This window comes from Lepidochelys olivacea (assembly GCF_965140295.1).
Source record: "Lepidochelys olivacea isolate rLepOli2 genome assembly, chromosome: 7".
In the NCBI taxonomy this organism is placed as follows: domain Eukaryota; kingdom Metazoa; phylum Chordata; order Testudines; family Cheloniidae; genus Lepidochelys; species Lepidochelys olivacea.
Window position 1 is genome coordinate 47,596,430 of NC_140417.1, and position 1,142,024 is coordinate 48,738,453.

Sequence of the window (1,142,024 nt, forward strand, 5' to 3'; positions counted from 1 at the left end):
CATTTTAGTAATCAAACATCATTGCACATTCAGTTTCCACATTGCTTTTTTCAGTGCACAATGGGTAAACTGACCAGAAAGGAGTAAAGCATTTCTGGAGATCAGGGATGCTCTGGTAATGGGAGATGAGCTACATACAGCAGCACAGAGGTAGCACTGGTCTCCAGGGAGCCAGCATGGAAAGCAGCTGTCAGAGGAGACATTCTTCATTTGTTGGCAGTGGGGTGAAAGGGAGTGACACTATGATAGGCACTGTGTCAAACACGTAGAGACAAGTCCCGCAGGCCCAGCGACATTCACTGATCTGTCAAAAGTTAAAAGGAAACCCATTACGCCCCACCAATGGGAAGAAGGGCAAGCGGTCATCCCCAAGCTATATTTATTGCTCTCACCATCACCATATCTGAACACTTCACAAAGACTAATGGGATCATTCGCACAACACCTCTGTGATGTGGGCCAGTATGGTCAGTCCCAAATGCAAGCAAACAGTTTCACATGGCTAAATGTATCCATCTAGGAACAATGAACAATGGGGTCCTCCAGCCTCGGAGGTGGAGACACTGGAAAAGATTGAGGTTGTGGTGGATAATCAGCTGAACATGAGCTCCCGGTGGCGTGCTGTGGCCTAAAGGGCTAATGCAGTCCTGAGATGCATAAACAGGGGAATCGTGAGTAGGAGCAGAAAGATTATTTGGCACTGGTGTGACCACTGCTGGAGGTCTGTGTTCAGTTCTGGTGTATACAATTCAAGAAGGACATTGATAAATTGGAGAGGGCTCAGAGAAGAGCCATAAGAATGATCAATGGATGAGAAAACCTGCCTAATATTGATAGACTCCAGGAGCTCAATCTATTTAGGTTAATAAAGAGAAGGTTAAGGGGTGACTTGATCACAGCATCTATGTACTTACGTGGAGAACCAATATTTACTAATGGGCTCTTCGGTCTAGCAAAGAAAGGTAAAGCATGATCCAGTGGCTGGAAGCTGAAGCTAGACACATTCAGACTGGAAATAAGGCATACATGTTTAACCGTGTAATTAACCATCAGAACAACCTATCACAGGTTGTGGAACAGTCTCCATCACTGACAATTTTTAAATCAAGAAAATAAAAGGATCTCTCCTAGAAGTTATTTGGGGCAGGTCTCTGGTCTGGGTTACACAGGAGGGCAGATTAGGGGATCATAGTGGTCCCTTCTGGCCTTGGAATCGATTAATCTATTTTTGAGATGGAGAAATGAGGCCCAGAGAAACTTCATGATTCACCCAGGGTAAGTTTGGGGTAGAGCTGAGACCAGAAGCTAGAAGTCTTGCATGTCAAACTAGTGTCTTAACCCTTCATCTCCAACAACAGCAGTATCGCTCCTCCACAAAGCAGCACTTGAATGCAGCCCTTTTGATGTGACAATACCCCTTGCATCCATACATTCCCGTGGAGAGACTTCTAGCGTGTTTGCTCCAGCTACTCCCAGTGCACAGGCAAATGCAGCCAGGGCACACACCACATAGGTCTTTGTAAGGTAATGTCAACACCTAGAATTGTATCCAGAAACTAGTGAATAGTCCTGGCCCTGGTGAAGTTGTGCTGTAGGCTCCATCCCATTAAGACCAGCTGGCAGGCAGGCAACCACACCCTGCTCCTGATGCACCAGCAACACGGAAGGGATCTTCTAGGACAGTCCATCACAGAAGGCATTGCAGTAATACAATCGTGTGGGGTCACAATGGCATAGGTAACACCATCAGTGGAATTCTTTCAGGAAATGTAGCACCTGTCTGCACCCAGAGCAATGAACCCCACCCCCGGCCCTTGGACCTGTACGAGGAACATCTCCTCAGGGACACAAAGTCCAGCTGATGTTTTGTTTAGATTTATCAGGACTTAGGGTAGTTTTCCCCACATGGAGAACAAGGGAGTGGGTGAAACAAGGCTTTGTGATAGGGACTAGGTTCACTGGCAGCAGCACCTAGATGTTAAGTTAAGTTAAGGGGTCTCCACTTGCCCTGCCTCCAGTGTCTCACTGCTAGTTACTACCCTTGTGATGGTCCACATTTTGGTTGGTGACCCTCAAGGCTCTGCAGGCAGTCTCTTCCTCCCATTGAGAGGCTTCTGCAGCGCTTTTCTTCAGGAGCTGAGAGCATAGGTCTCTCTTCCTCCCTAGTCTGTCCCCTTCTGAGTAGTCTGACTCCCCCCTTTCAAGTTCCCCTTCCAGCCAAAGCAGGCTCTGCAGGTGTGGAGGTAGGGAGTCAGCTGGGCCTACAGCTGCTCCTTAACCCCTTCGGTTCTAGGGTGGGGTTTATGTAGCCCATGAGAGGCTCTAACCACTAGTGCCATCAAAGCTGGGGAATGGCTTGTGTAAAATGGAGCCAACACAAAAAACAGCTGGTGAACTGAGCTATAGCCGGTGATTGCACCATTGCACTGTGATTGATCAGGTATGTAGAAAAGGCATGTGATGGGGGACCAATGTCGGGTACCCCTTTAAAAAGTTGTGCTTCAAATTCCATGTTGCTACAAAAAACGATTGAAATCCTCTCTGGGTCTTACTCATCACTGAGTGCCTAGAAGAAGCTCTTCTTGGTTGGGGATCTCTCTCTCATTCCCTAAAATGCCCATCACTGCAGTAAGCAGGGGCCAGCACAGAGGTGCACACTACCTAGTGCTGTAAATGCTCCGCAGAGTAAACAAAATAGGAAGTTAAAGCTTCTCTGCACTGCTGTATTGTAATCAGGCGTTGGAAGCAATCAAGTAAATAGATCATACAAGGTGGAGCGGTTAAAAAAAAAATCTCCTAAAAATGCAGAACAAGGCAAAATGGTTTAATCCGGAGAATTAATGGGAAACAGACTGTTCCGTCAATGGCACGTGAAGTGTAATGTACAAGATAGCAACGTTGATAGGATGACTTCCCGGAGACTGGCACTAAGAACCTGTCCCCATTAAGTTTAAACATTTGTTTAAAACTCATTGACTTCAACTGGACTTGAGCACATGCTTTAGTGCTTTCCTGAATAAAGATGCTTTCCTGAATTGGGATCCAAGGGCCTGGCGCATGGGCAGAGCCTTCGAAGTACCAAGGAGGAGGGGGAGCAGGGAGAATCCAATCCTGCGTTAATGAGAGCATTGCTGCATGGCTGCTGAATTACTGCTGTCTAGTTGCAAGAGCGAGGCCAGAGCGGGGAGTCACAGCTCAGTACCGCATTTCCATGATGAACACCACATCTCCTCCAATACGCCCACTCTTCGGCCATACACCTCCTCTTCTTTGTCATGACTCTTCAGCATAAGGACGTGTGAAAGCAAAGGGGCTCCAGACTTTCAATCGCCAGACTCCTAGCATTCCTCCTTTCTTCCATCTCCGAGTAGATTCAGCTCATGCTTGTGCTGGTGCTGAGCAACATTGCACTCCCTGCTGTGCATCACATGCAGAACGGCAGAATTATTATTTATATTGCAATAGCACTTAGAGACTCCAGTCAGGCATCACAGCCCTGCTGTGCTAGGTGCTGTACACATACACAGCAAAAAGATGATCCTCTCTCCAAAAGCTGGCACTCTAAGTGTATGATGAGGGAGAGAGCAGATGAATACAACAGGTAAGGATCAAGGCCTTTAAGGAGACAAATGGTCGAGAGGCAGACAGAGGAGAGAGACAGGTGGAGTCAGAGAGACAGTGAAAGACAGCATTCCTTCAGTCTGAAACATACCCTTAAAACACAGTGGAAACAATAAATCCAGAGATGTGAGTTTGTGTGCACACACACACCAGACTCAGCAGGGCCCAAATCCATATTCATTTAATATGGCTGCAAATCCCATTAGCTGGACACTGTGGTGGAAATAATAAAATCATTGCACACAGGACACAACTGACCAGCTCCTCCTGTGTGCGATGCAAATTTGAAATGCTCTCCTGCGCTTTCCAGCATCTGGGGTTTTTACCATCTTGTGGTCCCCTCCTCGTTCTATGTCTGATTAGGTCAAAGCAGCTATAATACCTCTCCCCTCCACACACACTGTACACCTGCCCCCCCTTGTCTCTGTCCCTTCTCCCACAAGCACCAATTTGTGTTGTGTTCTTCCCAGCAAACCTTGGCATGGACCGTGGCACAGTAAAGTGACAGATATCAGCAAGATTGGTATTAGTGAATGGCCAGCTCATTCCATACATGCTTCGCTGCCTAAAGCTTAAGAAGCCACACAGGGCAACTAAAGAGAGCAGTGGATTTCTGCTAATTGGCTGAGTCTCTGGAGCCTGGACCTTGTATCCAGCTGTTGCACGGAGATGGAGGGAAGGCTTAGAGTATGTGTGGGAGGGGAGCGGGACAGGTACTCCATCTTGCCTTCTTAAAGTAAACTAATTCCTTTAAAGTATAGAAGAGGACGGGAGCATCCACCACTGCCATCCCATAGGTCATGGTCATTTCTCCTGGTTACCCCTCCTGGGATGACCTTGGACAATTTCTCTGCCTTCTTGGTGTTTACTCCGTTCAGATTCTTGTGTCTAGTCGATGATGCTAGATCAAAACCAGCTCAGAGGGGGAAAAAAATTCTTCAGCACAGTAGTTACTCTGAGCCATTGCCCCTCACAACACACTCCTCCTTTGTATCCCTTTCTTTCTTGGGGGTGGGGGAGGGGAAATGCAGATGTGGGCTCTATTCCTGATGCTTCTATATGCTACTGCTGTGACCATAGGCGAGTCACTTCCCCTCTGTATCTTGGCTTCTCCTCCAGCTGCCGGATGAGAAGAATGATACTCCCCCATCTCATAGCAGAAGTCATGAGGCTTAAAATCATTCATTCTGGCCAAGTGCTTTGAAACCCTTGGATGAAAGGTTCTTGAGCAGGGTGAAGTCTGATTGCCTGGCCTCTTCCACATCTAAATGCCTAAATGCCCACCCATAGGGCTGGTGTCAGGACACCATCTATTCAGGCAGATTCAGTGGAGATGAGATGAACGCTCATAATGTGCCCACATCCCTGTTTAAGGGGTGCATGCCTCTTGGCTTGTGTTTACCCACCTGAGTACACGGTGGTAGACAACAGTGCTAGTTAGAGGCATTCAAATATCGCAGGGTTGGTGCCATGGAATAGACACTTCCATTCTCCAGGCACTGGGGCCTGACCAAGGAAGGCGGCAAACATTTACAAGCACAGGTGTTACATGCAGGTGTCTTTTTGTTTTAGAGGAAGCTGCATTTCTGGCTGCTGCTGCCAGCCCATCTATATGCCATGTCTCCCCTCACCCCCTTCCACATCCTCCCCCTCCAGAGAGGCTCACAGGCAGGCCTGTTTACAAACAGCAAACACAGGCAATGAACACATCAGGTTCCGCAAGCCCTTGGGAGATGGAAGAATGAGGCACTGAGAGACAAACCCCCGGCTCTTGGAGTTATGGGATTACCTGAGAATATGTCTGCAACTGCATCGTAAACCTGAATCTGTTGAACTTGTGAACTTGGTGTTTCCAAGCCTGTGTTGAATGTCCACACTGCACTGTAAATCTGGGTTTACAATTGCTGGACTGGGGTCTCACAGCCATGCTAACATATCCATACCGCACTACCCTGACCTTTTGACTTGGGTCTGTGGCTTCAGCTGAATCCATACTGCAAATGACAGGGTATAGACCCAAGTCACACCTAAAACCTGGGTCCTGAATGTTTGCTGACTCAAGTCAGGCTGATTTGTGTGTGTGGAGGAAAGGGGGGTTTGGGTTCAAACCTGAGCCAGAGCCCTGGCTTTGTGTGCAGTGTAGACATACCCTGAGTCAATGCTCCAGCCTCCATTTATGCAGATGAGTCTGAGGTGGCCAGCCCAGAGCCAGGGGTGCCACCCCCAACCCAACCTGCCCATAGGTGGCCAGTCTGGAACTTTTTTTTATGATGATGCCACTTTTATTGAAGTTTTATTATTTTGGAGGAAACTTCCTGGATTTACTCAGCCAGTGGTATCCTTTTACAATGTTCCAGCCCCCCAAAAAATCTGCCACAGACTGATAATTTGAGAGTTGCTTGGAATAGAGGTTTGGATGCACAACTCTCTTTGACCCACTGGACCACAATTGGATCTAATGTTAAAAAAAGCAACTGTAGACCCATCTTATTCACCAAAGACACTTTTTCAAATATACTTGTCCCTACATAAGCTAATGGGAATGGTCCTCAAATGCTGGCCACTGCTAGAAATATAACTCCCTTGGTACTACATTAGCTCATATATTTTGGGAGTGCCCCTGTACCAAGAATTTCTGGTATAAGATGGATCAAAGGACCAATCTGATATTGGATGTTAAGTGGAAGCCCTTCCCCTTAAGTTTCATTCTTGGATATATTCCTGATACCCGGAGACTACCTGGTAATAAGGTGGCCTGGTTCCAACATGAAGCTACGGTCGCTTAATCCAAACATTGATGCTGGGCTCAGTGATATGGCGGACCACGCAGCTATTAAATGACTGGCATTCTGCAGAAGGAGAATGCCCGAAGAATTCAAAGCAACTTGGGCTGGCTTTTTAGAGGTCTATGATTGAAGCAGTCCCTGAAGATAGATATATCCCTTCCCTTCCCCTTCCTTTATCCTAACCCTTTTTACTGCTTTCGTGTGTTATGTTGAATCTGGAATTTTGGTATATTTGTTGTATTAGAAAAAAATTAATAAAAATTATAAACATAATCCCCATCACAGGGTGCTCTACTCACTGCTAGGATGGCACCTCCTCCTGGTCACTCTAGGAATAGTTCACCAGGTCAACACATTACCACAGTTGCCCTCTGTGTGTGTGTGTGTCTCTCTCTCTATTTACAGCCTCTGTTCATTCCAAGAGCTGCTGCTGCCTCTTTGTGACTTGGCCCTCTGGCCAGGTCACTCAGCATTTTCCTCTTCTGGGGTATAACCCATCCAAGTCTCTGTCACTCCCACAGTGACCCAGGCAGTCTTCCAGTTCCCAGTCGTGTGGAGGGGAATCCGGGCCTGTCCTCTACTCCTGGTTCCAGCCCAGGGACCCAGCAACACACAGCCATGGTTTGTTCAGTCCCCAATCTTGCTGCTTCACTCCCTGGGCTGCTTCCTGCCCTACATCCCACAGACTCTTCTCCACCATGCTCTCTTCAGGGTACACCCTTCCTGCCCGGACCCCTGGATCCTACTCTTTCCCTGGAGTTCCCTCCTTCCCTCTCTGCTAAACAGAGGGTCACCACATAACTTCCTCCTGCCAGCCTTTTCTGCTGCCAGCTTCCTGGGTTTTTAAACAGCCCAGCCCACCTCTGCTCAGGTGAGCTTCCCTCTAATCAAGACTCTCCACCCAGCCTATATCTCCCTCCTTTGTTGCTTAGTAGGTTAACTGACCCATCTGGCTTCAATTAACCCTTTCAGGCCAAGTGTGGGGTGAACACCCCATCGCATGCACACCCAAAAAATATTAAAACATTAAATCTTATAACAGACAAGGCTGTACAAAACCCAGCTAATCCAGTTAAACATGGGCCAGGTGGCAAGCGCAGCCCACAGTCATTCATTGGAATTGGGAGGAGCAGCCGTGCCACTATCACTTGCCAGGGGACTAAACCAAGAGAACGTTAAAGTGAGCTGAGCTAGCAAAGCAATAGTGGAGTGACAGGAGACAAAATGTCTGACCCAGGCCAGCTGGGACTTCTGCTGGGGCTGTGTGTGCGCACATACACAGCCCTCACTAGTCCCTCTCAAACTTTGCCTGTATTCACTGAGTCCCTTCCACTAAAGTCACTATCCACTTCGTTATGACCCTGCCAGGCATCTAGCAGTTTGCCTGGTTAACTTTCCATCCTCCCTTGGTCTAGGGTGGCCCTTTTGCTACTAAGCCTTGTAAACAGACAAAGTCTCTACCCCTCAGCAGATCACATAGACCCTGAGCGTGTTCAAACTCCCCTTCTTCCTGGAGTTTGGCTCTATGGGCAACTCAGAGACAATCACATGACGTAAACCTCAGCCTGATTTCCTACCCTGAGCGTGGCTGGCCGTAGGGTTTCCATCCCTCTCCCAGCTCCCTCGTTTCCTCTTCCACTGCACTTAAGTCCCAGTTGGAGTCAGCCTGCTGCACCCATCCAAGGAGTCAGCAGAACTTCAACAACTTTAGGGAGAGCTCTAGCACTTGCTGGCAGGATGGGTTAACAAGAGAGCCCTGCACCCCTCGTTCGAAGGAGCTGTTCCTACCAAACATAGGTTTTCACCTCATGTACTCACAGAGCTTGATCCAGCTGCCTGCTGACGTGCTCCTATTTACCCTGTAGGCTCAGGGCCTGATTCGCCTCAGTGACACCAGTGAAAATCAGGAGCAGCTCCTTTAAAGTGGATCAAAGCCTAACACCAATGTAACAAAGCAGAGAATCAAGCCCAAAGTCTGACTTCTGTCTCTGGTCTAAACTCCCCAACTCCATATTCTTTCTCAGCAGCAGACTGTCCCTTTAACAGCACAGTGACTCTCTGGCCAATCCCAGGCGATATTTGGCAGACGCTTCCCCTCCCTTTAAATAGATAGGGGCAGAGTCTCAGATGGTGTACACCAGCATAACACCACTGACTTTAAAGGAGTCAGCTGACACCATCTGAGATCTCACCCTTCCTGCAGATTAGAGATTGGCCAACAGATCCACTGTTTTCCAGAACTGTGTATACCTGGATAGAGAGTTTTGAATTGGGACCATCTCTAATGTAGACTGTTAGGACAAGGAGTGGCCCTCTACTCCTGTCTTCATTCACCAAGGGCTCTAATGCCTCCAATTTGTAAACACCAGCATGTGGTTTATTTGTGTTATCTCAACCACCACTGCTCCTTTTACAGTCCTGTGCAGCATCTCTACTTACGCTGACATACAAACATTATTCCCCTTAGCCAGAGAGAAGAGATCGCTTGATACCGAGATCTCCCTTTACCCCGGCTTTGCTAGCCTCTCCATCCCACTCACTCCTCTCTCTCACTCACTCCTTGCACATCTTTCCTCTGTGCCTCTCTACTCTTCCTGTTTGTGAGCTAACTAGCTCCTTAGCTCTCCCCACCACAGATTGATCTCGTAATTAGCCCAAGCTTCCCTCAATACAGCCCTTCTCTGGAGAAACCAATTGGACTTACAGTGGCTGGTTCAGCTCCTGGTTCTCAGCACTGCCACCCATGAACTGAGGGACCTCTATGTTTGCCTGGCTCTGTGTCAAGAGGGGCATTTTTTCCCAGCAGTGGCAACCACAAGTGATCCCATGCAATGAGTCAGAACCCACCTCCCAAAATGAGACTGGTTTCAGATTTAACATAGTAAATGTGAGTTTTTATTTTTATTTCGTGCTTTAGAGCCTTTAGAATTCGTGTTTTCAAGCTTTTCTCCATTACCACAAGGGCTAGAAACATAATTTTTTTTAATGAAAGCTGAGAATCCCACAATTACAGGACTCCAAGAGCTGGGGCTTTTACACCCCATTTTTGAGGTACAATTGTGAAGGTTGGGGACGCTGGGGGCTCTTGGTTCCTTCCTGCACAGTGAGCCAGGACAGAACATCACTAGAGCTATGTCAATAATTGATTTTTTTTCAGCAAATCAAAAAGTCAAAAAAAAGTTCAGATCAAATGAAATGTTTTGTTTAGATTTGGGGCTTTTAAAATTATTCACTTTTTTTAAAAGGTGTTTTGAGTTGAAAAATGAAACATTTTGTTTTGAAAATGTCAAAATGAAACTGCAAATTCTTCAGAAGTCTTCCCTCCACCGACGTGAACAATGCAGCAAAACCAACACCAACTCTGAATCTGCATTTTTCACCAAAAAAAAGTTCTGGCCAAAAGGTTTTGCTCAGTTCTAATTATATGCACACTCCAAACATGTGCCATCTCCAATGAACTTCTTGACCCTCTTCATTTTGGTTAATCTGTCAGCCCCCAAAGAGGCCGATCCAACCCAGACCTCTCGATATCTGAGTCAACTATTGTGTGACAAAGTGTGTGAAAAAGGTTTGCAATGTGTGTCACCACTCCTACAATGATGCTGTGTTTCATGAACTACACCTAAGGTGATTAAGAAGGGGCAGTAAATATACGATTTAAAGGAGACTGATCTCACCTCCTGGGTTTATGTTCTGGCCTTTAATTTCTCTGCTTTTTTCATTCTTTGTTTCTTTCTAAATTCTTTAACTTTCTAAAAGTTCCAGTTTATTTGTACTCTAACTCCTTCCCTCTCATGCCTTTTCTCTTGTACATTTCTCTCTCCTGTGATTCTGTTTTCTCCTGGGCTTCTTATTTATTTTTGTTTCTCTTCCTCTCCTGTTGGCTCTTTCCCTTTGGTTGTTTCCACTTTAGCACTTTGAAATATATATTTTCCTGCATTTTTTTTCATGCCTTCACCTTACATTCCTTCTCCCTGCTCCAGGTGCACACAACCCTGACCCCGTGCTCATGCACGGTCTACTTATTTGGGGATTTTAGCTTGCTGTCCACCTCTGTAATATCTGAGCATCTTCCACAGGAAAGCAATAGCAAAGTCCCTAAGGGATTGTATGGATTCTCTGGCACGGGATGGCTGAGGACTCTGCTTGGGGTAGGGTTTGGGTTTTGGTTTTAAATTCTGTTGATTTGTTTCAGGGGTAATGGGTCTTTCTGTGGGTAGATAGAGTGTTGATGTTGTGAGCTCATGCTCTCCCCTCCCTCAGCACATGTGCTTCCCTCCTCTCCCCCACACATACTCCCCCCCCTCTCTCTGCACCTTTACAGTCTCTTTTTCTTTTCCCGGTCACTTTTCCTCTTCTCTCCCCTTTCTGCCCAAGTCCCTCTTCTCCTTCCTCATGATCTTTCACCAGGCCTGTCTCTGCCCCACTTCTCCCTAAAACACTAGTGCCCCCTCTGCTCCCTGCATCCCCAGCTGCAAGACCCATCTCCTCTTTCCATGCAGGCAGGGACTCTCCTCTCCCCAGGGGGCTGGATGTTCTCATGGAGACAAAAGAGAGCTGTGCAGCTGGAGGGTGGGGGAACAGGAGGAGCAGTAGGGCAATGATGCTGGCTAGCTCAATGTCTCTGAGGCAGACACAGGCAGCCCCCCTTGAACTCAACCCAGGAGCTATTCAGAAAAGAGGGCAAGTGGAGGGGTCTGATGTCACCTGCCTAAAAGCTAGAGTGTGGGATAGGCCAGGGACATCACACAGGGTATAACCTAGCTCCTGTCTTGGCAAATATACCTCACATGCAACTAGAGATTCCACCTGAGTTAGCACTAGCTGCTTCCCTGTGTTACACCTCACAGCCAAGGTCTGAGGAAGGAGAGGGTCAAGGACCTGACTAATGGAGTACATATAGTTTACCAAGCTTGTATTGGCTGGCTTGAGAAATCCCCCCTCTGCGAATGATTGCCCTTCATCCCCAAATGCCCCCTTGCAGCTAGGCACCCTAAAGTCTTGGTTACCATCCTATTTTCCCTCTTAAGCCCTGTAACAAATGAAAAGGGGGGAGAGGGGTAAGTCTCTTTTATGAACACCCAGACAGCTATAAAATCCCTCTTGGCAGCTGTTCTCTGCTTGCTTTACCTGTAAAGCATTAACAAAGTTCCTCAGGTAAAGGAAAAGGAGCGGGCACCTGACCAAAGGAGCCAATGGGAGGGCTGGAACTTTTTAAAATTGGGAAAAAACTTCCCTTTGTGTGTGAGCTGTGTTCTCTGGGCTGCAGGGATACAGAGCAGCAATGCTATAAGCAGAAATGCTGTGTAAGGTTTGAACCAGGTATGAAAAAGTATCTTCCATACCTAGAAGAAATGATTTGGATAGGGAACATTTAGTTAGATGCTATCAGCTTTATTTCTTAAATTGGCATGTGGATCTCCTCTGTGCTAATCCCTGATGCTTTTGTTTGCTTGTAACATTTAAGCTGAACCCCCAAGAAAGCTGTTTTGGATGCTTAATTTTTGTAATTGTTTCTTTTAAGATCTAGCAAAAAGCCTAAGTTCCAGGTGGATTTTTTTCCCCTTTTTGTTTTTAAATAAAGTGTACCCTTTTTAAGAACAGGACTGGATTTTTGTTTTGTTGTCCTAAGAGGTTTGTGCATATTGTTTGATTAGCTGGTAGCCACAGCTAATTTCCTTTGTTTTCTTTCTCAGCTCTTCTGAGGAGGGTGGGGGGTGAAAAGGCTTGAGGGTACCCAACAGGGAGGAATTCCCAAGTGCTCCTTTCTGGGTTCAAAGGGGTTTTTTTGCATTTAGGTGGTGGCAGCCGTAACCAAGTCAAGGTCAGAGAAGAGCTGTAGCCTTGGGAGTTTAATACAAGCCTGAAGTGGCCAGTGTTAAATTTTAGACTCCTTGCAGGCCCCCCACCTTCTGTACTCAAAGTGAGAGAGTGGGGATTCAGCCTTGACAGGCCCTTACAGACGCCACGACAGGCTCTCTTGCGTCAAGAATACCCCTCCTTGGTGCCCGTTAGTTACAAAACTTAGCACGGATAATATATAACTGAAGTCCAAAACACTGTCCATTTATCTCACCCACTGTACATAGTCCTGAAAATCCCACAACCACTAGTGCACTGACATAGCACATACCACACATGGGCGTGCTCCACCACATGTGAGCTCTTCATCAGACCTCTCCCGTCTTTCTGCCAGGACGGCCGCCCAGCTGGAGGGCAACCCCCCATTCCCAGCAGGAACAAGCCCCAGCTCCTCTACAGGGAGCTCACCCTCTGCATCAGACCATACATCACTCCCCATTCTGTTAGACTGTTCCTGCTCTCCAACATGGAGATGCCAGCAGGTAAAACCCTACGCTGCTCCCCTGACGTCAGCCCTCTCCAGCTCAGGCTCTCTGTCTTGGGAAGGCAGGCAGATAGGCTGGCCGGCCAACCAGCTAGCCAGCTTCTCTTGCTGTTTTTCAGCCTTTGCCAGGAACTTCCTACACCAATCCCCTTGTTCTCCTTGCTCCTTTATAGCCACAGGTCCTTCCCTGTTCTCTTAATTCGACAAACTAGGAGCACCTGTACTGGCACAGGGGTACTGGACTTGCTTCATTTAAAGGGGCCAGCCAACCTGACACATACCATCTCTCTTTTTAACTTAACAGCTGCTGGTGCCCTGCACTGTTGCAGCTAGGACTGGTCAAAATTTTTCCATATTTTTTTCCATAATATTGGGTTTTTAACTAAAAAAAATATATTTTTTGCAAAAAGTGGCTATTTTCCACAAAAAATTCCATTTTTTTCCCCAAAACCCCAAACACCCTAAAACTGAAATATTTTGAGTCACATATCCACTGCCATGTCTCATGGGTGATATAGGTTTGTTGCCACATGTCCCATTCACGTTTATGGGCTGGGCTCCTGAACTGAACTACATCTCCCATGATGCATCACCACCCCTCACCAAGAGGGGAGGCCATGGTGCATCATAGAATCATAGAATATCAGGGTTGGAAGGGACCCCAGAAGGTCATCTAGTCCAACCCCCTGCTCAAAGCAGGACCAATTCCCAGTTAATGGAGATGTAGTCTGTTCAGGCAGCCTGGCCTAGAGGAGAATGAGTGCATGAGGCAACTGAACTACAACTCCCACAAGGCACAGTGGCAACATTTCCAAATCCAAATACTTTGGCTGTTAGGTGATATATTTCAGTTTTTTATTATTTTGCTGAAAAGTCAAATTTTCCACAGAACCACCTTACCCCCACCACCATTTTGTGGCCAGCACCACATGCAACTCTCCCTCCCACAAAAGGGTCCTTCTGAAACCTCCCTTGGGCTGTGACTTTGTTCAGTTTCCTTAGTTAAGCCTGGTCAGCATATGGATGGGAGACCAACTAGAAGGAACACCCCCAAGTCCAGGCTGAGGGGACTGTAGCTGTGACTCATCCTTCCGAGCACTGACCCAATAGGTCAGTGAGGTGTTTGGGGCACTAGTCTGCTGTTCTGATGAGCTATGAAGCCAAGGTTCTGGCCACTTGGAGTCTTTAAAGATCTTTTCATAAGAAGGGGATATTTACCCTGGTCGCTTGGCTAAATTCCCTAATGGGTGATTGCCTTCTGCCTCCTCCTGCTGTTTAAGTGGATACAACATGCCTCTTCCCTTTGTGACTCTGCACTGCCACGTGGTATTGTGAGGACTAATTGACTCCTGCAAGGTATTGAGTACTCTCAACTCCTGGTCACATTGACTGGAATTGCAACTGTGCAGCACATCTCAAGACCAGACTGGTAAGGCCTGCTGCATTCGACTCCAGTGGCACCTGTGGTTCAGCAGGGTTGTGCTCCAAAAATGTGCTTTATAGCTGATGTATTGGCATAAGCCATTGTCATTCTCCACACAACCCCTTGCAGCTGGCATCCTGAACTCATGAAATATCTTCTTTAAGGAGATGCATGCACAGTGCAGCTAAAGATAAAAATAACAATAATTTTGCTAGATGAAACTTCATGTTAAACACTTAAAAAGCAATAAAAAGTCAATTTTCTTTCTTTCAATTATTTTGCTTATTCCATTTAAAAAAAGTTTCCCTGTTATGAAGACATATATTTTTCCCATCAGTAGCAACTGGCTTCATCATTATTTACCTGCCCCAACCCCCCCGATTGCCTTGATCCCACTTCTTGCTAGCACACGAATGACCATTACTGCGTGGGGGCTGCGGTTCACGGCACGTACAAAAGAGGGAAACAGTGACAACTTGTGAACATTCGCTGTCTCGCTCAGCACAGAAGCACCTTTTCAGAGAGAGAGAAAGATAAAGGCAGAAATTACTGCTGTAGCACAAAATATGCCAAGTTCATAAGAGCTGCATTTAACACTTAATCAAAATGGTTTGACAATGTAAAAATTAGGTTTTCGAATGTCATTAGTGTTTTATAATAGGTTCAATTTATATCGCTCCCATCCCTGCTTCTTCATCTCGGCTAATTGTTTTTATTCATTCCTTTCATTTTTTACACTGTTGTCTTGTTGGTTTTTAATTTTTAATTATCATGGGATTTTTTTTAACCTTGCTAATTGGTCTTGGTTTCAAAAGGCTGGTTTTGTCATTCTTTTTTCTACTAATGCTTATGCAGGCATTTGCAGGCAGGCTCTCTAGAGTGCTAGCATGGGAACGGAGGTGCTCTCCAACACTAGCAATGGCATGGAAGCTCTCTCCAGTGCTAACATGGGCGTGGAGGTTCCCTTCAGTGACAGCGTGGAAACCATCTTTATATTACTATTCACATGAAAGTCTTTTTATACGGGCATGCAGATTTCCTTCTGTATGGGCACTGCAGGTTCTCTTTAGTGTTGGCATGGAAATTGGAGCTCTTTTCTACTATTGGCACAGACTGTCTTCTCTGTTTGGAAGAACATGAAAGCTGTGTTCTACACGGGCATGAAGACTCTCTTCTATCTGAGTGCTCTTTTCTGTTACCCAATATGTATGCACACATACCATTTTTTTTCCCTTTCCCTATAAAAGAAATTCCCTTTGCACTTATCACAGAACTACAAGTTGTCATTTGCATGAAGACAGGCATTGGCTTGTTGACTATATGCCCTCTGCATTTACCGACAGAACTGGTTGAATTTTTTCCATTGAAATGTTGTTGGGTTTGGGGTTTTTTGGCAGAAAACTGTTGGTGGAGGTGGTTTTACAACACGGGAATTTGAATAAAATTGCAACTTTTGTCAATTTCAGGGAAGTATAATTGAAAAACCTGAAATTCATTTAATTGTTTTTAGCCAAAAAACATATTTTTAGTTTTCAAAATTTCTTGATGAAAACCTGGAAAATGTAGAAGAAAAATTTAGTCAAAAATATTTTCATCAAAACTTTTCTTGAATAAAAAGATAGTTTCCTAACTAGTTCTTGTTCTTAGCCCCTTTGATTGAGGAAACACCCTGGGCATTCACTCATATTGCATTTTGTTTGTAGCAAGAAGCCCAGACTTATGAACATGCACTTGCCTGCACCCTATCTGGAATTCATTGCCAGGAGATGTTGTGAAGGCCAAATGTATATGTGGGCTCAAAAAAGAATTAGAGGTGTTCCTGGAGGATAGGGTCTGAGGGGTGGCTATTCGCCAAGATGGTCATGGACGCAACCGCATGCTCTGGGCTCCCTAACTTCTGACTGCCAGATGCTGGGAATGGAGGACAGAGGATGGATCACTTGATGATTGCCCTGTTCTGTTCATTCCCCTTGAAGCATCTGGCACTGGCCCCTGTTGGAAGACAGGATACTGGGCTAGATGGCCCTTTGGTCTGACCCAGTCTGGCTGTTCTTATGTTTATGTTCTTATTCTATTGCCAGCCGGAGTTAGTATCATAGAGGCTGAGGGGAATAAAAGTATTTATTGCTGTGAGTGTGGGTTCATGGATTTGTACTACACAGTGTTGGGTTTTTGTGCTCTGAATATCTTGTGGACACTCTCTGGCCAGTTTCTGTAGGCTTGTTTTTTGATGGTGATGCTGCACGTGAAACTCCTCTCTCAGATGTTTTCAAGCTAATGTCTTGATGTCTACACCCATCAACCATGCCACCACCAACCTTTAAGCCATACAGCAGGCTTGGCAAACACAGAACAATCAGGACTGGTCTCCAAGCTTCTGCTACCCCATGAGAGACTAGATGATCTCATCTTGTGTAGGTTTCCGAGAGGAGAGAGTTTGCACCCATGGGTGCCTCAGCCTCACTAGTGCCTTATTAGGCCACTTACTGTAAGTGTGAGTTTGTGGTGGCTCCTTGAAGATGACCACCACTTTCTTCCACTCCTGTCAGCCTCTGGTGATGGAGCTTCCACTCCCATCTTCACAGGGACCAATCCTCCACCCCCACTGTACTGTTGTACATTTTTGGATGCATATGCTGAAGAATATGCTGCAGAAGCAGGGCGGTTAAAGTGCTTCTGTATTTTGTACTGGTAAAACCACTACTGGAATACTGTGTCCAGTTCAGGTGCTCAGACTTCAAGAAGGGCTCGTTGATTTGGCAGATAAAGATATAAGAAGATCCAACAGCTGGGAGCTGAAGTTAGACAGATTCAAGGCTCAAATATTTAAATCAGTGTAATTGACCATTGGAAGAAATTACCAAGGGATGGCAAGGGGTGGATTCTTCATCATTTGAAATCTTTAACTCAAGAATGGATGCCTTTCTAGGAGATACACTACAAGGTACTGGGATTGATTGGGGAATCGCGAAGTGAAGTGCTCTGATCCGTGTTATCCAGGAGGTAAGACTGAAGTCCCTTCTGGCCTTAAAAATCTATGAATCTTCAGCTCCTCAGTTGCCGCAGTGGAACCAGACAGGGCTGCTAGAGAGGCGTGTGAACAGAATCCCTCCTTTCTTTCCTCCACTGGAGACAGAGAGCATCATTTTCATCATTATTCACAACTTCTGGCTGCCCAAGGAGTCCTTGAATCAACATGTCTCACATGACAACACACAGGACTTCCAAGCAAGCTGTTGGGCCTGCTATGCATGCCAGCTTAAATGGCATGGCCTCTAGTGGCATTTTTAATTCTTCCTCCCACTTTTGTTTCCCACCCTGGAGCCTCCACAGTCTCTCCTCCTTCTTCCCCCTCCAACCCACCCATACTCGCCTGTGTTTTTTCATTCTCTCTCGCTCTCTGCTTGTGGGCACTGCGTCCAAGTGATTTTCTCATCCTGCTTAGCCCTGAGATCACCCTGTAAATAACACACATCAGCTCCCAAATTAAACCTTCAGTGGCTTGCAGCATGTTCATCCACAGAGTTCTACCTTGACAAACTGCCAGCTTGCTGACTGGCCCTGGGAGACCTCTCATTCAGTTTAATCTATTGCTGGCTCCAGGCAGCTTTCTGCTCTATGAAGGACAGACATGGCTTCATCAAAGGTTCTCCAGAGCCTTAAATCAGGAACAATACAACCTGTATCTATGGGATGCCAAGAATCTATACCGATGCCTGATAACAGGAATGCCTTTTACTCACCCCTCTCTATATTTAGCAGTATTCCCAGGCAGTGTTTCTAAAATTACCAAACACGGTAATACAGGAAGTGTAGTAACATGCAGTACAGAATCATGCACACTACTGCCCAAGTCCAGGCAGTAAGGGTGCTTTTTAAGTGCTTTTGAGTGGAGCTAATGCCATGTATTCTGGGAGAAGCAGATGTCACATCCCAGCCTCGGCCTCTTTCTCCCTGACCCAGCAATGGGTCGGAATGACCCAGGATCAGTAAGCTGATCACCTGCATGGGAGCAGATGGAGAAGTCCTGCCTTGAGTGCAGGGGACTGGACTAGATGACTTCTCGAGGTCCCTTCCAGTTCTATGATTCTAAGTATGTCTCTCTCACCTTGCTCTAGAAGCACACTTGTAGGCCAGTCCGGGGGATAGTCAATGGTGACGCAAGATGCTGGTACAGATTGCTCTAATAAGGATGCCTTGCTGCCTGGGTGCTGAATGTCATGATTAGATGAGGAGCCCTGCCGCTGAGGTGGCAACACAGTGAGATATGAGTTTGTTTTGGGTGGGGAAGGGCATTCATGAGAGTTGTCTGTAAGAGAAGAAGAAGAAGGAGGGTCAAGGTATAGAAAACGGAGAGACGCTCGTCTGTACTGACGGCTTTGCCCTGTGGATTGATTCAATGGCTTGTGCCAGTTTGGAAGGAGCCATGACTGAGGAATGGGTCAAGAGATTGGAGCTGTTACAGGCAATCGGCATCAGTGTCCATGTCTTTTAAGAGAGCCAATATGCAAACCTAGAGCCATTATGGGACATCAGGCTAAATATCCATTTGAAAAAATACCCCATGAACAACTACAATATACCAGAGGAACTGCTGGGCTCAGATAAATACTAACTGAAAGCTAAAGTGGAAACCAGAAGCCATATCGCTCTGTGTTGTGAACTTGTCAGATCTCATAAACTAATTAGAATCAGGCCAGGCCAGTTCATGGAGGAGAGATCTGAGGAAAAGGCAACATGCTGCAGGAAGTGGTGTCTGGTATTCTGCCCTCAGAGTCAGCACTGCATCAGTGCCTCGACATAGGAACAGGGCAGTTGTAGTCCTGGCAGTGCTGTCTTTCAAAAGAGATAACATGCTGACGTCCTTGATTACTGTCACCACTAAGACCCCCTCCCCCATATTTTCCTCATGACTTGGGGGGTTTATGTTCCTTACCCTGGCTAAATTCCAATTTGATAATCAGATTCCCCTTCCCTGAAATACAAACACCCTTCCCCTGCAGTTTCAATGGAACACAATATTGTCCTTTACCTGCCTCAAACAGTTATGCAGTATTGGTGGGTGTTTTTAAACAGCATCCATCTCTACCCCAGAAATTGATGCATTTTTTGTGGTCATAAATGGTTTGCAAAGCACCCGTGGATGCTTTGGGATGAAAGGCTCTATGCCTAATAAGAGAAATCATCACTATTGGTACTTATCCTTATTGGGCCGGGGGATTACATGCTGCATGGGAGGCAAGGTACTCAGCTGCTACTCTTACAAGAGCAGTAAAAAAGACCCAGCTAGATACAGCAGATAGACTGGACAGAGACGTAAAACAATGTAATGCACTTGAGACAACATGTCAGCTGAATCCCTGCTTTGGTAAATGGTTTTGGCTACCAAGGGATTTCCATATATGTCCACTCCCCACAAGGGCAACATACAGTCTGGAAAATGAAGAAAAGATTCAACTTAAAGTCTATACATCCCGAGTTCAGTGATCCCTAGTTCAGACCAAAATCTGCATGGGGCAAAAACTACACAAGTCCCAGTGTTTGGCTGTGGAGATGGGCAACAGTTTTCAAGTCTTCACAAATTTTTACATTTAGAAATTGGAAAAAGAATATTGGGGAAAAATGTCACCCGGTTTTGGAAAACGTCCCAATTTTTTTAAGCAACCATAGAACCGGTTGAAATTTTTTAGATAATCAACATTTCTAATTTACAAAAATGGGGGGATTTGTTAAAGAAAAATGAATGAAATTTCCTCCCTTTTTGACTAACTCTGTGTGGTAAGGTCAAGCTCATGCGCCAGCCCCCTGAACCAGTATTGGCCCTGTACAACCAGTCGTGGTGGTGCTCTTTTCTTCTGTCTTGGCTTCTGCGTCTGGTGAAGTCTCTCTGCTGTAGAGGAGCAATATTTTCTCATTTGGGGAGAAGCAAGTGGGTCTTTCTAGCCAACAGCACAGCACCGTGTTTCCTGTGTGGGCCCCACAGGACGATGTTAACACAAACTAGGCACCTTTTAGTTCATGCCAGTAGCATCCGAACGGAACAGATTGCAAAACATTAGTGCACTGTGCAATTCACAGCCTGTAGTCTACACTGGGGCGCAGGGTAGAAATAGCCAAAGAGACTTCATGGACACAAGTATTCATTATATAGATAGACATGCTTGTGGGCAGGTTGTATGTTCCTCTAGGGAGGATCCCAGGTTTCCTCTCCAGTTCAACCCTCTCTCCTTCAGAACCATGAGCACAATATCTAGCAGGGGGGTTGAAGCATCATGATAGAATCCTTCTTCATTCTTTCCCAGGGCTAAACATTGGCTGCATTTCCAGCCCCTGCAAACCCCAGAACCAAGAAATCACCCATAAGGCTCAAAGCTCTAATCTCTGAGCCAGCCCATGTTTAGTCATTGGGCTTGAGTCTTGCTATCTGGACATCTGTATTGTCTTTCCCCAGTGTAGTACCAGGGGCACTCTGTGGGGAGCAGATGTGGGGCAAGTGGAGAATTTCCACTGCAGGAAACTTGGGGGATCCAGAAAGAGTTATACTTCAATTATGTGGAAGCATATAGTAGACCTCCAGCTTTGTGCTTTACCCCTCAGACTATCTGCGGCCACCCATACGGGAGCTGCCTCTCTGTTATAATCAGGTTACACATACATGGAGAACAGGATCTCAGTTCTTGTCAGTATGGGGGAGAGGAAATAGACTTACAAGGGGATCTGTTGCTTTTAAATGTGAGTTGACCCATGCCGTGGAATGGAAACCAATAATACGCACACAAACTCCAAGATTTAGGATGTGTGCACAGCTTCATATGTGACACTTTCTGTTCAGTCCATATTCAGTGCCTCTGAATCAAGGCCACCCAGTGTCCTGAAAGATCCTTCCCAAAATTAATTACCCCGCCCCTTCTTTCTCCCCTATCAACCAGGCAGGCAAGGGTCTATTCACACCAATGCTGGGGTAGTTTAGCATCAAAAGAGTTAACAAGTCATTCCCTGGGGTAGGGGGGCATAATTTTAAAACCAAAGTGAAATCCAGCTACGAGGTAATTTTATTCTCTATTAACCCAATCAATGAAAGGTTCCCATAAGCCATTAGCCAGGAGTTCAGATGCAGGAGATGTCGTGAGGGGTTAGATGAAGATGGTTCTGTGTTCATTAGTACTGACAGCTCAGGGAAGAAGAGGGAGGGAGGAAAGGGAGTTGGGGAGTGGGACATGAGGAGAAAGGAAAATTACCTAGCAGTGTGAAAATTACCTGTGCTGAAGTGGAGAGATGTAACGAAGCAGTGGATTGTGTCCCACTGCCTGGCTAGAGTTCTGTGTGTGCTTAAGGATAGATACTGCTGCCTGCACCAGCTCCGGGAAGTCCAGAACACCATGATCCAGCGGTTGGTGTGGACAAGAGCCATTCCAAACTGCCCTAATGATTATTATTATTTAAGTACTAATTCTGTTATAGTCGCTCCGGGAGGTCCAACTGAGATGGTGGCTCCATTGTACACAGTGCTGTACAAACACACAGAGAGAAGCAGTGCTTCTTCTGAAGAGTTTATAGCCTAAATGAAGGGTGGGAGGCGGTAGTAGGAAGAGGGCCTGAAACATAAGCCCATGTATCAAAGGCCTGGTCTGAGGCCTGGGCTAAAGTAGTCAAAACTTTGCTGATATAAAGCAAAATTAAGTTGGGAGCAAGAGGCAGAACTTGCTCACCAAATTGGCAAGCATAGAGCTGTGTGGTGAGACTGCTACCCCACACAGATAGATGGAGGGTTAAAGCAGCCCTCAGAGAGGGTGGGCTGTGCAAAACCCAACCAATGGGAGAAGGGCTTGTAGAGAGTCAATCAGGAGAAGGTTTGTCAGAGCAGCCAATCAGGGGCAGGGACGGCCATATAAAGAGGGCTGCTCAACAGAGCAGAGGCTGTCTCTCCCTGGATTGTAAGGGAGAAAGACTGGCTGCCTTAGAGGAGTGCCTTAGATAGAGCAGGGTCGGGGAGCAATAGGAAGCTCCAGACTGAGGCCTCTGACACAAAGGGCCAGGAAGGTGCCAGGGCTATGGGGAAGTGGCCCAGGGAGATAGGCGGTGTGAGTTGGAAGAGCAGCAGCACGTTGCTGCTGGCTATAGGGTCCTTGGGTCAGGGAATGGAGTAGCAGCTGGGCCCACCTCCCCTCCCCTCCCCTCCCCTCCACTTACCACAGGGGGGGTGACCAGTATTCTGACTCCTTGAGGTGAGGGGCTAGATCAAAGGCTGCAGTAGGCCACAGTGGCAAGGGGATGGACTAGAGATGGAGGGGAGAAAGTGGAGTGGGGCACAGCCAGAGGGCCATGCCCAGAAAAGGACACTGGGGACCAACGCGGGTCTTAGAGGTGGAGCAGAAGTGATGGTGGTGAGACACCACTAGAGGAAGGTGCACTGGCAACCAAGAGCTAATTCCCAGCACGGCCAGCAGGAGGCACCAAGGTGGTGAGTCCTGCCCCGTCGCAGGCTGATATTGCAAAAACATACATTCCTAAGAGATGCTAGGTACAAGGCAATGGATGGTGCCCTAATACATCAGGGGTGATATGTAACTTGTTTGTATTGGTGTATAAAGATGTATCTCAGAGGGAGTGTCTTTGTGCAGCAGAGGGGTCCGTGGAAAGTCCCACCATTGATTGAGCTGTGCCCACTGTCTTGGGCATACAAGTGCAAGTGTAACTGTAGACATTGATCCAGGGAGCTAGGAACTTACTTTGCTGACAATAAACCTGACCAAGTGCCTTTGCACCTTAACGGATTTTGTTGTCAGTGGGCGGTTTGTTTGGGATCTGCTGTGCCAGCTATCTGTGCAGAATTGGGACAGCACACAGGGAGAAAACACATGCAGCCAAACATCTGATGACACAGGGGGGGAAAGTGACTATCCAAAGGTCAGACTGCAAGTCAGTGGCAGAGTGGGCAATGAAATCCAGGTCTCCTGAGCAACAGGCCAGTGTCCTGCCCAGTAACCCAGGCTGCCTCAGTGAAGATAGACACTTGAACTGTAAGAGACACTCTCAGGTGCAGCTGTTAATACAGTTATTTGAGGGCAGAGTTTGGTCCCAGATACGTGTATTGTAGACTGCAGGAGCTCGGGGGCCTCTGCAGCACAGTGAGCCGTAAAGCAGACGCTGTTAGATTGTATAGTATGAATAGCGTCCTCTGCGACCTCAGGATTTAGCCGCTGAGCCACAGAACTTGCAGGTGAAGAAGTGGGGTGGTTGCTAGCTGGGGGGAGGGAGGAGGAGGCAAATTAAGGTTTAAAATGAGGGGCATCCTTCAGACTGAGATGCACTTACTACACAATGCACATCATTGGGGGTGCATCTCTGCTGCTGATTAACGTGGGACTTAACTCTTGGGGGCTGTCAAGCTGCCAGCAGTCAGGGTACCAGTCAAGGCCATCCCTAGCTATTCTGGGGCTTTACGCAGCCCCACTTCGGGGAGGGCAGGCCTCTGTGGGGGGGCTGGCTTGGGGGACCAGCGCGCTGGGGGGATCCACCCCCCAGCACTCACCGGTGGCACAGCTGGGGCCATGTTGCTGCACTTCCCACTGCCGGTGAGTGCAGGCCCAGCCCTGCTGCACTCCTCAGGGGAGTGGAGGTGGGGCTGGGGCGGAGCAGGGGCGGGAAGGGGTGGGGTGGGGCAGGGGCCATGGGGAAGAGGTGGAGCAGGGACCAGGAAATGTGGTGCCCCAAATTTCCTGGTGCCCTACACAGCTGCGTACTTTGCGTATGGGTAAGGACGGCCCTGGTACCAGTGCGAGCTGACAGTGCTTTGTACTTTGCAGGACCAGCCCCTGAGTCCATTTTAAATAATAAAAATAACTATCACTGACACCCGATCTCAGGTTCCAATGGACAAGTGTCTAGGAATCTCTAGCGAGCAAATGTCTATCAACATGGCAAGTTGGCCAACAGCATAACTTTTCTTGACAGACCATGTCCGTCTCAGAAAGAAGCCTTGCCAGACAGTCAGTGTGAGGAAATCCTGCACAGCCCACACCTTCCTGTACGTTGGCCTACCCAGACCTCCCATTTGTGAGTCTGAAAATTCACACCCAAGTGCCGAAACGGCGAACAAAACACAACTCACTTATAAAAAGAAATTCAGTTGCATCATCCGTCGTCAGTAAAAATGCAGTCTTTGCCAGTGCAGGCTGTTTTGGTGTGATGAACGGGAAACCATCCTTTCCACACTGCCTAGCGTCTCTTATTTGTTGGAGTGGATTCCGAGCCACTGGAAGGCAGGCAAGAAATATTAACATAACTGGTGGAAACCCCCAGCTAACATGCCCTGAAGACCAGTAGCACTTGGGCGGGGAGGGAGCAAGGGTTACTAGCTAGTGTATTCCTCTCTATTCGTCCTGCTACTGAGTGGGGGGCTGGAACTATCCTACGTAGTTCCCCACTCATATTATGAGGCAAGAACCTGTCTTTTCAGCTAGTGGAGTCTTTGCTCTTCCTGCTGCTGTAGGGGGACCCCAATTCTCAAACAGAAAATGGGGGTACCTTCCACATTGTCACCAAAAAGGGAGGGAGTTGAGCAGCTGGTGAGGGGACTAGAATTGGGAGTCTTGTCACGGGGAGGGGTGTGAGTGTTTGCTAGCTGAGGGGATAGGCAGGAGGGGATGCTTGTTATGGGGAGGAATGGGAGGATTTTGGCAGCAGGGCACGAGTCTGGTTAGGAAGCCTTGTTTGGCAGCTCTGGGGTGGGGTAGGAGAGGTTGTCCTGGGAAAGGATGGGGTGATGTTGGTAGCTGGGTGCTCTGGAGGGTGAGGAGGCTTCAAAAGAGTTTGCGGGCTCCAATCACCTTACATTGGAGAAATCTAATTCCATGTACACTAGGTGGGGAACAGGGAATGTGGTTGGGTGTATGTACAGCGGTTCACTGCCAGCTCTGCAGTGTTATCTGGGAGGACTGTGTATGGAGACCTCTGTCCTGTTGGCCCCTTGGGACACTGCAAAGAGGTACCTACACAGAGCCCTGAATTGGAAAGAGCCTTGCTAGGTGCTGTGGGGATGTTCGTCTCTCCCAGAAATGTTCCTGCTCCCTCTTGATTCCCTTATCCTCGCTCTAATGCAGCCTCAAGCAGTGCAGAGGTGCCAGCAGATTTTAAGCCAGGGTGGGTAAACTTTTTGGCCCGAGGGCAACATTGGCATTGCAAAACTTTATGGAGGGCTGGTAGGGAAGGCTGTGCCTCCCCAAACAGCCTGGACCCTACCCCCTATCCACCCCCTCCCACTTCCCGCCCCCTGACTGCCCCCCTCAGAACCTCCAACCCATCCAACCCCCCCTCCGCTCCTTGCCCCCTGAACGCCCCATCCCAGGACCCCTGCCCCTAGCCACCCCCCGGGATCCCACCCCCTACCAACCCCCCTGCTCCCAGTCCCATGACTGCCGTGACCCTGTCCACACCCCTGCCCCTGGGACCCCACCCCCTATCCAACCTCCCTCCCTGTCCCCTGACTGCCCCGACCCCTATCCACACCCCCACCCCTTACTGCCCCCTATCCAACCCCCTGGTCCCCGTCCCCTGACGGCCCCCCCCAACCTCCACCCCATCCAATCGCCCCCTGTCCCCTGACTACCCCCCAGAACCTCCTGCCCCTTGTCCAAACCCTCCCCGCCCCCTTACCATGCCGCTCAGAGCAGCAGGAGCTCGCAGCCACGCCACCACCCTGCCTGGCAGAAGCGGCGGGCCAGAGCACCAGTGGCACAGCGCGCTGAGGTTGCGGGGAATGGGGGACAGCAGGGGAGAAGCCAGGGGCTAACCTCCCTGGCCGGGAGCTCAGGGGCTGGGCAAGATGGTCCCACGGGCCATAGTTTGCCCACCTCTGTTTTAAACCTATGCTGCTCCTTCTTGCTTACTCAGGACATTAATAAAATGCCTGCCCACCTGCGCAACCAGGAGCAGAGGGGCTGCTAATGGCATCCTCCCTTTGAAGTGAAATCCCAAAGTTTTCATTTGGTTCATGTTTGTCCCCGATAAAACCTCTCCTGTCTCTGACTCAATATGGGGCGCTCGTATCTAGTTTCATTTGTGGGCAGCAGACGCGCTTAGGTTGATTTGGCAAGCACTCTTCCCACCCCTCAGTGAGGAAGAAAAGTCACAGCAGAGAGGAAGCATATTCCTCAAAGGGGGACACACAGCAGTCATTTTTCAGGAAGCAACAGAGAATGCATAGAAAATACCAGTAAGGTAGGGAAACCACCCACTTTGAAATGCAGGGGATGGTCCCAACATCCCCTGGGATCACCCAGCAAGCCCTGCATTTAGGACAGTGAACTCATCGGAGGCATCACAATGTCGTTCTGGGATGTGATGATACTATGCACAATGTTTTGTGGATCTAAATTACCTTGTTCGTTGCTTAGAGGCTGTCATAAATATAAAGGGAAGGGTAACTACCTTTCTGTATACAGTGCTATAAAATCCCTCTTGGCCAGAGGCAAAGTCCTTTTACCTGTCCCAGTAAGGGGACAAGATACTTTCAAATCTTGCAGGGTGGGGGGGGGGGGGGGAAGGCTTTTGTTTGTGCTCTTTGTTTAGGTGGTTGATCTCTCTTGGGACTGAGAGAGGCCAGACAGAAATCCATCTTCTCCAACCCATCCTAATCCAGGTCTCCAATACTGCAACCAGTATAGGTAAGCCAGGCAAGGCGGATTACTTTATCTTTTGTTTTATGTGAATTTTCTCTGTGTTAAGAGGGAGGTTTATTCCTGTTTTCTGTAACTTTAAGGTTTTGCCCAGAGGGGGATTCTCTGTGTTTTGAATCTGAATACCCTGTAAAGTATTTTCCATCCTGATTTTACAGAGATGATTTTTTACCTATTTTTTTTTAAATAAAATCCTTCTTTTAAGAACCTGACTGATTTTTCCATTGTTCCAAGATCCAGGGGTTTGGGTCGTTGATGATTTTGTAACAAATTGGTTAGGATATTATTCTCAAGTCTCCCCAGGAAACCAGGTGTGTAGGGCTTGGGGGGATATTTTGCGGGAAGATGTCCCCAAGTGGTCTCTTTCCCTGTTCTTTGTTTAAAAAGCTTGGTGGTGGCAGCATACTGTTCAAGAATAAGGCAAAGTTTGAACCTTGGGGAAGTTTTTAACCTAAGCTGGTAAGAATAAGCTTAGGGGGTCTTCACGCGGGTCCCCACATCTGTACCCTAGAGTTCAGAGTGGGGGAAGGAACCCTGACAGAGGCTATGGCGAATGGTGGATGGATACTGTACTTTAAAGCACTGTCTGGAGATGGGCCCAACTCAAAAGTCAGACCTAGATGCTGGTATGGCACTATCCGCTCTGTGACTGTTATGCCTTTGTTTTCCCTGTACTGCATCTTTAAATCCCTAAGCTCTCTACCGTCTGCAGGGACTGTTTTGTGAGGCAGGGCAGGGACAGCCGGTTACAGAGGTGACACACATGCTGTGCTTCCTCTCCTGGAGCCTTTGATTCTTGCTCTCTCTTGTTTTGTGGTTTCCTTTAATCTGAGAATAAATGGTTCAGTCTAAAAGCCTTTGGATGTCCTTTGTGCAGAGGGAAACATCAGAATGGCACTTGGGATTGGAGCTGGCATTGCTCACCAATAGATGGTGTCATTTTGTCACCTGATGGTAGCACATCACTCTGTGTTAACGCAGTGGCACAATATATGGATACAAACTTGGAGCAGTTGCACTGTGCTGGCCTCACTAAGTGATCCATTGGCTTTGCAGGATCAATTCCAGCAGGTGGGAACCCAGAGCACACACCATATTCCTGTGGCGTTCCAGTCCTGGGACCTGACTAAGCACAAAGGGAACTGAAGTCTTGCTGGGAAGGGTCTCTCCACTGCTGGGTAAGGCCAAGAAAGGGGCATTCCTGAAAATGTCCATGATGGAGGAAAATGGCTGAGAAACCTGCAGCCAACAGTAACAGAGTCTGACTGTTTGAGAAGAGTCTTACCCTTATCAGTTATTTACACAGCTGTAGAGATGTGCCTGGCCCTTTACAGACAGGGGGCGGCTGGCCAAAGTCCGCAGGCTCCTGACCCTCCCCACTCTGTAGTGTGGAAGATGAAGCCCGTCTGGAGCATAGGGGCCTGTTGGGGTGCAGACCCTGCAAAGATTACCGTATCCCACCCATGCCCCTGAGCAGAGGCACCACTCCAGAGCCAGGGCATTTGACCTATAATGAATGGAATGGGATGCTGAGGATGAAGTCCCACTTTCCTATGGTCACCCTACTGGGATCTGATCCCGCTCTCATTGACATCAAAGAACGTGCTTCCGTCAGTGGGAGCACAGGATCAGGCTCCTGTCTTAAAGAACCAAACTGCAAACCGAACACTGTAGCCATGGCAACAGGCAGTTCAACTTTAAACTCTCCAACACATAAAAAGGCAATTTCCTTTATTTTTTCCTTTATATTTCCAGAGTTTATAATGGCACAAATGGCCCCAGGCCCTTGCCTCCATCAGCCAGTCATTAACAGAGTGGAACTGCCTTCCCCATCAGCTTCTGTTGTCAACAGCAAGTGGCCTGGCAAGGAAACTACAGGGGTGGTGCTGCATTAACACCCCCAGAAACCTCAGCAATCCACAGCCCTTCACATTACTATGACAGAGCTAGCTCCTGCTCCCTGCAAACAGCTCGGTCCCGCTGCAAGCATTGGTGTTACCCTCCTCTGTGTGCAGAACCTCTTGACCCTAGAGATAACATTGGTCTCACCAACTGACTTTTCTTATCATCCACCCCCACTCACCCCCTGGCTAAACAGTTATTTTTATCCCCCATGTTCTGAAGGGAGCAAATGCAACTATGTCTCCATTTTGTTTGGTTCCTTTCTCATGTGCCGCCATCATTGCCAATGCCATGGGGAAGGGATACAGGTCTGGAAAGAGGCCAGACCAGTGTACAGCTGGCAGGTGACACCTTCACCTCACTCAAGTGAGCCCCAAAGGGCGGCGCTTCTCTTGGGGAACAAACTGCTGAATTAAAATAACAAATGCTCTGTTTAGAATTCTGCAGCCATTCAAGGGAAGAAGGCTGTTGCCGTGATTAAGGTACAGCACTGAGAGCCAGAAGACAGTCGTCCTACTCCCAAAGCTGCAAGTGACTCTGTGTGACCTTGGGCAAGTGGCTTAATCATGCTGTCCCTCAGCTTCCCTCTTCTATAAACAGGGAAAATAATACTTCTCTCTGTGTCAGGTGGCTGTAAGATTTAACTCATTATTAATGTTTGTAAAATATGTTGGGAAGTTGGGATGCAAGGTGATAGGTGAAAGTATTATTATATAACCCCTTCGACCTATAACAGTTTCTATGATAGGTCACATTCTCGGCCACAAATACTTGACCCTATCCCTTTAAGATCACAAACTATTATGACACTGAATACTCGAATCCTTTCTAGAAGATCATGAATAAATGAACTGGTTATCGCTGCCAAGCCAGGTGGGAGATAGGAATGATACTGTATGTCTGCTACCGAGAACCATCAGCTCTCCCCTTGCTCATCTCTCAGTTGTCGCAATATGAAAGGTGCTTCTCCCCAACTTTCAACCGAGTGGGGCTAAACAGCAAAAACACTTGGTGACTAAATTTGCCAGAGAAGGTCTGTCACGAATGACTAAAAACAAAATTATAGAGCAATCTCAGCTGACGGAGAATAGAATGAAATGTGATTCATTTTCATCCACCCAGCGGGGACTGCTGCAAAAAGTGACTGGATTAACCCCTTTCCTGCCAGCAATGGTTCTGCTCCCTGGGCCAGCGAAACTGTGTGCTTACCCTCCGATTGCTTGAGGTAACTCACGGCTCTTGGTACTGAGGACAGACAGACAGAGATCCAAACATACCTGTTTCAAAGACCTGTGCAATTTAACAGGACACACAGCGTATGTGCCATGAAGATTCTCAAGGAACTAATGAGGACTCCTATAAAGAGGGTAGAGAGCTGGGCTTTGACCCCATGGACCCTGGTTTCTCCAGCTCAGGCATAGCTATTATGAAACAACAGCTGAATGAGACTGTTTTCCACGGTTTATAATGCACTGGATGAAATTTATTGCCCGTGCTATGCAGCTGATCAGACTGGATGATCTTAATTGTCCCTTCTGGCCTTAAAAATCTATGAACCTATGACTAATACTAAGTACAGTGCAGGGATGGACAAAGCATCTTGGATAAAACTGTACCAGATTTTATGGAGGTTGGAAATTGTTCATTTGTTTGTATCAACATACTCCAGCAGATCTAGCACAAGACTGCATGCCAGGAACCCATGAATTCTAATCCTGGCACAGCCGCTGATGCATTGTGTGGGCCATGGCCAAACCACGTAACCTCTATGAGGTTGTCCAATCCACAAAGTGGAGATACTAACGCTTCCCTCCCTCACAGACAGACAATCAGGGGTGACGAAAGAACAATCTCAGTCATCAAACGACACATGCAGTCTCATCTGGCCCAGCCAATAAAACACAATGTTAGAAAAGAGAGTAAAATATTGAAAATCAATAATCTCACCATTAAAATGATGCATACTGTAGGGATGAAAATGGTATGATGACACTGAGTTAACAAAAAGAAGCAGAAGGATCCATTATTAAATGATGTTATGCGGTATGGTGAACAATTGTTCTATATGTTGTTATGCTTGCTATATAAAACAGTTTGCATAGGCTGGGCTTCTTGTTCTTGTAATACAATATCAAATTTCAGAGAGAGTTAAGCTTGTTGGAGTATCACATCATTTTTAACCTCTCTAGTACATCGCAACGTGACTTCAAAGTTTCTCCCGAGCCCTGAAACACAATCACCGCCCCCGTCCCACACAGGAGAAACATACCTAGAACTGAACAGCCCTATCCCTCCAGAAGCCCTCCTAGCCCTCAAATACAACAGATTATCTACCCTCCTCCACCGCCCGCTTCCCCTGAGTGATTCCCCACTGAACCTCCCCAGAAGAGAGACTGGAGAATAAGATTATTCTTGGAGCCTGCCTGGAAGGTCACCAACTCTGTACTCTGGAGAGCCAGAGGGGAGTGGGTTCAAGGAACCCCGCAGTGAGAACCTGCTGCTGACAGCACCATCCCAATCTAGGGTGGAGGGAGCTCCAGTGCCCGAATGACTGCAGCCCCCATGGGGAAAGGGAGGATCTCAAGCTCTAGATCAAGAGATGGAGGGAGGGAGGAATGCTCCTTTCTGCTGCTGCAGCCCATGTTGGTCCCTCTGACATTGTCCAGGGGCCGTCAAAGTCTCTTTACCAGCTGGGAGAAATTCTCCTGGGACAGACACTGCCTATGGATGCCCCAAGCTGCCTTTTGCTGCCCCATGCCTAAAAGCTTGGGCGCAGGGGACGTGTCATGGGTGGGGCTGGGGGAAGCAGGGGAGTCCATGGGGCTCAGTTCTGGGTAGTGGTGAATGGCATCACCCCTGCAGAGCAGAGGTTGAATTCCCTGTGGGCAGCAGGATTCTGCACTAGGTGCAGTGTCCAGTGGGTACGGGATGTCACCCCATGCAGAGCATAGTATCTGGTGCTGGCTCCTGGGGGGAAGAGTCCAGGGGGCCTGTGCTCCCCCCTGCAGGCCCCTCCCCAGCCAGTCTCATGGGCCTACTCAGGCCTTCCCCATCTCTCTCCCCTCACCCCAAAGTTCTCTCTCTGGCCCTCTCAGCCTCCTCCTCTCTCCCCTGCCCCCTTCTCCTGCCCCCTTTAATCTCTCCCTCTCCAGTTTCAGTCTCTGTCTCTGCTTTTGTCCCCCTTTAGTGGGGCAACACAGCAACAATGAGCACAGCCCCTGTTACTCAACCAGACTGCCGATGGGTCAGTTCAGGAAATCAGTCTTCCCGTCATGCTAGCTTCAAAGGGGCACAGACCCGGTCACCAGCAACCCCCACATCTCTGGTCACTCAGCAGATGTATTTCTCATGCAGTCCTTTATATTCCTTGCCGTGGTTATAGCCTGGCCAATGTTTCAGCACCAGCTGCCTTCCTCAACGCTTGGGCCAAACCTCATCTGAAGCAGGATTCAGCTTCAAGTCGGTGCACTTGGTACACCGCACATCCCATGGCAGTAATACAGCAATGCTTTCCAGTGATGTAGCCTGGCTCCACCAGCACACAGAAACAGTCCCACTGTTCAGGAGAGTCACAGAAAATGACCCATGTTGACTTCTCTGCCTGGAAAAGCAGCATATCCTCCGCCTAAAGTAGTTTGCTATTGTGATTGGCTCCAAGTTGCTTAGGGCAGAGATGATTGTCTTCCTGCCTGGCTTGCTGAGCATCCAGGGTGCTGGTGAGGGGTGAAATAATGGAGTCCTTTGAGAGCCAAAACTCCTAGTGAGCTCAAAAGTTCTGTTACACCTGTACACACCCTCTATTTCAATGGAGACACACTGGTGTAACAGAGAAAAGGGAACGTGGCCTACAGGGCGTTTTGCATGAGAAGTGACTGAGTGCGGGGCTGTGTGGTTTTGCTGATTAGTAGTTATTTTAAGAACTGGGCGCATAGGATCCTGGTGACTCATCATGCTGTCAATGAGCGGCAGCTGCGATCTAGTGGATTGAGGACAAGTCTAGGGTTCTAGCTCTGACTCAGCTCTCCCACTGACTCACTGGGTAACCTCAAGAAAGTCGCTTCATTTTGTGGTTCAGCCACTTTCTCCGTGTAAGGGGGTCACTCAGCGATCTTCATCTGAGGAACTTAAAGCACTTTCTCATGGTGGGAGTGTGCAAAACCCTGCATCTGGGATGCTCTACCTGGCCTGAGAAGGTGAGGACCAAACAAGCATCTAAAACAAAGGACTATTGGAGGTGGTTGGTTGAGAGTGGCAGCGGCTTCACATCAGACACAGAATCCTGAACGTGGCATAAGTCAGGCAAATGAAGGGAGAACTGATTTCCCAGGGTTTGGTTTAACATGGAAAGGCATGTGTCATCTCTAAGTGTATTGCACACATTCACTTGGGTTGCAATTGGCTTCATCTGCTTAAAGTAAAGCCAAGGCATGTACATGGGTTTTATGCTGGTGAAGGGCCTATGGGTGTTGAGAGGCAAAATCCACTCCCCCATCCTGGCGCTATGGTGCAGGCACTTCCTCTTCTGGATCCCCATAATTATATATCCAATAGTCCTACCACCACAGGTATTTTCCGGGACAGCCTGTAGGGAGAGGGTATGGAGCCCAAGCTCAGCTGCTCTGCACCCAGCCCTAGCATCATGCAGGGCAAATGTGGAACACAAGCCATTGCTTGAACCTTAATTTTAATTTGCAGCTCACCTTTAAAGTGAACATTTCTGGTGGCACTCCTGCTTGGAGACCCAAAGAAACTCCATGCCTCTAGAAGTCCCTTCAAGTAGTTCACCATAGTCTCCTGGTGATCATGCCATCCTCAGTAGAGACTGACACAGAGAACACAAGCACTCAGTGACGGTTAGTGACATGGATTGAAACTTGCAATCCAAATCCAAGGAAGATGACCAACACATAATCCATCTTTGCGTTTAATTTGCAAACCCGGAGGGAGCCCTGCCAATTAGTCACAAGAAAATATTGCAGCAAGGGCCTAGGAGGAGTAGCCACAGAGGGGCTCTCTCAGGGCAACAGGCCAGCGCTCCGATTCCTGCAACAAATGTGAGCACATCTCTTAGGGTGGGGAGGACAGGGCATCAAAGGAAAGAGTCAGGACAAAACTGCATCCATTCCATTTGATGTTCTCTTAATGCTAGGCCAAGCTTGGTTTCTCTGCAATGCAGACTGATGCTCTCGTTAGAAGCAAGCAATGCACGCGGGGGGAGATCAGGCTCCCAGTGTAGGCAGCGCTGCTTGAATGTCCCACACACGTGTATCTGGGATAATGCGCTTCCAACCCAGATCATCTCTTGGTGTTCCAGACCTGGGACCTCCTCCCACCTCTGCCAATGTCCCTCAATTCTGAGGTGTGTTGGATCAAGGGCTGATCAAACAGGAGTGCTGATGGTCAGGAATGAGGTGAAATGGCAGAGGCGGGGAGGAAGGAGGACTGGAATAGCAAGGGATGTTCTAGAGCAGGATTGAGGGGCACTGGCAGAGCTATGGGGGTGGATGACTGAAATAACCTGGGTCAGAAATAAGGAGCACTAGCAGAGCTGCACTGATTGCATAATGCTCCTCCCACTGGATCTGGCTCTCCCCGGCGCTAACAGCCTTCCTCCTTCCTGTGCACGGCCTTCACTCACTGTTGTATATGTGATTAAGAGCCACATGCAGAACTCAGCCCCCTGAGAAGGCTGGGGCTGACGCACCCATCCTGAGGCGGGACGTCAGGTGTACCCTGGGAAGGAGCGTGTCTGTCAACTTTTCTGCTACCTGCAGTACTTCAGTTTCAGACCGTCCAATTTAAAGTGCTTCCAAACCCATGCTCACTGAAGCCCAGGCCCCACTCAGTTCATGGACAATGGAAAACAATTTCGCTCTTTCAACTATGGGACAATGATGCAGTCGATAAGAGAATGTCAAGGTTAAATCAACCATTCTGTGAGCCGAGGACAGGGAAGGATCTCAAGTGAGCCTAGATGCGAGGTGGGGAAGAGGAGGCTGTATGGATGAGAGCCAAGATACACACATGGATGTATACCTCAGGGACCCCACAGAGATTCGCCTGGGCCAACGCAAGCATCAGAGAGCTTATGCACAAAAACCTTATTATTGTAGCTGTTGCTTTTTGTGTATGAAAAAAAAAACCCATGAAATCATTGGCTGGGAAGTGCTATATGAGTGCAAAGTAAATAAAATAATAATAATACTTTGCACTTCTAAAGCACCTTTTAGCCATAGAATTTTTGTTGTCTTTTTCTAGTCTTTCAGCCTCAATGACTTATTTGTAAATTAAGAGAAATGACAAAACAAGAAAGAATAAAAGATCAAGTTTCCATGAGTGAGAGCACATAACTTGTTGGTAACATACTGTATCAGCTCTGCCACACAAAATGACAGTTACCCCTGCAGACAGGGGTAGACTCCTTAGAAATGAAAAGATGCAATAAGAGTGACATTACATACTATAGTTACGTGCACTACAGATCCTTTAAGGCTTTATAATCATTGATTAGCATTACACCCCACTAATGCTCTGTGAAAAAGGCAGCAATTTTTCCCCATTCCACCAATGGGGAAACTGAGGCACCGAGGGAGTAAGTGACTCGATTAAGGTCATGCTGCAAAGCAATGGGAATTGCACCTAAGTGTCTGTCTACACTACAATAAAAATCCCTTGGGATTTAAGATACTCTTAAATAGCTATAAGAGTGTCCACATACAAAGTTGCACTGATTTATCTGAACTGGTTTAAAAAAGAACTCACACCTTTAGTTAAATTGCTTTAACTTAGCATGTAGACCTGCTCCTGCGCTGTGCCTGTTCGGGGGATCATTTCAGAACTTCAGTTTCCAGGGCCGTCTGGTACATTTCACTAGCATTAAATCAGCTAATAGAATTATTACTCCATTGCATTATTAATTAATAAATAATAATAGCAGCAGCAATAAATGTGTCCAGAAGGTATTTGTGGCAAGAACAGCAGTTATATTATCCTCAAAAGATTGTGGGAGAATCTAGAGATTGTGGCCTGTCCATAGAAGGGTCTTTCAGCTAATAAGTCTTTGTACTCAATAAATATACGTGTCTATCATTCAAGGACCATCTGACACTTAGAGCCTCCTTCTATATTTAACAAGAAGTGCAGAGGGATGAGGAAACGAGTAAGAGAGAGAGACATGGACAGACTGAGTTTAGGGACTCTCAGCGAGAAAATATATTCAGTTTCCTCTCATATTCTGGATGTAACAGCACAACAACGATGGAGCTTCCTTGAACTACAGCATGCGGATCTCAAAGCATTCAATAAGATGCATCAGCATCATCTGGTGGGGAGAACGATGCACCGAGAGGTGAAGCAACTTGCCCAAGGTCACCCAGAAAGTCAGTGGCAGAGCCTGGAATAAAACTCAGGTTTCCTAATGGTCAGCTCCAAACTCTGTCTGCAAGATCAGACCACGGGCAGGCAACACCTCACCTGTGCAGCGTTAGTGAGCTTTATCATCCAGACTTTCTTGCCACTGTGAAGAAGACAATAAACTAGTCTAGTTGCCTGCCTGCCTTTCTTTTCTTTTCTTTCTTAGGCCAGCTTTGCCGTGTAGCAATCCAGGAGAGCCATAATGCTGTCACTCCTCGGTGGCCTCAACATGAGTGATTGTGTTCCCTGGTTGTCTAGTATTCTTCCACTGAGGCAGGAACATGTAAACTCCAACAAGACAGAGAGAACTAAATCCATCTCTGTTCTCCCACTCCCAGAGGAGAGAATGGCCACATAGTTTTTCAGCATTGCAGCTCATCCTCAGCTGCGAGAGGGGAGGGAGGGGATGCTGGATGGCAGGCTTCCTTTCAGTTTCTCCGTTTACTCTGAAAAATCATGACCAGTCTCCGCTTTCAACTTCAAATTGCTTCCTCTCCGGGGATAATTACGATTAATGTGCGTACTTCAGAAAACAAGGGTCTGATAACTCTGCGTAGAGCAGTGCAGTCAGGCAGCATGCCAGTCCTCCTCACTCCTGACCTGCAGCCCCCCGCTATTTCAGGCTTGACTCCCCCACAGCTCCCCCGATGTCCCTCACTCCTCACTTGCAGCCTCTCCTGCTATTCCAGCCCTGGGGTTCCCTCACAGTTCTGGCAGGGCTCTTCCCTCCTGACCTGCAGCAGCATCTCCTGCTATGCTAGTCTACACAGCTCTGCCAATGTCCCTGACTTGCAGCATGGAATATTTTGTAATGTTTCTTTGGAAAAAGAGTGCTACAATCAACCTTTCCTAGCTCAAACCAGAACGAGGCAACATTCATAGAAAATCCTACTTTCCCATTTAGAATATGGAATATACATAGGTCTATGTTCATCCCTAGTATAAGGCCACTGAAGTCTAGGGTGTTATAGTCAGACAAATTCAGCTCTGGTGTGTTTGATTAGTTCAGCTGAAACTCAAGGACAGAATAAGGCCAAACTTGTACTGAACAGGCTGAAAACTCAGGGCCACCATCCTGGGAAGATTGAGGCCAGAACTAGGTGCCTATAGCATGTTCTTTGGATCAGCCCATCTGTCCAGTCTGCTCTTAATCCATCATTGCATCCATCACAGAGTAGAGAGCAGCGGATGGTGGGAGCATCCACAATCTCCAGCAGTGAAGGCAGACACACACTTTGGTCACTGGTACCTTGAGAGAAGCGGAGATGCAGAATAGGCTAGACGTGGTTTGCACCTCTAGATCACCTGTCTGAATCCAGGCAAGGTCAGATCATGGTGGTGGTTACTTGGCCTGTACGAGGTGACCAAGACCAGGGGGCAGACTCAGCATTATTCTATGCTCCCTTTGTAGCACGGATGCGGGAGGCCTCCACACCACCCCTGCAGTGGGGGTTGAGGACAGGCTGGAGGATTGAAGGTGGGAGGAGGAGATGTGGCTGGGTGGTGATTTTCTGCCTTCTGCCACAAGCCCCATGCTGGCTATGGTAGTTGGGATGATACAAGGCAGCCCTGAGGACTTCTCTAGCTGTGCTGGTGGGCCAAACTGGCCCCCAGTAGCCCCTGAATGGGGAAGGTATAAGGCACTTCCCCTTACTCTTTACTCCTTACTCCAGCCCCAGCGCTGGCACAAGGAGGAACTCAGCTGCAGTTCTGCCTAAGCAGAGAAACTGCATGAATCCACCTCCCTAGAATTCCCTAGAAGAGGGAAAAAATAGTATAATTTGGACACCTGCAGTGTCTCAAGGTGCAAGTGGGATTAGATACTTAACTGCAATGATTCTTGCTGACATGCATGGGCTTAGCCTGAACTCCCCGGTGAAATTCTGGCTCCATGGAAGTCAATGGGAATTTTGTCAGTGGGGCCAGGATTTCACCCCAAATCTGATTTCAGGAGGAATTTTCTACTGGTTGTTGCTTTTTCTCACTGTCAAGGAGTGGAGGTGAAGATGGGTATGTATGCCCGTACACATACGGTGTGGGGCCCCTCACTGAATAAGGTCGGGAGATTGGTCAATCCTGTGAGAGCAATTCCCTATGACTGCAAGAGGTCCTGGCATACCAGCGGAATCCCAGCAATCTCATTCCTTCCAGTCTCCTGATTCTTCTTGTACAAGATGCCCCATGCCAGCCTTGCAACCTAGTGGTCAGGCAACGGTGTGGTAGGTTGTCCCCTTCCTTGACATCTTCCCTTTCCTCTACAACTCCAGCACATGGGATCTGTGCCTTCTTTGTGGGTCAGCCCTCCGGCTGGGTTATGCATTCCAGGCCACCCCTTCCAGGGTATATACAAAAAAGAAAAGGGTTCAGGGCTTTCTCTTTATCTCCAGGACTTGGGGTCTGGACCCTTGCATATTCAAGGCCTTTCCCAACTGGATTCCCCACTGAGGGGTAGACTCCTTTTGTTGTCCCATCTTTAGGGGTTGGCAGAGGAGCCTGGGCCCACCCCCTCTATCAGGCTCCAAACCAGGGTCCAAGGCGGGGCTGTTATGTTCTGCACCTTAGGGTGCTAAATAGCTGCCTCCCTGGATCACTTCCTACCCATGATCCCTTTTTTCCCACATGGTAAATTAAAGAACTGGCCCAACAATAAAGTTTCTGACCCCCTCAAACAGTCCCCAGTCTCTCCTTTGTAGGCTTGGTCAGGTCTTGGGCAACAAGAGCTGCTGAGCTGTTCCTTCCCCAGAGCTCAAAGCAAAGGTCTGCTCCCTTCCACAGCTTACCCCCTTCTGAGCCACCCTGCTTCCCCTTTTAAGCTCCACCTCCTGCTTGTACAGCTTTGCAGGTGCAGCCAGGTGAGGCCACCTGGGCCCAGGTTGCCCCTTAACCCCTTGTTCTTCAGCATGGGGTTTGCATACCCCGTTACACTTCTATAGTGCCTTGAATTCATCAGACCCGAAACCCAGATCACAGTTTGCCAGCAGCAGAGGATCAAATGGACTAAAACTTCCTGGAATTTGTTCTTCTATTTGCTTTCTTTCTAAAGCTGTTTCCGGATGTAAACCCTCCTACCAGGCAACAGCACCTGCAGTGAGTCAGTGAGACCCCTATGCCCACATCAGAAGGAAGGGAACAACCCAAAATGATCACTTGGAAGAGTGTCTCTGATGCTTGTGGTGGTTTTGTTAATTTCTTTTATTCCACTAAGTGTTAATTCATTGACCCTGGAAAAACAGATTGTTCAATTGAATGTCATGAAATTTTATGTGTTGTCACTTCACAAAGCCACTGTCTAGGAGGATGAGATTGCTCAAGGGACTGGACATAGACTAGGAGGCCATTCCCTTTTCGGTCCCTGGCTCGAATCTGTCCCCAGCTCAGCAGTGACCACACCTATTTACTCTCTGATGGCTATTCAGTAGAGCTGGGGAAAAATTTTCCAGCACATAGTTTATTCACAGAAAAAATGCAGTTCTGAGTCAATTGAAACTTCATGAAATTGACACAGAATTTGCCAAATAGTTGTGGCCTAGCTAGAGTCACAAGGACACACCATTCACAAAGCCACCGGCAGAAGAGGTGCCATCCTCCTTATACTCAGTAGCCTGGTGGTTCAGGCACTCACCTGGTCTGTGGGAGACCCATGTTTAAACCTCTGTCCCTCTGCTCCCATGTGAACATCCTAACTACCAGGCCATTATGGGGTGGGTTGCTCCTGTTGAAACTATTCCACTTTATATCAATAATTAGTCAGCAGAGCAGGGATTGGAACTTCATATGAGCGTGTTATACATCAGGCTACAGAGTCACTCTCATTCTTGCCCAATGAATGCTCGAGTATTTTATTCATAGATTCTGAGGCCAGAAGACACCATTGTGGACTAGACACAGTATTCCAGCAGCAGGCACACCAGTGTCAAATATAAAAGCACAATAACCTCTCTATTCCTATTAGAGATTCCCCTGTTTACACATCCCAGGATTGCATTAGCTCTTATGGCCACAGCATCCCACTGGGAGCTCATGTTCAGTCCATCATCCACCATGACCCCCAAATCTTTTTCAGAGACTGCTTCCCAGGACAGAGTCCCCTCTCCTGTAAGTAGGGCCTACATTCTTTGTTCCTAGATGTATTCATTTACATTGAGCCATATTAAAATGCATGTTGTTTGCTTGCGCCCAGTTTACCAACCAATCCAGATTGTTCTGAATCAGTGACCTCTCCTCTTCATTATTTACTGCTCCCCCAATTTTTGGGTCATCTGAAAACTTTATCAATGATGATTTTATGTTTTTTTCCACATCATTGATAAAAATGTTAAATAGCATAGTGCCAAGAACCGATCCCTGCAGGACCCCACTGGAAATATGCTCAAGGACTATTCCTGGTTTAAAATTAAATTTTGAGGCCTATCTGTTAGTCACTTTTTAACCCACTTAATGTGTGCTATGTTAATTTAAGAGCATTCTAGCTTTTTAATGAAATGTTGTGTGATATCAAGTCAAACGCCTTAAAGAAGCCTAAGTATATTACATCAGCACTATCACCTTTATCAACCAAACTTGCAATCTCACCAAAAAAAGATATCAAGTTAGTTTGACGGGATCTATTTTCCATAAACCCATGTTAATTTGTATTAATTACATTACCCTCCTTTAATTCTTTATTAATCAGGTCCTGTACCAGCCGTTCCATTATCTTGCCTGGGATTGATGTCAAAGTGGAGTAGTTTCAACAAGAGAGCCTAAGAATAGCTCCCTCCCCACCACAAATCCTCCCCTCCCACCACACACACACACACACTATAGCTTGGTGGTTAGGGCACACACCTCTGGGGAAAGATCTAGGTTCAAGTCATTGTTCCAAAATGGTTCTCTAAAACCCCATGTGAAAGCCCTAGGCTATTATGTATAAGGGGTGGCACCACCTCCTCTTCCTGTGGTTTTATGAATCTAGTCCTTAAGTTCCTTTTTTTTAAAAAAAAGAAAAGGAGTACTTGTGGCACCTTAGAGACTAACCAATTTATCTGAGCATGAGCTTTCGTGAGCTACAGCTCACTTCATCGGATGCATACTGTGGAAACTGCAGCAGACATTATATACACACAGAGATCATGAAACAATACCTCCTCCCACCCCACTGTCCTGCTGGTAATAGCTTATCTAAAGTGATCATCAAGTTGGGCCATTTCCAGCACAAATCCAGGTTTTCTCACCCTCCACCCCCCCCACACAAACTCACTCTCCTGCTGGTGATAGCCCATCCAAAGTGACAACTCTCTTCACAATGTGCATGATAATCAAGGTGGGCCATTTCCTGCACAAATCCAGGTTCTCTCACCCCCTCACCTCCCTCCAAAAACCACACACACAAACTCACTATCCTGCTGGTAATAGCTCATCCAAAGTGACCACTCTCCCTACAATGTGCATGATAATCAAGGTGGGCCATTTCCAGCACAAATCCAGGTTTTCTCAACCCCCCACCCCCATACACACACAAACTCACTCTCCTGCTGGTAATAGCTCATCCAAAGTGACCACTCTCCCTACAATGTGCATGGTAATCAAGGTGGGCCATGTCCAGCACAAATCCAGGCTGGAGAATACCTGGGGTGAGAATACCTGGATTTGTGCTGGAAATGGCCCACCTTGATTATCATGCACATTGTAGGGAGAGTGGTCACTTTGGATGAGCTATTCCAGCAGGATAGTGAGTTTGTGTGTGCGGTTTTTGGAGGGGGGTGAGGGGGTGAGAGAACCTGGATTTGTGCAGGAAATGGCCCACCTTGATTATCATGCACATTGTGAAGAGAGTTGTCACTTTGGATGGGCTATTACCAGCAGGAGAGTGAGTTTGTGGGTGGGGGGGTGGAGGGTGAGAAAACCTGGATTTGTGCTGGAAATGGCCCAACTTGATGATCACTTTAGATAAGCTATTACCAGCAGGACAGTGGGGTGGGAGGAGGTATTGTTTCATGATCTCTGTGTGTATATAATGTCTGCTGCAGTTTCCACGGTATGCATCCGATGAAGTGAGCTGTAGCTCACGAAATCTCATGCTCAAATAAATTGGTTAGTCTCTACGGTGCCACAAGTATTCCTTTTCTTTTTGCGAATACAGACTAACACGGCTGTTACTCTGAAACCTTTTTTTTTTAAATAAAAATAAAAGCAAAGGTTAAATATATCCCAAAATCAAAATGAAATATTTCATTTGGGGTCAAATGAAACATTTCATTTGGCCCGGAACAACGTTTTTCTAACTTTTTCAATTAATCATAAATTCTGTAAAATTTCAGTTGTACCCAAACCAAAATTTATTGTTTAATTTTTCAGACCTGCCAGTGAAACAAAAAAAGTCAGTTATTCTTTTGCTGCTGAGGGGCCTGTATGAAATGAGCAGGTGGTCCCAATCCAGCTCCAAATGGAGGAAAGCCAAGAGCGTGATAAGCCACCACCACAGCTGTCACTAGTTGGCAGTCTCAGTGGAGAGGACAAGGACTGACTGGACCTGGAGATTGAACTCTCCACTCACACCTGCAGGAGGTAACTCCAGACCAGGAGTGATTCACATTGGCAGGGCAGTGTGTGGTGGGGAAGCTTGTCCAAACTGCACCAGTTCTGTCATTAAATAAAGAGAATCATTCCCTGGGGCCCTCTGGGCAGCACTTTTCACCAGCACTAAATTCACTTTTAAAGAAGAGAACCCAACTGGAGATGGAATGTAGCTTTTAAAACACTGCCTTGTCCTTTCAAGTCCTGCTGAAGTGGCCAACACCTCAGGGGAAACATAAAGTCCCAGGCCCAGCAAAGATAAATCACATATGGAAACACCTAGGGCCAACGACTAATAACCTATTGCAAATAAATCTAGGAGCAACCTTCATGCACTTTGGAGGTTTTATTTTTAACAGAAGAGGAAGGGCGAGGGGGAAAAAAGCCTCTTTGCCTCATCATGATCAGATTCAACAGCAAATATCATGGTCTTCACCACTGTTCCCTCTAAGCTGTGCGCATGTATGCGTGCGCATAGATCTTAAACCCCGTCCACACGGCAAAACACCGTGCACACTCCGGCTTCGGCTTTTTTTTTTTCTTTTTGCTTCGGCAGTGGCACAGAAGAAATTTTTTGCGCACACAGCCTGTTAAAAATTAGAGGGAACATTGGTCTTTACTGTATCATTTATACAGCAGAGCCTCCCCCATGCCAATGCTCCAGAAGATGCACAATTATTATTACCTTATAAACCACATATAAGAATCTCAGACTTCCTATGTCAAGTTGTACAGTTATTATGGCTATTTCAGCTGCAGCCTACGCTCACTCACTCACTCTTTTACCCACATTGCCTCAGGCTGTGATGGTAGCAGATCTCACAAGTTGGAAAGGAACAAGTTGGTCAGTATTTGGAAGGTTGACCTCCCAGGAAAGATGGTGTGTCCTAGGAAGTGGTGTTGGAGATTTAGTAGGGGGCAATGAACCAGTTTGGCCAACATGATGTGGGGACAAAAGGGGATTGTTGTGGCAGAGGGGATGTTGTCTCATGAACACAATGGAAAACTGAGGCTCTGTCCACTTGTAGTCATTAAAGATCCTGGGGCGCTTTTCATTTTCGGCATTAGTGAGGTTCAGATAAGAGTGGTCATGCTATAGCTGGGACATGGTAGAGCCTATGGGTTTCAAACCAAAACTGCTTAGGTTACACTGCAGCAGTAAGTGGCTGATCCTTCGTAACACCGCCTCATATTGGTATTGGCTGATACTTCCCATTATAAGACTCTGTTTTTAGTTGCTTATAACTTTTCCAAACTTTAATGATTTGAGCTGTAATTTTCCATGCTATGCCTCAGGCTGATTATTAAGCCAGTCAAAAGGATTCAGCCATTTTTAGGAATGAAGCTAGGGGAAGTTTTTGCCCATGTTAAAAAATTCTGGCAACAGTTCTAGTGCCCTCTGCCTTTTGCTGTCCTGGTGAAAACTGGCCCAAATTTGGCCAAGTGATAAGCCTTTGAAAAATGGCAGTTCATACATGCTCAGTAGAGACTTCTTTGATTTTAGCAGCAAAAGTCTCCGAAGATTCCATCCTCATGGAGCATGCTTGGTCCCCTCACAGCTCCTAGCGCTGACAGATTATGCAAGTGCCATCCCCACAGAGTGACAGCACATGTTCCAGCCGACTGTTATGGGGGAGAAGCCAGACTTTCCCTGTAATGGCTGCTTCCAGCTGGTGCTTCAGGGCAACTGGGGGTGAATTCTGGAACTGCGAGCAGGGAGCTGTTCCTTCTGTGCTATCCCTGACCCCTCTGCCTTGTTGCACCTAGGTAGTGTGGAGGAGGAAGCTACCTGATTTGAATGCAGAGGAGACAAAAGCCAGACCAGAGGGAGGGAAAGGAGTAGATATAGTGTTTACTTACATGGGTACATAAATAGTATGTGATCACATAAATAAAAGTGGCATCACAATGCATAGAACACAAGAGAGCCAAATTAAAGTTGCATTTGCTAACTTTGCATCTGGCGTTTCCTGATTTTTGAGTGTTTGACTTTGCAACCTCAATGATGTTCTTTTAACATCTTTTAGTGTTCTTTTAGTGTAATATAATACACAGCATCTGTACATTGCTTTCGAAGGAGAAATGCTGTATAATTCCTGTCTAGGATTTGCAGAGGAGGTAAGCTCCAAATCCTGTTGAAACTGAAAGGGAGTTGGGTGCCTACTTCCCTTAGAGAGACAAAGTGGGTGAAGTAATATCTGTCATTGGACCAAATTCTGTTGGGAAGAGAGACAGAAGTTGGTCTATACAAGATCTTACCTTCCCCACCTTGTCTCGCTAATATCTTAGGACTGACACAGCTACACCACCCAGCATATTTCCCTCCGATTCCTTTGACTGTCCCAGCCCATAAGCTATTATTACAATGGGAACGTGCATACAATGGGTGGCTCCACATTTAAACCACAAGAAGCTGCTACAGTCAGGGAAAAACCACTTGCTTCCCTCTTTGCACCCAGCAACACATGCTGCTAAGGCAGATACAAAGTACTGATGGGTCATTTGCTTCAGATGACCCTGACTGGGTTAAAACAGCCCTGAAGAGGGCTGTAGCTGGGGGAAGCAGCCACAGCTAGGCCGTGTCCCAGTCAGGCCTCAGCTGGCCCTATAAAACGGCTGCTAGGCAGGAACTGATTCACTCTCTCTCTAGCTTTTGAGAGGGAAGGACTTGGCTGCCTGGGAGCTGAGCAGGGACCTGCGGTATGGCAGCACTGGGGGAGAGGCAAGAGGGGCTGGGGAGTTTGAGCCTACACTTCCCCCCCCCCAGCTGCAGGGCCTTGTGTGGGGCCTAAACCAGGTACTGGGGCTGCAAAGGGGCTAGGCAGAGGCAGCAGGTCCTACCCCCGTCTTGCTAATGATGAGTGGCCATTACAGGCTGCAGTTGGCTGCAGTGATCAGGGGCTAAATGATGACTGGCAGTAGGCACTGAGGCAAGGTGGGATTAGGGGTTTGGGGGTTCCCTAGGGAGGGGAGACCCAGAGACTGAGGGGATACTGCTGGGGCAGAACCCCCAGACAAAGCGGCACTGGGGTCCGGAAGGGACACAGGGGCCAGCGGTGGCGATGACAGTGGCCTGCAGAGGGTGCTCCAGAGCTGGAAAATGAGCTAATTCCCAGACAGCCAGCAGGAGGTGCCGCAGGGGTGAGTCACGCCTTGTTACAGTGCCATAAAGGCACACGCAACAGCAACCATAAGGAAAAGAGGTGGGGTCTCAGGTGAATGCTAAACAAACCTGAGCATCCCTGGGGTAAGGAACAGTAGAAACTGCCTTCCATTTCAGGATGCCTGCTTTTAGCAGGTTTCAGAGTAACAGCCGTGTTAGTCTGTATTCGCAAAAAGAAAAGGAGTACTTGTGGCACCTTAGAGACTGACCAATTTATTTGAGCATAAGCTTTTGTGAGCTACAGCTCACTTCATCCGATGATGAAATTATGCTCAAATAAATTGGTTAGTCTCTAAGGTGCCACAAGTACTCCTTTTCTTTTTGCTTTTAACAGGTTTTGCCAGCTTCTGTGCTTCCACTCTTCTCCCTCTTGGACATAGATGAAGGAGGGAGTTTAAAGAAATATACCTGCTGACTTCATCAGAGAAGCAAGCAAACAAAAACGTACAACCTAGCAGCTGGGAGGGGGACAGGTAATTAGATATCCGCTTCTGATTAATACATTCTCCTCTATTTATTTCTAGCTCACCTGATCCTGATCAATAACCCATTGGGGAACCTTCCAGTGGGACCAACTTTTAATTTATCTCCCAATTTCCTCGCTGGAGACCAGGTATCAGATCTAATTACCGTGCCTGTTTGCTGCATTTTCACTTCCTGCATTTTCTCCCTCTCCTGAGCATTGGGAGGATATTATACTTCCTGACGGGGAAGCAAAGTTTTAACAATGCAAAGGAAAGGCTTAATACAGGCCCTGTGGATGCAAGGTGCAAAATAACACTCTGTCCTTCCAGAGCAAGGGGAGAGAGTGTGCGTGCATGAGAGAACTACTCATTGGAGAGGCAACAGCATGCTCAGACCAACAAATGTGACAGGGACACAAGGACGGACTAGACAGGTGGCTGGAAGGATGAGCTGACAAATTGGATGCAGAGTCTAATGCATGGGACAAGTGGACAAAGAGGAAAGAAAGCAAGAATGAATCACATTAAGTGTGATTCCATAAACTCTGAGAGATCATGAGTCCTCCCTCTGTTTAATAGCCATGGGCTTGGATTTCCAAAAGAGCCTCAGCCACTGAAATTCAAGGGGAATTGGGAACCTAGGCTTCTTTGAATATCCTTTGCTCCCCAGTTTCTGAAATCCAGTGTTTGTGACATTCTCCCCTGTAAATACCAGCCCAAGGACTAACCCACTGAAATGAGATCAACAAACTGAACAGCTGACCAGGTTCTGCTGACTTTTAATGATATAATAGTACCCAGATATGACAGTGACTGGTACTTTAACAGGTCCTGTAACCAATATCTGCATTTCTAAATGGCTAAATCAGGGTGTGCCAATTGACAGCAGAGCTAAACAATTACACCTTTTTCTGTGTGGTTAAAGTGAATTCCTTATCAGACGGCTGAAGCTGCCCAGACATCATATTTACTGGAATGCTGCACCTTACCCTCACCTTTGTTGTCTGGGGAGGTCTCAGCCAGTGGAGTTATAAAGGATGTTTTGTAAAGTATTGCTAATAGGAAAAGCAGCAAAGCAGAAGTGTCCACAGTTCTGACTGAGTCAGCTGCCATGCCAGCGGAGCCACCAACATACCAGGGAGCAGCTACCACTATCTGCAAAGTCAATACCCTGTTGGATGGATTAAAGGAAGGAAAATCAGACACATCCACAGAATCTTCTTCAACTCAGTGCAAGGTGCTACTCGGCTGAAAACACAATAGCCAGATGAATAGTCCTTCAAACCACTGGAGGCTGAGGGCTGAGACCAGTCTAGACTAGAAACTTTTGCTGGTCTAGCAATATCAGTTAGGGGGTGGGGTGATTTATAACTATATCAGTAAACTCTTTCTTGCGTAGACTAAGCCTGAGCTGGTGCAGTCTCAGTGAAGAAAGGTGAAGGTTCAAAGAAGGACATGCTGCTCGTGTCTTGCAGCTGACGGAAGTGTCGTCGTACAGCTTTGGAAGGGGGCCTTTGCCCTCTTGGTTGGAGGTAGAGTGCAGGGGAAGGCAGCTGAAGAGGATCAGACAGGGCAATATGCAGAGCAGCTGACACAGCCAGTGACCCACCCACCTCCAATCCCACTCCATACATCACACCCTTCATACAAATGCATCTCCAAAGGCTTATTAAGGGCCTTAATTGGCACACAGCAGCTGCAGAGGAGACAAAGAGTGGTGGGGATGGAGGAGGGGAAGGAAGAGAGACTGATCTTCAGCTTAGATTTGAAATGAGCCAGAGAGTTGATGAGAGAGAGATACCATCTGGGAAGGCTGGATGGCAGCAGGGGAAAAGGAGGAGGCTCTCGCACCAAGAGTGACAAGACTGGTGTGATGAGACGGAGGGGGTCAGTGTTAGACAAACAGAGGGAGCAGAAAGAGGAGAGGGAGAATAGAAAAGGCCGTGAAAACAAAGGACCTTCTCTGAAGCCCATTGAGTCTTTCTACTGACTTCAGTGGGCTTTGCAGGGTAATTCTGAACTCTATCCTGAAATCAAGAGGGAGTCAAGTTGCTGGCTGCAGAGTGGGGTGACGTTCATGTTTTTATCTGAGGGAGAATGTGGGTCACAGGCATTCTGGACATGTTGGAGTCAGGAGGGCTGGCTTGGTCTCAATGCTAGTTATTGGCATAAGGAATCTTGAATAGGTTATAGAAAGCTACAGGACAAAGCAATAAAGAATCCTGGCCCATCTCCTCTTCCTTCCACTTTGGCTGTTTCTGCCATTGTCCCTCACTGCTCATCTGTCCTATATGCTAAGTCCCCATTAATATATTCCCTCTCCATCTCCACTGTGGATGATGGATGAACCAAGACAGCTCCTGGTTAAATTCCCAAGATCTCTCTACCTACTTCAACCTCTTACCCTCCTCATTGTGAAACTCTTTTTTGATCCACTACTCTTTGAATGAATGGGAAGAGATGCCAGCGGTGCCACACAGAGAAAATACAGAGTGGGGCCAGAAGCATGGGGCAGTGGCTGTGAAAGAGGAGCTATATCAGTGTGGGAGCCCTGAGTGGATACCACATCACCAAGAGCAGAAGCAGCCACCCTCCCATTAAATGTTGTTCCCATGAATGCTACCCAAAGGGCATGTGGCTGATTGCAAAGTGCTGCCTGATATTTATGTGATAATGCAGAAAGGAAAAAATCTGGTGCCCTTCCCCTGGAAGGGGAGGGTCTAGAGGTCCTGGTCAGCCCAAACAATTAATGGTTTCTATGAAAATGTATTAACAGCAGAAGTAGGGTTTGCTCAACATTTGCACTTAGGTTGTTTTGCATCACTCATTTCTATAAGTAACACTCTTGATTTCTAGAGCACTTTACAACTAAGAATTTTACAAGCATCGATTAATTAAGCCTCACAACCATCCCATGTGAGAGACTCAAGTACTATCATTCCTGTTTCATAGAGGTGGAGTTAGGATTTTCAAAGCACTGCAGGGAATTAGGGCACACATCTTCCAGTGATTATAATTAAAATTTCACCTAGAGATTCACCAATTTCACCAAGGCATGGAGAAGTGAAGGAACTTGCCCAAGCATACCTAGAGTAGAGGGAGGTATAGAACCCAGATCATCTGACTCTCAGGCCTTGTACTTTATCCACAGGATCATCTAGCTTCACAATAAGATACTTAAAGCTGGTTAGGAAATGGGATTTTTCTCCCACAGAAGTCTTAAAATTGCTTTTCATTCCAAATTGGAATGGAGAGTCAAAATTCTGAAATGATTTCAAATTGAAAATGTCAAAATTAAAAATGTTGACATTTTTGACCAAAATAATTTGGCTCAATATGTCAATGAGACATTTTTTGTTTGAAACAAAATCTTTGTTTTGACGTCTTCACTCAAACCAAAAAAATTTGTTTAGTTTCTCTGGATCAGAAAATTGAAATTGGCTAAGTTGTCATTTTCCCCATAGAAAATTTTGATTTTAATGAAACCACATTTTCTAATGGGGAAAAAAATTGATGCAAAAAATTTTGACCTGGTCTTCAGCTCTGAAGACATTGATACAGGCTTACTCTTCAAAACTGCTCTATTTTCTGCCAATACAAGGAAGACCAGAAGATGCAAAACTTAAAACACACACAGAAATTTGTGTGTTCTGAATGAGATGGAATTAGAAGCTCCCTGAGCTCAGCTGGAATTTTGACTGGTGCAGAATCCAGAAGTTATGTGAACCATGACTTTCTGAATGGAGCAGAATACTGAAGCTCTGAAGTGGGCAGATCCAAAAATCTGAATGGAGCTGAATTTAGAAGAGCCCTGAACTTAGGACAACTTTACTGATGCCCTGGACGCCCAGGAGGACTGTGTGTCTGCAGAACATAAAAGCAGGGACATAGGAATTGCCTAATGGATCAGACCAGTTGCCCATCTTGCCCAGTATCCTGTCTCTGATAGTACCGGCTGCTTCAGAGGACGTTGCAAGAACCCCACAGTGGACAATTATGGGATACCCTGCACAAAAGAGGAATATCTTCCTGGTCTCATACAGTTAATGTCTGCCTCATGCCCTGAAGCATGGGGGTTTATATCCCTAGTTGGTTGGTTAGTTGTTTTTTAATCCTAGCTAATATAATAATAGATGTTCTCATTATCCATGATAATAGTTCATTTGGGACCCAACAATATGTAAGAACAGTTCAAATCAATCTCTCCAACACGCTCTAACTTGGATTGGATCTGCCTTGGTGAATTGAATCTCCAGTTGGATTGCCCATTCACCTAGCTTGGCTAGGTCCCTCTAACATCCCTCTCATCTTCTCTGCTCTTGACTCCCCTAAATCAGTGGTGTCATTTGGCGATTTTGCCACCTCACTGCTCAGCCCCTTTCCCAAATCATTAATGAATGCACAAAATCCTGGTCCTCTTGAAGAGCCTCATCCGCCCCCATGCTGCTTGACACTGCTGACCTCTTAAAAATAGATCCTTTATTCCAACTCTTTGTTTCCTGGCCCTAGTTGGTTTCTGATCCATAACAGACACTTTACCTCTCACTCCACAATGAGCTAGTTTCCTTAATAAGCTACTTGTGAGGAAGTTCATCAAATGCAATTTGAAGTAAATAATGTCAGCTTTTTTGCCTCTCTCTCCTATTCTGCTGATAGGGCAACAGAAGTCCAGTTGACTAGAGAGGCATGATTTTCCTTTGTGGATCCATGCTGGTTTGCCCCTGTCCAAACAAGCTCATCTAGGAATCTTATAACGGTTTTTCATTCTCATGTCAGCCAATTTACTCAGTGCTGCAGTAAGGCATGCCACATTAGTATAAAAGGAATGAAAAAGGCAAAACAATCAACCTGCTCTTGTAGTACACTGCAGTGATTCTAACTGCATCCAGTCTGACCCTTCCCTTTTAGTTCTACATTGCTACTTTTAGCAGTATAGCACCTAGACCTCCTGTGACAGGTCTGCCACTTACTGAGTGGCCCTTTGTGGGCAGGGGTCCCTTTGCAGCAGCCTCCCCTCTTCAGGGCCCCTTGTTAGACTTCCCTCTAGTAAATCCTATCACCCTCCAGCTGGGGCTGTTAAATGCACACAAACAATCCCAGAAAGTCCCACCATTATAGTCCATCCCTGCAATCCAATGGTTCACATGTATCTCTGGCTCTTTGGCTGTCCACACAGCACTCTTCCCTTGCCACAGCCTGCTCTTCACTGGGTTGTTTCTCATAGCTGTCTCTTCCTGGCATTTAGCCTCCTGTCTTCCTTCTCTTGACCATGTGCATCTCCCGTGTTCTGAGGGAGAAGATAGCCTATATACTGAAATCCTCCAGACAGCTCCTCCTGATTGGCTGGAAGAGAGGGGAGCCCACCCCCTACATTATATGGCTCCTGATCCTGTGCTGTTAAAGGAACAGTGTCCTGGGGTTTTCCCCCATCCAGCTCCTAATTCCCTGGGATTTCTTCTGCTACAAGGCCATTTCCTGGGCCTTTGTTCATTCCAGCTCCCTAGAACAGGGTCTTCTGGCCCCCCTCTACTCTTAAAGGGCTAGTATAACCCGTTACAGCCCCCCGAGCTAGATCAGGACCCCATTGTGTTGGGTGCAGTGCCTGTCCTGAAGAGACAGACAAAAGGTGGGAGGGGAAACAGAGGCACAGAGAGATGAAGTGTCTTGTCCAAGATCACCCAGCAGATCAGTGGCAAGAGCCAGGAATAGTAGCCTGGTCTCCTAAGGCCAGTGCCCTATCTAGTGGAGCACACTGCTCCCAGTTGCAGCGAGATCACAGTTCTAGTCCATATTCTGCCCACCTATCCTGCACAAACACATACACTCACACATGCTGCCCTGCAGGTTTGAAGGACCACTTATGTTTTTTACAGAATCCAGACAGGTTCCACACTGAATTGCCAAATAGATGGGTACTCAGTGTCACAAGTGAGACCGATGAGCTGATAAAGGCTGGGTGGCTACCCACGCAGCTCAGCCACCGAAAGGACATGTCACCCATTTAGGGAGGAGCCTTCCCCAAGTCTCTAAGAGCATCAACAACTTTCTGTGCCACGCTGCTGAAATTAATCACAGGCTTTAGCACCCTGGTTAGGAAAAGAAAACATTCAGGCCCAATAAAACGAGGGGGTAAAGTAAGCCAACTACTGGGGATAGATCATCTGTGGTATCTAAATGAAGACCAGGTGACTCTAGGTGGGCCAGTAATCTGGGCATTTCAGGGCCTGTACTTTTCTCCAGCAGAGACATAGAAGTGTAAAAACCTTCAAGTGGAAATGCATTCAGTCAGCTAGACATGAGCAATTTCCGTTTGTTACACAACATTCAGACATGGATTGAGACTCTGAAATCCTAACATACAGAGTTCAGGCTGCCACTGGTTGTGTCTCTCCTACATTCAGAGGGATTGGGCCAGGAGTGAATTCTTCATGGCCTTCATCTGCCCCTCTCTCCCTTCCATGTCCCTGAAGTTCCCATACATCCTCTTTAGAAAGCATTTCAGTATGTCCAAGCCATTCCATCAGGAGAGGCAGAGCCCAGGTGACTGGGCCTCTGTTCATTTAAACAGCAAGTGCACACACACACGTACAATGTAACTGTCTTACACCCAACCTCTTCCTGGGCCCTTTGCCTTTACTGTTAGCTTAAATAACAAGAAATCAAACCCCAGCCTCCTGAACATGGTTTGTTCCTAGGGTTTCCCCCCACAGGACTCCTCAGTTCCAACCCCTACTTCTCTCACCTGTTCCCACAAGTTGGCAAAAAAAAAAAATCCTCTAGATTTTTAAGCAGGGTTCTAGCTACTGGCAAAAGAGTTACTCACCTAAAGAGCCCTGAACCTCACTGCAGGCACACAGATCCTACCTTGCTCATACAATAGTTAAGGCCACACAAGAGTTTCCCTTCTAAGCCCCTGTTTTCAGGTGCAAACCAATCCCCTCCACCCCCCAAGAAAACTTCCAACCTCTTATTTAACAGCTGCTGTGCTGAAATGAAAAGACAAACTTTTTGTCTGACAGAAATAGCCACCACCAAGCAGTCCTGAGTTCCCCTTTGAGTGTTCTGGTGACAATTGGTTTTGATTTGACCAAGTTAAAGTTCTTTAAAAATAAAATCACCTTTTGTTCTAATTTTTATCAATGGTCAGAGACAGGGTAGATGCCACTGATTCAGCCTCAAGCTCTCTGATTCACAAAAGCATGTTAGCACATGCTTAAATACTTTGCAGAATCAGGGCCTTCCCAGCGGTGAATGTAGCTGCTGAGTGAAAAATGTAGTAAGCCTGGGCACAGGCTGAGAAAGGTGCCTTTGCTACATTCACTGTGCATCTGTAAGATAAAATCTGCAAAGCTCCAAAGAAGTGCCAGAGGGCTCCCTCCCTCCTGAATGGCTGATGAAGTGTACAGGAGAAGGTATTCCAGTCGCATCTCACCAAATAGTTCCCTATTGCTACATTTTTAAAAAATTTTCCTTGCAAAAACAAAAGACAAACAAACAAACCCAACAACAACTAGGAAATTCCATTAAAAAAATTCTGTTAAAATATAGTTAAGGATGCCTGGCAGAGCACTTAAAAGTCCTCATTTAAGATTTCATGCTCTGTGTTAACTCCAACCCTTGTGTGTATTGTGACAGGGTCAGGCCAGATGGCTACAGGAGAGTGAGAGAAGACAGATATATTACCCCCAGGTTAAGCAGGTCCCTTTTCCCTGGGTAAGGTAACAGGGGCAGATCCAGAACAATCAGGAACTTGCTGGAACCAATTAAGGCAGACAGGCTAATTAGGATACCTGGAGCCAATTAAGGCAGGCTAATCAGGGCACCTGGTTTAAAAAGGACCTCACTTCAGTCAGTGAGGGAGGCGTAAGGAGCTGAGAGTGAGACGGTGTGCTGCTGGAGGACTGAGAAGTAGAAATGCTATCTGGCATCAGGACAAGGTCCTGTGGTGAGGAGACAGAAGGTGTTGGGAGGAGGCCATGGGGAAGTAGCCCAGGGAGCTGTGGCTGTCACACAGGTGTTACACGAAACACTGTAGACAGCTGTGATCCACAGGGCCCTGGGCTGGAACCTTGAGTAGAGGGCAGGCCTGGGTTCCCCCCATCCCCCCAACTCCCTATTGGATACAGGAGGTGTTGAGCTGAACTGTGGGTCCCACCAGAGGGGAAGGTCCCTGGCCTGTCCCCCGACCCACTAGGCGGACCAGCAGAGACTGCGGGGATTGTTCTCCTTCCTTTTCCCCATGCTGGCCAGTGATGAGGTTAGCTGAGTGAACGGCAAGTTTGAGCCACTAGCAAAAGTGGCCAAACTGAGGGCCACTGTGAATCTCTGAGGTGAGCAAATCCGCCACAGCGCCAGACCCACCAAGGCAGAGGTGGAACTTTGTCACAGTATATCACAGTACAGTCTTTAATTATATGATCACATATTATTTCAAATAGAATAGAATGCCATGTAATTTTCCCTTACAAACATTATTTTGTACAGACCAGTCAATTAAAGTCATTTATTTGACAAGTACACAGTAAGGCCAGATTTTGCCACCATTACTCACACTGAGTAGAACCTTATTCTGCATGCAACCTCACTGAAATCAATGGGATTATTGCATGGGTAAGGTATTACTCAGAGCTACATATTAGGGGCCTGATTTTCCTCTCACTTCTCCTGGTGTAAATCAGGAGTAACTCTGCTAAAGCAGTGGTGTAAAATTGGTGTGACAGGAGAATCAGAACCTAAGTATGTAGGAAGAGCAATAATGAAAATTGACTAGCATATATAAAATCCCCTTGATGCTTTGCTGCTAGGTTAGTTTTGCCGTTAACCGCCTCATGCCCAGAAAAGAAAATATCCAGTGAGTAAACGGCTGCTAAGAAAGGGCTCGATTCTGCAAGATACCAGTTGTTCCTATGAGGTGCTGAGTACCCTCCACTCCCATGGAAATCATGGGGAGTTCAGGCCACTCAGCACCTCACAGAAAGTGAGTAGCAAATCTGGGAATAGAAGTCAGGCCTTCTGCCTAGCTGGGAGGTGCTTTAAGCACTAAGCAACACTGTGTCCCGGCTGGACAGCATACATCCCCAGTAGTATACTGTAGCATTTATAAGAGAGTGGCAGTTTGAGCCTCATCCCCGTTCCCCCATCTACCCACCCACAACCTTTTCATAGCCATTGCTGGTTGCATCTGGAGTGTTCCTAAATAGCAGAGACACCCAGCACACAGAACATGCTCCCAGAGCCCCTCCTGTCCCACTAGGACAGTGCTGCTACTTCATCTCCTTGCTTTGCCTCATCAAGGCTTTGGGGCAGCAGCTGTCATTTACTCTGGATTTGTACAGCACCTACCACAGTGGGGCCTGGACCTGCCTAAGGCCTCTAGGTGCTACTGCAGTATTATGATTAAATTCCCAGAGTCCACTTGTCCCTCTCAGGATGATGGATTTCTATAGTGCCCATCATTGTAGTGCCTGGGCACTGTTTAATTCCTACCCATGTTCCTCCAGTCACACATGTGGAGGATGCTCCAAACTGCCCTTCTGCTTGCCCTCACCAACCAGAATCATCTCCTTTTCTCTCTTACATACCTATCTTTCCTTCCCCTGTCCAACTTTCTTCCACTCCTCAGAAGGTGGGTGGAGGGGAGTGTGTCTTCACCTCTGGAATGTGTGGATTAAAAGGCAAAAAATTGACAGTAAATGGCCAATGGCTCATTTACTGTTGACGGTGAGTCAATCAAAACCCTGCTTTCCCACTGCTTCCTGCCTTTCCCATCTGTGTGAATTCATGACCCGATTTCTGATGTGTTCCACACTGTTACTTTTTTCCCTCAGAGTTTAATTGCTTCTGTTTCACATTTGGGTGCTGAAAAATTGACAGAAGCTGCACAATTCCCTCTAGCTACGGCTCCTATTTATATTGCTGGAAACGACATTTGCAGTGATACGATTAATAATAAAGGGGAGAAAATTAAATGGGAATTAGCAGCTTTTTCTGTAAAACCTGGTCGACTCCCAAGTTTCTCTTCCAGGGTCACAGGAGCCATTAATGTTGGGAAAGCCCCATTGTATTGTCAGCTCTGTCCCCTAGCAGGGGCAGGATCCAGCCATCTGATAGCAGGCTGCTTAGATATCAGACTGATAGCCTACTTGATCTTAGCCCCAAAAAGTGATTAACCATTATCCGTGCCAAATCCATGTCCCACGGAGTATTCTCTGCTGTAGCAAATAGGAGACTGGAGGAGAGGAAGTCCACCCCAGATGTTCTCAAGGGACACATTTTGGCTCCTCTTTCACAGACACGAAGGGCCCCAGAAACATAAGTGGTTAATTCTGCCATACACAATGGGTGAGGGCACGCACAGGGGTTGTACACTCGTGGTACCATGTGGAGTTCTGCTCTGTGACAGTTCCCTCAGTACAACTGCAAAGGCAGGACAGAGCTGGGTTTCCAGCTCTAGCAGGTACCCAGGAGTCATGCTACTGAATCAATAACTGTCAATCAGGGAGGGCGCTCCAAGCTACAGGTGGGAGAAAAAGCAGAAAAAGTGATTTCGTGTGAAAGTTCAATTATGTTTCCGTTTCCCAGGGATTTAAATGTAAGTTTTTTGCCTTTCATGCAAGTTTCCATGAGGTTGTAATCAATATTTTTTCATCGGTCTTTTACTGAAATTGTATTTGAACATTTTCATTTACCAAAAATCAATAAACGCAAATTGCATCTGAAACCATCGAACATTTTTTGCTGGCCAAAGGTAAAAGTGTACATTAAAATCGCACTTGGAATTGTTGATGGGAACTTGTTGTCAGCCAATAAAGATGTTTGATAACGAATTTAAATTTAAATTTCGATAAATATTTTAATTACAAAATTGACTAAAATGTCTCCAAAGCTTCTGCAAACATTTGTAACTTAAAGATGTCAACCATTTTTGGTAAAAAGCTTTTTTTTTTTTTTTTTTTTTAAACAAAAGCCATTTTTCATAGGGAAAACTTTGCATATGGAAAATGTCAACCCACCTACTCACTCCAAATGGCTTCCTCACTGGCTGCCAGACCTTGGAACCACATCTTGCTGTTGGCCACTGGAGCTGTGGGCCCTTCCCAAAGCCATGCTCCGGACTGGATGTTTTTAATTTTTTATCAGGCTGCTGTAAAATGCTCCTGAGTGGCTATAAAAGCCACCCAAAATTTAGCTACTTATAGCTCTACAAAGGAAAACCTGTGCTTGGCTGCCCTGCAGGGTTGGAGAGCAGAGCAGAGCCTACAGTGGACATCTTATCTCACCACAACCTGTCTGACCCTCAACCTTCAAGATGCCGCTAGAATTTGCTGATTCCTCCAGGGGCTAATGTCTGCCTGCTGAGTAATGTAAATGGCTGAGTTTTTAACAGCCAGGGAATATATTTTTTGAGTTGTGGAGCAATTATTTTTATTTGCATTGCAGCAGTGCCTGAGGGCCCCACTCTGTGAGGAGTTGTGCATACCTACAGACTAATAGAAGGTCCCTGCCCTGAAGGGAGAGTTAGAGAACTCAGAAACCATACAATGTGTCATGAAGGCTGAAAGAGTTGGGGAACCACTAAGAGACGTAAATACCAAAGCAGGGGTAACCCAGAAAGCCCTTTTGCTAGCCCCTGGAATTGAGATCCTTTCCCCGCCTGGCAGATTCTAATTGACATGATAGGATGTAGGAAGGGAGGTGCTTCCTCAGATAACCAGGTGTCACTTTGTCAGGGCTCGGAAGATCATTACCAACACCGGGCCCTGCCACTGGACTGGAACAAGAAGCCAACACCATCCTGAACATCCCAGGGCTATCAAGAAGGCCAGGGCTTTATAAAGCAGTGTGCAAGCGATTAGGGAGCTTTGTGAACAGGGGCCGCTAACAAAGAGTTTCAAGATGGAGTTTGGAAGGTGAGTGGGAAGGAGGCAAGGTACACTTGCCATTCTTTAAAACCTTTACACTAAACTATAATCAAAACTTCTTGATTTAAACAAAACCCTATCATTAACCTAGGTAACTGTAGGAGAAAATGCAGGCAGAAGCCCAGCAGCAGAGAGGGGGCTATCCTGTTTCTTGCACTCAGTGTAGCATGTATGATTACCTGCCCTGTGCGCGGGTGGTGTATGTGTGCATTTGGTGCAAGGAGCTCCTGGCCCTCAGAGACCGTGTACCGGCTTTGGAGGCCAGGGTGGCAGAACTGGAGGAGCTAAGGGAGGCAGAGAGGCATGTTGATGAGGCTTTCTGGGACACTGTAGATTTGTCCCACCTCCAGTCAGACAGCCCCTGCACTGTTAAGGAGGATGAAAGGCTCAGGGAAGGAGAGCAGTCAATGGGAACAGACGGAAACCTTCCCATAGTTGGGACCCTCCTTCCAGATGATGTTGGGGTGTCCTCTCGCAGTGAGGTTACCTCTCCGGGGGAGGGAACTCCAGTCATTAGGAAAAGGCAGGTGTTAGTAATGGGAGACTCGATCATTAGAAATATAGATAGCTGGGTTTGTGATGACCAGGAGAACCGTATGGTGACTTCTCTGCCTGGTGCAAAGTTTGCAGATCTCTCGAGCCATCTAGATAGACTTATGTGTAGTGCTGGGGAGGAGCCTGTGGTCGTGGTACATGTAGGTACCAATTACGTAGGGAAGAGTAGGAGAAACGTCCTGGAGGCCAAATTTAGGCTGCTAGGAAAGAGACTGAAAACCAGGACCTCTATGGTGGCATTCTCAGAAATGCTTCCAGTTCCAAGTGCAGGGCCAGGTAGGCAGGCAGAGCTTCAGAGTCTCAATGCACGGATGAGACGATGGTGAAGAGAGGAGGGGTTTAGATTTATTAGGAACTGGAGAAACTTTTGGGATAGGGGGAGCCTATACAGGAAGGATGGGCTCCGCCTAAACCAAGGTGGATCCAGACGGCTGGCACTTAACATTAAAAAGGTTGCAGAGCAGTTTTTAAACTAAGAGATGGAGGAAAGCCGATTGCTGCAGAGGAGCACGTGGATCGGACAGAGACTTCTCTTAGAGGAGAGTCTATAGATAGAGATTTTCTAGGTTTTAGTCAGGAGGATAGGATGGAAGAGAACAACGTATGGGCCAGATCAGACGAGAAACATTCACATAAAGAATCTGACACATCAGAAAAGGGCAGACAAATAAACAGTGAGAAGTTTTTAAAGTGCTTGTACACAAATGCTAGAAGTCTAAATAATAAGATGGGTGAACTAGAGTGCCCCATGTTAAAGGAAGATATTGATATAATAGGCATCACAGAAACCTGGTGGAGTGAGGACAATCAATGGGACACAGTCATTCCGGGGTACAAAATATATCGGAAGGACAGAACAGGTCGTGCGGCGGGGGGAGTGGCACTATATGTGAAAGAAAATGTAGAATCAAATGAAATAAAAATCTTAAATGAATCCACATGTCCCATAGAATCTCTATGGATAGTAATTCCATGCTCTGATAAGAATATAACAGTAGGGATCTATTATCGACCACCTGACCAGGACAGTGATAGTGACGATGAAATGCTAAGGGAGATTAGAGAGGCTATCAAAATAAAGAACTCAATACTAGTGGGGGATTTCAATTATCCCCATATTGACTGGGTACATGTCACGTCAGCACGAAATGCAGAGACAAAATTTCTCGATACTTTAAATGACTGCTTCTTGGAGCAGCTGGTACAGGAACCCACAAGGGGAGAGGCAACTCTCGATCTAGTCCTGAGTGGAGTGCAGGATCTGGTCCAAGAGGTGACTATAACAGGACTGCTTGGAAATAGTGACCATAATATAATAACACTTAACATTCCTGTGGTGGAAAGAACACCTCAACAGCCCAACACTGTGGCATTTAATTTCAGAAAGGGGAACTATGCAAAAATGAGGAGGCTCATTAAACAGAAATTAAAAGGTACGGTGACTAGAGTGAAATCCCTGCCAGCTGCATGGACACTTTTCAAAGACACCATAATAGAGGCTCAACTTAAATGTATACCCCAAATTAAAAAACATAGTAAAAGAACTAAAAAAGAGCCACCGTGGCTTAACAACCATGTAAAAGAAGCAGTGAGAGATAAAAAGGCATCTTTTAAAACGTGGAAGTCAAATCCTAGTGAGGTAAATAGAAAGGAGCATAAACACTGCCAAATTAAGTGTAAAAATGTAATAAGAAAAGCGAAAAAGGAGTTTGAAGAACAGCTAGTGAAAAACTCAAAAGGTAATAACAAAATGTTTTTTAAGTACATCAGAAGCAGGAAGCCTGCTAAACAACCAGTTGGTCCCCTGGAAAATCGAGATACAAAAGGAGCACTTAAAGACGATAAAGTCATCGCAGAGAAACTAAATGAATTCTTTGCTTCAGTCTTCAAGGCTGAGGATGTTAGGGAGATTTCCAAACCTGAGCTGTCTTTTGTAGGTGACAAATCTGAGGAATTGTCACAGATTGAAGTGACACTAGAGAAGGTTTTAGAATTAACTGAGAAACTTAACAGTAACAAGTCACCGGAACCAGATGGCATTCACCCAAGAGTTCTGAAAGAACTCAAATGTGAAATTGTGGAACTATTAACTATGGTTTGTAACCTGTCCTTCAAATCAGCTACTGTACCCAATGACTGGAAGAAAGCTAATGTAACGCCAATATTTAAGAAGGGCTCTAGAGGTGATCCTGGCAATTACAGACCAGTAAGTCTAACATCAGTACCAGGAAAATTAGTTGAAACAATAGTAAAGAATAAAATTGTCAGACACATAGAAGAACATAAATTGTTGCACAAAAGTCAGCATGGTTTCTGTAAAGGGAGATCGTGTCTTACTAATCTATTAGAGTTCTTTGAGGGGGTCAACAAACATGTGGACAAGGGGGATCCAGTGGATATCGTGTACTTAGATTTCCAGAAAGCCTTTGACAAGGTCCCTCACCAAAGGCGCTTATGTAAATTAAGTTGTCACGGGATAAGAGGGAAGATCCTTTCATGGACTGAGAACTGGTTAAAAGACAGAGAACGAAGGATAAGAATAAATGGTACATTTTCAGAATGGAGAGGGGTAACTAGTGGTGTTCCCCAAGTGTCAGTCCTAGGACCAATCCTATTCAACCTATTCATAAATGATCTGGAGAAAGGGATAAACAGCGAGGTGGCAAAGTTTGCAGATGATACTAAACTGCTCAAGATAGTTAAGACCAAAGCAGACTGTGAAGAACTTTAAAAAGATCTCACAAAACTAAGTGATTGGGCAACAAAATGGCAAATGAAATTTAATGTGGATAAATGTAAAGTAATGCACATTGGAAAAAATAACCCCAATTATACATACAATATGATGGGGGCTAATTTAGCTACAACTAATCAGGAGAAAGATCTTGGAGTCATCATGGATAGTTCTCTGAAGATGTTCACACAGTGTGCAGCAGCAGTCAAAAAAGCAAACGGGATGTTAGGAATCATTAAAAAAGGGATTGAGAATAAGACAGAGAATATCTTACTGCCGTTATATAAATCCATGGTACGCCCACATCTTGAATAGTGCATACAGATGTGGTCCCCTCATCTCAAAAAAGATACACTGGCATTAGAAAAGGTTCAGAGAAGGGCAACTAAAATGATTAGGGGTTTGGAATGGGTCCCATATGAGGAGAGATTAAAGAGGCTAAGACTTTTCAGCTTGGAAAAGAGGAGACTAAGGGGGGATAGGATAGAGGTATATAAAATCATGAGTGGTGTGGAGAAAGTGAATAAGGAAAAGTTATTTACTTGTTCCCATAATATAAGAACTAGGGGCCACCAAATGAAATGAATGGGTAGCAGGTTTAAAACAAATAAAAGGAAGTTCTTCACTCAGTGCACAGTCAACCTGTGGAACTCCTTGCCTGAGGAGGTTGTGAAGGCTAGGACAATAACAGGGTTTAAAAGAGAACTGGATAAATTCATGGAGGTTAAGTCCATTAATGGCTATTAGCCAGGATGGGTAAGGAATGGTGTCCCTAACCTCTGTTTGGCAGAGGGTGGAGATGGATGGCAGGAGAGAGATCACTAAATCATTACTTGTTAGGTTCATTCCCTCTGGGGCACCTGGCATTGGCCACTGTCGGTAGACAGGATACTGGGCTGGATGGACCTTTGGTCTGACCCAGTATGGCCATTCTTTTCAGGCCTGTCTGTAAAGGCCTGTACTCTAAGAATTTAGGTGTATTCTTATCACTTGGCTAGTGATAGAGGTATAAAAAAAAGAATCAAAATCACTGTCTGCTGGTGTAAGGGCCTTCTCTTACTGTGACAGTCTGAGGCCCTGTTCTTAGGCTAAGGCCTTTGGCTAAGCAGCAGAGGCAGCCATAAGCTGGGAAGCGAACGGTCACATCCTCACATTCCAAACTAGTCACACTGAAATAAGGTGCTATTCGGCTGTTAGGAATACAATCCTGTCCTGATAGTTCCTATCACCTCCAGAGAAAGGGAAGTGCCTAGAAAATGTAAAAGGAAACTTAGTTTGATAGCATCCTGTCTGGCAAGAACTCACTTATCAATAGCTGGGATGTGAAATCCTCACTTCTGTATTGTCTTGTCATTATAGTTCCCACTTTGCTGTTGTTTGTCTGTATAATCTCTGTCTGGTTCTGTGATTGTTCCTGTCTGCTGTATAATTAATTTTGCTGGGTGTAAACTAATTAAGGTGGTGGGATATAATTGGTACATAATCATGTTACAATATGTTAGGATTGGTTAGTTAAATTTCAGGAAAATGATTGGTTAAGGTATAGCTAAGCAGAACTCAAGTTTTACTATATAATCTGTAGTCAATGAGGAAGTGACTGGGTGTGGGTGTGGGTGGGCATGTGAGATGGGAACAGGGAATGGGGGTAAGAAAATTGGAATCATGTTTTGCTAAAGGGGGAGATGGGAACAGGGAATGGGGGTAAGAAAATTGGAATCATGTTTTGCTAAAGGGGGAAATGGGAACAGGGAATGGGAGTAAGGAAGTTGGAATCATGTTTTGGCTAAGGGCAGGAATGGGAACAGGGACACAGGTGTAAGGCTCTGTAGTGTCAGAGCTGGGAAGTAGGATACTAAGGAAGGAAACTGGAATCATGCTTGCTGGAAGTTCACCCCAATAAACATCGAATTGTTTGCACCTTTGGACTTCGGGTATTGTTGCTCTCTGTTCATGTGAGAAGGACTAGGGAAGTAAGTGGGTGAAGGAATAAGCCGCCTAACACCATGTACTGGGGGCAGCCTATACCTCTCAGAAGGTGGACAGCTGCTTTTTGAACTAGCTGGAGCTTCCAGGTGACTCCAAAGGGAACCCATATATATAGGGCTCAACCAATTTCACAGCAGTGAAAAACATGTCATGGACTGTAAAATAAGCCCTTCCCCATGAAATCTGATCTCCCCAAAATCAGCCAGGCTGAGGAAGGACAGGACTTGTCTTCCCCTACAGGACTGTTATTGGAGGGAGATCAGACCCACCTCCACAGACAGTGCAGAAGTAAGGGTGTACCAGCTCAAGGCTCCCCCACATCCCCTGTGGCTCCTGCCTGGGCTCTGGGTGCCCGAGCTCGGGGCTGCTGCCCCCCCCCCTCAGTGGCTCTTGCCAGGGCTGGGGGCACCTGGCCTCCAGCCTGGACTCAGGGCTGCCACCTCCCGCATCTCCAGCCCCCTCAGCTCCTGCCAGGCTCAGGGCTGCCCGTCCCCCTTGGCTCCTGCCCAGGCTCGGGGCTTCCCCCCATAGCTCCTGCCTGAGCTCCAGGCTTCCAACCCCTCCCCCCACACCCACCATGGCTCCTGCCCAGGCTTGGGCTGCCCACGGCTGTCGGGGCTCAGGGCACCCAAGCTTGGGGCTTCAGCCCCTGTAGCACCTGCTGGGGCTTGGGGCTTCCACATTGTGGCGCCTGCAAGAGCTGGGGCACCCATTTTTCAAATTGTCCAGGGCCCCTGGGCATAGGCCCCATGCGCCTATGCATTCATCTAACACTGGCCCTGACTAGTAGCTAGGAACCCCTAGTTGAGGAGCTCCCAGCAGCACTGGGGAGATTGGACCTACCTCCACCTCCCCCTCTGGGAGCCTCCTCCAGTTGCAGGAACTCCACAGCCCAGAAGTGAGTATGGCAATCCTGATGACAACAGCTTTGGGACCCCCTCTCTCCCCTGGCAACAATCCCACTTTGGATCAGGACCCCCACGGTTACAACATCCTGACATTTCAGATGTAAACATCTGAAATCGTGAAACTGACCAATTTTAAGACCCTGTGCCCGTGAAATTGATCAAAGTGAACTATGAATTTGGTAGGGCCCTACTTATATTGTCCCTTGCAGTCAAGCCTGGAGGTAACAAAGGCATGGAGGTGAGGTCCATATTAGAGGAACGGCTGTGGTTCCTGAGTATCAATGCAAAGGATTAAAATCAGTATGACTCTGCTGTCTGACAGGCCAGGAGCACTGATGGTTCCAACAGGGCCCTGAAGCCGCAAACAAAAGGCTAGTTGGTTGGTGGTGCTGACATAACTTCTGTCCTTTCCTCTAAATCAGTGGTTCACAACCAGGGGTACGCATACCCCTGAGGGTATGCAGAGATCTTTCAGGGGGTACATCAACTTATCTAGAGATTTGCCTAGTTTTACCTAGGCTACATAAAAAGCACTAGCAAAGTCAGTACAAACTAAAATTTCATACAGACAATGATTTGTGTATACTGCTCTATGTACTATACACTGACATGTAAGTACAATATTTATATTCCAATTGATTTATTTTATAATTATATGGTAAAAATGAGAAAGTCAGCAATTTTTCAGTAATATTGTGCTGTGACACTTTTGTATTTTTATGTCTGATTTTGTAAGCAAGTAGTTTTTAAGTGAGGTGAAACTTGGGGGCACACGACACAAGTCAGACTCCTGAAAGGGGTACAGTAGTCTGGAAAGGTTGAGAGCCACTGCAAACTACTTCCCCTTGTCAGCCAGTATCTCTTACAGGGAGGTCACCTTTATCCAAATCTCTCTCACTCAAGACACTGGGAAAGTGTCAAAGGTCACCCTGTTGACTCCCACAAGATTCTGCAGCTGACAAGATGGTCAATGGTATCAAAAGCTTCTGACAGATCAGTGTGGTGAGACTGGGGGAAGGGGAAGGATCTCAGTGTGGCAGAGGCAATGCAGTAATACAAACGTTGAACTGTCATTTGCCGTGCACCAACCACTAGGCTTGGTACCCACCTGAGATACGGGGCTCTTCTGGGAAGTCAGGCTGGGCATGCAGTCTATGTGACTGGCAGTCTTTGTCCGAGTTTGCCATTGGGTTGCTACAAACTTGCAAGTCAGAAGCAGCACAGATTCTGAGCCATCTCAGCAAATGAACAGTGGGGAGGTCAAGCACTCTCCCTCACTCCCCCACTGCAAAGTCATGATGTATCCAAGTAAAACCATAATGATCCTCCCTTCAACCAAATATCCCTTCTCCTCCAGCCAGCAATTAATGTTTATCCTCAGTCAATTTGCATGCGACTCCCTCTCGTTCCTCATCCCCCAGCTGAAGAGTTTCTCTGAGTCGCTTCCTCCTCTGGAAAGGCCTCATGAATTGGAAGCTGTTCAGCAGCCCCTCTGCTTGCAGCATTGGGACAGCAGATTATCACTCGAATCAGTTTATTAAGAAACATCATTGGCCAGAATCCCTCTGCTAATAAAGTGCACTGAAATGCTAATATGCTGCTTGATTCTCTCCAGCAGGCAATTGTTCCCAAAGGGGAAGAATAAAGAAATTTACTCCTCCCACCCACGGCAAATCCCAGCAGGAAGTCAGGATATTGTTATGTCTCTATCATCAGCCTTTGTTAGCTGGTCTCCTTTGTGGGCAAAATTTTGCCATGTCCTGGTGTGTGCACTCATGTCTGTGCATGTCTGCTGTGTGCATGTGTATGCATGAACACTTGCACATGTGTCAGCCATTTTAAATTGGCTCCAGATTTGCATGGCTTGTTCCCAAGACTTCTCTAGTGATATCTATGAGCTTGAATAATCCTCCTCCAAGAGCAAGTGGTGACAGTTTTAAGGCACAGTCCTATCCTTGCTTACCTGCTCTAGTGAGCAGTGAAATCATTAAGGCAATGATGACATTTTAAGTATAATTGGTGGCATCTGAGACAGTTTGCATGGAAATGAATGGGTCAGGTCACATCTCAAAGCTGCTGTTTCAGATTCTGCACAGACTCAGGCACTGGTTACATGTGCTTCATGCTTTTAAGGTTTTCTTTGCAACCAAAGTGCTGGAACCTTATCCTTTTAAAATGAAAGCTGAGACTCTGGAGAACAATTAAGTGTTGTGTTCTCAACCTCAGGCTCATTCTTTGCACACCTCCCTCTCCCAGCAGGTACGTCCAACATTTTGGGAAACAGAGATTTAATGCACAGAATCCTAGTCTGGGACACAGGGGAGCTAGGTGTGTCATAAATATAAAGGGAAGGGTAAACCCCTTTGAAATCCCTCCTGGCCAGGGGAAAGCTCCTCTCACCTGTAAAGGGTTAAGAAGCTAAAGGTAACCTCGGTGGCACCTGACCAAAATGACCAATGAGGAGACAAGATACTTTCAAAAGCTGGGAGGAGGGAGAGAAACAAAGGGTCTGTGGGTCCGTCTATATGCTGGTCTTTGTCGGGGGTAGACCAGGAATGGAGTCTTAGAACTTTTAGTAAGTAATCTAGCTAGGTATGTGTTAGATTATGATTTCTTTAAATGGCTCAGAAAAGAATTGTGCTGAATAGAGTAACTATTTCTGTCTGTGTATCTTTTTTGTAACTTAAGGTTTTGCCTAGAGGGGTTCTCTATGTTTTTGAATCTAATTACCCTGTAAGATATCTACCATCCTGATTTTACAGGAGGGATTTCTTTATTTCTATTTACTTCTATTTTTATTAAAAGTCTTCTTGTAAAAAACTGAATGCTTTTTCACTGTTCTCAGATCCAAGGGTTTGGGTCTGTGGTCACCTATGCAAATTGGTGAGGCTTTTTATCCAACATTTCCCAGGAAAGGGGGGGTGCAAGTGTTGGGAGGATTGTTCATTGTTCTTAAGATCCAAGGGTCTGGGTCTGTAGTCACCTAGGCAAATTGGTGAGGCTTTTTACCAAACCTTGTCCAGGAAGTGGGGTGCAAGGTTTTGGGAAGTATTTTGGGGGGAAAGACGCGTCCAAACCGCTCTTCCCCAGTAACCAGTATTAGTTTGGTGGTGGTAGCGGCCAGTCCAAGGACAACGGGTGGAATATTTTGTACCTTGGGGAAGTTTTGACCTAAGCTGGTAAAGATAAGCTTAGGAGGTTTTTCATGCAGGTCCCCACATCTGTACCCTACAGTTCAGAGTGGGGGAGGAACCTTGACATGGTGGCATAGTGGTGGGATTAACCTGAAATCATTTTGAGATCCAGTTGAGATTTTTTGAACTAGAAATACAGATTTTAAAAAGGAAATTTTTTTTTTCCTTTGGAAAGGAAGTCCAGAAAGCAGCTGAAACTGAAAGCAGCTTGTTTTTTCTCTGCTTTGTGGCCAAGCAGAGACAAAAGGGGATTATCTTTGTGAATTGCAGGTTTTCTTTGCCTAGAGGCAGGGTACTTAACTCCTGCAGGGAAATTCACAGTCTTCCAACCCAGAGGTTTTTTTTTTTCTTCTTCCTAAAAGTAAATAGGGGGGGTGTGTTCTACCCATTTGCTTTTTCTTTGGGCTGGGTAAGCAGGTTTCCAAGTAGTTGGAAGTTTTTTGCTTTAATTTGGGCCCAGAGCAGAGACAAGGGAATTGTCTTCTTCTGTAGGCTGACAATCACTATCAGAGAATAGGTATTCTATTCCAGCACAGCAAAATTTTACAGCCAAGTTTTGTTTGTTTATTTCTAAACCTCGGGTGTAAAGTTAGTTAAAAACAGAGAGGTTACAATGACAAAATCCGCGGCTCGACTACAGCTCGAATTAGCCAAATTTCAGGCTGAGGAAAGACAAAGGGAACATGAAAGACAGATAGAACTCATGCGGCTGAAGAAGGAACAAGAAAGGGAGGCAGCGAGAGAAGCAGAACAACACCAAGCGGCTGCTCACAGGAGAGCTATGGAAGCAAGGGACAAAGAACTGGAGGAGAAGGAAAAAGAGAGGAAGTATGTGGAGGAGATGGAGAAGATAAAGGCTCAGCAGAATATCCCAACAAACCCTAGTAATCCTTCTCCAAGTACCACTTCCCATCCCAGAAAGTTCCCCACCTACAAGGCAGGCGATGATACTGAGGCCTTCCTAGAAAACTTCGAAAGGGCCTGCCTTGGGTACAACATCTCTACTGACCAATACATGGTAGAGCTGAGGCCGCAGCTCAGTGGACCCTTAGCTGAGGTGGCAGCTGAAATGCCTAAAGAACACATGAACAAGTATGAACTGTTTAAATCCAAAGCGAGAGTCAGAATGGGGATAACACCCGAGCAGTCTCGTCGGAGGTTCAGAGCCCTAAGGTGGAAACCAGACATGTCATTTACCCGACATGCCTACCACATTGTGAAACATTGGGATGCCTGGATATCCCAATGTTATCAGGATATCAGGAGCAAGTGTTATGATATCAGGAGCAAGTGTTGAATCTCCAGTAAATTTGCCCTTCCTAATGCAAATGGAACAATTCTTAGAGGGTGTTCCTGAGGAAATAGAAAGATACATCCTAGATGGGAAACCCAAAACTATAATCGAGGCAGGAGAGATTGGAGCCAGATGGGTGGAGGTGGCAGAGAAGAAGAAAACTGGTCGCAGTTGGAGCGGAGAACAGAAGGGACCACCCCAGACCACACCCTATTACCGGGGGCTGCCCAAAGCCCCACCTACCTCCCAAAGAACCCTCCAGACCCCTTATCGTCCCACCACCCCGTTCTCCAGCAACCCTCCTCGCCCCAGTGACCCGTCAGCTGGACGATGTTTTAAATATAACGAGCTGGGGCATGTAAAGGCCAACTGCCCCAAGAACCCCAACAGATTACAGTTCATTGCACCGGAATCACACCAGAGGTCCACAGGCCCAGATACCTCCCAGATACCCTTGGAGCGGAGGGAAACTGAGTGTGGGCGGGAAGAAGGTCACCGTGTGGAGGGACACCGGAGCACAAGTGTCAGCTATCCATGCTTCCATAGTGGACCCCAATTTAATCAACCCAGAGATCCAAGTGACGATTCAACCCTTCAAGTCCAACTCTTTCAATTTGCCTACAGCCAAGTTGCCTGTCCAGTACAAGGGCTGGTCAGGAATATGGACTTTTGCAGTCTATGATGATTATCCCATCCCCATGCTGTTGGGGGAAGACTTGGCCAATCATGTGAAGCAGGACAAGAGGGTGGGAACGGTCACCCGCAGCCAGGCTAAACAAGCCGTGAGGCCTAGCTCTGTTCCGGAAACTTCTATCAGGACCCAGTCAGAGGTGATGGACCCGGACCCCAGGCCAATGTCTGCAACAGCAGTAGTGGATCCAGTTCCAGAGACCCAGACGGAACCAGTCCCAGAACCAGAACCAGCCGAACAACCAACACCAGACCCAGTGTCAGCACTGAATCCAATACTTGCAACCTCAACACCAGAGGGCCCCACCGACCCTGAACTGGCAGCAGCCGATAACCCGACCCAAGCCTGGATTTGTGCAGGAAATGGCCCAACTTGATTATCATGCACATTGTGTAAAGAGTTGTCACTTTGGATGGGCTATCACCAGCAGGAGAGTGAATTTGTGGGGGGGGGGGGGGATGGAGGGTGAGAAAACCTGGATTTGTGCTGGAAATGGCCCAACCTGATGATCACTTTAGATAAGCTATTACCAGCAGGACGGTGGGGTGGGAGGAGGTATTGTTTCATATTCTCTGTGTGTATATAAAGTCTGCTGCAGTTTCCACGGTATGCATCCGATGAAGTGAGCTGTAGCTCACGAAAGCTCATGCTCAAATAAATTGGTTAGTCTCTAAGGTGCCACAAGTACTTCTTTTCTTTTTGCAAAGATATCAATGATCATAGAATCATGGAATATCAGGGTTGGAAGGGACCTCAGGAGGTCATCTAGTCCAACCCCCTGCTCAAAGCAGGACTAATCCCCAACTAAATCATCCCAGCCAGGGCTTTGTCAAGCCTGACCTTAAAAATCTCTAAGGAACGAGATTCCACCACCTCTCTATGTAATCCATTCTAGTGCTTCACCACCTTCCTAGTGAAAATGTTTTTCCTAATATCCAATCTAAACCTCCCCCACTGCAACTTGAGACTATTACTCCTTGTTCTATCATCTGGTACCACTGAGAACAGTCAAGATCCATCCTCTTTGGAACCCCCTTTCAGGTAGTTGAAAGCAGCTATCAAATCCCCCCTCATTCTTCTCTTCCGTAGACTAAACAATCCCAGTTCCCTCAGCCTCTCCTCATAAGTCATGTGCTCCAGCCCCCTAATCATTTTTGTTCCCTCCGCTGGACTCTTTCCAATTTTTCCACATCCTTCTTGTAGTGTGGGGCCCAAAACTGGACACTGTACTCCAGATGAGGCCTCACCAATGACAAATAGAGGGGAATGATCATGTCCCTCGATCTGCTGGCAATGCCCCTACTGATACAGCCCAAAATGCCATTAGCCTTCTTGGCAACAAGGGCACACTGTTGACTCATATCCAGCTTCTCGTCCACTGTAACCCCTAGGTCCTTTTCTGCAGAACTGCTGCCTCGCCGCTTGGTCCCTAGTCTGTAGCAGTGCATGGGATTCTTCTGTCCTAAGTGCAGGACTCTGCATTTGTCCTTGTTGAACCTCATCAGATTTCTTTTGGCCCAATCCTCTAATTTGTCTAGGTCCCTTTGTATCCTATCCCTACCCTCCAGCATTGAACCCTCTCCTTTTAGAACCTCATCAGATTTCTTTTGGTCCAATCCTCTAATTTGTCTAGGGCCTTCTGTATCCTACCCCTACCCTCCAGTGCATCTACCACTCCTCTCAGTTTCGTGTCATTTCCAAACTTGCTGGGGGTGCAATCCAAGCCATCCTCCAGATCATTAATGAAGATACTGAACTAAACTGGCCCCAGGACCAACCCTTGGGGCACACTGCTTGATACCAGCTGTCAACTAGACATGCAGCCATTAATCACTACCCATCGAGCCCGATGATCTAGCCAGATTTCTATCCACCTTATAGTCCATTCATCCAGCCCATACTTCTTTAACTTGCTGGCAAGAATACTCTGGGAGACCATTTCGAAAGCTTTGCTCAAATCAAGGAATAATACGTCCACTCCTTTTCCCTCATCCACAGAGCCAGTTATCTCGTCATAGAAGGCAATTAGGTTAGTCAGGCATGACTTGCCCTTGGTGAGTCCATGCTGACTGTTCCTGATCACTTTCCTCTCCTCAAAGTGCTTCAAAATTGATTCCTTGAGGACCTGCTCCGTGATTTTTCCAGGGACTGAGGTGAGGCTGACTAGCCTGTAGTTTCGCGGATCCTCCTTCTTCCCTTTTTTAAAGATGGGCACTACATTAGCCTTTTTCCAGTCGTCCGGGACCTCCCCCGATCACCATGAGTTTTCAAAGATAATGGCCAATGGCTCTGCAATCACATCCGCCAACTCCTTTAGCACCCTCAGATGCAGCACATCCGGCCCCATGGACTTGTGCTCATCCAGTTTTTCTAAATAGTCCTGAACCACTTCTTTCTCCACAGAGGGCTGGTCACCTCCTCCCCATGCTGTGCTGCCCAGTGCAGTAGTCTGGGAGCTGACCTTGTTCGTGAAGACAGAGGCAATAAGAGCATTGATTACATTAGCTTTTTCCACATCCTCTGTCACTAGGTTGCCTCCCCCATTCAGTAAGGGGCCCACACTTTCCTTGGCTTTCTCCTTGTTGCTAACATACCTGTAGAAACCCTTCTTGTTACTCTTAACATCCCTTGCTAGCTGTAACTCCAAGTGTGATTTGGCCTTCCTGATTTCACTCCTGCATGCCTGAGCAATATTTTTATACTCCTCCCTGGTCATTTGTCCAATCTTCCACTTCTTGTAAGCTTCTTTTTTGTGTTGAAGATCCACAAGGATTTCACTGTTAAGCCAAGCTTATTGAATCTATTTCCTTAAGTTAAGTATCCTCACACCTTCTTGTCAACTGTCTAAATGGGCCATCTTGATTATCACTACAAAAGTTTTTTTTCTCCTGCTGATAATAGCTCATCTTAACTAATTAGCCTCTCACAGTTTGTATGGTAACTTCCAACTTATCTGTATGTATATATGTATATATATATGTGTGTGTGTGTGTGTGTATGTATGTATATATATTACTATATGTTCCACTCTATGCATCCAATGAAGTGGGCTGTAGCCCATGAAAGTTTATGCTCTAATAAATGTGTTAGTCTCTAAGGCGCCACAAGTACTCCTCTTCTTTTTGCGGATACAGACTAACACGGCTGCTACTCTGAAACCTGTCACCCCATAAACATCTCTTTGTTAAGCTAAATAGATCGAGCTTCTTAAGTCTACCATACAGCATATTTTCTAATCCTTTAATCATTCTCATGGCTCTTCTCTGAACCCTTTCCGAGTTATCAACAGTCCAGTTTACCATATAGGGATGTCGCAAGACAATTTTTTTATTACCTCATGTTCCTTGCATGGAAAGCCCTTCAGAACAGTAACAAATTACGATGTAAAAAATAGTAGTTCCTCAGTCTGCTGCCAAGAAAACAAAACTCTGAAGCCTAGACCAGGCACAGGCTGTGGCACTGAGCCGTATTTCTGCTTTTATGTGACAAAACACCTGAGCACATCAGCTGTGGAAGTAAACATAATCAAAGGTTATTAGCTAATAAGCACTAATCTCCCACAAACACTCTCAGACTAAAGCAGACTCTCTCCAAACCCCTGCTGCATCCTAAAAAGAGTTTATTATAGCGAAGTTTGTGTTGCTATTTTCTCCTTATTCCCCAATAACTTTAGGTTGGTCTTTGCTAGGAAACCAATCCCAGGGTTTTCTGTTAAATAAATATTGCCTGTGTTTGCCAGTGCTTCATATATATTCAACAGCAATATTGGGTTTTGAACTGCCCAGGTTATGTCATTGGTCCATCTAGTCTGGTATCCAGTGAGGTATGCTGCTTCAGAAGGCATCAAAGCCCTCTTAAAACAGACAGGGTAGGCAGTGCCGTGCATGGTGGGGAAGATGGGTTCTATTCCCTGGGCCAAGTCATTTAACTGTTCAGACCTCATTCCACCACCTGTATAATGGGGATAAAAAAATGCTGGCCCTCCTGTGTAACACACCTCGAGTCTATAGATGGCAGTATAGAGTGTTATTTATTATCAAGTTCAAACAGCTGCTCCTCATCTTCAGGCCCCTCAAACTCAGCCTCACTGGGAAGAGCAATTTCCTCTTTATTGTGGCCTTCAAAATGTCCACATAAAAAACAGGCTTTGAAGAAGATATTTCCTAGGAAAGTGACGCCAGCCATTTGTGTGCACATCAGATTGTTGAGTGAGCCCCTCCCTGGGGAAGGCTGGGGTTACTCAAGCAGACTAATTACTTTCTGCTCTGGGAAGTTGTCAAGGTTCCTTCCCCACTCTGAACTCTAGGGTACAGATGTGGTTACCTGTATGAAAGACCCCCTAAGCTTATTCTTACCAGCTTAGGTTAAAAACTTCCCCAAGGTACAAACTTTGCCTTGTCCTTGAACAGTATGCTGCCATCACCAAGCGTTTTAAAAAAAGAACAGGGAAAGAACCCACTTGGAGACGTCTTCCCCCAAAATATCCCCCCAAGCCCTACACCCCCTTTCCTGGGGAAGGCTTGATAATAATCCTCACCAATTTGTACAGGTGAACACAGACCCAAACCTTTGGATCGTAAGAACAATGAAAAGGCAATCAGGTTCTTAAAAGAAGAATTTTAATTAAAGAAAAGGTAAAAGAATCACCTCTGTAAAATCAGGATGGTAAATACCTTACAGGCTAATCAGATTCAAAACATAGAGAATCCCTCTAGGCAAAACTTAAAGTTACAGAAAGACACAAAAACAGGAATATACATTCCCTCCAGAACAGCTTATTTTACTAGCCATTAAACAAAAAAAAATTAATGCATTTTCTAGCTAGATTACTTACTAATTCAACAGGAGTTGGAAGGCTTGCATTTCTGATCTGTTCCCGGCAAAAGCATCACACAGACAGACAAACCCTTTGTACCCCCCCCCCTCCAGATTTGAAAGTATCTTGTCTCCTCATTGGTCATTTTGGTTAGATGCCAGCGAGGTTCTCTTAGCTTCTTAACCCTTTACAGGTGAAAGGGTTTTGCCTCTGGCCAGGAGGGATTTTATAGCACTGAATACAGAAAGGTGGTTACCCTTCCCTTTATATTTATGACAGAATTTAACTGGGGATGTGGATCTGGGACTGCTCCCCTTATTCTGTGTGGCTTTGACCTGAGTTATTGAAATATTTGCTCAGTAAATGCATGTTCATTTAAACACTATTTGACTGCCTGGTACATAAAGGCCTATGCCACGGGTAGCCAATAGGTGGACCGTGGGCCAAATCTGGACTGCCAGTTGCTTTTGAACAGACCCCAAAATATTTTTATTTAGTTATAATAATTATTGTAATCTTTTTATTATTTTCTCTGGAGTCTGGACCTTGACTATACCTTGACCAAGAAATTTGGACCTTGACCTATGCTCTTCAGATTTTCCGCTGGAGGCATGTTACCAAGTGGTGCTGTATATTAAGTGGAGGTCAGAATTTCTCCCAAGTGCAACAGATGGGGGAAGCATTTGCCCTACCTTATGGTCAGGGAATTCTATTCCTGAATTTGAGGCAAGCCTGGACACTGCACATGAGGATCTAAGCTGATCCTCATGTATATATGATCCACAAGTGTATGTGATCCTCATGGTATAAGGCACCAGGCTGCAAATATGGTGGCTCAAGGAGCAAATCTGAGAAAAGCTGGACTGGAGGCACTAGCTGTGTCTGACATTGAAAAGCAGCGGGAAAGTGGAGTTGGAAACCCTCCACACAAGAGGCTTTCCACTCAGAAGATCATGTCCCTGGCACCTCCATCTGCTCTTTCTATGGTGCCTCAGCAATTGTGACTCAGCAAGCCACCCCTTCATAGTGTTACCACTCCATGCAATGTCTTGTTGATACACCAGATCTGCTTGGTTTGCCTTGGTACTGGAGAGCCTCCAAGAGTAAGTGCATATTATATAAGACCAGTTGGCATTATTGCCATGCTGAGGTCGAAACTTTGTAGTTACTAAAGATCTCAGGTCATTTTCTGCAACAGGCGTACATTAGACCAAATGTCCAACCAAATTCCAGTTCCACTCTGCCTTCCTAAAATCCTCACACACACTACTGGACCCAGCTTTTTCCATCGTTGTGGAGTCGTGTGGCTCTGTGCTGTTATACAGCTACTGGATTCAGCTTGAAAAGCTGTGTGTGATCCTTTAGGATGTAAGGCATCATACAAAAAAAAACCCCAAACCACAATGTATCATCATTACCCAGCCCACCACTAGATCAGCCCCTTCATTCCTTTCCACAAGATCAAAAACACCAAGACAGCTACAGTCATACCCACATGCAGGAGAGGCAGCTAACGGACTGAGCTTGGCTCTGGATGACCTTCAAGAAATCTGAGCTGAGATGTTCAAAGCCATCTAAAAGATTTTGACACACAATGGAATCTCACTCCACAGTTTCTAATACCAGCTCTTCCACTGAGTCCATGTGATCTTGGGGTTTGGTCCTGTTTTGAGCAGGGGCTTAGACTAGACGACCTCCTGAGGTCTCTTCCAATCCTAATCTTCTATGATTCTATGATCTTTGGCAACTCTTTTAAAGTCTGGGGGTAATATTTACACATCTTGGTTATGCACTCTTAAGATCTACATTAAAAATAAGAATCTATGCTTTATATGGTGGCAGTTCAGGAAGGTATTTAAGCGCATGCCTAAATTTAAGCATGTCTGTAATCCCACTGTAGTCAACTGGTCTCCTGCTTAAAATTAAGTACCTTGGTGAACTGGGGCCTATCATAGGAAATCCTACCATAGCTGAGGAATGTGATAGATAGTGAATCAGCCTTTTATCCCTGGACATCAGATCCAAATGGCGACTTAGGTCACTAGTAAAAGTGTTTTGCAAACTGACTCATCATCTTTCTCCTTCCAGTATAGCAGGGTTTCAGTCTCTTTCCAAAAAACATGCTGATGTCACTGAGGAGTGACTCCAGTGCCATTTGCCAGCATTACCTTGTACCCAAGTGAAAAAACCCCTTCCCACAGATTACAGTAAAGCAAAGATTTGTAATGACTGCAGAGAAGCTGGGCACCCCTGCTTTTGATTTCCAATCAAAGGTCTCCATTTCTCCACCAAAAACAAAGAAAATGACTAGCCATGTAGCACATATTGATTTGGTAGGCTTCATTTTAAAAATTATGTTTCCCAGTATTGTTCTTTTTTATTAATTATTATTATTACTGAAGCAAATTGTAACATACTGAACTGCAAATGGGTTAACTCCTTCCTAGCTCTACTTTTATTGCTCATTTTCTCACTGACGGAGCAGAAGTCATAAACTGAGAACGGTTTTCTCTAAACACAAGAAAATAAAAGAAAGACTTCATAAAAAGGTGCCTAGTTATAATACTCTGGCCATTGGGCACTTTCCTCCTCCCCTCACCCTACCCCCCACTATAATTCCTTCCATCCCCAAATGTACACCTATCAGAAGCTTTTTATTTGGAGTATTTATTGACAGGGAATGTACTGTCACTGGGGGGGAAGGGGAGAGGTGAGGTGAGCTAGGCCAGTTGGCATGTGAGACATGCTCTCCAGTCACATGACAGAGATAACATGGCCCAGGTACCCCATCAACTGGTAGTGGTACAACCACACCATTTGTGGGCACGGTAGGACACCTCCTGTTGCTCTGAAGGGAGCCTCTGGCGGATCTAAAGGTAGTGGGGTAGGCTGCAAAAGGAGGTCCCAGGTGACTCAAAACTGTGGGAGAGGCAAATAATGAAGAGTCTGAGTCTGAGCACTCCGGATCACTTGGTAAACTGGAAGCAAGCAAACAATATATATTTAATATGGCTAAATGTAAATGTATACATCAAGGGACAAAGAACGTAGGCCACACTTACAGGATAGGGGACTGTATCCGGGAAGCAGTGACTCTGAAAAAGATTTGGGGGTCATGGTGAATAATCAGCTGAACACGAGCTCCCAGTATGACCCTGTGGCCTAAAGAGCTAATGCAATCCTGGGATGCATCAACAGGAGAATCTTGAGTACGAGCAGAGAGATTATGTTACCTCTGTGTTTGGCACTGGTGTGACCGTTGTTGGAATACTGTGTCCAGTTCTGGTGCCCACAATTCAAGAAGGATGTTGATAATTTGGAGAGGGTTCAGAGAAGAGCCTCGAGAATAATTAAGGGATTAGACATCATACCTTATAGTGATAGACTTAAAGAGCTCAATCTATTTAGCTTAACAAAGAGACAGTTATGGGGTGACTTGATCACAGGCTGTAAGTATCTACCTGGGAAACAAATATTTAATAATGGGCTCTTCAGACTAGCAGAGAAAGGTATAACACAATCCAATGGCTGGAGGCTGAAGCTGGTCAAATTCAGACTGGAAATAAGGTGTTCATTTTTAACAGTGTGGGTCTGGAAGAAGGATGGGGTGCTAACCAGGGGATGATGCAGAGACTCCCCTCAGAGGCCCCCAATCCCCTCAAAAATTAAGAGGCGAGAGGAGTGTTTTATGGCGAAGATCGCTGTGGTGCCACTTTGCTCAAAAACCTTAAACAAGCACCTGGGCAAGAGAACGTGGAGCAGCTGCAGTTTGAATAATGGGCTAAGGAATCTGGACAGTGTAATGGGGTGCTGGGGCTGGGAAGGGCTACATGGTGGTGGGACATATGGAGACATATTCAGGGTTCCTCAAGTCGAGATCTTCCAAACCCTCCATACCAAAATGGAGGCGAAGTCTGAAACAGACCTGGATTTCTGGGTGGCAGACTCAGAGACCCTAGGTAGGAATGAGGACTCTTCTGTTGAGTCACTCTAGTCTCAGGTGCTAAAACCCTGCATTAAGATGCTGAGTCGTGCTGGCAAGTTGGCCTAGCTGGCAGTTTATCTCCAACCAGGCTCTAAAGGTTGGAGACAGTGACTCTCTAGGCCAGAGAGAACTAGGATTGGAGACGTCCTGGAGGGAAGCCTGTAGGAACAGCCAAGCCTGGGAGACAACCTGTAAGAGGAACTTTTTGTTCCATTATTGTACTGAGTGACCAGTACAGCCAAACGCCATGAATGGAGCGAGCAGCACACTAACTCAGGCTCTGTGCACTCTGAGGCAGAGGGGGCAGAGACTCGGCCCAGTCATAGGAGTAAACGGCTACAGCCATTTGTCCTAGAGCTTTGTTCAAAGCTTTCCTAAGCCCTTTCTCTTCTGTTCTTCCTTCAGCCTGTGCCCAGTGGCCTTTACTTAGCCCCTTCATGGGAAAGGGTGGGATTTCTAGGCACATTTCTCACTGCTGATCAAGGTAAATACAATGATAGAACTGCTAGGCCTGAATGACAGCCACAGTGGGTGTGCTCTAAAGCTATACGCACTAGCTCAGCCAGAAGTTATGGGCTAGAGGCAGCAGCGACGGCCTATGTTATGCAGGAGATCTGACTTAACGATCTAATGGTCCCTTCGGTCCTTAAAAAAAAATCTATGAAAAAGGTTATGTGCACTATCCTCTGCTTCTTCTGCATTTCCACTCTCTCTAGGCCATCTATGGTAGTCGTTCACCAAGCTGGGGCTCAAGCTCTACTGATTCTGATGCCTCTGCCATTTTCGGAAGTTTCCTTCCAAAGATTTTTGTGGAAGACCTAGATGGCTCCAAGGTTTGGAGTGAGACAGAGAGTCTAGTTTCAGTTCTAGATATGCAGGTCACCTCAAGAGGTCTCTTATCCCCCGACTCCAAGTCTTTCATTGTGCAAAGTGCACAAAAACAGCTCCTGAGGTCAACCTGAGACCAGGAAACTTCATTAGTAAGAGAAGCTGGATTCTGGTCAATCAGAGCTCACAGCATTACTCTCAGGCGGCAGCTTCTTTCTTTCTTCTTTTAAATATATATTGTGCTTTAGTTTGCTAATTAACTATGCTTCCGATTCATCAGCACCTTGGCCACACTCCTGCTATCCACACCCTCCGTCTCCTCCTCTTAGCTCATTTCTATTCCTTGGGCCTGATTCTCCTCTCACTTACACCAGTGTCATTCCAGGGACTTCAGTGAGGTTTTACACCATCATAAAAGAGAGGAGAATCAGACCCCTTTTCTTTTAATCCCTGTTTCACCCTGATAAAGGTTTGTTTGGTTTGGTTTTAAGATTCTAATTTAACCAAGCTATAGTTTCCGCTTCCTCAAGAATCAATATTTTTCTCTGTCTTTTGACATTTATTTTATTTTTACATGCGGCCTCCAAAAGGGTATAATTTACAGTTAATACCATGCAATCAAAGACGATGGCAGGATTGCTATCAGCAGAGCAATCCTGGCTCCTAATCGTGGCTCGCAGGCACTGAAGAAAAATTACAATCCCGTATGTGGAATGGTGAAGACCTGCTCCCACAAATGCACGTGGTTTTTTATTTTAAAGGCATATTGAACGAGCGAAAACTCTCAGCCTCTCGGCGCTCAGAAGGACGTTAATGAAGTGAGCCTAGTACGTGAGAAAAATATGGTGATATTGACTCTGGAGAATGAAATCCTCAATTAGCTACAGAACAGGACACAGATGTTGTGACATCGATGAGCCTCACTTCTGTTCTGAGAGGATCCCCATAGTGGAGTGAGAGAAGAGGTAATTTTCAGAGCCATTGTGTGTTTAGTGATGTGGGAACCTGTCGCACTAGGAATTGATCTGAGACCACCAAACTCATCTCACATCCACCACTGAGCAGCCCAGACCCTCAAAATTATTTAAGTGCCTAACTCCCACTGAAACCAATGGGAAATCAGTGGGGGTTAGACATCTAAATGCCTCTGAGGACCTGGGCCTCAGGAGTTTCAGTTTCTATCTGCCAGTTTAGCGGTGGCACAAAACATTCCTTCCACACTTCCCTCCACTGCTCCCAGGCTCAGGGAATGAGAGCCAAGTGAGGCTTTGGATTTAAAGGATCCAAATGTGGGGTTGTGAGGAGCAGGGCTACTTTGCACTGTGATAACTCTGGAAGAATCACAGAAATGGCTAATTTCAGAGTAGCAGCCGTGTTAGTCTGTATTCACAAAAAAAAAAGGAGTACTTGTGGCACCTTCGAGACTAACAAATTTATTTGAGCATAAGCTTTCATGAGCTACAGCAACCTTCATGAAAAGGAATGAGAATCTAGAGAGCAGATCTGCTTTAAGTCCTAGATCAGAAAAGCACATAAGCTCATGCCTAACTTCAAGCTCATGTTTTAATCATCTCTATTCAGCAAAGTTAAAGAGTGTGCTTAAGTGTCTAGCTCAGTGGTTTTCAATCTGTGGTCCATGGACCCCTGGGGGTCTGCAGACTATATCTAAGGGGTCCACAAAAGAATGTTGTTATGCTGAAGACTATATCTAAGATTTCCAAAGGGGTCTGGACCTCCACTGGGGTCCACAGATGAGAAAAAGGTTGAAAGCCATTGGTCTAGCTGAACTGGTGCCTTAGTGCTGTTGCAGTGAGCCTACAGTCCTCTGCTCAGCAGTGTTTAGATGCATCATGGCCTCAATGCATTTTGTTGTGCAGAGCTCTCTCCCATCCCCGCCAACTGGTGATGGTTTTGGCTAAGGAAACTCACCTGTGTCAAATAAAAAGTATCAGCAAAGGCTGGCAGAAATGGAGGGGACTAAGGAAGGGCTGAGAGCAAACAACTTCCCCACATTCCACATGGACAAAGCATGTGCTTGACTCCCAGTAATCTGTTAGAGCCCCATTATTTATTCAATTAGCTTTGGAGTCAGAAGAACCAACTACCTCATTCTCTCAAAGGATCAAATCAAATAGAACCATGTCGGGGCCCACTCATGTTGACCCTTGCTCCATGTACGAGTAACACACATAGATCAGGGACAGCTCCCACTGTGGTAGTTTTTTTCTGGATTAAATCAATACTTTTGAATCTGCTTTTCAAACTTTCCAGAGTCAGGAGGGAGACTCTGGATTTTCTTGCCAGACTCCCATCTTTTGCCCATTCAGGAGATTGCCATACTTATCTGGTTTTCTACTCTCAGCCAAATGTAATAAATCTGAAAAGCAAGCTGTTCCCAGAGAGGTTTCTATTTTCTTCTCTCTCACAGGTAGTTCCAAAGGGAGATGGTGCAGCCATGCAGAACGTCACATGGTCACATCAGAATACTGAGCTCTCTGGCAACATCACACCAGATGATCTGAGGAAACATGGCTCTGTCATGCCTTGAAAACAGTAGGTAAGTAATGCAGAGGTGCTAACTCTTCTCCATGTGCTTTTGTACCATATGATGCCCTTACTACAAAATCAGATACATGGGGAAGTAAGGCAGCTAAATGGATTGGGAATGGGATATGCAGCCCTTCCAATCCAGCTCAGCCTGTGTGCCATGAACTGCTGGGTCTCAGTCCAGTTCCTAATGGACAGGTATCTGCATCTACAAAACCACTATCGCTGGCCTCACGGCTGCCTCAGCAAGAACTCTGAGAGAGGCCACTCCATGGGCCACGAAGAATGTCACAGAGAGGGGGTCCTTCCAGGTCAGGCTGGAAACACACTGACAAAGCAGCCTGAGGGGAGCTTCACCCGATGTTGCCTGTACTGGGCTCATGCCAGGTTTGCTCTCCAGGGACATACAGTACAGCACCGGCACTGAATTCAACTATGAGGACAAGACACAATTAAATAAAATAAAGGAGAAACAAAGAGGCTGGGAAGATTCAGGGCCATTGACTCTGGGGTGAGTGTAATGGATTACAGTAGTGTACCTTTGAGAAACCCAGCAGGAGAGGGTACTGGTTCGTACACAGCATGTTTGAGAGGAACGGGAGGGGTACCAATGGCTTATGCCTGCACTGCAGACAGATGATTAGTGTATACACCACCGGCACAGTGCCTTGCGGGGCCAGCTGAAGAAGATCTCCACTGGCTGGCGCTAGTCACAGGTCCTTTCTGTGAGCTGGTGACATGATCATACAAAAAGCCAGTGCATCAGGAGGGCACTAAAGGGTGCACAGTTCTGACACACATGAAGAGGGCACGCCACACTTAGCCCCCATGGGAGTGGCAGTAACTATACTGACTGGACCCAGCTTGAGGGGGACCATTCTAAAAAGGATGTAGATTGGACAATGGGGAGCCTCTGCCAAAGAAGAGCCTGGGATGGGCTGTTCACAAGAGGTGCCAGCTACATCGCTTAGCAGTACCATGGTTTCAATGCTGGGGATAGTCCTGCACTATTAGTGCAGAGAGACTTTCCAGCCCTAAATCTAGCATGGTCATCGTATACAATAAGTATCTGTTTAACCCTGATGGTCTATAGCCTATCCCTGGGATTCTGTTTAAGGGTTTGATTGCTCATCTTTATTTTGGATTTGCTGACAGACCCTTAGCTATTATGGCCCTTACCAGTGGTTGCCCATTTAGATAGAAAGAAAGAAGGGAACCTAAAGGGCTTGTGCTGTTTGTATTTAATTTACCCGGACAGTATGTACTGCCCTGCCATGCTGCCCAGACCCCTGACTCTGTCTTTCCATTTCTTTGCATAATGACAGGTTTCAGAGTAACAGCCGTGTTAGTCTGTATTCGCAAAAAGAAAAGGAGTACTTGTGGCACCTTAGAGACTAACCAATTTATTTGAGCATAAGCTTTTGTGAGCTACAGCTCACTTCATCGGATGCATACTGTGGAAACTGCAGAAGACATTATATACACAGAGACCATGAAACAATACCTCCTCCCACCACACTCTCCTGCTGGTAATAGCCCATCCAAAGTGACCACTCTCTTTACAATGTGCATGATAATCAAGGTGGGCCATTTCCAGCACAAATCCAGGATTTCTCACCCCCCCACACACACCCCCCACACACAAACTCACTCTACTGCTGGCAATAGCTCATCCAAACTGACCACTCTCCTTACAATGTGTATGATAATCAAGGTGGGCCATTTCCAGCATAAATCCAAGTTTAACCAGAACGTCTGGGGGGGTGGGGTAGGAAAAAACAAGGGGAAATAGGCTACCTTGCATAATGACTTAGCCACTCCCAGTCTCTATTTAAGCCTAAATTAATAGTATCCAATTTGCAAATGAATTCCAATTCAGCAGTTTCTCGCTGGAGTTTCGATTTGAAGTTTTTTTGTTGTAAGATAGCGACCTTCATGTCTGTAATTGCGTGACCAGAGAGATTGAAGTGTTCTCCGACTGGTTTATGAATGTTATAATTCTTGACATCTGATTTGTGTCCATTTATTCTTTTACGTAGAGACTGTCCAGTTTGACCAATGTACATGGCAGAGGGGCATTGCTGGCACATGATGGCATATATCACATTGGAGGATGTGCAGGTGAACGAACCTCTGATAGTGTGGCTGATGTTATTAGGCCCTGTGATGGTGTCCCCTGAATAGATATGTGGGCACAGTTGGCAACGGGCTTTGTTGCAAGGATAGGTTCCTGGGTTAGTGGTTCTGTTGTGTGGTATGTGGTTGTTGGTGAGTATTTGCTTCAGGTTGGGGGGTTGTCTGTAGGCAAGGACTGGCCTGTCTCCCAAGATTTGTGAGAGTGTTGGGTCATCCTTCAGGATAGGTTGTAGATCCTTAATAATGCGTTGGAGGGGTTTTAGTTGGGGGCTGAAGGTGACGGCTAGTGGCGTTCTGTTATTTTCTTTGTTAGGCCTGTCCTGTAGTAGGTGACTTCTGGGAACTCTTCTGGCTCTATCAATCTGTTTCTTCACTTCCGCAGGTGGGTATTGTAGTTGTAAGAATACTTGATAGAGATCTTGTACGTGTTTGTCTCTGTCTGAGGGGCTGGAGCAAATGCGGTTGTATCGCAGAGCTTGGCTGTAGACGATGGATCGTGTGGTGTGGTCAGGGTGAAAGCTGGAGGCATGCAGGTAGGAATAGCGGTCAGTAGGTTTCCGGTATAGGGTGGTGTTTATGTGACCATTGTTTATTAGCACTGTAGTGTCCAGGAATTGGATCTCTTGTGTGGACTGGACCAGGCTGAGGTTGATGGTGGGATGGAAATTGTTGAAATCATGGTGGAATTCCTTAAGGGCTTCTTTTCCATGGGTCCAGATGATGAAGATGTCATCAATATAGCACAAGTAGAGTAGGGGCGTTAGGGGCCGAGAGTTGAGGAAGCGTTGTTCTAAATCAGCCATAAAAATGTTGGCATACTGTGGGGCCATGCGGGTACCCATAGCAGTGCCGCTGATCTGAAGGTATACATTGTCCCCAAATGTAAAATGGTTATGGGTAAGGACAAAGTCACAAAGTTCAGCCACCAGGTTAGCCGTGACATTATCGGGGATAGTGTTCTTGACGGCTTGTAGTCCATCTTTGTGTGGAATGTTGGTGTAGAGGGCTTCTACATCCATCGTGGCCAGGATGGTGTTATCAGGAAGATCACCGTTGTAGTTTCCTCAGGAAGTCAGTGGTGTCTCGAAGGTAGCTGGGAGTGCTGGTAGCGTAGGGCCTGAGGAAGGAGTCTACATAACCAGACAATCCTGCTCTCAGGGTGCCAATGCCTGAGATGATGGGGTGCCCAGGATTTCCAGGTTTATGGATCTTGGGTAGTAGATAGAATATCCCAGGCTGGGGTTCCAGGGGTGTGTCTGTGCGGATTTGATCTTGTGCTTTTTCAGGAAGTTTTTTGAGCAAATGCTGTAGTTGCTTTTGGTAACTCTCAGTGGGATCATAGGGTAATGGCTTGTAGAAAGTGGTGTTGGAGAGCTGCCAAGCAGCCTCTTGTTCATATTCCGACCTATTCATGATGACAACAGCACCTCCTTTGTTAGCCTTTTTGATTATGATGTCAGAGTTGTTTCTGAGGCTGTGGATGGCATTGTGTTCTGTACGGCTGAGGTTATGGGGCAAGTGATGCTGCTTTTCCACAATTTCAGCCCGTGCACGTCGGCGGAAGCACTCTATGTAGAAGTCCAGTCTGCTGTTTCGACCTTCAGGAGGAGTTTTAGGGAGAGTGGTCACTTTGGATGAGCTATTACCAGCAGGAGAGTGAGTTTGTGTGTGTATGGGGGTCGGGGGGTGAGAAAACCTGGATTTGTGCTGGAAATGGCCCACCTTGATTATCATGCACATTGTAGGAAGAGTGGTCACTTTGGATAAGCTATTACCAGCAGGAGAGTGAGTTTGTGTGTGTGTGTTTTGGGGGGGGGGGGAGTGAGAAAACCTGGATTTGTGTTGGAAATGGCCCACCTTGATTATCATACACATTGTAAGGAGAGTGATCACTTTAGATAAGCTATTACCAGCAGGAGAGTGTGGTGGGAGGAGGTATTGTTTCATGGTCTCTGTGTATATAATGTCTTCTGCAGTTTCCACAGTATGCATCCGATGAAGTGAGCTGTAGCTCACGAAAGCTTATGCTCAAATAAATTGGTTAGTCTCTAAGGTGCCACAAGTACTCCTTTTCTTTGTCTATTGCTTGTACATCAATAAACAACAAGGCTGGAAATGTATTATTCTGTCCTGTCTGTGGTGTGTGGGGGCGGGGGGCGTTGCTGGTTATTTTTGAACTGCAATATTTGGCATTGTTATTGTGTCAGTGATTTCAATGTGCTGACCGAGTCAGTGACAGCTTAAATGGCTCCAGCCCCCAGCCTTCCCCTCCCCCTTCTCCCAGCCTGCAGTTAATCTCTGTTACGGATAGAAGGCTGACAACTTCTCCTCAGGAACAATAGGAAGTGGGAGAATAGGTGGAGAGCCCTGTAATTGTTTAGGTTGGGGTTTCTTTTGGGGGTCACTGGTGGTGGTTGTTTTAAAAGAGGAGGAAAATGGAGACACTCCTTCTTTGCTGGTGCCTAGAAGAAGGCCGGTGCCACCTCTGAATCCATGACTATGCATCCAACTGCACCTGACCTCAAGGTGAGAGATACAGAGGGGAAAAGAGAGATAGGCCTTAAAGACTGTTTTGCATCTCCCCCTACCTGCTCTGCAGTGACAACCTTCTGATAGCAGACAGCCAACGCTCTAAATCACTCCCCATCTGCTCTCTCGCTCCCTGCACACTCCTGCCTCCTGCTGCCTGACAAAACAGATCTCCCCACACCAGCTTTACTTAAGGTTAGCTAGGTGTGCAGCTTAGCCTGGCTGTCCAGATGCCATTAAGGGGAAAAAGGTGAGGGGGTCGTTCTCTGGAACAGATATAAGAGGCTGAAAGGCTACATGGGGCAACTCCAGACGCAGTTGATGCAAAAGTGATCATCTCCTCTGCTAAGACATGCACAGTGAAGGCTGTCAAACACACACCAGAGGGGCAAGAATAAGACAAGACAAGGCTGGACAAATACAGACACACGCGACACATACATTTGCACAGTATGTAGCATAGTACCCCACTGGGAAATGAGCGTCAAAGCATCTTATTATTGCTGCTACCCTACTAATAACTAGGTTTGGCAGAATTCAATTTTTTATTTTTTTATAATTTCAACAGACAATACTAATGTTTATTTGTAAGCATATTTTTTTTATTTTTGTAACAATTTAAATTTTTATGGTTGTGGGAAATTATGGGAGGGTCTGAAAATGGCAGCGGGTCAGGCACTAAATATTTAATGACACTAGATGTTGAGATTCAAAAAGTTAAATTTTATAACTGTTAAAACACAAACTGTCAACATCACATGTCAAAATATACAAAGTAAATGTCCTTAACTCAAACATTCTTAAGTTTTCAAGCAGCATTTTTCTTACTTTGCCTTTCTGTATATTTCTATGATCACTCATCAATGGAAATATTTTTTTGCCAGTTTGGGTGTGTATGGTGAAATTGACATTTACTGATAAAAATCTTACCCGTCCAAGCCTATTAATAACACAAGCAAATCTAGGTACAACCACAGCTGCTCTGGAATGGTCCAAATAAAATGAGTGATGGGTAGCACTGTAATACACTCTTAATTTACATTTGGTAGAACTGAATGTACAAAACTCCCAGAGTAAATATGTGATACTGTCGTTCCTTATTGGTGGGAATAAAACTGTGCTTGATCAGCTGCCTTGGCTTTTTCACTCTCTCTCAAGCACTCTGATAGCTACTATGTAACTGAAAAGGGTATGGATTCTGAAAGTGATAGTCGGAGAAAAAGGGAATGTAGTGACACAAGTTAACCATATGTCTCTAGGAGGAGTCAGCTATGGGAGGTGTTTTCTTTGGAAATTAAGGCCTTCCCTCTGTGGTTACTTATGACGGTGCACCTCTAACAGCACATGGATTCAACTAACTCATTTCAGACCCAGATACTGCAGGAAGCTGGAAAGCAAAGGGCCCCCTGCTGGGCAGGTGCTAGGAATTCATGAGTTTGCCCCTGAAGTCACCAGCAAATGAGTTTCCTGGACATCATCCTGGTGAAATCACCCATGTATCGGCACATGGAGAAAGTGAGCTCTCTGTGAACTCAGATCCATGGTGTAGTGGGAGAGCCGGCCATTGAAATACACTATCTGAAGTGAAAGCCCAGAGTAAGGATGGGAATGGGCGGGTCTGCTGCATGGGTCACAACGGAGTGCAGCGAGAAAGCCTGGGCAAGGGAGCTTTGATCTGAATGCAGACTACACTACAGAATGCAGACTGGAGGGAATGGGAGGAGAATAGAAGCCAAGGGAGGAGGCTAGTGATGAGGAGCCCTGTAGTGCCAAGAGAGCAGGGTGCCCACTGGAAGAAGAGGTGACATGAGAGTAGATTACGGTTATTGATACTGATTTCTATTACAGCAGCACCTGGAAGCCTCAGCAAATATCAGGGCCCCCCTTGTACTAGTGGCTGTACAAAAGTGCTCCACAGTGGCCTAACTCCATCAGTGGCAATCTTAGCATTAACTTCAGTGGAGCCCAGTTATGCCAGTGCTGAGCGCCTTTGAAAAGGCCACCCACCCTCCCAGCCCCAAAGGACTTGCAGTCTGAGCAGACAAGAGCGACGGAGCACAGTAGGGGATGCGGAGAGGTGAAGTGACCTGCCTAGGTCACACCCCAGTCTAGCAAAACAGTTGGGATTAGAACCCAGGGCCTGCAGGGCCACAGCCACAGAGGAGAGAGGAATAAATGGGCTCTACCCCTCTTGCAGACCAGGGGGACCCAGGAGGGAGGCTACCCTACAGAGATCAGGAGTGGGAAAGCAACCTAAATGGTAAACACCATGGGTGCTGGATGAAGGTTGGGAGAGCTGTGGACAGCCCCATGTAGTCCGTGGCTCATCGCCGCACTAGCTACAGCTGGAATGCCTGAGAGGATGGTGGTGCCGAGCACAGATCCATGGGGGCAGGAAGGTGCCCAGTCCAGGGGGGGCACCTCTCCAAACCCAGCCACTTCAGCTACGCAGTCTGCTCACTTACAGCCCAAAATTTCAAGGTTGCAGGGGAAAGAGGGTAGCAGTTGCATTGGAGATGGTTATCACTGGAAATGTGTTGAGGCTCCATGTCTCAGTAGTTTTGAGGGTTATGGGAGGGGTTGCGTTGGGATTCTGTATCCCTAGAGGGGGAAGAGAGTTATAAGAGAGGATGGATTGAGGTTGCATGTCGCTGGAAGAGAAAGGGATGAGGGTTATGGGAAGGGACATGTCTGGGTTGCATATCCCTGGAAGGGAAGGGAAGGGAAGGGAAAGGAAGGGAGGAGAGAGGGTTAAAGGCAGGGATGGGTCACAGTTGCATTTCCTGAGAGGAGAGGTCAAGGTACAGGAGGGGATGAGTGAGGGATGCAGGTCTCTAGAGGAGGGGGAGAGGATTATGGGAGGGCGTGGGCAGGTCAGGGATGCCCATCCTTGGAGGAGTGAGGAGGGTTATGGGAAGGGATGTGTGGGGGTTGCATGTCAGCAGAGGAAGGATTTGGAAGCTGGGAAGAATTGCCAATAAAGTGGGGGAACATTTGCCACAAGAGGGGCATGTGGATGATGGGCAGCTGACATTGTATGGGTCAGGGTGGCAAGTTACCGAAAGGAGTGAGGATATGGCAGCTGGGAGATAGGGCAGAGATGGACCCTGGCTTTTCCTTGCCCTGGCCCAGTATTGGGATGCGAAGAACTCCACATAGGAGCTCTGCCAAACCACCTTAATCAAAAGGCTGAAATTAGCGACGCTCCCAGCTGCTTATGTGTGAAATGACAATGTGTTTATTAGTGCTGAAATAGAAAGGGAAGAAGAAGGAGTGTTGTGTAAACTGTGCCTGGCCTTTGTGCCTGCTGCTGGGGGTGTGATCAACACCACCAGCTGGCAGCTCTCCGGTTAAGAAAAAAATAATACAGTCCTGGAGACTGAAAGTGAACAAGAGCAAGCGGAGCACTCAATGCAGGAAAAACAGCTGGCGAGGGACCCGCGCTCTCAAGGCACAAATTACAGTCAAAGCCAATAAGAAATTCTTCCTAATTCACAGGAAGTTTTCTCTATGACTCTGTATCCAAAATCCAACTCTTCCCCCCACCACCCCATTCTTCATTCCTTGGTATAAAAGCTCCCATCCTTGGCACCCTGGGTCCAAGGTATTTTGTTGCCAGACACTCCTCACCTAGGGTGGGCAGTACAGATGTGCAATGTGGACACAGCTGCGGGGAACAGAAGGGGAGTCCCGGCAGGCACTGCAAGGTTGCAGGGGTTGGGAGCACATGCAAAATTTTGGGGCATCCTGACAAAGCATTCTTATTGACAGCAGAGTGGGTTAGGCACAGAGTGGCTCAGCAGTGGTCACTCCTTCTTGTGCATCTTCTCTGAATAAAATGCGGGGAAGTTATTATTCCTGAATAGGAGAGAGCTATCCTCATGACTCTTGTGAATGCCCCATGTGGCATGGGCAGGGGCAAAGCAAGTTTCCACAACACAGCTCTGCCGATGCACCCAAATCCTGATCTGCAGCCCCCATATCCCAGCCCTGGGTACGCCCAGCACTTTGCCATTGCACCTCAATCTTGGGCAGCCCCCTGTTATTCCAGTCCCACCCTTCTCCACTTTCTGAATTCTCACCTGCAGGACCTCAGCTATTCCAGACCAGGGTCTCTCTTAATTTGAGCAATGTCTGTCAATCGTACCAGAACTGATGGTTTGGGAACATATATCAAAGCATTCATACAACATTTATCACTGTAGCATAGATCCTGAAAGGTCTTGAAATCAATGGGAGTCAGGTGCCTAAATACCTCTCAAGAGCTGGGTTGAGTGCTTTTCCCTGCCCCACCCCTCTTCAGACTGAGGTAGGATTCAAACTCATTTTTCTAGGGATGAAAGACATTAGGGGCCTGATGCAAAGACCATCTTCCAAGCCAGCTCAGTGAGCTAGCAGTGCAAACCAGCAAACATGGCGCTGGCGTGGAGCAGCAAATGTAATCCCTACCCTGCCACTGACTGTGCATCCTTGGGCACCACACCTCACCACACCACATATGACCCATGCTAGTCAAGTTGCTTAATGCACTACTGGAAGGCCCTCATCTCTACTACAATGACAAGCCTCTATATGGAGTAGACAGGGAGGTTTGGATTTGGATTCAGAGTGCAACTAAACAGCCAGCAGGATCTCTTTACCTAGGGCAATAACTTAGCCTTTAAAAGAAAACAGTGGCTTCTTTGAAGAAAAAGAAAACCAAGTAATAATTGCACAGCCTTTAACTCCAGATAATGTCAGCGTGAGCACAGGGCTAATTAAATGATTGATATGATTTCAGAGAGAAAACACATGTGCACGCTCTGGCCATGCACAAGGTTATCTGTGTCATTTAATTAACCTGAGCACCAGAGAGAGATTCTCTGCCGTTATCTGTAATCCCAGTTTTGTGATAGCTGTTGAGCTTTCAGTTTTGTGTGGAGAGTGGTTTTCCCCCAAGAGATCAGCCAGAGCTGAAGGGACTTTAACAAGTTTGATAACATTTTAAAAAAGTGATGCATCGTTTAAAAAAAAGTCTCCTCGCAGAGGGCACTAACTTGGGGGTTGTTCTGGACCCAGGTGTAGGGATATGTAGTGTCTTGGTGTGGCGACTGCCTCAGTTTCCCTCCCAGGCCTGCTGTAACTGGGCAAAAAATGACTGCAAGTTCCAAGAGTTCTGGGGTCCATAAGACAGAGTGGCAAGGCCTGCACCATCCCCCTCTGCTCCCTAGCTTGGGTAAGTAGCATTCTCCCACATCTCTCCCCTCCTTGGCCGGTGCAGTGAGAACTCCCCCTCCTGTTTCACTCTGCTTTGACCATTACTGTCTGCTACACCCCTAGTGCATCTCTCACCCTTCCCAATGCTTCCCTTCACGCTTCTGCCCTCCATGACTTCAGCCTTCTTCCTCTCCTGATGGTTCCTCTTGCCCATTGGCCTCTTCTCCCACAAGGTTTTGGTCCAGATCCTCAAAGATATTAAGGCTTCTAACTTCCAGTGATGTCCACAGAAAAGTTAGGCACCTAAAAACTCTGGAGGATCTGAGCCTTTATCCCCCTCTCTCTGTCCACTCTCTGCCCTCCATGTGTAGCTGTTCCTTTCCCTTCCACCTGCTGCTCTTTGAGCTCCCAGCTCCAGTCGCCCCTCCCCTCCTACCCACCCATACAGCTGTGCCAGCTCAGCAGGGAGGCTGCCTGCAGGGAGCAGGGGATTCACAGGTCTGGGACACTAACCAAAGCAACCGCAAAACGTGTAAAAATTCAGCATCGCCCTTGCCAAACTGGGACGGGGACTCAACTCCCCTTGGTCCCTCCAAGGCAGGACAGGGGCACACTGAAGTGTGGCTTGCCCTAGTGCTGCCCACACTGCCCTGACCTGTGGCTAGGCAGAGACTTCAGCACTGTCACACCAGCCCCTTTCACCAGCGCTGCAGTCGCATTAGACAAAAGACACATCAGGGAGAGCAGCAGGTGCTGAGGACCACATCCTGGCATCCCTTTCTTTATCAGCAGCCGAGCAGTCTAAAAACTACTCCGAGCCATGCAGGTTATGCATCTGCATTTCTATGGAAGGTGTCAAGCAACAATATAAATCATGAGAGTGATGAGTCTGTATAAAGCAGACAGGTATGTATGAGGATGGAGGAAAAGAAGGGGAGGAGATAGGCAGATAGATGCAGAGCTGGGGAAATGTTTTTCAGAAGCTTTTGACAGTGCTCCTCTGTCTTTGTCAGGGGAAACAGGAACATGTCTGAACACTCTGCCATAAAAGTCTCCCTCTCCAGCTAAATTTTATCTACATATCCTCCCTCGAGCACTCTGAACATAAACTACATGATCCAGGCTATTTCTGTACCACATACACCCACCTGGCACATACACAGAAGTGATCCCCCTCTTCATAACACCTTGGGAATCAAAGCAAAGTGTAACTCAGAGAATAGGGATTGGGGGAGAGCCTGGTACAGTGAGGGGTTTGTTTAAAGGTGATCCTGATAATCCAATTTGAATAATGAGGGAATTGTGGGGTTATAGGCTAAAAAGCAGTGAGGCAGAGCACCATTCAACTCAAAGAACAGACCAGGAATGTTATTTTGAGATCCACCCAAAGTCTAGACTTGCTGATGCCCGATTCCATCCCAGCAGGCATCATACAGGGATGTCACAAGCCTGAAATCTGACCGAAGCCCATCACGAGGGACTCAGAGAAATGGCACTAACAAAAAAGCTTTTTGTTTTTTAAACACAGTGCAATACACAATCCTTTAGGGCAGGGGTGGGCAATCATTTTGGCCCGAGGGCCACATCTGGATATGGAAATTGTATGGCGGGCCATGAATGCTCATGAAATTGGGGGTTGGAGTGCAGGAGGGGGTGAGGGCTCTGTGGTGGGTCCAGAAATGAGAAGTTCAGCATGCGGGAAGGGAAGAAGTTCAGCCCTCCAGGCTGGGGCACAGGGTTGGGGTGTGGGAGGGGGGGTGAGGGCTCTGGCTGGGGGTCCAGGCTCTGGGGACGAGGGTTTGGGTGCAGGAGGTGCTCCAGGCTGGGACCAAGGGGATCGGAGGGCAGATGGGGGAGCAGGGCTGGAGCAGGGGGTTGGGGCATGGGAGGGGATCAAGGGTGCAGGCTCCGGGCAGCGCTTACCTCAAGCAGCTCCCAGAAGCAGTGGCATGTCCCCCCTCCGGCTCCTACGCGGAGGTGCAGCCGTGGTTCCCAGCCAATGGGAGCTGCGGGGGCTGCGCTTGGGGTGGGGGCAGCGTGCGGAGCCCCTTGGCTGTCCCTAAGTGCAGGAGCTGGAGGGGGAACATGTCGCTGCTTCCAGGAGCCGCGCAGAGCCATGGTACGCACGGAGCAGGGCAAGCCCCCGACCCCACTCCCCAACTGGAGCGCCAGAGTGGGGCAAGCCCTGGACCCTGCTCCCCGGCTGGTGCTCAAGGGCCAGATTAAAATGTCTGAAGGGCCAGATGCGGCCCCCCAGGCCGTAGTTTACCCACCCCTGCTTTAGGGAGTGGTCCTTTCCTGCCTCCAGCCAGCTTCTTCCTTCCTGAGCACCTACCGGCTGGCTCCAGACTCCCACAGGCCAAGAGCAAGTTGCAATAGCACAATGGAGAAGGAGTTGAAGCGTCGACAGTGGGGTGAGTTAAAATGAAAGGAGAAAGTTTACAAGTGAGTGAGTAACCCTGGGCCCAGACCACAGGAGCAATCCCTACCCCTGCCTTTTGGGACAGTTCAGATCAAGGTCCAGCAGCAGAGGCACACCTCTCTTTACAATCAGGCACACGGGTGATGAATGAATGCCCCAGTGCCATGGAGAGACTCAGCCCACGATCCTACAGCTGCTCCGTTACTCAGACAATAGTCACACTTGTTTGCAGTGTTGTTGGTCCTAGGATATGACAGAGATGAGGTGAGTTAATATCTTATACTGGGCCAGCTTCTGTTAGTGGAAGGGACAAGTTTTCGAGCTACACAGAGGTCTTCTTCAGGTATGGGGAAGAAATCAGAGCAACTGAGCTAAATACAAGCTGGGACAGATCGTTAAGCAGAGGGCTAAGATGTTGTAGGAGGCCACTTGAAATAAGGGTTAGATTGTTATTCAAAAGGAGTTGGAAGTGGGCCCTTAAGGGTTAGCAGTGTTATGTGTTATAAATTATAATGAGCCATGACACCAGTAGCCCTTTTGAATCCAGGTGTCATGGGATCCACTCACTGCTAGTGGCACCTCCTCCTGGTCACTCTGGGGATTATCTCTGGCCAGGCATTGCACCCTCCTCTGGTGGTATCTCTCCCATCATTCTCTTGCACCCTCTGCAGCTCCAGCTGCTGCTTTTTTGTGACTTGGCCCTCTGGCCAGGTCACTAGGAGTGTATTGCCTTCCAGGGGGAGGATAATTTCCAGGACAAATTGCCCCAGGCAGTCCACTGTCCTCTGCCTGGTCTGTGCTACATCCTCATTGGCTGGTAGGGGAGCCCAGGCCTGCACTCTTCTCAGGGGCCCTCCAGTCAGTAGCCAAGGCCTGCATTGTTCTACCTTGCTGCTTTCCCTCTGAGCCTTTCCTACCTTCCTGGCTTCCCCCATCTCTGGGTTCACCAGCCTCCCAATTCCCTCCTCCCAGGGAGTAACTGTGAATGACCCTCTATAGTAACACACATCTCTTCTACCAGGGAGTGACTGCAGGCTGCCTCCCCTGCAGCCCCTTGCTGCTCTCAGCTCTTGGGCTTTCTACAGGCCCCACCTGTTGCTGTCCAGATGAGCCTTGTCTAATTAATCCGTGCTCTCTGGCCTCTCTTCCAGGTGAAGTCTGGGAAGCTAATTGGCCCACCTGGTCACCTTAATCCCTTCAGGCCTTGTGTGGGGTTTTAGTGTCTAGCAGCATTATGAATTAAAATTCCCAGGCTCACCTTTTGAACGAGTTGTACAGGTTTCCTTTGAGGATGAGTATTGAAAGATCAGATACAGAGTGATCACTTTGTGAAATGTGTGGCTGTCAGGTGATTACGGTGTTTTTGGAAAGGGTCAACCTTGGGACCCTTGGGAGAACCTGCTTTGATACAAGGGAAAAAAATCTCCCTAAGGGAATTATCAACATCTACAATCCATACTTGATGGGGACAATATCCTGAAAGTAATCTTTCCAGAACATCCTCTTCTGGCCTTCAAACAACCAAGACGTTCATCATCAGAGGCAAGTTCCCAAGTATCCACGGGCCAGAACATACCAATGCAAAGGCACCAGACTCTGTCATAACAACAGATGCAAAACCTGCAGACATATCTCCCCCAATGATCAATGGCCCCCACAACACACCTTTCAAGATCCATGGGTCCTACACATGCCTATCACAACATGTGGTGTTCCTCATCTAGTGCTTCAAATGCCCCAATAACAACTGTGTGGGTGAAACCAGACAATCACTATGCTCTCATGTATGCCACAGAAAAATGATAAAAGACAAAAACACCCTATCACCTGTGAGTGAACACTGTTCACCAAGTGATCACTCCATATCTGATCTTTCAATACTCATCCTCAAAGGAAACCTGTACAACACCTTCAAAAGGTGAACTTTGTTGTCAGAAGCTACCTGAGTACATAATACACAGCTCAGTCAGTGGCGGGAATTTCCACTGCCCCCTAGGGATGCATTCTTATACACAGGTACAAACAAGTTACATAACGCTCCTGACGTATTGAGGTGCAACCCCTTTATGTAACTATGCACCACCCTTCTACGTAGTAAGGTGCCGCCTCTCACCTTGTACATGTTGGTTTGAACAAAACAACTCTATCCATCATACTAGCCTTTTGCCCCTGTCCTTGTTATCTATGTGGACGGTATAAGAATGTTCTTGTACCATTTGTATACAGTTCTGGTATCCAATACACTTTAGATATATGTTTATGCAACATCAGCCTTTTCCTTGCCAGCTTCTGTGAGCAGGGCCGGCCTCTGGCTCACAGCTTAACTTTGCTTTATGTTATCAAAGTCTTGACCATTACTTTAGCTCAGGCCTTAGGTCTCATACCGGGCCTCTGATACCAAGGGTTTATGTTTCAGGGCTTCATCTTACTACAAACATGGAACTTAGAATCATAGAATACCATAGAATCATAGACTTAAATTCATAACGTTGCTAGACACTAAAACCATGGACTCAACGGGGCCACTGGTTTCATGGTGCATCACAATAATCTGTAACACACACCTGCCTGCTAACCCTTAAGTAGTTTCGTAGCTCACGAAAGTTTATGCTCAAATAAATTGGTTAGTCTCTAAGGTGCCACAAGTACTCCTTTTCTTCCTACAACTTGTGTTATCCCTTATGCTCTAACAATCTGTCCCAACTTGCATTTAGCTCAGAGACTCTGATTACCTTCCCCAGACCAGGAGAAGAGCTCCGTGTAAGCTTGAAATCTTGTCCCTTCCACCAGCAGAAGTTGGTTCAATAAAATAGATTACTTCACCTGCTTTGTCTCTCTAATATGCACGGGTGAGATTTTTGAAGATTTTCATTTGTAATGCAGTACTACCCAAGTGTCTCAAGTGAGATCAGTGCTCCACTGTGCTGGGTGCTGCATGAACACCCTTCCCTGAAAAAGCTTATGATCTAAATACACAAGTAGTACTTACTTTCCCAAGGTCACACAGTGGGTCGGGGCAGAGCTGCCATTAGAACCCAGGTCTTCTGTCTACCAGCCCAGGGGGCCTGTCGCTTAGAACACACTGCCTCTCATTCACACAGCATGAAAGTGCCACTAACAGCCTTTTACCACAGGGACATGGAGAAGGAAAGCACAATCTCAGTGTTGCCAACTCTCATGATTTTGTTCTGCATCTCATGATAATTATTGTTTTTGGTAAAGCCCCAGCTTCTGGAGTCAAATGGACATGATTTCAGCCTTCATTCTTAAAGAAAAAGTAAGTTTCTAGCCCTTATGCTGTGGAGAAAATTTCAAAATGTGATCTTCAGTCCTAAAGGCTCAAAAAGCAGAAGGCAAATAAAAAGAACACCAAATCTATTTTTTTAATACTCTCTTGATTTTAAAGCCAATCTTACGATTTTTGGTGAGCTTGACTCATGATGTTTGAATATGTGGGGTTAGCAATACTGCAATCTACTGACATGCTGCTTTGCAGCCAGGAGAAGATTCTGTTGCAGTTTGAAACAAACAAATCAGAAACAGCAGGCTGCCTCCCATGGAAAGAGAAAATGGAAAATGAGAGCCAATTGCCATTGTGCCAGCACCATCCATCCAGGAAACAGTTTGCCCTGACTGTCCTTCTGCTGGGTCTCAGAGCCACAGCGCTTGCATGGGAGGCCCAGCACAGTGTCATTTTAGGCACAGAACCGCTGCCAGCACTGTGTATGTATAGGCAAGGAAGAGGGCTCAGGGAGCCTTCCTCCCACCTAATGACCCTGCAGATGGCCAACTACAGTCCCTGGCTTTCTGGTCCCCAGTTACAGCGAGGAGTTACCAAAGAGGGGTGGGGACCAGGATGTTAGATGGGGTGGGATCTGAGTTACTACACAGAATTCTTTCCTGGGTGTCTGGCTGGTGAGTCTTGCCCACATGCTCAGGGTTTAGCTGATCACCATATTTGGGGTTGGGAAGGAATTTTCTTCCAGGGCAGATTGGCAGAGGACCTGGGGGGGTTTTGCCTTCCTCTGCAGTGTGGGGCACGGGTCACTTGCTCGAGGAGTCTCTTCACCTTGAAGTCGTTAAACCGCAATTTGAGGACTTCAATAGCTCAGACATAGGTTAGAGGTTTATTACAGGCGTGGGTAGATAAGATTCTGTGGCCTGCGTTGTGCAGGAGGTCAAACTAGACCATCATAATGGTCTCTTCTGACCTTCAAGTCTATGAGTCAAGGCCTTTGCATGAAAAGGTTTACACTTTGTCCCTGAAAAATATCTTCAGCAAATGGTACCTACAGTGCTGTGTTTAGCTGCTGCCATTGGAGTTTGGGGAGAGTGAAGACTGTGACATTGCACTTCATATGCTTTATGAAAATATGCTTATGAATGTGAATAAGATGTAACTGGAATATGCTCTCTGTAAAAGGTCTCTTGTAAGGTATCATTACAAAGCTTATAATCTCCTGAGTGTGTTCATCCCATTTGTATGCATGTATCATTCTTGTATCTGAAGCTAGAAATATGAAGTATAACTCTGAGGTCCTATTGTAATTATCCAAAGTGTGGGCCATTAATGGTGGCTCCCATTGACTAGGACAATTGGTTGTAAATGGCTCTGTTTATTTTCAAACCTTCCTGTGTATCTGTGGGCCAGCCCAGGAAGAATGGCGGCTGTGGTCTCACAGGACATGTGATCATGTCACCTGATACTGGAATCCATCTTAAATCTGGTAGTTTTCCATTAAGGAGGAGAGGTGGGGACCCAGAGAGACAAAAGATTCCAGCCTTGTGCCAAAGCTATAAAAAGGGGTGGAGCAGGACAGAGGGGGTGGCCAGTCATGAGAAAGCCCCGGTTTTCCACCTAAGATGTCTGCTGGAACTAACAAGAACTATACCAGGGGAAAGGATTGGGCCCAGACTAGGAAGGAGTCTAGGCTGTGAAAGAAGCTTATTGGAACATCTCTGAGGGTGAGATATTACCTGTATTCAGTTTCTTAATGTATTAGGCTTGGACTTGCATGTTTTTGCTTTATTTTGCTTGGTGACTTACTTTGTTCTGTCTGTTATTACTTGAAACCACTTATATCCTACTTTTTATACTTAATAAAATCACTTTTGTTTATTAATGAACCCTGAGTAAGTGATTAATACCTGGGGGAGCAAACAGCTGTGCGTCTCTCTCTATCAGTGTTATAGAGGGCAGGCAATTTATGAGTTTACCCTGTAGAAGCTTTATACAGAGTAAAAACAGATTTATTTGGGATTTGGATCCCATTGAGAGCTGGGTGTCTGGGTGCTGGAGTCAGGTAACCTGCAGAGCTGTTTTCACTTAAAGCCTGCAGCTTTGGGTTGCAGCAGGCTAGCAAGTCTGGCTCAACAATGGTCTATGTTGCAGCAGGCTAGCATGTCTGGCTCAACAAGGCAGGATTCTGGAAGTCCCAAGCTGCCAGGAAAAACAGGCTCAGAGGTAACTTCAGCACATCAGGTGAATCTCTGTGACTAAACCCGTCACAAATACCATGTGTGAAAGCTGGGGGTCCCCTCTCCTGCAGTCTCTTTGTAAATATTTGCCAGGCACTGGACTCCAGAGACAAAACACATTTACTCTTCAGGGATAAGATACCTAGGTACAAATTATCTCTGACAAGGAGAACAGAGAAAAGGGCTGGGATTTTCACTGGCACCTAAGGGAGCTGGGCACCACATCCTTACTTCAATAAGCTTTTGGTGCCTAGCTCCCTTAGGAGTCCCAGCCTAGGGACCCAATTTCCTCTAATTTTGGATCAGAACAACTCTATTTACATGATTGGAGTTGCTCCTGATTTCCACCAGTGAAATACACTCCAGAGAGAAGTTATGCCCCACACAGTTCTGAAGCCAGTGCCTGCATAGTGCAGTGATGGGTGCCTTAGAAATGATGTGGTAGATAAAATTAGCACATCGGGAGCCAATCGGATGCATGTCAGCAGAAGTGGGGAAGTCATCTTAACCTTTGGCAACAGAACTTTGACACAAGTCTCCCATGAGCCTTCTCCAGCTCAGCACTGAATGAGGCTTCCATATGAAAAAGGGGCTGGGGTCCAGAAATTTCACAACATAATTCTGCAGAGCCAAGATCCCGCAGACAGAAATGGCAAAGCACTTTGCGCAAAATTGGGAGAAAATAACTGTTCCCCAGTGCCATGTGGCTGTAGCCAATTCTTTCTGTCCTGTGACATACGGATCAGTGCCACTGGCAGGCTGGTATCAAAGAGGCTGAAAAAAAATCACATAGAGGCAACAGAGATGGAAAGCGGCAGCATGAAGCACGTGCAATGGAACTCAATCTGCTGCAATATGATATTTTACAGGAGACAATGATGGAGCATGGCCCCAGCTCTCAGAATATTTCCCATAATCCCTTGCCCGTGACAGCGGTGACAAAGTGTCAGCTTCCATATGTTACATTTAAGCGTCACTTACTGTGCTAAACGCAGACTAGAATTAAAATGGAAATGACATAGATGTGCATTACACTGCCATTAATCTTGATGTCCTGAGTCTCATGCTGACAGAGGGCTTTGGGGGAGGAGAGTGGGGAAGAGGCAAGAGGCTTGTTTTTTTATTCTTGTTATAATAAAAATGAGCATGGCTGTGAGTGCTGACACAACACAAACACACTGCACTTCAGTACAGGCCATTACGGGTCTGATGAAGGAGGCCACCCCACCAAGGGCCTGTTGTTCAAAAATGCTCCCTTGATTGCGTATGCAAACATTCTTTCCCATTTGAAGGCCTAATCTGGATAGCCGTTACCTTGGCTGCATCCACATTGAGGATATGGATGCTCTCAGAGGACCCGCTGGACGCAGAACTGGCTGTTGCTCATGCAATTATATGGACATCTTAGTAAAAATAGACCCATCAGACCAAATTCTACCTCAGTTACACTCAGCTGACTTTAGTGGGGTTGTACAGGATAGCTGAGGGTGGAGGATGGAAGGTCCAGCTAGAAATGGGGAAACCTCATGAGACTGGTAGGTCCTGCTCTGTACAGATGGAAGCTTGGATGCTTTCCTGAGCCGCTTGGGTCTGCAAAGTTAGAGCTAGAACTTGAGTTAGAACTGGCCCTTGTGAGATTATCAGAGAACCCCTAGGACCAGCCATTGCCAAGATACTTCAGCCAGGCCCAGCAACTGCAGAGACGCATGGAAAACGAACAACAATAGAAAAGGACTCACAGTATAAAATTCAGCTCTGGATCTAGAGTCTGAATGCCCAAGAGTTCCGGGCCAAGATTGTCCAAAATGACTAGCAATTTTGGGTGCTGACCACCCACCCACAGAAAGTCAGCTTCACTCATGGTGTCTTCCTGGGGCAAAATTGCTCCTTACTTTGGAAAATCTTGGTGTATTTGGATCTGGGATTTCAGTTCAGCCCATTTTAAAGATTGGGATCTGTGGCTAGTGCTTAGCCTACTGCAAGTTCACACAGCAGGCCCAACACAGTTGCAGGTTTTAAACTGTTCTTTGTTCCAGATCCCTTCGAAAGATTAACTCACAGCAAACACCCCCTGATTCTCTAGGCAATGCTACAATAGCTTTGTGAATACTCAGAAGATGAAATGCATGGATTCCAAGGCCGAAAGGGTCCACTGCGATCATCTAGTCTGCCGTCCTGTATTGCATAGGTGAGAGAACTTCTCAAAAATAATTCCTAGAGCAGAAACATCCAATCTGGTTTTAAAAATTGTCAGTGATGGAGAATCCACCATGTCCCTTGGCAAATTGTTCCAATGGCTAACTACCCTCACTGTCAAAAAATTACACCATATTTCCAGTCTCAATTTTTTTAGCTTCATCTTCCAACCATTGGATCATGCTATACATTTCTCTGCTAGACCGGAGTGTCCATTATTAAATATTTGTTCCCCAGGTAGATACTTATAGACTGTAATCAAATCACCACTTAATCTTCTCTTTCTTAAAATAAATAGATTGAGCTCCTTGAGTCTATCATTATAACCATGTTTTCTACCCCTGTAATTATTCTTGTGGCTCTTCTCTGAACCCTCTCCAGTTTATCAACATCTTTCTTGAATTATGGGCACCAGAAAAGAACACATTCCAGTATGAGTCACACCAGTTCAAAACACAGAGGTACAATAACCTGTCTGCTCCTACTCGAGATTCCCCTGTTTATGCATCCCAGGATCACATTAGCTCTTTTGGCTACACACAGTCATTGTGGGAGATCAGCCAATTATCCACCACGGCCCCCAAATATTTCTCAGGGCATTTGGAATCAGTTCCTGTATATTTAGACCTTGGACCCATGGGCAGGCGCCAGAGACATCATGCTGCTCCCTGGAACCAAGGACCCTTGTAGCCCAGCTGTTCTCTTTTAAAGGCCTGCATCTCTAATAAGACTTAGGCATTAGTCCAGGAAGAGCTGACAACCCAAATGCTCCTTTGGGGCAGAGCAGGTATTAAAGAGCTAATCCCCTCTGTGACAAGGCCATTAAAAGGGAGATGAGTCCAGACCAGTCTCTTGTGACACACTCTGCTCCCCTCCCCAGGTGGAGAATATGATCCAAGTCACATGAAAGGCTGGTTTTTGGTTAACTCAGGCCTTTGGTCTGGTCATAAAACAGAAGCCAGTTGAGAACCAAGAGAGACTCCAGCTAGGAAGCCCTGGGATTGGTGCTCAGTAGACAGCAGGGGGTGACCCAAAGGAGCCCAGGAGGGGCTGACAGGAGAGCCTGGGAAGGGGTTGAGAAATGAACCCAGGGGATGGGCTGAAGAGCATTTGAAACTTGCAGAGAAGACAGCCCGTTAGAAAGCAGGAGCTGTGCCCAGCTTGAGCTTGGGTGGAAGGTTTTGGGTTCGTTTTGGACTTGGGTGCTCCAGAAAGGATTGACTTTTTTTTGTAATAACTTTCCTGGAGGGCCACGTCACTGCAGTAACCAAAGCAGGCCGGAAGGCTCAGGGGGTGATCCAACCTGAATAAGGGGAAACTGAGGTAGGTGCTAGCCTGAAGCCAGGCTGAGTAGGCAGCTCTGCAGCAGTCCCTCAGAAAGAAACTTTGTAATCCCCTTGCTGGAAATGAAGCAGATACATCGATTCCAGGGACAAGACCTTCCCAAAATTGGAATGAGGATTTAACCCCTCTGACTCGGGATGGCTCAGTTATTCAGGGGTAATGCTCCAGGCCTGCCAAGAGCTGACCGAGCATTCTCGGACCTCCCACACAATCATGGCTCATTCAGTCTGGGGATGGGAGAAAGTTCAAGTAGCTTCTGCTTTTCATCAAAACACCGATTCTCCCAATCAATGAATTTTTCACTCCCTGCAAAGCTGAGCCCCATAGAGACTGCAAGGCACCTTGAGCTGAAATACAAGCAAAACTTAACCCTTCCAGCCCAAACACTGCTCCCCAGCCGCAACAGGGAAGAATTTATTCCCCTGACAACACACCAAGCGCACTGCAACATGGGAAGGGAGAACTGAAGCACTCAGGGCTGCATTCTGCCCTCCTCTCCTCTTGCTCAGGTGCACTGTAGAGCAGGCCAGTCCAGGATACAGGTGGCAGGTAGGGTCGTGACCTAAGGAACAGCTGAGCATGAGAGGCAGGGAACTGGCTAATGCCCTGACAGCTCATCTTTGCCTCAATGGGAAATTGCCCGGCGATTTAGAGAAGTGAGTCACACCACCACCCACCTTTCCTGCCAACAGAGGCTTAGATTCAGCAAGGTGTTTAGGCGCATGCCGCCTAACTTTGCACCTTCCAGCAGTCCCATGGACTTCAATAGAACAATTCATGTGCTTAAGTGAGTTACTGAACCAGGGCTCAACTCCAGAACCTAGTGCATACAGGAGTCAGGAAATTATCAATTAGCTATTAAGACCAGCCTTAACTCTGCCCCTCATGCTGCTACCCCGCCCTCCTTCACAAAGAAGTATTCTCACCCAGGTGCCACACCTGCCAGCTAATTTCCTTTTCTCTTATCCTGTCCCCACCACACCACAGAGCTTGGAAGGAGGGAGAGAAATATCCGTAGTGTCTGGAAAGTTGAAGATAACGTTTAAGCTTTGTTACACCAAGGAGGCTTCACTAAGCTCCCACGACCTTGAGCGAGAGCTGCAGCTCAGTTTCCTCTCCAAAAGCCGTGAATAAAGTGAAAAATTGTTTCCATACAAAATGTGATATTGGGACATTGTTCGTGAATATATTGAGCTTAAGTCAAATGCTCTGCATCCTCAAATCCGACTGATTAATAATTAGAACCAGAAATTCTGTCTTTACGCTAATGTGTTTAGGAAAACTGATGGATTTAATTTTTTTTATCAGCCAAAAGTAAGAAAATGTAATCTTTCTTAAAGTATCTAATGCAACAATGTGGAATAATTAGTTTCTCTGAAAACAGGCATAATGGGGCAGAATAATAAATCACTTTCTGTTTTGTGTCTGTTCATCTGATGGAGGAGATTTACTATAGTGAACAGTGCATGGTGCTGTAGGAAGTATCAGAGAATAAAAGACATCTATAAGGTGATAACATCTTCCCAGCAGTATGTTCTAAAGGGGCATTTCATCTCGACTGACAGGGATGTGTCCCAGGTATTCTTTACGCCAATGAGGATTACAACCTGCCAGACACATCATCCCCTAAAGCTCTGGCCCTGCGTCTTCAATAGCAACATTCCCATTGACTTCAGTGGGTGCAGCACAGAGCCCGACTTATATTAATAGTCATACTTTTGTCTTCTCCCAAGTCTTGCATCTGATACACTCAATGTGCCTTACAAATATTAATGAACGGAGCCTGCTCGTACCCCTCTGAGGTGGGCAGCAGTATCCTCTTTTTATAGGTAGGTAAACTAAGGCACAGCGAGACAAAGTGACTTGACTAAGGCCTTGTGCCTGGCAGATCTGGGACTAGAATCCAGAGCACTTGACTCCCAGCCTGGTGATTAGACCTTGCACCATGCTTCTTTGATAGCATTACAGGGACAGACTCACAAATCCCAGCAGGAAGCGGGGATTTTTGAACTGCTGCAGTTTGGCTTTAAAAGCAAGTGTGTTTTTCTATGTTATGCTTTTACTGACTTTGGGAGGGGGGGAGGGGTGTTACCTCTTTGACAGGATCTTCACTGCAAACAATGAGGTCAATTTCATTCAACTCCTCCAGGTGTCCAGGGCAGGATCCTGCCACCCTCTATTGATGGTGACCATTCTGCTTGTATATCAACCTCAGGGCTGAGCGTATCATTCAGTTTTACACTTTTTACCACAGTAGAGTTATTGCTGCTTTGCTCCAGTGAAATTGAGGACAGGATCAGTCCCTTTGTGTTTAGATGGGGCCAATACTTGTACCAAGTTTCAGCATGTTCTTCAATGGGAGGACAGCTTCTGCTCACATTTTTTGGTCTTCATGCCATGGAGATGATGGGGGAGCAGGCTGGGAGTGAGAACAGGAAAACTACAGTTGATTTGGGTACTCTTGGAGGCATTTCACACCACGCTAGTAACTTGATGTAAGGTTGCATGGAGGCAATTGAGCTGTTAGATTCAAACAGGTTTTTTCCCTTAGTCGATTTGACTCTCTTCATATGGAAAGTCCAGGGTCCATGTAATTCTTGATGATTTCTCAGGAGCACAAGTCGAGGTACATTTATTTTGTGCATGGCAATGGCAAATGCTCTGCAGTTCTCTGTGTGGTAGGGCAGCTTAAATCCATCCCTTCTCACCAGTTGTCAGGCTGCTGATCCGAGCCAGTAACAGTCTCCAGGAAACACGTTGTGATGGCTCTGAAAAGGGCCCATTATAATAATACCACCTTGCTTTCAGTTAGTGCTTTCACCCTGTAATGGGATGTCTACCCCACACAGAACTGGAAGGTTTAAGGTAGCCAGGTAGGCCTATTAACTCCACAAGCTGCACCTAGAGGAAGACCTAAGGAGCAGGGAATTAATTGCAAGCAGGTTCAGTTGTGCAAGAGAAGACAGGGCCTCTAAAGCCAAGAAGCTGGCAACAGGTAGGGACTGCTGCTGGGAAAGGGCAGTCACTCCCTGGGAAAAGGGAGGAGGGTTTGGAGCTGTTATGTCCAGAGAGAGAAGGGGAACCAGTGTGGTAGGAAGCAGTCTAGGGAACAAGCATGAGGGCTGGTTCAGGAAAGCCCAGAACTGCGGAGTTGAGGGTCCCTGGATTGTAACCTGGCGTAGATGGCGGGTCTGGATTCCCCTACCAGTCTGAAGAAGTGGCACCTAAGGCAGCAAATGGGAAGACTGCCTAGGGCTGCTGCAGGAAAGACCTAGATATACTCCAGAAGGGGGAAAATGCTGAGTGGCCTGGCCGGAGGGCGGAGTCACAAAGAGGACACTGCGGTTCCTGGAATGAGAGAGGAGCTGTAGACCTGAGAGGGAGCTGGTGTGATGGTGTGTCACTCTGGGAACGGGGGAGACCTTGAGAGCTGATCCCCAGAGTGACCAGGAGGCACCAGACAAGTGGTGAGTCGTGCACCCCATGACACACCGCAAAGACTTTTACAGCTTTTTAAAGTCAATATATACACAAGAATTTACTTTGCTCAACTCTGATACGCAGCCTACTCTGGGGTGGAACATGACAGCTGTTTAGCAGCACACAGAAATGCTACACCACAAGTTAGGCACACAATAAAAAAGAACAATGCATCTGACTGAAACTGAAGCAGGAAGTAAAGCAGACAGGGTATCAATATCCACACTGGGATGTGGCTAGGACCCCCTTGCCAAATGAGCATAGGGGGATTAGAGCTGCTGTTTTACTTCTTATCTGAAAGTCAGCCATTACTCCAATGCAGCATACACAGCCAGCAGCTTTGGCATCCGTCCCATACAGACTCACTCATTAGAGCACCTAACACTGTGTCATCAGCATCAATTGTCTGGTGCCCGGGGTTTTTCTTAGAGATCTCCAGCCCTGGGTTTGACCCAGTCCAACCCTGTTTCAGCTTGCAAGATCTGAGGGGATTACATTGATAGGAGGCGCAACCACTGCAAGAACAAAATGTTTCCTTTGCAAGTAAACAGCATAATCTAATAATTAAACCACACCACACACAAATAGTCAAGGCTTTATCCCAGCGTACAAAAGAAAGCCAAAAAGGGGAAATGGATGAGCAGTCACTAATGTTACAGAGAAAGAGATATCAGAATCTACTGGTTGGTGCACAACACTGTCCTCTACTGGACAAAATTAAAATTGCTCAACTGTGTGTCATAGGCTCTATACTGCGAACACCTAATTGGAATTCTACTTCAGTTCGCAGGGACCTGTGTTTCTGGAACAGCAGACCAGAGCTTGATCCTCACTGTCACTCCAAGGCCAATGGTGTGCAACATGTTAATAGCTGTGGCTGCAGATTTGGTTCTAGTACGTTAGGTGGTATTAGACATAACTCCTTACACAATGTATTGGTGGGAATAGTTTTCTGCAATGTCTGTTTTTTCAGTTTGCAAGCTACTTGGCTTGGCTGTCCCAATAGGGTGTGTGTCTGGCCCAGCACTGGACTTGTTTATTGTTTAAGTTGGTACCAGCTCTTTGGAACACTTCTCAAGCTGTCATAAATCAGTGTCATGAGGAAATTACCACTTAATGTATGCAACAAGTCACACCTACACTGCACAAAGGCAGAATTATGCCATAATGTGTCAGATGGGTCATATTCGTCTATCACCTGACATGTATGGTTCATAAACACTGACGTCTCCACAGCAGCCAAGTAATGGCAAATGCAACTTGCGGACAGTCAGGGCTGTCATGCCAGCTACCCGACCCCTAAGACACAAAAGGTGCCACTTGTCACACTCCCTGAACAAAAAATGTTTGTGTCACAGTCTGGATATGGTGGTAATGGAGAAGGCAAAGCTGGGGAAATATGGGCAGCACTTCAATCCTTGGCCTCTGCTTACGAACATCTCTGAGAACATGTCCAAGGCAGCCAGACCTGTAGCTCCTCATTCCTTTCCTCCCATAATGCAAGGGGAATTGTGATCACTTGCTGTGTTCCTCTGAGCAACTCCCCAGCATGGGGTGGAACTGTTAGAAGGGACAGAGATGCAGCTCTCAGGTAGGATGGTCTGATGGTTAGGGGTCTACATAAGGGCTTAGGAGACCTCGGTTCAATTCCCTACTGTACCACAGATTACTGGTGTGATCTTGCCTAAGTCTCTTAGCCTTCCTGCTCCTCAGGTCCCCATCTGTACAAGGGGGACAACAACCCTGCCTTGTGGGGGTGTTTTGAGGATAAACACACTTAAGATTGTGAGCTACTCAGAAACTAGGGTGATGGGAGCCGTATACATACCCAAGATAGACAGACAGCTCATTCAGAGCCTTACCCAATGCCCACTGAAGTCAATGGAAATACTCCCAATGACTTCAGTGGGCAATGGTTCAGCCTTAGCTGGAGAACTGGTGTTGCATAAGAAACAGTCACTGTTGGACTTTCCCCTTATGGGTCACCCTTCCCTCTGGCAACACCCCAACTTTCACTCACAACCAACCAGGCGCTGGATTCAAACCAGCAACCTACGAGTGAAGAGTTCTCCCCTATAGCCTGTTGCCAAGCCCCTAACCGTCCAACTTCATAAAATTGTATTTTTAAAGTATTACGTTGGTCAAAGGCCGTGGGAAAATTAACCTTAGGGCTTTATGTTTATAACAAGAAAGCAAAATTAGCAGCTATAAGCAGCAAGCAGAGGAAGGGTAGCACTGGATTGGGACTTAGGAGGTCTGGGTTCAACTCCCAGCTCTCCTACACACTGTGTGTGTGACCTTGGGCAAATTTCTCTGTGCCTCAGTTTCCCATCTGTAATGTCAGGATAATAATCCTGCATTTGTCTGAACTCTCAGTATGTGCTACTGTAATAAGAATGACATTAGCAGAAAGACTCCCCCACTTGGGGCTCAAGCTAGTCTGATGGCTGAGTGTGGAACCAGACTTCCAGGGGGTGACTGGCACCAGTGGCTGATTTCCTGCTGCCCAACTGGGTAAGAGGAGATACTTTGCCTTTATAAGGAGGGCTGGAGGAAGCAGTTGGGGAGCTGTTTGGCCAGGGATCCCTGAAGGAAGCAGCTTGTGCAGCTGTTAGTGCAGTGACCTAAGGAGTCTAGCAAACCCAGGGTCAAGAAGGGGAGAAGCTGAGCTAATGTTAACCCTTGTTCACCAGAAGGCCGGGGTGGTTCTAAACAACCTGGGATTTGGGAACATCCAGACGGTGAATTTTCATGTTCAGGAGAGTTAGGAGCTGGCCGGCCTGCAATGCAGCCAGCATGAGCACAAAGCTGACGGTGAGAAACTCAGCCATCAAGGAATTTCTGCTCCGCTGTCACGGCAGATCCGAGAACAAGCAAACGATGCACTTGTGTGAGTTTAGTTTGTGATATAAAAAGATACATCCACATTGATAAACCAGGGAGACAAGAGCCTGGGGCACCCAACTAGATGCCCATGTGGCTCTCATGGTCCTTGATTAACACCACTGGAGTCTCCTCCAATGGCCTATTCTTGCAGTTCCGGAGAGGAGAGGAGGGGAGGAGAGGGGCAAATTCAGCTCTGAAGGATTTCTCGCAACCCTCTCTGCCCCTTGGAAACATCCTACTACAGCCAAAAAAATCTACATTAAAAGAGCATTATGGTTGCAACGTCAAGCACTCAAAAGTTAAGAAATGCCAGAATTAAGATTGCCCGCGCGACCTCAGTTTTAGCCCCCCGGTGCATGTGCATTATGATACAGTCTTTAATTACATGATCATATGCTGTTTGTTCCACAAAAACCCTTGCTTCCTTCAGCACACAGGATGCATGTACAATGGAAAGTGTGAGGCAACCTTCATTATGTGTCACTATCTGTGCCACCTACAATACCATTACAGCAGGTAGGCACTGTGATCTTGTCACTAGGGTAGTGGACCAGGAGTCAGAAGACTTGGATTCTATTCAAGGTGCTTCCTGGTGACGTTGAGCAAGTTATTTCCTCTCTCTGTGCCTCTGTTTTCCCTCCCAACCTTTGTCATTCTTGAGTATTTAGATTGCAAGCTGTTCAGGGAAGGGGACTGTCTCACCATTTGTACAGTGCCTTGCACATCGGGGGCTCTGATCGCAGTTGGGAACTGTAGATGCTACTGGAATGTTAACTAATAAAAACATTGCAGAAACACCTCAACCCCAGAACCCCATTTCACTGCATTCTACAGCCACCTGACAAGGCTTCTACTTTCTTCCTTTTTCCCCCGAATGGTGTTATTATTTATATCTTTCTTGCTGGTGCTTGAAGCCATTGTGACAGTGTATTGGAAAATGACAGGATAATTGTTTGTTTTATTGATCATTATAAACCCTTACGCATCTCTGTGTGATTTATGACATTTAAAACCCTCTCTCGTCTTCTCTCCCTTCCCCTGCCGTGGGGGCAGCAGAGCAGATCAAAAGCCTGCTGGCTACCAACAATCCAATTAACAACAGTGACTAGAGAAAAAAAAAGTTTTAGAAATGAATGAGTCCTTGCACTATTTCCTAACAATGCCTCATTGATTCTTTTGGGCCACAGATCCAGGTGCCCTTCATCAGAAGGAAATGTGAAGCAGTGGAGAGCCCGGTGCTGTCTGTGGGTGGGGTGGGGTGAGGGAGAGCCCCCTTGCAGAAATAAAAACGGGCGGAAAGGAAGGTTGTGGGAGGAGACTTGCACTGGAAGGACAAATTTGCCATCATGGTAGTGCACTGGCACATTGGGATACAAATGTTCCATTGTCACGATAAAACGTGGTTGGAGCATGCTGATGTTTAGGCTGCAGTGCGACAGCCTACGGATGTGACTTCATGAGGGCCTGAGAATTTATCTCATGGTCCATCCATGTCCTGCTAGATGGACTTGTTTAGATTTACACACCTGTCCAAAGCTCTAGATGCATGGATCAGTTCAAACAGTCCATGCAAGAATTCTAGTGCACCCAATGGGCACTTACCCAGCTACCCTATCAATACTGTCTTTGTCTTCTTGCTTTCCCCCTGTTCACCCATCCCATCAGTATAAAAGGCAATGGTTCCTATTAAAAAGGCTACATTGGCACCAACCATTTCCACACAGTGGTACCTGGAATTAGTCAGTTTTCTCTGTACTTAGAATAGGACAGAGATCCTCAACCTGGCAGACATGACAAGGTATCAGCGAGTCACAATCACCCTGCCATTTCCGTCCCAAATAGATCCTGGCTAGATGGGAAGGGGGCATTCCTGTATGGAAAAGGTTGAGAACCTCTAGAATAGGAGATATCTGACTGGCACCTGAAGCAAAATACCTGATAAGAAAATTTATTGTTTCATTTAAATTCTTGAAAAATCTCATAGATTCTAGAGCTATTGTGGGAGCCAATTGGAAACACATTGGGAGCAACTACGGTACCCTATCTCATCTGATGACTCCAGAAAAATGACCATCAGGAGAAAAAAGGAGTACTTGTGGCACCTTAGAGACTAACCATGCTCAAATAAATTGGTTAGTCTCTAAGGTGCCACAAGTACTCCTTTTTGCGAATACAGACTAACACGGCTGGTACTCTGAAACCATCAGGAGAAAGAACCCATTCTCTATTCAACGATGCTATGTGAACACTGGGTTTGGGACTTCCCTGAGTTGGTCTCCCTCTCTCAGATATGTCCACTTGGCATCTCTTAGTGAAATCTTTATGCCTCTCCAATGTGCATGATCAGAATCAGTTCAGAACTTATTAACTTCCTCCTTTTTTATTATTACTCAGAAATCAATCCTATGCTTTCAGTGGGTGCCAGTCCTGCCAGAAGATATGGACATTACATAACCAAGAGATACAAACTAACAAGGCCCTACAGAATGCTTGCACTGAAATACAGAACAATTCTACATTAATCAGTAGACACCAGAAGTAGGGTGAAGTCAAAATATGAGAGTGTCCACATGCCAAACTTGAGCTCACTAATACCTCCTCCTGTAGGACACTCTGCAGGACTGCAACATACACATTAGTGAATTGGCTAACCAAGAGTACCAACACCCATTCTTAATGTCTGTAAAAATTCCAGCCTGCTAAATGTTTCCTGCCTACAATCTGTTTCCCTCTCACTGTTCAGGAATTAAAGGAACAGGAAAGATGATAAATGTTTTGGAAATTTTACAGAATTGACATATTTTGCAAAATCTGCCTGTTGAACCGACAACATTTCCCAGCAAATGAGCTGATGTCATAAAACTGGAAGAGGCAGCTGAGAAAGAGGGCCCGAGGGCAAGAAGGCTCCTCCAATTTATTCAGCTGGGTCACTTAGCACAGCACTAGGTGTGTCAGAAAGGAGTCTCCTGAAACAGTGTGAATCAAGCCCTGATGGTCTGCACTCAGCAGAAGGGAAATTTCAGTCCCTTGAACAGTTTCATAATGCATCAGGGCACATCAGAAGCAAAGGAAACTGTCTGGCAGAATTGCATTAATTTTCATGAACCCAGCAGCCCTGGAAAATCATGAAAACTGCAACATAATGAAAGCCTGGAAGGGAAAAACCTGCCCTCTTCCTCATTGCTGAAGAATCTGCATGCAGATTCCATCAAAGGAAAGTAGCTGTGGGGCCTCAGTGAGGATAGAATTAACCCCTGGGCTCCTGAGTCTGAGTTCAGTAACTGTCGGGCTGAAGAGTTACCATCCTCCTACTCACCAGTCTGCTGGGAGAGACAGACTCCTGGATGAGGGCAGGGCATCTCCGTTCCCTTTGACCTTCGTGCTATGCATGACGTGGCCAGCTGCTGCCAGCAAAAATGAAGGAAGAGGCTTACTTCTACTTTTCTGCTCCCTGGAGTATTCATTTAATTCGAGGCCATCTTGTGCCCTCAGTTTCCATGGCCTCTTCCCATTGACATCAGTGAGAATGGGGAGGTGGACGACACACTTTAACGACCCTGCAATAGCAAACTAGCTCCGGAGTGACCCCACAAAAACAAATCCATGTGCAAACGCCAGCTGTCTTTAACAACCTAGAATAACAAGCCAATCTACCTGAGTAATGGAGGAATGTGAAGGAGCAGAGAGACTGCAGTCGGGCACAGCAGGGGTTAAAGAACAACTGTGGGTTCAGCTGGGGGCAGGGGGGGGGGGGGAGAAGGGAGCCTGGCTCAGCCAGAGGCTGACTGGGGAAGAGGCAGGAGCTCTCTGTGTGCCTGCCTGAAGGCAGGGACCGGGCAACCTGCCTGCCAACGCAGCCACTGGAGGCAAGTAAGCCTTCCCCTGCGAAGGGGAGCCTGCAGACAAGCCCCAACTGTGGGGAAACTGGACTAGGAGGGCCACGCACCAAACTAAAGGACTTGCATAGGGAGCAGCTCAGACCAACAAGACCTGAAACACACAACCTCCCCTCCCCCAATGGCTGGGAGACAGATCCATCTCCCCTGATTAGAGGTTTGAGCGACCCCGGACTCTGGGCCAGGACCTGAGGGAGTAAGAGGGGTCAGGTCCCCCTACAGCCCCTAACCAATGATCTAGGCTGCCCGGCCACTGAAGGCCCTATCACAAGGAACAATCTCTCTGATCAAAAACATTTTAATCAGAAGTTGCTACTATAAACTTGAAGGGGGAAGTTTTCCAGATATTACTATTATCAATAATTGTTATTAAGAAGAAGAAAAAATGAAAATAGTGACAGTGTTCTTTTAACAGCCAAGGATTTAAAGCTCATATTTTAGCTATGTAATGTTGTTGACTTATGATGAGGAAAGTTCTATCTAGAAATGCAATAGAAGATATTTCTGTAGGACCTACAAAAGCACCTGGCCCCATTACCCACCTCTTTGCTGGCTGCAAAGTAGCCAGCAATTAACTAACAGCAGCCACTCTTCCGGGAGCTTTGCTGACATCACCACTGATGCTGGAGAACAAACAAAGCTGTTTTTGCAGGATAAAAGCACCATATACATTGAGATTGTTGTTAAACAAAAATAACTAAGCTAATTTCAGCATCATTTAAAAGCATGGGAAATAATGATTGCTCAGTGAAAGCAAAAAGAACAAAATCAGTAGGGAGAGACAGCATTTTCAAGCTTGTGAAAGACTTACAACAATGAGGAGTTAAACTATTTTTAAAAGTACTTGACGGTGCCCTTTAAAGATCCAGGGTACCTAGTGGAAGACTTTGGAAAGATTCCTGTTGGGAGACAGTTCTGCCTCTCCCTGTGTCACAGATTTTCTTGTTTTCTCCGTCTCATCTCTGATTCCTAGGGGCATTTGCACTGAAACAGGATCATCATGTTTAAAACCCCACTGGTCATGTTGCTTATTCTCCTCATAAGGGTCACCCTTGGAGACCACTAGGAAACATTAGTGCAGCATCCTCCTTCAAGCATGGCAGGTTGACAGGAGAGCACCGTAGTCTGGCCGTCAAGGCACTTTGAGTGCAATTCAGGGTGTTGGGGACAGACTATTATTATTTGTATTATTAGAAACACATAGACCCCCGCCCCGGCAAGATCAGTATTCCACTGTGCTAGGTGCTGTAGATATATATATAGCAAAAAGCTGACGATGTAAATAGACAAGACCCAGAAGAATTATTATCTTATTTTACACCTGGGGGAGTGAGGGACAGGGAGATGAAGCAACTAGCCCAAATTTAAGGGATGTTAATGGCAGAGCTGGGAATTGAACCTAGATGTCCTGGGTCCCACTCCTACATTGTAACTACAAAACCAGCCTCTTTCTGAGATCAAGATCCAGCTTACACTGGTGGAAACCCAGCATTATTCCACTGCTTTCAGTACACCAACGCCAGATATACACAGGTGTAAATGAGATCAGAATCTGACTTTTGATCTTTAAAGTCCTGAACAGACCTGGGGCCAGGTGACAACAACCACCCCAATCACACAGTCTGTCATGGCACCTTCCATCAGCTGGAATGCTCTGGCTCTTGGTTCTTCAAGACTGAACTCCTGGAGCCAGGGCTTCCTCAACGAAGGTACTCTCACTTTGCCCCAGTGTTAAATACCACACCACCACCCACACAGACGTTACTGTAGTCAGTGAGAGGTCTCCCAGCCAGATCGCCAGCTCCCCACCCCTTTCCCTCTCCCCACAGCCAGCCTGGGGATGTGAAGATGCTGTCACTGCCCCTCCTTCCTCCACAGAGCTCTGCTCCCAGGTGGTGAGGCCCAGGTCAGGAAACATGAGGCGCCCGTTGGAGGCTGCTGCTCAGCCTCTATCCTGTGCACCTGCCCTTCCCCCACCCCCAGTGCTGCCTCACCCCAGGGGCCCGCTGTCATACTGACCTCCACACGCTAGATCCCCTCTCTCGACAGAGTGCCACATGCTCCCTCCACAGGCTTCATGGCCAGCTGCCCCCACCCTACCCACAGAGCGAGTATGCTGGGACCTTCAGGGGAAGCAAGGTGTACTTTTCCCCTGCCAGGCAGGGCCAAGCCTCACAACACACAGAGCTCTGCTGGCTCCCACCCTGCCAGCTGGACAAGGTTTCCATACCCTAGTGTCAAACGCACCACGCTGGTAGAGCTCCCAATGGCCTGACATTCACCCGCTTGTCGTGTTTGGGCCCCCCTGCGCTCTAAACCTCCTGAGTCTGCTCTGACCCTGGGCCCTGCCCCTGGCTGGGGTGTCTAGGCACACTCTGGGGATCAGATCCACTGTCTAGCACTTCCTTTTGAAGGCTGGGACCCCCCAGGTCCAACCTCCCTGCCCCTGGGACTAGTACTGGCTCTCACACGCATTCTCCAAGAACACCCACTACATGAGCACCCTGAGTTAATGGGTCACCTCTTCGGGGGCACATGGCAGGGAAAGCACACAGAGACAGGCTATGCGCAGGACTTGGCGAACAGTTACACTTCACCTAGCACAGCGTTTCTCAGATGTGGCCACCATGGCAAGGCCACCAGGAGCTTTTCTTGCGCCCTTAGCCACCTGGGCTGTTATTGGGGCGGAGGGCAAAGTAACGGCCCCTCCCTGTTGCTCCTGGATGCACTGCCTTGGTGTTGGTTGCTGGGCCACCAACAGTGGTTGGGCCCTGCTACCCCTATGGAGACACCTGGGGCACAATGCTGGAGGTCCAGGCAGCTAGTGAGTTCCCCACCTTCCCAGTGGCTTTTGGTTTCAGCCCTGGGGTGGCGGGGCAGCAGGCTCTGGCCACAGGGCTTCGGGCTCCAGCCCCGCACTGCCTCCCCACCACTCCTCCCCATTGCCCCTGGCCCCTACTGCCTCCCATAACCCCCCACCACCCATCCAGGGCTTAATTTGTCCTCAGGCTTGATAGGGCTGAGTAAGTCTGCTGTAAAAAGCGATACTTGTATGCTTGTTAATATCACTTTTCACAACAGACTTATTGGCTAGCAATAAATAAATTACAGTGATTTGGACATGTATATGTGCATATTTATTTGTTTTTCCTAAAGCTAATAGAGTATTTTAGGAAAAAGTGTGAGAGCGGCCACCAGCAAGAGTTGGTGGCTATACTCTGAGGCCACCAAATAATTTGCCCTGAGAACCCCTGCACAATAGACACACAGATCTAGAGAAAATCACAAATCACCTGCCACGGTTACCTCACCACCCTAGACATTCTTTGGCCTTAGGCACAGTCTTCTGTGCTGCTCAGGATCCTTTCCCTGCAGCTCATGGCTTTTCTTCAGAAACAGAGCGAGTGGGACAGACACACACAGCTTGTTTCCTTCTTCCTGATGGTCTGTAGTTAACCAGGCCCACCTGTTGCAAAAGCATGCGCCTCTCTCCTGCCCCAGGGTCCTATGAGTCTCTGCTGAGAGACCTTCCACTTGATACATCCCACCAACAATGCCTGGTTCCTTTGTTCTGCTGCTGGGGATTTTCCACTCTCCATCCTCCACCTTACTGTAGAGGCTCCTAGGCTGCAGCCAACCCGTTGGGCCAAGGGTGTTTCCAACTGACCATTAGGATTTAAGGACTGACCACTGTCCCTGGTCTGGATGCTATGGCCCTGGCAGCTAGAGTTGTCAGCCCTCTAGGATTGTCCTGGAGTCTCCAGGAGTTAAAGATTAAACTTTAATTACAGATTGTATCATGGGATGAAACCTCCAGGAATTTGTCCAACAAAAGTTGGCAACCCCACTGGCAGCAGATGACTGACTCCACCTCCTGTCTTCCATTGAGCTTTTCCAGGTGTAGCCTTCCTACCCTCGGGGTCAGGAGGATGCCCCCTCTGGTTGGTTGGGGGAGTCGGTATGCCCAGTAGATGTGTTGTCAGGCTGCGCAATTGCCCAAATAGCAGTTCGAATCTCCGAAGGAAGATAAAGCAAACAACCAGTCAGCCTGGCTGGGGTGAACAGCAATAGTCTATGGCTCGGGCCTTCTGCATGTGGGCTGAGCAATTAAACAGTCTATATTTCTGGCCTGAAGGTTAGCTTGCAACCAGCCCCACATAAGGGGCAGAGGGACCAGCCCAGGGCCCTAGAAGTGGCTGGCAATCTCACCACAGGGTCAGCGGGGAAACGTGCAATTGCTGCCTTGAGTCCCAGCAGTACACCCAGGCCAAAGTCTTGTTTCCCTGGGCTACTTCTCACCAGCTCCTGCTGGCGCTGCTCCATCACCGCTGGGCCCTAGAACTCAGTCTTACAGTCTTCCATGTCATGGGCAAACCCCTATCAGCAGCAAAGCCCTCCCTCATGGGGTGGAGCAACTCCACGAGCCAGCTGAGTTCCGCTTCCTGTGGAGTTGGGCTCTGCCCCAATGAGCCCTGTGTGCTCTCCCTGGGGGGGCCTGAAGCCAGCGTGGGAGCAGGAAGCCACCTGTGGTAATGGGAAGGGGGGTCTGTGGTTGAACGTGACCGGGACAGTGGCACCCTGGGGGAATCAGGGGAGGGGGGCAGCAAATGGGGGAGCACATGGTGCAGAGGTACATTGGGCAGCAGCCATCAACCTCAGGGAGGCTGGGGATTATAGGAACCTCAGCCCCTGGCTGGGACCTTAAGTGGTCCTAATAGGGAAGCATGCGTCAGCCCCAGACCCTTTCAGGCTCCTCTTACATGAGTCAGGGGAAAACAGAAGATGCTGGTGATTTGAGCTGGCGTAATTGTTATCACTTGCTTCCCTGTAGTTTCACAAAGTGTTCAGTGTTTGTTTTGATCATGGAAATGTGTGTGAAATTGTTTTTGTCACTGAATATATGAAAAAGTACATGTACATATGGCTGTATTGACAGGGGAAAGCTGGGCACCATCACCTCATAAACACCATAAAAGGGAAGGCAATGTTGCCTAGTGGACAGTATACTGGAGTAGGACTCAGAAAGCCTGAGTTCTATTCCTAGCTCTGCTCCTGGCCTTTTGGGTGACTTTGGGCAAGTCATTTCGTCTCCCCGTGCCTCAGTTTCTCCATCTGTAAAATAGGGGTAATGATATTGATGTACTTTTGTAAAGTGCTTTGAGATCTACAGCTGAAAAGCACTATAGAATTCATTATCATTATTATTATTAATGGTGATCAGGGTTTTAGATTAAAATAAAATGTTAAAAATATTTGAAAATCTGGGAAATCATAGGTAAAGCCCCATAGATAACTTGGACCCACTATCTCTTAATATCTCTTACATTTCCAAAATGACTTCTAAAATAAAACATTCTTCTGACACTATTTCTGCAATATGTGAATCAGCACAACATTTTCCAGTACAAAGGGTGAGATAGTTACTTTTAATGAATGTGCAGTTCGTTGCTGTTTTTTTGAGGATGGTGTTTGGGTTATTGTCCTGGGGATTCAATCTTAAATTCATTTTCTTCTTCATTGTTATGAATTTCTTCTGCATTTCTCTCTGCTGGGTGGATAGTCTACTTTACAATCAACATCTTGTTTAATACTCCAGACAACAACAACAAAGTCTTCGGTTTTTACAGCTGGTGAATGTTCACTCATTGAAAATACAGTCACAAGACGCCAGATATCTAGATCAGAGGTTCTCAAGCCTTTTCCATACCAACACCCTTTTTCCATCAAGCTGAGATCCCTCTCTCCCTTTCAGTAGTGTGCGAAGGTGAGGGTCATACCCTCTAATACCTGTTCCCCATGCACCTGACAGCTTTGACCCCCCCCGATTGAGAGTCCCTCATAATCATATTTAATCAGGGGAGAGGGACGGTGTCTCTGCCTGGTGTAACTGCAGAGACTGGAAATTTCTGACTTACATCTGTGGTATTTCATTGGCAACTGTGGCAGGTGTTAGAATAATTTATTTAATGAACCACAAGCAGGGTTACCAACACTCATGATTTTTGGTGATTTTGGTGTTTTTTTTAAAACTGCACACCCTGGAGTCAGGTGAATACATGAGAATCTCAGTTTTCATATTTTTAAAAGTAAATTTCTAGCCCTCACAGTTGCAGAGAAAAGCTTGAAAACATGTTCCAAGTGCAGCCTAAAGGCTCAAAACACAGAAGGCACATAAAAAGATCCCCAGATCATGTCTCTAGACCTTTTTTAAATCTCATGATTTGAAAGCCAATCTCACAATTTTTGGGAGCCTGACTCACGGGTTTTGACCTGCTGGGGTTGTCAATACAGAGCAAGAAATAACTTGCATAATAAACACAGTACTGATGCTACTGTAATATGGCCTAGCTGAATTCTCTGTCTCAGTCTCTGCTACTAGTGTTTGGCTCTGTGCATGAAAGTCATCAGGAAGCATGGCGTTACACAGCATCCTGCTGGATGTGTGGCCATTTAAATACCTGCTGGAGCTCACCTGTTTTGAAGGCTGTATGAAACTTGTGCTGGCCTTCTGCACTGGTATAATTTTCACTCTAACAGAAATCCCTTTGCAAACACTGTGTTAGTGTCTGAAACGTGCCTTGGATGGGTGAAGAGACACTGTGTGTATTTAATAGATCTCTGACTTTAACAAGTTTGCGTCATATGACATTTTACTTCCTTTTCCCCCTACTGGTTTGCTCTTTAAACTTTCCCAGGTGTTTTCTGGTTGGAAGGGGCTTTGCTGTGATGTTGCATGTGAATGCTTTGGTTCATTTTGGCACAGAGAAATGCTTCATTTCACAGGTCTGTCCTGTTAGCTGCTTTCTGGTTTTTAAGTATATATATCAGATCCAAAGCTACCCATCTAGATTACAGCTCAGATTATTGTTATTATAATACACAGAGGCAGCTGTGCTCTGATAGATTGTGCTTGGGCTGAGAGCCAGAAACTCCTGAGTTCTAATCCTGGCTTTGCCCCTACTTGCTGTGTGACCTTGGTCAAATCACGCAGGGCTAAATCCTTACCCCAATGCACTGGGAAGTTCCACAGGGGACAAGAGAGGAGGGACTCAGATCTTGGAGCTGCTTCTGCAGCCTCAGGGCAGATCCCTTAATGGGGTGAATTTAGAAATGGTCACCATGTTTGCATAGATCTACTGGTGCCGTCCTTTCTCCTGACCTGCACGCAAAAGCCCCTGCACACTAGGATAATAACAGAACACAGATGCAAAGAATCTACGTCCCATAGCACATGAGGGACGTAGATTCTCTGCATCTATCCCCCCAGCTGCAGCAAAACCATGCTGGCTTCTCTGGATCATGTTCCTCATTTTCCCTGTTCGTAAATGTGCTTGTAGCTACTCCAGTGTCATGCATACTGGCAGGGCCTAGGTGAGGAGGATAATAATGCTTATTCCCTTAGGGTTCATCTACACAGCAAGTGGGTTAACAGAGTCAGGCTCGTGGGACTCACACTACGGGGCTAAAAATAGCTGTGCAGAAGTTTGGGCTCAGGCTGAGACTCTGAAGCCCAGGGAGACAGGGGTGGGCTCCAGTCCATTGACCTGGGATCTGAGTCTGCTGCATGGGCTGTGTAGACGTATCTTTACTCACCTCCCAAGGGTGTAAGGAGAATTAATGTTTGCACAGTGCTTTGATGAGTGTAAAAGTGCTTAGCTTTATCATATATTGATTTATGTGCAAAAAACCTGAAATACAACTATAAAACACAGTACAATTGAAAGTGATGGGAGGCAGGAGGAAAGAAGTGTCATGAATTCTAAGCTTAACAATATGGAGCCATCATCTGAGCGAACTAGAAGCAGCCGGGCTTCCCATTGGACAGTGGGAGAAGGCCCTATATTTGGAAATAGCACAAGGCCCAAAGGGGGCCATGTCTAGATCACAATTCCCAGGCAGAGACAGCGACAGAAATTAAATTAGAATAGATATTAGAAAGCTGGGCCTGATTCTGATCTCGCTCCCAGCAGGGTAAATTGGAGTAACTCCGTCAAATTTACTCACCTAAAATCAGTGTGAGTGAGAAGAGAATCAGTCCCACTGCCAATATAGGACAGCACAAATGGGCACCAAAGGTTTGGTCTTATCCTAATTATGAATCATTTAATGACATGTTAAAACTCAAAACAGAATCGCGTGCATCCCCCATGCAACATACTACAGCCGACTCAATAGCACTCTCACTCCTTGGCCAGAAGGATCAACATGAGCGTAAGTACCATGCTAGGGGCCGGCTCCTGCTCAGCGCAGATGCTGCCATTCCGTGCTGACTGCGGCTGTTAAACTCAGGTCCTATCTGTGGCTCACCACAACCTGTCCAGATGGACGTTTAGGATCCCAGGGCACTTCTTGAATAAAGCAGGCAATAACCCCAGTGTCCTGGCCAACACTCCTTCTCTCAGTGAAAAAGGCTGTGATGCTCTAGGCTGTGTTGGAAGGCAGCAGAGTTGCTGCTGTTTTTACCGACAAGAGCAACATCGAGAGTAACTCAGGATTTTGGGATGCTGACTCTGGAGTGGGGAAGGTGCTGTGGCTGGAAATAGAGATATAGGCTGTGCTGTACCTGGGAATTTTGGAAATGAGAAAACTAAGGGAAAATGCCATTGTGAAGCTGTCGTTTGTTAATAATTGAATAATGCGTACTGTATGTAGTATAACTATAGCAGTGTGCTGCTTAAATATGCTGAGGGAGGGAGAGTGGACTAGTGAGTAGAGCCAAGGGCATCAGGTCTCCTATGTTCTAGTCTCAGCGCTGCCACTGACTCAGCTCTGTGACTCAGGTAGCCGCTTGACCGCGCCATGCCTCAGTTTCCTCATGCTCTAAGGTTGGGGTAGCAATACTTGCCTGTGTCTCACCATGGATGTGAAATTTAATTCATCCATGTAAGTAAAATGCTTCGGGATTCTCACAGGAAGGGCATGAGGGGACGGCAAAGTATTTGCGCATACACAACTTGTGTGTATCTCCTCTATGGAACAACTCGGCAGGGCAGGAGGAGTGAGCAGCTTGTGATCGCCCTTTTGCAAAACTCATAGCCACTTACTCATCCCAACCACGCCCTATTGCCCGACTTTCTTCCTCACCCCCTGCGACCGTGATCGTTATCTAGTGCTTCAGAGGAAATTGAGGCGGCTTTGTATGGCCCCATTACTGAAGCAGAAATACTAGGTGAGGAAGAGCCAAGAAAGGATTTGGGAACTGAGCCCTCTGAGTGGAGATGGCACAGCTCTCTCAGAGAGACGATGGCATGCAGCGTGTGTCATGCTGTGAGTCCTGGATGCTATCTTCTTCAAACAAAGAGCCATCAGAGGAAGCTGGATGGGAAAGAGCTATCAAAAGAGCTTTTTAGCACAATATCCCAGAGGGATGTTTGCAGAATGAGGGTGGAGCTGCTGCCTGGGAAGGCCTTCATGTCTTTTCTGCAGTGGGGAGCTGGGCTCCACAGGTCAGAAAATGCTGGCACATAAGGGAATTGTAACTGAGCTGGGTGCCTCTCCTGCATCCCCTCATGGCTGAGGGTCATGCTGCAGGCAGCCTGTCTCGGTTTCTCCTCCTGGACTGTTCAAATAAACTTCAGGTTTTTTCTTGGTCAAAAAATACCCTAGCTTGGGGACTGGGTTGATTAATATAAATAAACTGTAAATAAAACTCAGAAACCCCAGACAAAATCCATTCATAAGTCCACACAACTCAAGGTTTCTTTTCTTCCTCACAGGTCTTTGAGCCTTCCTGCCTAGAGAGCTTTCCTCAATATCTGCAGACTCTGACCCAGCCCCCTGAGCATTTTTTCTCCCTTTCACTGTAACATTCTGCTCCTTTTATACTCCTGATTCCCCAGGTGGGCCTTATCCTGTGATCAGGGCTAGCTTAGCCCCTGGCTCTCCAGCTCATGGGGCAAGCCACCCTATTCCAAGAATGTTGGGGGCGGCATGAGGATACAGGGACCAAGAGAGTGCACATAGGGACATGGAAGGGCATTGGCCAGTACTCTAGCTTGGAGGTAGGTACTGGTGGGGCCAACAGCGTTCTCCTCATTGGCAAAGTGGGAATTCTGTAAACAGAGCCAATCCCAGCTTGCGTGTCCCCCATATACTGGAGTACAATAGTCTAACTGATAAATAACAGGCAGCATGATTGGATGTGGGGAGTCACTGGAGTAATTAATAAGATAAGGCCGAGTTGCTTTGTGCTGCATATTCGTTGATGACAAAAGCTTTCCTCCTGAAGGGCCTCGCTGAGAAATCTGGGGGGAAATAATAATAATAATAATTAATAAAACCTTGTTAAAATGCTATTTGTTCCATATTCCTTTTGGGGAGGAGGGAGATGCAGAGGTGTGATAGCAAAGTATTGTGCTGGTGGCATCTAATGGAAGAGAAAGAAAATATGCCAAAGCTAAGTAGCCGGGAGGAGAGAGGTGGAGGCTGCTTCCTGCATTTCTACTGCCGTCCTGATATGCAGGGTTTTGGGTTTAATCTCTTAACAGCCAGAAAGCTCATGATCCTAGATAGGCATTGCAACAGAGGTTACCATTTGGGTCTTCGTGCTGCAGCATGGGTTGTCAGGCATCAGTGGTGCACGGACGCCAATTTCCCAAGGCAAGGCAGTGAGGTGTATTGCATATCCAAAGTAGGCCTGTGGTCTGCCTTTTATGAAGTTGCTCTAGATTTATAGTGAGGGCAGAAATGGGACCAAGAATCCATGGGTCAAATTCAGCCCTGGTGTAACCGGGTGTCATGCCATCGGTTGCAATGGGATTATAAAGACAGGGCAGTCTTTATTCATCTTTTAAACAGGCAAAGTTTCCATTAGCTTCAGTAGGGAATTGTGACTGAATCATGACTGCAGGTTTTGGCTCATACAGAATAAGTGACCCAGTATAAAAAGTGATGTTTAAAAAAGAATAAAAGCATACAAAAGATGCCAATGTGACAGCTGTTCTCTTACTGAAAATATTTTATAATATTGCTGGTGCTTTTAAAATAATCTCATTTATATGGAATATTCATCACTAATTGCAGCTGTCTCCTGTTTTATTAAACAGGTTAAAAAAAGTAAATTGACATTTTAGGAGTGATTCCTCGTAGGAGCACTCTGACTGTTATGAATAGGACTTTATATAAGGCAAGTCCCTAATGCCCTATAGGGATGTGGGGAAAACTGCAAATGCTTGTAATTGTAAATATATTAGGCATTACTCTGGGCTGTTGTTTCTCCTTTTTGTAGATCTCTGTATAAAGCTTGAAGGGTTGGTTAGCCCTAAGTGTTCTCATTTATTTCCCCAGCTTTCTGTAAAAGCAAAAGTTTGAAAAATGAAAGTCTTTCAAGAACAATCGCTCTCTAAACACTTAATGCTTCTGTGACAGCACTGTCTATCATTCAAGATTTAACTTTGGAAATCCACGCAACATAGAGGAAAAAAACATTTCCAATTAGCCGAGACTGGAGGCAGATTAGTTCTAGACTGCAAAAGTGAGCGAGGACATGGTGGGTATTAATGGGCCACTGGAACATGCCTCTGGCAGCATTGGGAGATGCATAAAATGGAAACATCATCATCTCTATCCCCAAGAGATGCAGAACCAGCTAGTTAATGCTAGGCTGGGATACACCCCCCATAGATCACAGAGAGCTACAAAGCTGGGAAAATGTCATTCTCACCATTTTTTTATACATGGGAAATTGAGTTTTAGAGAGGTGTTAATTGATTTGCCAAAAGGTCATGCACCAAGTCAGTGGCCAACCTGGGAATACAACCCAGGCCTTCTCACTCCAGTTCTCTGCTCTCTCCATTGGGTCACGATGCCTAAGTTCAGGCAATAGATACAAAATTTTTTGAGTGTGAACTTCCTATGCTTTGAGATTTGGGTCCTGGATGGCAAGTCTCTTCTGGGCCAGCATACTAATGGGATGTTATAAAACCTGCATTGGTGTCCATTAGGTTCCTGCTTGAAATCCTGCCTTTGTTCGCCGTTGGCAAAAGTCTTTGCCACCTGAATGCTATTTGGTGGCTTCTATGTGCAAAGAGGGAGGGCATTGGAATCTGGCTCTTAATTAGTTAATGTCTGAGCAGTGCTCTGTAAATGATAAGTTATTGCGGAGGCTACAGATGGCTGCTCTCCCTAGGAATAAGGCCCAAGACTGGAAACCAAACCTGGGGTCTCCAGGGTGACAGCATAAGTCAGCAGGCTGATTTTTTAAACATTTTCCATGTGAACATCATGCTGGTGCAAGGTGCCAGGTGATTGTACTGGAGACTGAAATGTTCAATTAACCCCCAAAAAAGATATAACCAGGTCTGGCTCCAGGCACCAGCTTTCCAAGCAGGTGCTTGGGGTGGCAATCAGAATGGGGCGGCAATGCGTGTCCCACGGCGGCAATTCGGCCGCAGCTCCGCCGCTGTTGCAGCAGTGGCAATTCGGCGGCGACTGCTTGGGGCGGCAAAATTGGTAGAGCCGCCCCTGGGTATAACACAGTGCAAGCTTCACCCCACCCACAGGCCTTAACGCTGACCTGGAGAGACTGCCTCAAAGAGAGAAGGGATTTGTTCAGTCTCCACACCCTAGTCAATATCTGCTGAGATGCCCATCCAGGTTACCAGTTAAAATGGGATTTGGGGGATGAGGACTCCTGGCTGCTGCAGGCTAGCCTCATAACACACAGACAACTGCATGGCCATCCCTTGGTAATAACTTCCAGGTGCCACTGAAATCTAGTCCTAGCTAGACTTGGTGACCGTGTGAATTCCTGAGCTACCCATCTCTCCTCCTGTTGCGAAGTAGCTATTTTAAGTACTCAGCAATGTTTATACTGACTTCTAGCTAATATGACCTCCAGCACTACCCCCTCCTTATTTTTTCTTTGAGGACCTATTTGAGGATTAATTGGAACAATTAGTTTGCAGCCAAGAGCGCGGAGGCATTTTCAGTTCTAATTAGAGCAAGGAGCAGCTTTAGCCCAATTTTCAGGAAAGCACACACAGGTAATAGAGGAGCCCTCCTCGATTAGCAAAGAGAATAAAAGGACAGTGTGTTAGCTGAAAAGAGGAGCCCTTATGAATAGGGAAGAAGTACAACCTGGTGCTTAGAACAGGAGACTGGGGAGGGGAGCCTGGATCTGGGTTCTACTCCCACCTATGTCATAGGCTTCCTCATGTGGCCATAGCAAATCACTTCCCTTCCTGTGTCTGAGTTTCTGCATATGTAAAATAGGGATACTAATATTTACTTACCCCTGTAAAGTGCACTGAGATCCTTGCAGGAGAGGTCCCAGTTGTTGTAACTGACCCCACAGCTGGGTATTTCTGTAAGGATTGTGGTGCACCCACCCAACTGAGACGTCTAGCAGTGTGCTCTGTGTACCATGGGCTGAGAGACAAATGCTGTTGGCACTCCAAGCATGAGGCTCTGGCTGGGAGTGAGTTCCTATAAACCCACACAGAGTTTGAGCAAACCCCCTTTACTAGTGCTGCCAAAAACTAAAATGGGCAAATACCCTTGGCACAAGGACATTAAGTTATTAACCCAAGAGTTCCTAGCCCAGTCCCTAGGGGCAGCCCAGCACAGGGGTATGAATGGAAACAGTCTCCCATCCTGCTGCTGTGCAGGTGCAGTTGCCCCACCTATTATGAAGATTTGTGTTTGTTACAGGAGTGACTAAGAGCCAGCCAAAGGTGGGGCTCTACTGTGCTAGGTGTTGTACAAACACAGAATAGGAAACAGTCCCTGCCCTGAAGCACTTACAGTCTTCCTGAGTGCAGACCACGGTACTATCTACTCCTGCAGGCACTGCCGGCTCCCTGCCCAGCTTTCGATCCAGCTTTTAAGCTGCTGACTGGCCAGCTCCCATGGTGCTGCTCCTGCCACGTGCAGCCTCTGATGCTCTCCTGAGCCTGGCCCCCTCTGATGTCAAGATATTACTGCCTTTTCCTGCACCCTAAGGATTATGGAGCACTTTGCTGGCTAGACATTGAACTGGGTAAAACAATGTCCTCCAGTGGGTAGATCCTTTCCCTCCAGCTCAGGAGAGAAGGTGCCCAATAATGAGAAGGCCGGTTCATTACAGTATGGGTGAAATCTGGCAGAGCAGTGGAACAGAAGAAATGAGGCTCAGTTCAGTGAATTAACTTGCCCAGCAGTCAGTTGTGGTTCACAACATTTTACAATATGGCCTGTGACTGCCCTCATGAATATGGGGATGCACATCTTAATCTGAGCCGGGCAACTCACCTCAGGATAGAAAATTGCATGCTGGGGCTCGTAGTCTCGGCAGGTCACATTTGTTTCCCATGTGGGCCAAGCCACTCCATTTAGTACAAATCAGCCACAGCCTTGATCTTTGGGCAAGATGGCAATATGGCTGTTGGGCAGGGCAAAATATAGATTCTCCTGCTCCCAGGCATGGAAGATAAGAGTCACCTGAGCACATATGTGAGAGGAGAACACGGTAGCTAAAATTAGTAGGAAGAACAACACATCAATGTGTAAGTGTATCTAAGGGAATCCTTGGGGGAAGGTTACTGTAGGATATCTGCAAAATGAGGCAGGGAAGACCAATATGGAAGATGTGAGAGGGACAAGAATAAAGGCTTTTCAAAAAGGATGATGATGGTGCCAAAATAAAAAAATTGCAAGCATGCATGGATGATGAAGGCATCAGTGGGCTTTATTATTACTATTTATTTATATTCCAGTAGCACCACTCATGACCAGGGTCCCACTGCGCTCAGCACTGTCCAGGTACAAGCAAAGATGGTCCCTGCCCTGAAGAGCTTAAAGGCTGGGAAATCAGCTTGGTGCTAACAGCATTTTAAAAATGTAGATCCAGTAAATCACCAGGCCTGGATGGTTTGCATTCCAGTGAGTTATGGGAGCACTGAGAGGTTCCGGCTGCTGGCGGCCATATTCACCCTTTTCCTGATGACAGTGCTGGGGTCAGAACATGACTGCAGGCAGACATGTACCCTTGACATCATCCACAGAAAAGCATTGGAATTTCTTGGGGAGCAACAGATATTGTGTTCCTTGTCATCAGATCTTTTAATAACACTTCTTCTAGATCTCCCTAACGGCCACTACTTTGCTAGTGAACATATTGTGTGCAATGGGGCATATCTACCCTGGGATATTGTAGAGATGCTGCAGGCAGGAAGCAACAGACCAGCCAGTATGAGCATAACAGCATGTTGCTAGCTATCCCTGCTGCATTAGGGAGTGGTTCATGTTAGTCTGTCTTTAAAAAGTGTAGGAAAGGAGTACTTGTGGCACCTTAGAGACTAACAAATTTATTTGAGATAAGCTTTTGTGAGCTACAGTTCACTTCATCGGATGTAGCTCATGAAAGCTTGTGCTCAAATAAATTTGTTAGTCTCTAAGGTGCCACAAGTACTCCTTTTCTTTTTGCGGATACAGACTAACACAGCTGCTACTCTGAAACCTTTAAAAAGTGTGATGAAGTCTAGCTTCAGTTCCCAGTAAGATTATGGGGCCTGATTCTGATAACGCTGCCACTGGATGGAGTCACTCCTGGTTTACCCCAAAGTGAGAGTGGAATTGAGCCCCATGGAATCTCTTATAAAAAGCAGTTTGATGGAATAGGCTGAAGGGACATGATTTATACATGAAAAAAACCCAAGAGGATGGTATTTAAAATAGATCACTCCAGACCAACGTCACCTCTCTCTCCGAGTGTGTCAGGGAGGTTTTTGACAAGGGGAATATAAGTGAGGGTTCTGTCTACCTCGACTTCAGTAAAGCCATTGATAAAATAATTCACCAAAGGGCTGGAGTCTTAGACTGATCACCCTGAACACAGAGCTCCAGTATATGAAAGCTAATGGGAGCAAGCAGAAGTAATTAAATTACATTAGGTTGCAGTGGACAAAGGTCAATAGTAAAGTCCCCAATGGGTTAGTACTAGGGTCACTGCTTTTCAGCTCACTTATAAGTGACTGCAAGGCAGCATCTGCAGAGCAGCAACTGTTGAATGATACTTGATACTGTTAATTCAAAAGTAACGGATAGATGTCCTTCAGAGAGCTTTAAGTATGCTAGGAGGACTGGGCTGGAAAATGGCTATGGAAGGAAAGGTGGGTAGATGTGAAGGGAAGCACTTGAAATCCAAAGATCAAGCAGCAAATTACACAGTGAGTGCAGGATGAGGAAATCGAGTGTCCTAGCAATGCAAGGGGCTTTCGATGTCATGTAGGTGGTAACTACAGCAGAGCAAAGAGTGTGTGTGTGGGGAGAGATTCTGCAAATGTCCATCCAAAAGGGAAAAAAGAGAGCCCGGGGAACTACAAACTGGTCAGCCTCACCTCAGTTCCTGGAAAAATCATGGAAACCATTTTGAAGCACTTGGAGGAGAGGAAGGTGATCAGGAACATTCAACATGGATTCACCAAGTGCAAGTCATGCCTGACCAACCTGATTGCCTTCTATGATGAGATAACTGGCTCTGTGGATATGGGGAAAGCGGTGGGATGTGATATATCTTGACTTTAGCAAAGCTTTTGTTACGGTCTAAAGTATGGATTGGATGAATGGACTATAAGGCGGATAGAAAACTGGCTAGATTGTTGGGCTCAACGAGTAGTGATCAATGGCTCGATGTTTAATTGGCAGCCAGTATCAAGCAGAGTACCCCAAGGGTTGGTCCTGGGATGATTTAGTGGCTGTTGGTCCTGCTTTGAGTAGGGGCTTGGACTAGATGGCCTGCTGAGGTCTTTTCCAACCCTAATCAACTATGATTCTATGAAATGTAAATGCTAATCTTGACCGTATTCACTTCCTGGGAAGATTTGGGGCACTTTACCCCTGTGCAGAGGGGCTGCATTATAAGCCCTTACACCCCACTTAAGTCCAGAGGCTGGATTTTCTAATGCTGAGCACCAAGTTGAGGTCCAGTTTTCCAAAGAGCTCGGCACCCAACATGCACACAACTTGCTGAGCTCTTCTGAAAATCTGGCTCATGCTGCACTCCTGCCTGGGCATGAATATCACCCACAAAGTGAGTTTTATGCTTAAGTCTTCCAATGTGAAAGAAAGGCTCAAACTGTATATTCAGGTGTAATCTGTGAATGGGACAGGATGGAGGAGGCAGCAGGGGCTGTAACGAATGAACAAAGGGTTAACCTCAGTTCAGCTTTCTGCTCCCTTTGCACAGGTGCACAGAGAAAGGGCTGTGAATTGGGGACAGAGGGAGAAAGATACTTTTGGGAAGGGAGCTCTCCATACTCAGCATTGTAGGACTGCCCCAAGCCCCACGCTGGGGGATTTCTCTGCTTGTTTGTGGTCATTTCTTTTCTTATTCCAGACACCAGCTCCTGAGGGAAAGATCTTGCTGACTGCACTTGTTTTCTGCAGAGCCATTTCCCCAGTTGACACTGAAATTTGCAATTCACTCTGTATTGGTTGGATGATTTATATAACCAATGAGGAAACAGAAATGACAACACAAGACTTGTTTAACTAACCAGAAGTCAGTTACCTCTGACTGGGGTTAGACTGGAGGACCCTTGCACTCCCTTCTACCCTTATGAGTCTAGGATCCAAGTGATTCTGAACTCAGATTTCAAAGACCACAGATAAACTGGGCATAAGCTTTGGTTTGTTTTTTTTTTAGAAAAAAAAATACCGGGGAATATAATGAAAAATTCTGAGAATTTAGCTAGCCCCTTGCAAACATTTCAGGAACAGAAAGGGAGTCAACTTTTGACAAATGAATTATTTGTTATGCATTATTTGCTCAGCTCTAACAGGAGTGTGAAGTAGGGTGGCCAGGTTCCCAGTTTTCAACTGGAAAGTCTGGTCGAAAGCGGGACTTGACAGCATCCGGTCCGATCTACTGATTGGAAACCCAAAGTCTGGTTACTGTGGGCAGGGGAGGCGCAGAGTCATCACCCGCACCAGCCTCTGCTCAGCCAGGGCCACCTCTTAAATGCATCGAGCGGCTGGAACTCCCAGCCCTGGCTCTGCAGGCGAGTCTCTCCTGGTCCTGACCCATTCAGGGAGCACAGGAGAGGTGAAAAGCAGTGAACAATGGAGGGAGAGGGAAAGAGGCGTGAATGGGTTGTGGGCCTCAGGAGGATGGGGAAGAGGCGGGGTAGGGGTGAGGCCTGGGGGGAAGGGGTGGGGAAGGCCTGGTCTTCAGGGGGAAGGGGCAAGGAAGGGGAGGTTCTGGCACTTCTGCTGGAGTGTCCAGTTTTTAAATATTACAAAGATGGCACACCTAGTGTGAAGATATGAGTGCATTGCAAGGAAGCAGTGGGTTCAGTGGGTAGAGCACTAGCTTGGGCTACAGGAGACCTGGGTTCTGTTCCTGGCTCTGCCACTCACCTGCTATATGACGTTGGGTAAGTCTTGTCCCTGCTCTGTACCTCAGTTTCCCCACCACCACCTCTTCAGGACAGCAGTTATCTCTCACCATGTCTCTGTATGATTCCTAGCACAGATCTTGATTTGGCCCTCCAGTTGCTTCTGTAATCAGGGGTCGGCACCACCATGTTGCACGACGGACACTTGACAAAATTACCATACTTAGTGACGGACATTGGGGTTGGGGGTTATGTCATTCAGTCATTCCACTTTTTGAAAAATTACCACAGACCTCAAAATTTTTACCACAGACACCTGTGTCTGTGTACGGTCACGTTGCTGACCCTTGACTGTAATATAAATAATAATTCTTCACTTATAGCTAAGAAAGCCAGTAGCATTCTAAGGGCTGGTCTATACTTGTTCCTGAATAACTCCATGTGTAGACAAGCCAAAAGTCCCTCTAGGGCTTGGGAGCAGTTCAGTCTTCATGATCTATCTTAGCCCCTCTGCAAAGGCTGCCAATCGCAATTTGGATACAATACACCACCCACTCATTTCAAATTGACAATGAAATGGAAATGACTTTCCACTCACAATTAACCTGAGCTGGTTTCAAACCAGAGACCTAAAGATGAAAAGGTCCACTGTTTTTTTTCCCCCCTCCCAATCCATCCTCTGAGTCATCTAGTCCCCCAGTAGTGAGCTTTAGTTCTGTCGCAGCATCTCCCACACAATGATTACAGTCAGGGCTCTCTGGATGGATTTGGTTACTGAGCGTGCTAGAAAATGGACAGTTACTGCCGTGCTTTTATTTCCAGCTATTTTGAATTTCTATGCAAGAAGCTTATTTGCCTTGTTGTAAGTGGCTGGTTTTCTTGTATGATGTCTCTTTTTTTCCTCGTTCTTCTAATGGGCTGTTTACTAAACTGACGTTTCAGCAACATTCCCATTATTAGTTATGATGCCAACAGAGGTCTCAGTAGTGGGTGAAATTTAAATTGGGTTTGAAGAGTGTTCAAATAATTCAGCATTTTACTTTCACTCCGTGGTTTCATTTCCATAGTGTATGATTTAGTTATTCACATCTTAGTTACTGCATTGCCATTGTTTAGCAAAGATCTTGTTTTCACTGAGACCTGACTCAGACACTCAGCCAGCTTTATGTTGTCTGCAGTAGCTAGCACCAAACTAGCATTTTGTGTTCTGGGTTCCTGTTTGATGTTATAAATCGAGTCACACTAGCTAGTGCTAGAATCATTTTTGCTTTATCCCACTCACAAGGAAATGCTTGCACTACAAAAGGACCTATTTTTATGTATAAAGCCACCAAATGTGTTCTGCTCTGCTGGAGTTTATAAAGGCACAGTGTCTTGAATAGGGCTCTACTTTTTCTTCCAAGGACCTACAATGACTAATTAAAACAGGGTGCAAAGGATGAGTCAGTCCAGGCCTATGTTCTAAAGGGGTTCTGCACACTTTACAGCTCTCCTTGGGCCGTATACTGTATACTGGGCTGAGCGCTGATCCCTTGACAACACCCTGGCAGCACAAAGGAGCCTTAAAACTGTCTTAAGCAGACAGCCGAGGGTGCCCCTGGTGCAGGAGGCGTTGGGTGGGAATTTTATGAGAATATGGAAGGATGAAATATTCTGTGCTCCATTGATCCCCAGCCAGCATAAAAGCACCTGGGGATCTGTTTAAATCTGACATTTTATAAACTGAAATAAATTATGTTGGGGTCAAATCCGCCTCTGGTTGCTCCATGCTCACCGTTTAAAACCACCACACTAGGTGCACAAAGCAGAGCTTTGCCAAAGCTGAGGATGTGGGTTAATAGATGCAAGTGGATTTGTGGCTCTACATTCTTGCTCTAACATTTAACCTGTACATCCTATTGACTGGTGGCATCTCAGCACAGCAAGTGCCAGTCCAGCTAGTCACCCCATTTCACATCTGATCCTGTAGGGTGACACATCTGAGGTTTAAAAGAGTCACTGTCAAATATTTCCCCCAAAAGAATCAGATTAGCAGTAAATATCAGTGATGGGTTGAGGTTAGAGCAGCGACACCAGGAGTCAGGACAGCTGGAATCTGTCCGCAGCTCTGCCAGAGACTTGTCTTGTGATGTTAGGCAGATCACTTCCCTGTTTTGCAAGTGGGAGCAGAGACACAGGGTGAGGGCCTACAGTGGGAAGCTGAATTCATTAACTCATGCTGATGAGAGGGAAGGAAATTCCAAGCAGCAGCTGGTTTCGTCAAATCAACTCTTTTCCAAGTCAGTTTCAAAAAGAACAAAGTGAGGCTACTGACCAGTGGTAGTAGAGCTGTCGCCATTGCACCTTTGTTCGCGCTGGGACAAGACACCACTCTCAGCGTGGTGAAGGTTTGCACCACTGTAAGTGTAACCAACTCTGCTTGGGCTAAGAGTGGGGTCTGAACCTGGGGCATGCATCGTTAAAACAAAGAGCTGCTGCCACTGGAGTTAAAGGAGTAACTCTATTCGCTGGTAGCTGTAGTGGGCTCTTATCGTCCAGTCATTTGAGGGGGAACAACGACTGTGTTGGGGTGTGTTACACAAGAAAATGTCACTGCATCAGGATGTAATGTGGTTATAGCGTATCACACTGTCACCACATGGCTAATTCATCACATCCTGGAGCAGAGGCAACTTAGCCAGTGCAGCATCATCACAGGAGGATGTTATGTTGGCCCCACAGGTCTCTTGGGTGCGTCAATCGTCCTCCACCTCCACCGAAGGTGGAGACTGAGACTGTCCTGAGGATGGGGGGCAACTCAAAGTCAGTGATGCTGATAAAGGGACCTATGAAAGAAAGAAAACTGACCCGATCATTTGGATTCTCAGCTTGGCATTCTTCCCCCCAACCACCCCGCATCTGTTCTATTATAAATGAATGCTGGAACTGGAAAACGTAAATGTTATGGGCTTCATTCCCCTTTCATTTTACACTGGTGTAAATTAGGAGGAATTCTATTGAAGTCAATGGAGGGGGTAACATCTTTAACAGTAAGACCAAAACCAGGCCCCCATATGCTGATAAAGACCTATGTTTTAACCTTTACATTAACACAAAGGCTATCGCGAGCTATTAATAACATGCATTTCATTTTAACTGGAAATTTCACCCAATAGCCTAATTAAGAGCTAATTCACACTTGTGGAGAAAAGGAAGTGATTTGATTTACAATATCATATGCGATTAAATCACCAGGAGAGAAAGAGGAGGAGTGGGGGAGGAGGGACTTTAAAACCTCACCATTTTGGGAAAAATGAAAGCTTTCTAATTACAAACCCCGCACCCCTGTGTTTTGCAGATTTAAAGGGGACCCTCTGACTTTTATTTATTTGCCTAAAATACTGTTGTTGTTTTTTTCCATCTTGCAATCTCGCTTTGAAATCCAATGTGAACTTTCTAAGGTACCTAATGATCCATTCTATTATCCCCCAGGACAAAGCTAGTTTCAGCGATTTCATGGAGAACTGGTTTAGAAAATACCCTTTTTCTCTCTTGCGGTCGCCTAGGCCGTTGAATCATTTTGATATCTGGAGACCTCTTTTCTTTGCAACACTATGGTGAAGTTAATAGTCAAAGCAAGCAAGAAAGACCTGGGGTGTGTGTGTGTGTGGGGAGGGGGGGAGATAGAGTCACACTGTATGTGGCCTATGCAGCTTGTGTATTTAAAGCATCTCTATAGAATAGTTCCATTTAGAGCCAGAGATGAGATTTGATTGTCAGATGCTTTTAAAAGCAGTTACAAATGCATAGGGTTCCTTCTACCCCATCTATATATAGAGAGATAGATTAGATGCAGAGATATAGAGCGATATGGATGTGGTAGAAGGAACCCTATGCATTCATGTATATATATATATGTAGTACTCTTTTCTTTAAAAAACCTCTTTTTCTTATTGATTTTCATTTTTCAATAAATGTAGTTACAAACTTAGACTTGAGAAAGTATTAACCAATACAAACCACAAATATCAAGGGGTTTATAAAACAGATCGTTCACAGATCCTGTGCGTGAACTCAAAAGGATACAGTTCAGAATCTAATAAACCTTTGCAATTTATATTCCTTCGCACTGATAGTCACGAATGCCTTTCACCTGTGGGTAAGCATTTTAGAAGACTGGAAAACTGAGGCTCAGATCCTCAAAGGTATTCAGATTTTGATTTCAGTGGGAGTTAGGTGAGTAACTCTTCAGGGATCTGAGACTAAGGGACTTGTCCCAGGTCACACAGCATCATAGTCAGTACTAGAACGCAGCATGACAGCAAACAGAGAGCTGCACGTGTTGTGATTTACTATCGTTTGGCGGGGGTGCTGGGTGCTCCACGCACACACGCACACTTGCCATGCAGCTTTGTAAACACCTTCTTTATCTGCATGCAGTGCTTAATTTGTAAAGAAAGAGGTGCTGGGGCTGAAGCAGATTTTTTGTTACTTTCATAACTAATGCGGCAAGCCCAGAAGTGCCAGGCCTATGAATTGCCAAGCCCAGAGGTGCCGGGACTCAGCCCTGGCAAGCCTTGGCACTGGCTGCATGCTTTTTAATGCCAACTGGGATGACCAGATCACAGGTATTTTTCTGTCATTTGGGAAAAACCTGAGCTCTTGTACTGAGGAGATCAAAATGAGATAGGGACAGAGAAGGGTTTGCAGGAAAGGAGCACTGAGAGATTTGGGGGAGAGAAATGGAGACCTCAGATTTGGGAGAAGAAGGATTTTTGAAGTGGCAGAAAGGATTTGGGGACAGGACAGGGAGGATTTGAGAGAGGCAGTAGGGCCAGGAGGTTTGTGGGCAGAGAGAGGATTTGTGGGAGGAAAGCACAGATTAGATTTTCCCATCGTCTTTGGAGTAGAAGGCTCTCTGGGACAGGTGAGATGGGATGAAATGAGGGGTGAGGGAATGACGGAGAGAGAATGAGGAGGAACAGAACATATTTTCAGCAAAAATAACCTGGTCTTATTTGAAGTACCTCAAAATAGCAAAGGATTCACCACGTTCAACCTAGATTTTAAATTCCAGGGGATGATGTCCCCCTTTCCCTCTTGACCAGGTACCCTCAGCACTCCCCCAAACTGGACAAAAGATAAAGGTGCAGCAGCTGCCTGAATGTAATGAGGAAAAAGCCTGCTGGCAGGCTAGACTGGGTGCCAGATGTACTGAATTACTTAATGGTGGGGAGGGAAGGAAGTTGGCTTTTATATGGGAAGCAACAGTGTGCAAATTGGCTTTTTTAATATGATACAGAAACTGCACAAACCTCTGCTTGGGGAACATGAAGAGTCTGACTTTAAACCCACGACCAGAGGAGCACTCTGATTTAGGGCTGCTGCAGCTTGGCTTGACACCTACCACTTGCCCCTTGAGGGGAAAAAACAAGTGCTGGAATGAGTTAATGACAGACTGTCAGTCCATGTTGCTGCAGGCCGCCTTTCTGATTTGTCATGCTCTCATAGGTTTAGCTCTTGTTGCAAGACTGTATGCGTGTGTTTGTTTGTGTGTGTGTGTGTCCGTCCTTCCAAGATTAAAGACACGTGAATTCTGTGATTCAAACTGTTGAGAAATTGTAATTTTATTTTTCACACACCAAGTTATTTTGATTTCATTCTATTCAGATTGGGAAGGGTATGGTGGAAGGATGGTCTAGTGGTTAGGGCACAGGCCTGTCACTCACAAGACCTATGTTCAGTTTTCTGCTCTGCTACAAATTTCCTGGGTGACTAGGGTTGCCAACTTTCTAATGGCACAAAACCGAACTCACCTTCCCCTCCCTTGCCTCACCCCTTCTCTGAGGCTCTCCCCCCTGCTCACTCCATCTCCCCTCGCTTCAGCACTTGCTCTCCCCCACAATCACTCACTTTCATTGGGCTGGGGCAGGGGGTTGGGGTGCAGGAGGAGGGTGAGGGTTCCGGTTGGGGGTGTGGGCTCTAGGGTGGGGCCAGGAATGAGGGGTTTGGGGTGCCTGAGAGGGCTCCAGCCTGGGGCTGGGGAGTGGGTGCAGGGGGGTGAGGACTCCACTCCGGCTGGGGGTGCAGGCTCTGGAGTGGGGCCAGGGATGATGGGTTTGGGGTACAGGAGGGGGCTCAGAGCTGGGGTAGGGAGTTGGAGTGTGAGGTGGAGTGCGGGCGTGCAGGCTCCAGGAGGATGTTTGGGTGCAGGAGGGGACTCCAGCCTGGGGCAGGGGGTTGGGGTGCGGGAGGGGATTTGCATTATAGGCAGGGGAATACAAAACACAATACCGCCATTTTGATTGGGAAAACATCTTAAAACATTTCTAAGACAGAATGGCTGTAAAATCTGTGGCATTTACAAACTACATGATGTTGTGATGTGGCAGAAAAGATTTTATAACTTCTCATAAGTAATGCAGCCACCCCAGACTAATGTCTATGAAGTGCTTTACACAACTTCATTAGGTGTTTCCGATGTATAATTAGGCTCGTCAGGATTATTCTGGGTAAAAGTTGGCAAACGCTGTTTGTTCCCCACACACACAGCAACCAACGAAAAACTATTTCCATCTGTAATATTTGAAATTTACAGATAGGCACAGTAAGAAAAATGCTTCTTAAGAACTTATGACTGTTTGATTTAAGGAGAGTTACTCGGTATATTTTGACGTGATATTGACAGCTTGTGTCTGAATGGTGCTACACTTTAACTTTTTGAAGCTCAAGGTCTATTGTCATTAAATTATTATTGTCTGAACCCTTCCCCCCAGAATTTCCCACAGCTAGGAAAATTTAAATTGATCAAAATAAAAATAAATGCTTAAAACCCATAATTTTGCACAACTGTGAAAATTTAAATCGATATCATTGAAAAATACATAAAAATAAACATTGATATTAGTCAAAATTATGTTTTAAACATTGATTTCTGCCAAGTCTATATATAATTCTTCCAACCAGGTAGCTGTTTGTATTCCATTTGGCATTTGAACATAGTACTGAAATGCTGACAGTGTTGCTGTGGGTATGTAATATCTAGCTGACTCATGGGTGTTTTTGTGCTAGAATTTGGATCCTTGTGAAAAGAACACTTTTTGGGGAGGGGTTTACAACACATGGGGAGTGTTTAAACAGTTGCTCTTTGGGTCCAGACTTGAGCCCTCAGTTTTTACAGCGTGCTTTGTTCCATCTTTCCTGCTGAATAATACTGCCCTTAGCCATTTCACAAACTGAAACATACAATAATCACTTATTTTTCATACATTTTAAGGCCAGAAGAGACCATTAGATGACCTAGCCTGACCTCTATTTAATAGAGGCCAGAGATTTATCTTTGTATTGAGCTCAATAAAAACTGAACGGCAACACTGCCAGCCGCCACTGAGAGCAGGGGCTCAAGGGGCTCACGGTGCTGCATGAAGCTAAAAATCATCTGGGGGCTGGACAGAATCATCTTGTGGGCCAGATCCAGCCCATGGGCCATCAGTTGGACCAGCCTGAGTTCTAAGCGATCATCTACCTAACTGGAAAGAACGTTATTAGGAATGGCAGAAGTTTTGCTGAAAGACCAGGAAACCAGTGGATAACCTGGCTCTTCCCAAGCGTCATACCAGAAATGATATGGCGCATAAGAAGAAATAGGGCAAGCACATATATTCTGAATAAAAGCAAAGAGAGTGGCAGCATTCTGCGTCAAGTGCAGGAGCACGTGTCTGTGAAAACAATTTAAAATGAGCAAGTTCTCTTCATGCCTGGGGCCAAATTCTTCTCTGGTGCCATTCCTTTTGAAGTCAGTAAAGCTACACCATGAATGAAGCTGGCCCCTTGGTTTCTAAAGACGTTATATGTACTGTTTCCTGTTAGTTAAGGAATTTAATGTCATCCAGTGAGTCTCCCAAATCCATGTCCCACCTCAGAATGCTAGATTTTGCATCTAAATAATTATGTAAGGGGACGGTTGTTGACAAATGTCAGCTTTCCCTTGCCTACTACCTTGCATCTCCCTAGGGCTAGAATAACTTTCCCTCGGTATTCAGAATAGCAGCTGTGTTAGTCTGTATTCGCAAAAAGAAAAGGAGTACTTGTGGCACCTTAGAGACTAACAAATTTATTTGAGCATAAGCTTTCATGAGCTACAGCTCACTTCATCAGATTCCGATGAAGTGAGCTGTAGCTCACGAAAGCTTATGCTCAAATAAATTTGTTAGTCTCTAAGGTGCCACAAGTACTCCTTTTCTTTTTCCCTCAGTAATTCCCCCCATGCAGAGGGCCAGCAGAGGCCTAGGTGCCACTCAGATCCCAATTAAACGCCCTAAATACCATGCAAGGGATGCCTCGTCATGCGCTGGGCCTCTGCACCAGGGCGAATTTCACCCTGAGTTATCCTGCAGTCTGCCGCTTTGAAATGTAGCATGAATATTTTTTATATTGTATAGCAGATATGGATAGCATACCTCCCATATCCTGCATGTCTGGGGAGGGGGAGGGATGGGGCCACTTTGGGGTCAAAGCAAGCCTTTGATTTGGATTACCATAAGTTTGGACAAAGAGGCCAGATGGCTCTCATGATATGAGCTCTCCAGCATTCCAGCAGAGGCCCTGAAGCATGTTGCTTCACTTCACAGGACTACATCTTGGGGCATCCTTTGTGTGAGCACCTGGGCTCTGTTTCTCTTGTGCTGTTCATGCTGGTGCCCCACAGGTACCTCTTTGCCTTCTTCACCACTGTTCTTACACTGTCCACTCCAGAAACTCTGCACATCGCTCTGCGGTGGATGTTATTTCCCTCTTGAACTCTGTTCAGACACACACTGGTTCTCCCTGACTTCTGGTAAACACAGCAGTTACTTCTAAGGTGCCACAAGTACTCCTGTTCTTTTTGCAGATACAGACTAACACGACTGCTGCTCTGAAACCTGACATTATTATGTTTCTATTAGCACTGAGTGCACTCTTTTTTCCCCTGTTCTGAAACACTAATATCTGGCATGAAACAGTCTCATACATCATCGGCCAAGAAGCTCAGGTTGAAGAACACTGGATAAGAAGAGTAAGCCTCTAAAGTCAGAATGTGTATTAGCTATTATCATCTGTTTACTCTTAATTACCTCCTACCCTTATTTATCTCACTTTAATGGTATGTCAGCCAGCATTTTCCATCCTCTCACTCAGGGGCTGAATCTAAAAGGAAGGTAGGCACCTATGTCAGTTACAGGCATGTTTTAGCCATGCAAAGCCAGATTCTACTTGGATTTACACAGGTATAAATCCAGGCAAACTCCATGGGATGACTTCAGATTTACACTGGTTTAGCTGAGTGCAGAATTATTAGCCCTTCTGTTTGTGAACCAGGTACCTCTTCCAACCTGCTCCAGAACAAAATCCTTACACTGGGCCATCCAAGGAGAGTCTGGTCTCACTTCTGCTTGTAAAGCAAGAGTAACTCCATAACAGTGTCAAACCAGTATAACTGAGAAGGGAAAAGGCCCATTGTGGCTAATCCTGCCCAGAGTTGTCCACTGTGCCCAGAAGATGCATAATCCACTGGGATGGTGTAGATCACTCTCCCCTACCCCTTTGGAGCTGTGGTCCAACTATGCATGCTGGTACAGAGAGGGGACAGGGCCATGGGCCCTTTTGCATGATTTGCTAACCAGAGGCAGGGCCTATCTTGTAAATTTTAGCCTAGCCATTAGAGCACTCACCTGGGATGTGGGAGGCCAGGGTTCAATTCCCCCTCTCTTCCAGAGGGTGGGAGGGGATTTGACCAGGGGTTCTCCTAGCTCTCCTGAAAGTGCTCTAACCACAGAGCTATGGGATTTAATATGATGTGGGTCTGCATCAGTCTCTCCTGTTGAAGCTCTTCCATGGTGGATAACTAATGAAAGTGTGATTGGAGCTTGGAGACTGGACCCAGGATCTCCCACCCTCCAGGCAGGGGCCCTAACCAGTCTCACTTTCTCTCTGGCCCAACGACTCGTCCACCGTGAATAAATACTTAACTAGTCATTGGGGACAGAGAGAAGGAGACAGAATGAGAGTGACGGAGGCTACACCAGGCAGCGCTTGTTTGCTCAAGCAGACTATAAAAAGGCTTGAACATCTCTCACAGAGGCAGATGGAATTAGGGGCTGAGCAGGAGAAAACCCTAGGAACAGGGAAGGGAGGCGATGGCTTTAGGCTGAGATTTACTCCAATGAATTCAATGGTACAAGAGACCTTGAGCATGTCTGCTTTGTTATGAGCAGGCTGGGAACACCCCGTTTTCACTTCCTCATCCTCTCACTCCCCTCTCCTGCTAGTCACCTTTCCCTTTCTTCCCCCATCCCTTCTCCTTAGCCTTCCTATACTCACTCCCTTTGGCGTCTTCCATTCCAGAAGCGGAAAGGTTGTAGAAGAGCCTTTTGTGCAGTAAAAAGCCCCTTTTCCTTCCACTACACCACTGTATTTTATAGCTCTGCTGCTGTCAAATACACCTCTTGATGCATTTGATCGCACACATACACACACACACACACCCCGCCAGGGATGGGACACTTCCTGTGACAGTGGCCTTCTTCTTTGGTCCATATTCTGGTGAAGTGGGGGTGGTTTCTCACTAGTTGCTGCCTGCATGGCATGGCTGCTTCTCACGCTGGGTCAATACAGGTGTATTGGGAAGGCATGTGCATGCATCCTAACAGATCCTAGGTGAGCAAGATATTGCAGAAACCCCGAAGGAAATGGAATTCCATCCCATCCCAATCGGACGGTAGGGAGCTGTGGCGAAAAACTGGCTCCGAGGAAGATCTCTGCTTCACTGACATTGTGTCACAGGGCTGTGGCTATCATGTGGTGAACTGTGCGGGGTCCAGTAAATGTTACAGCGCTGTGCTGCTACCTCCAATTCACGTGGGGAGAAAGTGCTGAGGTGTGCTTTGGGAACCAAAACTGACGTTTTGAAAACAGCGGCAGAGACTTTTTTGCTCACTGCAAATGAATTCAACATGGCAGCTGCATCCTAGTTTCGTGGAACTTCGTGGTGCCTGGTGCCACTGTTCTTTTCAAGTGGCCGCATTGTACTCAGGTCCCAGCTGCAGGAAGTGTAAGGAACGTTGTAGCTACAGTGTCTGTTTGGCGGTGCTTAGCGCTTTCCAGGAGGGAGGGGGGAGGAGCGGGGAGCCACGTGCTCAGGGGAGGAGGCGGAGAAGAGGCGGGGCAGCTGCGGGGATTTGGAGAAGGGGCTGGAATAGGGGTGGGGGGGTGGGAAGAGGTGGGGCAGGGGCAGGGCCTTATGGAAGGGGTGGAGTGGGAGCGGTGCCAGGGGCAGCAGGGGTGTCAGTGATGCGGCCCTCAGGTCAATGTACTCATCCTCATGTGGCCCTCCTGGTGATTCAAGTTTGAGATCCCTGATCTAAGAGATGGACCCACGTCTCTTAGAATCATAGAAGATTAGGGTTGGAAGAGACCTTAGGAGGTCATCTCATCCAACCCCCTGCTCAAAGCAGGACCAACACCAACTAATCATCCCAGGCAGGGTTTGTCAAGCCGGGCCTTAAAAACCTCTAAGGATGGAGATTCCACCACCTCCCTAGGTAACCTGTTCCAGTGCTTCACCACCCTCCTAGTGACATAGTTTTTCCTAATATCCAACCTAGACCTCTTAAGGGAGCATTTGCTAGAGTCTAGCTTAAAAGCATTTCTGGATATCGATAATCTTGCAAATTTTCACTCTGTTTCTAAGGTTAAGTAAGAGAGAAAGCTGCTCTGGTATTCAGATTTCCCTGACCAAGGACAACCTAGATTTAGGCTATTGGGAGAAGATAGTGAGGAGTATTGGGATGACACTCATCTCTATATTTCCTTCTTGCCCATCCTGGATGGGGCAGTTGACTTGCTGTCCCAGTCTCTTGCTGGGGATGGGGTTTGGTTGAAGGCAAGCTGACTGTCACTCTCTCTAACTAAGACTGAGTTTCTGATGCAATCAGCCAGAAGCAATATTGCCAACCCCAAGTCTTAAAAAAAAATCTTAACCAAGACCCCCCCAAACCATGAGATTTAAAAAAATAATAATTTGAGGGTTCATTTTATTTATCTTCTGATGTTTGAGCCTTTAGCTTGCACTCAGATCATGCTTCCAAACTTTTATTCACAACCAGGAGAGCTAGACAGTTACTTTCTTAAAAATGAAAACAGAGATTCACTTGACTCCAGGAGCTGGGACTTTAAGAAAATCAAGACTCAAGACAGAACCTGCAGTGACAGAGGCTGGACTGCCTTTTGTTACAGAAATTCATAACCTTGGGTGCTGGTGAATCTAGTTAGGTGACATCAGAATTCCTTTGGTCATTCACACCCAGCCAAAATGATGAAACCATTTCTTTTAGACACGGAGACTGACTGTGATGGGGTGAAACCCCATCATGGGCTAGAGAGGGTTAAAGGCCAGTTTGTCACATGTGCTTCACTTGTGCCATAATTAATTAGTTACTTCTCAGCCAAAGGGGGTGGGACTAAGAAGGGTCAGGTGATAACTTAATGGCCACCTGGGCCTCTTAAAAGGCAGAGAGAGGACAGTCTTTGGGAGGAAGCTGTAGAGAGATGCTTATAAAGAGCTTGGAGCCAGGATCAGCAGGGGAGTATCCCCCAGGAGAATGCAGTCTGAGGGAGCCTGGGATCAGTACCAGAGATGAGGAGAAGACTCCAGAGTCCCCCTAGAAAGGGGATAGAGAACAGAGCCCTGAAGATGGACTGATTTGTTGGGCTTTTGGGCATTAGCTAAATCTTCTGTTGTGCTGAAAGGCAGTTGAACTAGATGCTTCTCAGCCAGGGGGCTGGATCCTGTGCACTCGGATGTGAGAACCCCTGCACAGGAAGCTCTGATAAGGGGTGCTATGGTGGTGAACCTTAACTGGTCATGCAGGAGCTCTGCCCTAGTGCACCAGACGTGTCCTGTTTCTGTAACATACTCTACATATTGCTCTACTGTAATGCCCATCAAACTGCAGCAAGTGCAGAATGCAGCAGCCTGCTGGTTTGGGGGACTCTCTTTTGGGATGCATGTTACATCGCAGCTGCACTAACTTTGTATTTATTTCTGGATGACATTGAAGGTGCAGGGTTTTAAACCCCAAATAAGTCGGGTGCCAGCTACCTCCAAGACCTGTGTGGTGTGATGTGATGTGACAGTTGAGACTGTCTTAGCATGTAAGATAGCGGCCCCACCTCCATTTTAACTGGGAGGGGGAATGGAGTGAGAGTGTTCTGTGGGGGACAGGTGTCCTCAGCCCTGCAATGTGCTTCCTGCTTTGGTTCTCCAAAGGTAGAATTTGTTGCCTTGTTGCTTTGCCTTGGCTTTTATTGGGGGGAGGGGAGAAGGTGAGTTGGGGTTTTAGAGAGCCCTGTTAGGGCCTCCCCAATCCTCCCAATTTGTTGGACACTACATTTTTGTTTTTACATTGTAAGTGCAGATGTGCCCCAAGCATGGGACAGATCTATTTAAAAAAAAAAAAATCGTGTACAAACTAAATTACATTTTCCTGCCTACCAGAGGGGGTGTGCTAATCTTAAATTTTGCAGCCCAAATGGAAGGGACTAGAATGAGAGATTATTAGTAAGGGCCCTGTGAAATTGTGCACACATGTCCTGAGACGGTAGGAATGTAGGCCCTTGAGAAGTCAGGAGACCTCACTAGCCTCTGAGGAAATATCTTTGAGCAGATGGGTTTCTGTAGTGGGGTAAAATTAAATCATCTCCATTTCCTCTCTCGGGCAAATAGGGACAGTTCTCCCCACCCCAGCAGGTGTAACTGGCCGCAGAGAGGTGGGTCTGATTTGCATTGGCATGGGGATTGGCACGGAAGTGGATGCACCAGCTGGAGTAGGGGGCTGGTTTCCAGGGGCCATAGCAATGGCACAGGCAAGGTGGATGCACCAGCTGGGGAGGAAGTGTGGTTTGCAGAAGGCCCTGGGGCTGGCACAGGCAGGGTGGATACACTGGTGGGGTTGGTTTCTAGGGGGTCCAGGGCTGGCACAGTCAGGGTGAATGCACCGGGGGTGGGGGATGGTTTGCAGGAGGCACAGCCTAGCCACAGGCAGGATGGATGGAGCATGGAGATGGTTTACAGGGGCACAGCTGCAGGCTCAGGCAGGGTGGTGGCAGAAGGGGGATGGCAGAGCTGGCTTGTAGGGGTACAAGGGCTGGCACAGGCAGGGTGAATGCACTGGAGGGGTGGGGGCTGGTTTCCAGAGGGCACAGGGGCTGGCACAGACAGGCTGCATTTGGGGGTGGGGGCTGGTTTGCAGGAGGGGTACAGGGCCTGGCACAGGGAGGGTGGATGCACCAGGGATGGTGAACAAGGGGGAGGCACAGAAGCTGGCACAGGCAGGGTGGATGCACTCGATTACGGGGGGCTGGTTTGCAGGGGGGATGGAGGGGGGATGCACCAAGGGATGGGGGCTACTTTGCAGAGGGGTACAGGAGGGGTGCATGGACCCAGGGACTGGGGGCTTGTTTGCAGGGGGCACTGGCAGGGTGGATGCACTGGAGGATGTGGGGGGCTGGTATACAGGGACGATGGAGGGGCTGATACAGGGGTGCAGGGGGATGGGGGGGATGGTTTGCAGAGGGCACAGGAGGGGTGGATGCACCGAGGGATTGGGGAGAGGTTGCAGCGGGGGCACGGCTTGGTGCGGTGGGGGGACACAGGTGGAGAGCAGGGACTGGCTGCGCCCTTTCGGGGCCGGGGCGCTCGGGCCGGGCCGGGGCCGGGGCGCGCGGCGGCGGCGGGGCTGGGGGGAGCATGCGCGGCGGCGGGGCTGGGCTGGGCGCGTGCCGCCCGGCGATGGGGGGGCCGGGGGGAGAAGCGGCGAGGGGGGGGGAGGCTGGGCGCCTCGGCAGCCTATTTGAGGGAAAGGCTCCGTTTGGCTGGGCTCAGTGCTGCCGGCCGCCCCGCTGAGAACGGCCCGGCTCAGCGCACCCGCGGCGGGGTGGGCAGGCGGCGGGGGAGGAGGGGGCGCTCGGCCGCCCCGGGAGCGGGGGGGGAGGAGGAGGAGGAGGAGGAAGGGGGCAGAGGTTGCTCGCCGCCGCCGCTCGCCCTTCGCCGCTGCATCTTTCATGGCAACATGGCGATGCCGGCGCAGCCCCGCCGCGCGGCTCCCCTCGGCCCGCTCCTGCTGCTCCTGCTGCTGGCCGCCCCCGCCGCCCACGGCTACAGCTTCCCGCAGCACTACACGTGAGTACCGGCCGGCACCCTGCCCCCCGGGCCTGCCCCTCGCTCGCTCCGGGCAAGGCGCGGGAGCGGGGGCTGGCGAGCGCCCGGGTCCGGCACCTTCCCCGCGCTGCCCCGTGGAGGAGCGGCGCGGGTCGGTGCCCGGGTCGGTGCCCGGGTGGCGTGGGCACAGGAGCGCCCCGGGTTTCAAGGAAGACGCCTCCGAAAGTGAGGTGTGGGGAGAGAGGGACTCGTGCTCGGACGGACAGGTGAAACTGAATTAACATAATGACCTGCAGCTCCTCCCTGGCAAACTCTCTCATACAGGCAGCGTGCGAAGGGATCGGGGGCAGCAGCAGCAGCAGCGATGGGCTTTGAGTATCGCACTGCACGCCCCTCGGTATTGCAAATGCGTGCCTACCTGGAGCGTGTATGCAGGAGCAAAGATTGCTCTGGATAGGTGATCAGGAGGTGACACTCCAGCAAGTTACTTCTTTTTAGGCAGTTCCTGTAGGCAGCCTTATTTTTATTTTCTTCTAATAATAAGTTTTTGAAATCTTTGGTGTGAAATCCTTCCGTCCCCCTCCCCCCAGTAAGGAAAATCGAAATAGATGGCAAGTTGCTGAAAAACTCAAACTTCACCAATGCCTGAAGGTTTGGGTTTTTTCTTTAATACAGTTATCTAAATGTTAATTTAGAGAGAGAGAGAGAGGAAGAAACAGAGATTGCTTTTCTGGTTTACAGGTGCACAGTACGGGCATCTGCAATCCAGGAGTGCCTGGTGGAGTTTAGTACAAACTAATAATAGATAGTTCCACAGCCACAGGCTATCAATCTGAGGATGTTCTCCCCCCAGCCTCCCCTGAACTCAGACAAATTGATTTTAGTCTAGTGAGACAAAATCAGAAAGCATATGATTTTCTGGGTGGAGGGTAAGGTAATAAAGGAAGGATGTAGAATTATATTTACAGTTGGAGTTGGAAATTTTTGCTCTCACTTGTTCATTCCACAATGTGATAGCTGCAAATCCTTCCGCAAATCCACCCCAAACCTTTCTGGAATGTGTTTTGAGACGCCACCATCTAAGTTATGAGATGTTAAGGGTTTGTACCACAAAACGACAAGAGCCAGGCTGTTCAGAGTAAAGGCTGATACCGTGTCCTTACGTTGTGCTTTTCTGAAGGTGGAGAAAGGTCTCAATGACATGGGTTAATAATGGCAGTCACCCTTAACTTTGTGCTTGCCTCCCCGGATATTTGTTGCTTTGAGTCACAATTTTTGTGGTTTTTAAGCATCAGATTTTTTTATATATATATTTTGATTTTTAGCGCATGCTTTTAAGGGAATATTTGATGAAAGACTTCTTGAAATTAATGTAACTTACTGAAGGATCAAAATATTTTTGAATGCGTGTTTAGACTCGTGTTTAGGTCTTCTAAAAAGGAAGCTTATTAACAGAATTATTTGAATTATTTATTTGGAATCAATCTGGTCTGTTGTGTTACTATACTAGCATTCCGTTCTAAAAGGCGTAGTTTGCTGTGTTATTTATTTAACATCCTACCCCATCATAGAGATGACTCCAGGGCTGTTATGGAGCTCATTGTAATCATCCTTCTGAGCCCACATGTTATTGACCTCTGATACTGAGCTGTTGGGATCCTTTTTGTCAATCTGGCTGTCAAACATGCACACGTTCCTCAGAATAAAACCTTGAGAGGTGTCTGTTGCCGGGGTGTGTGGAATATGCCTGCACTGCATAAATAGCACATTTTTAGGGCCCGAACTTGCAACTACAACTCAAGTGAGTAATTCTTACTCATGCGAGAAGTCCCATTGAAGTCAATGGGCCTAATTGTGTTGTTAATCCTTCATCACACTAGTAAGGTTTGTAGGATTGGATCCTTACACTTCAAGATCTCAACAGTGTTTTTTGCATTCCCTCTCCCCAGATTCTGAATGTATCAGACCATATTACTTTCCAGATACCAGTTTTTAATTCAGTTAGGTTTTTTTTTATTATACATGTTTAAACAAGGATCTTAAATCAGGAGACATGTTTCTAGAGTAATATAATTTATTAAAAAAACAACAAAAAAACTTGCTTCCCTCTTCCACCCAAATTGATTAAGTAAGTATTATAAATTTGCTCCTGTCTGCTATGCTAGGTTTTAGCTCACAGCAATTTTTTTCCAGCTGTGTTAAACTGCTGGCAAAACAGTGCTTAGTATAAGGCATGTTTCATTAGCACCTTCGATAGAATGACAGTGTTACCAGAATGGGCCCAATCCTGCATTGAAATCAGTTGGAGTTTGATGTATGCCAGGAATGCAAAACTGGGCCCAGCAATGACAACATATGGTTCATAAGCTTTTATAAAGTGGAAGGTTTGGCCCTAAAAGGGGGTTGTGTGAGTGTGTGTGCCTTTGCTCACAGAGGGCAGAAAGCAATTCTGGTTTACGCTGCATCTGAAGAAGAAAAGTATTGGAACTGAGACCTCAGCCTGGCCTCTTACTGCTGTTATTTTATTCTCATTATGACCTGTTTTCTGAACCTGGGGGGAAAAAAAGAGGTCATGTGTGGGTATTGGATGATGATGAGGCACGATTGCTGGGCAGTAGGTTAATGCCCTGTAACATGTGGACTGTAATGCCTTATGTACGGTACTCTGGAGCTCTCAGGATTGTAATATCTGTCACTCAAGGAAAGAAATATTTAACAGAAGAAAACTGTTCCCGATCGTTACTGTTACACTCAGACTAAGCACCTTCTCCTGGCAGTTCCCCTTATTATAAGCCCCCCAGCACCTTTACCAGTCCAGCAATTGAAAAGAATTTAAACCTGTAACGCAGGTATAATTTTGGAGGATGCCTTTGGTTGAAACGAAACTGGATGCCATATTCTTCCAATTAAAAAACCATTTTTCTCTTCCATATAGCAACAAAGAACAATATTGAGTTTTTATGAGAAACACTGCTTATCTTTAGAGGTTTTCCATGTGAGTTGCTTAAGTTGTCTCCCTTTATCGGGTCCTCAAGAATGAGGCTGTTTTTGCAGACTCCCTAGAACTATTTCATTATGACCTAGGGCAGCATGTGCAATGATTAGAATATTTTCCTTTGGGGGGGGGGGGGGACCGTTAATTTTTTGAAAGTAGGAATCGCATTAATTGTCTCTAGTGGTTCTGGATATTGGTTTCTGGTTTTGTCTGTGGTAAATAGTCAGTGTTCCATATATTCTCTCTCCTCCTGGGTAACATGGTTTTAATCATCTTATGCTGAGCTAAGGAAGGCTCAGCTCAGCAGTTGTCCAAAGGGAAATTTCTCATTGAGATTTAGAAAGCAAAATCCCCAATTGAAACAGATCCATGCAAGCAGGCGTGTTGGGTGGTGTCCACTTGACCAACTGATTTCTTGTTATGGGTGGGCACGTATGTGTACGTCATGAACGAGATTAATAGCTCTGGTGGAAAAAAGGGCTGCTGGTTGATGCTGTTTTTTTTTTTCTTTTCTTTTCTTTTAAATACTTGGAGGCATCAGCTAGTTGGTGCTGGATTGCAGTGAGATCCCTGCAAAGGCGCAACAACTGCTGTATGCTTCCCTGATGGATTTGTCCTGATCATTGTTGGAATATAAAATGCATAGTCTCTATAAATGTTGACCACTTAGGGGACTGTTCTCCTGTTGGTGCCCATGCCGAACTCCTGTTGTTGGGAATTGCATGTGCATAACTGCTAGAGAATAGCCCATGTATAAATTATCAGTCCCTCACCCTGAAAGCAGAGCAAGCCCCCGCCTCGCTCCGTGAACCTGCCATTTATCACTTGGACTTGAAGGAAAGTTGCCATTGGCTAGAGAGCAGTGACCCATTTTTTTTCTTGTAGGACAGCATGTGTGTTTGGAACCATTTTACACCCCCCCACCCCATGGTGAGACGTGGCTGCTAAAGTCTCTTGCTGGGATATCCAAACAAATAACAAGATGTACTATCAGAGGAGAGGAGGGATGGCTTTTTAGTTGAGGGGCTGGGATTCAGAGAGGTGGGCTCATTTGTTGGCCCTGCCACCGTCGTTTCTCTATGAACTTGGGCAGCAGTCAAAAGTGGGCAGTGATATATATCTATTTTGAGATGTTTAATTTGAGACACCACAGGCCTCGTTATCTGGAGCACTGAGAGCTCCATCTGAGGTCAATGGAAGCTGCAGGTGTTCCAGAGGTTTTTAGGTTGCCTCAAAACTGGCCATTTTGGTAAGTTTGGGCATTAACCTCCTGATGTGCTTCAGTTCCCCATTCAGAAAACAGAGGTAATGATCCTCTTGGGGTGTTGTGAGGCACATAACCTCCATTAAGACCTGATTTTGTTGGCCCTTGCATTGTGATACAGCACAGGATGGAGAGGAAAGCCTCTTCTCACCCTTGAGCAGAGCTGTAAGAGCCTCTGGTGCCATTCACTAGAAAGGGAGCGGGGAGGAAATGGGACCATTGCTCTGCTCTTCCTCTGCAACAGCCTGCAGAGCAGGGTCGTCTGCCACCGGTGAATGACTAATGTCCAGCATGTCCACCTGCCCCTGTGAGAAACTGTGCCTGCCTGAGGTACGACCTACTGGGGTCTCCACAGAACTGGCCTGTTTGTGAGGCTTTCACGCACTGTGCAGAGTGCTGTTGGAGAAGGACCCAGACAGACTGAGTCCAAAACAAGCATTCATTTGCTATATTTCTCTCCGATGTTTGAAATCTCCTTTTCTTTCTCTCCCCCTCCTGGCCTTTCCCCAAACATCCCTTGCTCAGGGCTCATGTTTGAAACAGCTGCATGTGAGCCCTTGTTCCTGACAGTGAAGCCACTATGGGAACTATGTCAGTTGGCATGCGTGTCGTTTCTGACCTGACTCAGTGTTTAAGCTCATTCTGCAGGATCCCTCACTAATAAGGCCCAGTTTTTTCTCTTAATGATCCTCTATGTTCTTCATTTTCTCAGTTCTGTTTCCCCTCTCTACCACTTTAAAATGTTCTTTGCCACAGCCACATTCCTTCTGGCAGAGAGGAAGCCAGGAAGACCGTTCCCTCTGTGCTGCTAAGCGTCCCCCAGTATGGGTCACTCATGGGCAATATGATAATGAGGGGCATTTCTTGTTTATCGCCAATGGGTTAAATGCACCATGTGCCCTGCTTATGTGAACCCCCTTCATCATGGTGCCCCTGGCTTGCTTCTTTCAGCCCTGGAAAAGTTTTTGTTTTGTAGTTGTTTGTTTTAATTGTTAAGGACTTAGTTCTGGTCTTGAGTGTGTGAGGTTCCCACTTAAATCAGCAGGGACCCTCCTGAGCTCTGGAGGGTAGAATTCATCCCTCTGAGTACAAAACTGGGCCTAATCCAGAGGCTACATTCTGAGGAAACTGTTGTTTCTGTGCAAAACTCCCTTAAAATTCCAATGAAGAAGGTCAGCTGCAGGCTAAATGGGAACCTGGGAGTTTATCCTCAAGCAAGTCTATTGGCTTTGGGGCTTCAAATGTCAGCAGAGCGCCCTTGAGGGTCTAGTGCTGGAGTTTATATTTACAGTATAACACTGTACATGTACGATGGACAACCGCATTGTGTTTAAGTTGAAGAAATAGCCAAGTAGGATAGAATTTTTTTAAAACTCATTCTCAAACAAGAAGTACTTGAATTAAATACTCTGCTAGGAAGCACACTTGTCAGAACATTTAAATATGTGCTTTCCTGAGAACCCTGGGAAAGCAAAATGCATTCCCTTAGCAAATTTGTTTCCTCTATTGATGTCTGCAGTGGTTTGTTGTTGTAGATTTGCTCCTGAGTTCTGAGATATGCACTTTGGTTTGTTGTTGTAGGGGCTATACAGCACTGATAACCTGAATGGCATAGATTTCTTTGGGATGGGGTCATGGAGTTGGAAATGCACTAAACTGTTTTGAGGAAAGCACTTGGGCAGAATTACTCAACAACTTTGATAACCTCCCTATTGTTCTTTTGGTGAGTCCTTATTTCAACAATCTTTTAATGCTGGTCGATATCATTCGAGACTGGAAGATATTAGTCAGATGGTAAATATACTGAGCGTTTTCCCAGAGTGAAGAATTGGTTCTTTTGTCTGTAATTCAGATGCCTGTTTATGTTCACTTCCAGATACGTGTATCAGTATGTTGTAGCCAGAGTGGTTGGAGTGAAGTGCTGGGAGGGGGGCGGTGTTGGGATGCAGGGCAGGAGACCCAGGCATATGAATCTAAATCAGGCCAGAGAAACATTGTGTGGTATGTTGTTTCCATATCCTGTCATGCACTCCATTGCAAACCCTGGATCCTTTCCTGCAATTAGGAGTGTAAGCAGCTTCCTCTAAAGCTGCTTCTCAATGAGCTAATGGGGGCACAAAAGACCAATGCATGCTGGACTGTCTCCTGTGGGAGACTCTGAAGTTCCCAGCATCAACTGAGCTGGGGATTGAAGGGAGTGAGGGATGAGGCCTGATCCTGGCTCTTCTGCATGGTAATGCCCTATGTCAGCAATCAAATTGTTGGCCTGGGCACTTAATGGGGATATAAAACCTTCAATGACATGTAGCTGACTATGATAAAGCCTTGGGCACTGCAGCCAAAACAGAGTGGAATTTGTGTATATGTAATGAGCCAAATGCATTTGTAACTCCAGCAAAGTGAATGGAATTAAACCGAGGATGGATGGGGCCCAATGCATTTCTAGTGCGGATGTTTCTCAAGGTCTGTCAGATTTCTCATGTAGGAGTTCAGGGGGAGAATTTTGGGGAGCCCTCAGCTTCCGTTGACTTTTATTAACTGGCTGTAATGGAGTTCTACCGTATCTATATCTTTTCAGATAAGGAGTCAAACTCTACTTTCTGTGGGCTAGATTCCCCTCTCACTAGCAGCAGTGCAATCTGCAGTGACACCGCTGAAATTGGTGACTTCAGATTTACATTGGTGCTGTTGAAATCAGGGTCTGTCTTATTGTCCCCTGCCACATGGATGATTTTTTGGGGCGGGGTGCGGGGTTGTCCATTGTGAACTACCAGGTTTTGCCAATTAGCAAGTAAATGAACAAGCATGATAGAGAACCAAGGATAATGCATTTCAAAATGCATGTTAATTTACCTGCCGAGGACTGTCTATCTCTAATTTATTTATGAGCCTTCACAGCATGCTAGTGAATGTTCCGCAGTAAATTTTGTAAAAGTAATGAAGTCTTAGCTGTTAAGAGAAGGCTTATATTTCTAAGAAGTGGTGGGAGTGTGTGGGGGGATGAGAATGGGAGACCACTGTTTCCATGTGCAAATGATGAGGTGTGCAGCGAAATGAAGTGCAAATTAGTGAGATTACACTGTGCATCAGAGCAAAAATCACTGTGGTTAGAAATATAATTGCAATTTATGCTGGGGGGGGGGGAGAACACAAATCAAATGCCCTAAAGACTTGGAGTTTCTTATCCATGTGACTAATAGTTACTCATGTGAGTAGTCTTAAAGTCTATGGGATTACTCACTCTAGTAAGGGTTATTTCCATGACTAAGGGCTGGAGAATCAAGCCTCGGGGTTGCCTATAAATTGGCTAGATAAAGTTCTCTGTCTGCTTTTCGTGTTTTGTATTGACAGTTGGAGGGCAGGTAGGTGGGACCATGTCAACATATTGCCGAAGAAATGGGTAAGGTTAGTGGGAAGGGGGTTCTGTTGCATCAGGCAACGTATAATGTTTCAGCTGTGTTAGAAGCTCCTGTTCCAATGAGCTGCACGTGGTTTCAGGCACTAGCATGCTTGGGTGCGCCAGGCTGGTACGTAGAAGGAAGGGCTGTGTGTAGTGCTAAGCGAGGAGACCATTTGGCTGTACAACGGTGCCTGCTCAAGATTACCCAGGGAATCCAAGCCATAAGGGGAGAGTGCTGAGTCAGTATCGGCCAGCAATCATCTTGAAGGTCCCCCCAGATGTGAGCTCTGGCAGGAACTAACTGGCCCTCTCAGTCCCCAACATCCCCCAGTTCAGAGCTGACACTCCACAATGTGGCAGGCCTGGCGCGGGTTCGCACTGTGGCTGCCTCCGCATACCTCACTTGTTGATAAATAGAAGTGTCGTCAGTACTAGCTTCCTTAGTTCCTTGGCCTTCCCTCACACAAACAGATTTACCCCTTAAACTGTTAAATTGGTGGAAGGAATTGGGAGAGAGTGTGAATCCATCTCCACTCAAGTGACAAATGAGGAAATTTATTCTCTTTATAAATATGGACTCATTTCAACACACTGCAGAACTGGCCCCCAGAACACTCCTTCCATAGCAAGACACCGATCCGCTTTGAAATCAGACTTCGTTTCTTACCCGGGGGCATTTTTTATACACCGAAGCCTGGTACAAGGAGTCTAGAGTCTCCATTCCTACTCCTCCGAGCAGCTGGTGTCAGCTGCTATGCTCCAGGTGATTTATAAAGCTGTCTCACTTATAACGCTCCCTCTGAATTGATGAGAGTCTAGTAGCTAGGTCCTCAGATTCATAAGCTTTACGTAGATCTCTTCAGAATGGTCAAATGGTCACCTTGTTAGGGGCTTGGTGCAGTGACAGGAAGAGATAAAGTCCCCTGTTCCTAGTTAGGTGGTGGTTTTTTTGCAGCTGTAAAACAGAGACTAAGGAGGAATAAAAAAGTGAGGAAGAAGCTAAGCAGAGCACCTAATATACAATTTTATCGCGTGTTGAATGTTCAGCCAAATTCTGGGCTATGTGTGGCTGAGCCTCTTTTACTGCTCTATAATGAACTCAGTAGAGCCAGGAGGAGCCAAAGTACCATTTCCTCATATCTGATGTAGCCTTATAAATTAGAGTCATATACTTGAGCATTCACTGCTGATAACATATTTCTTGTGCTTGGTAGGGGAAAAAAACAATTAAATAATGCACCTGCACTTCCACTGGGGAGCATAAGGCCTGTGTTCTGGCAGGGGCTCTACAGGGGAACAAGAAGCCCTTTCCCAAGGTAATGGTAAACCATTTTGCAGCCCGTCATGCACAGCAGGGAAAAGAAGGTTGGAGGAAACTGCATTTAATTATTCAAGGCCTGCAAGCCAAAGAGAGGTCTCTGAGCCTCCAGCCCATTAGAGATGTATCACAGCTTCAGAGAGGGTTCTGTGCTTTCCCTTCCCACCCAGCCCTTGTTGCAAAACTGGGTATAAAAATCAGTGCCTTCCCTCCACATATATACCTCTCAGTTTTCATTTATTCTCTCTTGGTTTTGCCTGAGAATCTTAATAATTGTAGATCAGTGACCGAGCCAATGACATTGCACTGCCTGCCATAGAATGACAGCCATTTTGCGAGCACGGGGGGGGGGGGGGAGTGAATCAACACTTAGCCCCAAACAAGCTGCCCCCACCCCAAACACACCATGCATTAGTGGACGATTTTATTGTTGCAGTTGAACCATCCTGTCTGTGTTGCTGTGTAGCAGAATTCACCATCTTCGGTCTCCCAGGCTGTTTTTTGCTGTAGAAGCATGTTGTGTGCAGGCAGAGGGCCACCCAAGAGCTTTCAAGGTTTGGGGCCAAATTTATTCTTAGTGCAACTCTGCTAAAGGCAGTGGAGTTAGATCTGGGATGAACTTCGGCTTTTGCCTTCATTTTTAAAGAGGATGGAGGATGTAGTTTTTTCTGTCTTGATTTTTATCTTGGTGTGAAGGAAAGAAGCACATCTAATTTTACATACTTTTCATGGAGCTTCCATGCATCACTACTTATTCCTAGGCAGCCTTATCTATCCCCTCCCCACAAATGTGACCTGATGTCAGAGATGCCTTGTAAATGTTTTTGACACAGACACCAACTTTCCTCCCCTTGCCCTAAGACTGAGTGGAGCCCCTCTATGTTGTTCTTTTTTGCTGTCTCTGTGGCCTTGGAAATGAGCTGTCTTGACCCAGTTTCTCTTTGGAGAGAAATATAATCCCCTCCGCTTCTTATTTACCGTCTTGATGAGGATTTGGGGCAGCATTCTCACCCCAGTGAAGTAGTGTTTAGGGTTAAGGTGGTCCAAGCTGAGGCAGCGTTTCTTTTACCTGCCTTTCCTTGCTCTCTTAACCAGGCATCCTGCAGGGTGAAATGGAGCTGTAATGCCACTCTGTGGCCAGTTGTGAAAGGATGCCTGAGAGCCAAGGTCTGACACAGGGTCTGATTTCACCTCATGCCTGCTTAGATAAATGGTTTCTTTTCCCTCTCCCCTTGCACTGCGCTGTCTTGTACACCGTACCGTTCTGACATCCCTGTTTATGCCTCATTTGCCTCAGAAGGTACAATTTTATTTTGTCTGGGATCAGAATGAATACTCGGGTCAATATGCTGCATGGAGATTTGCCCATAGTGATGCGGGTGTGTGTGAGAATATCTTTTTTCTCTCTTCCTCCTTCCCAGTCTCCCTCCTCCCTCCCCCCCCCCTTCCTGACATCTTTCCAAGTAGAGTCTTGCACTGGCGGGTCGAGCTGTTTGTGAATGTAATTAAATGCACTGAAAGCAGCTTGTTTTCTGCAAAGAGCCACTTAATAAATGCCACTTGTTTGGTGGCTTTCAGGCAACTGAGTGTGTGGCCTTCTCATCGGGGGTGAGCCTTTTATATTGCGTGGGATCATAGTTAAATGATGGATGGATGTGCCCATGGCCAGAGTCAATATTTTTCGTATGATAGGTTGTAAAACCCATTGACTTTCTTCCCTAACTGCATTTACCCATTCATGTAGCTATACCACATAGCATTTGTGACCTCTCCTAAGATAAGCAGAGTTAGACATAGGCAATACATGGATGGGAGACCCCCCCGCCAAAGACAGCCAAGCAGGAAGTGGTGGTGATGGTTCAGCAAATTGCTTTATTGCTGACTCAGGAGGACAAGTGTGATACCCTAGTGTGGTGGTGGGGAAGGGGAGTTGGTGTGTGCCTGAAGGGGTGCCATCTCAGATGTTATGGAAAATAAGGTCCTGACTCAAGTTCTAATTTGAATAATTTTCATCTACCTCCTTAAATTCCTGCTCCTGTTTAAGTGGGTGCAGACTATGTCTTTACTGCCTGGTCCTAAAATTCTTGTATACAGAATGGCAGCTGCATTTTGGGGGTGATATCTATAGGTGTAAAGTTTAAAATTGTCTAAAGCATTTGAAGGTTGCAAGAGGTGCAATATGAATCAATAAATAAATACATAATTCAGAATATTCCATGTTTTGACTGCTGAATTTGGATTAAATATTTTTGGCCAATCTTGTGAATGAAGCCAGCGCTGTCCTCATTTGGGTCACAGCAATGAAACATGTCATTGTCACAGCCTCATTCCTTTTATTCCCACTTTCTCTGCTGTTACTGTACTTGGACTTAGTATTTCAGGATTGATTACTTGTATATAGTGTGGTGATTGGATTAGTGGCCTGGGCTTACCGTTAATTTTGAACTCTGAGCGTGACCCTGAAGAGTGTGTGCAGATCTTAGCTGTTGGTGGGGAAAATGGCTCAACATGTTGTATAGCCCTATTTGTTGAAAATGCTCAAGTTGCTTGTCCTGGTTATGCTTCTGGAAAATGAGCAGTGTGATACCACGGGTTCTGTCAATCCGTGGTTTAGCAGGATGGATGTGCCTGGGAAATGCTTTGCAACTTGACCTTGACTTTGAAAAATCCATGCAAAGACCATTGTGCCAAATTCATCCCTGGCCTTTCTCTACTTGCTTCAGTGGAATCCCCCTGGGGGGATAAACTTGGCCCATTTTGTTCTGTGCTGTCTTGTGGCCATTCCTATTTTCCCACCTACTGTTTTTTCAGTATAGATCTTCGGGGGCTCTTGTGATTTGTATGACTTTGGTGAAAGGTGGCTGGTTGTCAGCCCTGCCTGCAATAGGCTCTGTTAGTGGCATGGCCTGATCCCCAGTGGAGCTGCAGCTATTTACACCAGCTAAAGAGTTAATTTCTATGACTGTCCTGCCCTTTTGGGTGTGTGTGTATAGTTATATTTTTCAGGTCCCATTTCATTTTTTCCCTCTCTGCTGAAGTATGAGCACCTAGGTGTCTTTCTCCGCTCGTGTGCATCCTTGGTTCCCTCCCCATGCCTTTTCCTCCCCTACATAACTCTTCCTTTTAGTATGTGTGTGTTAATAACTTTTGCACTTCAAAATGAACAACAACTAGCTCAGGTGAAACAGAGGCATGAGTTGACATGACAAGGTCAGGCAGTAAGTCAATAGCAGATCTAGGAATAGAACTCAAGTCATATAATTCCCAGATATCTGCTCCTCTCAATGGACGAAGCACCTTCTCTTGGTGTCAGTGCATCTCGTTCTATATACTGATGCTCTGAGAGTAGAGACATGGCCAGGAGAGTGACCTCTAAGGAAGAATCCCTGTTTCCCTGTCTTGGGGTGGATGGGAATTGTCCTTGTGGAATCCAGACTCTGGGGGCCAGACTCTGGCAAGCGCCTTGGCACCAAAGCGAGGAGCTTAATGTATATTTGAACAGGGCTGTTTCTCTGAGGAGTTGAGAGAAGAGTTGGAGGAATTGCTGCCAATTGATCAACGTGCCATAACATTGGGTGTTTGAAGATTTAAAGGGGTGCATTCTCCAGCATAATCCATAGTAAGTTTGGCTGCTTGTGCTTTGGAAATTATGGCCAGGCAATGGCCCCAAGAAAGCGCTCTTTTAAAATTACATTTTTGTGCTGACAGTGCACCAACTTCTTACTAGGTGCTCGCTTGTGCTATCTCTGTATAAGGCTTGTGTATCTTGGCTCCTAAAGGCAGAGCTAGCTCTTGGGGGAGCCTCAGCACAACAACTCTCTCATCCCACAAATATTTACCCCTTAGCATGTCTCCCATGATCTCATCTGAACATTTCCAACTGGGAGTGGAAGTGTGTATGTTGGAGAGAGAGAATTCTAGAGTCCATTAGCCTGGGTAATTTACATGCTTCTTGAGCCTGCGCCTAGGGAAATATATTTCACAGGTAATTTCAAATCTCTTGGCGTGTGGAAGAAGTCATTATTCTAAATAGAAAGGGGTTGATGATGTCATAAGACCCATCAAGAGTGCCACATTAAAAACTGGTTTTGTCTTCTAGGGGAAAAAAAAATAAAAACCCAACAACTCTGGATATTCTCTGCACAAGCTTTTTGGTTGCCTGCAAATAAGAGTTTTTGATTTCATAAATGAATATTGGCATTGAAAACAAAAATGTGAATTACCTTTGGTTCTCCGGTTTCTAGTGTGTGTGTGTGTGTGTGTGTGTGTGTGTGTGAGAGAGAGAGAGAGAGTGTGTTGGTAAGCATGGCAGGTTCCTTGGGGTGTCACTCTCTGTGGGAGCATCCTTCCTTCTGAATTGATTACTGCCTCCTTATGCTGCAAGTAAAGGTATGCCTACTCGTGCTAGATTTAAGCTAGCTAGCATGGATAACAGTAGTGTAGATGTAGCAGCATGGGCTTCAGAGCTGCCCAAGTACAAGCACACTGGATACATTCTCCGGTTGCTAGCTCATGCTGCAACATCTACACTATTGTTATTACCTGTGCTTGCTAGATTAAAGTTAGCAGGGGTATGCCTATACAGGCTACAGTCACACCTTCACTGGCAGTGTAAACGTACCCTTTTGAGGCTTGAGCACAGAACTGGGAGTCTGGAATTCCTGGGTTCTAGTCCTGGTTCTGCCTTTGACTGGCTCTGTGGAAATAGAATCATAGAAGATTTGTGTTGGAAGAGACCCCAGGAGGTCATCTAGTCCAATCCCCTACCCAAAGCAGGACCAACACCACCTAAATCATCCCAGCCAGGGCTTTGTCAAGCTGGGCCTTAAAAACCTCTAAGGATGGAGATTCCACCACTTCCCTAGGTAACCCATTCCAGTGCCTCATCACCCTCCTAGTGAAATAGTGTTTCCTAATATCCAACCTAGACCTTCCCCACTGCAACTTCAGATCATTAGTCCTTGTTCTGTCATCTGCCACCACTGAGAACAACCTAGCTCCATCCTCTCTGGAACCCCCCTTCAGGTAGTTGAAGGCTGCTATCAAATCCCCCCCTCACTCTTCTGCAGACTAAACAAGCCCAGTTCCCTTAGTCTCTCCTCATAAGTCATGTGCCCCAGCCCCCAATCCTTTTCTTTGCCCTCTGCTGGACTCTCCAATTTGTCAACATCTCTTCTGTAGTGGGGGGACCAAAACTGGAGACAGTACTCCAGGTGTTGCATCACCAGTGCCGAATAGAGGAGAATAATCACTTCCCTCGATCTGCTGGCAATGCTCCTACTAATACGGCCCAATATGCCGTTGGCCTTCTTGGCAACAAGGGCGCACTGCTGATTCATATGCAGCTTCTCATCCACTGTGATCCCCATGTCCTTTTCTGTAGATCTGCTGCTTAGCCAGTCGGTCCCCAGCCTGTAGCGGTGCATGGGATTCTTCCTTCCTCAGTGCAGGACTCTGCACTTGTCCTTGTTGAACCTCATCAGATTTTTTTTGGCCCAATCCTCCAATTTGTCTAGGTCACTTTCGACCCTATCCCTACCCTCCAGCATATGTACCTCTCCCCTCCCCCACCCAGTTTAGTGTCCTCTGCAAACTTGCTGAGGATGCAATTCATCCCATCATCCAGATCACTAATAAAGATGTTGAACAAAACCAGCCCCAATACTGAAGCCTATGGCCCCAGGGGTCAGTCCTGGGGCTGGTTTTGTTCACTGACTCCTTGGGTGCTCTGGGGCAGGAGCACCAATGGGGAAAAATTAGTGAGTGCTCTGCACCCACCGGCAGCCAAACTCCCCTCAGCACCTGCCCCGCTCCTTCTCCTCCTCCTCTTCTTGATCTGAGTGCGCCGCGTCCCTGCTCCTCCGCCTACCTCCCAGTGCTTCCCGCCCAGCTGCCGCCGAACAGCTGTTTGGTGGCACTTAGCAAGCTCCGGGAGTGGGGGAGGAGCAGGAAAGGAGCCAAATTTTAAGCATTAGCTGGTCACAGACCCCCAACCTCAAGCACATGGCTCACTCCACAGGGCGACAACACAAATGGATACAATCTAGTTTCCCTTCAGTGGCAACACAAAACCCAGCTTAACTTGTGAGGCCTGGGGAAGACCTATATCAGTGCTACAGCTGGCCTTTTATTTAAAGGAGCCACTCTCCTGTATGTTTTTAGAGCTTAGGCACAGTGAAGCCAACGCAGAGGAAGAAGGGGACAAGGCAGGGAGAAAAGGTAAAGTTGTGTCCGCTTCTCCCAAACACCTTAGCAGCATTAAACAGGTGATGCAACCACAGCCCTGCCTCGATTCTGATCTGCCAGACTCCCTCTGGGGCTGCTTAAGGATTCTGGCTGAGTGACATTTACAAAGGAAGAGCCGTTGGACAACCTTGTCACAGAGCTGTTCAGCATTAACTAGGCCATCCCCATAACACACAGGTGATTATTTTCCTTTTTCCAATCATCCAGGACCTCCCTCGACTTGGGCAAGTTACTTAACCCCTGTGCCTCAGAGTTCCCTCTCTGTAAAAACGGGGAGAATATAATGCCCATATTTTAAAAAAAGGGAAGAAAGAGAACCCGGAGAACTAGGCTGGTCAGCCTCACTTTGGTCCCCGACAAAATCATGGAGCAGTTCCTCAAGGAAACCATTTTGAAGCACTTTGGGGTGAGGAAGGTGGTCAGGAACAGTCAACATGGATTTATCAAGGGCAAGTCATGCCTGACCAACCTGATTGCCTTCTATGATGAGATTACTGGCTCTGTGGATATGTGGAAAGTTGTGGATGAGCTATATCTTGACTTTAGCAAAGCTTCTGTTACCGTCTCTGACAGTATTCTTGCCAGCAGTTAAAGAAGTATGGGCTGGATGAATAGACTATAAGGTGGATAGAAAGCTGGCTAGATTGTTGGGCTCAACGGGTAGCGATCAACGGCTTGATGTCTAGTTGGCAGTTGAATGCCCCAGGCATAGGTGCCAACTTCCCCTCTTTCCCCTGGGTGCTCGACTGCCGACTGCCCCCTGCCCCACCCTTCCCACTGCTGCCCTGCCCCCATTCCAACCCCTTTCCCAAAGTTCCTATCCCAACTCCGCCCCCTCCCTGCACCTATTCTAACTCCTTCCCCAAATGCCAGGCCCCACCTCCTCCCTGCCTCCTCCCCTGAGCGCGTCACGTTCCTGCTTCTCCCCCACTCCTGGAGCTTGCTAAGTGCCTCCAAACAGCTGTTTGGCAGTGGCCGGGCAGGAAGCACTGGGAGGTGGGCGGAGGAGCAGGGACGCGGTGCGCTTGGAGGGGGGGGAGGCGTGGGGCAGGTGCTGAGGGGAGTTTGGCTGCCGGTGTGTACAGAGCACCCACTAATTTTTTCCTGTTGGTGCTCCTGCCCCAGAGCACCCACGGCGTCAGCAAACAAAAGTGGCCCCAGGACTGACCACTGATCAGAACATCGTTAGGAAATAGTCTGGCATCCTTTGTCACCAGTGCCCAGACACAGAGTATCTGAGTTCTTGCCAACTGGCTATGTCGGTCTGATTGCTTTGCTAGTTCTCCAAGCTGTGGAGCATGTGCTTTGGTCCCCAGCTGGGTGCTGGAATCCCATGGGCTGCTTTGTGGAAGCTGGGACTGCTTTCCTTTGGGCAGCTTTGCTTTCCATCTGATATTCCTTTCCTGGAACAAACGAGAACTGCAATGATCTCCTCCACCCCTCCCTGTCTGCCTCCCAAGAGAGCCATGAATTATACACAATAAACAAATAACCCAGTGTGTCTGTCGTTACATCATAAAGTCAGTTAATAATTCATGCTGCTCGCAGAAGCTTTGCTAGACCAGCTCTCGCCTTACACCGGGGGATGGGTTCTCTTCAACCCCTCCATCCTCATCATGGCTGAAAGACATTGTAGCAGCTGAGAGAGTGGTGAAACAGCCGAGATAGTGGCGGCACAGAGGGAGGTATTAATGTAAACCATTGTGCACCTAGCTGATTGCATGGTGATGTGTGGACGTTGTCAGTCACGAGGGCTTGATGGGAATTTGTTGGGTGAACTTCCTTCAGGCAATAAATAGGCTTTATAAAACTGACACCTATTCACTTATTTATTAAAGCAGTATCTTGCAGCTCTTCAGTTCTGTTAGAGGCTTTAAGAGTTTAAGGGCGTGGTTCCAGTTTCACTCTAAAACATTAGAAACCTGGTGTAACTCCAACTTCTGTACAGTTACTCCTGATTTACACTAGTGTAGGTATGATCAAGGATTTTGGAAAGGGGGGGAGAGGAAGAAGCTTTATCTAGCAGTTAGGCAGCTGGACTTGCTGTTTTGGCATTGGCTTAATTTCTCCGTACCTTGGCTGAGGATGACTGCCTTGCACCTCACCTGCATAGATTCATAGGTACTAAGGTCAGAAGGGACCATTATGATCATCTAGTCTGACCTCCTGCACAACGCAGGCCACAGAATGATTCTGCTCTCACTTAAACAGCTGTAACCCAGTGTTGCTACAGCATCAGACTCAGGCTTTGAGAGTCTGTGAGGCTTAGTTCTTTCATGGTTGAAAAGGACTTTGGGATCCTCAGGTGGAAGAGTTCCAAAATAATGTTGCTAAAATTCCAGTGCCCTTCATGTGATGGCTGCATTTTTCCGAATGGTCACGTAATGAAGAAACCCACTCTGAGATGGACAGTGACTGGTTTGGGGAGTCCCATGCTGCAATTTCCCTCCCCTCTGCCTCACTGTCTGCAAAAGAGATTTCTTGTGGTGTGCTTTGCTGTTTGGTTTTTATTACCAGGGCAGTGGGAGTGTGTGTGAGTTGATAAAGGGATACATCAATCTTGCGGGGACCCTTCGCAGTACCATTAAGTATGGTATTTACTACATTTGACCAATTAACTTATCCTCTTTCTATTGGCCAGACATCTACAAACAGCATGTGTCATAATCATACAGCTAAGGGTAGCCTAGAATTCCTCCTTACCTGTAAGGGGTTAAGAAGTTCAAATAACCTGGTTGGCACCTGACCAAAAGGACCAATGGGGAAAGAAGATACTTTCAAACCTGGGGAGGGGGAGGCTTTGTTTGTGCTTTTTGTTGGGTGTTCTCTCTCCTGGGACTGAGAGGGGCCAGGCTGAAATCCATCTCCTCCAACCAATCCTGAACCAGTTGCTAATATTACAAAAATAGTAAGTAAAGCCAGGCAAGGCTTGTTAGATTCTTTTGTTTTAGCTTGTGAATTTTCTGTTTGCTAGAGGGAGGTTTATTCCTGTTTTTTGTAACTTTGAACTAAGCCCAGAGGGAGTTCATCTGTGTTTGTGAATCTTTTGTTACCCTGTAAAGTTATCTTCCATCCTGGTTTTACAGAGGTGATTCTTTTACCTTTTTCTTTAAATAAAATTCTTCTCTTAAGAACCTGATTGATTTTCAGTATCCTAAGACCCGGGGGCGGCGGCGGCGGTTGATCTGTGCTCACTTTGTAACCAATTGGTTAGGATATTATTCTCAGGCCTCCCCAGGAAAGGGGGTGTAAGGGCTTGGGGGGGATATTTTGGGGGAGATAGGGCTCCTAGTGGCCCTCCCTGAATGTTTGTTTAATTACTTGGTGGTGGCAGCATACCGTCCAAGGACAAAAGGGGTTTTAGCCTTGGGGAATTTTTAACCGAAGCTGGTAGAAATAAGCTTAGGGGGTTGTTCATGTGGGTCCCCACGTCTGTACCCAGAGTTCAGAGTGGGGAGGGAACCCTGACAGCATGGTTTTTGCAAACCTTTTTAAATTTATTTACTGAATTATCCTTATGCTCAAATAAATTGGTTAGTCTCTAAGGTGCCACAAGTACTCCTTTTCTTATTACAAAATGTAATCTAGTATTTGCGGCATTTTGTTCACATCATTTGTCCTGGTCTAGGTTGCAGGCCAATAAAGTCACCTCCGCAGATTATCCCTCTGATTTTTATTTACTTATTTATTAATTATTACACCGAGGTCTGGAGGACCCAACTGAGGTCAAGGCCCCTCTGTGCTAGATACTGTACAAACATGCATTAAGAGACTGTCTGCTGCAGTGAGCTGACAAGACTGAGTGGGAGGGGAAAACAAAGGCACAGAGAGGGGAAGTGACATGGCCGAGGTGACACAGCATGTCAGTGGAAGACCTGGGAATCCCAGTCCAGGGTTCTATCTATCCAACCATTCTGTCTTCTTAATAGATCTTTCTTCCATTGGATTTCTGGAATTTCTCTCTCCTTCATCCCCTCCAAGTTGCTTTATTGTGGGGTGATAATGGGTGAGTAACATCTTGGGGGGGGGGGGTGTGGGTGGGGGTGTGTGTGTGAGTGAATTGTCTAGGTATTTTCTCGCCCTTATTCCTGATAAACACCTGTGCACGTACATGAAATTAACAGGGAGTCATGAAAATGACCCTGTAGCAGGTTTGAAAATGACTGGCAGAGTGGCCAGCAATTTCTGTGGCTGTTCTGTTACAAGCCAGTACTCTCCAGAAGTCCTGTTCAACAACAACAAAGGTTGGGTCGTGTGTTTTTTTTTTTTTGGCCGGTAAATATTGGCTTATATAGGGCTTCCCTTTTCAGATATATAAGAAATGAAGAATGCACACGTATGTGATGGTAGTTAGAGAATTAAGCATTTTGAAGAATAAGACAATTAAAAGGGAAAGTTCCTGCACAGCAAAAATTAGACGACACTATAATTAATAACCTTATTAAATAGTGATATTTGGGCATTGAACCAAAACACAGGAATCAGAGTGAAGCATTCTTGGCTGAACACACAGCATTAAGTGTGCACGCTTGTACAGAACGCTTTCTGTATAATCCATTGAGTCCTAGGGGAGCAGCAAGTTTATCCTCTCAGCAAGTTGTTTTCCCCCTTGTCCTTTGACATTCTTGAGACCACTAACAAATGGAATTGACCTGGCTCGGTGGCTTGCTTGTGACTGAGGGCTGCTGTGCAGAAAAGACCAGTGCTAAGGAATGCAGTCTGTTGCATGCAGAAATTGAGGGGGGGCCATTGGGCCAAGGAAGGGGTGTTCCCTGACTCCATGGGAATTCTCATTCCCTTTCCAACGAACACCCCCAGGAATGGTGGTGGTGACAGCAGCTCAGACGTATTAACCAAAGTCTTCCGTGGAGGTATGGGACCTTGAGACGGGGGACTGGTTTGTGTAAAACGGGGAACTTGCCCTGGGCCCAAACCAGGTATGTCCAGAATAGGAGAGCAGTCAGAAAAGAGATCCCCCCCCTTTCTGCAGGAATGTATGTGCAGCTGCAAACTTCTCTGGCTCCCATCTGGCGCAGGTTGGACTGCAGCACGGGATGCGTGTGCTAGTAAATATTTTTGAAGTGCAGGGTTTTTTCTTTTTTTTTTTTTTTTTTTAATTATGCAGATTATGAAATCAATTAACATTTTTAAAGCTTCCTTTGAGGAGAACATGACAAAGGACTTAGTTGCTCTTTTTTAAAAGATTTCTTGATATTCTTTGTTACAAATTGTACAGCAGGTTATAAATTGTGCAGATGGAAGGGGAGGGGAACCACCAAATACACAAAATGACCTTTTGCTTTTTTTGAGTGTCAAGGGAACTTGAATTTACACATTGCGGCCACACATGGTCAAGGGTTTGCTTTTAGCGGGGACTGAGGTAAGCTGCGCAAGATAGTCTTTAAAGGGGGCAGAGGGTGGGACGATGAGCAGCCTCACTATAGCTTCACTAGAGCTGCCTATCTAGCTGCTTGCTCAGTAGTGACCCAAAACTCCTGTCTTTGGGACATCCTCCTCTCCCATATTAATTCTCAAGAGAAGGCTACTTCAGGCTTCTGCAGCTGGAATTAAATTTAGGAAAAGGCTTTAGCGCGTAGGTCGCAAATGGGGCCTTGTGACTGGTAATGCATCTGTGTCAATAGTATCCCAGTAAGTGCAACGGCCTTGCTGTTTGCTTTATATTTTATTTATAAATGCCATTTCACAAGAGTGGTAAGACACTCCGGGCTGAGCATTTCGAGGAATTATTGCTCCTCGAGCCCCGTAACACCACGTGAGGCATGCAATAATGGCCTAGAGATGCAATGACAGTCATGTCTTATTGCTTACAGCTTCCATACCAGAGTTGCTTCAAAGTAAAATCTCTGTGCATAATGACATATCGGTTTCTTTGCCCTTTTCATCCTTACTCTAATCCCTTTTTGTAAAATTTCAAGTGGGACAATCACAGAAACAGGAGATCAGCTGAGATAGAAGAATAGTAATATATTTTTAAATGGTACCTTCTTACCCAGAACATGGCAAGTGGTGAGTGAAGGATGTGAAATTCTAGGATGTGCCTGGCCTTGGACATTCCTGGTCACCAGAATCGCTGGTCCCAAATGTTATAGTGATGACTGCATTTAGAAATCCATAGATATAAACCAGGTCTACACTACAAACTTTTGCTGGTGTAGCAATGTCAGGTAGGACTGTGATTATTTTTCTCTGACCATTCAATACTGACAGAAGCCCTAGTATATTCAGTTATACTGGCAAAAAAGTCATTTTGCTGGTGTAGCCTGTTTTGTTCAGAGAACTGACGTAAACACTCTTCCCCCTCGCCCTCCCCAGTAAGCTGCATCCACGCTAGGAGAGTTTGTTGCTATAACTATACTGGCAAATCTTCTGTAGTGTAAGCCCAGTGGTTCTCAACCTTCCCAGACTAATGTACCCCTTTCAGGAGTCTGATTTGTCTTGCATACCCCCATGTTTCACTTCACTTAAAAACTACTTGCTTACAAAATCAGGCACAAATATATAACTGTCGCAGTATAGTATTACTGAAAAATTGCTGACTTTTTTTCATTTTTACCATATAATTATAAAAATAAATCGTGACCTCCCAGGTTAAGAAACAGTATAAACAAGTCTTTGTCTGTATGAAATTTTAGTTTTTACAGACTTTGCTAGTGCTTTTTATGTAGCCTGTTGAAAAACTAGGCAAACATCTAGATAAGTTGCTGTACCCCCCTCCCCCCCCAACCCCCCTGGGGGGATACACGTCCCACTTGACAACCCACTGGTGCAGGCTAGGCCAGAGATACTTGGGTATGGAGATGCCGGTTGTGGCTCCAGAGGTAAGGCTCAGTTGAGTTTTCCACTTAAAACAAAATTCCAACCTTGTTTTTCTTATGTATGTCCTCCCCAAAATGACAGCACTTATTGTTTGGGCACAGAATGAATTTTCTGTGGATATAAGTAACTTGGTTAGTTAATTTGAGTTAAAATTAATTTAAAAATTAAGAAAATGAGCACCCCGTGTCAGTTTTGTGTGTGTGTATGTCTTGAATGATTTTAACAGAATAATGTAGACGTGTCAAACTTTCCATATAGTTAGAACTGTCTGAAATCTTGTGCCTTGATGGCACTTGGAGACTTTTTTTATTAAGGATTAATGGATACTGGACTAGATGGGCTATAGGTTTCATCTGATATGGCAAATCCAGTGTTCCTAGAGAGAGACGGGATGGACAGATACTGTAGGCAGCTGGAATTCAGTGAAAGATACCAGCTGTGTAAACTCCTTGGAGGGCTTCTAGAACTTGTGACCCTCCACCTTTAAAACAGCTGTCCAGGTGGCTTTGCTGTCTGCTCTCTGCTTCTCAGAGAAAATGTATCTGCTGCTTTCTTGCCCATCTGCTCCCCTGCCTGCCTTCTCCTCCTCCTACCAAGCTCCTGAGGGCAAAAATCACAGCGGCACCTGCTTTAGAACATTAGACCAGTTTAATCATAGATGGGGTTTTCAGCATGATTAATTCTGTAAGCTTGGATTGCGCAGTTATACCAGCCTTCTGTTGGCAGCCTCCTGTGTAACGTTAACAATTGGCAAGAGCGCCACCTGCGTGAATAATATGGGTATCTGCTGGACCAGATTCCTGTCCTCCTTAGGTGCCTCCACTCCAGGTGTTTACAAGTGGTGCTTCTGCTCTAAAAGAGAAGCTGTGTGTGTCGGGGCAGGGGGGTTCCCTCAGTGGAATTTGTGCCTAATGGAAATACATACTGGCCCAAGGCTGACCATCATTAGATTGTAAAATACAGTACTACAATCCTCTCATAAGTTGGGTTTCCCCATCTCTTGTCCTTGCGGAGAAGCTAGTTTGGTTCAGTGGCAGCAGGGCTGTAGCGTGTGTGCATAAAGCCCTGATCTGGGGGAATTTTCCTGGATTTAAAATGAGCCAAGGCTGATAGCTCTATTGCTTTCTGCCCTCTCCACTGCATGATCCTACTTGCTGTGAGGCTGGCTTCCTGCTTTCCACAACTGGCCTCAGTTTCATCTACTCGTCTTTGGCTCCTTTTTCCGATGCAGCACTTAGAGATAAAAGGTGCCATGGGAATAGCACTGAAAATAATAATAATTGGGATGTAGACAAGCCAGCAGCACTTTTCCAGGCCAGGTGGGAGATTTAACATTTACATGGCCAGGAATTAAAGAAGTCAGGGAAGTTTGTTAAAAGCGGAAGAGGATTAAAAGATGTGGATTTGAGGAGGGTTTTTTGTTGTTACAACTAAAAATAAATTTTTTTTTTGAAGTGGAGGAGGGAGTATGGAGTGTGCTGTGGGCAGATGCAGGCTTGACAGCAGTGGGAACTCTTGCCGTAAAGTGATCTGTACATAGGAGTGACACTGTGTAGTCCATGCTGCAGCTTCCCATCCCATTCTGGTCAAGTAACCCAAGAGGCAGCTTTGCCAATAACATCTCCTCAGACCTGGCAGCACCACTTCTTATGGGAGTGAGAAATATTGGGGCTGCTTATTAGTTGAGCCCTGGGATTCTCCTGATCCAATATTAGGCTCCCAAGTGTGTCAAATGTTGTCTTGTGGCCTTGCAGTCATATAAATTTAACGTTGGGAAAGCCCTGTTATAGCCTCTTGTCCATTCCCTAGCTGGGACAGGACATAGTCCCTGGCTGGAGGACATTGCTGATCCTGAACTGGTTCTATGGGTGCTCTTGCCAAACAGCCCTGCAGGAGTGATAAGCTGTTCTCCATAGCAAAAGCCAAGCACTGAACCACCCAGGCCTTGAATAGTCCCTTTGGGATTGCACGATTATCTGTCTCTCGTGCTTAGTAAAAGGGCAAAAAGAGGCACTTCGCAATTTCTGTTTTGCCTACCTACCCCTTCCCCTTTCCTCTGTGTGTAAACTTAAAAGTCCTGAAGCTCCAGCCTTAACTCTAAGGGCAGATGTTCTTGGTATTCTGCCCACATCTGACACTGCAGAAACAGAGTGCAGTAAACTTAGCTGTGGGCACCGATTTCCTCCCTCCCCCTTCAGTTATCCTGCTGATCTACTAAGCGTCAGGGCTCTGACTCTCTCTCTCCCTCCCCCTCTTGCAGGATGCAGTACTGGGCCAGGAGGCTGGAGCAGGAGATTGATGGAGTGATGAGACTATTTGGTGGTGTCCAGCAGCTCAGAGGGGTAAGCCTTTCTCTCTTGCCCTCTGTTTCCTTCCTTGTGGCGCTGAGCAGCTCTCCTATTCTAGAGAAGCTGCCTGTGTGAACACTTGTAATAAGTCACCATCTTTCTGCGCGCAGGGTTACAGCTGCCTGTGCCTCTGGTTGATAGTCAATTTGATGCATTTATCAAGTGTGCATGTGTGTTTTGTATCCATCTACGTGGGTTTCTATATGGTTGCACATGACTGTTATCTCAGCACCTCGTTGTGTTCTTTCCCTGTACTGCACAGCATACACACACTAAATCCAGCTGTTTGTGCTGCCAAGGAGAGACAGTGCTCTTATTTGCCTTGTAAGTTGAAATTGTCACTCTTAAAACAGGCTGCATTCAGAGAATAATCTGAGTGGTTGGTTTGCACCTAAATACCATAATGAAACATGGTGATTTTTAGTTGGCAAATAACAATCTGCTTCTCCGCACACAGGTGTTTACAAATAAAATACCATTGTAGAGGCCCCTGTTTCCTCACCCCTCTGTTTCTCGTTGTCGAGCTAAGCTGAGAAGCCAGGGACTGAATGGTCTGTAGCAGCAGAACTCCCTCCTCGTTCCTGGAAGTGATCCCTCCAAGTCCGAGCTGGGGTAGTGAAAGGGAAGCCTGCCCTATTTCCACAGTGCCGGTACAGCATGGGGGGGGGGTGGACTTCAGCCTCCAGTGCCTTCTCTCCCTCCTTTTTCTAACACTTCCAACATCACTTTATTAGTTATTTTAAATGGAATAATCTGAATTAAATATTGAAACACTGGAAGTCTAAGGATCCTAAAGACATCAGGTTTTAAAATCATGCTGTTAGTTAAATTGGGACAGCTTTGCATATAGACAAGCTCTTGGATCAGAACTGGGCTCTTGGTGTTGAGCTCCCAGCACATCCTATATAGGGTTAGACATCTATATGGTTGATTGCATGTGTGTGGAGACACAATGGACAACATGCTCTTCAGAAGAACACCTGGGAAGGACCACTGCTTAGTTCCACATCTGTGACCGCACATTCATATAATTTTAGTCTCCTTTTGCTTTTCGCTCCCATGCATGTTAAATAGGTGCATCGGAATCCAAAATGAAATAGTCTTCTGTCTAATACAAACATTAAGTTGCGTTCTGCTTTATCAGCCCTTGTTTCCCATTGACCAGTCAGTAAATTGCAGGTAAGAGTAATCACTTCCTTCGGTTTAATTATTCTTGTGGCATAGGGTTCCCCAAGCTGTAATTGAATAGCACAGGATCAGTTGAAATCAGACAGGTTTAAAGTCCACAGGACTAATAACTTTGGTATCTAGTGAAGTAGAAAGAGCAATTTGTACATTGTTCCTATATCTGGTGACTGTACAAGCAAGCGGTGGGCTACTGACAACTTTTAACATCACCCGACTGAATGTCTTGTTGTAATCGTAAAAGAATAGCCAAGGTTATCTATGGATCAACAAATGGGGGACCTGGTATGGTGCTTGAGGGTTGATTTCATAAGCAGAATTTAAAATGAATGACACTTACTTTAGAGGGCAGATCCCTAGCTGGTGCAAATCAGCAGAGCTTCATTGAATTCAAACCTAGCTGCCTTTCATCCCAAAGAGCTTTACAAACTGTACACACATACAGCACTGTTGTCCAGTCAGTCTGGGATGCAGTGTGGCGGCTGTTTAACAGCACAGAGCAGTTTAGGACAAGAAGTGAAAAGGGAGTACTGTATCCATTTGGGGATATTTAGGGAGCAGGAGCACATCATTGTTTAAAGTTAGGGACTGACTAATGCTCCCTCTGTTGCAAAAAGTGCCATCTGGACAGGCCCTTGGGTTTGTATCTCATCTGAAAGACACCACCTCCAGCAAAACACCACTCTAAACATGACAAAGGCACTTTGGTTTGGGACTGACTCAGGCCTGGTCTATACTACGGGGTTAGGTCGAATTTAGCCATGTTAGGTCAGTTTTTAAAATGAATGCGTCCGCACAACCAACCCCATTCCGTTGACTTAAAGGGCTCTTACAATCGACTTCTGTACCCCTCCCTGGCGAGGGGAGTAGCGCTAAAATCGACCTTGCTGGGTCAAATTTGGGGTAATGTGGACGTAAATCAACGGTATTGACCTCCGTGAGCTATCCCAGAGTGCTCCGTTGTGACTGCTCTGGACAGCACTTTGAACTCCGATGCACTAGCCGGGTACACAGAAAAAGCCGCGGGAACTTTTGAATTTCATTTCCTGTTTGGTCAGCGTGGCGAACTCAGCAGCACAGGTGACCATGCAGTTCCCCCAGAATAGCAAACGAGCTCCAGCATGGACCAAAAGGGAGACACTGGATCTGATTGCTTTATGGGGAGATGCATCTGTGCAGGCAGAACTCTGATCAAAAAGAAGAAATGCAAATATATTTGCCAAAATCTCCCAGGGCATGTTGGAGAGAGGCTACAACAGGGACACACAGCAGTGCTGCATGAAAGTTAAAGAGCTGAGGCAAGCCTACCAAAAGACAAAGGAGGCAAACGGTCACTCAGGGTCAGAGCCCCATACATGCCGCTTCTATGATCAGCTGCATGCCATTCTAGGAGGGGACCCTACCACTACCCCACCGCTGTCTGTGGACACCTGCAAGGGTGGGGAGTCTCACATAACGGAGGAAGATTTTGTGGATGAGGAGGAGGAGAATGCGCAGCAGGCAGACGGTGAATCCGTTCTCCCCGGCAGCCAGGACCTTTTCATCACCCTGGAGCCAATACCCTCCGAAGGCGGGATCCCCGACCTTGAAGCTGGACAAGGCACCTCTGGTGAGTGCACATATGTAACTACAGTACAGGGTTTAAAAGCAACAGTGTTTTTAATGTTTGATTTGCCCTGAAGAATTGAGTTGCATTCGCAGCCAGTACAGCTACTGGAAAAATCTGTTCACATGTCTGGGGATGGAGCAGGAATCCTCCAGGGATATGAAGCTCTCCTGGAGGTACTCTGAAAGTATTATGGAATCATTGCAGCACAAAGCATGGCAGTGAATGGTCCTGGGTTTTGGTCACATTCAAGCAACATTCGGTGTATATCTTTCTGTGTTATCCTCAGGAGAGAGAGATCATTCATGGTCACCTGGTTGAAATAGGGAACAGTAAAAGGACCCCATTCATGCTGGGCTGTTCGTGCTTGGCTAAAAGGGATCATCCTGGAGAATAGCCACGGGGTGGGATAGGGGGAGGTGTGTGCTGCATATCCACCCGAAAACCGCAGCTCCTCCTTTTTAAATGTGAAACCCAACCCATTGCTTGTTATGGGAAAGGATGGTGCTGCAGTTTGAAACCATTCCCACATGTTACGTGTAAGAAGCCAACCCTGCTTACCCTTTGCCTTACCAAGGCTGCATGGAAACTGAATTCTGTTGCCTAGCCCTGTGTGATGTGTCACCATACCGGCAGGTGCTCAATATAAAAGACAAAATGCGACCTTGTACCTAAAGCACATGTGCTGTCTACTGTGAATTGCTTGATTCACTGTGAAAGAGTCTCCCTTTTGTTCTCAGAAATGTATCATCTTAAATTTTACTCTCCCTTTTTATCTCCCCCCAGGTGCAAATGTTTCTAGGCTCCCCCTATCATCTCCGTCCCTGAGGCTATCGCAGATTAGAAGGTGAAAAAAATGCACTCGCGATGACATGTTTTCTGAGCTCATGCAGTCCTCCTGCACTGATAGGGCACAGCTGAATGCATGGAGGCATTCAGTGCTAAAGGCTAGGAAAGCATTAAGTGAGCGTGAAGAGCAGAGGCAGGAGGCGATGCTAAGGCTAATGGGGGAGCAAATAGACATGATGAAGCATCTGGTGCAGCTGCAGGAAAGCCAACAAGAGCACAGACCCCCACTGCATCCATTGTAAACCACCTGACCTCCTCCCCAAGTTCCATATTCTCCTCACCCAGATGCCCAAGAACGCGGTGGGGGGAAGGCTCCGGGCACCGAGCCACTCCACTCCAGAGGATGGCCCAAGCAACATAAGGCTGTCATTCAAACAGTTTGCTTATTATAGCCACACTACAAATCAATTTGGCCTTGTCCTTCCCTCCTCCCCCTTCGCCCTACCCCACCGGGGCTACCTTGTCAGTTATCTCCCTTTTTAAAAAAAAAATAATAAAGAAAGAATGCATGGTTTCAAAACAATAGTTACTTTATTTAGAAGGGGGCAGGGTGGTTGGTTTACAGGGAATTAAAATCAACAAAGGGGAAGGGTTTGCATCAAGGACAAATACACACAACTGTCACACCGAAGCCTGGCCAGTCATGAAACTGTTTTTCAAAGCCTCTCTGATGCGCAGCGTGCCTTGCTGTGTGCTTCTAATCACCCTGGTGTCTGGCTGCTCAAAATCAGACACCAGGCAATTTGCCTCAACCTCCCACCCAGCCATAAACATCTCCCCCTTACTCTCACAGATATTATGGAGGACACAGCAAGAAGCAACAACAATGGGGAATGTTGGTTGTGCTGAGGTCTGACCTAGTCAGCAAACAGCGCCAGCCAGCTTTTAAATGTCCAAAGTCACATTTTACCACCGTTCTGCACTTGCTCAGCCTATAGTTAAACTGCTCCTTACTACTGTCCAGGCTGCCTGTGTACGGCTTCATGAGCCATGGCATTAAGGGGTAGGCTGGGTCTCCAAGGATAACTATTGGCATTTCAACATCCCCAATGGTAATTTTGTGGTCTGGGAAGTAAGTCTCTTCTTGCAGCTGCTGGAACAGCCCGGAGTTCCTAAAGATGCGAGCATCATGCACCTTTCCTGGCCATCCCATGTTGATGTCAGTGAAACAACCCTTATGATCCACCAGTGCTTGCAGCACCATTGAGAGGTACCCCTTACGGTTTATGTACTAGTGGGCAAGGTGTTCCGGTGCCAAGATAGGGATATGCGTTCCATCTATTGCCCCACCACAGTTAGGGAGACCCATTGCAGCAGAGCCATCCACTATGACCTGCACATTTCCCAGAGTCACTACCCTTGATAACAGAACATCAGTGATTGCATTGGCTACTTGGATCACAGCAGCCCCCACAGTAGATTTGCCCACTCCAAATTGATTCCCGACAAGCAAGCTTCTGCAGAGCTATCGCCACTCGCTTCTCAACTGTCAGGGCAGCTCTCATCTTAGTATTCCTGCGCTTCAGGATGGGGGAAAGCAACTCACTGAGTTCCAGGAAAGTGGCCTTACGCGTGGAAAAGTTTTGCAGCCACTGTGAATCATCCCATACCCGCAACACTATGCGGTCCCACCAGTCTGTGCTTGTTTGCCGGAATCGGTGTTCCACTGTATCAACCAGCCCCACTGCCACCGTGATGTCCCAATTGCCACAGCCCGTGCTTTCAGGAACATCTGTGTCCATGTCCTCTTCAAAATCCTTCTCGTGCTGGTGTCTCTTAGCCCGGTCCTGCCTATATTCCAGGATAATGCGCGAGGTGTTTACAATGTTCACAACAGCAGCGGTGAGCTGAGCGGGCTCCATGCTTGCTGTGGTATGGCATCTGCAGGAGAGCAGAGTTGCAGCGGAAGCAGTGAATGATGATGGATGCCACGGGAATAGATATTGATACAGAACGACGAGAGGACCTGCGAGGTGGATTCATGGCACCAGGAGAGCCGGATTGCAGCAGAAGTGGTGGATGACAACACCATGGAGAAATTTTGCTATTGAGACTGAGCTCATTTACAAGACCAGGAGAGCATAGTTGCAGCGGAAGCGGTGGATGATGATGGTTAGCAGTCGTACTGCACCATCTGCTGACGGCAGCACCCAGGACACAACAGCAGTGGTGATGGTGAGCTGAGCGGGCTCCATGCTTGCCGTGGTATGGCGTCTGCACGGAAAAAAGGCATGGAATGGTTGTCTGCCGTTGCTTTCACAGAAGGAGGGGCAACTGACAACATGTACACAAAACCGCCCGTGACAACGTTTTTGCCCCATCAGGCACTGGGAGCTTAACCCAGGGTGGTGGAGACTGCAGGAACTGTGGGATAGCTACCCACAGTGCACCGCTCTGTAAGTTGATGCTAGCCACGGTAGTGAGGATGCACTCCACCGGCTTAATGCGCTTAGTGTGGACATACTCAATCGACTGTATAAAATCGATCTGTAAAAATTGACATCTGTAAAATTGACCTAATTTCATAGTGTAGACATACCCTCAGACAACAAGAGCACCAGCTGAATTACCATGAGTGGAGGGGAGAATGGAATAAAATTTTGTGAGAAGCTATGGGAACTGAAGCTTGCATCTAAATGGAAATGGGGCTTCTAAAAAAGGATTATGAAGCAGATGTCATTCCTTGTGAGACAGGTAGGGGGAAGAACGATAGAATGAGTACTGCTTTCAGTATTAGAGATGAGTTATGCTGTCTTCTGAGTGTGGGAAATCTGTAAATCAAAAGCAGAAAGAGATAAAACGTGGGGTTGGAGGTATTGGGGCTATTTCTGAGTCAGGACCCAGATTTGGATCTGATTGTTGTAGCTGTACAATGGGCTGTACCAAACAGGTGTTTGTCTAACCTGCTCTTAAAAACCTCCAATGGCAGCGGTTCCACAACTTCCCTGGGCAATTTATTTCAGTGCTTAACCACCCTGACAGGAAGTTTTTCCTAATGTCCAACCTAAACCTCCCTTGCTGCAATTTAAAGCCCATTGCTTCTTGTCCTGTCCTGAACAATTTTTCTCCCTCTTTCTTGTAACAAGCTTTTATGTATTGAAAACTATTATGTCCCCTCTGTCTTCTCTTCTCCAGACTACACAAGCCCAATTTTTTCAGTCTGTCCTCAGAAGTCATGTTTTCTAGACCTTTCATTATTTTTGTTCTCCTCTGGGCTTTCCCCAATTTGTCAACATATTTCCTAAAATATTGTGCCCAGAACTGGACACAATACTCCAGTTGAGGCTGTATCTGCGCGGAATAGAGCAGAAGAATTACTACTTGACTTGTTTACAACACTCCTGCTAATACATCCCAGAATGATGTTCATTTTTTTGTTTGTTGTTTTGTTTTGGTTTTTTTGCAACAGCGTTACACATCATATTTAGCATGCTATGACCCCCAGATCCCTTTACACAAAACTCCTTTCTAGGCAGTCATTTCCCATTTTGTATGTGTGCAGCTGATTGTTCCTTTCTAAGTGGAGTACTTTGCATTTTGTCCTAATTGAATTTCATCCTATTTTGTTCAGATTAATTCCCCAGTTTGTCCAGTTCGTTCTGAATTTTAGTTCTATCTTCCAAAGCACTTGCATCCCCTCCCAGCTTGGTATTGTCCGCAGGCTTTATAAATGTATTCTATCTCATTATCTAAATCACTGATGAAGATATTGAACAGAATTGGGCCCAGAACTGATCCCTGCGGGACCCCACTTGATATGCCCTTCCAGTTTGACTGTGAACCACAGGTAACTACTCTCTGGGAATGGTTTTTCAACCAGTTATGCACCCACTTTATAATAGCTCCATCTCAGTTGTATTTCCCTAGTTTGTTTATGAGATGGTCATGTGAGACAGTATCAAAAGCCTTACTAAAGTCAAGATATACCACATCTGCCGCTTCTCCTCCATCCACAAGGCTTGTTACCCTGTCACAGAAAGCTATTCGGTTTATTTGACACAATTTGTTCTTGACAAATCCATGCTCACTGTTGTTTATCACCTTATCTGCTAGGTGTTTGCAGATTATTTGCTCCATTATCCTTCTCCATCTCTTTCCTCAATACACACCTCTTACCATGGCACTTGCAGAACCTGGAATGGGTAGGTTAAGGGACTGTGGCGTATGCATTTTATGCACATTTATATCTGAATACAACTAGCGCACCTGCTGATTGTTCCCCTCTCCCCCAGACTTTGTGTCTTGTTTTTCATTGCAGGGGATCAGGATCTAACCGTGAACGTGCTTGCGGGTTTTAGCTCTGTGTGTATATGTTCTAGCTCTGTCTGCATTTCTCAAATTAGATTACAGACTCATGGAGCCAGGGACTCTTTCTTTGTAAATGTCTGTACAGTACCTAGCACAACAGGAGCCCTGAATGGGACCTCAAATATTATGTGGATCTAAATTTAGTGATTAATGCCCCTGGCTCCTCATGGGGCATAGGCGAAAACTGCAGTTCAGGCAGAAGCTTCAGTCCAGATCAGTGAACCCCCTGCCAGTATACATTCTGGGTCCTGCTGACATCTCTCACAGGTTTATGGAGAGAGCAAGTGCTGGGGAAGGTGCTGCTCCAGAAATGGATCTTCAATCCAGGCCTGACTATACCCGGTAAATAACAATAATAGAAATTCCCTCCTCAGCTTTGTCAGGTTATTTATTTATATTTTCTTGGTTGCTGTGAAAGGATGTGGGACTGAAACCTCATAACTGTTGTGGCATATGAGGCATGAACTTTATTGTCAGAAAGCTGGTCTCTGGGAACATAATGGTGCTGAATATTTTATTCTGCCCACCCAGGAATGACTTTTTTTTATTTTAACTCTTAAGTCATTTCCTGGAGTTGGCATACTAAATGTCAGATGCCCTGCTTCCTCCTCTTCTGAAGCCTGAAGGTATAGTCATCTTGCACACCCCTCTGATGGACGTTTTTTGAGCTTGCACCACTTCAGATGCATCTTTGTTTTTGTAAATTGTTTTTTCTTTGCAGTCATAAAAGAGCGAGAGAGTCCTGGGGTGCAGTGGGGTGGCATGTCAAAGTGCTTGCTTTTCAGCTCAGAGATATAGGTTCCGCATTCCCCTAAGGCCCTGATCTTGCATGGGACTATATGTGCTTAAGTGTTTTCAGGGTTGGAGCTTTAGATGTGGACTCACCTGCTTAATCCAGTGGCCGGAGATACTAATGATTAAACCCTCATTGACGTCAGTGGTGCAGGATCAGGCTCTGTATTGGTTTGTCCCAGATGAGACTTCAGCGACACAACCTGTGATTCTAGGGGGTTTGGTGTGGTTTGTTCCCTCCCATCCATAGCCATGGTCTTGGTCAACCAAGCCAGCTCCTCCATGAATCCTTACAAATTTGACTCTGTCCAGTGTAGTGGAGTGTGGGGTTTTTCAAGTATTCATTCGATATAATTAACCAGTTTAAAATACACTTTTTCCTGTTTAAAATAAGGTATATTTTGTTTAGAAACACAACTTTAGAATATTTCCCCATGGTCACAGCAGCCCTCTCAGCATTTTTTGCAGGACAGGTAATGTAAGCCTGACATTGTGTGCTGCCGCTTTCCTAAAATTCTAACTCTCTTCTTGTGTTTTTAGTGTGGTCATAAACTACCAGCTTTAGTCAGAAAGTGACAGTGAATTTGCGATTTCCTTTTGTAGTCTGTCTTCACATCACAAAAAGCACCACAGAGTTTGGTGCTATGCTCAAGGGACCCAGGACTGGAATAGCAGCGGGTGCTGCAGACAGGATTGCGGTGCATTGGCGGAAGTGTGCATGTGTGTTTGGGTCTGAGGGAGCGCAGGACTTCAGTAGCAGCGAGGCTGTGGGTTGAGATTGAGGGACATTGGTGGAACCGCGTAGGGGGTGGGGCTGAAGATTAGTTGCATTGGCAGAGCTGTGGGGGAGGACTAGAATCACAGAGGGGCTGTGGCTCGGGATCGAGGGGCATTGGCCTGTGTGTGAGTAGGACTTGAACCATGCTGTCTGCTGGTAGTCAGGGTTGATTGAGGTACCTCGGCAAATCTCTGTCTGTCACTATGGTACATTACATAGAGCTTACTTGCACCATGCTTCACTTGTAGTGCTATTAGTACCCTGGGTTCACAATAAGTCATTCATAAATTTAAATGTAAAAGGCAGAGGAACTCGTATCACAGACTTGAGGTAGGCACAGTGCCTGCAGGTGCTGTGTAAGCTCCCTCTTGCCAATGCAACTCTGTCCTCACCTGCGGTGCTCTCCTGCAATTCCTGTCATGGGACGTTCTCACAACTCTGGTAATACACCTCAATATTGGCCTGCATTACAGTCTTGCATTTGCGCTGCCTGGTCTCGTGAGCAGCTGCAAATTGTGCAGTGTTTTTATTTCTTGTGATACAGATGAGACTGCTAAGCTCTTCTCAATTGTTAACTAAACTGCATGTGAACCCAGGTCTCTGAATATGAAAGGCTGGTGCCTCAAACCGTAGTGTCACCTGCCACTTTTACCTCCTCCCAGCACCTTCACCCTCAGACTGACAGCATTGATCCTCCGCTTCAGTCCTCACAGCTGGGTGAGGAAACACCCAGCTGTAGAGTTGCAACTGATGGGATCCCTTGGCTTGTCTGCTGCCATGGGGCATGCCACAGGGACAGGCACAAAGGCTGACTCCAGCTATGTTGTGCTCTGAAGATCTTCGTGTCGGTGTTACTCTGGCAGGTAGAGGTTAGCAGTGAGGCACGGTGGAACAGGCAGAGTAGAGCAGGTGCAGGGTCCCTCCCTGCCTCCCGCCTCTGCAATCGGCTGAACCAAGCTGACAATCCCCTCTCGAATCCAGCAGACTGCCTCCGCCACCCTCTCTGGGGAAGTAGGTCGTGGTGACTGGCTCGGCCTTGTGTCCTTTTCATCCAGCACCAGCTTGCTGCCTGCAGATTGTGCTGCCCTTTTCATCTTCTAATGGTGATGAGGAAACATCCAGTCCATAAAGGTCCAGATGGCCTGAAAAGCTGAGCCATCAGCTAGGCGTGAGGAGCAGCTTGTTGGCAGAGCTCGGCAGCCGGCTACCCTCCAGCCCATTGATGCTTGATCCTCCTCTACAGGTGTCACTGCAATGTTGGGGAAAGCATGGAGATTGAATGGGGTCCATGGGGGAGGGGGTGAGTTTTTTAAAGCCAGGGCCGCTCACGGTGGGCTTCCTCTATTTGCTGGCAATCCCATGGTAGCGATGTGCCCTTCTGGATGTAGCATTCCTCTCTCGAAGGCTCTATTGAACACCGTGGAGGAGAGATGGCTCCAGTGTCTCCTTCTAAACTGACATCAAATTTTTCTTCAGTGGCTTTTTTTTGTTTGACTGTATCGGGACTTTCACTTGTTGTTGTGGCTCTGCTTTCCCAGCTCTTTACCTTTACTTGCCAGTCTCATACCCCCGCGTGCCTGGAAGTTCTTATTTGTTAATGAGCACTGGCTGGGAAGGGGGATAGTGTGGCCAGGTATTGTGCAAGCTTCTCCAGCACCACCTGCTGTTTGAATTCCAGGTGTCCTACACCTCTGCTGGTGCACATCGGCCCTGGCCATTTCATGAGCTGAGACCTACCTTCCCACCAAATTGTGTGGGTTGGATGTGTGCCAGTGAGGATTCAGTTTGTTTTAAAGTCTTTGTTCTGAGCAAAGATTTGGATTTGGGTCTGCAAAGCTGAAGGGCGAGTGCATGAACCTACTGTAGCTCTTTCCCCTGTCCTTCTCATGTCTCTCTGCAACTTGTTGCTTCTCACCCTGCTCTGTCGTTGTAGCCCCTATACAAACGTTGATAAAGAGCACAAGATTTTTGGTTGGTTGGTTTTTTTAATGATATCAGCAGGTGAGAAGCACCTTTGTGAGGGTAACTGCCAGTGTGTTTTTGTTCAGTCTTCTAATGATAACGATACAGGTAACTGCGAGCCTTGCATGTACTGGATGACGCTTTCTATAGCCAGGTATTGTTACCCGTTTGTGAGCCTGAATTCTGATCTGTCTGGAGAAGGTGGCTGTGGAACAGATCCCTCTTCTGCCTTGGGGATGATGGAGCGTTGCTTTGCTTGCCTTAATTTCCTTTGGGTGAGGAGGACTCTCACTGGGAATTCAGAGGGTAGTGGTGGGGATTTGGGACAGTGTCCAGAGTGTTTGTAAAAATGAACTGGTATTACAGTAACAGAGATCAGGGCTCCATTGTGCTACGATCAGTACAGACACTTACTGAGACACAGTTCCAGCTCCAGCAAGCTTGCAGTCTAAATAGACAAGACTACAATAGGTGGAAGGGGAAACAGAAATGCACGTGGGGGACGTGACTTGGCCAGGGTCTTGTATCGGATGAGTGGCAGCGCTGGGAAAAGAACCCAAGTTTTCTGACTCCCAATCGAGTGCTCTATCCACTAGACCATGCTTTAAAACCATCCCCTGGTGATGGGGAGAGGTTGGTCTTGCCTGTCTTAAAAGCCAGAATCTATCCTGAGTGCGCTGCAGTGTGTTTAAGTGTGGAGGATTCCCAGGGACTGGATTGTGGCTGGCGCCCATAGGAGGAATTTCTGTTGGAGTCAAAATCCTGAGCAGTAGCTCTGCTGCTATGTAGTGGGTGCATTGTGCTCTGTGCTGAGAAAGGAGGCGGGGTTCTGACTAATCCCCACCCCCTTCCTTCCCACTTTCAGATAGCTAGCTTCCCAGGAGGGGCTAGCCGGGAAAAGGGACTATTCATCCTGGTGCGATACAGGCCAGCCAATCATAGAATCTCAGGGTTGGAAGGGACCTCAGGAGGTCATCTACCCCAACCCCCTGCTCAAAGCAGGACCAATCCCCAACTGAATCATCCCAGTCAGAGCTTTGTCAAGCCTGATCTTAAAAACCTCTAAGGAAGGAGAATCCACCACCTCCCTAGATAACCCATTCCAGTGCTTCGCCACCCTCCTAGTGAAAAAGTTTTATTTCCTAATATCCAACCTAAACCTCCCCCACTGCAACTTGAGAGCATTACTCCTTGTTCTGTCATCTGCTACCACTGAGAACAGTCTAGAGCCATTCTCTTTGGAACCCCCTTTCAGATAGTTGAAAGCAGCTATCAGATCCCTCCTCATTCTTCTCTTTTGCAGATTAAACAATCCCAGTTCCCTCAGCCTCTCCTCATAACTCATGTGCTCTAGTCCCTAATAATTTTTGTTGCCCTCCACTGGACACTTTCCAATTTTTCCACATCCTTCTTGTAGTGTGGGGCCCAAAACTGGACACAGTACTCCCAGATGAGGCCTCACCAATGTCGAATAGAGGGGAACGATCACATCCCTCGATCTGATGGCAATGCCACTACTTATACAGCCCAAAATGCCGTTAGCCTTCTTGGCAACAAGGGCACACTGTTGACTCATATCCAGCTTCTCATCGACTGTAACCGCTAGGTCCTTTTCTGCAGAACTGCTGCCTAGCCATTCGGTCCCTAGTCTGTAGCGGTGCATGGGATTCTTTCTTCCTAAGTGCAGGACTCTGCACTTGTCCTTGTCCTTGTTGAACCTTTATCAGATTTCTTTTGACCCAGTCCTCCAATTTGTCTAGGTCCCTCTGTATCCTATCCCTACCCTCTAGCTTATCTACATTTCCTCCAAGTTTAGTGTCCTCTGCAAACTTGCTGAGGGTGCAGTCCACGCCATCCTCCAGATCATTAATGAAGATATTGAACAAAACCACCCCAGGACCGACCCTTGGGGCACTCCGCTTGATAGCGGCTGCCAACTAGACATGGAGCCATTGATCACTACCTGTTGAGCCAAACAATCTAGCCTGTTTTCTATCCACCTTATAGTCCATTCATTCAGCCCATACTTCTTTAACTTGCTGGCAAGAATACTGTGGGAGACCGTATCATAAAGCTTTGCTAAAGTCAAGGAATAACATGTCCACTGCTTTCCCCTCATCCACAGATCCAGTTATCTCATCATAGAAGGCAATTAGATTAGTCAGGCATGACTTGTCCTTGGTGAATCCATGCTGCCTGTTCCTGATCACTTTCCTCTAAGTGCTTCAGGATTGATTCCTTGAAGACCTGCTCCATGATTTTTCCAGGGACTGAGGTGAGGCTGACTGGCCTGTAGTTCCCCAGATCCTCCTCTTTCCCTTTTTTTCAGCCCCCTACTTCTGTTCCCCACCTGTAGGAAACAAGGTTCATGTGCTGTCTATCTGTTGAGCTTGTACTCACCGTCCTTTCCCCCCATGCACGCACACGCTGCCTCCAAATGCCATTGCTCTGCCCTCTCCTGCTCCTCTTGTTTGGGGAGGTGAAGTGTGCAATGCCAGATAAACACATTCCAGTTCCAAACTGCTCAGGTTTATTTTAATCTGCCCAGGCCGTTCAGCAGCCTCAGTACTCTGCTCAACACTGAGTGCAAATTGACTATGTATTACTGAGTGGCAGTATTTTAATGTTCTCCTCACAGTAGCTTGGCTGGGGCGGGCGGGCCTTCTTGTGCCACCCTCTAGAATGGTCTTTGCAAGTGGCTCCTTCTGGCATCTCCCTCCTCTTCACCCTTCCTCTCCACTTAGAGCTGTATTGCATCCATCCTAAGAGCTGTCAGGGAAACATATGCTCCAGCTTTTAAATCATTTGCATAATGAGGCTAATGTGTGTGAATAATTCATAGGGGTAGCTGCATGTGGATGTTCACTGCATGGCATTCGCACCCCTCGTTAAATCCCTTCCAGTGGGTGGTACAAATCCAGTGAGGAGGTGGGAACAGGAGAGTCTATACTGCAGATAGCAGCCCAGTTGTGTTGGTGGGTACAGGAGCTCTTCTCTGAGAGAGGGAGAAACACCCCTTTTAGCATGGGGGAGCCCAGCCCATTACAACAAAGGAGAGAAGCAGCCTAGAAGTCTCAGATGTTAGGCTAGAAGCTTGTTTCTTTTAGTGGGAAGCTGTGAATTTAAAATGCTCTGCAATATTTTGAAGTGAAGGGGCGGGGGGGGGGAAGTGAAGGCATGCCCTCTAGCTCTTCATATTATTATTATTTATTATTTATTATTTTTTGGTAGTGGCCTTGGTAAAACTTGATTTTTGTGCCTGGGTTGATACATTTTCTCCAGTCACCTGCCATTTGCCAAGGGGATTGATCATAGAAACGTGAAAATTTGTCCTCCCTGCATTTAAAACAGTAATAGTTTGGGAAAAGATCCCCAGTTTGCAGGTTCTGAACAGGGCAAAGAACATTCTGGTCTGTTTATTCCATGAGCTGAATGAGTGGAAAGCCTAGAGTCCGTGGAAATGCTTCGTAATAGGAGAATCTGATTGGTTGAACTGTGGTGATTTATCTGACACTTTACCTCACTTGCAATCAATGAGATCACAAGCTGATTTCCTCAATTAAAAAAACCCCAAAACACTCTTGGCTTTCTTCTGTGGTTTTTCCAGCCCAGGATCTCAATACACTTTGCAAATATGAATGAATTTTAGCCACACATCTTCCCTGTGGGTCTATTACACATGGGGAAACTGAGGCAGATTGAATTGGCAAAGGCCATGTGGTGGGGCTGTGACAAAACCTGACATCTTCTCTGCTGGTGATGTGCTCTAGCCACTTGGCTGTGGTCCTCATAGTGTTAAAGTGTCTACAGACTGACCTGCCTCCCAGGGCTTGGGCCAGGTTGTGCCTGTTAGACAGCAGCCTCAGTGTGGTTAGGTGTGGAGCCAATTTGCTCCCGGAGGCATCCACACCTGTGAGAAGGCAGTAGGGTTATGATGGAGGAAGAGGTGTGCCACCCCAGGTAGAGGCCTTGAGGCTCAACCCAGAACCCTTCCTGTGGGAGGCTGCATCCAGCTGCGTGCAAGCCCAGTGCCACTGTCCATTCTCTAGCTCCCTGGCAATGCAGCACCATTAGAGCCTAGTCCCCAAGGCCTACCCCTGGTTGTGGCCTTCCCCAGGCTGTATCATCATCTTTGAGTAACTTCTGGAGGGCCAGAAAGAGAGCAGCTTACACCCACTTCTTTCCAAGTGCTGGCTGGACAACTCCTCCCTCCAGCAGTCCCCCTCCCCTCACTTGCCCAGAACAGATCCCAGAGGCACTGGTAGGATTCAGGAAAGGGGAAAATGTGCCACAGAGACTGCTGAACCCTCCTTCATGAAAGGTTAGGAGGTGCTGACTGTGCATGGCTCTTTAGGCCATGATCTGGTGTGGAAACCTCCCCTAGGGGCTGTGTTTGCATCTCTCAGACCTGGAGTGCAGTGGCAGGGTCTCTTCCTGTCCCTGACCTGGCATAATTATAGTCCCCAAAGACCTTGTTTGTAACCCCTCTGGTTGACAGAACTAGGCTTGAATACTGATGCATTTTCAGCTAATTGTCAAGCTGGCAATATCGTGGTCTGATGACACAGATTCCATTGACTTAACCGATTTACCCCCAGTATTGTCGATGAGGGCACAGGCCCAGTGTTCAGCTGATGTTCGCATGCACACATCTCTTGGATGCACAGCCCTGTTGTCTGGAGTTTCCAACAAATGTTGAATTTGCAGCCAGAAAGTGGCATCGCATGTGAGATCCTCATGACTGTTAAGCAAAACCGTTAGGATCTAGGGTGCTGGCATTGGACAGCCGTGGGAACAACAAGAGCATGGACAGCGTTCTGGTGCCTTTAATTACCCGGGTTCCGTGCTTGTACTGTGGAGACACCAAGAAACACATAACCCTCCATTTTAATACTAGGTTAAACCATTACGTTCAGGCAGTGGTTAAACCAAACCAAAACAAATCCCGAATGCAAAATGAATCAATAGGCTGAGATCGTTAAAGTTCGCCTCCTTAAAAACACACATATATTATTCTTTAATGGAAAGTTAATTGTCGTCTTATTCTCTCCAGATGGTTCTTTTCCTTTACACTCAGCAGGGGAATTGATGTAGCTTGGGACACAATCTCCTGTGAGCGGAGCTGATAACTGAAGATGCAGCTTTATTGCTGATCAGGAATCAAAACAAGGAGAATTTTTTTTTTTAAATGTCCAGCGTGGCTTCAGACTTCCAGGATAAATTGAGGCTGGAGGAACTGCATTGCCTTTTCCACCCAGAAATGCTCAGGGGGTGGGGTGGTGGAGTGGTTGCTTTTCCTGTCTCCACCTGGGTTGTCAAACCAAAACTTGGTCTCAGATGCCACCATGGGGAGAAATCTGCATCGCTGTCCTGGGATCGGAGACTGTTTGCACGTTTCAAAACATGAGTATATGCTCCCAAGTATTCTAAAGAGGATGCCCCTCTTTAAATAGCCCATTTTTGGCACATGGATTAAATAACAAGATGGCAGCGTTAAAATGCAAGGCGGGGTCCAGGATAGGTGGCCCCTCAAGGGCATATTTGCTTTTTTAATTTGAGTGAGGCTTCAGCCCTGTAAATTGCAGCTGCAAACTTGCCTGTTAAGTGAGTATATTTATGGGTTCTCATTGAGGTGGAGCACCTCTGACTTCTGACCTGCATAATTCTCTTGTTTCATAGCACCTTTTGGCTTGCAATAATTCTACCAGTTTTATAGGGTCCTTATTTCTTTTTAATCATTCAATGTTTGAAAATTACTGAGCCAGCAGCATCTGACATTGATTCAGGTTTTTTCCCTTTTTGAACTTGACGATGATCTGGTTATACAAGAGCACCTTGTTCAAAGACTAAGGGTATGGCTGAAAAGGTTGTGAGTAGAGCTGGTGGGAAACTTTTCATCAAAACAGTTGATCAACAAAAATACTGTTCTGTAAAAAATCTAAATGTCTAGAAAAACAAGTCAATTTTGACTTAATTTTGTTTACATGGGGGTGGGAAGTAACAAAATGCTTTGTTTGTATTGACACATCACCTTTGGTATTCTTAGGAACATTTTGGTTTCTTGTTTCAAACTGATCTTTCAAAAAAAAATTAATTTCTTGTTTTAAAAGGTCTAAATAGGAACAAAATATTGCAATTGACCCCATATGATATCTTTTTGTTGTGTGGGAAATTTTGAGGGGTGTGTGTGTGTGTGTGTGTGTTCATTCCATTTGGAATGGAAAAAACTTCAAAATAGTGGAATATCCATTTCCCACCCAACTTCAGATGGGAATGTGACTTGGAACAGTGCACTTGCTGAAAATCATAGAATCATAGAATATCAGGGTTGGAAGGGACCTCAGAAGGTCATCTAGTCCAACCCCCTGCTCAAAGCAGGACCAATCCCCAACTAACTCATCCCAGCCAGGGCTTTGTCAAGCCTGACCTTAAAAACTTCTAAGGAAGGAGATTCCACCACCTCCCAAGGTAACGCATTCCAGTGTTTCACCACCCTCCTAGTGAAAAAGTTTTTCCTAATATCCAACCTAAACCTCCCCCACTGCAACTTGAGACCATTACTCCTTGTCCTGTCCTCTTCTACCACTGAGAACAGTCTAGAGCCATCCTCTTTGGAACCCCCTTTCAGGTAGTTGAAAGCAGCTATCAAATCCCCTCCTCATTCTTCGCTTCTGCAAACTAAACATCCCCAATTCCCTCAGCCTCTCCTCATAACTCATGTGTTCCAGTCCCCTAATCATTTTTGTTGCCCTCCGCTGGACTCTTTCCAATTTTTCCACATCCTTCTTGTAGTGTGGGGCCCAAAAATGGACACTGTACTCCAGATGATCGTTCCCCTCTATTCAACATTGATGAGGCCTCATGTCCCTCGATCTGCTGGCAATGCCCCTACTTATACAGCCCAAAATGCCATTGGCCTTCTTGGCAACAAGGGCACACTGTTGTCTCATATCCAGCTTCTCGTCCACTGTAACCCCTAGGTCCTTTTCCGCAGAACTGCTGCCGAGCCATTCGGTCCCTAGTCTGTAGCGGTGCATGGGATTCTTCAGTCCTAAGTGCAGGACTCTGCACTTGTCCTTGTTGAACCTTGATCAGATTTCTTTTGACCCAGTCCTCCAATTTGTCTAGGTCCCTCTGTATCCTATCCCTACCCTCCAGCATATCTACCTCTCCGCCCAGTTTAGGGTCCTCTACAAACTTGCTGAGGGTGCAATCCATACCATCCTCCAGATCATTTATGAAAATATTGAACAAAACCGGCCCCAGGACCAACCCTTGTGGCATTCCACTTGATACCGGCTGCCAACTAGACAGGAGCCATAGATCACTACCCGTTGAGCCTGACAATCTAGCCGACTTTCTATCACCTTTATAGTCCATTCATCCAGCTCATACTTCTTTAACTTGCTGGTAAGAATACTGTGGGAGACCGTGTCAAAAGCTTTGCTAAAGTCAAGGAACAGCATGTCCACTGCTTTCCCTTCATCCACAGAACCAGTTATCTCGTCATAGAAGGCAATTAGATTAGTCAGGCATGACTTGCCCTTGGTGAATCTATGCTGCCTGTTCCTGATCACTTTCCTCTCCTCTAAGTGCTTCAGGATTGATTCCTTGAAGACCTGCTCCATGATTTTTCCAGGGACTGAGGTGAGGCTGGCTGGCCTGTAGTTCCCAGGATCCTCCTTCTTCCCTTTTTTAAAGATGGGCACTACATTAGCCTTTTTCCAGTCATCCGGGACTTCCCCCAATAGCCATGAGTTTTCAAAGATAATAGCCAATGGCTCTGCAATCGCATCCGCCAACTGCTTTAGCACTCTTGGATGCAGCACGTCCAGCCCCATGGACTTGTGCTCGTCCAGCTTTTCTAAATAGTCCCGAACCACTTCTTTCTCCACAGAGGGCTGGTTACCTACTCCCCATACTGTGCTGCCCAGTGCAGTAGTCTGGGAGCTGACCTTGTTCGTGAAGACAGAGGCAAAAAAAAGCATTGAGTACATTAGCTTTTTCCAAATCCTCTGTCACTAGGTTGCCTCCCCCATTCAGTAAGGGGCCCACACTTTCCTTGACTTTCTTCTTGTTGCTAACATACCTGAAGAAACCCTTCTTGTTACTCTTAACATCTGTTGCTAGCTGCAACTCCAGGTGTGATTTGGCCTTCCTGATTTCACTCCTGCATCCCCGAGCAATATTTTTATACTTTTCCCTAGTCATTTGTCCAATCTTCCACTTCTTGTAAGCTTCTTTTTTGTATTTAAGATCAGCAAGGATTTCACTGTTAAGCCAAGCTGGTCGCCTGCCATATTTACTATTCTTTCTACACATCGGGATGGTTTGTCCGTGTCACCTCAGTAAGGATTCTTTAAAATACAGCCAGCTCTCCTGGACTCCTTTCCCCCTCATGTTATTCTCCCAGGGGATCTTGCCCATCAGTTCCCTGAGGGATTCAAAGTCTGCTTTTCTGAAGTCCAGGGTCCATATTCTGCTGCTTTCTTTTCTTCCTTGTGTCAGGATCCTGAACTCGACCATCTCATGGTCACTGCCTCCCAGCTTCCCCTACTAATTCTTCCCGGTTTGTCAGCAGCAGATCAAGAAGAGCTCTAACCCTAGTTGGTTCCTCCAGTACTTGCACGAGGAAATTGTCCCCTACACTTTCCAAAAACTTCCTGGATTGTCTGTGCACCGCTGTCTTGCTCTCCCAGCAGATATCAGGGTGATTGAAGTCTCCCTTGAGAACCAGGGCCTGCAATCTAGTAACTTCTGTGAGTTGCCAGAAGAAAGCCTCGTCCACCTCATCCCCCTGGTCCGGTGGTCTATAGCAGATTCCCACCACGGCATCACCCTTATTGCTCACACTTCTAAACTTAATCCAGAGACTCTCGGGTTTTTCTGTAGTTTCATACTTGAGCTCTGAGCAGTCATACTGCTCCCTTACATACAGTGCAACTCCCCCACCTTTTCTGCCCTGCCTGTCCTTCCTGAACAGCTTATATCCATCCATGACAGTCCTCCAGTCATGTGAGTTATCCCACCAAGTCTCTGTTATTCCAATCACATCATAATTCCTTGACTTTGCCAGGACTTCCAGTTCTCCCTGCTTGTTTCCCAGGCTTTGTGCATTTGTGTATAGGCACTTGAGATAACCCGCTGATGGCTCCTCTTTCTCAGTATGAGGCAGGAGCCCTCCCCTCTCATGCGCTCCTGCTCGTGCTTCCTCCCGGTATCCCACTTCCCCACTTACCTCAGGGCTTTGGTCTCCTTCCCCCGGTGAACCTAGTTTAAAGCCCTCCTTCGCAAGCAGGCTGGCTAACCTAGTGAGATGCTCTTCCCTCTCTTGGTTAGGTGGAGCCCGTCTCGCCTAGCACTCTTCCTTCTTGGAACACCATCCCATGGTCAAAGAATACAAAGCCTTCTCTCCCACACCTCCTGCGTAGCCATTCGTTGACTTCCATGATTCGACAGTCTCTACCCAGGCCTTTTCCTTCCACGGGGAGGATGGACAAGAAGACCACTTGCTCCTCATACTCCTTTATCCTTCTTCCCAGAGCCACGTAGTCTGCAGTGATCCGCTCAAGGTCATTCTTGGCAGTATCATTGGTGCCCACGTGGAGAAGCAGGAAGGGGTAGCAATCTGAGGGCTTCATGAGTCTCTGCAGTCTCTCCGTCACATCGCGAATCTTAGCTCCTGGCAAGCAGCAGACTTCTCGGTTTTCCCGGTCGGGGCGGCAGATAGATGACTCCGTCCCCCTGAGGACAGAGTCCCCGACCACCACCACCACCTGCCTCCTTCTCTTGGGAGAGGTGGTCGTGGAACCCCCAACCCTAGGACAGTGTATCTCATGCCTTCCAATTGGCGGAGTCTCCTTCTCCCTTCCCTCAGACGTATCATCTGGTCCACTCTCCACATTCGTACCTGTGGAGAGAACATGAAAACGGTTATTTACCTGTATCTGCATTGCTGGTACATGGACGCTCCCCTTTTTTCTTCTGGAGGTCACATGCTGCCAAATTTCTTCACTGTCCTTCTGTCCGTGCTGCGCAGCCTGCTCTGAATCTTCAGAACGTTGTGCCTGTAGAAGCATATCCTGACGTCTGTCCAGGAAATCTTCAGTTTCTCTTATGCAATACAGGGTCGATACCTGTTGCTCCAGACCTTGAACCTTCTCTTCCAATATGGAGACCAGCTTGCACTTTGTTCAGATAAAATGCAGTGATTGGCCCTGCTTCTCCTGTGATTTGAAGGCAGGCAAACCAGCGAGCCATCGTTCCTTTTCCCTCAATTCCTGATAATGGAAAAATCCTCCTCTTGCATGGAGACAAAGCTTCTTACAGAACAATAGCTATCAGCGTTTCACTGGGATGGACAGGGCCCCCTGAAGGAAGCAGTCTGGTTGAGTGGACAAAGTACTGGACTTGTACTTGGGAGACCTGGGTCTGCTGGTGACCATGGGTAAGTCATGTTCCTTCTCCGTGCCTCAGTTTTCCCATCTGTATATAGGGATACTAAACTCCTGTGTAAAGCACTTTGAGATCTATGGAATACAAGAGCAGGGAATTAGTGGTGGTGGTGTTAGAAGATTCCACTCCGAGGAGAAACTGCCTTCACTTGTGTCGTTTACAGCTAGCCTGAGCAAAGCCCTGTAGAATATATGTTAAGGATCACTGCTAGCTGTCCTGTGTGAGGGACTTGACAAAGAACAGGCCTTTTTCTACCTCCGATTTCAGGGATCCTCTTCAGGGAGGAGAGAGGAAATATAGGAGGGGACTAAAGGAGAGCAAAGGAGCAGGAAGGCAATGCAACAGTTATCTGTTCTTCTGTCTCCTCTCTTCTGCGGCATTTCTTTCTGAGCTCTGGGTCTGACCCAAAGCCCATTGAAGTCAAAAGAGTCCTTAGTCCTCCAAGGGATTTAGGATCTGGGCTGGAGGGCTCCTCTTTGTCCTGTCTCTCATCACCTTTATTCATTTTAACCCCTGACCTCTGTCTCATGATTTTTGTTGTTGGTTTAGGGTGGGGATATTTTTGCCTTTTAAGATTCAGATTTTAAGCATTTTGGGGCAGGGACGGTCACTTATTATATGTTTGTACAACAGCCAGCACAAAGGGAACCATCCTTCTCATGGCCTGCGGGCACTTACAGTAATGTAAATATTACATGGTAAGAGTACCAAAAAAAGTCCCCTTATCCAAACACGATATAAATGTTCACTGAGGGGAGGTGACTGCAGTTTCTATGGAGAAAGGCTTCTTGTTAGCTGGGAGGCTATTGTTCAAACAGGTGGTGGTAGTTGTGTGAAAGAGAGAGAGATTTAGAAGCTTGATCTCAGAGTTGCACTAGTTCTCATCTCCAGGGCCTCGGTGGAAAGACTTGCCTTCCAGCAAAAGAGGAGGAGGAGGGAGATTTGCAGTTCCCCATTGTAGCTATAAAACCAGGTACCTAGAGAGGGAGGAGACAGCATATCCAATGGGTTTATGTGGCTGGGGGAGCTATGTTTCTGTCATAAAGAGGCTTGTATTGGTAAATGCCGGATTACTCTCAAAGGTAAGTGAGCCCATAGAAGAAACTACAGTTGGTGAGCAGAGAGAAAGAAAAGGGGGATTTATTCCTGGGCTGTTTTTGAAAGATTTGTTACACAATACAACTCACTTTGCTGCTCAGTCTGCTGCTGCTCCTTAATTGGCAGAGCTTTGGGGTTGTGTTTCAGGCAGAGTATGGGACTGGGAGTTGGGAGACCTGGACGGGGATTTTCAGAGAAGATTGGTCCCCAGATCCCATTGACCTTTAGGGAGTTGGCTGCTCAGCCCCCTTTGCAATCTCAGCCCTGGCTTCTTTTCCCAGCTCTGCCACTGGCTGACTTTGTGACCTTGGGCAAATTGCTTTAGATGAAATATGCAAACTTGAGTTCCCACAGTTAGGAACCTGAATAAAAGTGGCCTGACCGTCCAATGGGCTGAGCCCCATAATTCCCACAGAAGCCAACGAGAGCAGCTTGTCCTAGGTATCTCTGGAAAAATCAGTCACTCTTATTTGGGCACCCAAGTTTGAACATTTTGGCTAACTTCTTTGCCTCAGTTTCTTCATTTGTACAATGGGGATAATGAAGTTGATAGAAACTACTGTAAAAGTACTAGGTATCAGAATTCAGTTGCAGGCTGCTTCAACCCCAGGGAGGAGTCCTGTGGCAGGTGGCATTTCTCATTGCCCTGCTTTGCAGAAGATATGAGTTGCATGTGGGGATGGATACTTTCCTTCCCCCTCCAATTTACAAAGAGAGAGGGATGACCTACGACTTCACCCAGATAATAATTACTCTTAGTATTCACTCCAGTATAAATGCTGGTTGTTTAATATTTGAGGTAAATATAAAGAGAATGTTCATCCCATCTAGTCTGTGCCGTAATATCCAGTATATGATGAATCTTTGCTGCTGTGTTATCTATTGGGCGGGGGGGGGGGGAAATCCTGACCTAATAATACCGTCCACCCCTCTAGTGCATTTAGTCTTTTATCCCAAAGTGATTTACAAATGCTAACTTGCTCTTGCTTCCTGCCACTCTGAAGTAGGTAATGGTTTCTCCCCACATTTTAGAGATAGGTAAACTGAGGCGCAGAGAGAAGTGACTTGCTGTAGGTCATACCGTGGATCGGTGGCAGAGTTGGGAACAGAACCCAGGGATCCTGACCGCAAGTCCTATGTTCTAAATACCAAACAAAACTCCCATGTACCTTTAATATTAACAAGGGCTGCAGTTGTAACTCTTGGCTGACCGTTGCAAGGGCCAGCAACAAGGTCGGGTGCTTGGAAATGCACATGAGAGAAACAACTCCTCAGCTTTGAATTCTCTCCTTGGAAGCGAGCTCATAGGATGCAATGTATGCAGAGACTCCTTAATTCTGTTCACATTGCTTTATTCTGTGATGGTGCCTTTGCTTTGAGCCTATTCTTGTCTCCATCCCCTGCCTGGCTGCTGGGCTCCCATTGTAGTGTCACTCTGTCTGTCAGTGAGTTGGGGTGAGCTCTGCAACCAGAGCTGCGGTTTTTCACTGGCTTCCCTCCTCGGATGTGTGCTAGCTTTCAAACGACATTTTGAGGAGCCTGCAGCGTTCTGAGGAAGAAAATTAATTGGTTTTGACAAACTACAGCAGTCCCTTGGGTGCCTGTGAGCGCAACATTTATTGAAACCAGGCAGGAAATCAAAAAGCTCTGGTGTTCATTCACCTTTAGTGCCACTGTAAAAATATTCTTAACCTCGCTCAAGACTCTCTCACCCAGGCATTTGGATTGTCTGCTCACTTTTTTAATATAGTCTCCTTTTTCTTTTATAAAGGGAATTCAGTGGTTGTGAAAGGTGCCAGAATGACAGAGCTGGGAACTGATGGCCTCTATTTATCCACACTGTAGGTACACCAGCAGGTCAAGCTTGTTTTGTGCCTTAACCCCGACCTGCAGCCGTATGCGATTCCCCTTTTGCCCCTGGAGCAGTCTCTAGGAACATTTAGTCCTTAGCCTGTCTGCTGAGACTGCCAAATAAGGGCGCAGACTGGGCCCTGGCTGTGTATCAGCACAGACGTGCTAGCCAGTAAACAGCTCTAGCCCAAGCATGCTAGAGAACGGTTTCTGATCACAGCTAGCGTGGTCTTAGCATCAGCCATTTAGAGAAATGAGACTGCTAGCAGAAACCATCACCTAACCCCGTCTGTGCAGGATTCTAGCACAAGTGTATCATGATTTGTAACCATATTAAGCAGGGGTGCAAAGCATGTTACAGCCATAGGTGTGTTTTAGGAAAATGGTTTCAAACGTGGCCACCAGTCAACGTATGGCATTGGTTGGGATGGGGCACCTGTTGCCAGGGACTGACCTGAGGCCAGCTGTCATTCTACACTAATTGGCTGGTGGTGGTGAGATTTGAATTGGTGTTTGCCTGTTTTATAATATCGAGTGATGCTCTTCATGTCGGTTTAAATCAGTGGGGTCACTCCTGCTTATATGCCATCACAGAATGTGATTGTTAATAATGCCATATGGGATTGCCACCAATGGGCCGTTGTAAGAACATTACTTAATGGCATTATCACGTATGTGCAGTCATGGCATCACTATTTTAATGGGGTGCTGTCTGTGGGTGGTCCCAGGAATGTTTCACAGTGGGGTCGCCATCCCTAGGCAGCTCCTGGTTCTTGGAGTGCCCAGGACTTGTTTCCCCCCTGCCTCCAGTGAGAGGGAAACTTGATTGCGCTTAGTTGCATGTCAGCTCACTGATGCTGCCAGCCTGCTAGACACCCAGACACTTTCCTCTGGGCCATGCCAGCCCTTGCTGTGCCTTGCAAGTTAACAGTAGGTGCATCCCAGTCCAGCGCTCCTTGAAGTGTTCCCTTGGCGTGTCCTGCCCCTTCTCCACCGAACACTCACAGTAATACCAGGCCTACGGTCCCCAAGGGAACAGTGCACGTACCAGCTTGACTGATTCAACTCGGGACCTGCTCCTTGTATAATACTGGAGTACTGAGACACATCTATGGTGAAAACAACAATAAGTTTATTATCAAAGATGAAGAGATAGTGAGAAAAAATAATGGAAACAAAAGAGTTACTATAAAACAAAATCATAACACCATCTTTAGAGAGGTTTCAGAGTAACAGCCGTGTTAGTCTGTATTCGCAAAAAGAAAAGGAGTACTTGTGGCACCTTAGAGACTAACCAATTTATTTGAGCATAAGCTTTCGTGAGCTACAGCTCACTTCATCGGATGCATACTGTGGAAACTGCAGAAGACATTATACACACAGAGGCCATGAAACAATACCTCTTCCCACCCCACTCTCCTGCTGGTCTCTGTGTATATAATGTCTTCTGCAGTTTCCACAGTATGCATCCGATGAAGTGAGCTGTAGCTCACGAAAGCTTATGCTCAAATAAATTGGTTAGTCTCTAAGGTGCCACAAGTACTCCTCATCTTTAGAGACTATACTTAACAGGTTAACCAGTCTAAAGAAGTTTCTCACCTCAAATGTCTCTTGCAGTGTTTCAGCCAAGGCTATTTGTGATCCCGTTTTCATGAACGTAATCACACAGCCCAGTTACTCCTAGGTGCAGGGTAAAGGGGTGTCTGCCTTGCCTTCTCCTTGTATCCCCAAAGTTCATTGTCTGTCCCTAGAATTAGGATAACCCCTTATAGCTTATTCTCCCGTGTGCTGCCTCCTTGTTGATTTCACAACCATCCCTCCTCATTGACTTTGTATATAAATGGGGCTTCCATTGTGTTGGCTTACAACGTTTATTCGCCTGTCGCATGCAAATTAAACACCTGTTATCTGACAGTAAACCTGTTTGTCAACTCTGCGTTGACGCAGACTTTAGGAACTTATTTTCCGTGTATATGTATAGGTGTGTGTGTGTGTGTGTGTGTGTGTGTGTGTGTGTGTATATATATATATATATATATATATATATATATATACACACACACACACACACACACAATTCCTTAAATAGTATCTGTATATACATTTCACAACTATGTTAATGACCAGCATGCCTTCGGCTTTGATTTAAGACCTCACGTGATATTCTTTGGTGAACCAGGATCATGGTATTCTTGTAATGCCCCTTGCCAGTTGGCATTGAGGGGTTCTAGGGGTCACACCCTGGGATTGGGATTTGTAATTGGGATCTAGTTCTGGTGCCACCTGAAGCATCGGGATCATGATGGGGTAGCTGCTTAGGGCTTTGGATTGGAAAGGGGTCATTGCCCATTTGCTACTCTTGGACTCTCATTGTACTAGAATGACTGCATGATGATCGATGCAAGACCCTGAGATTTCAGTTCCATCTCTTGTTCTCTTCTTGCGTTTCATTGTATACTTCACACTCCAAGGGGGTGGCAGCAGGACACCCTTTGAGTTTGATGAAAGGTGTATTATGAGGAGCTGGGTTCCAGTAAACAAGGTTCCTAGGTATGTTCCCACATCTGTAAAGGAAGTGAAGTGGTGGAATGGGAATCCGGAGAACCAAATCCAGGCCCAAACTGGTGTTTGTATGGTTTGAAATCCTATGGATACATTGATGTTGCTGTTCGTTGGTGAGGAGTGGTGGGGGATGGGAAGAGGTCAGAGGGAAGGGATGTGCACTATTGTCTCAAGTCTGAGTGCATTAGTGGTGCAAATTGTTAAGAACCAATGTCTGTCTGTAAATGTGGAGAGTGTGTGTGTGTGCGGGAAAGACATTCGGCTGAGAGAGAGGGATGCCAGCTTCCTTGTAGGATCTTCAGGTAGAGCAAGTGATGCTACTGAGGCACTAAGTCGAGGGGAGAGAGATGCTGATAGCTCTGTGTCATAGAGAGCCAGGCGAGAAATACTTAAGCAATTAATTAGTGTAGCTGAGATGTCTCTGGCTCGGTGGTGGAGATCATTTACAAATGCGCACACACACAGGATAAATATTACTCTGTAGACTGGCTGCAGTTTGTGCTGTTGGAGGAGCTTTCAAATTAGAAACAAAGAGAGTTGCTGGGTTTATTTTCCTCCCTCCCCACTGAATCTTTCATCCTTTACTTTGGCACCCAGCCTGTGGGGCTGAGAGCCGACACGCGTGGCTTCCTCTGGCGTGGAGGCGAATGCTGACTAATGGAGCTCATGGTGGGTCATGCCAACTGGCCATCCTGTTGGTTTCCCCATTAGGGCCTTGATCCTATACACCTTCCGCTGCCCCTGAAGTTTAGGGCTCTTGTGCACCTTGAAACTCACTCTTGCCATGATGCCTACGAAGCCCTGCTTGTGGAGAATGGCTAGCTGGGTGCCGTGTGTGTGTGCAACTACTGAGAACTGGTTTGAGCTATTGTTACCTCCTGTAGTCCTGCCCATTGGTTTGTCTCATTCTCCTGTTGCATTTTATTGCTAGCCTGCCCTGGGAGCACTTTGGGGCAGGGACTGTATTTTTTTTTTTGCTACGTCTGTTTAGCAAGTTCCGCCCTCTCCTCCTGCTGCCCCCATCCCTGCTAGAGGCCTCGGGACGCTACTGTAATATGAATGAATAATCCGCACCTTCTGCATGTTCTTTCAGGTCATGCCTAGGCATAAGCTCAAGTTCTTTGTCTCCTTGAGACTTTCTCTCTTTTCCCCCCCCCCCTTTTTCACCCCTTTGGATCTGGAGCTCTCTCCCTTGTTTTTAACAGGAAGGACGGTTACTATCTTTGTTTATCAGACTAAAGCTTTTTCTGGCTGGAAACTGGCTTTGCTTGTTTATGAATGGATTGGAAGAGCACTTTGGGACATGTTGCTTTAAAAGCCCAGTGACACAGAAGGCCAAAGTGTGGGCGGTAAGCGCTTTCAATGCGGCTCTGGAATTGCACTAGATGCTGCTGCAGAAATTTCTCACGTATGTGGCCCATGGCAAGGAGGAACTGTTCTGCAGCCCAGTAGCTGGTAGACTGGTTAGTGTGGTTCCATCTGCGTCTGTTGACTTCAGTTAATAGGGACAGAGACCGAAGAGGACACCAGCGCTGAAGCAGGGATATTGGAGTGTGTAGTCCCCAAAAGAGAGTTTGGGAATTGGCAAAAAGCCTGCAATAAGAGCAACTAAGCAAAGAGACAGCAGCCCAGAGCACTGCGAGAGCGAAGACAAGAAATTGGCCAGTGATGGGCAGTCCCTGGGGTTGCTCTGTGGCTGCCTGATTGTTTCCTTGATTAATTTTTTTGCTAATGGTACTGTCTTCCTGTGCAGTCATACCTTACCTTGGATGTTAATATCTGTAGATAACTAGTGCCAGCAATTCTCCCATAGCTACAGTTGTAGAGCAGTTACTTTAGGCGCTTTAGTTCAGGTCTCAGCAGGAGAAGATACTATTCTGTGTCCCTGGCCTGTAGAATGTTAGTGGGTATGTCCGTTTGCAAGGAGAGACTCTCCTATGATCTTCTCCAACAAGACCCCATGTACTGTTCAGGGCCTAGTGCTGGATTGAGGGACAGGGTGAATTGAAAGTGAGTGTCTCGCATTCATGCCCAAACACAGGTTTTTTGTAGGGCATCCATCATCCGAGAGGTGAAGGTGCTTAGTAGTTTTCTCAAGGGTCAAATCCAGGTCCTGTTGAAACCAGGAACCAAACTTCCCATCACCTGTGTGGGAGCAGGATTGAACCCTCACACTGGATCAGCCTTCCCAGCTGCTGGTGACATACTGCTACTGATGCATTATGGAGCAGGGGATGTGGAAGAAGCCTTGACAGAAGAACTTGTCAGAGACTGTCCTTTCCTAGGGACTGGGGGAGCCCCCTGATAGATAGACTGAAGTGCCTGATCCTGCAAGGTGCTAAGACCTCTCAGTGCCTCCTCTGGGCTGGGCTTGGAGTTCACAAGTAGTGCTTTGTGAAGGACTGAGGTGTTCAAGTGTGCAGGTCTTAACATGAGGGAACGAGACTTCCCCCTCCCCCCCGCCCTTCCCCTCCCAAATGCTCTAGTATATCCTCCTTCAGGGAGCACCTGGCTGGGTCGACACCCAGAACTTGCTGGGACACAAAACCTAGGATACCAGGAGAGAGAAGAGGAATCTGTTTGTGGCTTAGTCCAGTGATGACCATTAAAAACGCAATACATGTTGCGGCAGTCGCTGTGGTCTCTTCCTGCACTTGGCAAAGGTGACAGTGGTATAGCAGTCATTGCAAAGAAGCTAGTCTTGGGTTTTTCATGTAGCCCATTGTAGCACATCCTGCCTGTTGAGAGCACAGCACATCCTCTTGCTAGTGCTCCCTGTTCTGGCTGTCTTGGGGGTCGAAGGTGAAGTCTTATGTTTGGACCCCATCCAGTCAGTTGGCAGCCTGTGCTGTAGCCTGTGCCGCTGAGGAGCCAGGACCTTTGTTCGAGGTTTTATTCACTTGACTCCTCTGTGTGAACAGTTCTGAGGTTCCTGCTGTTTTGCATTAGAACAGCATATCAAGAAATCCCAGCTCCTGGGGTCAAGTGCTAATCACTTGCTCCTTTATCAGATATTTACTTAGGAGGATTTCATTATACTGAATCTACAGGCTCTGAATAAATTGGAATACAGTAAATTTATTCTTTTTAAAAAGGACTTCCACGCTGGGGAAAACTTTTTTAAAAAAGAACATTTATACAAAAAGCAATTACTTAGCCAGTAATTTTTTTATGTATTCTCCTAGCTGCTATTTGAATATGAGCTCTCTTTCAGCTGCCACTGTTGTGCTGGAAGTTAGAAGGCTGAATCTGTGATGTCAACAGCCTCAGCTGGGTGACTGCTGGCGGGGAAAAAAAATTGTGTGTATGCGCGCACGCACACACACGCACCCTATGTATATTTGCATAGATTAATGTGAATAAAATAAAAATATTTAATTGTACCTCTTTTATTCACATGCTAAAAGAAAAGCAGTACTTGTGGCACCTTAGAGACTAACCAATTTATTTGAGCATAAGCTTTCGTGAGCTACAGCTCACTTCATCAGATGATCCAATGAAGTGAGCTGTAGCTCACGAAAGCTTATGCTCAAATAAATTGGTTAGTCTCTAAGGTGCCACAAGTACTCCTTTTCTTTTTGCGAATACAAACTAACACGGCTGTTACTCTGAAACCTATTCACATGTTGTGAACATTCACAGACATCAACTTTTGGTTGCAACAATGTTCAGCTGAGGAAGTGGTGTTGCAAATTTGATCTGGAAAGCTCTTTGCAGGTTTGGGAGTTATCCAGTCAAGCGGCAGAAACAATCTCTTGTGATTTAGGAGACCAGTTGCACAGAGTTCCTGAGTTGTCCATAAGTCAAAGTATGTTGGCATAAACCATTTGTCAATGATCTGGCGTAACAAACAACTTCATAAAAATTAGTCTGGGTATAATCAGCCCTTCTTCCATATTTGCAGGATTCATTAAATTGCTTGCTGCAGATAGCTGGCCCAGCTGTATCTATGGAATTAAGCAGTGATTCCTGAAATGTAGATGTAAGCCTGCATTTTATGGTATCTTTGTTTGGCACCTCAATCTCAACCCCCTGCAGTTGGAGTTGTTGGCACTTTACATTGATCTGGCCATAAATGAGGAGAAGTGTGAGAGTAAAAACATGGGATTTAGACAGTTTGGCTTAACGGTCCATCAGATTCCATATCCTGCCTCCAAAAGTTGCTTATGCCCATGATGCTTCAGAGGAAAAAAAATATACCCATAGTACATCTGGTCAGGCATATAATGCCGTACACTGGAAGATCAATTGATTCCTGACTCCTATCCCAATCAGCTTATGTCCTGAGGCAGAAGGTTTTGATTACCTTAACTGTAGCATGTATAGCTACGCATATTGGTGGTAAAACAATCCATCCTGTTTTGAAATTTGACCCTAGAATTTCTAGGGCTGGAGCAGGAGAAATGTCTGCTTAAAAATCATTTTCAATGTGGGCCAAGTGGGCAAAGGAAATTTTTTTTTTATTTTATTTTATTTATTTATTGTGTGGGGGAGAAGGGATGGAGAGAACGCACGGAAGGTAAACAGTATACAGATGCCCCCGTGACTTACACAATGGTTCCGTTCCGGAAAGCCTTGCATAACTCGAATTTTGCGTAAGTCGGAAATGTATACCAGTACGTTATGCAACAATTTCCGCAACTCGAAAATCCTATTTCTGGCTTATGGAACTTTTTCCGTAAGTGCGAATTTGCGTAAATTGGGTCTTGCGTAACCCGGGAAGCATCTGTAGATTAAAATTGGGTGTGTTGTAAAATCTCTTGTTAATGAGGTTGTTCCATTTCAGAGAGTGCTGCTGGGAGGCTTTTAAAATCTCCTTTACAGGAATGAGGGCCCCCTCAGAGGGGTGCCTTGTATATTCTGTGCAGGGGTTCTTGAATTGGTACTGAAGATCCCTATAAGTAGGGTGACCATATGTCCCATCGTGGCTGGGACAGTTCCTTTTTTAAGCCTTGTCCCAGCTGTCCTGACTTTTTTTGACGAACGTGGGTATTTGTCTTGTTTGCTCTTACCAGCTTGATCTGTTGGCAAGAGCAAATGGGACAAATGCCCACTTTTGTCAAAAAAGTGGGGTGCGGTGTGGAGGAACGTGCAAGGGGGATAAGGGGCAATGCCAGTCCTGTGCAGGGGGGGAGGCAGGATTGAGCGAGCAACAAGGAGTGACCCCAGCCTTGCGTGGGGGGCAGGCAGGGCTGGGGTAAGCGGCTCGGGCCAGCCCTGCATGGGGAGGGGAGGGAGCACCTCGGGCCAGCCTTGGGGGATGGGGAGAAGAAGGGCTTGGGCCAGTCCCACTTAGTATCCCATTTTTCTTCTGGGAAATATGATCACCCTAGCTATAAGGCATAAGACCAGATTTCGTGGGAGACAGGGATCTCACTCTTCACTTTCAGGAAGAAAATATGTTCAATCCTTGAATTTAGGAGTCCACGTATTTTTTTCAGGAGCAAATATGTTGTTAATTAGAAACTATTGCATTTGTGTTGAGCATGCAGAGTATTTGTTCAGGTCCAACTCTGACCTGCACACAAAAGCTCCTGATGTGAACACGCCTGGAAGTTTGCACCTCTAACTGGATTTTGTGGCTAGCCTTTACTTTTATAATGGGCTGGATGGAAAATCCCTTTGTGACCGTCCCATATTGTTACAATGGGCTGGGCTAGAGCCATGAATCTGAACACTCTGTGCTGTAGGAATGAACAGACCTGACTTTGGAGCCAGGTCTTCATGGCTCAGGTCCATGCCTAGTGAAATGTGTCAAAGAATGATATGTCTCAGCTTCTAATTTGTAATGCTGTAAACTTTGGCAGGCAGAAATAGTCTTCTAATCTTGGAGAGGCCAGGAATCCGTAGTAGGGTGAAAGTCGGAAGAGTTGGCTCCGTACAGAGATGCATCCCCATTGCCAATCTATCTCCTATTGAAGTCAATGGGAGTCATTCCATAGACTGTCATGGCAGTTGGATTGGACTCTTAGGGCTTATCTGCATTTTGCTCAATCTCTTTAGGCTGGAAGTTGAACTCATTATGCCACTTCCATTATGAAACTGAAAACCAGATGTGCTTGGAAGTTACTTAAAATGGTGGTGATGTTGTAGGGCTATCATTATCACTTTCTAGTTATCTTTTCATAAAGCACTTGCCCATGATGCATACATGTCTCTGCCCTCTCAATTGCACAACATAGACTTTAAGGCCAGAAGGGACCATCGTGATCATCTAGTCTGACCTCCTGCATGTTGCAGGCCACAGAACCTCACCCGCCAGCTCCTGTAATAGATCCCAAACCTCTGTCTGAGTTCCTGATGTCCTCAAATCTTGATTTAAAGACTTCAAGTTGCAGTGAATCTACCATTTACTCTAGTTTAAATCTGCAAGTGCCCCATTCCCCGTGCTGCAGAGGAAGGCAAACCCACACCCCAGGGTCTCCGCCAATCTGACCCAGGGAAAAATTCCTTCCTGACCCCAAATATGGCAGTCAGTCAGACGCTGAATATATGGGCAAGACCCAGCAGCCAGACACCTGGGAAAGAGTTCTCTGTAGTAACTCAGAGCCCTCCTCTCTAATATCCCATTAGCGGCCATTGGAAATATAAGCTGCTAGCAGTCGCAGATTGCCTACAATGTCATGTGACCTGTCCTCATTCCATCCTCTCAAACTTATCGAGCTCAGTCTTGAAGCCAATCAGGTTTTTTGTCCCTTCCCTCCACTCCCCTTGGAAGGCTGTTCCAGAACTTTACTCCTCTGGTGGTTAGAAACCTTTATCTAATTTCAAGCCTAAACTTGTTGATGGCCAGTTTATATCCGTTTGTTCTTGCCATCATTGGCACTTAATTTAAATAACTCCTCTGCCTCCTTGATGTTTATCCCTCTAATCTATTTATAGAGAGCAGTCATATCTCCTCTCATCCTTCATTTGGTTAGGCTAAACGAGCCAAGTTCTTTGGGTCTCCTCTCATAAGGTAGGTTTTCCATTCCTCAGATCATCCTAGTAGCACTTCTCTGCGCCTGTTCGGTTTCAATTCATCTTTCTTAAACATGGGAGACCAGAATTGTACATAGTATTCCCGATGAGATCTTATCAGTGCCTTGTATAATGGCAATAACATTTCCCTATCTCTACTGGAAATATCTTTCCTGATGCATCCTAGGATTGCATTAAGCTTTTTTCATGGCTGCATCACACTGGCAGCTCATAGTCATCCTGTGACCAACCAATACACCAGGTCTTTCTTCTCCTCTGACACTTCTAACTGGTAAGTCCCTGACCTTTTAACAAAAATTCTTGCTAGTCCCTAAGTAGATGACTTTGCACTATTAAATTTCATCCCATTTAAATTACTCCAGTTTTCAAGGTTGTCCAGATCTTGTATGATATTCCAGTCCTCCTCCATATTGGCAATACCTCTCAACTTCGTATCATCTGCAGATTTTATTAGCATATTCCCACTTTTTTTGTGCCAAGATTATTAATGAAAACATTAAATAAGATTGGCCCCAAGACGAATCCCTGGGGAACTCCACTAGTAACTTCCCGCCAGCCTGACAGTTCACTTTTTTTAGTATGACCAATGTAACAAGGCCTCCTCGATCTACAAACCACACAGGGACCCTTGTGCTGGTCCAACATCTTGTGCAGTTTATTTATAAAGGAGTCCCACCACCTTCACAGCATACATTGCTCATTAAAGATGCTATCTCTCTCTCCCTCTTACTACCTGCTTCCCCACTTTCTACTTCCTTCCTGTGCCTATTTGAGGGCTCTGGCTAATGGCTTAATTAGCCTTTCTGCACTGCTCCACACACAAATTAGGCACAGCTCTGTTTAGTCACCTCCAATGTGCTTTGCCTGATTGGAGCTTCTGTGAACAGAGTGCTGACTCAGGCTTTCATACCTAGCACTCTGTCGCACCCGTTACAGTCTCCCCTTTAACCAGTTCCTTATCCAACTTTCAGTTCTCATATTAATCCCCATCTTCTCCAGTTTAACTAACCATTTCCCGTATGGAACTGTATCAAATACCTTGCTTAAATCCAGGTAGATTAGATCTACTGCATTTCCTTTGTCTAGAAAATCGGTTATCGTTTCAAAGAAAGAGATCAGGTTGGACTGACATCTACCTTTTGTAAAACCATGTTGTATTTTGTTCCAGTTACTGTTTACCTTTATATCCGTAACTGCTTTCTCTTTCAGAATTTATTTCAAGACCTTGCATGTAACTTAGGTCAAACTAACAGGCCTATAGTTTCATGGATCACTTTTTTTCTCCCTTTCTTAAAGATAGGTGCTGTATTAGCAATTCTCCAGTCATAGGGCATGACCGGCAAGTTTACGGATAGATTAAAAATCCTCGCTATTGGGCTTGCAATTTCATGTGCCAGTCCCTTTAATATGCTTGGGTGGAGATTATTCCCCCTCTCCCACCCCTGCCCGATTCGGTTCCATTAAGATGTTTGAGTTCGACTTCCACCTCAGATGTGATAATTTCTTCTTCCATATTCTTGTTTCTATTAGCCACCCTGCCACTACCCCTAAGCTGTTCAGTAGCCGTATTGAAAACTGAGGCAAAGTATTTGTTTAGGTGTTAGGGCCATCCCTAGATCATCTTTAAACTGCATCCCATCCTTAGTGCTTAGCAGTCCCACTTCTTCTTTCCTCGTTTTCTTTTTATTTATGTGTCTAAAGAACCTTTTACTGTTGGTTTTTAATTCCTTTGCAAGGACCAACTCTGCTTGGCTTAGGCAGTTTTTTGCTTTTTCCCTACACTGTCTGACTTCTAGGAGGTAGCTTTCCTTGCTCATCCATCCCATTTTTCATTCCTTGTAGGCTTTCTGCTTTCTCTTAATAACCTGTTGGAGATGCTTGTAGACCAAACTGGATGAGCAACCCTTCCCTGTGAAGTTTTTCCCCTGGCTTGGGATGCAGGCTTCAGATAACTTATGCAATTTTCAGTTAAAGTAATTCCAACCCTCCTCCACATTCAGCTCCTTGGATTCTTCAGTCCCCACACTTCACTAATTCCTTTAAATTTGCCCTTCTGTAATCAAGGACTCGAGTGTCAGACCTATTTTTATTTATCCTTCCATTTAGTTTAAAGTGAATTAGCTTCTGATCACTCAAACCAAGGTTGTCCTCTACAATCAGCTCTTCTATGAGGTCCTCACTGATACTAAATCTAAAATGGTATCCCCTCTTATTGGTTTGGTGACTATTTGATGAAGAAATCTGTCAGCTATCACATCTGTATTTGACTGACTACAGACTGAGCACAGGTTCTGTTGAATGGTCTGCCAAATTTTGAATAAACCTGGGCCAGATTGGGAATAAATGTTTAGCCATAGTGCACCTTCTGTGTTTGTCCCTCCTCCTGCTTCTGTCATAGATTCCATGATATGCCTCTATTATAGATCTCTCTCTTCCTCTCTGTCCGTGTACTGTCCCTTCCTGTTTCTCTGTTCTCTTATAACTTATGTGCCCATTTGTCTGTCTGGTTCTGAGAATTCCTCTCCGTATGTCCATACCACATGCCTTACTCACCTGTGTGTGGAGCTGATTTCAAACCATGATCCTTCTCTGTGCACAGCATCTCTTATTTTCACATCTTCCATGTCTGGTGGTAAGCTATATGCATTATCTCTCTATTGTGGGGCTTCTCAGGGTAACTGCAGCATGTGGAGGGTTAGTACAGCAGAAGGGAGAGCAGCCGCATGACCTTGTTTTCTGCGTAGCTTCTGACTCTCACTGATGATCCTGGGTTAGCTATATTGTCACCCAACAGATGTCTGGATAATTAAACTCCTCCTCCAATTGCAGTGTCATATAGTTAAAAGCCCCTCACATTTCTTGTTTCCTAGTTTTGTCTTCTATCCTTGGCTGCAGGGTTGGCTTGCTACTCTGTGTTATCAAATGGTGTCTTGCTGGTATTGGAAGGTCTTTTGGCACTGACTTCCACTTCTTCTATGATTTGGATCTTTTGTAGAGAGGGTACTCTTCAAGGATTGACAGCCTAGTTGAGGAGACCATTTCATAAGGTTTTGCTATGTCTATTTGGTTAGTCATACTGTTCATTGTTTTATCCTGCTTTATTTCTCCTGAGGATTTCTGAACAGATCCCGTGGCGCAAAATTCTGTTCTGATTTATGCCACGTTGAGCCAGAATTTCTGTCTTTGAGTACATTAATACTGCTCTCTTTAGAACGCTTCTGATCCATTGCGGTCACAGGCCCTCTACAATTTTACATGCTAAAGTTACATGTTGGATTATTTCAAAGAATTAAGTGAAAGCTGCCTTGTTCTGTTCACGTTCTTATATTCTGCCTGTCACCATGGTATCTGATACTACTTTCCTTTCTCGCTGGCTGTTTTCTCAAAATTGGCAGAGCTTGTTAAGTCTAGGAGGTTGGTGCTGCACTTGCTATTTCACCCAAACAGCTGGCTTGCATCACAGTGCTCTGCTCATCCTATCTCCGCATCTCTACGCCACTGGTGCCGCTGTAGTCTGGTTCTCTATCTAAGGTACCTAGATGGACCCCATTGCTGCAGTGTCTGAGCACCTCACAATCTTGAATGTATTTTTCCACACAACACCCCTGTGAGGTGGGTCAGTGCTATTCATCCCCATTGTACAAATGGGGAACTGAGGCACAGAAAGTCCGAGTGGCCTCCTGAACCCCATCCCAACACCTTGATTACCAGACTGTCCTTTCTCGTCTGACCTCCAGCATCAGTCTTATTACTATTTATTTTGGGGCTCCCACCGGCTGCTCCGCACCTTACGAGGATAAAGACAGACATGGTACCTGTCCAGAAGAGCTTGCAGGCTCCACTAAACACCTCTGCTTTCTCCCCTAAGATGTGGCACTGGAAGTCTCCAAGACCAGCTGTCTCCATCAGATCTCTCCCTGGAGCCCAAAAGTCTTCCCTAGTTCTACTACTACTTCCTTTCCCTGTGTCAGAAGCAGGGTGAGAGCTGTTTCTGTGGCTGCAGGGCGGGCACCCTTTGCTGTACAGCTGTGGTCTACTGCACAGAATAGGGCGCCGTGGTTTTTTCCCCCATTTGCTTTTCATTTTCTGCTCCTCTCCAGCTCCACTGTCAGTGATGCAATAGCACGAAGTGGATCTGTTTTAAGAAGTGCACAGTTGGAGCATTCTGGATAGGCCTGTGCCCATGCCTGTTAGATGGAGGGGTCAGTATCTGAAAATTAGATCCTGTCTTTGTTGTGTGTTTTTTTTTTTTTTTTCTGTATTTGCATCTCACAAAGTCAAGGGCCTCCAGCGTTTGCTGTCTGCATCCTGCCAGGCTAGATTGGGTGGCAGGTTTCAGGCTGGAAATGCTGACAGATTGAGATGATAGAGCAGTAGTGAGGTGTAGGCAGGGAATAGCATGAAGGGGACAGAGTGTTTGCTTAGCAGAGTCATGCATGCACAAAGGAGACATCTATTACAGGAGTCAGGGGCTCAGAGGAGTCTGAAAGGAAAATGTAGGAGATGTGAAGGACACTTGGGGTCCAGTTCTGATTGCTGTGGGGCTGGTGTAAATCTGGAGGAACTCACCAGAATTACACGGTATTTATCCCAGTGTAAGTGAGAACAAGATCCGGCTCCTGATATCTGAAATGGTTGCTCATTCAGCCACGGGTGCAATTTGAGGTCACTCTGTATGGAGCCATGTGCATAATCAGTCTCTTCTTGGTATCTTTGTGAGTTCATATATCTATCGCCACATACGAAAAACTCTTATAACTTGGAGTTAAGATTGCTCAAGTGAATTTCTTCACAATATATAATTCATGCTGACACAGCATGGCCATTCCCTCTCTTGTGGGTAAATCCTATATCATGGGTTAGGCATCTGCTCCTGGACCGATAGCTCAAGCAATAGATGCGCATCCTAGAAGTCCTAGGTTCAGTCGGCACAGACACTGACCCATCCAGAAGCATTGTTGTAAATCAGATGCTGGAAAACAAAGAAATAATGAGTTAGGGTACAATCTGCTCCCAGCACAATACCAGAGCAGCTCAAAAGGGTGAGTGTGTCATGCACTTAGAACATGGGAGTTGGAGTAAGGACTCCTGGGTTCTTACCTGTTTCTGGGAGAAATTGTGTATGATGCTTGGGGGATATGTCTGTGTCCATCTGGTGGATAGTCAATATCTAAGAAGTTGTGACAGAGCAGTTAAGGGCCATCAACCTTGAATGACTCTTCCCTACAGGAACAATGGTTTTTCTCCTGGTAGGGCTGCTGACTTTGAACAACTCTCTACACAGAAGCTGATTTTGTGGGGGGGGAAGGAAACTAGACCCTGGACCTCTCCCCAGCTTTTAGAGCATGGAGAAATGGGACATAACTGATTTAAAAAGGGGTGCTTCTCTAAGCAAGAGAGGCCAACCAATGCCAAAAACATAAAGACCAGGTTGAGCAGGCAGAAAGAGCTATTTGGCCTAAGGACTTGGACCAAACCCAGGATTCGCAGGAGTGGGAAGATCAGACCACGGGAATGGCATTCAGGAGTTTATTTTCCAGAGATCTGTAACTCTTGTGCTCTTTAAGAAGAAAGTGCCTGAGGATAGGAAGTTCCTTTGCTAGACCTGTGCTTCCTTGCATTCCTGCCATGTTGCTCCTGAAGGGTAACAAAAGCCCAGAGCTCCTGCAGCTAGGTAGACTCTGAATGGGGTTGTGTCTAAGCTGCTGGATACTGGGGAGGGCCAAGGCACTGGTTCTGAGGTCTAGGCAGCCAGACTGTGGGGTCCCACTGGCTCATAAAGGTCTCAGAAACAGGGCTCTGCACCTGGGATTTTGGGTGACAGACCTGGTGTGAGGAATAGTGACCAATTACTCCCCAGACCCAGAAGGCTTAGAAGCACATGGGATTCAGCAGTTGGATCTGTCCAGAAAGTGGGACTGGGCCAGATTGTAACAGTGTTACCTGTAGTGTGTTGAGCAGGGGGGCTGGTTTGGAGGCTCCTGGCTTCTATTCAGAGCTATGGGAGAGAGTGTATCTGGTTGTTAGAGCAGGGGACTGGGAGCCAGGACTCTTGAGCATCGTTCTGAGCTCTGTGATTGAGTCAGAGTGAGACCTTTCGAAAATAATTTTCCAAGCAGTAATCTTTCAAATGATGAAGATGCTGGTTGCAACTTTATAGTTCAGGCTGAGGTCAGTTTTGCACTTAAAACACAGTTTCAGCCTCTTTGTATGCAAAATGCATTGTATCCTCTTCAAACTTTCCACATAGATGTTTTGAGTAAATATGAATTGTCTGGGAGTGTACAAATAAATCTGTTAATTTGAGTTAAAGTTAATTAATAACTGAATCCTTTCAGAAAAGTAGCATCTTTTACTCTTTTCTAGGTCTTGAATGATCTTAACAATGGAGTAACACAGACACTTCAAACTTTTCAGCTAGTTAAAATGAAGTGAAATCTTGTGCAGAGGCTATATTTGAAGAAATTAGGTAATAATTTAGTTTAATTATTTAAAGATTTTTATATCTAATTAATTGCGAAGCTTCAGCCTGGGTCAAATGACTCTTAAGCAGGGCCATCGTATATCATAGATAACTAAACCAATCACCGTTCTTCTACAGCTATTTTCATGAAACAGTTTATGCTGACTGTAATGAATCAATGGTATGGACCCATGCCAAGCATTCTCATTGGTAGATGGTATGGTCAACTGCTCCATTAAAGGTTTTGTGGCAGCTTCTGGCTTGGAGATCAGTGCTTGAAAGATTCCCCATGGCACTGCTGCCTTTGCTCCAGCATGTCCAGAGGCAGTGCTGCCAGGGGAGCTGAGGTCGGGGTGCAGAGGGGGGCTGTTAAAGCACAGACATGTGGGGACGCAGGAACTCCCCGTGCCAGTTCCACTAACACAGCCTGCTAAGCCAATAAATGAATTGCAACTCACCAGTTCACTCCAGCTGCTTTGCTCCATTTTTTAACATGCTTTTTTTATTCAGGAATATAAGACTGGCCAGATTCAGCCCAAGCCGGCCAGCTTCTGTATCATGTCCTTATTCAACTAATTTGTTCTACCCAGAGCTTGCTTGTTTGCATAGCTATAGCATATAGCTAGTTTCTGCATTCTATAAATAGCATGATGACATCAACAGGATGCAAATACACATATTTATACGGCACCTTTCTGTGTTATACAGCCTTCTCCATAAGTGTGTCATGGTTCCAGGATTCTGTGAAAGCCTCTGCAGATATGCTGGAAGTACAGTGCATCACATGTTGTTCTGTTTTGACTTAATAGCGTGATTTATACCTTGGCTGGTGTGCAATACCATCCCCACCACTGGTAAATTAAAATCTTGATATTCTCCAAAGAGGTGAGGTGTTTTCTCAGCACAATAATAGTGTGTGTGTTCATCATACCGTATACACATACATTTGTATAATTAATCAGGATTTAGGGAATCACATTTGCATGTACAGAAATTGGCTTCCAAAACTGTAGAAGGATGGTTGGTTCTAAGAAGTCATCCCAGTGCCCTCTGCTCAGCCCAGCAGTTGTGCAGAACAGAATTAGGGAAAGTGTCTGAAAATTAACTAGAGGATAAGTTGTGTGTCTGAGCGTGGTGGCTGCTGGAGTGTGCATGTGTGCGTGCACAGGGGGAGTGTGTGTCTGCTTTTGATGATTGCTCCTTTGCTCTCAAGGAGATTAAGCTATTTTTATACCAGACTGTTGGTGTGAAGCCAGAAATCTTTTAGATTTATGAAAGTTGCCAGGCAGATATTAAGTACTTTCTCTGAACTGTATTTATTTGTATTTCCCTAGCCTTTTATTTATTCGAGCACCCCCGATTGCATAAGACCCGTCAGCATTGACAAACCTGGCATGACCCTGGAGTTTGTCAAATAATCTAATTCATTCAATGTTTGGAAATTCTGGGATTAAAAAAGAAAGTAATTTATTTTCTAATTATTCCTTGTCTAGCACAACCGTGCATCGCCAAAGTGTCGCTATTTAAAATATTTCTCTCTCTCCGCTGCGTGATCTGCTTGAAGGCCATGGAGGGGCGATGAAATAAAAGCACTCATTCCCATTGCAGGCACATTACTTTGACTTGTCTTGGGCTGTTTTGACGTTTCCCTGTAAATACATTTATTTTTCATTAGGGTATTTCTGGGCTCATGGCATCCAAGAAAGCCAGAGCCATTATGCTGTTCATCTGTTACCGACGAAATGAAGATAAACAAGCGTAATGAACTCCTGCTGAAGACATTGCTGCATCTCCTTGCTGCAGGAGCGTATGTGTCTCCTTCTCCTGTGCAAGCTCTATTAGTCTGAACTGCCATCAGTACCTGGGGGTTGATTTGGGAAGGGGGTTTCAAAGTCAAAACCTGCTGTTGTCCTCCTCCGTTGCCCTGGCATCTGAGGATGTCTAACCACTTTATGTGCATGAAAGCCCCTCTTGGGACCAAGGAGGTGCCATTATCCTCACTCACACAGTGAAGAGAAGTGGCATGCTCAAGCCCATGCAGTGAGCCGGGACTGGATGCTATATTATCTGACCCACAGGCCTTGTGCTTTAACCTTGGGACCCTCCTGGTTTCCCTATAGTCCAGGCTCTAGGTGGGAGGAGAATGGTTAGTGTTGGGGCTGGCCTGGGACTCACAGGACATGGGTTCAAATCCCAGCTCTACACAGCCTTCCTGTTAGACCTTGGGCAAGTCACCTAGCCTTCCTGTCCCTCAGTTCCCCATCTGTGCAATGGAGCTAATAGTGTGTGGGGGTACATATATTATGTGAGGCGCCCAGCCATGGTGGCTGTTGGGGCCATATAAGTACCTATATAGACAGTGTGGAGAATTGAGAGCCTGAAGTGTTCTGGGGTAGGGGCTATTGGTGCAGGTCCAACGACTAGCTCAAGCAAACTGTATTGAGTTTTCCAGTCCTCAGTTATATTAGGTTAGGGAATTATCCTTATGTTTGGAAGTGAGATAGCAAATTCTGATGTGGTATGGAGAAGTAAAACAAGGGATTGGCAGAGGGGAGGGTTGAAGGCAGCTGGAGTTGGGAATTTATTATATTTATTTATTTATTTGGAGACCAGGATGGGCTTTGGGAAGACAGTAAGTGAGCTCTAAAGGGGTATGAAGAGGCGATTTATGACGTGAAAAAGCACAGTGTAGTAAGGGCTTCTGGTGTGCAGAGCAATGAGTGGAGCAAGCTATTCATCACTTACACAGTACATTTAAATAAAAATCATTTAAGTTTAAAAAAAAATCTTCAAGCAGTACATGTTTTTTTTCCAAAGACTTTAAGAAAGTCAAACCACTGAACTGGTGGAAGCACCTAGAATCAACATTTGTTGAAGTTCTCAACTAACTTTTGGGAGGAATAGTCTCCTTTACGGGTGCAGAAGAGTGTTTCCTCATTTTCGTTTATTCGACGAGTTCAGTTCAATGACTAGTTAATTCAAAGCTGAGAAACCAAATGAGAGTTGCAAAAGTAGGAAAGCTTGTTTTCTTTTTCCTATCTATGAATTAAAATAAGATGTAAGACAATGAGATCTAGTAGTTCTAAAATCTTGAAGGGACATGGTGACCAGAAACAATCAGTTCAGTTCATTACTACAGATAATACTTTCTTTGTTTAATAAAAGAGTTACTTTTTTTTCCCCTTAACAAAACATGTTTTACATTTAAAACTAAGTTTATATATCCAGCACATTTGAGGTAGTTTTATTTAACTAGTTAAAACTTATTTAAAATGCTTGTTTTTTTTTATTTTTTTAATTGAATTCCAATTTCCATACAAATGCAGCTATTCGACATTGGTGAGGCCTCATCTGGAGTACTGTGTCCAGTTTTGGGCCCCACACTACAAGAAGGATGTGGATAAATTGGAGAGAGTCCAGCGAAGGGCAACAAAAATGATTAGGGGTCTGGAACACATGACTTATGAGGAGAGGCTGAGGGAACTGGGATTGTTTAGTCTGAAGAAGAGAAGAATGAGGGGGGATTTGATGGCTGCTTTCAACTACCTGAGAGGTGGTTCCAGAGAGGATGGTTCTAGACTATTCTCAGTGGTAGAAGAGGACAGGACAAGGAGTAATGGTCTCAAGTTGCAGTGGGGGAGGTTTAGGTTGGATATTAGGAAAAACTTTTTCACTAGGAGGGTGGTGAAACACTGGAATGCGTTACCTAGGGAGGTGGTGGAATCTCCTTCCTTAGAAGTTTTTAAGGTCAGGCTTGACAAAGCCCTGGCTGGGATGATTTAGTTGGTGTTGGCCCTGCTGTGAGCAGGGGGCTGGACTAGATGACCTCCTGAGGTCCCTTCCAACCCTGATATTCTATGATTGGAAATGAAAGCACGTATTGGTGTTTCTAGAGTGGCAGAACTACACTTTCTTCTCAGTCTTTCAATTATTTTTCTGTTTATTTGAGCCCTTCCCCCTCCCTCACAAACTGATACTTTCCAATCATTTTTTTTAGCTCATTGAATCTGAGAGTTTTATGCTGAATTTTAAAATAACTTCTCTTTCTCTATCTCTATACTGTTAATCTCCCAAGCTGAGGAATTCTGGGACAAAGAGGAATCCGTAGAGTGGAACTCTGTAAAATTAGCTTTTGCAGCATTAGTGTTTGCACAGTTATAGATTGAAGACTTGCATTCCCCCTGCCTGATGGGCAGCACGCTTCCCTTCCCAGGGAGAGAGGCTGTAATTCATCCCAAAGCGTACTGCCCCTCCTCCTCCGCTGCAGCCATCCGATTGTGTGAGTGAGAAGCAGGGGAAAGTGTTCATGTACATTTAGAAAGGGATTTAATTTGGGTTTGCTGTCAGAATCTGCCATTTCACTGGCTCAGCTGCTGCTGCTGGATCAAGGTCTCTCTTTTTTAAAAAAATGGCATCAAAGCGAGAGACTGGGCCAAGTAGCTGGGATGGGGAAGGAGGGGAGGTACTATAGAGGAGGGGGAAGGATGGTCTTGTGGTTGACCCTGGTTCAGTTCCTTGCTCTGCCACATACTCCCTATCTGACCTTGTCAAATTACTTGATCTTTCTTGACTCCAGTGTCCCATCTGCAAAATGAGGATAATCCTTCACCACCTCACAGGGTGTTGTGAGAATAAATTGTGAGAATAACTTAAGGACTGTGAGGTGCTGGAATACTACTGTGAAGATAAATAGATAGCTAGGCAGGCTGCAGAGCTGCTTGGTGGAAGTGAGTTGACCAAGTGGCTGAAGTAGCCTACGCAGGATCTTTATGTAAACCCACACAGGGAGGAGAAGAGAATACAGCAGAGTATGTGTGCCCCCACACTCTCTGCCATAAATGGGGCTCTCGCACCCAGGCAGCCCTCCAGATACTGCTGTTCTGCTGCCCTCCCCAGAAGAGAGGCCTAGATTACTCATAAGCGAGCTGCAGGATCTTTGGAAATCCAGTCGCAGCATGCCCTCCACTCACTGAGCAGCAGCTTCCTCTTTGTATGACCTTGTCACTGTGGGTCCAAGAGTGCATCTCTTCAGCAGGTTCTACCAAGTCCCCTTTATCAGCTCTCCCTCCCTTGGCAAAGCTCTTGTTAAATCCCCTCTCTCCCTCAGCTGCTGTTTATTAACTTGTTCTGTATGGTACTTGGGAGCTCGAGTTTGTGTGAAAGACCAAATAAAGTTGCATTATGGTATAATACACACACAATACTCTAGCCTGCTGGGCTTAATTTCAGAATCCACTGCTCACATCAGAAGATGAACTTCCCCCTCCTTTCCCAAGCCCACCCCATCTGATTGCCTCTTCGACTCTGCATTATTATAGATATCAGTCTTCTCTGAAAATTGTGAGTATTTTCTGGGAGAGGGCCCCAGTTGCCACACCCCAAACTTCTAGACCACATGCCTGCCTAACCAATGCTTTTCATAACTATTTAGTCCTTGCACTAGCTGTGGTGTCACCAGGGGCTGAGGACTGGGAATAGGATCTGGGGTGACAATGAGTGTCTGATAGCTGACGTGGATAGACAGAGCTGGCAACATGGTGTCTCCCTCATGGTGTTACTTTCTTTGTGGTCCTTTGTGATGAGCTGGCTAGACTGTCCCTGACCAATTCCGCCTCTGGCCAGAGCTTGTCCTAAGAGAGACCCATAGGAGGTGTTGTGCATAGGAGAGTGGTTTATGTTAATCATTGGACCCCATGTTGCTTGCTGGTATCACCAATAGAGGCTCACTTGGCGGTGGCAGCCCTGTTGCCACCAGTAGGAGGCTTAAAAGTGCCCATTTCAATTAAATGCCTTAATTTGCAGTACAATCGGTGGTTCTTGTGCACAGTGCTTTCCACCAGCTGAGCTGTCGGATTGCTGGGTGAGTATCGTGGCTGCAGCTTTCCTTTATAGGGGCAGCAAAATGGCAGCTGAGGGTTAAAGGAGGTCGTGACTGTGGGGCTGAGTGTGAGAAATAAGATATGGTTCTCTTCTCTGGCTCATCCGTTTGAAACCAACTCAGGTCAGTCATGACTAATGGCTGTTTAGTAATCTCTGAACTGAGCAGGTGCCCTCAGTCCCATTCCGAGTGGACACGTCTATGTCTCTAGCAAGATCACAACTGGCAGCAGTAGCCAGGGGCTAAGAATAGACTAGCCCCTGTAAACTGGACTCCCTGCTCACTAGAGGTGGTCTGTGCTCCCAGAGACATTCATCCTTCTCCTTGAGCCAGGACCCGATGGGCCGCATCCTTGATAGCAGAAGCGGTCAGCAGTCTTCTGTCAAAATAGGTTTCCAGTGAAGAAATGCTGGTGGAATCTTTATCTAAACAGGTTTCAGAGTAGCAGCCGTGTTAGTCTGTATTCGCAAAAAGAAAAGGAGGACTTGTGGCACCTTAGAGACTAACCAATTTATTAGAGCATAAGCTTTCGTGAGCTACAGCTCACTTCCTCAGATGCATATCGTGGAAACTTTCCACGATATGCATCTGAGGAAGTGAGCTGTAGCTCACGAAAGCTTATGCTCTAATAAATTGGTTAGTCTCTAAGGTGCCACAAGTCCTCCTTTTCTTTTTATCTAAACAGTTTCCCATATTTCAGCTAGCTTTCCCTGTTAGCAGCTTTGTTCCAGGGCTTCCAGGCTGTGCTTCCTGCCACGTTTTGCTTCATATCCAGTAGAACAATTTTCCCTGTTGCAATTCTTGACAGTGCCACTTCCTCTTAGAGAATCATCATGCTGAGGAATTTCTAGACTGGGAGCTGGGCTTAGATGGATGTGTTGGGCTGGTCTAGTGCATTTGGATGGAAACGATGCCTTTCTCCTCTTAAAGTAGCCCACCTCTCTGGGGAGGTGGGGTCTGGGCAGGAGGAGAGTATGAAGGGGTTAGTCCGTTATTTGTAATGACATTTGAAACTTGTTTCCTGCTTGAGTGGAGGGCTTCTTCTTTTTTTTTTTTAAATAACTATTTGAATTTTAAGAGGCACATACAGGTACAATAGGCAGATGCACAAGTAAGTTCAGATGTAAGTTCAGTACCTAAGTCAATAGACACCTACACACAGAGGGACTTCCACAGTTATTTGGCTACAGTTGAATTTTCCCATAATAAGCCTGGAATTTAACCCCCGCACCCTCATATGACTTCTGAAAAAAAGTCTCCCTGAAATTTCTGATGCCATATCTCAGTGCCAGGTTTTTTTTTTCCAGGTGGTTGGGAAAAAATCAAAGTCTAAAAATAAATAAATAAGTCCTGACTTTCTGGGAAATGTCCTGGATGTGTTTTGGCCTATCAGATCTGCATAATGGCTTGGCCTGCACACTCCAAAGCTGTTTACTTTTGCTCACCTTGGTGAGGAGAAGTATTTGTCTTTTGGAGAGGGTGATTAGTGGGGCTGTGTGAGGCAATATGAAAAGCTTGGGCTGGAGTGTACACACCACACACTAACCTCTGCAGGGAAGAGGTTCATTAAAGCAGGGTTATAAAGCAGAAGCAAAGATCTGTTCTCTCTGCTTAGCCAGCAAACAGGGTTGGAAATTTCCAGGTTCAGGCCCAATTAGCCAGAAGAAACTGGGAAATTGATCATCTTGCTGCACTGCTCACGAGAGGCTCTAAAGACTGTTTGGTGTGCCCTTGGCTGAAGCGAGCCTTCTTTTGTTGTTTTGCTGGGACATTATTGGATCAAGATGCAGTAAGCTCAGCTCCCAGCTCTGCGTATGTTGGTCTCATGGAAGAAAAAATACCCCCCGGTGCGATCTAGAGGGGTAGACAGTGGACAGTAGCCTTGCAAAAGGAACAGGGCTTTGGCTGTGAGTCAGGAATAAGGGCCTAGAGAAGGCACTGCTCCATCTCCCGATGGCCTAATGAGTAAACCCGGTCTGCATCAGCTAGGCTGCCTGATGGGATACCCCGCCTGATGGGCGGAGGAAGCTAGGAGGCTGACTCTTGAGTCCAGCGCAACAGCAGTTCTCTGGCTCCTCAAAGTACTTGCTCACGACTGTGATAGCCCTTGCTTGTTTCCAGCCTTGCACCCACCTGTGTCCAGGCCTGCTCATGCCTTGTTCCTGTCTCAGACCCAGCCCTGCTCCTGCCTCCCCATGGTCTCGGTAACCTGTCTCTGACCTTCAGCTCTGACCCTAGGCTCTGGCCTCTGACTCCGGTTGTGTCCCTCGGCTCTGATTCCTGACTTACGACTCTGCCTCTGACCCTGGGCTTGTATTCTGGGCTATTGACTCCTGCTCCACCTACTAGGCATGATTGCCCACATCCTGGTCTTGGGCACTGACCCTTGGCCACATGGCTTCCTTAGGCTCCACCCACTCTTGCCCATTGTTCAAGCAGATTCTCAGAGGTTGATAAATGTTTGCCTTCTCTTTGTGGAACTTTCGAATAAATACGTGGAGATGACCCTGTTTTATGTTACAAGCCTCTCAAAAAAGGATTGGACAGAAATACAACACTTGACTGCCCTGGCTGTTAATTCTAATACACTGTGAATCTCAAGTTGTTTCTCTTCCCTCCATACTGCTTGTACCCCATGCGGGGGATGGACCCAGTGTGAGACAAAAAGGTTTAATGAGGAATACAGGGAAGAACTGTGTAGGCATCTTATAAAATGTGACTTATTTCCTTAAACACAAATCACGTAACCTGGATGCAGAGAGGTTCATGGATTCAGCAGGTCGGGTGGACCGTTAACACCAGTAAAAATTAGAACAGTGGGTTAATGTGGCACACGGGTCCTAAAAAAAATTATTTGTATCACTGTCCCAACCCACTGATCTAGGTGCTGTACAAACTCTTAGTAAGAAATGCCAGGCCCTGCCCTGAGAAGGTACAGTCTAAACCAGTGAGTCAACCTTTTCGGGCTCAGGACCCATTTGCAAATGTTTATGGCTTCCTGTGAGCCAGAAAATAGTTTGGGGTCAGCTTCTACTCCCTAGTGGAGTTGGGTCCTGCCCATCACTCACCCCATAGCGGTGGCACCTGTGTTGTGGGGCTGGCTGGGCTTGGGCTCTCTGCTCTGGGCATTGCAACCTCCGGGGCTGCAATACTGCTCAGGTTTGGTTTCGCCCCCCTGACAAGACCCAGTTTGTGTGAATGGAGTTGTGACCTGGCTCATGGGGTTGCAGTGCCATTCACTCAAATTTGGCCTACCTGGACTCCTGCTGTCATGACGGCTGGGCCAAACCCGAGTGCCACTGGGACTCCAGAATTTGCAGTGAGGCGAGCCCAGCCTGCTCCATAGGACAGGAGTCACAGGAGCTGCCACGCCACCCTTTGAAACATTCTAGCAACCCAGTTTTGGTCCCGACCCACAGATTGAGAAACCCTAGTCTAAATGGACAAGACAAAAGGAACATGAGGGCACAGAGAGGACATGACTTGCCCAGAGCGTCACATGCCAGGGAAGTGCCCTAACTACAGTTAGTCCCTCTCTCTGACCAGTGAATATTTCATTACTTATACGAAGTGGAACTGCTTCCACAGGTGTGATTGTGTGTGTGATAGAGAGAGAGATGGACTCTCAGGAGGAGCAAAGACTTGAATCTGGGTCTTCCAAATCCCAAGGGAGTGCCCTGGCGGCTAAGCTACTGGACGTTCTGGGCCAGGTCTCTCTCTGTTTGTTTTCACAGATCTTTTTGGAAAAGTCTATTTTGTCTATAGTCTATTTTGTCAGATCTTTTGGAAAAGTCTATTTTGCAGAACAAAAAGAAAAGACCTTCCAATATTGTTTTTACAAGCCACAATTCTTGTTTTCCGGTGAGCCCCATTTATGGTAAGGGAGGGGATATTCTAGCAGGTGAAGGGTGCGGTCAGACCCTCGTTTGCTTCACTTAATTGCCTTTGTGCTGGCTTTCTGGTCAGGAGCATTTGGGAACTGTGCCCTGTGTTGCGGTGAAGCAGACCCCTTTGTGTTAAACTCAGATTGAGCATTTGTGGTACGATGCATTCTGTAAGGGTCTGCATGCGGAAAGCTTCAGCACTGGAGTGATTGCAGAAAAGCAAACACTGGCTGATTGGCTGAAGAAATCAGCCAGTTTAGGTTGATCGATACAGCCCTGCAAATCCACAGATATCTGCTTTATATCCACGGGTATCTGCATCCGTGGATCAATTTCGCAGATTGCAGATCGGATGTGGATACCGATTTTGTATCCGTGCAGGGCTCCACTATCAACCAAAGGCTGTGGCTAAAGTAAGCTCACCTCCTGCTCTGAAGAAACGCTCAGGAAAGGCCTTGCCGTGTTCACCCAGCGCTGCCTGTGGAGCCTTTCTGCTTCCTGTCTCCTCTATCTTTCTGGATTGAATCTTGCCTGGGGCTGGGAGTCCCAAACAGGTTTCTGACTGCAGGTCTGAGAGCAGCCATTTATTTGTAGGATGAACATTGCCCTTTGTGTTGTGTTTGCGAGTTGCTAGTGAACAACGGTCTGTTCCTGCAACTGGATTGCTGGTGTTTAATTTCAGTCATTGGATTCCCCCTCCACCATGCATGTTTGCCTAAAGATCACTGTTTCCATGGACATGTGTGCTAGTGAGCCGGCTCGCTAGAATAGCTTGGGCAGACTAACTTCGGGGGTGGGGGAATGGGATGCCACAGCCACAGCAAATTTTCAATTAAATATTTGTCAGTGATGCTCTTGAGGTATTTGCTCAGGTCTAATGGACTATTCAAAGAGAAGAACGTGCCAATGGAAGCTCAGCTCTTCATTCACACCCTATAAGCAGTGACTTGATGGTAATGACCAAGCAGAGAACTGCCCCAACCCGTGGCTAGACTCAGTGCAGATCCAGCCATGTTCAGAGGACCGCTCCAATGGAGTGCCAGGTTCCAGCAGCTCCCTGAATTGAGGATTACTGCGTGCTGGGCAAGTCCTCAGCGTAGTGACTAGCTCCAACGCTGGGGAGACATGTGCGGCCAGGGAGTCTGGTCTCTGCTGCAGTAACCTCTAAGGCTGAATGCATCCTTATCGGGGCGGGGGGGAAGTGGGGGAGAGAGGAGAATCCACCAGCTGCCCAAGCCCTCCCCTCCCAGCCATGCGCTGCCTCTTTCAGTCAGTTCCACTGGGAGCTGCAACGCCTTCTCTCACCCTTGCCTAGCAGAGCTCTGCTGGCCAGAGACTCTGCGCAGAGGTACGGGGGAAGATTTGCCCTGCACTGCGTGTGGGAGCCTGTATGCTCCCATTCCAGACCATCCCAAGCCAAGTATTTCCTTTCCCATGTACTTTTCCCTTATCCTATCTCCGCCCCTCTGCTCGTCCTGTCTTCCAGGGAAGCTATAGGAAAGGCAGGTGCACTTTTACCTACCTCCTCTGTTCAGGTGTTATCCGTTTACCGTGCTCAGCTCTCATTCACTGGTTTCTGAGTGGCTAAATTTCCACGAGAGCCCCTGATTGTGACCACTTGCGTAGGCCCTCACACCCAGGCCCCAGAAAATCACGCTCTACAATCAGCAGCAAGGCAATTGCTCCCAGGCTCCTTTTCTTCTTTTTGCCTTTTGCATTTGTCTAAAGACAGAGACTGCGAGACACGTGCTCGGCACACAGTGTATCAGACCTCTTGCAGCCCACTTAATTTCAAAAAGCACACCTAAAATAAAATGGAATGAGAATTTTCCATGCATGCTCTTTGTTGTGGAAGGGAGGAGCTAGGGTAATGTTAGGTTGCTAAAATTAAATTCCTTAAAGAAGAGCTACCAGATTTTTACAGTGTCACAAGTCCTGAGCCAGGAACTAGAGGCCTGGGCTGGGGTGTAGTGCTGATTTTTAAGCGTAGGTACTTTATCTCCCTTCCCCCTCCCCCCCCCCCCCGGTGCCTTTCTGTATAAAATGGCACCCTCCATGGGGCGTGATCTCACATGTACTGTGTGTGTGTGAGAGAGGTAAAAAGTGCAGGAACGTTGTTCCTGCCGCACTACCTCACTGGCCTGGATATATTCTAGCTACCGATACAGGAGGCTTGAACTATTTTCAGGGCAGAGAAGTCTTGTAATCAACAGTCAGCAAACCAATATAAGACTAAATCCGAGCATGGCTCTGGTGAGCACCCCATGAGCACATGGGGGTGTGACTGGTGCTACCAGTGATGCCGTACAACCCCAGGAGGGCCAAGGGCCTGCCAGGTTTGGGTTGTGGCCATGGTCTGGAGTCCTCTCTGCACATGCTGGTACCCTGAGGCACGCTTGAGAGGGGAGCTGGTGCTGCACCTTTCGCAGCAGTTGTGAGGGATGTGGCTGAGCATGCTCCCCCAGTGCTGCTCCTTCCCCCCAGGCTTTCTGCTTGCAGCTGCTCTGGGCTAGCAGGATGCCTCTGACCATCACTGCTCCCCTAGCACTCCAGATGGGGCAAGGGCACGCTTTGGATCCGCGCATTAAAAATGTAAAGGGCACCCATCTCCTCCTCGTGCCCTCCATTGTGATCGCAAGCTTGGCTGGCATTTGCTGGGCTGCTTTCGCTCTTGAGCTTTGTTTGGACTGCGCTGTGCGTGGGGCGGAGAGGGGAGGCAAAAGGTGACTGTTCTGTTGGGCTTCCCACTGCAGTGCTGCCAACTCCTATTTTGTCATCTTCTCTCCGCTCTGCCTCTAAGCTCAAGTTCAGCAAGGGGCACATTTGCTGTGGTTCCCAGCATGGGCTGGAGGGGCAGGGGCTTGCGAGGGGAAGATGGCAAGGAGAGGCATGGGAAGGATAAACAGCTATTGGCTGAGGATCATTTAGTATTTAGATCAAGGTCGGGGGTTTGTGATTGCCTGTGTTCTGGTGCTTTTTATTGCTGCATCTGAAAGAGGGGAGAATTATACTGCATAGTCTGTGGTATGAGCCCTGCTTGTTGGTATTGTCAACAGCTCCCTTCAGAACAGGCTTATGATTTCTAAACAAAAGCCCCAAAAAAGCAGCCGTTGCAAATTAGTCCTATTTAGGACTTTGCATTTGCATGGTTCTTTTCACAGCACTCCCAGTGGTGAGTACCGTTATCCCCCATCTCTGAAATGGGGGATAACGGTACTCACCACTGGAACAGGGAAGCCAAGGACAAGGCTGTGTCTTTCTGGGTGCCCAATTTGACACATCTTGGATGGTGGCGCTACTCTTATGTATTCATAACTCCTGCACTTAAAATGCAGCCAAGTGCCAGTGGGGCTGCATTTTCTGTTGTTGCTACTATGCGCTTCATTCTCCTCTCACGCTGGCGCAAACCAGGAGTAGTTCCGGTTGTAATCAATGGAGTTACATGGCTGTAACCCTAGTGATAGTGAGAAGAGACTTGGATGCAATGTTCTTTCCCTATCTAGTTGTCACTATTTCAGTTACTGCTTCATTATCCATGTGTAAGGCCATAGTCTATGACTTGCACCTTGTGACTCTGCTGAAACCAGTGGGGTTTTGCAGGATATAAGCCTGCACAGAAGTTGGCCCCTATTAAACCAGGTGGCAACTGGAGGTTTTGGAGCCAGTTTACAGGGACTTGAGATCAGGGCTGTATCTGCTTCTTGGACTGTATATCATCCTTCTCTGAATGGGCTTGCCACCTGGATTAAAGACCATTTGAAAGCACATTAACTTTTTTACTCTGATGAATCCAATTTTTGTATTCGCTGTAATGTTAAAACAAAATACATGCCTGGTTATGCTGGAGTGAGCTGCCGCGCTCTCGCACAGCCCCACTGGAGACCCACCTTCAAATGCTCCATTTGGGCGGTGCCTCAGTGGGTCTCATAGACTGTGCATGTTACATAACAGAGCTGTCAGTCAACGTTCAAGAGAGACCCAGGATTGAAAAAGCAGGGGGGTGCAGGTGAGGACTGAGGGGCACTGGTAAAACTGGGTAAAGGGTCCAGGCTTGGAATTAGCAGGGGCTGTTGCCCAGAAGGATAGAGGTGATTTACACAGTCCTGGCTTTGTGAGAGAGTGGAGGACTGGAATAGCAGGGGGTGTTTCAGGTCATGCCTGGCTCATTGGCAGAGTTAGGTGAGAGCCCAGGACAGGTGGGAAGGGCATACGACGAGTCAGCACTGAGATATGTTGGCTGAGCTGGGGGGAGGGGTGCAGGACTGGAGAAGCAGATGATGATGCCACAGAAGATTGAAATGCAACGGTAAATAAAGCCAGCTATCTGTGTGCAGAGCTTGCAAAGCACATGCATGTAATGGGACCCATTCATCATGGCTGTGCACCTTGCATAGGCATTTGCACCTGTGGTCTCAATGGGCTACCTGACCAGAATGGTAACATTGCAATCACATTCTGCTGGGGTTAGTGACTACGCAAGGCGCAGGTCAACAATGAATTGGACCCAGGATGCTTGGTTCTAACCTGTACTCTTAGTCCTTCGGTCACATGAGCACCGAGTTCACCAGCAGTTTTAAAAATGAGTTCTCAGCCACTTGCAGCCATGACTTGCATCTGATTACATGTGATGGAATCTCCCTCACATTTTGAAGGTACTTGAAATTTCTTTCTTTAGTGTTTTCCAGATTCTCTCTCCTCCCCCCCCCCCCACCCAACTGAGAGAGTGAACAGCCACTGCCGGTTCTACTTGAGAGACTCTAATGCCAAGTGGTTATTTGCAGCAGGCAGAGGAATGAAAATGTTAATTGAAATCAATTGCCAGCAATGGGGGATGGAAAAAACACAAAATCAGGATTACACTGGCTCCAAGATGCAGCCACCTTAAAAGGATTGCAAACAACAAACAGAGAAATGACGACAGCAGAAAGCCATGACTGTATTAACCTAGCCTCACACTGATTTATAATTTTGTCTCTACTTAATCTGCACATTTTTTGTGCAGTTCTCTCTCCCTCTTGGGGGCAGGCGGGGAGAAGGAAGGGAGTATGTAACGAAAGCTTAGGCATGTTAGTGCAGTTGTTTCAATTCATTTTAACTTCAAGGTCTTTGCCTGGATTTAACTAGTAGCCAAATTAAAAAATTTAACACCAAATGAGCCCTGTCTTCCTGACAAATGTAGTGTTTTACCTCGATAAAGATTTTCTCATATTTATTTCCATTAACCTTTGAGGGGTGGAACCGGCTGGGAAGTTATCTGAAAAGGCCACTGGCTGGTTTAATTTTGGCTGGCACACAGATCCATGACAACAGCATCAAGCACAGGGCGAGTGCAAGAGGCCCTTTGTGCCAGTCACCTTGTTTACGCATGGAAGCCTCGCCACCCTGTGTTAAATCTCTGCAGAGACAAGTGAATCGCAACCCCGCATTGGACAGCTTGGTAATTAATCCGCTCTTCAAAAAGGAGACCTGCTCACTTATAAACCAATTAGAAAGGAACTGGTTGCTTGTGTCACTAATTTACTGGGGTTATTAGAAAGTGAACATCCATTGCAGGAGGAGTAGAGGGCAGCTGCAGGAGTAAGTTTATATTACAGGGATTTAGAGAATTCATTGATAGAGCCCTGCAAATCTGCGGATATCTGCTTCGTATCCATGGCCCATGTTTGTGGATTGGATACAGATACAAATTTTGTATCTGCACAGGGCTCTATTCATTCAATCCGCTGGACTATCCTGTCTCCCTTTAAAAAGTGAATCTTAATTTACACACAGAAAAGTTTCAATCAAGTGCAGTCTCCAATGTTTGTGTACGTGGAAAATTTTTCTTCTGCAGGATGCATTTTTAGCTCAATTTAAAAATGATCCATTATAAATCTGAATGAACTTTCTGCTTTTAATGCTTTTAATGAGTTTTTGGGAAGAAGGAGTGTGTTTCAGTTTAGTGCTGGGGACAGCCCTGGAGGGTTAAGTTCTGTGGCTGTCTATAGGAGAGGTCTAGCACAAGCAGCAGCAGAGCACTGACAGCGTTCCTCAGCTCTTTCTTGGAGAAACATCTAAGAGAAAGTGGAAAGTTTATTCTCTATGGCTTGTTGCAGGCCCAGTCCACACCCATTGAAAGGAATGGAAAGACTCCCTTTGGCTTTGAAGGGCAGGCCCTTAGTCCTTGGCCGCTCTCGCAAGACTTGCTAATGTAGACCCCGCCCACTCATTGTAGTACTCTGTCCCCCTCTAGTGGTGACTGGGCTACGTAGTGGTTGACAAGGCTGCTACAGGCAGGGGAAGCCCATGCTTTTAGAACCAGAGGTCACAGATTGACTTCCTGCTGCTGCTGACCCACTGAGGGGGTGTGTGTCTTACATGGACTAGGGGGCCAATCAGTGCCAGTTGTGGGGTGGTGGTTTTTGTGATAGGATCACAGCTCCTCTGGGAGCTGGACTGAAACCCCATTAGTTGTCCGTTCAGTTTGCCTTCTGCTCTTAGGAAGGATGAGGGCACCTTTTGTCCAAGGAATAAACGAGCTGGGTTTGTTTTTAGTTTTACTCGTGTGGGTTATAGCTGTTTAGGAAGATTCTAGAATAAGTAAATGACAGCTTTGCCACAGTCTTACCTGTGACATTGCCACTGTTGGACTGTAATTTTGTTTTGTAGATTTTTATCAAATGCTGAGAGGAACTCAATGTCCACTTATCTTATGTATCTAGATTATAGTTCAGATTCTGTATTTATGGAGGAGCAAGGTTTTTAAAAAATAAAAATGCAGTAATATCAACTGGCTTAGTGGCTGTTTATCTTTCTTTGCAATTTTAATAAACTGGAATTCATTATTTTAGAAAAATATCTCATCTCTGGGGGGGGAGAGCCCTGGTCTTTTTATTTTGTATTTTAAAGCAGTAGACATATGAAAGGCAGTATGGGCCAGTGGATATGGCCAGTGAACTAAGATTTAGAAGACCTGGGTTCTTGTCCCAGCTCTTCCAGTGACCTTCTAGGTGACCTTGGCTTGGTTACTTTTCCTCAGTTTACTCATTTGTAAAATGGGTGGGAGGGTAGTTATCCAGCTCTGCTTCTGATTTCTAGATCTCACAGGAGGTATTACCATATTTGTCAGTATGTACATAATAAATAGTAACACTAACTAATCATTTGAATTTGGGGTCAGTGACACCTCCTGCTTGAGTTTCCCTGAATTTATTATGGCAACATAAACTGTCCCCTGAGAGCCCAGTGGGTTAAAACACCACAATGTTACAACAAACTCTTGTCCTTAATTAGTGCTAATGAAAATGAGAGGCTAATGGCAAGTTCTGTGGAAGCTTCCTCTGTGAGCTGTGCTGGTACAGCTGCAACACTCTCTTCTGTTACAGTTCTGGATCCCCGCATTGCCCTGTCAAAGCACCTGAGTTCTGAACCCGCCGCCTCCTTGCTATCCCAGCCCAGGGACCTCCATACTTCAGTCCTGACTTTTAACTCCCCAGGCCAATTTCTTTTGTTGCAATAACCCGTTGAATTCAGTGGAATTAAATGAGGGATGAATTTAGCTCTCCCGTGTTGGCGTCTCCCCCCTGGTTCCGTTCATGAACCGAAATGGCCTTCCATTTCAGCCCTCGGCCTCCTTAGGCCAGGCCCTGATTCAGCAAACCACATGCCTTATCCCATCACTGTTCAACAGTGCGCTTAGGCATGAGTTTGTCGTAAATCAGTGGGATTTAAGCGCTTTGCTGAGGTGGGGCCCTGGTTGTGCCAAACAAAATTGGAACTTTGCATTGTGGCCAAAGGCTGAAACCGCATATCTAACGCTTGTAACCTAACCTACGTGTAGGCCTGGTCCTTTAGAGCCGGAAGGCCAGTGCATTAGCCTGCTGAGCCAATCCTCAAAATGAGTCTGAAGTTATGTGGAAAAGAAAATCTTCATGACAAGTGATTTCCCTGAGCCGGTGACAAGCTATAATGAAGCAGGGTGGTTTGGCTAAAAAGGTTTATGATGGCAGCTGTACAGGAGTGTCTCTCTCTTTCTCCCCCAATCCTTTCTGCGAGTGATCAGAGGAGTAGAAGATAAATGGTAAACTTTGTCCACTTAGCAGCCAGACAGCTATGCTGACTCTGGGTGAACTTTCCAAGCTTTTCCCAAAATGCTACTGGTGCCTATTGAAAAATACAGTTAGCGCTAACGATAACGTCTGGAATTTATATTGCATCTTGCATCCAAAGGAAGCTCTAAGCATGTCTGCTGTCCAGATACCATGTGGTCCCCTTGGACTCTGCTGAGCTGGTCCAAGGGGCTGTAGGGCTGGCTCCGCTCCCCCCATCAGAAAGTAATGCCAGTGCAGGGGGTTCTATGCCAGCTGCAGTGCCCACTCCACCAACTCTACACTGCCTCCACCTTCAACCCAGGACATGGGGTATTCCAGGCCATGGTTGGGAGGAGACACCTCTGAATCATTCTTATGCCCTGTTGATTGATTGTGTGTCCATGCAATGGCCTGTAGGGAGCTTGAAAGCAGGAAAGTGGCTGAGGAAGGTGCAGTTCATCATCCCATGGCAGCCCCTGAAGGGAGGAGGTGCAGGATGCTTCAGTCTTTGTTCCTGTGATGGCCACAGTATGGGTGCAGGGATGAATCTTGCCCTGGGATTTTATTCATATTATTTGTATTACTGTAGTGCTCAGGAGTCCCATTCATGGATCAGGACCTCATTGTGCTAGGCACTGTACAAACAGAAGAGAAAGACCATATTTGCTCCAAGGAATTTATAATCTCACTCACTCGCTACTGAGAAGCAGCCACCTCTGAGAGAAATGTAGCAGCTGTTTAACAGTGCACAGAACTGCTAAAAGAAATGAGGAAATGATTAGTGAGCAGATTGAGGGAGGCAGAATTGAATGATCTGCATTGGGTCTCATGCAGGCTGCACCACCTCCCACGTGCTGGGCTATTGGTTCCCAGCAGCACTGAAGTTGCCGTGCTGGACTGGGAGCTCCCATACAAGTTTTGACCACACCTGACCTAACTTGCTTGTGAAATCTGACCATGTCAGAGGCCAAGATGAGGTAGCTTTGTAACAATCATATAGATGCAAATTATACTGGGGGGAGAGGAGAGGAGGAATGATGCAAAATATCTTTAAGGAGTTTTGGTTTGGAACAGCTGGTTCAGAGCTGCATGTCCAGAATGGAGAAGAGAATACCACTGGTGTACCTGATAATTTTGGGGCCATTGGGCTACTGTTGTGGGTGCATGGTTACTTCCACACCATTGTCATTCTGGTTCTCCCTGGATGGATGTCTTAGCCAACATATCTGAGAGACGGAGGAAAGCAGAGGCTTGAGGCACATGAAGGTTGACATGACTTTAACAGGTGGCCTTGTGCCTGACCTCCAGCTGTCTCCCAGACTGGGCTCTCCTGTATGTCACGGTGACGTACAGTGAGTTCTGCCAGATGACGGGCTCCCAGCCAGCTTTGAGCCTGAAACATACTGTAGATCTGCTGGGTGGTGTGACGTGGAATGGAGTGCAGAGAGGGAGAGGAGTGCTCGTTTACAGTGGGAGTGAGTCCTGTTGGGTGGAGACATCCCTCAGAGGGAAGCAGAGGTGGAGCAGGGCAGGAGTAGTCAGGAGAGTGTGGGCTTCACACCAGAACAGGTGGCGCTACTTGGAGGCTGTATCTGCGCTTGGAACTAAGGGGACAATTCCTAGCTCGCCATAGATGTACTCACACTAGCCACGTCATCGAGCCAGCATGCTCAAAATAATAGCGTAGCCAGGGGAGCACGGGTAGGGGCGAGCAACAGTATGGGCTAGCCACCCTGACTACAGATCCGCTGGGACCCTGTGGACACCTACTCAAGGGAGCCTGTGCTACTGCAGCTACGCTACTGATTTAAGCATGCAAGCATGTCTCCTTGAGGTGGCAGTCACACCCCTCACACCAAGGGTAGCTATACCCTGAGTCACTATGGAGGTAGGGGCCTGGATTTTGGGGAGTGGAGGAAACAGATGCCACTCAGACACCAGGGACTTTTAAAGAGAGTGCCTTGGCTTTTAAAGAGGTCTTAAAAAAAAAAAATCACACTTGCATATTCTAAGCAGTGCACGTAAGCAAGACTCACTTTTACATTTTTCAGAGCAGATTAGCGATTTTCTAATTAGGGAAAGAGGCGAATATTGAGCACTGAAATGGATAAGCGACTTAAAAAGAGCACAGCAAATTGCAAAATGAAATCATTTAAATCAGCCCAGCCTCCTCCTCCCCTTCCATACTCAGCATGCTGTTTATCTTGGCAAATGGGGTGAATAAATTTCCTGGATACGTGTGCTTGTGTGTGTTTTGTTACCTGCATGTGGTTGGCATGTCTGTTCAGGCAAGAGGGGGGCCCAGGCTGCAGAGTCGGGATCCAGATGCAGGAACTTTAGGCTGGTTTGGATCCAGGGTTTGGGTTTGGCCCATTAGAAGCCGGCGGGGGGGCAGGGGAGAGGATGTTTGCCAAATCCTGATCGAGATCTGGCTCTGGATTTGAGACTTCCCCACTGTGTGGGACAGTTTGGGCAGTTCTAAGTGGGCTAAGACTGGGCAGCTTTATGAATGATAGAAGTGTTGACATGGCTTTGAGTCTGAATGGATCCCAGGGGTGACTGATCCATTAGTAACATTTAATTCTCTGGGTGGTGCGAGTGCAGTGTATTTTAAGGACCCTTTGAAGGTTCTGAGCCATGGTACAAACCTATCTTGACTCTGCTCCCCTGCAATGGACTACTCTTGAAGACCCCCAAAGGGACAAAGGTTTTGTTTCAAGCTTATCCTTGCTGCATATCAAAGGTACTCTGCTTTCCATCAGCCTGGCAGCAAAGGAGCAGGGCATCTGTGATGTGCAACAACCCTGTGAGTGTGTGCGAATGCTGCAAGGGCTTATTTATTTAGTTATTACTTGTGTTGCTGGAGTACCGGCTGGGCACCTGGGAAGACTCGGGTATCTCCAGTTTGTTGTTGACCATAGTCAGGATGCTGTCTTTGAGGCTCAGGACATTTTGTGTCACTGTCCATGTGCTAATAGGAGGAAGGATGGCTTTACAGGGTCAGGAGATGTGCATTTGATTTCTAGTAGCTATGCATGGCTTATCAGCTCTTCGGGGCTCAGTTTCTCCATCCGTATAATGGGGCTAATGTTAGGCACATAGGAATTACTATACTGGGTTAGACCCATATAGTCCAGTATCTGATCTTCGAGAGGGGCCAGCAATGGCTGCTATAGAGAAAGGCAAAAGAGATTCTGCATTGGGCAGAATCTTAAGTCCTGAAGCAAAATGTAAAGGTCTGGAAGGAGTGAATATTCTCCTCAAGATTTCCTGAAGACTCTCTCTCGCAAAGCAAGAAGCCTACCACTGCTGTACCAAGCCATTGAACCATGCAGATATTGAAGTATCGGAGTACCGAGACTGCAAGTAAACATTGTATTCCTGGAATGTTTTAAATAGGCAGGGAGTGAAGTAGCATCACCCTATTAATTTTGCCAACTAAACCTTAAAAACCATAAGATCTAATTCGATGCAGACAGAGGGCAACAGACTCTGGTGCACATTGCATTTTCCAGACTAGAGGAACATTAACTCTTAGTTTCATGCACTAGTGCATTACATCTCAGCTGCCAGTTGTTCTAATGAGTGATGGCTTGAGTTGGGCATAGGATTCTTCTTCATTATTTGACTCCTAGTAGTGCCCTCAGTGTGCACAGGAACATATGGTCCCTGCCCTGGAGTGCTTACAATCCAAGATCTTTGGGGGAAAATTTGCATTGGCATTTACTTGCAAAGGAGTTGACGGGTGTCCTGTGAAACTGCAGCATTTTTGCAGGAGGTATTTCTTCATGTCTCGCAAAATATTGAGGATTTGAAAAAACACAATGAATTAGAGCAGTGGTTCTTAACCTGGGGTGTACGCACCCCCTGGGGGTGCGAGATGCCCTTTCTGAGGGTACGAGACATGCCAGATTTTTTTAGAAGGTAAATCATCGAAAACACAAATTAAGCACAGATACGTAAGTACAACTAATTTGTTTAATCAAACCTATATATTTATTAACATTATACATTTTTAACGATTACTGTAATGTACAAACAAAAATATATATCTAGGTTTAAAGAACTGACCTACTTCAATGATTTTTGATAAGGGGTGTGAGAACATATTTTGAGAACCTAAGGGGTGCAGGCTGTAGTAAAGGTTAAGAACCACTGAATTAGAGACAGAGAGGGACCAGGGCGAGAAGAGTTTCACCTGTTGCTGTCACTTCTCCCTGTCCCCTCGTGATGCCCACATGTGCATGGCGAGGGAGGCTCTGGTTCACCGTGCAGCTGCTGAACATTGCAGCAGTACTGCTTATCCTTGTTGTTTCTTGATCAGCTTATTTTGGATGAACCCAAGAGACTGAATTTACCTTTAAACAGACCCCACTGGACAGGGTATTCCAGTCTAGTTAGGGATACAACATTGCCCCTTTAAAAGCGTGGGGCCCATCCACCCTACGACCTGGGTAAACATTTGTTGCTATTTTGGAGAGCTGCCACCCAGCATCCTTTCAAAGTGCCAGTAGTGACAGATTCCGGGGGAGCAAAGATGCTTGATCCAAAGCACTGCCATGTGGGGCCACTGAGGCAGGGCACATGCCTGGCTCATGTGCAGCTTCGGCCATGTGTCTAAAAGCAGTCTTTCAGTCGCTTCAGTAACACAGCACTGACTTTCCTCTCTTATTCCAGGAGTGTCTGTTTCTGCTGGGCCACAGTCAGATCTGTGGAGTCTCCCTTTGGCGCCAAAAGGGCAACCAAAGCTATTTAGCCACAGAGCAAGTAGCAAATCAAGGGGAAAGTATGTTTGTAATTGTCAGTTGGGGGTTTAGCTTGTACTAGCTTAAAGAGATGCAGCTGCCAGTGGTATCAGTGGGAGCTCAGGGAGATGGATGTAGCACACCTTAGTTGTATGTTACTGACTTAAGTCCACCGAAGGTCAGTCACGGTACTCTGTTCCGCTTGCATCCCAGAAACCCTTAGTTAGCATCGTTCGGCTTGATGGCAGAATTATTGGAGACTCCAAGGACCCAATGGGCTGTAGAGGCTGAACTATCTTCTCCGCACAAGAGGTAGGGTCCCTTCGGGTAAGGGGGACCCATACAGTTATATGATGTGGGGACATAAATCCTGGTCACGGACCATGTGAGGCACATTGTGCATATGCTAAGAAGAGACAGATGATGGGACCTAAGAGAGATGGAGCAGTGTGGGGAAGCTTGCACTGCTGCTGCCTGTACCTGATCTGCAGAGAAAGACAGGGCTTGGGGTGCAGAAGCCTTTCCCTGGACTGGCAGAGAAAGAGTTAATGCTCTTGCCCTATGAGCATTTGCACTGTTTGCACTGACTGTAAAGACGTGCAGGAGGGGGAAGAGAAAGGGGGGGCTCCTGTTCACTCTTGTTCAAGGTCAGTGGCTACAAGGCAGCAGGAGGAAGTAGTAGGAGAGTTCAGGGTTAGGGCACGAGCCTGTCATTTGGGAGACTTGGGTTCAATTCTCAGCAGTGCTACAGACCTCCTGTGTGACCTTGGACAAGTCCTTTAGTGTCTCTGTGCAGCAGCCGCCCACCAGCACGATGAGCTGCCCTGCATTCCAGAGGTGGTGTGAGGATAAACATGTTAAAGATTGTCGGGCATTCACATGCTATGATGATGGGGAGTATGTGTGTGTCTGAAACAGATAGACCTCTCCAATAGACTGAGCTTACTGAAAGGGCTGAGGAACTGCTTGTTCGGAGGTGTTTTTGGACATTTGATTGCCCAAGACTCAAGTCATCCCAGGGAAAACTGAGGTACAGCTATCCAGACAATTCAGGATCAGCTGATCCTCCGACAAGCAACCTATGGCAGCACTAAGTTCACTAAAGAATCAGCAACTGTCTGTTCTTGCAGAAAAGTTTGAAGAAGTGTGCCCCGCTCCCACTCCCGCTCCCCTTGCACACTTAGGGAATTAACACAAGGACTTGTTTCAGATGCAGCTTTCCATAGACAGAGCCTTGCATGTCTGAGAAGCTTCATCTCGCTATAAACTCAGCCGCGGATTTTATTGTAGCTACCTTCCAAAAACCTACCTTGAAAATTACAGAGATTTCAGCTGCGCCATTTGCCTTCTAATATTGGGCTGTCATTTACACTGTCTTTACTGGGTAACATCTTCCATGGCAAATTTAGTCAACTAGATAGCATGTTTTAGTCTTAGTCAATTTTTACTTGGTCTCTAGAAAAGTAGATTTACAATTTCCTGCAAGCGACCAATCTGAGACGAGGCAAGTGGGGTGTTACTGAGTGACTTAACGAGCTGCTGTAATTCTGCCTCATTTCCATACCTCAGACAGGCGGCATCAAGTGCGGCTCTCGCCCAATTCATCATCACCATGATTGCCTCTCACCGTCCATCACAGATGCTACTTCAAGGGAAGCTGCAGCTACCTTTAATGCTTAGGCTTATGTTTTCCCTGGGGGGGTGGCAGCAGGAGCCCATCTGTGTGTCTGGTTAGGTGACCAGCAGCTCTTAAGACACTGTAGCTGAGACACCCTAGCCTGCCACTGCCTGGATAGGAAATGAAGGGAGGGTCTCGCAGCCTTCCTCTGTCGATTGACAGATAACGTGCCCCTTGCTCAAATTCATGAGTGGCTGGGAAATAAACCTGTTAAATGAATATATTTATTGCAAATGACCCTGTACTAAATCTTGTAAGTGAAGCAAAATCCTCTTAGATAAACATCGGATAAAGGATTAAAACTGTTAAATGATTAAAAATGGCGAAATATGCAAATATATATTTGTTCTTGTGCTAACTTGCATAAAGACTGTTTTCAAAAAGGTATTTAGGTTCTAGGCTTTCCACTGTGCCTGGGTTCTAGCAACATGGCAGAAGTGACAGGTTTCAGAGTAGCAGCAGTGTTAGTCTGTATTCGCAAAAAGAAAAGGAGTACTTGTGGCACCTTAGAGACTAACAAATTTATTTGAGCATAAGCTTTCGTGAGCTACAGCTCACTTCCCTGGCATTCAAAGTCTGCTCCTTGTATGAAGCTTCAGTACCACTTAATGTGGGGCAGATCAAAACATCCAGTCTGAATATAAGTGATGGAGAATTCACCACGACCCTTGGTAAGTTGTTCCAATGGCTAATTACCGTCACTGTCAAAAATGTAAACCTTCTTTCCGGTCTGAATTTGTCTAGTTTCATTTTCCAGCCACTGGATAAAGTTAGATTAAAGAGCCCATGATTAAATATTTGTCCCCCAAGTTTGTACTTATAGACTGTAACCAAGTCACCTCTTAACCTTTTCTGTAAACTAAAAAGATGGAACTCCTTGAGTCTATCACTGTAAGGCAGGTTTTCCTATCCTTTAATCATTCTCATGGCTCTTCTCTGAACCCTCTCCAATTTATCAACATCCTTCTTGAATTGTGGGCACCAGAACTGGACACAGTATTCCAGCAGAATTGTGGGCACCAGATTCAGAGGTTCAATAGCCTGTCTGCTCCTGCTGGAGATTCCCCTGTTTATGCATCCCAGGATTGCATTAGCCCTTTGGTCACAGCATCTCACTGGGAGTTCACGCTCAGCTGATTCTCCACCATGACCCCCAAATCTTTTTCAGAGGCACTGCTTCCCAGGATTCAGTATCCCATCCTGTTAGTACGGCCTATATGTTTTGTGCCTAGATGTATGCATTTACATTTAGCCGTATTAAAATACATATTGTTTGCTTGTTGCCCATTTTATCAAGAGATCCACGTTGCTCTGAATCAGTGACCTGTCCTCTTTGTTATTTACCACTCCCCCAATTTTTGTGTCATCTGCGAACTTTATCAGTCATGATTTTGTTTTCTCACAGGTCACTGATAAAAATGTTAAATAGCATAGGACCAACAATTGATTGCTGCAGAGCCCCACTGGAGACACGACTGCTTGATGATGATGCCCCGTTTACAATTACATTTAGACACATATCAGTTAGCCAGTTTTTAATGTATGCCATGTTAATTTGATGATATTCTAGTTTTTTAATCAAAATGTCATGTGGTACCAAGTCAAATGCCTTACAGAAATCTAAGTATATTATGTCAATTCTACTAGCTTTATCAACCAAACTTGCAATCTTATAAAAAAAAAAGCTATCAATTTAGCTTGATAGTATCTATTTTCCATAAAACATGTTGATTTACATTAATTATATTACCCTCTTTTCATTCTTTATTAACCGAGTCCCATGTTTGCTGCTCCATTATCTTGTATGGGATCAAAGTCAGGTTGATAGGCCTATTACTTACTTGAGTCATCTCATTTAACCTTGTTAAAAATTGGCACAACATTAGCTTTCTTCCAGTCTTCTGGAACTTCTCCAGTGCTCCAAGACTTGCTTAAAATCAACATTAACGGTCCAGTGAGCTCCTTAGCCAGCTCTTTTAAAACACTTGGGTGCAAATTATCAGGACCTGCTGATTTAAAAATATCTGGCTTTAGTAGCATCTGTTTAACATCCTCAAAAGATACTAGTGGAATGGAAAGAGTGTTTTCATTAGCATATAATGAGACTATATAATCTGTTTTTCCCTAAATACAGAACAGAAATATTTATTGAACACTTCTTCTTTTTCTTCATTGCTATTAATAATTCTACTAGTCTGTCTAATAACAGACCAATGCCATTGCCAGGATTCTTTTTGTTCCTGATGTATTTGAAAAACTCCTTATTGTCCTTAACTTTGCTGGCCATAGGTTTCTTCTTGTGTCTGTTGGCTTCCCTGATCAGTTTTCAACAAGTACTAACTTCTGATTTGTATTTATTACTATCCGTTTCCCTTTTCTTCCGTGAGTGTATTTGCACATGAGAGAGAACGTATATAGTAATATAACATTTATTTTTTTTTATCCAGGCTTCATTTCCCCTCTAAACCAGGTCATTTTTTAAAATTAGCATGGCTTTCTTCCTCAGTTGTGGGATTGTGGCTTTTTGCATATCTAGTAAGGTGTTCTTAAATGATTCCTAATTATCATTCACATTTTTCTGATTAAATTCTTCCTCCCGGCTGATTTGGCTCAGCTTTGTGAAATGGGCCCTGTTAAAAACCGTGTGTGTGTGTGTGTGTGTATAAATAAATATTTTACTGGTCTGAACTTCATTCTGCTTGCACATTGTAAATGTGATCAAGTTATGATTGCTTATACCTAAGCTACCATTAATTTTTAGTTCTGTGATCAGAATGGACTTCATCATAATGGGCTTGTAATTCATAAGACTGATGCTTTTGCCTCTCCCCTGCCTTCCGTCTCTGATCTTGAAGAGCTTTATGGAATTTAGTTTCATCACACCTGTAACAGTGTGGCTTGCCCCTTTAAGAGCCTGGGCCCCTCCTCCCACACTGGTCATTTTTATCAGATCCAGCTGGAAAGGGGTCAGGTGTTCCTTAAGAGGGCTTAGTTGAAGGGAGGGCAGGGTCCTGTGACTAGCTGAGGAGTGAGTTTTGTTTGAATTCTTCTAGGGCACTGTTTTACTAACTGCCTGAAAGACTCTCTAGATATGGCAATGAGCCCTTTGTGGGGTGGGGAGACAGGCCAGCACCTCACAACACCCTATGAGGTATATCACTGTTCTCCCTTTTGCTGGGGAAACTGAAACACAGAGTGGGGAGGTGACTTGCTAGAGGCCATACAAGAAATCAGTGGCAGAGCCAGGAATGCTACCCGGTTCTCCTGACACTCTTCTCAGAACATGTGAAATGATTCTTCCACCTCTAAAACATAATCCTACAGTCTTCGTGAGGCAGGAAAGCTTACAGTAACCAGCTGTGTGCAGAGAATTCCACTCCTTCCTGATTGCCGTCTGTCAGCATCCTCAGCGGAAAAGAATTCCTTCCAAACTTTGGGTCTGTTGCTTTCAGACAAAACCAGATAAAAGAGAGAGTGGTGCCAATAATAATTAATAATAAAAATTATCTAATTAATCAAACCTTTTGGCTTTGAACCTTTTCTGATTTCCCAGTGTCTGGAGTGAAAACCCTGACCCTGCAATTAAAGTTAAAGTTAACCTGGCATTTTCCTTATAAACCTGCGCTTTCAGAGGTTTATCATTACTCTTCACCTGAACCTTGACATGGCCATTTGTTAGCCCAGGGCTTGGGCAAAGCAAGTTAACTCCCTTCCATTTACCCAGCCATGAGAGTTACAAGGGGCAAAATGCATGTGCAGTGCTGTCTGCATGCCAGCTGTGCAGCTGATGTGCCAGCATGCTCCTGGGACACGGACACCTTTTGAGAGTGCCCCCAGGCCCACTGCACCACATGAGCTGCCTTGGACGCAGCAGAGAATCAGTTACCCTTAGTTTTCTCTTCCCACGTGAACATGTATTGCGAAGCATCAGCTGCTCATAGAGCTAAGGGGCTATTTGTAGAAGGCGGGTTACGTGGCTCTTGACAGGGTCGGTAGGAAGTGTGTGCGAGTGAGTTCTCCGCCGATCATGCGTTTATTGTGCTTGCTTCTTCTGGAGGGCCCTACAAGCTATAAGGATGGTACCTATCGCTTTGCCGACAAGTGGCACTAGTTAAAAGTATCTTAACAAGACAAAGCCCTATATACTTGAGGACTGTCTCTGAGGCTGTCTCTTGCCCTACTCTCTATGGCAACAGCTGAGGTTTGTTCAGAATCTAGCTGCCGCGCGCCCTCCCCCCCTTAATGTCTGACTGTTCAGGGCAGCTCCCTGGGCTCTGCAGTTGATTGCCTTAGTCTGTTTACTCTTGGGGTATGTTGCAAGATCTAATTTTTCAGCTTTAGCCTGAGTTGTAATATTAACTTTTTTACAGCCCACATCACCCAAAGATCTCAAAGCATTTATAAGGGTGGGTCAGTATTATCCCTATCTTACAATCAGGGGAAGCTGACATCTAGAGAGGTAAAATAACTCACCTGAGATCAAGTAGCAAATCATTGGTACAATTGGGGAATGGAACCAGGAGTCCTGATTCGTAGTTTTTCCTGGATGTTATGGGAGAGAAAGAGGACATACTTTTTAAAGCTTAAAAAACCAAATATGATCACAATGGGGCAATGCTGAAATCTCCAAACAAATAAATTGCCTGGTTCCAGATGAAGGGCAAAAATAAAAAAAAATCAAACGATCAGAAGGAAAAAGGGTATGGAATAACTATGGGCAAAGGGATGGGATGATCCAGGATCAATACTAGAGCTCCCTGTGGTGGTGGGGGGAGGGGGTGATTTAGAGGAGCCTTGGACAGATGTTGGCCAAATTCTTCTGTCCGTTAGACCAGCATAAATTGACTTCAATGGCTCTACACCAGAACGGAAGGAGAAATTGACACAACTCTAGGGACAGCTGCTGTCTCTTGAGCGACATTTTAAGTTGGAGGGGGGAGCGAAAGTTTGAGTCAAAATCTTTGAAAAGTGGCCACTGAATTTGTGTGCCTGTAGGATGTGGGGTATGCCCAGCTGGAGGCATGCTGTGGGCATGGATTTCGGAGGGGCTGGGCAATGGGAACTGTGGATGCTCAGCCCCTTTGAAAATCAGCCCCCTTTTCCCCAGAATGCAGGGGTGGGGTGTGGACAGAGGGGGTGTGCTGATGGGACATGGTCTCAATCGCCATCTTCAATATGCAAATGAGAAGTCCAGTCATAGCCTCTTTGGTGTCAATGGAAGTTTTGCCATTGATGACAGCAAGACCAGGATTTCACCCCAAGTGCCTACATGGACTGCCACTCAGTGGAGAGTCAAGCTCGGTGTGGGTGTGCGTACGCACTACAGGCACGGGTGCACACATGTGGGTCTCTAGGTGCTACAGGCCCCTGTCTGGGGGTGTGTGGATATGACTTCTACAAGCACCTGTTCGGGTAGGTGGGTGTGGCTGCTTGAGGCACCTGTTCTCCTGTAGAGTCTTTGCTCCCCCCTCTGAGCATGCATCCAGGGTTAGACCGGACAGGAGAACGTCTCCATTAGCGCATCCCTGATTAGACAGACGAATCTGACTCCAACTCATTAGGGTCTATCAGCAGCAGAGCGTTCAAGTGGAAGGATAGGAAGGGAGGAGAGGAAGGAAGAGCCAAAGGGGCTGTTGCTGTGGCAGCAGCTGCTTAGTATTTATGAGGGGGAATAAGCCTCTGACTGTTTTATGGCCCATAAGATGCTGTTTTCCCTAGGCCTGTTTGATTAGATAGTATTATCTCAGGGGCTCCAATGGCACATCATCGATTATCGCTCGTTTTCTCAGAGACATTTAGCAGCCCTGGTCAATACCCTCCTTTCTGAAATGCTAGGAGGTAGGCTGGCAGCTGGTGCTGGGCAGCAGAGCTCCCTAGCCCTTTGGTGGGGGCACATGCCCTTGGCTTGCCCTCTGGGGATTTCTAATGGCTCCTGGGGAGAAGATCTGCTGTCTCTCCAAATCAAAAGTAGCTGAGTGGATTCTGGCTCTGTAGAATGGTTGGGGGATGGATGGAGGGGACTGGCTCTGAGAGAGGAGGGCAAGGATTGGAGCCGTCCGAGTTGGAGAGTGGGGAAGCAAGGGGGAAATGTAGGGGGGAGCTTTTTAATAGGAGTCACAAGAGAAAGCTCCAAGTGCACCCTTTCTGCTCTTGATACAGCAGCCTGGTAGCAAGGGTGATGATGTGTGAGAAACAGCCTGTGTCTGGTCTGAGACATGATGTTCAGGAGAGCTCAGCAGGTTGGGTGTATGCTGGGTTTTCAGCTCTGCTGTGAACCGGGCCATGAGTTAGCAGCTGAAAATCCTGCCCCTCGAAAATCTGTCCCTGTGGGAGGGTAGGGGCAGGCTGGCTATTGGGGGTATGGAAGGCACAACAATGTCAACAAGGTGGGGGAGTAATGGGAAGGCCAGGGGCACCTGCTATCCTCATCTTCCCATTTCACCCACAGCACCCCTCTGGGTTCAGGTGGCGCTTGTGAGCAGATGGAGAAGCAGGCTGACCCACTGGCTGCTGATGCGTTGGCAGGTTGTCTGTGGCAGAGGCTGCAGTGATTTGGGCTGTGCCAGCAGCACCTCTAGGCTCCACTGGTAAAGTTCAGTGACTCCGTATTCCACTTTGCATAACGTAGCTAATGAACTTCACAAGCTCCCAGGGCACTGACACAGCTGCCCTTTTTAGTGGGTCTTGGCTGGGAGCAGAGCACAGGGGAGCAGGCTGGAGCCAGGGAGCTGAGTGCTAAGAGTGCTGTGTGGGAGAAGGGGAGCTCCTGTGATGGGGCAGGTGTATAGCAGCATATGAGCTGATGCTGCACTTCAGTTCTGAGTCCCAGAGGGGGGGAGATGGAAAAGCAGGACTGAGCCCTGCAGAACAGCTCCATTCAGACCCTGGAATTAACTCTTCTTCCCTTGGAAATTGCATTCCCGTTAACCTTCTGTTTAATATCTTTTAAACCTTGGCTCCTGTAAAACAGTGAGACACGCCCCCTTTTTTAGTGCAGGGGAAGTGCTGGCACTCGGCTCCCGCTGGGAAGAAAGTGCTGGAGCCCAGCACCTGCCAGCTTCTACTCACTCTGTGCCCTGATTAGCGACTGGAGCACATCAGCACATGAGAGAAGGCCCCTCAGGGAGTGGGGGGGAGCACTGAGCTCTCACCTTCAAGAGACTTGCCAGCGTGGTGCTCAGGCTGCCGTGCCTCGGTGTGTTATCTCTCCTTTGCTCTCAGCGCTACTGGGCCCAGGTCCTGCTGGGCATTCAGTCACCAGAGCTCTGCCTGCTGGGGTGAGGCACCAGTATTGCTGCCTGGCTACCGTCATTAACCCTGTGCATCCTCTTCAGAGGGAGCCAACTGCACCTTGGAGAGCGCGCACAGGGGCAGCCTCTGCCAGTCCGAGTCTGCTCTCGCTTGCATGAGGCCATCTCCACGGTGAAGTCTCCCTGAAGAACTGGGATCAGGATGGGGAATCCAGTCAAAATCCCTCCCTGCCCAGCAAGCCATTCTAGAACGAGCAGGACTGAGCCAGACCATGCTCTATAGGCCCATTATTATTGCTGTATTTGCATCAAGGACTGGCCTGGGAAGGGGTAACAGGACCATTGCCTTTCCTTCAGTCTTCTGCACGTACATATTGGACTAATTATTTTATCTAAAGCATGCTCAGTGCTCCCAGGGCCATAGGCTCTCCTCTGCCTGACCTCCCTTGCAAAATCAGAACCAGCCTTGTATTGTAGTGCTGGCCTGACAGCCCTGGAGCTTGGTGTCCTTTAGCCCTGGAACAGGTGTAGCAGTGGCAGGTTATGCTTTGCTCCATGCTGTCCCACCCACAGACCTCACTCCTACTCTGAAGGGCAAGAAGGTGATTTGCTGCCCTGGCCCATTCAGCCATTGGCCGTTCTGATGACACTGCCCCCAAGGAGGCCAATCCGCACCAAGCGTGGTGGTGATTGTAATGTGGGGCTCAAATCCTACAGGGCCAGTCCCCAGAGCTACAGTACTGTGCTCACAGGTTTTGACCCATCCCACACTGAGGTGTGGGGTTTATTCTGAGGTCACCGCAAGGCCTCGCGGCAACATAGTAGCCCGACCAGGCTTCTGAAGGGCTTGCAACCCTGTCACGCAAATAGACAGTTAAGAACTGGAATCAAATGCTTGTGAATAGCGTAATCCCTGCATAAGGAATGAAATACCTATAAATTCCCACCAGTCCAGTGTGCTAGGACCCTTTTTTCCAGCACCAGCTGCTTGGAGTGGGCTCAGATCAGGCTGTTTCCTCTTCCCTCCCCACTTGAAAAATTAAAACAACTCCCCCCTCCTGCCAAAAAAACCTCATTCCTCCATCCTGACAAGTTTTAGTCAAATGGAGCTGGCAGAGTTGCTGTGGAGAGACAGGCGAGAGAATGATCTGCATCAGCCAATATTATTTTTGTTGTTCCATTTTCTTTCCAATTTAATTTTCCAGAGATTAAGATCCAGTTCATCTCCACTCCTGGAACCTGGCTGCTCTGATTCTGTTTGTTCTTTTACTCTGTTGGATTTTCCTTTCTCTCTCTTTATTTATTTATTTTTATTTTTAAAGTTCTGAGCTCCTGCTGACTTCAGTGGAGTCCCCGGCCATAAAATCAACAGGGAGTTGTGCATCAGAATTGGCAGCACAATGTCGCCCAATGTTTGGCCCCAATCCTGAAAAGAGCCTTGTTTTCCTTCTCCGTCTGGTTCAGAGTTGCCACCTGAAGTGCCTCTTGTGTAACTGTGGCCTGGGAACTGCTAGCTGTTTCCCCCCATGAGTCAGTCTGGTTTGGAGACTGCCAGCCCTGTGTTGCTAATAATCTCTTCTCTCTCAGCTGCCCTCGGTGTAGCTTTCTGCTTTGGGTCAGTGGACACATATCCCACTGACTCCAGTGGGAATTTCACCCACTCATGCCAAGGGTGAATTTGATCCTATGGGCTTGGCAAGGTATTTGGAGGGAGAGTCATATCTTTAAGGCTGCAACTGGGAGATGCAGTTGCACCACACGTAGACGTACCTGAGCAAACTTTGGAGCTGTGGTAGTATAGGCAGCCCCTGCGCGAGGAGGAACCTGCAGTCTGAGGCAGGTGGGGAAGCCTGGAACAGCTGTCTGTGCTGCTGCAGCTTCACTGTTTACTTGAGCTAGTTGTGATCCAGTTAGCTTGGGACTGTGTCTACACATGCTGCAGTCTCACCTCCCAAGTGCAGTGTAGACATACCCCAAGAGTCAGTACTTAACAGATGATCTAAGTTCATTCATTCCCTGTCCTCAGGGAAGTGTAACTGCTTTCTTTGATGCTTCTTTCCTTCTCGTTGGTTTGCAGACAGGAGCTTCAGGCTGTGGGCTCAGCCTGTTACAAAGCAGTTCCACTGACTAGGCGCTCCCAGAATCCCAGCTGTGCATATTGTAGAGGGGCATGTGGGGTACCATGCGTTTCTTTTGGGCTCTGGGGCAAGGAGGCTCCCGTACTGGAACGTGGATTGAGGGAACAGCCCCAGTCCTGACCTCCTCCATGGCCATTGAGGACTGTTGTTCACTGGGTATCTGAAGTATCCAAACATTTCCATTACTCTGTGCAGGCTGCCTAGGTGTCTGGGGTCGGCAGTGACAAATTATGCAGGTTTCTCTCCCCACCCCCCTTTCCACTTCCCATTATCTGCCTTGGTAGAGGCTGTAATTTTATTGCAATTCGCAGCCTTGTAATTTTGGGCTTTTTTATTATTATTATTTCCAAGCTTTTCAGAGATAGCATCTCTGTGTATCCCAGTGCATTTCATTGTCGGGTTTCAGGTTTTCCACCCTCCCTCCCTGATTCTGCTCTCTTTTTGTAACTTGCTCATATGGTAGCTAAATTATTATTGTGCATTCAATAAAAATTGCATTTAAAAAGTGATAACCGAAATGACATTTAACATGGAAAGCACTTAAGCATAATTACACTATATGCATTACATCATTTGATGTCAGTTATTAAAAATATCTTCACAGTTTTGTTGTTGGAGTCTCGGGGGTGGGGGCTGGGAATAGCAAGCATGTATTGGCATTTTGTGGTTTCTAGAAACGTATTTTTATTTTCTCTGGAGGGTTTTTTGTATCGCTCTTCCACAGGCACAGATCCTGTTGGAGTAGCTAGGTGCTCTCCACCACTACTGCTCTTCACCCTTCCTGGCCTTCAATAATTCCTGCTGAGGGAAGCTGCGGCTTGAAGTACCTCATCTCTCAACACAGTGGATTTGCCTCAGCGATTCCTGGAAGGATTGGTGTAGTTTGGAGCTCCCATGCCAAGTGGTGCCTCTGCACCATTCCCTAAAGTGCCCCCTGCTGGGAGAAGCTGGGGCTGGAATAGCTTGGAGAGTCCCCACAGCCAATGCCCTGTACCATTCCCTATAGTGACTGGAATAGCTAGGAGCCACCACCCCTCCTCCCATGCAGCCAGCACTACTCCAAGCGTCTGTCTATACATCTCCGCTGGCATAATGTCCCCTTCTTAACAGGAGCTCCAGAGAGGACTGGGACTGGGCAGAGCTCTGAATTCCTGTAAGGTCATTGTGAAAATGGAGAACCCCACCCTTGCATTGTGAGGTGTAATAGCAGGATGAGACTGCTGGGATTGCAGAGGCATGGAGGGAACTGAAAATGAAGTCAAGGCAACTGATGTAGACTAAACTGTGGATGGGAGCCACAGATCTTGGCATTACCAGGCTAGGTGGATTTCAGAGTGAAGTCAAAACCCATGGATTCACAGGCTAGAAGGGACCATTGTGATTACCTAGTCTGGCCTCCTGTATAACCCAGGCTTTAGCACCTCCCAATAATAATTCATAGAGCAGAGCATTTAGGAAAACATCCAATCTTGATTTAAAAGTGGTCAGTGACAGAGAATCCACCACAACCTTTGATAAAATGTTCCAATGGTTAATTACCCTCACTAATAAAAAAAATTTGCACCTTATTTCCAGCCTGAATTTGTCTAGCTTCAACTTCAAACCATTGGATCATGTTGTACCTTTCTCTGCTAGACAGAAGAGCCCATTATCAAATAATTGCTCCTCACATAGATAACTAGATTGTGTTCAAGTCACCCCTTAATCTTCTTTTTGTTAAGAGAAGGTACCTGGAGTGCATACTTACTGGAGTCATACCTGGGAATATTTCATGGGTGTTTACGTAAGAAATGTCCACAGCATGGAAGGATGCTACTGTATGAGTTAGAAGAGTGGATCATAGGGGGCGGGGCGAGGAGTGTAGGGGAGGAAAATGGCACAAAATGGAAGTATTCATTTTAAAGAAAGAGGTGAGTCAGATCATTAGATTCCCCCAGAACTTCCCAGTGTTTCTAGAGAGACTTGATGCTTTGCTTTTCTATTTTTGTTTTTGTTGTGGTGTTATGTGATTTGCCCTTCAAGTTAATAAAATGTTAATCACTTTAAAAGTTTATGGGTCATTTCTTTCCAAACGTTCAAGATGAAGCAGAAATGAAGGCATTTCGAGAACTTGAGCATTTTTTCCCTTCTTCAAATGCACGCATAACTAGAAACCATGCAGAGGCAGTAATAACTAATGTGACTAGGAAAGGCATTTGCTGGAGAGACTGTTCTGTGTGTCTTGCAAGGGAAAAAGGCATGCTGCGCTCTCTTGTTTTTTGTGTATTTGTCTGCTCAGATTTTCTTAACTCAGATTGGGGGGTGGGGAGCAAAAAAGAGCAGGAAAGAATCCAACTATAACATTCTCATCAGCTTGACGATCAGTCCCAGCTGGGAATTACCAGGCATTATGTTGGCTTAGTTTATTAGTAGCAGTATAAAGAGCATAAAAAAAGGATATCACTACTGAGAACATTTAATTCCTGGAAACAAGTTGATTTTTGTAATGTCATGTGAGCCCCTTTGAGTGTAAATTATTCTGGAACAACCCAGCAATGGCCCTGGAAAGAAAAAGCAAGAGAGAGGGGTAGTGGTATCCTTTGTCAACCGGAGCTACGTTGGAGGAGGCAGCACTGGGAGTGTTCTCATCACCTGAGTTGTGGGAGGGTTTGGAGCTATGATGTTGCCAGTGTCTGGTAGCCTGGCATCACGAAGGCTGGTGAGCTGCATTGAGGCAGGTCCCAAATGATGTCAAAGCGAAGTAGGAGTGAACCACTTTGCACCAGGGACTGGGCCAGGGGTGGAAGCAGATTTTCTGCTCTTCTAATGGTTCCACACTTAACAAGTTTTATATTTGTGATTCTCGTCCGTGCACTTATTCCCATTCACAAACTCTTCAGCTTCGAAGATAACCGAGCTGAAAGCTCCCAGAACGTGCTTCTTGCTGAAAACACAGCTAAGCCATGCACAATGTACTTTCTAAAAGGAGGCACTGGGACAGGGCTGCATTATCTCTGTTGTGTTACAGCATGGTATTGGGGGAACTTAGCACTGAAACACATTTACAGTCTATCTTTCCGTATCCTCAGAGTAAGCCCATCATCATACTATCTGAGCATTTAACGCTGCTATACAGTACTTTGATTTCCACTGTGTAGAGAGTGTAACCTTCTTTCTCTGTCTCCTTCTGAATCATCTGTGAACCAGTGCAGATTTCTGCACATGGATTTGTTATTTATAACTATTCCCCTGATAGTTTAGACCAACTGTGTTCAGCCTATGGGATGGTTATGAATTGTACGCTTCAGCTGAGTGCTATCTGAGGTGTGTAATTGGTCGCCTAAGACGTATGACATTGTTTCTGCTCCCTGTTTGGATGAGAAACTTTTTAAATAGGACAGTGGTAAATAGCATATAATGAACAGTGACTGATGAAGAATACACTTTCCGGCACAATTTTTTTGACAAATAATTGGTGCTAGCATCTTGGGATACTCGTTGATCAGCTGAATACTCAGATACATCTATATGTAGAGCATATTCGTTATCCTTGCATGCTAATATAGAGTTGCGGAGCAAAGTCAGCATTGTTATTTATGCATATAACTGCACATTTGTTTTCCTGTTTTTTGACCAACTAAACTCTGCTTTGATACCGCCCCAGTATCACACAGTCTGCAGGGTTCTGGCATGGCAGCAGTAGCTTTGCTGTGGTATGTTACAGAAGCTACAGTGCTGAGACCGTGACTGTGGTACTGATGCCACATTAGGCTGTGTCTACACTAACACTTTCAGCACTAAAACTTTAGTCATTCAGGGGTGTGAAACACATCACCCTTTTATGGACATCTCGGTTTTAGCTTAATCATCTCATGCAGGAAAGAACTCATAACCAGGTTTCCTTTAAAGCAGTTGGAGCTTGCTCAGGCTTAGGCTGTTGCTACTGCTGTTTAGAGTAACGCTAATTAATATTCTGGGCAAAGGAAAAAGAGTGGGAAAGGGAAATGCTTGAGTTTTAAAAGCCACTTTGCTCTTCGGGCACTGTTCGTCCAGGGAGGAGTTTTTACTTCTGTGTGTGTGTGTGTATCTTGATTTAAGACTGGCATTTGGGCATGTGTTTTGACATGAGTTTGCATGTTTGTTCACATGCCCATCTGCTTGTGCATGCCTTTGTGGTTGTGCATGGATCTGAGGGGGTGTGTGTGTAGGCAGGTTTTTTTGTTTTTACATAAGAATGAAGCACTTGGCAAGGCTGGTCAACGCTACAGGTTTCCCATCCCCTTGATGACAAGTGAGTGGGAATGAAATTAGAAACTGGTAACATGCTCTCAGGAAGGAATAATTTCTGTCCTTGATTCATGTTGTGCTAGAACAGCAGGAGACCATCCCATACTGTATATGGGGTCTAATGTGTTCCAAGGCATTTTCCGCAAACAGAGCTCATCTCACGTCCACTCTCCTGATCCTAAAGAGCCAAGAGATGAGGGCCTGGTCTTATAGGCTTACCAAGAGTCCGAGAACACATCCTGTGCTGATGGAAAGCATGTGCAGAGATCTGGTGGTATTTTGTGTGTCTGACTTGAAACATACAAGAGTTTTTGGTTCCTCTGTATTACTTTTAATGCACCCAGTCTCTTACATCTGGAGACTTGGAACAGAATATGAATACTTCACACTCGCATAGCCCCTTCCATCCAAGGATTCTAAACACTCTGCAAACATTAAAGAGACGGTCTCCCAGGGAGGTAGGTCAGTTTCACTATAAATAGGAAAACTCTGCTACAAAGAAGTTGACTTGCCCAAGGGTCTCACAGCAAGTCAGTGGCAGAAGAGTCCACCTCTCCTGGCTCCCCTATATATAATATATAAAAATAAAATATGCCTTAACTACCAGACCATTGCTCCCTGCTTGTGTTTGGAGTTGGATTAAGCTATAAATGATGGTGGCTCAGGGGTCTCAGTATACTGTCATAGTAGTTCTTGGGAACATGCAGGGGTAGAACTAAAATAGCAATTGGTGTCACATGCAGGTGTCAAAATGCATCGGCAGAGCTGTGTGGGGAGCCCATTACTGGAATAGTATCTGGGATAATCTGTGCAAATGGTGTCAGGTGACTGTAGCAGTTATGCTAGTAACATGTCCTCATACTGTCATCTGGTTAGGCCATTCAGAGAAGAGTTGATTACAGATCACACATGAGATATGCCTCTGCAAAGCCTGTGGGCTTACCCCAGCCCAGTATTGGTAAAGGGAGAAACTCCACCAATAGCTAACTCACTGCTCAGCATGTGGCGTATGGGTGCTAAGCCACTAAACCTGCTTCATCACTCATATGGACTTTAGAGATTCCCGGCAAACCCAGAGACTCTCTCCCAGGCTTCAGGTCATCTCCCCATATTGGGGAGCTGCCCTCTCCAGGAGACAGATTGGCTCCAGACAGCACAGACCAGCGTGAGGGTAGGGAGGCTCACAAGTCACCCCTGTGTGTTAGGCTCTCGGAACAGACCCATGATGGGGTTAACCCTATTGCGTATAAGGCCAGGAAAAGAACCTAATTCGTTATGCCCATCACCTGGCAGGTGATTAACTAATTGCCTCATTGCTAGGCTGTATAAGGAGCTGAGGGAGCTCAGCATTGGGGAGAGACCCACGAGAGGCACTAGGGCATTTCGTCTCCTTAGGAAGGGGCAGGGAATGAGACAGAAGCCCAGGAGAGGTGGAAGGCTAGATCAAGTGGCACTTGGACTCCCAGCAAGGCAGAGCCTGGTGGGGGTCAGTACCCTGACAAGGTCAAGGAATTGAAGTTGAGCCTAAAAGGGGTGAAGGATGTTTTGCTTAGGGTTGAGTCCAGGTGGGGCAAGGGAACGTTGGTTTACAGCTGAACTTCGGAAGGGGACTGAGCTGTTGTGTGCCTTGGCTGGAGATCTGAGCCATAGGAGACCCAGCGAGAGAGTTTGGAGAAGAGACCAGCTGGGACTGGTCATCGCGACTGAGAAAAATGGCCTTAAGAGGGGTGTGAGAGGCAAAATCCCTATGCTGTGTCCTGACAGGAGGGGGCACCTAGAGGCAAAGACGTGCGTTGATGTGACCATTAGGAGTTTGCTGTGTGGTGGCTCACAACACACAAGAAAACTCTGAGTCGGTGTCTTTGTCTGCACTTTATCTCACTGCTAAAAAAAATAAATAAATTGATAGTTATCTCACTGTGAAATCCTAAAGGGAGACAAGAAGCTGGCTGTGTTCGCCGTGAGGTAGCTAGGCCCGGTCAGCACTCCCCTTTGCCTACACCCCAGTTTACCTCACAGTAAAACTGAAGTGCTTGTCCCCACTCAGCTCTCCCAGCATGACAGCTAAGGCGTATTAGTTACCCCGCAGTAAAAACACACTCTTCTTGTCAGTGAAGATGGGCCCAGTGTTCTCTGGGCTTGGGGTTGTTCTGTATGGTTTGGGGGGCCTGAGGCAGCAGAGAGCAGACTCCCTCCTAAGCCATCCCTACACAATGGAGTCCCAACCTGTGTGGAGACCCCAAGTGGAAGGTAGGGAAAGCATTGTGGAGCTCAGCCTCTTCCTTTCTACGTGCCCAAAGGAGTAGTGCTGGATGCATGACCCACTTCTGTGCCCACACCCACACTTACTGCCCAGGAAGATCTCCTCTGCCCCATGCCAAGCTCCACAGGTGTCTGATGCAGGGGCTATTCTTGTTCAGCATAGACACAGCTAAGTGAGGGGCTGATTGAGGTCTGAAGCCTCTGCAGGGGGGGGAAGGTGATTTGCTGCTCAACTAAGCAACTGTATTTTTCTCTTAAATTTGAAGTGTTTCCTCAACATGCTGTCAGGGTTGCGATGCGACAGCTGCACCTGCATTTCCCTGAGAGGCTCCGTGCTAACAGTTTGTACACGTAAATAGCACTGAGTGGTATCGCAGCAGTGGAGAGATGTCTTCAGCAGGGTGTTCTGACTGAGGGCTGTGGTTTTTCTCTGATGCAACTATAGTTGTGTATAGTTGTGACAGCGTGGGGGTTGAGGAGCCAGATGAGGTCAGACATAGCACAGAGGGGTGCTGTTAAACCCATCACTCACAGCTCTGCCAGTGCACATTAGTGGTGGTCTGCATCCACCAGCCCTGTTGCTCTGTCATGAGATCCAGTGCATCTTGGTTCTGACCTGCAGCATGCCAAGCTAATCCAGTCCTGGGATTCCACACAGCTTTACCAACTTGCCTCAATCCTGCTCCTCAGCCCCCCTTGCTGTTCCAGTCCTACTGCTGTCCCAGTGCCCTTCAGACTTAGTCTGCTGCATCCCCTGCTATCCCAGTCATGGAATCTCACCCAGCTTTCTCAGTGCACCTTACTGCTCACTTGGGGGCCTTCCCACCCCATACTGTTTCTGGATATCTTGTGATCAAAGCCTTCAAGTCATGTCAAATGCCATGGTAACTGGGGTGATGCTTCCAAACAGAGTCTAGGATGGAACCCACCAAGTGTATTTTCCGTTTGTGACCTTCATCATAGCTTGAACTCAACCTTCCTGAAAGATGCAAAGCTACTAGTCCGCACTGCCTCCGCGTGTGTTTGAGCTCCCCACGGCAAGTAGTCGCTAAGAGAAAACCCTATGAAACGATGGACCATTAAAACTTATAGTTAAGATACTGTGTTCCAAGTGTTTGTTTGCTTTTTCAACAACTATATATTTTCCCAAAATTTTACACGAAAAACTAGGAAAGAAAACCTAGACCTCTCAGGTCTTCTGTAGAAATTAATCCTTTATTTACCGTTTTTGTAAACTAGAAAAACATGAGAAAACCCTACTCTGATTAGTAAAAATTCATTAGAGAGCTTTAATGAGGAGGAACTCATTTAATGGGAGGGATAACTCAGTGGTTTGAGCATTGGCCTGCTAAACCCAGGGTTGTGAGTTCAATCCTTGAGGGGGCCATTTAGGGATCTGGGGCAAAAATTGGGGATTGGTCCTGCTTTGAGCAGGGGGTTGGACTAGATGACTCCTGAGGTCCCTTCCAACCCTGGTATTCTATGACCTTGGTCTTAGTTGCTAATGGGAGCATTGTCTCTTGGTGGGTTCCCAAGGTATTTTGGTGACATTTTGTCTTTTTATGGCTTGCTTTCAGACAGCATGTTTGATGGGTCTGTCTCATTAGTACTGTTGCCTACCAAATTTCCCTCCAGCAGTGCTGCACTTGTCCTGGATCAAATGGCTACAGATGGTGTTCTGAAAACAATGGACAGGAAACGTCATGTTCTGGAGTTGAACTGGGTCTGTTAGCCTATAAGCTAGGAGGTACTGGCTAGTCCTTGGTGGCAGTCGAAGATGGGACATAGATGGCAGAAATAGTCACAGGTTCAGTGGGGTTTCTTTGGAAGTGAAGATCCGGATAATGAATGTCTTTGGCTGATACAAATCGGCCAACTTTCCTGATTTTATTGAGAGTCTCATGATATTTGCTGCTTTTCTGAAAGCCCACGCTCCTGGTGTCAGGAGATTATGGGACAATCTCAGCTTGCATTTAAAAAAAAATTCTAGCTCTTGTGGTTGTGAGAGAGTTTGAAAATGTGACCTTTAGTGTCTCTAAAACCAGAAAGCAAATAACAAGAACCACACACTTAACTTCTTTAAAAGCTCAAGATTTTTAAACCAATCTCATTGTGTTTTTGGGCCTAACTCTGTTAATATCACTGGTAGCATGGCCCCACTGGCCCAGATTGTGCTCTTCCTTGCTCCAGTGTAGATTTAGAGTAACTATGTTGGAGGTGATACCCTGGATTTACATCATTGTAATGGAGAGTAGAATTGGGCCCTTCGTGGCTGCAAAAAGAATGGAAAATAGCGGGGTGGGCATGGAATTCTGTGTGTGTGTGCGCACGTACACGCACGCTGGTAAAAGGACAGCCTGAAAAATAAGCTTACATGCAAACGTTAATGAGGCCCATGTAGCAGAGCCCTTCCTACAAACCGGAGATGCTTTTCCGGCATCTTTCTTGGGAAAGAGCCCCAGTTTGTTTATTTTAGAACCAGCGTAGCGTATAGTTTTGTGATAAGGGCCCACAGGTCCCTGGGCTGTTTATTTAAAGATAGGATCATCCAATACAAAACAAGCAAAGGATCCTCCTTCCGGGAAGGGGAAGCAGTTTTTTCCTAGCAGCAGCAGCTGCCCCCTTGCATGGAGACTGCCCCCTTTATAGGTGTTTTGGAAAGTTAGGTTTAGCTATCCTGCCTCCTTTCCTTAAGTTTCTGAGGGAACTCCTCTGGGTCTTGGCTTCCCAACCCTCTTAGCCATGTTGCCTTTCCCTGTTTATTAGGGAAACTGAGGCAATGAGGAGCCATGCTTGTGAGGGAGCCCTGGGGGCCTGAAGGGTCTGTACCAGCTGTAGCACAAGCTCTGTCTCCCGAGTGTCTCACCTTGGGACGGAGTTCCCCTGGTGGGCTGTGCAGTGTCAGTTAAAGATAGGGCCAGAGCAGAAAGAAGGCAGCTTGGAGCAGGCTAGAGAAAGGAAAATAGAGTGTTAAGACTCAAGGCAGTGAGGTGAATGGCAGAGGGGGCAGCCACATAAACACACAATGGGGAGAGGCGGGGAAGCAGAGAAATTGCCCACCTCAGTCTGTTGGGGCCCGGAAGGATCTGTGGCAGCTGTAGCACTCCAGTCACTTGACCTAGGTCAGGGATACACACTTAATATCCTCTCATCCTGTCACGTGGCTAACTTTTCTATTGGGGTTAATTAGTTAAAACTGCTTTTCCAAGGAATGTTCTGATTTAAAAATACCTAAACATGGAAATAAACTGCTACGGGCAGGCAGATCAGTATTCAAACAGTCCCATGCAGTCTTGTAAATAAATATGTAAGTATAAAGTATCTTAAGGCCTATTTGAAAAACCAACCTGATTACAAATACCAAAAACTAGACTAGTTTGGTACTCTTCTAAGTCCTGGTCTACACTATGAGTTTAGGTCGAATGTAGCAGCATTAGATCGATTTAACCCTGTACCTGTCCACACGACGAAGCCATTTTTATCGACTTAAAGGACTCTTAAAATTGATTTCTGTACTCCTCCCCGATGAGGGGATTAGCGCTGAAATAGACATCACCAGGTCAAATATGGGGTAGTGTGGAAGCAATTCAACGGTATTGGCCTCCGGGAGCTATCCCAGAGTGCTCCATTGTGACCGCTGTAGACAGCACTTTTTAACTCAGATGCACAAGCCAGGTACACAGGAAAAGCACCGGGAACTTTTGAATTTCGTTTCCTGTTTGGCCAGCGTGGGGAGCTCATCAGCAGAGGTGATCGTGCAGTCCCAGAATCGCAAAAAAGCTCCTGCATGGACCGAACGGGAGGTACTGGATCTGATCGCTGTATGGGGAGACGAATCCGTTCTATCAGAACTCCGTTCCAAGAGATGAAATGCCAAAATATTTGAAAAAGTCTCCAAGGGCATGATGGACAGAGGCTATAACAGGGACCCGCAGCAGTGCCGCATGAAAATTAAGGAGCTCAGGCAAGCCTACCAAAGAGGAGGCAGACGGCTGCTCCGGGTCAGAGCCCCATACATGCTGCTTCTATGATGAGCTGCATGCAGTTCTAGGGGGTGCCCCTACCACTACCCCACCCCTGTCCGTGGACCCCTGTAAGGGGGGGAGTCTCACGCAACAGAGATGAGGATTTTGGGGACGAGGAAGATGAGGAGGAGGATAGCGCACAACAGGCAAGCGGAGAAGCCATTCTCCCCAACAGCCAGGAACTATTTATCACCCTGAAGCCAATGCCCTCCCAAGGCGGCCTCCCAGACCATGAAGCCGGAGAAGGCACCTCTGGTGAGTGTACCTTTGTAAATATAATACATGGTTTAAAAGCAAGCGTGTTTAATGATTAATTTGCCCTGAAGACTCGGGATGCATTCGCGGCCAATACAGCTGCTGGAAAAGTCTGTTAACGTGTCTGGGGATGGAGCGGAAATCCTCCAGGGACATTATTAAGGGGACATTCAGAGGTGGCCGTTCCTGCTGGGCTATTTGCCTGTGGCTGAAAAGAAATCATGCCCACTTTTAGCCACGTGGTGGTGGGGGCCGTTCATGCTGAGCTGTTTGCGTTTGGCTGGCAGGGATCTTCCCTGATGATAGTCATGCGGTGGGAGGAGGTGGCGTGAAGCGATCATCCCAGAGAATTGTGCAAGGGGGGGGGTTAGTTGGGTTTGTTCTGCATGTTAACCCGAAAACCGCAGCCCCTCCTTTTAAATGGTCAACCCAACGGGTGCTTTTTATGGGAAAGGAGGGTGCTGCTGTTTGAAACCATTCCCACGTGTTATGAAGGTTGAAGAAGCCAAAAGACTGTGGCTTACCATGGCTGCCTGTAAGTCGAATTCTGTTGCCCGACCCTGCAAGTGTGATCTCTCGCACCAGACCAGCAGGCCCTCAATATAAGAGGCAAAATGTGACCTTGTACCGAAAGCACATGTGCTATGTAATGTTAACAGCTTGGTTCACCGTGAAAGAGTCTACCCATTGTTCTCTAAAATGTGTCTCTTTAAATACTACTCTCCCTTTTTTCCCTCCCACAGCTGCAAATGTTTCAATGCTCCCCCTATCATCTCCATCCCAGAGACTAGCGCAGATAAGAAGGCGAAAAAAACTCACTCGCGATGAAATATTCTCTGAGCTCATGCAGTCCTCCCACACTGAAAGAGCTCAGCAGAATGTGTGGAGGCAAACAATGGCAGAGTCCAGGAAAGCAGAAAATGAATGCGAGGACAGGAGGGACGAGCAAGATAAGAGGTTGCGGGAGCAAGAGGAGAGGTGGTGGCAGCGTGATGAGAGGAGGCAGGATGCAATGCTGAGGCTACTGCAGGATCAAACCGATATGCTCCGGCGTCTGGTGGAGCTGCAGGAAAGGCAGCAGGAGCACAGACTGCTGCTGCAGCCCCTGTGTAACAGCCCGCCCTCTTCCCCAAGTTCCATAGCCTCCTCACCCAGACGCCCAAGAACGCGGAGGAGGGGAGTTCCAGGCACCCAACCACTCCACCCCAGAGGACTGCCCAAGCAACAGAAGGCTGGCGTTCAAGAAGTTTTGAAGTGCAGTGTGGCCTTGTCCTTCCCTCCTCCCCTCATCCACCACCTCATCCGGCGCTTCCCCCCTCCCCCTCCGGGCTACCTTGGCAGTTATTCCCCTATTGTGTGATGAATTAATAAAAATGCATGATTTTGAAACAACAATGACTTTATTGCCTCTGCAAGTGGTGATTGAAGGGGGGGGGCGGTTGGCTTACAGGGAAGTAGAGTGAACCAAGGGGATGGGTTTTCCTTAAGGAGAAACAAACAAACGGTCACACCGTAGCCTGGCCAGTCATAAAACTGGTTTTCAAAGCTTCTCTGATGTGCAGCGCACCCTGCTGTGCTCTTCTAATCGCCCTGGTGTCTGGCTGCGCGTAATTAGCGGCCAGGCGATTTGCCTCAACCTCCCACCCCACCATAAACGTCTCCCCCTTATTCTCACAGATATTGTGGAGCACACAAACAGGCAGCAATAACAATGGAAATATTGGTTTTGCTGAGGTCTAACCGAGTCAGTAAACTGCGCTAGCGCGCTTTTAAATGTCCAAATGCACATTCTACCACCATTCTGTACTTGCTCAGCCTGTAATTGAACAGCTCCTTACTACTGTCCAGGGTGCCTGTGTATGGCTTCATGAGCCATGGTATTAAGGGGTAGGCTGGGTCCCCAAGGATAACTATAGGCATTTCAACATCCCCAACGGTTATTTTCTGGTCTGGGAATAAAGTCCCTTTCTGCAGCTTTTGAAACAGACCAGAGTTCCTGAAGATGCGAGCGTCATGTACCTTTCCCGGCCATCCCACGTTGATGTTGGTGAAACGTCCCTTGTGATCCAGCAGTGCTTGCAGCACCATTGAAAAGTACCCCTTGCGGTTTATGTACTGGCTGCCAAGGTGCTCCGGAGCCAAGATAGGAATATGCGTTCCGTCTATCGCCCCACCACAATTAGGGAATCCTATTGCAGCAAAGCCATCCACTATGACCTGCACATTTCCCAGAGTCACTACCCTGAGCAACAGCTCAGTGATTGCATTGGCTACTTGGATCACAGTAGCTCCCACAGTAGATTTGCCCAATCCAAATTGATTCCTGACTGACCAGTAGCTGTCTGGCGTTGCAAGCTTCCAGAGGGCTATCGCCACTCGCTTGTGAACTGTGAGGGCTGCTCTCATCTTGGTATTCTTGCGCTTCAGGGCAGGGGAAAGCAAGTCACAAAGTTTCATGAAAGTGCCCTTACGCATACGAAAGTTTCGCAGCCAGTGGGAATCATCCCAGACCCACAATACTATGCAGTCCCACCAGTCTGTGCTTGTTTCCTGGGCCAGAATCGGGGCGTTCCACCGCATGAGCCTGCCCCATTGCCACCAGGATGTCCAAATATCTGGGGCCCATGCTTTGAGAGGAGTCTGTGTCCATGTTCTTATCTCTCTCGTCACCGCGCTGCCGTCGCTTCCTCACCTGCTTTTGCAGGTTCTGGTTCTGCACATACTGCAGGATAATGCACGAGGTGTTTACAATGCTCATTACTGCCGCGGTGATCTGAGCGGGCTCCATGCTTGCCGTGGTATGGCGTCTGCAGGAGAGCAGAGTTGCAGCGGAAGCGGTGGCTGATGACGGATGCCACGAGAATAGATATTTATAGACAACGAGAGGACCTGCGAGGTGGATTCATGAGAGCAGAGTTGCAGCGGAAGTGGTAGAGGACGATGGTTAGCACTACGCACATTTCCCGAGGAAGAACACACGTACCTGGGAGCCCATGACAGACAACATGGAGAAATTCGCTAATGAGACAATAGCAGCAGAGCAGAGTTGCAGCGGAAGCGGTGGATAACGACAGTTAGCAGTCCTACTGCACCGTCTGCTGAAAGCAGTATGGTGTCTGCATAGAAAAAAGGCACGGAGGGAGGGGCGACTGACGACATGTTCCCAAAACCACCCGCGACAATGTTTCTGCCCCATCAGGCATTGGTTGCTTAGCCCAGAATTCCAATGGGCGGCAGAGACTGCAGGAACTGTGGGATAGAGACCCACAGTGCATCGCTCCGTAAGTCGATGCTAGCCACGGTAGTGAGGATGCACTCTGCCGACTTAATGTGCTTAGTGTGGACTGTATAAAATCAATTTCTAAAAATTGACTTCTATAATATCGACCTAATTTCATAGTGTAGACATACCCTTAGAGTTTATCTGCGCCCACAAGGTGTGGTGGTTTAACTAATGGTGGGCGTTTAATCCAAGTTAGTTAATCTGGTGCCAGGTCCTGTGTGGTCACTGAAATAGATTTAATCCTTGCTTATGCTGATATAAGCAAAAGTCAGCAAGGAATCAACTTCAGCTAAATTAGTATAAACCATGTTAATATCAGTTTGACTTGCCCACCTAAGGATTTGCATTGCTTTAAAAAACAACAACAACAAAAACACCCCACACCTTTTAGATCAGGTTTACAAACAGGTTTTGTACTGGGATAACTATATTGGTGTGGACCCAGTGATACTGGTATAAATGTGCTTTATACTGGTACAGCTTATTCCCCTTCTCATACAGAAATAGCTGTTCCTGTATAAAGCACCTTTATGCTGATATAGTTGAACCTGCACTAGGGGTGGCTGTATAGTTCTGACTATACCTGTAGAGTTAAAGCAATACAATTCATGTGTGTAGACAAGGCCTTAGTTAAATTGATTCCACTTATGTGGGTAGACTGCTCTTTATTTAGCCTGGAGGAATGAAGAGAGCCGAGAATTCTATGGGATTGATTTCTAAGGCTCTAGGAGCTATGCCCCTGTTAAGGTGGCTAGTGGACAGAGTTAAGGTTGTCTTTGGAATGTGCAGTGTGTCATACATGGGTAAACTGAGGCTATGTCTACACTACAGCTTATGTCAGCATAACTTATTCTACTCGGGGGGTGAATAAATCACCCCCCCTGAGCAACATAAGTTACACTGACCTAAGCGCTGGTGTGGACAGCGCTATGTCGGCGGGAGAGCTTCTGCCGACATAGCTACTGTTCGTTGTGGGAGAGCTCTCTCCCGTTGGCTTAGAACGGCTACATTTGAGAGCTTACAATGATGCAGCTGCGCTACTGTAAACTCTCTCTAGTGTAGCTGTACCCTTAGAGATCATGTGATCTGTCAGCGTGTTTGAATATCATCTCTGTTCCTTTAGCTCTTCTCCTGTATGTGCTTCACTAGAGCATGCTTCAATGAACTTGGGCCCCGATCCTACCATGAGCTCTGTGTGGGTGGGCCCCTGTTGACATTGATGGTGTACCATGGGGGAATCAAGCTCTGTCTGGACAGAGCTCATCTCAGAATCGGAGCCTTACCATCGTCACTTCTGTTGTTGTCTGTCTGTGGAGCATCCTAGCCCAAAGGGAGTAGCATAATGGCAAGTTAGACAGTGTCTGTGTTACTGAATTACTGTGGGAATGTGACCCTCACGGGGTCAGTTCCCACTGACCACTTGACCAGGAGCGACATGACAAGTACTGGCCTGTACGAGGATGCAGGCTTTTGCCGACCTTTGGAGCTTGGGATGAGGTTTGCTGCCAAGGGAGAGTGTGTAACTGGAGCTAATACCATATAGCCCTTTGTCCCCCTCCAGCGGCTAGGTCACGTGTAGAGGTTTGAGTCCACTGCTGCCTCTGAGCTAGCAGATCCAGAGGGCACCAGAATGGCCTGGTTTCCTCTCCTTACTGATTGTGGAGCAGTGTTGCAGACAGTAACTCATGTGGTGGAACAGCATGCCGCTTGATATCTGGCCGTTGCTTTACAATGCCTGGCCCGTTGTGATGCAGAGCCCGTCCCCTGGTTACAGAACCTGGACACTGAGTTCTGTATACTAGGAGAAGGTCACAGGTTCAATCTCTGCAGATGACCTACTGCACAAGAAATTAGCTGGAAGAGAAGGGAGAATGTGCGTTCATAGGACAATGTGTGACAATGCAGAACAGCTGTTATACGACGCAGAGCCATCCAGCCTTCCCCCATGGAGGAGGAGGAGCTGCCTTGCCCTTTCCCGTCCCACTTGTCCCATGTAGTATGGCTGCCTTTTGGTGAGCCGTTTCATTAAGGAATCAGGCTTTTGTGTTCTACAGTTTGTTTGCTTCGTTGTAGCTAGCTGTCCCTGAGGAGCAGCTTAACTACATGCTTCCCTTTACTGCTCCTGTAGCAATATTGCAAAGAACTGCTAGGACAGCTGCTTTTTTATTATTAAATATGTAGCGGGAGCAAAGGTGGCAGGAAAGCTGCTTGCCTGGAGGGAGAGGGAGATGGGGTGTAAAAATGTCAGGTTCTCTCTTCCCTTCCTGTGTTATGCCTCATGCACATCCCACTGCTATAGGAACAAGGGTTCTTATTGGGGGCATGCTGGAGGTTTGGAGGCATGGGGAGGGAAAGGGTGACTGCAGGTCCATCCTCCAGACTGGCTTCCTCCCAGCATTCAACTCCTGAGTCAGCAACATGTGTCTCCATCTAAAATCAGCTTATTGCTCCCCCCGAGATCAGGGAAGAGTCAAGATCCCAGAGCAGCAGCGTCCAGGGCTGGCAGGCTCACTGTGCTACTGCAGCTCCTGTGATGATGGTTCTGATGGAGCTGGCTCTGAGGAGCAGCGTGCCTGGGGGGCCGATGTGCCCCGTCCCAACCAGGCTGCAGCACCATAACTCCCTTGCTTCTTCTTCCCCTCTCCTGCCTTTCCTCCTCCTTGGCTCACTTCTCTCCTTGCTGCCTCTTTTGCCTTCCCTTTACAGCCTCTTCTCCAGTAACCGCTCTCCCTTTCCCTCCAGCTGCCTCTCCATTGGGTTGCATCACCTCCCACTCTGCAGTGATGTATGATGTCCTCCATGTAACATGCTGAAGACAGTGCAAATTGTCCCGATGCGCTGGCAGCAAGGCTGCTGTCATTCTTATCACTGCCTGCTTGATTATCCTTGATGCTGCACAGAAGCTGACATCCTGTTAATGTAATATAGACACCACAGTGATTATAATCATAGCATGAAATATAAGCACCAGGCAATGAAATTTAAGAACAGTAGGTGTAGCAGGGGAGTGAGAGTGAGATGGGAATCTGGTTTTTTATGTCTCTGCTTGCAGCATTGAGCAGTCACTAAGCTTGGGGAGGATCTGAAGGTTACAGGCCTTGTCCAGGTGCTGTGCTCTTCGCTCAGTGTGGAATAGTCCATTCGGGCTTTTTTTCACTATTGATGTTGCTGGATAACTTTTTTACTAAGCTTCCTGTGAGTATTGGAGTTTGGGCAGACCTGCTCCCTTACTCTGGAGTTCTCAGCTCTCTGCCCCTGTTGGAATGCTCACCCTTCTTCTGGGAGCCCTGGCCAGACCAGGAGGCAGGCCACAAAAATCAGGAGATAGGCTTGAAAACATTGTGACGTTTTGTAAGAATGAGAAATGTTGTGTTCTTTGTATTTGCCTTCTGGATTTAGAACATGTTCAAGTTTTTTCTCTGCAAGCAATTGGGCTAGAATCTTACCATTTTAAAAACAAACAAATCCAAAGCTGAGATTTTCACACATTCATATTACTCCAGGAGCTGGGGCTTTCAGAAAACAACCACATATCACAAGGCTTGTGATAAAATGGCTGCAGTTGGCAACTCTGCAGTTATATATGCCCTATGAATGGCTTGAGCGCTGAGCACTGGCAAATCTTAGACACCAGTGGGAGCTGGGCTGCTCTCTGGATTAGGCACTAACTGGGCACCATGGGGTGACGTGGAGAAGAAGGGAGATGAAGGGGTGCTGGTGCAGTAGTTGTCATCCTGCCTCCTGCAGAGGCCAGGGCTAGTGATGGTTCTGCCCAGGACAAGCCCAGCAAAGAGCGTTTCAGGATCTCTCTGAACACCGCTCTCCCATGGAGCAGCACCAGCAGTGGGAGAAGCCATTGCTTTCGCACCATGTGGCCTTGCATAGCATGACAGGTTGCAAGCTAGCCCCTGGTGCTTGAGGGGCCAGGGCTTCGCTTTCCTCTCCCCCGAATCCCTGTGCTAGGGACAGGGCCCTCAGCTCCACCCTGTGTTGCAGTGTAGCGGGCTTGAGCTCCCTGGACCAGTCATTTTCACGGAGGAGGCGGATGGCTGGCTGGTGTGGGGATGAGATGATCCTGCTGCTTAGACCTCCTAGGAGCAGAGAGAGTCCAGGGGAGAAGGCACAGAGTTCCCCAGGAGCCGGCAGCATGAGGTTTCCGATAGGGGAGGAATGAGAAGCTAAGCTCTTTCTGCTCCCTCTCACAGCTGGAATAATTTGTTGGCCCAGGAGAATTCCCTCCCTTCCCCTATCTAAAATCTATTGACTCATCCTGGGATGGAGCAGAGCTGTCCCAAAGGCCTTGAGAAGATCAGGGGAGGGGGTCCAGAGGAGTTGCAGTCATGGGGGGCGGGGCCTGAAGGAGCAGCTCTAAAGTAGGGGCCAGCCAGTATTGGCTGATTGCAGGAAGGACAGCATGAACCGTGTATGTTCATATCGAGGAGACTGCATTAATTAGGGCTGGGGGCTGCATGAGTTGAATTTGGGGACAGCCTGAGCAGGGTCTGCCCTTCCCACCTGCCTTACACTCTCCTTCTTCCTGGTGCCCCATGAGAACCTGGGGCAAGGACCTCCCCCAGCTGCATTCCAGACTTCCAATGACCAGACTGTGGCCCATGTGTATTTTGGTGCACATTGGGCTATAAGCCATAAATTATAGCCTTTTTTTTTTCATGGCATAGCCTGGCTTTCAGGCTCTTCTCTCACTGTGAGACTCAAATAAACCAGGTTTGCAACCTGGAACAGGTTAAACTTGTGTTTGGGGTGAGGTGTGGTATTGTATTTAAAACTGCGTTAAAATTAGAAGATATCACTTTAATTTGTAAGGGGTTTTCTGGTGCTGCTTGCAGGCTAGGGCCCTCTGTAGAGAAATGTGATTTGGGTCTTTCAGCACAGTCTACAAGGAACCAGCTTAGGGGAATGAGGGGTGAGTTGTGCATTTCTGTTTTAGGGAGCAGCCTGTTTTGTCTCTTTTTGTTTTGGGCTCGTGGATGTTAGGGTTCTGAATGCTAAGAAATAAAGTAGTATTGCAACTTTCCAGTGAGAGTCTTTATGTTTTTATCTAACGTCTTTGTGTGTGTGCCATAAACATAACAGGTGGGGGGCTGTGGGAGTGCAAACCTGGCTTGATTCATGCAGTGAGAGGACAGCCTGAAAAACTCATTTGATATATATGGGTATAGAATGCTATCTGTAATTTTACAGTGCAACATGCAACAAAGTCCAAGTTATGCTCTTTGGCTGTCACACACTGGTAGGTGTGAGAGCTGAGATGGAGCAGCCTCACGGGGAGGTGGACAGGGGATCCCTGAGCTTTAGCAGGTGGATGTCTGTGACTGCTTTTACTGGAACTTCTGAGTTCCAGCTCTGAGCTTTACACCAAAAGAAACCCAGTGACCATTGTGCTGCGCTGCTGGCACGACGTGTGTTTGGGCTCAGCAAGGGGTGAAGAAACAGTTGGGTTTGCTGACTGGTGTTCCTCATTACACTGGTGAACCCAGTCAGCTCTCACCTCCTGCTCTCCTGGTGCACAAGAGGTTTTCAGAACCAAGTCAGAGTCTGCAGGAAGGACTTCCCCAGAGAGGCAGGGAAGGGCTGCCTTGGGCTGGATTGGGGTGGGCAAACTTTTTGGCCTGAGGGCCACATCTGGGTGGGGAAATTGCTTGCAGGGCAGGTGGTTGGGGTGCGGGGGCAGAGTGCGGGGTGTGGGAGGGGGTGCGGTGTGCAGGAAGGGGCTCAGGGCAAGGGGTTGGGACAGAGGAGGGGAGTGGGGTGTATGAGGGGGCTCACGGAACAGGTTTAGGGTGCAGGAGAGATCTGGAGTGCAGGAGGGGCTCAGGTTGGGGTTGAGGTGCAGGCAGGGAGTTGGGGTGCAGGAGGGGTGTGGGGTGCGGCAGGGGACTCAGGGTGGGGGGTGCAGGAGGGGGCTCAGGGCAGGAGGGGTTCAGGCTCTGGCCTGGTGCCGCTTACTTCGAGCGGCTCCGCGGTGGCAGCGGCGCACACCAGGGCCAGGGCAGGCTCCCTGCATGCCTGACCTGGCCCCACGCCGCACTGCTCCGGGAAGCGGCCGGCACCACGTCCCTGCATGGCCCGTGGGGGTGGGGGTGGAGCTCAGAGAGCTCCGTGTGTTTCCCTTGCCTGTGGGTACCACCCCCGAAGCTCCCATTGGCTGTGGTACCCCATTCTTGGGCAATGTGAGCTTTGAGGGAGGTACCCGCAGGCAAGAGCAGTAAGCGGAGCTCTCTGCCGCCCCACCCCCACCCCCAGGGGCCATACGGGGACATGGTATGACCGCTTCCCAGAGCGGCGCAGCGCCATGAGGGTGGCAATCCTGTGGGCCGGATCCAAAGTCCCAAGGGACCAGATTCTGCCTGCGGGCCGTAGTTCTCCCACCCCTGGGTTGGATTCTCACCATTATTCATGGGGAGAGTGAGTATTCTGACTTGTACGCACTGTTGAACAGTGAACAAATGTAGCCCTGATGGGGTGTGTGTGTCTTCCTTTCCCCGTGTAATGGTTATCTCCTATGGTGGGGGACTCTGGTCCTTTTTCAAGGCTTTTTGCTGTATTGGTAATTTGCTGGGTGTTCCGGGGAAGAGAATTGTATTGTTAAGGCTGAGTGAGAGGAGCTTGCCCTGTAGATGTTTCAGAGCCCGTTAGGACTTGGTAGAGGGGGGAAATCTATTTCAAATCTCAGGTTGTCTCTGTTTCTAGCCTGTCTTTAGCTTTAGTGCAGACAGGAAAAGGCTGGGAGCTCCCCCACCACCTCGACCAAAACTGCACTAATTCCACACGTGCCTGTGTGGGATAAAGGTGAAATGCCCTGTGCCAGCAGATCACTATAGTTCTTCAATAGATATTCAGGGCTGTCAGTTCAATGGATTTCTAACGGCGCAGGAAACAAAGCATGGCCTCCAGCCTTACCTCCATAGGCCATGAGTCTGTCCATTTTCACCAGCTAAGCCAGGTTGAGTGGGCCATTTGGTGGCGGTGAAACCTCCAGGAAGTACCTAGTTCCAGAGGAAACAGTTCAGTGTTCTTCCTCCTGAGTTGTTGACTGAATCCCCCCGGCTGGCTTTATGGAACACCATGCTGAGATGTCAGAAGCTCAGTTCTGCCACATAGAATGAACACGCCAAAGTGAAGCATGCTGTCCAGGTTTAAAGTGCATGTTGGGTAACTTCATCTTGCAGACTCAGCTGGATACTTCATTCTTCACTCCCCATGCTAACGTGTTGTATGGTGGTGCTGTGGGCTTCTGTGCACTAGAGTTAAGTGATCTCCACAACCCATGTCCCTCACTGGCTGTTGTGAGGGTTTATCCCTGTTTGCGAAGAGCTTTGGGTGAAAGGTTATAGAGAAGGCAAAGCGCTACTCAAAAGTTTCCATTGCAGTGAAGTTTGTTTTTCCCCTTCTTGATTCCTCCTCCCAGGTGTCTATGCCTCCGGAGCGTGCTGTAGAGAACCTCCTTGCATTGGCTGGGAGATGATCAAGTTGATCCAGTGGGTCTATTCCACCTGCAACGTCTGTGTTTCTCTAATGGACTCTTTCTTGAAGTCCACACCTTATTAAATATATAATTATATTATTCTGCACTATGGGTTCTCTGGGGAGGTTGCAAGCAGGTATTGAGGAGCATAGCCAACCTGTCTCTCAGACTGATAACTGGAGCAGGGTTATTGGTTATATCTGAATGGGAGAAGATTCCAGGGGGGTCCTGTTATGGGAAAGGTGGAGAACCACTGTTCTGCACTAATGGTGAAGGGGCCGTGTGACAAGTTAGATCAGAGTCCATTTTTCCTGTTAGCTTGGCACTTCAGAACCCTGCCTAGTTTAGCCAGACACGCTAGCCTGCTACAAACAGAGACCCAGGTCTGAAACACATCCCACATAAGCTTCAGGCTTAACTGAAAACCACTTAAGAAGTGTTCCTGTCTCCAACACTCAGATGCCCAGCTCCCAATAAGGACCAAACCCCAAATAAATCCATTTTACCCTGTATAAAGCTTATACAGGGTAAATTCATAAATTGTTCGCTCTCTATAACACTGATAGAGAGATATGCACAGCTGTTTGCCCCCCCCATATTAATACATACTCTGGGTTAATTAATAAGCAAAAAGTGATTTTATTAAATACAAAAAGTAGGGTTTAAGTGGTTCCAAGTAATAACAGACAGAACAAAGTGAATTACCAAGCAAAATAAAATAAAACATGCAAGTCTATGCCTAATACAGTAGGAAAGCAATTTCAGATGAAATCTCACCCTCAGAGATGTTCCAATAAGCTTCTTTTACAGACTAGCCTCCTTCTAGCCTGGGTCCAGCAATTATTCACACCCCTGTAGTTACTGTCCTTTGTTCCAGTTTCTTTCAGGTATCCTTTGGGGGTGGAGAGGCTACCTCTTGAGCCATCTGAAGACAAAATGGAGGGGTCTGCCAGGGGCTTAAATAGACTTTCTCTTGTGGGTGGAGATCTCCTCCTCTCCTATCCAGAATTCAGCTCCAAGATGGAGTTTTGGAGTCACATGGGCAAGTCACATGTCCATGCATGACCTGAGTTCTTTATCAGCCAGGCCACATTCCTGGGAAAGCTCAGGTGTCGATGGGCGTCTCCAAGTTCATTGTTAGCTTAAGTGTTTCTTGATTGGGCACTTACTGAGAATAGTCTTTTCTCAGGAAGCTGACCAACTGCTTCACTGAGGCTACTTAAAATTAAACAAGTACATAGCCAATATTCATAACTTCGAATACAAAAATGATACATGCATACAAATAGGATGAATATATTCAGTAGATCATAACCTTTACAGAGATATGTTACATGACATGTAGCATAAAACGTATTCCAGTTATGTCATATATACATTGATATGTTAGGATCGGTCGGATCCAGGCAGAATACATAAGCATATTCACATAGAGCATTATTGGGAGTAACGTCACAGGCCTCAGTACCACACCTTGCAGTAGTTAGTACAGTAGTCCAGTCCATTGCTGTAGGATTCTTCAGTATTTCAAAGTAGCTTCCCTTCAGCATCTGACAGCAAAGCTGCCACTCAGAGAAGAGGAGGCCAAGAATTGATGGCAGCAGCATGACTAGGGTTGCCAGGGGAATTTTGATCTGTCATGGATGCCCAAATTGCCATGGGAAGCTTTGTAACAGAGCTGAGGAGGGAGCAGCTGTCAGCTTCAGCTCTGCAGCCCTAACTTCCCTGATACTTTGTATCTTCAGAGAGTTCTGTAAATGCTAAATAATGCTCCCAGATCTCCTTTGAGCTAGGCCATTACAATGTATTTTTCACTAGCTTCAGTCTCCGAAATGGCTGGGCTGTTTTGGCTGAAATTTTCCCCAACTGTTCAGCCCAAGGCAGACATTCCGCATGTGCATGTAAAATTTCAGCTCAAATGATTAAAGTTTGGCAAAGTTATACACATCTGAAAACAAGGTCTTATCATGGGAAGTGTTGGCAACCTTAATAGGCAATGCTACCACCCCACCTGAATTTTTTTTTTTTTTGGTCACCCTCTCTTTGAACTGCAACATTCTCATTAACCTGGATAAACTGACAGACGAAGCCTACATAGGCCTACATCTGCAGAGGGTGTGTGATGGGGGCTGGGGAGCATTGCTTGATTTTATTATTCCCCCCACTTCCCTGTCCACAATGGGTAGGCACCATTTCTGGCTCTAACCAATGGGAGCTGATTTTACGTTTCATAATAGGAAAACACGAATGTCAGGGTGCCCTCTTTATCCGAAGCTTTCTCCTTGAAGACCGTTCCCCTTCTTTTGCTTTCCTAATTGCTGCTGCTCAGCTGGAGGTAGCGTGCCTTCAAAACACATTACTTTGTTATGCTGTTACTTACCAAAGGAAAAAAGAGAGTGAGGGAGAATATAATTTATGTTCAATTTTCTGTCTTTAACCTGTTCTGTGCTCCGGCGAGATTCTTTCCCAGAATAGCATTCATTGCTATCAGCAGCACACACCTTCCTGCCTGCTGGGACCTAGCTGTGTGACAAGGACCTGAAATGAGGGGCGCTCACAGATTATTCACATAGAATACTTAAAATGTCTGCGGGATGCCTCCCTTTATTGTAAATAATTCTCTGTTACCCCAGATCCATTAATCTTTATTTCCAGTGTCAGTAATTTCCAACAATAAAAGCTGTGGGGACACCAGATTGGTATGGAACATAGGATGACTTTGGGGCCAAAGTGAGTGGGTTCCTGAGAGGCACAGACTTATTGAAGTAGCTGGCTTTGAGGGGTTAGTTTCTAGGGCGATCCCTCCTGTCTTTCCTGTGAACTACATGGCTCTTCAGCCTGAGAGAGGAGGAGACCCAGTGAGGTGTCTCCTGATCTCCCCAGCTATTCCTTATGGGCATATGATTGCAATTGATGAGGCAAACAAACCACCTCCCTGGGCCTCTGCTCTGTGGGGTGCCAGAGCACACTTCCACTCCCTGTGCCTACCAGCCCCATTCTTGTGAGCCAGTAATATAGAGAAATTGACAAGAATTTTCTCAAGTTGCAGTGGGGGAGGTTTAGGTTGGATATTAGGAAAAACTTTTTCACTAGGAGGGTGGTGAAACACTGGAATGCGTTACCTAGGGAGGTGGTGGAATCTCCCTCCTTAGAAGTTTTTAAGGTCAGGCTTGACAAAGCCCTGGCTGGGATGATTTAGTTGGGGATTGGTCCTGCTTTCAGCAGCGGGTTGGACTAGATGACCTCCTGAGGTCTCTTCCAACCCTCATCTTCTATGATTCTATGATAGGCTCAGAATAGGGGAGTCTTGCAAATTTCAACCTGCTGCTCCTGCTAGTTAGAATGCAGCTGACAGGCACATTGGTGGAGGAAGTTTGTTACTCCATTTGCAGGGAAAGCTGGCACCCGGGGTAACTTGCTTGAAACCCTGACTTTTTGGGAATGACAGTATCCCTCCCATAAGTTCTGGGAGCAGAGCCTTGTGCTGGCGTGGTATTTCTGGATGAAAGGTCAGCATGAGGTGGTGGTTGTCAGGAATGCATCAGCAGCACAGAAAGGAGAAATTGGGCACATCAGAAATGGGGCATTGGGCAGAACGACCATTACAGCAAGGGTCTGAGAAAACAAGGCTGGAACCTGTGGGCTAACCCTGACGGAGCTCTGGAGAGACTGTCCGAGGGGAGAAGCAGCATCTTTTCCTTAGCCTCAGAAAGCACCACATGCAGCCTCTGTGTCTGTAACCATTTGTCTCAGCCACTGGGGGGAGGTGGGAGGTGGGATTCAGTATTCAGACACTTCAAATTCACCTCCAGCTGCCTTCAAGTTATCAGGAGCTGCTTGTCCACTGAGAAACTGCTTGATGCGCCAGCTCAGATTTTCAGGGGAGGGGTGGAGGGGATGGAAATATCAAAGTAATTTTTCCACGGGGTTGGTGTCTGCATCCTTCTGCTGGGCTGTTTTGTAGGGGTACTTTGAAGATCGCATTAGGAGGGTAATACTTTGGTGGCCTTCCCTGTCCCTAAATCATAGCATCAGGCATATTCCGTTATAGGAGTTGTCTCTCATTAGGCCTGGTGCAGGAGCCGGTGTTTGTCTGATTAATTAATCGTGTTCTTTGTTTTCTGCTGGTGGAGCTGGAATACAGCACAGGGGTGGGTTCTCATTCCAGCCTCTTTAGAGAACAGAGTGCCCAGTGAAAGGTGTCAGCCTGGTAGCTCTGGTGACCGAAGCCCCCTGTTTATACGCACAATGCTGCCTGAACAGTGGCAGCGCGAACTCCCTCCAGTTCACCCCCTGCCAATTTGCAGAAGTACGTAGTGTTTGTCATGCTGGATCAGGGCACTGGCCCATCTGCTGGGATCCTGACCCCATCACTAGCTTCTGGGAAGTGGAGCCCCACTTCACCCAACCCTGATGTAGTGCAGTGTGTAGAGAGCACTACCATCCTGTCTCCCGCATGCCCTGAAGCACCAGCTTTCATTGCTCTGATCTAGGCCTACATTACCACAAATGCTCCTGCTGGTTATAGTGTTATCCCCTCAACGGAGAAGAGGCCCAGCCCATTTCTGGCCCAGCCCATCCTTAATCTTTCCACTGAGGCTGCCAACACTGGGCCAGGTCTGGTAACTTTTGTGATGTGTTTTGTCTGCTGGGGAGGGACCTGGGCTGAGACTCCCAGCATGTTGCACAGAAGCCACCGCAGACGTCTCAGATGGATTACAATAGTGCCCAGAGGACCATCTCAGGTCAGACCCCGTTTGGGCTAGGCGCCATATAGACACATAGTGAGAAACAGTCCATGCCTCAAATAGTCACTGTTGCTACTGATCAGATCTAGATTTGAACTGATGCCCTACAGGCGAAGACTCCATATGATCGTTTCTATAGCACCCGAAATGTGCTAGATGGTTTGTGGCAGGGTGATGTGGAAAAAGCTAATGTACTCAATGCTTTTTTTGCCTCTGTCTTCACGAACAAGTTCAGCTCTCAGACTACTGCGCTGGGCAGCACAGCACAGGGAGGAGGTAACCAGCCCTCCGTGGAGAAAGAAGTGGTTCGGGACTATTTAGAAAAGCTGGACAAGCACAAGTCCATAGGGCCAGATGCGCTGCATCCGAGAGTGCTAAAGAAGTTGGCGGAAGTGATTGCAGAGCCATTGGCCATTATCTTTGAAAACTCATGGCGATCAGGGGAAGTCCCGGACGACTGGAAAAAGGCTAATGTAGTGCCCATCTTTAAAAAAGGGAAGAAGGAGGATCCTGGGAACTACAGGCCAGTCAGCCTCACCTCAGTCCCTGGAAAAATCATGGAGCAGGTCCTCAAGGAATCAATTCTGAAGCACTTAGAGGAGAGGAAAGTGATCAGGAACAGGCAGCATGGATTCACCAAGGGCAAGTCATGCCTGACTAATCTAATTGCCTTCTATGATGAGATAACTGGCTCTGTGGATGAGGGGAAAGCAATGGACGTGTTGTTCCTTGACTTTAGCAAAGCCTTTGACATGGTCTCCCACAGTATTCTTGCCAGCAAGTTAAAAAAGTATGGGCTGGATGAATGGACTATAAGATGGATAGAAAGTTGGCTAGATTGTCGGGTAGTGATCAATGGCTCCATGTCTAGTTGGCAGCCAGTATCACGTGGAGTGCCCCAAGGGTCGGTCCTGGGGCTGATTTTGTTCAATATCTTCATAAGTGATCTGGAGGATAGCGTGGATTGCACCCTCAGCAAGTTGGCAGATGACACTAAAGTGAGAGGAGAAGTAGATACGCTGGAGGGTAGGGATAGGATACAGAGGGCCCTAGACAAATTAGAGGATTGGGCCAAAAGAAATCTGATGAGGTTCACCAAGGACAAGTGCAGAGTCCTGCACTTAGGACGGAAGAATCCCATGCACCGCTACATACTAGGAACCAAATGGCTCTGCAGCAGTACTGCAGAAAAGGACCTAGGGGTTACAGTGGACGAGAAGCTGGATATGAGTCAACAGTGTGCCCTTGTTGCCAAAAAGGCCAATGGCATTTTGGGCTGTATATGTAGGGGCATTGCCAGCAGATCAAGGGACATGATCGTTGCCCTCTATTCAACATTGGTGAGGCCTCATCTGGAGTACAGTGTCCAGTTTTGGGCCCCACACCACAAGAAGGATGTGGAAAAGTTGGAAAGAGTCCAGCAGAAGGCAACAAAAATGATTAGGGGACTGGAACACATGACTTATGAGGAGAGGCTGAGGGAACTGGGATTGTTTAGTCTGTGGAAGAGAAGAATGAGGGGGGATTTGATAGCTGCTTTCAACTACCTGAAAGGGGGTTCCAAAGAGGATGGTTCTAGAGTGTTCTCAGTGGTAGCTGATGACAGAAGAAGGAGTAATTGTCTCAAGTTGCAGTGGAGGAGGTTTAGGTTGGATATTAGGAAAAACTTTTTCACTAGTAGGGTGGTGAAACACTGGAATGCGTTACCTAGGGAGGTGGTGGAATCTCCTTCCTAAGAAGTTTTTACTGTCAGGCTTGACAAAGCCCTGACTGGGATGATTTAGTTGGGGATTGGTCCTGCTTCAAGCAGGGGGTTGGACTAGATGACCTTCTGAAGTCCCTTCCAACCCTGATATTCTATGAAGACAGAATTGCCTACCCCAAAGAGCCTACAGCCTTGTACATGGGGCAAGGGGAATGAGAGGCTCAGCAGTGCACCTGAGCAATGATGCTGACTTTGTGGCCTGTGAACTCCAAGGATTCAGATTTACTTGGGTGATTTTCTGCTGTCTGGTTTAACATGCCTCTGATGGGAGACCTAGGGCTTACAGGCTTGTGGGAGGATGCCTCTTAATTAGGAGAGGGAAGAGGTATGGCGTGCCATGTGGGGACAAAGGGCATGAGGCCATGTGGGGAGGTCACAAAGTGGGGGCATTTTTTTGTCTGGCTTTGGCAGAGGCCAGGGGGTAGGTACTTTGGTAGAAATGAAAGTCAGTACCCTGTTATCAGTGGTACTGGAAATTGTCATTCATGGAACTTCCTCCTGCAGTAGTGAAGTTAGTCACCCTACGGATTGCTGGGATCTCCCATGTTTCCTGCATAATTTAAGCCTCCTCCGCTCATTGTGGAGATGAATGGGAGTTGTTAACTCTGAAGCCTAATGCTGACCATGTCAGTGTGGTTTTTAACAATTTCACTGATTGTTCTAGCATCAGCTTCTGGCTGGTGGGACAGATCAATCCCCAGAGTGGCTCCACTGGAAATGCAGTGGGGTTTCCTCAGGGCTGAATGTGCTTAGCTAGGGTGGTTTCCATCCATGTGAAAGAGCATGCCGCAGGAGTAAGGCTACAAACTTTAGAAACCCAAATGAGTAGCTAATTGTATCAGGACTTTTTTTGCCTTCACCACTGGGCAACTTCTCTCTCTCCCTTCTCCAGCGCAGGTAGGCCAAATGCTGGGTTTACTGGGGAAGTCCTACGTTTTATCCCAATTTCAGTCCGATCCGGCTGGCTAACCTCCCTTCTGCCCCCTGCTGATTTGGCATTGGATAGCGGTGCTATGTACCATCTGCTGTCAGCCCATGTGTCTATTGAACTATTGGCCCTGGGGGATGGCAGTGAGCTCTTCTTGCAGTTGCCTGGTCTGGCAAGTAAGATCTGGAGTGTGGATTGTGACTGGGGTCTGGGGACATCATTTAGACACTAAAAAATGGGTGAAAAAATTGGGGAGGCCTTGACTGCATTGCACATTTGAGTCACCAGAGGGATGGGTGGCCATTGCACTGGGATGTCTCAGGCCTTGGGGAGGGAGAGGCCCTTGATGTCTCTGCTGGAGAAGAGAGGAAGCTAGAAAACCCAGAGGGATGAGCTTCAGACCATACCCTTGTGCACACCTTCCTTGCGTGCTAAGCCTCCCAACTTCCAAATCCTACAGCCCCTATCTTACCCATGCAGTACAATCCCTTGGCACTGTAGGGCTGGGGTATCTGTGTTTCTCATGTCTTTATGTAATGGTGACCGTCTCTCTTCTTTTTATTCCGCTTACTAGATCTACAATGACAATAGGAACCTGTTTGAGGTCAAGGAGAACGTCCCCAAGAAATTAGTGGAGAAAGTGTCGGGAGACATTGAGAGCCTGTTGGCCAAGAAAGTCCGGGCTTTAAAGGTAAGGGGCCTGCCTGGTTCATTGGTCTCTTGTGGTGTGTTGGGGGTCTGCGGGAAGGGATGATCCTGGCAGAATGGTGTGACCTTGCCAGCAGAACACGGTGACGTGCTCTCTCCTAGGCACTGCATCTCTTAGGGTTTGCATATCTTAACGTGAATATTTCTGAAAGGGTGTGGAAGGCACATGGGTTGGTAAATTTCAGCAACTCTCCAGCATAGGTGACTTTTCAAGTAAAGTGTCGTCCTTAGTCTTGGGATAACTGCTACATGTGCTGCTATAGTTAGAGACGTTGGCTTCTGAACCTTGCCAGTGTATTCTCCCCAGCTACTGAACAGGGGAAAGTACCTCAGTTCCTTAGCACAACTAACAAAAAGTGTTACCGAGAGATAGCTTTGGTTCCTTAAGAGGCTGCAACCTGAAATGCTTGCATGCCTGTGTCCGATGGCCCGGATGGACAGTGCGCATAGCCTATGATATAAGCATGTGAGTTGTCCCCTTGGGCATCTGTTTAAGTTTCCAATCTCACTTCCCATTTTGTGTCATTTTCTCTTTGAGTGAGCTCATTTCATTAGTGCTGGAGTAAGATAACCTGATCGCGCTGCCATAAAGCTGTTTCATTTACTGGAACTGTCGCTTCCTCTGGAGTGCTTGATTTTATGAAACTTTGTGTGTGGTGAAGTTCTGCACCTGGGAACACAGTTCAAGTGGCAACACTGGCCTAACAAGGCATGCAACTGAGTTAACAAGGGGCGATGGGTGAGATGTCGTGCAAGGATGTGCGGGTGCAGATGGAGAGATCAAAGGTCACCCTTCGTCTTGGTAGGAGGGGGGCTGGACTGCAGGGAAAGACCATGCCGTAGCTGTTTGGAGCAGGCTTTCATTGCTGTGTTATGTAATGTTAAATACAAAGTCTCTGTGCCTTAATAAGAGAACAAGAGACAGAGCTTTCTTGGGGGCCAGTCCCAGACTGTGGAATGAACTCCTACAGCAACTAAGGACCACCCCAAATTGTTTTTTTTTTAATTTATTTGCTTTTGTGCCGTGATGCATGAAGTATCCCAGTCTTTCCACCTCCATCTGTCTAATGACACATTTCTTGCTCCACCCCAATCCTCACTTCTGCTCAAAGTGCAAGGCCTATTTCTAAGCCTGTGACAGTGTTAGTCCTGATGCTTAATGCACTGGTGGAAGATGCTCAGATCCTACTGTGATGAGCGTGGAATAAGAGTAGAATAGGATAGAACTCCCCGGGGAATTGCTTATAACAGGGAATGGTGCTGGGAGCTTTACAGCACAGTGTAAATATATCTATGGGGTCAGTCACTGCCTCCTTCCTGTCCCCTGTTCTGGTTCACAGGCAGTTCTGAAAGGCGGCTGTGCATCTCCTGTTCCTAAGGTCAGGCAAGATGCGGCCCATGTGGTGCCAGATGGACTTAATCTCAGTTGTCTTCCAGCTTGATTCTATCTCTGGCGTTGGCCAGTCTGTGATAAGAGCCCCCAATTCAGTAGCCTAGCATGGTGAGGTGACTCGTATTTATCCAGGGCTGAGAGAATCTTATGAAGCATGCATTTTCAGAATGAGACCCTGGGTGGTTCATCTCTCATCAAGCCGGTTTGAATGTCCATACACCTCAATTATAACATTTTAGTAGGTGCTCCTGGTCTCTCCTCCCAGATTGGTGATAGGCAATAGAATCTAGGGATGGGGGAAACCTTTTTGGCTCCTTCAGTCCTGCACTGGCAGGGAGAGGGACTGTACAGTGCCAAAGGGGCCAGGATCTAAGCCAAAGCTCTCCCTCCACTTCCTTTGGGAGCCTCTGCCACAGCCTAAGGCTGTGTCTACCCTACAGACCTTACATTGACGCAGCTGTACCACTACAGCTGTGCCACTGTAAGGTCTCCCATGGACATAGCACTGTCCACACCCCGATGGACAAAAATTTTGCTGACAAAAGTGCTAGTGTAGACAAAACCTAACGCAGCTTCTCCCTACCAGGAAGTTTTTCTTCCTCTCCAACCTATGTTTTCTTCTGCCTGCGCTCTCCTTCCAGTTGAATCATCTCTCTGAGACATTTCTCTTCCCCCCGTGACTCATAGGAGCAATGATGATTTTCCTTAAATGTTTTTTTCAGCAGCTGAGTCAAGTGTGACTGACGTGTATCAGTGAGAGTGGGAGGGGGCATCAGGCCTTATGTAGCACAATTTTTGTGGCACCTGTATGCTTCCACCGCTGGAAAAGAAGTCCCCTCCCCACTTTGTATTGTTGCTGTAGGAGGTGTAGGACGTCTCTCAGTGAGCAGGGTTTCTGGAGGAAGATACTAGCTAGCCTTTCAGCACGCTGCACAGGCACTGCATAGGAGTCACATTCAAATTAGACGATGATTCAGCCTATTCATCAAAGAGCCTGCTGTTCCCAGTTTCAAAGCAAAACATTAATGCATCCTGATTAAAGGAAGTTAAGTTGTGTCCAGAGTGTTTATTAATAATATTTACAGTCCCCCCTGCTTCCCCTATAGAAACAAAAATTAAACACAAGAAACCACACTTGGTGCTGACTTTTGGTGGCAGTGGCTTAACACAGCCTTATGGCTGCAGCAGGGGTGTGGCGATCACAGGCATTCTTATTTCCCGTGTGCATTTCAGAGTAATGTGGGGGAAGGAGAGTGATTGCTTCTCTCAGTAAAGCAGAGCTGCAAGGCTGGGCACTTAGCTACTGCTCTTCCTCTCTACACTGGACCATTCTGTCTGTTTCCTCATGAGACAGGAAAAATTCCTAGCAGGATCTCTCTGCAACACTCCTTTCTTGTTCCCACGAGGCCTGTGGGGTTAGTGCACTCCGCCAGATACCAGGAGACTTCTTGCTGGCCTACCCTGCTCTCCAGCCATAAGCATGAAATCAGTATGGAGCTGCCTCTGTCCCCAGTGCCTGTTGTCCAGGGGAAGCCCCTTTCACACCAACCAGCCCTGTGTTAACTCTCTTATTGTATCCTTTCTTAGGCCCTACAATCACCATTCCACTTGCTTCCTGGTGTCATCAGCAGGGATGGAATCCTTGGCCTTGAATCCCAAAAGCACAGCCCTCTACCTGGAGCTAATAGAGTAACTCTGCTAGTAGCTGTAGTAGGCTTGTATCCTAGTTGACTGACACTAGAGGACACAACATACTTAGCCAGTGTGTCACATCAGATCAGTTATAGGGAAAAAATATGGATGGCTCTGATTGCCTTCCTGCATCAAATTCAAACTTCTGTGGTGCTTTTTGGCCTGGACCAACAGTTGCCCTGGTTCTACCCAGGAAATATCACCCCCCCCAAACCTTTGCAAAAGGGTCAAGGTGTCAGCAACTGCCAAATGATGGTGAGTTAATATCCCAGTTATGCCCCAACTGCACCTTTGACCCTTCTGTTGGGAATTACAGTTGCTTTGCTCATGGCTTGACAAGTTCTTGAGTCCAGAATTTCTCTGCGTCTCTTGTCAGTCATTTACCAAACTTATTTTTTTCTTGGGATTCTCTTCTTCTGTGGCTGTTTTTTTTTCCAGGTCTCCCCTCTTTTCCCCCCTTCTGTCACTCAAGTCCCTTCCCACGTCTGTGCGCTTGCAGGAAGAGTTGTGCCATGGGCTGCCTTCGGGGAATTTGTCAAGGGAACTGACCTGTTTATTATGTATTGTGCTTTGGGCGCTTGTTCTGAGGCTTTACGTACAGCTCTAGTGAAGTTACCAGAGCTCAGTGTTAGGCCTCAGCCCGCCTCCAGTACAGCTTCTGCAGGATTTACTTACCAGTCCCCCCAGCGTTAGCCGCTACTGCTACGTCCTCCCCTTCGTGTCTGCTCTGGCCCAGGTAGGGAAAGGCAGACAGGGCCTCCAGTGATGAGAAGCCCCTCCCATGGCTGCTGTCTCCCCACCCCATTGTTCAAAAGTCACAGCCCGCACCCCCTGTATATTCTCCTCTCTCCCAACCCAAACCTCAGCACTACTCCCTCCCCACACCGCCCTTTGCTGGAACCATAGAGGGAGAGAAATGCCCCCTTCATATGTTCTGAGTCACTGTAGAAGCCAGCACTGTGCTCCCGAACTCCGTGGCCATCGCTCTGCTGCTCCCTGCTTCCCCAGGCTCCAGGAAGGGAGGGTGAGCTGGAAATAAGAAAAAAGCAACGTAGCCTCCATCTTCATGAGCCTGGCATTTTGAATGCCTGCGGAAGGCAGTGAGTGCCTGGCTGGAAGGAGAGGGCTGGCTGGCATTGCCTCCCTCCCTGCTCCATTCACTGGTGGTGTTTTTTTAACCTGAGTTAACATGTTTCTATTGCGCCCCGCCCATCTCTGGAGAGCACCAACCCGCTGTGTTCAGGCGCTTGCTGGGCGGGGCAGAAAGTGCTAGTTGCACACAGATGAGGTGGCAGTGAAGAATCCAGTGTCAGCAAACAGGCTCGGGTGTTCCAGGCTGCAGCTGCAGTGGCCTCTGATGCACAGGGCCAAAGGCTGGATCTTGCTGTTGCCACTCAAACAGGAAGCCCTGCTCAAGTCAGTGGGGTGACTTGTGTGAGTCAGGGAGCCCCAAGGGAATCCATGATTGATGAGGACCCCGGAGACAGTAGATTTTATAGAAGGAGAGATGGGGGGAGGGGGAAGCTGGGTCCCCCTTCCCCACGTCTGCATTGTTGCTCTTTCTGAAATCCTCGTGCTGCTTTGTGTATTGCACAAGTACAGGAGATGCTGCCTAGGTGTACTGTATTATAATGGTGCTGCTGCTGTGTAATCGCTGCCTGCAGAAGAGTTTGGGAGAAAAATAAACTTGACTAAATGGATCTGATTTTTTTTTTATTATTGGCTGTGGATAAATTTGGGTGGTTCTACTTCTTGGAAGTGTAATCTCCTTCAGTGGTATTGCTGCTGGATTCTTCTCCCTCCCTTCTGGGCCTGTTGTGTATTACTTCCCATGCCCATGATTAGCCACTCTCCAGGGTGGCAAGTGCCCTGGGGTCAGGAGGAGCTGATGACCATGGCAGACTGGGAAGGAAGGGACCCAGCACAACAGTTAAGGCAGAGGTTTGCTATTTCCTGCATGTGCTTTCGCTTGCTACCTGGATGTGCAGATCGGAGTAGTAATTGCTTCGTGTTAAGCTGTGCATGCCACTTTCATGGCTTCTTCCACCTGCTCACTGCGGCTGTGTGCCACTGATGTGCTCCACTCAGCCCAGACTCTCTTCCTAACCAGCTCTGTAAATGCCAAGCTGCAGCACAGCAAAGGGAGGAGGGCAGCAGGGGTTGTGGTTTGAGCTGATGTCGGATTTCAGAAAGCATCAGTGCAAACAGCTGATACGCCACTGACATTTTCCAGAGGTGTTAAGTGGCACTGGGGAAATATTTCTTAATTGCAGCAATAGACATGATCCTTTTGCCAGAGTCACTCCCTGAAACATGGGAGGCTGCGCTTTCCATGGGCGGGAGCTTCTGGAACTCAATGTGCCCAATTCCCACCATGTCACGCTCCCCCTGAATACCATGGTGTTATCCCAGCTGATCCCAGTGTAGGGGAGATGAGAATCTGGTCCCAGGGCTGTGGCAGCAGTGTCCTTTTCTCTGTTTGCTGAGCAGTTTCTCGGAGCATGTCTCTGTAACTAAAGTCAAACACAAGTGGAAAAATCACTGTTGCGGATTAGCTCCGCTGGACTCAGTGTGGTAAAAGAGGGCATTGTCTCCCCGCAGGGCCGTGAATGTCCCATGACTGCTTTTTTTTCTTGTAATCAGCAAGGGATGGGAGCTGTGTGTGGAGTTAGTATCTGGATCTGAACTTTCCCCACATTCTTAGGTGTTAGGGGCGGGATGGAAAGCTTCGCTCCTGGGTTTCATTTTGGGCTTTTCCCATGCAGACCTCTGAAGGCTAATTCGACTGCTGATTGGTTCCCATTTCAGAGGTTTAGCCACAGATGATTTGCTTTGCCTCATGATAGCTATACATCCCATTGCTTACTGTGGGCTATGCTGAGTTATTTATACACTGTGACTTGCCTCAACAGTCCTGGCTGTGTTGGTGTTCTTTCTTCTTCTCTGAAAGGGGTCTATCTGATACAATAAAATAAGATACAGATAAACAACATCAGGGAGTATGGATAACCTGGAATGCTGGGAATGGGAGTTGGAGACCAGAACCAACAGACCCTAGGACGTCCAGGTCCCAGCTCCTTTAGCAATTGCCTGTTTCTTCACAATCCAGCCTGGCAGCTGGGTTCAGCTGGGTCACTCTGCCTGATAGTTCTTAGATCTGAACCCCTGGGGGCAAGACGCTGGGGGCGGAGTTCGGTGCTGAAGCTAGCCTCTCTCTCTCTCCACCCGTTGGACTGCCTGCCCAGGGTCTTTGCACAGGCCTGAAGGGTGGGCAGTTGAGGCTGTATTTCTCTGTCTGCACAAATTCTGGTGGCAAAGTAGAAAAGTTTAAGCTGCCTTATGGTGGAGATCTGTTTGTTGTTTCCTGTAGCCCCGTGAGTGAGGTGTTGTAGTCGGCGCTGCCCAGGAGCAGCCTGTTAAATGGGTCCTGTGCTCTTTCCAATTCCTGTGAGCTTATTCTCTCTCCTTTCTCCCCCATCACAATTCCATGCTTGTTTTCACTTTCCGTCTCACCAGCTGCTGACCTGTGTGGATGAACCCTGGGTTTAGTTAACACCTACTTATCTCTAATGCTTGATGAATGCTCTGGTGAAAGGACATCTTTGGGAAAGATTCAACATTCCTGTCCCTTCAGTTAAGATGCAAGAGCTCACTGTGTACATCCTAGAAGATCCCCAAATTGTCCTTCAGCAAAGGCAGGGAAGATCAGGCGTGGCCTTCCACATCACCCTAAGGCAAAACACAAGCAGCAGGAGCAAAGCTCTAGAGGTGTATTTTTATTTTAAACACTGTTGCAGGTCTCATTGAAGAGATTTCCTGGGAGTGTTGCTGTAGGAGCTTCTATTACTGAGGAATATGTTTCCCTTCTCCCCTGGCTCCAGTTCCAAAGATGGTGCTTGAGAGCAGCGGCTGTGCAGTGCATGAGAAAGGGGCCAGCATCTTAATGGTGTCAGCATGTGACCAGGCATCTGGGGACCTGGCTTCACACAAGAGACTTGGAGAAATTGGGCAACGTACTTAACTTTTTGTGCCTCAGTCTCCCCATCAGCATATCATTACTCATATGCTTTGCATGGTAGTGCAATTAATGCTTATAAAGTGTTTTGAATCTTGGGAGGGAAGGCATAGTAGGAGTGTGGTGCGTTGTTATAGAACCTTGCATTAGGGGGCTTTCCAGGGATGGTAGCTGGTTGGTCAGGGTGCTTGTAAGGTTGGCAGCTCATCCTCTGATGCTCTTAGCCCTGGTGTGTACTGTCTGGTTCTGTTCCACTGGGAGTTGTCTCGGGCTCAATCTGCGTCTAGCATATATCATGCATGCAGAGGGGATTTAATTGGACAGGTTTATCCCTTTAACAGCTCTGATGCCATGTTTCAGAGTAGCAGCCGTGTTAGTCTGTATTCGCAAAAAGAAAAGGAGTACTTGTGGCATCTTAGAGACTAACAAATAAATTTGTTAGTCTCTAAGGTGCCACAAGTACTCCTTTTCTTTCTGATAGCCATGAGATTTCCTTTACAGGTATTGGGTAATGAGTCTTTATCAGTCCTTCAGCTCCCTGATGGAGAGTGAAAGGTTTCCCTTGTGTGAAGACTTGCAAAGATTGGCATGCAACAAAGTGTTCCTTGGCTCCATTCAGAGTGGTCACCCCCCCCCCCCCAAGTAAGTCTTATGGCACTGTCATTGCAAGCAGTTAAATCTCTCCAGAGGTGAACTATCTGACTTTTGACAGCAATGTTTGTGCTGAGGGTGGTATTAGGGCACAATGGGCTAGGCTAATCCAGTTTGGAACAGGACTGCCCTTCCTCCTCCAGCGAAAGCCACTGAGCTGTGTCAGGAGCTGCTTCTCTCTTTGTCCTGTTGCTCTCCATGCTAATTGCCTGTAGCGTTGTTCCTCTCTGGCTTCTGGAGGCATGTGATATGGAGAACCGGGTATGATAGTGAATTAGTACTCATAAAAAGCATTCTCCCCCCTCTTCCCAGTGGCATGTGTGAGTTCTTCTTTGAGTGATTGTTCATGTCCATTACAAGTAGGTGTGCGCACGCCACGTGCAAGACAGCTGGAAGATTTTTCCCCTAGCAGCGTCCGTAGGGTCTGCCTGGGCACCCCCTGGAATGGTACCTTCATGGTGCCCAATATCGGGCCCCACTGACCCCCCCCCCTCAGTTCCTTCTTACCGCCTGTGATGGCTAGCTGGAACTTTGCTCGCTCTTACAGCAAGCGCCTTAGCAGTGTCTTTGTTCTTAGTGTAAACAGTTATTCTCTATAGTTGTACTTTTCATATAGTTAGTAGTGGTTTGTTAGATAGTTCGTTTCCCCTTCGGGAGTATGCCCAGGTCTCTGGGGTTTAAACTCTGTGAGTACTGTGGAAAGTTTATGCCCAAGAGTGATCCTCACTTGTCTTGCCTGCGGTGCTTTGGTGAGACTCACCAAAAGGACAAGTGTTTGCAAGGGTTTCCGCCCAAGAACCCTTAAGGACAGAGAGCAGAGACTAAAACTCCTGCTCATGGAGGCGGCTCTGAGACCGCAATCTGACCAGGGACCCAACGACCCTGCACTGAGCATGTCCTCTTCGGTGCGCAGCGCTTTGGTGCAAACAGCGCCAAAACGGGCCTGGCTAAGGACTCTAAAGCCCACCGGCACCACCACTACTCGGGCCCTAGGGCGTCGGCCTCAGTTCAGCACCATTCTCCTTCTCCAGTGCCGGTAAAGAAGAAGAGGCCGGAGAGGGACCGATCACCTCCCTTGAAGCCTAAGGGGCCAGCGCTGTCCGCGAGTGGCTCGGGACAAACGGCCTCTGCCTCGCTTCCACCCAGGGTTTTGTCGACTCCTGCCCCGGCCGGGGTCCAGTCGAGTCCAAACCCTCCTCGGTCCCCGGACCATCTGGTGGACATACAACCACCATCAACGCTGGAGGCGTTCAAGGCGGCAACAGACCTGATGTGCCTCCCGGTGCCGTCCTCCCCCCAAAGGAGGGACAAATCTTTGGTGACCACATGCGCCCTGTTCCACTCCAGGGGTAAGCCAACCATGATGGCCCGTCATTCTCCATCTCCGGCACCGCCTGCACAGATGCAGGAAGTGCACCACTCCTGGGAATTGAGTTGTTGTTCGTTGGCGACCCAGGGGACTGCTCCTCTGTGGTCATCTTATTCGGAGACCTTGGAGTCGGAGGTAGACTCAGCTCGATCTAGCAGATCGCGGAGCAGAAGGTCCAGGTCCCGGGGCAGTCACCAACCATACCCAGCACCGTGGTAGCAACAGTGGCAACCACCTGCTCGGTGGCCCTTCTGGACCCCCTGGGTGTACCATCAGAGCCAAGGTCAAGTCCATGGTCCGCGCTCCAGAACGGTGTCGGTGTTCTTGGTGTCGTTCATGCCACAGTCAGTGCTGGCACCGCTGATGACCGCGCCGCCCTCGGGCGGAGTGGCCTCACCGACTCACATGGTTTCGGCACCGATACCTCAGCCAGCTCCGGCACCAGCTCTCCATGTGATGGCACCAGTGCAAGCCTCAGCTCCCTCCCTACCGACCCTGACGGTCTTGGTCCCGCCGGATTTATCTGCCCCGGCACCAGCTGCAGTGCAGAGTTCTTCATCAGTATCAGCTCCACAGCCCGAGTACTGCGTGCCGAGGGACCCTGCGGGGGCCGAAGGCAGTGAACTGGGCCCACCTCTTGTTCTCTCTTCCTCGTCCTCACCTGATGAAGTGGTCATGGGGACTTTGACGGCCCCAGCTTTGGAGGACAACCGGGTTCTTCAACAGCTTTTAAGGTGGGCCGCCCAAAGCCTGGAGATTCAGGCAGAGGAGATGGAAGAGGATTAAGACCCTGTCATAGACATCCTGGCTCCCTCCAGCCCTTCCAGAGTTGCAATGCCATTTATCAAGTCGATAACCGAAGCATCTAAGAACTTGTGACAAACTTCTGCTTCTCTGGCACCTACGGCCAAGAAATCCGAGCGCTGCTACTTCGTTCCCTCTAGAGGGTATGAACATCTTTACACCCACCCTCCTCCGGACTCTTTGGTGGTCGACGCGGCCAATCAGAGAGAATGTCAAGGGTTTCAAGGATCCACCCCTAAAAACAGGGATGCCAAGAAACTGGACCTGTTTGGCCGGAAGGTCTACTTGACAGCAGGCCTGCAACTTTGTATAGCCAATCAGCAGGCCATAGTAAGCCGCTATGGGCATAACACCTGCTCATCTATGGCTAAGTTTACAGAACTTCTGCCCCAAGAAGCTTGGGGGGGAGTTGTCTGCGCTTGTGGAGGAGGAGAAACTGGTCTCCCGAGCATCTTTCCAAGCAGCCTTGGATCTGGCGGATGCGGCCTCCCCCACTTTGGCCACATGGGTGGTTATGAAGAGAGGCTCCTGACTACAGGTCTCTGGTCTTCCCCACGAGATCCAGCAGACCATTCAAGACCTTCCCTTCGAGGGTGTAGCTCTCTTCTCCGAGAAGATGGATAAGAGACTTCACAGTTTGAAGGACTTGAGGGCTACCCTTCATTCGCTGGGGCTTCACACGCCTGCTACCCAGTGCAGACATTTTAGGCCTCAACCTGCCCCTCGTTCTTACCAACCCCAAAACCGCCAGGACGCTCCACGAAGGCAGAACAGGAGCACTCAGAGGAGGTAATGCCCTCCCTCTGGACAAAGCTCGGGCCAGCCCAGGGTCCCAACAGGCTCTAGGCCACCCTTTTGAGGGTACGGTTGAGGACGGCTTGCCAGTACGACTTTTGGATCCTTCCCATCTTACTTTCTCGTCCCATCTATCCCCTTTTTACCGTGCCTGATCTTGAATTACTTCAGACCGATGGGCGCTCTGCGTGGTAGAGAGGGGATATTCCATCCAATTCTGTATCCCCCTCAACCCCCTTCCCCGACCCTCTTCAGGGACCCCTCTCATGAGCAGCTTCTAATTCAAGAGGCGCAGTCCCTCCTCTCGGTAGGGGCAGAGGAGGAGGCTCCTCAGGAGCTAAGGGGCAAGGGTTTCTACTCCCGGTATTTCCTCATACCGAAGGCCAAGAGGGGCCTCAGCCCATACTGGACCTGCGACAGCTCAACAAGTACGTAAAGAAACTCAAGTTTCGCATGGTCTCACTAACCTCCATTATCTCCTCACTGGATCCAGGAGACTGGTACGCTACCCTCGACTTGAAGGACGCGTATTTTCATATCGCAATAGTCCCACATCACAGACACTACCTCAGATTTGTGGTGAACAGAGGCCACTACCAGTTTGCCGTCCTCCCGTTTGGACAGTCAACTGCCCCCCGAATATTCACAAAATGCATGGCCGTCGTCGTGGCTTTCCTGCACAAGTGCCAGTTGCAGGTTTTTACATACCTCAACGAGTGGCTGATCAAAGGTCGCTCGAGAGACCAGGTGGAGGCTCAGGTCGAGTTTATAAGGAGGACCTTCCTCGACTTAGGTCTCCTCCTGAATGAGGAGAAATCTACTCTGTCCCCAGTGCATAGGCGCGGTCCTGGACTCTACCCAAGCCAGGGCATACCTCCTGGAGGCCAGGTTTCACTCACTTAAGGACATCATACAGAGCCTCAGACGGTTCCCCACAACGTCGGCAAGAAACTGTCTAAAGCTGCTGGGACACATGGCCTCCTGCACATACGTGGTGCAGCATGCTAGGCTAAGGCTGCGCCCACTCCAGTCTTGGTTGGCGTTGGTGTACTGACCAGCCAGAGATGCGTTGGACAGGGTCGTAACCCTGCCCCACCTGGTACTGGCTTGACCCTTGAATGGTTTGCGCAGGGGTGCCTTTTGCCAGCCCTCGCTCACCTTGGTGTCAGACACCTCGGATCTGGATTGGGAGAGCCTCAAGGGGTCCTCAAGGGGACCTCAAGACCCAAGGCCTCTGGTCTCCGGTGGACGTCACTCTTCATATCAATGTCAAAGAGCTGAGGGCAGTGTGTCTGGCCTGCTACGCTTTCAAAACACACATAACGGGCACATGTGTTTCAATCCTCACGGACAACACCTTGACGATGTTTTATATCAAGAAACGGGGGTGCACGCTCCTCTCCCCTGTGCCGAGAAGCCCTTGCGCTGTGGGATTTCTGCATAAAGCACTCGATCCACCTGCAGGCTTCATACCTCCCAGGGGTGCGAAACACACTGGCCGACAGCCTCAGCCGGACCTTCAATGGCCACAAGTGGTCCCTTCGGCCAGACTTGGTGAGCTCAATCTTCCGGTTCTGGGGCTCTTCCCAGATAGACCTGTTCGCCACACTGGGCAACAGGAAATGTCAGACACTTTGTTCCCTCAGAAACCATGGCTCGGGGTCCATCGGGGACACCTTCCTTCTTTCATGGGAGGTCTGCTTGCTATATGCTTTCCCACCCATCCCCCTAGTCCACAGGGTGCTCCTCAAGATCCGCAGGGACTGGGCCCGAGTCATGCTAATAGCGCCGGCGTGGCCGCATCAGCACTGGTTCACCTCGCTCCTGGAAATGTCCATAGCGGCCCCACTCACCTTACCGCTGGTCCCTTACCTGATCACTCAGGACCAGGGCCGACTCCGGCACCTGAATCTGGAGTCGCTCCACCTTACGGCCTGGATGCTCCATGGCTAAGTGCCACAGAGCTGTCTTGTTTGGACCAGGTCAGACAAGTCCTCCTGGGTAGTAGAAAGCCCTCCACCAGGGCTACTTACCTGGCCAAGTGGAAAAGGTTTTCCATCTGGGCAGAGCAACATAGTCAGTCACCGCTCCTCGCCTCCATACCGTTTATACTGGACTACCTCCTTCACCTAAAGCATCAAGACTTGTCCTGATCATCAATAAGGGTCCACTTGGCCGCTATCTCCGCCTTCCATCCAGGCTCAGATGGTCTCTCGGTCTTTGCAAAACCTATGGTCAGTCGTTTTCTCAAGGGTTTGGACAGGCTCTTTCCACACACAAGTCAGCCTGTCCCTGCCTGGGACCTCAATTTAGTCCTCTCCAGGCTTACAGGCACGCCATTTGAACCTCTGGCCACCTGCTCCATGTTAGATCTCTCATTCAAGGTTGCGTTCCTCGTGGCAATTACCTTGGCTCGATGGGTTTCGGAGCTCAGGGCCCTCACGCCTGAGCCCCCTTACACAGCTTTTCATAAGGATAAGGTCCAGCTCAGGCCTCATCTGGCTTTTCTCCCGAAGGTCATCTCCCATTTTCACATGACCCAGGACATCTTCCTCCCAGTGTTTTATCCCAAGCCACACTCCTCTGATAGGGAGCGCAGGCTGCACGCACTGGACGTGCGTAGGGCCTTAGCCTTCTACATAGAGAGAACAAAGTCGTTCCAGAAGTCCGTCCAACTCTTTGAAGCCGTGGTGGACAGAATGAAGGGCCTCCTGGTATTCTCTCAACGCATATCGTCATGGATAACGTCCTGCATTAGGGAGTGCTATACCCTGGCAAAGGAGCCCACTCCGCAGGTAACCGCTGACTCTGCCAGGGCCCAGGCCTCCTCTGCGGCATTCCTGGCACAAGTCCCTATTCAGGAAATTTGCAGGGCAGCTACGTGGTCCTCGATACATACATTTACATCACACTGTGCAATTACACAACAGTCAAGGGACGATGCAGCTTTTGGGCGAGCCGTGTTCTTTTCTGTGGATAACGCCAACCCCACCTCCTGAGCTCTAGCTTGTGAATCACCTGCTTGGAATGGACATGAACAATCACTCGAAGAAGAAAAAATGGTTACTCACTTTCTCGTACCTGTTGTTCTTCGAGATGTGGTGTTCATGTCCATTCCAAGACCTACCCTCCTACCCCTCTGTCGGAATAGTCGGCAAGAAGGAACTGAGGGGGTGGGGGATCTGCAGGGCCCGATATTGGGAGCCATGAAGGTGCCACTCCAGGGGGTGCCCAGGCTGGCCTTACAGACGCTACTAGGGGAAGAATCTTCTGGCTGGCATGCACGCAGCGCGCACACACCTGCCTGGAATGGACATGAACAACACATCTCGAAGAACAACAGTTATGAGAAAGTGAGTAACCTTTTTTTCCCCCATCTGGGCGGTGGCCCCACTGTTAGGCTACCCACACAGGTCAGTGGAGCAAACTTGCATTGGTAGCTACAGCTGGCCTCCTTGTGACGAGCCTAGGAGCCGGCACTAGCAGAGAGAAGGTACTGGAGCCATTGCTGCTTCAACTGCAGAGGAAGAGTCAGCAGGAAGGGGTCATTGAGCTGAAATAAAGACTATACTGAACCACAGTCCACCAGACTGTTGAGCTCCCAGGACTCCAGCAGTGTGTGCTACGCATGCACACCTGTAGGGTTCCTCCTCCTTACCCGGACATGGCCCATGGGTTCTACACAGCGTGAGACCTTCAGGCAGGGCAGGAAGAGGACAGACTCCTGCACCCAGATCTCCTGTGTCCCAGCCCAGTGCCCTGTCCACTAGGTCACACTATCTGCCTGTCTTTCCCTATTTCAGATGGCAGGTGACCTTTGTGAGGAAGTATTTCCTTCAGACGCTGCCTGTGTTTAGCTGGGAGCTAGGGAGGGGCTCAACTGATACAGCACGCACACATCATTACTGTGCCCAGTCACAACAGAGCAGAAACCCACCCAGCAATAAAGATGGAAATTAGCTTTCTCTGCTCAGCACTTGCATTTAAAGAGAAGAAGGTGGGGGGTGGGGGGAATACCACACTGCCTAAACTGGAAACATTTAAAGGTATAATCTCCTTGCTTTGTTAATTAATAGTGATAATCTGTCCCTTCTCCCACTTGTTTCCTAATTGCTGGTTAGTAGTTTTTGTTTTAATTATATTTTTAATTCACTCCTAATCAAATCTTGGCTGACTTGCTTCATTTATTTAATTATTTTTTTGGGCTGTATGTGTGCCTGTCTCTTTCTCTTCCCCACCTCCCCTCCCCTTCTCTCTCGTCTTCCTTCCTCCCTCCACCCTTCCCTCACTGTTCCTGAGCTGGACCTGATCCAGTAATCCAATTTGAATCCAATCTCTCAAGTCTGGAATTCTAATTTACAGATTGCAGAGAGGGAGTTGAACAATGCACACACACCAGGATGGGAGTTTATTGTCTAATCTAATCAGGGACAATCAGATGTTTGTAACAAGTCTATGAGAACTGTATTGGGCCCATTTGCAGAGCAGTGTAACCAGCCTTCTAATAACGCTAACACGATTTAGGGCTTTGTACACTTTCATACAGATTATGTCGTACGTTTTCCTTTCTTCTTGTATGTATGCTTGGCAGAAGCCCAGCCCTGTTTGCTTTAAAACTTTGTAAGCTGCTTGGTGTGCTCTGAAGCTGCAGAGAGATGTGAGGCCGCACATCCTTCCATTGTGGTTTCTGCAGGGCCTGAGTGATGGCGCTAGTGGCACCAAGCGCCCTGTGTGTGGAAGAGACCAGAGTACTTCCTGAGCAGAGGCCTCTGCAACTCGCTCCATGTGGGTCTTACAAGCAGCCACAGCTGTGTGCCATGTCTGTCACTCAGGATACATTTGAGCTGCACTGCTGGGAAATAGGAGGCGGTAGGTCATGTATGGAGATACCTTATAAGTCTCTGCATTGAAGATACTTCCTAACCTTGTACATATGTGTATGAGCCCTCAGGCACTTTTGGCTGGGAGAGGATGTTGTCAGAGAATGAATAAATATACAATGGCCTTTTTTCTGTCTTGCTACAGGGCATGTAAAACCTGGTGTTTGGGTTTCGTAGATTTATTTGTTTTAGTTTATATGTAGAGTGTGCGTGGGCTGTGGGCTCCATCAGTGGTTTTCTAGTGGTTAGAGCAAAGGTTCAGAGGCCAGGGAAATGCTGTTTTCCCCTTCCTCAAGCATAACTGGCTAGCCTTGGGCAAGTATCAGAGTAACAGCCGTGTTAGTCTGTATTCGCAAAAAGAAAAGGAGTACTTGTGGCACCTTAGAGACTAACCAATTTATTAGAGCATAAGCTTTCGTGAGCTACAGCTCACGAAAGCTTATGCTCTAATAAATTGGTTAGTCTCTAAGGTGCCACAAGTACTCCTTTTCTTCTTGGGCAAGTAGTTACTTTGTCTCCTTGTGCTTTCCTGGTCAAATAAATTCTCTCTCCTCCTTTCTCTATTATCGCCACTAGTGTCCAGCTTTCATCAAAGAACTGAGCTGCCTTGGAGTTGGTCACTTACTGTGGGTCACTGCTGCTCATCTGTCTGTACTTATGGGCTTGGCTCAGGGATTTATTCTGGGCTTCTGTATTTCCTCATGCTCCTAAAGTATTTTCTCTCTGGTGCTTGCTCCACATTGAAGTCTCTCCTGAGACAGGTATGATGCAGGCAGTTTCAGCATGCTTCTGTTCATTGAACTGTCCTCAGTTGTAGGCTCTGAACTCCTAAAGTTGCTCGGGTGGGGGGGGCGGCCCAACTGCATTTGACTTAGAGGGTTGCATTTTCTAAATTGGCTGAGTAAAATTTGCCCTGGCACCTTTATGCCTGGCGTACGCATACCTGAAAGCACAAGCCTCGTGGGTGCTGGATTGCACACATAAGCCTGGAGGTACAAGATAGACTCTAAGCTCTTTGGGGCTCTTTGCCTTTTCATTCTGGGCCTGATTCTTGTTTGCACTAAGGCTCGTTTACACTACTCTGGCAGCATGCAGGAGCCTTAAAGAGGGGAGGGGGAATTCTAAGTACACCCTCTTTAAGGCTCTTCACACTGTCACAGTAGTGTACAGAGGCTTCCTTAGGGTAAGTGAGAATCAGGCCCTATATATCTGTACTCTGCCTAGCACAACAGGCCCTGATTCCTCACTGGGATCTCTTGCTGCTACAATGCAGATGTAATAATGGGGTGTCACAAATGATGTGGGTGCATCTTACAGGAGATTGCACCCTGTGAACATTTGGCCCAAATTTACAAATTTTTTTTTTTTTAAATCTTGAGTTAAAAAATGTGGGGGGCTGCAGTCCCCGGTTAAGCTTTTTCATTCCTATTGTTGCAAGAGCCCCAGAGACCCCTGTAACTCATAGAATAGAAAGAGGGGTAGTTTTTTAAAATTTTGCCAGTAATGTTTGGCTTTGTATTTGACAGCACTTTGCTGTCATACAGCCATCGCTGTCACTCTTTTTCAGGTTCCCCTACATAATTAGTGTTTCATGTTGTTTCTGTGGCTCTTTCTCCAGGGTAGTACCAGACTTTCTTAAAAATAGGTTTTAATGGACTGAATTTCAAGTTGGTAATATCCCTTTAAGCAACATAACAGCTATAGAATACTGAAGTGAACAACCCACGTACATTTAAAACCTGGCAAACCCTAGCTTCAGTTTCACTGTTGCTGTTTTTTTAAAAAAAGCCAAGAACATGAAGGCGCTTTTGTACAGAAAATACCCTAGAGTCCTGCGTAGTTATGAATATTCCCCTAGATGCAGATTGGCACTGAGCAGTGTTTATTAGAGAGGAAATTGGACATAGCCAGTTGATGCACTCTTTAGTCCCTGGAGACCTGGGTTTGCCTGGCTTAGGTTGTCGTGTAGTTTGTGGATGTTTGTCTTACCCACATTTACGCATTAGTGTTAATAAATGTGTTCATACTAGTTAATGTTTGTAAAGCACTTTGAAGACATAAAGTGCTCTGCAGAGTCAGTCATTTTCTGACCCAAAGCTTGGCATCGCTGGCAATCGCAGCTGCATCCCAGCTGGGAGTATATGCATGTTTAAATTCAGGACTGCTGTGCATGGGCAGAACTGCAGCCAGGATCTAGGTGCTTTGGTAGAGACATGTGGCATCCCAGGGCTGGAAGAGCCAGGGGTGCTGTCGGTCAAGATTGAGGTGCATAGAATCATAGACCATCAGGGTTGGAAGGGACCTCAGGAGGTCATCTAGTCCAAGCCCCTGCTCAAAGCAGGACCAATCCCCAATTTTTGCCCTAGATCCCTAAATGGCCCCCTCAAGGATTGAACTCACAACCCTGGGTTTAGCAGGCCAATGCTCAAACCACTGAGCTATCCCTCCCCCCCAGGCACAACTGTGTTGGAGCCTAGGACCTCCATTCCTGCCCCCTTCCTTTTTCCAAATGCAGCTTTAAAAGCCTCTGGCTCAGACACAGCTCTCCGTGCAGATCGAAGAACATACAAGGATAGAGGGGGTAAATAAAATTTATGGCTGTAGGTACTCAAATGCTCAGTGTCACCGTAAGAAATGGAGAGACCGGATCTAGTCAGGAAGTGAGGTCAGAGAATGGAGTTTCAGCTTAATTCTACACTAGATAGGCAACTTTATGAGCTGCCAGCTCAGTTAGAGATTGTAATTACTGGGGACATTTGTGCAGTTTTGGGGCATTAGCCTTTAGAGTCTTGAGAGCTCAGTTCAAATCCTGCCTTGTGGTCCAAGTGAAAGTGAATTTGGTGATCTCTGCTTAGGAGAGGTGCAGGACTGGAAGAGTAGGGGCAGGTGAGGAGCATTGATAGAGCTGTATGAGTGACCCCTGAATTGGCATAGCAGAGGCTGGTGCAGGTCAGGAATGAGAGAGAGCCTCAAACCTGCATGAAGGCAGCTTTCACAGTCCCTGTTATGTGGCTTGACTCTATGCCGCTGCCACTAAACTCTATATAACAGGCAGCCTGCCTCATCTACCCTCTCTCTCTCAGTGCAAGTGATGGGTGCCTAGGCTGCCCACACCTCTGTCTGCATCCTTGAAGCAGTGAGCGTGAAACACGGCAGCATCAGGCACAGCCCATAGCATAGAGCTATTACATATTCTCAGGGCAGCTGATGTCCATTAAACATTTGAGTGATATTGGAACAATGTACAAAATATCTACATTAGGTATCTAGCAAATCTTAATAAAAAAAAAAAGCCGACAAGAATGTAAATTGCACATACAATTGCGATAACGAGCTGCAGATAACATTAAAGAGATCGTATCAATTTAATGCAAGTTTAGTGCCAAGCTCTGTGATCCGCTCTTTAAAGAGCAATCCTTGTTAGGCAGTGGAATTTCAGCAGGAAGTATGTAAATTTCCTGAGCCTTCTGTACAAGCCATCTCTAAACCTACAACCTCGAGCTTCAAGAAAATGTCTGCTTCCTGGGGATGAATGAAAAGCTGCCCAGTTGCCATAATAATGATATCCTCTTTGTTTTAAAATAGGCTTCCCAAGCCTGCTGGCCTTTGGGTGCCTAACAAACTAGAATTAAAAATATACCTTACCACAGAGGCAACCCAGCTCAGTAGATTACAGAACCATAGGAGAAATCTCGAGCAATGCACCTACCAGCATGTAATCATGTGACTACCCACATGGCAAGTGAAACTGATGGAAGCAGAAGTCCTTTCCCCAGGACCATGCCTCACCTGGACACTGGTCTCTACTGCAGAGTGACTGGATACAGTGGTCCTAGGCTTCATGCTGTAATATTAAAGAGCTTGAATCACATTAGCCAAATAATGAGGTAATGGGGTTACAGACACTACGTGGGCAAAGACATTGTCTGCAGCAGCGTGAGAGTAGCATTTGAGGGTAGATTTGAACAGTCCTATAACCCAGTCTAGAACTTGCAGATTGGTACTTCTATCTGGGCTAATGCTTACAACAGTCTCCCATGTCTTCTGGGCCAGCTGACCTTTTCCCCCCTTAAATCTCTTCTTTAGAGCCCATGATTTCCATCTTATAGTGTTTTGATTTCTCCATACCCATTGCACCTACTGAGATGAATTCAGCCAAATAAACCATCTTAAAATATTATTGTCTGAGCTGTGCAATCAGTCTTGAGCACAGTGTGACTCTGGTCCCCTTTTAGTGCAGGGCATGAGTTGCAAGTGAGATCGAGGGAAGTGATTATTCCCCTTTATTCGGCACTGATGAGGCCACAACTGGAGTATTGCGTCCAGTTTTGGGTCCCCCACTACAGAAAGGATGTGGACAAATTGGAGAGATTCCAGCGGAGGGCAACTAAAACGATTAGGGGGCTGGGGCACATGACTTATGAAGAGAGGCTGAGGGAACTGGGGTTATTTAGTCTGCAGAAGAGAAGAGTGAGAGGGGGGGATTTGATAGCAGCCTTCAACTACCTGACTGGGGTTCCAAGGAGGATGGAGCTAGGCTGTTCTCAGTGGTGGCAGATGACAGAACTAGGACTAATGGTCTCAAGTTGCAGTGGGGGAGGTCTAGGTTGGATATTAGGAAAATCTTTTTCTCTAGGAGGGTGGTGAAGCACTGAAATGGGTTACCTAGGGAGGTGGTGGAGAAATCTCCATCCGTAGAGGTTTTTAAGGCCTGGCTTGACAAAGCCCTGGTTGTGATGATTCGGTTGGGGTTGGTCCTGCTTTGAGCAGGGAGTTGGACTAGATGACCTCCTGAGGTCCCTTCCAACCCTAATATTCTATGATCTCTGCCTGCAATGTCTTCCTTTCCTGTCTCCTGTTGATAGTAATGCCAGTGCCAATCACTGGACAATCATGCGGCTTTAAAAATAATGTATATGGGTTTTTTTCTTTGCCTTCTAGATTTTGGTTCTTTAGGGATCATATTTTCAAGCTTTTTCCCCCTGCAATGAAGAGGGCAAGAAACATTTTTTTTTTGCATGATACCTCCGCTTAATTTTTAATCACCTGACTCCAGGAGCTGCAGCTTTAAGGAAAATATCAAACATTGTGAGACTTGCAATAAAATCATAAGAGTTGGCAACACTGTATGACTTCACTTGGCCCTGTTGTTGCTGAAGCAGTGAGGTTGGTTCACACCCATTGCAGCATGAATGAATATGCATGCACACAATTAGCCTTGTTAAGCTGGACTCTGGAAACCATTTGTATTGCATAGCAACAACAACTTTATTGAACCTAACTTATGAGCAGTTTCACATTCTGACTTGCCAGTAGATGGCACACTTTGTATGAATGAATTATCTACATATAAACAGATATATCTCTTGTGTATACTATTGCCAGAGCAATCTTCACTACTCACTTTCCACACACATAAATGGAGACTCCCACAACTTTTATAGTTGCCATTAAGGTAGCTGGGTGAGAATTTAGATCTAAAGATTCAGCTTTGCAGAGGTTGTGGGTGGGAACTGATGGTGGTGGGGGGGAACCAAGTGACAATGTTGGGAGCAATATAAGCAGTATAAGTGCTAAATGTTACACAAGCAAAACAGGGCCAGCTGTGGAGACTTTGGAGAGTAGGTGTCCTGAAAAAAACCAACCTCAAGATAATATTTTTGCCTTTTCAAGCAACTTTCATCAAAGAAACTCAAAGCACTTCACAACACTCTGATGTGGTGGTTGTGGCTGACGATCCCTACTTTACACATGGAGAAACTGAGGCACAGAGCAGTTTCACATAGCAAGTGTGACAGAGCTGAGAGTAGAACCCACATCTCCTGAATCTCAGTGCAATGTCTGTAACCATGAGACCATTCCTCAAAGGTTATGACTAGAGATAAAATAGCAAAATTGCTGGAGGAGAATGATGGTCCAAAGCCGCCTCTACGTACTTTTTTTGTATCAGAGTCTGCTACAGGGCCATGGGTTTTAAATGTTGGTGGTCAACCATAAATTGTCTATTTGTATAATAGTGTCCAGCTGTTCTTTGCCTCCTCTGTACAAAACCACTGCTCTGCTCTTTTCTCTGCATGCTTTTGCAACCTGCTGGAGGATATGTGCTCAAGTGCAACTAAACGACAATTGAACAATGAAGATGGGGCTGGGGACATAGAATCATAGAATCATAGAATATCAGGGTTGGAAGGGACCCCAGAAGGTCATCTAGTCCAACCCCCTGCTCAAAGCAGGACCAATTCCCAGTTAAATCATCCCAGCCAGGGCTTTGTCAAGCCTGACCTTAAAAACCTCTAAGGAAGGAGATTCTACCACCTCCCTAGGTAACGCATTCCAGTGTTTCACCACCCTCTTAGTGAAAAAGTTTTTCCTAATGTCCAATCTAAACCTCCCCCACTGCAACTTGAGACCATTACTCCTCGTTCTGTCATCTGCTACCATTGAGAACAGTCTAGAGCCATCCTCTTTGGAACCCCCTTTCAGGTAGTTGAAAGCAGCTATCAAATCCCCCCTCATTCTTCTCTTCTGCAGGCTAAACAATCCCAGCTCCCTCAGCCTCTCCTCATAAGTCATGTGTTCCAGTCCCCTAATCATTTTTGTTGCCCTTCGCTGGACTCTCTCCAATTTATCCACATCCTTCTTGAAGTGTGGGGCCCAAAACTGGACACAGTACTCCAGATGAGGCCTCACCAATGTCGAATAGAGGGGAACGATCACGTCCCTCGATCTGCTCGCTATGCCCCTACTTATACATCCCAAAATGCCATTGGCCTTCTTGGCAACAAGGGCACACTGCTGGCTCATATCCAGCTTCTCGTCCACTGTCACCCCTAGGTCCTTTTCTGCAGAACTGCTGCCTAGCCATTCGGTCCCTAGTCTGTAGCTGTGCATTGGGTTCTTCCGTCCTAAGTGCAGGACCCTGCACTTATCCTTATTGAACCTCATCAGATTCCTTTTGGCCCAATCTTCCAATTGGTCTAGGTCCTTCTGTATCCTATCCCTCCCCTCCAGCGTATCTACCACTCCTCCCAGTTTAGTATCATCCGCAAATTTGCTGAGAGTGCAATCCACACCATCCTCCAGATCATTTATGAAGATATTGAATAAAACCGGCCCCAGGACCGACCCTTGGGGCACTCCACTTGATACCGGCTGCCAACTAGACATGGAGCCATTGATCACTACCCATTGAGCCCGACAATTTAGCCAGCTTTCTACCCACCTTATAGTGCATTCATCCAGCCCATACTTCCTTAACTTGCTGACAAGAATACTATGGGAGACCGTGTCAAAAGCTTTGCTAAAGTCAAGAAACAATACATCCACTGCTTTCCCTTCATCCACAGAACCAGTAATCTCATCATAAAAGGCGATTAGATTAGTCAGGCATGACCTTCCCTTGGTGAATCCATGCTGGCTGTTCCTGATCACTTTCCTCTCATGCAAGTGCTTCAGGATTGATTCTTTGAGGACCTGCTCCATGATTTTTCCAGGGACTGAGGTGAGGCTGACTGGCCTGTAGTTCCCAGGATCTTCCTTCTTCCCTTTTTTAAAGATTGGCACTACATTAGCCTTTTTCCAGTCATCCGGGACTTCCCCGGTTCGCCACGAGTTTTCAAAGACATGGCATGGGCAGCCTCAGTCTAGGATGCCCGTAACATGATATTATGGTTGCAGGGATATATTGTATCTTGACTCCACTCGCAACTCTCCCATGGTCTCCCTTTTTTTAGCTACAGACTCACACATGTACGTTTCTTAGGGAAAACCCCACAGTTCATCTCACTTTTAAACCGGTCACCATGTTACAGTACTCCCTGTTTCACTGATTGTATTACTCCAGCAGGGCCTGAACCCATTGGGCCTGCCATATACTGCTGTTCAGGTGTTGTCAGCAGCTGATAGATGAAGGGACTTAGGACAGCTTTTTCAAAACAAGTATGACTGATTGATCCATGGGTACATCACAAGTAGAGAGGCCAAGGTTAAAATAACAACTGCCTAACCACATGTAGTTTGCAGTGTTGTTGTCGTGTTGGTCCCAGAGTGTGAGAGAGACAGGGTGGGTGAGGTAATATTGTTTATTGGCCCATCTTCAATTGGTGAAAGAGAGTCAAGCTTCAGGACCTGAAGAAGAGCTCTGTGGAGCTCGAAAGCTTGTCTCTTTCACCAACAAAAGTTGGGCCAGTAAAAGATATTACCTCACCCACCTTGTCTCTGAGAGTGTGTGTGGCTTTAAATGGACACTTTTCTCATCCCTTGAAGACCTGGACTTCACAGATGTCGCTCTCCTCTCACATACCCAACACCATATACAAGAAAAAACTCGACTCTACGCATTCAGTCAGCAAATTGGACTGAAAATCAACCGCAGTAAGACAGATATCATGACCTTTAATATTGCCTCACCATCACCAGTACGGCTAGAGGATAATGTTCTCACCAATGGAGAAACATTCACATACTTGGGCAGCACCATCAGCCAGGATGGTGGAACAAGCCAGGACATCTGCAACAAAATCAGTAAAGCCAGGAACACCTTCAGGAACTTAAATACAGTCTGGAAATCATCAAAATACAGCACCAAAACTAAACTTAAGATTTATCAGAGCTGCCTACTTTCAACACTACTTTATATTGCAGAATGCTGGGGAATGAGAAAGCATGACATGTCCAAACAGTCTTCATTCCATGCAACCTGCCTCAGAAAAATCCTCCATATCTTTTGGCCCAGAACAATCTCAAACCAAGATCTATTGACACAGTGCAGCCAAGAGAATCTGAGCACCATCATTGCCAGGAGGCGTTGGAGATTGATCGGTCATGTGCTTCGGATGGACACTGATTCCATCACCAGAGTAGCAATAAGAGGGACACCTGAACGCAAGTGAAAACAAGGCCGCCCGAAAACAACATGGCAAAGAGCTGTGGAAGCCGAGCTGAAAAACCTGGGTCACAGCTGGGGAACCATTGAAAGATTTGCCAGAAACAGACAGGAGTGGAGGAGCTTCATCACTGCCCTAAACGCCAGAAGTGTAATAGGAACATGATGATGATGACCTTGTCTCTGAACACATAATGTTTACTTTGGCCTTGGCCTTTCTTTGCTAGCTCTGGGTAGGCTGCCAGACTTGGGGTGCGTCAGGCAGCCTGACCACGCAGCCTCTACCTCTGATCCCCCCCACCACCACACTTGCTATCTCCCCTGAATTCACAGGCTCTCTTATTCATTCCAAGATGTGTTCTTCACGATTTTAAAGTTCCTTGGTCAGATTTGGGACCTTGTACCTCGTCCGTGTATTTCTTCAGGAGGGACTGGCGGTAGCTTCCTTCGTATACCAGGCAATTGAATTAAAGCCACTGCTGAGTTCCTGGAAAGCTGGGAAAGCTCAAGCTGCACTTAACCCTTCAAGGTTCCATAGACCCAGCCCCACAATAACCTCTAACCATACAGAAATGTGTATAAAATTAGTCCAGATAATCCCCACATTGCTCATGCTTGAGTTTTCCCTGTGACATCACAGTGTCTCTGTCTGCCCCCTCCCACCCAAACTAGATCCTCAATACCACCCCATCCAAGCAGTTTTTATTCCTCGTACGTTGAGCAGCAGTAAAACCAAAGCTGTAATAGCAGCCCTGCTAATTATATCACTGCAGATTTATTTCATGGTAATATTATTGCTGGCCTCAGGCGTCACCGCTATCATCAGAAAACATCAAATGATCACAGCTCCTTAGCTGCCTCCATTAAACCTGAGCAGAGCGTCTGGTCCTGTTTTTAAGTTTGTCTTTTGATGAGAGCCAAGGATTGATGGGTTGGTGAACGTGAGGTTCACAGAATGTGCCCTAAAGGGATTCTTGCCTAGCTATAGCAGCCATAAGGCACAGATGGCTGAATCGCTAGTGGAATGCATATTTGTTTTGGGTGGCGGGGAGTTATTTTAGAGTGTGTGCGCCTTTTATCTCCTCCGGACAGGCCTTGCCCTCTCTCCTTACCTGAATACAGCATGGGCTATGCAGCGTACCACACATGCAGGGCTCGAATTGAGGGAGGATGGCTGTCCTACTGATTAGTGGAATGAACTGTGGAACTAGAGTGGGGCTGAAACTTTTTTTTTTAATGAAAAATGTCCTTTTAACTACACAGAAATCTTGGCAATTTCCCGCCCCCCCCCATGCTTAATTAAATGCAGCAAATAGAATAGACTCGGAGGGACGTTTGTGTCATTAATTTCTGCCCCAGTGAGGAATCTATAACCCTCCCCCCTGCAGGTTGCAAGCTCTACCTACTCCTCAGCAGATGAGACAGTGACCTTAAACGACAACCTGGTTTGCTGTGATAAATGCACAAGGTAGGTCTAGAAAATTCTCGCCCATTTTGCTGCCAAGTATCCTTGATACATCCTGACATGCTGTTGTCCTGTGGAACTCACTCCCACGATAGGTCAGTGTGTCAAATATCATGGACGGTGTGTACAGTGGACTGGGTGATTTCATGACAGCAGAAGATCTGGGTAACCAACGTTCACACTTCCAGGGGTCAGCTAATCACCCCATAATAAGAAAAGGAGTACTAGTGGCACCTTAGAGACTGACCAATTTATTTGAGCATAAGCTTAATAATAATACCCCATAATACTGCATATTGGGCTAAGTTCATTATGAGGGGGATTGTCATGTGACACTGATGCAATGTTTTGGTCATGCCAAAGGTGAGGTTCTTGTCTAGCCAGACCGCCGGTTTGATTCCCTGTGGGAAATCGGTAGAATGCCTGTTTTTGAATCAGCCTCTAAGGAAATGCTGAGCACAGTGCAGAAGCAGGACGATTATTTCTGATCTAAGGTTTAGCAAATGTCGAGAGCACTAGGTGGTAACTGATCAATCAAGGGTCCCTGTCAAAATCTATAAAAATAGCTCCGTTGGTGTTGACTTTACAATCTCTGGCTGTACAGGCTTCTTTCGTTACTGGGAGACAAGCTGAGGTAGCAGAATGAATGGGCCAAAAATCTTGACTGAGATGGGGGTCAATAAATTACATGCAGACAAAAGACGCTTTACGCTCAGACTGTATCAATCTCCTAGTAATTTCAGCAAAACAGTAAGAGCAGAAATAGGCTGATAATTATTTAAATTGAACTCTGAGCCTTGAATATTTTTCCCCAAGTAACAGCTCTTCAGCACTTGTCCAGATGAGTGCTAATTGATCCAAATGGAAAGGATTATTAAACATGTCAGCCAGTGCTTTAGTAATATTTAGGACAGCAATTTTACTTTATTATCTCTTTTAACAAAAGAAGGTCCGGGTTGCTAGAACCAGGCTGTTCACTGAAATAATCCTACAGGGAATGTTGGAGCCAGTTCCAAGCAGGGAGACCTGTCATCCATGCCCAGTCATGACTTACATTATCACTGTTCTCATTCAGTTTTGCCTCTGAATTGTGTGCAAATCCGGGACCTGACTCGAGTGGTGTTAGGCACAGAAAACTCACATGGACTTCAGTGGTGTTGCAGATGCTCAGAGTCTCTCCAGATCAGCTATTTGGGGGTGTTATTACAGGCTGCCACTATTGGAAACACTGAAACGGGCACAAGCTCACACAGATTAAATGGCACCTTAGAGACTAACAAGTTTATTTGAGCATAAGCTTTCGTGAGCTACAGCTTACTTCATCGGATGCATTCAGTGGATGAAGTGAGCTGTAGCTCACGAAAGCTTATGCTCAAATAAATTCGTTAGTCTCTAAGGTGCCACAAGTACTCCTTTTCTTTATGCAAATACAGACTAACACGGCTGCTACTCTGAAACAAATTAAATGGACTCTGAATCAGGCTCTCAAGTCAGTGGGAGTCTTTCTGCTGACTTCAGTGGGCTTTGGATGAGCCCATAAAGAAATTAGTTTCACCTCCCTTCTCGTCCTTGCCATCTGTTGTTCTTTGTAGTGCCCCATTATTTACCATCTTTATTGTCACTTGTTTGAGAAACACAAACACCCAAAAAAGATCGAAGCCTACCAATGTCCGTCTTCTGTTACCAAAGGAAGTCAATCCTGTGGCTTGTACAGACCTGACCCTAATTGATACGCCTTTCTATGTTCACATTTTGTGATGATGTAAGCGAGTACACAGATGAATGCACAGGTAGGTAGATACAGTGTGGAGGTTTTGTGTGCTATGGCTTAACACAGGTAAGAATATAGATGCTTAGTGCAATAGATTCTGGGCTGATGGATCTACAAGCTGCTGATGCAGAGGTTTTTATTCATAGCTTAGTACCAGTCCATGGGTATTTCGTGTAATGTTGCTAAATGTGGGTAACTGTGCAGATATTAATTATTCAGTATAGAAAGGAGGCGACCCCTTTCTACATATGGTACAATGTAGTGATAGCTCATGGTCATTATTCTTTGTTGTTTGTTTCTTGCATGTTACAAGATCAGCATTCCTCAAGCTGGTCTGGGGACGGTCTCATCTTAGCTGAGATCTGTTCAGTAGATCTCTGATTTTCTTTGGCCACATAATTATACCAGGGTTCTCTCTGGTGAGCCACCCTATTGTGGTGCATTTCCTTTGATGCTCCTGTTAATATTCCAAATATATTTCTTTCTTTTGTAATTTGAGGGAGGGTTCCCTGAGCACAGTCGTCCAAGATTTTATTAAAGTGTATAATAAGTTTTCTCTATGTATATACAGTAACTACTCACTGAAAGTTGTAGTTATGTTCCTGAAAAATGTGACTTTATGCAAAATGATGGTAAGTGAATCCAATTTCCCCATAAGAATTAATGTAAATGGGGGGCGGGGGTTAGGTTCCAGGGAAATTTTTTTCGCCAGACAAAAGACATTATATACATAGACAGTATAAGTTTTAAACAAACAGTTTAATATTGTACACAGCAATGGATGATTGTAAAACTTGGTTGAGGTGGTGGAGTAAGAGGGTGGAATATTTCCCAGGGAATGCCTTACTGCTAAATGATGAACTAGTACTCAGCTGAGCCCCCAAGGGTTAATACGCTGTTGTTAATGTAGTCTCACACTCTACAAGGCAGCATGGACTGAGGCAGGAAGGAGGAAACACAATAGATGGAGGGCAGTAGCTGCAAATGCTTCCCTGCAGAAACTGAACATGATGATCAGCCCACGCTATCCAGCTGGAGTGCACCACTCTCTCCTCCTGACAGCACGTGCACGGCTGCACCAGTGCTAACTTTCCAAAGTGCTGGGGGGGGGGGGTGCATGAGAGAGAGAGACGTGCATTGCCCCTTTAAGTACACTGACTCCACTTCAAGTATGTTGCCCTTTTAAGTGGATCAGACAGGAAGCAACAGCTTCCAGCAAGCTCCCTCCTTTCTGTCCCTGAGCCCTGTCCCCCTCCTCTGCTTTGTGGAGTGCGGTACCAAGCAGGGGCGGGGGAGCAGGAGCAGGGGGACATCCTGATATCAGCACCCCTCCCCCAGCAAGCAGGAAGCTCCCGGGAGCAGCTCCAAGGCAGAGGGCAGGGCAGGAGCAGCAGGCAGCGGGAGAGGGACAGCTGAACTGCTGCTGGGCAGCTGCCGAGCCACATACCTTACAGGGAATTTAGGGGAGCTGATGGGGGGCTGTCCCCCCACTTGGTTCCAATCCCCACAAGGAGGAGGGGCTGCTCTTCCAGAGAATCCTGCAAGCGGTGGACAAAGCAGCCAGCTGCCAAACGTTGTTATAGGGGAGCATTGCACAACTTTAAATGAGCTTGTTCCCTAATAGATCAGCAATGTGTTAACCAGGACAACATTCAGTGAGGAGTTACTGTATCTCTGTGACCAAAATACTTGGATCTGTGGCTTCTTCCAAATATGTGGGTGGAGCTGGAGCTGTGGGTGTATATTGAGAGCTACTGGAATGAAGTGGAAACATGTAGTTACTTTATATTGAAAATCTCTCCATGGTGGGGAGATAGTTGTAGTGTCTGAATCCTTTTCAGAGAATATCTTCCCCAGAGCCATCTTCTGTGGTGCTCTGAAATTCTGCTGTCTTCTAACCTTTTCCCCCCTCCAAAGAGACGGGCGGCCTTCCAGGGTCAGACTGTCGGACTTTTGGTGCTCTCCAAGGCTGATGTAAAACCCAAGCCTGCAAAATAATGAGGTGGAATTTTCTAAAGGGCTGGTGCTGGCTGGACTCTGCCCCCATTGAAGTCAATAGTAAAACTCCCTTTGGCTTCAGTGGGAGCGGAAGGTGTTCAGCACCCTGCGTGGTCTGGCTGTAGGGCAACCTGCCACCTGCTGAATGGACTCCGCTGTTGATATTCAGTACATTCACTAATAACCATGGTTCCCGATCAGTGCTCTGAGGAGTGGTGGAAAACCCCCAAGGGTCTTGCCAGTGTGCTGTAAGTGTTCCTGACTCCACATTTTTAAAAATAATTTCCATCCTGTTTTAAAATTCAGTGTTGCAGTGTCTGGAGCTCTGCCTTCTAGGAAGGGACTTGGCAGGAGAGCCTGGTAGAGGTCTATGTTGTAAATTCTTCTTGTGGCTGCATGGCTGCAGTCTATTTCTAACACAAAGCTTTTTGCATGGGGCTCTGATTTGCAGGGGATTTCTCAGGCTTTTAGTACTGCATCAGAAATGGCAGGGTACTTGGCCATGCCGGAGGTATGGGGGCAAAGGCTATGGGTGCTGTGACATGACAGTGATGTTGAATGGCCCAGAGGAGGAACTGATGGATGGGCCCTATTTAGACAGCCTGCAAAAAAAAACCCCAGCTCCTGAGTTCCCGATCCCTCACAGTCCTCAGAGACCCTTCAAGTAGGTGGAATATTCTTTATATGATTTAAAATTTAGCTTCATGTCATGTTTGGGAGGTTAGACTAGGTGATCGGGTGGTCCCTTGTGGCTGTGAACTCTGTGATGATTCTGGTTTCCCGCAGGTAGCCAGGAAATCCAGCTGAGGAGTGGCTGAGAGGAAACTTGTCTTTTCCATTTCCTCATGTAGACAGATATGAGGTCAAGGCATCCTGTGTCCTCCTACTGACCCCACCCACCTTTTGGGTCAGGATCCTACATATGCCAGGTACAAAGTGACCCACAGGACAAGGAGCACTGAGACTGTGTTTGCTTGGTTGGCTGTGCCTAGCAGCAAGCTGGCGATCTAAGAGGGGACCATGAGCTCTGTGTCACCTCAGACATGCCCATTCTCCTCTCAGCCCCTGCTTTTGAGAGTTAGGCAGCGGATGCCCAATGGGCTGGAGGAATGATTCCTGCTAAGAGTGGAGGATGATGTCTGGTGCCTACATATGCTTGTGTGTTGCCTCTACTCACACTTGGCCTTGCGCTCCTTGCTGCATGCCACACAAGAGCTTATGCCTGGGGTTTATGAGCTACGTGCAGCCAAGTGCATTTTTCTGCCAGGCCTCTCGAGTCCCTGCAGTAGCAGAGCTGACTTCCCAAGTGCAGTGCCACTTTCACAAACTATTTTGTGGCTCAGGTGACCCCTTGCTAATGAGCCCTGCTCTGTGCCATTGCAGTGATACCTGCCTGCTGGAACTTTCAGCCAGTCGGAACCCTCTCTTCATAAGGTCCGTTTTTATAAAGGTTTGTAATACATGGCTGCTGAAAACCGTTCCAGGGGAGTAGACAAACATAAAACCCACCTATTGCTATTGATTTTCCATCATGCAGTCCTGTCGCTATTTACTGTCTCTGGCAGCCCTTTGATAGGAATATGAAATTCTCCGAATAGGGAATAGAAATGAAAATCATTTAAAAGGGAAACACGCACCCTCTGCATTATGGGAAGAGCACGTTCTGAAGCACCTGCCATCCCAGGGGAATATACATCCTGACACCTCATTTAAAATAGAGAGAGATGGAAATGGAAAGATACAGGAAGGGGCCAAAAGGTTTGATATTCTTCTTGTTGTCTTTTTAAAAGTTTTAGCAAATAGAAATGAAACAAACTCTAGGGTTCCATATTGCTGTTCCATACCCCTTTATTGCCACCTTACTCATAGCATAGGATTCCCTGCCCACCCTCCTGATGGTCATTTAGATTTTTCTAAAATAAATCCCAGACAAAGGCTATCCAGATGAAATGATGGTTCTGCTGTTTCACTGTGCCTTGGAAAAGGATGGATGTTTGGTGTCTGTATGAAGCTCTGTAGCTGTATTCTGGTGGCACTATGCTATAACTCCTCTGGAGAGGGGGACTTAGCTACAGTCTGTGTGTACAGATTTGCTGCAGTCATGGTAGAGCTTTTCCAAGACAGGGCACTGTGTGGCTGCAGTGTGGTGATGGTGCGTTCCAGGAGTCCACAGGGACCTGTGTGACTGGATACAGAATGGCACAGAAGTCACTGTTGTCCAGGGCCCTGTGAACTCCGATTCAGTGTCTGCAGCCCCAGGGTTTGCCATTTCAGGTATCTGCTGCAGAAACCCTGCTCTTCTTTGCTTTGGGGACAGGTTTGCTGGCTCTGTCACCTCCCTTCAAGGTAAGGTGTAATCAAGCCAAAAGCTTTTGTATTCACAGATTTAAGATTCCCCACTTGATTGCCTGGTCAGCCCCCCACTCCCTGTCCCCAGAGCCAGAAGGTAGTCTGTTCCAAGCCCGTCCCAGCAGCTAGAAAGAGTCAGGTGGGAAAGGAGCTGGAAGGAAGGAGTGTGGTACCTTCACCCCAAGTTTTTTATCAAGGCTCCCTCCATCCCTTTAGTGGCAAAGTAATAAGAGGATCCTGTGTTGAACTGACAGCACCAGCATGGTCCATGGTGCTGCAGGATGTGGAAGTGCCTTCTGTGGTCGCAGCACTTGGTACTGTGGCCACAGAGCTGCATTTCTAGGGAAACAATCCTACTCTTCTCCTGCCTGATTTGAGGGGCCCACGAGGGGCGGTTTGCAGGCTCTGTACCTCTATCTAGCCTCTGAGATTCATTAGATTTCTTAACCACCCTCCTTCAACAATAAAGAAATCGATATAGTGATAAAAACGTTCGCCTGACTACTCAGGCTTTCATTGGCGACAAAGGCCCCAATCCGTCAAAGCACCGAATCACGTGCCAAACTGTAATCGCACAAGTAGTCATGCTGATATTGATAGGATTGTTCATGTCCTTCAAAGTGGGATTTTTAAAGGTACCTAAGGGATTGGGCTCCTCACAAGCCCTGGGGCAGTGGTTCTCAAACTTTTGTACTGGTGACCCCTTTCACATAGCAAGCCTCTGAGTGCAACCCCCCCCTTATAAATTAAAAACACTTTTAGATATATTTATCATTATAAATGCTGGAGGCAAAGCAGGGTTCAGGGTGGAGGTTGACAGCTCGTGACCCCCCACGTAATAACCTCACGACCCCCTGAGGGGTCCCAATCCCCAGTTTGAGAACCCCTGCCCTAGGTTGTTGAGCTCTAGAGGTTTAAGAAGATCAGAGTGTACTGTAGAGGCAGAAGGGGCCTCAAGAGGTCACCAGGTCCAGCCCCCTGTGCTGAGGCAGGACTGCACAAACCTTGGAAGCACCAAAGGATTTGAATTCTGTTCTGAGTTGTTCATTTACTGGTTTATTTTCATAGGTAGGAAGAAGTATAAAATGAGAAAGATAGGGAGATGTGGAGCTGAGCTGAACTCGTACAGCTTTTGGTCCTCCATTTTCCAGAGTGGACCAGTATATGCTGCAGGAGGAACATAAGTGAGGGTTTTCCTGGCAGGAGGTCATTCTCTAGCACTCTGCTTAGGTGCATGGGGCCAGATCTGAATCTGGAATATGGGAAACAGCTGCATTGACTTCAGTGGAGTTTCCTGCATTTGTACCAGCTGAGGACCTGGGCTCTGGAGTCTAGTGTACCTCCGTCCACAGTACAGCCTCACAGCTCTCACTACAGGTCTCTGCAGAAAATTCCACCCTTAAAATAAATTAATTACTGAAGCACTCTGCTGGATCACAAAGCCTAGCTGTACTAGGGTTTGGAGTGAGTGGCAGGTCTGGGTCACGTGCTAATTGGGTAGAGAAGCTCTGTGATGTTCAGGGTTGGCTTTTAAAGTGAGGGAATAATCCTTTGTGGCAGGGCTAGTAATGTGCCCTTCCTTGGAGAGATGTAACTGCAACAAAGCACTTGCTTTCTAACCTTTCCCCGGGATATCTGCAAGCTTTCTACCAGACTAGACTCTTCCCAGTGGCTGTAGCTGATGAGGCAAAAAGGAAGGGGACTGATTGGATGTATTATTGCAGAAAGCTGCTGGCTAATTTACCTAATCCTTAACACTGAGGAAAAATTCTAAAGTGCCTCTCTCATCACACAGCAGCTGCAATTTACATTGGAAGGGAGGTGTGTGTGTGTGTGTGTGTGTGTGTGAGGTTTTTTTTATGCACAGCTTGATTCCCTCCCTCCCCCCTGCCATCTCTTGTTTTGGGGGTTTAGAAAATATCCCACTTCCACTATTATTTGCTCCCGTCTCACTCTCTTCCCTGAGTGAGGGAGAATGATATGTTTTGCAGTAAGAGACCAGACCTCCAGGGACACTAGTTATTTCCCAGATAGAGGAGGAGCCATTTTGCAGACTCCTGGGAAGGTTAAATTTCCTTCCAAGGACTCGAGTGGTTGGAGGAGGATTCTCCATTAGAGCCTATACATTTTTAAAAAATAAATGTAATGATCCCTCCCTCCTCCATTGTTCATTTGCTGCTTTTGGGGCTCTGGACTGATTCTTGTAACAAGGTTAGGGCTCCCTCTTTAAAAGGCCTTGTATTTTCTGTAGGGATTTGGTGCTTGGGAAACGTATGCTCTTTAATGGGATTGTCCTTCTGAACAGAGATTGATTAAAACGGCCTCAGCTGCAGCCTCTGAACAAGAGGGACATGGCTGAGAAACAGCTGATTACAAAACAGGTTTGCCCTGGTGCTGAAACTTTAATGATTGGCGTTGGGGGGACTTGTTCACCCAGAACAGAATCACACATGATTCCTTCCAGCAGTTTGGGCTGGGGCTGCCTTTGTACTGTTGCTCCTTTTTGACCTGAACAGCTTGCCGGTGTTCAGGGGCTTGTAGATGGTTTCTGTTAAGGGGAGAAATTGTTGATAGGTATTTCTTTGGTGCAGTCCTGTCTTTTTAGCAAAGGCCTGGCATGCGGCCTGTGTTCTGGATTGGGGCTCCTGTTTCAGTATCTTACTCCAAAAAGGAGATTAATTGCTCTTACATTTATTCTGAACGAAGAGCAGCTATCATGGCCACCAGCTTCGAGACTTCACCCAAACTCTGTCATACCAGCGCAGTGCAGTGCTTGACTGGATACTGCAACCATTATGTAGCAGTGGCCATCTTATTCTGGCCCGGCTCCTTCATGCTACCCCTGAGACCTCACCCAGGCTTCCCCATTGTTCAGTTCTTCTCTTCTATTGTGTTCCCAGAGCCTGGTGCCCATGTGTGCACCATCTGCTCCCTCCCACTGTGGGTTGTGGGACTGTGCCCCTTCCATTATCCAGCACTGAGCTGTGTATCTGATGGGTACAGCGCCACAATGGCTGGGGACTGATGGTTCTCTGTAGCTGGGAATTAACCCATCTGGATGTGATAGAAACCACCCCTTCTATGTGACAGCAAGGAGCAAAGTGAGCTGCTGTGCTCTGAGCAGACAGAGAAGGTTTGCTGAGAGAGCAGTAGCAGAGCCAGGGACGCAGAAGGCTGTGTATAAGATGCCAGGTCCCAAATCCCCATTGAGCTGACCTGAAGAAAAGAACGCAGCCAATGACTTGTTTGCACTCCCCGAGGAACACCACCTCTCTGACTTTATTTTTAGAGCACGACTCTACGTCCCATAGAGCAATTCATGTGAGAGCTAAAAAAAAATCTGTTAAACTTCTTCCCATTAGGGTATAGCAGACAACCCAACCGGTCCCATTCAAACTGCTTTGGCAGAGAAGATGAAGCACAGATCAATGTTTTCTGCCCGCAAGATACTAGGCGACCTCTGTCAAGACACTATTACTGAGAAGCCCAATGGAAAGGAGAGAGTCAGAATGGTGAAATTATGCTGTACCAGACTGCACTTTCAGAAGAAGAATGAACAAAATAAAGAATTCAGTGAAACTAAATGGGGGCACGAGTAATGCCAGACAGTCATCAGCAATGCATTCAGAGCACAATTACAAACACAGGGAGACTGAAAGGGGCTACAGCTCCATCAGAGAGAGAATCAGTGCTGCTGGAATTGGTCATAGCCTGGGAAGAATACTGAGTGGAGGAAAGTGGACTTCATTGTATAGATTGGACAAAAAGACCCTGGTGACATGCTCTGCCAAAACCTAGGTGATTAATGGCTGGCTGGCTGCACGACAGAGCACACAAATGCACGCAGTGGTCATGCTGGCCCGGGTCAAGCTGAGAAAATGGGTAAATGAGTGCAGTGCTTAAGAGAGGAATGCTCTGGGGTCAGGTCCATTAGATAGCCAGGCTGCTAAAGGAATAGGTCTCTTCCAGGCATGCACTGTCCCTGTTTTCAGCAGTAATGTATGTAGTGGAGTGATGGGGATTGTCTTGTCCCAGGGAAGGTTTTATATGCTCTCTCTTCAGAACTGGAGAGCCATTCCCCAAGCCTCCACTTCCTCAGTTTAACTCAGAATTTGGAGAACCCTTTTATTCTGCTGTAGAGAATCCAAGACAGACCCAGCACATACCACTGTTATTAACTCTCTGAGGCTAGGCAGGTCCAGAAGGGAGATGGGGGCAGTTCTAGCTATCTGCAAAGAACAGCAAGGTGCTGCTTTATACAGACACAGGGCACAAACTTCATGGTAGTTTCATCCCAATCCGTGGCCAGATTCTTCAAGGAAATGCCTTAAGGTTTGGTCTCCGATGTCTCCTTCAAAGACCTTAAAGTGGTGCTCGATTCATTTCAACCTACTTATCGAGGCAGTGGATGAGTGTGATTTATGTCTAGGGCCCTACAAAATACCAGGCCACCCTTACTCCTGCGCTGCTGCTGGCAGTGGCTCTGCCTTCAAGCTGGGCTCCCGGCCAGCAGCCACTGCTGTCTAGCTGCCCAGCTCTGAAGGCAGTGCCACCTCCAGCAGCGGAGCAGAAGTAAGGATAGCAGTACCACAGTGCCCCCCTACAATAACCTTGTGACCCCCCCACCACTCCTTTTGCAGTCAGGACCCCTACAATTACAACACTGTGAAATTTCAGATTTAAATAGCTGAAATAATCAAATTTACGATTTTTAAAATCCAATGACTGAAATTTATCAGAATGAACTGTGAATTTGGTAGGGCCCTAGCTATGTCCATTAAAATTCTCCACCTAGGAGCTATATGTTGGACTGAGTTCCTGATGGTGTGACTGATGTGGTTAGGTCCCTTGACAAACCTGGTGGCTGAACTTTTTGTGGTTTTGTCCTCACCCACAACTGTTTCAGATTTGGGGACAATTTATGCCTTCAAGTCAGCAGGACTTCTGTAGGTACCCGCATAGCCCCATTGAGCGTCTGATGGTGGACTTTCACCTGCACATCTACCAATATGATATATGCCATCATGTGTCAGCCATGTCCCTCTGCCATGTACGTTCACCAAACCTGACAGTCTCTACACAAAAGAATAAATGGATACAAATCTGAAATCAGGAATTATAACATTCAAAAACCAGTAGGAGAACACGTCAATCTCCCTGGTCACTCAATAACCGCCTTTAAAAGCGGCAATTCTTCAACAAAAAAACTTCAAAAACAGACTCCAACAAGAAACTGCAGAACTAGAATTAATTTGCAAACTGGACACCATCAAATTAGGTCTGAAGAAAGACTGGGAGTGGATGGGTCTTTACAAAAACTAGTTTCCTCATACTAATTTCCCCCTACTGTTACTCTCACCTTCTTCTGTTATTCCAATCACCTCATAATTCCTTGACTGTGCCAGGACTTCCAGTTCTCCCTGCTTGTTTCCCAGGCTTCGTGCATTTGTGTATAGGCACTTAGATAACTCGCTGATCGCCCCTCTTTCTCAGTATGAGGCAGGAGCCCTGCCCTCTCGCTCGCTCCTGCTTGTGCTTCCTCCTGGTATCCCACTTCCCCACTTACCTCAGGGCTTTGGTCTCCTTCCCCCAGTGAACCTAGTTTAAAGCCCTCCTCACTAGGTTAGCCAGCCTGCTTGTGAAGATGCTCTTCCCTCTCTTGGTTAGGTGGAGCCTGTCTCTGCCTAGCACTCCTCCTTCTTGGAACACCATCCCATGGTCAAAGAATCCAAAGCCTTGTCTCCGACACCACCTGTGTAGCCATTTGTTGACTTCCACGATTCGATGGTCTCTACCCAGGCCTTTTCCTTCCACAGGGAGGATGGACGAGAAGACCACCTGCGCCTCAAACTCCTTTATCCTTCTTCCTAGAGCCACTTAGTCTGCAGTGATCCGCTCAAGGTCATTCTTGGCAGTATCATTGGTGCCCACATGGAGAAGCAGGAAGGGGTAGCGATCAGAGTGCTTGATGAGTCTTGGCAGTCTTTCCGTCACATCATGAATCCTAGCTCCTGGCAAGCAGCAGACTTCTCGGTTTCCTGGTCGGGGCGGTAGATAGATGACTCAGTCCCCCTGAGGAGAGAGTCCCCGACCACCACCACTCGCCTCCTTCTCTTGGGAGCAGTGGTCGTGGAACCCCCAACCCTAGGACAGTGCATCTCGTGCCTTCCAATTGACGGAGTCTCCTTCTGCTCCCTTCTCTCAGATGTATCATCTAGTCTTCTCTCCACATTCGTACCTATGGAGAGAACATGAAAACGGTTACTTACCTGTATCTGCATTGCTGGTACATGGACGCTCCCCTCTTTTCTTCTGGAGGTCACATGCTGCCAAATTTCTTCACCGTCCTTCTGTCCCTGCTGCGCAGCCTGCTCTGAATCTTCAGAACGTTGTGCCTGTAGAAGCATATCCTGACATCTGTCCAGGAAATCTTCAGTTTCTCTTATGCAACACAGGGTCGATACCTGTTGCTCCAGACCTTGAACCTTCTCTTCCAATATGGTCTCTTCCAGACCAGCTTGCACTTTGTACAGACAAAGTCGCTTCTGTCCTGTGGAAGAAAGACAAACATGGCACATCCAGTACAGGTCACAACAGCTGAATACCCCCCCAATCCATATTACCTTCCTTCTACGAGCTTCCTCAGGAGTTGTAGTAACTACTCAGAGAAGCCAGCAAGATGTAAGCCTCAGTGGGCTCTCCCCGGGCGAACTCCCAGGCAAACTCCCTCTGTTAGCCGCTCTGTTGTTCGCTGCTCAGCTGGTTCGCAGCTGACTGGCTTTTTATACAGTCAGGCCCACTGAAGGCTCACCTGGAACAAAGCACGCCCAATTCACAGTTTTCAAACCACCATTTCAAATCCCCCCTCATTCTTCTCTTCCGCAGACTAAACAATCCCAGTTCCCTCAGCCTCTCCTCATAACTCATGTGTTCCAGTCCCCTAATCATTTTTGTTGCCCTCCGCTGGACTCTTTCCAATTTTTCCACATCCTTCTTGTAGTGTGGGGCCCAAAACTGGACACAGTACTCCAGATGAGGCCTCACCAATGTCGAATAGAGGGGAACGATCTCGTCCCTCGATCTGCTGGCAATGCCCCTACTTATACAGCCCAAAATGCCAGTGACCTTCTTGGCAACAAGGGCACACTGCTGACTCATATCCAGCTTCTCGTCCACTGTAACCCCTAGGTCCTTTTCTGCAGAACTGCTGCCGAGCCATTCGGTCCCTAGTCTGTAGCTGTGCATGGGATTCTTCCGTCCTAAGTGCAGGACTCTGCACTTGTCCTTGTTGAATCTCATCAGATTTCTTTTGGCCCAATCCTCTAATTTATCTATGTCCCTCTGTATCCTATCCCTACCCTCCAGCGTATCTACCTCTCCTCCCAGTTTAGTGTCATCTGCAATCTTATTGAGGGTGCAATCCACACCATCCTCCAGATCTTTCCTGAAATGTGGTGCCCAGAACTGGACACAATACTCCAGCTGATGCCTAATCAGCCTGGAGTGAAGTGGAAGAATTACTTCTTGTGTCTTGCTTACAGCACTCCTGCTAGAATGATGTTCGCTTTTTTTGCAACAGTGTTGCACTGTTCGCAAAAAGAAAAGGAGTACTTGTGGCACCTTAGCAACTAACAAATTTATTTGAGCATAAGCTTTCATGAGCTACAGCTAACTTCATCGGATGCATTCAGTGGAAAATACCACTGAATGCATCTGATGAAGTGAGCTGTAGCTCACTAAAGCTTATGCTCAAATAAATTTTTTAGTCTCTAAGGTGCCACAAGTACTCCTTTTCTTTTTGCGAATACAGACTAACACGGCTGCGACTCTGAAACCTGTTAAGCTGTTGACTCATATTTAGTTGTGGTCCACTATTACAAGCAGATCCCTTTCCACGGTACTCCTTCCTAGGCAGTCATTTCCCTTTCCTAAGTGGAGTACTTTGCATTTGTCCATATTGAATTTCATCCTATTCATCATGTACAGTAGAACTTCCGAGTTAGGAACACCTCGGGAATGGAGGTTGTTTATAACTCTGAAATGTTCATAACTCTGAACAAAACATTGTTCTTTCAAAAGTTTACAACTGAACATTGACTAAATACAGCTTTGAAACTTTACTATACAGAAGAAAAATGCTGCTTTTAACCATCTTAGTTGAAATGAAACAAGCACAGAATCAGTTTCCTTACCTTATCAAATCTTTTTTTTAAAACTTTCCTTTTATTTTTTAGTAGTTTACATTTAGCACAGCACTCTACTGTATTTGCTTTCTTTTGTCTTTGCTGCTGCTGCTTAATTGTATACTTCTGGTTCCAAATGAGGCGTGTGGTTGACCAGTCACTTTGTAACTCTAAGGTTCTCCTGTATAAAGTTAATTAGTGGAACATTGTCATAGCGTGTGACCCATTGCTCTTTGTTTCCAGCCCATCAGTCCGTGTTACTTTGTTCTTATCCAAGTCAACAGTAGTTTATTCGTGAGGTAAGATTTTTGAGGGGCTGAATTAAAGGCTTTATTATAATCTGAATGTCACATCTACCACTTTTCTCTCCTTGCTGATTTTGTAATTTTATATGTTTAAAAAAGCAATCAACTTTGCTGCACTATTATTGCTGCTGATTGTTCAATTCCATTATTCTCTAGCCTCTTAGATCTTTTTCTTAATGTTTGTTCCACTATTTTACTAGAGGTTGAAATGAGTCTAATTCCCAAGATACTCTTCTTTTTTCCTTTTTAAAATTTAGATTAAACAGATCAAGGTTATTAAGCATTGAAAATCAGAGAGTCAATAAAACAGAACTACGGCAACTAACATACATTTCTCCAGAAGACCACTGTTGTGTTTCCTTTCCCCCTTGCTCCTAATGAAGGAGCGTAAGGGCATCTGGGGTAATGAACAATTCAATGCAGGTCAAACAAACGTTTCTTAATAGGAAGTATCATTAACTTGTGGCACTTGCTGCTTCAGGATGCTGTTTGAGGCAAAAAAGTTAGTAAGTGTGATAAAGTTCCTCCTCTACTTTGGTGGGTCCTGTGCGGATTTTGCTTGCCTCAGAGATTCACAGTAGCCCTCAGTTTGGCCACTTTCATGGCTCAGATCTGCCGTTCACTCAGATAACCTCATCACTGGCCAACATGGGGAAAAAAAGAGTAAGAATAATCCCCGCAGTCTCTGCTGATCTACCATGTGGGTCAGGGAACAGCCTAGAGACCTTCCCCTCTGGTGGAACCTCCTGTGTTGGATCAGGAGTTGGGAGGTTTGGGGGGAACCCGGGCCCGCCCTCTACCCCAGGTTCCAGCCCTGGGCACTGTGGACTGCAGCTGTAGAGAGTGCCTTCTGGAACAGCTGTGTCACAGCTACAATTCCCTGAGCTACTTCCCCATGGCCTCCTCCCAACACATTCTTTGTCCTCACCACACAGGATCTTCCTCCTGATGTCTGTTAACGCTTGTACTCTTCAGTCCTCCAGCAGCACATCCTCTCACTCCCAGCTCCTTACACACCCCTCGCTAACTGGAGTGAGAGACTTTTTAAACCCAGGTGCCCTGATTAGCCTGCCTTAATTGAGTCTAGCAGCTTCTTGATTGGCTGCAGGTGTTCTAATCAGCCTGTCTGCCTTAATTGTTTCCAGAAAGTTCCTGATTGTTCTGGAACCTTCCCTGTTACCTTACCCAGGGAAAAGGGACCTGCTTAACCTGGGGCTAATATATCTGCCTTCTATCACTCTCCTGTAGCCATCTGGCCCAACCCTGTCACATAAGGCACAAAAAAAGATTATTCTTGTTCATAAGAATATTTAATGGACCTGATTCTGTCACCTTTTATGTGCAATAATAGTCCTTATTCCCTGAAGTGGTGACTCTGAAAATCATTGGGTTTGTTCCATGTGACGAAGGCTTTCAGGATCAATCCTGGCATCTGTAAAACGTAGCATGTAAATGGATGTAAATGAGAGAGGCTATTCCAGTCACTGGCTAGGATCAGGAAAATGAATTCCCTTCTCTCCATTGGGTGGTACAGCATATGTAAGTGCAGCACTGAGGGCAGAGTGTGTTGTGTCTTGCTCCCAAAGCATTAGTAAGATGTAACAATTGGTGGGACACTGGGCCAGTTGTACTGTAGCAACTCCTCTGTTCTGAAAGATGTGTCGAAAGAAGGGCACGTCTTTGACCGTTCCGCTCTGTGCTCCCAGAACGCATGGAGGGGAGACCTTTGCAGTTAAAAACACAGGTAGTGTCAGGAATCAAGGCCTGTAGGCTCAGCCAGTCTCTGAGCTAATGAGTGCAGCTGGTCTGTGGTCAGCTGCCTGACTGGTTGGAAGAGCCAGCAGACTGGCTCTTAAGCCTAGCAGCAGCAGTTCAGGGTTGCTCGTAAGAACAGCCATACTGGGTCAGACCAAAGGTCCATCTAGCCCAGTATCCTGTCTTCTGACAGTGGCCAATGCCTGGTGCCCCAGAGGGAATGAACCGAAGAGGTAGTCATCAATTGATCCATCCCCTGTTGCACATTCCCTGCATCTGGCAAATAGAGGCTCTAGACACCATCCCTGCCCATCCTGGCTAATAGCCATTGATGGACCTATCCTCCGTGAACGTATCTAGTTCTTTTTTGAACCTTGTTATAGTCTTGGCCTTCACAACATCCCCTGGCAAGGAGTTCCACAGGTTGACTGTGCGTTGTGTGAAGAAATACTTCCTTTTGTTTGTTTTTGCTGCCTATTAATTTCATTTGGTGACGCCTAGTTCTTGCTCAAAGTATTTGCCCATGGCTGTGATCTCTCCTGCTCCTGTTTGTTCCCTGCCTTGCGTCACTCCAGATAACCTGGTTCTGACCCTCAGCTCCGATTCCTCACCTCTGGCTCTGACCCTTGGCTTTAGGATTTGGCCTCTTGCTCGTGTTCTGACCCTTGGCTCCAATTCCTGGTTACGGATTCCTGATCTAACCATTGGGCATGACTTCTGCTCTGACCATTAGGCCTGAGTTCAGCTCCCGCCACTAGGTACCACTGCCCATGGCCCAGTCAAGTGGCACAGTGATAACTTTGGGAATGATACTTCCATTGGGAGAAAAACCCCTGAAGCCGAGCTGTCATTTCAGTGGTTCTGGGATGTTTATGTGGACAACCCTGTAGATGTGGCATTTCAAAGAGTGAGTCCGGAAAAGGTGCCAGGTGTCCCAGGAACAACATGATGGAGTGGGCTGTGGTGACAGTGCTGAGCCCATCATATATTGGTTTCCCAGGCAGCTGCATCTCTGCATCTCTAACAGCCAGCACGGCTGCTTCTCCTAGTTATTTCAGGTGCATTTTAACTAGTGAACCTGGGAAATGTGGCAGAGGGTTGTAAGCAGTCATGCCAGGGTAACCAGGCACACACCTTGGAGGAGATCCTGCCCCTTGGGTTCTGCATGGGGAAGGCGAAGGGGGTGTAAGGAGCCCAGGTATCAGAGGGTGAGAGGTAGCTGGTCTCACTCCTGCTGCCCTGCACATCCTTGCAGGGGGCCCATCTGGCCTCCCAGATGGCTACTGCATGCACTGCGTGCCCTGTCTAGTCGGGGACATGCAGTGCTTCCTTTCCAGAGCCTCAGCAAACTGTATGTCATGTGCCCACACCCCATCTGATGGGATGCTGCATTGGTTATCAGGATTTCTGGAGGGAGGGAGGGAGGCATCTGCCCCTCACTGGGTTGGCCAGGGTAGGTCTTCTCTATCCATTGCTGCTTAGCTTTGCTGATGCTGACCCATGTGACTGCTTTGTATCTGAGATTCCTCCTAGCCCTGAAGTGGACTCTAGATCAAGGCAGATGGCTATCTAGTGAGAACCTTCTTATTTCTTATTCCTTGGGCACATGTATCCATCTCTCCCAGCTTTCATGGCTTTCCTGTCAAACTGGGGTATTGTTTTTCCTTCTCAGAGAATTGTTTTTGATTAATGGCTGAGAAAATGGAAAGGAGAGAGATGAATTAACTCACAAAATGTGCATCACTCTAATGGGGTTTTAAGATGTTTGGGGTCCCCCACCCCCACTTGCTTTGCTATTGCTTTTAATTTTTTTTCCCTTAGAAATTAAAAGGCAGTGTCTTAAACAGTAAATGTATTTTTATGCATTATATCCATTATATGCATTAAAAGATCTTGACCATCCATTTCCAGCTCTTGGAAGAAAAGTAATATATTGTGTCGATTAGGATCCAGTGTGTGGAAATTAGGGTGTCTATGAAAGCATTTTCTCTGATTGCTTGCATTTAAGTCTGATTATGCTCAAATCACCCAAACATCAGAGAGTACTATGCAAAGTGTAATAATCTATCATCAGAAGCAGGCACGCAGAGAGGCAGCTTTTAACTTTGGCAACACCAAAGAGCCAGTGTTTGTGCATCCTCTTTTCAAAACACTGGTCTGCAAGGAAGCCACACAAACCAGATGTCTTGGCACTGTTACAGCAGCACAGCTAAGACGTCTTTAGATCAGAGAGTTTTAAATGTAAGACGTTTTCTGGGCACCCAAATAGAACAACCTGGGCTGAATTCATCCATTCATCAAATGTGTGGTGTTACATCAGGGACGAATGTGGCCCATTCAGCTTAAGATACTCTGATGAAAGATTACATGTCTTAAAAGCATGAAGCAGAAGTCTGTGCATTTAATATAATTACAGCTTTCCTGCTGTCCTCACCTCAGAGCTAAGGCTCTGTATGTGTTTTTCACTATAGAGACGAGTTTGGAGGTACTTTCTCCATCTGATTATGTATGTCCCAATGCCAACTGGGGGATCTACTGCAAACTTCATCCCCTGCAAATGTTACATTAAATTAACTGTGCCATGCCCTGGCCTCTTAACTCCAAAATATAAATTCTCCAGGGTCCCATGCAGGTATCCAGGAAAATGAGGTCTGGGTTTTGAAAAAATCACTTTAACAGTAAACACATCTTGAGGCGTTCTCCTTGTCCTTCCCCACAAACATCCCTGATCAATTGCAGCTTGAAAAGCAGCTACTAGCTACTCCTTAGGATATTGCTTTACTTTGCATCCACTATTGCACTGAGGACCACATCCAGCAGTCTTTATTCAGCCCACTGAATCCCATGGGGGTAAGACAAGCTAGAGGATTTGACGCATAACCAGTAAGCTCAAGGGTGAGGTACAGCTCTATCTGAATCATAATGGGAGCTCTGTGTAGCACACTAGGGCGGAATATTCTAAGTGGTCTGTAAAGAAGGCTGTATGCCCGCACTTTTGTAAATATAAGTATTATTTAAATTTATATTTAAATATAAGTAAATATTCACCTTGGGAATTATATGCATGAAATACACAATAGGATAGGAAATACCATTTATATCAGTGAGGCTGTTGGTGCTGAATGTTAATTTACTGTGTAACTATTCCCCGGATGTAGTGTTGGGCCCGTCAGGGCAGATGCAGAGGTATGTTAGTAGGGTGCATCATCCTCTCAGCTTGCAGAAGTTTTGGAGCACTTGAAATTATAATATTTTGTTTTCTCATATCCTCAACAAAGGTTTTCCTATATCCTCAGTGGAAGATTTCCCTTCATCTCTGCCCTGTGCATTGGCATGACCTAGTTTGATGAAAAACCGTTTGATTTCTTCCCATCAACCTGACTCCTGTGATTGACCAGAGGGTGGAGATAACAAGAGACTGAGCTCAGAAATTGAAAGCCAGGTCTTCTGAGTGTAGCATATTAACCCCGGGACTCCTGGAGCAGCACATGATAACCTTTTGCTAAGGTTCTGTCAGCTAGCTAGACCAATGCATACAGTGACACACACTTATCTTGGGGAGTATTATCAATTGTGGTCTTAATCTACTGAATAATAACACTGGCTCATTTGCTGGCAGAGTCTCCAATGTTACCTGCCTCCAATGATTGTGGAATTTTAAGTACTCTCCTGTTGACTGCAGTGTACATGGAGGCAGGTATTTTCCTTCCTTCCTTCCTTCCCACTGTAACCCTTCCGCAAAGGAAATGAAGTAACAGAACTGTGCTCGCTATTTGGTGACGTGAGCTGGAGATCTTGTTCACTCTGAGAAGCCCTTATGGGCAGCGATTGTGCTTCTTAACCAGTTATCTTAGCCCACTTCCTCTCAGGCAAACATTCAAGTTTCAGAAACCACTACTACCAATGGTTACCTTGTTGGCAGGCCCAGGCAGACAGGCCAAGGACTGAAAAGGAATTGCTCCATGTATCTCTAGAGGAACCATCATTATGATGTATCACTATGCACTAGGCACTTTCCAAGCACTTATGTGATTGCTGCTCACATCAGAGCTAACAGCCTAAGGACCCATCTGGATACCAAATACAAGAGTGTAAACCATATCAATGTGGCCTGTTTTTTCTGCCCCTCCCTTAGTTTCAGGTCATCGTGCCAGGAGGAAAGTATCTATGCTAATTAACCATTGGAACAATTCATCCAGGGTCATAGTGGATTCTCCATCACTAGCAATTTCTTAGTCAAGATTAGATTTTTTTTTTTTGGTGTTTCTTAGAGTTCTGCGCTAATTCCAGGGGAATTATTTTGAGGAGGTTCTATGGCCTGTGCTGTACAGGAGGCCAGACTCAATCACAATGGTCCCTTCTGGCCTTGGAATCTATAAATCTGTGGTCTCCATCAGCCTGGGGATGCAGCTTCCCACCCAGCTGTGTTACCTCTCATTGTAGAGGAGCTGCAGTGTGAGAGCTGGGCTGCCCCAGTTCTGTGGCTAGCCAGAAGGTTTGCCTTCCAGGACCACGGCCTATCCAGCACCTTTCCACCAGAGCTCAATTCAAATAAATTCTTAAAAAAGCAACCCCAAACTTAAGCCACTAATTTAGATTCATAAGAACGAGGAATTGTTCAAGGCTGTTTGTCATCTCCCTCCTATGGTGCCGGGATTATTGCAGCCTGAACGTGTGAAATCACACACTGCTCTGAGATCTCTGCAGTACTCAGGTACCGGGGGATAAGCGGAGGATGGAGTGGCAGCCACTCAGAATCCACTCCCCCCTCCCCTTTCCTTCCACTTTTGAGCAGCTGCTAGTGATTTAAATTGTCACCTTAATGCATTCATTTATTTAACTCAAAAACATGGTCTTAAGAAGAAGGGGGGCACCGTCTCCCTGAAACATGATGTTGAGCTAGCAGAATATCCCTCTTGAGAGGGGCGTTAATAGTCCGTCGATGCCCCTAGTGAGTGTGAGTTATAGGTCTTTCAGCTCCATGAAAGAAATGGAACCATCATCCTTCAACTAAGCAAGATTACTTTATATGTGTTCACATAGCAAAATGTCTCCTGAAGTCACAGCGGATCGTCACTGGATAAACACCTTCACATAATTCCCGGAGCAGTCCTTTCCTGTTCCTTTAATGATGGCAAACGTACTTTGTGCTGGGAGGACAGGGCGCTGCACTTGCTGCCACTTAACATGCCATGCTTCAAAGGAGCCAGCTACAGCATCCGCAAAAGCCGAGATGGGGAGGGTGCTGGAGAAGTTTGGCCATTTAACTGGAGAATCAAATGATGGGCGTACCCAGGAGTGGGTCTTTAATGCTTCAGTGTTGTCTTGCGAGGAGGCAAATCCAAGTTTGCACAGATACAGACTCAAGGCTATTACTAGCAGGCTTCCTTAGCCAACAGCTTGTGCACTTTGGCAGCTTTAGCATGAGACTCGCGATGGGGTAAAACCCCCATCACAGGTGCGAAAGGCTTAAAGGCACAGTTAGTCGTATTTACCCCACCTCTGTGGTAATTGGGCAGTTCCTCGTCAGTCGGAGAGGACATGACTAAAAGGATCAGCAGACACCTGGGCTAAGAGAATTCAGTCAAGGGAGAGATGCCACAGGGAGGAGACGAGAAGGCTGGCTCTTGGAAAGGGCCGAAACATCAGAGGTGGAAGGAGACTAGAGGCCTCAGGAAGACTTTGGTCGGGCAGGACAGAGCCAGGGAAAGGCAGTGGCATCCCGAGAAAGGGTTGAGCACAGGGCCCAGAGGTTAGGATGATTCTTTGGACCAGCCCCTTCTCAGCCAGAGGGCAGAGCATCCTGTGAAGGCAGGGGGCCTGCAGGGGGCACTGGAGATGAGAACCACTGCACCACCGCACCCTGACACAAGGGGGTTCACTGGTGATGAATGTGCATCGTTACACTCCTCACCTGCATAGCCGGGGGCTCTCTGGTTAAAACCTTACGGTGTGACTTTAATGGGACCCACCACTGCAGCATCTACTGAGAGTCTTTTGCAAAGAGTGAGTCAAGGGACATCTGTCACGGAAGACAGTGGAAGGGGAGGTATCTGGCCGTGGATCAGGGAAGCTGGCATTTGAGATGCCCTTTGTAACAGCCTTCTAGGGGGAAGCACTATATACCTGCATCAGTGAGAGACGGGAGAGTACGATCTTAGCCTTCTGCACGCACTGTAGGGTATAACTGCTTGGGGTATTATCATGGGCTTCTAAAACCTGACAAACCTGTTAGTGTTCTCTTTGATGTGGGATGTAATTCTGAGAGAGGTGGGTTTAGCCTCATGGACTAACCTTGGGAGCCTGGAACTTCTACAGGCCAGGAACTGGCCTATCAGTGACTCACCCTATGACCTTGGGCCTGTCTGTGCTTGTTTCCCTGTCCGTTATCCACGTTTTTCAACAATTGATGATGGTGTTTACTTACCCCAATGATGGTTGTGATCGTAAATTCATTGTCCATAAACTTGTTGAGATCCCTGGATGAAGTCTTCAGTGTCCTCACCCGGTCCTGTGCCACATCTTTCCTGCCTCGTTCTCTTTAAAAGTGACTCTCCAAGCATCTTCCTCACAAAGAGAGTGCCCGTCTGTGATGTTATTGACATAATCTGGGACCGTATAGATCATTGTTGCAACCAAGGTCCTGTACTGGCACCAAATCTTGTATAAAGGGGGTCAAATAAGGTGTCTAAGACAAGGTTATGGTTGGCTGATTATGATTATGCTATCTGTGTGCATGTATCATTTTTGTATTTAAAGTTATAAGTATTGGCTCTATACTGTCTGTATTTCACACTTATGCTGTGCTTCTGGGTGACACCCCAGACAAGTTGGTTTCAGCTCTGCCTAGCCTGCTTGATGGCCTATTAAGGACCATCAGCTATACAACTGACCCATTGAGAGAAAGCAGCTACACCTTGTGATTCAGCAAGGTATGCAGGGACATGCCTGTGGACAGAGCTCTGAGGTTTTTCCATGCCATGTGATGGACAGCTTGTCTTTGGGACAAAGAAAGCAGAGACCACATGGCAAGAGAATATAAAGAGCTGCTGCAGCTCCTCCATCTTGTCTTTGACCCTGCTTCTTACCTCTGGACCGACTTTGCTACAAACAGAAGCTCTACATAAAGGACTGAATGACCCATCCCAGCTGTGGATGTGCTCCAGAGACTTGATTTGAACCTGCAGCTTATTCCATCATTGCTACAAGCCTGAACTAAGAACTTTGCCATTACTGTATGTAATTGATTCCATTTAACCAGTTCTAGCTCTCATCTATATCTTTTTCCTTTTATGAATAAACCTTTAGATTCAAAAGGATTGGCAACAGCGTGATTTGTGGGTAAGATCTGATTTGTATATTGACCTGGGTCTGGGGCTTGGTCCTTTGGGATCGAGAGAACCTTTTTTCTTTTAATGGGGTATTGGTTTTCATAACCATTTGTCCTCATAATGCATGGCTCTGGTGGTGATACTGGGAAACTGGAGTGTCTAAGGGAATTGCTTGTGTGACTTCTGGTTAGCCAGTGGGGTAAAACCAAACTTTTCTCTGTTTGGCTGGTTTGGTTTGCCTTGGTGTGCATAGAAACCCCAGCCTTGGGCGGTAACTGCCCTGCTTTAAGCAATTTGTCCTGAATTGGCACTCTCAGTTGGGTCCCACCAGAACCAGCATTGTTACACTGTCACAAACTGGTGGCAGCAGTGAAGGCTTGTCGTGGTGACTTTTTTTTTTCTTCTCTTTTATTAAAATGGATCCCAAGCCTCTATCCCAGTATTTTTCCCCATCCCTTGCCTGTGCTCTCACCAACAGGGGTATGTCTGCGCTGCATTGTAATTGGGTCTGTGTGACCTGGGCTTGTAGACTCTGTGTTTCTAAGCCCGCGCTCAAGAATCCACACTGCATTATAAATCTGGGTTTACAGTTGCTGTACCCAGGTCTCTTAGCCATAGTAATGCATCCATACTGCACTACACAGACCTTCTGAGTGGTCCACGCTGCAAAATGACAGGGCTTTGACCTGAGTCATGGCGGAACTTGGGCTCTGGCACATCCCCTTAGCAGGGTCCTACACTTGGATCCTGAATGCTTGCTGACCCGAGACGAAGAGAGCTTGGGCTCAAACATGAGTCAGAGCCTGGCTCGGTGTGCAGTGTAGACGTACCCTGTGTGAACTTCTACTGCTGCCCTTTGGTGTCTTTGGCTGCTCTATGAGCACCTCCCAGTCCAAGAGCCACTGCCACAGCCTTCACTGGGGCACTGCCTGACTCTCTTTCAGTGCTTGTTGTGCAACCTTAAGTGTGGTGTATTGAGGACTGTGTTTGAATTGCAAGTTCTTCTTCGAGTGCTTGTTCATGTCCATTCCAGTCAGGTGTGTGCACACATGCACATTGGCCGGAAGATTTTTCCCCTAGTAGCGAGAGGCAAGTAACCATTTTTTACCACTTTAAGGGTTCATCTACACTGCAGCTGGGAGTGGGCTTCCCAGATTGTGCAGACAGGTACACGCTATCTCTGCTCAAGCAAATGCACTAGCAGAGTAACCAGGAATAGCATGGGTGGTGGCTTGAGCTAACTGTGTACCCAGTCTGGGTAGGTTTGTACGCAGGCAGCTAGCCCAAGCCGCCACCACCCCTGGCTGCATTGCTATTTTTAGTGTGCTAGCTTGAGCAGAGCTGGTATGTGTCTCTCTACCCAAGGTGAGAAACCTGCTCCCAGATGCAGTGTAGACCTACCCTAAAAGTGTGTGTGCTGACATTGTTCCCAGTTCTGCTTGCACTCTAGATGGCTCTGCAGGAAAGTGTGCAATCACAATCAGTCTGGAAAGAGCCACTTTAAAACAAGGTAGGGTGAGTTGTGCCTCGTTGCTTTAGAGAGCAGCCTGTTTCCCCTCTCTGCTTTTGGGTTTTTGTGTGTTATCATTCTGAATTCTAAGAGATAAAATAGCGTTATGCTGCATCTTTCCAGAAGGAGTATTTTACATGATCTAACTTCTGTGTGTGAATGCCATAACATTAAGTTTCTCCTAAAGTCATTTGCTGGTAGACATGTAGTTTAGAAATTAATGGGTAAACCATAATGCTATCTTCCCCACTCCACAGTCTGAATGCATTGACGTTTTCATAACTTTCTTACGTTTATTTTTACTTTAAGGCTATTACCCATGTGCTGGCCGCATGCACTAATAATTGGAAGTCTTGGGTTCAGTTCCCAGCTCTGACTTGTTGTGTGCTCTTGGGCAAGTCACTTCTCTGTGCCTCTGTTTACCCTCTCACCTGTACCTGTTTAGAGTGTAATCTCTTTGAAACAAGGACTGTCTCTCCCTAGGGGTATGTCCCAGCTCCTGCCTGAGACAGAACGTTTACCCAACTGCTTTTACCACCAGAACCTGAGCCCAATACTGTAGACTCAGACTGTGAAACTTACTGCTGCTGTTTTTTTCCCCCTGTAGACATACCCTAAAATGCCACAACTCCACCAGTCAGAGTCAGAACTGAGAATTAAGTAACTTATTTCAAATTCAAGTCTAACCCCTCCGTTCCCACCCCCCACAAATAATGTTTCAGCTAGCGTGTGTGGAATTGTTTTAGTTAAATTTCCTATGGAAAACCCACGTTCTGCCACTTCAGTGCTCCCGGACAATGGGAGCAGTGTTTCCACTATGAGAAATCGATCCTGAAAGGCGGGTGGCCTAGGGTTAAAAGCTTTGTTAAACATGCACGTACCTCCTCACTTGTTGAGGATTTGATGGAGTTTAAGTGCAGTTCTAAGAGGCCAGTGCTGACACAGGGCATTATCCTCTGCCTCACTTGATACCTTTGTAAAGTGGTCCAGCAGATTATCATTATGTACATTGCCGTAATAGACCAATTCTTTATTGCTGGGCTACTGCGTGGAGTCAGAGCGTTGAAACCATATGAATGGTGGTTGCTATAGCCTGGAGATTCTGGCAACCATCTGTTCAGAGGCACCTTCAAGTATGTATCCAGGATTTTATGCAGCGTTTTCTCTGAAGAAGGGTTTTGTCTCTTCAGATTTTTCCTAAGGGATAACTGTTTGGACATAGGAGCCAAGATCGCCATTTGTTCCTAGTTCTTCCGAAGCCTCCAACAACAAGAGGTTGTCTCCCTGAAACCCCATTGCAGTAGCAGCGAAGAACAGCATGACACTTTGGTCCTCTGTCCCTCATGTCAATGACTTATGCCCACCTGGTTGGGTTGGGAGATGTAGGCACCCATCGTTGTGGGAGGCTTTGAGTCTGCCTTTCTCTTTCACATGCTTCAAGTGGCTTTCCTTGTGCGGAGTCTGTGCCCACCCCCTAACGCAGCAGTGGCAGCGGAATCCACAGTCCAGGCGAGTGTGTGTGGCCAGCATGCGGAAAGCTGCATGGGGAGGTTTATTTGTTGGTTTAGCAGTTACTCCAGGGGTCACCTTTTATGCCTCCCTCACAGATCTTTCCTTTATCCTTTAATTTACCAAGATCAAATTAAGCAACTGGTTAAAGTAAAAATTTGGTGTTAGACAAGGGGGCAGGGAATCACCGTCACTGCTCATCATGGTTTTAAACTGGACACTGAGAATGTTAGACGAGTTGGAGGGCATGGCGTTAAATGATCTGGAGTTAATCTCCTTAGTTTATGTAGATGGCATTGTACAGCTGGCAGACCTATTTGAATTAATGATGATACTCTTTGCTACCTTGGAAGATTGGTGTAGTCAGCTTGACCTTAAAATAAATGCCAAGAAGATGAAATGGAAGTACCTTGGAAAAGGGACTATAGATAAAATGTTGAAATGTAGCAACGGTGAAGTGGTAAAACAAGTAAAATGTTATGTATACTTAGGAAGCTTGATCAGTGCCATGGTTCCATCAGGGATGAGGTTAAAAGAAGATGTGCTTTAGTTACAAGTGCTGCACAGAAACTGATGAAATTATGGACTGATAAAAACATTATTTGGTACTGAAGTGATAATGTATCAAGCTAGGGTACTAACAATATTACTCTGTGGGCTGGAAGCAGCTGCATTAAATGAGACAGACCGACATCAGAAGGCTGCAGGCAGTAGAGCTAAGAGTTCTTCAAAAGATGGCTGGTGTAAAATGGAATGATTTTTTGACAAATGGAGAATTTAGAAGGAGAGGAGAATGTGATATCAGGGACAAGATTGGCTACAATCAAAAGGATTATGATGGTGGGGACACTGCAGAAGACAAACAGATGATAGGATGCAAAGAAAATAATGTCAACACAACCCAGGTCAGTCTGGCCTAGAGGCTGGCCACCAACTAGATAGCAGGACATTGTACGCAGGGACACGACCAGGTTGGACTTAATGGAGGAAGAAGCCATGGACAGGAATGAATGGTGACGATGTACTGCTCCTCATGTCTGTAAAGATGCTCTAGGATGAAAAGAAGAAAATGTTTACTCGGCTGGAGAGGAGAGAGAGAATCCAGGATTTCTTTCTTTCTGTCTTTCTGTCTTTCTTTCAAATGGAAGTGCCTGAGTGCTTGCAAGGGGCATTGCCTGCTAACTGGGGCTTTCAGAAGAGCACTTCCCTATGTCTGGAGGCAGGCGATTACTCTCAAGTATTATTCCTTTTTACAGCAAGCTTTGCATTAGGAGCAGAGAGGAGGAGGAGGGGAGAGAGCTGCTGGGAGAGGTGCAGAGATAGCACATTGCACTGCTGTGCGGGGATGGGAGGATTAGGCAGGAGAGGGAGCTGAGCCCCAGGCTGCTGCGAGGGAAAGGAGGGAGCTGCGTGCTGCTGCCCTCCACCCTTTCTAGATATTCCTTAACAAGAGAGACTGAAAGTGGAAGAAACCCCTGGATGTCAAATGTAGCAATTTCCACAGAGAGCAGCTGAAATCTGCCTGAGCTACAGTGGTTTGTGGAAGTGGATTCATCCTTCAGATGGGTCTTGTGTTATGATTAGATACAGATGTGACCTGTCGGCGCCTGGCATCAATGGGATAGAAGGGGAAGAGGGTTGTTAGCAGACAGCAGCGTGTAGAAGTCAAACACTAGATGGCCACAGCCAATGGGTTCCTTTCTCTCCGTTGCAGCTCAAAGTTGGGGGTGTAGTGCTGAAGTTGTCCTTCCTTTCCCTCTCAGCTCCTCCCTGCATACGCTCTGGTGACCTCCAGCAATTGCAGCCTCTGCTGCCTGTGTGCCCGATTGTTCCACAATCGTGCTGCTGTCCGTTCTGCTTGCGCCTGCGCATGGCACGCTCTCCTGTACCGCATCCGTAAAGCCGCTAGCCTCTCCCCCCTTCTCTTCCCTCCTCGAGACCCACCTGTGATGAGACGTTGTGGCAGAGCTCTGGGCTTTGACAGAAATGAGGAAAGGAGAAGGGGGAATATATATTTGTATCCAGTGAGTATATGTGTCCCTCTCCTTCACACGTCGCTTGTCTTTCGATTGTCAGCTCTGCTGAGCAGGAGCTGCACCTGCTTCTGTATCTATGCAGCACCTGGCACAACAGGGCCTTTGGATGCTTCTGTTAATAGAAGAAACATAGTAATCAAGATGATGGGAGCCACTGATGGTTTTGGGAAGGTGTGAACATCACTGTCACTCACTGGCATTGCTGTGAGGAAGCCCTGGAAAACAATGCTACCTACCATAGGGATTTACACTGCTGCCCATCACTGTCATGTCAGACTGTCATGTCATTCACTTTCCCTGGAAAGGGGATTAGCAATAGCAAAGTCCCTGTTGGATGACAGGGAGTCTCTGGATATTTCAGTCAGGCCAGATCTGTGGCGCTCCCTTTTGTAGTGTGAACAGGACGTTAACAGTGTCTCTGGACTTGCCTTGTAACAAAGTTAGGGCACAACTGATCCATTCCTACCTTGCAACCTAGTGCTTCATGTTGTATGGACAGGACAGACCCTTATAAATCTTGATTCTGGTACTATCTGCACCACTTCCACTCTCTGGCTCTGAGCCTCGAAGCTAAGCTCGTAGTGAGTCAGAAGCACTTGAGCAGGGGTATGCAGGAGGGTTTCCAGTAGCTGGTGCTGCTCAGAGTAGCTGCTGACATTGGAAGTGCAGAGTGATTGCTCTCAGCAAGCTGGTCTAACCCAAATAAAACATAGTGTGTTTTAATGAGACATGAACAAATGGCTCTTGCAATTGAGGGTGCAGTTGTAAGATATTAGCTGTATGGTAATAAAGTGGGTTGCCAAGTGTCTTTGCATTGTGTTCATTGCAGAAGGGCTGTTTACCCAACCCTCACTCTGGCGACAGTGCCCAGCAAATGTGGAACTGAGCATTGCATAAATTGTTTGTGCTCAAATACTCCAGGGCCACCTCCCTCCCTTGTTCCTGTGGCATCTGGACTAGGCTTCTTCTCTGCCTGCATGCCGTGCTTGCAAGGGGTACAGCGATGGGCCTTCACCCCCCATGCCTGCCACAACATCTGGCAATCCGGAGCAGTGACTTGCCTTGAACAGGATCCCAGGGAGCCTTTCATCCACCTCTTTGCTCTGGGCTTTTTCCTTCTTATTGTCTTCCCAGGAGCCACTGCACCATCTTCTCCCCTTACCTGGCAGCTGCCTCAACTCCTAAGCCAGCGGGGAGGCGTTGTGCTTCCCTCACCTACCTGGCACTCCAGCCCAAACTCTGAACAACAGCGTTTCTGATGGCTGTGGTGCTTGTTCCAGTGCGGGGAGGTATTGAGCTCTGTAGACTTCAGGGCTGCAACCAGAAGTCAAGTTGCTGCAGGTTGTGAACTTCGCCCTGTCCTCTGGCAATACCAGTATCTTGCCCCTTCCCGGCACCCAAATGTCTTTATTCAGCTTCCCTGCTGCTGCATGATGCTTGCCATGGGAGACTGTCACATGTGTTAACAAGCATTTGGATGGAAGAATCCAGGGAGTGTATTGGGGAGGGTGAATTGAGGCAAAGACTCGTTTTATACCATGGACTAGATTTTTGTAACTAGCTGCTTTGAGTGGGCCTGCAAAATCTGTGCACCTCCTCAGGTTGACACAGGTGTAGCTGAGTGCAGACAGTAGGCCTGGAGGTGAGGATATTAACTGAATGCAGCCGACACTAAGGCAGTGTTCAGGGGAGATCAAATTCAACCATGGTTAAAGTGGGTGAAGCCACTATTGAAGACACCAGGAGCTGTGATGCCATATGCCGGTGCTGACTTCGTCTCGGGAATGCTGGGAGTGGTGCAGCGATTGGCCTAAAGCAGGCCCCCTGCTGCTATCTTACCCCTTCCTGCTGTTGCTTTTCCTGATTTACGCCCCCCCCCCATGCTTCCACCCCCTCAGTGACTGAGTTACATTCAGCAGCCAGCAGTTGTGCCAAACAAAACAGCGCCAGTTATACCCCTGTACCTTGCCATGGCCACCTGTTTGAGGAGCACGCGCTCATCACCGTTTACATCCGTGCTGAATTAGACTCAGGCACTTGCGGGGGAGTTGCTCTTCCTTTCTCTGGGCTGCGTCTGGCTGAACATCACTAAGTAACCATTCTATCAACACTAAATCAGTCCCACCCCCTCGGATAGACTAAATGTGTAACTCATTCTAATAAGTGATCTGCTAAACGTGCCCTGCTGGTTTATCAACTGTTCAGAAGTCAACTAAGCTACTCTTAAAAGGAAAACAATCCCGAACATAAGAGCACCCACACTTCAACTATGCTGCAGCAATCAAGGTATTGGTCAGGCTCTGAGGATTTTTCAGCAAGCCTGTTCAATGTTAGTGATATGGGTGGTGGGTTTTTTGCAGTCATTCCTCTGATTTGCCATGTTCTTGTTGCATTGTTTCATAGGTGATGCTCTGGCTGTGACTGAGTTGGTTATTTATAGGCAGAAAAGGAGTACTTGTGGCACCTTAGAGACAAACAAATTTATTTGAGCATAAGCTTTCGTGAGCTACAGCTCACTTCATCGGATGCATTCAGTGGAAAATACAGTGGGGAGATTTTTATACACAGAGAACATGAAACAATGGGTGTTACCATACACACTGTAATGAGAGTGATCAGGTAAGGTGAGCTATTACCAGTAGGAGAGAAAAAAAACCTTTTGTAGTGATAATCAAGGTGGGCCATTTCCAGCAGTTGACAAGAACGTGTGAGGAACACGGGGGTGGGGGTGGGGGGCTGGGGAAGAAATAGTTTTACTTTGTGTAATGACACATCAACTCCCAGTCTTTATTCAAGCCTAAGTTAATTGTATCCAGTTTGCAAATTGCATCCGATGAAGTGACCAGTAGCTCATGAAAGCTTATGCTCAAATAAATTTGTTAGTCGCTAAGGTGCCACAAGTACGCCTTTTCTTTTTGCGGATACAGACTAACACGGCTGCTACTCTGAAACCGATTATTCATAGGGTTGATCATTTGCTTGCTGCTGTTTTGGAGCTCTTCTGAGAATGCTCCAAACAATCATCTGTTTGACCAATGTGAGAGGAAAATGAGATGATGTACTTAGAGCTGCCATTTCAAGCAGATGGGTATTGTTTGAGCATTGGCAGCCCCATTAGAAGATGTCATTTGGAGTTGGTGTGACGTGACATATTTCATTTCCTTGCCATGACCACACATCTGTTTCTTGTGCTTTGGGGACTACAGGAAGTATCCCCAGGATAGGTACTTGTACTCTGGAATAGTGCCTGGCTTTTCCAGGTTTTTTCTATGGTCCCTTCCCAACAGGACAGAGAATTTTTCGGTGTTCTTCACCTACAGGTGGAATGATCTCCGATGCATGTAGATGACCCTGGTAGTCCTTTGCTTTGCCTAAAGCATGAGATATGGGGTTGTACCCTTCTAGCCATTGCTGTCCTGGAGTTTTGATCTTCAGTGGCATTTGCCACAATTTTAATCGGGGGAGGCGGGCTTTGTGGTTTAAGTTACTGCATTGGCTCTGGAGACCTGAGTTCAGTTCCTGGTTTTGCCACAGATTTAATCTACCCTGTGCCTCATCTCACAGATGGTGAACTGTGGATACTAGCACTTCTCTCCCTTACAGGGTATTGGAAGATAAATACACTAATGACTGTGAGATGTTCCAATACTATAGGGATGAGGGCCATGTCAGTACTTGGGTAGCTCAATGGGTGCCTGAGTTGCAGCACTGGTTTACTCAGCAGGTTTCCACATGCTCACTTTGTGACACAATGCTGTGTGTGCCTTTGGAGTTGATCCACCACTTGTCCTTTTAGTTTTGAAGGAGCCCAGCAGAAGTAGCGGTCCATTCCATGATTCTAAAATCTATTTTGTTGGCACTAGTTTGTCCTTTTTCTGAGGCAATGTTTTCTGTTTCACCTGTCAAACTTCCAGCTGCCCTAGAATCAGTGAGGGACTCCGAGCTTGCGTCTGCTAATTGCATGGTCATTTGGGGACTGGGGACGCTTCCAGCCAAAAGTTTTACTCACTCTGATGAATGTCCCATAAGCAATACAGCATTGTGGGCATAGGAGTGCATGGGGAAAGTGGTAGCTGCTCACATAAACAAGTGCACAGAAGGGGCATAAATTTCTTTGCAATTTCTTGCATAAATGTGAGTGTTTGTGCAAGTGGGTTTTGTGGGTACAGCAGACAGCTGGTTTTGGAAACCTAGCCCTATTTTATTCACCTCATGATCCCCTTACCAACATAGCAAGTATGTAGCTTAGTTTGTGTGAGAGCAGCCATGCTGCGAAATGGCACGGGAGCTGCCATGTCCACATGGTACTGTGCTTATTTGTGTGACACTAAAGGCTTCAGGGGGCATATCCCATAGTTCTTTGCGCTGCAGTAAGCTGAGCCACTCTATGAATTCTTTTCCAAAGAATTGTGGGGGAATTTGCCTATCCTTTCTGAGCACTGGGGGGAAAGAAGGGAGTTGTGGTTAGGGACTGGAGCAACGTTCGAGAGAAGCTAGTCTGCATCCACGCTATCCAGTGGTCATGTTAGCATCTGTCGAGGTGTGCTAACTTGAGCTATAGCCAATACTCCTCTTGGGCTAGCCAGTTAGAGTTAAAAGCACCCCTGTTCTTACATTAAGGGTTTTATGTGTGGACTCAAATTAGGGGCAACAATTGAATTGTAGTTTGAGTTAACTCTGGAGTGAAGACAAGCTAGGGACGACTGCTGCCCTGAAGAGTTTCTATTCTACGCTAGACAAGGCAGACAAAGGGTGGGAGAGAGGGAGTGTAATTATCCCCAGTTTTACAGATGGGGAATCAGGGCCCAGAGAGATTGTGGCTTGGCCAAAGGTTGTGGCAGAGCCAGGAATTGAACCCACGGTGTCCTAAATCCCAGCCCAGCTTCTTAACCACAAGACTATCACATCAAATAACAGAGTGTATATGGCACAAAGATATGTAACCTCATAACTTTCTCTTCCTTGTTCCTATCACACCTAGTTCTCTGTCCATTTAGTGGGCTCACATAGCCTCTTGCACCAAGGCAGAATGCTGCTGACTTGGATGGGGCTCCCTACTGACATGAGAGCCTCTTGCACAAATTTGTGTGTGGGACTTGGGCCTTTGATTGTAACTTTCTTGGGGCAAGGGCTCCATCTTTTACTGGTCTGTAAAGGGCCATGCACTCTCGTAGTCCTGCATGACAATCAGGTTCAGTGGCAGCAATTAAGGTGTGTAAAAGTTTCCTGTTGCCAAGCTCTAGTGACTGCCATACCCTGCCGAGAATGGAGGCTTGTAATAGACTTGTATGGCTGCTGGTGGTGGCTCTGCATCTGTATATACTGGAGAGAGCCCTGTTGCAACTATAAACAAATTCAGGTATAAAACCAGCACTTGCTAAAGTGACAGGTTTACCCTTTGGAGGCACTTTCATTTTGCATGTTGGAGTCAATGTGCCAGGCAGCTCCTTGGATCGCAACATGGACGAGGAATTAGAGTAGATGCTGTGCTCATGGTGACATTTTTAATCTTTCATCTCTTCAAGCTAATGCATTTTGCTGATCAGTTTGCCAGGCGGAGAGACCTGGGTCTGAGCTCCTCTCTTTTCTATAAAAAGAAAAGGAGTACTTGTGGCACCTTAGGGACTAACCAATTTATTTGAGCATGAGCTTTCGTGAGCTACAGCTCACTTCATCGGATGCATCGGATGCTGTAGCTCACGAAAGCTCATGCTCAAATAAATTGGTTAGTCTCTAAGGTGCCACAAGTACTCCTTTTCTTTTTGCGAATACAGACTAACACGGCTACTACTCTGAAACCTCTCTTTTCTATGTGCACTGCTATGTGGCTTAACAATTGTGGGGTTTTTTTACTTGTCATAAATTTGTTGTCTCCATGTCAGGCAGGCTCTGTGTCACTCTGCAGCAGGCATCTCTGAAGAGGGAAACAATCAAGTGTATGGAATGGTTAGTGACACGGATTATATACTCTGTGTGTGTGTCTCTCTCTCTCTCTCTCTTACACATATATCCCCTTAAAGAAAAGGGTCATTGTTTTCTTCCTTAGAGCAGTGCCCTTTCGATGCCAGTGGTGTTGGCAGGAATGTGTGCACACTGCATGCCATTCCCTCTGTGTTGTCCTCCCTGCAGCAGTGCCCTTTAAGTGTTAGCTGAGATGTCTTACGTTGTGAGCTTCCTTGCAACAGTGCCCTGGCAATTCTGTGATTCTTTGTGGGGTGTGTTATGTGTACTGTGGTGGTGCCTGCAGACTCTAGTCAAGGATCAATGCCCTGCTGTACTAGACACCATACAAAACAGACAGCTCCTGCCCCTGAATGCTCAGAATCTAGGTTCGTGGCCTCTAGTTATGATCCCTCCATCCTCCCCACAGACAGCATGAGCTCCCTTTCAACAGTATCTTGTCAGTGCCTGCTGCCTCTCTGGCATTGTGAACTCCTTGATGGCAGTGCAGGAGGGCTGCCAGCTGGAACCCTCTGAGCGTGAGCGTCTGACCAGGGCTGTTCTTGGAGTTTCAACTGGGGTTTTCTCAGGTGCAGGCTTCCTTTCTTACCGCTACAGGTACTGCAAATTATTGTGGTCACATCAGTTTACCCCCCTGCTGTGTGTCTGGCTTCGGGGAAGGGTCAGATGCTTCATCAAATCACCAGAGAACTGATAAGTTCAGCCCTGTCCTTGTGGACTTTACCATGGAGGATTAAATGGCACAGATACCTTGCCTTTCACTTCTGGAAGCCCCCCTTCATATTCGGCTTCTCTCCGTGGCACATGGAGTTTGAAAGTCTGAACTTGTTCCTAGTGGGTGTCAGACAAAGCACCGCCCACTTTATAGCATAATTTGGCTTGAATTTGAATTACTGTCTCTGTTCAGGAAAGCCCCAGGCCTGGAATAGAACATCACGTCGCGGGTCAGGTTTGAGAGACATTGGCAGAGCTGTGTGAGGGAAGCCTGAATCGTTCTTGCACTATGTCTGGCTCTTGCCAGTGCTGTCTGCCTCTCAGAAGTTGGAGATGGCAGAGCCCCACTGGAGTGGATCATACAGCTGGTATTTGCCAAGCTTTACATCTCAGGGTACCAATGCAGTATGTTCTATCTCCTAGCACACACTCCCATCTGGTTCCAGGTTTCCTTTTTCATGAGTATTAAAATTAACCTTTTTAAAAAGGATCTAATGAATATTAAACATTAGTCACATCCTTTAAGTACCAAAGCCCTGGAGTTAGTGTCCAGCCATGTAACTGCTAATACTGCTTTGCACTTCAGCACCATCTGCCACCCTGAAGATCTGCAGGCACTTCTTGAACACTATAAGGGCCTGATCTAACTCCCATGAAAGGAAATGGAAAGATTCCCTTTGACTTCTCTACAGGTTGAATTGGGCCCTAATTAATTTAGACTCTGTATGTGAGGTGAGTGATGGTGTCCCTCTTTTACAAGGTTGAAGGGGGAGAGATTTGGCCAAGCCACATCTGCCATCAGTGGCAGAGTCAGAGATAGAGCCCAGCTCCCCGTGGTCCAGTTTTGTGGGGTAGGCAGAATGGCAGCTGGCCAAACAGTACCAAGAAGGTGCCACAAGTACTCCTTTTCTTTTTGCAAATACAGACTAACACGGCTGCTACTCTGAAAGAAGAGGAATGTTTTTCATACATGAAGGTTGAGGTTCTCTTCTACTGTAGTGCAGCCCTTTGGTATTTCTGAACTGATGAAGCTTTGAAATGGGTCTGAATGATTTGCTCCCATGGATTTGGTGTGTCTTATGTGCTTTGTCCCCTGCTAATGACTCGGATGGCCCGTTCTGAACCTCAAATCCTGGCTAGCCACACGGGATACTTTTCAGAGAGTAACGTGCAGGCTGTGGTTTGTTGACTTGAGAGATTCATTGCATGTTTTCAAATACCGAATGGAGTTGTTTGCAGATGATTAATAAAGCCCAAAATAGCCACAATTGGCTGGATTTTGTCTCTGTTGAATAGAATTCAACCAGCTCCAGTCACCATAGCAAACTGCTTCCCTGCATTGTATTAATTTCACACCTATACAATGGGTAAAATGTACCAAGTGAGTATGGGCTCTCAAATGTTGTTATTCCACCTTGCTACACAGACAATGTCAGATATTTGTTTCGCTGAGTTCTATAGTCTCTTATTTGTATTGGCTCCGATGCTTTCATCTCACTCCTTGGTGCTCCTTTGTGGTCTTCCATTATTTGGTACACATTGTCCTGAGGAATCGAATCCCTTTTGATTAGTGCACCATCCGTCCTAGCCTGCCTGTAGAAACATCAAGGAGACGTATAATTGTCTTCGATTTGCCTTCCTCTGGGTGGGAAGTGGGTGTCATTTCTCTGAATGTGTCCCTTCCCCCTTCCCAGTTTGCGTTGGCATGCACTGAATTCAGCAACGCTCATCGCAAACCCAACCATAGCATGAGGCTGCCTTCTCTACCCCTCCCATCTCCATTTCGTGCACTGTTGTGTACACAGTGGAAAGTTTATCTGCTGTGGTTTCTTCCCCGAGTCCATGAATGCGACGATAATTAGCAGTGACAGGAAGGTCAGTATGCATGGGGAAGAGAGGGTATGAAACATGCCCTGAACTCCGCTGTTCTACCCCCACCCGCTTGGTATCTCTGTCTGATGCAATCTTGTCAGGGCACTGGGAACGGCACTGAGCCACCCTTCTGGCTGCTGCCGCTTACCTTCCCTAAGGGGTCTGTTTCACACGAGGCAGTCTTTTTAAAGATTCTTTATTTATTCATTATTTCTTGATTTATTTATTTCTCTCACTGCTCCTCTCTGAGTAGATCACTTCTGGCAGATGTGACAGACTTGTGTGAAATTCTTGGGACAGGTTGATGCCAATAACTTGGAAGCTCTCGCCTGGTTCTCCTCTTCCCCTCTCCCTGGATCGCCACTCCAGCCCCACTATTCCACTGCTTCACAGGCGTAGCTTTTAATTCTGTTGATTTCTTTTCACATCTAGGTTGGCAGCTCCTGCTGCTGGGGGAGGGAGGCAGGTCTAGAGACTGGAAACATCCCCTTCATACCCGCTGTTCAGGTGCGCTGTGTTTCTTCTATGGCTTGTCTGCCCCAGAGGAAATGTCAGTCTCTCGGTGGACATGGGTGGGGGGGGGAGGGAGGGGAGGAGGAGCTGGGTGCAGCAGAGGTAAAAGAGCCATTCAGTTTACATGTTAGTTCAGCAGTGGGACTCTAGAGCAGAGACTGCCAAGCTGCAGTCCTGCATGTGTGTCTCACCCTCACACAAACACAGTTTAATATTTCATCTTTTGGCAATCATTGGCACAGTGAGTTATATTTTTGTTTTTCCACACACAGCTGGGTAGTAGCAGACTAAAATGCACGCGCGCGCACTTGCTCTCCCCCACTGGAAAATGCTGTACTTGGAAGAGCCACCCTGCCGTCTCTCGCACCGGGCCGACAGACCCCTTTTCCCTTCCAACGTGCTCTAGCTCTGCCATGTGGCTCTGTCAGGGAGGGAGGGCGGGCCTGCAGGCCACTGTGCTGCACCTCTTCAATATTGTGTGGAGCCTTGATGCATAGTGAATGAGATTAGAGTTGGTAAATTCCGCAGCAGCATTTCTTAGCAGTGAACAAACTGGTGCCTCTTCAGATTCGCCCTGTTATCTGATGGGTTGCGGCTCATGCCCAGCATAAGGCCTTTTCTGCAGTATTTCCTGGGCATGGATCTCAGAAGCCATATCCAAACTTGGCATCGAGATCGGATCTGAAAATAAGTTGCTATATATTTTGTTAAACCAGTTGCTGCTTTCTTTAAAACAAAACAAAACAAAAAAACGTGCTGCTCAGGAGCAAACCAGTTATTTTAGGGAAAGGATTTCTTTCTGTTAACCTTCTATGTCCGAAGCGGCCCCACCTCACCTGCTAACATTGGCTGCCAGAATTGTCTGTAAAAAAAACTCCCAAGCACAAAAGGTACCATCTCCAGATATGTGGAACTGTGGTGGAGTACAGCTGTTCATGAACTCTACAGGGGAAGGTGAGAGAAAGGATGGCCTAATGGTTAGGGTACTGGACTGGGATCCAGGAGACATCACTTCATATGCCCTGTGCCTTAGCTGACCATCTGTAAAATGGGGCTGATGGCACTTCCCTTCCTCACAGGGCACTGGTCAGATGAAACCCATTAAAAAGTGTGAGCTGCTCATATAACCCCATAGTATTTATATACCTAGTTAGGGTAGACTAGAAAGAACAGGGCAGAATGGCTGGGATCTGGCCCCCTTCACCTTGTACTGCTGAAGGGGAAGTGGGATCTGAAGATGTGCCCCCACCCTCATCTTCAGCAGCTGTGACGAATAGGGGATGGATTGGCTGCAGAATGTGAGGAAAGGCCTGAAGCTGTGGCGGTGTCCCACACGTTGCTCTGGATGGCAGTTGTCTGCGGCGCTGATGTGGGATTATTTTTTTGATGTTCAGCGCAGTCTTGCCAACCCCAAGCGTTCGAACTCCATGAGTCAGGCCCCCAAAATCATGAGGTTGGCATAAAAATCATGAGATTTTAAAATGTGTTTTGTTTTTCCTTTCTGGTTTGGGAGATCACAGCTTAGAGTTTCACACCGGAACTGTGAGGGTTCACAACGTACTGTTTTTTAAAAGTGAAAGCTGAGCTTCTCATATGAGGGCTCTGAGAGTGGCATCTTCAAGAACAACAAATGTTACGATAAAATTGCTGAAGTAGACAGTACTGCACCCTCTGTGTGCCTGTCCCTTTGCAGAACAGTTGTGCCACAATCCCTACCCCAGGGGATCACAGTGTAAACATAAACCCGATGTGGCTGACAGGTGGCAGGGATGGGTTTGAGGGAGAGAAGGATGACAGACCTCACCCACCTTGTCTCTTTGATACAAAAATACCTCAGATAATTGCTTTGGTTAGGGATGTGTACTTCTTCCTTGTAAACTTTCCAAGTGTTGATCTTCATGAACCACTGTGATGCCTATGAGTTTTAACGTTTCTATGGGGGAGGGATAGCTTAGTGGTTTGAGCATTGGCCTGCTAAACCCAGGGTTGTGAGTTCAATCCTTGAGGGGGCCATTCAGGGATCTGGGGAAAAAATTGGGGATTGGCCCTGCTTTGGGCAGGGGGTGGGACTAGATGACCTGATCTTCTATGTTGGGGGGAGGGATAGCTCAGTGGTTTGAGCACTGGCCTGCTAAACCCAGGGTTGTGAGTTCAATCCTTGAGGGGGCCATTTAGGGATCTGGGGCAAAAATTGGGGATTGGTCCTGCTTTGAGCAGGGGGTTGGACTAGATGACCTCCTGAGGTCCCTTCCAACCCTGGTATCCTATGATTCTGTGATTCTATTGCAAGGGAAAGAAGGTGCTGGCAAGAAGGCAGTAGGAATAAGAGAACAATAATAATATTGGTGAGCTTGTATATAGCACTTCTCATCTTCAATCACAATCCGCTTTACAAAGGAAGTCAATAGTGTTATCCCCATTTTTACAGATGTAGAAACTGAGGCACGGGGTAGTGACGTGTCTTGCCAAGGATCACCCAGCATGACAGTGGCAGAGCTGGGAATAAAACCCAGGTCTCCTGAGTCCAAATTGATGCTCTGCTAGGTTATATTGCGTCCCCAGGTGCATGATTGGGCAGGGTGAGTTCATAGGGCCTTGTCCAAAACACTTGGAAAAGGTGCCATCATTGCAGCAATGATGCATAGTGTGGAGGGCATTTCTATTGTAATCGTAGTCAGGTGTAGTCAGCTTGCTCTGTATTGCCCTGGGCATGCCTGCTGGATTTCCATCCTGCCCTTTGGAAGGATTACTGGTGAGGACTGGCCACTCCCCAGTGTGAGTCTGTTCCAGGTTTACACTGAATCAGCCCATGCTGGGAGCAGACTTTGGGAGCACAGTCAGTGTCACGCAGATACCCCCGTAGTGGGGACATGATCAGTATGGTTGTGAGTCTCGGGGCTTTAATGTAAGGAACTCCCTCCCAGAGACTGACTGACGCTCTGGTAGCGTCCGTGTGTATAAACATACGGCTGTTAGTAAACTTGTTTTCTGCAGCTGTTGGCCATGACAGATTGCTGAACGTTGGCCAGTGCTTGCAGGAGCTATTGTGAAAATGGGGAGCAATATGATTCTGTTGCTTTTCAAGTACTCCCATTTCCCAGCTCCTGGCTAGTGCCACCGTGCCCTCCTCTGGCATTAATGGCATATGGTCCCCTCTTGCCCTGTGTTTCCAGCTGATAGGAGGAAAGCAAATTTCAGAGTTAACTCTGTAGCCTGGGGCTCCTGCAAGGCGCAAGCAGCAACAGCACAATGAACTGGCAGTCTGTGCTTTCAAACTATTGAAATACTCACTGTGCATCAGGGTCACCGCCTACCCCAAATCTCAGAGGACAGTCAGGCCTTTGGTGGCGCTGTCCTGTTCCTGGCAAGGGCAGCTCATGGGGTGACGAAAAAGTCAGAGATTTACAACAGCGAGTAGTGATTTTTTTGGATTGCACAATTATTCCCAATTTGAGCCCTGTGGAATGGGCTTCGTTTTCAGACAGTGGCTAAGAACCTGGAAATAAGGTCTCTCAGGTTAGGCACTCAAATAACTGAAGCTTCCTCTTGGCCTTAGTTGTCAGTTGAGGCGATAGTAATGAGGTTCACACTATTACTCATTCTCTAAGGATACTGGAGGCCTTCCAAATATGTGTGTGTCACACAACTGGGAGGTAGGTCAGGGCGCCTCTCCTCCCACCCCAAACACAGAATCCATTTCCTCTCTTCCCCTGAGCTCACACACACACTCTCTCTCTCTCTCTCTCTCTTTCTCCTTTGCTATAGTCTCAGAGAGTCCCTCTTTGGAAGCCCATCTGTTGTTTTCCTGGCCGAGGGACAATCAGTGGAATGGGAAGGTGGAAAACTGGAAACTGATAAAAAATGTCTAATTAGACTGTGGAACTTACGGCCACAGGATATTGCTGAATGCAAGAACTTAGAAAAATTTAAAGAGGGTTTGGGTGATAGCATGAAGAACAAGAATATCCAGAGTTGTTCCAGTAAACACTAGAAGAAAGTCTTGGAAGGGATCAGACATTTGGAGAGAGACTTCTCTGGGGGCAGATTAATCCATATCTGCTCACTGCAGGATTCGGGAATGCAATCAGAAGTTACTGGGAGTTCCCTGCTCTGGGATCCAGAAAGTCCTTGAGCTGGATCTTTGTGCTCTAATTCTGGGTGTGACCTAAGCTTTCTAGGCTGTTACTTAGCCCTTTTACTGATCGCATTTTCTCCTACCCTAACACCTTTCACTCTATCGCCATGGTGTTCAGCTCAGCCTGACTCCTGCCCAGTCATGGTGACAAAACATCCTACCTTTCGCTAGAGTGGCAGAGCACGTCCAAGTTTTTGTTTTTTTAAAATGCGTTCAGACACTGTGCACTGTGAGGCACTGAACTCAATTGATCTAGCCTTCTTAGCAACGTGGTTAGGGCAACCGTCCCTTTGTTAAACACTGTGCTGTCCAAAGTACATATGCTAATAATTATTTCATAGCAATGGCTTACTCCTTCTCAGTCTGTCTGTCTGTCTGTCTCCATCTCTCTTCCCCTCAAAATGAAACCTCTAGAGTTATACACCTGTGGTCTGTCCTCAGTTAAATGGAATATGCCTGTGGGTATTTCAGTGTGTTATGCAGGCCGACAAAATACTTCCAGCCCCGCGAGCAGCGTTAGCTTTGTCGGCAGGAGAGACAAAAGTGAAAGAAAAAAGTTTTGTTGACAACTTCACAATGTAGACATACCCACAGTCTCCTCCACAGCAAAAGAGAGCCGAGCCGAGCCAAGCCACAACACACAGAGTAAATCCTGCTGCCCTGGCAATGCACAGAGGCTCTGGAATTTCTGGTGCATGTTTTTTCAGACAGACAAGAGGTCATGATGGGTCTCTTAGAATGAAAACAGCCACCCCACAATGCAGAAGTGGGGTGGTGTTTGTAGGGAGTCCGTGGGTCTCTCCCCATCTGTCAGGTCAGGAAATCACGCCCCTTATTACGATCCCTCCTGGAGCAACTCAGTCAGGGAAGAATTAGCTAGGAGTCACTTGGCTCTAGCCTGCGGTTGGCCTACCAGCAGGGAGGGGGTCACACAGAGCACTGGGCTGGGATCCTGTAACTTTCTCATGCTTTAACCTTCTCAGTGTCCCCTGCTTTGGTGTCCGTTTCTATCAGGTACTTATTAATTGGCTGCAGGAAGCCCATCTGCACAGGGAGTCTATAAGCCCAGGGCCCTCAAGCAGGGCCAATTACGCAACAGTCAGTGGTCTGGGCTGATAGACTAATTGCTGCCCTGACTGACTGTCTGCCCAGAGCCTTCAATCAGGGCAGGCAATCCACAGTTAACAGCTCTGGTTGGGTCCACACAGAGCAACACAGCAATTCGGGGTGAATCAGCTCTCTGTGGGAGCTACACCCAAACCTGTCTGGCACCCTAACTCCAGCCGGTGCCAGACCATTACAGGCCTCCTGGCCTAACGGGGGCAGACGGCCACCCTCTAGGGATGCGGTGGCCGGGGAAGGGAGACGCAGGCCCTCCCACTCCACTGCGTCCCAGCCCAGGGTCCTATCAGCGGCGGAGTGATCTGCCCCTGGGTCAGTGGGGATCCACCTGCAACACACTGGCCAGCTTACAATCAGTCCCACAGCTGAGCCCTGTTCAGCTTCCCTGGGCTCCTTCCTACCCTCCATGTCCTGGGGTACCTGAGTTCCAGGGTTATCCTCAGTCTCGCTTGCGTAAACAGCAAGCGGCAGCCACACCAGCTCATCAGTGTCTGGTGGCTCTGGCAGCCCTTCCGGGTCTGAGGCACGGTGGCAGCCTCTGTCAGCTCCAAGCTCTCCCTCAGCTGAACTAGAGGGCTGCTCTTCTATAGTTCCGGTTCCTGTCCTGCCCCTCTGCTTCCAGTGGGGCAACGCTGGGTGTCCCAGCTCTGCCCACCAGGGGTGACTTATGGGTCTCTCCCCGTCTGTCAGGGCAGGAGACCATGCCCCCTCGCTACACTGTTCCATTGAGCCATAGTCTCTTATCCCTGTTGAGTGTCTTCCCATCCATTCCCCTGCATAGGCACAGGACACACAGTATTGTTGGGATTCTGAAGAGCCTTTTAAAGAAATGCAAAACTTTAACACTTGGTAGTTGTTTCTCTATATGTCTTACAGCCCCACTAGGACAAATATGCTATAAACAAATCAACATATTTCCCCCTGACGTTGTAATAATTTTGCTCCTAAACCTTTTTGTTTTGTTTTCCCACAAAGTCTTATATTTTCCCCTCCATCATTACATTTTTTTTAAAGGAAAAAGTATTAAATGTGGGCAGAAACAAAGAGTGTAAAACCTTTTTGAAAGTATTTCGTCTTGTATGTTGTTACTGCCCTGGGAATTCTGCAGAAGTTTGTTACCAATAATTAAAGAACATGATCAAGTAATTTTGGGTTTATACTTTAACTCCACTGCTCATAATACCCCCTTTGAACCTTGAAAATGAAATTTTTTCCATTCCCTGATTTTATATTTGAAGAAAAGCACTGAACCACAACCTGCTCTATTATAATTGTGCCACCATCCTGATCTAACTCAGTTATGGGTTTAGGAGCCAGCCACTTTATGGGGAGCTGTGGGTGTGTGATCAGGGCCAACTTTCCCCTTCGTACCCCCAACCAGGCCGGCCTCCTCTAGGGTAATGCTAGATGGCCTTCCCATTTGTGCTCTTGGAATATAGTAGGGGTCTCAAACACGTGGCCCATGGAGCTATTTCCTGTGGACTGCCATAGGCACTGACTCTGCCCTTTACCCCGCACCCAACCACGCCACATCTCCGCTCCTCCACCTACCTCCCAGTGCTTCCCGCCACCAACGGCGCTTAGGACTTTCCAGGAGGGAGGGGGGAGAAGCGGGGAGCCACGCGCTCAGGGGAGGAGGTGGAGAAGAGGCAGGGCCGGGGTGGGGATTTGGGGAAGGGATTGGAATAGGGGCAAGGAGGGGGCGGAGTTGGGGTGGGGATTTTGGGGAAGGGGTGGAGTGGGAGCGGGGGTAGAGGTAGGGCTTTTGTATCTTTGTATGAAAAGGTGTCAGTGATGCAGCCCTTGGGCGAATGTACTAGTTCTCATGTGGCTCTCATGCTGATTTGAGTTTGAGATCCCTGGAATATAGCCATCCAAATTAAGGCTGCCTCTTGCATGAGTGTGCCCAGTCTCTCTCTCTCTTGGGTTTTTTATAGGTTCTCAATGGAGCAGCAGCTGAGCTTATCTTCATCTGCTTAATAACTGCTGCCTGTGAGATGGGAACCCCTCTTCAAGGGAGATCAAATCCAATCCCTTTTTAAATATGGTGTTCAGTGACTTCTACTTGTTGTCCAGTGGCTATACTGCAATTGATTTATTTGTATTGCGGCATTCCCTAGAGGCACCACCCTAGATGAGGGCTCCATTGTGCTCGGCACTGTACAAAGGTATATTAGCTGGCCATCGCTTCCCTGAAGAGTTTACATATGTTCCTGGCTTCATTTAAAAGCACAGGGAGGGAGAAGGTACAGAAAAGCATAGGCAAGGGATGCCTCCTAAGGCAGTGCTGAAACCTGAGTGGCTGCAGCTGACAGTAGGTCCAGTTACCGCAATATACAGAAAAGGGGGGGAAAGTAGAGGTACTGTGCTTCCCTCTCAGTTCTTCCCTCTCTCTGGCTGTCCACGTTTGCTAGCACGCAGCACTGCATGCTGATAAGCCACAGGGTTTCCTCTCAGGCTTTGCTATTGGCATCTGATGCCTGGGCCATTTTTTCTGATAATAGCTCTCCTTGGCAGAGTCCCACTTGTTCCTTGCATGTTCTCTAGGGACTACATAGCCCCATTTGATCAGTCCAATTGCAGGTTAAAAGAGAAGATTGGGACTCTCCTAGTGACAGAGGATGTGGAAAAAGCTAATGTACTCAATGCTTTTTTTGCCTCTGTCTTCACTAACAAGGCCAGCTCCCAGACTGCTGCGCTGGGCATCACAAAATGGGGAAGAGATGGCCAGCCCTCTGTGGAGATAGAGGTGGTTAGGGACTATTTAGAAAAGCTGGACGTGCACAAGTCCATGGGGCCGGACGAGTTGCATCCGAGAGTGCTGAAGGAATTGGCGGCTGTGACTGCAGAGCCATTGGCCATTATCTTTGAAAACTCGTGGCGAACCGGGGAAGTCCCGGATGACTGGAAAAAGGCTAATGTAGTGCCAATCTTTAAAAAAGGGAAGGAGGAGGATCCTGGGAACTACAGGCCAGTCAGCCTCACCTCAGTCCCTGGAAAAATCATGGAGCAGGTCCTCAAAGAATCAATCCTGAAGCACTTGCATGAGAGGAAAGTGATCAGGAACAGCCAGCATGGATTCACCAAGGGAAGGTCATGCCTGACTAATCTACTCGCCTTCTATGATGAGATTACTGGTTCTGTGGATGAAGGGAAAGCAGTGGATGTATTGTTTCTTGACTTTAGCAAAGCTTTTGACACGGTCTCCCACAGTATTCTTGTCAGCAAGTTAAGGAAGTATGGGCTGGATGAATGCACTATAAGGTGGGTAGAAAGCTGGCTAGATTGTCGGGCTCAACGGGTAGTGATCAATGGCTCCATGTCTAGTTGGCAGCCGGTATCAAGTGGAGTGCCCCAAGGGTCGGTCCTGGGGCCGGTTTTGTTCAATATCTTCATAAATGATCTGGAGGATGGTGTGGATTGCACTCTCAGCAAATTTGCGGATGATACTAAACTGGGAGGAGTGGTAGATACGCTGGAGGGGAGGGATAGGATACAGAAGGACCTAGACAAATTAGAGGATTGGGCCAAAAGAAATCTGATGAGGTTCAATAAGGATAAGTGCAGGGTCCTGCACTTAGGATGGAAGAATCCAATGCACCGCTACAGACTAGGGACCGAATGGCTAGGCAGCAGTTCTGCGGAAAAGGACCTAGGGGTGACAGTGGACGAGAAGCTGGATATGAGTCAGCAGTGTGCCCTTGTTGCCAAGAAGGCCAATGGCATTTTGGGATGTATAAGTAGGGGCATAGCGAGCAGATCGAGGGACGTGATCGTTCCCCTCTATTCAACATTGGTGAGGCGTCATCTGGAGTACTGTGTCCAGTTTTGGGCCCCACACTACAAGAAGGATGTGGATAAATTGGAGAGAGTCCAGCAAAGGGCAACAAAAATGATTAGGGGTCTAGAACACATGAGTTATGAGGAGAGGCTGAGGGAGCTGGGATTGTTTAGCCTGCAGAAGAGAAGAATGAGGGGGGATTTGATAGCTGCTTTCAACTACCTGAAAGGGGGTTCCAAAGAGGATGGCTCTAGACTGTTCTCAATGGTAGCAGATGACAGAACGAGGAGTAATGGTCTCAAGTTGCAGTGGGGGAGGTTTAGATTGGATATTAGGAAAAACTTTTTCACTAAGAGGGTGGTGAAACACTGGAATGCATTACCTAGGGAGGTGGTAGAATCTCCTTCCTTAGAGGTTTTTAAGGTCAGGCTTGACAAAGCCCTTGCTGGGATGATTTAACTGGGAATTGGTCCTTCTTCGAGCAGGGGGTTGGACTAGATGACCTTTAGGGGTCCCTTCCAACCCTGAGATTCTATGATTCTATGATCCAGGAACCTGTCCACAATCTATGTTCAGCGTCCCTGCATAATCACCATGGGCCAGATTCATCCGATGTCATTACTCCTTCCATCTCTTCCCTGAAGTTACACCAGGGATTGGGCCCCACCCATTTGCTGAATGGTTACATTGTCCTTTCTTTGTTTAGAGTTGTGCTCAGGCCACAAATCAGCATGCACAGATGAAATACGACACAAGGCTGAGAGCTGCTATTCCACCTCAAGTTGTTTTAATCAGACAGAGAAGTAGGAATGTGCATTGTGACGGGATCCTTTCAGTATTCAGCAAACATGTCTAATTTGTAACATGTTGTTGTCTCTGTTTTGGATGGCTTTGTGCTGCTGTTTGGGATTGCATGTTGTCCCACTTTCCGATAACTTCATCAGAAGAAACCCTTCCTGGTACCCTTCCTTGTGAAGCCTCTAATCGTTATCGGTGCTGAAGAAAGATCCTAAATTGAACAGCCTTAGAGATGGGAGACCTCTGCTTAGCTTCAGTACTAAGCTAAGTACTTAGTACTTCTGGTCAGCAGAAGTGCAAACTTCCACCATAGTGTGCTCTGCCTCCCCACTGCTGGACCTTCTCTAGGGTCATGCCTGTGCTGGGAAAATAGACCTAGTTAGGTATGATGTTAGGCATGAGGTTAATTGCCCCTCAGCACCTAGCATAGACAGGAAGTTGTCATGTTCCAAATATCATAGTGGGTCATGGTCCTTTCTGGGGCAAACCACAGTCAAATAATGTGTTTTTGAACACAACTGACCTCCTCCATACTGAAGGTAACAGGATAAAGCTAACGACCTGCTCTCAAGGGTAAATAACACATAGGAGCATAAAAGGGCATTCAGTCTTCAGTCTCCATAGCCTGTTTCCGTCTCCATACTGAGACTGCCAACAAGGGCAGGGTAGGTAAGTAATGCCAGATGTGGTGGTGGTTTTTGTGATGTACGATTGAAATTAAACTGAGACCCATCAACCCATTTTACCCAGGCCACCAAACAGCTGTCAGATTTCATTGACTTTCAGTCTCTGTTGACCTCATCTGTGTTGATCCTATTGATCTAGAGGTGAGAGATTCCACATCCCATTGCCATTCTGCCAGGTCCTTTGGAGGAATGTATTGTGAATCTGGACTACAGTTTGTATCATACCATCTGATTTCTTGTTAAAAATAGCTATTGCAGCCCAGACCCTTTCTCACTTTGTGAGCAGCATTTAAAGTTGATGTTAATTGGAGTTTTTAGCCTCTTTTGTTGCAAGAGGTGCTTTGGTGTGTTTACCCACAGTGTTTGGCATGTGAGTTTCACAATTTGTTTAGCAATGTCAATACCATCTGGAACATCATCTATTTAAAGCACATTTGAGAGATGAGGAGTATCCCGCCATATTTTTCCATAGTGTGCAGCAAGATTGGAAATGAGTCATTTGGAAAGGCTGGATGCTAAAGCGATCTGTGCTGCACTGCACAGTTGTCTCTTATAATTGGTTATTATAATCCTGGTGCCATTTCTCCAGTTCTTTCCCTTGCTGCATTGTGCCACTCTGTAGTATCTTTCCTCAAAAGCAAATCAAAGCTTCTTTGAATGTACCAAGTAGGATTAACTGTAAGGGCTGGATTCTGACATCCTTGCATGTGTTGAATAGTGTCTTACTCCATGAGTCATCCTGTTGATTTCAATAGGACCACTCATTGAGTAAGGTATTAATCAACATGAGTTAAGGATATTGGAATCGGGACTGTTCTACCCAGGGATGTTAATGGGCAGTGTGTGTGTGTGTGTGTGTGTGCGTGCGCGTGCGTGTAAAATTCAGACACAGTTCAGGCCTCTCTGGGTGCTCTTTAACTTGCATGGGATCCAGCAGAGCATATTTATGGCTTTGACTATTGATGCTGGAAATACGAAGGTCAGCCACTGACATCTGGTCTTGCTTGGGGCCCCAGGGCTGGCTTGGGAAGGGAATGTGCTCTAATGTCTTTCTAGGACTGCAGACTTTGAGGCCAGCTCATTGCGGGCACTGAGACCTAGTTTTCTGAAGAGCACAAGGAGCGTTAAGGGCTGAAGCCTGACATTGCACATGTCTGTGATGAAATGCCTCTTGACTTGAGTGGGGCCAGGTTTTGGTCCTAGTTCAGGCTGCTGAATGCTGTGATCTTGTGTTACTGTAAAGAGAAAAGGAGGACTTGTGGCACCTTAAGAGACTAACAAATTTATTAGAGCATAAGCTTTCGTGAACTACAGCTCACTTCATCAGATGCATACAGTGGAAAATATAGTGGGAAGATTTTATATACACAGAGAACATGAAACAATGGGTGTTACCGTACAGACTGTAACAAAAGTGATCAGGAAATGTGAGCTATTACCAGCAGGAGAGCGGGGGGGAACCTCACTTGCCCCATAACCTCAGCCGTGCAGAACACAATGCCATCCACAGCCTCAGAAACAACTCTGATATCATAATCAAAAAGGCTGACAAAGGGGTTGCTGTCGACATCATGAATAGGTCGAAATATGAGCAAGAGGCTGCTAGGCAGCTCTCCAACGCCACTTTCTACAAGCTATTACCCTCTGATCTCACTGAGGGTTACCAAAAGAAACTATACCATCTGCTCAAGAAACTCCCTGAAAAAGCACAAGAACAAATCCGCACAGACAACCCCTAGAACCCCAACCAGGGGTATTCTACAAGCCGTCAGGAACAGTATCACCAATAATGTCACGGCAAACCTGGTGGCTGAACTTTGTGACTTTGTCCTCACCCATAACTATTTCACATTTGGGGACAATGTATACCTTCAAATCAGCGGCACTGCTATGGGTACCTGCAAGGTCCCACAGTATGCCAACATTTTTATGGCTGACTTAGAACAACGCTTCCTCAGCTCTCATCCCCCTAATGCCCCTACTCTACTTGCCCTATATTGATGACATCTTCATCATATGGACCCATGGAAAAGAAGCCCTTGAGGAATTCCACCATGATTTCAACAATTTCCATCCCACCATCAACCTCAGCCTGGACCAGTCCACACAAGAGATCCACTTCCTGGACGCTACGGTGCTAATAAGCGATGGTCACATAAACACCACCCTATACTGGAAACCTACTGACCGCTGTGCTTACCTACATGCCTCCAGCTTTCATCCAGACCACACCACACGATCCATTGTCTACAGCCAAGCTCTACGATACAACCGCATTTGCTCCAACCCCTCAGACAGAGACAAACACCTACAAGATCTCTGCCAAGCGTCCTTACAACTACAATACCCACCTGTTGAAGTGAAGAAACAGATTAACAGAGCCAGAAGAGTACCCAGAAGTTACTTACTACAGGACAGGCCCAACAAAGAAAATAACAGAACGCCACTAGCCATCACCTTCAGTCCCCAACTAAAACCTCTCCAATGCATCATCAAGGATCTACAACCTATCCTGTAGGATGACCCATCACTCTCACAGACCTTGGGAGACAGGCCAGTCCTTGCTTACAGACAGCCCCTCAACCTGAAGCAAATACTCACCAGCAACCACACACCACACAACAAAATGACTAACCCATGAACCTATCCTTGCAACAAAGCCCATTGCCAACTGTCCACATATCTATTCAGGGGACACCATCATAGGGCCTAATCACATCAGCCACACTATCAGAGGCTCGTTCACCTGCTGTGACAAAGTTCCTCCTCTACCTTGGTGGGTCTTGCGCTTATTGGCAGATTTGCTCGCCTTGGAGCTTCACGGCAGCCCTCAGTTTGGCCATTTTCGTGAACCCACAGTCCAGGTCAACTCCTCCTATGTCTGACTAGGAGTTGGGAGGTTTGGGGGGGAACCCGGGCCTGCCCTGCACTCCAGGTTCCAGCCTAGGGCTCTGTGGAATGCAGCTGTCTAGAGTGCCTCCTGGAACAGCTGTGCGACAGCTACAACTCCCTGGGCTACTTCCCCATGACCTCCTCCCAACACTTTCTTTATCCTCACCATAGGACCTTCCTCCTGGTGTCTGATAATGCTTGTACTCCTCAGTCCTCCAACAGTATGCGTTCTCACTCTCAGCTCCTAGCACCTCTTGCTCCCAGCTCCTTACACATGCACCACAAACTGAAGTGAGCTCCTTTTTAAACCCAGGTGCCCTGATTAGCTTGTCTTAATTGATTCTAGCAGCTTCTTGATTGGCTGCAGGTGTTCTAATCAGCCTGTCTGTCTTAATTGTCTCCAGAAGGTTCCTGATTGTTCTGGAACCTTCCCTGTTACCTTACCCAGGGAAAAGGGACCTATTTAACCTGGGGCTAATATATCTACCTTCTATTACTCTCCTGTAGCCATCCAGCCCGACCCTGTCACACTGCGCATCTACCAATGTCATATATGCCATCATGTGCCAGCAATGCCCCTCTGCCATGTACATTGGCCAAACTGGACAGTCCCAACGTAAAAGAATAAATGGACACAAATCAGACGTCAAGAAATATAACATTCAAAAACCATAACATTCAAAAACCAGTCGGAGAACACTTCAGTCTCTTTGGTCTCTCGATTACAGACCTAAAAGTGGCAATTCTTCAACAAAAAAACTTCAGAAACAGACTCCAATGAGAGATTGCTGAATTGGAATAAATTTGCAAACTGGATACAATAAACTTAGGCTTGAATAAAGACTGGGAGTGGATGTGTCATTACACAAAGTAAAACTATTTCCCCTTGTTTATTTCCCTTCCTACTGTTCTTGTAAAGTGCTGGAAATGGCCCACCTTGATTATCACGACAAAAGGTTTCTTCTCCCCCCCACCCCCCTCCGCCCCACTCTCCTGCTGGTAATAGCTCACCTTTCCTGATCGCTCTTAGAATCATAGAATCATAGAATATCAGGGTTGGAAGGGACCCCTAAAGGTCATCTAGTCCAACCCCCTGCTCGAAGAAGGACCAATTCCCAGTTAAATCATCCCAGCCAGGGCTTTGTCAAGCCTGACCTTAAAAACCTCTAAGGAAGGAGATTCTACCACCTCCCTAGGTAACGCATTCCAGTGTTTCACCACCCTCTTAGTGAAAAAGTTTTTCCTAATATCAATCTAAACCTCCCCCACTGCAACTTGAGACCATTACTCCTCATTCTGTCATCTGCTACCATTGAGAACAGTCTAGAGCCATCCTCTTTGGAACCCCCTTTCAGGTAGTTGAAAGCAGCTATCAAATCCCCCCTCATTCTTCTCTTCTGCAGGCTAAACAATCCCAGCTCCCTCAGCCTCTCCTCATAACTCATGTGTTCTAGACCCCTAATCATTTTTGTTGCCCTTTGCTGGACTCTCTCCAATTTATCCACATCCTTCTTGTAGTGTGGGGCCCAAAACTGGACACAGTACTCCAGATGACGCCTCACCAATGTTGAATAGAGGGGAACGATCACGTCCCTCGATCTGCTCGCTATGCCCCTACTTATACATCCCAAAATGCCATTGGCCTTCTTGGCAACAAGGGCACACTGCTGACTCATATCCAGCTTCTCGTCCACTGTCACCCCTAGGTCCTTTTCCGCAGAACTGCTGCCTAGCCATTCGGTCCCTAGTCTGTAGCGGTGCATTGGATTCTTCCATCCTAAGTGCAGGACCCTGCACTTATCCTTATTGAACCTCATCAGATTTCTTTTGGCCCAATCCTCCAATTTGTCTAGGTTCTTCTGTATCCTATCCCTCCCCTCCAGCGTATCTACCACTCCTCCCAGTTTAGTATCATCCGCAAATTTGCTGAGAGTGCAATCCACACCATCCTCCAGATCATTTATGAAGATATTGTAACTCTTGTTACAGTGTGTATGGTAACGCCCATTGTTTCATGTTCTCTGTGTATACAAAATCTCCCCACTATGTTTTCCACTGTATGCATCGATGAAGTGAGCTGTAGCTCACGAAAGCTTATGCTCTAATAAATTTGTTAGTCTCTAAGGTTCCACAAGTACTCCTTTTCTTTTCACGGATACAGACTAACACGGCTGCTACTCTGCAACTTGTGTTACTGGGCGCTTTGGAAGCACCATGGGGGCTGGAGGATAGGTGACATAGTCTCTCCTGGGATTCTGGAAGCTTAGATACCAGCTCTAGAAAAGTCATGGTAGTTACATGAACTCTGGCCTTTTATAGACCTCAGATAGGTCTGTAAAGAGTTGTCATCATTTGCATAAGGTGCTTCTTCCACAGATTAAAAAACTCTTCAGCTCTGGAAGCGGGGGCTCTGGATTCTCCCCTTGTCCCAGAGGCCAGTGCTTGTGTGTTTCTCAGCCAGAAGGCGCAGGTTAACAAACCCAAGTGTTTAGTTAGGGTTAGGTTTTTGGATCTGTTCCATAGGCAGCGTGCAAGACACACCATCATGGCTGAAGTCTCACTCAGTGCAACTCCACAAACGGGAGACTACAGAGTGCACGGCCCTCTCTCTGCTCTGGTAGGTGTTTGGCATCACTGACAGCGATGGCTGTAATGTCACATCATGAACCTTTAAAGGGGGGTGAAGGAGGAGAGTTAACACCCCCCACTATTACTGTGACGGTGAATCACTGCAGAGCGTGAACTTCCCTCATGGCACACACAGAACTCCTGTTAACCTCAGAGGGATTTGCACGCTAATGACAGAGTTCTTAAGGTTACAGGCAGCTAAAATCCTAGCAGAAAACGGGGAAGAATTGAGTGCTGTAGAGAAACTAACATGGATGGCTCCTGAGGCTGACTCATTTAGTAAGACTGTTATTTAGCGTTTATACTGTGCTAACACCTAGAGGTCAATCAGGCCACGGTCGTAAGTGCTAGGTGCTGTGTACACACACAGTAAATTACTATCCCAGCCCCAAATTGCTTACAGTGCATTTGTAAGTATGAAATATAGTTAATAAAGTTCAGCTTTAAAGCTTTAGACTCTCAGAACAATGACTCTTTGCACTGGACTGGGAACTAGGACTTCTGAGTTCTGTTCCCAGCTCTGTCATTGATGCACTGTGTGGCTTTGTTCAAGGCATTTTGCCTCTCCATGCCTCAGTTTCCCCATGTGTAAAATGGAGTGAGATGATATTGCCCATTCCCCTTTGTAGAAACACTTTGAAATTGACAGAAGAAAAACTGCTGTGTAAGAGCTAGATGATATATCCTAATCTCCAATACCTGGTTACCTCTTCCCCTTCACTTCAGAGGTTTGTGGACAAAGATAGGGCTTGGTCTCCTGCCTGGAGCTAATTGCATCTGCTCCTTTCACATCTGATGGAGCTCACGATGTGCTAAGCGCTTTCCAGACAGCACTGAATGGATGATCCCTACCTGGTAGGGCTTATAGAGATAGACTGTATGGGAAAAGGGTATGACATACAGGGTGAATGGTCAGTGTGGTGACTACTACGTCATGGTAATATAAAATTGCGGTAACATACATAGCCCAGAAGAAGGGATGACTCAGTTGTCAAAGTGTTAGCCTCTGACTCAATTCCCCTGCTCTGCCACAGACTCCCTGTGTGACCTTGGACAAGTCACTCAGGCTCTCTGTGGCCCACTTCCCTATCTGTGCAATGGGGATAAAAGCACAGGGTTGTTGTGAGGGTAAATACACTTGTGCACTGCTCAGGTACTGCAGTGGTAGGGGCTGCATTAAGGTATTTACAGTATGATCACCTGCTCGTAAGCCTGGCCAAACACACAGTGATTCGTGGTCATGCAAGTTCAGGTCAGGGGCATAAGCGTGCCCTGTACTCAGGGAATGATACATACGCACCCCCAACTCTCGCTGGTGCTGATTGGTCTGCTGCAGACTAGGGGAAGGGCTCATCTCCCAGCCTCCCACTTGTTCTGACATATGCAGGAGCTGTTAGGTACCAGGGTTTCCAAGCCAAATCTAACAGTAGACTCAGTACTGGATTGTTAAGCCTAGGCAGAACCTGCCTCCTTGGTGTTACTGCTTTGCACTCCTACAGAGCACTTCACGCAACGTGCACCAAGTGTTTCATAGAGATCTCTAAGGATCCCCAGGGTGAATATGGGTGGGGCGGAGCATAGGCACCAGGAATGGTCCCTAGATGTTGACTTGCTGTCCCGTGCTCTAACTGCTCTAAGGCAGTAGGGCTCTTGGCTGTGCAGAGTCACACGTGGCAGGAGACGGTCAGTTCTTGGTACAACTAAAACCTAGGGGAACTTTATGAAGGAATGTCATGTCTTGCACTAGCATATAGATCTTACTAAAGGTTCTGGATGCTCTCGCTCCTCCCCACGGCTGGACTCCGTTCCTACTCATTCTCAGTGCTGTCTCAGATTTTTCTGCATATTAAAGCTAGCCTGAGGCTCCTTCCAGCATACCTGTTCACTGTAGCCCAATGCTAATTCAGTGTGACATGGACCTCTGCGAGCCTGCTTACCTCTCCACTGCTTGCGGTTCACACACTCCTAAACTTATAAAGGGCAGTCGTCTTCTCTGCATCAGCTATGAGTAATTGAATTTCCTTTTCCCCTGGGCATTTGACGTTATTTTCAGGTCCTCTTGGCATTAACAAGGAGCCTCCTAATCCCTGACCACAGTTTGCATGAGGCTATTTATAGGTCTCTGTGCAGATGTGACACATCCACTCCCCACCTCTGCCCAGCTAAGACAAATACATTTCACATTGTTACTGTGAACTGGGTCACCAGAAACTTCAGAAATCTTCCACAGATCTTTCTGATACAGGTTACTTAACAGGGGAGATAAACTAGCACTTCAACACAATTGGAGGAAGAAATGGATTTGCAGAGCCCGGGGCTGTTTCAGCACAGTAAAATCCATTCTGATACATGCTCTTCAAAGCTTTGTACGTTTTGCCAGCCTTAGCACTTTTAATCGTTCGCTGGCTGGCATGCGTCTGGTAATAGTATCAAAGTGCTGCTGAAAAGGGGCAGATATTTTGCTGTGACCATTAGTAGTGTACTGTGGTTGTCAACTCTTAAAAAAAGACCTGATCTTTCAGGCTATAATTGTTTTGTTTGTTTTGTTATAAACCTACTAAGAATTGATCAGAACGAATACTGTTCCCTGTCTTTGTTTGCTGTTTGGATTGGGGTATTTTTTTTTTTAGATTGATTTTAACCTGGGGACTAAGAACTGGGATTTCCTGACCCAGATACACTGTGTTTTTGCAAAGATATGTAAAACAGGAAAGGATAATGGTGTCCAAAGGGAACTGAGACTAGCTGGAGACCTTTATAGATCCAAAGAAAAGTCAGCTTTCCTTCTAATGTGAGGAGCATGTGCTGCTATTGCGTCTGTACCCAGGCTGAGAGGAATTTTTCCCGGTAGCACTGTGTGCCGATAAATACCTGCTCTGTCTGAATTTAGATCCCGTTGATTTAAAAAAAAAAAAAAAAAAGTTGTGTTGAGACTCAGTAGGATGCAGACCAAAGAGCTTATAATTCTGCCTGTGCATTCCTCAATGCTGGATTCTTCTCATGACCTTCAGGGCTGGTGAAATGTGACAGATCCACACAGCTGGAGTTGACATCCTCTAACCACAGGAACAGGAGCCACAAGTGGAAGCTTTTCCTGCCCCTTCCCACCAGTGTGCCTCCACCCAGCTCTGGGGATGAGAGGGGAAGTCCTGTTTCCATGGATCATCCAGCCCTGGCTCCTTTGCTGGCACTTTCACAAGGGGGCAATTTGAGATAGCAGCTTTTTTGTGCTGTAGGAGGCTTGTCTGCTCAGAATGGGAGTGAGGGCACCAGATTGTTTTCCATAGGTAGCTACATAGCAGCAGATAGTAACTTCTAAGCCTGGGAATATGTAGCCTCGGGTGGCTTGGAAACAGCAGCCCTGAGGAGAAAGGCGAGGTATCCCCTGAGTTATTGAATCCCCCAGCTGTTGTCAGAACGGCATCACATGCTCCTTAGTCTGACACATTGTTCTTGGACTGAAAAAATTATCCAGGTCAAATCTGTGTAACCTCACCTTTAAATATGCTATGAAGATGTTGCCAAACTTCGGTGGGGAAAAATATCCATTTGACCCCAGTTCTTCCATGGCACAGTATGCGAGGTATTCAGATGTCATAGTCGGCATTCCAAATCCAGTCATTTTTTTACTGAGCCTTTATTTTAAAAAAAAAAACATAAAATTTCAGTAAATGGAGTCATAAAGCTGTCACCAGGCGCACAGTACAAAGTGTGGTTAGAACTGAACTATACAGAGCCAAATCAGCAATATACAAGACAGAAAAAAGGAGGAAGACGGGAGAGAGGGTGGTTGTTCCCATGCTGTAGCCAGGGAATGAGGTGTAGAAAGACCATCATCTCATTGTTTCCTTGTGCTCCCTTGCCTGTTTGTCTGTAGCAATCTGTTGCTCGTGTTATACTTAGAATGCAAGCTCTTTGGGGCAGCGGCTGTCTTTTTGTTCTGTTTGTAAGGCACCTGGCATGGCAGGGTCCTGGCCTGGGGCTCATAGGCGCTACAGTAATAATTATTCAATAATAATAAAGTGACTTGTCTAAAGTCACCTAGGGAGTCTCTGGCAGAGCCCAGAACTGAACTCAGAGCTGCTGAGTCCCAGCCCAGTACCGTACCCATAAGATCATCCATCCTCTCTGATTCACTCCTAAATGTTAAACCACAGGGAAAGGATAGGTGATCTTCATGTGTGGCTGGTTAAGATACGATTTTCAGCTACTGTCATATCCCTGGTATTGTTTGGATGGGCTGTGGGTCACAGCTTTGCAGACTGGGATTGGGCAACAAACTGTAGGTCATTGCCAGGGCGAGAAGTAGGGCTGGGGAAAATGGATGGCTCCCTAGGGTCCCTAATTTTCACGGACAGCTCCCGACCTGGCCACCCTCTCCCCAACAGCAGGGCATCATGGGGTGTGTCTGTGTCTTTCAGCAGGGAGTCGTCATCTGAGGCTGGCCATGCTGGGGCTGGGAGCGGCTGCACTAACCCAGCACTAGACATGGCTGTGGGAGTGTCTGTCCCTTTACAGACAGCTTCCATCTCCCGCATCCCACACTGGGTAGGAGCAGCCTAGATCCATAGTGTGTCCAGTGCCGGCCCTGTTGGGGCACTGAGAGAAGAGTGGTTCAGGACTCCCCTCGTTCTAATAGAGTATGTAAAGGTTAGTCTCCTGAACATCTAGAAACGAGGGGTAGTTGAGGGGGAGCCATGGTCACCCTCATAACAGGATGGGGGAAGGGAAGCCTAGCTCTGTCTTTTCTGTGCAAAGCATGCTGGGAGTGGAGTCTGGGGCCCATGCACTGTAGCATCCCTCGGCAGTCAGCACTTCCTTGCTCATCGCTGGCTGCTTTTCAGGTGGGGGCCTGCAGGGGCTCTGCTACTCAAACAAGGCTCCATTAGCTGCCAGCTGACAAAGCTTTAGGTCTGTCTACGCTGCAGTGGGGAGCGAACCTCTCAGCCTGGGAGACAGACTCACATTGGCGGGGCTCAAGCTAGTGTGCTAAAAATAGCCACTGCAGCTTTGGCTCCCAAGCCTGGAGGTCAGGTAGGTTTGCACATCCTGCACCTGTGCCTCATGCAGGAATTGTACCAGTGTCTCTTGTCATTTGCTTTCTGGGGTTGCCAGGAAGCATGGGCCAGTGGTTGAAGCAGAGGGCTGGGCTGCAAGCTATGTGGCCTTCATTTCTGATCTTGTCACAGGCTTTTTTATGGCCCTGGGGTGAATCATGTATGCTCTCTCCCAATAAAACAGGCACAGTATTCCCTCTCCTTCCTACTGTGCAGAGGCTTCATTTATTAATGTTTGCAAAGCACCTGGAGATGCTCAGAGAGGAGTTGCTGGACGGTGGGGGAGGGCGGTGTCACAGACCCGCTGTGTGTATATGGAATCTGCATTGTGGACCAGAGAGGAGCATTTTGTTCCAAATCTGTCTGAACCAATTCCTTCCTCCATGAGTGAACTCGTTAGTAGATTGGGAAACATGTGCTGCCCCCTGGGGGCCACTTATAGCAGGTGCTCAGTAGCACCAGCATAGTTAAGGACCTGTCAGTTCCATCAGACCCCTCATTTCCGTGTGCGAGGTTGTGGGGGTCATTGCACAGCGGCGCTGCGGTGAAGCATGATCTGCTGTGGATTCTGGTGAGCTGGCTGTTAATTGTGGAGGTTTTCCCTCATGAAGCTGTTCCCACTTAAGTGAGCGCAAATATTTTTTTTGAAACTATGACCTGTGTGCATTTGGGTGCGTTCCTGGGCTCGCATGATTCAAATGTATATGTGTCAAATGTGTCATTTATTGTACAGTGAAACTTGACAAGTGGTCAAACCTGTCAGGTGCAACTTCAGACGAGAGAACCTTTTTAGCAGTTTCTAAGAACTGGTCTTGTGCATGCCCAGGATAGTGCTGCATGTGCCCCAAGGGCCAGATCCTTTCTCCAGCCACTCCCACAGTCACCCAGGCAACCTCCACACCCAAGTAAGTAGGTTTTGTGTGTGCAGACTCAGCAACAATGAGAAAGGGATAAGGCTGAGGTGGTGTAACCCATGTTGCCAACCCCAAATATTCAAAAGTCAACCCCCACCTCCCCCATCAATCACAGGATCAGTTTCAAAGTCATAAGATTTTAGAAGGAATACATTCTGGGATCCTTTCATTTGATTTCTGGTTTTTAAATCTCTAGAGTTCGCTGTTTCCCAGCTTGTCTCAGCACCTGTGAGGGCTAGAAACTTACTTTTTGTTTCAAATAATAAAACCTGAGAGTTTCGCCCAGTAACATCACTTGGAGCTTTCCAAAAACAGTATCGCGAGACTTGCCATAAAATCACAGGAATAGGCAACACTGTGTAACTCCTTGCTGCTGCTGCACCTTCATCTGTGATTCAACACCTCAGCCTAAGCTCGCCTCCTGTGGCCAAAGCACCACTGCTCTGGGCTCCCGCAGGAGTTTCTACAGGGCTGGGCTCCGACTCCTAAGGAAGGGAGCACCTCTGGGCTCCCCAGATCACATCCATCTCTCTCCTTCTAGGGTTCCTGTTGCAAGCAGGGTGCTCTGTGGCTCTAGGGGAGGGGCTAGAGGTTTGCCCACAGAGGTGTATTTGCTTGGAGAGTTTAGAACGTCTGAGACCCAAAGAGAGCACTCCCTTTTAAAAACCAAATGTGTTAAACACACAGCTGGCCTATTGGGTAAATAAAATGCATTTTTAAACAAAGCAGATTTGCTGTTGTCCCGGTGGAACGTAATGGCAGCTCCTATGGAGTGTGGCTTCCACACTGGGAAATTATCGTTTCATCTGAGTGCGGTATCTCTGTGTATGTACCAGATCACTGTGAGAGGATAGTGTATCCTGTCAGGGGTGACTCTTCTGCTCCCCTCCCCACTCATGCTTAAGATAACATTAGGGGAAATTTTAAACCCTGCAGAAAATGCTAATCTGTCACTAGAACTCATGTTAAGCTAACAGAGGCCAGGGGATTGACAACCTGGGGCTTGTCTACACTGGGGAGTCTTGCGCTGACATGGCTGCGCTAGTGCAAACTCCTAGTGTAAACACACTGCACCAGTGTATAAAGTGGCTTGCACTGTTGTAGGTTAGCCCAGGATTGGCTGCCCTGGTATAAGCCACTTATACTGCTGCAGCATGTCTACACTAGGGGTTTGCACTGGTGTAACTACTTTGGTAGCTACAAACAGACAAGCCCTTAGACATGGGCTCTCTATCCATAACCCAACCTGATGGCCAGGTGCAGGACACAAAGGCTGCAGACTGGGATGAGTCTAGCATGGAGTTTCCACCTTGCCTCTGAGTTTCCACCTTGCCTCTGAGTTACCTTGCCTTTGTCACTTCAGCATAGTTTTTTTGTCTCCATTTGGCTATACATCTCCTGTTCAGAATAATCCTATTATTTGCATTTGCAATGACAACAGAATTACTGCAGGGAGCCCATGTAGGTCATAAGCATTTTGTTTCATAATCTCAATATCATCATCGCAATGATGATGACCTTTTGCGCCTGCGTTTTCATGTACCTGTGTCTCATTCTTGTTAAATATCCTTGCATTGAAATCTTCTACTAATCTAATCTCCACATGTGGCTGCTGTATAATTATCTCATTGTGCAAAATATTGCATCTGTCATTCTCCCTCCCCCCTCTAAAAGGGAGGGGAGGTGTGGGGGAGAGAAGGCAGCAGAGAGGCTGTTGGAGGAGTTAGTGATAATCACACATAAGTAACAGTTTATACACTACTTACAGTTTGTAACTGCTTCAGGGCCGCCAAATGGGCCAGGTAGGATGCCTTCAGAATGCCAGCTTCTGTTGCCATGCAAAGGTTGCAGCGGGGAATGGCACAAAGGGGGTATTAGGAAGGAAGGTGCATTAGGATTCCTCTTTATTATTTCTGAGCAAGATTCGTGATGGAAGCAGGGGGAAGGGGAAATTTCTCATTTGGAAAAACCAAAGCGGTGGCCCCTGAGGGAAGGCAGTGCATTCCTTGTTTAGAATCGAATATGTTATTTATATGGCATTACAGTTGTGCCTGGTGCTGGACAGATAAGACAAATGCCCCTGCCCTGAAAGGATCTTTATCCATGTTTGTAAGTTGGGTGAGTGTCCCCTTTTATCAACACATCCATTTCTCCTGGGGACTTTCAGATGTCTTCAGCCTCCACATGCTAAGGTCAGGCAATAAATATTGCACTTTTGGTCTGTTACCTGCTGATCATTAGTTATCTAATGGGAGATGATTTACAATCCGTGACAATTCTTACCCATCTTGGCTTGCAGAAGCCACCAGATGTCAGGCAGGTCGCATATAGCTTGGGAGTCCTAATTCTGAAGTTACTCCTGGCACAAAGAGCAGCCATATATTGGTTGGGGTAACTCTTACTTAAGAGTAAAGGCAACAGTGAAAACTTCAGTAGTAAAAAACAAAGAGGATTTGGTCTGTGCTGACCTATGTTCCATGCAACACCTTTAGCTTCACTGGCGTAGCTCAGGGATTAGGGTTTAGAGGGGTTGGCACCAGACAGTGCAGAATTTGTCAGGTAGAATCTAGGAGCAGAACTGTTTCTTTACTGAATGTCTTTCAAACTTCTCCCTTTTGCAGCAGGGGGTCCTGAATGCAGGGACTTAAGACAGGACACTCTTTATGGTTTGCAGTTAAATGAAGGATGATGGCCTAATATTGGAGGTGGACAGAATGAGTCTGGGAACACCATCCCAGAGGGGGACACACTTTTCCATTCTGTTATACAATTTGATGATTCTCCACACAGTAAAAAGAAAAGGAGTACTTGTGGCACCTTAGAGACTAACCAATTTATTTGAGCATGAGCTTTCGTGAGCTACAGCTCACTTCATCGGATGCATACCGTGGAAACTGCAGCAGACTTTATATACACACAGAGAATATGAAACAATACCTCCTCCCACCCCACTGTCCTGCTGGTAATAGCTTATCTAAAGTGATCATCAAGTTGGGCCATTTCCAGCACAAATCCAGGTTTTCTCACCCTCCACCCCCCCACACAAATTCACTCTCCTGCTGGTGATAGCCCATCCAAAGTGACAACTCTCTACACAGTGTGATGTAGAACCCTCAGGTATACAGTCAAGACACAGACTAATCAATAACTTCACATAAAAAAATTAACATCTGTCAGTGTATAAATCTATAACCACATGGGCTGTTGGGAATAAAGTTGTCCAGGGATCCTCTTCTGCAGATTTCCACGGAGGCATTTGTCAGTTCTTAGTGGATCCTTTAGGAAATTACAATTTTAATTAATTTTTCCTTTAAAAAAACCAAACAATTTAAATTGCTTTTTAAAAAAGAATAATGTGCTGCTGCCTTTTAAATAAGCTACTGCACTTTAAATTCTTGCTACACTTCTGTCTTGGAGCCACATCTGTCTCCTGTCTCGGAGCACATCTGTCTCCTGTCTGTGAACGCATCTTGCTTCTATGTTCTGGTACAATATGAAAATCTTTACTGCTGACACACACACAAAAAAAATCAAACAAAACACTTTTAGGCTATGGAGGGTGTCAATTACCCATGTGGGATTTTCCCCCTTATCTTTTAATTCTGAAGCATCTTTGTGTGACAGTTTATAAATTAAAAATGTTTCTTACATGACACTTAGCTCCTGTTTCATATGTATTTCATATAAAGTGTTTCCATGTGTTTGAATTTGAGAGGGAATTATGCAAAACTAGATGCTCCGGTTTTATGTTCTGATGTGATACACTTAGCATACTGCAAATCATGACGCTACAATTAATGACTGTGCACTTTAAACACACTGAAGTACTTCACAGAACGCTGTGGAATTCTACTGCAGCACAGGTGGAGTGATGAAAACACATTGGATGTGGCCATTTAGCACACTGAGCTATGAACTTTACTAAAGTTAGTACATTGACCCCAATCTACTGCTGTGTATTGGTGGCTAGGAGCCAGTTTTGATGTAATGACTCTCCAAGTAATGATGTTGCAGTGCTGAGAGTGTACGTTGAAAGCACTTTAACATAGTTCTACAGGCTGTACAATGTATGTCCAATGTATTTCAGGGTCATCCTTCAGAATCTCCTTCCTTAGAAGTTTTTAAGGTCAGGCTTGACAAAGCCCTGTCTGGGATGATTTAATTGGGGATTGGTCCTGCTTTGAGCAGGGGGTTGGACTAGATGACCTCCTGAGGTCCCTTCCAACCCTGATATTCTATGATTCATAAGGTGCCACTTGATGAGTATGCATTGAAAAGTCTGTTGAGCTCTAAGGGTTAATCATCTTCATAAGGGATTCTCATGTACCAGACTTCTGATCAGCCCTGCTTTACACCTAATGGCTTAGTTTGTGCATATGCTTTGTTGTGCTCCAGGGAGAAGGAGCAAACATTGGGACTAGGAGCCACAGGGCCTGCTGAGTTTTTGGTTCTAGCTCTGCCACAGACTCGCTGATGGCCTTTGGCAAGTCACTGCAGTTGTTTGTGTCTCAGTATCCACTTCTGTATGATGGGACAATAGCTATCCCCAAAGGGAATGGCAGCACGGGGGAGTCAGTGAATGTGCACAATGTAAATGCTAAGTGGCATTATGACACCATGATGTTTTCATCGTAACTTCCTTGCCACCGTCCCGCTCCGACTTTCGAGTGTGGAGCCGAGCCCTCACATTCCTTGCTTCGCACCCCTTTCATCTGTTTCACTTCCTTACTCTTAGTAGGTCATCAGTGATACCCTGCCAGCCCAGACTAATGGTCTCTTCTCCTCTAGAGGGTTCTGTATATCCACTGCCCTTGGCCTTGTCAGTCATGCCCTCCCCGGACATCTGTGGATTGCTTTTCCTGGTTCGCTTACTTCCCTGGACATGTTTTCTTCCTCAGTTCTGGAGGCTCTGGCTCCTCCTTCCCCCTTTCCTCTCAGCCTTTATTCCTACATTCCAAGGCCAGAAGGGAGCATTATGATCATCTAGTCCAGGGGTTCTCACAACAAACATTTGCTGGTGGCCGCTCTAACAAACCTGTCTCTCTGTCCCTGTCTCCTGTGACCCTTCATCGAGAGCCCACCCTGGGGAATGTGGTTCAGGAACTCACTGGCCGCCTGCGGAGTCCCAGGCTCTGCATGCCCTGGCTGGGCTGGAGCAGGGATGCTGCCCAGGAGAGCGTCCCGGCAACCGAACATTGCAGCCACCTCCACTGACAAAATCCGGCACCATGCACATCAGCCCCACGTGTCTCCAGAGGCTCTGCCCTGAACTCCCAAGGATGCTTCATGGTGCAGGGTGCTGATGCCTGCTGGCAGTGCCAGTGAAAACACCAAGGCTGCGCATTTTGTTGCCCTTGGTAACAGCTATTCAGGAGCAACAGCTGGGTGCTGCAGGGAGAGGCTGCTGCTTTGCCCCCGCCATCTCTGCCCCTGCTTTTGAGGCTGTCATGGATGCAAAAGAAATCCACTGGAGGCTGCATTTGGGAAACACTGATCTAGTCTGACCTCCTGTATAACACAGGCCAGTGAACTGTCCCCAGATAATTCCTGGAGCAGAGCTTTTACTAAAACATTTGATCTTGATTTAAACACTGCCAGTGATGGAGACTCCACCACAACCCTTGGTAAATGGTTCCAATGGTTAATTGCTCCCAGTGTCACAAAATTACGTCTTATTTCCAGACTGAATTTGTCTAGCCTCAACTTCCAGCCATTGGATCGTGTTATGCCTTCCTCTGCTAGATTTAAGAACCCATTATCAGATATTTGTTCCCTCTACCCATCTCACTCTATACTCTTTCCCTAGGAGATCTCATTTACTTCTGTGGTATCAGCTACCAATAACATAGAATCATAGAATCTCAGGGTTGGAAGGGACCTCAGGAGGTCATCTAGTCCAACCCCCTGCTCAAAGCAGGACCAATCCCCAATTTTTGCCCCAGATCCCTAAATTGCCCCCTCAAGGATTGAACTCACAACCCTGGGTTTAGCAGGCCATGCTCAAACCATTGAGCTATCCCTTCCCCCCCAACATCATCCTTTACACCACCTAGGCTCCTGCCCTTGGGGTCTTGCTTGTCTGTGTCCCTTCCTCCATGCTCAGCTGTCAGTGCCCTGTTCACCTCACTCCTGAAGCACTGCAGCCTTGTGCTGGCTTTCTCTCCCATTTCCAAAACAGTTTTCCTTTCCCACCTCTGCTCTCATCTCCTGCGACATCACCTCTTGGTCCATCTAATCCACCTCAGTCTCATGCTGACCTCCCCCATAGCTCACCCTTGGCACTGTGCATTTTGCTGCTTCGTGTTGCATGCCTTGAACAGCCTCCCGAGTCATGCGTGCAAAGCTCCCTCAATCCTCTTCTCCAGACCTGCACGTTCTGGGGTGCATTGACCCTCCCGTGGCCACTCATCACCTCCCTTCTCTACTGTATTGTTTTTTCTGGCTTGTACCAGCTTATCATAGTTTTTCTTTACCATAAGGGACCAGCAAATCATCTGGTTTGACTTCCTGTGTAAGGCAGGCCACTAAACCTCATCCAGCACCCACACGCTAAACCCAACAACTGGAATTAGACCAAAGTATAACACAATAAAACTATGGTGTGCTGCACTCAGAGAACAGGAGGGAGAGAGGGCACCAGTGTCAGAGGTCCCTGCAGTGGTAAAGAATTGATTATGTGAGAGGTACCCAGATGATCACAGCAGGCAATCTACACCCCCATACTGCAGAGAAAGTCATAAAAACCCCACGGTTCCTGCCAGTCTGACCGGGGGGGGGAGAATTACTTCCTGACCCAAATCTGGGGATCAGTTAGACTCTGTGTATATGAGCAAGAACCAGCCAGCAAAGCACCTAGAAAAAGAGAATTCTCAGGACACGGGCTTATCCCATCCTGTCGGCCTTTGAGGCCGGGAACCGGTTGGTTTGGCACAGTTCTCTTGTTGTACAGCTTCTTGTACACTTTTGACACTATATGTGAGCTATACGTGTTGATAAAGCTGGAGGGGTGCAGAGATTAATTGAGGCTCCCCTCTCAGATTGTGGGGCTGGAATACGCATTGATTACATTGATGCCACCACGACAGCCAGCTGGTATAAAGCGCTTGAGCAGCATGATCAGCATCCATATTTTGTCCTCTCAGGTGGCGGGCGTGACTTCCACTGGATGCTTGGTATCTGTCAACCTGCGATGTGGCTGTGGCTATAACCTGCCTTTATCCAGAGCTATCCGCTCCTTTTGTCCATCAGCAGCAAATGTTGGCGCAAGAAAAAAAACTGGAAAACCTGAGCCATGATAAATGACCTTACCAGCTCGGTTCTGTAGCCAGTGGCTCAGGCTGAATCTTTATGGTTAATTTTAACCAGGTCTGTGGGCAGTCAGGATTTCAGACCTCCTATAGAATTATCCCCATTTCAGAAGGGACGTAAATATGAAATCAGTGCAGCCAGAAAAGGGAATAAACAAAAGAACCGACCAAAAATCTCTCAGAGTGTGCAGCGTTTTGTGACTAATATGAACATAATTACTGTCATTCTTTTAACTAAATGCTTTCATCACCCAGATAGGCTTCTTTCTCTGGTCATTAATCTCCAGGTTTGAAGCTAGTAGGCATTCAAAAGATGCAGCCTTCATGCTGAAACACCAGCATGCAGCATATCTTGGCCAGCCTGGGGAGGTACCAAGCACAGCCATGACTTTTGACGTAGATCACTGACCTCCGTGGACTTTCGCGCACTTAGACTTTTACTGCAGGCTTGATCTTAAACCCATTGAAGACACTGTGCTGGATCAGGCGATGTGTTCTTATTTGTTCTACTTGGTCCAGTTGTGTCTTCTTTCAACATCCTGCCTAAATGTCCCTTAGAAAAATGCAAACCAATAGGGAAGTCCTTGCCCAATCCTGCCTTTATTCCAAGCCACTTCCATCCTCTGGGTCAGCATTCTCTTGGCTAAGCCTGTTTCCTGGTTGTAAACTTGCAGTGCATGCTGCTTCTCCATTCCCCCCTATGCTTCATAGCTCCGTCAATTTTTAACGCCAGAAGGGATTATTCTGATTGTGTAGGTTGATCAGCACAGGCCACAGAATTTCACTCGGTGATTCCTGCATCCAGGCCAGAACATGTTTGAGCTCTCTACAGCATCTCTTTTATGAGATATTGATGGTGTTGGGGGTCCGGTCTTAGGCCCATTCTGGCCTACAAGGTGGGGGTTTTGGGGGGTTTTTTTTAGAGGCTCTGAAACCTGGTGCGGAAGGAGAGTCTCAGAGCCCAGGCTCCAGCCTGAGCCTGAACATCTGCACTGCTATTTTTAGCCCCGTAGCGCAAGCCCAGTGAGCCTCAGTCAGTCGAACCGGGCTTTGAGACTCTGCCAGGGGTTTCTTTTTACAGTGTAAATACATCCGTAGAGGCCTCTTTTTGGAGGGAGTGTCTAGCTACATCTTTGTCTGGGGCTTATTGCTGCTGCTTTGTAAACTTGGTACTTACAAAAAAGGAGAAACTTACGGGACCAGTGCCACAAGGTGGCTTGCCCTAGGTGGGAGTTGGGTACAGACCCACCTGCGACTCAGTAGATACCTATTGGCTGGTGCCGTGAGACTAGGGCTCAGACCAGGGGCGCTGGAACAATTTGTACAGTGGGGGTGCTGAGAGCTATTGAACCAAACTGTAAACCTTGTGTATGATGGAAGCCACTTCAAGCCAGGGGGTGCGGCAGCACCCCTAGTTCTAGCACCTGAGCACATAGCTCAGACAGTGGCTTGAAGATTACTTGGTCCTCAGAAAAATTATGGAATCGTAGAAGATGAGGGTTGGAAGAGACCTCAGGAGGTCATCTAGTCCAACCCCCCGCTCAAAGCAGGATCAACCGCAACTAAATCATCCCAGCCAGGGCTTTGTCAAGCCGCGCCTTAAAAACCTCTAAGGAAGGAGATCTCTAAGAAGAGCAAGCAAAAGCTCAGTTGCTAGTGAGAGCTGGAGGAAGTAGATTGGCTCCTGCAGAAGACCTTGGGTCAAGGGAAAAGGGCATGGCTGAGATGCTGAAGTTGTGGTAAATAAGCATATTTTGAGGCGGGGAGAGCTGAAGCCCTAAAGAAAAAAAGCACTAGAGCCCTGTGGCTGGAGAACGTGCTGTGTTGCAGTGGCCAGCGAGAGAGCCCCCTGCTTCCCACCAGCCTGGTATTTGCTATGCAGGCATCCCCCCAGCTCTGCGAGGGCACCTTAGTCCTGCAGCGCAGCCCCCGCTGCCTTCAGAATTGTGACACTAAGCACCTCACTGCGCCTCAAGGCCTGGGCCTCTCCTGAGCAGACGCTGCCACATGCAACTGCAGTTGGACTAAATCTCCGGGAGGGTATGGCTCAGACTGCTGTGGACTTCCATTTCACGTGTGATCTAAGGTAGGATTTGAACCTGAGGTCTCTAGAGGCTAAGTGCTAATGCACTTATATATTGTGCCTCTGTTCTAGCTGCCTGCCCTTGCTTTGGCTTTGCACTCAGCTTCCCAACTGCACTCTGCTTTTGCAGTATTTTCTCAGATATTTGCTGTAGGCAGAGTTTTCTCTGCTTTTCTGTTGCTGGAATCTTACAGCTACAGGGAGCAGCAGCTCTGTCTGTCTGTATGGAACCAAAGCTGACAGTGTTGGGTGGAGGCAAGGCGAGAAAGCAGCTCTGCTTTCCAGGAAATCAGCTAGTTGTCTCCTGGATTTATTGCTAGGAATTCAGAATGTCGCCCCGCTTTCCTGAAAAATCCTTAAACATGCAGGATACAGCTTCCCATTCTGTGCTCTGAACCCAGTTGGGAGGCGAAACCCTTGTAAATTTTAGGTTTTCAGAGTAACAGCCGTGTTAGTCTGTATTCGCAAAAAGAAAAGGAGTACTTGTGGCACCTTAGAGACTAACCAATTTATTTGAGCATAAGCTTTCGTGGTCACGAAAGCTTATGCTCAAATAAATTGATTAGTCTCTAAGGTGCCACAAGTACTCCTTTTCTTTTTGTAAATTTTAGGTTTTGCAACAGTGCTTATTGAACATGACACGAAAGTAGCACCATTTGCCAGCTGTACGGGGCTCTGCAGGAGGCAGTGGCTGTGCAGAGCTCTGCAAGTTTTAGCTAGCCTTCAGCCACCCGATATGCTGCAGCCTGCTGATCCAAAAATCATCTGCAAAGGCCCTCCATTTGCATGGCTTGCCAGCACAATATCCATCTGCCAGCTGGGCTGTAGCAATGGGTGCAGAGGGCGGGGAAAGGATCTGGAAGCAGGAGCAAGAATTTGTGGGGGAAGGCAACGCTGGCTGTGGCTTGGAAGTCAGCAGGGTGTGGGGGAGGCACTGAGGGTGGAGGACGGGGGCTGCAGGAGGAGGAGGAGAGTTTGGGGAGCAGGGTGGCTCAGCAGCTGGAAAGCATTAACAGTCCATCCCCATATGATGCATGTGCTCTCTTGAACTAATTTTGATTTCAACCGGGAAACTGAGCCAGACCCAAGCACCCCTCCCTCCATCACCTGTGTGAATGAGATAAAGTCTTGATGGTTTTTCACTGTCAAGCAAAGTCTTGCTTGCATCCCTCCAGTTCCTCCAGGAGCACCAGTGACTGCTTGCGGCGTGGCAGGGGCTGATTGGGAAGCTTGAAGGGTGTGCCAGCCCAGGCTGGGATTTGTATTGGGGAGGGTGGGGGCTGTCAAGCTGCAGGTATCTCATGCCTTCCTGGCCTTGCATGATGGCACAAGTTGACCCCACCTGCCTCTCCCCATGCTCCCTCCCACCAGCTTTTGGTAGTTTAAAGGGTTTCCCCTTCCTGTGTTCTTTCTCTGTTGGTTAAACTGACTTTCCCCTTGGATCAAAGGGAGGGAGCGGAGGGGGGAGGGTCAAGGGGAGTAATCCAACTAACCCCTCCTTCCTGTTCTGCTCATCTCCTTGCATGGTGATAGATGTACTGTCAGGCCAAGCTGTGCTATCCGCAGGAGTCCTGGGGCTTGCTAGACTGACAGGCACTGGAGGCAGGTTTCCTCTGTTGATGGAATGCTTCCAACCACGCAGTCATAACAATTATGACATTTTGGGGAAGGAGAGAAATGTTGCCCAGCACTGTGCATGGTTGGCAAAACTGTAGCTGACAAAATAAATAAAGGTGAAAGGCTTGCAAACCGCTCCTCTTTATTATTTATTTCTAATTCTGACACATGTTTGCAAACCACAGCTTATTTGAGTTCTGATTTTTTTGGGGGGGATGGATGGACGATGACATTCAGGTCCCATTTCCATGGCATACAGCATGTTGCAGATGGTAAAGGGGCGGGGGGGCTGCCAAAGTCGATATGGGCTGAGAAGCCATGGGCTGTTGTATTTCCAGTGACGCCACTTGTAAATTCTCTTTGGTTTTGTGCCATTCTGAGTTTCTAGCTGCCACAGAAACCGTGTGTCCCTTGAGGGCTTGGCCTTGTACGGTGATGCAGTTGCACATGCGAATCAAAGGCACTGTGTGGCCTAGCGAGGCTGAGGATTCATGCACACAGCAGAGAAGAGGGGCCCTGGATTTACATTGTGAAGGGGAAAGTGAATCTCCATATTTCAGCCTAGAACATTAAACCTCTGCAGCATTATCCACAGTAGCCTAGGTCTGCACAGGAAAAGCCAGGACTGGGGCATGCTGCTGGGCAAGATCAAGCTGCATTAGAAGAACTGGGATTTTTGGGGGGGCCCAGGCTGGAATAGCAAGGGAGCTTCAGGTCAGAATTGAGGAGCATAAGCAGACCTATGTGTGTGGGAGTTTAGGGCTAGAATACTGGGGGTGCTGCAGCTCAGGACTGAGGTGGATTGGAAGACCTGTGGGGGAGGCCCAGGGCTGGCGTAGCAGGGGGCTGCAGATCAGAATTGAGGTTCACTGGCAAATCTGTGTTTCAAAGTGTTTTTCTGCACTGTGTCTTGCTGTAGTCAGCAGAGGGCTAGATTCTGCTGCCTTGCCTCAAGATGAGTAGCCCCTTCCTCTGTGAGTAGTTGCACTGAAGTCAGTGGTGCTGCTTGCAGAATGAAATCCTCCTAGTAATGGTTGCAGGACTGGATCCTTCATCACCAGTTTCTTTACAGTGTCAAGTTTTCAAATGTAAAAGAGAAATTAACAAGCCCAGGTTCCTTGACTGTAGCTGAATCTGGGTGCATTATCTTTAACTTTACCAGGCTCCCATCTCAAAAGGCCAAACTGAGACTTACAACTGGGCCTAAGTCTATTGAATTCTGTGACTGTGCACCATTTTACACCAGGGCTAAATTTGCACAAATGCTCTGAGAACTTCCTGCCTAGGAAAGCATTTTGTTGTCAAAACTCTATCTTCTTCCTCTTACACATGCCAATGCCATTAGAAGTTAACCTCCCCAAACAACTGATACTTCACTGACCAGTGAGTGGGGTTGTGCGAGTCTTTGGGGGTGGGGAATTAAGGAGGAAAAGCCTTGTATTGGGCATATTCTGACTCTTCTTTTTGACCAGGGGTATGTGGAATCTAGTTTATTGTAGGAATTACTAAAAAATTCAGCATTTAGTTTATATCTTGAATTTAACCACAGTGTTCACACATGCAGATGGTCAACATTTAGATCACTCCCAACAGAGACTTCTGGTTTTAGAGTAACAGGTTGCTTCCCCACTGTGCTATTCCCTGGGGGCGCACAGGTTTGTGAGGCCCCTTACCACCACCTGCCCTTAGCATGAGGAGGCCATGTCTGTGCCTGCCAGGGGTCAGTGCTTCAATGCCACGGGCAATATAAGCCCTCCCCTGTAGGCCTCTCAGGCCCTGCAGTCACTCTGTGGGTTAGCTATAGGTGCACTCCAACCCTTGAGCCCTCCATGTGTCTCCCTCGAGCATCCAGCCTGCCTGGTCCACTGGACACTCGCAGTAATCATCCATTCGCTGCTTCCAAAGAAACAATATACTCCAGCTTAGCAGTTCCACCTCAGATCACCCCTCTGTTTAACACACAGCACTTGGATGTGTTCGTAGTGAAATCAAGTGTAAATTTATTTATCAAAGCGGAGGGATTCAAGTAGGAGCAAGTAGAATTACTGAAAACAAATGGTTACATATAAAATAAAGTCATAACTCCCAGTATAGAACCTAGACTGAATTGATAAGATACTCTTCTGTCTACTAGTATTGTTCACCCAAAATACTTGCCACGTTTTACAGCAGGGGTGGGCAAACTTTTTGGCCCAAGGGCCACATTGGTATTGCGAAACTGTATGGAGGGCTGGGTAGGGAAGGCTGTACCTCCCCAAACAGCCTGGCCCCTGTCTCTATCTGGCCCCTCCCACTTCCCGCCCCCTGACTGCCCCCCTCAGAACCCTCTACCCATCCAACCCCCCCGCTCCTTGTCCCCTGACCGCCCCCTCCCGGGACCCCTGCCCCTATCCAGCCCCCCTGCTCCCTGTCCCCTGACTGCCCTGACCCCTATCCACACCCCCGCTTCTAACTGCCTCCTGGGAACCACACCCCCTATCCAACCCTGCTCCCTGTCCCCTGACTGGCCCGACGCCTATCCACACCCTCGCCCCCTTACAGTCCCCTCCAGGACTCCCACACCTATCTATCACCCCTTGCTCCCTGACTACTCCCCCCCCGCAGAACCTCCGCCCCATCCAACTGCCCCCTGCTCCCTGTCCCCCTCCCCCCCCTTATCCAGCCCCTCCCCCCCTTACCGTGCTGCTCGGAGCAGCAGGAGCTTGCAGCCCCGCAGCCCGGCTGGAGCCAGCCACACTGCCTGGGCTGCCCTGCTGGAGCAGGGCACTGGTGACACCGTGCGCTGAGACCGCGGGGGAGAGGCTGGGGGCTAGCCTCCCTGGCCGGGAGCTCAGGAGCCAGGCGGGCCGGCTGTGGCCCGCGTGCTGTAGTTTGCCCACCTCTGCTTTACAGCAGGGGTGGCTGTGACCCCCTTTTCATGAGACAAGCGTGCTATCAGCTGGCCTCCTTGGTGAAGGATTCAGTGCAGGCCAGGATGGACTCGAACAGTCCTTCATCTTTGTTCATAAACAGGACACGCACCTCAGCTGTTTGTTTTATCCCGTCGATTTCCTCCCTTGTCAGTTTCACAATCTCTCACTCCACACTGCTAGGCCTGCAGTGCACAAACGGCCAGACGGGGAGATAGGTGTCATTTACCTCCTGGCTGAAAGGTATGTCACCTCCTAACTCCAAAGCCTTAAGAACATAATTATCAGTATGGATACAGAGCTCCTTCAGTATGACCCGCATGTCCATTTCCCAGTGACTGTGTGACCAGTGGGCTACTGGCTCTCGGTAGAGACCTTACCTGTCACCCTTCAGTGAGTTATTATGCAGATATCTGACCCGGGGATCCCTATAAAATCCTGTGTACCTCTCTGGGCCCTCTGCCAGTTGGTACCAAGGGACTGCTGGGTCATACCCACACTTGGTGTTTCTGCACCATTCCTCACAGCGACTTGGGACTGGACCAGCTGTGAGCTTCCTCACAGCCAGCAATTTTACAGTGTTGGCTACACTGTCCCTGCTTGGAGCTTCTGTGACCCCCATTATTCCTCGCTATCCCTGGTGTGCCTTCTGCTGGGAGGGGATGGGTCTGGAGTAACTGGAAGCTCTCTAAGATAATCAGCAGAGAGGAAAAATTGCCTTATGGTTACTGCACGGGGCTGCACTTGGGAGGGAGTCCTGGGTTCACTTCCTGGCTCTGCCACAGACCACCTATGTGACTCTGGGCCAAACCACTTAGAACCAAGGTCACAAAGGTATTTAGGTGCCTAATGCTGTAGGTAGGCATCTAGTGGGGTTTTCAAAAGCATCTAAGCAGGTTAGGTGCCTAATTCCCACTGAAACCAATTGGAGTTTGCCACCTAGTGGCATTTTCAAAAGTACACAAGGTTAGGTGCCTGTCTACATCTTCAGGCACCTAAATACCTTTGGAAACTTGTCCCTTAGTTCCCCATCTGTCAAATGAGGGATAATAGAACTTCCCTCCCGCATAGAGGTGTTGTGGCAAAAGGTTGTGAGCATCACTTTGATACTAGGGGGCCATCTATGGGGCCCTTAGCTAGATAGATAGTCCTGGGCCATTCTCTATAACACCTTCTGTTGGGAGAGAATGGTCTAGAGCAGGGGTGGACAAACCTTTTGGCCCGAGGGCCACATCAGGGAATAGAAATTGTATGGCGGGCCATGAATGCTCACAGAATTGGGGTTGGGGTGTGGGCTCTGGGGTGGGGCTGGGGATGAGGAGTTTGGGGTGTAGGAGGGTGCTCTGGGCTGGGACTGAGAGGTTCAGAGGGTGGGAGCAGGATCAGGGCTGGGGCAGGGGTGTGGGGAGGGATGCAGGATACAGCTGGGGGTGTGGGCTCTGGGGTGGGGCTGGGGATGAGAGGTTTGGGGTATAGGACGCTGCTCTGGGCTGGGATCGAGCAGTTTGGGGAGCAGGAGGGGAATCAGGGCTGGGGTGTGGGGAGAGGTTCAGGGGGTGCAGGCTCTGAGCGGCACTTACCTCAAATGGCTCCTGGAAGCAGTGGCATATCCCTTCTCCAGCTCCTACGCAAAGGCACAACCAGCAGGCTCTGCACAGTGCCCAATCTGCAGGCACTGCTCCTGCAGCTCTCATTGGACTGCATAGGAGCCAGAGTGGGGCCATGCCGCATGGTGTGGCCCCCGGCCCAGCGCCCCGGCCGGAGCAGGGCCGAGCCGTGTGGTGTGGCCCCGTCCCAGCACCCCGGCTATGTGATGTGGCTCGCGGGGCGGCTTAAAATGGCTCTGGCCCACGGGCCGCAGTTTGCCCACCCCTGGTCTAGAGCAGCAAGAAGCTGTCTATGACCAGCATTCCTGGGCCATTCTGTACTGTGCCTCCTGCTGGGAGCTTCCCCCACAGCCAGCGCTCCTATGCCAAACTCTGCAATGACTTCTGCACAGAAGAATTGACTGGGTCAGCTATGGTTTTCTCCATCCACAGCTTTCTGTTGTTCCTTACAGTGACACCTGCTGTCACATTTCCCCGCTTCTGCTGTAGTGAGTGTGGATGCTAAGTGTGGGGGGGGGGGGGAGAGGCGTGGCTGATTGGATTGATTTTTTTTTCTCTTTCCTCCAGTTTACAGTGCCATATGGGGGCATGCCATCAGTCAGTTACCAATCCTTTTCATATCTAAATAAAATGATTTGTTAATTTGGGTGAGTGATCGCTGTATGGCTGGCCTGCTTTGCTGGCAATGGCGAACAGCTTGCACGCTCTCAGAGATGTATAGTGATTTGGTGCCACTGGATACTTTCTGGGGTTGTTTTCAATTTAGATGTGAATTGAATGAGGAGAAAAAATGTTTCTCTTGGCAATTTGATAGGCACTAGCTCTTCTGACAGATGTTGGACTTTATTATCCCACGGGGACAATGTTTTGTAGTTCAGAATGGCTAATTATTTCAAAGGCTCCATGCTGAATGCGGAGTATCATGCATCTGTTGTCAGGTACGGCAGCTCATACGCTCTGTTGATTGAGGGCTCCAGCACCCGTAGACCTGGGGTGTTTATTTACATCAGTGGTGTTTTGGCTGGTGGGTTCTGAAGGTCTGTGCTCTCTCCTCTCAGTTGGCTGGCGAGTCCTGCGAATTGTGCTTTGGGAGGCTCCCACAGTGTTTCTGTGTGAGTTAGAGGGGTTTTAACTGATTCCAGACATCTGTTGCTGTTTGTGAGTCAGGTGGCTGATGGAGCAGAGCAGAGTGAGGTGAGAGGGTTCTTCTCGGCATGCCAGGTGTCAAGGCTGATTCCCCACTCTGGCACTTCGAGTGCAGAAGGTGGGGGCCCGCAAGGATTCTAAAAATTAATACTTGCCACTCCAGGCTTGTATTAAACTCCCAAGGTTACAGCTTTTCTCTGACCTTGGCTTGGTAAACGCTGCCATCACCCAAGTGAAAAACTGCCTCTTGCAAATCCTGGAAAAACTCACTTGGGAAGTTTTCCCTGAGGCCCCTCAGCTTGTCCACCCCTCCCTTGGGGAAGCCGAGAAAGAAAACAAACAAAAGGGAAACCCGGCTGTTGCCACCAGCTAATTGAAAAACATATGCACAGACCTTTTAAGACACAAACCAATCAAGTTTTTAAAAAAGGTAAATTTTATTTAAAAAAGAAGAAAGAAAACAAATCTGGAAAATCAGGCTACTGCTAGATGTTATAGAGCAACTGAAAAGGGGTTAAACACCAGGAATGGCTCCCTGGGGTCCAGCTTAATGTTACAAAAGAAAACAAAAATACCTGATCTTAGCACAGAGGAAATCCACAAACCGAAATAAACCTGATCATATCTGTCTAAATATTCCCTGTCCCAATGAAACCTTCTAGGTATGGAAGATAATTTTTCATACCTGGTTCAAACTTTACACAGTATTCCTGCTGCCCCTGTCTCTTCAGCCAAAAGAGAACAACTGAGAGACAAAGGGAAAGCTTTTTTCCCATTTTTAAAAAGTTCTAGCCTTCCCATTGACTCTTTTGGTCAGGTGCCCACTCCCTTTCTTTTACCTGCGGGACTCTGTTAACCCTTTACAGGTAAAGCAAGCAGAGAAGAGCCACCAAGAGGGACTTTATAGCTAACTGGCTGGCTTGGTGTCCATAAAAGAGAGCTACTCCCCCCCCCCTTCATTTATCACACCAGGATATGGAATTAAATGATGAATGACCTGCAGGTGTCACCTACGCATCCCCCTCCCCAAATCCAGCCTGCAGGCTGCCTTTAGTGCCTCGGTGTCAAGGCACTAGTGTGTTACTGCCCAGGCAGGCAGAGGAAAGGAGCATACAGAGGCACATGTGTCTACAGCGCAGCGCTGCCAAGGGTCACACCTTTGGCCATCCCATCCGCATACCTGCGGCCCCACGTCTGGCTGAACTGCGGGAAAGCTGGAGGCGTTTGTGCCTTCTGGCCACTAGAGAGAGCTGTGGAGACTGTGAGCAGGCAGACAGGCACGACTGCTCCAGCACAAGGTGAGGGGCCAGTACAGGCCTCAGGCTACTTCCTTTTGGCAACCTTCTGCACCAGTCTCCTCCATCCCACCCAAACGGCCCCCTGACTCCCAGGAATATAGCACCTCCTACCCTCCCTGGGCTTCTCATGGCCCCCCAGGAGCCCCAGCACCTGCTATCTCCTGGAAGTCCCAACAGTCCCAGTAGCACTCACTTGGTCTTCCCTCCCCCTTCCCCCATCCTAATATACCTCCCCCGCCCAGAGCTCCTGGGTTTTGTTCAGCTCAGCACAGGGCATTGACCATTAGCTTAAATCCATGGTTACATGGAGATTATCTGCAAATGAGCCCATTGAGCAACTTGCATAAAGTGTCACCCATTGAGTAGACTACAAAGTGGCTGCTGTGACAGCCGATTTGAGATCGGCCAAGAGTGTCACACTCTGGTCCGCTCTGGGAACTGGAGGACTCAGGAGCTCTGCCATCTAACACAGCTCCCCGCAGGCCAGTGGACAGGATTGTCCTGGTGCTTGGTGGGAAGGTGCCAGTCCAGCCAGTACGCTCCCCTCAGTGGTCCAGCTCCCGCCCAGTCGTCAGGCTCCCTCCGGAGGAGACAGGATTGGCATTCTCTCCTGTACGTATCATAGCACCATTAATGCTTTCAATTAAGCAGCAGTAATTATGATTCTTAAACCACTTCTGCACGGTGTGATGAAGCAGCAGAGATACTCAGTGAGCCGGGCGCTCATGGGTGAGGTGCCAGCATCATTGATGAACTGGACCTTTGAGCTGTCATGTTAGGTTACATAAGTAGGTTAGAGTGCCAGTCTATATTTAGTAAATGTCAGTTCTTTTCCTTTCTAAATATGGAAATCCCTGTGCCAAGCTAGGAACGCTTCCTGCTTGTCACCATTTCAAGATCTGTGCCAGCTCTCAGCACCTTCAAGGCCATGCACAGTTCTCACCTCCTCCCTCTGACTGCCTTCTCCTGCTTCTAGCCTTCTCTAGCTCATGTAACCCCTGATGTTTGGACTTGTCTCCTGATTGACCACCTCTCTTCCCTTCCAAACACACAGATCTCCCACTAAGCTTTTTAGCATGGCCCCACCAGCTCCTGCTCCCCATGCGTTTTATTCCTGGGTGCCAGGCTTTGAACTTGTTGTATATATCCATGACCTAAACCTTGAACTGATTATTGTCCTTTGGGGAAAAAACACAAGTGCCTGAAAGCCAGGAACTGGGTAGCAATGTTTACGGTTATAGACCACCACTGCTCCCCAAACCCAGTGGGAAATGAGGCAATACTAAGACCAGGGGCTGAAGGCAGCTTGCATCTTCCCACATACCTTCTGTGCAAGGTCAATCTGTGTCCGTGGCAAAAACAGGATTGCTGTCTTGCAGTTAGTTGACACGTTAAAGCTTGGATGCCTTGCTGGTTCGGCTGGTATCCTGGACAGCCGTGGATGTCTTAATCCTGGTCTGCTTTGGCGTTCCGCTTGCAGCTGAAGACACGGTCATGCCATGTCCTCTGTGGTTTGGCCATCATTATGTCTCTGGCCCAGCTGCAAGGATGCGGCATGCTGTGGGTAGAGTGCCCACAGCCACAGGGAGCCCACCCTAGCTGGCTAGAAAAGGGGGCTGTAAAGATGACGGGTGGAGGGAGGGATGTTAGCAGGATGAGATGGGAACTGGGTTTATGGGTGATCCTAGCTCTGCCACGCTATGCTGAGGGGCCAAATGATTGGCCTGGGGAGGGCCCCCACTGCTCCCTCCTCATTTGAGGAGCCCATCCCTGGCACATGCAAGATTCCTAAGCTGTTGCAGAACTCTACGTGGTACATGTCCTTGGACATGGTGCTGTGAAGCCCCACGTCAGAGAAGTGGCAAGATGTGGGGTTTCCGAAGCACGGGTGCTGCGTATGCACTGTTCAGGAACCTCATGCCTGGCGGGATCAGAGTTCCTGCACTGGTGTATGAGCTCTGTGGTGGTTGCAATGGATTTGCTGAAATCACCTTTGATGAGTAAATAAAAATCCCCCCCGCCCCCCAAAAGACACTCCCAAGTGGCCAAAGGCCTCAGGCCTTGGAAAATCAACAGGGCAAAGCAGACTTGGAGTTCTGAGGCCACACTTCATGTCCATCCAAGGTGAACCCCTCCTCTCCAATGGGCGTGTCTGCAGTATTGTCAACCCCTGATCTTCACCAACCTTGAATCAAGCCCCCCCCCCCCCCCAAATTATGAGGTCTTTTTTTTTAAATAATCAGTGTTGGGTTTTCTTTGCCTCCCGGGTTTCCAGCCTTTAGGTTTCATGTTTTCAAGTTTTTTCCTCTGCAACTATGAGGGTTAGAAACTTATTTTTTAAATGTAAGCTGCAATTCTCAGAAAATCACAGGACTCGAAGAGCTGGTGCTTTAGGAAAAGCCCCAAATATTGCAAGACTTGTGATAAAACTGCACAAACTGGCAGCACTAGGGTTCGTGAACTGTGGACCCTCGCCCTATAGCGTGTGGAGAGCTGGACTCTCAGCTCCCCTTGACTCAGCCACAGAGAGGCTGCCTTCGAGGAAAGAGACACTGCATTAAAGCAGCCATCACGTCATTCCTCCTCTGGGACTAGAACCAGGGCACCTGATAGGCAAAGCCATTACTGCCCCCTGCTATGTACCAGAAGGAAAGGAGCTGGGCCTTCTCATCTCCCTCTCTGCTCCCCATAGGTGATGTCCGTGGCCTGGGGAGAACAGGGGTCTGGGGAGCAGTTGGATTAGACAGGGGAGAACATGAGACTGCGGGGGAGCAGTTGCCCCATGTGGCAGGGGTCAGGAGCACATAGCCAGGGAAGAAGGCTCATGGAGCTAGGAAAAGAGCCTTGGGGCTGGGTGGAGGAAGAGGAAAGCAGAACCTGGGGAGAGTGGAATGGGGCAGGAGGGATTTGAGAGTGGGGGAGGTTGGTTTTGTGTGTGTCTCCCTCTTTCTCCAGTACAAGCAAATGCCGCAGCAGCCAGTGGGACAGTGCGAGACTGGGAGGGGAGATGCCTGGGGGATGGTCACTCTGCTGAGGCTGGCCTTGCCCTGGGCAAGCATAGGGCTGCCTGCTCCAGGGCGCAGCAAGGCTCTCCAGCATCTTCCTTCCCCGGCCCACAGCTGCTGTAATGATGTCTTAGAATCATAGAATCTCAAGGTTGGAAGGGACGTCAGGAGGTCATCTAGTCCAACCCCCTGCTCAAACAAGGACCAATCCCCAATTAAATCATCCCAGCCAGGGCTTTGTCAAGCCTGACCTTAAAAACCTCTAAGGAAGGAGATTCCACCACCTCCCTAGGTAACCCATTCTAGTGCTTCACCAACCTCCTAGTGAAATAGTGTTTCCTAATATCCAACCTAGACCTCCCCCATTGCAACTTGAGACTATTACTCCTCGTTCTGTCGTCTGCCACCACTGAGAACAGTCTAGATCCATCCTCTTTGGAACCTCCTTTCAGGTAGTTGAAAGCAGCTATCAAATCCCCCCTCATTCTTCTCTTCTACAGACTAAATAATCCCCGTTCCCTCAGCCTCTCCTCATCAGTCATGTCTTGATGCATTCCACCCTGCTGCAGCTGAATTACCCCCCTCCACACTTCCCGCTCCCCCGTGCTGTTCCTGCAGCCACCCTGCTGCTTCCTCCTGGCCCCCCAGGTGCTGTTCCTGTAGTTGGCCTGGATTCTGTGCACCTCCCGCTGCCCCACATGACTGACTCAGTGCTTCAAACCATAGCAGTAAGTATGTGAAAGGGTTCATTCAGCAAGCTGCCCCCTCCCATCCTACCTCACTGCGCCCCTCTCTCCCATCCACTCCAGCATCAGGCTGGATCCCAGAAGTAGGTTTTAGATGCTTGGAAGAAGCTGCAGGGGTGAGCCGCGCGCTCTAATACCTTTAACGGAAATTATTTGTAAGCAATCGCTTCCAAGGTAAATGCCAAGGCAGCCCGGGTCTGTGGGGATGGGCGAGGGCTTTCCTTTTTAAACAGGTGATTGGCAAACATCAAAGGAATGGGCTCTGAGAGCCTCTGTTCTAGGAGCCGAGGCCTTTAGTTGGGAAGTGTAGCATGCAGGACGTTTGCGTCGTTAGCTGGGCTGTGCCGCGACTCAGTGGAGCTGCTTCAGCTACTTTAGAATGGATTTTTTTGACTAGAGAACAGTAAGAGCAGCTGTGGTGGAGACACCTAGGTAGATTTATTGGCTCTCCTTCCCCCGGCCATGATGTCATAGCTCCTCCCCTTGCCCCATCGTCACTACCTCTGCCAGTGGCGAATGGGAGGGAATTGGAGCAGGAATGCTTTGCCTGCCCTTTGAGGATCTCAAAGCACTGTCAAGATCCGCAACTGCACAGTACTCACTGGGAGGTGGTGTGCCCCATTTTGCAGACGGGAAACTGAGGCCCCAGGCCATACAGTCAGTGGCAGAGCAGCAATAGAACCCAGGAGTCCTGACTGCCACAGTCGTTGCTTGCTGTGTAATAAATCCATGTGCGGGTGCCAGACACAGCTACCAGGTAAATTGTGACCACGCTGGGGAGCAGAACTCTGCTTGCTCCACTCCAGACCCACCGGTCTCTGACAGGAGCTTAGTAGCTCCTTATTCTTCTTTTGTGGACTTCTCTGTGCCCCCACATCCACCTCACAGTCATTAATTGGTGTGCTTGCCCTTCTGCCAGCTTAGGAGGTAAAGAAGCATGGTGCAGATGGGAGCTGAGGGTCAGTGGCTTGCCCAGGGTCATGTAGGACTGGTGGTGTCAGAGCTCTGGGTTGACCCCAGATCTCCTGGATTCCAGCCCAGTGCCTTTTCCTTGAGCAAAATTTCCTCTCTTTGAGGCAGCCCCAGGAGGGGGTGTGAAGATGTACAGATGGTATGTTAGATATAGACTGCACCAGGGTTTAAAGGAGACTGCAGTGGAGTTGGGGAGGGAACTCTCACTACACCAGGCAAGGAGGAGCTTCCCACCCCCTTAGTGTAGCCCCTGGACCATGTTCCTTCTGGAGGAGCAGTTCTGTGAGCTGTTTTTCCTCTTCAGTCTCAGCTGCAAGGCATCTTGCTCCCTGTGTTAAACACATGGGGGCTGGGGAGGGGTGTGTCCCAGCCAGGCCTCACTAACGGAGGAGACTCCCATGCTTCACAGGGGGCTCCAGCATTCCTTTGCCTGGTGTCCCTGTACAGGAATGGTATGACCATACCCCACCCTACCCCACCCCATCCCGTCCCCCGTGGGTCGTTAGACCTGCCAGCTGCGCTAGAACCCTTGCTCCGGCCTGGGCCACCTAGGATAATGAGCTCATGTTTACAGGCAGGCTCTCCTCCAGCCAGGCCCCAGAGCGCCCTCTTACCGTAGCTTGGGGATCACTTCACCCGTCAGTGAGATGCCATCCTCTCAGGCATGGCACACAGCATCCGTCTGACACCACCCTCTGGTTGGGACAGGAAGTGAACTAGCATCCCTTTGGCAGGGCTGTATTGGAACACTGCCTCGGGATCCTGCTTTGGCCTCCCCAAAATGACTGTCCTTAGCCCAGTGTCAGTGCCTGATTCAGCAGACAGGACATGGGATGGAGAGTGAAGAGGGAGCGGGGGTCTATTTCTGGGTCTGCCTTTGACTTACAGTGGGAGCCTGGGCAAGTCACTTAACAGCTCTGTGCCTCAGTTTCCCCATCTGTGAGCCAGTGTTGCCCACTTGCCTTGGGATCGGCTGGCTGAAAGACACCACGTGCGTTGAGTGTTGCCATTTCGGGCTCAATGTTGTTTTAAAGCTGGTGCCCCCTGGCTGCACAAGAAAAAAAAGATGTGGCAACATCAGCAAAGAGACTTTGCATCTCCCTTCCCTCCCCCTCTAGCTCCAGCCTCTAAAGCTCCCCCCTCACCTCCAAATTAAAGGACTTAACCTGAGACGTTTAGTCAAAAACCTCGTTTTGTGATCAAAACCATGGGTTGAACTCCCCCCCCCCACCCCCTCATAGCTAATGGAGTTACGTCAAGGATCCGAATGGGCCATGAGGAAGGAATTCCTTAGCTATGCTGCTACCAACACCTCCAATGTGGAACACAGCTAGAGCTGGGTCAGAAACCAGACCCTAACGCTCCCAAATCTCAGGGAAGTTTGAATCTGAATCCTGGCTCCAGGCCTCCAGCATACCTCTAATCAGCACTGCACCAGTCAGAACAAAATCGTTCCCTTTCCCTTACTCATGCTGTTTGTCCCTGCTTGGGACAGTGGCTGGGTCCATTTCACTTCCTGTCTTAGCCCAGCACTGTTCTGTTTGGGTCTCTGCCTCTGAGGGGAGTGTTTTTAGTTTTAAATACTTTTAGGTTTTTAATTGAAAGTTTAAAAAATCCCCACCAATCCTGCTATTTCAGTCTATCTTAAGCTTTGTGAAAGCCCCTCTGCAAAAAATAACCTAAAGCTGGGACCTAAACAAGCTGACAGAGGCTTTAAATAAATTTGTCTCCTTGCCAATTCCCTCTCCTTCATGTCCCAGGAGTCTGGAAATAAACTCTCCTTCTTGTCTATTTTTTATTCTGTATAATATTAACTTTGTTTCCCATTGACAGGAAAGAGACTGACTCCCTCTCACTGGCTACTCGCATAGCTCCTTTTTCTGAGACAGGCTCTCCTGTCCTCATCCCCTCCTTGCTCTCCATGCTTCTTTTGTCAGCCCCTTTCTCCTCTCTCCCTCCTTCCTATCCTCTTCTCCTGCACATACACAGCCTGGTTCACCAACAGCCTGATAGGGAAACCTTCAACAGCTAGTTCCAGCAGCTACTGAAAGCCAGTTGGTGTGCAAGATATTGTAGAAACCTACTCACCATCTAGCTTCCCGCCCACACCTCCCTGCCTGTAGGCAAGTGCTTCAAGATTAATTGTTAGAAGGATGGAGGAGTTTGACAAACCAGGTTCTCTCTTGCATGGGGCTTTCCCCCTTAGACTCTTCCTATATTTTAATTAGAGCAGGTTTTTTGTATCCCCCTCATAACACAGTGCAGCCTTCATTTTGGAGAGCATGGGGGAAGTGCTGGCAGGAGCTGCTGCACAGGGCTGTCACGTAGGACTGACAGCATCTTCCGGGCAGGGAGGAAGAGGGAGGTCCCATGCCTTCCAGAGACAGTGAGAGATTCACTGCCTGTCCCAGAGCTCCCTCTGCTGGCAGCGGGCTGAGCCCCAGAGCTGCTGGCTTGGCCTACTTAGGCCTTTTCGGACACAACTTTCCCACTCTGCAGTCATCAATTCAACTCCAACCGGCTCTGGTCAGGGAGAGCTCTAGCATAGACAGGCTCTTGCAGCTGCTGGTGTGTTTAACTCCCATGCCAGCCAGCGGTGGCAGCCTGGTGCCTGGAATCTGCTGGCCATCTGTTCCTGCTGGCCATCTGTCACTCTGCAGGGAGCAGCCAGAGCTCTGACAGGCCAGTTCCCCTGCCTGGCTGAGATGTGCCCTGTGGGCTGGCCAGGGTGACCCACTGCATTTGGAGGCTGCAAAGGATAACTGGGGTGGGGGGAGTGAGAATACAGGGCAAGGTTTAATGCACTGTTTCCCAAATAGTAGGTCCACACAAGGGTCTAGGCAGATTGGATGTTGCTGCTTCCCCACATTAACTCCTCGCCCCACGCATTCCCCACTGCCAGTGGGCCAGGGCAGCAGGGGGTCAGGCTGGAGAGGGCAGAGCAAGGGGCTATAGAACTGGAGAGAGGGGACGGGGGGGGGGGGCTGTAGGGCTAAGAATGGAGGGGAGTGGAAGATTGGGAAGGGGTAGAGGGGTAATGGTAGGTCCCCCTCAAAGACCAAATGCAGTGGGTGGGGTGCCTTAGTAAAAAGTTTTGGACCCCTGGTTCAAGGGACAGCTCCCTGCACTCTGCTTTGTTTTGTGGCACCATATCCTGCGCATGTGGCAAGCTGCATCCGGCACTGACCTGATACTGTGCACTGGAAAGCAGGGACAAAACAAGGGGTGTCCCTTAGGCCTGCAGTGGGGAATAGGTGCATTACTTCACTGTGTCTGTCAGGGAAGGGGGCATCTCTCACTGACCACCTCCCTCTTCACACACTGCCATCGGGGCAGAGGGAGAGCCTGGGAACTGCTGCTCTCCTATGGGGGGAAGCTTGTGGAGGGGTTCCCTCCACCTCTATCCTGCTGCAGGGCCATGGATGGGAAACCAGCAGATAAACTAGAGAGCTGCTGGGGGGAGAGACAGTGGGGGTGCAGGGCAGGGCAAAGAATAAAAGAGCAGCCAGAAGGGTGATTGATTGGGGGGGCTGAGAGTGGGGCAGGGGAGAAGATGGGCTGGGGACCTAGGGGAAAACTAACTGATGGAGTGGGAGAGAGATGGCTAGGAAGCTGAAGGAGAGCTGCAGGGGCCCCGGGGTGGGCTGAGGACCAGAAGATGAAGAGCTGAGGCTGAGTGAGAACAGGGAAGAAATGGAGGCAGAGAGCAAGTGGGTCAGAGGAACATGGGTAGGAGGAAAGCTTTGGGGGAGAGTGAGTGAGCACAGGCCATGAGGACTAGAAAGGTGAGCAAGGCTGGGGCAGCCAGGGGGACTAGACAGTGTAATGTGGATGGGTGAGTGAGTGAGTAGGGGGATGGGGAACAGCAATGAGATGGAAGGAAACAGGAACCAAGAGGGAGACCTGGTGAGTTAGGATGCAAGAGGAGTCTCATGTCCCTATTATGTGTATGAAGAAAGGAAAACAATTGCACGTTAAAAAATCCAGCATTGCTGTTTTATGTCTGTGCACTGGGGCCTAGGGTTTCAGATGCACATTTGTTGGTGTTTTTAATTAAACATAATTTCTCAGTGGCATGTTATCCTAGAAATCTAAGTAAATACCAGGGAAGCTTCCTCTTCCCCCACTGTGGGTGAGGAATTTTGAGCCACAATCAGGGAAATGGTGCCTGGTGTTTCAGCATTTGCCATGGGAGTGCTGTTGGATCTCCCCATCTACTTTTTTTATTTTACTTTCCCTCGGGTCTGGGAGGGGAGAGGAAGAGGACACGCAGGGAGGATGAGGAGAGGGCAATGCAAATCTTGAGTGGCTGAGACAGAGAGAGAGTAACAAGATTGTAGTGTAGAAGTCTTTGATTGACCACAGTATCATTTTGTGGCTTTTTCTCCATCTCCCTTGGATAAAACTCCACTGTGACATCCATTCCATTAAATAGGGCATGTTCAAAAGAGAAAATTGCTACTATTTTCCCCTTTTACTTTACTGCCATAAAAAAATTGATTCCACATAGCATCCTTATTTCAAAGATTGTGCTAAAAAAAAATTCTCATTTTGCACATTGACAGCTGCATAAAGCATTTAAAAAAAAATAAAAGAAACATGAAACATGTTAAAGGATTTTTTAAAACTCCACTGTTTTGTTCTAGTAAGATGCTCTTTCTTTGAAAAGGTGAGGAGAAAGAGCAGCTACACTATGATAAAAGTTTGATTTCTTTATGGGTTTGGGTTGGGTTTTTTTTTTTGGTTTGGTGGTCAGCATTCAGGAATGAAATAAAAACTTTGCTGGTAGTTGAAGCTGGCCGCTGCTACATAGAAAACTGCCTATTAACTTGGGCTGGGAGTTGATGGACTTTCTCCAATGGCAAAGTGTATCTAGAGAGTCATGCAAAAGAATTTTTTGCTCTGTTGTGAAGGAACCGACAGAAAGTAAGGACAGGTCTGTGCAGGGAAGGGGAATTAGGGTCTGTAATGGGGCATGGGGAGATGATGGGGGGTTATAGCAAGGCTTGTGGAGGAAAGGAGCTGGGGTCTGTAATGGGGGTGATGGGCAGGGGTCTGTGCGGGGGGAATGGGATTAGGGCCTTTATTGGGTACGGGTGATGGGCCAAGAATGACGGTGCATTTATGCAGGGGGAGTTGGGGTCTGTAATGGGGGCAGGTGGGGTGATGGGCAGGGTGGCTAATGGCAGGTCTCTGGTGGGGGTGGGTGAGATGGATGACTGTGTAGTATTGCGACAGTTCTGTGTGGCACTCAGGGGAACATAGAATATGTAATGAGGGATGGATGAAAGGGACGATGGATCATGCGATAACAACCAGTACAGGCCGTGTGGGATAAAGAGGAATTTGGATCTGGCTGAAAGGTGTTGTAGAAGGTTGGGTAAAGGGAGGTTAATTTAGATCTAAATGGAAGAGTTAATTATCTTAATAAGAATCATCCTATTTAAATAAGATGCACTTTTAAAAGAAAGATTAAATAAAAAGTGCGCTGACTAATAGTGGAGAGGTTCTGCAAGAATGCTAGTGAGCAGCAAATTGCTTCTTTACCTCTCTTTACCTCTCCTGCATGCCCTCCAGCTCCTCCTTTTTTCTGGATAATGACCATCAGCACTGACTGGCCCTGAAGCAAGATCCAGCCTCCTATACCAGCAGAGAGCTGGTGCAATTGGGTGCTTGTAGACTGGGTCTCAGTAATGGGAAACCAGTCCGCTTGCCAAGAATTAACACTGTCAGGGGAAGAGCATAGGGCGCTCTAGTCGGTGAAGGTTGCAGGGTTTTATGAATGTAGCCACTTGCTGCTCAAAGGTATTATTTTAGTATAGCAGTAAGGCCTACTCTCCCCAGCGGGGTCATGTTATGCTAGGGCCCTGCCCTGAAGACTTTGTAATCTTAAAACAAGACATAAAGTGTGGGAGAGGGGCAGCGAAGGGACAAGAGGGTAACTGTAGAACAGACTGTCTTTTCACAAACTAGATGTGTGCACAGTTTGTCGGTGGGTAATCTCAGCTCCTTGTCTGCCTGCCTGGCCAGATCATTCCGTCTGCTCGTCTGCATGTGCTATAAGTTACCAAGGTGCAAACCACTTAGAAGAGGCTGTTACAATTGAGTGGAGTATCCAGAGATGATATATAAATAATGCTTAGCGCCTAACTCCTGAACCGGGGAAAAGGGAATAATAATGACATGAGGGCTATGGTGTTCAAAGTGTCTTCCCGCTCCTTAGGGTGAGATCTATTTGCCTTTCATTCCTAGAAGATGAAAAGTTCTCCCTGAATAGGGATCCCCCTTAAAATGCTCAGCTCTGTTTGATGTTAGCAGGATTAGGTTTGTGCAGATATAAGGCTTAAAGTTGCAGTGGTTAGGTTTGTCATTGTGACTCTTCCCCACTCCCACTGTCCAGATTTTCCAGGAAGCCTGGTCCTACATTACAGTTGAACGTTGCTCTTTCCTGCCACCCTCAATCTGTGACTCATTCCTTAGAGCTCTAGAAGTCCTTGGTTATCCATAATCCTTTGAAAGTCACATTTCATGTATGTCTAATACAGCGTGTGGCACACATGAGCAGAGTTTTGATGCTCTTAAGAACATAAGAACGGCCACACTGGGTCAGACCAATGGTCCTTCTAGCCCAGTGTCCTGGCTTCTGACAGTGGGCGATGCGACGTGCTTAAGAGGGAATGAACAGAACAGGATAATTATCAAATGATCCATCCCCTGTCATCCAGTCAGGGTTTTAGGGACACCCAGACCATGGGGTTGCATCCCTCACCATCTTAGCTAATAGCCATTGATAGACCTGTCCTCCATGAATTTATCTAATTCTTTTTTTAATCCAGTTATACTTTTTGGCCTTCACAACATCCGCTGGCAGCAAGTTCCACAGGTTGACTGTGCGTTGTGTGAAGAAGTACTTCCTTTTGTTTGTTTTAAACCTGCTGTCTGTTAATTTCATCAGGTGACCCCTCGTTCTTGTGTAATATGAAGAGGTAAATAACTCTTCCTTTTTCAGTTTCTCCACACCATTCATGATTTTATAGACTTAGTCGTCTCTTTTCAAAGCTGAAATGTCCCAGTCTTTTTAATCTTTGGGGGTGTGTAACAGCTTTCATATAACAAATAATTTTTGTTGCCCTTCTCTGTACCTTTTCCAATTCTAATATATCTTTTTTGAGATGGGGCAACCAGAACTGCACCCAGTATTCAAAGTGTGGGTGCACCATGGATTTTATATAGTGTCATTATGACATTTGCTGTTGTCTTATCTGTACCTTTCCTAACAGGAAAACTTTTTAACTTTTTTGGCTGCCACTGCACATTGAGCAGATGTTTTTAGAGAACTATCTGCAGTGACTCCAAGATCATTCTTGAATGGTTGTAGCTAATTTAGACCCCATCATTTTGTATGTATAGTTGGGATTATGTTTTCCAATGTGCATTACTTTGCATTTATCAACATTGATTTTCTTCTGCCATTTTCTTGCCCAGTCACCCAGTTTTGTGAGATCCCTTTGTAACTCTTTGCAGTCAGCTTTAGACTTAACCATCTTGAGTAATTCTGCATCATCTGCAAACTTTGCCATCTCACTATTTGCCTCTTTTTCCAGATCAGTTACGAGTATGTAGAACAGCACAGGTCCCAGTGCAGATCCTGTGGGACCCCTCTGTTACCTCTCTCCACTGAGAAAACTGACCATTCCTACCCTTTGTTTCCTATCTTTTAACCAGTTACTGATCCATGAGAGGATCTTCCTTCTTATCCCATGGCTGCTTACTTTGTTTAAAAGCCTTTGGTGAGGGACCTATTCAAATGCTTTCCTGAAAGTCCAAGTACACTATATACACTGCATCACCCTTGTCCACATTTTTTGACCCTCTTCAAAGAATTCTAATAGATTGGTGTGGCGTGATTTCCCTTTACAAAAGCCGTGTTGACTCTTCCCCAACAAATCATGTTCATCTATGTGTCTGATAATTCTGTTCATTACTATAGTTTCAACCAGTTTGTCTGACACTGAAGTTAGACGTACCATCCTGTAATTGCCAGGATCACTTCTGGAGCCTTTTTAAAAAACTGGTGTTACATTAGCTGTCCTCCAGTCATCTGGTACAGGGCTTATTTAAGTCATAGGTTACATACCAGAGTTAGTAGTTCTGCAATTTCTTATTTGAGTTTCTTCAAAACTCTTGAGTGAATCCCATATGGTCCTGGTGATTTATAACTGTTTAATTTATCAGCTTGTTCTAAACCCTGTTCTATCAACACCTTGTCCCAAATTTGTTACCTAAAAAGAATGGCTCGGGTGTGGGAATCTCCCTCACATCCTCTGCAATGAAGACCAATGCAAAGAATTCCTTTACCTTCTCTGCAATGGCCATGTCTTCCTGGAGTGCTCCTTTAGCACCTCAATTGTCTAGTGGCCCCACTGATTGTTTGGCAGGCTTCCTGCTTCAGATGTACTTTTTTTTTTTCTGTTAGTTGCTCTTCAAATTCTTTTTTGGCCTGCCTAATTATACTTTGACACTTGACTTGCCAGAGTTTATGCTCCTTTCTGTTTTTCTCTTTACTAACTGGATCAGAAAGTAAAGTCCAAATGTCACATTATTAGCCTGGAAAGCGTCTCAATTAAAAGTTGATTTCCTTTAGGTAACGGCAGGACAGTTTTCCTGTTTCCGTATGAAAAACTCTTCTGTGCACTATTATGAGATGGGGGCTTCTACACAGACTGGGAGAAAAGCCAGGCTCAAAGACTTGAAACACACTAGGGCACGAGTGCTAGGAAACCCTCACTCGGGTCTCTGAGTCCAATCAAATCCATTCATCAGTGTGTTCAGATTCATCAAGTGTAGGAGGAGCCGCAAAAAAGCAGAACTGTGAGATCGTGCTGCACTGGAAGCATGTATCAGTGCAGCTTGCCAGATGCCACCTGTGATTCTCCAGAGCAGTGTGTGTTTGTTTTGGTTTGTTTTCCTGTAACTGAGATAGAGCCAATGTATCTTTAAGGCCATACGTGTGTAGGGGGATTTGCTGATGGCTCATCTTTCTCACAGGCTTTTTCAGCTGAATGTCAGTTTATTGCTTTTGCAAATTGTCTTGTGCCTACACAGAACCGGCTGCCTCAGCAAAGAGCGTTGCCAACAATATGCTCTATAAAAGGGTTATTAGGATAACAAGAAAGAAAACACAAATCTTTGCAGAATCAGAACAGTTACTTGTACAGCTTCCCCTTCCCCCTCCTTGTTTATTACCCTCAGGTACCTCTGTGCTGGACTCTAAACCGTTTCAGTGCTGAATTTAAGCAGAAAGGTTATAGTACCCTAGCCAGGCGCTACCTCTTCTGCAATTATCTGGTTAAAAGAGGGCACCATTCTGTAGCTGGTCGTAAATACACCAGACCCTCGCTAGAACACGGGATTTGGGATCCATGTGTGGTACCGTGTTAACACAGGGACTGCGTTATTGCAGGGACCGTGTTAAAACGAATTGCAATTAAAGTAATTAAATTTGGGATCCATGGCCGCGACCACGTTATATGCAAATTTGCGCTATATAGACGCGCGTTCTGCAAGGGTCCGGTGTACTGTAAAAGATGAGGAGTCCACAGATTAAACAGCAAGTGTATTTTCCAGGTAGGGGCCCACAAAGCAGTTTGCAGGCTGCCCACTATTTGCTTCTTTGTGATAGACCCCCATTACCCTTGACCTGTTTTTTATCATAGGTCTTTGTATGGCTCCCAGTATCTTAGCACCTCAGCATCTTTATTGTATTTATACTCCCATTGCATCTATGCGCCAAGGCATGGCTATTATCCCCATTAGACAGCTGGGGAACGGGCGCGCACAGAGTCTAACCGACTTGTTCAGGGTCACACAGGAAGTCTGTACAGGGCAAATAAGTGATCTCAGGTCTCCAAAATCCCTGGCGGACACTTTAACCATTGGACCATCCTTCCTCTCTCTGTTGCCTAACTTTCTCCAGGGGATAAGAGAATCTGTTGCCAGTCCTGGACTACACACACAAACTGAACTAAAGCGTGCACCCAGGAGTCTTGCAGTGTATTATCAGGTACTAGGGATTTTGCAGATAAATCAAAGCTTATTGCATTGGTGAGTTCAGCCTTGAAAGTAGGGGTTGAGGGAATAGCACAGGTTTGGTGAAGCTCATACCCTGTACTTCAGTCTCACCAGGTTTGTAAAACAAGACTGTGACCCTCTCTGCATGTAATTTAATCCCATGAATTTTTTTCCAAGGGTGGTTCAATTCAAACATTCAATTCACATTTTTTTCCCTAGCTGAAAGGCAGCCTGTGCTCTCTGGTGGAGACAGGAGACCTCCACTCCCTGCATGGGTAGGGTGCTATGTTATACAGTCTATGCCTATCTTTTCTCTCGCACTCCCTGCTCCATCTTCCCCAGCTCCTCTGTCTGGTTTTCACTCTGCTCCATTTCTCACCCCATACTTTCACTAGCCTCTCTTCCTCTTTTCTTTTCCCACGTTCCACTTAACACAACACAATCCAAGATAAGTCCAGTTTAAGTCTCATTTTCAAAATCAGGATGTACCAATGGGGTTGAAATTAGGATGGACAAACCTGTTTTCCATATTTGAAACCCACTGCAGAGAGAGACAGCTGAAGTTCTGCGACGTATCTAGCTGGCTTTGAATTTTAGTACATAAGAATGGTCGTACTAGGTCAGATCAAAGGTCCATCTAGCCCAGTATCCTGTCTTCTGACAGTGGCCAGTGCTAGGTGCCCCAGAGGGAATGAACAGAACAGGCAATCATCAAGTGATCCATCCCCTGTCGCTCATTCCAAGCTTCTGGCAAACAGAGGCTAGGGACACCATTCCTGCTAATAGCCATTGATGGACGTATCCTCCATGAATTTTTCTAGTTCTTTTTTGAACCCTGTTATGGTCTTGGCCTTCACAACATCCTCTGGCAAGGAGTTCCACAGGTTGACTGTGTGTTGTGTGAAGAAATACTTCCTTTTATTTGTTTTAAACCTGCTGCCTATTAATTTCATTTGGCGACCCCTAGTTCTTGTGTTATGAGAAGTAGTAAACAACATTTCCTTATCTACTTTCTCTACACCAGTCATGATTTTATAGACCTCAATCATATCTCTTTTCCTTAGCCATCTCTTTTCCAACCTGAAAAGTCTAAGACTTATTAATCTCTCCTCATACGGAAGCCATTCCATATCCCTAATAATTTTTGTTGCCCTTTTCTGAACCTTTTCCAATTCCAGTATATTTTTTTTGCGATGGGTCAAACCACATCTGCACCCACTATTCAAGATGTGGGCATGCCATGGATTTATATAGAGGCAACATGATATTTTCTGTCCTATTATCTATCCCTTTCTTAATTATTCTCAGCATTCTGTTCACTTTTTTGACTGCCACTGCACACTGAGTGGATGTTTGCAGAGAACTATCCACAATGACTCCAAGATCTCTTTCTTGAGTGGTAACAGCTAATTTAGAGCCCATCATTTTATATGCATAGTTAGGATTATGCTTTCCAATGTGCATTACTTTACATTTATCAACATTAAATTTCATCTGCCATTTTGTTGCCCGGTCATCCAGTTTCGAGAGATCCTTTTCTATCTTTTCGCAGGCTGCCTGGGTCTTAACTATCTTTAGTAATTTTGTATCATCTGCAAATTTTGCCACCTCACTGTTTACCCCTTTTTCCAGATCATTTATGAATATGTTGAATAGGACTGGTCCCAGAACAGACCTCTGTTTTCTACCTCTCTCCATTCTGAAAACTGACCATTTATACCTACCCTTTGTTTCCTATCTTTTAACCAGTTACTGATCCATGAGAGCACCTTCCCTCTTATCCCACGGCAGCTTACTTTGCGTAAGAGCCTTTGGTGACGGACGTTGTCAAAGGCTTTCTGAAAATCTAAATACGCTCTATCCACTGGATCCCCTTGGTCCACATGCTTGTTGACCCCCTCAAAGAATTCTAGTAGATTGGTGAGGCATGATTTCCCTTTTCTAAAACCAGACTCTTCCTCAACAAATTATGTTCATCTATATGTCTGACAACATTGTTCTTAATTATAGTTTCAGCCAGTTTGCCCGGTACTGAAGTCAGGCTTACAGGCCTGTAATTGCCGGGATCACCTCTGGAGCCCTTTTTAAAAATTGGCGTCACAGTAGCTATCCTCCAGTCATCTGGTACAGAAGCTGATTTAAATGATAGGTTTCAGACTACAGTTAGTAGTTCTGCAGTTTCACATTTGAGTTCCTTCAGAACTCTTCGGTGAATATCATCTGGTCCTGGTGACTTATTACTGTTTAATTTGTCAATTTGTTCCAAAACCTCCTCTAATGATACCTTAATCTGGGACAGTTCCTCAGATCTGTCACCTAAAAAGAATGGGTCAGGTTTGGGAATCTTCCTCACATCCTCGGCCTTGAAGACCGATGCAAAGAATTCATTTAATTTCTCCGCAATGACCTTATCGTCCTTGAGTGCTCCTTTAGCACCTCGATCGTCCAGGGCCCCACTGGTTGCTTAGCAGGCTTCCTCCTTCTGATGTACTTTAAAAAAAAATTGCTGTTACTTTTTGAGTCTTTGGCTAACTGTTCCTCAAATTCTTTTTTGGCCTTCCTAATTGTATTTTTATACTTCATTTGCCCATATTTATGCTCCTTTCTATTTTCCTCAGTAGGATTTGACTTCCACTTTTAAGGGATACCTTTTTGCCTCTCACTGCTTCTTTTACTTTGTTGTTTAGCCACGGCGACTCTTTTTTGGTTCTCTTACTATGTATATTTTAATTTGGGATATACATTTAAGTTGAGCCTCTATTATGGTGTCTTTAAAAAGTTTCCACGCAGCTTGCAGAGATTTCACTTTGGGCCTTGGGCCCTGTACCCTTTAATTTCTGTTTAACTAACCTCCTCATTTTTGTGTAGTTCCCCTTTCTGAAATTAAATGCTACAGTGTTGGGCCACTGTGGTGTTTTTCCTGCAACAGGGATATTAAATTTAATTATATTATGGTCACTGTTACCAAGCAGTCCAGCTAGAGTCACCTCTTGGACCAGATCCTGTGCTCCACTTAGGACTAAATCAAGAATTGCCTCTCTTCTGGTGCGTTCCAGGCAAGAAACTTTTTCTCTGCCTCCTGTCCTGAGTCAATACGGGGATAATTGAAATCCCCCATTTATTATTATAAAGTTTTTTATTTTAATAGCTTCCCTAACCTCCCTGAGCATTTCACAGTCACAATCACCATCCTGGTCAGGTGGTCGGTAATATATCCCTACTGCTATATTCTTATTATTAGAGCATGGAATTTCTATCCATAGAGATTCTATGGTACAGTTTGATTCATTTATGATTTTTACTTCATTTGATTCTACACTTTCTTTCACATATAATACCACTCGCCCACCAGCACGACCTGTTCTGTCCTTCTGATACATTTTGTACCCTGGTATTACTGTATCCCATTGATTATCCTCATTGCACCAAGTTTCTGTGATGCCTATTATATCAACATCCTCATTTAATATGAGGTACTCCAGTTCACTTATTTTATTATTTAGACTTCTAGCATTGGTATATAAGCACTTTAAAAACTTGTCTCCTTTTAGCTGTCTGCCATTACATGATGTAACTGAATGGGACTCTTTTTTATTTGACTGTTTCTGATCAGACCCTGCCTGTATTTTATCATTTTCCATCCTCTCGTCCTCACTAGGACATAGAGATTATCTATTAATAGATCCTCCCCTAAGAGATGTCCGAAACATGTGCTCCTCCACACGTGTCAGCTTTCCCCCAGCCCTTAGTTTAAAAACTGCTCTACAACCTTTTTAATGTTAAGGGCTGAAAACACTGTTTAGTGGTAGAAGAAGATGGAAGTGGATTTGCCTAACTTTCATCACAAAGCTTCTGCCAGTGCCCTTCAGTCCTGACCTGCAATAAAAACTTGCGCTGTTCCATTCCTGGCCCCTCTTCCAGTGTCCCCCTGCTATCCAAGTCCCCATCCCCATAGCTCTGCTCGATGCCCCTCAATTCTGACTAGCAGCCTCCTTCCCTCCCCCGACCAGTATTCCATCACTGGACCAGCTGTGGCTGCTAGTTTGGTGACCTTTGAAATACATTTTCCTCCATTCTGCGCAAAGGTCTGATTTGAACACAGGTCTCCTAAAATGAAAGGCTGTCTTAATTCACTGTCCTTTTAAGACCCTGGGCAAAGTCCTGTCAGCTCAGTTAGTTACACAGTTCCCATAGCAATGCTTTCTCTTCGCTCCTTCTGGACAGCTGATGCAGGGGAAACACATGACAAGACTCAAATATGGGCCTTGACGCTGCCTGGATGTGACAGGCGGAGAGAGAGAGAGAGAGTGCATGTCAGGTGACTTTCCTACACTCTGTGAGGGATAATCCTCCATGGCAGTTTTGGTGACGGAAGTTTTCCAAACTGCTGTGGATACGCCCCCCTTATGCTGCTTTTGTTTTTTAAAATGAAATATTAACAGTGAGGGGAATGTGCAGCGGTAGGCTCCCAGCTGTGCCCTGGATTGGGGAGAGTGAGTGGGCTGCAAAGGACATGCTCGTGGCTTCTTGATCCAGGAGGTAGTTCTGTGGCAGTCCTGGGGCTGCTCTAAACTACGCCTGATGGTTACATATACTGGGGGCGGAGGTGTGGGGGGGTATGCTAGCTTGAGAGTAACTGGAGTACAGTAGTGGTCTGGCCATGCCCTTATAGAGTCTCACCACACCCGCTCTTTTGGGTACAGCACAAGGGTGCGGTTTAGGAGCTGGATATTCCTGCTGGGAAATTGTCTGTGTTGGGAACGTTTTCAGTGGGGGAGATTCACCGGCTCTTTGGCCCTCACTGCAGAAGAGAATCTGGCCCATTGTGTTCAGGTTGGGTGTATGGGGAGGATGCATCTCTACCCTGCAGTGCATGCTGGCTGGCTGGGGGTGGGGGTGTTCCAAACATCCATGACACTTGTTGTCCGTCCCGCGGGAGAGCCACCTTCCCCACGATCTGGTTTGTGGTTATTTATTAGGAACTGCTCCTCCTCCCTGGCCATGGCTTTGCCATCTGCATCTGTTTTCCCTTCATGGCCTCAGGAGGCAAGCAAACTGTGATGGGTACACAACCCAATGCCACTCAGTTCTGTTTAAGGCAGGGATCTTCACTGGTGTTAAGGGGGATTGAATGCTGCAAGGGGGTGAGGGAGGTTCTGTCCTTCTCCAGAGGAGGTGGGGTAGGCTGATGGTGAAGGGATGGGGCCGGGCTAGGAGAGGCAGGGTTTGTGGGGTGAGGGAGAGTTACAGGTCAGGGTAGTTTGTGTTCATCTTGTACTGGCCATCAACCAGAAGTGGCCATTGCAGCCCAGTACTCTCCAAGCCATCATGTTTGCTAGAGCTAGCTTGTCATCTCGGCATCCCTTCGGGACCAGCGCAGAGTCCAAAGTGTGTCTGCCGGGTTCCTCCATTGGCAGTACAGGCTGTCTCTGCTGGCCTGGGCTGGAGCACAGCCACACTCTGCCTAGCACGCTCCGGTTCCTGTTGCACCAGACTGAACCAGGGAGCTGGCCTGTCATCTGTGGAAAAGGGCTTCTGGGATGTGTCTGCCTCTGGGCTGTGGTGCTTTTATGGGCTATGATTGGGGAGAAGGCAGCTGTCCCCTGGGTTTCTTTTTTTTACAACTGTGGGGACCAAATTCATCCCTGGCATAAGCCCATTGAAGTCAATGCAGGAAACCCCAGATATTATTTTGGCCCCATGTGTTCAAGTTCTTGGTAAAGGAAGGTAGCCCAGCCCCAAGAGACGGTAGTGCGATAAACGCTCTTGGAGCCAAACACACTCAGAGGGAAGGTGGGTGTGCGAAGGAGAATTGTACTTGGGTTTCTGCCCTTTCCAGTCTCAGTGCCATTGGCGCTTCCCAGTTCCCCGGGATGGAGTTTGCTTTTGTTAAAATTGAATTGAAGTGCCTATAGAATGGAGAGAGGCAGTCATCGTTCAACCCTATCCTGAGCTACAGTGCCCTCTGTTATTCCAGTCCTGCATGCCTTCGTCTTGGTCTGTAGCAGCCTGTGCTATTCCAGACCTGGGCTCTCCACACAGCTCTGTCAGACTCACAAAACTTTCCAGTGTACTTAAAACCTTCTCTCTTAGCTTCACTGTGTCTTTCTTCCGGAGCAACGTCCACAAATAATTTTCAACTCTTCCATTAACTTTGCATGTTTTTTTGTGCTGAGAAAATACTCTGCATGGGGTTAAAGCTCCCAAGTTGAGGTCAGTAGTGATTTCAGTTAGGGTTTGAATCCAGCTCTCCAGAGGTCAAAGGCTGGTTCAGTAACCTACCATCTTAACTGCTTCCCTCCTGCATTCCAGGGAGCATAGCTCCCACTGTGCAAACTTCCCGGGCATTCTAACCTCGCAGTGCTGAGGCTAGCTTGGATTCAGCACTGCTGTTCCTGTTGACCAGTCAGCTGCCCTGTGGATGCTGTCAGACAGCAATGTGGGGCCATACGTTTTAATACATGATTTAATTTAAACTTCAAAAACACTCCCAATGAGACACCAGTGGAGCCTGTCTGGAAGTCAGTGCTCAGTGCAAAGGTACCCAGCAGCAGTGGTGTCTGTAGAAAGAGACAGCTGCTCCCCTGTCCCTGGGGCCAGAGAGAAGGTGTTCGAAATTGGTCCCTTGATTGTGTTGGAAGGAGAAAGCGCTAATCTGGCTGTGTGTCCAGTACACACACATCAGACCTCAGCTAATCAGATACCTCTCTGCAACCTCTATCCCTCCAACACAACAAAGAGAATAAGGCTTGATCCTGTCCATCTTTCCCGTGCAGAAGTCTGGGGTATTCAGTCCATAAAGATCCCAATAAGAACAATTAGAATCATCCCATCAGTGTCCTTCTTGTCGCTACAGAGAGTTCCTGTTTAGAATACAGAGGGTTAAAATAATAGGCAAAATGAGTCCCAAGTATTGAACTGGATCGGATCAGAGCTGAGCAGCACAATTCAGTGTTGTGTTTTAAGGACCCAGAATCAACTATGTAAAAGCTGCTGAAGATGTTGGGTTCTGGGATGTTACATTACCCTTACAGCTGCGATTTTCCCTTGGTGATGGCTGGGAGCAGGGTCTGGCTGGATACATCCTGTGATGGGACACGTTGCTGGGTGACATGATACCTCAGTGTTGTGTAGTTTGCTACATGTCAGACTTTGGGTTAGAAGCTCTGGCCCGTGGGTCTTCATCTCCTTGTGTGGCATAGAGGGGAGCATAATGGCCCCACTTGCCATGGACTCGCTTCCTAGAGGAGTGGGCCTGGTTGGCATCTTCTACATCTCTCCCAGCCATTCCTCCCACTCTTATGGGAATGGAAGGAGGCTGCCCTTTAGGTGCAGGCCTCCTATAGACCTGCTGCAAATCTGTATCAGCTTCTGGGGACACCTGGTTGCATCCAAATGACAATGTTGTGACATGGCGTTTCCAACCGTCTTTGCCCAACAACCCCCCCCAGAAAGAACCAGCCAAGCAATTAGCATTACCTTAGGCTTTGCAGCATAGCGCAGTACCACTGTGTTTCTCCCAGTGGTATCTCTCAGCATCTGTAATGTAATGAACCTGCAGTAACACAGATCCTGGTGGATGGGGAATGGATGTCACAGGGAAAATGGCATATGGGGCTACCTGGATTGGCAATTGCTGCTCTGGAGAATGGTCTGTGATGAAATGACAAAACAAACTGTGATGCAGCACCAGATAATCCCAATCACCTCTCTGAAGTGGAAACCTGAATGGCTGTGTGATCCCCATGCAGAAAGTTTAACTTTTCTTGTGAAAGTACATTAGCCCTGCCTACTGTGGCTCCTCCAAACTTGTTGTAGGAGAGTTGGTTATTTACAGAGAGATTTAATTGCAAGGGCGTAGAGTCACTTAGCTAGAGAGAGCCTTTTAGGAAGGCTTTGAAATCATCTTCCCCTACGGTGTTGGGGAGGGAAGAAATTATGGTAATGGAAAACATGCATGTGAGACTCAAAAGGAACCGGGAAGTAGAGCAGGACCTGCCTTTCTGCACCACGGTTTCCTCTTTGAAAGTTAGCTGTGAAAGGCAGAGCGCCGCACACACACACAATCAGGAGTTTAGCCCCAGCAAGGGCTGAGTTAGGGACCCCTGCTGGTCCATTAAATGCTTGTTTACACAGCGTGACTATAGACATCCAGGTGGATGCGGGTCTTGTGTGATTTGAGATTGTCCCAGTTAAGAAGCAAACTCGAAGAGGCATGCAGGTAGCATCAGAGCCAGGGACAAGGATGGCAGAGAGATACTTCTTAACCATGCTGTGTAGCTGATAAGAAAGCTCCGATAAGAACTGATTTAAAAAAAGGGTAATAGGTTTTAAACTTAAGGCTCTTGTGGATTTGGGAAGAAACAACATTGTGATTAGTTTTTTGGTTCCCTTCCTTGTGGTACCACAACAAGATAATGTGCAGATTGGGACTTGGGAGATCTGGATTCTGTACCCAGTTCAGCCACTGATTTGTTCGGTGACCCTGGGCAGGCCACCTCATCTCCCCATACCTCAGTTTCCCCCTCTGTAAAGCCGGGTTATTGACTAGTGCTGGTTGAAATTATTCTGCTGCAGCATTTTTTTTTTTTGGATGAAAACTAGTCTTGGGACCAAAATGAAAAAAAAACAACAGAACTTTTGGATCAAAATTTTCTGGTGTGTGTGATGGGTTTTTTTTTATTTTTGTTTTTAAAGCTAAGACAACCACCTCCCCAAATGAAAATTCATGGGGGGAGGGGGAAAGGGGCTTCATCAAGAAACTGAAAAGAAATTATGGGACTTTGGGGGCGGGTGGGGAGTTCTGAAATGTCCACAGAAAGATAATTAGTGTCTTTCAACATCTCTAATATTGGTCCTTGCCTTTTTTGTTAAAGCTCTCTGGATGGAAGATGCTATATAAATGCTCTGGTAGTATTCCTTTCTCCCGCCATTTATCCTCTTTTCTCTTTTTTCCATCTTCCCCTTCCAACTCCTTGCCCTCGTTCCATTTCAAGCAGTTCTGGCAGAGGCAATCCATGCACTGGCACACCCCTGGCAGAACACTCATCCTAGCAGAAGATAATGTTGCATGTTAGAGAAGCAAGCGGGGGAAGTTGGGAGCCGTGTTCCTGGATCCTCGTGTTCAATCTTAAATGGCAAACAAGTCAACATCGATTAAACGTTCGGCGAAGCAGGAAGTTGTTGGAAACATCTGCCTACTAGAATTTATGCAAAAAATAAAAAAGAAACATTCTGCCTAGACTGCACTCCACCCCTGCCTTGGCCTCCCTCGATAATGCATTTCCACTAGAGTTGCGCAGACTGCAATGCATTAAGCGTGGGGAACATTTAGGAAGAGTACTGGCCAAAAATAAATAAATAAATAAATAAATGGCAGGCTTATCCAAGGCATGTGTTAATTCTGCTTGCCTGGTCTGATACTACATCAAGAGACAGCTCTGATGTGTGCTATAAAACCGCAGCTCCACCAAGGGAAATGCACATTTGTTGCGATGTTCCCTTCGTAGCTTCTTGTATGCTCAGCTGCATATCTCTTCATGGCGGGGAAATGCCTGATTGTTAAAAACCACTGAAAATATAATGAATAAAATAAAAGTCCAATGGCACATATTCCCTGCAAGCATCCTCCTTTCCAAAGGTCTGTCTTTGCTTATATTGTGACCTCCTTTGGTGAAGGGTTGTCTTTCTGTTTGTGTGTGTGCAGCACCTGGCACAGTGGGTCGTGGTCCATGATGGAGCTCCTAGGTACTGCTATAATACATACAATGAAAAATAATGTTCAGTAATCCATTTTACGACATAGCAGTCAGACGGGATCAGATTTACAGTCCATCCAGCCCATGGTTGTGTCTCCAATAGTAGTTAATACCAGATACTGCAGAGGAAGATTTAAAACCCTCATAGGCAACACTTATGCACTAGCAGACTGACTGCAGAGGTCTTTTTCTGAGCAGTTGCCTGGTAGCTTATAAAGTGTTCGGGCTTTATCAGATTTAAATGTATTGTTTTTTAATTTCATTGGATGTTCCCTTTTCTGGACTCGTGTGAGAAGCTAAATGGAAACCTCTGACCGACCCTTTCTATACTATCTATTAGTTTATATACTTCTAGCCTCTTATTAATCTCTTCCTCTCTAAATTAAATACTCTGAATCCTTTCAGTCTGTTCTTCTGTGGGTATCTTTCCATGCCTATTATAGCTTTTGTTGCCCTTCGCTGAACCCCCACATGTTTGTACTCTATCGTTTTTGAGTTATGGTGACCAGAACTAAATGCAGTATTCCAAGTGAGGACATACCATTGATTTATGTACCAACTTGATACTATGTCAGGATTATTCATGATCTGTTTCTTAATACAACCTAATACCTTGTGGGCTTCTTTGACCACCGCTGGGTACTGAGCAGATACTTACATTCACTGATGCCTAGATCTTTATCCTGAGGGGTTCCCATTAATTGAAAACTCATCAGCTTGTAGAGCTCCAAGCATTCCTTCCAGTGAGCATTACCTTGTACTTGCTTGCACTGAATTTCATCTGACTGTGTGTTTCCTAGTCCTGTAGTTGAGGTAGATCCTTTTAAAACTCCTTGCAGATTTATCCAGACTTGACTAACCTAATTTTTCCCCATCCACAAAATGTTGCCACCTCACTGTTCCTCTTCTCATCCAAGTAACATGTAGAACACTGGTCCTGGCATGGGACCTTCAGACACGCCACTGTTGCCCTCCTTCTGCGTGGAACCCAGGAGCTCCTCCAGAGCAGAAGATCTCGGCAGCCAGTGTGGGGAAGGCACGCTTGTAGTTCTGGGAAGCTAAGCGACTTATAGTCGGTAGACTCTTCCTCCAGGTGGATGTCCATGTACGAATCAGCATTGCTCACCTCTTTATGCAGGACTTTCCCCAGCTGGCCTTGTTCGCTTCCCATGGGAGCTATCACCTCTCCTGTCTGCTAATCCACACACTGGGACACAATGCGTGGAAAGTAGATTCCTTCTTCTTTCCTTGTTGGCTTTCCGTGTTATTCCATTGGCTTGGAATATCAGCAGGGACCATGCAAAGGTCCTTCTCCTAGCCTGCTTCAATTTGTGATCCCTCCCATACTCCAGGGTCTCCTGCATTAGGTCCCAGTGCCCTGCCTGTCTGAAGTTTGCAGCATGGAGGCTGGGGGAGGGTGTATTTGCAAGATTCCTGTTCCTCGTCTCAAAATGCTAAGGAAAATGTTCACTGTCAGTGGTCGCTGGTGTGTTTGGAGTGGACTATTTCCACACCTGCATGTTCCAGCGAGTGCCCTCCTGCATTATCTGTTGCAGGATTTAAACAAAGGTCTCAGCTTCAGCATGCAAATTTCTAGCCTGTGAGCTCTGAGTCTGGCAGTTTGTAATGACTCCTTGTCACTGGTCCAGTCGAGAGCTCCCTTTTGGCCAGTCACCAGACTGGGGATCCAGCCACTGAACCCCCAGCTGTTCTAAGCACCCAGAGTCTTAAGGCCTCTAAGCACGCTCTTGGGGTGCAGACCTTCTACCTGGCACCCTCTCCTGAGAGCTGCAACCACAGGGCCCAATGCCAAGCCCCTGGAATCAGTACTGAACCCTCAGACAGCCCCCATAGCTTAGTCTTTCCCAGAGCTCCAGCCATGGGGCATTCTGGGACTGCAGCTTACTTCTTCACGGGACATATGATCAGTGTAACACGTGAATTGCACAGACACTGCACTGGAGTTTAACACACTATTGCTCTTTCTTTGATAGCACAAGAAATATGCAAATCTATACAAAAATGATACACGTTTTTCTGCCTCAGTTTCCTCACCACTCCAGAGTAGTATGTGGGCTGGAGTCAGTGTCATCTTGGGCCCTCCAGGGTCCTTTAGCTGCAGTGCCTGGCTTGGGTTCTGAAACGTGGAGCCTTCTCTGTCCAGTTTACCTTCTTTGACCTTAGCCAATCGGTCCCCTTCTCTCTCCTGCCCCATGCATCCTCTGTGTGTGTCCCTCAGTCACCCCCTGTGAGGCTTTTTAGAGACTGGCATTGCCTCCTTGGCATCTTTGCTCTGCTGCTGGTAATTATCCACTCTCCAAACCCCTAGTCCCCTGCTGAGGGGAGTTGGAGAGAAGGGGTTTCCCTATTCAGCAACCTCTTTAACATACCTATTGTCCAGTAATTAAATTCTAACCACCCACTATTGTCCCTGGTCTGGCAGAGTCATTCCACATTTACATAGAGGCATTCAGTGGTACAGCAATTTTCATAGTAACCACTTCATGAAGTCAACCAGAATTCATAAGCTGTGCAGACAAATTCCCCAAATGGTCACATTCCTTGTGGTCTATAGCACCTTCACTTCCTGTTCCCAAGCACCATAAAAAGGCTCAGACCCCCTCTTCAGGTATCACATAGCTAAAGCAGGACATTAGTCTCACTCTACCTTCTTGTGATGAAGGCAACATTACTCATATCCATCATCCTCACTACACAAGTCAGCAAGTTTGGAGCCTTCCTTTTCTTCTCCCCAGGTAAGGAGATGCACAGGGCTCTTCTGGACTTTGCTCCCAAATATCTGCTCTTTTTTCCATCCAATTGCCCACCACTCTTTTTACCCTAAACCTTCCCTCTTGGAAGAGATTCTGCTATGTTCCTGAGATGTCACAAGAACTGTCAGGAGATGTTCTGGACAGGTAACGTCTTTCTGAGAGTCAGCCCCTCTCCAATCTTTTTGGTAGGGGCAGACAAATCTGTTTCAGTTTTCAGATGCCTTTCCTTCCAGCAATCCATCCTCATTCCACTGGGTCCCTTGCTGCTTCCTGGGCAGAGAGGAACAGAGCATCAGACACTGAGATCTGCAAGGCTGCAACCTCAGTGTCCATATAAGCCTTCACTAAACGCTATATAAGGTGGATGTGTTGGTGTCCCCTCCTTGTTTGGGTTGCAGCCCAGGCTTCCTATCTGAGCTCTCATTCACAAGACCCCTTGGGTGGAATCCTGCCCCCATTGAAGTCAATGGCAAAACTCCCTCAGTGGGCCAGGTTTTCACCCCTAGTTTATGGCACTGGTTCTCCTTCTAACTTCCTGGACCCTTTCCTTTTACTCCTTCCTTTCCTCTCTGGGCCAGCCCCAGTACTGGTGGCTTGGTAGATGGACCTTGTATGACAAAACCAGTTTAATGTCCCTTTCTCCTACCGGTTTGCAGCCTGCTCTTATGGTTAGCTCTGTTGTACTCAGTTTCTCTAGCTGAATCGGTACAAAACATGTGCTTGCAGCATCAGTCGCTGCTCCGGGACTGGAGGGGTGCCCAGCCGCTGAACTGCAGCACTTCAGCAGGGGTTTTTAGGGCTGAACTGCAGCACAGAGTATGGCCCCCAAGAACTGAGCTATCGCACTTTAAGCAGGGTTTTAGGAACTGAGAGCCAACGGACTTTCTTGTGTTAATCCTCCTTCTCCGCCCCACGCTTTATTTCACTTGAACAAGAAAAAATTAGGAAGTGCTTGAAAAGCTTGAAAAAAGGAAAGAAAGAGAATAGACTGAAGGTTGCAATTGGTCCTGCCTTGTTGGGCTTGCTGTATTGTATCTCCCATGTCATGTTTCCTGGTTTGTGTCCCTATGGCCCCTTTGCATGAACTCCTGGCGCTTTCCATCCTACTGTAACCCCCTTAGCACAGTATCTGCTTCTCCGAATCCAGTGTTGCCAACTCTTACAGTTTTAATTGCAGCTCTTGCAATATTTGGTGTCTTTCATAAAACCCCAGCTCCTGGCATCATGTGATTCTTTGAGAATCTCAGGTTTTGCTTGGGGAAAAAAAGTAAGTTTCTGGCAAGTTTTTCATGATTGTAGAGAAAAGCAGAAAGCAAATTAAACACCAAATTTTATTTTTTTAATTTAATGATTTTTAAATAAATCTACTGATTTTTTGGGGCAGGACGCCACTCAATATATGGAGCTGGCGATTTGCTTGATGGATTTGGGTGTACCTCCTGCTCTCCTGTATCTGAGGTGCCTGTTGCAGTCTTATACCACCATGATGAGATGACACTTGCTATACTCTTGGTTTCAACTGTCAGTGCCCCCTCAATCGCTGATCACATGTCAACTTGCTGTACTCTTAAAATTAGAAGGTCTTACCCTGTCTAAAGCTTTTCACTAGCTCCCTGCAGAATAGTATCTTAGGCCCCAGTTTAGCAAGGCACTTAAGTCCCTCTGCAGTCAATGGAAGCTTGCTTACAGTTAAGGACATGCCGAAAGTACTTTGCTGAATCAGGGCCTTTGTGCTGTGCATCTTGTACTGAAACCTTAAGGCAGGAAGGGTCCTGACCTGGAAATCTCCCTCAGAACCAGCTCTTTAAATGTTTTGTCCATAAATGGTATGGAATGGATCACCTGCCACTGATTCAGCAGAAACAGCTAGTTCTGGTAAAACACAATGTGTGACATTGTCAGTCAAGATGCTTAGGTTCTCCTTTTGCTTCACACCTCTCACAGCACGGGCTTCAACAGAACTCTGGCAGTGGTGTATCGGCAGTGCTTTCATTTATTCCTCTTCCCCACATGCAGACATTCCTCGGAGAAATCAATTCTGTCCCTCCAAACAATAGCGAAAGGCCTTGAGGAGATATTGATCTGCAGCAGAGCTGGAGAGGGGAATATTTGTGACACAGAGATGCTCTTTTGTAAGCGAAAGATAATGACCAGATCATGGGGACACTTGCTGAATAGGACAATGCTAAATGGGCATCAAGGTGAAGGGTGTCGATGTCTGTGAATGAAGCATTAAAATAGCACTTTTCTCCTGGGTCATTACAGTTAGCAGCAGCTCCTCCTTCCTTCTCTGGCCTTTTCATTGTTTCTGATCTGCACCTGATTCCTCTGTGTATGTGTGTGTGTGATTCTTCGGACTTTCATTTTCTCAATCCTTCAGTTTCTTCTCTTTCTTCATGCCGTGCCCCCCCCCCCCCCGAATTCTGTCTTTCAACAGTGTAAAAGGTTAGCCTGAAACACACCCACCCTGTTATAGCTGTTGCTCCTGCTGGGAAAGGGTAAAGAGGGTATTGCTCAGTCACTGTCACAGGTGGCTTGTTGCCAAGCCACAATAAAAGGGAGGTGGAAGTGGCTTTCTGGAGAGAGAGGAACCAGAATGCGGGCTGAGCAGTCCAGAGGGAGGAGCCCTATAAGCAGCCAAGTCTGGAGTGTGAAGGCTTGTGTGGAACTTCATTTTGTTGTTGTTAATTTCTTTGTTAATAAAGCCAAACCCCAAAGTCGAGTTCTTGATTCTGTACATTGGACTTTGTTATAGAGCTGGTCCGAAAAGGCACCTGCTACATCCTTCTCCTCTTTTCTCATGCCTCTTTGCACCAGTGACATGGATGACATCACCAGCATAGCCAAGCTAATCTACCGCCCAGTGCCTGCTTTTCCTTACATTGTTTCTTGCAACTTATCTATGGGGATTGAAGAAGCCTTTTCTGTTGCATTTTACTTAGTCTCTAATTTTTTTATTTAATTAATTGATGATAATAAAAGGAGGCCAAATACAAGAGCATGAGACACCCTGCCAATTAATCTTACATCCCAGTAGAATGCTTGAACTGCTTTGACAGGCCAAGTGTCTTTAAGTGGTGATGTGTGTTGGTGGCGAGAAATGTCAGCTCAAGGCAAGCTTGTAGTCAAGTTTGCACCATGGTTGAATGCATCAGCTTTCATCCCTGCCAGCTGTGGTTCAAACAGGCCACTGATTGCAGTGGCTCCTGTAACACCTGTTAAGAACCTCTCAGAGGAGGGGTATGTGTGTGTGCACGCGCGTGTACGTGCGTGCAATTGTAGGGATATAGCTGTCATCAGAGCAAGACAGTCAGTGGTGGATTGTTACCTGTGGGCTCTAATTTGGGCACTGCTTTGCTCCAGGAAGCCCCCGTCCCCTCTCTGGCTCAGACAGTGACATCTGCAGTGACTGATTTCGGGAGCTCATGGGACAATTTCACCCTGCTTGCTGCAATCCCGTTCACCTTCCAGAGGGAGCAGAGGCAGAGATTCACTGGGTGGTATTTTAGAAAGTGGGGACAGAGCAGAGCTCCACAGGCCACCTCAGTGAAAAGGTTCCTTGCCTGCATCAGCCCCTAAAATGGATACTTTCCCAGCATTCCAAGGCGTTTCCCATGTGTGAGGACACTTGGTGTCGTCACCTTTTGTGTGACTGTCACCCATGGCCAGAGACTTGAGGCCGCTACTTTGCTTTTAATCAACTCTCTGGCCAAAATTGCATTGATTTTAACGAGAGTTTTGACTGGGAAGGAAGTGATGATAATCCCTAGCTTTTATATAGTGCTTTTCATCCATCAGTCTCAAAGTGCTTGACATGGGAGGTCACTATCAGTGTTCCCATTTTTACAGGTGGGGAAACTGAGGCACAAGGGGACATGACTTGCCCAAGGTCACCCAGTGGGCCAGTTGCAGAGCAAAGAATAGAACCCACCTTTCCTGAGTCCCAGTCTAGTGCTTTGTCCACTGGGCTACACTGCCATAAATGTTTAAAGGTTTAAAAAGTCGGTACAATTTAAATGAATAAGAAATGGGTGAAATCCTGGCCCCTTTTTGGTCAACGGAGCACCCTTCCCAGTGCACTTCCCCCACCCTCAGCCACTGGAATCCACCCTTTCTGGGCTGGAACAAGCCGAGTATGTAGCTGTGCGCAGCAGCATCCAGGAAATGAAGTAAAGGAAGAATAGCGTATCCCCCTGAAGCTGCGTGGCGGTGTTTTAGCCAGCAGAATTGAATTACGGTACTGTCTCGTTAATGACTGGAAAACCTGATGCCAACAGAATTTTGCAAATTAGGAAACTAATGCAATTTAAAAAAATTAAAAATACTACATCATAAAATGCCCTGTTGTTCATTTATATCAACATTTGTAGCCTCCTTTTAATTACTTGGCAATGCACTGTAAATGGACTGTGGTTCGTTTTGTAGGACTAATGAATTCTTTGTACCACTCTCATTGTGGCCTTGTCTACAGGATGCTGCTGTCCAGGCTCTGGGGTTGTGAATTGTTGAGCGCTCTAAGGCCAAGTCTACACAAGCACTTATGTCAGCAAAACACATGTCACTAAGGGGAGTGAATAAACCACTGCCCTGAGCGACATAAATTATGCCAGCATAAGTGATAGTGTGCACAGCGCTATGTCAGTGAGAGAGCTTTTTCCGCCAACAAAGCTACTGCCGCTCATTGGGGGTGGTTTAATTATGTCAACAGGAGAGCTCTCTGCCATCGGCATAGGGCAGCTACATGAGCGGTCTTACAGCAACGCCATTTTAGTGTGCCTGGCTTGTCAAACCACGGGGATTAGTGAAGTTCTGCTTTATCCAGGTTTGTCTTAACGTTTTGTATTTTTTTCCATTTTATTTCTAATATGGGAGCTAAAAATACCAGTAACAAGAGCAGCAAGGCAAGGCTAGCACTACAATACTACAAATATTAGTAATACGCCTTTTAAAAGTCCAGTAGTCCAGCTATGTTAATATTGGTGCACTTTTTGGCTTTAAGACCAGCTTTCATTCCCCTTGGAACCTGGTAAATCTCCAAGTTAGTATCTTTAGCCCTGTGGCTGCCATTAAAACGCAAATACTTCCCACCAGTTATCACATGGTGTCTGAGAGAATAAAGTGTTTCTCTTTACTTAGAAGAGGAGATAACTTAGAAGAGTATCTCAGGGCCTGATCCAAAGTTTATGAGAGTCTATTGGCCTGGCTCCATAGCTGAGAGATTAGCACGTAGGTCTTACAGATGTAGGGGTCATGAGTTCAGCACTCATTTGGGCTTTGGAAATGCAGCTGCTTCCCAGAACTACATTGTCCTCCTGTATGGGGATGGCTCTTTACGTCTGTTGTATGACTTCAGGAGAAGGTGTAGTGGACCGTGGGGTGCAGGAGGAGGCTGAGGGGAACAGCTCTGAAGGTCTAGAAATCTGGATATTACAGGAGGTCAGACTAAATGATCACAGATCTCTTCTGGCCTATTAATTTATGAATGGGAGTCTTTCCATTTACTTCAGTGGGCTGTGAATCTGGGTCGCTGGCAGTGACTGCTAGAGTTATTGCAAGTTCCTGGCCATGGTATCTAGCACTTCTTTGCAGCGATTTGTAATTTTTGCAGCTTCTGAACCCACACCCAGTTTGAGAAGAGAGAATCTGAAACTGAGCAGGAAGCCTGAACAGCCAGTTGTAATTTCCACATGCTGCTGCCAATTTCTTACGCACATGCTGTCTCCAGCAGGCCTGCCATCCCCACGCAGCCATGTGTTTCTCAGCCCAACCAGCATGGTGCGGAAACAACAGAAAAAGGAAACCTTGTGTCTTAAACAGGGGGGAAAAAAAGCCCATTACTATTATTGAATAAAATCCTGACAATTTAAAAAGCTCTTTTAAATATTGTTGCTGCGTTTCCAGCTGTTAAAATCTGCCATATTTAGTTATCATAATAACAAAATGCTGCAGCTGATTTCAGCAGCAGGGAGGCAGACCTATTATTCAGAAGAGTTTTTAAACGATTGGGTTTTCTTCATCACAGTGGTGCTCTCTTGACTATTAAAATATCTCTTTGTTGTCTTGGCACCTCTGGCCTGGATACTGAGGTGGTGGCTTCTCATTGGTTGAGGACCGTGGAAGTGCTTAGCAACGCGAAGGTCCCACGCTGTTTGAGCAGGAGGTTGGAGAAAGATGCTTTACAGGCATCTCTAAAAAGCAAAACGCAAAATGCCTCCCAGCCCCAGTGGGAAGTTTTCGATATGGAAAAGTTTGTTTTAAAAGAAAGAAAGCATGAGAATTATGTGACTGCCACTGCACTCTGGGGTGTGGTGAGGCAGAGAGGACCTTTCAGCACTGATCCCTATGGGAGGGTTGCTGCTAAATTGTCTTCTAACGGCCTCAAAGTACAAAGGGGCAGCATAGGCCAGCGATATGGTAGAGGAGAATAGACTGGCTGGCAGAGGATGAGTGAGTGAAGGTTGGAGGGGAACGCTATGTCAGGGACTTTATAGGGTTCGCCAATAACCAATTCTAGGCACAGCAGTGCAGATATGCTGGAGCTGGCAGAAGAGCAGAGAGCCAGTGCTGGTGCTTCAGTATCCATAGAAAAGGGGCCTAGGGTGAGCATAGCTAGAGACCTTTCACATCCCAGTGGTGGAGTGGCCCCAGTTCCCATCACTCACCTGGTGAGGGCTGTAAGCCAGCTGTGCTTGCTCCTTTCAGCATGTATATATGCTACAGTTATGATTGCCTCAACGCCTTGCAGCTGGATGCTACTGGTGGGCTTTGCTCCAGCTGCAAAGACCCCAGTGGACTCTCAGATCTCCATCGGCTAATAGGCACAATCAGAATGAACCCCTGGGCTGAGAGAAGTGGCTGGTCAGTGCAGCGGGGACAGGAAGATGGCTTGGAGCTGCCAGAAGCGGAGGAGAGATGGAAGCGGCCTGCTGTGGCTAGAAGAGCAGAGACTGGAGAGGCTCAAGGTTGCTGGAAGAGAGGGAAGGCTGGAGAAGGCCAGAGGATTTCAAAGAGGGAGGCCATAGAGGTCTGGGGTGGGAGGAAGGTCTGAGAATTGTTGAGTGAAGTGACCCAAGATCCGGTGCTTACCCAAGTTGGGAGATAGCCCAAAGGGCCCTTGGCTGTACAAAACTGGTTCGCTCCTGAATTGCCCTGACTAGTCTAGCCAGGGGTTACTCATATGGGAGCATGATCCAGGCCTCCTCATTGCACACTGAAGCCATCAGCTCTGTTGAGGCTGATAGTTGGCTGCTCTGATAGCAGCTGCTGGGAACCACAGGTCTCATGCAGCAGCCTGTAACTGATATTCCTGGTGCTGAAGCTTAAAACAGATCGCTTGGATCCAGTGCTTGCAGGTGGTGGCGGTGCAGGTGTGATCCAGCACTGCAGTTCCTAGCTCTGATGCGGTGCTGCCGGTGATGGCTCCGATATGCTGACTGATTGTTGTGTGACGGGAGCTGCTATGGCTTGATTGTTAATGTTGGAGCAAGGTTCCACTTACAAGCCTGACTTTTCATTTCCTTCCTTTCCCTCCCCTAAAAGCAACCTGTCTCTCTGAAACGTTTCATCCCTCGCTGCATCCCAGATCCCAGTATTTCTGCAACGTGTAGTCAAAATCAGAAAAGGAGTTACTATGTTTTGAAAATGTACCTGAGGATCCCTTCTGAAAATGTTTCTAACAGTTTTGGCTTATTACTTATTAAATAAGAATAAAGTTTATATTACAGTAGGACCACAGTCGGGTTGGGCTGCATTGTGCTAGACGCTGTACAAACGTGTAACAAATTATAGTCCCTGCCCCAAAGCACTTGCAGTCTGAAAGCTTATCCTATTGCTAGTGTGGCTTGCTCTAGAGACTCCAGATTAATTTCCTCACTGGCTTTGTTGCAGAGAAGTGTATTTCTAGTACCGACTTCTAGAGAGGCTGGGTGGTTAGCAGGGAAATTACAAAGCCATGTAATAGAACATAGAAATAGCTCGGGACACACTGTGCTCAGGTAAGCAGGCAAGGGGTTAACTAGTGGCTTTTTAAAGCAGGGATAGAAAAAGGAGCTGGAGAAGGGCTGAGGGAGGCACCCTGAGAGCTGAGGGAAGAGGAAGAGATGTATATGCCCAGCCCAGCCATGTCATAGGGTTCGGAATTAAAGGGAAGAGCTGGGAGACTGGAGGCAGAGATACTGCTTATCTGGGCTGGAGATACAGTAGAACCTCAGGGTTACGAACACCTGAGGAATGGAGGCTATTCGGAGCTCTGAAATGTTGGTAACTCTGAACAAACCATTATGGTCGTTCTTTCAAAAGTTTACAACTGAATATTGACTTCATACAGCTTTGAAACTTTACTACGCAGAAGAAAAATGCTGCTTTTAACCATAAAAAGAACAGGAGGACTTGTGGCACCTTAGACACTAACCAATTTATTTGAGCATAAGCTTTCATGAGCTACAGCTCACTTCATCAGACTATGTATATAAATCTCCCCACTGTATTTTCCACTGAATGCATCCGATGAAGTGAGCTGTAGCTCACTTAGCTTATGCTCAAATAAATTAGTTAGTCTCTAAGGTGCCACACGTACTCCTTTTCTTTTTGTGAATACAGACTAACACGGCTGTTAGTCTGAAACCTGCTTTTAACCATATTAATTTAAATGAAACGAGCACAGAAACAGTTTCCTTACCTTGTCAAATATTGTTTTAAACTTTCCCTTTATGTTTTTAGTAGTTTACGTTTAACACGGTACTGTACTGTATTTGCTTTTCTTTTCTTTTTTTTTTTTTTTTTGGTCTGCTGCTGCTGCGGGATTGTGTACTTCAGTTCCAAATGAGGTGCATGATTGACTGGTCAGTTCGTAACTCTGTTCGTAACTCTGAGGTTCTGCTTACTGTATGTTCTTTGAGTGTGTGTGCGCGTGATTTAAAGCGGCAGGGTGCAGGATTTTGTTTCCTTGCATGGATGGAGTATTTTGTGTTTTCCTTGGTTCCCTCGTGTCACATTGTCTCCTCCCCACCCCACCCCACCCCATTACATGTTGTTATGCTACCAGGTGCTAGGAAGAGACTGGATCTGTGGAGGGGGGTGGTTAAAGGAGGAGTAGAGGGCTGGGCGAGTGTGGAAGAAGAATGAAATGCTTGGGGAGGGCATGTAGAAATGGACAGAGACCTTGATGCAAGTGAAACTTTTAATGTTTTTTATCTAGGAGATTTTAAGCTTTAAGTTTCCCATGTGGAGAAATGCCTCCCCACCCCCTTTGCTACTCCTCCCACTGAAACACACTTTCAACCTTTGCTCTTTTTACTTAAGTTTGTCATTAGTAAATAGCTGTGATGCACAGCTGAGGGGCTGGGATCTCTGTGAGGGTGACAACTGTGCTGCAGGGCTTGGGAGCTGCAATGCAGGGCTGCTGGGAGCTTGATGCAGGGATTGTGATGCAAGGCTGTGGTGCAGGGGCTCGGTGCTCTGATGGAAGGCTTGGAGCTGCTGTGCAGGGCTGGGACTGCTGATACAAGGGTTGCGCTGCAGGGCCTGGAAGCTCTGATGTAGGGGCTGGGTGGGAGCTCTGATGCAAGGATTGCAACGCAGGGCTTCACTGCACGGACTGAGCGCTCTGATGCCAAAGGCAGCCCTGATGTGGCTTTTGAGGGAGCAGAAGTGGCTGCTGAGCTCACAACTGCCCTCCAGGACATCTGCAGGGGCTTAGCAGAGGGCTGAAAACTGCTGCAGGAGTGGGGCCACCTCTAAGGGAAGGAAGGGGCAAGGGGAGAACAGCAGCTGAGTCTCGGAACAATTGCATTTGAGGTGCCCAGCCACATTACATCCTTGTAAACATGAGTAACTGTATTAGCCCTAGCCTCTACTCTTATGCAGCATGGCCCCCCAAAAAGGTTATCTCCAAGGAGCAGAGCATTGTGGGTAATGAGATGCAAATTGATAGAGAGACAATAAGCCTGTCTTCTGAGTGGTTCCGACGGGGGCCAGCTTTTTAAAAGTCAGCTTGATTGCCTCTCTGGCAATTTGCATAGCATTAACCAGAGAGATTTTCTTTTTAAACCTGAACTTTTTTTTTTCTTCAGAGGTCACCTCAAGCTAATTACATCCCCAGCGCTGCTTTACAAAAGAGGGCTCCGCGGATGTGATTACAGGGTCTGAAGTATGAGGAGAAGACTTTCCTGGCATTGGGGAGGAGGGGAAAGGGCCTGGCCATGTGAACTCAAGCAGCTTTTAATGCATAAATTCCGGTAGTTTAATAATAGAACCCTTTTATTGGAGGTTTTATTTGTATTGGCTGCAGAAACCAGCATTTGTGTTGAGTGCGACAACAATGCACAAAGTTCAAGTTCTCGGTAGAATTATACAAAAGAGAGCTGTTCTCCAACATGCCTCTCGCCTCTCACCACAGCTGCCTGTTTGATTACAGCTGTGGTTGATTGTACTCTGGAATCTGCCTGATAGAGGGAGATTCCTCTCTCCCCCTCAGACTGTGAAATGACGAGGGGAAGGAGGATCTTAACAAATCAGGTATTTGTTTGTTTTTCTCGTCCACATGCAGCTTTGCACCAGTTTACTTTCAGTGGGATTCTAAAATGATTTGGTCAAACCAGGGCAAAAGTCTGTGTGTACTCTCTTATTTCAGTTTAAGCCAAACTTACTTTGGGTTAGCTTATATTGAACAGGAATGGTTTAAGCTAACCTGAAATAAGCGACTCTTAACCTACATAAGTGATCACGCAGGGGTTTGCTCCAATTTAACTAAACCAGTGCAGATGTATGTGTGGAGACCTCTCCTTAGAGAGACTGACATTTCCTAGATCTGGTATACTCTGAAAAGTTAGGTCAACATAACTACTTTGGTCAAGGGTGTGAAAAACCAACTCCTCTGAGCACTGTAGCTATGCCGACCTAACCCCCAATGTAGATGCAGTGAGGTAGATGAAGTGAGGATGAAGGCTTCTCTCGATGTAGTTACCGTCTGTCAGGGAGGTGGTGTTCCTATACCAATGGCAAAACCTTCTCTATCTACACTACAGGGTTATGCCTCCAAAGTGTAATTTCCATAGCATATACATATTCCTAGTTTCCCTCTGCCTCAAAGGAATAAGACTCTTCCTTTCTGCTCACTGCTCCCAGACTAATGCTCAGGGCAAAAGCTTAATGGCCCTCCCGGATGGTTTGTAGCCTTGACAGGTTGTGAGATCTGGGAACTGCCAACTGAGTTATTCTACTTGCTACTTTGCTCCCCAGCCCCCCAGTTCTATGCTGCCATGATTCCAGCAGCCAATCCAAGGCAGATTTCTGGAGGTTAATGCCTGATACTGTTTGAAAACTGAGGTTGCATTGTGTTTTCAGATAGAATAGAGAGTTGGTTTCTAGTCCTGGTCGTGTAGGACAGTGGCTGCAAGAACCATTTTGAATGACAGGAGCAAGGTGCATGGGGAAACAGGCGTGTATCAGAGTGATGTAATTGTAAGGTCTGAGGACTCAAGGGCTAATGAGGCATTTGTCTCCAGCCCTACAGCACTGGAAATTGCAGCATCCTGGCTGGTATACAGCAGGTGTTTCTAGCCATGGTGGTCCGTATGGTATCAGACACTATGTCTGGCCACTCAGGCTAGCAGTGAGTTTGTCACTGGTACAGAACTGCATATATTAACTCCGGGAACACTTTCACTCATTCTCTGATTCTTGGGTGAGGGTTACAAATCAGGGCTTCTTGTTGTGACCTGGCCTTGAAAAGAAAGAGAAGTGTGGGGAGAGGAAAGAGAGGAGATGTAGTGTTTGACGTGTTTAAGATTCTGTGGGGCATAGTGGGAACTAGTCACTCCCTCTTTTATTGTCCCATCCCATAACATGAGAACCAGAGAACACATGAAACTAAACTGGGAACCAGTAAGAGGCAGCGCTTCTGTAGGTAACCTGTGGAATTCACCGCTATAGGAGGGCATGGAGTGAAACACTGTGGCAGGTTTGAAAAGCCAGCTGGATAATTGTATGACCATTAATAACATTTATAGTATTGCGGGCTCTGACTATGATATGAATAATCAAATCTCATGCTTCACAGGATCAGTGGATTGTTTTCTGCAGTTGGAAATGAATCCCCTGTGTGTAGCTGTGCATGATTGATTAGGTATATTTGGGGGGGGGGTAATCTCCTTCCTCTGAAGAATCAGCTCTTTTCATGGCCTATGTCAGAAGCAGGATATAGGAGGAGATGGGTCAGTGGGCTTATCGAATACGACAGGAGATGGGATACTTGACTAGGTGGACTATGGCCTAATCTTGTAGGGTTGAAGATGTTCATAGGAGTGCACGGCCAGGCACTCAGTCGTGTCCTGTGTTAATCCTCAGATGGCTCAACCTCTTTGTCACACCTCCAAGATTCAGGACAGAGAGCCTCTGCTCTGGCTGCCATGGATCCAGGATGCCCCTTTTCTCCACCAACCCCAGTGACGCTTTTCAGCAATGTACCGATTTAGAAAGGCCAAATGTCTCTGGGATTTCCTTGGGATAAGTAGCCGTTCCCTCCCGTTCAGACCAGTGCAAGCCAATGGCCATGTCACTAACTCCCTTCCTGAGTAAGAACATAGTGCCACCTCTTTGTGTCTCCTCCAGAGCGTGAGAGGAACAGGGTCCGAGACCATGCTGCTGATACTCCAATATCGGAGCGCTAAGCCATCAGCCAGAGCTCTCTGCAGCCCCCATAGGGTTATGTATCAGGGACCAGGGGTGGGAACTTTGGAAGTTTCTCCTCCTCAGGTACAGTCCCAGAGTTGGAGTGCTTGATTCGCAGGTGAATCATGGAGAAGGAGGTGCAAGTGCCTTCTGGGCTGGTCCAGGATTGAGTCCCATGAGCCCAGTCTGCTCCTGCTATGTGCATTCTCCTCTGTAAATGATGCTCTCTCCTGGTTGTTACCATGGAATTGGTCAGGAGCAGGAGTTCCGGTGGACTTTCAAAGCTTTTAGGCACCCAACTCCCATTCCTGGCTTTGACCGTCTTCCCCTGCCTCCCCTTGGAAATATTGCTCCAGGAGGGCAAGCTAACCATGGGCAGATGGCTCCTAGACACACCAAGGAATCAAGTGGCTCTTCAGGGAAAGTCTGCGTATGTTGCACATGGATTGATTGGGCGCCAGTCTTTTTGGCCACCTTTGCTTTCCATTGAATGTGCTGGTGAAATAGCTTAGCTTCCGTTGTACTGGTCCAGGCATGTTGGGTAAGGCTCTGTGTGGAAATTTCATGGGTAAGTTCCCTTCCACCATTCATATCCATACCTTGAGTTATTTACTGGGACAAGCCTCTGGACAGCAGCTGCTCACCCTATGCACCAGCCACTAAAGAGAAGGAAGCAAGACAGCACTGTGGTTTATTCAGCAGCTTCCATTTACTAGGTCACTGTGGCATCACCCTGCTTAACCAGAGATGGCTGAGATGCCAGTGTGGTTACTCGTGCCCTCGTCGAGGGAATTAGAACAAGGAAATGAGCAAAGAATATTTTTCCTCCTTTTTTTCTTTCTCTCTCTCTTGCTCATTCTCTTTTTTCTTTCCCAAAGATTGAGTATAATCAGAGCTAATCAGAAAATTATGAGCTGTCTGATTGCTGATTAGATTCCTAATGTTAATATAGTCAAGAAGCCTCTCTTAGTGTTGTATTTTAAGAGAAGTGTAAAAATAACGTCTTCGAAAGAAAGAATCAAAGCTACTGTAGCAGCAGGAGATGTGGCTCTGGTGAAGGAAAATAGGCTTTCCAGCCCTGGGAAGGAGACAGGCCAGTGGAGAGGGCGAAAGATCTCACATCTGAGGAGGGGAAGGGGAAGGAGCTGTCCAAACAATTAGATGCATTAGCCTGGAGAGAATTGCTCTGTGGTGGAGCACAGAGAAAGCGTAGGGACAGCCCTTTCTCTTAGAGCTCATTCTTTATGGAGAATCAGACCTGAGAATGTCTCAGCTGGGTCTCTTCTGGCAGCTGGAGGAGGTTTCCTTTCTCCCCTCCCTCTTTGCCCAGGAAGCGTGGTCCTTTCATCTTTCAAAGCCGTGAGCCCTGGCCATGCAGGAAGAGACCTTGGCTAGCTAGTGTGAGATGGGAGCCTGGAATGTGCCCCAAGAAAGTGAGTGAGAATGAGATGCCTCTGATATGGCTGGCAGATTCTAAGCGAGAGAGCACCCCACCAGGTCCATGGATGGACAGGCTGCACTGGCTTCTTTTAAATACTGGAGGGCTTGGATGAATGCTGGATAACCACAGCAATTGATACACTGTATAAGAACCTGCCTAGAATAGACTGCATGGAGGAGAGCCTGGAGCTACGGGCTGTACTTAGATCACTTTGCTCCTCAGGATTTCCCATGAATTTCAGCTGCCAGCTGAGTCCAGTAAGAATTAAAATCTGTGGACAATTCTCCAGGTGGGAAAGCGCCTCTCCGAAACCTGCGTTCTCGTTGGGTCACAGAGGGGGCAGGACACAACAATTTGGCTAACTCTTTCCTATGCACTTCCTCCTGCGACCCACTAAGAATCAAGCATGTCAGTTTCCAGTGAGGTCTGCTGGCTGTTATTCACTGGGTCGCTGCTTTAGGGCTTATTAGTGTCTTTCAGGCGCTGGGCAGGCCTGGGCACCCCTGCTCGAAGGTGCATCATCTGCAACTTTCCCAGCTGTTACCTGTCCCTCAGCACTGATGGAAGGGAGGGGCTCCTCAGTCTTCCTAGGACTTGCATCATTAGTTGCGGCGTCAGTTGCGCTCCATTGCCCATGTTATTTCTACCTCTCCTGCTTTGTGAGGTTTTGTGCCTCCTGTCTTGGGTTGCTCCCCAGGAAAGAAGCAAATACTTAGCACTGCTCCAGAATAAACTTTAAAAAACCCACCCACTTCAGCCCTTTCTTTGCACTTCCCATCAAGAAACCTCCTTGAAACTATTCCGGCTGCCCCTTCCTGAGCCCTCTACTGGCATCAGCTGTCCTCCTGACGAGTGCTGAGCTGTGACCCCGGCAGGGAGGGAGCTGCCCTCTCTGCACCTCAGAGTAGAATCCAGGCTAGTGGAAAGCGGTGAGGGACCTCTGGAAACTCCCCAGCCTGCTTTAATGCTGCTCCAGCTAAAACCAGGAGACTTGCTGGCTTTAAATCTTTAAACCTCATGTTTAAATATTCAGCAGAGAAGGTTTTTGTCACACTGTTCAATGGGCACGAGAGCAGGATGGGAACCAGTCTGCAGCCTGGGATTCCCTGGCTGCTGGTGACTGGAACGAGGTCATTTTTCAGCAAGAGGTGCTGAAGTGCCGACTGGAGTTTAAAAGTGCGTCCTACCATGTAGTGCATATGGCAGCAGGCTCTTCAGAAGCAGAAAAACACTCATTTACACCAGTGGAGGATCGGGCCTTTAATTGTTATTGATGTGCTAGGCACGGTGCAAACATAACTAAGACACTCTGCCTGCAGAGCTTACAGTTGACATAACAGTATTTACCTGCTAATGATTTCCTTCTGCATTTGGTGTTTTGTTTTGCTCCTTGTGTTTTTTGTACAGGCGCAGCCATTAAACGCCTTGTTTACTTCCCGTTTTGCACACTGGCATCACTGAATTGACAACAGGATGGACAATAGCTCTTGAGATATATTTGCTAATGAACTTCTGTGGCTGGGCCAGCAGGCAGAGCTCTGCGTCCCTCACACACTACTTTTAAGAGCATGAGGTGTGTTGCAGGAAGTGAAAGATGTTATCATTTCACATGTTTATAATCCATTTAATTAGCTGCTCGGTACAAAGAGAAAACTCTTGCGATTATTTTGAAAATGACTCAAAATATTCCCCAGCACAGTTTAAACAGGTGTAAGATGTCAATGGTCTACTTGTAGCTACAGACGGTTTGTTGTCTGCTTATATCGCACCCATCAGGAAAAATATTTGCACTCATTCCCCACATAAGTTGGCACGGTCGGTCCACCGATTCCAGAAATTGGACCGAAAACTGGTCTATGGTATGGAGCAGCATCTCGAGATGAGCACGGCTGTGTAGCAAAGCATCACACAGCACCTGACTGGATATCCTTAATGTTCGTTAAACTAAAGAAAGTCCCATGCTGATGACCCCTAGCTCTACCTCTCTTGCTCAGCCAATGTTCACAGTACCTCCATGCAGTTGTCTCAGTGCCCATGTACAGGATGCACTTAGATGATGTGCCTGGGAAGAGGGGAATGCTTTGTAGAGCTGGCCAAAGCCGTTGCCTTTTCCTCTGTCTAAGTCATTCATGCTCCAGTCACAATGGTGAATCCAGGCCAATTGCCCTGCTGTAGTTGCTACTGCCTCTTGGAGAGGTGGCTTTCCTACAGTGATGGAAAAACTCCTTCAGTTGATTGTAGGAAGCACCTATGCTACAGTGGCTGGACTGAGCCCTCTGCTTAGCTTAGCTTAGCTTCGCCTTCCAAAAGGGTGGCAGGGTAGCCCCATGCATGGAAATGTTCAGGAATGATGATGACTGCGACTGTAGTGTAGTCGAGGGTAAATGGAGTTTACCCTCTTTTACCTCTACACCACTGGATTATGAGATTCAGCTCCATCCTAGACACATACATCGTAAATACTAGTGGATCATGCTGTATTGTTTTAGGTCATTTATTACCCAGATTAGTTCATCTTTTGCATGGGGAAAAGGTTTTTTGGATTCCAAATCTGCATTGTCTCAGTGGTTACTCTTGTTGAGAGGATACAGGTGTTAACTCTGGTCCTGGTGTGTTGCGCACCTTCACAGATGTGTCTCTCATACTAGTCAATTTCCCAGTCCATCCTCATTTAGTCTGCTCAGAAATAATAATGCACTCATTTAGAGCACTCCAGATGGATCAACCTGAGCTCCCCTCCTCCTGGGAGCAAAAGGATACTGCTTTCTGCCCTCCACTAAACCGCATCAGATCCTGCTGCTGATTGCTCCTTTATCTCTGGTCGCTAATCCCACCTGTGGGATTGAGAAGGGTGGGAAGTCCTCAACAGTGCGAAAAACTACGTTGCTCAGTGCCTTCCTGGAACACAGTGCCTCAGACCAGTTTCCTTATGGCCCAGCCTGTGGGGGATTCCCATCAGGATAAATCTAAAGCTCTTTCAGCTTGGTCCACGCTGTTGTTTAGTGCAGCCTGTCTGGGAGGCCTGTCCCAAGAGAGACCTCCCAGCTTTACAATGTTTCCAACTCACGGGAGCCAGAGAGGCTTAGGGTGGGATTATGGAAAGGACCAGCGTTAGCCTGATGCAGCTACCATTGAAATCAGTTGGAGTTTTTCTGGTGACTCTGGTGGGAGCAGAGCAAGTCGGAGACCGGGCAATGGTTGAGCACCTCTAGAGATCAGGTGTCTTTTCCAGTGCTGGAGCTGCCCTCCCTTCTCCACATTGGAAATCACACGTTAGGGGTGTCCAGAAAGAGGTGGGAAAGGCAGCACCGTGACTCTACTGGAGTCTTTAAAAACTGCTTCCAGACACACACATTGCCACCCCCCCGCCATGTCACCATAGAAAGGGCAGAACTAACTGGAAATCTGAAGATTGGGTAGGGTGCAAGAGCCCTTGCTGAAGCCAGCAGAAGACACTCAGCAGCTCTTAGGAGGAGCTCCTCACTGTGGTGCAGCGTTGGGCCCCTAGCTGGGCAGGTCAGTAAAAGAGCGATGGATTGTAAGCTGCATGCCAGAGAGGGGCCTGGCCAGAGAGGCTGGGGCCAGAGTCCTTTCCATTATTTGTATTACAGTAGTGTCTAGTGGACCCAGTTAGGAATCAGAGCCCCACTGTGCTAAGCACTAAACAGACACAGGACAGAAAGCTGACAGCTTCACCAACAGTCCAGTACAACAGGGAGACAGGGGAGTGCAAGGTACCAGTGAGACCATTCTAACCCACCTGGTAAGCAGCGGTCGCAGCATGCCTGCTGCCTAACCGCTACCGAGTGTCTAGTGGGCCTAGAGGAGAGAAGTAAAGGAGGGCTGTACAGTGGTCTTACGGATATTTTATGATCAGCTTCTTCCGTGTGTGGGAAAGAATGAGAAGGTGCTCGTGGGTGAGTTCGACAAATGGGCAGTGAAGGCTGGTGTCTCTGGCAGAGCAGGACCTGGGGCTGACAGCTCAACAGTGCAGACGAGATGATAGGTAGCCCAGGACGGGCTTTCCAAGCCACGACCTGTCATTTGTATTTGATGCTTTAGCTTTGATTGAGGCCGATCTCTATGCACGAATATGCCAGCAGAGAGGGACACTGGAAAATTTTCCCCATAATCCCTAAGTCACTTACGCGTGGTCAGAAATGTTACCATCTCACACTAGAACTTGGTATTTTATTGCATCCTGCTGGCTGCTACGACCTGAGAAACCCCCTCATTAAAACCTGGCCTTATAATCCTTCCAGGGAAAATTCACCCCAGAGATGGCAAGCGTGAGGCCCGTGCGCCACTTGAGCCTGGTTTGAGTGGCACACCCCATCCATGCCTGTGCATTGTTATGGACCATACAGAGAGTCCCAATAATAATCATAATTCGCCTTCTGCAGCTTCGAGCTGCTGTGTCATTCCCCTCCCTCCCCGTGAGATGCATCACATACAGCTTTACATTGCGCCTGACAGTGTAGCAAGACCAAGTGCCACATGTGCAACTGATTGGAGCACACGCACTAGATTCCAGCCTTGTAATCGGACACAGCTTATGTGAAGGTAACAAGTAAAACTCTGTCTGATGATTGGAGTTTTTCCTGACTGCTCTCAAAGTGTCTTATCAGTGGGTTCTTACTGTTACATATGCTGGGGACGCTGATGAATCAGGTTCATGCAGGTCTGTGATCACATGCGTGTGTGTGTGTTTACGCATCTAGCTGAAGCCACTTTGTCATCCTACCATTTTTACCTAATTAGAATACAAATGTAATTCTGTCACTGACGACTCAGTCAAAAACTTGGCATGACATTGTTCTCTGGGTTCCCAAATTGTAATCGCGGCTGGGTGGGCTTCAATCAGTGGGATCATCTGAAATATACCACTGTTCTGGAGATCCTGTATAGAGGGAGCAGGTTCCTTCCTTGCACTCTGCACCTGGTCTGTTCTCTCCATCCCGCCCCCTTTCTGACTCTCCTTTCCAATCTCTCCAGCTGACTGTATGAACCACAGAGATAAATATACAATCTGAATGGCAGGCATTATATTCACTTATACTAATGTTCTGATTAATGAGCTCGTATCCATTCATTGTGAGTATTTGCTTTGAATCATCCTGGCTGCAGTACTGTATAAAGGATTAGATACTGTAATTGTCCCCCATTGTCACCTTGTAATAACTTGGTATGATGTTATCAGGGTAATTTTTTTTGCTAACTTTGATTAATTATATTTTGTTCAATAAAAAATATCAGAAAATGGTAAAGGGGGGAAAAGTTAGGAAAAATCTACTCACTGAGCAGCCAATTTACAAACATGAATATCTGTGGCTTATATTGTGAAAAGGTTTTGATTAGGCTTTTTTCCCCCAAAGTTTTTTTGAAATATCAGAAACTAGTAGCCCCATGAAAAAGAGCCAGTGGGAAATATTTTAATTTTTACAAACAGTTTTGGTCGGCAGGTTAGCTCCGAAGTGCTTCCCTGGAACGTCTGTTTAACTCCATTTGCTGTTGGCAATCTCTAAATCAAACATGGCAGAACTGATTTAAGTACTTCTGTAGGATGGGGGGGAAATCTCCTTTGGGCAAACAAATGTGTGTGCCAGGTATCAATCCAGCGTGTTTCAAAGCAGCCAAGGTACTAAACCAACATGGAGTGGATAATGGAGATGCTGATGTTGTGTTAGTCAAATACAAATTACTGGGCTCAATACAGAGATAATTGGGTGAGGTTCTCTGGCCTGGTTATACAAGAGGTCAGATTAGATGGTCTAATAGTCCCTTCTGATCTTAAAATCTGTGAATAGAAAGAGGCACTTTTGCCTGGTTGCAGTAATCAGCAGCTATAAACTTTACAGGGGTGCTTTGCTGTTATCCTTGCTGGTCTTATCCTAAAGGAAATTCCAAGATTCATCTGGTTCTGGTTGGCCTGCTAGATTCTGGAATGGAGCAGCAGCTCTATTGGTTGGTTGCTTGCAGAGCTTACATCGTCTTCCAGTAGATGTCAACTGAAACAAAGTAGAAACCAATAGAGATCAGCTGGAAGGATTTTAATGGTGCCTCCTGGGATTTCCATTAGGGTATGTAATGAGCCATCAGTGTTACTGCATTTCACCCTCGTGTTAACATACTATTCTTCAGTTACTGTTGGGTGCATCTCAGTGTTTGTGCTGCACCTCAGTTATTGTTTGCAAACCCCCTCTTTACTGTGTGCCTCTTGTTACCAGTTTGTCCAGTTGCTGGTGGCAAACCCATGTTCAGTGGCTATACCTCTGGGGTAACAGATTGCTTCCAAGTTTGTTTTTTTCCTGAATCTCATTTGTGATTGGCTGCATTCCTGTGCTATATCTGCTACATCCCACTAGTTACTGGCTTCTCCCAAGCGTTTATCTCCTCCTCTGAGTGATTCCTGGTGACTGACTCAGAGCTTGGCTGGGGAAGGAAGAACAAAATAGACCAAGCTCTGAATGCAGTGGTGCAAACAAATGAAAATCAATGACTTCAATCCACAGCTTGCCAAAAGGTCCTCTGGTTGGGGAGCGGGGGGAGAAGGGGAGCGAGGTTCCAGCTTTCGAGAGATGGAAGATACAAACCTAAATGAGTTTTTCCCGGTAACATATGTCCTGACCTTTTTTAAAAAATGAAATCTATTTTATTAATTCTTTCTTTTTATCAAATTCGTCAGTGGAACACTAAATATATGACTGTGGAAAAGGTCAGGAAATATGTAGTTGGTGAAATCTTGTTTCAGTTGATGGATTTTCCCTTAGGGGATTTTTTTTCCTCTTTATTTTGTTCCCCTTCATTTTTTTCCCCATAACAAAAATATGTTAATTTGTTTTGATTTTTCCAGGTTTAATGATATACACTCTTTAATCAGAGAGACAACCACTAAAAGCTCTTTATTTTCTGTATCAGTGGGTTTGACTCTGCAGTCCGTATATGAATGCAGGATTGGGCCCGACATTTACAAAGCTGGGATTTGTTTTCTTTTGTGAAGTTGGAGTCCAAATCTGCAGTCACATGAGCAAGGGATACAGGATTGGGCCCATTTTTACAGTAATTCAAGGTTCTTCTGAGTCTCTCCTCTGCTGAGACACACACTGAAACCACCTGATGGATTCTGATTCCTCTCCCACGTGTGGCACTCTTGGCAAGTCAGCACGGTGGAACCAAAAGCCCTGTCCATCAGAGCTGGCAGCCAGGCGGGTGGGAGAGCTGGAACAAGTCACGGCATTTTCAACAAATGGGATTTGTTGTTGAAAAATGCCAATTTCTCATAACCAAAACATCTCTTGGGAGTTTATCAGTTACACTGAATTTCTGGTGGCCAGAGCACTGACTGGGATGTGGGAGACCCAGGTTCAATCCCTGCTCCGTATAAGGTTCAGCTTGCGTCTCCCCATCCCAGGCGAGTGCCCTCACCACCTGGCCATTCTGTGGCTATTCTCTCTCTCTCCCCCCTGGATTTTAGCAAAATCCTTTGAAAGGTCTCGGGTTCCTCCTGATATGAAACGGGGAAAATATTTGAAATCTCAAAAATTTTCATGGGATAGGAAAACAGCTTCCCACCCAGCTCTAGTGGATCTTGGAGACCCCCCCATGGTGGTGCTGGCAGTCTGGGTCTGTGGCATGGCATGGATCTAGAGCACCCTGACACTGACAGAGGTGCTAGGGAGTGGCTCCACAGTGGAATCCCCATACAGTAGCGGCATGTTAGAGGGGAAATGAATGAAGACAAGTAATAAGAAATAGCTATTCACTGGCGAGTTGCTGCTCTTCGAATCCGTTTCCCTGGGCTTAAGTTGCTCTTTATTAACAGTAAGAATGGGAGTCAATCAAACTGGCCAAAGGAGAGGGAGGAGGATCTGAATTCTCATTATAGGTGGTTTTATTAACGCTGAAGCTTTTTTAGCATCATGTCTGCAGGGCAGGAATTATGCCTTAAATGGGGCAGAGCTGAACTTTCAACAGAAAGCAGGAGAATTATCTTAAAAAAAAAAAATCAAGTCAGAAATTGATCATATATTAAACCTCATGGAGGGAAATACGTTAAAGGACCATCAAATGGCTGTAAAAGCTGGAAAATGCCGAGTATGGGAGGAAAATCCAAGTGAGCACATTTCCCTCTCTCCTAAGCTTTGCAAGCTCCAGAAGGAAGATTGCGTGTGTAGTCAGAGCTCAGGACTGCCTGTCAGGAAAGGCTGTTGTTGTTTGTATTGTGGTACAGTCTGAGAGCTCCCATCATGGACCAGGACCCCATTGTGCTAGGTGCGGCACACTTTTATTACTAGTAGAGGTATTATGGTAGTGCATAGGAGCCCCAGTCCTGGACCAGGACCCCATGGTGTTTGGCGCTGAATATTTTACTTGCTATTAGATGTATTACTGTAGCACATAAGTGCCCCAGTCATGGACCAGAACTCCATGGTGCTAGGCGCTGTACGTTTGTATTGCTATTAGGTGTATTACAGTAGCGCATGGGAGCCCCAGTCCTAGACCAGGACCTCCTGGTGCTTGGTGCTGTACAAACAGAACAAAAAGACAGTCGCTGCCTCAAACAGCTCATAGTCTGACAAGACAATATTGGTCAGCATGGTGGTTGACGGTCTCTGCACCCCAGCAGCCCTAGCCAGTGTCCAGTATTTTGTAGGCATCACGGCATAGGATAAGAGGCGTTGAAGGAGGATAATAAGGGAGCTCTGTGGACATTTATGGGGAGTTCCTCCCAAGTGTGAGGGGAAGCATGGGAGAAAGCACGAAGGGGCTTGTTGGAAAATATAACAACTAGGCGATGGAGGCTGGTGTCATGGGCGGATTGGAGGCAGGAGTCAATGTCTCCGTAGCCAAGGACAGATGACAGGTAGGGCTTTGACCCAAATGCGCTGTGCAACCATTATTAAGTCACTCAGTTTCCAGAGCTGGACAGGAGGGCAGAGATTAAGGAAACTCACCGCCTGTGCAAATGGCCATGCAAGTAGCTTTCTTACCCTCAACCTGTGAGCAGCGCAAGGAACCACAACTGCTCTGCAATGAGCGTGTTGTAGAGAAACATCCTAGGCTGGAAAAAGACTGGTATGTTAAACCGTTCTTTTTTAAATGTATTATGAACTTACTGCATTATTGTACAACGGTGCTGCCAAATGCTACAGCCCACTGCCGTGCTGCTGCAGGCGTGTGTTGTTCAATAACACACCCTGATGCCACTGCCCACAGTATTGCTTCTTGGGTAACTGGGCAGCCAAAGATCACAGCTCTCAGTCGCATTGTTGCAGTGTTTGGGGTGTTTGACATAGAATACTGCCGTCCATTTTTGTTAAGGCAAGAGTTTTTCTTTGAGTCATGTCCCTATGGCTCCACCGCAGGAACTAGTGACCCACATCTTGAAGAACCTTCATTACTGCACAAGTTAAGTAACTTCCTCTTCTCACACAAACACTTCATAAGCTGTTATCACCCACCAAGGCCAGATGTTCATAATAGAAGCAGTATTTCATTGACCCACGCCAGGTTTTCAAAACATGCCTGCATCAGCCCGGCGTTGCTGTCTTCCGCTCAGTCAAGTAGGGGCACTCAATTAGTGTTTAGACAACTGTAAGGTTTGAACAGATCCGTGTTACAAATTTCACTTCGCTTCATTAGTCTCTTTCCATCTCCTTGTTTTAAAACTTTGGGCCAGGGATTGAATTTTCCAAGCATAACATCCATCGCTGCCAGTGATTTCAGAGCCCGGGGGTTAAGACAAACACCAGAAACCTTCGTTACATTGTAACTGTGTATATTCATAATAATTAGGGTGACCAGACAGCAAGTGTGAAAAATCAGGATGGGGGTGGGGGGTAATAGAAGCCTATATAAGAAAAAGACCCAAAAATCACAATTGTCCCTATAAAATCGGGACATCTGGTCACCCTAATAATAATGGACTTTCAAAAATGAAACCTATAATTTACCTAATAGATTATCAGGGTCTCTAGGTACAATTATCAAAGTATTGTAGTGACGGGAGAGCTGTAGAGATCAGCCAGCCCACCCCCTGGCCAGTGCAAGACTCTACCGTTTGTTATGATGCTCTGTGCTTTGTCCAGTCTAGTTTTCAATATTTCCAGTGTTAGAGCATCTGCCGCTTCCTGGGGATGCTGTTTCACTGTTCTCACTATTACCAGTTTTCTCCCTACTCTTCTAAATTTTCTTTGCCCAGTTTCATCCCTTTATTCTTCATTAATGGCTCCTCACAATCCCGCTGCACAGTGCCTCCTGCTTCCTGGAACCAGAGTGTACTTGGTCCTGACCAGGGGCATCAGCAAACATCTGTCCCTGGTATCCTTACCCAGGGGCTGCCACTTGCACTGTCTGCATGCAAAGGCTGAGGGTTGGACTCATAGACTCTAAGGCCAGCAGGGACCATTATGATCATCTAGTCTGACCTCCTGCACATTGCAGACCACAGAACCTCACCTGCCCACTCCTGTAACAGACCCCTAACCTCTGGCCGAGTTACTGAAGTCCTCAAATCATGGTTTAAAGACTTCAAGTTACAGAGAATCCATCATTTACACTAGTTTAAACCTGTAAGTGACCTGTGCCCCGTGCTGCAGAGGAAGATGAAAACCCCCCAGAGTCTTTGCCAATCTGACCCAGGGAAAAAGTTCCTTCCCGACCCCAGATATGGCAATCAGTTAGACCCTGAGCATGTGAGCAAGACCCAGCAGCCAGACACCTGGGAAAGAATTCTCTGTAGTAACTCAGAACCCTCCCCATCTAGTGTCCCACCACTCGCCATTGGAGATATTTGCTGCTAGCAGTCGCAGATTGGCTACATGCCATTGTAGGCAGTCTCATTGTACCATCCCCTCCATTAACTTATCAAGCTCAGTCTTGAAGCCAGTTAGGGTTTTTGCCCCCACTGCTCCCCTTGGAAGGCTGCTCCAAAACTTCACTCCTCTGATGGTCAGAAACCTATCTAACTGCAAGGTTAAATTTATTGATGGCTGGTTCATATCCATTTGTTCTTGTGTCAACATTGGCACTTAACGTAAATAACTCCTCTCTCTCCCTGGTATTTATCCCTCTGATGTATTTATAGAGAGCAATCCTATCTCTCCTCAGCCTTCATTTGTTTAGGCTAAACAAGCCAAGCTCTTTGAGCTGCCTCTCATAAGGCAGGTTTTCCATTCCTCCGATCATCCTAGTAGCCCTTCTCTGCACCTGTTCCAGTTTCAGTTCATCTTTCTTAGACATGGAAGGCCAGAATTGCACATAGTATCCCAGATGAGATCTCCCCAGTGCCTTGTGTAATGGTACTAACACCTCCCTGTCTCTACCGGAAATACCTCGCCTGATGCATTCTACGACTGAATTAGCCTTTTTCACGGCCGCATCACATCAGCGGCTCATAGGCATCCCGTGACCAACGAATACACATAGGTCTTTCTCCTCTTCTGTCACTTCTAACTGATACGTCCCCTGCTTATAGCAAACATTCTTGTTAGTCCCTAAGCGCCTGACCATGCACTTTGCACTATGAAATGTCATCCCATGCTAATGCTCTTTAGTGCTGGATGCCCCAAAGGGAGCAGGATGGGTCTATGGCCTCACCACCCCGCATCAGCCAGAAGAGCTGGCAGAGTGTGTGTGGAGGAGAACGCAGGCTGCCCCCTGTAAAAGGGTGGTGCTGCACCTAAGCTGCTGGAGAAACTGTACCTGCCTCTGAGAAATGCCCCCTTTGGCTCCTGGTGTGGCTGCCGGGCAGTTGCTTGTCACTGGTTGTCGACTCGTATCCCTCCTTAGTTATCCTCTAGCCACATGACCCTTCCTGCAGGCCCAGCCCTGCCCTCCCAGGATCCTTCGCTCTGCCTCCCTTTGCAGAACAAACATTTAAAACATGCTAACGTTGCCCTGACCAGCTTGGGCGGTTTTGGGCTTCTCTAGCTCAACAGCCACGATCCCTGTAAATTTCTCTCTCACATATGGGTCCGGCCGCACCTAGATCTGGATGCCAGCTTGGACACAGACCATTTTTAAAATATCACACGTAAAACTCTCACTTCTTGTGACCTATCTGATCTCTGCAAGGAGCAGCCAAAGGAACTGGCATGTTCCATCAGCTGTCTGCCTTTAGTGCCCCGGACAGCCTGCCTCCCTGAGCCGTCAGCTCCACTCCTCAGTGGCTATGGTTGATGGTCACAGAGGCTGGCTGGACATCAGGGGCTAGGAGTAGGGAGTGAGGTGACTCTGGAGGAGGGGCGAGGGCATCAGGGCTTTGGGAGCATGAAGGATCAAGTGGAGTTTTGAAGGGGAGAGAAAGACGAGTGGGGATGTGCAGGCCAGCATGGGGGCAGGCCTGGAGTGGTGGGGACTGCAGCTGTGCTATGTGCCAGGCAGACCCCAGTGCCTCTGTCTTGAGGGATCGGTGCCTGAAGTGTGCTCCCCACTCCACCTACCGTTTACTGCAGGGAGCGCTAGAGGTGCGTGTGCGTTGTGAGAAGAGCTGGGGTGTTGGTGAGCCAGATGAGGAGAAATGAGGAAGGGGAGAGTGTGTGTGAGTGTGTGTGCGTGTGTGTCAGGAGGAACTTAGTCAATTACTTGTTAGTTTCTTTGATTTTTAGAAACTTAGGTCAGTGGGATTTGAACTTCAGCAGCCTTAGCTCTGCGATGGAGGGAATGTGTGTACATCCAGGGACCTTTACACCTGGGGCCCTTGGCGGTGCCGGCAGGGGGGCTATGGATATAGGGTAAAATTTGCCCCCATTCTGAAGGCCAGCATTCAACCTATGCACAATTTCCATCCCACTCACGCCCTAGGATGATGGCTTATGTGGTGCCAAGGCCTTGTTCTCAGGAGCGAATTCCACTCTGTGTGAGCCATGATGACTAAATCCCCCTCTGGCTCCTGGAGGCGAGGTGGTGTAGGGAGGGGAAGCTTGGCCATGCGGTACCTGCTGTAGTTATGGTGGAGGAGTTCAGTCTATACGGCTGCCCATCAAGTACTGAGTACCAGCACTCTGATTCGCAGAACAAATGGCTCAGGCCAAGTTCCAGATCCCTGGAAATAAAAGTTCATAAGGGGAGCCACAGCTAGATCTGCAGGGTCAAACTCTGCTGGCCTGCCTCGAGTGGTCCCATTGAAGTCGGTGTAGTTGGTCCCATGAGCAAGGCATGTGGGATCTGGCTCTGAACTGTAATTCTGGCTGGTAATGCAATGAGGAGCCCCAGCTGTTGGGAACGTGAAAGCGTAGACGCTCCAAACAGCTGATGTCTTATTACAATGCCAGTGGTATTAAAATAACACTCAGAAAGGCACAAAGCAGATTTATTTGTTCTCCTCAATTAAAGCAATTACTGTGCTCTTGTGAAAGTCAAAACACAATTCTCAGCCAGCCCCCCCCACACACAGACACCAGGCAGCTCTTGCTTATGACAGGTCAGTCGTTGTCACTCCCCTCCTGTTGGAAGCTTTAAGCTGATACCATTCACTTCTCCAACAGCACTTAACACAAAGGGGGTGGAGCAGCAACTGCAGCACACAGGCCTGTTGGAGAGCTTAGGAGGTAATGCAACACCCTTATGTGTCACCCTTGCTGACATTTATTGGGGGATGACTGGGTGTCCCCCTCCCGCCATGTGCACAATAGCATGATCATTCCTTCTACGCAACTGCCGGTGGGTGCGAGCATGCCAAGGCTTAGCTATCCCAGACAGTAGAATCATAGAATATATCATAGATATCAGTAATTGAAGCTGACTCTGCAATGAGAACAGAAATGATTTCATGGCTAAAGAGAAATGAGCGTGGAGTAGTAATAATCCTGATGATAGCTGGAGAGGCAGCCACTGTTGGCATTACTTATATAACGACTTTTGTTTTAGCCCCCTGTAGCCAGTCACTTACAACTCTATGAAACTTTCCCCTCTTATTTCCTAGGCTTGGTTGCTGCCTAGAGGGGAATGATTTTATTTTTATGTTTCTGAAAGTCTGAGCCAAATTGATTCTGCCATTTTTGAGTGTGGTTATGAAAAATGACTTATTGGTAGCAGCTATTGAGCTGAAATTTAGCAGGAACTAGTTGTCGTGGAGAAGTACCTTGTTTAAAACATCCCCTGAAAACTGGATTTGATTTGACTGCATACCCCTCACTGCTACCCTGACTCTGCAGATGCAGTGAAATTCACCCCCGGGCAGAGGAGGCCAACACAAGTCCAATGCACCACATCAGTGCTATTCTGAAGACATGAATGGTGCCTATGCCTTGGGCTGGCCATCTGCGCATGGGTGAATTCCACCTTCAGTGCAGGAATTCCTTGCTAAGCTCATAACATGCCCAGCTCAGGAATGCCACACTGTGCAGGACTAGTTTAGAGGCACCACTCCACTGGAGTGTCAGCTGCATCTGAAAAGGTAATAGCTTTCTTTTTGCAAGGATGCACAGGAGAGGGGGCTCCAAGAAGGAGCATGAAAATAGGGTGGTTCACGGGGGGGGTCCGTATGATGACAATCTCAGAAATGTAGGGCTGGAAGGGACCTCAAGAGGCCACCTAGCCCATCTCCTCGTACTGAGGCAGGATTACGTATACCTGGAAATTCTGTTCTCTCAATGGAGCCTTGAGAATTCTATTGGAAGCAAAAAACATGTTAAGTGAACAGCTGCCATCCAAACAAAGGGGCTGGGACCTGGTGCAAAGAATCTTATCCCAGTAGGAAAAGCACAGCCTGATGCTAAAGCAGCTGTTGGCAACATGCAAGTGGCCCTGAACTGCCTGTGAGTTCCTGTCTGAGTTACAGACTTGGGCAGCCCAGGAATGGGTCAGTTGGCCAGAATTATCAACTCTTGTGGCGTTGGTGTTTTTCTTAAAGCTCCAGCTGCTAGAACGAGGTCATTGCCTAAGAATCTCAGTTTGCATTAGGAAAAAGAAGTAAGTTTCTAGGCCTCCTTATTGTAGAGAAAAGCTTGAAAACATGACCCATCCTCAAGCGTTTAATGCTGAGGAATTTATAATTGTTTATAGCTCATGATTTGTAGGTCAAGCTCACGGTCTTTGGGGGCCTGTTTGGGGTTGGCCAGTCTGCAGCCCTGCACGGAGTACTTCTGTGTGATTTGTCATTGACCTTCCAGGTGCCAGGCAGGCATTAGACATCTAGCATCCATGCACCATCCTGATGTTTCTTGTAAAGCAGAAACCTTTCTGGGTGGCCTTTTGTTTACTTCATTGTCCACCCGGTGGATGTTGACAGGAATGGATAACTTCTGTCGGAGCACGTTTGCTATTGTTGACCAGCAGGAGGGCGAACTCCTATGCACATTAGTGTTTATTTTCAATAACGCAACAAACAGGAAAAAGAGAAGGATCCACTACTGTAAAGCAGGAAGGGTAGGGAAGTTACTGATACAGGCACAGAGCGTAATAGGTGTTGGCAAATCCATAGAGCTATATAAATGGGGTCTACAGTGTTTTATTAATACAGGGCAAAATTGAAATATCCTGTGCAGGTCAGATTTGCTATGGTGATTGTGGAAGGAATACCCAAGTAACTTACCAGTGTATTTTTTCATATGGTGATTTTATATTAGTTGAATTCCACAATCGGTAAACTGGGTACCATACTTGCATGAACTGGGTTTCATCTCCTTTAGCAGAGCAATAGGATTTTTCCAGAGGATCTGTCCTTTCTCCAGGCTTGGCTGGTGATATGCTGTATTTCCCCTTGGGAGTAATTTTGTGTTTGGCTGGGAAGAGGTGACCACCAGCTTGGTTTTAATGGCATGAGAAGTGTAGCAGAAAAATGAAAGATTTTTGCTATTTCACTTTGTTGAGGATCGGCTTAATTAGCTGCTAAGTACAAACAGAAAACTCTTGCAATTATTTTGAAAACATCTCAAAATATTCTCCAGCACAGTTTAAACAGATGTAAGATATCAACAGTCTTGTGGTAGCTATGAATGGTTTGTTGACTGATTTTTCCATCAGGAAAAATAGTTGAACTCGTTCCCCACATAAGTTGGTGGGGTCTGTCCACCGAAACCATAAATCGGACTGAGAACTGGCCTCTGGTTTGGAGCAGCTTCTTCTGAAGAGGTGCAGATATCCATGAATGAGGTAGAATCACCTGCTCCTCTTTGAGTTTCCTTAAATGAAGCTTAATTTTTTTCAAAGAAAAAGAGGTCACAAGGAGTGAGAGAAATACAGTGAGAGTCTAGCTCTGATGGATTCAGTTAGCCCCAGTGAAGCACCGGACTCCTCAATGCTTGGGCATAAATGTCACAAGAGAGACGATTAACAGCCCAGCCACGTCAACATGAAGCTCTTCACTGCTTACATGGTGCCGAGATAAACCACATGCTTATGCTTTGGCAAGGAACTAACCCTTTGCTGCTAACCTCAGACACATCACTGTCACATCCCTCAGGCTACCCCAATCAGGCCTGGTCACTTGGATGCCGAGGCATTTTGCACAGCTTGCTGCTGACCTTGCCTGGCTGCAGCTGGCCTGCTCTTCCCACTATCCCTTTCTGTCTGGGCACAGCCATGACTGGTTTCTGCATCACCCTCCCTGCCCTGGCACTGCAGGAATCTACAGTGACCTTGGTAAATTTTAAGACCGCTCTCATAGCCCGTCAGATGCATGCTATTTTGCTCTTCTGGATCTCCTTGTCCATAGGACTTTGCCAGCTCAGAGGCATATTTGCAGCTGTCGCAAGGTAATGGCAGTTGCCAGTAAAATCAGAGGTGGCTTATGTGTGTCTCCCATGAGACTTGCATGTTGGTGCATCCCAGTGGATGCGCTTGATTTTCAGAGACCGTTCTCAGCCGTTCTTCATTCGGCGGCACTTGAGATGGAAATATGCTGCATCAAAATGAGGGCGCGTCTTCCTTTGACCCCTGATGTCAGCAAGGATTCCAGAGAGAATGAGAAGAAATAATGCAGCAGCATTGAAATGTGCTCTCAACCCCTGTGTGGGTTCCCGAAGAACACACAGGCTGGAGCCAACACAACAGGATGCCAGCGCCTCCTTGGGGCAGGCTCCTGCTGGTCACAAGTACTAGGGCAGCATTTTTCGGACAGGTCACTGAAGCTGTTACAAACCTGGCAGCTTCCTTGTATGGCAGTCTCCCTGTGGTTTGCTGTTGGGCAGTCCCAGTCTGATGAACCAAGAGGTATGTTAGATGGTGAAGGCCAATGGAGAGCCTAAACCTTGTAGGGGCCCGGGGCCTGGAAATGGGGGTCGATGGAGAGACAGGGATTCATAGAACTCAAATGTGGCAGAAAATGTTCTAGCTCAACTCCACACTTAACTGAGAGCTTGTCTACACACCAAAAGTAACCTGGAATAAGGTAGGGGTGAGAATTTAAACAGAGTAATTTTTCCTGATTAACTCTGTGGTTAGACCACCGGCTGGAGCCTGTGATTTTGACCATCTCCTCTCCAGGTGTTATCCAAGGAAATTCCAGCTTGGGAAAGTGGCAGCTTGTCACCCCAGCTCAGCTTTCCTTGTGTGCGATGAACCCAGAACTCCCTGGGCTCTGTTGGAGCTTATCTGTTCATCAGGTTGTATTAACTTCTAGTGTTATATAAAGAATAAGAGCATCTGCACATATAGTTAATCAGCAATAGCTATTCCAGGATAACTCTCCATGTAGAAAAACAATGAGTCCAATGGCACCTTAAAGACTAACAGATTTATTTGTCTCCATGTAGACAAACTCCTATTAATTTTCAGGTCAGTATGACTTTTTTGTAGATTTTAGAGGTAGGGGTGTGTGTGTGTGGGTGTGTGTGTAAAATCGGCCTTATAATTGAAACTCAGCAGCAACTTTAATCTTGGAGTAACTATTATTGCTCCATAGTCTACTGTATAGAAATCCCCATGCAGCACTAAATAGTGTAAAAGGTCATGTTGTAGCTCACACATCACAACACAGCAAGAGGTGATGCCTTTTGAAAATATATTGATTGTCAGCCGTTTCCAATGCAAAGGTTATAATGGTCTCCTATTGAACAAAATGCTGGGAATCAAAGAGGAAGTTTCAAAAGTACAAATGGCCATAAGGTGTAGAGCTAGATGAACAATGGATTTTTTGGTTCTTTGGCAATTCTCAAAAATTGGGGGCTGAGGGGAAATTGTTACAGCATGAACCGAAAACTAAATTTTTCAAATTGAAAAGTAAAACTAAATGTTTCACATCAAAACATTTCCTTTTCATTTTTGCCATTTAAAAATGTTTTTAATTAAAAAAAAAAACTAAAGGAAATTTTGAAACAGTTGTTTCAAAATAAACATCAAAATGTTTTTAAAATGACAAAACAAAAAACATTTGATTTTTTTTTTACCAGAACAATTCAGTGAAACCAACAGAAATTTGAGAAATGTTTTGGTGTCTTAAATCTGCATTCTCCAACTGCCCCCCACTCACCTAAAAATGTTGGCTGAAAATTTTCACCCAGCTCTAGTTAGTCACCCAATTCCCATTGACTTTCCATGGGGGTTAGACCTCCAAATGGAGTCTGCCTTTGACAATCTCCCCTCCAAGTAAAAACAATGAGGAGTCCTTGTGGCACCTTAGAGACTAACACATTTATTTGGGCCTAAGCTTTTGTGGGCTAGAACCCACTTCATCAGGTGCATGGAGTGGAAAATACAGGAGCAGGTATAAATACATGAAAAGATGGGAATTGCCTTACCAAGTGTGAGGTCGGTCTCACGAGACAGTTCAATTAACAGTAGGATACTTTTGTAGTGGTAATGAGAGTGGCCCATTTCAAACAGTTGACAAGAAGGTGTGAGTAACAGTAGGGGAAAATTCGTATGGGGAAAATTAGGTTTAGGTTTTGTAATGACCCAACTACTCCCAGTCTTTATTCAGGCTTAATGTGATGGTGTCAGTTTGCAAATTAATTCCAGTTCTGCAGTTTCACACTGGAGTCTGTTTCTGAAGTTTTGTTGTTGAAGAATTTTTAGGTCTGTTATTGAGTGACCAGGGAGATTGAAGTGTTCTCCTACTGGTTTTTGAATATTATAATTCCTGATGTCAGATTTGTGTCCATTTATTCTTTTGCATAGAGACTGTCAGGTTTGGCCAATGTACATAACAGAGAGGCATTGCTGGCACATGATGGCATATATCACATTGGTAGATGTGCAGTTGAACAAGCCCCTGATGGTGTGGCTGATGTGGTTAGGTCCTATGATGGTGTCCCTTGAATAGATATATGGACAGAGTTGGCACCGGGGTTTGTTGCAGGGTTTGGTTCCTGGTTTGGTGTTTTTGTTCTGCGGTGTGTAGTTGCTGGTGAGTATTTGCTTTAGGTTGGGGGGCTGTCTGTAAACAAGGACTGGCCTGTCTCTCAAGGTCCGTGAGAGTGAGGGATGTTCCTTCAGAATAGGTTGTAGATCCTTGGTGATGTGCAGAAGGGGTTTTAGTTGGGGGCTGTAGGTGACGGCTAGTGGCGTTCTGTTACTTTCTTTGTTGGGCCTGTCTTGGAGTAGGTGACTTCTGGGTATTCTTCTGGCTCTGTCAATCTGTTTCTTCACTTCATTAGGTGTGTACTGTAGTTTTAAGAATGCTTGATAGAGATCCTGAATGTGTTTGTCTCTGTCTGCGGGATCCTAGGGAAAGTATCAGCTTGTCACCCCAGCTCCACTTTCTTTGTGTGCCATGTACCCAGAACTCCCAGAGATCTTTTGGAGCTTATCTGTTAGTCTGGTTGTATTAACATCTAGTGTTAAAAGAAAAAAAATCACTTTCTGAACTTTGTATCATTAAAAAAAAAAAGGATCTTTTTTTGCAAAACGAGAGGAATAATTTTTTCTATTTGATACCCTATCTGCTAAGACAATGCATTGTGTTCTAATAAGAGCCCCCTGGGCAAATTCCTTGTTCTCCTGCCCGAATGGCAGGCTCTATCACTTTTTTGGTTTTATTTTTTTATTTTTTTAAAGAACTGTTCCCTCGAGCTCTAAGTAAAATTGATTTTTAAGTGAAACTATCTCTTATAATTGCCACTGAAATGCCTTGTGGTTATTGTAATGGATTTTGAACTGTGACGAGGCCTACTTGATGATCATAACTGGAGCACCGCAGATTATTTGAATGTGATTTAGGGAACCTTGTTGGATTGAATGATTTGAGCTTAGCCGAGCGTTCTGTCTGAATAAGGAGGAGATGAAGGCAGGAGCAGTGGCTAAAAATGCTGACTAACATGTTTCCTGCACATTCTCTCAACTGCAAGGCTGCAGAAGCTGAGAATGCTTCGAAGATCTGGTGCCCCAAGCCCTGCCCTTTCCCTAAAAGTGCTCCATTAACCTGTCCAACAGGTGTGCTGTACAGCACAGTCCTCCACCCCGTTTCCCTAGTAAGGCATTTTGTACATAGATATGATGCCTGGCAGCTGAGGAAAGATGAGCAAGGTCTAGGCTTGGCAAAGAAACTCTGGTATGCGTATGAGTAAACGCTGAGCCTAGTTCAGGTCTTTCTTCACCTACGGGCCGGGATTCTCTTCTAAATGTCTCCCCAAGTCCAGCTCCGTCCTTCTCCTTGCAGTAGGTTGAGTTCACTCCAGATGGGAAAACGATTCCAGTCATTGTGCATGGTACAGCAGTGCCACTCTGATCATCTTCCTTCAGCCTGCGGCACCCGACTGGGGTCAGCTTGTTTCTTGCTGTCCAGCTTTAGACAAACTCATAAATCCTGGATCACTGGACTGGGATTCAGGACACCTGGGTTGTATTCCTAACTCCGTCCCTAACTGTCTGTGTGGTCTGGGGCAGGACCCCACCTTGCTTTCTCCATCCATCCAACAGGGACGATGATACCCAGCCACCTTTGTAAAAGTTCTTTGAGATCTATGGAAGAAAAGTGCCACTGTCTTGCTGGCCATCAGACTCCTCTAGTCTCACCTCTGCATTGTCTGCTGAATGTTGCCATCTGACAGTGTTTAGCTAGGTGGCAAGCTGATACAACCCATTTGCATGCAAAACGTGCTCCTTTTACTGTTCCCTCATCCTCCCATTCCCACCTCCACTTTTCTCTGTGTCTTCCATCCATTGCACCTCCGTTGTCCTCCTAGACTGCGAGTACTCTGGCACAGGGAATCTCTGTGATATACATGTAGAGCGCCAAGCGCAATGGAGCCCTGGTTGAGATGCTACTGGAGTGCAAAAAATAGATATGTTCAAAATGGTATCAACTAACGCCATGGATTATGTCTCTACCATTGGGTTCATTAGTGATGTCCTTAATTCGACCTCTGTCTGGTGGTTCTGGTCCAGTTTGCAGCTGTCCCTGCTGAGAGGTGAATCAGGTTTGTAGCTCTCTTCACTACCTGGGTTTCATTATCAATCATTTCCTGTGTACCTGCCTACAGCCTTTGGGACCTGACTCCAGTGAAGGGCAGCCTAGATGCAGTATTGCCACGTCCAAAAGGCCAAACATCGTGAATCAGGTCCCACAAAAATCAGGGGCTAGGCCCAAAAATCAGGAGGCTTTTTAGTTAAAGATTGTCTGGTGCGTTTTTTGGTCTGTCTTTTGACTGCCCACCCCCCCAGTATATTGGCGTGACAATTAGTGTTGTCAGATTTATTGAGTTAAGGAGATTTTGGTCTCTGCTGCTGGGATATATGTTTGGATGCTGCAGGACAAAGTTTTAATGCTGAGGTCGAGTGGGTAGGGCACTGGACTGGGAGTCAGGAGACATGGATTCTCTCCCCAATCCTGCCTCTAACCTGTGTGAATTTAAGCACATCCCTCCTCTCTCGGTACCTAAGGATCCCCTCTCCATCTTTGTCTGTCTTGTCTCTTTAGAATGTGAGCTATTATAGGCAGGGCCTGCTCCTCACAGCAAAAAGAAAACTCTCCATTCATCAGTAAAGAATGAGCCATGATGTTTCCATTCATGTTACAGGAAGGCCTGTCTGTTCCCTTGCCTGTTTCACCCGAGTGTTGAGACTTAGTCAACATAATGTGCTATGAGATCCTTCAATGAAGGGAGCTCCTAAGTAGTATCTGTTTATTTGCCCAGCAGCTGTTCTAGGTGATGGAGCAAATACAGAGTTAAGGAAGTTTGGACATGTGCAGGATCATAAAAATTAGGGATGGGAAGGACAAGGCAGCTTCTGCAATCTATCCCCTGCTGATGCAAACTGTAGCCTGGCTTTCCCCCACCAGCTGCTGTGAGCAGAAAGCTGTTAAGACCTGGATTCCAGGGGTGTTGACAGAGAGCCCTGGATCAGTGGGCACAAAGCACATTTCAGAGCAAGGCCACCTTTGAGAAACCTTGGTTTGTGGTTCATTAACCCCTGACAAATGGTAGCAGCTTTGACATGGGGGTCATTAGGGGCCAGTGTAGGTGTCCTCCATGCTTGGGGAAATTCAATGGCTGAGAAGCTTAGTGGCAGCAGTGAGAGTGCACCCAGCAGAAGTAGCTTTAAGCAAATTCTGTCTCCCCTGTTCCCTTACGCTGTTGTAGTGCATGTCGGTAAAATAGCAAGACGCCGATGCTCTGAACCACCTGTTTAATTTCTAAATAGGTTAATTGTCACCTGTAGGGCCAGGTGACGCCTTGAATTAAAGCAGATACAACTGCATTGCAATCACTGTTTTCAACTACTCAGATACCATGGGGATGGGCACAGCATAAAAAGCTGAATAGGGTTCACACCAGGGCATAATTTGGCCTAGCGAGTGCGAGACACTTTTTGTAAATGGTTTGTTCCGGTTTGGTTTGGGGGTTTTTTTAACTCTGCCTTTGATATTTACATCTTCACACCTGCAGAACTCCAAATGCTTTGTAAGTCATAATTAAGCCTGCCTCCTCCAAGACTGGGAACAGTTCACGCTGGTTTACAGATGGGAAATCTGAGGTGAAGGGATGTGTCCAAAAGAACACAGTGAGTCAAAGGCACAGCTAGGAATAGAACTCAGGAGTTCTGACCCCCCAGGTCACTGTTTTAACCACTCGACATGCTGCCCTCCAAGGTAAGACTAGAAGCCAGGAGTCCTGCTCCATAGCTCAACCAATCTTTTCCCTAGACGTATTGTGCAGGGTGAGAGTGGTGAAATTTGCCCCCGTCTCTAAGCCAGAATTCAGCCAAGGTCCAGTCTTCGTGGCAGGGTCATCATGTCTTTGCAATTAGGGTTGATAACGGAAACTCCAGCTCTCCCTGAGCTTACGCCGAGGGAAGCATTGTGCCACTTCAGAGCTCCCACCTGCTTGCCTTGGAAGGAGCAAACCACACCTGCCCAGCTCCGTCAGTGACCGAAACCCAGACAATCCTGAGTCGCGGGAGAGGTGAGCTTTGCAGAGAGGCCACTGCATGTTCGTGTCGGCATGGAACTGGCTGCAGTCATTAGCCCTGAAAAGAGGGGCTACTGTTTTGTGAAAATTCCCCGGGGCTGGATGGCAGCAGGGGTAACTGAAATGGCTGACTGCACTAACCAGCCTGCAGTCGCGAATTGCAATGCCGCAGGAGTGGGGCTGAGGAGCAATAGCCCAGGGCTGGCCAGGGAGTTTGGCTAGGGTGTGGCTGGCAAGTCAATGGCAGCACATAGGCACTAACTCCCCAGGAGTACGAGTAATAACAGTAATAAACAAAGGAGTCAGTGCAGCCTGCCAGGGAAGAGACAAGGAAATTAAGATTGTCAAGAAATGCAGCTGTCACTCAGCCGGGGGAGCGTGAATAAACAACTCCTGGGAACAGCCCCGTCCTGCTCCCCACCTCCCTCCCTGCCAAGAGAAGTGGCACTCTGTGGGGCAGAGGTGACCCTCGCCCCCTAAAGTATTTTGTAATGAGCACTTCAGCGCAGGAGCACGCCCCAAGCTTTTAGTGCACAGTTGCTGCCTGGGCACGGGCTCCGCAGGTCTCTTTTCAGCAGAGGGGCGGCAGTTACAGGGAAAGCGGAATGGGGAGCCTGAAGTTCATACAATCCCATAGAAACCTTTTATAGCCTGCGTCCTCCTCCTGTGTCAAATGGGTGCTGGCCTTTGACTACCCTAGTCTGTGCCTTGGCCTGAAGAGCCCTGCCTCCCTGAAGCCCGCAGTGCAGGTGTGTGTCGGGGCACTTCCTGGCAAAGAAGGAGTTAATGGTAGCTGAGTTTCTTCCTCCGCTTGCAAAGTGGTGAGGCCTTTTGGGAGACTAGGAACAGTGGGAACCTGGATCCCCTCTTGCTCTCCTGGGAGGGCGGGGAGGAGGGGAGTTAGTGTTTCGAACAAGAGCCCCCTATCTGGCCCCATCCCCAGGAAATCACCACCCCTTTGTCACCCCCACCACCAGGCTCCAGGAGAAGACTTGGCAGAGGCTTCTCCATAGAAGGTCTCCGCTCCAGCCCACCTGCCTCTCCTTAGCTTTTTTAAAACCTACACAGGCATGACTTGAGGCTGCTGGAGAAATGTGGAATTTGAGTTTTTACAGAGAATCTTTAAAGTTTTTACATTTTGTGAAAAAATAAAAACATATACAGTGGAACTCCAATTATCTGATCTTCCTGGGACTGGGGCCAGGAGTATGGGCAGGGCTCCAAGCTGTCAGCCCCTGGTGGCAGGGTTTGGGCTGTTAACCCCTGGCAGTGGGACTCGGGCTTTCAGCTTAAAAATTGTAAATATATCAATAAATACTCTGTTCAGCTGATACCTATATATAGTGTGGCTAGGGAAATTAAAGTTCAGCATTTAATTTTAATCACAAAAAAACTCGGATTTCTATTTTGTTTTTTAATCAGAGAGTTTTGGTTTTTTTATCATGGAAACCTAGGATCCCACTTCCCATAATTTCTTTCCACCTTCTCCAAAGCAGCAGCAGCATCAGCACGACTTGGCTGGCTCTTTCGGTGTTTCCTTATGAGGAACCGGCTGGGAGTCTCAAACTCACTTTGCCCATGGAATAACATGGCAGGCAGAGCCTCGCTTTGCCTATGCTGGGGTGATCAGCTGTTGGAGATGAGCACCTTTTCCAATAGTGGCCCTAATGTGCTGAGCGCTGGAGCAAGGGAGCATTTTTGTTGAGTTATGATGGAGAGTGCGGATACCTCACGATACATCTTTGGTGCAGCTGCTGGGGGCAAGGCAGTGCAATTGGGTTTTCATTTGTATTCCTTTGTCAAAGTGTGTGTAGAATAAGTTCCCGCTCAGGCTGAATATGACTGACTGCCCAGGGCATGCAGCTTGTGTGCTCACTTCTGTTAATTCCTGGCCTGCAGCCCTGCCTGCTACCTCAGTCCTGGGACCCCACACAGCTCTGCAAGTGGCACTCAGTCCTACCTCTCAGCATGCCTTGCTAGCTTGAACGGATGTTGCACCCCCATTCTATGTTCTGTGGGTTCTTGAACCATTCTTATCATATGGTATCATATGGTAATGCAATAGTGCATTAAATGGTGTGAGACTCATCCTTTCCCCAAGGGGAGAATTGGGTGTGGAGTGTGCTGAGTTTCTTTAATATGTCCCTGCTGCTCTTCACTTATGTTAGAGAAGGCAGGTGGAAGATGTGCACTTTGCTCTTGGAGTGAAAGGTGGGGAGATTGGGGGATGGTCCTTAGTTCCTGGGGGAGTTCATTCCAGATTGGGTACCGAGAAAGCACCGTCTCCTGCTTTACATGTATATAGGGAGTTTCAGAGTGCCTGGGAAGCAGATTTGTTGGCCATCATCCTTATCCTGGAGCTTTAAGTTCTATTAGATACCCTGGGCCCAGGCCATGGAGTGCCTTAAAGATAAGGTCTGAGGCCTTGAGCTTCTGGGGAAGCCCGTGTATGGTGTGGGGGAATGGTCCTGACTGGCAGTATCCCTGCATCTCCCAGTCTGGGACCTCCCTCAACTCTGTTGAGTTCTGTACCACAGTAACTCCTATGGTGTTCATTCCTCTCATGCTGGGCACTGTACAGACACGTAGTAAGAGACGGTCCCTGCCACCAAAGAACTTGCAAAATAGACAGAGGGCAAAAGGGGAGGCACTGAGTGGCAAAGCAACTTGCCAATGGCCACCCAGCAGGCCAATGGCAGAGCCAAACGGAGAACCCAGGTCTCCTGACTCCCAGTCCAGTGAGCTATCCACTGAGCAAATCTGCCTGGGATGGAATAGACATGAGAGTACATGCAGACTTTACCCAACAGTTGCTCTGCCGATGCAGCTGCCCCGGCTTTGGCCGTTTTAGCCCTATGAACCAAATTCATAACAAAATCAGTACATCAATTCATTTACTTCCACTGTGTTTCATAACAATTAGTGTTCAGCTCCCCTTCCCACACCCGTGCGCGCACGTGTTCTGGCTCCTTTTGTCGCTCACCTGAAACACTGATCTGTCTTCAGGTGCTCTCTCTTTCTAGGCTGTGTCCAGATCCCTTAATAACACACAACAGCAATTTGGTTAGAGGGAGAAGGGGATCTAGGTGAAATGGATCAGTGTGTAAAGCAAACAGGAGGGTGACAGGGAGTGGAATTAGCAGCTTTCTATGTTTCCAGGGCAGCTCCCAGCGGAAACAGGTTCAGACCTGAAGCTCCCCTGGAAGTGGGTCTGATCAGAGTTTCCTGGGAGCGAGCTCACATTAGTCCTTGCACACCTTAGACATAGCTGCTGGACTTTGGTGGTGGTTTTCCATTTTAGATGCTGCTTTGTTGATTGCTACACAAATCGCGAACGAAAAGGTGGAGCAGGAGAAGCACTGACACGATCCCATCAGTAGAACAGAGTGCTCTTCTCTCGCCCTTTCCATCCACAGGTCTCAGACAGGAGTGAGCCAAGCCTCCCAATCCACATGGGAAGTAGACTGCGTGTGTAGACAGTCGGTCCTTCATCAGTTGAGACTGAGCTGATCACAACACATCTTGCAATCTTCTCTCGCTCTGGCCATCCTTCACCATGCTTGTCCATATCTCCTTGTTAGGAAGTCATCCCACCTCTTTGGAAGCTGACCACGTGGCCATTTCTGTTCTCGCAGATACCACTCAGATATAGCTGCGGTCCATCTGTTGTTGCTGAGTCGGGGCACATGTCCCGCCCATCGCATTTTGCTGAGCCTGCTTTCGATGACAACATCTCGCATTCCAGACTGCTGCCTAATTATTTCACTGGGGATGTGATCGCGGAGCGAAATGCCCAATAATGTTTGTTCCATCACTCTCTGTGTGACAGACAGTTGATGTTCTTTAATCTTTGTCAGCAACCATGTTTTGCTGCCATATAACATCGCTGGAAGCACGGTCAAGTTAAAAAGATTTGCACGAGTTGTTTTGATGATCTTTCCTTGGAGGATGTCCTTGATGTCATTGAATGTGCACCATCCAGCTTTTTTTCTGCACGACAGTTCGCCTTTCTGATCGTGGTGCATGTTGACTTCCTGGCCTAAATAAACATACGTATCAACCTCTTGGATCTGCTCTCCTCCAAGAGTTATTTCGGTTCTTGGCAGAATACCTGATCTCATGTATTTCGTTTTTGACCAATTCGTTTTTAACCCAACTTGACTACTTTTTGCATTCAGTTCTTTAAGCATTCTCTCAAGCTGGGCTGTATTTTCGGCTATCCGCACTGTATCATCTGCGAACCTGAGATGGTTTAGCTGCTCGCCATTGATATTAATCCCGCCTTTCAAGTCTGCTCGTCGAAAAACCAATTCAAGACAGGCTGTGAATAGTTTTGGTGAAACTGTATCTCCTGTTTCCACGATATGCATCTGAGGAAGTGAGCTGTAGCTCACGAAAGCTTATGCTCTAATAAATTGGTTAGTCTCTAAGGTGCCACAAGTCCTCCTTTTCTTTTTGCGAATACAGACTAACACGGCTGCTACTCTGAAACCTGTATCTCCTTGTTTCACATCTTTCTCGATGGAGATTTGGAGAGGAGTATCGAACAGTGATATGTCCATGCTGCAGCCAGAGTTCGCTTCCTTTAGTAATGTGATATATTTCGCGCTGATGCCCTATTCTGAAAGAGCTTCAAGAATGGCTTTAGTCTCTACGCTGTCAAACCCCTTCTCGTAGTCCACGAAGGCAATACACAAAGGGAACTTGTATTCCCTTGAACGCTCTAGTAGTTGGTTTAGAGTGAAGATGTGGTCTATCGTGCTGTAATTCCTTCGAAAGCCGGCCTGCTCTCAAGGTTGCTGTTTATCCAGGTTTTGTGACAGTCGATTTGTTATTATTTTAGTGAACAACTTATAGATATGCGAAAGCAGGCAGATCAGGCAGTAGTTCTTTAGATTTTCTCAATCGCCTTTCTTATGCAGCAAGATGGTATTGGACTCTTTCCAACTGGACGATATCTTCTGGATTTCCAGATAGTGGCTGAACCTTTGAGTGAGAGCTTCCCAAAGTTCTTGACCTCCCGCCTTAAGCACTTCTGCTGTCAGACCATCCTTGCCTGGAGCCTTCCCCTCTTTCATTTGATGGACTTCGCTGATGAGAATGGGGAGTATGTGTTCATCGGTTTGTTGAAGTGATGGCTGTACGGGATGCAAACAGCTGGTTATAGAAATCCCTGCAAGTTCCCTCCATCTCTGTTCGATCAGTTACTGATTTTCCGTCCCTGTTCTTCAAAGCTGATAATGGTGACCTGTACAACGCCAGTTCCCGTTTGCATTTTTTCAGACTTTTATGATCTTAAGCAGCCTTTAGGGGCTTTTCGGTTCGAAATTTCTCAAAGTCTTCCTTCAACTTCATTCGTATGAGCTTGCAGAGAAGGGAGTACTCAAGCCTGTCGCTGCTATTTCTTTTCATTTTCCTCCTCTTCTCCAATAAAGTCTTTGTATCCCCTGAATGCATCCGATGAAGTGAGCTGTAGCTCACGAAAGCTTATGCTCAAATAAATTTGTTAGTCTCTAAGGTGCCACAAGTACTCCTTTTCTTTTGTATTCTCTGAGATTCTTCCACTAGCTCTTCTTGGTCTTTCACGCTCAGCTGATTTCACGCACCGTTTCAGTCTCTTACTGAAGTTCTCATAATCGTCATTGCAGTCTTCCAGGAGGCTCTAATCTTCCCTAGAAATGTTTTCTTTCAGGATTGCCTCGCTGAAAGCTACCGGTTGGTGCCTTCTGTTCGCCCTACAAAGCACCTTTTTCTCCACCTTCACAGTGAATATGAGTCTGGCTCTCAGTCGGCGATGATAGTTACCGATATTGAATGATGGCACTACTGAAATATCCTACATGATGCGTCGTCTATCGATCAGAAAGTTATCGATTTCATTTTTTGTCTTTGCGTTTGATGCGATCCAGGTCTATCTTCTGTTGGCCTTCTTTCACAACCAGGTGTTACCAATCAACATTCTCCTCGTCTCTGCCAATATAGCTAGTTGTTCTTCTCACGCATTTCGTTCTCCGATACCGTACCTTCCTATGAACTTTTCGCCCTCTCTCCCTCTTCCAACTTTGGCGTTAAAATCTCCCTTCACAATCGTATATGTGGAACTCTGTGCGAGGGTTTTCTCCAGTTCCTGATAGAATCCTTCCACATCATCATCTTCTCATGCCCTTGTGGGAGCATAGATCTGGATGATTTTGAGGGTACTATTTTGATTCAGTTGGAGGTAAAGCACCATGATACGCGATGACTTCAAATGGCATGAGACAGTTTTCGAAGACCATTCCTTGTTTATGATGAATCCGACTCCTCCAACTGTCCTCGTGCCTTCTCCTTTTCCTAGAATGACCTTGCTTCCATCCCTCCAGCTCACCTCCGTCTCTCGTCGTGTTTCGCAAACACCCAGCACATCGCAGGCTGTTTTTGCCTTTTCCTCCCTGAGATGGTTTATCGATTCCTCCCTCATCAGTGTTCTGCAGTTATAAGTGCACACTGAGAGAGTTGTCCAGTTTCCTTTTGGCGACCTGGCACCTGAGATTCTTTGCAGCCTCTTGTCATTCGAATGCCTTGCTGCCTCCGGAGTGGGGATCGAGGAACGTGCAGAGAACTGAGACTTGGTTTTCCATGTTGTTTTAGCCATTGTTTTCAGCCACCCGCTGGCTGGGCTGTCAGTGGCACGTTTACCTCCTCAATTTAGCTAGCTTACAGCTTCAGAAAGAGGGATTACATGCTCCTTCACAGAGGAAGCAGCCCCCTCACTGGGCTGACAGTCTGGCACCTTGATAGCCTGGTTAGACCTGCCAGAGAATACACTCCACTGCGCCACGTTGAGGCATCAGGATAGGATTTGCAGCAGTAGACATGGGAAGTAGACATGCTTTATTCTCTCAAAACCCAGGCCCAGAGTGGGGAAGGGATTGGTCCAGGGTCACGCAGATGGGCAGCGGCAGAGCTGGGAAATGAAGTTGAACCTAGTCCTGCCTCCTAGCCCTGTGCTTGGTCACAGACCCTCCTCCAAGAATTCCTAGCACAGGGCAGCAAGGATGTCTGGGGAATCTGTGAGCTTCAGGGAGGGCAGGTATGGTCACAAGTGCACCAGAAAAGCAGGGGTATCAGAGGTGAAAGTAAGCCAGTCCAGTCCGCTATGGCATACCGGCAAGAGCTGGCACACAGCCGACTGTACCGGTAGGGGCAGCTTCCCCAGGCTGGTGATTTAAAGGGCTTGGGGCTCCGGCTGCTGCTGGGAGCCCCGGGCCCTTTAAATGGCTGCCAGAGCCCCTCTGCTGGAGCTTCGAATCTAGGCTGAGGCACATAAACAAAGTCCACAACTGCAGAGTTCCCAAAAAAAGGCCAGAAGGGACCACTGTGATGATCATTCTGTCTGACCTCCTTAGAGCACAGGCAAGAGAACGTCTCCTGAGTAATTTCTAGAGTGGAGCTTTTAGAAAAACATCCCATCTTGATTTAAAAATTATCAGTGATGGAGAATTCAGCCCAGTGATGGAAAATGGCTCATGGGCCTGGGATATGCATCCTCTCTTTCACCAACTTGGTGGTAGGAATTCAGCCCAGATTAGTAGCAGGCATAGGTCATTACCAGCTGCCAACAGCTTCAGCAGCTGTGTGAGCACTGTGAAAAGAGTTCTTCATTTCAGCCCAGTCCCTGTCCAGCTCCCCTGCACCCCGGAACCCACCCTCACAATTGGCACTCACTAGCCACCTCGTTGGGAGTCCCTGCAGACAGCACAGGGGTTGAGTGAGACAGGAGACACTTTATAATATGTCTGTGGTACTTGAGCCTGCAGGGCTGAGCACATTCAACCTGCATGAGAGTGAGAGAAGTGCCATGTATCCTCTGAGGTAGTCTGGCCAGGGTAGGTGTAAGCTATGTTGAGGGAGTATTAGGAAAGCTTGCAAGGCCATGCCTCTTCTGTAGGAGGCAGTGTGGCCTGGTGGGTAGAGTACTAGACTGCAACTCAGGAGACCTGGGTTCTATTCCTGGCTCTGTTACTGTCCTGCTGGATGACCTTGGGCAAGTCACTTCTCTTGTCTGTGCCTCAGTTTCCCTGTCTATAAAATGGGGATAATGATAGTGATGATCTTTGTAAAATGCTTTCAGTACCATGGATGAGAAGTGCTAGGTAAAAACTAGGTGGTGCTGGTGTTATTATTACTACTTGCTCTGTGGATAGGGCGAAGACTGAAGCACAAGCATGGCACAGTGTAAGAAATCAGAATAGAATTCAGCCTCCAGGGCTGCCAAGCTGGGAGCTTTCACCAGCTCTGAGTTCACTAAGAACAGAACCAACATAGTGCTGAGAACGGGAGAGCAGGTACCATTCGAGGGGGTTAGCAAACCTTATTGCTGAGAACAGGACAGCCTGATTGGGTCACTGCAGTCACGGGGACAAACAGGCATGATCAGTGGTACAAGACTTGCATTGTTTCCTATGCAGAGCACATATGCTGCATAGACTCCTCTTAGAGAATAGCATCTGTACCAGTCATTCCATGGATAAATAGTTCTACCTCTTGTGTGGCGGTAATGCCCATGCAGTAAACTGCAGAGGCTAAGTGATAATGTGAATTTATCATGGCTGCACTCTGCTCCTCCGGGACTGCTGTCGATATTCCCAGACCTCTGAGCATCTGCCAGGAGCTGCCAGCTATTTTAAATAAGTAATTACCAGCCACAAAATATTCCCTCCCCTGTCCCCAAGTTACCCTGGCCTAAATCCCAAAATATTCTGGTTTACGGCCCAGTGAGGAATCTTCCCTTTCCAATGGGAGCTGTCTGCCAGAGCATAAATTATCAGACCTGTGCATGGTGACATAATGCACAATGAATCTGTTTGAAATCATCTTTTGGAAACTTCTATATAGAATGAATTACAGTCTCTGTGCAGTTGGGGCTGAATCAGTTTACCGGGTGGAAGGACGCAAGCTTAGTACCCAGAACATTTAGAAATCATTTCTGAGACAGGATTGCCTGGAGGGTGGTGTAGATGTTTTATTGCCCATGAGTTTGGGATAGCATCGAAGCTTGCATAAGTGACTTGTAGCCTCATTGCTGTTAAACCATTCTACCGCACCAAGAGGTGGTCGCCTGCTGTATATCAGACATCTAACTAGACACTTTGCATGGACATTACAGGCCAGGAGCCACAAGGGATTAAATCGTTCTTGGGCTTTTGGCCAGCTGGATTTTGTAGCTACTTTCTGGACTTTATGCTCTTAGGCTGCCTTTGGTTTCTCCAACATCCAGAATTTGAAAAACTGTGAAGAGCTAAGGTTAGGGTTAGCTGCAACTTCTCTCCTCCACCCTGAGCCATTATTTATGTTTTAGCAGTAGGTGTTTTCTGTGAATATGTATATAGGCTTTAGTTCCTAAATATCCACAAGCAAGATATATCCATCTAGATATATAAAATCTGAATGTTTATCTTGTGGCCAGTTCCCACACACAACTACCCACCCCTGAAGACAGGTGGACAGCATTCCATGAGCTATAAATACCATAAAATCTACAGATAAAAATGTTTCTCAGATCTGTGGAGGTAAGACAGCTGTAGAGAATGCATTGCTGCAATCGACGTGCCGAAACATTGCAAGGGGGATGAAATGAGAACAATTTAAAACCACTATGCTGGAATTCATCACACAGGGTAGCCTTTGAAAATCCATTGACATCCTACCACTGACATTAATGGGCCTGCCACACCCAGAAATTACATTTTTCCATGTGTCAGAATTAGGGAGGAAGGGAGGGAGTGTGAAAGCAAGAACAAAGGAAGAGTAGCCACAGCTTTATCTTCTATTGGTATCTACGATGCACAGGGGCAGTTTTCCTACTGGGCAACTTATCTTTTCCCCATCACGTATTCTCTAAATAATAAGTTGAAGTGGTAATAGGTCTCTGCCTCACCTCGGGAAATACAAATAGTCATAGGCGGTGGGAATGGGGTTAAGTAAGGGGGAAAGACCTGGGCCGAGGGCAAGAGGTGATAGCTGGCTCCCTTGGCTCTTCCTTCCCCACAAGCCCTGCTGGGATTCCCGGCATGAGTTAATGCTCACTCCATCATCTGCAGTAAATGCCTCCCCCTCCCCAGCTTCCTGAGGCAGTGCTCCAGGGACACTATGGGGGTCAGAGGAGCAGCTGGTGTGGAGAAGCAAGGCCTACAGGTGAATATCGCTTGTCTTTGGCACGCTGCTCAAGAACTGCTTATTCTGAGAGCTGGGTCCTCTTCTTATGAGACATTTCGGAATGAAGTTTCCAGCCATCTACATGGGAAAAACCTGCTTAGGGGATCCCAGGTTGTCAGGGTGACGTCAGCTCCGTCCTTTATCTGCAATACCTTGACTTTCATGCCTGGAATTCCTGCCGGGATGGCCTTTTTTGTGGCTGATATTGGGACATTGGTGTAAACCTGGCAAAATGTAACCAGTTCTTAGAAAAAGAAAAAACAGCCGTGAGCTGCTTCTTGGCAAAAAGAAAATATATTGGTCCTGGAAGCAAGAGCAAATTGCATTTCTGGAACAGACACAGTTTCTTAAATGAAACGAACAATCTTGTGATGACATGGTAGGTGGAGAGTGAGGGACAACAGCAGAGCTGGGGCAGGACTGGGGTAGCAAGGTGGGCTGCAGGTCAGGAGTGAGAGGGGTTGGGAGCCCAAGGCTGGAATAGCAGGGGCTGCAAGTCAGGATTAGGCAGTAATGTCCACTGTGCTGGCCTGTTTTATGCCTAAGTGAAACCAGCGCTTGTTAGGTCCTTTCTTTATAAGTATTAAACTAATTCCGAATTTTAAAACACTAAGCGGCCAGTTAGGTGTCCATGGGTGTTTTCCTGAGCGTTATTCCTTCTCAGAGGTGCAGTGGCTTTTGGCTGGTTTCGTCCAGCACTAAACCCACAGGCTGTTTGTAAGGAGTTGGTCAGATGCCCGCATCATCCTGTTCCACTCAGATGGAGAATGTCCTCTAGTGTCTCAGCCCTCCGTTTTCCAACGCCGTACGGCAGATATTACTCGTGGGACTCCCATGACAGCAGTGTAACTCCGCTAGGCTAAACCTCTCTGAAAAATCTGCTCCAAGATGTCTGTGGGGAAAATCTACCACACAGCTGACGAATAAACCAAACTGGCTTTCCCTTCTGCCCTGGATTTGCCCTTTATGTACCAGCCCCCCAGCCTACCTCCAGGCACAGGGTGCTAGACAGGGATAGAGGAAGTGTTTGCAAACCTGTAGGGATAGTGGGCAGATCTCAGTGGTGGGGCAGGGTGGGGGAATGATGATTATTCATTATTTGTATTGCTGTAGCATCTGGGAGCCCAGTCATCCACCAGAACCTCGTCCCCCTCTCTTCTCTGTCGCCTGCCATGCGCAAATCTCAAAGCCATCCCTCTTCAACTGGTACGGTGGCTTGTTTTTGTTCTCTTTGAGCCCAGCAAAGTGGGGTGGGAGGACAGCATTTTGTCTTTACTCCAGTAATGGGAAAGGTGCTCAGATACTAATGCAATGGGCATGGCTGGGGGAGCATTTTATTTTGTAATGAAATGAACAAGGTTGTGTATTTCCCTCCGAAGGGCTTGTCTACACACAGAAGTTGTGATCTAATTTGGTGCTATCTCCTGAGTGTGGCTGTAATTACAGTGGGATAAGGATGGTTTAGACCAGTACAGCTTTTCACCATATAGGAAAGGGAATAAGCTGTTCTGGGAAGGCACCTATACACTGATGTAAGGGATTGTTTTGGGGATGTTCTCTGTTTTATGTTATACAGGAGGTCAGACTAGTTAATCCCTTCTGGCCTTGGAATCTCTGAACTGCATCCACACCAGAAGATTTGTATTGATATGACTGTTCTGGAGGGAAATCTATCTGACTACTCATCTCATGAGGCCATCTGCACTACATAAGCCCTGTGTTAAAGACTAAAGGGGTGTGGAGGTGCTTATGTTTCACCCACACATCTGAGCTCGCCCATGGTGTGCCAAAACACCCTTATCCTAGCCTGCAGAACTCCGGGAGATCGGGGATGTAGACAGAGCTACTTCCTCCAACTTCTGCAAAATGAGTCTTACTAGTCGATAGTCAAGTGGTCAAATGAAAGAATGCAGACATCGCTGCTTCTGGAGATACTTCCTGCCAACAGTTCCTATTCTTCTGTCTTGCAAACTAGTGATTTTTAACCTTTTCCATGCTGGGACCCATTAGGGATCTTTCTCCTTCCCCATTTAGCACTGTGGGAAGGGGGCAGGATGGTTGCAAGCCATGGGGTGGGAATCTGTGTTTCAGCCTTCAGTCTCTGTCTTCCGTACTTTCTCCTTCACTAGATGAAAACCAGGATTGTGCCATGTCTTCTGCAGGGTTCCCTAAGAGAATCCATGCAGGAACAATTCAAAGCAGGGAGTCAGTGCTCCCAGTGCCAGGTGGGAGGGTTAGCCACTGTACCCAGCAGTTCTCTACATCTCAAGGAACCATGATGTGCTAGGTTGAGGACAGGCCTTCCTACCCCCATGTGTCTCCAGTTTTGGGGTAGCATTAAAGATTGGTCCTAGCACTGTGCTGCTCAGAGCAGAAAGGAAGCATTTTGACCTTTACTAGGAGAGGGGGAAGCAGGGTAGCCCAGTGGAAACTGTAAATGCTGGGGAGATTTGCCAGGTTCATTCTCCTCTTGTGCTGGTTTTGAGCCAGTTCAATTGAAAGCCCCTTATATTGGTCTTGTCCCTTTTTCCGTATCACATCTGTGTTCTATAGGGCAGCATGTTGCTGGCCCTTTCTGGACAAATGAGTGTCAAATTTTGCTCCCAGGTGCACTGGTGGAAGGGCAGCGGAAGTGATAGGGAAAGCAGCGTGGAACAGCAAAATGCAATGTTGTGAGCTCCCCCTGCTGACTCAGCAGTGAAGTAACAAAAGTGAAGTAGGATGAAATCCACCCCAAGCTTTTGCAGGCCTCAGTTTCTACAAGTCTGTAACGGGGTGCCCCTGTGTATCCAGCCCCTGGGCCCTGCTCCTCACAGACTCAGGGACGCTCCAAGCTGGTGCAACTCCCTTGCTCTCTATTGGTGTCCATTTCCGACCACCAGTTTCCTACTATATACAGGCTATTTACAATGGCTTGGCCTAACACAGGCCTGGTCAACAACAGAGTAGCAGGCTCCTACCTCTCCCTTCCCTTCTGGTCTTCCCCTCCCCACTCACTTTTTCCCAGCCTTATAGCTCCTGTCTAATGAGGCTGGCAGGTGCAGTCAGTGATTAGGCAAACCTAGGCTATTTACCCAGCCCCAATCTATTTCCCCTGATTGGGGCTGGAGTGGCAGGAGCTGTTTGGGGCTTCCCCAGCAGTGCCCTGCCACAAAGTCTGTCCTGCTTTAGGGACAACCAAACTTCTCCCTAGATGCCCAGTTGGGAGGAGGGTGGAATCCTGTGCACATCAATGCTGCACGGGAACATTTGTATCCCCCCAGGCAGCTTTGAAAGGTGGCAATTCACTGAAATCATTGCCCTCGTGGGTGCTGTCAGCAGCCCGGACAGCAGAGTGTCTTAGAGCACAGATTCCAAGGGGATGGGATGATATGGGGCAGGTGGTGATCTCAGAGCGACACTGTCCATGCTCCTCCCTACAAGTGCAGAACTTCCCTTACAAGGGAGGCTGGATGATTGGAACTGAGCCCTGCGGTGTCACTCGGGAGCAGAATTCTGCCTTGGTGAAGGGCAAAATCGAGAGAAGAGAAAATACAGATTTCCAAACGTTTTTGAGGGAGACGGAGTTAAAGAGAAACCCAGACAAGCCTCAGATTCCCTGGAAATGCGGGCAGCCAGCGCTGTCCTTTTGACCTTGGGTATTTTTCCATTTTGCATGATGAAAGGTCCATTCTGGAGGCATGAAAGGGATTTTAGAGCAGAAGAAAAGTCTGTCCCTTTCATCTGTGTTCAAGCATGCCAATATCCAGGCCAGCCACAGAGTCCCACACGTCCCCATATGTGCCGAACATCCCTGGCTCACACAGGCACTCTGATTTCAGTAGAGCACTCAGTATTACTTGCTCTGTGCTGCTACACAGCTCTCATAGTGCCGTGGATCTGGAAGCTGGGACCCTGTTTTTCCTCCTGAGTGCCCCTGTTTATAGCTTTCCAATAGTAGCAAGGATCTGTAGAGGCCAAGAATTCGGGTGGATGGGGCGAAGATCGGACATGGGAACAAAATCCTAAATCCTTGAGGTGACAAAATCCTCCAGGAGGTGTGGTGGGATGGGCCAAGTGAGATCCCTTCAGACCTCTGCCAGTCCCTTTTGTTCGCTCTTAGCTGGAGCAATTTCGTTACACTCTTCCTGGGGCATTCCCTTGCCCGTTGCTGTTCTCTCACCTGCTAAAAGCATCATTCCATTCAAAGGAGCACAGGTGGACAGCCAGGGGCTGGGGTTAGGGGACCTCGGGCGGTGCTCTGCCCACAAAATAAACACCATCTGCATTTGCCACCAGACTGAGATGCTGCACACAGTAGATTCCAAATACGATTGTGCTGCTCCACTGGGCCCCTCACTGGGATGGGAACATGCCCTCCAGGCTCTGCTCCTTGACTGGGGGGAGAAAAATAAGGGGGGGCATCTCCCAAACACCACCCACTCATGGCTCCCAAAGAATACGTGGCTTGTGCAGATCTGTGGTCCTCCCTCTCCATTGACATTCCGGTGGTCATCACTGGGCAGCTGCGTTAATGCCGCGCCAAGATAGATAAGGCAGCGCACATCTCTGTGAACCATTGCTGCAAGCTCTGTGCAGACTCTGATCTCTTTGCATCTGTTACACTTGGGTCCTTTTTGTGGCGGTTTCTTTGCAGCTCTTACAGCTGGAAACTTGGTGTCGTTTTTAAGTGAAAGTCAATGTTCTGGAGAATTAGATAGCAGCTTCAGAGAGGTGCTAATGTGGTGTACTGGCCATGCAACAGCCTGGTACAAGCCCTCTGGGATGTCCCTCTGGGATCAAAGAGGACTGTCCAACTTCAGTGACGTATTGAGCTGTAATAGGTACATAGGACGGAAGGGACCTCCTGGAGTCCAGGCTCTGGCTAACCCAGGCAACTCCATCATCTAATCCCATTCATACTAGCTCTGTTTCAAACTAGCTAGGTTGCAGAATTACCCATTGTCCCCTTTTGCGCTGACCCCTGCTTCCTCTGCACAGTGAGCTGGCAACTTACAGGTCGAATCCTGACTAGGCTACCCCCTGGGAGATCTGTGGTCGATTCTAGGCAATGAATGCCTTGCAAGCCTTAAGTGTACTAAGCTTTCCCTTAATGTTGAGACATGGGGGGCCCTCAGTTCACCCCAGTTCCATACCCTGCTCTGCACTGGCACCAGGTATGTGTGGGGGCATTTACATTCTGACTAATCGCTGCCCCTACCTCTGCCAGCGTATCAGGGGTGTGGTCCACATCTGGTTGGCACAGTACACTGCCACTATGGATGCAGGTGCACATTAACAACTGTTACTGTCCATCCAGGTGGTTTGATGAGTCCATGCAAATCTGCAAATTCCACCCGTTGCTCTTTATCGGTGGGAATATGGTTTCCTTTGTTCTCTGATCGGCAGGAGAACGTAAGCAAACCACTGCTTCCCCCTCCCCATTGGGGAAAACAGAGAAAAAGACAAGACACTGACTACATGTGAAGAGAAGAAAAGATCCCCCTTCCCCACGTCCCTTCCTGCTCAACCCTCGCTGTGCCAAAGAGAGCGTTATTGACAAACAAGTTAGTGCTTTGAAAGAAAAATGCCACAGCATTTTGTGAAGCTGCCTTCTTAATCAATACTCAGTGGTGGCTAAGTCTGCTTCTAGTGGATTTCAGATGCAGGCTGCTGGGGTAATAAGAGCCCTGGGATCAACTGTCTCAGAGATTATTACAGGATGAGATGCTTGGCTGCTTTACAGTGTTTACTAAAGATTTATATTCCCTGTGTGTATATAAGGGGTTGTCTTCTCTTGTCGCTGGTTGATAATTTTTTTATGGTCTTGTACTTACAGTATCATTACTGTTTGTTTGGGGTTGGGCGCTTTTTTCCCCCCTGTTCTCCTGCAGCTAGTGTGACAAACGCCAAGATGAAATGATTGGGATGAAAAAGGAGAACAGGCAAACAAACCCACAGGCTGGAAGCAGCGAGGCCTGGTCTACACTAGAAAATTAGGTCAGTTTAACTACGTAGGTCAGGGGGTGTGAAAAATCCACACTCCTGAGCGGTGTTGTAAAGCTGACTTAAGTGCCAATGCAGACGATACTAGGTTGACAGAAGAATTCTTCCGTCAACTAGCTACCATCTCTAGGGGAGGTGGATTACCTACACTGATGGGAGAACCTCTCTTGTCAGCATAGGTAGCGTCTACACTGAAGCACTGCAGCTGTAGCGTGTTAAGTGTAGACAGGCCCTAAGAGATGGGTGTGTCACTTCAAAGCCCCTTTCTGAAAGTATCTCAGCGTCACCACTTTATAAAAGGGGTTAGCGTATGATCATAGGGTACGTCAACACTGGAGCTGGAGATGTAAATTCCAGCCCGAGGGGACAATGCCCATGCTAGCTCTGATCAAGCTAACGTGGTAAAAATAGCAGTGTAGTCACAGCAGCCAAAGCAGCAGTACCGGCTGATCCCATCTGAAACCCTAGATACGTACTTGGGCAGCTAGCCACTCTTGCCGCTGTGGCGACACTCTATTTTTAGTGCACCAGTTTGATCAGAGCCGTGCGGGGGTATGTCTCTTTGTGCTGGAAATAACAGCCCCACTCCAGTGTAGGCATACCCTTACAAGGGTAACTATTCGACTCCGTACTCAGTACAGGACTGTACCCTGTAGTCTATTCTCCAGTTTCAAATGAACAAGTGATGGGGCATGGGCTGTTACCCCCCAAGAGATGATTCCACTGGTGGCTGCATCTCACTCAGTTAGGAAATGTATCAGTCTAAATTTCGTTTCAGTTAGACACTACCCTTGCACCACCCAGAAGAATTCCTCTCCCTCCAGGGGATACAACTAAAGGTGAACTGTGAGGCAAAGAAAGAAAGAAAAGTGGTTGCACTTTAGAACAGCTTCCTCAAAAGGAATTTTAATAGTTTTTTTCTGCTGACTTTTTCCATTTGAAATCTCAGGCCCTCATAGATCCCAAGGCCAAAGGGACCATTGTGATCAGCTAGTCTGACCGCCTGTATAGCACAGACTGGAGAACTGCCCTCAAATCATTCCTGGAGCAGAGCTTTTAGAAAAACATCCAATCTGAATTTTAAAATTGTCAGGGATAAAGAATGTACCACAGTCTTTGGAAAGTTGTTCCAGTGGTTAATTACTCTCAGTGTCAAAAATGTACACCTTATTTCCAGTTTGAATTTGTCTAGCTTCATCTTCCAGCTAATGGATCATGTTATACCTTTCTCTGCTAGATTGAAGACCCTATTATTAAATATTTGTTCCCCAGGCAGATATGTACAGACTGAAATCAAGTCACCCCTTAACCTACCTTTGGTTAAGCTAATTAGATTGAGCTCCTGGAGTCTGTCATTATAAGGCAGGTTTCCTAATTTTTTAATCATTTTCATGGCTCTTCTCTGAACCCGCTCCAGTTTATCAACATCCTTCTTGAATTGTGCTCACTAGAACTGGACACAATCCTCACTTCTCTCCTTCTGCTGGAGGACCATGGGGAGATCCACAGAGGACCTGGATAGAGACGCAAGGCTGCATCTGAAGTCTCTTAGTGCTGTCTGCTCAGCAGCCTTCCCAGTGAAACTTACGAACATCTGAGAGCACATCTGGTCTGCCTCATTCTCATCAGACACCTGTGGGCAGTAAAGGGAACTTGGGAAAGCTTTGAGCCAGTTTTGAAGGTCACCGCACAATGGTCTTGGAGAAGAGAGAGTGGATGGGATGGGGATGGGGCACTGGGGAGAAAGCAGCATGTGAAGAAGGGAGGAGAAAAGGAAAAGAGGGGAAGTAAATTGAGTTGGGGGAGATGACTGGGAAGGAAATAAGGTAACATTCAAGGGTAGGAGAAAGAACCTAGGAGAGATCTCAGGCAGTAGGTGCATGGGGGAAGAGGGTGTGAAGGAGGCATAGGGGCCTCCGATCTGTAGTGAAATGAACGGAGAAGAATGTTTTTTTCAAAGATAATAAGAGGCTCTAAAGTGAGAGCAGCAGCAATTTGTATGTAAAGGCAGCTCTTGGGTATGCATCAGCAGGTTGGCAAGAAATAATGCCATCCCAGCCCGGATCTCCCTTCACTCCTGCCTCCCTCGCGCCAGCCCAGTGAAGTTAGTTACAGTGCCGCTGCAGCAGAGCTAAACCCAAGCCTCATCAATTCGTGGGCAGATTGCTGCCATTAGCTAAGTCACCCAGCTTAACTTGTCAAGGCACAGCCATCCCTAATGGCTTCCGCTGACGATGATGCAAATGTCTCTGTCTTCTGGGTCAGCCTTAATTCCAACTTCTCAGCAGTTCCTGGTGCCTTAAGTTTCCAGTGCGGTAATGGGAGGGAATTGGGATTGTAACAATCGACTGTCTCGATTTTAATAGGAGAGCCAGTGTTTAAATGAGTTGGCATTGGCTGCTCAGAGGTCCTGGAGGCAGTGATGTGTAGCTCCGGCCAGGGGGATTCCACCGGGGGTGAATTTGCCCCATCCCAGAGCTGGTTGTCTACACGTTGGTCTCTTTTGTGGTAAAGTTACCTGGCAGGGTTGGGCCTGGCGGCGCACAGCCTGACACACGTAGGCACAGTATGCTTCCCCATGCTCCTGTGACAGCAGGAAATTTAGAGCAGCTTAGGATCTATCAACGCTGCAGTTGGGAGATGTAATTGCAATGTATGTATGTAGAACTAGACCAAAGCTCGCTCGGGTAACAAGAGCAGTGACTCCGTAGGCTTGCTGCCCGGGGCCCTTGGTTACATATTCAATTGGCCGTGGTCCGTGTTGCAGTCACTTCTCCCGAATGTGGTGTAGACCTATCCTTGGTCTCTCTCCATCACAGTAACTTTGGTAAGCTCTGCGGGAAGCCACAGCCTTCTGGAGCTGGAAGGAAGGTTCTTGTCCATGCAGAGTCATTGGGAGAGGAGGCAGGGAAAGGGCCACCACCTCTTCTGCTTTGCACAGCATCCTGAAAGCTGCCCAAGGACCCAATCCTGCCAAGTGCTCAGCACTGGGACTAAAGGGCCACAGCTCCTGTTGGCTTCAAGTCTTTGCTCAGGATCAGGCCCTACCGAGCAGTGCTTTGGAAATGACACCCTCAATGGAAGCAGGAGGCTGTTGGGGAGAACTGGAGCTGCCCCTGATGCCCGGTGCATGGGTGAACCATTGGAAGGAGGTCGCTGTTTAAATATTCAGCAGTAACCTTCATTGTCAGAGTCCTGAAGCCAGATTATCCCTGCCCCATGGCTCCTGGACTACAAAGGCTCTCCTGTGGCATCCATTTTCAGCGAGGCTGCATATACTCCTAGCAGGCCGAGAATCATGGGTTATAAACCCCAATTTTCTGTCCTCAGGTTGGGAACTCGGCAAGGCAAAGCATGGCTGGGTCTTGTCACTGCGTGGCTAGGAGACCTCCCGGTCGACTGTGAGGGAGGTGAATTGATAGGGGGGCCGTGCCCCAGTTAGAGTGGGACATGCCTGCGGAAGAAGGTGTGTGTGGAGCCCATTCCTAAAGCACGGAACACTGGGGTGGGGGAGCGGTGAGAGTCAAAGCGCTGTATATGTGCTGTGGTTGCTTGTCTCACAGGACAAGTTGCAGAGGAGCCAACCCTGCTCTCTGAGCATATGAAAGTCACCGGGGTTAATCCAGGCAGAGCAGGAGAGTTTTTGTACATCTCTCTGCACTGCCCTTTCCCCGTTTTAAAGCCCTCTTGCTTGTAACTCTCATCAGGGCTCCAGTTCAGCTAGTACTTACGATCAGCAAAGCACTTAAAGACACACTTAAATTCCATTGAGTCTTAAGCATGTGCTGAAGTCCTTTGCTGGCGAGGGCTGGACTGGGGCCCGAGATAGCACCTGGCTGCCCTGTGAATTGACAACTGTGTTTCTGATTGAGACCATACGACGTCTGGGGCCACAAGGAAATGCTGGCTGTACCAGATGGCCCAGATGCTGTCTTGCCCAGCCTCTTAATTTTCACTGCCAGCGCGTGGCAGGGAGAGAGAAGGCAGCAGAGACATAGAGAAGTGACACTGCTGTCCTGTGGACATGAGGCCAGAAAGAAAGCAACTCATTAAAACATTTCCACCTAGAACTTGCGAGTTCCCCCTACAGAGAGAGCAAGTGGGAATGAACCTCCCCTCTTTCCTTCAGATAGGAACGAACCACTGGCTGATTGAGGGGCTGACAGCTTACACAGAGAAGTTTTAGACTGCAACAGGAGCTGGGTTGGGGCAAGAGACCCATCAGCTCAGTGTGACAATAAGCCTCAGCACAGAAGCGGTGGTGGCTTGCTTGCAGCTCTTGTGCAACAAAATTTGTGCATTACATGTGGACGTTGTGATCCCTTTGGTGCTCTCGCCGCCTGGCCTGGGGTAAGGGCTGCATTCCTTACTCCTGGGGGGATTCTGCGCCAAAAATTCAAAATTTTGCATATTCTATGTGTCAAAATAATGTAATATAATATATACACCTGTTTCAATTGTTTTGGTAATTTATTTAAACTACAATGACTATACAGTTTTGCTAATCATTGTCCTGGGCCTGGCTGGGTACTTTGGGAAGTGCTTGCTTCTGATTGTCCTGACATTTTATTGACTGCTTGGTAAATGTTTTATTTGCTCTCAAAGTCTTTTTTTTAAAATGGGTAAGTAAAATAAATCCTGAGCTGTACTCTAATCCCATTGTGCCACTTTGGCACAGGAAAAAAGTGAGAGAGCACATAGCTCTTCCTAGCTGATTCCCTTACTGTCATTTATAAGGCTTTACATCACTCTGGCAATGTAGGGACCTAAAAACTTTTACAGGTTTTATGTTGCTGGGGGAATTGACTGAGAATGGGAACAGTTAATGAACAATAGGAATATTAACAATATTACCATGCAGGCAGGCTGCTACATTTCTGCCTCAAGGACAGAGCCTGCCTCTTGCATAATAAAAAGACCTACTACTCTACCCCGGCGAGCCACAGTAGCAAGTGAGAGGGACAGAGTCTCTCTCAGTTGTTTTTTTTTGGTTGGTTGGTTTTTTTGGGTTTGTGGGTTTTTTATGGAACGCTTCACAAATTTGCATGTCATCCTTGCGCAGGGGCCATGCTAATCTTCTCTGTATAGTTCCAATTTTAGTAGTTGTTGGCAGGCAGGCACGCACGCCCAACCCTACCCCCTGATGGTGATCAACCTCTCTCCCGCAGGCCCAGACCCCTCCCCCAACAGTGATTTGCCTCTCTGAAACTGTTCCAGGCACGTTGGAACAGATGCACTGTGCCTGGGCTGCCAGGGAAGAGGCGTCCCGTCCCCCCCACAGATTTCTTTTGCATTTTTCTGCGTGGGGGGCATAGAAATATGCGGACCTGATGAATTCTGCGCCCCCACAAGGGTGCAGAATTCTGTCAGGAGTAATTCCTAAGCAAGACAGATGCATCATCACAGGGTGAGAAGAGGAAGAGGGCAACTGGGGCTCTGCAGCTGGCTTGGATTCTCATCTTGGGTCAGTTGCATTAGAATCCGAGCACGCGTCTGCTCCAAGCAAACACTAGTATAGCACTGGCCTCGTGGGGCGAGGGGCTGCCATCTTGGCTCACCTCAGTGATCCAACTGTCAACCCTAAAATGCTATTCCCTGTTTGGTCTCGGACTAGTTTTATTTACCGTCCTTTCCTTTCTGGGCCTTCCAACGAGAGAGTCTGCTCAGCTCCAGTAGAGTTTCTCTGCGATTCTAGAAACTTAGCGGCTTCCATTTGTTACTGTCTGCAAGTTCTGAGTCACTGCTTTTCCTGATATGCCCTAATCCTGGCCTGACTTGGAGCTCTGTCTCTGAATAGAGAGCTCAGGCTGGATTCACCCAGGTGATGAGAGGAGAAGCGTGCAGAATAAAAAAGAAGGCAGGATGCAGTAAATAACTATGCAGCCCCTCCACCCTCCCAAATCTAACCCATCAATTCTTTAGCATCCAGCTATCTGCAGCCATGGGGAATTGGAAAGACCAGTAAATCCCAAGTCTATTATTGACCTTTTATGACCTGCAGGACTCATTTAAATTCAAGATTTTTAGTTTCTAAATCTCCGATACTTAGTCCTTTAGCGACTCTCTTGGAAAAAAATTAATTCTGCTCCTTCCAGCGCAGAGGTCAGGGAAGGCAACGCACATTAGCATGCTGAAAATTGAGCCCTTTCATTTGGGTGAATTGGGAGATATTTCATGCCAGCACGTTCCCATTTTTAAAGCCTCTAATATTCTTTTCATTGATATTTGATCATTGCAATTGACAGTTTTGCTCTCTAGGTGTGCCGGACCTACCAGGGCATCATGGTGGTGCTAATGGAAGCACCTACCACGACTTGGGGCAGTGCTCGGGGCTGGCCACTGGGAGGACAGTGGGCAGCTCAGCCTTGGCTGTCTCTTTGAAGGCTCTTACTGATGTGAGGAAGGAAGTGAGCATCCCATGCAATTCTACACCCTCAGCTCTACTAGGAACCAGGTGTTTCCTGTGCACCAAGTGCTATTTCTAATGGAATTTTGATTCATTTTTGGAGGGCAGTTCCATTTGTCTGTCCCATTAGTTGTGATCTCCTCTGGTCTGTTTGTGGAGGGCATGAACCTCTCTGTAGACAATGGTGAGATTTTCAAAGGGGTCTAAGGGAATTAAGTGGCTGTGTATATGTAAGTAGTTAAGTGCCAGGAGACAGTGCACAGGAATATGTAGCAGAGTCCCTGGGTTTTGCAGGAGCAATGAAGCTTGTGTATGCTGCAGATGGCTTCCCCAGGGCAGCTCTTCCCATGGGTCTCCTGACAGTGCCTAACTCCTATGATGTGTGAATGGGGTTTGGGCACTTCTGAAAATCCAAGTGTATGGGCTTTGGCTGCATGTGTTCATTGTAGTGAGGAAACACTTTGCAAAGGGAATAGCCACATCTGGCTTGGGTTAGTGTTTGCCTCCATACTATACATACAAGCAAATCAAGCCATTTACCTGGGTGAACAACAGTGGCCAAGATATTCATACCCCCAAAGCTGAACATTTCCCAGGGCGTCCTTGCTCCCGGGGCAAGGAAGGAAATTCTCTTCCTTCCAGGGCTTGTACTTTGTCAAGCCTCTGGGGATACAGCTGAATGATAGGTGCTTTATACATGTGTCATTTGACTGTGCTGTTTGTTAGGTATGTCCCAGAGCAATCCAGAGATGTTCGTATTAGCCTCAACCTTTTGTGTGTGTGTTTGCCTCCTTCTGGCACAGGCTGGCTCTGTTTACATCGGAAAGCAAGAGGTGTTAGGGTGTATTTTTATGATGTATCTGGAGTGCAACCTGTGTGCAGCCCCCCAGGAGTAGAGGAATCTGGCCTGAATTACTGCGCCTCCTGGAATGGACTCTGGGTGCTGCCCCAGGCAAAGGAAAAACCTAACCTGGATTTCTATCTTTCTTATATGGGCTCTGGGTAGAGTGCCACTGTGGGGGAGACTGGAACTGGATTCCTAGAGTACCCTTGATGGGCTCCAACTGTAGTCATTGTGTGGAGGAAACCTGAACTGGATTTCTGTGCCACCTGGATTGGGCTCTGGCGGGTGCAGTCTCTGGGGTCCTGTGTCCCTGAGTTCTGCGGTTTCTTTTTTAATTCTCCCTGCTCTTGTTCCTTTCTACCCTGTGCTCAGGGCCGTCCTTAGGATTTATGGGGCCGTATGCAGTATTATTAAACTGGTGCCCCTATGCCTGACTTGCTCTTAGCAACACAAACATAAGCTTACATGATTTGATAACTTGCCACATGCACTTTATTAAAAACTGTTTAATTGTGCTGCCTTCACCCCTAACCCCTGCACTTCCCTCCCACCTGTGCCCCCAAACCCAGCCCTGCACTGCCAGCGTGCCCTGCTATACCGCCCCACTGCCCAGTATCACTCACCCCCTGATGCCCAGCAATCCCCATACCCACTGGCCCCTCACCGAGAGATCTCCACCACAGATCATAGCCAGCGATCTCCCACCCACAGACCACTCCCCAGCACCCATCTCAAGCCTCCCCCAACTGCCTGGCACCCCATATTTCTGAGGGAATTCAGCACCAAAAAATTAAATTCTGTGCACAGTATTTTAAAATTCTGCAAATTTTGTCAATAAATAAATGTGGAGGCTCCAGCGTGGCAGTGGCAAGCATAGGCCACTGGCTGCATGGAGGTGGGAAATCACCCTGCAGCCTCCTCTCTCCCCGCCCCTTCCTAGGATAGGAACTTGGCAGTGAGATACCTCTGTGTGCATGTCAAAAGGCCACAGGGAAGTGTATTACATGATGGCTGGGATGTCAGCCATGACCCAAAATCCGTTTGAATGACAAAAAAAAATAGCTTATACCAGTGGCTGAGTCCAGCCGTCATCCAGGGCCTTGCCTGCCACTGCTGTGGGCCATCAACTCCCAAATGGCGTTTCATTCTCCCTAAAATAGAGCATTTCCCTCTAATCCTGAAAAGTAAAGAGGTGCTTGGTGTGTGCAGTTTAATAAGAAAAGGAATTCAGGCACCAGTCTTTTTTTCTGCCCTGATTTATGCACCTCGTTGCCACACACGGCTCAGTGGGATTGTACTGGGTATAACTCAGAGCGCAGTTTCAACAATGCTTCAACAGTGGGGCTGGAGCCATAACCAGCCAAGTGTCATTTGAACAGTGGCTCTTGTTTTCGATTATTTAAGGCCATTTTTAAAAGGTCTTTCCCACGGGTGAGGAAGAAGATGCTGCATTCTTAAAGGGACCTTTAAAATCCCACCAACTCCGCACAGTTTAGAACTCTCCCTCCTTCAAAATGCTACCAGCTTGAAAGACAGCCCTGGAGATACTTGGATCCACAAGAAAAAAATCATGTCCCTTTTCCCTAAATAAAAGTTTTCAGCTACTCCAGCCTTGTCCAGTGCAAGTCCATCTTCCTCCCCAGCTAAGAGGTCGCCCCCTCCCTTGCATTCTGCAGCCCTGATTGCTGCTTTTCTGCTCTAGGTACATCCCCCTCCTCCCATTGTTTTAGTGTCAGTTTCCTCCTGTTGACACTGGAATATTGTGAATGGGCAGGAAAAGCAAACACCACCTTCTTCTATTTTCCCTTAACTTTCCTTCCTCCCCAGCCTGGGTGTGTGTGTGCGCGTCTCTCCCTCCTCCCAGCCCGGGGATCATCCGCATCTGGGCTTAAACTTCAGAGAAGAGGGAGGCGGAGTGAAAAGGACAGTAGGAGAGAGATTGCAGGGAGTTGCTGGTGGGCAGGGCATGTGGGCAAAGAGGGGGAAAGGTGCAGGTACAGTGGGGGGCTGCTCGGAACAGCTGCTCTCCCCAGGAGACCCTAGTGCATCTGTTGCTTGCTCACTGAGCCAGACAAAGAACCCCCCCCCCAGCTCTTTTCCCTTCCCAGCCTGGTTCCTCTTTCTTCCCCCCCCCCCCCCGAAGTTCCATGAACAGCTCTACACACCCCCAAGTTCAGCTCCCAGCCTCCAGGTATCCCCACACACACACAAACACTCTGTTCTCAGCCTTGCCTGCCCCCCTGTCTGGCCCAGCTCCCCAGAGCCATCCGCAGCCTGGTTCCTCCTCCGCCCCCCTGACCCTGAAGTCCTGTGCCCAGCTCTACCCACCGAGCTCGGTTCCCCCCTCTCTTCCCTACGTCCGGGTATCCACCCCTGCTCTGTTTCCAGCCTTGTCTGGTCCCCCTGCCTGGCCCCGGCTCCTCCTGCTCACTCACATGCAAACTTTCATTCCTGGCTCCTTGAGGTCCCACCCCTAGCTGGAGCCCTCAGCTGCCCAGCTGAGGAGTGAGTGGGTGGAGGGGAGGGGCCAGCGCGTTGGGTCAGGAGAAGCCTGCTGGCCCAGCGCAGGGGAGGGGCCGGAGAGGTATCCATGCCGCAGCCAACGAGGGTGGTGCCTGAAATTTTGGGGTGCTCTACGCAGCCGCATATGTTGCGTATGCCTACTGATAACCCTTCTCCACCTCCAGTTTTGGAGGGTGCTACGTGTCGCTCTCCATAAACTGTGTCTGCTCTCTCTGCAGATCAGCTATGTGGCACTGGCAACCCCTCTCCCCTTCCTGCCCCGGTCCCCCTCACCCGTGTCATCCACCCAGCGCTAGATCTCTCTCTGCATGGCTGTCAGCAGCACCAGCCTCCTTCCCTGTTCTCTCTAGCTCACCGCTTGCCTCCCAGGTGTCTTGCAGTCTGTGCATGGGGCACCCCTTGAGATGGACTGATTGATCGGTAACGCTTTAAAAATAATGGTCTAATCGTTATTAAGGATTACCAATAATCTTGTAGCTGTATTGATCATGATAATATTATTCATGATGAACTCATTTGGTATTGATGTGGATGTCCTGAATAGTTGCATATAGCGCCATGGGAATCCTGTTCTCCTCACCGTTCATCTGCTCTTCAGAGAAGAGAGTTAAGAGGGAGCGAGGTGGCACCGTGGATGAGCTGGCCACTCTCCCAGACTCTGGCAATTTGAATTCAAATCCTGGATTTCAGTTGCAAGTAAAAATGAGTGTGACTGATTTATCCTTGTCCCTATTGGGACAGATGAAAAGAATAACCCACCACCAGTACACCATTTTTGGCAGACTCTGCTCACAACAGTATCAGGGCAGTGTAACGGGTTGTGCTCACCACCGTGGCGCCTCCTGCTGGTTGCTCCAGAAATTAGCTCATTCAGCTGTGGAGCACCCTCTGCAGGTGGTGTCTTGCCCGTTGTCTGCTCGGCTGTATTGTCTCCACCACTGGGACATGCATCGCTCTTTGGACCGCGGTGTCTCTTCAAGACACTGCCCTCTGGCAGTGCCCACAACTTGAATCCTTCCCCCTTCCAGGGGTAGTACGACCTGGCAACCAGAGTCCATGAAACACACCCCTACTACCAGGGCAGTACAGCCCAATGGCCAAAGTCTATGCAAACGCCCTGCTCATTGAGGGCAGCACAGCCTAATAGCCACAGTCCATAAAACACACCCGTACTGTCAGGGTGGTGTGGCCCAATGGCCAGTGTTCATGGGGGCCATCAGCAGGATGGGCCATGCTGACAAGAGCTTTGGGTAAGACCGCAATAGTCTTTGGAGTAGTTCCTTCTGGTTCAGATTAAGGTCTGCTCCTGTGGTTACTGTCCCATGTTCAAAGACTCATCTGCCAGGGGTCTCAGCTCTGGTTCAGGAGGGTAGGGAGTAATCAGTAATGTCTTCCTACTGCACCAGGCCTTCAGTAAATTTACATGGTATGTGCATGTTTCGTGCTGCCGACCAGGCAGCTTAACCTCATAATCAACCAGGCCGATCCGCCAGGTTACTTCAAAAGGGCCTTGCTACTGAGCCAAAAATTTGGACTCAGATGAGGGCAACAGGATCAGGACCCGGTGTCCAGGTTCAAAGCTCCGCAACCTGGCTCCCTTGTTGTAATGTAGGGCCTGACTCTGCTGTGCCTGCTCCAGGTTCTCTTTAGCAAAGGTTCCCAATTTCTGCAATCTCTCCTGAAACTGTAGGACATGATGGACGACCCCCTTTCCCTGGGTCTCTTCTTCTTCCCAGCCATCCTTCAGGAGGTCGAGGATACCTCGGGGTTGTCTTCCATATAAGAGTTCAAATGGAGAAAACCCTGTGGAGGCTTGGCATACCTCCCGTAGCAAACAACAAGGCTGGGAGTAACATATCCCACTGTCACGGATCCTGTTCCAGGATGACCGTCTCTGCCACCTGTGCCCCATACTGCTTGGTGGGCTCTAGCCATCGCCAAGCGTAGTCCCGGAGATGTTGAGCCACCGCCCATGGCCTGGCCCCCGTCAGATACCGTCCCTGACAAAAGTGCTGCCGATACGTCTCTGGACTGATGCCGGTCTGGTCTAGTATGGCTGCCTTGACTGTTTTGTAGTCCAGGGCGTATTGGGGGTCCAGGTTATGGTAGGCTGCCTAGGCTGGCCCTGTTAAATAAGGGGCTCGCAGTGTAGCCCAGTGTCCTGCCAGCCATCGCGCAACGGTGGCCACCCACTCAAATGTGAGGAGGAAGGCCTCAGGACCATCCCCAGGCCCCATCTTCGTGAGCCTTACAGGGAGCCCAGGCAGTAAGGCGTCTGGGTCAGGGTCTGTTGGGGGGTTGGCCGGGGGCTTGCCTGGCTGCAGCAGGGCTGCCATTTGTTGAACAAGCCTTTTCTGTTGGGCCTGCTGCTGCCGAACAAGACTCTCCTGTTGTGCTTGCTGTTTTGCAGCCCACTCCCGCATCATCTCCTGTGGGTGACTCGTCACCTGTTGCAGCAGCTCCGCGTTATGTTGTTGTTTTTGTGCTGCCTTCTGCTGGTGGCTTTCTAGCAGCCATTTCAAAACTTTGTCCGACTCCGTACTAGCATCGACGATCCGCGATTCTCTAGCGTGGGAGGTTAATCGCGCAGGGGTATTTACACCGCCTTTCGCTTCCTTAGTTCAGGCCTCTCCTCAGGTCTGGGGTCATGCCCATATTCTCCACCACGTGTAACGGTTTGTGCTTACCACCGTGGTGCCTCCTGCTGGCTGCTCCGGGAATTAGCTCATTCAGCTGTGGGGCGCCCTCTGCAGGTGGTGTCTTGCCCATTGTCTGCTCGGCTGCATTGTCACCACTACCGGGACCCACATCGCTCTCTGGACTGCGGTGTCCTCTTCAGCCGGAAGGCAGTGTCAACTACTCCAGTCTTCCTCCTTCTGGAGGTAGTATGGCCTCGTGGCCAGAGTCCATGAAACACATCCCTACTACCAGGACAGTGCAGCTCAATGGCCAGAGTCTATGCAAACACCCCGCTCGTTCAGGGCAGTAAGGCCTAGCGGCCACAGTCCAAGAAACACATCCCTACTGTCAGGACAGTGTGGCCCAATGGCAAGAGTTCACAGGGGTCACTGACCCAGGCCCCTACTAGTAGTGGAACAACCAGTTACCAGCTCAGTGGGGAGTCCCACCGAAACATGCTGAGCTTACCTCGGCGGGAGATACCACTCCGACACCGCCCCTGGACATTTCCTACCACAGTCTCAGGCATTGTAGTCCAGGAGCCATTGGGATCTCTTAGTTCCCCAGCACCAGCTGCTCCCTGAGGCTCCATGAGCTACTGGGTCTGACACTGTGATCCACGTCTCTGCTCCCCTCTGGCACAGGCTGGAACCTGTCCTCAGCAGGAGCTCCTGGCACACATCCTTCCCTGCCAGCATCCCTCCCTACCTGAGCTGGGCTGCTCTCTTTTATACTGGTACACCTGGAGCATGCCCAGTAGGGTGAAGGGGGCGTGGCTTCCTCAGCCCCCAGTGAGGCATTAGCCCCTTCCCTTCCAGTGCAAGGCGAGTGTGCCCCATCACAGGCAGGCATAGCTGGGGGAGGGAAAGGGGGGGCTGCAGGTCAAGACTGAGAGACACTAGCAGAGCCGTATAGGGAATCAGGGCCTGGGATAGCAGGGGGAGCTGAAGGTCAGGATTGAGGTGGATGGATTAGCAGTGCTGTGGTAGCAAAGGTGTCGCTGGGTGTTGCAGGTTGGGTTGAGCTGCTGAGAATGCCCAGGGCTGGAGTAGTGGAAGTTTGCAGATTGGGAATGAGGTGCATTGGCCGAGCTGCAGGGGAAGGCTTGCGCCAAGGTTTCCTTCAGTTGATTCTGGCTCAAGCCAGTTCTACCAGCCTTGCACTTCATGAGCACTGTGTCCATTCCTCAACATCAGGGTTTAAACACGCTCTGTGTAGGAACATAGGAGTTGCCATTATGGAGCACATCAGCACTCCCTCGAGTCCGGCAGCTTGTCTCAGCCTGGAGCCAATACCAGATGTCTCTGAGGAAGGTATAGACTGCCCCATACTACACAGTTATGCATTAGCATGCCCAAGGTGGGGAATTTCATACTCACCCTGGTCTTATGTCCTGAAGCTAGTGCCCCTTATGATATTATCCTAGCTAGTGAGACTACAGCTATTCATAGAGATCTCTAATGCTGACCTGAATCGTACAAGGCTCACCACCTGCACCTCCCATCATTAAATTAGAAATGTATATAATATACTGGCCGCCATTAAAAACTAAAAGCCCACTGTTTCTGTTACCTGCAGAGTCCATGGTATCTTCCCCTATTCAGGAGAAAAGATTGCACCGTAGGAGCTGCAGACTAGCAACTATGATTTTCAGTGGCAACTGCTGTACATAGTACCTACACAAAACTCCACTGAAAGAACATTATAAAAGTTGCAAAGTCAAGTGCTCAAAAGTTCAGTAATGCCAGAATTAAGGTGGCCCTGTGCCACCTTAATTCAGTCCCTTTGTGCATATGCCTTATGACACAGTCTTTAATTACATGAAATCACACACACACACACACACGCGAAAGAACCCTATTACACTGATTTAAATGGCTGGGACACAGAAAGTTTTTAATATGGGGAGAAAACACAAATAGTTTAGGCCCCTGTTCAGCAAATCATTTCAGAATGTGCTCAGTCTAAAGCACAGACATCACTGGAACGTAAGAATGTGCTTAAGTGGTTTGCTGAGTCGGAGCCTTCGAGAGGAAATGGTAAAAAGGGAAGGAGGGGGAGGGACAGAGGCATATAAAATAATGAGTGGTCCAGAGACGGTCACTAGGGCTCTCTGATTTAGTCTCTTAGCACGAGAACAAGACAGTGGCTGACGCAGTTAAAAGGAAACATATCCGAAATGGATTGAAGGAAATACTGGGGGTTTTTTACCTGTGCTTGCTGAGCCTGTGGAACTTCCCACCACAGAAAGCTGCAGCAGCCGCCAAGTCAGTGTTGCCCAATTTTGTGATTTTGTACGTCTCACAATATTTGTTGTTGTTCTTAAAGTCCCAGCATCTGGAGTCCTGTGATTAAATCTGATTTTAAGATGGCTGTGGTGTGGTTTTTAATAAACTTCTAGCCCTTAGTTATGGAGATAAGCTTGAAAAGAAAAGATCAAAAACAAGAGGGCAAAGAAAAATAACCTACATTTATCATTCTTTAAAAATCTTGTGATTTTTAAGCCAGTCTGATTTATTTTTGAAGACCGGAATTGTGAGTTTTGATTCCGCTTAAGACTGACAATATTGCAAGCCGATATCGATGCATCCTTTGATGGCTACGTCATCCTCCCATGCCCTCTGCCCATTTGTCTGTCTCTTGCCCTTGCTGCATCCTGCCGTGTAGATTGTGAACTCCCTGGAGGAAGGATAACCTTCTTATTCTATGTGCAGCACCAAGCACCCTGGCTCCCTGATGGAGCCCCTATTGTGATACAGATAATAAGAATTTAGAAGTGCTTAGGTAGCAAGTCCCAGTACAGACTGCATAAACATCCTGCTTTGTAGTGATCACAGAAGAGACTTTTTTCCTCTTCATTTTTTGAGTTCCTTTCAGATCAGATGAACCAACTGGTCCACTTTATCCACCTTCATTACAATTTATATCTGACTACTAAAGAGAGGGCTACTTATCACTGCAGAGCCCAGGCCTGTGTCACTCCTGCTAGCTGTCCTGTCTATTTGTTTCTGGCCGTAACAGACATGTGGATAGAGAGGAGGTAAAGTAATGGGTCACAGTCTGTCTCTCAAAGTGAGAGTGCCAATCAATTCACTGCACACTTCGGGGACTATAAACAAGAGTCTATTGGGCTATTTCTCAAGTGTGCCAATAAGTAACTGTTTTGTTTTCTTTAGAATAGTCTCTAATGCTACAACATTAATCAGGATCTAATTTGCTTTTTAACTTCTAAATAATTTCCCATCACCTTTACCCAACCAGGATTGATTGCCTATATGTTGGAGGCAATATTGTGTGGCCAAGATGGATCTGATGAGCAGACAACATGTCAGAGCCAATGGCTGGGTTTCAGTGGTCCTGCGGGTGCTCCCCAGCCACCAGGAGGAGTTGTGGGTGCAGCATCTCTTAAAATCAGGTCTCACGTTTTCCAAGAATCAGACTTTATTTGTATATGTATGTATTTCACACAAAAGCTATGTTAAAAGAACATTATTAAAGTTGCAAAGTCAAGTACCCAAATGTCAGGAAATTCCAGAATTAAGGTGCCTTTGCAACCTGAATTCCAGCCCTCTTGTGCATATACATTATGATACAGTCTGTAATTACATGATCCCATACTGTTTTTTTCACAGGACCCCTGGTTCATTTGGTGCACAGGATAGATGGTGCTCAGTTAATGACCAGTTATGTAATATTTTGTTTTCTCCTCATTCAGTGTGTGGTCCTAGGCCCTATTTTACTGAATGCTATTCAAACCTTCCCCTGAAGATAGAATTGTTAATTTCCTTGGGGGGGTTTCTGTGGCAATATTGTATCTGAGGCTCTCACAAACATTAATTAATCAATCTTCACAACACTCTTGTGATATTATCCCCATTTTACAGATGGGGAACTGAGACTCAACGAAATTAAGGTCAGATTTGTCAACTATTTTTTATTTATTATTTGAAAATTGTTATTAAACCCTCATGGTAATATAATACAAAATACATTTTGAAACAAAAAGTAATTTTGAAACAAAAGAATTGAATGGGTTCATGTACCGAAATGCCCTGGCTGGGATGATTTAACTGGGAATTGGTCCTGCTTTGAGCAGGGGGTTGGACTAGATGACCTTCTGGGGTCCCTTCCAACCCTGATATTCTATGATTCTATGATTCTATGAAATGCTTTATATAGATTTTTTTTTTTTTTTTTTACAAAATGTTGTCAAATCGATAATTTCTGTTGGAAGCTATTCAACCAGCTGAGGTAGTTCTCTGTTGTATTGTTTGCAAAATCTAGGTACTTTAAAAACACATTAAATAGTTTGGGATATCCATAATCTTACGCTGGTCCCCATTATAAACAAACCCAGTATTCTTATCAAGTCTAAAGAGTGGCATATTTCAGCACTGCAGCTTTAACTGTAATTCAGAATAAATACTTTTCTTTCATCAGCAGTTCTTCTTCCATCAGCAATCTCAGCATATAAACATGGCACAAAACCATCTGGAAAATGAAACACAGAAACTATGGCCACAGTCCTGCGATTGGATACACACACACGTTAATGATGCACATTTATCAGCCCCACATGCAAGTCCTCAAACAGAATTAGATATTACACACTTTTCCTGTTAAAATTTCCTGTATCGAATTCTGTTCCCCCATTATCCCCCAAAATTCAACTGTCAGCTGATAACTCTATTAACTGATCTTTCCCCTTTAATGGTATCCCTTGAAAGAAAATGTTTGGATCCCAAAAACAAGATAAAAATGAAACAATACAAGAGAAACAGGGCACAAGTCTATAGCTGAGAGGGTTGTATTGTGATGAAATATGCATTCCTTTATGTTTGACAATAATAAAGTAAGTTTCTTATGTGAAATAATGTAAGATTTATGATGATAGCTGTTTGTTGCCTTGCTTTTAAATGCCTGGGCATTGTAAATGCTGTTAACAATTTCTTGCTCTTCTCTAGCACTTCTCATCCCTAGATCTCAAGGCACTTTACAAACTAGGGCAGCATCATTATTCCCGTTTTACATCTGGGGAAACTGAGGCACAGAGAAGAGGACGAGGTTTGCCCAAGGTCACCCAGCAGGCCAGTGGCAGAGCCAGAAATAGAATCCAGGTGTCCAGAGCCCCAGATCAGTGCCCTGTGGTCTGTCCGCTCCTGTCACCTTAATTGGTGTTTGAAACAATGGGTGAAATCCTCGCCCCACTGAAGTCAAGGGCAAAACTCCCAGCTTCAGGAATTAATTCCAGGAACTCTGTGCCAGCGGTGCAAGGAGGTGTCTTGAACTAGATACTGCTGTGTTTTACTGCATATTGGCTTGAGAAGGATAACAAGAACAGCCAGAGTTAGGGTAGTTAATGCTAAAAGAGAAGTGTTTTGGAAGGCTATAAAAGGGGCCGTCACTGGTAGAGGGTTAGGACGGGAGCTCCGCAGAGGCAGATTATCCCACAACTGCCTACTGCAGGGGTCTTGTTTCTTCCTCTGAAGCAGAAATCAGCCACTGTGTAAGACTGGATACTGGGCTGAATGGGTCTCAGTCTCATCCAGCGAATTCCTGTGTTTCCTGTGACTGCCTGTGTACATTATTAGTGCTGAGTTTCACTAGCCAGCCGAGCATTCCCCCGAGTGAGGGACATGCCCCCTGGGGACACAAAGGCCCAGCTGGAGTGAGCATGGAATGGACAAGTCCTGACATGGGGCGGGGTGTAGGGGAGTCATGATTGCGTTCATCTTAATGCTGGGAAGGGGGTGGGGAGGACAGCTTTTTAAAGCCTGGAGAAGACTGCCCTAGCCTGTGCGATGCTGCCAGGCCGTGACGTTCTGCTTCACCTGCTGCCCTTGGGTCCCTGTTGTCTGGTACCTCACTGTCACATCAGTCATCCTGTTAGCTAACAGATTAGCTATGTCCCTGTTGTCCTGCAGGCTTACACAGACACATAGTCAAATCATGGCTATAGTTATGCAAAGTGGGGGAGGGCACAAGGAGACCCTTACCTACCTTGCTGGCTCATGTGGAGGCAGCCGGCGCCTGTCTTTGGACAGGGCACCCGTGCGTGTAGTCCATGCACACAGGCGGGCAAGCTGATGCTAACATGCATTGTGGCTCTGTCTCCATACATCCAAGGGCATGGTTAGGCCCGTGCCTGTTCCATATCCACTAGTGCTTGGAGGCCAGTTTTGGGAAAGGGCACCTGCACCCTTTCCAAGCCTGCTGCTCACAAGGCTTCAGTACGCCACCGGCAGAATGCCTCCTGTGACTACCAGCAGGGCCGTTTACCTCCCATGGCCTATCTGAGGCTGGAAAGATGTAGCGTTACGCAGCGGGAGAAATGGACAGAGAAGAGGAAGCATGGGATGAGCAAGAGAATTCTCCTTCCCTTCCTCACCTCTTTGTTTGCTTGTAGAGATAAGATTGGCACATTTTTCCTCATCGTCCAGTGGCTGAATTAACAGTGGCTGAATTGTTCTGCGTTACACATCAGCTTACAGGAGAGTCAGAGGAATTCGTAATGGGAAGGTATCAAAATTATCACATCAGCGTATTATCATGATCAGCGTGGGTTTGCATTGACAATGTGACATTTGCGGCCTGTTACATTTGTGAATCAGGACCTGGTGCGTGGCAGAAACTCACTGGCTGAGTTTCTTTTCTTTTCTTTTCTTTTCTTTTCTTTTTTAAAGCAGGTGGGTTACATCTCCTTAATCTGCTTGGTTTCTCCCATTGCCTCTCAAGTTTGTTCTCTTTCTCCTGAGGGTATCTGAATATATCTGTAGTGCTGCTAAGCCAGGACAGGTAGAGATGGTGCAGAGAAACAGTGCAATGGGTGGGAGAACAGAGGTTGTTAGCAGTGATGAGGCTGGTAGGGCCCAATTAACACCCACCTACTTGCATGCTAAAGCACTCTCCCCTGGCTTGACATTTTGGTGGCACCTGTTCCTTTTCACAGCATTGCAAGGTGCTTATCTCTGATTCTTGCAGCACCACCAGTTCTCCCATCACATGCCCCCTAGCCAGGTGCAATATCGTGTCTTTGCCTGTATTGATCTGAGCATTTCTAAGGTACCCGTCACTCTTCTATCGCCCCAGGTTCCTATATTGGCACCCACCACTGAGCACCTAGGCCCCAAACCCAATGCGAACAGTGGCACTAAGTATGGGTGAAACCATGGTCCTATTCCAGGCAATTGGAAAACTCCCATTGATTTAAATGGGACTGGGATTTGGCCCAATGTTTTTATTTCAAACATGTCTCAGATCTAACTGTGGGAAATTCTCTCCTCTCTTGAAAATAGCGAACTTTCTTGCTGCCTTCTGGAGGAGGCTAAAATAGGAGCTCCTTGGGAGTGATTCCTAGCCAGTTGGCCCACTGTTGGTACTCTACGAGGAAAGCTTAGTGCTCTTCAGCAGTCCCCTGGCCATCTTATTTGGTTTTACACGGAACAATTTGGATCCCAATTAAGCTGTGGAAGGCAACATTAAAAGAAAACAATTGGCCATATAATAGCAAACAGAGTCACGTGCACCTATTGTGTTAATGCCCCCAGGAAATGATTTTAGGTCACAGTTTTCTGGATCTTCTGTACAAGAAGTCAAAAAATTACCAAATGAGTCACTTAGCATCTTGACTCTTGCTCCCTTAGTAACAGCTTGGGAACATCCTACAAAGGCTTTGTAGACAAGTGCCTTTCCCTTGTCTTTGAACTGAATGTGCAGAATAGAATGAGCCTTTAGCAAAGCCCAAATTTCCCATCTGGATTAATGTGCAGAACTCCCGTGTGAGTCAGTGTGGGTGCCAGGGTGCTGTGAGTATAGTGATCAAATGTGAAATATTTGCTGATGGGCCATGTAAAGAGGCACTGACAGATGTACGGGAAACTGGTGCTATTGCACTAGCCATTTTGAGCATGAATGCAGCATTCTTTGCTTCTTCTTCAAGTAGTGTCCCTATGGGTGCTCCACTTTAGGTGTCTGTGTGCCCTCAACCTCTAATCTGAGATTTTTGGTAGCAGTGTCCCCTTGAGCCCGCGCGTGTGCTCTCCCTCCCTCGTGGTCTGCCTCGAGGCTATTTAGCACTGCTCCTGCGAACCCCCGAATCCCCTTCTCTACCGCTGGAACCAGAGCAGTTGTCCCTTCCTTATCTGTGTCATTAGCATAAGTAGTGTTTGTTTTGTTACCTTTGTTCTCCGGACAAGTACTCAGGCTAGTGTTTTGTTTTATTTTACTTCATTCCTTTGGTTTAAAAAGAAGAGAAAAAGGAAAAGAAGGTCACTTTCCTTCCCTGTCTGGGGGCATTCCCCGCACCCAGGCATCTAGTAGACTCATAATTATTTTCTTTTTCAGTTTTAAAAATATATATATCCTCTGCATATTCCTCCCTGCTAGAGGATGACATCCCCTCCCCAGGGGCTTGCCTGGCGCTCTCTGCTCCAAGCGGTGCCTCTCCTGCCAGGAGTCAGTTCCCGTAATGGGCAGACACTCCCTATCGAGAAAACACTTCAGTCTGCAGGAGACTCCGGTGGGTGTTGATCCTGGATCATCCCCGGAGCCTTCACTTCAAAAGGGGTCGAGTGGTGAAGGGTGGGGGGGAAGCCATCAGCAGACTCCCCTGGAAAGGCTCCTCCGAGCAACTGGCCAGGCAGAGCCGTGTTCCCCAGTGCAGCCATCTCTGCAGCCATCCCCAGTAGCTGGCCAGCCAGGGGGGCTCCCCAGAGCGGCCACCGGTAGGCCAATACCAGCAGAGGAACCTCCTGCTGTGAGCTCAGCTGCCGCTCTGGTTCGGCAGGGAAGCTCTGGAAGCTGGAAGCTGAGAAGGGGCTTCCTGCTGTGAGCTCTGCCCTGCTCTGAGGTCTGCTCTCTGCATGGACAAGGGGCTTCTGTGAGCTCTGTGCTGCTCTGAGCTCTACTCTGGGCAACTACTGCACCCGAGAGGGCACAGTTACACACAGAGAAGTCCTGCTGTCAGCTCTGCTTCGGCACCCAGACACCAGAGGCTTCCACCCTCATGCTCTGAGGCAATGGTACCGTCCCTTAAGAAGAGGGGACAGTTACCATACCATCTCTAAAAGAGCAGCATAGAGAAACCCTTTGGTACCAGAGGCAACAAAACTCCCATCTAGGAAGTGTTTTGCACCTTCCCAACCATTGATACAGACTACAGACGCTCCTCTGGGATTCTGGATGAGCCCATGGTAACACGGGTGCTCTGATACTCTGGAGACCTCTGGCCTCAGTACCCAGGAAGAGACAATTACCATACCGTCTCTAAAAAAGTGGCACCACAAACTTTTTGTACTGGACAAAACTCTCATTTAGGGAGTGCTCTGCCCAACTATCGGTAGTGACAATGTACAACGGACTTTCCTCTGTGGTACCAAATGAACCCATGGTACTGCATGAGCTCTGGTATCCTGGAGACCTGATGATTGGGGAAGAACCACAATCCCCATTACTTGGTACCAGGACCCCAGTATTGAGCACATCCCGGCACTCAGAATCACTCTTAGCACTGGGCTGTATACTGCCAATACCCCACTCAGCGGCACCCTTATGCACTGACAAATCTGACACTGGCCAGGAGGAGATCATTACCCGGCCCCTCAAGGTGGCCCACCACCACACTACAAGGGTCATTCCCAATTCCATCATGCCAACCGCCCGTGCCTGGCTTCCTGCCTCTCCCTCCCAAGGCCATATTGTAACTCTTCGGGTATATACACACACATGGTGCGACCATCTCCAGTGTCTCTCAGGGAGAGTCCACCAGATGGTTTGCTACAGCCTGGCACCTGAGCCAGGGCAGGAGAGCACCTGAGCCAGGACAGGAGAAAGCTTTTTCAGGACAGGAAAGGGTGGGGGGCAAACACCTGAAGAGGAAACTACCTCTTCAGCACATTTCTCCTCATCTCTCCCAGATGAGACTGTACCACCCACCCCTCATCACTAGGTGAAGATTTAAGAACTTTCTGGATCTCACCAAGAGGGTGGCAGACGAGCTGCAGATTCCCTTACAGGAGGTGGCAGATACACATCACAAGTTGGTGGAAGTTCTTCACGCTACCTTCTCATCTAGAACTGTCCTCCCAATTAATGAGCTGATTCTAGATCCTACCAAAATCATCTGGCAGAGCCAGCCTCCATCGCACCAACCAGCAACAGAGTGTAAACAAAAACAACCCTACATCTCTACCCAAAGAGGCAGACTTTGTTTTCAAACATCCGCAACCCAACTCCATCATAGTGGATGTGGTTAATGCATAAAGCAAGCAACATAATGCCAAGTCAACTCCATATGATCAGGCTTCGCAAGATGGCGTATTCATTGACAACATTACCGTTGAGAGTCATAAATTACCAAACTGTCATGGCCAAAACAATTTTGTTAATCTTGAGAAACCCAGGACGTTTCTGAAACATTACTGGAAACACAAAAAGAACAGATTCAGACCATCCTTAGAGAAAGTCAGTTAATAGCCAGACCAGTCCTAGAGACACCACTGGATATAGCTGTTACAGCTGCCCGCCCAGTCTCCATGACAGTGGAACTGAGGTGGGTTGTGGGGTTTTTTTGTTTTTTGTTCGCTGCACCTCTCTAGATTGCCCACAGATCTACAGACTTCCAATTTGAAGGGCCAAACTCTTTGTGGAGAAGACAGATTTTCTCTCGACATCCTGAAGGATTCTTGGACCTCACTACACTCCTTAGGAATCTACACTGTGGAACAGAAGAGAAGATATACCTCTCAACCACACCACAGATCACAATCTTCTCAATACTCACCATCTCTGTGCTGTTATGAGCCACAGTGTAAGAGACCCAGGGCTCAAATGTGAGAACAGTCTGCACCCCAGTCCATGACCTCTCAAACTGCCTCTTATAAGCACTTTGATGAGCTGGTCGGGGGCCTGAACAATGATATCTTACAGCACCAGCTGCCCTCTATACACCTGTTGCACCACTCAGAAGTCACCTTACCTTACTTCACAGCAGTTAGGACTAGCTCTAGAGCAAAGAGATTGATTTCTAGCCCTGAACCTACAGGGTGCCTACTGCCATATCTCAATACAACCATTGTACAGGAGATTTCCTACTGCTTACCTTTGGGGCAGGATCATTATAGGTACAGACTGCTCCACACAGGGTATTCTCCAAGGTTCACTTCATTGTAGTGGCATACTAACCCCGGTACAGTGACTGGACTTTATCAGCTCCAACCTGATGCAGTACAAGCAAGAGCATTCCTCTCGCTACCCACATTCACCACCCTGGGACACATCTCCCTAATACCCTGGGGAGCTCACCAACAAGATTCAAGACAAATGGCCTTCCACAGAAATGACCTTCCACATCACTCTTCTGGGGCTAAGGGCTGTCAAGAGTGCCTGTGCACAAACTCTGCCTTTCATCAAAAACAACACACAAAGGTTATGATGGACTTAATGTGACCTGTATGTTTTGTATAAACTGCCAAGGAGCTGCCAGATCTCCCTCCCTCTGCAAGACAGCTTTCAGACTTTGGAATTGATGCACCCATCACAATGTGCTCATCTCAGCTGTCTGTCTACAAGGGATACGGAACAGGACAACCAACAATCTCAGCTGGAATTTTATCATGACAATGAGTGTATCCTGAATTCAGAGGTGCTTCAAGATATAGCCACCCTTTGGGGATACCCGGCCTATGGATCTCTTCGCTACTTATCGGAACAAGAAAGGTCCTTGTTACTGCTCCAGGGCCGGCTTGGGGAAACATTCACTGACAGTTGCCCTCATCTTCCCAGAAGACAGGTCCCACTTGTATGTCTCTTTCCAGTTTCCTACCTAGCCAAGATTCTGTTGAAAATTCAACAAAACAAAGCGAGAGTTATTGTGATTGCCCCTCTTGACTATGACAAGTCTGGCTCCCTTACCTGACACAGATGGCAATATGCCCTCCTGTTCCTCTGACGTCAGCCCATTCCTCACCCGCTCTCTCAAAACAATGGGCTGACCCTTCACCCCAGCCCATGGATCCTCCGCCTCCAGGCTTGGATCTTTCTTTGTTCCAAAACTTAGAAGCAGAATGCTCTGACAAGCTGAAACACGTGTTGCAACACAACCACACGTTGGCCGTCCCACATACCTATCTACAAAATGGAAACGACTCCAAGTCCATACCATTTGAAAGGGACAGACCCGACCTCATCTTTCCTCCCTTTGATTTTGCACTACATTTTAAACTCTCGCTCAGCTCCCTTAAGGTACATCTCATGGCGAAAATGGCTTCCCACTTGGAAGTTGCTCAACCACTAATGCGTAGATTCTTTAAGGGCTTTGGGACTCTCTTCCCTCATGTGATACCACTCGCTCCAGCCTGGGACTTTAATCTAGTTCTCAGGGCTTGGACTAGACCTCCATCCGAGTCCAGGGCAACTTGTTCTCTGTTATACCTGTCCATGACAACAGCATTTCTAATTGCCATCACCTCAGCTAGGCACATAGGAGAAATAGCAGCCCTGATGGCACACCCATCATTCACAGCCTTTGTCTTTTTTTTTTTTTTTAAGTAATTCTAAGGCCATATCCCAAGTTTCTCCCTACTTTTTCTGCACTTTCCATATGAATCAACAGATCCATCTCCCTGTTTTTTCCCAAAACCGCATTGTGACAACTGGGAGACAATTGTGCATATGCTAGATATTAGAAGGACATTAGCATTCTACTTGGACAGGACTAAGGACTTCAGGAAATCCCCTAAATTCTTCCTTTCGTCCACAGAAAGATCCAAAAGCTCTGTGATATCTCCTCAAAGACTATCCAAATGGGTCTCTAGTTGCATTAATCACTTAGCAAGGGCACAACTTGCTTCCATCCATACGCACTCCAAGAGATCAGTTCCTACCTCAATCACATTCCATAGGGATATCCCTATCTCCCCAATCTATAGAGCAATGACTGGGGCCTCTGTCCATACTTTTGCAGAACATTATGCGATCACTGAAGATTTGGCCGCTGACACCATCTTCGACTCCACAGTACTCTCTGTAGTAAAAGACTCCGCTCCGAAGTCCCAGCCTCCAGTGGTGGGTACTGCTCCAGAGTCACCTAAAGTGGAGCACCCGTAGGACACTAATCGAAGAAGAAGAGGAAGTTACTCATCTTGTGCAGTAACAATGGTTCTTCGAGATGTGTGTCCCTATGGGTGCTCCACAACCCGCCCTCCTCCCCTCTCCTTCGGAGTTCTCTACAGGGCTCTGTGGTAGAGAAGGAAGTGAGGGCGTGCAGTGCTAAATAGCCTCGAGGCAGACCACAAAAGAGGGAGAGCACATGCGCGGGCTCAACGGGACACTGCTACCAAAAATCTCCGATTAGAGGTGCAGGGGCACACAGACACCTAAAGTGGAGCACCCATAGGGACACACGTCTCGAAGAACCATCGTTACTGCACAAGGTGAGTAACTTCCTCTTATTACTACAATGAATTATTAATGCAATGATTTTATCACTCTCCTTGGACTAGTTATTTCAATAGCTTCCTGGTTTTCACTGAGAGGTTCTGTTTGCTTCAAGTCACTTTGTTTGCTTTTTCTTCGTCCCTTCCAACCCTGATATTCTATGATTCTATGATTCCTTGCGCATTGTTAGTCTGTTTATAATTTTTCAATAAAACACGTGAATAACAGCAGCAAAACAGCCTGGGGCCTTTACCACTTGTCATCATTAAAGATCACCCAGCACTTTTCACCTTGTGGGTGAGTACAGTATTGTTCTTCACTCCCTGCCCTAAACCCTGCGTAGGGTGGCTGTACACTGTTAAGCATCTGCTGCATGCCATGCCAATGACGGCTGTACTGTTCTTGTACACACGCCATAGTTTGAGATCCTCGGCATTACGGACATTGTCTGTTATCGGGGCATATCAATCAGACAGTTGCCTGAGTAAACACATAAGAAGGACTGTATGTAGGTAAAAAGAAAAGGAGGACTTGTGGCACCTTAGAGACTAACCAATTTATTTGCGCATAAGCTTTCATGAGCTACAGCTCACTTCATCCGATGAAGTGAGGTGTAGCTCACGAAAGCTTATGCCCAAATAAATTGGTTAGTCTCTAAGGTGCCACAAATACTCCTTTTCTTTTTGCGAATACAGACTAACACGGCTGCTACTCTGAAACCTGTATGTAGGTAGTAGGACCTGCAATGAGCAATGTCTTTGCCTTGATGTATCTCACAAACTCTTGTATTGTTTGTTGTGGTAGCCTCATGGCTAATTAACCTCCTTACGGATTAGCCACTTAGTCCGTGGATCTGAGCTCAGACATGTATGGCACGTATTCCCTGAGAATCCCATAAAGCCAATAGCTGCGTGTGAGCAACTGGGGTGTGTCTGATTTTACAAGGCTGCAACGATAGGCATGATGCACCTGCGATCAGACTTAGGGTGCTCATCACCTGGGAAACATCACCACTGCAAGATGGGGAAGTGTCTATCTGGGGAAGCCAGTCTTTTGTGTGACTCTAGCACTGATAGATGAGGGTAGTAAGAAGTCAGATCCATTTCCTTGGTGCTGTTAAGGGCAGGTAGGGGCAGATCCTGAAGTCCACACCCCAATCTGACACACACACACACAGAGCCAGTTGTGTTTGCCCTTTTCATCTGATCTGTGGCCCTGCAAGATCTGGGCTGGACTCACCACGCACATCTGGAAAGGGGCCACTCCTCATACCTGCCCTGCTTACACACAGCTCTTGGATCTGGGCTAGCGGGCTGTGCGGGGAGGTTGTGTAATTTATTTTGCTTTCTGTTTTTAATTTACTTAGTGATGCAGAATTGATCTCCCTTGGAAATCTCCTGGCTCTTGACATTTGCACCTTTCAGCTCAATTAAAAGAGCCGACCACAGCTACTTCTCGGTGCTTTATTATACAGATTGATTCGCCTCACTTTCTTTCCTTTATCTCTTTTTCTCCTCCTGCCCTGCCATGCTGTAGATCACACAATGGGCCTGTGACATCTGAGGCACTGGTAGCTGAAGGGACCTTCTCCCGTCCTCTGCCGGCTGTCTCAGAAACTCTGCTCTCCACACACCCGTATGCAGCTGAGCAAGAGACAGGGAATGGGAAAGCTGCGGAGGAATGAGAGGAGATACACAAATGAATGGAGGGAAAGCCCTAGGAAACAGCGGCCCAGGGTGGGATGGGGGCTCTCTGGGTCAGCATTGCTGAGGAGCAGGCCAGAATGGGCACTCAGCTAAAGGGGAGGGATAGTAAAGGCCGCCCATTGTGTTACCACTCCCTGCCTTGGCAATTCACAGCTCAGTATCAGAGCCCAATGGTGACGGTTGCTCCTCTGATCCAGGGAAGGGTATCGGAGAAAAGTGGCTTCCAGGCTCTCGGGAAAGGAGCCGTAATGGTCACCATGCGCTGTAGAGAGGAGTCAAGGCAGTGGGGAAGACAGACGAACCCAGAGGTTAGGTGAGAGGCTGAGGACATTGCCCAGTGGACACTTGTGTTGGGACGGGGGTGGCAGAGCTCTGTTCTGGCTCTCGAGGGAGACTTTTGATCCTACCACAAGGAAAAACTAATGATTTCCAGCCCAGGATAGTACACGCTGGGAGCACTGGTAGCATGGTCTGTATTACACTGTGCGCTCATCCGGCCCTGATTGTATCTGAAACTCCAGGTGCACATGCAACCAGCTTCCCCAGCCCCACCCTGCCTCAGCTTCACAATAGATAGAAATCAGAGCACTATCAGACCAGAAAAGACTAGCAGTCTGACCCCGTATACCCCCCTCCCCACTATAGACTAACCATCTAGCCCCTGTACCCTACCTCCCCACCATAGTGGAGCAGACCAATGGTCCATCTAACCTGCTTTGCCGTCTCTGATAGTGGCCAATGCTGGCTGCTCAGCAGAAGGGCGAAGAGCCGCCTGATGCCCCTGCTCTCTCTCAGGTGCTGGGGTTTGCTGCCTAGTCCCCATCAGTTTTTATTCACACGCCCCAGATGGCCAGCGAATTCATGTGCCTCGGTTGGGAGCCCCATTTGAGGCACAAGGGCTGGCTGTCAGAGGTGTTGAACACCAAGAGCTCCCAGGGGCGGCCACTGGAGCAATAGCTGCTCAGCGCTTCTGAAAATCAGGCCCATGGTGTCTCAGAATGAAAACCTACTGCTGCCAGACCCCTTTGAAAATTTGGGCCTAACCTTTCTTTAGACAGCCCCAAGCGATATCCCTCAGCCGTGTTCCACCCAAGTGTGAATGGAGTAGCTGCATGCTGTTTTCTTGCGGTAAACAAAGAAATTGCTCACCCCCTTTTTGCACAACTCTTGTTCCTCTCACTTTTCACATGCCGGGCCAGCCGCATTGCATGGGGTGACGTAGCTGAGTGGGAAGACAGCACACCTTGCCCCCCCCCCCCTCACCTCCCATCGTGCCAGGCCATGCCTCTTGCTTCCCTTCCCAGGGATGATGTTGGTGCTGCACTCAATTGTGTTGAAAACTCTCCTCTTGCTCTGGATATGGAGATATTATTTTAAAATCTCGTACATTCTGAAGAAAGGAGCTGGCTCCAGTGTCTGTGCTTAACCTGTCCTTTCAGTAAACCTCATCAGGCTGCTGTTAAATGCCATCTCGGTATGGGAGCCTCCCTACTGCAGTCAGTGATTAAAGCCAGAGCTGCCGAGATATCTTCCCTGATTCCTCTCCCCGTTCCGCAGCCCATGGGAACAACTGGTGCGATCCAGACCAGCTCAGTGCTGCCCAGCTTACTCTCCTGGGCTTTTGCACTCAAGGTGTAAAAATAATCTGGTGTGACATGAGAGGATTAATCAGCTCTGGACAAAGACACTAACTTCCTCGCCATCCCAGGGGCTATGGACTGTCCTACAGAGTGGCAGCAGCTAGTGTTGGCTGTGGCTAACTTCCCCCTCTCAGTCTGCTCTGGAAACCTGAGTTCAATTCCTGTCCTAAGTCATGACTGAAAAGCTAGGCTTATCAACATGCAAAGTGAGCAGTGTCTTAGTCTGTATGGATTTAGTTAAACTGGTTCAGGTCCTTGTATAGACGCTTATCTCACTGTGAGTAGCTTATTTCAGCTCCGCTTAAGTCAGTAAGGAATTGACAAGGGCGAAACAGCAAGAATCATGCTTTAAACTGAAATGACAGCCCTTTGCACCCTTTTAATGGAGTCATTTTCATATCAAAGCTTTAGTTAGACAGCATACGTATGTGTGTGTGTGTGTGTAGACAAGGGCTGTGGTTAGTGGGTGGGTTCCTTCTTCCCTCTTGCCTTCCAAGAATTCTCTGGAAACGAGGGGAGGAATCCCATTGCAAGGTTTTTCACAGCACCTTGGATGCTGCTTCTCCTCCTCTCGTTGTGAGTTAGTGATGGGCACCAGGGGGGCAATGGAAGCTACTTTCAGCCTGGAACTCTGAGGAGGGACCATGTGCTGTAAGATCGAGAGAGAGAGAGAGAGAGAGAGAGTGACGCATCCTTCACTGTGCCTGATCCACAGAGCAGGTGAGCCTGTTTTAGCTCCCATCTAGAGCCTGGATCTTTGACTCAGGCTCAACTCCTGGTGTCAGTGGCCCCATAGGAGCCAGTGCCCTCCTGGGGTGGGATGAGCTTAAATCAGTTGTGTCCTAGCTATTGCAAAATATGTTCTCTTCTCTGGGGTCACTTCTTCTCTTTTGTTTTATTTGCAGAGACTCGCTGGTGCGGCTGAGAAGTTCCAGAAAGCCCACCGCTGGCAGGACAACATCAGGGTAAGGCCTGGATTCTCCTCACAGGCATCGCAACCTTTTTAATGGGCTCATCTCTGGGTGTCTCTCTCTTGCACTTTGTTTCCCAGGGTAGAATTTAACCCACTCATAGCATGTAACCCCACTGAAACCACTGGAGTTCTGTAGGAATCATTTGAGACAGAATTTGCCCTTCCAGTTCTTTCTTTCTTGGCTTTATCTCAGTCTTTGTGGTTTTTCTCCCCCCCCCTTCTCCCCATCTGCTAGCTTTTCATTCTCCACTGTCTCTCTCTCTCTTTCTGCCCACTCCCTCACTTGCACTGTGATTTTTAAAGCAAGCTGTGTCCCCGTCACTCTGTTCATCTCTGCAAGTTCATACACAGTTGCCCTGTTCCTCATCTTCTGTCCCTGCTGCCTGCCAGCCCTAATGAAAGTGAATGAAGTAATTTTGAGCTCGTTTCCAGCGTTGCTTCTGTCTGTGCATGCAGGTAATAAGAGCAGTCAGAAGGCAGAAGGTGAAGGTCAAGCTAATGGTTAAACACTTTGGTATTGAGTTCCTGTGGAGAGCTCCCTAGAGAATTTACATCTTCGCCATCTCAGTAGACAAGTCATCTGCATGGTCATCAGGGACCCTATTTGGAGGGGCGTGCTTGGTGCAGTAGCGGGGTCTTGTGTTAAATGACGACAGATGCGCACACACATGCTTGTGTGCCTATTTTTCTGTTGCCTGATTTGGGTTTGATTCTGGGGGAAGGAGTAATTGAGGCTGGTGCAGGGAAAATGTGGTTTTAATGATTGCATTTGACTTTGTAATTATGTCAGTGATAAAGCGCAGCAGGAATCTGAAGGATTCTGCCTGGAAATGTATCAAATTATAACAATAATACAGAAGGAAGAAATGGTTGTTTTCCTTTCAGCACAAATGGATTCTGGAAAAAAACCCTCTGAGAGACCAACCCCCAGATTGTGCCACCATTCCTCACTTTGAGGAGTACCTTACTCCATGAGTAACCCCAGCTAGCATGAGAAACCAGCCCAGAGAAACCACCTCTTGCACTGTCAAAAAGATATTGGCCCAGGCTGTGTCTCCGGCAGGTTCCTGTCACCTCTGTGTTTTTGGTTGTGCTGGTGGCCTGGCAGCCAGATATGGCCAAACTCCCCCCATCGGTAAAATGGGGATAAGGATCTCCTCCTTTGGGAGCATTTTGAGATCTGTGCATGAAAAGCACTAGAGAAGAGCTAGGAGGTGTTAGTATTATCTCAATGGAACGAACTGGCCATCTCCATTTCTAAGGAGCAGGGGTTGAACTCTCTGAGCATTGTTAAAGTCTCTCATAGCACAGCACATATGTGTTGTGGAGATCTAGTGCGTGCTGTTTGCAAGAGGAAGTGGCCAGAGCATAGTTTGCAAAGAGGGATGTGGAATGGGGGTGTGTGTGCAGAGGAGGAGTCCTGTGGCATGACAAAAGCTCCATTGTGGAGACTGGGCTTGGAGACAGAAATAAGGAAGGAATTGCAAAGATGTGGGGTAGATGAGAGTAAGACCTGAGGCCAAATCTAGCTCTTAGATACCCATACATTGGTCCATACATTGACCTCTGAGGAGCAGAATTTGGCCCATGCAATAGAAGAATGAAGCAGGAGGGAGGAGCCAGCTGCGTTCAGTTTGCCACTTGACCAACTCATGATGGAAATTGGTATCTGTGCGGCTATAGCTACTGCCTCTCTTGGTCTGTCCTCATTTGCTTGCTTCCCATGATCCTCCTACACTGCACAGCTCAGGTTCTCATAGCACCAGGAGTTGTCTCTCATCAGACATTCAGGAAATGCTGAGCTAGAGGATCGGGGACATTGTCAGCTGCCTGGATGAGGAAAATCTGGGGATGCACATGGTGGCTCTTGGAAGAGAGACCCGCTGTCAGGTTGACTGCATTAGAACGCCAGGCAGTGAGTGGGGGGACAGGACAGTGAAATGACCAGTACTCAGTGCTCAGCTATTGAGCAGGGTAGCACAAAATCAGTGCAAGGCACTTGGCCATAGGGCAGGACAGAGGGGGCATATTTTTCAATGGGTTTATAACTTAAAGTTGTATTAGAATGTTTTCATTTAAATTGTGATCTGTTTACATTCCATATTCCCCAGGAGTCCTGCTCTGGTCCTGCCTATGCTATAGCGTTGATCTCTTTCACTTGTCTGGCCCCACCCATCCCAGATGAGTAGAGTCCTACCAAATTCAGTCCATTTTGATCAATGTCATGGTCATAGGGTTTTTAAAAATGTAAATTTCACGATTTCAGATATTTAAACCTGAAATTTCAGGGCGTTGTAATTGTAGGGGTCCTGGCTCAGACAGGAACTGTAGGGGGGAGGCGATGCAAGGTTATTGTAGGGGGGGTACTGCTACCTTCACTTCTGCGCTGCTGCTGGCAATGGCACTGCCTTCAGAGCTGGGCAGCTGGAGAGCGGCAGTTGCTGGCCGGGAGCCCAGCTGTAAAGACCGGGAGCCCAGCTCTGAAGGCAGAGCTACCACCAGCTGCAGCGTAGAAGTGAGGATGGCATAATATGGTATTGCCCACCCTTACTTCTGCACCTCTGCTCACGGGGCACTGCCTTCAGAGCTGGGTGGCCGGCCAACAGCCACTGCTCTCTGGCCACCCAGCTTTGAAGGCAGCAGAGAAGTGAGGGTGGCAATACCGCGACCCCCTAAAATAACCTTGTGACCCCCCCTGCAACTCCCTTTTGGGTCAGGACCCCCAATGTGAGAAATGCTGACTTCCACCATGAAATCTGTCTAGTACAGGGTAAAAGCACACAAAAGACCAGATTTCACAGGGTTAGACGTGATTTCACGGTCCATGACATGTTTTTCATGGCCGTGAATTGGGTAGGGCCCTACAGATGAGCCCTCATGTCATAAGGACTTTAAATAAATATTAAAAATAAAGCCACTCTATAGCTGTGTATAAAATATGCAGGAGTGGCAGCCTTGGAATTTGTTGCTTAGTCATGTGTTGCAGATGTCATCGATCTGGAGGCCCCACTGAATTCTGGGATACCAAACCCAAGAGCCTGGGAAATCTGAACTGTGTTTTTGATCTAATGATCGTTCACCTCAACATCTGTGGGGCCAGAGAAGGTGAGCGGGCTGGTCACAGTTGCATCCTGGTTAAGAAGCATGCACTGGTTTAGTAAAGTCTGCACAGATGCTTGCTTGCTCACAGAATCTCGGCTCCAGTGGGTCCCAGACAGAGTGGTCCAATGGTTATGGAATTGGACTGGGAATCAGGAGATCTGAGTGCTGTTCTGCATTGTTCCACTGACCTGCAGCGTGACTTTGGGCAAGCTGTTTCCTTTATCTGTCCCTCTCTTTCCCCTTCCGCACTTTGCCTGTCTGCAGGGTCAACTCTTCCAGGCAGAAGCGGTCTCTGGTCTGGTGCAGCACATGGCAGAAGGGGGCCCTGATCTCAGTCGGCCTTTGGAGTCACAGCTGTAATGTAGTTAACCATGAAACCCTCCTCTCCCATATCAGTAAGGGATTGAAAATTCCTAACAAAGGTGGTGGAGGAGGAGCTGCTAGTGAAACTCAACATCTGGAAACAAAAAAATTCTGGGGAACTAGCCCTAGAAACAGTGAGGCTGGTCATCTCCTGGTGGAGCCAATGGTGGCTTTGCCACTGACTTTGGTAGGAGCAGGAGTGGCCCTTATATCTGTGGTGGCTGCTGTCATGTCTCTCAGATTGTAAATATTTTAAATCTTGGGAGGGGATCTCTAGCTGTGCATCAACAATTGAGCAAACACAACAGACCACAGTATTGTATTAGACTTCTCAGTCATGAGACAATCGATCCCAGGTCAGATCTGAACATCCAGTGAAAAGGGATTTTTAACCAAGTCGCGCTGGGGGTGGGGTAGTTCTTCCTTTGGCAGGAGATTTGGTTTCCAAAGTCTGTTGTGATTTCAAAGAACAAATGCTGAATTCCTTAAAGTAAACTTAAATGAACAGGTATGTCAAGCACCACCTGTCTGATCAGTCATCTTTTGAAAGAACGAATCTTTGGCTGCCATTCTGTATCTACCCACATCTGCCTCTTGCGCTGTTTTCTTTTTTCGTTTTCCTTAGTGCCCATTCTTCGTCCTTGTCCAAATGAAAAATTACTCTTCATGTACAAGGTGTTTATTCTTCACAATGTCAGATCCTGGTAGGGGAAGGGTCTGGGATCTGGAGAATGGTCTGAACCAAAATCCCAGCTCTGAACGCCCTTTGGGTGGAAGATCTGGATCTGAAATCTGCAGGCTGGACCCATCGCTTCAGGAATCTGATACCTCTTCTATCCCAAGAAGCCAATCTTAACAGTAGTCCTGTCACCTCATCTCCAGATAGTTCCCTGGTCAGTGCCTAATGCGCAACTGTTTCTGGGTTTATTTGGTTGTTTGGAGGCTTCTGTCTCCTAGAGAGCAGGCCATTCTAGATTAAATAAACTGAGGGGGGTGGGGGAGCTAAGTCTTTAATTCCTCGGATGCACTACTTGTGGTTTGAAGGTTCTCCTGTGCTCAGTTTCCACTCTCAAACTTCATGGGCTGTACAGCTCTAATTTTTCCTTCAGCCCTGTCTCCTTAGCCAAGATGGACAATACATTGGAGTGAAGCTCTGGAGCAAGCAGAGACATGCATCTGGCTCCTCTGAAGCCATTTCAGAGAACACACAGCTGCCCCATGGGTTAGATCTTGCTGCCTACAGTAGCCAACACTCGGGGCTGAGGTTATTCAAGGAGAAGGCTGCTTCTAGAGCAGGCACCTGGGAGGATGCTCTCGTGTTTGGCTGCATCTCATCCAACAAAACTCAGGACACCAGCATCACAAAACACAACCTCAGGCCAACGATCAGCAGAACAGCTCAGAGGAGCAGCGCACAAAAGGGAGGTGTGAGCCCTCCCTAGCTTCCATGAGCAGAACTTTTCAGCCACGGGTGCTCCCACAAACACACACTGACCTGCTAATGGGGAACTCCAACTTCTGGGTTTCAGGGCTGTTACGACAGGAAGTTGTAGGCAGCTGTGTGGCAGGTACTTCAGGGACAGGTAGAGTTTATTCCTGCCCCATTTCCATTTAGGAAGCAGCATGTGTATTTCTCTTGTTTCTGAATCGCTGCATTAGATGATGTCTTACAGAGATACCCAAGTTGGCATTCTTCATAAAGCAAGGTTTGCCCCAAATGGGTAATACCCTCCCTTCCTTTTGCTAGTGGCTTTGTTCTTTATAGTTTCATACTTGTCCTGTTCTGTGGGACGCTCAGCAAGCCTGCTTGAAATACTATTCCCTTCTGTTTTCCTTAAAGCCCAGCAGGAAATGCTGTAAGGTATTGTGCACATCTGTCCCCATTTGGACACCCTGGACTTTTCTTCCCAGGATTGTAGCACTTTGTCTGTGGCATGCCTGCAATCTCCCAGGGGTTAACACGCTCCCAGGATCCAGCAGGAAACCAGGTGATATTTGCACTCCTGCTGGAACTCTTATTTGCAGGTTTGCAGCTGGACTAGTAGCCCCTGCTGTGCAGAGGCCACAGCATTCTCCTTCTGTAGTGGCTTTGGCATCTCATCGAGCTGCAACGAACATACTGTGGCAGCTGCCGTTGGCTAATTAGGATGTACTGGGAACAAAGAGGGCCCAGAGCTTCATGTGCTCTGAGCAAGCATAGACAGTGCCCTCCACTTGAGTTGGAGATGCAAGTGAGGCTGCTTTTAGCTGCACTCCAGTCTCTGCCATAAACAACCAAAAGCGTCAGGATGTCACCTTTTCAATCCACAGGGTATATGCCAATGGACACATGTTCTTGCCTTGTCTCTTTGGAAGGCAGGCACCATCACAGAGATCCAAGGTCGCTCCAGCAAGGACTCCGAATTGCCTTGCTCTGAGCTCCAGCTCCTGCAGGAGAAGCTCCGCTGCCTTCATTAACGTCACTGGAGCGTGAGAGCTGGAAGCCCTGAGGCCAGCCGCAGTGCTGTTCTGTACTGCGAAACAGAGCCACTTCTTAGGCAGCGACAGCAGGCAGCGGCTGACTCAAATCAGCAGGCATGGCAGTGAGCAGCAAACTTGTGTCATGGGAGGCAAATGAGCCCTGACACACTGGGGGTTGCCCCTTCCACCTTGATCTGTCCCCAGATTGGGATACCTCTGAGGCTGGCTCTGCTTGGCAACAAGGATGTAACAAAGCTTCAGATGCCGTGGCACTGAGTCAGCACACACTGTCATGGGAAGGGCACACAGCTGTCAGCTTCACAGGGAGGTGCTTGGCATAGTCACTGACCCAGTAAAACCTGCTTGCTGGGACTTTTAAAGAGCCCTAACACCCCTACTTCACACTGGCATATGTAATTCTCCAGTTCCCCATTAAATTGCCCTGTGTCTTTCCATCAGTCCCACTCCTATTCTCACTGCAGATGGCTGAGATACGTGCCTCCAAGCACAGCCCTTCACCTCCTGCTGCCTGCTTCATTCTCTGATGCCATCACGTAATGTGCATTGCATCACAGTCATTTCAGTCGTGCTGGCAGGTGATGCCATAGACACAGGATTGTGAGGTCACCCCCTGAATCCAGCAGAGGAGCCATGCGTTGACCGGTCAGGACTACGTCTCTGTGGAGATTGGAGATGAGAAGACAGAACCGGAAACCTGCACCTGAACACCCCTCAGAGACAGAGGAGTTTTGCTCTGGAGTCAGGCCAGATCTCTGAGACTCAGGCCTATCTCTCAGGCAGAGACAGACATAATCAGCAGCAATTGGTGGGGCGGGGAAGGGGGAATACAAAAACTGTCACTCGGGCTTAGTTGAAGAGGTGTCCTGCTGAGCAATGGATTGAAATCCCCACTACAGTGCATTGTTTCTGCCATGTCTGCGCTGCACCGCAGGAGATGCCTTTCAACAGGCGATCCTATGTGCATTGTGTTTTCTTTGAGTATCTCATATGGAGGGGGTCTTCATTACCCACTCCTCCCCAACCCTATGGGGTCTCCAGTGCCTCTTTCTGCCATGCTCCAGATGGCCCATTGATACCTGTCTGACTGCAGGCTGGAGGGGGTATCTCCCCGCCCCTGCGGCTGAGTGTGCTCCTGGCCCAGCACACCCTGGTCCCCAATAGCCCTCTAGGCCAGCTCAGGTACCTGAAAGACTCATGGCTCTGAGGCCAACCTGTCTTCTCTGGCTCCCAGCGCATGACGGAGGTGCTTTAAGGTGTCCGGGCAACCAGGCTGCTGCTTCTCCTGAGGAGCTGAAAGGGAGGTGAGCCAAGTAACCTCCAGGCTCTCAGCCCCATACTTCTCTGTACGCAGCCCTTCTCAGCTGCTGGGGAGGGAAGCCCCCCCGAAAGGATCTATAAGAAAGGCCCATGGTGCGTGGGGTGGGAGCTCCTGGCTGAGAGACACAGTGGGATGGTGTTGGGGCTCTGGGAGTAGCTATGGAGGGTAGGGCATCGTGTCTAACTTGGCACAGAAAGAGGAGCTTGGGGAAGGCTAAGACATGTGAGTTTGCCCCGGCAGAGTTTGTGAGCCATCTGCTGGAGGGCGAGGGGTGGGGTTCGCCGGCCCTGGGAGTGAGCAGAGGGTGTGACAGACAGCCCAGGATCCATGGGGGAAGTCCAAGGACACCTCCAGTGGGCTGGGAATTCTCATGGAGCACAGGCCCTTATGCACTGCTTCCTGTGCCCTCCATCCCCTACCTGCCAGCCCACACATGGCCTCTGCCTCCCCAGTTTCTCAGGAATGGGGAGATGTGTTTCTAGAGCACAAGGCAGCTGCCCCCAGCCAGGACTCCCATAAATCTATGGAACCCCAAAACCGAGAGGATTCCTTGGGGCTGGAGGGAAGGGGGATTGGGCTGCTGAGGCTCAGCTCCCATCTGTCAGGTTCTGTAGTGGGGTTTGGGCTCCTTCCACCTCTGCGTGCACAAACCAGGGCTGGTTGTGTGTGATCTTGCCCCATGGACTTATGCTACTCCCTACATCATTGTGTCTGCTGGGCCCAGACTGAATTGCATTTGGAAAGAGGGACAGAAGCAAGGAGGGAATCTCTCTAATGCTCTCCCCTCTTCCCTATGCTCCTCTCCCTTCTTCAGTGTCCTGTCTCCCTCTTGCTTCCTCCATTACCCCCCCTTCCCACCACCTTCTGCCTCCATCTTTAACTAGCTTCAGTGATTGTGAAATTCTCTTACTGCTAGTGCTGCCCCTGCTGTCTGCCAGCCATGTCCTGGGGTCCCTGAAGGAGGTGGGGCTGCCTCCACAGGGACTGCTGTCACAGTCTGAGAGAGGGCCCTTCCCTGGGAACTCGAAGGGAAATCTGGGTTCCAGGGCTGAGAGCTGCCCCCCCCGCCCACCTCCCAAGTCATTCTGGAGAACCTCAGACTGGCACTGGAAAGGGATTGAATGGTGGATTCTCCATCATGGGAGATTGGATGTGTTTCTAAACGGTCTGCTCTACTTCAGACAGGAATGAGTCCAGGGCAGGTCTCTGGCCTGTCTCATCCAGGAGGTCAGACTAGGCGATCGCGATGGACCCTTCTGGCCTTGGCATCTGTGAATCTATGGGACTAATAAGCAGATGTGCTGTCAGCACCCAGGAGGGCCAATGCTTTTGCAGGAGATTTAGGATGGCTCCAGTGCCCTTCCCTCCCTCTGCAGGCCCCCTCCAATGCATGGGGAGAAAAAACAGCACCTCTCAGTGCTCCGGACCCTGCCGAATGTGGGTGATTGTATACATGGCTATAGCCAGCTACAGTGCTGTGTGTGTGTGTAGCTATTGATAGATAGGTATAACTAGCTGTAGTGGAGGCGGGGTGTGGCTGGCTATGGGTAGCTCTAATGCAAATCAGGCCCCATTTCACCCACTACCAAGACACTTGCTCAACGGCAGCTGCCATGGAGGTTGTACGCTGAAGTTGGATGAACAGTCGCTCCCTTTGGCCGATAGCAGCCGTGCTCTCCTTGGTGCAGGAAGGGGTTTAATTTTAGGCCACCATTCTTAAAGCTCCTTCCCCAGGAGGAAGAACAGAGATGGCCTCAACTCAAAATCAATATTGTTCGTAGTGTCGGATGGGAAAAGACAAGTTTCCTGTTGTTTCTCCTGTCGGGTCATTATTCTTCTGAGCTGCGAATGCTTTTATCAGTGCTTTGCTCCTGTCCTCAGGAACTCTGGTGGCAGCCTGGTCTCTGACCTCTTGTCTTGCAGTGCAGCCACACGAGCCAGTTTGTACTGAGTGATGGCAGCGTGTAGATTGGAGAGTGGCAGACTCCTAGCTCCCGTGGGACGCAGACTGAGCTTGCTGGTTCCTATAGAGCCCAGTGGTTGGGGCAGGAGCAGTCCATAAATGTGCTGCAGACTGGTACCTGCAGCACTGGTGCTCGCCTGCAGATGGGGGTGACTGCTGCCGTCCGTACCATCTTGAGCCAGATTTAAACCAGTGACCCAGAGGCGAACAACAACCTCAATATACACAAAACAAAACGGGGTGGGGTGTGAGTGGCCATTGGTTTATTTTGCCACAAGCACTTCTGAAATCCACTTCTTTAAGAAAATGTTTTTAACAGGACCATTTGCAACCACTTAATCAAGATGCAGGTAATTAGGAATGAGCCACCTGGAACTGATGTGCACTGGCGAACTGCTCCAGAACACAGCTGTTTTATTAGGCCTGCCCAGTGCTGTTCTCTTGGATAGGTGGGACGGTCGAGCGGCTGTCCCTGCTCTTCACAGCACACCCCATGCACTGCGGGCAGAATCGCTCCTCGTGCAACCCACCAAAGTGAGAGCGTGCAATGTATCTACTGCATCAGTGGCGACTGTGTGCTTATTAAAAGCCTAGGAAAGAAAGGAACGATTACATAAATGGCTTGTCCTAGCATTTCTGGCCAGGTTTTAATCTCATTTTCTGCATCTGTATAATGTGAAGCAGTAAACATCTGTTAGTGGGGATGATCATTTAATCTGTGCCATTTGTGTTCCATAGAGATGGCTCTAGGAGCCAAGATCTGCTCTGTCCTAATTCATTGCTTGTTGTGCTCTAGCTCCAGCATAAAAGCTCCTGCCCTCTGTGTGTGTGTGTGAGAGAGAGAGAGACTGAAGCAGGGCATGTATCTTCTATCTAAATGAGTGTCATGGACTCTGACTGGTGTACACAGTACTGCATGATGCTATATGTGACATGTCTAAGGCTGTAGCAAAATATTAAGATATTTTGTATTATATGACAGAAAGCATGGTCATGCGATCAGACTGTTACAAAAAACATGCACAGGGGGGCAGAGTTAAGGGGTTGTGTGCCCTATTTTAGCTCTGGTACTTCCTGAGTTTGTGTTGCTTAACTGTATAACCTTAATGCTCTCCATATACCAGACCCCTTGATGGAAATGGAGACTTGGCATAGAGGTTCGGTTAGACTGTACCAGTGGAGTCCCATTGTCACCTTGCTGCCTGGGAATTAGTGGGAAGTCTTTTGTGTTGCTGCACAGAGGAGCACAAGTGGGAGATACACAAGTTATTGACTTCTCCAAGGCTGCTGTGGTTCTTTAAGACTGGGGCAAGTTCAGCTGAGTGTAAGGGTACAACTGTGCTGATGTCTGCGGTGTTACAGCAGGACCAACTGCCATATTCAACAGTCTTTGCTCACAATGGAGCAGAAGCTGCCGCTCAGGTTGGAGGGAAATTGGCAGAGGTGTGCATGGGCAGAGTCTCGGTCAGGACTAGCAGTGGGTTGCAGGTCAGGACAATGGTGTGTAGGCAGATCCTGGCTGATGGGGAGGTGATTGGGGTACAGGGAAGGCAGTTGGTCAGGATTGTGGTGCATGGGCAGAGCTGTGTATGTGGGATTCAGAAATGGAATAGTCGGGCTAGTGGATGAGGAGGGCTCCGGAGAGAAAGTTTGCACAGCAACAGCTTGTGCTAGTTTGGGTTCAAAATGAACTTTCCTCTACTTTTCTTCTTTTCCTTTGAAAACCTTAAAAATAATTAAATCAGAGGTTTTCCAGGTAGAAGTATCCTCCTGCCCAGGTTTCGCATATGCACTCTCTGCACCTTTGGGTGGCCTTTTGTTCTCCTGCAGTTACTGAGGAGATGCCTCCGTTCGTTGGACTTCACAATGTTTCATTAGGGTGGTTGACTGGTGCCACCGAGGGGTCAAGGGCTGGCTAACTTTCTCTGAATACCGGCACTGCCCACTCAGAAGATTGTGGAGACACACATTCTAAGCTCCTAACTGCTTCTGCATGTTTGTGTTCTGTGTTGTATACAGGCCATCTGTCAAGGCTGATTCCCCACTCTGGCACTTCGAGTGCAGAAGGTGGGGACCCTCAAGGATTCTAAAAATTAATACTGGCCACTTCAGGTTTGTATTAAACTTCCAAGGTTACAGCTTTTCTCTGACCTTGGATGGGTAAATGCTGCCACCACCCAAGTGCAAGATCCCTTTGAGAACCCAGGAAGACACACTTGGGAATTCCTTCCTGTGGGGTAACCTCAAGCCCTTTCACCCCCCTCCGGGGAAGAGCTGAGAAAGAAAACCAAAGGAAATCAGCTGTTGCCACCAGCTAATTAAACAACATGTGCACAAACCTCTTAGGACACAAAAATCCAATCCTATTCTTAAAAAAGGTAAATTTTATTAAAAACAAAAAGAAAGAAAATACATCTGGAAACTCAAGCTATTGCTAGATATTAAAAAAAAACCACAAGGATTAAGCATCAAGAATAACTTTCTTGAGGGCCAGCTTAAAGGTTACAAGCAAAACAAAAGCATTTGGGGTTAGCACAGAGGAGTCCACAAGCCATAAAGAAATAAAAGGAGATAAACCTGATTGCGTCTTCCTAGACATTCCCTCATCTACTTACATATCAGAGGTTTCAAATGAGTATTTTCTAGGTATGATACCGATGATTTTTCATACCTGGCCCCAACCTTCTTACAGCATAGTTCCAGCCCTGTCTGCCTCTGCCCTAGAACAACAGACAGACAGACAAATGGGGAGTCTTGTTTCAATTTCAAAAAGTTCTAGCCTTCAAAAGTAGCTCTTTTGACCAGGTGCCCACTCACTTCCTTTTACCTGTGCGTAGCAGTGATTTTTAACCCTTTACAGGTAAAGCAAGTCTAGAACAGCTACTAAGAGGGATATTATAGCTAACTGGCTGGCTGGGTCCATAAAAGGGAGCTACCCCCGCCCCTCATTTATTACACCATCATGCCTGCTTTAAAAAAATATATAGTACAGCGACCGAATCCTCCTCCGGGGGGAAAATCCCACTGATTTAACTGCAGCATGGAATCAGTCTGCAGAGTTGGAGGTGGCAATTTAGAGCATCTGGAGAGGCACTGAACGGTAATTCACAATGAATGCCTCCCTGTCTCAGGCTATAAAATTTCTCGTCTTCTTCATTAGTACCTGCATGTGCCACAAGTGCTTATCTTCAAATAACGCCACTGGAGAGAAGGAAGGGTTTTATTGCCCCAATTTGTATCCCAGGTTTGTTTACATTTAGCTGGCATGCACAAGGGACAATTAAATCAGCCCCTTGGAGAGTGACTCCTTGCTGCCGGGTCTCTGGGCAGCTCTGCCTGAGGCTTACCCACCCTTCCCCTTTCCCTTGCTCGATAGTTACACTGCGGCTTTTCCTCCTTTACTTGTTTTACCAAGTGACTTGTTAATTTTGGCCACACCACTCTCCTCTCTCCCAGTGTATCATTTTGTAACCTCAAGCTGGAGTTTATGACAGATTGCGCCAAGTGTGGTTATTTTTGTGTTTCCATCTGAATGCGCGACGGCAGATGCTGAGTGTTTGGAATGCATTAGTGCTAATGGCAGGACCATTAAACATTAGAGTCACTCACTGCAGATGGGTTGCTATGGAGGTTCAGGGGAAAATGAAACAAGAGCAGGAGTGAAAGCGGTTGGTAGGCTGTTTCCAGCAATCATCAGCTGGGCAATCAGTCAGAACCATGATCCCTGCATGGAAAGTTTCTCTTTTCTAGGGTTTTTTATATTAAACCACATGCCAGCACTTTTTTTTCCAAAGGGCTTGATTGCAGCAGTGTCATTTGGAGTGACCTTCAGGCATCGTCACGCCCTCCACCCTGGCTTTGGATCCACCCTACGGGACAACAACCCCAGGGGATCCTCTCCCTGCCCCTCTCCTCACACTGCTGGTTTCTGCTGCTTTCATAATGTGCTCCTGTGCTGTTCCTAAACAACTGTTTCTCTGCAGCCAGAAGGGCCCGGAAGGGGAACTGCTCTGGGGATTTCAGAGGGGATCACATGAGGGGATGGGCTGAGCACTAGGAGCCACTGAAACATTTCTATTCTGACGTAAAGGGATGTCAATAGAGGTACGATGACTTACACAAATGGAGGCTCTGGCCCAACTATGTATGGGGTTCCTTGAGTCTCTTTGCTGATGAAGCTTGATCTTACCCACAACAAAATAGTCATGCTAGCTGCCTATTCCCACCTCCCATTCCCCAAACCCCCTGCCTAGGAGATTAACCCCTCGCTCAAGGAGAAGTGGTCCAAAGTCCATGTGCGTGGCTGGATTGTCATGCCATGGGTAGCCAGGTTGGAAACAGAGGCTGGGTCCTGCAGCTGAGTCACTCTAGCTGCTGCCTTGGTTTGCCCTTGTGCCTAATCATAGAATCACAGATTTTAAGCTCAGAAGGGACCATTATGATCATCTAGTCTGACCTCCTGCACAATGCAGGCCACAGAATCTCACCCACCCACTCCTGTAACAAACCCCTAACTTATGTCTGAGCTATGAAGTCCTTAAATCGTGGTTTAAAGACTTCAAGGTGCAGAGAATCCTCCAGCAAGTGACCCATGCCCCCTGCTGCAGAGGAAGGTGAAAACCCCCCAGGGCCTCTGCCAATCTGCCCTGGAGGAAAATTCCTTCCCGACCCCAAATATGGCGATCAGCTAAACCCTGAGCATGTTGGCAAGACTCACCAGCCAGACACCCAGGAAAGAATTCTCTGTAGTAACTCAGATCCCACCCCATCTAACATCCCATCACAAACCATTGGGCATATCTACAGCTAATAGTCAAAGATCAATTAATTGCCAAAATTAGGCTATCCCATCATATCATCTCCTTCATAAACTTATCAAGCTTAGTCTTGAAGCCAGATATGTCTTTTGCCCCCACTGCTTCCCTTGGAAGGCTGTTCCAGAACTTCATTCTTCTGATGGTTAGAAACCTTCATCTAATTTCAAGTCTAAACTTCCTGATGGCCAGTTTATATCTATTTGTTCTTGTGTCCACATTGGTACTGAGCTTAAATAATTTTTCTCCCGCCATGGTATTTATCCCTCTGATATATTTATAGAGAGCAGTCATATCTCTTCTCGGCTAAACAAGCCAAGGTCTTGGAGTCTCATAAGACAGGTTTTCCATTCCTCGGATCATCCTAGTAGCCCTTCTCGGTACCTGTTCCAGTTTGAATTCATCCTTCTTAAACATGGGAGAACAGAACTGCACACAATATTCCAGATGAGGTCTCACCAATGCCTTGTATAACGGTACTAACACCTGCTTATCTCTACTGGAAATACCTCGCCTGATGCATGCGAAAACCACGTTAGCTTTTTTCACAGCCATATCATATTGGCAGCTCATAGTCATCCTGTGGTCAACCAATACTCCGAGGTCCTTCTCCTCCTCTGCTACTTCCAAGTGATGCATCCCCAGTTTATAACAGAAATTTTTGTTATTAATCCCTAAATGTGTGACCTTTCACTTTTCACTATTAAATTTCATCCTGTTACTATTACTCCAGTTTACAAGATCTTCCTGTATGCTATCCCGGTCCTTCTCTGTATTGGCAATACCTCCCAGCTTTGTGTCATCTGCAGACTTTATTAGCACATTCCCACTTTTCGTGCCAAGGTCAGTAATAAAAAGATTAAATAAGATCGATCCCAAAACCAATCCTTGAGAACCTCACTAGTAACCTCCTTCCAGCCTGACAGTTCACCTTTCAGTGTGACCTGCTGTAGTCTCCCCTTTAACTAGTTCCTTATCCACCTTTCAGTTTTCATACTGATCCCCATCTTTTCCAATTTAGCTAATAATTCTCCATGTGGAACTGAATCAGATTCCTTACTGAAATTGTAGTAAATTAGATCCACTGTGTTCCCTTTGTCTAAAAAATCTGTTATCTTCTCAAAGAAGGAGACTAGGTTGGTTTGACACGATCTACCTTTTGTAAAGCCATGTTGTATTTTGTCCTAATTACAGTTGACCTCAATGTCTTTAACTAGTTTCTCCTTCAAAAATTTTTCCATACTACTTAAGAGGCCTGTAGTTACCCGGATTGCTTTTTTTACCTTTCTTAAAAATAGGAACTATGTTAGCAATTCTCCAGTCATACGGTACAACCCCTGAGTTTACAGATTGATTGATTAAAAATTCTTGCTAATGGGTTTACAATTTCATGTGCCAGTTCCTTTAATATTCTTCGATGAAGATTATCCAGGCCCCCCAGTTTAGTCCCACTAAGATGTTTGAGTTTGGCTTCTACCTCGGATGTGGTAATATCTACCTCCATATCCTCATTCCCATTTGTCGTCCTACCATTATCCCTAAGCTCATTAGCCTCATTAAAGACTGAGGCAAAGTATTTGTTTAGATGTTGGGCCATGCCTCGATTATCCTTAACCTCCACTCCATCCTCAGTGTTTAGTGGTCCCACTTCGTCTTTCTTTGTTTTCTTCTTATTTATATGGCTATAGAACCTTTTACTATTGGTTTTAATTCCCTTTGCAAGGTCCAACTCTACATGGCTTTTGGCCTTTTTCACTTTATCCCTACACGTTCTGACCTCAGTAAGGTAGCTTTCCTTGCTAATCCCTCCCATCTTTCACTCCTTGTAGGCTTTCTGCTTTTTCTTAATCACTTCTCTGAGATGCTTGCTCATCCAGCTTGGTCTACAACTCCTGCCTATGAATTTTTTCCCCTTTCTTGGGATGCAGGTTTCCGTTAGCTTCTGCAGCTTTGACTTGAAGTAATTCCAGGCCTCCTCTGCCTTTAGATCCACAAGTTTTTCAGTCCAATCCACTTCCCTAACTAATTTCCTTAATTTTTTAAAGTTAGCTCTTTTGAAATCAAAAACCCTAGTCAGAGATTTGTTTTTGTTTGTCCTTCCATTTAGTTTGAACTGAATTAGCTCATGATCGCTCGAACCAAGGTTGTCCCCTACAACCATTTCTTCTATGAGGTCTTCACTGCTCACCAAAACCAAATAAAAAATGGCATCCCCTCTTGTCGGTTCAGCAACTGCTTGGTGAAGGAATCCATCAGCTATCGCATCCAGGAAAATCTGAGCCCTATTATTATTCCTAGCACTTGTCCTCCAGTCTATATCTGGGAAGTTAAAGTCTCCCATGATCACACAATTCCCGTTAGTATTTACTTCTTTAAAAGCATTAAAGAGGTCTCTATCCATATCCAGATCGGATCCTGGCCGTCTATAGCGCACCCCGAGCACTATCCCAGGGGAGGCTCTAGTCGCTTTCTTCCCCAATGTGATTTTTGCCCAGACAGACTCTGTCTTATCCATTCCATCACTTCTTATCTCTTTACCGTCTACCTCATCATTGACATGCAGTGCTGCTCCACCAGCTTTGCCTTTATTTCTGTCTTTCCTAAACAGCACATATCCTTCAATACCTGTAGTCCGGTCATGACGACTACTCCACCATGTTTCTGTTATCCCTATGATATCTGGTTTCACTTCCTGCACCAGTAGTTCCTCCATTTTGTTACCACGGCTCCTCACATTAGTGTACAAACATCTTAATTTTTGCTTTTTGTCTTTGCTCACATTCTTTACCCGATTGGGCACAGACATTCTACCACCAGTATCACCTACTAGATTGGTATGTACACTGCCCTTCCGTCTTATGTCCATTCTCCTACCCACGGCTGTATCCTTTCTTACTTCATTTTCTTCCCTCTCAAAAAGAAAATCTGGCATGGAGATTACCTGGACATCTCCCAACCATCTCCCCCGAATTCCTAGTGTAAAGCTGTCCTGATCAGTTGTGCTATCCTCCATCCTAGAAGTCTATTTCCCTCCTTACTCAGGTGAAGTCCATCCCGAGAGAACAGTCCTCTGTCCATGAATGCTTCCCAGTGACCATACATCCCAAAGCCCTCCTTATAGCACCACTGCCTGAGACATGTGTTGAGCATCATAATCTTGTCACACCTTTGTTGCCCTTCTCTAGGAATAGGCAGAATCCCACTGAAGATCACCTGAGCCTCGATTTCATTCAGCATCTTCCCCAGCCTGGCGTAGTCTCCCTTGATATGTTCCAGTGAGAATCTAGCTGTATCATTTGTTCCCACCTGAAGGATAATCAATGGATTCTTTCCCGCTCCCGTTAGGGTCCTCTTCAGCCTCAGGTCCACATCCCCTATCTTAGCACCCGGCAGACAGCACACCCTTCTGTTCTCTGGATCAGCTCTTGTTACAGGCCTGTCTATTCTTCTCAGTAATGAGTCCCCAATCACGTAGACTCCTGGGCTGCACGCTTCCCATATGAGCTCTAAAGCTTTTTTTGGTAGCAAACTTCCCTCTTGCTTTCTGTGCTCCAAAAGTTTGCATGGCATTGAGTGTGAGGTCTGCAGAAGCTCAGCCCTTGCAGATGTTACGAAGCTCGGCAAAGTTTCTAGGCCATGCTAGTTTAGAAAGAAGAGCAAAAAGGAAAAGTTAGAATAATTTTTTAAAAGCGCATTTCAGGGACATTTTCCAAACAACATCACTTTAAACCTTCAGGTCTGACTTTCTTTACCAAACTTCCCAGAAAAAAAAATGTCTCTGGGGATGAGATGTAGCGTGGAAAATCTCTGGAAGATCTCTCAGGCGTGTGTGCATGCGCATCTCCCTACCTGGTAAGTATATAAAGATACACCCAGAATGTTGGAGGTAAAGAGAGAGGAGGAAAACTCCCAGTTTGGAAGTGGGCCAGCAAGCCAATATCAAGTTTATTAGTCCAATTGCTCACTTTTTCCCTGAGTTCTTCTCCATTGATTTGTTCTCATCTCCCATTACAGGTGTGTCTGTCTTTTGGGTGCATCCTGAGAGCTCCCTGGGGGAGCATATTTCCTGGATAGTGCCCTGAGGCTGGGCACATCCCCCTTCCTGCCTATGCTCTTAGCGGGAGTGTTTCTGTTTCAACATGCAAATCCGAAATGCAGTATTATCTATGCATGCAACACATAAACGCCTTCACAGCACCGAGCCCCTGCCTTAACCACAGCAGCAGATCTCTGTGAAGCGTGGGTCAGCCCACTCACTTCCCCTCCTCTGCATAGATATTCCCGGACAGCTGGAGAGTCGGCTGCTGTCATTCCGGAGTGCGTGCTGCATTGCTGTTTACCAGGTTTCAGTCCTCTGTTTGCCACTTTGCTCAGACTAGTGACAGGTGCAAAATGTACCTATAACAATTACAGAAGGTAGCTTTATTTTTTTGCCGTCTTCCTTTATGTCCTTCTTGCAAATGAGTCAGCGCAGCGGAGCGGATGGGCCATCCAACCTCTCTGTGTTTTGCAGCCAGCAATAGCAGGCAGCGCCTTTGTTGCTTCCTCTTTGCTGCTGGTCACAGTTAAACACAGTGGGGCCATTTGCAGGACAGGAGATACTAGCACTGCAATTTTCCTTCCTTTTTTCCCGGGCTTCCCACATGCTCAGTGTCTCAGTGCTGCTTCTTATCTGGAGTTGCTGGCAAACTGTGCGGCGGTGAATAAACCCATGGCAGAGCTGGATGCCTTTTAAACCCCCTTACCCCTCTTTTGCTTGGACCATCAAATTACCACCTGTGCAGAGCATCTTTGATATTTCATAGCTCTTTGCAAAGTTAACTGATTCATCCTCCTGCGTTCATCTGTATTTCCCCATCCCCTACTGCCAGTTTTGCCAGCACTGCTCATAAAGTTGTACATTCTAAGGCCAGAAGGAGCCATTTGTGATCATCTGGTCTGACCTCCTCCATAATAAAGTCATAGACTTTCAACAGCTAGTTCCTTGAACAGCTGTGGAGCTGCAGTAGGATCTCATATGAGAGAGGGGCTCGAGTTGCAGAATTCAGATCCAGATCCAAAGTTCTGCCTTTGTGGTTGAGTAAAGAATGCTGTGGAAGGCTGAGCACCAAGGGCAGAAGACCAACCAGGGCATTCAAATGCAAGCCAGCCCTAGCTGCCCTGCTGTGGACTTGGGACCATCCTGCAGTTCGACGATCCTCATTTGGAACACAGGCTTCTCAGCTGGCTGTGATCCTTGCAGAAGCATAGCGCAAAAGGGGAGGAGCCAGTAGTCAGCTGCATCTAGCTCACCTTGGAAGGGCCCACAGGCACATCCCTGGTGGCTGGTGTAGGAGCTCCTTAGCTGCTCACGGAGAGAGCCCATGCAATCCTCCCAGAGAGAAGAAATCACATTCCAATAAGAAAAGGAGTACTTGTGGCACCTTAGAGACTAACAAATTTATTTGCGCATAAGCTTCATCGGATGCTCACGAAAGCTTATGCTCAAATAAATTTGTTAGTCTCTAAGGTGCCACAAGTACTCCTTTTCTTTTTGCGAATACAGACTAACACGGCTGCTACTCTGAAACCTGTCACATTCCAATGAGTCCTTCCTTCAGGGTGGGCAACATAGTGTCTAAATCACTAAGGCCTCCCTCTAGCTTGGAATGGAGAAAGCACCCACCAAAGCAGAGGTGGCGATCAGAAGCATTGAGGAAGCCCTTGCTTCCTGTTCATCTCACAGCTGCTGGTCCCTTCTTTCAGCAGCTTCCTGGAGCTTTTCCAGAGCAACCCCACGCACTGTCATCAGCAGCAGGGCAAGGAGCCTCAGTCCACCTTAGCAGTGTACAAAACTATGGAGCTCGTGTAGCTTTAGCAACCTTTCCCTTGTGGAGTTTGGATTTCAGGCAAGCCATGGTCCCTACAGAAGAAGCTGCGGGCACGTCAGTGGAGGCAGCTGGAGTCCAGTGTGCACGCATCATCAGGAAGTCGTTTCTAATTAGGGCCGAGAGATCCAGGCAGGAGAGAGAAGTGAGTGCATTACTGGAAGAAAAAACGAAGAAGCTGAGTCCGCGGTGTTCTGGTAGCACAGTGGGGAGGAAGGACACATGTCACCAGTGACGGCAGGAGGTGCTCCCATCAGGCTGAGGTGCAGTGACAGCACCCAGGGAAGGAGTCCCCCGGGCTGAGAGAAGGAGGATGGAAATGAATGCCCCCTGCATTAGGCTGGGGTTACGGTGCCTTCTAGCACCAAGGAAGACGAGTCCCTTGGCCTGAGTGTGTGAGGAGTGGAAATGTCACTGTGAAACCTTCTCTCCAGTGATGGTTGCCCTAAGACAGTAATTGCTTTGCACGGGTGCGCATGAATGGATCAGGCGTTGCACTCAGCATCGGTTGCTAAGGACATGATCCTGACTGGAGCTGAACATGTTCTGGCTTCAGTAGGTCAGGGTCCAGCCCTCCAATCCCCACCTACGTAGGGGATGTGGACAAAGTAGAGAGAGTTCAGAGGAGAGTAAGAAAAATGATAAAAGAAAAGGAGGACTTGTTTAGAAACCTGACCTATGAGGAAAGGTTTAAAAAATGGTCACGTTTGGTTTTGAGAAAAGAAGACTGAGAGTGAGAGGCGGGGCTGATAAGTCTTCAAATATGTGGGGGCTGTTATAAAGAGGACAGTGATCAGTTGTTCTCCATGTCTGCTGAAGGTAGCACAAGAGGTAATGGTCTTAATCTGCAAGCAAGGGAGATTTAGGTTAGATATTAGGAAAAACTTTATAATAGTAGTTTAAGCTCCAGAACACGCTTCCCAAGGAAGTTGTGGAATCCCCATCATAGGAAGTTTTTAAGAACTGATTGGACAAACACCTGTTAAGGATGGTCTAGGTCAGTGGCTCTCAACCCACGGGCCATTTGTGGCCCAATCGGCACACAGCTGTGGCCCAAGAGACATCCTCAGGGCCATACAGACAGTATATATATTGTGTGGATGCAGCCCACATAACACACATCTGCGGCCACAATGGTCAATAGGTTGAGAACCATTGGTTTAGCTTCTGCCTCAGCATAGGGGCTGGACTTGATGACCTCTCAAGGTCCCTACATTTCTGTGCTTGTATGTAATTCACCTAAGAGTCATTGAAGTTTCATGGTGCACACAGCAGTAAAAAGACCTTGACATAGCATGTGTGTTTTGTACTGTAGCTTTTTCCTTTGCACTAATGTTCTGCTCTGATTATGACCAATGGCATTACACATCATGTACAGACAGGGTCTGTGTATTAAAGAAGGGAAGACATGCCTGCTCATAACAGCTGAAGCCTTTGGATCATCCCAGGGAGTAGGCCAAAGCAGGCTTTAAAGCCTCCTTAGGAGAGGGAGGATGGGGGAACATAGATGCCATCGTTGGGAACTCATGGATGAGAGGCCAAGCACACATGTATTATTTTATTTACCATTTATAGTGCAGTCGTACCCAGCAGCTTAGTTCCGGTTGTTCCGCTAAGCCTCAGTCCCTGCCCCAAACAGCTGCTGCTGCTTTATTTATTTATTTGTGTGCATGCATGCATATGTGTGGTAATACCTAAGAGCTCCAGTCATGAACCAGGGCCCCATTGTGCTAGGCGTTGTACATTTTTGTTGATAATAGGTTTGTTACAGTAGCTCATAGGAGCCCCAGTCATGGACCAGGACCCCATTGTGCTAGGTGCTGTACATTTTGTTTCTATTAGGTGTACTGCGGTAGCACATAGGCACACCAGTCATGGACTAAGGCCCTGTTGTGCTAGATGCTGTACAAAGACAGTCCCACCCCAAAGAGCTCCTGGTTTAAGTAGTATGTCAAGTAATACTTACACTTTTGCCCAGCATTCATCTCCTATTGCAGTTCAACTGCAAAAGGACAAGGGGTCCTTCTTTTCCCCAACCCTCCTAGTCTAGCTCTAAGAATCTGTTTGCTGCTAACAGTCAGTCGGTCCAAGGAATATTGAATAAACCCCTGAAATCGCCAGCAGTGCTACCTTGGAAGCTGCTTCTCTCTCTGCTGCCCTGGAGTGCCCAATACCTCTACCCGGAGGCAGCCCTGGAGTCTCCGTTGGTGGGTTCCTGCTGCGATAGCCTAGAACCTGAGCTGCCTTCTGTATTAGCCTGCAGCGCCTCCCGCCAGCTCGGCATTTCTTTTCTCTGGAAGTCCCCTGTTCCATTGCTCAGCCCCTATGCTACATTTTCTCTTGTGGGCAGTGGTGTTTTAGGGGGCTTGGACACATTTTCAGGCCCCAGTACAGTAAGTAATAGAACAGTGGACCTTAAAGTCATTGCCATTGAAGGCTCTTCAAGTCGCCTCAACCTGGGCTGCATTTGACTTGAGTGGGAAGATCCATATCCCGGTCCTAGTCCATGCAGCCCCTCCAGTTTCCTGTGACATAACAGGAGATGTAATAGGAAATGCCATCTCATAATGATCAAACAGCTCACCAGGAACTTTGTGATTAGTTTCCCTTCTTCTCAGACTTTCTCTAATTCTTCTTTTACCTTCTCCTCCAACACTCTAGCTAGATTTAACAGAGGACAGTATAATTTGGTGGCCAGTAGTATTAGCAATTGGGCAAGCGAAGGTCCTGCAGCCAACCAGTTTTCTTGCTACAAGCAGTGGACCAATCATTGCAGGAACAGAAGGGGATTTGCTTTGCGATGTGTGCAACTAGCTCCAATTATCCAGGTTCATTGTGGGTCATTTCCAGAGCTGGATGGGAAACCTTTTTCCCATCTCACAAAAATCTGAGTTTTCAGAACTGTTCCCACTCCTCAATGGGACAAAACCAAGATCTTTCCAAATTTTCCATGAAAAACGAGAGCGAGTGCGTGCATGTCCACCCAGCCCCGGATAGCCAGGTGACTAGGCCACTCCCTTGCAGGTCTCTTATCCCAGGTGAGTGCCCTAGACCGATGCCAGGCTATGGGCTATTCTGGGGTTGGGGCTCTTCAATCTCTCCTGTTGGAACTATTCTGCTTTGTATAAATAATTAAATATTCATTGGGTCAGTGAGAGAGTGCAAGAGACTGTAGAGCCTCAGGGCACTCACCTGAGAAGCAGGAGAAGTCCCTCCTGCAGTGCTCCCATGCTTTCACCAGACACTCCATCCTGGCTCCGAGAAACTCTGTTGTCAAAAACTTCCCAACCAGCTCTAATCATTTTACCCCTCTCCGAAACATCAGAGACTGGAGACTGGGCTTTATTAGTTAGTGGTTTGATCCCATAGGGCAAATCCTAAACTATTGAGTTTGCAGCACCCATGTATTTATCAATAGTATTTGTGAAGAGCTGGTTGGCTGCAGATGCTTATGGGTATGTCACTTACAGTGTAGAAAGTGGGGTTGTAGCATGGGTAGGCATCCTTATGCTAGCTTTAATCTAGCAGCTAGCGCTGGGAACATGGCAGCAGGAGCTAGCAACCCAAGTGTGTGCCCAGGGTCCCCAGCAGGCTTGTACGCAGGTTGCCAGGCCATGCTGCCACATCTTCTGTGCTGTTGTTGCCCATGCTAGTGTTGCTAGCCATGGTTATGCCTGCCTCTGCAATCACACCTTCACTTGCAGCGTAGACCTGCCTGAAGAGGCAAACTGCGCTCTTCTAATTCCCTGCAACTCCCTAGCATTTTGCCAATGCTTTGTGGGCCATGAGTCCCAGCTTCACCTAGTTAGTTATACTAGGTTGCCAGTATCAAACAGGCCAGGTTGCCCTAAGTTATCAAGGAAATGAGTGGGAGCGTAGGGGCCAGATCCAGGGCCTGTTGCAGTCCCAGGCAGCCTTTCCACTGATTTCAATGCAGCAGCACCACCACCACCTTGCTGAAAACCAGCTGTTTTCCTCTGCGCTCAGCAATCACGTTCTCCCTCTCCTCTCGGCTCAGGAACGGCGCTCAGGTCATTAGCATTTTTATGATATTTTGTAGGTTTGCTCGGGCGTCCTGAGCTGGCTGTCCTGGCTATGTGTCCCTGAAAGGGACATTTAGTGGCTGCCGAGAGGGCCATTCCCACATTTATGTGCATTTGGCAGGATTATATAAATTGCCTTTAAAAGTTGACTTCTTTATAAGCCATTTTCTGCTTCATAAAATGTTTATTACTGTTGTTTTTCTCCCAGTGCTTCTTTCCCACTACAGTTTTCATTGGTACAATGAAAAAAGCTCCTTTCTTTCTCTGCATCCTACTCAATCTCTCCTCTCCTAACACATTTCTGCAGAGAAATAAGTCTCTCTCCTAGGTGCCCTATGCCCAAAACAGTTCCAGAGTGGATAGAATCGTCCTTTCTGACATAAGTCACACACCCCTTTGCTCTGACAGCAGAATTCAACCATGTGTTTGTGTTGCTGTTTTGTACCTGCCACTCTAGCAAAGCAATTATATTTGCCTTGTACTTCAAAAATGTACTTCAGTGTAACAGGCCAGTATTTTATGACCAATGTATTTCCCTGGCGTATCTGACATGGTATATTGGCTGAATTGTATCGGGCTGATTTTATATGGTAATGTACACCTGGTGATTTACATATACTGTAGGTGAAATTCACATGCTCTGTATCGCTTAAAGCTCCCCCTTGGGGAGGACCTTCTCCCCACACCTCCTTGTGCACTAACCCATGTTGGTCCTGATGTTGGCCATCCTCCAGGCAAGTTTGAGGGATCAGTCCAGGGAGAGGACAAAACATCTCCAGCTACATAGATGCACATGGGGAGCTGTGGAGCATCAGAAGGAATGTTCCCTCAACTGTGCATTGTTTGAAGAAGTACTCCCTCTTGTTTGTTTTAAACCTGCTTTTTGTTTGGTTTCTCGGTAATGACTTTTTCATGTCAGTTTTCAATGATGTTTTTCTACAGGAAATTTTGAAATGAAACAAAAAATGTTCATTTCTGGTTTTGGAAAAACAAAACCTTTTCAAACTGTTGACTTTGGGGGAAAGGGGGTGTTTCCCTTACACTTTTTTCCATTTTTGCCAATTAACGCATTAGATTGAATAATGACTAGGGTTCTTTTTCCCAGCTTTTTTCTTCTTCTCCTCCTTATCTTTTCCTTCCTTTCCCTTTTCCCTTTCCTTTTCCTACTCTATAACTTTTCAAAACTTCCTCAACCTTGGAAAAATTCCAAAGTGGCAAAAAGACACATGGAAGCTGGAGAAAAGGAGAAAAAGCCCCAGGCATTATTCATTTTATTGCCCTCATTGCTCAAAAGCAGAAAGACCGGGGGACCAAATATTTGAAATTCTTTGAGAAACCAATTTGCTGAAAAAATTCTAAAAAATGAAAATTTTTTTTATTTCAGTACCCTGCAAAATGGAAACAATTTTAAAAAATGTCATGTTCCCACCCCATTTTTCAACCAGGTTTACATTAATGCAGTTAAACCACCACCCATGCCAAAGAAAGCTAGCCAACTTCTCTTCTCAGTTACAGCCATCAAAAATCCAGAATAGCTCTGCCCAAACCAAGGGAGTTATTCCAGATTTCCAGCAAGTATAACTGAGAACAGAATTGGACCATGTGTGGACTCTTAGGCAACTCTGCTTATAATATTTTACATTTCCATATAAACTTCATGCCCTGATGGGTGACTCACATGCTTTTCAACATTTACAAACTATAGACTATATATGTAAGCTGCAATCGTTCCTCCGACAACTGAATTACAGCCACATCTGGGGTGGAATGCGGCAGCTATTTAAGAGCAGAGGTGCCGGAACAAATTGTATAGTGGGGGTGCAGAGAGCCATTGAACCAAATTGTAAACCCTGTATATGATGGAAACCACTTCAAGCAGCACCCCTAGTTCCAGCACCTATGTTTAAGAGCATGCAGCAGCACTGCACAAGAGTCACCACAGAAAGTAAAGCAAATATCCTACCAGGTTGTAACTGCAGGGAGAGTTTAGGCTAGCAGAATATAATGAACCAAACTGGTCAGGACAACAAGGTGCCTGGGATCTCATAATACTTCTGGCCAGGACCTCTGTTTAGTGCCTAATACAATAGCTGGATCAGTGGGGACCATGCTGTCCTGCGAGAGCCTGGTAGAACTGTTAGAGTTGTGACAGGCCAAGAGAAATGCTGCTTTCCTGCTCCCCTGGTATCTCCACTGGTCCACGGACATACTAGTACTAATGTGCTAAAATTGCTGTTTAGACATTGCTTTCACGTTGCAGTTTGGGCTGGGGCTTGAGCCGTCAAGGCCCACCAACCTCCAGCTACACCGCTATTTTTAGGGTGCTAGCGAACCTCACTGGCACAGGTCTATCAACCCAGACTGGGAAGCTCATCCCCGGCTGCAGTGTACATGTACCCTCAGATGCTCAGGGGATCTTGGAGTGGCTAGAAACAGGAACCGACTCCTGTCTCCTTGGTTCAGGGGCTGGCTCGGATGCCTACCTCTCCCAGTGCTGCCATTCACTACATAGAGAGCTGTTTGCTACTCCCGCACCCAGTGGAATTGGATAGCAATAGCGGGAGGGCGTGGAGGGCCACCAGAGCAGATCACATTTCCTTCAGCAAGCATGGCATAGGATGGGCCATAATGCGGACATCCTCGGGGAAGCCATTAGGACAAGGGACTCCTTGGCCTTGCCACGTCAGTGTCTGACAATGTGATCAGTTCTAAAATGCTTCCTCTCTGAAGTCTGATTCTGAGAGACCCCAGCTCCTGTGCTTTTTGGTGCTCAGTCATTCAAGAGCCCAGCCCTCTGCTTCCTCTTTGCCTACCTCAGCTGAGCTACTCCCCTTTTCAGCACCACGCACCCTCTCTTTATCTCTCTCCCTCTGTGTGTGTGTGTGTGTGTGTATCTCTCTCTCTCCCTCTCTTTCCCTTCCCTTTCTTTACAGCACAAAGAATAATGCAGATTCTAATTGGGTTAGTTCCTCATTATTCCCCTTCCCGTTCCTCTCCCCACCAACCCCCACCTCTGCATTCTCCCCACACAAGGCTCTGCCTGAGCACAGTTCTTCTGTCCAGTGATTTCACAGCACTCCCAGCTTACTGGACGCATTGGGGGCTGGCTGGGCTGGGGAGATAGGGGAGAAGAAAGAAAAGAGGTGAGGCGGGGTGGGGTCTGCTCAGAAATATGATAAAGGAGCACAGCTCTGTGTTATCCAGCAGCTGCCTGTAGCTTGCCCCAGCCCCCTGCCTCATCTGGCATGCTGATTAGCAAACAACCCTGATGCCTCCTGACAGCCAAGCTAGAGTCCAAGCTGGCTAAGGAGGGGCTTTATTTTTGCAGAACTAATTACTGCCAGCCTCCCAGCTTTGTCTTCCTTGTGTGCGTTGGGGTGGGCTTTGTCCCAGCTATGCAACCAAGCATCAGAGGGCAGCGCCCCCTGAGCTTCATGTTGCACAGCGCCCACTCAGCTGAGAAGAATCCCTGAGCCAAGGCTTAAATTTGCATAGCGTATTTCCGGGAGCCCCTCCGCGGTCCCCCCCCCCAGCTTACTATGAAAACTCCAGGGGGTTGAAAATATTTACCAGGGCTCTGCTCCAGATGGCTCCATCTGAATTTAAGCCCTGCATGGGGCCACGTCCCTGTCTCATCTGCTCCTGCAGACCCCAGTTAGGATAAGAGGTGGAGGGCACAGAGTGAGCCAGCTAGGTCTGAGTGAACATGGAGGATGGATTTTCAAAGAGGTTGGAACTGGTTCGTCCCCCCATTTCAGTTCCCGTCTCTTCCACAGATTTCCTGTGTGACCTTGGCCAAGTCACTGGGCCTGTGTGTGCCTCAGTTTCCCATCTGTACAATGGAGATAACAGCCCTACCCTGCCGCATAGCCAAGTTGGGAAGTTAAATACCTTACAGATCACAAGGTGCCCAGATAGTATGGTGATGGGGTTGATCTGCGTGCATAGATAATGCTGAGGCCTGGCATGGAGAGGCACCTTGTGACATCAGCCTTGTCTGACTCTCTCTCCGCTCTGTTTTGGGCCCAGTCTGAGGGATCGCTCTGGTCCAGAACAAGGCCTTCCCTTTAAGTTTTTCTTTTCTTCGACATGTATCTTCATTGCCCTTCCCGCCCACCGCCCTCCCCCTCTCCAACTCGGAACATACCGAATGGTGTTGCAGCCTGGGGAGGTAGCACTACTCAGGTTTGGCCCGGCCATCCCTCAGGGCAGCTGGATCAAACCTGAGCAGGGCTACGTCCCCAGGCGCCCACCAGGCCCTTCCCCTTGGGAGAGGAGCCACCGCTGCAGGGTGAGTGCGGGGTGGGCTCACTCTCTAAATCCTCCCTCCCCATCTCCCCTCAGTGGCAACTTGTTTTGGAAGGTTGGGGGGCCTCAGTTTCAGATTATGTCGTGGGTCCCCCAAAAAAGTTTAGCAATTAACTCCAGTCATCATCCAATCAGGGAACAAAAGTTAATTGACACAGTTAAATCCTGTGTCAATTAACTCCAGTCATCATCCAATCAGGGAACAAAAGCAATACCACATGATTTAACCAGAAGCTGCAGGGGGGATTCTCGCAGGACAATTTTTCAGATCAGTTGGCGTTGCATGAATTTAGCAGGCCGGAGAATGCCGCCTGATGTTGGGTGCTGTGCTATTGCAGGGCCAGCAGGGGGATCACCAGCAAACCACGAAACCCCATGGCGCTAACTCCCATCAATAACACTGGCGCGTAAAACAAGGAAGCAAACAAAAAAGCCCAGATAATTTCAAGCTCTATTAGAAAAGACTCTCAGGGGGAATAGGATCACCATTTGCCAAATGGGGAAGGACAGAATAAATAAGATTTTGTTTTTCAGCTTCTAACTGGGTCTTGCAAACAAAAGAGAGGTGAATGGAGGGAAAAGAAAAGAACCCAACATAAGTGGCTTCAAAGTCAGTGAAACCTGTTCTCTGCACCAGGCCTTTGGAGCTGTACTGTGTAGCCATGCTGTGTGATGGCTGGGCTGTACAACAAGGAGGCAACATTGCATTATTTGTATTAATTGCTTGAGGACTTCTGGCTGGACAGTGTCCCAACACTTATTGAGAGACAGTCCGTGGCCCGAAGAGCCGACAGGCTTAACAGACCAGACAGACGGAGGCAGGAAAAATTGAGGGAAGATGATCTCCATTTTGTAGATGAGAATTCAAGACCCCAATCTTGCAAACCTTGGCACACGTGCTTTACTTTATGCACTGTGAGTAATTTTGTTTACTCCCATGGGGCTGCTCATGGTGCATAAAGTTAAGCATGTGCTTTAGTCTTTGCAAGATCAAGGCCTGAGACACAAAGTGATGAAATGACATACCTGAGGTTGTCCAGGGAATCTGTGGCATAGCTGGGAATTGAAACCTGATCTCCTGAGTCGCAGTCCAGTGCTTATCCATTTATACTCTGTTAATGTTCATTGAAAATCAAAAAGAAATGTCTCCCATGTCCGTGACCCTTTCGATGGTCAGTTTCTACAGAGGTTGGCGTCTCAAGATTTACTGGCATGAATGCTCGTGACAATCAGTTTCTAAGCAGCAATGCTGAAATGTTTGCTGAAAGCAAATTTCAGGTTGTACATTGAGTTGATAATTGAATAATTATAAGTGAGCGCTGATCATTCAGAATAATGAATGATCCAGTGAAGGGGGATCAGTTACTCCCAGTGACCCTGTCTCATGGCATGAGAAGGGGATACTCGAAGAAATGGAAAGGCATCCGATTTAAAACTGATATAATAGGAAATGGAGCCCTGCTGCCACTGGACATCTTCCCTCCCCATGCCAGCCCTACCCCCAAGGGAGAGAAGGCATGGAGTGGAGCATTGCTGATGCTTGAAGCAGTAACTATCCAGTAAATTTCCAGTGGGCAATGCAGCTATTATCCAGGGAAGCAGGGCACAGCTAGAGAGAGATCCAGTCTAGTCTACAGCTTGGGCAGAGCTTGCTTGTACCTTGAGCCATCACTTGTGTGTCCCCGTCGGTCAGAGACCACTGGCTGGCACCCTGTGCTTTCCTTGCCCATCTTCCTTTCATTGGTCTGTTTGAACATGCTCAGACCCACCCCCTCTGCGTTTTTAATGCTCGCATGTTCAGGTTTGCCTTTGATGCCACAATCTCTCTTCCACCACAACTGGGAGCTTGAAAACCTTTTATAGGAGTGTAGCAGGGTGGTCACCCGCTCCAGACCTGATGGGGTTAAAACAGCCCCCCGGAGGGGGGGGGCAGGGCAGGGAAGGGCTGCCCTGGGGAAGCCAAAAGCTAGGCTGATGAGGAAGGCAGCCACAGCTGGGACCACGCCCCAATCAGGGCACAGCTGTCCCTATAAAAGGCTATGAGCCAGGAGCTCAGACAGTCTCCCTCTAGCTGTGGAGAGAGATGGGCCTGGGAGCTGAGCAGGGTACCTGGAGCGGAGCTGGGGAGCTCCAGGCTGGAAAATCCCCGGGCTGCAGGCCTTATTAAAGGCTGGGAAAGGTACTGGGTTTGCAGAGGGGCAGCCCAGGGGTAGGCAAAGGCAGCAGGTCTAAACCCCCCTTGCTGATGATGAGTGGCCATTACACTGCAGTCTGCCCCAGAGAGTGGGGACTAGATGATAACTGGCAGTAGCCACTGAGGCAAGGAGTGGATAGAGGGTTGGGGGTTCCCCAGGGAGGGGAGACCCAGAGACTGTGAGGGTAATGCAGAGGGCAGAACCCTGAGGGAAGGGGCACTGGGAGGGATATGGGGGCCTGAGGTAAGCGGGACACTGGCCTGCAGAGGGTGCTCCAGAGGCCGGAGTGCTAATTCCAAGGATGACCAGCGGGAGGTGCCGCACTAGTGAGTCGTGCCTTGCACAGGGGGTTAATTAATGTATGTGGATAAGGAGCTAATGCATTTGAACATGTGAGGAGCATTATTCTGATCTCACAGGCGCCTCTTTCCAGGGCTCTAACACGGTGCAGACAGCTTGGCCGTCCGTAGTGACAGAGGATCTGAGAGCACCCGAGCAGTACAGACCCCTCCTGTTTTCCCATGGGATGGAATGCAGCAAATGTACCTTGTGTTTGAATGTATGATGAATTGTGCATCCAGTGCTACCACTCCTCTCGCCTGTCGATTTGAGGCAGCACAGACCCTGCACGGAGCTTGGGGGTTTGAGGCAAAGCTTGGTAGAAGCCCAGGGAAATGAAGGTAACAATGTACATAGGACAGTGATCAATTGACCCCCATGTCCACTGAGGGTAGGACAAGAAAAAATCAGATTAGTTTGCAACAAGGGAGATTGCAATGAGATATGAGAGAGAACTTTCTAACTATGGCCAGGTCTACATTACCAACCTCGCCCGCATGGAGGGTGTGCCACGTCAGCAGAAGAGCTTCTCCCACCGCCATAGCTACCGCCTCTTGGAGAGATGGATTAACCACGCTGATGGAAGAAGCTCTCCCGTTGGCATGGTAGCATCTTCGCTAAAGCTACAGTGGCGCAGCTGCACCAGTGCCGTAGCTCTGTACACGTAGACAAGCCCTACAATCAAGCACTGGAACAGGTTACCGGGGAGGAATCCCCATCACTGGTGGATTTTAAGAACAGGTTGGACAAACACCTGTCAGGAATGGTCCAGATTGACTTGGTCTCGTGGTCCCTTCTGGCTCTACATTTCTGTGATTTTTACTAATCACAAAAGCTTCCATACTCCCCTGTTATGAGCTCCCGACCGTGAGGGGCGAACTGTGCACCAGCAAGAAAAGAGCCCCATATGCTGCGTGCGGAATGATGCTCGCTCCTAGCAAAAAATGCTGCAGTCTTGACATGTGATTGGCAGAGGTCTGTGCTGCGGGCTCTCGTGGATGGTGCAGCACTCTGCCGTGTATTTGGACATGCTGTGTAGTTCTGCTGGCCCGACAAGTTCCCTGGTCGGTGTGCACTAATACAGCATGGGGTGGCTACTCACCCAACAGTGACCCTCCAGAGGGATACAAGTGTGTGTTTGAGGGTGTGGTGGGTACAGCAATAGCCACAGAGCTTTGCATTTTGCACAGAGCACTGAAGTCTCTGCTCATTTCTGAGTTGTATCTGCAATTCATGCTGCAAAACTGTGTGCAGGTACATGTGTGCATATCTATCAGTTGGTTATTGTGCAGAGCTGCATCAGCAGGACTTTGTGTTCAAAGCCTCTTCAGAAGAGCAAAGCAAGCTCATCACCCCCATTTCATTTTTCTTCTCCTTTAATTATGGAGCCCACTTATCGACTGAGAACAGAAAGATCGTCTCTTTAACCTTGCACTTGCCCTTGTGAAAGGTTTACCTAAAAAGTTAGAAAATAAAATCAAATGTTCTAATTTGCAGTCATCTTGCCATTTCAAACCTAGTTTTCATTACCGTGCCGAAAGTGCATTGAAGCTGTGTTTATAACCCCTTTTTAGATAACAAATCACATTTACTTTTGGCTGGTGACTCTGTAGAATTGATATTTTTTTTCTTTTCGGTTTAATAGGTTTGTGTGTTCAGGAATGATCTTCATCAACGGAGAGTCTTTATTGTGTTTGATATAATGTCAGCTTTCATTACGCTCTGAGGGCACACTGAGAACTTCTGTGTTACAGCACCAACCTTGCTGTCGAACCATTCTGCCTGAAAGTAGAACAAGAAAATCATTCACAAAAAAAAGTCTTCGTTCTTTGCTCTTCAAAGCAAATGGAGGCCCCCTCCTTTCTAAAAAAGAAAAGACTTGGCAATGTCATGGGCATGGCTTAGGGAGATCTGAGTGACCAGGAGCTTTCCCTCTGGGTGGTTGGCATGGCAAGATCCCTTTGGCTTCCCTGTGGGTAGTTGGTGTAGCAAGAGTCTATAGGCTTCCCCTCAGGTGGTTTGCATGGCAGAAGCCCACTGTCTCCCCATGGGCAGCTGGCAAGGCAGGAGGGGTTGCTGAAATCAGAATTAAGGTGGAATCACATAGGTCTCATGTGAGCCAGTCTTGACTTGATAGAAGTAGAGCAAGATGCCATGAGAAGAAAAATAGTAGGCAAGGCAAGATCAGATAAAATCTCTTCTTTCAGAGATGAAAAAACCCTGTTGACGGGTCACTCAAATGTTTTCCCCAGTGCAGTCAGGGAGGCAAAGGGAGGAAATTGCTTTTTTTTTTTTTTTTTAAATGCCAAGGTGGATCATGACAACTGTTCCCGCCTGTCACTGGTAATGTATCTAGCCCCATGCTGCTGGAGGCAGTACAAAGGAACTCGTAGGCAGAAAGCTACAGGAAAGGCAGGCATGTTTGCAGCCACACCAGTTATGCATTAATCCAATATCTTCTACCCACAGCACTGGGGTGGGTCAGGTGGCAGTTCAGACTAACTGTCAATGCGATCAGCTTCATGGAGGACTTGGGATGGATTCATCACCGCACTATGTGGGAAATAGATATCTGTAGATAGCCCAGTGACGGATAAAGAGATCAGCCTTTGCCAGTGCTTCCCACAGGTTTTCATGGTGCCTGAAATCAGAACTCCCTGTCCTTGCGCAGATACTACTGAATGAAAGCAGTTGGCTTTTAATGGGGAAAAATGTAGAGTTCCAAGAAAAATATTCATCTGTTCCATAAATGGAGCCCAGGACGCCACCGTGGATTGCCGAGAGCCTCAGAGAGCAGTATGATGTTAATATCAGGGTCAGACAGCATTTGCTTCTTGGGCCTTTGCTGGCTTGCAATCCAAATCATTTGGGAAGCTGGGGGAAACACCACTTTAGCCAGGACGCAGGATTCACAGGATTAGATGGAGCTGGAACAGCTACAACAAGAGAACATTGAAAATCCAGTGTGCCACAGCTTTGGCAATAAGCAATGGGAAAATGGCCACTGGTGCTCCCAGATCCCCTTAAAACCCAAAACTAGCCAATGGGGGCAGAGCCTGGAGCCCATCCTTGGACAAAGCACTCACTGATGTCAGTGGGAGTTTGGGTGGGTAAGGACCTCAGGAGTTGGGCAATGGAAGAAGATGGGCCGGGCAATGGAAGAAGATGGGCCGGGCGAGTAGGTTACTTTGGGTTGGTTGCTCTGTGGACTTGCAGAAGGAAATTCTGCCCTAAATAGGAAAGGGATTTGGGAGGAGCATTCAACAAGCTGAAGAAATGGCAGAGGTGCTAAAGCTGGCAGCCTTGGAGCAGATTGAAAAAGTCAGCTCAGACATTATCAACATGTGGATCTAGGAGTCAGTCCTGGAAAGCAGTTGTAAGCACCCCAACGTCTTTCAGAATGAATCTCTGCCACTTCCTCTAAACCCAGAGTCATCACTTAAATATTTAGAAGAGCTGCATTGCGGCCAAAGCTCCCGTGGCCATCGCAAAGAGAAGGCCAGATTCATTCTGGTGTTCACTGAATGAAAGGTTTAGAACCAGTGCATGCAGCTATCTCTGGCATACTGACCGCTCAGTGAGCATGAAGAAGGTCCAAAGGCAATAAGTAAAAGAGTGGCTTACAAACCAGAACCCATCCAAGAGTCCTCCGTCCTTCAGACAAGATGTTAAACTGAAGCCCCTTCTGGTGTGTATCCTGGTGGAAAGTAAAGATCACATGAAGGGAATAAACTAGCCTTCCCTCCCTCAATTTAAGAGGCTTTTTTTTAAAAAAAAAAAAAAAAGGAGACGGCGTTTTTGGTGCAATAAATCCTGCAACACCCCTAGGAACATATGTCCCAGTGTTAATTATTCGCTGTACTAGCATAGCATGGCAGACTCTAACCTGGAGGGACCACCTTTAGAGCTGAGAGGGTAGTTCAGTCTCTGCATCCATCCAGCCTTTGGCTTATTAGCTGAGACAGCCAACCATAAAGACCATTTAAGATGGGATTTTTTTTTTTGAATAGGGACACCTGTCCAGAAGGAACCAGACTGAAACCAACAGCTAATTTGCCATAGGCCATGAGATAAGATCTTCCAGCCACTCCTGACACCAGTTAGATTTTAAGTAGTTGGCTGTATAATTGAAATACTTTATGTCCCATCATCAGTGCTCCCCTGTCAGCTACCCCCTAATTCTGATAAAACCTGCCAATGCTTTAAGCGATGTAGGAATTATAGCTGAGTAGGTAACAGCTGCTGTGTTTGCCCACTCCAGTGTCAGTGTCCAACTCAGAGCTGTTAAAGGACACCTTGCGCACCAAAGCAAAATCCTCTCCTATTTATTACAATTACTGTGTACCCAAGGGTTCTGGGGCATGAAGAACCACCTGAATATGTACTATCAATTATAAATGCTTATACCAATGGAAAGATTTGATCATGAACAGACCAGATGATACTTTGCAGGCCTGCCTGCTCCCTTCAGCCTTCTTCCACCTGTTAACTGATACGATGGATTCGTTATTTAGTGGGTTGCTTGTTTGTCTCATATCTTAAAGCTGGCATCTAGAGAAGCAATTCCATTTCATATTCCAGTTCAAAGATCATAGGGGCCAAATTTACTGTTGGCATAAGTGGTTGTAAAGTCACCTCAGTGGAGTTACATGTGTCTGTGCAAGTGGTGAATTGGGCCCTACAGGTGCAGCACAGCTTCAAAGCAATGCACATCTGTGTTTCCTGCTCCTCTGTGCATCAGAATCCAGCATACCTTAGGGGATGGAGAGTGGACAGAGCTACCAGCTTTGGACCAAACTCTGGACTCATTTATACCAGCAGTAGTCCCTTGGAGTCATTAGAGTGGCTCCCAGTTGTCTTCAAGGTAAACGACAACAGAACTTTGGTCCTTTTAAATCTTCAAAGAGATTTTATGTGCCCATGGGCCCTCCATGCTGACTGACTGAATAAAACTGACAGCTGGGGAATATGAGAGATCCCCAGATCAATGCAACTCAGCAGGAATTACCGGGAACATCTAGATGAGTTGCTAAAATGTCTCTAGGGTGTATGATTAGCAGAAGGGCCCTCACAGGCAGAGGGACCAAGATCCCAGGGAGGCCTGTCAACCCATAGGAAAGGATTAGCTAATTGGAGTGAACTTGCAGAGGAACAGAAACAGCAATTGGTACCTCCAAACCCCACTTTGGATGTCAGTAACTAGTGTGAGGGCTCCAAGCTACGTGAGCCATATTTCACCTCTGCACCCCGAAACAAAGCAACATTGCTAAAATTACTGGCTACAGGCTTCCTAGACTAAATATTCAGGGACTGATTCTGATCTCGCATACAGTGATGTAGATCAGCACTAATTCCCCTGGAGTCAATGGAGCAGTGCCAGTGTGAGATCAGAACTAGTCCCACCTACAGCATCCCAATAACTTCTAGTCCCTGTGCTGTGTTTTTGCGACACAACTGCTGTCGTTACCCTGTGCGGTCTGTAGGATGTGATCATGCTCTCCAAGCGCTAAATCCTAAAGTCCTTACTCATTTCTTTACTTAGAGGGAGTCTTCCTGAGGCAGGACAGAATAGAATATAGCCCCAACAGCCTGCTCTTGCTTCTGATGAAGTCAGTGGGAGTTTTGCCATTGACTAACATGGGAGCAGGATTGGGCCCAAAGTTGTGCTAGGTTCTACGAAGTGAGCCCATAGAGATGACTGGCTCAGCCTCACAGTGATACTGGGCATCTCAGTCCTGCCATGAGTGCAGGACACGGGACTGGATGACCTCTCAAGATCCCTTCCAGTCCTACGATTCTATGGTCATTGTGCTGTCCCTTAGTAGGAAGGAGAGGAAGATGTGATTCAAAAGCCACTCGGGGTGTGTAAGTCATATTCCAATATCAGTCATCCACAATGCCCTGCTGTATGCCATGGATTCATATGGTCCTGTCTGTGTGAGCTATTCAAAGGACAGATAAAATATCAGGGTTGGAAGGGACCTCAGGAGGTCATCTAGTCCAACCCCCTGCTCAAAGCAGGACCAATCTCCAATTTTTGCCTCAGGTCCCTAAATAGACCCCTCAAGGATTGAACTCACAACCCTGGGTTTAGCAGGCCAATGCTCAAACCGCTGAGCTATCCCTCCCCCAATAAATGGAGGCTAAGCCTTAACCCTTTGTCTTACATGAGCCATGTGTGCGGTACATGCTGTGTGATCTTTCATGTGTGCCTCTCTAAACCGTGGCCAAAGGGGATTTTAGTAAATGTGTGTTAATGCTTTCCACTGGTGAATCGTGAGGTTAAGGGCTGGTGTGAATGATGGTACCCACCAGAAATCCCTGCAGATTGCCTTGTGAGCTGTGCCCAGAGATGATCAGCTGGGCTTCTGGTGCTCACACACCAGCTGTTCCATCCTTCCAAGGAGGCATTTTCCTGGGATTGGAAAGTTGTGCATATGAACCGCACTGCAGCTGCGCATGTGACTCACTTGCCTGCCATCTCTTTGGGCTGTTTAGCTCAGAGTCGTCATCCAGGCTCCCTCCACCCACTATGCTGCAGGACCACAGCAATGATATCACTGCACTGACCTTTTCAGTGTTATTTTTAGTTGCTGTAACTGATGTAGAGGGGAAATGAACTATTTCTGAGGTACCAAAAGAGTAAGAATAAAAGTGAACTTTAAACTGTATTGTAAGCAAGGGAGTTACCATGAGGGTGGTAACAAGAACAGAACCTGTCCCAGATGTTTTCCCATAACAACTAGGGAGCTGATCTCCTCTTGGTGATGGTGGCTTAATACGATGGTGGCCGACACTAACCATTCCAATTACTTTCTTTGACCTTGGCTTCTTAGGCTTCAAAATTCCCCTCCAGTTCATCAGACAGGGACTCTCCTCCACCTGGTGCATACTGGAGGGTGGTCCTCACCTGAGTAGCAGGAAGTGGGTCAAGATGCAGCTCCTGGGAAGGTCACAGATTTGTTTGTAATTAGTTGGCTATTAACTCAGTGTTTTAATGTCTCTGCTGTGCGGATCAGCATAGTTTGAAATTGAAATGTAGAAACAGGATCACCTTGGCCTTAGTGCCTGGGAGGCTACATGTAAAAAGACACAGAGATAGCAAGGGGTGGAGCTTGTTCTAGATACATGTGTGCTTGACCTACTATTACTTACAGCTGGTAGAATCTAGTTTTCTGATGGTTTGGGTTTCTAGAAGGTGGAATGGGTAGAAAATGCACATTTCTCAGGCAGGAACCCATCTACCAGGAGACAGTCTGGAAACGCCAGAATTCCATCTGCCAGGCAGCTGCCATATGAGTATCCCAGGCTGATGTCCATCTGCGCAGGCTCATATTTACTCTTTCTAAATCCTGAGCATGAGACCATTCACCGGGGAACAAACTGAGATCCACCAGAACTCCTCCTATGTAACAGTAGATGTCTCTGGCAAGACTCCATCTACCTGTAGATGGATGTGACCAACCAGAATTTGTCTATAGGCATGTTCTAGGCAAGAACAAAGCTTATGGGCTTTCAGTGCATTAGTCCACTGATTCTAAGAATTAGACAATGTGTCATGATCAATCTTGGAGATCAAGAAACGCAGTCAGATTAATTCTCCTCCTTTCTCAATTGCATAACGCTGTCTTTTGTTGAAGTAATGTAATTCCAAACTCCTGCTTTGAGATTCTCTTGAGCTGGTGCTTCAAAGGTGTGTCACGCACTTTGAGATCCTCAGATGAAGAACAAAATATTACTAATTTTAATGCACTCAATGACACAAAAGATTCACAGACAGAAGGTTATAGCCAAGTGTCAACTGATGTCTGAACTCAGATAGCAAATTGACCCAAGTACATTAATTTCAGCCCATGTTTCATTTGTGATCATGGACGTTTTTCTGGGCATTTAAAGGCTTTTTCCACTCTAAGTTTCTTAACTTTTGGGGAGGGATTCATGGAGATGAGCTGGTAAGGGTGAGATGGCACCTGTAGAAATGCAGTGGAACAGGTCATAGCAAGGATTTTTCATACAGTTCTCCAGATGTTGTATAAACTGCCATGTTGAATTAAAGAAATACTCGAAGCCTAGATTCTGACATCCTTCCTCATGCTGAGTATTGCCTGACTCTATGAGAAGCCCCAGTGGCTGTGTCTTGGCATCTCGCCCAGATTTCTGTTCACACTCAGGCCTCTCCAGAACCTGTGACACGTTGTCTAGAAAGGGTGTGTGGCAGGTGGGCTTGTTGGGGCAGTAATGTGCTGTAAGCTGGTGCCCCCCTGGCATTTCCAGACAAGCTGAGCTCCACTTACTGAATCAGCCAAAATCCCCTTCTGCAACACCCCGGATCCCTTATCTTTGAAATGCTTAGGGCACAGGGTCTTGTCTACGGAATGCATTGACTCCTGCTGCAGGGGATGCACTGGGAGATTTCCTAACCAAGCAACAGATATTTAACTGATTAAAAACTGGCCCAAAAGAGTTGGCACTTGGCTATGACTTTTTGTCAGTGATCTATGAACCCTTTGCATTCTCGGGTGCACTAAAAAATTATTATTTGCTTTTCATCTCAGGATCTCTAAGCACCTGACACACATTGAAGCAGCCTCTCCAGCAGCATTTAGGCGTTTAGGTACCTGATTCAGTCCCCAGTGTCTTGGCCAACACATAAGTGGGGATTTCTCTGGGATTTGAACTGCCGTGGGCTTCTGATGCTCTGGACAAGATTCCTTTGAGCAGAGGAAGTATGTAACCCACAGAGGAAGGGTGGTGTTGTTATAGAGCTTTAGCTCAAGCTGTAACAACTCCCTGTTTTAGTTCTAGAGGTCCCTGGTTCAATCCCTAGTGTGTTGGCCAAGATGGCAGCCATCACACCAGCCCTGAGGAGAAGCCTAAAGAAGAAATTGAGAAGGAAAAAGAGAAGAATGGCAAGATTGGGCGAGGAGTTTTGCCATATGTATGACCAAAAAACCCCAATTTCACCCATGCTTTGTTGCCGGTGTCACTCTCCATGTACGGCTGTCAGGCTGAAACATCAAAGGTGCCTGAACTAGAAGATGGTTTCTTTATGGTTCACATAGATTAAAATGAGGCCATGGTTGTCAGGAGCACCTGGCTGGATGAGTTCCAAGGACCACAGCAAATCAGAATGCATGTTTTTTGGAGGTACCAGAAAGTTGTGAGTTGGCAATGCTTCAGAATCCCTGGCCTGTGATAGAAGGGCATCTGGCAGTCCGTTCCCCCACCATCGCATGGGACCAGTTCTCCAGTCCTTCCTGGGGTAAAACTCCCACTGAATTTGGTCAGTGTTTTGCCTGAGTAAGTGTAACCCATGCCTGCTTGGTGTCATGCTCTGTGTCCCTCTAGTGGCACCTAGACCATCTAGTGATTGCTGAGTCTGCTACAGCCTTAGGTAAGAGCCATGTGTGGCTTTTAATTCATGCAGTAAAGGCTCATGCCCTAAGCTTCAGAAGTCCCAGGTTCCATCCTGCCTCTCTGTAGGCCTTACATAAGGAATTTGGGACTGAGACCATGGTCACTCCGTTGGGTTTTACAAGCAAATACCAGGGGATGACATGGTATTTACCAGCTTCTGCAGATTACCATGTAATTGCACTTAGATCCCAAAGCAATTTCCATGTAACCTGCACAGAGGGTTTAGATGACTGAGGTCTACAAGCCGTCAGGAACAGTATCCACGATAATGTCACGGCAAACCTGGTGGCTGAACTTTGTGACTTTGTCCTCATCCATAACTATTTCACATTTGGGGACAATGTATACCTTCAAATCAGCGGCACTGCTATGGGTACCCACATGGCCCCACAGTATGCCAACATTTTTATGGCTGACATAGAACAACGCTTCCTCAGCTCTCATCCCATAATGCCCCTACTCTACTTGCACTGTATTGATGACATCTGCATCATCTGGACCCATGAGGAAGAAGCCCTTGAGGAATTCCACCATGATTTCAACAATTTCCATCCCACCGTCAACCTCAGCCTGGACCAGTCCACACAAGAGATCCACTTCCTGGACACTACGGTGCTAGTAAGCGATAATCACATAAACACCACCCTATACTGGAAACCTACTGACCGTGATACTTACCTTCATGCCTCCAGCTTTCATCCAGACCTCACCACACTATCCATTGTCTACAGCCAAGCTCTACGATACAACCGCATTTGCTCCAGCCTCTCAGACAGAGACAAACACCTACAAGATCTCTGTCAAGCATTCTTATAACTACAATACCCACCTGCTGAAGTGAAGAAACAGATTGACAGAGCCAGAAGAGTACCCAGAAGTTACCTACTACAGGACAGGCCCAACAAAGAAAATAACAGAATGCCACTAGCCATCTCCTTCGGCCCTCAACTAAAACCTCTCCAGCGCATCATCAAGGATCTACAACCTACTCTGAAGGATGACCCATCACTCTCACAGATCTTGGGAGACAGGCCAGTCCTTGCTTACAGACAGCCCCCCAACCTGAAGCAAATACTCACCAGCAACCACACAACAAAACCACTACCCCAGGAACCTATCGTTGCAACAAAGCCCGTTGCCAACTGTGTCCACATATCTATTCAGGGGACACCATCACAGGGCCTAATCACATCAGCCACACTATCAGAGGCTCGTTCACCTGCACATCTACCAATGTGATATATGCCATCATGTGCCAGCAATGCCCCTCTGCCATGTACGTTGGCCAAACCGGACAGTCTCTACATAAAAGAATAAATGGACACAAATCAGACATCAAGAATTATAACATTCAAAAACCAGTCGGAGAACACTTCAATCTCTCTGGTTACTCGATTACAGACCTAAAAGTGGCAATTCTTCAACAAAAAAGCTTCAAAAACAGACTCCAACGAGAGACTGCTGAATTGGAATTAATTTGCAAACTGGACACCATTGCATTAGGCTTGAATAAAGACTGGGAGTGGATGTGTCATTACACAAAGTAAAACTATTTCCCCATATTTATTTTCCCCCACTACTGTTCCTCACACGTTCTTGTCAACTGCTGGAAACGGCCCACCTTGATTATCACTACAGAAGGTATTTTTTCTCTTCTGCTGGTAATAGCTCCCCTTACCTGATCACTCTTGTTACAGTTTGTATGGTAACACCCATTGTTTCATGTTCTCTGTGTATATAAAATCTCCCCACTGTATTTTCCACTGAATGCATCCGATGAAGTGAGCTGTAGCTCACAAAAGCTTATGTTCAAATAAATTTGTAAGTCTCTAAGGTACCACAATTACTCCTTTTCTTTTTGAGGTAACCCTGTGTGTATCCTGTAATGATATGGTGCTTACAATGCCATTACCCAGATGCCGTTTGGTAATTAGAGTATAATTAAATGGTTAGCAGTTAATGTAGTATTGAGGAATAGTTACCTGGTGTCAGTCCCCCACAGTTTAAAACAATGATCTACTTAATCAATTCCCTGCCAATCAACAATGTCTCATTTAATCAATTCCATGCCATTGCTGGGGCCTCAGGCATCGGTGCACTTCAAGACCTTGTAATCTCTGCTTGTAGCAGACAGTAGTTGAGTCTGTGGGCTGTATATGTTGGTCTCATTTCAGTTGTTGGATTTAGTGTGCGGGTGCTGGGGGTGTTAGTGGCCGGTGCTGGACAGGAGATCTGACTAGGTGACCTGGTGGTTTCTTCTGGCCTTCATCTCTGTGACTCACTTTTCTTGTCACTACATGTTCATTCTCGGTGAAGGGAATAACGTGTGCTGGAAACTAGGCTTCAAAGTCTTCCATATCTTCCACCCACCCCTTAGCTTTCCTGGAGTCCTATTCAGAATGAGCCTGCAGACTGTGTGTGTCAGATTTGAGGGTGGCCACTCCTAGAAAACATGTTTCTGATCCAGGGTATCCACGTTCAGATGTGGGGGATGTCCAGGGACACTCGCGGATATGCGCTCTGGGACATCAGGATATCCACTCCCAATGAGGCCTCAAGTATCCATTCCCAGTGTGTAAATGTCTGATTCAGGATTGCTGGTGACATGTCCTTATCCAAGGAGGCACCACTTCAGGAGCATGCATATCTGCTGCAGGGTCATGTCTAGAGAATAAGAAAGTGAAGGAAGCCATCACTGGAATCAATAAAAAGAAGGGCCCAAGCCACCTCCGTGTGCATGCACATTGCAAGATGAGAGGCATCAAATTAGCCATACCTGCGTGTTAGGTGAAGAGCCATTGGAGATGAGGATACATAGGGCTGGGGATTGTAATGTGAAGAGGAGCTCGGATGGTTTGTCAGTCAGTCAGTCTGTGTGAACCCTGAAATCCCAAGAATTCCAAAGCGTTGTGCAGGATAATAAAACTAAAACCAGCAGTGAGGGGTCGGAAAGGAAACCAGGCTGGAGAGATTAGGTTTCAGCTTGGATGGAAAGAGTGAGATCTCTCCAGAGACATGCCCCAGTGGGAGGAGAGAGCTATACATCCAAAGTACACTGCATCTTTAAGATGCATCTCCAGTAAAGTGGCTTTGCTATGCTTTACTGTCCAATCCACGCAAGTGAAAAGGGGCTGATATAAAAACAGGAACAATTGTTACCTGAGCTCTTTGTAAGATGTGGGCCGTACTTCTGGAATGAGATCTGGGACTGGGAAGCAGATCAGGGTTGGAAGAACATAGCCTACTGGTCAGAAGACCCAGAGGGTAGCAAAGACCCTGATGCAAGCACATCGGATGAGTGGTAGCCCATAGACAGTCCGAGTGTGAAGACCACAATAAAATCTATCCTGGTAGAGACTAAGGACCAAGTTCTGAGTCTGTTGATGTCAATGGGATCTTTACCGTTGATTGCAGTTGGACCGGGATTTAGCCTGAATGGAATGTTGCTGCTGACATCCCGTTAAGGGGAAATCTAGGGATGTTTCTCATCTTTAGAACTGTTCTACTCCCATGTTGCTAGATGTCTTGTTCCTGCCAGGGTCACAGCATGAGGAATTGATGATGATATAGTGGCTTGATGTCACTTTAGAAGTGATATTATCCCATTGCAAGATCTATGGCATCTTTTAATCGGAGTATTAGCTGCATTGTGCTGGCTAGACATCTTAGGCATTCTGCCAGTGTAAATCCCCCTATCTGTCATTTCCGTCAGATCTGGTATTCTTCACGTCCTGCCCACTGCAAAGATCTGCTTTTGGCCCCTCCAGGCTGAATTAATTAATCCCACTGGGCACCCAGATGCCATGGTGGTGGGCTCCCAGATACATGCATGAAGCATTGCTGTGTGCTGTTGAACAGCTGCTGAGCTTCACCTGCATTTCAGCGGTGGGTCCTGTGGCCTGTGTAGGGCTCTCTTGGACATGCTCTGCAAATCTAAGTTCTAATGAGGATGATTCCATAAATAGTTGAGCCCACAAGCCTATCTCCCCATGTGAATGCTTTGTGTTATGGAAGTCAGTCAATCCTGTCAGGCTGAGCTAGGCAGACCATGCCTCCCGCTCTCCTCCAGACCTGTATTTCTCAGCAAACTGATCACCTCCTGAGTTCCTGAAGAGAGGGACACACGCAGTCTCGTCCCACCCAGCCCCTCGGGGTGGGGTGGAGCACAAGGCCTGAACCCTCCATCGGTCCTGTGGGTGGCAGCTGCTGCCTCTGAGACATGCTGGCACAGCATCTGGTTGGCTGACAGGTGCTGCTGGGCCCCGCAGCCTGGCTTCAGCTTTCACAGCTTAAACATCTCAGGCAGCGCATGAGTGACTCCAGCAATCAGATGGTTTGTGTAATGTGTATTTAACCCAAAGCCTCCCCAGTGGGGAGCAGTACACCCACCTGAGCAGATGGATGCTAATTGGAAAGCAGGCCAGGTTTGCTTAGGAGCAGGTGAGAGAGGTGTGTGAGCAGGATTGAAAACCTGCGTGGGGAAGAGAATCTGAAAGCGGAGCAAATACAGGATTGTGGGGAGGGGCAAAGGAAGGAGCAGCTACAGGCACTGTCGAGACAGCAGAGAGCAAGGCAGTGTTGTCCTCAGCCATCTAATTAGGATTGCTAAACCTGAGCCATTATGGCCTAAGTAGTGACATCAGTTCAGAGGCTACTGACCAAATGCCTTCTGGCAAGGGTGTTTGACTGCAGAGCCTCAGCCAGCCTGGGCGGAGAGAGTGGCTGTGGCAGGAATCTCTCTGCATCCATGCCTTTGCTGCCTGTCTCCCAGGGCAGTGCATGTAAATGAGGCAATGCACTGGGAAAGGGTCGTAATGCAGTTGGGAAAGAGGAGAGAGTGCGTGTGACAGGGAGAAGGGGGCTCAGAATTACACATGGGAACCAGATGGATCTGAGACAGTCAACCAGAGCAGAAGGCCGTAAATGGTGCTTAGATACCACGTGCTTCAGAGCAGGTCTCATGGTAGCTCAAGCTGAGCTGGCCCAGGGCTGGTCAGTGCAGGAATGGGGAACCTCGCAGCTGATGCAGGTTATTGAGCACGCAACATTTTCCCCTCTGAGCCAGTGACAGCACAGTGTCCTGCTGCTGGCCCTCCTGAGGGGCGGGAGACAATCCAGTGCAGTAGGTAGATCACCAGGCTGGGAATCCGGGGAGTTGGCTGCTGTTCCCAGCTCTCCCATTGTCCTGCCGGATGCCCTTAGCAAGTCCCTTCCTCTCTCCAGTGGGGTCTACCCTAATGCTGTTGGGCAAATTCTTCCCCTCTTGCTCTAGTTCTGGGGCATTATTACCAGTAGCATCAACTACCACTGCTTTACCTAGCATGTCATCTAGCCCTGCCGCAATGCAATATGGTGCTAAAAAACCCCATGGCTTGTCTACATTATCGCTCCTACTGTTTCTAGCACCCCTGGAGCAGGGCAGATCCTGGGAGAGAATCTGAGAAAGACCTTGCTGTGACCAGCCCTCGTTCTCTCCCTCTGAGTAACGGATGTCATAATGCTCAGTCACCTTTGAGATCGATGGAAGGGAAGAGCTGCAGAGGAACCATGGTTCGTTACCCTTCCCTAGGTCAATGATTCTTTAAGCAGTCTGGGGGAAACTTCTGTAGAGTTAGTGCTTCATTAGGGATGGGGCAATCAGTGGGTCGCCAGCTAGCTCGCAGCAGTAGTCATCCAATCTGAGATACAGACAACGTGGTTTGGAAGGGGAACATGCAGGCTATGTTACAGCGCTGGCGCTGTGTACCGGCAGCAGGGTCTGGAGTCGGGCCATACTATGGTGGATGAAGGGGCAGAGCGGGTTCTGCAGCCAGGGCTGCCCAGTGGCATGATTCTCGTAGGACAATCATGCTCCCGGCAGGCCGGTTGCACCTGCCCGCAGCTAAGCTTGGGGCAGGAGCATCAGTTGCAACTTTTGGACACTAGTGGACCCTGTGGAGCTTAGCTTCCGGCAGTCTGGCTGTATGGCTGCCTTTCTGCTTGCTGCCCCTGCTGGACCCACCTGTGGATGGCACAGCAGCTGCGATAGGGTAGGAGCATGGGCAGGGGCAGCGGCTGCCTCAGTGGCCCAGCTGGCAGGGGGGGGGGGCGGGTCTCGGTATTATGTTTAGCTTAACAAAGAGAAGGTGAATGGGTGACTTTGTCACAGTCTAAGAGTACCTACGTGGGGAACAGATATTTGCTAATAGGCTCTTCCGTCTGGCTGAGAAAAGTCTAACATGATCCAATGGCTGGAAGTTGAAACGAGACCAATTCTGACTGAAAATAATGTGTGAATTTTTGACAGTGAGGGTAATTAGCTGTTGGAACAATTTACCATTTGACAGGTTTCAGAGTAACAACCGTGTTAGTCTGTATTCGCAAAAGAAAAGGAGTACTTGTGGCACCTTAGAGACTAACCAATTTATTTGAGCATCCGATGAAATGAGCTGTAGCTCACGAAAGCTCATGCTCAAATAAATTGGTTAGTCTCTAAGGTGCCACAAGTACTCCTTTTCTTTTTGCAATTTACCATTGTTTTCCTAAAAACTGTGCTCTAGGAATTATTGTGGGGCAGGTCTCTGGCCTGAGCTAACCAGGAGGGCAGGCTAGGTGATCACAGTGGTCCCTTATGGCCTCAGAATCTGGGAATTTGTAATAACCCTCTGCCCCCTACAGAGATCCCCATGGCCCTGCCTCCCAACCAGTCTGCAGACCCCCTTCCTCCCACTTGTGTGATTTGGTCTGATCCTTCTCCCCTTCATATCCTTCAGGGCTCTGAGCTGGGCTGGTGATCTCTCTGGGTGCTGATGATTTAGCCAGGGACAAGGGTGCTAATTGTTGTATCTTCAATAAACAGAGTGTACTGCCTTTTCCCCTAAAAAAAATCCCGTGTACTTATAAGCATAACAAGGGGACAGTGATTTTTCCTGGTTAGCCTGCGTGCCCTGAATGGGCTGCAGGAGAAGTGAAGGAAGAGACACTCCCTCCGCTGCCACGGCCTGCCCTGACCCCACTTGGGCAGAAGGGGCACTCTCCCTTGTGTTTGAGTGTCAAAGGCAGCCCACCGCTGATGGAGAGATTACATGGAGGGAGTGTCAGGACCTCTGGTAACCATCTGTGAATGGCTGGTGATATTTAACAGAGGGGAGCTCACCTTGCATTTCTCCCACCTCATTACCCTGCTGGAGGCAGCAGAGCATGCTCATCTGCTGTCCCTGGCAGAGGTTACCACACATGGCTGGGCCGCAGACTCACACCCACCCCCAGCAGTGGCAGCCCGAGTGCCAGTGCCATTGCCATGGGACGGCAGAAGCTCACACGCTTTCGCCTTGCTGTTCAGCACCGCTCAACCAGACTTGCATTAGCTTAACAAGCTGGATGGGTGCTGCCAGCATGGAGAGAAAAGAGACAGAGTCCTCAGATCGCTGCCAGAGACAGGGATGAGCCACACAGCGCATGCTGTGTGTGCGGCATGATTCCCAGTGACCGCCTGGCATCATCGTCTGTCCCTTCCCAATCCAGGGCCAGGTTGTGCCATAGCCCCATGCCACGCCTCTTCTTTCTTCCAGGGTTAGGGGCTTTGTTTCCTCATCACGGTTGGATTAAATGTCTTCAGGGATTCCTGATCATTTGAGGAAGTCTCTGACTCGTATTCTGGGTGGTGGAGTAGAAAGCCATGCTGTGTCCTCTCTCCCGTCGATCTCACAATCTCTCTCTGGCTTTGTCTCCCCCCATTTCCCCCCTGAGCATTTGGGAAGAATCTGCCTTACTTTTGTAAGTGGCATGTCTGCAATTATTTTTGTCATTATTTATTTGTATTACTGTAGTGCTTAGGTGCCCTAGGCATGCTCCAGAACCCCAGTGGGCTAGGTGCTGTACAAACACAGAACACAAAGTCCCGGCCGCAAACTGCACCATCTAAGTATAAGGCAAAAGACAACAGATGGATATAGAGAGAGGGATGGGAGAGCACAAGGAAGCAATAAAAAACTATTCATCAGTTTGAGAGGCAATGGTCTCAGCACACCAGCAGCCTCACGGGTGTCAAGTTTTTTTTTTGTAGGCTTCATGCCAGAAGAGAGTTTTAATGTGTTGCTAATATGTCAGTACTGGATGGGGATCTCTAGCAGCTTGGCTTGGTTCTGGGTCTGAGCTGTTCTTGTTTTAGATGCTGATCTGGTGTCCAAGGCATGTTTTGGGTTTGAGTGGGATTATGTTTGCTCCGCTGGTCGTGGGGTTAGAATTGTTGAGCGTGGAGAGTAATGATATACAGAAGTGGATCGTGTTTCCACATTCAATTCTAGCTCCTCCTGGGGCTCACTCCCACGCTGGCTGGCTACCATCCTAGAGATGACTATAGAGTGCCTAAGAAACGTGCCCTCAAGTCTCATGGTGATGAGCATATGATAGATAACTGGAGGATAAAGATTCCCTGTCACTTTTTATCACATACTCTGTGTGTGACCTTAACTCTGGTCTGTCACGTGGGCCTCATTACAGTATCTCCTTTAATTACATGATCACACACTAGTTCTCAAATAACCCAACAGAATACTGTGCCGTTTCTACTGCAGCGTCAGAGAAGCCCCCCTTCCCCTTCCATCTTGTGGTGCATTGTGGGATTGAGGCCTCAGGTTCTTGTCTGGAGGTGACACTGGCTCCAATCAGAGCTACTAATGGTCTCCAAAAACAGAATTCCACCGGAAAGCTATCCCGCAGCACAGAGGGAGGGACAAGTCACCCCTCTACTAGCTTTCCCGGTGCTGCATGTCTGTGTACTGGCCTGAGAGACTGAGAGCACTTTCACAAAAAGAAAAGGAGGACTTGTGGCACCTTAGAGACTAACAAATTTATTTGAGCGTAAGCTTTCATGAGCTACAGCTCACTTCTCATCTCTCTGAGCTCTGCTACCTTGCACTGCCCACTTACGTCATCTCCTCCTCCTCTGGAGCTGGGCCGTCACATGTCAAAGGCGAATTTAGCTTTTCAGAGGAGCCGCTAGAAGATAAAATGAATAACAAAGCACCTTCTGGATGACTGTTGTTAGTCACACTCACTTCTGATTAAAGATCATTAAACATGAAATTAGCTCATTTGTGTTATGGGTCTCCCAGGGGTTCCGTTAATTATGAAGTGCAGATGGCCGCAAACTGGGGCAGCTCTGGAAAGGGGGCAGAGCTGTGTGGGAGTTGGGAGAGATGCAGGGAAGGAGCTGGGAAGGCAACGGAATAGAAATTAATTTTTTTCCCTGTCCTTGTTGTTGTAAACCCCTCAGCATTTCACAACAAATCACAGATAATTAATAAGTACATTCCCTTAATGACTAGGCTTTTTAATAGCAGAAATTGGAAGATGCTGTGTCAATTCTTTCTTTCTTTTCCCCCCATTCAGTTTTTTTCTTTCTCGCTCTAATGAGAGTTGCTGAGACTGCTGTGCAATGGGTGATGCAGAAACCCGCTTCCTAATCCCAGCCTCTGCCAGGCTGACTCCTTGGCTGCCCTTCTATCCTAGCCTGAATTGTTGGCTATGCCAGCCTGCCATAGAGGGACCTCAACCAGTGCCAGCTCACTCCCGTTCAGTTGTGCATTGCCCCATAGCTGAGACCTACTGCTGCAAACCACCCATGCACCAGGGCACGTGCTGTTTAATGGGAGGCTGGAAGCATGGTGCTCTGGATTGAAAGCAGTGGGAGCCTGCGTTCCAGAAGCACAAGGTACCATTGCTGTCTCCTGGGGGTTAAAACTATTGTCAAAACAGTTCACACTGTGAGTTGTTAAGAAAGAGAGATCCCTCAAGTCCCCAGACAGTCAGGGGAGAGAGAGAAGCTGCAAGCTCCATGGGGAGAGATCAGAGCCCCATGGCGCGTGATGCGGGAGGTGAGGGGACAGAAGCACAGCTAGAGAAAAGTTTTGACAGGTGCCCCTTACAGCTGAAGGTAGGTCTTTACTGCAGTCACGGGGTGTGATTACAGCTTGAGTAGCGATACCCAAGCTAGCTTTTATCTAGCTAGCTTGGGTCCCAGGGCAGTGAGCTAGCCCAGCGAATAGTTCTGCAGGGCTCTGGGCAAGCTAACCCATAATGAAACACACGCTGCTGAGCTTGGCTGCTCTGGGACCTGAGCTAGCTACATTAAAGCTAGCTTGGGTACATCCCACCCCGTGGTTACAGTGCAGACATACCCTGAACGGCAGCGTCCGTGCACGCTGGGAGCAAATTGCAGCTGCAGCATCTTCTCCTGCTAGATAGTTATCACCTTCCCCAAGCACGCAGGCTCCACCATAGCATGCTGCACTAGTGCTGGGCAGTACTGCTGGCCGCCTTGCCTGTGGTGGGGACAGCAGCAGTGCCCCTCCAGCCGCGCTCAGTGCCTCTGTTGCACCATAACACATCAGAGCAGTGTCCCAACACCTGCAGGGCACAGGGACCTTCTCTGCAGCCCAGCTCAGCCTGAGAGAGCCTGGAAGATGCCCTTTGCTGCTGCCAGCACACTGTGGACAGAAGAGGGCAGGTCTGGGCTAGGAAATGGGGACCTCATGGAGTGGGAGGGGGCAGGAGATGGAGGGAATGAAACAGAAGTGGGAACAATTAGGAGCACTCCAGGCTGGGGGCCTGGCACTGGGCCAGGCAGGAGCGTGTAGTTCCCAGGAAGGTTTGGGGAGCAGGTACGTGTAGGTGGAATAGAAACGCTAAAGGAGCATCTCTCTCAGGTTGGGTGCACAGCACTCTGTCATCATGAGTGCAGATAGCTACATGCTACACCATGGGGATGGCGGGGGAGTTCATACCGTTGTTCAACTGTCAAGCCACCTTGTTACAAACACGGGCAGTGGCAGATCTGCAGACAGCCAGGGCCTGTGACTGACAGCTTGGTTGTTGTGCAGCATCTTCGAACACAGAGAGCATTTCTCCTGCTACAGCAGGCATGACCCTTTCGTGGCACGACAGCCTTCCCCGCTCAGTTCAGTGCCCATCTACACTACAGATTCCACCATTGCTGTGCAGCCAGGCCATCCTCCATCCCGGTCACAACACAGCTCCGCTATGCAGCACAGACTGGGACCTGCCCACGCTGGAACCTCATCCCGACTCCTGCTGGCTCTGTGCACATGCCCAAGGCTTTGCCTCAATTCAGAAATGCGGTTGCATTAACAAGGATATTTCGCTCTCAGTAGCCTGTTTGGTGCTTGGCCTCTGTGCTCAGACTGACAACACAGGGTGGTTTGGGGAAGGTGGACTCCTGCCCGGCAGGAACATGTGCATGGGTGTGCATGTCTGCGGTGCCAGCTAAGGTCGGGTGCGGGGAGGGTTATTTTGAAGAGGTTCTCTTGCCAGCTTCCCCCTCCGCCCCCCTTGTGCTGGCTCCATGCAGTGCAGCTCTGACGTACACCTGTGTAATTAGCAGCAGATGCCCCAGATGCCAGTGAGGCTGCTGTTTGTCATTCTCTTCCATTGCAGCGACAGGCAAGTCCCATGCGGGGCTAAACTGATCACGTGCTGCAGAGAAGCTAAAAGTAGCACTGAGGCTCCTGAGGAGTCTGCTGCCTTCAGCTTAAACCCGGGGAGAGGGGGCGCGCGCCTTTCATCTCCACTTCCTGACTGGACTGCTGGGAAGCCTGAGGGGGACGATGTGGGGCTAGCAGTCTGGGCAGGAGGAGGCAGCACAGCAAGGGGCAGAGGGAAGAGAGCGCGTTAAATGGAAGAGCTCAGAATCACTGTAGGCAGGGGCTCTGAGAGGGAGACTGTTGCAGGCTGATGGCCCTTGCGACTTTCCTGCGCAGCAGCGTCTTCGCAATGCGGCATCAGCGTGGTGTATTGTCCTCTCCGTCACAAACCCCCAGGAATGACTCCCAGGGCACGGCTCAGCCCTTTACCCCCTGTTGTCACTCGACGGCCTCAATCGTGTCACAGCTCTTGGGGCGCGGGAGGGAGGTAATGGGCTCTTTCTCCCAGCTGGCTAAGCCCTTCAACGCCAGGAAACGGCTAACTCTTCCACCCTAGTTCTGCCTCTTTGTGTGTACGCCTCGTTAGGTTGCAGCCCGTAATGGCACACTCACAGCGTAACATACCGTGTTCTCCCTGGCTTTAAATATACATGCCCCATGCCTTGTCTTCCCTTGGTCCACAAACCTCCGCAATGGGCCTAGAGCCTGGCAATGATTTAGGGGCCCCCTCCGTCCCAAGAGGAAAGCTAGGAGCAGTACAATTAGGAACATTGTGACCAAAACTGTTTACAGCTTTCATCACAGCTTTTGCAACACCGCTGGTGTTCAGATATGGATCCTGGAGAGTTAATTTGGCTGGTGAAATGCCAAGGTACCCAGGGATGTTAGTGAAAGCTTATAGTCCTGTTGCTATAAATAATTCACCTTTTTTTCTAATAGCTATGTATTTTCTGGAAGGGGGTTTGTGCACACGCCCACCAATCAATTTCACTTATGTGTCCTGTTGTATCATGCCAGGAGAGGTGCGGGCACCTGGTCTTTTGCACATTTCCCAGGGTTGTTTGCTACCTGATGCAAGAATTCTTACAGCCTCTTTAGATCAGGTCTTGTGGCAAGGCTGCGTTGCGCGGCTTCCAATTGCTTAGGAATTAACACATCACAAAAGGCACGGAGGCGGTCAATAGGAGATTATAACACCCCGGACAATCAAGGAAATATTAAAGTGTAGCTCAGGATTATGAGAGGGGAAAGGTTTGCATCACACAAAGCAGGGACTTCGGCAGATCGCCTCCATAAGACACATGAGCGGTTCCCAGGAGAGGTTCTAAGACATCTGGAAAGGGAATAAATTAGAAAATAGTGTGTCATAAATAAGAAGAAACGAACCCTCACACTCAGGAGCCCGTCCTCAAAATTCAGACTGAATTAAATGTACTATAATCCTTCATTTTAGAAACACCAGGAAAATAATCCATGAAGCAGGGCACTGCTCTGACTCTGGAGCATTCAGTACCACCTGGTGGTGGTAAGGGATGGAAAGGGAATGCTGTTACCATTGCAGGTTCGAAGCAAGGGAAGGGAGAGAAAGCTGGAGCTGATTTTTGGAGGGGGCATGAATTGGGAGAGGGCATTCCAACCCTTCATAGTCCCCCAGAGGAGTCCTACCCACGGCTGTGTTACTAAGCCAGTGACCCATGAGAAAGCATTCATTCTCAATGAGTCTGTTAAGTTGGGATCCAAGGACAGTCTCTACGCAAAATAATAAATGGACACAAATCTGACATCAGGAGTCATAACATTCAAAAACCGGTAGGAGAACACTTCAGCCTCTTTGGCCACTCAGTAACAGACTTAAAGGTGGCAATTTTGCAACAGAAAAGCTTCAAAAATAGACTCCAACAACACACTGCTGAGCTTGAATTAATATGCAAACTAGACACCATTAACTTGGGTTTGAATAGAGACTGGGAGTGGCTGGGTCATTACACATATTTAATCAATTTCCCTAAGTTAAGTATCCTCACACCTTCTTGTCAACTGTCTGAATGGGCCATCTTGATCATCGCTACAAAAGTTTTTTTCTCCTGCTGATAATAGCTCATCTCAATTAATTAGCCTCTTACTCCACCTTTTCATGTTCTCTGTGTGTGTGTATATCTTCTTACTATATGTTCCATTCTATGCATCTGATGAAGTGGGCTGCAGCCCACAAAAGCTCATGCTCAAATAAATTTGTTAGTCTCTAGGGTGCCACAAGTACTCCTGTTCTTTTTGCGGATACAGACTAACACGGCTGCCTCAGAGATTCATGGCAGCCATCAGTTTGGCCACTTTTGTGGCTCAAATCTGCTGTTTTACTCAGATAACCTCATCACTGGCCAGCACAGGGAAAAGGAAGAAGAACAATCCCCACGGTCTCTGCTGACCCATCATGTGGGTCGGGGAACAACCCACAGACCTTCCCCTCTGGTGGAACCCACAGTCCAGGTCAACTCCTCCTGTGTCTGATCAGGGGTTGGGAGGTTTGGAAGGAACCCGGGTCTGCCCTCTACTCCAGATTCCAGCGCAGTGCCCTGTAGCTGTCTCGAGTGCCTCCTGGAACAGCTGGGCGACAGCTACAACTCCCTGGGCGACTTCCCCATGGCCTCCTCCCAACACCTGCTTTACCCTCACCACAGGACCTTTCTTCTGGTGTCTGATAATGCTTGTACTGCTCAGTCCTCCAGCAGTACACCTTCCTACTCTCAGCTCCTAGTGCCTCTTGCTTCCAGCTCCTCGCACACACACCACAAACTGAAATGAGGTCCTTTTTCAGCTCAGGTGCCCTGATTAGCCAGCCTGTCCTAATTGATTCTAGCACTTTCTTCTTAATTGGCTCCAGGTGTCCTACTTAGTTAGCCTGCCTGCCTTAATTGGTTCCAGCAAGTTCCTGCTTGTTCTGGAACCGCCCCTGTTACCGCATGGGGCTCTCCAGCCTTCGCACCCCCCGGCGCGTGCTTCAGGAGGTGGAGGCCGCTCTGACCCCCGCCGCTCGGGCTTATGTTAGCCGAGCCTTGTGCGAGGGCGCACCCCGCCCATCCCTTACCCCAGGCCCGCCGGACCTTTCCATCGGGCCCCTACCCTGCCGATCCCAACACACCCCTCATCCTTTCACTGCGAGCCGGCTGCATGAACTGCAACCGGTCGGTTTTCAAGTTGCATCACGGAAATATTTATATACACTCACGCTCCATACCCTTCATGCCCGCACCCTGGTGTCCCGCCCCGATACAAAGTGGCGAGATCTCTTACCACCTTTGGAGGGTGAGCAACCTCGGTGGGCCAGCCTGTACTCCACCTTGGTCCCGAGGCCCGTCGGGGACATCAGTTGGCGGCTCCTTCACGGGGCTGTGAGCACGGGCGTGTTTTTGACACGTTTTACCTCCCTTCCGGAGACTTGCCCTTTTTGCAACGTGAGGGAAACCCTGGCGCACATCTATTTAGAGTGTGCCAGATTGCAGCCTCTTTTTCGGCTCCTCACAAATATTCTTTTGCGCTTTTGGCTTCATTTTTCTCCCCACCTCTTTATCTATACACTCCCCATCCGTGGCCCCACCAAGTCGCGGGATCTCCTGGTTAGCCTCCTCCTAGCCTTGGCTAAAACAGCCATTTATAAGACCAGAGAGCGGAGGTTGGCTCATGAGGCGTCCTGCGATTGTGAGGCCGTTTTCCGACTCTCAGTACATTCACGTATCCGGGCGGAGTTCCTCTGGGCAGCGTCCACCGACTCCCTTGACACCTTCGAGGAGCGGTGGGCGCTGTCCGGGGTTCTCTGCTCGGTGACCCCGTCCGGTTCCCTCCGTCTGACCCTCTGATTGAGGGAAAGAGCGAGAGCCGCCAGTCACAGCCGTTAGTTGCTGTGAATACCATCATTACTGTCTTCTAGGAGGGGTCCTATAATACATGGGTGTACCCCCCTCCCTCCCAACCACCCACCCCGCAGCCGTGCCCATCTTGTCGGGCACTCTCAGGAGAGGGAGGGTCGGTGACCCTGGGCGCGGCACTAGGTAACTCGAGAGGGTGGAAGACCACGAGTGTCGAGGAAGCCCCCCCGCTCTAGGCCACCAGGTAACTCAGGAGGCTGGAAGACCACGAGTGTCGAGGAAGCCCCCCCGCTCTGGGCCTGGGCTAACCTGAACACCTCTCCCTCCTGAAAGCTGTTGTGTTATACCTTTTGATTGCGTTGTTTTGTTGCTAAGTTTTTTTTTATCCCTTTGTATTCTTTGTAACTGTTACAAATAAATTTCCTTTCTGTTTCAAAAAAAAAAAAAAAAAAAAAAAAAAAAAAAAAACCGCCCCTGTTACCTTACTCAGGGAAAAGGGATCTACTTTCTCTGGGACTAATATATCTGCCTTAAAAAACAAAACAAAACAAACCAAACTCTCCTGTAGCCATCTGGCCTGACCCTGTCACAGAAGGTACATGTGATGGTGAACGTCAAAGATTAGCTTATGCCTTACATGTTGTGTTCCTTTCTAACCAGCTGCCAGACATCTCCCCATTGATTGTTCTTCCACTCTATGCCTATGTAATTTGCCCGGATCTCTTTAAGCTTGAGCATGCTGTCAGCTTGGGTCTTAACAATCTGGAGAAGAAACAGGAAAGCGCTTTAGCTGAGCAGATTTTGTCTAAGGATAACTCCAAAGAAGGGTTAGTAGCTCTCTGCTCCTTGCGTACATTCCTAGTGAGGTCAGCGTGACAGAGGTGGTAATATTGACAGCGACACGGGGAGTTGAATTAACTCACCAGATGCAAACTCTTGGCCATCTGTGCGAAGAAAACAGCTCCAGGGGATGTAACAGGTGCTAAGCAACTGATCTGGCTGGGACAGTTTGTGTCCTAAGGGACCTGTGTTTCAGGTGTGCAGCCAAGTGGCTATGGCTGTAGCATAGGGACAGCTGTGAAGTCTTAGGAAGACATGAGGTGGTGGTGGTGGTGGTGATGATGATGTAGCCAAGGAGAGTTGTTGTCAGCTGAGAAACATTACCTATCAGACTGGAAGGGAAGGGTGGAGGGAGAGGGATGGGAGAAGAGATTTTGTAGCTATGTAAGTGCAGTTAATTCCTAAGGATATGTCTGTACTGCAGTTACAGGATGTGAATGCAGCTCGAGCTGACATACCCAAATTAGCTTTAATCGAGCTAGGCTGGGTACTGGAGCAGCGAAGCTGCGGCAGCATGGGCTAGCTCTGCAAGTAATTACTTAGGGTTCCAAGTAGGTTTCTACAGCCCCTCTGAAGCCCATGCTGCCACAGCTTCGCTGTTGTGAGACCTGAGCAAGCTAGATTAAAGCTACGAGCTGCAGTGACACCCTGTGATTGCAGTACAAACATAGCCTAAGAGGCAGACAGACCATTTTTCAGTGTTTTTTATGCATGGATGAGTTAAAAACATAACTGCAATGCACCCTGAAAAGAGAGAGGTGTGTGAACTAAGAGCGTGGGCCAAGGGGAACCTGGCTTGTAGACTGCTGTGGATTTGTCTCTCAATGACCACAAGTTTGCACAGCTGACATTTCACTCTTCCCTCTGCATGAGCACTGAATCAGTGCCCTGGCATGATCCCACAGGGCAGGGTATTACACAGATTGCTTCCTCCTTCCTATAGCCTTGGCCCCTTTAACCGCTGAAGATGTCAAACCACATCATTACATTCTGCCTTCCTAAATTTCCCCCTTCACTTTCTGTTGAATGTTTGACTTTCTTTTTCACTTCCTGTCCTAAACTGCTGTGCATTGTTGGCCTTCTCTGAAAGCTGCCAGGTTCCACCCTAGAGGTGGCTGCAGTAGAGGAAGTAGCTCCTGTTTAGTATATGCGAAGCTTGTAAATGCCCGACATTGGCCAACATTTTTCAAAGCGACCCGTGATTTGGGGCAACCCACTGGAGACACCTTACAGAGAGCTAGTTTTCAGAAATCACCAAGCATTCACCCTCTGCAAACCAGGCCTCTTTAAGATGTCTCAAGTTGGGCCCCCCAAAATTACTGGTCACTTTAAACATCTTGGCCACTGTGTGTACCAAAATTGCTATGATGAAAACAACGTCTTTACGGAAAACCATGTTTTTTGTTTACAGTCACCGGGTGACTCTTAGCTTTGTCCATACCCAGACAGCCCCTAGGACTGACCGTGCCATACACTAAACTTCGGGTGCTGGTCTTGTCACCCGATTCATTACACCCCTTCCCGTGCAATGAAGTAAGGTCTATAGCTTTGGTCTTGTTTGTTATGTTCTGTCTACGGTATTATACTGCCAGAGCCGGAGCCCAGCCCTTGCTGCTGGGAGACACAAGGGGAAGTGGAGCACTGATGGCTGTGTGCATGTTTCCGAGGCCATCTTGCTAGCACAGATCCAGCTGGTGTGCCCTGGGCTAATGTAGACTGCGCACCATGGCATAGGTCACTGGGAACTGAGTACACATGCCAGCCGGCCTGCTAGGGGCAACATGCATTCCTCCATGGGATTTAGTGCATGCTCTATAGGAATCCTGTCCTGCTGCTGCATGGCTACCCTGGGTGGTTCAGAGGCTCCGTATACCCTCTGGGCTCCCATCACTCCTGAGGGGGCAGGATTTGGCCCACAGCTTTATGGAACCATTCCAGTCCATGAGCCCCTTAGCAATGGCCACGAGGTGTCTTTCACACGTCCATCACTGCTGCTATTCTTCATCAGAGGCTCCCCTTGCCCAGCCTCCCTCTCCTTGCCCTGTGGTGGAGAGCCCTCCTACGGCCTTTGGGGAGGCAGGAATCACACCAATGCCATTATCAGTAACAAACACTCCCCATCAGCAGCAGCAGTCACCTCTGTCAGCTATGGCCCAGTGTCCCTCCATCACTGATTGGGGGCGGCCCCCTTCCCTTTGAGCTCTGGCTGGTCCTTAATGGCAATGCAGGCTTATGGGACCAGGCTGCTCCCAGGGCTTGTTCCCCCAGCCCAGAGCTCCAATTTTCAGACTCCTGGGTCCCTGCAGCAGCCGCTGGTGCTCACACTGCTCCACGCTGCCAGAGACCCAAGGGGCACCGTGCATCCAGCCCCCTGTGCCAGTTGCCACCTTTTCTTCACAAGAGCCTTGCAACTGGTCATTGGGACAGAGTTTCTTGCTATCCCTCTCTCTAACCAGTTTCTCCTGCTTGCTCAACCCCTACTGCCAATCAGAGACTCAGGGGGTGGCGGGTGAGGGCACAGGCTCACAGCATTATGGCTGGTTTGTGGGGTTTCACACCTCTCTATCCTGAAATACCTAACTGACTGCAGAGAGGTCGTTCCCCACACTGGCTCCTGCCCACAACTTCCCTGTGGAACAGAACAACAGGCCAGTGAACACACATTTGGGAGAAGGCCCCTTCAGCCATGTCCACACACCTGTAGAGCCATGTCCCTAAGCTTGGCCTGAGCCCGTTTGCTGAGCCGGGCCTGTGGCGATGCAGTCAAGGGGCGTGGGAAGTGAACTGAGATCCCTGCAGGTTCCTTGCCTGAGCTGCTGTTCTCAGCATGGGTCGTTTTTCCCTTTAAATAATAATAGGAATAATAATAAAATCCCATCAGCACTGACACGGCTCCAGGAGAGAAAGCTGTCTTGGTGTAGCGGCTGATTGAATGGCAGCCATGTTAGCGCTGAGCGCACTGTCACTGCTGCTGTATTCCTGCATCCAGAATAGTCTCCCTCTGCCCTGTGATTACCCCTTTGGATGGAAAATAGAATTCTATTTTGACAGTATTACTGCTCTCTGAATTGCCTTTCTCTTCGTGAATTTTATCAGCTGCCGCCTGTCCTAGCACACGGGGCGAGGAATCAGAGCAGACCTTTCTGCATAAATGGTTTCTAAATACCCCAAATGAATTACGTGGGTTTCTCCAAGGGAATGGTGAAGCTGATTTTTATTCTTCAGGCTGTTGGTTTGCTGCTGCTGCTGCTGCTGCTGCTGGGGGTGAAGGGGAGGGCGGGGCTTGTGGCATTTCCAGCCTTCCACCAACACCACAACAGCCACCTCTGATTGAGAGAAGCATTGTGATCGTTTAGTCCCGAGGTTCTCAAACTGTGGTCCGTGAGCTCCATTCAGGTGGTCCGCGGATAGTTCCCTCTAAGGTGCACACCTGGGCGGTCGCACACGAGAGAATGAAGGGCCACCCACCTAATTAGTGGAGCCGCGCAGGCGTGGCTCTACTAATTAGGTTCCTGGACCCTGGAGAAGATGCACATGTAAGGTGAGGTGGTGGCCTTGAGGAGAATTGGGGGTAGGTGGGAGGAGGCAGTGGACTGAGAAGGCGGCGTGGGGGGAATTTTTGGGACATGCAGGGCTGCTGCGGCCAGAGAAAGAGGCGACTTTCCCCAGCTCCAGGGCTGCGGCTGCCAGGGAGAGACGGCTCTCCTTCCCAGCCTCTGGTCTGTGGGTGCTGTGGTGGGGGAGAGACTCCCCTCCTTCCCAGCCCCAACTTGGGGGCTGCTGCTGTGGGTGAGAGAGGGAGAGACCCCCACTCCTTCCCAGCCCCAGCTTGGGGACTGCTGCAGCAGGGGAGAGAGGGCACATCCATCGCATTAGAAAGGTAAGACTACTGATATTAAAATATGAGTTGTGTGCTTTTATTTGTAGAACAAGCAATGTTAATTATTATTAAGGTTTTTTTAATATAGTGCTTTTATCCAAAGTGCTTTACAATAGTTAGCTAACGGTAGAAACAACATTTGGAAAGATGATTAAGTGATCCGCCGAGACCGTCAGCAATTTTCAAGTGGTCCACACACAAAAAAGTTTGAGAACCACTGATCTAGTCTGATCTCCTACAAGACACACTCTGTAGATTCCTCCCAATGATTCCTGCAGGTGGCCCACTGACTAGTGTTTGAAGTAAAGCAACGTTCTTTGGGGCTGTGACATCACAGCCCCTTCTTGAACAAGGCATTGTGATGTCACCAAGCCTCCCCTGTGATGATGCATCATGATGTCACCAAGCAGGAGAGGTGATGAGCAGTGACATCACAGTCCCACTGTGATGATGTACTGAGATGCCACTGAGGTTGTGATGGTCAGGGAGGAGGAGAGGTTGTGGGCCATGATGTCATATCCCCCACTCCGACATCATCGAGGCAGAGATGGTGAAGCAAGTGCTACAATTAACACCGACTCTTAGAAACAGAAAGAAATAAAGTGCAAGGGGAGGGAGGAAGGGGAAGGGGAAGGGGAAGCTGGAGCCATCCAGTAGTCACTGCGACGGCTCAGGCATGGGGTTCGTTTTAAAGCTCCTGTCTTTCTCTTGGGAACCTCCTTCTGAGCCTTGTTTCCAATAGCCTGGCAAGTGGGGAGGCAGGGGGAATGCACAGCCTCTGCGAGCATTTGGGGTGGTGTGGGCCTGCCAGCCAGGGCTGGGCATACCACTAACCGGAGCTTTTACCTTTTCTTTGCAGGAGGAGGATATTGAATACTACGACTCCAAGGCAGACACGGAATATGTGAGTACAATCCCTGCATTCTCCAATAGTCACAGGTAGGGGGTGGGCCTGGGCTGATGCTCTCCTCTGCCTGACCCACTCTGATACAATGCATGGAACCTGCGCTTGTGGCAGCTGTTGGCAGGAGCATGGTCTTTTGCATGGCAAACCTATCCCAGACAGGGGAACAGAACCTAGTTCATTCGGGTTCATATCAATACAGGGTGTTTGGCTGCTAGGTCTGGGAACTCGCGGCAAGTTCCTAGTTTTAACAGCTGGACTCATTGCATGGCAGAGGCAGGAGCGCTGGCAGAGGGGGAGCTCCCAGCTACTCCAGTCCCCACCTCTCCCAGCGGGGGGCGCTGTAGGGAATGGGACAGGTGTCAATGTGGATAGGGGTCGATGTTATGACTTTGCTGAGGTGCTTTTTAGATTTTAATGCTGAAATCTTACAAGCTGGATTTGCTGTGTGTGATAGCCAATGTTAGAATGAAATCTAACAGGAGAATCTCTTTTTATCAAGTCCAGGGGGCGTTAGCTTACCAACTTAATACTAAGTTCTTCTTAGGTCAACTTTTAGCTTGAACAGTATTTCTCAAATCAGGACACTGGGTTATTCTTAACCAAACAGCAATTTATTAATTCACCGAGAACCACATCAGTATACAACCAACAGTTCACCAATCAAGTGTAGACACAACCAATGTTCCAGTTATGTTCTGCACACTCCAATACAGCCTTGCAAGCAGTTGTCACAGAATGCAAATTACTAAGATTTTTTTATCACATTTGCTTAGGATCATCAGTTTTTTAGTACCTAGCACAAGTATCACCCTTCTAACATTTCTCCAAGGAGTAGGAATGTACATGTCTGTAAGGCACTTTTAAGAGTGTAGTTCCTGTTATATGAATGGATTGGGGATGATGGACAAGTTTAGAATATCAAAAGCAATTACCTGAAGTTATGGTCCAAATCTCTTTTAGGCCAATTTGCTTGGGTTTATAAAGGAGTGCACACATAGAGCATGAGTTAAAATCTAAACTATGGTTACTTGATGTCTCACTGGAGAGCCTAGACTGAACAAGGTACCCTTCAGTTATTTATGTATAAATAAAAGAGGAATACAATCTTTGACATGAAATCTCACCACTTCTTCTTATCTAGTTAACCCTGGGATGTAGGGAGAGTCCGTTCCACATGGTTGGTCCAGGAGTCTGTTGCAGTGCGGGGATTCAGTCAACTCTGGGGTCCCCCATGGTGACCTCAGATTTATATACCCGAATTCCTGGGCTCATTGGAGGGGACCATCCTTGGATTTCCATTGGCCAGTTGCCATATGATCGCTCATATTTCACCCCTTTCAGTTTCTCTGCCGCTTCTGTTGGTATCAAATAGATGGCGCAGGTGTATGATAAATTTCTTCAATCCTTTTCTTATCGGAGACTTTTTAGTTCGATTCAGTTCAAGGATTTAAGTTCAGTATTAGCCCATGTTATTAATTGAAATTTCCCCCTTTTTAAGAAATTTATTTTAATAATTCCAAGCTATACTGTGGTTAGGTGATTGTATTTTTTCATCTTCCTTTTTGTGCCTATCACTGCTAGAATGCAGCAATCACTTATCAAGGAAACAAACAAAATCCATTCTAAGCCTTTTCGTTTGGTGGATACAGTCTTCGATTTTATATGAGCATTTCACATTATTTAGGGCAGGGATCGGCAACCTTTGGCATGCGGCCCATCAGGGAAATCCGCTGACGGGCCAGGACGGTTTGTTTACCTGCACCGTCTGCAGGTTCGGCCGATCGCAGCTCCCACTGGCTGTTCCAGGCCAATGGGGGCTGCAGGAAACAGTGCGGGCCAAGGGACATGCTGGCCGCCGCTTCCCGCAGCCCCCATTGTCCTGGAACGGTGAACCGCAGACAGTGGGAGCTGCGATTGGCTGAACCTGAGGATGCTGCACGTAAACAAACCATCCCGGCCCGCCAGCAGATTTCCCTGACGGGCCGCGTGCCGAAGGTTGCCTATCCCTGATTTAGGGCTTGCAATAGAACAAGAGATATTACCCATACATAAAGAGCGAGTTTACCTGATTCACAGAGCAGATAAACATGCAGCTTCTAATTCAGAGTGAAAAACATATTGACAGGACAAAACAGATTATCTGTGGTATATTTGATTTATTAGGAAAACAAACGTATAGTTGATAATTTGGGGTGAAAACATGTGGTTTGAGTGTCTTGGTGTAACAGGCAGTTTGCCCTATTTGACCTTCAGTCTCACTGCCAGGTAAGTATAGTTTGTTTAATTTGCAGCTTCCCCACCCATCTTTGGATCAACTCTCAGGGCACGTCTGCGCTGGCAATGTTACAAGCACTGGCAGTTAGAGTGCTGCTCAGAGCACACTGAAGGGAAACCACTGTTGTGCGTTCACACTCAGCTGCCTGTGCAATAGTGTGTTCACACTTGCGGCACTTGAAGCAGTATTCGGAGCAGTGCTCTCTGGGCAGCTATCCCATAGAGCACCTCTTTCTCTTCTGCTGCTAAGAGATGTGGGAAGGCGTAGGGGGTCGCGGGGCATTCTGGGTCCTGTCCCTATGCCCTGTGATGTATTGCTTCGCGTCCCAGAAATCCCTGTGCTTCCATCCGCATTTGGTGACATATTCCAACAGTTTGTGTACTGAACGCCCTGCATCTTTGGGCTGCAGGAATGGATCCCGAACTGTTGACCAATATGCTGCTCGCTCTGACTAACACATCACAAGTGGCAGTGGAGTTATTCCTTAAACTACAGTGGCAAGAGGGGTGCAACATTGATCTCGCCAGGTGTAGTAGCTACAACAGAAGATTGCTTGTGGCATTCACGTAGGTGCTGACCACAGTGGAATGCCATTTTTGGGCTCGGGAAACAAGTACTGAGTAGTGGCATCACATCGTCGTGCACATCTGGGATGACGAGCAGTGGCTGCAGAACTTTTGGATGAGGAAAGCCACATTCATGGGACTGTGTGATGAGCTCGCCCCAGCCCTGCAGTGCAAGGACACAAGAATGAGAGCTGCCCTGTCTTTGGAGAAGCACGTGGCGTTTGCACTGTTGAAGCTGGCTACTCCAGACTGCTACCAATCGGTTGCTAACCAGTTAGGAGTGGGAAAGTCGACAGTTGGATTCGTGTTGATGGAAGTGTGCGGGGCCATTAATATCATCCTGCTCCAAAAGACCGTGACTCTGGGCAATGTGTGTGACATTGTGGATAGCTTTGCAGAAATGGGCTTCCCAACTGCGGACGGGTGATAGATGGCACGCATATTCCCTCTGGCACCAGACCACCTAGCCACTGAGTACATTAATCGTAAAGGGTATTTCTCAATGGTTCTCTAGGCACTTGTGGATCACCATGGGCGTTTCATGGACATTAATGCAGGCTGGTCCGGAAAAGTGCATGACGCATGCATCTTTCGGAACACTGGCCTGTTCAGGAAGCTGCAAGCAGGAACTTTCTTCCCAGATCAGAACATCACCGTAGAGGAAGTGGAAATGCCAATTGTGATTCTGGGAGACCCCACCTACCCCTTAATGCCGTGGCTTTTGAAGCCATACATGGGGCAACTTGACAGCAACAAGGAGCAGTTCAACAACAGGGTGAGCAAGTGCAGAATGACGGTTGAGCGTGTTTTTGGCCTTTTAAAAGCCCGCTGGCGCTGCCTCTATGAGAAGCTGGACCTGTCCGATGACAATATTCCTATGCTTATAGCCGCGTGCTGTACGCTTCATAATATTTAGGAAGGGAAGGGTGAAAGCTTCACTCAGGGCTGGACTGCAGAGTCTCAGTGCCTGGAGGCTGAGTTTGAACAGAGACCAGGGCTATTAGAGGGGCCCAGCACGGGGCCATAAGGATTAGGGATACCTCTAGGCAGCAATTTGAAGCGGAAAGCCACTAATATTTGTTGCTGTGCTTGGGAGTGCAGTGCTTGTAGTGCTAGGAGGTAATTGGTGCAGGCGATGCAATATGTGGGTTTAACATAATTGTATGTTGTTTTGCAGGGCTCTTTTTGCTTTCTATTAATAGAATAAAGATTGCTTTCAAACCAACACAGTTCTTTTACAACAAAATAACAACCGGAGGAGAGAGTCAAACCAAAAAAAACATCAGAAGAGAGGGGGATGGAGGAAGGTAAGGTGCCAGGAGGAGGTGGGGTCCCGGGATCACTAAAGATTTGTGTATGTCCAGGGATCCTATCCAACCTTCTCCTCTGGAGTACAGTGCAGCGGGTACTGTACTTCAGCAGGGCCAAACTGCAGAGGGATGGGTGTTGAGTGCAGTGGGTAGTGGGAGTCCACAGTGCTAGACTGTGATGGGGGAGGAATAGAATGCCACGGGTATAGACTGGAGCCAGGAGGTTGATAAAAGTGTGTTGGCAGTGTCTGAGGGGAGCATGGGAAAGAGTTTTGCAACAGTGGCTGTAGGGGAGAGTGGGTGCGGAGCTGCTTGGTTTGAAGAGCTAGTATCGCCTGGAGCATGTCTGCTTGGCGCTCCATAACTTTAAGAGCCGCTCCATGGCTTCATTCTGGCGTGCCGCGTTCTCCTTTCAGTCCCTCGTCTCGCTGTCCCGCCACTCCTTCAATTCCTGTTTCTCAGCGGCAGAGTGCATCATAACATCATGCACAAAGTCCTCCTTAGTTCTTCTTGGCCACTTTCTAATTCTGTGTAGCCGGTCAGCCGTCGATAACAAAGAGGGAGGCTAGGCTCCCAAGGTCATCTCTGTGAAGTTTAAATGCAACATTTTACAGAAGCAGTATTGTTTGCAACACAGAGAACCCTGATTCAGTGATTTAAAACACAGCCAGTAATCACACACCTGCCACTAACTGGCTGACCCCAGGCAAGCACACTTGAGCCACAAGACCCCCCAAAATAGTGAGTAGCCGCAGGGGCAGGGTTAATCACTCTTCCCGGACCCTGCTGTACACTGGGCACATGGCTCTTGGGGATAGCCAGCACTGTAGGGTGGGCCTGATAATCATTCCTGTTCCCACACTTTCCACAGGATGTGATCATAGAATCATAGAATATCAGGGTTGGAAGGGACCGCAGGAGATCATCTAGTCCAACCCCCTGGTCAAAGCAGGACCAATCCCCAAATAAATCATCCCAGCCAGGGCTTTGTCAAGCCTGACCTTAAAAACTTCTAAGGAAGGAGATTCTACCACCTCCCTAGGTAACGCATTCCAGTATTTCACCACCCTCCTAGTGAAAAAGTTTTTCCTAATATCCAACCTAAACCTCCCCCACTGCAACTTGAGACCATTACTCCTTGTCCTGTCCTCTTCTACCACTGAGAATAGTCTAGAACCATCCTCTTTGGAACCACCTCTCAGGTAGTTGAAAGCAGCTATCAAATCCCCCCTCATTCTTCTCTTCTGCAGACTAAACAATCCCAGTTCCCTCAGCCTCTCCTCATAAGTCATGTGTTCCAGACCCCTAATCATTTTTGTTGCCCTTCGCTGGACTCTCTCCAATTTATCAACATCCTTCTTGTAGTGTGAGGCCCAAAACTGGACACAATACTCCAGATGAGGCCTCACCAATGTCGAATAGAGGGCAACGATCACATCCCTCGATCTGCTGGCTATGCCCCTACTTATACAACCCAAAATGCCATTGGCTTTCTTGGCAACAAGGGCACACTGTTGACTCATATCCAGCTTCTCGTCCACTGTCACCCCTAGGTCCTTTTCCGCAGAATTGCTGCCTAGCCATTCGGTCCCTAGTCTGTAACGGTGCATTACAGGACCCTGCACTTATCCTTGTTGAACCTCATCAGATTTCTTTTGGCCCAATCCTCCAGTTTGTCTAGGTCCCTCTGTATCCTATCCCTGCCCTCCAGCGTATCTACCACTCCTCCTAGTTTAGTATCATGATGGAAGATATCTCACTGCTGAGGGTGAGCTGGGAATCAAGGGAGGGTCTTCTCCAAGCCTGCGGCTTCCACCCTGGCCCCTATGCGGCTCGCCTGTGTGCAGCAATGGTGTCTCCCCCCAACCCTCTCCAAATGCTGATGAGGTCCAGCAGCTCGGCATTACTCCAAGCTGGGGATCACCTGGTGCATGGAGCAGGCATGGCCACCTGGAAAACTGCGCTGAGACCACTGCATGCATTACCAAGCAAACAGGAAGGGGACTTTCAAATTTCCAAAGGAATTTATGGGGTGGGGATGACGGTTGGTCACCTGAGGGTAGGGCCGTAGAGCTCAAACCGATGAGCAGAGAGGTGAGAAGAGGCATTGTGGGACATCTCCCGGAGGCCAACCGCAGCGCTGTAATTGCCACGGTGTCTACACTGGCACCGCAGCACAGTAGCCCCGGTGCACAAAGCTATACGGCTCTCGCTGGGGTGTTTTTCTTAAACGGCTACAACTGTGCAGTTTCTGCGCCTTAAGTGGCTTGGCAGTGTGTAAACCTCGGGAGTTACAGCACAGAAAGCTGCTTTACTGCGCAGAAACTTGCCAGTACAGACAGGGCCTCCGTGTGCAGTGGGCTGCTTTGCTAGGAAAGCAGGGTGTGAGCCTTCTTGGTAATTTGTTTGGAGTTCTTTTTAGTTAGGTTGGGAGCAGGGCTGGCTCCAGACACCAGCGTTCCAAGCAGGTGCTTGGGGCGGCAGTCAGAAAGGGGCGGCAGAGTTTCCACGGCGGCGACAATTCAGCGGCAGCTTCTGTGTTCCGCCAGCCGTGGCAGCAATTCGGTGGCGACAGGTTTTTTCACTGCTTGGGGCGGCAAAAACGGTAGAGCCGGCCCTGGTCAGGAAGGAGAAAGAGGTTTTATCCATATGCAGATTATGAGAGATTCTTGCGTAGGTGAGTAACAGTAGTCTCATTGAGCCGTTTTAGTCTCTGTTCTTGGGGAGTGTAACTCCTAATCTTGGCCGATTTGTGGGCCCTTAGACAAAATGTCTCATATGAAGTGAACCATTTTTTTATTGTCTTTACTTCCTAGGTTTCAGAGTAGCAGCCGTGTTAGTCCGCAAAAAGCAAAGGAGGACTTGTGGCATCTTAGAGACTAGCACATTTATTTGAGCATAAGCTTATGCTCAAATAAATTTGTTAGTCTCTAAGGTGCCACAAGTCCTCCTTTGCTTTTTACTTTCTAGGTGGATCCTATTGTAAGATAAACAGAGGTGGATAGCTTCTCTAATTGCCAGGAGGAATTAATACTTAGTAATTATTCAAGTCATATCTATGCTCTATACCCCTTACACAGGAGAACGGACTGTGGGTGAGCTCCCAGCTACTCCAGCCCCTGCCTCTCCCAGCAGGGGGCACTGTGGGGAGTGGGGCAGGAGCACTGGCTGTGGGGGGGAAGCTCCCAGTTTCTCCAGTCCCAGCTTCTCCCATCAGGGGGTGCTATGGGGAGTGGGGCAGGAGCGCTGGCTGTTGGAGCGTGATTACAAGATGCCTTGGGATCATTAGAATCAGCATAACCCCAGACGTATGACTGTAGCAAGTGCTGTCTCTCTGGCCGAGACAGCTGGGCTCCCTAGCAGTAACCGGTTACGGTCCCTAAGAGCCAGTGCTACGCTGTGCTGTTACACCAGGCAATTTCTGAGAGGGGCCACTTAGTGCCCAGTGCAGCCCCATGTCCGCTGTCACCCAGGAAGCAGAACCAGCGTGCAGCGGATGGCTCTGCATTGCAGAGAGAGTGTACACTGGACACTGCAGAGCCCCGCTTGGGGAGGCAGGCACTTCCTCTACAGCATGATGGGGAGGGCATGGCCTTCCTACGCTTCCACCTGCAGATGAAAACTGCTAGTCTACTCCAGCCATTAGGGCGCCTCCATCCCACAGCCTGGAGCAGATTCCTCCCCCTCGCCCTACAACCCCCAGGTTTTATCCCCCAAGCCTAGCCCAGCTGCTTCGGCTGGACACTAGGGGCTGGCTCCTGGCTGTAGGCCCACGCAGAGAGACTCAGTGGCTGCCCTCTGACTCTGTGTTCTGACAGTGATGGGCCGTCAGCTGGAGCCAGTCTCAGGGGGATCCAGGTGCATGTTCGCTAAGGCAAGCCACTCCGCTGCCTGGGAAAGTTTCTAAAATTAAAGCTGGCATCTGAAATTCAGATGAAGAGCAAACCTTTAATTAGAGACTGAATCTAATTCTCGACCCCCCTCCCGGCAAAGCCGTCCTGTAATGCTGGCAATCAATGCTTTAAATATAAACCAGACAGCTTGAATTTCCCAGGGCTCCCAAGGGGGTCGACATGTGCCGGTTACACTTCATGATGATAGCGCTCAGCTAGTGCTTTGTCTGATCAAAGCACTTCACAGGCATTTGCTGCTGCCCTGGCTCACGCCAGAGGTGGCTGCATTTTAATGGCAGGTGATAGGTTGCCTGGGTATGAAGGTGGTAAAGTACTTGGGGTGAAGTACAGGATGTAAAGGTGCCCTATAAGTACAAACCGCTGCTGTTGATTGTTCTCTGAGCCCTGGGCTGGCAGGGCGTAGCTGTTTCTTCATCTGACTGAGCTCCCCTCCCGTTTCTAAGACGCACCTCAGGCACAGCAAGGGAAGGAGTTTTTCCTGCTGCTGCTCCTTCCCTCCCCAGAGCTATTAAGCAGCTGGAGGGGGAAAACAATGAAATGTAATCAAGTCAGAACCTCATGAACAAAGAGCCCCCTGTTCCCAGGTAACCACACTCTGCATCCCTAGGCCTCTGCCAGCCGCTTACACTCCCTAGCCGGAGTGGAAGGCGATGGCAGCGGGCAGCAATTGTAAATGACACACGAGCAGCCCTGGTTTGGGAGCCCAGGCCTGGCCCCTATGTCCCACGTATTCCTTTACACAGCGACAAGCAGCGAAGGACTGGGAGAGCATCCAGGCCTTTGACCCAGAGACCGATTCACAGGCTCAGTTTCCCCCATCCTGCAGCTAGGTGCTGAACTGGGAAGGACTATGGGGTGGACATGGGCATTTAGCACAGACCAGCCTTACTCCGGCACCAAGAAGGAGAAACAGAGTTGAATCCAGGAGGTCACCAGCCCTAAAATCAGTTCACCTTGGAAGGGCCATGTATCTTTGCAAGAGCAGCGCTGCTGGAGCCAGGCTGCCAGCATGTGGCGTGTGTCATAAATCCAGGGTGGGGGGCTGCAGGATTTCCCCCCTGCGTGTGACCTGCATGGGCCACGCTGTCTGAGCAGAGCAGTGGCTGCTGCTGCTTGCCATGTGCGCCCTGGGGCTGTATTAGCCCTGCTCGTCCCGCCCTCTTCCCTAACACGGGGTGCTGCAGTGCTGGGGCCATGGAATGCAGCAGGACACACCCTTTTGCACAGCTCTTTCCCACTCCCCTTGCCCCCACCCCCGTACACTAGTACCACTGACCCTGTGGCCCTCCGTCGCCATGGCGAATGGGGCAAGACGTGCACCTGGGCACAGATAAACAGCACAAAAGCAGAACTGCAATTGCACAGTCAGGCCAAGCCGTGTCACAATGGGGCGGGGGTCGCTGCTCGGCTGGGGCCCCGCTGTAGTGCCTCTGCAGACAGCGGGGCTGGGTCATTTCACACTAGCTGGGCATCTGGCTCCAGCTCTGCATTACAACATACCAAGCTAAAAGTATAGGACTTTCCTAAGGCCACTTCCTGTCCAAGTAATTGCTGTGGCGCCCGCGGGGTTGGGGTGTGAGGGCAGTGGGAGGGGAAGGTGTTCCCAGGTTGGGGACTGGGAGGGGAAGCGCCCCGTGGCAATCTCTCTGTTAAGATGACACCCATGCTGTGAAGAAATGTGGGAACCTCTGGGATGTACTAGGCTGTATGACAAATAGCAGTCCGGCCATGTTGGCTGCACAGCACCTTAGTGGGTGTTGCCTATTCACTCAGTGTGGTCCTAAGATCTGCACAGCAAGGCCAAATCCTGCAGTTCTTCCTTGGCTATTCCTTCAGGCCGACTTGGCAGATTCCATCCTTGTTGGGCACCAACATTCTCTGGCATCCATGAAAATATTTGCAACTCCTGCAAGCTGAATTAATTCACACTGCAGTGTGTGATTCGTTCTCCTGTATATTGCTTGTTCAAATCATCCACGCAAAGAGCAGAAACAAATCCACGTGGCCAATGGCACATCGGGAATCGTGACCAGCAAATAGTTGGAACAAATAGCTTGCAAAGCACCCATCATCTGAAAAGGATTAGTCCAAACTACTCGCTGAACACTTACAAATACATGCACGGAAAGCAGGGATGGATTATGAGCTGATAAGAAGCCTTAGCTCAGTCTGACGAATAGGATTCAACCACCTCTAGAATTTATACATAGTAGTTGAGTGCCAAACAATGCATCAGATATTCAGATCTAGTTTTCCTGTCACAGAGGCTCTGAAACAACAAGAAAGAACAGTGCTTGAGGGAAAATTCAAAACAGATCAGATCGATTTCTTCAAAGTGCAATCGCTGACAAACGCTCCCCAACACCGTCGTCCCCCGCTGACCCAGCAACAGGTCACACGGTCTGCTCCTGCTGTCCAAGGACCATAAAGTTTAACGAGAGCTACAGAAATGATAAACAGCCATGACAGATGCAAACAGGTGTGACTTCCTTGGAGGGGAAGTCTGAGACTTTATCAGCCCATGGGGCTAATCTGAGCAAGTAAAGCAGGGAGTAGGAAGATGCTTTGACAAAACAGAAGATGGGGCATGGGTTGATTTTATTTACAGATCTCTTAAGTAATATAAGACCACTAATTAAACACAGAGTGCGAGGACGCTGCATAAACATGGTGCATCTATGCATCAGCCCTGTGCTTATCAACCTACATACTTCTTGAGGGGGAGAATTGGAAGCTCTGTGATCCCTTGAAGCATTTAAAATTAAATTGGACAAAGAACTAAAAATGATAGGTGGCACAAGTAGCGATGCCCAAAGTTAAGGTTGCCTGATAGTTCCCAGCGTAAGACCCAAGTGGCAGACTCTGCAGTGGAGTTATTGGTGCCAGCTCCACTGAAGACCCACAAGGGAGTCAAAATGGTTCCATGTGGTGGAATTTCTGGGGGATTGTCAGTTGCTTTTTTAAAAAGCCTATGAAATTTTGTTTAAAAACAAACAAACAAAAAACCCTAAGTTAAAGGAATGTTGTTAAGGTTGCAAAGTCAAGCACTCCGAAGTTAGGAAATGCCAGAATTAAGGATGCCTCTGCAACCTTAACTCAGCTCCCATGTGATACAGTCTTTAACTACATGATCACATCCTATGTTTTGCACTGGGCCCTGCCTCATTCAGTGCACAGGGAAGATGGTGCTCACTGAGTGGACAGCTGTTCAATATTTTGTTGTTTCCTTATTCTCCAATGTGTGGCGCTGGGCCTAATTTCCAACATGCTATTCAAATCCTGCTCTGGAGACAGAATTACTGATTTTTCAGAGTCCTTAGCATTACGTAGCACTGTATTTGTGCAGAGCCCAGCTCCCATTGGCTTCGGTCACAGCTGTGAGTGCTCAGCACTTCTGCAAGTCAGATCTCAGGGGCTCAAGTCGGGCACTCTGAAAATGAGGAACTCACAATTAGTGATCGCTTGCAAAAAATTTGTCTAGCATCACACAGGAACTCTGTGGCAGAAGCAGGGATACAATCCAATTCTCCGGGACAGCATTCAGCTGCTTTAACCAGAAGACCATCCTTTCTCTTCCTGCAGTCTCTCTCTCTTCCTGGAAATGAAGTGCTTAGCTACCCACTTGCCTCTAAGGGTATGTCTACACTGCAGCTAGGCACCTGTGGCTGGCCCATGCCAGCTGTCCTGGGCTTTCAGGGCTTGGGCTTGCAGGGCTGTTTGTGGTATAAATGTTGGGGTATGGGCTGGAGCTCTGGCTCTAAGACCTTGCATAGCCTCTTAGCCCAGTCCCAGCGAGCCCAAGTTAGCTGGCATGGGCCAGCCACAGGCTTTTAATTGCAGTGTAGATGTTCTCTTAGACCTCCCTCCTATTACCAGGCAGGAGTCACTTCGTAGTTATGCAGCAGCAATCTTAGTGCAAGGTAGGCTGCTCCTATGCAAAACGCCAGCAACTTCTGGCTGTTAGCTTTAGGATTAGACCTATATATGTGTAATGAGAACAACCACGGTGACATTAGATGGGATTAGAACATATGAGGGATATAAACCCTTGTGCTTCAGGGCATAAACCAGCCTCTAGCTGATGAGGGCTAGGAAAATCTTCCTATGTTTCTGGAATGGGCTTGACGCAGTATTGGCTTTTGAAAAGGTCACAGTCTTGACTATAAAAATATTTTCAGTGATGGGCAGTGCTCATGAAGACGCGGGTCTCCTGATACTGGCTGGAACCAGGGGTGGCCAAAGCAAGCACTGTCCAAATTTCCCTCCATGAGATTTCCCTGCAATGAGCTGTAGCCCCCTCTGGCAGCCAAGAGTATGTCTACACTACATTCAGGAGGTGTGATTGCAGCCCTTGTCAACATACCTGAGCGAGGTCACAACTAGCTCACGTAACAATAGCAGTGAAGCCACAGCAGAACGGGCAGTGACAACTCCCGAGGATAAACTGGTAACTGCTTTACAAACCATGGTGGTTTAGGAATTTGGTCTTGGGTCTAAAATTGCATGTCATTAATGGCTTGATTCATCTGTCCCTTGGGTTGCGCAGATGGAAGGCTGGCCTCAGTAGTGGAAAGTCCAGCTGGAACATGAATCAAAGCAGTGCAGACTGCCTAGGCTGCACCAGCTAATGCACAGAGCTCAGCAATACTTTTTCAGCGAATAGTAAATTCCCCCCCAAAAATGCCTTTTTTTAAAAGCATCAAAAAGTTGGGTCAAGTTCAGCAAATAGTTTTGTCTGGAAAAGAACTAGGAGAAACAATAGGATATTTTGGACATTTTCTAAACTAACCATTTCAAATCGACATTTTGTTTAGAAAACCTCCATTCAGATCGCTGTTTGAAACTTTTCCTTCAACCCAAATGAATTTGTTTGTTTGTTTTTGTTTGGTTGAGAACAACCAAAAAAATCAGTTTAGCTTTTAAATGAACTTCTGGTTCTGGGGTTGGGGAGGGATTTTGCAGTTCAGCTCCGAAAAATCAATGATTGATGCAGCCTAGAAAGTGGGCAGGGCCACCTGCAAGGTGGGGTGTCCAGAATGCTTGGGAGATGCAGCAGGTTTTTCAAGCAGGCTCCACTGGCTGGGCACTTATGCAGTCTTGCATTCTATGGAATGCCTGGGAGACAGCTGCTTCCCTCTTCCAGGGTGAATTGTCACTACTAGGGTGTCTACTACTGCACACCAGAGGATGCATATTGTGCTATTGAAAATGAATCAGGCCCTCCACCTCCAGATGGTTGCAAAGCCATTGAGGTCTCCTGAGCCATCAGCAATCGCTGCCTTTTAAAACCTGCAGCTCTCAAAACAAAGCAGAAAAGAAAAGGAACTTAGTTTCCAGGGCTGGAACCAAATGAAGTTAGCAGTTTGTATCCATGTCAATGGCAGCGCTCAAATCATTTCCCATTTAGGCTTCTCTCTCTCTCTCTCCTTTTTTATTATAGCAAAATTGTATGGGCCCTATTGAAAACACTTGTAATTTTGCATGGATAGGACTCTACCCTATTAGAACTATTACTTCTTCCCAATGAAATCCCGGCTAATTTAATTCCAGCCAAAATAAAAGACAGAAGAGATGATGAAATAAAAAAAGATAGCAGGACGCTTGCAATTGCAGTAAATAGCAAACCTGCATATTTTTCTCTTTTTAGTTCCATTTTTTAGATTTAAATTGAGCACGAGAACTCCCTGAAATGAAGTTAGTTGTTATAGACAATGCCTATTCAGCGAAACTGTGACTTCATTCATGAGCCTCACGCCAGATTGAAATGTGGAGGGAAAATAAAGCTGTGTTTCCTATTCATTTTGCCAACAGTCCACTATCTTCCTGAACACGTTTTTAATTTATTTTTTTCCCCAAATGAATGGGGACTGTCCAAAGGTTCACTCAGGGACCCCAAGACACTCAGAATGTTTACAGAAGTCAAGAACTTTTTGCCTCTTCCCTGAAGCGAGGGATTCAATGTTTAGTCCTAGCGAAGTGTTCAAATCAACAAACATTCTCAGCTGGATACCACTGGCGGAATGGTAGAAAATTACAATAATTTTACAGGCATTATGATTGTGTTTGTGGCAGGGGGCAGTGTTTAAATCCTCCAGGGTGGATCCCCAGTTTCTGTTTATCAGCAAAGCTCCACTGAAATCAATAGAGCTGTGTCCTGTGTCCCGTGTCAGCCCTGGAGGATCTGGTCCTTTATCCATAACAACAATGGTGTTAATTTTTTGCCACTGATCAGTGGCAAGTCATTAATTTCCCAGAGTTATAAAATGGAAGGCAGGCTTTTTTCACAACTTCCCCTTCTTTTGTGGCTGGGATAGCCTACCCATTGTGCGCTCGGCAGTATGGACTGGGGACATCTTTGTATCATCCTTTCCAGCACTCGAGCCCTGTACCTCGCTCCACTTTCCAATTCTGCTGTTTCGTGAGACATTTGTAAGCGTGTGTATTTGACTTGAAAAGACGCTTCCCTATCTTTTGAGCCTGCCTCCTGCATTTGTACAAAGGACTAACTCACATTAGATATCACACAGACGCTGTCCCGCTCTGACCTTTTCGATACAAGATGTCGATTGAGAAAGCTGTAGCCGCAGACATAGCCGACAGTCTAGAAATGGCGCGTTATGCAACTAGGTTTCCTTTACTACGTGCCTAATTGTTTAAGGGAATGGAGAAAGTTGTGCCCTTAAAAGAGTGAGTACAGTAATGGCAGAGCCTCTGAACATGAACTCGGCCATCTACTTCACAGGCAAATTGTATAATCCTGCTGCATAACCCACCCCGCTCCCTCACATTGGGATGTACACTGCACAATCTCCACTGGCTTCAGTGGGAGCAGGGCTGGGCCCAGGCTGCAGTGGGATTGGGACTCCAATGCACACCTGGTTAAAGGGGACATCTGTCTGGGGCAGGGCAGCATCCTCCTAACAGAGGGATGAAAATATCTTGGGCTCCGAGGACTCCGGGCCTCAGAGCTTCTGCTCAGCAGTCCTAGGAGAGCTCTGCTCCCTCATTTAACTGCCTCATGCCCTTCCCAGTCCCCAAAGGCAGCTGCAAGGGTTAGCCCTGCCCGCCCAGGATCCTGGGGACATACTTCACTGCTCTTGTTACTCGAGCTAGCTTTGACCTACATCTGGGTACATCTACACATGCCGCAATCACATCTCCCAATTACAGTACAGACATTCCTTAGGATGAGTCCAGGCTGCTGTAATTTGCATCTTCGTCTGGCCCCTTCAGCATGTAAATTCCTGCCACGTAGTCTTACTTCCAGTCCCTTAGACCCTCTCAGCGTCTGTCATGCCGAACAGATTTCTTTCGCCTGCGCTCACACAGCGAGGTATAAGATACACCTCCTCGCACCTTAGGCCTGGACTAGAGCCTGCAGTTGCATCTCAGAGTGCAGGGTAGCCATGACTTTAGACTGAGTGAAGCTCATTGGGTCACTCAGTGTGGGTGGCAGGACAGGGGCTCCTGTTGTTCTGCCTAAGACGACGGACTTGAGGGCAATTCCCTTTAGACCAAATTGTGTATTTCCAGAGGTTGGTGTTTGTTTGTATTCACATCTTACTCTGGCTCAGGTTTAGGCCCAGACGTCTGAGTTTGAGTCTGAATGGGGGCCGCGGTTCATGTTCAGATTGTGTGATGTCGTTATTTCACAAGCAGTTCTGGTGAGATTCTGGCCCCACATGGTGGAAATCAGAATCATAGAATATCAGGGTTGGAAGGGACCTCAGGAGGTCATCTAGTCCAACCCCCTGCTCAAAGCAGGACCAATCCCCAATTTTTGCCCCAGATCCCTAAATGGCCCCCTCAAGGATTGAACTCACAACCCTGGGTTTAGCAGGCCAATGCTCAAACCACTGAGCTATCCCTCCCCCATGTGTAGATGTACCCAGATGTAGCATTGCTGTGGAAATAATATGATCTATTGGTGAAGGAGGAAGACTGGCCAAGCCAGTTACAAAAGGTGTCCCATCTACACTGCAGTAAACCAGTGTGCTGAAACAGTTACAGCAGGATGCCATGTGCCAGCTTTGGCTTGTGGCAGGGGCAAAGTGCTGTTAGCTGGCACAATTACTAACTGAGCTTTTGCTATGTGGGGTCTATGTTTAGCGCCAATCAGGCCACTATAGGTATGTGTACATGCATTGCAGACCCAGGTCTGTGGGACCTGGGCTTGTGGACTCAGTGTTTGCAAACCTGCACTTGAGTGTCCGCATTGCATAATACACCTGGATTTACAGTTGCTGGACCTGTGTCTCCCACTCCTGTCAACAGGTCCATACTGCACTATGCAGACCTTCTGACTCGGGTCTGCGGCTTCAGCTGCATTCACAATGCAAAATGACAGGGCTTGGATCCGCGTCACAGCAGGACCCAGGCTCTGACCCATGCCCTAGCAGGGCCAGGATCCTGAGTGCTTTGCTGGCCTGAGTCAGACTGATTTGCATGTGGATGGCTTGGTTTTAAACCGGAGTCAGAGCCTGACTTAACGTGCAGTGTAGACGTACCCTACTTGTTACAGACTCAGTTAGCAGCTGTAGTTTGCACAGAACCCTCCAAGCCAGTTCTTCCATCCAGCAGTTCTTCCACAATGGGTGTCCTGTACTCATCCCTAATCTGTGCAAATAAGGGTGCGCTCCAAGAGATTACTGCTCTATACCCACATTGTGGGCTCCTGCTCAGAAGGAACAACTGTTCTCCACCGCAGCGTGACTGCTTCCTCCTCCCCCCACATTCTGCTTCCTCCACATGCACAGCGTTCTCACCAGCCGGCCTGGCCATGGACAGTGGAGTGAAATGATTGGCAGGCAGCTATATTTGGGGTCTCATTATAGCTTTTCGGGAATCGTTAATAGCTGTCAGTTCAGGGTCAGAAGGCTGCTGCATGCATCGACCTTGCCATCCTGCAAGAGGAGGGAGACAAAGCAAGTGCTGTCGTTGGAGGGTGGTTTGACAATGCAGCCAGGGACCCCGACCAAGCATCCTCCATGTACTCTGGAGTAATTGGCTAATAATGTAGGAGACACCTAGGAAGGGACATGAGGGTTTAGTTCCTTGAAGTAGCTGCAGCCTGGTTCCACCAGGTGAAATGTACAGAGAAGGTTGTTTGTGTGCACGCATAGCGCAGATATGGTAGAGTAATGCTGCTCACACCAGGGGTCAATGCAGAGTAATTACTGCAGTCAGTGAAGTTATTCTGGATTTACCTCAGTGTAACTGAGAGCAGATGCTACCCCCGCTTTAATGCCCGGTACTCTCTTTGGCACTTCAGCTGTAGGTTTCTTACAAAAAGGTTCAGGCCGTTTACAGCATAGAAGAGGCTGCAGAAATGTGGGCCGGACCATGAGATGGTGTAGATCAACATAGCTCCATTGTCCCTATACCAACTGAGAATCTCGCCCACTGGGTGAGAAGTACAAACATGTTCAGAGCAGAGAGGGGCCAAAGCTGCAAGATTCCACTCCTGAGCGGGATTCCTCAAGAGTTTGGCGGACTTGGTGCCTGTGTTTAGGTTTGTGTCACTATGACTGGCTGGCTGCAAAGTTTGGAACTGAATCCGGATCCCAGAGTGCAGAGGCATGCAAATCTCAGGTGATAGTTAGAAAAATGCAAAATTCAGCTCTGCCCAAATTATGGGGGCTCTTTAGCTCCGGGAATTCATTTCAGGCCTGTCTCCACCTCATAGGATAGACAGAAAATGCACCAAATGTCAGAAGTTGCAATGCAGGCCATCATATGAAGAATCCCTTTCTGCACCAGGTTGCTACCTCCAAGGATTTCCCCAGAAGGCTCCTAACATTTGGTGTTTTTCTTAAAGCCCCAGCTGCGGGAGTCAGCTCCTATTTAAAAAACTAAGTTTCTAGTCCTGATGCATGGAGAAGAGCTTGAAAACATGACCCCTGCAGGCTCAAAACCCAGCAGTGGAATGAAGATCCCAGCAGGGATTATTTTGTAAAAAAACTCTCCTCGTTTTTAAACCAGTCTCGGGATTTTGTGTGGTCTGACTCGGGATTTTCGAATGTGTGAGCTTGGCAAGGCTGCCAATACACAAGACAAGGAATAAAATCTGTTCACAGAATAGGTCTGCATGGCACAAGCAAGTAAAACCCAGTAAATAACAATAATGACTTCTCATGGCTTTGTAAAAAGAAAGCATTTCAGTTCAAATGATGTTGTGTAATGCCTACAAGCACTACACTCTCTCACACATTCTGTGTGTACAGCGCAAACTACAGTCCTTGGGTCAAACTAAAGCCTAAAAAAATTAACCTTAAGAAGATATCTGCAGTCCCAGTGCACAGAGCAGGCTCTGCAAGCTTTTTGCTCAAGAAGTTAAACGTGGAAAGGAGGAGAAGGGGAGGAGGGAGAAAAGCCCCCTGAAATGTCAGCTGCAGATGAAGGGTGTTAGAAAATTTAATCTCCCAACTTTCTCAACTAATGTGACATTTGGATTTCATTCTGATAAGCTATCAGCCCGAGAACTAACTTTCTTTCTTCCTTTTTTTCCCTCGTCCCTTCGTCTCTCCTCTGGCTGGTAATTTAAAAATAAATGGTCTAGAAAGATCTCTAAACAGGACCTTTGGCAAAGATTAAAAAAAAAAGAGGAGCGAATGAGCTCAAGAGACTGATTGTTATGTATAACCTGTGCAGCTTAGAAAAGCCGGGTCGTGGTGTGAAGAGCTCAGGATCTCACTCCCTGGGCGTCAGCACCCGCGTGGATTTCTGTGTTATGTGAAGAGCTGAGAAATCTAATAAGATTCCTTTGCATTTTCATAAAGCCTCTTGTTCATGCATTTTAAAGCCCATTGCAAAGCAAGTGCCGTCATGCTGGGCTTAGGGTTGGGGGTAGCAGAGTGAACTGACTTCTCCAAAGTCATACCATGGGTCAGTGGCAGAGTCCAGAATAGACCCCAGGTGTCCTGATCCCCCAGAGCTGTGTTCAGTATACTGGCTCACAGCTGCCCCCCTCTTATTCCTCTCTTTCCTCCCCACCTTTGTATCTTGTAACTCACTTTAAAGCACCTTTACACAGTCAGAGGGCATGTCCACACTTTGCGCTGGAGAGGTAAATTCCAGCTCAGGGAGACATACCTGTTCTAGCTCTGATCGAGCTAGTGCACTAAAAATAGAATGTAGCAGCGATGGCACAAGGGGCAGGTGGGGCTAGCCACACCAAAGATATGCCTAGCATCCCTCCAGTCACATCACCATGGCTACACGCTATTTTTGGCATGTTAGCTCAATCAGAGCTAGCACAGATTGATATGCCTCTTTGAGCTGCAGTGTAGATGTGACCTCAGTGGCATAAAAGGGCCTTTAGTATAAATGAGAATTAGGCCCACTGTATTTTTTAGCTTGGGTCTTAAAGGGGCATCAGACTTATTCAGCTGGGCATAGATCAGCCCTCTGTCCCAGCTCTCTGTCCTCCATAATGCTAACCAGCTATGCAGGAGTGTGGGCACTCTCAGAGGGGGTCCCATGCCTGTCCTACTTACAGCTGGGTGGGAAAGAGTTCTCCCATCCCATGAGACTTTTTGAGCGCTAAAAATATCTTCCAATCTCAAATCGGAATGAAAAGTCAAAATCTCGAAAATGTTCACGACCTGATAATCCCCCCCACAAAACCTGATTGTGTCAATTAGAACATTTCATTTCATTTCTGACTTTTTAAAAAAAAATACCTTTTTTCAGTATAAATTCACTAAAATCTCAAACCACAAAGTTATTTCCAACCCCCAAAAAAGAAACTTTTCCTGTTGAAAATTCCAGAATGTCCCATTTCTGTAATTGGTGGGGGGGGGGGGTTCAACCTTTTTTTGAATTGGGATATTCATCAAAACTGACCTTTTCCCATGAATATTTTTGATTTTGGCAAATCAGCATTTTCCACATACCCCTCACACCAAAAAAAAATGTTTAATTGGAAAATTCCCAGCTCTAGTCCTAGGTCCAGCTCCTCCAGGTGCTTAGGCCCCTAAATCAATGGAAATGATGTAACTGGATACCTTTGGGAGCTAGGCCCTGGTGCTAATGCTTCTTTCAGGCCTACTCCTGAATTCGTGGTGCACTCAGAGCTTTTCATCTCTTGCTGTGTAGACAGCTGCAGTGGTGCCCTACTGGTGGATTGATGTGCCTTCCGGACACCTGGGGCATATTTCTCTAGCAAAGCAGCCATCATTTCGTTCCCATGCTATCAATAGGGACACAGCAGCATCCCGAGGTCAGACACTACCACCTTGTCATCGTTCTGTTCCTGGCTCTTCCACTGACTCACCACGAGATCTTGGGGAACCGACTTCTCGCTCTGTGCCTTGGTTTTCCCATCTGCAACGGAGAAGTAATGATACTTGCCTACCTTGGTAAAGTGCTTTGCAGTCGCCAGAGGGAACAGATATACGTGCTAAGTATTATTATTCATTAGTAGTGGTGATTGGTTTTTATTAGTAGTAGAATTGAACAGGCTTTTCCAGCCGTTCACATGGATTAGTGCCTGTGGGCATATGAAGGTTATGGCCAGGGTTTTCGGTGATGGTTAGTGAGCGTGTATGGTAACTCTAGTTCCTGGGCCAACTTGTTACATGGGGGTTACAGTGGCATTTGTGCATCAGGCTGGAGGAAAGACTGGTGGTACCAGGCTCTACCCACCACCCTTAACCTCCCCTCACGGGCTTAAAGGGGCTGTCCTTCTCAGCTAACATGATCAGCAGTGCGTTTGTTCTCGGTGCTGACATTTAAACAATCCTCATTAACTCTGCTGACTAGCACCCCGTGGAGCTGAACAGAGGGAGTTCGCTGTTCCCAGAGCAGTCATTTCAAACCCAGGAGCTCAGCATCACGTCTGGACACCCTGACACAGTCACCTTTGGAACCTTGGGCCCCATACTGCCCTCAGTGAAGTCAGCGGAAAGACTCCAGCTGATCTCAGTAGAGCTGGATCAAGCCCCCTATGTGCCTAGAAACAGCCCAGCAGAGAGTGACTGCAGATTTTTACTTATGTCTTTTCTTACTAAATACAGATCCTCAGTACTGACTCCAATTAATTCTTGCCATGATATCAGTGCTGGTCCGTGGAGACCATCATGACAATGCAATTAAGATGGGCAGGAGATAGGTGATTTCAGTAAACGGCTCAGGAAAACCCCGCTATGCTGTCAAAATCAAAGCAGCGTCAAGGCAAATTATGCTGCTTTTAGGATCAGTGTTAATTTATTCACTCCTCCGCCAACTGAAATCTACACATGATAAAGACAGGTAGTTTCCAAGAGCATCAGAGCCTCCGCTAAAGCTTTCAGGTGACACTTCTGACACTCGCCTTGTGCCAGCAGCATAACACGGCAGCATTTTTGTAAAGAGACAGCAGATATTGTGGTTAGACTTGATCACCCTGGCAGCCCCTTCTAACACTCTGGTTCTATGACATGTCCGCGCTGCAATAAGAGGTGGGACTGCAACGCAGACAGGCATACCCATGCTAGCTCTGCTCTAGCTAGCACTGCAAAAATACACATGACAGCACAGACCCTGGCATGGGCTAGCAACATGAGATGTACTCATCTGGCTGATTCCAGTGTAGACGTACAAGTGTCAGGACAAAAATCAAGGGTCTGATTCTCCTCTCACCCTGGTTTAAATCTGGAGTAACTCCATGGAAGTCAGTGGAGTTACACCAGGGTAAAATTAATGTAAGAAGAAGATTGGGCCCCAAATATTTTTCACAAATGTTCTTACATATATAAGTCCTGCTCTACACACTGGTTTTGTACCAGTGTAATTACACTGCTGAGGGGTGTGGTTTCTTATCAAAATAGCTGTATCAGCAGAACCTCCAATGTGGATTTTGGTTGAAAGATGCCTTATACTGGTATAGCTGGTGCCCTTTCCCATACCGAAGTCGGCTAAGCGCCTTTGTAACGATACAACCGCCTCCATCCTCGGGGGTCTGTAGTGCTTTAACTCCACAGAGGAAGTTAAAGTGGCACCACCTTTGTGTGTAGACAAGCTCCGACAAACACCTCTGATTATTCAAAGTGAAATCATCTTAAACATCTCATTGACTTTTTGCTGTATCTAGCATTTTCCTTCCCACAAATTTCCCAGCTTTAGGGTGACCAGATGTCCCAATTTTATAGGGATAGTCCTGATATTCGGGGCTTTTTCTTATATAGGCTCCTATTACCCCCCACCCCCGTCCTGATTTTTCACACTTGCTATCTGGTCACCCTAACCAGCTTTCAGATGGCTGTCTCCTCTATCCATCTAAATCCCATGTCCCTAATAACTGTCAGATCTGAATTGGCATGATTGAAAATAAATTAGTTTCACTTTTGTTTCTAGTCAGTTTTACTTTCTGGTTCTCATGCACTGGTCAAATGTTGCAATGTATGAGTTGCAAACATCCCAGGGGGATATTGACCTGGGTTTTGGGAGGGGAAGATTCTGATTGGACTTTAAGCAAAAACCCCACGGGATCATTTCCACTGGCTTTAGGTTTTGGATTAGCTTGTTTTATAACACCTACATTTTGGGACTGATTTGACCTGACAGCATACTTCCAAGCACCAAGTTTCACTAAAATATTGACACTTCCATGGGGAAATAGAAGATGCTTGGGGCAGCACTGCAGGGGCATTGCCCACACATGCCCAGTACACAGACTAGCTCCTTGGAGTAGAGACCATGTGTTCATTACACATGTACTTAGTACCTTGCACAGCGGGACACTTATTGGCACCTTGAGGCACTAGCATGATACAAGTAAATAATAATAACTGAAGCAGTCAATATAACCCAGCCTCCAGCATTCAAAAATGAAGAGTCAGGCCTCAAAGATCATGAGATTTTAAAAATAATAAGTGCTGAGTTCTTTGTATTTGCCTTTGGATTTTGAGCCTTTAGGAGCCAGCAGATCAGAACTACTTCTATTAATTATTATTTATTTATTTATTTTATTATTGCTTCATAAAATGCTCTGAGTGTGGATAGAGACCAGGCCTTATTTGGCTCTCAGTTAGACTGATGTAAGTCTAGAGTAACTCTCTTCGTTTGAATCACATTCTTCTGGGGCTACACTGGCATATCATAAACTGGAATTTGGTCCACTGGCGCTTTTTAAAGAAGATACTTGTACAACTATTCTGACTTAAATGATGGAAATCTATGGAGCTTGGCTAGTCATGCACGTTTTCCGCCATTTCGGGTTACATCTCAACTCAATCTGGAAAACCTAGGCCTCTTTTTGGTTCCAAACCTCCCCAAAATATCAAGGCAGAGGGAGTTTGTACTTGGAATTGCAGTTTGGGTCCGTCTCAAGCCCCGAATGAACAAACTGTGGAAAGTTTCACACACATTTGAAGGGGATGATCATACGTTGATTGTGAGCTTTTTGGTGCAGGGACTGTGCTACTGCAATGCAGCTAATAAATGGTGCAGATCTGCCAAAGCAAAGCAGAGGAAGCTGCTCTTGGGTTGCCATGGCACCCCCTATTTTTGCTCTATTGGGCTAGATTCGTTCCTGGTGTGTGCAGGGGTAGCTCCAGCAGAGTGGCACCTGACTACTCCAGATCTGAAGTGGCCCTGGATCTGGCACAGTGGCTTTCAACCTTTTTTCATTCGTAGACCCCTAACAAATTTCAAATGGAGGCATAGACCCCTTTGGAAATCTTAAAAAGGCTGTGTCCGCATCCCACTGGTTGAAAACCACTGATCTAGCAGAAGAGGTAGATAATAATACCTACCTCTTATATCGCACTTTTCATCAGTAGCTCTCAAATCGCTTCCCAATCCTTAATGTATTTATCTTTATAACACCCCTGGGTGGCAGGGCCAGGCCATTATCCCCATTGCAAGATGCGGAAACTGAGGCCTAGTGACTTAGGCATAGTCACCCAGGAAGGCCGTGGTAGTACAAGGAATTGAAGCCAGGTCTGCTAAGTGCTACGCTAGATGTCCAACCACCGGGCTATGCTTCCTCTCATAGGCATTGTGGTCTGAGAATGCTGAGCTGTTCATCTATACTGTGGGCATACTTGAGCCCTGAGGTAACTCGGCTGCAGCCAATGCAGTTGCATCAGGGTTGAACTGTAAGCTTTCTGGGGCTGGGACTGTGTCTTCACTATGTATTTGCACAGCACCTAGCATCTTGGAACTTTGATCCTTGACAGAGCCCTTACGCGCTGCTGTAATCCAAATAATAATAATTTGGTTTTATCTGAGCTGCAGTGACTCCTTACAATGGGCCAGCTTCATGCCTAGTTAATCAGACACAGCTCAACTGAAGTCAGTAGATTGATCACCCAGATAAATTTGGCCCAATGTATCCACTCTTTGGTGACCATCAGATCTTGATGTGTGTACGTTGCCTTGTAGGTCTCGGTGACACATGAAATATCCTACATGTAGACAGCTGCATGCAGGATTGTTCTGCAGGAGCTGTGTGTATGTGGCTATATGGATACATGAATGAGATTAGCCAGACAGCTCTGAAACTTGGAGAATCCTAATTAGCTGCTGAAAAGTGGATGATATAACAGCATAATGACAGACAGAGCATCTGTAACTATCTGCTGTAGTTTAAAGCTTCTTGGAAGTAGTGGATAAACATGACAATGTTGGCGGATGGGAATGAGCCTTGATATTTTACGACTGAAAGCAGGGGTCCAGCCATGGTGGACGGCAAAAAGGCAGTGTGTTTTGCCACGGGATGGGTGTGAGTGAGAGAGAGAGAAAGCTCATGCTGGGAACAGTACCCCCCTCACACACACACACGTACAAACGGAGGAGTCCTGGGACTGAAGCTGGAAAGCTCAGTTGAGGCATCAGTGTGCTCTAGAGGAGGAATAGCAAGCCGAACTCCTGGGTTCTACAGGCTCTGCCACTGACTCATTGTGTAACCTTGGGCAAACCTCTGTCCTCGTTATAAAGAAATACTGCAATATTTTATAGTGATGTAGTAGAAATACTAAGGGTTAACTTCGCTGTACTTTAACTTACCCATCTGCAAACTAGGTATAATATGGCACCTACTTAACAGGGAAATTGTGGCGCTTCATAAAGGAATGTTTGTAGAGCACATTAAGACCCTCCCGTGAGTATAAGTGGGTGAAAATAATACTTTTCTGTAGCTGAAACTAATACTTTCCTAGAAGGGTCGGGTTTTGAATGATGTTGTCCTTCCACCAAGTGGGGGCCCTGCAGAGCAGCTTCCTATTGGAAGAGAAACCAGTGAGGTGGACTCTGAGTGCATCATTAGTGTAACTTGGTTTTTTACACTGCATACACCAGTCCTTGAACAGAGGTGGCCGCAAATGGCAAAAAGGTGCAAGCCAGTGCCATCTTGTGACTCTCTCCAGAACAGTGATTTCAAAGGATAGAACTGGAGTTTAACATTTCCAGTTTGGGCACCGATCCTTCTTCTCTCTGTGTGTATTCTAGGCAGGGGACAGTCTTTAAAGGGGAAGGCCCAGGCTCAAAGAGGCATATTGGATTAATATCTGGTGTATTGAGATGTTTCCTGCAGTGGGGCCTGGCCCCTGAGTTCTGCTGAAAAACAGGCTGCTTGTCGTTTGCACATGCCTAGGCCATTGCTCAATTTTGCATCTAGTACACGCTATGGGAAGTTGGCCAGATTCTGAACTCCGTTAAATCAGTGCAAAATCCAGCATAAACTCCATTGATTTACATTGGGTCAGGCTGTTGATGTCCGTGGATTTACACGGGTGTAACTGAGGGCCGAATCTGGATTTAGAACATAGAGGTACACTCCATAGGAGCTCCAGTCATTCCTTATGGTCTATACATGCCCCGTGCTTGGAGACTGAACACATAATTGAGTTCAGCATCTTTCCAGGCTACAAGGTCTACTGTATTAGGGTCCCATAGACAGTGTATTTACATACACACAGTACACTGGCTGGAATTAAAAAGCAAGCCTTGCATAGCAATCCTATTACTCTTCCGAACCGTGGAGAATGTTATTGCCACAGCTGCAGGATCAGGCGAGTATTATTCTACCAAAGCAAGATTTCATCTTTGTTCCCCTCCTCCAGTGTCTGTGGAATGGGCAGAGAGGGATGACTGGTATTTGCTTGTGACAGCAAAGTGACTTGCAAAGGAAAAATGGACTTGTTGGAAGATCTGGGGCATTTGGGGATTTTTATTGCCTCTTTATTAGATATTTTTAAAGGCCTAATTGTTTTCCTTTCAGTTTGTTTATCTGAATATTATCATTAGAAATTCAGCTCTTCTCTCTCCCGTTTTTCCTGGAAGATTCTATGGGTGACGGGAGAACTGGGGGGATTGTGATGTCAGAGATACCAAGGAAGTATGTTTGGGCAGTGCCTGGCACAATGGAATCCTGGTCCAGGAAATAATAAACAATAATAATAAGTGAAACCTGATCACTCGGAAGGATGAAGATATTTTTAGCCAGGACTGTTTAAAACTCTTTATTTTCTTCCCGGGTATTTTTGGTTAATGCCTCTCTAATGCTCAGAGAGTGCATTCTAATGCATTCAGCACCCTGACCAGTTAATTCAAGGCTGAGAAAGCTCAGAGCCTGCATCCCCGAGACATGCATTGAGTCCTCCAACAAAACCAAAGGAGACCACGTTTTGACAGACTTGGTATTTCTAAGGTGACAAGCAAGCAGGAATGAAAGGAGAAACAAATAACAAATGCCTCCAGGACTTCTCAAGGGCACCAGCCCTATGTTCCCCTTTCATCAAATCACCTTGCAGGTGCACGGCAAGTCTGACTTACAAGCTGGCTGGGAATTCTGAGCGAAGGCAGCTCAGCAGATGTCAGCTGATCCTGGCCATGGTGAGTGGAGTCAGCTGTGGCAGCCTTCACCTTTCAGCGTTGACTCCCCATCTCTTGCCTTTTCCGCTCCGCTCCTGAGGTCACGTTCATTGGGGCTTTAGTTTTTGTCTTTGATTTCCCATTAAATAGCTTATTTCCAATGCACACACACACACCGGTGCCAGAACAGAGTATGGTGCGATGAGGACACTTCTAAACAGCTCCATGTTTCTTGAGCCAGTGGAGGGGAAAGGGCTCCTTGAAATCCCTTGCAGTCTGTTGTTCCAAGCCCTCCTTAGTCCAATTGGCAGGGACAGCTTCCTCTGAGCTCTCTTGGGTGCCGCAAGTGACTCCGTGCACCAGCACTTGCAGCCGTGGCGTTGCAGAAGGGTCATCGCACTTAAGGAACTGAGTCCTTAGCAGTGTGGGTTTGCTGAGCTTGTGAATCTATGCTCCGGGGGGGTTAGGGGGCTCATCTGCTGCCCCAGCATCTGTTCCGCAGCTCTTTACTCTGTAGAGTGCTGATTCTGAAGGGCCCAGCGTTTTTCAAAGGAGCCAGAATGATTAGTCCCCATTAGAGACTGAACCCGAGCAGGATAGAGTCCCTGCTGGTGAGGGAAGCTGTGCCTGCCGTTCCCAGCAGAAGGGAGGGGAGGGAGCTGTCTTCAGCCGTGTTTGGAAAGCACTTGGCAGACTGTGGGTGCTTCTGCAGTCTCAGAACTACATAACAAGAAGGAAGGAGGCAGCTCAGAGGAAGCCTGGTCCCCTGATTAGTGCACTTGCCCAGGACATAGGTTCATGTCCCTGCTCTACCACAGATTTCTAGTGTCACCTTGTGCCAGTCTCTCTGGGCCTCAGTTCCCCATCTGTACAATGCGGATAACAGCCTTGCCCTGCCTCCCAGGTGGGTGTGAGGATTAATGCATTAAAGCCTATGAGGTGCTCCACAATGAGTGCCATGGAAGTACCTTTGATTTTCCCTGACTGCCTTGTACATATGTAGCTGCAATCATGTGTCTCCAACCTGCTGTTTCATAGCATCCTCCTAGGGGTCCTTGGGCATGAGAGCCTATAGAAGGAAGCTGAGCTATGCTGGATCACGCCTCTCTGGGGACAGCCAGGTTTCTGGTGCTGCTCTCTGCACAGAGCAGCGTGATACAGCAGTCAGGAAGGGGGACGGTTCGCAGGCCAATGTGTGTAAATCCTCCGTGGGCCCCAGGCTTCCCTGACATAATGGCTGGAGCAACTCCAGGCTTAGGGCCCAGCTCGGCAAAGCACGTAAGCACATGCTTAACATTAAGCACCTGCTGAAGTCCCAAAGGGAAGCTGTCGGCAGCACACAGCTGCAGCAGAGCTTAAGCGAGATGGATCAGTGTGGCTCAGCCTGACTCCTGATGGACAGGTGGCCATATTACCGCCCCCCCCTCCCAGCACAACCTTCCCCCTCAGCAGAAGAGTCACAGGCTGTCCGGATGCTGGAGGCATTCACCCCTCACGGGGGTGCCCCCAGGCCCAGTCTGAGGTGAGCCGGCTGCATGGAGGGAGTTTCCAGGGCTTTGACTATGGCTTCTGTAGGGAGAGACAGAGGACACAGTTCTCTGAAGCTGACAAAAAACCAGCTGCTGTATCAGAGACTGGGCCAGGAACCTCCAGAGCTAAGCACCGGAGCAACTGCAGCTGTGGTGGCCCTGGAGGTGGCCCTGGAGGAACACACTCTGGGCAGTGGGTTACACATGTGCTAGGATGTCAGGATGCTTTTTCATTGGCATCATTTGTCCTGGTGCCGTGTAGGACTGCCATCCCCAACCAGCAGCCTTTTTCCCTGGGGCAGCACTGCAGCCTGACGAGGAGGAGGACCTGTGAGTGGATGGCTGAAGGGACACAAGGGGGCCCATTGTTTAGTCTGAGTGCAGAGGAATGAACTATGCTGTGTGTGCATGCATGCTTGCATGCAACCCCGGCTAGCATGGTGCTGCTGTTTGTCTCCCTCTAATGGCTCACAGAGGCTGGTGAGTCTGCTGCTGCCTCTGTGCTAATGCAGCTGCTTCTTCAGCTCAAGCTGCCGGGCGCATGCATTTACATCTGGAGGTCTTACGTTCAGTCCCAGCAGCTGATCCGATTAGGGGGCGCCATTACACGTGCAAACAGCTTTATTCATTCTGGGCCACATCCTGCCCTCCCAATCTCACACTGAGTGATATCGCCCCAGAATCTGGCCCCAAATGAAACCGATGGAACTCTTCCAGGTATGCGAGTGAGGGTGGCACGATCTGGCTTAAGAATGGCTTAAGCTAAGCTATAAAAGTCGCTTATTTCAGAAGGAAACCGAGAGTAAATCTGATTGCTCCTGGGAGAGCCCCTGGATGACACCGCAGATGAGTACTTGTGGGGTAGATTACGCTTATGAGCCAACCTCCAGCACAGGCAATCTGCCTTGGGCAGCGGGCAGATCATGAAAGAAGGCACCATTCTCGTAGGCACAGAGGAACACCCAGGAACAACCTGCAGGTCAGTGCTACCAAAGGACCATAGCTTGGGAACACAGCTGCTCCTCTCTGTCGATAGGCCAGGCCCCCAGGCTTTCCCCAGCGTCTTTCATTCATTTGTGCCTCATCTTTCCAGCAGGCACCTGCTATTTGTAGAGCCAGCATGAGCAGGAGATCTGCTGGTTCATTGCGAGCGCTGGAAATGGCAGGAAGTGGGTTTAACCTCTCGGAGAGGGCAGATTAGCCTCTCCCCCACGCCAGCCCTATGGACTCTTGGATGTATCCACAGACCTTCTTCTGAAAGAGCAAGGAGAGGACCCCAGGAAGTGGAGTCAGAGTCACAGGAAGGCGACCTTCCATGGGCAAGCTCACTTCGGGCCTATTCCCTTTCTGCAACACCAATAACATTTGGGGGAGACGGGCCTGCAGATTCTCAGAACGCTGCCTTTTGCTCCCCTCTCATGTGAAGGGACCAGACCCTCCCTCCAAGCTAACTGACCTCCAGCCAACTGACCTCCAGCCGAGTCTGGGAGGCATGTTCTCTTTGTGGTGGCTGATCACACTGCCCTAGTGCTGACCCCTCAGCCAGCTGAGATCCAGAGGGGTGCAACAGGGCTCCTAAGGAGTCAGCACCTGAGAGGAGGAGACACCCATAGCCAGCAGGCAGCGTCTCCTTGCTGTCCTGGAGGTGTCTTGGCAGCCTCCAGAGCCCTGCTCCTTCTCAGGAGGAGAGTCAGCATCAGGGCTCGTCCAGGGTCACTGCCCTGGGGAGCAGAGGATGGCGAGGGCGGCCATTGGTGCTTACGAGCCGGTGCTGTGCAGAGAGCGACAGGACCATTCTGCCGCTGTCAACCTGCCTGCCTTAGCAAGGAGATGATATTTTCCAGCAGGTGGGGCAGGGTGATTGCCCTCTGCTTGTCCTTGCTGTGTCACAACTTGTCCCCGAAATGCCTGGGGATGGGGAGGGAAGGCGCTGGGCGTTTGTGCCTCAGTGAGTAGTGTAAGAAGGGGAACCAATGCACAGGAGAGCTGTCATCCCCCTCGGCTCCCCCACATCCCTTTCACACCTGCAGGGGTCAGTCGCTGCCTTTCCTCTTTCCACCCCACCCCAGTTACGTCAGCTGAGGCCAGCTGGAGGGTGAGTGGTTTGTTCTCTTGCCTGTGCTAGTGAGACGCCATAATTGGCACAATGCCATGGGGAGAGCAGGGGCTGTCCTTAGAGCTGGACTGTGCTCGCTGCCTCCAGTGCAGGCTGGAGCATCTGCAGCGATAAATAAGCTGCACGCTTAATGAGCCTTCGTCACCAGGGGATGCTCCAGCCTGGGAGCAAGGCAAGTGCCATCTTAGAGCTGCTCGTGGGCGCCAACCTATTCCTAGGGCTGGATTTAAGTTTCTTTCGAGGGGTCGGGGTAATGTTCAGCATTCGTGAAAGTCAGAGACTCACGTTACTAGCTAGAGCCAAGATGGCAGAGGCCAGCACTGGGCGAGCTTCATCTTTGCCAGAGCCCCTGTCCTGACCTGCAGCTCCTGCTAGTCCAGCCTTGGGCTCCCCCTCGCCACCCAGCTCTGCCAGTGCCCCTCAATCCTGACTTCCAGTCCTGCCGGCCCCTGCCCCCCACTGCTTTCCCAGTGTACCTCAGGCTTGGCCTGCAGCCCACCCAGCTAATCCTGTGTGCACTGTGCCCTCAGCGCATGCTAAGCCGTGTCCAGATATTGCCATGGGTTGGGGGTGATTTCTGCATTTCTGCTGCTGTGCTCCTATCCCAACCTCTGCCTCGCGATCGCTGTTTGTTAGTTGCAGCCCTGGCCCCCTCCATCAGCTTCATTAGCTTATTAATTTTCTCTTCACTGGACGTGTGGCATGTTTTAGAGGCAGCCAGGAAACAGCCATGATTGGCTGGTTGTAACAGAGAGCTGGGGAATTAACATGTCCTTCTTGAGTTGGGCTGGGAGTGGCTTCCACTTGTATTTTCCTAGCGGTCTCTGGCTTGTGTTGCCACGTCTATTCCTTTACAAAGGCAGAGTGCCCCCATCATATCCTGGACCTGGTTCTTAGCTCCACCTCTGGGCTGGCTTCCTTTGTTTCAGCTGCTCAGAAAAGGAGCTTTTAAATCCCCTTCCTAGCTGAATTCTTTGTAGACCTACACCAAACCCAGTGCTTCATTGGCCATGGGATTAAGGGATCAAGATGACCATGCAGTGCTGCATCTGTTGGCCCAGGACACTGGCTTTGTAATGCAGCATGCTGCCACCAGTGAGGCAAATGGTGCTGCTTCCTTTCCGGAGACAGTGCTGCACTAGCTTTCTGGTTCCCCTTTCTGCGCTTGGCTGGGATAAGCAGCCAAGGACCTGATATCAGGCCTGCTTCAAGTGTCTCAAGTGCATGAGTGATTGCAGCTGCAATCAAAGGGAGCCTTCAGGTGAAGATCTGTGCATTGAGGGGAACAACAGCCAAGCCTGCGTTATCTGGAGTTCTGTTTATATCTCCCCTCCTGGCAGCCTTCCTCGATGCCAGAGTGACATGGTTAGGAGCAAGGACAAAACCTTGGAAATCAGATGAGCATCTTATCCCCTGGGCTTGTGATAATCATCAGGCCCGAGCCCCAGCCAGAGCGTGTCCTTGTGCTTTGCCGCGCTGTCAGATGGGTCTGCGGCACCAGCCAGGCCTGGCAGAAAGCTAACTCTCAACCAGTTGGCGTTTGCAAATGTAAGCGGGGGAATAGTCCCGCTATTGTGGGGAACTTTCCTGGCTTCTGCACTACCCCGGTGAAGTGGGCTAGTGAAAGGATCTGAGTCCTCGCTCTCACTTCCTTTACCCAGTGGCCTCCCTGTCCTTGAGGACTGCCCTTACACTCTCCTATCTGGCAGAATCCTCATAACCCCAACAAGGCTGGGCCCAGGATTCTTGGTGGGGTCAACCCCCAAAGCTGCTGTGGTCACCTAGGACAGGGGCTAGAGTGTCCCCACTCTGGGGTACTCTCTCTGCACTGGGCACTTCTCTGACCCATTGACCATTACATACAAGTTAAAGCAAATACACGTTATTTAATCAACAATTAATTTTAAAAAGAATAAGGGAAAATGGGAAAGGTAAAAGGAAACACATCACCCTGCTCTGTGACAGGGAACATCACAAACAGTGTCTCTGGAATGTCAGGGCCGTTCACAGTCTGTTCCTTGTAAGTCCCAGGCCTTCGTCTCAGGCCCTGGCTGTGCTGCAGGGACGCTGTGGGTTGGACACTTGCTCTGGTGGTGGCCACACGCTCTCAGGCTCTAATGGTGGGACCCTTCTTCCCAGTGTCGCCCCCGCCCTGTCAGGATTATGATCCAAGCCTGGCCTGCAGAGCCTCTTGGCTGAGGCGTCTCCCGGTGCTGGGCCCGCTGCCCAGGGTCCCCCTCGGTCTCCCCAGCTGCTCACCGCACCCAGCTCCAGACTGCTCCAGCTCCACCCCTCGGTCTCTGCACTGCTGCTGCTGCTCTGCCTCCAGCTCCCTGGGCTGCTTCTCTGGCCCCTCTGCCTCTGGTTGCTGCAGCTCTGCTCCCAGGACAGGTCTGCTCTGCAGGCTGCTTCTGTGACTCTGCTCCCAGCACTGACCTGCTTCCTGGGCTGCTTTTCTGGCCCCTCTGGCTCTGGCTGCTGCAGCTCTCCTCCCAGGGCAAGTCTGCTCTCTCTGGGCTGTGCCTCTGGCTTTGGGGCTGCAACTCTGCTCCCAGGACAGGGTCTGCTCTCTCTGGGCCGCTTTTCTGGTCCCTCTGGATCTGGCATGGCTCTGCTCCCCAGCTTAGCTCGGGCCCCTGCTTTCTCCTTAGCTTGGCCCCACTCTGTCTGACCCAGGCAATTCCAGCTCACACAGAGGACGGGACCTCCTTGGCCTCCTGACTCCCTGATTAGCCTGCCCGCCCTGTCATTCACGCTGACCTGGAGCATTGGCTTCTCCCCATTGTTCCTGGGGACTATCAGTCTCAGGGTCCTGATTTCCCATAGACCCGTTCCCTTTTAGTACTGGGAGCTAGCCAACCAAAATACCCCCACGGAACATTAGTAAGGGGGCAACAGTCCCCTTACACAAAGCAGGCACTCCAGTTTCTCGAGGCATGTTGGAGCAGGGGAGGAATGATGGAGGAGACAGGCTTCAAACGCCAGCCAAATTGCCCTGGAAGCCGTTCTCCGTGTCACACTGCAGATTGCCCAGCAGCAAATGGTGTGCACCACTAGAGTAGTGGGGAAAGCAGTGCTGCCTGCTCCGGTCTGCGAAGGGTCAGCTGGAAAGCTTCACAAGGGTCTGCTACCGAACAGCTCAGTGCTGCGCCACCATGGCTGCAGCCTGCCTCACTCCCCTGCCACGCCCTTCTCTCTGCTTCCCTCTGCCACTGAGCAAGATGCACACGAGGAACGTGGCTCCGGTATGCTATCTGTGAGGTTAGGGGCCCACTGGGAGCTTCTCTTTAATACGTCTGTGGGCCGGATTCATTCCTGGTGTAACTTCATCTCAGTCAGTAATCTATTTGGCTGATGCATCCAGTGGTGTCAATGGGCCACGCCCGGAACTCAGCGTCAAAGGTCAGCGCGGATGGCTCTCTCTCTGGATGGAATGAGAGCTTTGGCCTCGCAAATCCCAGGACGTCATGGCCATGCCGGCAAGGAGGAGGAGGTTGAGTTCTTCTGGCACTTGCAGGGCTCTTCTGGTTTTTTTTTTCAGACAGAGAAGCTCCAAGCTGGATAACTCAGGCCAGGGCTACACTGCAGACGTGTCAGTCAGGAGCATGACGAGGTGTCACCCTGACTGACAGAGCCTTGTCAGCAGGAACCTTAAGTGCAGAAACAGCTATATTGGCAATGCTGCGCTTTTACCAGGATAGCTTATTTCGCTGGGGGCAGCGTTTGCCTGAACTATGCTGGCAAAAGAGCTCCTTGTGTAGACATGACCTCAGCGCACTGGCTGGGGTAATTAGAGCCATGGGTGCCGAAGGGAGGAGCAGTTCACCAGGGAGCAGCAGGTGCTGCTGTGGGTGCAAAGTTCAAGCTTACAGGGGCACACTCAAGTACTCTAGGCCCAAAACTGAGGTCTTGCAAAAACCAAGATTCAGTTAAAATGGCTTTTTATTTTTTTTGAGATGTAGCCTTCCCCCACCATTGCACGCCAGATGGGAGCAAGGCTTGGAAACTGACTAGTGACACTCATGAAATTGACCAGCCTATTCCTTGTCCCAAGCTGCGTGAAATGCCCAGAGCAACCAATCAGCAGGCGTGGTAAAAAGAAAATGGGAAATCAAAGCAGTTTTCAGCTGGAATAGCCTTCTGCGCTGGTTATAATGTGGGAGGGAATCAGGAGCAGGGGTTGTAGTAGGAAGAAAGCCTGAGACATAAGCCCTTGTATCAGAGGCGTGGTATGAGGTAGGGCCTGCTCACAGAATTCAGCAAGAACAGAATTCTGATATTGTAGAAATACACTTTCCTAAGAAATGCTAGTCACAGAGTACCCACGCAAACACTTCCCGATATCAAGTGGTACAAGAACATCCCAATACCAAGGATGGTACAAAAACATTCCCCAAGGATAACAGAAACACACTAGCCACTTCTAAAAGATACGGTCAGGATGACGGTATGTAATAGAGATGTTTTGACTGAACCAACATGTACAAGGTGATGGGTGATAACTAGCGCCTTCAGGGGGTAGTAACTAACTATGTCAAAGGAGCAGTACGAACTTGTTAGTATTGGGGTATAAAGATGTATCTCAGAGGGATTATCTTTGTCTGGCCTTAGGGAGGAAAGTCCCGCCATTCACTGAGCTAGTCCATTGTATACATTGCATACATGTATTAGTGATCCGGTAGAGCCTGTGAGATACTAGTATCATGCTTTGTCGACAATAAACCTGGCTGGGTGCCTTAGTCCCTTAATGGATCTTGTGGTCATTGGGTGGTTCACTCAAGATCTGCCATGCCAGCTGTCTGGGAGGGAGGAAGGCACAGTTTGGACCTGAGCTGATCCCCAGTGGGAGCTGATTGCTTGTTCTGGGGAGAAGGCACCAACAGCCCTAGGAGCAAGAGCAGTGTGCTGACCTTGTACCTGACAGAGCAGATGGCCAGCCCCTGTCTGATGAGGAGGAAGACCCCAGGCGCACTGGCCAGCTTTTGGACCTCGATGAGCACAGGGAGCCTACGGCCTTACTGCCAGAAGACAGCAGTCTCTCTCCAGTCCGTAGAGAAGGAGCCTCATGTCCTGGAGGCACTGGTCAAAGGGGGCTGCCAGGAATCCCAGCCAGAGAGGTTAGGGAGGGCAGGGGACTGCTTCTACCTGGTGCAGCTGCCAGCTGTGTCTGATGACTGTCACAGTGCCAGATGGTGGCACTTGGAGCCGGTGCCTGCTGGCAGGACTGAGCCCAGTGGAATCAGAGTCAGACTGGACTCTGGAAGGGCAGTAGTTCGGGAAGGCAAGGAAGGGGCTCCCTGTGTGCCAGGCTGGATTGGAAACTGGAGGAAGTACTTGTCTCTAGCTGGGTATCGAGGGGGCCAGATTTAAGTGTCGAGGAGACCAGAAGATCCCGTTCCAGGGCATTGGAGTGAACAGAGGTCCAGGAAATGGCATCGTAGCAGAAGAGGGGAAGTGGTCCTGAGGAATTAAGGGCCCAGGATCAGTGTAGAATGTAGAGTGGGCGTGGCTCCCCTCTCTCCCAGCCAATCAGCAGGAGCTCTCTGGAGGAAGTTGCTATATAGCCTGTCTCCACGGGGCTGAGCTCCAGAAAGGGTTTGGACTGGCAGCTATGTGTGGGGCAGACTGGCACAGAGGAGGAGCTCGATGTGGGGCAGAAGAACCAGGGCTGTGGATGAACTTTTTTCTTATGGACTTTATTCCGGGGACTCACTGGGGATTGTTTGAACCTTTTCTGTTGTTAAACCTGCCCCGGGTGGGGTGCCACTAGTCCCAAGAATGTGGGGAGTGCTTATGGGGCCGACAGGAGGGCGCTTACGGGGGTAGGATGGTTGCAGGGTGACCCCTGGCCACAAGCTGATGCTCAGTAAGCAGCCACCCCAGTACGCTGCCCATGGACATTTCCTATGCAGTCTGGACTCTTCCCAGGCATGCATCTTCCTGCTGGAATGCCAATGTCTGGGGCTGCCTGGGCAGAGAGTGAAACCCTGGAATAGAGCTGGAGCAGCCTTCTGTGTGGAGCTGTTACTCCTGGATTCCTCCTCTCCACCCTCTGCCTGCAGGATCCATCCAGGGACCTTTCAGGCATGTATGCCTGAGTTCCAAGAGTGCACCGCTTATGCATATGGGGAAAGGGATCCTGTGTGGGGCCTCAGAAGCCTGTCTCTTGGCATCCAGACCGGATCAGACCTGTGCTCCTTCAGTAACCCGCACCAGATGCTTCAGAGGAAGATGTGAGACAATCTCCCCTCCACCCCCAGTGAGTCTCCATGCCCTCCACTAGGCAGAAACTGGCTTACACCCTACCCCTGGTTCTGCCCTCGTCTCTGATGATGTTGTATGACCTAGCCCTGCAGGCCACGGGTCATCCAGTCTGCAAGTAAAGCCATGGTCAAGGGGAGAATTTCAGAGGCACAAAGGGGAGTTAGGCACCCAATTGTCAATGAGATCCAGATGCTAAACTGCTCTTTGGGCCTTTGAAAACCTGCCCCAAGGTTGCAGCATCTTCCTGGTAGGGGCTGCTGCATTTGGGCAAGGAGGGAATTCCGCTAGCATGTGGAGAATTGACACGTAGAGCCCAAAGCAATGACTGCTGCTGTCTGGCGGTGGGGTGAGGACATACATGCTGCTTTCCTGCTACCTGGTATCGACAGGGCACTGCTGGCTGGGCTGGGATTGTCATTGACATTAGCTGGGAGGAAGCTCACACTTCTGAGAATGGCAGGAGACAATATGGGGAATGTCAGGTTGCCAGTGTCCCAGTTGAGCAGTGGTTTGGGTACTGCCATGAAGGATTCGATCAATGCTCTGAAAAACAGTGTTAAGAGGGAAGCTCTGACAATGGTAAACTAGACTGCGTTCACTTGAGAGGTCGAACTGTAGTGAGGCAGGAAGGCCGGCACATAGGGCTGCCAGGACTGTTCCATTTGTGAAAGCCGTTGTGTTTGAAAGGAGGAGAAAAATTGATACTGATGTGAAATATCTCTTTTTGAAAGCAAAAGCCCCAGCTAGCAAAGGGACCGGAGCCAAGACTATTCATCTCCGCAAGGAAGGGAAGAAATCAAGGCCGACAGGAATTCCTCGAGCATCACTGTTCACGAGGAATGTATCAAAGGATAGGATACCCCAGTGATGGGCACAGTAGAGAACCCCCAGGGGAGCTACAGGACACTTCTGAATATCTAGCCAAAAAGACCTTGTTAGTGGGGAAAAAAACCTTTATTTTTTTGAGCAAAATCTAAATGTTTTTAGCTTTTAATTTCCATTGAAATTTTCAGGTGTTTTCAACAAAATAATGTTCCCTTTTGGGGGGATTTTCCCCTCTTCCTTCCTTTCCCCACCCCCTTTTCCAATTGGAAAACAGAGAGAAGAAGAAGAAAAAACAAAAACTGGGAAATATTCAGTTTTCATTTTGCTGAAAAAGCCACATATATCGAACAAAGTGAAGAATGTTCCTTTAGTTGCAGATTTGTTGTGGGAAATGGACAGTTTTTTTCTACTAGTTCTGTATGTCAGCCAGGAGCTTGCATCTCTTTCCCCCGTGTCCCCTGGGGCAGATCTTCCTTCCACATGCTAACATGCTCTTCCCAAGCCATGCAGCGGATCAAACTGGCAGCTCTGCTGAAGCAGCTAGCAGCGTCCAGGGTGGATCTCTCTTCCAATCACTTCTCTTATCGTTTTCCCCAGGATGATCTCTGCTACCGCAATCAGCCTGTCTCATATGGGCTCAGAGATCTGTACTTCAGTCTGGGAACAGGCAGAATGGGACAGGCATCAAGCTGCTTTTCGAGGAGAATTCGCTCCTCTCCAGACAGCTCAGGAGCACATCTGGGTTCTCTTTCCTTTAGCTGGTATTTAAGCGTGGCTGTGGTAGTTTCGTTGAAGGGGGTGCAGAATCTGATGAAGAGGTGGGCCCAGCCCCTTCTACACACCAGCTCCTCACCTCAGTCCCTGGAAAAATCATGGAGCAGGTCCTCAAGGAAACCATTTTGAAGCACTTGGAGGAGAGGAAGGTGATCAGGAACAGTCAACATGGATTCACCAAGGGCAAGTCATGCCTGACCAACCTGATTGCCTTCTATGATGAGATAACTGGCTCTGTGGATATGGGGAAAGTGGTGGATGTGATATACCTTGACTAGCAAAGCTTTTGATACGGTCTCCCACAGTATTCTTGCCAGCAAGTTAAACAAGTATGGATTGGATGAATGGACTGTAACAGGTATCAGCAACCTTTGGCACGCAGCCCATCAGGGAAATCCACTGGCGGGCCGGGACGGTTTGTTTACCTGCAGCATCTGCAGGTTCAGCCAATCGCAGCTCCCACTGGCCACAGTTCGCCGTTCCAAGCCAATGGGGGCTGCGGGAAGCGGCGGCCAGCATGTCCCTCGTCCCGCTCTGCTTCCTTGCCCCTTGCTGGCCATTGTGCTGAGATCTGCATCCCTACATGCCACAGGGTGTTGCTCAGCTCTCAGGCCTGCATCTCGGCTCTGATCTTCCCCTGTCCCTGCATGCATGGAGTTCTCCAGAGACCCCTGCATTGGGCCAGCAAGACATCGGAGCCCAGCCCCGCGCTGCTGCTCCGAAAGGAGAATTTTTGCCTCTTCACAGGTTAAATCTCCTTCTAAACAACAACAGGTCCCTTCGTTCAGTTTCCTTGCCAAGGATACAGCAGAATGCCTCGGCAAGGGAGAGGGAAGTGGAGTGTGAAAGAGAGCCAGTGTGTTCCAGCTCCAGCAGTGGGGAATTTACTGTCTCTCCACCATAATTAAATATTGTTTGCATTGCTTATTGACAGAGCGCTAAGCCACACTCAGTTTTAATTTGTTCTTTGATAGTCGCCTTTTGCTGCTAATTGATTTTCAGGGTGGTTTTTATTTTTTGTCTGATTTAATACCTGCGGTGCCACTGAAAACAGAGAGGCAAGGTGACACGGAGCTGAGGAGCGAGCCAGGAACTGGCTTGTCCTCGCACACAGCCAGCTTCCCTCTTCATCTCCACCTGCACGAGTTGATACACAAAGCTCCAAGCTCGTCTCTGGGGAACAGGAGAAGCTGGAGGGATCTGATAGCTGCTCCATCGCCACTGCGGGGATGGAGGAGAAATTGGCATTAGGTAGCTCACAGTTACTCCAGTCTCAGCCTCTTCCAGCAAGGGTACACTGTAGGAAATAGCACAGGAGCGTTGGCTGTGCGGGGAGCGCCCAGCTATGCCTGCCCTGACTTCTCCCAGTAGGAGGTGCTGTAGGAATGGGAGAGGAACTTAGACTGTAGGGAGCTGCCAGCCACTCCATTCCCAGTAGGAGGCACTTTGGGGGATAATGTTCTCCCAGCTTCTCCCAGCAGAGGGCACTGTAAGGAATGGGATGTGGGCTGAGTCACTGCAGAAAATTATGCCGGTTGACTGTGTCTGGGGAACTTGTTCCTGGCGTTCCTCAGACACCAGCGGCCATGGTAATATGAAGTGTTGTGATGTTGATAGTGCCTTCCATCTCAGAGGAGCCCAAGGCTCTTTACGAACGCGGTGCATGCAGCCTGACTGAAATGCTGACGCTTCTGGGGTGACAGGGAAACAAAGGTCACAGAGCGCAATGGCTGGGGGGAGGGGAAGGGAAATATCCTCCAAGACAGGAGGGCAAACCCCCTCCTCTTCCAAAAAGTGCCATGGGAGCCGTAACGTCCACGCAGAAAGAAGCAGAAAGAAGCCGTGGGTCTGATTGTGTCAGCAGAGCTTAGTGGCTACACCACTACCCATTGTGTGGACTCCGCACCTGGAAAACCAGCCCCTGTGGTCTCTAAGGACTGACCCAAAAGAGAGACGCGCTCTTGGCACGAACCGCCTGGAGCCAACCCTACAGGATAACACCCTGCTCAGAGCTGAAGCTGGGCCCCCGGGGCTTCGACCTGCCTTTTCTGGGGAGAGCACCGGGTTTCTTTCTAAGCCCCGTGCCTCGAATGCTCTGGCCAGGGCTCTTTGGGTCTGTGCCTCCAGATGTGATTAGGAGGTGGGCAGTGAGGGGTTAAATTTAATCACCGCACTAGAGCTGGAATTGCTTAGCACCCCTGAGTATGTGATCGCTTTGCCTGGCTGGTCTCCACACCATGCGCTGGGGCTGGCGGGTGATAGGGCTGGTGAGCCAGCCAGCCCCTGGGTTACAGCTGCACAGTCCCATGCCAACTCGAGCATTCTGACATGCCCGGGTGCCTGCATCTGCCCCACGCAGTGCTGATGTGTGGCGTGGTTCTGGCTGCCAGACCACCATGGGATCTCGCTGCACTTGGGCAGCCCTGGGCTAAGCGCTACCCCCACTCAGCCCTCCCGCCGCTCGCTCTGCCTGTCCCAGGTTGGGCGGTGTGTTGACAAGCTGTGTTCTGTTCCCTTCCCAGGACGATCCAGAGGGAGAAGAGATTGAAAGGGAGAAGTCCAACTCCTTGAAGCTGGAGTTTACCGAAGATGTGAACTTCAAAACCAAGGTTAACTATTCGTATGCCGCCGTGCAGATCCCTACGGACATCTACAAAGGCTGTGAGTGCCGCTTTCTCCTCAATTTCTAGGGACAATTCCGATCGCCTAGGTTGACCCCTGTATAACGTAGGTCAGAGAGCTCCACCCTGTAATTTCCTATCCAGTCAATAACTCCTGACTGAGCCAGAGCGTGTCTTTTAGAGAGAGCCCCCCGACCTGGGTGTAAAGATCTCGAAGGAAGGACGGAGGGCTGCACTCATGTGTTAGCTCTCCTCTCTCTATTACTGTCTTTGTGCAACTCATGGTTTATGAAAAATAACGCAGAGCCTGTAACTACCGGAGTCTGGGGGCTCGACAGGCTGACGTAAATGTAGAGCTGTTGAGCCCCTGCATGAACATCCCATCAATGCAGTTCCATGGCGTGGCCTGTGGAAGACAGAGTATGTACCTTTCCCTGGCAAAGCGTGCTACAGTGAGTGACCCCACCCCCCTGTTCAAGGGAGCTGGGATTGTAGCAGAGATGGGTCTGACCCCAAAGACTCCCCAACCTAGGGGAGGTCCCATCTGCCTCCGGCCATTGAAGCACCGAGGCATAGCCTTGGACGATTAGCGGCACTGCACCAAAACCACTCTGTCGCTTTGCCCTGGGGTTCTGTCACCCCCACTGCTCTGTGATGGGAGGCTGCTTGGTACCTCTCTGTCTCCCTCTGTAAGCCGCACTTCTGCTGGAGAGTTTCCCCAAACTGACGCTGGGTGGGCAGTTCCCTTCCCAGCAGAACGGTAGGTAAATAGATCCCCAATCGCCACTCACAATGGTGCAGCTGGTTTCTCCCAGATCACGCTGAGAATGTCAGCCGCCCAGCCTGATGGCTCAGATGAAGCCGTGGGATTGTGTGTGCTGGCCCTAGTGTCACTGCCACTGGTCTGAGGCTGCTCTCCCCTGGTCTCCGTCTCGCTGTCAAACAGCAGCCCTGGCCCATGTCCAGTTTGTGAGCTCAGCGTCAAACAACCACCTGATCTAGTAAGAGGGGGGCCAAGCGCCGGGAGCTCCTGTTGCCGGACATACCTGTAGCTTGCGGAACTTGCTGCAGCTGAGACACACTGGCTCGGTTCCTAAGGGGGCAGGGGAATTGGAAGGCCAAGGGTGGGATGGGACCCTCAGCAGACCCCATCTCTCCTGTCTCAGCTTTGCTGGATTGTAAAGAGAGGGAGGCAGCGGTTCATTCTCTGCCATGGGACTGATGGATAGAATCATAGAATATCAGGGTTAGAAGGGGTCATCTAGTCCAACCCCCTGCTCAAAGCAGGGCCAATCCCCAATTTTTGCCCCAGATCCCTAAATGGCCCCCTCAAGGATTGAACTCACAACCCCTGGGTTTAGCAGGCCAATGCTCAAACCACTGAGCTGTCCCTCCCCCCAGCTGGCTTCACATACTGGGAAAGGGAATGTGTCACCCTGCTGCCCTGGAATCTGGCCCACCTTCGCTGCCACTTGGTCCTCTGGAGCTCTCCGTCCTCCTCATCCAGTGCTAATGCGCAGACAGGTGCTTGGTGGGTGAGAGGGGACCACCTCCCTCCGCAGCATTAGGGACTGGCTTCAGTGAAAAGCAAGGCAGTGGAGTGGCTGGACCAGCAGTGTGTCCGGTGTTGCAGACTGGCCTTGGGCCTTGTCATGAGTGGTTAGAGGTGGAGAGTTCTCACACTTGGTCTGCCTGGGCATCACTGTCTTCTGATGAACCCTGGTGTCAGATGGGAAAGAAGCGTGGGGAACGCGTGCATAGAAGCCCCAGGTGTATTGCCGCTCAGTACAGCTGCCTATCTGGAGCCCAGTTAGCGCTCAGTCCCTGCGTGGCTGCCGAGCAACCCTCCTTCTTTCTCATGAGCCCTGCTTTTAAGGCCAGCTCCCTGTCCTGTAACTAGTCCCACTGGGTGGAGGTAGGTGCTACAGATAGCACCTCCCCAGTCCTTAGCCTAAGCCAGAGCCCCTCGTGACATTTACCAGAAGAGTCCCTTGCCCCTCTGTAAGTCCCAGAGGATGGCTCAGTCACACCACCTCCTCCTGACAACAGCTGGGACGAACCCTCCCCACTGGGCAGAGCATTCTGACACTGTTCATTGTGGGGTCTCTTGCGCTTAACAAAGCATCAGGTCTAGGTACCAGCCTTAGATGGCTCGTTGGTCTGAGCCGATACCGTGATCCCCTGTGACAGAGACAGAGACAAGTCCATATGAGCTAATGGAGAGAAATGCATTAATTCCAAGGCTCCCAGGTGATGGGATGTGTTGCAGAGGAGGTTGTGGTGTCCCCATCACCTGAGATGTTTGAGGCTGGATTTGACCCCGCTGCCCGGGATGTGCAGTGAGGTTGGCATCTTCATCCAGGAGCCAGGTAGGCATTCCGCACAATGGCTAAGCTGCGTTGGAGGAACAACGTGGTTTGGTGCTGGCTCCTAATGTTGTTGACATGGTCCAGAGAGGCATTGCTCTGAACCAGCTAGAGTGATGCTCCTTGCAGCACAGCCGACTGCAGTCAGCAGATTCAAGCAGCACCCGAGGCAGTTAGATTCACTAGTGGCCCAGGAGGAGTTGGCACCAAGTTAACTAGCCCTGGGGTAGAGTCAGGGAGCTGTCAAATAGCAAAGGGATGAGTATGAATTCCCATAGACTGACCCACTGCAGGTCTTGGGGCTTGAGGGCCTTGTAGGAGAGTCTTCTGCATTGTGAGTGAGAAGGAGATTGGGGTCGGCTACCTGCTACCTGCACTGGCTTGCAGAAAATGAAAGCCGTGCTGCATTGATGCAAGGAGGACTGTCTCGCCAAGATCCCTTCCCATCCAGAGGATGAGGTCTTCCATCTCTGTGTTGTCTCCCTGCTTTGGCTGATCGTTGGGAGCAGCCCTCGGCTTTCCCCAGAAATGAGCAAAACTTGCCAACCATCATGTTGTCTTTGGGCCTTGAAAATAACGAGGACAAAGCCAGAGCCTGCTGAGTTCTAAAGCTGTCCGATACACCAGAGTCCGCCCATGCTCCTGCCCCATCACCAGGGAACCTGGAAAGCAGAGCAGGGCCCGCAAGCCGTGATTCTTGCTCACTACGTCCTACGCACTGGCAGTGCAAATCACCTGCGCCCAGCTGGAGTCCTGCATCAAAGGCTCAGGGGTTCTCTGGCTCCCCATTGCTAATCACAGCGCATATACTTGTGCTTCATTGTTATGGGGAACTTTGTGCTTGTGAACATGAAGGGACCTGATGGTGCTGGATGGAGCCAAGCACGGATATACATGTGTGCAGTACGTACCCACCAGGGAGCTGCCAAGAGTTCCCTTCCAGTGTGCCCCAGGGAGCTTGCACATCCACTGAGCCTGTTTGAGGGAGCTGGCCAGACTCCCTACTTTGGATACACCGGGAACCTTTGTCTAGTGGCTGGTCCACCATAGACATTGATAAGTCAGCGACAGCCAGCCACAGAGGGCCTTAGTCCTTTAGCACAAGGGGCTGAGGCTGATGCTTTTTAGAGGTGGGAGGGATAGCTCAATGGTTTGAGCAGTGGCCTGCTAAACCCAAGGTGGTGAGTTCAAGCCTTGAGGGGGCCATTTAGAGATCTGGAGCAAAAATTGGAGATTGGTCCTGCTTTGAGCAGGGGGCTGGACTAGATGACCTTCTGAGGTCCCTTCTAACCCTGTGATATTCTATGATGTGAAGGTCCTGGGTTCAAACCTCACTGTTGACCCAAGCAAGGTCACTGTTTACACGTTCGCTAGGAAAACTCACACTCCTTCTCCCAGCCTAGGAGTACAGAAGCAGGGAGCCCAGACGCAGCTTCCTAGATCACACAGACACACACACAAACTCCCCACTTCCAAATCACCATCTTGCCTGTGATTGGAGCCTAGCTCACATCACCTTATTTAGCCTCACTTTCCATCATGTGCTGATATACACTCGTTAGCGGCATGTACATACGCAGGAGCACATCCGTGGAACCATTTCATCGCATCGGCATCAGTGGATTAGAAATTGCAATTAGTTTTATTACCCAGCTAGCACAGGCCAAGCAGCTAATGAAGCAAATCATGAGATCGGGGAAGGGGGGGGGAGCATAGGACGGGTGAACAGGATGAAATATTCATGATTTCCAACCCCCCGCTCTTCAGCTGGCACAATTGCTAATGTCCTGCCAAAGCCACATAAATCACCATGCTCGGCTATGGAAGGAAATCAGGCTGGAGATTAACTCACTCCGGGGAGTTGGAGCCTATTTGGAGAAATAATGGCCAGGCGGGGATGGCGGGGGCAGAGGAGTGGGGGCAGAATTGAGTAGCTCTGTGGGGAAGAATGTTGCTTCTTTGGAAATAGCCATTGCAAAAATGAGCCAAAGCAACGTTCTGGTGCATGGAAATAGCTGCCAAGTGTGGTGGAGTCAGGGTGGAGTCCTGGCATGCACCATGGCGGGAAGGAAGGGGGCTTGTAGCAAAAGCACTGGGCACCATGTGACATGGTGGCCACCCTCTTGGGACACACGCTGGAGATTAAACTGGTGTTCTCCAGAGCTAAAAGCATGAGTGGCTACAGCTTGAGCTAAAGAGCTTCAGTAAACGGGCGCTCTGATAGACTTCTGACCTCCATGAATTGGGCACAGAGCAGGACGCTTGGGGTTACACAGACCCATTCACGATCTCTGTTCACGGAGCCGTGCAGTTTGACTTGAGCCGAGACTCGACACATGGGTGAGAGGAACAATGGGAGAGAAGGGAAGAGGGGCAGGGATCCTCAACCTGGGGGTTGTGGCCCCGACCCTGCCCTGCATCCTCACCTTGTATCGCTTTCTGTTACTTCCCTGTCCTTGCTGGCATAGGCAGCTCCTCTCCAGCTAACATCACTAATGGGGGGCTCCCCCCACCTTCCTGACCCCAAAGGTGTTACCGGGCACAGAACTAACCCTGGCCTGGCAGAGCCCTCTCCTCCCCAGATGGCCCGTGCCTTGCCATGGAGGGATTCCTGTGCTCCGCAGGGCTCTCTGCCTCTGGAGTCCTCGGGAAGGAGGTCAGATCCGAGTCAGGCTGGATTCATGGTGAGAATATGATCTCCTGAGAGCAGGTATCCAGCACTTTATGCCAGTCTGGAAACTCTGTGTTCACCTCATCCACCCGGGGAGCCTGGGCCTACGTGTTTCTGAACGTCGAATGAGCCCAGATTGTGATACAAAGGCTCCCTCATGTATGAGAGACTGGGCTGAGATCTGGGGCAACTTGCTTTTTTAGCCAAGAGATCTCAGCCTGGTGCCCTGGCCAGACTCCCCTTTCTGCTCCCTAATCCTCCCCGCCCCAGTTTCAACCACACAATGGTCCTAATCTGTTCTGAAATGGGGCACTAAACAGCTGTCCTCTCCCATGCCAGAGGTGGGTGCTTTTCAGTGGTGGGTGGGTGGCTCCTGTAGCTATGATAGTTCCAAGGCAGCAGACATCGTAGTATGTAAGCACCAGTGCCAAGGGCCACAGATAGAGCCATGTTCTGGTTTGCCCTGTGCGGATGGGATGCCAGGAGCCTTCCTTCTGCCACATGCTCCCTGGTGGCAAGGCCAGGGATTGTTTGGGGCAGCAGCAGTGCTTGGCTCATCAAAGGAGCAGGACAGGTGGTCGGTGCACCTCTTCCAGCACGAGGAAATGGGGTGGAGGGAACAGATGTCAGGTCCTGCTGCAGACTCTAGCTGCTGTGCACTCCTGGTCTAGGCACGGAGGTTTGGAAAGCACTGGGGATGCTTGGGAATGGGAAGAGCCATGGATAGACGTGGCTGTTTGGAGAGCCTGACAGAATATATTACAGTTTCAGTCCTGGAGCCTGCGTCCCCAGCTTTGGAAGGAGTCCCTTGGTGCTGGATGCTCTGTTTCCTGTGGTGTGGCCGTGGAGGATTAACAGAGTTCTGCTAAGGGAGCAAAACTGAGAATGCGCAGTAAGCACGGCCCTGTGGGGGCAGATTAAGGCCACTTGGGCTGGGCAGAGCAGAAGCAAAGGTAATACCGGTTAACGGCAGGGGACTCAGAGGAGAGGGCAGAACCCAGCTGAAGGATGATGTGTGAGCAGAGCAGTCTGGATGTGTGGAATGGGTGTACGTGCCAGCGAGGGTGAGGCCTGGGTACCAAAGCAGGAAAGGAGAGTTTAGTTGGACTCTCAGGAGATCTTTCTGCTGGCAAGAACTACAAGGCTGTGGCATCAATTCCCCGAGGGACCAGGCTGTGGAAACAGCCTTTTAAATATGAACTGAATAACGCACACTACACTCGGGGGACGACTTCTGTGCTTGCTGCTGCAGGGGAGGAATGAGACGGTACCTGACAGGGCACCTCTGATTTGTATGAGCTTGGCAGCCTGGCTTCTGGAGCAATCCACGCACCTGCCCTGCACCATGAGAGCGGCTTTCAGGTGCATTGGAGAAGCAACCTTTGTGTTCTGGGGAGAGAGGAAAAGTGAGGATCTTAGAGTGCCCTCTGCTGGCTGTCCAGTGCAGCATCCTCACTAGTGACTGCCGAGAGGGCCATGCAGACCCCTTCAGAAGAGGGGTGTTGTTGTGGAAGGAAGAGACTGGGATTGGGGGTTGATCCAGCCAGAAGCTTGTGAGGGGTGAGTCCTGGAGGAGGAGCTAACTGTGCTGTGCTCAGGAGCTGGGTGGGCAGTGGGGCTGGAAAGGACGGATGGGGCTTGAGGAAAAAAGAAGAGCTGTCTGGTTAAGGCAATAGCGAGTTTTAAGTGTGCTGGCATGTTCTTTGTGCAATGGGACACCCTAGTCAGACCTGTCTTGAGAAAGCTGCCCTTGGACTCTTCATGAGCAACTGGTGCTTCCATCTGCTTACAAACAAGGTTGTGTGTAAGTACCATTATGTATTGAATGAGAAATAACTGCCTGGATCCAGAGGTGGTTCCCAGCCTGCTCCGAATGGTCCCAGCCTGGGGAAAATTCAGCTCCGGACTTCACTCTGGGTTTTCAGCCAGGGCCCAGCCCTCATGACAGCAGAGCTCCAAAATTCCCCATGGTGGGAGGTGCGCACTGTCGTTGCTGCTCCTAGGAGGACTGTAGAGGGGAGCAGTGGGCAGACCCTTCTCCTGCAGAGATCCACAGCCCGGGGGGGGATCACTGTGACTTCTCTGATGTGACGCTCTAGCCGTCAGATTAAAGGACAGTTTTGCAATGGTCACCTGTAGCGGTGCAAGACCCATCGCCATGGCACCGCCTGCTGGCCATTCTGGAATTAGCTCAAGTCCTTCCACAGGGCGTCCTCCTCCAGTGGTGTCTCGCTCGCTGTTACTTCCGCTTTGCTGTCTCCACCAGTCTGTGACCCATATCGTTCCCCGGACTGCAGTGTCCTCTTCTGGGCACAGCCCTCCGGCTGTGCCCCATGCTGTTATCTCTCCCACTTTCAGGGGAACTGGCAATCTATAGTCCAGCCACTCGTCTCCGTGGCCCTCTGCAGTCACCAGTCTAGTCCCTCGCTCTGGGGCAAACTGCAGTCTGTGTTAGCCACTTGCCTCAGGGCAAGTGGGGGCAGCCCTAGCACGTTATCTGCCCTTCCTCCAGGGCCTCAGTCTGGCAGCAGTCAGACTGAAGCTCCTTCTGTTCTGCTACCCTGCCCAGCATTGCTCTAGCCATGATGCTTCTAGGCAGCAAAGCCTTCTCCCCTGGCAGGCCAGGGAGAGACCCCCTCTGCTCTCTTGAGCAGCCCTTTATGTATGGCCCCTGTTGGCCCTGATTGGCCGCTGCAACAAGCCACCTCCCGATTGGCTCGCTTAGTGAGCCCTCCTCTAATCGGAAGGTTCTGCATAGGCTCCCTCTGGCCTGTTTCAACCCTTCCCCCCTGTGTGGACCGGCCACCCCACCACAGCACCATAGACCTGGGGGGAATATTGGAAGGCACGAGTGAGATCTGAAATCGTGATGCACAGATACATTACCCTGTGTCAAAATGCACAGATTCCCACCAGAATAGTAAATTGGAGCTGTGGATAGAATAGGCCGAAGAACCACAAGAAACAAGTTTGCTTTCAATTTGGAGAAAGATTTCCTGAGCACTCCTTTCCTGCCCAGTCCTGCTGCTCACAAACTCAGAACAGTTGCTCCAGCAACCAAAGAGTTAAAAGGGTGGAGCAGGGTCAAAATAAGGCTTTGAGGCGGACCCTGCAGACCCCTGATCAGTGCCTCCATAAGTATATTAAAACGGGAGGAGCAGCTGCTCCAGGGAACTGCGGTAATTAGAAACAATCAGCACTGCCTCATTCGTTGTAAATTTCATTTTTCTTCTTTTTCCAAAGCCCATTTACGAGCCCCGGTGCCTGGCGTTTCTCTGTGATGGAAAGTGAGTTCACAGGAAAAGGATCAGAGCCTGGAGAACTTTCTTCCTGCTGTTTATTTAGTGTTAATTTAAAAAAAAGAGAGCCAGGGTTGCATGTCCAGGGCATGCACTTGACAACCGGATCGCCTTTAACTCACCAGGGAAGCATGGCTCTCCCAGTCGAGCTGCCCAGCCAGCAGTGAAGGTGGGCAGCCAGATGCAGTCACAGCCCTGCGCAGTCGTGCTTTGGGTACCCACATGAAACGGTTGGCCAGTGGGGTTTGCCATGTGGGGAACCGAACCCCAGTGCTACACCGGCCCCTCCCCACCGGGGAAGGAGGGTGCCAAGCCCTGGATAGAGACTGGACATGGGGCATCCAGTGGGTGGGACGTCCCCCCTAGTACAGTCTGCTTAGGGAACCCTCTGCCTGGCCCCATCGCTGGCGTCATTTCCCCTGAGTAGCTTCCAGCCCAATACAGTGGAGTCCCCCACGCCCATGCACGCAACACGATTTAGGGGGAGCAGCCAGTGGCAGCGTCTCCCGAGGACCAGCACCCTCCAGGGATGAGGTCCAGCCCTGGCCAGGGAGCTCTGTAGAGAGAAGGCTGGAAACAGAGGGGAAAGGGGCCCTTGGCTGGGGCACGAACAGGTCAATGCTACATGGAGAATTCCAGCCTCTCACTTCCCCTCTGTAAAATGGGAGTATTATTAGGGTCTGATCCTGTGAAAGGGACATCTCGAGCATTGATCATGGGTGTTAGGGGGACCTCGTCTGTCTCTAGCCAGCCCCATGAAGTCCACGTGGCAGCTGCCAGGTTCAAGGAAGGACAAGGAGGCGGCGATGGGCAGGGAAGCATTGATTCCCAGCATTTAGGGGGTCCGGATGCAACAGCTCTCCCTGGGGATGTTGGAGGTTTGGCTGGCTGTCAGGGAGTGAGTGGGATTGAGAGGCACAAGCGGTGCCCCTTGGCTTGCCAGCTCCCCAGCCCTGTCCCATGCCAGTCTGGCACAGAAGCACCAGAGGGGCACTATCGCTGGCGGGCACGTTAATTAATACACGGAATGAAACACCCTCCACAGTCACCCGTCACTACACACACAAATTACATTTTACATGTTTTTTATTTACTGTGTCACTTGTAATTAAATCCCTAATCGCTTGCTAGAGGACGTGGCCTGGTCCTGCCTGTCTGGAGGTGGGGGGAGGTGGGGGGAGGGCGCCTGGAAGGGTCCGATCCAGCCTCAGTATCAGGGGATGGGAGAATCACCAGGGGCAGTGCTGGGGAAGGAGAGAGAGAAATGGGGATTTGGAGCGTGTTTGAGCAGGGAAGGAGTCCTGGATGGACCTGGTCCCCTGATTCAGTCCCATTAATAAGAAACAAGAGGCTCCAGCAGAGAATCCAGCAGGAGTGGGACAGCAGAGAGAAAGAGGCATCTGTGAGCCCCTCACACGGGGAATTTCCCTCGGCTGGCAGGATCAGGCCCTCTGCTCGCCCACTCCCCTAATTCTGGCAGGGGATAATAATGGAGTAGTTTGGCTGTGGTGAAGGAGACCCGCATACTGTCCGTTTACACACAACCCAAAGCGACCTGCCCCAATCTCTCTCTGAAGTGCAAAGGGGCCATTCAGGCAAAACAGGGTGGGGGAATGAGCAGGGTCCAGCTAGGATCCAACCACGTCACCATCAAGAGACTAGCAGCCTTCACATGCAAAGCCCAGCGCCTGGATGACACTCTCCCTGGTGATCAGGTTCAGCATAGCAAGGGAAACTTTCTGCACGCATCAGCCTGGCTTGGGGAGTTGCCTGAGTCTTTGGCAAAAGTATTTGGCACTCGGCACAAGAAAAGATTTTTCCAAGGGACACATCTGTGTCTCTCCCCAACACCCCACCTGTATGGAGCTTTGGCCATGAAGTCGCTCTGGGGAATACTTGTATGTGCTGGAAAGCCTTGGAATGACTCATGGGTGTTAAGGCTACAGGACAGGTTTTATTCTAAGCCTCTGGTTTTGGTGACTTACAATTTTCTGAAATTTTCTTCCTTCAGGCTGGAATTTTCCAACCGTGGTCTCTGCCCCCAAAGTGATCTTTGTTTAAAGTTTGAGCACAACTCATTCATCTATTTTTGAAAGGGTTTAAAGAGGAAAAATACACACATTTGCCATTTCAGAACCAAAAAAACCCCCGTTGCATTCTCTTTTTGAACTGCTCTGCAGCAGAATCATCAGGGGGGTAGAAAGTTGAAATTTGGGAGAGAAGTAGCCCTCTCTTGGAAGTGCTTTAAAATGTTCTGAAGAAACTTAGTTTTGTGTTCACCCATGGAAAATCAAACCTCATGCATACGTGGGACATTTTGTTTGGTGTTTTCTTGCTGAGCACATAACTGTATAGCTAAGGTTCCATTGTACATCCTGAGTGGCCCTCTCAGCTACATATGCTACTGCTTAATCTCCTAAATTACTACAGTCATACCGAACCCACTTTCCAAATGCATCAGTGAAAAACACGGGCAGCTGCTGCTTTCCCCACCAAAAAATGCCTCCAAGCAGCCAAGGGAGCCATGCACTGCGCTGAGACTCAGGAGGGTTGGTGTTTCTGAGGCAAATTCAACCTGATAAAAGGAAATATACTCTTTCACACAACATGCAGTTAGACTACGGAACTCATTGCCACAAGAAGTCACCATGGCCAAGAACTTAGCAAGATTCCAAAGGGGGTTGGACACTTATATGGAGATCAAGGCTATCCAGATCTATCATAGTTAATGAGAACAAAAATGATGGAAGGGAGATTAAACCTCAGGCTTCAAGGTTTACTCCAATCTCTAACTATTAGAGACCAGAATGAGGCCTATGGGTGGGGTGGGGTGGGCAGTTTATCCCACATCTGCTACCGGGGGGCTCTGTCACTTCCCTCTGAAGCATCAGGCCCTGGCCGCTGTCACAGACGGAATGTGGGCTGGATGGACCATGGGTCTGGGCCAGTCTGGCAATGCAAGTGTCCTTTTCCCTCTGCTGAGTGGCCTAAATAACTCTGCACTTCACAGCTCTTATTTAGCAAAGCCTCATGCCACTCCTCCAAGAGGTTAGGCCAGTACCATTGCCACCGTCTGTGAGATGGGGTCAGAAAGGCACGGAGAGGTTGAGAGCACTGCATAGAAAGCAAACTTCCCTCCCTCTCGGGCCATGTCTACACTACAAAATTACATCAGTACGCAGCCATCACAGTAATCACATTGCTTCTGTGCGCACTTGGCTCCTTGTGTTGGCGCTGTGTGTCCTCACCAGGAGCACGTGTATCGACTGCATTGTCAACGTGGGGCATTGTGGGACTGCTCATGGAAGCCAGTATCAGCTGACATAAGCAATGCAGAGTCTACACTCATACTCTGTGCCACGTGGGAAGGTGGTGTTACTAAACTGGTGTCGTGGGAGCCAGATTTAAGTGAAGACACTTTCACAGCTAGGTTGATGCGAGGCAGCTTACATCGACCTAACCCTATAGTGGAGACTGGGCCTGGGTTTGTCTACATAGCAAAGAAAAATCCACGGCACCGAGCCTCAGAGGTCAATTGACTCAGGCTTGTGGGGCTCAGACTGACAGGCTGAAAACAATTGCATAGACCTTCCCTGCTCACCGGGTTACAAAGCCCGGGCTCCAGCCCAAGCAGGAATGTCTATGCTGCTATTTGTCGCCTCACAGCCTGAGCCCTGCAAGACCTGGGCTCTGAGACTCGGTCCCGCGAGTTTTTCTTTGTGGACAGAACCTCTGTCCTGGCTCTGATGCCTTCTCCCATCCATGGGTGGGCAGGACAGACATCGAGGAGAGATCGGTAAGAGGTCAGAGTGGGGGAGAGCTTGAGAACAGCCATTTCTGTCAAGAGACAAGTTGCTTTAAGAAGAAAGCAAGAGAGAAAGCACGCAGAGGAGCTGGCATTGTTGGTTCAGGCTTGAAATATCTCCTCTCCCTGGAGCAGTTGGTTCCCTTCTCAGCAGGACTGTCTCAGACGTTTATCTTCAAGGCCCCGTGCAGTGCATTGTATTATGTTGTTAAGAGCAGGCTTTATACAGCGAATCCCTGATGGTTGTGTGGGTGGGTGATGGTGAGCCCATAGTGGAGTGCACGAGAGCAAAGATTTGCTCAGGAGACATATAAAATTCCCCCCCTGCCCTTTTGTGCAGGAATCCTGTGTGTTGGTTGACTTCTGCTCTCCTCCCCAGAGTCTGCTGCATTTCCACAGTGCCCTGCGTGTATAATGCAGATATCACTTTGCAGGAATAAAAATCATTATACAAATGTAAAATATCATGGTACCTGCTGCTTGTACCAACAAATTCTATTGGGATATCTGCGTTACCGGGACATGCCCAGGGAAACTGGTTTAGCCAAATGCCAGCAAATGGTAATGACTGCCACAGTATTGGCACAAAAGCAGTTAGTGCAGAGTAGTTTAACAGTGAGTAACCAGGTGTTAAATTGGGTATGAAATGCTAAACGCTGACCAAGATCTCAATCCAGGTCACCTGGGTTCTTGCGGCCTGGGAGAAGGCTGGCAGCGCTCCACTGGGGTCTAGCCAAATAGTTTAAATGACAGAATTTACATGTTGTATTTGCTGATTGTTGTGAAAGCCAGGAGAGCTTCCGAGACCTGCAGACGGGAGCTTCTGCTGCTATTTTTTTTTTATTTTATTTTTTACTTTTTCCCTTTCATATTGAACAGAGGAGACAACTAGGAAATTCCAAACAAAAGTCTTCTGTTAAGGACATGTTTGGGTTGCATGTTTAGACCCTCAGAAGTCAAACAATGCTGAAGTTAGTTACTGTGGACCCTTAACTCTGCCCCTTTGCCTGTATCCATTAGGATGCAGCCTTTAATTACACAGTCACAGCCTGTTTCCCAAATAATACCATTGCCCTTTAACCCCAGCAGTTATCCAAAGTTCCGAACCTTGCAGGGGTGGTTCCATTCGGACAAACAATCAGTGATACAAGTCAGGGACATTCCTGGAGCAATCTCGTATGTTTACCAAGAATGGTCACAGTTCTGTTCCCTGACCTCAGCAGCAAGCCGCTTCCTTGCTCAGAACTCCCCGGATCTGCCTCTCCAACGAGCGCTGTGTCTGCTTCCTCTCAGGGTCTCCCTCACAACTTCCCTTGGCTGCCTGCCTCCAACACCCACAGCTTGCAACTAGCATCACCCTGTTAATCTACCTATAATAATCATGGTCTCTAGCTCTTATCTAGCACTTTTCATCAGCAGATCTCAAAGCGCTTTACAAAGGGAGGTCAGGATCATAACAGATGGGAAAAGTGAGGTGAGTTGATTTGCCCAAAGTCACCCAGCAGGTCAGTGGCACAGCCAGGACTAGAACCTGGGTCTTCTGAGTACCTGCCTGGCTTAGCTCTGACCCGCCGTCCATCATAGTGCTTTGTCTCATCACCTCCATTGTCTTCAGCTGTTTTGACTACAGAAAGAGGCTTGCTTTCTCCTTCTGTTGATTATCTTTAGACCCAAGACCCATCGCATGGCAGCCATTTGCAAATACCTTTCAGTACAACAATGCATCATGCAATTTTTTCTACAAGCGTAGATACCCACGTGTTGTATCTTTTGGTCCGGCTCAGTGCACTATTGTTACATGTTTGTGCACTGTTTAGCACAATGCAGCCCCAACCACATTCCAGATGTTTATTAACAATACTGTAACAAGAAGAAGAAGCTAATAGTGAATGGAGATTCCTTGTTTTTCTCGTGAGGTCTTGTGTGTACTGATCTATCTTGGGTACCATATCAAGCTGTGGTGGTTGATGCCCACAACTAAATGAGGTGGGTATGAAATGTAACAGTTTCCCATGAAATCTGTCATTTCCTCACCACCACTTTTTTTTTTCCTCATGGGAAAAATACAGCTGCTGGCCCAGTGAAACAAGAAATCGTGCAAAATACACTGATAACATAACTCAGTAGGTGCAGCTTTCTGAGAAACGGCATCTGAGATACTGACATCATAAATTATTGGCTGGAGATATATCTGTCTGCAGAAGGGAAAAAAAAGTCCTCTTCACCATATCGGGCAGGATACAGAGAAATATATTCAGATCCAGCCTTTAGAGAGAAGACAACAGGTTATATATAGCAGGCTAAGGGCCAAAGTGGGATTCAGCCCTAAATCAATATAAATATTCTTAGGCCATTAGGTCAATAACATTAATAAAAAATACCTTACCCTATGCTGCATGTGTGTATCTAAGATGTAGAAAAAACTGTCTGCTAAAGGATATGGATTGACAAATAGTGTGTGTTCCTGTCATTAAAGACTGTTTGGCATCCACACAAGGGGGCAGAGGAAGGGCTAGGCATGCAATTGTGACCTGCGCACTTTCTGACTATCGAAGGCATAACCGTATAACTCTAACATTCTACTACAGAGATTTCTTTCTATGGAATAAGAGTATATTAGCAAAGGATGCTCCCAGCTGCTTCAGTCCCGGCCTCTCCCAGTAGGTGACACTGTAGGGAGCAGGGCAGGCTGGCTGTGGGGGAGCTCCCAGCTACTCCAATCCCAGCCTTTCCCAGAAGGGGGTGCTGTAAGGAGCGGGCAGGAGCATTGGCTGGGGCAGAGCTCCCAGCTATGCCAGCCTTTCCCAGCAGAGGGTGTTGTAGAGAGCGGGGAAGGCTAGCTGTGGAGGAAGAAAAGGAGTACTTGTGGCACCTTAGAGACTAACCAATTTATTAGAGCATAAGCTTTCGTGAGCTACAGCTCACTTCCTCAGATGCATATCGTGGAAACTGCAGCAGGCTTTATATATACACAGAGAATATGAAACAGGCTAGCTGTGGAGGAGCTCCCAGTTGCCTCCGTCCTGGCCTCTCCCAGCAGGGGGCGCTGTAGGGAGCAGGGCAGGCACACTGGCAGTGGGGGAGCTCCCAGCTACACCAGCCCCAGCCTCTCCAGTGCAGAACTGGATGAGACGTTTATTTTCATTAATGAAAGAAGACGTTGGTTTTGAAGTTGCTGCTGTGCCGTTCAGAAAAGATTTGCAGGGCACGGTGCCCATCCCAGCGGGGCATCAGGACAGAGGCTGCAGGAGACTCCAGAGAGATTAATTTTTGTTTTCTCCTCTCCATTCTCTATTGTGTATGCTGAAGGAGATCAATACGTAAAGCACATTCCTCACGCCTGCTAATGCAGAGTCACGGAGCATTTGCTGTGCCATTGATTGGCTACCAGGAGGAAAGGAACAGAAAAGGAGGCTTTTAGAGACAAAGGGGGACATAGAGGACTGTATGTCACCATGGTGCTGTAGGCACCTGCTTATTCTTCTGTCTAATGGACGAGGTAGGGAGTCTCTGATTTTCCTCTCATGAGTCAGTCCCTGGGCTTGGATGAATCACTCCTTATTTCTGGTTCCATGTTCCCATCGTATCTGGCTGTCAGTTCCTTGGGGAGGGGACCCGGCCCACATAGTGGGTCTGTGCCATCTGCCAGCACCTGTGCTTTTGTAGCCCAACACTGGCCTGGTTTGAGAGGCGCATGGTTTTTGTATGTACGGGTTTGATTTTGAAAAGGCGTGTGTGAGAGGGAGTGAATGAGACCATGTGTCTGTGGGTTTTGCCATGTGCCTGAATTAACTAGAATTAAATACCTCTTATGGAAAGGTTTATTTTCTCAGATGGAGGAAATTAAAAATGAAAGTGGAATTACTTAAAAATGAAAAGCTTTACTATATTTTATTTAATTGATTGGTTGATTGATTAATTGATAGGCTTATTTATAGTGTCTGAGCACCTCACAGGAATTGGTGGTGTTACCTCACTGCATTCTATTATTATTCCCATTTTACAAATGGGGAAAACTGAGGCACAACCACTAATGTTTAGCTGGCAATTTGGCAGAAGCTAAGCTTTGATTTTCAGTTGTGCTGAGCTTCTGTTGACTCCAGCTGGAGTTAAGGGCCCTTAAGATCATGTTTTCATGACAGTTCTGAGCCAGATTTTTAAGAGCTTCGCACCAAGTGTCTCCCGTTATAACGCAGGGTTTCCTCCCTAAAAAGCATTGTAGAGATCAGAGAGAAAGGGGTCTTATATTACAGTCTATTAACCCATTCTGTGCTCAGCTGCACCCTGACTCTAGACCAATAAGATCCCCCCATAGCACCTGGGCAATTTGCATAATAGTAACAAATAATGAAATTGATGGGGAGGTGTTTTTCTTCATGGCTCCAGCAAATGCTCCTTCTCAAGGGCCAATAGATGGCCCCTTTACTGGATAGATGTAGGCCCAAAGTTGGGAGTGGATAATGTGGGCAGTGGATAGTTCTTGTGTTGTGTGTTCCCGCTTATTGCACCCCCAGCTCTTTGCAGCATGATTCATCTGTTGCCTGGCCTAGCGAGCTGGCTCCAGTGTGCCTTGAGGCTTTGAGGGAAGGGTAATAAGGATGACTAAGGAGTTTAGAGGAGGGACTGATGTAGGAGGAACCTCTAAGGAAACTAAATATATTCATCGGGTCACATGCTAGTTCTCATATAATACAACTGATGTGCCATTTTTTCCCTGCAACCTTAAGATACCCACAACGATGCATGGCACAAGAAGCTGCTACGCTGGGCTATATAAAAACTGGCATGGTGTTGTTTTGCAGTAATAGAGAAATTATATGGGATCATGTAGGAAGAGACTGTATCATAATTTATGCATACGAGGGGCAGAGTTAAGGTAACGTGTGATCTAACCTTTGGCCTTCCCTGGTTTGTCAGTGCTTAGCTGTGTCACCTTAATGTTCTGTTCACAGCTTTTTCCACTGGAGTTTCCTAGGGTGGTTGTGGGGTTTTGGGGGTGGAGATTACAAAAAAATACAACGGATAAGGAGAAGCCATTTTACAAAATAAAGGAAGAGAAGCTCCAGTCTTCAGTTCTGTGAAACTCCACAGCTGGCAGGACGAATGTTAGTACATTCCATCACCCAGCACGAGCACCCGGACACCTTCCGACCTGTGCTGCTGCAGCCTGGAGATCCAAAGGTGTTTCAGGATCAGGCTCTCCCCTGCACACCCGGGCTTCCCTGCATCTTCGCCAGGGCTTGAGGCAAGACTGGGATCATAGAATCATAGAATATCAGGGTTGGAAGGGACCCCAGAAGGTCATCTAGTCCAACCCCCTGCTCAAAGCAGGACCAATTCCCAGTTAAATCATCCCAGCCAGGGCTTTGTCAAGCCTGACCTTAAAAACCTCTAAGGAAGGAGATTCTACCACCTCCCTAGGTAACGCATTCCAGTGTTTCACCACCCTCTTAGTGAAAAAGTTTTTCCTAATATCCAATCTAAACCTCCCCCACTGCAACTTGAGACCATTACTCCTCGTTCTGTCATCTGCTACCATTGAGAACAGTCTAGAGCCATCCTCTTTGGAACCCCCTTTCAGGTAGTTGAAAGCAGCTATCAAATCCCCCCTCATTCTTCTCTTCTGCAGGCTAAACAATCCCAGCTCCCTCAGCCTCTCCTCATAACTCATGTGTTCCAGTCCCCTAATCATTTTTGTTGCCCTTCGCTGGACTCTCTCCAATTTATCCACATCCTTCTTGAAGTGTGGGGCCCAAAACTGGACACAGTACTCCAGATGAGGCCTCACCAATGTCGAATAGAGGGGAACGATCACGTCCCTTGATCTGCTCGCTATGCCCCTACTTATACATCCCAAAATGCCATTGGCCTTCTTGGCAACAAGGGCACACTGCTGACTCATATCCAGCTTCTCGTCCACTGTCACCCCTAGGTCCTTTTCCGCAGAACTGCTGCCTAGCCATTCGGTCCCTAGTCTGTAGCTGTGCATTGGGTTCTTCCATCCTAAGTGCAGGACCCTGCACTTATCCTTATTGAACCTCATCAGATTTCTTTTGGCCCAATCCTCCAATTTGTCTAGGTCCTTCTGTATCCTATCCCTCCCCTCCAGCGTATCTACCACTCCTCCCAGTTTAGTGTCATCCGCAAATTTGCTGAGAGTGCAATCCACACCATCCTCCAGATCATTTATGAAGATATTGAACAAAACTGGCCCCAGGACCGACCCTTGGGGTACTCCACTTGATACCGGCTGCCAACTAGATATGGAGCCATTGACCACTACCCATAGAGCCCGACAATCTAGCCAGCTTTCTACCCACCTTGTAGTACATTCATCCAGCCCATACTTCCTTAACTTCCTGACAAGAATACTGTGGGAGACCGTGTCAAAAGCTTTGCTAAAGTCAAGAAACAATACATCCACTGCTTTCCCTTCATCCACAGAACCAGTAATCTCATCATAGAAGGCGATTAGATTAGTCAGGCATGACCTTCCCTTGGTGAATCCATGCTGGCTGTTCCTGATCACTTTCCTCTCATGCAAGTGCTTCAGGATTGATTCTTTGAGGACCTGCTCCATGATTTTTCCAGGGACTGAAGTGAGGCTGACTGGCCTGTAGTTCCCAGGATCCTCCTTCTTCCCTTTTTTAAAGATTGGCACTACATTAGCCTTTTTCCAGTCATCCGGGACTTCCCCGGTTCGCCACGAGTTTTCAAAGATAATGGCCAATGGCTCTGCAGTCACAGCCGCCAATTCCTTCAGCACTCTCGGATGCAACTCGTCCGGCCCCATGGACTTGTGCACGTCCAGCTTTTCTAAATAGTCCCTAACCACCTCTATCTCCACAGAGGGCTGGCCATCTCTTCCCCATTTTGTGATGCCCAGCGCAGCAGTCTGGGAGCTGACCTTGTTAGTGAAAACAGAGGCAAAAAAAGCATTGAGTACATTAGCTTTTTCCACATCCTCTGTCACTAGGTTGCCTCCCTCATTCAGTAAGGGGCCCACACATTCCTTGGCTTTCTTCTTGTTGCCAACATACCTGAAGAAACCCTTCTTGCTACTCTTGACATCTCTGGCTAGCTGCAGCTCCAGGTGCGATTTGGCCCTCCTGATAACATTCCTACATGCCCGAGCAATATTTTACTACTCTTCCCTGGTCATATGTCCAACCTTCCACTTCTTGTAAGCTTCTTTTTTATGTTTAAGATCCGCTAGGATTTCACCATTAAGCCAAGCTGGTCGCCTGCCATATTTACTATTCTTTCGACTCATTGGGATGGTTTGTCCCTGTAACCTCAACAGGGATTCCTTGAAATACACCCAGCTCTCCTGGACTCCTTTCCCCTTCAAGTTAGTCCCCCAGGGGATCCTGGCCATCCGTTCCCTGAGGGAGTCGAAGTCTGCTTTCCTGAAGTCCAGGGTCCGTATCCTGCTGCTTACCTTTCTTCCCTGCGTCAGGATCCTGAACTCAACCAACTCATGGTCACTGCCTCCCAGATTCCCATCCATTTTTGCTTCCCCCACTAATTCTACCCGGTTTGTGAGCAGCAGGTCAAGAAAAGCGCCCCCCCAGTTGGCTCCTCTAGCACTTGCGCCAGGAAATTGTCCCCTACGCTTTCCAAAAACTTCCTGGATTGTCTATGCACCGCTGTATTGCTCTCCCAGCAGATATCAGGAAAATTAAAGTCACCCATGAGAATCAGGGCATGCGATCTAGTAGCTTCCGTGAGCTGCCGGAAGAAAGCCTCATCTACCTCATCCCCCTGGTCCGGTGGTCTATAGCAGACTCCCACCACTACATCACTCTTGTTGCACACACTTCTAAACTTAATCCAGAGACACTCAGGTTTTTCTGCAGTTTCGTACCGGAGCTCTGAGCAGTCATACTGCTCCCTTACATACAGTGCTACTCCCCCACCTTTTCTGCCCTGCCTGTCCTTCCTGAACAGTTTATAACCATCCATGACAGTACTCCAGTCATGTGAGTTATCCCACCAAGTCTCTGTTATTCCGATCACGTCATAGTTCCTTGACATCACCAGGACCTCCAGTTCTCCCTGCTTGTTTCCAAGGCTTTGTGCATTTGTATATAAGCACTTGAGATAACCTGTTGATCGCCCCTCATTCCCAGTATGAGGCAGGAGCCCTCCCCTCACAGACATTCCTGCCTGTGCTTCCTCCCGGTATCCCGCTTTCCCACTTACCTCAGGGCTTCGGTCTCCTTCCCCCGGTGAACCTAGTTTAAAGCCCTCCTCACTAGGTTAGCCAGCAAAGATGCTCTTCCCTCTCTTCGTAAGATGGAGCCCGTCTCTGCCCAGCACTCCTCCTTCATGGAACACCATCCCATGGTCAAAGAAACCAAAGCCTTCTCTCCGACACCACCTGCGTAGCCATTCGTTGACTTCCACGATTCGACGCTCCCTACCTAGGCCTTTTCCTTCCACGGGGAGGATGGACGAGAACACCACTTGCGCCTCCAACTCCTTTATCCTTCTTCCTAGAGCCACATAGTCCGCAGTGATCCGCTCAAGGTCATTCTTGGCAGTATCATTGGTGCCCACGTGGAGAAGCAGGAAGGGGTAGCGATCCGAGGGCTTGATGAGTCTCGGCAGTCTCTCCGTCACATCGCGAATCTTAGCCCCTGGCAAGCAGCAGACTTCTCGGTTTTCCCGGTCAGGGCGGCAGATAGATGACTCAGTCCCGCGGAGGAGAGAGTCCCCGACCACCACCACCCGCCTTCTCCTCTTGGGAGCGGTGGTCGTGGAACTCCCAACCTCAGGACATCGCATCTCATGCCTTCCAACCAGCGGAGTCTCCTTCTGCTTTCTCGCCCCAGACATATCATCTGGTCCACTCTCCGCAACGATACCTGTGGAGAGAACATGAAAGCAGTTAGTTACCTGTGGGATGTGGGAGAGCTTGGTGCAGGCGTCCCTTAATGCGTGCGCACCCCCTCCGTCAGCCATCCCCAGCATAACCCTGGTGGAGCTGTTCCAGGACACACAAGAAAGACCCTCTTGTGAGCGCCTTAGCAGCCCTGCAGCTGACTGCTGGGGCCCTCATACAACTCCTTAGCGCCTCCGGAACCTCTCAGAGCCCTTCCCCCTGCTCCCCATTTTTGTGTACAGTGCACACGGCATCCCCAGCTGAGATCAGTGCCCCCTTTGTGCTGGGCACTGCACATGCACTTATTGAGAGACAGTCCGTGCCCGCCCCCCGCAAGAGCTTGGGCCCAGATCTTCAAAGGTAGCTTCTTACAGCCTAACTAGACAGGACAGGCAAAGGGCAAGCAGGGAAACAGACTTGTTCAAGGACACGCAGCAGGTCAGGGCAGAGCTAAGTGGTCTCCTGCATCCCAGTCCAATGCTCTACCCACTGGATCACACTGCTTCAGTGGTCAGGGGTGCTGCAGTACAGCGTGGTGACGACTGACTGAGTAGAGCTCCGATAGCTGTCTCTCTGTAGGGGGTTCTAAGGGCATCGGTCGCATTAAGGATGGGGAGGAATTGCCCGGGGGGGCTTTGGGGAGGAATAGGTGGAACTCCCAGGATAAAACTGAGCCCGGAACCCAAGTCCAGCCTCCCAGCAACAGCTGCCGGGGGGCATCCTGACCTTGGCCTCTGGCAGAGACAGGTTGCCAGGCTGTTCTGCCTGCAGAGAGTGGAGGCAAATTCTGCATCTTCTGACAGTGTTTCTCAAACTGGGGTCTGCGGACCCTTGTGGGTCTGCGAGGGTACTCCAGGGGGTCCACCGGCTCTGCTGATCAACTCCTCCTCCTCCCTCCCTCCCTCGATTCCTCCCCTCCCTCCCAGTGTCTCCTGCATGCCAGGGAACAGCTGTTCAGGGGTGTGCAGGAGGTGCTGGGGGAGGGGGCAGAAAGAGGCAGGGAAGAGGAGGGGCAGGGAAGAGGAGGAGCGGGGGTGGGAAGAGGTGAGTCGGGGTGGGGCCTTGAGGGAATGGGTGGAATGGGAACAGGGGCTGGGTCTGATCCAGGGGTTGGGGGTCTGTGAAAAATGCTTAATCAAAATGGCGGTCCTCGGGTTGCTAAAGTTTGAGAAACGCTGTGCTATGGAATCTACAGGAGGAGTGTAGCTAGCAGATGGTGACTGCTCAGTAATAGGCAAGGTAGAGTAACTTGGATACAGCTAGCTAGGTAGGAAAGAAGGATAATGAGGCAAACTGTGTCCATCACCAGCGCTAGGGAGTCGGCAATGGGAAAAAGTTCGCTGTTACAGAATATTGGACTCGTGAGAGAACCTGGATCTGGATTTCTAGGCCTGCATGGCACAGACCCTGGGAGAAGAACTGGACCTGGATTCCTGAGCCCCGGGGCCCTGGGTGCAGCACCCAAGTGGAGGGGGGTGTAGCCGGCATGGTTTTCTCTGGGTAGCTGTCTCTTGAGAGCAGCCTGTGGTGTTTATATTCAGGTACAAAAACTGCTGCTTAAGGAAGATGAATCTCCCTCTCACAAGGTCACTGAGAATGCAAGAAACCAAAACCGGTGCAATGGCCAGAAAGCTGGAGACCAAGAGCAGTTCTAAGGCAGCGGCCTTGCTGGCTCTCTAAGTGCACAGGTTTTGTCCTAGCCTCACTAGACAGTGGCCCAGTAGCCCCACTGGGACATGCAAAAAGTGCAGTAGGTGGTGTCAGCAAAGCTGAACAACAGAGAGATCGGATGCAAAACTGGCCCTGTTGCAACTGCCCTGAGCCCTGATAGGGCTGGATTGCCCAGGCCCCTCGCCCCACCCGGCCCGAGATGGGCTCTTGCTGCAGCCCTTTGAGGGCATGAAGCTGCTCTGGAGGTGTGTGCCAGCCTAGTCGAGGTTTGAGACCACGACACTGCAGTCAGCATCGTGCCGTTCCACAGTGCAGGCTGGCAGTGGGAAGCAGCAGGGCTAGAAGGGGCTGCCCAGTTTGTGGTGGTTGGTTTTTTCCTCTGTTTAATTTTAGGCAAGATACGGCTGTGCTTTCAGGAGTGGCGTTCAGAGCCACAAATACTTTCCTTGTATGTTGGCTTTTAAAATGTCCCCGCAAAGCCCTCAGCTCATGGGGCTGAGCTCCCAGCAAGTCTGGGGCATCTTCAGAGCCTTCCAGGCCCCTCAGAAGCCCCTGCTCTGGGGACAAGCTCCCCCAGTGCCAAATTCTGCCTTGCACAGCGGGGGTGTTCCACAGGTGCCATGGGAGCAGTTAGTGCTGTCGCCAGGAACCTGAGATCCCTCTTTCTGTGCAGACATTGTTCTGGCCATCGATCTGTTTTGCCTAAGCGTTTGTTTGTGCTGCACCTGCCATATCGCTGTGGTGCCGGGGAACTGTTAGAGGGGGAATGCTCACGTACTCTTTGGATGGAAGAGAAGGGATTCCTTTCCTATCTATTCCCTGCCTCTTCCCTCCCTTGTCCTGCCCGTGGATCGATACTACCATTCAGTGCTCCCCGCTCCTTCACCAGAATGCACGTCGAGCCCCAGATGGGCTGGGTGGCTTGCAGGGCATTAGGCTTGTCTACCCCATCTCAGATGTCACCAGCCTGCCCTGCTCCAAATACACCCCCCCCCCCCCCGAGAGACGCTTTGCACCATTGCCGGGTCTGGCAGGGTTGTGAACCATGCAAAATCTCTTCTGAGCTGGAGAGGGTCAGACCCCTTTCCATCTCTGTGCTATTGTCTACATTTGCATATGGAGCAGCATCTCCCCAGGGTCTGACGTGTGGTGCAGTTGCTGAGAGCGGAGCCACAAGGAGGCAGAGCCAGGAGAGCAGGCTGGAGCTTGCGCTGGGCTCAGGTGGGCACTCCCCAAGCAGGTGCAGAGTTCCAGGGTTTCAAAAAGGGACTGGGGAGGGGATGGGGCAGGCGAGGTTCTTATTCCCACTGAATGAGGAGGCTGCAGAAGAGGAAGGGAGGAGAGAGAGATGGACTGGGCCGATAAAATGAAAGGAGTCAGAACTCCTGAGTTCTAGTTCAGGCGCAGCTGCTGCGTTGTAAAGTGGGGAGAGTTCAGCCCACTTGTGCACTGCGGGGGGCTCCATGCTTTCCTCCTCGCAGAGAGCCGAGATCCTCAGCTGGAGGAGTTTGAGAGACTCACCGGCCTGAGAGTGCTCTACGGGGTTCAGACCTCCTCATCCATCTTCTCCCGTGCTCAGCTCCGCAGCTCAGCCCTGCACCATTGGAGAAACCCCTTTATGCCCCCAGCTACCCCTTGCCCCCGTGTAGGAGCTGCCCCACTCAAATACCATCCTTAGAGGCTTCTGAAAGAAACGACCCCTTGTAAAGAGCGACTAACCGCGTGCCTGTCCCATTCACTTCAGCAGTCCTGGCCCCATCTGATTAATCACAGAGTCAGGCTGCTCTGAGCTCATCGCTCGCCTCAATAGCGGAATCATTTCAAATCTCTCTTTGCCGGTGTCTTAATTGCTTTTGCATCGGGCACAAGGGCCGGTGTGAATGCAGAGTAGGGCAAGCTCTTCTCACCCACTGTCTCTTGGGGACTAGCTGATGGAGGAGGGACTCAAACGCAGCCCCCATGGGGGACAGACCCAATTTATTTCCCATTTGCCGCAGGTACCTGGTGGCAAGCATGTGCCACAGGCTTGAATGTGCCCCCTGCAGTTCTTCGTTTCGGGGTGGGGGGGTCCTTTGCTCACCAGCTCACCAGCCACTCAGATTGGGAGGCTGACACCTGCCTGGGGTGACTGTCTGGATCTGTGCAGTAGTGTGTGGAGGAGAGGCCAGGAGTCCCTGCCAGCTGCTGATGGAGAAAGAAACCTCAGTCTGGGAAGCATGGATTTGTCCATCTCCCCCTCCCCAGGCTGAAAGACGCTGGTTCCCAGTGCCCCAAGCATTGGAGCCTAGACCTGTGAGGACCCCCATCTTGGCCCACCCTGGCCATTGAACTAGGGACCGCGGCAGCTGCAGTCACAGACTCCCCTCCCCGAGGAACGGGCAGAGAACACACCTACCCTGGGTTACGCAGATGCAGGAGAAGGCCCCTAGCTTACAGCCAGAGGGTAGGTTTATATATGGCAGTGACGGGGGGGATGGCAGCTCAAGCTGACAGACCTAACCTAGCTTGGCTGTAGCTCACTCGGGTCCTAGTGCAGGCGAGCTGTCCAATAATCATGCAGGAGTCAGGAGGGCTCATACAGACCCTGCGGAAGTGTTTGCAGCTGCAGCTTCACTCCTCTGGAACACGGGATAGCTAGGTTGAAGCTAGCCCTGGCATGGCCAGCTGAAGCCATGCCCCAGGACCGCTGCCAGGACGTGCCCTGAGGATCTGTTTTTGCAAACATTGACAGCTGCATGTGGTACCTCCTGCAGAGACCAGCCCCCTGCACAGCAATGGGGTCGCTCCTGGGCTGATGGTTGCACTTGGGAGGCAGCATGGCCAGATTGGACCTTCCATTGCAGGATCGGGCGTCAACGCAAAGAAGGTCTGGGGCTGCACCGTCTCAGTCCCAGCCTTGTGTGGCATGAGTTAGGTTTGAGGGGCCAGATCCTGCCCTGACCCAGGCCTGCTTTCCTCAGAGTAGCTGCCTGCTTACACTGCCCATGCTGGGTGTAGGAGCACCAGGGCAGGAGTGGGCATGTGCTGGTGGATGGTGAGTGGGTAGCGGAGACATGGAGGAGGAAGGAGATGGACCCAGGCCCAGGGGCTGGCAGTGGGTGAGACTGGTGGGTAGGGTAAGTGGTGGGCACACGGGGCCAAGGGACAGCACTATGCTGAATGTGATTCTGATGTGGGGAGAGACGAAGCTGGTGCGGAGGGAAGAGCGTGCTGCGGGCCAGGACTGTAAAGCCCGTGGCACTGAAGAATCACAGAGGGCTTGTGGGTCTCGTTGGGCTCCTCCCATGGCTGATCTGCTGGGACAAGGCCCAGTCAGAGCTGGGTACTTCCATGCTGATCTGTGACAAACGAGGGCTCACCTCTGCCTGGCGCTGGCTTCCACGTTCCCACGTCTGGGCCTGGTGGGTGGCTTCCGGCGCCTCATGGAGCCACATGCTCCCCCCCAGACTGTCTCTTCCATGGTGCTCTGCTCTTGGAGCCCCAGCATCACTGCTGTCATTCCTGAGCCCCCTGCCCTCCCACCCCCAGCACCCCCTTGGCCCTAGCCTTGCCTCCTGTGCCCTGCTGCAGGAGTAGGGGTCTCCCACCCCTTCTTCCCCGTATCAGGGGAGGCAAAGGGGCTGCTGAGTGAGCGCTAGGATGTACTGAGGGGTTAGCACCAGCCACGTGGCAGCACACAGCTGAGATTAGCAACAGAGCAGTAACTGCTGGGTATTGTTGCTCTCCTGGGCCAGCCACACCGCGGTCTAGATCTGTGCCAATCAGCACCAGGGGAGTATGTGGCCCACTGTGTCCATCCCCTTGCAGGCCGAGTATCGGGAATGAATGAGGTCCTCTCCCTAGGTCCTGTACCCCCCACTCAGCCCGTCCGTGCTCTCTCCCTTCCAGCCACCGTGATCCTCAATGAGCTGAACTGGACTGAAGCCCTGGAGGACGTGTTTATCGAGAACCGGAAGGAAGACCCGTCTCTGCTGTGGCAGGTCTTTGGCAGCGCCACTGGCGTGACTCGCTACTACCCAGGTCTGTTGTGCCGGCATCGCGGCTTTCTGCGGGGAAGGGAAACATGGCAGCCTCAGACACCCCTGCTGGGAGGTGGGGCATGCCCATGTTAGGAGGGGCAGCAGCACAGCGCCCCCTAGTGCCATGGTGGGAGCTTAGGTGCTGAACTCAGGCGTTGAGATTCACAGTCCTTTTACAGGTGCCTATAAGGCATTGTGATCTGATACCTAACTCCTTGGGAGCATTCAGCTCCTCCTCTGGCTGTCTGCTGGGCTGATCACATGCCCCCAGTACCGGCCAAGCTCCTGCTGACATCCACAGCAGCTTTGCCTGCAGGGCGCATGTAGCTCAGTTGTTCTCAGCCCACAGACGGCCCAATCAACACACAGCTGCGGCCCATGTGACATCCTCAGGGCCACACAGCTAGAATATATAGGGTGTGAATGTGGCCCACATAACACAGAGAGCTGCATCTGTAGCCCACGATGGTCAATAGATTGAGAACCAGTGAGCTAGCTCATCCCCTCCCCTCCCACAGCCTCTATCCCCGTGTGCTGACATCTGCCTCCTCTGCTTTCATTGCAGCCACCCCCTGGAGAGCGCCCAATAAGATCGACTTGTATGACGTCCGCAGGAGGCCTTGGTGAGAAGGGAGGAGGACAGTCCCCCAGGGGGCGGGCTAGAGGGCTGCATGTGGATGACATACTGGGATGGGAGGTGGGTTCACCCTGAACCACTTCTACAACCTGAGCACCCGCCTTCCATACAGCCCAGCAAGTTCCCGGGCACTGAGGGCCATGGGAGGAGCCCAGCGAGACCCCACGCCCAGCAGGCTGCATCCATACTTGGAAGGTCCCACTGAGATAGCCAGCTGTTTCTTTTCATGGAGCTATGGGCTGCTTCAAGACCCTCAACAGCTCATAGACATGGGGCTGTGTTATCAAAACTGACCTGGTCACAAAGGGTATTGAAAAGAGCCAGGAACACCAATGGTCAACATCTCCAGCCTTTCAGCTACTGTAAATTGCCAGCACTGACATGCATTGGCAGAGCATTCTGGTCAATTACTCGTAAATGAGCACAACAGCCCCTCCCACTCCCAGCCCTGCCCCAACAAGCAGCTATTAAAATGGAGATGGGTTTACCGAAGCCAGGTGTGTGGTTATTCAGGAGTCTCCTTCCTTCCCCTTTCTCTCTCCCCTCTTGCCTGCATCTTCTCTTCCCCCTCTCCTTCCATCCCTCGCTCACTCTTGTAGGGAGGCAGCTAGGCTGTATGAAACTCCAGGTCTGGGAGCAGCCAGCTCTGTCCAATTTTCATTTCACACATCATTGGTGTTGGAAAATGGATACAATAACACAGGCAGGGGCATCGGAGCTGCAGCTTTTGGCTCTTTTCCTCCCCTCCCCTTCCTTCCTGCCTGCCTCTGGGGAAGACAGAGGGTTAGGCAGCTAGATCCTTAGATACAGACCAACCAGGTTGATCATCTTCCTTCCTTTCTCCCCCAGTGGAGATGGTAAGTGTGGGGCTTGTTCATAGGCAGCACTTACATGGGATCCCGTTTAAGAAGAAAAACGAATGACTCTCGAAAGCTGGAGCCAGAAGGACAGCGAGAGAAATACGAGGCACAATGACAGACTGTGTTTAAGTGATAGCTGCAAGCATCAATTTAGCCACACATCAAGTTAAGCGTGATTGAATCATTTACAATTAGCCCTGGTAGAGGAGCTAGCTCTATAGGGCTAATTATTCCACCACAAATGCAGGGTGCTGGGATTTCCTGTTTATTCGGGGCTCCTTTTAACTATCCAAATGGCACCGGCTGCCTGTGATGCAGGGGGTAATAGAAAATATAAAGAAAAGGAGTACTTGTGGCACCTTAGAGACTAACCAATTTATTTGAGCATAAGCTTTCGTGAGCTACAGCTCACTTCATCGGCTGCATACTGTCATTCATAAACCAGTCGGAGAACACTTCAATCTCTCTGGTCGCTCGATTTCTGATCTCAAAGTGACTATCCTTCAACAAAACAACTTCGAAAACAGACTCCAGCGAGAGACTGCTGAATTGGAATTAATTTGCAAATTGGATACAATTAACTTAGGCTTGAATAGAGACTGGGAATGGTTGATTCATTATAAAAAGTAACCTATTTCCCCTTGCTTATTCCTTCCCCCCCCCCCACTGTTCCTCAGACGTTCTTGTTAAACCCTGGATTTGTGCTGGAAATGGCCCACCTTGATTATCATACACATTGTAAGGAGAGTGGTCACTTTAGATAAGCTATTACCAGCAGGAGGGTGGGGTGGGGGGAGAGAAAACCCTTTGTAGTGATAAACACCCATTTTTTCATGGTCTGTGTGTATAAAAACATCTTCTGTACTTTCCACGGTATGCATCCAATGAAGTGAGCTGTAGCTCACGAAAGCTTATACTCAAATAAATTGGTTAGTCTCTAAGGTGCCACAAGTACTCCTTTTCTTTTTGCGAATACAGACTAACACGGCTGCTACTCTGAAACCTGTCAGAAAATATAAAGGTTTTTGTGCATCCCTACATTCTGCTTTGATCCCTAGCTAAACAGCCTAAGCCTGCCTGTGCTCTGGTGACCACTCTTTTCTTTTGTTTGCTTGACAACTGCTGTTATCGGTTTTTACCCATGTCGTCTTTAGCCCCTTGCTTGTCCAAACAGGTATTTACCTCCTGGAAGGACACAGCAGGAGGGCATTCTAAGCAGAAGTCCTGGAAGGGCAACAAAGAAAAAAAATATCAGAGGTGGGGAAGGTTTAATAGCCAGCATTTGCATAAACAGTAGCAGCTTGATTAAAGTCTGTTCTTTAAACTCCAGGTCCCTGCTTATCTGGAGCCAGAGAAAGCCCCATCCCATCAGGGCTGGCTGCAGAATAGATAAGTTTCTCTCAGCTGCCAGCAGGAGAGATACAGGCGTGAGGGTGTTCACCTGCACGGTGATGCAATGTGAAGGTGATGGAGTTAAAAGCACCTAAGTCAGGAAATGAAAGCTCTAAGGTGCAGATCCTCGAGGGAATTTAGGAACCTAAAGTTAGTAGTTAGGTGCCTAAATCCCTTTGTATAAAGCAGTGCCACACCAGAGCTGAGGATCTGCCACACTAGGTGCAATGTGGGCATGTTAATGGTCTGAGAGCTGTAACTCTTTCATTGTCTGACGTGTCTGGGTCTAAGGCCCTGTTCCTGCGGTCAGATCCATGCAGATAGGCCCTTTCGCCCACCTGGCATGTGCTGGAGTCAGTGGCAACACACTGCACAGGCAAAGCGATGGGATTGCAGGGTCAGACCCAGGTTTTTACATGAAACACTGCTTTACTGTTCTTTTTCTGTTGAATTTCTATGGGGATTTTAAAGGAGGAAAAAATTCCCTGTGCTTAATTATATTAGGCCCTGATTCAAGAAAGCCCTTACGCATGTGCTTAAAGTTAAATATGTGTTTTTTCATGCTTTCCTGAATAGCAGCCTTAGTATTTAAATGATTCAGTTGGCTCTGCAAGTTCATACCTCATTGGGGTGAATGAGGGGATCAAAGTGTTCCCATCATCTGTCTGTCGATCCATCGGAAGTGATGGAGAGTCTCTGCACCTCACAGTGAACAAACTATTATGCCACGCTATCATGACCATGGTGACAGGTCCTCAGTGGGTATAAATTGTCGTATCTTAATTGAATCCAATGGAACCCCCTGAGAATCTGCCGACAGAGAGCGAGAGAGATTTCATGATGGTGTGAGATAAATATTTTATGACCATGATACTTGCTTATCGTAGTACTTACCTGCCATATCACAAGGTAGGTGTGGTAAGATTTTTTATTGTACCAACATGACTTTGTGAAAGAAGCAAGTGTTCAAGCTTACACAGAGCTCTTTAGGTCTGGGAAGGGTTCTCAGAGTGTGTCACAGGTAAATAAATAAAGGCGGAATAGATTGTTAAGCATAAGGAGTTGACACATGTTGCAAGTGACCATTCAAGGTGAAGTGGGCAGTTAAGCTTCTGCACTTGTAGGACAAGTGAAGGTTAGTGACTTACAGTTTGTTGTAATAAGCCATAAATCCAGTGTCTTTGGGTCCATGATTTTTAGCATCTACCAAAGTTATGAATTTAAGCTCCCAGCTTGTCTTTTGACGGTGTTGTACAGTCTTTGAAGACGAACACTGAGAGGTCAGATAAGTTAAGGCCCATGTCAAGTTTGGGCACCTGAACTGAGAGCTCAGAATGACACCCCTCTCGGTGACACCCCTGCTGGGCCTGACAGGAGGAAGCTGCCTGACACTAATGCAGAGGAGACAAAAGCCAGACCTGCGGCAAGTGTGCGGGGAGTAGACTGGGACAAGGAGTCTGGGGGTGGGAAATTACATACAACTTTAGGTTTTTGTGTGTGTAATATATATATATATTCATCCTTTTTCCTGGGGATATTTTTAGCAGGTGGGTTCTCTTTGTTTAGTTCATGTCACATTAAAAACAACCCTCTCCTGGAAACCTGTGGGTGGCAACATGAATGCAGCATTTGCTCGAAATCCATGTTTAGACATGAACAAGGAGTGCTGGAAGCTGTCACATTTCAGGATCCATTTCTTCTCTCATGTAAATACACATTGTTCATCCAGCACCTAGCAGACACTGGAAATCCCTTGGAGAAGTTACTGCCCCAAAGCCACGAATAGACAATGTTTAGACTTTTCTTTCTTTCCTTCTGATTGTATTTGTTGCACAGAAGGAAAGAGCCAGTTGGTTTCTCTGGGGAATACCTTCTTCCTGTTGCTTTAGTCATCTTTGCTTCTTTAGTCTGAGCAAATTTCATTCTTCAGAAAGGTGCCACATTACTCTGAGTTCATCTCCTCCCTCTGCCACTGACTGATGTATGTCAGTTACTCTCTCTGGGCCTCCATTCCCCATCTTTAAAACTGGGCTTAATAATCCTTCTTTTCACTGGCTGGTCTATGGATGCTAAACTCTTAGGAGCTGGGACTATCACTATGGATATGTCTACACTGTAGCCTTGGCCCATACGCCTACATGTGTTGTTGCCCAAATCCTCCTGCCATCCACAGCAAACCCCTCAAGCACATGCTTATTTGCACTCTGAACCCATGCTTGCCTGCACTGCTGGAACCTGCCCACTTTGCAGTGAGGACACAGGCAAGATCACATGAGCCCTGGCAATCCTCCAGGGCCTTCCCACAATTCCCCCTGAAAGACAGACAAGTTCTCTCTCAATTGACACAGCTGACTGGGGAAGAATCCTAGGGCATCTGAGCTATGAGCTATGGGATGTGTTCAGAGAAGTGCAGGAACAGCGAGGACACACAGTCACAGGGGCAGGGCTTTGCTGTGGGGATGCTGCCACCTAGGCTAGGCTGATGCAGGTGCCAATCACCAGACAGCTGAAATGACACTCAGATCTTGAATGCCTTGGGTTTTTTTTCTATTGAAATCGCAGAGGAGGGGAGGTTGTTTTCCATGGGCTTTGTATATCATTTCTGTGATTTCCACACATCCCGCTTTGTTTTTACAAAACCAACATGTTTGTATCATAATTTGCCCCTTAAGACTGTGTGCAAAATGCACTGCCTGCAGAGACTGACTGTAAACCCAGCTGAAAACGGGCTTGTAGCAGAAACAGCATCTTACCAGAGCCTCATCTGGCAAATGCTTCGTGAGAGTCAAAGAGAGGTTGGAGTCAGCAGGAGCTCTGCACACTGAGGGCATGCAGGGTTGGGCCCAAAACAGGTGCCTAGCTCCCATTGAAGTCAATGGGAGTTGTGCATGCTGCAAGCATGCGGGATCAGGCCCCCAGCAGCTCCTGACTGCAGGGACAGGGGTTTTGCATGCTTTCCTCTAAGGGAAGGCACTACACTGCACAGGTGTGCGTAGGATTTCAAGAGGCATTCTATCCTGCCCAGCCTTGCCCTGTCACCAGACTGACAAATAGGACAGAGCGGTGGGAGCGCGCACCCCAGCGCCAATCAGGCTCTCTCTTTGACAGGAAATGAATGGCCCCACCATTGTGGTTAATTGTCTTTGATTCCTGCACATTAATTATTAACTTTCCTCAGTTGCAGCGGCTGTGCAGGGTTATTAGGGAAGGAGCCGAGTCTGGCTGGCTTGAGTTCAGTTACTGTGCTAAGGCCCTCACTGTTGCGCTCTCTCCTGGAGCTTGTTGGAGAACAGTCCTCCTTAGCACCAGCATGAATCCTCTCTCTCCTCAGCAGCAGCAAAGCACTTAAGCGTGGGCTTTAGTCAATGGGATTTTAAGTGCACGCTCAGAGCTAAATACGGACTGAAGTGCTTTGCAGAGCTGGGACTGACCTCCCAGGCCTGTGCGCTTGAGAATGGAAAGTGCCTGCTCCTCAGAATGTCTCTGTTTCTAACGCTAACCAAAGTCAAAATCTTGTGGGGAGAGCCGGCTGTGAGCCCTCCAGGGAGAGGCCTGGGAGAACTGTACGCCCTACATGGGCAGTTCCGGAGGAACAAACAGGGAGGCTGTTACACACGGAGAGAGAATCCCCCCTCCACCCACAACCGGGGCAGGTTCTGCAGTCTGGGGGGACATTCTCACTGCAGAGGTAGCCCTGGTGATCGGCCCTTGGCTTAGCCTTGCCCAGGTGTGAGCAGCCGCCCAGAAAACCACACCCCAGTTGTTGTGTCCCACACTGGTGCTGTTCTGCCCCGTGTTTGTCACTGGGACTTCTGGGGGCACATCTCATGAGTCTCTGTGACTTTCTCCCAGTGAACTGTGAGAGCACGGGTCTGTCCTCCTGGGCAGACGGGGGGAACTGTGTGAAGGCATCGGTGGACTCTCAATGCATGGTTTTGCCTGCTTCCTCACTGCAGAGTGGAAGCAGCAGCTGGGCTCTAACCTCAATCCCCACCCCTTTCCTCATCCTCCATCCCCACGCCGAGGCAGGCCAGCTAGCCTGGGTTCAAAACACCACTAGACTCGGCTGAGAGGGTTTGTGTGCAGATGGGGTTGGGGGAGAGAGTATTAGAGCAACACCCAGCTAAGAGCCAGGGCTAGATCTGCACTGAAAACAGACCCCGAGAGTATGTCTGCACTGCAATAGAAGACCTGCAGCACCAAGCATCAGGGCCTGGGTCAATTGACTTGGGCTCGGGCTGATAGCAGTGTAGACCCTGGGGCTCGGGCCGGAGCCTGGGCTCCAAGGCCCACCACCCACCCCCAGCCAGATTTAGGAGCCCCAGAGTCTATGCTGCTGTTTTTAGCCCCCACCCCGAGGGTCACAAGCCCAAGTCAGCTGACCTGGACTCTGCAACTCAGTACCGCAGGTTTTCTTTGCTGTGTAGACTTACCCTTGGTGACCTTCGGCTATGTCTACACTAGCCCTTTTCCCCTTGCCTTGCCCAGAGGTTTGGGTTCCCGTAATCACAGCCCTGCCTGACCCTGCTCAGAGCGGGTGCGCACAGCCTGGTGGACAAAAGACCAGTGGCTGCCAGCACCTTCCATATGGAGAGCATGCCCACCATTGCTAGCCCCCCTTGCTGGGACTGTGCGAGCAGCAGTGGGAAATTGTAGGGGCAAGTGTTGGGTGAAGGAGGCAGAGAAACAGAGGTTGCAGCTGGGCTGAAGACTGATTTCGCCCCTGCAGAGAGATAGCTCTGCACAGGATGGGCAGACATACACAGGGAGAGTCCTCCTGGGATGGGAGGAGGGGGGTGTTTGGACAGGCCCTGGAGTTAATTCCAAGAGCTAATCCCTCAGCAGCATGGCCCAGTGGGTGGGGCACTGGTGAGGAGTCAGGAGAGCTGAGTTCTGCCAATCTATTTACAGTGTAAGCCCTTCGGTCTGTTTAGAGTGTACATCACCTGGCACAAAGGGGCCTGATCCATAGGTCCTACTGTAATACACATAACAACAATGTGCTTCCAGCAGGGTCATGTGATAGTAGCTCAGGGTCTGAAATTCTGGCTTGCCAAGCTCCTTAGCTCCCCCTTTCTTTCTCAGGGTGAGGGGCCCAGCACACAGCTCCTGCCAAGAGCTATTTGGATTGCCCAGCAGCGCGGTCAGTGGGCAGCTCTCCCTTGCTCCCTGCCTTGATAAATGGCATTATTAAATAAACACTTTTCCTGCAGGGCCCTGAGTATTAAGCCGAGCGCAGCGCCCAGAGATAAATGTGCTGCCACCATCCATTAGGAGAAGCATCTTAGTTCAGCCTCTTTATGCCATCCCGCATGGGAGCCTGGAGCATGGCTTAACGGACCAGAGCATAGGGCTATAGATGGAGAAATGGGTCCAGCTTTAAAGGCCGAGGCAGGTAGACCCATTCATATGGGTGCCCAGAATATGCCCTGCGCTCCCCCGAAGAGTCATGAAACTCACCAAAGTCTAATGTGGTTTATTTCACCTGCATCCTTGCATACGTTCCTGTTTGCACCACACCTGTAATGTTTCCAGGGGCCCGGGGCTCTCCAGTCCCCTCACTCCTTGTTTTACAGTCTCTCCACTGGGTGCCCATAAAACTCTGTATTGATCCCACAGTTTTAGAGCTCATTTCAGAGGCATGCCAGGGCCTGGTACAGTGGACAGATCCTTTGTCATCCTCTGCTCCTGGTCGGTGGTGGAGGTCAGTGTCAGCAGGCTGGGTCGTTTGTCCCAGTCATAAACCATGGTCCTTGGAGTTAGGGTTTTGAGCAACCCTGCCCCCCAGTTTAAAATGGGTTTGAGTTGCAGAGCTGGGATCCAGCTCCCAGCTTCCCCAAGGCTCAGAGGGTTGGTTCAGTTCTAGAAGGTGCAGAGTAGCAAAGGTAAATCCAAGCCACCTTACACCATACATATTCAGGGATGCTTCAGGGGTGAAACAGCCCCTTGGTATAAATTAGAGCAACTCTGGGTGGGGCTCTGATTTACGGCAGCCTTCAGGTTGCTATGCAGCATCTCAGAATCACTGGAGCAGGAGAGACCCCCAACAAGCCCCCTTTTGTCCCAGGCCCCGTCCACGGCACACACTCTACACTGAAGTTTGAGTGGAGATGGCATCAGGGTATTTCCCCCTGGCCCTCTGTACGTGGCTCTGGATTTCAGGTGAATCCGAAGAACAGAGTATTTGCTGCAGTGTTGATCTGTTCAGAGCTAGCATGGGGGGCATTTCAACCCAGCCTCAGTCAAGTCCTCTGCCAGCCCAGCTGAAGGCCCTGGTGTGTGTGCATCTTGGAGCGATTGTTCCCCAGCAGCATGAGTAAGTGCGAGGATGGGTCCTTTGTGAGCGTCGGTGGCACAGGGCAAGATGGGACTTGCTGCCGGCTCGGATCTCTGCGATGAATGGGAATGTCACTGCAGCTCTGGGCTTCCTTTTCTTTTCTCCTAAGCCTGATCTGCACTGTTTGCAAGTGACAGGGAATATCGACATTCAGGGATCCTGAGAGCTTCCATCTTCCCTTGGGTTGGATGTCAGTGGCAGGAATCACAAACAATCCACACAGACTCGCTGTCTCACAGGGGGCAACAGCACTTGTTCTTGCCATGCCAGTTAGGGCTTAGTGCCGCCCTGGTGGCACCAAGATACATAGCAGAGGATGGAGGGACAGCCCTAAAAGTCAGTGTCCTGTCCCTTTTCCCCCCTCCGGGACTCAGTACAACATTCTTTGTTGCTCCTCGGGGTTATGGGGACAGGGGGAGGGGTTACCTGCTGTCCCCCAGCTGTGGCTGACCCGTCACAGCTCCCCCCCGGCTTGGTTCAGGAAAAGAAACCCCTAAACTCCCCCTCCCATGCCTTGCCCCCAAATGCAGGACTCAGGACCCAGAACAAAGTGCTGGCCCTTGCGCTCCCCTGGCTAGCACACATGCAGTCTGGGATGTGGAATCAGGGGCTCCGAGGCAAAGCAGGAGAGAGGAGGGGGCTCTTTTACCAGCTGGAAAACATCTCCTGTTCCCTGGACAGTGCCAAAAGCAAAGGGGCTGGCTGGTCCCATAGCTGCTTGTGAGGCAGAAAGCTCAGCCTCATCCCCAAAGAAAATGTAATCATTTCCAATTAGCGAACATCCCTCACTTGCTTTAGTAATCAAGGCCTGTCCGTTTACAAGTAATTCCCAGTAATGGTGAGTAATTGACAGTAATTAAGCACTAATTCACACCAGGCCAAATCCTGTTCGAGTCAATGATGAAGCTGCCTTTGACTTCAACCAGGGCAGGATCAGGTCCTTGCCAAGCAGCGTGTAGACATGGCAGGAAGGAGCAGGCCATCTAGAGATGGGCTGGTGACATAAGAACGGCCACACTGGGTCAGACCAATGGTCCATCCAGCCCAGTATCCTGTCTCCTGACAGTGGCCAATGCCAGGTGCCCCAGAGGGAATGAACAGAACAGGTAATCATCAAGTGATCCATCCCCTGTCACACATACACAGCTTCTGGGGGCATGACTACACTAGCAGAGTTACATCGCGAGAGTTAGAGTGCCACTCAGAGAGCGTTGAAGGGAAACCGCTGTTGTGCGTTCACACTGTCAGCTGCCTGTGTGATAGCGTGTCAACACTTGTGGCACTTGCAGCAGTATACAAAGTGGTGCACTCTGGGCAGTTATCCCACAGAGCACCTCTTTCTCTTCTGCCACTAAGAGTTGTGGGAAGGTGGAGGGGGTCATGGAGCAGCCTGGGTCCTGTCCCAATGCCCCATGATGCATTGCTTCGCATCCCAGCAATCCCTTTGCTTCCGTCCACATTTGGCGCCATCTTTCAACGGTTTGTGTACTATACACCCTGCCTCTTCGGGCTGCAGGAATGGATCCCGAACTGTTGACCAGTATGCTGCTCATTCTGACCAACACATCACGGGTGGCAGTGGAGTTATTCCTTAAACTACAAAGGCAAGAGGGGTGCGACACTGATCTGGCCACGTGTAGTAGCTACGACACAAGATTGCTTGTGGCATTCACGGAGGTGGTGACCACAGTGGAATGCCGCTTTTGGGCTAAGGAAACAAGCACTGAGTGGTGGGATCACATCGCCATGCAAGTCTGGGATGACGAGCAGTGGCTGCAGAACTTTTGGATGAGGAAAGTCACATTCATGGGACTGTGTGAGGAGCTCGCCCCAGCCCTGCAGCGCAAGGACACGAGAATGAGAGCTGCCCCGTCGTTGGAGAAGCGCGTGGCAATTGCACTGTGGAAGCTGGCTACTCCAGACTGCTACCAATCGGTTGCTAACCAGTTCGGAGTGGGAAAGTTGACCATTGGACTCCTGTTGATGGAAGTGTGCAGGGCCATTAATATTGTCCTGCTCCAAAAGACCGTGACTCTAGGCAACGTGTGTGACGTGGATGGCTTCCCTAACTACGGAGGGGCGATAGATGGCACACATATTCCATTCTGGCACCAGACCACCTAGCCACTGAGTACATTGATAGCAAGGAGTATTTCTTAATGGTTATCCAGGCGCTTGTTGAGGAGCGTGGGCGTTTCACAGACCTTAACACAGGCTGATTCAGAAAGGTGCATGATGCATGCATCTTTCGGAACACTGGCCTGTTCATGAAGCTGCAAGCAGGGACTTTCTTCCCAGACCAGAAGATCACTGTAGGGGAAGTAGAAATGCCCACTGTGATCCTGGGAGACCACACCTACCTCTTAATGCCGTGGCTTATGAAGCCATACACGGAGCAACTTGACAGCAGCAAGGAACAGTTCAACAACAGGGTGAGCAAGTGCAGAATGACTGTTGAGTGTGCTTTTGGCCATTTAAAAGCCCACTGGCACTGCCTCTATGGGAAGCTGGACTTGTCCACTGACAATATTCCTATGCTTATAGCCACGTGCTGTATGCTTCATAATATCTGTGAAGGGAAGGGTGAAAGCTTCCCACTGGCCAAAAGCTGTGACCTTCGGACAGCTGATTGGTGGCCTCCATAAAATGAGTTGGGCAGGTGTTCACACCACATGTAGGCCCCCTTGCTGGCATCTCAGCAGAGGGGCTGCTCAGGCCCCCCTCTACCCCAGAGAGATGGGCCCTCTTACCCTGAGTGTGATCTGTGGTGAGATGGCTTCATTCAGCTGGCACTTGGCACCAGCATTGTAAAACCGGGGATGATTTAAGCCCTAGACCCCCCCCCCCCCACAACACACACACACACTCCACCACGGACAGGGAGCGCTCTGTGCCCGTCTTCAGTGGGAGCGCTCTGTGCCCGTCTTCGAGGGCACCATCGCCTGAGCTGCCAGGTCCGTGGGGTGTTCCCAGGGAGATGGGACACCCAGTGAGCAATGCTGATGGGAGCTGGCTTGAGGGCCTGCTGTATGAGACAGGGACGCCACGACGCTGGCTGATTAGTTGGCGGATGGATCCTCTGTCATTGAGGGGCCGTGAGAAAGGAGGCTTAGGCCTGAAGGGAGGCCCCAAGGAGAAGCCAAATTCTAGCCAAGCAACAGCTGAAGTGAACTGTGAGTGAACATTTAGGGATGTGCAAGTGATGGGCTGAGCTCCCAGCTCCGTCTGGTGTACTGGTAATTGGGTATTGCAGGGGGCTCAGCACCCATGGAATCTGGGCCCTGAGGGCTTGTCTACACTACTGTGTGGAGTAAATCTAAGATACGCAACTTCAGCTACATAAATAGCGTAGCTCAAGTCGATGTACTTAGATCTACTTACCGCGGTGTCTTCACTGTGGTAAGTCGACAGCTGATGCTCTCCCATCGACTTCGCTTATGCTTCTCGTTCTGGTGGAGTACTGGAGTCGATGGGAGAGCACTCAGCAGTCGATTTATCCCGTCTATACTAGATAGATGCAATAAATCGACCCCCGCTGGATCAATCGCTGCCTGCCGATCCGGCGGATAGTGTAGACAAGCCCTGAGTGTATCAGTCTGCCTGAAACTGTGTGTGTCTGTGTCCGCAGCTGGGTTGGTGTGCCTGTCTCTGCAATGCACAGACTGTGTGTGTTTGCACATCACTGCCTGGATGTGTGTGATGTGTGGGGTGGAATGTGTGTCTGGGAATGTTGGGCAATAACATAAAACTTCTTCGGTGGAGTTTAGCTCTCCAAGATTTTGATTTTGAAATACAACACATTTCAGGAGCTTCTAACAAAGTGGCTGATGCACTCGCCCTTGAAAGTTTCCCAGAATCAACTGGTTAAAATCGTCCTTGAAACGTGGAAAATATTGTTAGTTTTTATATAATCAGTAGTATATCTAGAGGTGCATGTGTCTTATTAATTCTGTTTTCTCCTAGAGCTCCAGGAAGAAATCACAGCCAGTGTGGAGCAGGCTGTCCAGCACTGTCTATGATTTGGGGGGCCTGTCATAAACATACAGCTAAGGGTAGCATAAAATCCCTCCTTTACCTGTAAAGGGTTAAGAAGTTCAAATAACCTGGTTGGCACCTGACCAAAAGGACCAATAAGGGGAGGAGATACTTTCAAATCTGTGGGGGAAGGTTTTTGTTTTTTGCTTCTTTATGTTCTCTCTGGGACAGCGAGGAACCAGGGCAGGGAAAATACTAAATACTAATGCCCTACCTCAACTAAGCATCTAAGATTACAAATTGTAAGTAATAGGAAGGACAGGCGTTATATTATCTTTCGTTTTAGCTTGTGAATTTTCCCTAGGCTAAGAGGGAGGTTTATTCCTGGGGTTTTTTGGTAACTTTTTGCCTATAAAAAAATATTATTTTTCTTTATAATAAAGTTCTGCTTTTAAGAACCTGATTGGTTTTTAGTGTCCTAAAAACCCAGGGGGCTGCTCTGGGCTCACCTTGTTAACCTATTTGGTTGGTATATTATTCTCAAGCCTCCCCCGGGAAAAGGGGTGAAGGGGTTTGGGGGGATATTTTGGGGAACAGGAACTCCAAGTGGTTCTTTTCCTTGAATCCTTGTCTAACTCACTTGGTGGTGGCAGCGATACCGTTCCAAGGACCAGGAAGAATTTGTACCTTGGGGAAGTTTTTAACCTAAGCTGGTAGAAATAAGCTTAGGGGGTCTTTCATGCAGGTCCCCACATCTGTACCCTAGAGTTCAGAGTGGGGAGGGAACCCTGTCAGGGGTGTATTGTGTTTCTCCATTGTTGGGGGGTGTCGAGTCTCACTGTATGTGTTGTGTGCCTGCAGCAGTGGGGTGTGTGTGTATGGCAGTGTGATGTCTGTCTACGGCCGCAGCAATATGATGTGGCTTTAGCAGTGTAATGTGTGTGTGTCTGCAGCAGCGTCTTGTGTTCGTGCATGGTGTGTGGTTTGTGTATGGCAGTGTGATGTGTGGTGTGTGGCTGCTGTAAAGAGGTGTGTGTGTCTGGCAGTGTTGTGGGTGTGTCTACGGCAGTGTGGTGTTTGTGTCTACAGAAGTGCAGTGCATCTGTGGCGGTGGAGTGTGTGCAGCAGGGGTTTGTGTGTGGCAGTGTGGGGTGGGTGTGGCAGTGTGTATGGGGTGTGTGTGTGTAGCATTGTGGGTTGTGTGTTTGCGGTAGTGACTGAGTAGTGCTCCGTGAATCTCTCTCGCTGCCTTGTGGTGCCGTTTGTACTGAAAGGCCTGAATGGTGGGTCCCTTAGCTGAGCAGCCGGGGTGGTGGTCCAAGAGACAACCCGGCCATTGCCTAGGCGAATGCGGGAGGCCGTAGAGGAGGAAGTCCAGGCAATGTTGGATCTGGGTGTTATTGAGCGCTCCCAGAGCGAGTGGCAGAGCCCCGTTGTCCTCATACCAAAGCCGGATGGGAGCCGGCAGTTTTGCATTGACTTCTGGAGGGTAAACGCCATTTCAAAATTTGACGCCTATCTGATGCCCTGACTCGATGAGCTCCTCAACCGGCTCGGGGAGGAATCTCCATCCTTAGAGGTTTTTAAGGCCTGGCTTGACAAAGCCCTGGCTGGGATGATTACTTGGTGTTGGTCCTGCTTTGAGCAGGGCGTTGGACTAGATGACCTCCTGGGGTCTCTTCCAACCCTAATATTCTATGATTCTATGAGGGTTCTGAGTTACTACAGAAAATTCTTTCTAAGGTATCTGCCTGGTGGGTCTTGCCCACATGGTCAGGGTCTAACTGATCATCATATTTGGGGTCAGGAAGGAATTTTCCCTTGGGTCTGATTGGCAGAGACAGTGGTGGGGTTTCACCTTTGCGTGGGGTCACTTGCAGGTTTAAACTAGTGTAAATGGTGAATTCTCTGTCACTTAAAGGCTTTAAACCATGATTTGAGGACTTCAGTAACTCAGCCAGAGGTTAGGGGTCTATTACAGGAGTGAATGGGTGAGGTTCTGTGGCCTAGGTCAGACTAGTTGATCACGATGGTCCCTTCTGACTTCAGTAAGCATATCTGAGTAAGAATGTACATTACAATTTTAAATTTAACGAGTGTCCCATAAGTGACTGGTCACAAGATGTCAGAACACATTAGTATTAGAGCTGAGTGGGTCTAATATTTATTTAATTTTCTTTCTTGATATAGGAATTAGATACAGTGCTCCTGTCAGATATTTCTAAGTTATTATCTGCAAAAACACTGGAGTTTTCAGTTGCCTAAGCAGCCCCTGGAATCACGGTGAAATTTGTGCTCCCGTGATCTGAAATGGTGCCCCTGTGGGAAGGCACGGAATTTGTGTCCGCCGCCCCCCTCCCCCCTACACGCAGCTCCATTGGCCTGACTGCCGCTGCCCCCCCACCCCCACCCCAAAATGTAGAAGTCAAACTACACCTGTGGACCTTAGATCTCCACAGCCGACCCACCCACGCTTCACTGACAATGACAGCCGCTCTGCACACCCCAGGGAACAGCCCTCACAGCATGTGGTGCTCAAAACACAGGCTCCAGCTGATGAGCTGTGCATTGTGCACAAAGAATTTGAAGTTTGATGCTGCCAGTCCATCATGCTTCATTTTGCACTCTCTGAATCCAGACCCACCAAACTTCCTGCTGAGGATTCTGGGTAGTGTAGTCCAGCAGGCTGCTTCCTCGACTAAGGACAGTTATTAAAACGGTCACTAGAAGGCATTTAAAAAATCATTTGTATATTATAATTGCTACATAGAGCCCTGAGCTTTCTCCAGTTATCAGAGTAATTTAATCATGGGCTCTTGAGTGGTTTTATCCAGCCCAGGACAATACACATACACATACATGCCCTCTTGCCAGCCACTGCTATAGTTCTCCCATCCCAACCTCGCCCTCCCCAGTTGGCCCCGGGCTGCGATGCGATGCCAGTCCCTTCTCCGGGTGGGTTGGGAGGCTGGGGCATGCTTCACACTCTGTCTTTGCTCATTGCAGGTATATCCAAGGGGCCTCCTCTCCAAAGGACATGGTGATCATCGTGGACGTGTGAGTGTTGACCGGGAGGAATCTGTAGGAACCCCCCTCCCCTGGATTCCTTTTGTGGCCAGGGCCTTCTTGTGAAATTCTCACCTAGCCAATCAACAGTCTACAAAAGGGTGGAGCCAGAGTGAGCATGTAACTCTGCCCTCCTAAGGGAAGGCTCTGGGGGGCTGCTGAGGAGCAGTGGGGTCACTGGTCATGCCATGCTCCCCTCCCCTGCCCTTTCCCTCCAAGCAGCAGGGTATTGTATGCCAACCCCAGAGTTATGTATTGCCTTGAGCCACATCACAAGCCATGCCTCCTCTGCCTCCTCAGGAGCGGCAGCGTCAGTGGTCTCACCCTGAAGCTGATGAAGACATCAGTCTGCGAGATGCTGGACACCCTTTCCGATGACGACTATGTCAACGTGGCTTCAGTAAGTACCACTCTGAGGAGGGGTGAGGGGTGGGGAACCCTAGCAATGAGAGATGGAGAACACCCTTCAAGTCCATGGCCTACCAGCCTGTGCACCACCATTTGGTCTCAATTGGGCGTAGTGCACCCAAATACCAGGACTCGTGGCCCTCCCACACTGTGACACAGCTCACTGGGAGGAAAGTTTCTGGACTACATTTCCTTTGGCTAAATAGCAAACCCATGTGACTCCTGATCAATCCAGACTGCATTGGTCTTTCTAAAAGAGAGACGTTCTGAGTTGGAATTGCTCGGTGGAGTTCTCTGGCCTGTGCCGTGCATGAGACAATCCAAATGGTCCCTTCTGCCTTAACATCTAGGGAGCAGGGGGCTGCGTAGCTAGTGATCAGGGAGGCAGTGGATAGTTCTTACAGAGAGAGCGTTTCCTGGACCGTGGTGAGTGCTGGGATTGTTCCCAGATGAGCTGGGCATGGAGAGTTAGTTAGAGTTAGATGGGGCCCCACTGCCTGCACAGGGGATGGATGAACCAGGAGGGGCACAGCGAAAGCCTGAGCTGATCCTGAGCCATGCTGGAGTTCAGCTTACTTTCTCCTGCTCATTTCCTTTCCCAGGAGCAGGGGCTCTGACACACCATCAGAGGGTCTGTCCTGGCATGGCAGGGCCCTGATGCCAGAGCAGAGCAATTTCACATGTCCAAAGCACTAAGCAAGCACCCAGAGTTAGATGCAGCAGCAGGCCAAGATTGCAAGCTGTTCCCCGCTAGGGAAGGAGATTGGCCACGTGGCACAGCCTGGCCCCAGTGGGGTGTTGTCAGGCTCACAGGGGGTGTGGTTAAACTCTCACGGGGTGTGGTCAAGCCCTCACTCATCTAGCGCATGTTATCTTCCACACAGTGCCCTCACCTGGGATGCATATCGCACCCGCTGCATTGTGCGTCCACCCTGTGCCTGTAGGCTGACTCCCATCACCAAGGCCAAGCCGGCACCACTCCCTGCCACCTTCCCAGTTTGGCTTACTCCATTAAGGGCAGAAGGTTGCCCCTAGGGCACCAATCCTACACATTAATAAAACTGTGTCACACATGGCAGCCCGCGCACTCCTCGTACTATACAGTATCCATGATTGTTTGGCAACAGGGTAAATTGAATGGCACTAATTATACTGTAACCTTTGTTATTGCTAACCAACACACTGTAATTGTTATGTAGATACTCTCTATAGACAAGTAACCTCAGTGCTACTCTGTGCTATGACAGTGGAACACTTAGCCACTAAATAGCGATGTTGTTGTGACTGGAGCCATGTACGGCGAGGAGCTAAGGAATTGTTATCCAGTAATTTCTCTGTAGAGTAGTTAAATGCCAGCTAATTGCACCCTGCTTCTTGGCTGCAAAAAGGTGTAGCACCTATGGTGCTCAGCCTTGCAGAGGGAGAGAGAGAGAGAGACTGTGTCACTGAATGTGGTCACTTGTATATGTACCCTGACCCTGATCCCGCACCATCACGGCGTACACTCCAATGATAGTGTCACCATGCACGGTTGCATCAAAGAGTTGGGACATTTGTGACTAGCCTGGGCATCGTCTCATCTCTGTCCTCCTCCTCCCCTCCTGCTTGGAGGGTCTTATGACCGGTCCGTGTGTCTGAGGCCTCCAGCGTCAGCTGCATGAGTGCTCCTCGACCTCCTGGGTGCCGTCAGACCTGCAGTGCCAAGGAAATGACCGTGGTTCTTGGGATAGGGTTGGTTTTAATGAGGGTTGCCACAGGCTCTTTTCCTTCGTCCCTCTCCATCCCATCTCTGAGCCAATTCACCCAGCATCTGACAGGCCTTTTCAGCCACCCCAAAACCACGGCTCCCCCAACACCCATCAAAGAGGGTGTCAAACCCAAGTCCAGCGTCAACTCCCTGGGAGTCTGGATCACTCCTAGGAGCCTGGCAGTTTTGCTGACACCTTGGCAGGGCTGGTGGAAGAACAAGGACCCTGGAAAACCTTCAGAATACTGAGCCCCCACCATTCCTATGGAGATCAGTGGGATTTCTCCCCACCTTGGCAAAGCAGGCCCCGAGGAGTATGGGGCCGGAGACGTGTTGGTACAGCCGGAGGGGCGTGAGGTCCAGCATAGCTCCTTGGTGTTGCCACACAATCAGTAAAGCCAGCTGATGGCTTCCAGTGGGGCTATAACAGTGGCTCATGGTGTCACCAGCCTCCAGCACCGAGGAGTTAAAGCAACAATTGGTTCTGTAGTGACTGAGATCTGGGAAGCAGCTTAGCCACTCACAAAATGCCACAGCATCTGGGAGGAGAAGAGCATTTTCTTTCTTTCTTTCTTTCTTTCTTTCTTTCTTTCTTTCTTTCTTTCTTTCTTTCTTTCTTTCTTTCTATAATGGGAAAAGGGGGGAGGAATCTCTAGTCCCTCAGAGGCTCTGCCCTCTGCCTTGCATGGCTCCCGCAGCCCCATTTACCATTTCTGTCACCTTTCCCTTCCCTCCCCTCTCCCGATGTCTCCCTGCCTTTGATCGATTGCAACCGACAAAACACACTGTGAGAAATAAATTACATCCTTCCCTTGCCATTTCCCCTGCACCGGCTTTGACGGCCGGTTTTCTTTGTGGGAGAAGTTCATTGTGGTGACGGTGGGGTGTTGGCATGAGAGGCAAAGGGGGGGCCGGGACTTGGGGCTGGCCGAGGGAGACGTACAGCTGCATCAGCCTAGCTAGCTCGGGAGGTTTTGTGGCTCTGCAGGGCGTGCTCTGGCATCAGACTAGCTTTCAGCCAGGAACAGCTCTGGCTTCCTCAGGGCAGAGCAGAATCTAGTTAACAGCATACATGTGGCTTCCGATAGTCATGCTGCCGACTGGAGTAAGGTACTAGCCAACGGTCATAAAGTTGGCTTACAGTCTGGCTTATCCCTCCCACCAGATTGGACACAGAACAGTTTGGAGCAACGCGGACATTTTATCTGCCATGAGTCAGAGGAAATTGTCTCCTAGTCTCCACGCCCTCCCAGGAAGTGTTAGGGGTCGGTCCAGAGTCCCCTCGTTTTTCAGGCATGTAGATGCCTCAAAAAAAATCTCGTTCAGGTTCTTTCCATTGCAAGGAAAGAGCAAACCTGCCATTATGGCAGGCACCGCAGGCTAGTGCTTCGGACCTGGGATGGCTGCAAGCCGGGAGAGCGCCCCATGGGAACCCAATCCTCCCCTTGGGAAGGGACGAAGGCCTGTGAAGGACGACTTGCAGGAGAGAGGCGGGTGCCTTCACCTCTCACTTACTGGCCTGTGCCACGCTCCTGATGTAGAGTTGGTATGAGATACAGAGAGTGAGGGATCCCTTCCGGCTGGGCCTGAGAACCCAGGCCACAATGTCTGTGCGCCTGTCATAGTGAAGAGGGCTGGCCTAGCCCCCTTACAGTGGGGCAGAGGTGGGGTCCAGAGCCCGCTGAAGGCAGTGGAAAGGCTCCTACCGGTGTGGGTCAGGCCCCTCGCTTGGTAACACAGCCCCACTCACTGAGACCTCGCATACAGCCAGTTGACACAGGCTCGGGGAATCTGCTACTGCTGCCCACGTCTGCATGCCCCAGCACAGACTCATGCAGACTGCGCCTCGGCTGTTGGATGGAACATGCTCACGCAGCAACGTCCCAGCATGGATCAGCTGCAGCGACTGAGCCAGGATCTCTGAGCATGAGGCCGTACTGCTGGAGTTAAAGGGGCACGTGTGTCAGAGAGAGTAGTAGACTTGTCAGCTTCTTCCATGGCCCAGCCAGTAGAGGGGCAGGAACCTCCATGCTGGGCTGGGCTGGGTTATGCTCAGCAAGCAGAGTGCTGGGCGCTGCAGGGGTGGCAGGTTTGTATAATTTTTGGTGGTGCCCAGAACGGGTCCAAGTCCCGCCCCTGCACACTCACCTGCCTAAGGCTCTGGGAGGAAGTTTGGGTGTGACTCTGGGACGGAGTTTGGGTGCTGGGTATGGGCTCTGGACTGGGACAGGAGGTTGGGGTGCAGGAGGGCCCTGAATTTGCGGAAGCCCATACAACCACGGGCCCATACAACTCGCCACCCCTGGGGCCCTGTCCCATCCCAGGCTGTCGCACTGGGATGTGTTCGGTGGCATCACATCTGTTAGAGGCTATGGGGGATAACACAAGGGGCCTAGATGTTCAGATTCATCTGGGAAGCTCAACTCAGGCTGGAGAGCAGAGCAGAGGCCTTGACAAAGGTCACAGAGGAAACTGCGACTTCGTGCATGTTGGCAATTGCAGCAAACTCTGAGGCTGTGAAGCTACTAGGGGTCAGTTTGCCTCAGCAGCCAAGAGGTATGATGTTCCTGTCAGCCAGAAGGTGACCAGGATGTAATAGTGACCTTCCTGAGGACACCTCTCCAGCTGTCACCACTTAGGGTGACCACACAGCAAGTGTGAAAAATCAGGACAGGGCGGGGGGTAATAGGAGCCTATATAAGAAAAAGCCCCAAATAACGGTACTGTCCCTATAAAATCGGGACATCTGGTCAGCCTATCACCACTGGAGCTGTGAGCTAATCAGGCAGCCAGATGTCTGATGGGCTGCATGGCAGGGTGGTTCTCTAGACCAGCTGTGCTCCTAGGTGATCAAGGCCTCTCTCCCATTCTGGGGAAACCCATTCTCTGGGATGACTGAAGAAGCAATATGTCTGGAGCCGAGACTGGATTGCCCCCAGAGCCGAAGGTCTATCATCAGGTTGTCAGTATTATCAGCCGACATGGCTGCAAGCCTGGGGCTCATTAAAACTAGTCCAGCTTGACAGATCCACGGCTTCCGCCCCCAGGGCCAGGAGAGGCAGTACATGAATAAGGCATGATCCACTGTTGCCCAGGAAAAAGGTTCCCCACAGTGAGCCCTCGGAGGGCATTGGATGCCGTCCACAGAGCGTGATGCTGCAAGGTGCTGAGCACTCTGGCGCTGCTCCAGCAAAGCAGGCATCTTAGGTGCCCACCCGTCACATTCATATCTGAGTGCCTCACACTCTTTAACATATTAATCCCCATAACCGCTCTGTGAGGAAGGCAGGGCTGTTAGCCCCATTGCACTGAAAAGTACCGGGATGCTCTCTAAAGACTCACCCACCAGAAGGCAAAGAACAAATTCAATGTTCAGTGTTGTTATTCCTTACAATCTCATGATTTTTAAGCCAATTTTGTGATTTTTTTTTGGAGGCTTTTTTTGGACTCCTGATTTTAACCTCTTGGGGTTGGCAGTACTGGATTTGGTCCCAGTCCTTTCAGTTCTTTCCTCTCCAGGGTTTTATAATAATAAATAACCCTAATTAGCACTTCTCAAACAGTTTTGCAGACATTGTCCCTGATTCTAGACCCTGCTGTGTGCTGCAAAGCAGTCGTGAAGACTCAACTCCCAGAGCATCCCCAGGGGGCTGTTTGGAATACAAGACGAATGGCGCCAGCATGCCCTGGCAGGTTTTGCAAACTGATCGGTCGTCGGTGCTCCCCACAGGCCCCCAGCACAGCTCAGATCCTCAGGTGTCTGGACTGAGAAATGTGCCTCCTGCCCTGGCCTTTATATCTTTATGGAGGATTGGCGGCAGCTGCTGACCCCAACTACTTCCCTCCTCAGCACGATCTGCTCCCAGGACAAGTGATGATCTCTCCCTGGACAGCTTCCATTATTGTTACTGATTGATTCATATAGCACCAGGAGCCTGCCAGGCACTTAACAGACAAGCATGAAGCCAGCTATGCAGCATGTAGACGAAGGAGAGGGTACAGCAGCGGAAGCAAAATGACTGAGTGGTGAGGCCGGGCAGGCTTCCCATAGGAGCCACCATGTTTTCCCTTCTAAATGAGTCAGTGTGGGGCGGGGGGGAGGACAAGGGTGTATGTACAGGCCTTGGGAAAGAGGCTGGTTAGGAGGGACCTGAACAAGGGGAGGGATGGCCCATCAAACTCTCAGGGAGAGGTCAGAAACAGTCTCTGATATTGGGAAGTCAGCCTGCGTCACCTTAAGGGCCTGCTTTTCATTGACTTCCATTGGAGTTGAGGGGTACTCAGCACCCCTGAGAATTAAGTCCGGAGAGATGCCAGCAGGTTGCCCCAAAATGCGTGGCTCCCAGAATTAAAAGCCACCTTTGCAAATGCATCCCTTACCATCTCATGTGCCATCCCACTCGGCCTCTTCCTGGCATCAGCACTGGGCTGGAGGGCTGGCAGGCAGGGCTGGAGCAGCTTGCGAAGTATGGGACCAAAGGGCTGGGGCAGAGCAGAGACAAGCCAGGCCAGCTTGAAGAGGATGTGCTCTGCACAAGCTTTTCTCTTAGGTAGGGGAAGCAAACTGGCAGTTGTTGGACTTGTTTTTCCAAAGGAGAGCAACAAAATCTGCTCAGTCTACAGCAAGGGAGAGTTAGGTTCAATATTAGGAAAAACATGCATCCGATGAAGTGAGCTGTAGCTCATGAAAGCTTATGCTCAAATAAATTTGTTAGTCTCTAAGGTGCCACAAGTCCTCCTTTTCTTTTTGAGGAAAAACTGTTTAAGGATAGCTAAGCTCTAGAGTAGGCTTCCTAGGGAGGCTGTGGAATCCCTGTCTTAGGAGGCTTTTAAAAACAGATGTGACAGGCACGTGTCAGAGATGGTCTATCCACAGGCCCCAAGCACACCTCAGATCCTCAGGTGTCGACTGAGAAATGTGCCTCCTGTCCTGGCCTTAATATCTTTATGGAGGATTAGCGGCAGCTGCTGACCCCAGCTACTTCCCTCCTCAGCACGATCTGCTCCCAGGACAAGCGATGATCTCTCCCTGGACAGCATCCATTATTACTGATTGACCTATATAGCACCGAGAGCATGCCAAGTTTACTTGGTCCTGTCTCAGCGCAGGGGCCGGACCAGGTGACTTCTCAAGGTCCCTTCTGGCCCGATGTTTCCAGGATTATACAAGCTGACCTGTGCAGCCACTACCCAGCGAGATGGCCTGCTGTTTTCTCAGGCCATTGGCCTGGCCTAGCGGGAGTCAGGAGCTGTAGTTGCTCTTTGTCCCACATGCCCTCTCTCTGGCAGGGAAGTAATGAGTGTAACCTGGCTATTTTTGCCAGATCCCTGCCTCCCTATTGAATGTTCTGTATTTCCAGCAATCTGAGCACCTCTGCTCTGTCCATCCTCTCACTCCTGCTCCCTGATGGGAGGTCAGGCCGCTCCATGCTGGAGCATAGTGCAGGACATTTGCTTAAGTGGGTTTGCCACCTTATGATAAAGCACTTGAATTTCATGCAGAAATCCTACCCAGAGATGCTCAGGGAAATCACATGGACAGATACATTCTGCTCTTGGTTACACTGGTGTAAATGTCATCTAACTCCATTCAGTTCTTCCAGAATTTACACAATGCTAACTGAGAGCCAGATATGGCTGAGTGATTAATTGGGCCCTGACTTTCAGGAAATGGGGAATGAATCCCACCTCTTTCTAGACATCCATTTCTCATTTGGGGGGATGGTTCCTACCGGTTCTCACTCCTTTTCCTCCTCTTCCCCCTGTCCTGTGCAGGAGCTGTGATGATTTTCCGGTCCCAGAAGAAGTTGGGGGTGTGGAGGAAATGGGCAGGAAATGCTTTCTCAAGGCCTTGAGCATGAGCTCACAGCTCTGTTTGGCATGTGTGAACAGCTGATAGGGTAACTAGACAGCGTCAGGTTAGGAATCACCAAGCTGATCCTCGTCCACTTGATGTCCCTTTTGTGCCTCTTCTGGCGGCAGAGAGGGGATGGGGAGCTGCCCTGATAGCGCAGCTGGGGATTCCCCAGGGGTGGGTGCACACCTGCCGCCCTACAGCATAAAGGGCACTCCAGGGGCAGAAGCACACTGCACTCTGAAAACCCCGTGCTGCCAGGGGACAGTACACCGACTCCTCCCTCCCCTTCTCAGGTTTGCAGCATGCTGTTCCAGCACATCTGAGGATCTGGCCCGATAGATTGTTAAGAGACCCATTTTCTGTCGGTCTCAGGTAGTTATACAACCCCTGTCACCAATGTATCTGAGCACCTCACGATCTCCAGTGTATTTATACGCTCACATCCCTGGGAGGCAGGACAGGGCAAGTGTCCCCATGGTACAGATGGGAAACTGACGCACAGAGAGACTTTCCCAACATCATACAGTGTGTCTGTGGTTGAGCAGGGAACTGAAGCAGGCCTAGTCACTGGACCATCCTGCCTATGTAACCCCGGTTGCTAAAAACCCATCAGACTAAATCTGAAAGCGTTTTCAGACTCTCAGAGTCACATCTAGGCTGTGTTCAGCTCCGTCACACAAGTGCTGCTGCGTTTGAATCATGTTTTCTGCGTGCTTTTCACTCAGCTTGGAGCAATGAAGATAGGCTAGTCAGGTTTGCTGTGGCTTCTAAAAAAAGGAGTACTTGTGGCACCTTAGAGACTAACAAATGTATTAGAGCATAAGCTTTCGTAGGCTACAGCCCACTTCATCGGATGCATAGAATGGAACATATAGTAAGAAGATATATATATACATACAGATAAGTTGGAAGTTGCCATATAAACTGCGAGGGGCTAATTAATTAAGATGAGCTATTATCAGCAAGAGAAAAAACTTTTGTAGTGATAATCAAGATGGCCCCTTTAGACAGTTGACAAGAAGGTGTGAGGATACTTAACGTGTGGAAATAGATTCAATATGTGTAATGACCCAGCCACTCCCAGTCTCTATTCAAACCCAAGTTAATGGTGTCTAGTTTGCATATTAAGTCAAGCTCAGCAGTTTCTCTTTGGAGTCTGTTTTTGAAGCTTTTCTGTTGCAAAATTGCCACCCTTAAATCTTCTGGTCAGTTTCACTTCCAGGTTCTCCTGCATTAGCCGGGTATTGCCCTGTCTGGGACACAAGGGCCATGTTCAGTTTTAAGGAAGCTGTTTTTTACTGGACTGTTTGCTTAAAATGGGAACATTTCTAGTTGTCTTAGCTGATACGTCTTGTTTTTACTAAGCCTAAATTTTAGGGACTAAAATGTTCCTGCCAGTGTCCCGTTAAATGAGAGTGTTATGGGCTGAAAGCAGTATGATAAGCAAGATGATATTCCAGGCTCTTTGGAAATTACTGGTTTCTAGGAAGGTGATTATAGTATTTGATTTATTGCCCCTTTATTCTCCTACTCATTTTCTATCACATTTATCAAAACAGAAGCAGAATGAGAAAATGTCTGTCAGAATGACAATGGGAATTTTGTAGTGGAGATACTGCAGGGTGAATTGCTGGATTGGTTTGTTATGGTACTGGCCAGAATTTTCAAACTTGGGTTCCTAAATCCATATCTAGGCTCCTACATAAAAGTGACCTTTTTTTCAGAAGTACCAAGTAACTGCAGAAATCATTCAGAATTGCTGTGTCCAGCACCTCGGAAATCTATTTAGGAGCCTAATTATTGATTTAGAGTCTAACTTTGGGCTCCTGGGTTTGAATCTGTTGCCCAGTGTTTTCATCTCTAGGTCACAGGTTTTACTTTGTCCTAAATCCAGGTGCCTCAAGTCACTGCCAGCTGATGGCCGCTTGGTGGCCTGTGTGAAGTGAGTTTGTGATCTCAGTGCAGCTCTCAGGGCTGGATCCAAGGCCCAGGGAAGTCAGTGGAAGGACTCCCATTGGGCTTTGGATTAAACACTCACCCACCCCACAGTGACTAGGTATCCACAAAACACACAAGCCCCCTATTGTAACTAGCACTAATTGCCCCACACCCCTTGTTGACAATCTCAGCAAAGGCGATAAGGTGCAAATTTGCCCAAAGACTGGGCTGTCTAGAGTGGATTGCTGCCCGGCAGGCATTCTCCAGCAGAAGTTCACAGCCCAGCTTCCTTGGGAAGGTTCCAGCGTTCCTTTATTACATGACTGTATTCTATAGCAGTGGGCCAGATCTGCAGGGCACCACAGCACTGCTTGACCCAGCTTCTCTGCCGCCTGCTGCTTGACTAGGCAAGGCTCCTCTCATCTCCCCATCTCTGCCAGCCACAAGCTGTCACTCTGCTAGCTCCCCGCTCTGCCCATGCCTGCAGGGGAGGATGCCCAGCTCTTTGAGATGTTGTGGAAACATTCTCCTGGGTCCTGCAGTACGAGATGCCCCCTGTTTCTATCCGGGATGGATTTTTGACTCTCTGGTGCGTGTGCCCTTTATTTAGCTAGATTTATGTCATTACAGGCAGCGTTTTGGCGCTTACGCTGATACAGATCCATCCCAGCCACACCAGGGACAATGGCAGGCGAAACTATTTTTAGCACAACAGGGACCGTGAGCTGGTAGATGTCCCATGGAGAAGCCCTATAAGTTACGAGTGCTGAGCGGTGCCAGGAGCTGTGATTTATAACCCACTAAGCATTTGCTATGGGGAAGGCGAGTCTTTGGTTCTCTTCCTGCCTCCTCTACCAAGTCGATTGCCTTTCAGTTGGGGATTACAGCGTCGCTGCTGCAGTTCCCCCTCTGCCCCTCCAACATGCTGTGATGCTCGGTCCCTTTCTCTCTTTCTTCCTAGTTTAACGAGAAGGCAAAACCTGTATCCTGCTTCAAGCACCTGGTCCAGGCCAACATCCGCAACAAGAAGGTCTTCAAGGAAGACGTGCAGGAGATGGTAGCCAAGGGGACAACCGACTACAAAGCTGGCTTTGAGTACGCCTTTGACCAGCTGCAAAATGTAAGTCTGGGACTGGGAGGGGGGCTTTAGGACTCAAACACAGGGGCTTCCAAAGGACAAAATCCCGGGCAGTTCCAGGACTCAGACTCTCAGGTTTTGGGGGTGGGGGCTCCAGGATCCTGACTGGAGGCTTCCAGGTGAAATGCTTGGCCTCCGAGCAGGAGGCTTGGACCATTCACTGCCAGATGACTCTGCAACTCATAAGCCTGGGGACTGTGTTCAATCAGCTGTTTGCAAGAGGGTACCCCCATCTTGTGACTCTGTGAACTTCTCTCCTCTTCACCTCGGGATCTCAGCCTAGTGGGGAAGGTCCTTGCTGTTATTGTTTATTATTTGTATTATCATAACCCATGGGAGCCCCCATCATCACCAGGACTCTGTTGTGCTAGACGCTATACAAACACAGAACAGAAAGACAGTCCCTGCCCCAAAGAGCTTCCATTCTAACACTATGGGTACACTGCACACCAGCACGTAGGATACACATAGCTACTCATCGCAGTGAAAAGCAGGCTGCCTCCACACTGCAGGGTGTAGCTACACGCGTCAGTGAAAGGCTCTGGCAGGGGGAGGCAGTGGGGAAAGGCTGAGCTTTTGGTCGCTGCCTCCACTCTGCCAGAGCCTTTCCCCACTGCTGGAGTCTTTCCCCAGCAGTGGGGTAAGGGTCAAGCACTGGGGAGACAGCAGGACACAATGCTGCTAAAAACAGCAGTGTAGATGGGAGGCACTGCTTGAGCGAGTATCCTCATATCCTTCAGGCATGTCTTTACTCACCTACAATGTGCCTCACCATCTATACTGCTGTTCATACTCATGCTAGGTATATACGCGACACGCCACCGAAAGAAGCGGGTTGTGTTGGCATACTCTAATTATAAGACAAGAGACACCAGCTGGATATGACACATGAGAAAGCACAAAGAAACCAGGAGACAATGCTGTCGAAACAGACCTTTTGGAAACAGGAGATTCTCCCATGGCCTCTGCCTGGCAGCTGGACACACTCTAGCCTCACAGGGAAGCCTCCATGTCTGGAAATTTCCCTCTCGGAGTCTCAGGTCAGCCCTTCCTTTCCAAGCTTCCGTGTCTTTGATAGGATCCTCTTCCAAAATCCATTAGCGATGGGCTGGAGCCCATAGGTCCAAGCAGCCGCCAAGCCATGGGGATGTCCGTGTGGGTCCTTGCGTGGACCTTTGCTCTGTAACATGGCTGATCCTTCCTCAGTCCAGAGCTCTTCAGTCCCTCAGGCCCCTCACACCCCGGCCGCCAGCCATCAGCTTTTCAGTCGCTCACCTGAGAACGAGATCTTGGGCCATAGGATATTAACTGGAACAGAGCCCCACACTTCTGCCCCCGCAGTGCCAGGATGCAGCACTGACTGAGAGCCAACGTTAAGTGGACACTGCAGCTTGACTTGGAGAGTATTTCATACATCTTCAGCTCTGTTCAGAGCACTGGGAGCAAAACTCCGGGGGGAACAGGGTGGTACCTGCTTCGCTGCAGCGCCCCCTATGGGCAGAGGCTGGGGCTGGAGTAGCTGGGAGCTCCCCCCACAGCCAGTGTCCCATGCCCCTCCCCACAGCACCCCCTCTGGGCAGAGGCTGAGGCTGGAGTAGCCGGGAGTTCCCCCCACAGCCAGTGCTCCTGCCCCCTCCTGACAGCACCCCCTGCTGGGAGAGGCTGGGGCTGGCATCGCCAGGAGCTCCTCCCATAGCCAGCGCTTCGACCCCCTCCCCACAGCGCCCCCTTCTGAGAGAAGCTGGGAATGGAGCAGGGAGCACCTAACAGGCAGTGCTTTTCACCATTCCTTACAGTGTCCCCCACAGGGTGCGCCTTGAATTGCACCGTGTTCCCTTCACAGATGCCTGCCTCAGGGCTCTCACCCAGTATCACATGCAGCTGCTAAGCGCTGCATGAGGCCATCAGCAGCGCCCAGGCTGGAAAAGCTCAGCTCGGCCTGTCCCGGGGCAGGGCTCTGCTGGCAGGACCTGCTTATGTTATTGCTGCAGCCCTGGCCAGATCAATGGAGAGCCTCAGGGCCTGGAATTTCAGTTTTCACAGGAACTGCTGCCTCTTACATTTCATTAAAAAGTTCACAGGACCAACGTGAGAGGGCTCGGCTCAGACAGGCCACCAAGGCGGTGGGCCAGATAAAGATGAATGGCCCTATTAATCACTGAGCAGTAATAGTCACAACATAATTTCTGTCCAGACAGCCCCCACCTCCAGTTCACCTCCACCACCTTCACCCCTGGAGAATCAGGCAGGGAAAACAGATTTGTCATGGCCAGCATGGTGAGCCTGGGCTGAGTCCTGCATAGAGGCAGAGAAATCTGTACTCACACACCCTGCTGTACTCACACATGCACGTACACCCTCACCGCTGTACACACACTGCTGTACACACACTGCTGTACCCGCACGAACACCGTGCTGTAGTCACACGCCCACGCACACGTGGCTGTACTCACACATGCACACACTGCGGTACACATGCACACACACACTGCTGTACTCACACATGCACACACTGCGGTACACGTGCACACACACACTGCTGTACTCACACGTGCACACACTGCGGTACACGTGCACACACACACTGCTGTACTCACACGTGCACACACTGCGGTACACATGCACACACACTGCGGTACACATGCACACACACACTGCTGTACTCACACATGCACACACTGCGGTACACATGCACACACACACTGCTGTACTCACACATGCACACACTGCGGTACACGTGCACACACACACACTGCTGTACTCACACATGCACACACTGCGGTACACGTGCACACACACACACTGCTGTACTCACACATGCACACACTGCGGTACACGTGCACACACACACTGCTGTACTCACACGTGCACACACTGCGGTACACGTGCACACACACACTGCTGTACTCACACGTGCACACACTGCGGTACACGTGCACACACACACTGCTGTACTCACACGTGCACACACTGTGGTACACATGCACACACACACTGCGGTACACATGCACACACACACTGCTGTACTCACACATGCACACACTGCGGTACACATGCACACACACACTGCTGTACTCACACATGCACACACTGCGGTACACGTGCACACACACACACTGCTGTACTCACACATGCACACACTGCGGTACACGTGCACACACACACACTGCTGTACTCACACATGCACACACTGCGGTACACATGCACACACACACTGCTGTACTCACACATGCACACACTGCGGTACACATGCACACACACACTGCTGTACTCACACATGCACACACTGCGGTACACGTGCACACACACACTGCTGTACTCACACGTGCACACACTGCGGTACACGTGCACACACACACTGCTGTACTCACACGTGCACACACTGCGGTACACATGCACACACACACTGCGGTACACATGCACACACACACTGCTGTACTCACACATGCACACACTGCGGTACACGTGCACACACACACACTGCTGTACTCACACATGCACACACTGCAGTACACATGCACACACACACTGCTGTACTCACACATGCACACACTGCGGTACACGTGCACACACACACACTGCTGTACTCACACATGCACACACTGCGGTACACATGCACACACACACTGCTGTACTCACACGTGCACACACTGCAGTACACGTGCACACACACACTGCTGTACTCACATATGCACACACTGCGGTACACGTGCACACACACACTGCTGTACTCACATATGCACACACTGCGGTACACGTGCACACACACACTGCTGTACTCACACGTGCACACACTGCGGTACACATGCACACACACACGCTGCTGTGCACGTGCGTGCGCACACCCTGCTGTATTCACACATCCACGTGCACACACGCACACTGTTGTGGACGCATATGCACACATCTCTGTTTGCGAGTGGAAACGCGCAGGGTGGCTTGCAGCCCTGGGCACTCACATGGATTCCAAACCCTCCCTGGAGAGACCATGAGATGCAGCCAAACCTGACAAGGGAATTAGGTAGATTTGGGGTTTGTCACCATTTGAGCAGCAAGAGAGACAGGTGTATAGGAGAGGAATTACCAATGGCTGCCCTGGTGCTCCTGGCTGCCCCAGCCTCTCCCAGCAAGAGGCGCTCTGGGGAGGGGGCAGGGCCAGGTACTCCAGCCCCAGCCTTTCCCACTGTCCATTGTGTGCCCAGTTGAGAGGTCTTCCAGTTCCATATTGCTCTTTTCTCCCTGTCTGGGCAGGTCCTGTGGTGCAGGCATGGCTCTCTGGCCCCTGCTGGCCCCTCTGACAGCTTCCTTTCACTCATCCCAGGCAGAGGCAGAATTACCCTGGGCTGTCCAGCAGCAAGCACTGGGGGGTCCTCAATGGTTCTCGTTGCTGGATCATGGCATCCTCAGAGCACAGCTGGCCTTGGCCCCTTCTGCTTCCCATTCCCTTCCCTTCCAGAGCCCAAAGTGCCTGGGCTAGGTCTGGGAAGGGAAATTGGGTCTGAATCTCAGACGAGACTTCTGGGGACCTCCTCTCCCCAGGAGAGCAGCGGGCACTCCATGGCCTGGCTCATTTCAGACTAGGCTGGAGAACAGGGAGCCCAACTTTGCTGGCCAAGGGGAATCAGCCAGATAACCTCCTAGGTCCTTCCTGGCTTCAGTGAATAGGAAGGAAGTTGCAGCAGGTGTAATGGCCTGAGTGGGATGATACTGCGACCGATGCTTCTCATCACCAGGGCTGCTTCTTGACAGGCGCTTCTGAGCTCTTCATCCCTGCTGCCCTGAGAATGGGGACATGTTATATGGATGTGTTGTTCTCACTCTTAGACATGTATAGGCACCCACACGTACAATACAAAAACAATTCTGTAGGCACCTTGGAGGACACGGTGGTTACTATTCCGGACATAGGGGCCTCCCAGAACGTCAGAGTGACCGTTGTGATAAAACTCACACCCTCTGTGCTCCAAACACATTATCTGAGCCAAAGGAGAGTCCCCCATAGATGCCAGCAGGATAGGGCATATGACACATGATGGAGTAGTTCTGATCCCATCCAGCAGCAGACAGTGGGGCACAATACCCCAGCCAGTTTGTTGCTGTGTATAGTAGACACACACACACACACACTGTATACAGCCTTTCTTAGCAGAAGCCCGTGCATTGGTTTAACCCAGGAGCATGACAGAGGCAGTCGATGTGCTCTGTCCCTTCCAGGGCCTGCCCTCACTCTGTTTTTTCTCTTGGTTGCAGTCCAACATCACGCGAGCCAACTGCAATAAGATGATCATGATGTTCACCGATGGTGGGGAAGACCGGGTCCAGGATGTGTTTGAGAAGTACAACTGGCCCAATAAAACGGTGAGTGCTCTGGTATTAGACACACCAATCCCCTGCTGACGTGGTCCTGGTCCTAGTGCAGCCCATGAGCACTGCCCGCGCTCCAACAGGCAGTATGTGTGTTCGTTTCTTACCCCAGAATACCAGGCTGCTGTGTGCTGTGCGTTTGTTTCTTGGGCTCTACTCCTAGCCTCTCCCAGCCAGAGGCATTGCGAGGAATTGGGTAGGAGCATTGGCTTTTGGAAGACGCCCAGCTATTTCACTTCTCAGCCTTTCCCAGCAGGAGGCGCTGTGGGGAGCAGGGCAGGAGTGCTGGCTGTGGGGGAGCTGTGGGGGGAGCTCGCCGCTACTCCAGCCCCAGCCTCTCTCAGCAGGGGGCGCTGTGGGGAGGGGGCAGGAGTGCTGGCTGTGGGGGAGTTCCCAGCTATGCCAGCCCCAGCCTCTCCCTGCAGGGGGTGCTGTAGGGAATGCTACAAGAGCGGCAGCCACTGTAGCAAGGCAGGGACGCAGGTCCGAGGTTTACATCACAGCCCTTTATGGTGCTGCATTTAAAAGCTGATATGAAATGTCCATTTTCAGTGTATTCTGCAGTTTCCAGGCAAGAGCGAGTCATTTCTGTCTCCCTCTGGGCCCCGAGAGGCTTGGTCGGAGCGGATGACGGAGGGCCTATATCCTGCCCCAGTTAACATTTACATACCTACAGACTTTCACTCTCTCCAGGTTTGCAATGAAGGGTTTGGTGAGATAACAGGCAGGCTGATAAGGCAAAGGCATCCCCTTGGGTGGAGGCAAGCTATGTATGCATTGCATTAGCAGGGCTGGGGGCAGGGAAACCTCCTGGCTTTTAAGAGCAGATCCCGCAATGCAGACTTACACACACTCTCTCTCTCTCTCTCTCTCTCCATTTGCTCACTGAGGAACACAGTGGCTAACAAGTTGCTGTTCCACTGCCTAGAGAAAAGGGTCCCATCCTGGGGTGCTGGACACATGTGGCTTTGGAGCCATTTTTGTAAGGAATAACCTAAGGTTTGCAGCTCAGGCTCCACCGAGCTGTACTGATCCACTCTACTACCACAGGCACACGCTGCTTCCTGTTAAGGATTCTGGGTAATGTAGTCTATCAGACACAACGAGGAATCCGGTGGCACCTTAAAGACGAACAGATTTATTTGGGCATAAGCTTTCATGGGTGAAAAACCAGCTCTGAAAGCTTATGCCCAAATAAATCTGTTCGTCTTTAAGGTGCCACCGGACTCTTCGTTGTTTTTGTGGATACAGACTAACACGGCTACCCCTCTGATACTTGGTAGTCTATCAGGCCTTTCTTGTACTAAGAAGTGTTGTATTTAGACCTACCACTAACGGGCACTCCAAACAGAATAGCCCAGAGCCCTGCCCAGGCAGCATGGCTAATTGCAGTGGGGTTGCACAGGGGATAGGTGAAGGCAGGATTTGATGCTGTGTGCACCTATTGCTACATTACGCATGTGTAAGGAAAGCCCAGGTTAAAGGGTGCTGGTCTGGCAGGTGGGGACTGTCATGACCAGAGCAGGTCCCTGCTGAGCAATGATCCCACTGAGGTGGGAGTGGGAAAAGCAGCCTTTGGATTCAAGCTCGATGGAGACCAAAAGTCAGCCCCATGCAATGGAAGTTTGGTGGCCTGTGTGAAATGAGTGCTCTGTTCTCAGCCCGCTGCGAGTATCCACAAGACAAAAGCCACTGCCACCCTGGCATTAGTTAGGTTACAGTCTCAAGTGAGAGGCTAAGGGCCATGGCGATGGAGGGCTGTCTGGACTCGGAATTTGCCTGGATTCCAGCCACCAGAGCAGACCCCTAGTATGTGCAGGGGAAGCCGTGATTTACACTGGGTTCTGAAAACGGGGTGTGATCCACTGATGCAAATTGCAGTGAACCCCATCTCGGTGCAGCTGCACAGGTTGTGGGACCAGGGCAAACCTTCAGGGTAGCCAAGGCCTGAGCTCTCCTTTGAGTCCAGCCCTCCAGAGGCACAAGGGAGGGGAAATTTGCACGGCCACTGCCTTGTGCTGTCCCTTGTGCATAGACACAAGGGCTGAGTCCCAAAGGGCACTGAGCCAAAGGTGGAGCTGCTGCAGCCCAGCTCTGAGCTCAGGGGAATCTTGCAAGCTACGAAGAGATCTGGCTGTTCCATCCTCTTCAGAGCAAAGGGGATGGACAAAAGGTTGGGGATGCAAGGGGTGGGCCTGGCAGAGAATGGGTCGTGCCTGCATAGCACAAGACAGGGATCTAGTGCACAGAGTCTCATGTCAGGGGCAGAAGAGCAGGCAAAGACATACCCGGGAAATGCAATGGGGTTTCTCCCTGGGAGCAACGTGCTGTGAATGAGCCAACGAGGTGGGCAGAGGTGGTATCATTGACCTGCTTCCTCCGTCCCTTCCTGGGGCTGCCCATCACGAGTAGGGGATTGAGCATGAGTCGGGAAAGGTGGGTGAGAAGCCCTGTGAGGGGGCAGGGAGTGAATCTCTGGAGCTGCTTTGCCATGCGCCAGTTCATCACAAGGAAAGGGGAAACAGGCATTGGCTTTATCACCTGATTCCACCTCATTTGATGGGAACTATTACAACGTCTGTCCTTCCTGCCCGCCTGGTCCTGCACTGAGCCACTGCCCCTGTAATGGGACGGCTCACATGCCAGGGCTGTCTTATTACCTGTGCTGAAGTGCCAGGGAAGGAAATGTGCAGAGCTCCCTCGCCCGGGCTGTTGGTACACAGGGGATGTGTCACAGGAGAGCTGGGCTGGAAGAGAGCGGAATGGGAGCACCTCAGTGCTCTCAAGGGGCTGTGGGACCATGGGAGAGGAGTCCCCAGGAGGCAGGAGGGTTGTGCCCAGATGGTTCCTTTCCCTGCCAGCCTGTGACCCCCATCCATCTCCCCAGTAACTCGGCAAGGGGGAGCAGGGAATCCTCTCCAGCCCAGACCATGCAGCAGAAGTGGAGCTGCTCCACATTCATTAGTCCAGCCTCCATGGGCCAAGCATCCCTTCGATTGCTGGGGAGGACTGGAGGGTCAGCCTAGACTACCTCTGACGGTGTTTGTCCAACCTAGTCTTAAAACCCTCCAGTAACAGGGATTCCACAACCTCCCTTGGAGGCCTGTTCCAGAGCTGAACTATCGGGAGAGTTAGACAGTTTTTCCTAATATCGAACCTAAATGGCCCTGACTGCAGATTAAACCCATTGCTTCTTGTCCTACTGTCAGTGGGTGTGGGCAACAATTAATCACCATCTTCTTTGTAACAGTCCTTAACATATTTGAAGACTGTTATCAGGTGTGTTGTCCCCCCCCTTCCCCCCCCCCCCCGGTCCCCCAGTCTTCTTATCTCAAGACTAAACACTCCATTTTTTAATCTTTCTTCGCAGGTCAGGTTTTCTAAACCTTTGATCATTGTTGTTGCTCTCCTCTATATTCTCTCCAGTTTGTCCACATCTTTCCCAAAGTGTGGCACCCAGAATTGGACCCAGCACTTCAGCTGGGGCCTCAACAGTGCCGAGCAGAGCAGGACAATGACCTCCTGTGTCTTACATGCGACACTCCTGTTAATACACCCCAGAATGATATTAGCTCTTTTTGCAACTGTGTCACATTGTTGACTCATATTCAGTTTGATCCACTCTAACCCCCAGATCCTTTTCAGCAGCACAGTCACCTAGTTAGTCCCCATTTTGTAGCTGTGCATTTGATTTTTTTTCTTCCACGTGCCGTATGTTGCACTTGTCTCTACTGAATTTCATCTTGTTGATTTCAGACCAATTCTTCAATTTGTCAAGGTCATTTTGAATTCTAATCCTGTTCTCCAAAGTGCTGCCAACCCATGGCAGCTTGGTGTCCCTTGTATATTTTGTAAGCACACTCTCCACTCCATCATCCAAGTCATTAATGAAAATATTGAATTGTAATGGACCCAAGACTGACCCCTACAGGACCCTACTATATACATCCTCCCAGTCTGACAGCAAATCATTGATAACTACACTTTGAGTACGGTCTTTCAGCAAGTTTTGCACCCACCTTATAATAATTTAATCTAGACTCAGATAGAGTGTTGCTTGCTGGGAGCTGTAGTCTACAGCTGCTGCTTGGCTCAAAGAAGTGTCTAGATCAGGTGGAAGTCAAACATTTTCCTACCCCCACCCGTGCGTTTACTGTAAAGGCAAGAGTAATAAGTGTCTTGATAGTCACAGTGCTAAGCTGATTCGATCGGGGTGCTTCGAGGGGTTCACAGAAAATACTGGACCTTAAAGACTGAGGATCTATGGGGAGCGAGATTTTCTTCACTTTAGATTGTAATAACATTTTCAAAGCCTCACAACCCACCTGAGCAAAGCAATGCCTAACTGACTGATTGAAAGTCAATGGGACTCAGGCTCCTAAATTAGTTAGGCATAGCAACACAGAGCAAAACAGTGCCTAAATGCCTTTCCCAGGCTGGCCCTAAGTCCAGGGTGCACACAGGGAGTGAACCAGACCACAGACAGGATCAGTGGAAGATCCATCAGTGGAATGGTGGGTGGACGTCAGAGGCAGCATGTTCTAGTGGGGAGGGGCACAAGACTGAGACTCGGGAGAGCTGGGCACTCTGCCCAGCTCAATCACTGCCTGTCTATGCTGTGTGCTATTGGGCAAGTCACTTCACGTCTCTGGCTCCTTGTCCCTGTCTTGCCTTTTCAGTTGTATGAGACTGTCTCTCGCTGTGTTTGTACAGGGAGGCTCTGGTTTCAAGTGGGGGCCTTAGGAGAAGAAGAAGAACTTGGGAGCTTCTGTCTCCCAGTCCCATGCTCCGTCCACTAGACCACACTGCTGTGCTCATCGATTCCTAGAGTTTGAGGGCAGAAGGGGCCATCGGATCGTCCAGGCTGGCCTCCTGCAGGCCAGAGAACCATACCCAGTTGCCCCTGTGCCAAGCCCGCTAACCTGGGTTTGGCTAACGCCAAGGCAGCCAAGCTGGATTTGAAGACACCAATGGATGAAGGCTTCCCTTGGAGCTCGTTCCAGTGCTTGGTCACCTTCACTGTGAAACATTTTTGCCTTGTTTCTAGTTTCAGATTGTCTGGCTTCAGCTTGCAGCCCTGGGCTCCTGCACTGCAGTGCCCCAAGCCCAGCCAGGCCAGCTAGCTCAGTGAGGGCCTTCAGCCTGAGCGGGTACACGGCCCAGCTCTTGTGGCATTGTGCTCTAGTGCTGAGACATCCTGGGGCGTAGTGCAGTTAGTCTGTCCCCCGTTACTAACCTGCCCCCCTTCCCCCAGGTGCGAGTGTTCACCTTCTCGGTGGGGCAGCACAACTACGACGTGACCCCCCTGCAGTGGATGGCTTGTGCCAACAAAGGTAAGTAGGATGGCGCTCGGGGGGAATAGCCAGCACGCCATGAACAGTGGGGTAAGGCGGGGAGGGGGGCAGCTCCCACCGGCCGGGCTCTCAGCGGCGTGGGCCGGACTCTGCTGTGGGGAAGCTCACCCCGCTCGATGGTTGGATGGCATTGCCCACCACAGACAGATCTAACCTCCGAGGTACAGGGCTGCGGCTTTGCTGCTACATTGTTTAACTGGAGGGTCCAGCTGATGTCTTGCTCCTCATGCTCTGGCATTTTGGGGTCGGGGGCCCAGCGCGGAGCCAGGGTTCCAGGCTCGGCACTCTGTGACTCACAGTGCAATTCACAAGACTCTCCAAATAGTCTCTGCCTGTTATCCAGAGCTTCTCAGAGCCCCGCAACACAACAAACCTAACCCAAGAGTGCCATCTGCTGGCTGATTGGGAGCCTGCAGGGAAAGCGCAGGGGAGTCACCCTTCGCAGACAGAAGGCGTCTGTGCTTTCCATCCACACAAGCAAAGCGCCCCCTCCTGGTCTGACTTTCCTCAGTGGCCGAGGTGGAGAGAGGATACAAAGTCACCCTGGGAGCCAGTGCTGTGTGCTGCTTACCGCCCCAGCCTCTCCTTCGAAGCTGGACTGCACAGAAAACAGTGCACCCCAGCACCTAGCCAGGCTCACCCCAGCAGAGGGGCCAAGGACCAGGCTGAGGTGCCCTCGCCCTCGGGCAGTTCTGTTGCACTGAGTGGCAGACGAGGTGTATGGGAAGTTTGCTCTGCCTTTGCTGTCTGGATAGAGGGCTCCAGGGCGGCCAGGCAGGCACCGTTTGCCGGCATGTAGTTGCCTGTAAAGGGAGAGGCAGCCATCCCTGTGTCGGTTCTGTGCCCACTGGGGACCCCGTCTGCCAGGGGAGCCGGATGGCATGTGCAGGACCCCCACACATAGGGGAGGGGGAACTGCTTGTGGGGGTCACTGCCACGAGTGCAGACTAGGGGGCATGGAGCAGATTATGGGGAGGGCCTCACCCTGTAGCAGAGCTGCCCAGGAGTGGGGTTGGGGGGCGGGGTTCCATGAGCAAAGGAGCCAACTGGGCTCCAAGGAGCAGTGAGCCTCCCCCTGGGAGCTGACTCAGGACCAGGGATAAGCTGAGGCAGCTAGTCCCCCCCCTCTCCCCACACTGCTTGGAGAGGCCTGACATGGGGCTCTGCCCACTCGGCCTGGCCCAGCGCTCTCCCCTCCTGCCTTCAGCCTGCCTCCTTTCCTGCCTGAAGAACGTGTCTGCCATGCCAAGCTCTCTCCCTACGGCCTGCTCTGTGGGGGAGCTGTGAGGAGCCTTCACTCTGTACTCACACCACCGCTCACTGAGCCCACTGCATATCGCTTCCCCGGGCTTCTTCAGCAGCCTCCTGGCTCCATTCTCTGCCAGGGACTCTCCCTCCCCACCTCTCCATTCCTGCGAGTCTCTCTCCCTCCTCTCTACCTGCTGCCACCCGTCTCTGCCTCTTCCCTAGCCAGCACTGCTTCTGGCTCTCCTTTGTCCCTGGCCAGGGATCTCCCCCTCACCTGGCTGTATCAGTCGCAGGCACCCACCAAGCCCCGGGCTAGTTAATTCAGCTATCGTCTCGGTGCCCTTCGCAGTCCCAGCACGTCTAGGAATTCATGCACCATGCGCCTACAGTGTCTGTTCCTCACCCCTCTTAGCTCTACTTGAGTCTCAGTTACCACGCTGCAGCCCCACAGCGGGTAATGCTCGTTATGGCTTATCAACTCCCTTCCATGTCTCGCTCATGGGGACCCGGGGCTGTCCAGCGGTTACAGCAATGGACTCTTGGGGTGCGGTCCCGGTTCTGCGTCTCACTCAGCATACGAGTGCCAAGGTTTTGGAAGGTGACCCGTGATTTGGGAGCCTGATTTTCAGTGGATGCAGAGAACCCACTCTCTGCAAATCGACCTCTTTCAGGGGATTCACGCTGGGCCCCGGCGCCAGGGGAGCACATGCTCTCGGCTGCTGGAGTGTTACTAGGGAAAGCTGCCGGCCTGCTTAGCTGGGCTAATGGTTGGCCTCACAGCTGGGCTGTGGAGATAAGAGAGCTGTGGAGTGGATGGGAGGGGTGGCTACCAGGGAGGCTTAGGAGCAGGAGCCTTCAGCCAGAGACTGGTGAGATGCTGCCCAAGAAACCGGATCCTCTCAAAGAGCAGCCCCCAGGGTGACTCTGACGGGTTCAGACAGGGTCTCTGGGTTCCCGTGCCAAACCTAGCAAGAGGTTTTACTAAGGCCTTGAACTGGCAAGCCATGCTTTGAAGAGACCAGCAATGTACACCCCTTACCTAGGGCGACTGGCCTCCTGATCCATGGGACTCGAACACTCTGCAAGGGAATAGGATCACTAGTGACCTGGCAAGAGGGCAGAGGCTGTAGCAAAAAATCAACAGGCAGGCTAGATCAGGGGTCTCAAACACGCGGCCCACGGGCTGCATGCGGCCCGCGGAGCTATTTTCTGCAGCCTGCCGTAGGCGCCAATTCCCCCCACTCTGCCCCTCACCCCACACCCGACCACACTGCCTCCCTGCTCCTCCGCCTACCTCCCAGCGCTCAGGACTTTCCAGGAAGGAGAGGGAGGAGCGGGGAGCTGCACGCTCAGGGGAGGAGGCGGAGAAGAGGCAGGGCTGGGATTTTGGAAAGGGGTTGGAATAGGGGCAAGGAGGGGGCGGAGTTGGGGCAAGGACTTTGGGGAAGGGGTGGAGTGGGAGCAGGGGCAGAGGCGGGGGCTTTTGTATGTTTGTATGAAAAGGTGTCAGTGGTGCGGCCCTCAGGCCAATGTATTAGGCCTCATGTGACCCTCGTAGTGATTTGAGTTTGAGATCCCTGGGCTAGATAGTGATCACTCCAGCAATGGAGGGGAAACTGAGGCAGAATTGCTATGTCACTTGGTTTTGCCACAAGGGGGCGTTGAAGATCAAAAGTGACCACTGACAGGCTTCCCAAATCACTGGTCTGTTTTAAAGCTGATTGATGCCTCATTATCATTTTATGTGGGGGAGGGGCACTTTACAAACTGCCTCCTGAATTCCCAGGGCTTTGTGTGGCATGGTGTGAATGCTCTGTAGACTGACAACTGCAGCAGAGCCTGGGCTCAGGTTCTTCCACATGGGCCTGATCCTACAGCTCATTCGGACCTGCATCCCCCATGCTATTCCAGCCCTGCTGTCCCCCTCTTCCTCCCCTCCAGCTCTGCCCATACCCTTCAATCCCAACCCACAGCCCCCTGCTATCCCTGCCCTGGGCTCCCCTCCATGCCCACAGCCCTGCCAGTACCTCTGAATCCCAACCCACAGCTCCTCCACCCCCACTGTCCCAGCCCTGGGCTCCCACCCATAAGTTCTGCCCATCTCCATCACTCCTGACCCACAGCCCCCTGCTCTGCCAGCCCTGGGCTCCACCCACCCCCAGCTTTGTGCTTACCCTTTGCTCCTGCCCTGTAGGATTCATTTCTTGTTCTGGTCCTTACAGCTCCTGTCCTTCTGGTTTTTTCACAGCCCCATCTGTTTGTTTGCCTGTAGAATCCCATCCTGGTTTCAATCCAAAGAGAGCGACTGGGTATCCTGCTCCCCCGTCCATTGCTGGCTCCTTCTTCCCACCCAGGGCCCGTTGTCTCCAGGGCCTGGGGCTCTAGCTCAGGGATCCCTGCAGGTGGTACCCGTGGGACTTTGGGATCACATCCTCGTGGCTCTGAGGCTGTGAGGAGGAAGGGCATTGGGGAAAGGGCGAATGGGGAGGTACCAGGCTATGTGCAATGGGCATGTTTCTACAGCTCCCTGCTTTGTTTCTCTGCATAGGTTACTACTTCGAAATTCCCTCCATTGGGGCCATCCGAATCAACACACAGGTAAGGAGCCACACCTGGCCCCCAGCACACATACACCTAGAGGTCCACTGGCAGGAAGGTCAGATGATCCCTCTAGTCTGACCTCCTGCATGATGCAAGCTAGAGAACTGGCTCCTGGGGTTCCTGCATCGGACCCAGTGGCTTGGGCTCTGAGAGAGACACCCAGTGCTGGGGTAGGACTCCAGCTGATGGAGGAGAAGCCAATCCAAAGGGGAGTTAACGGCCCTTATGCTTACACACAGGCACCTCTTTCCACGTTGTCCTTAGCTGGCATCATCTCCCAGCCACTGGATTGTCTGCCAGCAAGCCCGGTAATGTTGCCACTGGACGGGGCTGGCTGGGCCTGTGCTAGATTTTCTCCCCTGGAATCCCCCACTGCTGCCCCAGCCCCAGTAAGGGCCCTGGTGCACACTGTCTGCCAGCATTGTTGCCACCCTGCTGGCTAGCATGGCACCGAGCACAGGGGTAGAATGCTGCTGGCGACTCCTCTACCCCAGAGCATGCCACAGGACCTGCAGTGGTGGTAGATCAAGTGGGGAATGCTAGTGCAGACACGGCCTTCGCAGCTGAAGGTTTTACCCCTGTTCCTGCAGCGGGGCTTGAACACCTCTCTGGTACACGGGCAGCACCGCCTCAGAAGTATGGGGACAGAAGTGCAGGTGCTGGCAGGGACTTCCCTCTGCCCAGGACTGGGGCCAAAGGGAGTCAGATCAAAGGGCCAAAGCTGGCTCTGATCCGAGTGGACTTCACTGGGAGAAATGTCTCCTCTCTCACCCCCTGCCTCAAGAACAGCTCATCCATCACTGGCGATTTTTAAATCCAGATTGGCTGTGTTTTATAGAACCTCACCGCTACCCCTTGGACTCTGCACTGGTACAGTAGGAATTATTCTGGGGAAGTTCGCTGGCCGGGGTTATCTAGTCTGATCTTCTGTGTGATCACAGTGCCCCATTCTGGCCTTGGGATCAATTAAATTTGCAAGCTGCAAACCCTGCCTGGCCATTCCACCCTGTTCTGCAGATGCCTCTCAGTCCCCACCAGCAGCCCACTCACCCTGCTGTCCCAGCCTTGAATGTTTCCTGAGGCCAAACCTCCAAGCGCCCTGAATTACTGAGTACACATTGCAGACAGACATCTATGGGGTGCCCAGCTGGGGCCTCCAGACCCATTTCAGTGTGACCTGAGTCCACGTTGGGAAAGGAGAGCAGAAACTAGGTACCCGTCACAGAGCCTGATGAGCTGCATTATTGAAATGAATGGCCCTCTTCTTGGACCCGTTTTTCCCTTCCCTCCTTAAGTGGCTAGTTATTAAACTTCATGCTTTAATCCACACGGAGCAGAGCGAGCGGCGCCATCTGGTCTGTCAGGCTGTTCAAGGTGACAGGCGGCAAGTGAGAGCTGGGGACGAGTTATTAGCACCTGGCAAATGGCACTGCTGGGCTGGGCTAGTGGCCTTCCATTCACAGCCCAGCCAGGCCTTCCAGCCAGACAATTGCAAAACAACACAGCAAAAGAGGGAGGGGGAAAATGAATGGGAGAGTGAGTGAGCTTAAGCTGGTTGCACAAGGTTGTCCATGGGACGCTGGGGGCTGGCCTGTCCCCTAGCCTCGCTGAACGGCTGGGGAAGTTCTGCTCTTCCCCTGGTTCTCCTTCTCCTCATCTCTGGGGGCAGTTCTCTGCTCCCTTTGCCTTTCCTTGGTTTCTCTGCAGCTGTCATGTTGGATACTCAAAGGGAAACCAGCAAGAATGGGGAGAAAATAAAGTCCTGGTGTCCCCACCCCTTGCCCCCATCCTGGGGTAGGGTCTGAGTGTCCTGTCATTCCCCCCCTGCCATCCCATCCTGGGGTAGGGTCCGGGTGTCATGTGCCCCCCAGTCCCATCCTGGGGGAGGGTCCAGGTGCCATGTGCTCCCCACACCCTGGTCCCATGACTCTGGTGTAGGGTGTAGGTATTGCCCATCCTGTAGAGATGGAGCATGGGACAGATGGGGAGCCCTGTATGGGTACGGAGCAGTCCAGTGGGGGATGCGTGCTGTATGCAGAGCACAGGCTCCTCTGGGGAACAGATAAGTGAGATGCAATTTGCCAGCCCCCGGTGGGACATCAGGGAGAGTGAATAGTCCCATAAGGCCAGGCCTGTGAGAGAGAGCAGTTCCATGGCAGGCAGGAGAGGAGGGGCTCCAGGCCCTTCCCCTCTCTGGGCCAGTGGAATTACCCCTCTCTGGAGACTGCTGCTTACAGACTGGTTTAACCCTGCACTGGACAAAGAGCTGTCAGTCACATCCCAGACCCCAACCTTCATCCAGCCCTGTCTAATGCAGGAGACACATGGTAGCAGCAGCAATGAAATCTGCAGCCCCTGGGCTGGAGGTACCCTGGCAGACTGTACGGCTGTGTAGCTCCTGTGGATCCAGACGGCTGGGTGGCAGCATGTGTAGTGCCTCCCCCCATCAGCAGAGCCTTATCCCTGGGGAAGAGAGCCAGGCGTTTTGACAGGAGGCTCCCCGCTGGCGGCTCACTCGATGTTGGGAGGGTGGCATGCATCAGGGCATGCATCGCCCCCGGATGGCTGAGAACAACCTGCAAGATGTTTTCTTCATTAGCTCATCTGCTGCATTCCTGCCCCCTCCCGTCGACAGATGAGCCAGCTTTGATCTGGCTCTTGGATGGGCCAAGACAGTTAAAAAGCCAGCGAGATGGATAACCCCCAGAGGCTTTTCCCCTCCCTGCTAATAAATGTGTTGTGAGCACTCTGAAGGGGCAGTCGGCATCTCCTTTCCAAGGCTCCCACCTGAGAGAGACTGTCCGAAAACTGCTGTGAACTTCCCAGGGGTCCGGTTAGAAAGCTGAATCCCAAACAGTCACCAGCCTTAAGGCTAGAGAAAACAACCAGCTGGCTCCTTCTACGCTCCAATCCTCAGCATGTCAGCAGCGGGATCCAGATGAAAGGAAGAGAAGAACCTGTTGCCTCATCACTAGAAGCCAGATGTTGGCACGTCCCACAAGATACTTCTGGAGAGAGGGGAGCGCTCTGAGCCAGGCTATACTGAACCCTCCGTGGCTATACTGAACCTTTCCAGCCTCACCCAGTGACAAGCAGCTTTTTGTCTTTGCTGCTTTGTCACCTTTCGTGGGGTTCGGCTTTGTGTCCCCATCTCATTGCCAGGAAGTGTCAAGTTTCTTGGTGGAGGCATTGGGATCTTTCTGCAAAGTTTCCTGCATGTGCTCACTAGTTTCAAGTCCATGGCCCTCTCAAACCACCTGTTTGGATATGACCCTCTTCACAGGGTTCAGAGGGTCCCCTTGGGAACCAGAAGCCAGAGGAGCCTTCAGGTTTGAGAAGTTCTAAAGTAGCACTGCTTATTGTTAAGGTTGCCCAGTACTTCCCATTATAAGACCCTGTTTTCAGTTACTTTAGAAATTTGGCAGACTTTAACTGTTCGGGCTGAAATTTTCCATGTCATGTGGCTGCCTCAGCCTGATTTCAGCTGTCAGCCAAAATGGTTTAACCATTTCCAAGAACGAGATTAGGGGGAAAAATACATTGTTTTGCCCATGTGAAAAAAAGAATCTTGCAGCAGTTTCACTGAGAAGTTCGCACACCTTTGGGCTTTGGAGCGAGGGCTTGGAATTTGACTGATGGATCATCCTTGTGTCCGGGATGTTCCCATGAAAAAACATTTGGCCTTTGAAAAATCTCATTTTGCACATGCTCAGTAGAGAGCTGATAGAGTTCGCAGCTAAATTCTCCAAAGTTTTTGTCGGCACTGACCATGCTCCAGGACTTTCCCTGCAATTGCTCCGCCCAGCTGCCATGGGCCTTTGTGGTGCCAGGCACCAGATCTGGGTTGGTGTATTTTCCTGGGAGCGTACGGGAGTACAGGGAGACAGCTGTATGCACAGGGACTGAGCCTGATCTTTCTTAGCCCCGGTGTAAATCAGGAGGAACTGCGCTGAAGGCCATGAGATAAAACCAGTGTGAAGAGAGATGAGATTCACACTGTGTGCAGATGCAAGTGGGGAAAGGGGGGGCTGCTGAGTGTGTGTATGTGAGTTTAAACATTGAGACCCATCTTTACTCTCAAGAGCGTGCGTCTGCTTCCGTGTGTCGTATGAGAGGCTTTGGGTACATCTACACAGCAATCAGAGGTGTGATTGCAGCTTGAGTGGGCAGACGTGCACTAGCTTTGATCTAGCTGGCACAATCTAGCTGGCAGGAACGTGAATACATGCCCAGGGTTCCAGGGGGCTCGTAGAGCCCACGCCACTGCTCGTGTTAGCTGTGCTGTCTTTAATCTAGCTAGCACAGGTTTGCCCACCTGAGCTGCAATCACGCCTGCGACTGCAATGTAGACATGCCCCCTGTCTGTCTGTGTGCTGGGTAAATCTGGACTCGGTGCCTGTGCAAGGGCACATGAGCCACCCAGCACGGGGAGCTGTGGGGCAGTGCAGCTAGTTCCAGCTACAACAGGAGCCAGCACTGGTGAAGTGTCCACCCAGCAAGGAGCAACTGCTGCAGCTCACCGGGAGCTCTGCACAGGGACTGACAGACGCGCTCCCCCTCGCCGTGGCAGGAGGGGGCTGAGTCTAGGGACAAGAAAAAGGGAAATTGCCGGGGGACCAACCTGCTGGGTTCCCGCTGTGCCAGTTGCTGTGCTGCCCTCTCCTAGATGGTGGTGTCCATGCCCCAGTGCACGGAGCCGTGGACAGAAACTGGGCCTTTCTGTGCCCAGTGTATTGCACACACATGCTCTGCAGAAGCCCCTGGCAGGCAGAGGGGAACTCCTGCTCCAACACCCTTTAAAAGCCGGCATAAAGCTCTCCCAGAAGTACTGGCTACTGTGGAAGGGGGGAGGCGTGGCCCCACCTCCTCCGCACCCCTTTTGGGAGCTATACTTGCTCTCAGGCACTGCAGTTGCAGCAGATTCCTGCAGAGGACACTCAGGAGATGGGGGCCCCTTGCTCCTTCCCAACCCCACCTTGCTGCCTAGTGCAGGGGCTGGCTGCAGCCCAAGAAAGGGAGGGAAGCATGGCCACAGGAGCCCCCCTGGCACCAGACCCATCCTGCCAGCGCGGTACTGGAGGCACAGAGCCAGGGAAGGGGGGGAGCATGTCCCCTCCACTTGGCATCATACCTGGTGTGAGGACTGGGAGTCTGACCCCACACCCCCTTTGTGCACCTCTGCTTTGTTAGCACTTCCTCGCGCACCAGGTCACAGCCTTGCCCTCACAGAGCCCAAAGCAGGGGGTTACGCTCAGGGAATGTTGCATGGTGCTGTCGTGGTCCTAAGTGACACGTGGTCAGTTTGAAAATCCTGGGACATATCCTGAGCTGGTGCTGCTGAGGACCTGGCCCGAGACGTAAAGGTGCAAGCGACAAAATCTCTCTCTTGGGTGTTGCCAACTCTCTGTTTCTGTGTTTGACACTGGTGCGGCCACTGCTGGAGTCCGGTGTCCAGTTCTGGGGCCCACCATCCAAGGAGGATGTTGATACAGTGGAGTGGGGTCAGAGAAGAGCCACAGGAATGAGTAAAGGACTAGAGAATCTGCCTTTTAGCGATAGACTCATGGGGCCCTGCCACTGGCATAAGCTTCTCAGCCCAGGTAGACAGACTCCAGCCCCGCTAGCATGCATTACTAAAAATAGCAGTAATGTCACAGCTTGGGGTCTCCAGCCCACCTGACCCTTCCTGGGGAACAAATATTTGCTAATGGGCTCTTCAGGCTAGCAGACAAAGGTCTAATGCAATCCAATGGCTGGAAGATGAAGCTAGCCAAATTCAGATTGGCAATAAGGTGTAAATTTTTAACAGTGAGAGCAATTGACCTTTGGAACGATTTTCCAAGCATCTTGGTGGATTCTCTGTCACCAGCAACTGTTAAATCAAGATTTTGATTTTTTTTTTTTTTAAGGTCTGCACTAGTTTGAAAGGAGTTATTGTGGGGCAGGTCTCTGGCCTTTGCTATACAGGATGCCGGACTAGATTATCACAGTGGTTCCTTCTGGCCTTGGAATCTGTGGATTACAAGCCTTGCAGATTTGATGATTTCCTTCACCTCCTAGCTCCTGGAGTCAGGTGATTTTATTGGAATCTCCACTTGAAAACACGGCCCCTAATAGCTCAGAAACCAGAAAACAACTAAAAAGACTCCAACCAGCAATGCAGAGCTACAGTGCACTAATTTCTCAGAGACATCCATTCTCGCAATTGTATCCCTTTGAAATTAAGTGTAAAACAAGATCAGAACCACCCTAACATAAAGCTCACCGCTGTCTTGAATCTGAGCTCAGACAGCCCCCGAGTCTGTTGCCTTTCTCCTGAAAAGTCAAACTCCATCCGAGTAATGGCTCTGAGAGGGGTGGCTGGGGCGGTTGTGTAGTCTTTTGTGTCCTACGTTCTTAGTGCCTGGGGTGAAGCAGAGTAGGCTGGTTGGAACAGAGGGTAGTAAAGTGAAGCTGCTGTGCTAGTGACAGATGTCATGTTACTGAGCTCATTGGCGCCTGCTGCTCCCCCCATTCAGAAAGCTAAATTGCCAGTGTGTTCATCTGGACGTGCTCCGAACGACTGTTTGTCTGATCCAGCCACGGGCCTGATCCTGCAGTCCTCCCTCAGGCAAACCTTCCCATTGGAATTGAGAGTTTTGCTGAGGATATGATGAGCCAGGCACCATTTTGCTGGGCAACCAGTCCTGTCCTCCAGCGTCGTCTGTGGTTATCACCTCCCTCACTACACCTCCGCGGCCCATCGTGCGGTGGGACTGCACCCTCTCCAGTACTGGTTGGGCCAGAGAGAGACTGTTGAGCCCACCAGGGCTCTGGGTCGGCTCTTTGCGCTCCACCCATTGAGGCTCCTGCTTTTAAGATCCAGAGGTTGTTCGTTCAGTTCCTGCTCCCACCCAGGGGTGCAGAGTAACATGAACATCATACATAACTGGCGTTCATGCAGCCAAGACATTTCTCAGGGCTCTGCCGGCACAGTCTGGAGAATTGCTGAGCTGGTGCCTGAGCCATTCTCAGCCCCATCCCAGCTGACCCATGGTACTCCTGGCCATCCAGAACCATTCAGCCTACCACACGGCAGAGACTCCTCCACAATCACTCGGAAGGGCTTGGCCAGCATCTCGCCATGCTGGGTCCCTCCATATGGTGAATGGCTGGACTTCCCCATCACGTCTGTCTCCCCTGCTGACGTTCCCACTGGGCTCTGTTTGGGTCACTACCAAGTTCTTGACCAGTGGTCACTCGGGATCTTGGATGGGGCTGCATCTTGCAGCCCTGCAGTTTGCCAGAGGGCCCCCCATGTTTGGTGCAGCTATAGGTTTTCTTAGGGGGCCCATAGGGCAGTGTGAGCAGGGTGGGAAGCAGGGGGTGGATGTTCGGGAAGAAGTGGCTCCTTGTCCCTACCTCTTTCCTGTCGTGCCATTCACAGAAGGGTTTGGTGGTTTGTCCCATATCCCCCAGGCTGGCCTAGAGGAAAATGAGGGAGTCCCAGATGTGGCTGGGCTCCTAGTAAGGAGAAGGTGAGATGGGCCCAAGGCCTGCAGTATAGCTGGCTATTGAACGGTATGCTTCCATGGTGCCGCATTGCATCAGGGCCTGTGGTGATGTCATGCCACTTCCTAATGCTGCCTCCCAGGGCGAGGACGCACCCCATGATGCAGTCGCTGTGCGAAGGTGTGCCAACAAACACAAAAGGGAGACAGCCTGAGGGGACAGAGACCCCTGAGCCCTCGGTGCTGCCTGGAACCCTCCCTTTCTCTGGCATAGCTCCCCAGCACTCCTCAGAGCATTTGGCCTGCAGTGAATGTTTCTGACTTAGACTGGAACATGGGACTATCCCTCCCAGCCAGGGCCCAGTACGGCCCGGGCACTGCAGCAGAGGGGGCATCTCTTGCATGGCCGCACTTCGTGCTGGAATTTGCCGTTCGCTTTGAATTCTTTCCATGTGGCTGACAGCGCTTGCTTCCCTCTTCTCCATTCTTTGCCTCCACTTTCTCCTGCCGCCTCCTTCGCCAGCCAGCGATCATCTGCAGGGTACCCATGGGCACCTGTCTGGCCAGATCCCTCCTCCCAGTCCCCCGTGGCTGTGTCACTGTCCCCACTGTGCCAGCGAGGAAAGGCACGGGGCGAAGCGTCTTACAGGGTGTCTGCGGCAGAGCTGAGAACCTTTCTCGCTGTGTGTCTGCACTGCAAGCGCAGGCTGGGATTGCCGCTCATGTCGACAGACCTGAGCTAGCCCGAATCTTGCTTTGCTTGGGTACTGGAGCACTGAAACCACGGCAACACAGGCACCATTGCAGGCTGCACAAGCCCGCCTGGAACCCTGGGGAATCACTCAGGCTTCTGCACCCCAGCTCGCTCGGTACGTCTACGCGATCTGCAGCCGGGCCCCGCGGGTGCCCTTAGCACTCTTGTTTCCAGCTGGTTGGCACGGGTGCAGAGCCGTGTGCTCATGGTGAGTGGGGTGTACCCACAGCAGTAAGGGCCTGGAGGTCGGTTTCTTTCAGAATTCACCTCCCATGCTCTAATTTTAAACAGCTCCGCAGGGTTGCCGCCAGACGGCTGTGCCTTTGCTGTCCTGTGGGAGCTCAGGCCTGCTCGGAGCAGGGCTCAATTACCTGGTGCTTCAGCTGAGTGGAAAGAAAGGATGGCCCAGTGGTCAGAGCGCTGGCAGGAGACCAGGGTTCGAATCCCTGCTCTGTCCCGTGCAATGCTGAGCCTCAGGTTGAGGATACCAGCCCTACCCTGCTGAACAGGGGTGGGATAAATACATTAAAGAGTGTCAGGTGCCCGGATATGATGGGGGCCATGTAAGCAGCTTAGATAGATAGGGCCCATCTACAGTAGTTCTCCCATGGGGCTAAACGGTGAGCGTGGATACAGCTTTAATGGCATTCCTGGTGTTCTCCTAGGATCTATGCTTTCTCTTTCTGGCTGCATGGCTCGCTCCTGCTCCATGCCTTCTCCTTGCTTCTCTCTCTTGTCATCCAGAAAGAATACAGCCCCCTCAGGGCCCAGGCTCCAGCCTGCTGCTCTCTCCATGGCAACCTGCAGGGGCAGGTAATCTATTTGGGGAGAAGGGAGGGCTGATGGGCAGCGCTGCCCCCAGTGCACTTGGGCAGGTGGCCGAGAGCACAGAGCCTCCAGTCTGTCCCCATTCCTTCCCCCTACTCTGGTACTCAGGGAGACACTGGTAGCACATTTGCAGGTTTAGAAAGGATTAGGGGGAGGGGTAGCTCAGTGGTTTGAGCATTGGCCTGCTAAACCCAGGGTTGTGAGTTCAATCCTTGAGGGGGCCATTTAGGGATCTGGGGCAAAAATTGGGGATTGGTCCTGCTTTGAGCAAGGGGTTGGATTAGATGACCTCCTGAGGTCCCTTCCAACCCTGATATTCTATGACTCACAGGTGCGGTTCACATCACTCCTGATGCTTTCCTCATCACCCTCCTTCTGCTGTGGTCTGCAGAGGTGGTGGGGCTCAGCTGCTTAAATCCTTCCTTAGTCAGTAGGACGAAAAGCTACTCCCCTGTGGGAGCCACCTCGGGCCTGGTTGTGCTCTCTGTCCCAGCAGTATAGAGCAGGAGTGTTGCCATGGGGGTAGTACAGGGTGAATGAGTGAGAGGGGAGGTGGGCACTACTACCTCGCTCTTTCCATTAGCACATTTCAAAGTGCTGTACAAAGGGAGGGCAGTGCCATGATCCTCATTGTATAGATGGGGAAACTGTGGCACAGAGTGAGGCTATGAGTTGCCCAATGTCAACCAGCATGGCAGAGCTAGCAATAGCACCCAGGTCTCCTAAATGCCAACCCAGTGCTCTATCCACTAGGCCACGCTGCCTCCCAGAAGCAGGGGCAGGAGACTTCCCCCACAAACATACCCCATGCTGCATGCTGAGTCCTGGGTGTTCAAAAGGGGCTAGTGATTTGGGGGGCTCAATTTGAGACCCTTCAAAGGGGCCTCGGTGTCAGAGAGTGGGGAGCACCCGTTGACTGGAAATCCTGCCCTTTAAGGAGTCTCAAGTTGGGACCCAAAACTGGCCTTAACCTGTGTGCCTGAGTCAATGCTGAATGCCTGTCAATGCTGCCATCAGTGTCAGGTGTTGCAGTGGGGGAAGGGGGGAATGAGTTGGTGAGGGAAGTTCTCTGTTGGCGGGGGCAGAAGGAAGGACCCTGCAGTAACGCAGAGCCTGTACATGCCCAGAGAAAGGTGGGTGTCATGGTGGTAGTAGAAGAGACAGAGAAAGAATTGTCCAGTGCCAGTCCCTCCCCCATCTGCCCACACGTGCGCAGTCTAGCTCCGAGGGGATTTCTTGACCTTCAGCTCAACAGCATCACTTGAAGGCAGTGTCATCTAGTGGTTAGAGCAGGGTTGCAGGACTCGGGGGTCCTGTTCCCGACTCTGCCCTTGACTCTCTGTGTGCCTTGGGGATGTCATCGCTTCTCTCTGAGCCTCAGTTTCCCCATCTGTACAGTTGGGGCAGTCACAAGGCTTCACTGATGGGTGTAACCTCGGGTGGGAAAGCCCTTACGGAGCACCCAGTGAATGACAGTCATGTGGTGCGATAAATGAAGGGGGCGAGGGGGAGCTCCCTTTTATGCACACCCAGCCAGCCAGTTAGCGAAAAGGCCCTCTTGGTGGCTGTTCTCTGCTTGCTTTAACAGAGTCCCCCAGGTTAATAGAGTCCCCCAGGTAAAGGAAAGGGAGTGGGCACCTGACCAAAAGCATCAATGGGATGGCTAGAATTTTTTAAAAATGGGAAAAAAGCTTTCCCTTTGTCTCTCGGTTGTTCTCTTTTGGCTGAAGAGACAGGGGCAGCAGGAATACTGTGTAAAGTTTAAACCAGGTATGAAAAATTATCTTCCGTACCTAGAAGGATTCACTGGGACAGGGAATGTTTAGATAGATGTGATCAGGTTTATTTCTTTATTTTGGCTTGTGGATTTCCTCTGTGCTAAGCTCAGGTATTTTTGTTTTCTTTTGTAATGTTAAGCTGGACCCCGGGAACCATTCCTAGTGTTTAACCCCTTTTCAGTTGCTTTATAAGATCTAGCAATTGCCTGATTTTCCAGATGTGTTTCCTTTCTTCTTTTTTTAATAAAATTTACCTTTTTTAAAAACCTGATTGGTTTGTGTCTTAAAAGGTCTGTGCATATGTTTTTCAATTAGCTGGTGGCAACAGCCGGGTTTCCCTTTTGTTTGTTTTCTTTCTCGGCTTCCCCAAGGGAGGGGTGGACAAGCTGAGGGGCCACAGGGAAAACTTCCCAAGTGAGTTTTTCCAGGATTTGCAAGAGGCAGTTTTTCACTTGGGTGATGACAGCGTTTACCAAGCCAAGGTCAGAGAAAAGCTGTAACTTTGGGAGTTTAATACAAGCCTGGAGTGGCAAGTATTAATTTTTAGAATCCTTGCGGGCCCCCACCTTCTGCACTCGAAGTGCCAGATTGGGGGATCAGCCTTGACATGTGGCCAGTGGGTCTGGTGATGTGATCAGGCCTTGGAGAGGCCTGGAGCGAGAAGGCACTGCAGGAGGTTGGCAGATGCCTGCAGATGCAGCAGGGAGGAAGGAGGCTCCCACCCCCAGGGCAGAAGGGCCCAGCTGGGGACTCTAAAAAGACAAACAGGTCTTGGGAGGAGAGGGGCTGGGCCCTGTGGGAAAGTGGGGCAGAGGAGACTTTATGTTTGAGTTTATTTTATGGCAATAAACCAGCCCTCAAGGAGGGGCATTGTTACTGGGCACAAATCTCTATGGAGCTACTGAGTGAAGGGGAAACTGAGGTAGGGTACTGCAGAAGCCACCCCTGGCAGCAAGGGGGAGCTTGAGAGGCAGCCGACCATGTTGCAGGGTTGCTATATCAGCCTTTAAAGGGGAAGTACTGGTGTGGCAGCTTTCATCCCGCCCAGCCCTAGATGAGACAAAGACCCAGCCGCACCCAGATCAGCCGGGCAGGCACCGTTGCATGCTATGGGGTTGCATGGAGCCCCCAGCTACGAGTCCCTCTGGCTGATGTTGGCCATTTCCAACAGGAGAGCCAGAATGGGAGTAGGCACCGTGGGATTGAGGGGCAGCTGAGGGGCCGGGTTGGTGGGAATGGAGCAGAGCCCACAGCCCACTGAGGATGGGACCAGGGCTAAGAAACTGAAAGCAGGAAGGCCCACATCTCTCCTAGGGCCAGGAGTAGCCAGGGATGTGGGGGAGCAAAGGTGGAGGGATCTCCCTGGCCTGGGCTCTGTCACATACCCCGCATATGAGCCGGTGTTTCTCCTCTCACTGCTCCCAGCGGGGCTGGGGCTGCGTGTGCCCATCTCTGATGGGCCAGGGGGGGTTCCCGTCTCTGTCTCATGGCTGGCCTCTCTCCTTGTGTCTGCAGGAGTACCTGGATGTGCTGGGAAGACCCATGGTCCTGGCAGGGAACAAAGCAAAACAGGTTCAGTGGACCAATGTCTATCAAGATGCTCTGGTAAGCAAGACAGAAGCGAGCCCTTTCCCCACCGCGCCCACCTGTGCTTTTACTCCCCCAGCTGCTGGAGCAGCTGCTTGCTCGGTGCTGCTCCATGGACATTTAGCTTCGGTTTCCAATTAGCAGGGGGTTATGATAATGCTTTAGGCTCTTCAGTCAGAGAGCTGGGAGCTGCTAGCTCCCATCAGGGACTGGGTAGCCTGGCTACATGTGGACAGTCCTGGCAATTACCCCCCGCGGGACGCAGAACCCTCAGGGTAGATTTACAGCCGCTCTGCTGGTGCCAAAAGGAAACCACATGGCGACCCCCCTTCAGAACTTCACGGTGGGAGGGAAGCATGTCAAGCCAGACACAGGTAGCAGATCCTTGTCGACACAGTGGACCCCCAGGGCTCGGTACTGCAGCTCACCAGCTCCGTTCTGTGGCCTCTGTCCCAGCCTGGGATAAATGCCCAGATTTCCCCAGTCATGCAATGGACCCAGGCCAGCAGTGGCGCAGAGCCTGCGAAGGAGCTGTCAGACCGGAGCAGACATGTCCGAGAGCTTGCTTGACTGGTTGCCTTTCCTTTCTCTGTCCAGGGCCTGGGCTTGATGGTGACTGGCACCCTGCCAGTGTTTAACCTCACGGAGGATGGCGGCAGCAACAGAAAGGTATGAAATGTTACCGTCCTCTCTCCAGCTCTAGGGGCCCGTACACCCCTGTAAACTAAGAGAAAGTGCAGGGGTATCCGTGGGGTCACACTGGGGCCAAGCCAGTGGGAGTGGAGAATCAAGTCATGCCTGTGTGTGTGTGTGTGTGGTGGGGAGAAAGACAAAACACAACCTAGCATTACTGTGCATAGTGTGTGTCAATTCAAACTGCATCCCAAACAGGGACGGGGGGGACCAGGAACCAGCGGGAGAGGAGGAAGGGTTTGTCTTCCAATGAGACTAGGAAGTGGAGAGCTACAGGGAGGCTGGCTCAGCCGGCAGCAGCTGCAGAGGCCGTGGCCCTTGTAGCCGCAGGTGAGAGATGGCATGGAGAGAGGCAGAGAGCACAGGGACAAGAGGAGCGGATGGGAGATTGGGGCATTTGGAACTGGCTGGGGCGAGTCCCTGCTGGGTTTTAAAGAGGAAGATGATAGCTCAGAGCTCAATCACAAATGAATCTGGCCAGAAAACTAGCAGGAGAGATGGGTACGTGTTGGACTCGGTACCTTGTTTGCTGTCCATTTTCTGTTCCCTGCCCATCTTCTTGTGCTGGAGACAATCGCTGGAGTCACTGGCTGGGCAGGGAGGGACAATCTATGCAGGGATTCTCTCAGGCGTGCCACCTTTTGCTGCAAGCTCAGGCTTTCTCCCAAGCTAAGCAGACTTGCGTGGATCAGTATTGGGATGGAAGACGTCACAGAACAACACTTGGTGCTGCAGGAGGTGGTGATGAGTAAGGCTACGATTTTGTCATGGATATTTCTAGTGAAAGTCATGGACAGGACATGGGCGATGAACAAAAAATCACGGAAGCCATGACCTGTCACTGACTTTTACTAAAAACATCTCTGACAAAATGGGGAGAGAGAAGGGTCCAGCATCCTGCCCCTGCGGTGGCTGAGAGCTGCGGGAGGACCCCTGCCAGCAGCCACTAAGCAGCTCCAGGGTCCCACTGCCGCCGGTGGCTGGGAGCTGCAGGGGAACCCCTGCCAGTGGCAGCAGCTGGGCAGCTCAGGAGTCGCCACCAACGGCAGCGGCCAGGTAGTTGCGGGGGGTCCCGCCAGAGGGTCACCTGTCGCCTGTGGAGGCTGGTCAGCTGCGGGGCCCCCAATGTCATGAAGGTCACTGGAAGTCTTGGATTCCGTGACTTCTGTGACCTCCATGACATAATCTTAGCCTTAGCGATGCGTGCTCAGCAGGTGGTGTTCTCCCTGTCCCAGCCTTGAACCGGCTGGCAAAGATCCCCCTCCCCCTTGCATAAGATGGAAAATCAAGTTCTTGACGATTTAAAAATGCCTTGCTGCTTTGTGAAATGGAAGGGCTGTTTGCCCTGGTCTTTCGCCAAATTCCTAGCCTGCCTCCCTGTTTTACCAGCTCCCACGGGATGTGATATTCTTCCCTTCCCTCCACAAACTGTTCTATAGCACTGCTGTGCCCTGCTGAACAGCTGCTGCTTTCCACCCCGGCAGGGGCTGTGTGTCTAGAGCTGGATCCCTTTTTATCCCGTCCGTAAGAGGGGCAAGTGCGAAAGGCTCCACCAATTACCGTTGGTAAAACACTTTGTGATACTGGGACCAAAGCATCTGTGTCAGTGGATAGCGTCATCACGGGAGATGGGATGCCGCCAATTCCACGATCTCCCCACTGCTCAGGCTGTGTTGGCACGAGGACGTGCGTATGTGAGAGGCAGGGAGAGGCGAGGAGGAATCGCTCAGATGTTTCTGGTGATGGCGAAGCTCTAGAAGAAGCACAGTTGAGCCGTGGGGTCACCGCCCCCCCCCAAAGCTGGAGGGTATCAGTGCAGCCTGGATGTCAGGAAATCAGTGGAAGTTAGAAGCCTAAATACCTTTGTGGATCTGGGTCTAAATTCTGGTTATTTGGCCTTTCCCTGCCTGCTGGGTTAAATGAAGGATGATTTTTGCTTGTGGCTGTAGAGTGCCACTGAGCGGTACCATAGCCGGCTGGGTTAGCCGGTCCTCTGCAGTCGCTAGCCCCTCCTGGTTGCTAATGCTAGAGTTTGCCAGGGAGCTTTCCATCCGGCTGCCTACATCCATACCCAACATGCCACTACATGTCCAGACTGTACCGTAGGGCTGCACAGGCTGCTACCTAGCAGGGAAGCTACCTCGGGACCCCTGCCCTCCCCTTGCAATCACATCCCTGGGGGAGCAGCATGGAGCAGAAAAGAACTTCATGTGTTTGTAGCTTCTTTGCATGCAAGGTGGCAGCTGGTGCCAAGGAGGCAGAGCCAGCACCATGTGACCAGGGACACACCCTCCCACCCCTGCGTGCCAGTACTCACTGGTGCGCCATAGGTAAGGCTAAGATTTTATCACAGATATTTGTAGTAAAAGGGTCAGGTCATGGGCAATAACCAAAAATTTGCAGAAGCCCATGACCTGTCCCTGACTTTTACTAAAAATATCCCTGAGAAAATGGGGAGAAAGGAGGCTCCAGCACCTACCGCAGTTGGGAGCTCCAGGGTCCTCCCCCACCCGCCACGATTGGGAAGCTGCGAGGGTCCCCTTGCTGCCCATGGTTGTTGGGAGCTTCAGGGCCCCTCTATGGACAGTGACTGGGTAGCTGTGGGGCCCCTCCACCGCCCGCGGTGCCTCAGAGCTCCGGGAGGGGTCCCCGCCGCCCATGGTGGCAGAGTGGTCCGGGGTCTCCCTGCCACCCACAATGGCTGGGAGCTCTTGGGGGGGTGGCATCTAGATAACTGCAGGCTTCCCCCTGCCACCCGCAGCAGCTGAGAGCTGTGGGATCCCCTCTCAGAAGCTGGGAGCTGCAGGGTCCCCCCGTGGCCTGGCAGCTGGGAGCTCCAGGGGGGGTGCATGTGGCAGCTGGGAGTTACAAGGGGGTCCTGCTGCCAGCAGCACTTGAGAGCTGCTCAGGAAAATGTCACAGAGGTCTCTGGAAGTCACGTAGCCTTAGCCATAGGTCATAGCTTGAGAACGGCAACTATGTGACCTGTAAGGGCCTGATCCTGCCAAATTTGCATTGATTTCCATGGAAGCAGGATCTCTGAGGCTGCGTCGGAGGAAGTGCAGGACAGGAGAGACTCATCTCAGTGTCTGATGTGTTGGATTTGGTCTCTCGTTTGCTCTCTGTCAGTTTTCTCTTTCCTGCCCATCTTCCTGCCCTCCAGACAAGAACCAGCATCACTGAGGCTAACGCTCTGCATTCTATCCTTGACCTCCGACCTTTCCTAGCCCTCTCCTCCCAGAACCCCCTGACTCTTCTGCCACCCACCCCATCCACCTCCTCTTCCCTGGGTCTCTCCAATGGTTTTGTTTCATGTTATTATTATTATTATTACAGTTTATTTATTCTCCTGGTCAGTTTTTTTGCTTCCAGGCAAAAACAAAAAACCCTTTAGATACTGAAACAAAAGAGCACCTCTGCTCCGGGGGGCATCAGCCACAAAGACGAGCCAAGGGGGGTAAGGTTGGGAGCTTGGGCCTGGTTTAACTTCCATTGCAATTCCCTGGGAACAGAACCAGAGCCATGAGGATTCGGATAACATGAGCTGGATCAACCCACCCGAAAAGGCAGGGCTGGGACAGCTGAGATGCTGCATTCACCCCAGCAGCTATGGATGTCCTGAGGGGGGTTGCTGGGGTTAGGGGGAAGGAGGGATGTAGAGAGATGGAGCAGTGGCTCCTGTTTCTCTGTGGAGCTTGTTTGCAGATCAGGGAGACAGGGCAGGTGAGGAAAGCAGTGGTGGGGGTTAGTGAACCAATGTATGGCTCTGTATGCCAAATGGAGCTCTTCCCCCAGCCTCCTTCCCACTGGGCTTTCTTGCCAGTTCTTGTAGTTTCCCGGGTTGATACAATATTAAAGGACAAAAGTTGTGCAGCTAGACCCAGCTTGTGCCAACCCATAGGGGGTTGAGGGAGCCACGTGTGCCATGGTGGCTATTTGTGCTGGAAACCAAAGCACAGGCTGGAGTCCCAGCTGTGGCATGTGACGTGGCCCTGGCATGCTGCGTAGGGATCCGTTGCTGGGACAGCAGCCCATGGTCCTTCAGGAGATGCTCACGACCCTTTCCAGGGATGCTGCATCACCGGATGTAGCCAACGGTAGGCGCTGGCGAGGGGGGAGCATCGCCAGGAGGGGCTCAGCCACAGCAGTGGTGAAGGAAGGGTGGGAAGGGAGAGCGGAGCTGGAGCACACCCCTTGCCTCTCCCCTAACAGGAATCCACCACTCCCACTGGGGCTGGCAGGACAACTCCTGCGCTCAGGTGACTGGCATCTCTAGGCTGGCTGCTCTAGCATCATCCTCTCCCACCTGCATCCACCCCGTGCACTAGCAGAGCGCGAGTCTGGGCCTGTCCCTGCTGCTGTGCGCTCTCGAGCGGTCGTGGCCCAGACCACAGGGCCTGGCTTCAGATCCAAACTTCCCCCAGCTCTGGGGGTGTGAGCAGAACCAGGATTTTAAACTGCCCCATTCTTGGGAAAGGAGCCAGCTGCCAAGGTCTGGATCCAGATCTGAAGTTTCTGATAGTTTGGTTCCAGATTTTGGGCCCACCTCTACGCAGGACATGCCCATTCCCTTCTCCACCCTCACACATCCTGCCCTTCCTGCCCTGGAGGAAAGCCCCAGGTGCCCAGAGATTTGCTCCAGCGTAACAAAGAGCAGGCCACCAGCTGCAGGGGAGTCGGATGCTGCCTGACAAGGGAGCTGGTAGGGGTGAATTCTGGGCAGCTCCCAGAGGCAGCCGGGGCAGGTGGATAAAACACAAAGCAACGAGCAAATGCGACACGTAGCCCTTGCTAACCAGATCCCCGGCAATAATGCCCTAATTCAACCACCCGCCTCAACTCACTGCTCCGCACTGGCTCAGCCTCCTCTCCCCCAGTGTCATGCTCCCCTCCTTGTACTGCTCTGGATTGATCACTGCAGCGGTATTATGTGTTCGTAAGCAGCCAGCAATCTGTTTCCCAACTGAGTAAGCAACAAGGCCAGAGACCAAGCCTCTGTCCCCTGAGGAGCTGGGCTAGTGCCTGCTGAAGCAGCCTGTCCTGTCCCACATCAAGTGGGATAGCAGCTGTGGGCATTGGTGTCTCATCAAGGGGAGCAGCAGCAGGGCAGGATGTGTGAGGGTGGAGAAGGGAATGGGCATGTCCTGCGTAGAGGTGGGCCCAAAATCTGGAACCAAACTATCAGAAACTTCAGATCTGGATCCAGACCTTGGCAGCTGGCTCCTTTCCCAAGAATGGGGCAATTTAAAATCCTGGTTCTGCTCACACCCCCAGAGCTGGGGGAAGTTTGGATCTGAAGCCAGACTTTTTGGCTCAGACCCATGTCCATACTGAGCTGAAACAGAGGCCTGGGGCTGGATTGTGGGACCCAGAGTCACCTCTAATCCTGATACACAATGGAGGAAGCATGGTCTGGCCGTCAGGGCACTAGCCTAGGACTTGGAAAACCTGGGTTAAGTCCCTGCTCTGCCACAGACTGCCTGTACGACCTTGGGCATGTCCCTTAGCCTCTCTGTGCCTCAATTTCCCAGCTGTACAGTGGGGATAACAGCCCTGCCGCATAGGATGTTGTGAGGAGAACTGCATTGAAGATGGCGAGATGCTGAGACACTACCTCAGTAAATGCCTTTGATAGATAAAATTGAGTCTTCGCCTTTGTCAAGCAGGTCCTCATGTAGCAAAATGGCTGAGACTCTTACCTACCAACCCCCCACACCCATGGTCATTTGGGGAACAATTAGGACCCAGGGGAGCAAATCCACCCTCAGGTCGAGTTGCTTTTTATGGCTGTGATCGTAGCCTGAGGAGGTTATAATTTGCTGTTCAGGTCTCACAGGTAATAAGAAGAGAACAGTGCAGAGAGCAGCAGTCAGGGCTTGCAAAACTCCATTACTGTTCTGGGGAGACCTCAGGCAGGGGGAATGCGCAGAACCAATGCTAAAGAGCTAGACGTTAAATGCTAAGACAGCCCTTGACAGCCTGAGCACTTTGCTCTTAATTAAGTGACCTGTCTTAACTTTACCCAGGGCAGCTCGGAGTCTAGCAGGCAGCCTTACAAACCAATTCTGGCTTCTTCTAATGGTCTCCTTACTAAGCCCCTCCCTCTCGTCAGCTGTTCCCTGGCACTGAACTCACGTTCATAGGATAGTCCCGTTGCTGTGATTTTTCCCTGTGCATCCTGTCCTGGCTTTGTGGTTAGTTTGGTGGCCCCAAGTCCCAGAGAGCATCACTGTTTGCTGGTCTCTCAGTTAAGACTCTGTGGCATTTTCCATAAGGCTGGGGTTATGGATCCTCCAAGGTACATTTAGGTGCCTAACTCCCGATGGGAGTTTGACGCCTAAGTGTCTTTGAAGAGTTGAGCCATTCTGTCTTCATTTCAGTGAGTACATTCAGCCTGTTTCACACGCCTCCTGCTGTTGAACTATGGTAATCTTCTTTTCCTGCTTGTAGTGTTGCTGTGTTGCCTTTGTACTTATTGGGGTTACTCTGTACCCCAAGCCCCAAGGGTGCCAGTAGTGTATTGTGTCTTGGAGGCAAGTACAGCAGCTAGGTCTTGTAGGTGCTAGCCATGATGAGCCATTTCCTGTTTGGGTCCCTGGGGCAGTTCCGATGCCTGGGGTGCTCTCTCCAATCCAGTCTCTGTTCAAGCAAATAAGCATCTGTGGGTTTCCAAGCCAGGCTCAGTTAGTGTCTCTCACTGGGGCCCCTTTGCACTGGCTCCCAGCCCAACCGCTGCTGCTCCCCCATAAATCCCACCCAGAGCTGCACCCAGCTGTGGTGTCCAGCCGTCACAGTCTGTTCCACCCGCAGCTTTGGCCACAGTTCTGGGGCGTCTCTCCAGCTCCCTGCGGCCCCCGCTCTCCATGCGGCCCCCACTCCCAAACAGAGCCCTGGGCACTTCCTGGTTCAGGATCTTTCCCTTACCTGGCCAGGGAAAGAGGGCTGGTGAGAATTGTAGTCCACTGCTTTGCAGATCCATTACACTATATAATAGTTGCTAAATTCCACCCCCGAGCTGGCTGCATTTCAGTATTGGGGGTGGGGGGAGTTGGTAACATGTCGAGTCTGTAAAGTACTTTGGGATGAAGGTGCCTAGAGATGCACAGCTGTGAGAGAGAAACAAGCCACATCTCCAGGGTGAGTGGATAATAACATTTGTATTAGTCATTCACTGCTCCCCTGACAGAGCCCTGGTATCAGAGAGGCCTCAAATGTACTTGGAGGAGTTAAGCAAAAAGCTGTCGGGGGAACAGGCCCATGAGCATCAGCCTCTCCCATGGCTATCCCCTTGGCACGGAGATTTGAGTGTGAAGTTTCTGCTTTGACCTGCAGAAGGCCCTTCAAATCCAAGTGTCTGTGTGTGAGTGTGTGTGTGTGTGCACTTAGTGTTTGCACCCACTAAGGGAGTCGAATGGCACCTGTGCTCCCACCCACATGGGATGCCCACAGCTCTGTCCTCAATCCTGGTGCTGACGCCACTTTGTCTGCTTCTTGCAGAACCAGCTCATCCTGGGCGTGATGGGAATCGACGTGGCTCTCAATGACATCAAGAAGCTGACGCCGCGCTACAACGTGCGTGGGGAAGCGGGCCCCACTCAGAGGGGTCCCTCGCATGCCACCTCGCAGGCCATCCCCGGGGCCATGGCAGGAGAGAGGGGAAACAGGGGCTTCTTTGCTCTGCCCTTGGCCATGAGGGGAGGGGAACGTGAGGCATAGAATGAGCAAGGCGCTGAGCAGCACCAGTCTCCCTCGGTCCTTTCTGCATCGCTTTCCTGCACCAGTCCCTGTAGCAACCCCTGCAGGAGGGACACTACGTGAAACAGTCTCGGACAGGCACTAAAGGGTACCAGCCACATCTCCAGCTGGAGTACGCTAGAGGAGCTACAGGGACGTGACTTGATCCAGCAGAGGATCTGACCCCACATGTCACACCCTGCTGAGAAAGAGCACAGCTGGGTTATACAGACCCTGCTGCCTGGCAGGGAAGCAGCAGCCTGGCTTCTGAGGGTCAGAACTCGAGGCATGTCCCTGCTCTGTCAGATCTCCTGCCTGGCTGGATTGAGAACACTTTGCCCTGTCGCTCCTGTGCATGTGTGGGTGGGACGGTCCGATCCAACCTCTGAATAGCCATCGTCCCCTGGGATCCAGGGATCCTGTCACCAGTGCCGGGGCAGGGTTTCTCTACCGAGCCAGACAGCGAGGAGTCCCTGGGCAAGGGGCGTATCAAACGTTCAGGCGGGAGGGCTCAGACAAACAGGATCATCAGCTCGGTGAGATGCCGGAGATGGCAGAGGAAGGGAGTATCAGACCGCTCCGTGCCCGGTTGCTGAGGCACCTCGATTCAGCCTGGCGTTTCACTGCGACTCCCCAGGCAGAGACGTCTCAGCAGACGAAGCCAAGTGTCAGGGAAAAAGAAGGTTCCCTCAGCCCGGGGGGGAGGACCTCAGTTGAGGTTCTGGGCCTCCCAGAATAGACTCCAGCCCCCTACAGAATGAGAATCTGGGCTGCATTTCCTTGTCCATCAAGGAGAGGTGATGGGTTCCATCCCTGGAAGGATGCGAAGCAGAGCCAGGTTTCTCTGGACCTTGGAGGAGGCAGGGGAGTCTGGGGTGGGCCCTGCAGGAGGCAGGGGCCTCTGAATTGGGATCAGCTGAGGTGGGCCCAGCACACTGAGGCTGTGATTGTGCTGGGCAGAGACCGAGCTCCAGGCCTCCCTTTGGCAAGCTCCGAGCTGCTTCTCTGTCAGAGCCCTAACCCACAGTCTCTTCTCTTCGCCTCCCGCAGCTAGGGGCTAACGGCTACATCTTCGCCATTGATCTGAATGGATACGTCCTGCTGCATCCAAACCTGCAACCCCAGGTATGGGCAGGGGCCTTGCTCCCTAGCTTTGACCCCTGCCAACAATATCTGGGCCTGGAATACATCTACTCTCCGGGGTCCCAATGCAAGGAGCCTGGAGCCCTCACAGTCCCAGGCCCTTCACCCTGCCACACCCACTGCAGTCTGCCCTGACCCTATGCAGTCTGCAACTCGCAGAGGGTCTGACTCACAGCTCCGGAGCCAAGTGTCAGCAGACAGTGCGGGGTAGGACAGCAGTAGCCATGGCCATTCCATACATATCAAAGGACACCGCTCCCTCAAGGAAGAAGATCATAGAATCATAGAATATCAGGGTTGGAGGGGACCTCAGGAGGTCATCTAGTCCAACCCCCTGCTCAAAGCAGGACCAATCCCCAACTAAATCATCCCAGCCAGGGCTTTGTCAAGCCTGACCTTAAAAACCTCAAAGGAAGGAGATTCCACCACCACCTAGGTTATGCACTCCAGTGCTTCACCACCCTCCTAGTGAAAAAGTTTTTCCTAATATCCAACCTAAACCTCCCCCACTGCAACTTGAGATCATTACTCCTCGTTCTGTCATCTGCTACCACTGAGAACAGTCTAGATCTATCCCCTTTGGATCCCCCTTTCAGGTAGTTGAAAGCAGCTATCAAATCCCCCCTCATTCTTCTCTTCCACAGACTAAACAACCCCAATTCCCTCAGCCTCTCCTCATAAGTCATGTGTTCCAGTCCCCTAATCATTTTTGTTGCCCTCCGCTGGACGCTTTCCAATTTTTTCACACCCTTCTTGTAGTGTGGGGCCCAAAACTGGATACAGTACTCCAGATGAGGCCTCACCAATGACAAATAGAGGGTAACGATCACATCCCTCAATCTGCTGGCAATGCCCCTACATATACATCCCAAAATGCCATTGTCTTTCTTGGCAACAAGGGCACACTGCTGACTCATATCCAGCTTCTCATCCACTGTAACCCCTAGGTCCTTTTCTACAGAACTGCTGCCTAGCCATTCGGGCCCTAGTCTGTAGCGGTGCATGGGATTCTTTCGTCCTAAGTGCAGGACTCTGCATTTGTCCTTGTTGAACCTCATCAGATTTCTTTTGGCCCAATCCTCTAATTTGTCTAGGGCCCTCTGTATCCTATCCCTACCCTCCAGTGTATCTACCTCTCCTCCCAGTTTAGTGTCATCTGCAAAGTTACTGAGGGTGCAATCCACGCCATCCTCCAGATCATTAATGAAAATATTGAACAAAATCGGCCCTAGGACTGACCCTTGGGGCACTCCGCTTGATACCGGCTGCCAACTAGACATGGAGCCATTGATCACTACCTGTTGAGCCCGACAATCTAGCCAGCTTTCTATCCACCTTATAGTCCATAGATCAAAGCTCTGGGCTTTTCCTGGTGCTGCACAGCCTTGGGCAGCTGGCGTCAGGACTCTGTGCCTCAGTTTTCCAATTTGTTAAAATGGAGGGTCATGAGCCTGAAAAAGCTGGACGTCACCTGCTCCATCCCTGGCGATACAGCTGCTGGAGAAGGGTGCCAGATGAGCTGGGACTCCCAGAGAGCTGGGCTCTCCCCCCAGTTAGAGCTTTGAAGGAGCAGGCCAGTGCTGATGTAGTTTGGTCTAATCCAGCCCCAAGAGAGAGAGAAAGCACCTCCGTGCCGTGGCAGGGGGAATGACAGAGACTTGAACATTCTGGATCTGGCATAGCTGTAGTGAAGTCACTGGATCGACATAGATTTATGCCAGCTGAGGTTCTGGTCACTGCTTTCAGTTATAGGGATGGGCACAGCCCCGGGCATGTGGGGAAGGAGGCTGAGAGAGAATGCATGGAACATCTTTCTCCCCCCTCACACACACACACACACACACACACAGCTGGAACATAGCTGGGAGTACCCCCATGGAAAGCCCCTGGAGCCTGTCACAGCTGAGATAAACCTCCCACTCCTGTTAGTGGCACTCCACCAGCCTCGGTGCCCACCCAGCTGACCAGGAAAAGCAGGGATTCTGAATAACGGTGTGATCAGAGGGATTCACACATGAGATTGACTCCCCTAGTAAAGCACGTCTGCGGGACCACGTGAAATTCAGGCGCGGCCAGACAGCAAACACTGGCTTCCCACGGAGGAGCCTCTCCGGGATCTCATGGATTTTACTAGGCCACAGCCCCCTCTGCCAGGAAGAGACAGACTCAGACAGCCCTCCCTGCCCCTCTTCACTGCTGAGATGCCAGCTTTGTCTGCACCATGTGCCACAGAACAACTTTGAGCCCCCCTACCCATTGGCAGGCAGGTCAGGATCCTTATCCCCCAGCACTGAGAGGGGAAGTGACCTGCTCATGGTGATGGCAGGTCAGTGTCAGAGGGAGCCAGGAGTAGGACTGAGTAGTTTGACCCTGCCCACTGTGGCTGTTATATTGCACTGACTGGCAGGAGAGGTGGGATCAGCTTCCTGTGACCTGCAGAGGGCGCCCTTCTGATCCCCCGCCTCAAGGCGAAGGCTGATGCATTGCAATCTTGTGCTGTGCATGGACATGCTTGTATGTGTTTGAGCGTCTGCAATGGGGTGTACCCGTGAGCTTGTGTCACGCCGAGTGGGGCACCCAATCCCAGGCACATGGGCTTCTGCTGGGCCTGGGTGGATTCAATCCCCAGCTAATTACCCCTCACTCATATGCCCCCAAAACCCTCTCTAGTGCTCACAGCTGAGTAGGAAGCCCTGTTGCTCCATGGGCATTAATCGCTCCCTCTCTGGGCCATGATGTATGGGCCCCTGCTCCCCTCCAGACAGGGCGCAGAGGGATTAGCCCAGCCCTTTATGAAATATGCCTTCCTGGGGACATGAAGCAGCGAGTGGGATCATTTATCTCGTGGGGCTGCCACATCTGTCAGTGCAGGGCGGGGGAAATCGGCTCCCCGCTTCAGAGCTAATCGGAGAGATTCATCATTCAGAGGCGAGCTGGGAATTAGGCACTGAGAAATGGCAGCGGTCAGGGTGAAATATGTTTCATTGGCACAGATGTCCCACGGGGCTCATCAGCATTATTAATGGGCAGCAGAGACGGACAGGGACACAGTGGGATTTATTCACTCTCCTCCGTCCCCTTCCATTCGATGGGGCTGAAAGCGTACTTGGCCCATTCCTCTCCCCGTGGCTGTCTAGGCATGTGTTGTGTTTACCTGCCATGGCCCAGCGCAGTGAGAGAGGCCAGGGAGGGCGCATCAGTCTGAGCAGGACCGTTATCTTGGACCTGGAAAGCTGTGACATTCCCCCATTCTCAGGGACAGGCCCGAACACCAGATCGAAATGGCACCAAACTCTGGAGAGGATCAGATCTGGACTCTGCAGCCTCTGTCTCTAGACAGGACGGCCCAATCACCCCAGGTGTGAACACCCCTTGGTTCGGAATGGGATCTAGGTATCAGGGCTGCTGAGAAAGCAGGAGTGAGGGGCTCTGCCCCAGATGTTTCCTTTCTGCTGTGTAGCCCCCTTTGCCTGCACACATGTTCAGAGAACTATGGTGCCTGCGCTCGCTCCTGGCTCTGCCAGCCCAGCACACCTGCTGGGTGGATGGCTGCACCTGGAGCAGAGAATGGCCCGGCATTCCCTGTACTGCGACTGGGGGCTAGGGGTAGGTAGGTGTGTTTGCGTGTTGCCCAGGCTGCCTGTAGGCAGGGATGACTATAGCACTACAGCAGTACCTTGGCCTGCCGTTGTGGAAGGTTGGTGAGTGGGGCCAGAGGCCCCACGGCTCAAAACAGCCTTTTGACAAGAGGCTTCACTGGGAGGCAGTATGGGAAAAGCCTCCACCCAGGCTCCAGCCCAGCCCTCCAGTAACTGGGCAGGGAGCACCCCACATTCACGGATTCCTCACCCTTCCGAGTGCCCGCATGCGGCTCTTCTAGAGCTCCCAGACTGCCCCCTGAGTGCCCAGTTGGACCCGCAGGCTCCAGCCCAGCTTTATCACTCCACCCCACAGAGCTCTGAGCCAGGAGCCAGCCCCCTTGCTGTGGGGAGGGAGTCCTGTGCCCCATCGCACTGCAGCAGCCACATCAATCCCTGGCTAAGCTCCTGATGAGTGGGAAAATCTGTCCCACCCAGCATTCAGTCCCTGGGCTCTCCCCCGCTAATGGTATGTGATTGCGGCCCGCACAGACACCCCAGTCCCCCCTCAACCCCTAACAACGAAGCTATTTTCATGGCCGCAGAAATAGTCCAGCATCCCTGTGGGGGAGGGGCTCCAACAGTAACCTCCTTTCTGTGCCCAGCGCGTGCTGTGAGAACTGACTGGGGGATCACCAGGGTAGGAAGCCTTGCAGACCTGCTGATCTGATTGAAAACAGTCTCCTGTTTGAGGATCAGCCATGTCATGCCTCCTTGGACATCCCCCAGCTCCAGAGCACTCACTGGGCTGGATGCTGGGGCAGGCAAGGTCTCGGTGCCCTGACCCCTCCAGGGCACTGTTCGTCAGTTTCATTCAGTCACCTACAGGTGGCTCTGTGCCTGGGGTGCAGGCTCTGTCCAGAGAGCCCAGAGCTGATCTGCAAAACCAGGGAAGCCTGAGAAGAGCTCAGTGCTGGGTGGAAAGTGGCTGGGCAGCCACCAGAACCAGGGCTAAACACAACGTGCCAGGGTGCAGGGCTGAGCAGTGGGGACCTGCCTTGACTGCCTCAGGATTGGCACACTGAGGGTTAAAGAGCGAGTGGTTCGCTTCGGAAAAGTGACTGGACAAACAGCACTGGCAGCTTCCATGCTTCTGGTCTCCCAGGGATCCCTGTATCTAATGTGCCCAGATGGCAGACAAATGGATGTTTATTTAATCTGCTGGCCCAGCATGCGCCCCCAGGGAGCTGAGAGTCAGTCTGGGCTTATTCATTTCCAGAAATAAGGGTTCTGCAGGCAAGTCTGTCCTCTGCAACCACTGTGCGACCCCCACTACCTCCAGACTCACCCCTCACTGCCTCCAGCCTCTACCTGTGCAGCCGGAGCTCGTCTGCACGCTGTAGCGTAGAGCGCCATCTCCCGGAGCTGCGCAGGCTCTGTGGGGCTGACAGGAGTACAAGGCTGTAGAAAAAAGCTCAACAACTCTGTTCCTCAGTTTCCCCATGTGTTAAAGTTGGCTCATAACCCTCCCTCCAGGACACTGGAGAGTGTTAATTCATTAGTGTCTGTAGAGCACTTTGGAATCCCCAGTGAGCAGATGCGGGGGGTGGTACGAGGGAAGGCAAACAGCTAGACAGCTTTGCTAGTACAGCCTGTTGGGTCTCGCTCTTCCAAGCTGTTGCCATGTCTTCCAGCACCCACAATGCTTCAGGGCATTGGCTGAGCAATCGAGTGCTTTACTAGTGCACTGAGTGGCTGAGCCCAGGCTGTCAGGCGGTTTGCATGAGGGGAAGTTGACTTGGCTCCGAGCTGCTTGGCTCTGCTGACCGGTGCCCATGAGCCCTCAATTCTCACCAGCCTCTTCCTCCTTTCAGATCATCAATTTCCGAGAGCCCGTGACCCTGGACTTTCTGGATGCTGAGCTGGAGGATGAGAACAAGGAGGAGGTGAGCGGGGCTCTCCCTCCACCCCTCAACCAAGACTAGGGACTCAGGCAAAGGCTGAGTTAAAAACAGCAGCTAGGGGGCCCTTCTGGCAAAGGGGCCCTGGAATCTGCTGCGTTCTGTGCACAGGACAAGCACAGCCTGGGCAGCAGGGTTCCTCCACGCTTTCCCTGCCCTGCACTGCAGGGAACAGCCTAAGGATGAGAAGGGAGGGCAGACACCTTGTGCCACTTGGTCCTTAGTGGCAGTAGGGATGGTGGGGTTTGGGCACATGAGCATCGATCCTGACTCCCTGGCATCGATCCTGACTCCCGCAGGGAAAGCGGTCCTGCACAGGATTTCTGGGGGCTGGCACATGTGAACATGATTGTACCCAGCCCTCACTCCATAAACATCCTCCACTCCCATCCCACCCGCTCACAGGGCCATCAGAGAGGTTGTCATCCCTCCGCTTTCATCTCAATGTCCCTGGGGCCGGCACGGTGCCCTGTTCTCCCTTCTGGTGATCTGTTGAGCTCTTGACTGGCCACATTCAACCCCTCCCTGTTCCCCCCTTTCCCCCATGTGTCTGGAGCGCTGAGCATGGACAGGATCACAGAGAGCCCACACGGCCAGCTGACTGCCCAGGGCTCAGCCTCTTGGGGTGCAGAGCCACGGTGTGTGTCAGGGCTCAGTTCCCTTCCTGCCTTTTCCCTAGATCCGGAGAAGTATGATCGATGGCAGCGAAGGGCAGAGAGTCATCAAGACCCTGATCAAATCCCTGGATGAGGTAAGGACTTGGCAGGGCCCACGCAGAGATGGGGAGAGAAATTCTTGTATTCTTGGGGATAAAGATGGAACGCAATGGGAACCTGAGACAGTAATAGTCCTGGCGCACAAGGGGCCTGTTGCACTCAGAGCCTGGAGTGTGACTCCTGGCACTGTCCTGTCTGTGGGCTGTAGCACCCGGACTGCCATTTCAGTGTCTCTTCCTGAGCCCTGACCATGGCTTGTCCTCTTTGCAATTCCAGCGATACATCGATGAAGTCGTCAGGACCTACACCTGGGCCCCTATCAAAAGCACCAATTACAGGTGAGCAGGGTGTGGCCGGTAGGAGTGGGCGGGAGGTGGAAGGGCTCTGTTCCATCTCCTGTGTTGGCCCCTCTGAAGGCACAGAACTGCAGCGGGAAAAACCAGCTGGATGCCAGCCACCGGCTGGAGAGGGAGAAATGGGTGATAGGAGACTCCTGGTGGGGTCCAAGGTAAATGGAACGGTGGCTGGGAATCAGGAGACCTGGGTGTGGTCCCCAGCTCTGTCCTTCCTCAGCCTTCTTTTCTCAAGATTAAACATGCCCAGGTTTTTTAACCTGTCCTCACAGGTCAGGTTTTCTAAATCTTTGATTATTTTTGTTGCTCTCTTCTGGACCCTCTCCAATTTGTCCACATTTTTCCTAAAGTGCGGTGCCGAGAACTGAACCCAGCACTCCAGCTGGGGCCTCACTAGTGCCAAGCAGAGCAGGACAATGACCTTCTGTGTCATACGTACGACAATCCTGTTAAAACACCCCAGAATGATAGTAGCCTTTTTTGCAACTGCATCACATTGTTGACTCATATTCAGTTTGATCCACTGTAATCCCCCAGATCCTATTCAGCGGCACAGCCACCTAGCCAGTCAGTCCTCATTTTGTAGTTGTGCATTTGATTTTTCCTTTCTAAGTGTAGTATGTTGCACTAGTCTTCTATTGAATTTCATCTGGCATCTTACACTGCACTGAAAGACACCAAATTTCATGACAAACATTCCTAATGTCACATTCCCATGTCAGCAACTGCTCAGAGGTGTTACATAATCCTGAATGCAAGATGTGTCCAGTAGATGCTCTTTATTAACATGTAACTCACTCTGCCTAAAGGTTTGAACACATGGAGCCTGGGCAGACTGAGCCAGACAATGGATTTTTCTCTTGTTTAAAAAAAACTGTAAACCCTAGGAAATTCCATCTAAAAAAACCTATTTTAATAAACCATTAGGGTTGCACAGTTCAGAATTTGAAATTCATAAAATGCCCAAGTTAAGATTGCACGTACAACCTTAATTCTACCTTCTTATACATAGACATTACAATACATGGTAATGACATGATCACAGTCTATTTTTCAGATACAAGATGGTATCATGGAATTTTTGCTAAAGCTTTGTAAAATGTGCAAGGAATAACAGAGACTCTGCAGGGCTACAACAAGGGTATTTAAACCGCAGGGAAAAGTGGTTGGATGTATTATTGGAGAACTAGTATGTGATGAAGTAACTAATAGAGTTAGTCAGGAATTCTCCAACAAAACGTTTTTCCATTAGAAAATGGCAATTCATCAAGACCAGAACTGTTGGCAGGAAAGGGTCAGATTCAACAAATCTCCCAACTCCAAAAAACATTGGGGGGAAAAGGTGTTCGGAATTTGTCAAAATGTCTTGTTTCAACATTTTCAAACCAAAAAAGTTTAGTTTTTTTTTTACTCAAAACAACTTTTTGTTTAAAAATTTTAGTTAATGGATGGTTAAAAAGTCAGGGGGGGCATTAAAAGTAAAAAATTAAACATTTTGAAATTTAAAAAATGAAACATTTTGATTAACCCAGTAATGAATTTATTTATCAGATTATCAGATTGTGAAAATTTTTGAGATTTTGACATTTCATCCCAATTCAGGACAAGAAAAAGTTTGAAATCCCCAAAATTCTCTTGGGATGGGAAAACCATTTCCCGCCCACCTCTAGTAAGTAGGGATTTTAGGGGAATTAATACTTACTAACATCGGGGCAAAGTGAAAGTTGCGTGGGCCTCCTTTAACTGGCATTTTCTTGACTTTGGCCAGGGAGTGCACCCGCAGCCTTTTCCATCCACTGCGTTATATTGTAGTGTAGCTTATTATTGCAAAACCGGCATCTTTGATGCATGAGTTTTACTGGAGAAATAAGTGAATTTATCTGACGTCTGTCTCAGAATTTGGTGGCAAGTTGCTATGACGTTCCCATCTGGCATCTGCCATGGCCCGAAATATTCACCAGCCAACCGGAGTCTCCCATTCACCTGATGATAAATGTTAAAGTAGAATGAGAAGCAAACCGCGAGTTGGGACTCGTGTGAAATCATGCCTGTGCATTGCTCATGAAGGCTATGCACGCTCGCTGCCATGAGCAGGGAGAGCGGGCAGCAGCCATGGTGGAAATAAAACCATGGACCAGTTTTCAAAGAGTCTAAGCTTCCCCGTCACTTCTCAAATCAGTGGGAGCTGCAGGTGCTAGCCTTAGAAAAACAGATCTTGCTTGCTTGCTATGGCTTCTAGACTAGAGCATAATCTGCCTTGGGGAAGGCTGTCGTCTAGTGGGTAGACAGGTTCATTGTAAGTATATCTATTCCCTAGGGATTGCTGCGAAGCAGACTAGAGAAACTGCACAGGGTCCCTGCTGTGGAGAGCCAGCCATCTGATCGCATGCATGATACAGCCACAAAACAGAGGGGTGGGCAGGGCCGTCCTTAGGCATACGCATCTGCGTAGGGCACCATGAAATTTGGAATACCAAATTGCCCCAAATTTCATGGTGTCCTAGGCAGCTGCGTGCTGCATACGCGGCAGCACCAGCCCCGGCGACCAGCCCTGTCCCTCGGCCGGCCCCCACGTGGGCTGTGCCCACTGCAAGGGACAGGGCCGTCCCTGGGGGGTGGGGGAGGCAGACAACTCCCTCCGCCCCACCTTTTACCCTTCCTTCTGTTCCGCCCCCATTCCACCTCTTCCCCCAGAAACCCCACACTCACTGGCTGCGGCGGGAAGCGGAGCAACCTGGCCCCAGCCCGCTCCAATCCGCCAGCTCCCAGCCACGGCGCTCCGCTTCCCGCTGCCGGTGAGGGCGGGGAGGTTGGGGAAAGGACGCCCCCCGCCCTCACCGGCAGTGGGAAGTCGAGCGCCACGGCTGGGAGCTGGCAGAGTAGAGCAGGCTGGGGCGGGCTGCTCCGCTTCTCGCTGCTGCTGGCGAATGGGGGGGGATCCCTTCCTCCAAGCCCCCTCCCCCGAGCGACACAGCTGGGGCCGGGGCGAGGGAAGCGGAGCGGGCTGCTCCCGGCCCCCCGCTAATTCCCCGGGCCACTCTGAGCCTGTGGGGCCCCAAAAGTGCCCACCCACAGCTCCTGCCTCCCAGACCCTGCGTAGGTCACCCAAATGGCTAGGGAGGGCCTTGGGGGTGGGGGAGTGGAAGGAAGCACAAAACGTGGGCAGTCATAAGAAGACAATATGGCCCCATCTCAGAGGCTGGACACCCAGGCAGGGGCAGGGGAACAGTCCATGTGCTTATGGCTTGATAAAAAATATATGTCACTCAAATCCCTACAGGGCAATGGAAAGGGATCAGAGGAGTCCAGCTGCTTGCTGGCCTGTTGGGAGCTGTGGGCTTCCCGGACACAACCAAACCAGTTCAGACAGAGAGGGCTGGCTGTATGTGGGGAGGTGACAGATGGGGCATTCTTTGCTTCCCCTGCCCATGCAGAGCCCCTGGGGAAGGGAGAGGAGGCAAATAGCTGATAGGGAAGTGAAGGGAGCAGCACCTTGTGGGAGAGGGACAGGAGCAGAGTGGAGATGGCAGGGTTGGCAATGGACAAAATGGGGGTTAGATTAGGGAGGCGGCCCCAAAACCACAACCCCCCTCCCCAAGGCCAGAGCTGCCCCCTTCTCAGGCTCCCAACCTGTTTCGGGCTCTAACCCTGAATGGCCATCCTGGCTCTCCTCCCCACCCACACCTCTTCACTCCCCTTGTCCTTACTCCCATGCCAGCCCCCCTCTCCCAACAGTCTCCAGGGCCCTGGTCACCACTGACTTCCCCATCAGCCCATCTCGTTTCTGGGATTTGCAGGGAACAGGCTCCAGCAGCTGGGAAGGACCCTGCTTGGGAAATCAATGGTGGGGGTCTCACCTTCAAATAACATCCCGCATCAAGCTGGGCAGAACCTGGTGGCTAGGACAGCCCTAGGTCTCTTGGATCCTAGAGAGCACAGCCCCAGGCAGGTGGGGTTCTGGGTCCCCGATTGCAGAAACACCCTCCTGGATCTCCCTGTGGCTACCAGGATTGGAAGAGTCTGTGCTGTGGGGCTCTAAGACATCCACCTGCCTGAATTCCTGAACCCCTGGAACAGACTTTGAGTGCAACCCCTGGGAGGGAAGAACTGGATTTGGATCTCTGTATCCAGTCAGCTAAAGGGAATGTACTAGTTAAAGACACTTTGAAGCCATCCATCCCTATATCTAATGGGGGAGTGGGGTGGGAGAGAGTGTGTTCCAAACATTCCTTGGTGAGGTTAGCATGTTCTGGCTTTGTTCCTGGGAACTGCCCCTGTTCTCAATGGGGTTCTGTGTGGGTGCCGGGGTAGCTTGTAAAGGCAAGGACAGAGCCTATGTCCGTGTCGCTTCCTGCTCTGAAAACAGACTGCCCAGTGACTCCTAAGGGATCAGGCCCCAGATGTCCCTGATTACATTGTCAAACGCCAGTCTAGAACAACATGTTGGGTGAAATTCTGGCCCCACTGGAGTCCGAGGGCCAGGATCCTACCCCTGGATCCCCAGGATCCTACCCCTGGGAAAAAGTTTGACAGCCAGGCTAGAAACATGCTGATTTCTTCCTTCCCTTCCACAGCCTGGGGCTAGCCTTACCACCTTATAGCAAGTACTACATCCGGGCAAACCTCAGCGACCAGATTCTCCAAGTGAAGTGTAAGTAGACACTTTCCTTTTCCTTTTGCCCTTTGACATGCCCTTTGACCCTGAACCTACCAGCTGGTATAGAGAATGATCAATGTGGGGGAAAATAAGCAAAACGTGTGCTACTAAAATGAATAATAATCATTTCAAAATAGAGACGAACGATAACATTTAAAATGGAAGATTAATTGTCTGCCTTGGAATGCGAGGGTTTCAGACTTAGATTTTGCATTAAAAAAAACCCCTAAAACAAAATGTTTCCTAAAAAAGAAAAAAAAAAGACCCCTCTAGAGGAGATGAGGTTGACATGCTGCTGTATATGCTTTCGATGTACTAGGTGATAATTCTGTAGCAGCCAGTTACTTTGAAAGCCTGTGAAAATTTGCATGTTTTATTTTCGTTAAGATTCTTTTGGGTTTTGTTTTAAACCACTTTTGTTTTTATGATTTAAGTTTTGGTTCGTTGATTTTCTTTTTAATTAATTTATAATTAGTCTATGTACTTATGTGTTAACCTGCGCACCTCTCTCTCTCTCTTGTTCTACACCAGAACCTATTCTCCCACCTCGGGATTATGAGTCGCTCCTGAAGGGGGTGAATCAGGCTTCCTCCTCCATCTTTTTCTCCCTCATTTCTCTCTCCTTCTGTCTTTGTCTGTCTCTCTCTGCTGCCCACTGTCCCTTTCTCTTTCTGAGCACCTTGCTGCATTCATAGTCCCCTAGTGTAGCAGGTCAGAACGCAGGTCTTTCCTGGGGTTTGATTTTATTCACAATAGGAATTTGGAATGAACCAACACAAAATCCATCTGGAGTCACCTCTCCAGGTTTGGTTGCTCCCAGGGTTCCTCTTCAAGGAGTTGCTCAGCCCACACCTTAGGTCCTCGCTCATTAGATATATCTAGGTAGGGCAATGAGCCATCTGCATCAGTCAGCAGAATCCATGTATCCCTTTCCTAGCAGGAACAGCATTTGCTAGCCTGCAAACACTGCCATCCTGTTACCTACTTCCCTGCTACAACCGTGCCAACATGTCCAGTTTGGTAGCCTCTCCACTGCAAGCCCCATTGGGGTCAAACTCCTGCAAAGCCCTGTGGTAGCCTGCATCTTGGCCCTGTGGCTGGGAGTCAATCAAATGACTCCATGGACATCTCATGGAATCAGGAGAGACTGTGTCCAGTCTCGCTCCATGGCAGTGGGTGATGGGAGCCAGGGCAATGCCCCTCAAGGAGATGCCCCTGGGCTCTGTCACTTGAAGGAGTTGGGGCTGTTCCAAGCGCTCTGCACCAATGTCTGGGTGCACCCTGAGTCTGCTAGGTGGTCCTCTGGCTTCTCAGCCTCCATGTAGAAGTTGTCGTGTGTTGCCCAGGCTGTGCCAGCATAGATTCATAGATTCATAGAAGGTTAGGGTTGGAAGGGACCTCAGAAGGTCATCTAGTCCAACCCCCTGCTTGAAGCAGGACCAATCCCCAATTTTTGCTCCAGATCCCTAAACGGCCCCCTCAAGGATTGAACTCACAACCCTGGGTTTAGCAGGCCAATGCTCAAACCACTGAGCTATCCCTCCCCATCAAGCCAAGTATAGATTCATAGAAGGTTAGGGTTGGAAGGGACCTCAGAAGGTCATCTAGTCCAACCCCCTGCTTGAAGCAGGACCAATCCCCAATTTTTGCTCCAGATCCCTAAACGGCCCCCTCAAGGATTGAACTCACAACCCTGGGTTTAGCAGGCCAATGCTCAAACCACTGAGCTATCCCTCCCCATCAAGCCAAGCTTGCGTCCTAAAAACTGCTCTGGAGCAACTATGGCCGTCAGTTCTATGGTTCATGATGCGGGTCGAGCTGCCCAGTGGATCAGTTGTGGTTCACAGGCTCACTGCTGGGCTCAGCCCTGGAGCACAGCTCCTCCAAATGCAGCCAGCCCAGGGTGGCAGCTAGGAGGGCCTTGTAGCTGTCCTCACCCAGGGCCTGATTTGCAGCTTAAACCTGACTCATTAAAAAATTAGATAAATGGAGGGCCCAGAATTCCTCAGCAGCCACCACTCAAAGATGAGCAGGTAGGCTTCAGGGGCCTCGTTCAGCCCCGTGTTGGGCAGGGAAGGGCTGGCACTCACTGGCCCCAGTGCCCCCTGGGGAAGGAGCAGCTGTAGCATCTATTCCAGGAAGAGCAGCTGCTGTTCTAGAGATGGGAGCGAGACATGCTTCTGCTGTCTCTGGGCTGCAGCTTGAGCCTTCTCCCCCATCAGGGTCACCTGCAGAAGGGGGCTCAAAAGATTTTGTGACCTCCCCCCACAGCATATGTGACTTCCCCACCTTGCTCCATAAACACCTCACACAAGGCGCTGTGGGTCAAAACATACCCCCTTCCTAGGGGTTGGGTTTACACACAAAGGGAGCTTGCAGTGACCCACACCACATCTAGGCCAAGACTTCTCCCCAGACATGGCGGCTCCTGGGATTCCTCCTGGAGGACTGCTCAGCCCACACCCTAGGTCCTTGCTCTCTCAGCAGCCACTTACATCAGAGTGGGATAACAGCCTTCAGCATCGTCCCTTTCCCTGTCTTGAGCTCTCTATCCCTGTGCCTATCTCTGTATACCTTTTTCCTTCTCTTGCCTTCCTTCCTTCTCTGTCTCTGTGCCTCTGGGCACTCTCGTGTCTCCCCTCTGATCTCTTTTAACTTTGTCTTTTTGCATGGTCTGCTAACTCAATAAGAACATTTCTATATCAAGACTGTTGCAACTGTTTGCTACTGACTTTCATTTTAATTTTGATTATATAAATATAGATCGATTATAGTTCTCTAGTTATATCTATACTTTTTATTATTATTTTACTGTGGCCTTTTTTCTTTTCTTTATGTCGTTTTTTTGCAAGAGGTTTCCTTTTGGTCTGATTATGATACACAATATTTTTATTCAAACAAAAATTGAATAAAATATTGTTTGTGCCCTCCCTCCTTCCTCCTTTCCACCCAACCCTCCCCCCCCCTTTTTTTTTTGTTTGTTGTTTTTTTCGTTTGTTTTTTTCTTGCTTTCTCTCTCTGGTGGATTCACACAGTACCAAACATCAAAATGAAGGGCAAGTATTTTCAGTCTTAGACCACTAACCCTTCACCACCACCACCCCCCGTGTCCAGTACCCCACACCCCTCACTCCCACCCTTCACCAACTCCCCCCCCACCTCCTCCACCCAGCCTGCTTGCCCATTTCCTGTGCCCGTTTGCCACGCCTAACCTTGCAAACCTCCGCCAAACTGTTCCTTCCTCCACTCCCTCCCTCCAGTTCTTTCCCCTTTATTTGAAAGCAACATGTCTTGTTATGTTCATGAGAGCTTTGTCCCCATTTATCTCTGCACTCCTTCCCTGTGCATTGCTCAGAAATTCGATTTGATACCGTTAAAGAGTCCATCTCCTATGGAATTGTTATGTTTTGATTCAGCAAGGTTTTTGTAGCTAGTTTAATATCCTGCTCTTCTGCCTCCCCCAGCCCCCTTTCTTGTTCTTCTTTCCCTCTCTCACTCCTTCCCTACAAATCTCTCCTCCTCCCATCCTTGCTCCTGTGCGTCCCTCCTCTTCAAGACAACTCAAACTGAATGGGATAGGGCTGTGCAGAGATCTCCAGACTCAGCGGTACTTGGAACTAGATCCAGTGATCACAAAACTAATAATAATAAGCGTTTAGACCTCCTGAGTGGGGAGATGTTGGCAGAGCAGGAGAAAGGGGCTGGAATCTCAGGCAGGTCCATGACACGCGTGAATCAAAGCTTTTCTTCCAGGATCAAGTCTCAGCTGTCATATTAGGAAGGCCCCAGATTGTGCATCGCTGCATCGTTTCAGTCCCAGCCATGGCTGTGTCACTCTGGTCCACATGCTGAGTTGCACTGGTTTAACTCCAGGTGTGATGTTAGGCCGATTCAGTTTAATGGAGGAGTGAGGACTCTCTTATTGTTTAAATCTAAGTTATTATGCTTTAGTTTAAGTCAATTGGGGCAGGGTTTATCCCCAAATGAACAGCTCTTAAACCTAAATATGTGTGTCCATGTGCTGCAAATGTGTGTATGTAGAGAAGAGTTCGGGGTTCTGAGCTAGCTGCAGCTGCCTGAGATATCCTGGGTCTGGTGGCACCAAGGGTGGAGTTGGCTAGCACGATGTATTCCAAGTAAATGGGTCTAGGTGTATATAGTACAATCTGGTGTGATGCTGGACCATCTGCTTAGATATGAATTTCCCACAATGCACTGGAGCCCTGAGTCGATGCCCCTTGAAGTCAATGGAAGTCTTTCCATTGATTTCAGTGGCTACTGGATCGGGATCTAGGAGCGTCCTCAGTGGAAAAATAAAGGGGGATGAGTTTGGATGGAGCTGTCCTTCCATGGTTTCTTTTTTCTCCATCCTTTGTGTAGCTCAGGATAAAGGGCCAGACACAGAGAAATGCAGAGCAACTAGCAACTCCCATCCCGTGGGAATGGGTGGTTTTGGTCACCTCTCAGGATTTGGCCTAGCATAAGCATAGCTTTCCAGAGATTGGACCAACTCCTATGGTCTTTACTCAGGCAGAACTCCCATGGATTTCAGCAGGAGTAGGGGCTGAGTAAGAACTTCTGAATTTGACCCAGCAATCTGCCCTGCTTGTGTCCCAGTGGCATTCGTGGTGCTCCATTCCTGAGCCCTGTGCAGTGGGACAATGTTTACTCTTCAGCATCTGCCTTCACCACTTCTCTATCTGTGATACAAACAGAGGGAGGAAATGACTGTCCTGCGCAGGCACTAGCAAGACATGGTCCTGCCTTTTTTGGAGAACTGAGTCTGAAAACCCTGTCACTGAAATCCAGAGGTGTCAGGCAGCCAAGGACCAGCTCTGCCTCTCCTGCTCTTAAAACCAAAAGGAGACATGTCAGGATCTTGTTCATGGGCACATTTACTCTCAGGAACATCGGTGTAATACAGTGGGAGGGCACGGATGGGACTGAGGGCAGAATTTGGTTCAGTGACTCCATGAATAAGGCCGTCCAATGCCTCCCTGGGAAAGAGTCATTGAAATACTTTGAGAGATCATAAAACCATAGAACCATTGTTCTGGAAGGGACCTCAAGAAGCTGTCAAGTCCAGTCCCCTGTGCTGAGGCAGGACCAAGTAACCCTAGACCATCCCTGATGGGGGTTTGTCCAACTTGTTCCTAAACCCTCCAGCAACAGGGATTCCACAACCTCCCTTGGACGCCTGTTCCAGAGCTGAACTACTGTGAGAGTTAGATAATTTTTCCTAATATTGAACCTAACTCTCCCTTGCTGCAGATTCAGCCCATTACTTCTTGTCCTACCTTCACCAGACATGGAGAACAATTGATCCCCGTCTTTGTTACAACAGCCCGTTTGAAATATTCCGTTTGAAAAATACCAGGTCCCTCCTCAGTCTGCTTTGCCAGATCCTGTGGGATTCGTTAAAGTCCAGCCGGTGAAAACGTTGGCCTGACACTGTGCCTCATAGAGGGCCTGACCCAAAATCTGTCAGAGTCAATGGATAGGCTTTGAATCAGGGCCATGATCTAGTGAAAAGCACAGCCAATGGGTTTAAAGTGATGAGAGAACATGTGGGAAATTGACTTAGCTTCCCAGTCGCATTCTCTGCACCTTCTGAGGTGTGCAGATGGCTGGGGGAATGTGGAGAACGTGCCTCTCGTTGCCCTCCTTCCACCACTCCCACCCCACATCCACCAAGGAGACCCACAACCCCACTCCACAGTGCATTGAGCAGAACCACTGGAAGCTACCCACTCCTCTATCAGTTGCCCCAGCCAGGTGGAGAGGAGAGGCTCAGAGGCTTGGGAGGGATGGACAGACACAGAGAGGGGCACAGATGCCATAGACAGACAGACACAGAGGAAGGGGAAGGAAGGAGAAAGGTAAGGGGAGCGTTGCCCTCAGCCCTGTTCTATCAGCCTTGAGTTGCCTCTTCCCAGTGACCCTGTAATGGCAATGCTGATGGAATAATTACTAGTGTTTTTGTATTCCTTTCCTCTTCTTCCTCTCATTGGCTTGTATCCAGACCCTGCCTTACAGAAAACAACAGTCCAACCTATGGCTGTGCTGCCTGGCAAAGGGCCTCGTGTGTCGTGCAATGCACTGTGGGAAGACATGGCGGGGAGGGCAAGGGGCTTGGCTGCTCATAGGGCTAACCTCTGAATATTTATGTGTATGTAGCTCCATGTGAAAAATGCAGACAGGCTGTACTAGTCGAGCCTGTGTTGTCAGAAAATGGCCTGCAATGGAGAGCTGTCAACAGCCATCCCCTTGGGGGAGCAAGGCAAAGGACCCTGCCCTGCTGGACTAGCCACCTGGGCCATCAAATCCCAACTGGATTGGGCATGTGCCATATGCATGGCATGAGTTTCCCCAACCTGTTTTCCCTCCTTGCCTTCTAAACCACTTGGGTTATCCTGGAGAGGTTCCTCCAACTCCCGTCCCCACATATGCTGCGCTAGCCTTTGTCTAAGCCAGAATCCATCCTCCAAGGCCACAGTAGTCCAGACCAAGGTTTCCCTGCAATTGTTACGGGTGAAAACCCGTAGGGCCCAATCCCTGCACTCACACAAGTAATCCATACTCGAGTTGCCCATCCCATTGGCTCCCATGGGGTGACTCATCTGAGTAAGGTCTCTTATCAGGAGTAAAAGAGGCAGGACCAGGCTGCAAGTAACATCCATGATTGGGCCAGAAAGCCAGGGTGTCTCTAAACGCCTGGTGCCATACCCCCCACCACTAAGGAAAGAGAAACCATGTTTAATATGACTGATAACCCTTCACCTTCACTCCTCACCCACTCCCTGCCCAATGGCCTGGGGACACCTTAGCCTTTGTTGGAACTGAAAATCAGCATTTCTGCTTTGGAGAATCACTTTCAGCAACCCAAGGGTTTTCTAGTCATGGGTGTGGCCTCTGCCTTTCCAAACAGCTGCATTTGGATCCTGGCTGACTCCTCCTTCGTTTTCCACCCCATCAGGTCCTCTCCTGGGCCCACTATGCCAGGCTTCAACAACACATTGCCCCCTGGGGCAAATATCTCCCATTCTTCTAGGCAGACAATCCCAGGTTTCATACCAAGAAGATGCAGTGGCCACATAACCAGGAGATAATGGCAATGGCAGTGAAAACCACTAGCACCAAGCAGAGCTAATAGGATGCAGAACAGGGAACCAGGGAAATGCAGAGAGATAACATTGTGGCCCTCAGCTTGGGTCCTTGAATCTGAAAGAGCCAGAGTGTAAAACCTCCGTTGGAAGAGCAGGAAGATTAGCCTAGGCTTCTCCGACAGCCCCTTCAGATCCTCCCAACCCCCATCTTAATCCAGATTTGGAAGGATCCATTGCAGCCTGACCAAGGGGGATGGTTATTGCTGAGCTGTAGACCATTGGCAGCGAGAAGGCAGCAACACTCCCACAGTGCATTGCATTTGACTTTTATTTGGTGGGTAAGTCTTTGGTTGGACTGTCTTCATAAAGGACCCTGGTTTGGCCATGTTGATGCCTGAACAATGATTTTTATTACAAAAAAAAATTGTTGTAGTAATTCTCTTCATATACAAGCATAGCATGTGGTTTCTTTTCATTGTTAACAATCCTCATAAGAGAGAGATGCCCATATGACCTACTGAACATGCATATATATATATATATATATATATATATAAATGTGTGCACATATATATATATGTATGTGTGTATATGTAACTATACGGCCCGTATTCATACATATACAACAGAGAAAATATATTGCATTTCAGAGCACAAACCAAAAAAAAAAAATCCAATCAAATCACCAAATCTTTCTAATGTTGGCAACATATTGGCTATAACTCTCCTTCTTGTGCAATGCTACAGTTACCAACAGAATTCCCCTTCCTTTCTCTCTTGTTAAAAATCAGTCAATTGTTTGATCTCTTTTGTTTATTCCTCTCTCTCTCATATTCTGAGACCAAAGCCCCTTCCTTCATTTAAAACCCCCACCGGATAACGTTGCCTTTCTGTTGCAGATTTTGAATTCCTGCTGCCAAACAGCTTTGAGTCCGAGGGACATGTATTCATTGCTCCCAGGTAGCTTTGCGTGTGCGCTTGCTGAGGTGTCCATTTAAACACGCTCCCCACGCTGACCCCGGGGCTAGTTCAACTCCCCTCTTCCCATTTCCACTTCCACCCCTACAAATATCCCTTCTCATCACCCTTCTCCAGAACTGATGCCACTTCATTGTGCCTGTCTTACTCTTTGTCTCTTGTGTGTGTTGTGTGCCTCTCTGAGACGGTAGCTGCTACCTGCACTCTGCTGAGACTCCACCACAGTTGGCAGCCCCTGTCTATCGTCTGTTCAGTTATATACACAAGCACAGTATATATGTATAGCTGTATATGAGGCATATATACGTGTACATATATAGGTATAGTTTCTGAAAAGTCTCGCAGAGCAGCAGACAACCCCAGAAGTCATAGTGGGATTGCTGTGGCATCATACAGTCATGTTGGCTGTGCGGGTCAGACTGTTCAATTATGGATAATATATGGTTCAAGTTAAGGGCCTTTTTTGGGAAGAGAGAGTGGCAGATTTGTTCAGGAGCCAGGCCTGAGTTTCTGCAAACAGGTCCGAGTTTCTGCAAACAGGTCCTTTATTCCTAGGTGTCCATCAGATAGTTTCAACCAATCATTTTCAGAGCTGGGGTCGCTCGCGTCAACGATTTATTATTCAGCTCACGTGATTGGCTGCCTCAGTCACATGGTGTTTCTGGTCACTAATTGGTTGACCAAACAAATTTGATTTTAAATGGCAGAATAACAAGTAGCACTTAACACACTTTTGCCGTGAATTTTTGAAGAAATAATAGTTTGACTAAAATTTGTGGATGTCTGAAGAGTTGCGAACGCTTTCACAAATATTGAGTGGTAGTTTGAACACTCTTGAATCAGAGCCAATTGACTGATGCACTTTGTTTAGTGAAAATTTTACCAGTCAATTTGTTCACCCAGCTCCACTCATATTGAAAAGTCTAATAGGAGGTAATAGGGATTGGACTCAAAGAAATAACTCTAAAAACTGATAGGGCTTAATAGATACAGAACTCCTTTATACAAGATATTTTTATTTTGTAGAATTCTCTAACAGGGACAGAAATTTCTGTTAAAATCTATAGGAAAAAAATCTATAGAAATATTGGTCACACTTTTTACTAAGGGTATATTTATAAAGGGTTAATAAATGGTTCATAGATGTTTTAATAAATGGTTGATACAGTTGTTATAGAGTCCAACAGGTCAATAGATTGCTTATAACTACCTCTTAGAATAATCCGTAACACCTACTGATGTGCTTATAACTATCTAACACAGACTCACCCAGCAGCGCCTCCTGCTGGCTGTCTGGGAATTAGCTCTTTTTACCAGCTCCAGAGCGCCCTCTGCCGGTGTCTCGCCGTCGCTGGCCCCCGTGTCCCTCCCGGACCCCGGTGCCCTTTTACCTGGGGTGCTGCCCCTCCAGGCAATACCCCACAGATCTGGTTCTCCCCTCCCCAGGGAACCCCCCACCCTCTATCCCTACCTTGCCTCAGCCTATGGGCTACTGCCAGTCACCATCTAGCTCCCTTTCACTGGGGCCGACTGCAGTTTGTATAAGCCAGTCATCATAGGCAAGGGGGGGTTGGCCCTGCTGCCTCCACCTACCCTTGGGCTGCCCTGTTGCAACCCCACTACCCTGTCTTAGGCCATCTGCCAGGCCTGCAGCCTGGGGCTTTTCCAGTCTGGAGCCTCCCAGCTCCTCTGGCCTTCCCCTGCCCTGCTTCACCTCAGGTACCCTGGTACACTCCCCAGCAGCCAGGCCCATCTTTCACTAGAGGAGACTCTATGTGCTCCTGGCCCACTGCCATTTTATAAGGGCCAGCTGGGCCCTGATTAAGCCAGCCGTGGCCTGATTGGGGTGTGGCCCCCATCTGAGGCTGCTTCTCCCACTCAGCCCCACTTTTCCTTCCCTGCCACAGCCCTCTCCCCAGGCTGTTTTAAGCCTTTTAAGGCAGGAGCAGGTGACCACCCCACTACACATCCATTAATCATTCATTGACCCTTAATATAATATGGGACTCAAATGGGATTATTTTCTTTTAAATGCTATAGGACTTTTCCAGAAGGGTAATGTTCGTTATGAGACATAGAGTTGATATTAATGAGACACTTAAGGAGTGTGGAATTTAAACAGAGACGGTGTCAACTAGAGACATAAAATTTCAAAGCATATGTTATTAAAAAAACCCACCAACCCACATCTTATGAGAATCTACTGTACATTAAAGCGGTCAGGTGACTCCAGCTTCAGCTCCCAGCATAGAACATTACCAGAAGCTCTTGATGAATTTCTAGCTTTTTATTAGAAATCCATTGCGTTACCAATGTATTGTATGTTAGAGATGGGCCCAATCCAACAGTCCTGAACTTCGGACTGTTTGAAATTCAGATCCAAATGATGTAGTTCGTAAAGGAGAAGAGAAATTTGGAATTGCCGTGTAGTGATTTATTGTATATTAACCATTTTTCTAATAATAGGTAAGAATCTTCCAGTTTGAAATCTGTTCCGTGACTGTTCCTTGCTCCAAATTGGTATCAATACTGTGACACATCAGAAAAAAAATAGGATCTTGTGTTATTGCTTCCCTATCCTACAAGGCCTATGATATCCCTGGGGACCAAAAGGACTGTAAGATGTCCCAGGAGGACCATATGAGATTACATGAGTGTCAATAAGACTGTATGATATACCATCAATTCTAATATGTACCCTGGCAATTTTCAGAAACCATATATCACATATTAATATCTCTGTGCGTGTGTGAGCACATATATCTGTACGCATTTGTGTAGATATATAGGTGGCTATAGTTAAAGATGACCTTGGGATGCCTATAGATCTTTGAGCAGTAGAGGTGTGTGGGAATCTACAATGCGTTCTAGCCATCATGTGAAAAGTTTAGAAGATGGGAGGGGAATGACAACTTCCATCATGTTGGTGGAGTGGAAAGAGGTGGACCTTGCACAGTGCAGCAGGAAATTAAAACCATATGGCTTCCCCACTCAGCTGCCCACACAGAGAGGGGACTTTATGCCCCTCCAGATGAAACCCACTATTACATACACACACCCTTGTTGTTAGTGCTGTTATACTGTAAGCATGCCTGCCACATACAGATGCATCTCCACTGCTGCTCTTTTCAGTTCCAATCCAGCCAAGTGGCACTGCATCATCTGGATAGTTTTGCACAAAAGCATCCTCTCCCAAGAGCCCATGTCAGATCGCTGTGCGCGCAGCGACCTAGCTATGCCAAAATGGCGGGTACACGTGGAATTGACTCCCTGCCTCAAATATGTAAAAACCAGCAGGAAAGAGGGAGAGCATCGAGTTTGTGGCTTTTCAAGCCATGGCTTTGCAGGAAATACAGAGACTTTACCTGGACTGTCACAGAATGGCCTCAGCCAGAACATTCGGATCCAGTAACTTTTCTCTCCTTCCTCTTATTTCAGACCCCAGGCATTCGCAAATTGTGCATCAGACCCCTCAGAAATCAGGAGACTTTCCAAAATAATCCACCTGGGGTTCTTTTTATTTGCCACCTGGTTGGTTTTCAAGCTTTTCTCCACAACCACAAAGGCCAGAAACTTACTTTTCTTAGTTTGAGAGCCAAGATTCTCCCAAATCCCAGGCCTCCGGGAGCTGGAGATTTAAGAAAAAATGCCTAATGTTGAGCCTTGCAATGAAACCACGAGAACTGGCAACCCTTTCAGTAATATGTTTTTAAAATGCTACCATATTTTACAGTGAAGGTCTCACAGCACTAGAGTTACTTCAGAACCAGTCACAAGTCCACTGCTCAGCTCTTTAGAGAGACAATGCACGCCAATCACCTCTCCTGGGGTGTTTTGATCTGATGAGACAAGGAGTCACACCTGCTGCGTGTGATCACAAGTTGCAGAGCTGCTTAAGGATGGAATGCCCAGGGGTTCCCTCCCCACCACTTTGTTTCTCCCCAGGAGTCACTTCAGCATACACCAGAGCCAAGCCCATGAAGGGCAGGCCATCTGATCTGAGCCCCAGAGCTGGGCCTGCTGTGTGTCAGGCAATGCTCTAGGCTGATATCAGGGTCAGGCAGAGGTGAGCATCAGTTGCCCTCATTAGCCAGGTGTTGTGAGATGTTCCCACTCCACAGGAGTCTCAGACCCCCAAGCGTTCCTCATGGGCACCCACATACCCTGCCATCTGATATCCTGCAGGCATGGATCTCCCTTCCTTCCTAGTACATTTGATCCTTCAGCATAATTACACAGATGGCTTAAAATAAAGCAGTAATAGTTGAACTGCTGAAACAAGGCTAGAAAGCCCTGCAGGCTGCAGGACCCACTCTGCCTCATGCCAAAAGAACTCAGCTGCAGTCCCAGCCAGGGAGGCCAATGCCACAGAGCCAAGAGTTTGTAAAGACAGTCCTTAAATTGACCCCTTCCCGTGCACTTTGCACCTGGCAGGCAACAGCAGCTGAGACTTGCTCCCCATGGCACCCTATCCCTGGAGGTGATGGCAGCCTGGCAGCAAGGAGCAATATCATGCCAGTGTAACCCTCATGCTGAGTGTGATACAGGCCTCCCCACAGTGCCTGATCTGCAGAGATGAGGCTGTTACAGACGCCAGTGTGGGAGCCTGGACAGCCTGTGCTGTTAGCTCTGGAGGTCCCCGGTTCAGTCCCTGGCGCGGTGGCTGATATGGCAGCCCTCACATCAGAACTCACGGGCACGAGGAACCTGGTGTGATTGAGGCAGCCTGGGGACTTGGCGGCTGGAAGCAATGGGAGCCAAGCAGCTGTCAGGGAAGTAGCATCAGCACGGCTGGAAGCAGGTTTAAAAGCAGTTGGTTTCTCTTTCCTGAGTGACACATTGCAGCCATGGGTATTTGGGAGACAGGGACTCCCAGCTTCGGCTGACGTGGAACCCAAAAGGCGCTCGCTCACTCAGGGCAAACCTAGACTGAGCCAAACTCATGCCCTTGACTTCAGCGAAGTTACTCCAGGCATGAATATTGTAAGCTCCAAGCTACATTCTCAGTGGGTGTCAATCAGCATATGGCACAACACTCATTTACCCACGTTGAGAATCTGGCCCTATATAATTCCATACTCCTCACACCCAGACTCACACATGCAATCACACCTCTCTCTCACACACACACACATACCATCCAGTTTATTCTTTTAAACTATCAATTACCTTCGTTTTCTAATGCACTGCAGGACGGGACTCCAGGCCAAGTGCGTGCCTGCAGTCCGATATCAACACAGTGTGGGGGCTTGGATAACAATTGACCCCCAGCGGCTACTGTGGGGTTCTTTGCAGAACACAAACACATCTGTGCCAGAGGTACATGTTCTTCTACACAGCTAATCCAGCACCTATCTATCTATATAAAAGGTACAGATATGTATAACGAGTGTGTGTGTGTGTGTGTGTGTGTGTACTGGTATTTCCAATACAGTAACCTGGGTAAAGCATGGCTGGCCATCTTATTTTCATGTTGCAAAGACGAGAGCAGCTGTGTGCAGTGGAAACTGTGCCACCGATGAGACAGACCCCAGAGCTGTCTCTCTCCTCCTCCCTCCCTGCCCCGTCCCTCTGCTCCTTCCAAGAGCAGAGTCTACAAAAGCACTAAATAAATGGAGAATACAAACAACTGACTCGCTAGAGATTTTGCTTCCAGAGGTTGCTTTCTTGCTGGTGAGGCTAACTTGATGGGCATGTGGCTTGCTGTAACTGGAGCGTACAAGCAGCAATCCTAGCAATGGGAGCGTATTTGTCAGAGGACATGGTAAGATGAGCACTTGGTGAATGGAGCACGAACCAAAATCGATTTGATACGCGTCCACTGCTCCATGTATCTGGCAGTCCCCAAGCTTTTTATAAACTAATCCTCACAACCCTCTGCATGAGGTAGGTAGGTATAGTTATCCCCATTGTACAGTTGGGGGAAACTGAGGCATGGAGCAGTGAGGTGGCTTGCCCAAGGTCACACAGTGAGTCAGTGGCAGAGCCAGGGAAGGAATGCTGGAGTCTTGTCCACCACACTCTCTCAGTCTCCAGTCATCAAGTGCTTAACCTACTGCATGCTCCACCACTCTACCTGCTCACGTCACCAGCGCTCCTAGCCACATGGTCAAATCACAGGATACCATCTGCAGCATTCGTGATTCTAATGCTGTTCATATTCAGGAGTCTCTCAATCTGAATTGTTCATCCTGGGCCCATAGACAGCCATGGCTTATCCTTCGTGTGCAGTAAGAATTCATATGTTTGGGGGTATGGTAGCTCTTTTGCAAACACCTAAATAGCTGCTGGCAATTTGGTAGGTGGGGATACTTCTGAGGCCATCACAATCGGTCCTCAATGGCCACATTGCCATCGCATAAAAAATACCTACGTCAGGGCACATTAATGCACCCGTTTGTAACAGAGTCTGTAACATAAGACATTGCAGCCTGAATGCCATCAAACATCATTAACCAGTATTGCAAGCTCAGTATAGGCATCCTTCCGTGCTTTAGAATGGGATTCTCAATGGAGTGGGCCTACCAAAGAGAGACCAGTTGCTTCTTAATGTGACAGGAGAATTCATGCAGATGGTCATTGAATCCTAGGCTTCTCCAGGTCCACTGAAGAATTCTTGTCTTGAACTGTGAGGCCCACCCTTACTAAAATGACAACATGAGAAAGAAACTAGAGTCACATTCGGTCCTGGTCTAATCAGGTGCAATCCAGACCTGGAAATAGGTACCTGTGGTATGGAAGTCAAGGGAAATTCCTCCCAGACTTAATGTGGTCAGTAGAGTCTTTGCTTATTAAACCCTGGCCCTCTTTTAGGCTATGCCATGGCATCTGGAAGCATCTTGTCTTCTATTGCATCAGCATCTGAAGTTGTGTAGATCAGGTGTTTTTTGGAGAAGGCGCTCCAGCACGAGAGGCCTTCAAACACCAAACCACGTCCACCTCCTCCAGCCTTGTTCCCATCTCACCTGAGCGCCTGCCACGTTTCACAATTTTCCTCACTGGTGTTAGGGTTCACTTGTGACAGGAAGGCAGCACCCAAGTCTTGGCTAATTCACCTATGGTGACACTTTCAGCAATTACACGTTAGCTGGATTTTGCAGCTGCATGCACAGGGTGAGTGCAATGGGGCCTTCACCTCCATGGAAGGCTGAGAGAAAAACTACCACTGGATGTTGTGTCAGCCAATGATGAGAGTTTGGTGACTTTTCCAAGGCTTCCATGCCATTAAGTCACCTCAAAGCTAGAGCTGGGATCAGCAGCCAGATTATAAATTCTGTAACTGCCTCGCCTTCACCCTCTATAAGATCCGGTTTTAGGCAGCCCAGCAAATAGTGCTTCTGATAGATGCTGTGTAAGGTGCCTTCAGGTGTTCTGATACCAGCGTGACAGGTGCCAGTCATCACCCATAGAAAGAGAAGTAGGTTTGAAGATCTCACCTCTCGTGGTGTTCCCTTCAAAGGTCTTTTATGGCCCTTCCAGCTGTCATCCCTGAAAAACTTCATCCTTCTGTGCCGGGCGCACTGTCTTTTGAGGGGCTCTTGCCACCATTCTGGGCAGTAATGTCAGAAGGCATCATACTGTTTTGCCAGGTGATGCCATCTTCCTGGGGAGCCATAGCAGCTGGCACCAGCTTTGCCACTCCAGGTGATGCTGCCCTTCCACAGGTTCTTGTTGGTGTTCCAATGAGAGGATGCTGCTTCTAGCTACTTCCCACTGCCCATGTGGCAGTGAAAGCAAGTAGTCGCGTATCATCTGATTGCTTCCCCCACGTCTCAGACCCCAGAGGCGGGTGGTTCCTTTTGTGAAGTTTCACCCAGAGGACACTTGTGGGCCCTTTTCAGGCTGCAGAGGGCTGTGGATATTCCTGGTGTGTCTGGTCTGCACGCTAAGAGAAGGTGCAATGGCATAGTACCATCACACTATCTAGTACTCACATGCGTGGCCAGCTGAGCCCCGGTACATTGACAACAAAGCCCCGGGATTTGTCATGACAAGAGTCAGTGTAAGGGAATTGCCCTGGGCAATTGACCAAAGACCCGCTGGGGCTGAAGAATGTGCTACCATCTTATTTCTGCCCATTGAATCCAAGAACCGAAAGGGACGTCTAAAAGCAACCAGCAATCCCTAGCTTATCTGAGCAGACGTGGAGCGATCTGAGGGTGCAGTGACTGCTCATAGGGTACTTCCGCTCAGTGACATTAGCAAGCCCAGTTGCCGGTGGTGCTGTGCTGTCGCAGCTTTAGCAGCCTTCCCCCATGGTGTTTGATGGCATGGCTGACTAGGTATCAAGATAGCCGGCAGCAGTGCCTGACCCTGGGTTGATATGGCTGATAAATTCCAGTGTGGCGGCTGTCTCCACTGAAATTGGCCACTTACTCTTTCATAAACTTCCAGTGGTTCTTGGGTGATGATGTAGTGCCACTCTGGAAAGCCTGAATGTGCAGTTTTCTGGTGAACATACACGCTTCCATGCAGCCCATGCAAATAGTGCAGGCCCACTCAGAGGGACGGTCACGCATCTAAATGTCACCCAGCATCTGTCCCTTGCACATAGTCACCAGCACCTCCTCACACACTTATCATAGAATATCAGGGTTGGAAGGGACCTCAGGAGGTCATCTAGTCCAACCCCCTGCTCAAAGCAGGACCAATCCCCAATTAAATCATCCCAGCCAGGGCTTTGCCAAGCCTGACCTTAAAAACTTCTAAGGAAGGAGATTCTACCACCTCCCTAGGTAACGCCCTCCAGTGCTTCACCACCCTCCTAGTGAAAAAGTTTTTCCTAATATCCAACCTAAACCTCCCGCACTGCAACTTGAGACCATTACTCCTTGTTCTGTCATTTGCTACCACTGAGAACAGTCTAGATCCATCCACTTGTGTAGGATCTTCCTCATAGACACATCCAAGCACAGAAGCCTACACACATGCACAATATAGGGTGCTGCATACTTATACCCCTCCCAGACACCTCCTCAAATACACTCACACTCACTCTGCACATGCAGCCCCAGGAACATAAAGCACAAAGGCATCATCCCACATGTAGTCCGTGCACACCCACCCATATACAAGCAGCCCTATGCACCCACACACACGCATACAGACAGGATTGCACCAGTCCTGAGCGGGAGAAAAGTGACAGTAACTTTTTCCTCCTTCCAAACGCCAAATCTTTTCACCCTAATCCCAGAGAATATTGCAAAGACCTTGACCTGTCGGATAACAACACAGAATTCCTGGAAAACTTTATCGCTCTCATGGAAAAGGTGACCCCAGACTCCAAACAGTGTAAGTACCACAGGGGCCAGCGTGGGCAGAGCGGTCCTGGGCTTCTCTCGGGGAAGAAAGGGTGGAGTTTGGGTTGGGAAGGGTCACAGAAGGCTGAGGGGATGAATAGGGGGATAAACCGTTAACGACACCTGTCCAGATCAGCAGCTGACTCAGCAGGCTGGGGCACACGCGTGGCAAGGCTGAGCTCTAGGTTGGGATCAGCTCATGAGCCAAAGGAGGCTGGTGGGCTCTGATGCCAAGCGGGCATTGGTCCTAGCCACAAAAGCAGCACACTGTGTGATAGTCTGTTCCTAAGAGAGGGCCAGCCAGGCTGGGGAAGCAGGAAGTGGTACGGAAGGGCAGGAATGAGGGTTGTCGGCTGAGCTGGGGTGGGGGTCCAGGGTTGGAATAGCAGAGGTGGCTGCAGGTTGGGATTGAGGTGCATCAGCAGAGCTGAGGGGATGAAGGACTGGAATAGCAAGGGGGCTTCAGGGCAGGATGGAGGAGCATTGACAGAGCAGTGCTGGGATAGCAAGGGGGTTGCAGGTTGGCACTGAGCTGTGTATGGAGCGCCTAGGGCTGGGCTAGCAGGGGATAGTGTAGATTAGGACTAGAGTACCTTGGCAGAGATGCCTGCCTGCTCTCTGCCATGATTCTCTCATGCAAGCCCTGTGTTCTCCCCAATGGTTATGTCAGTATTGCTTAAGGGTAAGTATGTCCCAGAGCAGGTCAAAGGAGGCACTCAGTAGCTCAGGGATCTGCACAGCTGGCTGCCATGCGGGAGCCTTGAATCCACGTCCCACCTGCCCTATCCTGGGATTGTCTCTGCAGTTCTCCAGCCCTAGCTTCCTCATGGCTGGTGCAGAACAGCACAGTAGCCACGGAAGAGCCCACTTCCTTAGCCCAGGACTTGTGCCGTGGCACAGTGGCTCAGACAGCTTGGAGAAGGGCTCTAGTGGATGGAGAGGAAAGGCAGCCAAGGCCAAAGGGCGATGGGAACCCGCCCTCTTTCACACAGCACTCAGAGGGGCAAGAGTCCCTGGGGCAGGAACCCTGGGTGGGGGGAGATTGCTGCTTGGCAGGTCAGGGGGAGGCTCCGGGTGGGGAACAGACCTCATCGTTCTCTTCTCTCCCTCTTACTTTCAAGGTGACAACTTCCTCCTTCACAACCTGATCCTGGACACGGGAATCACCCAACAGCTGGTGGAGAGGGTGTGGAAGGACCAGGACCTCAACACGTAGGCACATCCGCGTTCCAGAACCAGTCTCGCCAGCAGCAGCCCAGCCAGGGGCAATTCCAGCTGGGAGCAGGGAGATTGAGTCCCTTAGTCAATGGCTGGAAGGCAGGGCCCTCCTGGAATGGGCTCCAGAGGGACTCGTGTAGGCTAGACAATACCAGCATTAGCAGCCGTGAAACCCCCTGCCTGAAGCCGGACTTTCTGCCTTGACCTTGATGTTCATTCGCTGAGCAAGGCTCTTGCAGTAGCCAGCTTCTGCGCTGAGTGGAGACTACAGCCACCCCGGCAGGCACTGTGAACCCAGATGGGTTTCAAAGTAAAAGCTGTGGTCTTAATGTGTGACTCCCCGAGTGCAGCTAGGGTGCTGTGCTGGGGAAGCTCACAGCCCCAGAGACTCAGCCCTCAGAAGGAGCCCACGTTGCTGGCACTGGCCGCATTGCGATACGAAAGCTTGCACTCCTACAACGGTAGGCGCCAGGGGCAGGGCATGGCTGTGGGAAGCTCTCCCTGCTGGCACAGATGGTGCTCAAGATGACAGTTTCAGGGCATGCAATAGCTGATCCAGATCAGACAAATCCAGAGGCAGACCATCTTTTGGAACCTTTGCACAATGCCTTCCTCTTAGGGAGAGCCTTTCCGCCATCAGTGACGCACTGCTGTAGGAAGCATTGAACCCCCTGGGGTCCCAGCTGCAACTGATTGCGCTCATTCAAACACCCATTTAATACCCAGCTCTGCCCCCAAAACATCCCCAGCCCAAGCAGGGTTTCAACCCTGACAAGGCAGAAGTGCCAGGGACTCCACAAAGTCCATGGGGGATTTCACTGTTGCTATTGATTTGGCATGGAAGGGGCCCAAATACTACGGTGATGGATGGTAGGAAAAATACCCATAGCTAGATATAAGTGAGGGCAGTGCTGAGGAGGGGTAGGAGCCTGAGCACCCTCTGACCAGCTGTAACGCTCTGTGCTCCTGTCCTGTCTCACTGCAGGTACAGTCTCCTGGCTGTGTTTGCTGCCACGGATGGTGGCATCACCCGAGTTTTCCCTAACAAGTAAGTAGCCTTGATTACCCTTCATGTCTCAACCCTGTCTGTGTGAGGGTGCAGCCTCAACATGCGGGCAGGCTGGCATACATGAGCTGTCACCACTGATGGCCTTACTGATTTGGGGCCTCTTCTCCTCCCTGACTCCAGAGCTGCCGATGACTGGGAAGAGGACCCGGAGCCCTTCAACGCCAGCTTCTATCGTCGCAGCCTGGACAACAAGGGGTATATCTTCAAACCACTCTACCAGGACCGTAAGTACCACCCTGCACCGGCACCCCAACCAGACAGCGGCTGGGTATGCATGGCAGGGACAAGCCCAGTGCTTCACGGCCCTCTGGAATGAGATAGGATTCCTTGGGCTCAGCCGCTTTGCAGCAGTACCAAGAGAGAGGAGACAGCAATGGTTCTCGGGGCCTGGAGCTGTGTCTGGGGGCTGGAAGCATCTCTGCTACCTCTGGAAGTACAGAGCAGGCCCTGCCAGGGGCTCCTGGGGAAACGCCTGAGATCTGTCCCTGGGCAGCTTCATCTCTTGGGCTCTGCTGATTCAGATATCCTTGTCCATTGCACATGTATTTTACATGAGTGTCGCCCACTGGTGGATAGGAGAATCCTTTCCTGGAGGTAGGAATTGCGTCGTAATGGTGAGCAAGGTGCCCAGCACTAGCTGGGCCTGCAGCGTTACTCTGCCAGGCCGTATGTGCTGGTGCTGGTGAACCAGACGGCATTCCTGCTGTCCAGGCTGCCAGGAAGATAGTTGTATAAAGAGCAAGGTGCGCATGGTTTGTCCGTGCTTCGGCAGTGCCCCAGCTGATCGGTGGCCTGGAGCAGTCAGAGGCTCTGTCAGAGAGCCCTGCCGCTGGGCGGGAGCGTCGGTGGGCCAGCAGCCATAGGTGGAATCAGGCTTGAAGGGAGAAGAAGCCCAAGAGCCTTTCCACTGAGTGGGAGTGGGGGTGTTCAGCTGGAGGTGTGAACACAGTTATTGCTGTGTGGTTTGCCCAGCTCTCGACCCAGCAGATGCAATATCCCAAGCCCTGCCTGGCAGGGAGGTTCTTTGAACAAATTCAGGCTGGAAATAAGGCGTGTTGGAACCATTTACCAAGGGGCGTGGTGGATTCTCCATTACTGACAACTTTTAACTCCAGATTGGAGGTTTCCCTAAAGGACCTGCTCTAGGGGTATTGTGGAGCAGGTCTCTGGCCTATGTTATCCAGGAGGTCAGACTAGATGGTCACAATGGTCCCTCCTGTCAGGGCTATCTTTACCCATACGCAAAGTATGCAGCTGTATGCTGCTCCAGCCCCGCTCCGCCTCTTCCCCAGGGCCCCCGCCCCTGCTCAGCCCCAGCCCCGCCCCCACTCCACCCCTTCCCCAAAGCCCCTGCTCCGCCCCAGCCCCGCCCCCACTCCACCCCTTCCCCAAAGCCCCTGCTCTGCCCCAGCCCCGCCCCCACTCCACCCCTTCCCCAAAGCCCCTGCTCTGCCCCAGCCCCGCCCCCACTCCACCCCTTCCCCAAAGCCCCTGCTCTGCCCCAGCCCCGCCCCCACTCCACCCCTTCCCCAAAGCCCCTGCTCTGCCCCAGCCCCGCCCCCACTCCACCCCTTCCCCAAAGCCCCTGCTCTGCCCCAGCCCCGCCCCCACTCCACCCCTTCCCCAAAGCCCCTGCTCTGCCCCAGCCCCGCCCCCACTCCACCCCTTCCCCAAAGCCCCTGCTCTGCCCCAGCCCCGCCCCCACTCCACCCCTTCCCCAAAGCCCCTGCTCAGCCACAGCCCCGCCCCCACTCCACCCCTTCCCCAAAGCCCCTGCTCAGCCACAGCCCCGCCCCCACTCCACCCCTTCCCCAAATTCCCCGCCCCTGCTCCACCCCAGCCCCGCCCCCATTCCACCCCTTCCCTTGAGGACTGCAGCAAGGGTTGGGAGTGCCCTGCACTCACCAAGCAGTGGGAATTGGAGCCACCCAGCCCCAGCCTGCTCCACGCTGCCAGCTCCCTGACGGGCCGCCGGTGAGTGCTGGGGGGCGGTTCCTCCCTGCCCCTCAAGTCCCGAGGCTGGGAGCTAGGGGAGCAGAGCAGAGTGGGCTGGGGCCAGGTCACTCCACTTCCCGCCGAACTGAGAGTGCAGGGTCGGACACTCACTGGGAGGCAGGAAGTGCGGCGACCCGGCCCCAACGCACTCCGCTCCGCCAGCTCGTGCTGGGAGATGGTTTCCCCTCTGCCCCCCAAGCCTGTTCCTGCCCCCTCACAGAGGCCTGAGGCCAGCCCTCCCCCTCCACCGGGGGGCTGCATAAGGCAGCAGAATGGCTAGGGACGGCCGTGCCTCCTGTCCTTGGATTCTATAAATCTAAGAAAGTGCCATAGCAGCAGGGATGGATCCAGGGCCTCCCCTTACAGAGGGACCTGCCTGGTGGCCCTCCCCTCATCTCATGTGGTCTCAGGTCTCTCTCTTCTTCCCACAGCCAGCTACAGAGGGCTGGAGCTCGAAAACAACACCATTGGGATCCTGGTCAGCACGGCCGTGGAGCTCAGCATTGGCGGGAGGACCCTGAAGCCAGCAGGTCAGGGTGCCCAGGGAGATGTCTGCATGGCAGACCTAGGGGAAAGCCCCTCCATGTGATTCTCCTGGATTGTCTGGGCACAGCCTGCAGGGTGATAGGCTCTATCCAGCTGTGGGCTCTGCCACTCAGGACGCTAACCCTGGCTCAGGGGTTCCACTTTTGTTCCACTTGGGCCTGGACTCCCCTGCTCTGCTCCATCAGTGAGGGCCCCCTGGTCATAGGCCCAACTCCGTGGGTGCTCCCGCCCCGGAGCACCCACGGAAAAAAAATAGTGGTGCTCAGCACCCACTGGCCACAGCTCTTCCCTGCTACTGCCAAACAGCTGATAAGGGGTGGTGCTGCCAAACAGCAGTTTGGTGGCTCAGGGAGGGGTTTGGGGGAGGGCGGAGAGCACCAGGTGGGCAGGTGCCTGGGAGAGGGGGCAGAGTGGGGGCAGGAAGAGGCGGAGCGAGGGCAGGGCCTTGCGGGAGGGGGCAGAGCAGGAGCAGGAAGAGGCAGAGCGAAGGTGGGACCGTGGGGGAAGGGGCGGAGTGTGAGCAGGGCTTCAGGGTGAAGCTGGGGTTGAGTACCCCTGGGGAAAAGGAAAAGTTGGAACCTGTGCCCCTGGCTCTAGGCTGAGCTCTCTGTGTCTAGTCAATCTTGGGCTTCCCCTGTGTGGTTCCACTGATGGGGAGCAGCCACCTCCCTCTGGCCCATGTGGAAACTAGGAAGATGAACCTGAGCCCTCAACTCTACTGAGTCTAGCTCCTTCTGATTTAACATATGGGGCAACACTTGCTGGCCACAGTCAACGCACCTCTCCAGGGTGCGGGGCATGGCCATAAGTATGAAGGAGAGCCTCTCTGTGACCTTCCCACGCCCTCCTTTCCTCTCCCCAGTCGTTGGAGTGAAGCTCGACCTGGAGGCTTGGGCTGAAAAGTTTAAAGTCCTGGCAAGTAATCGGACAGACCGGGATCAGCTGGGAACTCGCAGGGTGAGTGGGGAGAGGGAAGGGGAAAGATCTGAGCTGTCGCCCTCCTGGGCAGGGCCGCTGGGCTTTGCTTCTACGGGTAGGATCTTAGTTAGCACAGAGAGGGGCATTCCAGTGGAATTGCTTAGACCTGTCCCACTCTGCTCCAGGAGAGATCCCAGCTCGGCCCTGATCTGGACAGTCCTGCCAGTATCTCCTACCAGCCAGGCCCCTAGCTATCCCAATCCCCACCACCCCACACAGACCTGGTTCCCCCTTTGCCCATCCCTTCCACCCATCATCCCGTTACACCCCCCTCCCCTTTCCTCCCACGTCCATCCTCCTTTTCTCCCAGTTGGTTTCTGATCTCCCCGGGGAGGTACAGCCAGGAGGAGCTGGGACGTGGTCAGTGGAGAAATGGGTGCGGATTCCGAATGAGGCAGATCAGTTGCAGACACCCCGCTTGCTGCCGTGCTTACAACTGTCCCCCCTTCTTTGTGTTTGCTCGAATTCACAGTGCGACCCCTCCACGAGCTGCGAGATGGACTGTGAGGCGAACTATAAGGTGAGCAGCCTATCAGCCCCTTGACTCTGCTCTGGGCCGGGAGTCCAGAGCATGGCAGCCAAATTCAGAGCCCCCCAGCATGCGCTTACCATTATTATTGAGCATGTGTATAGCACCCCAGGCATTCATGATGCCGGCATGATGACATTTACAATCCACATCAGTGGTTCTCAAACGTTTTTTTCACGGACCACTTGAAAATTGCTGAGGGTCTCAGTGGATCACTTAATGATCTTTCCAAATGTTGTTTGTACCGTTAGTTAACTATTATAAAGTGCTTTGGATAAAAGTGCTATATAAAAAAAGGTTTATAATAATGACCATTTTTTTGTTCTACAAATAAAAGCACACAACTCATATTTTAATATCACTAGTCTTACCTTTCTAATGCGATGGATGTGCCCTCTCTCCCCGGCCGTGGCAGGAGCGGGGTCTCTCTCCCGCCACAGCAGCCCCAGAGCTGAGGCTGGAAAGGGGGGCCGTCTCTCCCCTACCATAACAGCCACAGAGCAGAGGCTGGGAAGGAGAGCCGTCTCTCCCCAGCAGCCACAGCCCTGGAGCTGGGGAAAGTCGCCTCTTTCTCTGGCCGCCGCAGCCCTGCACGTCCCAAATTCCCCCCACCCCACCTTCTCACCCCACTGCCGCCTACCCCCTATTCCCCTCAAGGCTGCCACCTCACCTTACATGTGCATCTTCTCCAGGGTCCAGGTACCTAATTAGTGGAGCCACACCTGCGCGGCTCCACTAATTAGGTGGGTGGCCCTTCATTCTCTCGTGTGCGGCCGCCCAGGTGCGCACCTTAGAGGGAACTATCCTCAAACCACCTGAATGGAGCTCGCGGACCACCAGTTTGAGAACCTCTGATCTACCTCATCACCTTGCAGGACTCCTGCAGTCACACAGGTAGCCCCCTCTGCCTGCCCAGCATGGACAGAGTGTGCCAGTCTGGGACTCTCAGGGGACATGAGTTCTATTGGTGGCTCCACGTGCTGGGTGATCTGGGGCAAGTCACTTCCCCTCTTTCAGCTGTAAAACGGAGATCATGATGCTTTGTAAAGCACTTTGAGCTCTACTGCTGCGGAATGCTACGAGCTAGGGATGATTACTACACACCACAGGGATGAGAGAGCCTGCAAAGCCTCCCGACTCAGAGTACTTTGTGACAAATGTTTTCAAAACCCCAGAGGAAATTCCAAGACAAAAAACTTCGGTGAAGGTTGAAAATACCCGTCTGTATCTCCAGAAGAAATCACACTAGAAAAACTCTGATGTGATTTAAAAAATCATCAGAAAGGCAGGAAATTCTAAGTTAAGGTTGCCCCTGAACACATCAAATTGGAAAGGCAGAAAACACATGTAGAGTCATGCAGACGCCTTTAACTCTGTCCCTGTCTCTTGTCAATCAGACGTCGCCCTGGCAGGAGGATTTTGATACAGACTTCCTTTACAAAGGCTTGTTCCATCCTCTGGGTGGCCCATACCTCCCAATGTGGCAGCTGTATCTCAGTGCTGCCCTTTCACACAGTACAGCAGCCCTTTAACACATGAAGACCCATGTGCTTTCAGGACGATTCTTGAAGGAGTGTCCCAGGGAACCAGGTGCTCAGGGCAGGGCTGACCTGTCCAGGGATTTCATGTGCTGCTTGCAGCACATTTCTCTTGAAACTCACTTGAATTTGGCCAGTGGGCAGTGGCCGGGCTCTGCCCCCATGGCACAGCTGCCTGGACACAGCTGAGCCCAGCAGTGCTGCCCAAAGCTCTGAACTGCCTACGTCAGACCAATGCTCTCCTCCTTTTGCAGGACCTCATTTGCGTTCTCATCGATGATGGAGGCTTTCTGGTGCTCTCCAACCAGGAAGACCATTGGTACCAGGTGAGCAGCAGTTCTTCTGCCAAAGGCTGGGGTGGAGGGTCTTGGCTCTGAGATGCTGGGAGTGGAAGGAAGGGAAATCCCAGTCAGAGCACAGAGAAGCTTGGTGATTTGCCCCCTCATGGCCAATTTGGGTAAATTTCAGTTGTGTCTGAAAGTGAGGGACTGGTAGCTCTGCCCCTAAGAACAGTGCATGGCTGATGGCCTGCAGCCCCCCTGCTATTCCTGCCCTAGGCTCCCCACATACACAGCTCTGCCAGTGCACCTCAATCCTGACCGGCAGCCTCCTTGCTCCTCCAGGCCTGAGCCCCTCTACGGATCTGCCAATGCCCCTGTGTCCTGCCCCACAGCACCCCCTGCTGTTCCAGTCCTTGCCCCCTCGCCCCCCAGGTCTGCCAGTGACCTTCAGTCCTGAGCTGCAGCCCCACCACCACTATTCCATTCCTGGGTCATTCCTGCTGGTACTGAACTGTGTATTGGGTTAAGAAGCACCCACAGGGGACTCAGCAGAGACCTTCAAACTCATTTCATTTGTAACCGTAAGCCTGGCTCCTGTACTGCACCCGTGAACTCTGGCTGGATGACTCAACGCAGAGCCCTGCTGTGAAGAGAGCATGTCTCATTTCCCATGCTCAGCACAGACTCACCCCCTCTGCTCTGGTGTCGTCCGTTCCAGGTGGGAAAGTTTTTCAGTGAGGTGGATGCTAATTTGATGTCTGCCCTCTACAACAACTCCTTCTTCGCGCGGAAGGAGTCCTACGACTTCCAGTCGGTGTGCACCCCAGAAGCTCCGAGCAACACGGGAGCTGCCCCCAGAGGGGTGTTTGTGGTGAGTGCAGGGCTATGGGCAGTGCTCGTACAGCTGAGGCGAGGGCTAAGTTCACCTGCTGGTCCAGGGGCTGTATCCCTGACAGCCAGGCAATTAAAGGGCCATTGATTGCCACAAGGAAACCTGAGGGAGAAATTCCTTTGGCTTTCTCATAGGGCATAGCAGCTGGGTAATGCAGCCAATGAGAGCAACAGATGTCCTCCCAGAATGTAACAGGGAAAAGCTGGCCAGTCCTCTTAATCTGCCTGTTGGTGCCAAGACTTGGGTAATACTTCCAGACAGTGTGCTCTCACAGACCCCAAGTGCTGTGTCCCCAGGGGATTCAACATTGCACTGGACTAGGAGAGGGCTGCTTTATCCCTCCTCTTCCTTATGCCTTGTGGAGCCAAGAACTGTGGAAAGTAGCTCCTCAAGGTTCAGCTTCCCTGTCGGGTGCAGAGTCCGAAATAGCCTCTTGTCTCACATGTGCTTAGGCTTTGTGGCCAGGCTGCGGTCTCCTCCGATATGGTACCCAGCAGCATGAGTGAGTTGTGTCCATGCAGCTCCTCGCAGCACAATCGTGTGCCAGCTGTGGCTGTGCGTCCACCTTTACCTAGCTGCCTACTGCATCGGTCTGAGCGCGTTCTGGGAAAACACGGGCAGCTCTCCCAGAGTGCCGCAGCGGGGGCTTGAGTGCCCAGTGGATGCGACACAGAGCAGCCCCAGCATCAAGTACTGCAATGCACTCTGGAGTGTCCTAGCACACAGAGACGAAGGGGGACCAGCCGCACCAGTTATGCAGGCCTGGTTAAAGAGTTAGCACTACTCTGCAAAAGAGCAGTGAGCCAGACAGGTTAGCCAGTAACAGCAGTGTGCCGGCCCAGGCCTCTGGCTGGGAGAAAGACCACTAGTGGCCACAGTCACTAACCAAGCGTTAACCTGGGGAAGTGTGGACACCAGCCATGTTTAGAGTCACTCATATGTTATAAAGCAGGGGAGACAAGAGCAAATGGAGCCCTCTATCTGTGTGGCTCTAGCACAGGCATCTCCGGGGAGCGCTTCACACCTGTTCTTTTGCAGCATCAATCCCTGGATGCTGCCCACTGGTTTGTAATTGTAGAGTTTCTCGGCGGCCCTGTTGACAGGTGGGCCCGGCTCTGTTGACACCTTGTTTCCTTCTCCTCTTTCTTTTCAGCCCACCATGGCAGATTTCCTGAACCTGGCTTGGTGGACATCAGCCGCCGCGTGGTAAGTCTCCATCTCCGCTGCTGCTGAGCCCCGAGCAGCCAGGGGAGCTATCTGCGGCCCAGATTTTAGAGTGAGACTGGAGAGTAAGGATGTGCCACAGCGAGGCAAAGTGAGAAAGTGCAAGTGATAGAAGTCAGGTGGAAATGCTTTAATAGCTCCCATCTGGTCCATCCCATCCCCCGGGCCAGAGAATTCCCTACACTCCATGCTCCTGGGGCTTGTCCACTCTTCTTCTGAATCTGTGGGGCTTCCACCTCACTTCCTTTGGGAGCCTCCATTTCTGCCTCACAAGTCTCAGCATCAGAAAATGTTCCCTGCGATTCAGCCTACATCTGCACTAGTCCATTTCAACCCCGATCTCCTGATTATTTCCCTGCTCTGCTCCCTTGGTGTTTACACCTTTCAGATACAATGTGAGATACTCCCTTTAGTCAGCATCTCTCTCTCTGTCTCACACCCACAAACACCCACACACCCCTAGGCATCAGTTATACATTTCTCTGTACAGTTAAGCGGAAAGTTTCTAACATGGATGTCTAAAATTAGGTACCTAAATAAGTGGCTTCCCTGACTTTATCCGGAGCTGCTGGTGCTCAGCAACGCATGTTTGAAAATCAGGCCATTTTTATTTAGGGGTCTAAATGTGGATATAGATATCTAACTTTCACCACCCAAATGTGAACATTTTTGGCTTTCGTGCTTTTTATGGGAGTGTTACATAGATCATTAGGTTGGTGCCCAGATGCAGTGGTGGTTGGCACGCTATTAGTAGATAGATCTATCTGGATGGATGGATGGACGGATGGATCTATCTATCTCAGAGGTGGGCAAACTATGGCCCATGGGCCACATCCAGCCCACGGGACCCTCCCCCGCTGTTCCCCCTCCCATGCAGCCTCAGATCACTGCGCCACTGGCACAATGCTCTGGGCAGCGCAGCTGCAGAGCCGCAGCCTGACCCGGGGCTCTGTGCTGCGCGGTGGCGTGGCTGGCTCCAGCCGGGCGGCATGGCTGCCTGTCCTGGTGCTCTGGGCGACGCTGCTGTAGCGCCGCCAGCCACCGGTGCTCCAGGCAGTGCGGTAAGTGGGCAGGGAGCAGGGGAGGTTGGATAGAGGGCAGGGGAGTTCGGGGTGGTGGTCAGGGGTGTGGATAGGGGTCGAAACAGTCAGAGGGCAGGGAACAGGGGGGTTGAATGGGGGCAGGGGTCCCACGGGGGCAGTCAGGAAGGGGGGGGGTTGGATGGGGTGGTGGGGGGCAGTCAGAGGCAGGGGTTCTGGGGGTGGTCGGGACAGGGAGAAGGGGTGGTTGGATGGGGCAGGAGTCCCAGGGGGGGCAGTCAGAAATGAGAGAAAGGGTTGGATGGGGTGGCGGGGGCTCCGAGGGCGGTCAGGGGAGAGGGAGCGGAGGGGGGGGGGGATGGGGCAGGAGTCCCGGGAGGGCCGTCAGGGAGTGAGAAGCGGGTGGGTCAGATAGGGGGTGGGGGCTAGGCCACGCCTGGCTGTTTGGGGAGGCACAGCCTCCCCTAACCAGCCCTTCATACAATTTCGGAAACCTGATGTTGTCCTCAGGCCAAAAAGTTTGTCCGCCCTGATCTCTCTGGATGGAGAGAGATGGAAGGGGATAGCCTTGGGGCCAGTAGAATTGCTCCTGGATGCTGTGTGGGTTTGGTTTGAAAATCGTACTTTATTAGCAAATGGAACGTCATCTCTCACCCAGTTTTTGCCGCGTTTATGTTAATTGCTCGTATCTGCTTCAGTGATGTCACCTGCCAAGTGACAGAATTTGAGTTCTGCTTGCAGAGGAGAATAGCCTGAGGAAAGCGAGTGCTCTTCGATGGAAGAGAAGGCTTAGAGCAGCTGGGTCTCTTTGGCTTTGATCAGATTCACGGTGGAATGGGGTGGGTTCCTTTCCATGCGATGGCTGTACCTGCCTTCATGATGTCAGAGTAGCTCAAAGCCAGGCAAAGCAACCTCCCGCACACAGAGCGAAAGGGAGAAGAAACATCTGCTTCCGGCTTCTGACCTTGTGAGCTGCATGTCAGGCTGGAGTGAAGGGGGCTCAGCTGGCACAGTGTAAAACTGTCTATACTAGTGCTCCAGCCCACAGCCTTATAGTCAGTTTGTAGCCTGGCCCTAGCAGTGTGTTCTGATTGGCCTCTCATGTCAACTAACAGCTCTGTGTTTTCCTTCCCAAAGGTCTTTGTTCCAGCAGCTCTTGTACGGCCTCACCTACAGCAGCTGGTTTCAAACAGGTACGATCTGCCCGGGTTAACACCGTGCAGCAGTGGGAGGGATGAGTCAGGAGGAGGGAGCACATGAGAGAGGGGGAGTAAACGTCTGTCCGGGGGATGGAGAGTACTAAGCGACTGAGATAGATGATGTCACCAGCTGATCCTCCATTGGCCAGCACCTGGAGTCACTGCAGTAACCACCCAGCCCCAGTGTGCACATTTCAGGGGTACATTATATTGAGTGTATTTTTGGACAGCAAAGTCCGCCTTAGTTCTGGCCACTGCTTCAGAGAGGCTTAGAGAAGCAGGGCACATTCCAGTGGGGTGGGAATGAGCAGCCAAGGGTTTTCCTCCTGCCATGTCCCACTGTGTCTTGTCCCTGGTGACAGAGGATGTCACAGCAGACAGCATGGAGTCCAGAGAGACCAGCTGCATCATGAAGCAGACGCAGTACTACTTCAGCACCGTCAACGCCACTTATAACGCTATGATCGACTGTGGAAACTGCTCAAGGTCAGTGTGACAGGGTGCCCACAGCGACGGGCTTCAGAGCAGCTGGTAACCAGAACATGGTGTCCAGAGTGCGTGTCACAGCTAGACAACATGGGCTCTGTTGCCAGGAGGGCTGGGGGCGTGAGAGTGTCTTTCTCCTTCCAAGGGGTCCTGAGGCTGAGGACACTGGAGTGCCCTAGTGTCAGTCCTGTGCAGCAGGCTGCATGTCGTCAATCCAACGGCTGGAGAGGAAGGAGCCGGGCTGCTGAAGAAGAGCAGAACAATGAAGATGGCTCCTTGGGCCCCATCCAACTCCTGTTAAAATCAAAGCAAAGAGTTCATTCAGTGGGAGCTGACTCAGGTCCCATGCAAAGGAAGCTCCATCTCTTCTTTCCACTTCAGCTGCTTCTCCTTGAGTGGCACAGGTGCTTTGCAGTCGCGCCAAGGATTGGAACAAACACAGCAGCGCTGGCAGTGTCATAAGCAGTAGCAGCCAACAAGCATGCAGTGGTACTGCATCTCGAGTGCATTTGCAGGTTTGAAGCCAAACTCTTTGTGCCATCAGCTCTGTGCAGAATCACAGGCAGCTGCTAGAATGTCACTGCTTGCGCTTGTGTGATTTGTTTTGTTGCATTTGGCTGCAGAGTCCCTGATCCGCAGGGTTGTATGAGAGATCTGCACACTCTGAGCCATTGTTAGCTGATCAGACTCCTCCGCCCAGAAAGCCTTCCTGATGAGAAGCTAGGGAACATTGACACCTGGGAGAGGAACTTTCTCTTCCCCTTCAGGTTCTTTTTTAACTCAGGAGGTCTTGCGGTTTAAAATGCTGGTGTATTTTATACTGGACCAAATACAAATCTGTGTATGGGACCAGTGTAAATGAGAGCAGAATTTGTTACATGATCATTTTAGCTGATCCTAATTAAGTCACGTTAGCCAAAGGCCTGTCAGCATGCACAGAGGCCAGGCTACTCAATTCTGAGCAGTGCCTTGCGTGCTGGGATCTGTAGTCTCTCAATGGGCAGCTGCATCCTGCTCCATGGTACATAGTTTGGATGGGGCCCTTCATCACCTGCCCAACTGACACGTCACCCTCGGTTGGGCAAAGCTTGGGTACCTTGCTGACTCAATAAGAACTGCAAGACCAGAAAAGTCTTGTGGGTGCATGAATTAATAATGACTTTAATTCAGCCGATGGTCAGTTATTGATTGCTGAGATGCCCAGGTGGCAGCAGCAATCCCCCCCCGAAAAGGTCCCCGGTTCGTTCCCACGCCTGCTGAGAAGGGGAAGGAGGATGCAGCGGTGCTGGGGTTGGGGGTGCCAGAGCTACTGTTCCCTCTGTGATGTGATGGCTGTTGTGGCCCTGATCTAATTTTACACTGGAGGTGTGAATTGTGTCTCTCTCTGTTTGTAAAGCACCACTCTCGGCTGTGGCCCCTTTATATAAATAAACACTTGCAGTAGCAAGTTATTACCAGCAGGACAGTGGGGTGGGAATAGGTATTGTTTCATATTCTCTGTGTATATATAAAGCCTGCTGCAGTTTCCATGATATGCATCTGAGGAAGTGAGCTGTAGCTCACGAAAGCTTATGCTCTAATAAATTGGTTAGTCTCTAAGGTGCCACAAGTCCTCCTTTTCTACTTGCAGTAGCATTGTCCCATGACACCAGCAATTGCTGGTACAGACCGCCCCTTGGGCTGAGTGAGCTGGATGCGAGGTGAGCTCCAAATTGTGCAGGCTACTGGGGTTTCATTAAGTGGAACCTTTCCCCTCTAACGTCAACACAGCGGCTCTGACACCCGAATCCTCACAGCCTGGGCAGGAAGGAATTTCACCCAGCTGAATAGGGCCGCCAGATGGGTTGAAAGCTTTGGATTCCTCTTTGGTACCTTAATCTTCCTTCACGTCGCTCCCTGATAACACTTGGGAGGTCACCAATGGCAGGGGATGTGGCGGCCTGTACTGGCGTGTGGGGCTCAGGGTCATAGGTCAGCCAAGCCAAGGAAGAAGCACACTCATGGTAGCTAGGGGTTCCCAGGTAGCACTAGCAGGGTTTGCTCACCGCTCCTCAGGAGCGGCACAGCAGAGATGGAGGATGCAGGGCAAGAGATGTGGCCCAGGATAACCACATTGCTCCCCTCCCACAGGCTGTTCCATGCACAGAAGCTCGCCAACACCAACCTGCTGTTCGTCGTAGCGGATAAGCCGATGTGCAGCCAGTGTGAGTCCACCAAGCTCCCTCAGGCGGAGATACGAGGTATCCTTTGATTGTTGCTGCATTGGGCTTCACAGCTCCCGCCTCAGCCTCAGGACACGGCCAACAGCCACTGGAGAGAAGAGGAGCTTTTCTACTGGATGATCATAGAGGGTGGAATTCACTCCGTACTGAGGCCAGTACAATGCCCTATAAGCGCCTCTTTAAGCCCACAGGTTTCAGGAGAGCCCTAAGTGCAGCCCATGCTAGTGCAGGACCCACCCCCAGCCCCTGGCAGCCCAACACCTTAGAAATAACAAACATAGTCCACAGATCAACTCCCCTTGGAGCTGGTTGTGTCTCTGCCTTGTCTGGGTTCAGCTCTGAGCTGTTTCTCTTCTGGGCCTGCACCCCCAAGAGTGTTCAGATGCCCAGGTGATCACTTAAGTTCTCCAGGCCAGGTGACTAGTGAGGGAAGGCTAAGGGAGCTGGAATTGTTCTCAATGGGAAGAGAGGAGACCAAGGCAACCTGCCAGAGGGCTTCAAAGACAGCAAGGGGATCGATGATGATGGGTTGAAATACATGGTTCCTGCTAGAGAAGTGTTAAAAGCCAAGGGGCAATGCTGTGCACTAGCCTCCAAGTGAGGAGAGAAGAGAACCGGGGAGAACATCTTGGGAGGTCTCGGTCCTTCCCTAATCGCAGACCTCATGAAGTCTCCTGCATTCTGGGTGGCCTCCTGTCCGATTGCTTAACTTCTCTAAGCTGCCCCAGCCCTGCTTCGTCCCTCTGTCCTCTCCCCCAGAATCATGCCTGCACCGCGTTGTATCCTTGACACATGAAGCTCCACCGAGAGATCCAAATCAGTGTGAGCTGGTAGACAAGCCCCGGTACCGGAAAGGTCCCCACATCTGCTTCGACTACAATGCAACGGTAAGCGGGGGAACCAGCTCCAGGGGCAGGGGAAGCAGGGGTCCCAGGAGAAGGGAGGCAGGGCAAGCTGTGCATGGGATCTGCTAGGGATGGAAAGCAAGGTTGCCAGCAGCTCGTGCTTTTTTAAGGGTGCACCGGGTCATAGGCAATAACCTCCCCCTGGTTTGGAAGCTTTCCTAGAGTGAGTGCATCTGTTCTGGGCATCAGTCAGCGGAAGCTGGTCACTGCATGGGGACTGCCTTTGTCCCAGGTCCCACTGGCACATGTGTGATGATCTCGCCCACCCACCCGATCCCTGCAGAAACCCATCTCGCCTTTTGTCTCCGCAGGAAGATACCTCAGACTGCGGCAGAGGGGCCTCCTTCAAACCCTCCCTCAGCATCTTGTTAGCCCTGCAGCTGCTGCTCCTCTACTTGACTGCCAGCCACCAGCCTCTGTTCTCAGCATCTTGCCTTTAAAACATCCATCTGGGCCAACCCATCCATTTTTCTTTTGTTTAAAACTCCATCTCCATCCTCTCCAGGCGTGTTGGAAAAGGGCAACTTCTCGTCCCATCCGCTCTGGTTACACCTTGGCTGTGGCTCATGAGGACCTCCTCTCACTCCACTCAGGAGCCTGGAATATCTTTTTCTTTTTCCTTTTGCTTTGTTTCCCATTCTCTCCAACCTGGCCTTGCCTTTCTAGTGTCTCTGTGCAGCAGGTTGGCAAGAACTGAGCTTGAGCAAGACTTGGGGAATCACAACCCATTTGAGGCTTCTGTTCTTCAGACAGTGAGCGTCCTTGAGCTCTTGACTCCTTGACCCTGTCCTCTCCCTGCCATTGAGCTTTTGGCCAAATACGAAGAACAGTGACCTGGTTTTTTGATTTGGTTTTCTTTTTTTTTTTTTCTTTTTTTTTCTCTCTTTTCCCTCATGGAACCTGTGGAATTCTGGGAGGTTTTGTAGTTTCCATTGAGAGATGTCTTACCATTTTGCTGTCTTAAAGTATTTAACCAACACTGATGCCAGATTGCTCTTGTGTTTGAGATAATCTGCCCTCCCACCCTGCCCATCCAAATGAAAACGCAAAACAAAATAGAAGAGAAAAAAATGGTGTTTTCTTGCCAAATTGAGACGAGTCTTGTTAACTTCTCAGCCAATCACCGTGGCTTCTTGAACACAAAAAACAACCAATGTCATAGTTTTATAATGTCCTCATTTGCTTCTCCATGCCACCCAATCCCTAGGTGCTTTCCAGTGCCATCCCGTCCAAGTCTCACCTTATTTACATCCATCTTATTCCAATCTTCAATTATTATTTTGTAGCCTGAGGATTTTAAACCAGATCTTTCTACATCTACTTTCCAATGTTTTAGCCTGAAGAAGTACAAGTATTTATTGTCAGCAACAAGGACACACACACAAAAAAAGAAACTTGAATGGAATGTCATGGTCAGTATTATTTATTTAAATCGATAACTCTGTCGTGGGGAATTGGGAGAGAGGGTCCAGGACCTTCAGCAGCCATTCATGTACATCATTCTAGCCCTGGCATACAGTGGGTGGGACTAATCATGGGTAAGAAGAACTTCCTGGTCCAAGTTCTCCTCATTCCCCAGAGATATCCTCCCACTGCAACCCAGGCCGGATAACAGCTGCCCCTGGACAGTTGACCCAAGGGTACATTAGCAGGAAGCTTGGCTAAGGGTTCATGGATCTCTCTCTGTACCGGACTACCACCATTAGGGCAGGCACTAGCCACTCCTTTGAGTAGCGTGCCCTGATCCTTTGTGCTGAGTCATTCTCCACCAGGCACGCAGAGCTGGAGAGGATCCATCAGGGCCTTTTAAAACACCCAGGGCCTGGTATAAGGAGGGTGCTGAGCCCCCACAGCTCCCATAGACCTCAGTGGGGTTCAACACCTCCAAAAAGCCCTGCCCAAGCTCATCCCTGGGTGTAACTGTTAAGTCAGCAGAGATACACCAGGGTGCGTTTGGCCCTAACACCCCAAATATGCCCCCAGAGGGACTGGCATCCAGGACAGCTCTGCTAGAGGAAGAGGGTCCCTGAACTGAACCCCCCAGAATGGCCAAGTGGTGCCCGCATGTTGCTCCCATTAACTCTGCCTCTGAGGGGAGAGTTTGACCTAACGCACCTTTGGCCATCGGTTGCCTGGTGGACGCTTTGGAAAGGGCATGCGCTAGCAAGGGGGTTTGGCCACAGAGCAGGGGGTTGGGCCCCAGAGGCGTAAGTTCAGCCTCCCGAAACGGCATGCCGGGCAAGAAAAGGAGGAAGATGCTACACAGGCAGAGGTAAAGTGCCAGGTGAGCCACCAGCAGGGGAATGCCGTGATGCATTTGACACGTTATTATCTGGGTGCCCACAGCCCTTGTTTTCACACTTGGAATGCCTCGGTGCATGACGCACGTTACCCTGGGCCTGTGAAGCACCCAGACGTCTGGGAGAGGGCAGAACATCTGGATCCTAGGGTCTCACTAACTGGGGACTTGAGACGGACCAGTCTTTCAAGTAGCAGCCAGCACTTTCTGTCCCTGATGTCACATATGTATCCGGATGGCATCAGATGCCCCCCACACGGGCCTTTCAGATCTGGTTTTAGGGGAGAGGGTTCTATGGGCACCTGCCACTCAACTCAAGCCCCCGCCAAGAGCCCCTCCAGTTGTCTTCATAATGGCATGTTTTATGTCTGGGGCCAGCTTTTGAAATCAAAGTCAGAATCCCTTCCACCATAGCGAGTGGTGTCTAGATGGGATATCAAAGTGGCAGGGCTAGCTCTGTGCTTGTCCCCAGCTGTTGGGGCTGTTCCTGGTGCACAGGCAGGGACGCCATTCAACACAGGTTCAGCTGCACTGGAGTACTCTCCCGACCCCAAAGCCCCCTTCTCTCCAGCCAAATATCGCCTCTGCCTCTTTGCGTTGGGTGGCCAGGAAAGGGGAAAGGACCCTCGCTCATTGCTGCTTCATGGGTGGGAGCACAGAGCAACTTCATGAGGGGCAGTTCAGTGCAGTACAGGGAGCAGGGCAATGCAATTGTGACTCCACGCAGTGTGAAAGCAGCTCCGTGCAATGCGACGCTCCAGAGCGGAGTGTTGCAGCTCAGTGCAATGCGATGCACCGGAGCGGAGTGCTGCAGCTCAGTGCCATGTCAGGCCACATTAATGCAGCTCAGCAGAATAGAGTGCAGTCCCATGCGAGCGATGCCATGCTGTGCACCATGATCCAGTAGGCCTCTGGCACATCTGCTGGATCTTCTTAGCTTCCCTTTTAATCACTCTCTGTATGGGGAGCAGGGTGGGGTATTTAGTCTTTCTTGCTATCTCCACAACCAATCCTGCCTCAACCGCTATGTCATTAGCAAGGGGTTCATGTGCTGTCACAGCTGCCATCCCTGTCTTCAGAACCAGCAGCCAAATGTCTGAGAAGACCTCATTGCTTCCCGTTCTGTCCACGGCTCATTCGGTTTAGTGTTCCTGTTAGCAAAGATGAGCCCAGCCATTGCTGACCCACGGCTGCTGACCTGTGCCCCCCACCTCATCCTGTACCCTTGGTCTCTCCTGAGCCAAGACTGCCAAGCCACGCCAGACCGTGCGACTGCTTTGTGACGTGGGCAAACGTCTGTGAGGTACTAACAGATCCCGCCCCACCTCCATTTCCTTTCACTTCTCACCAAAGCCGGCCTGAACCCCTAGGGTAAAAAAACAAGCCTGCCGCCACCTTGCCCCCATCTCCGTGTTTGCCTGAAGCCACGGAGCCGGGGAATGTGTGTCCCCGCTCAGGAGCAAACAGAAACCAAAGGCCAAGGGAGAGAAAACCAGATGTACGCTCCTATAGAATCTCCTTGATTTCTGGTGTGTTGACACCTGGGCAGGAAGAGCGAGGAACAGTGTGGCGGGGAGGCAGGCGGGCGGGGGGCATTGCTCTGCTGTGTGACACCACAGTGTGGAGCCAATATACAGGAGCCAGTTTGTGAGCTGCTTGTATAAGCTACTGGCTTAAGGCCCAGCAGAGTGTCCACTGAGCCGGGATGAGCCCTTTGTTTGATCGTGTCTCCCACCAACAGATGGCCCCCGTGACTGTAGCAGGCGGCTCCTTTCAGCTAGGAGAGCTCTCTGTCAGCTCACAGAGCTGGGGCTCCTGCAGAGGTTGTATTTCTGTCCCCCTGGCTGCTAGCATGTGGCAGAGCCAGTTGCACCTGGAATATGCACAGCGCAGCCCCATCAGCACTAGCCAGCCAGGCTGCATCGTCTCTGCTCCGTGAGAACGGCATCTCCCCAGGGCTCCAGATCAGGGCAGCCTGCAGCCCCAGCCTGGGCTGCCAGAGTGAAGCCAGGCTCCTTCCCACGCACCTGCCATGCCCTGAAACAAGACATTAGCCCCTTGGGGCGTGATTAGGCTAGCGCCCTCGCTGTGCCCTGCCTCCACCCTGGCACTGCGGCTCTGTTCCTGCTGGGCAGAGTGCTTCCTGGGATCCAGCAACAGCACACAGCCCTTGCCAGATACGCCCCCCAGCGCGCGCACGCTCACCCCATGTGTTCACACAGCCACCTGCAGACACATCCCCTCGTACGCACAAGGGAATACGCACTCTTGTGCGTTCACAGACCGTGCCCACACCAGCGCATCCTGGCCCACGTGGCTACCCCTCCCGTGAACACACACGCGCGTACGTACACACGCTCCTGCACACACCCTAACACAATCTTTTGAACCATTTTGTGCTAGGCTACTGTCATCACCCCTCACCCAGGAGCCTGGTAGCGCCATTCCCCCTGTAACCCTACTCTGATCCTGACACAAACTTCACCCCAGCAGCCGCAGGGCCAAACAGGAGACCAGTCAGAACAGCCAACGCTAGAGGTGGCTTTTCCCCTTGAATTCCCCTAGCGCTGTGTTTGTTTTCCCTGAAGGAACTCTGACCAGATCCCACCATTGCCATAAGCACCCAGGCCCCTTTGCCCCCCAGCTGCGTGCCCTGCAGGAGGCTGGCACTCCCAGCCTGCAGGAATTTCAGAGGTCTCCCAGTGAAGCGCCAGCAGTGCAGAGTGCAGGGGACGAGGTGGGGGGGAGGAGATGGCTGGGGCAGAGTGTGCTGATGAAGTGGGGGTGGGGCAGGGGAGAGCCAGGCAGAGTGCAGGGGATGGGGGGGGCAGGGGAAGGGAAGACTGGGGCAGAGTGCAGGGCAGGAGGTGTTGCGGGGAGCAGGAGATGGCCAGGGCAGAGTGCAGGGGATGGGGGATGGTGGGGACAGAGTGCAGAGCCCAAGGTGGGGGTGGGGGGAAGGGACGGCTGGGGCAGAATGCAGGGAATGAGCTGGGGCTGGGGCAGAGTGCAGGGGATGAGGTGGGGTGGGTAATGGCCGGGGCAGAGTGCAGGGGATGAAGTGGGGGTGGAGGTAGAGGGGATGGCCGGGGCAGAGTGCAGGGGGTGAGGTGGGGGTGGAGGTAGAGGAGATGGCCGGGGCAGAGTGCAGGGGGTGAGGTGGGGGTGGAGGTAGAGGGGATGGCCGGGGCAGAGTGCAGGGGGTGAGGTGGAGGTGGAGGTAGAGGGGATGGCCGGGGCAGAGTGCAGGGGGTGAGGTGGGGGTGGAGGTAGAGGAGATGGCCGGGGCAGAGTGCAGGGGGTGAGGTGGGGGTGGAGGTAGAGGGGATGGCCGGGGCAGAGTGCAGGGGGTGAGGTGGAGGTGGAGGTAGAGGGGATGGCCGGGGCAGAGTGCAGGGGGTGAGGTGGGGGTGGAGGTAGAGGGGATGGCCGGGGCAGAGTGCAGGGGGTGAGGTGGGGGTGGAGGTAGAGGGGATGGCCGGGGCAGAGTGCAGGGGGTGAGGTGGAGGTGGAGGTAGAGGGGATGGCCGGGGCAGAGTGCAGGGGGTGAGGTGGGGGTGGAGGTAGAGGGGATGGCCGGGGCAGAGCTGTGCAGAGTACACTGAGGCTAGCAAGGGAGCCAGTGAAGGAATTTGATGCATGTGCAGGGTGCTGGGGATCGGGCGGAGGAGGGGAGCCGGGGTTTGGGGGTGGGTTCAGGGCAGGAGATGGGGAACCGGTGACCTACCCATCCCCACTTAGGAAAGCAACAGGGGCTGGAGCACACCTCATCTCACCCTGAGCTGCTCCGTTTCCAGTGCAGCACTGGGGGCTGCATTGGCCTATTGGCCATCATCATTTTAGCTGTGTCCACGTACCCCTGTACCCGACACACAGCTGCCAGCAGGGGGCGCCCAGGGCTGGCTGGAACTGAAATCACCAGACCTTTGTAATGCTTATATAAAATTAATTCAACTAAACCAACTTGGGGGATGGGAGGGGGGTGGGAAGGGGGAAGCCACAGACCTTGCCGGTTTGACCCTTGAGCCGGGGGAGGGGAGGGAGCGGGTAAGGGAAGTGATTCATTAATTAATGACTGGGTTAATTAATGGTCATTTTGCTTGTAGCTTTTTCAGTGTGTGTTTGGTTAAATGTCTCTGGGAAACGTGTTTGGAACAGATGGCTGGATCTGTGTTACTGGGAGTCTGTGTAATTCTATAGTCTAGTTAGGTGCTCATTTGAGAATAACAAAAAAGCCTATACATAAATATAAATATATATATTCTATTTTACGTTTAAAAAACTAAAAACTAAAAGAACAAAGTGAACCACTAGATAGTTGTTCTGCTGGGATCAAATCCTGATCATTCCTCATCTGAACGCTTTCTTCTGCTCATTCGAAAAGGTTGTTTTTTTTTTATTTGATTTGATTTTATCTTTTTTTGTACAGAACAGTCAGAAAACTTTAAAAAAAGACAAAAAACTTTGTAAAATATTGTGTGTGTGATTCCTTGTAAAATATTTTCAAATTGTTTATTACAGAGGATCAGTTATTAAATAATGTTCATATTTTCACTTCACACGTGGTGGCTTTTTTTAGCTGGTTTTGAATGGGATTGGGGAGGGTGGCTGGGATGCCATATATGCTGGGGAATTAGTAGCTGCTTTAATGGATTGATTGCTCCTGCTTGACTCTGGGAGGTTGACATGTCAGTGCAGAATATTAGGTTCTTATAGATATACAAGGCAGGCTATGCCCCTATACTCAGCTGGCAGGGGTTGCAATGCCCAAAGCCAGCTGCCCCTTGCTAACTACGTGGGCCCAACATGGAGAATGCAAGTGGACAAGCCCTTCATTCAGGTATGGGGGGGATTCCTACAGGAGGACTGGTTATCCCAGTTTATGCTGGTCAGGAGACTTGTCGTGGCAGCTGAGTGGGGCTGGTGCCATATCAGGATTCAGGACCTAGGGCCCCAAGGCTGGAGGAAGCTGCTTGCTCCCCCGGGAAGGCGCTGGCGAAGGGAGCACCCATCAGTGTTCTCCAGCACACCTGGTTGGTTGATGCTCATTGTGTCATCAGCAGGCTCCTTAGGAGAGCCAGAGGGCTCGCTGAGAGGAGACATGTTAGAGGTCTCTGAGTCTCCACCCTCCGATCTCCAAGCATCTCAGTCCCTGGATCTGTCTCTTGTCTGCTGTTTAGTCACAAACGCATATGCCTTCCTATGCCACAAAATGCAGCCCCACAAGGACACAATTGCTAGCTGCCTGCTGGCTGGCCCGTTGGCAATGGTGGAAGACAGGCTGGTGGACAGCTGCACCGAGCGGTGGGGATGAGGGGACGGAACAGGTCAACATCAGGCTGGTAAGGGCATGAGTTCTAATCCTGGCCATGTTGTAAAGTCATCTCCCCTCTATGTGTGTATGAGTTTCCCCAGCTGGACAATGGGGCCGCCCTGTGTTACCCCTCAGGGGTTACAGGAAGATGAGTTCAGTAAATGTCAGCTAGACACTGACCAAATTGGGGCCCTTCCAGGACCAGACTGGGCCTCAAAGATCTACCCTGCCACCACCTGACAGAGGCCAGAATGGGGAGTGTGGCGTAGATCAGCCAACAACTACTGGCCGCATTACCGCGCTTCATAACCCCACATGGGCAAGTTACCTATGAGACTAGGGAGAAGGTGAGCAGAGGACACAGGTGGGCAGAGTTAAGGTTGCTGTTGGACCATTGACTTGCCTGAGTTGCTAGCAATTAGGGTTTGTTGACAATTATAATGTCTTTAGAGGAAACTATGCTGCATTCTCTGCCCTCCCTCTCATTGTTATTTGTTAGGTATGTGCATTGTGATTGTGCCTAGAAGTCTTGCATTGCGCTAGGCACTGTACAAACACAAACCAAAACCACGTATCCCTGCCCCAAAGAGCTGACCAGCCAAGTAACACTTCTCTGGCTGCAACTAGCAAAGAGATGGCGCTGGCAATGAAACCTCAGCCGTAACGCCACAGACACTGATCTACACCCGGGTAAGGTGCCAACTTAAGGCCACAAAACTCAACGGTAGGGTCCTTTATAGCAGTGATACTCAGACTGTGGGTCGCGCGCCACAATGTGACTGTTGCGGCACATGACATGAACACGTGCCCCTGAAGAAGTGAGGTTTTTACCCACAAAATCTTATGCTCAAATATATCTGTTAGTCTTTAAGGTGCCACCGGACTCCTTATTGTTTTTGTTAAAACACTGTGTTACTTCATTATTAACCAATATAAGTTATTAACCAATCAGGATGCTTTCATCGTATTATTAACCAATTGTAATTGATAATGATAATACTTGGTCAGTGAATATAAGAACGGCCATACCGGGTCAGACCAGAGGTCCATCCAGCCCAGTATCCTGTCTTTCGGCAGCGGCCAATGCCAGGTGCCCCAGAGGGAATGAACAGAACAGGTAATCACCAAGTGATCCACCTCCTCTCTCATTCCCAGCCTCTGGCAAACCGCGGCTAGGGACACCGTCCCTGCCCATCCTGGCTCATAGCCATTGATGGACCTATCATTCCACTGTCATACTATTTAAATAAGACTATGTAGTACTATAGTAAACGAAACAATGAAGATCTTTTGGGTAATGCTGAGTGCTAATTTGGCTCCTGAACCACGGAGGTTTGCGTATCACTGCTTTATAGCAGGAGTATTGGGCCCTAAATGAGAAGCAAATCAAGCCCCTATGGTTTCTGCTGTGACCTGTAAAAGGTGGCAGGGAAATGTACAAGAATCTGTCAAAATTTGTGTAAGGCATCAGGCTCTCCCTTCCTTCCAGTGCCCAGCAGATACAACGCTCGAGTCACTAGAGTGCTTTCATCTTCTGCTCAGGGCCTGAAACCCCAACAGGAAAGGAAATCTCATCAGCTCAGGGCTCTGCTAAGCCGCTTGCTTACCCCACCATTCTAGCTGGGCAATGAGGACACCTTTCATAGCGCCCGCCCAGAATGGTACTTGGGCCTGTAGGAGGGTTGGGGACTGCAGCTGAGGAGGGGATGGGGATTTCCAGTAAAAAGCAGGGCTATCATTAACAAGGAGAAGCAGGAGCAGCAGGGATTCCCTTGGGAGAGGAAGAAGTGAGAACCTGCTGGAGGAAAAGGGGCCTCAGGCAAGAAAACCCTGGCTGGTTGCACTCAGCCAAAGAGCAGGGAGGCTCCTGCATAGCCCAAGTGGAGGGGGTGAGAGTTTGCAGAAGAAGAGCTCAAGGGATGGGCCAGATTTACATCTCCTTATGTTTAGTAAGGCCTTGGTGGGACCATGGTTGAAGATCAGCAGGGAAGAGGGACCTCTGTTTATAATTTCTAGTCTCTTTTCAAGTTTGGACCCTGAGGACTTTATCTTTGGCCTTGAACAGCTGCTGTTTGTCTTAACAACTGAGGCCGAACAAGGGCATGATTGAAATAAGTTTGTGAAATCCCTGGTCATCAAGCTCCTGAGGAGGGGGAAACTGAGGCAGAGTGCTGCAACACTGGGTCTTGCCACCATACGAAATGGAGGCCATTGTAGCACCCCAGCCACCAAGATTCTTGTGTGCAGGGCCACTCTCCTCAAAAAGGGAGAAAGAGCAAGCCACCAGGGAAAGCACCAGAAGATAAGGTGCTTGCTTCGGAATGGCTATGCCAGCAGAGAGCTTAAGAACAGCAGAAAACCCTGCGCATGCACGAACATATGCATGCCCACATGTGTCCATACCAAGCATGCACATACATACACACGCACACACCCATCCATGTTTGTGTCACCTGCTGTTAGAAAAAGGGCTGTGCTTTCCTTTCGACGTGCATGGGACCTGTTGGGAAGCAGCCTCCACAGAGAACAGAAAAGGGAAAACAATCAAGCATTAATATCCAGACAGCCTGGCTGAGACACCAGCAGCCGTAACTATCAGTCCTTCCATGCTGGCCAACATGCAGAGGGAGAGGTGAGTGAATCGAATGGTACTACTGTGTATTGTGGGAGGGAGTGTCTTATGGCAAGGAGTCTTCCTGAAGCTAGGAAAAGTCCCACAGTTACTGAAATTTGACAGGAAGAGCCTCTCAAATATGGACATAAACGGCTTCTTTGTCCTTGAGCATGTAAGAAGGCTTGGCAGAATTAGATTTTTATTTTTTATCATTTCAGTGGATAACATCAATGTTTACTTTTAAATTTTTTTTCCATTTTTATCAATTTAATTTTTCACAGCTGTGCAAGCTTATGGATTTTAAGCATTTTTAATTTTTTGTCAGCTATTTCAACTTTCACAGTTGTGAGAAATTATCAGTGGGGTGTCAGGCAATAATTACTAACAATAGATGCTGAGATTCAAAAAGTTAAAGCTTTATAACTATTAAATCACAAATTGTCAACATCACCTGTCAAAATATACAACGTAAATCTTAAACTCTATATTAATCAGTTCTCAAGCAGCATTTTTCTAACTTTGCTGCTCTGTACATTTCAATTATAATAAGTGAAAATATCTTTTCGTCATTTTGTGTGTGTCTGGTGAAAACAATGTTTATCAATCTTTATGGATAAAAATCTAATCCAATTGGCTGTCTGGTTTCACTAGCAATAAGTGATGCATTAAGCAGGCAGAGTCGTAGTGTTTAATATACTCTGAGGCCAGCAGTATCCGCTGAGGGTCTGCTATTAATGCTAGTAGCAGCCAGGTACTTGGCTTTTATAGCTGTACCTCAGGTCCTTCACCAATCCGAGTCCTGCCTGAAACCTTAGTCTCTCTCTTCAGTTCCACTCATCATACTACCTGTATAACTAGTTTTGGTGCAATCTTGCCCCCAGAGAGATCAGACATGGGGAATGATGCTGGGCCCTTGAGAACTTGGCATTCCTTTAGGGACGCTTCAGCCTGTTGGCTTTGAAATTTAGAGCTATAGCTGTGGACTCTGGACAGTCAACAATAGGGCACTTACTGGTGCAGCCTTGCCCTAGGATCCTGTGTGCTTTGTGCTGGGGGTCCTCTACCGAAACATATTGTCCTCTCTTGTTGATACTGTGCTTTTAAAATTCTCATCTCCTGCAGAATCTTCTGGCAGCCCAACATGCACCTTTCCAGCACCTGGACCTTTCCAAGCTGTGTATCTGTTTTGCAATTAAAAATTACCATGCTCACAGTCCCATGAACAAAAGACAAGGGCCCATTTCTGCCCATCCTATAGCTGAGGGAAAAGCTGCCAGGGTCCGGCAGTACTGCTGCTCTGAGCAGCAAGGTGAGTGTGAGGTATGCTGTCCCACAACCCCCTGAAATGCACTCATGAGACTTCCAGGAATCTCCTCCACGTTGGCACTGGCAGCATGGAGGGCTCACAAAGCCTCTATGTTCTCCCTGGCTGACTTTCCCGCAGGCGGAAGTCCAGATTTACCCTGTGGCTTGACAGAGTCACAGATGGGGAGCTATTACTGCTCAGGGTAGAAGATGCAGCTGTTCCTCCAATACATTAACCTTTACGCGCTGACTATTCATGTCCCCTGCAGCTGTGGGGAGCAGAGCACCTACAGAGCAGCTAGAAAAGGAAGAAGGGAAAGTTGGGCTTACTCAGGAGATCTCAATTCTCTTTCTGGGTCTGCCACTGCCACTTTGGACAACTGATTTGTCTTCTCACTTCTTCTGTTTCCCCATCTATTAATGTCTTGTCTGTAAACTCTTCCTAGTCAAGACCACCTATTGCTGTGTGTATGTACAGCACCTAGCACCCTGCCATCCTGATCTCAACCAGGGCTTCTAGGCAATCGTGAAATAGACTAGTAGGAGCAGCTGTGCTTTCAGCTTGATGATGATGATCCAGTGATGAGCTATTTAAAAGCCTCTCTAGAGGGGTCTGAGATGTAGCTGTTACAGTTTCTCTCCCCTCTTAGGGCCTTGTCTTCACTAGGAAGAAACGTGTGTTCTTCCCACCAGGTAAAATCCTGAAAGACAAGGCGATTTGTTGCTTTCCCCTGAGTTAGCAGCCTGAGGCTCCCTTTAATGGTATCTAGGATTTTATCATGTGTTTGCTAACACCTTTTTCCCCAGTTTTGGCACACGTAAGCCATTTACAGTGGGATGCCTGAGGCTGGATTCTCTTCTCACTTTGGTTTTATGCCAGTGTAGCTCCATTGGAGTTAGTCCTGAGCGATGTGCTGAGAGAAGAGAATTGGGCCAATGGCAACCAAGGAAGAGGTTGTCACAGGCAGAGGGCTACAAAAAATGGTCCCAATGAAAAGTTGAAAACATTTGTAAAATCTGGGGCACATCCAGCAGCGGTAACGGGTTGTGGGATGTGAGGATTTTATTGGAGCAGGTCTGGGCAGTAAGGAAGGGGCCATTTTAACAGCCCCATTTCTCGCTGTGACCCCGTGATGTCAGCTGGTAGAATGACTCAGCTGGATGAGCGCAGTCTTCTCCTTAATGTCTGGAACAGGAAATCAAGCTAAGGGCACATGAGCAAAGCGAGAGCATTTCTCTTGGAGCTGTGGGCGCATTGGAGGCTTCACACGCAGCTCAATCGCTTTCCTACCCAGCATTTCCAAGGGCACCCCAGCATGGAAACCCATTAGAAGCCCATAAAGGACAGTCATCATGATGTCCTGATGAATGAGACACTGGGTGAGCAACAGCCCTTGGAAGTAAAATGCCCGTGAGGCTGTCGGGAAATTGCTTCTGTATTCCCTTTGCTTTGGTGCATTGGTTGTAACCCTTTGAGTCCTAGAATCCTAGACCACCAGGGATCATTGTGATCATTTAGTCTGATCTCCTGTGTAACACAGGCCAGAGAACTGCCCCATAATAATTCTTACAGGAACCTCCAATCTTGATATAAAAAGTGTGAGTGACAGAAAATCCACCCCAACCCTTGGCAAGTTGTTCTGATGGTTAATTTTAAAATTACGCCTTATTTGCAGTCTGAATATATCTACCTGCAACTTCCCACCATTGGATTGTGTTAGACCTTTCTCTGCTAGATGGAAGAGCCCATTATTAAATATCTGTTCCCCATATCGGCATTTCGACTGTGATCAAGTCACCCCTTAACCTTTTCTTTGTTAAGCCAAGTAGATTGAGCTCCTTGAATCTATCACGAGAAGGCATGTTTTCTAATCCTTGATTCCAACACCATCATTTTCTAGTGCGCTCTCACTCCTCCCTGTCCTTGCTGACTTGCTGTTGCCAGCTCTTGTGATTTGACATGGGTCTCACAGTAGCGGGGTTTTTTTTTTCTTTTAGCACCAGTGCCAGGAGTCAAGTGGTTACTTGAGACTCTCAGCTTTCATTTTAAAAAATAGTAAATTGCTAGCCCTTGTGATGGCAGAGAAAAGCTGGAAAATATGGCACATAAAAGCCCCAAAATCCAAGAGGCAAATAAAAAGAACCCAGCACTGATTAGTGTGAAAATCTCATGACTGCTAAGCCAATTTCATGACTTTGGGGGGCCTGACTCATGGTTTTGGAATGTTTGGGGCTGACAATACTGCAGACTTGTTTGTGTTGGTTTGAGAAGCTGGATATGAGTCAGCAGTGTGCCCTTGTTGCCAAGAAGGCCAATGGCATTTTGGGATGTATAAGTAGGGGCATAGCGAGCAGATCGAGGGACGTGATCGTTCCCCTCTATTCGACATTGGTGAGGCCTCATCTGGAGTACTGTGTCCAGTTTTGGGCCCCACACTTCAAGAAGGATGTGGATAAATTGGAGAGAGTCCAGCGAAGGGCAACAAAAATGATTACGGGACTGGAACACATGAGTTATGAGGAGAGGCTGAGGGAGCTGGGATTGTTTAGCCTGCAGAAGAGAAGAATGAGGGGGGATTTGATAGCTGCTTTCAACTACCTGAAAGGGGGTTCCAAAGAGGATGGCTCTAGACTGTTCTCAATGGTAGCAGATGACAGAACGAGGAGTAATGGTCTCAAGTTGCAGTGCGGGAGGTTTAGATTGGATATTAGGAAAAACTTTTTCACTAAGAGGGTGGTGAAACACTGGAATGCGTTACCTAGGGAGGTGGTAGAATCTCCTTCCTTAGAGGTTTTTAAGGTCAGGCTTGACAAAGCCCTGGCTGGGATGATTTAACTGGGAATTGGTCCTGCTTTGAGCAGGGGGTTGGACTAGATGACCTTCTGGGGTCCCTTCCAACCCTGATATTCTATGATTCTATGATTCTATGACAGACATTTCTGCCTCTCACATTTAAACAGCAGGGATAGCAAAGGGGTCAGAGGCTCTGTCAGTCTAGTTACTGTCCTAGCCCCTGTCTTCTCCATCACATATCCCTTAACCTATCTTTGTTTGCACTAAGAAAAGGAGTACTTGTGGCACCTTAGAGACTAACCAATTTATTTAAGCATAAGCTTTCGTGAGCTACAGCTCACTTCATCGGATGCATGCTGTAGCTCACGAAAGCTTATGCTCAAATAAATTGGTTAGTCTCTAAGGTGCCACAAGTACTCCTTTTCTTTTTGTGAATACAGACTAACACGGCTGCTACTCTGAAACCTTTGTTTGCACTGTGGTGTCTAATTCAGACTGTAAGCCCACAGAGGCAGGGACCTTTTGTACTTAGCTATATGGGGTCATGCAGCCCATGGTGCTATGGAAATAAAGCATAAGAACAGTATCAATGCTGGGAAATGTTGGTGTCTTCGTTCGAAGTGCTTGAGAACATGCATACAGGAGAAAATCACGTGCATCTGAGGAAACCACAGTCTCAAGGTGGAGGAAGAGCTTAGAGCATTGAGCTGTCCTTGACTGTAATTGGTAGGATGTTTGGGTACCCTATGCTGTGATTGGTGGGACACTAGGGTGACCTCAGCTGTGACCGGTGAGAAGTTTGGGACCCCTTTATTGTGCTTGGTGAAATGCTGGGGTGCCCTTTGTTATGGGTGGTGTCGAGATGGACTCCAAATGCTTTATAACAAGCCTGAGAGCCTCAGTTACATTGCTCCCATGCTGAGAGGGCCCTGTCCATAAACGAATACAGGGCACCCACTGGGTCACCCTGCCATGAGGGGTTCCTAGGAGACTTTCTTGCTGAGATCCTCAGAGCCTGGTGTATGCTGACCAGCAAGTGGTTGCTCCCACCCCTGGAAAGCTGGGAATTCTCCCTTGTGTCCTCTGTTGGTCTTACAAAAAACATCAGGGTTTAGCCCTGGATTGTGTAACCCCTGCAGCCTAGCTGCATGAAGGAACCCCTGGCAAAGGGAGGATGGACAAGCTGAGGATCAGGACCTGTCATGATGAACCCCCAGCACGGCCTTCCCCCTGTTCCCAGTCTGTCCCCTCTCCCAGGAGGCGGGTGTCCCGCTGCCCGGGGAGCATGGGGCGCCCAGGTTTGCAGTTCCATCACACCTCACTGCCTGGGTTTACCTTAGGGTGACCAGACATCCCGATATTAGGGGCTTTCTTTTATATACGCAACTACTACTCCCCATCCCCGAAAAGGTGTCCTGATTTTTCACACTTGCTATCTGGTGTCCCTAGTTTACCTACATCACTAGACCCGTTCCCTGCTGCAGAGGCTGCCCAGCGGTGCGGCTGCAGGAGGGGGCGAGGCAGGTCCCATTTCCCCACCCCTGGGCCCCTACCGGCCCCCAGCTCCCTAGGTCAGGGCTGGGATTCTGCTTTGAGGCCCTGTCCCGAGCCTGGGCGCACAGGGAGCCGCTGGCCGGTGTGGCTCGTGCTGCCCTGGGGCAGCCACATCCCGCGCTGTGCTCCCCTCCCCCCAGCCCCTGCGGGCTGCTCGTGGAGACACGCTCTGAGCGAGCGCACGGGCCAGCTTCCCCCTGCCCTGGAGAACTCCACCTCCACCCAAAACTACACCCCCCAGCACCCTTTTCGCCAACGGCGGCCCTGGTTCCGGCCAGCCCGGTGCATGCTGGGACGTGTCGTTCTTCTCCCCGTTGCGTCCCGTGGCAGTGCCCAGCCTCGAGACTCGAATTCCCGGCGTGCACCGGGCGGGCCCCGAGGGCGGCGTGCAGGCGCAGTGCCGTGTTTGTCCGTGTCGCCTCTCGGCGGGGGAGTGAGTGACTGAGGCGCCGAGCGGCCGCGGCCTGGCCCGGGGGAGCGCTCAGCGGCGTGGGGTGTCGAGCGGGGCCGCAGCCGGGCGGGAGGCGGGGTCGGGGGGCGGCGAGGCTGAGTGAGGCCTGCGGGGTCGGGCCCGGGGCAGGCCGGCCAGCCCCCTGAGGTGAAGCGGGGCGTGAGGGGCAGGCCCAGGGACCCGGCCACCCCCGCCCGTGCGCACACGGCCAAGGGGAGCCGGGCTCTGCCCCGCCCGCTGGCGTAAGGGACGAGCGGGGGGTGGTGTAACCGGGGGCAGGGGGCACAGGGTGGGGCGGACGAGCGGGGGGTGGTGTAACCGGGGGGCAAGGGGCACGGACGAGCGGGGCAGGACGGGCACGGGGTGGGGCGGACGAGCGGTGGGGTAACGGCGTGCAGGGGGGTGGGGTGGAGGGACTCCAGTGGGCTCTGGGGTATCTGAGCATTTTGGGTGGCAGGGCCAAGAGAATCTGGGCTCGTCCCTCTTGGCTTCTCTGGTAGGCAGGGTAACGGTCCCCTGCTGTGCCATTCCGGGGAGGCTGATCAGCAGGGCGGAGAGGCTCTGTCGTCCCCCCTCTCCCGGGGCCTGTGGTGGCCGGTGTCAGGACTGAGGTCCACTCTATCCATATTGAGGAAGAGTTGGAGAGGGGGCTTCTGGATGCATGACTCCCCAAAAAGTATCAGATCAAGGCCCCTGACTGGTTCAGCGAAGGTGTGTGTGGGAAGAGATTCAACATGAACCGGTACCTCCCAGTAGCCCGGCAGCATTTTCTAGCTGTGCTGGCCAGCACCAGTGTGGTAGTGAAGTCCATCTGTGCCACTGTCATCCTGCTCTACCTTCTATCCTTTGCTGTGGACACGGTGTTCGGGCTCGGCGTGACTCCTGGTTACCTCTTTCCACCCAACTTTTGGATCTGGACGTTGGCCACACACAGTGTGGTGGAGAAGCATGTCTGGGACGTTGGTGTGAGCCTGGCCACAGTAGTGCTGGCTGGTAGGCTGCTGGAGCCCCTGTGGGGAGCACTGGAGCTCCTGATCTTCTTTGCAGTTGTGAATATCTCAGTGGGGCTTCTGGGAGCCTTTGCCTACTTTCTCACCTACGTGGGTTCCTTCAATCTCTTGTACCTGTTTACTGTTCGCATCCACGGCATGCTGGGCTTCCTTGGTGGAGTCTTAGTGGCCCTCAAGCAGACCATGGGCGACAGCACTGTCCTGAAGGTGCCCCAGGTGCGGATGAAAGTGGTCCCTATGCTCTTACTCCTTATCCTGGCTGTTCTGAGGCTGACCACCCTAATTGAAAGCAACCTGTTGGCTTCTTATGGCTTTGGGGTCCTCTCCAGCTGGATCTATCTTCGTTTCTACCAGCGGCACAGTAGGGGACGTGGAGATATGTCGGACCACTTTGCCTTTGCCACGTTCTTCCCCGAGATCCTGCAGCCCGTGATTGGTTTGGTGGCCAACTTGGTGCATGGCATCTTGGTGAAGGTAAAAGTTTGTCGGAAAACAGTGAAGCGTTATGATGTGGGTGCTCCTTCATCCATCACTATCAGCCTGCCTGGAACAGACCCGCAGGATGCTGAGAGGAGAAGGTATTGTATGTTCCCTTGAAATATATTGTGTGGTTAGAGACCATGAGTTCATGTAGCATACCCAGTGCTAGATACCTACTAAAGGAGAACTAAGATGGGTTTTAATAAGACAACAAAACTGCTTGGTTTCAAATGACTATGTCTAGGTTTAAATGTTATAAGGCAGGGGTCCCCAACGCGGTGTCCGCGGGAGCAATGGCGCCCGCCGGGGCAGTTGTGTGCGCCCACAAGACACCATGCCGCCACCGGAGAACCGCCTGCTGAAATGCCGCCAAGAAGCGTTGCTGTTTCTCGGCAGCATTTCAGCGACGGGGTGTCTGGCACCCGCCACAGTCTTCTGGGAATAGGAATGTGCTATTCCCACAGAAAGGTTGGGGACCACTATCACAAGGACTATTTTTTAAAAAGGGAATGTTTGAAAATCTGCCCCTCCTTTACTTGACTTTCTCAATCTGAATTCAGGGCTCTGTGTTTACCCCCTGAATCTGACATTGGGGAGCCATCAACTATTGTCTGCGCTAGGATTTTTTCCCTGTTGCAGCCCTACTAGTGACAGCAGCAATGGAGGCCCTGGTGAGGGACAGCTGCATTTTAGGGCCTAATGTCATCTGGTTCTACTGAGAGCAGATCTACTCACACACTGTTAAAAACACTCATGCCTTGTGCACAGTAGCACTCCAACCATTGCTATTGCTAGTGAAACTTCAGCGATGGTAACCACAAGAAGTTCTGAGGGGGATCCTTCTACAGACAAGGTCTCTTAAGGGGAATGAAATCCTGAGGTCAGCAGGTGGCAATCCTTTTAGTTCACCTCTTACTATTCTTCTCTCCCCACCACCTGCAAAAAAAAAAAAAAAAGAAAAGAAAAAAAAGAAAAATACAACCACCCAAGGAAAGGGACCTTCTGAGTATCGAACCAGAACATTCCATCAGCACTGGAGCTCACTTTAGAAGTGGGAGCCTTCTCATCATTCCCATTTAAGAATTCAAGGGAAGCTGTTGAACCTTCCTTTTTAAAAAATATTAACTTTGTTCCTAATACATGGCTTAGATCCTTGCCATTTTAATAATGTAGTCCTTGTGCACATGCTTAACTTTAAGTGCAAGAATATTCCTGTTGAAATCAGTGGGCTGAAGGTTCATGAGTCTCCACATGACTGGGGCCTTATTTTGCTCTTTGCCAGTCATGCTAGTTTACTCTTTCTCCCTTTTCCCAAATGGGGAAGAGAATGAGCTGAGTCAGTTTCACCATTTCTAGTCGCTTTCATTTCCTGGATTTTTGAACCCAGGCAGCTGGTTGGGTTTGAACTCAATGGCAAACTATTTAAAAAGAAAAATTGCAAACACTATTGTAAATTTGTTTTCATGAACTGTTTTATTCATGGTCAGATTTTGCACACATTCCCTTTAACTTCTCAGTTGACTGTACCTCCTGTGCAATCTGATTGTGTGTTTCATGAGTTTCGAAAGCGAGTGAGGCAAGAAACCTTCACATTTTATTGTCTTCAGTGTAAACATTTCCCTGTATTCAGGTTAGTCCTGTTTGGGGGAGATAGGGCTTCGAATAATGGTAACTGATTCAAGCTTCTGCTAGAGCTAGAGAGGTGGCAGTAACCTGAGCAGCTGCCACATCTCCACGGCTGCTCAGTTGGTAATTTCCCACAGGCTGTTCAGGGAAGATTTGCTTAAATAAGTCTCAACCCCAGCTTGGAGTATACAATGTGAAATGGAGCTAAGAACCTGCTGAAAAGAGCTGCCAACTAATCATGTTCTTGTTAATGAAGGCTCAATGTAATGGACAAGGTAACGCTAAAAGGGGTACTAGTGGCACCTTAGAGACTAACCAATTTATTTGAGCATAAGCTTTCGTGAGCTACAGCTCACTTCATCGGGTACATTCAGTGGAAAATACAGTGAAGAGATTTATATACACACAGAACATGAAAAAATGGGTGTTATCATACACACTGTAAGGAGAGTGATCACTTAAGATGAGCTATTACCAGCGAGGGTGGGGGGAGAGAAAACCTTTTTTAGTGATAATCAAGGTGGGCCATTTCCTGTAGTTAACAGGAATGTCCGAGGAGCAGTGGGGGCAGGAAATAAACATGGGGAAATAGTTTTACTTTGTGTAATGACACATCCACTCCCAGTCTCTATTCAAGCCTTTTCTGGGCCTTCTAGGTAGCTGCCCAGCCTCAGGTGCTTTCCACCTGGCATTCAACTGTGTGGCCATTCCCTAAAGCAGAAGTCATAATGTATTGCTTTGTGCTGTGGAACAGACTTTTGTTATATCAGTTGAGGATAAAAGAGAGTTGGCGAAGGGTTAAATCCCCACCCAACTGTATGGTTTCTTGGTTGCAGATGGTCTGTTGGGATTGAGGATAAAAGTGCAGTGGAGAGAGGACCCCTCTGTCCCTCCACTGGCAGGTTAAGTAGGAATGTTCATAGGTAGCCGCTGTCAGAAGGTGGCATCACCGGCCAGGAGGGATTAAAGTGGAGGAGTCCTGCTAGGAGTACTGGAGATGTGGAGGATCCTGCTAGAGGGGAGGGAAGGAGCTGAAATGAGATTGCATGTCCGGGTGGAGAACATTTTTAGTGCAGGAAAACAAATAACTAGAATACAACATGCACTGACAGTTCAGCTCGTTGCTATGTGCCCTCTGCTATGAATCCCCCCATTGCACTCCCCATTTCCGCAACAGCTGCCAATGCCAGGTATCCAGAGCATTATAGGATGCACTGTAGTCAAGGTGTATTCTTGGGGTAGGCTGATGCTTTGTTTTGCTTAGGTTTGGAGAACTGAGGGAGGAAGCCTAGAGGGGAAAGGGAGGGTTTGGCTCCAGTGCAGTTGCAGAACTTATAATAAAAACCATCTGTACATATTTGCTGATGCCCTAGATCTGAGCTTTCTTCAGGGTTGGAAATCCAGCCCTTCTGTGTGGAGGAAAGCTCTTCTCAGCTTCATATTACCTTCCTAGCTGCCTGCAATGTTGGGCTGGATTGGGCTTCTGAAATGTCCTGCTAGCCAGATCATCTTTTCCTCCTCCTCAGAGCTGGCTGTCAAGCTGGCTTCTCGTAGCTCATCCAGAAGTGCTGACGCTATTGCCTCACAATGACTGCTGGCTGAATTTTAAATGAAAGCTTCGTGTTTCAGGATAGAGGGTTGATCCTGCTCATGTGATGGGGTACAGATAAGAGTACACCTGCTCCCTGGCCTTTTAGAATGGCTAACTCTGGAGCAGGTGCAGACCATGTGGGCACTGCAGCCCCTTGCCCCTGTGGCTTGTTCTGAGCTCCACGCTGAGTGTTTTACCCAGAGAGTCAGTTTCCTTGATGTGGGTGTTTTTTCTCTGGAGTCTCCCTCCCTGGTGACACATCATTTGCTTAAACAGGCAGAGGTGCATATGCCTTGTGGGAGCAGAGAGGGCATATGACCAGCCTTTCTGTTAGGGTGAGCCACTGGGAGCCCTAAGTGCCTGCGCAGTAGTTGTATCTGAAATCCTTCAGTCCCTTCCTGGACCCACACAGCTTGACTCTCACAGAGCCCAGTTGCTTTGGCCTTTCTGACTAACGTGGGGTGTATAGACAATGGCAATGAGGACTGCAGATCGCTGTGGACATGGGCACTAGGCAAAGCAGTGAAGAGGCTGATGTGAACAGTCCCTCTGCAGAAGCAGCTCTCTGTCCTAAGTCTGTGATGGGTTTAAGCAGACAGGAGAAAAGGGCATGGGGAGTGGTTTTAAAAACTAGGCAGAATTCTCTTCCAGGGTAGGCCACAGATTTGCAGCTGTGCCACGTACAAAGCTGCCGTTGACATCAGTGGAAGCTGAGTGCCTGCAGTGAGGGTGGAAATAGGTATTCCTGCCCTGCTGATGTCTTGACACCAATATTCTAGTCACATCAGAGAGCATCTGGGTCTCAGCATGATTCACTAAAGCTTCCTAGGGTGAATTGATTTGTTCAGAGAGGTGCTAGCTGCAGCCCCTGTGCTCTGCCTCCACTCAAGAGGTCTCCCCTGAGGCTTCTCTGAGCTGCCAGTCTTTTCCCAGGACCTCCTCAGGACCTGCAAGTCAGTCTTGGGGACCAGGTCTGCAGCTGCCACTGAGGGGGAGGACCTCCTCACAGAACCGCTGCTAAGCAACCCGCCATATCTGTGTGCAGGTGGTGGAGTCCTCTCTGGTATGCCAGAGGATGGTCCTGGCTGGCACCACCAGAATCAGAGACCTCCTGGATTACGATCAGAGGGACTGGGTGGACCCCTTGGCCGGTGCATGGGGCTGCCAACCCTGCATGTCCTGTGTCATGCTCCATGAATCATAGAATATCAGGGTTGGAAGGGACCTCAGGAGGTCATCTAGTCCAACCCCCTGCTCAAAGCAGGACCAATCCCCAACTCAATCATTCCAGCCAGGGCTTTGTCAAGCCTGACCTTAAAAACCTCTAAGGAAGGAGATTCCACCACCTCCCTAGGTAACGCATTCCAGTGCTTCACCAGCCTCCTAATGAAAAAGTTTTTCCTAATATCCAACCTAAGCCTCCCGCACTGCAACTTGAGACCACTACTCCTTGTTCTATCAACTGCTACCACTGAGAACAGTCTAGATCCATCCTCTTTGGAACCCCCTTTCAGGTAGTTAAAAGCAGCTATCAAATCCCTCCTCATTCTTCTCTTTTGCAGACTAAAGAATCCCAGTTCCCTCAGCCTCTCCTCATAAGTCATGTGTTCCAGTCCCCTAATCATTTTTGTTGCCCTCCGCTAGACGCTTTCCCATTTTTCCACGTCCTTCTTGTAGTGTGGGGCCCAAAACTGGACACAGTACTCCAGATGAGGCCTCCCTGATGTCGAATAGAGGGGAATGATCACGTCCCTCGATCTGCTGGCATCTTATACAGCCCAAAATGCCGTTAGCTTTCTTGGCAGAAAGGGCACACTGTTCATAGAATCATAGAATATCAGGGTTGGAAGGGACCCCAGAAGGTCATCTAGTCCAACCCCCTGCTTGAAGCAGGACCAATTCCCAGTTAAATCATCCCAGCCAGGGCTTTGTCAAGCCTGACCTTAAAAACCTCTAAGGAAGGAGATTCTACCACCTCCCTAGGTAACGCATTCCAGTGTTTCACCACCCTCTTAGTGAAAAAGTTTTTCCTAATATCCAATCTAAACCTCCCCCACTGCAACTTGAGACCATTACTCCTCGTTCTGTCATCTGCTACCATTGAGAACAGTCTAGAGCCATCCTCTTTGGAACCCCCTTTCAGGTAGTTGAAAGCAGCTATCAAATCCCCCCTCATTCTTCTCTTCTGCAGGCTAAACAATCCCAGCTCCCTCAGCCTCTCCTCATAAGTCATGTGTTCCAGACCCCGAATCATTTTTGTTGCCCTTCGCTGGACTCTCTCCAATTTATCCACATCCTTCTTGTAGTGTGGGGCCCAAAACTGGACACAGTACTCCAGATGAGGCCTCACCAATGTCGAATAGAGGGGAACGATCACGTCCCTCGATCTGTTTGCTATGCCCCTACTTATACATCCCAAAATGCCATTGGCCTTCTTGGCAACAAGGGCACACTGCTGACTCATATCCAGCTTCTCGTCCACTGTCACTCCTAGGTCCTTTTCTGCAGAACTGCTGCCTAGCCATTCGGTCCCTAGTCTGTAGCTGGGCATTGGGTTCTTCCGTCCTAAGTGCAGGACCCTGCACTTATCCTTATTGAACCTCATCAGATTTCTTTTGGCCCAATCCTCCAATTTGTCTAGGTCCTTCTGTATCCTATCCCTCCCCTCCAGCGTATCTACCACTCCTCCCAGTTTAGTATCATCTGCAAATTTGCTGAGAGTGCAATCCACACCATCCTCCAGATCATTTATGAAAATATTGAACCTTATAGTGCATTCATCCAGCCCATACTTCCTTAACTTGCTGACAAGAATACTGTGGGAGACCGTGTCAAAAGCTTTGCTAAAGTCAAGAAACAATACATCCACTGCTTTCCCTTCATCCACAGAGCCAGTTATCTCGTCACAGAAGGCAATTAGATTAGTCAGGCATGACTTGCCCTTGGTGAATCCATGCTGTCTGTTCCTGATCACTTTCCTCTCCTCTAAGTGCTTCAGAATTGATTCCTTGAGAACTTGCTCCATGATTTTTCCAGGGACTGAGGTGAGGCTGACTGGCCTGTAGTTCCCAGGATCCTCCTTCTTCCCTTTTTTAAAGATGGGCACTACATTAGCCTTTTCCAGTCGTCCGGGACCTCCCCCAATCACCATGAATTTTCAAAGATAATGGCCAATGGCTCTTGAATCACATGCACCAACTCCTTTAGCACTCTCGGACGCAGAGCATCCAGCCCCATGGACTTGTGCCCATCCAGCTTTTCTAACTAGTTCCGAACCACTTCTTTCTTCACAGAGGGATGGTCACCTCTTCCCCTTGCTGTGCTGCCCAGTGCAGTAGTCTGGGAGCTGACCTTGTTCGTGAAGACAGAGGCAATAAAAGCATTGAGTACATTAGCTTTTTCCACCTCCTCTGTCACTAGGTTGCCTCCCTTATTCAGTAAGGGGCCCACACTTTCCTTGACTTTCTTCTTGTTGCTAACATACCTGAAGAAACCCTGCTTGTTACTCTTAACATCTCTTGCTAGCTACAACTCCAGGTGTGATTTGGCCTTCCTGATTTCCCTCCTGCATGCCTGAGCAATATTTTTATACTCCTACCTGGTCATTTGTCCAATCTTCCACTTCCTGTAAGATTCTTTTTTGTGTTTAAGATCAGCAAGGATTTCACTGTTAAGCCAAGCTGGTCGCCTGCCATATTTACTATTCTTTCTACACGTCAGGATGGCTTGTTCCTGTAACCTCAATAAGGATTCTTTAAAATACAACCAGCTCTCCTGGACTCCTTTCCCCCTCATGTTATTCTGCCAGGGGATCCTGCCCCTCAGTTCCCTAAGGGAGTCAAAGTCTGCTTTTCTGAATTACAGGGTCTATATTCTGCTGCTCTCCTTTCTTCCTTGTGTCAGGATCCTGAACTCAACCACCTCATGATCACTGCCTCCCAGGTTCCCATCCACTTTAGCTTCCCCTACTAATTCTTCCCGGTTTGTGAGCAGCAAGTCAAGAAGAGCTCTGCCCCTAGTTGGTTCCTCCAGCACTTGCACCAGGAAATTGTCCCCTACACTTTCCAAAAACTTCTTGGATTGTCTGTGCACCGCTGTATTGCTTTCCCAGCAGATATCAGGGTGATTGAAGTCTCCCATGAGAACCAGGGCCTGTGATCTAGTAATTTCTATGAGTTGCCGGAAGAAAGCCTCGTCCACCTCATCCCCCTGGTCTGGTGGTCTATTGCAGACTCCCACCATGACATCACCCTTGTTGCTCACACTTCTAAACTTAATCCAGAGACTCTCAGGTTTTTCTGCAGTTTCATACCGGAGCTCTGAGCAGCCGTACTGCTCTTTTATGTACAATGCAACTCCCCCACCTTTTCTGCCCTTCCTGCCATGAAGTGAGGGCAGCCTAGCCTCCTGCTTCTCTTACTTTCTTCGAGTGGGTCCTGTAGATGAGTGCTCTCCACTCACCCGAGCCCTCCAGAACTCCTCATCAGGCCCCTGCCCCATGAGCCTCCTCAGCTGCCCCCGACATGCTATCTAAGTTGGCTGAACGACATCCAGCCAGTTGGTCCACCTCTGAACCAGGACCAGGAAACATCTGTACATGCTCATGCTTCATACTATCCACTTATTCACCCTTTGGTTCCACTCTGACACCAAGTGGCAGGGCCTGCTGCCACCTGCTGAGGGTGAAGAACCAGTCTGTGCTCCACTTTGATCTCACAGCCCACTGGGGATGTGACTCCTCCACAGTGTCGTGAGCACTGTTGTGTACCTGGCATGATTCACAAACTTCCCCCTACACCTGTTCCTTTTGTGGGGAGAGGGAGACCCTGGCGCACGTGTATACAGAATGTGTCAGGTTGCAGCCCCTCTTCTGGCTCCTCCAAAACCTCTTACTGAGGTTCTGGTTGCACTTTTCCCTGAATCTGATTCTTGCACAACCCATCCACGGCCCCACGATGTCACGGGACCTGCTTGTCAGCTTCCTCTTGGTGCTAGCCAAGATGACCATCCATCGTACCAGGAGAAGAAAGCTGGCTGTGGGCGGGGGGGCTGGGAGTGGGGGAGAGGAAGGGTGCTCTGTGCCTGTGGGGCCTATTTCTTGTCCGCTTATATCTCTGGGCAGTGTCTACTGATTCCTGGGATGCCTTTGAGGAGTGGTGGTGCTGTCTGGGGTGCTCTGCTCTGCGTCCCCTTCTGGTTCCTTGATTTCCAGCCTTTAATCTCAAGCCCATTCCTGTTTTCTCTTTGGTTGTCCCCAGCAATTAATTGTAGCCTGGATCTAGTGCTTCCTCTCCTGTAATTGAGGGGACAGGCCTTTAGCTATGGGTGGGTCTAGACCTGCCTGGCCCCTGCCCTGCCTCAGAGAAGGTGGGACAGTTTGCTTTCCACTAAACCAGCTCTGGGAGAGCAATAACAATGGCGCATGTTGCTGGTTCAAGTGCTTCCTCTTCCTCCAGCCGACCCAGGTTCCAAGTACTCTCATTTGGTGGTGTCTTTGTGTATGAGCTGAGGAGGAAATCTCAGGTGGGTCCTATTAAGATGGTGAGGTACGGTGGGATCTGGAACAGGCTTAGGCCTGTGGCTCATGTTGGTGTTGCACTGAGTCTCATGCAGTTACCGCAGACCTGCTAAATTCTGTCCAGTCCAGGGATGGGCAAACTATGGCCCGGGGGCCACATCCAGCCCTCCAGACATTTTAATCCGGCCCTCGAGTTCCTGCTGGGCAGCAGGGCCTGGGGCTTGCCCCCCTCCGGCACTCCAGCTGGGGAGTGGTGTCGGGGGCTTGCGCCACTCCGTGCAGCTCCCAGAAGCAGCGGCATGTCCTCCTTCCAGCTCCTACACGTAGGAGTAGCCAGGGGGCTCCGCACGCTGCCCCCACCCCAAGCGCTGCCCCCACAGCTCCCATTGGCCGGGAACTGTGGCCAATTGGGAGCTGCAGGGATGGCGCCTGCGGACAGGGCAGCGTGCAGAGTTGCCTGGCTGCACCTCCATGTAGGAGCTTCAGAGGGGACATGCCGCTGCTTCTGGGAGCTGCTTGAGGTAAGTGCCACCCAGAGCCTACACCCCGATCCCCCTCCTGCGCCCCAACCCCCTTCCCCACCCCTGATCCCCCTCCCTCCCTCCAAACCCCTCCATCCTAGCCTGGAACAACCTCCTGCACCCCCAACCTCTCATCCCCAGCCCCACTCCATAGCCTGCACCTGCAGCCAGATCCCTCTCCACCCGCACCCCAACCCTCTGCACCAGCTCAGAGCCCTCTCCCGCACCCTGAACTCCTCATTTCTGGCCCCACTCCAGAGCCTGCACCCCAGCCAGAGCTCTCACCCCCTCCCAACCCCCAATTTCAAGAGCATTCATGGCCCGCCATACAATTTCCATACCCAGATGTGGCCCTTGGGCCAAAAAGTTTGCCAATCCCTGGTCTAGTCCGTCCTTGTCCCAGGCACTCATGTGGAGTTGTTCCCTTTGGATACATACACCAGGTTACATTTTAAAGCAACTTTAGCACTGGAGAAAGCAGCCAGCTTGAGAGCCCAGGAGACTCGACCCACAGAAATGGGGATCTGATGAGCAGCAGCAGTGCAAACTCCCCAGCCACAGTTACCTTGTCAGTATACCTCAGCCATGTCCTGGAGGGAACTTGCCTCTAGGGATGAGACAATTGTTTCCTCCCCTCCTTCTAGCCAATAAGTAAATTTGGCAGGCTCTTGGACTGTGGCTGGGCAGTGAACAGAAATGACTCAGAGCTGGAATGTGTCTCGTGCTGCATCTTGCACCATGCAGCATAATTTCCCAGTAGACAGTGAGCGCTCCTAGATAATGTGGCACAGCAAGTGTGAGTCAATGGCCAGTGCAGATTCAGAGCAGACTCTCTGCAAGGGGCTTGCAGTGAGGGTTGCATTGTAATCCATTACTGACTTGGAAAACAAATGTCCTTGTTTTGATGTAGAATAGATAAAGCACCCGTTTGGCTTCATATATCTTAACTTCTCTGGTCTGGCTTCCTGCTGCAATGAGGGTTAAATTACCTTGGATACATGGGGTGGGAAAAGACAGCTCTAGAGATGGGTTTCTCTGTTTAACAGGCCTTTGTCTTGGGTCCTTGTTTCTGCCTTTCCCTCTCTTCTTGCTTCTCTGCTACTGTCTCACCACTCCCTTCTTGTTTTTGTGGGTGGTGTTGGAATTATTAATTTTTGCGCAAGGTATTATTACAATGCTAGTTAGACCATAAATTCCTTTATTAAATCCAAAGCCCAAATGGTGTTTATACAATTGCTTTGAACATGCCTAACAAGCCTAAATAATAAGCAATTTACTACACCCAATACAGTAACAACACATAAGCATTTGATCAAGATATTTACACTCAATGGGCTAAACCCAAGAGTGCTTAGACCCATATTGGTCTGCTCCAACATAGTCAGGCAGATGCTAGCAATGAACCTTTTAAGAGTTTACTTTTGCTGCCCTTCAACAAACAAGTGATGTCATTGCCAGTTACTGACCTTAGCTAAAAACCAGTTGGAGATACTTCATCCTTATTTCCAATCTTAATCCAGATAATATTTACAATCCTCAAGGCTTTGCCTCCCCTGCTTCTTGCGGACTAACAGTTTTTCAATGCACCGGGGCTCACATAAGCTTTCACACTGGTGTGGGGAGTGGGAAGGGCCATGTTGGCTCATTTTAAGACCGATTCTGTTCATTTTATTTAAAATCATCCGCTATGACCTGTATGGGTCAGAGGCCGCCTTTTTAGAAACGTCCCCTTATCTCATCAGTTAGTCTTTGAACCAGACGTCCTCCACACTTCATTCCCTCTAGCCTTATGACTCATTGTTTCAAGGTATTCCTTCTACTTGCTAGTCAGGGTCTCTTTACAACATGGATATATTTCATTAATCAGATTTAAACTATCTCTAATCTGTAATTTTATATTTATCCAGCAGTGGTATCTCCTAGGCTACCTTTACTCCTTCCCCTTCAAAGACCCTTTCTCCCAGCTGGGGGCAGCTAGATGGGAGAGCGTTGCCTGAAATGGCACTTCCCACCCCTAGGCAATGATTGCACTGTGTCAAGAGCTCTCCCAGCCTCTTCTGGCCCAAAGAACAAGAAACCACTGGCCAATGTGTGCTGCACCCTCTGACCTGTCAGTCTCCTCCACCTCCTTTCTTTCTCTCTTCCTCTTCAGTCTCTTACCTCCCTATGCCTCAGGATGAAGCCTGTGTCCCTCCTACCCCAGTGGCAGCAGGAGTAAAACTGATAAGGATGATGCCAGTTTCACTCCACAAAAAGAAAAGGAATACTTGTGGCACCTTAGAGACTAACCAATTTATTTGAGCATAAGCTTTCGTGAGCTACAGCTCACTTCATCGGATGCATACTTGCATAATGACAGTTGCATTTCCTGCCAGCATGCTTGGGGGAAGCAGTTTGTGTAGGAGCAACCTAGGGAAGATTCTCCCAGGAGGGGGTGGACATTGGTTAACACAGGGCAGATGGGGGCACAGGATGCCCCCAGGCCTGCACCAAATGTAATCTCCTGGCATGCATATATTCTACACACACTCCCACGCTCTTCAGAATTTCCCTTCAGAAGGGTGGGGGCTTGACCTCAGCTGATGAGCTGACATTAATCCCAGAAAAGGGGGGGGGATAATGTTATCAGCAGAAGAGTAACGGTGGCACTGAACAGTACTCCTGAGTGATCTAACGCTACATTCGATAAGCTGAGGCATTCGATAAGCTGCTTCTCTTACCTTGTCTGCTTCTCTGCCAGCACCATATTTCAAATGACATCATACTAATAATGAAGGGAAGCTGCAGTTTGGTCGTGCTGCCTTCTAGGACTCCAGCAGTGTCCGTTTGGGGGCAGGAGTTAGGTGGAAGGACCAGGGAGGAAGGGGTTGACTCTCCAACCAGTCAGATTGTCCAAATACACATCTTAGGAGCCACTGTGAGCTCCCAGTGAGGACCTAGGGGCCCTAATTCAGAGGCCAGTGTTTGAAATCTTTGTCCTTTGTCTCTGAAGATTTCAGTGTAGTGTGTGGGAGGAGAATGTTCTCTTCTGTGTTCAGACTGGCTGAAATCCTTCTATTGCCTAAACTGGATCACAGAATCGCTGCCCAGTCCCTATTAGTATTTATTACTAATCAATAGTGCCTACAAGTCTCAGTTAGGATCAGGGCCCTGTAGGAGCATTCAGACATATAGTAAAAGGTGGTCTCTGCCAATCTCATGGGTCTCATATCAATGCTGCATTCGCAAGGGATATACCCATAAGTGCAACTGACCATACTTGGGGAGGGCAGCAGGAAGAGGGTCTTGGTTCAGATGCTGTCCTGACTGAAGCCAAGATCCTGAAAGATTCTCTTCCTTGGGAGAACCTCCCAAATCCCATTCAGCGGTGTTTTTACCAAATGTGGTTCTTCTTGTTGATGGCCTAACCTGGTGGGTTGCTACCTTTCAGGAGATCCTGATCTGTTCAGATCTTAGCAAGGCTATCCAAGACATAGCCACAGGAGGGTCTGTGCTTATTGGTGGCTAGATCTGGGGAGTAACTGCAGGAGCTCTGCATTTCCCTGGCACGTAGGCCTCTGCACTGTGAAATTCCCCTGCAAGGCATACCCACTAAGAAGGACTGTGTTGGTGCATTCACTACTGCCCATAGCATCTCCCACGCAAGAGCAGCCAAGTGAAACTGACACAAAAACCCTACTGCCTCTCCTGGAGATAGGTGGTGTGGAGGAGGTGCAGAGACACATCCTTAACTCTTTGCTGCTGCTGAGGGTGCTCTGCCATGGGGTGATGAGCAGATGGGGCTGGACTAAACCGTAAACCTGTCACAGACTGGGAGAAGTAGCAGCCAGAATAAAAGGGAGATACACCTGAAGCGAGAGGGATGGAGAGCTTGCATGCAGGTTTGGTGGAGAGAGTTATGAGCCAGCAGGAGGTGTGTGGGGAACAGTAGCCACTCAGAGACTGAACCAGAGGAAGTGGGGCAGAAATGCAGCAAAAGGAGAGTGGGGGGGGGGAAACTGAGCAGGGCTATTGTATTGGAGTTCTTTTGCACCCACCCTAGTGGTGATTTGGGCTGGACAGATGGTCAATAGAAGCATTGGGAGATCTCCCCCCACCCCCCAAATACCCATGAAGTGCCCAGCATGCTGTAACACTTACTTTGTCCTGTCTCCCTGGGAGTGTCTGAAGCTGATCCTGCACTAACCCTGTCCATCCTTGTCCTGCAGACAACTCGCCCTGAAGGCACTGAATGAGCGGTTGAAACGCGTGGAGGACCAGTCAGCGTGGCCCAGCATGGAGGACAATGAGGATGAGGGAAGTGCCAAGGCGGACAGCCCGCTGCTCCCTGAGAAGAGCCAAAGTAGCCGGGATGCCAGTGCTGCAGGGAAAGGAGCCAGCCAGGAGTCCAGTCTCATCACCTTTGAGGACGCCTCCCCTCAGCTGTGACCTGTGAACACACCACCTCCCCTTCCCCATCTCTGTGTGTCAGAGTGATCCCTCATATCTTCTCTCACTCCTCTCTGCTCCCCAGTGATGCTGTCTGCAGGGAGCAGGGGGACCCCTCCAGCAACCTCGAGGGGAGAGGGCTACCTCATTCCAGCATTTAATAGCCACAGTTGGCTGATGCCGTGTCTCTAGACTGTCTCTGGGTGGTAACTGTTAGCCAATGCTGGCTCCTTGGAAGGGCTCTCTCTCCTGCTGGGGCTCTGGTTCTCATTCGCTTTTTTCTATGGTGATGTGAGGTTCCTCAAAGACACTAATCAGGGCTGGGCATCAACCACCGAGGGGGGTGGACTCACATGTCTCTTCAGCACAGAACGTGGACTGTTCTGTCCAGAGAGGCCTTACGCTGGCCGCCTCTGCCAGTAGCCACCACTGGAGCTAGCTGACTGTGTACACCTCAGTAGTGGCTGTGGCACTGTCTGGGCAGAGGCATTGGTGTCATCCGGCCTCAGGATTTGCCATGTACATGGTTGGTCAGGTCCCGATTTTGAAGCCTGTGTGCTAGACCACTAGATGACCCTCACAGCATCCCAGAGAGCAAACTCAGCAAGTGATACAGTACTTTCTCTCTTTTACTTTTGTGGTGGTGGTTGTTAAAAGTACCCTGCAACTTCCTTTTTCCCTTTCAAAGTTAGTTTTCTTACTGCTCTGAGGAGCAGGAAATTTTTCTTAATCCCTTTGCTATATTAACCCTTTCCCCTCTGGCCCCGATTATCTGGCAAGAACTGACTAAGATGAATTCCTGAGTTGGGAATTTGCTATGATCATTAGATAAGCCTGTTTAGCTACAAAGTAAGTGCTTAATACCACTCTCTTGCTGCAGTTGCCTACCATGAATTATTGACTGAAAAGCCTGGGGCCACAGAGCTTTGAGACTAGTCCATGGACATACATCAACCCTAGTCTTTCTGTGGGAGTCCTAGAGGGGTTTAATTTCATTTGTGTTATTGCTACTTTGTTTTTTCTCCAATTTCTTTTGCGGTGATTTAAATTGTAACGCAGCCTCTGAACTGGGTGGGACCTGCGCGTTCACTGCTGCTTGGATGAATCATCTGTGCATTGATTCTTTGTCAGATTGCAAATCTGTTTTATGGTGGGGCTCTTGACAATTCTTCTTTCTGTTTTTTCCCCTCCCTTTGATTAAAATGTTGGTTTCCCCTCTCCTTTTCCCCTCCTCTGTGCTGATGGGCTTTTTTGGAGGGTAGGGGTGGGGAGCACTTAATCTGGAAAAGCTTTCCTTGAGAACCAGCCCCACAAGACCATGCCACTCCAGCTTGTATACTTCCCTGGGAGGCAGCTACCAAATTGAGGAGTGTGCATATGTGATGACTTTTTTTAAAGAGCCACACAAGAAGGTTTTGTCAACTGAGAAATAAACATACGGGAATTTCAGTATCAATAAACAATTATTTCAAAGAGTGCCTCTCACTTTAGTTTGTAGATCACCCAAAGCCCAGGTCTCGTGTGGAGGGTCACCCTTCCATTTCATTTTGTTTCACTTATCTGCTCTGATCCCTACATCACCAGTAAGTCCAAGTCCCATCCTAATGTGTGGCAGAAGTTTTCAAGCTGTGTGTTTCTCTGAGCTGCTGTTGAGCCTTCTGTTTAAGTGTGGCTGCCTCTTTAGTCTAGATGTCTGCTAGAGCACGGGACAAGAGGCTGGCTCTGCCAAGATGAGAGCTGGGGGCGAGGGCTCCTGGGGTTTGGTTGGCATTGGTAGCAGAGGAATTTGGGGGCTGGGTGCTCATCTCTAGCAAGCCATGCTTAGATCCTCACTCAGGCCCTTGAGAAACTAATTCAGTGGGTCTCATCTTAGTCCCCCATTTAGTCACATGGTGGTTTTCAGTCTCTGAGAGCCCCAGGGTTAGAGTGATGGGGGAGCACCATATGATGGTGCTATGAAAGGTGGGGGTTCAGGTTGGAATAACAGGAAATCCTGTGGGTTAGGTGTAACAAAGTGGGGGATTTTCTTGATTTTTTTTTTCAATGGTTTCAAAGGGGGTGGGACTCAGTTTCCCTGGGTGTTACTGGTTTAACAAAGTGATGGGAGAGGGAATTTGTTGTTAGAGGACCAGTGACAACTTGGCACCCTGGCCAAAGCCCGAGAGAATGGATACCCCAGCGACTGGTGACCGGGAGGCCCAGCTCGGGAGTCACAGCCAGTTCTGGCCAGTGGGAGGAATGGGCTGTAGAAAGAGTGGACCCTGGTGACCTGATCAGCTGGTTCCAGCCAGTGGGGAACAAAGGACGGCTGAGAGGAGTCCCAGGTGACCCTGTTTACCTGGATAGAAGACAAAGGACAGAGGTGGGGCTTGGGGGCAGGTGATATCAGATGCCGCGGTCTCTGGACTGGAGAGAGAGAGCAGGCAGAGCCCACCTGGATGCAGGGGAGACTCAGATGTACTGTGCTGAGGGCAGCCAGGCTTGAGGGCCCAGAGAGTTTCCTATGCTGTGTTCAGATGCTCAATAAACCCTCCTGTTTTACGCTGACTGAGAGTCGTTCTGGTCTAGAGATCAGGATTGCACTATTCCCTCTGGGTGTGGAGGCTCTGGGGGTCCAGAGTGAGTAGACTCCCTGAGGGGGCCCATGGCGAGAGACAGGTGTGCTAAAGGCTCAGAGAGGTGCAGTTCTTCGAGTGCTTGCTCATATCGATTCCAATTAGGTGTACATGTGCCGCGTGCACGGCCGTCAGAAAGTTTTACCCTAGCAAGACCCGGTGGGTTGGCTGTGGAGCCCTCTGGAGTGGTGCCTTCAATATATACCCCAGCTGACCTGGCGCCTCTCAGTTCCTTCTTACCGCCCATGATGGTCGTTGGAACTGTGGATTCTTGCTTCGCTTACTCTCCACTCTCCCTAGCGTAATAGTTAATAGTTGTTAGTTATAGTTTGGTTTTTACTTCGTGTTAGTTGGGTTCGGGGGCTTTCCCCTCCTCCCCGATTCTTTTTCTTAGGCTTATGCCCAAAGCTCTGGAATTCAAGCCCTGCAGTTCCTGCTCTAAGCCCATGCCAACGGGCGACCCCCATGACCCCTGCCTGAAGTGTCTGGGGGAGGCTCATCAAGCTGAGAAGTGCAGGATCTGTAGAGGGTTTCATCCTCGGACTAAAAGGAGTGAGACTTTCCATTTAAAGCAGCTCCTCATGGAGGAGGCTCTTAGCCCTCGGCCTCCTGCAGTTTGCGGCGTTCAAGAGACTGGGGGGGGAGTGAGGACACGGCGCGCAGCCTCCCCCGTCCCTCCCTCCAGCCTCCTGAATGCCGCAAGACAGCTGATTGCCGCGGGCAGGAAGCAGGGAGAGCAGGGGGAAGGCGCTGATCCGCGGAGTCTGCCGGCGGGCGGGAGGCGCTGGGTGTGGGGCAAGTAGGGGGGGCTGCCAGCTGTGGACAAAGCAGGCTCGCTTCGGTCTATCGCCCCGGTCATGACGGTCTGAACTTAGTGGTCACCATCCCGGAGCGGGTCCTGGCCTCCCTCCGGTGATCGCTAGATCCCCGGGTGGTGTGCGAAGGAGTCCCTTTTCACAGTCTGCACAGTCTGCAGCCCTCCTTGTCTCGGGTCATGGATGCATCAGCCCTGGCATGGGGTGCCCACCTCGGAGACCTTCAGATGCGGTGCCTGTGGCCTCCATCCACGCTCTCCTTTCATATCAACGTCTGGGAGCTGATGGCGGTGCGCCTTGCCTTTCAGGCCTTCCAGGAACAGCTACAGGGTCGTTGTGTGGCAATCCTCACAGACAACACCATGGCCATGTTCAACAAGCGGAGGGGGCCTGCCCCCTCCCCTCTGTCAGGAGGCTGTTCGACATGGAATTCTGTATAGCCCACTTCATTCACCCAGTGGGGTCCTTTCTCCCCGGGGACCAGAACGCGCTGGTGGACCACCTCAGCAGGTCCTTCCACTCCCATGAGTGGTCACTCCGACTGGATGTCATCCACCCCATCTTTTGAAGGTGGGGGTTTCCCCAGATGGATCTGTTTTGCCTCCCGCAGCAACCGGATATGCCCATCGTTCTGCTCCTTCCAAGGTCGCTGCCTGGGCTCCCTCACAAACATGTTCCTGCTTCTGTGGATGGGTCACCTGTCTTATGCTTTTCCTCCATTTCCCCTTGTGCACAAGGTCCTGCTCAAGATATGCAGGGTCAGGGCGCGGGTGATTCTGGTGGCTCTGGCATGGCCCAGGCAGCATTGGTATACCACTCTGCTGGAATTGTTCGTGGACGCTCCAGTCGCGTTGCCTCTTCTTCCCGACCTGCTCCCTCAGGATCACGGTCGCCTCTGCTATTCCAACCTGCAGTCTCTCCACCTCATGGCATGGATGCTGTGTGGCTGAACCCTTTGGAGCTTCTGTGTTCGGAATCTGTACAATAAGTACTGATGGGGAGCAGGAAGCCCTCCACTCAAGCCATGAATCTGATGAAGTGGAAGCGGTTTTCGTGTTGGTGCTACCAGTGCCACACACCCCCTCTCCAGACACCAGTGCCTCTCATTTTGGAGTACCTCCTGGACCTGAAGCAACAAGGCCTGGTGGCGTCCTCTGTGAGGGTTCACCTCGTGACCATCTCGGCCTTTCAACCGGGTGTGTCTGGCCGCTCTGTCTTCGCCATCTAATGGTTGGTCATTTTCTCAAGGGCTTAAACCGCCTCTACTTTCAGGTCTGGCAGCCGGTACTCATGGGGGACCTTGTTTGAGCCGCTGGCCTCATGCTCCCTCCTTTATCTCTCTTGGAAGACAGCTTTCCTTGTCGCTATCACGTCAGCGAGGTGTGTCTCTGAGCCCTTACCTCAGAACTGCCTTACACGGTCTTCCATAAGGATAAGGTGCAACTTTGTCCTCACCAGGCCTTTCTTCCCAAGGTGGTGTCGGCCTTCCATACCAGCCAGGACATTTTCCTGCCAATTTTTGACCCGAAATCGCACGCCGGTCCCCAGGAACAGAGGCTGCACTCCCTCAATGTCCCTAGGGCCCTTGCCTTCTATATCAAGTGCACAAAGCTGTTCAGGAAATCAACACAGCTTTTTGTTGCAGTGGCGGACCGGACGAAAGGCCTCCTGGTCTCCTCTCAGCGGATCTCTTTATGGATCACATCCTGCATCCACGCTTGCCATGAGCTGGCCGGTGTACCGACCTTGGCCGTCACCGCTCACTCCACGAGGGCCCAGGCCTCATCTGCGGCATTCCTGACCCGGTGCCGATCCTGGAGATCTGCAGAACAGCGACTTGGTCCTCGGTGCATACTTTCGCTTCGTGCTACGCCATCTTCCGGTATGCCAGAGACGCCGCGGTGTTTGGTAGAGTGGTACTGCAGTCCACGTTACTTAATTCCGACCCCACCCCCTAGGTAAGGCTTGGGAGTCACCTAATTGGAATCGATATGAGCAAGCACTCGAAGAAAAAAGGGTTACTGACCTTTATAACTGTTGTTCTTCGAGATGTGTTGCTCATGTCCATTCCAAACCTGCCCCCCTTCCCCTCTGTCAGAGTAGCTGGCAAGAAGGAACTGGGGAGGCACCAGGTCGGCTGGGGTATATATCGAGCGCCATGAAGGCGCCACTCCAGAGGGCTCCACAGCTGACCCGCCGGGTGTTGCTAGGGTAAAACTTTCTGACGGCCGTGCACGTGGCACGCACGCACCTAATTGGAATGTTGAGAAGGGCTGTCACACTGAAGAGGGTTCCCCCCAGGGACCATATGGGCCAAGAGTGGGCATGTCCTGTAAGTCCGTGACAATGTGGTAGCAGAGGATGGTTTGTGGATGCACCCTGTAGATAGTCGGCTGCAAGCGCAGGCACTTTGCAGTGAGTGCCTGCCAGCGATAAAACGAGGGAATTGAAGGAACCAGCGCGGAAATGGCGTCTAACCAGCTCCAAAAGAGGGACCTGGCACATCTGTGCAGAGAGGGCTGAGTGTGGAGAGGCTCACTAAGGAGCTGCTGATGGCTCAGCTTGTAGAGAATGACCAGTCTGAGGAACAGGCTCCAGATCCCAGAGGGATCCCGGGATGCCCGTAGAGGCGGGGAGTAGCCATGGGGGCAGCATAGCAGCCAGGAGTCTATCAGACCCAACTCCTCAGTCAGGTTTCTCCCTGGAAGAGCTGCAGAGGCTTGAGCTGAAAGCGAAGGAGGTGGAGCTGGAGGAACGGAGGCTGGCGGGCCATGCAGAACAGCAAAAGCACGAGTTGGAGTTGGAGGAGAGGTAGGCCAAGAGGGCCTGCCAGGGGGTAAGTGGGGAAGGGCCCCAAGACACCAGTTCTGTGGGGAATCTATTCACCAAACTGCTGCCCAGTTTAAGGGGGGAGGGGATATTGATGCCTACCTCACAGCCTTTGAGAAGGCCTGTGATCTGCACCAGATCCCCACAGACAGGCTCCGCTGTCAAATCCCCCTGCTGGGTCCCAAGGCCATAGAGGCATTCAGCCAAATGGATGGTATTGAGACAGGGGACTATGACCTGTTTAAACAGGCTTTGCTGCTGAAGTTTGAACTGACCCCCGAGGCATACAGGAAATGATGCTGGGGTGTACGTAAGACCTCAGGCATCACCTACAAGGAGGTCCCCAGCCTGCTGGGGGAATGTCTCCGCAAATGGGGGAAGGGCACAGAAGCCATTACCGCAGAGGCCGTGTGTAACCTGGTGGGGTTGGAGCAGCTGTATGACATCTGCCCTCCACACCTTCAGATGTGGTTAGTGGACCGGAAGCCTAAAGATCTGTGCAGTGCGGGGGCACTGGCGGATGTGTTTGTGGACAGCAGATCGGGGGAGAAGGAAGACCCCCATCGGGGACTCAGAAAGGGAGTCACCCAGAGACCTCTCAAAGGCGGGGCTCCAGTTCCAGAGCACCCTCACTCAATCCACTGGGTGAGTGTGGGACAGGCCCTGGGGGGCAATTAGCACAAGGAGCATCCAGGGATTCCGGGACACAGGTGCAGAGGTGACACTGGCGTGGCCCGAGGTGTGTGCCCAGTGCATACCTGACCCCGAGGGGAGTGTTTGGGCCCCCATCAAGGTGCCTGTAGTGAGGATACACCTGAAATGGGGGGCTAAGGAGGGACCCAAAGAGGTTGGGGTGCACGATCACCTGCCTACCCAGGTGCTAATTGGTAATGATTTGGCCAGATGGCACTCAGAGCGCCCTGGTCCTTACCCGGAGCCAGAGCCAGTGAGGGATGAGGGACCTCGCAAAGGGGAGGACCGAAGCACCAAGGGAAGGGCTTGATAGGGCTGGGCCAGAGTCTCCATCCCAAGGTGGGGAAACTGAGGCATTGCCAACCGGGGCTGTACCCTCAAACCCAACAGCTGAATTCCAGATGGAGCTGCAGGAAGATCCTTCCTTAAAGAAGCTGAGGGCCCGTGCTGGCTACAGTGGTGCAGGATCCCAGTGGGAGCACTGCTGTGAGAGATTCCTGTGGGAGAAGGGATTCCTGTACCGGGAATGGGTTGGTTCGGGGCAAACTGAACCTTGGAAAGCTGGGAGGCAGTTGGTGGTCCCCCAGAGGTACCGCCACAGACTGTTGTACTTGGCCCACAATATTCTCCTTTCAGGACATCTGGGCCTGGGGTCTTTGACACTGTCCAACAATATTGCAGGTCCTGTGACTCCTGCCAGAGGGTGGAGAAGGCCCGGAATAAGTGTAAAGTAGCTCTGAGACCTTTGCCCATTATAGAGGAGCCTTTCCAGAACGTTCAACTCTAAAGATGATGCTGAAAACCTTTATGGACCAGCACCTGCAGGACTGGGACAAGTATTTACCCCACCTGCTGTTTGCCTACAGGGAAGTGCCCCAGGAATCCACAGGGTTTTCCCTGTTTGAGTTGCTGGATAGGAGGAGAGTGAGGGGACCTCTGGGCTTGATGAGGGACGAGTGGGAAGGGAAGGCCTCTCTCGATGGAGAATCAGTGGTGGAGTATGTACTGACCTTCTAGAAAAAGCTCACTGAGCTTGGGCTTGGTCAGGAGAAACCTAGTCAGGGCCCAAGGGAAGCAGAAGGTCTGATATGGCTGCTCAGCATGTGCCTGCTTCTATGCTACCGGGGACCACGTGATGCTTCTCATCCCCGTGAGGAAGAACAAGCTGCCTGGGACAGCCCCTTCAAGGTCATCAAACAGGTAAATGAGGTGAACTATGCAGTGGAACTATCTAACTGGGCTCACAGCCACCAGGTGTACCATGTCAACATGATGAAGACACACTGGGACAGGGAGAAGTTGGTGCTGGCTGTGTGTGGGCTTTAGGAGAAGGGAGAGGATCCCCTAGTGAGTCGCTTCCCTGAGGCTGGGGCTCACCCCTCACTGGAATCAGTTCCCCTCTCAGACCAGCTAACCCCTGCCAAGCAGGCTGAGATCAGAGGGGTGCTGCATTCATACCAGCAGCTGTTTTCCAACCATCCGGGGCTCATGAACCTGGCTCTTCATTGGGTGGAGATGGGAGCCAGCCTTCCCATCAGGTGTTCCCCATTCAGGGTCACTGGGAAAGCAGACCAGGATCGGGAGAGAGAGGTCGGAGACATGCTGGCTTTAGGGGTGATCCAGCCGTCTTCCAGCCCCTTGGCCTCTCCCCGTCGTGTTGGTCCCCAAGAAGGACAGGTCGATCCGGTTCTGTGTGGATTATCAGAAGCTCAGTGCCATCACCGTGTCTGAGGCCTACCCCATGTCTAGGACCAATGAGATCCTAGATATGTTGGGGGCTGCCCAGTATCTCACTACCATGGATCTCACCACAGGCTACTGGCAAATGCCTTTGGAGGCCAGGGTGAAATTCACCACTCCAATAAGGCTTTGAGTTCCTGGTCATGCCTTTTGGCCTCAAGGGGGTACCTGCAACCGTCCAGCACCTGGTGAATCAGTTACTAAGGGGGATTGAGGACTTTGCTCTAGCGTATATGGACAATATCTGTGTATTTAGCCAAACCTGGGAGGACCATGTGTCCCAAGTGAAGAGGGTGCTCGGTCGCCTCCAGGATGCAGGACTGACTATAAATGCTGGAAGCTGCAAGGTGAGGATGGCAGCCAGCTAAAGCCAGTGCTGGCCAAAGGGGAGGCAATCAAGGATTGGCCTGCTCCCCAGACTAAGAAGCAGGTCCAGGCTTTCATTGGGATGGCAGGGTACTACTGGAGGTTTGTGCCACACTTTAGCTCCCTGGCAGCTCCCCTGACGGAGTGTTGTAGGAAGGGCAAGCCAGACAGGGTGGTCTGGACCAGCCGGTTCCAGACAGTGGGGAACAAAGGACGGATGAGAGGAGAGGAGGCCCAGGTGACCTTGTTTACTTGGACAGAAGACAAAGGGGCAGGGCTTGGAGGCAGGTGATATCGGATGCCCAGCAGGAAAGCATGCGGTCTCTGGACTGGAGAGAGAGAGCAGGCAGAGCCCACCTGGATGCAGGGGAGACTGAGATGTGCTGTGCTGAGGGAGGCCAGGCCTGAGGGCCCAGAGAGTTTCCTATGCTGTGTTCAGATGCTCAATAAACCCTCCTGTTTTATGCTGGCTAAGAGTCACTCCGGTCTAGAGATCAGGGTTGCATTATTCCCTCTGGGAGTGGAGGTCCCAGGGGTCCAGAGTGAGTGGACTCCCTGAGGGGGTCCACAGCGAGAGACAGGTGTGCTAAGGCTCAGAGAGGTGCAGTTCCAGGAGGCAGCGGGGCTTAACCCCTGAGAAGGGCTGTCACACTGAAGGGGGTTTCCCCCCAGGGCCAGTATGGGGCCAAGAGTGGACACGTCCTGTGAGACCGTGACAAAGTAGGAATGAGGTTTAGTGGAGTGGAAGGAAGGAGCAGGCCTGGAACAGCAGGGTCAGCATTACGCTCTGCAGAATATTTGTATGCTGCTTCCAGCACTGTTTAATACTTGTTGTCCACTTATGAGCAAAGCCCTGTGTGACCCATGACTGGTGGGGCCTAAACCCAACCGCAGGAGCCTCCTGCATGTGCAGCACTGAGGTGCAGCAAACTGGGGATTGTGTGTCAGCTTTGGGTGAGTTAAAACATGGGGTTTTTACCCAGATGTGAATCCAGAAGCCCTGCCTTACTTTGTTAAATTCCAATTATTTTACTCTGCCCAAAAGCTTCCTCTGCACCAGAGTTGGGATGAATTATTTAATTGTGGACATAGTAAGGGGGAAGGCAGGAGGGTTTGGCAGCTGCTTGGGATGGGCAGGAGGGGGCATGGCAGACAGTTGGGGTCTTTGGCATCTAAGAACCAGTTTGGAACTGGATGTTCCTGCTGAAATGAACAGTGAAATAGTTAACATTGGCCCTTAAAATTGTCCTCTCCAGGTGTGGGTAACCGCTGTGAATGGGGGAGCTGGTCACTCAGAGCTGCGGTTTCAGGCTGTCTCCCTGCAGCTAGAGGCAGCGTGGAAGGTGGTTGTTTTTTTGCAGCTCTGGGGGTTAGATCAGGGGTGGCCAACCTGTGGCTCTTGAGCCACATGCGCCGCTTCAGAAGTGAATGTGCGGCTCCTTGTATAGGCACCGACTCCGGGGCTGGAGCTACAGGCGCCAATGTGCCAGGGGGTGCTCACTGCTCACGCCCTGCCCCCTCCCCTGAGCCTGCCGTGCCCTCACTCCTCCCCCTCACTCCCAGAGCCTCCTGTATGCCACAAAACAGCTGATCAGGAGGTGCGGGAAGGGAGGGGGAGGCGCTGATCGGCAGGGCTGCCGGTGCATGGGAGGCATAGGCACCGACTTCTGCTGGCGCCGATGGGTGCTTAACCTGGCCCTGCCCCTGGCCCCGCCCCCATTCCAACCCCTTCCCCAAATCCCTGCCCTGGCCCCACCTCTTCCCCGCCTCCTCCCCCCCCAGAGCTTGCTATGCTGCAAAACAGCTGTTCTGCGGCGGCAAGCACTGGGAGAAGCGTGGACACAGTGCACTCAGGGGAGGAGGTGAGGTGAAGTGGGGCGGTGGGGGAGCTTTGCTGCCAGTGGGTGCAGAGCACCCACCACTTTTCCCCTATGGGTGCTCCAGCCCCGGAGCACCCATGGAGTTGGTGCTGGATGCAGGGTGGGGGAGCTGATGGGGGGGGGGGGGGCTGCTGACGTTTTACTGTGGCTCTTTGGTAAATTCTGGCTCCTTAGGCTCAGGTTGGTCACTCCTGGGTTAAATGCTCTCCAGAATTAACTTAGTCTGTGGCATGATTCTGCTGCAAGGGACGCATGCTGTGCCAGAGACCCTTATCCACCAAAGTCAAAGGGAGCTGCGGGCTGGGCAGGCATTCTAGAAAATCGGGCCACTTATTTAGGTGCTGATTTAGGAGCCTAACTTCACAGATTTCGAGGCCAGAAGGGAACACAGTGATCATCTTGTCTGACCTTTCTGTATAACACAGGCTAGAGAACAGCCCCACAATAAGTCCTGTTTGAAGTAGAGCAGATCTTTAATGCACCCAATCTTGATGTAAAAATCGTCAGGGTCAGAGAATCCACCACAACCCTTGGTCAGTTGTGAAATGCTGGGCAGATGATGCCCAGAGCCCTGATTCAGTGCACTGAAGCTAAGGGCTTGTGTGAATTAATGCACCAGAAATGAGCAAGGTGTGTTGGAAAATCCTGGTGCCCAGAGGGCTAAAATGCTGCACTTGATCCTACCTACATAGAATTAGCTGCTATAGCTCCTATCCTCCTCCCATAAACCTGCTAGTCTCTTGATCTACATACGGGGGAGGAATAGCTCAGTGGTTTGAGCATCAGCCTGCTAAACCCAGGGTTGTGGGTTGAATCCAGGAGGGGCATTTAGGGATCTGGGGCCAAAATTGGGAATTGGTCCTGCTTTGAGCAGGGGGTTGGACTAGATGACCTCCTGAGGTCCATGATTAAATGAAGCTGATTGAGATGCAAAATCTGCTTCTCCTTTTTTAATCTGAAAGCAGCAGCTGCCCTGTTTCTGAGCTGGATTCATTTAATCCGAGAGAGCAGCGTCTGAGAAGGGGGGCACCTAGCCCAGCAGTTTTATAGTTACTGCGGAAAGGGTGAATTCCACTGCGTTCCTGTGGAAGGTGCCCCAGGACAGCAGATGCAGGCTCAGCCAATGTGGGACCAAGCATGCCGCAATGACTTCTCCCAGCAGCACCCAGCCTTACTGTTGGCAGGTGCACCAGGCAGCCTGAGCTTTTTTTATACTTTTCCACAGCTGCCAAGAAAAGCTAGTGAAATTGACCTGTAGCCTGAGAATGGCAGGAAGAAACTATGCTAAGATGCTGAGTGAGATACAGCCTGCTGCATCATAGTCCCTCCTGCGCTAGCATCTTCACCGGAAGGGTATCAAGGAGGTTAGTCCACGTCTCTCCTCTGCCTGCTTCCTTCCCATCAGCTGCTTAGGGGTAGGATCCCTAGGCACAGGGAGCTGTTCTTACCTTGTAGTGATAAATGCTCCCTGCTGCATGTTAAAAGCATCCATCAAAGAGGATTCCTCTGTTCTCTCAGCAGGAACTTAGTGGATAAGGAGGCAATTAAAACAAAAAGTGGCACAAAGCTGACAAGGCTGCAGCTGCTTGAAATCTTTAATTAAAAAAACCTCTGGCTCCAGCTTAATATTCCTTGAGTAGGCTCTGCTCCCACTTCCCCTGCCCCCCAGAGGGAACATGATGCACCTCAGTAAGAGGATTGAAACAGCTGCTGAGGCTGGCTGCAGCTTCCTTGGGCCCCAGCAGGAGTCAAACCCTTTCTGGTTTCAGAGTAGCAGCTGTATTAGTCTGTATCCGCAAAAAGAAAAGGAGTACTTGTGGCACCTTAGAGACTAACAAATTTATTAGAGCATAAGCTTTCGTGAGCTACAGCTCACTTCACTGGATGCATGCAGTGGAAAAAAAATGCATGCAGCCGATGAAGTGGGCTGTAACTCACAAAAGCTTATGCTCAAATAAATTTGTTAGTCTCTAAGGTGCCACAAGTATTCCAAACCCTTTCTGCACCTTTTACAGTTGGTAGGAGCTCGCTGCTAGCGGGGTGGGGGTGTCGGTATCATTTAACCAGGGAGGAGAGCTGCACACACTGCAAAGTCCACAGGGCTGCATCCTGAACCAAGGCTGCTCATACCTCGCTAACAGAGAGGAGGGGCACTTCCTCCCTCTCCCTTTAGCAGAAGGAATGCGTCAGTGCAACATAAAGGTGAATGGGCTGCCAGGATCATTCCATGCTCACGCAATGGCCAAGAGGACTGCACAGCAGCTAACATGGCAGAGCACCATTGTGCACCTTTAGGAATCCTCACCAGGGCTATTCCAGGCAAGAGGAAGGGCCCCCATCTGCTGTGATGGAACTGAGCCCTAGTCAAGCCCATGTGCCCCAGACTTCTCCCAGAGAAGGGCTGGACCTTGGAGGGCCTAACCCAGCAGGCATAAAACCAGGAGTTGCTTCCAAAGTCTCTAGTACCCTCATTCTTGGAGCCAAGTCCTTTCCTCCCTGCCAGGCACAGAGGGTTCAGTCCAACTCGTTTCTCCCCTTCCTCAGAAGACAGGCATTGCCTGCGGGCCATAGCACCGGGTGTGCAATATGTCCCCCCTCCCAATCTCTCAGTGACCTGGAGGCTGTGGCCCTTTCCCACATGATATGGCTAAATACACTACAGTACATACAACAGGACTGTGTCCCAGTAACACACACAATGGGGGCAGGCCTGCTGCTCTCACACCCACATACCACAAGGAAGGGAACAGTAGGCCTGAGCTTTGCCCAGGAGGCTGTCAGAGGAACAGTGTGGAGAGGATGGTGCATAAACCTCAGGAGCTGGGCTTGATTCCCAGATCTGCCCACTAGCTCCTTGTGAGACCTTGGACAAGTCACTTCCTTCTCAGTTTCCCCAGCTGTACAATGGGGTGGACAATACTGACTGCTCCATGAGGTGTGTGGGAAGGACTGATTGGAGGCTGCAAAGTGCTGTGAGATCCCTGGATGGAAGGTACTCCAGGAAGCAAGAGAGCATGCCCTCAAGTCTCCGACCTTCCATGGAGAAGGTCCCAGCTTCCCATCCCCTCCAAACCATCTGGGCAACAGTTCCAGCCCCGCAGAGCTGAGCTGCCCAAATGGCACAGTGGGGAGATCCCTCTTTGGCAGCTGGTCCCAGCTGCTACAAGGCTGGAACCCTGCTCTACAGAGAGCACAGAGACTAAGGCCCTTGGCCGGCTCCACTCAGAGTGGCTTTAAGGAGCAGCCAAAGTTGAAGTGCACAGGAAGGTGGTGAATGGCTCTGCCACTCCCAGAGCTTGGATTTCCAGCCCATGCTCTACCAGAAGAGCCATGCTAAGGTTGCCCAGTGTGAACCTCACCCACCCAGCGCAGCCCTAGCTCAGGCAAGGTGTTCTCCTTGGCTTCACTCGGCTCTAGTCTTGCTCATAGAGATCCCAGGCCCCTCTGCTCCAAGGCTGCTCCTTAGTTACTACTCAGCCTTCATTCCCTCAGCCTCAAAACTTCACCAAGGTGTGCTGAAACAACCATCAATTAGCTTTACTTTGGAGAATCTCCTGGGGGTGCCTGAAAGGCTCCTCTGCCCATGGGAGAAGGCAGCTGTGGCCCTTCCAGGCCTGTGCCCCTACACTTTCTCCAAGGCAGACTCCCCCGCCCATGGCAGAGGGCTCAGTGTTACTCAAGGGCAGCTGGTGCCTGACCCATCTCTACTCCTATGATCCCCTCTTCTCTGCACTGCAGCGCCTCCTTCTGGATTAGGGGTGTGGACCTGGGGTAGCCCTCCCTGCAGATTTGCTCATTGCTCGGAACTACTGCTCTTTACTCCTAAAAGAGGAGGGGGAAGGGAACATTCCAGACCTGTCTAATCACAAAGGGATATAACAAATTCCCGCCATACAGCCCTGGTGCTGTATCAATGAGAACAGTCTGCACTAGCGCTGAGCCCACCCAGGGGAAGCAGCTCTGAATTCCAGCTTCAATCCTTTCGCCTCTGGTTGTACGGAGCCTGTGCGTGGAGTAGTTCATACGGGGCTCCGCTGATGAGCATCCAGCTGTTCCAGCTACTAGACCTGCATGTGGCTGGGAAACCGTTCAGCCCCAAAGCACGTATGAGCTAAATTGCTGCTGTCCGTCACACACACTGTGGCTGATGGCAACTATACCACCCTGCCCAGGGCTGCTTGGCCTTCAAGGAAGAGCAACTTCATGGAGTGGGCACAATGCTACAGACATTTCCAGTATTAAAAATAGAGAGTTAGTTAGAAAGCTAGCTCCAGAGAGACCCTACGCAGGTGACTTCCCAGGTCCAATGCCCCAGGGACAGTGCTTGGCACCTTCAGCATTCCCAGGGAAGATTGGTTTCAGCGTGGTACCTCAGGGCTGGATCCTTTTGCGGTAGAGATAAGCATTGCTCACCTGGTTCATGATAACTAGGCTGGTGAGAATGGGGCACAGCACTGACAGGTACCAGGAAAGACCAGTCACTGCGGTGGTAAACCACAAGGAGCACATGGCCAGCATCAAACTGGCACAGCCCAAGAGGTAACCCACCAGCCCCGATGTGGCATGGTAGACCTTGAGCTTGGCCAGCGTCCAGTTCTTCATCAGCTTGGGGTAGAGGAGAACAACGCCGCCTGTGCACTGCATGCTGGCGTATAGCACGGTCAGCAACCCCGTCAGGCCGTGCCAGGTGACAAAGTGGGCCTTGCCATTAAGGTATTTGTTGTAGCTGATGATGGCCAGGCCCAGCAGGGCACAGAGGAGGACCAGCAGCTGCAGGGCCCAGTGGAAGCGGACCTTGGCTTTGCGAGAGAAGGAGCGGAGCAGTGAGCTCTCCGGGGAGAAGACCAGCAGGGCTTCCGTCATCAAAAAGGAGAACTGAGGGGGACAAAGGGAAAAAGCTCGTCATGGACACGACACGGCAGCAGTCAGGCTAATGCTGGCAGTGGTGCTTTCTCTCCCCAGCCCCATGGAAGCCAGAGAACTGTCCTCACCCTTAGCATCACATCCTGGAGATGGCCCCTCTCAATAGCCAACCAAGACTTTGGAACAACCAAAGGAACGGCTGCCTCCCTCCTGAGAGGCCGGTTCAGGTTTTACACTGAGCCCTGCAGCACAATAAGACAGGGCTTTGGGAGAGTAGCCAGTACTGTGTGGGCACCCAGGGAAGGATGATCCAGTGAGTAGGGGGCTAGTCCAGGGCTTGGAGATCCCAGTTCAATTTCCTGTTCCACCAGGCACTTCCTGTGTGACCTGGGGCAAGTCATTTAGGGCCATATTTTTAAAGTCATCTAACTCCTATTGATTTAAATGGGAGTTAGGTGTCTAAATACCTTTAAGAACATGGTCCTTAGTCCCTCTGGGACTCAGTTCCCCATCTGTCCCCTATCTCACAGGGGAGCTGGGAGGGGAAATACATTCATGGCCATACGGGGCCCAGACACTAAGGTGATAAGTGCTTAAGATACACAGATTCAGTACAGCTGGTCTCCGCAGGCTCTGTTACATTCCTCAATATCATGGCTCTGAATTAGTCTTCTCCCACTAACACGGGATGTAACCCACTGCTCCCGCCCCCCCTACAACTCTCATATACTACAGCATTACCACCAGCCTTTCCAACTCCCCCCTGCAGCAGGTGGCTATTGAGTGATGCAAAACGTGCCCAGGAAAAGGCCACATAAGAAAGAAGAGCTGGCTAAGACATGCAGGTTAGTTCTGTTGGTTTTACGAAGCCTCGCTGTCAGAGGCTGCACGCAGTGCTGGCTGTAGAAATAGTAACTAGAGGTTGTAATGCTAGAATATTTAGGGCAGAAGTTTCGCAAGTGTGCAGAGTCCTAAGCCTCCAATGTAAGTTCCCTCTAAGCTGTGCGGCCGTGCAGCAGCCTATTAAGCACCGTACAGGCGCTCAGGACTACAGCAGGGAGAGGCGTCTCTTCCCCCTGGCCCCAGCCCAGCCCAGAACCTGCTGCGGCCAGAGGAAAGGTGCCCCTTCCCCTGCCCCAACCCAGTCCTGGACCTGCTGTGGTGGGGAGAAGCGCCTCTCCCCCGCAGCCCAGGTACTGCTGCGGGGAGTCCTCTCTCCCCACTGTAGCCCCAGGACAGCCTGCACCCCACACCCTTCATCCCCGGCTCCAGCCCAGAGCCCTCACCCCCCCGCACCCCAACCCTCTGCCCCAGCCCTGAGCCCCTCATCCCTGGCCACACCCCAGAGCCTGCACCCCCATCCCTCACCAACCCCCACTCCCTGCACCCAAACCCTCTGCCCCAGCCTTGAGCCCCCTCCCACACTCCAAACCCCTTGGCCCCACCCCCACCACATGAACTTTGTTATGTGCACCAATATGGAGGTGATGTGTCACACAACACCTCCATACTGGTGCACATAACAATTCATTTCACATATGGGTGGGAAAAATTAGAGGGAATAGTGTCCTCATTGGTTACAATTTTTCTCTCCATGCTGGCAAAGAACGTGTGGTTTAGAACTTGCTTGCAGCCATCAGCCTACCACACCTGGCCAGGTGCCTGGACCAGACTTAGCCCACTAGCCCTGAACTCCTCAGGAGCCTGGCGGTGGTGCTGAGAGAGGAAGAGATGCTTGAAGAGCTAAACAGATTTGGTTCCAGCCTGGGAGAGCGAGGACAAGGGGTGGGAAATCAGCTAAGTGGGATTCCAAGCACCACCGGTGCCTTGTGTTATCATTCAAGCCAGTGCAAAGTGGGTAGATAATGCTGCCATTCTGACTCACCAACATTTTACACCCGCTACGCACTACAATGATGTGACGAGATGCAGGGCAACACTGCACTGCGTCCATTGTGAGCAACCCCAGGCCCCGAGAGGGTGCAGTTACCACTGGCTACTGGAGCATAGATTACAGGGAAGGAGGCAGGTAACATGGAGCTCTTTTGTCCAACTTACCGCAAGCGACATTAAGAAAGGATGCCAAGAGAACAAGCCTGGAATGAAACAGAGAGAGGAATGAGCCCTTTCAGACTAGCCATCCGGTGTGCCAAAAACTAATGTATTGCTGAAAAACATATCCTGCTAGAGGTATCACCTCAAAAATCACTCTGTGTTTTAACCCACCATTAGCACATGCAGCCACCTAAGATCGGATAGTTCAGGGGTCAGTGCGCTAGCCTGGCATTTGGGAAATCTGATTTTAATCCCCTGCTCTGCCATGGATTTCCTGCATGACCAACAGCAAGTCACTCTTGCTCTGTGCCTCATCTGGCTGGTGGGGTGTTGTGGGAATAACATGAAGGATTGTGAGGCACTCAGGTACTACAGCAGTGGAGGCCATAAGTGCCTTAACTAGACAGATTATAACTGAAATTGATTAGAAAGAAACACACTGTGTTTTCAGGTTTCAGAGTGTTAGTCTGTATCAGCAAAAACAAGAAGTCCTTGTGGCACTTTAGAGACTAAAATTTATTTGGACAGAAGCTCTCATGAGCTAAAACCCACTTCATCAGATGCATGGAGTGGAAAATACAGTAGGGAGGTATAAATACACAGCACATGAAAAGATGGGCGTTGCCTTAAGGTGGAAGTAGGCTATTCTCAACAGTTGACAAAAAAGGGTGAATACCAAGGGAGGAAAAATATTTTTTGTAGTGCTAATGAGGCCAATGTAATCAAGGTGGCCCATTTCAAACAGTTAACAAGAAGGTGTGAGTATCAGCACAGGGAAAATTAGTTTTTGTAGTGACCCATCCACTTCCAGTCTTTATTCAGACCTAATTTGATGGTGTTCAGTTTGAAAATTAATTCCACTTCTGCAGTTTCTCATTGGAGTCTGTTTTTGAAGTTTTTTTTTTGTTGAAGAATGGCCACTTTTAAGTCTGTTATTGAGCGTCCAGGGAGACTGAAGTGCTCTCCTACTGGTTTTTTAATGTTCTAATTCTTGATGTCTGATTTGTGTCCATTTATTCTTTTGCATAGAGACTGTCCGGTTTGGCCAACGTGCATGGCAGAGGGGCATTGCTGGCACATGATGGCATATCACAAGGGCCACCTTGTTTACATTGACCTCATTAGCACTACAAAAATGATTTTTCCTCCCTTGGTATTCACCCTTTTGTCAACTGTTGAGAATAGCCCAATTCCACCTTAATTGAATTGGCTTGTTAGCACTGACCCCACCCCCCCTTGATAAGGCAACTCCCATCTTTTCATGTGCTGTGTATTTATGCCTGCCTACTGTATTTTCCACTCCATGTATCTGATGAAGTGGGTTTTAGCCCACGAAAGCTTATGCCCAAATAAATGTGTTAGTCTCGAAGGTGCCACAAGGACTCCTCGTTGTTTGTCATCACTTTCACGCATTTGGGTGGTTTTTTCCACCCAGGGAACCACACTGTGAAATTTGACCAGATCTGCAAAAACAGGCACTGGGGGACCAAGGGGCAGACAGGGACTATTTTAAACTCTTTATTTTAAATTGACAGTGCAATGGTTGTCAGCAAAACCATTATGGTTGAAGGAAGGCAGCGGGGTGATCCACTTGTTTGTAACATACCTCTTCAGTCATCACTGAAAGTGGGGCTGGGGAATCTCATCCTCCACATTATAAAAACAGCCAAGAGAAGGAGTAGGAATCTGTGATTGCAAAAGGCCTAGCGATAGGTAGCTGGGAATGCAGCAGACCACGAATGAGGTGCATTGGCTGAGCGGGAGCCCCACGACCAGAATAGCAGAAGCTTTAGGTAGGATGCTACAGGTCAGGATTAATGTGTGCTGGCAGAGAGGGGCAGGATTCAAATAGCCACAGGGGTGGCAGAGGTGCCTGGGGAGTTTACGTAAGGTCTGCATGCATCCTCTGGCACTAGCCAGTCCATCACTTTCAGAAGCACTAAGATTGATCCCACACATGTATTTATTCATGGATGCTGTCCAGTAGCTCTGCCCCACACTGGCTTCTACTTACTTGACCCAGGTCTGGCCAGTACGGCCACAAAGATGGTGAATCCAAGTGAGACAAGGTGGGCAGTGATGCCGGAGACAGCTCGCAGGGAGCGGTAGATCCGTGATTCTGTTTCGATGGTCAGAGCCATTGTGAGATGAGCCTGTCTTCCGCCCCACAGCAGCAGTGCTTACACCATTCAACTCCCACTGGCTACACAGGCTGTCTAGTACGTATTAGCTTTCCCAAGACATCCAGACAAGGGAGAGATCCAGCAAGGAAGCACCATAGACCATTCCTGACTTAAAGCAAGAAATTCACTGCTGTCCTTCCTAGACATCCACGGATTAACTAGAAAGCAGAAAAATGAGAAAAATAAAGTTAAGTCCCAAAGAACAATAAGGGGTGGAAATTATCATTATACCACAGAGGGCTCATACAAGATCCCACCAGTGAATCTGGAGGATGAGACTCCTGAAGTTTGCCAAGGCAGTTTATAAACTGCAGATACTGGCTGCTTGTTCACTCACTCATAAGCAATGGGAAGCGTTCAGGCCCCTAGCAGGGTGGGGCAGGTCTTTCTACATGATTGGAAAAATGTCAGATGTGCCGCTGAAAGAAATATGCACCAACAACAAAACAATATGAATGCCATGCAGGAGGGCACATGCTGAACAGCTCAGCCTGGAAGGAGCTAATGGGACTGACTTTAAAAGCATTGAACTTTGTCATTGTGCTGTTGATAGACAAGAGAGAACGGCTTGGTTTAGGGGGATGTTATAACAATTCTGTGGGAATCAGCTGATTGAACATGGAGCATCAACACACGGCCCTTTGTTCCAAAGATTCAGATGAGATCAAGAGGAGCTCGACAAGTAGAAGAAATTGATACACCTAGCTGGAGCAGATCAGCTCTATTTCATCCAACAGAGGAAGGATAATGGAGACAAAGATGCAAGCCGATATATTATACCACTGCAAGGCAATTATGGTGCTATCACATTTCTGTCTATTGAACACAGATCAGTGCCCCATGCACTGCACAACAGTGGCAGTGTGTATTTAGAACAGGGGCGGGCAAACATTTTTGGCCTGAGGGCCACATCGGGTTTCCAAAATTGTATGGAGGGCCGGTTGGGGAGGCTGTGCCTCCCCAAACAGCCAGGCATGGCCTGGCCCCCAACCCCTATCCGACCCCCCCGCTTCTCGCCCCCTGATGGCTCCCCTGGGACTCCTAGCCCATCCAAACCCCCGTTCCCTGACGGCCCCCAGAGGACCCCTGCCCCATCCACCGCCCCCGGACTCCCCAGTCCCCCACCGCCCCATCCAACCCCTCCTCTCCTTCCTGACTGTCCTCCCGGGACCCCTGCCCCCATTCAACCCCCCTGTTTCCCACCCTCTGACTGCCCCAACCCCTATCCCCGGCCCCTGACCACCCCCTTGAACTCTCCTGGCCTCTATCCAACCCCCCCGTCCCCTTACCGCGCTGCCTGGAGCACCGGTGCCTGGCAGCGCTACAGCCGCACCGCCGCGCAGCACAGAGCACCGGGTCAGGCCGGGCTCTGCAGCTGCGCTGCCCCAGGAGCTCGCAGCGTCCCCCCACCCAGAGCATTGCGCCGGTGGCACAGTGAGCTGAGGCTGCCCGGGGGGGGGAACAGCAGGGGAGGGGCCGGAGATGAGCCTCCCCAGCCAGGAGCTCGGGGCCAGGCAGGAGGGTCCTGCGGGCCGTAGTTTGTCCACCTCTGATTTAGAATATGCAAAAGTGTAAATCATTCCAGAGAGGAGTTAATACACAGGTCATCTCATCCACTGCCATGCAGGCTTGGTGCTCCTCCTTGGTGCTCCAGCCAAGCAAGAAAGCTTGTATCACTGCATCTGATGAAGTGGGCTTTAGCCCACGAAAACTTATGCCCAAATAAATGTGTTAGTCTCTAAGGTACCACAAGTACTCCTGTTCTTTTTGCGGATACAGACTAACATGGTTACTTCTCTGAAACATGGCTTCAAAGCGCATTTAGACACTAAAAAAGGAATATCATCATGATGACGGTCCATATTTAGTCCTCACTTAAGGACACCAGATGGAGGGAGCTGTGTTTACAAGCTAAAAGATGACTTTTCTAACTGTCAGTGCTATAATTTCCATCTGGAATCTGAAAACCTGCTGGTTTTCTCCTTCCTGCCTCTTACATCCTCCCAGTGAAACAGATTCTGCAGCCAGTCGCGGCTGATGCTGCGGAAGTCTCCTTTTCCTGTAGTCCTGAAATGGCTTGACAGGGCTGTAAAGTCAGCAGTGTGACTCCAAAATGCACATGGAGCAGATCCTGAAATCAGAGTAGGATCAGACCCAGCTGGGACAAGAAGAGGCCATTATTTTTGTGACGCTAGATCAGAGTTGGGCAAACTACGGCCAGCGAGACCATCCTGCCGGGCCCCTGAGCTCCTGGCCCGGGAGGCTAGCCCCCTGCCCCTCCTCTCCTGTCCCCCCTCCCCCGCAGCCATGCTGCCGCACCGGCAGCGCTCTGGGCGGCAGGGCTCTGTGCTCATGCAGGGCAGCGCAACAGTGTCTCTGGCTCTGGCTGGGCAGTGCAGCTCCCAGACATGCTGCTCTGAGTGGCACGGTAAGGGGGCCGGGGCATTGGATAAGGGGCAGGGGGTCCCAGAGGGCAGTCAGGGGACAGGGAGTGGTTGGATAGAGGGGTGAGGTGGGGGGGGGGTTAGATAGGGTGTGGAGTCCCAGGGGGTGGTTGGGGGCAGGGGGTCTGGGAGGGGGCAGTTAGGGGACAAGGCACGGGGGGGGGGGGGGTTGGATGGATCAGGAATTCTGAGGGGGGCAGTCAGGGGGTGGGAAGTGGGAGGGGGCGGATCGGGGGTGGGGACCAGGCTGTTTGGGGAGGCCAAGCCTTCCCTACCCGGCCCTCCATACAGTTTCACACCCCGATGTGGCCCTCGGGCCAAAGAGTTTGCCCACCCCTGTGCTAGATGAACAGATCTCCAATAACTGCAAAGCCAGAGGCCCGCTCGGGCCCGCGCGACGTGTGCCATGCAGCGCCCGGGTTAAGAGGACACAGGCACACAGCCTCGCCTCCTGTGCAAACCCATCCTATGCAGGGGCGACCCACACGTTGCGTGGGCCAGGGAGAGCGCTGCACCCTGAGTGGAAGGAGAGCAGAGGCCTCCCATTCACCAACCCTTCCCGCAACTGCCCCCGAGCGGACCCGGCAACGGCACCAGAGAGCCGGTTCGGGGACCTGCTCTGTGGCGGGAGAGCGGCCCGGTCAGCGCCACCGCACGGGCCATGACCACGGGACACCCAGCACCTGGCGGGCGGGAAGCAGCCGCGAGTCCGGGCGTTTCAACGCGCCCCAGGCCGCCCGGCGCCTCACCAGCCCCGCACGGGCCTGAGGGCATTGCTGGCTGGCCCTGCCACGGGGAGGGCTGCACGCCCCGGGCCCCCGGGGCCAGCCCCTCAGCGCAGCGGAGGAGAGGCTCCCCCGCCTCTGGGCGCGGGCTGCCGCGGGCTCAGGGAGCCTCACCTGATCCTCGGGCACCAGCATCTGCGAGCACTCGGCGAGACAAGCAGGAAAAACTACCCCCACCTCCTGATTGGGTGGGTTCTGCTGTCCCTCATTATATTGACCCGCCTTCTGGCGCCTCTGAGTGGCTAAACTTTTCTGTCTATCATCCGTAAGACCCACCCGACCTCCTGTCACGGCGACTTCGCCTTCATGCTCCAGGAACATGTGACAAAAGGAGGGGCGTTCTCGTCCTATGCGGGCGAGCCTTCAGTGCGCATGCGTAGATCGGCCGGTGAGGAGTGACCACTAGCTTGCGCATGCGTAGATCGGCCGGTGGGGAGTGACCACTAGCTTGCGCATGCACCTGTCGAAAAGCTCGGGTAAAAGGGCTCCTGCTCTGGCTTAGGCGGCGGCTGTGTGCGCATGTGCGACGTGGGGTAGGTGATTGGTTTCGTGTCTGCGGCTGAGTTGCAAAGGCTGGGGCCCTGCGCCGGGTTGTTGTAGGGTCGCTTGGGCGCGGCTGTTTGCCACCCCCCGTCTAGCGCACGTCACGTGGACAGTTCCCTTCCCCCTACGCCCCCCAGAGCTGAGAGCCCAGGGTGTGCGCTCAGCCTGGGCGGGAGCCAGGACTGCTGGGATCTGTGCTGGCTCTGGGAGGGGAGAGGGTCTGGGGGGGTGGGAACCAGCACTCCTGGGTTCTATCCCCGTCGTGGGGAAGGGAGTCCAGTCGCTAGCTCACAGGGCCAGGACTCCAGAGTCCCTTTCCCCAGCTTGCTGTATGCTCTTAAGCAGGCTTTATGTCTCTGTACAGTGCGGTGCCGATATTCACCCAGCTGCACTAATGCGCTGACACCCTGGGATGATCAATGGTATAGACGTTTTAGGTATTAGCAGCTGTAGCACTGAGCAAAAGAAGTGTGGCTAAGGGGGAGGGAAATGTTCTGGGGATATTAATTTGCATTTGAACATTAACTTCAGTTTTACCTTTATGTTCATGGTCCATAAAACTTGCGAGTTTGTGCTTTGCAACATGAATCTTTGCAAAAAGCTCATGTTAAACTTTAATACTAAAAAACAAAAAAAAAAGTTTGCTTTTGTTGAATATTTATGCCTAAAATTCACCCCCTGCCCCTGCGCCTGAGGAAAAAAAGATTTAAATATTCTAAGACTCCTTTCTCTTGCAGTTGCTAAACTTTCACTCTTGCTTTTTATGATATCATAATTCTATTCCATTTTTGTGTACCTTTGCAGGTCACCTTTCAAGTTAATGTTTTAATCATGTAGAAGTCAGGGAATAATTTATATTTTGCATGTACAGTCAACTTCCAGTGGGCAGTAGGTGTGTTAAAGTGTTGCTTCACATAAGTAACTGCTGGACTGGAAGGAGAGGCAATGGCCTGTTTTGATGTAAAGTGACTTTGTTAATGAGATAGGGCTCAGCCACTAGTATGGTGATTGCACTGGAATTCAGTGCATAAAGCCATGCTAGTGCTGTGTCAAAGGCTGGGATATTTTATACGCTACCTGTCCCTCTAATGCATGTGTATTATCACACATGGCATTAATTTCAGAGTTTGTATATATCACGTAGGCCAGATTTACAGCTGCTGTAACTCAGCTTTGGAACACATGAGTCTTGTGAATTTGAAAATTTGCATTAATGTAAGGTTTGTATTATTTTTATTGCACTAACATTCTCCGTGGGAGAGGAAGGAAAAGACCAAGAGAAGAGAATCCAAAGAGAATCTTCTCGATTGGTCTTTTGGTAAGCATCAGTTCTGTGTTGTATCTCTTGCAGCAATAACCATGGACAGCAGCAGCAGAATTGAGTGCATCTTCTTCAGTGAATTCCACCCAACGCTGGGGCCTAAAATAACCTACCAGGTCAGTGATGCCAGAGTATTTGGAGCGGGGGTCTGTTGGGTATTCAATCAGGCAATGAACTGAGGGAATTCAGTCTATGCTGTCTCCAGCACCCAGCCAATGGTGGCCCCATGAGTCAAGGGCCTGCAGCTGGGCCCTGTGTGTGTCTTCAGCTGAACTGTGACATTTTATACTGTGACATCTTGTGTCTCTCTACAAAAGTGACTTTTCAGAGGTGCTCACTCTCCTTGTCCTGCCTGTATCCTGTTGCTAGGGTTTCTTATGAGACTGTAGGGTTATGTCTCTTTGGCTCTTCAGTGATACTTTATTGTTTCCTTGGCCATGCAGGTCCCAGAGGATTTCATATCCCGAGAACTCTTTGACACAGTCCAGGTGTACATCATCACCAAACCCGAGCTGCAGAACAAGCTCATCACAGTGTGAGTACCACCTAGAACTGCACCCACAGTCTCAAAGCAGAGCTCTGGCTCCCCAAGGCTTTTCACCCTGCTCAACCCAGAGGTGACTGACTGCTGTACCCATCTGATAGCTGACTGGTGGCCTGCATGATATGACTTGTGGATCTTGGTCCATTTCCCAGCAGACAAGTTTCCATGTCACAAAACCCACCACTACACTCCTTGGGACCCCTTTCTTCTGTTTCGGAGAGAGGCCAAGGATGGACTGGAGCATGGAGATTTTAATCTGTGCTTTCACCTCTAGTGATGGCACCTTCAGGTCAAGGGGGAGGCATGTGGGTTGAGAGAAGCTTTCTTTGCCACTGCTTGAGCAGTAGCTCCTCTGTGTATAAATAGACCTGGATAGGAGAGACTCCTATCACCTTTCACCAGTCCTAGCTAAGAGATGAGGCCCACAGCTTGTTGCTTGGCAGGTCCAGCAGGAATCAAGCTGTTCAAGACAAGTGCTGTTGAAACCATGCCGTCAGTGCTTATAGGGGAACAGGGACCTTCTGAAGAGGCAGAAGGCTAGATTGCTAAAGGAGAAAAATAAAGAACAGAGGCCCATTCTTGTGAGTTGCGGTTGTTAACTTTGGCCCCACTTCATTAAGTCACCTGAGCTGGTGGCCTGAACCTGTTTGTAGCCTGTATAATCATAGCAATGAGCAATCACCATTTTTAATAATTTAGTTACAGTCTGTGCACAAGATTTCAATGAATTTTAACTACATGGAAACTTTGAAGAATCTGCATTTTTCTGTTAAGAGAATTCAGGACAAAGCCTGGCACAGATGCTAAATTTCTTAAATGACTCTCACTCGTAAACTGATGAACGCGTTTATTTCTGAATTCTCAGAAAGTTCATTCTGGGCTCGGAGTAAGGGCTGTAAGTTTGGGGAGGATCCGTTGTATTTTTCATACAAAGCAAAAGAGTGTCTATTTTAAAAGCAAAATCCTTCACTATGGAGTTCTGACCAGTGCTTCCAGAACAATCGCAGTTGACGGCTTGTGCCTGTTTTTCTTTGATAGGACTGCTATGGAGAAGAAGCTGATTGGCTGCCCGGTTTGTATCGAGCACAAAAAATACAGCCGGAATGCTCTGCTCTTCAATCTGGGCTTTGTTTGTGATGCTAGAGCCAAGACTTGTGCATTGGAACCCATTGTGAAGAAACTGGCTGGCTATCTCACTACCTTAGAGGTCAGATGTGGCAATGATGCACCCGTTCAATACCTAATGTGGATCCACAGGTTTGGTGCTATGTCCCCCCACCCCTCCAGCTTTAGAACAATCTCTAGGAGAAACCCCTTTGATGTGCCAGACCTCCAAGAGGTCTTGTCCTACCTACACAGGGTAGGCCACGCGGTCTGATCGTCTATTTAGATTGAACCTTCCCAGTCCTTTGTTATCGAGCTGGGAGTCTCTGCTCAGCTTCCCTGCTGTGAGGTGGGGAAATCCATCTCCCTCAGGATCGTTGGTTGCTACGTGTCCGTGTCCTGGTGACTAGGTTTTCTACTCATCTCAGATTTCCCATTGATATGTGGCTGGTGTCAGCCAGTCCTTTTCCAATGACCCATTCATGCTCAGACAGCTAGGCCACATTCATACCTGTGTCTCCCAGCCTGCCCTGAGAGCAAATAGTCCTTTTTCCCCACATTGGGTAACCATGCAAAACGTAGGGGAAACTAGAATCGGGGTAGCCGTGTTAGTCTGTATCCACAAAAACAACAAGGAGTCCGGTGGCACCTTAAAGACTAACAGATTTTTTTGGGCATAAGCTTTTGTGGGTAAAAAACTACTTCTTCAGATGCATGGAGTGAAAATTACAGATGCAGGCATTATATACTGACACATTATATACTGACTTGTGAGGTAACTCCCTGCTCTTCATGTGTCAGTATATAATGCCTGCATCTGTAATTTTCACTCCATGCATCTGAAGAAGTAGTTTTTTACCCACGAAAGCTTATGCCTAAAAAAATCTGTTAGTCTTTAAGGTGCTACCGGACTCCTTGTTGTTTTTATAGGGGAAACTGAGGCACACATGGGATCATAAAAATATTACAGCAAATTCCCACTTTTTTACGTGATTACATATAAAAATACGTTAAGAGAATGCTGTGGTTGTGCTGTTAAGTGTTTTTATAGTCAGGGTTGTGTGTCTGTAACCCCAACTCTTCCCCATTGTGTGTGCATGGGTGCACTTTAGGGTGTGTTTTCACTAGCAGCATTAAAGTGCTGCCATGGCAGCACTTTAACGTGACTGTGTAGTTGTGGCACCAGCACTGGGGGAGAGCTCTCCCAGCACTGTAAAAATACCACCCCCACGAGGGGAGTAGCTGCCAGTGCTGGTGCACTGTCTACACTAGCTTTACAGCGCTGTAACTTGCAGCGCTCAGGGTGTGTGTTTGTTTTTTTTTCACACCCCTGAGCGAGAAAGTTGTAGCGCTGTAAAGTGGCAGTGTAGGCAAGGCCTTATTGTTGTTCATAGATTCCAAGCCAGAATGGATTGCTGTAATCATCTAGTCTGACCTCCTGTATAACACAGGCCAGAGAACTTCCTAGGGTAGAGCTTTTAGAAAAACAGACACCATTGATTTAAAAACAGGGAGAATCCACTGCCAGCCTTGGTAAACTGTTCCAATGGTTAATTAAAAAGCACATAATGGTTAATTAAAGCACATAATGCAACGCCCATTCACTTTTTGTTTGTTTGTTTAAACAAATTGAAATGTCAGGTAGTGTCTTTCTCACTATTTTCTCTAGTCCATTTCCTGGGAAACTGAGTTCTCATAATGGAGAAACTCCAGCCACTTTTTGTTAGAAATAAGACTATTTTAAGTTAGCCAGTTTCAGTGATTGATAATAAATAATATGGGGGTGGTTTGTTTCTATTAAGTGTGAGTTCATTAATTTAAAATTTCCTTTTTAACAGTAAATGGTATAAACTATGCACTTTGAGAATCATGCACGTGACCATAATGACTGTATAGGGAAGCTTGTAGTTCAGGTGAGGATGTGTGTTGTTTAGGATCAAGGGACGCAATTGTGTTGTTTCTTCCTTAGCAACACTTTGAATAGAAGCTTACACTTTCACGTAAGGTATTAACAGCCCATGGTAAACATCCCTGATCATTCCCACAGATCTGCCAACAAAGCCATGGAAAACCACTGGCTGCGGTAGAAGAGCAGTGTCAGGCAGTGCTCAAAGGACTCTCCTTCCTGAAAACTAAATTGGGAGTAGGCTATGTAGGGATTACCAGGCACACAGGGCAGACAACTGGACTCAGCATGACTTCAAGTGGATTAGAGCTGCTGGTGCTGAAATCCAAACCCTCCCCAGAAATCAAATTAGAAGCCAAAGCAGCTTTGAATCAAGCCCTTGAAATGAAACGGCAGGGGAAGCGTGAGAAAGCCCATAAACTCTTCATGTATGCCCTCAAAATGAATTCAGATTACGTGGGTGCTCTGAATGAGTTTGGTATCTTTTCTGAAGAGGAGAAAGACATCATTCAAGCAGACTACTTGTACTCCAAAGCACTGACCATTTCTCCTTGTCATGATACTCTTAATATTTCTCAAGTTAAAAACATCCTTTCAGGCCTCTGTGCTTGCTTACGGCCCTAAAAAATAATTCCTTAGATGAAATCCATTGAAGTCGATGGGAGTTTGAGACTTCACTGGAGCCAGGATTTCACCACTTGATCCTGTATAACACATCATGGTTTAAAGGGGAGATTTGTCATTAATTAGGTGAGTGACAGGTTTCCAGGATCAAACTATAAGTAAGAAAAGAACAAAGGAAAAAATACCAGTGGGGTTTCCTTATCGTATTGCCTGCATAACAGCTCCATGGCAGCTTTATAGAGAGATGCGAGGTGGCTTGCTGCTATTGAGAGGCAATGACACTGACCCTGTTCTCTCCTAGCTGGAAAGTGGCTTCATTTCCAATGAAGAGAGTAAACAAAAGCTGGTGCCAATAATGACCATCCTCCTGGAGGAGCTCAACGCCACTGGGAAATGTACCTTGCCAATAGGTAGGTTCGCTGGACATCCAGCTGCAATGTAGTCTCTTTCTCTGTCCCTTCCCAGCCTCACAATGAGTCCCTTAGCATCACCCCACTAGGGGATCCTGTCTGAGGCAAAGGAGCTGCCTGATAATAGTGTTTGTAGTTTGGGGGTGGAGGGTCCGACTTGCAGCTCCACCTGTACCCCACCCTTGTGCTGTTTTGTTTTGCGGTATTTGAAGTGTAGCTTGTGTGACCTTCATGGGGGAGGAGCACAGGGGAGAGAAGGGAGTTAGATGCACTGTGGGAGTGCACTGCTCCCTTATTGCCTCTGCCATCCCTGGAGTGCTAATGGGCTGTGATTACAGCGGAATTGGCTACTGCTGGGAAGAAAAGGGCAGCTGCTCTATACTGACCAGATCAGGGGTTCTCAAACTGGGGATCTGGACCCCTCAGGGGGTTACAAGGTTATTACATGGGAGGTCGCAAGCTGTCCACCTCCACTCCAAATCCTGCTTTGCATCCAGCATTTATAATGGTGTTAAATATATAAAAAAGTGTTTTTAATTTATAAGGGGGGGTCACACTCAGAGGCTTGCTATGTGAAAGGGGTCACCAGTACAAAAGTTTGAGAACTGCTGGACCAGATTGCTGTAACAGAGTCTTGCACAGAGGATGGAAGGGGAGGTTGGCATCTGAGGGTCAAATCTTGCCGTGATGTCAGCAGCGGGTGCAGTTCACTGTTACAGCAGGGCTGATTTTGGTTGGGAAAGTTGAGAGACACAGCAGGTGTTTCCTAGCAAAACTGAGTGCTTTCATCTCCTCCTCCCTAGATGAATCGAACACCATTCACCTGAAAGTGATCGAGCAGCGGCCAGACCCTCCGATTGTGCAAGAGTACGATGTGCCTGTCTTCACCCTGGACAAGGATGATTTCTTCAATGCCCAGTGGGATCTCACCACTCAGCAGGTCTGTCTGCTTCATCCGGGCAGGGCTAAGCAGGGGGGACATTCTAATGGGGTCATCTCCCATCCCAGCGACTCCATTAGCTGAATGGAGATGTGACAGGGCTGTTGCACTACCTAGTGCCCAGTGAGCAAGGGGTTACCACAGCTCAGCAACCCGTAGCCCTTTCCTGGGGCTATAAATCCCTTGCTTGGGAGACAAGAGGAAGGAGAATGCTATTGGGTAGCAGCCCGGCCTTCCCAGGGTCCTAGGACTGGGGAGCTTGATCCCTTTTGTGGAGAAGACTTTACTGATTGCAGTGGTATGCCTGTGCTGAACCATTCCCAGTGAACATGTGATAAAAGGCAACGACTGTTGCTAACGCTGTCCAAATCAAGCAAAGATGTCCTTTATGGGGAAGTGTCCATCCAGTGACTAGGGCTGGTTAACAAAGTGTTAAATAGCATGGAACTCTGCTCTCCAGTTGCAGACACTTCCAAACAGGGATGGAATACAGAGGTGCATGTGTTTATAGTGAGGTTGTCCTGTATTCTTATTCAGCACGTATCAGGGTTCCCTCCCCACTCTGAACTCTAAGGTACAGATGTGGAGACCTTCATGAAAGTCCCCCTAAGCTTATTTCTACCAGCTTAGGTTAAAAGTTTCCCCAAGGCACAAATTCTTCCTTGTCTTTGGAACGATATCGCTGCCACAACCAAGTGAGTTTGACAAAGATTTAGGAAAAGGACCACTTGGAGTTCCTGTTTCCCCAAAATATCACCCCAAGTCCCTTCCCCTGACTGTTCCTGGGGAGGCTTGAGAGTAAACAAGGGGAGCACAGACCAGCCCCTTGGGTTTTTAGGACACTAAAAACCCATCAGGTTCTTAAAAGCAGAACTTTATTATAAAGAAAAAGTAAAAACGCACCTCTGTAAAATCAGGATGGAAGGTAATTTTACAGGGTAATCGGATTCAAAACACAGAGGATTCCCCTCTAGGCAAAACTTTAAAGTTACAAAAAATACAAAACAAAAAAAAAAAACCAGGAATAAACCTCCCTCTTAGCCTAGGGGAAATTCACAAGCTAAAACAAAAGATAATCTAACACATTTCCTTGCTATTACTTACTATTTCTGTAATTTTAGATGTATCATTCAGTAGGAGTTGGATTACTTGCTTGGTCTCTCTGTCTCGGTAGAGAACAACAAAAGCCCAAACAAAAACCTCCCCCTCCCTGCCCCCCCATTTGAAAGTATCTTCTTTCCCCATTGGTCCTTCTGGTCAGGTGCCAACTAGGTTAATAGAAAGAAGAAAAGGAGTACTTGTGGCACCTTAGAGACTAACAAATTTATTTGAGCATAAGTTTTCGTAGCTTATGCTCAAATAAATTTGTTAGTCTCTAAGGTGCCACAAGTACTCCTTTTTCTTTTTGCGAATACAGACTAACACTGCTGCTACTCTGAAACTAGGTTAATGGGGAGGGATAGCTCAGTGGTTTGAGCATTGTCCTGCTAAACCCAGGGTTGTGAGTTCAATCCTTGAGGGGGCCATTTAGGGATCTGGGACAAAAATTGGGGATTGGTCCTGCTTTGAGTAGGGGGTTGGACTAGATGACCTACTGAGGTCCCTTCCAACCCTGATATTCTATGATTGATTAACCCTTTACAGGTAAAGGAGGGATGTTATGCTACCCTTAGCTGTATGTTTATGACAGCACCGTATCTAGTGTCCATGTTAAATCTCTTCTGATGGTCTCATTGACCCTTTGTGCATGGACCACGTTTACTGGAAAATCTGGCCCAAGGTGGCCTGTGTCTTTTTTGTTCAGTTCTATAATGATATAATTTGCTCTTCCCAGTAAATGTGATTTTGAAGTTGGATACAAGAGTTCTTGGATGTTAGAAGTGCACGTGTCTGGTGCACAGAACCATATCACTGTCTCATGTTAAAAAAGCTACCTTAAGACAGAGATACCATTGAGAGTATGTATCGGTCACTTATGGGTAAAAAACATTGCAGGGATGTTGTGACTTTCCTCAGACCAAACGTTATAAACACAGGAAACATAGAGCTAAGGTTAACTCAAGAGAAATCCAAACATATCAGTGTTACTAATGCACAGGTAAGGTACCTAAACAACCATAACTCTGCCCCATAGTGACCACATGCAATAACCATGCAATGATGATGATTGAGTCATTTAATTGTTTGTGGTCATAGATTACCTTATCAATCTGCAAAAAGAAAAGGAGTACTTGTGGCACTTTAAAGACTAACAAATTTATTTGAGCATAAGCTTATGCTCAGATAAATTTGTTAGTCTCTGAGGTGCCACAAGTACTCCTTTTCTTTTTGCGGATACAGACTAACACGGCTGCAACTCTGAAACCTGTCATTATCAATCTGAAAACACACTAGATTTCCCTCACACGCACGCTCCCCTTGATGTCTCTATAGGGGGTTTCTCGTGCAGATGTTCCACTCTTTGGTCTGATCGCTCTCACGTGCTGCCTCCTTAGATCCTGCCATACATTGATGGATTTCGACACATCCAGAAAATCTCTGCTGAAGCTGACGTGGAGCTCAATTTGGTGCGAATTGCTATCCAGAACCTGCTGTAAGTGCGAAGACCTAGGGCATCGGGAAGGAGAAGGGTCCCTGATCAGAACACTCACACAGATCCATATACCCACCCTTCTCGCCCCCAGTTCTGACTTTAGCCCTGCATCCCGATCCCCTTGACACATGGGATTCTGAATTTAGGAGAAATTCCCTGCAGAGTTCCCTGTAGAGGGAGCACTACAGAAAACCCAGCCTGCAGCTAGTGGAGAGTAATAAAACCTGTGCCTTCACTAGGGAAGAGGCTGGTGTTTGAATCTATAATCGGTGATTTCTAATGTTTCATTGTCTGTCTTGCAGATACTATGGGGTGGTGACTCTGGTCTCCATACTTCAGGTGCGTATGGCTAGGAGCAAAAAATTCCAGCCCATTATTAGCCTGGCACGTGTGACCTTTCACCTCTGGAGCTCTGGTCTCTCTTGGAAGGAGTCTGCTGGCCCCATATTAGGCACAGCACAAAACTACCTCACTAGTGGACAGACAGCCCCTTCTTGGGAGAAGACCTAGGACAAAACCAGTATGGGAGTGCTAGGCTGGTACTAAGAACTGCAATAGGGTTGTAAAGCTTTAGTACTGACCTGCAGCTCTGCTGTTGTCCTTGGCGGTATGACTGGAGCTGGGCCATCTGAATGCATGGGACCTGCTATGTTTTTCCCCATATTCTTTTAATAGCACCTGGTTCCTGGTACTGTTGCAGAGAGGGCTGCATACAGGACGCATCTGCTCTAACACGCACATGGGTATAAGCAGAACTGTAGGCCTGGCGCAGCAGTGGCTGTAGAATTCGGTCGAGCAGAATCACTGGCTCACAATGCCAGATTTAGAAAGGGGAAGAATCTTGGGCTTCTGACATGCAGTTGCACCCTATGCTCTATAGAGGGTAATTCTTCCAGGACAGCACAGTGCTTTGGTTCACGTGCCAGTTACGCTGCTTTGTGGTGGTGTGCTGCAGGTTCTTCTCCTTGGCTGGCTCCACCAAATTGTTTGTCTTGGAGTCTCTAGTGTTGTTTGGCTTAAATCCTAGGCCCAGAGCTAAAACTCTGCAGCCTCTGGTTAATAGGAATTTCATCTCTCTTTTTCCTTACCAGTACTCAAATGTATACTGTACCACACCTAAAGTCCAGGATCTGGTGGATGATAAATGCCTCCAAGAAGAATGTCTCTCTTATGTCACCAAGCAAGGTATAGCAGGCCTGAACTGAGTTAGATATGGTAAGATTGTGCTGGCCCAGGATATGCCGTCACGGCCTTCTGATTCCTCCAGAGATTTGCTAGGGACTGGGAAACCAACAGTTCAGCACTGGCTCTTTCTCCCTTGAGTTTGCTCATGGCAAAAGGCTGGTAGCGGGGCCTTCAAGTTTGTGTACTAGGTCCTGTGTTAATGTGTTAATGATCTGACAAAGGGGTTGAGTATTGAGGCAGCAAAAGTTGTAGATGCCACAAAGTTATTTAGGTTAGTCAAGGTAAGGGATGGCTGGGAAGAACTTCAGAGAGACCTTCAGAGTGGGCATCACAATGGTAAATGAAACTGAGCGTTGATAAATGCAGAGTAATGCACAGTGGAAGGGAAAACGTTAACTACTTCCATGCCTGCCAGGATTCTAAGTCAACTGTATCAGTTCAAGGAAGGGACCTGGGCATCATTGTAGACAGATCAATGGAGACTTCTACTCAGTGGGCAGCTGCAGTTAAAAAAGCAAACCAGATGGTTGGAGGAATAAGGAATAGGGTGGAGAATAATAGACTATTCTAAAGTCTTTATATAAATCAGTGGTAAAGCCTCATTTGAAGTGGTTATATAGTTCTGGCCACCCCTGCTCCAAAAGGATATTGCAGAATCAGAGGGGTTCAGAGAAGAGTGAGAATAGAAAAACTGGGGTCATCACCTTAGAAAGGAGATGACGAAGAGGGACGCGATAGAAGTCTATAGAATAACAAATGGCCTAGAGAAGAGAGGTGAGGAGTTTCTATTCTCCCCTGTGTCCTAACACAAGAACAGGAGGACATCAAATAAAATTAAAAGGTGGCAAATTCAGAAAAGAAATACATTTTCCCACTGTGTGTAATTATATGGTGGAATTCACTGCCATGGGATGTTGTGGAGGCCAAGAATTTAACAGAATTTAAAAAGGGATTGAATAATTATATGGACTGCAAGAATAGTCAGTTACCATAATTAACTATGATAACACGGTTAGAAGGGATATTAAACCCTGTGCTTCAGGTGTTAAGACAACTTTAACTATTAGAGACCAGGATGATATTTAATCTGCCCCTCACATGATCCCAAATCAACTACTGCAGAGTTTTTACATCTCTCTCTGACTCAGCTGGTGCTGGCTGCTGTCAGAGACAGGTGGTTGGGCTGAATGGACCTTGGCTCTGATCCAGTCTGCCCATTCCTATGAGCTTGGTAAGAGCGAAGCCGCGTTGGGAGCACTTCTCCAGGCGAGGATGATGTGTCCCATTGCAGGACTTGGTCCTGATACTCACACTTTAGGTGACATCATCCTTCAGCTGAGATGCTAACCTGGGGTCTTGTAAAGTCCCACATGTCCTGGTAGAATGTCACAGTCTCAGAGTCTAGGATAAGCTGTATGTCCTGACCAACGTTCCCCCCCTTCAGATGGGTGCAATATTCCAGCTGCATGACCTGCGGAGCACACAAAGGCAGCTCCATATTTCTGTGTTGACACTGTTCCACCACCATTTAACTTGGGGATGGTAGTGAGACCCCCCCCCCCCCAGGGATTGGGCAGGCCCTGTTAATCTCCAGGACATTCTACTCCTTAGCTCTATCCCCCGTTTTGTCACTTCAGGGTGTGTCTCTTCCCCACAGGTCATAAGCGAGCCAGTCTGAGAGACGTCTTCCAGCTCTACTGCGGGCTGAGCCCCGGCACGACGGTGCGAGACCTCATCTGCCGCTACACCCTGCAGCTCCAGAGAGTGGATGAAAGGTCTGAGGCTGCATCCCCTTTCCGAAGGAAGCTCTGAGGATGAGGCCATGACATCGCTGTGTGCCAGTGAAAGCGCAGATGAATGCCAATGGCTCAGTGATGTGGGAAGCCCATGGCTAGTTAGCAGAGCTGGCTTAGAGTGTACCCCTCAGTATCATTTACCCAACTTTACAGGTGGGGACACTGAGGCACATCAGCACAGTGACTTACCCAGGCTCTCACAGTGAAGCTGCAGCAGAGGCAGGAGCGGAGCCCAGTTCTCCTGATTGTTTCATGCTCCTAGCGCCTTCCTTTTTCAGAACTGTACTGAGATTATAGTTCACCCCATGACCCAGCAGTTAGAGCTGCTGGGCCAGCAGAAAGTGAAGTCCTCCCCATTGGTGTGGGCTGGTTTTGTTCAGTATCTTCATAAATGATCTGGAGGATGGCGTGGATTGCACCCTCAGCAAGTTTGCAGATGACACTAAACTGGGAGGAGAGGTAGATACGCTGGAGGGTAGGGATAGGATACAGAGGGACCTAGACAAATTAGTGGATTGGGCCAAAAGAAATCTGATGAGGTTCAACAAGGACAAGTGCAGAGTCCTGCACTTAGGACAGAAGACTCCCATGCACCGCTACAGACTAGGGACCGAATGGCTAGGTAGCAGTTCTGCAGAAAAGGACCTAGGGGTTACAGTGGACGAGAAGCTGGATATGAGTCAACAGTGTGCCCTTTCTACCAAGAAGGCTAACGGCATTTTGGGCTGTATGTGTAGGGGCATTGCCAGCAGATTGAGGGACGTAATCATTTCCCTCTATTCGACACTGGTGAGGCCTCATCTGGAGTACTGTGTCCAGTTTTGGGCCTCACACTACAAGAAGGATGTGGAAAAATTGGAAAACCTCCAGCAGAGGGCAACAAAAATGATTAGGGGACTGGAACACATGACTTATGAGGAGAGGCTGAGGGAACTGGGGTTGTTTAGTCTGTGGAAGAGAAGAATGAGGGGGGATTTGATAGCTGCTTTCAACTACCTGAAAGGAGGTTCCAAAGAGGATGGATCTAGACGGTTCTCAGTGGTAGCTGATGACAGAACGAGGAGTAATGGTCTCAAGTTGCAGTGGGGGAGGTTTAGGTTGGATATTAGGAAAAACTTTTTCACTAGGAGGGTGGTGAAACACTGGAATGCGTTACCTAGGGAGGTGGTGGAATCTCCTTCCTTAGATATTTGTAAGCCCAGGCTTGACAAAGCCCCTGGCTGGGATGATTTAGTTGGGGATTGGTCCTGCTTTGAGCAGGGGGTTGGACTATATGACCTCCTGAGGTCCCTTCCAACCCTGATACTCTATGTAACCTCCAAACATGCTGGTAGGTCACCTGCTCAGCATTCTGACTTTGCTCGAGGAGGTGGGAGGAGAGGCTGGGTTGGAGCTGAGCCCCACTGGCATTTGAGACCATGTGGCAGGTGAACACACCCTTCCAACTCTGGGTTTCCTGGGATGGCAGCCCTTCTGAGAGCAATTCCTTCTTCTCTCAGGAAGCTCATCCAGTTTGGTTTGATGAAGGGCCTCATCCGGCGGCTCCAGAAGTATCCTGTGAAGATAGTGCGGGATGAGAAAAGTCACCCAGCCCGGCTGTACACAGGCTGCCACAGCTATGATGAGATCTGCTGTAAAACAGGTACAGGAACCCAGCTTTGTGTTCGAGTGAGAGGGAAGAGACCAAGCATGGCTCGGCAGTGGGCGGGGGTGTTAATTCAAGGTCCGTAACATTTGGTACTCTGTGATTTGCACTGCAGTAGCACCTATGAGCTGTAGTCCTTGTATTCGGCTCTGTACTGCTGTGGGAGGGATTTTGTTCTTGCAATTTGGATGAGTTGCAGCAATATGCAGGAGTTGCAAGGCACCAGACAAACCCACTTGATCAAATGAAATAACTTGCAGACGTTGCCCAACTTCACCTTGTAACAAACCTAGCTGAGAGCCATTTTCCGTCCGTGCAGGGCCCTAACAGTGGGAACTCATGGCCCCAGAAGAGGTTCCGTCTCAGGAGACCCTTTCAGCAGAACCCATTTGATTTTTTTTTTTCCTGGCCCTTTCTTGAATCCTGTTTAGACAGCAAAATATTGGAGTGTTCACAGTATGGTCCCTGCAGGTCATAGAAGCTTAAAGTCTAGAACAGATGCGGAACAAACAGTTCAGCCGTGTGCTAGAGAGAGATGCGGAAGGAATCTCGTGGCGATTGCTGAAAGGCTTAATGGAAAGGTGTGTTTTGGAGAGGGAGTTGGCTGTAGGAGGGGATTTGAGAGCTGAGCGCCTCAGAAGGGTATCGGATTAACCTTTTGTCCTCTGGAAATTTGGATTTAAAATTGGTACGCCCCACACCTGGCACGAACTTAGGGGTCTCAATTAGATCCCCACTGAAGGAATAGCTGTCCATATCTCAACCGCTGGACTGTTTGGGGCACTGGAGTGTCTGCTCAGGAACAGCCTAAGAGAAGGGTTGGCATAGGGAAGTTAAAGGTGAGGGGGAGCGATGCATGAGCCATTGAGATCACTGGCTGTACCAGCGAGGGAGGATGTTCTCTGGAAAGGGTTAAAACTGAAATGGGTGTCAGAGGTGAGGAGTTTTGTGGGCAAGATTGCAATAGGTGGGGGTGTCAGAGATGAGGGTTGAGAGAGGTTGGCAAAGCAGAAAGGGGAAAGCTGGCACAGGGCCAGTCTACATTGAGTCTTCCTTTTGTCAGACATGGCCATCAGCACTGAAATGGTAATTGCCGAGATACCACGGTTTGATCCTGGCTATCTGGCTGGTCTGGGTCTCTGTTTTAGAGCTACTTTTCCAGTGAGCAAGCTGGGAGACACAAAATCCAGAATCTGTGCATTCACTGTTGGCCATTCTTCAGCTCAAACCAAGACCCAATGGCTGGAGCATGAGAGTTGAGGACTCAACGCAACATAATCAGGCATTCTAGTCTTGACTTGTCACCCCTCTGCCTGCCTTTCCCCCCATCAGCAATAACAGGGACTTTGGTTGGCAGGGTGGACTCATGTTAGTGCCAGAGATGTTGTTCTTTACTTCTTCCTCAGGCATGAGCTACCGAGAGCTGGATGAGAGACTGGAGAATGATCCCAACATCATTGTTTGCTGGAAGTGAATCTCTCTTCGGGAAGTACCAGCAGCACCTCAGAGAAAAGAACACTGGAAAAGGATGGCTGAGCTGTCCACATCTCGGAGATGGATCTGAGACCCCCGACTGTGGCTCTTTCAAGTGACTTGGCTCCTCTAGTGGAGAGTGTGTTGCGTATGTCCGACTAACGCTGCTTGGAGAAAGAGATTGAACTCGGGTCGGATGTCTTTGCATTCCTGCACGAGGGCAAAGCATAGGTCCCACGTCTCAGTGCAAAGCAAACAGTGCGTGCTGGCCAGTTGCTTTTTGCCATGTGCTGTTGAAATGATTGGTTCCACGGTGCCTGTGCCGGCCTTCTTGCTGCTAGTCTAGGTCGCATAGAAAAACTGTCATCGCTCTATCGGGGATTGTTGGAGGGTGTCCACTTGCTGCACATAGAACGTGTGGAACACCTGAGTTATTGTATTAAAAGGGAAGGGGGCTGGTTTCCTTTCTGCTCTCAGAAGCCCTGATAATTTTGCCCCATCTATTTCTTCTCCAGCCTCCCAGGATTTGCAGCTGGGAATGAAACACCTATTCTTTCTGTTCTGTGGATCTAGCAGCAGAGGGTGCTGTAGGAGTGGAGTAGCCAGGTTAGGTAAAGGGAGGCTGGGGGCTGAGTGAGTGAATCATAATAAAACTGTTCAAATTGCATTTTGAAATTTTGGTGAATTTCCAGCTTCGTGGAGGATGGAAACTGGGGGTGGGAGCTGGTGTTCTAATGGGACTAAAAGGTCATCGCTTAGAACTAGTCTGGCTTTGGTTATGGGGCAGTGTGTAGGAGGGGAAATGGTTAACCCTCCATTGTTGAATGCAGAGCTTCCCAACCTGTGGGTTGGGCCCCAAAACTGGGTCACGAGAATGCTTCAAAGGGTGGCATGGCAACTCCTGTCCCATGTTGTGGGCTGGGCTCGTCTCCTTGCTCCAGGCATTGCAACCTCTGGAGCCACTCAGGTTTGGCCCAGCCGTCATGATAACAGGACCCCGGGGAGGCCAAATTTGAGTGAATGGCACCACAACCCCACTCCACAACTCCACTCTCACAAATCTGGTCCAGTCAGGGGGCAGGGCCAAACCTGAGCAGTTCTGCAACCCCAGAGGTTGCAGCACCTGGAGCAGAGTCAGGCCCAGGCAGCCCCACAGCGCAGGAGCTGCAGGAGCCGCCACTGTGAGGTGAGTGCTGAGCAGGACCCAACCCCCCAAGGGGGCAGAAGCTGACTGAAACTACCCGAGAACAGGGCTGTAACTGGGGTGGGGTGAGTGGGGGCAGCTGCCCAGGCCAAAAAGCCCCAGGGGTGGCTCAGGCTGGCAACGCCAAGGGACTTGGGGAGGGAACGCCACCTCCACCCCCCCAACTCACCTCAGTGAGCCACCCAGCCTATCTGTGTTGGGGAGAGAGCCAAAAAATCGGGAGGGGCTCACGATTCAGTTGTTAATTATGGTCAAATTCTTTAATCAACCCACAAGTACTTTAATGGTTCCTAACATTCCTGTGCAGTGTTGGGGCCTCAAATGCAGGAGCCCTGGGCTGGGACAGGGGAACCAGAGCGGGAAATGGACCAGGCCAGTCCCTCACTGGGCAGGCACAACAGAGTGTAACAACCCAGCACGAAGTGTGTGTGTATGTACAGTAAATTGCAAATTAACAGGGCCAGAACTTTAAAAATATTGCTTGCGTCTGTACCAAGAGGCAGTGCCTGCTCTTCATCTCTCCCCCAAGAGCACCCTGCACCCCTGGTATTGTCTGGTGCCCATTTGTGTGGGAGCAGTATGGGGGCAGGGCCTTTCCAGGGCAGCAAGGGGACTGGTGCACATTGGCAAGGGAGCAGTGCCAGGATACAGGGACAGGGCCTCTCTGGTGCAGTGGAGGGTCTGGTGCCTGTTGGCATGGGTGCAGTGGTGGGGCATGGGGGCACGGTCTCTCTGGTGCAGCAGGGGGTCTGGTGCCTGGTGGCATGGGTGCAGTGGTGGGGCATGGGGGCACTGTCTCTCTGGTGCAGTGGAGGGTCTGGTGCCTGTTGGCATGGGTGCAGTGGTGGGGCATGGGGGGCACAGTCTCTCTGGTGCAGTGGGGGGTCTGGTGGCATGGGTGCAGTGGTGGGGCATGGGGGCACGGTCTCTCTGGTGCAGCAGGGGGTCTGGTGCCTGGTGGCATGGGTGCAGTGGTGGGGCATGGGGGCACGGTCTCTCTGGTGCAGCAGGGGGTCTGGTGCCTGGTGGCATGGGTGCAGTGGTGGGGCATGGGGGCACAGTCTCTCTGGTGCAGTGGTGGGGCATGGGGGCACGGTCTCTCTGGTGCAGCAGGGGGTCTGGTGCCTGGTGGCATGGGTGCAGTGGTGGGGCATGGGGGGCACAGTCTCTCTGGTGCAGTGGGGGGTCTGGTGGCATGGGTGCAGTGGTGGGGCATGGGGGCACGGTCTCTCTGGTGCAGCAGGGGCTCTGGTGCCTGGTGGCATGGGTGCAGTGGTGGGGCATGGGGGCACGGTCTCTCTGGTGCAGCAGGGGCTCTGGTGCCTGGTGGCATGGGTGCAGTGGTGGGGCATGGGGGCACGGTCTCTCTGGTGCAGCAGGGGCTCTGGTGCCTGGTGGCATGGGTGCAGTGGTGGGGCATGGGGGCACAGTCTCTCTGGTGCAGTGGTGGGGCATGGGGGCACGGTCTCTCTGGTGCAGCAGGGGGTCTGGTGCCTGGTGGCATGGGTGCAGTGGTGGGGCATGGGGGGCACAGTCTCTCTGGTGCAGTGGGGGGTCTGGTGGCATGGGTGCAGTGGTGGGGAATGGGGGCACGGTCTCTCTGGTGCAGCAGGGGGTCTGGTGCCTGGTGGCATGGGTGCAGTGGTGGGGCATGGGGGCACGGTCTCTCTGGTGCAGCAGGGGGTCTGGTGCCTGGTGGCATGGGTGCAGTGGTGGGGCATGGGGGCACGGTCTCTCTGGTGCAGCAGGGGGTCTGGTGCCTGGTGGCATGGGTGCAGTGGTGGGGCATGGGGGCACGGTCTCTCTGGTGCAGTGGTGGGGCATGGGGGCACGGTCTCTCTGGTGCCTGGTGGCATGGGTGCAGTGGTGGGGCATGGGGGGCACAGTCTCTCTGGTGCAGTGGGGGGTCTGGTGGCATGGGTGCAGTGGTGGGGCATGGGGGGCACAGTCTCTCTGGTGCAGTGGGGGGTCTGGTGGCATGGGTGCAGTGGTGGGGCATGGGGGCACGGTCTCTCTGGTGCAGCAGGGGCTCTGGTGCCTGGTGGCATGGGTGCAGTGGTGGGGCATGGGGGCACAGTCTCTCTGGTGCAGTGGGGGGTCTGGTGCCTGGTGGCATGGGTGCAGTGGTGGGGCATGGGGGCACGGTCTCTCTGGTGTAGCAGGGGGTCTGGTGCCTGGTGGCATGGGTGCAGTGGTGGGGCATGGGGGCACAGTCTCCCTGGTGCAGTGGTGGGGCATGGGGGCACGGTCTCTCTGGTGCAGCAGGGGGTCTGGTGCCTGGTGGCATGGGTGCAGTGGTGGGGCATGGGGGGCACAGTCTCTCTGGTGCAGTGGGGGGTCTGGTGGCATGGGTGCAGTGGTGGGGCATGGGGGCACGGTCTCTCTGGTGCAGCAGGGGGTCTGGTGCCTGGTGGCATGGGTGCAGTGGTGGGGCATGGGGGCACGGTCTCTCTGGTGCAGCAGGGGGTCTGGTGCCTGGTGGCATGGGTGCAGTGGTGGGGCATGGGGGCACAGTCTCTCTGGTGCAGTGGTGGGGCATGGGGGCACGGTCTCTCTGGTGCAGCAGGGGGTCTGGTGCCTGGTGGCATGGGTGCAGTGGTGGGGCATGGGGGGCACAGTCTCTCTGGTGCAGTGGGGGGTCTGGTGGCATGGGTGCAGTGGTGGGGCATGGGGGGCACAGTCTCTCTGGTGCAGCAGGGGGTCTGGTGCCTGGTGGCATGTGTGCAGTGGTGGGGCATGGGGGGCACAGTCTCTCTGGTGCAGTGGGGGGTCTGGTGGCATGGGTGCAGTGGTGGGGCATGGGGGCACGGTCTCTCTGGTGCAGCAGGGGGTCTGGTGCCTGGTGGCATGGGTGCAGTGGTGGGGCATGGGGGCACAGTCTCTCTGGTGCAGTGGGGGGTCTGGTGCCTGGTGGCATGGGTGCAGTGGTGGGGCATGGGGGCACGGTCTCTCTGGTGCAGCAGGGGGTCTGGTGCCTGGTGGCATGGGTGCACTGCTGGGGCATGGGGGCACAGTCTCTCTGGTGCAGTGGGGGGTCTGGTGCCTGGTGGCATGGGTGCAGTGGTGGGGCATGGGGGCACAGTCTCTCTGGTGCAGTGGTGGGGCATGGGGGCACAGTCTCTCTGGTGCAGTGGGGGGTCTGGTGCCTGGTGGCATGGGTGCAGTGCTGGGGCATGGGGGCACAGTCTCTCTGGTGCAGTGGGGGGTCTGGTGCCTGGTGGCATGGGTGCAGTGCTGGGGCATGGGGGCACAGTCTCTCTGGTGCAGTGGTGGGGCATGGGGGCACAGTCTCTCTGGTGCAGTGGGGGGTCTGGTGCCTGGTGGCATGGGTGCAGTGCTGGGGCATGGGGGCACAGTCTCTCTGGTGCAGTGGGGGGTCTGGTGCCTGGTGGCATGGGTGCAGTGCTGGGGCATGGGGGCACAGTCTCTCTGGTGCAGTGGGGGGTCTGGTGCCTGGTGGCATGGGTGCAGTGCTGGGGCATGGGGGCACAGTCTCTCTGGTGCAGCAGGGGGTCTGGTGCCTGGTGGCATGGGTGCAGTGGTGGGGCATGGGGGGCACAGTCTCTCTGGTGCAGTGGGGGGTCTGGTGGCATGGGTGCAGTGGTGGGGCATGGGGGCACAGTCTCTCTGGTGCAGTGGTGGGGCATGGGGGCACGATCTCTCTGGTGCAGCAGGGGGTCTGGTGCCTGGTGGCATGGGTGCAGTGGTGGGGCATGGGGGGCACAGTCTCTCTGGTGCAGTGGGGGGTCTGGTGGCATGGGTGCAGTGGTGGGGCATGGGGGCACGGTCTCTCTGGTGCAGCAGGGGGTCTGGTGCCTGGTGGCATGGGTGCAGTGGTGGGGCATGGGGGCACAGTCTCTCTGGTGCAGCAGGGGGTCTGGTGCCTGGTGGCATGGGTGCAGTGGTGGGGCATGGGGGCACGGTCTCTCTGGTGCAGCAGGGGGTCTGGTGCCTGGTGGCATGGGTGCAGTGGTGGGGCATGGGGGCACGGTCTCTCTGGTGCAGCAGGGGGTCTGGTGCCTGGTGGCATGGGTGCAGTGGTGGGGCATGGGGGCACAGTCTCTCTGGTGCAGTGGTGGGGCATGGGGGCACGGTCTCTCTGGTGCAGCAGGGGGTCTGGTGCCTGGTGGCATGGGTGCAGTGGTGGGGCATGGGGGGCACAGTCTCTCTGGTGCAGTGGGGGGTCTGGTGGCATGGGTGCAGTGGTGGGGCATGGGGGCACGGTCTCTCTGGTGCAGCAGGGGGTCTGGTGCCTGTTGGTGGAGGAGCAGTGCCGGGATCCATGACAGGGCCTTGCTGGGGCAATGGGACACTGGTACTCGGTTCGCGGGGAGCAGTGCAGGAATACAGGGCCTCTCCAGTGGAGCGGAGGGCCTGGTGCACATTGGCGGGGGAGCAGAGCCAGGGTATGGTGCAGGGGCTCTCTGGTGCGGCGGGGGGCCAGGCCGCCCAGGGGCTCCTAATGGGACGGAAGAGGATGGCGGGGAGGGGGCGGTGCCGGGCGGGCCCCTGCTCTCGCGGCCGCTTTCCCCCCGCCCGCCCCGTCGGTCTCCATGGTGACGGCGTGGGGCCATGGCGGAGGCGGCCGCGCTGCTGCTGCCGGGGGAGGCCGAGGCCCTGGTGCAGGCGCTGCGGGGCGGCCCGCTGCGGAACACCGGGGACCAGGGGTCCGAGACGGGGCGACACCCGCGAAGCCGGGCTGGGGGGAGAGGGAGAGGGGCTGGGGGGCGCGGTCCCGGCAGAGGTGGGGGCGGGGTGTGGGAGAGTCCCCTGGAAGTTAAGGGGGCGGGATGTGGAGCGGGGCCCCCAGGAGAGATGGGCGGGGTGGCGTGCCCCGGGGGGGGGGAGGGATGTAAGGAGGGGGGTCCCCAGTTGAGTTGGGGGGCGGGGGGATTCAGGGGGACTTGAGGGGAGGGGGCAGTGTGTGTGGAGGCCCTGGGGGCTAAGGAGGGGCATGGGCTGAGTCACCCCAGGGGAGGGGCATGGGGTGTGAGGGGGAGTGAGTCAAGGGGGCTGTGTGGACTGGGGACGGATGCGAGTCCCCAGTGGGTTTGAGGGGTTGATCCTCAGGCAAAGGTGAGCCCCCATCGGATCTAGGGGGTGGGCCTTTGATTACAGGAAGGCCTCCAGTTCCAGGGAACTCTTTTGGGGATGTGATGAGTCCCTCAGAGCCGGGCAAGCATCCCCCTGGGTTGGGGGTTAGTCTCTGAGTGGGGAAGGTGGCATGGAGAGGGGCTGGGGTACCAGGTTTGCCATGGGATGTGGACACTGACTCCCCTGCTCCCTAGATGGCTCCGGCAGCTCGAGGCCATTGAGAAGCTGAACATACAGGGGATTCTGAGCGCCTCTGCCGGTCAGGAACAGCTCCTGATTGAGCTGCTGGTGAACTATGCTAAGGTGAGCAGTCTGCAGGCCGCAGGGAGCTCGGGGGTAAGAGCACCCTCCTCCATGGGGAGAGTATCCAGCGGATGAGACAAAAAGGGAAAGCTCTGCAGGGCCCCATTCACCCTCCTCCCCCAACCAAGCCTAGGCAACCTTGCCCCCTACAGTGCCTAGTCCAAGTGGGCTCCTGCCTCTTTCTTTGGGGAGATGCATCCACAGCCTAATTCACCTTACTGTCAGGGAATGTGTCCTGATATGGAGCCCAAATTTTCCTTTGTTCAGATACACTCTGTTGTACCAACCTAATCAAATTCTCTCCCTACTTGGCATCTGTACCCTTCCAATACTATGTTATCAGCCCTGTCTGTGACGCTGGACCTCAGTCGTTTAGCCACATTATAGATTCATAGATTTTAAGGCCAGAAGGGACCGTTCTCATCATCTCGTCTGACCTTATGAATAACGTAGGCGATAGAGTTGCACCCAGTGATTCCTGCATCAAACCCATATCTCATGGTTGAGCTAGCTCATATTTTTTGAGAATGAGACAGCCAAGCTTGAGTTAAAGACTTCAAAGACAGAGAATCAACCACATCCCTAGATAAATTGTTCTGCCCATTGTTAAAAATGTGTGCCTTATTTTCTAGCCTAAATTTGTTACATCTTTGGCTCTTATTCTCTCCTCCCAGTAACCCTCCTCAGCCCCCAAATCATAGTTGTTGCTGTCCTCTGTACTCCCTCCAGTTTGTCTATATTTTGGGTACAAAGGACCCCAGAACTGAACATTGAATGCAAGTTTGGTTACACCAGAGAGGGACTGTTGCTAAACAAAGTGAGTCTTTCTGTCCATGAGATCATGGGCTACGCTTATCTCTGATGTAACTCTGAAGTCAGTGGAGCTTATCTTGGAGGTGAGTTTGGTCACTTGGAAATGTTGCTGGTGTATTAGGAAATAGACTAGCAGAACTCTGCCTCCCTCCTTTACCTGCACCAGATATATTGTCCCATCTCATCCAATGGAAAGATGGGGACAAATATGATTTCAGAAATGACTGTCAATGGGATGAAGCAAATAATAAGATGATGAGGCACATGAAAGTACCTAGATGAACAGTGCAACAAAACTGCCAACAAGGAGAGCTGCCGTTTGTCCCAGCATCTTCTCCTCTAGGACTAAAATACTCATATGGCACTAGGCTTCTCTGTCCATTTTCTCTTGCCTGAAGGGTTTCACTTTCCACGGTCTATTCTTCTGTCCAGATCCCTACTCTCATCGAGGAATTGATCTCTGTGGAGATCTGGAAGCACAAGGTGTTCCCTGTTCTGTGCCAGCTGGAGGACTTCAAGCCAAAAAGCACCTTTCCCATCTACTTGGTGGTGAGTTCAGAGAGGTCTTGGAGAACAAACTTGCACAGTATTCAAGTACATTGCCATGATCTGGAATGTCCTGCAGGGTAGTAGCACTGCATGGTACGTTTGCTTCAACAGGCATGCTTCACAAGACACCTTGTCCATATTCCATTAAGGTTTTTAATATGGTAGCTGCATGTGAGTCGTCTTCACAGGCAAAACTCTTATGAAACACAAATTCTGTGGGACAGTCACTGCTCACGAGGGCTAGAGAGGCAAGACAGGTGGGCAGGGATAGCTCAGTGGTTTGAGCATTGGCCTGCTAAACCCAGGGTTGTGAGCTCAATCCTTGAGGGGGCCATTTAGGGATCTGGGTCAAAAATTGGGGATTGGTCCTGCTTTGAGCAGGGGGTTGGACTAGATGAACTCCTGAGGTCATAGAATCATAGAATATCAGGGTTGGAAGGGACCCCAGAAGGTCATCTAGTCCAACCCCCTGCTCGAAGCAGAACCAATTCCCAGTTAAATCATCCCAGCCAGGGCTTTGTCAAGCCTGACCTTAAAAACCTCTAAGGAAGGAGATTCTACCACCTCCCTAGGTAACGCATTCCAGTGTTTCACCACCCTCTTAGTGAAAAAGTTTTTCCTAATATCCAATCTAAACCTCTCCCACTGCAACTTGAGACCATTACTCCTCGTTCTGTCATCTGCTACCATTGAGAACAGTCTAGAGCCATCCTCTTTGGAACCCCCTTTCAGGTAGTTGAAAGCAGCTATCAAATCCCCCCTCATTCTTCTCTTCTGCAGGCTAAACAATCCCAGCTCCCTCAGCCTCTCCTCATAACTCATGTGTTCCAGTCCCCTAATCATTTTTGTTGCCCTTCGCTGGACTCTCTCCAATTTATCCACATTTATCCACAGGTCATGATATTCTGTGATTCTAAGAGGTTTTAGGCAATGGTGTAATGATAAAATAACTTATCCTTATTTACATAGGGCCTTCTCAAGGATCCCAAAGAACTTCTTTTCACAAGGATCACTCCCCCCACCTTTGAAATGCTGCCCCCTCCCCCCGTGGTGGAGCATTGCAGCTGTTTAACAGCACACACAGCAACACTACCTAAGTTTAGGACAGGAAATGAGGAACGATCTCCTATCCAGTTGAAACTACAATAGAAATTCTGACAGCCAGCAGAATGTAGTCACCTATCCTAGATTTTGGCCAGGACACTGGGGTAACTGTTGTCCCTTTTAGAAACAGCCATAGAATCTTGGATGACCAAAAGTTCTCAGGGCTGATATTTTACATTTCTTTCAAGCACTGAACGTGTATGGTATTCTGGCCATTTAACATGGCACTACAAATTTCTTGCTTCTAAAAGACAGCCTCTTTTCTACTTTTGAGTTTCATTGCCTTTTAGTTAGCACCGCTCACAGGTGTTCATGCTGTTGATTGACAGGACTCCACACTGTTTGCAACCAGCATGTATGTGAAGGAAGGACAGTCCAGTAAGTTCTTTGGATTCTAAGAACTTCCACAGTCCTATCTGCCCTGGACACTTCAACTAGGGCTACTAGCTAATGCTGGATCAGGGGACACTCTCCTAGGAATTGTCATAGCAATAGACACTAATAGTATATCTAGTCCAGTACTCTGGCTCTGATAGCAGCAAAAGATGGATATTTTAAAGCAGTGGTGGGCAACCTGTGGCCTGCGGGCCACTCACAGCCTGTCAGGGTAATTCGCTGGTGGGCCCCCAGACAGTTTGTTTACATTTGCACAGCTGCCTGCAGCTCCCAGTGGCTGTGGTTTGCCATTCCCAGACAATGGGAGCTGTGGGAAGCTGCACAGGCCTCAGGGACGTGCTGGCCACCACTTCCCACAGCTTCCATTGGCCGGGAATGACTAACCGCAGCTGCTGGGAGCTGCGGGCGATAGTGCAAATGTAAACAAATTGTCTGGGGACCCGCCAGTGGATTACCCTGATGGGCCGCAGGTTGCCCACCACTGTTTTAGAGGAAGGTGTAGAACTTTCTCCCGCACTACCTGTAATGCAGCTAATGTGCTCTTAGGATTCCAGGCATCTTCACAGCAACAGCTCCTGTCATCTGGTGGGATCTCTTGGGTTAGTGTTTCTCAAATGCGGCCATCGTGGTCGCATGCGGCCACCGGGGCTTTTTGTGCAGCCACAGCCTCCTGGGCAGTGATTATTAACACTTCTTTGCGGCCCCCTGCTCCCCCTGCCAACATACAAATATCACTTTTCACAGACACAGACTTGCTAGCTAGCAAGTCTTAAAAAAAAAACAAAAAAACAAAAAAAACCAAAAATGCAAAAGAAACAACAACAAAAACAGGAACGTGCAAAGCACATTATTTGATTCTGTTCTGTTTAGGTCTATTAAAGAATAGAAACAACTACATTATTTTTATTACTGATTCTGCAATAAAAACCTACATAAATAAATTACAATGATTTGGACATGTGTATATATGCATATTTATTTGTTTTTCCTAAAGTTAATTAATATTTTAGGAAAAATTGTCAGAGTGGCCACCGAAAAATTGTCCACGCTCTGAGGCCACCAAAAAATGTCTTGTGAGACCCGCAGGGTGACTGGAAAGCGGTGGCCCTTTGCTGCTTTAAGAATTTCAGTGAAACCTCTGCATTGGCCCTTTTGGTGGTGGGACTGATCTCAGTAGCAAAAGACACACCTGTATCTTAGTGCACTAGTATTCTTCTAGTGAAGCCATGAAAACTACTCCAGTAGAGGGGCCATACTGGCCATCTGCCAGGAACCAGAGGGTATCATTTGCATGATAAACTTGCAGACTGCAGTGATACAAAGGTTCAGACTCTGGCTCCCAGTTTGAAGTGCTCCAGCCTGCTCTCAGATGATGATGGAGCATTGCTTGCTGGGAGTCAGGACCTGTAGTTTCTACAGGACACGTATCTGTATTCAAGATGAGCCTGGCTAAGGACTCCATGGGTTGCATTTGCCTCATTGGCTGGACTTTTGGCTGCACCTGTGTTGGGGGCTACCTCAGTTACAGGCTGGATGCATATTACCATGGGCACTGTAGATGATGTTCCTCTGACCTTTGCTTTGTCTCCCCACATTCCCTCAGCTGCACCATGAAGCTTCTATTATTAACCTCCTGGAGACAGTGTTTTTTCACAAGGTAAGAGATGAGTTCTGCTGTGTTAAATCAAGGGCCCCAGAATGGGGAAATCCCAGATGTGATTTCAGGTCATGCATATGAAACATGGCAAACCTTTCCCAAAAGTTGCAATTAGAGAGGCAGTTGGAGTTGGCCTAAGGGAGAATGACAGCCTTAGCTATTGCAGTATTGAAAACCACTTATCCTGTGAGGATTCTAAGACCAGAATGGACCATTGTGATCATCTAGTCTGATCTCCTGTTTGCAGTGGAGGAACTCAAAGAGAGGAGATATGGTCAAAGTGAGGTCTAGAGAAATGATCTTTTCAGTCAGAATGCTTCTGCATAGCAGGGCTAGGTTGCATTTGTCAAGGCCAGAAGAGGATGTTGTCGTAGTCGAGACGCAAGGTGATGAGAGTCTGGGCAAAAGTTTTGGTTGTGTGGGTGGATAGGGAAAGTTGTATCTTAGAGGTGTTAGGAAGGAAGAATCAACAAGATTTAGACATAGCCTGGATGTGAAGACCTAGAGAGAGAGCTGAGTCAAAGATGACAACCGGCATTTGGGCCTGAGGGAGGATGGTGGCAGTGTCCACAGTAACTGAGAAAGGTGGGAGGGAGGGAGGCTTATGGGGTGAGAAAGATTAGGAGCTCTGTTTTGGTCATGTTGAGCTTAAGCTGGTGGCTGGACACCAACATGGAGATGTCAGAGAGACTAGTGGAGAGTTAAGTTTGCACATAAGGAGACAAGTGGTGTGGTGGACAGATCATGGGAGTAGATTCCAGACCTGTGATGAAGTGGGAGTTTTCTGTAGTATTTTTATGAGTCTTATGTGTGCCTCAGTTTCCCCTATATTTTGTCTGGCTACCTGGGGAGTGGAGAAGGACTAAGTCTGCTGTCAGGGCCGGTTAAGAGAGCTAGGTGGATGTGTGTAACCTAGCTGTCTGAGCCAGGTTTAATAGGTCATTAAAAAATGTGTCATTAAAAAAAGGACTGACTGAGGCTGACCCCATATCAACAGAAAATCTGAGATGACAGTGAAAAGCCCAGGCACCAGACATTGACACCTAGCAAACAGCAACCTAGAGGGAGATGGATTTCCCCACCTCACAGCAGGGAATCTGGGCACAGACCCCAGCTCCGTAACAAAGGACTGGAAGGTGTGAGGTGGGGGGATAAAGTGCTGGCTTCTGGAAGGAGTCAGGACTCTCACCTGGAAACTGACCAAGGAGGTCAGACTGTGGAGGAGAGACTGAACATGAGCATGGGATTCACTACAATTTGACTGGGGCTCTGGACTGACCAGAATGGACTATACTTTAACCTTCATTTCTCTGTGCTAACCTGAGGACTTCCATATTCTATGTTCCTGGTGACCAATAAATGGTTACCGTGTTTTTAAAAGGCTGCCTGTGTCACTGTAAATACTGAGAGCATTGCACCCTGAAGGGCTAAAGTACAGCCTCCCACAGGACTCTGGCTTGGCTGGATTCACTGCAGGGAGCCACAGAGAGAGACAAGGGACGCTGGTGCCAAAGGCCCAGGCTTGGAGGTCACAGACCTTCCCCTGTGGGATTGTGTGGATCCTTGGAGCCTGGCATGCTAAAGCTGACACTCCCAGGAGACTAGTGACAAGCTGGAGCATAGACCAGACCCTGTGACAAGGCCCCCCTGAGTTCTAGTCCCAGTTCTGCCACTTTAAAGATAAAGCATAAAACCTCAGATAACTGAGAGTGTGGAAATACAGAAATTAAGGCAACTCAAACAACCCATGTCTATAATGTTCAGCCTGAAGCCATAAGGTGGATCTCAATCAGTCCCCTGTGACACTGAGGTTTGCAGGTATTGGTGCAGTTGGAGAGGTGTTTTCTAATCAGAAGGCCATCTGAAAAATGATCTTTCTGAAGGGAATACCTTCTCCTCTCAAACAGCTCTCTGCTGCCCTCTTGTTATGTAGGAGATCTGCGAATCCGCTGAGGACACCATTCTGGACTTGATTGATTATAGCTACCGGAAACTGACCCTGCTAGCAGCTCAGAGCACCAACGGGGAGTTTCCAATCCACGAAAAGTTTCTGCCTGAGGATGTGACCAATGCATCATCAATGCAGGTGGGTTAAAAGTGCAAGTTTCCAACTTCCAGCAGGTCTGTCTGACCTTGTACTTGGAGGGAAGTTAAATTTCCATGACTGGGAAAGACCATAGTAATAGTCATGAAGGCCCTTGTATCCAGAACCTGATGAATAAATCCACTCTACTTGGGCATTCCTCTACATGAATTTGGTGTTGGTGGAGGTCTCTTGATTGGTGATTTGTTCTCACAGGTGGCTCATCATGAGCAGAGACGGTGTTAGTTTTCCCACCCTGTCCTACAAGTGTGCTTCAACCATGACTTTATGAGATTCTCTCTAGGAGCAAGAGAGCAGTTCAGTTTCTATGAACCATTGTGTTTTTGACTTCTCTGCTAAGACTAGGAGTGTGGGAACCAGTCAGGGTTAATTGCAATGGTATTTTTTTGAGATCTCTATAGGTTTCCCCTTGGAACTGGCCTAAGACTCATTTCACACAGGCCACCCAGCCCGCACGAGATGGTAACAACTCAGTCTCTGTAGTCTTAGGCCAGTTTTGAACCAATGACCTAAGGAGAAAAAGGTCATACCCAACCTCCTGAAGCATTCCCAGGTCTGGGTGTGTCATTGTTGTTGCTTCATCGCTTGTTGCTATTTCAGTTCATTTTGGTGTGAGACAGTATTGTGCATCTGGGATTTTTTTTTTTCCCCTCAGTTCTTAAAATTCTTTTCTGTAAACAGGACATCAGAATCTTCTAGTAAAATGGATTTAAAGTGAGACACAGCAACCTCAGCAGTAGTCTCCAGAATTGCATTCACCCTTTGGCCTCCTGCTGGAACTTATGCTCATCTTTCAAAGCTGGAGAGGAAGTCATGGGACTCCTGAGAACAGTAGGGAAGTGTTTCCCCCCTGGGTATTTTTCTTAATCCTTGGAGTTGGCCCAAGGGAGAATGACAGTCTTAGCTATTGCAGTATTGAAAACCACTTATCCTGCGAGGATTCTAAGACCAGAATGGACCATTGTGATCATCTAGTCTGATCTCCCGTTTGCAGTGGAGAAAGGGGAGCCAGTGGAGGAACTCAAAGAGAGGAGATGTGGTCAAAGTGAGGTCTAGAGAAATGATCTTTTCAGACAGAATGCTTGTGCATAGCAGGGCAAGGTTGCATTTGTCAAGGCCAGAAGAGGATGTTGCCATAGTCGAGACGCAAGGTGATGAGAGTCTGGGCAAAAGTTTTGGTTGTGTGGGTGGATAGGGAAAGTTGTATCTTAGAGGTGTTAGGAAGGAAGAATCAGCAAGGTTTAGACATAGCCTGGATGTGAGGACCTAGAGAGAGAGCTGGGTCAAAGATGACAACTGGCATTTGGGCCTGAGGGAGGATGGTGGCAGTGTCCACAGTAACTGAGAAAGGAGGGAGGCTTATGGGGTGAGAAAGATTAGGAGCTCTGTTTTGGTCATGTTGGTGTCCAGCCATCAGCTTAAGCTCAACATGGAGATGTCAGAGAGACCAGTGGAGAGTTTAGTTTGGACACAAGGAGACAAGTCCTGAATGGACAGGTAGATCTGTGAGTCATGGGCATAGAGATGGTAGATGAAGTCATATCCATTGCTAGGATTGCAGTTGCTTTAGAGCACAGCATTCTCTGTCATCCTACCTAGCTCTCTGCCCTGATCACTCAGCTCCCTATTCCCCTAATGCAATGGACTCAGACTCTCATAGATTCATAGACTTGAATGCCCGAAGGAACCATCATGATCATCTAGTCTGACCGCCTGCACGTTGCAGGCCACAGAACCTTGCCCCCTCCTCACTCCTCTATAAGACCTCTAACCTCTGCCTGAACTATTGAAGTCCCCAAATCATGGTTTAAAGACTTCAAGTTGCAGAGAATCTACCATTTACACTAGTTTAAACCTGCAAGTGACCCATGCTGCAGAGGAAGGCAAAACCCCCCGCGGGTCGCTGCCAATTTGACCTGGGGGGAAATTCCTTCCTGATCCCAGATATGATGATCAGTTATGTGGGCAAGATCCAGCAGCCAGACATCAGGAAATTATTCTCTGTAGTAACTCATAGCCCTCTCCATCTAGTGTCCCACCACTCGCCATTGGAGATATTTGCTGCTAGCAGTCGCAGATCGGCTACATGCCATTGTAGGCAGCCTCATTGTACCATCCCCTCCATTAACTTTTCAAGCTCAGTCTTGAAGCCAGTTAGGGTTTTTGTCCCCACTGCTCCTCATGGGATGCTGTTCCAGAAGTTTACTCCTCTGGTGGTTAGAAGCCTTTGCCTAATTTCAAGCCTAAACTTCTTGATGGCCAGTTTATATCCATCCACTCAACCTGGGGTGGCTCCAGACGTGGGATCATGACGCTGGAGTTTACAGAAGGGATTCGGGGGTGGGTATCTGGAGGTGGGGCCATGCTAATGTTAGGATCTCTCAAATGGTGGATCAGGGCAGTTATTCCTTCCTTGGGCCGGCCTTGAGCGCTCAGCATCAGGACTGGGTAAATGATCTGCCCTACTGCGACCTGGCTATATGTGACACAGCCAGCAGTAGCCTATGGTGTACTTCATATGGGGAGCCTGGTGCATTCATGTCATGGACTAGCTGCTATCTTCAGGAGTGCTTACACCATTCAGCTCTCCGTCACTGAAAGGCGTTTGTGTGACTGCAGTTTACATTGATCTTGGGGAAGGAATCAGCTTTATGTGGCTTGGGCTTCCTAATGAGTCCTTGGCTACTGAGAGCCAGCTCATATGCTGCCTCCTTTGTTACTCTGCAGAAAAAAATCTAGCCGTATATTTGGTGTGCTTGTACGAGTCTGTGTTTTCACCCCCGTAGGAATTACAGAAGCAGGCAGAGATGATGGAGTTTGAGATCTCCCTGAGGGCTCTTTCTGTGCTCCGTTTCATCACTGATCAGGTAGACAGGTAAGCAGCTGGCTCACAGGAGAATCTAGAGATGAGCCTCGGAACTGGGGTGGGGTTGTTTAAGTCATTGCACTGGTCTGCGGGTGTCAGTCCGCCTGTGCTCAGGGACTGGGAGCATCAGTTCTGGCGCTAGTGCCCTGGTGTCTGGATCCCGCTGTGTGTAGTAGCTGGATGTGCAGATCGTGGCACTACAGCTCTGGTGTGTGCTTCCTCGTGTTCTCGGTAGCTGGCACTGAGAACTCAGTGTGCAGATTGGCCCTCAGAGTGAATCTTGCTGGGCATTTGGTTTGCAGGTCAATCCTAGCAGCTGAAAGTATCAAACCTAGCACAAGGGGCTGGATCTGGCTTCACCTGGTGACTGGCTGTGTGGACCCTGGTACTAGTGCCCTGGTGTATAGATCCTGTTATGCTTGGTGACTGGTTGTGTGGATCCTGGTGTGGGATCAGGCTATTCTCAATGGCTGCTTGTGTGGATTTTGCCTCAGGTCTGACTGTAATTTATTTTATTTTGTCATTTTGCTTCTCCCAGAGCCTTGGGACCATTTGTAATTGATCTTGTACTGCTCACAATAGGTGTTTTCACTAGTTCCTCTCTTGTTTCTCTACAGTTTGCCATTGAGTGCCCTGACACGGATGCTGAACACTCACAACTTGCCCTGCCTCCTGGTAGAGCTCCTGGAGCATTGTCCATGGAGCCGCTGCGAAGCAGGTATGAATCATGCGCTCATACCTTAGTGCATCCATGGGGCGGTAGCACTTTTTACCTGGAGCTTCATCTGGTAGGTGGCTCCCATATAGTGAGAAATATCTGAAAGCTCCTTTCTAGATTCAGTTCTCACTCTCCATCTTTCACATGGGTTTCCATCTGGCCTTCCCATCTTCCTCCCCTCCCATCCATGTACATGGGATCACTTCCTGCATGGGACTGTATGTGCCCATTGGCTCAGCTCTTGAGCAGATGCCGCTCGGCTGGGATTGAGGAGCTGCACTTCCAAAAATGGTCCCTGCTTGTGGCTGTCTCTCATCCAAATCTGAGAGTTCCCAAGCTGATGTCCCCAGTGCAGTAAAAGAGCACAATACAACCCTAATGTATCTGCCAGCCCCCTTCACCCACCCCATCCTGCCCTGCAGAGAATCCCATGCTCCTGTGAGCAGCAACAGGATCTACTTAGAAAGACCTGGTTATCAGCCCACTTCTCCCTGGCAACTGTCCTCTTCCCACCCCTGCTGTGTGCACTGAGGCCCCATCCAAAATGGAGTTCCAAACTGTTTAACGAGCATGCTTCCAGGCCACCTTAAAGTGGGTTCTGATACAGTGGATCAGCTCAGTGTGGGCAGAACTAACCTGGTTCAGAACCAGGCTGGCTAGTCCACACTTGCATTGCAGGGATTCAGCCACAGCCAAGTATAAGCATGGTGGTTAATTTAGTCGCAAGGCCTATGTAGGCAGGACCACTAGCTACACAACACATCCCTGGAATGGCAAGGAAAGCCAGGTAAGTGTGGGAAGCACAGCCACGATCTCCTCCAGGAGTCCAAGCTGCTCCCAGAAGCTACACATCATCTTTTTTTGCTCTTGCCACAGACCCACGATCAGTTCTTCTGTTTCTTCTCTTCCCGCAACGACCCTGGCCCTGAGCATTGTCTGCACTGCTATTCCTGAGTGAATGCACAGATGATAAAACCATGGGCTCTGTTCATCTCTCTTAGATCCTTATCTAGACCCCATCATCTGTCTCTGAGCATCTTAGAATCTTTTAATATGTTTATTCTCACACACCTCTGTGAGGTAGGGAAGTGCTATTGGCCCCACTTTACAGAGGGAAACTGAGGTGCAGAGAGACTAATTGACTTGCCCAGGGTCACACAGGCAGTCTGTGCTGGAGCAGAGAATTGAACCAAGGTCTGAGTCCCTGCTGGCACTCTAACCACAGGGCCCTCTTTTGTCTGGTGTCTCAGTCTCACCCTCTGTCTTACTGGCTGTGTGTCTCAGGCAAGCTAAAGAAGTTTGAGAATGGAGCATGGTATGTTGTGCCTCCTGAAGACCACGTGAGGATGACCAAGCTGGATGGACAGGTGTGGCTCTCCCTCTATAACCTCCTCCTGAGCCCAGAATGCCAGCGGAAATACAACTTGGATGGTTTCAACAAGAGCCAGCTCCTAAAGGTACAAGACTTCAGTGTGCATAGTCATACATATACCCAGCATGGTGCCTAGGCCCAGGGACCTTCCCGCAGGTATAGATACCCTCTTGTCTTCACTTTAAAAATGTGCCAGGTGAGCATTTCCTGGTTGAAACCTGTATCACAAGCTGGGAAATACCATGTCATCAGTTCCAAGATGGCTTCTTTGTTCATGCCAGTCAAGTTTAGAGGCAAATACCCCACCCACTGGCATGAATTAGCATCTTGTTGATTAGCAGAGTCCAAGGACAGAGAGGGCCATGGGGACTAGACTCACCCTAGAATGGTCTCTCCAGGCCAGGTTTGAGACCCATTGACAGGGTGTGTTGAGAAACTCAGACTGCTGCGGCAGTTTCTGTGGAGATATAGGGCCGCCAATCTACCACCTTAGTGAGAATTTCACAAGTGGCTTGCTGAGGTGGAGAGGTTTGTTTTATTGCTTTAATTAGAATTATGCCATTTATGGATTTAGTGCCTGTAGAAGGATGAGTCTGAGAGCACTAGAGCCATGCACCATGCTGGCACGTGCTATACAAACTTCCCATAAATAGCTCTGCCAATGCAGCTCAGTCCTAGCCCACCGGCCCCCCTCCCGCTTTTCCAGTCCTGGGCTCCCATACAACTCTGACAATGCACCTCAATCCCAACACACAGCCCCCCCTGCTATTCCAGCCCTGAGCTCCCCACACAATATGGAAAATGCCCCTCAGTCCTCACCCATAGCACTTCCTGCAGTTCCAGGTACTGCAGGCTTTTGATACTGCTTAATACCCAGCTTTGCTCTTGATGTTGAGCAATGGAGTCCGGATGATTTTAGCCCTTGATGATGATAACCCTTCTGTACACTCTTTCTCTTGCAGTTAGTGCTCTGCTCAGTAGGGCGTTGTTGAGCTGGCATGTGGCCACCTGGCCACTTTTCCAGCAGCTTGTTTTTTAACCAGTGGATTATTTCTTTGCCTTGTTCTGATCTCTCTCCTTTCACCCTCCTCTCTCCCTCTCTGGATTTAGCTCCGTGCATTCCTGACTGATGTCCTCATTGACCAGTTGCCAAATCTGGTAGAGATGCAGAGATTTCTGAGTCACCTCGTAGTGACAGAGCCTGTTCCACCCAGAAAGGACCTCATCCTGGAGCAGGTACCTCCAGCACCATCCGTCTCCCAAGGCCAGTCTGTCTCCTCCATTCCAGCTGCACAAGGCTGCTGCATTTCGTATTCAGTAGCGTTCTGTAATCCCATCTCCCGTTTCCAATGGCAGAGTATATTCCCACCTCTTGGAGACCATGGTGCTGTGATGAGAGAGGGCATGTGCCCTGGCACTGAGCCTGTACTTTGCACTCTTCTTTTACTGGCCCTACAACATGTTAGTAATGGTCCTCTGCTCTATCAACTTAGGGGCTTGCTTCCACACAGGCTAGACAGGCAGCTGAGAAGCAGGGAGTTTGTCCTTGCATCAGGCGATGGTGATATGAGAGCAAAGCCAAAATCACCGGAGCCCTGAGATGGAATTCTATATTATGGAGAGGAAGGATGGCTCAGTGGTTACAGCATTACCCTAGGACTTGGGAAAACTGAGTTCAATCCTTGCTTTGCCACAGACTCCTTGGGTGAGTCACTCAGACTCTCTGTGCCTCAGTTCCCCATCTGGACAGTGGAGATAATAGCCCTGCCCCGCAAAAGGGGTGTATGAGGTCTGGATACACACACAGTAGATTGTGAGGTGCACAGCTACCATGGTAATGGAAGCCATATCGGTACCATGGGTCAAACTGTGCCTGCCTGTTCTTCTCACAGTACCTGGATGGGAGTCTTACACAGACTCCTGCTCACTCCGCTCCAGTAGCGTCTTTGTGGGACAGCCTTTGATTCATGCTGCAGCCGGGCTGAGTAGGGAGCAAGGCAGCAGCCAACAATTAATGACATGACACTGGGTTATAAACCTCATGATTACACTGACTCTTTAGCAAGGTGTCTGAGTGGAGGGGGAGACACCAGCTGCCTCACAGTGACAATTAATTCTTTGTTTACCAGAACCCTTAATTTCCTTTCCATGTATGGTAGGAGCCATGGAAGAGTTCCTTATTATGCACCCTGCCCTGGGACAGTTGGCCCTCTACTCCAAGAGAGAAGGCCAGAAAAGTTGTGCCACTCAAGCAACTTGATTGCAAGTGCCTTGGTGTTAATATTAAAATCTCCTTGAATTCTGGGAAGTTTGGGAGTTGAGTAAGGGGTGAGGGATGGGGTCCTTGGTTTTGTAGCATGCGCCTGTGTAATTTGCTTCACAGAAGCATATCCTCAAATGTATTTAAGTGTTCCATAAAAGCTAGCAGGGAGAGAAGGAAACCGAGAGGCATGTAATGGGGAGAAGACAGGTGCATTCAGACGGGATTTGCAAAGAGATGGGAAAGTGGAGACTCTTCCAGATGGCAGGCGCTCCAGACGAGAAGGCTCTTATACCCAGAGTGGCAACTTTGTGGAGGGTCAGAGGAGTGCTGAGTGGAGGAATGGGACGGGGAAAAGGGAGAGAGACATTGCACTTAAAGTTGGCTCAAGGGGTTTAATAACAGAGGGCAGTTTTGACCTGGACCTTGATTAGATTGAGGACGGATGCTGTAGCCACACCTCTTTATGTGTGCCAGTATCATTCTGCACTGGCTGGAGTCCAGAGAGCTGGGAGGCTGTAGAGGAGGAAGGTGTGCAATAAACCAAGGGCCAAGGGATGATGATGATTTTGGTAAGGATGGAGTGGAGGTAGGTAGGATGTCACTCTCCGCTCCCACATCTGGCAAGCCCAGAGTGAGTTAGCAATGCAGAGGCTGGCAGCTATCGCTCTGGAGGGTTTTGTGTGGCCTTTCAATGTGCTGCCGTTCTAATCTCGTCAATCTCCTTTTCAGCTTGCATCACTAGCCTCATGCATGTAATTGGAATTCAGCATCTTGAGTGGGTTGGGCGAAGCCAGCTGCAGTCACACATGCTGATCACGCATCCTGTCCAATGAACTCACCCACTGTCACTGTGCCAAGCGATGATGAAAAAGGCTTTTTCCACTGGTTGCTTCTCAGAGAGCAGTCCTTCTCTCACCATCTCTGCTTGGCTGTTTTATTCTGCAGGGATGACAGCTCCTTTGAAACAGGTTTCAGAGTAGCAGCCCTGTTAGTCTGTATTCGCAAAAAGAAAAGGAAATAGTTTTACTTTGTGTAATGACTCAACCATTCCCAGTCTCTATTCAAGCCTAAGTTAATTGTATCCAATTTGCAAATTGAGTCTTACACAAAGTAAAACTATTTCTCCTTGTTTATTCTCCCCCCCCACCCCCACTGTTCCTCAGACGTTCTTGTTAACTGCTGGAAATGGCCCACCTTGATTATCACTACAAAAGGTTTTCTTCCCCGTCCCCTCCCCCCCACTCTCCTGCTGGTAATAGCTCATCTTAAGTGATTACTCTCCTTACAGTGTGTATGATAACACCCATTTTTTTCATGTTCTGTGTGTATATAAATCTCCTCACTGTATTTTCCACTGAATGCATCCAATGAAGTGAGCTGTAGCTCACGAAAGCTTATGCTCAGATAAATTGGTTAGTCTTTAAGGTGCCACAAGTACTCCTTTTCCTTTGAAACAGCAGCTTTTCTTCTGGAGTCTGAGCTCCATGCTCTGTTCTTGGCTGGCATTTGCTCTTTTGCACTGAAAGGCTCTTGAGGGTGTTTCTGTTCAGAGAAATGATGAGTGGAAAAAGTTCTCAGTTCAGGGAGAAAGATCAAATCAGCCAAGAGATTCTGGAGTGCTGGGTTCAGGTCCAATCTGGGCCTGTCCCTGTCCCCCATCCCCACCCCCCCAAGCTTGGTGAGAGTGCTTCATGTTACTAGAGTTCAAGCCCTGCTGCTGCTCTCACTCCCAAGGATTAGAGGGAGGCATAGCTTTGTTTCACTTAGCCCTTATCGCCTCTGTCAGTGCAGGAATCTGAAAGAAGTCTTATCACCTCCATCCTCCTGGAGAGAAGGGAGGCTGGGGCTGACATGGGAATTCAAGGAGTGTGTGGGTGGAAGGGAGGAAATTAGGAGAATTTAAGGAGGCAAATGCACTGGGAAGATGCAGCAGGTCCAGGGGATCAAAGCACTCCCCAGAATAAATGCTGTTCACAACTGAGCTTTCCCTTCAGTGGCATGCAGCTAGGAGGCACGTGCTATGGCCTCTTCTCAATAAACTCTGAGAAGGGGTTCATCTCATAGCAGACTGCTGTTGCTTCTCCAGATCTGTCACATCTTCCTCCACCCCCTACATGCACAACTGGCAGATCTATATGTGTACAGCTCCCTTCAACCTGTATACACACAGATATGTTACATCTTCCTTCAGCTCCTACACACACTTGTGTGTATATACAGAGATCTGTCATCTTCCTTCCCCCCTGCGCATGGGCGGTGGGTGAACAAGCTGTTGGGGGAGGCTAGCCGGAGGCTAGCCCCAAGCCTCTCCCCCTCTGCCTGAGGCCCTGCACCTCCCCCTCCCCTTCTGCCCCCCTCTTCCCTGCTGGAGCCCAGAGCATCCCCTGCCCCCGTGGCTGCCAGGCCCCCTGCGCAGCCCCAGCAGCCCCAGCCCTGGAGTGCTGGGCAGGCAGCAAGGCTGGAGCACCCCCAGCCTGGGGCAAGTGGCTTGGCCCCAGCACCCCCAGCCCCAGAACACCGGGCGAGCAGCGTGGCTGGAGCACCACCGCCCCGGAATGCCGGGTGGGTGGCACAACCAGAATGCGCCCCCCCAGCCCCAGGCGAGTGGCTTGGCCCCAGTGCCCCCCAGCCCCAGAGCGCTGGGCAGGCAGGCGGCGTGATCCCAGCACCCCTAACCCCAGCGCTGGGCGGTCGGCACCGCGTGGCCCCAGCCCCAGCACCCCCAGCCGTGGGCCTTGCGAGCACCAGACCCAGTTTGCCTATCCCAGACTCGGCTGCAGAAGAGCAGGAAGGGGAACTAGAAGCAGGCAGGAGGAGGTCTGGGGGTGGAGCGTGGGCAGAGCCACGCCAGGCTGTTTGGGGAGGCACAGCTTCCCCCAGCCTATGATACCCGCTGCCCATTGTCCTGTGTGCAGATGTGTGTGTACAAACAGCTCTGTCACATCTTCTTTTAGCTCCCTACACACACATGTACACACACACATTGGTCACCTCTTCCTTCATCCCACATACAGCCTTCATCCCTGCTTCCTGCTCTCATACAAGTCCGTGCTTATCGCCTGCCTGAGCTACACTGACCCCAGGCATTGTTTCTGCCCCTGTATGTCCTGCCCCAGAATCGCCCCCATATTGGCAAGCTTATAATGCTGGGACAGGACTCTCCTCTCACCCTTTTTGCTGTCCCGACAGGTTCCCGTCATCAGGGACCGCATTGTCAGAGAGAACTCTGGGAAGTGGCAGGCGATCGCCAAGCACCAGGTGAAGCACATGTTCAGCCCCTCAGAGGATGAGTTGAAACACCTGGCATGCCGGTAAGATCCCAGCTGCTGTATGGTGAGCAACCCTGAGCACCCTCTTGCAGGAGAGCCCGTTTGCAAGGCCAGTCCCTATTTTCCTCTTGTGCTATGAGGCTGCTAGTTACAGGAGGCCCAGCACAGCCATCGTCCCAATGAGCAGGGGCTTCTTGACAAGAGAAAATATCCAGCGTAAGTTTCACTGCCCTGGGGAGGACTGAGATACTGAGCGACGCAGTAATCCTAGCTTGTGGCAGGAGGTCCCTTTGGAGAGTGGGATGGGAGGGATAGCGGGGTCAGACCTAAAGGCTCCATCCTGTGCAGGACAGGCACCACCTTTCACATCATGAGTCTCCTGCTCTAGGTGCTGATGCCTGCTTTCTATCCCCAACCAGATGGGCGCGGACATACAACCTGGATGTGCTTGAGGCTCTCGTCCCAGAGAAACCCAAGTGCGGGCTGTGCGGCTCGGAGGCAACAAAGCGCTGCTCTCGCTGCCAGAACGAGTGGTACTGCAAACGGTAATGATGCTTAGCATTGTCTGGTCTGTCAGAGCTCCCTGCTGCCCTCAGGGCTTAGCTGGGATCTCACCTCTCCCTTGGGCACGCAGCTGGTACTAGAGTCCTGCTGTGAGACCTGGCCATGCCAATGCTGGTGCTTACTGTTACCTGAATGATGCTGGGTTTAGCAGCCCTGGCTGGTCTCTGCACCTGTCATGATGGGAGTGGGGGGTGTTATACCCCATGCACCTGGGCTTCATGACTGCCATGGAGTTTCCAATCAGTGCATGAATTCACAGCCCCTAACCCTCTGATCAACATCACTGGAACTGTGAAGTCAGCTGTCTTTGCACCACAGTGAATCTCCACTGGGGTCAGTTATGTCACAAACCGGAGCAGAAGCAGCCTTTCCATGTTCCCTTTTATGAAGATCCAAGTGAATTTTGTGCTGATGCTGGAAGGTGCTGGGCTGAGACCCCAGAGTCCCCTGTTTATCCACAACAAAAGCAGCCGCGTGAGATTCTCCTCAGTGAATGTGCTTCACCTTATACCTAGAGGGAACCACCCTGGGTGGGAATTCAGTGTCCTTGGCCTCTTTGGGACTCCTTAGCCTCATTGCTGAGACTAGCAGAGGGGACCAGTCAGTGACAATGGCTATGGGCAATTGACCACTACAACAGGTACCCCTACTCTGTTTCACACAGACCACTGAACCACAGGTAGATGGTAACAGGTTTTGTCCCTGGCTGGCCCTTATTTAAAGCAGACATGTAGAGCTGAAGGCCTTCATAGCGCATACCAACCCCCTGACCCAGTTCCCAATGTGTTCCTTTCTACCATTGCCCCTCTGTCCCCTCTCTCTTTGCAGGGAGTGCCAGGTGCAGCACTGGCAGAAGCACAAGAAAGCGTGCAACCTGATGGCTGATGCCCTGAAGAAAACAAAAGAGGACCTGAAAGTGCAGCCATAATGCAGAGCCGGAGCCTTCCAAAGAGGGACTATTTCTCCCAGGCATTCCAGCAATCCAAGAGCAAAGGGTCGCCAGTTAGAACTGGAGACAGACAACCCCTTGTTCATCTTGTTCATCTAACCTGGGCTCAGTGCACCACTGCTTTCTGCCTCCTGTGTAACTGCATTCTGCAGTAGTGCATGGGCTGCTCCAGATCCGAGCCTTGCAGCCAAGGACAGTAGGCCCAGATACACTACCATGGGATCGTGCTCAGCTCAGCGGGATGCAGCAGCCACTGGTCGACACAACTGATGCCTCCCTTTAGGCAGCTAGGAAAATTGCTTGCTGAGATTGGGAGCCTTGGTTCTCTCATACCCCATTCTGTCTCCTAGTTTCTGAACCCTTCCTTGCTTGAGAACAGGCTGCTCCTGACCTCGGTGACCCGTTTATGCTAAGCAGCTTTTTCCGTGCTGTCACCCGTGACTCAGAAGCAGCTTGTGTCACCGGGCATCCTGCTCGGAGCAGGTGCCACCTGCAGTCATGCAGCATGGCAGTGAGCACTGATCTCGCCACTCTGCAGCAGCAGCACCACCATGGCAGCTGGCAAGTTTGGAACCAACCATTGACTGCTGCTCTCACTACCTGCTGCTGGGAATGCACCATGGGCCTTAAGGAAAATACGTTTTCTGCTCCCAGGGCTCAGAGGCCAGCAGTAGCCGCACTGGGCTCAGAACCTCTTCTGCTGGGACTCCCACCTCCCCCCCTACAATTTGTTCTCCAGTAAATGGGTTGAGCCACTAACCATCTTGTTCTCATTCATCTCCCTTCTGCAACACTCTGCAGCAGCCACCCTAGAGATGACAAAACCACTTCCTCACTTATTTCCTGCATCATCCTACTGGGGAGGATTTTATAAACCCCATCTCTGCCAGTAATGAGTTTACAAGGTCTCTGTTGATGCTCAGATGCCAGTCAGGGCCATACATGCAGGGAGGGAATTGCCCAGGAAGTGACATCGTCTGTGCCTTCCTTATCTAGGTGCTCAGTTCTATAACATCCTTGCACAGACCTTGCAGTGTAGACTGGGGGAGGGGCAGGGAAACGGATGTGGTTAGGACAAATACTTCAATTTTCAGAGGCTCATTGTTTCATGGTTGAGAGCATAATGTGGTGTCTTGGTGGCTACCCAGGGACTTGCCTCCCGCTCTGGGATTTTCTCTGCATTGTAGTGAGAAATGAAATGAACAATCAGTTCCATCCAGAAAGCAGCCCAAGTCATGCTCTTTGTGTCAGCCCTGGTCAACCAAAGTTGTGTTCTGGTCAGAATGCCAAGGATCAGTCCCCATGCAGCTTGTCTTAAGTCACGTTTGATATTGATCTTCCTGCCCCCTCATCCCCATCTGTTCCCCCCCACCCATGCTGAAAACCCTGCAGCTAAGGTCATGAGTAACTTCCCCAGTTGTTTGGGTCATGCTATGAGATGTGCTGGCTCCCCCAGTGTTGGCCTCCAATGAGCCTGAATCCTGCCAACTCAATCCTGTTAATGACCATGTATGTGAATGCAGCGTAATTGTAGCTGTGTTCATCCCAGGGTATGAGAGAGAGACAAGGTGAATGAGGTAATATCTTTTGTTGAACCCACTTCTGTTGATGAGAGAGACAAGCTTTTGAGTTGCACAGAGCTCTGCTTCACGTCTGGGAAAGGTACTCCCAGCCTCACAGCAAAATGTAAAGTGGAACAGATTTTTAATGTCTAGCAGAACTTAAATTCATTACTCTGTTAGACACTAAAAATCGTGGACTGAACAGAGCCTGGATGTATGGTTTGTTACAACAATCTGTAACCTACTAACTCCCCTCTTTTAGTCCTATGGCTGCCGAGGTGTTAACAGACCACTTCATCTTGAATGGTCCCTGTAGTGGGGCGGTTGCCTCACTCTTGGAGAAGGGGGTTAAAAGCAGCCAAGCTAGGCTGATTGGGGAAGCAGCCACAGCTGTGGCCAGCTCAATCAGGGCCCAGCTGGCCCTTATAAGAGGGCTGAGGGCGAGAAACTGGAGGAGTCTCACTCTAGTCCTGGAGTGGGAAGGGCTAGCTGCCTGGCAGCAAGGTACCTGAACTGGAGCAGTGCTGGGGAATAGTTCTGGGGAGCTCCAGCCTGGTAAAACCCCAGGCCTACAGAGGTACTGGGGCTGCAGAGATACAGCCTGGGGATAGGCAAAGGCAGCAGGTCCTAACCCCTTGCCAATGATCAGTGGCCATTACAAACTTCAGTCTGCCCCAGTGAGCGGGGGCTAGATGATGACTGTCAGTAGCCACTAAGGCAAGGTGGGTTAAGAGGTGGGAGGGGACCCCCAGAGTGTGGGGGTACTGCTGGGGGCAGAACCCCGAGGTAAAGGGATGCGGGGCCTGTGGCAGGTGAGACACCAGCCAACAGAGGGCGCTCTGGGCTGGAGTTGAGCCATTCCCAAGACTACCAGCAGGAGGTGCCATGCTGGTGAGTCTTCGCTTCAGTCCCTTCGAGTATGTGCTAACTACTTACGCTAAACAATCTTATGCTCATACACCTTGTCTCGTTAATGACCATGTGGACAGTTACAACAAATAGTCCTGGAAGGGTTGTCCCAGGGCATCGTGTAGCTGGAAAAGTGGCCTCTCTGGCCATCTATCTTTCGCTGAACCCCAGGTCATCCTGCCCGGAAGCCATGGGCTTATATAAATATGCCTCCAGAAAAGGAGAGAAGGCTGCTTCTGCTAGATTGGTTTGATGTTAGAGATAGGTCTAAGCTAGTCAAATCAGGAGCCAGACTTACCTGAATGCTCGAGATGTTAGATGCTGTGGTTTGCTTCCACCCATGATAAGAAAAGCAGTGAAGTTTGGATCTGGCTCTGAACTCTTCTGAAGGCTATGCCGTTCTCACCTGAACTTTCAGCTTAGTCCCCTCTCTATCTGATGCTTTAGAAAAAGTGAGGCTGACCAATCCCCAGTGTTCAAAAAGCATGAATTAGGCCCCCAAAATAATGAGATTAGCTTAAAACCCAAGATTTTTAAAAATAACCAGTGCTGGTCTTTCACCCTTTAGTGGCCATGTTATCAAGGTTTTCTCCACAACCACGAGGGCTAGAAACATACTTCTCTTTTAAGTGTGAGCCGAGATGCTCTGTTAATCGTTTGACTCTGGGAGCTGGGGCTTGAAGAAAATCACCAAGTATCTTGAGACTCACGATAAAATCCCAAGTGTCAGCAATCATGGAACAAGCAAAGTGAATGGGAAATACGACAAGTATGTGCAAAAACTAGGTAATGGAAGTGGGGCTGGGAAGTCAAACTCCTGGAAATGTGGGGGCGTTTGAGGCCCACGTCACCTGTGTCTGGATGCGGCTCTTGGGCAGATGCTAGTTTAGACAGAGATGTTTGTTGTTCTAAAGAGCTGGGCAGAAGGATCCAGCCTGTGACTTCAGAGAGCAGTTTTTCTTTTGTGGATGTTAGATTCAGCATTTTCTTTAATCTTTCCTTGTAGATAAGCATGAATGTAAACAAGAGCAGGCTGGGCCAGGCCAGCCTAGAGGGACAGGGGCTCTCTTATCACAGGCTCTCCCAGCTTCCCACACTTTAGATCTTCCTCTTCCTTCAACCCTCTCAGCCCCTTCCTGGCATCTAAACTGGCCCTGGGTTTGCCCCAGTCCTATCCTGGAGGAAGGGTCAGGAGCAACGTTCCCTCTAATTTTTGACAGGCATTTTATTCTGTGCAAATTGTTGTGCTTCTGTGCACATTTTTGTGCACACAGTGTTTTGCCGTGTGCATGGGGTTTCGGATCTGTGTGTGCGCGCCCACAGCTTAGAGGGAACAGTGATCAGGAGAACTACACTGAAAATTGTGAGGTGCTCAGAGACCACACTAACGAGGGCTACAGACAGACATTTCCCTCCCCCCCCCCCCCGGCCGCTTTCTGTGTGGAGGGCAGTGACTGGGAATTAGAAAGTACCAGTTGAGATTGATCTGGTTTTGAAATTCCTGCTTTTAGCCATACATGTGATAGAGGCTGAACTGGAAGAGCACAGAAATATGGCGATGTTCGGGCACCAAACAAAGAGGGCAGTGGCTGCCACCAAACTTCCTCTGTCAGAAGTTGTTGACTCATCATCCATGATGTGATTTTACAATCTGGGTGCTTAATGTTAGTGGAGCAGGAAATAATCAAGTAACAGGCTGCTTTGAAATGCTTCTAACTTTTCAAAAGTGCACACAAGGGAACCTTTTCCATGCTGAGATACAGCCACCTGTGGGGTGGATTTCTGCACTGTAAGGGAAACCTTTAGGCAAACCACAGCTGTAACATTACCTGTTTCACTCAGATCTTTTTGCCCTGTGTGATCTTTGAGGCCCTCTAAGAGCTTGAGTTTTTTGAAAGGTTTGGCCAGAAGATCACATGGTGAACGAACAAAACATGAAATTCAGTGTATGAGGCTCTGGAAGATGAAGGGTTGAGCTGATCAAGCTGGGCTTTGAACGTGTGGGTCTATTTTCAGTCAGGATGCTTAAGTCCCCTCCCTGCCTTTGTAGAGCAGGTCCTTAAAAGGGGAAGGGGTCATGTGGTCAGGAGTGCACTCACAAGCTTGTACCTTCTGTGAAGGCCCTTCACCTGGACCGTCTGACCAGTGGTCCGCTGCGTTGCATTCCATCGTGCCTTGGGAAGACTTACCTTTCCATTGCTGCGCTGTGGGACACTTACCTTGAAGGATCCTGACATCTCCCGTGCTGTGCCTGTCCTGGGAGCGTGAGTATGCAAATGTGAGTGTGACTCCCCCGCTCCCCACTTTTGAGCTTAGCTATCAGAATAATAAATGTGCTGCTTTCTGCCAAACTCTGGTGGGTCATTAGTCCTCCCTAAGCTTACTAGCTGGCCCAGTTTCAGGTAACACCCCGATTTCTTCAGAGAGAGGTTCAAGTGTTAAGGCATTAGACTAGAAGTTGAGAGCTCTGGGTTCTAATCCCAGCTCTGCCACTGATTTAATGGGTGGCCTTGGGCAAGTCACTTTTCCTTTTTTGAGTGATTGCTCAACTACATTCCACAATAGGTGTGTGTGCCCACCACGTGCACCAGTGCTAGAAGTGCTGCCTCTCCCTGTGGTTGACCAACTTGACCACTAAGGAGTTGGGAGCAGGGTGGGTGTACAGGTATTCATGTCCCTTAGCGGGCATGAAGTAATTCCATTCCACCCTCTTAGAGATGGGTGGCAAGGAAGCCGGAGTTTGCCACAAGGCATTTGAAATCTTCGGCATCCCTTTATGGAGCGGGAGAGCCACCCTGCCCAGTGCCGAAGCAGAGAGGACATTGAAAAGGGAGTCCAAGGGTTCCTCCACCTCCTCGGCTTGAAGGTTGAGGCTTGATGCCACCCTTTTCAACAGTTCCTGTGGGACAGGTGGAGGAGGAGCCTTGATCGGCTCATCCGGGGAGGATGGGGGCGCAGTACTCTGCATACCCACCGGTGCCGCAGGTCCCACCACTTGGTCCCCCTCTGGGTGCGGAACTAGGGATGAACGCTCCACCGACTCCTTCCTGGGAGGTTGAGAAAGGAAGGCCAATGGTCTCTCTGAGACACCGGCCACCAAGCAAGCCACCACCAGCGGCTGCATCGTGGGCCACATCGGGGCCCATTGGTACCATGGTGCCGGCCAAGGAGCCCAGTACCACTGAACCTATTGTGGAAAAACCAGCCCCATCTCCTAAGAATAAAGACTCAAGGAGACTGGATCTACTTGGGCGGAAGGTTTATTTGTCCTTGAGTTTCCAACTGAGGGTGGTGAACCACTAAGCCCTACTGGGGAGATAGGAGTTCAATTTGTGGGGCTCTCTGCCCAAATTTGAGGATTCCCTCTAAGAGTGTAACAAAAAAGGGGTTCAAGGCTCTGCTGGAGGAGGGTATGGCTGCTGCTAGCGTGGCCCTTCAGGCAGCTTCAGATGCCACAGATATGGCTGCAAGGTCTATGCCTCCGCGGTGTCCATGAGGAGGACGTCGTGGCTTCTGCTGTCTGGGCTGTCCAGCGAGGCACAGAACTCCTTACAGGACCTTCCTTTTGATGGCAAGGCCCTATTTGTGGAATAGATGGATGTGAAATTGCACGGCCTGAAAGATTCACGCACAACCCTTAAGACCCTTGGCCTCTATGTCCCGGGCCCGGCCAGGACCAAGTTTAAGCCAGATCAGGCTCCCACCCCAGGCCACCCACTCTAAATATAAGCCCCCTTATAAAAAGTCAAGGGACTATAAGAAACGCCCACGGAGGCAATCCCAGTCTGCGCCCCAACCTGGGCCCTTCAAGGGTAAACAGGTGGGAAAGTGGGATGCCTGGGGGCTACTTACCAGTTCATACCAGGGATCCACCCGCAATAAAGCTTCCCTTCTCCAACCAGTTGTGTGCTTTTCTCCCAGAGTGGTCGCGGCTGACCTCAGACCGATGGCTACTCAACACCATCTCCCGGTGCTACCCCCTCCAGTTTACCTCTACCCCACCCACCCACCCTCCATCCCTGTCCCTTCTTAGGGACCCCTCTCATGGGGCCCTGCTCAAGCAGGAAGTGGGGTGGCTTCTTGGCCTAGGAGCAGTGGAGGTGGTACTGGAGGAGTTCAGATGCAAGGGCTTCTATTCCCACTACTTCCTTATCCTGAAGGCCAGAGGGGGGCTCAGGCCCATCTTGGACCTGCGAGGCCTGAATTAGTACATTGTAAAACTCAAGTTTCACATAGTCTCTCTAACCTTCATCATCCCTTCCCTGGATCCTGGGGACTGGTACGCCACCCTTGATCTGCAGGACGTGTACTTCCACATTCATATATTTGAGGGACACAGACGTTTCCTCCATTTCACAGTTGGGCAGGAACACTACCAATTTACGGTCCTCTCATTGGGCCTGTCCACTGCTCCCAGGGTATTCACAAAGTGCATGTCTGTGGTTGCGGCCTACCTCAGACGCCGCGGGGTCCAGATCTTCCCCTATCTCGACAAATGGCTGGTCAAGGGCAGCTCCAGGTTGCAGGTGCAGGGTCCTGTGGCACTTCTTCTCTCCATGTGCAACACTCTGGGCCTGTTGGCAAACAACACCAAGTCCATGTTAAACTCTATGTGCTGCACCGGGTCTATTGGGGCAGTCCTGGACATGACAGCGGCCAGCGGTCGAGACCCTAAGGGAACTCATCAGCACAGTCACAAGGTTCCCTGTGACCACAGCCAAAGCGTGCCTCCAGCTTCTGGGTCACATGTGGGCGTGTACATATGTGATTCACCAGACCAGACTCAGGATGAGGCCACTCCAGCTCTGGTTGGCCTCGGTGTTCTCCCAGTCTAGAGACAGGATGGACAAAGTCCTCACGGTGCCCAAACCGATGATCACCTCTCTTCGATGGTGGTCCTCCCTGGGGAACATGCTCCGCGGGGTCCCGTTCATGCTCCATGGATGGCTCCACAGATGGCCAGCCCCCATCTGTGGACCTGGTGTCCGATGCGTCGGACATAGGGTGGGGAGCCCATGTGGGGAACATTCAGACCCAAGGTCTGTGGTCCGCACGGGACCTTGCCCTATATATAAATGTCAAGGAGCTCCGGGCAGTCCATCTGGCATGCGTGGCCTTCCGCGTGCACCTGGAGGGCGGAGTGATCAAGGTTCTCACAGACAACACTGCCTCAATGTTTTCCATCAACAGGCAAGGCGAGAGGCCTGCTCCTCTGCCCTCTGTCAAGAAGCCCTCAGGCTGTGGGACCTCTGTATAGCCCACGATATTTGCCTGGAAGCCCACCACTTACCAGGCGCCCAGAACTCTCGAGCGGATCGCCTGAGCCAAGAAGTCTCCTCTCAGCACGAGTGGCCGCTACACCCAGAGGTGGTGCACAGCATTTTCCAAACGTGGGGCACTCCCCAGGTGGACCTGTTTGTGACACGGCAGAACCACCGGTGTCCCCGCTTCTGCTCTTGGGGGGGTTGGGCAAGGGCACCATCTCCGATGCCTTCCTCCTATCCTGGTTGGGTCAGCTTCTCTATGCCTTCCCCCCGATCCTGCTGATCGGCAATGTCTTGGAGAAGATAAAAACAGACAGGGCCTGGGTCCTTCTGATTGCCCCGGTGTGGCCCAGGCAGCATTGGTACAGGACTCTCACGAGCCTGGCAGTTGCCCCACCATGGCTGTTGCCATCCCTCCCGGATCTGCTATCCCAGGACCAAGGCCACTGCCTCCACCCCAACCTATCAGCACTCCACCTCACGGCGTGGCTGCTCAATGGTTAGGCCAGGAGGAGAGGACTTGCTTGGAAGGGGTTCAGCACGTCCTCCCGGAAAGCAGACAGCCTTCCACACGGCAGGCCTACCTGGCAAAGTGGTCTCAGTTTTCCTGGTGAGCAGCTGATCAAGGCGTTTTGCCTGTGGCCACTCCGCTTCAGCTCATTTTAGACTATCTCCTTCACCTTAGAGCCCAAGGTCTAGCGCCCTGGTCTGTCAAGGTGCACTTGGCGGCCATATAGGCCTTCCACCCACCGGTGCAGGGCCACATGGTGTTCTCCCGTGCTTTGATTGGCCAATTCCTTAGGGGTTTGGAGCGTCTCTTCCCGTATGTTAGGCTCCCAGTCCCCTAAGTGGGACCTGAACTTGGTGCTGACCAGGTTGACAGGTCCCCCATTTAAACTGCTAGCTACATGCTCCTGGTCTCACCTTTTGTGGAAGCTACTTTCCTGGTGGTGATCACATCTGCTAGATGGGTCTTGGAGCTCTGGGCCCTGACCTCTGAACACCCATCCACTGTGTTCCGTAAGGAAAAGGTCCAGCGCCAACCACATTCCTCATTCCTCCCCAAGGTGGTCTCCACCTACCATATGGGTCAGGACATTTTCCTGCCAGTGCTCTGTCCCAAGCCCCATGTGTCCAGTGGGGAGCACCGCCTCCACATGCTGGATGTGAGGTGGGCTCTAGCCTTTTACCTAGAACATATAAAGCCATTCAGGAAGTCCTTGCAGCTTTTCATTGCCTCAGCCAAATGCGTGAGAGGTCGGCCGATCTCCACTCAGTGGCTCTCCAACCGGATCACCTCTTGTATTCGTACCTGCTATGACCTGGCAGGAGTCCCCCTGCCACCGATTGTGAGGGCACACTTGACTAGGGCACAAGCCTTGTTGACTGCCTTTCTGGCCCATGTCCCCATTCAGGACATTTGTAGGGTCTTCGGTTCATGCTTTCACCTCGCATTTTGCAATCGTCTCCCAAACTAGGGAGGACGCTGGGTTCGGCAGAGCTGTACTCTGTCCCAAGTGTCTGTGAACTCCTACCCACCTCCAACAGATATAGCTTAGAATCACCAATTGTGAAATGCACATGAGCAATCACTCGAAGAAGAAAAGACCGTTCCTGAACTGGTGTTCTTCGAGATGTGTTGCTCACGTCCATTCCACATCCTGTCCTCCTTCCCCTCTGTCGGAGTTGTCTGGCAAGAATGAACTGAAGGTGGGGGGAGCACACAGCGCCCCTTATACCACGCCGTGGAGCCGCCACTCCAGGGGTCGCGAGGGACACTCCCTACGGATACTGCTAGGGGGAAAACTTCTGGCACCGGTGCATGTGCCAAGCACAGACACCTATTGCGGAATGCACTTGAGCGACGCATCTCGAAGAACGCCAGGTACGGAAAAGGTAACTGTCTTCTCTCTGTGCTTCGGTTGCCCCATCGGTAAAAATGAGCATAGTGATAGCCCGCTGCGTTTTGTCATCCACCAAAGCGCTGAGTGTTGTTCTCTGGCAGGAAACTGAGGACCTGGTTTGTACATGCTGCTGTATAATAAATTCCTTCCTCTTATCAGCCTCTTCTTTGCATTCACACCCCCTTTCCCTGCTAAGGAAGCCCTATATCAGCAAACCAGAGTTTATCATCTTGTAAACAAGCCACCAAAGAAGGAAAGAAGGGGAAGCTGAGCTACAGGCCACAGAAGAAGGATGTTCATGCAGTATCATCTAGATCCTTTTGGCCAGCACTGGAATGGAGAGCTGTGCGCTGCCATGTGCCAGTCCAGTGCTTTGGATCAATGCACACAACTGGTTCTGCTGGACATTGCATTGTAGCTTCTGTCAGGCCTCTGCTCAAAAGCTGCCTCTTCACTGATGACTCAGCGATCCACAGGTGGGACCTATCCCTGCCTCTTCGACAGTAGCTGGATGCTACTGAGGCCCACTTCTCCCCTAAGCCCAGCTGTGGAAGAATAGGACCCACTGTGCCCAATTAGAGCACTGGCCTTTTCTGCCATAGGTCTGGTGTTTTGAAGTCAGCTTGGCTTGGAATGGTGGATGTTCAGCAACTCTCAGGATTAGGCCCCAGCTGCCATTCATGCTTTGCATCACCCTCCTAGCTGTAAGCAGAACTCAGTGGGGCTGGTTTGCCCCATAGAAAACAGATAGGGCCTTGGCTGGGATGTAGGAGGATGAGAAAGCAGCTAGTGAATTGTACTCTCAGGTGCGGGAGCTGGTTTCGTGTGATGTATTTAAATGGCTGGCTTGGGCTAGAAGGATAAATGATTGGGGCTATCAGTCCTCATGCTTCAGGACATAAGCTGATCTCAGCAGAGAGGTAAGGCAGGAACTGCTTCCCCCTTTTCCAGTGCTATGGAATTACAGGATTAGGCCCTATTTACACAGAGCACAAAACTCTATTGAGAGAACCAGGGATCAACATGGCTAAAACACGGGCTTTGCTGGTGTGATTTGCCTGTGGGATGCGAGCTGCCCAGAACAGCCTGAAACCCACATTATAGGTAGGGAGCAAGTCTAGAGGACACTCAAGCCAATTCTGATCCCCTTTACAAAATATAAATCTAGAGTCAGGCTACAGTAATCAGCAGAGTGACTCCAGATTTACACTGGACAAAGATCACCACCGATTCCCAGGCACTGACTGTATTTACACTAGTGCTAGAATCAGGAGTAATGTGTTTAAATGTTTAGTGTTGCAGCTAACACTCTTTTATCCCCTGCATGTACTTGGACTGTGTCAGCCCGGCATGGGAGTTTTTAATACCTCAGGTTAGTACTGTAGAGCTTGAAGTCTGGTCATAGGGAAATAATCTTTCCAAGGCCTGGATGGATCAGGCCAAGAACACATGGAGGGAGAGGGAATTTGCCTTTTATTCTTGTTCTCCCTGAACTGGTGCTGACTTTTAAACTCCTCCTAAACATTAACCATTCCCTGGTACTCTCGCCCCAGAAATGGTTCTTCCTGGGAGCGATTTTAGACTCTTGCTGGGATATTTTTGGATCTCTTCATTTCTATTTTAGTGCCAGCAAGAACCCACAACCAATGCCCCTGGGACACTCTCCTCTGGTTTGCCTGGGTCCACCCATCTCTCTGGCTTGATTTTTTTTTCCATTGAAACCAGACAGTCTTTACAGCTGACTGGTGTTTTTGTACTGCGGTGCCATGGTGACCACTGGCAACAAGCAGTTCTGGACTTGAGATGCAGCTAGCCTGACCTCTCAGCAGCTGGAGCAGCACCAGGGTTTGTGCAGCTGGCAAGAGGGTGGGGATAAGATTCCAGCACCCAGATCAGCTGGAGCTACTTACATTCAGTGAGCGACTTTATGGGCCAAGTTCTCCCTCCTCCACTTCTCTCTGTCCTCTTCTTCCCCCTTTCATCAGCCACAGTGAGAAAGGTGGGGAAGCATTGTCCTAGTGAATCAGTGTCCTTGTCCCCAGAAACTGCTCTACAGCAGGGCCCTGGACTGAATGAATCACACACATACACCCTTAATCAGTTCCAGGAGCGCCTGCAGGGCAAGGAGATGTGGCTGCCCGGGTTGGACTCCTGGATTAGATTCAGCGATGCCAAGGCCAGCTGGCACTACTGTGATTGTCTAGTCTGACCTCCCACATACCACAGGCCATGCAACTTCCCCTAAGGCTCCAAGTCACCAGCACAAGGATTCAAGCAAAAGTTTTCCAAAGGGGCCACAAAAAGAAGACACTAAAGTTGGCGTGCCAATGGGCTTCATGGAGAAGTGACCTAAAGCCTGAACTAGATGACCCATGTCCAGCTGGGGGTGACCACACTTCACTGTGGACTGGGCCCAACCTCTGTCTTAGGTTGGGGGGCAGATTAGGGAGGGCAAGACAGGCAGGGGATGTTGGGGGGCACTGGAGGAGCTAATCAACAGAGCTCACTGACACTGGAAGATGTTTGTCTTAACTGGGCCGGTGGCAAGAGGAAGGGGCAGCTGGAAACATCCTCCACATCCCACCCATCATGCCAGGGGCTCTGTGTAAGCCGATGGGCTCTCGCACCGGCCCGTGCACCAAAGAATGCACCAGCCACAGAACCCAGTCCTGTCTTATTTCCTCAAAAGGACCCAAGTCCAGTACATCAAACACTCTCCTTCCCCCCTGATCCGGGGTCTTCTGCAAGGGCCAGTCTACTCCCTGCACGACTCACTCCAGAGGCTGTCTACCTGGGAGTCGAGGTGGGCATCTCTGTTCCCCTCTCCTGTGGGATGACCTGCCACAGGCTGCCTGCGTGGGGTCACACAGGGACTGGGACCTCCTGCAGCTCTAAGCTTTGGCCTGCTAAACCCAGGGTTGTGAGTTCAATCCTTGAGAGAGCCATTTAGGGGTATGGGGCAAAAATTGGGGATTGGTGCTGCTTTGAGCAGGGGGTTGGACTAGATGACCGCCTGAGGTCCCTTCCAATCCTGATATTCTATGATCAGAACTTGCAGCTGAGCTACTTGCTGGCTCTCAGGAGACTGCTGATCCTAATGCTAAAAGTGGGGCTAAGCAGGGTGGGCCCCCTCCCAAGGCAGCTCCCTCTATCACCATGCAGCTTAGCTGTTTCCTCTCTTTGCTGGGCCTCAGTGATGATAGGTCACCTCTCTGGTCCTATCCCTCTTTATGACCTGCTTCATTCCAGCTTTTCTTAGGCATGAAGCACCCTGTCCAAACTGGGACGTCACCCACCCCTTGAGGCATGCTCCCTGCTTGGGCTGGGACCAGCTCTCTTCCTCAGGTGGCCTGGGAGGGACGGCACAGAGAGCCCAGCTACTGAATTCCCAAGGAGCATCTTGGCTTGGTACAGAGGGTTCAAACTTCCAGCATGAGTGTACGGAGGAGGCAGGCTGCAGCCGTGCATCCTATTGGGGAGGGCAGGGGATGGTAGCTAGTGAAGGGCCAGGGCCACTCCCTTGCTCTGCAGTACAGGTGAGGAGAAGGTGGGTCCTGATGCTGCAAACTGGGATTGAATTTGGTAAAGCTGAGGGCTCCCCAGCTCAGGCGAGGGGCCTCCTGTGCCAGCCAGGGGCATTTCCCTCTGGAAGATGGCAGTGGGTCAGAGCAGGGTGGGGGCATCCTGCTCTCTCCCCTCACCCTGCCCTCTTTCCCCAAGCCAGGAGGGATACTGCCCTCTGCCCTGCTTGTGAACGTTACTGGGAATAGGATAAATCATCTGTACAGAACTTTTGTCTGGCTCTAACTATGCTCCCTGCCCAGGGGCCTGCTCTGCCCCTCAGCACCATGCCAGGGCACTGCAGGATCCTCACTGGCCTGGGAGGTGCTGGCACCATTAGCCAGGGCTGCCTCTCCTCTGCCTTCACCCTGAAGTGCTGGAAACTGGAAGCAGCAGTGCCTTCATCTACCAGGGGAAGTCTCCATTGACAAGCATCTCTGTCCCTCTCTGGGCACAAGCACGGAGGTGGGGGGGAGGAATCTGTACTGACTGGCATCTCTGTCCCTCTCTGGGCACAGAGACCAGGTGAATCTCCAGTGAGATGCCCTGCTTTCACTGCCTGCTCTCTCGGGATTTCTGCACCACCCCTTGCCCTAAGAAGAGGGCACTGGGGTAGATTTCTTTTTTTGTGGTCCTCCTTCCTTACCGCCTGCCAAAGCCTCGCCCAGCTCTTGTAACAAAGAGACTCCTTCTCAAATAAAGCTGATCTTTATTGGAGAGGTTGTGTAACACGTCAAAGCGAGAAGATGTACCAACCGCCCAGCAGCTAAGACCAAGCAGCAGCAGGGATAGAAAAGAGCCACTAGAGGAAGGGAAGAACAATACACAGAACTTGTCAGCAGTTGCTCTCCCCACCCTGTCTGAGGGAGGGCAATATTGTTATCCCCATTTTACAAATGGGAAACTGAGGCACGGAGTGGCAGAGTGGGACTAATTTGAACTTCAGTCCCCATGTGTCTTCTATATTTTCCAAGATATTCAGTCTTTTTGGACTCTTGCTGAAAAAAGAACATAATGAAGACATTAAATCTGTAGCTTTTTACAATGTCTTTTGAAGAGTCTGCAGCTCGTCCTAGCGCTAGCTGGAGTAGATGGCCTCTGCAGTGTATATTGGAGAGATTAGGGTTACACTTTTCTCTGAGCAAAGCTCGTACTCCACCGTGTCTTCCTGACAAGTTTGCAGCTTCATCAAATGCACAAGCAGCCATCTGTTTGGGGTCCAATTGACAAGATTTAACTCTTCTAAGATGTGGGTTGTCACAGATGTAGCCGATTTGTCTTCCATAACTTGAACATCTAGAAATGCATCTACTGGCCTACCCCGGACATCAAGATAATGGACACAGTGACTTAATACTTGATGCCCATATGCATCGGTGCATTCATCAGCCATGTATGCAATTTTTTCAAATGTGGGGAGAGAGTTCTTCACTTTTTCAACTGTTGAGTCTTTCACTGTTGTTTCTAGCCCAGAGATGGGCAAACTACAGCCCGCAGGCCAAATCCAGCCCGTGGGACCATCCTGCCTGGCCCCTGAGCTCCTGGCCTGGGGGGCTCACCCTTGGCCCCTCCCCTGCTGTCTCCCTCCCCACAGTCATGCTGCTGCATGGGGCATGCATGCAGGGCAGCGCGGCCCTGTGTCTGGTTCCGGCATGGCTCCCAGACATGCTGCTCTGAGTGGCATGGTAAGGGGGCCGGGGGGTTGGATAAGGGACAGGAGGTCCTGGGAGGCAGTCAGGGAGCAGTTGGATAGGAGGTGGTATCCGGGGGGGGGAATGGGGGGAGTCCCAGGAGGGGGCGGTCAAGGGACAGGGAACAGGGGGCGGTCGGATAGGGCAGAGGTTTGGGGGGGCAGTCAGGGGATGGAGTGCCAGGGCGCGGTTAGGGGCAGGGGTCCTGGGAGGGGGCGGTCAGAGGACAAGAAGCGGGGGGGGGTTGGGTTCTGAGGGGGGCGGGAAGCAGGAGAAGGCAGATGGGGGGCAGGGGCCAGACTGTTTGGGAAGGCACAGCCTTCCCTATCCAGCCCTCCATACAGTTTTGCACCCCGCTGTGGCCCTTGAGCCAAAAAGTTTGCCCTCCCCTGTTCTAGCCAGTCAGTTGAGTTCCTTGCAGAAAGACAGTGAGCATTTGCTGGTCTTGTTCAGAACCAGTGTTTAGGATGAACAAGCGACAATGCACATAACATTGGCCTCCGGTTTGTAGTGTGTGGTGTCTCTTGCTGAAACAGAAAGTAGGATGCCACAGCCGTGTTTGTCCACATGAACTGGGTTGTGTCTCCAGCATTCTTAACAGCCTCATTAACACCCACCGGTTTTGTCCTTGGTCAGTGGAGACTCAGAGTTCAGAGGTGTTTTCACACGAGTTCACCTCCCAGGTGGAGGACAAGAAGGCACCTTGCTCATTCCTCCAGCTGCTCACTGTTCGCTCTGGCCGCTGTTGTTCATTGTGCCACTGTTCACTCCATGGCTCTGTTGCCAGTGGCCCTGCGCCGTCACCTTCTGCTGCCACCTGCCGCTGTGAGCTCTGCAAGTTGGTCTCTTGAGGTTCCACCGGGTCTCAGTGATTTCAGCTGAGCTCTCCGTGGGGGAACCTCGCTGCTAGTGCAGTCTGGGCTGTCTCTTCCGCAGAAACACTGTCCCCCAGCAGGTCTAAGCACTTAGACCTGATTATCAGTGATTTCAGCTGTAGTGGTCACTTAATAAAACAAGAGACCATCTATAGAGCCTAATCAGCTCTGTCTTTAAACAGTGGAGAGGGGCAGGTCAAATCGTCCTTGGGACTCCGGCAGACCATCAAGCAAAACACCTGTCCCCACCCTCTCTCTTGATGGCCTCAATCAGCACAGGCTGCTGCCCTTTACTCCTATAATAAGAACAACAGCATTTTTCCCCCACCCCCCCCATTCAAGTGATTTGTAACCCAACCCCAGCCAAAATCTATCACTTGGGCAACACAGCTCTGTTTGCTGGATACCTAGGTAGATTAGGTGTGATTGTAAATACAATCTGGTCCCGAAGACTTCCCCCCCAGCTCATCACTAGCTGTCAGGGAGAGCTCATTTAGACTTTGCTTACAAATCATCATTTGAAATTATTAGGTTGACCAACATCACCGAAATGAATGCACTGACATTGGTATAAAAAACAACAGCTGGATACGGACGCTAGTCTATGTTCATACTTCTCAAATCTATTATACTTTTTCAGATACATGTATTTTATCATACACTGTATATGCTTTTAAAGTGCGTATTAACGTTTCAATTTCAATTCAAGTTTCCAAACAACCACTCAATTGGCAACACTGCATGTAACTAGTTCACAAAACTGGGGGGAGGGAAGAAGGGTGCTGGGTAAATTCAGGGGGTGTAGGGAAATCCCTGCACCAGACCTGCTCCCTAACCCTGCTGCTGGACACCAGGGGCTGACCCAGGCCAGCTGCAGGGACCCTGCCCCACAAAGGGTTAAGAGCCAGCGCCCAGCCCACTCCCCTCAGCTAGCTTTCCGAAGGGCCCCAAGCAGCCCCAAGTTTCTCTCTCGGGGGGGTCCCGCCTGCTCGCTCCCCTTCCCCAGTGCAGAGGCCGGGCGCAGGCCTCGCTCTAGGAACAGCAGGAACCGAACCTCCAGCCGGGCTGGGGGCTGATCCTGCCACGGCAGCCTCGGGGGCGCTCTGGGATACCAGGGCAGCCGGGCACCGCTTTTCCTGCCGCCCGCGGGGTTATTTCTGCGCTCTCCGCTCAGTTCGTCCCCCCTTTGCCGGGGGAGGACGGCCCCCGCCACGGTCTCCGTGTGAATCTGCCCCGCGCTCCCGCCCGGTCCTTCCCTCCTCGGGGGCTCCGAGGCGCGGGCAGCAACTCCAGCGGGAGCCCGGGGCGCACAGCCGGGACCGCTGCGCTCGCAGACCCAGCCGCTGCGGGGTGTTTCCGCCCGTGTGACCGAGCGAGATGAACCAGGCGAATCCGGGGCACCCCCCAGCACAGGGCGGCCCCGCTGGGCGGTGCTGGGGCGACGCGTCCCGGCCGAGGAGAGCCAGGAGGCGGCGGGAACTTCGCTGCGATCCCCGCCAGGGTCTGCGCGGAGTTTGCGCCTCGTTCAAACCCAGGGGGCGGGGAGGAAAGAGCCGGGCGGGCTGAAAAGGGGAGCTAGGCAGACAGAGGAAGGGAGGGCCGGGGGCCGGGCTTCGCGCTGAGGCTTCCCCCACCCCAGTGCCATCGCCGGAGGGGCTCTGCCCTGGGCCCCCCCTCGCTGCGCTCCCCGGGGCCATGGCCGCGGCCCCGGCCCAGGAGATGATCGAGCTGAAGAACCTAGAGCTGGAGAAGCGGATCGACCTGACCCGGGGCACCCCGGAGCGCCCCGTGCGCCTGGAGCGCACCAACGCCCTGCGCATCACGCCCGGCAAGGTGCCCGAGCTCCTGAGCCGCGTGCGGCAGATCCGCCTGCTGGGCGGGCAGAACGACCCCCGGCTGACGGGCCAGCTGGGCGAGGGCCACGCCTTCCGGCCCTGCACCCGCGGCCAGCAGACCTGGTGCGACCTGTGCGGAGATTTCGTCTGGGGGGGCCCCCGGAAGAGCCTGCAGTGCGCCCGTGAGTACTGCAGCGGGCCTCCCCTGCAGGGGGGCGCAGGCAGCGGGACTGGCCGAGGCTGGGTTGTTGGCCCCTTCTTGGTAATCCAGCAGAGGGACCCCCCCCCCCCGTACTGCTCTGAGGCTCATTGATGGGGGGTGGGCTTTCGGCGGGGGCATTTGTCTCAGCCTGGCACCTTTCCCAGCAGTCAGGCCAGAGGCATCCATCTGGGGCTGGGGGCGGAGAGCCCTGTCCCTTCTGGTGGAGAAAGGAGCAGCCATAGTCTGTCAGCTGCTCAGGCTGCCCTTCAGTTCCCCTGCCAAAGCCTGGAGAGCAGGAGCCAGGAGAGGAAGTGAGGGGCAGGAACCAGGGGTCTACATCTTCCTCCTTCCCAGAGTTCAGGCAGCGGCTCAGGGCACAGGCCTCCTGCCCCAACCCACCCAGGGGTCCCCTTGTAGCCTGAGAGACGGCAGGAGACTTCCTTTCCTCCTCTGTTCTCTCCCTGGCTCTCCTCTCTGGTTGAGGGGATGGCGGGACCCTTCCCCTGCCGTGGTCCAGCCAGGGATATCATAGTGCCCAGCACCTGGCTCCGCTAGACAAAGAATCAGTGCCAGGCCATTCATCATCCCGTATCCGCGTCGCTGCCAGGCCACATGTGGCATGGGGTGGGCCATGTGGGGGGCCTGTGAGCTGGTGTGAGCAGCCCAGTTCTGGGACACTCACCTCACTCACTCTGCCTGGGATGAACTCAGGGCTCAGCTCTTCAAACCTATAAGAACGGCCATACTGGGTTAGACCAATGGTTCGCCTAGCCCAGTATCCTGCCTCTGACAGTGGCCAGTGCCAGGTGCTTCAGAGGGAATGAACAGAACAGTCCCCACAGCGGCCAGCACTTTGCTGCCTCCCCCAGTCTAGCTCAGTAGCTCCTGGCCTGCTCTGGGCTAAGCACAATGTGCAGACTCCACAGTGGGACCAGTGCTAGCTCATGCATGGAGCTGGGGCCAGGTCCTGCATGTCCTGGCCCCATAGTAGGGTCAGTTCCAGGCTGATGACGTTTGGGATCATCACACACAGCAAACTCTCTGTTCCGCCGAGCAGTGCTTACTGCTGTGGGTCATTTTGCAGTGTTATCACACCCAGGCCTAGCGACCTGGCCAAGTCACCCTATCATCCTAACGGGCTCCCCCTGCTGGTGATTACACAATGGTGCACAGAGGAAATTAACTTCAGAGCCCTCAGGACTCAGAGCCAGCCCAGGGCCTGTGAGAATGGCGATCCCATGGGTATGTGGGACACCCTCCCCCGCCCCCCCCCACATGGCATTGGGGTCTGCCTGCATGGTGCGAAAGCTGCCCTGGGACACCATCTCACAATGGTGCTTTACCCAATACCCAGGAGCTCCCAGTCGTCCCCTGGACTCCTAGGGAGCCCTGCAAATGCAGCCCTGGGGGCACTGTGGGGAAGGAGAGATGGTTCCCTATGCTCATCTCCAGTCATCTTCTTCTGACCAGCGCTCAGCACAGCTGGGAGAGAACCACAGCCAGCCGCTGTAGCTAGAGGGCCCCCGGATGCAGCACTGGTGTGAGTGAGGAGAGTATGAAAGCTCCACTCGGAAGTGTTTAAACCCCAGCCCTGGCACTGTGGGGTCTGGAGTTCCCAGCAGATGCACAGCAGGTCGGGAACCCCCGACCAGCCAGGTGCAGCTGTCAGTAAGAATTGAAGGACTTGGTCGCCTGCCAATCACAGGAAGCGTGGGTGTGGGAGGAAGCCCTGGGGTTAATGGGTTCTTTACCTTTATCTGTTTGCCATGCTGGGCTGGCACTAGGCAGGTGTGGGTGCAAAGCCCCAGTGGCACAGACAGACCAAGGCTCTCCTCCAGCCATAGCGTGTCAAGCTGGGATCTCTTCTGATCCTGCAAGCCAGGCAGAGCTGGGCTGGCTGAGAGGCACTCTTAGGGAAATCCAAGGTGCTGCAGGAAGGGGGCACCCTTCCCTCTAAGCCAGGGAGTAGAGCTCTGCTGCGAGAACCTGAGGCCCTGCCTGCTTGCAGGCATTAAAGATGGTGGGGCACTGTCTGCAAGACTGAGGGTATTAACCTTAAGGGCTTGGCCAGGTCCCTCCTTGGGCGATGTTACGATCTGCCTCCCCTGAATCCCTCTTCAGTCTTCTCCACAGAAGAACAGGTTCCATTTCCATCCCAAAGGCTTGGGTGGCATCGCTGTGTGGTGTCGAACAGCTGCTGCATTCTACCTCAGAGGCAGCTGCATTTCAGTGATGTAGAGCTGGAAGATCTCCCGGGGGGGACAGTAACACTGAGGCAGGGCCGACTCGCCCAGCCTGGGACAGGGAGGGAATGGAACCATTTGCTAGCTCCCAAATTCCTCCTCCTGCTAGAAGAGGCAGAGGCTGGTGGGGCTCATTCCTGGGGAGCAGGGGAGGCAGCAGGCCTGGCTCAGGCTGACTGGGGGTTGCAGGATGGCACGGGGGTGTTTGTATGGGTTGGGAGAGTTGGCAGAGGCAAGGAGTGGCTCTGGAGTGGCTGGGCACTGAGGCTGGGCATGGCAACAGGCACTGAGAGTGACAGGTGGGGAGCCATGCTGGCGGACACTGTGATGTGATTGCTGGAGATGGTGGGCACGGAGCCCGGCGGGGACCCCGGGGGGTCAGGGCATGGGGCATGGACCTGACAGCCCACTGGTCAGGGCACAGAGCCCGGCAAGGGCCATGATATGGGGCAATGGGATGGTGGTAATTGGCGCCCTTAGAGACGGTATCAGTCAACTGATTTGGGCCCATGCTCAGGGAATGCCCACCCTGCCTCTGTTGAGCAGGGAGAAATGTGTTGAGCAGAACAGAATATTTTAGAGATGGAAATAATTGGAGGCAGGAGAGTCCCATGCTGAAGGACAGGGAGGCCCCACCCACCCCAACTGATTGACATGCCCCAGCTGCCAACCTGCTTTAGTGTGATTTCCTTTCCACCTCTGCCTCCACTTCCCCAGTGGCATCTGGATCTCCATTCGCTGCAAGCAAATCCCAGGCAGGTGGCCAGTGGGCTGCCAGGAGAGGGGCTGAAGACCCCAAGGTTTCTGAGGGCCGGGGCTCTGGGGCAGCCCTGCCGTGACAAGTTTCCAGGCTTCCTACCCTAGAGCTGGGAGCTTGAAAGCACTGGGAGCCTCAGCTCTAGCCAGGACTTGACACCCTGCTCTGCTGCAGAAAGCATAAAAGTCCTGAGACAGGCCTCCAGGTTCTGTAATCCTACAACAGTCCTGCCATGTGGGCTGCCCCAGGGCTTGGATTCCCGGGCCCTCAGGATCCCAGGCCAGCTGGCTCCCTGTGGTGCCTGACTCCACAGTGGAAGAGGCTATTCTGCAGTAGCTATCGTGGTCGATTTTCCCTATGTAGATCAGCCCAGAGATTTACCGTGATCCCTTCTGGGCCAAAGGAGAAGCCAGAGACTTTGGTTTGTTTTTAACCCTGGAAAAAGGGCAGGGGATGGAGTTGGAATTTTCCTGGGAAGGAGGAGGAAGCTGAAACCTTTGCTTGTGTGACCCTGCCATGAAGGGATGGGGAGATCTGCCTGGCCCCAATGCTGTGTTGGAGACAGCTGAGCTGATTCTTGCTTTCCCTTCTTGCATTGCTGGGTCCCTTTGGCCCAGCGACCCCGCCCCCACAATCTGTGTTGCTCGCAGCTGTCACCCCACGCTGAGCTCTGTGCCTCTGACCCCCACAGAGGATGGGACGTGGGAACGCTCTCAGCATCTCCCCTGAGGCGGTCTGCTGCTTCCTGCCCCATCCGTGTTTGCTCTAATGTCAGGACAGCTGTTGCCCCAGAGGGACAAGCAGACAAGGCTGTAACTGAACAGCATGAAGGCCAGTGTGGCAAAGCTCTTCTGATTGTAACTAATCGATCACCGAGAGCATCTGTCATCCTAAAGTGCTGCATCAGTTACAGACAAACTCTTTGACTCCCACCCCGCTGAATGCAGCTGCCTCTAGGGTGGAACGCAGCAGCTGTTTAACAGCACACAGCAACCCTGGGACAGGAAGCAAAACTGTGTCCAACTGAAACTTCAGGGGGAGGCCAGGTCAGCAGAATTTAATGACCAATGTTGCACTTTGGCCCGAAAGTGGCTTTACCCGGCAACAACTCTTGTGAAAAGAATAATAATAGTAATAATAATAATACTTAGTACTTCTATAAATGCCAAGGGACTGTGACTGGCCACAAGGTGTCAGTACTGCACCGAGGTCAGTATTACATCAGAGAGGAGGACACCCCCTACTGGCCCACCAACACCGCTTCCTGAAGCACACTGTGCCCTACCACCACACTGGGACATTGGGGTTGGCATTGACTCAGCAGGGAGAGGGTCCCCTACTGAGCACCCACCCTACTTCCTGCAGCACAGCACGCCCTAGCGCCCTGGGGCAGTGACTGCCAGGGGAGAGTGCCCCCTACTGAGTTACCAACCCCACTTTCTGCATCTCCTGGGCCCGTTCCATGCAAGCACTCACCAGGCTTATATGTGAGATCTAACGAGACCACAGTTCAGTGGGAGGCAGTTGCAGAGCCTGTTAGACATGGTGCCTGGTTGTGAGCAGGCCTGGCAGGATCTGATTTTTATTGTCAATGTTGATAAATGTCAATTTCACCTACAAACCCAAAGATTTCCGTCAGTAATAATCCAAATGTACCGACGGGCGATGTCAGGAAAACGCTGCTTGAGAAGTCCTTAGAGTTTGATTGAAGGACAGTTACTTTGTGCATTTTGCAGGTGACGTTGTCAATGTTGTGTTTAGCGGTTATAAAGCGTTACCTCTTGGAATCTCAGCGTCTGTTCTCCGTACAAAATTGTCTGACCCCTCCCCCTAATTTCCAGCAACTGTGAAAATTGAAATGGATAAAAATAAAAAAAAGTTAAAAATAAACCTTGAGTTTCTCCATCAAAATGATGCTAAAGTAACAATTTAATTCTGCCAGGCCTAGTTATAAGCAACAACCGTCCCAGCCACCCCTTCCTCTGTACATAGAATCATAGAATATCAGGGTTGGAAGGGACCTCAGTAGGCCTTTATTAGCAGTGGGTGTCTAAGATAAGTGGAGTGTGGCATTGTAAAATCCATGGATCTGATCCCCTGCTTCCTTACTGGTGTGACTCGGAGTAACTCCAGTGGAGTGACACTGGTGTCAAAGAATTAGATTCGTTGCCCTGCTGTGCTGCAGTGATAACCACTAGAGGGTGCCAGAGCCCTATTTAAAGTCATAGCTCCCCTCTAAAAAGAACAGCTGACAATCCATGGAAGACTTGGGAGGAACTTTCCATGGAGAATTAAGTGTGATGGTTCTGCTTCTGCAGCTAAATCCTGCTCTCCAAAGCTGGGGCATGGGGCCTCTTTCTGCTGCTGCTCACAGGACCAGTGGTTGGAAATCACCATGGGTTTGCTTCCTAAAGAGCTGCCTAGCTGCAGCAGGGAACAGGCAGCCTGGGACTCAGTGGGCTAGTTAGAAGCTGACGAGGCATTCAAGTGTCTCAGCAAAATGGAAGTTTGCCTTCTCTCTCAGTGGAAGGAAGCTCATGTGTTGGATAGACACTGGGATTGTTCTGATGTCCCTATGGAGAGGGAGGGAGAGGCCCTTGAGTTGCCTGAACCCACTGTCAACACCTGTCACGATTATATCCTGACTCTTGTAATATGTGGTGGCTTTTGTCTCTATGGGTTACATGAGAATCTCTAAGTTCATTTTCTTCTGAAGTCTGTCTAGCCCATGTGCTCACAAAGAGAACAGCCTGAAAACATGGCAAAGGCTCAGAAGGCAAATAAGCACCCAAAATGTGTTAGTTTGTCACGGTCTCGTTTTTTTAAGCCAATCTTGGGACTTTTTCAGAGGCCTGATGCCATTTTTTTTGGGGGGGACGGGGACTTCCAGCATTGGAGGTACTGCAAAGAGAAGAGAAGTGCCATGCTTTTTTCTCCCTCTCTCTCTGTTGGGGGCCCTGTGAAATAGTCACAACTGAATGCTAACATCTCCAAAATCAGAGGTGCTCTCGTTTTCTTTCTATAGTGCCCAACTGTTCCCATTTTCCCCACTCCCCACCTGGGTGCATGGGGGCTTGGGGTGCTGGCAAGAACACAGGACTACTTAGGAGTGAATTCAGCTCTGTTTTTCAAGCCACATATTTGGCATATGAAACCATATTCTCATCCAACCAGTTATTCTTTTGCTTCAAAATGGGGAACATTTTGAAATTCATCTTCTGATGAAAGGCTGGAAAAGTGATGTGTTGGGGGCCACAGAACCGCCTTGAATGAAATGAGGACCATGTTGTTTCTCCAATTTTTAAAAAATATACCAAGATTCCCTAATCTTTGCCTCAATCTTAGTTGCTCGGGAGATCTGGGGGAAGGGAAGGAAACCCCAAACCATTTCTCTTTCCCGAGCATTTGACCGGTTCCTGCTACCAAGCTGCATCCTCTGTTTTGTGACATCACAGGTTGCAATGAAGAGGATTGTGATGCCACAAGCAGACCTCAAAGGTGGTAGGACCGAGGCCAGTAACACAGAACAAGGGGAAAGAAATAGAGAATTTGTTCTAACAGGGAAAGGTCTTTGCTATGGGGGAGAGGAGACCCCTGTGAGATAGGGGGTGGGGAAAAGGGCATCCCTGCAGAGATTGGGGGCACATGGGGCGAGTGAGGGGGATCTCTTAGGCTGCATTGTGTCATCGTGTGACTGCCGTTGGAGCATTCCTCTTGCACGAGCCCATCTGCGCTGCAGGAGCTGCGGTCGGCTGCAGCCCATCCAGGCGAATGGTTCCGGGGCCAGCCGGGTGCCCGTTAATAGGCTCTTTGTGCTGGCGGGTGGCAGTTTGGCTCCGGGGAAAGGCAATGCTGCTGGGACAGAGGCTCTTTGTCTTGGTCCCTTTGAAGTGTGTGCATGTTGGGGGGATCACTCTCTCCCTCGCCCCATGGAGGGCGTGTGAGTGGAAGCCTCATGGCCATCAGAGATCCTGGGGCTGGCAGGGCAGCGTCCGAGTGCCACAGAGCTGCACGGTGCATTAATCACAGGGACAGAGAAATTGGAGGGGCAGCAGCCCCGTTAGCTCCTGTCCAGCCCAGCCTCCCTGCAAGCCGGGGCAGGAGCATCCCCTGGGGTCTGTTTCCCTGGCTGCTGGCAGATGCTGGGTGTGCACTGTGGTCGTGGTGGAGCACCTTCAGTGGAAGAGGGCAGAACAGGAACCCACCAAGGGTTTCATTGCCCCCTCTGTCCCTGTGCCTGGCTCCACCTGGGATTGGTGTCCACCTGTAATGCCTGGTCCTTTCCCCTCCACCCGCACAGCCGCTTCTCTGGCTGAGCACCCAGCTCTTGTCTCCTCATCCCCCTACGCCACTTCCTTGGCAGACCCCAGCTCCGCAGGGGTGTGCGTGGCGTGGTATGGGTCGGTGTCCCCAGCACTTGCTCTCACCATCCCTCCCCTGGCTGATCTTGGGGGCAGGCAGCAGAGCTGGCATGACTGTAAAGGTGGGATCCCCTGCAAGTGGCTGAAGGAGGCCTGTGCGCTTGCTGGTTGATTTCTGGTGGGGATCTCATGGGACCCCGGCTCCTTTATTCCATTCCCTCCTGAAATCCCAAAGCGCAGGCCCAGATAGTCAGGATTCAGCCCAGAGCGGGGGCCTCTCTGCTTCTGAGGACCCCACACTGGCCACCAGCTCTGGCTGAGATGGGGGCCAACGACTCCCTCCTGGCCTGAGCTTGGTCTGGTTGGGGGTGGGGGTGATCCAAGGTTAGGTTTGTCACACCGCCCCCCTCCGAGTTCCCATGCAGCAGGGCTCTCCCTGGGACCTGGGGATGTAAGTGGAGAGGCAGGGAGCTGGGATAGGAAATACTGAGCCATCATGCAGCTGATTGGGATGTTCAATGGTGTCAGACTGGCCCTGTCCCAGCCCTGGGGTTCTGGCAAGCGCTGGAGCCTGGGGGCTGCTGCTCCTTCCAGCAGGCTGCTGAATTACCCTGCAGGCTCGCCTAACGCTGTCTTCTCTTTCCTCTCCCCTCCCCCAGACTGCAAGTTCACCTGCCACTATCGGTGCCGCGCCCTGATCCAGCTGGACTGCAGTGGCCCCCGGTACCAGGACAGTGACCCGGCTGAGGCCAACGAACAGACGGTGGAGAAAGACACCAACGTGGTAGGAGAGCAGTTGGGGGGAACAGGGCAGGAGCAGCCAGGAGCTCCCCCAACAGGCAGGGCTCCTGCCCTGGCCCCCACAGCGTCCCCTGCTGGGAGAGGCTGGGGCTGGAGTTCATCAAGCTCCTCCCCTTGCTGTCTGTCCCCAGCCCAAGGCGTGGGTGCTGCCCCTTCCATGCACAGCAGTGTGCACGTGGGGCTTAGCTGGCGTCCAGGGAAAGCGTCATAAATCTTGTTGTGGCCCTGGTGGAGGAGCCAGCTCCAATTTCATCCTGAGATTGTGGCTCCACTCCCGGCAGCTGGGGCCTCCCCAGGGGCAGGGACAGTGGGGGAAGGGAGGTGAGGCCCATTCACCCAGTTGGGCGGGCGCATTGCTAATTAGCTCCATGCCATGTGCCGGGGTGGCTGTCCTGACACCTACCAACAAGGCAGATGAGCACCTGGCCCCCATGTCTGGGACGCCCATGGGGTCTGGATCCCCTCCTGCCCGCCCCTCCCCTGTGCTCACTGCTGAGTCCGTCAGAATCTTCCCTGTCACCCCACCCTCATTACTGACCCCAATTCCCCTCCCCCACAGACCCACCATTACCCCTATTGCCTCCTTGCCCATCACCCCCCACCCACCCTCATTAGACCCCAATGCCCTCCCCCACAGATTCTCCATTGTCCTCTGCCATCACCCTCCACCCAGCTCCATTACAGACCTCAAATCCCCTCCCCCACAGACCCACCATTGCCCTTTGCCCATCACCCCCCCACCCCATTACAGACCCCAATTCTCATCACCCACAGACCCACCATTGTCCCTCTCTGAGCATATGGAAAGGTTCTCAGGATGAAATTCAGTGCAAAGGAAATCCTGTCTGAGCCCCACCCTGAAGGGATGACCTTTTAAACAGCAGTGAGTGTTGTGCTGGTGAATGGAGTCCGAGGGGCTGTTGATCCATTTGCAGAGCAGCAGGGAGGGTGATCTAGTGCTTAGGGCACTGAACTGGGAGTTGGGAGGCCTGGGCTCAGTTCCTGGCTCAGCCACAGACTCCCAGTGCCTCAGTTTCACCATCTGTAAAATGGGGATCTTTCCCTACCTCCTTGGTGTGTGAGTGTACAATCCCTTGTGAGGTGCTCCGACAACCCTGATGTGCATTATATAAGTAGCTCTGGGGCACATGCCCGGGGCTGCCATGCAGCCATTAGGTGGTGACAATGGGAACCCTGTGGGGGCAGGGCTAGGGTGACCAGATAGCAAGTGCGGTGCTCCAATATGTCTGTTAGTCTATAAGCTTTCGTGGGTGAATACCCACTTCGTCAAATAGCAAGTGTATAAAAAATTGGGATGGGGGTGGGGGGCAATAGGTGCCTATATAAGAAAAAGCCCCCAAAATCAGGACTGTCCCTATAAAATCGGGACATGTGGTCACCCTAGGCAGGGCCCATATTCCTCTGTCTGAACAGCGCCTAGTACAATGTGGCCTAATAGAGTGATGCTGACTGGGCCCTCCGGGGGCTGTAGCAACAATGAATCATCACAGCCAGTTGGCTGAACTGGAGCTGGTGAAGGTCTCCATCCCCTGTGTAGCCTGCTCAGGAAAACCCGACAGCAGAGTGGCTCCTGGCTGGGTTGTAGGTCATTGCGTGTCTCTCGTTTCCTCGGCTGAGGGGTTCACTGATGGTGGGTAGAGCAGGCTTCTTGTGGCCCTGTTGGGCTGTTGTAATAGTACTTTGCCTCTGACAGTGGGTCTGACCCACTCCCAGACAGCTGGGTGCTTTTCGGAGCCATCTGAATGCCCTGGCCTGCGAATCCGGAGCGGAATTCATAAAGGGCTGGGGTTTGTCATGGTATTACTGATTCCTCCTGGTGCAATCAGAAATCCATTGATAGCTGCATCTCTTCTGGTGACTCTACTACTGGCCATGACCAGGGAACACAGGGGGGAGTGGAGCGAACCAAACCTTGCCGTCTCTGCAGGGCATTGGGGGCTCTGTGCTTTAGGCAAGGGGAGTTCAGTTTGTGTTTGGGGGAGCTTTGGAGTGGTGGGGGGGCTAGATTGTGCTTTGGTTTGGCTAAATGCTTGTGGGGCTAGCTTGAGTTTGGGAGGGAGGTTTGCATTTTGGGGCTAAGATGGGGGGGGGCATCAGTCTGCATTGTGGGGTGGAGGTTCCCATGGTTCTCATTCTTTCCAAATTGGGCTGCCCCTCCCTGATCAAAAACGCAAGGAAGTGAGACTGCCTGGGATTCCCAGTGCAAGTGAGAACCTGAAAGCAGGGTCAGCCCCAGCATCCTGCCTGTGTCTCCAAGGAGCCGCTGGGGAATAATCACTGAGGCAGATCTGGGAGGGGACAAAGGTCAGCCAGGTTTCATCCCCTGTCTGCACTGCCCCGCACTGAACTCCATGTTGCTGCTGGGGCTGTTGCCACCTCCCTCATGCAGAAGAAAGGCAGTTTTGTCTTAATGGAAATGGTCCCCATGTCCTGCTGAGTTAGTGTGTCTGTCTCTCTCCTTTGGTCCTTCTGGCCTAAGATGTACCCATCTCTGACTCCTGGGTGAAAGAGCTGATTAACTCAGCACACACCTATCTACCTACCTACCTGGGAGCATTGCTGTGTGGTTAGAGCACAGGCCTGAGAATCGGGGCTATTCACAGGCTGGCTTAGGGCACTAATGTGTGACAGGGGAGGCCTGACCTCAATTCCCTGCCCCACCACGTGTCCTGTGTGACCTTGGGCAAGTCACTTCAGGCCCAGCTCCTGCAAGGTAGTTGAGCAGTAAAGACCTCGGAGGAGCTGGCCCCAGACAGTCTCTGTGCTTTAGTTCCCCTTGTGTGATATGGGGGTCCTGGCCCTTCCCTGCCTGGCACGGGGGGGGGGACTGGGAGGTTAGATGCATACGGCCTGTGAAGCGCCCAGATACCGCCATGATGGGCGCCCTGCGCGGCTCCTGTAAACACGCTGAGCGAGGCGGAGGTGGCAGTGGTGTCCCTGCATCATGGGCGATGCTGGCCCCAGGCTGGCTAATGTTTGGGAAGCGCCGCCGAAGAGCGGCCGCGGCGGGGCGAGCAGCTTTGGGGATGAAATCACGGCCGGAAAGGGGCGGGGCCAGAGCGCCTTCGCCCCGCCCCAGCTGGCTGCGCAGCCTCCCCCAATCCGGGCCGGCCCCTGGTGCGGTGTGTACGTTTCAATCCCAACGGCTCGGCTGCAGCCCGGCGACGGCGAGCAGGAGCCGGGGACCACGGGCGGGCAGTGCTTCGCTTCGCTTCGGGGTGCGGGCTCCCGCCCTCTCCGTCGGACCTAGCCTCGGCGGCTGCCGGCAGATCCGGGCTTGTTCCGAGCGGGCCGGTCGGGGGGCCGGGGATCCGAGCGCTCCCAGCCCGGGCCGGAGAAGGGCGAGGCCGCTTGCCAGGGTCGGAGGGCGAGCAGCGGCCGGGGAGGGGATGAGCGAGGGCGAGCCGGGGACCCCGTCCTTCGAGATGACCTGGAGCAGCACCACCAGCAGCGGCTACTGCAGCCAGGAGGACTCGGACTCGGAGCTGGAGCAGTACTTCACGGCGCGCACTTCCTTCATCCGCAAACCCCTCAAGGACAAGGTGAGGCAGAGACGGAGCCCCGATTCGGAGTGTGTGTGTGTGGGGGGGAGTCCGGATCCCCCCCAGTGCCCGGTAGGGGAGCCCCGATTCGGAGTGGGAGGGGATCCGGATCCCCCCCAGTGCCCGGTAGAGGAGCCCTGATTCGGAGTGTGTGTGTGGGGGATTCGGATCCCCCCAGTGCCCGGTAGGGGAGCCCCGACTGGGAGTGTGCGTGGGGGATCCAGATTTCGCCGTGCGTGGATGGGGAGATCCGGATCCTAGAGTTGGAGGCTCCTCAAGGAGGACTTTGCTCCCCTTCCTTTGAACCAGACGACTATTATTTCGTGTGCCCAGGGCCCCGCTCTTCTTGGCGCTGCGCAGACACACTGCGGGGTGGGTGAACAAGGCCCCTGTCCAAAAGGTCTCACTGCCGGCTGATCCGATTTCTTCGGACCCCATCCTGTTACTCCTGGGTCTGCTTCTCCACTGGCTGGTCCCCTAAGTGCCTTGGGGAGTCACACGGGCTGAGCGGCCGCGGATGGGGGGCTGCCCTGTGGGTCTCCGAGGTGAGCGAAGCTCGGTGGAGGGTGTCTAACTAGCCAGCGAGCCGTACCCCGCCAGCCCAGGCTCTGGGCACTTCGCAAGCAAACTGATGGGGCTCATCCCAGGGTACGGGGGGGGGAAAAGGCTAGTCCTCCATACGCCTCCACGGAGCCTTCCCATGGGTGTATCAAATGCGCTTGCCTGGGTAGGCGTTTTTCCGGGAACCGGTTTTTTTCGGGGGGCGGGAGGGTGGAGGGTGTGAAACTAACCCTTACGCCGCTGTCACGGGGGCTGAAGGATCTTGGCCAAATGCCATGGGGGGCCAGTCGGGAGGAGGGGTTCCTGTCTCCCTGGCCTGGCTGGCGCATGGCTTGCTGAGATCTGTAGGGTAAAGAGAGGTGGGGTATTGCCCTTCAGCTGTGATGACATTACACGTGGCGTGAGTTTGGTGGGTCTTCTGCCAGCCCCTTGATGGGCATTTAGCGTAAAACCCTCAGTTTGGCACCACTGGAAGACTTGGCTTTTGGGACGGTGCGGGTCAGGATCGAGGGGCATCAGCCGAACTGGGGGGGATCCAGGAGTGGAACAGCGGGCGGGGACTGTGGGTTGAGACTGAGTGCAGCTGCATTGTTATCCAGCTCTCCAAATTCTTCACCTTTTCCCTCTGTCTTCGGGCTTCCAGTTCCTGTGGTGTCTGTCCCCAGAGTGCTGGGCACTGAGGTGGTGGTAAGGGCAGGAGGAGCTCTCTGGCCATCCTGGCAGACTGGGGAGGTGGCAGATAGAGGCTGAGTTAGGGAGATCTGCCCCAGAGGACCCTTGGCAGAGCATCAGTTTGAGCTGCGTCCGGCACCCAGAATGGTGAATGGTCGTTGAGGGACAGGCTCAAATTGCCACCTGGCACCATCGCCCTGTGATGGGGCATCTGCCAGGCTCTTTCTCTGCCTGAGGAGGCCTAGCCCACCCAGCTCTGTGCTACCCGAGGGCAGGCTGGTGGGGAGAAGGACATAGGTGTCTGAACTTGGCAAGCTGGTGTGGAGATGGAGACCTCCCCACCTGGAGGGCCCAGGGCTGTTCCAGCTCTGTGATCCTCTTAGCCCAGGGGTGGGCAAACTTTTTGGCCTGAGGGCCACATCTGAGAATAGAAATTGTATGGCGGGCTATGGAAGGACTCCAGCTCCAAAGAGCTCCATGGACCAGTGCCCAGCGTTGCAATGACAAACCTCCAGCTGCCACCAGCCAAAGGAGGTTGCGTTGTTAGTGGGTAACAGTGGCTAGGGAGGTCCTTGCACATGGTGTCTCCTTGGAGCCCTACAGAGCACTCTGGGGCCACTCAGCCTGTGGCCCTACAGGAGCTGAGCTGGGCCGGCATTATGGGCCATTCAACGAAGGACCACGAATCTGGCTGACCTTTGGCTCAGCCTGTGGCTTTGGCAGATGATCTGAGGTCAGGAGACACAAGGGTGTGAGACATGGGATGATCTCAGCCTCTGGGGTGGGTGTGGATGAGTTGGTTCCACTCAACTGGTGACTGGAACAGGTTGTGTGTATGTGTGTATGTACATATGGGGAGGCGTGGATGAACTGGGGGAGTTTTTAATACTCCCCAAAGGGAATTGCTGATTTAACTGGCAAAAACTAAGAAAAGTGGGACTGGGTGTTGGTCAAACTTCAACCCCCTACCCTCTGCCAGTGCACTATGTTCCTGGCCACAGCTCCTTTGCTGGTCCTGTCCTGACCCCCAGATTGACTGATGCCCCTCAAGCCTACCCTGCAGCACCCTCTGCTGTGCCAGTCTTGGGCTGCTGCTGAGCAGAGTCTGGCCTTTGTGTGGTGCCTTTGTTTGTCAGCAGCAAAAGGCGTGAAACCCCCTCCCCCCGCCGCTGCCCCCTGCAGCTGTGTCCGTGCCTGCCACTCTGCAGGGGCTGGGTGGAAAAGAATTGTTCCCTGAGTGCCAAACTGCTGCTGGCAAAGGCTGTGGCCTCCCAGCTGTGATACATTGAGACCCCCACAGAAGGGTAAATTCCTCAGCTGGCTCAGAAACCCCCTGGGGACACCCCTGCGAGGTGTCCTTATGTGAGTGACAGAGCCCTGTTAGTCTCCTGTTTGTGTGATTAAGTGTTTCCTAGTGGTTAGAGCAGAGGTGCTGGGAGCCAGGACGCCTGGGTTCTGTTGCCAGATCTGTGGGGAGTGGAATCTACTGGTTACAGGAGAGAGTCTGGGAGTCAGGACTCCTGGGTTCTGTTGCCAGCCCTGCCACTGACTCACCAGGTGACCTTGGGCGAGTCACGACAAAGCTCTGTGCCTCAGTTTCCCCATTCTGTACAATGATTTTGGGTGTGCTGGACTGTAAAGCTTGGTTCACTCCCAGGTGTAATGTGCATTCAGATCCTTGGTTCTCTCTGGGTTTGGCCACCATCAGAGCACTCCCAAGCACTTAATGATGGAAACCGCGCCCTGGCGGGCCTGCAGGAAAAGTAGAGTTTGTGCATGATTCAGTGGCTGTGCTGAGACTATCATGGGAAAGCACAGCTAGTCTTATCAGCCCATTTCATTTAGGTGCCTAGGGGGGAGCTGAGCTCTTCAGAAAATCTGTGGCTCATCCCACGTTACCTGGCAGGCCAGTGCTAGAGCCAGGCGTTGAGCCCAGGTCTGCTGAGCCCCAGTCCCGTGTTGTAGCTACTGGCCCCTCTTCCTTTTCTTCCCCATTGGTCCGCTGGAGATTGTGGCGTAGCGGGACAGGTGTCTCTTGGATAATCAGGGCCGTGGTGGGCTTTGGGACCTTGCCCTGGGGAAGCCGGTGCAGAGGGCAGGGCACTGTGGAGGGGCTGGGGGCAGCTGGCAGTGATCTGTGTTGCCAGGCTTTTCAGGGTGGGGAGCTTCATGTCTGGAGGCAACAACTGTGTGAGACACTGGCTCTGATGGGGAGGGTGGGGCGGGGGGGCAACCTTCTGGCCAGTGGCAAACAAGAAAGGGGCATCTCTGGCCTCATGGCTCTGGGGGCCTCTCCTGACACCCAGGAGTCCGAACGGACCCCAAGACTGTGGCTGACTGGACAGCCTGGATACCAGGAGACATTCCAAGTGCTGCCCTTATTGGGTTAGCATCGCCATGGCCTTGCCCAGCATCACCAGCTGCTGCTTCCCTAAGGGCTGGCAAAGCACAAAGCAGGATGGTTCTTAAATGGGGGCGTTGGATGGGGAGGGGCTGACGTTGAGCCCCCGAGCACAGGCCAGGAGAGCGCAGGGCCTTCTCCTCAGGACGGTTCTAGGCTGCGCTTTGCTCTCCAGTGTAAACCTTGTCTGCTCCTTTCCAGGTGACTCTGGCTCTTTGTCCCTTGCCCTGGAGGCTTAAGGGGAGTCAGGGCTGCTGCTCTCCTGCTCCGTGCAAAGGGCCTCCTGCACCCCAGCTGTGTGGTGTCTGCGCACTGGGGGAGCGGAACCCCCCCCAGGTGCTGTGCCCAGTGGGAGTGCTACTCACCCGTGACTAAGGGTGATGGAGCCAGGTTGTAATACAATCCATCTGACTCAGAATCTGAGAGCGGAGGCAGCCAGACCAGCTGTTAACCATTTCACCATGTCCCTGAGCAGCCAGCCCTCTCAGCAGGGGCAGTCAGAGAGATGGGGAGGTTGCAGACAGTTGGGTACAATGCCCCTGGACTGGCTGTAGCTTTGGTGCCCTGCCCAACAAAGGGGCAGTTGAGAGCCCAGCTGCAGTGACTGGAGGGGCAGGACACCCCCAGGCTGGAGAAAGGAGAGAGAGAAATGCAGCCAGAAAGCGAGAAGGGAATGGGCTGGGAGGAAATTCCCTCCCCCACCCTCATCTTCCCCTACTGAGCAGAGGCAGGGGGTTGTGGGATCCCAGCCCAGGCAGTGAGTGGCACCAGGGGTTAAATATTTGTTAGGATCCAACAATCGCAGGCCTCTCAAACATGTAAACAGCTCTTCTCAGGCCCTGCTGGAGCCAAAGTGAAAATCTGTGGTCCCCGCGGCCAGCCGGGTCGCCCAGGGTCGGGGGAGGGACCAAACACAGATGTCGTCCATTCTGCAGCCCAGGGTCTGCTCCTGCTTGATGGGCTCTTGGAACTTGGGGTGATCCTGTGGGGAGCTGGGGAGGGGACATGGACCCAGGACAAACTCACTGACTGCAAGCTGGAGGCTGCAGCGAGTGTGTATAATGCCAATGCCACAGAACGCAGGGCTCGGCCCATCCCCAAGAACACAGTCCCAGTGGTGAGAGAGGGCATTATGCCTGTATATGGTTGTTTGCCACGTGATAACCCAAGGTGCTGCTGGCTCTGGGATAGGGAGTGAGCAGGGCCCTATCGCAGGCCGGGGGAGTGATAAGGGCAGCCGGGGCCAGGAGAGGAGACGATCTGGCTGTGTTGCACCGGGTGTGTAGGCAGCATAGATCGGCTGACAGGCTTTGCAGTGGCACCTCACTGACCTGCACGCCCGGCCTCCTGCGCCCTGATTGCTGAACTTCCCTCCTGGGAAACAGCCCTGTCTCATGCCTACTGGTGCTGGTGGCAGGCAGCTGGGCATGTGGCACTGGGGGTTGCTCACTCCCAGCCGGCAGGGCACCCCATACCTGCTAGGCACCTTGCTGTCTACACCCTGGCATAGTAGCTGTCTCCTGTGCTGTGTGCCATGTTGTGGGTGGGGTGTGGCTGCAATGACTTAATGCTATTGGGAGGAGGCGCTGCTGCCAGGACCTCCCTCTCCCATTCCAAGGGGGCACATCCCCCTTTCCCTGGGTCCAACATACAGTGAGTACCCATGAGTGCCCAGTATCCACTGCGCCCTGGCGCAATGTCCTGTGACAGTGCTCCAGGCTGCCCATCTTTGACCTGTGCTGATTGTGACATGCAGCTCATGCAGGTGGGCTGGGCATTTCATCACCCCTTCAGGCGCCGCTTAGGGGCCTCTTCCTGCATATGCGGGGCTGACTCCGCGGGGACCTCCAGGGCTAAATGCACAAGCAGCTGAGTGACAGAGCTGTGGCGGCCTAGCTTGGGCTGTGGCGGACTCCTCCTGTGTGGCTTGGCACGGGTGAGGGGGCCTGTAACACACCCTCGCCCTGTGCGTCTGTGTTGCCGTTACCTGGTAACTAACCAGCCCTGTGTTATTTCCGTTGCGGAGCAGCAGAGCCGACCTCAAAGCTGTTCTAAGCAAAACAAAACTGATCTGAGCAAAGTTGCAGCTATTCCCCGAGCTGGGCTTGGAACAGCTGAGGATCCTGGTGTAGGGGAGGCATGAGAGATACCCTGGCAGGGCATGCCCCGTTGTGTGTGGGGAAATGCTATCGCTGCCCTAGCATTAGTTGGCAGGAAATGTCTGGAACCAGGGGTGCCTGTAGGAGGTGCTGTGGCATTGGAGCAGGGGGTGATACGTTATGTAATGTCCCAGCAAATGGGCCTTGGAGAAAATTCTCTTTGTTCTGTAAACAGGATGCCTGTGTCCCTCCCTGTGACTGTTCATCCTTCAGCCGTGAGCTCCCAGCGAGCCTTTTCCGTCCTGGGCTGGGCCGGGCTCCCTGTGCTGTGCACCCTACCCTCGCAGGCTTCCGCCTGCCCTGATCCTCAGGATACAGAGACTTCCCCCTTTGGTTCCTTGGATCTGATCTCTGCGCATGGGAAACGTGCTCCACCCCGACGCACACCCATGTTCCCTCATCCTGTCAGGGCGTAGCCAGGCTGGGTTTTGTAAGCCTCTGCCTAAGCTGCGGCAGGTCTGGACCCAGAACAGTGCTAGTAACTTGCACTTAAAGCATTGATTCCCAAAGTCTGCATGGACGAGGCAAACTCCACGTGACCCAACCTCTCTCCCAGTCTCAGGGACAGCCAGATGCTGGGCCTTGGGAAGCAGTTCTTGTTTAACAGAGCACATTACAATCATAGCATGCAGGAGTTGAAAGCAGCTCTGCACTTCCTGTCCTAAATGTGACTTGGAAAGGCCACCAGAAAACAAGGCATTGGCTCAATTTATTTATTTATTGGACTGCATCTGAAAGAAGAGCAGGAATGTGTGGTCGTGTGTCTCTTGCTTTTGCTGGAGATGTCCCTGGAGGACTAGAGAACTGGGGTGTGACAAAGTGGGAATTTTCCCTTGTTATGTTGTATGCGAGTCTTACTGTTTTGTATTAATGCTGTGTGTGCCTCAGTTTCCCTGTGTATTGCACCAATGTCTAGGTGGTGGGAATAAGGGTGTGTGACTTTTGCGGGGGTTGCTCCAGCTGCCTACATGGATGCTATGGCTGCCCCTTCGTAACCTGAGACCCAGGAGGGGGATATGACCAGGTGACGACCAGGCGACTCTTGGCCAGGGAAGCGAGTCAAAGGCTGGAGGAGGAACAACTGGCAGGGCAGGGGCCAGGCAGCTGGAAGTGAGTCAGTCTCGGCTGGCTTGGGGCGCAGGGGGAGGGCCAGAGCCTTGGCTCTGGGCTCCCCTCCCCCCAGGTTGGACTTGGCTGAAAGTCCCTGATTTCTGTGCTAACAAGTTGTGTCCTATGCTGTGTTCCTGTCGACTAATAAACCTTCTGTTTTACTGGCTGTCTGAGAGTCACATCTGACTCTGAAGTTGGGGTGCAGGGCTCTCTGGCTTCCCCAGGAGCCCCGCATGGGCGGACTCGCTGCTGGAAGCACACAGTGTGGAAGGGGATGCTGAATGCTCTGAGGCCAGACCCAGGAAGGTCGAAGCTGGGTAAGCTTCTTGCCCTGGAGACAGTCTGCTCAGGGAGGAGGCTCCCCCAGAGTCCTGACTGGCTTCGTATGGAGTAGTTCTAGAGCATTGCCCCGGTGACTCCATGACATGGGGCAAGAGCTTTCTCAGTCTTTAATTGAAAGGTATTGAAACTTTAACAGGGAGAGTTTTCCTCCTGCCTATTTGTTGAGCATTTGAATTAGATGGGTCTTAACAAAGACAGACCGGTATGAGCATTTGCTCTCTCATTCCCTTTCATTAATCTTTGTTCATCCCTCAGGTGTCTGCTGACATAACCCTGCAGTTTTCCAGTTGTCTGTCAAGTCTTCTGGGAAGATCAGGGTAATTGTAATGCCCAGCCTCGCTGTGTTGATGGGACAAGCTGTTGATCTAATCGCATTTCTCAGGAGATGGGTCTGCAGTGTCCAGACATTTGTCCCTGGCTTTAGATGGAGGCTGTGTGGGATTCCACACCCCCGAATGTGTCGGATAATTCCTCGTGATTCGTGGGGTGTCCTGCTATTAAAGTGCTTCGGACTCCGGAATCTCTGGCTCAGCCTGAAGGGCCTCCTGGCTGCTGCTCTGAGTTACTTCCTGGTCTCTTGTTTGTGGAGCAGAACCTGGGTACTTGCTCCCTGCTCCACAACCAGGGGACAAGCACCTGCCCAGAGCTAGGGCAGTGCAGGCTGAATGATCACACTGGAGAAACATTCCCTAGAGCAGTGGTTTTCAAACTTTTTTTTCTGGCGACCCAGTTGAAAAAAAATTGTCGATGCCCGCGGCCCAACAGAGCTGGGGATGACAGGTTTGGGGTGTGGGAGGGGCAGAGGGTTGGGGTGGGGCTGGGAATGAGGGGTTCAGGGTGTGGGGTGGGGCTGGGGCAGGGGGTTGGAGTGCTGGAGGGGGTCAGGGCTCTGGGGTGGGACCGAGGATGAGGGGTTTGGGGTGCAGGAAGGGGCTCCAGGTTTGGGGGGCTCAGGGCTCGACCAGGGGATTGGGGCGCGGGCTTACCTCAGGCCGCTCCCAGTCAGTGGCACAGCAGGGGTGCTAAGGCAGGCTTCCTGCCTGTCCTGGCACCACTGACTGCGCTGTGCCCTGGAAGCGGCCAGCGGCAGGTCTGGCTCCTAGGTGGAGGCACGCAAGAGGCTCTGCGTGGCTCTCGCCTGCAGGCACTGCCCCCCACCCCCACGCATGCCAGCTCCTATTGGCCAGCCAGTGCTCGGGGCGGGGGCAGCGCGCAGAGCCCCATGGGGCTCCCCCACGCCTAGAAGCTGGACCTGCTGATGGCCACTTCCAGGGCGCAGTGTGGTGTCAGAACAGGTAGGGACTACCCTGCCTTAGCTGGGCAGCACCGCCGACAGGACTTTTAACAGCCCGGTCAGTGGTGCTGACCAGAGCTGCCAGGACCGAGTGCCTTACACTCCGCAACCCAGTACTGGGTTGCAACCCAGAGTTTGAAAACCAGTACCCTAGAGGATCATCAACTGACTGATCTGCAGGGTCAGAGATATGGGAGCTGGGGGAAGGACCAGAGTAGCAACCATAGCTTGCTGGGTGATAAAGCAGCTCAGCTAAGCCACAGAGCACTCCAGTTTCAAACACCTGATAGATATTAATTAGCAGGCAGCCTGGGGACAGGGAAGCAGTCCTGCCACCTTCCATGAATGCTTGCTGGACCTGATGTGGTAAATGTGGTGTGCATGGTAGTAAGGGGCTGATGGCACTGTTTAGGGTTGGATACAGGCAGGTAGGTGGACATGGATTAAGAGGAGAAAACAGGTCTAGCAATTGCAAATTAGAAGCTGCTTTAGCTTCTGCTTGAGATGAGTTGGTCTCTGACGTGCAGCACCAGCAGGGTGGGTGTGTGCATGGTCTGTCTCTGAACTGTGTGTGTGTTGACCTGGCTAGACTGTGCTAGCTGTGAGGAGAGCCAGAGGCAAACCAAGGCAAAAGGGATAACTTTACATTTTATAGGGAAAACCCACAAATTGTACCAGGAGCACAAATAATATTGAACGTTACCAAAGACTTACTACTTATAATAAGCTATATAGGTGACCAACTCATTAACCTTTGTGTGCTTGTCCACACTGTGCGATTGGTACCAAATGCATTGCTGTTAACAAGAACACAAGAGCTCACTCAACAATATCCTGCGTCACTTCGGAGAAGAATCAACGTTTCCTCTCCTTGGCTGTAAGTCCAGTTCCACTCTTGCTGTCCTCTTTTTTTTGCTCCTCTTCGGCTTAAAGTGCTCCTTAGATTCTCTGTTTCTGTGCCGAGTTTATCCGCACTTAGTGGGCCCTCACCTGGCCATAGGGCACCTTTTGATCTGTGTTCTGTCCAAAGATGTTCAAAGAATTTCTCTCTGTTTACAAGAACTGTAGGTGTTTTGTGAGGGGGCTTCTTGTTTACCATTTTCAGGATCTGTCTGCATCTCATGCAGCTTTGATCAGTTCCCTTTTCCCCCAATTATATTTCAGATTTTTTTTCCCCTTGATATTCTCTCTCCTGTAAATCTGTAGATTTGATTTCCCTCCCTTCTCTAACAGTGTCTGTGCATATATCCAGGTCCTTTTTTTCACCTGCTTCTCCTCACCTGAAACCTTTCCTATTTTTCCTTCTTTCCTCCTTTTTTCTTCCCAGTCCCCTGCTTGTATTCTCCTGTTCTTCTTTTATTTGCTCAGCCCACCTCCGGTTCGCCCGCTAGCTCAGCATCTCCATTCTCCTTCTCTAACACTTCTGGCAGCTGCCCCTTTGGGTGGCTTCGGGGCCCCCTCCCCAGCACAATCTGCCCTCTCATTGGCCATCTCTCTCCCCTGGACAGCATACTGGGCAGCTGCCGCAGGTGCTAATGCCAGGTGCGGGTTACTACCCACACGCTATGTAGTATCTGTTTGTGTGTACATGTGTGCGAGCATCCATTGGTGTGTCCACGCATGCCTGATGTGTGCCAGGCAGTGGAGAGGTGTGTGTGCCACGTGCCATTCACGTCTCTCTTCTCCCCCACTGCCATCCTGCGCAGGCAGCTGGCGGCTTTGCGGTGGGAAAGGAAAGGAAGTGGTTCCCAGAAATCCCAGGAGAGCTCTGATTGGTCTGTGGTGAGCTCATCTGTAATTCCCCTTGTGGGGAGGGGAGGGGGGGTCAACAGGAAGCCAGGCTGATGCAAGAGGGTGCAATGAAGTTCTGTGGCAGCGGAAAGGGAGGGGGTTGGCCTTCCTGCTCTGGCAGCATGTGTGTCCTGGGCGTGTTTGTGTCTGATCTGTGGGAAGTAAGAGCTGGTCATACATGAGCTGGCTGCATTGTCGTGCTGAGGTGTTGTAAGATGGCCCATCATTGTGGTATTCCTGGCTGGGGACATGCCCCAGTGGAGAGTTGTGTCTAGATCTTCTGTGCCAACCCTGAATGGCATGGGCAATGCCAAGTTAGCCCCTGAAGAGCGACATTGGCATTGAAGCAAGTACCTCAGACCAAGCAGCTGTTCTTTGCCTTGCATTGGTCGGGGGAGAGGCGGGACACAGGTGTTTAGCCTGGGGCCTGGGCCACTTAGCCCCTTGAAAGCAATCCTGGGAATTCTCTGGCCTGTGTTTGCAGGGGCTCAGAGCAGGTGATCTGAGTAGTCTGATCACCCCCTGGCTGAGGGTGGCACAGAGGCACTGTGGGCAGGCCCCGTATCTGGCCTGCTGGCAGGGCCAGGGGTGCAATCGCCTGTGGTGCCCTGGAGGTGGGATCTCCTGCTGGAGCCTCCTATATTTTTTTCTTCTGGAGGCTGGTCACTGACTCGCACCCCAGCCCCGCCTGTGTGAGGACTCTGTGTCAGCACGGGGGTGTGAGCAATACACCTGCCCGTGGGCGCTGCTCGGCAGCGAGTGCCTCCTTGCCCCTGGATTAGGCCAGCAGCTGCTGTAGCTCTTGGCTTTGTGAAGTGGTTTCTCCAGTGGTAACGGCAGTCTGCAGTGCTGGCTGGCATAGCTCCCGCTGTTCTCAACAAGGACACAGCCTTCCTCTGCCCTCAGCCTCCCCGAGTGTCCACCTGCTGTGCCTTCTGTGGGGCAGGCTGCTGCATGATATAAACCTCTGTATGGCTCGCTGCCTCTTGGAAGCCTCTGGGATAACAAGTAGGGGGGATGATTCCTGACTCCCCACTTTGATCCTGCCTGTGGGTCCAGGGAGCTCTCCCCAGCCAGGCCTGGGGGGACCCTACGGGAGGGCTCAGCAGGGTTTTATCTCTCTCCAGATGCACCCCTCGCACGAGGTATCTGCCCACGGGGGTTTCTGGTCTGCCGTGCGGAGCAGGTGTAATTAAAGCAGACTTGGTATCTACCTCTCCCATGGGGCAGGGAACTCCTCTGTCCCCCCCCCCCCCCCCCGCTCCAGCCTGTCTGGCTCACACAGGCCAAACCAACAGGACGTCCCCCTGGACTGAAATCCAGCCATCCGTGTCACACACAGCACCTGTCCCCCTCTCTTGCTTCACTGTGACCCCCTGGCTACATCAGAGTCACTCCTGATGTGCACCACATCAGGGACAGACCCACAGGAAATGGGGCACGGACCCTGTCATGGTGCTTCTTGGTGCTGGTGCTGCTGGCTTCCTGAGCTGGACCAGGTCAGGGAGCCTCTTCTTCCTAGAGGTGAACTTGCCAGGGCAGGGTGGAGGGTGCCGGGTGGGGGCAGCGTGCACAGGATCCAGAGCACCCATGCCCAGGGCTATTGGAGACCAGGCAGCAGGAAGTTCTCAGGGTGGGGGAAGCATAGCAGTCCTAACTCCTGCAGCAGGGCATTGTGGGTGCTGTGCCAATCGCCATGTCACCGAGAGGGCCTGGGTTGTGGCCGGGCTGAGATGCAGAAGGCAGAGGGTAGCTGTGGGGACAGGAGCTGAATGGGAACCCCTGCTGACCAGGGAGGTGGACTGACCCCACCCTTCTCTCTCCTGCAGGACGAGCAGATTGACTGGGAGAAGCCAGTTCTGACCCAAGCCGAGATCGAGCAGAAGATAAAGGAATACAACAGCCAGATCAACAGCAACCTCTTCATGAGCTTGGTGAGGCCAGGAGTGTGGAGGGTCTGCGCTCAGGGGATGGGGCAGGGCAAGGAGCTCACAGCTTCAGATTTGAACTCTCAAAAAGGGACAGTGCTCAGAATCCATTCCAGGGGGGTCATGGCTCCATGTCCTGGCCTTCCCTGCTCCCAGGGGCTGCATCCAGAGCCCATTACAGGGGGCACAGGGATCCCATTCTGGGTGTTCCCTGCTCTCAGGGGCTGCACCCAGGGCCCATTTCATGTTCGCTGCTCCATTTTCCTGCCCCGTTCCCCGGCTCTGCCCAGCTCATTCTCTCTCTGGTTCTCCCTCCTCCCAGAACAAAGACGGCTCCTACACTGGCTTCATCAAGGTGCAGCTGAAGCTGATTCGGCCGGTCTCGGTGCCAGCCAGCAAGAAGGCGCCCTCCATTCAGAATGCCAATAAGGCGCCGCGCTCCCAGGTGGTGACGCGCCGCACGTCCTTCTACCTGCCCAAGGACACAGTCAAGCACCTGCACATCATCTCCCGCACCCGCGCCAGCGAGGTCATTGAGGCCCTGCTCAAGAAGTTTATGGTGGTAGACAACCCCCGCAAGTTCGCCCTCTTCGAGCGAGCTGAGAAGGACGACCAAGGTACCTGGCCTCCTCTCCTCCCCTGGGCTCAGTCTCTCCACACGTCCACCCCGCAGTCCCCATCTCAACCGGCTTTAAAACCAGCCAGAGCTATTCCCAGTTTGCAGATTACACTGACTAGCCAGGGCTTAAATTTTACCCTGCCACAGTGGCTGCCCCACTTCCTCACAGTGCCCCCTGCTGGGAGAGGCTGGGACTGAAATAGCTGGGAGCTCCCCACATAGCCAGCAGTCCTGCCCTGCTTCCCACAGCGCCCCCTGCTGGGAGAGGCTGGGATTGGCATAGTTAGGAGCTCCCCCCATGGCCAGAGCTTGTGCCCTGCTCCCCACAGTGCCCCCTGCTGGGAGAGACCAAGGCTGGAGTGGCTGGGAGCCCCCGCACCCCCACAGCCAGTACTCCTGCTCCACTCCCCCAGCACCCCTGCTGGGAGAGGCTGGGGCTGGAGTAGCTGGAGCTGTCTGCTCCACTGTACTGAGCTGCGTGGCCCGTCTGTCATTGCAGTGTACCTGCGGAAGCTCTCAGATGAGGAGCAGCCCCTGCATCTCCGGCTGCTGGCTGGCCCCAACGAGAAGGTCCTCAGCTTCGTTCTGAAGGAGAACGAGACCGGAGAGGTCAATGTGAGTCTGGGAATGGCCTGATATGTCTTGAGGGGGAGCCTGAGTCCCTCTGGGAAGCCTATGGGTTTGTGGGAAGGGTGTTATAGCACTGCCCTCTGCTGGCTGCCTCACTGACTGGTCCTGATGGCAGGGCTAGCCGGCTGGAAAGGGGGAATTGAGTGCAGAGGGGTGTCAGGGATTCTTGTAAGCGCCCCTTCCTGGCCACCCACCAGGGTTGCTGCGAGGGGAGTCTCTGTCATCCGCATCCCCAGGGTGCTTCAAGCTCCTGGAGCCTGAATGGAGCCACTGCCCTGGTCTCAGGATCCCTAGGCACACTCAGGGCACAGACCTCGCATCTGGCCACCCTGCTTCAAGTGCTGGAACCCGCTGTCCAGCTGCCTGCCCTTCGGGGCGCAGCACTGACCCTTCACACTCCCCAGTGCGTGAACAAACCCCGCCCCCAGAACTCCTCCCGAAAGGGGTGACGCCAGTTCCAATTTAACTGTCTCGGGGGCACAGAATAGTTGGGCAGCTGTGCACACAGGCACACACGCTTTGTACAGTCTTTCAACTTGATGCTCTTTATATTGTTGATGTGACGCGCAGGAGATTAGACCGTACCAAACAATCAAACACCCTAAACGTGATGTCCCTCGCTAGCTCACCCTTCCCTTGGGGAACATTTTTGTTCCGGTAGGCGGGCACGTCCCTGCCACAGCCTCCCTCTTCTTCATCTGCTGCAAAAATAGCTCACTCCTGGACCTTTCCTCCTGGTGAGCTCCTTTATTCTCCTCCTGATAACTTTCCAAACCCCCCTCCCTTCAGACAGGGGCAGGAAGTGTCTTTTCCCAGCTGGAGCAATCCCCTTGTCCCAAAGCATTTTACTTTGAATGGACGATTGATTGTTGTATGCTGATTAGTCCCCATTGTCTCTGGCCTGGCAGAGACAGACACAACCCTGCTAAATCTTGGGGGATCCACATACAGACAGGTGTTCCCTGACAGTCAGTTCATGCTACAATGTCCTAAAATCGTCCGTTCCAGAGGATAAGGGGAACAATGGGAGTAAATAGGGGAGTTCAGCAAGGCCCCATTTGGGACGTGGGCATGGGAGAGGTAGAAACAGAAGGCTATGCCTGAGAGCATGAGATGTGCACAGTGAGGTGCAGGGCACTGCCCCAGCATGAGAACCTCACCCCCACCCCCCGCTTCCATTGGGAGGGAATTTGAGATCACTACTGGTTCGTGTAAGGTTTGGTCAGCATGGGGCAGTGTAGTTGAAGGATACTGGACCGGAGCCCCCTGCTGTTCCAGTCGTGGCCCCCACACAGTACTGCCGTAGCCACTCTGTTATTGCAGCCCTGGGCTCCCTCTTTTTCTCCGCCTGCCAATGCCCATCAGTCCTAACCTGCAGCCACCCTGCCATTTCTGTTATGGACCCCACACAGCTCAGTTGATGCCCCTCCATCCTCACCCACAGCTTTCCCCTGCCTCCCGCCACCGCACGCTAGTCCAGCCTTGGGTTCCAACCCCATAATCCCCTGAGAGCTCTGCTAATGCCCCGCAGCCCTTATCCACTACCTAGGTGATGCTGCACACCGTGGCGCAGGCTCCCAGAATGACAGGCCCTCTGCCCTCTCGCCCTGCAGTGGGACGCCTTCAGCATGCCTGAGCTGCACAACTTCCTGCGCATCCTGCAGCGTGAGGAGGAGGAGCACATCCGCCAGATCTTGCAGAAGTACGCCCGCTGCCGCCAGAAGATGCAGGAGGCACTGACTACCCGCACCCCGGGCTGAGCCGCCCCCGTCCCGGACCTGACACTCCAACCGACACCAGGTGGCTAGGAGAAGAGGCGGCGAGGCCAGGTGGACATGGACGGATCCGCTCCGGGACTATGCTTGTGGGTCGGGAGCTCCCCTGCGTGGGTGCAGGGAGGTGGGGGGGAGTGTGGGAGGGGGCGGCAGAGGAATGGGAGGTGGGTGGCTCCCCCGCGGGGGCCCCCAATGCCGTGTGAGGCGCGAATGTGAGCGATGGAGGGACTGTGTGCATGGGGACATTTCCCCCGGGTGGGGGGCACTGAACTGCCCCCCCCCATCATGTGTGCGTATATGTGGGGCTGCTGGGTCACTGCCAGGATGGCTGCTTCCGGCTGTGCCTTGGGGAGAGGTGGGGCGGTACAGCTGGTCCAGGTTCATCCTCCTGCCAGGGCCTTGGGCTCCGCTGGGCCTAGCCGTGTCTGGGGTATAGATGGAGGCTCAATGTGGACCTTATTGGCAGCCCCTGAACCCTGTTCCCCACTCCTTGGGGAGGGGGAGGTAGCAGTGGACTCTGAGAATGGGAGGGCCCTGGATCTGTTCAGCCCTGCCCTGTCGTTAAGCAGGACAGCCAAGACCTCCTGATGTGGCCAGACCCTAGGTCCCTGGACAGGTGCAGCCACAGGGTGCTGTGCTGGCAGGGCTGAAGACTCTCTCAATTCAGCCACGCTCAGGGCCGTCTGTGGGGCAAGCCTCGGGGAATTGCTCCAGGGACCAATGCAGCCCTCAAGACCCTGTGTTGGTCTTTCCAGGATCCTGTTACCAAAGGTGGCCTCGGTAGAGGGCAGCATCCAAAGGAAGGCCAGGAGAAGGAGCTCGGGGACCACATGGGGCAACCCCGTCCCCAGGTGTAGCCTCAACGGAGCTGGTGCCAGGGAAGGGTCTGCCCCCGTAGGTATCCTGGAGAAGAGGCCATGGGCGCTGTTGCGTGCTAGGTCCCTCACGTGAATGGAGGGATGGCACCCCACAACTTGCCCCCAGCAAGCTCGGTGCATCCTGGTGGGAGCTTGGGCCAATAGCAATGGCAAGTAGATAGCACTGGAGGGCGAGGGATGGCAGCCCTAGCCTTGGACAGGCCCTGCTAGGCACTGCCAACCCTTCCCTGAGGAGCGGCAGACCCCCTGTGCCCAGGGAGCTGGGGCACTAGTGCAGGGCTGCAAGGCTGGAGTGAAGCAGCCGAGCCACTCCCCATGAGTGCCTGGGACCCAAGGCTGTGCGAATGCACCAAGAGGCCCCCCTCTTTGCAGCGGGGCCTCGCTTTGGGATTTGAGTTTTTCAGTAAATGTTTTTGAACTCGACTCTGTTGAATGTCCCGAGCTTCCGTGGGGGCTGCGCTTCCCCGGAGGCTCGGCCTGTGCGTGGTGCTGGCTCTGTGTGGATCAATAAACAATTCAGGGCAAGACTGTTTTGTTTCTTTGGAGCCAGTTTTGGGTGCAGAATGACAACCTGTCTGCCCAGCATCAGTGATAGACCCCAAAGCTCCTGAACCTATTCCCCACCCGCACCCCGGTGGCCTCCCACCAGGCTTTGCCACAGCCAGAGGAACAGGCAAAGCCTCCTAGAGGTGCAACAGTGGGGACGCCTGAGCCACCCTGGATAGGGAGGCAAAGGGGGAGGGGCCATTGAACCACAGGGGGCAAACTGCCCCTGCCCCTCGCCATGTCCATCTTGACCTCCTGCTTCCCATGCAACTTCCACTTGCTGCCATTCATAGCTCTGCCTACATCTTCCACATGGACCTGTGATCAGTGCTGATGTGACCTGAGGACCTGTTGGTCTGTTATTTGTGTCCCAGTCCAGGCAATGCTCCCCTCCTCTCTCGGGAGGGGAATGGTGATGGTGACAGGGAGGGTAGACTCCCTTGTATAGTGCTCCCTTGCAAGCTAATGGCCATTGCAGAAGGCTGCCATTCTCTGAGGGGTGCGTGTTTGGTAACACTGGATTCACAGTCACTGAGGTTTGCGGAGTCATGAGTTGGCTAGCCCACTACAGTAGCCCAAATTGTGTTGGTAAGCAATGGGGCAACCTATAAGGATTCAGGCTGTTGTCTCACACCATGAGTTATGCACCATGCAACCTGTGCAGCCCCCCCCCCCCCACATGCATGCAAATAGAGAGCAGCAGTCTCCCCCCTCCCCCCCATCTCCTGGGGACCCAGCCTCAGGAAGAATGGGCAACCATATAACAAATTACAGTAGTATGGTGCCACTCACCCTGCATAAGCCCAGACCCCTTTAGAAATTCAAGGATCATTTCTCCTGTCCCTCTGGGGTGAAGCATGGCAGCTGTTTCCAGCTACCCATGGCAGTGATATGCACCAGTGTAGACCAGGAAGTGAGGCTGATGCGAGTACCCACAGGGAGGAATTAGGGAGGTGGAATTGAATTCTTGTGGCTGGGAATTTGCCAGAACATTGTCCCATGCAGCCTTTTCCCTCCGTGACCTTCACCTTCAGTACCTTCCCCTCTGTACCGTACATCTCACACGGGCATAGCAATGTTTGGGGTACTGATCTACAGGATGTCTGAGGAGGACTCGTTGCAATCGGCCGAGCAAGGCTGGGGCAGGAGGGTCAATGGGATGAACTTTTCCCGGCGGTTTGATAACAGTAATAGACAGTGTGCTGTGGATTGACATTAGCCATAGTCAGGAGAGAGCAGGGGCTGTGTAATCTGCCTCCTGGGAAGGAGTTCCCTACTTCAACCCTTATCCTAAACCCATTCTACTCCCTGCACCGGCTGCTCAGCCTGGGGACAAGCCCCCTGTCCCTGTCGGGCCTGCAGAGCCCATGTAGCTGTGGAGGGCTGGGTGGGTTCCACCCTGCTGCCAGCCCAGGCTGGATTCCTGAGCACGGCATGGAAGGCCTCGGCGCTGTTGGCCACAAGACAGGCAGTGCCAGTGGGTGGAGGAATCTTTCGGACACATGCTACCAGCCAGCTAGATTTGCTGCTGGAGCAGAATGGAGGAGAAACCCAGGCACCAACATGCCAGTGCCACAGAGCTGCTTCCCCGCCCTGACTCCTGCTCTGCCTGCCCATCCTAGATTCTGGCCCTGGGAGAACAAGAGACTAAACATAAGGCCTGGAGGTGAGGGCTTCTAGCAGGCCCTGGCTGTGTGTCTGAAAGGCACCATAAGGGGTACAGGTACCAGAGCAGGGGAGATGCCCTCCTGCTCTCCCCAGCACTCACCATAGCTGGGAAAGCTCACCCGCCAGGGACAAAGCCCCACTGGGCTGGGAAGCCCAGGTGCCAGCCTGGTGGCAGGTGCCGATGAGTCATGCTAGGAGGCAGATGTGCCCTGCCACTGAACGCTCTACACTCCCCCCCTCCCAGCCCAACCCTCCCCTAGCACCCCTGCACCCAGTCAGGCCTTGCCCTGGGGAGCATGTGCCGGGGGAGGGGAAGAGGCTGTGTGTGCTTGGGAGTGGGGGAAACAGGGGCAGTGGAGGAAGAGCAGGAACTGCGTGCACCAAGGAGGTGCAGGAGGACAGAGACTGTGTGTGTGTGTGGGGTTGTGTGTGACCCGGGGCGGGGTGGAGGCAGCGGGAGGGGGCCGGAGGCTGTGTGTGAAGGGGCGGGGTGGAGGCTGCGGGAGGGGGACGGGGGCTGTGTGTGAAGGGGGCAGGGTGGGGGCAGCGGGAGGGGGCTGGGGGCTGTGCGTGAAGGGGCGGGGTGGGGGCAGCAGGAGGGGGACAGGGGCTGTGAGTGAAGCGGGCGGGGTGGGGGCAGACAGAAGGGGTGGGGGCAGCGGGAGGGGAATGGGGATGGGGGCTGTGAGTGAAGGGGGCGGGGTGAGGGCAGCGGGAGGGGGATGGGACTGTGTGTGAAGGGGGCGGGGTGGAGGCTGTGGGAGAGGGGTGGGGGCTGTGAGTGAAGGGGGCGGGGTGAGGGCAGAGGGAGGGGGACTGGGGCTGTGCGTGAAGGGGGCGGGGTGGGGGCAGCAGGAGGGGGTGGGGGCTGTGAGTGAAGGGGGCGGGGTGGAGGGAGCGGGAGGGGGAGGGGGGCTGTGTGTGAAGGGGGCGGGGCGGGGTGGGGGCAGCGGGGGCTGTGTGTGAAGGGAGCAGAGTGAAGGCTGCAGAAGGGGGGTGGGAGCTGTGTGTGAAGGGGCAGGGTGGGAGCAGCGGGAGGGAGTGGGGGCAGCGAGAGGTGGGCAGGGGCTGTGTGTGAAGAGCGCGGGGTGGGGGCAGCGGGAGCGGGTGGGGGCTGTACGTGAAGCGGGCGGGGTGGGGGCTGCGGGAGGGGGACGGGGCTGTGTCTGAAGGGGGAGGGGTGGAGGCAGAGGAAGGTGGTGGGGGCTGTGTCTGAAGGGGGCGGGGTGGAGGCTGCGGGAGGGGGACGGGGGCTGTGAGTGAAGCGGGCGGGGTGGGGGCAGCGGGAGGGGGTGGGGGCTGTCTGTGAAGAGGGCGGGGTGGAGGCGGCGGGAGGGGGGTGGGGGCTGTGTGTGAGGGGGGGTGGGGGCAGCGGGAGCGGGACGGCGGCTGTGTGTGAAGGGGGGGTGGGGGCAGAGGAAGGGGGGTGGGAGCTGTCTGTGAAGAGGGCGGGGTGGAGGCGGCGGGAGCGGGTGGGGGCTGTACGTGAAGCGGGCGGGGTGGAGGCTGCGGGAGGGCAGGTGGGAGCTGTGTATGCCGGAAGGAGGCGGGGCCGAGAACCGGGACTCGAGCCTATTAACTCCGACCCCAACCCACCGCGTCACGTGAGGGGGAGGAGTCTCACATTGTAGCGCTGCTCCTCGCACTCTCCCCGCCCGCCCCCCCCCGATCACGTGAGGCGGGCGCCCCGCGCGGCCGGAAGTGTCGTAGGGCGGATCGGGGTGGGGTCTCTCCGTTGCTGGGCTCCGCGAAGGCGCCGGGTGGCTCCTGCCTGCCGGGGCCATGCTCCCGCCCTGAGTATGGGTGCCAGCGGCTCCAAGGCCCGCGGCCTCTGGCCCTTCGCCTCCCCCGGGCCGGGTGGCGCCGCTGGCCCCGGCGGGGAGCAGGCCCTTGCCCGGGCGCGCGGCTGCCGTAGCGCCACCCCCTTCGTCTTCACCCGCCGCGGGTAAGGGCGGGGCGGGCGCCTGGTTTCCATAGGGCAGGGGGTGGGTTGCTATGGGGCTGGCTCCCATTGGTTGGGGGGTTGGCTGTTGGAATGGGCTCCCATAAGCAGGGGGACCTCTTTCCATGGGGCAGGGAGTGGGTTGCTATGGGGTGGTCTCCCATGGGATGGGGGGGTCTCGTTTCCCTGGGGTGTGTTGCTGTGGGAGTTGGGGGTGTAATGGTTTGGGCTCCCGTGCAGCAGGTGGCAGCCAGCAGGTTCCCATGGGGCAGGAAGGTGTCAGAATTGGAGGGAGCGAGTTGCTCTGGGGTAGGCGGTGGCTGGGGGCTGCACATCTCGTTCGCTATAGGATAGCGCAGTCTGGCAAAGAGGCAGGATCTTCTGGCCCCCTGCATGATGCCTTTCTCACTTCCAGGCCACATTCAGATGAGTTTCTTCTACTGTAAAGTGGCCCTTGCGGTGTCCTGGTGGGCATGTTGGATCCTGGGGTCTGCACCAAAGAGCTGTGACATCTGAATAAACTGTCACATCCTGGAAAATCTGAGGCCTAGATGGGCACCATTGTGCCCCTGAGCAGCCTTAGCTGGAGCCTTATAGTGCCCAGTGACACCTGGCACTTGCAAGTACCGCTGGTCCATATGTTCCTATCCATGGAATATTCTCTGTGGTGCCCCTCTAGGGTTGACTGCAGAGTCTCAGTTAAAGTTACACACTTTTTTTAAAAAGAAAAGGAGGACTTGTGGCACCTGTCCTCCTTTTCTTTTTGCGAATACAGACTAACACGGCTGCTACTCTGAAACCTGACACTTTTTTTAGTGATTAGAGGGTACAGTTTGGATACAGAATCATTTTTTTAGTGATTAGAGGGTACAGTTTGCACCCTGAAGCCCTGTGTAGTAGGCTGGGAGGAGGATGGATTTGCCTATAAGGGACATTCACTATAAAGGGTGAGGGTGCTGAGCTCTGGGAAGACAGAAATGTTACTCTTCCCAGGGCTCTTGGCAAGAATGGGGAGGGGCAAAACAAAAGGCTCTGAATATAGTTTCTCACACTAAGCTTTGGAACTTATGTTTCCCAATGCATGGTAACGTAGCTCCCCTCTGTGGCATCTGTGCACAGATAAGAGTATATAATTTCTTTTGATTTGTCTCCTTTTTATTTAAAAATAGATAGTGCATCTAATTGCAGCTCTTATTCATATGTGTTTTTTAAGGAGATAGAACTGTCGGGCCAAGGAGATGGGGACTTTACCTTTGGGGAGGAAGAATGAATGACTGAGTCCAGTGACCCAGCTGTGTCAAGGTCACAATGAGGGGCCCAAGAAGAGCTGTGCTTCCTGCCTTATGAGGTGTCACAGTTGGGGTGAGGAATAGCCCCCCAATTGTAGAGGTACCAGGGTACAGTCACTTAGATGTGCAAAGTCAGTGGTGTTCAGTAGCAGCTACTCCTTCAGTGAGAAGCACAGACTGTACCTAGTGAGGCAAAGACATGGGATCTTGCTGATTGCCTGCCAACTAAGCTTTGTGCATTGGAGCAGGGCAAGCCCTATCACCTGTTTAGATTGAGGCTCCTGTTAGTGCTTTTTACTGATCACTGTGTCTGGAGTTATTTCCCATCAGTAGCTGTTTGAGGCTTTTCACCTCTGGAAAAGCCTCAAGTCTTTTGTCAAGAACTTGGAAGCAGACTGTACCTGCCTGATCTTTGTATTCTTCTGTGGACAAAATCTGGCAGGGGCAGAGTCCTATCTGGGAGCTAGCAGACTGTTAGCTGAGCGGGAAGTAAATGTAGAGCTGCAACTAAAGCCTTTATCTTAGTGACTGGGTTGAAATGGATTGCCTCCGTCAGAGCTATGTGCACCACAAAGTTGTTTCTTTGCCAGTTCTTAAATTATGTGATTAATATTGTGCCAAAATCCTTGACTTTTGCTTTGGGTTCATTTCCTCCTAATTAGCTGTTGGCATACTGGTGTACCTCCTTTCTTGACAGGAGAGTCATCAGGTGCACCTGAATCAAATGGCATACCTGGCAAACTGTTGCCTGTGGTTAGCTGAAATTCTTCCCCTCTTCCTTGGATATAAAGGAAGGTGTAATAACTGATGTTTATCTGCGAATTGGCATAGTCTCAATACTCCTCTTTAGTCTAGCCTAAATCGGTAGCTTGTGTGTCTTTCTTTATGCCTACAAGCCAGTCCGGAGGTGCAGGATTTGCAATGTGTGGAAACAGGGAAATTCAACAGCAATCCAAAACGCTGCAGTTGGGCCTTTATTTTTTGTTTATATGTGGCTTCTGTCCAGAAAGGAAGCTGTGCTACTCTCTCATCCCACCACTGTTTTGAAGAATTGTGTGGCTTCTTTAGAGGTACCAGTATATTGCTTTTGTATCTTATGTTCATTTCAAGGATAGGGTAGCTTTGGATGGTGTAGCAAGGGGAATGTCAGTGCTGTAGCTGTCGTTTGTGTCATTGGAGGACTTCAGGCACATGTGAGTCAGCTGTACAAATCTTGGTACACTCAGTATCTGTGTGTGCATGGAGCTGTGGTGTTTACGTTAGTGCAGTCTTAGTGCTATGTGGTAAAATTGGTTCAGTCCCATAGAGAAAGGGAACTGGGTGTTCAAACATATCATAAACTGGGACAAGGGGGAAGTTAATAGCCGAGTTGATTCTGGGGCCTTTTACCACCAGGTCACGGGTTCTGATATAGATCCGTTAGTAGTGACCCAAGTTGGTTATCACCTGATGATTTTGATTCCTGTGAAATAAACTGTCATCTCACTTTGGATCCTAGTGAAGAAGTGTTGACATTACAAAACCCACCATCTGTGAGCCTTGATTAGCTCCATTGCTAGCAGATAAGCCAGGCACTGAATAGATCAGACTGAATTCCCCTCTTGCCACAAGAAATCCTGAAGTCATCTAATGACTTATTTTCCCCTTTAACTGCAGCAGTCTCTCTTGGGGTAGGAGAGAGTGCTCTTGAACTGCAGGGTCCCCATTTAGTGAGCTTAGTTCATGGTTCCTATTCCATGCCTGATCCAAGTGTGCTCTCTTTTAACTTAAAACTAGGTGTGTTTGAGCAGTGAACGTAAGACTTGATCTTGTAGTTAAAAATGGCCTTGTACCCTTTGTGCTGAATAGCTGTCTAGCTTGGCAACAACTTGAGCTTGTTTGTCCAAGAGTGAAACTGTTCTGGTGGCTGTTGTACCCTTGAGTGCTACAGATCCGCCAGTGTGGGCATGGAATCAGAGCTGGGAAGCGTGCTTGGTACTGATTTACCATGGCTCCATTGGTCTGTGTTTAACTGCTTATAATTGCTTCTGTACAAAACCAACTTTCCGGCTGTGTGAGTTGATAGCAAACCTTATCTCTGTATACAGAATGGGAGCAGTAGCTCCATCTTCTTCTCTCTCCCATCTCAGCCCTGGTTTGGCCAGGCCCTTGTGATGGAGGGACTGCAATCTTCATGGTCCATTTAGTCCCTTACCACTCCACTGAGCCTGACTGTGCAACCTCGGGGTGGGCTGATCTGCCTACACAGCAGCTGCTGACACTTCCATTGAAATCTGAGTACTGTATGTATTTAATGCCAGTTGCTGAGTGGCTTTATGATGCAGATTTCTGTCCTGCTAGATACTGCACTGAGGCCAACTCCTTGTTTCACAGCTGCTGAACAGCTGTCAGATGGAAATGACTCTTGGCTGCTGACCCAAGCTGACAGGTTCCATATCGCATTTTCCAGTCCCATGGTGCCCAGCCCTCTCCAATGTGTAATGTCCAAAACAGCTGATGTCTGCCAGCCCGCTGCTGCCCTCTTCCCAAAATGTTTGGGTAGGGATCATTGATGGCCAGTCCTCCCAGTCTCTTATGTGCTCCTCTCCTCATTCCTCTGCAGCTCCATGTATTATGATGAGGATGGGGATCTCGCCCATGAATTCTATGAGGAGACAATTGTCACCAAGAATGGGAGGAAGCGCGCCAAACTGAAAAGGATCCACAAGAACCTGATACCTCAGGTAACGTGCTCAGAAACAAAAGTGACCCTACTGTGACAGGTTTGGGCCCTTTGAAGTGTCAACTGATGTGCTGGGATGCCACTGAATCAGCCTATTCTGCCAGCCTGGGTTCCCTTTACCTGGCCTTGCTCACAGGCCTCTTCCAATCAAGCACACAGGCAGGGCCACACCCAGCTGCACAGAGAGACAGAGATCTCCTCTGGAAAGATTTAGCCTTAGAGGCGTACCCCAACACTCTGGGTTTGTACCCTTTAAAGGGAGTGGGCACTAAAGGTTTTATGAAATGCTCCCCCTCCCTCAATGTGGAGGGAGATATGCACAACTTCTTGCCCCCCCCTCCAGTTAGAAATTACATAAAGTGGGTTATATTATAAACAAGAAATAAGTTTAACTACAAAAGGTGAATTTTAAGTGAATGTAAGAGATAACAGACAGAACAAAGCAGATTACTGACCAAATAAAACAAAATACGCAATCTGGGCTCAATATACTTAAGAAACAGGTTACAAAATGCAATTTCTTACCCTAAATGTTGTTTTAGGCAGGTTGCAAAGTTTCTGTGGTTCAGAGTTCCAGTTATATTTCTCTTCAGACTGGACCCCTTTCTAAGTCTGGACTCCTTCCCTTCAGGTGGCTTTAGCAGTCTTCTTGGGCAGACAGGCCATGGAGAGGAGTCCCATTTTCCTTTCTCTCCACCCTTAAATAGGGTTTACATAAGGCGTGAATTCTTTGTTTCCCAAACTTGACCCCCCCCCCCTTTCCTTCCAGTGGAATATTAAAAGAAGTCCCAGGTAATGTTTAGTATCAGGTGACAAGACCACCTGACTGTGTAGTATCACAGAGTCCATGAGTCAGTGGCAATATGGAGCATCCTCAGGAAGGCCAAGCCTTTTCACAGTCCATTTTCCTTGCTGATGGGTCATCAGCCCAGTCTGGCTTTTCCATTGTTGTACCTGAAGTGTTAGCAGAGGGCGTCACCCAAAGTAGCGTAGTTGAAATACAGATACATTGTCAATATTCCTAACTTCAGATACAGAAATGATGTAGGCTTTCAAATTGGATAATCACATTAAGTAAATTTTAACCTTTCCAAAGAGATCTTACAAGACCCATCTTACATAAAGTGCATCTGTTATGTCAATCATATCATAAGCATATTTTCATAAAGAATATGGAGTGAAACGTCACAGTGCGCCAAACTTAAAAGGATCCACAAGAACCTGATATCTCAGGTAACACGCTCAGAAACAAAAGCGACCCTTGTGGGGACTCGACCGGTAATGTATTAACGTGCTATGCAGGACGCCCGGGTTCCTTTGTGATCTCTTACCAATGGAGCACCTGGGATTTGTGCTAGGGCTCATCCCCTGGAAGTCTAGTGGTAGCTCACTACAATCCTGACTAGATATGCCTATGGGACAATGGCTTTCAAATTACATGGAAACCTTTTGCCCAGATTTCTTTTTCTGCTCAACGCTCCCGAAGGGAAGGGTAGGTATTCCACCCCCACCCTTGTGTCCAGGCCTCCTTGTTCTGAAGCAGAAATAAGATTGAGTAGAGGACACCTACGTATGGGGGTGTTCTGAAAATCCTGCATGATTAAGTGCATGGCTCAACCCCCTATCTCTCACTGACTGGGTGAGAGAAACAAATACTAAGTAACTTGACCATTTTAAACACTAGTTTCCAGACAGCAAACACCAAGGAAGCTCTGACATTGGTATGCCCCATGGAGCCACTTGATGGTGCCAGTCTGGAACAAAATCCAAACTGTGACTTAGTGAACCAGCAGAGTGAGGTCAGGGAAGCCAATTAGCATGATACACTTGTGTCAGGAAGTTCCTGCTTTCTGAAGCCAACAGTCTGACCTTAAAAATGAACATTGACTCCCTGTTCTGTGATTTACAGTATCAACACTCAGCATTGATATAAAACCCCTTCATTTTCAAACCCTCCGCTCAAGTCCTTGAAGTTATCTTTTATTATAAACTGTAAAAGGAACAATATAACAAACCGTTCTAAAATCAAATAAAAGAATAAATAAGGGGGTGGAGGGGAAGAATCAGATATAGGAAGGGACCGGGGGACCAGAGGTTCTAAATGTGGGGTATTGGTTATGATTTGACTAGTTTTCAGGGATTTAAAATTGAGAAGTGCTGAAGCAGATGTTAGGGTAGAGCAGACTTCATGCAAACACAGCAGTACTGTCTCTAGGTCAGTGAAAATGGGTGTGTTGTCGCCATCTGACAGCAGTTCAGTGGCTACTATGAGATGAGTTTGTGGGGGGGCTAGGGTCTCAGTCCAGCTTCTAGTGGGCAGCTGTCCATATTGCACAGTTGCCACTAATTGACGCCATTATTGGCATTCTCAGGAGAGAGGCTGAATGGGCTGTGGGAAGCAAGCTCCCCGTTTGCTCCTTGAGGGGATCCATTTGGACGGTGGAGTGAGACACAGAGACAGTATGCAGTTTCTACCACCACTACCTAGGCTTTATTTGTTTTATGGACAGGGGACCTCATTCTCCAGGACTGTTGGGCTGGCACCTTTCATGAGCGCTAAAAATAAACTCCGCCTAGCTATGACTTTCTAGTAGTGGCCACAGGAATTCTTATCTGTTCCAAGGCTTTTGTATGTAGTTATGAAGGTCTTGTTTATTTTGCAAAATACATTTGTTGCATTCACGCTATACCCAGGCACCCATATGAGCTGGTGCCGCTTTCTAGCAGCAGCTGCCACGTGACAAACTTGTCCACGTTGTCATGAACCAAGCAAGGCCCATTAATTGGGAGGCCACAGGTCAAGACATTCCCTAGTTCCTTTTTTTTGTGTTAGTCTCCTGCAAAACCTGTGGTTGTTCTCCAGAAAATACAGATCTTTTATTAAATGTAATAAAACTTTCTCAGTTTTTGTCATCCTTGCAATAGGCCTTTGTCCTTGGCTAGCACCTTATAGTTCTGGCCGTCCAGAAGCCTTGCAAACACAAACTAACCAGTTCATTTCAAAGAAGCATTGTCACCGTACTGCAGGTGAAGAAATGTAAGCATAAAGGGTGAAGTGACTTCTCTTCCCATAGTCTAAACACTAGACCACATTCCCAGCCTCTCGTATGTCTAGTGGGGATTGCCCTGGTTCAAACTAGTTCTGATCCCTCTGTGAAACCAGAGCATAAAACCCATTAGCGCACACATCCTTTGCCTATCGACCCTGAAGCTACTTTGCTTTCTGATGTGTTTGTAATGGAAGAATATTCACACCAAAGCACATTAAATGCATAAGGCTTAGAGTTCTGCTTTAGTTGACACACATGCTTGTTACATTCACGGTATCTATCACTCCTTGGACAGAAAGCTTGCTTGTGCACAAGGGTCTTTGATCTTTTCTTCTGTTCAGTCACTTAGTCCTTTCTTTTCCAGTCTTTTAAATGACTTTTAAATTAAAGGTGCCAGACTAATAGCCCTGGAAGCTGATGACCTTCTAGTCATGGATCAGGTGGAATGCGGACAGCGACAGGCTGAGCTGCTTTCCCCCCCCCCCCCCCATTCTCATGCTGTTGTCGTTCCTCAGTGTCGTAGGAACTGAGCACCTTAGTCTGACTTTTAGGGGCTACTTCTAGCAGCACATCCAGTCTGTTTTGCCTGCCTGGTGCTCAGAGTGTCAACCAACAGCTCAGTTGTGATGGTTTAATGAACTCTTGTCCATTAAGAACTGGACTGGGACATAAGCTCTATTGTCTGTCTCCATCTGCTGTGACTTGCAGAGCATGGGACCTTTGTTTGCAGGCCTTATCTTAAGACTCTGCTCTGACCAGTGTCTCCCCTGCCTTTTTACCCTCCTTGCTCTTTTTTCAGGGTATAGTGAAACTGGAGCACCCTCGCATTCATGTGGACTTCCCCGTTATCATCTGCGAGGTCTGAGCTGCGGGGGGAGTGTGAGCTGCTGTTGTGTGCCGTCAGTGCACCCAACCTGCCCAGCCTTACCATACCTAATGTAACCACACAAGGCTGCCTTGTGTTCCTGAACCACAATGGACTGCCAGCACAGAGGCACACACTCTTGACTTTGGAGCTCCTCTTTCCTGGAGGAGGAGGAAGAGATGGGGTGGTGCAGAATTGGCTAGGAATCTCTTCACAAGTCAGATGAGACATGTGACCTTGTTTAGCAACATGCTTAACAATACCCTCGACTGAGTCAGAAGATTGAAATCCTTCTCGCGGCTGCCATCAGATGTTTGGATGGATCACTGAACTGCCCATGACACTTGTGTTTGAGGTTTAAAAGGGAGAGCCATCCTGCATCTCTTGCCGAACAAAATCGCTGCTTCTCAGGTACCTGCCCCAGGTAGAGTTGAGGTCAGTTAATTCACCTCTGTGGGGCTAGGGGCAGCCCCCTAATGCCCCTTCCCTACAAAGTGGTGATGAATAAAAGAGTAGTGGTGTAGTTTATCCTTGGGAGTGGGGGGTGGGGGGTTGGTTATGCAGTGCCGCCCCAGGTTGATCTGGGAATGGAGGGTAAATGGGGCGGTCTGAGGTGGAGCTAATCTCGAGAACCCCACTGAAACAGAGTAGCGCTTCTCGGGAAGGTAGAAGACCAGATTTCATTGCATCAGACCTCAGTCTCCTCTTTTATACAGCCCCCTCCTGTGCTCAGCGTTATTTTGTACTTCTTAGCGATATGGTTTGTCTCGTCCCCAGAAGCCTTTCCAGTGGCTCTAGATACCCCAGCTCAGCTGTTGGTGTTAAGACCTCTCCGAAAATCCCATTGGCCAGTGGTGGCGCTGTGCAGTGCCAGCAGAGCAAACAGTCCGATCTTTGCAGCAAGATCAATGGACGCTGCTGGAAGCAGCAGCAGTCCTCAGAGCTGAATGACTGGGCTGGCAGCCCATGTTAACCCACACAGCTTTGCAGTTAGGATTCGCACAGCAGGGCTTAGTTTGCCACCCATTAGCATGCATCTGCCTTGGCGGGAGCAGGCTGCGCTCCTGTTGAGTGGCGTTCTTCCCTCTCCTGAATCTGGTGTGTTGGAGTGTGGGGTACGAGGTGTGAACTCTTGTATTAGCCATAGCGTTTATTTTGGGGCTCAGTCCCTCTCAGAATGTGGTTCTGGGTAACTTTCATGTGTTGATCAGTTGTGCCCTGGTGCCGCCAGCATGCCCCAGCTGTGTGTAGCTGTGATAGAGCCAAGGCAGGAATGAAGAGTCAGCTTTTACCCTCTAAAGCAATTGGTGTTAGCCCCCTCCTGTCTTGGAAATCTCCCTGAGATATGAAGCCTGGGTTCTTTCACTGCACCCATTCCTCTCTTTCTTTCTCCCTATGGGGACAAGAGGGAATGCAATGCACTTTAATGGAAGGTTCTCTCTTCCCCACCCAACTTGATAAAGAAACATGTGGCTATTGGGGCAGCTCCCTCTTCCAGCTAGACTCATGGTGGCAGTACTGAAACTGTGCATTGGTGCGTCTGCCACTTCATGCCTGCTTCCTCATTTGAAGGATTGAGTGCTGGCTGGTTGCTGCTGAGCTGGGGTGAGACTACCCCCATCCCAAACACTAGAAGTCATGGTCTTTCGGTTCCGGGTTACATGAGAATGGGCAGAGTCACTGTGCTCAAGCAGGATGTCAGGGATCCTTACCACTATCTACCCCTCCAAGAACTCCTGTGAAACTTTAAAACTGGATCGAGATGTGGCTCCCACAGCAGTCAGCTTATTAGAGACATCTTGTTTCCCCTTCCAGAGCATGTAATTTACTTTCTGAGCACTTCAGACATTTGCTACCTCGATGTTTAATTTAAGCTGCTGCTGCAAAGTTGTAGCAGTATCCGTGTGTCTCTATTGGTTGTATCCCTCTCCACACCCCTGAGAATAGTTCTAGGGGCTGTATGCCATTCTGATAGAGGTCTGGTAGTTAGCAATAGCAATGCTCGCACTCAGACTCGGCCTTGTTCCCCAATCGCTCTCTGTAGTGGTTGGAGTGAAACTACAGCACTGAGGGACCAAAGGTTCTTCTCCCCTTCCCCCCCGGCATGGAAGTTAGTTTTCACAGGTAGAGTGCTTTGATAGCTCCAGCAGAGAGCACTTTTACACTGTGATGCTGAGCATTTCCTTCTAGATCAGTGTTGTTCTTCCACCTACTTGGAAAAGTCGCTCTTAAAAAAAATCCTATTAAAGTGTCTCTTGTTTGCATCAGCCATTCTCTAGCAGGTGACTTGGGTTCATCTCAGACCAAGGCTTGCAGATCTCCTTGAAAGAGGCACATCTCTGGTGGCTGAGCTGGGCTGGAGGACACCATCTCCAACAAAGAAATGGATCAAGCTATGTGAGGCTGACTCAGCCCTGGACCCCTGCTCTGATACGGGGAGACCTAGCTCTGAAAACTACCCTCTTGCTTCTGCTTGTGGGGTGTGTGTAGGAGACAACTTGGGCTGGGAGCCCTCCTCTGGCTTCTCTTGATGGAGGCAAGAGACTGCAGGAGACCACTGGCCTCCTCCTGAGTGGAGAGCAGTATTGGTTAGGTCCTGAGTGGTGGGTGGAATCTAGCACAGGGGAAATGAGAAGATGTTTGGTATGGAGGAGAGTGCATGGGGAGGTGGCTTCTGTAGAAATGAGAACTGCTCGCCAGTATCTTATTTCCCCCCACATGCTCCCCTGGAGCAAAGGTTGGTAGGGCATCACCTCCCATGTGCTTTGGTGTGGGGTGTGGTACCTGTGTTTGCAAATTCAGGAACAGACACCTCATCCTTGTCCTGGGCAGGTTTGGGGCAGCAGGGTTAGATCTGTGTTCTGAATGCCAATCTGGTCTAGGGTAGTGTCATGGGCTGTGCCAGGTGGAGCCGGCCGTTAGTTAAACAAGCTGCATGCCAAGAGTTGGTCAGAAATCAGTGAGCTGAATGGTGAGCTAGGTCTTTTGGGGAAGACTCTGTATGGAGGGAAAGGCAAGATGCTTCCCACTCGTATAAAAGAGAGGGAGCAGGAAGGGGAGTTAGTCCTTCTGAGTAGGCTGAGCTCCCCCTTCTGTGATTCCCAGAAACCATCTGCACACCACAAGCAGCAGGGATGAAAAGCTTGACTCTGGAAGGAGATGGTGTTTCATAGCAGCAAGCAGGGCTGGCCGGGAGACGGTGCATCTGGCAGAGCTTGTCGAATGGCTTTCACAGAGGAAGCCATGCTTTCCCCTTTGTACGGGGGTTTGTATAGCACATCTTCACCTTGGCAAACCCTTGCTGCACTTGGGAACGGGAATGGGTTGCCCACTGCACAGTGAGTAACACTCTTGAGGTACCCAGCCAAGACTGAAAGGCACTGGGTATGTCTACACTGCAATTAAAACCCTGTGGCTGGCCTGTGTCCGCTGACTTGGGCTCACAGGGCTTGGATTAAGGGGCTGTTTAAGTGTAGTGTTAACTTTCAGGTCCAGGCTCAAGAACTCTGTGAGGTCTGGGGGTCCGAGTCTGAAAGTCTACACCACAATTAAATAGCCCTTGAGCCTGAGTCAGCTGGCACAGGCCAGCTGTGGTATCAAATTACAGTGCAGACATACCACGGTGTGCAGAGTACAGTGTCTGTGTCTCACATCTGGCCATAACATAGTAGCTTAGCCCTGTCATGTTCTTTTACTGGCTGCCTTGCTTCTGAATAGGGAGAGGTTACCAGGGCACCCTTTGCTCAGCAAAGCACCATGGGTAACCTATACCCATTTTCACTGTCCTTTAAATGCTCTGAGACAGCCTGTTGGGAAACTCCCTCTCTTCATACATCCTGAGCAATCCAGTCAGAGTCTTCCCCCAAGGAAGGGCTCATTCCACCCTACTTCTAAAGCAGCAGGCTTCCTACCCCTCTTCCTGACCCACTTCTTTTCTAGGCTGGTTAGCCCACTGGGGTTGAAGCTGTGCAGTCAATCTGCATGGATTCTAGAATCCCAGCCTTTCTCTCCCCCAACCCTATTTCCTACTAGTGCTGGTCCCCTTGAGCCTACACAGACGGGATGAGGACCCTTGGGAACTGCTGAAGGGATATTTAAAATGTGAAGGTAATTGTAAATAGTATCTATGTCCACTATATTGTTGGAGCAAGCAAAAAAAACCACACTTGGTTTCTTTTCAATTTTTTTACTACTTCTTTCTGTGCGACTTTGTGCTTTCAAGTGTGGATGTGTAGAATTGTACCCACCAACACTACACTTACAGCTCCTCTAGCAAATGGATAGGAGTTTCCAATTCAAACATGTACAATATTTTTGGTCCTCCTTCCTCTGCCTTTGAGTGCATCTGTCTAATTTTGTTAAATTTCAATAAAACTATTTGTAGATCCCAAAAGTTCAATGGCTGTCTTATTTTTGGAGGGTGATTTAGTAATTGGTCTTACTGCCTCTGTATGTAATGGACAGACAGGACATGTTAGAGCTAACATAGTGTGAACTTGCCATGCAAGCTTTACCCATACAGATGTCGCTGCCCATGTAGCAACCCCCCTAGTTCTACTCAGGGGCCTTACCTGATTCTCTCTCCCCTTCAGTTGTACTGACACAAGGAAAAACTCTTCTGAATTGTGCCCAGAAATAGGGCTTGCCTGAGGGGACACATCTGTCTGCTTACATCCACCTCAGGATCTGAATCGATGTCTCTAAAACATGGTGTTTTGTGCCATCTGTTTTGTGGTAGTAAGTGAAAGCCATCAAGCTGAGGTGTTTATAAACAGATTCGTAAATAGAATGGCCATAGTGGCTTTGGAATCTATCTGTGGAGTCTTTACAAAATTAACAGAGTTTGTCTCCAGCTGATTAGTCTTATCCCCTTTAATTACACAAGTGTTTTCAACTGATGGGGGGAAGAGGCAAAGCTAAGCACAGCTGCTCTTTAGACTCCCGCAGCACAGTGAATGCTTCTAATCACCCCACCCCACTTGAAATAACAGGTATGTGGTACCTCAACATGCTTACACCTCACATTATTGCTACATAGGCTGTTCAAGTGCCATGTATGGATGCAGTGTGTGGTATTGAACACATGAACAGTTAGCCTGGGGGGGCTATCTAAGTGCTGAAGCTTGGATTATGTGATGTTGAAGTTTATTTATGTCATGATGGTCTTGGTTGTGATCTTGAGGTCCTAAGATGTGAGTGATCCCCTTGCAGGTACCCAAGAAGCAAATGAGCAAATCCTTTATTGATTTGGTAGAGTTAGCTTGCAAGGATTGATGAAGCAAGAATTAAAAATTTGTTGGCCTTGACACCACAGTTGTAGTTGCAACTGGAATTCTGATGATCATCAATCACGTTTATTTACATAGTGCCTAAGGACCAATCAAGAATTGTGCCAGAGCTGTAAAAACACATAACAGGAGCCAGTTCCTTCCCCAAAGAGCTTGTAATCTAGACGAGACAGACACACACGGTGGAGGGGAAGGGGTAGAACACACCAGTCGAGTCAACAATGTGGTGTTGGCAAAGATGGTGGTGATCCATGATTTTTTTGGGTCAGTTCAGACAGGAGCCTTGGTTTGATTCCCACTTTTGACTTGTGATTGGAACAACCTCCAAGTATAATTTTCTTTTAAATTATAGATTTGGGATTGGAAAAAAAATTTCCCTAGAGTTTCAAAAGCTCTGGTTAAAGAGATTTTTAGATGCCAACCACTCAAATTGCCAAACTCAAGGATGGCGTCTCATGACTTTTCTGTGACCTCTCATGCACAGGCACTGCAAAACCACAAAGTCGTGGGCAGGTCTGTCCACATGCACTCATGCTGAGGACAGAATTGGTGTTGAAGCAAAGTAATAATCTGAAGTAGTTGCTGACAGTGATCCAATCTATAGCAGCTAAACTGCTGTGTGTAAATTTCCATACGGTTTCATGTGCTTCAAACTTAAGCTCTAAGTTATACTTCAAACTTTTGCTTTTCAGTAAAGGCTGTTATAATGTAAGGGACATAATTTTATGATCTGATGTAAAACTTAATGTCAAGTTTTGATATTTGTCTAATTAGGAGTAGGTGAAATTTTGTTTTTTGGGGGGAAAGATTTCTGAGTCCGGTTTGTGCGTTCAGAAGTTAGTCTTTTGTTTTATGCATTCTTTCTCTATGAAAGACCAGACTTGTACGAATTGGAGGAAGGTATTAAAGCTTTTCTGCACTGCTGCTGAGAAAATTGTGATGGGTGGAAAGGGATGGCTTAGACTGTCAATTCACCTGTTACCAAGGGCAGAGTTAAGGTTGTCCGAGTGCAGAATTTTTATTTGGTGAGGGAATGAATGGGGTTTTAAGAGTAGCATCTGAATTATTTTTGATTCTGTGATTTCAGGTTTGTAACGTTTGGGTTTTGGTGTGCAATGGAATGTCTTGTTTCAAAATACACTCGGCAACCTTAACTAAAGTTAACTTTCCCTTAAGGGTTGGTCTCCACTGAGTTTTACTGGTAAAACTTATGTCTTATCAGTGTATGTTTGTTTTTTTTGTTTTTTGTTTTTTTTGGCCAACATGATCGTGCTAGTAAAAGCCCTACTGTAGAGGCAGTTGTACTGGTATAAATAGAGTCCTGCAAATCCACAGAGATCCACTTTATATCCATGATTAGAATCATAGAAGATTAGGGTCGGAAGAGACCTCAGGAGGTCATCTAGTCCAACCCCCTGCTCAAAACAGGACCAACACCAACTAAATCATCCCAGCCAGGGTTGTGTCAAGCTGGGCCTTAAAAACCTCGAAGGATGGAGAATCCACCACCTCCTTAGGTAACCCATTCCAGTGCTTCACCACCCTCCTAGTGAAAGTGTTTCTTAATATCCAACTGAGACCTCCCCCACTGCAACTTGAGACCATTGCTCCTTGTTCTGTCATCAACCACCACTGAGAAAACCCAAGCTCCATCCTCTTTGGAACTCCCCCTTCAAGTAATTGAAGGCTGCTATCAAATCCCCCCTCACTCTTCTCTTCTGCAGACTAAACAAGCCCAGTTCCTTCAGCTTTTCCTCATAAGTCATGTGCCCCAGCCCCCGATCATTTTTGTTGCCCTCCGCTGGACTCTCTCCAATTTATCCACATACTTTCTGTAGTCGGGGACCCAAAACTGGACACAATACTCCAGATGTGGCTTCACCAGTGCCAAATAGAGGAGAATAATCACTTCCCTTGATCTGCTGGCAATGCTCCTACTAATGCAGCCCAATATGTGGTTAGCCTTCTTGGCAACAAGGGCACACTGCTGACTCATATCCAGCTTCTCATTCACTGTAATCCCCAGGTCCTTTTCTGCAGAACTTCTGCTTAGCCAGTCGGTCCCTGGCCTGTAGCAGTGCATGGGATTCTTCCGTCCTAAGTGCAGGACTGTACACTTGTCCTTGTTGAACCTCATCAGAGTTCTTTTGGCCCAATCCTCCAATTTGTCTAGGTGTCTCTGGACCCTGTCCCTACCCTCCAGCATATAGCTTCCCCCCAGCTTAGTGTCATCTGAGAACTTGCTGAGGGTACAATCCATCCCATCATCCAGATCATTAATAAAGATGAACAAAACTGGCCCTAGGACCAACACTTGGGGCACTCCACTTGATACTGGCTGTCAACTACACATCGAGCGGTTGATCACTACTCATTGAGCCCAACAATCTAGCCAGTGTTCTGTCTACCTTATAGTCCATTCATCCAATTCATACTTTTTTAACTTGCTGGCAAGAATACTGTGGGAGACCGTATCAAAAGCTTTGCTACAATCAAGATATATCACGTCCACTGCTTTCCCCATATCTACAGAGCCAGTTGCCTCATCATAGAAGGCAATCAGGTTGGTCAGGCATGACTTTCCCTTGATGAATCCATGCTGACTGTTCCTGATCACCTTCCTCTCCTCCAAGTTCTTCAAAATGGTTTCCTTGAGGACCTGCTGATTTTTTTTTCCAGGGACTGAGGTGAGTCTGTAGTTCCCCAGGTTCTCCTTTTTCCCATTTTTAAAGATGGGCACTATATTTGCCTTTTTCCAATTGTCTGGGACCTCTCCCAGTCGCCATGAGTTTTCAGAGGTAATGGTCAAGTTGCAGTGGGGGAGGTTTAGGTTGGATATTAGGAAAAACTTTTTCACTAGGAGGGTGGTGAAACACTGGAATGCGTTGCCTAGGGAGGTGGTGGAATCTCCTTCCTTAGAAGTTTTTAAGGTTAGGCTTGACAAAGCCCTGACTGGGATGATTTGATTGGGGATTGGTCCTGCTTTTGAGCAGGGGGTTGGACTAGATGACCTCCTGAGGTCCCTTCCAACCCTGATATTCTATGATTCAATCACTCTGCAATCACATCAGCCAATTCACTCAGCACCCTCAGATACATTAGATCTGGACCCATGGACTTGTGCATGTCCAGCTTTTCTAAATAATCCTTAACTTGTTCTTTCACCAGTGAGGGCTGCTCACCTCCTCCCCATACTGTGTTGCCCAGGACAGCAGTGTGGGAGCTGACCTTGTTTGTGAAGATTGAGGCCAAAAAAGCATTGAGTACTTCAGCTTTTTCCACATCATCTGTCGCTAGGTTGCCTCCCCCATTCGTTAAGGGTCCCACACTTTCCCTGACCTTTTTCTTGTTGCTAAAATACTTGTAGAAACCCTTCTTGTAACCTTCATATCCCTTGTGAGCTGCAACTCCAGTTGTGTTTTGACCTTCCTGATTACACCCCTGGATATTCGAGCAATATTTTTATACTTCTCCCTAGTCATCTGTCCAAATTTCCACTTCTTGTAAGCTTCCTTTTTGTGTTTAAGCTCACCAAAGATTTCCCTGTTAAGCCAAGCTGATCGCATGCCATATTTGCTATTCTTTCTGCACGTCGGGATGGTTTGTTCCTGCAGCCTCAATGAGGCTTCTTTAAAATACAGCCAGCTCTCCTGGACTCCTTTCCCCTTCATATTAGCCTCCTAGGGGATCCTGGCCATCAGTTTCCTAAGGGAGTCAGTCTGCTTCTCTGAAATCCAGGATCTGTATTTTGCTACTCTCCTTTCTTCCTTTTGTGAGGATCCTGAACTCAACCATCCTCATAGTCATGGCTATCCAGGTTGCCACCTACTTCTACTTCTCCTACCAATTCTTCCCTGTTTGTAAGCAGCGGGTCAAGAGGAGAACGGCCCCTGGTTGGTTCCTCCAGTAGCTGCACCAGGAAGTTGTCCCCAACACTCTCCAAAAACATCCTGGATTGTCTGTGCACTGCTGTATTGCTCTCCCAGCAGATGTCAGGGTGATGGAAGTCCACAGATCATTTTTGCAGATCGGATGTATCTGCGCATGGCTCTAGGTATAAAGGTGCCGTATACCAGTGTTGTTAGTTCTGCTTCTTGGCCTGAAATAAGTTCTGCCAGTATAAGTACTCTTATGCCATTATGAATGCATCCACACTAAGACCAGGTCTGTGCTACAGATTTCTGTTGGCCCAGCTTTGTCAAGGCTGTGAAGAGGTGTTCCCTGGCCAAGATCGCTATGCCAGCAAAAGCCCCTAGCATAGATATGGTTATACCAACACAGCAGCCCTCTAACCAATGTATTTCATTCTTGGGGTTGATTTTACTTTACTGGTACAACGTTCAGCTTTGCTGGTATAAGCTGCAGCCACTCTAGGAGGGCTTAGCTGGTGTAGTATATTGTGGTATGTTTCTATACTAGGAAAGCACTCCTAGTGTAGCTATAGCCTGAGCTTGCGGCTTTAGCTATATTGATTAGAGTTAAAATGGAAGAATTTTCTAGTGTTAGACAGGCCCTAAAAATAACTTACACTGACTATACTCATTGGTCTGACAGAGCACCACTGCGGGTTAGAAAATAAATCTAGAACCACATCTTCAGCAGTCACTCAAGAGACTGACAGGTCAGTTGATAAATGGAGGTAGTGGTCCAGGAAGTGTCTCAAAACAGTGTGGAGCTATTCTAGGAGCTTGCCTCGCATGGGTGGCCTTTGATCCCAATAACACTGTATGTTGAAATAAACATTGTCTCGCTTTCTGCACTGCATCCTGCTTTCTCTCTTCCCCCTTCCCGAACAGCCAAACTGCTTATAAATGGTTTTCTGCTGTACCACAACACTCATCATTTCCTTAGCACAGGCCTGGTCCCTAAAAGAAAATGAGCCATTGACAAAAATTCTAATGAGTGACTGACACAGCGAAAATCTTGTCAGCACTCTTGGCTGGATGATGTGCAAGCATCTGGGAAGCAGCAGTTGCTGGAAGCAGCTTGTCCTTCCAGCATTGCTTGTTGGGATGTGGCTTGGGAGGGGGAAATTGAAATGGCTTAAAGCTACTAATTAGAATGGGAACTCCTGTGACTTTTCTTACATTAGCAATTCAGGTTCTTCCTATCCTGTTTTTCCCAGATGACTGGAGAACTGGGTAAGATTAGGGCACCATGATCATAAAACGTAATTAAAAGGGGATGTGGCTCTTGTTTAGACTACCCAAGTTTTCCTTTTCTTAACACCTATTTAACTCAGATGCCTTGTACAGTTGGGAGAGAAGTTCTCTTTGTTAAAGATGTGACCCTGCAATTGAAAACTGAGAACTGTCTCTGAAATCAGCAAAAACAGGGAAAACTAGATAGGTGTGATCCTTGTGAATTCAGAGTCCCAAGCTCTGTGTAACTTTCAGAGAGTTGGCTTCCCATCTCAGCAGTACCCATGTATGCCTTGGGCATACCAAGTTACATTCCAGGAAGTTCCATAGTGTAGCCCAAGGTTGCTCTATTGTCTAGCATAGAACCATGTAGCCTTTACTGCACTGTTTAATGCTGTGACTTCCAGCCCACAGGGCTCTTTCTTGACCTGAGTGACCTCTGTTGCAGTCTGTCATCCCCACCATTGCATTAAAGAGAAGGCAGCTACAGGCTCCAGTTTGAATGTATGTGGCTCTTGATCATGGAAAATTTTAGGCACTTCTTCTGTAGGCAAAGCAAGCAGCCATTTAAAGTCCTGGCTCTTGGGCATTCTGAGGTGGGGGAGGAAAATGTTGGCCAGGATGCTAAAATTCTTTGGCTCTTCAGATTCATGAGATTTTTGGCTCCCAGCAGAGCTTGGCTGTAGAGGCAACCCCATTTAACAGCCTAACTGAAATACAGCACCCATTAGCAGTATCTGCACCAGTGCTGAACCCACAACCGCAGACTGACACTAAAAGGCCATGCTGACATGTCTTCAGGCTGAGATGTCTGTCAGGAATGGCAGACCACTGGTCCTTGGCCAGCAGCCTTAGGAGAATTGACAAGAGCTGTGATCCAACGTACATGTGTAGCTTGGGGGAAGGATGTGAAAGAGTAGTCTACAAAACGGGAGGAATAACTTACAGGCAAGGTGCTGCCCCAAGGGCATAGTAGGATAATGGGGTGGAGCTCTCCAAAGGAAAGCTCATACAGGAGCAGTTAATGTTGGGGAGAGAGACACATCGGATCAGCGTTGGACTTCCTAGCAACTGTCCAGGTAAATAATGCTTAGTGGGGTTCTGGTCCTGCTGCTGCTGAAGCAACTGGAAAGACTCCATGGGCTTTCAGTGGGAATTGGGTTAGGCTACATGCCTGGCTGTGAATTGCAAACAGATGTGAGTGGATGATCTGCTCAACCTCGGCCATCTCTCCTGGGTTAGAGCAAATGGAGTGCTGATCATGGAGGCGGCTGGATTCATAGCCCAGAAGACTAGTCCTCTTGTTTCTCTACAGAGCAGATCCCTCCAGCTGGCAGCAGGGCGGTTAACCCCCCTCGCCCCCATCAGTCTTGACCTGGCTGAGAAATGGTGTGTATTATGGTAGCCTCAACCGAGAGGTGGGGGCCCCGCGGTGCTAGGTACTGGTGCTGAAAGAGACAATCCCTGCCCCAAAGAGCCTGGAATGTAAATAGACAAAGTGAAAAGCAGGGAGTTCAGCTTTGTTTGGGCTTTGGCTTTTCAGATGAGCCCAAGTTGGTCAGGGCCAGGTGTGTTCTTTGTGATTCTGACTCCAACATTCAGCCAGGGGACCCCACCCGCCCCCGCTAAATTCAGAAAGGCCTTCAGACGCTAACACTCACCTTCCCTGCATTTGGACCAGTGACCTAGAAAGGGCCCTACCTGCTTGGAAACTAATCTTCCAGAGCTCAGCGACCTTCTCCCTTCTAAACCTACATCACCCAGCGAAATGACTGATTCCCCACCCTTCAGCATGTTGTGTTCCAAGAGCTCTGGATTTTAGGGTCACCCAGGCACTACGAATAACTGTCATTCTAGCTGCTGCCCAGACGAGGGCAGCATCCAGTTGCTTTGGAAGCATGCAGCTGTGCATCCTTATACTGCTGTGTCCTGATCTAGCTCCGAGATCTAAGCCATCCAGGCTGCAATTCACATTTTTGAGCATGTGCTGCCGTTTGCGGCCATCCCAGACAATGAGCGATTTGTTCCGCTTTTGCTGTCTTCAGTGGTATTTCACCCACTGGTGAGAGCTTTGCCTTGATTGGTGAAATTTGACAAGACCTGTCCGTGTTTGCCTGCTGGGGCCACCAGAGTTGTTCTCTCCAAGCAGTTGAGCAGAGTGCGGTAATGGTCTGAAAAGTGTATCTGGGCAAATGACACTTCTTTGGTGACTCCGTGAGCGCTAGCTTCTCTTCAGGCTGCAGAGCGAGCTGGATTCCCTTCTGCCCTGTCCAAAGGTCAGCTGACCCCCGATTGCAAAATCTTTAACAGGAGGCGAGCTAGGAGGCCAAAGTCTAAGAACAGAGGGGCAATTCAAACTAAGATCTGAGAGTGAGCAGTGGTGCTGGTGAGAAAAATTATCTCTTTGGGTGTGAATGGAGCAAACCTTACTGGCCACTGTGAACCCATGCAATGCTCCTCATAAAGAGTAACTGCCCCTTACGTCTGCCCTATGGTTTGCAGGGAAGTGAGCATGAATCTTGGATGTTTCCATTTTTGGGCGTAGACTGATTCCTCCCCTGTCCAGAGGTACTGACCACCTCTGGGGCGGGGGAGGAATCCGTCTGCAGGCTTCTCATGCTGAGCACCCAAAACCGGAAGAACCTCTGCCGCTAGGCTCCTCTTTCCCTGAATCTTACTGTATTAATTTCAGGCTTCCAGAAACCTGTGTGTGATCAAAGATGTGTGTGCCCCTCTAGTGTCCCAACAGCCCCTGCTGGGGAGATGGGAGGAGTCCTGCAAGGGAGGAGGCTAGGCAGGACCTTAGCTACCAGTGTGTAGGTCTACACTGCAATAAAAGCCTCATGGCACCAAGACCTACAGCTTAGATCCACTAATCCAGGCTCTCAGGGCTAGGGTTTGGGCCTGAAAATTGCAGTGTAGATATTTGGGCCTCGTGGTGTCTCTGCGACCCAGCCCCCCCCCTCGTGATGTCTTGAAGCCCAGGCTCCAGTGTGAGTCTGGCTGTCTACATTGCAATTTTATAGCCCCTAAGCCAGTCAGCTGACCCAGGCCAGATATGGTGGGCACGGGTCTTTCAATGCAATGTAGATGTAGACGTACCCTTAGAGTCCCTTGGCTTTGTTTGGCCAGATACCTTTCCACAGCTTTGACTGAGCCTCCCTTACTGGCTTTCCCAAATTCCTAAGAAAATAGCTGTCCTCTACCTTTAATGGGATAAACTGGTTTCCTGAGCTTTGATTACCAGTGACTGGACTGTTGCATCCCATTCCTCTGAGCCAGTGTCAAGGCCCAGCCACAGAGATGGGTGGGGATTTTTAGATCTGCAATTAGCATGTTCAGCAGTGATGGATGGACAGCTGGATCAGAACTTCGGGTGTGGGCCCATCACCTCGTCAGCTCTCTGGGGCAGGGCGCACCTTCTTGTTCTGTTTGTGCAGCCCTTAGCACAGTGAGGTCCTGACCCATGACTGTGGCTCTCAGACACTCCTGCAACCTCTATAATGCCAATTCCTCTCTCAGGGTGCCTTGAGCTTCTGCAGCTTCTGTTGGTGTTAGCACCATATAAAACTGCAACTCGTATTCTCCATGAGACCACTGTACACAGGGGAGGTCCAAGGGGGCTGTATGTGCTTGCTAGGGCTGAAAAGGAAGTATGATCAGTCAGCTATTCTAACACCCCATCACCACCAGTTGAGGCAGTCCCAGCTGCCTCTGGAGCTTTGGCAGTGTACTCTACGGGAGATCTGCTGACTTTCCCAACCTAGCAATGAGGAGAGGTTACTCATCCCAAGCTCTGGGCTCACAAGAAGTTGCTCACCCTGCTAACTGAGCTGAGGGGGAGGAGGTGGTGATTGTAGTAGGAAGTGGTCAAGTCTAGACGCGGCAGTGAAGAGCATAATTAACCCCATTGCTGAGCCTTGGGCTCCACATCAGATGCCCCCTGCTTTTGTGACCTATTTGGGAACTTGCCCCAAACATCCTGCATGTTGGGAAAAGAAAAATCTCAGTAACACCCCCCTGGTTTTAAGCCAGTCCTGTTCAGTGTCTTACATTTCCCAGAGTGCATGAATGCTCACGTGATGAGATCAGACACCTTGGGCTACAAGACCATCTGCCGTCAGGTCACCTCCAGTACAGAGCCGATCAGACTATATAGGGCCATGCCGGCTCAAGACCAGAAGAGTTGGCTTTTGCTGACAGCAGTGTCAATGATTCAGTAGGTGGTGTGCTACTCTGAATTGGTGCTATGCCAGTGGAGTGCTAGGGGGTGCTGTGCTGTTGGGGTTGCTGTCTTCAGCTGCCACGCACAAGCAAGGGCCACTGACCATGTGTGGTCAGCCTAGTGATCGCGAATGCTCCGCAGCATCTTTCCTGGTTCTGTTCCCTGCTGCAGGGTGACTGCCCTGTTCTTCCCAAGAGGTGGCTGCATGTCCCAGGTCGGTGAGTGATCCCTGCAGCTAGCCAGCGATATACTCTGGGATTTCTCAGGAGCGTGCCCAGTATAAATGTTGGGTACTTGTGCTGTAATAGCGTGTAAACATGGTGCTCTTTCTCCATCACAGACCAAGTGCCATGCACACAGTCAGGAGTTAGGCGAGGCCTGTGGAGCAGAGGGGCAGGAGCCCTGTCTCACTGTCATACTTTGCCCTTCTATGACTCCTCCTATGAGAGGATCTCGGCACACATGAATGGAGACACCCCTCCACCGGGGTGTGCGGAATCATCACCTTCATTGTGCTGATGGGAAACTGAGGCACAGAAGCAGGAAGGGAGTTGCCTAAGGTCACCCAGCCAAGCGGGGACAGAGCCAGGGCTGCACCAGAAGTCTCCTGACTGAGAAGTGCTTACCGGATGGCCCCTGCTCCCTTTCCACTCCTGAGTTCCCTTATCAGTGAAGCACCTGGCTGCCATTTACCCAGGCCTTTTCAAGCTAGCGACAGCCAGAGACCTGGGTGGTGTTCAGAGAGAAACTGGCTGAATTTGGCACAAGGCCCTTCCCTGACAATGCAACTGCTGAGTTTGCCACCAGCCTCCATGCAGAAGGAGGGAGCTTGGAGGTGACTCCTGCACTTTATCAGTGCTGCCCAGTTCAGGACAGAATGCGAAGTGTAGAGAATCACAGCTCAAGGACAGCCGATAAACTGTGGAACAGGAAGGCTTTGATTTGGGCCACTGGCTTGAAGGGAGACTGAGCCAGGAAACATCCAGGCTGAATAGATGTTAGATTTCTCTTAGATAATCAGCTTCATCTCCCCAGAGGAAAGGGTGTGAGGCCCAGGGCTGGTGGCAGTTAAATGCAGTCTGGGTGAAGAATTGGACAATAGATCACATGGGGATGGGAAAATGGACAAGATAGCAGAATTGGTCTTTACAGAATAACCCTGGTTGCTAACGATGAGAAAGCTGTTAAATCCCATCTGGTCTATCCATAGCTCTGCAAGGGCCAGGACAGGATTGGCCCTTGCTGGGTATTGTCCAGAGCTTTGTGGCTCCTCCCCAATTTTCTTTAATTTTAAAGAAGCCTCCTGCCCCACAAAAGAAGGTGCAGAGGGTTCCAACATGACCCTCAACCAGGGTGGTTCATCGCTGCTCCATCACAGAGATTCTGAAAATCAAGCCAGTCGGCACCGAGAATGACACAGCTGTGCCGAACTGTCAATGAAGCAGGCGATAGCAGTTAAAAGGGGGAGGGAAGACGACACTAGGGAGGCAGCATGTGAGGTAAACAGGATGGCCCCCGCCCCATCTGCCCCCTCTCACTTCCTGCCCCCTGACTGCCCCCCTCAGAAACCCTGACCCATCCAACCCCTCTACTCCTTGTTCCCTGACCGCCCCCTCCTGGGACCCCTGCCCCTAACTGCCCCCTGGGACCTCACGCCCTATCCAAGCCCCCATGCTCCCTGTTCCCTGACTGCCCTGACCTCTGTCCACACCCCGACCCTCTGACAGGCCTCCTGGGACTCCAACACCTATCCAACTGCCCCCGTCCCCTGATTGCCCCCCTCATCCCCCGCCCAGAACCTCTGTCCCATCCAACCGCCCCCTGTTCCCTGACTGCCCGCCCGGGACCTCCTGCCCCTTATCTAACCCCCTGCTCCCCGCCCCCTTACCATGCCGCTCAGAGTGGCAGGACTGGCTTATTGGAAAGCCTGGGAGGTGGGTGGGTGCAAGCCATGCTCCCCATGCGGCAGCGTGGCTGCGGGGGTGGGGGGACAGCAGGAGAGCAGCTGGGGGCTAGCCTCCCCGGCCAGGAGCTCAAGGGCTAGGCTGGTCCCTGGGGCTGGCTGTGGCCTGCGGGCCGTAGTTTGCCCACCTCTGATCTATCATAGAATATCAGGGTTGGAAGGGCCCTCAGGAGGTCATCTAGTCCAACCCCCTGCTCAAAGCGGGACCAGTCCCGAATTAAATCATCCCAGCCAGGGCTTTGTCAAGCCTGACCTTAAAAACGTCTAAGGAAGGAGATTCCACCACCTCCCTAGGTAATGCACTCCAGTGTTTCACTACCCTAGTGAAGGACGTAAGCTCTTTGGGGCAGGCTCTGTTGGTCACTGCATACGTACGGCACAAGCGCCGCGTTGGCCCTGGTCTTTGCCTCTGACTGCTACCATGGTATAAACAGTAACTGTCCCAGTCTCCAGGGCTCCCCCCCCGTTCTTTGGGGAGAGGATTCTGCAGCCTCAGCAATCTCGCTGCCAGCAAGCTTTTCCTGAGATTCAGCCTAAGGTTTCCTTTCCTTAACTCACTGCTAGTTAACGCCCTGGTGCTCCTGCTAGAGCACTTCCTCTCCTCCCAGCTGCGTCCACCCTTTGGATACGCGCAGATAGCATTGCCTTCTTTTTCCGCCATTGTTCAGACAAGCCCCTGCCAATTCCCTTCCTTTCCTCCTACCTTTTAAATCAGCCCTTCCAACCCCTGATCATCTCTAACCTTCCTCTCTGCATTCTGGGCAGCCCGTCTGTCTACATTTGCCTGGGCCTGAGGCCCCCTGACCCAAAGGTGTGATTCTGGAGGAGTTCTCCCCATCATGAGGTACTGTTCTCCTTGGACAAGGCAGGCTTGGTTCTGCAAAGCCTTTGTCCAGGTCAATTTTAAATTCCCCAAGCAATGTAGCTCTTACCCCTTCCCTTCCACCGGCATCCTGGTCCTATATCATCTGCTGGCCTGTCTTCAGGCAAAATTCTCCAAGCTGCTAACAGGTCAATGACCCAGCAAGATCTCCCCAACTGTAACCATGGGAGACCATCGTGTTCCTGGGGAAATATGAGCAGCTGCTGCCCCGCTCACTTAGATGGGAGAGCCTACACCAGTGCATAGATGAGCCCCATAGAGAAGGGCAGCCATATGCTTGTCTTGTGCTGTATCCATCCAGGTCCGCATCAGCGTGCTGCCTCAGTGCCTCCCAAAATTACAATGGGTTTAGAGAATGGCTGAGAGAAATTCAGCTGCCCTGGCAAAGCATAAAATGTGTGCAGGTTTAAAAAAAAACAAAAAAACAAACACCCAAATTCCAGCCCCAAGCAAAAATGAAGCTGAACTTTTGGAAGAGGCAGCTGCCGGCTTCAGGGTGGAATCATAACCTTTGAGAAGTCACAATTGTGCTTGAGGAGACAGCAACTCCTAAAAGTCGCATCGCTCCTCCATCACTGCTTCCCCTTCTGCCTGTTCGGTCAGCCAGTATTTGGGTCAAGCAGGGTTCTTTCCCTTAGGAGGAGGAACCAGTGATAGGAGTCAGGTATTTCTTTGGTGCAATCCTGTTTGTTTACAAAGAATGTTCAGCCAGTCCTGTTTACCTGAACACAGTAAGAACAAACAGCATCAGGCAGTTTCCTTACACAGAAATCCCCATGCCTGTATCTCCAGTGTTTCCTGTGCCCAAAGAGCTCTGTCTCTTTGCTGCCTCTCAGGGCCAAACTCATGACTGCTTCTCTCCCTGCCTGCTAGCTTTCTCAACTCTAGCACATACCCACAGCTTGCCAAACCATCCCCTAGCCCTTGTATTTGCACTTAGGGAACCCTTCAGCCCACATGGCTTAGCTTCTAATCTGTTCTTACCATGCAGACCATTGCCTTGGATGGTGGCTTATGTTATTTTAAGATATCTCACTATTCAAGAGGGCTTAATTGCTCCTTCCATTTCCACCTGAAAGAAGACTGCTTAGCCCCGCTATTGGCTTTAACCAGATCTGTCATTGTCTGTAGATTAAAGACCCAACTGATGGCAGCCATTATCGGCTTCCACTATAGCAGATTATTTTACAAAACAGCCAAAGGTAGAGGCAGACTTGCAGCATTGTCAGGACTCTGGAATTATATCCAAGGTTAAATGGCACACCCCTATAGTGACAGCAATGAAAAGGAAGGGGGCTGTTCACATTGATGGTGATGTTAAGATTACCATTAACCCAGTATTGCATGTGGCTTAGTATCCTTTGCCTATAGCAGACACACTGCGGGAAGCGCACAGTGTGTGAGTTCCACCCCAATCAAATTATGACATACTTGGTAATGGTGTTTAATATGGTTTATTGTCTGCCATTTTGGTTTGTAAAGGACAAGTAGACTTGTATTTGCCTCATCAGCTGCTGGGAAGCATTTCTCCAAGACCACTCTTTCCCAAGCCTATCTGGAAACAGGGACTGACAAGACGTAGCTCATGATTAACACACACTAGGGCTTAGTTCCATATAAGAGGCTTGTGTTTGGAATAGCACCTGCTATTTGGCTGCAAGTCATGGACCAGGTATTACAGGGCCTTCCTGGTACTCCGTGTTCCTAGGTGCAACACATTGGTCACGGGAGCCAGTATCAAGTACATAAAAGGTTGTTACAAGAAGGCAGGAGGAGAATTGTTCTCATTAACTTCTGAGGTTAGGACAAGAAGCAATGGGCTTAAATTGCAGCAAGGGAGGTTTAGGTTGGACATTAGGGAAAACTTCCTAACTGTCAAAGTGGTTAAGCACTGGAATAAATTGCCCAGGAAGGTTGTGGAATCTCCATCATTGGAGATTTTTAAGATCAGGTTAGACAAACACCTGTCAAGGATGGTCTAAATAATACTTAGTTCTGCCATGAGTGCAGGGGAGTTGTCATAAACATACAGCTAAGGGTATCATAAAATCCCTCCTTTACCTGTAAAGGGTTAAGAAGCTCAGATAACGTGATTGGCACCTGACCAAAAGGACCAATAAGGGAAGAAGATACTTTCAAATCTGTGGGGGAAGGTTTATGTTTTGTTTTTCTTTCTGTTCTCTCCAGGACAACAACGAACCAGGGCAGGGAAAATACATCTCCTAAAGCCCTACCTGAACTAAGCATCTAAGATTACAAATTTTTACTGGAAAAAGGCTAATGTAGTGCCCATCTTTAAAAAAGGGAGAGAGGAGGATCCAGGGAACTACAGGCCAGTCAGCCTCTCCTCAGTCCCTCGAAAAATCATGGAGCAGGTCCTCAAGGAATCAATTCTGAAGCACTTAGAGGAGAGGAAAGTGATCAGGAACAGTCAGCATGGATTCACCAAGGACAAGTCATGTCTGACTAATCTAATTGCCTTCTATGATGAGATAACTGGCTCTGTGGATGAGGGGAAAGCGGTGGACGTGTTGTTCCTTGACTTTAGCAAAGCTTTTGACACGGTCTCCCACAGTATTCTTGCCAGCAAGTTAAAGAAGTATGGGCTGGATGAATGGACTATAAGGTGGATAGAAAGTTGGCTAGATTGTCGGGCTCAACCGGTAGTGATCAATGGCTCCATGTCTAGTTGGCAGCCGGTATCAAGTGGAGTGCCCCAAGGGTCGGTCCTCGGGCGGGTTTTGTTCAATATCTTCATAAATGATCTGGAGGATGGTGTGGATTGCACCCTCAGCAACTTTGCAGATGACACTAAACTGGGAGGAGAGGTAGATACACTGGAGGGTAGGGATAGGATACAGAGGGCCCTAGACAAATCAGAGGATTGGGCCAAAAGAAATCTGATGAGGTTCAACAAGGACAAGTGCAGAGTCCTGCACTTAGGACGGAAGAATCCCATGCACTGCTACAGACTAGGGACCGAATGGCTCGGCAGCAGTTCTGCAGAAAAGGACCTAGGGGTTACAGTGGACGAGAAGCTGGATATGAGTCAACAGTGTGCCCTTGTTGCCAAGAAGGTCAATGGCATTTTGGGATGTATATGTAGGGGCATTGCCAGCAGATCGAGGGACTTGATCGTTCCCCTCTATTGGACATTGGGGAGGTCTCATCTGGAGTACTGTGTCCAGTTTTGGGCCCCACACTACAAGAAGGATGTGGAAAAATTGGAAAGTGTCCAGCGGAGGGCAACAAAAATGATTAGGGGACTGGAACACATGAGTTATGAGGAGAGGCTGAGGGAACTGGGATTGTTTAGTCTGCAGAAGAGAAGAATGAGGGGGGATTTGATAGCTGCTTTCATCTACCTGAAAGGGGGTTCCAAAGAGGATGGATCTAGACTGTTCTCAGTGGTAGCTGATGACAGAACAAGGAGTAATGGTCTCAAGTTGCAGTGGGGGAGGTTTAGGTTGGATATTAAGAAAAACTTTTTCACTAGGAGGCTGGTGAAACACTGGAATGCGTTACCTAGGGAGGTGGTAGAATCTCCTTCCTTAGATATTTTTAAGGTCAGGCTTGACAAAGCCTTGGCTGGGATGATTTAGTTGGGGATTGGTCCTGCTTTGAGCAGGGGGTTGGACTAGATGACCTCCTGAGGTCCCTTCCAACCCTGATATTCTATGATTCTATGAAATTGTAAGTAATAGGAAGGAAATGCATTAGATTATCTTTCTTTTAGCTTGTGAATTTTCCCTAGGCTAAGAGGGAGGTTTATTCCTGGTTGGTTTTTTTTTTTGGTAACTTTAAAGTTTTGTCTAGAGGGGAATCCTCTATGTTTTGAATCTGATTACCCAGTAAAATTACCTTCCATCCTGATTTTACAGAGGTGCTCTTTTACTTTTTCTTTATAATAAAGTTCTGCTTTTAAGAACCTGATTGGTTTTTAGTGTCCTAAAAACCCAAGGGGCTGGTCTGTGCTCAGCTTGTTTACTCTCAAGCCTCCCCAGGAAAGGGGGTGAAGGGGCTTGGGGGGATATTTTGGGGAAACAGGAACTCCAAGAGATCCTTTTCCTAAATCTTTGTCTAACTCACTTGGTGGTGGCAGCGATATCGTTCCAAAGACAAGGAAGAATTTGTGCCTTGGGGAAGTTTTAACCTAAGCTGGTAGAGATAAGCTTAAGGGGTCTTTCATGTGGGTCCTGACATCTGTACCCTAGGTTCAGAGTGGGGCAGGAACCCTGACAGGAGTGAACTAGATGATCTCTGGCGGTCCCTTCCAGTCTTAGGATTCTATGATGAAGAGCACCCGGAGAATACTCCAGAGGTACTTGTAAGGCTGCCTGAATGCACTCAGGGAGCAAAGAGGGAAAATGGGGCTTGTTCCAGGACCCCACTGAATTCTGTGCCCAAACCATTGACAAAGCTTGTTTGATTCAATCACAAGACAAGCTTTATGGCTACCCAACCTCAAAAGTGTCCTTTCTGGGGACAGTCAGTTATGACCACAAGTTCTTGCCAAACAGAGGGACTGTGTGACATCCCCTAAACGAATTGTTACCGAATGGGCAGAATCGGTGTCGGCCCATACGCTGCACCAAGGCCTTTTGATGAGGCCAAGAAGCTCATGTTGTCTGAGAGAGCTCTTCCGCACTAAGGCGCATTTGTGCCTGTAAAGTCAGCGTGTGTCGTTTCCCCATATGCAATAGGAGCAGTGAGATTGTGTGTGGTGGATCATGCCTGTTGCGTCTAGATCTCTTCCCTTGGCAGAACAGAACTATGCTCATAGACTTTAAGGTTAGAAGGGATCATCATGAGCATCTAGTCTGACCTCTTGCACATTGCAGGCCACAGAACCTCAACCACCCACTCCGGTAATAGACCCCTAACCTCTGGCCGAGTTACTGAAGTCCTCAAATCATGGTTTAAAGACTTCAAGTTACAGAGAATCCACCATTTACACTAGTTTAAACCTGCAAGTGACCTGTGCCCCATTCTGCAGAGGAAGGCGAAACCGCCCCAGGGTCTTTGCCAATCTGACCCAAGGGAAAATTCCTTCCTGATCAGTTAGACCCTGAACATGTGGGGGTGTGGTTACAAAGGGGTGGTCATAGCACCAGAGCAGGCAGCCGGAGCAACCCCCGCAGGAGGAGGATGGACAGAGTGACCAGATAGAAAGTGAAAAATCGGGATGGGGTGGGGGGTAATAGAGCCTATATAAGAAAAAGCCCCAAACTGTCCCTATAAAATCAGGACATCTGGTCACCCTAGGGATGTGACTAGGTGACTCTTGGCCCTGGAAGCGAGACAAAGGCCGGAGGAGGAGCAACAGGTAGAGCAGGGGCCAGGCAGCTGGAAGCGAGTCAGTCTAGGCTGGCTTGGGGGGCAGGAGGAGGGTCAGAGCCCTGGCTCTGGGCTCCCCCCCCACAAGATGGACTTGGCTGAAAGTCACTGATTTCTCTGCCAGCAAGTTCTGTCCTGTGCTGCGTTCCTGTCAACTAATAAACCTTCTGTTTTACCGGCTAGCTGAGAGTCACGTCTGACTGTGGAGTTGGGGTGCAAGGCTCTCTGGCTTCCCCAGGAGCCCCACATGGGCAGACTCACTGCAGGAAGCGCATGGTGTGTGAGTTCCACCCCAGTCAAATTATGACAAGCTACTTGGTAATGGTGTTTAATATGATTTATTGCCCGCCATTTTGGTTTGTAAAGGACAAGGAGACTGCCATGTTAGGCAGCCTTCTTTTTCCCTTAGAAGAGACAAGGCAGGAAATCTAGTGGCTAGTTGTTAGGCAACGGGAAGGATTATATAGGGTGGGAAGGGGTTCTTCTTCCTCTGCTCTTACTTCGGAGAGAAGGGAAAAGATCAGACACTAGTTATCCGCCTCAATAACAGCTCAACTCTAATTGAATGGGAAAAGATCTGGTTTATTGTTTTGTTTTAAAGGAAGCATACCTCCATCCATGGGGTTTCTACCTCGAGTGGCTAGGGCTCTTACTCACAGACAGGATGTCACAAACGGGTTAGGGTGGGAAGTTAGTTAGGCCCCTTACCTGATTCCTCCTCCTCATTCTCATCCATCAAATCTTGGTCTCCACAGCAGCAGCATCTGAACACGGTATAGAGAGTGGCCATCATTTACCCTTTTGTAATTCCTGTCTGAAAGTGTGCCTGGTTATAAAATCCGTTCAGTATTATTAATCCTCGCTCCCTAGTCCCTTCTTGCCTGTCCTATTCCTAATTCCCTAGTCAATAAAGAATCGGTTGTTTAAATTGTGGTCTCTGTGATTATTTTAGATAAGCTCTGATAGATGGGCTATAGTGAGGGAATCTTGGGAGCCTTCCGTTGGCTCCCTGCAGTCTTCTGGAAGTAGGGTCCTGAAATAAATAATAAAAACTAACAGGTGTGGAAGGGGATGCTGAATGCTCCAAGGTCAGACCCAGGAACATGGTAAGCTTCTTGCCCTGGAGACAGTATGCTCACAGAGAGGAGGCATGCTCCCCCAGAGTCCTGACTGGCTTCATATGGAGTAGTTCCAGAGCATCGCCCTGGTGACTCCGTGACAGTGGGCAAGACCTAACAGCCAGACACCTGGGAAAGAATTCTCTGCCAAGAGCCCTCCCCATCTCGTGTCCCATCTCCAGCCACTGGAAATATTTGCTGGCAGCAATCGCAGATGGGCTACATGCCATTGACAGAGCAGCTCTGATCTTAGGCTGGGGAGTTACAAAGTTTCACCAATCTCTGTAGGGGAACTGGCTTATTCTGGGTCTAGATCATCAACCTCCAACTTTAATCTGAAACCCAAAGACAAGGAGCCCCTGCAATGGTTGCAGAGAGGGGCGGTATTTTTGGCTGCTTGCTGTTACAAGATTAGTGTGACAAGCAGAAGCTTTGAAGTTAGCCACGGCACGCAGCAGGGACAGATCCTCAAGTGGAGTCAGAGACAGTCTGTATGTTCCCCATGGCCCAGATTAAACCCTTGTCAGTGACAAACGCCACTGTAAAATGTGCCACCGAAAATGATCCATGCTGGCTGATGAAGGGATGGCCTAATATGAATGGATTAATGGATGGCCGGAATGCTATATGGCCAGCTTTCTTTGCTTGAAATGACCAGTTACGTGGATATCCAGGCTGCCGAATGTCACAGGTGGCTGGTGAAAATATTTGGGAGGGGGGAGAACTGAGTCCCACCCCTGTGAGTATTTGGAAGGTACCTACTCTGAGGGAGAGGGGAAATCAGGCCCTGCTCTCTGGTGGGTAGGGGTGGGGCTTGCTATCTCTATCCCAGCCCAGTGTGGAAGGGTTTGGAGAGCAAGCCTGCCCCATACTCACCCTGCAGCAGCAGCTCCAGTTCTGTGGAGCTGGGCCCGGCTCCCCGCTCGGGACAGTTGGCATTCACGGATTTGGAGGAGCCTGCCCCGGCATCGTGTGATATGTGCATCCATATGCAGGCAGAGTGCCACTGGCTAGAGGGCTTCACTTGCCAAGCTGGGCGTGCATGTGGGCAGTGGAGTGGCAAAGCAGAGAGGTTTGGGAAGGGGGCTGAGCCCCCTCTAGCTCTGCCTAGCCACCACCTATACCTAACATGTGGCCCTAGGGCAGTTGTTCCAATGTAGCTCAGGTCAAGCTTCTGCCAAGAATTACACGAGGCCCTTTGGGAATGAAAATCCTGGCTGGGAGTTGTGTGTGGTGGATAGGGATTGATAAACAAGCAGAGGAAATGGCATGGTTGTTAACAAACACAACACGGACCTAGATGTGCTCCTTTGCATTCTTGGGGGTGGCCATCTGCCCCATGGCAGCAGATCCACGTAGCCCCCAGGGGGCTGTTAATGGCACGTATGTCTTTGATTGCAGAAGATGCCCATTCTAAATTGCCTGAAGTATTCTGTGTGAACTCAGCTAATTCCACGCAGATGGTGGGAGTGTTAAGACTTGTTTGCACAGACAGGAGTTCCTGACCAGATTGTAAGTGACAATGGAACTCAATTCCTATCCAAAGAGTTTAATTTGTGTGTCAAAAGAAATGGGATCAACCACGTCACATCAGTGCATTCCCTTTTTGCCTCAAACGAAGTAGCGGAAAAGTTTATTCAAACATTCAAACAAACAATTTGCACCGCAGCCCCAGATAAAGGCAGTTTACAGTACAAGATTGTGAATTTTCTGTTGGCCTATAGGAATGTAGCCCATGCTGCTACAAATCAGGAGCCAGCAATGTTGTTTATGGGATGTAATTTAAGGTCTCTCCTGGACTTGTTAAGGCCCGATCTACAGAGAGACATTCATAAGAAACAGTGTGATCAACTGGCTGCAAAATAATCCCACCCAACTGCATAGCTTTCACATGGGAGAAAGTCTTCATGAGAGACACCCACAATAAGTCATGGAAACCTGGAGATTGTGTCACAGACTGGTCTTCTGCCTTATCAGACAGAAGAGGCACCAGACATGCCATGGAGAAGACAGAGAGATCTGCTTTGGAGCACAATCCTGTGGAATGTTCTGTCCCACAGCAACGCCTGTTGAAAACACTGAACTTGCAATACAGCCCCAGTGACTTGTGATAGCATCAGTGAGCCTCAGGGCCCTGTTTCTGCTACAAGAGACCGGAATGCTAGAGGGCAGAAAGCTGGTGCTGATCCAGCGGCCTGAGAAAGTGCAGACACTGTTCTGAAATGGGTGGGGGGATGTCAGTGAGATGTGATCCACGGAGAAATTACAAACCAGTTCTCAGACTGAATTTGTATCATGTTGTGTGTTTAGTGAGTGATGCATTGCATTTTTTTGGCACTTTACAATTACATTAAAGGTGGAGGAGCCTGTAGTGTATAGGAATAGGGTAATAACCCTCTAAAAGAAAAGGAGGACTTGTGGCACCTTAGCGACTAACCAATTTATTTGAGCATGAGCTTTCATGAGCTACAGCTACATCCGATGAAGTGAGCTGTAGCTCACAAAAGCTGATGCTCAAATAAATTGGTTAGTCTCTAAGGTGCCACAAGTACTCCTTTTCTTTTTGCGGAAACAGACTAACACGGCTGCTACTCTGATCCCTTTAAATAGTTTGTAAACTCTCTAGTGGCGCTCACTGTGTTTTGTTTAAGAAGCTGCCAGACGCAGAACCCAGCCACAGCAGCAAACTCTATGTAGCCAGGCCTGGATGCTGGGGATGTTCAATAAGCAGAAAGAAAAGGAGTACTTGTGGCACCTTAGAGACTAACAAATTTATTTGAGCATAAGCTTTCGTGAGCTACAGCTCACTTCATCGGCTGCATTCAGAGGAAAAGCAGAGTTATTTGGACCCCACTGGGCCTGGCTGGTTCCTTCCTATTATGTTTGTTTCTCCCCTGGTTTCTTCTGGCCACGAGTTCTAGATTGGTGGCCAGACCCCGAGGATGCTCTGTCTCCTGCACGTTTCTCGCTCTTGCGACTGCCAGTTCCATTACTGTGCTGGAGCAGAGGGTGATCACGCATGGCAATGGTGTCATGTTGGTGCCATGGGCCCATCCCCTGGAGTCCAGTGAAGGCAAGGACTGAAGTGGAGCCAGTGTGCAGCCAGGAGCCAATGCTGAGAGCTGTGTGCTGTCGTGATGTGATTTGGGCAGCCTTTGCTGCTGAGCTTGGAGCCTGCTCTTGCTCTTTCAAGACTACACAGGTACCGAGAATGGCAATAATCAACGTCCAGGAATGCATGGGCCAGTCCAGCTGGAGGCGTCGCAAATTGTGTTGTTATAATAAATGTGACATCTTGTCTCGTCCCTGAAACGATCCTGTGTAGTTTTGTCGGTATAACACTGCATGTTGGGCATTGAGAGCTTTTGGAGGGATGCAGTGCTGAGTTCCCTAAGCTGCTACAGCAGAAACAGTTCTGCTGCCCTGATCATGAGGGAGGAGCCTATCTCCAAACAATGCACATCCCTAAACTCTAGCACCTACTGCACCGGTGCCTACCCTCCATACCCAAGGAGTGGCTGATAAAGGTGCCTAAGATCAGAGAAATCTGTTCCTTCTGTATAGGAAGCCACACTGGAAAGGGCCTACTACCCCTATGGCTCTCACAGAGCTGAGCACTTCATGTTGATAGAGCTCAGAGCCCTTTCCAGTGCTGGGTCAGCATCACCATCCTTCTTGGAGACCGAGGCCCAGAATGGTGAAGTGACTCAGCCCTGTCCCACAAGGAGTTGCTGGCAGGGTTGGGCTAGGGGCCAATCGCTTGCTAATTACTGCCTTCACAAGCTAACTGCTTAACCGACGCTCCCCAGGGACCTCCTCCTCATTGCTCTTTTCACCCCTGTCCTAGTGTGAGGGCCGGGCAGAGGCAGCGGAAGGCAGTTGGCAGCTTCCTTCGGGACAGGAGGTTCTGTTTAAGTACAATGGCCTTGTCTGCCCAGAACTGTTTCCCAATAGGAGGGACAAAATTTTCTTGTCTTCATTTGCAACATTTAAACTGGCACAGGCTAGAGAACAGCTTGTTCCTGAGCGTCACAGAGACTCAGTACCAAACAACAGGGGCTGCGGCCAAGCCACACCACACCACACCACGCTGTGCCACTCTCAGCTGGCACAGGCAGGCCAGGGCAGGACTGGCAGGGCAAGGGATGAGCAGGGAGCAGTTCCAGTGCCTCATTAGGGGGCGCTCTGCTTTCTAAACCAGGACTGCAGTGCTGTGGTGTTGTAGGTGCCATCTTTTGGCAAAGGCTTAAAAGTAAGCTGCTGCTCAATTAAGGTTATTAAAATTCCCATGGTAGGTCCTGCAAGAGTATGTTATTTAGCCCTGCTATCCAGGCCCGATTCCAATTATACTCTGCCTCCCGGAATTCCCCCTGCTGTTTCAGTGGGATTCCAGATGTCTGGTTCCCAGGGAGCACCTCTGCACCAACTCTAGCTCGAGAGCCCAAGGTAGAGAGCAAATGCTTGCTGCTTGCACCAGCTCCCGAGCAAAGAACGTGCATCACGCCACTAACAATATGGCATGTTGTTAAAGACTGGACCGTGCTCACATGTTAAGAAAAGGGCTTGTAAGGCTCTGCCTAACAGTGCCATCTGGTGCCTCCTGCATAGAAATACCGCTTGGAAACTAACCCATCTAGCCGAACAACTGCAGAGACTAAGCCCCAAAATCTGTGCCTGCTGGTGAATGTAAAATTGAGCAGCAGCCCTATCTGGGAAATCCTGCACTGTGTACGCTGAAGGGTTAAATACCCAGTAGTCAGCTGCCACATGCTCTCACACCGGCCAAGCAGGCTCTGCAGTAGGAGAAGGAAACTCCACCCCAGCTAATGCTCCAGTTTGCTAATGGGAAGATCCTTCCCTTGCACGTTAGCACACAGCCGGGGAGTGGGAGTAATCCACCCTCCAAGTTCGGGGTGTGAGGAGCTTCAGAAAGGTTCCCTCCACCAGCCCAGGTTCTCCAGCCCACTGCAGGGGGTCTCCAGCCCACATTGGGGGTGCTCAGGAGGATGTGGGGGCCAGGAGCCGTACTGGCAGGGAGGGGGCTGTGGGCTGTTTCCACAGCAGCTGGAGAAATGGCCCAAGCTGTTTTTTCTTCCCTTGCTTCGGGATTATTCCATTTGCGCTGAACTCTGAACAATAAAAGTCAGTGCTGGGCTCCCCTGCTGCTGGTGACCACGTTCCCTGGCAGCGCTCCTGCTCCCTTTGATTCCTTGGCCCCCTCCATATCTCATCTGCCTTGAGGTCACTTCCTTCCTTAGCTAGCTCACCCCTGCTGCCTACTCCCTGGGGCTTGTGCTGCCAAAGGGCTTCAGAGCTCTGCTCATGGGGGGGGGGCTTTCCCATTGACTGCCCGTGATGTCACACCTGGGGCAATGGGCTCACGGTGCTGACCTGCTCTTTCCTGAGTTGTTTAATAGTCTCTGCATCACCAGAGGCAGTGAGACTCAGTGTAAGCTGTGCACTGCCTGGAGAACCCCGTTCCTCAGCCTTTGAGTACCTGCTGCATGCACTCCCCACACCAGGGCTGTCCCAGCACCCCCCAGGCATGACTCATCAGTCATTTATTTCAAGGCACCCAACCTTCCCCTGACCAACAGCTGCGTTCACCTAACATGGGGCACATTGCGGCCATGTGGCTGTGAGGGACTGTGGGTCCTAGCATGCAGCGCTCCAAGTAGCACCCATAAAGATGGCAGGTACCGATCCCCATCTCTGGCAATGAGGAGCGTTGCATGCTGGGACCTGTGGTTGTACGGGATCCTCAGGGTGTAACCTCAGACCCTGGGACTGCTGTGCCTCCTTAAATCACTAATCTGGGTCATCACTCACAATGCCTGGTGACAAGCAGCAAACCTCTCCAGATGCTGTTACCACTCAGTACAATCTCATGTGGAGCCCCACACTCAGCCAGATTGCATGAATGCTCCCAGAGCCACCCATGAATCACACAGAGAAAGGCACCAGCCAAATCCCCCTGAGCTCCCAGCACTGTACCTCAGGAATATACCATCTTGCACAGCTCAAGACCCTTTCTTGAACAATGCAAGTTTATTAATGGGTTCACCACTTCATCAATGGAAAGTGGACATACACCAGCCTTTGTAATGTGAGTAGATTTACCAAACACTTCAGTCAAACCCACTGGTAAAGATTAACATTAGAATAAGTTTATTGATTACAAGGGATGGATTTTAAGTGATTATAAGTGATAGGCAAAAAGTCAGAGTAGTTACCAAAAGAAAATAAACACATGCAGTCTAACTTCTCAACCATATTAGACTAGGCAATATCTGGACTAAGGAGATTTTCTCAGCCCACTGGATACTTCAGGTTGATAGCAGTCTTTCATACGCAGGCTCTCCTTGTTAGCCTGGGGACCAGTCGCCTCAGCTGCAGCATTCTTGTTGCCTTCAGCATGGGTGGGGTAGGAGAAAGGATCAACCCTGCGGCCTCTATCCCCTATTTTATATCCTCACTCCATGTGCTTGGAGAATACAAGTCCTGGCATGTCTGGAGGGCATTTCTGAGTCCCCAGGCAATGCTGAGCAATTCCCCTGGTGTGGCCTTGTGCAAGTGAGCTATTGAATTGTAACTCCCTTGCTGGACAATGATGGTTGATGATTGTTCGACACCAGCCCGGGTGTTGCTTAGCTCCCTTGTTGTTATCTATGGGGAGCTAATATCTGGGCGATTCCCCAACTCACAGCATATTTTAGTGACAGCCATGATACACAATCTCATAACTTCATATGCGCCAATGATATACATACTTAGATAGGACAATGGCTTTCAGCAGATCATAACTTTTCCCGTGATACCTTACATGGCATGCTTTATATCAGGGGTGGACAAACTACAGCCCGCAGGCTGGATCCGGCCCATCAGTGCTTTGGATCAGGCCCGTGGGATTGCCACCCTCATGGTGCCGCGGACCCCGCGCTGCTCCCAGAAGTGGCCGGCATCACATCCCTGCGGCCCCTGGGAGGGGGGGGACAGAGGGCTCCGCATGCTGCCCTCGCCTGCAGGCACCACCCCCCGCAGCTCCCATTGGCTGGGAATGGGGAACCGTGGCCAGTGGGAGCTTCAAGGAAGGTACACACAGGCGAGGGCAGCGCACGGAGCCCTCTGCCTCCATTCCCAGAGGGGCCGCAGGGACGTGGTGCCGGCCGCTTCCGGGAGCGGCGCAGGACCAGGGTGGGCAGGCAGGGACCCTTCCCTGGCCCCGGTGTGCACCATTGCCACCCCAGAGCTGCTCCAAGTAAGCAGCGCAGGGCCAGGGCCAGAGCCCGCACCCCAAACCCATCCCACACCCCACACCCCAACTCCCTGACCTGAGCCCCCTGCCACACCCCGCACCCCTCCTGCACCCCAACCCCCTGCCCTGAGCCCCCTGCCGTACCCCGCACCCCTCCTGCACCCCAACCCCCTGCCCTGAGCCCCCTCATACACCCCGCACCCCTCCTCTGCCCCAACCCCTTGCCCTGAGCCCCTTCCTGCACACCGCACCCCCTCCCACACCCCACACTCCATCCCGCACCCCAACCTCCTGCCCCAGCCCAACATTCACGACCCTGCATGCAATTTCCCCACCCAGATGTGGTCCTCAGGCCAAAAAGTTTGCCCCCCCCGATTTATATTAAATATCTCAATCATATATAAATGATTAATATGGGGGTTACAGGGTGCTCCCCTGACGTATAGAATGTCACAGCCTCTGTAGTGAATATGGCCTTCGGTGCTGGTGTTGATCTCCAGTCTGGCACCACGCTAGACTTCTTGGTAAGCCAGCCGACCTGGCTAGAGCTTTGCATGCTGGGACATCTAGTCTTTGTGGGCCGCATCTCTGCAGGGAGGCGAGGATGGCCGGAGGCCGCACAGTAGAACTCCTTGCTTCTCCATTTAACAATGATGGGGAATTGTGCAGAGGAAAAGACTGAGATGGATGTCAGTGGGGAGGCTGCTTCTACCTGTTGGGCCTCCCCAGGATCTGCTCGTTGGCTGCCCTGAGAAGCCCCAGGGCAATCCCTGAAACACAGAAGGGATTAGGGAGCCGGCAGTCTTTAATGCAGCCAGGGTCTGCAGAGCCAAAACCCAGAAGGGTGGGCTTCTACGCAGGCAGGGTTGGGGGGGTGCAGTGCAGCCAGGATTGTTCAAGGCCCTGAGCCCCAGATGCTGGAAGGTGAGTGAGCTGCTGGCAGGGGAGAAATATTGCCCAGAGGGAGCAGTGACCCAGCTGCCTGCCCACCTGGCCTGGGGGCTGCTGTTGCAAAGTCACCATTGCACAAACAAGGCTCAGTGCGCACCAAGCCAAAAAGCTTTCAGTAAGTGACTCTGTGACAGTTTCCTGTTGACGGCTTTGGTGGCCAGGGTTTTCCTTGTCCCCTTTACGTTCTATGCTATCCGATGGGGAACAGGAGGCCGTCTCTTTCCTGAGCATGGGTCACATTCCAGCACTCAGTGCCTGGGAACGGGCAGGGGGCAGGAGGTCTGGGCTGCTGCCTCTTCTTGTTTCTCTCCCAGACCCTGGGCAGCCTTCCTGCCTTGGAATCTTGGGGATCCCCACTGCAGCTTATGGGCACCCCCAGGCTCAGCCTGACACCCCACTTGTCTTCACCCTTTCCTGCTTTCTAGGCCATGTGTCATCATGGCCACCAAACAAGGTGAACCGGAGCCCATCAAATCCTGCTCCTTCCATAGCCAGATCTAGACAGACACAGGAGCCATTCACTGCTCCCAGCCCTGCACGTCAGTACCTGCAGCTGGGAATTGTCCCCAGGTCCCCTGGCATAGGGGGGCAGGGCCGGTGCATTCATTCTATCCCCAAATAAGAGGGCAAGGGGACACTGAAAGGCAGTATGCTCTGGACTAGAAAAGGGAGACAGTAATACCGGCAGCTTGTAGTTAACCCAGGGGACTCACTGCTACAGGAGGCAAATTCAGCTGTGGGGTTTGCAAAAAAGGCTGCGTAATAAGTGATCGCTATCACATTGCGGAGCTGCATGAGCTGAGGCACCAAAAAGCATAAATCCATCTCACTCCACAGCGTAAGGGCTTGGTGACCCTGACACGTGCCAGAGTCCGCAACCAGGCCTGGCTCTCAATCGGTTCCTCAGTGGCCTCTTCACTTGGTCAAAGGATATTTGACGATCCAAACAAATTCAGTCTGACCAGTTCCATTATCCACTCTTTCTTTGTTTGTTTGTTAGTTTGTTTCTGATGTGTTTGACAAGAAGCATGATTTTTCTTGTCAGCTGCTTGGCTGCTGTGCTCCCGAGGTACGATCGTCAAGGTGCTTTACAATTCTAGTTGTAATTATCATTTCACCGATAGAGAATGAGGAAGGGGAGGGTGCCTGTTTGGCTTGGTAATAGACGTAGAGAAGGTTCTGAACAAAAATAACACATCCAGAGTCTATCTATATTTAGCTGTCTGACAGTGTCTCTCTTTGTCCTCCCATCATCCTCCCAACCCCCCAGATCATGTGTAGAGGTTTATGAGTCTGCCAGTGGCTCTGGCCCTGTTGTCCAACCAGGCCAGTCTCTTACTTTTAGATCTGGAGTCCTGGATTCACCCTGAAGTACCTGGAGCAAGTCCCTTCCCCGCTCTGCCTCCATTTCCCTTCTGCAAAATGGGGATCAGAATGGTGACCCTCCCTCGTAAAGCACTTCGAGATCTCCGACGGCAGGGCTCGGGTTCAGTCAGAGTGTGGTGGGACACCAGGCTGGAGTCGCTTGGTTGGTCTGCAGAGGCTCAGCTTCCACTTAAAACAAGAATAAAGGCTCTAGCTGTTCCGGTTGCGAAGCTAACCTCAAAAATGGGACCCAAGCCTAACCAGTGCAGAGCTGGGGCTGTAGAGAGCCAGCAGGGACTGGAGAGGTGGGACCGCCCCCAGTGACCTCAGGGAGGAGTAAACTGTTTCCTTGCTCAAGTCTGACAGGAGAGAGAGGCTCAGAGATCTGCACAATTTCTCCTGAGATCTGGGCTACACTTGAACGTTAGGTCAATAGAGCTACGGCCCTCGGGGGGCAGGGGGGTTGTGGGTGTGAAAACCCTGAGCACTCTAGCCATGCTGCCCTAACACCGGGGTAGATGCGACTAGTGGACAGAAGAATCTGTCCATTGATCTATCTAGCTACCATCACGTGGAAAGCTGTTTTACCTACAGTGATGGACAAACTCTCCAGTGATGTAGGAAGCACCTACAGTCTGGTGCTATAGCTGTGCCACCGTAGTGGAGATGTAACACCAACAGACCCTGGTTGTCAGTGGGCGGGATCGAACCTGGGACTTCTGGAGCTAAATGTCATATGGCTGTTAGAAAACTCATTAATCTCTCTCTAAGTCAGGGGTGGGCAAACTTTTTGGCCTGAGGGCCACACTGGGGTTCCAAAACTGTATGGAGGACTGGGTAAGGAAGGCTGTGCCTCCCCAAACAGCCTGGCCCCTGCCCCCTATCTGCCTCCTCCCATTTCCCGCTCCCTGACTGTCCCCCACCCATCCAAGCCCCCTGCTCCTTGTCTCCTGAACCTCCCCTGCTCCCTATCCATACCCCAGCCCCCCATGCCTATCCAACCCCCACAATCCCCCTCTCCTGACCGCCCCTCCCCCTGAACCTCTGCCTCATCCAACCACCCCCTGCTCCCTGTCCCCTGACTGCCCCCCGGGACCCCCTGCCCCTTACCATGCTGCTCAGAGCAGCATGTCTGGCAGCTACGCCACCTGGCAGGAGCTCACAGCCCTGCTGCCCAGAGCGCTGGCGGCATGGTAAGCTGAGGCTGTGGGGGGACAGCAGAGAAGGGGCCAGGAGCTAGCCTCCCCGGCCTGGAGCTCAAGGGCCAGGCAGGACGGTCCCACGGGCCGTAGTTTGCCCACCTCTGCTCTAAGTGGTCTCGGTGCCTCTTGATGGGACAGAGCACCACACCTAGGAGTTGTGTGGCTTCCTCTAGCTGAGGAAACACATCCAGAGTTTCAGAAACTTCCCAGTTGAAATCGCAGACAAGCCCCCACTTGTAACACCATCAGACCCCGGTCAGCAGGTGGAATCGAACCTGGGATCTCTGGAGCTAAATGCATGAGTCTCTACTGTATGAGCTAAAGCCATATAGCTGTTACCTATGGCTGTAGAGCAAACTTATTAATCTCTCTCTCTCTAAGTGGTCTCGGTGCCACTTGATGGGACAGAGCGCCACACCCAGGAGGTGTGTGGGTTACACAGACATGGCCTGAATGATTTACTCTTATTCTGGGTTCAGTTCCTGTGTCTGCTACACTCTTCCTGTGTGACCTGGGGCAAGTCTCTTCATTTCTCTGGGCCTTTCACCTGCAGGAAAGTCAAGCTCCATTTCCTGTGGAATGCACACTCACGATGAGGTCAGATCTCATCTACGTCCATGCAAGTGATGCTCTGCACGGGTCATCAAATCCACCCTGCACTTCCCCTGCAGCAGGAGGGTGTGGCCAAAACTTCTGGTGGTGCGTTAATTCCAAAGGGGCAGGCTCTGGGCTAAACCCCAGCTTGGTGGGCTTGTTCTGGAGAACTTCCATCCTTGGCCCAGGAAGCTGGCAATGACAGCCTCAGCTAGGCTGCAAGACAGAGAAGGGTGGCCCCTCCTGCCTCCTGCGGGGCAGTGGACTAAAGAGGAGAAGCTGCGTCCCAGTGGAACAGTGCTCCCAAGGACTGAGCCCTCACAATGATACCCTTCTCCCAGGATTGCACTTGACACTTTGTCCTTCTCCAGCCCCTCCCATCAGCCTGGTGTCATCGCCCCCATGTCTGTAAATGGGGAAACTGAGGCACAGGAGGGGCAGGGACTTGCACAAGGCCAGATAGCGAGTTGGCTTTGTCCAGGCACCATTTAGTCCAGGGGTTCTCACAACACTTTTTTTGGTGGCCTCAGACTGTGGCCACCAACGCTCGCTGGCGGCTATACTCTCACTTTTTCCTAAAATTGTTTCTTTTTCCTAAATTAATGAAGTAATATGCACATATATCCATCCAAATCCCCGTAATTTATTTATGGTACGGTTTGTTTGTTTGTTTTTTGCACACTCAATAATAAAAATAACAGACAGTTGTCTCTATTCTTTACTGGACCTAACAGAATAGAAACACAGCTAAGGTGCTTTGCATATTCTTGTCTTTTTTTATTATTGTTTCTTTTGCTTTTTTGGTAAAAGTGGTTGCACAACAATTCTGAAGTAAATTTAAAAATGCTTTGACATAATAGAAGTCCAAATAATAACGAAAAACCATATCTGGGCAGCTTGGGTCTGGGGAGGGGGGAGGCACGGCTGTGGCTGTGGCTGTGGCAGGGGCTTCTCTAGGCAGGTGGCAGGGCTCGGGGCTTTGGCTGGCCCTGAGCTCCTCTTGCTGACGGGGGGTGCTCCGGGCTACAGCCAGCCTGGGGTTCCTCCAGGCAGGTGTGTGTGTGTGTGTGGGGGGACACACTTGGGCCTTCGGCCAGCTGGGGCTCCTCCAGCTGAGGGAGGGGGTGCTCGGGGCTTCTCCGGGTGGGGGGCTTGTGGCTCCAGCCGAGGGGGGGCAGATGGGTCTCGGGGCTCCAGTTGCCGGGGTGGGGGAGGAAGGGATGGGAGTCGGGGGCTAGCCTCCCCAAAGGGGGGCTCCGCCCGCTATCCATGCACCTGCCGCTCGCCTCCTGACCCACCTCCCGCCTGCCTCCTGCATCCCTCCTCACTCCCCCACTCACAGCCAGACGCCCCCTCACTCTGCTGCTGGCTCACCGCCCACCTCCTTACTCCCCCGCCAAGCTCCCCCTCCCCTCCCAGCCTCACTTTGCTCCTTAAGCGTTGTGTGTCCCACCCGTGTCTCCAGAGAGGTAGAGGAAGGAAGGAAGGAAGGACAGTGTTCCTTCTAATTTTTCCCATTTATGTGCAGAATGAATTTTGTTATGTGCACCAATAGGGAGGTGTTGTGTGACACGTCACCTTCATATTGGTGCCCAAAACAAAATTCATGTGGTGGGGCTGGGGCCAAGGGGGTTCGGAGTGTGTGAGGGGACTCAGGGCTGGGCCACAGGGTTGGGCTGCAGGGGTGTGAGGGCTCCAGCTGGGGGTGCAGGCTCTGGGGTGGGGCTGGGGATGAGGGGCTAGGGGCTGGGGCAGAGGGTTGGAGTGCAAGGCTGTGAGGGCTCCAGCTGGGGGTGCGGGTGGGGCCGGGGATGTGAGGGCTCCAGCTTGGGGTGCAGAAGAGTACTTTGGGGCTACGGCAGGAAAAGAGAACTCCCCCCAGCTGTCTCTCTCCACAGCAGCACCTGGGCTGGCGGGGGGCATGGGGGGGAAGGTGCCTCTCCCTGCCGTGGCAACTCTGGGGCTGGGGCTGGGGCTGGGTTTGGGCTGGGCCGCTCTGGCCATGCCTGGAGCCACGCTGCTGTGGCTGGGGCCAGACCACACTGCCCGGCCCGGGCTGGGGCCGGGTTGCTCCAGCCACATCTGCAGCCGTGCTGCCCCGGCTGTGGCAGGGCCAGGCTGCAGCAGAGTTGGGGCTGGTGGAGGGGTGCCCTGACCGTGGCAGATTGGGGGCCGGGGGAGGGGCACCCCTTCCCCAGGCGGGTTCCCTGAGCGCCTGCGCGGCTCTAAAGACGCTGCTGCACAACTTACAGGGAAATCGGAGGGGCTGATAGTTCCCCTTCGCGCCCCGTTTCCCCAGGAAACTGCTGTGGCAGCAGGGAACCCCCCTGGTGGCCACATTTGAGAAATGGTGAGTTAGTCCCTGCAGCAACATTCGCGGGGTGCAGAACTCTGAAGTCGGGCAGCACCTTCACTCTGAGCAGAGGCTGGCACATGGGGACAGCTCTCCCCGCTCAGCTCTTGTGCTCATTGGCAGGGTGGGGGAAGTATGCCCTGTCCTGGGCACATCCACTCCATGGCACTGTGGGGGAGTCAAAGCAGCGGCCGTGGCAGAGACAGGGTAGATCAGGGACAGTCTGTCCAACTGGGGGCTGTGAAATTCCTCAGCCTAGCAGCCCCTGGCAGCCTCCTGGCTAGCTCCGTGTGTGGGCGTGTGCCAGAAATCACACATGCAACCCTGAACATACTAATGCACACACACACTCTCTTTGGACAGGCACCCGGAGGGACCTGCACAAACACACACATAAAGGAGCCTTCAGCAGGACCTTTGCTTCCATTCTCAGTGGAAAAAAACTGACTCTGCCTCCTGGAAATAGCATGGCAAAAAACCCACCAAATCAGCCCCATAAACAGACGGGCCTTTCTTCTGCACAAGGACAGTCAGGGCAGCTCCAGAGCACCAGGCTGTGCTGCCATTCTGCAGTTCTGCTCGGGCTGACTCCAGCACCGCCAGCTGGAGCCTGGTCTGTCATTGCCACACTTGCCAGCCAGCCAGAGGGCTGATGCCCTACCTACCCACCTAGCCCCTGCCAGCCAGGCTAGCCTCCCTGCCTGATCTCTGCCTGGAGACAAGCGTCACCTTCAGCCACTCCATGGAGCTGCCCCATGGCCAGTGGTGGACCCTGGGGAAAGTGCTTTGATTTAAATGGCTCCTGTGCTGGGAAATGTTCCTGAACCTGGACTCCTCTATCCACAGAGCAGGTACAGCATGGGCTGTGTGGCAGGGCTGGCTTTCCCGTATCATGCATTGGTGTGCCTCTGCCCAGCTTGGAAGGACCTCACTAGGCAGCGAGGGGAGATTGGTCTCTGTGGCCCATTCAGTCCTTGAGCCATCAGCAGAGACTGCTGGCAAGGGGTCCAGTTAGTGCTGGCATGGGTGCCTATGCACTAGGAACTGGAGTGGGACTCGCTCAACCCATTTCCCAGAGACCTCTGGGCAGACATCAGTCACTGCTGAGCTAGGAAGGCCCTGTACCCTGAATCCCTGAGCCAGCCAGGCCTTTGCACACAGAGCAACAGTGAACAAGACTTGGGTAGTGGTGACACATGGGGCTGCCTTGGGATCACAGCTGGAGCTACCGGCATCAGAGAACTTGCTCCTGGGTCCCATCCCATGTGGCTTGCTGGCTGCCATCCCAGCACCCATCCCAAGGAAGCAGGTGGGCTCAGTGGTGAGATACTGGAGAAGCAACATGCGTCAGAGGAGAGGCCAGGGGGTGGCGAGGGGGCAGAAGAGCTGCAGGGAGCAGGATGCTTACAGATACATAGAAGATGTGTGGGTATCATGCTGATGGAGGCCCTGCATAAATGGATGGATGGGGATAGAGACAGAGACTTGATTGGGAGTCATTCAGAAAGGGGGCAGGTTCTCTTTGGGTGCCTTGGCAGCCATCACTCATGTGGCTCAGGCGGAAGGGAGCTTGGGTTAAATGGGGCTTTAGGCATCAGCCATTAGATTCTGGGGGCCCATGCTGGGTGGTGCGGGGAAGGACCCTCTGTCTGAAGGCACATGATGACAGGCACCCCACCCCAGGCTGCTGAGGAAGGTGAGTTCTTTCTCCATGGAGCAGCATGGCTAACCTTTGAGTGTCATGGGAGCTTGACCTCCACTAGGTCCCGCCAGGTCCATTCCACCCTGAGGCCAGAACAGATCTCTACAGTTTCTTTTCCTGGCCCCAGCCCAGCAGAGCTCGGGGCAGGAAACCTGTATTGTTCCTGATTCTAGAAAGCTGCTGAGTCACCATGGTGAGGCGGGAAACGGGAGGCACCGAAGGGCTGATCCAGCAGCTCCATGAGCAACCCAAGCACTCAGCGGCGGCGCAGTGACAGGCAGAGGAAATCCCCCCCTGCCCCTAAATGCCAGCATTCCCTGGGACCACACAGCCATGATGCTCCCCGGGAGCACTGTGCTGGTTCTGTCCTGCTGCTCCTTTGCCTGCCCCTCGCATCCCCCTGCTAGCCAAGGGATTCTGGCAGCACCCGTGTACCCTGGTCTAGGAATAGCAAACAGCCCCTCGGGCAACTGCTCCTTAGCGCTGAACTGTAACTGTGCCATGCTTGGGAACAAACTGGAACTAAAGCTACAGTTGCAGAGTTCCAGCAATTTTCCCTTCTAAGGCAACAAGGCCTGAGAAGACAGCCGCCCCACCCCCATCTGCCACATACTGAGTCCCACCAATTCTAGGCCAGCCCAGACAAGGATCAAATCCCCTGACACCAACTCAGGACACATCCCAGGGTCCTGCAAATTCCCTATACAGCCTCAGTCTGGGCCCAGGAGACATCTCCCCACCCCCCCACTTCACTGGTGACTGCAGAACATCTCTGGGGCAGCTCCGGCATGTGCTCCTTTGGGAAAGTCTTTGAGCATTTCTAACATCCTTTATGGGGTTTAGCACCTGTAAAGAAGACGGGGCACCTGCGCCATTGTGCCCCGCCAGATCTCCATAGCACACCCGCCGGTGTTCCACGAACAGCTGGCCAGGGGCCTCTGCGCCAGCCCCAGAATGTGGCTTCTGTATTGGCCCTGCACCTACGGGCAGTTCAGCTTAGGGGGCAATGGGGGCTAGTCTCTCTGGCATCCTCTAACAGTGCAGGCTCCAGTCCCCTCGCCCGCAGACGGTGCTCTCCAGTCCTGCTGGAGTCAGGCAGACCCGGAAGCGGAGGAAGAATCGTTCAAGGGGAGCAGAACCTTCCGACACATCCTGGTGGTACCAGACACACCCACAGAGCACAGCTTGGGGGCACTGTGCCAGGCCCAGCTGCTCTGCATCGCCATCTACAGGTTGGGAGAGGTGCACATTGGAGCCAAGAGTCTGGAGAGCTTTTGGGTGACTCTTGTTGCAGTATTTCCTTTTTGGGTGGGGCAGGTGGCAACATCAGAACAGGATGGGAAGCAGCGCTCGATCCAGCCCATGCTAAGCCCCGATCTTGCCCCGTCGGCAGGGTTGGGGGAAACTGGGCTGGTGCATGATGGAACAGCAGCAGTCGCCTTGGGTTGCAAGTGGAAGCGAACGCGGGGGAGATCCCCTGAGACCTTCCTGACCTCTGAGCCACCCTTCCTCCCATCTCTGAGCTTTCTGAGGCCTTGTGGTTGCTGAGCAGGGACTGCACAGCTTTCCTTTCCATTTGCCAGCAGGAAATGAGGCTCGGTTCCGGGAGAAAGGCCTTCCAAGCTAGGGGGGAGTCTAGGGGGACAAAGGGGTGGGCACTGGCTAAGGCACATAGGGCAGCTCCATTGGGGCGGGTGAGAACTGGGGAGCGCACACCTCCCTGGACTGCAGAGACTGAGAGTGTGCACCTCTGGAACGGGGGACCAAGCCTAGGAGAGCTGAGAAGGAGAGAGAGACGTTGGGAGACAGAGCCCCTGGAATCCCAGCCCTGGGACGGCACAGCCCAGGAAGCATCTTTGTCCAATCCGGACCCTTTGTACTGTTCGGAGATCCCCTGCCTGGGTCAAAACTCTCCTCCTCGCCAGCTCCGTCATTCATTTATTTCTCCCTTCCTTCGCTGGGTGCAGCCGTCTGTGAGGCGTTTCCCCCAGTGTGGACCGCTCTCTCTACCACACCCTTCCCTGTGCCAACATTGCGGCTGCCACCCGGAGCCACAGAAAGCTAAGCCAGGTGGGTGAGTAGTTTTTTATACTGTGGGAGGGTGAAGGGACCTGCTTTACCTGGAGAGAATAACGGGCTGGGATGAACCTAGCAATAGAAATGAGATCAGGAAAGGAGTGATAAGAGCAGGGAGTTGGGATACCTCGGTTCTCTTCCCAGTTCTGGAAGGGAAGTGGTGGTGGTGGGGGAATCGAACAGTGAGAACGGGGGGGGCAATGTGTGTCAGGACTCCTGAGGTCTATTCCCAGCTCCATCACATGCTCATTCTGATAGTGTTACCTAGTGGCTGGAGCATTGGGCTAGGCCTTGGAAGAGCTGGGTTCTAGACCTGGCTCTGCTGCTGGCCTGCTGCATGATCACTTCCTCTCTCCGTGCCTCAGTTTCCCCATCTATAAAATGGGGCTAATGATACTGACTGGTCTCCCAGAGGGGTTCTGTGAGTAAATGAATGTCCACAAAGTGCTATGACTCCCTCCAATGTGTGGTGCAAGGACACAGCCAGTGTTAACCTATAGAGAGGCCACAGGAGGCTAGCAAAAGATCTGATCCTGCCCCAATGCCAGGGGTAGGAGACAAGACTTAATGCACTAACCCAGAGCGTGAGGGGGGATCTGTCAGTGCCATGTGCTAGAAGCACCCCGGCCAGCTGTCCCAGAGGGGAGTAGAACATCCAGTGACCTGCAATGTTCATTGTGCTCATCTAGATGGGTGTGGGCACCTACTCAGTGCCCTGCCTCCTTCATGCCAGGTGTGTGGCAGAAACCTCCCCTATTTAGAGTAGTCCTGGCTAGGACCTTACACTGCTGAGGGTGAATCTGATCCAAGGGCGTTGCTCAGGGAGTCTCATGGTAACTGTGTTTGCCAGCGTACGCCTAGCATTGGCAGAAGCAGTGCCAGGCACCTCACACACCGCTCCCTGCCAAGGTGCCTCAGCCTCTGGGGTGAGCAGGGAGGTTGGGTCCGTGGCCCAGTCAGTCCTCAGCCTTTCTGCAGCAACTAAAAGCTGGTGGGCTGTTGGCATTGTGACGGGCCCATGGGACTGACACCCCACAAACTCATGTCACACAAGCCAGTGACTAGCCATCAGGTGGGGACTTTGGCTGCCCACGTGCCAGTGCTTGAAACAACTAGCCCCAAGGGTCAATGAGAAGGCGGTTTGATCAATGGTGCAGCAGGTTCGGACACCGTGAGGGCAGACAAGTGAGAGGTTCTGGAGAGAGCTTCTTGCTCGGGTAGAGCTGAGGACTGCATGACGTGCAGCAGAGATCAGCTGGAGCTGAGATGCTACAGCAGCAATGCACTAGAGCCGTGTGTGGCAGCAAGACCCTGTGAGTAGGATGTGGCCCTGGGAAGCTGGGTTCAGGACCTGGCTCTGTCACCCACTTGCTTTCTGTCTTTGGGTAACGCTTAGTGCCTCAGCTTCCCCATCTGTGCAATGGTGATAGTGACCCCCACCTTTGCAAAGGGCTTTGCAATCTATATTGTTAGTGTGATAACATGAGACTTGGTAGCTGGAAGGATACAGGAGCTGTGGGTCCCAGGCTGTGGTTTGAGTGTTGTGGAAAGTAAGGGGGGGGACGTGTGTGTGTGCTCTGGTTCTGTATCCAGACCAGCGTACTTAGCAGGGACTTTCTTGCTCAGTTCTCTGTACTGGGGACAACTGTCTCATTTACAGTGTTTCCAGGACTAAAACAGAGGAGGCACTGTCCAGAAAAGTGAGAGTGCTAGACCCAGAGCAGTTCCCAGCCACTTCTGTCCCAGCCTCTCCCAGCAGGGGGCGCTGTAGGGTGTGGGGCAGGAGTGCTGGCTGGGGGGAGTGGAAGTGTTGAGGAGGCCTTGTTTCACTCTCCCCTCTGGACTGCTGGTGAGTGTCTCATGCTTCCAACCTGGAACACACCCGGCTTCCTGCATTTCTTCCTGGCTGTTCCCTCATCCCAGGCACATGGATTTCCGGGCCCATCAAGAAGCCGGATGGGCTGTGTGTATTATCTCCTCCATCAGCCCTAGCTTGGGTTGCTTTGCTTTGTTCCCGGCAAGGAGGCATGGAATGGTAACCCTACGCTGCAGCCATTGCGCAGTGCTACACCCGCGGGGCCGCCCACCAGGCAGAACGGCATCCCCTAGTGACAGTCAGCCTTGTCCCCTGAAGAGACCTGGCCTAACATGGGGTGGAGGGAATTGGGGTCTGTAATGGGGGTGGTGGGCAGGGGGAATTGGGGTCTGCAATGTGGGGTGGGCAGAGGGAATTGGAGTCTGTAATGGGGGTGGGCGGGGGTGGTGGACAGGGGAATTGGGGTCTGTAATGGGGGGTGGGCGGGGGGAATTGGGGTCTGCAATGTGGGGTGGGCAGAGGGAATTGGAGTCTGTAATGGGGGTGGGCGGGGGTGGTGGACAGGGGAATTGGGGTCTGTAATGGGGATGGTGGGCGGGGGGAATTGGGGTCTGCAATGTGGGGTGGGCAGAGGGAATTGGAGTCTGTAATGGGGGTGGGCGGGGGTGGTGGACAGGGGAATTGGGGTCTGTAATGGGGGATGGGCAGGGGGAATTGGGGTCTATAATGGGGGGTGGGCAGGGGGAATTGGAGTCTGTAGTGGGGGTGGTGGACAGGGGGATTTGGGGTCTGTAATGGGGGGAGGGGGGAATTGGGGCCTGTAATGGTGGGGTGTAGCTCTGGGAGGAGGGGAGGGGAAGTGCAGGTGTGGTTGGCATGGCTGGTGGTGCGTATCCACCCTGAATTGGCTGCCTATGCTCATGTGCGGGGCTAGGGGTTGGGCTGGCAAAGCCCCCAGCTCCCGGAATGTGGGCTGGCTGGCCTCCTTGCTGGGAGCTGCCCCACTGCTGCCTCCTGAGCCCTTCGTGTGGAACAGTGCCCCCAGCTCCACAGCCAGCTCCTCTGGGAGTCCCCATTGTTTGACTGGCCTGGCCCCTGCCTCAGCCTAGCCCCAGTGCCTCCCCTTCCCCCCTCCTCCCACTGGGAGCTCACCCCCCACCCCGAACTGCAGAGCCCAGCTTGGGCCAGTGCCTCCCCTTCCCCCCTCCCACTGGGAGCTCACCCCCCACCCCGAACTGCAGAGCCCAGCTTGGGCCAGTGCCTCCCCTTCCCCCCTCCTCCCACTGGGAGCTCACCCCCCACCCCGAACTGCAGAGCCCAGCTTGGGCCAGTGCCTTCCCCTTCCCCCTCCTCCCACTGGGAGCTCACCCCCCACCCCGAACTGCAGAGCCCAGCTTGGGCCAGTGCCTCCCCTTCCCCCCTCCCACTGGGAGCTCACCCCCCACCCCGAACTGCAGAGCCCAGCTTGGGCCAGTGCCTCCCCTTCCCCCCTCCTCCCACTGGGAGCTCACCCCCCACCCCGAACTGCAGAGCCCAGCTTGGGCCAGTGCCTTCCCCTTCCCCCTCCTCCCACTGGGAGCTCACCCCCCACCCCGAACTGCAGAGCCCAGCTTGGGCCAGTGCCTTCCCCTTCCCCCCTCCCACTGGGAGCTCACCCCCAACCCCGAACTGCAGAGCCCAGCTTGGGCCAGTGCCTTCCCCTTGCCCTCCTCCCACTGGGAGCTCACCCCCCACCCCGAACTGCAGAGCCCAGCTTGGGCCAGTGCCTTCCCCTTGCCCTCCTCCCACTGGGAGCTCACCCCCCACCCCGAACTGCAGAGCCCAGCTTGGGCCAGTGCCTTCCCCTTGCCCTCCTCCCACTGGGAGCTCACCCCCCACCCCGAACTGCAGAGCCCAGCTTGGGCCAGTGCCTTCCCCTTGCCCTCCTCCCACTGGGAGCTCACCCCCCACCCCGAACTGCAGAGCCCAGCTTGGGCCAGTGCCTTCCCCTTGCCCTCCTCCCACTGGGAGCTCACCCCCCACCCCGAACTGCAGAGCCCAGCTTGGGCCAGTGCCTTCCCCTTGCCCTCCTCCCACTGGGAGCTCACCCCCCACCCCGAACTGCAGAGCCCAGCTTGGGCCAGTGCCTTCCCCTTGCCCTCCTCCCACTGGGAGCTCACCCCCCACCCCAAACTGCAGAGCCCAGCTTGGGCCAGTGCCTTCCCCTTGCCCTCCTCCCACTGGGAGCTCACCCCCCACCCCGAACTGCAGAGCCCAGCTTGGGCCAGTGCCTTCCCCTTGCCCTCCTCCCACTGGGAGCTCACCCCCCACCCCAAACTGCAGAGCCCAGCTTGGGCCAGTGCCTTCCCCTTGCCCTCCTCCCACTGGGAGCTCACCCCCCACCCCGAACTGCAGAGCCCAGCTTGGGCCAGTGCCTTCCCCTTGCCCTCCTCCCACTGGGAGCTCACCCCCCACCCCGAACTGCAGAGCCCAGCTTGGGCCAGTGCCTTCCCCTTGCCCTCCTCCCACTGGGAGCTCACCCCCCACCCCGAACTGCAGAGCCCAGCTTGGGCCAGTGCCTTCCCCTTGCCCTCCTCCCACTGGGAGCTCACCCCCCACCCCGAACTGCAGAGCCCAGCTTGGGCCAGTGCCTTCCCCTTGCCCTCCTCCCACTGGGAGCTCACCCCCCACCCCGAACTGCAGAGCCCAGCTTGGGCCAGTGCCTTCCCCTTGCCCTCCTCCCACTGGGAGCTCACCCCCCACCCCAAACTGCAGAGCCCAGCTTGGGCCAGTGCCTTCCCCTTGCCCTCCTCCCACTGGGAGCTCACCCCCCACCCCGAACTGCAGAGCCCAGCTTGGGCCAGTGCCTTCCCCTTCCCCCCTCCTCCCACTTGGGCCTCACCCCCTTGACCCTCCCCAGCGCAGGGGTGGGGGGGCTGTGATCGGATTACAGATCAGCCGCCCTTCATTTCCTCTGCCGCTGGAGATCCGTCTCAGCTGGGATGAAGGCACCGGATGATCCAGTAGCTCTCCTCCCTGTTGGTATTCCCTGGCCTTGGGCCTCACATGATGGGCATGCACTGCTAGAACCCACCCACTGCTGCTCAGAGGGCATTGCTGGTACCACTCTGCCCTTATGATTCTGGCACCTGCTGTAGGGAGTGGGGCAGGAGCACTGGCTGTGGGGAGAGCACCGAGCTACTCCAGCCTCTCCCAGCAGGGGGTGCTGTGGGGAACAGGGCAGGAACACTGGCTGTGGGGGGGACCTCCTAGCTATTCCAGTCCAGCCTCTCGCAGCAGGGGGTGCCGTGGGGAGTGGGGGAGGAGCACTGGCTGTTGGGGGAGCTCCTGGCTACACCAGCCCCAGCCTCTTCCAGCAGGGGCGTAGGGAGTGGGAGAGGAGCGCTCGTTGTTGGGGGAGCTCCCAGCTACTCCAGCCCCAGCCTCTCCCTGCAGGGGGCACTGTGGGGAGGGGCAGGAGTGCTGGGTATGTGGGGAGCTCCCAGTTAACGGATCTGGTCTCTCCCAGCAGGAGCAGGAAAGAGTGGGGAGGTAGCAGTGCTTGTCTGTGGGGTGGCTGCTTGTTAAGAAAAGCCCTAAGGTGTCCCTCCATTTGTGTAACCAGCGAGTAATGCTGGGGTGGGAGTGGATCTTCTGTACCTTACCCTGTGGGGAGGGGGGGTGGTGGTGGTGGGGTTTCTTATCCCAGCTGTCACTAGTTGGCCTCATCCTGTTTGCTTGTCTGGACTCGTGCACTCGGGAAGTTCTAGCAGTAGAAGCTAAAGGAGTGAATTTAAACCACTGTAAGCCCACATGTGGAAAGCCAAAGGGAGCTAAGCTAAACCAGAAGCAGACACTTCTGAACTAAGCATATGTGGTCAAACTCCCCATATATACAAGCCCTTAATTACTTTACACACAGTGTCTTGTAAGTGGCTCACATGTGACTGGAAAAGCAGGGCCCGGCTAAAAGCAAGCCCCAAGGTTATTCCCCTGGTGCCCTGCAAACCCAGTGGAGGAAGGAAGGGGAGGTGCCCAGGCCAGCTGGCAGTGCAAACATAAAACTGCATTCGATTGTGGGGGTGTGAGATTGGGGCTGTGGCGACAGCCCTGGAGCTCAAAGGCCTCTGGTTGCTTGCAGCCAAGATACAGCATGGGCAGCGGCAGGGCAAACAGCCCCCATATAACCTGCATGCCTCAGCCCCACCCCGCAGAGACCAACCTCTATGTGTGAGACAGGGGCATCCGCTGGAGGCCAGCAAAAGCATTCAATACGTTCCCCTTGGACCCACCCTAACCTTGAGGGAAGCTGCTACTGTAGATGGGCCCAAACCATTTGAGAACTGGGGCCCGGTCGTGCACCCTGTAACAGTGTCCCCAATGATCTCGTCCTACTATCCCCATTTGCAACAGCAATCCTGGATGGATCAGGAGGGATCTGCAGTGGGCAACCTTGGTCAGCCTGTGGGCCATTTCACTAGTGCAGAGGGACCCTCTGGCCGACTCAGTCCTCGGTCTTGCTGCTGGGAGTGCCAGCAGGTTTGGTGGCAGTGGGTGTCACGTAGATACCGGCCCATTTGGAAATCGACTGGGACATCCCTCCCCATCTAATTCATAGCCAAAAGGCCACTCATCAGCCACCCCAAGCCAAGGCTCTTTGGTCTCCTTTGACCTGGGCTGGGTTATGGAACTAGGGACCTAGAGGTGAGAGACTCCATCTCCAGAGCCATCCCAGTCCCCAGTGCCGTAGGTGACTGAAGGCACTTTTTGGAGGCTTTAATCAATAAGGAATCCAGCGTGTGGCACTGTCTCTTTAACCCCTATGTTCCTGCTCATAGCCCAGGGCTCCCAGAAAGGAGTGTTCAAGCAAAGTGTAAAGCTTTAGAGACATCCTGAGCTGACAAGCACCATTGCTGTCCCTGGTGGTGGCACTCAGCAGAGAGACCTGGGACACCATGGGGTCTCAAGGCCCTTCTGGGATAGGGTTGAGGCCCACGGGCCCAGTGGTATGGGGGAAGCAGGAGCTCTGTTATGTAGTTAGATAGAAGCTGATTTCCAGAGACAAGGAAGACCCACGACTGCAGCTGAACTCAACCAGGGCTGATCGCTCAGCATCCTGTGTCTGCAGGTTCCCCAGATGGCACCGTACACCAGCCAGCCGCCAAACTCAGACAAGCCCCATTGAACCCCTGAGTGCTGTTGGCTTCTGCGATCATGAGAACATGCAAATAACCTCGTGGTGGGAGAAGATCCAGCTGCTTAGCCTTCTGGCTCTGAAGAGCTGGTTTTGATTGAGCTCTAGTGGCACTTTGGAAGGGCTCCAGAACGCCGGCTGGTTGGAACGCGCCAGCCATTTGGCATGCCAAGCCCTGCCCTGGCAGCCAGTTGCCAGAGCTCTGGGGGAGCCATTGAACCCAGCAGACTGGCGGGCGCATTCCTGGGAAGGAAAATGGCCCTCCCGAGACAATGGCCATTCACTGGGGCTGACATTGTTCCCCCAGCAGATGTTTATGTAGAGTCCATAACGAAACAAATGTTCGAAGGGATTCCCAGCCGTTGACATAACAACCGCTTTGTGACTTGATCAGAGAGCCAGTGCTCCCAAGTCAATCCTTATACTAGTGGTTCTCAAACTTTTGTACTGGTGACCCCTTTCACATAGCAAGCCTCTGAGTGCGACCCCCCCTTTATAAATGAAAAACACATTTTTATATATTTAACACCATTATAAATGCTGGAGGAAGAGCGGGATTTGGGGTGGAGGCAGACAGTTTGTGACCCCCCCCAGGTAATAACCTCACGACCCCCTGGAGCGGTCCCAACCCCCCATTTGAGAACCCCTGCCTTATACCAACTCCCGCCGGGCGAGGGCAAGGCAGCAGACATGCCCACCCCCTTGTCTGCAGCTCCCGGAGAAAACAGGCTCCGAACACTGGAATCGCAGAGGACTCTGGGGCTGGGGCACCCGGGACCCACACACAGAGACAGCCAGCGCCCTCTGCCCTGCGACCCACAGCACCCCCTGCTGGGAGAAGCTGGAACTGGAGTAACCAGGACCCCCCCCAGCCAGTGCTCCTGCCCCACTCCCCACAGCACCCCCTGCTGGGAGAGGCTGGGGCTGAAGTAGCTGGGAGCCCCCCCCAGCCAGTGACCCTCTCCACCTCCCCACAGCGCCCTCCTGTGGGCTGAGGCCGGCGCTGCAGCAGTTCGCCGCTCCCCTAACTGGCGCCCTGTGCGGGCTCCGTTAGCCCGGCCGCTCCCCTGGCCCCGCCCTGCCCCGGCGCGCGCCGCCCCCTGCAGTTCAGTAGCAAGCGGCGCTTGGCATGCCAAGCCCGCCGGGCTGTACCAAGTGGTTCCTGCCGACTGGGGAAGGGGGTAAGGACTAGTGCACATAAAAACAACGGTCCCCGTTGCCACGGAGCGTTAGAAACGGCGCAGACCGAGCTAGAGACCGCAGAACTTCCCTCCCGCTTCCGGCCGGCTGCGCGCGCTGAGCCGGTGCCTCCCTGGGGGGGGCGGGTCCGCAGGAATTCCCCCTCCCCTCCGGCTCGCATTGGGCCGCTCCAGCCCCTGGGCTTTTAAAGGGGCTGCCGAGGCCGGCAGCGGCGAGCGGGGTGGTGTTGGGCTCGTGGCCCTTTAAAGGGGCTCGCTGGGGGCTGGCCGGGGGGTGATGGGGAGCTGAGCCCCAGGTGAGTGCGCGCCCGGAGCGCAGGGGAGCTGCTGGGGCCCGCCCGGGGCTGGGCGAGGAGGGAACTTTCCCAGCTACCGGGGCGTGGGGCGCTCCCACCGGTTCCGGCGCGGGGGCTGCCGAGCCCCTCCGCGGCCGGGGAGCGTCCCGCTCTGGAGCGGAGCCCGGGTGGCTGGGAAAGGTCCCCTGTTCCCCGGCTTGCCCTGCCCTGCCCCGCTCCGGCAGCTCGCGGTCTGGATCCCGGCGTGCGGCTTGGCTGGGGGTCCGGCGAGGCGGGCCGACGGGCAGCTGGTAACTCTGGGGAGCCCCGGCTCTGTCCCGGACGCGCAGCTCCGCGTTGTCCCTCTCCCGGCTCTGCGCCGTGCGGTGATTTGTGCCGCTCGCCGGCCGGCCGGCCGGGCTGGGAGCGGATCTGTCCTCGCTGCAGCTCTGCTCCGTGGGGCTGCTCTGCGCGGCTTTGTGCGAGCGCTTGCTCTGCTGACACCCACATTTTTCTCTCCCTCCTCCCCCCCCCCCCAGCTTTGCTATTTGATCTCCGGCGCTTGCTTCCCACCGAGCGGCTGGCCTCGCAGGCTATTGCAATGGAAAAAAGTTCGCGCTGCCCCGGAGCTCGTGCGAAGCCTGTTGCTCAGTGCGCGGAGCTGCCGAACAAAAGGTGGCCTGGCTGGGACAGCTCGGCGGAGCTGCGGCGGGGGTCGCACAGGGGGAGAGGGAGGGATCGGTCGGGAACAAAGCGTGTCCGACCCACCGGCTGCGCTGGTAAGCGAAGGCCCGCACATTCTTGGGATGTTTCAGGGCTTCAAACCTCCGGCGTGGGGCCTGATCCTTCCGGTTTATCGCCAGCGTCAATCCGGAGTGACTCGACCCGAGTGGTCGCGGTCGGCGCCACGTGTGGGGGAGATCGGAGCCAGGCCCTAAGTTGCAAGCTCCCTTCCAGGGAGTTTACGTGCCTGCTGTGTGGTGGGGCCCGGCTCTTGCTGGGGGGACTGTCAAGAAAGCTCTGCTGGAACTGCACCACTGGAGCTGAGCTCTGGAGCCGGCCCTTGGCTGGGGCTGGGGAGGCTGCTCAGCCTGCAGTGCTGACCGGCCTGGGCCTGGGACTGCTCTCAGCCCTGTACCGCTGCTGGTGCTGGAGGGTTTTGTGGCTGGCAGCTTCCCCTCCTAAGGACGAGTCTCTGCTGCCCATCCAGTTGTACTGCGCTCAGGTGGGTTGCGGCAGGTCAGGACCAAAGTGCGGTGGCAGAGCCCTGGGAGTTAGCTCCAGGGCTGGAACAACAGAGGCTGCCGCAGGTTGGGCTCTCGGGGCAGGAAGGCTGGTCTGGGGTCTAAGATACTAGGCTGAAAGGCAGGAGATCTCTGTTCCGTTCCCAGCTCCACTGCAGTCCTCCTGTACGGCCTCAGGCCAGTCACTTGAGCTTTGAGCATCAGTTTCCCTTCTGTATTGTCCCCAGCTCAGAGCAGAGATGCACGAATGTTTGTGAGGCGCTCACAAGGGGGCCAGTGGTAGACCATTGGAGTACCTCGATGGATTGGAGGGGCGTTGGCAAAGCTGGGTTTGTGGGGTTGGGCTAGTAGGGGGGTTTCAGGGGCATTGGCAGAGCTCTACTGCTAGCAGGGTGGGGGAGTGCCTTTTGCCCTACCCTCTTACAGCCTTTTCCCCCGGCAGGCTGTGACCTGAAGCCATCCTGTGACCGAGCAGCCCAGCGAGAGAGAATGCGGGGAGGCTCTGCGCTGGCAGTGCCATGGCTCCTGCTCCTTGCTGTCACCAGCAGCCGTGGGCAGGACGAGAAGCCAACCTTTGCCCCCCTCTTCACCCAGAAGCCCTTCATTGTGGCCTGGAATGCGCCGACCCAGGACTGCAGGCCTCGCTTCAAGGTCCAGCTGGACTTCAGCCTCTTTGACCTGCAGGCCTCTCCCAACGAGGGCTTCGTAGACCAGAATCTCACCATCTTCTACAAGGAGCGCCTGGGCCGCTACCCCTACTACGACGAGCAGCAGGTGGCTGTGAACGGGGGTGTCCCCCAGAACAGCAGCCTCACGGATCACCTGGACCGGCTCCAGGAGGGCATCCGCAAGTACATCCGCTCAGAGGCCAAGGAAGGGCTGGCTGTCATTGACTGGGAGGAGTGGCGGCCCATTTGGATCCGCAACTGGCAGAACAAGGACGTCTACCGCAAGAACTCCCGTCAGCTGGTGCTGTTGCGGCACCCCAGCTGGCAGGAGGACCTGGTGAACAAGGAGGCCCAGTATGAGTTTGAGAGCTCGGCCCAGGAATTCATGCTCCTCACCCTGCAGCACGCCAAGAGCTACCGGCCCAAGCAGCTGTGGGGTTACTACCTCTTCCCGGACTGCTACAACCACGACTACAGCAAGAACCCGGACAGCTACACGGGGCGCTGCCCTGACGTGGAGGAGACCCGCAATGACCGTCTGGCCTGGCTCTGGAAGGAGAGCACAGCCCTCTATCCCTCCATCTACCTAGACCAGGTCCTGGCCTCCTCCGAGAATGGCCGCAAGTTTGTGCACTCGCGGGTTATGGAGGCCCTGCGGATCTCCCACCAGCACCACGACGGCTACTCGCTGCCAGTCTTCGTCTATACCAGGCCCACCTACAGCCGCAAGCTGGATGTGCTGAGCAGGGTAAGGCGGCGCCCGTGTCCCAGGGACCGACCCATTTCTGCCAGAGGTGCTGGGGCTTTACCCTGCTTCTTCCCAGGCCTCTAGCTCTCTGGCTCTGGGAGAGGGTAGTGAGTGGGCTCACCACTAGGGGGCAGTGTGATCATACACCCTCCCAGTATATTACAGCAAAGGCACCAGAACATACCAAGGGAACAGACTTTCCAGTCTTTTCCAGGCCTCATGTGAACTCTGCCACAGAGGGTGGGAGGAACTGGTTCTTCCCACCTTCCAAGGCTTTAAACACCAGCTCCCCAAATTCAACCCCAGCTGTGCCTGGTGACACTTTATGGGGTAGAGCAGGGTCCCAGTCCTGCTTGCCCCTCTGCATCTGAGTGGACTTGCCAGCAGCCCTGTTGCTTGTGCCAGCTGGGCATAGGGCTCTTGCATGGTGGTAGCTAAGTGAGCTGGGACAGGGCTGCTCTGTGGCCCTCCTGGCAGGCTGTGGTGGGAGGAGAGAAGGCTGGGCAGTGGAGGTGGGGTGGGGGAGAATCTTCCTGTGTTAGCCAGGTGGGTCTATGAGATCACACTCCAGCTCCCTGGTCCTGCCCAGCGTTGCCGTGGCTGAGGAGGGCTTGGGGATGAGTTCCTGACCTTACAATGCCCCGGCTGGTGGGGGGAGTGCAGCTGTTGAAATGGGAGCCGTGGCCCTGCCACTGTGCAGGCTAACTGCCGGTTGACAGCCGCCACTTCCCCTTTCTGGATCCCGCCCCACAGGGCCCAGCTTCAGGAGGCAGCCGGAAGACGAGCATGGGTTTGAGAGCCAGGACTCCTGGGTTCCATTCCCAGCCCTCCTGCCTGAGCATAGGCAAATCAGCTAGAGACAGATTTTTCTCAAGAGCTCAGGTGAAAATCCAGTGCCTGAGCTCTCTGGGCCCCAGGTGTGGTGTGGGGGAAAGGTCCCATTTGGGGGGGGGGGGGCATACAGAGCTGTGGTGGGGTGTAGTCTGAAATGATCCCATCCTGTACTATACCCCCGTTAGCCAACCCCCCGCCCAGCGTGGAAGGTCCATGCTGTCACAGGATGCCCTCTGCGGTGCCGAGGATCTCCATTGGGAAGTCTGTTTCCTGGTGCCCTGTGGTGTAACTGTCCCTACAAGAGCCTGCAGGGGGCAGCATGATGGGCGGGGAGGTGGCTGTGGTGGGGGACGAAAGGCAGGAGTGGGAGGGTGGTGCTGGTGCCATTGTTCTGGCCGTCCATGCCTGACGCTTAGTGGCAGGGCCTGCAGATACCCAAGAATGGCTTAATGTATGAAACCATTGCAGTCTCTCCCTGTGGGGCAGGGGTGTGTCCGAGCTGCGAGCAGGCAGGCAGAGGCCAGTATCTGTCACGGGGGGTGCCCCATTGTCCTTTGTGGGACTCCAAGCCGTGCTGTTGGGCTGACAGGGGTGGGAGTGTTAGATCTGGCCCACTCCTGTTGCCAGCCCGATACGGGGATCGAGTGCCAGCTCCGTGGTTCCAGGAGAGCAGTTCCATCAACCTCCCTCCTGATGGGATGGGGCTGTGCCCTGGGTGGGCTCCTCCAGCAGAGCATGGAGGAGCCTCGGGTGCTAGCAGGTGGTGGGCGGGCAGGGAAAGGCAGGCAGGCACCAAGCCCCTTGCAGCAATGGGGGAGGGGTAGGAGGCAACAATCTCCTTTTCTAACTGTTGAGGATGTAGCATGGGGCACCCCACTGAAATGGGGGATGTGGGGTCTCCCAGCAGTTTTGTATAAAGGGCCCCCTTGTAACAGAACCTGTGTGAATGGACTCTGGTCTGAGCCCTGCTCCACTTTGCACTCCTACCCTGCAGGCACTGGGAGAGGGAAGCTGAGCCAAGCCCCATGGGAAACCTCTCTGCACAGAGACTCTGTGGGGTGTTGCAGAGTAGCAGCCGTGTTAGTCTGTATTCGCAAAAAGAACAGGAGGACTTATGGCACCTTAGCGACTAACCAATTTATTTGAGCATAAGCTTTCGTGAGCTACAGCTCACTTCATCGGATGTAGCTCACGAAAGCGTATGCTCAAATAAATTGGTTAGTCTCTAAGGTGCCACAAGTCCTCCTGTTCTTTTTGTGGGATGTTGGTTGCTGAGATGGGGGTGAAAGGGCCACAGAGGCCCCCTGCACCCATCAGTCCATCTATAACGCTCAGTGTGCCAGCTTTGCTGGGCACAGCACCCCATTAGTGGCTGAGTAGAAGTCCAGGGGGCCCTGCACAAAGCCAGCTGCTAGCATGGCTGGGGCTGCGAAGCCATTTCTCTGGGGCGGGCTGGGAGTCCGAGGTTCTCGGGGTCCTCATGCTGTCCTGCACAGCTGGGCAGCTCCTAGTGGTATGGGTGGGGGCTCTCCACCCCTGGCCTTCTGGGCATGTTGAGGGGGTGGAGGCAAGTGGGAGGACACCAGTGACCCCAGCTGGGCAGATTCTTCTCCGCTCTTGGTGATTACGGCCTCCTTTGCTGCTGTCTGCCAGGGCAGCACATGCCTGAATGCTTCCTCCTGTGTCCTGCTGAGTGCGGCTCCTGGCTGGGGCTGCTTCCCATGGGAAGTGCTCCGGGGGCGGAGGGGTCCTTGGGCTGATGGGAGTGGGGTCTCTGTAGGTGGCAGGCTGCTTCTTTCTGGGGTACATACATTGGTGCTAGAGTGCAGCTCACCTCTTAGAGGAGAGGCCTGATCTCGTATGCAGGGGAGGAAGGGCCAGGTGTTCTAATGGCTAGAGTGGGAACTGCGTGCCAGGACTCCTGGGTTCTATTCCTGGCTCTGGCTGTGGAGTGGGGTCTAGGGGCTAGAAGAAGAGACTGCGAGCCAGCACTCCTGGGTTCTATTCTCACTGCTGGCACTTAAATTTTCTGACCTTGAATAAATCATCTTCTGTCCCTGTGCCTCAGTTTCCATTTCTGTAACATGGACACACTAGTCCTCAGGGAGGCAATGAGAGGGCTAATTATGAGGCATTGGTGCTGGTGTTTGGCAAGTGGCTTAGGCACAGCACTGACATGGAGCAGGGCAGCCGGCTGCTGGCCATTCTCCTAAGGAACTAGGGAAATGGGGTCTAGATAGTATTATGATAAAGTGGATGCACAACTGGCTGAAAGATGGTACTCCAGGGTTTGCTGTCAGACTAGGAAGGTGCATCTAGTGGGGCCCTGCAGGGATCAGTCCTGGGTCCAGAGCTAGTCAATATTTTCATTAAGGACTTGGATGAGGGAGTGGGGAGTTTGCCTATAAAACTATGCAGGGGCCACCAAGCTGGGCGGTGTTGCAAGCCCTTTGGAGGGCAGGGTTAGAATTCAAAACAACCTTGACCAATTGAGAATTGGTCTGAAATCAACAAGATGAACTTCAACAAAGACAAGGGCAATGTATTACACTTAGGAAGGAAAAATCAAATGCACAGCTGCAAAATGGGAACTAACTGGCTAGGTGGCTGTGCTACTGAAAAGGGGTCTGGGGGTTAGAGTGGATCAAATGGATGCAGTAGAGTTGCTGCACCCCCCCTCCACAAAAAAAAAAAAGCTAATTTCATTCTGGGGTGTTTTAACATGAGTGTCGTGTGGGAGGACATTGTCCTGCTCAGCACTGATGAGGCCTCATCTGGGCACCGCACTTTAGAAAGATGGGGACAAATTGAAGAGTCCAGAGAAGAGTAGCAAAAATGATCAAAAGTTTAGAAAACCTGACCTGTGAGGACAGGTTAAAAATTTGGGGCAAGTTTCGTCTTCAGAAAAGAAGACTGAGGGGGGAGCTGATACCAGTCCTCAAACATGTTAAGGGCTGTTACAAAGAGGCTGGTGATCGATTGTTCTCCATAGCCCCTGACAGTAGGACAAAGTAATAACTTCCAAGGGAGGTTGTGGAATCTCCGTCACTGGAGGGTTTTAAGAACAAGTCAGACAAACCCCTGTCCGGGCTGCTCTAGGGTGACTTGGTCCTGCCTCAGCGCAGGGGGCTGGACTTGATGGCTTCTCAAGGTGCCTTCCAGCCCAACATTGGTCTCATATCCACTAGTCCACATGCAGCCACCAGGGGCTTTTTGTGGGGCTACAACAGCCTCCTGGACAGTGAAGGGGTGGGGAAATCGACCTCTTCCCCCTCCCTCCCTGTTGTTCCTGGCTGCACTGCTCTGGACCATCTCTGGAGACAGGTGGGGTACAATGCTGCAGGAGCAAAGTGAGTTCTCGACCCGCCCCTTGATAGGGGTTGGTGGGGCTCAGACTTCAGCCCTGGGGTGGTTGGACAGCAGGCTCCAGTGGTGGGACTTCAGGAACCTGGCCATGGGTCTGCAGGTGCTAACCCTCAGCTCTGGCCATGTGACCCCAGCTTCGGGCTCCGGTCACTGGCTCTGGTCCCAGGTTCCAGCTGCAGAGCTGGCCCTTGGTGCTGACCTCTAGCCCCTGCTGTGTGGCAGCAGGCTCTGACCCCCAGCTTCAGCTGCACGGCCCCTGGCTCTGACCACGCAGCCATGGGTACTGACCCCCCGGCTCCAGGCATGCAGGCTTACCACCCCCTTCCCCCATTTGCCTTGGGCCCCTGCTGTCTCCCCTGCATCCATCACCCCAGGTCCTCACTGCCTCCCCCTCTAACCCCTCCTGCCCCCCATCATCCAGGCCTTAATTTGTCCTGGGGCTTGCTGAGAAAAGTGATATTAACAAACATGCAAATATCTCAGCCTCCCAGCTAGCTAATAAGTCTCCTGGGAAAAGTGATATGAACCAACAGACAAATACCACTTTTCACAGCACTATTTTTGTTGAGTCTGCAAAAACCCCACCAACCCTACATAAATAAGTGACTGATTTGGATGTGTAGATGTGCATATTTAAGTATTTTAGGGAAAAGTGTCTGTGGCCACTAGCAAGAGTTGGTGGTCACACTCCGAGGCCACCAAAAATTGTGTTGAGAACCCCTGCGCTAACCTCTCAGTGCTGGCTCCAAGTTTGGATGAATGTGATGTGAAGGGACTTGAATAGGCTACAACCCCTTTGTGAGACTAGGATAGCAGGGGGCTGCTGTGGGTCAGGATTGAGGGGCATTGGCAGGGCTGTGTGGGGAGAGCCGAGGGCGGGGATAGCAAGGGGCTGTGGGTTGGGATTGAGGGGCACTGGCAGAGCTGTGTGCAGGGAGCCCAGGCCTGGGATCTCGGAGGGCTGCAGCAGCTGGGTAAGTGGGCAAGGCCATGGGTGGGGAGGCTGCTCGGACCCCGGTTCTCAGTCACTCCACCAGTCCCACTTGCTAGGCAACTTACTCCTGCAGCCGCCCACCCCCATCCCAGGCAGGAGCTGAGCTGCACACATGCCCTGCCTCCCACCTCTGGTGCTCTCAGCCCATTTCCCTGGCTGCTGGCGGCTCCCAGACGCTTCCCTCCTGCCTGGCTTTCAGTGCTTGTTCCATCAGGCCACCTGCTGTCTCAGCAGCCCTGATGGCCAGGCCCAGCCCAGGAACATGCATGCTGGCCTGGGGCAAGGAAGGGAGGGGCAGGAATGTGAGGAGTACAGGGTGGGGATGCTCCACCCCCACCCCATCACAAAGTGCCTGCAACCAGGCTGGGTGTGGCCCTGGGATATCTCTGGTAACTGGCAACCTTTAACTCCCAGCTGCTTCATGGACTCTGGGTGTGAGTGTGTGTGTGTGGGGGGGGGAGACACTGCTTTCCCTGGTGCCAGAAAGGCAGCCACCTCTGGGGTGGAGCACAGCAGCTGTTCTAACAGCACCCAGCAACAGTGTGGCGCACGTAACGGAGAATCCCGGAGGCAGCTGGACTGGGGAAGAGTGTGGGGGGGAGAGGAGCATTTATGGAGGTGCAGTGTAGGGAGCTGGGATTTGGGCAGCAGAATTGGGGGGAGGGGCCTAGCAGGAAAAGTACCCTGGGATCTTTAATGGCCTCAGGTGGCAAGTTATTGTGCCCAAAAGCACCTGCCTCTAGCACCACAGCGGCGCTCTAGCGCCACCCAGGAGGCCTCCGGTCCTGGCCAGGCCTAGCCCTGCTCAGAGACTAGCAGAGAGGGCACGCCTCCAGTGCAGCCCAGCTGGAGTCTGAGCACCCCACCCCCGCAGGGGATTGACTGCTATGGCACTGCCCTTCCACATGAGCCAGTCCTCCTGCCCCTGGAGTATCCAGGTGGGAGCAGTATGCAGGTTGTTTCGGGGGGCTGCACCTGCCTACCTCCTGCTGCAAGGTTCCACCCTAACCATTGGCCCTGTCTGGATTCCTCCCTTGCAGACGGACCTGGTCTCCACCATTGGCGAGAGCGCCGCCCTGGGGGCGGCTGGTGCCATCTTCTGGGGCGATGCAGACTACACCAAGAGCCAGGTAGGTACAGAGGGAGGACAGCTCCCGCTTCGCCCGCAGCAGGGAAGCATCCTCCTGCCAACTGAGCTCTGGTATCGAACATGGGGAGCACCTCTCAACAGTCCTGCTCCTGCCCCTGGTGGAGTCAAAAACTGAAATGGGATTGGGCCCGGTTCCCTGCTGGCATCTGCCTACTGCAGCCTGTGCTGAGTGAGCCAGGGGCTGCGCACAGCATGTGTTGTGGCCTTCCTGGATGCTCCAGTCTGTGCCCATGAGGTCTGAGCATCCCGTGGTGCCTGACCCCGGGCAATCAGTGGGGCAGAGGAAGCTGCCTGCCTCCTTGGGGCCCTGCTAATCCTGGCCTGCTTGGCATAGGGTAGTGCCACCCCCTGCATGCAGCAATAGTGCTGCCAGCCGCTGGGGATCTGAAGGCAGGTGAAGGAACAATGCTAGCGCCTGGCAAAGCTGTTGGTGTGCCCTGGTGGGCTTGAGCTGCCCCTGGGTTCCTAGCAGGGCCTGCCATGGCAGTCAGTTCACTGCCGCCCTCTGGCTCTCGCTCACCCCTCGTTCCCTTCCCAGAGCACCTGCCAGACCATCAAGGCCTACCTGGAGGAGGAGCTGGGTCACTACATCGTCAACGTCACCACGGCAGCCCAGCGCTGCAGCCAGGCGCTGTGCCAGGGCAGGGGGCGCTGCCGGCGCCGGGACAGCACCGCCAACGTCTTCCTCCACCTCAACCCGCTCAGCTTTCAGATCCGGCGCCGGGGCGAGGCCGACAGGCAGCAGCCGCTGCTGCGGGCAGTGGGGGAGCTGTCTGCCACTGACACCGCCTATCTACGGACCCACTTCCGGTGCCAGTGTTACCAGGGCTGGCACGGGGACGAGTGCGAGCGGCAGCTGAGCACCCACAACAGTGCAGCCTGCCCAGCCTGTGCCACTCTGGGACTCCTGGTGCTGGGGTTCCTGGCCCGTTTGGACTAGTCTGGCCCCTTACTCAGGTCCTCGTGGCAGTAGGCCGTCTCCTGGCGCTTAGCATGGCAGGGACATGGGCGCAATAGGTGGCACTTGCAGTCAGAGCCCCACGTGCCCCTCTGTGGGGCCGACAGACTTGCAACCCAGGAGCCTTTTGTATTTCGTTTAGCGCCAATGTAGCGGATCTATTGGAGGTGGCCCCCTACCTCTGCCACTGCTGAGGGGGTGAGAGGCCCCTCCAGCCTTCCCTGCGGGCCAGCAGAGTGCTTGCAGCTGTGGGGGTGGGAGATGTTCCTGGGCAGTGATGCGGCGATAGGGGGCAGCCCGCAGCTAGGAGGAGCGGCGGGGGGAGATCTGCCCTGGTGTGGAAATACAAGGGCTGTGCCCTGGACTGGCTTCATCCCCCAGGGCCAGGTAGCTCCTTCCCTACTGCTGGGTGTGCCCCAGTGCGGAGCCTGGCCCCATGGTGTGTGGGTAGGGGGGTGATCATCCTTTCCCCAGCTCAGCAGAGGGACAGGGGACTGTCAAAATGAGCTAAGCTGCACAGAGGGTGTGGGGTGCCCCCCAGCTCTACCCTAGGCTTTGTGGGATGTGGAGGAGGGAGGGGATGGCAGGGCCCTTCTCCTGTTGTAAGGAGTGGGGCGGATATGCAGTGAGCGAAGGAGTGTCGGGGAGGCAAGGCCTGGTGTGACAAATACTGCTGTATGTGTCTGGAAACCCCCCTGGGGGCAGAGTTTATGGACTTGGGGAGGATATGCCCTTCCATGCCTGGGTGAGGCGGGGGCTGGGCCGGACGCCTGCCAGGAGCCAGTGCCCTGCTTCTGTCACTGAGAAACCAAAGTTATCTCACCATTAAAGGCGGAATGAGAGCGGGCGGCTGCTGTTTGCTTATGGCGCAGCTCCCCCTTGCCCTGGGAGCAGGGAGCAGCCCCATTTCCCAAGCCCTGCTGTGGGGGAGGCTGGGGCAGGTGCTCCGGGGGCTTTTGGTTTCCATGGGGTGGATTTGGGGCTGGCACAAAGGGACCAGCTCAGTGTAGGTGCCCTCCTGGTACAGCAGGGCCCCTCTTGGCTGGCACAATGCCCGAGATAGGGAGGCAACTCTAGCTGAGTCAAGTCTGGACCATCCATCTCCCACCCCCCCGCCCCTGCTGACAATTCCCTGTTTCTCCTGGCCCCTGGTGTGTGACTCAACAGCCAGCGTGCATGGTACCAAGCACCCTTCCCTCCCCCGCTTACTGAGCTGCCCTCTGTTAGCTCCTGGCACAGGGCAAGGAGACATCTGCCCGGGAGGTCTCCTGCTCCTGTATGGCGTGGACTCTTGCCCTGGCTGGGCTGGGGCTTCCCGCTGGACTGGGTTCCTTTGCCCCTGGGATGGCAGCACAAGACAGCTGCGAGGAAGGCTAGCTTGTGGAGGGAGCACTAGGGCTGGGAACTGGCGTGAGTCATGCCTGCAGCTCCAGGGCCAGGGAGGGGGTGGCGGGCAGCCCCATGTCTTCATAGCCCAGCCCCCAGCTAGGTCATTTATCATTCAGCCTGTGACTTGTTCCATGTACAGAGGCTGGTACCTCATGGGATGCCTGCCCCTTTGCCTGACCTCCAGGACTAGCCAGAGCCCCCTCATGCCAACATGTGTCCATAGAACTGCTGGTGGCCCTGCGTACTGACAGGCCAGGTTCTGCATGGATTCTCTGCTCCTGGCGGCTGAAATGCAGCCAGCGCTGGGGAGGAACGCAGAGGTGTTTTTGTTGCGTGCTGCAATGCCGCATGCTCGTTCAAGGCCAACAGTGAGGAGGAAAGCTGGGGCTGCTGAAACCACAGTGGGGGGGTTTCCCTGGAAGCCATGTGGCTGGGGGCTCAGGGTTTATTACAGGAGGCGAGACCCATCTCTGACAGCTGGCCCTGCTCATGCACTGCGGGGTGTTGCACTGAGCTACATGGCTCACCCCCTGGTGAAGGGCCCCTGCCGTGGATTCTCTTGCTGACAGACCCCAGATCTGAGCGCTGGAAGCTTGGCTCAGTGGGGTGCCTGCTGCTCTGGGATGTTTCCCTTCCCCTTGGTCTCATGCCCCTCGGTATGGTGTGATGCCACTAGGGAGGGGGGCTGTCTTTGCCCACTAGTCTTTGTGTTCTCCTTAAACAGTGCGCATGCATTGGGTGGTACCCTTCCCCTCGCGTACCACCACTGCCCCAGGCCCTGGGCGTGATCACCCTGTGTTGGGACCAGCACTAGGGGAGGGGCCTTGCTTTTACAGCTGGTCTGAAATACAGCAGCACCCAGGGAGTGGCACTGATTGACGGGAGAGTGCTCCCTACTGAGTAACCCCCTCTGCTGCCTGCAACACAGCGCCCTGAGCGCCCCATTGTGCTCAGCAGTGACTGAGGGGAGCGTGCCCCCTACTGAGCCCCTTTGCAGGCCTGGTGCTACTGGAAGGGTCTGGCGGGGCATTTGCCCCCCAGCAACTTTCTAGGGCCCCCAAATTATTGTCAGAAAAGCCAAAACATGCCAGTCTTGATCCTTTCTATAATAGAAATCACAGCGCAATAGCCAGGTGCTAAATTTTACTTTGGTAAACACTTAAAATCCAAGATTTCCTTGTGGTCCATTAATGCCTGGCCAGGGGGCTGTTTCGTGTTTCAGTGACATCCAGGGCCCCCAAAGTAGATCCAGTAATGAGACTCTAGAACAAGGGTTGGCAACCTTTGAGAAGTGGTGTGCCAAGTCTTCATTTACTGACTATAATTTAAGGTTTCGCGTGCCAGTAAGACATTTTACATTTACAGGGGCCAGTGGACGGAACCCCAGACTGGCAGCAGGGGCAGCAGATGGAGCCCCAGACCCGCTGCCGGTCAAGGGTTCTGGCTGCCGGCCCCTTGCCAGCCGGGGTCCCGGCCGCTGGCCCCGCTCAGCCCGCTGCTGGTCTGGGTTCTGGCTGCCGGCCCCTTGCCAGCTGGGGTCCCGGCCGCAGGCCCCGCTCAGCCCACTGCCGGTCTGGGGTTCTGGCTGCCAACCCCTTACCAGCCGGGGTCCCAGCCGCAGGCCCCGCTCAGCCCGCTGCCGGTCTAGGTTCTGGCTGCCGGCCCCTTGCCAGCTGGGGTCCCGGCCGCTGGCCCCTGCCAGCCGGGGTCCTGGCTGCTGGCCCCGCTCAGCCCGCTGCTGGCCTGAGCTTCCATTCATCCACGCAGGCAGTGGGCTGAGCAGAGCCGGCGGCCGGGACCCTGGCTGGCAGCAGAGTGCCACTAAAAATCAGCTTGATGCCGCCGGTTGCTGACCCCTGCTCTAGAACAAGCCCTGCACCCACTTATACTCCCTGCAACACAGCACCAGCTCCGAGTACCCCACCCCACTTCTATAGCAGCTGGGGGTTGTGGGGTGGCCACCCACCCAAGTCTTGGCTAGCCCAGCCCTGCTTAGTGTGTGCCAGCCAGCAGGTGCACAGGCAAGGTTGCTGTAGTATCACATAGTTGGCTCCTCTCTGCCAGGGTCACTCCTGGTGTCTGAGGTTTGTGTGTGTTTTTTCAGGGCATGTGTGTCCCATGATGCTTTGGGGTACGTTTTCGGGGGGCAACAGAGCCCGACAGGGCTTTCCGGTAGCCCTGTTAGAAAAAGTCCAGGCGTTGCAGCCATGGTGGGACCATGGGGAAGGGCCCCAGCAGCTTGCCAAGCTTGGGCCCGTGCCTGGATGGGATGGAGATGGGGTCAGGAGGGGGAGGGCAGCTGAGTGGCTGCCACTTACTCTTGTTACCTACCAATAATTTCAAAGGGGAGACTGGGCCTGACTTGCGTGCGGTGCTGGCCTTCCAGTGAAGTTTGCAAGAATGGCCCCCCTTGTTCCAGGACAGAGATGGGGAGGAAGGGGAAGGAAGAAGAGGGGGGATGGGAGAGATGAGGGGACAGAGGGCTCCGTGCTGACTCCCACCCCTGCCAGGCACCATGCCCCAAAGCACTATGGGACAGAGTGAGGGGAAGGGATTATGTGGGGGTTGAGGCAAGGGTTCAGTGGGGAAGGAGGGGTTTGTGCAGCCAGCGGGGTGGGGGTGAAGCGGGGGAAGGGAAAGGGGAAGGCCATGGGCTCCTTTTGCTGGGTGTCCATGGGGCAGGCCCAGCAGCCCGTGCGCTCTCCCTCCCTGGAGGTTTCCCAGCCCAGCTCCCCTTGGCAATGCTGGCCTCCCTGCTGCCCGGGCATGTGCCTGTACCCCAACCTTGCCCCTCACGCTGTGCTCCCTGCTGGCACTACCAGCCTGCTGCCCACCCCTATGGCTCCTGCTTCCAGCTTTGGCAGGAGCTGAGCTTGGGCAGCCAAAGCAAACACAGCCCAGGCCAGCGTGGGGAAACCTCCCCAGGGCCTAGAGCAGGGCTAGTGCCCTGCCCTGGCTGCAAGGAGGGGACAGCTGCTGTCTGGCAAGGCCTGACTTCCACTGGCTTCTCCAGTGCCTGCACGAGGGGGCCTTCACAAGACCCCAGTTCTGGGTGTGATGGGAGCCTGTGCTGGCCCGAGGGGGAGCCCCGTTGTCCTTCAACACATGGTGCAAGGGGTTAACTCCAGAGAGGGGCACAAGGACCTTGGCACATCCCGAGAGTGGGTACAGCATAGATGGGAGCAGGGCAAGCACGACACACCCTGCCCTGGAGGGCCCATAGGTGCCATTTCAATGATCCACCCAATCTGTGGCCACCCAGCTTAGGTGACCAATGAGATGGTTTGTGTGATGTTGAGACCTGCTTGCTACGGGCAGGCCGGAGCCCCCTCCCCACTCATCACTCAACTGATACTGCCAGCCGGAGCCTCTGAGCAGTCTCTTCACTGGCGACCCTAGGGAAATCAGATCCACTGGTTGCAGCCAAGCAGAGATGCATCCGCTCCCCAAAATTACTGTCCAGAGTGCAACCATTTAGCTGTCTGTTCAGAAGAGGCCTGTGGCTAGGATAGACAGGGCACCATGAAGCCAGGCTGAGGGGCACCGGCAGAGCTGTGGGGTGTGGGGAGCCCCAGGCTGGGCTAGTGGGGGGCTGTGGGTCAGGACTTCAGTGCATTGGCAGAGCTGCATGGGGAAAACCTACAAGGGGCTGTACCGGGAAAACCTTGCCGGGTGCCTGCCACCCTTGTGTCTCATTCCAGCCAGCCCCTTCTGTCCCCTTTGACCAGCTGTAAAACCCAATTCATTTGCAACAGCCCATAGAATGCAGGCTCTGGAGGAGATGCTGGGTTATGACCTGCTCTGGGAGGCTTCACAGCTCGCTAGTGCTTTTCTTGGCCCTGGATTTGCTCTCCTGGGTGCGGGGCGATGCAGGGGTTAGGCCTGAGCCTTTGCTTTCCACTTCCCCATGTGAGCCAAGAGTCTGAATTACTCTCCTCCTCTTCCCCCCCACCCCGATCCGGGCTGATGGGGATGTGTGTGTTTTCTCCCCACCTACCCGCCCCCATGCAGTCTGACCCAGATCACTTCAGACCCTTTGTCCTATGACAGTGAGAGGTGGGTGGGTGGGGGAGCCCTGTCATTTCCATGTTCCAGGGGTGTTTTAACCCTTTTCAGAAACCTGCTGAAATATCAGCTCCTCTTCCCTGGCAGGCGAAATGGCAGCCAGGAGGGTCATTAGCACGGCCTGCCCTTTTTGCCAGTATGGTGGGAGCAGCGTGGCATTCCCCAGGCATAAGGGCATCTCCTCTCCCGACTGCAAAAGCGGGTATGGTGCTGTGCCCAGGCCAGGCTGGTATTCCTGGGCTATGACAACCACAGACGGCTCCAGAAATCATCCCTAGGACAGGCAGTAGTGTTGTTGGCCACTCCCTCTCTGTGCTGTAACCAGAGAGCGGCATTCGGTCTCCACTGACCCAGTCCGTCCTTGGCCCCCCTCTGCCAATGTGCCAACCAGGGGGTCAGTTAGCGGGGATTACAACTCCTGTTACAGGGCTGCCATCAGACAGGACCAAGTTCCGGCCTGGGGCTGGGTTCAAACCAGCACGCCTTGCTCCCTGCCCCAAAGTGTCCTCCTCTGCCTCGGCAATCCTGCCACTGCGAAGGCTCCCGTGTCACTGTCCCTTCCCAGAGTGGACAAAGCAGTCGCCAGTGAGAGCTATGCACAGCTGGGGGCACTCAGTGGCAGGATGGGGAAGGAGAGGTGCAGCCCCCCCACCCACAACTACCCCCCCAACATAGCCCCGCCCCCGGCCATCTTTCAAACTAGGAGACTGTTTTATTTAAGCTGCAGCCAGCCAGTTTACTCCAGCCATGACCCCGCCCTCACTGCAAAGGGGCAGCCTCGCCTGGCGTAGTGCAGGCATAACCCGGGGCACCCTGGGCACGGCCTGGAAGGCCTGCTGCCCGCTGCCCAGCAAAGAGTTAATAGGCTGAGCTGCACGAGTCAAGGCCCCAGGTCTCCAGAAGCTGAAGGCTGGATTGTTTCCTTTCCCAGTCTCCCTGGCGGCCCCCCCACCGCAGTGTAATAGAAACCAGACTCGGCACTTGAGGGGGGCTGAGCTCCGCCGCTTCCCCCCCCCCTCTCCCCCACTGCTGGCCGGCTGCTTTTCTGAGAAGCGTGTGCGAGCGTGTGCTGCCACCTGCTGATCGATGCCTAGAACTGCTCCCCTAACCACAATGGGACTGGACTACAGCCCCCCCCCCCCCGGTCACTGCACCCTTATCGCACACCTCCCCCTGCAGGGCACCCCGCAGCACTGCCCCCCCAGCAGTGCACCGTTATCGCACATCGCCCCCTGCAGGGCACCCCGCAGCACTGCACCCGCAGCACTGCACCCCCAGCACTGCACCGTTATCGCACACCGCCCCCTGCAGGGCACCCCGCCACACTGCACCCCCCGTCACTGCACTGTTATCGCACACCGCCCCCTGCAGGGCACCCCGCAGCACTGCACCCCCAGCACTGCACCCTTATCGCACACCTCCCCCTGCAGGGCACCCCGCTGCACTGCACCCCCAGCACTGCACCGTTATCGCACATCGCCCCCTGCAGGGCACCCTGCAGCACTGCACCCCCGCACTGCACCGTTATCGCACACTGCCCCCTGCAGGGCACCCCGCAGCACTGCATCCCCAGCTCTGCACCATTATCGCACACCTCCCCCTGCAGGGCACCCCCCAGCACTGCACCATTATCATACCCCCACTGCAGAGCACCCCACAGCACTGCATTGTTGTCACACACTGCCCCCTGCAGGTCACCCCACAGCACTGCACTATCAGTCTGGCTGGGCCTATTCAGAGGCTATGGGGCTCAGCAGAGCTGTGACCCAGCCAGCTCACCTCCCTAGGTGGGGTGAATGCTGACAGTCATGTGACTGGTGAATCATGTCACCCCATTGGGCTAGAGAAGGCAGAGGCCTAGAGAAGGCTGCTGAGGGCTGCAGAGTTTGGCAAGGCTCTGGCAGGGAATCATATTGTGCCAGGGGAGCAGGGACTCGAGGCAGGAAGGCCTGGGGGTGGCTGCCCAAGAAGGAGCAGGGGCCAGCACAAAGAAGCTGGGGGAAGGGGAATGGAGGGGAGCCTGGGAAGGGGGAAAAGCTGAACCCCAAGGACGGGCAGGCAGAGGAGTGTCTGAGCCAGCGAAGACCAACCAGACCCTTAGATAGGCCCAGTGTGAAAACTGTTTGGTCTTTGGTTTTGGCCTCGTATACCGGGGATGGGATGGACCTTTTGTTAGGGACTTAGCCAGAGGGCCAAGTCACTGCAACAGTCAAACCAGGCTGTGAAATTATTGAGGAGCCCTGAAGAGAGGGAAACTGAGGCATGGCTGTTGCAGCACCACCCTATGCCATAAGAGGGTACTCTGGGGGCCAGGGCTGGAGCCCCCAATGCTGCCCCCCATCATACACACTGAGGCAGCCTGAGGGGCTGGTCCGGTCCAGTCCTGGGTTTTGATTTGGCCCTTTATGGCCTGCTTTGGATCCAGATCTTGGTTTGGCTTCAGAGCTCCGGTTTTAGGGGTGGCTGGCACCAGGACTGTATGGGATGTGGCCCATCTGGCTTGCACATGTCCACCTCCCCCATCCCGTTCGATGGACCACCTGGAAATGTTCTGGAGTAGACCCCAGCCCCCGAGATTCCCCCGGGACACCGGCTGTGGTTACTGGGATGGAAACAGCCCCCCTTCCCCCCATTATGCTGCCCCTTAAGGCTCTCATAGGCTGGAAAGCTTCACTCATCCCCTTCATCCCAGGTTGGAAGGGTCTGCTCCATCTCACTCCCATGGCCGTTGGCTGGGGAAGGAGGCAGTCTCGGGGAAGGATCCCAGAGCTGGTGAGAGATTGGAGCTTTCTCATAGCAAATTAAGCTCCTGGCTCAGAGAGAGGCATTGTTCTAGCTGAGCTTCCCCCAGCCCCTCCTCTCCAGCCCCACCAAGCCGGCAGGACGTAGGGGCTGGCAGTGGGCTCCATCTGGGTCCTAAGCCGCCTTCAGGGGCCTGCACGGTCATGTTGGGCCCACAGGGACACGGTGCCATGGGCAGAGCAAGGCTGTGATCAAATGTCCTTCAGGGAGTGGGTCCAGCCTGGGGCCTGGTGTTTTATCCTGGCTGCCCCCTTTTTAAATGCTCTCCCTCCTGGAGGTGGCCCGATGCCAGGGCCATATTTCTGGCTTCCAGATCTGATGCTTCGGAAGCCCTGGGTGGCAGTGGGGCTTTGCAGTAGCATGACACCCTCGGCCCAGCTGGGGCGGTAGGGGTGAAGTCTCAGCACCAGCGGCTGTGCAGAGCATGGGGATGCAAGGATTCCTTGGGGGTGGAGCTTAACCACCTCAGGACAGCATTTCCCATGAGCCTCTCTGCCCTTGCCCCTGCTTCCCCATCCCTCCCCCCAATCAATTTGCATCGTCACACCAGCCGGACATTTATAAGCAGGTCTCCACTTTCTTCAGTTGCCCCACTGACGCTGCAGGAAGTGGGGCAGGAAGGGAAGGGGCCCGCCCCATGCTGCGGGGACTGACTCCTGTGGCTTGAGAAGTAGCCTGGCTAATTTTGGCTGGCTCCACTTTGTTACACCGGATCCTGGCAGGGCTAGTCAGCGTGGGCCACTGCTTCTGCTACTGAGATTAGCCGCAAGGATATGGGCATGGTCCACGTCCAGCCCCAGGACATGATTTCCCTTCCCTGCCCATGCCAGCTGGCCCCCAGCTCTGTGAGCTTCCTCGGAGCAGTGCCCTATCCATGCCAGCTGGCGCCCAGTGCGGTGAGCTTCCACGGAGCAGTACCCTGCCCTTGCCAGCTAGCCCCTAGAGCTGTGAGCTTCCTCAGAGCAGTGCCCTGCCCACGCCAGCTAATCCCTAACACTGTGAGCTTCCTCGGAGCAGGCCCTGCTCACGCCAGCTAATCCCCAACACTGTGAGCTTCCTCGGAGCAGTGCCCTGCCCACGCTAGCTAATCCCTAGCGCTGATAGCTTCCTTGGTGCTGTGTCTTTGTTGCTGTGGCTTGGATTCTGGCCTTGCAGTTTAGCACTGCAGCTCTGACCCATGTTCCATTGACCCCATGCTATCCCTTTGACCCCTTCTCCTTCTCTCCCCCCGCCGGTAAATCTTTAACCTGGGCACAGAGCAGCCAACCCAGGGCTCTTCCATCCCATCTGCAAAAAACTGCTTCCCTTTTGGAGCAGCGGACCTGGCAGCATGGCCCAGCATTTCCTTCACATGGGGAAAACACACCCCATCCCCCTCTGAGGACAGGAGCGCAAGGAAAAGAGGGAGGGGCCATGCTGGGGTCCTGTTCAGTTCGGTATCTCCTAGGGCAGGGGTCGGCAACCTTTCAGAAGTGGTGTGCCGAGTCTTCATTTATTCACTTTAATTTAAGGTTTCGCGTGCCAGTAATACATGTTAATGGTTTTTAAGGTCTCCCGCTATCAGTCTATATATTATGTAACTAAACTATTGTTGTATGTAAACAAGGTTTTCAAAATGGTTAAGAAGCTTCATTTAAAATTAAATTAAAATGCTGATCATACGCCACCGGCCTGCTCAGCCCGCTGCCAGCCTGAGGTTCTGTTCACCTAGGCCAGCAGTGGGCTGAGCCGGGCCTGTGGCCAGGACCTCGGCTGGCAAGGGGCCAACAGCCAGAACCCCAGACTGGCAGCGGGCTGAGCGGGGCCGGTGGCCGGGACCCCAGACTGGCAGTGAGCTGAGCGGCTCAGCCCACTGCCGCTTAGCCCCCTGTCGGTCTGGGGTTCCGTCCGCTGGCTCCTGCCAGCCAGGGTCCCGGCTGCTGGCCCCGCTCAGCCCGCTGCCAGTCTGGGGTCCCAGCCCTGTCTACATAGAGTAGGTACCGACCTTCTCCCTGGTTCTGGCCATTCTCTTCCTCTCTCTGCACTCAGCTGAGGGTGGGAGTGCACTGAGAACAGAGCTGGGGGTGAAGGAGCAGGCTGGGGGTTGGGGTGCAGGGTCTGGCCAGGAGCTAGAATGAGGGAGGGAGCTCAGGGTTGGGGCAGGAGGTTTGGGTGTGGAGCGCTTACCTGGGCAGCTCCCATTTGGTGTGAGGGTTGCAGGTGGGAATGCGGGTGTGTGTGTGCAGGATCTCCCATTTGGTGCTCAGGGTGGGGGTGGGGATGTGGATGTGGGGGGGTGCAAGAGACAGGGCATGGGGTGTGAGGGCTGGGTATGTGTGGGGGGTGCAGGAGTCAGGGCAGGGGGCTGGGGGTGTGTGAGGAGGGTGCAGGAGTCAGGGCAGGGGGCTGGGGGGGCTGGGTATGTGTGGGGGGTGCCAGAGTCAGGGCTAGGGTTGTGGGGGGGTGCAGGGGTCATGGCACGGCGCTGGGGTGTGTGGGGGGTGCAGGGGTGAGGGCAGAGGGCTGGGTGTGTGTGAGGAGCGTTCAGGGGTCAGGGCAGAGGGCTGGGGGATGTGGGGGGTCCAGGGTCAGGGCAGAGGGCTGGGGGTATGTGAGGGGGGTGCAGGGGTCAGGGCAGAGGGCTGGGGGTATGGGCTGGGGTCGTGGGGTGCTCCCAGCCCCTGCCCTGAGGGACTCACGGCAGGGGGCTGGAGGGGCTATGCAGATTCCACCCCCTTCCCCAAGGTCCCCGCAGCACAGAGCGCTGCGGCTCCTCCGCTTTTCCCTCTCCCCCTCTGTAGCAAGGGCCGTCAGCTGATCGGCGGCAGGGAGGGAGAGAAGGAGGGGCAGGAACCCAGCAGGCTGGGGAAGAGGCAGGGGGAGGGGGAAGCTTGCCTGCCCTGCAAGGAGAGAGCGGTGGGGGGAGAAGAGTGGGCCGGGTCGGGCAGGATTTTTAATTGCACGCCCGGCAGACAGCAGCGTGCCATTAAAAATTGGCTCGCGTGCCGTCTTTGGCACACGTGCTGTAGGTTGAGGACCCCTGTCCTAGGGGAAGAAATGTGCGGGGGAGGGAATAGGACCCACTGACACGTCAGCCAAGGTCATGGGGAGGGCAGAGCTCCGGAGCCAGTGCCAGGCCTCCCACCGCAAGTCCTTGCGAAAGCCAGCAGTTTGATCCCAGCCCTCGCTCCTCTGCGGGGAGAGTCTGGGAGTTATTAGGAGGGAGGAGGCTGTGACAAGCCAGCAGGAATTAGCTTTGGAAAGTTGACAGCACTCGGCTCCCCTGGGGGCAGCAGGAATCCACCCTCCGTCTCTCCCAGCTTCCCCATCCCTCGGGGGCTGCCCGGGCTTCCACTGAGATTTCACTCTCCCAATTTGAGGAGCAGGGCCCCCAGGAGCTCTCCCGAGGCCTCAAGGTCTAGAGGCCAGCCATTGGCAGGCAGGCTCAACATGGTGGCCGCCACGTTCCTACTGCCCTGGGCGTGCATGCTGAGCCTGGCCCCGGTGGCTCAAAGCACGGCAGGTGGGGGCCCTGTTCTCTGGGACCGCCCCTTCGTCACGGTGTGGAACGCCCCAAGCCAGGAGTGCGGCACGAAATACCATGTGCCCCTTGACCTGGGGGTCTTCGATGTGGTGCTGAACCGCAACGAGTCCTTCCTGGGCCAGGAGATCGCCCTCTTCTACAGCAACACGCTGGGCCTCTATCCACACTACACCCCGAAAGGGACAGCGGCCAACGGGGGTGTCCCCCAGAACGGCAGCCTCCAGGCCCACCTCGGGAAGGCGCGGCATGACATCCAGGCGGCTATCTTGGAGCCAGGCTTCCGGGGCCTGGCGGTGATCGACTGGGAGAGCTGGCGCCCCGTGTGGGCTCGGAACTGGGATGCCATGGAGCTCTACAAGGAGAAGTCCCAGGAGCTGGTCCGGGAGCAGCACCCCGACTGGCCCCCAGACAGGGTGGCTGAGGAAGCTGAGGAGGAATTCGAGCAAAGCGCCCGGGCCTTCATGGAGCAGACCCTGGCGCTTGGCAAGAGCCTGCGGCCTGGGGGCTTCTGGGGTTTCTACGGCTTCCCCAGCTGCTATAACTATGATTTCAAAGCTGCCAACTACACAGGGGAGTGTCCCGCCGTGGAGCAGCAGCGGAATGAGCAGCTCGGCTGGCTCTGGAACCAAAGCCGGGCGCTCTACCCCAGCATCTACCTGCCCAAGGAGCTCCGGCTGACAGACCAGGTTGACAAGTTCGTCCGGCACCGTGTGGCCGAGGCATTTCGGGTGCAAGGGCAGACGGGGACCGGCAGCCTCTCAGTCCTACCTTACACCCGCATCCAGTACGACTTCACGGAGGACTTCCTCTCGCAGGTGATGCCGCCCCTCCCCAGCATTGCCAGGCTCCCCCAAGGGCATGCCACCTGCTCACCTCTGCCGAGCTCCCAATGGCCCAAGTCTGGCCTGTCCCAGGGGCCTGTGGGGTCGGAGCTGGAGCCCACTGCTGCTGAGAGAGGGGGCACCAGGCAGGACATGTGGGAGGGCATCCCCTAGCTGCCAGGCAAGGGGGCTGCAAGAGGCAGAGGCCAGCTTTAGGGGCGGGGGTGTTTCCCATCTTCTAGCCCAGGTCCTCTCCCCCATTGCTTACCATTGTCACCCAGGGCCAAGGAGCAGCTGTTGGTGGGGAAGGGGTAGAGGGAGGAAGTCTGGCAGGATGAAGTCAGTTTGGCGGAGTGGGGGGTGGAGAAGCCTTGGAGGGCAGAAGGGGGATCCATAGGGATCCCAGCGGGAGATGTGTGAAGGACAAGGGCCATATCCGGGGCCATGGGTCCAGAGGAGAGTGATGCTTTCACACAAGACAAAGGTCTGGGCTCCTGGAGGGTTTCTCTACATTTGGCCTGTTTCAGGCTATTCCCCTGCCTTTTCCTTGCACGTCCAGGAAAGAAAATACTCCCAACTCAAGCAACTCTTCGCCACGCTCCCCTCCCAGCTTAGCAGAGATCTGTCTTTGTTACACTGCTGTGGCCGCAGTGGTCCCGAGTGGTTAGCCAGCAGCTGGGGCCTTGCTGGGTTGTTTTTGAGTCAGGTTGTTTATTTGCAAAGAATGGGCACAAAGTCCAGCTTCCCTGAACAGAAAGAAACAAACAGCCGGCAGTTTCCTTACTGAGAAATCCCCAGGCCTGCCTCTTCAGTCAGTGCTGGGCCCACTGAGCTCTGACCCTCTGCTCTCTCAGGGCCATGACCCCTCCCTGCCTGTTGGCCACCTCTGCTCTAGCACCCCCTCACAGCTTGCCAAACCAGCCCCTAGCCCCTGCATTTGCCATCAGCCTGCACAGCTTACCTTCTGATCAGGGCTTGTCATTGCCTTGGATGGTGGCTTCTGTTGTTTCCAGCTATGTCACTACATAAAGGGGCTTAATTGCTCCTTCCCTTTAGCCTGCAGAAAGGTCGCTTTAACCTGGAGTGTGATTGTTTGTAGATCAAAGCCCCGCTTGCCGGCAGTCATTAACACCTGTCAGCTTTGCATGTGGGCAGCGAGGCCATGGCACTATCTTTGACCCACCCCGCTCACCTGGAACAGAACCACAGAGGTTCCTCAATCTGGCTTGAGGCTGCGGGTGCTGGTGGTTGTCTCCTGTTGTGCCGGAAGGGGGAGATCTGTGCGGGAAGGATGCATGCAACAGCCTTCAAACCCTCCTAGATGTTAGTAGCTGAAGCTGTTATCTTCATGGTGATTCTCTGCTTCTTGCAGGAGGACTTGGTCCATACCATTGGGGAAAGTGCTTCTCAAGGTGCCTCAGGGGTTGTGCTGTGGGGCAGCGAGGATTACAGTCACTCACGGGTGCGTTACGTGGGGGGCTATGGCTGCTTCCAGGTTGGGAATGGGAATCCTGGCTGGGGTGTGGATGCTCCTGCACTCAGATGATGGGAAGATGTCGGGGGGGGGCTCTCGCCTGGTGTGCGACTAGCAGTTCCCAGGTGTGTGTGATGCTGAGAGTGGGAGCCCTGGGGTCTGGCTCCCCCTGCACTCAGGAGCTGGGAGGGTGGGTCCCGGGGGGACTGTGTGGAAGGGGAGCACATCAGGAAAATGGGCCCCTCCTCTCCCCTGAGAGAGCCCTGCCTGGGCCTGTACTGTGTCCCCCCTACAGGAATCCTGCCTGGCACTGAAGGAGTACGTGGACAGGAGCCTGGGCCACTACATCGTGAACGTGACCAGCAGCGCCACGCTGTGCAGTCTCACGGTGTGCTCCAGCCATGGGCGCTGCGTACGGCGGGCTGGGCACCCCGATGCCTTCCTGCACCTCAGCCCCTCCAGCTTCACCGTCCGGAGGCACCGCAGCTGGCCCCACCTCCGCCTGCAGGGACAGCTGGCAAAGCAGGAGCAAGCCAAGCTGGTGGAAGAATTCAGCTGCCAGTGCTATGCTGGCTGGGCAGGGACCCGGTGTGAACATGAGGGCAACCGAGAGTGAGAGCCTTATGTAGCCCCATACAGCCAACCCCTGAACCCCCCCCCACATGGCCCCCATGCACTCTACCCCAAAATGCCCCTCCCCCCCATGGCCCCATTACACCCACATGGCCACGTCACCCTGAAACACGCTCAAACACCAATATGGATACAGTCTGGGATGCAGTTAATTCCTTTCTGTCATGTACCCCTCACATAGTGTAACTCTGTGCTTCATGACAGGAAACATGCATGATATGTGGAACCCCATCATAAACCGACATGTAAGTGTCAGATCCATCCTATGCTAAAACCACCTCACAGGGAGGTGTGTACCATGTATAGAGATCTCTGTCATGTCCACAACGGAGAGAGTCATAGCCCAAAATGTGTGCTGTAACTAGCAGCATGCAAGGGCTACTGCGGTGTAAGCCTCCTGCACTGAACCATTCAGTGTGGCTGTTAAACAACCCCTGCCCCATGGGCCCATGCACCCTACGTGGCCCGATACACCCCACCCCTGGAACACACCATACGTATACACAGCGCCAGGCAGGGTAGCAAAGTGCAATTCAAAATGACGCACAGCACCTGGCTGAAGCGATCATTCCAAAATAAAAATAAATCACAGACTAGAACCTTGCAAAGAATTCACATGCCACCCTCAAGAGCCAATCAAATGGCTTTTTGTTTGCACAAGTGTAAGTGTGTGATGGCCCCCTCTTGGCTGATACCCTGGGAACTGAACAGGAGACCTCCAGATCTAACCACATGAACAACTGAAAGCTTGAGCTGAAGAGTCCAGGTGTCTTAGCAGGGCCTGTGAACTGAATGACCCATCCCAGCTGTGGATGTACTCCAGGACTTGATTTGAACCTGCAGCTTATTCCATCACTGCTACAAACCTGAACTGAGAACTTTGCCATTACTGTATGTAATTGATTCCATTTAACCAGTTCTAGCTCTCATCCATATGTCTTTCTTTTTATGAATAAACCTTTAGATTCTAAAGGATTGGCAACAGCGTGATTTGTGGGTAAGATCTGACTGGTATATTGACCTGGGTCTGGGGCTTGGTCCTTTGGGACCGAGAGAACCTTTTTTCTTTTACTGGGGTATTGGTTTTCATCACCATTCATCCCTATAACAAGTGGCACTGGTGGTGATACTGGGAAACTGGAGTGTCTGAGGGAATTGCTTGTGTGACTTATGGTTAGCCAGTAAGGTGAGACCGAAGTCCTCTCTGTCTGGCTGGTTTGGTTTGCCTTAGTAGTAAAGGACCCCCAGCCTTGAGCTGTAACTGCCCTGCTGTAAGCAATTTGTCTTGAATTGATACTCTCAGTAGTGTCCCGCCAGAGGCCACATTGTTACAGTAGGGATAGGGTCCAGAGTGACCTAGACAAATTAGAGGATTGGGCCAAAAGAAATGTGATGGGGTTCAACAAGGACAAGTAAAGAGTTCTGCACTTAGGATGGAAGAATCCCATGCACCGCTACAGGCTGGGGACCGACTGGCTAAGCAATAGTTCTGCAGAAAAGGACCTGGGGATTATAGTGGATGAGAAGCTGGATTTGTGTCAGCAGTGTGCCCTTGTTGCCAAGAAGGCTAAAGGCATATTGGGCTGCATTAGTAGGAGTATTGCCAGCAGATCGAGGGAAGTGATTATTCCCCTCTATCTGGTACTTGTGAGGACACAGCTGTAGTATTGTGTCCAGTTTTAAGCCCCCCACTACAGAAGGGATGTGGACAAATTGGAGAGAGTCCAGCGGAAGGCAACAAAAATGATCAGAGGGCTGGGGCACATGACTTATGTGGAGAGGCTGAGGGAACTGGGCTTGTTTAGTCTGCAGAAGAGTGAAGGGGGATTTGATAGCAGCCTTCAACTATCCGAACGAGGGTTCCAAAGAGGATGGAGCTCGGCTGTTCTCAGTGGTGGCAGATGACAGAACAAGGAGCAATGGTCTCAAGTTGCAGTGGGAGAGGTCTAGATTGGATATTAGGAAACACTATTTCACTAGGAGGGTGGTGAAGCACTGGAATAGGTTACCTAGGGAGGTGTGGAATCTCCATCCTTACAGGTTTTTAAGGCCCAGCTTGACAAAGCCCTGGCTGTGATGATTTAGTTGGTGTTGGTCCTGCTTTGAGCAGGGGGTTGGACTAGATGACCTCCTGAGGTCTCTTCCAACCCTAATCTTCTATGATTCTATGACATGGTGCTGGTGAGGGGTGGGTAGCAAAAGGAAGACCAGGTTAGGGATGCAAGCAGGTAGCTGCAGGAGGTGTGATTTTGCAAGGGGATGACACTGAGGGCTCTAGGTATGTTTACATTGCAGATGGGAGTGAAGTTCTCAGTCCAGATGGACAGGCGCATGCTAGCTCAGCTGGAGCTAGTGAGCTAAATACAGCAGGGTGGGCATTATGGCACAGGCTAGTCAGACCATGGCTTGTACCACTGCCCATGCTGCAACGTCCACACTGCTATATTTAGCACACTAGCTCAAGCGAAGCTAGTGCATGTCTAGCTGCTGCTCCCAGCTGCAGAGTAGACATACCCTAAGGGTTACCAGCTTTGCTCCCAAGACCCAGCCGATGTTGAATTCCCTCATAAACAATGAGCTGGGACAAGCTGGACACCTCAGCTCCTGGGCAGAGCTTTCCACACTGGAACGTTGGTGGCTCATCCGGAGGAGGTGAAATCAACAGACTCCCAAACCCAAGGCTTAGGAAGTGACCAGCAGGATGACTCATTGTTTAGCACTCCTGTGCCTACCCCCCCTCCCCCAAGTAAAGTCAATGGAATGCTGGGCTTGTCAGACCTACACGGTAGCACTGAAAGGGGCTGATGTGTGTGTGTGTGCTGGGAGTGGAGGAGGAATAGCATCCCACCAGACACCATCTTGTCTTCTGCAGACTAAACACCATCCTGTCTGGAAAGGCGAGTCCATAGAGCCTCATTGCCAGCAGGTTCCTTCCTCAGAGCACTTCACAGTGCAGGAGCAAGTGGGAGGATGCTACTCCAGCTGCTGCACCTAAACAGGGGGCAGGAGACCATATTGATGGGCCTTAAGATCAAAGCCTTTGGATTGGGTGTCAGTGGGTTGGGCCAGGCCAGGCTGGGCCAGGCCATGTGTCAATGGGCTGAATGTCAAAGCACTGGGCTGGGCACAGTGTCAATGAGCTGGAGGTCAAAGGACTGGGCTGGGCTGGATGTCAAAGGAATGGGCTGGGCTAGGTGTCAATGGGCCAGATGTCAAAGGACTGAGCCAGACCAGGTGTCTAGGTCCAGGTCAGGTGTCAATGGCTGGATGTCAAAGGACTGGCCCAGGCTGGGTGTCAATGGGCTGAAAAGGACTGGGCCGGGCCAGGTGTCATAGATTCATAGATATTTAGGTCAGAAGGGACCATTATGATCATCTAGTCTGACCTCCTGCACAATGCAGGCCACAGAATTTCACCCACCACTCCTAAAAAAGACCTCACACCTATATCAGTGCTATTGAAGTCCTCAAATTGTAGTTTGAAGACCTCAAGGAGCAGAGAATCCTCCAGCAAGTGACCCGTGCCCCATGCTACAGAGGAAGGCGAAAAACCTCCAGGGCCTTCCAATCTGCCCTGGAGGAAAATTCCTTCCCGACCCCAAATATGGCGATCAGCTAAACCCTGAGCATATGGGCAAGATTCATCAGCCAGATACTACAGAAAATTCTTTCCCGGGTAACTTGGATCTTACCCCATCTAAAAACCCATCACAGGCCATTGGGCCTATTTACCATGAATATTTAATTACCAAAACCATGTTATCCCATCATACCATCTCCTCCATAAACTTATCGAGTTTAATCTTAAAGCAAGATAGATCTTTTGCCCCCACTACTTCCCTCGGAAGGCTATTCCAAAACTTCACTCCTCTGATGGTTAGAAACCTTCGTCTAATTTCTAATCTAAATTTCCTAGTGGCCAGTTTATATCCATTTGTTCTTGTGTCCACATTGGTACTGAGTTTAAATAATTCCTCTCCGTCTCTGGTATTTATCCCTCTGATATATTTATAGAGAGCAATCATATCTCCCCTCAACCTTCTTTTAGTTAGGCTAAACAAGCCAAGCTCCCTGAGTGTCAATAGGCAGGGCTGGGTGTCAATGGGCTGGGCCGGGCTGGGCTGTGTGTCAGTGGGCTGGGCTGGATGTCAATGGGCTGGGTGTCAATGGGCCGAGCCAGGAGTCAATGCACCATGTGTCAATGGGCTGGGCCATATTTGAATGGGCTGGGATGGGTGTCAATGGGTTGGGTGTCAAAGGGCCAGTCAATGGACTGGGCAGGGCCGGATGTCAAAGGACTGGGCCAGGTCGGGCATCAATGGGCTAGGCTGGGTGTCACTGGGCTGGGTGTCAATGGACCATGTGTCAGTGGGTCAGACTATGTGTCAATGGGCTGGGCCAAGTGTCAATGGGATGGGTGTCAGTGTACTGGGCGGGTATCAATGGGCTGGGCCCGGTGTTGTAGAGCTGAAGAATGCAATTGTTTCTTTTTAATTACTATTATTATTAAGACTTTATTAATATGATTTTATTTTGTATCAAATGAACGAACAGAACTTCATGAGTAAAGCTTTATGAATGAAACAGCATTCATTCATAAAACCAGCTATCGCAATAACCAGCTAAATGGCAATAAAGCCGCTTGTTAAGTCCCCACAGTTCACGCTTATTGAAACATTGTAACCCCTGTTTACTGTTTGCCTCCCAACATTGTAAATTGTTCATTACACTTATTTTGATAAGACTCCATATTGTAACTAAAACTCCATTTTGAAATACTTACTCCATTTCACAAAACCCTGCTGTAACCTTATTAACTTAATTCAGATGTGTGAATGAGGTATGCATGGATGATGGAATCAACCTCCAGCCCCAGCCTGTCCTGGTAAAGTGAAGTGCACACACCAACAGCTGAAGATGCAGACAACAGCCCTGACAAAGTGAGAAGAGTCCACCTAAAAGAAAAGAACAAAGGTGCAATTGAAGCAAGATCAAAGTCAGGTCCAAGGCTGAAAGTCACGCCTGCAATTGACAGGTAATCAAACACACAATACCCAGAGGCAGCGTGACACAGCAAGACCCATAGACTCTTGTTCAAACTAAGGCCTATAAAAAAAATGGGTAAGATGAAAGACTTTGGGTAACATTCTGCTGCCAACATCGAAGGGAATCGGTGTGCGCCCAAAAGAGACATGGCTCTTTCTCGTGCCCGGCTTTCCTGGCCAGCTAGCCATCATGAGCTGCGAACCCAAGCTGCAAAATCAAGCTATGGACTCAGGCTACATTCAGGACTGGTAACTATACAGCAGCTGCAGAATATTTGATGTGTGTGTGTGTGTGGGTATGTGGGTATTAGCTATTGGTTATAAATCAAATTGTGTTCTCATAATAAACGTGGCATATTGCCTTGTCCCCTGAAAAGATCCTGTGTATTTTTATCAATATAACAGTGTCAATGGACCAAGCTGGGCCATGTGTCAGTGGGCCAGGCTGGGCCAGGCTGTGTGTCAACGGGCTGGGCTGGGTGTCTATGGGCTGGATGTCAATGGGCCAGGCTGGGCCAGGCCGGGCTGAGTGTCAATGGGCCAGGCTGGGTGTCAATGGGCTGAATGTCAAAGGACTGGGCTGTGCCAGGTGTCAATGGGCCCAGCCAGGTGTCAATGGGCTAGGCTGGGCTGGGCCAGGTGTCAGTTGGCTGGGCTGGATGTCAATGGGCTGGATGTCAATGGGCTGGGCTGAGCCAGGAGTCACTGAGCTGAATGTCAAAGGACTGGGCCAGGCCAGGTGTGAATGGGCTGGGACGGGTGTCAATGTGCTGAGTAGGGCCAGGTTGTGTGTCATTGGGTTGCGCTGTATGTCAATGAGCCAGGTCTCAATGGGCTGGGCCGGGTGTCAAAGGACTGGACTGGGCCCGGTGTCAATGGGCCAGGTGTCAATGGGCTGGGCCAGGCCATGTGTTAATGGGCTGGGCCAGGTGTCAATGGGCCAGGTGTCAATGGGCCCGGCTGGGTGTCAGTGTGCCGGGTGTCTATAGGTTGGGCTGGGCTGGATGTCTACGGGCCAGGCCGTGTTTCTATGGGCTGGATGTCAATGGGCTGGGTATCAATGGGCCGGGCCGGGTGTCAGTGGGTTGGGTGTCAGGGTGGATTTGCTTTAAATCAAATTGATTTAAAACATTATATAAATCATTAGTCAGGAAGACTCGATTTAATCATGGATTTCTACATAAAAGTGCATTCTTGTTGGTGGCTATAACCTTAATACCTATTCTTCACAACTCAGAGTCAGATGTAGGTTTCATTTTTAGAAGGTACACACTATACATTTTTAAAGTGATTTATTTTGGAAACTTTTCAGATTAGTTTTACAGCTATATCAGAAAATGAATGATTGTTTGTTATTTCATTTACCAAAGGTAGTCGAAGCAGATATTTATGAAGTCATTGGGAGTTGAACTATTTCCAATTTAACAGGTTAATCATTAATATTTGGAGGATTTTCTTGCCATGCTGTATTAGGAGGAGACCATCACAAGACAGACATTTAAATTGTTTTATTTAACTAAAACAACATTATGTATTCTTGATTTTTTCTTCAACAGCAAGCATATAATATTTTAAGAAAACAAGCATATGAATTTTTGAATTTAGTTAAACATTCAAGTTTTTTAAAATCAGGTTTGTTTTTGTTAAAATTGTTTTTAACTAAAATAGTTAAATGAAATATTTAAAAAAAACCAACAAAAATTAAATCAATTATGTCAGCCAGGTCAACATGAGAAACTTAAAATATTGGCTTCTGCAGCTAACTCAGTCGTCTTCACCTTCATTTTCCTGTTTGTTCATCATCTGGAAAAGAAAAACAAGCTTTCCTGCTTTTTCAGGTCCCAAACAATTTCTCAATTTGGAATGAATTAGTCCAAAGGAAGAAAATATTCTTTCTACACCGGCAGAAGAAGCTACTGCTGTTAAAAGTGAGATTATCCCTTTAAAAGTCTCTGAATCCAAGTGCTTACGTGACTTCCACCAGTTCACTGGTGTGACTTTCTTTAAAACATCATCAGTAAATATATATTTCTTGAATGGTTCACCCTTAACTCTGAAGTTTATTAGTTGGCATTATGGAGGGATAGTTGGGATTATGGAGGGTTGATTGCTGGATGTCCATGTCACAGCCAACTCCTCTTCTTCAGCAGTTAAGGTTTGACCCTGGTACCAAGTATTGAGAATATCTGCAAGAAAATGAGCTGCAGATAGTGCTTGTCCCATTTGGTTTTTTAATGCTCGTAATGTAACTCCGTCATTGCATATTTCTTTTTTTTAAGATCTCACTCAGTTCCTTCCAAATTTCACCAGTTTCAGCAATAAAACAGCTATTTCTCTGCATTTTGCTCAAGGCTACAGAAATGGGCTTCAGGGTACTCGGCATGTGTTCAACATTTCTCTTAAGCCCAATGTTGAGAACTTTGGCTGTGACAGTGCCATCTATTTTTTCACGATTTTGTTCACAAACTGTCATCAGATTAGGCCGGTTCTTGATCTAGTGCTCCAAACAGTCCACTCCTGAGTTCCATCGCACGTCTTGTGGGAGAGTTAGTTTGGTTTCTCCCACTGTTTTCAGAGCAGCTGCTGCAAAGTGGTTGTTACGGAAGTGTTTTGCAATTTCAACAACATTCGCCTTTATTTCTGGAACACCGAAGTCTTTGGCTAGGAGGTGCATCAAATGAGCACTGCAACTGTATGTTGATAGCTTGGGACTCTCTTCACTCTCTTCTAAATTTCTTCTCATCTTGGCACATTTGCAGCATTGCCTGTAACCAAGCTGCATACTAGATATTTGATTTTTTTTCGGTTTGTTGTAGCTTTTACTGCTACTTCTTGTAAGTATTCTGCTGTGTGCGCATCTCCTGATGTATCAGTTGTTTCTGTAAGGAAGACATTCCCTTCTTCTGTTGTCACACAAACACATACAACAGGATCATTGTGGACGTTGCTCCACCCATCAAGACTCAGGTTAACAACTTCACCCTCTAGACCTTTTGCACACTGCTCAATTTCTCTTTCATACACTTTATCCAGCAATTGGCCTGTGACATCTGCTCTGTTGGGTGGACTGTATCCGATTAAAAAGCTGATTAAAAAAAAATCATTGATGCTTAGCCACCCTGCCAGGTGTCAAAGGGCTGGGCCAGGTGTCAATGAGCTGGGTCAGGTGTCAAAGGGCTGGGCCAGGTGTCAAAGGGCTGGGTCGGATGGGGTGTCAATGGGCCCTGTGCCAGGTGTCAATGGGCCAGGCCAGGTATTAATCGGCTGGGCCGCCTGCCAGTGGGTCCTGTGTCAATGGGCCGGGCCTCAGAAGACTAGTCCCTGCTGTGCGGTGTGTCTATGGACCGGCTGTCAATGGGCCGTGCCGGGTCTCTCTGGGCCGGGTATCAATGTGCTTGGCCGGGTCCATGGGCCGGGCCGGAGCGAGCGCGGGGAGCTGCTCCCCTCACACACGGCCGAGGAGCGGGTTCAGCGCCCGCCGCTCGGCAGCCTCCGGCCAGCAGGCGGCGCTGTGTCTGGCGCCGGGGGAGAGCGACGGGACGGAACGCGCGACCAGCAGCGCGCGGCGCCGCCATGTCAGTACCGGGGCCCTGCGGGGGGGTGGAACGGCGGGGAAACGGGGCCCTGCCCCATAGCGCCCCCGTTCGGGCTCTGAGCCGGCCTGGCAGCTGGGGGGGGAGCCCCCGGCCCTGCCCCATAGCGCCCCCGGCCCTGCCCCATAGCGCCCCCGGCCCTGCCCCATAGCGCCCCGTTTGGGCTGTGACCCGGTCTGGCAGCTGGTGGGGGGAGCCCCTGGCCCTGCCCCATAGCGCCCCGTTTGGGCTGTGACTCGGCCTGGCAGTTGGGGGGGGGCAGAGTGAGCCCCTGGCCCTGCCCCATAGCGCCCTGTTTGGGCTGTGACCTGGCCTGGCAGTAGGGGGGAGCCCCTGGCCCTGCCCCATAGCGCCCCGTTTGGGCTGTGACCTGGCCTGGCAGTAGGGGGGAGCCCCTGGCCCTGCCCCATAGCGCCCCGTTTGGGCTGTGACCTGGCCTGGCAGTAGGGGGGAGCCCCTGGCCCTGCCCCATAGCGCCCCGTTTGGGCTGTGACCTGGCCTGGCAGTAGGGGGGAGCCCCTGGCCCTGCCCCATAGCGCCCCGTTTGGGCTGTGACCAGGCCCAGCAGTTGGGGACTGAACCCACAGGCATGCTTGGGGTGGTTCTGTCTCCCTGCACCGTCTAGATGGTGGGTCTAGTGACCCATTGGATCTCAGACAAAAGAACCCCTGTCTGTACTGGGCAGGGAAACCCCATATTTACCCACAGCTCTTGCTAGTGCTCAGCCAACAGCGCCAGTGGTAGGGCCCTGCCCTGCACCTGAGCTGTTCCGGGTGGTAAAGGCAGGAAGCTTGGCCAGCCCATGTCCGTGGAAGCAGACGGGGACACAGTGGTGAGAGCCCCCAAGGGTGTGAACGCCCTGGGCTGTGCCAGTCGTGCTCTGGGGCCTGGTTCTCCTTTACGCCCCAGGTAGTTCTTTGTGCCAGTGCACAAAGGGTACCGAGCGCCACCCGGTCACGATGAGGGAGTTTGCCCTGGCTTAAATGGCTGCACAGGGCAATGAGGAATCAGGTGCCCTTTGTGCCAGCGAGGTTGATGCCAAGGGGCTGTGCCAGGCAGGCGTCAGCCCCTGGGGAATAGCCCTGGCCTTTACACCTCGTCTGCAGCAGCTCTGGGCACAGGGGCCATCTTGGGCGGAAGGGCTAGAGGAAGGGAGCAGATGGGGGTGGGATGAGGTGGAGCTGGATCTGCACCTTGATGATTCTGCACCCCTGCAAACCCCATAGGGCTCATTGAGGTAGGGGCACAATGTCAGGCAGCTCTTGGGGCCCTGCTTCCCTCATACCTTGAGTAGGGGAGGCTGCAGCTTCTTGGGCCAGGTGCAGGGAGGGATCTGATCCAAAGACGGAGAATTAGGATGAACCTCTGGAGCAGGGGAGCTGAATGGCAGGTACGATGCCCTGGAAGTGGAGCTGTACTTGCTGTGGAGGGGTTTCTCCACCCCTACAGGAGTAAGGGGGAGCCCTGGTGGCTGACCCACTCCCCCCAGGATGGGAGCCCCATGGCTCTGTCTAACCCTGGGAGCAACCCCCTCGTCCGCCTCTAATTTCTGTTCCAGTGCCAGAAATGTTTGCAGGGGGCAGCTGGGCCCCCTTCTCTCCAGGGACACTGCAGGGATTTGTCCGCGTGCCCAGGCATGTGTCCACATTGCCCCAGGCTGCACAGACACAGCCCATCTCTGTGCTCTGAGCCACGTAAACACCACCACCCCCCCGCCCCCCACGGGTGCCCGTTGGGACCCCGGCAGGGTGAGCTTCTCCCTGGCTATGCCGTGTGGGTGCCAGCTGGGACCCTGGCCAGGTAGGTTCACTTGACAGGCAAGCCTATCTGGAGCTTGGTCCTCCTTCCTCCCCACTCTGCTGCCCTGAAGCTTGGTGCCCCAGGGTCTCGTGTATGGGCATAGCAGTTAGGGGAGTGTGCTGGGTACCATAGTGAATACTCCCTGGATTAACCCTTTGTATGCCCCAGGCCTTTGTGCTGGGGTCTTGTTTTTATTGGAGGTTGAAGGTGCCAGGATGAAGCCCCAGAGACCAGGTCTAGCTCAGCCAGCACCAGGGCAAGCGCTCCCCTCACTGATAGCTGTGGAGGGAACGCCATCTCTACCGCCACCCTTCTTCTTGGCCTTTGTGTTGAGGCTGCCCGTAAGGGGCTGGTTTGTGCCCATACGATGGCTCCATGGGGAGATCAGGCTGAGAACCCACCAACTCAGCCACCTTTGAACTGAAGTCCTGTTGTGCCCTACCTGGTTTTTAGGAGCCCCCAGCGAGCAGAGCTTTACGGGGCTGCTTGCCAGCACTGGGGAGGGGCTGGTCCACACCAATTTCCATTCCAGGCCCGTGGGCCAGCTTGTCCTATGTTTAAACAGACACGTCATTCACTGCTGGGAAGCAGAACTGGGTGTCTGTGGTTGGCTGGGGAACGTGCAGCTTCCTGTGAGGTACTTGTGAAAGAGGCTGGACAGCGTCTCCGGGGCCCCAGTCAGAGCAGAAGCTCGAGTTGATCCCCAGGCAGGGAGGAGACGCAGAGCACAGGAGCTCCACGAGCATTGATGCTGGGCAGGGTGAGTGGACACCCAGCAAAAACATGCTCCCCGGCTAACAGAGCTGACTCGATCACCATAGTGCTTGGGAGCCAGGAATTCCTGGAATCTCTTCCCAACTCCACTACTGGCTCTGGACATGCCTCACTTTCCTCAGTGGGGGTGATACCTAGCTTGCAGTGGGGAATGGGAGGCTGGCTTTCTTCTTGGCAGGCCTGAGAGGGGGCCTGGCATAAAGGGGGATGCCATTGGCTTTAATGCCATTCCCCCGGGGCCTGAATGGATATTTTGATTCTCATCATGAGGTTGAAATGGAGCAATGGCAAAGGCAGGCTGGAGAGTGGGGCTCATTTGCAGAGATGGCCGAGGCTGCGATAGCTCCTCCCCAGAGCAGGGTGCCTCCCTTGTTTGGGCCTTTTAATATGAAGCTGAACGAAGCCCCGGAGATGAGGCTGTGGCTCAGGGTGAGGGGATCTGAGCTGTGGTTGGCTGCACCAGGGTGGATTGTGCAGCTACTGTGGGGTGCAGGACAGTCAGATCTGGGCTGTCCCAGGTCACAAGACATTAGCCTGTCTCAGGATCGAGCTGCTCAGCCTGCTGAGGCCAGGCCCTTCTGTGTCTCCAGATGCTGGCGAGAAAGCATGGTTGTTGCTATCTGACTGTATTGAGAAAACTGCTTAGGTGGTGGTTCCTCTTGCAAACTGCCTGTGGCTTCCCAGAGCCCGCCAGCCCCTAGGAAGGGGAACTAGCCAGGGGGAAAGGCGCCTGCCAATGCCAGGAAATTCAGGCCCCGTTGATGAACGCGAGGTCAGAGTCTCCAGAGTGGTCCCGGGGGTAGGCTGGCCCCTGTAGGCCCTGGACAGAGGTTGGCAAGTGTTTGCTCTGTCTCCTCGCAGGGCTTTTTAAAGTGACTTTAGTGCTGATGAAAGGTGCTGGCCTGAGCAACCTGCAGACCTGTGCTCTGATAATGGGAGAGGCTGGGGCTGGAGTAGCCGGGACCCCCCCTCACCAGCCAGTGCTCCCTGCCCTGCTCCTCACAGCGCCCCCTGCTGGGAGAGGCCAGGGCTGGAGTAGCTGGGAGGTCCCCCCAGCCAGCGTTCCTGACCCTCCCTACAGCGCCCTCTGCTGGGAGAGGCTGGGGTCTTCTCAAGGCGCCTCTAAATCCAGCGAGCGGATGGCTCAGAGGAAGTCGTGGTGGTGACTGTGCATGTTGCAATTTCTCAAGGTTCATGACCCAGCCAGAGCGGAAGTTGGGGGGGGCAGGGTGAGGACTTCACAGCCATCCCCAGGCCTATCTGCCGTGCTGTCACATGCTGGCTCAGTGCCAATGGGTGGGGTGACTCTGGGAGGCAGGGACGCTCTAGCTGAACTGTCCACTGGCAAGGTGCAGCCTTTACTGTGCTCCTTTTCCCCTAGCTTGGGTGCACAGGTGGTTTGTTTGGGTCCGATCCAGCTGCCCAACAGCAGCCTATGAGATGAGCTGGCACACAGGAGAGGTACCCCGTATGCCATGGTTTGCTGCCATCTCCTGGGGGGCACAGGCAGCCTCTATTAAAGTAGGCTCCAAGCTTCAGCGCGGGTGGGGTCTGTGAACCCATCTCCTGGGTTTAAAGCTCGGTACAAGCCAAAGCTGACAGGGGGCAGGGACCTCCTCAGCCTGGTACAGACGGTACCCATCTGGAACGGACTGTGCTTCTGGCATGGCCCACTTCGCCCAGCCCAACCTGACACAGCCCTCTCCCTCCTTGTCCTGATGGTCGGGCTGTGGCCTTCTCTCAAGTGGGCAGCAAGGGCACGCTTGCAATGAGTTGGTGGTTCTCAGCCTGGTCCTTCTCGGACGGGTGTCCCGATCACAGAACCTGGCATCGCAGTTGGCACTGATCAGCCCCATTGGTCTGCGAGGACTCGACCAGCCGCAGAGTCCGATCTCCTGCGCAGACTGCGGAGTCCCCACTCCTCTTCGTCTATGCAGGAACAAGGCGCCTGGCCTGAGATAGCTTTAGGCCACCTTTACCCTCCATGTACCCTTGGACCAGCTGTCACCCACCCCTGGATGTCACCCACCCCTTTTTCACTAGGAGGGTGGTGAAGCACTGGAATGCGTTACTTAGGGAGGTGGTGGAATCTTTCCATTGAAATTTTTAAGGTTAGGCTTGCCAAAGCCCTGGCTGGGATGATTTAGTTGGGGATTGGTCCTGCTTTGAGCAGTGGGTTGGGCTAGATGACCTCCTGAGGTCCCTTCCAACCCTGATATTCAATGATTCTAAGCTAGAGCATCCTTGGGGCTGCTCGGATCTACATGCTGTGTCCTTGGCCCCTAGGGGCCATGTACCAGGTGTGACCAGCTGGAGCCCAGCACTCTTTGGCCCATAACCCTTTGCTGGGGCAAGGAAGGGGACCAGCGCAGCTTGGCTCTGGCAGCTCTGGGACCCAGCAGGTATTCCTCTGGGACCTTCCTGCTCCATTTAGCACCCCTTCCTCTAATAGATGTGGTATTTATAGGGCTAGTTTTATGGGTGGATTTTCAAATGCTCATCCAGAAATGGAAAAAATTAAAAGGAATAAACTCTCCAGGTGCCAGGTGGAGTGAGGCAGTGACGGCTCTGCCAATTGCTTTGTTTCCATCAGCTGTTGGCGCAAGATGACCCATAGCACGTACTGAACCCTTGGAAGACTGGGTGTGCTCCAGGCTGGATTTGGCTCTGGGAGTTTCTCTTCCTCCCCTGGGGCCTGGTGTCTCCCTGCCGCGCTGCAATCTGCCCAAGGCCAGTGGGAATGGCCTGTTGCGGTGATCGTTGGAATTCCAGCAGCAGGGTTGCATCTGGCTGTGTGCACCCGCCCAGGTGTGTCGTGGCTTCGGAGAGCGGTGCTGGCTCTCTGTGACTTGCAAAGCTTTGCCTGCTTGTTCTCCCATCATTGGGAAGAATGGGCTCAGTTTCGGAGCTGCTCACGGCAGTGCCCCTTCACCAGAGGCCGGATCTGGTGGAGGTCTGCGCGGAGCTCATCAACGAAGAGTGGAAGAAAAGCAAGACCTCTCGCATGTACTCACTCCAGAAGTCCACAGACAACTTCCCCATGTGTCTGGTGCTGATTAGAACCCAGAGGGCCACAGAGGCTGCCGAGGAAGGGAAGACGGCAAAGACCCAGCTCCTTGGGCACGCCAGGTTGTCCCGTGTTGTCAGCCAGCCCGAGAGCTTGTTTGTGGAAACGGTTGTGGTCTCCAGGGCGCTGCGGGGCCAGGGGTATGGCCGGAAGCTGATGGAAGCCACCGAGAGCTACGCCAAGTCCCGTGGCTTCAGGCACCTGCATCTCACCACACATGACAAGCAGCACTTCTATGCCCACTTGGGCTACACTGCATCTGAGCCGGTGCAGAGCATGGGGTTCATGAGCTCCGTGGTCCCCATGGAGTTCCTGCAGATGTTCTCCAGCCCCCCTCCTCACACTAGAGCACCTGCTTGGGGACCGGGAAAGCCCAGTCCCACCGCCTCCCATCTTAACAGCAGAACTTCAGGAGCCAACCCGCCTCCACTACCGTCCTCCACACCCCCTGCCCACTGCACCGCCACTGTGTGCCCACCACCACCTCTGCCACCATTGCCGCCATCTCTGTCTCCACCGATCTGCTCTTTAAACTCCTCACAATCTGCCATTCCCCCTCCACTCCCCTTGCCACCTTCACCTCCCCATGCTTCCCCTTTCCATTGCAGGATCGCTGCTGCGGGGCTGCCTCCACCTCCCCCTTTACCTCCACCAGCTGCCCATGTAAGCTCTGCACACCTTCTGCCCCCTCCCCCTGGTCCTCCACCATGCCACCTCCCTCTGTTAGGCCAACCAGTTTTTCCTGGCCCCATCGCCTCCAGTTCACCAGGGGAGGATCCCTATGGTCAGACCCTGCTGGAGACACCGTATCGCGACCTCAGAGGGCTCCCCATCTTCTGGATGAAGAAGGACATTTGATTCCTGCACAGTGTGCTAATGGGATGCTGATTAAAAGTTGGGGTTGGGGAGAACTCCCCTGCCCCCGCCTTACCCACTGCTTGGTTGTTTTAGTTTTGATTGGCCTACCACAAACTCCCATGGGGTGGGGGAGAGTCCAAATCCCAGTCATTCCCTTTTGGGCCATCTGCCATGTTCACATGGGTAAATCAGGGAGCCTGGATCTCTTCTGGTCCAGCCAGAAGGGGATTTCTGTGGAGAGACCCTGCAAATCTATGATGCAGAGACACTCATGCGAGCTCTGCCTCCTTGGATCATTGGGGAAGCAGCTGGAGAAATCTCTAGCAGCAGCCGGGCCAGCCTTATGATAGGGGCCCCCAAGCTGCTGGGGTGGGGAAATCAGCAAGTGGCCTCCTACTCTATTCCCATTGCCAGTGGGGAAGGCTTTTGAGGCCTAGATATGGGACATGGGGCTTGGAGCTGAAAGCATGGTTGCAAAGGGATTCCCCAGGCCTGCTCCTTGTGGGTCCAAGGCCAATCAGCTAAGAGCCCCTCTAACAAATCTGTGTGGGGCTGGTCCTTGTGCATTGGTGACGAAGCTCTGGTGGGTTACACCTGTGCCACGCCTGGCTGGTCTGCACAGGAGCGCAGCCCATGCCCAGTTCCAGCCCAATGCGAGCAGGCAAGGATTCAGCTAGGGCAGGAGAGCGGCACGGCTGGCTAAGCAGCAGGGCGCTGATCTCACCACCTGCGAGGCAGAGGTGTGCCTGTGGTTTGTGGATCGCTCTTTGAGGTATAGGTGTCTGGATGTGTGGCCTGGGGCTACAGGGCATGCTCACAGACAGAAACAGAAGTGCCCAGGGAACTTTTACCCTGAAAGTTTTCGGTGCTGAACAAGTTTGGGCACCTACAGAGATTGAGGGTGGGGGCAGTGGAGCGGGGGTTTTGTGAATCCCTGATTCTGAGATTTAGGTGTCTAAAGTGGCAGTTGTGTCTAAACTCCTATTGTGAATCTAGCCCAAAGTCCTTTACAGAGGAGATCAGGATCATTAGCCCCCTTTCACAGATGGGGAAACTGAGGCACAGAGAGGCCAGTGACTTGCCCAAGGTCACCCAGCTGTCCAAGCTAGGAGTAGAACTAGGCCTTGCAAGCCCCACTCCAGTGCTTGACCCATTAGGCTACACTGCAGGAGTCTGGCCAGCGCAGAGGGGAAGATGTCTCTTTCTCTCTCAGGGCCCCTCCCACCCCACAACCTGCTCCCTGGGCTGGGATCTGCCAGCACCCTGAGCTACTGCAGCTAATAACAGGCACATTCCAGCTGAGATACAGGGAGGGCCTGGGCCACTGCTAGGCCATCAGTCTCACAGCCAGACCCCCAGGGTGACGGTCATATGCAGGCGCCCATACAGGGCAGACAAGAATATCTTCAATGTGTCAGGTACACGGGGAGAAGGCAGTGGTGGCCACTGTCTTGCTGCAAACAGATCCTTTGGGAGGCATTTATAACTAGGCACCGGACGGACCGGAAGAAGTTATTAGGACGCTCTATGTAGAGGGATGGTGGGTGGGTGTCAGAAGGGCATCCCAGCTGGCATCAAGGAGGTGCCACCCTTCTTGTTCAAGAGAGGACAGGTGGGCTGGAGGGTGCGTCCTCCAACCCATCGCTCTTCTGTTACTTCTTCCCTTGTCTCTTTGGTTGCCAGCATCTAGTTTGACTCTCTCTCTCTCTCTCTCTTTGGAGTGGGGAACCAAACTGGAGAATGGGTCATTTTAAAATAAGCCCCTCCCAGGGGCTGGGTTAATTGAAATAGGGGTGGAGCTAAAGCCCTATATATACAGGTGGGAGAGCAGTAAGGGTTAGCTCCAGCCCCATTCGCCAACCCCTCTATGTCACTCAAACTGTGTGATGTGACTCATGGATTTCCAGGCCAGGGCGGTCTCTCGTGATCATCTGCTGACCTCCTGCATGACAGGTGAGAGAACTGCCCCATGATAATTCCTAGAGCCAATCTGGATTTAAGAATTGTTTGTGATGGAGAAGGACCATGACCCTTGGTCAGTTGTTCCAGGGGTTAATTGCAAATGATCCTGTACTGGGCATGTGCTAGATGGGACAATGGACTCATGCAGGCGCCACTAAGATGTGAATTTCCCCAGGCTAATGGCTGGGAAACCCCATTGCAAAAGCGTATCTTGAAAGGAAGGGAATAAATGCAACTTTCAGCAGACCAGGCGAGTGCCTCTCCAAAAGGCCTTTGATCCAACAGCTGGGGCAATTTTGGTGGGTTCTGACTCACGAGGCTGCTTCGTGATATGCTGGGAACCATTTGGCAACTTGTTTCTTAACCAGAGGGAAGTCTTGGTAATGTGAATTCTTGCTACAGCTCTGTCTGCTCTTAGCTGTGCTGAGAGGTGGGGAGAAGCAGCTGGTTTTGTGTGTGTGTGTGTGTAGGGCAGTGGGCTTAGCGAGGGACTGCTCTATACACACAAAAGAATTAGATCTGTTCATGGAGGCAAGGTCCGTGGCTGTTAACTGAGATGACCAGGGACACAATGCCATGTTCTGGCTGTCTTTAAACCCACAGATTCTGGGATTGGACGACAGCAGATGGATCATTCGGTAATTGCCCTGTTCTTTTCATTCCCTCCGAAGCACCTGGCATGGACACTACCAAAGACAGGGCTAGATGGACCATTGGTCTGACCCACTATGGCCGTTCTTAGGATTGTTACTAGGATTGATACTGGGAACCAGTATCAGAACCACCCCTATTTTTTCTCAAGAAAAACCAAACCTGGCCTCCTTGGCCTATGGTTACTATACAGGAGTCACTTCCCCCACTGATGAAATGCAGCCACTTCTGGGGTGGTAACCCCTACCTCTGTCGTGGGCCCACTGGAGTCACCAGGGTCAAGGCTCCTTCGTAGGAGGCAGCACTCTCTGCAGAGACCCATGTTCCCGTGTGATGAGGGGAACCCCCAGGAGCCTCCTGCACCTGGGAGGGGAGCAGCTCTAGTGGGGAAGCACTGTTGACATGCAAGGTGGCTGTAGCTGCAGCTCTTCTGAACCCCAGTGACAACCCCGGGAGAACTGGGGAAGAGAGTGGCTGAGATCAATCTGCTGCATCCCACCCTGCCCCATCACCCTCAAGAGTCATCAGCTGTGTACTATGTAGTAATCATTAGTCACGTGATCATTCACACCGTACACCCTGCCGCTGGGATCTTCGTTTGCTGTGGCGCTTGCTGGGAAAGGGCCCTCAGGTGAGGTGGGGGAAATGAGCATGAGTCCCGGTGGGACGTCAGCCACCCCGAATGCTGGCCTGTCAATACCCCAGCCCCCTGAGGCGCTCCGAGTGTGGAACAGCTGTCTGTACATCCCTGGAGCACTGCACTGTGTGAGCTCCGTGGGGCCAGTCGTACTGACCTGGCAATGTTTCGGCTAGCACAGCATCTCTGCTGAAGCTGTCGGGTGCCTGTTATATCCCCCCATCTAAAGATGTTGCTGAGCTCCTTTTGGAGTCTTCCTTAGCAAAAATGTCCCCTCCCCATCACATGCCCATGTGCTCCCTGACTCTAGGGGATATTAGAGAGACATTAGACACGAGAGATTAGAGGCGGGCAAGGGAGTATCTTTTATTGTCCCAACTTCTGTGGGTGAGAGAGACAAGCTTTGGAGTGACACAGAGCTCTTCCTCAAACTGCCACAATTAAATACCAGATCTGAACAATTAGTTAGCATAAGTCGTTAACACACGTTTCAAGGGACCACTCAAGGTGCGGTGGCCCATCAACACCCCTGCAGTCAGAGTGGGGAAAGCAGCTGAGAGGGGTTGTTAGTGGGTTACAGATTGTTGTGATAAGCCATAAATCTATTGTCTGTCTCTGTTCCGTCCTGGATTTTCAGTGTCAAGCAGCGTTATGAATTTAAGCTCCCAGGCTCGTCTCTTGTAAGTGTTGTGCAGGTTTCCTTTGAGGCTGAGGACTGAGTGGTCAGACAAAGAGAGGTTTCAGAGTAACAGCCGTGTTAGTCTGTATTCGCAAAAAGAAAAGGAGTACTTGTGGCACCTTAGAGACTAACCAATTTATTTGAGCATGAGCTTTCGTGAGCTACAGCTCACAAGGTGCCACAAGTACTCCTTTTCTTTTTGCAGACAAAGAGAGATCGCCTTGTGAGAAGTGTTCAGCCATAGGGTGCTTTTGTCTTTTATCATTTTCCTGTGAGAGTTCATTCCAGAGCATGGTGATTGCCTGGTTTCACCCACGTAGTTGCTACTGGGGCATTTAGTGCACTGGATGGGGTACAGCACCTGTTTTGATTGGCATGTGTAAGACCCGTGGATCTTGAAAGGTGTGCTGTGAGGACGGGGTGGGGGTGGGGGTGGGGGTGTTGTGTTGATCATTGTAGCAGTGGAGATATGTTTGCAGGTTTTGCATGTTGTTCTGGCAGGTGTGAGGTGGAGTGTCCTGGTCTGTGTGGAACTTGCTTCTGATGGTGTGCTTTATAGCCAGAGACTGGTCTTTGCAGAGTTGCTCAACCTCACATGTAACCCACACTGGGGAGAGTGTGTCTCTGTCCCCCTCTAGTGGCTTGGTCATGTAAGAGGCTAAAAGTCTACTCTAGCTGCCTGCTAAGACATACCTGCTAAAGTATTTCTTTAGCTTAAATAGTGCTTGTGCTTCGAGTGCCATCGATCAAACCCCGCTAAGGGCTCAAGAGGGGCTAGTTACATGCACACTGGTACTGTAGGGTTGTCGGGTGCACAGAGGCTGCACACATTGGTTTGCTATTGCAGGGTCATTTGTTAGCACTGGAATTCACACAACAGGGTGTTATTTTTGAGTTGATCTCAAGGGCTGGATGTTGCACGTGAGTTTGTTGTTGTAGGGTTGCTTGAAAGTTCTGGGCTATACACACATGGGTTTGTTGTTGGAGGATTGTTTGGAAGTGCTGGGCTATAAACACGTACGTTTGTTATTGTAGTGTTGCTTGCAAGTGCTGGATATTGCAGGTGAGTTTGTTATTGTAGGGTTGCATGGAAGTGCTGGGCTATACACACGTGGATTTGTTATTGTACGGTAGCTGGGAAGTGCTGGAGTACACACACACAGGTTTGTTATTGTAGGGTTGCTTGCAAGTGCTGGGTGTTGCAGTTGGGTTTGTTATTGTAGGGTCTCCCAGGAGGGCTGGGCTTCTGGTGCTAAGTGCAGTGTATAGATAAGTGTTGGAGTGTCTGTACTGGGAAAACGGAGACCTAGAATTATCAGAGCTGTGAAAATAGACTGGGGAAAAGGTAGGTGATATTCAAGAAACAAGGTCAGTTGTAACTGAGCTCTGCACAGCAGATTGGGGGTGGATTAGAGCCTGTCTCTGGGGTGCTGGGAGGCAGTGAGAGCCCAGGCAGTGCATTCTGGGGGGATTAGAACATGGCTTTGGGCTGTCATGCGGCACCCGAGACTGATCTGGTTCCTAATCTTCTCTCTCCGAAGATATCTCTGTTGCAGCTGGGGAGAAGTGAGCTGGCATTGGCTGCCCTGGCCCCATGCAGCCGGGTCTGGTCCAAGGCCCATAGATGCCATCTGGAAGCTTTCTGCTGATTCCAGTGGGCATCCGATCGGGTCTTAAGTGGGGAAAGTTGGAAGTTCTGGACCCCTTCCCCCAGCTTGCATTCGTCTTGCTGGCCATTGGAGTGACCGCAGGGAGGGTGCATCAGAGCCGCCAAGGGGCAGGGACGGGGGCAATGGCATGGCTTGTGCATGAGCGTGAGATTTAACGCTCCCCACTGGTATTGCATCTTACAGGCAGCCTGAGCATGAAGCGCCCAACTCCCAGTGGTGCCTAACTGCTCCCTGCAGTGGTGGTGGAAGCAGAAATAATTTCTTGCTGGTACTGCATTCATGGGAGGGACACAAGGGGGGGGGCACGTGACCTCCCCACGTGACCCTCCATGTGACTCCTCCCTGCCCCGCCCCCAGCCTAGGGATCCCATGCTCTCCCCGTCCCTTCTGACACCCCCCTTTGTATACAAACATCAATATGCTTACCTACTCACTTTCCCCACACATATGTAGTATTCAGTCTGTTTATATGGAATATGGGAGTTGGGTGAGGAGCCATTTCAGCACGTCTGACTTATTAAAAGACAAATTTTAAGTAGAACTGTATCCTTAACTGCTTTATGGTATTGTACCCAAACATTGCATTTCAATGGGGGATTCAACTTCCTTTACAGCAGGGATGGGAAAACTTTTTGGCCCAAGGACCACATCTGGGTATGGAAATTGTATGTTGGGCCATGAATGCTCATAAAATTGGGGGTTGGGGGGTGGGAGGGCTCCGGCTGGGGGTTCGGGCTCTGGGGTGGGTCTAGGGATGAAGGAGGGTGCTCTGGGCTGGGACCGAGGCATTCAGAGGATGGAGGGAGATCAGGGCTGGGGCAGGGGGTTGGGGCATGGGAGGGGGTCAGGGGGCCGGGGGCAGGCTCTGGGCGGCGCTTACCTGAAGCAGCTCCCAGAAACAACGGCATGTCCTCCCTGCAGCTCCTATGCAGAGGCACTATCAGAGGTTCCCGGCCAATGGGAGCTGCGGGGGTGGCACTTGGGGTGGGGGCAGCATGCGGAACCCCCTGGCTGCTCCTATGCATAGGAGCTGGAAGGGGGATGTGCCACTGCTTCTGGGAGCCATGCAGAGTGGGGCAAGACCCCGACCCTGCTCCCCAGCTGGAGCACCAGAGCAGGGGAAGCCCCAGACCTCGCTTCCTGGTGGGAGCTCGAGGGCCAGATTAAAACATCTGGAGGGCTGGATGTGGCCTCTGGGCCGCAGTTTGCCCACCTCTGCTTTATAGGAACAGGTTTCAAAGGGGTAGTCGTATTAATCTGTATCAGTAAAAACAGTGAGGTGTCCTTGTGGCACCTTAGAGGCTAACAAATTTATTTGGGCATAAGCTTTTGTGGGCTATAACCCACTTCACAAGATGCCTGATGAAGTGGGTTATAGCCGACAAAAGCTTATGCCCAAATAAATTTGTTAGTCTCTAAGGTGCCATGAGGATTCCTTGTTGTTTTTATAGGAACAGACTCCTGAAACTCTTACCAGTCCACAAAAGTGGTCCACAGTCATGCAAATAGTCCCATTGTCTTCAATGGAATTGATCAAATGATTAAGGGTTTACAGGATTAGGCTCCAAATTTGTAAATTGTTCTGGATGAAATTGACAATGCTTAAGCTGGCAGATCAGAAGGAGCTTCATTCGAATAAAGGTAGGCAGATGTGTGATAAATCTTAGCTCCGTTGCTAAGATGAGGAACGTATTTTCAGCAAAGTTCTTGGCAGATTCCTGAGGCAGCTGGTTTAAGGCTGTCAGTGTCCAGCATTATAATCTTCACCTATCGTACTCTCACCCACAAAGCTGGAAAATGAGGCATTTGTTTTCTTTGTTTTGCTGCTCCAGTTCCAGGTAACAAAATGCATGTTAGACTAGTTTGGCTGCAAAGAAGAATTCTAGGTACACTGGGTACAACACCTGATTCCCACCAGGCTGCAGAACTGGGCTGACATCACAGTCCAAACATCCTCTGGTCAGTGCAAACAAAGGCATTCCTCTAATGATTTGGACTTGATGTGATGCAGTATGAATGTCATGGATAATTCAGACCAATGAGAGAAACAGAATCAAAGGGGAGAAACAGAATCAAAAACACTGTTTAAATACCAGGTTTCAGAGTAACAGCCGTGTTAGTCTGTATTCGCAAAAAGAAAAGGAGGACTTGTGGCACCTTAGAGACTAACCAATTTATTAGAGCATAAGCTTTCGTGAGCTGTAGCTCACGAAAGCTTATGCTCTAATAAATTGGTTAGTCTCTAAGGTGCCACAAGTCCTCCTTTTCTGTTTAAATACCTTCCATCCCCCCGCCCCCCTTGAGGACTCCTGACCAATGTAGCAGCACAATACCTATGCTAACAAACTTAAACAAAGCCTTTGTTTATGTTTGTTAGCATATGTATTGTGCTGTTAAAGCCATTTAAAGAATGAATGTTCTCCCTAGACCCATTCTGTTCCTTTAAGGGCAGAGCACAGCCCCACCCTGCCCTCCGGATGGGTGGGGCTAGCCCCAAGTCTTTCTGGTACCCCGTACCCACTAAAAATCTCTTGCCAGTACTGTGTACTGGAGGGTACCACCCTACTTGCACCCCTGCCTGCAAATCTCCCCCTAGGAGGTTCCCCCAGCGTGAGCTTTTCGGTGCCCATGAAGGACTGTCTGTTTACCCTGGTGTGGAGGGGCACCAGCAGAGAGAACCCAGCGTTGCCCTTAGCCACGCGCCGTTGAGGCCCTGGCTGCAGATCAGAGCGACGGCGGAAGACAAGAATGTGGATGTTTCATTGTAGGAGGGTTCCAAGATCAGGACCGTAATAAACAGGACCGTCCCTAGGGGAATGCGGGGCCCGGGGAGGAAGTGACAAATTTGTCACTTCTGGGACCAACCCGTCACTTCTGGGACCAACTGCGCTGGCCAATTGTGTCGGCCTGTGGGGCCCCCCAAAGCGCGGAGCCCAGAGCAGTCACCCCGATTCGCTGTACCCTAGGGTCAGCTCTGCCAGTTGTATGTAATAAGAGACACTCCCTGCCCCAAAGAGCTTAAGGCCCAGATCCACAAAGGTTCCCAGCTTCCACTGGGAATTAGGAGCCTTAGATCCCCTCGCATAATGACAGGTTTCAGAGTAGCAGCCGTGTTAGTCTGTATTCGCAAAAAGAAAAGGCGTACTTGTGGCACCTTAGACTAACAAATTTATTTGAGCATAAGCTTTCGTGAGCTACAGCTCACTTCATCGGATGCATTCAGTGGAAAATACAGTGGGGAGATTTATATACATAGAGAACATGAAACAATGGGTGTTACCATACACACTGTAAGGAGAGTGATCACTTAAGGTGAGCTATTACCAGCAGGAGAGTGTGGGAGGAGGGGGGAACACCTTTTGTAGTGATAATCAAGGTGGGCCATTTCCAGCAGTTGATTATCACTACAAAAGGTTCCCCCCCTCCCTGTCCCTGCTCTCCTGCTGGTAATAGCTCACCTTAAGTGATGCATCTGATGAAGTGAGCTGTAGCTCACGAAAGCTTATGCTCTAATAAATTGGTTAGTCTCTAAGGTGCCACAAGTACTCCTTTTCTTTTCACCTTAAGTGATCACTCTCCTTACAGTGTGTATGGTAACACCCATTGTTTCATGTTCTCTATGTATATAAATCTCCCCACTGTATTTTCCACTGAATGCATCCGATGAAGTGAGCTGTAGCTCACGAAAGCTTATGCTCAAATAAATTTGTTAGTCTCTAAGGTGCCACAAGTACTCCTTTTCTTTTTTAGATCCCCTCATGCATCCCAACCTGGGAGTTGCACCCACACGGGCCAAGCAGGGGCTCCTTTCCTGGGGCACCGATCCAGGGGTGATGCTGCTCGCTGGTGTCAGCTGGGACTTCTGGCTGTTTCCCTGGGAGGGCAAGTCCCTGGTCCAAGTGCGATCTGGTGGGAAGGCCGGGTCAGAGGTGAGGTCCAGTCCAAATGGCAGGAAACAGGGGAGACAGCATCATGGGGGTGGACAAAGCCCAGGCTGAAGTCTGACTGGGATGCACTGATACAATCATAGAAACACCACCTATAGGTTTCAACACCCATTACACCTGTAATTTGGAAGGGAAAACAAAGGACGAGGAGGGACCCAGAGCAAACTAAGCCATGGGGTTTTATACTTCTCAGTCCTGGGGCATAATTTGCACAGCTGTCCTCTCCAGTAGCCCTTTGGAGCCCCAATGGGCTCAACCACAAGCCGACCTTGGGCAGTCACAGGATGTATCAAGGAGAGACCAGTTCTCAGCTGGCATCAGGTCCTCCTTAGCCCAACATGGGTGACATGGGCTGGGGACTTTCCCCAGCATTCCAGGGTGACCTGCCACAGTCTGTCATGGGTGCAAGTTGTGTTGGTTGCTCCCATTGTCATGGGTGGAGCTCAAGGAAGAGGATGTGGGGCTGAGAGAGGAAGCCATAAACAAGCTGTTCCCCTTAATGTTAGAACAGGTGTGGCTCCCTAGTCTCACCCTGCCTCCGATTTGCTCTCCCCTTGTAGGGTGTTCATTCAAGAAGGAAGCAGGAGGGGGTCTGGACCGGACATAGTTGCAGAATGTCCACCATGACTCTGGGCCTAACTGTCTGGCCCTGGGTCCTGTTCTGCCTCGGAGCCATCCCACCCTCGAGAGGGAGCAGTTGGGAGAGTGCATCCACCGGCCCCCTTCTCCAGCACAAGCCGTTTGTGGTGGTGTGGAACATGCCCACGGCCCGGTGCCACCAGCGCTTTGGGGTTGCCCTGCCTCTCGAGGACTACGCCATCGTGGAGAACCAAGGCAACGCATTCCAGGGCCAGAACATGACCATCTTCTACAAGAACAAATTTGGACTCTACCCGTACATCTCCCCGGAGGGCGAGCACCACAATGGGGGGATCCCCCAGAAAGTCCGCCTGAAGCAGCACCTAGAGAGGGCCACAGTGGAGATCACCCAGCTTCTGCAGCCAGACTTCCACGGGCTGGCTGTGGTCGACTGGGAGGAGTGGAGGCCGCTGTGGAGACGGAACTGGGGCCCCAAGGCAGTGTACAAGGAGGCCTCTGAGCAGTGGGTCCAGGAGAGGTTCCCAGAGATGTGCGCCAAGAAGCGAGCCTACTTGGCCGAGGAAGAGTTTGAGGGGGCAGCCCAGGAGGTCATGGAGAGGACGCTGGTGCTGGGGAAGAAGCTGAGGCCCTGGGGTTTGTGGGGCTTCTACAGGTTCCCTGACTGTTTCAACGATAACTGGAGGAAGGGGGGGAATTACACGGGGGAGTGCCATGCCATGGAGGTGCTGCGAAACAACCGGCTTATGTGGCTCTGGGAGGCCTCCACCGCCCTCTATCCGAGCATCTACCTCCCACCTAAGCTTCTGCTGGCCGAGCGCCAGAGTTACGTCCACCACCGCCTGCAAGAGGCCTTCCGGGTGGCACGGTTTGGCCTGGAGCAGCCCCTGCCTGTGATAGCATACTCCCGAGTCTCCTATCGGCACTCCGCCAGGTACCTGTCCGAGGTAAGAGCCAGGGATTGGGATGCAAAGGAAAGAACCAGAGCTGGAGATCCATGTGCCTGGTATCCTGCTCATCGCTAGATTTCAGCCTTCTTGGTGGTTGGGAATAGCCTTGGGTTAGCCACCAGGTGGTGAAGCTGCACCTCTAGGACAGCCAGGAGCTAGCAAGGGTGGGGGCTGTTGTAATCAGGATATGCCCAGTTGGCTCAGGCCTTGTTTACACTACACAGTTTTGTCCAGGAAAGTCAGCTTTTGTTGACAAAACAGTGTAGGTGTCCGCACTGAAATACTCCTCCCGCCGATGTAACTCCCCTGCTATGCTGACATCATAAAGCCACCTCAATGAGAGGCTTATGTCTGTGTGGTTAGGACAAGGTAGTGTCTGTGTAGACACTGCCTTCCTTATATCTGATTACTCCTGGGGGGAGTCTGCATGACTGTGCTTCCCTGCAGAAAATGCCAGGGAAGCTAAAGGGAAGCTATGCATTGGGAGGAGGTGTGGAGGGGGTAGATCATGGGTGTCGTTTTTGGGGTGTTATTGCCCCCCCCAAACAGAGGCGAGGCAGGAGGGGTACACGGGGTTACATGCCACTGCCCCCACTCATTTGTGCAAGTGCAGAGCTGCCCAGCTGAAGGAGGCAGCATCTGGGCTCCGCTGACTGCTGCTGAACGCAGCCTCCTGCCAGTTGGGCTCCCCTTCTGTGTGCTGGGAGCCTTCCTGTTTTCTGGGCAACAGTGAGTGCCCGAGGTGGGGCTGGGTAACGGGGAGTGAGGGAAGTGATGGGGTGGGGGGAAGAGGCAGTTGGGAAGAAAAGGAGGTGTGGAATAGGGCAGGGGGAGGGGAGGGGAGGGAGTGAGGGGATGGGAATGGAGAAAAAAAGGGGATAGAGGAATTGTGGAGGGGGGAAGTGGGAGCCCAGCATGCAGCATCCCCTCGGCAGCAGCTGGGGCTCCCCCATTAAGCAGGCCCATCGGACCCCACCCTGACAAGCCCTACCCCCCTCCACCTGGACCCCTCCGACAAGCTCCCCCCAGGCCCTCACCCCACTGAGCCCCAACCAGCTGCACCTGGACCCCCACCTCATCAAGCCCCACTCCCCCAGCACCCGGATCCCCCCACACTAAGTCCTTCACACCCAGACACCCCACCGAGTCCCATCTCCCCTCACCCAGACCTCCCCTGCTGAGCCCCAACCACCTTCACCTGGATCCCCTGCAGAATCCCATTGCCCCTGCACCCGGAACCCCTTAACGAGCCCCTGTGCATCCAGATCTCCCACTGAGCTGCCCGCACCCAGACTGCCCAACACAGAAACCTCTCACCCACACCTGGATCCCCCTGCATTAAGCCTCTCCACAGTTGATCCTGCTGGGCTGAGCCTGCCCACCCACACCTGTTGTGCCTGGCAGGGGGGCAGGGCCCCGAAGCATTTCTGGGGCAGGCCCAGCCCTTGCACTGTGTCAGGGTCAGGTGCAGCCTCACTGCCAGTTGCTGTACTGGGGAAAGTGGGGGCTTCAGGATGATCTCTCACCTCAATGCAGCCAATTGCCTGTGCTCCCCACTCCCATGCTGGAGCCACATATATTTATTGGCAAATAAAATTTGCAAAATGTTAAAATTGTATGCATAATTTTTACATTTTTGATGCAGGATTTTTAATTTTTTTGCACAGAATTCCCTCAGGAGTAACATCTGCTGTTGGCCATCTTGTCAATTTCAGGGCTCTGCTGGAGCTGTGAAATTTACATGAAAGTGGGCTCCTGGCTCCTCAGCTGCACAGTCTCCGCTCCCTGGATCTCAGTCCCCCACGCTGCCCCTCTTCAGTCAGTGGAAGCGCTGCTGGTGAGGACCAGCACCAGCAACAGAAGGAGGGCAGTGTGAACATCAGCCACCGCAGTAATTTGATGTGGTGGCTATAAGTCAAACTTACATAGGTCGACTTATCTTTGTAGTGTAGACACAGCCTCAGTCAGTGCAAACCCCGGCTTGTTTTGATTTCTGCTTGGGGCTCATTGCACATCAGTGACACTGACCGCTGAATGAGGGGCGTTGCCAAGTGCAGGTGGGGCCAGGGGCTCGCGTGCTGCCCCGACAGTGCCATAGGGCTGTGCTGTACTGGGGTCACATGCAGTGTCATGGGGGATGCCAATATCACCTGCAGGCCAACATAAACATTACATTCATGCCTCGTGGGCGCCCTCAGGACCGCGCTGCACCTGTCCAGAACCAGGCAGGTACCGATCCTAGGGGCACTGCCTCTCACACACACACACAGATGATGCCAGTGCCATGAGACCAGCAAAGCAAACAGCACTGTATGGTAACATGCCGCCAGCGACTGGTGCCAGAGTTGGTGCCCAAATGTTCCTTGTCTAAATGTCCCTTTCTTGTTCCCTTTTTTTCTCGGTCAGGCTGACCTGGTCCATACGATTGGGGAGAGCGCAGCGCTCGGCGCCACCGGCCTGGCACTGTGGGGGGACAACTCCTACTCCCGTTCAGCCGTAAGTACCCCAGTTCGCCCTGGTCAGGCCCTCAGCAGACCCAGGGGGTTGTCACCTAGATACAAAGAGCTGAAATAGTCTGTACGTTCATTTCTGGTGGAGCTGCCCTCTGTCCACGTGGCATGAACGGTGCCCATCCACATGGCCCGATGTCTGCATTTACTCACCTGTGTGTTAGTTGTAATGCAAGCAGCTGTGCAGGAGGTGTCTGGGAAGAGGGACTCACTCTTAGGGGTGTGAGATGAGTGTGTGGGTTCTCAGATCCCTTCCCCAGGGGCCCTGCATAGCTGGCACTGGCTGCTCCCCTTTCTTGGCAGGGAGGCCCACGAGCCAATGGGCCCCTGAGACCCAGCTCAGTTTGGAGGTGGGGTCCCTCTAGGGCAGGGCTGGGCTGCATTGGTGGGGCAGACAGGTAGCAGTGTTTGCTCCCCGGTTATGCCAGCGTCTGCAGTGGAACTGGGTGTAAATGTGGCTTTCCGCCCCCCAGGAGAGCTGCAGGAGCCTCCGCCATTACATCACCCACACCTTGGGGCCCTACGTGGTGAATGTGACGTCGGCGGCCCAGCTGTGCAGCCGCCAGCTGTGTCACGGGCGTGGACGGTGCGTGAGGCAGCACCCTGACGAGCTGGGAGCCTTCCTGCACCTCCGCCCGCAGCAGTGGGGAGCGGACCCCATGCTGACCAATCACCTGGGCACGGACAAGCCGGGCCAGAGGGCATGGGGGCAGTTCTGCTGCCACTGCTACCGCGGATGGACGGGCGCCAGCTGTGAGAAGCAGGCGTGGACCGAGCCCAGCAGGGGCCCTGACTGCACTGCGCCGGCCCAGTATCCGGACATCTGCATCGCAGTGCGGGACAGAAACACGATGGGCTCCCAGGTCTGCCCTAAGCCTTCCTACGAGGGGAAGACGGAGCTCAGGTGACCGCCTGGATCAGGGGGTGGCTCATGGGACCTCAGCAGGTCCATAGACATGGAACGGGGAGAAGGGAGCCTGTGGTGGTTGTGGAAATTCCTGCACTGACATGCCCTTTATTCCTGGCTAGACGGATGAATCTGCCACAGGATGATCAACTGTTCCTAGGGGATCAGCCGGGACTACCCAGTCCAGCCATAAGAATCTATCCTTCCTGCCCACAAATAAAACGATCAATGAATCCATGCTGGGATAGCCCCTTTAAAGGGGAGGAGATGCCCAGTCCCAGACGAGTTCATCCAGGGGAGATCTAGCCCCATGGAACACACCCAATGTGAGCTGCATCAGCAGAGACAGAACCAGGGCACCTTCCGCCCCCAAAGCACATGCCCCAACCCTGTGAGCTAAAGGAGTAGCTCCATAAGTCGCTCCTCGTAGGAGGTTCTTATCTCCTCTGAGAGCCAGGGCTAGCGAGAGCCACAATGGCCAGTGAGTAACGGGCACTCAGTTGCCTGTAGATCAGCAAGGAGCTGCCTCGGGCAATAAGTCACAGGCAGTGGGGGAGTTTGGCAGGGAGGATGGTACAGTTCAAAGGCCCCAAATCCTCAGGAGGCAGCATGACTTCCCCACCCCTGGCCTCCTCCCTGCCCCCAATGCCCCTACGCCGGATCCCCCCCCTCCCCCAACCACTGCATTTCTGGAACAGGGCCAGCTGCACATGTTCTTGCTGCCATCTCAAGAGGGGCCCTGGCACTGTGCAAAGGGCTGGGGGTGAGCTGTGATGGGTCGCGGCCATCAGATGCTCTAGTGAGGGGAGCAAGCCAAGAGCCATGGGCTCCCATGCCTTGGCAGCAGGTCAGCTCTCGCTGACTGGCCCCTGGCTTTTAATTCCTGAGCCCTTGGGGATGGCTGAGCTGTGTGGCATGGTCACATCTCTATGTTCTACATCCCCAGAAGCCCCACCGTGGTCTCTCCTCCCCATGGCTTCAGCCCAGACATGATTAGACCCCCAGCCCCACTCTTACAGCTTCAATTAATGGCCGACTAAAACCAGTCCATTAAGATGACTTCAGATGAGGGAAAGGATTTCAGCCAATCACAGTCCAGCAGTATTTATTATGTTCCCACCCCCAAATTAAAGTGAAAAGCTTCTGCGTACAATCACACCACGCCTTTTCCACTCTGGCCACTCCCTGTTCACTCTTTAGCCCCGCCCCAAAGGATTAAATGAACCAGAATGATACGTGTTACCTCCATGTGAATGCAATATAACTTATCTAAAGCCTTAACTGTGTAAAGCTGGTGTCTTTCTCTGCTGCCCAGACTGGGAGCTTTGCTTAGAGGCTCTGTGATGCTTCCCGGGGGTACCCAAGGTTGTGAGGACCCTTGCTACCACTTGCCCTTAGTGTGAGGAAACCTTGTCTGTGCTCCGCCAGGGGTCAGCTCCCTGGCTTCGCCAGCCATGCAGGCTCTGCTGTTCCTCGGTAGGTTTGTGATAGGCTCTGGAGTGCCAAACCCCTGGTCCACTGGCCACTCGTGGGATTCACAGTACGCCCCAGCTCCCCCTTCGCACACAGCTCTGCTTCACACACACAGCACTTAGCACAGCACATGTTTGTAGTGAACACACGTGCTAAAGTGCATTTACCAAAGAGCAACGAGTCAAGCGCTGGCAAGTAGCAAGCTTGGGACCATGGCATTACATGTAAAATAAAAGCCTTCTGGAGCGCGATTTAATTAACAAGATACTGGTGTTGATAAATTACACAGGCCATTGCTTGACCACAGTTTGGTTCGTCATGAAATAGAGTCAGGAGATAAAATACCCAGTATCAGTGGATTTATTGCTAAAAGCCAAGAAGAATATAGAAAAGGGAAAAGGTTCAGTACAGTTCCAGGAAGCTGGCTTGTGCAGCCTTGTTTTGTTCACCTCACACAGCCAGTGTGCTCGCAAGGTTACAGCCCTCGGTTTGTATCCTGCCTGGTTACAAGTACAGGGTACATGGGAAACTACATGTAACCACTCAGCGTTGTGTCTTGTGTTCTGGGACCATGCTGTACCCCTTATCGCTTTGTTCTGAACACAGGCATTCCAGGTACCCTGGGGCATGAAGGCACCTCCTAGGTGTAGAACAATCTTATGTCCTGTCCTCCTCTTTTGGGACAGGCTGTGTTCACCTGGGAGAGTAACTCCCTTTCTGTTGCTGTGGCAAAACATTCCTCTGACCTGAGCTCAACAGCGTCTCTATTTGCTTAAGCCAAAACCTGCTTTCTGCAAGGTGGTGTGGGCTACATCGCATGGAGGGCAGTATTAGAGCAAAGGTATAGGCCAATTTAGGTTATAAAACTGGCTGTGCCTAAGGCTATTTGTGCAAGCTAATGCATGGTGCCGTTACTATGCTCTGACTAATATTATATATAGATATGTGCTACTGGCATAGATTGGTCAACACTGTGCTGTATAATGATGTTAAGCTCACCCGTCTTTGCAGCGTTTTCCAGCCAGGCAGCCCTGCCAGCCCTTTTTCATGGACCCAGCCACACACTCTACTTGTCTCCTCTGTGAAGGCTGAAAGGCAGGACATGCCTTTGTTCTTTTTCATAAGCAGGACACCCCGCTGCTTACACAGCTGAGCAGGCAAAGAGAAGGAAGCATCTCCTGCCCCCTGGCTGAGCAGAATCTGTCCCAGGCCTGTCACCACCTGGCGACCTGCTTTTAACTTCAAGGTCAGAATTTCCAGCCTAGCTCCATCAAGCCTTACATATCACCTGCAAGTTCACAGTGGCTAAGAGGACCAGTGCGTTACCGTTGGTAGAGCCCTCACATGCCACCCTGTAAACCCCTAGGCACCCCCTCTGTGCCCTCTGCCAGTGTGGGGGTCACAGGTTCTTATGTAGTGCCCAGGATGAACCAACAGCTGCTCAGTGATTGGAGTTCTCAGCAGAGGGGAGTTGGAGCAAGTTGCTGTCCAGGATAGATGAGGTGAACTCTGGTTTTCTGATTCAAAGAAACCTGCCACCTTCCCCACACTCTGGGTGTAAGTCTCCCCCGCAGAGGGGCCCCACCAAGCTTGTGCTTCGCTGAAACCCCACGGTAGGGCTTATGGAGTACCTTGGCTTTGTGCTGGCCCTCTGCTTGGGGTGCCGGTCATCCTCTTTGCATAGCACCAAGCAAATGCCAGCCTGCAGCTTTTGTATATGTCCAACTTCCACTGACAATAGTGGGGGAGGCTGAATGTGCAAGGCCCATGGGATCTGTCTGGGAAATTGAGGGTGCAGGTCTCCAAGCTTTCCCCAGGATACCCCAGGGGTTTTTGTAATCTGATTTAATTCCCATTCCCTGATGGGATTGTCATGTTCCTCCGCAGCTGATGTGATGTGTCTGGAACCAGCAAAAGCCCTCATCCCAGGGAAGACGATGCAGTGACACGGTTTCACGTGAGAGGCAGTGTTCTCTAGTGGGCAGAGCACACAAGCCAGAGCCAGGGACTCACCAGCCATTGCACCCACCCCTAGTGAGAGTCAGTCCCTACAAAGTAATTAGACAAGGCAGAATTATTCTTCCTCCCACAGGGAGGGACTAAGTGACTGGGAGTCCCTCCATGTCCCTCGAGTGCCAGTTCACTGCCTTAACCACCAGGTTTGCCTTCCTCAGTGCTGTTGCAGACCCTCTGGCAGGTCACTTGCTCTGTTGTGCCTCAGTTTCCCCAATCTGGATCATCAGCCTGGAAGGGCCCTCCTGGATTGTCAAGTCCAGTCCCTAGTCACACAGGCCACCCCGCCATAGCAGCCCCTCCAGTTCCAGCCTCAGACTAGTTGGGGGGGATGTCCCCTGCCCCTGCTCCTATCGGGGGTGGACGGTGTTCCAGAAGGCTTGAGCCCTTCTCATTCCCAGCCATGAAGTGGATATGGGTCTCATGGGGTTAACTATTTCCAGAGCTCTGAAGGAGGGTCTGAGACAAGTCATGGGCTGGGGCCCCTTTTCCCCCGACCTACCCGGCTTCGTGGCCCTCCCGCCCCGCTCCAGATCTGGCTCAGTCCACGCTGCTGCCCAGGCTGGCTGTCTCCCCTTCCCCCCGGCTGCCCCCAGCTGTGGTGGCATCCCAGGCATTCCCCGAATAGAGCCCATCTCGCCCCCGCCCCAGCTCATTCCCCCTCTATTTATAGCTCCTCTGTGGCATGGGCTCCTCTCCGGCCTATTTTAAGCCCAAGCAGCTGGTGCTGTAGGCACCAACGCCGGCTTCCCGGGCAGCTCCCAAGGGACGTGGGGCCCTCCTCCAGCGGCTCCCGCGGCATGGCCACTGGCAGAGGCACAACGGCTGCAGCGGTTGCTGGCCCCACAGCGATGCTCAGGGAGACTGGAGAAGGTACGGGGGGCGGGGGGGGGGCGGTCGGCAGGGGCACCGTACCCGTCAGCGTGTGGGAAGGGGGTGGGATGGAGAACATGGGAGCCGTTCCCCTGCTCCTGTGCCAGCCTTGAGCTGCCTCCCTTGGGTGTTCATCCTGCCAGCTGCAGCTGTGGGATTATGAGGGGCAGGGTGAGGCCACCTGGCCCAGCCCTGGGAGGACAGAGACCCCAGACGAGATCAGACCGGAGGAGGTAGCTGCCAGCACCCGCCTAAGAGAGGGCCCCAGTATGAGTCCAGCCCAGGAGAGGCTGGGCTTAAAGGTGGAGCCCCCAGCTCAGGCCCAAGATGGGGGAGATGGCTGCAGGTGGGGCCAAGGCCAGGCTGACCCCAGCGAGGTTGCTGGCAGCACAGGAACATGTTAACACCCCATTAACCCCCTGGTTTCCCCCTCCCGCCCCCGTCCTATGGGGCTGGCTCAGTGCCAGCTCTGCACTTCGCTAACCCCAGACTGGGCACTGCCCCTCCCTGACAGTTGGGCACAAGTGGGGGGGGGGTGCCATCAGCTCACACTTAGGGCAGCAGAGAGCGTGCAGCGGGGAGAAGCTGGCGGAACTGGGCGTTCCTTGACCATGAGTGCCAGTTCAGCCTGCCTGCAGGGGACCCTCATGAGCTGCAGCACCTCTCATGGTACCAGGTTAAAGTACCAACCTCCAACCCTCACCTATCTTGGCTGACACATGATGGGATTGACCCACAGCCCTCCAGTACTAAAGACCCAAGCGTGCGCTTAGGGGGGCCTGTAATCGATTCATAGTCTCTGCTGATTGGCCCAGAGGAGGACCCATATCACACAGGGCAGTGGGTCACATGTGCTGTGTTAAGGTTGGTGATCCTTAAAGCCCCAGCTTCCGGAGTCATGGGAACACATGAAAATGTGAGCACCTTTTTTTAAAATGTACATTTCCAGCCATTATAGTGGCAGCGACAAACTTGAAAAATGTGACCAGGAATTGTCCGACAGGCTCAAAAGTGAGAAGACAAAGGCAAAGACACCAAAATTGCTTTAAAAAAAAAAACCCATCAGTTTTTAAGACACTCTCATGATTTTGCTAGAGCCCCCCCATGGTAGTTGGGGCTGGCCATATGGCTGAGCCCCACACTGGGGCTGGGTTGGTTAAACCCCTCGAAGCACAAACACCTTAATGCTGGGCTTGGCTTGAGTTAGCTGGGGCCCATTGTAGCAGAAAACGAAACCCTACAGGTGGGAGCCTATGGCACGTAGGCTGCAGCAACCCTTGGCTTTGTGGTGTGGGCAGCAGAACAACGCAAACGTCTCATCCGTAGCTAGTACAGATGCCTGGCTGGTGAGGCTTGCGCACCAGAGTCCATCCATTCCCAGCTCTGGGGGGGCGGGAAGGAATTTCCTCCCTGGTCAGCTTGGCCGTGTGACAGTTATATTAAGGTGACAGGGCTAAGAGGCTCCAGTGTTTGCTGCCGGTGGCTACATGTCACATGGGCCAGGTGGGGAGGGGTGGGGGGCGCTTGGTAACAGGCTCTGGCAAGGTTGTGACTGGTTCATCAGCTCATGTGACAAACTGCAGCCTCACAACTGGCCGTTCCTGGTGTCCTTGATAAGAGAGGCCAAGAGTTGAACAGATCCCAGAGGTCAAGTCTGGGGCATTGGCAAAGAGACACTCGCTCTGCTGGCATCTGGTCTGTGGGCAAAGCAAAGCGCGCTAGTCTGGCACTGCTAGTCAGGATCGTCCATCGCTGCTTCATTGTCAGCCATCAGAGCCTCTGCCCATCAGGTCTGAGCACCACCACCATGTGCATTAATGAGCCTGTGAGGCGGGTGGGGGGGGATTACCCCCTCCATTATACAGCTGGGGAAACCGAGGCACAGAGCAGCAATACGATCTGCCCAAGGTCATGCAGTGAGTCTGTGGAATAAATGGGGGTGAAAACCTCACCCCATTGACAGCAATGGGGTTTCAACACTCTCCCCCTGCCCATGTTTCCAGATGTGCATTAACCATTCTTGTACGTTATGTCAGTGCTGATAAGGGCTGGATCACAGTAGTGAGCCAGCCGGGAAAGGCGCCAACTGCCCTCCCTCCCCCAGCCATCTACTGCCAATTTAAAAAAGGGCCAACCATTTCCTGGGATAACATAAGGTGGGCCCCCTTACGAGCGACAGGGGTAACCAGTACTGACTCTTCGAAATTGTGGGGACTGAGGAAAAGGGTTTGGGGAGGGCATGAGGAATCAATGGGACTCTCTGGGTGGGTGGGGGCGATGAACTGCTTCCTCTTAGCAATGATTTGTCCCATTCTGCAGAAGGTTTTGCTTGTCAAATGACAAGTGGCAGTTAGGTTCTGATGTCCAGCTCAATTGGATTTTGCATGGCCACAGCTAAGGACAGGAGCCGTTTTAGGAGAGTGGGACATTAGCATGATTAAGCCAGGTGGCATTAACAAGTCAGCTGTGTATTTATGGCCCCGCAGTAGCATGACATCAGTATGCGATGCCCATCTAGGGCACAGCTCGCGGCAGCCACTGAGTCTTGCCATGGGCTGGCCGGGAATCACACAGCTGCTGCATCCTGTGGGATAAATCCAGCTAAGTGCTCGGGGGTGTGACCGGCTGTTACAAACTATAACGATGTCTGCTTGGCACAGCTTAGACGTGACTCCAGGTTGGGGGGACCGGAAGTCTGCACCAAGCAGTGGGACTGTGCACTCCAGTCCCTCTGCAGCTCCCCTGGAGACTGTACACAAGAAGGGGCTTTGCATGGCCAGAAGCTGCCAGATGAGACCTGGCAGGACTGGAACAGGAGGGAAAGCGCTGTGGGGGCCAGGCTAACAGGTAGCCCCATGGGTTCTGGGGAGAGGTGGTGAGAGCCCCAGAACTTGGCCATTTAACCTGGACACAACACACGAAGGGGAATAGAGTGCGGGGAAAAATCCTGCCTTGGGCATCTCCATCACTAGCTATGTTCCACTGAAACTAACCAGAGTCAGAGTGAAACTGACCAGGCTGAGGGCTAGAGGCCAAGGCAGCAGGCCTCAAAGCTCCTCCTCCTTCTCTGGCAGAAATGGAGGTGAAGGCAGACACCTCCCCACCCAGGGAGCCCATCGACCTCAATGGCAACGACCTGGCAGAGATCAACCTGCACTCGGTGGAGTCCATCAGTGACCTGTACTGGGTGTCTGGGGGCCACAAGGCCGCGGAGGGTGAGGACCATTCCCCGCAGGGGCTGGTGGTTGTGTCCTTCACTCGGGGGGGAACTCTGACCGTAGCACCAGACAGGCCAAGGGTGATCCCTAATCTCCTTGCTGCCTGTGCAATGCTGCAGGCCAGCTGGGCTGGGGCAGTGGGGATTGAACCTCTGATGTCTGGATCTCTCTGGCCTGAGCTAAAGGGTCCAGCTCAGCTAGCCAGGGCCATAGCAGGCTCATCAGCCACCACTAGAGGGCAGCAGCAGGGCATCACACAGACCAAAGCATCCTAATTGCTTTAGGAGCATGGTGATGGCTGAGGTGGGGGGAGAGTCTGGGGCTGAAACAAAGAGGCTCTCAGTACTGGGGGTCAGGGGACAGATCAGCTCTGGGGATCCAGTGGCTGTTGGGGGCAGAGGGGGTGTCAGCCTGGGTAATTAATGCCAAATCCCCCCCAGAGATAGGGCAAGTATGGGATAGCCCTGAGGTGGCGGAGGAAAGGAGCAGTCACAGGGTGAGGGGGGGTCTGCTCAGATCAGGCTGGTTCCTCCCTCAGGACACCTGCCCCCCGACCGATTCTGTTGCCAGCCTGGGATTGCTCAGCCAGGGGTCGGGCCGTGCTATGCCTTGACTGGCACAGGAGGGGCATTGGGACAGCCTGCACTGGCATGGCCCTGCAATGGGTCCATTGCATGGCATGGTCCTGGCACTGCAGCAGGGAAGCTCACCACCTGCCCTCATGCAGATGCTTCTCAGTGGGGCTGCTGGGTACTAAGGGGGCACCGGGGCAGTGAGCGTTAGTGGCTGGCATCTCACTCTTTTCTAACCTCTCTCCCCAGGGAACGGCCTGTCTCAGTCCACCACCCCACAGACCCCTCAGGCCCACTCCACCAAGCGCTGTGGGGCTAGGCCAGCCCTCCTGCCGACACTGCGAACCGTCCGCACCACCCCCATCTGCCCCTGCTTCCACCCTGCCTGCTGCCGCACAGCCCTCTTCGCCCTGCTCGGGGCCCTGGTGCTGGCCAGCCTCGCCCTCGCCACGCTGGCCGTGTACCTGAGTGGTACGTGGGACCATCTCCTTCAGCGCTTGCCATGCTGGCCCTGCCCTACTGGGCTGGGGGCACCTGCTGTGCAAATGGGACCTGGGCAGGGAGTGGCAGGGGTGGCCCATGTAGAATCAGAGCACTTGCTGGCCCTGGGGTGAAGGAGGCAGCGCGAGTAGCAAGGTGCCATGTGGGAGCCGTGCCAGGAGCCACTTTAGTAGCAGACTAACAGGGGCAGAGTTCCCAGGCCAGGCTGAGGCATTGTTGGGGCCCCCACGTCCCATCCCCAGTGGGAGCAGGAGCTGAGCCTCTGCCCCATCCCACTCTCTGCACCTCCCATCCTCCTGCTGCCCCTTCCACCACCCTGAGCCAGGGAGAGCACTGTGGAAAGGGTCCCAGCCTGCGGCCATGCTGGCACAGCAGCATGGGTGGGTATGGCGAGGCAGCTGGGTTTGAGCCCTGCCAGTGGCGCCCCCTCCCTGTGGCAGAGACAGGCTCCATTCCCACTCTCAGCCCTCGCCGGGCACTGGCTCAGGGAGAGCTTGCTGCTGGCAGCTGCAGGGGGCGAAGAGCAGGACAACCCGCGTGGGTTGCTGCTAACAGAGATGGGCCGAGGGGGCCGGCCTGGTGGCAGCAGCGGGCATGCTCTCGTGGGTGGGATCCTCCTGGGTTCAATGGCAGACTCCCTGAGCATCACCCTGTTCTCTAGCTGAGCTCCCAGGCTGCCCCCAAGGGGACGCTGTAGCGTGAGGGATGGGGCTCTCGGCCTCAGTGGGAGCTCAGGGTTGAAGCAGCAGTGGGTCTGCCCCTAGTGGCATGGTTTGGCTAGAGACGGTCCCTCGACTGCAGGTTATGAGTTCTAAGCCCCTGGTGACCGTGGCCATAGGCAAGAAGGGGCTTGGGGAGCCAGGAGCGCCACCTACAGGGTTTCCTCTCTCCCCTGCAGTCCTGCAGAGCGAGTCGCTGCGGGTCCTGTCCCAGTGGCTGGAGGCCCAGGAGGAGTCCGTGCGGCAGATGAGGGCCACCAGCCTGCAGCTGTGGAAGCGGTTGAACGTCAGCGAGGCTGCGGACCAGATGTGAGCCGACCACCCCGGGCCTGCTGCTCCTTCTGATGGGGGAGGGCATAAGTCCAGCACTGCCTCCCGCACCCCGGGGCAAGCACCCCCTCTCTGCAGGGAACATGGACTGACCAGAGGCCAGGCCAAGCACTCCTGGTCTCAGGGGGTCATTGCTGGAGTACTGGGAGCCTGTTCAGGGGCAGGCAGCCTGCAAAGGACTAAGGGGTGATAATGAGGAGAATCTCCATCATCACCCCCCCCCACCAGCAGCCTATTTATTATCTGCTCTACAGTCACACCTTATTTATAACCCCTCCCCCTCTAACCCCAGCTTCTCCCTCCCCCCAGCACTATTTACCCTTTCTAAATATAAATTTTGTATGTTACAATAAAGCTGTACTAGCATACGCCCCCCACCCTCCAGCAGCCCCATGGGACCCAGCTACCAGCTAGCTCCATGGCCTGCTCGAACCGCTGGGGCTGGAGTTCAGGGCACGATCCCCACCTGGGCACACCCTGAAGCTACTCTACCTTTGCTGGGGAGAGCACAAAGGGCCTGTGAGCTGAAACAGGAGGCATGCTAGAGGGGTCCCAGCCCAGTGGTGGCCGGGGGGGAGCCTACGGCTCAGGCTTGAGGGGCACCAGCCCAGCTAGGGGAGGCAGTTAGACCAGGAAAGGCAGACGCTGGAGCCTGACCTTCCGCAGCTGCAGAAAGCAAGAGCCCCTGAGGGCTTGTTTAGGCCTTCAGGCCTTTTCTATAGAGAATCAGCCCCAAATCTCTTCCCCTCCTTACCCTTAACTCATGGTTTGCAACCTATTTATCACTGTGGGCAGCATATGCAGCCCACATGATGTTACCTGGGCCGCAGGTTGAGAACCACAGTGCCCACCCCCCAAACCTCTTTGCCCAGCACCCCCTCCACAGAGTGGGGCCAGGAGCAGAGCCCCGGGTGCAGGGTTAGGTGGCAGGGGCCCAGGGCCCTGCAGTGCCAGGCCAGGCAGCAGCCCCAATCCTGCCGGGCAGTAGGGCAGCCGCAACCCAACACAACCTGGACCCTGCTCTGCAAGCCAGGCAGGCAGCTGGGACCCCAAACTGACCCCCTCAGGCTGGGCAGCTGGGACCCTGCCACACAGGCCACATGCAGCCCATGTTGAGAACCACTGCCTCAACCCCTGGAAGTATTTAATAATGGGCATGGTTGATTCTCCATCCCTTGCAACGTTCAGATCAAGCCAGGGTGTTTTCCTAGCAGCTCTGCTCTGGGGATTAGAGGGGCAGGGCTCAGGCCTGTGTTTCACAAATGGTCGGACTGGATGGAACCCAGGAGACAAAGCAGTAGAGAGCTCCTCGCTGGCTTCCCCCAGTCGCAAGGGGCAGCTGCCACAGCACAGGTGCAAGAGGCAGGGTAGCTGGAATGCTGCCTCTTGCTCCCTTTGCAGGGGAGGATGGTTCTGTGGCCAAGGCCGCCATGGGGACACCGGCCCAGCATGCATGGCAGGGGGCTGGGAAAGGACAAGGGTCCCATCCTGCACTGCCAGACGCAGACAGGAGGAGGGAATGCCTGGCTCCTGCATGGGGGAGGCAGCCCTGCTGCAGGCAGAGCATGTCCTCAGGAGCTGCAGAGATGGCCCTAGGGCACACCCCTGCCCTGAACAGCCCATCCCAACCCAGCAGGCCCATCCACATCCAAAGCCCTGATCGCCTCTCCCTGCCCTCCCCAGCAGCGGGTGCTGCCCTGCACTTACCGCTTTTGAAATCAGACTAGGCAGCCAAGACATTTGCCTTTTAATGATCTCCGCTAATCACCCTGTTATAAAACCACTCCAGCAATCCATTCAAGGGAAGCCCTGTAGGATAGGGTGAACACCCCAGTGGCCCAGGTGAGCACCCCATAGCAAAGTCCCCATCCCTCCATGATACAGAGCACAAGCTGGGCCATGCTACTGCCCTGTCCCACCTCGCTCTGCCCCTGCTGCCTTTCTTCTCCCCCTCTGGCATGGTTTCTTTGTGTGTCCCCCCCAAACTATGGCAGAGCCCAGCCCCGCAGAGCAGTGGCGAGAAGTTGATGTGACCTTCATAGCCAGAGAGCACCTGGACCAGCTTTGTGCTGTCAGAGGGAGACTATAAGGAAGGCCTCAACCCCAGGCAGGGAGCCACCTTCAAAGAACTCCAGGGGAGATGCTTCCTAGCAAGGGGTGGCTGGCCCCATTCCCACAGCTCTGGGCAGAGGTTAGTGGGAGCGGGAGGGGACCCAACCCCCAACAGGCAGGTAACAAGGCTCAGAAGAAAGTGAAATTGCAGCCTTCAGAGGGGCAATTTTTCATCCGGGAGGGCAGAGGGAGTGTGGTTCCTGGCCTTTTACCCCCCTCCCGCAAGCACCTGCCAAGCAAGGCAAGAGGGGGCACTACAGAAACAGGGGGCCCTCCCCTCCCAGCACACGCTGTAGGGTCACACTAAGCCTGCCTGTGTTTTCTTTGGGGGGGGGGGGAGGGGTCGGAGTGAGGGGGAGAGGAAGAATCACTTCCAAAGGGGATTTTTAAAGAGACAATGCCCGGTTAAAGCGAGCACAGTTCCCAGCCCTGCAATGCCTCATTGAGCCTTTACAAGGCTTGCCCCGCCCCCACTGCAGCCCTTTGCTCCCTCAGCATGGTGCATTTCACCTTTCCCACCAGCTCAGTTTCTCTCAGCTTTGGGGTGGGGGGCAGACAGGTCTGGGGCTAGTCCAGGCACTACACTCCATTAGTTACTATTAGACTGAGTCAGACCTGGCTTACTCGGGGGGAGATCTGTGTGACGGGGACAGAGCTGGTGCGGGGGGTAGGGGGCGGCTGTGCTGGTAGCCCGCTCCAGTGCTCAGTTCTAGGCTCTGCCTTCATCACCCACAATCCCACCCTCGTCTCTAGCAGCCAGGGGCCCAGGGCCCTGAGCAGGCTGCTGCTCGCTCCAAGATCTCCAGCTTCTCCCTGGAGGGGGTGGGGGAATCTCATCTCCCCCTCACTGGTCACACTAGGGACTGCATCAACCCCTCTTGGCAAGCGATTGATCCCCACTTCACACTCTGACCTTCCCTGCACCCTGCTATGGGAGATGAACCCCAAGACCCCACCCCACAAAACACGAGCATCTGAGGGGAGCAGCAGCTCCTCAGCAGTGACCCTACCCCCATGGGGCCCTGTTAGTTCCACCCTGACACTGGTTGGGGATTTCTCTCAAACCAGTGGCTGCTGATGGCCCACGGCCCCTTGGGCACATCCTGAGCTATGCTCAGGACTCCTGGAAGGGCGGGGGAAGAGCTGGTTGGCCTGTGCACATGGGAGGGGCCCAATGCAAGCATGTATGTATTGGGGAGGGCAGGGCGAACAGCCCCTGCAGTAATGCCACACCCTCAGCATTTCAAAAGCCACTTCAATTGCCAATTCCCACTTCACCCAGCCAAGGCAAACAGCTCCCACAGCAGGGGAGAGAACAAGACACCCACCTGAAAATCCACCTCCCCCCTTCCCCGGTGCCTCCAGCCTGCGCACTGATTCACAGCATTTCCATGGGACAGCACCTGGATGGCCCAACGGGCTCGCAGGAGCGGGGGGTGGCCAGAGGAGGCTAAAATCACCAGCTAAAAGTGGGGGGCTTCCCCCCCACCCAAACCTCACTTACATTTTTTTGGTTAAAAAAATAAAACTGGCCCATGGCCATCTCGCTGGGATCCACCAGCCACGCCATTTAAATACAAGTCTGTACATATCTAAAAGCCCCCGCGGCTAGGGGTGAGGGGCGTGGCAGGAGCTGATGAACTGGGAGGGCCGAGCGCCCCACCCCCCAGCTCCTCCCCTGTGTCACAGTGGTGAGGGTCTGCAGTCCGTGGGTTGTACAGGAGGCGGCGGAGAGAGCGGCCTCCGTCATAGGACATCGGCTCGCTTATCGCGCACGCGGCTCCTGGCTTTCGTCCGGGCTTTGAAGGCGGCCGAGTTATACAGGTGCTGGGGGTGAGAGGAGAGGGAACAGTCAGCTGGAGGGGGAGGGACAGGACTACCAGGTTGTGCCATTAGGGCCCATCTACCCACCCTGGCTGGCCCCAGAGCACAAAGCAGGGTTGCTCACGGGCAGTTGTGCTGGTACCCTCCACATCCCCAGCCATGGGGCTCCCAGACCTTCCCTGGGGAGATTACTCAGCCAACGCTGGGGGCTTCTTCCTGGTATTCCACCTATTATCCCTCTACATCCCTGCACGGGGCACTCCACCAGATCCTCCCCCCTCCAGCCGGTGAAATCAGAGGGGGGCCAGCCCCTCACCAGAGAAGAAAGCAGCTGCTTGAGCCAAGTGGGGTTCTGTCTCACTCGCTGGGGGAGCCCAGTGCTTTGGCCACCAGCCTGGAGGTGTGCGGGCCTAGTTCCGTGTTAACCGAGCTCCTGGGACTGGACCCACAATCCCAACAAGCCCTGGGATCCTGGCCCCAGGTGGTAAGGGAACTCCTGGTTCTGGACCCCAAAGGCTCGTGGGGAGAGCTCTGCCTGGAATGGGGAGCTGTCCCCTCTGCTCTCCCCAGCCTGGCCGCAGGAGCCAGTGATGGGCTTTAGCAGGGCCGGAAGAGTCCTCCCCAGCCATCACAGCTACCTGCAGCCTTCTCCAGCCCTTCCCTGGTGCCTCCCCACTAGGCTCAGTGACCCCCTCAAGGAGGGCTGCGGGTGAGGTGGAAGGGAAGCAAACCAGGGCTCTGCCCAGCACCTCCTGGGACACAGGCAGCACCGCTGGAGCCAGGCAAAAGGGACCACAGGCCTGGCTCGAGTGCCGAGCGACTTACCTTCTCGAAGCGGGAGATCTTACTGGCTTTGATAGCTGCAGCATCCAGCACCAGTGGAGGCCCCAGGTCAAAGATCTCACGCAGCAGCTCATTGTTCTAAGGGCAACATGAGACGAGACCTGTTGGTGTGCCCCCCAGCCTTCATAGGGAGGGGGCAGCTGCTTCCCCACCACACCCAGCACCAGCAACGAGCTTCCCACTACACACGGCCACCTGGGGCAAGCCAAGCACCTGTTCAGGAGACGCTCCCCCTTACCTGGGAGGGTCTTTGATTCCACCTCCCCCCCAGCCAGACCTTCTCAGCATCCTGCCCCCAGTTCAGTACCTGTAGGTGATGCCTGACCCCGGAGCCCAGCACCTCCTTGAAGGCGTTGTATGTTCTCCTCCTGACCCAGCTGTCCACGTACATGCACTCCAGGCCAAACTTGATGGTCTCCTCATGGCACTCGCCGTTCTGGGGGCAGGGAGGTGGCATTAGTGACTCGCCAGGCAGCCCAGGAGAGCACGAGCCCTGCCCCATCCGACATGCATCCACGGAGCATGGGGAAAGAGCCACCCCCACCAGGGAATGCCACTGGACAAAGCAGGGCCCATGAGCCCAGCAGCTCCCAGCTTAATGACTCACCCACAGTGCGCTGGCATAAGCCAGCTGGCAGTTCTCCTCAGACGCACAGGCCCGTGCCCTGCGGAAGACACTCGCCTTGGGCCAGCTGTGATGCCAACATAGCTGCCAGCCACTTACTATTTCATAATTCCTGGAGACTGGCTGGTGGCAGCCATCCCAGCCCCTTGGCATTCTAATACACGCTCAGCCCTGCAACCTGAGTGGGTCACACACTGGGCACTGCTGGACTGAGACACTCGAAGTCCTTAGTGACTGAGCCCTTTGCAGGCTACACCTCCTGCCCCACTGGGGCAGGGTAACTGGTCTGGAGTCACCTCAAGATGGCATGATTCCACCCCCAGAGAGATCCCAGTGAGGTGCCAGCTGGGACTTGCAGTCAGGGCTGGGGCAGTAACAGGCTGAAGGGGCCTAGAGCTTTGTATCCCAACAGAGAACCCTGCCAAGCAGCCTGTTAGCAGGACCCAGGCTGGTCTCTGCCATGGGCATGCCCGGTTCTAGCACCCACACTCCCCTCCCCGTCAGTGAGGCTTCTCTAGGGCTGGCAGGGATTAGCGAGCACCTCGATGAAGTGCAGCACATCGCGGAAGATAGAGCGCTGCTTGCGTCTGTCCGTCTTGGCCCGGTACTTGTTGCTGTCGGTGGCCAGGGCTTTGAGATTGGTGCACAGCAGGTCCATGTCCTCATAGAAGAACTCCTCCTGTGTGGGAGGGAACGAGGTTGGGGAGGTGATGAGCAGCCTGCTTGGAATTCACCCCACAGCTGGAAGCCTGGCAGAGAACAAGGATTAGCCATGGCTGGAGTGCTAGGCGAGGGTTAACCTGGAGCCTGGCTAGGGTTTCTCCGGATAGGGGCAGCTGGGCTGGGAGGGCTCTCTAGTGGGGGAGCAGGTCCTACTGCCAGTCTTCCCAATGGACACCACCCACTGAACACATAACCAGCCCGTGCCCCTGGGCATCCCTTGCCAGTGATGTGGATCGTGGCAGCAGGGGACAGAACAGGACCCTGCCAGGAGCATAGGGAAAGGAAACAGCAAGAGGTGAGAGCAAGCCAGCCCCTTTATAGCAGGGGCCCTGGGCAGGCTTCTCGAGACAGCCAGCCTCCTCTGCACCTCGCTACTGCAGCACGGAGCTGGCCACCAACTCGAGGCAGACACACCACAGCTGAGGGTTCGCGCCCCACGCAGCACTGAGCCTGTCTGAGCCCCAGCAGCACCCTGAGACGTACCTCCAGCTCATGGGCCAGCTCGAAGAGCAGCGCGATGGTCTCGCCCGCCACAATCCGCAGGTGGACGTTGTCGCTGGACAGCAGCAGCGGCAGCTTGAGCAGGTGACTGCAGCAGGAGAGCCAGGGAATCAAGGCTGAGCCAGCACCAGATACGCTGCGCTCGCCTGGGCATCTCAGAGGGCAATGGGCAGCCAGGGGAGACCCTCCTGGGCCTTGCTCAGGCAGGAGGGCGTGGAGACAGAGCAGGGGAGCCGGCCTGCCACACTTCCTATGGAGAGCAGCTAGCACACTCCTGTGCTACTTGCCAGCCACAATGGAGACTGACCTGGCCAGTGCTGGAGTCTGGGCTAGCTCCCACCCCATACAATGGATGGGATACTTCTCCACTCAGTCAGCCCCAGAGTCCAACCCCCTGCCACCCAGCTGGTGCAACAGGACATGCATTGCCCTCTGAACCCTTGTCATGAAAGGGTCAAATGGCAGCTCACTCCCTGCTCACATCTAGCTCCTTAGCACTGTCAAGTCACTCACTTGTCCAGGATCTTCTTGATCTGGGAGCTGGGGCAGATGGTAAGGAGCAGGGACCAGGACTGGAGGGAGTTGCAGTGCAAAGTTTGGAGCAGGGGGCTGTGGTGGGTGGGGACAGAGCTGCCCTCCTCCAGGCAGGAAGTGCCAAAGATGCCCTCCAGGCAGGTGAGACAGGAAACCAGATCCTAGGGCAGGAGAGAGTGTAAGCGCACCAGGGAGTTACACAGCCAGGGGAATCGGAGGGCAGGAATGAGCCCCAGCAGCCTCTGATGAGAGCACCTCAACCAGGTCAACACATTCGGGGTCTGCCCATAAGAATGGTCCTACTGGGTCACACCAAAGGTCCATCTAGCCCAGTATCCTGTCTTCCGATAGTGGTCAGTTGCCAGGTGCCCCAGAGGGAATGAACAGAACAGGTAATCATCAAGTGATCCATCTCCTGTTGCCCATTCCCAGCTTCTGGCAAACAGAGGCTAGGGACACCATTTCTGCCCATCCTGGCTAATAGCAGAACCTATCCTCCATGATTTTATCTAGTTCTCTTTTGAACCCGGTTATGGTCTTGGCCTTCGCAACATCCTCTGGCAAGGAGTTCCACAGGTTGACTGTGTGTTGACTGCCCAACCCAGAAGCAGCCTGTTATCCAGAGAAGCTCCAGGTTCTGTGCCAGAGGAACTCCCTGTCATGAGCTGGTGGGGGTGTCTCTTGGTGCTTCCACATTGCCCTGGTCATGGATGAAGAACCAGCCGCAGAGACTGGCTGCCTGGGGATACTGGCAGTAGCTGGAGGTGCAAGGACGTGTAGAAGAGGGCTGAAGACTCCCGGATCCTATGCGACATGGCAGCCAGTTCCCTGGGTCCCTCCCACGGGTGGGTCTGATCATGAGGGGCAGGACTCTGCTCTCCTCTGAACAGCTGCTCTGGTAACAGCGTGAGGATCACAGCCCCTCCCACACTGGAGGGGAACATCCCATCATCCAACTAGGCAGAGCCAGGTGGGACCAAACAAGCCAAGGGCACAGCTAGTGACTAGTGAACTGGACAGTTCCAGGGCAGGGACAGCAGCCAGGCAGGACCCCCAGGCTGGTACGATAGTACTGCAGACAAGGGGGGTTAAGACCACCTTCTCTGAAGCAGCCATGTGATGAGCAGTAGCAACTGCTGCACCCCGCGAGATGGTGGCAGTGGTGGTTCAGTGCATCTGGCTCTGGGGTGGGAAAGGAAGGGGACACCAGACCCTATTGGGGCTGAGCAGCCTTCCCTAGCTTTTCCATTTAAAGCACCCGTTGGGTGCTAGCCCGCGGCATAGTTACCTCCACATCCGCAGCAGCAATGTAGCAGCACATGCCCAGGGCCGTGGCACACTAGACAGGAAGAGGAACGGGTTATGGAAGTAATGCAGGGCCAATCCCTACCCCTAGATCCCAGTGCCTAACTCCTTCCAAGCCACCCCTCTGGAAAAATCCTCCAGCGCCACGAGCTAACACAGGTGCCTTTGCTCTAAGACTATGCTTGGGCGCCTCCCCTCCTGTGGGAAATGGCCAGGAAGCCCTCTGTTCATACTGGGGATTGTGCTGGCTGATCTGGCCTGCTCCTGGCCTCCATGGCTCTTTGTGGCTCTTTGCCCCACGCTGGCAGGAAGCAGGGGGCACAGAGCACAAGCAGACTGTGTTGGGGTGATTTCCTGCTGGTGACCAGCCTAGGAGCTCTCTCTGCACAATGCAGGCACAAGGCAGGGCAAGCTGCCCTCATGCTGCCTGCCAGTGTTACACCACCTGTGCCCTGCAGGGACCTGTCTATGGGCAAGACAGTGGTACAGTCTCCCAGGCCCAGTCAATCCCTGGCCTCTGAGCATGGCAGGGAGGAGGCCGAGTGGGGCAGTCGGGTTGCATGACCCCATAGGGCCCGGGAAACTGGGCTCACACTGAACTGCTCTAAGTCAGTAAGGTCGAGGCTGTTCTCCTTGTGGGAGCACACAAGCAGCACTGCTCAAAGTGGGGGGTGCCACCTCGAAGGGTCGGGGAGAAGCTATAAGTATTACAGCCCAGCTAGGGAGCCCTGGATCTTCAGTCCAAGCTGGAGAGACTTTGTTTAGCAGTGGCAGCTCCCGGTTCATTCCCTGATGCTGGCTAAGAGGGTGGCTGTTACACCAGTACGTTTCAAAGCCGCACCCCATGGCACATGACGCTAAGGATTCAGCGCTGCCAGTGTGGTCAGGAGCCTGGGCACCCCGTAACCGGGGCAAACTGCAGTCTGATTCCTAGCAGAGCAGGGGTTGGGGTGCTGCCCTGCTGGCCTGAGGGACTGTGCACACGGGGGCTCAGGAGGGAGGCCTCCTGTCTCTGCATCCCTGGGGCTGGTCCGCCTGCTTGGATTCCTCTAGCCCCTGTCCATGGATCCAGGCGGGTTGGACAGAGGGGAAGGTCAGGCCTCCTCTTCTCAGTTCTGGAGAGTACCCTCCCACGCCCTGGATCACGGAGCCAGCCTTGCAGATGAGACCACCGACAGAGCAGAGATGGGAAGAGAACGAGGATTCAAGGGAGAGAGGACCCTGTCCCAGCCTGTCCCCTGACATAGTATTGAGTCTGGTCCATTCTCCAAGGGGCCAGGTCTGCAGGCTCAGCATGAGCAAGTCCAAAAGCAGGTTGGCCCAGCCAGGACTGGCACTCAACCTCTTTCAGAGCCACATCTCCCCATCACACCCACAGCTGAATTCCTCCCTGTAGAAGCTGGAACTGGTGGAAAGTGAATGCTGAGTTCCACAGCCACTGGTCAGTTTCACACATTCTGTGATAACCCAGCCACAGTCCTGCTACAAGCCTAGAGCTAACCCGAGACAGACCCAGGTGCAAGGGAGACCCAGCTCCACACAGCTCTCTTTAAAGCACATCAGCGCTGCTCTCTGCTCTGCACCCCTGGAACCCAGCTGGGCTCCTGTGTCCTGGAGACTTGCTACTTACGCTCTGGCGAGCGATGGGGCTGGCCGAGGAGTCAGTCAGGATGCTGATGAGGAGGGGCTTCAGGCTGCGGAAAACCTCCTCCCCCTCGGGGCCCGAGCCCATCTGAAGGCACAGTAGTGTGAGAACGCTAGCAGCTAGAGACTGCTCCTCCCCTTTACCTGCATGGCAGGAGAAGAGAACTTCCATCAGCCTCAAGATCTTCTCCCTTCCTCCACTTGGGAGGCTGCCTCAAGTGCCAGAGCAGAACAGGGCACGTGCATGCAACCAAGGAACACGCAGCGAGGTGCATCGACACCCCTCAGCTGCTGGATGGAGGCAAATGTCCAATGCAGGCAGAGCAGAACTTTGCTCAGCACTTCGGGCTGGTGTCCTGAGACTGGAGGGGGGCTCTCAGCCAAGCTGATTTATTTGGTAGAGTTGAGGTTTTCAACCTGCCCAGAGAAGAGTGAAGAAACTGGCGCTCCCACTGTAGAAGCTGAAGGCAGAGTTAGTTCCTGCATTCACTATACTGCATTAGGGGCTAGCCCTGCCAGGACAGAGCCCTGGCAGGCAAGAAAAAAAAGATTTGCAAAGGGGGTTTGCAAAGGTTTAGTTTCAAGACACTGCATGTTCTGTTGGTCGTCCCCCTTGGGTGTCTCTGCTCCTGCTACTTACCCCGCCCCCCTGCAGCTGATGGTCTGCGGGCGTTCCTGCTATGATCTGCTGAGGTCAGGAGAAGATCTAGGCTGCAGATAAAGACTGGTTTCACGCCAAGGGGCCGGATCTGCAGGGAAGATGGTAGCCCCTTGCCCCGCTACGGAGGGCCTTCCCAGGGCTGGAAGGGCATGGGTAGCCTTACCTTTCTTCAGGCACTTCTCCAAGGAGTCTGTGAGCGTGAGCCTGCGTTCCAGCAAGAAGTCAAAGAGTGTCTTGGAGGAGAAAGCCAGCCGCAAGCTCTCCAGGGCTACCTGTCGGGTCCTGGTGCTGGAAAAGATACCCTGAGCTAGACATTGAGAGGGAGGTGGGGACCTGAAAAAGCTGGCAAGGGCCACCCCAGCCACTCATCACCTAGATCAGCTTCCTTGTAGGCAGGCAGGCTCAGCAGGGGGAGGGGAGGAAAGAGAGGGAAGACATTCTGGGGCCAGTCCCAAAGGGCTTACAAACCTCCCAAGCCAGGGAAGCCCTGAGAAAAGGGTGAGTCACCATCCCAATGGGTTCTTCTCAACAGGGGGTGCAGAGCACACCCCTTCCAAGGCCAGCTTACCCTTCTTGAGGGAGGTGCCCAGCCCAGCAGGGCTGCGGAGCAAAGGGGGTACTAGCTATGACGACACGCTTCTAAGGGTTGCTCCACAGGGGAGTCCTGTCCAGTCTGGCCTCGCTGCAGCTGGAGCAGGAACAGAAGTACTTTCCCTGGAGCTGTGCAGGATGAGATCCCAGGGGAGCTGCCTTCGTACCCTATCTGCCATGGCTCCCATCAAGTTGCAGATGCCTCCCAGACTAGTTTTCCCTCTCCCAGCTGGACAGAGCAAAGCTGGGGATGAAATCCAGACACGCTCTTAAAGCTCTTCCCTGTCTGGCTGAGCCCACTGGCATGTGCTGCACGTACTAGGAGCAAAGGGCTCCTGGCACCTACGGACACCCATAGCAGGGAGAGAGAGGAGGCGAGAGCTCCCAGGACAGCTGCAGCACACTGAACACCTGTGCTTTCCCCGAGGAAGGGCCAGTGCTGAGGAGTGGGAGGAAGCCTTGGCATGGGCCTTCCCCATCCCCATCTCACCTCTTGTCTGTCACGTTGTCAATGCACTCCTTCAGTCTGTCTTCCACCTCCTCCTGCTGGGCCTGCTCGTCCACAGCATCGCTCCCTGCAAGCAACAGCCAGAGTCAAATGCCGAGCAGCCAGATGGACCCATTCTTCCCACCTCAGGCCGCAGTGCCAACCCCCACATCCGGTCCCAGGAAGGAGAGTAGCAGCTGTGCCACCTGGCCCTGTGCTTCGTACACCTGATCAGAACCACTGACCCTGCAGGGCCGACCTGGAGGCAGCTCCATGGTCAGCTAGAGTGACTGGGCCTGGGACAAGCCCTCGCACGCCATCAGTTAAAGTCCTTTACAAAACCGAGGCCTGGAATTTCTTAGCCTGCCCCTGATTTTTATGGGCCCAGAGGGAGGGAGGGGGAAAAAAAAAAAAAAGATGCTGGGGAGAAGGGAGGTTCTGGTGAGACACAGAGCGCTCTGTTGCTATGTGCTTGGTTTGCTCCTGCCTGGCTGCAGGTTCTAGCCAGCCCTTCTCCACCTGTCACGCCCCCTGCCTCTCACTCACCGGTGCCCTCCTCAGCGATGCTGGTGCTCTCACTGGTGCTGCTGTAGTGACTCAGTACTTCACTGGCTGCCTCATCATCGCTGGCCTGGGACTCTGCCTTGGCGCTGCTCCGAGCTCCTAGGAAACCAGAAGGGGAGGGGGCTGGGGTTAGGTCGACAGGAGCAGCCTCCAGAGAGAGCAGAGCCCCACACTCCACTCCTGGAGAGCCTCGCTTGCCCCTTTAATCACCTTCCTACTCTGCCCCAGCAACTGTAAGAAATATAATCCTCCTTCAGGGTCTGCCATCACTGAGCTAGCTGGCCCAGCTTCCTGTAGCTGCCAGTAGCTTAAGGTGTACAAAGGCAGACTGAACTTGCCCACATAACATGCCAGGGAAGCTTGCAAAAGGGAGATCTAATCAATTCCCCCTCCACTCCGCTGGATCTCCCATATTCCCCATCCTCTGCCCATTAAGCCTCACTCACGAGTCATCCAACTCAGGCTGCCAGCTCCGCCAGGCAGGGACCTAGCTGTATGCCTGCAAACCACCATGCCTCCCAACAGGCTGTGCGGGCGCCACATGCCTGTAGCCAGCTGTACTGTGACTCGGGGTGCTAACTAGATCCCCACTGGTGACGAGTCTGCCCCGAGGGCTGGGTTCAGCGACTCACACGCCTTGCTACTATTGCCACAAGCACTGATGGGGACAGGAATATCAGATTGCACCATATGTAGCCTGCAAATAAGGAAGCAGCAAGTGTCTACGCAGATAGCAAGGGAGGATATTGGCAAATTAGCAACCCCAGTTTAGACATGCCCTGCTGATAAAGAAGGGAGACCTGGAGCCTCTGATAATCAGCACCATATGGAAAGGGGACAAGGCACAGGAGATGAGAGAGAAAGGAGCCAAGACTGGCCACAAGACAGCTTTACAGAATCATAGAATTTCAGGGTTCGAAGGGACCTCAGGAGGTCATCTAGTCCAACCCCCTGCTCAAAGCAGGACCAATCCCCAACTAAATCATCCCAGCCAGGGCTTTGTCAAGCCTGACCTTAAAAACCTCAAAGGAACGAAATTCTACCACCTCCCTAGGTAACACACTCTAGTGCTTCACCACCCTCCTAGTGAAAAAGTTTTTCCTAATATCCAACCTAAACCTCTCCCACTGCAACTTGAGACCATTACTCCTTGTTCTGTCATCTGCTACCACTGAGAACAGTCTAGATCCATCCTCTCTGGAACCCCCTTTCAGGTAGTTGAAGGCTATCAAATCCCCCCTCATTCTTCTCTTCTGCAGACTAAATAATCCGAGTTCCCCTCAGCCTCTCCTCATAAGTCATGTGTTCCAGTCCCCTAATCATTTTTGTTGCCCTCCGCTGGACACTTTCCAATTTGTCCACATCCTTCTTGTAGGGTGGGGCCCAAAACTGGACACAGTACTCCAGATGAGGCCTCACCAGTGTCGAATAGAGAACGAGGATCACGTCCCTCCATCTGCTAGCAATGCTCCTACATATACAGCCCGAAATGTCGTTAGCCTTCTTGGCAACAAGGGCACACTGTTGACTCATATCCAGCTTCTCGTCCACTGTAACCCCTAGGTCCTTTTCTGCAGAACTGCTGCTTAGCCATTCGGTCCCTAGTCTGTAGCGGTGCATGGGATTCTTCCATCCTAAGCGCAGGACTCTGCACCTGTCCTTGTTGAATCTCAGATTTTTTTTGGCCCAATCCTCTAATTTGTCTAGGGCCTTCTGTATCCGATCCCTACCCTCCAGCTTATCTACCACTCCTGTCAGTTTAGTGTCATCTGCAAACTTGCTGAGGGTTCAAGTCCACGCCATCCTCCAGATCATTAATGAAGATATTGAACAAAACCAGCCCCAGGACCGACCCTTGGGGAACTCCGCTTGATACCGGCTGCCAACTAGACATGGAGCCATTGATCACCACCTGTTGAGCCCGACGATCTAGCCAGTTTTCTATCCATCTTACTGTCCATTCATCCAGCCCATACTTCTTTAACTTGCTGGCAAGAATACTGTGGGAAACTGTATCAAAAACTTTGCTAAAGTCAAGGAATAACACATCCACTGCTTTCCCCTCATCCACAGAGCCAGTTATCTCGTCATAGAAGGCAATTAGATTAGTCAGGCATGACTTGCTGTTGGTGAATCCATGCTGACTGTTCCGGATCACTTTCCTCTCCTCTAAGTGCTTCAAAATTGATTTCTTGAGGACCTGCTCCATGATTTTTCCAGGGACCGAGGTGAGGCTGACTGGCCTGTAGTTCCCTGGATCCTCCTCTCTCCCTTTTTTAAAGATGGGCACTACATTAGCCTCTCTCCATTTGTCCGGGACCTCCCCCGATCGCCATGAGTTTTCAAAGGTAATGGCCAATGGCTCTGCAATCACATCCGCCAACTCCTTTAGCACTCTCAGATGCAGCACGTCCAGTCCCATGGACTTGTGCTCATCCAGCTTTTCTAATTAGTCCCAAACCACTTCTTTCTCCACAGAGGGATGGTCACCTCCTTCCCATACTGTGCTGCCCAGTGCAGTAGTCTGGGAGCTGACCTTGTTCATGAAGACAGAGGCCAAAAACAGCACTGAGTACATTAGCTTTTTCCACATCCTCTGTCACTAGGTTGCCTCCCTCATTCAGGAAGGGGCCCACACTTCCCTTGACTTTCTTCTTGTTGCTAACATACCTGAAGAAACCCTTCTTGTTACTCTTAACATCTCTCGCTAGCTGCAACTCCAAGTGTGATTTGGCCTTCCTGATTTCACTCCTGCATGCCTGAGCAATATTTTTATACTCCTCCCTGGTCATCTGTCCAATCTTCCATTTCTTGTAAGCTGCTTTTTTGTGTTTAAGATCAGCAAAGATTTCACTGATAAGCTAAGCTGGTCGCCTGCCATATTTACTATTCTTTCTACACATCGGGATGGTTTGTTCCTGTAACCGCAATAAGGATTCTTTAAAATACAGCCAGCTCCCCTGGACTCCTTTCCCCCTCATGTCATTCTCCCAGGGGATCCTGCCCATCAGTTCCCTTGGTATGTGGCTATTAAGAGTTCAGTCCATCCCAATCTTCCCAGTCCAATCCATCTTCCCCCTTTTTGGCTTTGATTGCAAGTTCCTTGGGGCAGGGCCCATTCATGGTTTGTGGAGCACCAAGCACACTGACTACACGCTGAAGTTAGCTCATGAACAACAAGCAGCACCAGTTACTCTGCATGCCAAGCACAAGCAACAGGCCAGCAGGATCACGAATGGCTGAGCTGACCCAGAGCAGCCTCTGAGCACGAGGGGGAGGGATGCCAGTGCGAGAGGCAGCAGGAGTGTTGATGGAGCCGGGTGCTGAAGGCCAGGGAAGTCCAGGATTAAGTGCCCACACCTGGCCTTCCTCTCTGCCTGCGAGGTGGCATGCAGCCATTGAATCGGTGCTCCCCACGCAGGGTTGTGTCCTGGAGGAGTCGGCTGGGCAGCTTGGGTTGCAGCCGGCCCAGGGGCACGACAGCACCAGAGACCGGGTGCTTTGGAGAAGGGGTGCATGCACAGTTTCGATGGGAGAACTCAGCGATACACTGGGCAGCAACAGGAACCCAGCAGCTGCCGTGGAGAGATAAGTGTCTTAATCACATAAGCTCACAGAGCCAACTGTCCTCCCTCACACCCCCACGGGAGGGAGTGGTGAAGAGTGCAAGCCATACTGGCCAAAGACACGGACCCTACAGAAAGCTGGACATCAGAGCGAGGATGCTCCAGGGGCTAAACCAGCTGGAGACGTCACAGGTAGCCTCCAAACGCATCTCTTCCTGAAACAGCTGCGATCCCTGAAAGCCCAGTCCAGTGCAGACTGAACTAGCCTCAGTATTCCCCCAAGGGCAATCTGGATCCACCCCCCTTCAGACTGCCCCATTGCCCCTCCCCACTTGAGGCCTGGCTTGGGGGAGGGGGGACATTGCTCACAGCTGGGAACTTTGTCAAAACAGAAACAACTTAATGCCACTTTCAGTGTTAAACCAGCCAGTGCCAGCTCAGCACACAGCTGCCAGCTCTTTAAAGCCCAGCACTTCAGAAGAAGCTGGAAGGAGGCCAGACAGAGAACACTGCGTGAAGGGTTTGCCTGCACCCCTCCCCCCATACGCAGGTCAGTGGTGGTACCCGTGACTGCACTTTGGGATCACTGGGAGAAGCAGCACTATACACATATTAAAGGGTAGTTTGGAGGAACCCTTCTGGAGAACTGCATAGAGTGAGCCTTTAACCCAAGCGGGCACCCATAGTGGGGGCGTGGCACATCCACAGACTGCATCGGGTGGCACCCTCCCAGCAAGGCCAGAGGCACACAGGCCCTGGAAACTGTGTGCTGATGCAGCACAAAAATGCTGAGCTGAGTGGTAAACAGAGTCAGGCTCACCTTACATAACTCCACACAGAAGCGGACAAGCTTTGTGGGAAGAGAGCCAAGGGCTTTGCTGCTATAACCAGAACAAAACAGCACCACATTAAGTTACAGCGACCCAACTAAGCACTGCCAAAAGAGGTCAGAGGTAGAGCAGAGGGGTGCTGGAGTTGGGGGGGGGGGAGGGGAGATGCCTGGATTGGGGTGCAGGAGAGAGAAGGGGAACAGGGACTGGGGCACAGGGCTGAGGCAGAAGGATGCTAGGGAAGGGGAACTGGGACAAACCTTTGGGTTTTATTTTTAGCCTCTTTGCTAAGGCACAAGGATTAAGACCAGAAGGCAGCTGGTATATCGAATCCTATTCATCACAGCAAGCAGAGCGCCAGGGACATGTTTCTGAAGGGTTAATGTTCTTCAGGCTCCATGCCTGCTGTGAGAACAGCGTGGCACTGAATGCCTGAGCCGGATTGGCAGAGAGATGAAAGTGTAATGCTGAGCACACAGCCTGCCCTCTCAGAGATCCCTCCCCCTGGAGCTTGCCAGCAGGGTGCTGCACAATGCAGTGGCCAGGGGGAAAAGCAGCAGTTTGGGATCTTTGGGAAGCAGAGTCAACAAGTCCCTCACAACAGGGCATGTGGGGGTTATGGGCCTTTCAAACCGAACGGAGATACAAAACCTGTCCCGAGCCCCCTGGGCAGGTGAGAGACATGCGGAGCAGGATGGGGCTCAGATCCGCTCCCAAGAACAGCCCACCCCATGCAACCTTCTACATGGAGCTCTGCAGAGCACATTGGTGAACTTTTACATGCTCAGCTAGTTGCTGTTGTGGTTAAGTGTCTGCAATTTGCCACTCATGCCAATGCCAAGTAGCAGTACAGGGAGCTCTGTCAGGCGAGCAATAAAGACAGCTCTGTATTGTCTAATGATACACCCTGACACATGGCAAGGCTCACCCCACTTCTCAGCATCTCTCTCTCACACCTCCCAAGCAGGGGAGGAAGAAAGAAGCCCCCTTTGCAACCCCCCTCTTTCACCACAGCCAGGCATGCATGAACCCACCTTCTACTAACAGATTTGCATTCTGAGATCCTCAGAAGGAAGTCTCTGTAAAATGGCTTCTAGCCAAATGGCCACCAGCCACACCAAGATGGGGCTGCCTGAGCAGAGTCCAGAAACAGCCCATTCCTAGCAGCACAGGCAAAGGGCGCCCTGCTGTGGATTTCAGAAAAACCAGCCCCCAGATCTTATCCTGCACCCTCATCTTTTGCATTGCTCTCTGGATATTAGATTTAACCCTTTGGCTAATAAGTGCCTAGAAAATTACTCCAGCCCTGGTTAATAGCCTTTGTTTACACATTGCAAACATTTAAAACCATGTTATATCCATGTTAGAGAATACCACGTTCAAATCCAGCTTTGGTAGGGGAGCGTCTCACATCTCTGTTGAACACAGTTGCTTAAACTGGTTGTTTGGAGAGTGCCATGCACATCCAGGTGCTACCGCAACCTAAAGAATAACCTGCGCCATAGGCAGGGGCTTTCCGTGGTTTGGGATAGATCCACATCAGCCAGACCTTCCAGGTGATCCTACAATGCCCAGGACACCAAACAAGTGTTTGCACAGCACTGGCTTCCAAGTCTGTAAGCAAACAGCAGTCTGGCACAATTGCAGCTGCGTGTATTTGGAGTACTGCAAACAGCTGCATGCGTGAAAGTGCACTCATCCAACACACCTGCAGAAGAGACATGCTCGGCATGCCTCTCTTACAGCTGTGAAGAATGGAAAGTTCCAGGCTGGGTCAGGGACACCGCAGTGTAAAATATATCCCACTTAGTGAAGTTGTTCCCTTTGCAATAACCTTGCTGAAGATTCCCCCATAACGCCAACTATGACGTGGTCCGCAAAGAACAGAAACAGGGCTAGCAATGCATTCCCCAGCAGTCACTGAACTGCAGACGGACAGTAACAGCTTCCGTGATTTGTCCACTCAAACATTTGTCTCTAAGTGAGAAGTTTTACTACTGCATTTTACAGATATTGAAAAAATACATCCAGGTATGTCTGCTCCCTCCTCTGGACCTCACAGCATGTCCTGTCTTCAGTGTCTTCCCGATGCTAAGCTAGCTACCTGAGGCAGAAACAGGCTACTTTTGCATGGCATACAGCATAGATCTCATTGTGGGCAGTTCACTAGCAGCAAAGAACATGAAATGGAGAGGAGATGGAGTACAGGATTTCAGAGGAGATGCACGCACAGAAATAGCAGAACAAGTGTGGGTTGCAAAAGAGCTACAGCTTTGTATAACAACCGCGACAAATTCCCACCTGGAAGCTCTTCCTGTTTGCACCCAGTTATCAGAAGACTCCAGTAGCTAGCAAGCATAAGCTTGGTAACAGACACATTGCTTCCTTTTAGTTCAGACATAGGCTGACAGAACGTACCCTACTTTTAGTATCCTTTCATGCAAGAATGCTGCTTAGGAACAAGATTAAGAGTGAACTGGAAAGTGAAAATGGAGATAGATAAAACAGAAATGTGCCTTTGAAAGAGGGATTTCAGCATAGAAATAAGATTTAAAAAGACACTGTCAACTTGAAAAAAAGTCACATTCCTGTCAACTTTTTTGTTAACCGATTATATAGTTACAAACACAAAAGATGCAGAGAAAGGCTTTTTTGTTTGTGTTACTAAAATGCCCAGCGCAAAGGGACTTGGTCCGTGACTGATCTCTAAGACGCTACCGTAACCCAAATAATATGACTAAAAATGAAATGAGAAAGAATAAATTCTCTATTTACCACAGTGTACTTTGCGCATTTGACAGCACTAGTCAGTTTCTGTTTCCCATATATAATCAGTTTCTCCCCTGCTGAAAAGGCCTTGAACAGAAGCAGCAAGCTGAGCAAATTAACCATTCCATTTTTTAAGAGAGAGGAAATTAGACAAAAGCGTAGGCATTATTATCTAAAGAAGACTATCAGAAACTCGGATTTTAAGTTAGTTTCAAAAATTCAAGGTAATCCTTTAAATGTTTTAAATCTTAAATGTTAAATCTGGAACATCCTCCTGTTCTTCCCAGTTTAAGACGCATGAAGCCAGAGCCACTTTAAGTCCCACACAACCACGGATATATTCTGGGCCTTCTCTACTGAATCCAGAACTTCCGTAGGAGTCTAATTTTTTTCCTCCTGTGCTGAAATCTTCCCCCCCTCTAAGCTTTGTTAGTGGGAGCACATGGGACATATCTCCACTTACTTCAATTTTCCCCCTTGTTGTTCACCTTTAAAACTAGATTCAGTTCCCAAACTTTTTTTTTTTTAAATACACATTTGAGGGCTCCATTTTGGCAGAAAGTATGTACCTAATTTGGGAGAAGGAAGCAGATCCCAGCTGCCCCCATTTTTAATATGAGGTGCTGTTTGCCAACTACACTTCTAGGTGCTTTGATTACAGCGGAACATGCACGCTGGAATCTGTAGTCTTCACAGACTGAAAAGCAATACTGAAGATGATCCTGAGCTGCCCTGATTTCGCAGGCATACCACTGCCCCCAAATTTAATCTTAAAAGTCCAAAAGCATTATTTTGCTGTTGGATTTATATTTTTAGTACTTTGTCAAAGTTTGAGCACCCTGTAAATGTATCATTCAATTAAACATTTTTAAACAGATGCCCTGACCAAGTATCACCATAAGGGGACAGTCAATGCACAAAACAGCAACAGAACTGCACACAGAACGAAGTGTATTTGCACCTGCTGTTTCAATTCACAGGTCCCTAAATGACTAGGAAAGGCAAGATTTGTTCAGCTAAGGAGAGTTCAGTCAACCACAATGAGAGGAAGGATGGACAGGGTCTAGCGGACAGGGTGCTAGTGAGAGATTTGGGAGACCTGGGTTCAAGTTGCTGTTCCTCCACAGATTCCATGTCAGTCATTTAAGCCATATCACCGCTACAGGAACTAGTAATGTCAATGCAGGTTGCAGTGAAGAGAAGTGGGTTTCCCCTATGCTGTAGTAACTCCACCTCCCTGAGAGATGGAAGCATTCTTTTGTTAACCTAGCCGTGTCTACACTGGAGGGTTTAAGTTGGCACAGCTGGATTTTTCACACCCCTGTGCACCATAACTAGATCGACCTCAGTTTTAGGTGTAAACCAGACCACAGTCTCCGTACATTGAGGATAACGGCATTTTATTCTGGAAGCACCTACAAGTCCCAGGCACAGACCAAGCCCTCACTGTGACAGGTGCTGCACAAACACAGACTGAAATGACAGCCCCTGCCCCGAAGTGCTTCCCCCATTCCCAGTCACCCCACCCTCAGGCTGAGCAGTGAGTTCGGTAAGACCACGTGCAGCCCAGGCCAGAACTACGGCCGGGAGTGGGGTCATGGGAGGCGAGGGCAGCAGCCTATAGAGCTGTTTGAGGCGAGTGTACAGAAGGCCACGCAGCCCTGCCTGGAAAGGCCTAAGGCAGGAGCTGGCAGAGCCTGAGCGCGTCCCACCCAGCCTGCCCCTCCCTACAAGGTAACCCGGCCGGCCGGCTCCACCCCCGGGCACCCCCTCTCCTGCCACCTCCACCCCACAGCCACCCCCCACGAGGTAACCCCCCACCCCTACGGTGACTCACCGCGGCCGCCCCTCCGGGTCGCGTGCGCCCGGCGGGAGCGGGGCATGGCGGGCTGGGCTGGGCCGGGCCGGGCCGGGCGCTCTCAGGGGGCGGTGCGGGGCCGGGCGCGCTCTGCGGGCTCGGGGTAGCCGGGGCCGGGCGCTGCCTGAGGGGGGAACCACGCGGCAGCCGCCGGCGCCACCATCTTCCCTCACTCGCGGGCAGGACAGGGCAGGGCAGGGCAGGGCCCGCCCGCCGCCGCCGCGCTGCCCCCTGGGAGGCGCAGTCCGCGAGGGGTGGAGTCGCCACGGCCCTCGCGCTTTGTGACAGGCGCCCGGGACTACGAGGCCCATGATGCTCCGCGCCTGGGGCAACCGCTGCCTGGGGCACGGACTACAAGTCCCCGCAGACGCCGCGCGCCGGCCGGAGCTGTGTTAACCCTTCCGCTACGGGCGGCCCTCCTGGGGCGCGTTTCACGTGGCAGCCCTTGGGGAGATGCGAAGTCAAGTGCAGATGCCCATGGCTGGGGCTGCGTGGGCCGGGGGTCCGGCCTGGGAAGAGCTGGGACAGCAGCAAAGAAAGTGCTCTGATCTTTGTGGGACAGATCTGGGGGGCTGGCTAACATCGAAATGTGCATCCCCAAGCCCTGCCCCAGCATTCCAGGGAGGGCTGAATTAATTCTCCTGTGGGTCTGGGGCAATTAAATTTTGTGGGGCTCCTGGGGGTTTGGAGTGCGGGAGTGGGCTCAGGGCTGGGGCAGGGGATTGGGGTGGAGCCCCAGATGGGGCCAGGGATGGGCTTGGAGGTTGGGGTGCAGGCTCTGGGTGGGAGTTTGGGTGCAGGAGGGGGCTCAGGGCTGGGTCAGGGGTTTGGGTGCAGGTGGAGGTGCGGGGTCTGGGAGGGAGTTTGGGTGAAGGAGAAGGCTCTGGGATGGGGTAGGGGGTGCAGGCTCAGGCCTGGAGGTGGCTACCTCTGGCAGCTCCTGGTCAGTAGGGCTAAGGCAGGATCCCTGCCAGCCCTGGGTCCACGCCGCTCTGCTCCCCGAGGTGACTGGCATGCCCAGCTCCTTGGCGGAAGGGCCAGGCAGGCCTGTCTGTGCGGTGCACGCTGCCCATGTCCACAGGTGCTGCTCCAGCAGCTCCCATTGGCTGCGGTTCCCACCCAGTGGGAGCTGTGGAGCTGGCACGGGGGCTGGGGGCAGCGTGCAGATTCCCTGAATGCCCCTTGCCTAGGGGCACACTGGCAAGCTGGCGCTCACGATTCCAGCCCTGCAGCATGGGGGTGGCGCCGAGGCTCTGGGGCTGGTGTCCAGCTGGATGAAAAGAAGCAGCGGGCCACATCCGGCCAATGGGCCTGCGGAGTCCCCCTTAGGCTGAGGCCCTGGGCTGCAGCCCCTAAAGTCCCTGTGTTAATCTGGCCCTGACCCCAGGTGGCACTGACTCGGCCTGGCTGATTTGGATTCATTATGGAAGAACTGCCAGCAGCTGAAGAAATTGGACTCCACAGAGTGGGTCCCTGTGCTGGCCCCCTCCCCCAGGTACCTGCAGGACTGAGACAACCTAGGGATGTCCCCCCCTGCAGCAAACACACCTGCCAGCCCCCTCACTGCTCCCCCGCTGTGAGTCCCAAAGAACTGCTGTCTTGGTCAGGCTGTGCCGGTCATGGGCACGCAGGAACTAGCTACGCCCCGCTAGCCCCAAGTTGTGGGGTAACTCCAGCTTCCCATCTGTAACAGTGCTGCCCTTGGTGGGACCCAACTGAGAGTGCCAATTCAGGACAAATTGCTTAAAGCAGGGCAGTTACCGCCCAAGGCTGGGGTTTCTACACACACCAAGGCAAACCAAACCAGCCAAACAGAGAAGAGTTCGGTTTTACCCCACTGGCTGACCACAAGTCACACAAGCAATTCCCTTAGATACTCCAGTTTCCCAGTATCATCACCAGTGCCACTCATTATGGGGACAAATGGTTATAAAAAGCAATACCCCAGTAAAAGAAAAACGGTTCTCCCAGTCCCAAAGGACCAAGCCCCAGACCCAGGTCAATATACAAATCAGATCCTACCCACAAATCACGCTGTTGCCAGTCCTTTAGAATCTAAAATCTAAAGATTTATTCATGTTAGCAGAGTCAGGATGAGCTCCACCCTGACATCTGGTGGTGAGGTGTGGCAAGTTGTGGAAAAGAACTTCAGGGGCTGATCTCATTTGCATAGGCACACTCACCCCGCCTAGAATGAGGCCATAGCTGGCCAAATGGTCACTTTGGCTGCTGTGGGATCCCCAGTGTCTCTGTTATTGGAAGAATAAAATGTTATTACCCTGATTATGGGAATCAAGGACAGTGGAACTGTACTTGGCCTTTTGTTATGATGGAGGGACTTGCCATCAACTAAGTAGCACTCACTAGACAAGGAACACGGGTTCCAAAACTCTTTGAATTGAGAGAGGTTGGGGTTAGATAGTAATATGTGGTGGTATGGGTCCTACATGCTAACTGTATTGCCTTCTCTCTCCGTTGTGGAATATCAGAGCTAATTTTGATTTCATTAGGAGTCTGATTACAGGCTGTTGAGCTGGATTCACTTTGGGCCAATGGTGCACCAGTACTAAGGCTCCCCTACTACAAGTTGAAATCACAAAAGAGCTAATTTTACTAAGAGCTGAAATCACTGAGTGTTGTTGTTAGGATATAGATGTAAAGGCCTGTACTCTAAGAATTTAGGTGTATTCTTATCACTTGGCTAGTTATTGAGGTATAAAAGAAAGAATCAAAATCACTGTCTGCCAGTGTAAGGTCCTTCTCTTACTGTGACAGTCTGAGGCCCTGTGCTTAGGTTCTTTGGCTAAGCAGCAGAGGCAGCCATAAGCTGGGAAGCGAACGGTCACATCCTCACATTCCAAACTAGTCACATTGAAAGAAGATGCTATTGGGCTGTTAGGAATACAACCCTGTCCTGATAATGCCTATCCCCTCCAGAGAAAGGGAAGTGCCTAGAAGATGTAAAAGGAAATTGAGGTTGATAGTTTTCTGCCTGGTAAGAACTCACTTATCAATAGACACAGCTGGGAAACTCTTATGTCTTTACAGATGTAGTTGTGAAATCCTCACTTCTGTATTGTTTTGTCATTATAGTTCCCACTTTGCTATTGTTTATTGGCATGGTCTCTGTCTGGTTCTGTGATTGTTTCTGTCTGCTGTATAATTAATTTTGCTGGGTGTAAACTAATTAAGGTGGTGGGATATAACTGGTTAGCTAATCATATTACAATATGTTAGGATTGATTAGTTAAATTTCAGTAGAATGATTGGTTAAGGTATAGTTAAGCAGAACTCAAGTTTTACTATATAATCAGGAAGTGAGTGGGTGTGTGTGTGGGGAAAATGAGAACAGGGAATGTGGGTGGGGAAATTAGAATCATGTTTTGCTAAAGGGGGAAATGGGAACAGGGAATGGGGGTAAGGAAATTGGAATCATGTTTGGCTAAGGGCAGGAATGGGAACAGGGACACAGGTGTAAGGCTCTGTGGTGTCAGAGCTGGGAAGGGGGACACTAAGGAAGGAAACTGGAATCATGCTTGCTGGAAGTTCACCCCAATAAACATTGAATTGTTTGCACGTTTGGACTTCGGGTATTGTTGCTCTCTGTTCATGCGAGAAGGACCAGGGAAGTAAGTGGGTGAAGGAATAAGCCGCCTAACAGTTGTGTTAAGTAGTGGGGGAGCCTGAAGATATATGTTTCAGAGTAGCAGCCGTGTTAGTCTGTATTCGCAAAAAGAAAAGGAGTACTTGTGGCACCTTAGAGACTAACCAATTTATTTGAGCATAAGCTTTCATGAGCTACAGCTCACTTCATTGGATGCATAAAGTGGAAAATGCAGTGAGGATGTTTTATACACACAGACCATGAAAAAATGAGTGTTTATCACTTCAAAAAGTTTTCTCTCCCCCCACCCCACTCTCCTGCTGGTAATAGTTTATCTAAAGTGATCACTCTCCTTACAATGTGTATAATAATCAAGGTGGGCCATTTCCAGCACAAATCCAGGGTTTAACAAGAACGTCTGAGAAACCGGGGCGGGGGGGCAAAAAACAAGGGGAAAATAGGTTACCATGCATAATGACTTAACCACTCCCAGTCTCTATTCAAGCCTAAGTTAATTGTATCCAATTTGCAAATGAATTCCAATTCAGCAGTCTCTCACTGGAGTCTGGTTTTGAAGCCAACTGTGTTCACATATCTATTCAGGGGACACCATCACAGGGCCTAATAACATCAGCCACACTATCAGAGGCTCGTTCACCTGCACATCTACCAATGTGATATATGCCATAATGTGCAAGCAATGCCCCTCTGCCATGTACATTGGTCAAACTGGACAGTCTCTACGTAAAAGAATAAATGGACACAAATCAGATGTCAAGAATTATAACATTCATAAACCAGTTGGAGAACACTTCAATCTCTCTGGTCACATGATTACAGACATGAAAGTTGCGATATTACAATAGAAAAACTTCAAAACCAGACTCCAGCGAGAGACTGCTGAATTGGAATTCATTTGCAAATTGGGTATAATTAACTTAGGCTTGAATAGAGACTGGGAGTGGTTAAGTCATTATACAAGGTAACCTATTTCCCCTTGTTCCCCCCCCCCGTTCCTCAGACGTTCTTGTTAAACCCTGGATTTGTGCTGGAAATGGCACAAATTGTCATACACATTGTAAGGAGGGTGATCACTTTAGATAAGCTATTACCAGCAGGAGAGTGGGGTGAGGGGAGGGAAAACCTTTTGAAGTGATAAACACCCATTTTTTCATGGTCTGTGTGTATAAGACATCCTCACTGCATTTTCCACTTTATGCATCCAATGCAGTGAGCTATAGCTCACAAAAGCTCATGCTCAAATAAATTGGTTAGTCTCTAAGGTGCCACAAGTACTCCTTTTCTTTTTTTGAAGATATATGGTGGAGCAGTTTGCGGGGCGGCTGACAGAGCATTGCAGTTTGCGGGACGGCGAGCAGAGCAGAGCAGCTGGTGAAGCAGAGCAGTTTGTTGGATGGCTAGAGCAGCTCATGGGGCGGCTGGCAGAGCGGAGCCACATGGAGAGGTGGGGCCAGCAGCTTTGGACCACGTAAGGTGCCCCTTAACCCCCCTCCAATCTCCTCCCAGATTGGGAGGTAAAACTCTGCAGATAAACTTTTGAACTCTGGGGCTGCCCTGACCAAGGACAGGGATTTTTGGGTCTTGGGACTTTGGGTGATTTTTGGGTTGCTAGACTCAAGAACCAAAGGGAAAGGACATGCCCCAATTTGCTTGGGAGGGGTGCAAGTGTTGGGAGGATTGTTCTTAAGATCCAACACTTGCACCCCCCCTTTCCTGGGAAATGTTGGATAAAAAGCCTCACCAATTTGCATAAGTGACCACAGACCCAAACCCTTGGATCTGAAAACAATGAAAAAGCATTCAGTTTTCTTACAAGAAGACTTTTAATAAAAATAGAAGTAAATAGAAATAAAGAAATCCCTCCTGTAAAATCAGGATGGTAGATACCTTACAGGGTAATTAGATTCAAAACATAGAGAACCCCTCTAGGCAAAACCTTAAGTTACAAAAAAGATACACAGACAGAAATAGTTATTATATTCAGCACAGTTCTTTTCTCAGCCATTTAAAGAAATCATAATCTAACACGTACCTAGCTAGATTACTTACTAAAAGTTCTAAGACTCCATTCCTGGTCTATCCCAGGCAAAGACAGAATATAGACAGACACACAGACCCTTTGTTTCTCTCCCTCCTCCCAGCTTTTGAAAGTATCTTGTCTCCTCATTGGTCATTTTGGTCAGGTGCCAGTGAGGTTACCTTTAGCTTCTTAACCCTTTACAGGAGAGAGGAGCTTTTCCCTGGCCAGGAGGGATTTTAAAGGGGTTTACCCTTCCCTTTATATTTATGACAGACCTCCTGCCAGAAAACTTCCCTGAATTCATTCTCCTTTGAACTAGAGCAGATCCTTTAGAAAAATATCCACTCTTGTTTTAAAAATTGCCAGTGAAAAAGAATCCATCACACTCCTTGCTTCTGTTTAATTCTCTCTTTCGCAGCCTGATCTCTCTCTGTTCCCCTTATTCCTCCCTTTGTAAATCAAAAGCAGTTAACAAAACACCCAAATATACCACATTATCCAACAGATATGACCTCTAGCCGAGCTTTCTCTTGTCTGTCATTAGCCAATGAGCCGGTGATATCTAGAAGGTGCTCTCAGTATTTCAGCGCATCTAACGCAGAGCACTTCTTGTTATTAGAAAGAAAGAAAAAATCCAGGCTCTGTTTGTTCCCAAACAAGTCCAGGAATAAATTGTTTTCAGGGAATGCAGCAAAAATGACCTAACCCTATTCTCCTGGGTTCTCAGCAATTGGTTTGCAATGCAAATGCTGATTGAGAGTCACTCACAAGGAGGAGTCCTTGTGGCAGCTTAGAGACTAACAAATTTATTTGGGCATAAGCTTTTGCGGGCTAAAACCCACTTCATCAGATGCATGGAGTGAAAAATACAGTAAGCAAAATATGTATTATAGCATATGTGGGGGGGCCTGATGCAGCCGGCGGGGTTGTGTGCATTGAACAAAGCTGCTGGGGGAGACAACTCAGCCGAGTTTGCTGTAGCTGGGTCGGATGAGGGGGCCACGACCCGGTCACAGAACTGCTGCTGGATCTGCTGCAGGAATTATTGTGGGGCAGGTCTCAGGCCCGTGTGGCACAGGAGGTCAGACCGAATGATCTCAGTGAAAGAATCTCTGAATCCTAGACGCCCGGCTGTATTCATAGGGCAGGCGGGACCCATATCCCATGGACACAACACCCAGGAGGCGGGATTAGCAGAAGCTTATTATTTCAGATTCCAAGTGGCAAACGTCGGTTGGAATTTGGCATGACACAACAGAGATGGTGACACACAGCAGTGGAGTTGGGACAGGGAGGAGGAAGGGGACTACAACAACGGGACTAATGAACAATGTCTGGTGGGCGCCCAGCACGCAGCTCTGCACTGGGGGCAGTACATCGCGAAAGGGTTGCGGAGCAGGGGGGAAACAGCTCCCAGGAGCTGCAGCGGGAGGTGTGGGGACAGCCTGCGCTACAGAAGGACGTGGTGCCGATTCTGGAACGTGGGGGTGTAACGATGGTGCCCGTGGGAGCCAGCTGAGGTGAAAAGCAAACAAACCCCAAAAAGCTGGTGGATATTCCAATTCTTAGATTTACCAAGCCAGCACAAAGCAGCTTCTGTATTACCTCACTGGTTACTCAGAAGTCCAGACAATGCAGTTCCCTTAAAGTGTCCAGCCTCAGGCCTTTGTCCAGACACACAGGTCAGATATGATGATGATTACTGAAAATCTTATCTCATCAAAAAAAAGAAAAGGTTCTTCCAACCCCAAAGGATCAGCCACATACCCATGTCCAGTTATAACTTAGATCTTACCCAGAATACACGCTACAGTCAATTCTTGTTAACTAAACTAAACTTTATTTAAAAAGAAAAGAGAGTGTGTGTTGGTTAAAAGATCAATATGCATACAGACGTGAATTCAATTCTTGAGGTTCAGAAACATATCAGAGATGAGTTTGTAGTGTCCAAAAGTCCTTTTAGGTATAGTCCAATGTCCATATTTGGGGTGACTCCAGTCAGTGACTGGGGATCCCAATCCTTATGGCTCAGGGTATCCCCTTCTTGAAGCCCAAAGCAGATCTGAGTTAAAACAGGATGGTGTCCCAGGGTTTTTATACATTTTCCACCAGCCTCTTGGCCTGAGAGAATAAGCTTAATCTTCTGTCTCCCAACCATCCTGGCAATTAGCATAGTGTAATTTATCCATTAAATGGTTCATATACAGTTTATCACAACCTTCAAAGAGACATACAGACAATAATACTATTTCACTCAAGTGTCATCATAAATGTTAAAATCCCTTTTTTGATCTTTGAATCAAAGCTACAGCAATAGACAAGACTTGTTTGCTTCCATCACAAGACCTGAGCAAACAGCTACCCTTCTAACAAGGCAGGCTTGCATTTCAAAGCTCTATTGATTCACATATCTTCCTAACAAGTCTTTAGAGTTCGGCCATGGGTCAGGTCAGTCTGTGAGTTAATTCACTCTTTCTGGCCCTCTGTCACCTTTTAGTGAGATATTATATTTCACTGCTAAGGTGACAGGGGCACATTAGCAAAGCCCTGAATTATCATGCAAAGGCTCTTGGGAAACATAGCCCGCTGTGCTGCTCTCTTGGCCGGGGACACAGCAGACGCCTGCCCATGAAGGTGCAGGTCCCGGTGACCCAGTGAGCATCTTACCCACCCCTGAGGCGCAGAAGCAGGTAGATGGTGCTCTTGCTCCGGATCCTGTAATGGGCGAGCGTGCAGTCGTCCTGCAGCTCTTTGCTGTTGAACGTCAGGCGCTGTTGGCTGGCGGAGACACCCGTGCGATCCTCGATCTTCTTCTTCAGGCCCAGGACGGTGTCACTGGCACGGACACCATAGAGCAGGGTTCTGCTGTTATGGTCCTTCACGAAGATCTCCATCCACTGGGGCTCGGTCATGAGCATCAGAACCGTGGTGTCGTAGAAGATGCCGTGTGATGCCAGGGTCTGATCGTCCAGCAGCAGCTGGTTTCCCAGGCCAGGCTCCTGCAGGGTCAGGCGCTGCGTGTAGGGAGAGATGTCCCAGGCACGCTCGAGCTCCTCCTTAATCTCCCAGATGGTCGTGTAGGGGCTCAGCCCCAGGTCCAGGCTGACCCCTGAGAGCTGCTTCACCGTCACCTGCATGGGTCTGGCTGGCTGGAAGAGAGACAAGGAGACGGGAATGGGTGGGGGTCGGACAGCCCAGGTGGGGCAGCGGGGAACGTCTAATGGCACGCGGCAGAGGAACCTCTGCTGGGGAGTGGAATCTCAACACAATCGTTTCCCACAGCTCTGGGCCCATCAGATTCTGTAGCAGGGAGCTGGGCAGAAGCGCTGGCTGTGGGGGGAGGGGGATCTCCCAGCTACTCCAGCCCCAGCCTCTCCCAGCAGGGGGTGTTGTGCGGAGGGGGCAGAAGTGCTGGCTGTGCGGGAGCTCCCAGCTACGCCAGCCAAAGCCTCCCCAGCAGGGGGTGCTGTGGGGAGGGGGCAGGAATGCTGGCTGTGGGGGGAGGCCCTGGCTACCCCAGGCCCAGCCTCTCCCAGCAGGGGGTGCTGTGGGGAGCGGAGGGGGGCACTGGCTGTTGCGGGGAGCTCCCAGTTAGGCCAGCCCCAGCCTTTCCCAGCAGGGGCAGCTGTGGTGAGTGGGGCAGACGCAGGAGCCATGAGGGGAGCTACCCGGCTACTCCATGCTCCGGAGGCTCAGTGACGAGCTCATCACAGGCGGGGGTGGGAAGGGACCCCGAGAGGCGTCGGTACCTGCACGTCCCAGCAGCGGATGGGGCCGAGGCTGTTCCTACAGCACAGCTGGTCCCGGCAGATTGCGGCTTCTCTCGCCAGCAGGTCCCAGCTCTTTCCCTGCCCCAAGGTTCCCGTCGGGTCGGCTGGATCCAGGATCACGGGGCTGTGAACACAATGGATTCTCTCTGTCGATGGCTCTTGGGCTGAGCCACCTGCCCATGTGGCCAGTGGCTCTGCTGTCTGCCCCAGCTCGCTCCCTCTCCCCCGTGAGCCAGGCCCTGCTCTGCGTCCAGGCTGCTGACACATCCCAGCTGCCTGCTGCTGACGGTGCCTGTCCCGGCTCAGGCAGGGCCCTGGGGTGCGGAGGGGAGCTGGAGGAGGGAGTCTCAGGCTTGGCCGGCTGGAGCCGGAATCCCAGGGGCTTGGGGATGGGGCAATGGTGGAGGGTGAGTATGGTCGGTGTCACCCACCCTGGAAGAGCCAGTGTGCAGGCAGCTGAGGGGCTGGAGAAGCCGCTGCCCTAGTCCCTGTGGTACTATTGCACTCTAATGCCAGCCCAGGGGTGTTGCTGGGTACCACACACACTCATTTGCGAGCCCTCACCCTGTCAGTGTCGTCATCCCCACCATGCCCCTGGGGGAAACTGAGGCACAGGCTAACAGTGGAGGAGTGGGGACAGACCTGTGCCAGGCTGTGAGCCCCCAACCCTTTCTTGCTCATACGGGTGCTGCTGGGTGGAATCCTGCCCCCTTCAGTTAATGGGGTTTGGCCGGTGAGCTCCATGGGGCCAGGGCTCCCCTTGGGCGAACGCCCCCAGAGGCAACCTGGCTACACGTGGCGCAGCGCGTGCTGGGCTGGCCGTATTGCTTGGCTGGTGCTGAGTGTAACCGCAGGGGCCTCTGGGGTGGCAGGGCTGAGAGATGCTGAGCAGAGCTGCCAGTTCTCTGCTCGGGTGTCCCAGGGTAGGACAGAGCCTCCCTCCCACGCAGGAAGGAAGGCCGAGCTGCAGCTGGACGTGAGCGAGCCGCGCAGAGACGAGAGGAGCAGATGCAGGGGTCTCACCACGGCTCCCGCAGCAGCCGTTTGACATGGGGCCCTATCACGGAGGACTGGAGATCGTAGAACTCGGTCCAGTAGACGCAGAGCTCTTGGTACCGGCACAGCAGCTCCATCACCGTGCGGAACCCCTCGGCCGTGCTGAAGTTCTCCGCCCCCTTGGTGCCGCTCTCCCAGGCATAGATGGTCAGCAGCTCCAGGGCGTACTTGGTGGGCAAGCCCGACGTCGTCTTGGAAAGCTGTTAAGGAGATGGGGGGAAGCCGGCCTGAGACACGGGATGGGGTGGGGGTACAGGGCCCTCAAATCCCTCTTGCTGCATGGTCAGGTGGGTGACCTCCCGCTACCTCTCCCCTGCCCATGTCCTGTGCTCACCACAACACTCAACTACTGAGCAGTGGCCAGAGAATGGGAGCCAGGATGTAATGTACTAGCTAGAGAGAGAGAGAGCATGTAATCAGACCTGCTCTGTTGTGTGTCAAGGCCCTATATTGCTAACATCTGGTGGGGATTCTCCTTTAGCTCAGGTGGCAGAGGTCCGTGCTTCTGAAACAGAAGGCTCCACATTTTATTCCCACTGCCGTTGTGAAGTCCCCACAGGCTGTGGCATCAGGCACTGAATCATTTCAGGTGTTTATTAGGATAAAGAAAATCCTTCTCCCCCGACCCTGTAAAGTGTCATTTGACAGGCTAGTGTAATTTCCACTCAAGTGAGCAGCAAATAGGTCGTGAAATCATAATCTGAAATTTGCTCTTTGTGCAATTGCTTGCCCTGCAATTAGAGGACGAGAGATGTGAGACTGGATGTTTGAGTGTGTGTTTGTTATGAAGCTACAGAATTTAGTTCCAATGAGGAATTTATATCTATCTGTATTGCTATATTAATTGTTGTTTTGTTTTTGAATGATTTTTAATGGAAACTGTTTCCCAGTCAGACTGTTCAATGTGGTCAACGATTCTGTTCTTTAACCTCTGGTCCAGTTCATGATCAGAAGATCTTGTGAGCGCTTGCCTGAAAGTGACCGAAGCCATCGAAACCAGTGCTCCCCAAACTTTTCATGTCGCGCCCCCCTTAACTGTAATGTAATCTGTCTGCACGCATGTGGGAACTGGGAGCCGGGGGCCAAGGCCATGGCCGGAGCTGTGGCTGGTGCTGCGGCCAGGAGCATAGCCATGGGGTTGGGGGCAGAGCTGGAGGCAGAGCGGGGCTGGGTGGCGCTCCCTCCATGCCCTCTGTGGAGGCTGTCCCAGGCCCTGCCATGTCCACAGTTAATGTTCCTCTGTGTACCCCTGGTGGGGTGTACCCTACAGTTTGGGGACCAGTGATCTGGACAGATATTCTGGGACTGCTAGAGAGGGACTCAGCAAACTTGCGAGACTGGATCAGGGGCAAGATCCATCTAGTCCAGTGTCCTGCCTGCCTCCAGCGACACCTGGGGCCCTTTGACGGGATGATTGAACCCAGCCGCCAGAGCCCAACCCAAGAGCATCCAGGAGAGCAGTGAGCTAGGAAAGACCAGCCTAAGCTGAGATGACCACCATCTCCTGGGAGCAAAATAATGGGAAGCAAAGTGATCTTCTGGAAAGACTTGAGCAGCCCTGGCAGGTGGAGGGGCTCCAGTGAGTAGCTTTATTCCAGGGGGTTTTAAAGTGTGGGAGGTTGCCGGTAGAGCTCTCCATCTGAACCTGCATTAACATACAATGGTATCCCCCAGGGCTGGTGGCCCGGTGAGAAGGAGCAAGGGGGGTATCAGTGACTGGGGCAGGGCAGGGCACCTCACCTCTTTGTACCAGTGCTTGACCAGCCGCAGCAGGTTCTTGAGCTTGGCCGGGCGACGCTTCACAAAGTCCCTCTGGAGCTCGGTGAAGGAGGTGCAGAACTCACCGGGCTTGGCTCTGGTCCGAATGAGATCCTCGTAGACCTGGGGGGAAGGTTTGCTGCCAGGAGTCACCTGCCCTGTGGGAGAGAGGGGAGGGAGGGTCACCACACAGATCTGAGGGGAGTCCTGTCCCAATGGGCCTTGGGCTATTCCCGTGTCCCATACACAGGCTGCACCTTCATTTCCATGAGCTCTGTCAGGATAAGCCCTGGGGACATTGAGGGGAGTGGGTACCCCCAAACCTGCTGGATCCCTGGAGGCCGAGCTGAGGGGCAGGGATACAGTCCCTACCTAAGGCATCATAGGCTGGGAGCACGTCCACCTCGATGGATTCCCGCCTCCTCTTTGACTGGATGATGATGGAGAGCGAGCGCGGGCAGGTGCCCTTCTCCTTCGGCTGGGAAACCTCCACGTCAATGCTGAAGGCGATGGTCTGTTGGCACCGGTTCAGCTTCTGCCTGATGGTGTCAAGCACAGTCGCACGGTTCTCCAGCTGGTCCCGGTAGCTGCAGAAGCAGCTGAGGAAAAGGACCAGATCTGCATCCGAATTGTTCTTCAGGGCTGTCCCCTTCCCCGCGGAGCCGCCCTGCCACGGAACAGAAGCATTTGCTCACTGTGCTGCCCTCTCAACAACCCCAGGGCGCTGAGCCGCATGGGGGCCATGCCCCTGCACCCACTCAGCCAGGTCACCCCTCAGGCACAACGGCCCCTGCTGGGCAGTCAGAAACATACCAGAAGTGTTAGGATGGGATAGGAAATATTGAATCCAGTATTGTAGTGTACACTGCTGGGGTGCCCTCCCCCCGCATCCCATTCTGATCACCGAAGATGGTCTAACGCCCCCCACGTACGCTATGGGGCAGAGACTTGAAATTTGGCAGCAGGGTGGCCTGCGTCTCAGGGATAAGCCTTTTGCCTTACGCCTTTTGCCATGCCCGTCAAAATCCACCCAACTTTGACCAAGCTAAGAACCTTTGAAATATCTCCCTTTGCACATGCGCAGTACAGATGTGTCAGAGTTTGGCCAGCCCCACAGATAACATAGCATTTATACAGAACATTGTACGGACAAAGCCCAGCTCCCGTTGGCTTCAGTCGCCGCTGTGAGCACTCAGCACTTCTGCAAATCAGAGCCCAGGGCTTGAGTTGGGCACCCCAAAAATGAAGAATGCACACTTTGGGAACAGTTTGGGTTAAGTGACTTGCCCAGCATGACACAGGAACTCAGTAGCAGAGGCAGGGATAGACTCCAGTTCTCCAGGGAAGCATTCAACTGTCTTACCCAGGAGACCTTCCTTTCTCTCTCTGCAACCCCCTGCCCCATTCATTGCACATTTTCCATCTGCTGCAAAGTCTGTAGGGGTCCTACAGACAACAGTCTCCTTCACTACCTGGCCCTGATTCACCCATAGAACAAGTCCACCCTGTGCACTGAATGAGGCAGGGTCCCATGGAAAAAATAATATGTGATCACGTAATTAAAGCCTGTATTGTAATACATATGCACAATGGGGCCGAATTAAGGTTAAACAGGCCACCTTCCCTCCGGCATTTCCTAATGTTTGAGCTGCAATCTCAATAACTCTCTTTTAGTGTAATTTTTCTGGACATAATAAATGGGACTGGGGAGAGGTTTTGCAAACTTCCTGTCCTGTTTTTGGTAAAGGGAGTGCTGATTACAAGGTCGTGACCCAACAGGGGAAAGGTTGAGAGCCATTGATTCAGAGAAGAAAAATTGGATGTCTAATAATGCTAGATTAAAAGGCAACACATTTAAAATGGCTCAAAGGTATTTTTTGTGACACAGCATATAGTTAACCTGTGGAACTCGCTCAAAGAGGCCATGAGCTTCTCAGCCCTCTCCGCAGGATTAGACATTGGAAGGATAACTAGAACATCCCTACTTGTTTTCAGCAGGAAGGGAAATGTCCATGGGAGACAAACCCTCATGCTTCAGAGCATAAACCGACCACTAACAGCCTGTAGTCAGAAAGAAACTTCCCCTATAGGCAAATAATTCTATAATTGTCCACGAAGTGGGCTCTTGTGCCTTCCTCTGAAGCAGCTGGTGCCGGTTAGTGTCAGAGACAGGTTACTGGGCTAAAACTGCTCTGACCTGACAATGCAACTCCTATGTTCCTACCTGACCCCACCGGCAACTGGGAAGCCAGGGCGGATTTTGGATAATGCCCCCTGCAGCCAGCGGTAAGTGGGAGCCCTCTTCGGCATCCCTTGGCTGGTGGTTTAGGCTTGCCCTGATCACAGCGTAGGCACGCAGACTTTCGCCTGCACCAAAGGAGCCCGGACATGCTCTTTTACACCGGCAGCTGGTCCAGAACAGACTCACCTTCACCGTCTTGAACACCTTGATGTCGTCAAAGCACATCTCCTTCAGAAAATCACAGATCCTCCGGACAGTGTCTTTCACCTGCAGCCGGAATTCCTCGCTGGGCTGGAGATGTTCTGCGATCCAGGCATCCAGCGAGCCGGCGGGCACCTGGTACAGCTCCATCTCTGCTGCTTTGCTCCCTGTCCCTGCCTTCCTCTGCTGCTGCTGCTTTTAAGCATCCTGGGCACAGCCCAACCCTGCTGATCTCCTCCCCCGTGGATGGCGTCAGACTGAGCTTGTTAAGGTGGCCTGGGCTACAGGACTCGAACTGTCCACCAGACACCTGCTGGTCATGGGCCTGGAGAGAAGCCTGGGGGCTGGTCCTCATCCCCAGTTCCAGAGGCAGCCCAACGTACTTCCTCCATCCCCAGCTGCTGGGATTCCTGGGAGGGGGCTGCCCCTAGGCCCTGCTTGGGGGCGCTGTCCTTCATGCCAGCCCCTAACCTGAGTATCTATCTCCCCCACTCCACCTGGGAGGGAGGGACAGCTCAGTGGTTTGAGCATTGGCCTGCTAAATCCAAGGTTGTGAGTTCCAATCCTTGAGGTGGCCATTTAGGGATCTGGGGCAAAAATTGGGGATTGGTCCTGCTTTGAGAAGGGGGTTGGATTAGATGACCTCCTGAGGTCCCTTCCAACCCTGTGATATTCTATGACACTGATCTCATCAGTGTCAGTTTCATGCTCCCAGGCTGGGACACAGGGACTCTCTGTAAACTGGGAGAGTGAGAGTGTAATTAACCATTGGAACACCGTACCAAGGGGGCTGGTGGCTCCTCCATCCCTGGCCATTTTTAGAGCAAGACCTGATGCTTTGCTGGCAGAGCTGCACTCAGGGTTAGTTTAGGGCAGGGTTGCTGACCTGTGCTGGACAGGAGGGCAGAGTCCATTCTGGCCCTGGAATCTAGGAATCAATGAGATCCAAATGAAGGGCGGTGGGGGGGACGTGAACCCCCAGCCCAGAGTCTTGTTAATGTCACTCTGCCACCTGCTGTCTGGACACCCCAGAGCAGCAGCGGGGGTCCTGGAGCTGGCTGCCTGCAACCTCACGGCAGCCTCCCCATCGCTGCGCTTCGTCTCCAGCAGCAAGCCTGCCAGGCCGGCCCCTTCCTTTATGAAAGGGCTGGTTAAGTGGTGGTGAGGTTCCTCCTTGCCCTGGACAGCGACTACCCGCCCCCTGGCTGAGGGGCATTTTCAAGCCTGGCTGAAGGAAGAACTGCGGGATTTGGGGGAGGGGGGGCACCTGTAGCGGCACCCCAGTGTGGGATCCAGGGTAGAGGAGCACCCGGGCGAGCACTTTCGAGCTGCTCCCTAAGTCCACCTTAACTAGCAGCAGCGGAGCTAGGGATTTCCCTGGTTTTGATCTGCTAAGTTTCATTTTCCATTTGCTAGAGAAACGAAACTGCAAAGGCCCAGCTGGGTGACAAGGGAGGGGCCATGTGGGCTGCTGCTGGAAGCCAGGGATCACTCCTTGGCAGTCGGGCAGGGGCATCAGATTCGGTTTCCATCTCTTCCCTGCATGGGAAGTTCCCATGCCTGCCTGGCCTGGGGCGGTGCGGGGGAGTGACAAGGCGACAAGGAAGCAGCCTGGCCTGCTTTGGCTGGAAGTGGACACTGAGCAGTGCAGATTATGTCACCAGCTGCAAGGAGCAGCACAAAGCTCCCAGCAGTGCTGCCCACTGGAGAGCGGGCGACACGGAGCTCGAGCCAAACCGGGGGGATTTCATGTGCATGTAGAGTGGGTCAGAAATAGCCAGGCCTCAGCCATCACTGCCCGAGGCCCTTTTCAGCTCCCCAGCGCGTGAGGGGGGAGGGGGCTGCCTTTACAAGCCTGATGCTGATTGGGCGTGAAGGGCCAAAGAGTTGGGAAGGGGAAGATTGGGGCACACCTGCCCCTCGGTGATTCCCCGCCCCCGCAATGTCCTGGGGGGCCCTAGAGGGGCAAGTCAAAGACTGCAAGGCCAGAAGGAGCCATTGCTATCAGCTAGTCTGACCCCCAGCCCCTGTCACAGGCCAGAGCCCTGCCCCACTCTGATGTCCAGGGCAGAGCTTGTGGAAAACCAGCTGATCTGAGTGTAAGACTGGCCAGTGATGGAGCTCCCACAATCCCCCCACACAGTGCAGGGTGCTGCTCAGGGCTGACGTACCTGCACTGGCATCGCCCCTGGCCTGGCACGGAGACACGTGGAGATCAGTGCATGGGAAGCCATCACGGATGGTAAGGCCTTGGGTGGTGCCAGGCAGCACGAGCCCAGGCTGGTTGCTGCTCCCAGGTGGTGCCCCTGCAACGGGCCCTTGGGCATCCCTTTGCCCCTTGGGTTCCTACCCCGTGCTCAGACTCCTGCTCCAGCCCCAGTCCCCCAGGCCCATCTTCTGAGTCCCTGCACGCAGGACTGAGGGGAGGTGGCTTCACAGCACCATTGCACTGTCCTCCATTCTGGGGCCATATGGGGACCTGTCCCCCTGCCAGTTCGAGCTGCTTGCCCCAGGGCTAGGAGGTGCCGGTAGCTCAGGGAGCCCTGGTGGGGGGTGAGCAATAACAGCCCCTGGTCCTGCCAGAGGGGCCGAAAAGGGCCACAGTGCAAAGGAGACGCAACCCTTGTATCTCCTGCCCCCAGTTCCCTCCCATGCATGCAACAGCTCTGGCTGCTCCAGAAAAGGATCTAAGAGTTACAGTGGATGAGAAGCTGGATATGAGTCAGCAGTGTGCCCTTGTTGCCAAGAAGACTAACAGCATTTTGGGTTGTATAAGTAGGAGCTTTGCCAGCAGATCGAGGGATGTGATCATTCCCCTCTATTCGGCATTAGTGAGGCCTCATCTGGAGTACTGTGTCCAGTTTTGGGCCCCACACTACAAGAAGGATGTGAAAAAATTGGGAAGAGTCCAGCGGAGGGCAACACAAATGATTAGGGGACTGGAACACATGACTTATGAGGAGAGGCTGAGGGAACTGGGATTATTTAGTCTGTAGAAGAGAAGAATGAGGCGGGATTTGATAGCTGCTTTCAACTACCTGAAAGGGGGTTCCAAAGAGGATGGCTCTAGACTGTTTTCAGTGGTGGTTGATGACAGGACAAGGAGTAATGGTCTCAAGTTGCAGTGTGGGAGGTTTAGGTTGGATATCAGGAAACACTATTTCACTAGGAGGGTGGTGAAGCACTGGAATGCGTTACCTAGGGAGGTGGTGGAATCTCCTTCCTTAGAGGTTTTTAAGGTCAGGCTTGACAAAGCTCTGGCTGGGATGATTTAGTTGGGGATTAGGTCCTGCTTTGAGCAGGGGGTTGGACTAGATGACCTCCTGAGGTCCCTTCCAACCCTGATATTCTATGAAGGGCAGGGGGCCTGGGCTGCCTCCCAGCCACAGAGCTCAGCACTGGCCAGTGAGTGCCACAGGCAGCTCCTCCCTCTTCTAATCCCTGGGAGCTGGTGACCTTGGTGCTGCCAGGTCTCACAGCCAGGTAGCCGGGGAGCATCCTAGGGCTCAGATAGTGGTGGGGTGGGTGGGGGAGGGGGAGAGCGCTCAATGCCCCAGGTGAGCTGGGGGCAGGCGACCAAATCCTGCCCAGGTCCTGCTGGGAGGGAGCTGAGGCCGCACAGCCCTGCCTGGGCAAACGGGGAACTGAACAGAGCCCAAGGTGCAGCCCTGGGCTGGTCTGTGCCGGGGCTGTGCCCTGCCCTGTGAGTCACCACCCCGCCCTCCACCCAGAGGTCACCACGCAGGCACCCCGCCCTGTAAGGACAAGGCCTTCATCTGCAGCCAGATTAAAAGAGCAGCCCAACAGCAGCCATTAGCTGAGAAGCAGAAAATCACATCCTCACATTCCAGCTAAACTACATTAAAACAATGTGATATCGAGCTGTTAAGGAGGAGACCCCCATCCTAATGGTACCCACTGTCACCAGATAAAGAAACAGATCTTAAGATGGCTAAAGAAAACTTACTTTAATAGCATCCTGTCTGTCAAGAAATCACTTCTCAATAGTTGTGTTTGTGAAAGCCTCATTTCTTTATTGTTTTGTCATTATGGTCCCCACTTCCCTATTGTTAACCTGTCTGGTCTCTGTCTGGTTCTTTAATTGTTTCTGTCTGTGACATAATTAATTTTTGCTAGGTGTAAATTAATTAAGGTGGTGGGATATAATTGTCGAGAGAATTTTGTTACAATATGTTAGGATTGGTTAGATAGATTTCAGTAAAATGATTGGTTAAGGTACAGCTAAACAGGACTCAAATTTCACGATACAAACGGGTCCAAAAGGAAGTTCTTTGGGAACCAACTCCAGGACGCAGCCCCAAAGATCAGAGCTGCCAGACCTCAATACTCTACCAATTTATTTGAGTATAAGCTTTCGTGAGCTACAGCTCACTTCATCGGATGCATACTGTGGAAAGTGTAGAAGATCTTATTATATACACACAAAGCATGAAAAAATACCTCCTCCCACCCCACTCTCCTGCTGGTAATAGCTTATCTAAAGTGATCACTCTCCTTACAATGTGTATGATAATCAAGTTGGGCCATTTCCAGCACAAATCCAGGTTTTCTCACCCCCACCCCCACCCACAAACTGATCTAAAGTGATCACTTTAGATAAGTTATTACCAGCAGGAGAGTGGGGTGGGAGGAGGTATTTTTTCATGCTTTGTGTGTATATAATAAGATCTTCTACACTTTCCACAGTATGCATCCGATGAAGTGAGCTGTAGCTCACGAAAGCTTATGCTCAAATAAATTGGTTAGTCTCTAAGGTGCCACAAGTCCTCCTTTTCTTTTTGCGAATACAGACTAACACGGCTGTTACTCTGAATACTCTACCAATGACACTGTGCAGAAACTGGAGTTCCCCAGATGGACCTGATCCTGACTGGCCATCAAGAAAAGTTCATCTGTCTTATTGGGAGTGGTGAGCACTTTATGTGTAGCGTGTGCAGTCTGGTTTTGGTGATTGTTAATAAACAGAGGTTAAGTGGTATATTACTGCGTAAGGCACTTTCACTGGTAAAAGACCCTGTAAACCCTCAAAAGATTAAGCCCTGACTCCACAGGGAAAGGTTATTTGCCCAGAGCCCATGGAGGAGTAGAGCCCAGAGCCCACAGAGGGGTAAAGTTAGGTGATTTTCACCTGGAGCCCTATGAACTGGGAAAGGGTGGGGGTGCCTAAATTAAAAGGGTTATGCCTTGAGCCCTAGGAACTGGGTAAAGGTGGGTGCCCTTGAGTGTGTAAGTAACAGAATTTTGTGCGGGTAATAGCCCAGGCCAGAGTAGGGCCAGGCAGCAAAGGCCGGGGTGAGGGGCTAAATGGACAGGGTGCTGCTAGGGGACCTGCACTGGACTAGGGCAAGGGGAGGAGATGGGGCTGTAGGGGGAAGGTGGGGGTACAGCAAGAGAGAGCAGCTGTGAGGGGAATGGCCAGAGATGGGGCAGCTGTGAGGGGTACTGTGGGAGCCCCACAGGGATGTGGGAGGGAGACGGGGCAGCTATGAAGTGTATTGGGGGGAGATGGGGTGGCTCTGAGGGGTGTGGGGGGGAGACAGGGTAGCTGTGAGGGGCATTGGAGGGAGACAGGGCAGCTGTGAGGGGTACTGTGTGAAGTCCCACAGGGATGTGATGGGTGAGATGGGGCAGCTATGAGGGGTGCCTCCAGCCTCCCCAAAGCCCTCCAGGCTGATGGGCAGAGGAGCTGGTGACCCCCTCCTTTCCCCTGGTGCGATCCCAGCCCTGGAGAGGCACCCGTCACACCGCATACTCCAATGACCCTATCCTGTGAGGAGACATCTAGAGAGGATTGCCAGCCGAAGCGGGGCCTGCTAGAGCCACTGGGACCAACCACGCATGGGTACCACATCCACTGAGCCTGGGCAGCAAGCAGGCTTCAGGATCCAGCCAGCCATCGCTCCTGGGGTGTCCCTTCGCTTCCTGCCCCCTGCCCTGCTTCCCCACGCCTCCCGGGGCCAGGGATGCCATTCGGGCCAAATCTGCACACTACAATAGCACCCCCTGCTGCACATACACTACTACACACCTGCCTGCTGGTCCAGCCCCCAGAGAGCAGCTGAGCAGGCTAGAGCCCAGGAGCTTCCACCAAAGGTACCTGCTTCCTAACTCTCGAGACCCCAGTTTCGATCCTGGCCAACTACAGCTCTGGTAGCCAAGGCTCCTCAGCCTGGCTCTGTGGCTCAGGCACCTGTAGCAGGGGCAAAGCGCTGTCCAGGGCAGGTTCAGCCCATTTCAGAAAACCAGGAGCACAAGCGTTCATCAATTGCTTTTATTGTGTTAATATAATACAGTCCCGCTGGGCTGGGTCCAGTTCCGTGCCATGCTCCCCTTTTCTCCTGCACCCAAGCCGAGCTCAGAGCACCAGGGCTGCACTGGCCCGCCCGGTCTGCGACCACCTCCTTCCTTCTCTTTCCACCTCCTATTTTCCTGCCTCGCCTTTCTCCCATCGGCGCAGTGGAGATCGCATCCACACAAGCCGGCTCCTGAAGGCGTAAGCAGCGCTTTTCTCTTCGCTTACCTGTGTCTCCACAGAGGGGTCAGTCCGTCACCCCCAAAGGGGAGAGGAAAAGCAGGAGACTCAGGCTGGTAGGTTTTGAAGCTGCTACGCGACTGACATACCCACCCAAGGGCCAGGTCCTTCAAGGTCTTTAGGAGCCTAACTTCCATTGACTACAACAGGAGTTAGGAGCCTAAATACCTCTGTAGATCTGGGCTGAAATTTGGTCCTTGGGGGAGAAGCCCTGTTTTGATGACCTTCAGCTGTGGCCACTGAGCCATGCACTCCATCCTGTGTGGGCATGGTCAGCCAGGGCTCAGGCTTCATGTCATAACATGCAGCTTGTACCTGGAGCATTTCGGTGACTGCTCTCCATGCGCTGGCTGTTCCCCTGGCCTCATGGCTGGGCGGAGGAGTGGGTACAGAGGTGAAGGGACTTGCCCAAGGTCCCCCGGCAGGGCAGTGGTGGAGCCCCGGTCACCTGAAGCCCGCTACGCTACCCAGCTGGCGAAAGGCGCTGCATGGACGCAGCCTGGAGCTGAAATGCTTTGTCCCTAGCCAGGAGCAGCTGGGAAAGCCGCCTCCACCCACCCAGGGCAGCTCCCTCACCCACCCCCCTCTTGGGCAAAAGCTGCTCTCCATCCCCAGACAGGCCTCAGGCTTCCGGTGGGGACACCCAACAAGGGAGGCCAGTTGCGATGGGCTCACCCATTCAGCGCAGCCACACAAACAGCCAGCAGCCAGAAATGGCCGCTGGACACTGCCAGAGCCGGGCTGAAAGTGCCTGGTCTGGACCCACATCCCACTTCCACAAGGCCTGCGGTTATTCCCATCTCACAGAGCCAGCTTTGGGATGGCGGCCATGGGGAAGCACTCTGTGGTTCAGGCCTCAGGGCCAGCTGGCTGCCCAGCATGCCCCATGCTTCCCCAGGGGCCATGGATCAGTTCTCCCTGGGTTTGGGATCGGGCCAAAGACTTGGGGCATTGGCCACACAGCGACTCTCCCATTCCGCACCACTCTCCCCTACTTCCCCCAACCCTGCAGGAAGCTGGAGCCTTCCCGGCCACATGGTTATCTCTCCTATGCTGCCTCATTGGGTGGGCACCCTGCCCCTATTTCTAATCAGGGAGTGTCCCAAGTGAGGGGAGAGGCTTGGGCTCTGATCTGCCTGCTGCACTCCCCCCCCGCCCCCACTGCACCATGGGACCACATGCGCCCGTCCCAAAAGCCACCAGCCAGGCACGTGTCCATGTATCTAAGACCAGAACAGTGCCCCTCCATCCACTGGGGGCTGGGGTGTAGCCCGAGGCGGGTTTACATTCATCAGTAACAGTCTGTTAATAAATACAACAGTGGTCATGTCCCCAGGGGAGCTGGGGGAACCCAGGTACCGGCCTCCCTGCCCCCCAACGCACGCCAAACAGGGGTGTGTGGGGAGCTGTCTCTGGGAGGTTCCCGACTCCGGAGGGGGCTGGGTTAAAGGACGTTGGGCAGGGGCCGAGGGCCAATCGAACAAAAACAGTCCCATGCGGATTGATCTGCCTCACGGGGGACAATCCAGGCTGAGGCACGGCTGGATCCAGGAGGCCTCTTCAGTGTCTGGATGGTGCATGGCCCCTGCTCCTGTCGCACTGGCCTCCCAAAGCCTATGGTCTGAGGCCTGGGCCCCCCTCTCTGGTTGTGGGGCAGGCCCCGGGGGCTCCCCCACGCCTAGAGGGGAGAAGGTTGTCTCAAGGGCGCGGCCGCCCCCACCTAGCTACACATGGAGGGGACCCATGGCCAGCTCGGCTCGCCGGTCTCCCCCCTCCCCACCCCACCCTCCCCTGCCTCCTAGCAGGAGTCCGGCAGGTCACCAGGCGGCAGCACTGCGGGGTCCCCTCTCGGCGCGGGGCAGCTCGTGTGTGCGCCGCTTGCGGGCTTTTCGCGTCTCCTCCACATGCTTCCACTTGTGGGGCTTGGCCTGGATGCTCAGCGGGGAAGGCAGGGGCAGCTTCTTCTTGGGCTGGTGGCTCATGCGGCCCCACAGCTGCTGGCAGACCTGGTCCATGGTGCTGAGGTTGGGGTGGTCCACCAGCTGCAGGAAATCCTGGTACCACAGCTTGCTGCTGGCTGGCTCGGCAGGTGCCTCCTCCCGGGCGCCAATCACCTCCAGCGAGAGGCGCAGGAGGGTCTGGGTGAAGCCGTGCTCCGTGGCCTGGCAGTGGTAAAGCCCGGTGTCCTTGCGTGCCACGCTGCGGAGGAGAATGCCCCGCTCCGTCTGCAGCACCCGCTCATCCAGCTGCACCTGTGGGCCCGGGGAGACAAGGCAGAGCTGGAGCCGGGGGAGCAGGGCCGGCGCCAGGGCCAAAGTGCAGTGCCTCAGCGCACCACCCTGGCCTCCCAGGAGGGTCTGGGTAGCTTGGGGGCAGGGCTCGCTGCTAGCGGGCCATGGGCTGCGCCAGTGCTGCTGGGCAGGGATGGGCCGAGGGGGCATCAGGGCAAAGAGATGCCTGACATGTGCCGAGAGCGTGGTTCAGAGCTGGAGCTGACTCTGAGCTGGCACAGGGGAAGGATGGGTCCGGGCAGTTATTCCCGGTCCCCCCTGCTCAGGGCAGGGCCAGGCTGGACTGGGTGTCCTCACGCCAGGGAGGGATCAGGAGGGAAGAGTGAGGTGGTGGGGCCGGAGAGTCTATGCAGCTGGGAGGGGTCTGGCTGGGGGTGGCCATGCATCATGCATATGCAGCAGTGAGTGGGGTGGGAAGGGGCAGAGGATGGGAGTGGGGAGCTGGAGCCCAGCCAGGAGGGCACAGGGATCCAGGATCCTGGGGTATGATAGGTGCCAGCCTGTCTCTCTTGGCTCTGACCAGCCTGGGCACAGCCAGCCTGATGCCCCCATATCAATGCAGCATGTGGGTCAGGCCGAGCAGCCTGTCTCCTGGGGGTGAGGGGCCCTGTACCTCCTTCCTCGGGGTGTTGCTGGCTTTCTGGTAGGTCCACAGCACCCGGGCCTGCAGGGACTTGGGCACGCACTCCAGGAAGGCACTGCTGCCCTCCACCCCATACAGCTTCTTCTCCGGCACGCTGCTCCGGTGTGGATCTGCCGGGCACAGGCCACCGAGAGCGTGAGCATGGGAAAAACACGGGGGCAGCCAGGCCATGGGGCTGGCACAAACAAACGTGCCCGAGCCTTTGGGCCACGTGGCATGGAGCAGGCACAAGCGAATGCACCAGGGTGGATGGGACAGGAAGAGTGGGGCTGGCATACACCAGAGCCATGGGCCACGCAGTGGGCATAAACTAGCACCCCCCAGGCGTCTGTGCTGAGGTCCTGTCTCTTCATGTCAGGCATGTGCCCATTTCTCTTCATGACCGGTGCCCATTTCTCTTCATGTCAGGCATGTGAGCAGGGGAAGCGCCCAGCCCCACATCCTGCGGCACATGAGCGAGTGGCAGTGGTCCTGCCTGGGCACTTCTCTCTCTGGGAGGATGGGCACGCAGACGGGGGCTAAGGGCTGAGTTGGTACCCTGGGGGCAGAGAGTGGGCACACTGACCTCCAGAGCACAGCGTGTTGGGGTCCCCGTTCCGGACGTCCTGTCGTCGAAAACGCCTGTAGGGGGGAGCGGGGAGAGAGGTCAGGGTGGGCACAGCAGGGGACGGAGAGACGGACGTACATTTTCTGAGGAGCACAAGGGCTCTGGCAGCCTCTCCTAGTGCCTGGGGAGCAAGCCCCCTTCCCCCAGCACCCGCCAGGAGCACCCTACACCGGGCGCCCTGCTGGACCCTGGGTGCAGAGCCCCACAGCTCTGCGACACGGGACCAGGGCGTCGCTCCTGTCAGTCCCTAACGAGGGGCTGTCGCTGTCCTGAACAGTCTGTTGGCATGCTGACTGCTGGCAGCGCCAAGGTCCCTACCAGGCCCCCCATCACCCTAGCATCTGGGTGCCTCACGCTGTTTAATGTCGCTCCCCTCACACACCCCTGGGCAGCAGGGCAAGGCTCTTCTCCCCATTGTACAGATGGGGAAACTGAGGCCAAAGTCACCCTGGGAGCCTGTGGCACTGAACAGAGGTCTCCTGCCCCGGGCTGGATCTTACCGCTTCACCTAGCCCCAGGATAAGGCTGGCACAAGATCATCTCAGCGCCAACCCTACCCCAGATGTTACCCCAAGCCCTGCAGCGTGGGGGGGGGGCTCTGATGCAGCCGGTACCCCCTGCATGCCTCTCCCCAGTCCCCCGACATCCTCTCCGGTCCCATGACATCCTCCCCATGGCTCAGTGCTTCCAGGAGCAGCTAGGAAGTGATCTGAGCGAGGTGCCCCTGGGCCCCATGTGGCTGGAGTAGAAGGGGCCCTACCTCTTGGTGTTGGGCATGTAGCGGGTGCAGCTGGTGCCGTTCCAGGCGCAGTAGGGGTCTCTGGCCAGGCAGCACTCGGCACAGCCCTTGCCATAGATCCCGCAGCGGTGCAGGGGCAGCTGGGAGAGGGACGTCGGGGAGCCCACGTAGAGTTGTTGCTGTTGGAGAGGCAAGGCCAGACAGTTGGGGGCGGATCCAGCACCTGGGCGCATGCCAAGGCCCTGCATCCCCGGGAAAGTGCCCACACAGCACGTGGCCAGGATGTCACTGCCACCATGGGGCCTACGTCTAAGGAGGTGCCAACCTGGGGAAAGGAGGGGAGAATCTTCCCCTGGGATGGGGCGGCCACAGTGCCCAGCCTCACTCACTGGATGCCCACGCCAGGGCATCTGGGGGGCATTCGGGTCAAGGCGGGTCAGGGCCAGCCCAGCTCTCCTGCAGGGCATGAGGCCGAGGGACAGCCGTCGAGACTGCAGCAAGGACCCCGGCACAGTGCACCAGCTGGGGGAGGGGCAGACGGCTGCCCAGCCCAGCACCCACCCGCACTGGTTGTCCTGGACGTGTCACCAGGGCAACCCCAAGCTCTCCAAGTAACGGGCCGACACGTGGGTCGGTCTCCCTACACCTCCTCCAGCCCCTATACTCGGGACTACTTTTCCTCGGTCTCCGGTGGTGCAAGGACAACGCTGTGCCAGAATACGGCGCTAATCCCCAGCAGGCCCTACCCTTTTTATTACAATGGCTGGCTCTGGGGCACTGGGTGCGAGGGACTGTACAGACACAGATGGGTACAGTGTCTGCCCTGGATCCAGCCACGGCTGGCACCCTAGCTCGGCTGGCACAGCACCACAGCCAGCACCCTGGCACAGTGTCACAGCCAGCACATCCCACAGCTGTTTCTCCCCCCCCGCCCCACATCTCTTCCCATCCAACCCTCTCAGATGCTGCCCGTGCCCACTGGGCTCCTCACCCGCTTGGACGAGATCTGCATGCTGGTGATGGGGGATGAATCCTGCCGAGACAAACAGAGCACAAAGCTCATTAAGGGGGAGCCCAGGCAGATTGGCATAGCCTGGTGCTTGGTACTTTGCCTGTCTGTCCAGACCATGCCCGGGGGGAGGTCTCACTGTACTTCTCTGGGGGCAGGTGTCAGCTCCATTGACCCGCTCCACGGACGAGGCGCCAAGAGGCCACATGATGCACCGGAGAGCACAGAATGGTGGGACCGTGGATAGAACTCAGGAATCCTGGCTCCAGCTGTCGGGTCAGGCTGGCGATGCTGGGTTAACGTGGGTGGCAGGGGCACGGGCAGGGCTGCCTGCCCATGGCACCGCCGGCCCCACCCCACGTGGGCAGAGGGGGATGGGCCCATGTGGCAGGCACCCAGTCACACACCTTGCTGGGGGGAGGGGCTGGTTGCCACATGGCCACTGCTCCCCTGGGGCTGAGGCCCCCAGCTCATTAGTATGTGGCACCCGCCTTTAGCGCCCGGAAGAGGGAAGGGATACATGGAGGCAAAGTAGTTCCAGCCCATGGCTCAGGTTGCTCTTCGCCAGCTCTCAAGCACGGAAGAGGGGTAGAAAGAGGGGTGAGGGGGCACGACTGTGCCAGCCTGCAACAAGACAGGTGTGTGGGGGGAGGGGAGGGGGGAAATCAGGCCCCCGGCACCTCCCTCCCCTGCCCACTGTCCTACCTTAAACACCTGCAGCTCCTCCAGCAGCAGCTCCTCCATGTTCTGCCAGCTCTCCTTGGGCACCGAGACCACCTTCAGCACCGTGCCAATATCTGCCGGGGGGGGAGGGAGGGGGAAAGGGGTGACAGGGCATGGTAACATCCACAGCTGAGATGTCCCATCCCTGGGCAGCTCCCACACACTCACACCCGACTGGAAAGAGACGCAGGCCCAGGACCCCACTGCTCAGGGTTAGCCTCCCAGATCTGTACGTGGGCACCGAGAGAAGGGGGCCCTGACTGGCAAAGGCAGTCCCAGGGAAGCGAAGGGGTCACAGTCATGGCTTAGCATGAGCAAGGACGGCAGAATCCCCTTCTTCTCAGCCCCCACAGCTCTCAGGCCGGGGCAGTATTGTTATCCCCATTTTACCGAGGGGAAACTGAGGCACAGAGCGGGAGAGGGACTCATCCAGCAGGCCAGTGCGAGGGCAGGGAACAGAATCCCAGTCACTGAGCCACTGTCGCTCCCCTATTTGTCCCTGCACTTCGCCACATGCCCAGCTCCCTGCGCTGCAGGAGGGCAGCGGAGGGCAGCCCTGGCGCTCACTGGGCATGTGTGGCACGGGCAGAACATTAGAGGTCCCGGGCTCCGCCCATGACAGCTCCAGGGAAATCTGGGGCTGGCAGGAGCGACCGGGCTCCGGGAGGGGCAGTGGGTGCACCTGTGCCAATGAAGAGGACATCATAGTGCCCGTCGGCGGCCGTCACCCGGTCCACGGCGATGCGGGAGAAGGTGTAGTCCCCGCTGGTCTGCAGGAAGACGGGCCGCTGGCTGTGTGGCAGCACGGGGTTGGCCATGAGCGGGTGGTTGCGGGCGAACTGGATCACATCGTCGGGGAAATCCTTGGTGGAGCTGAAGGTGCCAAAGGTTTTGCTGGGGCACTGAGGGGGCAGAGAGTGGCGAGGTCAGCTGGGGAAAATGGGGGACGGGGCACTGGCCACTGCACATGAGACGCTGCTGCCCGTCACTCCCGACCCACAGCCCCCTGCCCTCCGAGCTCCGGGTTTCCCCCACAGCTCTGCCGGTACCCCTCACTCCCGACCCACAGCCCCCTGCCCTCCGAGCTCCGGGTTTCCCCCACAGCTCTGCCGGTGCCCCTCACTCCCGACCCACAGCCCCCTGCCCTCCGAGCTCCGGGTTTCCCCCACAGCTCTGCCGGTGCCCCTCACTCCCGACCCACAGCCCCCTGCCCTCCGAGCTCCGGGTTTCCCCCACAGCTCTGCCGGTGCCCCTCACTCCCGACCCACAGCCCCCTGCCCTCCGAGCTCCGGGTTTCCCCCACAGCTCTGCCGGTGCCCCTCACTCCCGACCCACAGCCCCCTGCCCTCCGAGCTCCGGGTTCCCCCCACAGCTTTGCCGGTGCCCCTCACTCCCGACCCACAGCCCCCTGCTCTTTGAGCCCCGGGTTTCCCCCACAGCTCTGCTGGTGCCCCTCACTCCCGACCCACAGCCCCTGTGGCTCATCCTTTCCGGGCCCCTTGGTCAGAGCCAGCTCAGTCATTTCCCTTTGGGAGGCCTGGGGGGATGTTTTGGTCAATGAACCAGCTCTGCGCTGGGCATCGAGCACCCATCCTCCCCTCCCAGATCCACTGGTGCTGAGACTTGGCACAGCCCTTCCTGCAGGGCACCGACAGCCGCTGAGCCTTCCCCCCTGCCCAGGCCCCTCTCACAGCTGGCCACCCCTTGCCCCCACAGGCCTCTGGGCGGGGGCAGGACGGACTTTCCCCCCAGGTCAGGCTGGCAGAGCTGTGTGTGAGCGCCGAGGCACCAGGCCTCGTGCTCAGGTATAGGGGCCATGGGGCTCAAGGGGTCTAGGATGGGGGCAGGATGCAGGGCTGGAGGGGCAGGATGCAGGGCTGGAGGGGCAGGTATCAAGGGGCCGGGCAGCCACACAGCCCCGCTGAGGGATGACGCCGCGTGGGGGGGCCTGATCCCCACTGGCTGCAGGGGGAGCCCCGTGCCTCACGTCCCTCCCAGCCAGCTGGGGCCCGCAGCACGTACCATGCCCGGGCGAGGGTAGGGCACGCGGCCCTGGTACGACACCCACTGGTAGTTGGGCCCCTCCTTATGAGCGAAGGGCCCCAGGAAGGCTCGGCGGATGTCGTGCATGTTGTACAGGCAGACGGCGGAGCCCCTAAACACTGAGCTGTGGGGAAAGCAACAGGCAAGGGCGTGAGGGGGGCATGGGGCACTGGAATCAAAAGGGCATTGAGGTGGGGGAAGGGCAAGGGGCACAGGGAGAAGAGGGTCAGAGTGGGCATGGGGCTGGAGGGGAAGGATGAGGGGTCCCTGGCCCTGAGCGCCTCCCTACACCAGGCCCAGCTGCAGAACCTGTGGGTGCTCTGGTGAGGGGTCCATGGAGGGGCAGCGTGGAGCTGGCTGGGGGGATAGGCAAGCTGGGGCATGGGCGAGCTGGGGGGACAGATGCACTGTGGGGCTGGATGAACTGGCTGAGGGGGCTGGGTGTGCTGAGGGGGGCCCTGGGTGAGCAGAGGGGTCAGTTCGGAGCTGGCTGGCAGGAGAGCGAGGTAGGGGGACGGACATGTGGGGGGGCAGGGGCTCTGAGAAGTGGGGCAGGTGAGCTGGGGGGGGCAGGTGATCTGGGGGGCTGGGCATTGGCAGGGGCAGGTATTGGGGGGGCCCCACTGTACCTGGAGGTGGAGAAGACGGCGTAGAGCAGGGGGTTCCGTGTGTCCCTCGTCCGCAGCAGGAAGACGTCACCTATGAGTGCGGGTCACTGATCAAACCCAGGCCCCTGTTGCCCAGCCAGGGTGCACAGCAATACCTTCCCCGCCTGACGTGACCAGCCCCCCCGCCACCACCACCAGCATGTAGCTTCCCCACACACCCCATCCCCGTCCGGGCACAGAGCGCCCCCCACCCCAGTCAGTGGCCCTGCAGCTGGCGCCCGCCCCACGCCGCTCACGGAGCTCGTCGAAGAAGGTGTCGCCCCCGTCGCTGCCTGGCACTGAACACACCAGCCTGGCCTTCAGGAACGTCGTCCACTTGTTCACCAGGCTCCGCCGCCCGCCCAGGTCGTTCTGTGGGGCCGGACAGACAGGCTGAGAGGGGGCCGGGCAGGGGGCAGCAGGGAGCTCCTGGCTCAGCAGGATGCCCGTCCCCAGAGAAACCCTCCACCCACCAGGACGTCCCGGGACATGACAGACGGTGGACTCCCCATCTCCGGGCCAGACCCACCGCGGTGGCATGGGAGAGCACGACTGAGCTGTCCCCAGCGTGGGGCTCCTGCCAGCACAGCCGGGGAACGACCCCACCGGCCTGGCTGGCAAAGCCGCTGCCCAAATGCCAGGCAGGCTCGGCTCCAACCCCAGTGTCGCTGCTGTGCAGGCAGAGCACAGATGGGGTGACACCCATCCCTCCCGGCCCCCCCAGGGGTGCAGGGAAAGGGACCAGCCCCATTGTCCCAGCGGGGCTGGGTGGGCATGGGAGCACTCACCCTGCAGATCTGCCCGATGCGGGCGAAGCTGGCCTTGCCCAGCCCCTGCTGCCCCTCCACCGCCGTCTCACGGAAGAAGAAGTAGATCTTGTCGTCGTCCGGGTTCTCGCTTTCTGGGATCCAGAACACGTCCACGAACTTGGGCTCTGGGCATGGCAGAACCGGGGGAGGGAGGGAGGGTCAGGCAGGGCGAGCACCAGGTACCCATGCCATCCAGCACAGGCGATCAGGCAGAAAGTAGAGCGAGTAACGGCTGCCCTCGGCCCAGTCAGGGCTGCCAGCGCTTTGCTACCCAACCTACGTGCCAACCCACGCGGCGCAGTGCCCTACCCCTGGCCGACACAGGGGGAAACCGAGGTACAAAGAAGGGATGTTACCCAGTGAATCTGTGGCACGGCAAAGAATAGGATCCAGAAGTCCTGACACCCCGTCTCCACTGCTCTAACCATTACACACACTGCCCTCTCAGAGCAGGGAACGGGACCCAGGAGTCCTGACCCCTACTGCTCTAGCCCCCAGCTCTCCCTTCCCGAGAGGTGAAGCTAACAGCCTGAGCCTGAGCCAGGCCAGGGCCACATGGGCTCTGCACTGCCAGGGGATCAGCCAGGCCCTGCCCTGATCGTCAGGGAGGACCCGCGGCCAGTGCCATGGGTGGGTCTTTGCTGCCTGAAACTGGCTCGGCAGGGAATGGCACCTGGGGTCGGAGATGCAGCCCAGGTCCCCTGCCTGTCTGGGAGGGTTTGGGGGAGGCTGGAGGGCACCCACATGCTGCCCCCGCGGTAGCTGCCCTGCCACAGGCAGCTCAGGGCTCCCCCAGTACCGCCCTCGCCCGTGCCACATCGGGGACCCACCCCGGCCAGCCAGACCAGCCTGTGATTGGGTACAACTGGCCGTGCTCAGCCCCCTGCCCCTGGAATGCGCAGCTGGGGGGCTCCCCATGCCCACGCAGCCAGACCGTCCCCTGCCCCAGCTCCATCACCCCACAAGTGCCCCCTACTCAAAGGGGGCCCTGCAGTCACACACCACTAGGTGGCAGCCTAGATCCACCAGCTCCCACAGGGAGAGTCAGCCCAGCCATGAGAGCGGGTCCAGGGCCAGAGAGAAGGAAGAGTGGGTACGGGGCAGACGGGTCATGCTCCGCAGTTCCGACCCGCAGTCCCCCAACCTCCTGCTAGCCCAGCCCCACCCCCCAGCTCTACCCCCTGCTAGCCCAGCCCTGGGCTCTCCCCACAACTCTGCTGGTGCTCCTCAGTCCCAACCCGCAGCCCCCTGTTATCCCAGCCCTGGGCTCCCTGCCACAGCTCTGCCTGGCAATTCCTGCACCCAGTCCAGCCCAGCTCTGGTGCCCTGGGAGGCAGAGCCTGGGGGTGCCAGGTCACTGCACTGTCTCAGGTTGATCTCGAGCCACTCCTAGGGGCTCTGCTATTCTTGGTGCTGCCCATTTCCAGGTGATGGCACCTTCTCGGCAGAACAGGGCTGGGGCAGAGCGTGGGCAGGGCCCATGGCAGCCCCAGCCTGGCAGTCCCCTCAGCCGCTGTCTGCAGGGATGGGGATGCTGGGGAAGAGCTGAGAGAGAATCCCAGGGCCAGGCATGGCCTGGGGAGGGGTGGGAATGAGGCCCCCCAAGGGTGAATGAGGCCAGAAGCTCTTGCAGGACTATGAGTTCATTATCCCAGCATGACAGATGGTGAGATTCAGAGGGCGGGTCAGCGAAATGCCAAAGGGAATGAGCAGAGCACGGCTGCCCACAGGATTAGGGCTGGGAAAGCTTCTTCACCAGCCCTGCCAGTGTCCCTCACTCCCACCCTGCAGCCCCTGCTATCCCAGCCCTAGGCTTCCCCCAGCTCTGCCAGTGCCCCTAACTCCCAACCTGCAGCCCCTACTATTCCAGCCTTGGGCTCCCCCCCAGAGCCCTGCCGGTGCCCCTCAGCCTTTGGGAAATGACCCCCAATCAGGGGCATGCACAAGGGGGGACAAGCAGGGATACAGGGCCCCCAGTAATCAGGAGGAGCACAGAACACAAGCCTGTCCCCAAGTTCTGAAATCTCCCCCCAGAGACAGACACTCAGGGCCTGCCTCTGCCTCCCCCCTCATGTTGCTGTTCCCACCTGTGCCCAGTGACTGGCATGCTCAGATCTGGGAGCCTCCCCCACCCACTTCGCAGGAGGCTGGGTCAGAGCAGGCCCTGGGACAGGGAGTGAAATTCACTAGGAGCTTGGCCGAGGCTGCCAAACTCACCACACTCAGGACGCGGCCCAGCATCCTCGAGCCAAGGGATCGGCCCCTGGGCAGCAACAGGATTATGTTCCTGGGGACCCACAAGGCCTGGCCTCCCCCCCTAGACACCCCCTGAGCCCTGGCACTGACCGTTGAGCCAGCGGGAGTCGTGCTGCTCGGTGCGGATGGACGGGCGCAGCCCCAGGCTGCGGAAGATGGTGAAGTCGCGGCCCATCAGGTCGGTGGCCACCCCGGAATACAGCTCCTCCCCTGGGGCAGGGATCAGAGAGGTGGGGGGCATTAAACACGGGCCTGCCCAGCCCTTCCTGCCTACCTCACCCCATCGGCAGGGGAAAGGCCGGGTGTCCTGCTCCTCAGACAGCCAAGGGATCCACTTCACCCCCCTCACCAGGCGTCACTGTTGGTGGCGGTGGGGAATTTACAGGGGCACCCCCGGGGGATTAGGAGGGTTAACAAGTGAATCCCCGGCTCCCACAGCCTGGGCCCTGCTCACTCCCCTCCCACAGCTCAGTGGTGAGTTCAAGGCTCAGATTCCTCAGCGGGGACAGTCCCTGATGACCAACAGGGGCTCTTGTGTCCTGGCTCTGCACAGAACTGGCATCTCGCCCTCAGCACCCCCCCAGAGGGCACGAGCCTGCAGTGCCTGAGGCAGCCCAGCCTCTGCCCACAGGGGGCGCCGTGGAGAGCTGGGCAGGAGCGCTGGCTGTGGGGGGGAGCTCCCGGCTACTCCAGCCCCAGCATCTCCCAGTAGGGGGCGCTGTGGGGGAGGGGCAGGGGCAGGTGGCAGTCAGCAGGGCCCAGCAGACGATAAGGAGGCCTGCCCGTGCCAGCTCAGGGTCATGGCTCTTACCCACGAGCACCGAGGCGGCCACGTGCTGTGGGTCGTATGGGCTCTTCCCTTTGCCATCCTCCATGGCTGCAGGGTCCAGCTTAAAGACAGGCTCCTGGAGAGAAGGAATGAAGCACGTCAGCGATTGGGGGGAGGGCGGGTCTGGGGTCAGGCTGCTAACAGAACCCGCCCCCCCCCCCCCGCAGGGCAGGTGGCGGGCAGGGGATGCCCTGGGGGTTGGGGCTGGGAGGGCGGCTCACACTTGTCCCTTAGCAGGGGTACCGCCAGTGCCCGCCGGGCCCTACCTCCATGCGCTGGCCAACCTCCACGTAGGCGCAGGCGGGGTGGAAGGCGCCCGTGCCGCAGGCATACAGGTGGGTGCGGTTGTATAGGTGCAGGATCTTGATGAAGTTCATACACTCGGCCTGAAAGATACGGGGGGGGGGGGGAGCTGGGGGTGAGTGGGGCGGGGCCTGGCAGGGGGCATGTCTCCTGCTGCACCCCTATAGCCGGCACCTTTGTCCAGCTCTCTATGGGCTCCCCGCTGTGGTGGCGGCTACCCTGGATCCACAGCTCCCCCCACCCCCGCAGGGCTGAAACCAGAGCGACAGCCCCCTTGGGGTTTCTAGGTGGGTTTGGCCAACAACACGTCTGAGCCCAGGGCTCCAGCCGGCCCCCTGGCCCCTCTGCCCTGACCCCTGGAATGCAAGGTCCCAGCATTAGGATCCATGGCTAGGAGTTGAAGGCCAGTCAGTTTTAACGCCAGCTCCCTGCCTCGCCTCCGGGGGTGCCAGCATCCCTGGCCAACAGGATCTCATTGCAGCACGGCCCAAAGGCTGCTCAGCCCCCCATTCCCCTGCACTTGTCTCAGAAATACACTGAATTCCCAGCAGCCCCAGCCTCTCCTAGCAGGGGGCACTGTGGTGTGTGGGGCAGGAGCGCTGGCTGTGTGTGGGGTGCTCCCAGCCACTCCAGCCTTGGCCTCTCTCAGGAGAGGGCACTGTGGGGAGCAGGGCAGGAGCCCTGGACATGGGGGGAGCTCCTAGCTATGCCAGCCCCAGCCTCTCCTAGCAGGGGGCACTGTGGTGTGTGGGGCAGGAGCGCTGGCTGTGGGGGAGGTCCCAGCTACTCCAGCCCCTCCCAGCAGGGGGCGCTGTGGGGGGGGCAGGGAAGGAGCACTAGCTGTGGGGGAGCTCCTGCCCCACACAAGGAGCCCCCAGGCCAAGGCTTCCCACACGCTGACTCATATGCCAGGGCAGCTGGTGATGGGAATCCAGGCAGGTCCTTCCCCCCAGCAGTTGCCCTGAGCCATTGCAGGGGCACAAGGATACAGGCTGGTCCCCGTCAGGCACCCTGGAGCTGCCCTCAGGGTAGTGGGATCCCGCCCATATCCCTGCCCCTTTGGCCGGGGCAGTGATTCCCTGTTCCCAGGTGTGTGGACAGGGATGTTCCATCCCAGCCCTGAGTCACCTAGACCCAGTGCCTGGTGAGCGGCAGGGCCTGCCTGTCTGGAGTTGCAATCTCAGGAGGGACTGCCCTGGCTGGGGTGTGACCCAGACCCCCGCTAGCCAGGCCAGTGGGCTGGGGAGAAGGGCACCCCAAGAGCAGCGGCACTGCTCCTGGAGCCGGGGGAAGGGGGCACCAGGTGCTGCCCCAGCCCCTGCCGCTTGGCTAATAGCTGCAGGCGGGTCAGATCAGGGCACCAGGCCATGGCGCAGATGGTACCACCCAGGGCCTGGACACGCATGTCTGAGCCTCTGCTCATTGCTACTTATCATGGCCCTGTTGGTGCTGTGGGCAGGGCCAGAGTGCCAGGAGAGGGTGCTGCCAGGGGATCCTCACATGACTCAGATTGAGGGTCCAACAGCTCCTGGAAAATGAGTAACACTAATGAGAACCCAAAGGAAGGGAATGGCCGGGCCGGGCACCCCCACCCCGCACTTCCAGCCTGGAGCTGAGCTGATATTGCAGTCCTAGACCCCATCCCTGCTGTCCCCCATCTTGGGCAGTGTCTTTAGTCCTGACCTGCAGCCCCCTGCTTGCTTTGCCCTAGGATCTGCTGACAGCTCTGCTGATGCCCCTCCTCAATCCTGACCCGCAGTCCCTGGCTGCCCCCACAGTCCTACCGGTGCCCCTCACTCCCGACCCAGAGCCCCTGCTATCCCAGCCCTGGGCTCCCCCCAACTCTGCTGGTGCCCCTCCTCAATCCAGATCTGCAGTCCCTGCTAGCCCAGCGCCTGGCTCCCTCCCCACCTCTGTTGGTGCTCCTCACTCCTGACCCTCAGCAGCCCTGGCTATCCCCAGCTGCCGGGTGTGTGTGTATGAGAGAGAGAGAGCTGGATCTGGCCCAAGGGACCCTGGCATGAGAGGGCAGAGCTGACCGGGAACAGGAGCACTTGCAAGGCTACTTCTGCCCAGTGTCTCCCCTAGGGGCAGCGGCTGGGTAAACAGTGGGGTCAGGGGGGGCCTCTCAGTGCCCCCAGACAGATAAACAGGCCTCAGGCTGCTTGTTTGCTGCCTTTCGCCCCAATGCAGGAGCCGGGCTCAGGGCTGCTGGCAGGAAACCAGATTGGAGCGAAGCTGCCACAGCCGTGTCCAGCCAGACCAGTGTGCCGTGCAGCACCGCCTTGCCCCTCCTGCCACCTGCCTGGCCCCCTCTGCCACCCACCTCCAGCCCCGTCCTGGCCCTTCCTGCCACCCGCCCCCAGTCTCGCCCTGGCCGGCCCCCTCCTGCCACCTGCCCCAAGCCCCGCCCAGACAACCTCCTGCCACCCGCTCGGCCCCCTCCTGCCACCTGCCCCCAGCCCTGCCCTGCTCGGGTCCCTCCTGCTGCCTGCCCCCTCCTGCCCTGCCCTGCCCCCTTCTCCCACCCTCCCCCAACCCCACCCTGCCCAGCCCCTTCCTGCTGCCTGCCCCCAGCCTGGCCCTGCCTGGGCCCCTCCTGCCACCTGCCCTGCCTGCCCTCTCCCACCCTGTGTGACATCACACTCTATATGATGATTTTATAAAAATATACTAATGTGTGAATATGATGCAACTGGAATACGCTTCATGCAAAAGGTCTCTTGTAAGGTATCATTACAAAGCTTGGATTACAAACCTGGATTTATGCAGGAAATAGCCCAGCTTGATTGTCATGCACATTGTGTAAAGAGTTGTCACTTTGGATGGGCTATCACCAGCAGGAGAGTGAATTTGTGGGGGGGTGGAGGGTGAGAAAACCTGGATTTGTGCTGGAAATCACTTTAGATAAGCTATTACCAGCAGGACAGTGGGGTGGGAATAGGTATTGTTTCATATTCTCTGTGTATATATAAAGCCTGCTGCAGTTTCCACGATATGCATCTGAGGAAGTGAGCTGTAGCTCACGAAAGCTTATGCTCTAATAAATTGGTTAGTCTCTAAGGTGCCACAAGTACTCCTTTTCTTATTACAAAGCTTATAATCTCCTGAGTGTGCTCATCCTATTTGTATAAATGTATCACTCTTGTATCTGAAACTAGAAATATGAAGTATAACTCTGAGGGCCTATTGTAGTTATGCAAAGTGTGGGTCATTAATGGTGGCTTGGAATCTTGATGGCTCCCATCAACCAGGACAAGTGACTGTGGGTGGCTCTGTTTGCATACGGGCCTTCCTGTGAGTCAGGCTGGGAGGAATGAAGAGTTAAGTCTTACAGTGACATGTGATCATGTCACCTGAACTGGGATCCATCTTTAACCTCGTGCTTTTCCATTTAGAAGGAGGGGTGGGATCCCAGAGAGGGACAAAGGATTCCCGCCTTGTGCAAAAGCTATATAAGGGGGTAGAACAGAAAAAAGGGGGCTGCAATCATGAGGAATCCCGTAGCTACCACCTGAGCTGGAACAAGGGCTGCACCAGGGGAAAAGATTGTGCCCAGACTAGGAAGGCGTCCAGCCTGTGATAGAAACTTATTGAAACATCTCTGAGGGTGAGATTTTATCTGTATTCAGTTTTCTTACTGTATTAGGCATAGATTTGCGTGCTTTATTTTATTCTGTTTGGTAATTTACTTTGTTCTGTCTATCATTACTTGGAACCACGTAAATCCTACTTTTTATATTTAATAAAATCGCTTTTTACTTATTAATTAATCCAGAGTAGGTATGAATACCGGGGAGGTGGTGGGGGGAAGGGGAGGGCAAACAGCTGTGCATATCTCTCTATCAGTGTTATAGAGGGCGAACAATTGAGGAGTTTACCCTGTATAAGCTCTATACAGAGTAAAACGGATTTATTTGGGGTTTGGACCCCATTGGGAGCTGGGTATCTGACTGTTGGAGACAGAAACACTTCTTAAGCTGTTTTCAGTTAAGCCTGCAGCTTGTGGGACGTGGTTCAGACCTGGGTCTGTGTTTGCAGCAGGCTAGCGGGTCTGGCTCAAACCAGGCAGGGTTCTGCAGTCACAAGCTGACAAGGAAAACAGGCTCAGAAGTAGTCTCAGCACATCAGTTGGCAGTCCCAAAGGGGTTTCTGTGATCCAACCCATCACAGTAGGGAAATATTATCCCCATTTCACAGTGGGGAAGCTGAGGCCCAGAGCGAGGCAGTGCCTAGCCCAAGATCCCTGGGAGAAGCCCAGGCTGCAAAAACTCCTTGCTCCTCTTCACCTCCAGGCTCAACACAGAGATGGCCGTCCCCCTCCCCATCCATCCAGAGGACCCCCCATCCTGCCTGCACAATGCCACTAGGCATTCCAGAGTGCACTGGGGCAGAAAAACAAAAAGCATCCCTTGGGGAGTGCCTGGGTCTGTGACCCACAACCCCCCCCCGGGTGGGAGACCCTCAACCCAGCCATCTGCTCTGAACGCCACCCACGCCCCAGCCCGGCAGACAGGCCCAGCACTTGCCCAGCCAGGCAAACAATCGGCCCTTGTGTCTCCCAGCCACTTGATTGACGAAGGGGAGGCCGGGGGGGCAGCACCCATCAGTAGCTTCTACTGGGGCCTCGGGGCGGGTCCTTGGATCCCCTCCCCTCTGCTGGGCACGGCCAAGGCTCTGAAGAATAAAGGTCATGCTGGAAAGTGGCAGGCGGGTGTCTGGCTGGGAAGGGGTTAAACGCTCAATAAACGGTCACTGGGGCACCCCCCTACCCACTCCATGGGAGCTTGGCCTCCAACTGCCGTGGGGCTGGGATTTCATCCAGCATCTTCTCAGCTGCCTGGATCAGCCTCCCCCTGTCCTGCCTCTGGCTTCCCTGGACCTGATCCTGTCCGGGCCCGATCCAGCCTGGGCCCAGCCTTGCAGCAATCGGCCCCCGGGGGATCCCTCAGCTCAGGGGGACTCAGTACCCATGACATGTCCTGCAGCCTGCTGACTGCTCACTGCTGCCCCCCTGCATCACTGCACTGATACCCCCCTTGGCCGAGACTACTACTGGCAGCCCAGCCCCTGGACAGTTCCCAGCAGCCTGCCAGGATGTTACCTCCCCCCGCAGCCCAGGGGGCTCCCTGAAGAGACCCTAAGCCCCCAGCGAGTGCTGTACCTCCCCGCACCCCCTGCAGGCCCCATTGCTGTGTGCTAGCAGCTCTGGGAACTCCTCCACTACCTGAGCCAGGGGCAAGTCCCGGGGCCAGGCCTAGTCTATCTCCAGGGAGGACAGCGGCCTGGTCAGAGTGGGGCAAGGTCCCCGGATGGCATGGCCTACACTGCCCAATAGGAGTGGAGGGGCTGGCGGGCAGCCTCTGGCTTGGCCCTCCAGGTGCCACAGCGAGGGACAGGGAAAGATCCCTTTTTCCCCACAGGGGCTCACCCCTGCCCAATAGGGATCAAGAGCCTCCCTCTGTGGGGATCAATGGAGGGGGGGCCGTGTCACTCCCAGCCTCACAGAGGCCCCTCCCAAAAGCACATTGGCTGGGCCACTTTGGGTGCCTTGGCATCGCCCAATCCTTGGGGCCCTTCACCGTTGGGGCTGTCAGAACCGTTGGGGGCAGTGGCCTCAGCCTGGGGCAGCCTGCTCACCCAACGCTGTCCCCATGCCCATGAGCCAGCTCCCTGCGAGTCAGATGTGGTCTCACTCCAGCCTGTTGCGGGACCCCAGGCGGCCTGTGGCCAGGAGGTCTGGGCTCCGCGAGGCCCCACGCCCTGCCTTGGAGCAGGGGAGATACGAACAGGGCGTCCCATCTTCACTGAACAGGGGGCAAATCCCAAACTCCGCACGTCTGACTCCCCCAACACACTTGACTCCCATGGGGCAGTGCTGGGCTGGGCTGCCCACTCTCCGCACTGGGCACCATGCAGACCAGGCCAGAAGAGGGCGGTTGGGGCAGGGCTCCATTGCTGCAATGAGGCACTTTGAGGAGCTGCTCCAAGGTGCCCAACGCAAAGGCCAGGCTAGAAACCCCTGAAGGGCATGCGGTCTGGCAACCCCTGCAAAGCCAGGACGGGGGCTCCAGGTTCAGTGGGGGAGCCTGCCCACCCCCCCAGCTTAGCCTGGCCGAAGCACATACGTTGATGTCTTTGCCGGCCCAGTTGCATTCCTCCCTCCACTCCACAGGCGCCGGCCAGTAGATCTGTGGGAAGAGAGTGGGACAGGTCAGGGGGAGGTATCTCCCTCTTCCCCCATGGGCTCCTCAATACCAGCCCACAGCCCCCTGCCAGCCCAGCCCCAAGTTCCTGCATGAACTGTGGTGCTGGGCTCGGGAGCTTGGCCTGCAAAGCATGAGGCTGAGACCCTCCCAACTCAGTTCACACTAGGAATGGAGGGGCAGCGTCCCTGGAGGTGGAAGAAGGACCTTGCTCTGACAGTACGCCCCACCATGCCCCATGCAGAGGGGCTCCCAATTTCCCTCTCTGTCCCGTGCCCTGAGACAGCAGCAGCCAGAGCTGACTGGGGACGTGGCTCGAATGTGCCAGCCCTCCATGCCGCTTTGAGCAGGGCCGCGCCTGCCCGGCTGAGCACCAGCATGCTCGAGACATGCAATGCAAGCCACACGGTGCCCTGGGAGCAGAGGCTACTCCAGCAGTTGTGGCGGGGAGGCAGGGTTCCAGGAACGGAGGCATCAGCTCATCCCCCCTGCGGCGTTCAAGCCGGCCGGTTGGTCCAGCGATTTCACGGGGGAGTCGAGGCTGCTGGAATGCCGGCAATGTCGCCTCCCGAGCGGGCGCCTCTGCTCACTGCCCCTCCCCACAGTGGGTGCCCAGATCCCCCCTCCCTCTGCTGTGCAGCCCTGTCACCTTCTTGTCCTGCTTGCTGATGTTGTCCAGGCTCAGGGAGGCCAGGTAGTTCTTGCCGCCCACGAAGAGCCGGCCCCGCTCCTCATCCAGGAGCAGCGCCTCGTAGCAGCAGGAGCGCTCTAGCCCATAGGTGCGCAGCCCATGGCGTGCTTTTAACTCTGCGGGGAGACATGGGGGCTGGGATCAGGCCGGCTCCACCCCGCCCCGGCTCTCAGCTTCTTTCAGGGATCAGAGGCCAAGGGAATGGAATGCAAAGTCCCTGGGCCTGGGTCCTGAAAGGTATTTCGATTCCCACCCTCCCATGGGAGTTAAGCACCTCTGTGGATCTGGGCCTTGGAGATGGCCAGTGTCAGGGATGGGCAGCGCAGGCCCAGAGAACCGTGCCGCTCCAAGCCCCAGTCATATGGTTCCTGGCACCCACTGCACAGGACCTGCCCTGGGTGCCACCACGGTCAGTTTTGGACAGCGCTCGGGGCCCGATTCTTCAGAGCAGGGCAGCCAGTGTGCCCCCATGGGCACCGCCCCTCCGAGAGCTGGGCCACCGGGGGTGCGTCTCTGCGGCAGTGACAGAGCCACAAGGCGGCTGGCTTCGGCTGTGGGGCTGGAAAATTGCTGTGTAGGCGTTTGGGCTGGGGCTGGAGCCCGGGCTCTGGGACTCCACCAGGGGGGTGCGTCTCAGAAACTGGGCTCTAGCTGGAGCCTGAATGTCTACGCTTTGAGCCCTGCGAACCTGAGCCAGCTGATCTGGGCTCTCAGTTATTGCAGTGTAGACATATCCAAGGACCCTGTCACAGGTGGGAAAAGAACCCAGGAATCCTGACTTCCAGTCCCCTGCTTTAACCACCAGACACCACTCCCCTCCCAGAGCCAGGGATAGAACCCAGGAGTCCTGGCCCTTAGCCCACGCAGTTCTAACCCATGCTATTAGACCCCCTTCCCACCCCAGGAAGAGAACCCAGCAGTCCTGACTCCCAGTCCCCTGCTTTAACCACAAGACACCACTGCCCTCCCAGAGCCAGGGATAGAACCAAGGAGTCCTCCCAAACCCCTTTCACCCCCCTGTGCTCTAACCACTAGACCCCACTCCCTTTCCAGAGGGCAGACCCAACAACACTCATGTCAGTGGCACCCCGAGGGTTAATGTTTCCCATTTAGCCCCCACCCCCCTTCTCTGTAGGATCTCATACCGCAGGCTGTATGCAGCTCAGGCATGCCGGGGCTGGCAGCGTCTGCAGGTCGGCCCCACAGCCCTGGAACTGTGCTTAGCCCAGGCCAGAGACAGCACTGAAGAGGTTAATACAGAGGCGGGAGCCCTGGGTTAGGGAGTACAGGGCCAGGCCAGCTACCTCCTGGCAGGGTTAAATGCCAGGGAAGGCAGAGGCTGTGGAATCAGCCCTGGATCCGATCCGAGCACTGTGAACGCTGGCACTGCTGTCCTGCAAAGGCTCCTACAGAAGGAATTAACCCTTCAGGGCCAGATGCCCCACAAGTGATGCTGCATGGCGTCAGGATGCCCAGGGACCACGGCACTGGTGAGAGGGCTCCCCTGCCCAGCACAGTGCGGTGCCTTAGGGGGACAGTTAGAGGCCCCATTGTGCCAGACCCAGAGTGAGAGAGAGTCCCCAGCGCTCACAATCTAAATAGGCCGGGGAGGAGAAACTGAAGCACCCAGCGGGACTGGGCACCAGTGGCTCTGAATGTACTGGGCACCCCAGCACAGAGAGCCCCCAGATCCCGGGGGGGCAGGGCAGTCACCTGGATGCCATCATCCCAGAAGATGGGCTGTGGCAGCTGTGCACCCCACAGACCTGCTCAGCCTGCCCTGGCTGGGGCAATCTAGGAGGTGGGCAGAGGGTGCATGGGAGCGAAGGGGGTGCCGAGGGGCTGCTGCTTCCCTCTGCACCCCTGGCCTGTCCCTGGATCCGCTGTCCTGGCGCCCCCTCCCCGCATCAGCTTCACCCTGTCAGTGGTGGCACAGTACAACAGGCTGTTCCTCAGAGAAAAGGCCCTTTCTCTGCCCCACGGTGCCTGATCTGCTGACCACAGCAGGAACAAACGGGTTATTGTGGGGAGGTGGAGGAGAGCAGCTCGCAGGGGACAGGCCGCCTGGGCCAGAAGCGCCTGCAAGGACCACCCAGCGCAGCACGGCTCAGGGGCCAGAGCCCAGCCAGGTCTCTGCCCCTTCCCCCACAGAGCCAGCTCACCCCCTCTCTGCCCCTTCCCCACTGCTCCCAGCCTCCCCTTTGCCCCCTCCCCCACTGAGCCAGCTCACCCGATATCCCCCTCCCCTGCAGCATTAGCCCATCCCCTCCCACACTGCTCCCTGCCCCCTCCCCCGCTGCCAGGCCACCCCTTCCTGCCTCCTCCCCCACCGTGCCAGCACATCCCTCTCTGTGCTCTGACCCCTTCCTGCTGCAGCACCAGCCAGGCCTTGCCTGCACCCCCCCACAGCCTCCCCTGTTATCCAGGACCCTGGAGCCAGCCTAAGGAGGGAAGGGCTCAATGCGGTGGGGGGATGGGGGGAAGGGCCACACAGGGAGGAGCCTGTGTCGAGGACCCCACTGCCTCTTGTGGCGAGGCTGGCAGGTTCCTGCTGCTGCCAGGACACGAGGGGACAATCGCCCGCCTGCCCCACGGCTTCCCAGTGCTAACTGGCCAGGAGAGCGAAGCCAGGCTGGTGAGTTTCACGTTCCTCTCTAGTCAGTATCGCCGGGGGGGGCCACAAGCTATCCCCAGTCTCTGGAGCTGGGGGCTAATAGAGAGCTGCTGGTTAGGCATGGACTCGCACTGCCCTGGCTGCCCGCGGGCTAGCCCAGCTAGGTCTCCTCCGGTGGGGTACACAGCCCCAGCTCCAAGTATGAGGGACCCTCAGCCTGGCAGCCGTGGCCCCTGTCCAGCAGCAGGACACCTGGGAGCAAGGCACTGCTGCTCCCCGAGCTGGGCCCACTTCTGAAGTGGGGATGGGGGCGGGGGTCCAATCAGGGGGTCAGTGACATGCTGCTGAAACCAGATGTGAAAGTAACACAGCAGATACAGGGACTGGGGACACTGACGACACTGACAGCCAGCGCTCCTGCCCCATGTCCCACAGCGCCCCCTGCTGGGAGAGGCTGGGGCTGGAGAAGCCAGGAGCTCCCCCCCGACAGCCAGTGCTCCGGCCCCCCTCCCTGCAGAGCCCCCGACTGAGAGAGGCTGGGGCTGGAGAAGCCAGGAGGTCCCCCACATCTTACAGCGAACCCTTCCCCGTCCCATGCCGGCCATTTCCCCTTTGGTTTAATCCCACCTGACACCGGCTGCTCAGGGACTTGACCGGGAGCATTCAAGGACTGGCGTCACGTGAGGTAACCTGGCAACCCCACGCTGCTGCTTAGCAACTATTCTGGAAACTGCTCAAAAGGCAGCCCCCCCCCACATACCTCTTTAATGAGTTTCTGGCTGATGGACAAATTAGAGGAAAGGGCAAAGGCCTCCCGGAGGCCTCCGCTCTCAGCCCAGCAGCGCCCTGCTACCGATCGGCCCCAGCCACCTCATCTCCCAGGAGGGAGGACACAGAGCCATGTTTTGAGCTGCACCCCAGTTCCTGTGTGCCGCGCTGGCCGTGGGAAGGGACCAGAACTGGACCGATCTGCCCACTGGCAGGGTACCCTGGGACGAGAGGCACTCCCTGGCGCAATGACCTCATGTCATGCTCCCTGGCAGCCCCCAGTGCCGGGGGGGGGAGGGGGGAAGAGAGTCAGAGTAGTCTCCGAAGGCACGAGAGCCCGCACCGGCCCCTGAGGGCACGAGAGCCCGCACCGGCCCCTGAAGCCAGGAGGCACCTCAGTGCTGAGGCTGCAAGCAGCGAGCACCAGGCCTCTTGGCACGCTGTGTGTGGGATCAGCGTTGAGGCCAGGCACTGCTGCAGCCCGGCCCATTGCCATGCCCAAGCTCCTGCCATGCCCAAGCTCCTGGCGGAGCCGGGGTCAGCGCTCATTGGGCAGCAAGAGGCTGTCAGGAGCTGTGCCTGGTGGGGGGGGGGAGACGGGAGTGCGTGGGGGGCAGGCTGCACGGCTTCCACTCATTCCACAGCATCACCCCTGTGAAGGCCCTTTCTTCCCACTGCTGAGAGGGGCCAGCTCCAGCCCTCCAGGCCCCTCTCCAGAAAGCTGGAGCAGCAGGGCCAGCCCTACCCCCACCTTCCCCAGGGTGGGTCCTGTAAGGAGCAAGAGGGGAAGGTGTCTCCACCCCACAGTTGCTCCTTGGGTTTGAGGCTTCCAGCAAGGGGACAAGGCTGCCTAAAGGGTAGGGGCTGGGGGACACCTGCCACCTGCCACCTCCCACCCCCAAACCCATGTCACATGTTCATTAACACCTGGGAAATGCCAGGGGTCACTCACACCCTAAGGTGAACTGGAGAGCAACGGCTCAGGGCTGCATTTCCCAAACCTGGGGCCAGCCAGTCCCCCTGCTCTAGGGCCAGATCAGAACTGGGGACCTGGAGATGAAAAGGTCCAGATTTCCTCCTCGAACCAGCCAGCTCCCCTGAGACATATACATGTCCCAGCAGGGCAGGGCATACAGGCTGGGCTGGGGGTAACCACCTTTCCTCTTGCTTTGAAAATGTAACTTTGAGACCTTCTGAAGATGGGGCAATCACAGGCTGTAGTCTGGGAAAAGGGGGAAGGTTCACATCTCCTTGAGCTGAAATCCCACCTGAGGAGCTGTGTGTGTGGGGGGGGGTAGGGGGAGGGAGGTGACCTAAGTTATAGCCCTGCTCCCACTACCAGATGGGAAGGCAGCTGCTCCCCCAGCAACATCAACCATCCACAATGAATGGGGTGAGCCAGCCCCCCGCACAATGGGGAGTCTGGCCAGGCTGCAGACGTCCAGCTCCCGGGCTGGCCTGCAGCACTGATGCGGTTCACCCCTGCGGGGACAGAGTGCCGTGGATGACGTTGCTGCTTGCCCGTGGGCATTCCCGGGCCACCAAGCGGGATGCAGCATCTCTGCGCCCCATGCTTTCTCTGCAGCATCAGGTGGAGCCCAAGGCCCAGGTGTGGAGCTGCCCCAGTGTGAGCCTGGCAGGGGCGAAGGGCACAACACACTGATGGACAGCCTGGCATGGCTGTAATAAGAATTCATCACAAGCCCCCACCTGCCCCTCAGGTTGGGCACAGCATTTGCCTCGTGTAGGCTGGCTCTGATCCTAGCGAGAACCCCACAAGAAAAGCCCTCCTGGTGCCATACACGGCCCAGCCCAAAGCCCCATAATCCCTCCCAGAACTCTGCCCCCTGGGGGTCACCCAGAGCCGGGGCACCCCCATAAACTGCAGCCAAGCCCTGGGGGCCGGATCCCCAGCTGGCACCGACCGGCACAGCTCTGCTGAAGTCACTTTACAGTCACCCCTGACTCCAGCCTGCTGGGGATCTAGCTCCTGAGGTTGCTGCTAGGAATCCAGCCTGAATACTGATCATCAGAGCCTATGCCAATGCCACTCCCTAATGCCACCCCTCATGCTGCAGGGCATGGTGGGACAACTATGGGAGGGCAGCTTTCATTTCCAGGAAAATCCACCTTCTTCTGTCTCGGTCTCTGGGACTGGAGGCTTTAATGTACCGTATTCCCCGAACGCGGAGCCAGAACCTGATCCTAGTTACCCCTGCTGATGCAGGATTTGCATCGCTGACGCAACCGAGATCAGAATCCGGCCTGGACTCCTCGGCAGTCAGTGGAGAAACTGGATTTATGCCAGCGGCAGCTGATGGCAGAAACCGTCCTGCGGGGATCTGTCATTCATTGCCGTGTCCCGTATTGTTTAACTTGGGTGCATGGTTCTGGATACAGCTTGGATAAGGGATGCCATACAGGTTCAGCGTGACTGCCCATCTAACAGGGCGTGGGGAGGCACAGCTCCCAGAGATACCTACAGATCCAACCGGGTCATTCACCCCCCGAGGCCTGGTGGCAGGATGGGGATCCCACAGATTCGCGTGCTCCAGCCAGGACCTCTTGTCCCAGACATCGCCTGGGTCGCACTGTGCTTACCTTGGAAGGACAGTCTGAGCCTGGGGTGGGGGCCCACCATCCTGCCCCATCCGCCCAGGATCCAGAGCAGCAGCAGCAGCGCGTGGATCATGGTCACTCTTCCAGCTCCTCCGCAGGCTGGACTCTGAGCCTCAGACAGCTGGAAAGGCAGAGGCGCGAGGGAGACAGTGAGCTCAGATTACAGCCCCCTCCCCAAGGCGTGGGGGGGAGGGTGATTTCAGAGTCCGCCTCAGGGGAGGAGGAATGACCCTTGGCAAGACACACATTCCTCCTGCTCTCCCTGGAGTGGGGCAGGTGGCTGGGAGGGATTTGGGCCAGATCCGTCCAACCGTTGCAGTGGGAGGACCCCACCAAAGCCAGCAGCTGGAGGGGTCTCTGCTCCGGATGAGGGGCTGAGACGGAGACTCGCTCACCCTGCACCTTGCACAGCTGTTTATGCCCGGGCCAGCCCCTCTCTGATCTGGGTGCATTGGCACTTGCTTGGTAAACAACAGGTGGATCAGATCTGGCCCATGTGGCCTCCTGGCAGGATCTGCATCTGGCCAGCTGAGAATTGCCACATCTGGGCCGGGAGTCCCCCTTGGGTTCTGCACATCTGGAGCCCAGCAGAGCTGGGCTTGTGCTGACCTGACAGCCGAGCGCTAGGACCAGGCAGGGATTTTGTGACTCATTGTGTTTTGTCAGAAGATGCCGATTCATTGAAACTGGAACTGTCCCCGAAGCAGGGCTGGGCTCGGCCAATCTCCCAGCTTGGAAAAAAGTTTCAAACTTGCCATCGTGTTGTTTTGACAGTTTTGAAATGAAAAATTCCAATTTGCTGGTTCAAAGCCACTTTTCCTTTCTAAATTGAAGCAAACTAGACTAAAAACAAAGATTAAAAAAAAGTGGAAATCACAGAATCACAGGAATGAAGGGGTGGAGGGGACCTCGAGAAGCCATCAACTCCAGCCCCCTGAGCTGAGGCAGGATCAAGTCACCCTAGACCAGCCCTGACGGGGGTTTGTCTGACCTGTTCTTAAAACCCTTCGGTAACAGGGATTCCACAACCCCCCTTGGAGGCTTGTTCCAGAGCTGAACTATTGGGAGAGTTCAACAGTTTTTCCTAATATCGAACCTAAATCGCACTTGCTGCAGCTTAAGCCCATTGCTTCTTGTCCTACTGTCAGTGGACACGGAGAACAATCTATCCGCATCCTCCTTATCACAGCCCTTAATGTACTGGAAGACGATTACCAGGTTCCCCTCCGGCTTCTTTTCTCAAGACTAAACATGCCCAGTTTTCTTAACCTTTCCTCACAGGTCAGGTTTTCTAAACCATTGATCGTTTTTGTTACTCTCCTGTGGGCTCAGAACTGGACACAGCACTCCTGCTGGGGCCTCACCAGTGCCAAGCGGAGAGGGACAAGGAAATATTTTAAAAGGAAACATTTCGATTGACCCAAAACAAAAAAGTGTTTCAATTTGCAAATTTTTCCAAGATTTCCACTTTTCCTCCTCACTCGAGTTGGGAGAAAAATGTGAACTCTCAAAACTATTTGTGGGTTGAGGAAACTGCTTCCTGGCCAGCTGCTGTGAACCCCCGTCACGAAGATCAGCTCAGTTACAACGGAGCAACTAGCGAGGCAGTGCCACCCAGTGGGCAGAGCAGTAGGCAAGGGGTCAGGACACCTGGGTTCTAATCCCAGCTCTACCACTGACCTACCGTGAGAGCCCTGGCAACTCACTTCAGCTCCTACCCCTCAGCTGATTCGGTGGTATGCTCTTTGGCCAGGGACAGTCGCTCATGACCCATTTGCACAGCACCTAACACAACAGGGCCAAATTGCAATTGGGGATTAATGTAGCAGCACTGAGAACTCCAGTGCCTGACCTCATATTAGCAACTTGGGCTGAGTTTATTTTTATTTATTTACATATTTTAATGTCAGCCACTTCTTAGCTGTCTCCTTTAATGTAGGGCGCACAAGAATAGCCAGGTTTTGTGTCATTGAGTGCCCCCTGCTGGTTCCCAGTGGCCAGCGCTGCTCCCTGTGCTAACTGAACGCAAAGCAGCCAACAAAAGGCCTTTGCATTCCAAGCAGCGAGAGACAAAGAGACCGAGCAGGAATGCAAAGCTGCATTGCAGAAGTGGCTACACACAAAGGACAGCAGAAAACTGCCACGCAAAACCAAAGGGGATGATGAAACCATTGTATTCCCCAAGGGAAAGTTAACATCTACAGATGAGCTAGAAGGAAGGAGTGAATCGGTGCAGAAAGACCCCCCTGTACGCACTTTGAGCTGAGTGCTGACCCCCAGAGCTAAAGGAGAATCACCACTGAAGGCACACAATGTAGGGCTTATGACACATGGGGGTGCAATTCTGATGTCCTCCAGCAGAGGGCAATGGCGCACATATGCATTAGCCTCTTCATTACTGCATTATGGAGCTGCGACATCATCCAAGCTAAAGCCAGGAGCTTCCTGTCACAGCTCTGACTTGACACAAAACAATCCCCTTGAAATCCCCACACCCCGAACAAAATTCCACGTCGGGCGGGGAAGAGGAGATCAGCAAAGACGTCTACACAGCAGGATTTAAAATTAGAACCTGAGCTGCTGCTGCCCCCGGCTCATGGGTGTGTGTGTGTGTGGGGGGGGCGACAAGAGGCTAGGGGACAAATCCCGAGGGGCAGAGGTCTGGGGGTGAAGCGGGGGGGGGTCACAAAGATGGTGGCAGAGGCAAAGAGGGCAGCAGAGGCAAAGAGGGCCAGGGTCTAGCAGGGTTAGGACAGCAGGAGAATGGTGGGGTGTGGAGGGGGAATGAAAGGGGAGCAGGTGGGGTGTTTTGGGGGCACAGAGGGGACAGGGAAGAGAGAGGACTTGACCCCCATGTTAAAGACTCCAAGGGTAAAATCCTGGCCCCACAGCCCCCAGCTTTCACCCCACATGTTTAAAGTCTTCTAAAGAGAAAACTTTAAGCCCCACACATTTCCAGTATGGATTGAAACCTACCCCACCCCATTGCTCTCCACCTACCCCACCGCAGCGGGCGGCTCGGAGGGCAGAAGGGAAGGGTTGGAGGCTGCTCTGGTACGTGACTGCAGCGGCGTCGCGACCAGAACAAACCATGCGGCTGGGAACGCGCTGGCATTCCCCAGCCTCCCACTAAAGCCACTCTAAGCTCAGCATGACGCGGGGCCGTAAAGCAAACAGTGAAGGAACCCATTCCGCTCTGGTCTGAGTACAAGCAGCCTCCCCTGATAAGCTGAGGTCAACTGAGCATCACAGCGATACAGCAACCTGGAACATCTGGGCACTGGGCCAAGAAAGAGCCAGCAATCTAAAGGGACAAGACAAAGGACAGGCAGAGAAACTGAGGCCCAGCGACGGGACGGGACCTGCCCATGGTCACTCAGCAGATCAATGGGTGACCCACATCTACAGAGTCCCGCCCCAATGTTCTGTCCACCAGCCCACACCCCTTTGGACTGCAGCAACAACCCCAGCTCCCTTAGGGGGACCCAGGCACAACCCATACAAGAGGCCAGCGAATAGCCTCTCCCCTCTGCATGGCATCAGACCCAGAAGTGCTGGCTCAAAGCCTGCCTGCGGATGTTGGAGGAGCACTTGATTTTAATCTTTGGTTCTCACTAATAAGACAAACCACGGGAAATTCCCCAACCCAGCCCTCCGTTCAAACTGAGTGAGTCTGGTTGAGCAGAAGCCAGAGGCTGTAACGCTCTCCCAAAACCTCTTTACACAACCTCTGCCCAGATTCTACCCCTGAAAAAGCCCTCAGATGTCAACAGCTGGAAATGAACAATAAAGAGATCCAGGCAGGGTGTGACGATGCTCCATCGTTCGCCGCACTACCCCGACTCACACTGCTCATTGAGGCGAAACCTGCTCCCTTGCTCTGTTCCGTTACCACCATAAGCTGCAGCGGGTTACATACTGCTTATTAAACATGTAATACTAATTTCAGAAGGAATATAGCGCGGGCACGTTGTTAGGCCAGAGCTCTCTCTCATGTCACAGGCTGCTGTGTGGGTAGTGAAGAATATTTCTGTGAACGAGCTCTTTGCTATTATGCAGTGGGACCGCTTAACACTGAGGATGGAGTGGAGGTTAAGGATAATCTAGGCATGACGCAATATCTAAACAAATACTTTGCCTCAGTCTTTAACGAGGCTAATGAGGAGCTTAGGGATAATGGTAGGACGACAAATGGGAATGAGGATATGGAGGTAGATATTACCACATTCGAGGTAGAAGCCAAACTCGAACATCTTAATGGGACTAAATCAGGGGGCCCGGATAATCTTCATCCAAGAATATTAAAGGAACTGGCACATGAAATTGCAAGCCAGTTAGCAAGAATTTTTAATCAATCTGTAAACTCAGGGGTTGTACCGTATGACTGGAGAATTGCTAACATAGTTCCTATTTTTAAGAAAGGTAAAAAAAGTGATCCAGGTAACTACAGGCCTGTTAGTTTGACATCTGTAGTATGCAAGGTCTTGGAAAAAATTTTGAAGGAGAAAGTAGTTAAGGACATTGAGGTCAATGGTAAATGGGACAAAATACAACACAGCTGTACAAAAGATAGATCGTGTCAAACCAACCTGATCTCCTTCTTTGAGAAGGTAACGATTTTTTAGACAAAGGGAACGCAGTGGATCTAATTTACCTCAATTTCACTAAGGCATTTGATACGGTTCCACATGGAGAATTATTAGCTAAACTGGAAAAGATGGGGATCAATATGAAAATTGAAAGGTGGATAAGGAACTGGTTAAAGGGGAGACTACAGCAGGTCACACTGAAAGGTGAACTGTCAGGCTGGAAGGAAGTTACTAGTGGAGTTCCACAGGGATTGGTTTTGGGATCAATCTTATTTAATCTTTTTATTACTGACCTTGGCACAAAAAGCGGGAATGTGCTAAAAAAGTTTGCGGATGACACGAAGCTGGGAGGTATTGCCAATACAGAGAAGGACTAGGATAGCATACTGGAAGATCTTGTAAACTGGAGTAATAGTAACAGGATGAAATTGAATAGTGAAAAGTGCAAGGTCATGCATTTAGGGACTAAAAACAAGAATTTTTGTTACAAACTGGGGACGCATCACTTGGAAGTAACAGAGGAGGAGAAGGACCTCGGAGTATTGGTTGATCACAGGAGGACTATGAGCCGCCAATGTGATATGGCCATGAAAAAAGCTAACGTGGTCTTGGGATGCATCAGACTAGGCATTTCCAGTAGAGATAAGGAGGTGTTAGCACCATTGTATAAGGCGCTGGTGAGACCTCACCTGGAATACTGTGTGCAGTTCTGGTCTCCCATGTTTAAGAAGGATGAATTCAAACTGGAACAGGTACCAAGAAGGGCTACTAGGATGATCCGAGGAATGGAAAACTTGTCTTATCAAAGATGACTCAAAGAGCTTGGCTTGTTTAGCCTAACTAAAAGAAGGCTGAGGGGAGATAAGATTGCTCTCTATAAATAGATCAGAGGGATAAATACCATGGAGGGAGCAGTATTATTTAAGCTCAGTACCAGTGTGGACACAAGAACAAATGAATATAAACTGGTCATCAGGAAGTTTAGACTTGAAATTAGATGAAGGTTTCTAACCATCAGAGGAGTGAAGTTCTGGAACAGCCTTCAAGACAAAGCTTGATAAGTTTATGGAAGAGATGATGTGATGCGATAGCCTAATTTTGGCAATTAATTGATCTTCGACTACTAGCGGTATATATGCCCAATGGCCTGTGATGGGATGTTAGGTAGGGTGGGATCTGAGTTACTACGGAGAATTCTTTCCTGGGTGTCTGATTGGTGAATCTTGCCCACATGCTCAGGGTTTAGCTGATCACCGTTTATTTGGGGTCGGGATGGAATTTTCCCCCAGGGCAGATTGGCAGAGACCCTGGGGTTTTTCGCCTTCCTCTGCAGCGTGGGGAATGGGTCACTTGCTGGAGGATTCTCTGCACCTTGAAGTCTTTAAACCACGATTTGAGGACTTCAATAGCTCAGACATAAGTTAGGGGTTTGTTACAGGAGTTGGTGGGTGAGATTCTGTGGCTTGCGTTGTGCAGGAGGTCAGACTAGATGATCATAATGGTCCCTTCTGACCTTAAAGTCTATGATTCTATGGCTGTGTAGGTTTTACGTTCACACCAATTGACCTCTGTATTTTAACTACATTGCAGAGTAACTCTTGCACGTTGCTTTTTTGCTAGCAGGGAACGTTATGGGCCTTGCCCGGGTAAGTGAATTTACGAAGATTGCTTGCAGGGTGTGGGCTGCAGCCTATTGGGAGCAGCTCCCTTGAATAGGGTATGAGACTCAATGATCTTCCAGGCACTACTTATTTCTACCTTTACATGTATCTTAGCAAATTTCAGGGGGCAGAGTTAAGGTTATGTGGGTAGGATGAATGAGGGGACAGGATCAGATGGGGAGGGGCAAGGGTGGGGCAGGCACTGGCTTGGCTGTTCATTTCCAGACTTTCTAGCATAACGGTGTCAAATTTGGAGTAATGTTGCAGTGGGGAGTTTGCCAGGCCCCCCTAAACCACACTTCCAGCCTTAACTCTTTATTGAGCAAAGTTTTTTGGTTGGAAGCACTTGCCCTAGGTTTGCTTTGTCTGGCTCCAGCAAATGCCCCACTCACCCACAGCCACGCATACAACGCCACCCAGTGGCCTACAGCAGAAAAGCAAACTGTCTGGATTTCATTACCCCTTCAGTTCTCTGGCCTGCATTATGGAAGAGATCAGACTAGGTCCGCCTGGGCTGAAGGATCTGCGGCGCCGTGAGCAGCATGTGGCTGAGGAGTGTGTTTCCATGAGACAGCCTGGGGAATATCAATAATCTGTATGACGTGCAATGTCAGGACAACAGAGGAGTTTGAAATATTTCAGTCCCAGGGCTATGTTCCCAGCTGACTCTCCCCCACACCCCCCCGCAGCCACAGCATCTGAGCAGCTCAACCCACCACCTTTTATGGATCTACTGAACAACAGGGCAGGGCAGGGCTCACACCTCATTTCACAGAGGGAAAACGGAGGCACAGAGATTAGCTTGGCTGAGACCACACTGAAAGTCTGTGGCAGAGCCGGGAATTGAACCCAAATCTCCCACAGCCCCAGTTAGTGCTTTAACCCCTAGACCATACTTCCTCTCCCACAGAGTCCTGTGGAGTCAATTGCGGCTTGCCCCATGCACGAGGAGCAGACCAGACTGAGGCAGTATGACCACTGACTGGCCATGTGACCCTAGGCAAGCCACATCCGTGCCTCAGTTTCCCACCCCTGGAAAGTGAGGTGCTTTGGGAGCTATGGACTAAAAGGGCTGTGTGTCGTTCTGATGCAAGTAACTTGAGAATGCTCGCTGGATCGGTGCCCAAGCCCCATCACCGCTGGATTATCTGTTTGCTATCATTTGATTTGACACAGAAGAGGCCAAACGCTGCACTATGCCACCCCCGGGCAGTCCATGAGGGTCAGTGGGTGCAAAGGAGAACAGAATGACCCCCACTAACCTCCGCCAGCCAGAAGCTCAGCAAAGCAGGGCTGCCAGGCCCCACCCTCACATCTGGGACTGAATCCCCCTTTGAGTTTGATCCTCCTGTCTTCCCTCCCCCCCGACCACCCAAGGAATTATTTCCCGGTCCTGTCCTGCTCCTCTGCCAAGGGAATGGACTGCGGCATCACAGCCGATGCGGCTTGTGCAATGGCTTCCCTGCACTGGCTGTGATTAAGTGACATCAACTTCCCAAAGCAATTATGGAGCCAGCACAGGGCATCTTCTGGAGCTACTCCAGGCACCACAGGTGTGCATCTGAATCAGGCAATCAGTGAGCTCTCTGCCCTGGGAGTCCATGGGGAACGAGGGCAAGAAATACCACTGGATCCGAACTTTTGAGCCCTCCTGGAACGGATTCTGTTCCCCCCCACGCTGGCTGTCCCACACCCCTCTGGGCTGGGCTGCTCCAGCCAAAGCAGCTTTCACTTTCCTTTAGATCAAAAAGCAGAAAATTCCCCCATGCGACTGCTTGGAAGCAGCTGCCTCCTTAGACTGGAGGAGAAGGAGAAGATGAAGCCAAGAAAACACGGCCTCTTTTCCCGTGGCATCAGCTCCCTAGGCTGTGTGGGGGGCAGCCCCCGTCATCAGGGCTCCCACATGGAGGTGCAGTTAGCCAGCTGGGGAGGCACTGGGCAGGCCCCAGTGCCGGGAGCTGCCCTGCTGGTGGTGGGGAGCTGGGAGCCAGGATTCCTGGGTTCTCTCCCCAGTTCTGGGACAGGGATGGGATTTGTGGGGCTGGGAGCCAGGACTCCTGGGAGTCTGGGACCTATCCCCATCTCTTGCTTGGGGAGTGTAGTCTAGTGGTTACAGCAGGGGCCTGGGCGCCAGGATTCCTTGGTTCCAGTGTTTAGAAAGGTAACATCTACGCATACGTAACATCCTTCTCCTCTGCCAGGCAGGGCTGAGCCTAGTGAGGTGGCTGCTGGGTAGGCAGGTGGCCACCTCGTGGCTTTTGCTCAGGGAATCAAACCACCACAGCCCAGCACCGACGCTGCATTATGCCATCAGTGCCACCCGCCACGACCCCCTGCTGCCCAGAGGCCATTCCATGCCCCGAGCTGAAGACGTGGCCGCGTCACCCCGCTATGCTGGAAATCAATCTGTGCCCTTGCTGCCTGGAAGCTGCTCTCAGGGGTGCAGGGCTAGGACCCATGGACCGTAGGTAAGAGACGCAGCTTCCTGCCCATCCCAGAGCAACGTGCAACCTCCACCAGTTGACCATGATCCACCTTGGGTGGCGCGTGCAAAGCATAAACCGGCTCTGCAAGGGCCCTAGCATCTCAGCCACAGGGACGCCTGCTTTTCAGTCCTCCAGCCCAGCCCAGCCGATGCCTGCAGCCATCGGGGCACGTGTCCACACCGCAGGTCCGGGGCTCGCAGCACCCGTCTGGCAGCCAGGAGAGCTCAGCGCCGGAGCCCGGGGACAGGCCAGCATCGCTGCTGGGGAAGGAAGCCTGTAATTTCTGCCCACCGTCATGGAGATGGCACAGCAGTGACGCCATGGGACGCAGGGGCCCCCTGCAGCTCATGGGGGAGCCTCCCCCCACAGCATCTGACCCTTCGAAACCTGAACATGACGGGAACCAGTTCCCGATCTGGGAGTCACGGGTAGGCCAGTCGCACGGGAGCCGAGACGCAGTGGAACACTCAGAATCAGATTTGACTTTTCATGGCTCTGCTGTCCCCGGGCCCCATCTAACGCCCCATGAAATCAACGCCTTAGCTCAGGCCCCATTTCTAGTGAAGCTGAGAGCGGCTTTGGTTAGCGGCAGACGCAGGCAAGCGTGCCAACAGCTCTGAACATCATCCGGTCACTTTTGTACCGGAGCTGGGGGGTCATTTGCGTACATTCGTTAGCCAGACAACTCCCCTGCCCCCGCAAAACCAAACAATCCACCCCCACCCACGATCATGCTGGACGGCTTGAAATTGAATCACTGAGGTCTTGTCTTTTAGCCTGGCAGCTTCTTCCAGGTTTGCACAGCGCCTGGCAGGGCTGGTCGAACTGTGACCTCTAGATCCGTCCACACTATAAATTCCTCGTGACAATACAGTTTTAGGAGAAGGCAGGGGGGCAGGGGGAGAAATGTGGCAGGTCCTGGTTTCTCTCCAGTGATGGACCCTGTGACTCTCGGAATCCCGGACTGAACAATTAAGTCAAATCAGCTTGAGTACACGCGGCCAGGGGGACCCAACCCTGGCTGCAGGGCCATCACAGCCATAACAGCGACCGGCCATGGGTCAAGCTGCAGGGGGCCGATGTGTGTGTGGAGGGCGGGGGGTGGGGGGGACACAGCACAGGTCAGTGCTGGAAAGAGCCTGATTTGACCTCTTCAGGAACACTGTGGGGCATGGGGTCATGACAGTTCCAGACCAAGAGGAGCTGCAGGTAGCAGGGGAGGACCAAGAAATAACACAACTACGATTATTGTTACCTCTTAGCATCTCCCCTGCCTGGCCAGCCGCCCCCCACTGCAGCCTACAGCCGACACCCCCACGAAAATATCTGCCAACACATCTCCCACTTCCCTACACAGGTGGTGTTCACCTCCCTCTGTAAGGCAGGTGTCAATGGTCCTTAGCCAGGTAGGGAAGGCCCAGGGCATGCTGCCAGCTTCTGTGCCCAGCTGTGTCCTTAGCCAAAGGAACCAACAGCTTCTCAGCATGGCATGTATGGGTGGGTGGGGGACTGAACTGCCCCTAGAGGATAGAATCACTGCCCATTCCCAAAGAAATCCTGCTGCAAGATCTGTGAGCACTCAGCCCTCCACCAAGACTAACGGCCCATTGCAGTCATTTAAAAAAAATCCTGTGATCCTGTAAGTGCTAATCCCAGTGTCCCGGCCAAAGCACATTCCAGTTCTGCCTCCTTGGTGGGTGTCACTTGGGGAAGATTTTCTTCACTCCCGTCCCCCCTGAAAAAAACCACTTACCCCTCCCCATTGAGTAGTATTATTCCACAGAGGCAGCTGCATTTTGATGGTGGGTGGGTGCATAGGGGGATAGAGAAATAGAACGGTAGATATAGGGATGGACAGATGGATGGATGTGTGTGTGGGGATGGATGGATAGATGTGTGTGATGGATGGATGGATGGATTGATAGATAGATGGATGTGTGCGTGTGTGGATGGGTGTGTGTGCGTGCGTACGGGGATGGATGGATGGGTGTGTGTGTGTGTACAGGGATGGATGGATGGGTGGGTGTGTGTATGGGGATGGGTGGGTGGGTGGGGGTGTGTGTGTACAGGGATGGATTGATGAGCAGACAGGTGTGTGTGTATGGGGATGGGTGTGTGTGTGTGTGTGTATGGGGATGGATGGGTGGGTGGGTGGGTGGATGAGGGGTGTGTGTACGGAGTGGAGGGGTGGGTGGGTGGATGAGTGTGTGTACGGAGTGGAGGGGTGGGTGGGTGGATGAGTGTGTGTGTACATGAATGGGTGTGTGTGTATGGGGTGGATGAGTGTGTGTGTACATGAATGGGTGTGTGTGTGTATGGGGATGGATGGGTGGGTGGATGGGGGGTGTGTGTACGGAGTGGAGGGGTGGGTGGGTGGGTGGATGAGTGTGTGTACATGAATGGGTGTGTGTGTACGGGGTGGATGAGTGTGTGTGTACATGAATGGGTGTGTGTGTATGGGGATGGTTGGATGGGTGTGTGTGTGTGTACGGGGTGGATGAGTGTGTGTGTACATGAATGGGTGTGTGTGTATGGGGATGGATGGGTGGGTGGATGGGGGGTGTGTGTACGGAGTGGAGGGGTGTGTGTACGGGGTGGATGAGTGTGTGTACATGAATGGGTGTGTGTGTACGGGGTGGATGAGTGTGTGTACATGAATGGGTGTGTGTGTATGGGGTGGTTGGGATGGGTGGATTGGGGGGTGTGTGTGTGTACATGAATGGGTGTGTGTGTATGGGGATGGTTGGATGGGTGTGTGTGTGTGTACGGGGTGGATGGGGTGTGTGTGTGTGTACGGGGTGGATGAGTGTGTGTGTACATGAATGGGTGTGTGTGTATGTGGATGGATGGGTGTGTGTACATGAATGGGTGTGTGTGTGTATGGGGTGGTTGGGATGGGTGGATTGGGGGTGTGTGTGTGTGTACATGAATGGGTGTGTGTGTATGGGGATGGTTGGATGGGTGTGTGTGTGTACGGGGTGGATGGGGGGTGTGTGTACGGGGTGGATGAGTGTGTGTACATGAATGGGTGTGTGTATGGGGTGGTGGGATGGGTGGATTGGGGGGGGTGTATACAAGGGATGGATGGATGGGTATGTGTGGATGGGTAAGGGTGGGTGGGTGTGTACAGGGGTGGCTGGATGGGTTTGCGTGTGGATGGGGATGAGTGGATGGACTTTGATACAATCCCCTAGAGAAATGGAAGGTCTCGTTACTGATTGACCAGAATAACGCGCATTCCATCAAGCAGGTAACACCTGTGCGGGCACCACAGCAATGCAGAGTGCAGAATAATCCAGTTAGGTGACACCTGGTGAGAACAGAGGAGCGAGGCGTCGCACACACCTCCCGTTTCAGTGGCAGAGGCCAGTGTCTGGGACACCCCCTGAGATGCTGCTCCTTGCCGAGACAGCAACAGCGCTGTTCTCACAGGATGTGCTCCCTGCTCCCCACTGGCCAAAGGACACACGTTGTCCCTTTAAATCAAACTCCAGCGAGGCTGTGGCTGGCTGGCGGGGCTGGGGCCGGTGCCAGCCTGGGAACTGCTGCACACTTGAAAGGCTGCAAAAGCGTCTTACGGGATCAGATGACAGGCAAAACAGAAGTCAGCTGGGAAGGCCAGAGTCCTGCCCCCTCACCCCAGAGCCCAGGCGAGCTGCTGGTTATCAAGGTCAGCACTGGGTGCAACTGTGAACGCAGCATGATTAAAAATGCCTCCCTCTGGGGCTGGGACAGACCCCACAACGAGCCGCCTGCACTGGGGGAAGCAGCAGGAAGGGAATCATGGCCAGCAAGGCAGTACATGGAGTTGCTGGATGGGAGGTTGGAGACTGGGGGCGATGGCCATGGTGGGGGGCAACCTGCCTTCCCTGCAGTTGCCCCTGGCTCTACCCTAGAAGCCTCCCCCCCCACTATCTAGCCCGCACCCCTGCAGTCTTCCCCCCCGAGGTCTGCCCTTGCAATCCTCTCCTCCATCCCCCATTCCACACTAGCATGGCTCCCAGCCCCAAACGCCTCAGGATCAGTCATCTATGCCTTCCCCAGGGGCCTGCCACCAGATGGGGGGAGGAGAGCGATGGGACAGGAGGACACTGCAGGCAACAGGGAGGTTGCAAGGAGTTAAGCTACTCTCCCCACCGCCCCCCGCACGCTTGCTCAGATCCTAGATCTGCCAGAATCAGCCCTTGGGGACCCAGTTTTCTTGCCCAAACACTCTTTTCCACATTGGACACGCCAGAGTCGACAGGGGGTGCTGGGGCCCTCTGCTCCCCCAGCCCAGCCCCCGGCATCCAGACCCCTCAGTACTACAGTGCTGCCAGAGACAGGGGTGGCGCTGAGATAGGGGAGCAGCAGGCAGAGCCTGTCTCCATCCCGTCCCCTGCAGCCTGGCTCGGGAGCCGCCTAGGGAAGTGCTGACGCTGGGAAAGCCGGCCACTCTCCTAAGAGACTTAACTGCATGGTACAGCCCCGAAGGCCGGAGCGCCTGGCTCGGACATCTCTGCCTCCGCCCCCGGGAGGGCCTGGTAGCCCCAGTCTGACCTGGACTCTGTGCCCCTGCCCCCACGTACACCCCATCCAGCCCTAACAGGCGCTCAGCTCGAAGTGCTGGACATGGGGCACTTGCATTGCGCAGGCAGGGAACCTGAGACGGAGCGGGGCAGTGACTGCCCAGGCTCACACAGGAAGCAGGACAGAGCTGGGAATTCAAACCAGGTCTCCTCAGCCCCTGCCACCTGCGCCCCCACCGCCTCCAAGAGCCAGGAACAGAATCCAGGAGTCCTGACGTCCAGCCCACCCCCGCTCTAACCCCTGCACCACACAGCCCCGCCATCGCTCCCCGCAGCGCCCGCACGTGGTCCCCCTGCACCCCCAGGATCCCTCCGTCCGCTGCTCCCCGCCCAGCCCTCTCCGCGCGGAGCCACCTCGCGCCCCTCACCGTGGCGTCCACCGCCCCGCAGGAGCAGGAAGCCAGCAGCTCTGGGGAAAGGCTCCGTCCGCAACACCTGCTCCGAGCGCTGCCTCTGCGCCAGGGCTGGCCGGCCGGGAGGGGGAGGGACCCATCGCCCGCCTGGGGGGCCCCAAGAAGGCTGCAGCAGAGGGAGGAGGACGCCCGGGCCGGGCCCTCCCCCGGCGTCCCGGATCGGGGGCTGCGCCTCCCGCCTGTGGCCGCCCCTCAGGCAGGCAGCGCTGCAGAGCCCGCGTGGACGGGGAAGGAGGGAGACCAACCTGACTCGCCGCGGGCTCCCGGGGGCTCCGAACTCGGGGCGCTGGCAGGAGCCGGCAGGGCGCAGCTGGAGTCCCCGGCGGCCGTGCGCGCGGCGCCCCTCCTCGGACCCGGCCTGCGCCTCCGCGGCGGCGCCTGCTGCTGCTGCTGGCTCCAACCCCGGGGACCGGCGGGGCCAACGGGAGGGGAGAGCCCAGCGCAGCCACAGGCAGGGCGGCTCCCTCCCGGCGCTTAAAGGGGGCGCTGCCCGGCCCGCAGGCTGCAGGGGCGGAGGGGGAAACTCTCCCTGGGCACTGGGCTGGGGCCCCGCCGAGCCACGCGGGCGGAGAACAGGAGCTGTAAAGCTAGGGCGTGCGCACCTCCCTGCACTCCCAGGGCACCCCCTAGCGCCTCCCTCTTGCTGTACCTCCAGCGCACCCCCACACCCCTCATTGCACCCCTCCTCCTGCACCCTCAGTGCACTCCCACACTCCTCATCACACCCCCTGCACCCTCAGGGCACCCCCTAAAGCCCCCTCCTGCTGTACCTCCAGCGCACTCCCACACTCCTCATTGCACCCCCAGGGCACCCCCTCGTATACCCCTTGTCCTGCACCCTCACACTCCTCATCATACCCCCAGAGCACTCCCCCAGCATCCCCAGGGCACCCCCCAGCATACCCCTGTGGAGCCCCCAGTGCACCCCTGCTCCTGTACCCCCAGGGCACTCTTAGTGCACCTCTCCTCCTGCACCCCAATGCACCCTAGTGCACCCTTACACTCCTCATTGACCCCCAGCACACACCCCTGGACCCCCAGTGCACCCCCACACCCTCATCGACCCCCAGGACACTGCCTAGTGTACCCCTCCTCCTGCACCCCCACACCCCACATTGTACCCCCAGCGCACTCCTCCTGTACCTGCAGAGCACCCCTCATTATACCCCCAGCGCACCCCTCCTCCTGCACCCCAGCACACCTCCTGTCCTCATACACACTTCCAGCACACACACATAGCTCAGCATCATACACATCTACACACCCCAACACCCCCTTGCACTCCCATCATGCACCCCCAACACCTATCCACCTCATACACAGCCCTCCCCCACACACATCCCCAGCATGCAGCTCCTCCCAGACATATCCCTCACACCTCTGCTACACTCTCACCCCCACGCACAGCCATGCTCCCACCAGCAGGGCCCCTCACACACCAAGGCCCTGACCCCTGCATTTGCTCCTGCCCTTATCCTGGGAAGCGGGAGGGGTGGGGAAGGGGCTCGGGGCTCATTTGCCACCCCATGGGCTGCGAGTGGCTCACTCCTTTGCTCCGGGCAGCACCTGGCCACTGCAACCAGTGTTTTGCCCAAGGCGGGAGCCGGACCTCCCCCACCCTGCCCACCACGGCATCCTGCAGAACAGGTTGTTTGCCAATGCCCCAGGGACTGGCAGCCGCCCCTCCGCACAGACACAGCTGCCCACAGAGCCGCCACGGCCCAGCCCCCTCCTTGGACAAGCCCCATGACTGTGCCTGGGGCTCCCTGCGTGATCCTTGGGGGGGGGGAGGGGTGAAGGGGGGTGACAGGCAAAGAGAGGGGCCCAGTCTTGTCTCCTCCCATGAACTCCAGAGTGGCGTCCAGAGAGTCCCTGGAGCATGGCCAGGCCCCCGGACTGTGCCACCTTCGCCCTGAGTCTTCGCCTGCCCCGGATCTTCCGGGACGTGTGTGGGCCGAAATGGCTCTGGCAGGCCTGCAGCTGCAGGATGGAGCCATCCAAGTGTGGTGACCTTGAGCGCTTCTCTGCTCCCCACGCATGCCTTGGCGTCTTCCCACCCCACTCCCTGCCTGCACCCTTGTTCAGACTGACGGGGGGCTGCCCTGGAGCCACGGCCTCCGGCTATCCAGGGCAGGGACAGGACACCTTTTCCCAGTGCTTAATTTGTGCTAGGGCTGAGTCCCAGCACCTCTGCACCTGGCAGTTCAGAGCCCCGGCACCTCCGGGCTTGGCAGTTCAGAGCCTTGGCACCTCCGAGCCTGGCAGTTCAGAGCCCCGGCGTCCCTCGGCTTGCTGCGTCAGTTATGAATGTAAAAAAATTGCTTGAGCCCCAGTCCCTATTTCATTACAAATTAAGTTCTGCCCTTCCCCCACCACACCCCCACTGCCCAGCCACGCAGGGAACGCCTCCTTCAGTCCTGGTCCCCTCTGCTGTGGCTCCCATGTGGGGTAGGCACAGGCCTGAGTGGGATTAAAACGCTCAAACTCTGGCTCTGATCTAGGGCCGGACATTGTGCCCTATGTGGGGGCGGGGGGAGACCAGACACCCCCATCTTTGGAGAAGCTGCAGATCTGGGCTTCACAGGCAGACGCCACGTGAGCATCTTGGTGGGTTTCTGTTTCCCTCCCTCTTGGAGACATGGCTTTTCCCCAGGCTGCGGTGGAGCTCCGGGGCGCTGGCCTTCGGGGCTGCTGTTCCACACGTTCACCCAGGGGGGGTCCTCGGGATTCAGCAGCTGGGTGGGAATTTGTTGAGTGGTGGGGCTGCGTGTATGGGGGTGGGAGGCTCAGGTCCATCCGGTCCAGGGGGAATATTGACCCACTGCACAGAATTAGTGCAGTCTCAGCCCAGGCCAGGCTGTGCAGACGGGGCTGTTGGCAGGACTCTGGGGCACCAGCAGAGCAGGCCAGAAGCCCAGGATGGGAATAGGCTGATGCAGTGAGGCCATTTCCCCTGGAGATTGGCTTCTCAGCTCATGGACGCTCCTTGCTGTCTGTAGGATCCCCTGCAATGCCGGTGGCTGTACGGCTGTGCCCCACACTGTGCGCCCAACGCTGGCACAGCAGCTGTCCACCCCCATCCCTGAGTGTTCAGGCAAGGAGCCCACTCACAGAGCTCGGCGCCTCCTGATCGCTCTTCCAGGCCAAAGGAGGAAGGCGGGAGAAGCCCTCTAGTGATACCAGAGAATAGAGAGCATCCTGCTGAGCTGGGAGGATGCTCTACGGCTCTCCACGCTCCCAGCTGGCGCAGAAACAATGGGGGGCAAATGGTCCCTGTTTGTTGGGAGACACCAGGAACTTGGTCCCACTCCCATTTCCTCTGGTTGGCTCCTGCAAGGGCTGGTTTGGAGGGTGGGGATTGAACCAGAGACGTACGTATTCAGCAGAATCAGTGTGCGTGAAGGCGACATAGAATGCATGGAGGAGCCTGCTCGGGTGCAATGATTTCATGGCTGATCACAGATCCCACGGACCAAAGTATTGGCCATCGGCTTAGAGGTAGATGAGGGAATCCGTCAGCCTCCTCCTTGCTCAGCTGTGGCCCAGCTGCCTGGCTTCAGCCCAGCCAAAGGAAAACAAAATTCTTTTGATGCTTCTAACTTTCCACCCGGCGCTGCCAAGAATAGCAAGTGCCGTGCAGCGGACGGTGCTGCGCGCTCCCCACCTTTCTGCATATCCCACGGCCGGCCAGCGGCTGTCGGGTCACATGGACACCTCTGTGCTCACCCCTCGGCCACTGGCATTGCCACGCTGGTGCTGCGCTCCAAGGGAAACACGGGCCTGGGGATGGGAAAGCAACGAACTGGGGGCAGGGTGGAAAGTAGCTGTGTAGGCAGATCTGTCCTCTCTGGGCAGGGGCAGTTCCTTGCATGCTCAGGAAGGGGCTAGCGAAGATGGGAAGTGGGGTTCAAATCCAAGCCCTGCTCAGCAGTTGCCGTGAAGTCACTGCAACATGCCAACTTCCAGGGGCTGGGGTGACCCAAGTCGGGAGTCCTCGTCCATCCTTTACCAGGCCACTGCTCCCCTTCCACCCACGGAGGGGTCGTCCAAGGCCAGCAGGGCGGGGGAGCTCATGGGGTATGCTCGAAGGGTATGTAGCAGGCTCCGTCTCCAGGGCTGCCAGACCCGGCGCCTGCCCAGATCTCACCAAGAACCCAGTGATGGGATGATGGCAGTGCCTATGCCCATGCTGCTCCTGGCATGGCATCTGCTTGCCCTGTTGTCACTCCCAGAATGACACCAGCCGTGGTGCTACCTGCCAGCTAGTCAGGCCATTTAGGCTTGCCCCAGAAGCCAGGAAGGCTATCTGATGCCCAGGGAATTGGGTAGTCAGGGGGAGGTGGTGTAGCTGTGTGGTAGGGGAAGGGCAGAGGGGAGCTCCTGCAGGATCGTCCTGAGGCCTGGAGCCCCATGCTCCAAGCCTGTCCTAGCAGAGGGAAGGGCGGGGCGGGAGCTGCTCCATATCTGCTTGCTGAGCGCTGGGGTCCTGTTGTACAGAGTGAGGTGTAAACACTCCCTGGCAGCGCTTTGAGCCCAGTGGGAGCAGCGAGTGTTGGCTGGGCTGTGTTTTGGCTGCTGGCTGGCATGTCCCCAGCTGAAGGTCTCAGCCCGTCGCAGAGGCTCCTCTGGGGAGAGGCCAAGGCCAGCACTGAGCAAACACATCGCTTGGATTTCTCCCTGGCACCCGCGAAGGTCCATCGGGCCCGTGCCCAGGGCTGGTTCCTCACGGCACCTCCTCCACAGGCCAGCACAGTCCCCCGGGCACCCCACAGCATGACTAATCCCCTATTAGAGAGAGCTATGCATTGCACATCGTCCTACCATCCCCTTACCCCCAGTCACAACCCCATGTCTCGACAGCCCTTCTCCCACTTTCTGACACAGCCCAGGGTCTGCCTTCCTCCCTCAGCCTCCTTCTGCATAGTAAGTACCCCCCAAATAGCCCGATTGCAACTGGCGGCACCCTGTCTGGGTTTGTACAGCTCCATGCACACTGGGATTCCAGAGCTCCTTGGTGCTACAGCAATACAAGCTAATAACTCGACCAGGCCTCATTGCGCCAAAGAGCTCTCCCGGCCCAAAGAGCTCTCCAGCTAACTAGACAAGACAAAACCAGCATGGAAGAAAGGCGGTGTCTCTTTATCTCCCACTTTCGCCCCCCACATGCACGGGGCTGTCATGCACCCCACTGCCTCCAGGGGGCGAAAGACTCCGGAAAGCGTGACCAAATGCGCCACCAAAAGTCCCACCAGGCTGTGGAAATTTTGCATCTGAATTGAGAAGCTAAGTAAAGGAACAGCCTGGGCTTTGCAATTGTCCTTGCACCAAAAAAATAAAATCCCAGAGCCCAGCGTGAGCCATGTGGGAAGGAAGGAAGGAAGGAAGGAAGGAAGGAAGGAAAGAAAGAAAGAAAGAAAGAAAGAAAGAAAGAAAGAAAGAAAGAAAGAAAGAAAGAAAGAAAAGTTCATTAGATCTGGGCAAAAATCCTCCAGCCAAACTTTTAGACACAAAATTTTTTTTTGCAAAGCCAGAAATTTTCACAAAAATTGTTAATTTTTGTCAAAATCTTCCACGTTGTCCCCCTCCCCCTGTAAACTGCAGCTGTTTGAGGTTGTAGCCATTGAAGCACAATTGAGGGTTCCTGGGTTTTCAACAAAAACCTGAAACATTTCTCAAACATTTTAAAAAGGAAATGATCAAAAATCCCCCCCCAAAGTGTTTCAGATTAATTTTTTTTTTATTTGGCAGGGAAACAATCCTCATTTCCTGACCAGTTCTGCTAGCCCTGACCTGACTCAGGAAGCTGGCGGTTTATAAGTGAGGAAGGGTGCTCTGGCACCAGGGGGCTTTAAGAGAGGGGAAGATTACAGGCCACGCCAGGGTTTTTTACAACCCGTAAGACCACAAGAAAGCCACCATGTGCCTCATTAGCTGTTGGTACCAGCTGTGCCCACTGCCCACCGGATACGTGACCGAGGTGCCCGGACACGCTCACCCTGCCCTTTTGTGATCCAGCCCTGAGAACTGCCAGCTTTGCCCAGCAGAGAAGCTGGCCATACCTCATGAGTGAAAGTCCACAGCTGTGTCACCGTAGCATTTCCGGATGGCTGGGATGGGAGGTCCAGGAGTCGATCAGGGAGTAGGGCTGGCGTGCGTCTGCCTGGCACAGCAGCGGGCACTAACAGGAGATATGGGGGTGTGTGCCAGCAGTGCTGCCCATGACTGGCCACATTTGCCAGGTGGCCAGGATACCCAGATGGCTCCTCAAGGGAGGGACGTTATCGCTTCTCCTCACCCACGCCCTCCCGCCCCGGCTTATTTGTTTAAACAAGGAGTTCCCAGGCTGCATGCAGACATGTAACCCTTTCACTGCTGGCCCAGTGGGGAGCATGCTGGACCCACCTGGGACCCAGGTCCAGCCCCAGCCCCATTCTGGTCGGGGACAGGCCCACCGCAGGCCCTTCTGGCACTACTCAGCCTGGGCAAAGGTGTTGGGAGACCCCTGGTGGTGACAACAGGCAGCCCAGGCTGCGAGCAGGAGAGCCCAGAAGAAGCACAGCTCTTTCTGTCCAGCAGCTGCTGCGAAGAATCTGCATGATCAGTGTCTTCTCCTCGGTGCCCTGTGCTCCCTGTCCGCCTGCCCGTCTGCTCCTGCTGACTCCAGCCATAGTTGTAAGCTCTTTGTTATATGTGGTGTCCAGCGCCCGGCACCTTAGGGCCTGGTCTGGGAGGGCGTCTCGTGGGTACTCCTGCCATGCAAATAACAGCGTCCAGTCCATTTCACCCAGCATCGGACATGCCAGGGATGCATTGGCTGGGATGTCTGCAGGGACTGGACCTGAGATCATGGGATCTCAAAGCACAAGTCTTTCCTGCTTGAGCTAAAGGGCCATGCCCATTATCTTGGGTGCAGTAGGAGACTCCCAGATTCTATAGCCACTAGAGAGGGGCAGTGACCCACATGGGTTAGTCTGGGTCCCACTGGCACAGATTATCCCCTGTAGGGGCCATGCCCTTCACAGACTCGCTGGGCAGCGCTGGCCGGTCTCTGGGAGCACCTCTCTCAGAGAAGCTCCATGACCTGGGGCCCCTCAGCATCTCAGCTCCCTGCTGCTCAGTAGCAGTGTCTAGACTCGCACTGCTCAGCAGACAGCGGTTTCTGCAGCAATCCAGCCGTGCTGGCCAAGGTAGGTGTGGTAGCGAGTCCTGCCAAGGACTGGGAAGATAGGGCAGCAGCTGTCAGACAATGGCTTGGGTGGTGCAATATCTCGTGGCCTGGCATCACCCCGAGCTGAAAGCACTGACCCCAGGCCAAGAGCACAGTACCTGTGTGGCTCACAGACTGGGGTCTCTGTGGCAGCCTGTCTGTGCCCGGTCCTGAGATAGGACACCTCCGTGGAAGGTCCTGTCTTGCTCATCATTGGAGATTCCTCGCTCCAACCTCCTTGGTGCACTGGGCACCTTCTCCTGGCTTCAGCAGGCCTATCCCCCCACGTGCAGAGCCAGAGTGGCCGAAATTGACAGGATTGAGCATCTCCTCTGGGCACCATCCCAGACGCTCCCCAAGTGCCTGCCCTCGTCTTGCTCCCCGCCTGCCTGCCCAGAGCCCTTCCTGAGGCCGCCCCCTGGCGGGGTGCTCCAGGCTCTGGAGCTCACAGAGGCTGTGTGGGCCACTGAAATGGCCCTGAATGCTGCCTACCAGGTTCTAAGGACATAGGATCTTCCCACAGCCCTCGGTCAGTCCCAACCAAAGGGGTTCTGCCCCCTGCAGGTATCTCCAAGGGCCACTGCTCCAGCAGCTGTTCCAGGCTAATGGGCCATTTCTGCTTTGTTACCCGGGCGGGATGGAAGCGCTGATGGGACAGAACCAGACCCCCCTCCCACAGTAGCGGACGGAGTCCAGCAGCCATGATCCCCAAGACTGAGACATGACTGTAATCCAGACCCATGCGAACCCAACGTGTTCCCTCCTGCATAGTCCAGCTCAGCCCCTGGGAACGTTCAGCAATTTGCCATGGGGGGGTCCAGACACTGCGACCTTTTGAGACCCCCTCACTAGGGGCATGGAGGGGGGAATCTCTCCTACCAAGCAGAGTGCAGGTTGGAGGGCAGAGCTAAGGGCTCCACTCTGAGTCCAGCAGATGCTGCTGCTCCTCCAGAGGTACGGGGATAACATCTGCAGGCCATCCACCTGCAGTGCTGAGTCACGCAATGCTTGGTGTGTCAGCACAGGGGCCTTGGCAATGCTGGAGCAAGGGATGGGTGAGTAACAATCACCACAGCACTCTGAATCCTGACTCCCGCCTTCCCGGGAGCTCCCAGAGGACGGAAAAGTATTCAGAGGGGGAAACTGAGGCACAGGGAGAGGAAGTGACTCATTCAGTGTCATAACGAGTCAGCAGTAACTATCTACACAACCCAAGAATCCTGCTGCCCAATCCTCTGCCTTGACTGTTAGATACCACTCCCTCCCGAGAGCTGCGAAAAGAACCAGGTGTCCTTTCCTGACTCCCAGTCACTCAACAGGGGGCAGCACAGGGTCCCTGGCACTGCCACCAGCCAGCAGGGGGCAGTGCGGGGTCCTGGCACTGCCACTAGCAAACAGGGGAAGTGCGGGGTCCTGGCACCACCACCAGCCAACAGGGGGCAGTGTGGGGTCCCTGGCACCACCACCAGAGAAGAGGGAGCAGCATGGGGTCCCTGGCACCCCCACCAGCTAACAGGGGGCAGCGCAGGGTCCCTGGCACTGCCGCCAGAGAACGGGGGTCACCACGCGGCCTCCACAGGAGTTATGGCTCCTGCAATAGCTGGGCCCTGCTCCCCCCGCACATGCTCAGTGCCAGCCCAGCTCAGTTGCAATCCCCAAGCAGCGGCCCAGCCCTCTTGCAAACACCTGGCACAGCAATCGCCTGGATTCCTTCTCTGCTTAGGTCATTGGGCGGGGGGGGGGGGGGGGCGCTTGCCACATCCACTCCTCCTGCGCCAGCCTTTCTTCCCGCACAGATGGGTGCAGGCCGGCGGCCGGGTGCTGGGCTGCACGGGAGAAAAACAAGCTCCAAAACTAGCCAGAGGAGGAAGGAAATTTGAGCCTGGCCATGATGTTGCAGCCTCCTGGAAGAGAGCCGCCTGCTTCCTGCCTCAGGCCCCTGCTCCTGGAAGAGGGGCTCTGGTGGTGCCCCAGCTGGGTAGCAGAAGCAGGACTGAGAACTTATCCCTGCTCCAGTGTGATGCCTGGGGGATCACTCTCCCATCTGCCCTGGGAGGAGCTCAGGGCCTGGCCCATCCTGGCAGCCTGCACGAGAGGAATGGTCACCTGCATCCTCTTACAGAGGGGGAAACAGAGGCAGGGAGCAAGGAAGCGACTTGCTCAAAGTCATCAAGTGAGTCATCGGGGGAGCTAGGGATAGAATTCATGAAATCCTGACTCCCGGTGCACTAACCACTAGACCCCGCTCTGGAGCTGGGACTAGAAGCTGGGAGTCTGGACTAGTCCTGGAGTCCCACATGCACTAACCACTAGATTCCACTCCCCGCTCTGGAGCTGGAAACAGAACCCAGGAGTCCTGACTAGCCCTGCATGTGCTAGCCATTAGGCGCCACCTCCCCCTCTGGACCTGGGACTAGAACCCTGGAGTCCTGACTCCCAGCCTCCCTAGTCTAACCACCAGCCCCCACTTCTCCCCCACCCCTGGGAACAGACGTCAGGAGTCCTGATTAACAGTCCCCCCATGCTGTAGCCATGAAACAACTCTCCCTTCCCAGAGCTGAGAACAGAACTCCAAGCCCACCGTGCTCTAACCATTATATCAGGCTCCCCTCCCTGCCCAGATCCATGAAGAGAGCCCAGGAGTCCTGACTCTCAGATCAGTGCCCTCCTCCTCCTGCCACAGAGAGCAGTATATGGGCCCTAAGTTGTTCAAACTCAGAAATGGATGGATTTCCTCTCCTCCCCCCTCTCCCCCCAAAATTAAACCCATCCCCCTAAGAGGTGAATTCGAGTTAAGAGCAACATCTGGTTTGTGCCTTTAAAAAAAAAGTTGAAAGAATACTTCAGGGAATAGGAGAAAGGAACTTTCGCTCCTCGGTCATGTGAAGATACACGGCCCAACCTTAATAAATAAATAAATAAACAAATCAGCTGGAATCTACCTGAGATCAGCACTGGAACAGGCTGACTGTAAAAGCATAAGGAGAAAAGGATCCTTGACTCCTCCAGCAAAGGTTGCTTCTTGTTCAAAAGCCTCAAATTTGATTGGCTGGCAAAGAAATGCCAAAAAACCCAGTTGTCAATGGTTTCTCCATTAGGAAACGTCATTTTCTAGGACATGAGCTGGCGAAAACAGTGAGGAGAAGGTCTTCCTGTGGTTTCGTTCATTTCATTTGTATCAATGTATTTCAGTTTCCACGAAGCAGTGTTGGGGGCTCGTGCCAGCGGATTTGGCGGGATTCGGTTTTTATTTTATTAATAAGTTGGACGGAGGAGATCAATGTGTTTTTTAAGCCTTTTAAAAACTGTTCATTGATTTAAATTTTCACAGTTGCAGGAAGTTATGGGGGGTCGGACAGTGGGTGGATCAGACAATAATGATTTAAAGACAGCAGACAGGGAGATTTGCAAAGTTAAGGCACAAATTGTTGACATGACATAACAGTAAATCTCCTTCCATTAAACCCCACTAGGTTCTTAAGCAGCGTTTTTCTTACCCTGCCTATCAATCACAGCGTTTTTCTTACCCTGCACATTTCCATCATCGATGGGAAGAATTTTTGGCCGGTTTGCGAGCATCCCGGGGCTCCCCAAGCTGGGGAGACCTGCTCAGTCTGAGCCCCAGTGCAGCCTCCCCCAGGCAGGGTCGCCCACCTGGCCCATCCAGCTCCAAAGCTCACCCAGCGCCCACTGAGCCCAGAGCCGCCTCCCCCACGTGGCTGCTGGCTCGTGGCCCATCTGCAGGCTGAGCAGGCCAGGTGCTCCCCAATTTCTTGCCCCAGACCAGAATCCTCTGCTCCTTTGGTGGCCCTGGGATCTGCACTGCGGCTCCCGGGCCTTCCCCAGCAGTGTTGGGGTAGATGGCAGAGGCTGGGCAAGGCCAGGACAACGGGGAAGCTCCCAGCCTCAGGCCAGGTGGAGTGGATGCTGAAGACAACATCTGGGGGCAAGTGGGGTTTGCCGGCCAGCAGGGGAGCTGGGAAGGGCGCAGGGCTATGCCCCAGCACTTCCCACTGGTCACAACGCTTCCCAGGCCCCATTTGGCCCTGGCATGGATCTGAGACAGTTCCCCGGTGAGGGCGACAGTGCCACATTGCACAGGCATCAGTGACAACCCTGGGCCCATGGGCGTAGAATCGGGACCCCTCTCTGGGGCTTCCTCCCTCGCTGGGCACTGGGCTGTCGCAGCCCTAGACCCACTTCCCACTTTCCTTCCACTCAGCCCCCACAGTGCGCCCTGCAGGCCCCACCCCCCGGGATCTCTCCACAGGCACAACACTGCTTCAGCACGCATGAAATCCCGGCTCAAACTCCCCCTTTTCGCCCCGCATGCCTGCCCACCTGCTGCCTCTCCAGGAAGAATTCCAGCCTTGTCCCAGCTTGCCCCACCCTGCTCTCCAACACGCCGCCCAGATGGCCCATTGCCTGGGTGCGCTCGGACGGCCACCACGTGGCCCTCGCAGAACCGCTCCGTTTGATGGAGGCCCTCTTCAGAGGGATGTGGTTGTATGATAACGGTACAGCAAACCTCACTCCAAAGGGTGGGAAGCCTGAAGTGTCCAAGCACAAGGAGCTCATCCAACCAAAACGCTCAGCAGGGACGTGGACAACAGCCATATCCCCTCGATCTCATTCTGATGCACCGAGTTGAAGGTGAGAATCTAGTCTGAGGTCCTGCAGGAAACAGACAGAGCCTCCCCCGGGGGTTGCTGCATCCCACCCACACCTACTGGCTGAGCTCATGCAAATCTCTTACTAGGACATTCAACCTTGAGGCAAAGACTTCAATGATGGAGAATCTATCACCCACCGCCAATGGTTGATCAACCTCACAGTTAAAAAGCTGAGCTTTATTTCTAATGAGAATACGTCTAGCTTCAGCTTCCAGCGACTGATCTCCTTCTGCTTTGCTGGCTAGGTAGAAGAGAAAGCTGCTAACAGGAGAGCTATTTAGTAGACTGTGATCAAGTCATCTCCTAAGCTTCTCTCACATAAACAGTATTCTTGCCAGCAAGTTAAAGAAGTATGGGCTGGATGAATGGACTGTAAGGTGGATAGAAAGCTGGCTAGATTGTCGGGCTCAGCGGGTAGTAATCAATGGCTCCATGTCTAGTTGGCAGCCAGTATCAAGTGGAGTGCCCCAAAGGTTGGTCCTGGGGCCGGTTTTATTCAATATCTTCATAAATGATCTGGAGGATGGTGTGGATTGCACTCTCAGCAAGTTTGCAGATGACACTAAACTGGGAGGAGAGGTAGATATGCTGGAGGGGAGGGATAGGATACAGAGGGACCTAGACAAATTGGAGGATTGGGCCAAAAGAAATCTGGTGAGGTTCAACAAGGACAAGTGCAGAGTCCTGCACTTAGGACGGAAGAATCCAATGCACCGCTACAGACTGGGGACCGAATGGCTCGGCAGCAGTTCTGCAGAAAAGGACCTAGGGGTTACAGTGGACGAGAAGCTGGATATAAGTCAACCGTGTGCCGTTGTTGCCAAGAAGGCCAATAGCATTTTGGGATGTATAAGTAGGGGCATTGCCAGCAGATCGAGGGACGTGATCGTTCCCCTCTATTCGACACTGGTGAGGCCTCATCTGGAGTACTGTGTCCAGTTTTGGGCCCCACACTACAAGAAGGATGTGCAAAAATTGGAAAGAGTCCAGCGGAGGGCAACAAAAATGATTAGGGGACTGGAACACATGAGTTATGAGGAGAGGCTGAGGGAACTGGGATTATTAAGTCTACGGAAGAGAAGAATGAGGGGGGATTTGATAGCTGCTTTCAACTACCTGAAGGGAGGTTCCAAAGAGGATGGATCTAGACTGTTCGCAGTGGTACCAGATGACAGAACAAGGAGTAATGGTCTGAAGTTGAAGTGGGGGATGTGTAGGTTGGATATTAGGAAAAACTATTTCACTAGGAGGGTGGTGAAACACTGGAATGCGTTACCTAGGGAGGTGGTGGAATCTCCTTCCTTAGAAGTTTTTAAGGTCAGGCTTGACAAAGCCCTGACTGGGATGATTTAATTGGGGATCGGTCCTGCTTTGAGCAGGGGGTTGGACTAGATGACCTCCTGAGGTCCCTTCCAACCCTGATATTCTATGATGCTATGATTCTATTAAACTAAATCGACTGAGCTCCTTTAGGCTCTCACTATGGGGCAGGTTGGCCAGATCTTGGCTCATCCTTGTGGCTCTTTTCTGAACCCTTTCCAATTTTCCAGGGTCCTGTTGCAGCGTGGACACCAAAACTGGATACAGTGTCCACTAATGGCCACACTAATGTCATGCACAGAGGTAACGGCACCTCCCTGGGTGTACTCGACATGATGTTCTTGCTCATATATCCAAGGGTCACATCAGCTTACTTAGCTACAGGATCGCACTGGACACTCTCCCTGGGCCAGTTTCCACAATGGCCTTAAAGTCCTTTTCTGAGTTGCTGCTTTCCCAACGACAGCCCCCCATCCTGGCAACAAGTCTGTTGCTCTTGGTTCCTAGATGGGTGACCTGGCATTCGGCTGTGTTAAACGAACGTTGTTCAAGTGAGGCCACGTGACCCAGATTGATCCAGAGAACTGACCTGTCACCATTATTTACCATGCCACCAATTGTGGTGTCACCAGGATCTCCTCACTCAGTGGGCCCCAGCGTAGGCTCTCCTCCCCTCACTAGGACAACCCCCACCTTCTCCAACCTGCCAGATGCCGGGGAGAGGGGGCAGAGATGATACCAAACATCTCCCTACTCTCTAGAAAACAAGAGGGTCATGTCATAATGATCCCTTCATGGGATGCTGCACTTCCACAGACCTCCATAGACTTTGCGAAATGGGGAAACTGAGGTACAGAGCCGTGCAGTGACTTGCCCCTGAATTCATACATAAATCCGTGGCATATCTGAGAATAGAAGCCAGGATTCCTGAGTCACAGTCTTCTGCTCCAATCCTCATATGACACTGCCCTCTCAGAGCTGGGAACAGAACTCAGGGGGTGGCCTCCCAGCCGCCTGCTCTAATCACTCTATCACACTGCCCTCCCGGAGCCAGGAAGAGAACCCAGGAGTCCTGGCTCCCTCTCCCCAGTTCTAACCACAGGACCCTGAATTTCCAGCCAGAGATTGCCAGCGTCAGGACAGCTGTATGGAAACCCCCTCTGAGACAGAGATGCTCATAGAGATTTCCCCGCTACCTTAAAGACTGAGCGGTGCTTTTCAGCTCCACCATGCATTGTTTGCTGTCCTGAGGCACAGGGTAGCAAAGAGACTCACCCAAGGGCTCACAAATCAGTGGCAGATCCAGGAACATAACTCAGGAGTCCTTACCAGGAGCTACCCTCCAGCTCTGACCACCAGGGAAAACATTCCCACCCCCAGCAGCCATGCTCTAACCCCAAGACACACTTCTCCAGAGCCAGGAAAAGAACCCAGGAGTCCTGACGTCCAGTCCTTTGCTCCCACCAGGAGGACACAATCCCCTTCTGAGCTGGGAATAGCCAGCCTGACCCCTCCCCCAATACATATGCACAGGGCCCTATGTCCCTGCTGCTTCTTCTCCAGAGCTTCATATCCCAGAGGCCAGTGGGGTTCCCACCAGATCAGCTGGGCATCCTGATCTGGATCCCTGACTGAGTTTGAGCCCTGGGTTCTGACATCCCCGCAGCCCCAGGGCAGTCTGTCTCCCCAGATACCACATTCGCCACACCCAGGGAATCCTCACTTGAGGTCTCAGTGAGCTGCAGGCTGGTCATGGAGCGGGAGCCCATAGTGCACCGCAAGGGGGACAGCTGGTAGGGGATAACCGTTCCATGCCATGGGGCTCCACCAGTTATTTACAGGTACCTGCCAGTCTGCCGGTGTTTACCTAACTGACTGGCCCATGCGTGGGAGGTCTCCCGTTCTCTGGAGAAACCGCCCTAGCCTCAGAATTCCCTTCATCTTTATTAACAGCCACCTCCCACCCCAACCTGGTCCTCTCTAGGGCTACAAGTTCCCATTTAACTCCACCTCTCCCTTCTTTTAGCTGGTGATCCTGTTTGGATACCCCATTCAACAGGAGATGTGCGAGGAAACCTGGGGGAGTCTCACCCCAAACCAACTCTTGAACTTTTGAAACCCTTCCCATGGAGAGAGCCGCTTTAATCCGTGATGAGCTGCCAAAATCTTAACAACAGGTTCCCTCCTCACCCCATGAGGGGGTCGTTGCCCACCCCTGCCCCCCGGGACTCCTGCCCCATCCAACCCCCCTGCGTTCCTTGACGCCCCCCCGACCCCTGCCCTGTCCAACCCCCTCCCCGTCTGCCCCCAAAACCGGGCAGAAGGGTCTCGTGGGCCACCGTAGTGGGTGCCCACCCCACACCTAAGAGCCAGAGGCACCTGCCGGGGGGCAAGGTGGGGAGTCCCAGAGGTGCTTACCTAGGGCAGCTCCCAGGAAGCATCCAGTAGGACCCTTGAGCTGGGGCGGGGAGCGGTTCCCCTGCGTGCCCCTCCCCCCCCCCGGGTTACGTGCTGCGACACGGGTGGCGCTCCTTGCGCCCCCCTGCCCCAGCTCACCTCCGCCTCCCTGGGCCTGAGCGGGAAGCCGCAGCCTGCTTCTCAGCCTGCCCCAGCTTCCTGCGCGAACAGCTGATTTGTGGGAAGCTGGTGGGGGAGGGCGGAGAAGCAGAGCAGGGTGGCGCATTCAGGGGAGGAGGCGGAGGCGGAGCGGAGGTGAGCTGGGGCTGGGGGTGGGGTGGGGAGCTGCCAGTGGGTGCTCTGCACCCACCAAATTTTCCCCTTGGGTGCTCCAGGGCTGGAGCACCCATGGAGTTGGCGCCCAAGGGCCACTTTTGGCTGGTTAAATTTAGAAGCTCTTTTAGAACCGGTTGATCCTCGCGGAACAACCGGTTCTGAAAGGGCTTCTAAATTTAACAACCGGTTCTAGCGAACCGGTGCAAACTGGCTCCAGCTCACCACTGGCTTTAACCTGAACTACCGACAGTCCCTATATTGAGTGGTTTGGATCCTCCAGCTGGTGTGAATCGGTGTATAAACATGAAGTAAATAGAACTGGGGCAGTTTGCACCAGCTGGGGATCTGCCCCCAGTCTTTTAGGAGAGGTCTGCTGTGCTGTTCCCTGTTTGGCCTCTCTTGGCTGGGAATGCACTCAGTCCTGGTGGAGAAGTCCCTTGGTCTGCGTGACCCAGGAGATTTCTTGGACCCAGAACTGTTCCCAAGCACTGGGCTCACTAGAGTCCAACCCCAGCTCCTGGGCTCAGCTCTGGTCATGCATTTTACTCTTCAGCAAAATTTCTAGCTTTGTCGCTGCTGAATTTTGGTTGTTGCCTCTTTCCTTTGGAATCACTCCCGGCCGCTTGGCTTGATGCTGGCTCAGCTCCGCAGGCAAAGATGGTCCCCAGCCTTTTTCCTGATCAGAAGTGCAGCTGGAGACAGTCCCCAAGCAAGTGGGGTTGACCAGGGCCGGCTCCAGCTGTTTTGCCGCCCCAAGCGGCAAAGGGAAAAAAAACCAAGCCTGGTTGAGCTGCAGCCGAAGTGCCACCGAAGAGGAAGAGAGGGACTGCAGGGCCCGTAGCCAAATTGCTGCCGAAGACCCGGACGTGCCACCCCGATGACGGACGGAGTGCCGCCCCTTTCTATTAGCTGCCCCAGGCACCTGCTTCCTTCGCTGGTGCCTGGAGCCGGCCCTGGCGTTGACCTCCTGTGGCTTGTAGCAGTTCTTCCCCCACCCCCATTGTTCTTGGGGTGTGCGATGTAGTCTCCTCCTGGCACAAATGCTCTGAGCACTGCCCACGGACAACGAAGTGGGAATGTTCTTAATGTTTTCTCTGAATACTGTGTGTTTGTGCCTCAGTTTCCCCTGTTACTCTCACGTATGTAGGTGGTGGGACAAGGGTGTGTGATCGTTGCATGGACTCCTAGAGGGCAGGTGCTGCCTGGGCACAGAGAATGGCTGACCCTCTGTATCCTGGCAACTAATGTCCGGGGCTCATCCCCTGCAAGAACCAGTGGAACTGTTGGAGAACAAAGAGAAGAGTCAGACCAGGAAAGAGACAAAGGAAGGAGGCGGGGCAGCAGGTCAAGTTGTAGGCCGGGCTGCAGAAGGTGAGTCAATCTCCTGATCTGGGACTGGGGGGAGGGCCAGAGTGGGCTCCGGATTTCCCCCTCCCCCGAAGATGGACTTGGTTAAAAGTCTCTGATTTCTGTGCTAACAAGTTCTGTTCTACGCTGTGTTCCTGTCGACTAATAAACTTTCTGTGTCACATGCTGGCTGAGAGTCGCTGCTGGCTGTGGAGTGGGGTGCAGGGCCCTTCTGGGGGTGTGTGAGGCTTCCCTAGGTGTCCCATCCAAGGGGACTTGCTGAGGGGAGCTCACGAGGTGAACAGGGGACTGAACTCTCCAAGGTCAGACCCAGGAGGCGCTGAAGCTGAGGAGGCTCCTTGCCCTGGTGAGAGTGCTCCCCGAGGGGACACGCTGCCCCAGAGCCCTGCCTGGCTTCACCCCGAGCGGTTCCGAGCACCGAGCCTGGAACTCCGTGACAAATGTTAAGAGCCGCCGCCAGGCCTGGCGACCTCGGGAATGGCTCCCGAATGTACACGGCAGTGAGGCCTGTGTTGATGAGCATTGCCGGGAGCTCACGCTATCTGGAGATGTCATTGATGGCAAGGATGGCTGAGTTTCCACTCCAGGAAAGGAAATCTCTCGCTGCGCATGGCCAAGCTCTGTCGGGAGCAATGACTGGGGTGGGTGTTTGTCCCTAGCTCCACAGCCCTGTATACCCATCAGCTCTGCGACTCCAGGGACTGTCGTCTCCTGCTCAGGACTCGTTTCTACCTCAGAGCCCCTCAGCTGTTTTGGAGAGAATCCTCTTCCAGAGCACAACAGGGATACGAATATACCGCTCCTTCCACCAGGAGCCTCTCTGCCCTGGCGAGGCGGCTGCAGCCTTGTAACGTAGCACAGGTCTGGTGGGAGTTCAGGTCCACTCTGGCAGAGCCATGTATGTTTCTGGCAAGCCTCCTGCTTTCGCCAGGCACTTGTGGAAGATGTTCGGCTGCTCCTGGAATTGCTGCCTTCACCAGAGACTTCCGTTTTGTTCGTCTCCCATTCCGGGCTGTCTGATTTCCAGAGAGAGCCTTGCACTCTGAGAGCCCTCCCCGAGGAGCATGAGGTGCAGAGAGGAAATCAGCATGGCTGGTCAGAGCTGCAGGTCAAGGGTGGAAGGTTACAGAGGGCTTTGAATCCTTCGGAGCCACTAAGGTCTTCGGGTCTGTCTCCATCATAAAAGGCCTGACTGGGCACTGCATCATGGCTGGAGCTTCTTTGTCGACCTGCATACCACGCTGCGCTGGCTTGGAGAGCTTTCTGCATCTGTGTGTGCAGATCTCGGGCCTCCTGCTAGCTGCCTGGGTGCGAGTACTGCTCCTAGACATGCAGCAGCAGCTCGCAGGATGTGGGGCCAGAATAGGTGGAAATATCAGTTGTTCTTTTATTTCAGTCCACTCCTTTTGTCATGGGCCGCAACCCAGCTACACAATTACACCTGTCACAGGTCTCTAGACTGCCCCCTCATGCCTGGGAGGGGGAGGGAGGGTGCTCTGCAGCAGTCCCTGCCTCAGGTTCCCCTCACCAAGTTTTTCTGTCTCACCCTGGGATTTGCACGACTCAGGCCTCTGGCTCGGTCACTCAGAATCAGCCCCTTTTCAGGGCCCTAACAGTCCCTTGGATACCTCCATCACCACCTTGGATAAGAGACCCCAACTAAATAAACAAAAGGTCTTTCACCCCTCCAGGCTCAGCTCCCAGCTCTCTCATGCTGGCTCCGAGGGCTTTTCCTGGTGGCTGGCCTCTTGCCTGCCTGGGCAGGTCGCTCCCAGCCCTACCTAGCTGGAGTCCTTCCCTCCCCTGATGCTCGGGGTCCACTGCAGGGTCTGGTTTCCTTCCTGCAGCATCGGCAGCCATCTGCCAGCCCATCAGCACCCCTCCTTTCGCTGTCCTCACGGCTGGATAGGGCAGAGGCCTGGCTGAGGCCCATCATCTTCATTCTCCTCAGCTGGGGAGGAGAGGGGGCTGTGTCCCAGGGGGGGCAGAGCCCCATTTCCTTTGCAAGGGCCAGCTGCCATGGGGCAGACTGTATGGAGTTTCTGGTGGCTGTTCTGAGTCTGACAAACATGGGGTATTGTCCAGAGCCAGGCATGAACCCCGAGAGACGGCTGTCACGGGAAACCACTGCCCCCATGGGGATCGGCCCAGTCTGACGGGCCTTCCTCAGGGGATCTGAGCTGCCTCGTCAGAGCCTGAGTGCCCTCCTGCATTGGGTGGTGCCCGCTCGGAGAGTCCGTCTCCCACTGCTGGCCAGAGTACAGAGGGTGGATAAGATGTGCTCCTGGCACCTCCGTGCTGTGAAGAGATGTTTTTGCCCCTTGTCTAAAGGCAGCAGCGGGGCACTGCAGCAGGAGAAGGCGACCAGGCAACGGAAGGGCTGAGGGCACTTGGCTGGGTCCTGCAGGAGAAATGAGCTCACAGCGGCGGGTCATGGCACGAAGCCAAGTGGCGTCAACGGAAGGGCCGGGCTCTGCACCACCAGCTGCTGCACCGGGACTATCGTGTCAGGCTCAGGGCTCCTCCTTACTGGGACTACACTGACAGCACAGAGGGGAGGAATGGTGGAGGTACCCAAAAGGCCAGGGGGACACGCAAAAGAGAGAGATGAATTACAGTGTAATGAGTTGGGTGAAACCTTGGCATGGGTCAAGTTCAAACCTGCCTGAGATAGCCGGGTGTGAACAGGGCTAATCAGAGGAGGGGCCAGGAGCGCCATTTGGCCTAGGCCTCAAGCTCAAAGGGGGCCTCAAATGTAGACCTTGTTAATTTTTTGGCATTTGATAAATTTCGCAACTTGTTTTTATGCGCATCCCTATCGGACCAAAATGTGACACTCTCCCAGCTTACAGAGGAGCAGCCGTGTTAGTCTGTCTTCGCAGAAAGAACAGGAGGACTTGTGGCACCTTAGCGACTAACCAATTTATTTGAGCATAAGCTTTCGTGAGCTACAGCTTAGAGCTGCAAATTTAAGCAAATAAGAGATGTGATTTGGTAAAATACACAATTTTTTGTTAATTGATATAGATTTTGTCATATTAAAGAGTTAAAAATGTTCATAAAAATATATCTCTTCTGATGGCACAAGATTAGACCATGATGAACATGTCCTCTCAGATCAAGTGATTATATAAATGAACTGCTACTAGTGGCTGATCCTAGAATCTCAGGGTTGGAAGGGACCTCAGGAGGTCATCTAGTCCAAGCCCCTGCTCAAAGCAGGACCAAGCCCCAATTTTTGCCCCAGATCCCTAAATGGCCTCCTTAAGGATTGAACTCACAACCCTGGGTTTAGAAGGCCAGTGCTCAAACCACTGAACTATCCCTCCCCCCAATGCTGGATCAAGTGTGTGTTGAAAGGTAGAGAATTGTTACATGTTAGTTTCTTTATAGTTTTACGTCTAGTTGACTAAGGAATTATTTACGTGTGACAATTTTTCACTATTATCTTCATATGGTACCTAAAAGAGGTGACTGGTTGGTTGGTTGAGGCCTAGCTTGGTAGCTTGGCCATCATAGTCTATAGGCCTAGGCCATCATAGTCTATAGGCCATAGTCTATATTTTCAAGGTGAAAATTTGTGAGGACAATCTTGTACAGTGAGTTTCATGAGGACACACGTTTGAAAATTTTGACCATTATCCCTCTGTCTCTATCTGTGTCTGTGATATTTTAATGCCAATACCTGAACATGAGGACAGTAGTCAAGAAGGAGATGTGCCAACAGTAACAGATGCAGCAGAAGATCCTGTGTACGATCAAGAAACTCAACAGCAACAGGAAGATCAGGACGTAGATCTTACACAGCAAGAGCAATTCATAGAATCATAGAATCATAGAATATCAGGGTTGGAAGGGACCCCAGAAGGTCATCTAGTCCAACCCCCTGCTCAAAGCAGGACCAATTCCCAGTTAAATCATCCCAGCCAGGGCTTTGTCAAGCCTGACCTTAAAAACCTCTAAGGAAGGAGATTCTACCACCTCCCTAGGTAACGCATTCCAGTGTTTCACCACCCTCTTAGTGAAAAAGTTTTTCCTAATATCCAATCTAAACCTCCCCCACTGCAACTTGAGACCATTACTCCTCGTTCTGTCATCTGCTACCATTGAGAACAGTCTAGAGCCATCCTCTTTGGAACCCCCTTTCAGGTAGTTGAAAGCAGCTATCAAATCCCCCCTCATTCTTCTCTTCTGCAGGCTAAACAATCCCAGCTCCCTCAGCCTCTCCTCATAACTCATGTGTTCCAGTCCCCTAATCATTTTTGTTGCCCTTCGCTGGACTCTCTCCAATTTATCCACATCCTTCTTGAAGTGTGGGGCCCAAAACTGGACACAGTACTCCAGATGAGGCCTCACCAATGTCGAATAGAGGGGAACGATCACGTCCCTCGATCTGCTCGCTATGCCCCTACTTATACATCCCAAAATGCCATTGGCCTTCTTGGCAACAAGGGCACACTGCTGACTCATATCCAGCTTCTCGTCCACTGTCACCCCTAGGTCCTTTTCTGCAGAACTGCTGCCTAGCCATTCGGTCCCTAGTCTGTAGCTGTGCATTGGGTTCTTCCGTCCTAAGTGCAGGACCCTGCACTTATCCTTATTGAACCTCATCAGATTCCTTTTGGCCCAATCTTCCAATTGGTCTAGGTCCTTCTGTATCCTATCCCTCCCCTCCAGCGTATCTACCACTCCTCCCAGTTTAGTATCATCCGCAAATTTGCTGAGAGTGCAATCCACACCATCCTCCAGATCATTTATGAAGATATTGAATAAAACCGGCCCCAGGACCGACCTTTGGGGCACTCCACTTGATACCGGCTGCCAACTAGACATGGAGCCATTGATCACTACCCGTTGAGCCCGACAATTTAGCCAGCTTTCTACCCACCTTATAGTGCATTCATCCAGCCCATACTTCCTTAACTTGCTGACAAGAATACTATGGGAGACCGTGTCAAAAGCTTTGCTAAAGTCAAGAAACATGACTACTACATGAGTACTACAGGTTTGACTGTGACTGACACTGGAACTATTGACAAGAGCAATGCTGCTCAATTGCAATATTTTAAAGCCCCGGGCCCTTTAAATCGTCACCGAGCCCCGGTGCCAGAGCCCTGGGGTAGTGGCGGCGGCCCGGGGCTCCGGCGGTGATTTAAAGGGCCCAGGGCTCCTGGCTGCCGCTACCACAGCGGAGCCCCAAGTCCTTTAAATCTCTCCAGAGCCCTGCTGCCGGAGCCTCAGGGTAGTGGTGGCAGCCTGGAGCCCCCGGGGCTCCGTCTGCAATTTAAAGAGCCCAGGGCTTTAAAGGCCACGCCTCTTCCAGTTGAGGTCCCACCCCTTCCAATTGAGGTCCCGCCCCCGGCTCAGGACTCCAGCGTACCAGTAAGTCCTTTAAGTTACTTTCATCCCGATGACATTCAACAGATTCGTGAATAATGGGATGCGATCCTGACTGAGTCCAAATTAGTAGCACAGAATACTGGCCTTTCATCTGAGTTCTCCTCCAATCACAACTAACCTACTGAGTCCGATGCCAAGCAGCATTATAGGGTCAATGTCTTCCTTGTCATCATTGACTCTATTCAGTCAGGTCTTATGTGTTGATTTGAGTCACTGTGACTAATTTGTACCCTTTTGGGATTTCTTTGTCAGTTCAACAGACTGAGTAATGAAGATCTACTTTCTGCTGCTGAACAATGTCTACAACAAAGAAGGGAGAGCTCAGTGGTTTGAGCATTAGCCTGCTAAACCCAGGGCTGGGAGTTCAATCCTTGAGGGGGCCATTTAGGGATCTGGGGCAAAAATTGGGGATTGGCCCTGCTTTCAGCAGGGGGTTAGACTAGATGATCTTCTGAGGTCTGTCCCTTCCAACCCTGATATTCTATGAAGCAAATATATTCTATGAACTTTAGATTGGATTGCAAGCCAAAGGAATTGCTTCAAGAAATACTCAAACTTGGACTCTCTGGGATGTTTCCTAATAGCACAATTTCATTGGGTATTTTTGTCAGTTTGCCTGCATCAGTGGCTTCAGGTGAATGCACCTTCAACGTGTTGAAGCAGGTAAAAAACTATCACTCTTCAACTATGGGACAAGAGCATTTGAATGGGCTTGCCATGCTTTATATCAACTGTAACATTGCACGAAATCTAGATTTTTCCTCAATAATTTGTGCATTTGCACAGAAAAAGGCTAGAAAAGCATTTGTTAAATAAAAAAAATTTCAAATTATGTCTCACTCTTTTTTTGGTGCCTTATTTTGTTTTCATGTGTTGTCATTTTTTATTTTTATTATGGCTAGGGGCCTCAAAAGCTGGAAGTGGTTCAGGCCTCTTTGGACCTCTGAGGGGGCCTGGGTGTGAACTGCCCTTTCAATTAACATAACAGCATTCCTCACCAGCACCCGCCTAAGGCAGGTTATGTGAACCCACCCCAGAGCTGTGGGCGGTGTGGGCTTTGCTAGGTATTGATTTGGGCAAGGAGGTGGATGTGTGACAAAAGACAGAACGCAGGGACCCTGAGAACAGCCCAGAACAGAGAGAGGCAGAGGCAAATCGCAGGGCAGCCGAGCAGTCACCTCTGAGCAAGGAAAAGCTAGAGAGGGAGCTCCAGGGTCTGCTGGCTCCTGTGGCCTGCAGCTGCATGCTCTTGTTCTTTGTTTCTCCTGCGGTCAGAGAGGCTGGATGGGCCTTGGAAATAAACAAGCCAGCACCAAAGAAAATACCAGACTCTGCCAATTTTTCCTTCCGGACGGAACGGCCCCAGGACCCCGAACCATGAGCAGCCCCTCAGGTCAAAAAAGGGGCAACAACAGCCTGGCGGGGTGTTGGGGGGGAGTGACTAGGAAGGATGGGCTGAAATTCAGGGTAGGTGACTATCAGGAAAACCTTTCTGGATGTATGAAGCTGTGGCAGCATCTCCAATCTAGCTAGGGGCTTCTCTGGCCTCCCTCACCCTAGTATCTGGGCACCTACCTATCTTTAACCTTTTAGCCGCCCACATCCCAGTGAGGCAGGGCAGGGCTGTCATCCCCAGATGGGGATGTGAGGCATGGTGGGACGAAGGGGCTTATCCCCGCAGCGCCGGCAAAGTGCACTAGCGGGGCATGATTTGTGAAACGTGCTCCCGTGGTGTGCTTACCCCGCCCTGTGTAGAGCCAGCTGGTGGCACATGCTAAGAGGTATCCGGCTCCCGTTGGCCTGTTTCAAACAGGCCCGCGTGAATGGGAATGCGGTACCATTAGAGCACACCAGCAGGGTCTGTGTGAGGCCGGTAGAGCATTCTTTGCTATTCGCACCTCTCCAGTGGGCTCTGCCAGAGTTGTGCAGACAAGACGTAAGCAGCTTGCTTGAGACCCCACAAGAGGTCTATGGCAAAGCAGGAATTGCACTCCCAAGTGCTGGGCTAGCACCTTGATCACATGGCCTCCTTCCTCTCCCCCATGGAAGGGGTGAAAGCTCCCTCATTTGGGAAATTTAAATGCAGACAGGCATTAAGATTGTGCTGTAGGAAAGAATCCTTCTGGGCCCAAAGGCAGTGGATTAGAGGAGATTTAACGGGGCTTTCCCAGCTCTAGTGCTCAGGAGAGACTTAAAGGTGGAATGGAAGAGCTGGGTAGAGGGACCCAGGGCTGGGATGGCAGGGGGCTGCATGTCGGGACTGAGGGGCACTGGCAGAGCTGCGTGTGTAGCAGTGCAAGGCGGCTGCGGGACCAGAGAGAAAAGCCCCCGGCACAGAGCCCAGCCCCCGCGAGCGCAGCAGCCACTGCGTCTTGGGGGGGAAGCCGCAGCTTGGAGCCGCCTCTTGCTGGAGGGATTGCCTGGCACCATAAGGAAGAGGCCGGTTATTGCTGGCTCCTCCCCAGCCTGAATTCTGGAGCCTTTCCCTGATAAGCCTTTGCCGTTTTGGGATGTGCATTTAACCCCTCTGGGGGGCTCATCAGTCACCACTGCCACATCTGGAAGTCAGGCCCCTCCCCCTAATCCATCACTGCAGCTTTTGGGTTTTATGCTCCTGCCCCGCCAAACCCCCTCTGGCCCTTTCCCCTCTGTTACTCTCAGCTCCTGGGAGGGCAGTGCCATTTGCCCATGCAAGCCTGCCCTCAGGTGCTGAGCTGCCCTGCCGCACAGGGGTACGGAGAAATACATCGGAGCTTGTGAGGCCCCCGAGACTACGGTGATGGGGGCCAGGTGGTGCCATGCAGCCCCTCTCAGAGGTCCAGAGAGGCCTGGGCCACTTCCAGCTTTTGAGGCTCCTAGCCATAATAAAAATAAAAAATGATGACACATGAAAACAAAACAAGGCACCAAAAAAAGAGTGAGACATAATTTGAATAGTTCTCTTATTTACTTAAATTTACAGCTCTAAGCTGGGAGAGTGTCACATTTTGGTCCGATAGGGATGCACATAAAAACAAATTGTGAAATTTATCAAATGCCAAAAAATTAACAAGTGTCTAAATTTGAAGCCCCCTTTGAGCTTGAGGCCCAGGCCAAATGGCTCTCCTGGCCCGCCCCTCTGATTGGCCCTGGTGCCATAAGCCACCACTCAGATGCTGTGAGCTTCCTCACAGCAGTGCCCTGCTCTTGCCAGCTATACAGAAACATCACTATGGCTTAGCTCTCTGGGACTGCAGATATAGTGAATGCCCTGACAATGCCAGCTGGGACTCCAACCTGCTGGCCTGCCTAGGGCACGGCTTGTGCCAGGGTGCACTTCCTTCGTCTCTGCTGCCATGCGTCCCCTGTGCCAGAACAGAACTCAGGAGAGCTCCCCAGCCAAAAATGTAATCTATCACCCGGGGAAGGAGGTTAAAGACAAGCCTGGTGCGCTGGCTCTTGCCGCAGGGGGAATCCATCAGAGGCTGCCTTTTGGAGGCGCCCAGCGGACACCCTGACAGGTTTAAACTCGCTTGACTAATGGCTCGCACAATATTGAAATAACCTCTGTTCAGCTTCCCCCCCGGCTGGAGGGGCGGAGAACGGCTGTGCCGGGGGTTGGACAGCGACGGCCTGATCAATGCACCTTCACCTCCTGCGGGAGCCTTGGCTATTTAGAGCCCACCTGGTGCTGCTGGCAGGGAGGCGTTTCCACACCCACACATCTCCCTTCGCTGCTAAGATCTAACACTCTCTTCCGGGGGGGACGCTGGAAGGGACAGGAGCCATTGACCAGAGGGGGTGTTTGTCCTCCTGAAAGTATCTTAGCAAGGGGAAGATTAAAGTAAATCCTGATAAATGTAGCTTTGATGTCAAAGGTATTTAGGCACCTTACTCCCATTGAAATCCTTTGAAAAGTTTGATAATATCATGTGGCCGGGTGTCCCTCAGGTTAACAACAATATATTTCCTGGCATCTGTTTTAAATGTATTGGCTTCGGCCATCCCCCTGCTTTTGTATTGCGAGCTGGTAAACAGGAGCTCTGTCCTCCATACTGCTCACAACTTTGTATGTCTTCACTGTATCCCCCGTTACACGTCTCATCTCTAACTAAACAGAGATCTTTTAAACAATCTTTTTGATCTCTCCTGAACTGTCTGTCTATCTTGCCAGTCTTTAGTTCTTTCCTACTCCTGCTATCGTGGTGGGGGAAACTCATTAATTATCCACAACGGCTGCTTTTGAAACAGTGTTTTGTCCTTTAACAAAATGGGGCCAGCACCAGTGAGATTGCAGGAAAAGGGCTTTTGTCCTCACTCACTGGCACCCAGGAGCAGGTTAGGGTGTGAGGGAAATAAATAAAACAGGCCCGGGATTGTCTCTCTCCACAGAGCTGTCTTTGGTGAGTTAGGAGACAGATGTCAACAGCCCATCTCTCCTCCCAGCTGGAAAATGCAGGGCAAGGCCCAAGGGTGATTGCTCCAACCCTAACCAACAGACGGAAGCTCTCTGAGGTGGTGGGCACAGAGCCCATTGCTTTGTCAGACACTAATTGCCCCCTGGTGGGCAGACGCAACAGAGGGGCCAAGATCCAAGTGGTCCGCAAGAGTGACCTGGCTGCTCGGCCCTGGAGCAGGCACCCGGGTCAGCGCTGAGGCATGGTAGCAGCCGGGGAGGTGGCAGAAGTTACTCATACAGCACCGGTCCTGGAGACAGGTGAAATTCACCTCCATGAGCTCATGTCCCAGCTAAGCCCCATGAGTTGACTTGGACGGAGGAGGGGACGCAGGGCCGTCTGGCCATCTCCCCATGCCCCCATGAAACGCAGAAGATTGCTTTGAAAGAGCTGTTCTGTCTGGGGTTTGCACTGGCTCTGTGAGCAGCAAACCCCAGAGCCCTGGTTCCCTGCCTCTGTCCGGTGTGACAGGAGACAAAATCTCATTGGACTACAAGATTGGTGGTTAAAATGTGGCTCTGCCCGGGGACATGGCTGATGGGCATGTGGGCTGCATGGCTGGGGTCTCTTGGGTACTCCAGATCAGACAGGCTCTGCTCAGAGGTCGAAAGATGGCATTTGCGAGTTGTTATCGAAGAAATGAACCAACCTGAAAGCCAAAATATTTTAATACTGCAGCGCTGTTGTGGTGCCTTGTAGGATTTGTTGTTTGGCTGCCTCGTGTCCCCATTCTCCTCTCCTCTCTGGGCTCTCCAGCCGGACTACATCTCCCATGATGCACCAAGAGGAGAGACTGAGGCGCAGCATGGGTGATATAGTCGGTTGAGGGAGCCTGGCCCTGTAGAGGAGAATGGGAGCCTGAGGTAACCAAACTACAGCTCCCATGAGGCACCATGGTGCCAATCCCAAATTAACCTTTTTTGGCCGAAGTATTTTGCATTTCAGTTTTTTGCTGAAAACATGAAATTTTGGGGGGGAAAACCCTCATTTCGGAACCATTGTTACCAAAAAGCTGCAATACTGTGTTCTGGTCAGTAACACTAAAGTTGGCAGATCTGACTTTGAGACACACCCAGGGAGCAGGCCTGCGGGGTGAGAGAGGGGCTGTTTTGACACAGTCCTTTTAAGAAGAATCATAGAATCATAGAATCTCAGGGTTGGAAGGGACCCCTGAAGGTCATCTAGTCCAACCCCCTGCTCGAAGCAGGACCAATTCCCAGTTAAATCATCCCAGCCAGGGCTTTGTCAAGCCTGACCTTAAAAATCTCTAAGGAAGGAGATTCTACCACCTCCCTAGGTAACGCATTCCAGTGTTTCACCACCCTCTTAGTGAAAAAGTTTTTCCTAATATCCAATCTAAACCTCCCCCACTGCAACTTGAGACCATTACTCCTCGTTCTGTCATCTGCTACCATTGAGAACAGTCTAGAGCCATCCTCTTTGGAACCCCCTTTCAGGTAGTTGAAAGCAGCTATCAAATCCCCCCTCATTCTTCTCTTCTGCAGGCTAAACAATCCCAGCTCCCTCAGCCTCTCCTCATAAGTCATGTGTTCTAGACCCCTAATCATTTTTGTTGCTCTTCGCTGGACTCTCCAATTTTTGCACATCCTTCTTGTAGTGTGGGGCCCAAAACTGGACACAGTACTCCAGATGAGGCCTCACCAATGTCGAATAGAGGGGAACGATCACGGCCCTCGATCTGCTCGCTATGCCCCTACTTATACATCCCAAAATGCCATTGGCCTTCTTGGCAACAAGGGCACACTGCTGACTCATATCCAGCTTCTCGTCCACAGTCACCCCTAGGTCCTTTTCCGCAGAACTGCTGCCTAGCCATTCGGTCCCTAGTCTGTAGCAGTGCATGGGATTCTTCCATCCTAAGTGCAGGACCCTGCACTTATCCTTATTGAACCTCATCAGATTTCTTTTAGCCCAATCCTCCAAGGATTCCCTCTTGCTGAGGATCCAGGGGTCGCTTGTTTGCCCAGTAACTAGCCAGACATGCCTGTCTTTGCCGAGGAACTCACAGGCTCCTCTTCTTGGTTATGGAAACCCAAAGGCTGACCCACTTCCTGCCCCTCCCTCCACCATCCCACCCCTGGCGCCAGCAGAAACAAGGGCTGGTGGCGGCTGCAGGGCCGAGGGGGCTCTATCACCCCGGCCCATGTTAGCCCGGATCTGGGTCGCAGCATCCATCTCAGAATCGGAAATCAACGGGAAAACTCTTCCAAGTGCTGTACTTCCTGGTGCACTGGCTGCACCCAGAGCCAGTTCCAGGGGATACAGGAATCCAGGCCAGGTAACAGAGCCCTTCTGCCCCAGGGCTGTCAGATCCTGGCACAAACTTCATGAACTAAGACTCTCATCTGAGCCCATCACGGTTAAGGTGAGATCTGCCTCGTCTAGGGTGACCAGATGTCCTAATTTTATAGGGACAGTCCTGATATTTGAGGCTTTTTCTTAGATAAAAGCCTATTACCCCCCACTCCCGTCCTGATTTTTCACACTTGGGGTCTGGTCACCCTAGCCCCATCTCTCAGAAGGCAGAGCGAGTGCACTGGCCTAATGGCATCATCACAGTGTCATGCGTTCATCTAGCACGTCCCACCCCATAGGACCCCAAAGCCCTTTCTTGCTACAGTATCTAGTACGGTCCTTTCTCTCGTTACCGGAATTCATCCACTGCTGGGGAGGAACACGGCAGCTGTTTAATAGTGCATGGCAACAACCGCTTAGGACAGGAAGGGAAGAAGCATCCTGTGTCCATCTAAAACTTCAGTGGGAATGCAGGGAGGCCGAATACAGTTACCACAAAGGGGATTTGGCTGGGACACAGCAGTTAAGGCCCCTCCACTTGGAGCTCTCTGATAACCACAAATGGTCAGGATCTCTGGCAGCACATGACCCCGTACAACTCAGCCAGTCAAAGCCACTCTGCAATGCAGGAGCGTGGCAGCAAGTGCTGCATGGGAACTGGGGGCTCATGGGCCTAGGAATGAGCTACGGAGGTTTCCCAGTTACCAGTTCAAATCCAGCCGAGGGCACCTCCAGAAACAATCCTCTGAGGCTTGCCAGGTGGCCCACATGAAATGCGTTCAGGAGCTCTCTGTCCAGCTCCTGAGCCCACTGGCACCCAATCCCCGGCACTATGCTGGCAGAGAGACCAAGCACTGGGTAGTCAGCAGGCCTACGGCATGTTGGCCACGCAGCACCATCCCGACCCGAGGACAGACTGGGCTGTCCCACGCTGACCCCTCACCCAGTTAGAGTGACACAGAGGCAGAAGGGCAGAGTGCCCCATGCCAGGCTCGTCAGTGGAAGGGGCAGCATGCCCCAGCGGCGCAGTGAAAGCCCCGGTCTCCACATCTAACAAATGTTCTGCCCCCTTGCCTCGTGGGGAGCTGGGGAATGGCTGAGTCCAAATGCTGCTGAGGAAAGGGAGCAGGACAAATGGCACAAGGGAGACAAACAAATGGGGGGGGTGGGAAGGGCTGAAGAGGAGCCAGAAGTTGGCGAGTGGCAAGATGGACAAATGCCCAGTCGCACCTGCCTCGTTCAGCTGCTGTGCTGTGTGTACTGGGACGAGGAACAGCCGGGGGTGGAGGCTCTGCTTGTTCACCAAGAGAGGAAAATAATGCTGGGGAGCGGAGGGTGGGTGAGGAGACACAGGCCAGGGCCCCCTCCCTACCCCACATGCTCCAAGCCACTCATGTGCATGAACCCCCTCGCCCCCCGCCCACGTGAACACAAGCACCGGAACATACACACATGCTCTGAGCCTAGAGGATCTGTGTCTGGGGAGGACCACAGCTAGCACATGGCAGAGGGGAAGGTTGGCCTAGCGATGAAGAACCCCAGTGGGAGTCAGGGTGCTGGAAGCAATCCATGCTGCAGACACCCCGGGTGACTGTGAGTGGCTCTAGGGGATGTACTTTGGCCACTGAACCAGCTCCAAGCCTTGTAAGTTTGACCCCTCCCCTTCCAGATCAGACCAGACGAGGCGACCCCAATGACGATCTAAGAACTAGCGTAGAAGTGACCAGGGCTGGGCCTGCCCTACCCCACCACCCAAAACCGCTCAGCTCAGGGGAGAGGGGTCACTCCATCTGGCCAAGGTTTCCATGAGTGGTTAGTGATTTGGGGGCCCCAATCGAGACATCTTCCAGGGGCCTAATTGTTCAGCCACTGGGGCACACCAGCCCTCTGAGCCTCAGGCCCCTTTGAAGGGTCCCAAGCCAGGCCCCAGATGGAGAACTCGGCCTCCATCTTTATCATGGGGCCAACCCAAAGGCAAGTCCCCAGCGTTCAGAGCCCAGATCTGATGCTGGGGTGCCCATCCCTTTCTGCGGCAGAATCCAATGGGCATTGTTGCCTGTGCTAGGGGTGTCCAGTCCCAGCCTGTCCCAGACCCAATGCAGCCTTTGAAGCATCCCTAGATGTTTCTGTGGGGCAGGACCCATCGCCATGGCTCTGTGGGAACAGGATCCTTTGTATTCGCTTTCCTGTCCCCCAGCCCACTTCGGCCTTGACAAGCAATTTTCTTGCATCTCTCTTTTAGCAGGCAGATGCCCTGTGGCCCGGCCCCTGGTAGCCACGCAAGCCCTTTGAACTAGGCTTTCTGGGCCTGGCTTGGATTCTGAGCGGATCTGGTCTGATCCTGCTAATTGCTCCCAAAGAAGAGAGCACTGGTCCCTGGAGCTGCTTTATTCCATTCCAGCCCCTCGCCCTTGCCAGCCTGGTGCCAAGACACATGTGGCGTTCTTGCCATGCAGCCCAGGATAAGAATTGCATCGGTGCACGTCCTGGCACTGGAGGAGGCTTCTGTGGAATGCCCCAAGGTCTGAGCAGATTCCAAACGGCAGCAAATGCCTGGGATCTCCTTAGTCAGGGAATCCGCCAGGAAAGCAGCTGTGTCGGATGCCCCCAGCATGGCTGGAAATGCGTCGCTTGCTGCTTCCCCCAGGAGCTCAGGGCTGGAAGGTCAAACCCTTGGCTCTAAGTGGAAGGGCAAAGATCATGCTATCTGCAGGACATGAACCTACATAGCTACCAGTTATATCTGCAGATACCGTGGGGATAGGGCGACAGACATTTCCAAGGCTCCATGCTTGACAGGTTGGATCTTTTCTCAAGATTGCTACCAGCGTCACGTGTTGCCCGAGCCTTTCAACCCACCCCCGTGCTTCTCTGTGGACACTAGTGCAAGCTTTGCTGTGCAGTGGACGATGTGTGGCTCCTTCTCGGCGGCCTCAGGCAGGTTTCCCCTCCCTGTCATGAAGGTCTCATCCTGTCCTGGCTTCTAATGCGTCAGACGGAGGCTGCATCTTCCCGCCACCAAAAGAGGGAAGTGGTGAGGTGCTCTCCAGGCGTGTTCTAGGAGGCCAGAGGGCAGTACTATCTCCTCTCGACCCGCCTCCACTTTGCATGCTATTCAGGTGTCTTTAACAAGGAGTCTAACTGGCCGGCTGGCTGGGTGGGACAGAGCGAGCTCAATGGGAGTCATACGCCTTTGAGGATCTGGGCCTCGGTCCCGTCCCAACAGCTTTGGTTTTCTGTTGTCTGTGTTTGCTGAGTTTCCAGAGCAGTGGACACATCTGTCCAGAACCCCAGGGAGTATCCCGTAACAACACATGGTAGGGAGGATGGACTAGTGAGTAAAGCATTGGACTGTGCCTCAGGAGACCTGATTTTGCCACAGCCCTGCTGTATGACCTTGGGCAAATCACTCAATCTGTCCCATGCCTCAGTTTTCCACCTCTAAAAGGGGGTAATGCTCCCGTACCTCACAGGGGTGCTGTGATAATAAAATCCATTAAAATTCAGCTCCCTCCTCCTGCTTGAGCTAAAAGATTCTGCCACTTGAGCTAGCAGAGAATTTCCAATAGTAGTACAGAGCCTATGACACACAGTTGAGTTCCGCCCAGTAGAGGACAGTGGTACAAACACAGCAGCCAACTCTTTGCCAGAGAGGTAGTTGGTCTCCCTGCTTTCCCATCATGAAGTACCTGCCATGGCACAAACGCATCAGAGAAGACCAAGCACCTGTGGCTGGTCAAAGCTACCTCAGTGCCCAGGTTTTCCTCTGAGGTTTAAAGGGGTGCAGGATCTCACAGGGGAAGCCTCCTATCACCATTGTCACTCAGGGGCCCCCAAATACAGCCCTAGCCATGTGCAGAATTCTTGCCTGGATTAGGTGCCAGCTCCCAGATGCTCCGGGGCCGGCTAATCCCTTTTTAATTGCCCTCCAGCACGGGGGACTGGGCTAGATGGAAAGCATGCATGGCTCCTCGTGGAAGGGGAGAGAGGAAAGCAGGGCCCCTGGGCAGCACGTAGGAGGGCAGCCCTGGCCCCTTTCAGAGGTTGAGAGGCCTTGCCCCAGAGAAATCGCTGTCAAGGGGCCAGGCTGTTGCAATGCAGGGGGATAGGCAGGGGTGGGGGAGAAGCAGCACGTGTTCTCTTCTCCCCTTCGGGAGCCTGAGGTGCCTCGGAGAGAACTGGGCCAGAAGAGACTCAGGGGCCCATATGCTGGAAGCTGGAGGGCTCCCCGAGCCTGGGGAGGGGTGGTTGGGAACTGTCTTCTCCTCTGTCTGTACTACTGAGCGCCGAGGGGGAAGTGCCATGGGCACTCAGCACAGGCAGAACCTGGATAAAGCAGTAAGTCTCCCAACCCCAGACACCTCCTTCCTTCACGTCTACAGTTCAGGCCAGCTGAGCCCTGGGCTGTGGTGAAACAGCGGCCAGCCATTGAGCAACAAGACACCCCCCATCCCAGCACAGGAATTGGAACCATGTGAAACCATCACTCTGAGCAAAGGGGAGGCAGCGACTGGCTGAGTCACCTGTCTGTCAAAGGGAAGTGGGGCTGGGCAGATAGCTGAGTATAAGATCCCCCTGCCATGTTCTCTGCATGGGCAGTCTGTGAAGGGAAAGGGGGTTCTGCAGCTCTTGTGCCCAGGGAATGGCCAGGCAGAGGCACTGGCACCCAGATCTGAACTTGACGGCTCGGGCTCCTGTGCATGGACTAGCCAGGAAATATGTGGGTCCTTGAGCAGCGTATCATTGACTGTTCTTTGTGTGTCACAAGCTATGGGGTGTGAGAGCTCACAGCTCGTGGGGCTGGTGGGCTTGGGGTCAGATTCTCGTCAGGGGGCTGGGGAGCGGCAGGTCCTGCTATGAGGATGCGAGGCGGGAGGGATAGGGCTGGACTTGCCCTTCCCCTTAGGTGAGAGGGGTATATGGAGTGGGACGGAGCAATGTGCCGGGTGACCATGGGCCAGGCCCCCCGTAAAGGCTGATGAGCCTGCAACAGCCTCAGCTCCTGGGTTGGGTCTCTGAGCTGTGAAGCAGCTGCCCATGCTCTGAGATCTAGAGCTCCTGGCTTCAGTCCCTGCAGCTCATGGCCCAGCCAGGGGTGGGCTCTCCAGCACCAAAGGATGAGGGTGTTATACCGATAAAATAAAAACCCGCAGGATCTTATTAAAGGGGAAAAGGCAAAATACCACATTTATTGTGAATACAGAGAGAATCATAGTAAGCAGTTAGTTATAGCTATAACATTCCATTCAATCTCATATTTATTCACACATTCATTCATACAAACACACACACACACACACACGTTCTGCAAGGTTGTTATCATAGTTACCAGTCTTAGAGTTGCTCATGTCAAGCCACTGGCCAGGTGGCCTGGGCATGAGGAGGGAGCAGGGCCTCGTCAGATGCACATCTGATGCTCCTGGAAGTTGGTTTGCAGAATCAGACCCCAAAGTTCTCACTTTCTAGAGTCCATTTTTATAGGAATTTCTTCCTATGCCAGTCTATGGGAATTGCTTCATCATGCTGTTGCTGAATCAATCAGCAGATGGCACATTCCTGATGGCTCTGTGCTGCTAGATGTTATCTTGTTCTTTGGTTCTTCCATCCTTGAGGCTGTTGGGTGGATTCCAGTCTGCCCTCTGGGGGTCCTCTGGTTATTTCCACTTGATGCCTTCTTCAGCCGATGGACACTGGATTCTTAGGCTGGCACCTCCCTGATCATTCACTTATTATCCACACCAAGCATCCATCCACATACATCCTCTATCTCTATTTTAATCACAATTGTTAACAAAGCAAGATGAATACAACAAAAGGGCGGGGAGTCTCTGGGTGCTCTTTCTGTTGTTACAGAGTATTGCTTTGAGTCTCTCTCTGTGTGAGTAGTTGTTGTTACAAAGAATTGCTTTGCAAACAGACTTGCCTTAGAATGTATTAACACAATTAGCAGCTTGCAAGTTTCACACAGAGAGGGAGAGAAACAGTACCAAAAACCAAGAGACCACTTAATTAGTAATACCCTGGAATTTAAACTATGGGGAATCAAACTCATTTGTGATTTTAATACAGAACTTCTTTATGATCCAACAAGGGGGGGGGGGCGCAAACTGTTCCTCAGGGACATTCTGGGATGTTCCCAGGGATGAATTTCCCTGGCTCTTCCCCTACTAATGCACCAGCAGGGTTTCCCGTCCAGAAGAGGCCCTTCCCCAGTTCCGGGCTGCATTGCTGTGAATGGAAAATGCCTTTCCTTTGAGAGGACAGCTGGGCTGGTGCTAAGGGGTTCTAATCCAGATCCCAGCTCGCCTGGGTTCCAGATCTGTCCAGGGGTTTGGCTGTGCCTATTACAGACGTAGGGTCCAGGTGCAGAGTTCGAGTCTGGATCTGAGCTTCCCCAGGGCTCCTGGGTCCCAGCCCAGCACTGGGAGCTGGGGTGTTGGGTCCGCACGGCAGAGCTGGGGGTGGGGGTGGGGGTGGGGGTGGGGAGGAGAGAGTGACCGTGTAGAGACTGGATGGGGCCTGTCTCCATGTCTCACTGGGAGATCCAGCCTTTCTGAGAGGGCTGAGCGACGAGGCGAGATGCCACTGAACCACTCCCTGTGCTGGGGCTCTCTGCCAGAACAGCCATCGGCCTCCCTCAGTTTCTGGCATCCCATGTCTAAGAGCTGGACCCCCAGCGGGCACTTCCCCTGGCTATAACCCCCCAGCGCCAGTTGGTAACAAGGCTAGTAATCCTCAGGCCTCTGCTGATCCTCTGCGAATGGCAAAAATTGTCTCTCAGGTGATTGTATGGAAAGTCGCCTCTGGCATGCACGCTGGGGCTGTGTCTGACAGGCAGCACCACGGAGCTTGCTGCCCTGGCCTGCTGGTCTCTGCGTTACCTGCTGCCATTCACGAGGGAAGACACCAGGTACCGTACACGACTCCAGCCTCGGCACCTGACACTCACCTCTATTCTGGCTGCTTTGCCCTGCTCTGGGGGCACAAAGAACCAGAAACATGGATCTGGCTCCTGTAAGATTCTCCCAACATAGTGGGAATCCCCCAGTGGCCCAGGGCCAGTGTGATGGCTCTACATCACCCTCTACTTGTCCTGGTGCAGGCGGTGATAAGAGGGAAAGGGCAAAAAGAAAAGGAGTACTTGTGGCACCTTAGAGACTAACAAATGTAATTGAGCATAAGCTTTCGTGAGCTACAGCTCACTTCATCGGATGCATTCAGGGAAAGGGTGTGTGGCCTTGGCATCCTTATGCCCTGGTGATCCCCAGCTGTCCATAGGACCCCTTGTGGGCATAGGCAGCTGAGTGCAATTTAGAACCACCCTGAGGCGGATCTAAGTTACTGTGGGTGGGTCACAGCAACCCCCAGCCAGCTTCTAGATCTGGGAACCTTGAAGGTAGCAGAAAGTATCTGTTGCCCCCTGCCTGAGCTGAGCGCAGCTCATCTGAACCAGAGAATTTGGGCCCTGCCTTTAAACATCTGCCAGCGTTTTCTCCCTCCAGCTGCAGTGAATTATTATTGTAAGTGCAGCCAGCATGCTGAGTGTTCAGCCAGACACACACAAGACAGCTTGGGCCACACTCTCTTCAGAGTAACTCCAGTGAAGTCATAGGGTTTACTTGGGCCACACAAACACACAAAGGGACCAGCTCGATCCGATGCCTGTTGGAGCCGGCGCTCCTTGGGAAGGTGAGCAGGGGACGAGGCAGTGGCTACGTGTTGGGAGGAATTATGTAAGAGGGGGAATAGTCCCGCTATTGTGGGGAACTTTCCTGGCTTCTGCACTACCCCGGTGAAGTGGGCTAGTGAAAGGATCTGAGTCCTCGCTCCCACTTCCTTTACCTAGTGGCCTAGCTGCCCTTGAGGACTCCCCTTCCACTCTCCTGTCTGGCAGAGTCCTCGTAACCCCAACAAGGCTGGGCCCAGGATTCCTGGGGGCTCAACCCCCAACCCTGCTGTGGTCACCTAGGACAGGGGCTAGGGTGTCCTCACTCCGGGGTACTCTCTCTGCACTGGGTACTTCTCTGAATCACTGACCATTACATACAAGTTAAAGCAAATACACGTTATTTAATCAACAATTAATTTTAAAAAGAATAAGGGAAAATGGGAAAGGTTAAATGAAACACATCACCCCGTTCTGTGGCAGGGAACATCACAAACAGTGTCTCTGGAATGTCAGGGCCGTTCACAGTCTGTTCCTTGTAAGTCCCAGGCCTTCGTCTCAGGCCCTGGCTGTGCTGCAGGGATACTGTGGGTTGGACACTTGCTCTGGTGGTGGCCACACGCTCTCAGGCTCTAAGTGGTAGGACCCTTCTTCCCAGTGTCGCCCCCGCCCTGTCGGGGTTACGATCCAAGCCTGGCCTGCAGAGCCTCTTGGCTGAGGCGTCTCCCGGTGCTGGGCCCGCTGCCCAGGGTCCCCCTCGGTCTCCCCAGCTGCTCACCGCACCCAGCTCCAGACTGCTCCAGCTCCACCCCTCGGTCTCTGCACTGCTGCTGCTGCTCTGCCTCCAGCTCCCTGGGCTGCTTCTCTGGCCCCTCTGCCTCTGGTTGCTGCAGCTCTGCTCCCAGGACAGGTCTGCTCTGCAGGCTGCTTCTGTGACTCTGCTCCCAGCACTGACCTGCTTCCTGGGCTGCTTTTCTGGCCCCTCTGGCTCTGGCTGCTGCAGCTCTCCTCCCAGGGCAAGTCTGCTCTCTCTGGGCTGTGCCTCCGGCTTTGGGGCTGCAGCTCTGCTCCCAGGACAGGGTCTGCTCTCTCTGGGCCGCTTTTCTGGTCCCTCTGGATCTGGCATGGCTCTGCTCCCCAGCTCAGCTCAGGCCCCTGCTTTCTCCTTAGCTCGGCCCCACTCTGTCTCAGGCAAATCCAGCTCACAGGGAGGACAGGACCCACCCTGGCCTCCTGACTCCCTGATTAGCCTGCCCACCCTGTCATTCAGGCTGACCTGGAGCATTGGCTTCTCCCCATTGTTTCTGGGGGCTGTCAGTCTCAGGGTCCTGAGTCCCCATCGACCCTTCCCCCTTTTTAGTACTGGGAGCTAGCAACTAAAACACCGCCACTGAATGTTAGTAAGGGGGCAACAGTCCCCTTACATTTAGCTGCCAGCACGCAATGAAGGTCTCATGTTGGCACCTCCGCCCCTCCAGAGTTCTCTGGTCAAAAGCCCCGATCCTGCAGTGTCCAGTCTGTAAATTACATGGGATTAGAAGGGACCTCCTGGGTCCCAGAGTCCAAACCCTGTGATAGCAGGCAGCCCCAGCCGATCATCCCATTCCTAAACTTACCAAGCACCGTCTTAAAACTAGGTCAGTTGTTTGCCCCCATCCTCGACTGAGAGGCTATTCCAGAGCCTGCCTGTCTTCAAAACTTTTGTCTCACGGCCAGCCTCTACGCACAGCCAGTTTATCCCCATTTGGTCTCTTGCCAGTGTTGTCCTTCAGAGTCACTAGCTCTTTCCCCTCTCTCCCCCACTCTCACGGGTTTAAAAGTGGAAGGATCAGGGCCAAACTGCGGAAGACAGCGTGGAGGGTGAATTTTTCACATCCCGGAGCGAAGTAGCTAGTTTGGTCTAAATTTTAAGTGTAGACCAGGGACGTCTCTGGCCCCCACTGCTGTAATCTCCAGTAGCCTGGCAATGCCTTTGTGGGATAGGGCACTGCTGATATCCCCTTTGGGCAGATGACAAACTGCAGCCCAGAGAGACTTGCCCAAGGGCACATGGGAATCTGTGGAAGGGCAGAGACTTGAGCTCAGGGCTCCCGAGATCGAGGCTGGAGCCCTAACCACTGAACCAGCCTTCCACTCCAAAAGCTGGAATCAATGGGCAGCATTTCCAAGTATGCCCAGCCTTGGCTGAACTTTGCTGCCACTGAAATTGCTGGGAGAGCCCCCAGTGACTTCAGTGGGAGCATGGACTGGCCAATGGAAATCCCGCTCTCTACGGGAGGTGCTAGGAGGTTTCCACAGCATTAGCCAATTTCAGATACATCTTGGAGCTGCAGAAAGTTCCCATCCTGCCAAACCTATTGTGATAGTGAGAGATGCAATATCCTGCTGGTGTTCCATGGTCACATTTAAAAACCTTGACTTGCTTGACTTTCTTAGAGGAGATTGTGTATATGCTAATTCTACCCTAGGAGTCAAAGGAAACCCAACCCAGAGAAATGAAAGAGATTCATCAGGAGGGCAGCCTCCATAGCTCAATCCAGGCAATGCTGGAGACGCCTGTGATGCAGAGCTGTACATCGTGAGTTAAAATCCGAAGGACCCGAAATGCAGTGAGTACTTGTCTCTGTACCAAAGCCATTCCCAGATGGATCCAGGCCAGGGGGAATGTTGTGGAAACATCTCTCCAGGCTTCACTGGAGGAGAAAGGTTTGGATAACCTCAAGCTTGGCGGGTTTCAGCAAGCCCCAGAATTCAGAAGCATGAAGATGTTGTGGGTAAAGCTGCCATTTCTGTCTTGTTATCACTCCTGCCGAGTGACCACCCGAGGTAGGATAAAAATGGGACCATCCCTTTCTGGTAGGCCTTGTTTGGGTTAGATGAACCCTCCAGCTGGAGGATCCAAGACACACTGGCCCTGAGGGTAAGTAGTAGGGTTAGGAAAATAGCAGAGGCCAATTCCTAGGAATCAAAGGAGAGCTGCAGTGATTCTTGTACTGCATTTACACACGTCAAATCAGCGGGTGATGCCGGTGCAGGTGAGGAACGGGTTGTGAAATGGGCGTAATATCCATGGCACTAGAAAAGTGGGTGAGATTTTCATACAGTCAGCACCCAGAAGCTCACGGAGGAGACACGGGCTCACTTTTCTGCCAGAGCTGAGCCACTGACAACTAATTGCAGCCCCGACCTGTGCACCCACCCACACGGGGAAAAGAGACAGTGGCCAGGGGATTCCTAAACTGCCTGTGAAATTAGCCTGGCGGTGCACATGACAGATTGAAAGTATTACTGTGCTGGCCTGGCCCCTGCCACATTCCCCCTTCCTTGGCTGTTCTGCTCGATTCACTGTACAGACTTGCAGCACGTCCTGCGAAGCCAGTTGGAGCCTGTGCCGGCAGATCGGGGGACGGGGCATAGCCGGGGCCTCTCACCCTCGTCCTTCCCTGGGGGCTCGGACGCTGCACAGGGCGTGGTGGACCCGGGGAGCGTTGGCTGAGGTTGGCTGGCAGGGGGAGATGAACAAGGCCGTTGTTTTGCACAGCACAGGCTGCAGTTTCTGCCGGCCAGGCTCCGTTTCCGCTGGGAACGTGTGGAAAGTGATGTGTGGCTGGGACGTGAGTTCCAGCTTCCCCCTGCTGGAAAGGGAGGGAGGGGGCTGGGGTGACCGGGAATGACACGATCCCAGCACTGCCCGGGAGGGGCGGGGCCGGGAGTGCTGGTCTGGATCCCATTAGGAGAAGAGAGCGATGCCAACAAACTCAGCAGAGCGGAGAGATCCTGCTGGGGGAAGTGGTAGGAAGAGACAGGCTGCAAGCAGCATATCGCTCCGGCCCTTGGGGTGCTGGCCGAAGAAGGGACGAGTCTGGAAAGGCTTTTGGGGAACAGGGGGGTCCAGCTTGTTTTGGCATTAGAAACGTGGGTCCTGTCTAGTCGGGCAGACGCTGGTGACTGGAGGACTAGAGAAACAAGAGGGAAAGTCAGACCATAGCAAGGGGAAGGGATATGCGGGGCGCTGCGCTAAACCTGGTGCTGTTCATTAATGCCCATTTAACTGCTACAGCTAGCTCACAGCTCGAATAAAGGAAGCCCGGGTTAAAGACATGACACTCTCGCCCCTTTGTTTAGTGTGTTCGAAATCCCAGTAACCATAGTTCCCGGAGAGCCCCCAGTGATGGCCAGGATCATCGGGCTCCCAAGTCTGGACATTGCTAAGGGATTGGCTAGCTGACAGAGTGTGGCGATAGAAGGGTCCTTTCCCCCCTCCATGCTGGCTGACAGCTGTCCAAGAGTGCCAGAGGAATTCTGGGATACACCAGTCCCTGCAGGCACTGAAGGAGACCCCCACGTCTAGCCCCAAATTACTGCACAGAGCCTAGCAGCAGCTATGGGCACCCTGCAAGTCCCACCCAGAATGCCACGTGCTTGGGGCAGCAGCGTGTCGCCCTGTGTGGATACAAAGCTCTGTGTGGTTGCCTGTTCAGGGCTTTGATCCATCACTTTAATACCATCTACAGAAACAAGAAGAGGGGAGATTTCACACGCAGATGAGGCCTAGGATAAAAGACAAGCGGAAAGAGAAATGCTGCCCTGCTTTTGAAAAGAAAACCCTTTCCAGCCTGTATTTATCTATGGTAACGGAGCGACACCGGGCCCATGCACCATTAAAAACCCCCTTTTGGGCCCCCTTGAAGCAGACCCCATCTTGTTTAAAGCATAATAATGGAACAGAGCAGGAGCGAGCACCTGTAATAACTACCTGAAAACACTAGAGGAAGCTCGGGGGCAGGCATCTGGGGAGCATGGCGGGGCAAACAGGATGGCATACACTGTTGCAGAGAGACACCCGCTTAATCCTGCTCCCAAGATCAACGGGGAGTGAGGAAATGGGGCTCTGCTGGGTCTGTGTGGGAAGGAGGGATGCTGGAAGGGAAGGCACAGCCAATCCGTCCTGACAGCGACCCCATAGTCCAGGGTTTAGAGAGGAGCAGAGAATTTGGAGGAGGTGCCTTTAAGAAAAGAGCTGGAGTGGGCAGCAAAGGAGAGTCAGCGGCTAATCTGCAAATGCATACTTGCCTTCCCCCCTCGCCCCCCAGCTTACTGTCCGGGCAGCCCCCCCTGCCCCCCTCCCCCGGACGCCTCTGGGAATTAGCTGGCACAAGGCACAGCTGAACTTCCCTTCGGAATGGATTCAAGGGGCCATTAAGCCGATCAGGAACATTCTTCCACAGCAGAAATGCAGGGCGAGAAACGAGACACAATACAGACTGCTGCCCTCAGGCTGCCTCTGCTCCGCTCTCACACATGGAGTTGGGGGTGCCTGGCTGGTACATCTCCCCTCGACACACATGCACCTCTGGCCAGATGACTCATACCTCCCGCGAAGGGAAACAACCAACAAAGTAAGAATAAATATCAATGCCCAGGTCTTGGGCAGGGTCCAAGTTGAGCTCAGAGGGGTGGGGCAAATGCAGCATTAAGTCATATAATCATAGAAGATTAGGGTTGGAAGAGACCTCAGGAGGTCATCTAGTCCAATCCCCTGCTCAAAGCAGGACCAACCCCAACTAAATCATCCCAGCCAGGGCTTTGTCAAGCCAGGCCTTAAAAACCTCTAAGGATGGAGATTCCACTACCTCCCTAGGTAACCTGTTCCAGTGCTTCACCACCCTCCTAGTGAAATAGTGTTTCCTTATATCCAACCTAGACCTCCCCCACTGCAACTTGAGACCATTGCTCCTTGTTCTGTCATCTGCCACCACTGAGAACAGCCGAGCTCCATCCTTTTTGAACCCCCCTTCAGGTAGTTGAAGGCTGCTATCAAATCCTCCCTCACTCGTCTCTTCTGCAGACTAAATAAGCCCAGTTCCCTCAGCTTCTCCTCATAAGTCATGTGCCCCAGCCCCCTGATCATTTTTGTTGCCCTCCGCTGGACTCTCTCCATTTGTCCACATCCTTTCTGTAGTGGGAGATTGTATCAAAAGCTTTGCTAAAGTCAAGGTATATCACATCCACTGCTTTCACCATATCCACAGAGCCAGTTTTCTCATCATAGAAGGCAATCGGGTTAGTCAGGCATGACTTGCCCTTGGTGAATCCATGTTGACTGTTCCTGATCACCTTCGTCTCCTCCAAGTGCTTCGAAATGGTTTCCTTGAGGATCTGCTCCATTTTTTTTCCAGGGACTGAGGTGAGGCTGACTGGCCTGTAGTTCCCCAGATTTTCCTTCTTCCATTTTTTAGAGATGGGCACTATATTTGTCTTTTTCCAATCGTCTGGGATCTCCCCTGATCGCCATGAGTTTTCAAAGATAATGGCCAATGGCTCTGCAATCACATAGAATCATAGAATATCAGGGTTGGAAGGGACCCCAGAAGGTCATCTAGTCCAACCCCCTGCTCGAAGCAGGACCAATTCCCAGTTAAATCATCCCAGCCAGGGCTTTGTCAAGCCTGACCTTAAAAACCTCTAAGGAGGGAGATTCTACCACCTCCCTAGGTAACACATTCCAGTGTTTCACCACCCTCTTAGTGAAAAAGTTTTTCCTAATATCCAATCTAAACCTCCCCCACTGCAACTTGAGACCATTACTCCTCGTTCTGTCATCTGCTACCATTAAGAACAGTCTAGAGCCATCCTCTTTGGAACCCCCTTTCAGGTAGTTGAAAGCAGCTATCAAATCCCCCCTCATTCTTCTCTTCTGCAGGCTAAACAATCCCAACATCCGCCAACTCCTTCAGCACCCTTGGATGCATTACATCCGGGCCCAGGACTTGTACATGTCCAGCTTTTCTAAATAGTCCTTAACCTGTTCTTTCACCACTGAGGGCTGCTCACCTCCTCCCCATGTTGTGTTGCCAAGTGCAGCAGTCTGGGAGCTGCCCTTGTCTGTGAAGACCAAGGCAAAAAAAACATTGAGTACTTCAACTTTTTCCACATCATCTGTCACTAGGTTGCCTCCCCCATTCAGTAAGGGGCCCACACTTTCCCTGACCTTCTTCTTGTTGTTAACATACCTGTAGAAACCCTTCTTGTTACCCTTCACATCCCTTGCTAGCTGCAACTCTAATTGTGCCTTGGCCTTCCTGATTACACCCCTGCATGCTCTAGCAATATTTTTATACTCCTCCCTAGTCATCTGTCCAAATTTCCACTTCTTGTAAGCTTCTTTTTGCGTTTAAGCTCACCAAAGATTTCAGTGTTAAGCCAAGTTGGTCGCCTGCCATATTTGCTATTCTTTCTGCACATCGGGATGGTTTGTTTCTGTGCTCTCAATAAGGCTTCTTTAAAATACAGCCAGCTCTCCTGGACTCCTTTTCTCCTCATATTAGCCTCCCAGGTTATCCTGCCCATCAGTTCCCGGAGGGAGTCAAAGTCTGCTTTTTTGAAGTCCAAGGTCCGTATTTTGCTACTCTCCATTCTTCCTTTTGTCAGGATCCTGAACTCGACCATCTCATGGTCACTGCTGCCTAGTTTGCCACCCACTTCTACTTCCCCTACCAATTCTTCCTTGTTTGTGAGCAGCAGGTCAAGAGGAGCATGGCCCCTAGTTGGTTCCTCCAGCACTTGCACCAGGAAATTGTCCCCGACACTCTCCAAAAATTTCCTGGATTGTCTGTGCACTGCTGTATTGTTCTCTCAGCAGATGTCAGGGTGATTGAAGTCCCCCATTAGAACCAGGGCCTGTGATCTGGAGACTTCAGTTAGTTGTCCGAAGAAAGCCTCGTCTCCCTCATTCTCCTGGTCCGGGGGTCTATAGCAGACGCCCACCATCACATCACCCTTGTTGCTCTCGCCTCTAAACTTAATCCAAAGACTCTCAACAGGTTTTTCTCCAGTTTCAAATTGGAGCTCTGAGCAATCATACTGTTCTCTTGTAACTCCTCCCGTGCCTGTCCTTCCTGAACAGTTTAAACCCAGTCATGACAGTGCTCCAGTCATGTGAACTGCCCCACCAAGTCTCTGTTATTCCAATCACATCATAGTTCCTTGATTGTGCCAGGACTTCCAATTCTTCCTGCTTGTTTCCCAGGCTTCTAGCGTTCGTGAACATGCACCTAAGATAACTAGCCGATTGCCCTGCTTTCTCAGTAGGAATCAGGAGGCTTCCCGTCTTGTACCCTCCTCCTTGTTTTTCCTCCTGGCATCCCACTCCCCCACTTACCTCTGGGCTTAGGTCACCATCCCCTGGAGAACCTAGTTTAAAGCCCTCCTCACTAGGTTAGCAAGCCTGCCTGTGAAGATGCTTTCCCTCTCGTTGTTAGGTGGATCCCATCTCTTCCTAGTAATCCTTCTTCCTGGAACAACATCCCATGATCGAAGAATCCAAAGCCTTCTCTCCAACACCACCTGCACAACCATGCATTCACCTCCACAATTCGACGGTCCCTACCTGGGCCTTTTCCTTCAACAGAGAGGATGGACGAGAACACGACTTGCGCCTCAAATGCCTTTATCCTTCTTCCCAGAGCCATGTAGTCTGCAGTGACCCACTCAAGGTCATTCTTGGCAGTATCACTGGTGCCCACATGGAGAAGCAGGAAGGGGTAGCGGCCCAATGTCTTGATCAGTCTCGGCAGACACTCCGTCATATTGTGAATTCTAGCTCCAGGCAAGCAGCAGATTTCTTGAGTCTCCCGGTCTAGTTGGCTGATGGATGACTCCGTCCCCCTTAGGAGGGAGTCCCCGACCACCACCACCCATCCACAGGCGCCATCTTTTTTCTGCGCTGGTGGGTGCTCATGCCCCCCCTACCCCTACGCCACCCCTGCCCCAAAGTCCCTGCCCTTATTCTGCCCCTCCTGGCCCCTTTTGGACCCCTCCCCAAATCCCCGCCCCGGCCCCACCTCCTCCCCCAAGCGCGCCGTGTTCCCCTTCTTCCCCCCTCCCTCCCAGGCTTGCCGCGCAAAAAAGTTGTTTTGCGGCACAAGCGTGGGAGGGAGCGGGGAGAAGCAGGACACAGCAGCGCGCTCAGGGGAGGAGGCAGAGGAGGAGCAGAGGTGAGCTGGGGCGGGGGGGCAGGGAGCTGTCGGTGGGTGCAGAGCACCCACCAATTTTTCCCCGTGGGTGCTCCAGCCATGGAGCACCCACGGAGTCGGCGCCTATGCACCTGTCTCCTCCTCTTGAGAGTGGTGGTCATGGAACCCCCATCCCTAGGACAATGCATCCCATGCCTTCCTGCCGATGGGGTCTCCTTCTAAATCCCTTCCCTCAGAGGGCTCTTCCAAATCCTTCTCCACAGTAGTACCTGTGCAGAGAGCTTCAACACGGTTTCGCACCTCTGTGTGCATTGGGGGCACATGGGTTCTCCTCTTTCTTCCCCTGGAGGTCACCTGCTGCCAATACTCTTCCCCGTTCTGCACGGCACTTTCTGATTCTTCAGCAAGTTTTGCTTCCAGCACCAAACACTGACTTCTATCCAGAAGATCTTCATTTTCTCTGATGCAACGCAGGGTTGATACCTGTTTATCTAGTCCACTAACCTTCTCTTCTATTATGCAGACCAGCTTGCACTTCGTACAGGCAAAGTCGCTTCTGTCCTCTGGGAGAAAGACAAACATGGCACATTCTGAGCAGGTCACAATAGCTGATTGCTCACTATCCATGTCTTCCTTCTAAGAGGCTCCTCAGATGTTGTATGTACTGCTCACAGGAGCCTGAAAGGCAGAAACACTCTGTGCGAACTCCCCGCAGGTGAACTCCCTCTGTTTGCCTGTCCTCAGTTCGCTGCTCACTTGGTTCGCAACTGGCTGCCTTTTTATAAAGCTCCTGGCTTGAAGCAGGTGGCCCGGCTCAAAGTCTTCCCTCCAATCAACTACTCAAGGCCCGTCTGAAACAAAGCACTCCCAATTCACACTTTTCAACATTACACCCTGAGCGCCCCCGACATTATTAAAACACCATGTCAGCCACAATGGACCCAGATGACAAGTCTGTTTGTAACAGGTCACCGAGGCCCAGAGCAGAGGGAGAGCCTGGATTGTTTCAGTTCAAATAAGGCAAAACCCCCCTAGCTTTGAGGGTGAAACTCCCCAGGAAGCATATTTAGCTCAGTTCAACTTCATAGCCCAAATGAATGGCTGAGGAGAGGGACAGAAAGGGGGTTACCAGAAGCTGGCTTGGTTGCCACCTCCGCTAATGCTGCAGAACCTACCCCCAGAACCGAGGTGGAGTTATCCAGACGTGAGCTAACCTCTTGACGTGTGGGTTGGAGACAGCCATCAATCTGAGCTGGCTGGAGCACAGCTAAGAGCTAGGAGAGGGAAAGAAGAAACCCCACCTGAACTGCCAGACTAGGATCTGCAGAGACGTGCGTACCTGGTGTGTCCAGAGATCAATGAGGCTAAATCAGCGGTGGACCAATTTAGAGACACTCAGCTGAGCTTGGCCTTGCAGGTGAAGATCAGCAAAAGGAGGCCAAAGGCGCTCCGAGAAGCTGGGGAATTAGCTGTGGAACGTGAATCTTTCCTTGCAGCAGTGCATCAGAAGAGGAAGCACTGCTGGGGAGGAAGATGGATGCTGACACCGTGAGCCCTGCACGTACAGCTCTGTGCCTGCTACATATGCTGGCAAGAGGGCGGGGGTGGAATTCTAGCCGGTTTGTGACTTTTTTGAAAGATTAGAAAAAGCGAGACATTCGGTTGTTAAAGAAGGGAAACTGGCAATAGTGTAAAGAGGAAGGGAAGCCGTTCCGTTAAAAGTTGGCCATAACAGTTATCAGACCAGATGTGTTAACAGTGCAAGGGAATAGGGATCTAAAACCGAACCGCCTGGTTCTTCTCAAATGGAGCCTGTGACCGGACAAGGCAAGGACACCAGTCCACCAGACTGCAAGTTTAACCCCTGGAGTCTGAGCGAGAAGTCCGGATTGCTGAGCTAGTGCCTGAGTGAATAATCGGTTTGGATTCCGTTATGGCTAATACCTGTGCAATCAGCGCCAGGGCAGGAGTCTCACGGCTTCAGCCAGAGGTGACTCCCCTTACAGAGGCGGCCCAGGTGAGACAAATGCTTTGTAGCCAATTGATTGGTGCTGAGCCAGCTGTTCTACCTACCGTGGCAAAAACCATACCAGCAGCTACATGCTGTGGTAGCTTTCCAAGGCGGAGAGTGCTTGAGACCCGAGGTTTGGGGACAGTTTTAGCCGCTAAAGTTCTTGTAAGCCTGACGCTGGAATGGATCACTGTTCATTTGCTGAATGTTTCTGACAAGCAGCAAATAAAAAGGGAACCACAAAACCATAATGTAAACCAGTGAGTCTACTAAGTGCCTGGATAGAGGAAATCTCCCAGGGAAAAGCTCCCAGGGTTTCCACTGGACCTGTTCTAGTGCAGAGCGACACCTGGAAATGAGACCAGCCTAAGGTTAGTGTAGTGGGTTGGCTGCCCCGCTCCAGTAGGCAGGGGTTAAAAGCAGCCCTGGAGAGGGCTGTGGCTGGGAAAAGCAGTGAGAGCAGCTGAGTGGGTAGTTGGCCCCAGGTGTGGCTGGCTTAATCAGGCCACAGCTGGCCCTATAAAGGGCTGTCAGCCAGGAGCGGGGGATCTCACTCTAGCCTGGGAGTGGGAAGGGCTTGCTACCTGAGAGCAAGGTACCTGAAGCAGAGCAGTGCTGGGGAAAAGGGTAAGAGGAGCTGGGGAGCTCCAGCCTGGCAACTCCCCAGGCTGAGGCCTTGGTTAAGGCCTAAAGAGGTATGGGGGCTGCAGAGGTGTAGCCCAGGGCTAGGCAGAGGCAGCTGGTCCAACTCCTTGCTAATGATGAGTGGCCATTACAGACTGCAGTCTTCCCCAGTGAGAGGGGGCTAGATGACAACTGGCAGTAGCTACTGAGGTGAGGTGGGTGAGAGGGTTGGGGGTTCCCCTGGGAGGGGAGACCCAGAGAGTGGGGGTACTGCTGGGGCAGAACCCTGAGGTAAAGGGGCACCAGGGTCCAGGAGGAACACAGAGCCTGAGGTGGCGAGCCACTCACCAGCAGAGGGTGCTCTAGAGCTGGAGTTGAGCTAATTCCCAAGACGACCAGCAGGAGGTGCCGTGCCAGTGAGTCTTTGCCCTGCTACAGTTAGGAATCAGGCGTAGTTCTCCCGATCCAACTAAGAGATAGTATGTACTGTACTGATACTGGGGGGGAAACTGCCCCTTTAAACAGCCACCGCAGCAAGCCACTGAGGCGATGTATCTGGCAGGTATAATTGAACTTCCACCAGTCTTTGGGCTCCACCCATAGTGCTGGCTAAGACAAAAGATGGCAGCTCCAGATCCTGTGTTGACAACAAAATGAAATCACTTTAAAGGAGTCTTGTCCATTACCATGGCTGCTTCAGCGGGTTCAATCTGGATCTTAAAGGTGGGTATTGGCAAGTGGAAGTGGGTCCTAAATTCTGCCTTCACAGCAGGGCAAGGCCAGTGGCAATTCAAAGTGATGGCTTCTGGCTTGTGCAATGCACCAGCCATGTTTGAGAGGCTAATGGAGAAGGCATTAGGTAGCACACCCCTCTCAGTCTTCTGTTACAGCTAGTGGATATCCTGGTGCGTGTTAACACCTTTGAGCGGGACCGGCTACATTTACACATGGCCGGGGGTAAGTGTGAAGCCTCTGGTCTGAACCGAACCCAAAGAGGTGATTTACCTTGCTCAGTGCAATTTGTGAGCAGGGAGTTTCCACTGAGAAAAAGACAATTGAGGCTGTGCAGAACTGGCCAACTCCCTGACGTGCAGAACTTTGTAGAACCTGCCCCTGTTACAGAAGGGTAATTTGTGGTTTGCCAATATCGCAAACCCTCTGCAAGGCCGTGTGAGGCAGGGAAGTTAGCGCAGTGTCAGCTGAGTGGGATGGAGCGTCTTCAGCATTGAACAGAGGCTCTTGTGAAACTGCAAACCCCATTCCTACTGGGCCCAGCTGCTGGCGCTCGGAGTGCGGGGGCCACATTGACGCAAGGGACTGAAGAAGGTGGTGGCTTGTTACAGCAAATGTCTAAGTTCTCTGCAGAGGAATTATTGCCCCACCCAAAGGAACTCCTGGCAGCGGTTAAATCCCCACGCTGTGTCTGGGACAAAATTCACGGTCAGGCCAGAGCAGGCATCCTTCAGAAACCCCAAGGAACAGCTTGCCAGGAGGCTGGAGAATGTGCAATCATAGTATTGCTCTACCACACGCACAAGCATGGGGCTGCTGATGCCTTTTCCAGATGGCATCACTGGGGGGCCAATTGCAAGCGCCGTGCAAAGCAGGAGAGCAAGGAATCGGGTACTCAAGGGAATGAGTGCGCCTAGTGGTGGCTGCTCCCCAAACCTGAGAGAGCAGCTGAGGCTAGGAGAGTTACAACAATGAATAAAATGGGCAAGACCTGCCCTGGAGGGCAGATTTCATAGCGGCAGTAGCCATTTTGCAGGGGCTCTCTGAAAGAAGGCTGGTCAGGAGCTGAGGTATGTGGGCAGAGGGAGTGCACTGGGTACTGTTTGATGGAGGCGTGTGTCTGTGAGCAGAAGCATCCAGGGAACAGGCAGAGAGGATCAGCCAAAAAGCCAAGCATAAAGCAAGGGAAGGACTGGAAACATGGCCCAAAGGGGAAATGACAAGATGCTGCTTTTTGGGTAGAGTGATGTCTTAGAACTGTGAGCAAAGATCCTGCCTCTTGCTGTTTGATTCCTGCAGTGCTCAGGGGAACAGGACTTTGTCCACTCTCTGTCAGTTAACAGGATTGCAGCGAAAAAACACCTGACTTGGTCATCAATTTCTCCTCTTAGTAGAAACAACCAGCAAAGCCCCAAATATGGGCTAACCATTCAGGCCAAAGGTATCCTCCAGCAGCCTGCACTTCTCTACCCTCAGCCACAGTCCAGGAGTCTCCAAAGTCTAGGTGTTTTTTATAACAATCCCAGGCCAATCTGCCTCACTAGGCGGCTTCACAGCCCCATCTCCAGCGTCTGCCTGTGCTTGCTCCAGGAGGAGGAGGTCCTCAGCTCTGGGACTTGCGGGGTTGGCTACTGAATAACAGCAGCCCATTGACGACAAAGGGAGGTGCGTGGATCTCAGCAGTGCAGGTACAGACTCTGTCTGCTGCTGCCCCCATGATGTCCCTGCCCCTCTATTCTGTGGCCTGAATTCTCACCAGCGTTCCCAGTTTCAGCAGAGTGTGGGCAAGACCCCAGGTGACCCAGCTCCCCACCCCAGGAACATTTCATACTCTCTGCCATGGCAAACACTATGATCCATTGTGATGTTCCCCTCTGGTGTTGGCTGGACCAGTGATCTGCTAGGCCACTCCAATCCTTGACTCTGGGAGCCAGCCTTGCTCTGCTCTGCTGTGAGAACCCCCACTCCTGAGCTGTTCACGCACAGCCTCTGGCGTGTAAGCTGCTCCCAGCTACTTGCAAACAAATAACACTAGCCAATATCTCCAGTCCCAGAAACAACCCTGGGAACCTGTCTTGCAGTGTCCAGTTATGTCCACTGGATGCTGCAAGCTTATATAAGTTCATCAATTTAACAAAGAAATTGATCTGTACCAGGCTTGTTATCCCAAGGGGAGCCTCTGGCACACTTCAAACCAAACACACTGCTTCAGGTAGAATAAACAAACAGTTTTATCAACTATAAAGGTAGATTTAAGTGATTATAAGTCAAAGTGTAACAAGTCAGATTTGGTCAGATGAAATAAAAGCAAAAAGCATTCTAAGCTGCTCTTAACACTTTAAATGTCCTTACAAACTTAGATGCTTCTCACCACAGGCTGGCTCTTCAGACAGGCTTTCCCCTTTGATCAGTGGTTCAGGTCATGGTGGTGGTGTCTGTAGATGTAGGTGGAAGAGAGAAAGCATGGCAAAATGTTTCTCCCTTTTATCATGTCCTTTCTTTTCCCTTGGCTTTGTCTCTCCCCTGCCCCCCACCCCTTCTGAGTCAGGTGAACATTACCTCATCGCAGTCCTACACTGACCAAAGAAAGGGGGATGACTCCCTGGAGGGTTTAACAGATTCTTTTGTTGCTGCTTAAACCAGTGTCCATTGTACCTGTGAGGCTGGGCTGTGTTTGTCCCATCCATGCCCTGATGAGGTGTGAACTGCCCCTCTGCTCTTGGAGAGTTTTTGCCTGGGCTTGCTTTAAGCCATGAGGATACATTTTCAGCCTCATAAGTATATATGAAATTATAACCTTACTATAACAATTATTATAACATCACTATAACAACCATGCTCAGTGCATTATGAGCCTTCTGAAGACACCCAACATAGAATCATAGAATATCAGGGTTGGAAGGGACCTCAGGAGGTCATCTAGTCCAACCCCCTGCTCAAGAGCAGGACCAATCCCCAATTAAATCATCCCAGCCAGGGCTTTGTCAAGCCTGACCTTAAAAACTTCTAAGGAAGGAGATTCCACCACCTCCCTAGGCAACGCATTCCAGTGTTTCACCACCCTCCTAGTGAAAAAGATGAGAAACTTTGCATTGGATACCACACAATCATTTTATAAAGTTGAACATGGGGGTGTAGGGTGTTGCCCTGAGGTACAGAGGGTCACATCTATCCCCTCTGAATGGTGTGTGGGAATCAGCCTTCAGGGCTCTGTAAAGCCACATCAAACAGGACCCCCACTGCCCATAGCAGGAGAGAGTAGGCACCAGCCAGGCCTTTGCACTGTGGAAGAGGGGACCTTGGAATGAACGACATTCATGGCAGAAGCAAAGAAGGGGACATGCGGAATAAAAGACTCCTCAACCCAGAGCCTCTCCTGGGCCACCAGACTCCCAAGGTACCTCTACACAGCAATTAAACACCCGCGGCCGGCCCGTGTCAGCCAACTTAGGCTCACAGGGCTTGGGCTACAGGCTTAAAAACTGCGGTGTAAATATTCAGGCTTCTCTGGGACCCTGCGACAGGGGGAGGGGACCCAGAGCTCTGGCTCCAGCCCAAGCCCGAATACTGTGTAGACATTCCCCCAGGCTGCTCCTGGGCCAGGAAAATCACAGTGGATTTGCTCATCTGAGGGGCAGATTTTGTAGCTACCGGAGCCAATAACTTCAACTACATCCCTCACAGCAGGCACACAGCAAGCCCCTGTCTGTGAGGCAGAGTGCTCATCCCATCGGAAGGGCTGCCCCATGGGGAGCCGGCTGCCCCATGGGGAGCCCCTTGCCCCCACAGAATACAAGGGGGTGGGACAATGACACCCCTGAAACAAACGAACCACTACTGCAGCAGAACAAGTATGTATTAAAAGGGGGAGCTGGAGAGACAGCCAATGCTCCCTGTGCATCCTGCCCAGGGCAGAGCCTCCCACAATCTCCAGAAAGGGGGGACATTTGTAGGGGAGAGAGACCCCCACACTCAGACTCTGCTGCTTCTCTATCTCTTTCTCCAGTTGGCAGTTCCACTTTCTCCCTGCCCTGCTCTCTGATTCGCAGCACCCGGCTGGATGCCATTTCAACACATCCAGACCTTAAAAATAACTGGGCTGTGCCCCACCCTGCCACGGGCTGGTATTTTTGGCCTGGGTGTGCCCACCGTGGAAACAGGCTGGAGCCTTCTCTCTGCTCACATGAGCTGTGGAAAGCTGCTCTCTCCCAATTGCCTGCTCCCCAGGCTGCAAACCACCAGCCAGCAAGGCCCAGTGCAAATCTCCCAGCACTCTCAGCAGCCGCTCACCCCTTATGGGCCTGGCCCCCTGCCTGGCCCCAGCCTGGCTCTGCGGCTTATCCATCCCTTTCAGACTGAACAAATGGGCTGTGTGGGTTGATGTCACCAAAATCAAATGCAGGAAGTCGGGGACAAGGTCTGGGAGGATTTGCTAGGCACAGGGTACTGGGAGTGTGAGAGGGGACGGGACAGTGCTGTGGGAGGAGAGCCATGGGAGTCCGGGGCCATCCAGCCCTGTATCCCACCTCCTGCTGCACCAGTTGGAGCAATGGCCCATCCAGCCTGGCTCTACATCCCTCTGCTGGCCGCACTGGATCAGACCAATGGTCCACTGAGACCAGGAACTTGTTTCTGGGCCTTGCCAGGATCTGACACTTCAGAGGGAAATTAAATAAAACCCAACAGAGCCATAATGCATCTGGGCACTAGTTTCAGAGTAACAGCCATGTTAGTCTGTATTCGCAAAAAGAAAAGGAGTACTTGTGGCACCTTAGAGACTAACCAATTTATTTGAGCATGAGCTTTCGTGAGCTACAGCTCACTTCATCGGATGCATAAAGCGAGCTGTAGCTCACGAAAGCTCATGCTCAAATAAATTGGTTAGTCTCTAAGGTGCCACAAGTACTCCTTTTCTTTCTGGGCGTGTGTGTGTGTGAGAGAGAGAGAGAGGAGGGGAGAGGAGAGGAAGTGGGGATTCCTTCCTGACCCCAGAGGGGAGCAGCTGGCACCCTGAAGCATGAGGTTAGAGATGCAGAGTTAGAAATCAGACTGGTGAGCTCGCTGCAGAGCGGACGGGTGACAAAGCTCAACAGGCCTGGAGCATTCATTCGAATACGGAATCTGGCACTATTGCTACAAAGGTCCCAGTGAGATCCCATGGCTGGGTTTGCCTCATACCCCTAGAAAGGAATTCTCACGATTCCTCTTCTGAGTTCCCCCTGCTCTGCCAGTGCCCCTCAGTCCTGACCCACAGCCGCCTGCTATTCCAGGCCTGGGCTCCCTCTCCCTCCCACACTCTGCTGGTGTCCCTCAATCCTGACCCGCAGCCCCCTGCTAGCCCAGCCCTGGGCTCCCCCTCATTCACCCCGCTTTGCTGGTGCCCCTCACTCCCGACCAGCAGCCCCCTGCTATCCCAGCCCTGGGCTCCCTCTCCCTCCCACACTCTGCTGGTGTCCCTCAATCCTGACCCGCAGCCCCCTGCTAGCCCAGCCCTGGGCTCCCCCTCATTCACCCCGCTTTGCTGGTGCCCCTCACTCCCGACCAGCAGCCCCCTGCTATCCCAGCCCTGGGCTCCCCCACCGAGCTCTGCTGGTGCCCCTCAATCCTGACCAGCAGCCCTGGGCTCCCCCTGCTCACAGCTCTGTGGATCTGGGGACAGTCTGCTACACAAGCCCCCTTCTGTTATGCCCAGGTCCGGGTGAGAAAGCCGGGAAACAGGGGAAGGGGGAGCAGCGTGAACATGTCTGCAGGTGTCTCTCCCCCAGCACACCCAGCAGGCCCCGAGACAGGCTCCAACTCACCCCCTGCCAGTGGCCTTTTCAGATGCACCCATACCCTGGCACATCCAGCCCTTGGCAAACCTATTGCCTTCCTGCTGGGGACCTCCGTGACCCGAGCTTTCTGGGATCCTGGGCACAAGGCCTCCCAGGAACGTTTCCATTCACCTCGGCGGTACGGAGCAAGGTCTGGAATTCAGGCTCCAAACCGGTGAGGCCCATCCCCTTGTGTCGCCTCCCAGCGGGGGGGGCTCGCACAGCCATTCAGCTGAGCCAAGCTGCTGAGAGGATTTACTGTCCGCCTGTGTTAGAAGAACAAAGCTGAGCAGGGAGGGTTTTGTGTGTGTGGGGGGGCCTCATTTTCCTTTCAATTCCTTGTTTGACAAACAACTGTCTGGGGGAACAAAGGGCGGCTGGGATGCGCTGGGACGTGGGCTGGGAAGGCGAGATGGTGCTGTTTCTTTGGCGCGGACTTTCAGGCTTTATTCACAGCTCTCCAGCCTCGACTGGGTGTGCACCGATGCGGCTGCGTGAGGCTTTCAGCAGCTCGGATCTATGCTGAGCAGGGTCAGAGCAGTGCTGGGCTGGGAGACCACCTAAGAAAACCCCACGGGCTGCAGTGCCGATAGGGCAGGAGCAAGTGAATGGCCTAGCAGTAGGAAGGCCGTGTTTCAGAGGAGACTTCAAACAATTGTACAGGCTACTCGTGGTCTAATGTGATGCAGTGTGGCTAGCACAAGTCTGGCTGTACTGGACCGTTGCTCCAAGAGAAACCCTGGAACATTTCGGCAGAGTGGGGGTGACAAATCCCCGTATCCTGGCCAAATTCAAACACAGCCCATTCCATTCTGTCTCCCTAAGTTCCCCCCCAGCAGTTTCAATTTAATCCAGACATCTTTACTCTCTGTCCTAACCTCTCGTGTGGTGTAGCTGTGTGCTGTTAAACAGCGGCCACATTCCAGCCCAGAGGCGGCTGCATTGTGGCGGGGAAGCGGTTCCTGTCCATAAAGCTGGCTCCAGGGAAGCTAGCAGAACATACGTACGAGATTCTTATTCTTCTGTCCCTCTCTGTGGACTCTCAGGGGCGGCCAGTCACATTTAATGACTAAGCCAGACAGGAACACCTGTTCCCAGCTCTCTCTACTAGAACTAATGGCACGGAAGCTCCATTCGTTCGTTGGGCAATAGGGCCATTAAGTTATTTGCAAGTGGCTCATGAGCACTCTCCCCCCCCCCGCCCTGCTCTCCTTCTCTTGCCCCCCATCTTCTCCCAACCAGATCATTCCAGCTGCCTGGAATACCGTCCTATGATGATTTCACAACCCAGTGGCGTCTGGGAACAGCCCCGGCAGCCCACAAGAGCGTATAATGCAGCCATTGATCTGCAGCAGGCCCAGTAGAGTCCAGAGCACAGACACAATAGGGCCTTGTCTGGTGATAGATCTCCCAGCACTGCTTGGGGACCCTGGGCCCTGTGGAGGATTTCTTTCTTCTTTCTTACAGCTCAGATCCATCTCGGTGCCAGGGAAAAACCCCAGGCAGAGGGCAAAGCAAGGGACAAGGACAGCCAGGTGGTAAATGCAGGCGGAGGGGCACTCCCATATTCAGGAGCAGCTCAGCAAGTCAGCTGGTGGGAAGAGGCTTTCCAGCTTCAGCTCCAACAGAGAGCATAAAATACTCTGAGTGCGGGAATATCTATCCTGGCCTCCCCTGGCAGCAGGGGGTGCTGCAGAGTGAGTGCAGGGGGACTGGCTGTGGGGGAGATTTCCTGCCTTGCAAAGCCCAGCAAATACCATGCGCACAGTCAGTAGCTCAGTGAATAGCAGGCCCCCAGTGCTCAAAACCAGAGAAACCCCATCTATCCCCCTCCAGCGTGATAGTTCGCTCAGAACTGCGCAGTGGGGTGGAGGAGCGGCTGTAACCCAGCCCTCCCCGCTGCTGCAATGCATGGGTTCGGCCAGCCAGCACCCCCTGCTGGGATGCTCGCACCAGAAGGCTGGATGGCTCCCCAGTGCTCCGAGGGGCTCTTCCCATGGGAGTGGGGAAGGTGGTACCCGCCTCAGCCTCCCCCAGGGGCAATGCCCACAGCACCTTATAGCATGGCCTGGCAGAACAGAGAGCTCCTGCAGCCCAGCACCCTCCCACAGGCTTTGCCAAGGCAACATGACCTGCTGCAACGAGTAAACCCTGACCCTGCTGCCGGCCTGCTCTCGAATGCCGCAGCGACCAAATCGTCCCTCCTGCAGCCTGCCCAGGGCACAAGGGCCTGCCCTCCCTTCTCTCCTGTGCAGCGGGCACCTCGCTCAGAACAAGGTGCTGGCTGGAGCGATCCTGGCAGGTAGGGTCTGGCGCTGCCCTTCAGCTCTGGATCCTGCTGGGCACCAGGAACAGCGCCAAGCAATGAGATCGGTCCCGTAAGATTACCGGCTCTATGCTGCTCTGCCCTCCCTTGTGGGGGGGAGGTGGGTCCCAGGCTGGGACAGGTCAGACGGGTGTTTTGGGGGCGGGCAGGGAGGCCCCCCACATCTCAAGCCAATGAGCAGGAACCTCCCACTTCTCTAGCACGCGCCTTCTGCGAGCATCGCACTTACCTCCCCGGCAGCGATGGGCTGGCTCTGCTTCCAAGCTCCCCCTGTCGCTTGGTGTCAGGCTGGCAGAGACTCCTGCCCCTCCCTGGCCTGCCAGCCTGCAGGCTGAGATCATGGCACAGCCTCTTCTGACCTTTAAACTCTTAACAGTCACTTCGCTGTGTGATGGGCCCAAGTCACAGTGGCTGGGGGTGGGGGGTGGGCATGGATGGCGCAGGAGGGAGGACAGCTGCTCTCTGGGGGCGTGTGATCTGGGTTGCAAAAGAGGTGAGTCAGCAGCCGAACCCTAGGCCTTTACTGCCAACAAAGGGTGATTGATTCACCAGATACTGAGCCCTGTGCAGCCATTGACCCAACCGTCTACCACCTGGGCAGCTAGACCCCAGCCCACTGGCCACACACTGCCCTAGCCAGGGACAGGACCCTGAGCTGCGGGTCACCCTCCTGTTCTTTGCTGGGACAAGAATGGAGGGCGGGGGGCGGTCCCTGAGGTGGCTGCCTGCAGGATCACATCAATGGGGGCACCTGAAGATAGCGGTACCATCTCTATGTGCGGTGCCACGGGAGCCCCCTGCCTCAGTTTCCCTGCAGATTCCTAGAAGTAATCCAGTCACACCAAGGTCTTGGAAACAATTTCCCCTCCCCCATCCTCCTGGGGTCCCTTTTCACTCAGGTGTAGGCTTCACAGCCCACCTTCCTGGCACGGTGGGCTTTAAGTCCAAGCCTCCCCGGTCCATAGCTCACCCCTCAAGCTTAGGGGTTTCACAGTCATTCTCCTCCTTGTCCTTCTCCTCCTCTTTGGGGCTACATCCCAGCGGAGATCCCCTCTCTGCAGTACTTCCAGCAGCTCCCTCCTGGGCCTTGCCTTGCAGCCTTCTCCTCAATCACTTACCCAGTCACCAGTCTGGCTCTTGATCCTCCCCAGGTGGGTCTGATGACCCCAAGCCTCATCCGCACTGACTGGGCTGGGGGCGGGAAACCTGCCAGGCTCCTGGCCCCAGGCCCTTAAAGGTGGCTTTGGGCCTGACAGTTCCCCGGACCCTCTTCCTCTCTCCCGTGATGGCTTCAGTTATTTCTTTGGGGCTTCATCCACTTTCCATGGACACATGAAGAGGGGGAACCAGTCCCTTGACCTACCTCCTTTGCCCTTAAAGGGCCCAGCCAGTCCAATCTGCCTTCCCATGTAGTCCAACACAGCTCCTCCTTGCCCATTCAACCCCTCATGGCTCTGCTTCTCCAGGGGCCCATCTACTGTCCGGATTCTATGTCTTTCTGAGAGATCGGCCGGGCCTCAGCCAGATTTTCAGGGCTGGATGCATGGATCACTCGGTGAGACTACAGCCTGTGCTGGGCAGGTCAGATGAGGGGTCATCATGGGCCTTTCTGGCCCTAACATCTCTGGGTGTAGTAAGAATTGAGTTTCTAAAGGCGCTCTGTTGTCTTCAGATTGCCAGCTATGGCTAGGAAACTGTTTTACTCCAGTCCCAGTAGGGGGCACTGTAGAGAGCGGGGCAGGAGCACTGGCTATGTGCGGAGCTCCCTGCTCGAACCCCAGCCTCTCCCAGCAGAGGGCTCTATGGGGAGGGGGCAGGAGCACAGGCTGCAGGGCGGGGGGGGGGGGGTATCTCCCAGGATACTAATTGATGGCCCTTTCATTAACCCAGAACAAGGAAGCAGCTTTGAGACAAGGCCACTTGTGATGCCAGAGAGACGTCAATGACTCCTCTGTGTCCGCTGTAGGCAGCCGCTGAGTCAGAGTCCAGAACTTCCTCCATGCCCTGCAGTTGCACTGAACTGTCCGAGCCCTGGCTCTGACCTGTGCCTGCTGGCTCTTGGCGTGTGCTGAGAGTGAGGAAACTTCCTAATGGCTCCCCAAGGACTGGGGTGAGTGACTCACCCTCCCCCACTCAAGGGTCCTTCTCTAGGCCCTGGCTGCATCTCCCTTGTTCAGCACTAAGGCAGCATCTGGGTCTATGTTCTTATCTGAAGTGATGGTGGTCTGGGGTGCTCTGGCCCTCTCTAAGAGAGGGAGAGCGATGGATCTGTGTGTGGGCATGGATGGATGGATGGGCCGATAGGAGGGGGGTGATGGGGCTTCCTAGTCTTGGTGCTGGGAAGGTCACTGGTTTCTCTGCCACTCCCAATCTAACCATCCAACTGGGCATGGAAGGTGGAGCTGCTGCTCCATCCTGTCTCTACTTCCCACTGGCTTCATGGCATGTGGTCTCCTCGCCCCACGGGGCCTGCCCATGGCCCAGCTCTGCCTGACGTGGTACTTGCAAGCAACCCAGTATTCTCTGCCTCTCCCAGCACAGGTTGATCCTGGCTAGCGCATCACAGGGCCATGGTCTTCGCAAAGCTGAGAAGAGCGTGGGACGGACAGGGACGCAACCTCAGCTCGCTGTCTGTACTGCTCCCACACCTGGGCCCCAGCACCCAGGACCTCTGCTCGCTCCCTCTTTGGCTCCAGTGCCATGGCAGGAACGAGGGCAGCATGCCACCCCACTCTCCAGTGTGGGGCAAAGGGCCCCATTGCACAGGGCCATCTGCTCACTCCCTCTGCGGGGGGTGGGGGGGATGCGGGCGAGGCTGCCACATGAACCCCTGACCCTGGCAGAGGCACCACCCCCCTCCATGGGCCACATGGACATGGAGAGTGCTCTGCAGCATGGATGGGCATGTCTGGATGGAACCTACTGGCTGCCCCTCCCTCCTGGAGATGTGAGGGGTGCATCCTGGAGCCTCCTAGGAATGGCCCTTTGTGGTATATCAACGGCTGGACAACTCCAGGGCTGACGGACTCTGAACTCTCCTGATATGCACAAACTCATGCTAAGCTGAGCTGTTCCCAGCTCCACAGGATCCAGGCATGTTCCCATGGAGAAAGATCCCAGGCCTGCTATGTGCTTGGCATCCCATGCCATCCTGCAATCTGCTTCTCTCCTTGGGAAACCTGATGGCACTGTATGCAGATCAAGGGCCGGCACTGACTCGGTTCCCCAGAACCCACTGCTGCGGAGGAAATGCTGGAGGTTTTAGCTGAGCGCATCTGGGCCCGCGGGGAATCTGCGGGGATTAGGGTTCAGAAAATCCATGGTACAGCCTGGGTGGGGGATTAACCCTCGACACGCCAAGAGTGGCCAGACTGCCCCCAAATGCCCAACCCCTCTTGTGTGTATCACTGGAGGAAGAGGGGATCAGTGCCTTTTGGGGGCCCTGTTAGAGCACAGAGCCCCACTCCTGGGATTCTGCCTTAATGCAGCACCCTACGTGAAAGCGTGTTTGCTAGTTTCATCTGGTGGGAGAGACTCCAATGTTCCAGGAGCCAGGAGGAGCTGCACTGGCTCATCAATGCTGGGAAAACCTGAAACCAGCACGTGCATCCTAGCTGGGGCAGTTTGAACTGTGCTGGTAAGCCACTGCACTTAGGGGCTGATAGGGATTGGCCACATGGGTGGAGCAGGATAAAGCCGGCTGGGGAAGCAGGAAGCTGGGGGGTCAGGGTGAGGAAACCTGTGCTTGTATTGCGAGGTGGGGCAGAGATGGAAGGAGGGAGGAGGAAAGGATGAGGGAGAGACGGAGGGACATGTTCAGCTTTGACCTAAGCTGGCCCAGCTCTGATGAGGATCATCTCCTCTCTGGGAATCCACTCCCTCAGCAGCATGGAAGGGTGCAGAGGAGTCATTCACGGTTGCATCACTATTTGGGTAATAGCCCTAAGTAGGGTGACCAGATAGCAACTGTGGAAAAATGGGACAGAGGGACGGGCGCCTATATAAGAAAAAATCCCCCAAATTGGGACTGTCCATTTAAAAATGGGACATCTGGTCACCCTAGTCCTAAGCCAATTGAAAGGGAGGCAGTGTTTCCCCCAGTGGCCATGTGTCATCCCCCCCGTACTGATATTCACATTCCCTATTGTTCCACCCTGCTGCTCATGACAACACCTGTACCCAGCTGGTGCTTCTCTCCGCATGTAGGAGCATGGCCCATACTGTACCCCAGGAGTAAAATGCCCCCTGGGAAGTCCAGGCTGCCCCAGTGCATCTTGGGATGAATATATAATAGAGCCAGCAGCCCCTCGGTTGCCCTTGGCACACACAGTGGTGGTTTCCATGCGGGACAGAGCCACGCTCCACGCCAGCTTCCCAGCTGCAGCCCCCCAGGCCAACGTGCTCAGCTGGTTTCTAATGAGATCCAGCTTAACCCCATCTTGAGACACATGCCCTGCCGTGTGCCGGATAGGCCAGAGGGAAAAGCCAGGCCAAGGGAATGCAGCTGTGGGAGGGCGGCACAGTTGCAGAGTTAAACTGAGTGGCTGGGTGAGCAGCAGGGAGTCTCTGCCCCCCAAGGGTTGTGCCTTCCCCCATCACTCGGGGTACAGGGGTGTAACATGCTTGAGATGGCTGGGCTGTGGGCCTCTCCCCTGCTTGTCACAATGCTCCCCAGCCTGGCTATTTCACCCCCACCCCAAACACAGGACAATCAGCAGTGCCTTGTGCTCGGTGATGGGTGAACCCCAAAAGGGCTAGGGAGCACAGCTTTCCCTGCAGCTCACTCACTGCAACTTAGCAACAGGCTCTTAGCCGCTCCCCCATGCCTCCAGCTCCTCCTCCTCCACCCTGTCACCTGTCAACAGACCCTTAGCCTCACCCCCATGTCCCCAGTCCCGTCTCCCTATCACCTGTCAGCAGACCCTGAGCCCCACCTCCATGTCCCCAACTCCTCCTCCCTATCACCTGGCAACAGACCCTGAGCCCCACCCCCATGGCCCCAGCTCCTCCCCATCACCTAGCACCGAGCCATTAGCCTGACACCCTCCCCATGATTTCCCTGCAGCTCCCAACTTCTCCTCCTCCCTGCACCCTGACCCCTTGACCTCACTGCTCAGCACCCTCCGCAGGGTCTCAGCTCCCTTTGCAGGGCTGTAGAGGGATGTGGCGTCCCCAGAGTAGTGCTGAGACCCCCCCCCCCCCAGTCTCCAGCGATGCTCCTTTCCTACCCACACTGGGGCCACTCTTCCTTTGGAGCCTGTCTGCAGGACCATCTCCCTCCTGGTTCAGGGGGCTGGGAGGGGGGAGGCTGTACCCATGAGTTGGATAGAACTGTCCTGGGAAACCTGCTCAGAGCTGGGTTTGCCAACCTTCCGGGATTGTCCTAGAGTCTCCAGGAATTAAAGATTAATCTTTAATTAAAGATTATGTTGTGTGATGAAACCTCCAGGAATACATCCAGCCAGAATTGGCAACCCTATCAGAAACAACCCCCCCCAGCAAAGGAAGGTCAGACCAGAGGGAGGGGAGGGTGGGGCTCAGTGGGCAGAACCTGAGTCCCCTTGTTCCTTGGGAGCACAGGGCTCAAATGCTGCTATTGTCACCCGTGGGATGAGAAGGGTGGATCTGAAAGTGTTTGCAGCATAAAACCATAGCACAAGAGGCACATCCTATTCAACAGAGGCCCAGAGCTGGGACAGCAGGGGGTGTGGGTCAGGACTGAGAGGCATCAGCAGAGCGGGTGTGGAGGAGCCAAGGACTGTGAAACCGGGGCTGGGTGAGCTTGAGGGGCATGGGCAGAGCAGCAGGCTGGGCCCAGAACTAGGTACTGCGGGCTGGGGATGCGTGACATTGCCAGCAGAAGCTTCCTACTCTGCTGCCCCAGCATTAGATTCCCCTTTGGATTAGGAAGATTCTGTATTCATTTAGTAGGAGAGACACATCTGGGTGGAAAGGACCCTGCCCCATCTCTGCTTGGAGCAGTAATGGGAGATACTGCAGCAGGGACAGCCAGATACTCACAGAAGAACTCCCAGGACAGTGTTCCCTCTAATTTTTCCCACCCATGTGTGGAATAAATTTTGTTTTGTGCACCAATATGGAGGTGCTGTGTGACACGTCACCTTCATATTCGTGCCCATAACAAAAGACATGTGGTGGGGGTGGGGCTGAGGGATTTGGAGTGTGTGAGGGGGCTCAGGGCTGGGGCAGAGGGTTGAGGTGCAAGGGTGTGAGGGCTCTGGCTGGGGGTGCAGACTCGGGGGTGGGCTGAGGACGAGGGGTTTTGGGTGTAGGAGGATACTCCAGGCTGGGATCGAGGGGTTCAGAGGGCAGGAGGGGGATCAGGGCTGGGTCAGGGCCTGGGAGGGGGTGAGGGGTGCAGGCTCCAGGCAGCGCCTACCTCAAGCAGTTCCCAGGAAGCCGTCAGCATGTCCTGCCTCTGGCTCCTAAATGGAGGCACGGCCAGGTGGCTATGCGTGCTGCCCCGTCCACAGGAGTCAGCCCCACAGCTCCCATTGGCCGCGGTTCCTGGTCAATGGAAGCTGCAGGGGCAGCACTTG

The 1,142,024-nt window shown here is 50.7% G+C and overlaps 14 protein-coding genes across 29 annotated transcripts; 10 read left to right on the forward strand and 4 right to left on the reverse strand.

Annotated features, from left to right (window-relative positions):
• The first annotated feature begins 134,062 nt into the window (after positions 1 to 134,062).
• On the forward strand, positions 134,063 to 732,980 carry CACNA2D2 (calcium voltage-gated channel auxiliary subunit alpha2delta 2). Of its 3 annotated transcripts, none has more exons than XM_084635197.1 (39): positions 134,063 to 134,085; positions 171,182 to 171,263; positions 275,394 to 275,510; positions 490,309 to 490,368; positions 551,452 to 551,496; positions 592,390 to 592,528; positions 619,076 to 619,207; positions 619,772 to 619,829; positions 635,414 to 635,464; positions 635,774 to 635,873; positions 646,385 to 646,543; positions 651,812 to 651,919; positions 657,180 to 657,258; positions 661,076 to 661,125; positions 673,494 to 673,583; positions 674,163 to 674,234; positions 681,756 to 681,830; positions 683,043 to 683,117; positions 688,588 to 688,659; positions 689,354 to 689,425; positions 689,667 to 689,728; positions 694,318 to 694,394; positions 697,436 to 697,456; positions 702,406 to 702,466; positions 711,678 to 711,775; positions 712,905 to 712,995; positions 713,987 to 714,049; positions 714,191 to 714,294; positions 716,497 to 716,595; positions 717,474 to 717,568; positions 718,062 to 718,109; positions 719,911 to 719,982; positions 720,656 to 720,808; positions 721,983 to 722,035; positions 724,231 to 724,286; positions 724,655 to 724,778; positions 726,909 to 727,018; positions 727,799 to 727,887; positions 728,217 to 732,980. In XM_084635197.1, exons 2-39 carry the CDS (start codon positions 171,183 to 171,185, stop codon positions 728,343 to 728,345), a joined length of 3,240 nt encoding a protein of 1,079 aa, XP_084491323.1. In that variant the 5' UTR covers positions 134,063 to 134,085; position 171,182; the 3' UTR covers positions 728,346 to 732,980. The 3 variants fall into 3 exon arrangements, with proteins under 3 accessions (XP_084491323.1, XP_084491321.1, XP_084491322.1); XM_084635195.1 differs by lacking the exon at positions 134,063 to 134,085 and adding an exon at positions 146,719 to 146,882; XM_084635196.1 differs by lacking the exons at positions 134,063 to 134,085; positions 697,436 to 697,456 and adding an exon at positions 146,719 to 146,882.
• An 11,662-nt stretch (positions 732,981 to 744,642) lies between these two features.
• On the forward strand, positions 744,643 to 761,957 carry TMEM115 (transmembrane protein 115). The gene is made up of 2 exons (XM_084634645.1): positions 744,643 to 745,824; positions 759,191 to 761,957. Exons 1-2 carry the CDS (start codon positions 744,971 to 744,973, stop codon positions 759,408 to 759,410), a joined length of 1,074 nt encoding a protein of 357 aa, XP_084490771.1. The 5' UTR covers positions 744,643 to 744,970; the 3' UTR covers positions 759,411 to 761,957.
• Positions 761,958 to 771,925: 9,968 nt separating this feature from the next.
• On the reverse strand, positions 771,926 to 782,851 carry CYB561D2 (cytochrome b561 family member D2). The gene is made up of 4 exons (XM_084633394.1): positions 782,793 to 782,851; positions 779,281 to 779,607; positions 777,270 to 777,307; positions 771,926 to 775,223 (listed from the first exon to the last, which is right to left on the reverse strand). Exons 2-4 carry the CDS (start codon positions 779,405 to 779,407, stop codon positions 774,720 to 774,722), a joined length of 669 nt encoding a protein of 222 aa, XP_084489520.1. The 5' UTR covers positions 779,408 to 779,607; positions 782,793 to 782,851; the 3' UTR covers positions 771,926 to 774,719.
• Positions 782,852 to 783,117: 266 nt separating this feature from the next.
• On the forward strand, positions 783,118 to 799,429 carry NPRL2 (NPR2 like, GATOR1 complex subunit). 4 transcript variants are annotated; one of them, XM_084633391.1, is made up of 12 exons: positions 783,118 to 783,211; positions 784,573 to 784,658; positions 784,986 to 785,077; positions 786,125 to 786,293; positions 789,022 to 789,130; positions 789,934 to 790,070; positions 792,566 to 792,663; positions 792,966 to 793,002; positions 793,755 to 793,848; positions 795,506 to 795,623; positions 797,144 to 797,286; positions 798,696 to 799,429. In XM_084633391.1, exons 2-12 carry the CDS (start codon positions 784,581 to 784,583, stop codon positions 798,761 to 798,763), a joined length of 1,143 nt encoding a protein of 380 aa, XP_084489517.1. In that variant the 5' UTR covers positions 783,118 to 783,211; positions 784,573 to 784,580; the 3' UTR covers positions 798,764 to 799,429. The 4 variants fall into 4 exon arrangements, with proteins under 4 accessions (XP_084489517.1, XP_084489515.1, XP_084489516.1 ...); XM_084633389.1 differs by lacking the exon at positions 783,118 to 783,211 and adding an exon at positions 783,227 to 783,658; XM_084633390.1 differs by lacking the exon at positions 783,118 to 783,211 and adding an exon at positions 783,227 to 783,643.
• A 5,082-nt stretch (positions 799,430 to 804,511) lies between these two features.
• ZMYND10 (zinc finger MYND-type containing 10) lies at positions 804,512 to 824,746 on the forward strand. Its single transcript, XM_084634646.1, has 12 exons — positions 804,512 to 804,633; positions 805,255 to 805,363; positions 806,609 to 806,725; positions 809,829 to 809,882; positions 811,816 to 811,968; positions 814,773 to 814,861; positions 815,470 to 815,570; positions 816,855 to 817,027; positions 818,053 to 818,178; positions 822,395 to 822,516; positions 822,894 to 823,019; positions 823,867 to 824,746. Exons 1-12 carry the CDS (start codon positions 804,539 to 804,541, stop codon positions 823,964 to 823,966), a joined length of 1,365 nt encoding a protein of 454 aa, XP_084490772.1. The 5' UTR covers positions 804,512 to 804,538; the 3' UTR covers positions 823,967 to 824,746.
• Positions 824,747 to 841,340: 16,594 nt separating this feature from the next.
• Positions 841,341 to 870,190, forward strand: RASSF1 (Ras association domain family member 1). Of its 2 annotated transcripts, XM_084633077.1 has the most exons (6): positions 841,341 to 841,770; positions 849,811 to 849,935; positions 865,675 to 865,779; positions 866,096 to 866,390; positions 866,892 to 867,007; positions 868,636 to 870,190. In XM_084633077.1, the coding sequence occupies exons 1-6, from the start codon at positions 841,449 to 841,451 to the stop codon at positions 868,780 to 868,782; spliced, it is 1,110 nt and encodes a 369-aa protein (XP_084489203.1). In that variant the 5' UTR covers positions 841,341 to 841,448; the 3' UTR covers positions 868,783 to 870,190. The 2 variants fall into 2 exon arrangements, with proteins under 2 accessions (XP_084489203.1, XP_084489204.1); XM_084633078.1 differs by lacking the exons at positions 841,341 to 841,770; positions 849,811 to 849,935 and adding an exon at positions 853,088 to 853,515.
• Positions 870,191 to 873,574: 3,384 nt separating this feature from the next.
• TUSC2 (tumor suppressor 2, mitochondrial calcium regulator) lies at positions 873,575 to 886,150 on the forward strand. The gene is made up of 3 exons (XM_084633565.1): positions 873,575 to 873,834; positions 877,723 to 877,843; positions 881,692 to 886,150. The coding sequence occupies exons 1-3, from the start codon at positions 873,689 to 873,691 to the stop codon at positions 881,755 to 881,757; spliced, it is 333 nt and encodes a 110-aa protein (XP_084489691.1). The 5' UTR covers positions 873,575 to 873,688; the 3' UTR covers positions 881,758 to 886,150.
• Positions 886,151 to 932,201: 46,051 nt separating this feature from the next.
• LOC311524229 (uncharacterized protein) lies at positions 932,202 to 957,314 on the forward strand. Its single transcript, XM_084635115.1, has 8 exons — positions 932,202 to 932,452; positions 933,360 to 934,333; positions 940,568 to 940,657; positions 941,216 to 941,616; positions 950,655 to 950,787; positions 953,090 to 954,229; positions 955,608 to 955,697; positions 956,005 to 957,314. The coding sequence occupies exons 1-8, from the start codon at positions 932,275 to 932,277 to the stop codon at positions 956,323 to 956,325; spliced, it is 3,327 nt and encodes a 1,108-aa protein (XP_084491241.1). The 5' UTR covers positions 932,202 to 932,274; the 3' UTR covers positions 956,326 to 957,314.
• Positions 957,315 to 964,873: 7,559 nt separating this feature from the next.
• NAA80 (N-alpha-acetyltransferase 80, NatH catalytic subunit) lies at positions 964,874 to 971,558 on the forward strand. 6 transcript variants are annotated; one of them, XM_084635001.1, is made up of 2 exons: positions 964,874 to 964,962; positions 970,148 to 971,558. In XM_084635001.1, exon 2 carries the CDS (start codon positions 970,445 to 970,447, stop codon positions 971,477 to 971,479), a length of 1,035 nt encoding a protein of 344 aa, XP_084491127.1. In that variant the 5' UTR covers positions 964,874 to 964,962; positions 970,148 to 970,444; the 3' UTR covers positions 971,480 to 971,558. The 6 variants fall into 6 exon arrangements, with proteins under 6 accessions (XP_084491127.1, XP_084491126.1, XP_084491125.1 ...); XM_084635000.1 differs by having other exon boundaries at positions 964,913 to 964,962; positions 970,094 to 971,558; XM_084634999.1 differs by lacking the exon at positions 964,874 to 964,962 and adding an exon at positions 964,969 to 966,370 and having other exon boundaries at positions 970,094 to 971,558.
• HYAL3 (hyaluronidase 3) lies at positions 966,791 to 987,270 on the forward strand. 2 transcript variants are annotated; one of them, XM_084634996.1, is made up of 5 exons: positions 966,791 to 967,540; positions 980,829 to 981,007; positions 981,586 to 982,569; positions 984,979 to 985,068; positions 985,556 to 987,270. In XM_084634996.1, the coding sequence occupies exons 2-5, from the start codon at positions 980,837 to 980,839 to the stop codon at positions 985,988 to 985,990; spliced, it is 1,680 nt and encodes a 559-aa protein (XP_084491122.1). In that variant the 5' UTR covers positions 966,791 to 967,540; positions 980,829 to 980,836; the 3' UTR covers positions 985,991 to 987,270. The 2 variants fall into 2 exon arrangements, with proteins under 2 accessions (XP_084491122.1, XP_084491123.1); XM_084634997.1 differs by lacking the exon at positions 980,829 to 981,007.
• A 3,005-nt stretch (positions 987,271 to 990,275) lies between these two features.
• Positions 990,276 to 995,867, forward strand: LSMEM2 (leucine rich single-pass membrane protein 2; the record flags this gene model as incomplete). The annotated part of the gene is made up of 4 exons (XM_084635460.1): positions 990,276 to 990,348; positions 993,423 to 993,563; positions 994,388 to 994,609; positions 995,538 to 995,867. 4 exons carry the CDS (start codon positions 990,276 to 990,278, stop codon positions 995,669 to 995,671), a joined length of 570 nt encoding a protein of 189 aa, XP_084491586.1. The 3' UTR covers positions 995,672 to 995,867.
• A 1,553-nt stretch (positions 995,868 to 997,420) lies between these two features.
• IFRD2 (interferon related developmental regulator 2) lies at positions 997,421 to 1,017,317 on the reverse strand. The gene is made up of 12 exons (XM_084634784.1): positions 1,017,105 to 1,017,317; positions 1,008,085 to 1,008,201; positions 1,007,542 to 1,007,626; positions 1,006,624 to 1,006,748; positions 1,005,786 to 1,005,943; positions 1,004,139 to 1,004,189; positions 1,002,830 to 1,003,011; positions 1,002,299 to 1,002,404; positions 1,001,634 to 1,001,771; positions 1,000,775 to 1,000,903; positions 1,000,450 to 1,000,545; positions 997,421 to 999,627 (listed from the first exon to the last, which is right to left on the reverse strand). Exons 1-12 carry the CDS (start codon positions 1,017,148 to 1,017,150, stop codon positions 999,547 to 999,549), a joined length of 1,314 nt encoding a protein of 437 aa, XP_084490910.1. The 5' UTR covers positions 1,017,151 to 1,017,317; the 3' UTR covers positions 997,421 to 999,546.
• A 7,290-nt stretch (positions 1,017,318 to 1,024,607) lies between these two features.
• Positions 1,024,608 to 1,031,969, reverse strand: LOC311524452 (2'-5'-oligoadenylate synthase 1-like). Its single transcript, XM_084635569.1, has 6 exons — positions 1,031,783 to 1,031,969; positions 1,029,727 to 1,030,021; positions 1,029,337 to 1,029,512; positions 1,027,564 to 1,027,796; positions 1,026,520 to 1,026,664; positions 1,024,608 to 1,025,919 (listed from the first exon to the last, which is right to left on the reverse strand). The coding sequence occupies exons 1-6, from the start codon at positions 1,031,945 to 1,031,947 to the stop codon at positions 1,025,434 to 1,025,436; spliced, it is 1,500 nt and encodes a 499-aa protein (XP_084491695.1). The 5' UTR covers positions 1,031,948 to 1,031,969; the 3' UTR covers positions 1,024,608 to 1,025,433.
• A 6,106-nt stretch (positions 1,031,970 to 1,038,075) lies between these two features.
• SEMA3B (semaphorin 3B) lies at positions 1,038,076 to 1,084,116 on the reverse strand. Of its 4 annotated transcripts, XM_084633740.1 has the most exons (19): positions 1,077,820 to 1,077,944; positions 1,070,858 to 1,070,972; positions 1,064,130 to 1,064,268; positions 1,058,105 to 1,058,262; positions 1,057,378 to 1,057,440; positions 1,051,213 to 1,051,332; positions 1,050,929 to 1,051,022; positions 1,050,208 to 1,050,327; positions 1,047,841 to 1,047,986; positions 1,047,310 to 1,047,424; positions 1,047,035 to 1,047,104; positions 1,046,385 to 1,046,529; positions 1,045,045 to 1,045,264; positions 1,044,345 to 1,044,436; positions 1,043,622 to 1,043,663; positions 1,042,652 to 1,042,809; positions 1,041,850 to 1,041,905; positions 1,041,255 to 1,041,394; positions 1,038,076 to 1,040,602 (listed from the first exon to the last, which is right to left on the reverse strand). In XM_084633740.1, the coding sequence occupies exons 3-19, from the start codon at positions 1,064,218 to 1,064,220 to the stop codon at positions 1,040,168 to 1,040,170; spliced, it is 2,265 nt and encodes a 754-aa protein (XP_084489866.1). In that variant the 5' UTR covers positions 1,064,221 to 1,064,268; positions 1,070,858 to 1,070,972; positions 1,077,820 to 1,077,944; the 3' UTR covers positions 1,038,076 to 1,040,167. The 4 variants fall into 4 exon arrangements, with proteins under 4 accessions (XP_084489866.1, XP_084489868.1, XP_084489865.1 ...); XM_084633742.1 differs by lacking the exons at positions 1,070,858 to 1,070,972; positions 1,077,820 to 1,077,944 and adding an exon at positions 1,083,924 to 1,084,116; XM_084633739.1 differs by lacking the exons at positions 1,070,858 to 1,070,972; positions 1,077,820 to 1,077,944 and adding an exon at positions 1,078,110 to 1,078,404.
• Between the last annotated feature and the right edge of the window lie 57,908 nt (positions 1,084,117 to 1,142,024).

Bases quoted from the DNA above. Each gene is read 5' to 3' on its own strand.
- TUSC2 (XM_084633565.1), top strand. From the start codon at position 873,689: ATGGGTGCCAGCGGCTCCAAGGCCCGCGGCCTCTGGCCCTTCGCCTCC. The intron at 873,835-877,722 runs GTAAGGGCGGGG...ATTCCTCTGCAG, and splicing joins TTCGTCTTCACCCGCCGCGG to CTCCATGTATTATGATGAGG. The intron at 877,844-881,691 runs GTAACGTGCTCA...CTCTTTTTTCAG, and splicing joins ACAAGAACCTGATACCTCAG to GGTATAGTGAAACTGGAGCA.
- CYB561D2 (XM_084633394.1), bottom strand. From the start codon at position 779,407: ATGGCTCTGACCATCGAAACAGAATCACGGATCTACCGCTCCCTGCGA. The intron at 777,308-779,280 runs GTAAGTAGAAGC...GTTTCATTCCAG, and splicing joins ACTGGCCAGACCTGGGTCAA to GCTTGTTCTCTTGGCATCCT. The intron at 775,224-777,269 runs GTAAGTTGGACA...TGTCCCCCTCAG, and splicing joins CTTTCTTAATGTCGCTTGCG to TTCTCCTTTTTGATGACGGA.
- RASSF1 (XM_084633077.1), top strand. From the start codon at position 841,449: ATGGCCGCGGCCCCGGCCCAGGAGATGATCGAGCTGAAGAACCTAGAG. The intron at 865,780-866,095 runs GTGAGGCCAGGA...CCCTCCTCCCAG, and splicing joins GCAACCTCTTCATGAGCTTG to AACAAAGACGGCTCCTACAC. The intron at 866,391-866,891 runs GTACCTGGCCTC...CTGTCATTGCAG, and splicing joins AGCTGAGAAGGACGACCAAG to TGTACCTGCGGAAGCTCTCA.
- NAA80 (XM_084635001.1), top strand. From the start codon at position 970,445: ATGGGCTCAGTTTCGGAGCTGCTCACGGCAGTGCCCCTTCACCAGAGG.
- HYAL3 (XM_084634996.1), top strand. From the start codon at position 980,837: ATGCATCCCAACCTGGGAGTTGCACCCACACGGGCCAAGCAGGGGCTC. The intron at 981,008-981,585 runs GTGAGGTCCAGT...CTCCCCTTGTAG, and splicing joins GTGGGAAGGCCGGGTCAGAG to GGTGTTCATTCAAGAAGGAA. The intron at 982,570-984,978 runs GTAAGAGCCAGG...TTTCTCGGTCAG, and splicing joins CCGCCAGGTACCTGTCCGAG to GCTGACCTGGTCCATACGAT.
- IFRD2 (XM_084634784.1), bottom strand. From the start codon at position 1,017,150: ATGCCCCGCTCCCGCCGGGCGCACGCGACCCGGAGGGGCGGCCGCG. The intron at 1,005,944-1,006,623 runs GTAAGGCTACCC...CCTGCCATGCAG, and splicing joins GGAGAAGTGCCTGAAGAAAG to GTAAAGGGGAGGAGCAGTCT. The intron at 1,001,772-1,002,298 runs GTACGTCTCAGG...CCTCCCACACAG, and splicing joins AGCTGGCCCATGAGCTGGAG to GAGGAGTTCTTCTATGAGGA.
- LOC311524452 (XM_084635569.1), bottom strand. From the start codon at position 1,031,947: ATGGAGCTGTACCAGGTGCCCGCCGGCTCGCTGGATGCCTGGATCGCA. The intron at 1,027,797-1,029,336 runs GTGAGGTGCCCT...TCTCCTTAACAG, and splicing joins TCAAGCACTGGTACAAAGAG to CTTTCCAAGACGACGTCGGG. The intron at 1,026,665-1,027,563 runs GTGAGACCCCTG...TTGTGTTCACAG, and splicing joins CGGCTGCTGCGGGAGCCGTG to CCCCGTGATCCTGGATCCAG.
- CACNA2D2 (XM_084635195.1), top strand. From the start codon at position 146,773: ATGGCGATGCCGGCGCAGCCCCGCCGCGCGGCTCCCCTCGGCCCGCTC. The intron at 683,118-688,587 runs GTATGGGCAGGG...TCCTCCTTTCAG, and splicing joins ATCCAAACCTGCAACCCCAG to ATCATCAATTTCCGAGAGCC. The intron at 722,036-724,230 runs GTAAGTCTCCAT...TCCTTCCCAAAG, and splicing joins TGGACATCAGCCGCCGCGTG to GTCTTTGTTCCAGCAGCTCT.
- SEMA3B (XM_084633742.1), bottom strand. From the start codon at position 1,064,220: ATGATCCACGCGCTGCTGCTGCTGCTCTGGATCCTGGGCGGATGGGGC. The intron at 1,058,263-1,064,129 runs GTAAGCACAGTG...GTCTCCCCGCAG, and splicing joins GCTCAGACTGTCCTTCCAAG to AGTTAAAAGCACGCCATGGG. The intron at 1,051,023-1,051,212 runs GTAGGGCCCGGC...CCTTCTCTCCAG, and splicing joins AGGTTGGCCAGCGCATGGAG to GAGCCTGTCTTTAAGCTGGA.
- TMEM115 (XM_084634645.1), top strand. From the start codon at position 744,971: ATGAACCGGTACCTCCCAGTAGCCCGGCAGCATTTTCTAGCTGTGCTG. The intron at 745,825-759,190 runs GTATTGTATGTT...CTTGTCCTGCAG, and splicing joins CAGGATGCTGAGAGGAGAAG to ACAACTCGCCCTGAAGGCAC.
- NPRL2 (XM_084633389.1), top strand. From the start codon at position 783,634: ATGATCAATGGTATAGACGTTTTAG. The intron at 783,659-784,572 runs GTATTAGCAGCT...TATCTCTTGCAG, and splicing joins CAATGGTATAGACGTTTTAG to CAATAACCATGGACAGCAGC. The intron at 793,003-793,754 runs GTGCGTATGGCT...TTTCCTTACCAG, and splicing joins CTCTGGTCTCCATACTTCAG to TACTCAAATGTATACTGTAC.
- ZMYND10 (XM_084634646.1), top strand. From the start codon at position 804,539: ATGGCGGAGGCGGCCGCGCTGCTGCTGCCGGGGGAGGCCGAGGCCCTG. The intron at 818,179-822,394 runs GTACCTCCAGCA...CTGTCCCGACAG, and splicing joins AGGACCTCATCCTGGAGCAG to GTTCCCGTCATCAGGGACCG. The intron at 822,517-822,893 runs GTAAGATCCCAG...ATCCCCAACCAG, and splicing joins TTGAAACACCTGGCATGCCG to ATGGGCGCGGACATACAACC.
- LOC311524229 (XM_084635115.1), top strand. From the start codon at position 932,275: ATGGAAAAAAGTTCGCGCTGCCCCGGAGCTCGTGCGAAGCCTGTTGCT. The intron at 932,453-933,359 runs GTAAGCGAAGGC...TTCCCCCGGCAG, and splicing joins CCGACCCACCGGCTGCGCTG to GCTGTGACCTGAAGCCATCC. The intron at 940,658-941,215 runs GTAGGTACAGAG...TTCCCTTCCCAG, and splicing joins CAGACTACACCAAGAGCCAG to AGCACCTGCCAGACCATCAA.